Here is a 1153433-nt window from a genome sequence, read left to right as displayed (position 1 = left end):
TGCTCCGCAATTGTCTTCTATCGTTTGAAACCTCCTCAGTCACTGCTGGACTTAGTTGAATAAAAGGGTCAGCCAAAATACCATTGGGCAGGTGCGTTAAGCAGCGTTAAGATGTGTACTTGAATTGCTGTACCATGAAACCGGCACTTTCCCAAACTATTGCGTCGAATAATCCTTAATTGTATCATCCTCTTGAACACACGTATAATGCTTCCCAGCTTTTGAAAGTTAGCATCTGAATACAAATAATATTAATGCTGCTGGCGGATGTGTTGCTCCGTCGCAGCGCCCAACGCCGGTGCTTTACACCGAGTCGGGTATATTTTTCCTTCGTCGACCGGAGAGTGCCTCCGACTATTAAGAAACGAGCGATTCTGAGGTTTGTGTTCGAATGCGCTTACTTTATTTAGGTTTTCATCTCTTATATGCTATTTAGTTGCTGACCGCATATAGGTCAGCTAACTGTGACTATGACTATTTTGATAACAAGATGTATTTATATTTAATGCGACATGTGACATGTTTATGGTTTATGAATTGCGTAAGTTACTTCCTCGTTTGAACCGTGAGAACGGTTGACTACCTGTTTATGTTTGTTACGTTTCTGAAGCGCGCGCTATTGCTTGAGGCGTGTTTTGCTTGAACTTTGTTTTAACTTGAGGTGTTTTATCTTGAAGTGTTTTACTTCGCTACATCCGCATAAATGCTTTTACTTCCTAATGAGGTCGTACGCAACATCCCGGCCCCCGTAACTTCTCGTGAGAGGTTACGCTTCTGTTGGTGCCTTAAACGGCGGAGGACGTTGACGTCTTCTATTACATCTTTTAATCGCAAAAATCGCAAATATAGTTAATGGTATGAACGCGAGCGTTGTTATTCGGTCTAGGATTGTTTTATCTATTGTTGAGGAGTACTTTTGCTTTACTACTTTTTCTGATTTCTCTATGAGCTTTAAGCCTAGTGCGATTGCTCTTTTTGTAGCGTGTCCAACTAGAGCACCAGTCGATTGAGCGCGTTTTCCTATCCTTAATTTGCACCGTTTTCTTTCTAATCATGTGTACCGGTCGGATTTCTATGTTTGTAGCAAATTGTTCTGATTTGGGGGTTGCTAATGTTTTTTGTTTCAAGAAATCTGGACCCTCTAGCCATATCGAGTGCCCCTGTTTAGGTTTCGTAACTTCATCTGCTGGATTGTCTTTTGAAGCTACCCAGTGCCACTGAATTCTTGATGTTCGATGGATAATTTCCCCTATTCGACATGCCACAAATTGTTTGTAATTGCGAGCTTCTGAATTGATCCATCCTAGTGCTGTCTTTGAATCTGTCCAATAGAATTCTTCATCTATATTCAGTCTCAATTCCTTTTTAATGGTATCGGCAAGTCTTACACCAAGTATTGCCCCTTGAAGTTCTAACTTTGGTATTGTAAGTGGTTTTGTGGGAGCTACTCTTGACTTAGCTGCCAAAATATTGACATTTACTGTGTCACCCTGTATTGTTTTTAGATATACCACGGCTGCGAAAGCCCTTTCTGAGGCATCTACAAATGTATGCAGCTCTCTGCGACAGTTTCCCTTAATGTTTGAATAGGATCTGACGATCTTAATATCTTCAACAGTTTTTATAGCGTCGAGCCATTCCTGCCATTTTCTTTGGAGGTTAATTGGCAATACATCATCCCAATCAACTTTCTCCTTCCATAGTTCTTGCATGAGGACCTTTGATTCCGTAGTGAGATTGATGACCAGGCCCAATGGGTCGTAGATCCTCATTATATTTGAAAGTATATTCCTTTTGGTCAATTTCTTATCCTCTAGTGGTGGAATTTTTAGTTTATATCTGAAAGTATCGTTTCTCGTGTCCCAGTGCATGCCAAGAATTTTCTCGTAGGTATCATCTTTGTTTTCGATAAAATGCATCTCTTTATTCGCTCTCCTGTTCTCAGGAAGAGAACTTATCAATTCATGAGAATTTGACACAAAGTTTTGTATAAAATTATTAGCCTTATCATGAATTGTCATGATTTCGTTTACTGTTTTGGCAGCATCTTCAATACTGGCGAAACTATCCAGATAATCATCTACGTAATGATTATCGGTAATTGCCTTCACCGCCTTTGGGTTTTGTTTTTCGAATTTTAGAGCGTTTTGATTCTTTACAAATTGTGCGCATGCTGGAGAGCATGTCGCTCCAAATGTCATTACCTGCATAACATAGACCTGAGGGTCTTTGTTAGGAGATTCTCTGTACAAAAAACGTTGGGCACACTGATCTTCTTGCATAACCTTTACCTGGTGGAACATTTCCTTTATATCACCAGAGCAAGCAATTTCGTGTTCGCGGAATCTGATGAGTACACCAAATAAAGAGGTGGTAGCATCAGGACCGGATAGGAGAAATGAGTTCAGTGACCTTCCTTCATTTTTTGCGGCTGCATCAAATACTAGACGAGGCTTAGGTGGAAACTTGTTCTTGTTTACTATAGCAAAGTGAGGAATGTAGTTTATCTTCCGGTTATGTTCGAGCAGCTCCCCAGGGGTAGCCTTTCGAGCATATCCTTTGCTTAGGTATTCCGCAATAGTTCGGTGATACCATTCTTTTAATTCAACCTCCTTTTCGAATTTTCTTTCTTGTGATTTTAATCTTGTCAGGGCTTGGGGATAGCTATTTGGTAACTGTGGTTTGTCTTCCTTCCAAAGTAATCCTATCTCGTATCGGTTTTCCTTATATGCCAAGGTATCCTTCATAATTTCCAACGCCTGCTGTTCTAATTTTGGCATTGGCGCTTCGTTTGATTTAACTCCAAATTCTTCAGTTGAGAAAAATTTCTGCATAAGTGATGACATTAATTTTTCATCTTCTTCTTTTTGATCTTTGATTGTAAATAGTGGACTACACTTGTTTATATCATTTTGCCAATAATGTTTTCCTCCTCCGAATATTGTCCATCCTAGACGAGTCTCTTGAGCTACCGGCTGGTTAGGTTTTCCGGAGCGATATCCAATGCTTTGAGTATAATAAGCATGTGGGAGACCTAATAAAACTGTGGGAATGGCATCATAGTAACTTTCTAAATCGATATTTTCGAAGTGTTTGTACATTTTGCTTAATTTCTTAGCATCTACCGTTTGTCTGGGGAGGTCGAGTTCCTTCACCGAGCGTAGATTCTTGATGTTGAGCATTTTATTATTTGGCCCACGAACCCTCAAAGAAACAATTTGACTATGTGGTTCGTCTTGTATGTTTCCATTCGTCCACGATAATTTAAGAGGCATATTGGGCCCTGTTAGTTGCAACTGTTTTCTTACATCATCAACAATAAGACTTGTTGCTGACGCTGGATCCAACAAGGCAAATGTTTTTATTTCCGCACATTCGTGATATAATGTGATCGGTATGATTTGATAGTAAAGCTTTCTGTCCTCTTTGTGGAAGTTTAATCTTTGTGGAGGAATGTATGAGGGGGATTGTTCCTCTTTCCTATGGAGCAACGTATGGTGTTTTTGTGAGCAACGTTCCACTCTGCATTGAGCAGGAAGGCGGCAGGTAACTGCCTTATGGTTTTTGTATTTGCAGCAATTAGTACAAATGCCCTTTTGGGTTAACAGTTTCCATCTCTGCCATACTGGCTTATCTATGAGCTCTTGGCATTGAGTTGTTTCATGAGCCCTTCCACATACCAGACAATGATTGTCTTTAGAATACATCTTTGGCTGTAAGTGGGCATTTAATCGGTGCCCTCGAAATTTCTGACCATTTTCATTTGCTACCAAAACTGCCGCTAGGTCCTCGGTTGGTTTTATCCATAGTGCCAGATCACTTAATGTGTGAATCTCTTGGTCATTTAATGTTTTTGCAATCCATTTATTTCTAAGATCTGTTGATAGCCGTGCTATGAGGTCGCTCAGGAGCCTCTGATCATTTAAATATTGTGTTCTCCCCAGTAAATTCATATTATCTACCATATTATTCAACGCGTTGGAAAACTCTATTATTGATGTTGGATTTTCTATTGAAATGTGCCTGCAAGCTGTGAGATCGTTAAGCAAAGACTTGTAGACGCTTTCGGGGTTACCATAAAGTTTTTCTAATCGGTCGATAATTTTATCAAGATTATCAGGACTTAACATGAGACCACTGACTGATTTTAATGCATTCCCTTTTAAGTATCGCTGTAGTCTATTCAGATTCTCCAGCTTTGAAAAATTTCCTTTCTTAGTTGTTTCATCAAAGGCCGTTTTAAATCGAGGCCATAGTTTATAACTTCCATCAAATTCAGGAAGTTCCATAAGCGTACTTTTGCCAGCAGAAGAACTAGCAGTTAGTGCGCTTACAAGTCTGTTAATATTTTCGGTAAGCGAAATATTTTCCTCGCTTTTTTCGGAATTCAGAGCCTTATCGCTTAGCAATTGTTTTGTTTCCTGCTTTTTTGGTTCTATTATGATTTGATCTTCAAGAGTCTTCTGCAATCTTTCTATTTCTTCTTCTTGCTGCTTTTGTGATTCTTTGTTTCGTTTTTCATTATCTATCTTTTCCTGCAATAATTTCTCTGTTTGAATTAATGCTTCTCGCATTTCTTTCCCGTCGTTTGCGGCTTCGTTTAATTCCTCTTGTAACCGCTCCAAATCCTTTTTATTGTTATTACTTTGTTCTAATTCTTTCTCTCTTTTTTCCTTTAATAATTCACAAAGTCTTTGTGATTCTTCTAGAGCCTTCTTTATCTCCTTCCTTTCTTCTTCAGATTTCTTACATTTTGAACATACGAAATTCTTTGGGGTACTCTTTACCCCCAAACAACTCAGGTGAAACCACCTGTCGCATTCCGTGCAACTAACCTGTTTCCCCCACTCATCTTTGTTAGTACAAAGCTTACAATGACCGTTTGGATTAGTAATAAATTCCATTGTTACTCACTCAGCGTTTGAGATGCTTTTGTATGCCGTATCACGGATGTCCGCTTGCTGATGATGCTAGTCGATCTGGTGGGTTCTTCTCTGGTCCGGCTACTGCTGTATAGTCGTCTCTAGTAGGTTGGATGCTTTCTTCAGTCACGTTATTTCCGGCCCCACTCTGCTGCTTGGAACGTCTGCGATCGCTGTCTGCTGCCTGAAGTCGCTGGTGCACTGACCGTTATCCGCTCGCTGTTTGTTTTGTTTGCCGGCCCTGACGATGAGTCGCTGCTTGCTGCTTGGTGCTTGGAGACGCCGGTGGACTTGCCGCTTGTCGCTCGCTGTTCGTTTTGTTTGTCAGACCTGACGATGAGTCACTGCTTGCTGTCCGTTCCAAACCGAGTAAGCCTACTCGTTGTTGTTTAATTCGATGTTTTTAATCAGCTATTTCCATTGAAACTTAAGCTGTTTGTTGTTACTCGTTGTTTTTATTTCGTTGTCGCCGACCTTGCTGTGTAACCACCGAATGGTCACTACGTTGGCGTAGCCTTTTGCTGATTTGGCTTTTTGACGCTTTGCCGCTGGTTTGTTTATATCGTTGTCGGTACCCTCCGTGCTCTTGTGTTCGCTAACGGTTCTCGGGTTTTGTTTATGATGTCACCTTATTCTTATGGTGTTTCGGCGGTCGTGCTTAGTTACGCACTTATTTTGCCGTTTTATTCCACTCCTGGTGTTGATTTTAATGCTTTGTGCACTTTCATTCGCGGTGTTTCGGCGGTCGTGCTGGTTTACGCACCTTGTAGCCGATCTATTTCACTCACGGTTGTGATCCTTACTATTTCACTCACTTTAACTCGCGGTGTTTTGGCGGTGTGCTGGTTTACGCACCTTGTAGCCGATCTATTTCACTCACGGTTGTGATCCTTACTATTTCATTCACTTTAACTCGCGGTGTTTTGGCGGTCGTGCTGGTTTACGCACCTTGTAGCCGATCTATTTCACTCACGGTTGTGATCCTTACTATTTCACTCACTTTAACTCGCGGTGTTTTGGCGGTCGTGCTGGTTTACGCACCTTGTTGCCTATCTATTTCACTCACGGTTGTGATCTTCACTATGTTACGCACTTTAACTCGCGGTTTTTTGGCGGACGTGCTGTTTTACGCACTTAGTTGCCGTTCTATTTCACTCACGGTGCTTCGGCGCTTATGCTGGTCTGAATCACGTGCTATTCACTACGAGGAGGTCGTTAGTTCCTCTCTGGAGCCACCATTAATGCTGCTGGTGGATGTGTTGCTCCGTCGCAGCGCCCAACGCCGGTGCTTTACACCGAGTCGGGTATATTTTTCCTTCGTCGACCGGAGAGTGCCTCCGACTATTAAGAAACTAGCGATTCTGAGGTTTGTGTTCGAATGCGCTTACTTTATTTAGGTTTTCATCTCTTATATGCTATTTAGTTGCTGACCGCATATAGGTCAGCTAACTGTGACTATGACTATTTTGATAACAAGATGTATTTATACTTAATGCGACATGTGACATGTTTATGGTTTATGAATTGCGTAAAGTTACTTCCTCGTTTGAACCGTGAGAACGGTTGACTACCTGTTTATGTTTGTTGCTTTCTGAAGCGCGCGCTATCGCTTGAGGCGTGTTTTGCTTGAACTTTGTTTTAACTTAAGGTGTTTTATCTTGAAGTGTTTTACTTCGCTACATCCGCATCTATGCTTTTACTTCATAATGAGGTCGTACGCAACAAATATAAATTAACTGGCTAGCTAAAACGTAAAAGTTTTAAAGTGCATGAACATTTATTTATAATTCAAAGGAAAAGCAGTAGTAAATTTGGTGCATTGGAAAGATTCCATAATCGGTTTTATTCTCCATTAAGGCCGGGGGACACTGTCCGTACTCGCTAGTGTAATTCTGATTTTCGCTAGCGCGTCTGGCGGCGGCTGGTGGAAGCTTTTTTTGGTCATCGAGGGAATGGTCATGCCGGATATCAAAATTAAGTAGTTTTTCCATCGTTTGTTGTTATGAAAATGGATGCAATGCGTGCAGGACATGTGCATCTACCCAGTGGCGGATTTAACGGTGCGCGGACTGAGCGGCCGCGGGGGGCCCCGTCAATGTAGGGGGTATGGTAATGGGAATTCCAGCATATAGAACAATGTGTACAGTAGTCTCAGCAAGAGCTTCTGTGCTAGTTAGGGGCCCCATGCATGTATGAAGGGACTCATAAACTACAGGAGCCCATTACAGGGCAAAACCTAATGCAACAATTTGCAACACCCCCCCCCCCCCCTTTCGACACCAACCTGGAGACCTCCACTCCTTTTAACGCTTAGGGCCCCCAACACCGTAAATCCACCACTGCATCTACCTTTTACAACACTTTTTTCGTCCAAATTAAGCAAAAAATATGAAAAATAACATGTTTTCTGAACCGGCTCCAGAATGTTTGGATAATTGTTTCGGTCAACCACCGCCAGATGCGCTAGTGAAAATTGGAATTACACTAACGAGTACGGGCAATGTTCTCCGGCCTTTATTCTATAATCCCTTTTAGATTATTTAGGCCGGGGGACATTGTCCGTACTCGCTAATGTAATTTTTGTGAGCTCGAACGTCATCTAGTGGCAGCGGGTGGAAGTTAGAGGCTGGTATAATTTATCTGTCAAAAAGTGTTTTGGGACGAGGAGGCTATAATTTTACCCAATAAGGGATAGGAAGATGGGGAGAAATGTTGCCCAGCGCATTGTATGAATGACGATTTGTCCAAAAACAACACTCGATGGCCTGATTTGTAGCAATTTATGGACGTTGATAAACATTTCAAACGACATACAGATAGCCTGGTCAAAAATTGATGAGACGCCAAGTAGGAATAATTTTAACACATAAATTATACCGACCTGTAGCTTGCGCTGGTCGCTATCCTTTGCGCTAGTGAAAATAACAATTACACTAGCGAGTACGGAAAATGTCCTCTGGCTTTTACACTAGCGAGTACGGACAATGTACCCCGGCCTTAAGATGATCTAGCTAAAACCGAAAGATTAAAGCATCAGTGAGATTGTTCCATGTAAAAAAGGAACAGTCTAGCTTTTGCATTGCCGTTTACTTCGAAATCATAGAACTCTGCTGTATAGTTTTTAAATTCAATCATTTAACCTTCCTCGCACGATCGCTAGCATTGTTAAACCGATTAGTGGAAGCGATTACTGCGCGACTTAAAACTTACCAAACGCAATCCGGCGCCCTCCTACGACAACCTGCAAACAATTTACCTCAGTACCGCCGCCATTTGGAAAAGCACTCGAAGAGACATTAATTTTATTTCACATCACACGTGTGATACTTGAAGCCATCGACGTAGCGCCAGACGACTGCCAAGCACGAGTCGGTCTGCAGCACTGGGATAACTTTTTCTATCAAAAATTTCCTTCGTGAGCGTGTGAGAGTAACAACACCAAGGGGGGGGGGGAAAGGAATCGTGCCCGGTGAATGGCACGATAATTTGCATCGTTAGCCACCGCCTTGCACGCAATCATCGTAAAAATGTTACTGTGCCAAATTTTTAATGACCCCTCGCGAAAAATGTTGCCTTAGTACGATTTCATATTTTCTGTACGAGTGAGTAAAATGAGGGAGGGAGAGAGAGAGAGAGTGAGAGGGATGGAAGGAGTGCCCGTTATGGCATTTTTTTCCCCCTTGCCCAAAGCCTCCAACTTCAGCCAGTTGGTACGCTGCTGTTTGATTTCCGTTTCACGTTTTTCTTTCTTGTCGTGTGGGGGGGGGGGGGGGGGGGGGGTTGCTCGGGGATGAATGAGGGGGCTACTTCTCGGGAAGCAGCAGCCCACGGAATTGGGTTTGTTGCACGGTTACCGGTTTCTCCCGGTGGTCGGGGTGGGATTGAGAAGGGCAAAACTTTTCAACCCGGAACTCATCGCCGGGTAAAAGACGGAAGAGATTCGCCAGGAAAAAGAATCCATTAAGCTTCCAGACAATCTCATTTCGTACAGTTTCTTCTGTATGTTTCTGTGTGTGTGTGTGTTTTTTTAAAGAGAGTAAGAGAGAGAGAGAATAAGGGGGAGCAAGCAAAAGTGCAACCAAATTACGGGTAATTTTGCGTTGGCAGCTAGTGCCGGGTGAACTTGGTCGTCCGCTACCTTAACCTCGTGGAAAAGAAATGGTATCCCAGAGCGCGCAAAGGAAAGAAGGCCTCCCTCAGGTGGTTAGAAAATCCTTAAAAATTCTTGGAAAACTCCTCTGTTACGCTCACCGCCCTCCACCCAACTGCCGCTCACCAAAAAATGCATTCCAAAGCAATACTTTCAGCAAATCACCACACGCCGTCGCTGTAAGTGTGGTTACTTAAGGGTAAAGAAATAATTAATTAAACCATCACAAGCAAAGGAACGGAATGGTGGGAGGATACCCCCGAAGGTGTACAGGCTAGGGACCACGGGGTGGTATTTTTCTCTTTCACTGCACCATTCCTTGCGGGAAACAAAAGTGCATTTGGCTACGGAAGACAAAACTTTTGCTCGTCCCTCCTACCGTGCACTTCCGTGGTGCGAAAATGAGTGCATATCGTGTAAATGAGTTAAGCAAACATAAATTACCGCAATAAATCGCACTCCCGGTCCTCGCCAGCTGTGTGAAGCTTCAGGGAGCAGGTCACGGTGCAGTAGTAGGTCAAACAAATCGTGTGCAATTTACACCAGGCAGACTTGCTTACCTTAGCCGACAAGCATTTCCAGTATGCAGTTTAGTTGAGCGGTATGTTAATGGGTTTATTAGACGAATGAATAGAAATTTAAAAATTATATGTGATGCTTAAAAGTGTACGGTTTGGTTCACCATTTCAAGTAATTCGATACAGAAACAGCTTCTACCCTCGAAGAAACGTGCATTGGCTGTATCTCGCTGATCGCGTTAGGCTATTTTGGCTTCTTTTACTAAACCACGTACTGACCCCTCGATTGTGGCGTGTAATTTGGGTTAAATTTGGAGGTTTTCCTGCCCTTCTCGGTTTTATACAGACACGCTACGCAAACACATTGCTTCCATTTGAGCTTTCGCAGCACACACGAATCTCGAGTACTGTAATCTGTAGCCCTTTTCTGGAGCTCTCGCCTTTAATGCGTCCGTTTCATGTTGTTAAGGATACGTTGCAAAGAGGTTTTCGCTTGCTTTCAAAAAGAGTTTCGACTTCATTGCCGGAAGGTTTTCGCAAACACGAATGAGGTGGCGTTGTAGGGATAATAATTTCGTTCATTTTATGCACCACTAGCTTATGGTTGGGTTGAGATAGTAAAGTTTTTAGCATCGTTGCTGGCTGAATGTTTGGCGGGGCGTGCGGCCCCACAGAGAAGACGTGATTTTAGCAAACGGTTTTATTTTTACCATCTTTTTTGTTATTGTACCAATAGGAAAAAAAGATTAAGGAAAGCTTCCATGAGGGAACAGGTTACAACCATTCGTCCTTCCGGTAGGATGGGTATGGTTAAAGTCATTACCTTGTTGGTTCCGGAACGTTTTGTGAACCGTGCGGAGGAGCAGGTGTCTATTTCTAAACCTGTTGGAATGGAGTCAATCTCACGCCTAGCAAAAGCGGGAGCTGGTTGGGAGTCTAGGCCGAACCATCTCTAGTCGAAAGTCGATTTGGCCAACCCTCAAACAACCACGAAAGCTCGTAAAGACGGCTTATTTATGGAACTAATTCGCCCGCCCCGAAGGGGTAAGACTTCAAAGCGATGTTTAGGTAAACAGAGCACTAGCAGAGTTCTTTACCCTTGCTCTCTCTCTCTATCCTTCCCTTTCTCATGCGGCGTTTGTACTACCAAACATACTGTTGTGACTAGCGAAATATCGTTTCTCTCGATTGCGCGAACCGAACATGGAAGATGGAAATGAAATTAGAAAACCAATTAACTACTGGTTCTAATTGATTCCGAGCTGTACCCGTTCGCTTGTGGTTGGTTGGTACTTTGATGGTACAACATAGTGGCCAGCATCGTAAGTTGTTTACGGTTAATATCCACTTGTTTGCGTGCTTGCTTGTAATGCTACCGTACAAATAAAGCTCGTAAACATATCGTTTTATAGATTGTCTCTCATCAGCTTTGAGACGGAAGCGTGTTTTGAGAATGAGAAATAGGTGGAAGTTACATACAGTGTTTTAATATACAGAATATTTAAACTTTAGTTATTTTTGAAAGCGAGTAATATCTGATAGTATGAGCAAACTCTTTGATAATTTTTAAATAGATCTGATTAAATCTATTTGCAGTAGAATGGGAAATGTTTATAGGGGTTTTCAAGTCATTTTCGAATGTGCACATCATTACAGGGTTTCTCAAGTCAGTTTTGAATGTGCACATCATTATTCACCGCATCCAAGATATTTTTCAACAGCTGTCAAATAGTGTATTTGCTTCAGAATAAAATAAAAAGTTTTTACACATTATTTCCAACGTAACAAAGAACAGTAAAACTCAATCCAGATTGAGACGTGTTGAAAATCATGCTGGAGAAATTAAACATTATTGTGATGGGAATGAAATGTCAGATCGATGTGGATTAATATCTTGCACGCGGTGAATAACAATGTTTACATTCGAAAGTGACTTGGAAAACCCTGTATAAAAACATTGACCTAGATTTTTTATGTCGTGAAACCCAATAATTGTAAACTAACACCGGTTGGCTGCATGCTCAATTAGGATAGCTCATATAAAAGTGAACTAAATGTTTCAAGCCTGATGAAGCCAATCTGACGAAGAACAATTGTCAATCATTAATAAGGCATTTGGCATAATTCTTCATCATTTGTTTTATTTTCTCCATACACAAATTTCTGATTCGTTCTGCCTTATTAGATATTGACAACTGTACTTCACCAGATTGGCTTATTCCCATATTTCCGCTTTGTTATGTAAAACGTTTATCGTATCTACATACGTCTCAGTGATCGCCAAATACCGTCGCAGTACAGAAGTGTTTCACCGACCTGAGTCGAAATGGAATAACATTTGGTCAAATCACACTTTTTGACACTTGTTCGTCCAGGCGATCATAGAAACCCTGAAGGGAGATCTTACCTTGGGTAGGAGCATATATGCATATTCTAGAAATGAGAAGCCGTGTAGGGTAGAAATAGCATGGTCCTATCTTGATAGTCCGATCGAATCTGATCTCCCAACATTGGTGATGGTTTTATTTATGCACATCGGTAGTTGTGGGTTTCTTACATTTGGTTCCAGGTTGTGTGTTTGAATGTTATTGTTTTTTTTTTACCAAGTTAGCTCCGTTTAAGTTTTTTGTTTACAAAAACGATGATTCCTGCTTTGGGTAATAATGCATAACCTGTTATTGCTTATGGTTACGACTTATACACTGTTCTAATTGTTATGTGATTGTCTATCTTTACCTACGCTGTGCTTATGGTGTTCTCGGCCACTTAGGCTTATGCGTTCTCAGTTCACTTTCTTTTCGAGAAGTGTGTCTAAATTGTTTTTGTGTGTACGGTGTGATTTGAACTCTTCCGAGTGTATTAGTATAGTGTAATCTGCTGAGTGCGTTACACTGGAGTGATATGATTTTCCTGAATATGCTACAAAGTATTTTTTTTTCGATATTTTGTGTTTTAATATGTTATCAATCACCAACCGATATGAACTGCACTCTCCCTTCACCCACTCTTCCGTCCACGTCACGTTCAAAAACACTTCAAACTACACTGGTTCAATTTTTTCCGAAGTAACCGCACTACAGCAGCGCACCCATATTTTGCGCATACGGCTCGAGCAAATCCTTCGACAACAAACACAATACACTCACCTTCTACGATAAGTTCGCTCAATTGCAACACCACAGCGCCTACTAACACTACGCAACAAGCACCCACTGATCGAGCGGCTTGTATCACAGTATACTATCAGAATGTGCGTGGCCTGCGTTCTAAAGCCGATGAGTTCCGTTTGTCGGTTCTTGAGACGGAATACGATGTATTGGTACTCACTGAAACTTGGCTTGATCCCTGTATTCCCACCGCTCTCCTTCTAGGAGATGAGTATCGTGTTTACCGATGCGACCGGGATGCCAATAACAGCTCTCACTCTCGTGGGGGTGGTGTTTTAATTGCATGCAACGTTTCTCTTCTCTCTTATGTGCTTCCTACGTTGCCGCCACTGTTAGAACTCACTTGCGTATGTATTCAGTTATGCGACCACCGTTTGTTTATTGCCGCTGCCTACCTGCCTCCTAACCATAGCATGAATGAGGAGAAAATAAGTGCATTGATCGACTTCGTTACTAATATCTGCACTACTCTTGGTCCGAGAGACAGGTTCATGCTTATTGGTGATTTCAACCAGTCTACGCTATCCTGGACATCGGCGTCAGAGGAAAATGGAGCTGCTTTTGATTTCTATGAGCCTCATGCACGCTCCGCGCGCAGTGTCCAGTTCGTTGATGGTTTGCATCAGAGTGGACTATACCAGCTTAACTTCAATACTAACTCATCGGGGCGAATACTTGACCTAATTTACGCAAATTGGCCAGCTGCATCTACATGTTCTTCAATACGTGTCTGTGAATATCCCCTTACTACTATCGACGAACACCACCCTCCGCTTGACTTTGATTTGGACAACGTAGCCCCAGTTACGATCGCTACAGCCATTGATGCTGATAAAAAACTGAATTATGCTCGTGTTGACCTTCCAAAATTGGAGCGATTGATTTTATCTTTTGACAATTCTTTTAACTGTTCGGACTATTCAACCATTGACGATGCCACAGAGGCTTTTTGTGAGTTCATGAGATCTGCTATATGTGAATGCACTCCTGTTAAAATTCCTCGTCGTGGACCACCATGGGCTGATCGCACATTACATGCATTAAAAAAAGAAAAAAGAAAAGCCTATTCTGATCAACGAGCAGAACGAAACAGCACGTCACGTCTTTATTACAACAGAGTTCATTCTCTCTATCGCCGATATAATAGATCCTGTCACCGAAGTTATTTGAAACAAACTGCACGTTCCCTCTGCAAGTACCCTAGGCGCTTTTGGAGTTATATGGACAAAAAACGAAAATCTGCTGGGCTACCAAGCATTATACGTTATGACGGTGACAGTGCCTGTTCCCTGCCAGAAATGTGTAAATTGTTTGCCTTGCGCTTCAAGGACAACTTCGCTTCTCAAACTACTGGTCCAGAAGATGTGGCCGATGCTCTCTCTAACACACCTGTTGGTGCACTGCTCCCTATGCTACCAGTCATCACTGTCGATACGATCATCTCTGCCATCAAACGTGTCAAATCCTCATATACCCCTGGTCCAGATGGTATACCGGCCGTTATTCTAAAGTGGTGTGCTTCTGCGCTTGCTCCCTCGCTGATGAAGATTTTTAAGGAGTCCCTGAGGTGTGGAACCTTTCCTGCCACTTGGAAATCTTCCTGGATGACACCCATCTACAAGAAGGGCTGTAAGAATGATGCTGTAAACTATCGTGGCATAACCTCACTCAGCGTGTGTGCAAAGGTGTTCGAAATGCTAATCTACGAGCCATTGTTGGCCTCGGCCTGCAACTATATTAGTGTGAATCAACATGGTTTTGTACCCAGGCGATCTACAACGACTAATCTACTAGAATTTGTTAGCAAATGCCATAAATCTATCGATAACGGTTTACAACTAGATGCTATTTATACGGATATCAAGGCAGCATTCGACAGTGTATCGCACTCCATCTTGCTAGCGAAACTCGACTTACTTGGTCTCCCAAACCCTATGATAATGTGGCTTAGATCGTACCTTACAGATCGTCAATATTCTGTGAAGTTAGGCCCGTACATGTCAAGTCCAGTGCATGCATCTTCTGGAGTCCCGCAGGGCAGCAACCTGGGTCCTTTGCTGTTCCTTCTTTTCATCAACGACGCGACATTGATCCTTCCGGCTGATAATCATCTACTGTACGCAGATGACGCGAAAATTTTTCGTGTTATTCGTGAACCAGAAGACCACGCCCGACTGCAAACTTCCTTGCATGAGTTCCAGTGTTGGTGCAACCGTAATGCTTTATCCCTATGCACACATAAATGTGAAGTCATCACTTTCAGTCGTTCTCGCTGCCCATCATTGTATGAATATGCGCTTGAGGGACAGTCCTTGGTGCGAAAACTATGTGTTAAGGATCTAGGTGTTTTGCTTGATACAAAACTATCATTTAAGGATCAGCTGGATCATGTAGTAGCCACCAGCAATAGAATGCTAGGACTAGTTATCAATATGACTCGCGAGCTTAATGATATACCTTGCACCAAGGCTCTCTATTGTTCACTTATCCGGTCGTTAATGGAATATGCAAATATCGTATGGTGGCCAACTGCAGCGCGTCCGTTAGCTCGATTGGAATCAATCCAGCGAAAAATTTCACGATTTGCACTTCGCTCATGGAACCAAAGGCTCGATTACCGGACTAGGTGTTTACTACTCGGGCTACCCACCCTAAGTGAGCGTATACGAAAAGCCAGGTTGTCGTTCATCACGGGACTTCTCGACGGCCGTATTGACTCTCCGTCACTACTGGCTGCCATCAACCTGTACGTTCCGGCCAGGCCGCTCCGGACTCGGGCAATGTTGGCCCTCGACGACCGTAGAACGCAATTTGGCTCCTCTGACCCGTTCCTACTCATGTGCCGTGCTTTCAACGCAGTCAGCGACGCTTTTGAGCCGAGGATTTCGCCAACTGAGTTTAATGATCGTGTTTCTGTGTTAAACTTGGTTCCATAGTGCACATTTTTATGTTCTATGTTATTGTAATCCATTGTAAAGAACTCATTGTAAAACATTGCAAAAATGGTTCGAGAGGGCATTATTGTCCATCGATAGACAAATAAACATAATATGTTAAACAGATACACTAATTTAAACCATAGTATGGATAAAACAACAGACACATAAATACAAACAAAAAAACAATAGTATGAACAAAACATTATAGACTTATCAGAATACAAATAAGCAAATCTAAAAATAATCAACTGACCAAGCAAATAATACTTAAAATATTCAAATATAAATACAATAATGATATTCAAATTCACAATAATTCAAATCACAATATTCAAATACAATAATTCTTCACAAATATTCAATAATGATTATAAAATACTTAACAGCCCGGGGACATTGAACTCGCTAGTGTAATTTTGGTTTTCACTAGCGCATCTAGCGGTGGCTGGTGGAAACTTTTTGCTAAACAATTTGGAGCCGCGAAAATATATTATTTTTACATGTTTTTTACTTAAATTGGACAAGAAAAGTTTTGTAAAAGGTAGATATTCATGTTCTGAACGCATTACATCTAATTTAAACTTATGAAGTCTAATGTTTGACACATTTAAAAAATTCTAAACAGTTTCAAGCTAAACATTCTGCAGTCAGCCTCATCTAAAGTGATACAAAAAAATAATATTATTTCTTGGGGGCATGGAAACTTCTAAACGAATAAGCTTCAAACCCTTTTACCAGGAAGGAAAATAATTTTCTTTAACATACTTCTGCTTCATTTCAAACCACTACGAGATGAGATTGTAGATGTGCAGTCGTCATCTTCGTTTGCTGCTGTCATCGCTCATCACTGCTCAGGAAAGAATAAAAGCAAAAGCATTTAAACTTCTGCTCCGTCTCGGGATGGAACTTTCCAACCCAACACTGTCCACCATTCAATCCTTTCGCTCGAATTGATCGTTCACTGGTTGGAGTACGGAAAAGAGTTGCTAGTGTAGCTCGTCTTCAAGAGCTATATGAAAGTTTGTGCAATTGCTTTCCTTTCCAGCCGCTACTGCAATCAAATCATCTTCACCAGTCTCTACAGGAACGTAGAGCGACAGTGACGAACGTGGACAACAATTTGCCCACGGCAATGTCAGCAAAATTGTGTCATCTTACCGGATGCTACCGGATGATATTGATCTTTACCGCCAGGCTTGTTGGGAAGAAATTGTATGTGTGTGTACAGCACAGGCACGCTGTGTGCAAAGCTTTGTTTATTGTTGATACTCCTTGAAGAATGTTGACAAACTGAAAAGGGTTGGGTTCAAGGGTAAAAAAGGCTTCAAGTAAATGTGGCACAAATCGAAGTTGAAAAGTTTCCACCAACAAACGTTCAATGAAACTTTTGGTCTGATTTAAGGCCGAGTTTTGTTATCAACAAGTTTGGAACGCTTTTGGTAGCGCTCGTCGATTGTGCATTTATAATAAATGTGCCGTTTTTGGAAATGGATTCAAAAGCATTGTTCATTTTGTATTGCTACTGAGAAATCTTTTCGTTTTGGAGTGAAGTTATTTATATTGATTAATTTCTAAATAAAAACATTTGTTTTTGCTATTTTATTTTTACAGCAAGTGTATTAAATCTACAATTTCAAGGATTGAAGCTTTGCGTGAGACGTGTTTAAAGGATTACTTGAACCGAATCGGCCAACAGTAATTTGTCCGATAGAAACGCTAAACGCACCCGGACGACTTTCCGGCTTGATTGACGGTGCTACGTCCATCTTCGCGTGATTCAGCGCCGGTCGAGGATGAATAATTTCCCGGAAACAACCAGCTAATCTTCGGTTTCGGTAAATTAAACCAAAGAGCTATCTTTATAGGGCTAGCTGCAAAAAGGAGAAAAAGACAGAGTAAAGGGAAAGCTTTAACCACCCCAATCCTATGTCTCCTCCCTGTCTGTCGTCTATGGTTTGAAGCTTTGTATAGAGTTTTGGGAAATTTCAGCTCCATTTTCTAATTAAAATATTTTTCCTACGAGAATTGTGTGTTGGATTTTTGCCACCCAGGCGGCCTGGGTCTTACGCGTTGCTGGCAAAATCCTGAAAGCCCAGCGAATTCAACCGTCCGAACGAAATACGCCGGAACGTTGCTGCTGCTGGTATGAGGGGCGGAAGTACGGCTTCACGCGCTTAGCGGACAAGACAATGCAAGACACTCTGACGCTGTTTCCGGTTCCATTGTGGTAAGTTTTGGGCAGGGCATGAAACCACAACCGCCACAGCCAAGACCGGGTTTAAACCACGCAACGATTTACTTTGTAAGTGTGTGAAAAGACAAACAACACACAAAAAGCGGGCAAACGGTTCCATCGGGGTGGAAAATTTTAAACTAAAAACTTTTGTATGTTTTCCAGCGTGCGATGGGAAAGTGGGCAAAAATGTGCTCCATGGGTAAAATTATGGACAGTTTTACGGCGGTTAAATGGTGCCGGTTCCTCTGCAACATGGCGTTGTGCAATGGCTTGGTTTGTGTGGGAGGGCGAAAGTGGGTGTGTTGCGTATAGTTTGTGCAAACCAAGTGGAAACTAACTGCAACAGAGTGGTAGTGGCGGTGGAACCACTGAAGGAATTATTTAGGCCATTAATTAGCAAATTTCAGCTAAGGTTTAATGTAAAATTTATGCCATTGGCTTTCTTCTTTTTAAAAGAATCGACTTTCTATTTTGTTTTGGGGGGTGTAGAATGTTGCGTTGTTTTTTTCATTTTTGAAATAGTAGTAAAATGTCTTAAACAGTGAGCAAATACTGGACTCACAAAAGATTTATAATTAAATTTTTTATGTTGTGGTTGGTGATTGTTGTAAACTTATGTTTTGTTAAATAAAAAATAAAATATTTTTTTCTAAAAACCTTACATTTGCCACATTAAATTATACACGTTTTTACATGACACAGTTTCCCCCTACAAGACATGGGCAATGGCTCAGTTTTCTTTTGAGGATGATTTTTTGTTTGCTTTGTTTTTTGGTACTGAATCAAAATTATCTGCCCCTGACATAATCCCGGACAGCAGCTGAACTAACACTACACATCTTCAGGGTGCAAGACTTCACCCGTCCCGGCCCATCCTACCAGAATGTTTAAAAAAAGCGATTGTTTCGTCAGGTCTTTCGGCACCGCAGATAAGAACGATCGCCCAGGGGATATTTTTTTCTTATTGCAGAAGATTTCTTTTGCTTGCCCTCCTTTCTGTTTCGTATGGCTCGGTAGGTGGTTTTAGGAAGAAAAATTTTCCGTGATCGCTCTTCATAATAAATCATTGCAACAAATTGAACGACGATGGGCAGCGTTGAGCTTAAAAACTCTGCGGGAAACGAAAGACAAAATGTGGAGCTGACACACACACACACACTGGCACACTATGAACACAGGGCTTCGCTTGGATAGGACGAATAGTTTGTCCGAAGAAAATGTGTTTATCTTTGTTTTTCCGCCATGGAAAAAGTTTGCACTTTCTCTGCGGGTGAATCTGTGCAACCGTACTGGTCGCAGTGCAAGTTTGATCTGAGTTCGGGAACAGGCTCAAGCAATGGCGCAAGATGTAATAGTGTGTGGCTGAGGGCGGGAAAGTAAGGAGTATTTTCCTCTTCTCAAAGAGCAAGTTGCCTCACCTTCTCCACAGGAGACAATCGCGACCGAACACCGATGCTGAATGCAAAGTGTTCGACGACTTGCAAGCTTGTAGCTGCAGAAATATATATTTATAAAGCAGTTTCACAAAATTGATTGACTTTAGTTGGGAACTTTTTTAACGACTTTTTAACATAGATCCGCTGACGGAGCGTTGGTTTTCGCATGCTGGTGGAAAGTTTTGCTGAATGTGTTTTGTTCCTGGGAGTTTTTCTGCTGCCCTGCTGTTAGTGACTTTAATAGCAATAAGGGGTAATAGTTTTTTCCTGCAGTTGCAATATTTCAATGAACATATTTTAAGCCAATTGTTGACAATCGATTCATTTTATTGCTGCTTGGATTCTGCTAAAGGTATAAGATCAATTATTTTTGGTGTCAAGTTAGATTGACAATTATAGCATGTTTAAGATGTTGATGGTTGAGATGTTTAAGATGTTGAGAGTTTTATAAAATACACTTCCCGTCACATAACATTCACTTCGGTGAACGGTTTATTACTAGCACGTCAAGTGTATTACTTTCCATGCGAAAGAGTCATGAAATGGTGAGAAAATTTTAAGAACCCCTGGAAACCCAATAATTTTGGTTTTTTTTTAAATATGATATAAAGTATAAATTCAATATAAATGAAATAAGAAAATCTCTACGTATCCTTCTAAAACCAGTGTAATCTTTAATTTGATAAATCAATTAAGTTTTTGAATAATTTTACATAATATTTTAAATTATAAAATAGCATGATTATCCTAATCAAATATGTGTATTTTTTAAAGTCATGAATCAAATTACGCACTTTTCAATTCGATTTATGATCAGAAACGAAAAAACCTCCGAACACGAATCACATATTTTCCCACACAAAGTGAGATTATTTTTTTGTATGATCTATTCTATTCTATTCTATTCTATGTTATAAAAAAATGTTATAAAAATGCTTTGAATTTCTAACGAAATTTTATATTATTTTATGGAAAACTCATAACACAGGACAAAGTTGAGGATCAAATAATGTAGTTTTTCAATGATAATTTGCGCATCGCAGGATTTCGATGCACTCCGATGTATACCTTTTTTTACTATGCACAAAATGCATACACAATTCATTTACACAAACAAAATTACAAATAACTATATATGAATAATGTCTGGAATTTGAAGCTGTTTGTCATGTGATATACAAGGGCAAGTTGAAAAAACGTATTAACTGTGGGGCCAATTGCATTCCTTTGTTGAACTTTAGTTGCCGCATGTAATTATGGCTACGATATAGTTGGAGCTAAACCTAAATCTGTGTTATTCAATATTGGAATGCAGCATGCCATTATGACTGTAATATAAATGTAGCTAAATCTAAACCTGTGATATTAAATAATGGAATGCTTTACATGCACATCGTATATAAAAGTTTTTTTTTAAAGTTAAAAGGGTTCTTTTGCAATCATAAAATATCGTAATGCTACGTCAATGCAATTAAATTGTATTGATATAATCTTTTTTGAATCAATGAAACGGGTGTGCTGATAATTCTTTGGCCTAACAAATAGATATCACTGGTGGATTTAAATCCAGTTTTTGTACCAACCTTGCTTGCACCTTGCACGATTTGAATCAAAAGTTAACAGTAATCGAACGATTATTTCTTGAGTTATAATATTTTGGGTGAAGCAACTTTTGTGTTTAAAAAAAATAATGGAAAAATTAGCGTGTTGAATATTACTTTTAGAAGAATAAAAAATACAGTCCAAGAAAAACAATGAGTTGGTGAAGAGTTTTCGGACTCTGCCTCGCCAAAATCAACCCTAAAGTATTAATATACTTAGTTAAACCGTGGTGAAATGAGCACTGACTACGGTGAAAATATAACAAAAATCTACAAAATAATGAAAAACAACTGTACAGTGAAGTTGATCAAGAAAGCTGAACCCCAAAAGGTATCAAAGGAATATTTATCACTCATATTGTACACGCATTGAGCTACGAATAGATTTATGTGATGTTTTATTTTGCCTTAATTGTTTGAATTTCACACAAACATTAAATTGAAGTGTTTTCATTAATTAAGGCACATTACGTCTTTTTAGCTGACTATATAAATTATACACTGCTGTCAGCAAATCCGAGTGATATTATCCTTGTAAAAAAGGATGAATCCTTAACATTCATTAAATCTTAAACAATCCGTTCTGTAGTCTTTGCACGAATAGTTTGGATGTCAATACTTCTGTTTTATCTTATCTTGTTTTAGTGGCAAAACTTAATGTCAATTTATCACGCTGAGCTAACAGCAACGGATGAAGAAAAAATATCCCTAACAAGACGTGTCACGTTCTGCGTTCTGTGCTGAAAATGAGAAGCAATGCAGATCAAGCAAGAACTTACTTCAGAGCAGATTGAAAGGAAAGCAAAAAAAAAAAAACAAGTACCAGATTATCCTCCATGAAGCACATCCACATTCTACTTTCCACTCACTCACCACCATAATCCTTTTGCTTTCGCTTTGCTATCAATTTTACAACTGGCTATAAAACTTTCATCAACGACACTGGCTGGCATATTGATGGATTCAATACTGCGAACCTGGAAGCGGCAGCGCCAACGAAAGCCGCGGCTAGCCGTAACCAAGCATGCCGGATGAGGCGCCACACTCAATTCGCTATTTTCCTTTTCCACGTTGGCGAAGTCAACTGTTTCGCTCTGACGGAGGCATCTATTAGTTTTTTCCGCACTCGGACAGAATGACTCTATCAATCGGAAGGGCAGCTAAATCTTGTTTTGGGTTACGGCGGGGTAGAAGTTAACCAGCGTCGTGCCGGTACTGCCCCACATCACCATGCCCGGTGGGATGGAGAATGTGGCCGCGTGCACGTACAGCAATACAGCGTTGTCGGTTGCACATTCGAGAAAGGGGGAAAAGTTTTGCGTGATAATTTATCTTACCATCGTGGCGATTGTGGATGGGTGCAAGAAGCGCTATAGATAAAAGGGTAAACTGGCTGCAAGGGAAAGCTTTTGATCGGGAACGGCAAGGACGGTAGGGTGAATTGATGCCACTTCAGCATAAACTTACACACTCACAAGCGCACCCATGTGGCCGTGTACGGTGGTAATGCTGTGCGGTCGAGGAAAGAATGGGGGGACGTGTGAGAAAAACAAAACCAAAGATGCGACTTACCCTTTTGCCGCCGCCTCGGGGGAGCAAAACTGTACGAGAAGGTTATTGTTTCCGTACACTGTTTAGCGGGTAAATTGTTCCGTGTTGGTACGCTTCCGCCTCGTGTACGGGCACCGAAAAAGTGCACTAATTGATAGTTTAATCAAGCGGCTGTCGGGCGTGATTTACGGGGTGTTTTTATGTGTGCTCATTGTTTGCATCGAGGCAGTGCAGCGAGGGCGCATGGGTGTGGGAACCGGGCTCCGCGGGATGGATATATCCGGAGTTAACACATCGACGTTGAGCTGAGTGAAACGCGAAACAGATTGTTTTAGGAATTTGCTGTGAGCAGGGATGTGAACTGAATGCGAGTAGAAGGGGGGATATGTTGTTTTTGCTCCTCCCACCCGCTGAAGATAAATGGATGTTGGGTGGAATGTGCAGTGCTTTTGATAATCGACAAGGTTAGGAAAATACGTTTTAATCTATCGATTTACTGGAGCTTTAAAATAGCACTTTTTTTTAAATTTGTGTTAGTTTGCATAGAATATGTTAGCATGGTAAATTGGTTTTGTTTTGTGTATTTCAGCATTGAAGGAAAATTGTTTAAATATAGGGGAAGTTAGGTAAATGTTTAACATGGATACAGACACGTTAAGGTAAATGTTTAAAATCTAGGGATACATAAATACAGCTACCATGAAAACGTTCATACATTATCTTACACTCATGCTTTATCTTTCGGTTGATAGTTTTTGCAGTATTATTCTTATGGCAGCAGAACTAAGCATCCCACGAACGTCAGGCAAAATTCCCAAAAAGTCGGTACCATGGTGGAATGACTCGGTTGAAAAAGCAATAAAAGCACGAAGAAAAGCTCTACGGAAATTGAGGAAAGCCAGCACTATCAGTAACAACCCGAATACTTCATACCTAGCTTTGAAGTACCAAGAAGCAAACCAGATAGCCAAAAATGAAATAGAAAAAGCAAAAAAAGTAAGTTGGGAAAAAATCGTCACAAGCATTGACCCATCTCTTTCATGCAAAGAAGTTTGGAGTATGGTGAAAAATTTGACAGGAAATAGTCAGTTCTCATTTCCAACACTGTTGAACAACAACGAACCAATCACTTCTCCATCCTGCATTGCAGAACATTTTGCACAACATTTCTATGAGGCATCTGCAACTTCTAAATACTCAGCTACCTTCATTCAACGCCACAAATCTAAAACTATATCATCCATATCATTTGTTGATACAAATAATCAATCGTATAACAAACCATTTTCCACAGAAGAACTAAGCTGGGCTTTGAGAAAATGTAGAGGAAACTCTGCGGGTATAGACGATATCGGCTATCCACTCCTCAAGCAGCTTCCTGAGCGTGCATTACACTGCCTTCTAGAAATATATAACAACATATGGAGGACAGGTGAAATTCCAAATAATTGGAAAACTAGTCTGATCGTCCCAATTCCAAAGGCAGAAAAAGACAGCTTAAGTGTAGACAGTTATCGACCAATCTCTTTGCTGTGTTGTATGAGTAAAGTCCTGGAACGTTTAGTCAATCGACGACTAATTCAGGAGCTAGAGAGCAGAAATCTGTTAAGTGACAAACAGCACGCTTACAGAATCGGTCGTGGTACAGAGACTTATTTTGCTTGTTTAGAAAACGTTCTCACGGAGGCTAAAAATAAAAATTATCACACTGATTGTGCAGTTGTTGACCTATCAAAGGCCTTCGATCGTACCTGGCGTCCGGCGATCCTTGAGCCATTGAAGAAATGGGGATTTGGAGGAAGTTTACCGCGCTTTATAAAAAATTTCCTAACAGACCGGACCTGTAAAGTACTGATTGGATCATATACCTCTAACATCAAGGTTTTGGAGAACGGTGTCCCTCAAGGTGCTATATTATCACCTACGCTTTTTCTAATAAGCATGGGGTCTTTATTACAAACGATACCTACTAATATAGACACATTCATTTATGCTGATGACATTATACTAATTACTTCGGACAAATCAGAAACAAAAAATAGAACCAAACTACAAAAAGCACTCAATAAACTTCATCATTGGTGCTGCTTGACAGGTCATGATCTATCAACAACAAAAAGTAAAATTCTACATATATGCAATAAATCACACAAACGAACACTTAAACCTATAAAAATTAAATCAGACATAATTCCAAACGCAAGAGCAGTCAAAATTTTAGGAGTTATCATTGACTCAAGGTTAAAATTTCGACAACACCTTCTCTACGTTAAAAAAATGATCAAAAGCAGATTAAATATTCTGCATATGTTAGGTTGTGGAAATAAGAGATCGGCAAGACGCACACTTCTCACTATTTTTAACAGTTGGTTTGTTCCAAAATTATTGTACGGCATTGAATTCATTACCATGGGCGATGCCAACTTTGGCTGCAAGCTAGCCCCAATGTACCACTCTGCTCTGAAAAAAATTACAGGTGCTTTTATCACTAGCCCAAACACCGCAGTACTTTGTGAAAGTGGACAATTACCTCTCGACCATGTTGTAGTCCTTAAAATAGTAAACCTAGCTGGCAGACTCATTGAAAAAGGAATCGAAGCAAATTCTTTTGTAGATAGAGCCAACAAGGTGTTAAAACAACTAACAGGTCACAGCATGCCCAACATAGCTAGACTCACAAGCTGTTCGACTAGACCTTGGTACGACAAAATCCCCACAATCGACTGGACATTGCAAAAACTAAGCAATCACGAACAACAAATAGTACAAAACTATCAAATGCTCATCGCCAACAAATATAAAATATATAACAAAATTTATACTGATGGCTCGGTCTACAACAGTTCTGCGGGCTGTGGCATAACATCGCCAAATGCTCGCTGTAGCATTAAGCTTCCGGAGAACACATCAATATTCTCAGCAGAGGCTATTGCTATTATGATAGCAACTGAAGAAGCGACCGTAAATGACAGACCTAACGTTATTTTCACAGATAGCGCTAGTGTTCTGAAGGCATTAGAGAAAGGATCCTTACGAAACCCCTACATACAAACTATCGAATCACTATCAAAAGACAGGTCAATCGAATTCTGTTGGATACCAGGGCATAAAGGAATCGCAGGAAACGAAGTAGCTGACCGTCTTGCGAATGAAGGTAGGATGATCAAAGATCATGTAGATGGAACTATCTCTAGAAGCGATGCATCCTTGTGGTGGAAAGGGGTAATAAATCAGAGCTGGCAAAACATTTGGAACAAATCTCCCATTACCAACCTTAAAAAAAAAAAAAACAAACCACGGCACCTTGGAACGATCCACTAGATCACAGTGATCAAAGAGTGGTAACAAGGTTGAGAATTGGACACACCCGACTTACACATACATACAAACTAAAAAAGGAATCACCGTTAATCTGCCCATTTTGTGGATGTGATACAACGGTGGAACACATTTTAATTAATTGTTTTGGATATTCCGCAGAAAGGCAGAAACACAGACTTGGAGATCATTTGGATATTGTACTTTCCAACAATTACAAGGAAATTGAAAAACTTTTGAATTTTTTAAAGGAAACCAATCTCTACAAACAAGTGTAGCAAATATGGATAAAAATATTTATAAAAACATAATTGAAATGAAAAAAGCACTAGAATTAACAAACATTTTCAACTTTCACCAATACCATAATAACTCTTGTAATTTTTTCTTCTTTTTCTTGAACTTTTAATTTATTCTTTTTTTGTATCTCAAATAGTATTAGCGATTTCTGAATTTTAAATTACGAGAGGCGAATGCTAAAAAGCCTCGTAAAAAAATAAAACAACAACAACAACTCATGCTTTATCAGAAAATTTGTTGACACATTTAATTTTTTTATCGATTTCTATGTGTTTTAATGAAATACTGGTATATGAATATACTGGTATGTGAATTAAAAAAAGTTTATCAACTGCTGCGACGATTGATTCTGCCGTGAGTTTAAGAATTTTAAGCGCCTCTTCGAACAATCGTAGAATGCAGAATCTAAAGCATTATTGAAATATCGGGCACTAAAAGCTGACGTTGCTTCAGCTTACAGAACAACAGTCCAGACTTCCCTATAGGAAATTACTCGGTGCTCCATAGAATCTCTCTATTCCTGAACGATGTTATATCAATGCCTCTTCAGTTTGATGATAAAAGTTGTTCAAGTCGTAGCAAGATAGTGGGTTTCGTGAAGCACCTCATCAGCATCGAGCGAGTAACAGCATAACGAATGGCTACTATTTTGACCGGAGCTTAATTTTTCGTTTATTTCAATACTTTTTCTGGTTGCTGGATGGTTTATATATTCGGAATACCCTTATTTAAGGTATTTGATGAGATTTGATTATCACCAATTGATATAAAAAGCAAAATAAATCATCAAATTTGGTGTCCATCTTTCCCTGTGATAACGTGTTCGCCTTTCCCGATTTGGTGTCAGGATGCTTAAACCACTTGGAAACAAGATTTTCTATTACTTTCATTCTCGTTCATTTACCAGTTTTTTGCTTAATAATCACGTCAACTCATTCATGTAATAATAATTTCAAAAATATAAACATTAAAAGTTACAGAGCTTAAGATCCGCAGCAGTCAAATTATATCTCAACAAGGGTGCGCACGATCGAAAATTTGTTTTGTTCGCGAATTTAACCAATTTTACGCAAATTATGCTAAAAGTGTTCTCATATGTGTTTGGATGGTGCACTGTTTAATAGTTCTATAGTTACTTGTATCATGCATTTTTGAGAAGCATCAATCTTACCCACAGAGCCCGTTTTACCTACATTCATTTACGTAGTTACAGTTGCTAACCGTTATTTGTGTAACGTTGCTAACCGTTATAAAATTATTAATTTGAGCTAAATGAACTGTCTTGCTGGTAAAATTATGATTTCCAGGCTTGTTTTGACATTCATGTTAAATGTGTGTTTTTAAAGGTTTATTTTGTAGTTTATTTAAGTGACGTTAGAGCATCCGAATGTAAAACAAAACGCTAATGCTTGTTTAATTTAAATTAAATCAAAGAAAAAAAGAAAAAAAGACGTTTTTTTGGGCTTGTTTAGAGCAAACAGCCACATCGAATAATGCAAAGAGTAAACACAACAATCGTTAAAGGGTCATCAATATTTCGTTTTATACTTCAGTAGATACGATTTGACGCATATCATAGTGCTACTTTCTATAGAAACACACCGTTACGAACTATGCCAATTCCGCTCCCGCCTTCGTGATTCCTCATCCCATATGTTTCTCTAGATTATAAGAACACATTTGTAAAACCCTAGAGGTCAACAAATTATTAAACAAATAAATAAATATATAAAGAGTTTAATTCTTCATTCTAAAAAATATACAAAGCAGTAGTGAGTTATACCTGGAAAATGAAATATTTTATAGTGGTATGATGGTGGATAAATAAAAAATTCTCTTATGCTATTTTTTTGCATTTGGTGTGTTAGAATCAAAGTAACTACATTTTGGAGACCATTTTGCTAAATTTGAAAAAAAAAATCCTTCTAAAAGATGCTTTCAATAAAAAACATGAACATTAACATCATAAAAACAATTTTCAAATCTTTGTTATTTCGACTAATTTTTGTAATATCCCTTCAATAACAAATGAAATGATTATTTTTACTTATACAACCTAGATTAAACCCCAAAATATTCTACAGAATCGTAACAACATCAGGTGTTCGCATAGCTGCATCATTATCGTTTAAATTTCACCGTCCATTGAGTTCGAACATTCGCCAACAACTCCTGGCCAACAACAGTCTGAAGGTGTGTAGCGCCCCATTAAATCGCGTGCACGGGGTGTGTGTTTCACCGTAATGATGGTTTCTGTTCGCGTTCAGCACAGCAGTAGGGCACAAATCACGAACCCGCCATCACCTACCGTACCTTTCGCTACCCATTTCCACACATAAAGCTCGATGCTCGGTGTTATTGTGTATGCCACCGCCATCGTACGGCGCACATTTTTGTCGCGGGCAAAAGTCAGCTACATTTATTTATGCTTTCATGCGCTCACTGTCTTTGGCTGGCGTGACCGTGAGTGAGACGAAGCGGTAAGATAAAAAGGTGTTAATGATAATTGCCACGATTAAAAGATATTCTACTTTATAAACACTTGAAAGTGGAATCGGAAAGGGGTCGAGGTGGGGATATAAAGCTTGCGGTTTTTGAGAGCGGGGTTTTGTGTTAAGGGGAACAGAAGAGCAAACGGAGAAGACTGATTGTGAATGGAAGCGGCTGGTCATTTTGGTTTCGGGGGCAAGTTTGTTATTTAGTGTCCGGAGCGGTAAAAGGACCAACGGCAAACAGAAACGCAAAGAAAGATGGAAGAATGTACTCGGAATGATCGCGTCCCGCTCCAGCACCAGGCCTGACCTTGTGGGGGAATGGAGAGTTATCTTTGTCGCTGGCTGACCTCACTCTTGACCGCCATCGTGTTTATCGTTTGGCGCGGGCACAAGTTGTGGTTTTGGGTTCCCTGTCGTCTCGGTCGGTCAGGGGAACCTTTTGAATCAACGCTAACCGGCGGCGCTTGAACTCATTCGCCACTGGCCATTAGCAGCGTTAGCGTCTTTATCGGATCGTCACAATCGTGTCTACCGACTGCTTTGAAGCCGTGCTTTTTTCTTCATCCTTATCCTCCTGCTATTCAGTGCTGCGGCTACGGCGTTTTGTGAGCATGGGATGAAGTAGGGAACGAGATATTAAAAAAAGCGTTCCTAAACAACTTTGTTATCGGGCCGACATAAATCTTATCTTGCGGTTGCGGTGTAACAACGATGGCAGCGAGGCTGTGGGAATGCTGTGTCGGTCACCGCGGGTAGGTTTGCCAAAGCGTGGGGACGAAGCTGGCGTGTTGGTAAAGTACGGCAAACATTACGGCGCTAACAAGTGACGATAGTGACGAAAATTGGCCATCGCCGGTTTAGCAGCCGGTTATGCAAGATTACCATTCGCTTTAGTGTTTGCTTTTGCTACGATGAGGATGTTGAGATGGTTGGTATGGTACATAATTAGGTTGGAGTTTTTTTACAGTGCTATCCGTGTTGATTTTGTCAATTTTTATATAAGTTATTTTTTATTGTAAAATAGTTTAATTAATTTTATTTTAATTATTAAAAGTACTCAAATAAATTATGAAAAAGGCTCTACATGGTTCATATACATGCTAAGCCATACAGGAAATTAACCAATTTTTATTTTATTTTAACACCAATCTTTCAGTTTATTTATACTTATGACAATGCTATCTTATATACTAGCTTATTTCTAATTCTTCTGCTTGCTCAGTATATTATGGTTTTCAAAAGGTTTTTTCTATACCATTGCTTAAGTCCTCATTAGAGGCTGGTTTTTTATAGTTTATGAACATTGACATAATCTTGATTCTATTTTCTTTGTTTATTTTAATCATTTCTGGTTTGATGAATTCATGAAACGTTGGTGTAAAATTAAATTTGTCTTCAACTTTTTGTATAATTTATGTCCATGCCGTTTTAATCGTCTATAGATCATCTATATTTCCACATTTTTCACAGTTTGGGCTTGTTTTATTACCATTGATCATGTATTTAAAAAAAAATCAGATTAAAAATCTCATCAGATATGAGGCCATGTTTGGCGTGTTGGTTAAAAGTGCAGGTTTACTTAATTTCAGCCACTAAATGTCAAAATGTGTGTACAAAAAAATTAAAAAAAGGCCAAAGGGCCAAATAAATCGAATGGAATAGGCTTGGTACTAATTTTCCTAGATAAAATAAATAATGTGTAATAGTTTTTTTTTCTTAAATCGGGTCCCACCGCCGTTAAGAGTACTCTACGACTAACTCATATCACTTGGAATTAGAACGGAGTTATGCGGGTTTTGATTGAATCGTTTCGAATTGGTTTCGAATTGTCAAAAAGTGAGCTCCAATATTTAAGTGGTCTATGAGAACTTTAGCCAAAATAATTAATTCATAGTAATTGTTTATAATATCAAAACATTGACAAAACCTCATCATATACTGATTTCGTTTTTTAACTAAATTAATAATGTGAGTACAAGAGAAAATAAAAATACATAAAATAGGCAACCTATGCTTGCATTTATTTATTTTATTTTATAATAATCAGCTTATTCACAGAACGTAATTTTTGCCTTTAATCTCAATCTTGTCACCATATCGACAGAAAAATGTACTTAATTGATTTTTAGTTTGCGTGCTAATTAATCTTATTTATGATAATTGTTTGACCTATCTGGAGCAACAGTTAACAAGTTAAATAAAATAATAACTCTGAATTTACTCTGCGCAACTACCATTGTCGATATACTTTAATCGAAGAATTGCTATTGTAATCGTTTTAAAACTGCTGCCTTTGAGATTATTTATTGTATGTAGTGATTTTTTCAAAACTCTTTCTTTAAACGATAAACAGTCGCACATATCTCTGCCTTGCTGGGGCTGTTGTGCGAAGCTTTGCGAACAGGATTCAAGTGTGCTCGTATGTAAGCCCAAGTGGGAAGAGGAAAACTCAATGTGGGTTGCTAAACCACCGGAAAATCAATAGCAGTCCACCGCAGCGTTACCACAAACGGCGGAGCCTGTGCGCTACTGGCAGAATGTTTAGCGTTGAGCATTGTTTATGTTTTCATTCACACCTCCGCCCGGCCAACAAACCCGTCAGCAGCAGCGAGATCGACCGTAAAGGGTGTCGAGCTTTCGCCTTTATTCCCAGCAACAGTTATGCTCCATTTTATGGGCAGAAAACGGAGCATGTTTCGCCAAACTATATTTACGGTATTTATTCGCCATGGTGCAAACGAACAATGCGGACCTACACAAATGGGGTAAAATCTGATGGGAATGCAAGCGGGGCCGATGTGGCAAATGCAAAAATAAACAGTTCTCTATCGGCCGAAGCGTGGCGGTACCACAAATCTGCCCTTCCGGTCGTCAGTGTGTGTGTGTATGGGATTGGATTTAACTGCATAGTGAGCTGCTGTTGTTGTGCGGCGCCTCGCTCATGCAGTTGAAGGTGGCATCGAAATCCCACCGCACTGACAAACATGCACACATCGAGAAGGGAAAAGAGGGCAGAAAAGCCAGTAGGTAAGCACTCCCAGATTCAAGTTCACTCGGTCAAACGAGTGTGGCAACTGTTTTTCCCCTAGGACAAGCGGAAAATTGTTGACTGGTTTTGTTTCGAATGAATTGCAGATGAATGTTGCGGACGCATGCGCTCACTTTGGGCAGAACTTTCACCGCGCCGTATGGTTCACTAGATACGACAATCGGGGGAAACCACAGCGAATGGAAACATCATCGTTATCATCAGCCTGGTGTGCTAACACTTGCCGTACGGGCGGCATGCAGCATGAGATTGTATGATGGAATGTTAATATAATGTCATTACATCACTTTCACCACGAACGGGATAGAAGCGTTTTGACCCGTGTTAAACTGTGCTACCCACCGGGGCGCACTAAAATGCGTGTGTAGCTGCATGGTTTCCCAACCGTCATACCGATGGAGACGCCTGGTCGCCCACCGGTATGTGGCTGGCTGCGTACGTGTGTGGTTTTCTTCCGACTTACGGCAGGGTTTGGCCGACTCACGCTGGTAAATGGGATAAGAGCAGAAGCAGAAATTGTGCACTACCTGTGCAAGGTTGCTAGCGCATCGAAGGTTTCCTGTCCATGAAATAGTCAGAATTTCTTCAGTGTAACTTGTGCATAATTAAATTCCCCCAAAAGTTAGAGCCCGCGCACATTCGGCTTTTCCCTTTTGTGTGCTGCTGCACGGTTAAAACAACAAGCGCAGGATATTTTCGAACCGGAACCTGCGAGTGCGATTGTTACCGCTGCGGTTTCGTTCCACAACGGACACGCTGGTATGTGCATGATGCGGTAAGCTGGTGCGCGTCACGTACAGTTATTCACGAGTGGTCCCGAGCCCAGGGGTTCCTTGAGCGTCGGTTCAACGGTCCCTACTCCGTTTGGTTTGGTGTGTGTGTGTGCGTTTTCTGTAAATGCATGCTTTGCATGCTTCTTTGCATCCAGCGCACAAAATGCGCAGAGCGAGTAAAAAGCCGCATGGAAGGCGCGGATTACACGCGGTTGCTGATGCTCACCGGTCGGGACACGTTGGTCGTTGGTGGAATAAATTTATCAACCCTAACCTATCGCGGCGGTAAAGGGCGTAAAGGTGTCGTTTTGGGTTGGGAATGGAAGGTGTGTTTGAGGTTATGTTCGGACGACCCCATACACCGGCAACGGTCCGACGACGGTGTGTTTACGTTCATTCGTAACAGGTACGAACCGACCAGAACATACATACACACCGGTTGAATCCTTTAAGGAGTGCGGACTGTTTCCAGGTAGTCCGGTACCCTAAGGCGTGGAACCACAGTGTATCGAGGACAATTCCTGTTCGTTCATGTTGCACCTTACCCGTGGGCGCTTGGTAACCATTTCGTTTGCCAGCAGGGGCAACGTTTTTTGGGGTAGTGAAAGTTTACTGTCCGTGTGGTTGGAAGCGTGAGTTAGGAAGCCACCAGCTTGTAAAGACATGCATTCTGGTGAGTTTGGAAGTGAGTAAAGGTAAAAATTTTCTCGCTGGATGTTTTGTATGAACTCGTTTTGCTCTCCTTGGGTTTGTGTGTGTGTGTGTGTGAATCTTGCTGCATTCGTTTGTTGTTCCTTGTTTTCTATCACTGGTCTGAAAAAAGAAATGCTAATAAGGCAAAATGTTTAATGATTACATTGTCTTTGTTTTGCTAACAGACATAAATAGCTAATAAGGATCGTAAGCATAATGTGTTAATTGGTATAATATTGATTAATGTATGATGATAAACACAACAAAAGTTCGGTATACTACGTATAATACATCTAAATTATTTTGAGATGAGAATGAAATAAAACAACATAATATATAGCAATGCATCAGAAAGAAAAATCACAAGAAAGAAAGTATAATTGATGGTTTTTAGAGCAGTAAGCACGGAAAAGCTTGTAGCTGTTGTTTTTCCGAAAATGTGTTAACATGAAATTAAACAAATATAATAAACAATTTGCAAAAAATGGCTTAACATATTTCGTGTTTGGTTTATCCTCATATTGGAACTGATTTGTCGATACAGTACAATTTGCTCTGTAGATGGCGCTGAAATTCCAGCATATAACAATGTATAACAATGCATACATTGCAGTGTTGGTTTACGACATTTCCAACGATGGTTCCAACGAACAAGGAGTATCCTTGTACGTTGTGAGCAAGCGCCTAAAGGTATACAAATTGTTGATTCGCTATGATACTTCAACTCACAACCTTCTCGAGCGGAGCCTATATTCATGCAATCAATACAGTACTGATTTCGGTGAGTACCGTTATTTAATATGCGAAGTCGTAGAGCTTTACAGTTATGGTTGATTGTAAATTTAATTTAATTTCGTTTAACTTAAATATATTTTGTTCAGTTTTATATGTTGTATTGGTTACTTCATGATGATCAACATCATACAATGAATTTGCCAAAAAAGTTTATAAGTAATTCAAATGCCATAACAAAAAAAAGTTAAAGCTAGGATCAATCAAATCACCAAATCATTATGCAATTATTTAAATGGATATTCCAAATGTAATAGGCGAAAAAGGCAAAGGAATACATTTTAATCGAAATTTAAATGCAACATTTAAATTTAAAAGAATAGAATTAAAAAAATATGCATTTGGCACCAATACGACACTGTAATGAAATGTTCTTCATTTTCCAGTTTAAAATGTTTTTTTTAAATAATAAATTTGGGTTTCTTGAATATAAGTAACGGCTTACTCTTCGTAAATGAATGATAACCCACCCGTTGCTTGATTTTAATCGTTGATTTACGGCACTCCCGTTCCATCCAATTAACCCAGATTTTCACCTTGGGGTAAAAAGTGCTACCGCTGCACTTTGTTGCATGATAAATGTGTTGAAGGGTGCGCCTTTGCTTGAAACTGTTGGTTGGATTAGTTCCCTAAATCATTGCAGAATTGAGTGATCTAAGCTGTGTGCCTGTGTGTGTGTTTGTTGCTTGTCCAGCAGCAGTGTAATGTAGAATCGTAAAATGTACTGCTTTGCTCCATAAAATTTGGCAACCCGGACTTTGCTTTCGGTATCTCCCACCTCCCCCAATGCTGGTGCGCTATGCACAGCTTCATCTCGAGCTAATATCAACCGGAACGACGTCCCGGCTGCAAGGTATAAATAAAGTTTCATAAATCAAAACACCATCCGCATGAAGTTAATGAAATAGTAGTCAACAGTTTGGATGAGTGGTGGGGGTCTGCTTTGGATCCAACAACAGGGGTGCCTTTTTGAATGTGTGCATGATTAAAGCTGCGCCATCACCCAGAGCTGTCTGCCAGGGTGGGGGGTTTTAAGGATGAAGCAAGTGATTTGTTTCGCCCTTGCCTCGGTAGCTAACCAGCGTTTGACGCAAGGGAATATGGGGTTTGGTGAGTAGAGCTGTTGAAAAGTGATAGTAAATTTTATTAGCACCTTTCTTGGTGCTCGGTGGCCAACCTGCCATCCCTCTGTGCTTGATCGGGTATGAAAAGCGTTGGATGCAGATGGGAAAAGTTTGGTCTTTGTTAGGTTGGCCCCCGTTCGTTCGAGTGTTTAGCCATGGCAAGGAAATTGTGTGTGTGTGTGTGTGTGTGTGTTGGTTTGTGTTCGTATGCCCTTATCGGCTTGACCTACCCTAACCGGATCAAATAGTTATAGGTTTAGCAGCTTGCTCGTGTTCACCGACCGGGATTATGATACTTACAATCAAAAACAACTGACTTTTCCTTCCATGAGAAAGCGGCAAAGAATCTGAAGAATTTCCCTATGGTATTTATGAAGCAGTAAGAAGGGGCTTACTTATTGAAGGCAAAGATTTAGATAGGATCAAGTTTTTTTACGAGGTAAGACATTTGGTTGGATTTTAGCTTTGATTGAAAACGCAAATCGAGCCGGAGTAACTCATGGTGATGAGAAAATGTTATCCTGCACATCGTTCAAGGCGGACTTTCAACAAAGTTTAATCGACTTAGCCAACGCTACAAGATTTAAGAGTGCAAACATCTTTTTTGGATTGGTGTAAAGCTAGTTTTTGCTTTGCCTTTACCGAAGAGTCCTATTGCGTGGTATGGATGCAGTTTGCATGGGATGAGTAGCTTTGTTGGTAAGTGCTGTTAAAGCGTTATAAATCGCTTCCAATAAAAACATGCTTAGAGGTTGTAAAGGAAAGCTTTCGGGTTTGTGGCTGCAGCTTCTCTGTTTCGATAGCCACCGATACCGTTAGCTGAATGTGGTGCATAGCATATTGGCGATTTTCGCTCCTCTCCCCATTCGGGCCTAGCCATTTGAACTTGTGAGCGTTGTACGATTTTGTAAATTGAAATTGATGCTGGAACTGACCAACCGTTTTGGGAGTGTAGCACATGCTTTGCCCCATTTTGCCACACGATTGCTAGTGACAGTTGTAGCAAAGTGGTTATTTCGATACCGGAAAGTGGTCATTTCATGGCCAGATGCAGCTAGAATTGCATTCGATTGTTTGAAGATTTTGAGTTGTAGAGAACATAATGCTGTAGGTGTTTTAGCATGGCAGCTTTTATGAGTTTGTAGTCTAACCTTTATTGTACTGATAATCATAATTCATGTTGAAATATCTCGTAAAATGAATAGTTTTCTTAAGACTGATTTAAATTGCATGCATAAACGCCATTCATTAAGTCATTTTCCGATTTGTATAGCAAATTGCACACGAAATGGATTTTGACAGCTACGACGAAGTTTTACTGGCCGAATACAAAATTTTACCCATTCAAGTTTGTTTTGGACACGTCACGATACCATCGTACGAAGCGTGAACCGTCAAATGCAAGCAAAATGATGTAAAAAAACTGTTTTGGATTAATAAATGAATTTAAGAATTTAATGAATGAAACGAGTCATGGTTGAAACGACTCATTGTAGTAAAGCTACAGTCATTCTCTTCCGGTTTTGTACACATTTTTTATATAAATGGGTAAAATAGTGTAAAAAACATAGATCAATCTGCATCTAAACAGGGTTGTCTAAAATAAATTTGAACCGGTGAATATTTTTATTTGGGCCGTACAAATATGTGTCAGAATAAACTTCAAGAGCGACAATATATGCAGCACAAAACGACTTGGTAAACTCTATAAGTCAAACATATTTTCAATAGAGAAATCAGAAAAAATGACAGAAATGTAACATTTTTAGAAAACAATTGGAATGAACTCTTGTTTTTTTAACAAAGACATTTTGGAACATAATCTCCTTAATAAATTGTATATCCTATATATAAAATTTATATAAAAAGCATTTATGTCCTTTTTTAATTCGAGACATGTCCTTTTTAAATGTATATTTTGTATTGTTGTCCATTATAAAAACTTTTTGACTTTACATAGTAAAAACGACAAGATCTATACACATAAAACAAAAACAAAACATTCAAATTAACCAAGCATTTAACAAACGTATTAAATGTACAAAACGGATGTACTTTACGTGATTAATCCATATATCCTAAAAACAGAAATAATATTTAACTATAAACTATTACTTATGAAATAAAGCTCATTTTCTACTTACATAACACTATTGTTCCAATAAAATTATCTGAAATGCCTTTTATGTGCCGTAAATTACACCATTTGCTTTACTTTATCTCGATGGAGATAGGCTCACGTGTTACCGTAAACCACGTGTTTAAAAATACTGAAAAATGAGAAAAAATTAAATTAAAATATCACAACACACGTGTGTTTCCTTGGTCGACCGATATGCCAGCACAAATGTGAACGAAGTTGTAACCTTTATGAAAAGAATGCGATAATGTCACCACTTAACGGCCGCCGTACATGCGATCAAGCCTCCGCAAGACCGTTGCAAGGCTTTAAAGTAAAAGATACAAAAGAAAGAAAAAGAAAACCTTCTCCTTAACTTTCGTGATTCCGTTAGTACATATTTCCTGGAACGTTTAAGCCTCGAGGTTAAGTGAATAAATATGCAAACGCAAACATCTGCATGCGATGTAATAAAAAAGAGTATTCCCTTTCATGCAAGTAAAGAATGTAATGACGAGGCTTACTGCTGCACGTGTTAGGTAACGTTAAAATAAAAGGATTACATACGTTACGTTTTCGTGCACGACTTGGCAAAGCAAAATGCCTTAAGACGGCGCTAATCCAACCAAAACGATTTTTTGCAATGAATTTAAATCGCTTCTAATTGCGTGTTGCTGCCAGCAACATAACAGGATGGGAGGTATAATTAAAAGCGTTCGAGTTGATTTGCATTGAAGCTTGAAGGCGGGCGTGTACATGACATGATAGATTAATCGCCGTTTTTATACCCTGTAAATGACACGAAACCGTGGCAAGCGGAAAGGTTGAAAAAAAGAAAAAAAAAGTCTACAGCTGTAATGTATGGCGTGGGGATTATGTTGAAAGATGTTTTAATTGCCACGAAAAATTTCCGTTGGCATGACCTTGCTAGAAAAGCCGTTAAAAACCGTTAAAAATCAGTTGCTTGCAAAATTTTCCATAACCAATGATTTTTTCCATCATAATATGGTCGCTTATGGAGGTAGAAGTGTACGAAGGTAGCTGTTACTGCTAGAAACGTGCTAAAACATGTTACGATTATTTTTCGAAACTTCAACTTGCTTGTTGGCCAAACTGTTTGAAAAGAATTTTAATAGGGGCGTCTACGTGTGGAAATGTTCGACTGCCTAGCCACGAACGTCTAGCAACATATCGTTACGGCTGTACCTAATGAGAGAAATGGTCGTTAAACTGATCGCTACCTGATCTGCATACTGTGTGGAGGACACATTCTAGGTAGTTCTCAGGGTAACATCTGAAAGAGCAAGCATGATAGAAAGAAAGCTCGGGAGAACTGCTCAGGTACGATCGAATGAAGATGGTATTTAACACCCTGTCAGCCAACGATAGGACATCAGTTGTGCTTCAACCATCGTACAGTGTAGTGCAGTTCGCTCTAGTGGGCTGTGCAGTGAGTGAAGATCGCGATCGTATCAAACACCAAAATCACACAGAACGGTCATAATTTGGGGCGATTGTCGGACTAGTCGCTGTCGCAGTCATTCGGTTTCACCTTAGTGACTAGACCGAACACTCGCGTCCTAAACGAACGACCCAGTCGTCCTGTATTTGTGTGTGTTGTTATGATAAAGTGAAAGAATATTGTGTACATGTGTAAAACTGTGAGTTTGTTTATTTGAGCGGCTTATTGTCCGCTGCAGCTAACTACTTTGGTGTTCTACCTTACTGATTACTGTGCTGGAACATCATAAAGCTAGACCATCACTGCAGATAGGTGTGGCAACCACAGCCTCAATGTGATAATCTTTTTGTTTGAGTTTGTACTCGGAAGTACTCAAAATCACAGGAAGTGGCGATCGAAGGAACTCCCGGTGTGATATGTTGGAAAATCCGTACCATATCACAGCGGTAGTTACCTGATATTGCTGCTGTTCCTCATTCAACGCGTGCTCAAGATGTTTGTACAGTGACTGTGTATGGTGATCAGCGTTGGGTTTAACAGTAAACAAACACGTACAATATCATATTTACAAGCCCTGGGCGTCTACATTGAAGGAACTTCTGCTGTGATCTGAGTTAGGATCATATCACAGTAGTTGTACTTTAATGTCGGCACTTCCCACAATCATCGACGATGAGTAGCAGCTGTCTGTGGTGCACGATAATGAACTTGAATACTAATGCAACTTCTAATCCACTTGAAGATGCGACAAACTCCGTCCAGAGGGTGTCCGATTTCAATGAACTCATCACTGGGCAAAGTTTGTCGCATAAACAAGCCGAAGTACGACTGGAAAAACATGTGTGATCGTGTATTTATTACATCGTTTTCTAATGGATCCTATTTTGAAGTGAATGATGATCTTTCGTAAGGAAAACTATGTTTTATGTGTAGAAATAAAGTGTGATGTGTTTCAAAAATAATAATGTTTACAGCACTCTATTCAGGCAATAATTTTTAAATCGATGTCGATGGCTGTTTCAGGATAACTTACGGCTACAAAAGGTACAACTTACGAGTAACAAATTACGAGGCAAAAGGCTCCTTCATTTTGTACCCGTAAGTTATTCTGGTAAAACAATTCCTGCCAATACTTTGCATGTGGAAAGGAAAGACAGGCAAGACAGCAACAGCTAAGCTCTTACTTCAAGGTTTGAGATGCGAATTGTGTATCACAGGTAAATGACATCCCATTGTTATATTGTCTAACATTCACCCAGAGAAAAATAATATAAGCCCAGACTGTCTCGGCCTATTAACTGTTCAACTTTTATTGCAGGATTAGCTGACAAATCTGTATGCTCTCCTGCTGGAATTTCCAGCTTATCTATATTCTCAGGCAATAACGAACCAACCGTCAATTATGACAACTGGTTGTTATGAGTACCAGTATATGAACGGAAGAAAACTTGTAGGCAACACATGTCCCTTTGCCAAGGTAACGTTGAGCATTTTGCGCTTTGGCCAATTTTATTACCCTTCCAAACAGGGGTTTACTGTCTTAGATTTTCATTTCGTAAAGGTGATGGGAAATCCGTTGTTTTTGAAGGCCTTTCGCTGTTTGCTGGCGGTTTGAACGCCCCGCAACCAGCCTTTCCTCATAAACTACAACAACACAAACGCTTCCCTAGGTATGTCATCATATAGCACAGACATTAAGGATGATGCTTGTGTTCGTGCATTCATGCCTTGACGAGGCTTCCCTTTTTTGTCGCCAGTGAAGCCGGCCTGGAAAAAGAATCACCGGCCGACGGTTATTGATTCTCGTGTGACAGATGTGGCGACGTGCCGGTGATGACTTTGAGAGTTATTATCCTTTCATTCTACCCTTTATCTTCCCCCACTGCTCCCGTAAATGTCATCGGCAGCAGGTCGGATTGTGGCCAGCCCGTTGACAGCCAACTAGCTAGGATTGAAAAGGTTTAAAGGAAGCTTGTTTTTTTTCGGTTTTGTTTCATTTCAGGGGGCTTGCGAGGTCATGTTGGCACGAGTAACCGTTGTTCCGTCCGGTCAGAACATTTATGCTGACTTGCAGCACGGTGCGTGTGCTTGGTTGGTACAGCAACTGTTTCTGCAACACCGTACGTGCCTGGTAGATGGTGGAAGCTTTTTGCGCAAAATGTCATCTCTACCGGAAGCCTATTCATCATCCGCCTGTCACAGAGCGCATCCTACAATTCTTCGTTAGAAAAAAAGAACAAACCACATCATGACTGAGCGTAGTAGGCCGGTTCGTTGCCAATCACAAGTGACGATTGGATGTTGTGTGTGTGTTGTGATGCGCGCGATTCTGCATTTGAGGTGAGTCATCGAAGCGCAAAGCTATAGTTTGTTGCCACAGCAAACAAGCATGCACGTCAGGTTGGGATAGGCCTTTTGGATTGATTTTACATTTTCAAATTTCATGAAACATCGTCAGTCTCAAGCTCAATAAACCAAACAAAAGGATCCTCTAACTTTCTAACTTTCTGACGGAATGTACTTCAAGTCAGAGGGTGTTTTTATTCGACCGCGTTTATTTATTTCGTGAAAGTTTAACCCACTCCTTTCGTCGCATTACCCGAAGCAAATGGCGAACGTCTCTGCTGTGTACTAATCGCCCATAACGAGCAGTTAATAATCTCGTTTGCTTCAGAAATTGCTTCTTAATGTTGCGAAAAGTTTTCTCTGAAGACCAGCTTGTTAAGGATCCGATAATTATAGCATAATAAAAGACCAACTGGAAAGGGTTATTGTTTTTCACCGCACCAGAACGGTGATGGCGATCGGCTTGATAATAATCTTCCTATTATTGCGAGATATTTTGAATAATTGGCTTCCTGCTTTATGGAATTAAAACTGGTTGAAGGTATCAGAGAGAAATAGTGAGAGAGAAAGAGAGAAAGAGATAGAGCATCTCATTCAGTGAATCCTGACCGCTATTATAACAGACGATGGACGAAGAATTCAAATCGCCTCTTCGAAGAATTGTCTACACGGCAAAGAGTTTGCGATGGCTTTCCTTTGGCCTTGTAATCGACTTGCTCCTTGGGTTTGCTTTTTTATACCCCTGTGAGGATGCCACCATTTGCTAGAAAAGTTGTTTTCAAGCTAGCCGGCGGTCATATTTCGGCGATCACGATTTTAGCCATTTGGGACGTGCTTGTTCGAGCTGCAGCTGGGACAATCGCGATGGTAACAGCGTCGCTTCGATTCCGGCGAGCAGCTGGACAAAATTGATTTCCATCGGATTATCATCGTGATTGTCTGGTTAATTTCGTTGTCGGTTAGTTATCACAAACTGATAGCAGTGGTGTGTATGTGTGTGTATGTTCGGTTCCATTTTTTTGGTCGTTGCAACGACTAAAGGGAGCTTGTGGAACATAATGTATCGAAGGAACGTGTTAATTATGAACGATGAAGATGAGCAGCTGCCCGAGCGATTCAACCATGGATCGAACAGTGTTGGCTGTTGGTGGTGGCATAGATATGTTTCACCGATGGAGCAGATGCACCATCGGTGCTTGAATCGTTGTCACCCGCATACAGATTCTTGTGCGTTTCGTGAAGTTGTCACAATTGACACACTGTTGGAAAAGGTACTGCTGTTCAAGTGGGCGACTATAAGAGTGAGAGCGGAATGGTTCAATACACATACACAATAATACAAGAGGTTCAATTTCTGTACGTGCAAAACAGAATCAAATGATGATGTGCGGTTAGAAATGCGCTCTAGTGGAGCCTTCTACGAGGATAGAGCGACAAAAAAAATCATAGCATGTATGCATAAGACAAGCTTATTTTTTGTTTGGTACTCTTAGGGAATGTTTTAACGAGACAATAATGGTGTAACGTTGCTGGTGCTGTCGTTAAGCTGAAGAAGTCTTTTGTGTTGCTTGACGCGTCTCTCTCAAGTGCCGAACCCATCGATGTTGATGTGAACGACATGCACGTCAATTTAATGTTTGTATTTGCGGTGATGCTTATAGGATGACAGTTGAAGGTGGGTTTGGTGTGGTAATTGGGAATTGCAATGCATGATGCAGGTTGTTTGAAGAGTTGTAGATGATGTCACAAATAGTTAATAAAAACATTTGTTAATTAAGTCAATAAAGTTAATGTTAGGAAGGAAAAACAATTACCAAAGTAACGGCAATGCATATTTGAACACCCTTTATATTCTTTATATTTTTAGAACTTTGTTTTTTTTTGTTTATTTATTTATTCATTTATTTATTTACTCATATAATTTTCCTGCATATTTGTCCTACGACAACTTATCTCACTAAATTATGGTTAAAATTCAAACTAATACAAGGATTCAATAGTAATAGAAGGATCGACCTATACGAATCAGACCAGAGATTAAAAACAAAAAGGTCAGTCCAGTCGTCCAGTCCAGTGCCTTGCCATTGATAATAAAGGATCGTTAGTTCCATAAAGTGTGCGTCTAGGTATGGTATTGAGTAAATTGCGCGATCGTAGTGTTTTTGCAGGTGCATACATGTTAAGCTTTCCTAATAGAGAAGGTGCTCCAATTCATGATTTAACAATTTGCTGTCAAACACACTTTGATTTACTTTGTGACGATGTTCAAGCGTTTGAAGACTTAATAACAAACAACGATCCCTATTGCTTGCCATAAAAGTAACTAATCTCAAAGGTGGAAAATTCATAGTTAGTCTAGTAAACCTGCGTTGAACAGTTTTTAACTTTTTACCCAACTAGCACTATGCGGAAACTAAATAATAGAACAATACTCAATACTTGAACGAACCAAACAAGCATATAGTGATTTTAGGCAAAATAGATCATAGCTTTTGTTCAATAAACCCTAATACTTTTTAAGCTTTACTAACAATATTGTCAATGTGCAAGAGGAACGTTCAGCTTTAGTCCAAAATCAATTCTAAATCACACACATGTTGCTGACGAAGTAACGTCGTACCTGCCAGAAAATAAACTAAAGTTATATATAGTTTTAGAACTTTATATTTTTTAGAAATTTTTATTTCAGAAATATTGATACTCAAGTTTTGTTTAAATATGCTTAAATATGGTCGAGTTGCGGTCCAGAGTTCTCAATTTTTCTCGAGTTGTGAAATGCTTAAAGCCTTAAAGAATTTAGCCAAATAAATGTCCAAACATAAATTAGAGCGTAAGTAAACTTCATTACCAAATTTGGAGGATACATTTTTTATACAGTATGAACTGTTACAGTACGAACTAGAAAAATGTTTATAATTATAATTCTAAAAATGAAACTTTATATGTTCTTTGAATATATAAATGACCACCGTTTTAGTTACATCCAACATCGAGGTGAGTGAGGTCAAAAGGTTTATAAAAAGCATTTATAAATTTTCTACAACAACAGAAATAAAATCCTCTTATAACAAACCATGGCGAAGAGAGAATCAATTGCCATTGTACCTTTACCATCTTGTCAGTGGCAACTGTCAACTGTTAGGCAAAGTCCATGGATCCCACTAACATGAAGACATAGTAAATTTTATTACTCATAAACATCTTGCGTTCTCGCTGAAAGGTTGAGATGGATGAGGGTACGTTCCCACGCCAGTGTGGATGCTACGCTACAGATTACTTACTCCTTTGATCAAATCAATATGTGGAGGTGAGTGAAACGTTTTAATAAAGTTACATTCGTTTGATGTTGAATGAGTTAAAAGCATTCAGTTTTTTTTTGCTAAATTAATGCTGATGCACTTTAATTGCTGACAAAATTACAAAATTACTAATGTACATCATGAGAAACGCCCACAAGTGGCACGTATCATACAGTTGGTGTTTAAAAAACTGTAAAAATGACCGACAACGGTTGTTGAGTCGAACGAAGAAGAATAAAAAAAGATTATTTGCAAAAAAATATGATGATTTCAAAGAACTAGGTTCATCTAAGTTGATAATGATACTGAGAAAAAAATAATTGAAAGGGCTTTTGGCATTGAAGTCGCAAAGTAAAACGAAGAGCAATTATGAAAGTACGCATATGGACCCAAAAGCTCCAAAAGCTTATCTGTTTTGTCACGCATGATTTTTAAAAATATGATTGATTTAGCAGACTGCTATTTTACATATTATTGTTTTTGTGACGAGCATTTGAACTATCTTTTGTTTCAATTTATTTTCCAATTTGTGTTATATTGTGTAATCGAAGGTCCCATCATTACGAGTAATTTGTGATATATTCAATTGAAAAACATAAAATAAGTCATTCTATTGATTGACGGGAATATTCAAATAGCAGATAAAAACTGCTTTTCTAAAAAAAATGCAGGGTGTTTTTTATTAAAATACATAAAATATATTCTTGACAATACAAAGATTAAAATCCCACCTAGTTTTAGGCATACATTTTTCGCTACAGGCGACAATACTTACCATTGAACATCGGTCTTCAAAACGAGACCGCTAGTTAGTTTCGAATATCATTAATAATTAAACCAACAACATTTCTTATACAAATACCATCATATAGTGGTAATGGTGGTACCGGGCGTGAGTGTTTTTATTATTGTAATAATGTTTCCTCCATCATGCTCGATCCTGTCGCCTATGTCAAAACATGCCTTCCCATTCTTATTTTGATTTCTGCTAGAATACAAATCTCAATTCTTGTGTTCGAAAATTGCTTGCAAACTAAATAATTATAGTGAAAAAAAAAATACCCAGAAAAACAAACATTAGATATAAAAGTTTGCCGGTTTGCCATTGCATACTGTAGCATTTGCTAGATATTTCCTGTATTTAATGTATGTTGTTGGTCAACAATAGCACATCATTTTATTATACCGTGCTTACACATTTTGAGTTTTACGGCAACCTTATGTTATTACTCACGGAGACATGATAACTTAATTTTAAAATATTAAACACTTTGATACACAAATTACACAATCGTTCAAGTAGAAACACACTGGACCATGTACTGTTGATTAAAATAAAACCTTATCCGCGTTAATCGCCGCGTAAGTCATTCGTATTACGGTTTAAAGAAACCCAAGAGCAAGCTCTTAATCACGTCGCTTGTTTGTTCTGCTTCTCGTCGCGCTCACGACTTTTAATTGTGTCTGTTTGATTCCTCCGCTTAACGCGCTCCATACAATAATTCCATTTTGCTACGTCATCTAGTACATGAGGAAGGTATGGAATAAGGGAAAGGATTCCGGGGAGCAAAGGTGACTCGCTTTGCCGGAGTAGGGATTAAGGTTCTTGTTCTAACACGCATTATACACATCTGAATGGGTTATTCACTCACAACACACACGCAACTCGTAATAAATCTCATCTCACCTTGGCTTATCTACTTAGCTTAACGCTACTTATGTTAAGGGTGTGGTTTTGTGTCATTACATAATAAATTGTTTGTTCCAGGAAGGAAACTTTTCCTATTCGCTTTCCGAGTGTTTTAAAATTATCTTAACAAACTGCAACTCTTTGTTTGTCCATTTCTTCTTAAATATGTAGTTCCCTAATGTTTTTTTTATCTGTTTTGTTTTATGGTTTGTAGCACTCGTTTTCCTCATCTCTTGAGATACGGATTAATCTTTCACTTCCCATTTTATTGCCTCGACTCATGCGTTGAGTGTTAGGTGAGTGTTGCGCCTATTTGTTTGTTTTTCATTGGAAAATGTTCATACTAAATGTTTGTTGTTGTTGTTGTGATCCAAACACAACTGCATGTCTCAACTGCCAAAGTACCAGTCTAATCCCTTAAGCCAGAGGAGCCGGGATGCGGTATGCTTGGGAAAGTCATTTTCCATTGGATTGGGTTTAATTTTGTGTTTCAGGATTGCAATTATGGAGTGCTCATACTAACATCAGCACACAACAACAAAAAGACAAGTTATGCTGGAATGTTTGCCGACTGTGCCGCGGGTGATAAAAGTTTGTTGGCTGGGAAAAACATAAGCTCTAAAAAACATAATTGCAAAGCGGGAAAAACGTTTTCAATCGGACTTGAATTTCAATATGCCACATTTATGCTCGCTTTATTCAACCATGTTCAAGCACTGCAAATACAAAATACTGAAATTCAAAGCGAATAAATTGTATGACATGAAACCAACTTAGTAATATTCTTCTCTAATGTTTGCGCAGCTCAACGTCGAAGCCACACATTCCCGTTTAAAATGCCAAACAAAAGTTGTTTTTCAAAGGTCGTCAATAAAGCGTGCTGATGCAGTCCCCACTGTTTTGACGCCTAAATTAGGCAAGCCGCACAACACCGAGCTACCGTATTAGCTGGCTGCGTTTCGTTTAATCAACCGCGCTCTGAAAGGAAATTTGTCTTCATAACCATGCCACGCCGTCTACCGTTGCGGGCGATAGTGGCTTCATAATGCTATGTTTTGGGCTCTTAAAAACCTCTCTCTCTCTCTTTGATATTGAGGTAATTTTGGATCTCACGCGGTAAGGAAGCGTGCGGCGCGTCGGCTATGTTTATCATTAATTTACTCTCACTTTCCGCTTTACGCTTGATGCGCAACGCACAATCCTTTTTTCTTTTCAACGCTACTGTTTTCACCCTCATGATGTGTGATGGGTTGATTTCACGTGAGAAGCAAAGTGAGGAGAAGTGGAGAAATGAGATAGAGAAACTGGCAGCGAAACGGGACCATAACGGTAGAGGTGAATATTTATCATGGTAATTAATTATACCTCAACTTTCGGCGCGTCAGTACTTCTTAGCAAAAGCGGAAAGGGAGCTTTTTTTGGTTTAAAAAAAGGAGCAGGGTGGCAATTTCGAAATTAAGCAACCCGCTCAATATTTGGGCAAGGAAAACCCCGGGGAACGCAGATCAACGTCGAAAGCGAGTGAATTAATATTTTGATAAATTTAATTCCCCATACCGGTAGTGAAGCAGGGCGACGAAGTACGCTGGGATCACATTTGGAATTCATTAGCAAATCCAAGAGCTTTCCCTTTGCATCCGGAAGTCAATGGGAAAACAACGGCAACGAGCTTCTGGGTGGGGTGGAGGTTGGAACCAGTTGAGTTTGATAAATTTGCGTATGGATCGCGGAACTTTGCTGGAAGCGGGAAGGAATTCGTGCGAAGCAAATTCCACGCATTCATCCCGTCATGCCGGCCTGCATTACCTGTGATGGAAGTTTAGAGCAACAATTTTTGATATTCTAAGCTCCGAATGTAGCTCTTTGTTGCTGGTGCGTAGACGATTACGCTTTTATATTTAAAAGCTGGCCGTGGGAGATGGTTTACAGCGCAATGATAATGATGGTGGAAGTTATGAGCGGTTTATTTTAAGCTGATCTGACACTGGATACAAATTGTTAATGCAGAAGTGTGGAATGCATGGGGCTGTCAAAGAATGATTTGACCCGCGGGAGTGAAATTATTCGCCTTTCGTCGAGATCGGGTGGATGATAAGACATTTTAATACTTTTTTTTACTAAAAGCGTACTACTGTCTATCACATTGTATACTTTTCCGGGTGGTTGATAAGTAGATAAAAAATCATTTTTTAATCAAGTTGAGCCGAAAAGTGGAAAAAGGAGTGTCGTTTTAAAACGAAATCATTTTGTTCTCGAAATCATCAATGATAAATCAGAAGGAATGGTAAAAAAATTGCAATATTTTTATCTTCTTCATGCTGCCATAATATAAATTTGATGCAAAATATTAACCTTGATTGTACGCCATCAAAACCATGCTATTACCAAGCTTCATCCGTAGTTGACACACTTTCTTGACCGAAAATGGCAGCCTTATCTGTTCCCGCCCAAACAAACCGTGCGAAATGCGGCCAGCTTTAAGCACGATTAATGATTTTGCGTGGAAACGATTTGTTCCTCTCAATTTGCTTCTAAATGTGCGTTTGCCCGTAGCATCGGTAAGGGCGTGTCGGTTAAAGGGGACTGGCAGAATGTGTGAACCACACCCTCCAGACGATTCTCATTTACAGCAACGATGACACTAATGTTGCTTTATGAGTGTGTTTTGGGTGAATGGATATGGCTGCGCAGAGGAAGGGCGAATATCTTTCGGTTTGGGGACATTGTATTTTGCTGTTGTTGTTATTGTTGCTATCGGTTTGATGTCAAGTCAAGTCAATTGAATCAAACGGCTAGACTGCAATGAAGAACATCCTGAAAAAGTGTTGTCAACATGGTTATAAATATGAACGGTTGTAATGTAAGCGGTGACAAATGCACGATAACATAAAGCAAAGAGAGCTCGTGTTTGGATGGTTGTTGGCTGCCCTACGAGTACCTTTGGTTATGGAACCACATTTCCATGTTACGATCATGGAGCAAGTGAGCATGAAATCCAGCGACGTGCAAATATTGTCCAAATACTTCACAGCACCTGTATCGGCCTGTGTACAGGACCATAAGAATCCTTCCCTGTTAGATCAATGGATTCAAAAGGGTGAATCGATAGTTCGCCAACGCTTCGGTAAGCTAGATTCACGCCAGAGCTCACCGTTTTGTCTCTGATTTATGTAACACGTTTGTACATGCCACTAGTAATAAATGTGCTCCACTCGCACCATCGAGCAAATAAATAGAAAAGTGCTTTTAATCCCAAAATAAAACGCAATGATAGAAGGATTGCAATACTCCCGTTTACACATTCCCTCGGCGGTATGCACAATACCTGAATACGACCATGGCACACAACAACAAAAGGGGGAAAAAAAGGGCAAATTTCCCCGTGTTTTGAAACCGGGTACGCAGTTCGGCTATGCGGTTAGAAAATAAAAACAAACAGCACCCATGCCCCACTGGCCAGCTTTGCGGGATTGTATATGGAAAAATAAAAAATTGGCTGAGCAAAAAAGCTACTGTTCTTGTTGCCTTGTAGCTCTCATTCACTCTTTCTACTCCATCATCATCATCACCATCGTCGTCGTCCTCACCGATGTCGACAGGAAAGCTTAAGCTCGATTCGCCCTGGCAACCCACCGTTTGTGGTTACTCTGTCGGAGTTTTATGTTGACAAGGTGGCACAAAATTCCAATAGAATCGGCAGCATGCGATTTTTTCGTTCTGTAAGTTACTAAGCTGCAGAGTTTTGGAAGCCCGGGAAAACAAACCAAAAGGGCAATTTTTACTACATGCTCTGTGTCATTTATATTTTACGACAGTATCGCCAACATCCCGAACGCGGTTGCCCTTTTATTTTCTCTCTCTCTCTCTCTCTCTCTCTCTCTCCCTCTCTCTCTCTCTCTCTCTCTCTCTTTCTCTCTCTCTGTTCATAGATCAACGCGTGAATTGGCTTTGAGCAGGATTTTATTTCCATACCGCGGCCTAAATGGGTTCGCTGTGGTTTGATTGTATCTTTTTGGGTGTTTTTAGTTATTGCAACGCCGTTGCGCTTTACTGTCCAATAGCGTATTGCGTAAATTGATTGCGTTTTCAAAAGAATGTGCATGTCATTGTGATTATTTTTGCGCTAGTTTTGCTGCTGACAGATTCTATTACACGCTTAGCAAACTGGCGATTACAAATTTTGTGGTTGAATAGAGAAATCAGGCACATTGAATTTACAGAAAAAAAGGCTCTTGACGGACTGGAATTGGCTTTTGTTACTGCTAAAATCCGATCACGATGGCATGGAAAGGTTATTACGGTTTCTGTTCTCATCGTGCAACGGTACAGCTTCCTGCCAGGTGAACGAGGCTGTAATCCCGACACAAACCCACAAACCTCAGTACGTAGGGGATGCGATGGTAGTAAAATTATAAACCCATCATGATGTGTCATCGTGACACGGTGTCATCGAGCCGTGGAGGAGCCGGCTAGAGAGTAGAACGGCTTAAACAAACGGCGCTTGCCGGAGCACGAAACCCTCCCCTGGGGCATCTGTTGAGCCACAACTGGCACTGGAGCAGTGGGAAATCTAACCAGGTTTTCCCCAAAACCTAACATCATTAATCTCGAGTGCGGATCGCACGCTCAGCGGCACAAGCTTTCCAGTTAGATGGAACTGACGATGTAGGTTTTTGCCAGTTAACAAAAGAATTATTCGACACAAAACTCCCCTGATACCCGTACCCGCAAGACCGTCAAATCTCTTTCCTGAGGAAATACGGAGTGCGTATGTATGTGTGTGTCTGTGTTTGTTTGTATGTGTGTTTATGCTGTGGTGATTGTGAAGTATGTACAAATCGGATTCACCGTCAATAAAACGTGCACACGTCACGCCACACCTGTTTGCAGGGCGACACCACATCACCCTGTCGTCGGTTCGTTGAATCTTTCTAATCTGTCAACCTCATCGGTTAAAACCCGCACGATTATTAATTAATAACTAATCACGTGCCCTCATCCACTCGCGGACGCGTTTTCTCGGATCATCGTACGGAGAGATAAAAGGGCGTAAGGGCTTACTTCCTTAATGAATAAAATTCACCTGTCGCACGAAACCGCATCCGGGTGGACCGGCAGGAACCGTTCCGGATGGGAGTTATTTACAGTGGGAGAGGAAAAAGGGAAATTACTTCATCCGTCCGTTCACCATCCTAGAGTACCGGTTCAGTACGCTTTCTTAGGATGCTTTTCGGTGTAAAGGGTTTCGCGGTGGAGCCGCTGCTCGTCGGTACGCTCGCAGGCTGTACGTCGGCACATTGCGATATGCTGCTGATGGTGACGGTTCGCGTTACTGGCCCATCGGTGACGGATAGTGAGTCCCGCGAACCGCCAGCATTGCTGGCCGGGAGCTCGATCAGCGCGACGGTTTCTGCGACCGTATCGGGCGTGCTGGACGGCAGCAGTCCGTCCGCACCGATGCGGATCGCTGGCTCCGTTCGTTAATCGAATCGTTCGATGCTGGCAGGGGCCAGCTTGCCGGGTGGTGGTGGCGGGGGTGGGATGCACATTTCGTCGATCGTGCAGACACGCTCGTTGTACGGGAACTTGAAGTTGATCTCGCTACCCGTCGTTATGACCGGCGTTTCGCCGTTCTTCTCGAGGATTGTGTCTAGAGAGGCGGGGGAGATGATTAAGATTGTTAATCAACTTTATCCTGTTGTTTGTGATAGCAAATCTTATGACCGGAGTGCGTCGAATGACAAGATCATGAAAAGAAAATATCTCTGAATAAGAATCTATAATTTGTTAAAATAAATCAAGAATCAAGAAAGAAAAAATGTAATAAAATAGAAGCGTATCTCACTATAGCACGACACATTAGTGATGTGCTCTCTGCAGCGCATCCACGACTCTGATCTGACTCCGGATATGGTTTTTAGTACAATTCCAGCTCCGGGAATCTCGGAATCACTAAGTCTGCCCGGACTCGGATTTATCCGGAGTCGGAATCGACGGAAGTCGGAGTCCTTCTGAAGTTGGCAGGAGTAGTCCGGAGTCGGGCGGAGTCAGAGTCGCTCGGAGTTGAAGTCAGTCAAAACCATTACATTTCGTGGTGTTTCTTTCTTCCTTCGCTTTACACATGCACTTCTTAAACGGGTCTTTCTTTCTAAGAATAGCCACCAGATAAAAAAGGAGTAGAAGATGAAATGCTTGACCACAGTGTCTCCCGTCGACTCTGGACGGCCCCAACTCGAGTCGATTTCGACTTCGGGCGACTCCGTTCGACTCCGGGCAATTCTGTACGTCTCCAGACGACTCTGAGTGCTTCCGGACGGACAATTTCATACGATTCTGGATAATGCAGGCCCCGGATAATTTTCCGGAGCCGGTTCCAAAATTTTCGGAGTCAGGTCGAAGTTGATTCCGCATTTTACCCATCACTAGTACACATAACCCACGCTTTGATCAAATTGACATGTTTTGCGGTATATCATTTTGATCCTACCATTTTAGCTGAATCTTTCTACAGCAATGAACAATTTACCATAAAATTACTTCCTGGAAATGGAAAATTGAAGCGTACGAAACGGAAACCCTCCCCACGGAGCTAGTATAATTTTCTGCCCGACTACTTAACTATCGTATCACTCACTGCCTGCTGGTAAGTCCCCCTAAGTTCATACCCATTTCTGCGTCATGCCCCCACTTACCTCGTTTATCCTCGTGCGTGTAATAGCGCGCCCGGTGCCTCGAGAGACAGAGCGCCGTGGACACGACGATGATGGCGAGTATGATGAATATTATCAGTCCACAGGCAGCCAGTATGCTAACACTGCCCGCTAGAAGATGGAAAAGGGGTGGCGGGGGGGGGGGGGGAGAAGGGGGAGAAAAAAGGAACATTAAAGCATATGTAAAAGCTATCGCAAGAGATTGGGAAACCATCCCTGCCACAGTGCACGGTGGATGCACCCTTACCTTGCTCGAGAAAGTTGTGCGACGTGCTGGCGGCATCATGATCCTCGTCCACAATTACCTCCATGCAATCCTCCACCCCGTCCTGGTGGAGGCCATCGATGCGCACCTCGCGTAATCGTTCAGGTAGGAAGCATCGGGGAAGTTCCTGCCAGCGAAGGCCTTCTTTGAGCTGGAAAAAGTGGGACGGAAAGGGAAGCCAGGTATTATAGATGGTTAGTGCACTTCAGTGCACAGGAGGCGAGAGTGAGACCGGATTTAAGTGCTAGCTGTCAGTCAATGTATGTGTATGCTCCAGTATGGCGAGAAGAGTATGATGCGCTAATCCGAGTCTCGTTTTGTTGGAGAAGATAATCCACCCGCCCTGAGATAGTTCATCCATAAATGTTACCTACCTTTTTTGTTTGCGTTATGAGCGGTCCCATGTGACACCAGTCGCATATCAGTGGGTTATTTTCCAGCTTGACGTCGCCGATCCGGGCTAGCTGGGTTGCGTACCGTTCCGGGATGCCGTTTAGCTGATTCCGGGAGAGGTCCAAAAACTGAGCAAAAGATAGATGGATGGGAAGAAATAGAAAGAATTGGTTCAGAATGTGAGGCGCTACCTATTACATGCGCTCGAAGCAGTTGACAGTGAAGATGTACAGCATCGAGTGGCTTCTCGTGTCAGATTTTCATGGCAACTCGCTGTTGGTTGAAATGAGCTTGACAGGTTGCACTGGATGCGATGCAATCGTCGAATCGGTTTGCGCGATCATAGCCGAGCTGACAGGTTTAGAAATTGGCCCGTACGTTGAGTTGAATGGATTTCTTTGAACTGAACCTTGCTCACTGCAAAAGGGATTTCAGTTTTCCATTCCATTGATTGTAAACACATACACAAGGTTAGATCGTTTGAAATGCATTTTTACGGCCGGATTAGTCTTATTTTTCGGTGAAACAGATTTTACACCAAATTTTTTTCACCCGCTCTCACTTGATCCTTGACACGGGGAAGGAATTCAAATGCAGTACCTTCGTTTCGTGCTTTCGGTGAAGTTCGTTTTTTGAAACGTGTTTATTTCTCCAAGGTACAGGCTTTGACTCAAAAAAAAAAAAACGCTTCTAGAGCAAAGTGCTTGGCATCTCGAAAAGCTCAAAAAGCAATTTCTTTACCACCGCGTGTGACTACTGCTCTCCCTGCAATGCACAGTGAATGCCGTGAATCGCATTACCACCTGAAAGTGGCACTTTCGAGTGAAACACGACTTGCCGTCGTGCATGCCGAAATGCAGTACCGATGTTTATCTTGTGGTGTATGTGGTATGCGCCCGCTACACTGCAAGGTATAAATCAAACATTTCATTTTGCAGGCGAGATATTTATTTAGCCTTTTTCGCTTTCTCTCCAGCGCTCTTGTTTCGATAAAGCTCGTTTTTCACAGTGTATGTATGCCTATTTACCCTGCAAAATTGGTTTGCCCGGCGGTAGCAGACGCTGGTTGGCTTCCTAATTCCTGTACCACAAACCGCAGCATATGAAGCTGAGCTGTTTTTCCTCCCTGTTTTCACAGTGCATGGGACAATGGGAAGGGGGAAAAATAATACACAAAATAAATGCAATAACACAATTCCTTTCGGTAAATCATAACATCTACCGACACAATAGGTCGGCTGATTGAGAAGCTGGTAGCTGGTTTTGGGCAAACCACGTGTCTTGGAAGAGCATGCACCGGTGTAATCAAGCGATGGGAGGCGCAGAAAGAGAAAACGAATCAAATACTAGTTTAGATTTCGGTTTCTTTCATTCGCTAGCTTTCCTGACGCTCATGTGCTTTTTTCGTGAGATTTCGGTACGATTTAGTACGATAAGGCAGTGATGCACTTCGAAAGCAAACCAGAGGGTGGTTCGGCCAATAAAGGGTGAAGCCATAAACATGCTCAAATTGTGTATTTTCTTAATAAACTGTTTCAATTTATATTTTTGGTTTTGGAATTAGTAAAAAAACTCCTTAACGATTTTAGATAGCTTTACGTGAAATAAGCTAGGTAAAGCATTAAATGTATAAATGAAATTGTGAATGTAGTTACAGTCAATTTTCTCTTATTTTAGTGCCAACGGAACTCTCAAATAAGAGGGAAATTCAAATTACAGTGTTAGGAAGTGAATAGACGCGTTTCAACGAAACGATTTCTGATTGTAAACTCCTGTCATTCGGCGTCAAGGGTTTGGCGAATCTTATTCGTGCAATTTTTGCCATCCACCCCAGGCTGGATGGCACGAATCTATGCCTGTAAGCTTTAGGCAGATGCAAAGAAAACTGTTTCTTTTGTTATTGAAACCTAGTTTTGTGATCCCTGCGCATGGGAGAACAATCGTTTAAAGGTTATTAATTATTTTCATACGGTAACAAAACAAATGTTAATGTTCGAACGTTAATAAAATCGCCATTTTCGGATCCACAGAAGAATCGTGTCATGAAAATGCAAAACTATTTACGAATCTGTTTTGAGAGTGAAAGGGGAAAGATTGGCCATCAAACAATCATTCCGTGGCATTTCATACAAACTAGACAGAGATAGAACATTTAGTATGCAGCCTTGACTGTTGCTTTAAAAAAAACTACAAGCACGATTGCAAATTGGAGCATACATCATTCCATAAACATGGCAACACTCAATACAAAAAAGAGGGACACAAATTTCAAAGGTTTTCCAAGCAAGAGGAACAAAAATGTACTGGAAATGAATGGACTGTCAAAATGTTTAAACTAGAGGGTAAAATACCACTGTTTTCATTAGAAAAATAACATTATTCGGGACTTTCAAGTCATCTTAGATTGATTGTGCCAATTTTAAGGGGTACGAATTTTGAATGAAGCACCCTGTGAAAGCCCAGAACCGCGAATATTGGTTGATAGCTCATACTCAAGCACCACAAGCTGCTATACTTCCGTTTCGTTCAATCGGATGGTACACACAAAAGCATGTGCCGTGTGGGAAGTTGTCTGTAAATGGGCGCTATGAAGGGTGGTGTAAATTTGCTGTTCGAGATACGATCCATTCATTTTTTGTATCATACATCTGTACATCGTGGAGTCGTGTTTTGCATGCAATGGCACTGTTCACAGCACAGATTGCACTGTTACCGTTCGAAACAGTCGGAAAAGAAAATTGATCTGTGGGTAGAAAACATCGCCAGTAGATGGAGGAACTGAATCACTCATCGTCCGTGGAAGCGCTCCTTTTGCGTAGTGCAGGTATTTTATCATTGTGAATGATATGTAGTAGTTGCGAAGGATATACAATTACCCTTGTTAATGTTGAAGCACAATCTTGAAATGCACTTGCAAAAAGGAAATGGAAAGAAATGAGCCTTTTCTATAAATCTCATGCAAGGGCTAGCCATCATTATTGAAAAATGAATATTCATGAACAGTATCGGAACATTTGTATGGAAGCAGAAGCATGTTTTCTACCCTGTCCATAGAGTAACACTTACCTCCAGCTGGTTCAGCGGTTCGATGATTTGCAACGTGAAGTTATCGATATGATTTCCGGACAGATTGAGTGCGCTAAGGTGCCGAAATGGACTGAACAGGTTCAGTGGTAGTGTGCCCATATCGGCCACCATCAGGCCGGTGATGTTTTTTATAACCTGCGAATACAAAGGATAGCAAAAAAAAAAGATTAGGTTCATATGTGGAATGCCTACTGGTGCATATATTTGCACATTTCGTATCGTAAGCATCCTGCTCAAAGGTAAGGTCTGTTTATAGATCCTCGATCCTCGAGAGCATCTCCGAGCTTGAATGATTGATTGCGGATAATGTTTCTTATAGTGTACCACACCATTCCCAACGTACATTTATCGTATCTTCCATTTCGCCCAGATCCAGCTGTATATTGCCGCTAATGTTGAGCGTCTGCAGGTTGCGAAGTGGCCGAAAGCAGACCGGCTCAATGTGGGACAGCTTGTTGTACGATGCATCCAGAAAGGTAAGGTTGGCAAGATTCTCGAACGCTCGGTCAGCAATCTTGGCCAACCGGTTGCGGGAAATGTCTGTGGTTGAAAAGAAAAAGGGTAAATATTGGTAAATTTATTAGACACATCAAAAAGGGCCCGTTCCGCATAAGCCCACACTGCCATTAGGGTAATTTTTGAGCGTTTTTGATCGTTGAGCTCTTTTCACTTACCCAACAGTGTTAGTCCTTTCTGGTGTATGAATAATTCATCGATGATCACCGACAGCTGGTTGCCGTCGAGGCGCAGTGTTTGCAGATGCCGCAGGTCTTTAAATTCTTCTTTGTCAAGAAATTTGATCTGCAAATTGTTGCGTAATGGAATGAATGAGTTTGGAAAGTTCAGCCAAGTGGTAAATGTATTTTGCACATACCTGGTTCTGTCCCAGATCCAGCTCCGTCAGATGGGATAGGATATTGTATATTTGGGGATTGATGTTGGACAGGCGACATCCTCGCACTCGTAGTATTTTTAAATCCTGAAAAATAAGGATTACAAATATATGTTTATTTTTCCCAGATTATGTTAAGATTTTAGCTATACGGTTTAATCATACCTGTACATCTTTGAACACTTCCGGTGGCAGATCGTCGATGGAATTGTAGCTAAGGTCCAGATGTTTTAGCTTGGCGAGATGCAGAAACAACCGTTGATTGAACTCGGTAATGGAATTGTCTATCAAGTGTAGAGTTTTAAGCTCCTATGACAACAAAAGAAAGGTTTTTAGCTTCCATAGCAAACATAAACTATACGCAGAAATCCAACTTACCTTCAAATGAGCAAACGTTCCACTAGCGATATTGTCCAGCCGGTTGCGCGATAGATCCAGCTCGATCAAATTATCCTGCCCGCGGAAGTTCTCCATCGCCAGCTGGGTAATGTTGTTGCGCGACAGATCAATCGTCTTCAGCCGCACCAAGCCCCAGAACGACCGATCGCCAACCGACGGTACGTTTGCATCGATGATGCGTAATATTTCCAGCTTTTTGAAGTACTGGAACTGTGGTCCCACGTTGATTGGATGGCGCGTGTTCGAGATGACAAGCACCTCGATGTCCGGTTCGAAGGAGGGCAATGGAGGATTTATCCACTCCACTGAAGAAGAATGGTAAGGGTGAAAAGAAAAGCGAGGATTTCGGTGTTGATTGTTTGTGAGTGATAATGTTCACTGGCTAAGTAATTAAATTAAACTCGTTTGTTTTCATGTACGGATGCGATATGATTAATTTGAAATATAACTATTCCTGATGGAGAAACATGTCCGACAAAGAGCCCCAAACATTCAATGCTTTCTATACAGTTCCACCGTGTGCTGACTGAGAGAAAACTTCAAAGCCACAGCGTTCCCTTACAGGCATTTCTGGGTGGTAAATGATAATGCAATCGGCAGTATTATTGCACACATACGAACAATGCCGAACAAATCCAACTATCTGTGCGTTGATTTCGAACGTTCTCAGATATGTATCTAGAAGAAAACTTCCTGCCTGAGGGTAGATTCATTTATTGAGTGTGCCTGCGCCATTATTGTCAGCAGCATTAGATCATTATCATCGCACAAAGGCAAGTGTGTCTGCTTTTCACTGTTGCATTTTCTAGTTCCCTTTAGGCAATGTGTGCCTGACCGTGCGCTAACGAAGTGTTTATTCGATTAACATACCTTTGTTGCAGACGGTCCGGAACCGTCCCTTCAGGTCAAGATCACAGTGGCAATCGTCGGGACACTTTCTGGCGTAGGCTGGTATCGTTCCAAAGAGCAGGACGGTCAGCACGAGGAGTAGTGCTGACCCATGGGTGGATATGTTGAAATTCATTATGGTTCTGTGGAAAATCAAGATCAAGAAGAATCCGATGAGATTTTGAAAAGAAGAGCAAGGTAGAAAGCAAAAGAAACACATATTGACAATGGAAGCTTAGTGTGAATGGAAGACAAATCTATTCATCAGCAGATATGATCATAGAAGGGGTTGTTTTGTTTGATTGAATTGTTTAGAATTTAATAACAATTTTCTTGGAATTTCTTTACGAATGATTTGCAGTTGTATGGATAACATGCCGCATTGTATGTACAACTTATTAACTGTTGGTTTTATTTCAATTTCCTCTTGATTGACTTGATCGTTACAATATTTAATTGTAGAGTAATTGAGTATTTGTTTCATGACAACTATCAATGAACAGCATTTCGTTTTATGCTTTTGAAAAAAAAATAAACAAAAACAGAAAAATCAACTATTTATATTCATCTGATTCATCTGATTAAATTCGAACAAATATTACCAATTCACTATCGTTACAGAGGTTTTCAAGTCATTTTCATTCGAATCAGCACATAGTTATTCACCTTATTCAAGATATTTTTCAACAGTTGTAAAATGGTTTATTTGTTTCAAAATGAGATTTTAGTTTCAATACATGATATTCAACACATAACAAAGAACTGTCAAACTCAATCCTGCTTGAGTCGTGTTGAAAATCATGCTGTAGAAATTAAACAAAATATTGTGATGCGAATAAAATGTCTGATCGATGTGAATAAAAATTTTGCATGTTGTGAACAACTATGTTTACATTCGAATGTGACTTGGAGAACCCTGTATTTTCTTTCCCGCGGAAAATAAAAAAATACAAACAGACAAAAATCAGCAAAAGCTCCTGGACACAATCCCTCAAGGGAAAACAAGGGAAGTCGTGAGCCATAAATTGGGTCAAAAAATTTATGAACCGCTCCACAGTAAATCACTCCAGCGTAAACTTCACCGTGTGTGAAGATTCATAACCGACAACACGCAGTGCAGTCGGTTGAACCCCGTACATCCTAAACAACATGCAATCAAATGTAAATAGAAACGCACGCACAGTGCGAACCATAAATCGATGACTATTAATGTCACGTTTTATTACGGAGTGAACCAAGCGGGGACAAAAAGCTGTAAACGGACATGGTGCTGTTGTAAGGGTGAGAGTGAGGGAGCGAAAAAAGAGAGAAAGAGAAAGAGAGAAAGAGAGAGAGAGCGAGAGAGAGAGAGAGAGAGAGAGAGAGAGAGAGAGAGAGAGAGAGAGAGAGAGAGAGAGAGAGAACATGAGTTTCCCTAAGCTCAAGCACAAATCGATGGGTGCGCCTGGTCGCTCACCGTTGCGCTTGGTAGGGTAGGAAACTATAACCTAAACTGCCAACCGACATTAACTTCCACAGGCAAGGTTGAGCATTCAATCGGGATCGGCTGTTGTGTCGCATTAAAGCAGTGTTGCAGAAATGGGGAAATAAATAAAATCGAACGAATTGGTTCTGTCTCGAGGGGCTTTCCTTTACTATTTCGAGGAAGGATTGTAGGGCGGTCATTTTAGTAGTGCAGGTATTATTTTTCAAACACATTTTTTAGGTTTTCTTCAGATCCTTCTATATGAATGAAATGTGTCGAAATGGTGCAAAAAAAAAACCTTCCTACATTCTAACCAAGCGCAACCGCTCTCATATTTCATTGTCCTTTTTGGTCAATAAGGTACCCCTAATACTTTCCCAGGACATAAGTTATACAATGGTTTGTTGATTCTGCCCGCAACAAAACTCCTTTTTCCCTCCTTTTCGCTGGTCCCCGTATTTAGACGTTCCAGTTTCCGGTGAACCTTGCCTTCTGGTTAGGATTTTACAAAGCAAAGAAACACTTGCCTGCGGTGAACAGAAGTTGTGCGGTGTTGTGTTGTTGCTTCTTCACTTTCAGCTTTGTGAAAATATTTACCATCGTCAAGGAAGCACCGCTCAACAAGTCAACCCAAAGGTTCAATGGAGCATTTAAAAAAAAATGGGAAAAGCAATAGTCACAATGTTAGAGGCTCTCTTTCTTTCACTTTCTCTCTTCGCTCACGGCATCTTATGAGTCGCTTATCGGATTTAATGTCCGCAACTTTTTCCAGCGTACGGTAGAAGTAACAAATCTGAGTTCGAAATAGAAAAGCGATCGAATTTACTTTGACAATACTGGTTTCTCCCTTTTTCAGGCCGATTCAAAACAACCCATCTTCTTTTGATTTTTTTTACCATAAACTCACGATGATGCGCTGTCGGAACATAAATTAGAGCTTGAGTTTGATTTATATCGGTTTATTTAGCAGAAAGCTTCACGCTTACTGGTTATTTTTGGTGGCCGACACACCTGTTTTAGGGATGTTTTTATTTATTCTTATTATTATTTGGAAGGAATAGTCTGGCCGAAGATCGCAGATAAGTCCTTTCTGCCAGCCGAAAAGGTGGAAGTTTTTCGACCGTTTACAGTTTGCTAAAAATTCGCTGTCACCCACCCCAGTGTCGTATTTTTACATCGAGATTCACCTTTTTAGGAACTTTTTGGACCGTCGGGGCAGGTTTGGAATTGGAATGGATTTAGATTTAGATTGATTTATTTACAGCTCAATGATTGGTATTGAATGTGTCAATATTTGCAATCGTTTCGGATGAATATGGCGCCAATTTTGCGCCAATGGTGGGCTGATAAAATGATGCGCTCGACTGGGAAGCATCAATGGAGAAAGCGATCGATGGGCAACTACTACGCTTGATTTCATCATTCATATCTCTTATGTTAGTTCAGCACTAGAATTGAAACCCAACATAGAGATAAGTAAACGAAAGATATAATGAAATTAAATCAATAGGGTGATACCCAAAATATAAAGGAACATATCCGTTAAATTATTAGTTTTCTGACCAAAAAAAAATAATAATAAAACAACAGATACAAAACAAACCATATGTGTGGTATACAAATGAAACTAAAAACAATTAATTTGCCGTTCTGGACATTTATAGAACAAATCGATAAAATGGATTAAAATTATGAGATAATGAGAAATAACATTAATGATCACTTTAATTGTCAAAATATTCATCTTTAAAGCTTATTTTATCATTATTTTGCATAATATTTTATGTAAATTATGTAATCAATCCGGCTAAAATAACAGTTGCAAATTGGAACCTAACAAAATGAGCAATCTATATTTATTCTTAAAGCTATCTCTGAAATCCGCAGTACATCGTCCGACTGTACACTAAATATACTTCATTTCATTTGGCTTCATTCGCCTATTTGAGCCATCGGTTCCATTCGAGCCACAAAGAAAACAAACCAGCAAAGCAGCTGTGTGTCTTGAAGCCAAATTTTGCCAGTGAAAGCACAGCAGTATGAAGTTCATTCGGATGATGTTCCGTAACAGAATTAAACGTGCTGCTGTTGCTGATGCTACTAGCCAGTCTTTGCCTGTGTCACGTTACCCAGACGCCCGGCATGTTGTTATCGTGATGTTGAGTGATAAAAGTGAGCAAGAGGGAAAGAAAATGAAAAACGCTTAGCAAGAAAATCGTAGTCACACTACATAGAGCGAGAAGTTTCTTTTTGCTAGCACATTGCAAAGGGAGGATCACGTCGGTACCCCTGTAAGTAGCCAGAGCAGTATTATGGGAAGGATTATGAAATCGCGGGACTCCGGTAGGAGGCTACCGGAGCGGTTCGGGGACTAGGAGTGCCATGTCGTGACAACCGAATGAGCTGCAAACTATGGGTGTTATCGAAGAAAAAAGATTTGATTATTTGCACAAGCTTAAGATTGTGTACAACTGACAGCTGTTGCTGTTGTATCGAGAATCCGTGCGCACTGTGAGAGGAGAGCAGTGTTAAGGGTAGGAAAAAGAACCATTATTGGTACATGTTGTAGTGATACAGAGTTTTTGCAGGCTCTATGAACAGGAAAAGGAAAATTGGTGCTGTTTTCTTTGCCTAACTAGGATCTCCTGTATGCATGATTAGCTGAAGAAGATTGACTCACGGCACGAAGCACAGTGTGGCAAACTAAAGCTAGCGTTTTTTGTTATAAAGTGGGAAATAAAAACATATTAAAGCTTTCTACGTTTATTTTTATGTAATGAGTACACAAAAAGCTTATAAAATAACATGTTTAATTTAACATTACATCTTGAAAACTAGTTAGAGTTACAAAATTGTGCGTGTACAATGCATGAAGCAAAAACCTAACGCTCTCGCTATCGTGTGGAATTCATTCTCGTGCTATTTCTATTTAGCCATTTTGATGCTTTTTACATATGGCAGCTATGGGGTTGAGATTGGTCAAATGGATGCCAATTATTTTATGAATGGTTGTTATTTTTATAGAATTATATGTTTGTTTTCTGCTAAAAACCTAGACTTGATATGTCATTTGCATACCTTTAGGCGTTCAGTAGTGCGTGAAGAAAGACAAAGAGCAAAGTATGTCGTGTTTGATGTGATGTGCCTTATTGATATTGATGTGCGTTCAAAAACTGTTTATGTTTTATAAAACATAAACAAATCAAGAATATCTATATTTTACATGTTTAAATGAGCTTATCCTTTTAATTAATACTTATATTTCCATTGAAAAAAAAATGGTATTGCGTTGATGTAGGCAAGCATGAGCATGATTTGAAAAAAAAGTTCATATTATTAATATCATACCTTTAGCGTTGTGATGAACGAGCTGTAACACTATAGTAACTACGTAATTTTCGGTAGAATCGTTGCAACCACTGTTTTGCACACTAACTGCACTGGTCACGCTTTAGCTACAATTACTTCCACTCCGGCTGTGGTGTTGATTCACGGCATAAAAATTAAAACAAAGCACCGCACAGTTGCATACTGGTTCAGAAAACACTCGCAGCACAGGTGTCAGTCACCGTGTTTCACTTTCGATCGGTGCTGTAACCACATAAAGCAGGCACAAGCGCACATATGAATGGAACCGATAATTATGCACCGGTTTGTGGTGAGCAGCACGTGCGAACGGTTTCATTTGCGGTTTGGCTGCTCAATGCTCGACAAACCCGAGGGTTTGATGCGTGGTTGCGAGCGAGATTGGTGGTCACCAGGAGAAGCTGTAAGTAAAACAAAATGAAGTTGTTAATGAATTCTACTATACATAATATGACAAGTTAGATTTTCAGGAATGTATACTATTTTTTAATTATTGCCTATACTAAGGTTTTCCTTTCCGATTGCTTCTAGCAATAAGTAAAGCCTCAGTTTAGATGCATTTTACAACTTAGGCAAACATCAAAAACATAAAAAGGGCCTACAAGATGGCAAGTTTGAGTAACGGCCGTATTTAAAATTCCTCACCATAAAGCTAAGCTGTTTCAGTTTTAACAGCTTCATAATCCCACGAAAAGATGTGGAGTATTATGATGCAAAGTTTTATTGTTGGTTGGGGCTACTGCCCAGCAGATGCAATTGTAGCCCTTGCAGATGATTTGGCTAATGAATGCCTTCGTTGGATTACTTCTCTTCTGCCGGAGTACTTGAAAGGCAGGGTCTAATAAAGACCGTGTACTAAAAGCCCCTAGTCCCTCTGTTGTGTGTTTTACGAGGAGAATCGTAAAGCAAATCGGTGCATGAATGGTAATTTGTTATATCAGGTTACAAAATACAGTTTAAAGCGCGTTGCTTGGCTCTTGGCTTTACTCTTGGAACTTAAAAAATGCCGTTAGCAATAATCTTGTAACATTTTGAGTCTTGTTACAAGATCTACAAGTCTTGTAGATTTATACTATCAATTCTAGTAACGAATAAACCTTTAAAAAGAAGAACGCATGATGAAATAGATGTTTGAACTGAAATTTCTCCAGCACCAATCCAATACCAATTAGCTAACCGTGTTCAAAAATGCTTTCCATTGTGGCGCTTCCTTTGTGGTATAGCATCAAAAATACAATTTATCTAATTGTTTGACCGCTCTTCGGCCTTTAGACTGCAGCGAGTACAAAAACATTGTGTTCCTGTTCCATGAACGACATTGGTGCCATAAAACCCAAAACGACCGCTCTTGTGAAAACAAATCCGAGAAGGTCTGCAAAAAATGGCCACTTATTTGGGCCACATTGCAAATACTTAGTGCCAGTAGCAGTAGCAGCCCCAGTTCAGCAATGGGACCGCAACAATTCTTCGAGTGGTGTTGAATCCCATCCCATACCCTCGTTCGAGTTGCAGTTTCCCAATCCACCACCAGCAGCAGCTCATTTCAACGCGATTGTCATTAAAGTAAGTAAAGGAGGAATCGAGAGGGTCAAGCAAAGTGTTACAAAATGGTGGGAAAAATCGGGCCATTTTCTGCGGGTTTTGGAGAGCTCAGTAAAATCCAACCCGTAACTATTCAGTGATGGAAAATTGCTAGCTACAAGTATGAAGGGGGAAACGACGAAATTTGATCGGTGTACCATTTTGTGCAGATTGAATGTAGCTTTATTTATGGACAATTTATGGTAATGCAAAGTGGTAGTAAAATGATATTTATGTTTGCTAGCCGAGGTGGATGCGTATCGAGGGAAGTAAAATCTGGACTCTGTTTTAAATGCGCATTTTCATTGGTCCAGTAAGCACAACTTTCGTGGATTTTAGGTTTGTTTTGGAAATATGGTATACATATAATAAATTTCTTTTCTGTTCAAAAGAATGAAGGTGAAGAATTAAAGCATTCTCCATAAAATTTTGAGAATTCTAGCCAACAAAAAAAAGTTTATACCTTTAACTTTAACACTCTCAAATCAGCTTATCGTAGACACATCGACACAAAAGACAGTTTATTCTATTAAATTCCTGTATAGTACATCTTTGTTTTAGTTAAAACTCTACAGATATCCTAAGGTCCTGCTCAATTACTTTTGCGTGCCTTTAATGTGGTTGGAAATCGAGCTAATTCATGCGAGTAATTTATCGAACACCTAATAAATCTTGACCTTCCTATCCCAGTCACGGATTTTCGAATAAATCATGCTTATAAACATTGGATTGATTTGGGCGGCACGCGGCAACGCTGCTCAGTACAGTTTTGCCGTCCGAACGAAGTACGCCACCCAAACGTGCCAATCGCTTGGCTAATCATTATTCCGCCATCGTTGCACAAATTAGTCCGTGTATGGTAGTGTTGTTTCTTTCCGCGTGCGAGGAATTTATGGAGTGTCGAAATCGAAGCTCACGATCACCACCACCATCACCACCACCAAGGTGGTTGAGGTGTTTTGGGAAATGCATTAGCCGTCGCCATTCGTCGGACGTGTTGGGAATGACGATTGATGCTTCCCGGTCGAGTAAGTTGGAATAGGGTCAGACTAGACGATGGTCCCCCGTTAAGCTCATAAATCAGCATAACAATCAATTACCGCATAGCATGGTGGGCGGTCAATTTGAGGGAAATGCTCCGAAAAGCATAATTTTCAAATGGTGGGTTCTCCATTATTTTTTGGTCGGCTGAGTGCCTGGGGTATAGATTATTGATGATTACGCGTGCAAATATGCAACTGATTGGAAAATGTGCGTCATTTGTTGGAGAGTTGAGCGTTTAGGAGAAGGTGAAGGTTAGAAGAGAGTAGTAGCAAATCATTGTCTTGTTGGTTTTTGGGGTGTGTGTGTGTGTATTTGGCTGTGTATATGAGTGCGGTAATTATGGCAGTATCATGAATAGCAAAGTGTTGATCTAATCTGTACATTTGATCCGTTTGCGGTATATGAAATCAGGTTTCACCAATTCACATAGTTGAAAAAACGTTGTAAACGAAATTGAAAATAAAATTATTTTAAAGCTTTAGATATAACTGCCTGAATGTATGCAATTTACAAAAACGGATTGGAGTCATTATTATTCTCATAAATAGCTTGTTTTTATCTCATTTATATCTCGTAATTAAATCCCGATGCTGTTGCTGCTGAAATGGGGAAACATTTCAGGCTTAAAGAGCCATTCTTCCACCTCTATCAGCTGCCAATTGTTATAAGGCTGCATACATTCAGGCTGAAGCGTGCAGCAACGGTACGCTCGCAAATGTCTTTATCAAATAGCTTTCACGTTGCTCTTTAAACCAACGCAAACATGGCGTAACTGCAATCCCATTCAGGTCAAGCTTTAAGTAGGCTTTTAGCATATGAAATGACTCAAATCCATTTCACTCGTTTGTTACCTACAGGATTTCCACAAGCTCACAGGGTAACAACATCGGTACACATTATCACACACCAGTTGCAGGCGATACACATCAACAACCGTATTATCTGGGACAGCTGCCACAAAAACCTTAACCAACGAAGAGACGTACGCTGAGGGGAAGCGTTTAATTATCCTACCACCAATCTCACCAAACGAAAGGTATCATCATGGTTTGTTTTTAATGCTTTCCTTTTACTGAGTAACCCAAAAACAACAACAATCCGTGGCACTATAAGAGCCATAGGTAATTAGGACGAGTTTTCACTCGGAAAAGGACTCCATCCGATGCGTCTAAAAATGTCGCGGGCGCGTGGGTTGCATTTGGGGTGAACCGCCCATGCTTTGGCGAGACAGACCGCGATGACGACGGGGATGACTTGTGTGTAGGAGTGGTGGACGGTAACAAGCACGAGTGACATGTTTTGACTAACAACAGTGCTATTATATTTTTGCCTCTGCTACTCTACCCGACCTACCCACACCTTGACATAACCCACACGACCACAACATAGCCAGGGTGTACGTATATGTATTTATGCAAAATCAGGGCTAGAGATTTTGTTAGCATCTAAAGAGCGTACATAATTCGTCAATTAGTTGCGGCCACACCCAGATTGGCGCTAAGAACCGCGATAGAAGGGCGTTTAATAATTTATGAGTTTGAAATGAAACGAAAAAACCCCGGGACAAATTGAAGCTTGCACAGCCAGGAACAGCGAGGGGAGCGTATTATCGTGAGCGAAAGCTCAACGCACTGCATATTGAATCAATTAGTGTCAATTATGCGCTATCCATTCAGGCCCGCTCGTGCCAACGGAACCATGAAGGAATTATCGGGATGAGGGAAGGTTTTAAATTTTAATATCGCTAACAGGGCGTAGAACGCGGAAAAACATGCGTTATTCGATACAGTTTTGTGGTGGTGGTGGTGTTGTTGCACTGGCGGGTGATTAAACTGGCATTGAATGTTATGTTTTTTCGTCTGCCTGTTTGTCATATCGATAATGTGGTTTCAAACTAGCCACATGTGGCTAACACCGAGCACAAACTGAGCAATGCTCTGATTGAGTTTATTATAATTAATTAAAAGCGTTGAATGGGGTGCATTTTTATTGGTTTGTGTTTGCATAAAATTCATTACATTTTATACTTTTTGGGCCATTCCTCATGCCATGTGATTACTTTTGATATGTGCGCATAGTGCACAATAAATGTACAAAAGTACATGGCACATGGTTAATTAATCACTTCTGAATTATTTTTTTTCTTTCCAAAGTTCCGATAAACCCTGCAGGCTGCTGTAAATCAGTTGTAATAAATTTTCATCACGCTGTTCAATCGCGCATTCCCGTACCCTTCTAGCTTACGTTTGATTGCAATCGATTGTAGCAAACACGGAAAGGTAAATTAGTTTCACGACAGTCAAACAGCACACAGCCGGAACGACGATCACGCACGGAATGGTTAGATCATCTGTCAGCATAATCACTAATTAAATGGTAACAGGATAACCGGCCGCATCCCGTGCTGCGATCGCCAGGAAGTAACCGGTCGCGTACGTGCTCGGAGTTGACTTAATGTTTTCCGTGCCACGGCACAGGAACGAACGCCACGTGTGCTGAAGGGCTTTGGGTTGGATGTGTAATTGTGTTATCGCTTTTTGGTTGCTCTTTTGGGCTTTCGCTTGTTGTGTGTATGTCCGGCTTGTTGGCACTGGAGAAAGACTTGTCGTTCATTTGCCACGTTTTCGGGTCCTCGTGAGGCTGGATCTTACGTGAGCTAAAGTTGCCTTTTCACAACGGGAGGAGCTTTTGGTTGGGGGTGTATGTCTTTATGTGTATGTGTGTACGGTTACGGAAGGTCAGCCAAGTATTGGGAAGAGTATTGATGGCCGTTTCAGATTCGACGAAGTGTGGTTCTTTTGTTGCTCTAGAAGCTAAGGCAGCAAATGGAGTCAACCGTTTTGTGGTTAAATGAATTTGTCAAAAATAAGTTGCAGAGCCAGCACGTGACTATGAAATTATTGGACAAATTGGAGCTGTATGCGCTTGTGTGCTGGATATAATTTATTTCATTATTAGGCTTAAAATGTTTACGTATGGGTCAATGCGTAAAACGAAAGATAAATTTACATGCTTGCATAATTCACAAAGTACGGATGGTAGCGTTTTGATTGAAGTCGTTTTGCTTTTCAACAAAATTCCTGAAAAAGCTAGAAAAAATCAACAATAGAACAAAAAAAGCATACTTTCAGGCGCAAAACAAAGACTGGTCAAGGACAGTCTATATTTGTACTTAAAAAAGGCATTAGTAATCTCTACATGGATCAGAACCAGATAATATTCAATATTATGGCAATATTTTGGTCAAATGTTTCATTTTGATTACATTCAAATTTAAATCAGAAAAAGTAATCAGATCAGCAATAAAAAAAAGACCGTTTATGAAACATAAATAAAGAAAAGAAAGTAAATTGTACCGGGACTAATAGCATGAAATTGCTGTTGACAACGAACGAAACGGCGGAATACTTGCCTGCTAGCTAATTTACCGAATAATGCATTTAGAAAAGGATTGCTTCAAAGAAGACTAACGCCCTTAAAGTCTCAATCGATGCGAACATTCAACGAAAAATGAATGAATTTTACTGCCACTGATAGCGAGCGCTGGAAAGGATGGAGTGTCTAATTTGCATACTCACCGAAATATTAATGATGATATAATGATATAATGCACGCGGTTGCGCCCCCGTTTGTGTTAAGATTTCCCCAGTTGCCACAATCGGTTACTTTCGGTCGTTCTATCTCACCATCGTCTTTCACCGATCCTTCCATCCATGGGTAGTTGATTATTATTTTGCCTCCCACGAGCCAAGCGATTTTCCATCCAGACTTTCCGCGCTCTACCCCTTACCACAGTCAATAGGAAGCTCTTTTTTGATCATTTTATTTATAGCAATCACTTAAACCGATTAATGTTCTTGAGTCTTTTAGTTACCGAGAGGATTCCTTCCTTTTTTTTAAGGCAACGGCTTCAATAGTCCCTTTATATCCCTCCCATCAAGCGATCCTTTCCCATAGCCAGTGTCGTAACCTTCACAATAAATGTAAATCACTCTTGTGGAATAATATCAATTATACGCGAAAGCACTTTTACCAATTGTAATCCTTTTCTGTAGAGAGAACAATCGAGGCGCTTGATGTAAGGGATACAAGCACCTTCGCTCGAGTAAAATCTTACCAAAGGAAAATGGCCCTCATCACACAAATGCACCATCAAACCACTCTCGTACATGCTGATGAAGTTCGGTTCCCTTTGCCAGTGTACCTTTGGGGTACCTTTTTGCGAGAAATTGAAGTCGAAATGAGTTTCCCCGAAGGAACACCGGCGGTTATGTGGTGTTCTTTTTTTTTTTTTGTTTCATTTGTGCATTTTTAATTAATCTTCTGTGTCTTTTCTGTTGTCAGTATGGTGGAATGAGCTGTTTCAAAGGTTTCTACTTGAGCGAAAGATCATAGAGATGCAGCATCCAGGTTCGGTGCAATCGTTTGGTAGAGGATAATAATCTAATGAGTGTAGCGGGATGTGGTGATGTTCTAGGGTATCTTTGAGGGAAGGATACCTTTACCATTGTTATTAAATGAGCTGTATAGCATTGCTTCTAATGAGGTGTTACACTGTCTAGGTGATATTTTTTTAGTGGAGTTTGAATGCTTTTAATTATCATTTAAAAGTTGATTACAGTTGCACTTACGGCACCCATTAGGAGATGTACCAAGCTGTTATGTGTACTTATTTAGCTTTCAATTGTTTTCTGAAGAGGTTTTCAAACTGTAATAATGGTTTAACTAAGTTAAAAAAATCATGATAATAATAATGAGTCCACAATACAAGCTCGTTGTTCCTTCGATGATTCACTATGCGTTAATTCTTACTTTTTTATTGTAAAATTAATATTTTGAAACTTCATGACGTGTGTTTAAGTTTTCTGATTAGCTATGAAATGGGTTCCGTAAAGAAAGTTTTTCCTATTATTTATTTTTAGTTTTCGTTTTGCATTTGTTATTTTTGTCAAAAGTTGCGTTGATTTTTCCTTGTACTCATTTATAAACTATTTTTTACTAAAATTTAACGACTGTTGATAGTTTTTCATAATTATATAATTTATACACAGTCTCCCGTCATGGGTTCAATCCCCAAATGGAGACCGCGCCGCCATACGTAGGACTGACTATCCTGCTATGGGGGGGAATCAATTAGTCACTGAAAGCCAAGCCCACAAGTGCGTACAGGCAGGCCTTGACCGACATCGGTTGTTGAGCCAAAGAAGAAGAAGATACACAGTCTCAACTCACTGCTTCAACTTTGATTGCCTGCCAACGATTGAGTTTGTGCTTTTTAATTGACACGTTTTCCATAAAAATGATTTTTTTTAAATGACCATGAATTTTTTGTGAATAAAAAAAAACTGGGATTTTCATACAAAGGCATGGTTTTTAATTTACCTGTCAGCTAATTATAGAGCGTATAACTTTTAAATAATGTATAGCAACTTGAACTTGATTTTGGTTAATTTAAACTAAAAATGTATTACTTCAAATGATGATACGGTTACAGTAAATCGGTACTAGATGTAATAATTTATTATTAAAGAAAATTACTCGCCAGCCATTGAATCTTAACGAGAGCAGTAAACATTAAGGTTACTTGTAACATTAAATTATAAACACAAACATACATATTCCAAGCAATACGGCAAAGCCGTCCCTCCTGAATAAAAAAAACATACATATTCCAAATATTCGAGAAATGTTTAACTGTTCTTGAAAGCCCTCGAACTAATGTTGTATGTTGTTGTTGGAATAGTTTAGAGAGGCTTTGGCTCCAACGGAGTTCTTTCGCATCTGACTAATGTTGTAGTTAAATTTGCTTGAAAATTCATTAAATTGACGCACGATCTAACACAGAATTAACTACACATATCTTCACAGAAAATAACATGTTATCATTTTCCATCGGTTTATTAGAGAGAAAGACATAAAGAAGAGAGAGAGAAAGAGAGAGAGAGAGAGAGAGAGAGAGAGAGAAAGGAAAAAGAGAGAGAGAGAAAGAGAGAGATTTTAAGAGATAGAAAGAGACCAAGAAAATAACACTGAACAAAAAAGAAGGAAGAGTATGAACATAATTATGTCAGCTTACCTCGACCAGGTAATTTATCACCGATACTAAAGAGAATCACGGTCCGAAACATCAACCGGTACCGCGTGCTGTCATCGCTGCGCTAGCCAGCGTTCGCTAGCACACTTACTTTAATTTTGCTAAAAGACTCAAAATGGCAGAGCTAAAATAAAGAAGGCCCGGAACCGGTAGCAGTGGAGCGTTCGTACTTTTTCTACATCGTCCGTAGAAAAAGGACAAAACGAAAATGATGGCTGCTGCTGCTACTTCTGCTGCCTGTACTATATTCTGCTACACCGTTTTTGACGAACCACACAACCGTGGTGAAAACTTGCAGGCACGTTTCAATAATTTATAGGAAAGTTTTTTAATTAAATAATATTTTCTCATTTTCTGGCTGAAAGTCGCACGGAAGAACTTTTGGTCGCACAATACAGATAGTTTCCCGGGTAGCTTTACCCATTGGTTGTACAGTGCGAGATTTAAAGGATTTTGGTTTCGCTGCATGAAATATCAGTTTCATTTCGTTCAAATGTATGTTCATCAGGTCCGTTCAACGAACCGCCAATCTTTGCTTGTTATCGGCAAAGCAATAAACCGATCATTCGGAACAGTAAGAGTTTGAAAATTAGACGATTTGTCACGTAGCAGAGACATGCACCGTGCAGGAACGTTTCCCAAACTAAATCGCTTTCCTTATTTATTTCCCCTTTTTCTCCCGGGGAAGGATTTCCCGTCGTACACTGATTGACTTTTATTGCGCAACGCCGACTCTACAGAGCGAACACTACTGGCGGGAATGATCTAAATGTTCCCGCGAAATCCATTATATGACAATTTTCCCCAACTTGCACATCATCTTTTGCACTGCACTGGAATCGAAGGAGTGGATATACTTTTGGGTATGATTTTTTTTTTGCCCTTTGTTTTCTACCCGTGGCGTGGGGGTTATGTTGTTCGACGTTGTACGATTTAGATGCATTGCTTTGCTCCATAATTTCATCATACCGCACCGTGCGGGAGGGTAGAGAATGGCGACAAAACAATCTGATTTAAATTTTCGATTCAACGCGCGAAAGACTGTGCGACAGTCTGGCTGCGAGTGTATGATGCTTTTTGTACTGTTTTCTTTTCTTCGTGGAGTACGGATGAAAAATAAGTCGATAACCGTCTCCGCCCGACCTTTCTCCGAGTTGGGCGGATATGAAAATCGATAAAATATAATAAAATATAAATTTAGATTGCTTAGCAAACTGTCGCACCGGAAGAACCGGGTAAGACAGAACGGAAACAGAGTGTAAGAAGAAAGAAAACGAAGGGCGTACACAGTGGCACGAAAGCGGGCAGCGATTTATTGGTGCTTTGCATGGAATTGCGATTGAATTGCGAGCCCGGTAGGCGGATGCAACGGAATGTTTTATGCGCCATATCTACGGCGAACTTTTCAAGCATCCTGTGCCGTTGGGTGCGTCCTGACCGAAGTGAGTAAAAAGCAAACAAAAAACAAAAAAAGAAGAAAAGTAGCAGAACGCGGTGTTGAACTGATCTGAGCGGTTCATTTCCGGCCGCCGCTTGGAATGGATGCTCCATAAGGGGAGGGGCAAAAAACACAATCAAAGCGAATTTAATGTATTTGTTAGCTTTGTTTCTCACGCTGCACGCTTGGTGCAAGTGGCGGCATCTTTGCAATGGGGGTCGGGTGGGTAAAAATATTTTTCCCCTCCATTGCTGCCATTTCCGTTTGGTATGTGCGCAATTTGTACGTACGTACAGTTTGTGCAGTTGAGGGTTTTTTTTTTTGCTTCGTTGTGAAGTTGAGGTATTTGAGAGCAAATTGTGGGAAGGCATCTCAGAGCAAGATTAAAGAAATAAAGGCTTTAAAAGAGCCGCAAATGTAGCTTATTAAAAAAAAACATCAAAGTTCATACTTTGAACTTTTGTATTGTGACATTGACGGTATCCTTTCACACAATTAATTCTTTATTATGATTTAAAGATTCAAAAAATCTGGATCTTGCTCCATATGTTATATTATCATTGAGTTTAGTTTTTAAGCTTTATGATTTTGATTTCAGCTTAAGTTTTTATATGAATGCTATGATGTATTTAATATGATAAACAACACAAATATCATGTTTCAGATAGGTCAGCATCAAACAGATATCTCTTCAACCTAGAAATCTTAAAGGTGCCTATCTTTACAGGAGAATTAATTTGTACTGCAAATGTGCTTTAAAGTTAAATTGATTAAAACGGTAACTATCTGAAAACTTGTGACTCTCCTGAGGTTTTTGTGTTAATCCGTTGGGTTAACTCTCTAACTACTCTCTTCGCTGTAGTTTCAATTCATTAAGACAGGGGTCTCCAAACTACGGCCCGCGGGCTGCAAGCGGTCCTCGGGAGCCTATTATGCGGCCTTTGGCGGCTTTGTTAAGGTTAAAAGAAATAGTTAATTATTGTGACTATTTTTAAATAAAATGTAATTGTTGCTATTCAGAGACGTAGACCAAGTTTAAATCATAGAAAGCTATAGAAGTTTTGTGTATCATTATAGTATTTTCCTATAAAGCCGAAATTGAAACGTTCGCATTTGTTACAGACAACGGAAAGATGGCCCTCAACACCATTATACGTTAAGCAATGCGGCCCGCTAACTGAAAAGTTTGAAAACCTCTGCATTAAGATAAAGATTATACTAACATTTTTTATGAAACACACCTCATAAACACAATCAAAAACAAACAATTAAAACTTTTAATATACATCTGCCTGCAATATCTCTTTCAACTAGTGATAAAATGGTTCATCCTCGATGAAAGTTAACCTTTTCGTACGATTTAGTCTCCTGTCAAGGCAAAATAGCAAAAGTAACATTGTAAGCTCTTCTACTAAGGACTGGATCCTCCAGGATCGGACCGGTACGTCCTTCAACGCTTGAGTGAAGTGGCATTTAATGGAGCTGTACGATTTCCTTTCCTGTAAAGTATTGCCACGAGTGCAGCACGAGTAGTTCTTGGGAATGAACCATTAGAGGAAGATTGCCATAATTTTGCTACATCCATCGTGTCCATCCGGTGAACAGCGATTTGCGCACCACTGTCAAGGACATACCACATTTACTATCTACTTCTGACCAAAAAAAAGAGTAAAAAGGATTGAAATCTTTGGAAGGAGATGGTTGAATGTTAAACGCCTGGTGGTTATAATAGTTTTACGCACATTAGATATCGTTCGGAAATAAATGGAAAATAGCTCGCCTTTCTACCGAGAAGTACAACTGTACAACACTTTAGAGCTTGTCGAAAAATGCTTTGCCAATTGTAATCAATAATTTAATCCGAAATAATTATCTCTCACTTTTCCCGTTCGTATTGCCGAACAAGGGTGTGAAGCAGACAGAGAGTGAGATAGAAACGGGTTTCCGCTTACCCATCATGGAATGCAAACAGACCGTTGAGTTTATGTTTCTTATCACCATTGCAATGGGCTGGGGCAGATGTTCCGAGCACAAAATAAATATTTACTATTCATTATCCAAAAATGTTTTTGCTCTCATTTCAGGGAGGGGGGCGGGGGGAATATTTTTTCCTTAAAAAAAATCTGCTTTTCAATGTTGATATTTTGTTATGTTTTTTTTTCCCACGTGCAAAGCGAGCTCACGTTAAACCCTCTCGAATGGAATTTTAGTTTTTTTTTTTTTATAATTTCGTTTGTATTTTGCCTATAAGAGGAAGTTGTAAAAAAGTACGTTGCGTAGCATGATCTTTTCGGACCCTGTTCACGATCCAGCACACGATAAGGCCACATCGGCTGGATATTTCCGCAAGTATGATAATAAAACTAACTCGCTGGTGAATTGGAAGCCAACAGCATACGAGAAAAATATTAGCATCCGTCCCGTGGAACAATTTTTTCCGCAAAAAGCACCTTGTGAACGGCGTGGAACCTGGCAGGGTGGATAAATGCAAAACACATCGTCCGCTCGCAGGTGTTCCGTTGCACAACTTTGTGCAAAAGCGTAGCATTAGAGCAAAACGTGAAACAAAGTTACATGTTAAGATAATAATGATTGTGCCCCGGTGCTGGCACCGTTTTGACCTTCCTGGGAAGAGAGCGATGGACCCCCCGGGGGGCGGAGGATCTGCAGAATCGCGAAACTTTGCACACGCACGGACAGGCCACGTATTCTCACTGGGGCCGGTTCGGAAAGGTTGGAACGTTTGATGTTTGCGGTTAATTTTGAATTTGAATTTTAATTGAAGTTTAACCATATTTTTGTTTTGTTTTTGGTTCTTACTTTGTTTAGGAACCGCAAATCCTATGATGGTGAGAGGATTTTCGTCCACCGGGTCCATGTGGTGTATACATTAGAGGGTTTTACGTTTGAGGTTCCGTTGTGTGGTGTTATTTTTCCCGAACAACAGTAATTTCCTTCCTGGGACTTGGTTAACATTGGTAAGCTTAGCGTAGTCACGCTTAAACCCATAGAAATGAGAACGTTTTCCATAGAGCTACTCGGATCTTACTTAAGCTCATTTAAGATAAAACTTTAGTCGTATTATATCTTTAAAATGCACACAAATTACAGGTGCATGTAGTACATTTTTATTGACTAAAGAAGTAAGAAATGCAGCAAAATACCTACATATTTATGGAATAAAAAATACTGCAATATCATGAACTCTGGAAAATGCTTCTTGCTTCTCATTTACTATGATTTTTTTCTCCTTCATTCAAATAAGTACCACGGGCACAGGAAATTCAATTAAAAATCCATTTAACTCACCAGCACCTCAAAAGAAACGACCAGTTCTTCAGCGCTGGTCAAAAAGGAAGTGTCAACAAAGCGGACCAAAGAAGGAAGACCAAAGAAGTAAGAAAAAAAAACCGTGCACCCAACAATTTCTCCTCTTGCAGTAATTATTGTTTGGCTCCGGTGGCTAAGAGTCTCATATTTTTTACTTCATTTTGATGCTGTGGTGTTGCGTTGCGCAATTTAAATCTTACAACCGGGAATATCGGTACAGGGTTGGGTGGGAGGTGTGAAAAAGCAACAGTAATCTCCGCACACGGTGTACTGGGAGAACAGTAGCAGAACAGAAAGATTACCCTGCACTAGGTGGAACAGCGCTGCCTGAGAAAGTGATTGCTTTGCCGTTTGGTATGCCGGCATGCCGTTGGCAAGAGAGTCAGTCCGTCAGTCCGAGTAAGCTGTGCGCCTTAAAGTATGCAAGTCCCGCTTTCACTCCGAGCGCTCGACGATGGGGATGAATATTTTTGTTTACATGTGCAAACTTTGGCGCTACATTTCTTCTGCCATGTTTTGTTCCAGGCAAAGAAAAATGGTCGAGCAAGACTTGCTGGCTTTAGCGAGGTTCATGGTGTCCCTTTTGCCCTAAGTACCTCTGAAGGGCCGTTTTTTTGTCCCTTCGTTCAAGCTGTGTGCTTGGTACGAGACAGAAGTACACGAGAGATGAACAAAAAAGATCCACCTCTTTCTCTTTTGTACATTCTTACGCTGTTGTAACGAGACGCAATGTATCTTCATCGCTTCTTGTCGACTCCTTTCAGCGCTCTCAAGTGGAAGTAATTTATGCACCCGCTCCTAATCTCGGGCTCTCGCCCAGCCTGTTAGCATGTAAACGGTGAGCGTAGGTGTACGTCTTTGACCTTAATCCTTGAGATTTTCCGCACAGATTTCCACCTTCTTTCCTCCCACCGTAAGATCTACGCACAAACTACGCACAGCTTCCCTTCAACATCTCCATCGTTCTATTATTCTGAATTACACTAGCGGGTCCCGGGCACGATAGAACGAAATAGCAAGGTGGGAAATCAATAATCCCTTCATAAGCAGCAGATAAAAACATACTCCTTTCATGTAGATCAAATGACGACTTACGTCTTATGGAACGCACTTCCTCACGTGAGGAAAGGATATGAAATGTTTTACTCCGGTCCGTAGGTTCAGGTGGAGGGGTGTCCATAATCGCTGGGCATCACATATCCTCTGGCCTATTCTTTATCTGTAGGTAGCTTACGGGATCTTTCTCGCTCAAAGCGGCAGTCTGCGTGACTAATGCTGGCAATACCTTTCTGGATACCTCTCAACAGTTCTGTTCAATGTGTGTAAGTGTGATGCGTGACAGAAGTGTGCAAGGATGAAATATGAATTCTCTCACTACGAGCAAATTCCATAAGATAGCACGCACACACGAGGTGTAGGTATGCAGAAAATGGGTCAAGATAGTTAAGTCAAAGTGCTCGAAGATCCATCGGTAGATTTGGGTACCTTTTCCGAGCAATGGTAATGAAATGGTTGATTTTTTAAATTTTCTCAATTCTGCACGTGTTGTTCAGTATTCTGTAAGACTCATCAGTATTTTTTTACAATACTTGTTAAATTTTAAACATAAACAGCACCTACCGATAGTCAAATAGTTATTATTTTAAGATGAAGACTCAAAAACAAAACAAACACAAAAACTTCATAAAGTGATGTTTTACAACCAGAAGGTATAAAAAAAGCTACAGCAACCTCGTCTCGTTATCAGATTGCGATTATCGTACGCCATCATTAAACACTGCTCTCGCAAAGGGTGCGCCTCATGTGCCTGACACCAATGTTCGATGAATATCCTAGTAGGCGTGTACTGAGCAAGCAAAAAAAGCGCAGCACAACGCACATGTAGGAAGCGCAATCGATTGATATCGTCCTCCCCGGAACAGGTTGGCGTGCAGAAACACGCGCGCATATCGATAGCAAACACCGTACACCGTCGGCAACAATTCCACGACTCATAAAAAAGTCAATGAGCCGCAAGCTTCGGCACAGGTTCGTTTTTTTCCTTCTTTTGTAAAACAGGTTTCGTCTTTCATGCGCGGCTGAAATTAAGCAAAAACACCACGCACCGGAATCACTGGGTTGGGGTGAATGGAGCGATGGCGAATAACGAGATGCCTTTAAGATCGGATCCGGATCGGAAGGGGTGCGTTGAAGCGCACAGAAAATAACCGATGACGGGAGTCGCGCGTGTTATGTGGCGCTTTCAGAAAAAACGGATACGATAAATCGCAACCGCCCGTTCGGGCAGGGCGAGATGAGAAGAAAGGCAGAAAGGCAGTTGCGCTGTTGCTGTGCTTTATTTTGGTTGTTGCTGGTTGGATGCGCTCGCTTTCTAAGAATGAATGAATTGTACAATTTTGCTCATTTTTTTGCTCCTCTAAAGATTGCTCTCATTCGTTACTCATTCTTCAATCTCGAACTTATTGATGCATGCAATATGTTCTGCGGATACAGTCTTTTCCTTTTATCTCAAAGGGTTTTCTTTTTCCGGGCGAAAGAGGGGCGAGTTTCGTTTCGTATAAAAAATCCCCACTGTAAAGAAAAGGGTAGAGCCTTCGTTTTTTTCTCGCTTGCGGTAGGATTATGTGATCGGGAGAAAATGATACGAGTGAGCTCAACTGGTATAGAGAGGGAATGAGCTTTTTCTTGGGGACAAGGCTGCACGACGTTTAGAGCCGATGTATTATGAGGGCTTTTTGAACTTTAATTTTGTTTAACAAAAACGTCTATAAGCCTTTTTTTTAAATGCTTTACGAGCAAATTGGCTATACTGTTTCTGAGATAGGGTTGATTGAAGCTTAACGACTTAAATCTGCTTAGTGTGAGTAAGTAAAAATTGCCAAGCTAGTAACATTAACTGCAATCCATTTAACACTGTATAAAGTAAATACATACCTTTTCTTGAAACTATTGAAAAATCTTTTGAGTTAAAAAATCATATTATCCTGTGACGACCAGGTATGGAGTATGAATGTTTTAAGATCAAATATGATGTATTATAAATGATAAATATAACATTTAAATATTTATAAACCGTAAAACCCTTGTTAACAAATAAATGTTAAGGAGTGAATGTATTATTTAATAATGTCAAAAAAATTTAGTTGATTTATAATTGTGCTAACAACTGTTACTACAACGTCATTTATTATATTAATAATATCTTTTTTAAAAAGAGTAACTATCATTCGTTAAATGGTATTAATCATTTAATGAGTGAAAAATGTAGCATGTTAGCTGTTCAAAAAAGGTTACGCAAATAAAATTACGCCTTAACACAGCAAAAAAATTGAATCCTCTGGTAGAAGCAAAAGATCTTTCTATTATTTTGTTTCCTTTGTTTCTCTTTTCGATCCACGCGGCTTGTCTCAGTTAACAACCATTATAAGAACCCCGGGACAACATCTTGATTTATTGCGCGTTCGAACAGGTTTCGCGGGCCTTGTTGTTAAAAAAAGGCTCCCGCTGCTCGTCGATCGATCTTGCGTTTGTTCTACCGCCCGCTCAATACTTCTGTTCAGTATCGACAGAAGCAGCGAAGCAACAAGAAAGTTCCAAACTGCCTGCAGGCTTGGCGCGCAAAGCGTGAACAAAAAGGTGGAGGCACATTTTCGTATTCACCCATACATCACTCGTGCGAGAGGCGAAACTGCACCAGCCACTCATCATCTGCAGCTCCATATGATGGTTGATGTTTCCTTGCGCGGGAGTGGTAGTAGAGTAGGGGAGGGTTTTGAAAATTTATACCCAATCGCTTCTATCCCCATCACTCATGCGGAAACATAATAGTAATAAAAAAATAAACAAACGCGTTCGTTTTTGAAAGCGCAACCAAAAAAAATTCAACAACCCAAAGGAAACAAAAAGGAACCAATTCGCCACAAATTGAAACGCACTCGGCTTCGCGTAGCCTCAACAACAAGAAGAATAAAAAACACACACACTCACACACACATGCTCGAGCAACCATTTGCACCAGAGATCAAGATTGATGAGCAGCTGGGATTTGTCTCGGGTGTAGCGAATTGGTTGCAAAACGATGCCGTCGGTGCCTGTTAGTTTCGAAAGCTTCTCAATCACTAAACTTTAACGATCGATACAATATTGCTCGCAAAAATGAAATCAAAGGAACAAAACAAAAATTGAGATTTTTATCCTTTTTTAGTTGCAAATAGTAGGTTGCAATTTTTAGCGTGCAAAACAAAATCCGAAATAAAAGATAACTTTACAGTGTGGTACGAATCAGAGGCGAATCGAACCGTGCGCCCGCTCGACAGAACAAGCGGCTGTTGACCGTCAATTCTAATCGTAATGGATGATCATGGGTTCGACCGATGAGGCAGATGAAGACCCACTCAAAAAAAAGGAAATCATGCCCTATGAGATAAGAGCTTCAACGAGAGGGACGTCGGTATGAAATTGTGCTTGAATGAAAATTAATGATTGCGGTGGTGCGCTGAGAGATAGGGCCTGGCAGCGCGCTCTACATCGATGTGAAGTTAGGGCATTGCGATGCTGTTAACTAAAATAGTTGCATACATGCATACGACCCTTTGGCATGTTCCATTAGCATCAATTTCGATTCGAGTGGATGAAGCCTATCGGTGTGATGTACGACAGGTGCCTCGTGCTACATCGCGATAGTGCAGAGGCTCGGCCATCGAAAGCTCGTCTTAATCAGCTTTAGCTGTGATGGAAAAGATGATTGAGATAATAAACGGAATAGTGTTGCAGGTGATGTCCAGAGCAAAGCTTGCAGTGTTTTTTGTTGTTCCATTACGGGATAAAGGATCATGGAGAAAGATTATTACAAATAATAACAAAAAACCACAATCCTGTCCCCTGAGCAAGAAGATGGATTGTCGCATAGTACTGCAATCTCAGTACAGCTGAGCTGAGCGGTAAGCTTTTAACGGGATGTGATCCGATCCGTTCCGAAGTGTATCGCAATGCTGGAGTGCATAAATTAAATACCCGCACGCAACCCAACAGCACAAGAGTGATGACAAAGGTAAACAAAAGGCCCGGTCCTGCCGGAGATGAACGGACGGCAAAATGATCCCGCACCACGCTCCCATTATGGTACCCCAGGGTTGGCCAGGGCAATTGCTGTTGCAAAAAGCATCTACAACAGCCCTTGACGGTAATCAGGTGAGACCTATGCCAGGAGTGCAGGAGAGTTATTGCATTCCGAAAATTAATTAACGTTCGGGTCGGTACGAGCAAACCGGATGTTGCATCGTCCTCGTACCATGTACGGCAGTTTCGGTGCCCCCGGCGGTCCAGCGCAAAACTGGTTCGGAAACATGGACAGAATTAATCACAACCCAAGAGACCCAAGCTCCGCGCGGTAAGCTCCGAAAACCGGATAAAACAAACCCGAGATTTCAAGTTTGCCTGCCCGTTTTCGCCGCAGAGAACGAACGAACGACAACACAAACAGCACGGAGGGATTGGTAGAACGGCTTTCGGGAGGATGTAATTATTTCTCGAGCCCCACGATCGTCCCAGGTGTAGCTACTGGCCCGGGAGCAACCGATTCTCGGGTTGCACCATTCCCACGGTTCCTGTGCCACGCGACTCGCACACACGATCTTCGGTAAAACGTTTGACCGTTAAATCAAACTGATCATCTTGAGAGATCCGTTCACCGTCTGTGCGTGCGGGAACGAAACAGAAGCGTAGAAAATCGATACCGGTCGCCCCGTTTAGAACAGTTCGGAGGAAGTACTCACCGCCGATTTGGCATTCTAAAGGTTATTGTGCATTGGGCAGCTCTTTTCGAGCACACGCTTGTCTTAAACGTGAAACCTCTTCATTGCGTTGCACGCGCTTACGGGTTGGGTTGAAGCGAGCCATCCATTCTGTCACTTGCACGGTACGCAGCCGAAGATAATCCGCTGATCCGTCGGTCAACGGGATGAGCACTTCAGCGGAAAGGGTGAAGAGAGTATTAATCGCTGCATTCGTACTGGTGCGTCGACCATTTGCTCGGGAGCTTCTTTGGAAAGGAATTTCAATACGCAAAGACACACACACACACACGCTCATGCACACGAATGACGTTTCATTGCCGTTGTCTACCGTGCAAGAAAGCTTTACTGCGCCGTTAAAGATCTGCCAGTCTGCCGGGACATCCAAGTCAGCGATGCACTTCTCCATGGATATCCGTGTCGAGTGTGCTGATGTGTCAAAACCGATGCATTGCTGTTTATTATGCCCCGTTGTGAAGGGAAGCAATAGCAGTCACCGTTCTCCGCGGTGATGATGGTAATGATGATGGTGCCGTATCTAAACGAACCTTCATGCTGCCACACTGCTCGCTTTTTGCATACGGCTGGAACTGTGTGGGTGTTCTGAGAGGGTCATGATGGATGCCGGCGTTGCGGCGTGGGTGGTCCATGTGGTTATGCATTTTGCAGGGGTCGGATCGGGTTAGACAACGGTAATTAATATTTAGCCGTCATTAAGCGTCAGGTTCATGGGTGGGAAAAGCCTTACGGTTGCGCTGAAATGACGCTGGTGACCGGTGGTGGTCTTTAGCGATGGATGAGATGGATATGTGGAGCGCTTGGCTGCTTCTAATGGAAGGGAAATAATCAGTAGGAACGTAAATAGTAAAAGGTTCTGAAGAGGGTAAACAAATTGCAATCAATCTCTATTTTCACGTTCTACTCATATAACTGATTTAATTTAATTTAATTAATAAACTCATTGGATTCTCTGTTTAATACCGATGAAAGCTCCGTTTTCACCGTAAATAAACACGTTCACCTTACGTTTTATTTGCACAACACAATGCGTCATCCGAGACACGTGCTACACTTTGTCCACTCGTCAAAACAATGCGTCACAGCCGAAGCCATTTCGCTTTGCAAACATTCAAACATTTGCCCAAGGTACGTTATTTCTTCAGTTTTCCTTCCCATCTTGGCAAACAAAAGGCTCCACTGGCATACATATTTGGCATCCGGTGTGTATGTGTTTGTGGACGTCTGGTGCCGTCTTGTCTTTTGCTGCCTTGCTCATGCCACGGATATCATGCCATCCTTCCACATTTTAGCAGCCTAACGAACCATCTATGTATGCGAGAGGTGAACAAAAAAACACTCCAGGACCCTTTTCTAACCATACGCACGCCCAGCACACACTTAGTGTAAGATGTAAAAATAAATACTATGACAAATAAAGTCAGTCCCTTTAAATAAATAGCGTGGTACCAGTTGGGCCATTTTCTCGGGCGAGCTGGGAAGGGTGGAAAATGCTTACTAACAACTGAATGGAAGCACGATTAGTATTGTGGGAATACACAAGCTTACCGTACTGTATTTGTACAATTTTCGTTCAATTTTCTCTGGAATGTCGAGTGTGTGCGTCTGTATGCCGTGAAGATGGGTCTGAAAAAGCTTCACTACTAACATAGCACAGCCTTATAGTAGCACGGTAGAGAAAGTTGCTTGCCATTGTTTGCGTTTGTTTTGCATACTCAAGCTGCAAGCAAGAATTAAGGGAGCGTGTTTGAGCGCGTTTGCAAAGACAATAGAGTTTCCCCTTGCGCCCTCTGTGCAGCGGAAAGGTGTTGTTAATGTGGTAATTTTGTGATGCAAATTGCATACTTGCTGGCAAAGTTTTACGACTAGAGCAACAAAAGCTACCGATCAGTAGCCGAAAGCGCCTAAAGTCATGCAATCTGTACGGCAGAACTAGTATGCCATGATTTTCTTAACAGCCTGATTGTCTGAAGCTATGCCGTTACCCATCTTTCCGAGCTTATCATTAAATCACATCTATTTGGAAGGGTTTTGGCGTATCATTCTTCGACGAAATTGTATTTACCTCACCAACCAAATAGCCTCATCCATCTCTAACCGTACAAAGTCTCAAAAAGCTCGAAAATTCCGATTGAAGATTGTGCGAAACCACAAATAAAACTGTTACCGGCTTACGAATTGGCTTCAATGTGGGTGCTTGAAATGGTTCAACCGTAAAAGACTCTATCCCAAACGCTTTGGTAACCCACAGAACGTATCAAAACTTCCCTAGAATGCCCATGCTCTCTATCTTCGGAAGTGAGTTTTAGGCTTAGCAGGAAACAGAAGCTAATAAGAATGAAGCTGTTCTTTGGTGAGAGTGTAGAAAAGGTTACCTCCAATGCTGACACTCCCGTTTGCCCATTGTTATGTTTTACTGTACACGCCTGTCAAACAAACGTCGACGACCCTTAAAAGCTTTTCGATCAGGGGACAACCCGGTTCGGCCTTCTAGCCTTTCGAGGATAATTCTATTTAGGTTCATTCTCCTTCTCTGTCTCTCTCTTACTATAGATCTGCTCTCCTCCTATTGTGGAGGTGTATTTAGTGCCATATATTTATCTTTTTTTCTCCCGGTTAGTGAATAAATAGGTTTTGCAAAAAAAAGCCAAACAAAACCATTCGGACGACAGTTAGCATGTCCTTGCGTGTGCGGGTGCTTCGGTTTACCCAATGACCAGTGGGACATGCAACAGCAAAGAGGGTGTTAAAGTGAGATGTTTACCCAAGCTGTACCAAAATATCAATCATGTGCTGTCCTTAGGGGGAAAGTGGCCAGGTTTTTGTTACCACCATGTGTTGTTGTTGTTGTTTTTGTCTTAGGTTTGTCCACCCAAATGGAAACCTCTCCAGCGAACAGCAAGCACACTCAAACACCGGTTGACTTATGAGCTACAGTTTAGCTTCCACATTTGCTTAAGCAGCCTTGGGTTGGGCAAACCTTTTCCCTCCAGTTTTCTTTGCCGATCAATGCATGCGTCAGATTCAATTTTTGCTATGAGTGTTTTAGTCCTAGCGAGAAGCACATTTTGGCAAATTGTTTACTTTGCTCAGTTGTGTTTTCTTCGCAAAAACCGGGTGACCCTTTGCCGTTTGGGAATCCGGTGTCAAAATGTAATTATCGGAATTGAATAGTGTTTGCGTTTTCGGAATAGAAAGCAAAAAAAAGGAGGGCGAAAACATCTTGATACTTCCATGTTGGGGGCAGTGGGGGGAAGGACTGGCAGTGAGATGTAGGAAAACTTTGTCAGTTCCATAAGTACGCCGTGTTAAGTAGTAGTACTGTGGGCTATTTGAGTTGGCAGAAATTGCTCACTATTCGTTCTTTGGTTGCTTGAGCTAGCCTTTAACGCGCAGCTAAATCACCACATTTGGCAGATGGTCAACTTTTTAGATCAGTGGTAAAAGGGGACAGCATTGTGCTGAGGAAAATGTTTCTTTAGAAGGAAGTATGGACACACACACACACACATACGACACAAACAAAAACCACACAATGTGTATTCAAAGAAGGAATCGGAATGGAAAGACAACTAGCTTGCTTACCTCGAGGGTGAAGTGTGCGGTTGGTTTTTGTTTGTACTGTTCCATTACAAAGTACTCTACTCGGTACAATAAATACTCTACTTACACGCCACTCACCCCACACGGCGGACTGTGATGGCCGCATCGGGACGCATCGAGAACAATTAGAATCATGACACTTGAGTCATGTTTTTCCTTGGCAACATTTACCAAACACGTATCCCTTTGATGGTTTTACAAGGCTTCGGGTACGATAAAACAAGCGGAAGGAAAGATGCATGAACAATTTACCACATCAATTCACCCATTATCTGTGTATGCTATAAATTATCAAACTTGTACTTATACGGCCAGCACGTACGGAGCACGGGGCGCCTAGCTGGTTGTGGAACTTGACAGGAAGGCGGCAGTGGTTCCGTGGTTTCCAGTTCTTCTTGTACGAAACCACAGCACACTGACAAACTGGCGTCCTTCGGTAAGCTTTTTCATATGAAGCGTTGGTCTTTAGCTCGTTGTACATACTCTGCAACATCGGTACGCACTTATGCTTCGTGCTAGGATCGGTGGAGTTGAGTGGAGGTTGAACTTTTCTTATAAATAATAACCTTCTCGGTACGAGCGACGGAAACGACCGATTGGGGAGTTCTAGCACTAGAGAATGTGAGGTAAAGCGAGACCGATTTTACAAATTCAGAACATTGTGTAACATATTCTGTTTTACTTCATACACAGTTGCTGTACTGGAAGGATATGATGGTCTTACATGTTTTCAAGAAGGAAATGAGTGAAAAAGATCAAGAGTTAGAATACTATAGAAACTTAAAAGTTACTTTTTATCTAATGTAATTGATATAGAAAAAAATTTTCAAGGCCAGTTAAAAAACTTGCTTTCTATTGTAAATTTTGCTAGATTTTTAAAGAATTTACAATAATTCAGATTTGATATTTGTTTGCTGATAAAAAAATGTAAATGATATCAATTTTACTATTTGCAGAAAAACATAAGATACATTTTTGAAAAAAATATCAGAAATTTGGGATTAAATATATCCTTTGACTCATTATCCGTGTTTTTTTGCATATCCAGGCGAGGTCGAGTCCCGATGAGCTCGGATAAACGGGCGCTCTACTGTAGTTCTTTAAGGGGTAATATAGTGATCTGTTCAGAAAATGTTGCCAGTTTTGATATAAAAGCCATTAATGTAACATTTAGTCGGTCTCGTGTTACAGTCGTCAGCTCGTACGACTTAACAACAGACCCGTCATGGGTTCAAGGCCGAAATAAAACGTGCTCGTATACGTAGAACTGACTATCCTGCTATGGTAACAATAAATCACTGAAAGAAGAATATACATCATTTTCAAGGCAAATCAATTTTTGAACGTTTTCTGTCTGGTACTGGCTGGGGTAAAATGCACTATAGTAACGAGATAAACAGGTAATGCTCTAAAATAATTGCTACAACTATAATAAAGCTCATTCTAGTTTGCTCTGCACTAACTCATGCATTTTGTGCCCCGATCTGCTGGAAGCGTTATGCAGCAGTTCATAGTTGAAAACATGTTTGTTTAAAACACGTATAATCTGCATACTAACCTACGAAGTTATTTGCAATTTCAAGCTTTGCTTCGAATTAACAAAACTATGTATGCCACGTATAAAAACAACGAGTTTTGGAGCTGTATCCCTTTTTCGGAGCGGAACGCAAAATTACATCGAAACGTGTCCGATCCGCATGAGGTTTTTGTTTTGTTAATATTTTGTGCTTCTGTCCATGTAGAGCTATTTAACTCTCCAAATAACCATACTTTAGCTCACTTTTCATTGCTTCTATTGCTTTTTTCACTACTAAAACACGATTTTAAGAGGAAATCAGGAGAGGTATGTTTTGCCCCAGAGATGTATTTTTCGTCAGCAACCCCTATTTGTAACGATAAGATATTTAACTATTTAAAAAATACCCACACAAATTTTGAAATACAATGAAGGGCATAATACAAAACTATACCTTTAGTGAGTAGCTAGCAGCAGAATGTGTAACATTTTTCAGTTTTATTTCACGTTTTACGTTTTATAGTGCATTTAGCTAAAATAACAGAAAAGTGCATTTATCGAAATTTATTCTCCTTCTCAAGTGCAATGAAAAATTGCAATTGATCCAAGGAGAGCAGCACAGCATTTTAAAGTTTTCCACACCAAACCATTCTTTACAGACACGTATAGATTTATTTTCCGGGTTAGTTAATAGTTTCCAATGCTAACATCATTAATTTAATGATGATGAAGATGTAATATCTGCTTTATATGTAGAATTACTCATGAAATGTAAATATGCACACATTCAATGGAACGCAACATTGTGCACGAAGATCGTTTGATCCATCGAGGATTTCACAGCAGCTTAAGCCGCATGGGGTAAAAGTCCTATACATGTAACATGAAAAAGAATTCCAAAAATAATTAAGCAATGCATGTTATAATGAATCCAAAAAGTATATGCTAGACAGATCATGCATGAAAACAAAAATACATCTCAAAGTTAAGTGTTGATATGTTGTGTTACCATCGTTGATACACAGGGATTTCACCCCATTCAATTAATTGGAAATCTATTCCAAAGCACTGACGTCGTTAAAAGGACTGTAAACCAACGAACAGTGAAAAATAGTACCTGAAGCTATACAAGCTAAAGCAAGCAATTCAATTCATTTCCGGATGAGTTTCCTATGTTAACAGTTTTACTTAACGCTTGATGGATGTTTTTCACAACCGATACATGTATATGCTGCTGTTGAAAATCATCGAGGAGAAAATCATCAAGCGAAAATCATCATTAAAATAATGATTTTAGCATTGGAAACTATTAACTGACCCGGAAAACAAATCTATACGTGTCTGTATAGAGTCGTTTTGTGTGGAAAACTATAAAATGCTGTGATGCTCTCCTTCGCGTGACGTCAGCAAGGCAAGATAACTTTCCCCATCGTTCGACGGTTTTGTACATCGTCGATCATAATCCTCCGCACATCCGTACGATAAACATGGCTTTCTGCAACACTTCAGCTGCTTCCGGTCCCAAAAAAACACAAACACACACATACACACTACAAAGGGCGTAACAAAATTGAGCTGCAAGCACAAACCTAAAAACACTAATGGACCACAAAGTTCATGGAAACCTCGCGCCCCACAAAAAAGCACAAGTATGTGTAGGCCAGAGAACGGAACTAGCCGGCCAAACCGAAACGGTCACCGTGACGCGATGTAGGCAAAAGGCTTTGGCTCAGAACAGGGCCGCCCGGAAACGTGCAAAGGAAGTGTTTTGTCTTTATCGCTGCACGCCCAAACACCGTCAGACCGCTTGGCCGAACCTTCGGGCAAAGAAAAACAAACAAACAACCGGGCCCGGTAACGATTAGTTTAGTGTGATTGACACATTTATTGCGTGACATGTCACACAGCTTCGGGCAGGCTCGGGCACGGTAGAGCATTCTTCCATGTGCCATTTGCACTCCTTTGGATTCTTCTTGGAAGAGTTTCGGTGTGCGATCAAATGCGGTGTGATAATCACAGGCTTGGCAGCCGAGCGCTCGGATTGTGTTGTCGCGTGAGTTCCGTAGATTTGGAGGCGCATCTTCATGTTAGTCGATCGTGTTTGGGGTGAAGTGTTTCAGCTTTTAAAAACAGGATGCTTTAATGACAAGAATGTTGAACAGGATGTTGAACCAATTTAGCCCGTGTGTTTGTGTGTGTGTGCGCGTCATTGTGTTTGTTACAAATTATGATGCCACGGTTCTGGGTGGAATGATGATTGACAGTGGGAAAGTTCTTGGTGTTCATATTCCACCAAAGTGAAGGGAAATATTCAAACGAAGCAACAACAACCCATAAACTTGGTTTGCGTGCGAGCAAAGGTTTTTTGAATCTTCAGGCGACTCATATGTTTGCTAACGAGTGACTTCATACGAGGAAGACCCTCTTGAGACGGGTAGTTTCACGAAGGCTCAACGAGGTTAACCTCCAGCAATGCTGACACACTCTTCGCACATAAAACACTTGTCCGCTGTACGAAGAAAGTATGGAATCGTTTGGCTGTTAGTATTGGCAATCGTTTTCTTACGATTACTTCCCTCGCAGAGAGGTGTCTGGTATTACGTGTCTTATGGGCTCTGGACATGCAAGTGACACACGATGCATGATGGATCATACTACTCGCCCATCCCCGTGGGCAATAATGGTTTCATTTTGCGGATAGACACTAACCAGACATATGGTTTTTTACATGGAAACCTATTTTATTGAACGTCTTCGAACAACGATGTTCTTACGCGCGTGTGTGTGTGTGTGTGCTGGTGCGAGGTGTGCACGTGCAGATATTACACGAGAGTAGCTGTCTTGTTAGGCAAGTCAAACAAATCGATCAACTCGAGCGTGGCTGATAGGCAGTCTAGCTGATGTTGAATTTCCTTGACGTGTTTCGGTACGATTTAAATTGAACATTACTTATTCTCCTGGAATTTTCTGTGTGTGCTCAATAAACTCACTCAGCAACGGTATTGATTTTTCTGTGAGAGAGCACCAATACCGTATAGGACATCAAAGTGCCTGGAAGCATTAGTATAATCGTCAGCATGATTCCAACCTACCGCCCTGCTCGTCGTGGGTCGTTTTACGTAATTAATGAGGCTAGATTTTATTCCCGTCGTTTTCCACAATCCATCTTAGAAACCAGCTCAATGCTCAGATCGAAATGAGCAGACAGCATACACCACGGCATCCAGCTTGGCCAGTGATGCATGATTGATTGACTCACGATAAACTGGCAGCTTCTTGAGATCTGTTTGTTTTACGTTTCAGCTTCTCAAGCAAACAGTTGCATCAGAACGAGCATCCCTTAAGCTGGGGAGGGATGAAAGGGATAAGCTCTGGGCAGGTTGTAAAAGTAATTCCAGTGTTCTTATCGTTTGAAAGTTTGATGATGATATCGTTCGGTTTTATCGTTCCAAGCGGCAGCACGAGCTCGTACCACTGCCGTCCTGTCTCTGGTCTTGCCCTTTTTAGAGGCAAAAAGCAATTTCAATCAATTCAATTCTTCCCCTTCCAGAATCCACACTCCCGATGGAAATGTCAATTTTATTATCGCCATAATTAAGTTCCTTCTGCGTATGGTGCATCAAACTACCGGTAGCTTTATCGGCTTGGTATTTTCATCTTCACTCCTTGTGCCACTGCCACTCTTGGGACCGTTTGTGTTGTGCTCGCCGAGAAGCGTGCTATCGAGTTGATCCACACAGAGCATGGAAAAAGGGGGATAAGATATGAGTTATCGTAAACAATGCAACGCGAATGCAAAGCCCGGCTGCGGTAGAGCTGCAAAATAATATTCACAATCGCTTACATCAACAAACACTAACCGAAGTCTCTTGCAGTGGTTCTGGAGCTGGGACCGACCATGCACCATATCTTACCGGATCAATATAAATAAATGTCACGCGGTCGCGATTCACCACAAGAACCGTTGATTAAGATATTTCCACACCATGATTGTGAGCGGGGTGAGCAGGTTCGAGAATTGGTGTAAAAGAAATCGAAGGTCCAGGGTTAGCAGAAGACGGTAGCATAAAAAAAAGAAATAGCGGGGCATCAAATTAGCTCCCGCCATCGAGCGGTCCAATTGATGGGGGGTCGATCACGTGCTGGGCGGTAAAGAGTGTGTATGAATAAAAAATGGAATAGTTTGCTGCATCAGCTTTATGGATTCATTATTTTGGTATTTAGTCGGTTTAATTTCTCCCCGGGGTCGGTCATTGAAGGAAAGCGAAATGAAAATATATCCACAACGAGCTTGCTGTGCTATTTACAAAAGGGACATTAAAACGATAAACAAAAGGAAAAGTGCCACACGCTACGCAGACACAGTTATAACAACCTTGGTGTTGCAACGGGGAGTTTTCTTATTCCCGAGCTGGCTTTGTTTATAGTGAAGTGGACAGCACAAAAGATGTTGAATCAGCGGGTGGGCCGACAGTGATTGAGTTATATTCGGAAGCGAAAGTAAACAGTTGGTTTCGAAACTATGCTGGGCGATTTGGGGATTTCTTTTTGTAGTTTTTCTGCAACAAAGCGCCACTTCAACCGGGGAGCGCAAAAAAGAGCGTTTAAAACCATCCTTCTATGTTTCCTTTCCGTTGCTATGGTAATTCGCAAAAGGAAAGCGTACCGTATGCGTGAGCGCCAAATTTGCGCAACGCTAGCACGCGGTTGACCAACGGATGGGATATTTGCTGTTGAATTTGTTTTTCGTATAATAATCATTCTTTATCTTAAACTCGTTTCACTTCTCCTCACCCCAGCACAAGTCGCTATGGAGTGACATCTAAATCGTGCAATGCAGTTTTTGTTTTCACACCGGATAAAAAAGCAGTAAGAATTTTCCGTTATTTGCTACACAGACGGGCGCACAAAATCGAAAAAACAACCAACGAAAACAATCATACATTTCATAACTCAATTAAGGGCGTGGGAATCGGCCAAAATGATACCGACTCCTTGCTCACGATTAGAGCGTTTTTTTCTCAATCTCTCTTTTTCCTCTTTTCACGTTGCTTTACCCACTTCCGTTTCAAAGCCGTGTTCGGGTGCATTCCCGCGAAGGTTGAACGGTGCTAGAAGGTAAGGTCAGCAGCATCAGCAGCAGCAGCAGCAGAGGCACAAATTATTTGCTTTTGCTTCTGTCACATGCTTTCCGAATTTGCTGCTCGAACCCTTTTTTCATTCTCTCGGTACACATTTTTCAAACGGTCTCTCCTTCTTATGTGGTCCTTCGTTGTTTCTGCTTTCGTTTGTCCTTTTTTTCCTCATCATTTTGTGTGTCTCTTTCTTTTCGTCTTTATTGCTGAACATTCTTGATGATTGTTCCGTTCTTACTCGTTTCCGTTTGAATGGAAATTTATGTCGATGTCTCTTTTTTGTACATTTTTGAAACTTTTTTTTATTGTTCTAAATGTTTTATGCAAGCTAGAATAAAAATAAATAAAAATATCACCGGCAGCCATAGCAGCAAAACAAAGCGTCAATTTTCACATCACATGCTTTTGTTCCCTTACAATCAGCAAGGGATAACAAATGCTGATGATGCCATATTGAACGTTTATTGGAAAATTGTGTTTTTCTGTTTTTCCAACCCAAGAAAAAAAGGGTTTGCTGTTCCACCTTCCTGCCAGCGATTGGAAATGTTTATTTATTATTGGAAAATGTCACACTTCACGTCGAGCCCGTTCGAACCATTGGAGGATGGCATGTTTTAGGCCGTAAAGGGAAATTCATCATTTTCCTTTTTTCTGTGTGTGTGTATTTCCGCAAACAAGCGCTGTGGGAAGGAAATTGGGAGAAAATTGGTAACATAAATAACGTTTACCCGGTGCCTGTTTTCCCCTCGCTGTGATGTATTTGTATAGTGCAGTGACACTTTCATGCAATGTAAACAGTTCTATTGAGCTAGTGCGGTTTGATTTGGTGTCTCGTTTGGTGTGTGTGTCTGGTTTTTGATTTGTAAAAGCGAATAGTAGGTATCCTTTTTTGTTCCCCGTTTTACTAACTTATGAATGGAATTGTTTGTTTAGGACTTTGATGATGCCACTCTGCTAGTGTGCATCGTAATGGGATTGAAATGAAAAATAAACGCACAATGGTGCTTATGCATTTGAATTTTCATTAGTTTACTTTCAATAAACGCGCCCGCCAAACAAATAGTGAGCTTATGTATAAAATGAAGCAATATTTATAAAATGTTAATTAGCATTGCCTTCAATAGCCTGTAAAACCAAACCCAAACCGCTAATGACACTTTTTGCGTCAATATATCAACATGCGGCGTGTATCGTTTGTTTGCGTGTCACTTCTGTACGCAATACCGTTGTCGCAGTACTTTACGCAGCCCCTGAAATGAGCCTGTCAATCAGCGGGCACAGCGTGCCGTGCGCTGCCGTGGGAGAAATGATCCTCGCACGTCACTCTCCTCAACCCTGTCATCGGAGGGTCGTGTAGCGACGAAACTCCTGCGAAGATTTCACATTCCTTTTGTTTTGTTTCGTTCCGCTTTGCCTTGACATTTTGAGAAAAAATGTAAAACCCACAGTCACAGTGGGTCACCATCGGGTTTAGTGCCTGGAGGCTTTAAATAATTTGCATGGAAGAGTGTAAGGTTCAACATGAAATATGTACTTGATGTCAGGGTAATATGTCTCATGATTTTTTGTGGAGTGTATTTGGCTCAATACGGCTTCTGAAAACATAAAACAATGGAAAACATTTGCTAAGCTATGAATAATGTTCAAAGAAAACCACATTCTTCACATTGATTGACACTTTTTGGAAGGGAGAAATCACGCAAGTAATTTCTTCAAATAATTTCCAAACAAATTACGTAACATTTTTACCTGCCATCCTATTTTATGCGGTTTTCGTGTGCTTACCTGTGACAGAGAAGAGAAAAGATGAAAGAAAAATTAAATTCAGCTCATAAAGAGGATGCTTTTGAAAGTAGCAAATAAACGGCGTGGTTCAATTACAGAAATGAACTTTCCCCCCAACCAGACACACCACAGAGCCACAGCCATTAACGATAAGATGCAATAAAATACAATATGGCCAATAGGGTTTGGCGTACAAAACTGGCTTCTGCCGGTAACTACCGCTCGCTTAATTGCAATCGGCTCGAGAGCAACAGCAAACGTACTGCGCGCATCTGTGTTTTGCAAGCTTCCCAGAAGATGGCATACAATTTAAGATAACGCGCGAAACTACCTTGCAGAACGGAATTGAATTGCGAATAAGTCGTCGTTGATGCTGGCAAAAGTTTAAAGCCCAAGAAATGCGAAAGGATATTATAAAAATTCACTCTCCCATCCCACTGCCGCTACAACACAGGAGATGCGAGGATGGGCGGAAATTGAACGACGCAAATGGAACAGCGGCACTTGTTTGAAACAAAACACAGCACTTCGTTAGTCAAATTTCCTTTCCCTGCGTTGCGATCAGCAGCTTCTCGCCACTTCACGCAAGGCGAGGTTGAATGGGAAGAAAGTAAAGCAACGACTGTGCACCATTAGTGTTAACGTAATTTTCACGCACGCGAACAAGTGCGAGTGTACGAGTGGTGATGATAAAATATTGAATTATATTTGAGAAGGCACAGAAAACAAAGTGTGTTGGAGGAGGGAGGTAAAAAAAAGTGCGCCTGAATTGTAAAAACCAAACACAGCGCTGCTTGTACTACGCCATCTGTAGCGCTGCAGCTTTACGGGAGCTTTTTTCCGGGGTAAAACTGTCTGTGAAGCTGGATACAGCATTAACATACGTCTGGGAACAAGAGTGTGTTTTTGGGTACTTTTGGTTGAAGGAGTTGATTTTCTTTTTCGATGCGTCTGAGAGTGGGCCTAGCATAGACGCTATCCATCATGCGGTGTCATCTGTCCACACGTAGCTGGAGCTACATTTCAAGCTTGAGTTTTGATAAGGATTTAGGTAAAGAGTATGATTTCCTAGAAACGATGGCAATGGTGAATTTGCGGCATTCGGTTTGAGCGATATTACTTCAGATGATTAATATTTGCACAGGTGTAATGGAAATGTGACAGCTTTGTTTTGGGAGGGGTCAAGACAAGTGAGTTGGAGCATGAAGATTTCTTAAATTGAGGAGAATGTGTTATGGTGTGTTGTGTTGTATTTAAGTTTGTTTTTTTTTTATTATTATGCAGAAATTCACAATCGTTGGATGAAGATGATATAAAAACAATTCCAGTGAACATCCTGGACTTTATGCTGTACTGTTAAGCCATACAACGATATTTGAATTATCTCAAATTCTAATAAAATCACAATGTCTTTAAACAATAAATGCTAAACTCAGAACATACAAATTGAATTATTTTCCATTGAAAGCAAATTTTGTTTGTAAAAAAACAAATTTTAAACCATTCCACAACCCTAAAACGTGGAACCAATCAACTCAATCATCACATCCCCTGTTATTCGTAGCTCGTGAACATCCTCCCGGAAGGGATGAGCCTTCAAACGAAGCGGAAATTATGTTGCTAACGCGCTCGACCGTTCTTGCATCTTGTTGTTGGCACCTGAGAGTTCTGATAACGAAACTCCTAACATCGCTTCCGGCGGCAGCGTTGCTTGATTACTGTTAACCAGTTTGTCACCGATCAACCTGTTCGATGTTGGAGGAATTGAACGGTGCTATCTTAACGCTTCCGGGGTGCCATCAACGTTTGACGGTCCACTACACGATCAATTTCCACATTGCCAGTGCGACGGTACGGTGCCCAGTGGACATCAACGCTCTCTCACTTCTCGTGGGAAGTGATGAAGCAATGGTGACGAGGCGCGTGTGAACATCATAGCGATGATAGAACCGTTTGCTGGGGGCTATGACACAGTACGTTTGTTACGACCTAACAGAGACAGGTTGTATGATAAGATAGAAAGCAACTGAAGGTATGGAAATGCTTCTTCATTTTCCTCATTTTGATCAAGCTCCCAAGATTCTTGAATGGTACGTAACAGCCCAGTTTGTAAGATTATCAATTCGAATAACTGGTTTTATTGGTTTAGAGTTCAGCATAACTGACATCAGGTAATTGGCTCATTTCTTAGAATAGATTGCAATCTCTCGACGGGCTTGAACTAGTTACCATCGATTGCCAATGAGAGCGTACCAATTTAATTGTCATTCGACATGTTACCTCAACAAAAAGCATTCCTACAAAGAAACTACAAGGCAATCTTCCTACCTCGAGCTTAACAAACACGGCTGGCAATCATTTCTGTGAGTAGATTTTAACAAGCCTCAACAAGGCTTTTAAAACCACCATTGCAACACAACCTGCTGCATGATTGATGGTGTGCTTTGAACGAGGCTGCCCTAGTACGGATAAACAGCGTTTGCAAGGGTCATCACACCGTCCACCCTCTCGGTAAGATCAATTCATCAGAGTAATTTGTTTGTAAAAATCTTTCATCATGCATCATTCTCCAGCGCGATGAACGATGTGAAGCACAGTGCAAATCATTCACCGCTTATTGCGCCCGGGCAATCATAAAGCGCTCATAACTACGCCATCGGCTTGGCATCCATTTTGCAACGGTCGGTAATACACGCTTGTAATTACTCGAAATGAAACATCATTCCAATCATCGGAATTTGCTGAACTGCAAACCAGAAGCTGACACAGGCTTTGGCTTTGGGGAGACCTTCGCGATTGAACACGCTACAGCCGGCTGTTCTGTAGGATGACGTCCTCACACGCTGCTAACCATGGGAACGTGTGAATGCTTGCTTTAGTGCAGTTGGTGGAAAGAATGGAACGAAAAGAACGATAAAAAACATTCCCAAAAATCACCACTTTCGATGTTGGAAGGAAGGTTTTGTACCGAAAAAAAAACAAAGAAAAGAAACCCATCACCATCCGAAGCTGTACTTAGAACGCTCAACAAAAGTGGCTATTACAATCATTGCCGGGAGCGATGTGGAAAATGCATCGAAATATCCGTCATCACCACACCAACCAAAAACCGGCTGGCGGTGGCTGTTTATTGTTTTAAGACATAAACATGCATCATACATGCATCCCGAGGGGAAGGCCTCTTTCTCCCACCTTCTATCCGGATCTGACAGTTATGCGTTCCACATGTGTGTATGTGCGTGCCATAATTGGAAAGACGAGACACCGAAATTAGCCCCCTGAAGGCACTTGCGCCTGTCGTACTAATTGTTTTCCAAAACCTATGGGATTACGAGTACCCGCCCCAGTGCCCTGGGATGACAGTGATGCTGCGGCACGGCCAAGTACACATCTGGTAAGAACATTCCCTTCGCTCTCTGTCGTCAATTAGCCTTTCACCTTAGAGTGTCGCTTACGTTGGCTGGATTCATACCGTGATGGAGATTTGTGCACCAATTGGAAGGTTCGTGTGATTAGTTCCCATTTCAATCAACCCGCAACCACCGTCGATTTATGAGTCCAACCGAAATAAAAAAGAAACACAAAACGATTCGTTGGTGTTTTTTTGTTGTTGTTGAATCGTCCGAACGAAATTGATCCATTTCCGGGCAGTATGTGTGTATGTGGTTTGGCTGGAAGGTTCAATCCGATCTACGGGATAACATTTGGTGGTTGATTTTAAGTGCCGTATGGAGCGGCTCATCAGGCCGACCGTTGGACATCAGCGCTTTTTCTTCCCATGTTTCTGGAAAGAAGGGAGAAAACGCCATTCAATAATAGAGAAAATATGGATCCACTTCGATGTCCATTACGTTCCATTACGATAGTTTGGTACTGTTTGCGATGGAGGGAAAATCATTTCCTGTGTGTTGGTTGTTTATTTAAGGCATATTTACAATGTATGTCTCGTTTTGAAAATGCTACATTCGGAACGTATAAATGATGAATTGTGTTTGTTTCTATCTGTTAACATAGACCATGGGACCTGTTGTTCAGACAAATGATTTCCTAGGAAGCGTGTTTGGAGAGTTTTAAACATTGTAATACTGATACGCTTTTGAAATAACAATGTGTACCATCTTAAAATGGGAATATGAACAACAGTCTAAGGATGGCTTTATTCTAAGTAGATTGATCCCGAGAAGCAGTCCGTTATTTGAATGTGGATGCTCACCGGATGCAAAATCTATTTCCGGTCCCTTTTTCTGACTTTCAATACTAAGCGGGCATGAAATTGTTACACATTAAACAGTAAACACTGCAAAAGGATGCGATACGTTGAACCGTACGTAATACACGAGCGGAAATAGGCTTCTGGTCGGAAATGAAATACCTTTGCTTGTTTGCCCGGTGCCATGCTTGAGTGGCAATACTTGTAATGGCCTTAGGAACAAATATACTGCTACTACTACTACTGGAGTACAGCATCTTCTGTATCTCCCGTGGTCAATTTGCAAACCTCAGCGAAACATTGCATCGCATCTCGAAGATTCAGCGGATGCTGCTCGTCAACGCGCTGTGGTTGATGGTAAAATGTGGTTAAGCAATCGATTAACCGCTACATTAACGCGTCTCCCTACAAAGCCAAAGGCTTTAGCTAGGCTTAGGCACTGCTAAACGACACTTGTCTGCGTATCTTCCTTGAGTGCATCCGCGTGTATTAAAGGTTTTGGTGAGGAGATAAGTACACACCGAATAGGGCTCTCTATTATCGACCGCACTGCACTGATCGCTACGCTGAATGCTGTTGGAAATTCGAGCTAAGTGTGCGGTTACTGAGCAGTATAGGTTACTTCACTCCGGATCCGTGTCGCTGTGTCACCGGAGCACCGAATTAGTGCCAATGAGCTGGAAAACGGTCGCATCCAGAGACGCTCCAAAAACCTCAAAACTCGCCCGCTTCTAACACACGGGCTTTTGAAAAGGAGTTGACGAGTGCACACTGCTTCGTTTGGACAGGTACAATCTAAACATCAGTTACGAACGTGTGTCAAGCTGTGTCGGGCTGCCTGGATGAACAGATCCCATGGCTATGGTTGGAAGGCCGATCGGTGGTGTTTTGTACGAAGGGGGACTTTATTTTGGTTGAATTATAATTCTGATACCCGCTTCACCGTCTACGAGCTTTACTTTCTCGTCTCGTCAGGCGCCTGTCAACCGCACGTTGACGGGCTGCAGATTACTATCATTCGAACTTGAAGAAGGATTAATGAATTTTAAACGCTCGAATAAAATCAGCACCGCCGGTTCGTTTGCTTTGGCGCATTTTGGTTCAGTTCTGTTGTTGTAGCAAAACGGCTGCCCCCGAACGATAACAACAGTGGCGGTGTTTTGCCTCCCTTTGAAATCCGATCACCTCTAATCAGCCAATTATCTATCGAACCATGCCCGCGCCAAGCTGAGGTTGTCTGAGCAGTGGTATGATGGCTTTGTTGTTTCTCCCAGGCAGCTTTTTGAGTCAGTGATTCGTTGTTTTGCTGGTAAAATTTTCGGGCTTGTTTTTTCGTGCCTCTAAATACATCTTGTGCGTTGGAAATTGTGCCTTTTGGTAGCTGCCATTGTACCGCAGCAGCAGCAGTAGCTGTTACTGATGCTTTCCACCCGAGCTGGGGCATGTTTTTCATTCGATAAGATTAATTATTATCAAGCTTTCAAGCTTTTGGGGTTGCAGGCTTCCTGGAAGTCTTGTTTCGGCGTACTTTCTCTCCTCGTGCTCGTGTGTTCGCGACCGGAAGGCGCAAATGTTTGCCCACCGAGTGAAAGTACCCGCAAACAATGCTGAAACTGTTGGTGGGCAATGTTCTTAAAAGAAAATCAGTGCTTTGTTGGTGGCTGGGTCGTTTTTTCTGCTATGAGCTTTGGCTGCTACGAGGATGTAAGTATTTTGGGGAATGCTAAAAAAACAAGGAATAAACATGAGAATAGAAAACGGAAACTTCCCAACGTTGAATAAAAGTTCGGGCTGGCAAAACTTTTCCTGCAGCGTTGTGGTGCGATACATGAGCTTATTTTTCTTCTCTTTCTCATCTGTCTTTCTCTCTTTCGTTTTTTGACCAGCATGTTGCAAGAATATGCTCACACCGTACGTGTACATAGGCATATTTTCGGGCGAGCTGTGTTGATTGATGGCAAACAAAACGATGCGTTTTGGGTGCGAAATGATGAAACTTTTGCGTTCCTTGATCGAGAAGTACATGCTGGCCAGGGTGCTAACAGAAGAAAGCGTTTCAACACACTACTAGACGATCAGCTAACAGGCATTGCTTCACAGCTGTAATGGGAGGAGAGTGACAGTGAGTGAGCGAAAAAAATCATTCCCCTTTTTAGTTGTCTAGAAAAATCAAACTTTTCCACAGCCAAACGCTGTACACTTACGTTGCATACACTTCAATGTTCTAGTGAGAGGCAAATGGTGCTCTGTTTTTCGATCCTGCATGGTCAGAAAAGGAAAACGAGCAATCATGTTGGGACGGTTGCGGTGCGAAAAACAACAGACTGTCTGGGACGGCGTATCGCCATACTGACCATACTTTGGGCGATTCATCTTTGTTCTCGTCTACTGATGTGTAAAAAATCTGTTCAAGTAGATCGGGTCCGACTTGGATTTTTTATAAGATTTGTTATTTTCTGCTGCTGTTGCGTAGCGTTCTACTGTGGTCTACTTTTCGGACAGAAATCACGAGTTTTATGGTTGAAAATCGGGCATTATGAAATGGGTTTCAAGCACGGATGATTGATGTTGGGCTAGATATTATTGGTTGCCGCTTTCAAGGGCTAGACAGGATGATTTTTGAAGATCGAATATTTGTGCACCGTGTGTATGATGGAAAGGGATTTAGAAATCCATTTAATGTAAAGGGTATTAAAGTCTAATATGAAGTGGTTATAGTTTGTTTATGTATTTAAACGTTTTATTTAATGTATAATTCAATGTTCAATGTATAAACAAGTTCAAAGAAAATGGGGTAAATGCGTGTATTTTTGTGAACATATTTTACGACGTTAAACGTTAAATTTGGGCTGGTCTCGTGGTACAGTCGTCAATTAATACGACTTAAAAACATGCCTGCCATGTTGTTGTGCCAAAGGAAAAACCATAATTCCTCACTATTCTTAATGGATAACAAAAACAGCCAATGTCCTTATCTTTTAACGTATTTTTAAAGCCTTTCTTTTGCAGCCAAATCTATCGATTATCATAGAGAAAATGCACTTTCAACTCGATGTTTTTTTTACAGAGATTTTGATGGTTGATGATTCTATGAGACAAATTTATTTAATGAAAATATTGTCCAGTAAAATGAACAAAACCTAAAAACCTGATTTTGCTCATCTTTGATTTTTGAAGTTGAGAATTGAGCGACTATAATATGATAATATTTCATTTAATAAAAATCCTGTTTTAAATCTATTGTTCTTCTTCTTCGTTTTTGGCACAGCAACTGTTGTCGGTCAAGATCTGGCCTGCCTGCACACCACTAGTGGGCTTTGACTTTCAGTGACTTATTGTTTTCCATAGCAGGATAGCCAGTCCTACGTACGGGGAAATGGTCCAATCGGGGCTTGAACGCAAGACGGACATAGATTTGAAGACTGTACCACCAGACGGGCCAAAAACCTATTGTCAGTCAGGCATAATCATTGGTTAATAATTATAACGTATGATGAACCAATTGCTCGAATAAATTTCACATTACGATGAATCAAAGTTGGTCAAAGGGTTTCATCAAAGATACAAAAATGATATAACAAAATATGATATATTATCATCCTTCTAGTGCAACGTGGGAAATGTGGAACGTCTAAAAGAGTTCAATCATGAAATTTCATGAAACCTCCTCAGAGAAACGAAAGGAGCAAACTAGATCGCATCTAATTTGACAACGAAATAATCGTAAGAAAAGGCAGTTAATTAATTTGTACACATGACAGCAACTCAAACCGAACGAGATCAGCCAGACTGGGTGGCACAACTACATTGGAGGTTGTTTTCTTTTTATCCTGCTCAAAAGAAAAGAAATATATTCCTTACGCAACATTAAGGACCACACAAAGCTGCCTCGGCTTTCTGTAATTGTGCCTCACCGACAAAGCGATTTCGTCCCGTTAAACATGCTAAACAACTGGCGGCAACCGATGCCTTTGAAGCGTTGAACGAATTTGTTGTCGCGAGGCGGACCCGACATGATTTGATTTGTAACTATCATATTGCCGAAAGATCCTTTTCCTAGCTTCCATCACCCCTGCCGTGGCGCCCGTGGGCATCGAACCCGAAATCAATAATCGATGCCATCAAATTTAATCGCCATTTAAACGGCGTCGTCGATTTTACCGCCATCGTTACAACGGTCGTGGACACAGCGTGTATGCGCTCGTTTCGGGAACCCAAACAGTGGATGTCTTGGCATCGTTGGGATTAATCATTCGGAAGGTTTTAATCGGAGACCGGGAGAGGGGATTGGAAAGCAAACGCCGAATGCCGAAACGCGGCCAATGATTATTTAATGAAGTCCGCTCAATGTTGTGCCGCACGGTCCGGACTGACAGGGTGCGGCGTAAGAGAATGTAAGAGCGATCACGCGTAGACGATGTATTAATTATTAATGATGTAGCATTTGTTTTTAATCAACTCTTCCGGGGAGAAAGGGTGGCAGTGTACGTCCGATTTCCGCTGGTCGCGTGGTCGTTGATGGTAATCGCGGGTCGATAATTTTCTGGAAGTACTCGGAAGTCGGTAGCGTACGGAGTGAAGGGAAAGTACAAAGTCGGAAATGGATTTTAAACTTTGTGTTAAAGCGAAAGGGTAAACCGATGGAAATGACATTTTTTTATCGTTGTATGAATAATTTTATTACAGCATTACTTTGTTTTTGGGGTGCTAGGTGCAATATTCATCATACAAATAGCGGGAAACATGATGCTCAAATAACAATATGTTGCACAATGATTGAAAAATGATTGAAACAAAATACGATAGATGAATGAGTAATATAATAATTAATGTCGAGAATCACGTTTCTGAATTGGTGTCATCGTGTTGTTGCTCATATTATTCCTACCCAATTTGTTCCTCAAATACATCATTAGAATATGGCAGAGATCACCCCAATCAGACCTTAACTCTACTGGTTGCCTTGTTTTTTTGGTTTTTTCCCTCCACAAAACTGGTCATCTTGCAATCAATAAATGCTTTCATCGGTCTTCTGCCTTCGGTAGGCAATTTTTCGCCTTCACGTGTCGCGCGTCAGCCTAACGAGATCAATCAATCGAAGACATTTGGATCGAGCGAATCTTGCGTTCTCCCTTGCCAAAAGCAAAACGTGACTCCGACACCAATTTAACGCAACTGGCGAAAGGGCTTACGCTCGACGGGACAAAGAAGAATTGGAGAGCGCAACAACCAAACCAAAAAAAAAAAAGAAAGAGTCCAACCACCCACACACACCCTGAAAGACGAACAGCGAAAGAAGCAACCGAAATCTGCGTGTCAAAATATCGCTGATATAAAAAAACGGGTGATCGAGGTGGGTTTTTTGCACTACACCCATCCCAAATAGATAAACACTCACACACACAAAGCTTTGGCGGATTGGAATTGGAAACGAATTGATTCGTAGGCTCTTCCGTTTCAGGGCAATCGATTCCAAAACACACGCCAACACCGGCTACCGTTTCCAGGCTTCTATCCTTACGCCGTGCAGGATCCATCGGTTCGGTGGGTTATTGAATAAATTTTTCCGAAATACGCAAATCGAAACCGGATGTTTCGACGTTCGGGATGGAAAGGGATGAACATTGGGCTAGCCTGAAACGGGGAATCTTTTTCTGGGTGTATGTTTATTTTTTTACCCCCGTTCCCGATCTCTTGGACAGTACGTGGCCAGGGGCTCAGATGTGTTGATGCGTGACGAGATTTAGAGACGGCTTCACTGTTTGGTGTATTTTTTATGTTTTTGCAAGTACGAAAGAAAATAAAAGGAAATCTGGGCTAAACAAAATACAACGGATACATACAGCTTCGCATGAAAAAGCGTGCCGGAAATCGCGCTTTTTTCATTTTTCTCAAGAAATTTATTCAATGAAGTTTGCAGAATTACGTTAACTTACACAGGTAGCAGCGATAGTATCAGCGATCAGTATACTCAGGTGTGTGTGTTTTGTTTTTCTTTGAGAAATAATTCATTGCTTTAAAATGCTCTTCATCATAAAGCCTGAACATTGCCAGAATTTGTGTAAATCCAAATGAATAAGATTTACGATATGCGTGATGACTTGCCGACTACGAGTGGAACCAGCGCGGCATGTAAGTGGCCGCCGGATGTCGCTCCGTACCCATAGCCCACAATGCAACTCGCAAGCTAAGACGATTATTTTGAACGCTTCGTTGACTCTTCACACTTGAACGCCAGAACGCTTGGGGGGAAAGGGAGCTGATGCGAGAGCTTCGAAAGTCTCAATGGCAAGGTGGAGGTCAATCTTCAAAGCGACGCTTCTGACGGTCGCTGGCAGAAGGAAGCAGGATGTAATTAGAAAATCATCTTCTTGGGTAACATTTCATATTAACTCGTCATTAGCAAATTAAAACCGAGCGGGCTGGCGAAGAGAGCTGACGTTCTAGTAGAGTGGGTTAAATAATGATGATGAGCTGTCGTAAAATTAAGCAAACATTAGCAAGATTCTGTTGAAGCTTTATGATTGCTGGAACATGCGGAAAGGGTTGTCCCGATCTGTAATTGAATTTATTAATTATTATACCATAAAACTACGAGTGAAATTATTTTCCGTTGATTGAAGTTTGCATTATTTGAAATTCTCTCCACCAAAGCAAACGCCAGTTACTTCTCTATTGAACCATTCAACACGGTGTCACCCGCGTCATAATGTTGACCAACAAGCGGATTCAACCCGTTTCGGCATACAATTTTGTTGACAAATGTATGGATCATTGACAAAAACACCAGCACATATCGAGCGCCGCTCATAAAAGGGACTCCAAAGCCCAGCCTAATGCTACTGCGGTTGCTGTGTGTGCCCATTTTATCATCACCCCCACCGGTCAATGGTTTTACAAATATTCGTAACGATGCTGCCTCGCACTACTCTCACACAGCACATTACCATACCGAAGGGTGGGTGAGTTTCGGTTACAGTAAATCATCGATATGGGCTGACCATCCCCCCGGCGAGCACGAGAAACGCTGGACAACTTTCGACGCCATTACGTATTCCGTACCATAAATCATACCCCAAGCCGTACTAAACCGCACAGTCCAAGTGCTCAATATGACACTCGAAAGTGCTCCTCATCACACCCTAAAACGCAGAAATTTCCACACGCTCAAACTCTTACACAGACACATCCACCCAATCGTTCATTGCATCCGAGGGGGTGATATTGTGCAACGGGTTCGAACTCGGTGCGATTTTTTCAACCCGGGTCCGGGACCTTAAATCATCACCCAGTGGCATTGGAGGTGGATACAGGGGAAGTACGAACGAGATCCAACGGGTATGCAAGCTTGCAAATATCTCGGGATGTAATTCGTCAGCAGGAAAAAAGTGCATCGCAACGGGTTGGTAGGTAATGCATAACGCATCCAGCACCCTATTGTGGTGTGTAGATGGGCGAGAAATTGGAGTTATAGCCTGGAGTGCAATTTAGGGGGTTTACAAAAAAGAAAGAAAGATGAAAATAAGCTCCAAATGGGAATGATTTAAATTTTTCATTGTTATTCGCTCGTTCGTCCGCACACTGTGGCAGTATGGCTTTCCATCAAATTGAACCGATGGAACCCATTGCAGAATACAACACGACACTAACTGGAACTTTGGGAGCCCCTGCCAAACTCCCGAGTTAACCCACCGATACAAGTGACTGATGAACGTGTTTTAAACCATAGACTCCCCCCGGGGCAGTTTCAAACGGCTGCACCAATGTGCATGAGAGGGGCACACACCATTACGGTGCACACAATGTGCTACAAATCCCAATGCGAGCTGTCCATTGGAAAGTGGCAGGTTTTGTGCGAAAAGATGATGAATTATAACCGAACGAGCTATGTTCGTCGATCGCTTGTGTAGCTTCATTTTCTCGGTACATACTGTTGCGAGTGTGCGTTTTGGGAGGGTCCTGCCCTGTGCCAATCGTTGCATGTGGAATGTGTCATTCCTTTGGTCCTGCCAGAGGGCTAAAGGGTACACCTCAAACTTCCTGAGCATGGGTAGTTCTCTTCGCACATGTACCGATCATTTGATGGTTTCATGTTCTTCCGGTGATCCGATATCGCACGGGCACGGTGCTCGACTTATCAATTTGGAAGTTTTTCGTAAAATTTTCCCATACTACGCCCTTTGTGTGGTTTTCTTTTTCCTTCCTATTTGCTACGTGTACGTGTTGATGAACTATGGAGAAAGCGGAGCATTCCAGCTCAATCGATCATGAAATATTGCAACAGGATATTGGATACATCTCGTGGCAAACTTTTATCATTCTCCGGAGGATTCGAGAAAGTGCACGGGAAACATTTGTTCCAAATGGTAGCCATGTTGATAGACGACTGAAAATAGTTTTTATGCATTCTCGTTTTTTTACTATTCACACATACAATGAATAGAAGCGTAGAAACGTGCATACAAACTAGCATGTAACGTTTCGCTGTGAGGGCAGCAGAAGTAAGCAAAAGGTACGGCGTCGATACAGGAGGAACGCTGTATTTAATTTCATGTTGCAGGTTGAGTGATCTTTTCCCCCACTGTACGGATCAAATGTACCTTTTGCTACAAAGTATATTTTTCACAAATGGTACGCTTTTCACTTGGTGACTAGAATGGCACCGGGAATGGGTGGAAAGTATTTGTGGCAAGTGATTCGTTCGTTCGTTCGTTCTCGTTATTTTTGACTAAAAGGTATACACTTTTACCATAATTATATTAACAAGACGTGAAATGTAGCTTTCTTGTTTAGGGGTTACATCGTGAGGGTTGATATTGTCAAATGAATCTTAATATGCCGACGTCAGAATAAAAATAGAAAAAAGGCCCACTGAGATTTTTTGGAGATAGTACATGAGCTTTTACCAATTGAATATGCTACATGCAAGCGTGAGAGTATCATGTTAAAGCATTGGACGTGCAATGATCTTTTAGTAGGTTATTTAAAATGTAGATTGAGTCCCTAAAGTGGTTTTTAAAAAATATGTTTTCTCAGCAAAGCGATCGTTTTCCCAGAAATTTTAATAATAAATTAATTATGACTCTTGTATCGATATATCAACATAGCAGTAGCACTAAACAATCTAGCCAACAAGTCAGGTCACCACAACAAAATAAAGTACTTTGCCCTCGCTCTATCTAAATCTGCCCTATTACTTTAATTTCATATCCATCACGTTAATGGAACCGTCCCGCCACACAAGCGGCTTTTTGTGACCCATTTAATAATTTAAATTTCTATCTCCTGAGTTTACATTCCCATTGCCATCCCATACCAAGGTCCGATGCTAGCAGAAACATAATTTAATCACGTTTGCATCGCATCCATTCCCGCTCCCTTTCTGGGTGCTTTCTTTTTGCCACAGTTGCAACCGTTTTTAGTGCGACAAAAAATGAGAGCTTAAAAAGAGAGTGCATATAATAATTCTATCCAGCGTGCTTACTAGACCATAAACTGTGTCATAAAGCATGTGTCCCGACGTGCAAAGGGAACGCATGTTGTGCTGTGTGAGAATGGTGGGGACAATAGTGTGTTAGCTCAATTCACGGTCTCCGAACGGAAGCGCGGTAGCGCTGTGCCGCTTGTCTTTTGTGGTACACACAGGTGCATTAGATCATATCGGTTGTATGACTGTGATCAACTGTTTTGGGTTACATGCGATGGCACAAGGGATGCACTTAAAGGCAATCAACGTGGCCGACAACGTCATAACCGGTTATAATTAAATCCTTCCTTTGTAACAAATCGCAACTGTTGTACGCTAAAGCAGCTTCTCGGTTCGGTACTGAATCGATCTATCTGGTGCGGTTGCTTTCCAGTCGCTTATCAAGACTTGCTGCACGTACCCAGCGATCCAGTGGTGAAGTAGCTAGGTTGACATGGTTGTGCTTCATGGCCTTACCTTTGTAGAGCATATGCTGGATTAGCCGAGTGAGTGAGTGAGGTTCCACTAAGGTTCATTAGTGAGCATCGTCAGTATGCGTGTGAGCTTTCTCGGTGTGCTTCCTTCGTTTAAAGTTTGGCTTTCGGTTGTTCATCGAACCGTACCGGTGCCGGTGCAGAACTTACGTAGTTGAAATTCTGGGGTTCGTAAAAAGAAGCACCGCGAACGCGAAGTACCCCATACCGGCACGTACCGAACGGGTCAAGCACGGAAGTAAACCTTTTTCGACTTTCCATTAGCAACTAACCCCTCCGGTCGTTCGCATCGTGGTGAAGAAAAGATCAGCTGCTATGCTTCGTTAATTTTTGGTAGGAAGGGTGAAAGTACATTTGATGTCCGCGCTGTATTTCTTTCCAAACCCTCCAAAAGGTATCTAATTTAACGGTTCAATCTTCCGCAACTTGGAGCGGCAAGCGAGTCTGTTCTGCCGTACCTAATTCCATACCTTTCTATGCTGACTGAGCGAGTAATGACTATTTATGCAGCAATGTATCGCACGTTATAGTTGAAGAGAGAGAAGAACAGCGCTCGACCGACGCGGCAGGTCGTTTTGGTAAACTTGTCAGAATGACTAAACTTCTTCTTGAGCGGCGGTGGACTCTTCTTCCTGATGTTAGACCGCAAGGCGGAGGTTTGTGAAATGGTAATGAGACAGTAATAATGCGACCAAGTAGTGTGTTTGCTGGAATGTCTTTCGAAGGTGCGGTAAAATCAGAGACGTAAATAAAAGACACGGGTATGGTGGAGGTCGCGGTACCTGGATATAGAAATAGAAAAAGCCGCTAATGAAACAATGTGTCGAAGAATGGCTGATGAACTGCTTAATAATTTATAGAAGCTAAATGACACGCGGGTGTTGCTGGGGTAGTGAGCCGTGTATTAGTGATGGTTGAGATGGTTGTTGTCCAATTATGGCTCAATAGTTGTAATTCTTCTCGATTGTATCTTGTTTTATAACGCAGCGCAGGTGACGTAAGTTTTACTAATTGGAAATAACAGATGATAAATAACGTAGTTTAACCCTACCTTTGCTGTTTGATGGTGCTGGAACGGGAGTCACTGAAATGGAAAAAAGAGAACAAGAGGTTAGTATGTTTGTTGTTGGTGGTTGTCAAAAGGCGACGTTATAGCTCTGCATGCACCTCGTAAACTTTCAATCAATTCCGGAAAGATGAAAGCGTCAGTGAGATATTTGTTAAAAATACACGCGTACTTCATTCGAGGCCTTACAGTAGAAAAATAATTTAAACATTGACAGGTTCCCAATGACATAGGGAATTTTATTCACATCTTATTACAGCAAGAAGAGCTACAAACAATTTATGTCATTGGTCATTATTACAGCTATGGGCATCATGGTCAGCTCAGAGCTACAATTGTTGTGTCTACCCTTAAATTATGATATAACGTGTTTTTCATAACATCATATTCAAACATGTAAGTTAACACTTCCATCCAAACCACAATGATTCTTTCCAGATAGTCAGTTCACTCCCTCTCAAGACCAATAAGGTAAACACACTAATTGCTTTCATCTATGTCGAGGGTCCATCCAGGATCTTCGTTATTTCGATATTCACATTTGTATCCGTTAAAAAAGAAAATAACGACTTAAACCCAAACCAATCTAACCACGCATTTGTATACCCATAGCTCTCCAACCAGACAGCTACGTGATGAGGGTCAAAAGCTACCTGGTAGTGGTCGTAACTCAACAGGAAACAATTCTTGGAAGTTTCAATTGCAAAAAAAGCAATTCTCAAAACAACCGGAAAATGGTGTTTTATGGATGAACGGGCAATACAAACTTTTTGAACGCTCGATCAAATAGCTAATTACCAATCCCTTGCTTTCGCTCCAAGGCTGTCTTATCTTCAATTGGATTGCTCCCGTAGTAAACGTGCCTGGGACGGCTTATCCATGTTGCTCCGGTCCGGTACAAGCCTTTCCCTTCGTGCTGTTCCGATTGCAATCGAAGCCGGCTTTCGTTTAATTTATTCACGCTTCACCTGTCAATCTTTAATCGCATCAAGCCGATACTTGTGTACCAGGGGGCATTACCGGGCAAGCCGGGTACCATTTGCTGGGCAAGCACTTTACCACGCCGTGCCCGCACACTTCGATCGGAATGGCAATTAATTAGTCGCATTAAGTTTATTGTCGCGTGTCGTCAAGTGCAATCACGCATTCGGAAAGCATGGGCTCAAATCCACGAGATGCTGCTGCTGCTGCTGCTGCTGCTGCTGCGACAATAAACCGCACAGGACACATTGGTGCTGAGCGAACGTGTCGCGAAACGTGTGCCGCTGTGCAATGCTTCGGCCGGTGTGCCGTTCTAATGGTGCTTTCGGTTCACGTCATGTCGACGAATCAATCATCATGACAAACGACCCGATTCGTTTTCGGGTCACGCCGGTGTTCGGTAGGCATTGACGGGTTCTTTCGTGCTCCCGCAGCCGGTAGCCCGGAACATGGGCGACAGAAACCGTCCAAGAAAGCCCAAGATGCTCTCAATTTCCGTTCGGGTTTCGGTTTACCAGAGCATGATGACGCCTGGAGGCCGAAAATTGGTTCATTAATTTTGGTCTCTACGGTGTTCGTCTCGGCGCGCTGCCACCACACCGTAGTCTTCTATCTGGGCTTGTGTGTGTGTGTGTTTTTTTTTCGTTTGCAGCAAGAACAGAATACTATCAGCGCTATTCTTATTAAGGACATTCTCGAAGACATCCCCACGCTCCGGGGTGGATGTCAATGCTTCGGGCGTGGAAACTGCCGACAGTTCGGAGAGCGCTGAACCACCGTTAAAGGTCAACCTCGCGGGAATTGTGCTGGCACGGAAGGTAGAGTTATACGACCCAGCACGCCCCGGGAGCAACATGACAAAGTTAATAAAACATGTGCTCGAATAATAATCACACCGTGCCAACTGGGCGTGAGTACACCCTGGCTCATATCGAATATTTGTTCCCATGTAGCTTTTTTTTGTTTGTCGCGTTGAGTAAAGAATTATTTTTGAAGATTTTTTCCCCCTCCAGCTTCATAGCGCACACACAGAAAAGCATTCTAACAGCTCGAGAGCCATTTGTTCGAGCAATGTTAGTGTTTGCTTCGCGCTTGCTGGCTGACGGTTCACCACCATTCGCTGGGTTGGTTGAAATACTTCTTTTGGTAAATCTGTTCAGCGGTTCGAACGGTGGCCAGTCGGGTGAACTGTCGCTGTTGGGAGGATTAGCTTTAATTTCTGCTGACAGTTTGTTGGTGCATGAACTGTCAAAAAACTTTCCCGAGCAGTGAAGCCACGTTGGACGACGACCTAGCGACCGAGCATGCTACGGGTTACCGAGTTAGTGGCCGCCCGGTTTGCTGCTTCCAGCTTTCGGACATCCTGTTGGCCTTGTGCAGCGTCTAGTGAGAAGAAAAGCAATTTGAACTATGAAAACAAAACAAAAAATGGCGGGCAAAAAATGACTAAAGCACGAGCGTGGAAGTGGGTTTTGTATGATAAGCTCTCTTAGCGGTGGCAGACAGACAGGATGCGAACAGGCAGCGAACGTACTCGCGTATGCTTGAACACGTGTTTTCCTGTCACGCTAACTGGTTTGGTGACAAGTTGCTGGATCGGATCGGATCGAGGACGCAACAAGAGCTTTGTTGGAAGTAGAAAATTATAGTAAGTATCAAACTGTGTTATTTATGTTACAGAGTTTGTCTTTGGCTCTGAACAAGAGTGTTGTGAATTAAAGTATAAGCAGTTGTAAAATATGGTGATTCTCGGTGATTTTCACTAAGGGTTTTACTATCCACGTGCATATCACATATACGATTGCTAAACAGTTGTGTGTGCATGGATTCAAACTTTATCTTTCGCAAACGATGCCGTAAAGCGTTTTGTCGTGGTCTAAGGTGGCCTACTTGTTGGGACCTTGCAAGCTATCGGGAAACAAATTTCTGCAATCGTTTAAAGAACGAAATAAAAACAGAAAAAACTGGCAAAATCTAAAATGAATCGAGTTATAAGTATTCGGTGACATTATAAAACTTTCCACAGTCCGCTCTCTCCCTTTCTGACGCCGTACCGAGATAAACCCGTAAAAACGCGCGGGAAAAAGGCATAAAGTTTTGTTGTGCTCTCCTTCGCTAAGCCCAACTTTATAATCGGACGTGTTCTATTCCGTGCCGTAGAGCTTTTGATCACGGCACTCAGTAGGCACACACAGGTTTGTTTGTGCTATTATTTACTATACAGCCCAATGTGCGTGTGTATGTATGGCTTTAGTTTGTGAAGGCAGGCAACACTCAAGCACTCAAGGAGACGATAAACTTCTGGCCGCGCAACTTGAAGGAGAGCAGCACAAACGATCAACTTTAAGCAAGGTGATTTATGAAGACTCCCACCGAACGAGTGATTTCCTGCTTTCTTTTCTGCCTCTTCTGCATTCTTTCGCACATTTAGCGAACCATTTTTCCCTGGGCAGGTTTAATGTCCCGGGAAAAGTGTTCTGCAAAAAAAAAGACGATAAAGAGCTTTCTTTCAATTCAATTAAAGTGCTACCGAGAAAAACGCGGGTAAAAGTTTTGTCTACTAGAAACAAAATGTTTAACGAGGAGAGCCCGCGCCTAGCATAGGATAAAGCTAACGGAAGGAAGCCGGGCAAACCCATGCTGAGATTTTGCAAAATGGTTTGTCTTTCGTCACATTCGATTGAATATGGTACGCACACAAAAGGATGAACGGAAATGAGACGTTTAGTTGAAATCGAAAAGTTTTTGTTGTTGTATTTTGATCATCTCAGTTTGATCGGCTAGGTTTCTTGTGTTTAAAATTTCACATTTTTTCCTAACATAAAACTGAATGTGTTTAACTGTTTTCTTCCAATATTTTCCGAATCCTCTATTAAAAATGATCCAAACATTTGAATAAGATTCTCCTGCCTACGTGCCGCCAGATGCGTGCGGCTTCTTACGAGGATTTCAAAGTGCTCAGGACGGGACGGAAGCAGGTCCGAAATACCTTGCATGGCTTCCATCCTGCTTACAGAGGTTTTCGGTGAGATTCCTCAAAAACGAATCTCAATGACACGAGCTGTGGCTATTGAGAACTGGTGGAGATGCCTTACCGGCGAGAGGAAGATCCCTTTCCGGATTCCCACATTTCCGGGCTTGTGCTTTTTGAAAGAGCAGGAAATAATGTCAGAGAAACACACACACTTCGAAGCGACCGGAATTTGTCGTACATGCGTTAGCATAATGAAGGAAGGGCTAGGTGGCCAGTTCACTGTAAGCACTGGTCGATTACGCTAGGCGCTAGGCTCATACTGTTGTCGAAAAAATTTCGCCGCTCTCGGTACGTTTAAATTCGTAACTCGATTAGAGTCCAGTTTAAGCGGTATCATGGGTTTGGCTCGTGCAGGAAGATACCGGAGATAGTTTGCTGTGGGTGTTGCGAGATTGTTTGGTCTGTTGCCATAGCACAACAGTTGGGTTGGTTGGGAAGAATTAGGAAGGGTATGATGCAGGAGAGCAGCATCTCTATTTCACTTTCAACACGTGCCAAAAATGTAGACCAATCTGGTGTCTAGACCGGTTATAGATATAGTGGAGCAAGCAGATGATTGAAATAGAAACCATCTAACTGAAGGCTACTGTGCTTTTGATGGGAAGATTATGTTTTGTTCCCTCCGGGTCGTAAGTCTCGTGAAAAACACGGAAGCTATAAGTTATATTGTTGTGTTCTACGAAACGGATTAAAATTTCATGATGTTAAATTAACTTTAAAAGCTTTCACTGAGAGCCTGGTTTCAAGAGCTCCCTCATTACTCTCTGTGTTTTTATTTATTTCACTACTCATAATATACCCACTCCCACTACTGGTACGCAAAGTTCTTTTGAACGTTATATTTTTTGCCTACAATTAGCCTGATAGCTAAAAGGCACACTACAGCACTCCATACTTTGCTTCTGCCATACAGCGCACAGCTATTAATGTGTTCGTATGATTCTTTTTTTTTAACCTTCAAAGTTCACATGTTGGCCGACATCGAGCTAGCCGACAACAGGTAATTCAATGCTGGTCAGGAAGCCAGAGACCGACGGGAAAGAAAGGAGTCCCTCAACCGAAACCGCATATTAATTTCAGAGCCATTGTTTTGACCCAGCCGGTGTACCCCAGTCGGACACACAACCACGCATAAGCGTGCACTCGGAGCAGTTCGGTACGGTACATGAGTCAAGCGTGTGTGGCCACTGAGAATGAAACAAAAAAAAACAGCCGAGGAAGTACAACTGATCCACAGAAATAGCAGTGACTTGAAAGTATTTTTTATTTTACTTTTGCTACAAAAATGCGAAGGAAATTACATGTTCTGCTGTACGCTGCTCCAAACGACATGGATACCAGATGAAAAATTACAGTGAGTTTTGCAAATTTTAGTCTTGTTTTACTGTTGCTGCAACCAATCAAAGGAAAATTCAGAGCAAAGACAATTTCTAAACATAATTTATGAGCTCATGCGCACCAGCGCATGGATTAAACTGTCCACCGGATAGATTAGAATCGATCGATCTATTAAAATCTAATCCAAACCAGCACTTGAGCAACCAATGTCAATTACTCCCTACACCATCCATCCTCTTAGGTCCATGTTCCAATAAATGAAAGGCAGTACCAAAAGTCATCCGGAATGATTGGTTCACTAAATTCCTTTCATCTTCTCCAATTTTTGCTTATTCATCCCTAAAAGACTGCCACAGCACGCTTTACATCCAGTGACGATAGACAACGGCATGCATGTACACTATGTGCCTCCCTGGAAAACGGTAGGAATACAAAGTCAAATGATAGTTGAGCTTGACCATCCAGCACCGTGGGTCAGAAGTGTTGGCCGGTGAGATTACCCGAACATACCCTTGCACCAACGAACTGGCAGATGACATTACATTCTACAGACATTTTTACTTCTCTTACCAAACCTTCTTCCCCACTTTCTTGAATCACGCAGTGAACCATTTTGTCCCAAAGTCTCGATTTCGCTATAAAATGCAAGAGTGTGTGTCGTCTGCATCGTAGCTCGAAAAGGGTTCACGTTACAATTTTCCACCCCACAGTTACCGTTAACTGAATTACCGTTGAGAGATTGTTGAAAGAACCTTCCTCAGATGGTTGCATGAATATTTAGCAAATAGTTGCAATGTGAATGAGTATTTAGTTTACCACTGCGCAACAAATTCAGTACTCTTTTGCTTTTTTGGAAGCTGGATGCTCTGGGACAGACGAGGGATAAGTGTGACAAATACTGTCTAGAGATATCCTAAGCATTTTGCTTGAAAGAAGAAGGATTATGTCCTCTTAAATACATGGAAATGATTGATGGCAATGGAATGATGAACATAAGTTACTTGTCTTACAAACTTTTTTATAAAAACTGCTAACAGAAAATGCGTGCTCCCACTAACGTTCGCTTTTTAATTTGCTTCAAGAGTGATTAGGGGTGTTAGTACGAGAATTAAAAAAATATATTTGAGATATTAATACGGTAAAATTAAAGAATTTACCATACACAAGTAAAAAAGGTAAAACATAGAAAAAAAATTGATTGATGATCATGAAAGCAAGTAAAAAAACCAATCCAAGATTTGAACAAGTATAGTCGTATTTTTTCACTTTATCGCCTATTGTGAGTTCATTGAGTTGTTGCTCGCGCTTCTTTTTGCTGTCGCTAATATGATATTTACTTATTTACTCAGTGTTTATTTTGATTAATATTTGAACTGCTTCGATCGTATTTAATTTTTGTTCAATATTTAGAACATATGTGGTAAAAATACAGAGATCATAGAGAAACCCATTTTTAGTTGTATTTTTTCAATCCTGGTTACTAGCTTGAAGTATGTTGTGTACTCGTCAACAAGTTTCAGCATGTAAAAAATTAAAGTAATTCATAAACTAACGTAAATATGTTTTATCACACAAGTTAATTATGATCATCAAGATGTAAATTTTTCTACAATCAACAAACATTTAAATCAATTCGAATGAGGAAATACGTGTAAAATTAACAGATTACTTAAGAAACAATCAGTCTCCAAGCGCATGCTAACAAACTTAAAACTTCACATACACGAAAGATAAAACATTTCATTTTCTTGGGATTATCCACTATCCTTAACGAGTAACACCACCCAATGCTCATCAGGAAGCTCACACTTAATGTTTGTGCCGGTAAAATATCCTAATTAGATGCTGATTTTAACAAAATCCTTATTTATACCGGCGGAGCAGCTGTGATTATACACTGCACCAATGTAATCCGAGCAGATCATTTATTTCATTACCAAACAAATACCACACAAAACACGGACACGCCCGTGCCAGCCATTCCCGCCAACTGTTATCCGTGAGGGTCAGCGTATGGTACTTCTGCTGCTGCCGCTGCTGCTGTTGCTGCCAGCACTGCCAACGCTCATTTCCATAACCGCCCATTTCAATTAGGCGCCTCTCGCTCATCGATTGTTATCGATGAGTGCACCCGGGGTTCGGGTGCCGTGTGCCGAAATAGTTTCACACTTCACTGGCGACAGATCAGTAGAACAGCCGGAGAGCAGCGGTACGCAAAACAATCATCTGCAGTTGTACAGCATTTGCATCCGCAAAACAGCTGTTTCCGTTCCGTCGACGGAAAGGGCTGCCGCGTTATGCTTGGCCGATGTTGGCAATGACGTTGTTTGTTAATTTGCTCGCATGTTCCGGTACCACCATCGGTTGCACCCGAAAAGGTGCGTTTTTCGCACACCGAGAAACATACCCCGCCAATCAAGGTCACCGGCGTGTTGTGTGGGAGAGTATCTTTGAACTTGCCCAGGGGTGGGTTTTTTTCCCTTGTGCAGCCGTATTCCAAACCCAGCCGAGTAGTTTCGGTTTGGCACACCTCGCTACGGTAGAAAGTCAGCAGCTTTGATTTTACGAAGCGATAGGTACCGCGAGCTAATGATGTTGACGGGAGAGAAAGGATGTTCTGGCACTGGGCATGAGACTTCCCGGCACACAAAATGTGGTTTAGCTTCACCACGTGTGACATTGTTTGGTGCTGGCCAGCCGTGCCTATGGAGAATTAAATTAAATATATTCACCTACGACGGTGCTCTGCGGTACTGGCACAGAATTTCGCATCCAGTCGAAGCCATTCCCAATGTTGCGAGATACGGGCACACACCTGCACGAAGGTAACGATAATCTACACCGGTGTGCCTGCCAATAGAGCGTAATTCGGAAGCTGGGAATTGTGTTTGCCTACCGCTATGATTAGGTATATTAACAGCATTTTCCAATGAAGTTGGCGCCTCTTGCTCCCGGTTATATTCAGCTGCGGTTTAAGTGTGTTAATCAAACACAAATTAGATTCGTTGATAATGATGCAAGCGGCACGGTTCATGCTCCGCGACTGATCCTAGAAGGGTTCTTCTGATAGCTGTCAATCATTCGGGGCGGGAGTTGAGCACGTTTTTACGAGAGCTGATAGCCGTGTGTCAACGTTTCGAACGTTTGCTGCTAAAATGCAATCACGTTTAACATATGATGATGTCGATCGTTCCGCGTTGAAAAGGAGTGTTGTGAGTGAATTCTTTCACACGGACCCCTACGTCAGGTCGTATGTATGCATGTCCGTTATTTTATTTCGTATCAATTTTGCAAAAAAAACAGCACTGTGTAAGTTTTCCACCATTGTGCACCGTGGTTATTCGAACGGTTTTAAGCCAGGTGTCAAACCGTGACAGTAACAAGGGTTGTCAACGATGGCAACGAGTGTCGTTCGAATGTAACACTCGGCGAGGCAATTGACTGGAAAAGAAACGGGCATCGACCCGTCGGGGAAGTGTTACTTTTTTGTGACAGAAATAGGGGAAAGAAACGAAAGCAAAATTGGAATGGAATAATCAAAAGTGTGTCAGGCAGGAAGACAATTTAATGTAGTATAAGGCTCCCGAAAGGCTTCCGTACCCTTTCGGACAGGTTTATCAATCACTGGTGCGAGACAAGCAACGGAAAAGTGTTATGAGTTTTATTGCTTATTTTTTCGAAAAGAAGGCTCTTGGACAAAGATAAAGAAAGATCTGTTATATTGAGTTTAATATACATTTAAAATAAAAAAAAATCAATCTTTAACACACTCACGTTCATAAATTACCTCAATAATACATCTCCTACCGAACTCGCTCTATCTTTCTATCTTCCCTTAATTAAACAAAAGAACCGTACACTTCATCAACCGTCATCTACTTCTGCTAATTACAAGACACCGAAGATGTACCGGATTAGTTTTCCCGTATGTTTGCCAGTCTTTCGCATGGTTTGCTGAAGTGCTTACCAGCCGCGCATACAACCGATTCCTGCGCTCATTTACATCAGTTGCAGAATTATCTAACTGTCTCGTACCACACTCCCATACACAAACACACATACACACCCACCCAGACATCGTGCAGTACCATCGTTTTCACCTGTTTCTGTTCGGTAAATATTTTGCGGTTCTCCTTACCACACCGCAAGAAAGAGGAGGAGGAGGAATTTTATTATTTAATTAAAGTTACCCGAACAAACGGTACCGTGCACGGAGGATGCCAGACGCGCCAGGATCCATTTGCAAAACCAACGGCTTTGGGATAAAATTAGATTCAACTTCACCTCACATACCTTCATGATCAACCCACCATCTTTAGCGGGAGCGGGGAGCAAACTTAACTTTGACTTCCCTCAGAGCCCCGCACGGCACGGGATTAACGAAGCCCGGGAGCTTTGACTTTGGAGACAATCGGCAAAGATACGCCTCGATGTTGATTCGAAGAATTGCTTCGTCGGTATTCACCAGCATCAGCGGCAAGCGTCTTGCTAGCGATGTGGGACGTCCGTTAAAGTGTGAAGATCGTGTACGGGAAGCGGAAAGCTCACACGTAGTACACGTACCGGCAAACAATTAAGACGTCCTTGCCGCCGTTCATTGTGTGCTCTGACACAAGCTTCTTCACCCTCGCGCACACGCTTCTGTTTCGATTCGAGCACTGGAAGTACCAGGTTGCAGGATGCTAATGGGGATGATGAGGATGGTAATGGGCGTTGATGGCGTAATGGGAATCAGTTGTGTCAGCGCAAACACACGCGAACTTGCCTGGCTGTGCCGTAGAATGACACATTGCTGAGATATATCCGTTATCCTTTCGGTACTGGTCATCTGGGCCAGCTAGTCATCCGCCCGGGCCCGCTCTAGTGCGAAATGCAGAACAACTTCTTCGCAACAGTACGATAGACGAGTTGTTGTTATTAGCGGGGTTGACCATCCCTGCTTCGAGAGGATCCTTGGCTTCAAGAGAGTGTCGCTAAGCAGATTAGCTCCACTGCAAAGCTTTCCGGCCAAAAGGGCGAGAACTGCCGGAAGCTCGACTTCCTATTCTTTCTGGTGAGCTGTCCGGCTTTTCAACCCGTAGTGTCCTCGTGCAATGTCAGAGTGTGGCTGTCCAAAACCAGGAAGTGTAAACGAACACTAAGCCCACTTGGTTCTGGCCACTCTTCCGTGAAGTAGTTGATTGGTTCGGTCGGCAGTGTGGACTCCAGGCATAACCCACATTGCAGTCCATCAGTGGGTTCCCCAGGTTCCCCTTTGCGTGCCAGACGGCTGAAAACAAACATGTGCTGGCCGCCCTGGGCACGGATAAAATGTCAATAAATTCGTCAAGTCAAATCCTCGGGAAGCCTTTCAACACGGGCATGTTTGTCGAATCCGCTTCACGGCTACACGGCTACGGGACAAGTGAAACGGAACAAGCCTACGGGCTCAGGTCACGCACTAGACACTTTAATTGATGCGAGATTTGGTCTTTGATTTTTTTGTTTAAACAATGAAACAAGATACGAGTGTTGGCAGTGGTGCCGTTTCGGGGTTCGAGTCCGAACGCATCAAGATTAGCAGCTACCCGGCCGCTAGAAAAGCACACCGTTTTCGGGCGCAAGTTCATGGCTTGTAATTGGGCCAATTTCTGGGATGCCGAACTGTCTGTCAAATGACAGGCACGATGGAACTGCAGCGGTTCAGCAGTGTGTATCTTCTTTTATTCTCACCATTGATCTTGGGTACGTTTAGATCTTTTGTGTTGATCTAAAACCAATTAAATGAATTGTACGAAAATATTGCCCACTCATGCAAACTACGGATCGATGCCTCGCGGGCAGATTCCATTTCCTTTGGTGTCGTTCAAATGATCGCATGGTAGCAGCGGCTAGTCGCATGAAAGGTTAGAATTAAATTTGATGCGGATTAGCTTCGGCTTTATTTGGGGAGGCGTTTCGATCCCGTTAAAAGGTTTTATTGGGAATGATCGATCGCGCAAGGGATTGCGTGTCGTGTTTAGGTGGCGCTACACTGACTAAGCTTTTAAAAGTAATCGATTTATTTGCTTGGTTTAACGTTTGTAACGAGGTAAAATTGCTCTTTTAGCATGTTGTTTGTTTTTAATTTGATGAGTAAGTTTCAGTTTGTGTTAGTGAAAATGAAATAAAGAAAAGAGTGAATATTTTTGTCTGGTAAATTGAAATGTTTTTGTCAAAATTTTGCTTATTTTGTCCGAATAAAAAATATCGGACAAAGAGTGATGCAATTTGTCTCAAACGCATTCATACATTCCATTTAATTTATCCATTCACGCATTTGCAGCCATGGCTAGTTGCATATTGCTCGCATCGAGGCTTTTTTGTTGAATTAAATATTCAGCCCACTGCAAACATTGACCATCAACGAACATAAACTCCCGGCTTTGAACCAATTTACTTTTTGTTACACGTAAAAAAGTAAATACCATTTCCGTGTAAACGATGCGCCAGCTTTTTTTAGTGAAGTACAATCCAGAGTGTTACAATGCAGAAAATGGAGTGCACCCGTTATTTGCTGAATAGACGCGCATAGTAAGTGTTGCGAGTAGAGTATTTTCTAGCATGCTGGTAGGGAAAAAAGGAGCATTTTCAGTTTGATTGCACAGGTGTAAAGAAAGGGGTATTTTTCCCATTACATTTTTTAAACCATCGATGGCTGTTCGTGACTGTTTGTAATGTTTGGAGGTTTAAGCGATGTTTCACATGCGTCTCAATTAAGTACGAGCATTCTAACGTTTAATTAATTTTGAAATAATTAAACTTGTTATGGTTTTGAAGGATTTAATATAGGGAACTCTTTTTCATTTTTGTTTAAACAATATACTGCGCAATTTAAATCACCTAATTTTCAATATTTTTGCTAACGCATACTTTATTTCTTTTTTGATTGACAACTTAATTTGCCTAGTTTGTGTGTAACTTTTTTTGAAGATTTATTTCTTATTTTTTGTATTGATGAAACATTTTGTTGTCCATTTTCAACCGTATTCAACGAAATGCACATGCAAAAGTAGTGAACAAAATTTCATTTCCCATGAGTTGGAAAGCTTTTATTGTCTTTCTGTTCTCACTCTAATCCCGCATTGATTGTGTTTTGTCGTCCTGTACGTGATTTTCAATCGTGCTCTGAATGTTATTTGATCCTTGCTTACCTTAGAAAATGTTCATGTTACACATCGATCCCCTAGTAAGGTGCATCAATGCTTCTGCAACGCTTCACAAGAACTTGTATTGCTGCTGCCGGTGGTGCTGTAACGTTGCACCGTTCACCAAAAAAGGAAGGTGAAAAAATATTGTTTGATACAATGCGTTCACGAGCACTTTAAACAAAAAACTTTACATAATTCTTCTTCTCCTTTATAGAGAAGAATTTTTACTTTAATATTTATCATCCAATTTGCATACACTTTTCTTTCATAAAACAATTTATAGAACACTTTTCACTATCACTCATAATTGACACTTTCACTAGTTTTTGTTTTTTTTTACAAAAAGAAACACTTCATTTCACTTCACTTGTAAACCATACCAATAATGCTTCACTGCCTTGCGTCAAAATGAAAAGAAAACAGAACAATCAACTAAACACATTTTAAACGTAAAAAAATGCCTCACCACTCAGCGCGGGGCCGCGCGACACACATTTTCCCCGATAATCCGATCTGCAATTATTGAATTACACTCAACACCGGCGGCATCCGGTTGGTTCCGAGTTGTTGAATTACACCACCAAGAAGGTGTCCGGCACACGGCGTTACACAAGGCAATCGAGCAGTGGCGGCGAACGGGCCTAACAAGGCTACATACCCCTGGGAGAAGGAACGCGTGCAGGCCGGGGGTCGGAAAGCTCTAGTGAAAACAAATCGACGATAATCCGATAATTTTACACCGGTGTTGTTTTCCCGCTTTTGTGCCCGCGATGATTTCCTTTCCGCGAAAACACCTGGCCATGTTCCTTGCGGCCGGTCAGGAAAGGAGCAAGATATTCAACCTCGTACAGAAAGCCACACAAATACGCACACAAATGCACGCGTACATAGAGAATACGACACATTCACAAACAACTGCACAAAGGTTTTTTACTCACAATTGACCACAGCAGGGTGCCACCAGGGACACGGTAGGCCGCAGGCCGACCGGCGCTAGCACTGGGAGGGAAGGGACTAGAACCGCTTATCGAAATTTATGATCACCGCCTAGCGCTTATAGCTTAATTGCCGATTCCCGAAACCTCACAGACATACGTAGGATAAAAGTCGGGATTTATGTATTCACTCTGTGCTTTGATGGGTTGTTTGATTTGAGCCTAAAACTGTCGCTTTTATTGTGAGTTATTAAAATGTTTGATCGCGAGCGATAGGGAGGGGTACGGTAAAATCACGATTTCCCGTGGGATTTTCGTTTCTTGGAGGGTTTTCTTAAAATGAGATTATGAAGATGTTTTGTGCAACTGATTGTAAATAGAATTATCTAGATCATCTATCCACACATTCACCCTTAATGGACCACACAAAGGATAAAACGAGACGCCGTCAGTCCAATCCCGACCGTGCGCCTGTGCGTAATCCGAGTGATGCGCAAATCCCTTATCTATCAAATCCGCATGGCTGGTTCACAATTAAACACCTAACACTTCGGAAGCTTTGGTACGCGTTTGTGACAGACGCTAGTCGTGTGTGGCAAACCGAAGCGAGGAATTTCAATAAATTATAACCGAACGCACGTTGATCGTCCCCTAACAAACAATACGCATCATCACAATACTGACACTCACTATGCCGCAAAGAACAATACGCTACACTGTGGTCACACTCTCTAACACACACTCATAAACGAATAATATAATCCAAACTAAATCACAAATAAAAGTGCATTTGCCACGAGGGTGCTGAACGGCGACCAAACAACCAAAACGAAACTTACGCGAAACATTACGCTAACGGCTTTTTTGGTTGTGCGCGTTCTAACTGGCGTACGGCGCCGTTGTGGCCACGCGCGGCTATGTTGGGCAAAATACTGACGAGACGGTTCTGAAATCATCGCACCAGAACCGGTGCGTGCTGTGCATTGGCGGTGTAAACATGAACAGTGAGCTCTCACTGCCGGCGCTCTCTCTCTCTCTCTCTCTCTTGGGCAGTGTCAAACGTGAGAGTCAAAGAGAAGGCAAAGATGTTTAAGGGTTTTGTTGGGAACATAAAATTCGGTTCTAAAAGTAACGATGTTTTTTTTGTTTTTTTTTTATTAAAATTAATAAATTTTGTGCGTAATTAAAACTTTGTGACAAATTTATATTTACAAAAAAAAAGTTTTTATCATTCAAGCAGCAACCCTGTACGCTCTCTCGCTTCTTCGTCTACCCAATTTTATGCTGCGAGAGTAAATGCAATGTTTTGCTGCGGACTGTTCATTCGTCCGATGAACTTTTACACCGTCGCATGAACGCATAATGAATTGTGCATAATTTTAAACAATCAACATAAAAATATTCTTCACCATTAGGGGTGCATTCGATGTTGGGTTTAGAAGCACACGCACACGCTCACACTCTCTCCATTTTTTATGTTCACGTGAAACAGAGTGAGGGTTGCTGACATGAGTGTTAGGTGTACACACACAGCAATCTCTGCGACACTGCCAATGCACTCTGCCGTAGGGTAACGGTTTTGGTCCTTGTTCGCGTGTTTGCATTATTTTCATTGCGTTTGCTCAAGCTGCCGAAAATTGATAAAACAACTTCCCCGTCTCGATGATCAAATATTCTGAATCAGATATTCCTAGTCGTGTACTGTAGGGAAATGCGTTCTTTTGTGTATGTGTACCTATTTAGATAAATATTTTCGATGATATTGTTTCTGTCGTTCGATTATTATTACTATCAGCTGTTGGATGCTGCTGTGCTGAACGCCCGTTCATGAGCATGTTTGCATATCTTTTGCACCATTTACGCTACGCTGAACGCTTGATTACTGGTTTCAATCGTAAGGGATTAAGCAGGAAATGGTAGATCATTAACGCAAAGAAAATATTGCAATTGTTTTCGATTTATTGCTTAAATCGTATACATTAAATCGATTCCCAGCAGGTGCATTTGAAAAATCACAATTGTAACAATCAACAATACTATTTATTTACATAAATTTCATCTTCTAATGTATTACGATGTGTTAAATTTAAAGCATTTCAGGAAAAGGTAATTACAAATATGTTTTGAACTGTTATTATCACTCCCATTTTGCTCTGTAATGGGATGGGATCCGAAGCCCCATTGAGGGATAATACAGGCTCTCCCATCCAACTCCTATTCCGACACGTCCTCGTCGTGCAGAGTGGTAACATGTGTCACCACATATCCAAGCTTGGGTACACGGGCTTGACCCAACCCCTTGGGCGGATGGTGGCACATGGCGAACCAGGAGGGGGGTGGGTATCCCGGGAAACTGGGTGCCTGAACGTCGGGGGGGCAACCCGACGCTAAACAAAACGGTCACGTGGGCGCAGGGCCAGTCACCCAGTCCCATGAATCAACGACTACGGAAAGCCACAGAAATTTTCGAAACGGACATCCCGATACCGACCATACGCAATGCCCCCGGACACTATTCAACTTGGCGCTAGAGAGGGCCATCCGCGACTCGAGGGTGGAGACTACGGGAACCATCTTCTATAAGTCAACCCAGATCCTGGCATACGCTGATGATATAGACATCATTGGTCTGCGGCTCTCCTATGTAGCAGAAGCCTACCAAGGGATCGAGCAGGCGGCAGAGAACCTCGGATTGCAGATAAACGAGGCAAAGACCAAACTGATGGTGGCAACATCAGCGGGCCCGCCAACAAATAATCAGAATCTACGTAGGCGTGACGTGCAGATAGGTGAACGCACTTTTGAAGTCGTCCCACAATTCACCTATCTGGGATCAAAGGTCAGCAACGACAATAGCATGGAAGCTGAGTTGCGCGCAAGGATGCTGGCTGCCAACCGGTCATTCTACAGCCTGAAAAAGCAGTTCACCTCAAAGAACCTGTCGCGACGGACGAAGCTGGGACTATATAGTACCTATATAGTACCAGTACTCACATACGCCTCTGAGACATGGACACTGTCCAAATCTGACGAAACCCTCTTAGCCGCGTTCGAGAGGAAGATGCTCAGAAGGATACTTGGCCCCGTATGTGTGGAAGGACAATGGAGGAGCCGCTATAATGACGAGCTATACGAGATGTACGGCGACCTCACTGTCGTACAGCGTATAAAGCTCGCCAGGCTCCGGTGGGCTGGCCATGTTATACGCATGGAAACGGACGACCCAGCCCGTAAAGTCTTTTTAGGCCGTCCACAAGGACAGAGGAGGCGTGGTAGGCCCAAATTGAGGTGGCAAGATGGCGTGGAGGCGTCCGCCATTAAGGCCGGGATAACGGACTGGCAGACGAAGGCGCGAGACCGTGAGCGGTTTCGGACACTCCTGAGGCAGGCCAAGACCGCAAAGCGGTTGTAGCGCCAGATAAGTAAGTAAGTAAGTTATTATCACTCGTCACTATAAGAACTTGTCACACTTGCAGCTTGGAGACATCTACCATATCCAGCAGAGAACCTTATTTACTGAGATGCAATAACATGATGAAATGTCAACAGAAACCAGCATGAAAGTAAAATTGTATTTTGTCAAACGACAATTATTGGCATTATTATTTGCACAATGGGAGGCACATGGTTTGGAAGGAATCAGAATATCAATTCTATCTTTGCTATTTGTAATGGACACACAGTGAGTAATATGCATCAAAGGCAAATGTAGCCCACGCTGTTTAAATCATACAGTTTTCAAGGAAGTTGATAAGCAAATATGCTGTACCATTCAAAGTCCTAGATATGATGAATTCGGAGAAAATGAAATATGTTTCAAGAAAATTGCACGGAAATCCTTCCTATCCGCTTGACACTTGTAAATAAATTGTAAATAATCTCTTATCATTATTGTTCTGCGACATTTGTTATGAGTTTTTTTTTATTCTCCAAATAAAATGCGACACAGTAAGCAATAATACGCAGAGCAAACGTATTTAGATTACAATGCTTTTGATACGCTTTTGATCTTCTCGATCCACTGCAAGCAGGGCTAACGACCGAGCGGCCCTATCGTAAGCAAAAAGTGATAACGAAATTTGATAAACGTACCCTACCTACCTTACTTTATTCGTGCACCGCAACGACCTTTCTCTGCGCGTTGCTCAAATGAATTTAACTGGAAAGTCAATGTTCCCAGAAGCTCCAAGAAATGCTGTGTTGCATTTCATATCCGAGGCAAACGGCACCAAAAACCAACCGAACCAAGCGTCGTGTCTTGGGCAGTGGTTTGTAAAATAAAAGGCAACAGTAAGCCCGGTGAAAATAAAAGGAATGCAACAACGAATCATTCTCCAACGGGTAGTTTTGGGCCCCCGGGGCTGGGTAAGGTGCACACGCGCACGTCCCAAGATCCTCGGCAAACCATTCCAAGCGTGATAATTGAATGGAATTGCTTAGGCCATTTGGCAAACCATTTCATTGCCCACCCAACATCAAACGATTCACGATGATGGCGATGATGAAGGAAGGGTTTCGAGTGGTAGAAAGAGCGAGAAAAGAAGGGGAAAAAGAGAAGTGTAGAGAACAAGAAACGTGAAAACTATTTCCGATTAGTCGCAGCGTTAAGGGATTCTGGGCGTTCTGCATGAGTTTCGCAGCGGAATGACGTATGTGTAAAAACAATGCCACGTGCATCGACTGCGCAAAAGGAGAGGTACAACGGTCCGGAGGAAGTATTTTCACTTTCACAGGGCCCGTACTAGGGGAGAGCCGGGATCTCGTCTACCCTTTTCCACTCGCTTTACTTCCTCCACTGTCAATCATTCTATTCGCTCAAGACGCATTTGCTTTTACGTGTTTGTGTAGGATTTATGTTTCAAAAGGATACAGAACGGGGGGTTTTGTTCCTGTTTGGGTGCCTTCTCCGTTGATCCGATTATGGTTGAGCGAAATAACTACGCAGTCAAAGTCATGCATTCCTGCTTATCCCATTTGATTGCTTAATGCCCTTTCCATCTCGGCAAAAACTGGAACGGGAGCATTGTTGATGAGATAATCGATCGTTTCCTCCACCTTCGATAGAAGTGTTCAACAGCAGAAAGAGGGGGAAAGTTCTGTAAACAACCGTTTTTGCACAAACACAAGCACTGTTACCACACTTCTATCCTACCGGCGCTACTTGCTGTGCAGAAATGGAGTAAATCTACTGCAGAAATAAGGGAGAAACGTCGCAATAAACATTCCATCAATATAAATTGGTAATATTGATAGCCGTTGGTATGTATTTTTTCCCCGTTTCAATATGCAAGCTAGAGAAAGAAAAACAAAACAAACATACATGCACACCGTACCTAATCAAACGATTACAATGCTCGTCGCATAATCTATGCTACTGCGCGTCACCACTTTTCGGCACAGCTGTGTGCACATAGATGTGTGTGTGCGCGTGTGCGCGCACTAAAGACACCTTTGAGCGTACGTCTATTGTATTGAAAGTGCAGCCGGGTTGCAGTTGGCAATAGAAAATCTCCGAACTGCTTGCACATCCCCCTTTTCGAGGGTGCTTGATTCGTAACGCTTCCTGCTTGGTGCGTTATGTTCTGTTTGCTTTTGCGCTATCTGTTCACCGAGCGGCACCCTATGCTGAAAGTGTAGCAAAACCAGTTTGTGATTCATCCAGCCAGCCGGTCAGACCCTTCCCAGGAGAGATAGGTCGCATTGTTTTTCGCCACCAAAAAAAACGAAGGGATTGCTTCTGATTTTTGAACGGTTAAGCGACAAGCCGTCGCCCCTGTGGTGAAATGGGTGAATGAAGCGGATTTTCAGTTTTAGGCGGTAGGTGGCTTTTCAAAATCTCCGGATTGATGCGTTTGAACTGGAGCGGGTGGAGTGAAGCCAGAGGCCACCGGACGCGAATCATACGCGTGTAAGTCCTACGGTTCACGCTATACACAGCGGAGTAAGAACTCGAGGGTATTATGTTGGGTGGGCTGAGGCATTGGGATTTTTTGTTCTCTTTTGCGTTTGTGTGTGTGTTTTCTCTTTCCCCAGATTCATCACTTCTATTCTCTCCCTCCTTGTGAGCCGTATGCCGCCATAATTGTAATCATGTTTGGACGTCTCCTATTACCATACGGTGCCAGGCTCGAGCAGAAGCGTGTGTGCCGAATGGTACCAGGATTACAGCACAGCACCACCGGATGCGAGATTGGTAAGAAGGTCCTGCCGCAAGGCCACACGTGTAGCAGCATCACTTTCAGCCCAGTGCCGGTCACTGGCAGCATATGGGTACTGGGAACGGGTATGAAACGATCCTCCGCCCATGCCTCGAACAGTGCTGAACGTGTTGAATGATGTCAAAAATGTGCAGAAAATGGTTGATTTTTGCTTTGCGTAAAAGTCACGTTACGACGCACCATTGACATGCTTTTCCTAGTAGAGACAGTATCCACAAATTCCTAAACTTTCACCAATCGATTCGACGAAGCACAAACCGTAGCCAATGTTCGTGTTTGCTAATGCGATTATTCCCTGTCACGCTTCCAATTCGCAACGCACTGTACCTGCACTGGACCTGCGTGTGTTGGGTTTTCGTTACAAATCATTCCACACGCCGTCCATCACGTTTGGAAAAAGGATATGCAGGGAGGGGAACGAAAAACCCAAAGGGGACACAGCAACGAAACATGAAATTTGAGCACGTGGTGTAAAATGGAAGCGAATAAATGTTTCATGATAAAAAAACGCCAACGAGGAAGATGAATCCAGCGGCTAACAATATTGGATTGAAGTTTGCCCACCGGAGCTCGAAGCGTCCTGCTTCGAAGTGACCCAGGAGGGAGCCTCTCTTCGGGAGCAATTTCTTGAGTTTGAAAAGTAGAGCTGGAAAATAAAACTAGCAACCTTTCCTTGGCTAGCTGAATGCTGATGAATGGTGATAGTATGCATGCCTTAGCCTCGGCCTAGACGATGCCGGGAATGTACGTGTTGAACGAGGATGATGGAAAGTATTTGTTATATTAAATATCCATCCCTAATCCCTGGCTGGTGTAGGCGAAGCGTACGCGATGGGTCGCTGATAGGCACCGGTATACGTCTGAAATCAGTGCTTTCGGATTATATTGAGCATGATGGTGCGTCGATTGATCAAAAACCGTGCTTTGTTGTGCTAACGGGGCTTGGTTGGTGTCAGGTTTTTAACCTTTTTTTTTTTTTGTTACTTCTCCCGTTGGGTCTAAACGGCTCTAGTGACAATGATTGTGAGATTCATCCGTCAACCCATGGAACGAGAATTTGCAAACGGTACGGGGTAGGATATGCTGAAGCATTGTACACTTAACAATGCGTAGGATTTGAACTGCCCGGTTTCACGGTGCGTGAAATGTGACCCTCGAAAAAGGTCAGACATGTTACTTCTCGGCGTGATACAATGTTTCGTACAGTGGCAAATCGTGTTGGGGAAAGATTACGCATCGTCCTTGCGGAGAAACGTAGTTAGGTTTTATTTGTTGTGAATACTTAAGGATGCCCGTAGCTTCTCCCATTCCCTCAAGCGGGCCTTTTTTCTTGAGAAAGTTTCCAGACCTCCTCTACCGTCATTCAAGAACTTGAACGGTTCGTCAGAGAAGCTTCATCGTGATGAATAGTTACTTGCGTTACATTTTCATGAAGAACTTTCTAAGAAAATTTTAAAGGTAGAAATTTCGTTGAATTCGAATGAAAAGCTTTGAAAAATTGAATTTACGTTCCTTTGAGGCTGAACCGAAGATTCGAAGAATTCTTGCAAATTCATGCTAACGATTTTGTGCTCACCTATGATACTGCGTAATAATTGAAATGTCGTTTTGATGGAAATAAAAACAGCCGTATGATGTATTTAGTACAAAGTATGGCATAAAATGAATTTCATTCACATAATAACATAGAACGCTCTTGCATTGACAACTTGTCACTCACATAGGAATGTGTTTGTAAGTGATACGATCTGGCCTTTAATATGTGAACTGTTGATAAATAGAAATATATTTGAGCTGTTCAAATCTGTTGATGCCCTCAATTTGATTAACAATAGAATCTCATGCTGACAGTAAGACTCTTTGCTCCTTCCAAACGTGAGTGTATGCTGAACTAGCTAATATTTGCATTGGAATTGTGTCTGCAGTATAAAAACGGAACATCAATCCATCCTCTTTCCCAGGGATTGCTTATCTGATGCAGATTCCATGCGTGGTCATCTCTATTATTACCAAAAATTGTGAGAAACCAGTGCAGGTTTGTTTGCCGATTCACCGTATTCACCACCCCCGGATGACATGTGCGTGCGCCTGTCTGTCTGCGGGTGGCAGCAAAGGTGACAACGAATGACCTGCCGAATATGCCCGCGTCTGTAAAGATACGCCCAAGGTGTTTGATAGCCAACGCTCACTGCACAAGCCCTACGCAAACACGACCACGCAAGAGGTTCGTGTTTGCCGGGTAAAACGCTGAGTTTGGCACGTGTCAAACCTTGAAAGCAGATCCAAGAATGGTGCTCCAGATGCGTTAGAATTATACGTTGATCAGCTGAGATTTATGCAAAGGATCGGTGGATGGCGTGCGTTTAATGTTTATCTAATGAACCCATGCGCGAAATTCAGTAACGTGTGAAAAGGCAGCACAAAAAGTGGATGGAGGAAAACCCTTTCTTCGGCTCCGAGACCATGCAGGCACACACATGTGTAATGTAAAAAAACATCCTCTTGTTGTATGTCTTTCGGTTTACTTTCGGGAATCAACACAACAACAAGATGCACCGTGGGCGCCGAGCAAGCAGTGGGAAGAGTTAATCATGTTTAGTAACGCGTCGGGACCGGCAAAAATGTGTGTGGCGCTGATGCCAATCACGATGGGCTGTCGCGATGCGGCACGTACTATATCCTTGCATGCGTAGCTCGTTGTTTAAATTTTTCTTTCTCTCTTTTCCCCCTTCTTTTCACATATCCCGATGTCGCTGATGAACTAATAAAGAACGGAAATTCGGCTACCGGGGTGGGCGAAATTCACATTAGAATTTTAATTTCCATGCTAATCCAACGATAAGAGATAGCGACTGAGCTAACGGAGAGAAAGAGAGCGAGAGATACAGCGAAAAAAGCAGAAGCCTGAAGATGATGCTGATGACGATGATAATGAGGATGGCGTGATGGGAAAATTTTTATGTTGCTTCGGTACTGTTCCCATCTACTCTAGGCAACTGAGCGCTACTGTACCGGGCTACTTGCAAACGAAAGATCAAACGTAGCATGGTGAGGCAGAAGTGTTTTAACTCGCTTTTGCTTTCCCTCCTGTGTTTTTCGACCATTTTCCCATGGTGTTGATTTTATTCCCCAAACATCCTGCCACCGTCATCCGCTGTCGGCGTCGTTATCACATCGGTTCCATGCCACATTTTAGCCGTTTTTTGGTGGGTGTGTTGTATGTGAATAGATTTATCGGTTAGAGCCGCCTTCTTTCATTTCCTTCCGTGGTAAGGGTACTTGTGTGTATCATTTTTTGTTACGGTACAATATTTGCTCTAAAGGATTAATCGAAAACAAGTGTAAAGGTTGCTTAAAAGTGAAAAGCGTGAGGGAATAATATCAATAGATTTGATAAATAAACTGACGAATGTTTAATTATATGCTTATGGTACAAGTTACAAAAAAACGTTTTCCTGCTCCATGTTTTTTATTTCATTTTTGCGCTGAGCGATTTCACCATATATTTCGTGTTGTCAATAGAGGATTTACTAGCATTTTTTGATATTCCCATGCTTATCACACATCTTCAGGGTAAAGACGTTGTATTAGATAGTTGATACACTTACCCAAACCTTAGTAGGGGAAGAACATAGTGGTTTTTAACCTTTGCTATAACATTAGGTATTAATGATTGGCATGATTGGCAAACAAACATTTAAGCATTATATTTTGTATTTGTTTTGATATTTTAGTTCTATATTCCGATTCAAATAGAAATTGAAACTTTCTGAGATATACAATTTTACTAATTATTATACACTGTGGTGATCTTCGATTTGACATCCCTGACTTGCGCGACGAAACGCTCTATCGAGTTCGACACCCCATCGTGAATACTATTAATATAAGCAAATTTTAGTTTGTAAGGAGCACTCTGGAAAATACACTCAAGTCATACATACACCAATTTCTATTAGGTACTTCGAAAATTACCAACTAATTCACCATTATTTGTTTTTCAAGACCACTTTTTGTTACTCTTCGATCGCTTTGATAAGGCAAACTCGAAAACAATTCGCCATTGTCCCGGTGTGCATTTTAAATATTTTTCTTTCACTCTCCAGTACTACCACTGATGTGCCTTTGCTGAAAAAAAGCTAATTGAACGCTTAATCACTCGCCAAACGTGCAAACTATGTCCAGGCACATTGTTGTGCCACGCTTCAATTGCTCCCGCTTCCGGAAGGCCGGGAGCATTTTTCGCGCTCCCCAGGGAAGCAGATTGCATCGCCGGTAGAGCAATACACCATTAATTTGGACAATCATGCGAGTGTGAAATTAAAAAATCTGCTTCATGTCTTGCTGGTGAGATTTTTTCTTCCTTTTTTACTCTCGAAACACACACACACATTGCTTGCCTGGAAAAATGATGCCCTACAGTAAGCTCGGACAGCATTTTGCAATGCAACGTGCACATAAAACTGGGCGAGGAGATAAGGGTAGGGTATGAACTGAAGTTCACTCCACCACTCGACCGTGAGCATCCTTTCAAGGTCCTTCAGAAGCGGCAGCAAAAACTGTAGCGAAAATCATTACAATGCCGCCCGGAAGTGGTACAGCCGAGAAGATGTTTCCGGTAGCCGGGAGTGGTTTTGCGTTTGTGTGTATGTGTGTATGTGTGTGTACGAAATTACTGCAAAACCATCCCGGCTCTCGTAAAGAGTATGAAATTGATGCTCAATTTTAGCGAAATCAATTTTTTACGGTTCAGCTATTAGTTACAATATTTTCCGGTGTGGGGTTGAATGGAGTATCGTCCTCGATAAGGGTGCGTAAGGATTCTCTGCCGTGGTGAAAAAAGGGCAGTGGGAGAAGTGATAAATGACACACAGCGGATATGCGTAGGAAGAGAAGAATATTAAAGTGGATGGTTTATACGCAAAAGTTCAGAGTGTCACATGTTCTTCCCTCGCCAATGAATTCAGTGACTTTGTTTAGAGGGAGTTTTTGTTTTGTCGTTAGCTCTTCGAATTGAAAGTAGATTTTCTGCTTCCTAGAGTACAGAGTTAAGCCTACTTGCTGAAGGAGTTCAGCAAGTATTAGCATAAATCTCTTGCCAATCGAAACAACTGTGTATGCTGGACTGATGTTGCTTGCCTGAGGCCTGATTGCACCTAAGATGTTCGAAGTCTGACGCACTCACTGAGCGTATTTAACGCTTGCTTAATCTATCAATCGATTAAAGAAGATGGCGGTTTGTGAAAATGTTTTTCTTTCCTTGCACTTAATCCTGCCCCGGATGCCCGGCTGGCTGGTGGTCGGGCGGACTGAAGGTGGGTGCAATTATTCGATATAATCGACAATTAATTGGATTTCTGGACGCCAGCACTGGCGTTTGGCCGAGTGGAACCGATACGTTAATCCATCATTTGTCAGGGTCGGGTTGATTGGTGGGCGATCGAAAGTGACAACTTGGCGCAATGTGGCCGGTGGCCGTGCTGGTGAACTGATTGCAAACTTTGCCCAAGGTTCTGTAGGTAGGAGTTACGTTGAAAGATCAGGCAGTGGAAAAGATAATATTGATTACTTGTGAAGCGTACGGTGCGGAGGTTTTTTTTTTATTGAGATACGAAATCCTGTTTCGAGTTAGTGTTTTTATGAATGATAATATGCCTTTGCTAGCAGGCCAACGAAGGAAAGCGAGAGAATGAATTTGCATGACACTATAGTTTCATCACATAATGAACGAAACTAGCGAATGGTATATGCAAAAAATAGGTATAAAAACGTCAATCATATGTTCATTTTTATGTTTTATTCGATACTTTTTTATTATCAAACAAATTAAGGAAATAATTGTTATTTGTTTTACTGAAACAACAATGAGGCTCTCCGTAAAAGCATAATTATAATATTTTAAAATAAATGGTCTAATGCGGAGGCCTCTAAACTGATCAGTTCGCGGGCCGCATTACTTCACAAATAACGTTATTGAGGGCCATTGTGACGTTACCTTTAGAATGAGTGATAGTTAGAATCTTGTGTTGATTATATCATACTTACTGAATATATCAAATATCTATAGCCTTCTTTTATTAAATCTTAATTTTCTTCTATCAAAAGTAAAACACAAAATATTTTTTGATTACTTAGTCAACAAAATAAACTATTTATTTTAACCTCCACCAAGTCATCGAGGGCTGCATTAGAGGCTATTCAGGTCCGCGGGCCGTAGTTTTAGAGACCCCTGGTCTAATGCAAAAAGTTGAAGGATTGTCAACTTTTCAAAATCAACCATTCAAACATTAAATCTTATCGCTGGTATCCCTAACATCACAAAAAAGCCTAAGGCTGCAAACAAGTCAATTTGAAACTCAGGAAAAACTACGAATCATGTTAATTATTCGAACATTCAGGTCTAAATTCTGGACATCCTTATATGTGACGTTTAAAACTTTAAGTTTTAATTATTTCAATTCAATTCAATTTTGAAAACTCAATCATTTGAACCTTTCAAAAGTGTCTGGGATGAACTGACTGGATGAAATGACACATGTTACGACAAAAACTAAATATTGCATGGTTTATCTAATTTTTCTTTAGTAAAATGTAATTATCATAGCATTTGTGGCTATTTTCTAATATCATTTGCTTAAAATTGACAAAATATTTTTAATGCTTGTTTACTTAATACTAGATTTTAGAGGTTTTTTTAAATTTGATTTGACATATTTGCATACATTTGATGCATTTGAGACATTTGCAACATTCTTCAGTGTGTCTTTCTTTACTACAAGGGCACTTGTTTATTTTTATATTTTGAATAGTTGAATAGCTAATACACAATTTTGCTTCAAGTGTTATAGCACTTTCGAACAATTTGACATACACAAAGTATGCATAGAAGAATCCATTAAAATATTTATCAATGACCCCATAGCAAACCAACGACCTCATATGAAAGAAAACCTTGCTTACTCGCCGGACAGCACATGAGTTTGCATTAATCAGAAGTTTCTAGAATACGAGCAATTCCTCGCAAAAAAGCAATCTTCAAAAATCCCACACGTGAGCATTGCTACCGAATATCCTGTGGTGATTGATTCACTGCAGCGGTCGAATTAAACGTGTCCTTAACAAACAGTGCTGCAGTTTGGCTACCCTGGAGAGCATTCATCAATGTTGAGCTACCGGACGGATTCCGAAAATTTGTCGTTTCACAAATTCCATTCCATTCAATGGTGAGAAGGTTCACAGCTCCATACTCACAGCCAAGGGTCACATCTTCCCGATAACGCACGGTTCGATTGTTCAGCAAAAATTGATTGAAATGAATCGAACAAGAGACACGGTATGACAAATTCAAACACTGGATAAGACCGGAGCTTTCGGAGCAAATTATTCCTCAATCGTGTGTGTGTGTGTGTGCGCGCGCGCAAATCGTGTTAACGTGTGTTCGGTTTTCAAAACTCACTAACCATGATTGATCCCTGAGCAGGTTGAAGCCGTGTGAAATTTCTAAACAGTGCTGTTGAATAATTTCTCGCACACCCACCGGAGAGGATGTGGCAAAAGTGTTCAATAAAGATGTCCGTTCGTACGGTAGCTTATCGTTTCACACGTCCAAAGAGGGACTGTGATAAAATCCCAGGCAAAAACACCCTGCCAGATCGACTAGCCCAGGACCTACGGCACCAGGATCGGAGAGTGGCGATGAAGAAAATCTCGGCGCAATAGAATGTCCAACCCAGTCGTCCCCTTATTCCGCTCCGCTACATATGATTGCCCCGGTGCGAGACACTAGTGTCACGCCATTATCGAGACAACATCAACATCTGCCAGCTGGAGCTACTTTTTCTCAAGGTTTTGTCCCCTCACCAGCGCTCCTTCGCATTCGGGTTGTATGCTAGAAGCGAGCGCGGGGATAAACCTTCAAACCCGTAACGTAGGACGCTTGCTGGGACGGTAGATCCTTTGCGAAATCCTTCGGCCCCTCCCCAGAAGCTCCCGTGGGTGTTGGCGCTGAGAAAGTTCGTTCTGATTAGCAAAGAGCAGAAGTTGGTGGTGAAGCAGGCAACCGAACAGCAGGTCGGACCCGAGAGACGGCTGTCTTGCTGGATACGCTTTGCGCATTTCAATCAGTTCTAGGGGATCGATGGCTTGAGTTGAGTGTTGCGTTCCCGGGGTTTTGGCACTGGTCGAAGGTTGAGCTAGCTTGGGGAAAATGCCTTCTTCAAAGCAAGAGCAACTCCTTGCAAAACCCAAAACCCGAACACTAGACTTACTAATAGAAAACTGGGTAGTGTTGAGAGTTTTCTTGAGCGTACGGTTCCAACAAACCGGCAGCTCCGCAGAAGAGACCTTAGATGTGAAAGTTCGTCAAACCATTTCGATGAAAGATTCACATTTACTGGAACGAGCAAACGAATATGTAAACTATTCTTTTGGTGTGAAGATATTACTCTACAGCACTTGGAATGCCTTCAGGAATTTGTACGAAAGGAGGAAGCAAACGAAAAGGGTTTTTTTCTCTGAGCGGGATACTCTTGTGTATCCCCCCCCCCTTTTGTCCCACAGGGTATTCACACAGTCGTTCCCATACAGAAAAAGAAACCCGTATTGATGCAAAATTTTCATTTCAAATGACCCCTGGTGCCGATGTCCTTTACTTCGAACCACGGGTAGGATTGTTTGTTTCACCCGGGCGCGTGTTTTTCTAGGTTTTTTGCTTCAGTTTTTCGTGATCCTTTATTCCAACGCCGATTCAGCCGTTCAGACGATGCGAAAATTGGCCTTTGTTGTCCGACTGATCTTTGAACCGAGAAAACCCGAGCAAAGCATCGTTTGACCGGGGCGATTTTTTCCGACAAACTTTTCCTTCTCTTCCGATCATGCAGGGAGTGAATCCATTTGCAGCATCAATGAGTTCCGGGATATTTTTTTCCCCCGTTCTTGCCGGCGAGGGTAAAGTTTTCCCCGTGCTTGTTTTTTGTCCTCAGTTCGAATTTCGGTTCCTGCTTCCGCATTATCTTCATTTATCGCAAGTCAACCGGAAACGGTAGCTTTACGGTGAAGAGTGAGCCGTGTCCGGGAAGGAAGTGGCCAGTTAGTGTGTGGGTAGGGCTGTGTTTTTTGTTAATTTGTTTTCCTTTTAGCATGTGATGTGATCCGAAGGGAAACGGACGATAAACATGGATCCGGAGCGCTTTCGGTACTCCAGTTTTAACACAATTATCTCGTTTTCCAATATGAATATTGGATGGATTTTTATTGTTTGCATTTTCATTACCTCTTCTGTTGGCTAGGTGCACTGTTTTTGTTTGTGCGCCTGAATTGAACCGTTCAGTATATGAGCTGGTTTTTTTCGTTCTGTTTTTGAATGATGGTTCGATGAAGTATGCTTTAGGGTTTTGGCTTCACTTCGACGTTCCCTTCCGTTAAGGATGGGGAGCTTTCTAGTCCACATGAGAACAAGATGCTTCATTGGCTGTGTACAGGGTTTTATCACAAAATCTCCAACAAATAAGTAGACCGGCTAAAGATAAAAACAAAAAATGCCCAACCTCCCGCTGTAGATTTAGGCTTTGATACTTGACATGCTTTCTTATTTTTCTTCTCTTTATTATTACACACAGCATATTTTGTTGAGTGAGCTAGAATACACGCTCCAGACAAAAGTAGGCAACAAATTGGCCTAAAATTGAACGAGCCCAGCAAGCATGCTTGGAGTCAATTTCAATTTAAGCTCGAAACTTATACGCACACGCCAATACGCAAAGAAGCAAAAAACAGGGAATCAATTTCGTGGTACCAACCATTCGCAAAAAAGATGCATAGTGAAACAAAACAAAAACACAAATACATACCGTGCGAGTGTGCGGACAATGCAGGAAGAGTGACGTGAGTAATTTAATCAATGGATACAGGTTTGTTTAATTAACAGTGTTGTATCGGAATTTAATATATTTTCATCCATTCCGCTTTTCAATATCACAGAGAGAGAGTGTCTGTTTGGGTAACGCAGAAAGGCATGGTCGTCCCGTTTTTTAGATCTGCAGTGCACTTGTATATCGTTGGAGATTAATATGAGGGAAGTGCTGAATTTTGAATAGGATTTGTGAATAGGAATTGAAGGGAGACAGTATTGATTTTTTTTTTACGAAATTCAAATTGAGTGATTCTTATGAAAGCTAAAGTCAACATTTGTTTTGCATTCATTATATCACGTTCCAATAGTTTTGGTGAGTTACCGTCGCGTCCAGACAAGAAAAAAATGTGTTTTTCGCGACTACCTTTACTTGTTCTATTTATCCAATCAAAAATTAAAATAATATGAATACATGAAAATCAAATAAAAATAATTTAACAGCATCATTCCAAATTACCCAAAACCAACATAATCATGCTACGAAACCCTGATACGACTAGACCACTCTCATTTGTTGTAAAAAAAATCACTTAAGATCATTAACTATCTCTATTTGCTGGACAAAGAGCGCATCCTTCTTCGCGAAGCTACCTTACAAGAAAAAAATGCTTGCTTTTGAATTGTTACTGCAGTCGTTGTGGGGAGTCGTTTTGAATCGTTAAAAAGTAAAATACCATTGCTGGGAAATGTTGGAGAAATTGCTTCTCTACTTTAAATCTTCGTCCTTCACCGTCATAAAGAACGCTTCTTAGCCAACGTAGTTTATTTGCCAGTCATTGTGATCCCTTTCTGTCATCGTCGTGATTTGAAATGCGCTTTTCTGTTGTTAGTTTTTCCACTGCACCGAACGGGCAGCTTGCTTGATGGTTTGGCCAGCAAAAACGACATTCATCCGAAATGGATTACATCTTTCCCGGTGGATTTCCTTTCCGGGAGATTACATGATCATAAGTCATCGCAAATGGATTTTGGAGAGTTTTTTTTGCATACTTGTACATTTGACTTAATAGCTCACAGTGAATTGGAATTTCGGGCTTGCAACTACTTTAGTATTGAAAATGAACAAAAAATAAGATAATGTTTTTTATGTTTCTGTAGTAATATCATTTTAATAGGATTGCCGTCGATGTTTATAGAATTTATCAATTCGTTGTGAAAAGTGAGCTTGACTGTATTTCCAGTTTAACAAAAAGCTAGACTACAACACTGAATCTTAAGAATCGTTTCGGAGCTATCTTCGTGATTTACATTCTTATTTTATTTCACATGCAACCTCATTACTAAAGCTTGCTTTATCCAACCATCTATCCAGAGAAAAATGATCCAAACGACGATGCTGGATGTGAATTTCTTCCGGCAAGCGTCGTCGATGGTATCATTATGCCTAAGCATGTCCACACCATCAATTGTCACTCGACGAAGCACCAGTCCCACCAGTCCCCCAGCTCGCTTCATTTCAATGCCGATGGGTATCATAAACGGTCGACCCATCGGCCGGAAACGGTAATTTGTAGGCTGGCAATAGGCGAGTGTGCCGAATGATCTAAACCGGCCCTGCTGCCCTCCGCAAACGGTACGGACGATGCTTGCCGAGACATCTTACGCACGCACGACAGAAGAGGTCTTTGACTTGTGGGACCCATACATTATGGGTTCAGTTTTATTCGTGCGATGATTTGTATCTTGCTCCATTCTACCACTGATAATCAATCTCGAAAGGAAACGGAAATGATTTCATCACGTTTGTATTGGTTAACGTTTTGCTGCGACAGGTTTTTCGTTAAGCATCTTTCTTGGGAGAGTTTTCAGCATTCGGTTTGTGGTGACAGCTGATAGACACCTTGCTGTAGTGTCCATATCTTTATCATCTTTGGCAGCATGGGATGATGGACTGATTGGGATTGGTAGCAGGTAAAAGTGTAACATTAATTAGGAGATAACTTTGAAGAGTTATGAAATCATTTAAAGAGCTATTAAACAGAAAATACCGTAACAACTGTTACATGTTTTACACTAAGTTTAATTAATGTACGTACTATGTGTAGAAACACGTCTGTTGTTAAATTTATTACAAAAAAAACAAAAATTACACAATTATTACTATATTTTGCTCAATTTGAAAAAAAATATGTATAGAAATAGCAATATTTTAGGAAAATAGTTTGAAGAGTACTTATGTAAACTAATCGTTATGTAAAACGATTTGGTGAACACGAATACGTATACGACACACATATTTGTGAAAATTTAAAAAAAATTGAGCAAGACCATTCAAGTAGTAACAGTAAGTCAGAAAAAATATAAGCATAAATTATGAATGTACTTTAAAACATCATAAGTTTTTTGTCAATCAATTTTTTTAGAAAGATTAAATACTTAATTCATTCTTTTCTCAGTTTCGTGAATCAATCTACATAAACTGATTAAAATTTATTTTTAAAATCTTTATACCTTAAGATAAGAAATTTGATGAAGTAAAGCTTTCGTCACAAGCTATTCTGCTTTCCACGAAGCACACACAAAATACTTCATTCCGGAGTGTAACTACCCTAAATCAGCTCCAAAAGCATCTATCTTAAAGATAGTGTTGAACTGAATGAAGGAAAGTGGCAGTGTTTCGAGTGGCTGAATGAAAGAAAATCAGTGCCAAAAATGTGCCATCGCTCACCAATCACCCCTCCGTCCCCACCACCCTCACGCTCACTGGCTGGATTTGGCAGCATTGTTCAGCTGGACAAAGTTTTGCTGATTACGGACGGCGACAGCTTCCGGCAACGCACGGCAAGTGAAGCTCACGGGGGAACCCAAAACCGTACTAACAAGATAAGTAACGTAACGAAATCATTTATGTTTCGTTCTACGCAAGCATTCGCAACGGGATCGATGCTACAGCAGCTTGTTCGGAAAAGCTCGATACACGGAAATGGGGTACCAAAAACTCCAATAATTAGCCTTCTTATTGTTATGGGAAAGAGGGAACGAACAGCATACGACAAAGGAGAACAGGGAGTTGAAAAAGAGAACAGTGGTATTTTAGAGCTTTACAGTAACTGTGTTAATGCCTGCGGTGTTATGGTGGTATACGGTTAGGAAAGCGAGTTGAGAGCAATTCGCACAATATTCTGCTCCATTATTCTGATCGACAATGTCTAGTATTCTTGCAATATTGTACAATACACAGTGAGCGTAGTGTGGTAGACACTACATTCATTGTTATTTGGACGGTAACAACGTAACTAAATATTCCTTGAAAAGACCGTTTCATACTGGACGATACATGAAAGGTGCAGAACGAACAATCTATAATGAAATGAAACAGCTAGAAGTAGCACCTTCTTCACCCTTTTGCCGGAGACAGCTCGAACGCGGTCATGTTGAAGTTTTTAATTAATCCTTTTCTTGGACTTGATTGTGTCCTTTTCCTAGAGTTTTATCTTATTCTCTAAAGGTTTGTGTTCTTTTGTGCAGCAAAACGTACCCGTTGCATTTGGGCAACAGTTAGAAGCTAGAACATTTCTTGATGAGGTCTCAGAAACACCCGAACAATGTACCATTTCCGGTCATATCGTTTTCGTAAGTTCGGAGCTCCATTCCTTACCGAGGGTGAGGATTGCATTGGAGCAAAAGTTTCGTAGCTTTTGCCCACTGACTTTGCATAAAAGATGCAGCTCAAACCATCCCAAAAACTTTCCCCGCGTCAGCTGCACTCAGGCGGGCAGGCAACACGGAAGGGGAGGATAAATTAAAAGACTTTCTACACGAGATTTTCCGGATCGGAGCGAGGGAAACTTCCGGCGCTTGCTGATGTAATCCGGAAGATACACAAGACAATGGTGCATCGAATGGCGTTGGGTTTGAGTTGAAGTATTAGCCTTCCGGTACTGCCTTTCCTCCTATGGGGGTGTCAATTGAAGTGTGGAGACGAAGTAGCATCACCTCCACCTCACCCATGGCTTCAATGGTTCTTATTTGGGAAGTGTTAATTGAAATGAACACCTGGTATAAGCAAACTTCCTCATTTTCGGCAAAATGTATCTTGCAATTATGCCTGCATGGGTGGAAGTTCGTTTACAGCAACTTAAAAATGCATTCTAGACGGCCTAAATCGTAGCCCAAAATCAAGTCATTTCCATATGAAAAGGAAAGTTGTTTGCTCAATTTACCTCCTCCCTCCCCAAGCAAAGCTATTTGAATGTTTTACACACCAGCATTTAAATTCTGATAGGCGAACGCGCACACACAAAAATACGCACCTAAATTCAATCAAATGTCGACTTCGAATGGAATCCACTCAAGGATAACGGTCCGCCGACTTGCTAAATGCGATTCACTAGACCGTTTTATATCGCGTTCGATTTCGATTTCCAGATCCGATTGCAACCCTATGTCCGGCAAAACGTCAATCAAGCGATTCAGACGATCGATTTAAAGACGAGAACGAGTCAACTGACTGAATGTCATAAAACGGGAAGAACCATTTTAGTCGTGCCGTTTTGCGGCTCGTTCCAAATCGCCCGCCGTGATGAAAAGTGACCATGGAGGGAGCGAGTGGGATAGGAAAGTGAGTGAGGTACATCAGACTACCGGGGACAAGTTGATTATGACCACTTTACACATGTCCTGCAATGGGAGGATGAGGTGGGAGCGAAAGCGCATGGAAGCTCACCAGTCGTAAACGGTTTTTCACTGTTGCCACGTGGAAAAAGTTGTTTGGATGGACGCAAGCCATCGGTACAAAACCAGCAAAGGTCGAGGTCTGCAGTATAAATTGAAATTTTATGATCAACCGGCGACAAGACGCCTGTACATGTTTTGTGGCCGAGGCGGGTTAGGGAGCAAACAGAACATTTTAAGACGCTGTTTGTCGCATTCCGGGGGTCGGCGTACTGGGTGGGTCGTCTGTCGGAGTCGAAGGCCTTGGTGTCGATTGACTTGGTCGATTTGAGATCTTGGAGAGATATCGACCTCGAAAGTACGGTCGGTCATCGGTAAGATCGATATTGATTTCAATGGCGCGTAACGGGACACTATTAAGCGGAACATTGAAATATCTGCACATCTGGATTGTTACCAATTCATATGCGTGGGAAGTCGTTTGAAGGTGTATTCTTTGGTTGCACCACACGCGCGTTTGACTAGGCGTCGAACAAAGGCTGTTTCCAAACGAGCTTCGGTTAATGGAATCGTATTCAAACCTCCGGTGAGTTTATCGGTGTAACGAAGGTCCATTTCCACTGGATAACTCACCCAGCACACCCGAGCTATCGTAAAAGATAATGGCCCAGAGTGTAAGGATGAGGGAATGTGTGTGTGTGGGCATCATTTCACGCCTTACGAGTACTTACGAGCACTTCCACGATGGCTCACCCTGGGTTACGTTTGTTCAAAAGTTGGCTATAGCAGATCTTCCGTTGGCCACTTGGCAAAGAAAACTCCCCATTGAGTAACATCCACGATGTCCATCAATGCTAGCAGCCTCTCAAGGAACAAAAGAGGCAAAGAACCGCTTGCGGTGTAACCGGTTCGACAGGCGTGTGTATCATTTGGGGTGTGTGTACCTGTCAAAAAATACGACACGAGCAGGGAATCAGAAATGAAGCAATAACACGTAATGCGTCATAATAAAATTCGCATAATATTTTCATGGTAGTAACTCTTTGCTGTTTGTTTGTTTCCCGGTCGTTTCCGGCCGTCGTCGTTGTCGTCGTGCTGCTGGTGGGTGAAAAGTCCATACCAGCTCTTATGAGGGGACCGTGATCTCCGCATTCCAAAGAGCGGCCGGGGAACCGTTTCGACGAATAAGTCTATAGCTTATTTATGGAAGCTTGATTACCTTCGGAGCATGGCGGCGCACACCTTGTGTAAACGAAACCGAGTGCCCCGTTCCTTGGTACAGCATACAGTGCGGCCCTTGATTGCTGCTGTTTTGTGATGATTCGGCTGGCGTTGGCTGCCAAACGCGGGAGGCTTAAAGTGGCCCCCACCCGATGTGGATATATGAAGCTGCGTAACGACTTTTTACCACCCAGCGGTACATCATAAGCCATAAATTGTGCACGGTATTTCTCCAGACGCTCGTTTTGCAATGTGCGCCAACGAACTGGCACTTTCTTGTGGGAGAGCTTTTCTTGCGGGATCTCTCAAGGAAACCCCACCTCAAGGGAGCCGCCCCTACACGCGGCTTATCTTCCCTAGTACCATTGTGTGCCCCATTGTTAAGTGACAATTATGCATGTAACAGCTTTTATTCGTGATCAGTCATCATACAACATTCATAATCATATCCTCAACACGTTGCCCAGCCGTAAGCGCCTGCTGTTTGGTGGGGTTATGAGGCGTTTCCTTGACTTTTTCACCCATCCTGCTGGTAGTCGGTCGGTGCTTCCTGTTCGTTTGTGCGAACAGCAACTTTGACTTACTTTGCTGTTCCACTTTTCTTCGATACCACGATGCCCACGTGGATTGCACTCCGGAAGGATGTTTCTTGGGACAACAGTTTGGCAGTGCCTGTGCGGGACAGGAAAACTTGTGTATCCTCCTTTGTGCGGTACGGTTGCTATTGTGTGGCTCGTGTACTCTGATCTGATGCAGCTGCGCTGGGGTTGTTTTGCTTCTAGCACTTCAGGTCGGTTGAAGGTTTCACAGCAAGCGCGCACACAGCAGGCAAATGTTTCTGTGTTTTGAAATAAACTCTTCATCGAATGCTGACTGCTAGCAGGAAGCAGCTTGTCAAACAAAAGTTTCTTCCGGTTTCCTAGCTTCTGAATGCATGTTGCACCAAGTTGAATGTTTATTGGTTGCATGAATTGCAGCCGGTATCATTGTTTCAGTTGCTATTTGTTGCCATCTGGTGGACCGTTTCTTCGAGTGAGCTTTTTCTAAGAGTACTGAGAAGTTGGGTAAGCTACCAGCTTATGGAAATAGTTTATGAGTGGTCGAGCTTTTACGCTAAAGCATGCTCGATGGGAAGGTTAAAATATTAATTAAAACAAATGGTTGATTGTAATAAAAATCGGTCAAATAATGGTAGGGTCAAGATGAAAGGAAATGTTTTGACTCTGAGCAATGCTGTGAAAGTGCACGCCGTCAGCTCTGTTTGTTCTTCATTCCTTTCCTGCATGGATACATTCATAGCAACAGCTACATACCGCACGTCAGCAGAAGAATAAATTTATAAACTGTATGGCCAGCAGAACATTTGTGCTTGCCGATGCACTTTCACTCTACGCACATCTACGTTAGGGTGGCTCTGGCACTGGTGGTACTGTTCAAGTGCATACGACAAGCCAGTGATGATAGTGCCATGGCCAGAGTCAACAACGGCCCCCAAACGATCGTGTGTGCATCGATGCAAAACCTGACCGGTCAAGAGGACAAAAATGCAAATAACTCACCACAGTCTGTCGAATAATCGTATCGCACCTATCTCACTCCGTTTGCACTTCCTTCTTATATGCAAAAGAGAAAGGAGACGCAGCAGAATGGAGAAAATATTACCGGAATGAACCTCCATCTCCAACTACACCGTAGTGTGTGCACGTGTTCGATGACTGTGCTGTGAATACAGTGTGCACCATCCAGTGCATTGCCGTGGCAGCATCTTGCTTCCTGCCCCATTTCTTTACCTTTTCTTTCTTGTGACTTTTTAGACTGGAAATTGCATGTTGTTTTTTGTCGGCCTCTTTCTCTCCGGCACTGGAAGTGTATTGCTTTTTCCAAAACATTCCAGGCACTCTTGCGATGCGTACGTGGGGCAGCATTAATGCACGCAAATCGCATTTATTAGGCGTCCCTGTTCATTATCAGCACGTTTCGAACTGGTTGCCCTTTCTGTATATTATTGTTTTCTTTTTCGAATATATTAATAGCATTAAAACCATTGTACAGGGAACCTTTAACTTTGTATCTAAATTTTAATATATAGGTTATGCTTGTTTGTTACATGCATTAAATTATAATTTAGGTTAATACAATTTTATTTTGTTTTCGCTATCAGTTTCATTAATCTCGTTTGAGATTTTATTTCTTGTTTTTCGTTTTTCGTTAACAGATTTTAATTTTAAAGATGTTCAGTCTTATCAAAATACTATAGTTTAAAATTTGTTTTCCTATTAAAAATACCGTTCATAGCATCTTTGGTATGAACTGGAATAAATAGTTTTAAGCAAATCTCAACATCTTCCTACCAACTACCTGCCCACTTTCAAAAATGTCTTCTTTAGGATGAAGTTATTCTATGACAACAAATAAACAAATAAATAAAATAATTAATAAATTAATTCATATATAAACAAAATAAATAAATAAACAAAATAAATGCATGATTAAATAGAGATAAGTAAATAAATAAATAAAATAAATACATAAATAAGAAAACAATATTAAGCAATTGCTATAAATAACAAAACAATATTAAGCAATTGCTTTTTGTTATTCAGGAGGAACGGTCCAAAACGGCCGTATTGCTTAAGGCAATTGCTTTTCTTCAAGTTCAATTTGTTGTCCAAATAAGAAGATGAAATGAAAAGTAGTGTCCAAAGCACATATCAACAGGAAAAAAACAATAATTAAAAACCATAATGTACACTTGCATATTCATACATTACTTTGCATTAGGTATGCAACATTTTGAATTAAATTAATAAATGTAGTGATTTTTCAAATAAAAAAACCAGTGAAGAGAAGCCAATGATATTTATTATTAATTAAACTATGACTTCAACACCATCTCTATAAACAATTTCCAAAACACACACATAGGATGATTGTTACACGAATGCTTCATTCTTTTCATTGCACTGCGGCACTATGTATCTTAAAAGTCAATGGGACCTCTCTCCTCTGCTCTGAATGCTCCAATTTGTAGGCAGGCTTAGCAGTTTTAGCTCCGGAAGTAATCATACAATCTCATCCCAATTGCAGCAGCCCAATCCTTGTACACAAAAAGGAGGTACACAAGTGCACTAACGTTAAACTGCCTGCACGAGTGTAAGCCTTACAGCGTGTGCCTAGTGCGCTGTGTCGAAAACTAAGCATGGGAAAACTATTGTGTGTGGGAAACGTTTCGGGCAACGAAACTACTGCCAAAAAGCTAGCAGCGGGTGTTAATCAAGCCGTTATAAAACAAGCACACAGCATCCAGTTTGTCTATATTCTGGGTAGCGGTGGAAGGGAGTGGATTGTTCATGTAAAGTGGCAGCATGCTTAACAGCAAAGTGTTTCTTACCGGCAGCCTTTGTAAAGTGTGAACGTTTTTGTTGCTGTTGTTGTTGTTATTGTTTTCACGTACCGAGGAAAACCCAGAGCCTACGATCCTTGATGCACTTTTCTGACACACATTGCTCGTAGGCAGTAAGATCTGCTTAATGTTACGGAACGATGACTACGAGGGACTCGATCGATGGAAATGAATGTACAGAGGAAGTTTGTTTAAAAGATTTTTACAGGTCTAGCCAAACACAGCTGCCTGATACACACTTGATGCATGCTTGTTCAATGCAAATGTGTTTGGCAGCTTTGTTGAAATGGACATATCGATACAAAAATGCTGAATGTAGACCGAAATACTGTTTAATTCATTAGGCAAAGTGTTTAATTTTCATATCAATAAATGCATTCCTTGCAAGCAGTTGGAAATATGTTGCCATTCGAAGTTTGATTTTCAAATGGTCCAAATCGGAACTTGTCAAACAAACACAAATACCCAGTAGGGAAACTAACCGACACTTGGTTTACTCGGAAACGACTCATCTGAAGGTACATGTTTTGCTAAACTAGAACTGGATATAAGTTATGCGCAACTTCATTCTGCTCATCAAACTGTACTCGCTTCGAAAACAAACAAACGGTAGAACTTTTTCGTTCGAAAATCAATTCGATTGTATGGACACCAAAACAAAGGATTTCAGTGTGGATGATCTCAATGAGGATAGGCGCATCATTGGCCCATGCCTAGACGAATCAAAGCTTTGTGTACAATCTAGCTTGTCATCAAAGACAAACGTTTTGTGAGGAGATAATAGGGAAGTATTTGCAGTCTCTCGAGATGCTTGCGGTTGGAATGTCATTCAATTTCCATCGACCACCGTTGTGATTGAGTTTAGGTTTGAGTTTCATTCCGAGTATATCAGTAGAGTCGCTAGAAAGGTTTATGCTTTCATCAGCGTTGAGATGTTACACAACGTGTTCTTTGGAAGACAAAAAAATACTGATCATTGAACTGTCCTTGCTTAAAGCAGTTGATGAACATTGGCTCCGTTCCTAAAATTTTAATGACTGCAAAAATTGATGTTTTGGCATTACACACTAGAAACTTAATTTATCTCATTACTGAGTTGTTTCCTAAAAACTGAGTTGTTTCAAAGTTTAATGAATCAATTTAACTTTGCTTATATGGTAGCGGCGTTTAAAATTCATTTTCAGCTGGTGCTGCTGAAATCAGGCGTTTGCTAAGCAAACTTTGTGTGTTTGTGTATAATAGTGTGTGCATCATACTGTTGCTTTAAACTAATCATTTGATGGCCCAGCTACAGAGCTACGAAATGGAATTTCGGAAAGGTACGCATAGTTCATGGTGGATGCAAAGTGTACCATATTTGTTGTCCTTACTTTTCGCGATGTCTGTTCGCCTAGCATATATGCTCGCATGTTGAGTATTAGTCTAAGATTTTTGATCAATCCCGGAATAAACCACTTCAGCGGATAGGAAAAGATGTTTAGGTAAATTTGGGAGAATTCACATCAAAATACAAAATAGATTAAGCTTCACCGATTGGTTTGAAAAATACACATAGTTCGCAAACAATTACAATATTTGCAATATTTATTTCTTCATGGCATTTACAATACTTCCTTTCACTAAAAATTGTGTTAAAAGGTTGGATTCATGTAATATTTAAATCATTTTTGATTGTAAAATATAGCCGCAATTTTTACAGTTCACTAAGTCTAATAATACTTTACTATGAGCCAATAACCATAAGAGCAGTGACAATCCGTTAATTTGGGGAAAAAGTCAATGGTTCAGTTATTAACCAAGAAATTTTTGTCTCGAAATTAAAAATGTTACTTATGTGAGTCACTTTTCTGATTTCAGGGATATAAAAATCACATTACGATTGCAGTATGTTATGTCTTCTGTTGTTATAATGTATCACAAAACATGTAACATTGAGATAACGCTTTTAAAATGCCGCTTAGAACTACCAAATGCTAAGCAGTTTTAAATTTCTATCCCATTTATATATATTCTGCTACGGTATGAATAATATTTTACACGTACTCACCGGAATGTTTTTGATTGAATGCTGTAAAGAAATAAAAATAAAAATATTTAGATAGTGTTTACAATCGAGATGGCCACGAATAAAAAAAACGAATACTCCCAAGGGTATGGATAATCGATATCGTGCTGTGATTATGATGAACACGACGAAAAGATGAAACCCCCGACGACACTCGTCAGTCAACGTGCGCCATCGATAAAGATTACTGGTTTCTTCGCGCTCATGTTATCGCCTGGTAACGATAATGTTTTCTTGCTCTATACGGGGACAGACAAAATTGTCTTTACCATTCCCACCGACATCCGTCGGTCGAGCCTCTTCCCTCAACTAATGGTTTAAATTTATGTTCTCTCTTTGCACAGCTTCAGCCCTCTCCCATCGTTAAACCATTTTCGACCGAACGCTGAAGTGCAACAGTGCCGCCTAAATTCATTGCTTTCATCTGCTAACACCTCGGAGCGCCGTGGCTGCAATGGGGGAGAGCTGGGTGTGACAAAAGTACGCCGGACGTAAGCGTAAATCCCGTGTTGTGAGTGTTGTCGTCGCTTGGACGGATCGGCGAACGGCGAACGGCCGCTGATTGCAGTTCACATCCAGCGGAGCACTGCCTCGGGCCTGGGGCACGTTGGCCGCAGCGCTACGCTACAAAACCACTTGAATAATTTCCGTATACATAATTCATATCGCTTCGCGGGGAAAACACGATCGACCGTTTCCATGCCGTGCCATTGATGGATGCAGTTGTGGGAGGACATAATATTTGGGAAACAAGAACGGAGTATTCACATCGAGTGTTTCGTCACTTTACACTGTTGTCTGGAAAGATCTCTTATTTAATGATGCACTTGAGGAAAAGATTTTTTCTTTGGTGCAAAGAACTGGAATTGTTCTACCAAAATGCACAGATGCAGTAAATTGTATTGCAGAAAACCAATTCTTCAAAAAAACTTAAATATTAATAATATAGTGATTAATAAAGAAATCGGATTTACTCAACACCATACCAACTGAGCGATCTCTTATAGAATAAAATTGAATCGTTTATGTTTCATTGTTCCCTCAATGCATCGGTTTTGCGTTCACTTTGTAAACAGGCTGGCTGGGTGAGTTTAATGCACTTTGCTATCGTCATAAGCATAACAGTTTATGAGCATAATTGTGACTGCTCGTTACCCTGCTCCACGCCTTTCAGTCTTGCACTTGTATCTTTTCGTTCGTTCGTTCAACTCTTAATGGAAACAGCTGACAGCAAACTATATTAGCTATCCCAATTGGGCATGCATACAGGGTTTCCCACGATTTATTGGTCAGTTCCCATGATTTTTTGGTGCGTTCCCACGATTTTTTGGTCGTATCCCATAGATTTTTGGTTTGTTCCCATAATTTATTGGTATTTTCCGATTGGATATCAATACAATTGCACCAAAAAATTCTGGGAAACGACCAAAAAATCGTGGGAACGCACCAAACAAACATGGGAACCCACCAAAAATTGATGGGAACCAACCAATAAATCGTGGGAAACCCTGTAATAGATATCAATAAATTGTACCATCATTATTACTTAAAAAAGAACAAACTGTGGTAAATGCTGCAATCATATAGTGCATTTCACAGATGGCATTCACTTTCTCTTGGCGTAGCTGGAAGAACGAAAATGTGAGATATGCTATAGGCGAAGCATCTTTGACGTTAAACCTTCTATGGCGTGAAGCCCACAATATGAGCATTAATTTTTGTTGTGAAGAGTTACAATATGTAGCAAACTATTTGATTGTTTTGTATTAGAACACTTTCTCATTAATTTGAAACATTGCTCTGTAATAACAGTAAAATACAAAATGTTTTGATAGTCGATAAAGGATTAAATACGAAAGTTAGCACACTGTAAATAACATAATTGCAATTGTATAGCTTATTAGAAAAAGTGTTAGGTAGTTTTGCATTTATAGTGCGTTAGGTTTTGTTATAAGTATGCGTGAATTATACATGTAATTAATATTCATAGAATAAAGTCAGTCTGTAAACAACCTGGAAAGAGATGCAACTCGCTTTGATTACATGAGTGAAAATTATTTACTTTTTAATGAAATCTTGATGGTTCTTTTAAAAGTGATATTGCTTTACCTTTGCCAGTGACTCTTTCACGAAACAAAAGTAAGGACTCTGCTAAAACTGGCTTTTCCTGCGCTGCAACCAACTGCAACCGATCAGTGCCAATCAAATTCACCTCAAAATCGCCAACGACTTTTGAGCAGGGAAAATGTTTCGGGACGATGGTATGTAACGCAACGTTGCCATTACACTAATTGGCATGCCAAACCACTACCACCATCATCGTTGACGAAACATTGAAGTCAAACTGCGATCGAAGCTTCGGTGAACTTTCAGAAATATGGCCCACTGCAACAGAAAATGAACCGCCTGCTGTTCGGGCCAGCTGCATGGACAGCACCATCCTCAGAACCATCGGAATAACCAACATACTTCAGGCAGTTGATTGAATTGCCAGTGCCACAATTAATTCACCCCGTTTGCCGCCTAGTGCACGGTTCCACGTGGTAGTGCACCGCGATCGATGGATGCCGCTCGACTGCCATCGATTAGGCTTCCGTTCATAATTTGTGCAATTTATTAAATGGCTTCCTGGCCGTGTTCCGAGCGCAAAGTGGTAAAGTAGGGCAAGTCAAGTTTACAGAATGTTCTACAGTGGGACTTCCATGTGTTGGGGGTCGGATTCCGGAACCGGGGCCAGGCAAATGTCTGGGAAAGATGGCGAGAACGTATGCAGAATGCTTCGACACATACCTTTCCGCCGCTGTAACACAGAATTCACCCACTCTTCTGTACCGGTGTTGTGGTGGCAGCACTAGCATAATTCCGTTGGCAGTTTGACAAGTTCGTGCCCGTTGGGGCAATAGGCGATGGGAAGAACAGTTTTATAATAAACTTCACTCCCGACGGTGCTACTATCTCTGGCGTACCATATGGAGTGGATTAAGCGAACGGCGATAGCAATGGACAAACGGTAGGAATGCATCATCATTGAATTATGCAACGAAATGTATAATAAGTACGATTGTGTGGCCACTGGTTGGTATTTCATAGGTCCTTAAGGTATTTTATGGTGCAAAATAATGATGATTGGGAAAGGTGGACAATTATTGTTTAATTTTTGCGTGACATTGGAGTACAGTTATTATTGATGAAGGAGGGACGGTTGGTGAAAACATAAAAAATGAATTTAATCAGCTTATAAATGGAAAGTATTAAATTGTTGGAAAAATCATTTGAATACAAAAACACCATGCGAAAAACTTAAATTCTTACTGTCTGTTATTGTTTTTGTATTAAAAAAAAGTGTTATTTTTGTGAGTGTAAAACAAACACAGGCAAACCAAACAAGAGAGACACATTTGAAATGTATGTTCCTAAGCTGCTTGTTAACTTCCAGACGTCAACGTAGCAAAGCATGAAAAACATTTTTGTTTTCATGTTTGCAATTTTCTCCTCCAAAACCAGCAACTTCTCCTCCAGGGCTCTCACATGTGGGGAAAAGTTTGTCCTTGCCAAATACATATGCAAATAAATGTTTGCGTTTCAGGTTTACGGCATTTGTGGGTTTCCGTTTGGTTGCAAAAAAGGCAACATAATAACCAAACTCAAGTTTGGGATGTTATCGTCGATGGATTTTTCATGAAACATGTTACTACATTAGGAAACTTACACAATTACTTAAAAATCAAGATAAATACGTCTTAATGTTGGTGTAAGTGGGTTTAAAATTTTTGTTATAAGTCCATCCCTTATTACTTATAAGACCGTAGCAGGTCTGCAACTATCATATCTTTTTAATATAATATTTAATATTCCGATAATTCCGATCCTCAAGAATCATTGAATCATCATCTTCATGGATGTTGATTTCAGAATCAATTGACTATGGAATTCGTTAAATAATGTATTAAATTAATTAGTTTTAACTTAATACATTAAACACTGCCTGATCGGGAAATTCAACATGTCTATTACGATGCAGATTACGGCTGTTTATATGGAAGTTGTAATTCCACTGTAAAAACCTATGTTGTAGAACCTCTTTACGGACAATTTATCAAATTCGATGTCCAATGATGTATATAAAGTGGCGGTCACCTAAAGTCGGACATATTATATTTTTATCTCTTATCTCACTTTGCAGCACCCAGGACAGTTTCCTAGAGCACTTGTCGGAAAACTTTTTTCACCCATCGTTGAGGACACTTTTCAGCTATGTCTCTGCAAAATATCGATCGATTGATGTCTTTTGAAATCGCGGAACACTATGCATAAATGTGATAAAAGATATGAAATCTATGTCACTGTCTACTGAAAGTCGGACAGTCCGCATTTCATAGCAAAATGACCACGTAGTATACCAATATTGGCAAAACTGGTTCTTAAATCATTTGATATCAGTTATTTAAGGTCCAACGACTATTTTGGGTGGTTATCTGCGTATTACATGACCTAGGCCTAGCGCTCTACGGTCAGAATCAGCCAAATACCGTTGGTGGAAGGATTCAACGAAAGTAGCATAGTAATAAAAATAATACTTGTGTTGGAGTGCATTTTCAAATGCTAACTACTTTGTGAATAAAGCGAGTTGTGTATGAAACGACTCATCATTTTAAAGTTTAAGTTTTCGTTGATAATTGAAATGTGTCAACATGTGTAAAATAATGTAGAAAACATGGCAAAACCTGCACCTCGATACAGCCGGTAAAATTAAACTTGGACGGGCTAAAATTAAAATTAGACCAGTCCAAGGACGTACTAAGAGTCAACGTAAATTTCGTGAGCAACAAAATATGTAGCTTACATTGCAAAATGACTTGTTAAACCTTGTAAGACCTATCGGTTTATGAATTAGAAGAAGTTGAATATACTTTCTGCGTCGTATCTGATCTGATAAAATATGTGGTGCACTTAAGTAAAAAAAAACCTTATTGCTAGTAAATGATACTGGAGTAGCACTAAGCAAATAAACGTAGTAATAATTATTTTGACGAAACCCTGTAGTTGAGGGAAATTTGACGTGGATACAGTCATTTGATGTGGATACAGTCATGAAATATGAATATGTGAGCTGAAAGTTGGTCCACTGGTTTCCAGCTCTATGATATGAATACGATCTGCATTTAAAATTGTTATGGGAAAAAGTTGTATCTGTTCATTGCACAGTGCGCCATATAGTATTCCTGCTGACGGTGGTTAGAGTTTTAAATTCAGGTATCAACTTTGTTGTACAAAATAATGACGTCCATACAGGTTTTAATGGAAAAAGCTCTCTAGAATCGACACGACATTTTGAAAGTTATCTTATTGTGTATCATGAATGTGCATTTGTAATTCATATTATTTGTAACAGTAAGGAATATTTCATAATTTTCAGTAAAAGGCAGATCGCACTACAAGCATCTAAGAATGCAATAGTGCACCTATGGAGGCTTGAAATTAATCACTCAAAACGTAATTTCAGAAAATAATAAACAGTATTTACTGGAGCCTCATACGTCGGGCTCTATTTTCAACATTTTTTGCTAGCAGTATACCATTACCGACAGTTTGAATATAATTAAAAGTTACATGTTTATCAAAATGAAATGGTTGGTAGCGGTAATCGCAGGAAGATGGGTTTTTCCTCATTTTTTAATGGCTTGAGTGTCCACGCCACGAACAACACTCGCGTCGAGTAACATTGTTTGAAATATTAACATTTTTTATTGTTCACGTGAACGATCGATACTTGAATATTATCACATTCACAGCAAGTCGTTGAGTGATTTAAGAGCAGCAAACTGATTTGCTAGGTACCAATGAAGTATGTGACCGTTATGGTGTGGGTTTGCCTTTGAGAGTTTTTTTTTTGGTTTTTATCAATTATTTGTAATTGTCACTTCACACGTGTTTTTTACAGCATCAATTGATTGAACACATTTGGTGGTTAATGACAATTAGTTTAAATTGATTATAACGCAATCAAAGTGACACTTTGAGCATCTACCGTATTTTAGCGTGCATAACGACCCTTCGTGTAAAAGGACCTTCCAGATGAATTATACAAAAAAAAAATCGAAAAAAAGGTATTTTACTTAAAGTTTTACAAAATTCAAAAACAACTTTGTCCAGATTACCAATATTACTAAACCTTGTTTCAAATGGAAGACCATTCATAATCTTTTGGTGTTTTCTGGACTTTAGTTTTGCCGTCATGCTTGAGTGTAATCAAGTGTTTCCTCAGTTTCCAACTGAGTTTTTTCTTTTGCCTTAGCAACTCTTCCTTCTTATTTTAGTATTCAACCACTTTCCCAAACTCGATCGAAATAGGGAACGATCGTAGCGATTGTCAAAATGACATAAAATGGTAGTTTCCTTGCATGTTTTTTGTCCATTTTGCCATATTGTATGCACAACTGACCAGGATACTCATGAAATATATTAAAGCAAGCGTTGTATCTAAGCAAATGCAATTATCGTTCCTCTTCGATCGAGTTTGGGAAAGTGGCTGATTATCTTTTACTGATACCATTTATACCTAAGCACCAAATTATCTTTGTACGTAATCGAATGATATGTCCTAGGTGTAGTCGAAATTTTACTACACATGTATAACGACTCATATATAACGAATCGAATTTCGGTCATTTTCGACCAAATTAATGAATTCAAGTTTGTTTTTTTTTTAATTCAATTATCATTTTGCAATCATTCATTTCTATAGTAAACACAACAATGCTATGCGTAGTTGAAATTGCACTTCAATGCTACTACGCTGTTGTAGCGGGCATACATATCCAAAAAGTTGTAGCTTATATTGTTATAGTACAGCTTGTCAATATCTCCGAGTTTAGTTTTTGTATACATTAAATTCCACCGAAGGTGATGAAGTTTTCGGCGATGTCTTATAACGTGAAATACGTCCATCTATTGCCCAAAGTTTACCCAAAGCATTGCACGATGGTACTGATTAAATTTCATGATTCTGGATGAATAATTCCGCCACACGCCGTTTGAACAGAAGCAAGAGCATGACTGTGTTCACAATACATCATAATTATGCAAGACTAAATTGATGCCCTGCGCTATCAACAGTGATGGGGTCGGGCTATACAGTCCAGTACGACGGAAGGTGGCTAGATGATTTGTTGATGAAGCATTCTGCTGACGTTAAGCATGAGCGTTAAAGTGTCAGTGGATCGGGTTTGGTAGAGTGACCATATCGATACTACTTCTATATGCTGATATGATTCATGGTTATTATGAATATGTGGGGTGAGTCTAATTAAATACGAACGACCTACAGTTGCTAAGATTAATTAACATTATTCTAGAGCACTTGAGAAAAGATAATTTATGCAAATAACTTAACAAAAATAAAGGATTTTATATAACTATAATATTTTAATATTAACTAAATACTTCCTATTAAACAAACTTAGTCGAACGTTTTGATAAATAACATTAAACGTTTTTCTCTCTGTTTCATTTTCACGAATCGAATAAGGTGCCATTCCCGTGTGCAAATAACACTAAATTATCCTGGTCTCTCGAGTAAACGTTCCAAATGTCACTGATTCAAAAACAATCGCTTGTGTTTGTCTACATTTTGCCACCCGTTTCCGTGAGTTGAACGTGGTAAAGAATGCCCAAAGGGGCACTTATGTGTGCGAAGGAACCGTTTACCAGACAGCATTTGGATTTGGATTTGGTGCAATTTCGTACTTACTCTTACATTTGAATATTCACGCTCGGGCTAAATAAACTTTGAATATGCACGAGGGACATTTTCGTCTGCTGGTTTAAAGCGAGGTTACAATTTGGGGTCGATTATTTTTCTTGCTTCTATAAACCTTTCTACTGTACGTGTTTGTAGACAGATTTTCAATGTTTTAAATCATTTTACAAACGATTTCATTGCCGTCTATAATATTATAGTTAACGTAGTTACACTACATCCATGTTTGCAAAGACACACGTTAAATTATATTCTAGAAATTTCATGAACAATTCCATTTGTTTGACGCATAAATCGCAAACACAACACTATCTTAACGATCAGTTATTAGCAGTTACATTTGATGAAATCTCATCCATCGATCTGACGACGGTACACGTAGCTGCTTGATCCAAAGGAACGGTGGAATTTTGTGTACCTTTGCTCCATACAAAGTTACAAGCTTCGCAGTCTTTCTCTTTCAATCTTTCCATCTGATGGTCTGCATCCTTTGCAGTGAATGAACGAAGCATCAGGCACCGAATGACAGCAAAGCCATGATACCGAAAATCGAATTCGCTCAACTGCCGAGCATTGGGTCATGAATAGGGAAAAACACATTCTTCTCCGAATGCGCTGGTTGGCATGGGAGTTTGATTTGGTTTCGGTCAACCCGTTCATGGCCAACGATCCAAATGATCAAAATCAGTGCAAATGGAGCTGTGGTGATGCATTGTGGTGGTTTGTTACGTTGGTTAGTTGATACAGTGGTTGATAAACGTGTAAAGGCTTTATTTACCTTTTTTAATAAAGTCAAACCATTTTGTTGGTAGTGATGATTCTAAGCTAATAATACACTAAAATGGAGTTCTTCAACAGAATACACCTTAAAATTGCACAACACTTTTCATCTAGAAAGTGAAAACATTTGCTCTTAAAAAGTAGCTACTCTGTACGAATATTGGAACGATGTTGTGCTGGCCATTACTAAAACCACCAATTCGATTTCGTGTTCGAAATTCCTGCAGGACGACTACCGGAAGTTCATTTCATTCAGCAATGTATCCATTTTATGCCCACTTCAGAGACCCTACACTACATGTCCGAGCAGCAGCAACAGAGCTGTCCAGTTTGTTGGTCCAGCTGTCGATCGGTTTTTACTTTTTGCGATTGCTCCTGGCCATCGAACCAAACGGACCGATACCGTGGGCATCGGTTCGGTTCGGTGCCCTTTTGCAAATTCAACACCTCCGGTGAAAAGTGACCAACGTTTGCCCCAGTGCTTGGACCCTCACTGTGCGCAGTTCACAGCAATCCCTCCTCGGGCCGAGCACCGATGACTTTTGCACTCGAGTCGACCGATCCGACGAGTTGCTCATACATTATTCGACGATTCGATGGGAAACGGTGTACTTGTTTTCCCCGTTTACCCCAAGATCCCGGGCAAGGTGATGTTTTTTTTTTTTTTTTTTTTTTTTGCGGAACTACGATAGTGGATATTCCAGGGACGTTTGGTCACACACCATTTGGTAGCGCCGAGGGAAAGACTGATCAGCCGGAACCAAACGGCGTAACTCAATCGAGAAACACTGAGCACATCGGTATCATGTGTCCGCAAACGACAGGTGAAGTGTTTAAACATTTACCATGCAAAGTGGAAAAAGGGGGTAGGAGTTAAAATTTCGGGCGGGGGAAAGTACACAAACGACAAGTTTTCTCGGATTCTTGGTAAAAGCAAAACATCCGTTCTGGTGGGATTGAGAGAAGCAAAAAAAAAACTTTTCTGTGGTTGTGTTTACCCGTTGGTATTAAAGACATTATTTATAGTTTCTTGCATACGCTTGATCCGTAATATTCGGAATCATATTTAGATATAGCCGTAGTGCTCTAATTTTTATTGCAAAGCCTAAATACTGCTTTATGTATTACATATGTAAACTTTTGATCTTTTTTTAGAACTTTAGAAACTGTAGATTGCATAATTGATTTCATATATAGATTATTGTTCCATTCTTTGACATTCTTTTTTCAGACTGTAGTAGCGAGATTGTGATATATTCTACAAAATCTGTGTGTCTTCATAATTAAATTCGCACATGCATATAAGAACATATGTAGAATGACATCATGCATACATGAGAATAAACCAACAATTATAATTTAGTTTTTATCTCAGCCGATATGTTTTGGAAACTGCTGTTCATTGTTTAACAGACAGTTCATTGTTTATGATGTTGTCAATTCAACATGTGTCAGCAAACGTTAAGGCATTAAAAGCCAAAATCCATTTTAGAAACCTGATACGTATTCATGGGGCCTTCCCGTGGTGAAATTGCCCGTGGTGAGTTGCCAACATGCCCGTGGTGAGTTGAAGCAAAGAATTATTCGTCCTTCCGTAGCATCGACTGACTATCCGGTTGCGTGGTATTGAATAAGTCTCAGAAGCCTGTACTGGCTGGTATGTCTGCATAGGACGTTACGACAAATAAAAGAAGAACAAGACTTAAAGATGTAATGAGTTAAATTGACGTCCAGTCATTAAATGGTTTGTTTTATTTTATAATGTAAAAGAGTCGTCATCTAGGTTGAAATCAGGGACATGCGGATCACGAGCCATACTTTTTCAATCTCTGCATTATACCAACCAACGAGTTTGGCGTTCAGTGAGCACAGTTGAATCCAATGATTTGATATGTATCATGGAACAATTCTTAGAATCTTTGTATCAGATCTTTGTCAATTTACTAATAAGGCCCAAGCCCGCCTCGGTGAAATTGAACGTGTAATTTTAAGTTTTTCTGCTATGTTTCAAAAATTGTTTATTAGAATATGGACTACACGTACACCAAAAGAAAGTATATTAAATTCCCCAACTATCTGGTTTGTAAACCATTTTGAATTGTTAATCCCAGTTTTGTTCACGTTGAAATAACATTGCTCAGCAGAAAATCACTAAAACTAAAATTTCACGTTCACTTTCACGCAAGTTCTAAAGCGACCTTTATAGCTCGAGTGAAACGTGAAATATATGTATTTTTTATGTATTACATTAAATTTTTATCAGAACATGGCCTATCGTACACCAAAAGAAAGGAAATTCAATTTCCCAACTATTTGGACTATAAAACATGTTAAATTAATGATTTTAATGTATTTCTTTGTGATTCCACGATGAGAATTATTTTTTCACCGTCAACAAAATGAGGATTCACAATAAAGTACATATTAATTATTATTGTATCATGTTTCATCGTGTAAATAGTTGAGAAATTGAAATTATTTTCTATTGATGTAACGACGATAAGCCTTAATTGATGTAACGACGATAGCCCAAAAATGTACTTCTTCTATTTGGCGTAACGTCCTATGCGGACATGCCATCCTATGCAGGCTTTCGGGACTTAATTCATTACCACACAGTCGAATAGTCAATCCTTGCTACGGGGAGACGATCCATTCTAAGCTTGAACCCATTATGGACATGTTAATGTGTCGTTCGAGTTGACGACTGTACCATTGGATCGCTCCAATACGCTCTGATGTGTACAGCTGCGACAGTTTAATTTTGATATGCTACTACAATAGCTTAGACCTTTTACTTTTATACAGCCGTTGGTACGTTTCTTTTTCCTCTTGTATGTGCTTATTCCAATATTATACGGAAATCGTTATCCAAAAACCATTTGATTACCATACCTACTCTACAGCAAGTAGTTTGGATGCTTATCGTGTTGATTGAATATCTCATGCTCTACAAATGCGATAACCAACGGGCAGTTGCAAAAAAACAGTTAGCCCATGTTACAATTCCCCCAATCCCCGTTTATCGCTTTCCAACAGCAGTACGATAAAGTTTCTGTTCCATTCCGACAAGTGTGTCGTCGTCTGGCCATCCTCATCGATTAAACCCTAACCGTGCACTTCACAGCATTCGTTTGTTGCGCTGAGTTGAAAGCAAGTGTTGGGGAATGGAACGAATTTCTGTTTTTTTTTTATGTTGCTACCATTCTTTCAACATGCATGCCTGATAGATTACTCTTTTAATTGTGCAAAGAGCGTTTAATGAAAAGTTTTGCGCTAACAAATTTCAACAACTGATGGTCAGAATTGGCTCGAGACTGGTGGTAAAGGGACAGTGAAAGACGTGTTGATACGGGGAAAAACATGATCAGACCGATTATTTTACAGCGAAGGGAAAGTTTCGGCTCGTTTTCGTGGGTCAGTTTGTGTTGGAAGGCGGATAAATGGAAAACCAATCAGCTTGTACTGTATACTGTTCCTGAGCCTCGACAAAACACGAACAGTAGACGCGAACTTCAGGACCACAAACCCATCTCTATTCGATGGGTTCGTCTCGTTGAAGGCACTATGCCGTTTTTTGCAAGGATGATGGTGGAAAAACTTTCCCTATTTTCGTAGTTGCACACCCCAACGGAGAAGATAAGCTTAACCAAACCACCCACAAAAGCGTGAAACGTGAGCAATGTAAGGAAAACTGTGTGCACAGAGAAAAGCATTATCGGACAAATTTTTCCACAGTTCGATCAATTCAGTTGTGGCTGCAGTTTATTTTGTACAAAAAATCTCATTCAAAAGAATCCTTGGATTTTTTTAGTGTGCAATACTTTTGCACGGTAAACAAAAACCAAAGCCAACCAAACGAGCCAACCGAAGTAAGGAAGAGTGTGTGAAAGTTTAATCAAACGGAGCAGAATGCTGCAAATTAGAGTTTTCATGTTGTTGGGCTTTGGGTGTGGTTATGTGCTGCTTCTTCGTGTGAGTGTTTTTGCTTCCCTCCCAATGCAGTGTGTGTTGTCACTCGTGTTACATTAGTTTCGCACGACCCAGACTCGCCCAAACACATGCCATCGTGTACCCATCTTGGCAAAAAGCTCGTTGGTCAGTGCTGCTGAAGAGGAAACGTATTTTTTTCCCAAAGTCAGCAGAAACGAATGGAATGAATTAGCCATCGGGTTAACCGCACGATCCTCCAGTCTTACCGGCGTGAAGTTCGTTATCTGCTCAGCTTGGTGTAAAAGAGTTTGCGTGGTGACGGTGAAAAATGCAACCAAGCGGACCATACCGGCACGAGTAATTACAGCGCACCCAGGCCAATGTTCCTTGCGAAGAGGTATGCGGACGTCCTTTTCCTTGTGGTTGTGCGTGTCGTGGATGCAGACGCATTTTTTTGCTTGTAGTTGCTTTTCGCTTACACTACCTGCACATGACACACACCGTTGTGTTTTCAGCTTGCGGTGTGATAATTAAAAAAACGGCAACGTCTAACGCCGAAAGCCTTTTGACTTGATTTGTTGAAGTGTCAGAAGAATCCAAGTTTAACGTAAAAAATTGTCATTTATGTGGAATATGTTTTCAATGAAATATATGCAATAATTGTTTAAACATAGTACTAATATCAACGCACAATTTGGCTCAAAACTTACAGTCGACCAAGATGGTTACATTGGACAAACATGGTTCATACGAGGTTTGAATTGATTTTATATATTTTGATGTGTTTTCATATAAACTCACCATAACAAAAAAATTAACCGAAAATAAATTCCAATGCAACTGTGCTATCCATTAACGAAAACACTTGAATATCGTTAATAAACAATCTTGTTTTTGAGAAGGCAAAGTTTTTTCATGATACATTTTACCGACATGCAAGTCTTAATTTGATGACTGTTCAGAATCACGCGTTAAAATTGAGTTCGTATTAAACGTCATGATTATCGTTTCAATCATTTTTCAACCAGAGAACGTATAATTTATTTTCCATATTCTTCGAGCATTATTTGTAAGTTCCACGATATCAAACTGACCTTCCGTCAATATATAACATTTTAGAAAAAAATGGAACCAAGTTTTAAAATTTTTTTTTCTGCGAGAAGAAAACAATATTTTTCCGATGTAGTTTATAGCATCACGTTTATCTTGCAATATTCTATCAATGCTTTTTTTTTCTTTTTTAATACGAACAAAGTCACTGTTTGGCTAGAATATAAGGCGACCAACAAATTGGCATTCGTTCAAACAATTAGACATCAAAATGGAAATTGGTTCTCTAATGCATGAACAAAAACTTGAATGCCTTGCTTTAGGTGCATGGAATACAGCATTTGGATTCCTTTCTACAACCTTTCACTGGGATGTGACGACATTTTCAAAAAAAAATACATTGTTTATGCATTACTAACTCAGTAATTTCTTTGCAAAAAAAAATGTTTAAAAGTTGTGGCACTTTATCCACGCACAATGATTGTGACACGTTAGCGTAGTCCAATTCCAAGTAAACACTCACGGCAGACCTTCTTAGTTCGCAAAAATGAAGCTACAAAAAAGTCAAACTATCCTACAGCATCCAAAACAACGGACAGCAAAGCCAGTTCGCATCGCGACACAAATTAGCTTGCCAGTGCGATAGAATGGTGATGACAAAAAGAAGACAAAAACACGTTGGGACAGTTTCACCGAGCCAGCAATGTACGGATGCTGCAGTTGTTTTGCAGTACCCGTTGCAGTGCTGTTGTTTTCCGATAGTTGCTCTGTTGCTTTTTTCGCTGTGCCGTTGTGTTGCAGATATGCTACGTTTCAAAGAAAATTGTGTTGATGTTCAGGATGTGTGTGGAGCGAAAGGGATTTGGTTTGAGCGTTTCATCCACCTTTCATTTACAATTGAAGCTTTTCACCGACTATTTCATCTCCGTTCCAATTACGTCCGACCGGGACATTGACTTCGTGAACAGGGGGGGGTGTTTTTTTTACAGCTTAACGTCCTAATTTGGTGGCGGTTGTCTCGTAAATTGAAAGTAGCTTTGGTGACCTAAATTCCAAGCTATCATATTTGAATAACAACACCAGTAGGAAATTCTCCCAAATTTTCAAAACTTTGACCCAATTTTCGATTAAGCCTCAGCACCGTGTCGCAATTCGGATCGATAGAGGATTCATTTTTAGCTCTTACGACTTAACCAAAAAGTGCATGGAAAATGTAGCAGGCTCTTTGTTGGTTTTTTGGCCTCGATCGATCATTTACTTAATTAATGTAACTGTCCTGCATGTTATGTTAAAATTGGAATTAATCCCTAAATCAATTGAAAACTAATATCATCAAAATTGAATAGTAATAAAAGGCTCCTAGTAATAACAGTGAGCGTTTTGGTGAGGTATTAAGTAAGCTGTGCGATTGAAGGGTTCTAGCAGGTGCACAAATGTTAAGCTTTTCTAGTAAATAAGGTGCATCCAATTGAATATTTAACATTTTGCTGACAAAAACTTTTTGATTAACTTTGTGGCGATGTTGAAGCGTATGGAGACCTAATAACAAGCAACGGTTCCAATAATACTAACTCCTCGCAAAAAATGAAAATTCACAGCTAGTCAAACCTGCGTTGAACAGATTCTAACTTTTTTTACCCAAATAGCACTTTGTGGAAACAACAGAACAATACTCAACACACGAACGAACCAAACATACAAACAAACAAATATTTTGGCCAAAATAGATCATTCCATTCGCAAAATTGACGGTAAATGAACCATAATAATTTAAAAGCCTTTCTGACAATGTTGTCATTGTGCAAGTGAATCGTTAAGCTTTAATCCAAAGTCACACCTAAATCATAAACATATTGCCGACGCAATAACGCCCTACCTGCCGGATATGAATTGAATCTAGGAGGGTGATATAATCTGTGAAACGTTATAATGAAGCATTTGTCAATTACAAGTTCTTGAAACATTATCAACGCACTAATAGTTAAAAGAGTATATGAACCGATATAATGAACAACAATCATCCTGGGTTGTTAACAGACATAAACAGTTTAATATCGTCAGCATACATCATACAAGTGTTTGCAACGCACGTGGTCAAATTGTTGATAAACAGTAAGAGCAATAACGGCCCTAAATTACTACCTTGGGTTACTCCAGATAAACCAAAAACCTCATCAGACACAACATTATTAATTTTAACTATGTATGGACGATTTGATGAGTATGACTTATTCCATGCAACTGTGTCATATGAAAAACCAATTATAACAAGTTTCTTTTAAAGGATTTTATGATTCACACTATCAAAAATAGCTTTCAAAACGGTGTATAGTGCATCTACTGCATATCCTCGGCCAGGAACGTGTTGGCAGGTTGCTATGTAGGAACTGCACTTATGCAAGATAGTTCTATGTACAGGAATAGTTCGAAGATTTTAATTCCAACAAACATATAGTGGCGGCCACCCAAAGTTGGACACCTGATATGTTTAGCTATTATCTGACTTTGCGGCACCCTAAATGACCACTCAAACTAGTTAATGGACCTTTAATAACTGATTTCACATGATTTTAGAACCATATTGGTCAATATTGGCAAACTACGTGGTCATTTTGCTATGAAATAAAGACTGTCCGATTTACAATTGACCGCATACATTTTATACCTTATATCACATTTATGCATGGTGTTGTGAGATTTTAAACAATATCGATCTGATTTTTCACAGACATAATTGGTGAGTGTCCTCAACGATGGGTGGAAAAAGTTCTCCGATAAGAGGTCTAGGGAACTGTCCAGGGTGCCGCAAAGTCAGATTAAAGGTGAAAATATGAGGTGTCCGACTAAAGGTGGCCGTCAATGTAGATGTAATGCCACGGTAGTTTCCTTTCTTTGCCTTTTTTGTGCACTGGAAACATTAACGAACATTTCCAATTGTCACGAAAAGTGCCACAATCCTGCGATGCCTTGAAACTATCAGAAGCAGGGAAATGAGAAGGTTTTGTTAGCAGGTTGTGCTGATTTTTGTTCACCCCATCCACTTCCATTCAGTGGCATCTCTTTATTCCCAAACTTCCCAGAGTAGATTGGATTCCAAGAACCGTGCAGTTGAAAGGAAATGAGCCGATAAACGTTCGCATTGAACCATCCTACCGGACCTTAGATGGTGGGTTTATATTGCGCTTTTGTGAAGCCCAGTGCAAATGATAAAATAGATTGATGGAATGACTAGTTGATCGAAACATGTTGAAAATCATGGAAAACTGGTGAAAATAAAAGGAATTTATTTTTCCAGCAACGTCCATACATCATCAACAGTGTTTCCACCATGATGAGCCAGCGAAACTTCAGTTTAATCAGAATCAGAGGCAATATGATTTCAATTAGGCAGATAATAGGTACCACTACATGGTGGAAACAAATTGATTTCCTTTCCAGCTAAGTAGCCCAATTTGCATAGCTCCATACTGCATTTTATAGAAATAAAAGAGTTAATCGAGTTTTTTTATATGCGGCCAGCGAAACATTTCACAATTGTCCACTGAATATTTTCATGCAATAAAATTCCCATTCCTCTACCATGAATTAAGCAGCAACGATAATGTTGGTGAAATTTTATATTTAATATTTATTGCTGTGTTCAAAAAAAGTAGAACTTTAAACATATATCGTTACTTTAAAATTGCTACTACTTTTACTACCACCTCAATATGATAAATGTTCACTTTAGCTTAAAGAAGCTGGTTTATTGAAAACGTTATATCCAGTTTTATTGACAGGGATTTCGGATACGATTTGCTTAGTAAAATAAATGTTTTTGTTTGATTTTGTTATTTCAAACAATTTCCACTATACATTAACCTAAAACTAAACAACATCCAAACCCCTCTCACCGGTGTTGTTAAAGACGTCTAGATCAGAGCTTTTACAAAACTGTATGTTTACCCCGTACACTGACAATAAAATCGATTATCAAACCAGCCAGCAACCATCTTTGGCCATTGGGAGGGTCATCCTCAGTACGTTTATCACCAGACAAAACGCCATCGCCATCATCGGCACCATTCTACCGCTGTGATGTGATAGTTGCGCTTTTATGAGTCCATCGCCCGTTGCGGTAATAGGAAAAATATTTACACATTAGTGCTGCGTCCGTCCAGCCAAAAACAGGATGTTTTTATGTGTTTCGGCATAAAGAAAAGCGAACCGACTGTAGCGTTCAAGCGACTGGGTGCTTGCTCAATTCGATTCTCGATTCCTTTGACCTCCGCCTGTATGTATATGCGGGAAGATAGCTTTCTGCCCCATTTGAGTTTCCTACTCTCTCGCCATCGCTTAAACACGGAGTGAGTCAGCAGTAGTCAGAGTGAGCTGCACCGGGAACACAAACTGCCCTGCTCTGCGCTCTGCACAACGGAAAGGATGCCATTTAGAATGGGGTCATAAAATTGACCACCATATCTTCGGCAGGCGGGGTACTGCTTTCCCGAGACACTCCGTCCTTCTAGCTTAAACTACCGACTCCATCCTTCCGGTACGTGATTATTGGTTTCAGCACTATTGTGCCTGCGACGGGGCTGCCAATATATGGGATAGCGCAAATGTACCATGGCAAACGGCTTCCAAATCTGATTTGGTACAAGAACTAAAACTCTTCGCTCGTGCTACGGTGTGCTCAGCAAATAAAATAAGCTTTTTCCTACCTATCAGTTGATGGAAAACGGAGAATGAATATCCCATATTATTATTATGTTTGTCTGAGTACGTTTTTTTTTCTATGGTCTGGGTAGTAAAATATGTGTTGAAAGTTCGTATGAGCTGTAAAAACAGTGGCACATTTCTCGGAAATTAAATTAAATTTAATTTTCCCTATTTTTTCAAACATTCACCTTTACCATTTTCTCGCCCAAACGTATCGCTTTCTCCAGTATGCTCGCTGCTCATCAATATGCAACCAGAGGCACTCACACGTTCTTCAAACAATCAAACAAACAGCACAAACATTAAAAACCGTTCCATCAGACGGTTGCTGAAGGATCGTTCAATCTCACCATCCCCAGAGAACACCGACTACCGAACGCACGCGACGATTCCAATCGACATCGACGCAATCCAAAGTACAGATTAAAAAAACGCACCCCGCACTCAACCACGTAGTCTTACCACGTCCCCGACAGGGTGTTAAAGAATTGCTCGCATAATCAGAAAAAAGCCCAGCAGCTTAAGAAAACATTTTTGCCCACTGCGGTGGCCACCAAAGCGGCGTACGAATGTTTACACGTCCGCGAGCGCACAAAATCTCGCACGCATCGCGCCACGTCTGCTGCCGTGGGGCCTTTGTATGCAACGGGTTGCATCGATAAGGTGAACGGGGCGAATCGGGGCGACACAGACCGAACGTGCCTGTAGCTGGTGGCGGTTAGCTTTGGAGTTTGCATGAATGTTAACGTTTGCACTTTCCGCGCGGCTAACAAAGCAATCGCACAGGAGACAGTGTTTATGGATGGGAAAAGGCATTTGTGTTAAGCAAATAGAGGCAAGCGAAGAGTATTTTGGTACCGGGATTTTGTGTGTTGTTCTACAAATGTGTTCGTTGTGTGACAGACAACGACGCATGATATTTATTTTTCCTCATTCACGCAACGATTGGGCTATACAAGCTTACTAGCTTTATAAGTACCGAATACAAGTCCTTCAAGGATGGGTTTGTATGAGAATCAATCTCATTCGATCATTTAAGAGGCAGCAAGATGAAAATATACTGCATCGGGCCAAAAAATGTATTTTACTGTTTAGCCATCTTCAAACCACAAATACCAAGAAATGATTTTCTTGGTCAAAGTCAAACCATGATCGGAAATTTCCTACATACACCTATTTAGAACTCATTTTCAAATCGAATTTAATCTGTTTCTAATCGAATTCCTGTCCTCCCAGCAAAACTCACAACTATTGGGTAATTGGGCAACATCATTCCACAAGCCTAGCCAACAGCGTCGATAGCCGGAACTGTGCAAACAAAAATTCTTTTAATTACAATTCTGCTTGGCAACACGGAACATAAAGTCAGTTAATTTGTTGTCCCGAAAGCAACCATCCGTCAACCATTACCTGCGTTGGTGTGGTAATTAATGTTCGCGTAATTAAATTGCTATTTTTTTCGAACTGCTCTTTCAGCAATTTGAATGCCGGGCTCCATTTTGTCTACTACTATAGGCCAAATAACAATTTGCTCCGTATCGACGCGTTCTGCTTCCATTTTCCAGCGGGAAATAAAGGCGTTGCTGTATTCGCCAAGAGTATGCTTAACTCTGCCGGCCACTGTTGAGTGATAATTTATTAACGAGTGAGGCTTTTCCTGGGAAAAGGGATGGAATGACTGCTTTACGTGCCAGGTTTGACTTGGACTAGAAACTTTGAAGCGAACATTGGAGCACTCGGAGCAGTGTGGCTGATAGATCGGGTCACCGTGGGGACACTGTGCGCTTCAAGACTCGCTTCATGTTTACTTTTCTCCCAAGACTAAGCCAACGACATCCGGTGGAGGGAAAAGAGTTTTGTAGGATATCCGCTTAATTATTCCGTTCTACGGTGCTTCGCTTTTTGTTTCTCTCTCTCTCTCACACACACACACACACACTCACTATGTTTCTCTTTCTCTCTTTTTCTCTCATGGGAAATGTTTTGAGGGAAAACACGGCACACAGATGAGTTTGAGAGTAGAATGAAGGAAAGTTTTGTTGCGAAAATTTACGATCCTGTTTACACTCCCGCCTGACGTTGACTGGGTCGGTTTTCGACTGTCCGAAACTATCACAAGAAGCTTGAGTGACCTTCGGCACGCGGCTGGTTCCGGCTGTTCAGCACTTTGGCGTCCAGGGGCACCCAAGTGAAGTAATAATTTGTAGCTGATCCAATTAATTTTCTCCCTAAAGTTTTCGTTCACTTTCCAATGGTTCGCTTCGGGTGGAGTACAGCGGAACAAGGTATAGCATAGCAAATTAGCGTGTTAGCGAATGACCTGCGCGACGAGTGGACAACGTTTTGGTCGCGATGCTCAAAGTGAACCGGCGCCCGTTTGTCACTAATGACCCGGCCGGCACTGGTAGTAAGTTGCTAAGTGGAATTGAGCAGGAAAAATGTTCAGATGGTGAAATAAACCTGCTGTGTAAAAGCGCCTGAAAGTTTGTCCCAGAAACAATAACTTTTCTGTGACTGGTGACATTTACTTCATTTCAAAACATTGCTAACAAACTAAAAAAAGATATATTGTATGAAAAATACGTTAAGTTTAGTTTTACTTTCATTCTTATTCTATTTATTTGAGTACATCCACTTCAAGCCGTCGTAAGCTTGTTTTAAAACTGATAAAATTTTAATTGATATCCGTTAAGAACTGTCACGCCACAACTCTAAGACTGATAAAATTGGTTTAGAAGAAAAGATTAACCAAAACTCTGAGATTTGTAGTACAAAAGGGCAAAACCAATCACTAACTGTGGAATCTGATTTATTGTTGATAAGAAGCTGCTTTAGTTGCTGATACAAATAATGGGGGCCTTCACGATTCTAGTTAGTTTTTTGTATGGAGTTTGACAGTTGGAGGCTGAAATCATGTAAACAATCCATACAAAACCACACAAAAAACTAGCCTGCGATTTTCAGTCTAGAAAATTTTAGCCTAAAAGCTAGAATTAGGTTCGAGTACCTGCTCGAAAACACGGGTTTGTTTACATTTATCCCAAGGTGCATTAAAGAAATCAGGTGATCGAATCTGGAATCAAAGTGTATGTAGTCCAGGTGGTCTCATAGCATTTTTTATAACCAAATTTGAATATCACTTTTTGACAGAACGAGTGAAATCTTTTGCTCCAACGAGCTTTCTGGAGACTTGACGAATACTCAAAACACTATTACAATCTTCATTCAGAAGCAGAAGCGATAAAAATCAGCCTTCTAAATTCATACACCTTGGGATAAGCCCACCTGTATATTATACTCAATTAGATAGCTGCTCGAAAACTGCTATACAATGCAAACAGCCGACAGGCTGAAATTTCAGCCTACGAGCTTCAAACGGAAAGGGCCCCAATGTTAGGTTTTTATCATTTGCAATAACATGTACGTCTCACAATGTATTGAATAACTGGTTTAAGGGGCTATTGTAAATTCTACTTGTCTCATACCATGATATCAATAGAATTGATTAAATGATGCTTAAAAAATTAAACAACATAATTTTTAATGTACTTTTAAAAAAGACCCAAGCAAATTATATGCCGTACTGTCATTATTACCATAAATAAAAAAAGAAGAAAAAAAGTAGATCGTAATAATTACTAAACAATCCAGATCTATGAAGAATCAGGAAACAAATTATGATTATATTCGTAAAAACAACACATGGCGTGGTCATGGTGGTTTGAGGAAGATGGACTAATACAGGATAATAAAAACATACATCTTACTAAACCTGTCCTCTACAATATCTAACGCGTTTGACATTAGACGAATACAAATAAGTTACCTTTTTAATAAATCACACATTAGTGCTTATTCATATTATTAAGTTTATAAACTGGATATTACAAAACACTCATTGGATAGGTTCGGCGTTATAGGGGTTATATTTATAACCGCTCTTGATAATCCCATCATCATCATGCTCGTAAGTTTCCAAACAATAAGCTCTTGACAATTGTTCGATCTCACGCCAGTAACGTATAAATAAAAGGCTTTAACGACTTCAATTTACTTCGCGCACAATGCATTCCGTAATAAATTCCAATTGTTACTTCACAATTCGACCAAAAAATACATCACTTTAACTGGACAGGACGTGTCAACTTCAGCCACAGATCCGGTCCAAAATGCGATAATTCATTCAGCGCAGTATTTTAAGCATAAAAAAGCAGTAACAAACCCAAAAATAAATGCTTTCTGCACCGAGTTTGGTAGGTCTCCCCGCACCACTGTGTGTGTTGAGGTGGTGCGTCGGCAGTAAAATTTAATTTACGCTTGTCACTATCAGCCCTCGTCAAAAGTTGGTCCAGCCAAACTAAAGCCGTTCCGTGTACCGTTTTGGTGCAGCTGGTAAGAGATTCGAACAGCTTTTGTGGTTTTTAAATCTGTACCCGGGAAAAGTTGCTAGTGCCAACGAAATTTGCATTTCCTTCCATCGATGCTGCAAACAAGCCATCGGCTGCCACGTGCGCCACAGGACACAGGGCATGATTGTGCGCATTCTACCTCGAATTGTAACAATCAGTTGTGCTTGAATGGAAAGTTGAATGGAAACGGTGTTGGAACGAACGTTGAATGCATCCAAATAATTATTGTATTCTTGCTGGTGCCAAAATGAATCAATCCACTGGCACCGTCATCGAGATGAGAGGACAATTTTATTATTATCACTTCTCCCGCTTCTTGATTACGATCCCGAGTGTGCAATTAATTAGGATGCTGCTGGACAACGACCCAACCAATGGCCCTGAAATTAATTCCCAATGTCAACATCCATCATTCCACTCCTGGAAATTCCGATTCGCACAGTTTAGTTGCAAATTGAATGCTTTCCCCAGTTCCCTACTCACTCGGAAGTAAAATCACTCTGTAGAGTAATTGTTTGTGGAGCAGTAAAGCATCCTGCCACCCACGTTGCCATGCTTTTGTCCCACGGAACCTTATTTCTTCCATCGTAAGTGATAGGATCGGCTGCTTCAGGCTCACGCAATATAAATCATAAATTCGATTTCTCCTCCATTCTTTCCCTCTGGTCTGTTCTAATTTTGTTCTCAACGTTGCGTTCCCAAATTCCCGAAAGCAGTTCCCACCGTGGATTGGTACATTTCCTTGTCGTTCACTTCCTTTGTGATGGCGATGGAGAAAGTTTTTTTCCCAGGCCGTCGAGGAACGTTCTCCTTCGCTGTATAATCAACGATCGGTCTGCAATTGCGAGGATTGCTCCTATTTCCGTTGTACTGTCCCATGGGACGAGGGCTTGTTGTCAAACGGAGGAAAATAAAACAACCTCGAACAATCCGACAGACCGATTCCGGGGAAGCATGCCCAACCAAAAACGGGCCAGCATTTTATTAACATAAACAAATTGAACCCAATAATCGAACGGACAGACGGTTGAAGCGTTACTGCTGGCAGCAAATTTGCACCAAAATGCTGATGGATGGACGATATTTTTCCCATCCACTGGTGTTTCCTCCCTTCTACTGCTGCTGGTGCTGATTTTTCCCAACTCGAGAAAACCATTGCGTCACGACACGGGCGATGTGCTTGGCTCTGGCCATTGAACTGAAGCATGCAAATATGAAGCACGAAGGGACGAACGGACAACGGTAAGATGGGTATGTTGACTGTAATCAAATTTGCGTCTCCCCACACCGACAGAGGCTTCCTGCGGCACCGGGTGCTCCCGTGGGTCGATTTTTCTCAGGATGGACACACGCAGCAAGTAAAACTGGTGTGTGTATGTGTGTGTGTGTGTATTGGTTTTGATAGGAAAATTATAACCAAATACAATTTGCTCAGGAAGGACCGATTGAGATGTTAAGGGAGCGGTTAGGAAAACAAGGAGCGAATGAAAAGCGTTACGATAAGACGTGTGTTTTTTAGCTTTATGCAGTGAGAATGATGGATGAAAAAGTGTGTCAGAAACGATTCGGTGTGTATATTTTTAATAAAATTTACCCTTTTTTTCAGAGTTTATCTTTAAGAACACTGGTGGCGAAAAAAATACACAGATCTAGGAATGCAAGAGATTGCTAGCTTTAAAAATACTTTGATTTACTTTAAAAACCTTATGTTAACCTAGTGTATACTTATTGTATCTTGAATTTAGTGTAAAAACATACTCGCAAGTCAAAACATTAACTTGGTTTTTCATTTGACCTTCATTAGTAACCGATTTCCTTTAAATAACATGATTCGAATATGAATTATGGTATAAGAATAAATTAAATTGGAAAATGTGTACAGATTAGCTACTTGAAATGTGTGTTGGTATAATTCTAACCATGTATATTCTTTAATATATTTTTTTTAGTATCAAAGACAAACACTAGTGCATGCACTTAGTACACTAGAAATATCTTATTCCTCTGTAAACACTATTTGTTGTATGATTTTTTTGCCAAAGATGAGTTCATTTCTTGTATTCATTTTCTCAAATCTTAAATTCCAAAAACATCATTGCAACATGCTCTAAATTGAAAGATACTTATTTGTATATATGTATAATACAACTTATGTATAGTTTTTGCAAGCAATTTGATGCAGCCAGTCTTACTGAATGCTCCCCCGTAAGATATTCGAGCGTGATCCAAATGAACTAATATCGATCTATGTGAAAACTGATCATAGTAACGATTCGATAGATTTCGCTTTTCGTTAAAAGTTGGCTCGGTTTACTCCGAAAAAATCGCAATCAGCCATATGTTGCTCAGACAAATTTTTGTTTAAAAACATGAGGTATGAGGTTGCTAGTAGTAGTAATGAGCTATTATATTATGAATATTATTATGAATATGAATATTAATATGAATATTATATGTCCAGAAAAAAATGCGAAGTAGGCTTTTCAACAAATTAACTCAATAGACAGAACGATGCCTAACAAAAACTTTTAAATTATGAAACTCATTGTGAGTCTAGTTAAGGTCCAATTGCAATTCAAAATTCAATAATTTTTATTTCTTACTCCAATTTTGAAACAATAGGTTCCTTTCCCGGGTTTCAATATGTTTCATAATCATTTATGTAAGGATTGATAAAATACGAGGCAGAAAAATTAAGTTTTACAGTTCTTTATTTGACGTATTCATTACAAGAAACTCCGATCGCGGCTGATTGATTTGCCATCTTCTCTCTCTCTCTCTCACTCTCTCTCTCTCTCTCTCTCTCTCTCTCTCTCTGTCGCTCACTCTACTCTTTCATTATATTTTCCCAGGTGTTCTTAATCCTTGCTCGTTTCGTTCCTTGTTCATTAGCCTTATATCGTTCTAGAATCTCACATTTATAGTTCAGTAAAACTAAATCATACATAAGCTAACCTAATCGAGTCTTCGGGGAATTAAACTTCATTACATTTTTTCAGGTTAAAATAATCTAGGTTGATGTGTAGTTTTCTATGGTGTTATTACGCCTGGCATAAATATTAAATACACACAAAGCCAGCTCTAAGAAAGTCTATCCAGCTATTCAACAAATTGTTACCAGGTGTAACAACATATGGAGTGTTGTCATAATTTCAGCATGCCAAGAATCAAACTTCATACAAAAATCTGACTTGTATCGTGAAAGCCCCCACTAATGCAAATTATTAATAACAATTAAATTCATTAAAAAATAATTACTTTAACATATTGTACGTATATCATATGCATGCCTTCCAGCTTGATCATAATAGAATAACTTGATGGTAGTTTATTTCAAGCAAAAATCAACACGCTTCGAGAGTGGACATTTTTCAAAAAGGTGCATTTACACACATACACTGAGCAAAACATGTACCGGAAACTGAAACCAATGCGAACTTTCACTTGTGTTCTCGCAACTAAAACTAGTAACAAACTGAAGCCACCACTAACCGATTTGTGTTCGGACGGGTTTCCAAAGGGATTGAGGTTGATGAAGCTGCGAGAGTATTGCCAACTATTCACCTGCTCACCTCAACACTGCCACCGATTGTACTGCGCCCTGCTCTTGCGGGGTATGCAAAATGTAGAACTAGAACCCTGAACGATGAAGGATGCATCCGTTTCCGTCCCTTCCCGCACCGTGTCTACCCAGAGCGGTCACCATCCTGCACGAACGGAAGCAATAGAGGGTGGTTAGTTGGAGCTGTTTATGCATTATTAACGTTTGGGAAGTCGTAAACAAAAGCGGCAAGGATGGCCGGCCGACAATATACGCGCTGAGCTGCATCCCCCGTTCTCGGAGTCATTCCGTGCTGAACGGGTTTCGTACGATCAATAGTGAGCATTAGAAGATGGTATTTTTGTTTGCATCTTGCCGGCTGCATTCGTACTCATTTTCTTAACAATCGCACCAAAGACATCCTTTGTCGAGAGCCAACAGGCACAATAAATCCTTGCCCTAAATCATGGAAAACAACAACCGAACCGACTGTGCTGTGCGGAGTTAAATTACCCAGCTCGTCATACACGTTGTGCCTCGCGACCTCATTCTCACTCGTTCCCGTGCCAGTCGGTGTTCTGTGCCTTTGTACCGACGGCACACTGCATTTGCAACAAATTGTTCTCTCCGCAACCCATCTAAATGATAAGTAGGTATTTGTACTGGAAATATGCAACGAGCGTTCGCGCCCGTACACAGTGAACAGAGAGCCCCAACACTGAAGTGGTAGCTCCACATGAAAGCTAAAGCAAGCTTAAGGCAACATAGCTGGGATGGTGGAGTAAAGGTTAGTCCTCGATAGCCCTGCGGGTTTTGTGCGGAAGTCAGCGGACTGCGGCCAGACTTTGGTTGTGCTGTGTTCCAGTCAGTGTGGAATTTGCCGTGGCAAGGTTGTGTGAAAGCTTTAAGGCATGTTATTTGTTTTAGCGTAGTGGTAATGGTGGCAGTAGATCTGTTTAGTCCTGAACGGCACAACTAAAGCGAAAAGTTTACGCTGGGAAGAAGTAAAATATTAATTACGAAAGGAGGTCATAAAGCTCGACACAAAGCAGTTAATTTATCGTTCTCACGGTAGCTGTTTAATAGTTTTCCGTTGCAAGTTCAACAGCCATGGTTTAATGTTTGTTTTTTTTTTGTTGTGTTTCTAATAATCATTTATTTTTTGTTAACTATTGTGCCAACATTTTACATTTTCATGACATATTAAAATTGAAAGCATTACATGAATAATGCTAAATTAAAGGCTCATGCTTATTTTTCCCATATTCCTCACGAATAAATGAAGATCTTTCCAATAGAAACTTCTTTCACGACCCAACGTTTAGTGGCTGAGGCATACCGACTTGTCGAGAGTGGTATGTAAGGTGTAATGTGTCGGAAAATTTCTCATGATAATATGAATAAATTACATTAGACGACTTTTTTATCTCATGCATTGCATTTTCTCTCTCCTTTTCCTTCTCTTTGACTACTCATCTCTCTCTCTCACACACACACACTAGTTCTCTCTCTCTCTCTCTTTCTCGCTCTCTGTAACTTTCTCTTCTACTGCATGGATCAAACAATGAACACTCTTATGGAACGCATGAAACATCAGGTAAAGGACTCTCCTTTTGGCATGAGCTTTTCCCTTGCTGTCTTGAGCCACTCTGGATGGCGGATTTTTATGCTTGACTCAAGAGTCCTTTAAATGAGATGAAGCGAAGGAAAAAAAGCTCCTCACAAAGCAGAGCATCGTCTACAATCTGCGAAAAGTGAATTAAATGAAGGTCAGGTAAATGAGAGCGAATGATAGAATAATTCAATTCAACTTTTGTCCTTGTGCCGCACAGACCGTAGCGAGCTAAGAGCGGTTGAGCTACGGTGGCTCGGTAAAGGGTAGGGTTTGGGGTTTGCAGAAAATAACTAATCATAAAAAAGTACGAAATGAAATGGAGAGAAAAAATGTCATTCGAAAAGGATAAAAAGGATATCCTTTTCGGGAGGGGTTTGCAATTTTTCTTCCCATCCATCGCAATCGCACCGGACAGTTTGTGTTGCGGAACGAGTTAACCTTTTGCTGTATCCGTTATCAGCCCCATCCCCCTTTGCAACGCGCTTTCACGTTACTACACGGGTGGACTAACCGTGCAGGGGCTAGCTTGAGGCCCGGAACCTCTCAAGTGTGTTGCTACTGGAGATGGGATTGTTTTGTTGTAATTGGGTAGAAATCACCAAAGGAACTGGAACTGGTTAGGAATAAGTACCTAGTTACAAAGCTACTCTTGTCATACTTTTTACCTTTTCAGTTTACATGTAACAATCTACTTTTAGCTACTTACTTTTATTTAGCTATTTTGCATCGTACCGTTTTTTTTTATATTTGAATTGCCAACTTTTACTAGCTTCTTTTCAGTTACTATTATCAAGTTATTTTTACTAACTATCAGACAATCAGCAAACTACTTGCAGCTATTCATGGGCAAGTAAACAGTTACCTTTTGTTCCATTTTTTAAATCAATTTTCCCATCTCTAGCTACGAATAGCCTTCCTTTTTTATCAGCTCCCACAAGTAGAAACATCTTGTAGCAAAAAACATTGTAAATGTATCTCCTGTCCTGAAGAGATCGTCTCGCGCGGTGAAAAAAGAGAAAGAGTAAAACGGGGCACTTTGCTACCATTCCATTCTTGGGGTCCCGTAGGTCATGGATCAACTTTTACGCTGCTGGCAAGTAAGCGCTCGGTATGTTTCGATCTTTCTAAATCGAATGGAAACATAAGCTAGGTCACTTTAATCATGTTTCAATCTTTTGGAAACAATATTCTGCTTTTATTGGATTGGTTGGGTGCGGAATTGAAATGAAGGTTTGACAGTTATGCTTTGTGTAGCTTGCAGTAGTTGAGTTGAATAAGAAAGTGGTTTAAAAATCCATCTTGCAACAAGGATAGTGAATGCTGACAGAACAGTTCTTACAAGTATTTGCATTAAAGCTACATTATATTTTTGTAGTTTTATTCGCGATGTTATTTGAATAACAAATTAGATTTTGTTTGATTTTGTAAGAGGATGTCTCTAAAGCAGAATGCAAATTAATTATAATTTTAATAATTTTCAAGCCTCAATTTTCAACCATCTAGTGCTTAGCTCTAAACTCAAAATGAAACTCTCTTCGCTTATTAGGATGCTTACAAAAACATTCGCTTCGAAACATTAACAAGCAAATGGCTCAAAATTGGACGAGATGCCGGCCGACATTTACGGATGTGGTGCCATTTGAATCGAAGCATCCACACCGAAGCGACCTTCCGGGTAAACTAATTTCAGCCGTCAAGCTATGAACGTGGAGAGGACGGAAATTATCATCACCTTTTTCCGTCACCTAATGGTCCTTGCTGTGGGAAAGGACTTCCAAAGTGGTTGACGTTTGAAGCTACCGAATCCGAATACTACCTTTAAGGTTGTGTAGGGAAATATAAACAAAGTAAAGCCGGAAAACCAGAAACCGGCACAAAAAAGTCGTTTAAAAATCGGCTCCATCTTTGGGTGGGTAATCTGTTGTGGCTGAACGATGGTAGTAAATTAATTTTCCACCTTTTCCTCTTTTGCTCTTGCTTTTATTGTGGATTCTTTAATTTGTATGCTGCGACAATGGTGAACAGTAACTCTGCGTCTTGACCACTTGTGTGTGTGGAATGATTTTAAAGCGATTAAACAGCTGAAAAGAAAGTGCGCACTCGTGGAAACACTCGAAAAACAAATTATACAAATCATCAGCAGCTTTGAAGGCTCTTGAACGAGAAAGGTACAAAAGGTAGAACATCTGATTCGTTTGTAGCAGTCGTTATAATTTAAAACGATGCAGTCGTGGGAGCATTTTGTAGTTCAAGTATTAGCATGATTCTTTTTTAGCTTAATTGTCAACTTAAATCTTAATGATATGTTTTTCTAAACCTTATTATATTTTAATCAATTATTATGGTTCAAGCTTATTACATTTTTATTTGATTGTTACATTATATCCTAGACTTATTTTTACTTCAAAAATGTTAACTTGCTGTTAATATTAATATCCTAGGGTTATATTTTCATTTGGAAAATTTTATGGATTTTACTCATCATGTTTACATTTCTGAGGAGATCGTTTTGACTTTGTTTTACTTTCTTTCTTAATGTTTGCGTTGATAATACTGCTTATTTATTATTTATTAAGTTCTTCTATATCTCTATAACGTCCTACGCGGACATGCCGGCCTGTATAGGCTTTCAAAACTTAATTCATTACCAAGCAGCCAGATAGACAATCCTTGCTACGGGGGGAAGGGGGGGGGGGAAGACGGTCCATTCTAAGATTGAACCCATGACGGGCATGTTATTAAGTTATTCGAGTTGACGACTGTACCACGGGACCGCTCAAATTTATTATTTATTATGTTATTTAATTATTTAATTGTGTTGAAAAATTAAAAATTGTTTGTAGATTACTGGACTTTAATAAGTTTTATATTCATCGAAATCATAACAAAATGTTCTACCTCTAACCTAAAATCATATTACAAAAACAGAATTTGCAAAACTTTTTTTTCATTTATTTATTAAAGTAGATTAATGGAGACATACGCATGGATTTCAGATTAGTTCGCCTGGATGGTCAGGATTTTGAATTTTGAATTATTTTTTAGTAATTCATCAGGAAACTAAATCAAAAATAAACTTCTTTTTCTTCACTCCATTTCTTTTCATTTAAATTTCATAATTGTCGACATGAAAATTTTTCGACTTTATTTGATTTCCTTCGCTTTTTATGAGGAATTGGACACTCTTTCATCGCATTGAAGCTATCAATCACTTTAATAGGGTAGAAAATTGCTTTGGCTTTTCCACCCTGAACTACCACAACTATCTAACTTCTTTATCACTCATTAACTGCTCTGTACAGTGCAGCCAGCACAATTGCAATGGTGTCGCTAGGGAGCAACATGATTTTAATTAATGGAAATGCAAACAAAGTGTTATGTATAAGACCGCCGTAGCACGTCCAGAGCTTCATTACGGATGCTAGTTGAAAGTAATTCAAAGTCCACCCAACATTTGCATCGAGGAAAGGTCGCACAACGACAGTCGTGTCTAATGAAGAGCAAGAACTTTCATGACCACTTGAGGGAGTTCGTTAATAAAATCTACCGCGTTGATGAAGTGTCAGAAGTGCATTTTCTAGCTTGGGACTAGACGTGTGTAGTACTTTCTGCATCATGGAGTTGATGATTTTTTCAACATTAATCAAAACAAAAAAAAAACAACACCCAACTGACCGAACTGAAAAAGACGTTGAAAAAGCATATGGGAAGTTCTAAGTCCGAAGACTGTCCATAAAGCTAGTGTGCCTAGCTGGAGGCTTTGTTGTTGTATGCTCGACTCAACCGTCTGTCGTTCTTACGTACGAAACCGTTGCTATTTGCTTATGTAAATCAACCATAAATCATTCAACGAGCTGTCCACAGTAAAAGAACCGTTTTCACTTCGGGGTGTATGTGCAACTTTTTACTTTACTCTTTCTTGCCCAGTTCGCTCGCCCGAGGCCGGTGGTTAAATAACTGTCACAGCAAGGAAGCAGTAGCAGCAACCGGAGCAGCACGTTGTTGTTCGCTGCAACTAAATTTCAAAATTCAAAGGACTCTCTCTACTGTCTTGTTTAGAGTGAGTGTGTTTTTTTTTTTTTGTTCTATTTCAACACTTCTGACAGCAGCTCGCATTTCCTTGCAAAGCGCTTCAGAGACTTTTTGGTGCGCCTGTGAAAAGAGTCCATGATTTGAAGGTTATGTTTTTAATTTTAATTTTTATGCACAATCTCGTTCTGCTACTGCTGATGTCACAAGTGCACTACCGCTGGGAGGAACAGTGAGACGAAACAATGAATTTTAAAATGTGCCTCGCAAACCATTAATGCAAGTGCTAGCAGGAATGGTTGTGGTGCATAATGGTTATAAAACAACAGTTTTGGTCCAAAACCGAATGCGAGAATGAAACTGAGTTTGTGTGAATTAAATTCTTTGCATTGAAAAATGAGTTGTTAACTTTAAGCAACAGAAGACTACACAAAAGGGCCGTGGATCTACCGAAACTATTTTTCTTATCAGCCTATATTAGCCAACTTTTCACTTGCAGTGTTTACGTGTGCCATAATTTCATTTATCATAATGATTGTTCTAAAAATACTAAGCAAGACAACATCTCAGAAAAAGTGTAATTTTTATCACGCATAAAACAAACAGTAGCGCAGAGGCAAAAACAGGCAGAAGGAAATGTCGCAAGCGAAATGTAATTATACCAACTCGCCCACAGCCTCGAGGCGAATGTTCGGGTTTCGGCTAAGTAAATGGGATTAATTCCGGTGAAATGTCCCGGCTGCTTCTTTTTCGGGCACTTTAACTTGTTTTTTTTTCTTTTTTTCGTATACTAAGTAGACTGCGGGTAGACCCAAACATTACTAATAATAGAGCATCGGGAATTGAATAAAGGCAAAAGGTACTATTGTGCTAAAAATATGTCCCATGCTGGAAGAACAACGTGCCAAAGATCGTATGTGAGTTGGTATGTGTGTTCTTACGTGGGCTTTCGTTTCTAAATGAGTCTCACTAGCCATAAACCCATTGTGATCACGAACTTCTTTCACTTCCTTTACGTGAGTTTGTAAACGTAGCACAATCATGGTGTTTCAGTAATTGAATCTTATTTGTTAAATTAAATGAAATAAGATATGTTAAGGTGTTATGCATAGACTTGACAGTTATACAAATACATTTCATTTGATTAAATAACCACTAACAAGTTAGTGATGTAGCTTCAAACAATCCAATGATCTACGCATCTACCAAATCACCCGAAGCCCACACAAAGATAGGCAGAAGAACATTACTTCAAGGAAAAGGTTGCTGTGGTTAGTTGGCCACAACTTCCACCATTGTGACTTTCTGGCATCTACATGTGGCATGCGTCATCGGTTAGGATCAACCGAAATGCCAAGGCTTTCAATTCCAACTATTACGGTGCGACCATTTGTTCTAATCCGTGCACACCTTAACCCGAGCCAGACGCCCAACAGCCAGCTCGTGAAGAAATCGTACACCTCACGAGCAACGCCCGCTGGCATCCTGTAGCATTGCCGGCTGGAAATGCCAATTGTACGATTCACTCGGCTGCGCCTTCTATATCACACATCGTGTCGGACAGGTTGGTGGTTTTAGAATGCCGGCACGTACCGCTACCGACAGGACCCATCGCAAAAACGGCTCACCCGTCCAACAACGGAAACCCCGTACAGAAACGGGTCAAACCACCGGTTGTTCTGTCTGCCAGCGTGTTACACTTGTGAGACTTTGCTGAGTGCGGGAGCTTCTATTAATTTGCCTGGCCAGGATGTCTTGTTGCTGTTGCTCACTAATTGAACATATTTGTGCTAGCCTGAAAGGTGTGTTCTTTTGCGTAGTGCTGCCGCATAGTGTAGTGCACACCACATTTCATTGCCGGACGGGTAAAAGAACGAAGGCAACACATTCAAATGAGTTTTTGCCACCTACTCCGGTGCCGGTGGCTTTCGATGTTTGTTGAACAAATATGGACTTGGGCTGATGGGTGCGGTGAGGATGCTTTTTAGCATGAAATGATGTTTCCTTGCATTGTGGTCGCATCGTGCGATAGTTTGCATGATGTTACCTAATATTATGCCCTTTTAAATTAAAACGCCTGTATGGTGAATGTGTATTATATGAGATAGCTACAAGCAAGAGTATTGTGTAAGAAAATAGAGGAAAACATCTAACACCGATTTAGGTAAGCTGAATCCAACTTACCTACATTCCGTTGGGGCCTATTTTTGGGCGAATTTGGTATTTACGCTTCATGCACTTAAAATATATGACACTTTCAACAAGTACTAAATTGAGTTCAACTTTGTTTGAATAATCCAAATGAATCTTTTTTCAATGATATTATACTTTCTTCATTCAAATATGAATATGATAAGCTGTATATGATTTAAGTAACATCATTTGAATAACCCATTCTGATTGTTTTAATTTAACTTTCAATTTAGTGCACAACCACAACTTTTCGGGCACATTAATATTTTATTTTGTAGTAAATTATGTAATAATCACTATTGATAAAAATAATTTCCTGCAAGAAATATGCCGTTTTATCGAGAAATAATTAAAACCATAGCTTAGCATTTCTATTTCAATTGTTATTGTTGTTGGAATAGTTTAGAGAGGCTTTGGCTCCAACGGAGTTCTTTCGTCTAGTTCTATTTAAAGCCAAATATATCTTAATATTTTTAACCTTATATCAAATTGATATTTTTATATTCTTGTTTCTGAACCTTATACTTGGTAAAATTTAATTCCTAACCCACATTGATTTCTAATCCTTTCATTACCGACACCAAACAGAAGGATCATGCAGCAGGATTAACAAAGCGAAAAAAACCACCATAGCAGCCCCTGTTAAGCTCGGTGAACCAACGAAACCCCCACGTTGAACACGTCGGATCCCGCTGATGACGTTTATTGTAAACCTGGTCCTGTCGCAAACGGTCCTGCAATTACCGCTTCTTAAAACACGTCGCTCAAACCCTAGAATCCCATTTAATTGCAAACCTTGCATTGTGGGACGTGTTACCTTGCACTAGTACCTTCGTCTGCCTGTACGTTTTCTTCGATGGGAAATTGAATTTTACGACACCGTTAGTTCTTCGTAGAACTCGGTACCTCATTAGAGCACTGCCACTTGGTAAGGGCAAGCAGCTTCATTCCAGTTACGAGTTCATCTCGCATGTAGCAACGGCGCTGGGTGGGTGAGTTTTCTTAAGCCACTGCACCAACTGTCAGCTGTCATTCGTAGTGTGCTGCGCTCGTAGCGGCACTTGCTCATTCGAGCAAATCACTAAAACAATGGCCAATGGATGAACGTTGCATGGCGGGAAAGTGCAGTAAATGCAACTCCCACCACCAGCCGGATGGATGGCTCTCGAACGTCGATCGTAAGTGCCGGACAGAGAGTGCATCTGCTTTTACTTCCGCTTCTGAAGTGTATATGTGTGGCTGTGTGTGTATGTTATTCCTGGTGGACTCATGAAGCCTCCGGCGTGCGCTCGGGTGAGAAGGGACGCTTAAGCTGTAAAGCGTTAAGCCAATCATTTCCACTCGACACTTGGAGTCCCGATTGGAGCTGACGCTCTACAGGAAACTCCCCCAAGCGTACTGTTGTGTCAGTGGCATTTTGTTGTGCCACCAGTTTGTGTGCCCAGTAGAGATTTTACTAAAGTTTTCGCGGAAAAAATAACATTTATCCAACACCGGCACCGTCCCAAAATGTTGTTGGTTTCTCGCTCGGACCTCGCCGTTCGCAGAGCTGGACAGTGAAATGTTACCCTTGAGATAGGGTTAACGGCCGGAAGGGAAATCTGGCAACCTCTCGCTCGAGTGTCCACCGGAACGTCAAGTAGAAAATTCTCGACCACGAAACCCCAGGAAAAATTCAACGCCGGCTCAATTTTTATTTCCGGACAGTATTCGGGTTGGTTCCGTTTGTTCTTTTTTTTTTGTGTCCGTCAACGGGCAGGGAAAGGAGACGAGTACAAAATAGGTCAACCAGCTCTGAAGTCTGAAGTGGTGCCGTTGCGGTTTTTGGTCGTAGAGTTCCAAATACGTGAGGCGCGCACGTGTGGAAGGACATCCAGCAGGCACTCTGGCGCGTTGAGATAAAACCTCAGAAACTATAGACACATTTTTAAAGCAGCTATATCCACTTGAATTTCAATGAGTGGCTACCGGAGGGGAAAGACTACGGTGGAGACTGATGAAAGAGCTCGAGAGCTCCAAGATGCTAGTGCAACATAAAACTAGTGATTCATTGAATAGGGGTTATATGTATACTACTAAGGTATACATATTCCTTGATGTTTGCACACGAATTTAAAGAAGGTTTTGGATGTTGTTAAAGCAGAATGTTACTTCTTTATATTTTTAAACTTTTATCGGAATTAAAAAAATATGCCAAAATCATTCCAAAATGTAATACCAAAATTTTGTTTTTAATTACACACCCTGTATTTCGCACTGTGCATTTCATATTTAATCCCTAGCTGATATTCCAAGAATATGACATGATAATAAGTAAAAATAGTACAAAGTAAAAAAGAGCAACAACCATCAGAAAAACTACAACGAATACAACTACAGCAATCCAAAATGTGCAAAGGCACGAGCAACAAAACATACGACGTGAAACAGATTATGAAAAAATATCATCTCTTCACCAACACTAACAGTATTAAGCATTGCCGATAGGACTGTTGTTTCTCATATTTTCCACATGATGAAGGTTCGCTCTGTGGTGATCCTAAGGTGGCATATAAACCCACCGACCCAGTGGGCTGAAAAGATATTCTTCCGGGTTCAGGAAAAACAGAACCACCAGAATAGCATGCGGTTGGTGCAAATGGTTGAAAAATGAAGCCAGATCCAAATTTCAACTGTCCTATGTGCCGTGGGGATGGTACGGTCTATGGGAAATAAAACGATTATGTCTACTGTTTTTCGCCATGATAAGTTGTACCATGCGGGTTGGAAAAGAAAATTACAGTATTTGAGAAATTGCCTGTTGAAGATTATTCGTACATCCAAATACCGTGAGATGGTGTGTGCTTTTGTATTCTTTTTAGTCTCACTTCCAAACACTACTCGTTTGATGGTCATTTCGTATGGTAGTAGATCCCTTGAAATAATGATAATATATAGATTGTTTAAGTTTTACCGGAAGTTGTTTGTTTACTTCATTCATATCTTAGGGATGCGTTTTACAATAAATAATGATGATCTGTTTCTAGAGAAGCACTGACTTGCAGAGTAGTAAGATACATTCGTTTCGAAGGGCGACTCGCTAGCTTACTAACATGATAAAATTAGAAAGATCACCATTTCCACCATCACAATTTGAACAAATGGCAGAGCCAAAGATATTGTTATGCTAATGTTTTTTATGTTTATTGTTTTTATGTTATTCTGCACTTATGGCTTTTTCAAAACTTGTATTATGCACACATACTCACCAGTCAGATTATATGAAACGAGTAAAAATTTCGTTCAATATGCGAGGTTTTTGAGAAGGCGTGTTTAAAGGTTTGAATGTACATGGTTAACATTATCTGTAAACGCGTACCTGCAAGGAATATTGTTTGGGTTCTAATACGAAAAAATCAGTAAAAATAGACCCAGATCTATGCTAAAGGACTGGCACTAGCTATTTCTCATTAACACCATTTGTTGGAACCATTTTCGCAAGGTACCCAACGACCTGTCGTAAACACGCGTTTTGAAATATGTAAGATATCGGTTCGGGTTTCAACCGATCGCGTTCGGCTCGGCAAGGAAAGGATTAAAAGGACGACAGGACACGGAGATGCTCTCTAAACCAAAAGCGGGAATCGAAGACTAATTTTTTGGCAAACGTAGAACAATAAATCGTTTCGGCAAAGAATTTACACCGCATTGGTTTTCATTTCGAATCATAAAACAGATTGCTAATAACTAATAATTGGCAATATACAAACGATGGACTTTAAAAAAAGTCATGAAAACTTGTTTTAAAGATTATTTTAACACAAAGGTAAGTTTGTTACTTTTGTGTACATACAATCAAAAATTGATGCTAACATAGGCAAAAAAGCTTTGAAGCATAGATCGTGCAGTGCCCATACTGGTTTTCCAATAAAATAACATGAAAATCTTTAAAGGACTAATTATGTTTATGTTGTTCATAAATTGACGAAATAAGAACAATCTGAAACACAAATTGCAACCTTATTGACTAAATTGCTCAAATGATAAAATATAACTTTAAATGAAATTTAAATTTAAAGAATTACAAAAAAAATAATTATAGTTCAAAACGTACAAATCATATCTTAAAGAGCGGTAAGTGCCCCATAAACTAGCATCACTCAGAAATTGTGGCAAAAAACATTTAAAATAATATTCGATGGTCTTAAATAGATTATTGATTTTTTACAAATTTTATCTTCTTTCTTCTATTCGCAGAACGTCCTACGCGGACATGCCGGCCTATACAGGCTTTCGAGACTTATTCATTACCACGCAGCCGGATAGTGAATCCTTGCTACGGGGGAACGGTCCATTCTAGGCTTGAACCCATGACGGGCGTGTTATTGAGTCGTTCGAGTTGATGACTGTACCACGAGACCACCCCTTTAAATTGTATTACGTTCTTCTTTTTCCTTCTATAGCGACAGTAACTGTAGATGTTCCAGAGCTATATCAACAATCTACGAAATAATATTGTGACCTTGAATCTTTAACCTATAAGTGATGAATTAATTCAATTAATTACTCATGTCACAGAACACTACATTAACACTCTAATCAGTTCCATTTCTATGAAAAGGCTTATAAAATATTTACGACCAAACTTATTACCATTCTCGCAACATGTGCTTCAATGATTGGCATTGTAAGGCAATTGTGCGCATTAAAAAGATTTCCCACATCTGCCGCACGTTAACGCACCTAAATTCCATTCCATGCATGCAGAAGAAAAAACTAAACGCCGAAAAACATCTCACGAATCTGATCTGCAAAGCAAACAAACTCGCTAAAAGCATACACACAACATTGCTCTGATCCTTCATACGGTTGGAATTGCGCGATAAAAGAAAAAAAAACTGCAATACGAAATAGCACAAACACAAAACAAAACTCTCATCACTCTTTCGCTGCTGGTACAAATTGAAATTACTTCCACTAAATTTGTGTGTGTCATCTGTATTCCGATCGAGTCCGTGTGCGCTATGCAGCCGGATGGAATTCGGAGCAAATGATAGGAAAGACACAAGAGCGGATGAAGTAAAACAAAAAAGGATAGCACACTGCCACACACACATACACGCCCAGCAGGCAAAGTATAAAGTGGCGAAGAAAACAATCAAACAAACAAAAGTCTTGTCGTCGTCTTCCTGCGAAATGGATGCTACGAAAAAATTGCATAACTTTGCCAGGGAAAAAAGGGGTGAAAAACCGGCAGGAATGAAGGACAAAACTCTCATACCATTATGACACACGCACATACACTACCAGCCATACACAAGCGCAGAGGCGCACACACACTAAAAGACGGTTTTAACGTAGTTCCGGCGGAAAAGCGACAACGTAAGTGCGAGCTTTTCCGTGAAAAGTGAACAGCAGGGGTAAAATTAAGAAGAAACGCAAAGGGGCAGGGGCAAAGAAATGTCCGGGATTCCCAGGAATGTGGCAGAAAAAGAAAAGTTTTCACGGCACTTTTTGTGATACACGGGTTGCTCTATAGGGGAGGGGAGTGAGCGGACCTAAATGGAGCAAGCGGGAGCATTTTCCCGGGAAAAATAACAACAACCGGAAGGGAATGTGTAAATAAGAAACAAATGTTCCACAAAACGGTGGCCTCGTTCAGTTGGCGATTAAACGACTCAACGCCGGTCGGAGCGTGATTTTGTATGTGTGTGCGGGTATGTGTGTGAGTACGGGATGTTTTGCTACCATTTTCTATTCACACCAGATTGACGTAATTTGGCGAATTTTTGCTGTTAAGCGCCAAAGGCAAGCAAATTTCACATTAAAGCGTAAAGCATAAGATTCAGTCGTTCGCACGAACTGTTTGGAAACGAAAATACAACATCCCAGCTACAGACCAAACCAAACCCCTTCTGAAGCCTGTTAAGGGAAAATCACAGCTTCTATAAATATGTCATGAAAACGTTATAATTCGTTACAATGAATTGGAATGGAACGGGGGCAAGGTGGACAGCTTTCCGGGAGAATTTCCGTCTGCGAAGTATTGATTTGCTTGATGCTCTTATTCTTCCTTACCTAATTTTCGAAAATCACCGAACAAAACGTGAACTCAGCACATGTACGCGTTCGCTTCATTGATGAAGTTGTTGCGATAGCGTAAATCAGTCTAATTGATTCCAACTCATTAGTTGACCATGGAATACCTTGGAACCATGGGTGGGTGGGTAGAATTCCGCACGATCGATATGGTCCACACGATGGTGGTCTGGACGTTTATCAATTAATCATCATCTGACCATTCATTTCCCACTGCACAAGTCAAACGTCAACAACGAGCACCATCCATTGATCGATCGATCGATCGTTGGGTTGAGCGGTTCCCATCAGCCTACGGTTCGTGTAACGGCGTGTGTAAAAGGGGTTGTAGATAGTTCGACGAGGTTTAGTATTTGTAATGAACCACCTACCTCCGATAGTTATCAGCATTTCAAATCCGTTGCTAGGCTTTAAGTTTTATTCGCTTCTGTAAACCAATTTGTCGTTAATGTGATAAACATTGATCGATATTTTGAGACGATGCTTGTAAAAAAGGAGAAGACCTCATCTACGATACCGCTGAATATGTATTAGGCGACCCGGTTGCAACCCTTTACTGCTGCGTTCCGAGCAAATTTCTACGACTGGTCTTTTGCTTTGGCTTTCAAAATATCTTTCTTTCACACACGCACCAGTCAGTCAGCAGGTTAGATACGCCTCGAGCGGTGTAGCGATAGGATCAAACACACAAGGCTCCTTAACGCCGTCCCAATGAGGCTGTTGGGCCATGGGGTCGTAAATCTTTCACACATTATCATCACCGTCCAATGCGTAAGGCGAAATGCAGATACGAAGTAAAGAGAAAACGGGAGAAAATAAACAAAGATCATCGTTAAGCCCAAGCTGCTGTTGCAGCGTTCGGTTTCGAACGAGCAATCGATATTCGGTCCGAACGGGGTTTACGATCGATAATTGGTGATAAAAAAATGCTTCATCTTGTGCTCAAACCCGAGACAGACGGATTGGCATGCTTTGGTAGGAACCGCACGGTTGCTTTGCTTGTATTGCTCAAACGAACAAATCATTGGATATTGCAAAAAAAAAGTTAGCATTTAGGATGTTCCACGAACTTGAATCGTTTACTGACATGGGATGGTACTATGTCTGACTGATTTGCTGCTGATAGTCTGGTACTATGAGGTGAACAAATATGTTTTAGTTATATTGTAGTATCGCTTTAACACTAGAACCGCCGATGGGACTTTTTTGTCCCATCGCACTCGAAAAATGTGTGTTATTCCGCTTGCCGTCGTGACAAACCATTGAAATTTTCTGACTTTTATTTATTTTGAACGAACTTTCGAATGCGCTAAAAAAAATTATTGTATTCCATATGGTTCTTTAAAAAAATCATTTTTATCCTAGAACAGCCATATGGGACATTTTTGTCCCATAAGCAAATTTAATTGTGATGGCTGGCATCCCTGCTGTCAACGAGTGAGGGGTGTGCTTCTGCAAGTCTGGCAGCACTGGCGTGTACGCATTTTGTGACAAGGCATGTCAATACGAATAGAACAATAAAAGTGCGCGAAAGTATTTAACTACATACGTGCTTTTACTCTTGCTTACTACGTGCTTATGTTTTCGCTATATTCAATCGGCTAGTCCATAAAAGCATTCTACCGTACACTCTAGCGCAATTTTATTAGTAGCACTGGTTCGTCGTCTTATAAAGATTTATTTTACCTAATTATGGAGTTTATTAATTATTTTATCACATGAAACCCTTAGAAAATAATAAACATGTCTAAATATGTACACATAATGAATGGGACAAAATTGTCCCATATGGCGGTTTTAGTAAGGTTGAAAAGTCCGGCGGTTCTAGTGTTAAAACAATCACATTTCTAAGCAGTTGGGTTTACGAGTATATGACATATAATCATTATTTTCAAACAGCATAACTACTATAATGACCAACCTTTAAAGTAAAAGAGTTTTACTGAATGGAAAGTTTATCCAAACAAAAAATAGACGTACAAATATGCAAAACTATCAAATAGAAATAGTATTGTGCGTAGTTTATTTATCCGAATAACAAAATCGCACTAAATGAATATTAATCATTACTTCAGGAATATAATATTATAACCATTATGTGATTTTCAATCACCTTGTTTTTTTTCAATCATTTAATACTTGCGTGTCAGAACATTTTTGTTTATGTTTCCCTGGGTGACAAGCACTTTTTGTTTATATTTTTGATGGCTATCAAATATGATAGCCATGGCCCCAGGGAAGTCTAATTGAATATAAACAAACTAAATGATGATAAAAATGATGATTTTTAATACAATTTAGGATGATATCTTGTTGTGTTTTCATTAGTTTGCTTTGTTTTGATCAATATATTTGCGAAAACACCAGTGTAATGTTATGTACAGATTTGTTTTCAATGAGATGCTTAATTGAAAAGCTAGTATAAACAACGTATGTTGACATTAATATAATGTTTTAACTAATATCTGATGTATATTAGAGGGTTAGGAAACTCACATTATAACTAAAATATATATGGGTGCACTATACTCATCGATGGAGTTGTTAGTTTTTTTTAAATATTCTTGGTATTTGACCATTTATGGGTATCAATGAATTATTCTAGGAAAAGAAAAAATATAGAATGGCAAAAACCGTACACATTAAAAGTTATTTACCACTTGTTGTTCTTTTTGCGAAATTTCATGATAATACACCTCTTCATCTGTTACGAGTTATTAAGATTTAAAGTCAATTATCTCTGGCTATCATATATGATAGTCATGACACTCAAAATGTTAAATGATGATATGATGATGAAAATTGTACCAAATTTCTTTGTATTGAAAACCAATTGTATCGAGGAGAACGTCGAGGTTACTATACTATACTACATTATCACTATACTGATTCAACAACTTGTACAAATTATTATTTTATTGTTATTGTTCATGTTATTAGCTTGTATTCTAACATTCTGACGTTCAACATCATTTATTAAACAATCTAACAACATTGATGCTCACGCTGTTCATTATGATTTATCCTCTCTAAGCCAGACGATAAGATTAGAATTTCGCGTTAATTTGTCATACTGAATACAATTGTAATAGACCATAATTCGAAGCAGCACCTTTAGTAGATTTCAGATATTTTTATTTTCTGTACGATGCACATAATGAAACTTGCTAATCTACCAAATACGTTTTATGCTTTTTTAATGAGGATGTTTAATGTAATCTACAAATTCACTCAATTTCTTTTTTTGCTTTCATGTGTAGGAAGTATGCTTTACATTTGCAATGGAAAGCTCGTGATCATTTCTCAACGTTCTAAATTATTTCGCTTAGTTTTTTTTATTGCTGCTATGGTTACAGTTTTATTGTTTAACGAACATTTCGGCATTTGTAAAAATTCTCTACCAATATTATATATAGTTCTACATAAAACTCTCTTCATTATATGCATGACTTACAACATCTAGACAATTTTCAACGCATTACTCAAACGATGCAATGGGGAAATCAATCCACGTACACTGTTCCCATCAAGTGCTCTAGTTCTTTATTGCTCCCTTTCCGAACCAATGCACATTCATGATGAGACCCGTTTTCATGATATTCTGCTGCTTCCCTACTCTTTGCAGCAATCTATTTTACCAATTCGGTGGAACACGAACTACACTACACGGTGTATGCACATCCCAAAACTGGCGCATTCAAGTGGATAGCTTCTAGCTCAATGCATCATCCTTTTAAGTGGTGTGGTGTATCGTATGGCAAAAGCATGCCCTCGAGCACCAAACACCAAACATACGAAACGCCCGGATGGTTCACATCTATTGCTTCTACCACGAACTGACAATATATACACTCACCGAAATTCCAATCTCCGAATCCCGTTCGCTGTAGTTTGCTCAATTTCACCGAAAATCACTACTGCTTGACACACATCCGATCGACTCTCATCAACATATTGCTTAATTCCATCATCACTCCGGTGAAGAGATAAGCGATTTGGTCGCTTTGATGTGTGAGCATTTTTTTGTTGTCGAGCAGGTTGCAGCGGTTGCATTTTGGTTGTTTAGATATTCAACGCAGTGAGGGATTTTACATTGCAAAAGCTACCGTTTTTCCAGGCCATTGCTGACAGGGTTCTGCCCGAGGGCTTGTTTATTTGAATATGGATGAATGTTCTACGAAATGCCAGTGAATTTCAGCTTCAAATCGAAGAAAAGCAAATCGAATAGATTGCAGCATCGATTCGAATTACCATTACTTGATCCCAGTGGTTGCCAGGTGGACCAGTCGCATTTTCTTTTCACTCGATTACCGCCAAAATCGTGCAGCGGTGGTTTCGATGATTGTTTTCGGGGTATGAGACGATAGTTACGAGTGAAAACCAGGATTCGAGTGCAAAACAACAAATCCAACCGGAACGACTCACTTGCTGCGAGCATCGTCCTCACAGAGTTTGGAGGTGAAATAAGCGCTTTCACGCTGGATCACGTTTCCATGAAAATGACAGTTTCCATCATTTGGCAGACTATTAAACTGATGAGACGAGGTGTGTATGTGTGGCTGTGTGTCTGTGCCTGGGATGCTGGATGTGGCGATCCAATGCTGTGGATGATTGGTGGCGAAAATGGTTGTAAAATTTGCATAATTCTGTTGGGATACCCAATTTGGATTATTTCCAGCACTGGAGCTCGCTTCCCACGGCGTTTAACCTTCCGTTGTGAAGCGAATGAGATTGCGTTTTTTACCTTATTTCTAGAATTGTAGTAACATCACGAATGAAGGAAGGACCTGATAGGAAAGAGGAAGGAGAGAGTGGGAAATATAACATGCAAATGAATTGAAGTGTTGTATGAAAATGCTTAGAGAAAGATCATTCGCCTAAAAAAGAGAAAATTCAATTTATTGTTTAAGAGTATGAATTATTCCGAAGATTTTTTCTTCTTTTAGAGCTTATCTGAATAGCCCTAGATAGCTTACTTTGCATTAAATTACTGAAGAAAAGTAAGGTCAGTCAAAGCTTTATCCAATCAATTTATGTTTAAACGATTTTGGAAGCATTTGAGTCCCCTAATTATGTTCTTGTCATATTTTCAAATTTGCATTATTTAGTTCGTGCATAAATTATGATATTTTTTGTACATAAAAATAAATCATTCAAGATAAAAAAATGTTTCAAGTTGCGTTTTTTTTCTGTAATTGTTAAGATCACAACTTCTCATGGAAATATTTTCATGGTTTCTGTTGTATCGATTTATTATAATATACAGATGGCCCTTTCTTTGGCATACTATCTTTGGCAGGAGCCCACAGCATTGATCTGTCAAAAATCAACATTTACCATGTACCTATTTTCGGCAGCATTTAAAGTCAATAATTGCTTGTTTTTAGTTATTTTAAAATTCCCAGCGGACTAGTATAAAATCTGCAACCATAGAATCTCTCATAAAAACCACACTTTCATTGTTTAAGTGCTCTGGTTCTCTCAATAATGAAACCTGCCGAACTATTGGCTGACAGAAAATCTGCCGAAACATGTTGAACTCTGCACATTTTGTTTGATATTTTGTAAAATATGCAAGGAAAAGATGTGAAACTTCGTATATGAATCACAAATCAGCATATCTTTATTTAAACAATATGTGTTGACAAAATTGTCGACGTGTTTTTGCGTAATTACACGTTTTTAGTTACCCTGCCGAAAACAAATACACTGCCGAATACTGGTACAGATACCCTATTTGTAAATTCACAATTACAGTGGAGCGCCGTTTATCCGGGCTTCACCCGGATAAGCGAATAACACGGATAATGAGTAAAATGATATAGTTTATCACCAATTCCTGGTTATGTTTTGGAATTTTTCTTATTTTTTGATAAAAATAACACAGTTTTTACTAACTTTATGTTTTTTCCAAAGAGAATATTTAAAATTTGCCATGCATTATAGTGTTTTTGTAATGACAATTTGCTCTTATAACCGCTTTTTCAAATATCCTCCTCATAACGCAATGTCACTTTTGTATTGAACTGTCATTTCTCAACAGCGCGGATAAACGGAAAGCCGGATAAAAGGTACTCGGATAAACGGCGCTCCACTGTATTTGTTGTAGGATATTTTCTGATAAATTAAAGTTTTAAACAAATATTCTGGTGTATTTTCAAATCATTATTTTTATTTTTAATTTTCTTTTATTTTTTTTTAAATTTTAATTTTCTTGTAACAATAATTATTATTGTTGCTTAATGGTTAATCTTCACTGGGCCATACGGCCTGATTGAGATGACAGTACAAAGTTACATAAAACAATCTTTGTCCCAATTCACTGTGGCCACGGCAGAAATCTGAGTCGTTCTTGGTCCCAAAACCAATCATACCAAATCATATTGAGATCAATCAATCTTCAATCAAAGGCAACATTCAAACATAACATTTGCTGTACCAGTTACAAAACGCACTTCGCAATATCAGAGCTTTTGTTTAGTCGAGCTTTAAATTTCAAATGTTTGACCTACATTTACCGTACCTTACACAGCCCCGTATTTTCCTAGCTCCTGTTTATACGTTGCACATCATTCACACACCACACCACAAATGTCATCATTATCCATACCGATCGTAATTTCCTCCTCACTCCTCAACGCTACCTCAATCAACTTCCAATGCAAGTGAGAGCGTTTCACCTTCCGAAACCGAAATTGATTGACACTCATCCAAAATTGCAAAACGATTAAATAATCGTTTCAGCGTATACGTTCCATTAACCTCCTACGCGGTCGCTTTATCACCATCCCCGTTACCATCGTACGACAACATTCAGCATCCCGTCTCGGGCAATTGCAAACGGAGAACATTTGGCCAAAAAAAAAGGAACCACAAACCGACGACGACGGTGGAAAAGTGGAGGCGCACGGTGGGCGATGGATAAAATTGGCAAATTCCACTTTTCCGGCCACTTGAGCTTCGATTTTGGGGCGTAATGACGATACTGAACTTTCACTTACAACCAGGCAAGCAGGCAGCAATGGCCACAACTGATCCGACGGAGCACATGGGCCGTAAAGCTGAGAGCTTTACTCGCAACGTTCGTACGCTTGCTGCTACCACTCATCCGGACTCCACTTCAACGTATCCTTTTCCCCCCCTTCCAGCCATTTATTCGAACTGAAGTAGCGACTAAAATCTTATCTTTATCTTTCGTCTTTTCCCGATTTTTCGTAATGTTTGATTTTTGCCCAAAACCGATCGGATTGCTGCTCTGCTTCTCGCACAACCGTTATGGTTATAGATGCGTACAACCAGTTGATAACTGGCGTAAAGGGAAGCCTTACACAACACGAGTAAAAGCTAAGCTCGAAATAACATCCCAATCGGTCCAACGGTGCTGGAAGCAGTGAAGGGAAAGCAAAAAAATAAACACACCGATCGAAACCATCTCAAAGCGGAGCTCAAGCCGTCGAGTGTCTCTGACATAACGGTGGAGGGGCTAACACACTCACGATAAGGACGCTGGGGATGAAGTGTGCGCTGCATGATCGGGAATTCATTACGTAGATTCTTCGGTGTGCTTCGTCCATGTCGTGCACGGAAAGCAAGCCCCGAGCCGTACAAGTTTCAGCCCCCATTAACCGATAATGGGCCATTGTCCGGCTTCGGTCAACGTGCTTTCAGTGCGTTGCCTCGGACGCCTTAAGCTAAGTCTACGCCCTCGTGGTCGGTGAGGAAGGAATATCCTCACGCAATAACGAACCCATTAACTTATCTCACTTTATGTTGGAAAAGGATTTCCCGTATAAGTGGAAAAAAAAACCTATAGCCAACCGTGCTCCTGGGTGCATCAACGTTTTGATAACGATTTCGTTCTGCTCGATGAGCGTAGAGAAAAAATGTAAGCCGTTACTTCTTAAATTCAATTTAAAGATTTTCTTATATTAAGATGTAAATGGCCTATCTACCTTTTGCATTCAATGATCGGATTAATCTTACATAATAAAATGAGCAAAAGAATCTCATCATCTTTTGGGAATCATTTAACGGTACGGAAAAACCATTTCATTTGTCGGTGAGCTTTCTTGTTTGCCCCTCCCAACCGTGCTTCATGTGTGTTTGTGTGTGATATGCTCGCTCCCTCACCAAATAATTGATTCCAATTTCAATTTCCCGCACAAAAAAAGTAATTCTATTATGTGCAGCCGAATGAGCGAATCCTTTTTCGAAGTGAAGAAAAAGAGAGCAACGATGAGAAAATAAAAAAAAATCATTATCCACACGCTTCTTACGTGGCGAGGGGTGATAAATGGAGGTAAACTGCAAAACGACATTGAGCACGGGAAAGAGCGATCTTTAAGCGACAGTCGCCCGAAAAATCTGTTGCTCGTCGTAAGGGATTTTAATCGGCTTTGAAACTCGCTCCCGCATTAGCGATTACCAGGGCATTAAGATTTTCCTCCTTTATCGCTATCATTTTATGTTGGAAGATTTGAATTTCCAGCAACGTTCAAAACCTGATGGATCCTTATTAGCAAAAGGAAGGGACCGTATCTTCTGTTACCTTTCTTCCGTAGGGCATTTCACAGAATGCTTTTAGACTGGCGGCACTGGCACAACGTGGAGTGCGATGATGGATCATTCATGATTAATGTCAGAAAGGGTGGTTTTTGGGGAAGTTTTTTTTTTTTTTGACAAGTGGACAATGCCCACTCTCACACCTCACACAACAACTAAATGGCCAATTTGCCAACCTGCCGGTGACAAAGTGGGACAAAATAGTCATTTGCCGTACAAATCTCGACTCCGGAATGGTGTAGAACGAGCTTTCACCGTCATAGACCGGCTGACTGGGCTTTTATCCCTGCTTTTCATTCTACATTTCCTGAAAAGGGATCCTAGGAAAAAGGAGAGAAACCGAGGAATTGAGGAAGAAAAATACTCCATGTAAAATTTAATTAGCTTTTCCTCGTTAGACTGCATTTTTACCGGCATTTTCGTTGAAGCATGCGGAGAATGCAAAGTGTGGAATGGTGATGGAAGGATTTATGGCATGGTTTTAATTTTTAATTTTCTTTCATTCCATCACCGCCCGGAAATGATTTTTAATACCATAGAGGAAAAAGCACACTCACAGACTGACAACGGAACAACATTATTCTCCTAGCGGTTGAATGTTAATGTCATGGGAGAAAGGATTAAAATACACACACATGCTCAATAATTTGTACGGTGTGGAGCTGTGATATGGAAAATGAATTATGCCTACGTCTGATCCGTCATGGTCATTATTGTGATTATTGTAATAATGATGGACGGGTGAATATGTTATTTGCATTCCAGGGACGCATGCAGTCGCATTTTTACTGATATTGGTTTAATTTTGATTTATTGCATAACAAATGGCTTCTCAAAATGGTGATAGATTGTTAGTAGATAACGAACATAGCAGAGGGTTTAACGCATAGTCGCAAATTATGTATAAGCCTAGCAACAAGTGTTCAATTTTAAAATTGATTTTTTTGTGAATTAAAAAATGATACTGATTTTTCAAAGAAGTCATCCACCTATAGAACGGTATGAAACATAGCTTATACATTGAATTGATTTTCGGAATTTATTGATATTTCGCCATTTGTTTCAAGTTGTAAGTGGAATGTGATTCGATTGTTAAAGAATGGCTGGCCGATTGGCGAAATCTATTTTTTTATGATATCCATAAAAAGAATAAAACGCTTGTATCAATAACGGAACTTTTAGTGTTTAGTACTACGAATAGATTATAAAGAAATAAAATAATAAAATAATAAATAATGCATTTTGTCATCAACGTACATAGTTTTCGTATGTTTAGGATTAATATTAGAAAAAAATGGATAGTAATAGTCGATGTTTTGGTGGGTGTATCTTTACTCGCACTAACGAAGTGATAATTGCATTTTCAATAATAATATTCCATAAGTCAGCAGATAAAATTTGACATCTCTATGAGTCCAACTCTAACCGCGATGGCCAAAAAAGTAAAGCAACTTCGTTGAGAAGTGTGAGCGATCAAGGAAATGCAACACTTCATAACGAAAACTTTATGAAGTGACACTTCGTGCCGCAGTTTGTAGACGTCGGATAAGTACATTCTGGCATCTATCACATCTTGGCACTATTAGACAACAATCCCGGTTCCGCATGGCCGACGACTCTCAACGACAAGAAGGTCGAAAGGAAGCTGAGGAACCTAGGGAAAACCTAGCTCGATGCAACAAAATATTGAAGTATCGGGGAAATTTTGAACATATATGTCAGCAACAAGAAATCGCTTCCACTGGTATCCCAGCGGCAGGCAATGACGCCACAACTCAAAGCGATCCTTTAAGGAGATGGAGCAGCTGAAGTCAGCTTCACTGATACACCAGTCAGTGAATCGGTCCAAAATCCCCCAATTGTGTCCCATGAAGTATTTCAGGACTAACGTGATGCAAAATTGTTGGAGTAGACAAAAACAAATGTACCATAAATTGAAGAGAAATTAATACAAATCAAAGTTTAGAAAAAAAATCAAATGGAAGAATTTAAAAATATGCCTAAATGCATGTCTCCATCCGCCTCGGCGAAAATTTCGGATTTCGCCTGACGGAAGGAAACTCGCAAGATCGTAGACTTATTTCTACAAGTCTGCTTATAATGGAACTTTTTGTTTAGTTATATGAACTTTTAAGGTATGTTTATAGAAAACAAACAACTGTTTTTGTTTTTTTTGTATCTTCTTCTTTTTCTTTGGCACAACAACCGTTGTGGGTCGAGGCCTGCCTTTTACCCACTAGTGAAGTGAGCTTGGCTTTCAGAGACTTATTGTTACCATAGCAGGATAGTCAGTCCTACACGTATGAGGGCACGGTCTATTCGGGGCTTGAGCCCATGACTTGCATGTTGTTAAGTCGTATGAGTTGTCGACTGTACCACCAGACCAGCCCAGCTATAGCTATGCAAAAATAGTCTAATTTTTATTGCAAACGTTAAGACGAATGATATGCCTCGCCTGCAAACGTTTAATGAATGGCAAACCCCGCTCTAGGATTTTATAATTCGGAGAAGAAAGGGCAGTGGTAGACTAAGAGGGGTTTTTTAAAGATAATGTCAACATTTTACACCGTTAGCAGAACATCAAACAACTCTATTTATAGAGTTCAAGATTACTATTGAGATTCAAAAAGTTCATAATTGAACAGTCTCATTTAATGTATGTTCTATTTACATTTGCTTTTTATTTTTCTAGTAAATTACGCTTGTTTGGTGCTTGTCCGATAGCCTTCCAAAAAGTTATACATATCGATTAGGTGACCTTCTTCGAAATGATTTGTTATTAGTTATTTTTCATGTTCCCAATACTTTAAGTCTTTAAGCGGGATGTTTGCAGACACCTTAGCCAATTCGAATAGCTGATTCGATTAGCCGAATCAAGCTAGGTGACTGTTCCATTCCTCTTTATCCCTCGAATCGGCACCCATTTGGGTCAGTAATAATCGATATAATCAATCAATATTCTATAATCTCCCTTGATAATCCCACTCGCACAGAATCGCCCTGCAGGAGAGTTCTATCCCATCTGTCCAGCGATGGGTGTTAGTGGCGATGGAATGCGATAAGCATACTGGGAAGGCGAATTACTGCGCGTTTATCATCGTACGCCACCCAAACTCATCGTTTTTTTTATCGATTAACTTGTTTCCTTGTTTTATCTTCCTTCTATTTTCGTTTCATGCCAAAGGCGTATTGAATTCCGGGAGGGAGAAAAAATTATTAGACCAACTTTGACACGTTGCTGGTGGCTATTGGCGGCCCTTCGAAATAGCTTACGCTGAAGAGCTAGAAACATTGTTGTGTTGCTGTAACACAACTTTACTGCGTAAATTATAAGGATCTAGTTTAATTGCGGCCATTCACACCAACGACAGGCATGGAAACCCGGCTGTTCGCTGCAAACCTGTTGGTGTTTTGTTGGAGTGTTTATAGTTTTCCCGCCTGGGCGTATCGTATCGTTATCCCTGGAAGCTTGTTGAGGGAAGGGGCTAGTCCTTTTCCCTAAAAGTTGGGCTTCCAACAAGCGCGTCAGATATGTGCAAACTTTGCCCAGACGAAAATGATTTATACCGCCGTAATCACCTGCGCTTTAGGCTCGGGTAAGCTTCTACTATTCCAAACAACCAAATCCTTACACAGCCTGCATTGGACATTGACTTGGGGCGAATAGGCCGCCGAAACATTGCAGCACTTACTGGCACTACTCCTGCGTTGCCGGTACAACAACACAAGAACCCTGGAGGAATATATCATTTGGCAAATAAATAAATTAGAAAACTTTTCCACTTAGAGCTACCGTGCCTCGAACCGGGACGACGGGATTTACCTTTGTGTCGAGCGTGGTAGAGGACGGTTGATTGCACACCTTAACAACCGAACCCGACAAGCCTTCTGGGAGGTATCGCGCGCTTTCTTTCCTGTTCCGGAGTGTGTGGGGCGGCTAGCAGCCGTGGTGCAAATTGTGTTCATGCTTCGCTAGTTTATTTCTTCAACAAATTTACTCGAATCGCAGCACAACTACTCCCACACTGACCTCCCGAGGGTGTTGTATGTATGTTGCGGTCTCCGTTGAAGTGATCTTTCGAAAGCGAGCTTTTCGTGTGCCAGGAGAAGTTTTGGGCCTCGTTTCACCTTCGGGGCAAGTTTCACCTACACGGTGCGCTGCCTATCTTTACAACAGTCCGTATCGAAGCTCGACGATGGATGGTGTTTGCTTATTTCTCAAAACTAAATGATAACAATATTCACTGTGAACACGTGGAGCTGTGCAAAACAGTCTTGAAATATTTTGCTCCACTTCACTTCCTCCTGTACCGAGGGCAGAAATAGAATCTATGTAGGTGCATGGAATAACAGCGCATAAAAGAAGTATTCTCCTCGTTGACGGCGAAACTCAAACCATGATTTAAAAATAAACAATTTCGGCCTCTTCTTCGCGTCTTGCAGCAAATGTGGCCTTGAATTTCTCCGTGCCGAAGTAAATAGAAGCCCCTTGCCATGTAAATTTTGTTGCAATAAGTAAAAAAAGGAAAAAATTGAGAATTTATCCAAAGCTCGCGACCATTTGATGTTTTTAAGCTGTGCTTTTAAGCCGCATAACTTCCTCCCGTCTACCGTGCCGTAACGATTGAGTAATAATTGAGCAGAAAAATATACGACACGGGAAAAGTTTCGCTGCGTAAAGTGGAGGGTTTTTTTACGAAACGAACAACAAAGTCAAAACATAACCAAACAAACAAACTTCGAGGCTTTCACTTTGCCAACCATGTCAACCAGTGATAATTAATGGTCTATTTTTATTGCAATTAGAAAACAAATAAGCTTGGTCTACTCGCTTTGCTTGGTGAGCTTGGTGAGTGGGAAAAATGGACCCGGTCAGCACTTCACCCTCGTCAAAACAGGCAAACCAAAACACTACGCACGGTGTAGTGTTGGGAGTACAGTTTGTTTCAGGGCTCGTGGTGAAAAGGATCGTAAACTGCTGTAACAAGGGTAAGGACAGCTTTAAAGACTGGATCCTGTTAAACGTTACAAATTGAGACATGGTTAACAAACAATCGATGGGAACCGATTAGTGTTTTTTAGTAATATTGGCAAGGGTCGTAAAATTTAAAAAAATATGTGGAAGAGACAAAACTTTTAATTTTTTTTTATCAAATTGTTCAAGAAAAGAATTTTATTATCAATTTAATGCATAAGTTATGTTTGAAATCCCTAATTAGGAAAACATGGGAATATTTCCATACGTGACAATTTGTACCAATTTCGTTTATTGCTGAGGAACATAAAAAATCAAGAGGAATATCATAAACCGCCAGTTTATGTTGTTGTTTATTCAATCTCCCAACTATTTAAATTAGCAAAGTGATTAAAATAATGAATTAAATGCATTTTCTTGTTATTTCAATCAAATTTACTACAAATAAGTTTAGTAGATTTTAAGAAAAATAAAACATCTCCGATTCAATTATCGATGCAGAAAAAGGTACCCCACGGTATATTGGTTCCAAAACATTGAACATTTAATATGTACTAAAACATATACTTGTTTCTAAAATGTGAAACACTAATTAATTTTTATCTCAATTGAATTTTTTGTAGCTTAGAAACAAATATTGGAAAAATTAATTAAAATAGAACAAGAACACTAAACCTTCAACCACTCTCCTGTAGCTTAAGCAAACAGAAAGATAATATCTTTTCCTTCTTTACACTCCACACAACTTCAAAGCTTCAGATTTTAACCACAAAACAGACGAAAAAAACTTTTGCCATTCATTCATTTTAGCGACTACCATTGTTTATCTTTCGTTCTTTTCAGGCCTTCTATAAAAAACCATTGCGTTTGCTCTTCGTCGTACAAACTCCACTTCCACCGAGGGTCCCATTGAGAAGGATACCGGATACAAACCCTTTACAGCAGTTTAATGTACCTCACACCCGTTCATCCATTTATTGAAAAGTCTTTCTTGCTTCAAAACACACACACACATATATATACACTGGTGCAAAAAGCACACCCAACCCCATCTTGGCGGTACGGGATTGCGCACTGGTACGACGCCAGTGCGTTAATGAGTGCACCGGCAAGTGTCAAGCACAGGGCTGGTTACAAAAAAGCGACAACTTTTTCCTGCAGTTTGCCATGTTAAAAGGAGCAAACGGCCCCCTATCACTCCTATTCCATTCACCATACGCCAAGTGGTACTTGAGACTTTGCACGAATGGACGGCTTTTTCGGTGCTTGAGAGTGCAGAGACTGTCCCCGAGACAGCACCAGCCCCAAGGACGGGCGGTTGAGCATCGATTCGAGTGCGTCAGAGCGCCATAATGCAATCAAGAGGCTAAATCTATTATTCAATTATTTATTAGCAGTTAAAAGAGAAAGGAGTTGCGCTTCTTGAAGCACGGGAGCTCTTTCGATTTTTTTCTGCATACCCAAACTCACCCTGTTTTACTTGCTCGCGCGTGGTTTTCGTGCTAAATTGCACAGAAAAAGTGATACCAAAAAAAGCAACCGACTCTCATAACTCATACTGTCGTTAAAGTGCGCTAACGTGCTGTGGTATGATGTGAATTTTAGCCTCACTTTTTACCTCCACATCCTTACATCGGAGCGAAAACATATCTCCCCAGTGCTGTTTCCTTTTTCGCCCCAGCCCATACACACCCCAACCTTGGACACGACCCAGCTGAGTGCATTATTAACAGAACAAGAACAAAGGCAACCCATCCGGCCGTCGAGTTGATGATACAGGGTGCGAAAAAGCTCTTTCCTTCCTGCTATATATGGCACAAGGATGAGGTGCTAATGACAGTAGTTGCCCACGCATGTCGTCCGCTTGTTTCATCACCGATCGGCGAATGTGCGGCGACACGGTACACCATTTGGCTTGTTCCGCGTCAGACGCCGTTCCACGCCGCGCAGTTTACGAGGCTAAGCTGCTTGTGATGATACAAAACTACACGACAACACTTTCTCGCTGATTTTCTGTACCGCTTGTTGTCATGGTCGGGTTATGCAGTTGGCGTGATAAAAGTGTGCCACAATCATCTTACAGTCGGCCTACCGCACCGACGCGAGTCTCTACGGAGGCTGAGCATCATAATACAGCGAACATCCCTCGGTAGTCATTCCCGGGTCCTGTTTCCCTCTCCTTAGACGGCAATCAACTCCCGGTGTAAAAAGACGCAGTGAACCGGGAATCGTGTAAGGAATGGCGTTAGTTTTTGTTTCTTTCTTCTTCTTCAACAACTCGTTAAGGTGAAGTACTGTACTGCAACACAAGAAATCGCGCGAACACGCGGCACAGAGTGTATTCGGGTATGCATATTCTGTGCACGGTATGATGCTCTTCCAGGATGATGTGATGCTCAGCACTCAGTAGGGCGTGATGGTTATTAAAGAGTTACACAGCTCACTGATGTTTCCTGCGAGGGAAAATAGGCTAGGCGCATACTGCAGTAGCTTTCCCTGGTTAAGTGCATCCTGAGTGTAATTACTGACAGTGTGCAGGAAGTGCACGATTCTTGCGCGGTGGTAGCACAACAATGTTGGATCTCCGGGCAACTGTAGAGCAAGATATATTGTCAAAGCTTAATGTCTATATAGATCTATTGATCGGAAAGAAGCCAATCAGTGCTTGGAGTTACTTTTATATTTGATGTAAATATCATTTTGACATGCATGAACAAGTATAGAATCACAGGAGGCATTTGATTGGTTTCATCGTTCGTGTTTTATTTACGAACATAAGCAATGTTTCAAATATGTATAATAAACAAATTACAAAATCACAAAGGACATAAGGTCCTGGATATTTAACGAATCAATGCAGTATAAGATACACCTAACCAATAAATGTTGGTTATCTGAATTACCATAAATTATCTGAATTACATGTATTATGAAACAAAAATAAGTTTTAAAAATGTCCTTTGACTATGAGCAAGACATTGTTAGAAAATAAACAAAAAACTGTTTTTAATCGTGGATTAAATGCCGTTAAATCACGTTACACTCAAAGACCATAAGTTTATTAAAAATGTTAATAATTTTTTTTTAAGAAATGCTGCTACAAAGGCGAATTATTAAAGGCAAAACGCTCAAATATTAAAAATACTTTTCTTTGTTATCAACGAAGAACGAAGTATGTAATCAACGAAGAATTCAATGAAGTGATATTAGATACAGCAGAACTACAACTCCATATAACATAGGCATGTGATGAGAATAATAACTGAACGTGCAATATACGATACTAGTAAATACGTAAGTAATCGAAACATGGAATCTCGCTGTCAGAACAAGGATAATCTCTCAGTCTGTTAAAATTGCTGGTTGATTCCAAACGAACTCTTTTACAGAGGTAGGAACGAATGCAACTTTTTAGTTTTGGAATGAAATTTGAACAACAATAATAACTATCAAACATAAATCTCATCAAGTATTTAACTGATGTTGCTAAACTTTTCGAGACGCCTTGTCATTCAAACATCGTTCATCATAGTGTTAAACTATTTCAATTGTACCAATGTAAACTGAAAAATATTAATTAACTACTTCATTCATTTACAGCCATATGAAATTCATTTTACCTCGCCCACCTTACCACAAACAGCGCGAAGTGTTTGTTTCCCACCCAGTTAGTGTTCATGATAATATATCCGTAATGGGAAAATGCGATTCTAAATGCTTCTTACATTCTGTAAAGTACAGCAACAATGCTTCCCCTCCACTTCTCTTTTCAGAGCAAAGATACCAAATTTACCTTCTACCCATCTACGGGTATTTCTGCGCGAGGCTCCTTTCTTGTTGCTGTTGTAGGTGAATCCTCACCCATAAAATTGAAACGTAAATCTTGTCGCGTACCATAAATTCACGACCGGCAAATGTATTCGCCTCACACGGCGAAGTCGTATTTCTGCTGCTAATCTTTTCCCCGAATTGTGCTGCAAACGATGCCATTCTTACCGGCGCATTCCCTACCACGCATTCGTTGTGGCTGTTTGTTTTTGCTGGCCTTCCTGCTCTGTTTATCGTTCGCTCCGTTTAACTATGTCAAAGGTCACTATAAAAGTGGGCCCTTGTGAACATGAAACGGTATATGTGTATGTGTGTGTGTTTGTGTGTGCTTTTCTCTAGCCCTGAAATTACCCACCAACAAGCCAAAGCCAACCGTAACAACTCCTGGACGGTAATAATTCTAGCAATCCCTCAGCCGTCAAATGAAGCCATCTGAAGGCACCAGCCATGCTTTTCCTGCCATGCCTTGCGAGATTGCAGAAAAATCCGAATTAAATCCACAAAACAAAAGACGCTTCTTCTAGCCGGTTTGGCAAAGACGATCTTGAACAAAAAGCAACTCAACTAGCAGTCTCCGGTTTACCCCCGGTGTACGACAAGCACCTCGCTTGACAATACCTGTTCATCCACCAAGGACACCCTCATCAAACTGCCCTACATTTCACACCGAGCGCACACTGAGACCCCAGTATCCAGCTCGTAAAACGCGATAAGATTTAAGACGTCAGCGAAACCGGTGCAGCTCAAAAACCCTTGGCAGGCTTCCTTATCTGGATAGACATACCCGGCTCCGTTGCACTATGATGCCGGCGTCTTCCGCATAGCCCTTGTGCCGCGTTGTTGCTTGCTTGTTGGAACGTTTGCAATCTCCCACCCATTCCGTGAGCTGGATTTTTCCAAGAGATAGCAAAACATAAATTTACTTCCAACAGCCAAACAAACATCTAATGAGACGGGACAGCTCCGGGACAGGTGAGAGGATTCTCAGCGCAAACTCGGCGCAAAGTTTGGATGCACTTTAGCTCGGGCTTTTTTGTGCGACTTTTTCTGTGTTTCATGTGGAAGTATATATCGGTGCAAAAAAAAAGGAAAACACAAGCAAAAAGGCGTGAAAAAAATATAAGTCCAACTCTCCGTGGTTTCTTACGTGGGAGCTTTCAACCGATCAGAAAACTTTGCAATATGACAGATGTGTCTCGTTTTTATTTCTGCAGTGGCTCCGCATACATGTACGAGTTTCCATGGAAACGCGCCTTGCCGAACGTCCTTTTTCCGCTCGACTCGTTCGACAGTGAGCTAGATCCTATCTGACAAATTTCCTTGTCATCGGGTTGGGGCAGCTTGCGTACTACGAACGAACCTCAATGTAAATCAGAAATCATTGCTGCCAAGGCTTCGGTCTTGATATTTTCCTGCAATCAGACCCGTTTTTTTCCCTCTATTTTTTCCCCCTTAGTATCACGCTGACAAAGGTCCTTGGGTCATAAATATACGAGCTGCTAGCAACCATCCATAACGTACATGAACGGCGTACGGCGAACATGCAGAGAAGTGAATTTGATGTGAAACACGACCCGGGTGCGTGCGTCGACGTGAAGCGATATGATGGAGTGCAAGCGTTGGAGCAATACCATTGGACGAAGGAAAAAAACGAAAGCGGTATAGCCAAAACTTTCAGATACACCGAGCAGTCTTGCTCCGGTTGACTAGTTGACTTTCCATTGGGTATCCATTGGGTTTGAAGAAAGAATGGGAAAGGGACTGAAAATTCTTGCAAAGCAGATTTAAACGGGTCCCTCCCTGTACCCATCCGTACCGGGCGCGGAAGTTACGTTCCAGTCGGTTGAGCTTTTTGGTCTTTTCTGCTTGCTTTCGGGGTGCTGTTGCTGTAAGCCATACCCGATGTTTATTATAGCACACGCGCCTCCAACAAGCTTTATGACTTTTCCTTGCGCGGAGGTTTTCTTTCCCAACGTCTGCTGCATAGAGGGATGTATCTCGTGTCTTCACGTGTTATGATGCACGTGGAGGCAACGCCAAAGATAAGACCAAAGCCGCAGCCTTGCTGCTCTTGTTTAAGGCGCTTTTCTTCTTCACGATTTTCTTCCCTACTTTCTACCTTTTATCAGCACGTTTAGCGGTTCGGTACGGAACTGTTTTTTTTTTTTTCGACGATCTCCCAGCGGCCGTGTGTTGCTCAGTTTGTTACTGCTCTCGTTAAAGCTTACATCGGTAAGCCCGGCTATGCAGTGCAGTTTTGTTGGGGTGGAGCATTCCATTCCGGCGCGGTCCAAAAAAAAAAAGAAGCAAACGCCGTCCCTGAATGCGCACAGGTGGGACAGGTTGAGTGACTTGTCCCTTTATGAGCATTTAGATGTGTACAAAAGTAAGCAAACAGGTATAACAAAAATGGCGCTTCATAATTCCGCAACGCTCGACCGCTGAAGGTGGAAGTTTGCGCGAGAGTAAAAACTTTCTCCAAAAGCTTTTGGAGAATTTTTGTGCGCACCACCCTGGTAGAAGAACTTTATCAAAAACGGATCACACAAAAAAACTGGCGCGACCGGTGAAAAATGAAAAAAAAATATGGCTCAAACATTTTTAGCCAGGTAATGAAATGAAACGTTCATTATGGAGCGTTTTCTTTCCCTAGTCTACGCCACACACCTGGAAGGTGTATTTTAAAGGCAAACGTTCGCGAAGAGAGCTTTTTTGGGAGGTGATTTGGAGTTGTAGAAAAGTCTTCAAATTTTGTTCTACGACTATAATGAGGATCATTAGGCGAGGTTACGCCTTACTTGTGCAGAGCGATTCATTTACGAGCCGAGATTATGAAGCATATAGTATCAAGATGCCGGTTTTAGTTGTTTTTTTTTTATTAAACTTTATTAAACCCTAACACAAAAATCGTTAGATTATTCAATTACTGTTTCATAGTGGGAAGATTTACCAAATTTATAACTATTGGCTCAATTGCTCGGTAAACATCGACATGGCGGCATGTTGGACTATGCACGGCTGCATTATTCTACGCCCTAATTGGTTGTAATTCAATAACCTATCGTTTTCCATTTCGCAATGCAAATTTAATTTCCACGGTATAATCGCTTGCGGTAATTGAAAGCCGATCCACGCACTACTCGGCCCACGTAAGGGCTGTTCGCTTTAAAGTCTAAGATCTGGGCGAATGTTCCCCACGGGTTGGAAACAATCGCACTACCCCGGTCTCCCCAGTCGCTTGTTTGGAGGATTGGTTAATTAATTAAGCACAAGCTGGTGATGGTTTCATTTCGTGGAAAATCGCAGGATAGCTCTCTTCAAAAGGACGCACTCGAAGGCAGTGCAGCAACTTGCTGGAGAGCTGGTCATCTGTCACCGTGTTTTTACCGTGAAAGCGGAAGGTTTTCGTCGCTTACCAAAGGTGCTCATCTTTCGTCGGGCAAGATTGGCAAACAATAAAAGGTTTTACCGGCATTATCATCCGTCTCCCACCGCCACCAGACGCATCGCAAAAGCTTCCCTAATGATTAATTATGTTTCATTAAATTCCCCCTTTCGTGGGGGAGGAGAGCAGGTTGGTGCCTTTATCGACCGGTGGCTGGAATGCTAACCGTTTCGGGCTAAATTACACACCGACCGTTGATGAGGTAGGGCCGCGACCGAAGGGGGAAGAAATTTATTAGAAGATGCTCAATAGTTCCGGTTACCGGCAGGACGCTTCCCAACGCTTCCCGAAAAGAGCCCAATTCACGCTCGCGACAGTAAGCGAGTGAAGATTTGTGGGTTCACCTGCTGACGGGTCTTGATGCTCACTTCAAAGCGGGTTTTGAGGTTAGCAAAGAAGCTTTTCTTCCACTCACATCAACTTAGATAGCTTTCAAATTTTTGACTGATCCCTTTCGCCACCTCCAAACTTTCAGTGCCAATAATGGGGCAAACATAAATAATCAGCAAAAGCTTAACTTCCTGCCGCACACCGTGGCGCTAGTTAATTAAATTCGACTCCACACCACACTCAGCGCTGTCGATCGGGGAAGGTTCGGTTCTAGCAATGATTCCTAAAAGGGGCTTTGTGTGTCTTCGTACAAAAATAAGCTTCAGCTGCTTGTCGGTAGACAGTTTGCTACTTAGAATCCGTTTGGTCATTAGCCGCTGGAGCCCTCCAGCGAGAACCTTCATGCGCTAATAATTCTTCCAAACTTTGGCTGCAAAACTCCCGAAACGTCAAACGCTCCCCGAACCATTTTTTGCAAACCAAAAACGGGAAAGCTTTTAAAAAGTTATCTCGTCCTGTTCACGGCAACTGGCTTTACCGTTTTGATAATCTATTAGTGTAGTGCGGCCGTGCCAGTCAGCCAGCCAGCTAGTCAGCCAGCCATTCAGCAGTGACCCATTCGGTACGGACCGGATGGGTTTCGCCGTTTAGAAGCTTTGGGTTTCAAAGATAATGTTCACCAAACCAGACCAAAAAAAAATGCACGCAGGAACAGGAAAAAAGCCAAAGGTATACGCGCTCTACTTACCGTCGATGGAAGAAAGTCCGAGAAAGGCTCGCTGCCAAGAACTCTGCCGACAGTAATGAAGTCCTTCCGGTTTGGCAATTAGAGCAGCTCTGCTCGCACTACACTCTCCTGACTTGACTGTCTGCGGATGATGTCCTTTTCACACCGAGCTGGTGGAAAATCTTTCCCTTCTGGAAACAGATTTTATTCGGTACGTGAAAATTTTCTACCCATTTTCTTTTTTAGCGCTGGTCTTGTTGGTCGTTTCCGCTGTTGCCGCTCTCCCGTGACTGGCTTTATCAAATCACTTTCCGCTCGATTTAATCGAATAACATCTTCTTCGCTGCCGTTCACTGCTCAAGGTATATCACCGTCCTTCGGGTGTGGGGAGCCGTTTACCGTCCACCAGCCCCCTCTCTAAACAGCTATTCGGTATCCTCTGGAGAAAACATTATTCTCGTTCTTCTGCTGCGCACCCAACAAAGCGCCTCCCTTTTTGGCCTTATAATCTTAATGTGTTTTTTTTATCTTCACTTCACTTTCCCACTCACTTCATTGAATGATTTAAGCTGGGGCCTGGGCACACTTGCTCACACACCTTAACGCACTTCCTTGCTTTATTTGGGACAGATAGGGCCACAAAAAACACATGCACACTATACACAAACATTCACAAAAAAAGGATGAAAAAAACGCACACACATAGCTCGTAAAAGCAGCAGATGGTGGACAGTGGTGAGCGTGGAAAAAAACCTCCCGTAAACGGAAATCAAACAAATCACGACCGTAACGAAGCTGGCCAGTTGGGTTTGCCCCAAACGATTGCCCCAATATGCACGACCTTTCTCACACAAGCACCACACACACACACGCACACTCACAGATCACAGACACGTTCCTACACAAATACATGAAATCCGAGCTAATCCCAATCTCAATAACTTCATCGGTTGATTTGTACGTTTCGTCTTCCGCCGGCGCGACAGTGAGGAAAGGAAACGGGAAAATCGAAAGAAAGATTGGCCAACCTTGTGCGAGGCTGCCGCAACTTTAACTAAGCCCACAGAAGAGCTGTTTTTCCGGGAAAAACGGTGTGCTCTCTAAACTGCGTACTCAGATGGGCCACCACCAAGCTGTTCCTGTGATTGAGTCAAGAAGCGAATATGAAAATGGTGTCCATTCCAGATACAGCGTAGCAGCAAATGAGAGCTTAATTGTCGTCCGTGAAAAATTGCCCACGGTTTTCGAAAATGTTTTCGCTGGAATGCTCCAACAATGGCTTCCACGAACGAAATGAAACCCAACACCTCAGCTTTAAAGCCTCTTTTCGCCAATTGCCAATTCGGCTGATTGCCAGGGTGAAGGTTTTATTTTTATCCACTTTTAAGGGGTGCTTTCCCACGCACTGCAGGTTGAATTATTTAATTCGTGAACCCTTTGGAAATACCCTTTCCACAAAATCACTCCGTGAGCTGGCGTATTGAGCCACTTGGGTGAAATTTAAAAACAAATAAAAACGCTTGCATACCCCCAAGCACAACAGCAGCTGGGCGAGCGACCACAACGTGCATGAAGCCCAGCTATAGCTGAAATATATACGGCGTATATAAATCCTACCACGCTGCGGCACACAATTGAATTCGCACAAAACGCACACGTGGTAAGATACCCATGTGCCCGTTCCAGGCAAAAAGGGCGCGTATAAGCACCACGTTAGTACCTTGAGGCTTTCGATCCATAAGCAGAAAGCTGCTGCTTTTGCTGCCTGCCCATGCCCATAACGAACGGTTTGTGGTGTGTGCGTTCTTAAATTTTTAAATTTACCATTGCCATCGCCCACCAACCGGTGCGCCACCCCTCTCAAAACCGCCACGGACACGGTTCCTTTTTGCCTTCGCCGGAAATGAGTCTTTATCCGTGGGCGGAAAGCTCCAGCCGAAGGGTGGGGTAAGCATGCAATGGTGATGCGGAGAGAAGGGGTTAAGTAGGGATGGTTGGGTTGGTTACGTTTCGTTTCGGTTTCAATTTTACCTCGTTTGGTTTTTTTCTTTGCGACTCGTACCACATACATTAGCGATCGTTCACACGAGCTTTAAGCTTCGAGTCATTGCTTTAATCAGTTGGATATGGAATTCGGTAGAGTTATTCCTCTGCATTGCATTCTCGTTTTCATTGGGGGACAGTAACACATTGTTACGTGGAATGTAATATGAGTGAAGATTGGTGTGCTCTTTTAACTGTGATGTACTTTGTCGTTGTTATTGTGTAACATCTTTATCTCCGTCACTTTTACAAATCAACTTTCAAACAAAATAATGTAGACTGTTTCAGCTTTCTTCTAATAGCGCTTTCTGCTTTAGTTGGTTCTGCTTCAGGTTTGTTTTTAAATTACATTCCACCATTATATTTACACCACTTACACAAGTATCACTCAAGGAATGCTTATAAGAAAATAGCCACTCAGTAGAACTTATTCTACATATTCATTTTTCAAGTATATCTTCAATCTTCCCATAACATCCACAAAATATTACCGAATACCGGAAATTAATTGTTGAAATTATTGAACTATTTCTTTTCCTTCACACACTATCTCAATTGATACTTTGGGGCACATATCGCGAACTAATGTCACCCAATGGTACACCCCTAAGTTTTACGCCCGAGCTTTACGATTTCACCGATTTCGCCGGGTCGATGATTGCGTCCGATTCGACCGAACCTACGACAAGCACTGTCGGCTGCCAGGATGCTGGCCAATAATTCTGACCGCTGCATTTGCCGAAGATACCACCGACAACACGCCCGAGATGTCCCTGTCGGTGTGCTTACCATACCTTCGTCTGGGTTTCACTGCCAAGGAGTAGGGGTGGTGTGGGCACCAGGGTTTGAAGGTGCTGCTAGTATTCAAGACAAGCGGTAAAAGATGTACGTACGGGTTTAAGATGAACGCACCTTCGGATGAACTAACCCGGTTCGGGCTTTACCGTTCATGATGTTAGCGCACGCGCGTATGGCCAAACCTCCCCACCTCAGCGGTCGGAGGATGCAGCGAATGGTGGAATCAAAACAAACAGGACATCAAAATATGCCGGTCGAGACAACCGGAAGAAAAACATCGCCAGTGGGCCAGCGCCCACGATGGGTTTTGCCCGCGAGAGACCGGATGGCGTGTGTGTGCTTTTCGTTTTCCATTGCTGTTGAGTCATGTGTCCTACTGGAGAAAGTAGGTGAGCGAGGGAGTGAAAGAGAGAGCCACAGTTTCGCGGATGTGAGATGATCATGAACTTGGGAATAGTGATATGATGTGTGCTGTATTATTCATTCGTTGCTAAATTCATTCCAAACTAATATGGAACGATGGAGCAGCTATGATATGGGTATATTTTATGTGGGATGGCTCTTAACCTCTTAACTGTTAGTTTAGATTAGTTAAGTTGAAGTGTTTATTTTTTTAAATAATAGTATTATTACAGTTATTTTCATTGTTTTTCCCTTCATTCTATTTCATTTTGTGTTACAACTATGACTAAATTCATTAGGCTTATCAGTTCGCTCGGTTAAAATGGAAAGCATTGATAATATAATTTTCAAATAGAATATGGTTATTAACAATTTTTAGAACATACAGCGTACATTTATTTTATCTTACATACATCTTACATCTTACGGCTTAAATCTTAATAAATTCACACAATTAATAAAATAAAACAAATAGGTATAAATCATAAAATTTAAAATATAGTTTTAAACATCGATTTTTTTTTTGCAATATCGCCGAGCTGTCCCTTCTGATAAAATATCATAAAATTTGCGTTAAATGCAAGTTACTTTTTATTTATTTATATATTTATATACTTTTTCATGTATTTATTTGTTTCCATACTTGCAATCCCATGCATGTTTCAATTTGTCTGAGGCAACTTGAATTACATTACATCTTCCCTATTTGTTCCCCTTTATTATAATGTCATCCCCAAAGTTTAAAATCAAAAAGAGGTGTCATTTAAATGCGTCAGAAGTGAAATGAACATTGAAGTGAACTGATCATAGCATAAATTGCCATCCCATAACACGAGTGGACGCCCAAAGCGGTCACACGAATCTAAGCCTTTCTGAAGTGTCGAGTGAGAAGAAGTGAGGAATTCTGAATTATATGAGGAGTTCTGAACCAGAGAAGGAATACGAAGCAAATATTCTTGTCAGCGAGGGGTGGACATCTTTTTTCGGAGTCCCATGTGGCGGCTATCAAAAGAGAAGGCTTTGATTGGTACATCTTACTTTAGCCAATAATAACTTAACTGGTTCTAACTAACTGAAATTGCAGAGGGTCCAAAAGTATGTATGTTAATCAAGTTACTAAGCTTTATGTTGATATATTTAAAACAACGATCAATTTTTTACAAGTATTGAAGGAGTATTTTCATGATTTTAACATGTCGTGTTCTAAAACATATAAGTATAAGTAAGTAAGTTCTAAAACATCTACAGAGAAATATATTTGACACGAACATTTAAGGACAAATGTTAAAATTGAAAAGCAAAATACGATGAAAAAATAATCCACCAAAACATTCGAATTCATTTAAAACAGCAACTCATGCATATACAAGCATTTGGTTCAAAATCAATACTTCTCATCCACTTTCTTATAAGGGCTTATAAGGCAAACAATGTGTAAAGGCCGGGCTACATTGATCGTACTCGCAAGCGTAATTTTGATTTTCACTAGCGCATCTGGCGGCGACTGGTGGAAGCTTTTTTTGGTCATCGAGGGAATGGACCTGCCGGATCTCAAAATTAAGTAGTTTTTCCATCGTTTTCCATTGCAAAAATGGATGCAATGCGTGCAAGACATGTGTATCTACGTTTTACAAAACTTTTCTCCTGCGATTTAAGTAAAAAACATGGAAAATTAACGTATTTTCTGGAGCGGCTCCAAATTGTTTGGCAAAATGCTTCGGTCAGCCGCCGCCAGATGCGCTAGTGAAAATCAAAATTACGCGTGCGAGTACGATCAATGTAGCCCAGCCTTAATGTTTTTTCTATAGGATTTTTTTGCAAACGATCATGCAAAACGAACCACTGTCTGGTATCGGCCCACTCCGCCCAACCTCGATGCTATCGTGCTCTTTTGTTTCATACCCATTCTTTGCATCCCATCAAGAATGTTAATTACAGCTACTTATGCACAATCTCGCACCCGGCACAACGCACGCCGACCACACGACACACCAACTCTGAAGTGCACACGTTCCGTCTTATCGAACGTGTAGAAATCTTTCCGAAGCTGGGCATTCACACACACACACAGCTGTAACATCGCCGTCAAGTGACTTATGTTTATGCAACGTTTGACGAAGGGCTTAAAGAGCAAACCTTCTATTCAGCATAACGTATGCCTACCCCGCTGAGACGCCAGCCTCGTGAGAAGAATATTCAACTACCGAGAGGCGCTTGTGTATGACATTATAAATGCACACAAAAAAAAATAACAAAACACTCACTTTTTCCATACAGATTTAAGCGTATTTTATTTTGTCAAATTCAGTGTCCTAATAGCGATAAAGTAGCAAGAGGCGTAGTGAAAGAAGGATGACAAATATCGGTTTGCTTTATATTTGACGATGGTTAACAAACTTATAATGAGCTAACCGCAATGACCGAAAGCACAACCAAGCCCAACGGGTCCATCCCAACACACCCAGTGGGGTGAAAGTTTTCGGCTGCCATGAGGAAGTTTCTTGTTTTTAATGGCAATTTATTCACACCTCAAGCAAACCACACATACATAGTCTTGTCCTACCTAGAGGGGAGTAGCAAAAAAGCAACCCTCCAACAGACGGACGTCGGTTTGTCCAGAGCATGTCGGTAGAGTAGGGTGTAGAAAATCTCCCTAACCGAAACAAGAAACGCACGAAGCAGAACCCATCTGTGAGAAGCTTTATTCTTTTCTAGGTCCTCTTCGTATGGTCACGGTTCGGTGAGGACAGTGCAGTGAATATGCTCCAAAATTATCCCCCAGAAACCAAACGGGTAAGGTACGAGTGCTTCCCTGTCCGCAGCACACTCGGTCCGGTCACACATGCTTCCGCAAATATGGTCTCGAGTGGGGCAATCTCACCGAGAAGGTAGAACAGTCAAGCAAACAAAAAAAAGAACCGTTTCCATCTCAAAGACCAATCCGGATCACCTGGATTGTCTATTTTGTATTTCTTCGCCCGGAACGAACGATACGAATTTTTGGACCACATCGTAGAGCCATTACGAGAAAGGTAGGAGGAATGCTACTAAAAGCTTTAGATGGGCTTCGTTTAGTGGACTGTACAGCTACTTTTATTTTATTTTTGTAGTGACCCTTGACAAAAGTGGTTCAATGCCACTGTACCTAAGCGATAAATCCTCTTTTTGAAACGTTTACATGACTACGCAGCGCACATGAGTCCGGTGAGCTAATCTTTGATGAGGTTACGTCAACCATTATGCAGAAAAATATTAAACAAATTCTTAAAACCTTCAAGTGATGAAATAATCGAAGCGTTAGTTTTACAAAATTCTTCTAACAGACGAACGAATGCAAAAGCTTTCTTCACAAGAACACCTACCCCATTCAGCGTAACATCTGTCCTCTTTTCCTTCGTCTGTTCGCAAGGTTATCGTCTCGTGTAGTGTAATTAATTATTTAAATTCATTTCTTTACATCTGATTGCCGGCTGCTACTGTGACACATACCAAGGGGATATCTAACGGACAATCTTGTCGGCCCTGTTGCCCTGTCAGCCATTGACTAGACAGGTGAGCAGGAGATTAATTCGCAATGCTTATGTTTTACCTTTTGTTTTCGCCGCTGAAGGGTTGCGTTAGTGTGATTGGAATGATTTTATCTGCTTCCCTGAACTACAGTAGCTTTAATGTGATGGAATGTGACTTGAATGTAGTCGCGATGGGAGTTTTTCTATCTGAATAGTGCTACACGATTTTTATGTAAGGTCATTTTTATTTCAAATTCTAAGCAGCTGTATTTATTTAATTTTATTTTGCTATGCCCTTATAAGCATTTTAAATTTTAATAATTTAATGCATTTTAAGAATTCAATTGAATAAATAATGTTAAAGCTCATTTACTATTGAAGTGTTTCATAAGCCATCTTCTTCTTTGGTCTAACAGTTATTTTATGTATAGACCTGCCTTACCCACTAATGTGTTCAGTGCCTTATTGATTACTAATAGCAGGATAGTCAGATGGTTGGAGTTGGTTAGTTAGAGTTTTCTATAATGGTTAGTAATACGAAGGAATTTTAAAAGTCTATGCTGGCAATCGCTGCCTGGTGAGATGATGGTGTCGATGCTGTGATCCACCAACTGTGTTTATAGATCCACCAACGATCCTAGATTACAAAGTACGCTTTCGGGTTTTCAGTTATTTCTTTACTCGCTCGAGGACATCGTTATGTGTTGATCACATCATTTCTGACATTTCACTCAATCCTGCCATCGAGCTCGCTGTGTTGCTCTGCGCATAGAGCCGAAGTTTTCACGAGATCTTACAGGGTTGCTCCAGCCAGCTCAACATCGGAAATGAACAATTCAATCCCGTTAAATACATTTCAATAATAACAATGGAAACTCGAATGATCTATCATTGGTTGCTCGATATACGCTCGACATTGATTTGACAATGTTGAATAGGGATTTTACGGATTGAAACTGAAGCTGGCTAAAGAAACACTGTACTGTAAATTGTACATGTAATAAGAACTAGCTAAATGTTTAACCCTCTCAGTTTGACATCACGTCACGATTGCCTTGTTCGTCTGTAATTGAAAAATATTCGATTGCCTTTTTTACAAAACTTATAACAATATAGAGACTACACAAAAGAGAGAGAGAGAGAGAGAGAGAGAGAGAGAGAGAGAGAGAGAGAGAGAGATGATACAAAAACACGCGTGTAGTTATGAAGCAGCTTCCCCGAGAAAGGGTTTAATGATAGGTTTTACACGGTATACTTTTTTCAGGATCACACGTATCTCGTTGTTGTAAAACTGACACACTTTAAACCCGAAGAATGATTGAAAAAAATATTTTTATTTTTAAATTTTGAGTTGTACAAATAAAAGTCACTTTCTTGCAAATTTGTTTTTTTTTTTGCAAATTTAATTTTACATCTCAAATAGTCCTTTTAGGTGATCCATTCTTATTGGAGTCCAACACGATTAACTTGCATTCAATAGTAATAGATTTATCCTAAAGTGTCCCTATCATTGTTTTATGTTCTAAGAAAGTCTATTAACTTAAAGACCATGAGCCGATAAATTGTAAGGCTTTGGTTTAAAAAAATGATTTTGCAAATTATTAGTATGAGCCCCAATGTGGTATGTACTTAATCCCAATGGCCACCACGTTCGATAGCACATTCACCTGTTTTACACATGGACCCCCTTCATAACACCATCATCGGATCAGGTATCATTATTTCCGCCTTTATTGGGCAACGAACCTCACACGACATTACGTAGAAAGCATCCCCAGCATCCGTACCGACCGCACAGTGCGGATGCTAATGTTTTATTGGTGCTTTTAATGGTGCTGCTTTCAGATTTTTAATGGCCTCTGCTGTTTGCACTGTGGATTACTCGCCGTGTGCACCGCGAACATTTCGCACCGTGTAGTGTAAAGCTTTGCGCTCCTCGTGCGCTTCCTACATGCACGGTGTAAACGCAAATCGCAATGAGCATGCAGGCAGCTGAAGGAAGATGGCTATTGATGATGGCCTTCTACTGGCTGTGTGTAATGATACATGGTCACGGTGCAGTATGTGTGTTTACATTTATGTTTATTTTTTTTCCAGCTCGTCGCGTTTGTTAACAGATGATCTTAATTGTGAACGTCCTGCGCGGATCGTGGCTTACCCGTGTGCCTAATTCCAATTACTGTTGCACTTTGCACTTTAACTAATGAGCGGCTGGAGTGAGCATTATGGAGCTGTTTTTATTTCATCTTTCATGTCACATGCACACATGCACCAATGCTTAAAGCAACCATTTCTCATCCGTAAAAATGGGTCACGCTAGGATGTTTCAATCCTTACCTAACGATAATAATTTGTTCAAACCCTATCGAAGCGTTACATTTAATTGAAGGTAGTATTCTCTACCCACTGTTCCAATTTCCTGATTAATTAGAATCTTTTACAACCTTCCGGAATATGCGCAACATATGTGAAAGCAAGAATCGATTGAAATGTAAGTTTTTCTCACATTCGTTCCTATTAATGCATTTTTTTAAGTCAATATTTCACCAGGTCACACGTACGCTCGGTTACTAAAAAGTGTTTTAAATTATTTCGAACTGCTAGGCAATTGTTTCAGCTTTTTGTTGCATTAGTTGTCCCGTTTTCTCTGCAAAATCGGGTCCTGTATTTCAGTTTTGCATCGACATTTTTCCTCTACCCTGTCCGTTTCCCATACCGGTGTAAAACCTGTCGCTTCCGCCGTTGAGTGATAAAACTTAAAAACTTAATTATAAACTGCTTTCCGACCGGGTGTCCACCTTCTTTTTTTTGCACATCATATAAAATTGATTGCACAGAATTTTAAATAACCGACGAGGCAGCAGCTTGATTCCCACTGCTGTACGTATGGTCCGATTTTTAATCATCCTTGAAACGCTCCGAACACGGAACAATGACGTGTGGGTACGTGTGGCAGACATTTATGGGGTATAAATTTACGCGCACAACAGAAAAGCATAATAATGTGTATGGCATGTGAAGACAATGAAGAAGAAAAATAAAACAAAAAAGCAAAAACAGTATCCATCAATCAATGTGACTTTATTGTTTTCCAGGTTGCAAATGAACGGGTTTCAATACGAGAATGGAATCAATTTTAATGAATTCAATAATTTTCAATCGCGCACTTACCATTGCTCACACATTTTAAATTGTTTTTATGTCCTGTCTCAAAAAGCCGTAAAAAGCTTCAACAATTTTACGTTGACGTAAACCAACATTTTTATCACGTATGGATGAATACCTTTTTTTTGTCGTAAGTTTGTTGATACAAAATGATGTCAATTTTTCTGCCAAATCTGATCCATTAAATTCCAATCGAATCGATCTTACATGATTTAACCCTTTCGCTCGATTTCAGCTCACATTCCATCTGAATATCTCTTTATCGGGTGGGAAAAGCTCTCAATTACAGCTTAATCCCGGCTACTACCACCACTGATCGCGACTGAAAGCCTCTCCTTGGAAATTGTGCTCCACCGGACCCGCTTCGTGCTATACAATAATGCCAATTAATGCTATCCAATCAACCGGTGCCTAATTGGTATGCTGTAAAATTGTCGAACCAAAGCCCGTTCTTCCCGTGCAAATTGTCCACTTTACCTTGTACTTGGTCGCGGAGGCAGGATGGCATTTTGTTCCCCTTTCCCACTTGAATGTACCATCCTCTGGGCAATACATGTGGCAGTGGACAGCTGATGAGATGAAATACAAGCACATCTGGTCGTGCACATTGTGTATGCGCTCGCAATTACATGTTGCACTGGGCTGTTGTAATCTGGAGTTTCATTAAAAATAAAACGGAAAATAAAAGTTGTTCAGAAAGTTTCCTATTTGTTTTATATTTTACGTTGTTTCTTTCTGGTAAATGGCAATCCATGATGCTCCTCGAGTTAATCACTCAATGTAACTGTGAATAGCGGTTTTGTATCGTTTTTGATTCAGCTAATCAATAATAAAAATGACCCGCTAATAAATTCAAGGTTTCCTGTTAGGAAATGTGTTAGGTTTCCAAATGTGTTAGTTATAGGTAAGCGTACTTTCCCTAAAATGTGTATTCAACAGAACCGTTTTATTTGGCATAATCGTCCTATGCGGACATGCCGGCCTATACAGGCTTTCAAGACTTTATTCAATACCACGTAGCCGGATAGTCAGTCTATGGAAGCTTCACACAGTCAACCGTACTTCTCGGTGGTTTGTCGATCAAAGAGACAATTTATTCTTTCTTACTTCCTAACGTAACTCTAATTACATATATCTTAGCTCTAGATAAGCTGAAATTTAGATCGATTTCGATTAGCTTGATTCCGATCCGATCTGAATCCGTACAAGTCCTTACTACGGGGGGGCGGTCCATTCCGGGCTTGAGCCCATCATTCAATTTTATTTTTGGTATAACATTAAACAAAACCCACAATTATTGTATTAATAACAAAATGGTTGCTCGCATGCGTTCATGACCTTGCTGTTTCTATAAATTAGATGTTCACGACTCTTGAGCGCTTAGCTAATGGGACATCCAAGGCATATCAAAGGCCTAATGATAATGTTTCATAAGCCATTGTGAAATCAATATAAGCGTACAGCTCCACAGTTCAGGAGATTATAAAGGATTGGTTCCCTGCCAGAAACGTGCTCTTACACTTTCGATCTTGAAGATCTCCTCGATCATCAGTCGCAGGCTCCAAAATGTTTGCTGAGGGGGGGGGGGGGGTGCAAATGATTCGCCTGCCTTGGGGCCCCAACGGCCATCCTTCCGAGGGCGCTTGTCGCTAGTACTCTGTCCATACGGCATAATATATAATGGTAATCTACGGGGCCCCTATATCGGCGGGGCCCCAGGCGACCGCATAGTCCGCCTACCGTTAGATCCGCCATTGCTCCATAGCAGTTATTAACACCTAATGGGTAGTTATCTTCCATCTTATGTATGAAGACTCATCGCGAAATTAAAAGAGAATCTTGAGTTTTGTTAATTTTCTTTAAGAAATGGGATTATTTTACAGCCAAATTTGTATCATTTCTCTGATGAGTCTATTTTAATACAGTTTTCATCTCAATAGTTGGGTTACCTCCAACCAACGAGGTACCTTTGACCGATAGCAACACCGGCATGGCAGTGTTATTAAGCAAGCTTTTCCGTTTGGATCACTAAGATTTCACAATACAATTTTTCTGTGCCTTTTTTATTCATCACATTCATCACATCTGTCTAATAACCCTAACTATCGAGCGCGAACTCATTAGCTGGCACACAATAATATCCTAATAAGTCAGGTCATACTGCATTGGGTTTACTTCCGTTTTTCATAACCTTTCGTTTCATTTTTTTTTCAAACAATTGCTACAAAACCTTAAATATATCGTTTTCCAGAGGCGGATTTATCCTTCTCGGGGCCCTAAGCGGGGGATAGAAATGGGGCCCCTGGTTTCCTTAAAAGTCCAGAAAATTATATCGCATTTTTATGAATATCTCGTTACGAATACCAAATACGTCATCCTGATTTCGTTAGGGATTAATTTTCTTCTGTCGTTTTTTTATGGCAGTAAGTTAATTATTTTAATAGCATCTATAGTCTTCGTGTAATCAAGCTAACATATTTTGCATATTTTTAGGATGTGCATCATCGTTGTTTCCGGTATTGCAAACATCAAAACTACATTAAATACTAGCTATACTAGTGTTACTAGTGTTTAGAGTAAAGAAGCATTTCATTCTCTGAAGTAGTTTTTCAACACAAGTACGCATTAGATCGTTTTTCCAACCTAAAGGCCGGGCTACATTGATCGTACTCTCTGGTGTAATTTTGATTTTCACTAGCGCTCCTGGCGGCGGCTGACCGAAGCATTTTTCCAAACAATTTGGAGCCGTTCCAGAAAATACGTTATTTTTCCATGTTTTTTACTTTAACTGGACTGAAAAAGCTTTGTAATTGCTAGATAAATATGTTGTGCAAGTATTTCAGCAGTTTTCGCATCAAAAAACGGTGAAAAAACTAGTTAACTTTGAGATCCAACACGACCATTCCCCCGACGACCAAAAAAAGCTTCCACCAGCCGCCGCCAGATGCGCTAGTGAAAATCGAAATTACACTTGCGAGTACGATCAATGTAGCCCGGCCTTAAGAGTCTTTTATATTGAAATGAATCAAATCTGAATTTTACTTATTTATACTTTTGTATTTTTAGAGCAGAGTTTGCAATACATTTGTTTGCTCATTCATGTACATGAGCAGTGAAAGTCATTATACAAAGCTTGTGTGATTTCCTGTTTCACAGATAACATGTGCCTGAAATCCAAGCGTCCGACAATGGTTATCCTGCTCTTGCGTATTTGTAGTCTTTTCGTCCTTGCAATCGAGACCGTTTAGGAAGTTCTTAAAAAATCTAAATTAATCGTCCCAGGAGCTTCTTTATGTCTTATTGTCAGGAGAGGATTTATTGTTTTTAATATGCAAGACTGCGAAAGTATGTAATATTTGTTTTGGCCTTCAAAAATTATCTCCAAAGTTCGTAACAACTTTAACTTAATTTTTTTATCAACACATTCCACACACTTACTTGTAAGAATGTACTACTTTGAGAATGATTTAGTTTTCCGTTCGTTTGTGTTTTATTAACAAAAAATCAATCGTTTATAAAAGTGATCTAACATATGAAAGTTTAGCTCGGGGCCCCCTTCAGGCCGGGGCCCCCCGCGGCCGCTCAGTCCGCTTATAGGAAAATCCGCCAATGTCGTTTTCTAAACAAATGAACCCTGTGCTGGGATAAAATCCTCTACAGTATAGTATCCGAGATACGTTTTATAAATTTGACAGTTTATGTGCCAAATCATTTCAATTTGCTTTTAATACAAAATAAATTGCATTGTGATAAAAAAAATTAAACCACTCAAAAAAATTACACGAATCTTATGAATCAAATGATTATACAAAAATACTAAATTTTATTAAAAATACTCATTTTTCCGAAATATTTTGGCTAAACAACGTGATATTTGAGTTATGCGGATGTCTCGGAATCGTATAAACAGCGTATATCGGGAACAGACTATTTAGTAATGGGATAAAAAGGTAACTTAACAACACACCACAACACCGGAGATAAGTGCTGCCTAATAAATACCAACTATAATAAAACTCATTATAGTTTGAACTGCACTAACTGTAGCATTTTACCCTGATCTGTTGGATAAATTATGCCGTAGTTCATAGTTGCAAACATTTTAGATTAAAACACGATAAAACTAATTACTAACCCACAAAGCTATGTGCAATTTAAAGCTCTGATTCTAATTAATAGAACTATGTATGCCACATATATGAAAAACAACGAGTTTTTGAGGTTTATCCCGTAGCCGAGCGGAAAGCAAAATTACATCAAAACGTGCCCGAACCGTTGGCTTTTTTGTTTTGTTAAATTTGGGATTTCTGTGCATGTAGAGCTGTATAATTCTTAGAAAAACCATATTTTAGCTCGCTCTTGGTGCGCTTTTTCCAAAACGCGTTTTTAAGAGGAAATCTGGAAAGGTGCGTTTTACCCCAGAGATGCATATTTCCGTAACAATCCCTTAGTTAGAAACCCACCCAAATGCTTTTAATTGCTTCCACTGCCCTATTTCCACTGCCACTGCCCTTTTTAATGTTTTCGTGTCTAGGTGTTTGGTACACGTGTCTGGGTGTTTGGTTTAGCATTCGAAATAAATCTATTACAATACATTCAGATCAATCACAAAGTTTACAATTTTGACATTGTTCTATTCAAATAAACAAAGAATGTATAGCGTTTTTTTTGCGGATAACCAACTATCGGCCTGTTTTATGAAGTTCTCAATTTAAAAATGTAGCAAAGCAGACAATCTAAAGTTGCATCAAATGTATGAAATCCTTCCAGCTCATCTAACGTGAGATAAATACGCAAACAAAATCATTCACTCAACAAACACTCCACATCCACTGCACTGTACAGTACTGCATTGCACTGCACTACTGTACTGCAACTTAATCATGCTCATCAGATTATCTGGCGGATAATGTGTTGCAGGCAAAGAGCATCATTTTTCCACACTTCCCTCCCATACCACGTGCCTTTTTCCGTCACACTTTTGGCCACACCATATAATTGACCTACTGTGCGGCACGGCGCGTCGTTATTATTGTCTATCGATAATCACACGAGACAACGCACCGGAAGCTACACCGGAGGCGATCGGTGAGCACGGGGGCCATGTGTGTTCGCCGTTGAACTGGCGACAATTATTAATGCATTTTCAATAGGCCCTAACCCAACCGGAACCACCAAGCGGTGGGCCGCTGTACTGTGTATGTTCAGTGCAGGCAGGTGACCACCGTTGAATGCTCACCTCCCCAAAATTGGATAGAAAGGTGTTAGATAACAATTCATAACAATGTTGTTTCATCGGTTTGGTGGAAGTGAAGTTCTCGTGAAGTCGGGCTACCAACTTTGTTCCGGAGATGCGTACGCCAAACACACCGGAAGAACCGATGGGGCCTGAAGAGGATGGTGATCAATGATTAGGAAAAATGCATAAGTTTGCATACGCAAAGAGACACACTCACCCACACAAATGACGGTATTCGGATCGATAGAATCGATAGTAATCAAACAACGACATAACGGACTGTGAAATGCAGGTCAATGCAACGATCACACGAATGGCGCTGATGCCAATTGTACCTAGCCGTTTCCGGGTGGGCTTGGGCTTTTCGATTCGTTCGACTGATTGGTGGTTTAGCAGAAGCGTACTTTGAGAGGAATGTTGTGACATTAAACTGTTAGGATTGCATTGAGAGCTCTTCTGGTGGATTATTTACAATGCTTATTGCATTCTGAGCATAAAGTGCGTCTCACTGTGATTGTATGCCAACGGTATAGAAGTAAATGAATTCGAAAGAATGAAATGTGGAATGAAGTAAAAAAAGAGCCGCATGCGTTTTAGATGTCAAGGTTATGCTAACCTGACAATTAATGTGGTATAAATAATAAACTGATTATGGATTTAAAAAGCATCTCGAGCTAATGTTTTGTTCAGTATTGAATGCTTCGAGGAACCAAACGATCCGTTGAATTTTTAATAAACAAATAACAAATAGTATTTATCTTGATGTGATAGAGCGTGTAATTATATTTTATTTTCATGTTTGACAGCTATTTTTAGCTATTAAGTCGGTCAGTATAGTAATGCACTGAATAAATAAGGCAATCACTGTGGGAGTAAGAGCAAATGGAATGAATCCATCGCAATAGTTGAAATACAGATAATCATTTAATCGTTCTAAAGGTTTTACAAAGGAATTATTACTTTCTTATTCGAAATGAAGAAAAACAGCCATAAGATAGGGATATACGAACGACCAAAAGAAAAAAGGAAGTTTTAACATGTTTTATTCGATTTTTATTGTGTAACGGATTTTTTGAATTGAAAAATTTCACTGCTTTTTCAAAAGCGCAATCCGTTTCACAACTCACATTACACATCTCACAGATAGAGGTCGCTGTAAACACCCAAAACCCGATTTTCGTGAGTTCGCCAACGCTCCAAATCGGTGCGATTTTCCTTTGCTGGTGATTGTTTTTGTAAGTCGTTGTGAGGGTTTTTGAGGGTTAAAGATGGCCGCCAAAATAGCTCGCGCTGGTGTGCGATTATGTTGGTGGGCAAAATTAAATGAACCAAAAAATAAACGTACACCACTTTGCTTGGTTCTTTTCTTGCAATGTGTTTCGGCAAGTTTCATCTTATCATGACCTATATCCCAAGCGCCACAGATTAAGCTTAAACGACTGGAAAATTGAATATCCATAGAAAAAAAATGAAAGCTCCACAGCTTCATTGGTTTGATCAATAGATGGCGTATTAACACTGATAATTATATTGCTATCCTTTTCTTGCAATGTGTTTCGACATGCTTCATCTTATCATGACCTATATAGCCTTCTAACTTTGCGAGCAAAAATCTATAAGATTGGTCGTGTGGTCAGATACGTGGGTATTAACACCAACGACCATTACTCAAATCTCACTTGCTTCAGTGCTGGTGGTTTCCATTGGAGTTTAGTATTTAAACAATCGTCCCAAGTGCCACAAATCCACTAAACGACCACTAAACGGCTTCTAAACGACTCAAGCACTCTGCCTAAACGGAATATAGAAAGACTTCGTTTAGCAGACGGCAAACGACTCATGCATTCTAAAAATAGCAAAAAAGCTGGTGGCGCCATCTGTTTGTGGGATTCCCAACCAGCGGAGCTTCCTCGCTTGGAGGAGAGCTTTCTCATTTCCTCTGTACTGTTGTATGGTTTCGCATTGAAGTTATGCATCGCTAGAACTAGAACGGCGATACGATTGTTTAAATACTAAACTCCAATGGAAACCACCAGCATTGAAGCAAGTGAGATTTGAGTAATGGTAGTTGGTGTTGATACCCACGTATCTGACCACAAGACCATTCATATAGATTTTTGCTCGGAAAGTTAGAAGGCTATATAGCTCATGATAAGATGAAACTTGTCGAAACACATTGCAAGAAAAGGATAGCAATATAATGATGAGTTGTAATACGCCATCTATTGATCAAACCAATGAAGCTGTGGAGCTTTCATTTTTTTCTATGGATATTCAATTTTCCAGTCGTTTAAGCTTAATATGTGGCGCTTGGGGTATCGCCGTTCTAGTTCTAGCGATGCATAACTTCAATGCGAAACCATAAAACAGTACAGAGGAAATGAGAAAGCTCTCCTCCAAGCGATGAAGCTCAACTGGTTGGGGTATCCCAGCAACAGATAGCGCCACCAGCTTTTTTGCTATTTTTAGAATGCATGAGTCGTTTGCCGTATGCTAAACGAAGTCTTTCTATATTCCGTTTAGGTAGAGTGCTTGATTCGTTTAGAAGCCGTTTAGTGGTCGTTTAGTGGATTTGTGGCACTTGGGATAGCCTTCTAACTTTCCAAGCAAAAATCTATATGAATGGTCGTGTGGTCCGATGCGTGGGTATCGAAACTAAAGACCACTACTCAATTCTCACTTGCTTCAGTGCTGGTGGTTTCCATTGGAGTTTAGTATTTAAACAATCGTATCACCGTTCTAGTTCTAGCGATGCATAACTTCAATGCAACACCATACAACAGTACAGAGGGAATTAAAAAGCTCTCCAAGAGTGGAAGCTCCATTGGTTGGGTATGTCCATTTGTACCTCTTATACGCGGATTCGGAGGTCCGCGGTTTTCTAAATTTGACAATTCTTTGAACAAATTTTACTGATTTGACACATCAATTTTAAATTGCCAAATAATTTCCGTTTTGATCGAATGTTAGAAACTACCCAAGTGACATTTTCGAGTAGATTTTTTCGTTTTTCGAGCTGCTGGAAGCTTAAAGAGCAGGCTTTAAGTTAGCTTAAAGAACTGGCGATATCAACGACTTTAAGCTTATTATAACAGTTGAAACGTCAGAGTGAAGCGTTTTTGCTGGTGCCATTTTGAGAATTGTCATCACGTTGTGCAAAAGCTACCGGCCCAAGACAAAACATGTGTACTTTTCAATCCGTATCAAACAAAAAGTTTATTGTAAAACACTCTTTCACTTTTTTTTGTTGATTCATGCGCTTCCGTGCTATTCTGATACTCCTGGATAGATCGTTTATTTCTTCTTACTCAGTGTTTTGATTGTTGTACACCGAAGACGAAACTGCAAGCTTCCTGTTTGCCTGGCTTTTACCGAAGTTCTGACATAAACTTCAACGCTTCAACACATCGTTGTTCACCCACACACCCATGTTTTCAAGCGTTTATATGAGGCAATGGGTTAAATCGAGCTGTTCTTGAGGAGTTTAAGCTAAAAATGTAGAACAGTTGTCACCTGGGTATTTCAAAAGGTTTAACCCAAGTGCCACAAATACACTAAACGACCACTAAACGGCTTCTAAACGACTCAAGTTCTCTACCTAAACGGAATATAGAAAGACTTCGTTTAGCAGACGGCAAACGACTCATGCATTCTAAAAATAGCAAAAAAGCTGGTGGCGCTATCTGTTGGTGGGATACCCCAATCAGTTGAGCTTCATCGCTTGGAGGAGAGCTTTCTCATTTCCTCTGTACTGTTTTATGGTTTCGCATTGAAGTTATGCATCGCTAGAACTAGAACGGCGATACGATTGTTTAAATACTAAACTCCAATGGAAACCACCAGCACTGAAGCAAGTGAGATTTGAGTAATGGTCGTTGGTGTTAATACCCACGTATCTGACCACACGACCAATCTTATAGATTTTTGCTCGCAAAGTTAGAAGGCTATATAGGTCATGATAAGATGAAGCATGTCGAAACACATTGCAAAAAAAGGATAGCAATATAATTATCAGTGTTAATACGCCATCTATTGATCAAACCAATGAAGCTGTGTAGCTTTCATTTTTTTCTATGGATATTCAATTTCAAGTCGTTTAAGCTTAATCTGTGGCGCTTGGGAAAACTGTTATATTCAGTCAGAATCATATCAAATAGTTTATAAAGTGACTACAACCGCCCCCTACTCGAAAAATTACACGAAAATTAGTGATATTTTAGCTGGAAATCAAGAGATTCCACTTACGTGGAAATTCGAGATACGCGGTATTTTGCGGACGTTTTCGGTCCTCATTAAACGTGTATCTCGGGGACCGCCTGTAATTTAAAACCTTTCAGTTATGAATAAAATAATACGTGTACTTATTTCTTGTTGATTTTTATTCAAAATAATTAACAAAATTGAGCACTACAATTTCGCATCAGGTAACCAATCGAGCGAGAACATACCTAAGTGACATTTGCTCGAAATGTTTTTCCATATCTGCTCGACTAGTACTCGATACGCCTAAAACTGTGGATTTGTGTGTGATCAATTGTGTTGAAAGCGCCAAGATGTGGTGTATTCGTAAATTATACTTTCTTCTATCGTCGTCGAGCTCATTTTACATTCATAGCTTTGGTTTTTGATGAAAAACAAACGCTAATTTTTTGTGACGTTATTTTATTTTTAAAAAAATCGTAATTATTTAAGTATAAATTGGCTACATGTTCAACTTTAACGATAGGAAACATCATTGTCGAGCTAATCTAGAAGAAAGCAACTAAAATGCCGCATAACAGTTGAATTAAAGGACTTTTTCAAAAATTAAAAGCTTAAGGTTAATGGACTTTGCTCGAATTTCCGATCATTTGTGCTCGAAAATGTCAACTGGGCTTTAAGCGAGTAAAGGACGGCGAGAGCAAATGAGCGAGATGCAGCAATTTTTGAACGTCAAAAACCCTCGCCTTGCGCAACGGGGCGTCACCATGCCTACCCGATTATTCGGCCATCGTTCGCATTCGGTCACGGATAACACGCACTCGCCCCGTTGTATTTGCAAGCGAATAAACAATTGAACAGCACACATCGATGTGTCCGCACCCGTTGTGAAAAGATTGTGTGTGTTCCCTGTACCCCCGTTGTTGCTGCGGTGTCGTTGTGACTGTGTGTGAGGGGCAGCTAGTGGTGCTTCGTTTGCAGTTTCAATGCTGTTGTGAAAGGAAAAAAAGCAGCTTTTCTAGTGCAATATGTCCGTGAAACAATAGAAATTTGCTGTCTGGCACGTGTGTAGGCTGTGTATGTGTGTGCGTCTGTGTGTGTGAATCTGTTGTGTGCTGCACTACAGTCCCATACAGTGAAGGGGGAGGGTGGAGGTGTTGCAGATGTGGAGATGTAGTAGATGCTGAGGGGAAGAAAAATTGCAATCACTCACTTGCCGAGTCAAAAGTGTCAGAAAAAGAAATCGACAAGCTCTGGGGCAGCAGTGTCTCAGCCGTAGGTGTGTGTGTATGCGTGTGTCTTCCCGAGATTTTGTTGCCCAGCAGCAATCTGGTGTTGTGTAGGTGTGTGTGTTGTGTGAATAGTGCAAATTGGTGGTAGCGCCCTTGGTAGCACAGAAAAAAGTGCTGCTTCCAATCGATCCCGTGAGGCTGTGTGTGGGCGCGTCACAGAGAAGCTGTAATCAGCCCGTAGTGATTATTTCACGCTCAATCGCTCCCGTGTGTGTGTGTGTGCAGGGTTTCGGGAGTGCTAGTACTACTACTACAACCGCCCCCTTCTCCCCGGAGCAGTACGACGAAGCAGTGTCCCCACCACTCCCTCCACCCGCAGGGAGTCCCTTCGGAGTGACATGAACTCCCGAATCAAGTAAGTATGCGCCCGTAGTACGGGAAGCAGGCATACAACAGACCCGACCACAATTTTCCGCCCATTGACCTGTCCGTGTCCAGAAGTGTCCGGGGCGTAGTAAACGCACAAGTGGAATTGGAGTGGACCCAGATTTTTTGTTCCTTGCTCTGTTGGCTCTTCTGGGAGGGTGTGTGTGTGTTTGTTGGTATGGGTCATTCATTCATCACGCGGTCCAACGGTTTACAAGGACAGCGAGGCAAGGTTGGATAGAATAGAAGAAAATCTAGGGCGAGCAGCGTAATTTGAGAACGGCGAGAGATGACAGCAGCATCCCTTTTGCACCCAGCAGGCTGTGTTTTTGTGAGCGAGAGAGAGAGAGAGAGAGTATTCGCGTAGTCCCCGAAGGACGAAATGCGAGCTGGTGTAGAGATGCGCTACTCACACACGTGCGCTGAAGAGGTGTATGTGTGTGCGTTACTACTACAGCTGCTATGATTTATTTCGCACCCTGTTTTTCACTCAACTCATTTTTCCGACCTAAACAACAGCTTCCCCCCCCCCCCCCTCCCCAAAACCCACCACGACTTTTAACAACACAAGAGAGATCGAGAGAGATTGAACCACTTTTCTTTCGTCGGAAGCTGCTTTTCTTCTCCTTCATTCGTCACCACATCACAGCAACAAAAAGGCCCGTTTTTCTCGCTGCCTCTAGATTTTCGGGATGTCGGGAGGGCGTCTTTTCGCTCCCTTTTCTTGCTGGCCTGCTCGATGCTGCTCTAGATTTTCTCCACTCGGGTGAAGGAAAAATAAGGTGTGCCCTGGTTGTATTTTTTTCTCCTTCTCCGCTGTTGCTGTCACAGCTCGATTCCGAGAGCCTGCCTCAACACAAGGCCTAATGCTCCGCGCTTTCAACGGTTGCTTGGCGAGAGGGGGAGGGGGAGTGATTTTTTTCATCCAAGGAAAATCGAAATAGATTGCTCGTTATCCTGTCATGCTTTCCGGAATCGAAGCAGGCGTATCTAAAACTGCTTCAAACGTCAATTTGTTGCGTTTCCTCGAATACGAACCAATTTTTGTATTTGTGGCGTTTGGCGCGAGAGTGCGTGTCTGTTAAACGTTTTCCGAGCCTAAAATATCGCTTTTCTTATCGAATTCTTTTTCTTTGTTTCTTCCTACTTGCTTGCAGGGAGGATGTCAGCCGACTGTTTGAGTTCTGGTGCGAGATTGCTCCGGGTACGGGGGAGGACAACAGTGCGCCCGGCCAGATCGTGGAAAGCTTCCCGGAGTCGTTCAAGGATGCGAAGGTTACGGCCGACATTCCGGCGTTCGCGTATCCGTGCGCCTTCGAAAGGTAAGTAGTCTCACCTGTCAGAGGGGACGAATGGAAAAGTTAAACAACAAGTGTGTGTGTTCACTCTCTCATCAGAAATAGTCACGCGTCACTCGAGAATGTCTGATGAAAATACCTTTTTGGCTCACTTTGGTCGTTGGTTTCTAATTTTTCTCGCCTTCCATTTTCCAGAACCAATAAAACGGAATTGTTTTGTGTGTGTGTGTGTGTGTGTTTCACCCCTTGGCAAAGGCGAAACTCGAATCGGAAGCCCTTCCAAGGCAAATTCAACAGTTGCCCACTGTCATTCATTCTGTGCGGACTACGATTTCGTGACGTACACAATTAGAATTCACTTATCAGCGTAGAGAGAGTGGAGAGGGATGACAGAGAAAGAGAGTGATAGAAAAAAAAACAGCCCTCCACCCAACAACGAATTCCACCATGGTGCTGACGACGATGATTTGACTTTTATCGCTTCGCTTTTCGACCGTGAATTGTTATTTATGCTTGCCGCAGCGCCAGCCACGGTGTGCCACCGGCCCTCATCGAGTGTGTGTGTTGCTTGTTAGTAGGTGCCGGACCGGACGGAAGGAAATCGGACGAAAAATGCCTCCTAATGAGCGAATTTTAAACAGTACCACCAAGAGTAATCATGTTGCTCTGCACACGGTGACTACGATTGGTGAGCCCGCGTGCTGTTTCTGTCGCGCTTTGGTGTTTGCTTTTGATCGTTAGATGGAGCTGTTGGGGGTTATATACTGTTTATTACAGTCACTTTGAAGTGTTCGCGAGCGATTGTAGGAAAAGGTCGTTTGGGGGAGGATTTGTTAGTTATGAAAATTTATTTGCAATTTGAATCTCTAATATTGTGCCCTGTGTGATGGAATGGAATGGTTTTTCCCGCATTTTTTGATTGTGACTTTGCTTGTTTACACCTTTATGATGGCTAGACGGCTTACATGCTTGCCAAACAGAGCGTTGACCTTGACAAACAGGGTTGGGTTAATCAGTGCAAATATTGTGGAAAAATCCACTTGGTTTTTGTCCGCCACTAAAATTGATTGATTGCTCATAGCGTCTAGCCAAAACTTGCGTAATGTTTAGAGCTATATATCGTTGTGTTATAATGTAAATCGAAAACACTGGGTTTGCTTTCTTATGGTGCGTAGGTATTTTTGTAATGTCTACGTCTTGTTTATTTGACGTTAATTTTTGTTTAAACAAATAGGTATCACAATAATATGTTCTGTTTTGCTTGTCGCTTGAGGTCCTCAAACAAAACACAATTCAGTTAATGTTTGTAGATTCCTGTTGTTAGTACTATTTCACTTTGTTTATTGGTTGGCAGTGTGTTATTTATATGTTGATGTAACCAACCTACTCGTACACACGTAGTCAAACAGCAACTCATCATATCATATGAAGTACACTAATGCCGTAGAAATGTTATTTAATTGAATGTAATTATAATATGAATACGAATAATCATGATTAATACAAGGTTGGACAGACTTTCAAGCTTACCGATGTGAGCGGCTTTAGTAATAACAAATCATGAACCTTGAATTTACCGACTCTTCACAAAGTTCAGTGTTCTTACAATACGCTGTCTCGTTTAATCTGTTAGTTTTATTTACTAACGCTCCTCACTTGCTTATCAGCCACTGTCGTACGCGAACACTTTCCGTTCTTTGCTTTTGCGGTTTGAGTACTACCCGAACATGGTTTAGCGCCATCGTTTGCTAATCGTTAATTCCGGTTCCAAGACCGTCCACTTTCACGCAATTAGTGTGGTCTATTCACAATTTCTTTATGCTGGCGTAGACAGCGTAAGTAGATTTGATGCGAGCTGGTAGCCTTTGTTATTGTCAAAGCATGGGTAATCCCTCGCTTTTGTCCTTCTTTTGTATGCATCCTTTGTGCTGAATTTTATTGTTTTTCTAATCTTTTAACCAATTATAATCAATTTGTGTGTTAGAAAAGCTTGCCTATTGAAGTAAGAATAATTTATCTATGGTTTATATCTTTCTTTTTTGATATTTAGGGCTTTATGTGTCCATAAAATGTTAGTTATCAAACGTTGAAGTTGAAGAGTTTTATGATGGAAAAAATCGTTTCGTTAGCGCTTAACTGGGAGACATTTCAAGTCGTTAGTATTCATATTACAACAAGTTGCCAAGATGAATGCTAACCATCGTACCAAAGCCACTTGACACAGTACACTGTTCTTGATTGGTCAGTGCAGCATCACATTGTTATGGCTCTTTCAATCTAATCCTCCCGGTATATAGAACGCAAGTCCGCTTTAAATGGCGAGATAAAGCAGGAAAATAGAAGAAAGTGGCACTGTTCGTAACGCAGTGAACTCGCTCTAATCGGTCGTAGAGTACACAACAGCGTTCCTGGTTCATGGTCGTATTTTTCTGAGGCGTCAAAACCGATTAGTTTTGTCTAACACCGTTCATCATTATGGTGAAGTGTTGGTGGCAAAATCATCCATTTCTAATTCAGTAATGCTCTAACGGTATTGCATGCATTGCGTGCGTTTGTGTATTTTGCTTAAGAAGTGATAATGTGTGCCAAATCTTTGTTAACCTTCATTTCTATAACCATCTATCCGGGTATGTTTGGCTCATTAATTTTATATTAATTTTCGAATTGGAAAATTGAATCGATCCGAATCGTTTTTCAAAATACCTAGAAAAACATGTTTTTAAACAGTGAACGTCAATTTCGAATTTTATAAATTCATTTGATCTATTTTTTAAATGTATATTTATACCGGTTACTTCCATAACCATCTACACGGGTAGGTAATGCATATAATAAAAAGTTTTGGTTTCGGTTTAGTCGTTAATTTTCTAATGATATCCATGGAAATGCGTATACTTATATTCATAGATTCTATTTCAAATGTTGTCTAGCTCCAAATAATCTTCTACAGTCATATAGATTGATATGCTTGACCCGATAATCAGGAGGTCATGGCGGTTTATTAGTGTTAGTTGAATCATTTGTGCATTAAATTTATGTTGCTCAAAGCCATACATCATAAAGTTAATAAAAAGAAGTATTTTTTCATACAATTATAAAATAAATTAAATCCATACATTTTTACGCCAATAAAATTGCTAATTCACCAGCCCGGTTAGGTGGTTCTAGAAGTAAAGCAGTTTTGGTGTAAGTGTAGTTTTGATTATGGAAACGAAGGTTAAGATAGCGTTTGCTTGGCGAATAAATTAAACCCTCCTCCCTTCACATAATAATACTTCGTTACGTCTTAATAATATCACTTTGCAAACGTAATAAAACCGTGTGGTCATTAAATAATGGGAAATAAGGGAATTCTACCTTTTCGCTGTCACACGACAATGACATCGGAATGCAAACAATGTCAAATTGCTCTACACACAATCCCCACTTCCGTTGATGTGATGTGATGGTGAATTAAACGACCCAGCAGCGGCGAAATCATGCACACTAAACACACATACCAAATCACCCGATATCACGCGACATGTGTGCGCATTTGCAATGCACTTGCCCGCTGGCAAGTATTGAGGCAGTTTTCGATTTGTTTGACCATATCGACTTTACCTTAGCCGTCGTGTGTCGTGTCTGGATGACCACATCGGCAAGCATTCATTATCAGTTCACGTTGACCAATTCGTGCGGGAGTGTCCAGGCGCGCGTTCCATCATTAGGAACGCGCAACGGCACGCAGCTCTACCCGACGGTACTCGGCGGGTGCGCAAATGTCGTCGTACGTGCTCGGTGTGACACTGGCCAGTGGAGTTTTGCCTCCAAGTACACTCGAAAACCGTCCCTCTCGATTTGGCACGTACGTTATGCAAACTGGCCGAGCATTTACGGGTGCGTTCCCCGTTACGTTACGCCACCACACACATGCTAACGTTATGCGTAACGCTACTGTGGGTGGACTTCCCTTGTTAATGACGAAAGGTGCATCCGGATGTGGTGTGCTCGGTGTCGTTTTGATGTGGTGTTTCGAAACGCCACCGGCGATGATACCTTCTAATGCTTAAGGGATTGGCATCGTCATTTAGGGAGAGAGACAAAGAGAAAGAGAGAGCTGTGTGGTCGTGTTGGTTATTTGTTTATGTTCGGTGTTTCCTTTCCCTTGGCTCATTGTGATGATCCGCTAGCTGTGATCGAATTCCGAGAGAAATAGGGGGAGAGTTTGCGCTTGAACTGTCCCATGCGCAACAGTTGGCTAGGCTATGCCCTACGTTAGGCCCAATTCTCGATGATGTCCCGAGGGGTTGATGACGTTAACACTAGCACTGGCACACGAGGCTTTGTACATATTATCGAATTACATATCCAAACGAGCGCTGAGAGGCAGGGGAGTTAACAGTAACAAGATTAGCGAGCTAAGCATTTATCGACCAGCTGAAGGTCGCCATGGCCGAGTCGGCGTGTGTTGATGATGATTAGGAAAAACGATATATGGATAGCCTTTTCGGATGTCGGCCACCAGGGAGCGAGATTCTAACGAAAGGCAAATAAGCATTAAGGCTTTTTGGGGAGTTCAGCCAATCCAGTAATTGGCTTCTGGGAGCGGGTGTGCGTCTGGCGGTCTGGGTTTGCTTGTTCCATACAAATTATCATGTAATGGTCGTAAATGTCTTCACTAGCCACTAGCTGTCGACGAGCTCCTCTTGCGTTCCGGTTCATCGATTACGAAACACGGAGCGGGCGAGAAGTTTCCGGTCCATGCGCCGTTGCCCTTCTGCAACTCGATACCCTTCATAATACATCGGCCGCCGCATCGGTTGAATCGATCTCTGTGAAGGTTTGACGACACCCCGTGACGAACCGTTTTTCTTCCGCCATTCGGGATGACGACCCGAGAGGAAAGGAATGTCACATTCCGATGGCGCTGCCCTGTTGGTTGTGTGTTTACCATCATCACAAGACATGCGATGCAAGCTGTGGTAGACCCGAAGACCCGCTTGATGAGGTACACTCCGGCAATTTTGTTGCGACAGAGGGCGCGAGATCTTGTTGCTGGTGCTGCTGCTGCTGCTGCTTGTGGCTTCATATGAATTGGAGCACCGTTTCCGGTGTGCTGGACATCACCGAGTATGTGTGTATGTGTGGTTCTGTATTAATGTCAGTACCAGCATCAATTACGGTGCACTTCCGATGGTGAAGAAGCAGCAGCACCACCATGAAAGAGACGAGCAGTGCGAGCTTATTATTATTTGTTGTCGCCTTGGAAGATGGAATTCATCGGCCATCATCATAATCGGACCGCTCGGAAGTAGCATTCGTGTCCATCCGTTCCGATCATATTGTTGCCACTGTTCCCGACGATCGTTACGTTATGCATTTTACGTCCACGGTCCCTTCCTCCCGAGTCAGCTCCAACGACCCGCTTGTGTTTGGGATTGGAATTTTTCTATCCACTATCGCTTCTCTCGTATTCTCATCATCTCTTACTCTCGTGGACGTGGATAAAAGAATTATCTTGCTAGCCGCCTTATTGAGTCACGAACGGGACGAGACGGAAGACAAAGACGCGCGCGCGCAACCATCGGCACTGAATTGGTGCGGACCGTGGCGGAAATATGGTGCTTTCGACCTTAGCTTACTGCTACTTCCATTCACCTTCAAGGGGGGAGGTTCACACTATCCGTTGGCCGTTTGCGATAGCGAGAACTCGCCGTTCGAGTTGGACACGCTGATTCTGACGTGCTCTCGATACCGGGAACTAACGCGGTGCTGCTGTGCCTGCTGTAGGCTGACGACCGGCCACTTATTTAACACAGTGGTGACTCATCGCCAAACGCCGTGCCGTGGAATAACCGGCCCAAAGCTCCGAGGGGGGCGTTTTTTACGACTACGGTAGAAGATTGGTCATGCTACACAGGTTCACGCCATCATGCGCCAGTGGAATTGTGTTTTTGGGGTTGTTTTTTTTTTTACTTTGGTTGGACGTCTCTCTTCGTTATCCACTACGATTGAAATTATTTATTTAATATATTTAACTAAAGCACAGAGGGTTAAAAACCCAACTTCTTGCCAGGTAATTAAAATAAATATTAATTGGGAAAGAAGCGTAAACCTTGATAAAATTAAAAGCCTTTATGTTTTTACCATAAACTTTCAGAAACACAGCAATACGGCCTTTTTGGACCGTTACTCCTGAATAAAAAAAAAAAAAACTTTCAGAAACATATTAGATTTAGGACAGTTAGGGACTGTTTTGTTGTGACTAATTCAAACTTTTATAACAAAGCTAATTTTCTGATTTTTGTAATGTTTATACCTTTGGATCGGTTTATTTACGTAGGGGAAAGCGAGGCAAAATGGCCATCTTCTATTACAGCATTAAAGCTAATAAGAATTATTTCCCTACAATTTTAAAACTGTTTAAAAATAATAATTGTATGCGTTAAATCATCCAAAACCAAATTTTGTGTGTTATTTTTTATTTTTTTATTCAGGAGTAACGGTCCAAAAAGGCCGTATTGCTTATATGTTAATTTTGAATAGGGATAATTTTTATGATTTACTAGATTTTACTCGTGATTCGTATTTATCATAAAAAAATGTCAACATTCTTCCGGCGTGCTGTCGTTTAAATTCGCTGCGAAAATAAGCGACACACAAGATTTTTTTACCTTTTTTGTAGAAAAGAATGGGAACGATTTTATATGTAATAATAACATTTTATTTCACACTTTTATATGTTGGGACACTTTTTAGATGCTTAATTTGTCAATGCATTGACTGCTGTACAAAATATAGCCAATACCTGGGACTGCAGAACTTAAGTCCATAAATGCTGTCCATTTTCTAGGGCAAAATTGGCTTGCAAGATCCTATCGGTAAGGCCGTTTGCCACTGTGCAATCATCGAAGGAAAATTTTTAGATTTGTTTGAAAATTATTGAAAAGCTTTCTATTCGAATTCGTGATATGTCCAACCAACTAAGACCACAACTGCTTGGCTGATGATTTGTTTCGCTTGGAGCAGGTTGGAAGTATAGTGTCGGTAATATTTATTCAATTAATTACTCATCAAGAACACACTAGCGGATCGCACCTCTCTCTTTCTCTGTCCAACCCCCAGTTGGATAGCATCGTTTAACACACCGTTCGAAGCGAAGCGGAAGGTCCACGGTCACCGCAACAAGTGGTTTGTAATTTACGTAACCAAACCCCACTTGGTGGCTGGCTAACCTACCACCATCCACAAAACCACTCACGATCGACCACACGAACGGGCCACGACGGCCAGCGCGCATCCAACTGCTCGAACAAATTAATGAATTTTGTTCACAGGATACAGCTCTGCCCACCCAGCTCCCTTTGTATAGGTACAGTCAAACTGTTGCTCGCTGTCTTCGGGCACGGGGTTTTCCCCAACTTTTTTTTGCGTCCGACAGAGCAGGAAATGACGCGCCTCCGGAGGCATGTTCCGGTGATGATTTATTTTTATTACACATACACACACGCACAAACAAAAAAAAAAAAACACGCAAAACTATGCTCCAAATGAAATGTTTAAAATAGTGTAGCGTCATGCGTTAAATAATTAGCTGTTTCAGGTGTGGGCACAGGGTCGAGAAAGAAATTAAGTTCGCGAAAAAAGCTACCCCTGACGGTGGATCGCGTGAGTCATTGCACTATTATTCTCCTACAGGGAGTTGGGGAGGAATTGTTTAACTTGTACAGGTACCGACACAATGTACGTAAGCTGCAACGACGACACACGCTGCTGTTGGCCGGGCGGGCAGGTTGAACGCACACGTCGAGTTATCGTGTGACACATGGGTTTGGCCTTCTTATCTTATTTGAAGTTTCATTCCGCTGAAAGGTCGTTCAGCCAGCGGCAACAGCAACAGTCTCAATCAATTATGGGCAGCAAGTGGCAGCAGAGAAAGAGTTAAATTCTATTGAAGAAGAAGGTTTCCTCGTTACGATAATTTGTCATTTAGATTACCTTCGCGCATGTGCATGCGAGAAAGGGGATAAGGAATTCTGCGATAACATGAGCACAAAATGACTATTTGTTGTGTTGTGATAATGCAAGAGACCCTTTCGTAATCTCCTTCTTTAAAAAAAATGTCAACTTAATTTAACCTATTGCAAAGAAACATAAGTTGATAAACAGATTGTTCTTGTTTAGAAAATCATACAGCGTTTACCTAGAGTTTAACCAGAAAACAAGATAATCCAGTGTAGGCCGCTTTTACTTTTTACAATGCCTGATTCATACTTCACAAGGCCCGAATAGGACTGACAATGCAGAATTGAGGGTTTACTTCGCTTGAATAAGTATTTACGGCGACCGATAACACTTTTACGAGGTCGGATTGGCTGGGTAATAATTTGCCGTTCTGAAGGTCAATATACTAGTGTTGGGTAAATCTGATTCAGATTCATAAATTTGAATGAACCTTTGAAATGATTCAATGAATCTGAATCTCGATTGAAAAGATGAAGACCTTCATGAATCTTAATGATTTATGAGTTTCGAAACATTGGGGCCCTTTCCGTTTTAAGTTCGCAGGCTGAAATTTCAGCCTGTCAGCTGTTTGCATTGTATAGCAGTTTTCAAGCAGCAGTCTAAGTGGGTATAATATACAGGTGAGCTTATCCCAAGGTGTATGAATTTAGAAGGTTCATTTTTATCGTTTTTGTTTCTGAAGGAAGATTTTAAGAGTGTTTTGAGCATTCTTCAAGCCTCCAGAAAGCTTGTTTGAACCAAAATTTGTCACCCATCGTGTCAAAAAGTGATATTCAAATTCGGTAATAAAAAACATGCTATGAGACCACCTGGGCTACATACACTTTGATTCTGGATTCCATCACCAGATCTCTTTAATGCACCTTGGGATAAATGTAAACAACACCGTGTTTTCGAGCAGGTACTCGAATCTAATTCTAGCTTTGTGGCTAGAATAATCTAGACTGAAAATTGCAAGCTAGTTTTTTGTGTGGTTTTGTATGGAGTGTTTACATGATTTCAGCCTCCAACTGTCAAACTCCATACAAAAAACTGACTAGAATCGTGAAGAGCCCAATTGATAGATCTTGAAAGATTCACGAATCTCTTGGGATTCATGAATGTCTAGAGATTCATGGATCTCCAAAGATTCAGCTTCAGAGCTTGAGTTTCTAACTGCTTTTCAACATTGTTCAACTATAAATAAACATTTGACGTCTAACTGAAATACTGATGCTATTCTGAACTTCGTTCAATCGTAACTAAACAAGTGATACCCCTATCTGTTTTCTATATGGAGTTTAGACTTTCAATGATTTATCCCTATACCATCAAAACTAATAATTGACTATTAAAATAGTACAAAATCAAATAAAATAAAACTAAAAAAAAATGTTACAAAATTATCATAGCAGATGCGATGTAAAATGCCCCAGGCAATGTAAAGAAATGTTAATATTGGGGAAAGCAAATGTTTAGTTGGGATTCAACAATGTTCAAAAAGGCATCAGTATTTCAGTTAGACGTGAAATGTTTACATATAGTTGAACAATGTTCAAAAACAGCTTTATATTGTTTATTTGGGCTCGAAAACGGTTTATTATTCTTCTTATTGGTATAAAAACCTACGTAGTCATGTCTGCATATACAGGCTTTCAAGACTGCTTGTCAAGTACCACTCAGCCGGATAGTTTTTTTGCTACGGGAAGACGCTCCATACGAGGCTTGAACCCACGACGTACATGTTAATGGATAATGAGATCGTGTCAATTCAATACTTTTAAATTCATACACCTCTAAAAGTTCATGAATCCCTGGAAATTTATGTATCTTAATTATATTTATAGATTAATGAATCTTTCGAAATTCATGAATCCTTGGAAATTCATGAATCTACAGATTTTTATGGAGATTTATGAATCTTTAGAGATTGGATTTCAGATTCGAATAACTCATTGCTGAAGATTCATATAAATGAATCTCAACGAAATATTTATCAAACCCATCACCACAATATACTATCGAATTTGTTTCTGATTGAATTAAGGACGATCTATATCATTGAAGGATACAATCAGACATTGACACACGTCTAAAAACAGATAAAATATCAACATTATAAGAGAGAAGAAAAACCATAAGAAAACGTACCATTCAAACTAGAAGAAAACCGGAACTGTTATAATACTTTGCTTCATATTAACCCCGATTTAATTATTGGCTGATCTTTTTTCCTCTCTACTTAACAGTCGAACCATTCAAGTGCACTCGTTCGTGCTGACCAACATCGACTCGAAATGGCGGTTTGGGTTCTGCCGGCACGATCCAAAATCACCCACGGCGATGGTGATCATCACGTACCTGCCGTGGCACGATACGTTCATGCGCTTCCTGAACGTGCTGGCCGACATCCGGAAGAACCGCCCGAACGAGTTTGCCTCGTTTCTCGCCGAATCGTACAACAAGGGCGTACCCGAGCCGGGCGCCTGCCTGAAGCTGCACTACGATCGCGCCTCCCAAACGTTCCTGTTCCAAAGACCTCAGCAGTTTCAGCTTCCCAGTATTCCGGAGAACGTAAGTAGCTGGGTGATGGCTCGAGCTGGCACCTCTAGTAGGCACAACTAACTAGGTTGTTTTCTCTTTCTCTCCATCCTTACAGCACAATCTCAACCAATACTACAACTTTGTGGAACCAAAATTTATGATAGGAATATTTGCCGCCATGCTGGCAGAGCGGCGCATCATCTTCGTTTCGCGCCGGCTCGACATCCTGTCGTCGTGCGTGCAGGCGGCGAACGCTTTCCTCTATCCGATGGTCTGGCAGCACATATTTATACCGGTGCTGCCGATGCAGATGAAGGACATACTGGCCGCGCCGATGCCGTTCCTGATCGGCGTACCGGAGGCGGTGTACGACACGCTGCGAAGGGAGGAAATCGGTGACGTCGTCATACTGAACTGTGATAAACGAACGCTGGAAACACCGTTCGACGATGTGAAAAGTATGCCCCAGGAATTGGTCAGCTCGCTGAAGAAGCAGCTGTCCAATCAGGCCGATCATCGGGGCGATCGGGTTTCAAAGATATTTCTAGGTAAGTTATTTTGTGTTTTTGTTTGTGATTTGTTTTGTTAAAAATTTTGAACTTTTGATATTAATGCTTGTTTGTTTTGTTCGCAGGTATTCTAGTGCAATTAATTGGAGGGTATCGGGACGCTGTAAAATTTAATGATAAAATTACCTTCGATCCGGAGACTTTCATCGAGTCGCGACCGTCGCATCTACGGCCATTTTTGGATAAGATGTTGGATTTGCAGATTTTTCAACAGGTTCGTACACGATCGATCTCAACACCCTTGCTTGCTAACATTTGTAGTAATTCTTCGGCATTTTTCGCCGCCCTTCCTTCTGCACAGTTTATCGAAGAACGCTTGGATATGCTGAACACTGGGCAGGGATTTTCGGACGAGTTCGAGGTAGAGTACTTCCGGTACGCGGAAAAGTCAGGCCGCAAGACGAAACAGTACAAGGATCTGCTGAAAAACTTCAAGGACAAGGTAGTGTCGTTGGTTGTTCGGTAGTGACCACAATTTCCATTACTGTTTGCCACCCACCACCACCACCATTCCCTTCCTATTTTATTAAGCGCACTGTCCTTGTTTGTGGTTTTCGTTCGGTTTGGCACGTTGCCTGTCCTTTCGTATTCTGTTTCACCTCTTTAATCTTTATCGCATTTTGTTTATTATATTGAACGGCAATAGTGCTTCACGATAGCTTAAGTATAGTGATCCTAAACATATCTCAAAGAACCATCCAAATGGGAAAGCGATAAAGTGTTGTGATTTCATTAGTAGTCGCGGTTAACATTCCGATGAGTGATTATAGCGTATGCATACGTGTGACGTAATTTTATTGTAGTTTAATAACGCACAAAACAAGTATACTAAATTGATCCGATTGTGTGATAGATCCAACCCTTACTTTGCTTTATCTTCTGTCGACATCCAACAGCTAGTAATATATGATAAAGTATTCTAAAGCTACCCAATCATCTTCAAAGATGTTACAATAAAGAATTGCTTGCGATCAATTCGTAAATGATGAGTTTGTTTCAATGCTATGCGACCGATTTGCTTGTCTCTGTATTCTTTTGTCTTTTATTCGTTCGAATTGTTTTCATTCTTGATCATCCTTCATTTGTTATTTCTTCCTCAATTACATTTTCTTTCCTTACGCCAATGCATCAATCAATCGCGAATCTCACCATTCTGCATCTTTTACATGTCTTTTCTCCGCATCACATCGCATCTCTTTAACGGATCTGGCTCATACACTACCTTCTACCTTCATAAAACCCGAAACCATCATTCTCGCGCTCTGGACCGGTGTTGTGCTTGGGTGTAACGCTCCACTCCATCGACATACACGAAACACACGAAACATCATGGTGCATGTGCTCTCCCATACCCGTTCGGTTGCGCCTATCAACACGTGGATACTGAAATGTTTGTTCCTTGTTCATGGTTCCGATTCCGGTCCCTCTCTCCCCTTCCGGGTGTGTGTTTCTCACTGCGTGTGTGTCCGGCCGCTTTGGGGGATGATTTTTGACCTGGCTGTATGTGTGCGGGTGATGTGTATTTCGTCGCTGCTCCCGCGGGGCTTTGTCGCTGCCATTTTGCTGTTACCTCTGCTGCCGCTCTATGCTGTTGCTTCACTAGACTAATCCAGCTGTACGTTCGGCGGTCAAATCGGTGAGTGGGTTTTTTTTAAACTCTCGTTCTACATGGCATGCTGTTTATGCTTTGTTTAAATATATGCATTATGGGCAATTGCCTCTACGATGTTAAACTATTGTGGTGTTGTATTGCATTGCTAATCGTTTGGTTTATCTTTTAGGTCAAGGAAGGTGGCAAAGGCGTCAAAACCGCATACAAAGGCTTGCGGTCGAAATTTCGCGAAACGACACCACCGAAGACGAAGCTCGACAGCAACAGCAGCTTGCACCTGCATCACCAGTACGATGTCGGTGGCCACCATCAGTCCGCACCGAACTCGCCCGTCTTTAACAAGCGGCCGCAGACGATCGCCCTGCCCGACGACGTGTACCACACGCACAACCCGCACCATATGCTGACACCGTCGTCCACCTCACTGCACAACTCGCCACATATCCTGCTGGGCAGCAATCATCACCATCACCATCTGCACCAGTCGCTTCCGCAGAGCAATGGCGGTGTCGGCAGCGCGGGCAACAGTAGCAGTGCTGGGTATCACAGTGCGTCGGCCGCGATGACCCGCAGTGGTAGCAGTGCTGCTGGCAGCACCAGCCACATGAACAACAATCACAGCTATGCGAATAGCAACAGCAACAACAACCACATGACCAGCAGCAGCGCGAGCGACATCCGCAGCCCGACACTAAGTCCGACCAGCTCGAACTCATCGTCCGAGATGAACCTGTGGCAGGAGATGCAGCACCATCTGACACTGTTCAAATCGCCAGCCGTCAATCGGAATGTAAGTAGGCATGCGATCCCTTTTCCTTTTGTTTTTAGTATACGAGCAGCAGCAGCAGCATGTCAGTAACTACTACCCCGCCGCATTCCAGTTTTGCGTTTTGCAGACATTTAGAATGTCTGCTGGAGGAGACAGAGCGCTGCAAGGAATGAATTGGACGGATTTATTATTTATTAGAATTTTTTCAACGGTCACTGTTAGAGCGGTTACCGTTATTATTTGCGCCCATTTTAGTTTTCATATTTTATGTTTATTTTTTAATTTCAACCTTGTCACACGAGTTTGGTTTTGTTGTTTCTTTTTATTTTATTGCATTTATTTTGCTGCACTACTTGCGAACTAAATCGGCCAATAACGAAGCTAAGCCAAACGATATATTTGCATGCTTGTGGACAATATCAGCACAATAATGAGTTTTTTTGCGCGTTGCAGCGTTTGTGTGAGAGCATTTTGGCGCGTTTGTAAACAGCGTGTAATACGATACGATGTGTGTGATATTGGTACACCATTTGAACACTAACAAACCGGAACCGATCATCGTTTTTTCCGCATCCGTGCACTGTCCGTGCGTGTGTGTGTGCAAGTAGTATTATAACGAGTGCAGTAGTTTGTTTGTCCGATTGATACAGTATTTAAATTTGGTCTAAATTAAATTTCCGTTAAATCTTTGTTTATGTCGGCGAGTCTCTGTTGCGGTGAATTGGTTATCTAAATTCAAAATGTTATTCGGCCGGTGAATATGTCCCTGTTATTCGTTTTTTTGGAGCAAATTTATTCTACCTTTTCTATTCTACTGCGGGTTTCAAATGGGAGTTCCGTTCTCATTTCGGTTTTGGGGAAACAGTTTAGTGGCTCATACAACAATGCTCTATTCTATGTTAACCAATGGGGCCCCATTTTATTGTGTAAGCAGCGTTCATCATTCCATTATCTACCATCTTAGCTGTGAATAGAGCAATTGCGCATCACTCAATCCAATCTATCTTGTTCTTCCTACGGGTCAACTCCTGCAAGCATCCATTCATCCGTGTTACTTACACTTGCGACATACACACATACATCCACGCACACACATACAACCATACACACAACCATACACACATATTATCTTTGTGTGGGTCTGTTTTCCCCCTTTTTCCCGTGTATGTGCGTTTGTGTTATGTTGTTATGTTTCTCTCTCTCTCTCCCTTTCTCTTTCTTCTTATTTTGGTCCTTTCTGCCCGCCACTGTCCATGTCCACGATATGCAATCCATTTGTGCCTCCCCCTTGCAGCTCAAGCCGACGAACAGTGCGGACGGCGGCAGCAACGGCAGCCGGCCATCGTCCCGGGCGGGTGCACCGGTCAGCCCGCCGGGCGGAAGCAGCAACGCGCTACCTCGCATACAGGAGTCGGTGGCAGTCGGTGCGCAGCCGCTGCTGCTGGGACTAGATCTGGAGGATCCCGGCGGATCACCGGCGCGGTCCGCCTGCTGCAACAACAATGGCAGCGGCGACTACCACGACGACGAGCAGGCCAACTTCGACCTGTCGCCGGACGCACCGTGTCCGCCAATACCGCCCAGGCGCTTCCAGTCGGCGGCCGATGCGCTGGCCGCCATTCAGATCTCTCCCCCGCCAATGTCACCTCCGTCGTCTTCCTCGTCGAACTCGTCGCCCTACCGTACCTACAACAACTTCATACCTCCCGCACCAAAGCCAAAGCCCCCGGCGGGCGCTCCCACCTCTTCCCCCTCGATCATCGACCAGTCACCTCCCTTACCTTCTCCTCCGCCTCCGCCGCCCCTGAAGGCGCCGGTGGATTCCTCCGCCCGGCGCAACGATATCCTCCAGCTCGACGACGGCGAGGAGGAGCAGCTGATTACACTGACCACAACTACGGCGACAGTCGGTGGGCATGGGGCGACGGGCGGTACTGCGACTACCACCACTACGACCACCAGCATGTCCATGACGTTCGGTCAGCCAGCGGTTCGCAAGCCGCAGCCCTCTCCCACGGCCAATAGCACGTTGCATAGCAATCACATCCTACCGCCACTGCTGCCCCAAGCGCAACAGCAGCAACAGCAACAGACCGTATCGCCATCATTGGCCGGCAAAACGCCACCCCTGCAGCATGCCTATACCTTGCCACATCCACCGAAAGCGCAAGCGCCGCAGCCACCGCAACGGCCACCGCTTGCTCCGAAGCCCACCTTCCGCAAAGAGGTAATGAAACTTGCCCTTTACCACACCTTCCACTGCTTTCTGCTGCTCTATTGCGTGATGCAACTCTTTATCTTACCCTCCCTTCCCTTGAGTTGAGCGTTCAAGATCTAGTCTAGTGATCTCTTTCCACCAACCCATAGCATTGTGTAGTACACTCTTGGACGCATTCCCGCTGTTACTTCAAGTCTCTTTTATTTCCAACAGTTGGTATTTATTCCAGGGACGCTTAATATTGGAAATTAATTCTTATCTTATCCATTGTCCTTCTTCTTTCCCTCTGTTTCTTCTGCGCTCTCTTATTATTATGATATGCTGTGCGCGTATTGATCGATATTGCTTCATTCGTGCTCTATACACCACCAACCCCGTACGCATCCTTTCCCCGTATATGCGCATACGCATAATGCTTGGATACGATCCTGCGCTGATCTTGTCTTCTTCCTCTAAACTCCAACCTCAACCACCAACATCCAAACTGTTTGACTCCGTCTGGATACTCCTGTAGATGCGGGTTAAGATCGAACGTAAGCTAAGCATGCAAGCGGTGGCAAAACAGGATGTTTAAGGTCCCGCGTCGTCCTCAAGCGGTGTGTGCAAGCGACAGAGCGATTCAAACCTTTCCTGCGAGCGAATGACGAACGATGATGATCGATCCTTCTTATTGTCACTCTGACGTCCTGTGACAAACACACACACACATACACACAGCGAATATCGAATCACGCGTCTCTCCAGCCCCCAACCAAGCAAAACACCTTTTCAACAAACGACAAACGGGGAGTTGCAGAGATTGTTGCTGCCGCCCAGCTAACCCACCACTTTTTCCACCAACTTCAATCATATGAATACTATCGTAAGACCTGTTTCTATCTTTCTAACCGTTTTTACTCTTCTTTGTGTCCCTTTCTTGTGATGAGTGTTAGTGTTACGTGGGCTTGATCTTTTTTTAACTTGTTAACTTCCTCTGCCTGCGACATTTTTGTGCAAGGAGTTATGTTTTTTGTTTTTTTTTTCAAGGGTAGGCGAGACTCTGATCTCGTACTGGTAATGCTGATGGGCAAATGGGGGTTTGTGTTATGTGTGTTATGTGTTTTCCATTATGTTCTCATACCATCGAGATTCTGTTGAGATCATCACGATCGCTGTTATGTGTGGCACAGTTTTGTGTTTTGCTTTCATGCTTAAATCAACTCACGTCTCATGATCATCGTTCTTGTCATTTCGTTCTCATGTCGTCATTCGCACACACTTATCCTGGGGAACCTTTTTGGGGAAGAAAATATGATTAGTATCATGCATACACGATTATCTATCCAAAATCATCTGTCGGTGGGGCATCATCTGAGCTCTTTTTTCTCTCTCTCTCTCGGTGTATTACTTTCTCTATTCTCTATGGCTTGGAAATTATATCTTCTCACTGCTTCGGTGTTTGGTCATACTGTCATCAAAAACGTATACAAACGCTTTTTCTGAGTCTTTCATTTAGTCTAGTCGGTGAATAGAAATAGTGTCTGGACTAAATAGGGTTACCGTTTATAGTTGGTTCGTTATCGTCTTTCTATTTTATTATATTTTTATAATCTTAAACGGTAGTCATACATTTAAGTTTTCTGTTTTGGATTTAATTTACTGTTTGACTCTTACTAAACGAATATGTTTTACTGCCTGGTAGACTTATATTGCTAGTAGTTAGTGTAATGGTTTTTATCTGATTTTCTCAAGCGAGCTTTGTGTTTTTTGCTTGTTTTTTTATTTATAATTTTTAACTGCCCCGATGCGCTTTAATTTGATTGCTTCGACTGTTATGGCACGAGTTTTACGTTTTAATGCTTTTTACTTGAGTATTGTGGATTTGGATTTGTGCGTCAGTTGCTAAGTATCTTGAGTCGTGTAACGTATATTTAACTTCTTCGATGACTCGTACTGTTTGTACTTTTCTTTGTAATCCTTGTATAAGCCAAGTTTGCTCCGTGGTGTCCGTGCTTTTGGTTTTAGTAGAACGTTTTATTGAGCAAAATCTGCCGAATCAATCGCTTCAGTGGTTTCGGTCGAATGGTCGATTTCCTCCCCCCATTAAATTATCCATCCATTAGGGAAACCGGTTGTTATCCTGCGCACCCCCAAAACACCCACATTCACACACCCGCGTACTGCTACACCGCTCCGTGTTCTCACGCTCCTACCGCCCTATATTTCGCAGTCTCAAAACGGTGACATCCCGGACTTTCCCGCGTCCACGTCCGGGACGGGCAGCAGCACAACTCCGCCGGCGGTGAACGATGAGTCCCTTGATCTAATCACGCTCGACACCACCAACTCGAGTTTCGAGCTGGAGGACTTCGATCCGCTCAATGAACGGGCCAGACCGATCGGTGGTGTCGCTGCCGCTACCGGCACCGCGCATGCTCAACCCTCCAGCTCAGCAGCACTAACACCACCCTCCAGCTATGCGTCCGGCTTGGCAAATGTCGTCGCAGCGTCCGGCGTAACGATGCCGACCGGCCTGAGCGTTAATAATCCCATCTATCCTTACTTTACACCGCTTTACCAACAAAACGTCGCCACTACACCGCACTCCGCCCACCATCCACCACCATCACAACAACAACACCAATTCCATCGGACACTACTAGGGACGATGGCGGCAGGAGCAGGCGATGGACAATCACAGCGGCCCACTAGCAACACAGCGTCATCCACTGGTGCTGGTGCTGGTGCCGGTGCCCGGGAAAGCAATGTTTCCGACGATTTCGAACTGCTGCGAAACTATGGTCTAGACAAGTTTTCACTGTTGGACGGGGGTAGCACAAAAAAGCAAGCGCCCGCACTGCTGCACGTGAACGGTAGCACTGGCAAGGGAGAGAACCAACCGAGTACGACCAATGCTTCCGTTAATGCGCAGGTTCTTCCCAACGGGCGACAGATGGGCTGCAATGGTGGTAGCAAGATCGTGAACAACGGACCGACCAAAGCTTCGTTCAACAACTGGACGACGTTCGATTGAGATCAGCATGGGCGAATCCGTTAGGAGAGAGCGTTGCATCATCTGGCAGTTCTAGATCGTAAGCTCAACGCCGGGGGTTTAGTTTTCGCAAAGCAACATAAAAAACAAAAACCCGCAATAAACATTTCAGGCAAAGAAACTATCATTAATATACGCTTTTAGCAGCAAAAAGGAAAGTCTTCATTCCATGAGGTAGACAACAAAAAGGACAAAAGCGAAGGATTAATGAATCCCGGAAGCGTCTTAAAAGCTTAGGCCATATTAAACGTTTAATCAGTTATCATACAGCAAACTCTAGAGTCAATATTGTTTTGTTTTTCAGCTTCTTCTTCGTTTTGCCTTGATAAGTGTGTATGCAATAACGAATCCCGCAACCAGTTGTTGTTTTCTGTTGTCCGTTTATGTTCCACTCGTTTTTGTATTATATATAGTGTCATGAAAGCAAACATTGCAATCAATTCACGTGCTACATGTTATCATGTAGTGCCTGGAGGTTTCAGTGAATAGAGCAAACGGTGTTTTTTTTGTTTGATATTTAAATGTGTAGTTTCTGTGTAATCCTTTGCCCCGAGTTGTATTGAATAATTTTATAGATTTACCGTGTGGTTATTAGCGGTAGAAGCGGTTTAGTAAAAAGGAAAACATAATCGTATAACGATTTCAAAGTGTAGCAAGAGTTCGATAAATCGATGGCACATTTGTTGTGTGAGAAGCATGCGAAACAGCGCATAGAGGGAGAAACATTGTAGAGGAACAAAAAGACACATGGCACAGAATGTAAATCTAATTTAATTCTTAAACCTATGCACAAAACGAATGCAACAAACTAGACAAACGAGAAGATTGAACGAAAAAAACAAGTCAGGTAGAAGGGAAGGAAACATTTAAACTGTATTGCTGGCTATGCTGTGTGTAAAGTGGGAATAAAGATGAGTATAGAAAAAGAAAGCGGAACGCGTTTGGGGGAGGGAAATAGTTTACGCCGCATCAATGCGTTAATTATAGAGTGAAGCATTTTAAAAAATGTATTCGTTGCCAGAACAGAGACCGTAGTGTAGATTAACAAACAAACAAACAATTGATAGCATACACCAAATGTGTGGCAGGAACTACTGCGGGGGAATGCGGGATGGAGTATCATCTTAACCATCCTGCCCTGGTTAGGATAAAGTCATAGACATATAAATAGTGACAGATAGAGAGATAGAGAGAAAGAGTGGAGAGAGAGAGAGAGTGAAAGGATGGAGAATGAGTCAGGATTGCAGTTTTAAATTTGTTTTAACCTAAAAGAGAAACATATACAATGTTCTGTAGCGAGTGAGGATTATATTACTGCTTAATGCGATATTTTAGCGCCACTTACGTACTCTCTACCGTACTAGAAGAAAAAAAACACACATTAGTAACAGCTCGATCGTGTACTGTTGATAGATAAACCAAATATTCAACAATAACAGCAACAAAACGCTCACCTGGCCATGAGGCACGCAGGTGATGATACGTGTTAAGATATTTAGTCAAAATGTTGTAAAAAAAAAGAACACAGATATGGAGCGGTTTCTCGCAAATTTTCCATCACAACGTTCGCAATTTACTACAATTGCATCACAACAACACACACACTGCTCAAAGATAGGTTTACTCGAGGGGAACAGTAATATAGGGTTTTGGTTAAGTGTTTTGGAACACCGTTTGGAACACACCGTTGGGTTGCGCTCTTCTTAAACACTCAGACACATGCATCACGCTGTATCAAGCTGTATCAAATACCAAACGACGAAAGCAATTGATGCGTTTTATCAACAACACCGCAGCGCACAACCGCCCACGTGTTAACGACCAACGACCCGGGGTAGAAATAAGAGAATGCGTCACAGGTTCTTATACAGGACTTTTACATTTACAAAGGCAATATCAGAGCAAACAGTGGAAATGATAGAACTCTTTTTTTAGTTAGGAAACCGTTATAAACACTATACTCTGGCTATAGAACAAGAAATGAGTAGCGAAAGTCGCATTTGAGACGACCGATGAAGCTAATAACATTTAATCCCCATGCTGTACGCCAATTAATTGCTGGGGGTACTTCGTACTCGTTTTGACCGTGGTTTAAACCTACCAACATCGATGGCTCACTTTGCAAACAAGTTTCTTCCTTGGAAATACAATCATACAACACTATATAAATATATCATTGAACACGACAGCATCTAACCGATCAATCGAATAGAATCAATCCAGGCGTTTGAAGAGGAGTATGGTACCGATCACGTGGCGTAACTATATATTAAAACCGATTACACAAAAAAATGAAAAGCAAAAAGCATTTAAATTATCGCAACGTTTGGCAACATAAAATGCAGAAAGAAATATATCCAAACCCCATTGCTAAAACGACCATTATCGAATGATAGATACGTTAGAAGCATATAGCAAAGCTCTCAGTAAGGCTAAAATTAACAAATATATTTAAACAATACCTTCCCCACCCTCCAAATTTTATGCTGTTGCCGGAAAAAAGCCGAAAAACTTAACACAAGAAAAGACAGAGGATTTGGAATAACTTTATAACTTTGTTGTGCGCGTTGTGCTGCTTCTTTCTTTGTTTTGCAAAAGCGCGTATCATTAGCGGCTCCCTGCGGGAGGTATCATTAATCTATAATCGAATACGAGTTGGAAGAAAAAGGGAATCAAGAATGCTTCTTAACGTTTTAGCAGTGGTCAGATGTGAGCATAGAAAAGGACAAAGATTAGTTCCGAGCAGCAGTACCGGAGAACGTTGTGTAAGTGTGTGCGTGTGAGTGTACTTCCTGCGCGCAAGGTGCAGAGTGTAGAGATGGTAGCAACAGACAGACTATATATTGGAAAACCCGAATGTTGAATGTCAAATAAAAGACGAAACATATTACAAACGAAAAAAAAGGGGCTCTTCTTATATCACGTGTGCTTCGTGTATTAGTTTCGGTAAGATTGTATTGTTTACGACTTAAAGCTAACGAAAGTTAAGATTTGTCATGCTTGCGCCCTTGCAGTTAAACGCTATAATCTTTGAACACTCACTGGTAGTAGATCGGTCTTACCCGGTACCGAGGCCGATTGAGCTTAAGGTACGCCAAGTAGAGACTCATCGCAATGATACCGACAATCAGGCAGGCCAGTATAATTTTCTGTGCCCTCACCATCTGCATCTGTCGATGATCTCGCATCAACTGTACCACCTGCTCCATGCCGGGCAGATCCATTTCGCGATACTTGCGGCACAGCAAATTGTCGTGCACGGTTAGATAAACCAACAGATAGTCTTTGTACATGGGCGGTTCAGCGCAGCGCAGCTTGGGGAACAGTTTGTGTAGCTCGCGATTGGAATGCATCGCCGGGATGACTTTGCTCACGAACCACTGCATCGAGCAGTTGCAGTTGAACGGATTACCCTGCAGATCGACACCTTGGGTGATCTGCTTCCAGTGGACCATATCTTCCGGCACCTGCTGTAGTGCGTTGTAACTGAGATCAAGCTACAAAGAGAGGCGCTTTAGGTGAGCAATCCACGATTGGTGTGGAGTGATGGTTCTCTTACCCTTTTCAATTGCTTAAGATCAGTGAACGCGTGTGGCTCAATGTAGGAAAGTCGAGGACAAAAGGAAATCTCAATCTCTTGCAGATTTGCTGGAAAGAGTAAACAAGATTCAGGGATTAAAGTATGTTTTAAAAGAGCCTTCAGGTGTCTTCACATACCCGCTCCTTCGAAAGCAGTCTTCTCCACGGACTGTAAGTGCGGCATTCGGTTGAAGGAAACCTTCCGGATGCTGTTGCCTGTTGCATTGCTCAGCTTAGGTATGGTGTCGAAATAGTTGCCCGACAAGTCTAACTCCTCGAGCGCTGGGTAACAGTGTCCACAAAAGCTCGCCAATCGATTGCTCGATAGATCCAGATGTCGTACATAGTGGCCCTCTTTTGTCGTTTCGAGCTCGTTAAAGCTTAGGGAAAGCTCAACCAACGTATCCGGTAGCGAATCGAACGGCCACGCGGTGAACTTGTTGTGATCGAGAAGTAACCTGCGCAGCGATCGGGACAGTATGATAGGTTTGCTGTCAACTTTCTTGATGGAGTTGTGAGACAAGTCCAGTGTGTCCAGGGCATCGAGCTTGGACAGCTCGGTGCGCAGCGACTCGATGCGATTGTGCGAGAGGTTGAGATGCCTTAGCTCACCCCAGGTGAATGATTTGAAGCCATTGATTTCGCTGATCCAGTTGTTCGATAAATCCAGCCGTTGGAGTTTGTTGGGCAGGTAAAATAACTCTAACAGGAGAGGAGAGCAGAATTGTTTATTTTTTTTTACACTGTCGGTGTGATAAGACTCCTCTACTTATCACGCTTTGCAAAACCCTGGCGCAATCACAATTAACGAGAAGGAAACGCACAGGGGGTTGATTTATCGCGTATCACATACCATTCACCGCTGTTATCATGTTTCTGCGTAATGACAGCACGGTCAACATTTTGAAATCGACAAACGCTTTTGCCTCCACCACGGTTATTTGATTTTCGTCCAGATTCAAGCTTACCACGCCGTCATGCCCCTGCAGACTAAACATAGATCGTTGCAAATGATTTTGATTGCCAATTACGCTGTGTCTTAGTTAAATCCAAGTGTGATGGATCACTCACATATCGACGTGCGGCACTTCTAAGCCATTGAAAGTGACCTCCAGCGTGGGGTTCGCTTCCGCCACACTATCAAGCTCGGACCAGCTCCAGCTGGTAAAGTCGAACTCTTGATTGAACGATCCGCTGTATTGTTTCCACATGGTGTGATTAAACCGTAGCCGCACTTGCGCGCCATCGTTCTCACTAACAGTGCACTGCATATACTGACACACTTTTGCCGTTTGCAGCGGCTCATCGGACGCGTACACAATTACCGGCATCATTAGACCGCTCATTAGCCACAACCGAACCAACCACCATCCCACCTGAAAGTGTTTGGGCGTTCTTCGAGCCATACTTTTAGGTGCTTAGAAACGCAATCAGTACTAAGCACAACGATGCAACAATGCACACATTAAGGCTGAGCTCTCCCGAACGTAGAAATCCAATCAATCAGCTACGCGCACTCACTACCAACTGCGCGCGGACAAGGCTCGACTCGGGGCCTCGGACAGCTGTGTTATCATATCAACGTGATAACGATAACGGGTAGTATGAGTTCTATACTCATAAAAAAATAATAATTCCTACGAGGCACTTTTCCCACCCCCTTTCTCCCTCTCACCAACTCCAATCTTTAAGCCGAAGGTCAGTCTAGCATTTATGCTGTTTCTTAACACGCGTGTGTCTCGAGCAACACTCTCGCGGGAGCGCGCGCGCGGGCACACACTCACTCACTGACTATAGCCCCGCGAGTCCCAAGCGTGAAACGATCGGTTGGCAGTGGCCGGAACACTGACCTTTTTTGTTGCGGTGTTGCGCTGGCGCTTGCCGGAGCGCTCCTCCGAGTGCAGCTGCTGGCACATTATTAGTTATTCATAAAGTTGAACTTAAGAAAGGTTTCAGGGCGAATCGGAAGTTTGTTATTTACACTTCCATTTGGAGGTTATTTTGGTGTAGAAGTAGAAAAAAGCTCAATTGATGTTTGAGTGTGAACGAGTTTTTTAATGCTATATAAGTGCGATCGTTTATCAGCCTCGAGATCCCATGCGATCATGCATTTTGTCGTTGAATTATAATGGAAACATATACAGTGGCAGTGACCCTAAATCGGACGCCTAATTTTTCTTCTAGTTTACATTAGTATTGTGCTAAATTTGAGCGGTTAAGGTCAGTTAAGTGGCTTTGCTGGTACAAAAAATCGGGCCAGTATCTAAATTTCTCATGGAAAACCGTAGCGTAGTGACGTGCCGACAGTGCATCATTCATTATCCAGCGCTACAACCGCTTTGCGGTCTTGGCCTGCCTCAGGAGTGTCCGAAACCGCTCACGGTCTCGCGCCTTCGTCTGCCAGTCCGTTATCCCGGCCTTAATGGAGGACGTCTCTACGCCATCTTGCCACATCAATTTGGGCCTACCACGCCTCCTCTGTCCTTGTGGACGGCCTAAAAAGACTTTACGGACTGGGTCGTCCGTTTCCATGCGTACAACATGGCCAGCCCACCGGAGCCTGGCGAGCTTGATACGCTGTACGACAGTGAGGTCGCCGTACATCTCGTATAGCTCGTCATTATATCGGCTCCTCCATTGTCCTTCCACACATACGGGGTCTTCCTTCTGTAGCAGTATCCTTCTGAGCATCTTCCTCTCGAACGCGGCTAAGAGGGTTTCGTCAGATTTGGACATAGTCCATGTCTCAGAGGCGTATGTGAGTACCGGCACTATATAGGTACTATATAGTCCCAGCTTCGTCCGTCGCGACAGGTTCTTTGAGGTGAACTGCTTTTTCAGGCTGTAGAATGACCGGTTGGCAGCCAGCATCCTTGCGCGCAACTCAGCTTCCATGCTATTGTCGTTGCTATTGTCTGACCTTTGATCCCAGATATGTGAATTGTGGGACGACTTCAAAAGTGCGTTCACCTATCTGCACGTCACGCCTACGTAGATTCTGATTATTTGTTGCCGGGCCCGCTGATGTTGCCACCATCAGTTTGGTCTTTGCCTCGTTTATCTGCAATCCGAGGTTCTCTGCCGCCTGCTCGATCCCTTGGTAGGCTTCTGCTACATAGGAGAGCCGCAGACCAATGATGTCTATATCATCAGCGTATGCCAGGATCTGGGTTGACTTATAGAAGATGGTTCCCGTAGTCTCCACCCTCGAGTCGCGGATGACTCTCTCTAGCGCCAGGTTGAATAGGAGACAGGCGAGCCCGTCTCCCTGGTGCAGACCTTTGGTGGTAGCAAAAGGTCCTGAGAGTTTTTCATCCACCCTCATCTGGCATGTGACGTTGGTCATAGTCATTCTAACTAGCCTTATCAGTTTGGCCGGGATTCCAAAAGAGCTCATAGTGTCATACAGTTTTACCCAGGCTATGCTATCATATGCGGCTTTGAAGTCAATGAAGAGATGGTATGTGTCGTGTCTGTATTCAGCCATCTTCTCCAAGATCTGCCCCTTGGTGAAGATCTGATCAGTGGTAGATTTTCCGTTTCGGAATCCCCTTTGATAGTTTCCGACTATCTCTTCGACGTGAGGGACAAGAAGATCCTGAAGGATCAGGGAGAATATTTTATAGGCGGTATTCAACACCGTAATACCCCTGTAGTTGTTGTAGTCCAACCTATCTCCCTTCTTGTATGTGGGGTAGATGATGCCGGGATTCCAATCACAAGGCATCGATTCGCTATCCCACTCCTCAGTAACAATTTGATGAACCAGTTCCAGTTCAGCTGTTCAGCAATTCCGTCAGTTCCGGGTGCCTTGTTATTTTTCAGCCGACGGATAACTTTTGGGTTTGGTCGATGCTTGGTGGCAATAGCATGACACTATATACTAGTGGAGCCTCTAGCTGTTCGTTAAACTGGTCGTTGAGTAACTCATCACAGTACTGAGCCGACCGCGAGAGCACACCGTACGCCTCTCTGGTTTTCTTGAGTTCCCGTATGCTTTGCTCATTCCATATGTGTTTCTTGGAGCGGTGAACTCGTTTCTCTTCGCGTCAAAGCCGTGCATGGCCGCGTTATATGTCGTTGCTGCATTGTTCGGTATGCATTGTTCTTACGTTCGGAACCAGCCAGATTTGGTGTTGCCACGACGTGGTAGACAGTCTTGGGGGAATTTGTAGCACAGTTTATTATTTTTGTTTTAGAGCGTTCGTATTTTCGTAGGGGGAAGTGAAGTATATTTTCTGCACTCTGCTGATCAAACAACTTAAATGTTTCTGTTCGGGGGGGTTCTCGGGAGCTCTCGATCACGAGGCCCCTACTCTCTATGAGTCTTATCGTCCACGGGTCCCTATCGAGCACGGACGACGTGAATGAGCCTACTGCACCCTCTGTTTTATATGCTGCATATATACTATCCGCACCCTCTCAGTCCTCTTACCGTTTTATTCGCTACTGCCAATAACTGTAATTATTTAATGTTACATCACTGCCTGAAGAAAGTTGTAGTTGGCCATAGTTTAAGGAACCGCCCCTGAAAGCCACAAAATCATAAGGATGGATGAAAATATGGTGTGTCCGGCACTAAGGTGCAGCCACTGTATGCTTATTTTCGATGAGACTGACTCTCCATTATCGTTTGTTTTCATAGAAGCTATCATATCTCTTATGAAGAAATTCACATGATCTGCCACTTTGTCCCAATATTTCCCTTATATTTAGGTCTTAGTTGGGATGTAGTGTTGTTTAAGATTTTCTTTATTGATCAAACTAAATCACTGTCTACCCACGAGTGATGTACTGTAGAGGTGACCAGGTGACAGCCGTGCCGACTCGTGATCGGCAAAGCGCGGCTCTTTGATACCGAGATGGCGGCTCTTAACAGTTCATATATTCCAAAGATAACTTACACATTTTTGCTCTTGGTTTGACCATTTGGCTCTTCGCGTCGTAAAGTTTGCCGACCGCTGGTATAGTGCATACAATACGTTAATTAACTAGCACGCATACAATACGTTAATTAAATAATACCATACATACCCGAGATGGCTATTATGCATAGAATATTTAAAAGAATCAGGAATCGGACCACTTGCCAATCTCAAGATTCGTTTTGGTTATTTTAAGGGGTGTATAAAGGCACTATGTTCTTCATGGATTATTTTTTTGGGTAAATCATACACCACAACCAACGAAATGGTGAAGGAGAGACATCGCATATAAATTGAACCAAATATACTACGGAGCTCCTTCAAATATGCTTCTTAAATTTGAATAATAATGTTTCTTGTATTAAAAGTGTCTTTGAACGTTTTGGAAGGAAGTATTTTATGTTATTTTATGCAATTCCTCGAATGAGATCGTGTGATATATCACAACTTGCTCTGCGTTCTAGAAATAATCTTATTTTGATATAATATTTTTATATGTTTAACCTAATACGATGTTTTATTCAATTCCTCGCCGTCTAAATGGTACATGCTTTCCCTACACGCTCGATGTTACGCAGCAGCGACTTCATTCACTTCCAGCTGCATTTTGCTTCGGTTTAACCGCTTCCGCACCGACCAGACTGCGAATCTTCGACACCTGTGTCTGGTCCAGCGTGAACGAGTTGAAAATATGCCGTCCAATGTCCACACTCTCCGGATACCCGTTCTCGCTGCAGTACTGCAAACACTGCAGGGCAACCGATGGCGTTCTGTTGGCCACGCACAAATTCACAAACTCGCGCAACCCATCAATCCTCGGCTCACCCACGATCGAGTTCTGTTCCTTGCTGAGCTTGGTAAAGACGGCCGTCGCCTTCTCGTAGTCCCCAGCCCGGGCGCACAGCAGCAACACGTCGCCCAGCATCGGTCCGGGCATGCCGGTCGTCGTGGTGGCGCGCGGTGCCGCAGCACGCTCCTCCATCCGGTTCCACATGTCCCAAGCAATGTTGGCGAAGCGCTGAACCAGCTCCGCGTGCTTCGGCTCGTCCGCCGACGGTTGATTCGTGACCATGATGTGCAGCAGCAGGCTGACCAGATTTTCCCGCCCCGTATGGTCGAACTGCACCATGTGGGACCACAGCAGCGGCACGTGCTCGATAGCGGTGTTCATCTCGACCGAGCGCAAAATGTCCTCCATCACCGACGGTTCCGGTATGTAAACGTTCGGCACCAGTAGGTGGTACGTTTCGAGGAAACTGTCGAGCGGTTCCGTGGTCGCCAGCAGGGCAAAGTAGTGCCGATAGTAGATCGATTCCTTGTATGAATCGCCAATCAGGTTGTAGTTTTCGCCTTGGTGCAGCAGCTGGTTGACGCGCTTCGCCAGCTCCTTATCGTGCAGATGGTTGCGGCACACGTCCATCGCCGTCACGAAGAAGAACGTATCCTTCGGATCCTGGATCGTAAACTCTTTGCCCTCGATTTCGTTCATAATGTCGTGCAGCACGTGGCTGACCGGGCCCCGTTCGCGACAGAAGATGACCAGCATGTAGTACCAGCTCGCCAGGGACGGTTCGATACCGAGCTGCTTAAACTCGGCCAACGTTTTGAGCGCGTACGTGCGCGGATGATTGTACCCACCGATCGTTGTCACCGTCTGCAGGATCCCGTTCAGCGTACCGAGGTTCGGCCGCAGTCCCTGCTGCTTCATCGTAGTCATAACCTCGCACACCAGATCCCACCGCTTGTCGTAGCTTTCCTTCAGGAACGAGGCGATGTGCAGCAAACTGTTGAACGTGTTCGTGTCGAGCTCGATGCCCTTCTCCACCGTCTCCTGGTACAGGGCCCAGGCTTTCTCGACCTGGAAGAAGCGTGCCATGCCGCGGATCATGGCACAATAGTGTTCGGACCGTTTCGATTCCAGCCCGTGGAACAGTTCCTCCGCCAGCTCGAAGTCTTTCCACGTTTTGCGCTGCCGTTCGCGGCCAACCGTTCCCTGGCGGAACCAACGCTCCTCGATGAACTGTTCCGGCAGCGTGTCCTCGTGGTTGTAGAAGCAGAGCAGCTCCAACAGCTGCTGCTTCAGCTCATCCCCCACCTCGATACCGTTCTTCTTCAGCAGATTGTACACCAGTATCGCGTCCTTCACCTCCACGCTGTCGATCAACTGCTGCAGATCGGTCGTCTCCACCTGGCTTTCCTCGTTGTACACCATCGTCGGTACGAACGCTGGTACCGGCGGGTCAGCTTCCATGTGCCGGAACAGCTTCGCGTTCTCCTGCCGTATCCAGTGGGCCGCCTTGCGTCCCGCCTCCTGCGCCAGGGCATACGTTTTCTTGTTCGCGTTCGACGTCGGTATCAGGTACGGATCGTCGTGGTATTTGTAGTGCGGAGCGGTCGGATCGAACCCGACCGTCGCGGACAGTGCCATCAGAATGTCGGTCGGGCCACGTTCGATTCGGGTCGGGATTACGATCTTCTCTTTCGCCGGTGGTGCTGTCGCACCGGTATCACCCGTCGACGATGCCGGCTGCGATGAGGTGCTTTGTGATGCGCTGAACACTTTGCCGTACGCCAGCGTGTGGTTGCGCGAGTGCACCCGTAATCGGTACATGGATTTCCACAAATTGTTCATCCTTTACGATGCTTTTTCACAGATAAATGCAATGAAATTGAGCAGAAAATGCGTGCACCGCACGTTGCGTTTTTGCACCGCGAAACACCTTTTCTACACAACAAAAACAACCATGTGTTATGTCATGGGGGTGAGAACCAGTGTGGCCAGATTATTTTGGCGGTTTTCGGTAGGCGCATCAAAATTTTATCGGTAGTTTTCGGTAGGTTAAAACTCGAAAATTAAAAGAAGTAAAAGCGAAAGAAGTGTTAAGCGGGAGGGGGGGGGGGTCTAATGCGCAAAATGAAAGTTCCATCTCATGAGAATATGCATCCTTTATCTAGGATATGGATTAGATTTGGTTCAGCGGTTACACAAATGAAGATTTTTCTGAAGTGTCGATCTGAAAATTGGAATTCTAAGCCAATTCTAAGATGCACATTTTTTCTCAGTGGTGGCAAGTTCTTTTTCTCGGGGCTCTACGCGACCGCTTAGGGCCGCTGCAGTGCTCCATCGGATACGATTTTATCGTACGTGCTGTCATTTGATTTTCGCTGGATTATTTAGATTGATTTGAGAGTTTGGCTGAGTTTTATAGTTCCATGATTAAAAAAATTGAGATTTTTTCCTTCAAACCCTAGATATATATACATCGGTATTTCTGGTCACTTTGCCCACAGGGCAAGGCGAGCTTTTTGGCGGCCACCGTCGCAAAACCGTCGCGTAACGTCAAAACCGACGTCACAAGTACTGCAAACCGACGTCGCCAGTGAGCGAAACTCGCAACGATTTCAAGGCGCTGGCGACGTCGGTTTGCAGTACTTGTGACGTCGGTTTTGACGTTACGCGACGGTTTTGCGACGGTGGCCGCCAAAAAGCTCGCCTGACCTGCGGACCAGTGTGGCCAGATTAAATTAGCAGATTTCGGCAGGAGAACTGTTGAGAACGCAACCATTTAAATTTAATCAATTATTTTAACGATCTATTTCTTTTTACCCTACTAGCAAAGAGAATGAAAAAGTGTGCGACTTTTATAAATAATGTGAGTGGTTTGAAGGAAGATTGTGTGAAGCTATGAATCAAAAGTTGCTTTTATTTGTAATACAAGTGATAAAATATGTATAAACCAAGTTTGATGTGTTAAAGTTTTTCTTTTGATTCGGGTGCACCAAGTCCGTGTAAAGGGAAGCGCACAGCGCGCTAAGAAAGAAACGAGCGGGAGGAATCAAGTGGGGTACCAATTCAGCGCAGCGCAAGCCGAAAGAAACGGAAAGGAAGGGGTATGATGAAAATACAATGAAACAGCGCGAGCGAGCGTTCTTTTCAGTGAGAGCGGTTCTCAAAGAGAACCCGTTAGAGAGCGGTACTTGTTCCGACGCAATGCGTTGCGATTTTGCCAAAATGTATGGGATTTGACAGACGCATGCGTTAACGACGCACGACGCAGCGTAAAAGTAGAAAAATTTATATTTCGACGCACGTCGTGACGCGTCTGTCAAAATGGTTTAACCATATCGCGTGAAAATCGATATTTTTTCACGTTAAATTGTTTCGAGCGCAGTTTTGCGTGTAGTTGGACAACTAAATAATTTTATTAACAAAACAAAATAAATGTATAGAAAGCAATTTCGTAATTGCTGCAAAACAGGTGTGTGCGGGTCAGTATGCAATATGCAATAAAAAAGCGAAAACATGCTTTGCACTGTTTTAGGCAGAACTGTAAATGATTTTCCAGTTGTAATTTAACATTATAATCACATCAGAACCTATAAATAAGAGGCATTATTGCTGTTTGTTGATGTTTTTCTTTGTTAAATGTGTTGTCATATCCATGCAGAACGTAGCGAACAGATACCAGCGTGCGTCACGCAATGCGTTGCGATACGCTGCGTCGAAACAAGTACCAAGCCCTTACAGCCGTGAAAGTTTCGGTTGAAATCTTTATTCGTCTTCTAAGGCGACTAAGGCCTTAAATGCCTTCTGAATGCCTTCAAAGCCGTTTAATGTTGGTAGGGTCATCTGTGAATCGGTAGGCATATAAAAAAATCGGTAGGAATACAGATACATCGGTTTTTCTGGTCACTCTGGTGAGAGCTGTCATGTGCGTTCGGTTGATGTGCAGCGCCATCTATGTGTGAGATATAAAGTGGTATAATGGTTCGATTTGAAATTCTGTTCAAACCGTTAATCTTGGCAACGTCCAAAAACGTAATAAAAAGATTCACACGTGGTTTGAAATTCTGCTCAGACCGTTAATCGTGGCAGGGTTCAAAAACGTAATAAAAAGATTTACACGTGGTGTAATAAAATCAAAATAACAAGTGCCAGTACGAAGGGCTACTAAACAAATATTTTGGAGATACCCTTGAAGGAACTTGTTGCGGGAAATGTTTGAACGTAGATCAAAATATTTACAGATGGCCTAGATTACGATGCAAACATTCTGGAATCTCTAGTCTTCCCTTCCCGCTTGGTTACAAACGTCCCAAACAATTGCATTAGCAAACAGCTTGCTGTGATGATCTATTTTCTATCACTCTAATCATCAAGTCATATGACGACGAATCGACCCGGTGTCCTTCATTAGTAACAACGTACGGCAAGCGTTCCCGCCCACCACGCGGTAACATCTCGGAACTGGACCAGCCTGCGCCAATAATATTGACCCTTTTGATCGATTTACCGACCTTTTGTGTTCGGCCAATTGAATCATTCAACTCGCTGGTACGTCACTGCGGAGAGGCTTCACAACAGAAATGCTAAAAATACACACTCCCACCCGCCATTATGTTCCGAATTGATAGTATATTAGCAGGTGGGTGCTAATTGTTCCCCCAGTTATCGGTAGCTTGATTTCCACACAGACACACACCCTACACTACGCTGGGTATGATATAGAGAGCACTGATATCTACCGGCCCGGCTCAGCAAAGTTTAGTTACAAAGCAGTGGTCTATCTGACAGTTCGAACGTGCGTCTAAAAGTGTTTTTAATAGTGAAAACTTGATTTCGTTAACGATCGATAAAACAACAATTCTCGTGCAAAACACAATATGTCTGAAACGCAAGTAAGTATCGAGTGCATTGAAGGATACGGAACACTTCCACCACCAGCCGTGTTTCGGAGTAGCACAAAGATTTTGATCAGTTTTTGGTGTGTTCCGTCCTCTATTTCCTCTCCCGTGCTCCATATAGTTTGTGTGTGATCTGTGCGGTCAGCGCTATTCCACGTTCGAGATCCTGATGACGCACAACCGCCTGAAGCACTATCATACGATCAAGTTTGGGTGTGGATACTGCAACGAAACGTTTCGCCACCAGGACGACCTGTACTGTCACTTCGTCCTGACGCATCGTGTCGATCCGTATGCGAACAAGTCACGGTGCAACAGTAGTGGATCGGGATCGGATGGAACCGAAGAGTACGGTAGCCCGGACTCGCTAATACGGCAGGCAGAGGAAACCTGCGGCCAGCTGCGCTTGATCAGTGAAAGTGATGATGGTTCGGAATCGATCGGCAGCTGTTCGGCGGAGGAGTCCGAGTCCGAGGAGGACGACCTGAGCGATATGGAGCTGAACTACAACGAACTGTACATGAGACGCAAGCGCAGTGCCATGACGCAGGAGGAAATATCGGAGCTGACGGATGTGTTTAAGAAGACGGTCCAGTCGACCTACTCCACCAAGCTACGGTTATAGCATTCAGGTGTGGAGGGTTGACAGGGAATCAATAGTCTGTATATATAAGGGCAACAGTTAGGTCAGTGGAAGTTGAATCATCATCACGGGGTTTTGAGGGTGTGATATCGCGAAGCGTCATCCATGCAGACATGTGATGCAATTAGCTTCTCGCTAATGTTTTTTTTTCGCTATAGCCAGAAAAAAACACCTTCAACTATCATAATTCGTCGATCGAGGATCGCGAAGATCGCGCTTTCTGGCATCTGGAGAGCGTCGACGATATATTATACTTAGCACTTAGGAATGGAACACGCACAGCCTCTCCCCCCGGAGACGTCACCTCCAAAGCTCCGTCTGTTGTCAGTCCCGAGATTCTTCCGTACTCCAAAATGCACTCGAGAACTGGTTGTACAAATAGAAGGGCAAAGGGGGAGGATCGCCACCCTTCTGCTGCGTTAATGGTGGTGTGAAATAATTTTTCGCAAATATTATGTTTGTCATTTGCGGGTTTTGATGTTGCTGTGACGCCTCTTGACTTTACCGCACACGGTTTTGCCGGGGCCACGGTCTTGTTTGGCATTGTTCGGTGCATTTATCGCATTTGCGACGATGTTACTGGGCGGGAACTTACACCCGGGAATGTGTCTCAGCCGGTGGAGAGGGGGTGAAAAGATGGAACTGCTCCGGAAACTGTCTCCATCTTTCCAGGGGCGGGGAAGAAAGTGATGCGGGGATCAGTGGTGAGGTGGTAATTGCAAAGGTGACGAAACGGAATGCCAAACGAGCACGGGACGGGAGAGAGACAAGTGGACGGGGCGAGGAGCTGGAGGGCATTAATGTTTCGCGTTAGTGGTGATGTTTTATTTGGAAAATATTGTAAAAAAAGCATTAAGTGTAGAGAGATAAGAAAGCGACAATACCAATAACAAAAGAAAAAGGAAAAAAACCTACACACATACAAACTGGACAAATAAATGAACTTTAAGTCAACGTGATTGCCCGCAGTTTGGTGCTTTCTTGACACGCATGCTGACAATGCCGGAATGACCTTCTGGCCCTATCTACCTTTCTTCCACTAATGATCGTGGCTTTGTGTGTGTGTGTAATTATGGTTCCCTCTGTTAATGTTAATGATAATGCATCGTCAGAAAACCATTGAAATTGAACCGGCCAAACCGACCAGCGACGAATAAATAAAACCCGAATCACGCTATCCCAAGCAGCCGAAGAGAATAGCCTCTGCGTGCATCTTGGCTCGCGGGTAGGCGTTAACAGCATCCGGCAGGCATTATCAGAACCTTCGGCTGAGCCTTCCCCGTTGCACGAACCATGCGGCCAGGAACAGGACTCAGTTTTCAATAAAAATAAGATATGAAAAGAATGAACCTAAATGGATGCAGCCACCAAGGCTTATATTTATGATGTACTTCTGGTGGTGGTGGCCTCCGCTTTCCCATCATCCATTCCCATAGGTTTCACTCCATCAGGCATATTTTTTTATCTCATTACATTTGGACTTCATGGTCGTTCGTTTTTCGTCACTTTTTTTTTCTGCTGCTACGCGCCAGCGAGAAGGTCGTTATTAGTCATAAACGTAAACGATGCACACCGGCACATGCAAGAAGATGAATGTTTGGTCTTGTCTGGACGGTGAATCATTAGGTGTATGTTTACTACGCAGCGCGATGAAGCGGAACAGAACGGGTTTAGTAATAAGAAATGGGGTCATATTTAAAGATGCGCTTTGCAAATGTTCCTTAACATTCTATTAGCTATGTTGTTTATTTATATTTGAAGTGGGAAAGAATGTGAAATAAGTGAGCTCTAATACTTTATACTCAAATTGTGATATCGCAGTGATTTGTTACAGCTACTGTTAACTGAGACCACAAACTGCAACAGTTGGCTTTCGAAAGCTAGTTCCGAAGGTCCGTTCCTTCGTACATGGAGTGCTTCTACCACTCCGTCCAAGAGAGTCCTCGTGATCGCTTTCGTTAGTTTACCCCTTTGCCGAGAAATGATGTGAGAATGGTCGGAGCGTGCCAAACGGCCATAACCATTACCCAAAAAATTACACTCGTCAACGGTTAAATGTCAGCTTGCTGTCGGTGGGTAATTTTCTCATTACGCACAATTAAGATTGCGCGGGGTATTGGATCGCTCGTGGCATGAAAAAGCAATGCCCGAAAGAAGATTTTTAATTGTTTTATATTACATCGTAACAGTCGATTTAATATGGTGCAGATGTTGTTGGAACGTTGGAGTTCGAGAAGGATCGAAACGGGTCGAAGGATTCATTTGATGCAGTGAACGACAGTCTGCCATTCTATCAATGTTTTCTATAGGCTGTAGCAGGAGTGACCAAATTCTGGCCCTATGGTCAATAATTTTAGAATTTAAAGAAAGAATTGTTCGAGTTTTAAATAATTTTATAATATCGCTACCGACCAATAATCAATCCTGTTCCGAGTTTAACGCTTGGACTTTTTTGCATGGGTTAACCTTATCTTGTTTTTACAAACTTTCTTTCACATTTTCAATCTAAAAAACCTATAAGATCACTCTAACCGTGATGGCCAAAAACGTGAAGCATGGGTCAGTTTGTGGATGTCGTATAAGCCACTATCTTTGCACTAGAACATCTTAGCACTATAATACGACAATCAAAACACTGAAAGAAGCGAAATCTGAAACCCGGTACCGAATGGTCGACAACCCTGAGCGACTTGAGGTTCCAGAAGCTGAAAATAAAGACCAAGCGACAAGTGGTTAGCTTGGCCAAACAGTGAAATAGTTCCTGGGAAACATAAGCAAACATATCAGGAAGCAGAAATCGAGTCCACAGGCTTCGCAGCGGATAGCAATGATGCCTAAACTTAACTCGACCATTTCAAGCGACTGAATTTCGATATGACTCCTTAGTACGCGATCCCCCAGCCCTGTTGAAATTTCCTAGACCAATACGATAAAAAAGCTCTATTCCAACGATTTTGTCGCGAAACCGAAGAGGAACTGTCAAAAATCGAGGTAGATCTTCAAAACATGCCTGCACGCAGGTCTTCGTCCGCCACGGCGAAAATTCCAGCTAACTGACCAAAGGCAGCTCCCATGGTTTTTGCAAGAAAGCTTAAATAATAGCCTTTCAAAGGATGTTCATGGAAAGAAATTATTTCTCTTAGTTTTTTTCTCCTACCAGCTGAAAAATTCGATTTCGATTGAGGCTTATTTTTAAATTTTATGTGTAATAAGGTGAACATTCTCTTCACAAACAATTTAACATCACATGCCATAGTTAATTGTGATTGACAGCGAATGCGAATTTAATATTACACAGTTTTTTCGTCTTACTATGAATAAATCACAAGCTGAGTACAATATAATAACATGTCATTATGTTCAAACTTTTTAAAAATTATTCTTCACTTTGATTGTTTTATAAAAAAAATTGCTGACATCTAGTAATTTTCTACGTATTGTAGCAAACTCATTAACTATTATTCATTGAAATGTCCTACTATTGTCCTAATTGATAAGGAAGGTATTTGAAATGGGTTAAACCAAACTGTATGTCATTGATGATGATGATGATACTTGAAACAACAATACTAGCGTAAGTCGTTTGTAAAACACGTTACATCAAAGAAATCAATAAGCGTAAGAATCCAGTAGTTCAGCAAATATGGGATACGAAATGACAGGTACGACATATGACAAATCCACCGTACGACATGTGGAAAAAGAGAACATCAATGGCGATAATGGTGGTATTTCCGTGGAAATAGTGTAGCTTATCTTGGCTCATAGATACAATCTATAAAACGATTATCAGAAGACGAGAGTGAACGACAGACCTATTACCTTTATAGTCACATACTGGAATTCATGGCTTACCGCTGTTGAAGCCCACGCGTGATATCCAAATCAATTGATATTGCCTTCCAGGAAACTAATGATGGTTTCAGTTTAAGTAAAGCATTACTGATCATTGGTTGAGACATTACATTTTCAAAGTTCTGAATTTTGCTTTTCTCTCTTTCATTAATTTAGCTGCTTTTATTAATTTGTAATACATTTCACTTTCCTCGATTTTTTTTGCAGAATGAATGATAAATTACTTCTCATTATTTATTTTGATTTTTACATTACATCATTTTTATTTGCCGTGTTGTGCACTACACATTCAATTGATTTTGAAGGTAAAATAACATTAATCATCCATCAACACACCCCTATGCGCGCCTCGTCGTAACTCCCATACATTAGGTTAAAGAAAAATGCAAGAAAGAAGTTTACAACTTCTTGATGCTCTTTGTACCATAAAGACCCGCCCAAACAAAAGTATAATCACAGTTTACGTGTAAATTCAACCAGAGGTTATTGATGATTTTTTCTTGTATATCACATCTCATCGATCAACACCGCGAGCGCAAAGGGAACTTCTTGTAATATGCGTCTCTCGTATGGCGACATTGTAGCATCAAGCTGGATACACACAGCCTTGCCGCGAATTCTCACACCGCGCCACCTTACTACGACCTACCCACAAAACAAAACAACCAACCCCGCTACGCGCGCTTCAAAGTTATGGACCCGTGCATGTACTCGACTCGGTGTGTACCAGTTGAGGAAGTGGATTGATCTTCCTTGATCGTTCTTTGTTGCTTCCGTTTCGCCTACATGCATACACAAAAAGTGAGATTTCGCGCGTGTGGTTTTCCTCACCGATTCGATATAAATCAATCACTTGCGATGGGAACCTTCTGTTTGTTCCCTCCCCCAAAAAGGGGAGGATCGGGACATACCAAAAAAAGAAAAAAATCTGGCTGGTGAGATTCAAAATTCTTCATGCTAAAATGATTTTATCGCACGGCACGAGTACGCAAAGGTACGCGGATTAGCGCTCAAGTGGCGCATTAGGGAAGCGTAAAAATATCTTTCACTCGTCCAAGTACAAAGGCTAAAAGAAAAAGGTGACAGAGGTATGAGAGACGGTCGCACGGTAAACCGGAGAATATCGATTTTATTACCCATTTCTCCTTGGAGCGTGGCAGAAAGTAATCAACTTCTCGCCTCAAAACGCACCAAACAAAGAGGATTCGGATTTCGGAAGAGTTTTGGGTATCTTTTTTCTGTTTGGTTTCGGACCCACGTTGAAAGCAATAAAAATACAACCACCCGAATTGCCATCCTACCAAACCAACACGCACTGTATATCATGCGCTGAAAGGTGTATGTAAAGCAGATCTGAGAAGGTTCTGTGTTTTGGTCGGAGGAGTTTGAACGAATGAAGATGTTACAAGTTTGTGCCTTTAAACTTTGCCGAGCTGAAGGTCACAAACATCTCCTCATCGAAGCAGCAAGCGCAATTGAAACGCAATTTTTACGACATTTTTCCGATCAAGTCGATAGCGAGAGTGGGAATGCATCATTCGGTGAGGGACGGACAGTACGCCTTTTCGAACGGTGTTCGGAGTTCGTGCGAAAATCAAATAAACCATTAAAGTTTAATTATCATGAAATTGTTTACGATCGAGAAACTCGAGGGATCCGGCCCCGGTCTGGGCATGGCGCTCGTTATCTACCGGGCAGGGCAGAGCCAGTAAGCCCATTTTCCGTCTTAAGTGACACGTGTTCCGCAGCACCATGCACTGCTGGAGATGCGATAATCACGGGCACGACTCTGGCAAGCTGCGGCAGTTTCAGTTCGTTCGGAGAATCGTGGGTTTTGTAATAAAATTTAATCGATTACATCGACGTCGGCGAAGAAGACGGTCCAGTGTGGCTTCACGATGACAAAGCGTAGCGAAGTGAACATACCCACGAAAAAAGGAATTCGTGTCTTGTTTAACGCCGTACTGCTTGGCACGGCACCGTCAAGTTCGGCAAGACAAAAAAGGGAATCCTTACGTTGCGCTTCTCTTTAATTTTCTCGTTTCTCCACGGCTTTGTGCCGTTTGTGCCGGGGCTCACCGAGTTGTGTTCAGCCGTCTGTTTCGATCTCGTGAGATTTCTCAATCATGTGGTCGTCTGTTGCTTTTTTTTGTTCATTCCTTACCCGTACTGGATAAATTTGGAAGTTGTTATGGAAAATAATTACTCCCCTTGGCCCGGGTCCGGTAGTTGGCGGTTGTCGCGCTGCTTGTCGTTTTAGTTTGTCTCTGGTTGCGCTTTTTTTTAATGCTTCTTTGTGTTGAAAGCGTCCGAGCTGTTCAGTTTCGGCGGATGAAAAAGATATCGAATGAAATTAAGACTTGTAACGATGAGGGATGACTGTCATTGGCGTCGGAAGAGTCGTGTCTGTCTGTTGTCTTTTGGAGTTGGGCGGGGTGAAAGTTCATTGAAAATTCGCCGTCCGTTAATTGAGTTGATAATGTTCTTTTTATGAGCGGTAATTTGCCAGCAGTCCTGCTACCCACTGATATTAGGAGCACTATTTTTGTATGAAAAAAAGTCCAATAATCTTTAAATACGCTTCAACAATACGCAACACAAATTCTAGCACCGTTTGCTAGTGCACCGAACAACTTTATCAATAATGGTTGCATCAACTTTTTTCCTCTGCCAATCCTAGATGGTTTGTTGATAAATTTGTTACGGGCGCTGCTGTGTGCGAGGTACCGGGAGCCACACAGCAGCAGCTGCCAGCGGTGCGAAGAATGTAAATATATAGTGTTTGAGTTATTTATGCAAATTTCGCTCCTCCGTTGTGCTGTTGCATCGGTCGACTAGACTCGATCGTTGCGTGCGGACGAACAGTCCTACATCCGAACAGACAGACGCCCTTGCGCCGGAGGATTGTTTGGGTTTTGGCTGGAGCTCAAAGCAAAGCACGATAATGGTGGCAAAAATGCAAACCAAAGTGTAAATGAAGTTCATTTTGGAGTTTGCATCGTTCTGTTTTTCGTTGCTTGTTTTAGTATCGCTTGTTTGTGCTCTAATGGGTAAACTTAGAACCACGTTAGACTTTATGCTTTGTTCTTATGGAATTGGATTAATGATTTAACATTACTTTTAGCTATCTGGTCTAGCTAATAGCTGTATAACAATAAGGAAGAATAGTTTTATAAATTCAAATTTACAAACATTTAAAATCCGCTATTTGATTTCTATGACGACTTCATTGGATTGGATGCTCAAGAAGAACTTATTGATAAGCTACGCTCATAAAATGCTTAATCCTCCAAACATTTACGTAAAATTTTTAAAATAATGTATGAAATTATTACTTTAGTGCCTTTCGATTTAGTTACTCGAAAATCATTATTAAAGTTTGGATCATTATTTGGCGTTTTATCTTAGATTTAGGAAAATAAATCTTATAGTTTTAAAAGTATGTAAAATGTATAAGTTTGATATGTCTATTGTGAGTTTCCTACAAAATTATGAGTGATTTTGTATGATAAAGCTAAACAGCATTATTTTGCCTATTTTCTTGTTCTTAATATTCATCACAATCCTGATTCTTACTTTCTCGACCTGGAATCGGTATTGGTGATTGTTAATGGTTCAGGTATCTGATAACAGTAACAATTCACTGCGTTTATCACTCCAGATCCAAGATTGTCGTATTTAACGCTCACTGACCTAGACATTGTTGCAACTGCAATCACAGTTGTTAATCCTGGACAAATCGCTGCTTTTACATATTTTAGCCGCAATCCTTTTCCTTGCCTCAATGCTGTATTATGGGTGCAATATTAGATGTACTTTTTGTTTCTATACTTATTCAGGTGTGCTGAATAACGTTTTCGAAAAATAAATGTCACGGTTAACATTAATTCTATTAGCATACCATCCCACCCAATTAAGCACTAAACACAACCTATACAAAACAGGCGTATTCAAGCATAATGTATGTATGCTCGCTATGTTTCAAATTTGCTCCCCTTGTTGTGCCCCTAAGAGCTGGTTCGTAATGAAATTTAAACTCCTGCTCACGTACACTGCCTTATAGCTTCTTGCGCCTTGAACATTGCCTAGCGGGATGTTAAAACTAAAACTCATGCCTTTCAAGCGTCACGACGAAAGTGTCCCAGCGTCAAGCGCCACTGATTTGCCGGTGGATAGTTCCACTAATTATCACACCACCATCACTAGCAAAAGCCAGTTCAGTGCGGAGCACGGTTTCACACGCGCTTGCCACGCGTCAAGCGGTGAACAATTGCGGCAGACATGGCGATAGACAAATCACGAACCTGGCTGACTGACTTTTGGCTGAGAAAGGTTTCGCTAAAAATTAGTCAAGGGTGTCCCGCGACGACGAGGGTTTAGTTGAATGTGTCAAAGGAAGCACGGTGTGTGGCTGTAAAATAACGAACCCAAATGCCATTAATAACGCACAATGTGATTATAGTTCATTTGTCTACGACCTTTCGAAGACGAATTCCTGAACCGTGCTGCAATTCTTGCGAGAGTTGAGAAAGTTTTCCCCTCTAGCGACAAGAGTTTCGAAAACGAAGCTACTTTTTATTAATCGAACAGTGAACTCAGCTTAAAAAAAACTCAAAGTTAAATGTGATTACACTAGGGGCAGAGCACCGTTTTGCGCATCTGTTTGTCACTGGCCTTTAAACTACAGATTAAGGCGAAGGCGAGAAGCATGCTAAACGGTGCTTATTGACTTGGACCAAAGTTAATGGTTGTGGCGAACAGCCCGTCGGGAACAGGTCCTGAGGCGACACAGAGTATAACTTGACCGCCTTTTTCCGTCTTTGACAAAACAGCCAAATTCAGCGATTGAGCATGAAATGTGAAGCGTACCGCGACGGACCGGTTAGAAGTTTGCCGCGCTGCCCTCTATCGGCGCTCTAGTTTAGGCTATGACTTTTCGACACGTTTCAATGGAGACGCACAGTGCTTTGATGCTTTTGTTTGGTTGTTTATTAGATCGTTATCAGCGGAGCTGGGTAGAGGGAGTGGGTAGGTCCTTGTGCTGGCTGCGATAAATCAACAACAACAAGTTAAGTTTTCACTGGCAGGCAACAAGAGAGAGAGAGAGAGATTGCGGACGAAGCTGGATAATGCGCTAAGGAGCTTTGATTTTTTCGTTCGAGCGATTACACCAGTAATGATATTTCGGGACGGATTACGATGTAATGTTTCCTGGAAATGTGGTGCGAACGTCGTAAATCTCACTCAAAAATACTACTCGCGTACTATGGATGGAACAGGCAGCCGAAAAGTGGATCTTGTCCGACAACGTGCTATAAGTAATAACGTTACCATTTTGCCAATGATATCGTTTCGAATATTTTGCTTGTTGTTGCGCTTCGTAGTCGCTCTCTCTCTCTCTTTCTCGCTTTCTTGCTCTATGGTGGATATGGCTTAAATTCATGGGATTCATAGGGATGATGAATATGAACCTTACAGCTTATATACTTCATAATAATTTAAGTGTCCCCTATTATCTTCATATAAAATGAAAATATGAAGATAATAGGGGACACTTAAATTATTATGAAGTATTCATGAAATCTCTTGAATTAATATGCAAGCTCAAGAACCATGAAGGTAATAATTGGCAGTGAATCATACTGATGTGCTGGTTGACTTGGTTTGATAAAATTTGAAGAGGTTTTTTTGTAATTTTTCTTCAATTAATATGACCTATTTATTTAAAAACAAGAATAGTGTCCACAACGCTTAATGCAAAAAAAACATCAACGACATATCGCGTTAAGGAATCTCCGAAACCGATTTAATATACTAACGTTAACATTTAAAAATGGGAAAAAATATCGATTTTTAATGGGAAGACCCGCACTAACGAAACGTTAATTGCACTATCAATAAAATTATTCATGAGTGTATGAGTCACTATGAGTTAGCAGACAAAATATGACACCTATACCAGTCAAACTCTAACCTTGATGGCCAAAAAAGTGAAGCAACTTCGTCTAGAAGCGTGCGTCATCAAACAACGGTACCCGTTAGCGTCTAAAACGGCCTCTGTGCGGCAGTTTGTAGACGTAGTATAAGCCTGTTCCGGTATCTACAACGTCTTGGCACTATTAAACAACAATCAGAGCATAAAAAAAACCCTGGTTCCGAATGGTAGCTAACAATGAAGACCGAGAGACAAGTGGCTACATCGCTGCGATAACTTGGCCGGGAGGTCGATGCAATCCGTCAAACAGTGCAATAGTACATGAGAAACATAAACAACCATGTAAAGGCGAAAGGCCAAGAGAGTGAAAAAATGCTGACAATTTTTTCAAAACATGAGCTTTTGCCACTTTTTTGAGCTTTTGTCAAAATTTTGTAACCTGGAGCAGCCAGGAAAATAAGTTGACAAAAGTTGACAAAAAGTGACAAAATTTGACGTCCGCGAAAAAGCGTAAACAAACCACATTGGCGCAGTTGTGACCCATTGCTACGATAATAGTGCTAAAATGCGTGATTCTAATTGATTTATGTACCTATTTCGTGCTTTTTAAACAAAATATCAATGATTTTCAGATGTTGGAGCTTTTTGTCGTTCTTGTGTATGTTTTTGGTGCGGCCACGAGAAAAGCTCTTTTTGCAGTTGACAAGCAATTATGAGAAAGTTGAAAATTTTTTCAACATTTTGTCAGCTCCGTGGCTACGCGCTATAAGGAAGCAGAAATCGCGTCCACAGGCTTCGCAGCGGCAAGCAATGACGTCAAAACTCAATGCAATCATTTTAGGTGAATTTCGGAGGAATTTCGATATTACATCCTGGTCCGCGAACTGGTTTAACATCTCCCACCTTTGTCCCATCAACATTTTCTGATTAAATATGATGCAAAAGCTCTACTTCAATTTTCAATAGAATAATTTTGTTGCGCAAACTGAGGAGGAATTGATAAAAATCGAAGGTAGATCGTAAAACATGCCTACAAGCATCTTAAAACACGTCGGACATAATGAAAATTCCGAATAACTGACGACAAGCAGCTTGCTAGGTCGTTGATTTAAATTGCAAGTAAGTTTAAATAACAACCTTTCAAAGGATATTCACGGAAAGAAATAACCTCTCTTCGTTCTGTTACACAGCCAGTCGACGAAAAATCATTTTTTAATGCAAACGTTATATTGCAATTAAAGATGTAATAAGCATTAAACACACATAAATTAACATAAAATTCTTTATTTTGAGAGTTTTAGATCTCATTTGCCTCCATAGACATATACTCTTTAATCCAAAACACAATAAACTGAATCCGTTATTAACCAATGAATTGTTACACAGGTATTCTTTGGAATTTTGGACATGGACAACAGTTGTTTGAATTATTATTAAATTATTTAATTTAATAAATAAATAAAATTATTCTTCTTTGGCGCAACAATCGTTGTCGGTCAAGGCCTGTTTGCACCTCTAGTGGGATGGGTCAGTGACTTATTGATCTACCCATAGTAGGAGAATCAGTCCTACGTATGGGGGGTATGCTTGAAAGCTACATTCGGGGCTTGAACCCATGACGGGCATATTGTTAAGTCGTACGAGACCGGCATACATTCCAGTGCTGCAAAATGTCATGATTATCACGAGATTTTAACCAACGAAAACAATGAACATATCCGTGGTAGCTTGATGCTCATTGCTGATAGTCAATAAAAGTGCGCCATGACATCCTGAACACGACATGTGAATTCTTGAGTCCAACGCGATACTCTGACTGACAGACTTAGCTTAATGCCGGCGCAAGCATTATCATGATTTTTTTCTGGCTGTGAACAGTGCTGCCAAATGCAACTGTTTCAATCATCAACACTCATGACTGAAACGAAACTCAAATCAGATCACGTACACAACTGAGATGATCAGTGACTATACTTAAACAGTTGGAAAATCAATCACATGCTTGGTGACATTTAGTTAAGCACCCAACTTTTGATCACTCACTTGGTCACTACATTGTTGTCGGCGATAATCGCGACATTCTTGAAATATACTTGGCGCGTAGGCTCTAGCAACAAAATGAGCATGCTTTCTCCCTCTATCTGCTTTGATGGTCTGTTGGGTCAAACAGAGCGAGAAAACATGCTCATTTTGTTTCTTGGAACCACTCGCACGCACCGCATATCTCCCGTGACCATCGCGATGATCACCGACTCCAAATGTCGCGACCACGTGATTGAATACGAGTTGGTTGCACACAATGTCACCAAGCATGCGATGGTCGCACCAACTGTTTGAGGCTCGCCTCTGATCTTCGCAGTAGAGCTCGTGATGCTGAGATGATTTTGTTTCAGCCAAAATTTGTCATGACTATGTCAGTGACATTTTGCAAAATTGATCACAGCAAAAAAAAGTCGTGATATAGTGACTGACCAAGCGATGGTCGCAAACATGTCATGAGCATGTATTAGTCACATCAATCGTTCTGAGTATCACCTCTGATTATCACAATTGAGTACGTGACGCTGATATGGATTTTGTTTCAGTCAGATTTTTTTATGACATTGATAGTGACATTTTGCAGCACTGATACATTCACTTCATTTAAAAAAAATGTTTTGAATATATTTAATATGAGCCAATGGAACTACTAACCATCATACCACTATTTGAAGAGTAAGCTTAACTTTGGGGATAACTAGATAGAACAATTTTAATTCATACATAATGTTTTCTTTTTCTTATTCTTCTTTTACTTAATCGTTACCACCTTGATCGGTGTAGGCCTGTCCCGCACCACTAATGAGCTTGGCTATCTGTGACTGATAGATTTCTGATAGCAGGATAGTCAGTCCTACCTATGGCAGGCACTGTCCATACGTCCATTATCCAAAAAACGTTGAGCTGCGTTACACATAACGGCAAGATAGGTCGCATTTCGATAAGCATAGAGCTTGAATTAAAGTTTCTTATTCAAAAGTGAAAACAATAGTTAAGTTTCTGTGAATCTTTACCGTTACTTAAAAGGGAGATCACGCAATGCTTAAAAAAATGCATTTACAGTTCTGATTTTTTAAAGCAGAAACACAATTTTCATCAATCAAAAGGTAATCGAATTTCAGAGCAAACACTGCTCCGTGCCAGTCGCTTTCCCGAAAATCTTATCCCACTACACCAAATTGACAGATTGTATTTCTCTCTCTTGGTTCAAAGCTTACAAGCCGTCTACACCGAAACGGCCGGCACCTTGGTTTGACGGTGATTACACTCAATTAGCCAGAATCGACGTCAAAAAAGCTCCATCCCGCAAAGAAAAGAATAAAAAAATGAGCCACTTCCCCTCCATTACGCTCAAGGTTCGGACCTTATCGCTGTGCCGCGGGAAAATCCCGCCAACAACCTTCCAGCCATGCTTATAGGCACCGCTGGGGACAAATGCGTACAGTGCTGCTTCGGGGTCGTCCGTTATCCTTCAAACCAACCTCTGTTTGCCGACGGGCAGCATCCAAACCCCGGCAAAAGACACGCTTCGTCTTGGGGCAGGTTCTTTTGAAAATTAAGAAATAAAAAAGAAAACCCACAACAAACAGCGAACAAAAAACTCCTGTCCTGTAGCACTCATTTTTTCACCTTTTCCTTTTTTTCCTCCCGCTTCCTGTTGAAGACACACGGCAGTTTCGGTGGTGTAAAGTGCAGCACAATAAATCTTGTCCCTCTTTATCATTCCCCTGCCAGCCCCGGCCGTTCGGTAGCGGCTCGTTCGTTTCGTATAATTTTAAAACTTCCACTCCCTGAAAAGGCCTTTGAGATATTACTTCATCCAGTTCCATGGAGACAGTGTGTGTGTGTGTGTTGAGTTTAAACTTTTTAGCAGCTTTAAAGTAAAACATAGGGTTTCTTTGTTTTATTTTTACACTTTGAGTTTGAGCTATCTGTACGCATGGCAGAGAGCTAAGGGTAGCAAAAGAGAAGGCGAGAGTTCGGGCCGAGTCCGAGTCGACGCCACCATTATCGTAAATAAATTAAAAAACATAAATGAATATTAATCGACGATTATTATTATGTTTCACGACATGAATTTATCATTCCGCCACACGATCGGGGCCAAATGCGTGTCCCCACTAGCCGCAGGCAACGAATGTCTGCCAAAACGGACCTCAACCAACTCCGTCAAGCTGTGTCCGGTGCCGCGGGATCGATTTGTTGCAAGTGCCGCGCCAGTGGCCTATTTGTTACCTGCGTTTTACAAACGTGTGAATTTATGCATGCTCCTTGTGTGATTTTTTTCTTTTCGCTCTCTCTCTCTCTCTCTCTCTCTCTCTCTCTCTCTCTCACACACACACACAGCTCTCTCACATAAGGTATTGCACCGCGCACCCCGGCCGTGTGTGTCACGGGGATGATATGAGTTTAAGGGTTTCTTCCTTCTTCCCATTTTTCTCCGGCAGGCCTGATAATGGAAGATAAATTGACAAAGCGTGCTGGAAGGGCCTGCAGGGTCTCGGCTTCGGCTTGGGGTGTGATTTATTTGGCCATTAAGTGTGTACCGGCATCGCTGTATCGGTGTAACTCCGGGTGACATTCCGCTGGTATCCCTGTCAGCTACTACTAGCCCACCGGATTGACGGTACGGGGTGGTAGGTTGGCCAGTGCATGGACACACTCTCTCACGATTTTCACCTCTACCTTATACGGAGGCAAATAATTACTCGACCAGTATTGTACACGGTCGTAAAAATCGTTGAAAAAATGGCCCCTTGCGACCACGAACCGGATTGAGTTTATCGGCATGATCTGCTGACCGGGTCGACGATTATGCTGGCAGGTAGGCAGGTTAGTTAGGGGGTTTGGGGGCATGTAAGCGCATCGCTCGTGCAGCGTCCATTGTTTGCAAAGGTTCATCCCAGGGCCACCCAGGGTGTGGTGTTTTGGGTGCCATTAAGCGCGAGATGCTTTTCATGCAGCTCGTTAGCCCGGATGCAGCTCCAGTCTTTTGCCTCGGTCCGGTGCGAGAGTTCATCAGATCGCAAAGGAGAGAAAGACAGGGAGCAGCAAAGCACGAACATAAGCAGCTGATTGAATCGATTTGCCCGATGTAAATTGTGTGTGTTTGTGTGTGTATGTGTGTTATCCTTCCTAAAACGGGTTACACTCGTTTGTGCATCTGCTACTGCTGCACAGGGCAAGAGGGCCATTTAGAAGGCGCCAATCGTAGATAAACTGCGACGAGTGCTTCAGAAATAACACAGCAAACGGGAAACGTATGTTACCCTCGTTAGTGGATGAAGGAAGATGATTGTTTTGGAGCTCGGACTCATCCTCACGGTTGTGATTCGCTCTGCTTTCCTCATAATTATTGATTCCGTACGATCGTTTCGGTGCAAGGTGCAAGGTGGAAGTGCAAGATTTGTTGCTCCCTTGCCTGCCTGCCTGTTTATGTGGTGGAGGACTCGTTCTCCGTTTTCAATTAGCCAATGAACCACCGGAGGCTGTCATTCCGAGACAGCGAAATGGTTGCAAATTGCCGGCTACTGGATTGAATGTGTGGTCATTACGGGTGTCGGACTGTTGATTGGACCGGCGTACATGCCTAATGACACTTGGCAGGGTGGCTAATTAATTAGCTGGTGGGGAAATTACTCTTCCTTGAATTGCTGCCCTTTTTCGCAGCGAAGCTGTACCGATGAGCTACGTGCAGATGGTTGATTGTTACTATTACAATTGCACCCCAAAACAAACAACCAAAAGCTCCATTGAGCTACTTACAATGTTGATTCATACCACGATTTGCTTGTGTGGTTGCATTTACAATTGTTTTAATTATGGCGCGCTTTTCCCTTTGACACAATTCCATCACCTTTGTACCACTTTGGGATTGGGCGCATCATCGCTGCTATCACGGTGTTCCATCGCTCGTCACGAGCAATTTGCAATCAGATCAGATCGATGCGGTGACACCAATTCTGAGGCTAGACCATTTCCCTCCCCCCCCCCCCCTCCTCATTCACTTCGCCACACTTCGACGCATTTGTCTTTTAGACTGTTAATTTGAGGGCAAGCGTTCTTTATTTTTGTTGTCATCGTTGCGTTGCTTTTTTGTGTGCACAATTTTTCCTTTATCTAGCTACGAGCTGGGTAGATGGGAAGATTTAATTAACAACACCACAGCGCCCGGACGGAGCGATGTGCGCTTCGTCTTATCGGACCGTCGGGCTAGAAGATCTCGCACGCGCTTCTTCGCCGACGCGCTTCGGGGTGACCGTTTTTCCGTTTTTGATAAGCGAATGAGGCGAAATATTGTGGGCACGTTTTGCGCCATGCGTGCGCGTACGTGTCGTGCAACAGAAATCAGACGTCTTCGGCGCCGGCCTCTTCACTGTGAGATTGGTCGAAGAAGCGAAATGGATAAAAATAGTGCTGCTCAAAAGTAGAGTGTTTTTGCTGTTATTAAAAATTTAATTATATTTTTGCTTCCTTTAGAGAATGAAGACACAATTTAAAAGAATGTACTTTCGATGCAGCACTACAACATTTCAAGTAATGGTCTAACGAACTTCAGTTTAATATAAACAATGTTTTACTTTACATCACTTGCGTGTCTACTTTAATTACTCAACTGTTCACCCAATATGTACAGTAATATATGTGTAGCAATAAACATGGAAAATAGCACAAGCTATCTTAAGTCAATAAAAACAACATATGGGGTGCCACATTATTTCAACTTTAGTTATGTTCTTTTAAATAATTTTGAATATTATCAGCAAACAGCAAACATTTACAAATACATAATATGGATAGATAATTAAATTTTTAAAACAATAAAAAGAATTATAATAAAAATCATTATTTTAATAAAACATATTTGATGCTATACTTAACATGGTAAACATTGGTTCTTGGAAGTCTTCGAGCCTTATAAAAGCCTTATTAAAGGCTGTAGTGTGTGAAACTAACTGAGATTTATTTAATATTTTTAAAGTTTTTAGGGTTATTTTTTTTTGCTAATAAACTTATTATATACGCTGTTGTTCCTTTTGGTATAAAAAATTCAGAATTTATTTTTACTCTTTATGATTCAATTGAATGAGATGTTAGACATTATAATTAAAAATAGAAAAAAATAAACAAAAGTTAGTGTTGTCTCTTTTGTGGATTTGAAACATAAAACATAACAATCCCGCATAAATAGTAAATTTCTGTTTCATCGTTCGTTTGTATTTCACACTCGACTATATTACATGTTGGCAAATAGCTAAAAGATTGCCTTGTTTTATGAATCATGTTCTGAAGGAATAATTAGGCAGCTTTTGCTACGTTTTATATGGTAATGAATACAATAAACTATCATGATAAGTTTTTGAAGTTGTTTCAGTTTGTACATCAAAAACAAATTAAATTACATTGAAATAAAACTAGTCCATTGGTTTAACTGTCCCGAGTGTGCTTCAGTATAGATTTTGTTATGTCCCCACCTTGCTGCACTGTGCGCGAATGTTGCGTCGCGTGCAACATGTGGTGCGACAGACGCTTGCGCTGTGCCCTGCAACAGTCCGCTCGCCCGGCAAACCAACCGCTTGGCCGTATCAGAGCGGGGCGGGTCGGGTACGGATACACCCTGAAGGGGCAAGCTCAGACCCAGACCGTAGCCAAACCCTGCCGACTTTGGAAAAGCATCAAGCATCGTGCTCGCGCTCAGTTTTCCCCCGTCATCTGGTGCGTACGCACACTGCACCGGACTGTTGGCGCGCGCTAACAACGTGTGTAACGGCATTGCTCGGTCAGAAGCTGAGCAAGATAAACGGCGTGATTTTTTGTTTTGTTCTTTAAAGCCAGCCCCTTGGAAGGGAGAAGTGCGTTGAGAGTGTAGTGAAAGATTTAAATTAGATGTAATTGTTCGTTAAACAATGTGAGTTCTTGGATGGTTGTTGTTCTTACTGCGTGTGTGTGTGCGTATTTATTTTAGATAGCAGAAGAAAGTTTCCTTTGCGCGTCTTGGAAGGGGGCAACACGCGTCAACAGTGAACGCGGGCAAACGCGCAAGACGTTGGACTGTTTTAAATTGAATTAACACCAAAACCCTTCTCTGGTGCCGTAGCTCGCGGGTCTGTACGGTATTATTTTCCCCTTGCCCCGGGGGAGTGTAGTCTCTGTCGCATTTGTTTCGTGTTCCGTTGTGATCTAAGTTTCCGCAGGCAAGCTCTCATCGCTATCACTGGAGTGTGAATTATGAAAGCGTAACTTGTGACCTTTATTGATTTCTTGTTTTTTTTTAAATACATTTTCCCCCTTTCGTGTGTGGACATGTTGTAAAATAATTCAATGTTTCGAGAAGAAGCATTTTAAACTCTTCGTCGTTTAAGAGGTGCATTAAGGGTGCATAAATATATCCCAGTCACTGTGAGGCACTGTATGTGTGACGTGATAATGGAGTGCGTTTGAATGCAAATTGATCGAAAGTGTAATTGTCACCCAGATTCCGAGGGGTGGCGGGGTGGGGCCGACAATCCCAACGTATAAGCGAGCAGAATACTTAAGCGTGTCTGGTGGATGTGTGTATGTGCTTTTTTGGTGAATGTGTGTACGAAGGAGAGAGTGAGAAAGAGAGTTTGTATGTGTGTACGGTTTACAGTAAGTGCGTGAGCGAATGCTTAATGCAGTTAGGGTGTGTTTCCTTAGATTGTCGGTGCACCACCAGGGAGGTCGAGACGCTCATAACGATCGCAACCAATCTTTGCAAGAGGCTGTGGGGCTGGCAGACAAACTCCAAAGCCATCTCCCATTGGTGATGCATTTTTATGAGACACAATTTATGCATCACTGATATTGAACGTCCTTCCCCATGCTCATTCTTCTCATCCCCTCTCAAAACGTCATACTAATTACGCTCATCAGCTGAAGATCACCCTAATCGTTCGATCCGTTCCGTGATTAAATAAAAGCTCTCCAAAGCTGCACTCTTTGCATTGACCGTTGGGTGGCGAGTTGGTGTGTGCGAGGGCAGATAATCAGCTGGAATAAACCCCCCAGTGAATGAATGCAGCAACGCACACACGCACACACACACTCACGGTGGAATGCCCCGTTTTGCTGGCGTGCTTGGGGCGTTGGATATAAAATTAATTCCTTGCCCCGCCACACTGTCGCATCATTAGGCATGCAGATTTGATGCATGCTGACAGGGACAGGCGGGCGGCATATAGTGTGTGTGTGTCCCGTACGACCGGAAAGTGTCGTCGGCAGCCGCATCGAACGGGATGGAGCATGGGGATAGGGGGGGCTTATTTGACAGGGGCGAGTCATCAAGCGCGTGTTCACTGTGAGGCGTGTAATATTTGCGTTCACAACCGCCCGACGACGGTGTGATGCAATGGTGATGCACTTTTCTTTCTCCTCGCCCATTGGCAGTGCAGCTGAGCACTGCTTCTTTGGCCTGCTTTCTTCATTATCTTCCTGTCTTCCTTTTTACAACAGCAAGGTTTTAGCGAAGCGACAAGGTGGGTGAGCTCCGTGTGTAAGCACTAACCGGGGCGCCTGAGGCATACGACGGTTCGGTGATTGAACGGGTTGCGAAGCGCCATAGACAACATAGGAAGTGTGTCTAACGCTCTCACCACCCCAGCTCGATGATAGTGGGGTTGGGGTTGCTACTGGACACGATCTCGGTGCGGTGCATACCGATGTAATTAATTGGCAAGGGCTGTCGTACACCTGCGGTTTGGGCTGATCCCCGTTTTGCTGGAACTTCCAGGTGGAGTCTGAAATAGAACCCGCAGGGAAAGGAGCATAAACAAACAGCCGCGGTCTAGGAAAGAGGTGGGTGAAAAGTTTACGCTACTTTCCGAGCAGCGTACACAAATTACCGTCCGAAGAAAAATGAATGCAATGCAAGTGTGCCCGTGTGATCGAGCGTTTGGCGGTGCAATTGAAACCCACCCGAAAAGGGAAGTGAAATAGAGCGATTTATCTGTACCGGGAGTGGGGTGGAGGGTGAATTGGATCACGCTGCTGAGCTACCGGTGAACAGTGAGGAATCGTGCATCTCAGGGCGACAAGTGCAATCAGTCGTTGTGCATGCTGAGGGGAGGTGGAAAAACACATCCCCTAGTTAATGAGGGAGTTGCAGCTGCAGGTAAAGGTACCGTCGTTCCAGCATCTCAGTGCAGTAGTGTGTGAAAAGAAGAAGAAGGTCCAAACAAAACAACAACAAAAAACGAGAAACAGAAAGCATCCAAAGCCATCAATTAACACGCCCTCGGGGGAGGGAAAAAACGGCTACGGCGAGTCGGCACTAGCTGTGTTTCTGTGGTGGCAAAAGGGGGCAATCGTCTGCGTACTTTAGACAGGCAGTCGAATTCAAGGTAGGTGCAGATCATCTCACCCACTCCTACTGGGGTGTGTAATATGGTGAAAATTATACGTTTAATTAAATTAGGCTCATTTGAATGCGATAAGCATGTGCGGGCATCAAAGAAAACGGAACGTTTGCATCAAGTGTTGGGTGGGAAAAAGGGGGAGACCTTCCCTGTGTATGGCAGTGAGCACATGATTGGCCATTCCACTGGGGATTGTGTCTTGATTTCCATGTGCTGATTTTTGTCTTGTGTTTGCTGGAATGGGAAATGGAACTGTCTATTGATGATAAGTGTAAACGGCTGAGTTTAAAGGAAGCGATTGCATTAGGCTGCGGGCGAACGAAGTGCGGCAACCATGTCTGGTACGAACAGTTAAAGTGCACTAGCAGGAAATTGTACAAGGTTTGAGTAAATATTGTGTTGTAAGCACTCATCGCTACTTCCTCCATTTCTAGTAATTGTGGAACAGTTTAACTCTACTGCCCTGAGTTGCTGCTGCTGCTGCTGTTTTTTCTCCTCTTATCATTCGCCATTGAGGGTGTATTTTAATTGCAGCCTGTTTTGATTGACTCCTGCACTCAAGTGTACTGTCGATTGTGAGAAACTGTTTAACCAGGGTGATTTGAAATGAATATTCATGCTTCTGGTAATTATTTGAAGTGTGCTATCAAGATTAGCGTAAATTGTTTGCAAAATAACAATTAAAATGATAGTTTTTGTGTGTGCGATTGAATATCTGAGATTGCAAGCAGATCGGAAAAGGTTGTATTTGAAAACAAAAATGCATTGCAAAAATCAATATCGTTCGTAAAATTACATACCACGGCAAATAAAGTGAGCTGCACATTGCCGTTGCTGGCGAAGCGCAATGAGAACGATTCTCAATTACGGTCAATTTATTTCCCAAATGCATCTCCGATCTGATATGCGCACTCGATATCGGTAGAGTTGCATCTACCATCGACACACCTGGTGGTGTTATTTTTGCACCACGGTTCTGCTCTTTGCATGTAATTGCTGCTGGTCTGTTTTTTGTCATCGTCATCTTTGTAACGAAATGAAATTTATTGCACATTCATGTAAATGGTACAACTCAAAGTGCATTTATATTGGGGAATGAAGTGTTTGGTAGAAGTTTTTTTTCAGTTCAAGGGCTGTTCATGGAAATGATGGATTTAAAAAATCATAAAAAATTGAGGATGTCCTTTGTATTAATGTGGTGTAAATTTTGTATTAATATTTCGAAACAAATTCTACATTTTTCTATTTATAATACAAGAGATGGTTGAAAAGAAATGGAATACAAAATGGAAGAATGACATTCTTTCAAAAGTCTTTATATGAATTGTGTTATAAATTAAATATTTTTATGCTGTAATTTGAAGCTTTTTAAAGAATTTTTGACGTATTCAATATTGAATAAAAGAGCTGGTTCTGAATCTGATTGAAAGTTCGTGTACCTTGGTTTTGTATTATTTTTCTAGCATTCTCTAGTTAAAAACCTATGGTAAATCATAACATATTAAGCTGTATTATGTCACACTATATTAATAAAATGATGTTCTAAATTAAAAGTTTTTTATGCGGAACAATCATATAGTATAATTTCTACTCAATTACTTTCAATAATACATTTGCATTGTAAGCACTGTGTTGTAGGTTTCTTGTATGACATACTCCAGCTGCTAAGCAAAGCACAAAATTAGCAAAGTTTGTGTTATTTAACTTTAAATAAATAAAAATATATAAATTACACACTTCTTTAAAACATTTCTTATGATTGATAACTAAGCTCAACTGCAATTAAAAAGGGTTGTTATACTTTTTAATTGTTCAAGTTATTTAATCCCTTCTCCTATAATGTTCTTCCGGTCCTATAATAATTTTGAATTAATATAAATCTCAAAGAACACACGTGTAAGCAACTTAATAAAAAATAAACCGCATTTAATTTTTTATGGCTTCATACTCATAACAATTTTAACGAAGACACCAAATTTAGCACCTGCTTTTGTTAGACACACCTTCCAAAAGACGTCACTCCTTATCACCTGATAAGAGTACACTCGCTGAATTGAATCTAATTTTTGTAGTTCCTTCATTGATCGCTCTTTGCAATGAATCAGCCAGGAAGTATATATCTGCACATGTTGTTATCGACGACGCACAAGACGCAGCGATCAGCTAAGATGCTGAGGTACGCCCGTCTACGAGCAATTTCCGGCATGCGAAGGTATTTTGCCAGAACGGTACCACCATTGCTTGGTTAATAATAATTGAGCTTCACTATCTTGTCAAGCGCATACATCGCTCGAGCTCGCTGTGGAGCAACTATCGGTGGCCGCTGGCGCATGAATTGGTCCCCGAATGGTAATTTCACATCCCGTACGTGGACGGGATCAGTAATCACATTTTTTCCTGAAAGTGTCAGTTCAAACAAGCTCTATCGTTGAGGCAGAACTTTCCCCTTCTATCAAATCGATTGCCCTTATTTTGTTATTTGCTGTTGCTTTGAAAAGCATCTAAGATTGAAGGTGTGAAGAAGTGGTGCAGAAGTTTCACTACCGCTGTAATTTGGTTACGTTGCCGAGCTGGTACAAATTACCACCAAACAAACCAAACAATTTTCATGGGTCAGCTCCAAGCAGTGGTGGAATTTGGAGATGAGAGAGAAGTTGAAAGTGGTTTTTGGGGGAAAATCGAATTAGTTTTTTTATGTTGGTGTTGCTTACTGTGAACCTCCGTTGCATAAACATCAATCCGGAAGGGGTTCTTTCCTCGGATGGAAGTGGTTCGAGATAAACAAGAAAAGAAGCGCTTGCTTGATAAGAAGCGCAGCAGCGAAGAAAAAAAAAGCATGACACAAACGAATGAAATCAATCACGCCCTTGGAAGGGTAATCGAGTTTATCTGAGAGCATGACGCTGGGTTCTGTTATAGAATTGAGAAAACTGTAAAAAATACATGCAAAATGAAATATTTAAATTTTGTATATTAAATAGATTTAAAGCTCAAAGGTCCATAAAACTGTGTTTTTGTAACTGGAAAGAACGATCTTGATATAAATTATATTTTTGTTTTCATATTATCTAGATTAAACTCTTTTATAAGTATTAAGAATAAAAATAAGATAAAAAGATGCAATGTGTTCAATCGTTGATTTGAATGTTTGCAAAATAACGTTCTGTAATGGAACTTAAATTTCAATTAAACAATAAAAGAGTTCCCTTTGAGGGTGTTAAATGTACTTAAATAAAAGTGAAATGGTGTAGAGCAATTTGAATAAGCACGAAATTTGCGATACATTTACCCCTATTTAAAGCCTGCATTAGCCATAAGCACTCAATTACGTACGCATCATTATTGATAACTCAATTCAATTCCCTCGGAAAAAGGCTGTCAGTGTAAAATTTCCCATCAATAAACACACAATTTGTACTCCCAGCAGAACCAAAACAGCCCACAGTGAAAGCTCTCCAACAAAGAGCATTAAAGAAAAATGTCTTCCAGCCCGTGCTACCAAGCCCAGCCCGTGCGGCACTTTGCGTGTCCAATCGACGGTGCAATTCAAAAGCCGTGACACAGCCTCGAGTGGCAACACTCAATTTTACGCCAACAATGGCTAGCCATCTTTGAATTTCCCATTTAGCAGGACAGCACCAGCAGCGGCCTACGCGTGTGCCTTTAGGCGTCGCTAGAAAGCCGGCCACAGCAGCCCATGTTCCGGCTCATTTCCAGCCGCAAAATTGTGCCTGATCGCGGTACGAGCTGTGTCTTTCGAAAACGGTTTAGGGTTGGTTAGGTTTTCTCCGATGCGGGAGAGTGCCCTCGGTTTGTTTCCTGTGGAGCACGCGCTCAGCCTCCGTTTGGCGTGTAAGTTCATTAATCCATCATCGCTTCGGTGGGTGGGCTTTCGGTACGTACGTCCCTCTGCTGCCGTGGTAATCGGATCTTGGCCGTAATCTCGTAATCTAAATTTCATCAACGACCTCAGTACAGGGGCCGTCGAATGCACGCCAGGCCTTTCCCGAGGTGTCCTGCCAGTACTTTGTCTAGTTGTTTTCGATTTCGTCAGTCGATCAGGAAAGGCGACGAGCGATTGGCACACGCTTCATGCTTCAATTTGCTGTCGAGCTTTATCGTCGGCGAAACACACTGCTGTACAGCGTACCCAGGCCGTATTCTGGTGGTTTGCTGCTTTTCCGATAGAGCGTGGATAAGCCCCCTCTGGGGGAATGGTGGTAGATAGGTAGGATTCGGATGTTTTGCTTTGGTAGGCGATGAAAGTATTTTCGGCCTCGGTTGCTTTTTTTCCGGGTAATGGAAGGATGCGGGAAGGAGTTAAGCGTTGCGCCTGGTTGGCAGGTTGGTGGATGGAATAAGTGTTGCATAATTCATTCATGCGAAAATCTCACCATTTCGTAACTCCCCAGGGGTGCGCTGTTGTGAGTGAAAGCGCTTTTGGGGCGGAAGTGTTGTGGGGAATATATGCCAGTTTTGTGTAGCAATTTTGTCGAAAGGTGCACATTTTATAGATTTCTTGTACTGTTTTTGTGGAATGAATGTTTCATGTGGCGAAAAATTTGCTTGCTACAAATTCAATATTTCACAAATTTGTGCTCTTAAAATTAATTCCTGATCATTGTAATTCAGACGTTAATTTAACAAAGATCATCAACAAATAATCCAGGTCGAGCACCAAAAACAGATCCACGGTCACTCGATGGTGGAGATCAACTTCACCAATCGTCTATTAAATCCTCATTCTGTATTTTAAATTCTTTAATATAAATAAGGAAAGATAATCTATACCCAGCATGGTACAAAATAAAACCATCCAAAAATGGTTCTAAAACTATCTTATTCCAAAAATTTTCGAGGCACGAAGACGAAAAAAAAAAAACAAGCTCGACACATTTCTACGTTTTCCGTCGGTTGCACAATTGACTCAATTTAAGTAAATGACGGCTGTCGGACCGAAACATTAGCCGAAATACCGCGGCACTCTCGTCCACTGCTGTCCGAGCTCACCCGCGTCGTTTTGTGCCACGTTGTGACGCGTTGTGTGCCAGGGGACTCAGTCAGAAGCGGATGCCCTGGGGAGGTCAAAACGTGAAAAAACTTCATTTCGCGAATTTTGTTTCTCTCCCTCTACCGCACGAGTCTTGCTCACATATCTACAGTCACTTGCACACGCATACATGCACGCTAAAAAAAAGTCTGGCGCGAAAGCATTTTGCTATTTTGCTAACATGACAGCAAATTGACGTTTCGTGCGGTGAAGAAGCTACACCGCGTGTTTGGTGCTGGTGTGGTTGGTGTTTCGTTTCTTGCTTTTGGTCGCTAGAACATTGCCCCACAGACATACATACTCACATACACACACACACACATTGTTTGGCGGCAATGGTTGACTGTTGAAATGTCCAATGCCAAATGTTGGCAACTTGCGTGGCAGCGTGCCGGTAGTGTCGGACACCTGTTTGAGCTCCCATTTCAGTGACAGCAGCATGCAACGTTTCTACCACAGCATGACATCTTCTTTGAAGCAACATAATAATCTTAATATTAAAGCACAAATGCGGGGATGAAACATAATAGCTTGACGGCTTGTTGGTGTGAGTAGTAATTTGGTAAATGCGTTTTTTGTGTCCTTTGCTCTGTAGATATTCAAATGGGGCCTCAGAAAAGGTTCAAGACTTTGTGGAATTTGTTGGAGTGGTAAATTGGTATCTAGTTGGGGGTTAAGTATTTCAACACATGTGGTTATTATGTTTTACTCTCATTTATTGCCACAAAACCTCTCTATTGTTAAATAAACAAAAGGACCCTTTCCTTTCATATAAACCAAAATTGGCCTATTTGGTGCTTAGAGTATAAAGCTCGTAAACCACGTTATTGTTTTCGTATGTTCCAACAGCAACAGATGCTCATGGAAGGCAGATAATACTAGACATTTTGTCTGGGTTCGATTATCCGAGATTAAATTTGGTTTACATGCTCAGTTAAGCCCATATTTACATAATTCAACCACCCGATTCAGATTCGATAAACATCTTAACGGCGCTCACAATAACACCAACAGTTTTGCCCACTTTTTTTCAACAACGCCTTTAAAATCAACCCATCATGAATTATTCAATCTCCCTTCTCACAGTGTCGTCCTATTGCGCATCGAAAGCCTTTAAGCCGCTTCCAGCTCTATTAACCGATCGATTTACTCGATCCGGCTGGATATTCTACTCCCTGCTTTTAGGGGCGAGGTTTTTTTCGCTTTTCGTTCGACCATCCAAACACTCAGCATATTTTCCGGCCACAACCACCCTGCCCTATTTTATTTCCTTCCCGTGATCTGTAAGCACTCTTAGCGTGTACATTCACCTTTCAACCTGTGAACAAGAAAAAAAGCCATCCCCGTTCCTAAGCACTGTCTGTTACCATCTCAACTATGCAGGGAAGCTCACATCCGCACGTAGGCTTTTCCGTGCAGGCCAACAATGGCCACCCATGGCAAAAGACCATTCGCAGATAATAAAGTTTTCGTGCACCGTTCGCATCACGGTGGCTTTGTTGGGGATGCTGCAAAGAAGCTGCAAAACGGACGGTGGAATGGTATGTGGAATGTGTTTGCCGCTGGCCCTAAAAGTGTCCTAGCTGGGATGATCTATCCGCCGGCAATAGTGTTGGCTCCGTTGGCATCTCTACCGGGTTGAAGCAGCACTAGAGAGCGCCGTGTGGGTTTGGGACGACTGTTTTGTTATGCTCTCATCGGTCTTGTTGCTCGCTGCTTTCCTTGAATGCCTTCGGACTTACGATGATACACTGATATAGCTTCTATATTGTCAACAGATTTTTCATTTGCGTAAATGTTGGGGTTGTGTCACTTTATGAATTGAGAGTTTTTAGATTGTGCTTGCAATTATTGAACAGAATCATTTGTAAATTTTGTATGAGTTTACAAGCAAGACAGGTAGCTTATTTATATTTGTATTGTTGTTGAATGATTATGCTTTCGGTTCATCATCATTAAACCGATAGCGAAATATTTAACATTTCTTTGATTATTCAGCCTCGTAACTGGCTGATTGATCACCATCGATGCATCTAGTATCACGCGATTTTATTTTTTTATAGTGCCTCTTCAATGGCCAATTGCATTATACCATTGTTTTTAATTAATCAATTATACTTTTTTCTAAGGTTAATTCTGAATTCTTGCTGAAAAGAGGTAGACTTGAAACTCTACCTTAGGATGTCATGCTCCGGATTTTGATAAGTATTTTATCAAGATTATCAAGTTCAAGTTTATTACAACTAGTTGCGACAGTAAAGCTTTTACAAAAAATCTCATTTAATGTTGTATGATGTATGTGATGTATGTATGAGAAATCTAGTATGATGGAATAATTTATACGGTAATTGAATGCTAATTACTTGGTTAAAGAACAAGCAACTTCAGTAGCAACTATGAAATGTTTTGTAATCGAAAATCCTTAATATTACCGAGAAACAAAACTTTAAATCTTCGGTAAAAATAAAACCTTCACAGTAGCCTTCACTACACTATTTTCCTTTCCACCCATGACACACATGCACTACGCAAATATAGTCCAACTAAAAAGGGAAAATGACTTTCACAGCGCACTGCGTAGCTTACCCCACTTAATAAGGATCATTCTTTACCCTTGGATGTCATGCCGTGCGCTCGTTCCATTTTCACTAGTTCTACCGTTCCTAGGTCATCGAAAGTATCTAGGCTATTGGTCTGCAGAAGCTTCCCTGTCCCGGGGTATTTTCGCCCATTTTTACGTTATGCATGATGCTGTGAGAGAGTGAAAAAATACTTCAACCACACATACACACACACAGCCATGAACGCACGATACCGCACACTAGGACTGAAAAGTGGTATACAAACGATCCCATTCGGATACTGCCAGGTATTCAGTACTGACGCCTGATGCCCCCGGGGACAGAGGCGAAGGCTAAAGTAAATGGCATGCCGACTGGGAAAGCCTTTCCATAAGCATTTAATCTCCCGGCCATGATACTTCCACTCGTTTTTTTTGCATTTTTTCTCTCCATATCAAACTTTGCTGGGAAGAGAGGCTTCTGTGGTAGTAAAACAAGAAGACGATCCCACATTCGGCGAATGAAAGTTGGCCCCGACGATTCGTCGGTGCGGTGTGCGTTCGTTTGTTGTTTCTGAAGTGATCCCCGGGAAATCGCCAGCTCTCGTGGGAGGCTGGTTTTCTCATTTGTTTGTGGTTTTTTTCTTTCCCTCCCACTACAGCCCCACATTCCACGCCATACATGTGGACAGTGCGTGTGAGCCACAAGTTATAAATCGCAAGCATCTGAAGCCGCATGCGACGGGATGGCAAAGCCGGCGCTTTTTTGTACGGATTTTTCATCTCTAGTTTCTTTCTTCAAAGGCGACTTTTTGTGTTGCAGTTGGTTGGGTTGCCTGCTCGACGTGCCTAGATTAGAGAAAATCCATCGCGTGTCAGCTTCTATTTTGCATTCATCGCTTACCTTTTTTGTTTAAGTTGCTTTCTATCTGCACTCGTTATTCTTTAAAAGATAAAAATCACGAATAAGTAGCACAAAAACGGCACAGGAAAAATAAAAACAATTAAAGCTATGACCGTTGCTTTTATCCAAGCTCTTCAAAGACGAAAAATCAAAGACCCGCCTGACCTGTAGAGTGTGAATAAAAACAAACATATGGCTTTGTTACGCCATTCGACACAGGGCCCTTCTAAAACTTGGCCCGACCATTTTCAACAGGTGGTTAAAGTCCTCTCTACAGCATTGTTCGCTGTGGCTCGCAATGCTTGAATATATTTCACCATTTTTGTCGATGCCGAAAACCTTTTTCGTTACGTTTGCGCAACAGACGCAACAGGAAGTGTGGAACAATCCAGCACAAATGTACCAACGCGTTCAGTGCATGTTGTTTGTTTCGTGGGAAAATATCGCACCCGTTCAGCTGTGATCGGTGATATTGGGCGTTTGTGAAGAGGAGCGTACGATTAAAGCGTCGGTTACAGGAATATGTAAACGCTCCGGTCCGGAATTTCTTTTGTGTGAGCAGGCTTATTTTTAGCTTTGTGGGTTTTTGCTTTCTTGGCCTCTTGGGAGTGGGACTACAGACTACAGTATAATGTCGCCTTTGGGAGCGATAAAGATAGTATACCGTGTCGTTCTACTCCGAGGCTTTTCACCTTTTCATTACTTGCGGCGTAGTGAGAAAGCCTGTTGGAACATATTTGTGAGGCAAAACCGGTGGCGTACCAAACGATGTCCTGAAGATCTCAATCACTCCGTAGATCGTGGATTGAATCCTTTCCGGGGGAATGGCTTCTTGAAGGCGTGTAGACGTCGGGTTATTGTTGAGTTAGAATAAAGAATCACGATAATCGGATAATCCGAGCTTTTTCCGGCTTTTCTTTCACCGTTCTAGGAAATGATTTGTGATGCTTAGATGGGCCTTTCGTAACCGTACCCGGAGAGTCTGTGTTTTTCAAGTGCAGCAGTAGAGACTGGGAGGCCTTTTATTTACCCAGTCTTTTCGAGACGATGCTTCACAAGCTCCATTAATCCCTCTAGGAGAGGGGAAACCGTCTCGCAAACATAGACACTCATTTTTCATTTGCCAAAGTAAACCTTCACTTCGCCATCACCGCCAATAAAGAAACGGTCTCGGGGGTCTCCCGCACCACCCCAATTGGTGACGATTGTTGATGAATGGATGAAACCTTTCGCCGGTTGTTGACTTCTTGTTTTTTTTTTTTTGCTCGTACAAAGAATCTGTGTGTTCTTCCCCATGTGTCAATTGGATGGATTTTGATTAAATGTCTGTGAACAACGGCAGCTGCTCGGAGCTGTTTTTGTTGCGGTTTTGTCGTATCGCAGACCTAGCTATGATGGGGCCGCCAAAATCAAGACACAACACATTTGTGGGGCGTTTGGTTCGAGCTGGATGACAAATGTTGGTGTGTTTAAAAAAGCGGTCGATTTAAATGAGACGTCGTTTGGAGCGTGCTAAAAATATGTTTGCTGTTTTTTGATAGAAGTGCAAAAGAAAAAGAAAAATCTGGAATGAAAACGGAATGAAGCACCCAAGGTTGGAAAGTTGACATCTTGTTTGGAGACGTTATTAATTTAATAATCATTATGAGCGATGAAAGATAATTTACAATCACGGTCATGTTTGCTCTTAATTTTCGTTCCTTTGTAGAAAAACGAGTATGGTGGTGATGGTTTTGAGCCATAGGGAATATTTTGGGACCTGGTTGATGGAAATTTAATCGGGTTAATTGTTTTTATTTATCAAATTGGATAGCAGTGGAGCATGTATCGCCTTAAATTGCGAAGTCTGCAACTAGAAAAAAATTTGTTTCAATATTGATCGGTAATTTATCATATAATACAAAAATTTCTCAAAATATTTGTGCAGAAAATTTCATGTTTCATGTCCTAAATACATACAAATACACTAAATACACAAATGGTACTAAAAATGGGCATTTAAATTGGTATTCATTCATTTTCCAATACTCCAGTTATTGTTAGATCTTCTGTATACAGTCTGAATTTAAAACGTGTCTAACAAGTTAATCTCCAACAATACAGATTAGGACGCAAAATGTAAAATGTATGACTGCTTTAATTGTATAATTGTAAACTTATCCCTTATTTTGGTACACATTTTCGGTTCACATACATTTATTTTGATTCACAGCTGCAATGGGCAGTGACGTTAATTAATTGAAAACAATTTTCCAACCTTATCACGTGGAGCTTCCCTCATGGAAACATTGTCCCGTTTAAACTGAAAAAAAACACAACCTACGAAAGTTTTCCGCAAACATAAAATGACACATTTTACTGTCACTCATGAGAACATGGCAAGCCAAAAGCTACAGCGAACAATATTTTGTCCGTATAACCAATATTAAAACAGCAGTATTATTATAAACTTTATGATGCAGGTATTTTTTCATGTATTATTTTACATTTCGCTTACTCATACCAGCTTCCGGAGTCGAGATACTTGGAGACTCTTGATTGAAAACGTATAACGTCATAACGTACGTGTTGGGGGCATAATATAAAGTGAAAAATAAACTTTGCCAGCACCGGCATGAGACAGCAACAGTGTTTCAAGGTAACGCGAAGTTTGGCTGGGAATAGAAAGACAAGAAGAGCAACCCAAACAAGCCAGAAAAGAATCATCATTCTTGTGAGTGGATTTGACAGGGAAATATCTCTCAACCAGGAGCATTTGCATGCTTGTGGGTCAAAAGTGAAGGATGCCACATAAGGTACGGCAAAGATGCATCGCTTACTTCCTGTGTGTGTGTTTCTAAGTGTCCTTGGGTAGCAAAAAGATATACAAATACTTGGCAAAGCAACCTTGAGTGAAAGTTTTCCCGACATTTTTTGTGTTGGGTTTGTTGGATGCTCGCGTAAGGATAATACAAACAATATGTGAAAGGACCTTTGGGGAAAGTTTTGCTTTGAAGCAATTTGAACAACTTTTGGGCACGTACAGGAAGGTTAGTGTTATTTACAGTTCTGATTACCTGCATTACCACTTTTACCTGTAATTCAGTGGTAATGTGTATGGCATAAGACAATATAGCGAATAGTTTACATATAAATCGCAGACTTTTATAATTTAGTGGCCAATAATATGAGTATTATAAGCACATCCCGGGTGTTTGTTCCAATGGTTACATTTTAAATATTATGCATATTCCATGTTCTTGTTATCCACATGATTCTTGCGTATAACAGTACACAAATCTAATGTAGATCGATTAATAGAAAATAGAACATTTGTCTATATGTACTTATTTACTAAAATTGAATGATTTATGAAACCCTTTCAGCTGTAACAGTTGTAATAATGCTACAATCAGCGACTAATTACACCATCATCATACCTACACATAAATTCATGAAAATGAGCAAACATTAAACGGAAGTCGACAATCTGTCCCAAAACAAATTGAATCACACACACATGCATACGCTCAAACTTAAACCATCCACACTGATTGTTCATCTCCCCGGGTTACTTCCAGCCCGTTCGCTAACGCAATTTTACACCTGAGCTAATTTAATTCTACAATTTGTTCCGCCGTGTGGCGTGTTTGCCGTTTGCGACAGATATTTAATCAGAAACACAAACACAAACCTTGCCGAAAAGGAGCTTTTCCGCAGGAGTTTCGGTGTGATTGACAGCGTTTTGTTTTTCCTAGGAATTGGTACCGTTTTTTCGGTTAGCACCAAATGATGAAAGTGAACGATTTCCTGCTAACCAATCAAAAAGAGCTCACGTCATGGATGTGAACGCTTTTCGAAAAAGAAAGTGGTAAAATAGGCATTGTAAAGATGGTTCTAGCGCTGCGATAGTGACGGTTGGAAGGTGTTTGGACCAGTTTGACCCGAAATCAGGACATCTTGTTTTTTGTGTTTGCTTTTATTCGCTTACCAGGAAAGACGACATAATTTGTTGTAAAAAAGGTGGTAGATCAGGCAATTTTCCACCCTGCAGAACGTCTCGTCAAGACGCTTCACCGTCGTGGGGTTGGACGGGCGTAGTGGATCACAATCATGAGTTTGCCTAGGGATGTGTTACTTACAAGCAAACAAAAACACCTTGGGACCCGCGCTGCCTGCTTCTTGGAAGAGCCAAAGGCAAACAGTTTTCCTGTTGTCTACTCAGAAATAATAAAGCACACCCTTACCGACCAAAGACAGGGAATCGAAATCGTGCCAAGTACGGGTTGGGGAGCAAAAAGTTCTGCCATAGCATCCTTGCCACAACGACGATGTAGCAGTAAAGGTTGGTCTTGGGGTTTGCTCAAGAAATGGTTGTGTGCACAATTGTTTGTGCTCTCAATGTCGTGTTCCTTTCCACTTTTGCTGCGAAAAAAAAAAAGAAGGATAGGTAACAAGGTTATGAACAACATTTTTGCAATCTTCCTACATCGATCAAATCGTTCACAGTTGAGCGCTGCTGTCGGGTGAAGTTTACAATCCGTTTGGTGTTCAGCTTGAATTGTATCGCGCGCGTGTGTGCGATGAATTCCGACTACAGTATGTGTGTACTAGCAACAGGACATCACACGAAAAGGGAGGCGGGTATGGTTTTCTCGTATCCGATACTCTACCGCGTCTGGGTCGATTGTTTCAATCGCAGTATTTTTGTGCGTTGGCGAAAGAAAGGATCATGATCGGTCGGTTGCCCACGGTTCATGGGTCGGTCACGCGGCTCCGGCACCGGAATGTCGATAGGGATGTCTTTTCGCTCCAATAAATTACGATTGATTTGGATCAAATGTACCGTTCCAGATCCTGCTTTGCACTGGCTGGCTGGCGGTGCTAGTATCAAACGCACACGATGTAACACGCGGTAGCTCGATTGTGTTGGGCAAGATTGTTCGATTCTCGCGAAAAGCTTCAGCAGGACAGGGAAGATTATCATTGTTGTAGACGGATGGTAGAATAAAATGAATGTAAGCGATTCAAGTGCGCAGAGCAGCATTCAGGAATGCATTTCACGGAAAGTTTCTGTTGGTAAAAATCGAACGAACAAAGCGTATTTAGATTAATTCCGTTCGTTTGACTGGAATGGACGTTTCTGATGTAAATATCAAAAGATGCTTATAGAGCTTTATATATCTTTGAGGTATCATGAATGTTGGAAATAGATAAACAATATATAAAACAAGTTGTTCAAAATGAAGCATTCTTATAGCCAAAAAACAAACAAATAATCCAAAAATTACAAAAATGTATCTCTCCCGACGCATCAACTCAAACGCAGGTGCAAAGAATCGAAGAAAATCCCCATTAATATAATCTTGCAATCTTTGTTCAACCTTGTTATAGTTCCACATCGTAACATTAAGAAACATGGAATATTTACCAATTGGATAATCTTCATTTTACACAGAACCATACACAATGAAAACATATTCATATAATTATCACGTAATGGCCATCCCCTAAATATGTTTTCGCATCACACATATGCTGGTATGTGATTGGGTGTAACTTAAAATGGAATGGAATGGAAAATGGTTTTATGACTGGGCTGATTGGCACATAAAGAAAGGGATAATTGCACCCTGAGCACGTCTCAAAAACCATCCATGTCCCAGCGATGGCGCCAGATGCACTCAAAACTGGGAGCATCTTTCGGATGGTTTTCACACCGAAACACAGCGGTGTGCTGTAATTTGGACATGATTATTAGTCTCCCATTCGCTCAACACACATTCTTTGCTTGGTCATACTGCCATTCTGGAATTTTCACGATGCGTATGCTGTGCTGTACTCTCGTTGGACCAATAAATGCCAAAATCACCCAAAACGCGAAACAAAACGCCAATGGACAGGGTGCCGACAAAATGCCTTTTACAAATCAAAACATAATCCCAACACCAAAACCGATCATATCACCAGCACCGGCGAGTGCTCAAGTCCGTCCGTCTGTTGTTGTTTCGAACCGGAGTCGTAAACCGTGGTTCCATTTCGTGGTACGGCAGTGACAACCGTAGGACAACGCATCACGTACCATTATCACGAACGCATGCTCGAGCGAGCCACGTGCTACTACGGTGTGTGCTGCCGATTTTCGACCTGCACGAAGTTGTGGTGCTGTTTGCTTGGAGTCAAATACGTGTACCCGCAGCAAACCCGTATTGTTCGGTGCGTCCAAATCCATGCTTATTTTGCAATTCTTTGAACGTCGTACATTCTCATGCCCGGACGACTTTGCGTGTGGGGGTTATTTTCCCTCGTTTTGCGTACGGTGATAATGTCCTCGTCGTCTTTCGCAGAACGTATCCGGAGATCTGGAATGAGGGACAATTTATCCCCTTGGATCCGTCGGTACGGCTCTCGGATACGGATGGGCAGTCCGGGCACATCCGAGGCACTTCTCCGTGCCGGGAGAATCAATAAATCCTGTCGCCTACGACCTCTCCCACTCACTTTGCCGTGCTGCAAAAAAGGAAAACAGGGAAGAAAAATGGCGTGAAAAGTCCGTAAATTTGAATCCCATGGTGGGTTGTTGCTTTCGCTCGGTCTCTTTCTCTCCGTCTCTCTCTCTCTATCCTTCACTCAGTGGTCGTTCGCTTACAAATCCACTTACCAGCGTTTCGACTTCGTGTTTTGCTGGCTATACTGTGGGGCAGTTTTAGTCAAAAATTATTCCCCACGGGGAACCGACACCGAACAGACACAGCAGTAGCAGCAACACGTTTGTAGTGTGGCTTTTCTTTGCGCTTCCCGAGCAATGTAATACCACGCGCGCTCCGGTCCGGTACTGGCTGACCTCCCAACGACCATGTCGGTCGATCGATAAAGAACCATCCGAAAAATGGTGCTTTATATTCTCATTTTTATCGGCTTAAAATATTCCATTACTCTGCCCTTGGGGGGAGATGGTGAAAATCCTTGCCCAAAACCGACATGCTGTGCTTGCGTTTGTGATGTTTGTTTTATGAGTGGTTAGAAATTGGGGAATGCTTGCGGCATTCCCACGTTACCAAGGCCACCAGCGATCGCACAGTCAGTGGTAATAGCGGCAGTAATGTTACGGCTCATCCCCCTTCCCCGCTTGCTCGGCTCTTCTTTGGAAGCTTTCGCATCGAACCGGGAAAGCGTCAGAAGCAATCTATGTTAGTTTTTCCGGGAAAACCACACTCGAGTTGTGGACATTTTGGTGTGAGGAAAAGAGAGAGAGAAAGAGTGAGAAGGGCGAGATTGAAGGTGAGGTTTACGAATTATTAAAAAACCGCGAAACCGTGTGGGCGTCGCGTGTAGTGAAAGCTGTCGAGAAAAGCCAGGGATTCTCCATATGTGGCCCGATGCCGGCACGTGTGGCCGTGGTGGAAAAGGTTTAATGAATTCCAATTTATGCTAAATGGAAATGGCGGAACAGGCCGGATTGTGCGCCGATAAAGTGTTGTGTTGTGCTATGGTTTTATGGTGGCTTAAGCTATCTGTTTCTATACGCGCGTGCCTCTTTGGTGTGCTTTTGAAGAGGTTTATAATGACACAAAAGATGGTATGGTTTCACTTGATAGTGCTGATTCTGCTGAGGTTTTGCAAAAGAGCAAATTATACATCACAAGTTGTGTGGGAACGAATGTATTAATAATTGGTGGTTTTCAGTTATTTGTTGAGCCAGCTGTGTTGTTCTTAGCAGGAAGAACTTCAAGTTTATACTGAATAACTTTAAAACATCAAAATATTTAAACAGAATAAATTGAGTCATTTAAAATGCTGTGGATCGTTCCTACTAAACAAAAAAATGCTAGCTTAAAGTTTCCTGCTGAAAATATCGGCGTTTCCTTCTAAGCTATTTTACTTTAGCAGTACAGCTTTTAGACACGAAAGGCGATTTGATAAAATATAAAAAAATATGCCAATTTTATTCATTGATGGAATTATCTGTTTAGCTTAGTTTGTCATTGAGATTTCATGGCATTTGTTAATTATTTTACAGTTTTTGTTAAAACTGGACTGGATACGATTTGCAAAACATGATTAAGTTATTACTACGAAGGTTGTAAGACTATGACTATGTACTTAAATATTATAAATAAGAATTATTTGGTGATTACAGTACGCTTCAATTTGATGGGATGAAAACGATCAAATATGTTTGTGAACCGAATCTGTTTACATTTTTCATCTTCTACCTAACCAACCTTCCAAACATCTTGTAAAACATCTTCAACCGACAAAACTTAGTTTCCATGGAGAAAAATCCGCGCATGTCTCGAGTTCACGATGCTGCCATCGAACAGCTGCCATTGGAGCACGTGCTTCGGATTAATTCGAGAGGTTCCTATAAAAAAAGACCCCGTCAGTGCTCCAATCAAACTACCCCAAAGGTATGAGCATCCTTTTGCTTTAGATTTCTTCTCCCATCGAGTGCGTATTTACATAGAGCACAATCCGGTAGCATCTAGTGGTCTCGCCAGCTTACTCAGAACCGTTTAGTAAAAGTGCCACGTAGCAGTACGTACTGCGATTGAGCGGCAGTCCCCTGGTAGCAGCAGCAGCAGTAGTAGTTGTAGGTTCTAGTGGCCATGCATATTTCCACACCCTTCACAGTCAACACACACACTTCACATTTGTGCTTTGTGTACGTGTGCGGATGTATGTGTATGTTTCTCCTATTGTTTGAAGAACACTAGAAAGCTCGTAGGTTGAAACATAGCTCAAGGAATTTACTCGCAGTAATGGTGTGCTATGTGAGTACTTTCGTGCTTGTCTCCGTTTTACTCCATTTTTTTTGTTTCTGTTCTGTGCTCCCCCAACCATCCCAACACTTCCAGAACGCCGTTGTAAAACGCTGTAAAAGAAAATGGCAAACACAGAAACCGAGGCCAAGGTTAAACAACCGGACCGTGTGTCTTGGGAGCCAGCCTTGTAAGTACATTTTCTTTCAAGCTTACTCCCTCCACCAGTTTCTGTCTGTGGGGTGGCTTGCGTGGTGTGGGGTATGAAATGAAGGTTGTACAGGAATGCGACGAAGGTTGAGACTGCTGTGTTTGATGATTCGCCGCAGCTCGCCCTTTTACCTTTCTCTCTCTCTCTCTCTCTCTCGTCTGTTCAATCCATTGCTTTCCATTACATTCCTTTCCCTTTAATCGGTCTTTGTGTCAGTATTGATGTTTTAAATCGAAATTAGGCTCGCCGGCCGGAGCACAAATAAACGGGACGTGGACAACTTCACACGGCGGTGGCTCACCATTACTGACACTCGGTGTGTGACCGTGCAGTAAGTTGGTCGAAGTCGATATATACCAAACTCCCTTGCCGACACTAATAGGGTTGAGGAAACGCCAGACCATTGGAATGGAAAAGCGAAAGCAATGGGATTACATCGAGTCTCCCTCATCAGGACAAAGGATGGGAAGCAGTGTTTAAGAATGGTCTCGACTTTTCTTCGTTGTCCCGGACTTTTTTTTGTTAGACTTGTTAGACTACCGTACGAAGACACTCTCGAGAGCAGTTTTTTCAGCTAGACTTTGTTGTCTAAGCTTGACTGCTTAGAGAAGGGTTAGAGCGTTGATGAGGCTATAAGATCCGCCGGATCATGGGCACTCTCCAGAGAGGTGAGGAATGGCTAAAAAAGGGACATCTTCGACGTTCAACGTTTCTTTCCACAGACCGTCTACGATCAAAAGGGTTTTGTTGCCTCACTCAACAAAAGAGCTTTAAATTTTGCAAACAAAACCCAGCCGAGAAGTAGATTAAATGCCGGGATGCCGGAGGCAAAACGTCCCTTGGAGCAGGAGTATAAATGAACTCCCTGCGACACCCAACACACACACTAGCGCAGCGTGCGCACAGTGCTTTAGAGGGAAATGGTAGAGCATTTGCGTTGAACAAATAAATCCCAGCATTAAGCAAAAAGGGGTTGCGGGTTTATCCAAGTCATACCCGGTAAGGGTGCTACCGGTCTGTGGATGTGTAAAAAAATGTTTGTTGAATTATGAAATTTGATTGTTTTTGCACAAAACTTCTCATTTCTCAGTAAATCTGTTAGAGTTTGTTTGTTTTGTTGTGCTGAAGGATAGGTACCCATGCTCACATGCGAATAATAAACACGGTTGTAGCGAGTTCATTTACCACTTGGGTATGTGTTTTTGCGAGTGAAATGTGAACATCGCTCGACGGAATTTATTGTAATGCGTTTTAAATCGCTGCTTAATGCTTAATTGGAAAATGGAAACTTTGTTGTACGCGCTTCGTGTGGTAGTTGTTTTGTTGTTGTACAGTCACATTAACTTTAAGTGTTGTGGAAGGTGTTCGATTGGATTGTAGCAGGGATCATTGTAATCTATTTCTGTAACAGAATGTATTGCTTAATTAGGACTGGTTAAGATTGTGATTGGAGGAATTTAACTTAGCTTTCAATTTAGTTCTATTAGTTATAAATCAAATATCAAATTTCCATTTTAGTTAGAAATAAATTTACTATAATGCAAAAATAATGTAAAAAGTATTCTCAGTCTACTCATATTTCGTGCATTTCGTACAACAATAATCTAAAAAGTGCAAAATGTATGTTTGGTCGAAGAAATATAAAATAATCACCAATATGCTGCTCAAATCAAATTGATCAGATCTCGATTCAGCTAAATAGAGTTTGATAGGGGTTAGGTCAATTGAATTTCTTATACGTAAATTCTATGAAATTCAAAATTCTAGTAAATTCTATTGGATTGCGAATTAAATTTACCTCAATTTTATATTATTCTATTTTCAATGAACTTTTTACCCGATTTTTGGTATAAAATGACCAAAATCACACTAGGACTGGTCGTTTTACACGAGTTGCAACTTTTCCGATTATACCTGAAACATTACACTCGATTGCATACAAACATAGTCATTGTGGTTGTGCATGGGTATGAACGAAGATAATATTGAAAAAAGGAAATACATAACAAAAATGAAAGAGGTTTGCGAGCTGAGGAAACAATTGATCTTGCTGGTAGCAATGAGAAAGCAATTACTACAAGAGAAGAAAGTAAATTAACGAAACTACCAAAGTAACTCTATCATTCACTTGTTGTACAAGCGCAAAAAACAACAAATTTGATCTTAGCCAAATTGGAATGTGCATGTTAAAGTTGTTTTTTTTTTTAATTTTAGTAAAATTAAAAGATGTTTTTCTTTCAAAAATATTAAATTAGTTATCACGGGGGACTGTATACAGGGGGAGACGTTATACACGTCAAAATACGGTACTTTAGGGTTTTATCGTGATTTTTTTTAATGAAGACATCTATCTTCGAAGGGGGAAGACATTTAACCAATCAGATTGTTACGAGGCTGCTCAAAAACATGCAACATATTTTCGAGATAAGCAGTAAAATGTTTGTGTTGTACCTAATTTGCATTGCAAGTTAGAAATAGAATTTTACTGGAATGATTCTCAAAGTGAAATAATTGTCATTCTGTTCCACTGTTTATTACTCTGAATTAATTTTAAGCTGCTGCTCTACCTATGCTTAGTCTTTTGAACAGTTAATCCCCATCAAAATGTGTACAACAGTAAATTACTAATTTGTTCAAATACTTCTTTCCGCGAGGCGAGCGATTCCTTCTTTCATGGCGTGGTTTTAAAATTAATTACTTTACTCGAGTACCTTTTTCACGCTAATCCTCCATCATAATTCTCTTCATTAAACGATTACTCACTCAGATCTGCAAATGACAGCCTATCGCTATCTTCCCTACCAGCTAGCTCCGCAAAAAACTTACCCGGAAACCATAGGCTTATTACACCAGTGCAAAAGATTATTACACTGAACAGACGCTCCCAGGAGTAGGTCAATGCTGTTTCCGAGCTTTCTGGGCCGTGCACTTTAGCGTCTTGAGAGCCAGTTTCGACTTTGGTGAAGTTATAGTTTGCTCAATCAAACTTCAATCGTAGTTTAGCGTGTTTTGTACTGTTTCATTTTTTTGTACCTTCAATTTCACCATTTCTTTCCAGTCTGATGTGCCTTACTTCCTTCAAGAAAGTAAAACGGCTAAGTTTACTTCCCCCGTTACTGTGCTGGGGCGATATTGCATCATAATTTATCACTGTCCGCAACGTGTGAAAAGTTGAGCGGAATTTAATTACGTTTTACTCTCGGATGGACAACTTTTGCTTATCTAACACGATCGTTTGCTTGTTCGGGAGTATGGTTTTGCGAAGCGAAAGTGGAGATCATTCCCGTCCAAAGTGGAAGGATGAGTATGATTTATTGTGTGTATATGGTGTGCATGTGTGTGTGTGTCTTCTACTTGTCGTGTGATGCATCTTGTATGCATGCTAGGAAGCTAACAAGGAAAATGGGTAGGAACAGTATGTTACAAGTCGAGTTACAAACAGTGACACTTGGATAGTGCTTGGTGTTCTTGGAGTTCAAAGCGAAGACTGAGAATAGCGCGAAGAATGTTTATTTACCTTTGGGAAGAATGTAATCTCAATCATGTTCTGGGAGTGTTCCTCAAAAGAAGAACCGTCGTGCATTGCATGATTTATGATTCGAAATAGTAACAGCTTCTTGCAGACTGTGCGTCATATTTTAAACACAGATTTTTTAAGTAACATAAGCCAGCATCTGACAGCTGGAAGTGAACATAAAAAATAGCGTGTTACAGCATCAGGAAATATGTTGTTGTTTGGCATATTTGAAACATTTATAACATTTTTTGTAGCTCTTCGCCGTCCATCAATTTGTGTTTACTGTAAGAAACATCGCTATCATTTCCAGTGATCGTCAACACGTTGATGCCAATCGATTACATTTTGCGCCATACTTTACCACACTTTCACACCCATAATCCTCGTTATCGACTATTTATGATCCGATGTAGGAGCAGTATGCTGGTTCTTGTTTTTTTTGTGTTGTGAGCCTGAAATATCCGAATGGTGGCGGGAGTGGGATGTGGGATTTATGATGATACATCGTAATGGAAGCGCAACAACATAAACCCACCAGGATGACCACTCAGCGTAGAATGAGTGAATCAAGCGTACCGGGGTGTCTGAATCCTTACTCATCTCGTTGGCAGCTTTTCAGTGCAGAGTAAGTACGGTTAAAAAACACGCACACATTTATTTTACGGCTCACGTATGTCGTCCAACATGGTGCTGGAAAGCGCCATTTGACGTAGTTCCGTTTGTATGAGGGCTGTTACGCGTATAACTCTTTTCCAACTTGGCTCCAACACATCCATCCATCCATCTGCCCAGGGCTGGGAGGAAGCTTTGGCATTACATGGTGCAAATAAAATCCAGCAACCCTTGAAACAACAAGCACACAGTAGTATACCGTTGTTAGGAAGGTTGTTACGGATAGATAAAGGCTTGGAGGGAACAAAACAAAAAAATAAAAACTATCATCACCCGACATTGTGCCGGACCAGAAGGCGTTTCCAGAAGCGCATCCTTTTCCTCTGTGTTGTCTGTATGTGTGTTTGTGTACTTTTTTTAGCCTTTATTGTACCGCCTCATTTCCGTTTATGTCGAGTGTCAGCTTTCCGCCTGTTGCGTTATTCGCAGATTGCATCCGCTTGATAAGGTTGCTAAGGGGGACGAAAATAAACTCCCAGTGGATCGAAAATGGGTGCTGCTGCTGGTCCGATCGTTCGTCGCATCAACCTTTGTTTTTCCCACACTGTGTTGCATTGCAAAATAGTTATTCCGTGTTTTTTTCTATTTGTTATTTCCATCTTACTTTTTGTTGCGCTTTGTTGTTGCGTCAGGATTTCGTATTTTCCAGTAGGTGTCATGGTAACGGACGCTTCGAACTGATTGCATCCCAAAACTGCCCCGGCATGGGGGGAAATGATATGGCGAGCTAGCTAGAGACACGATTGCAACACCCGGGAAAGTGATAAATGGATTGCACTCGAAGGCATCAAGGTCTGTAAAGCGGTGGATAATGGGATTGAGATGTTTATCCGGGGCCTTATGGATGATGGCAATGTGTTTTTCCTTCCCATGCCGGGTGCATTAGAGGCAACATATACACTAGCAAACTGCTTTGGTGCGTACACACTACAGCGTATTCGTACGGTGATGATATATTTGTTGGGAGAAATGTGTTCATTTTTTGGATAACATTGTAGCTAGCCTTTTTTCTTCGAAAGGGAATAAAGATGTTGCATTTAAACAACAAAAAAACTGTACGAAAATCTATGCTGAAGATCAGTTGTAGAGGTGTTTTTAGTTGGTTTTGGGAACATAATTCCTCATTTTGAAAAACCTTTGAAAAACATATAAAATATTTAGCATTTACTTTGCCTTTGTCATAAAAATCTTAAAATTTGCCTGTTTTAAATTATGCCATTTTGCCTAAGCTGCCAAGTTTTGGTGGTGTTTGAAGCTGGAAATTCTACCTTTAACTATTATTTTCATACTTATTTTGTGTAAAATATTGAATAAATGTAATGACGATTTCATCAAAAAATCACAATTTTACAATAATTCAAAATTTTTCTTCAATAATCCTGTTTACCAAATCATTTTCCATGCGTTTAGTTCGCGGTGAAAAGCATTACCTATTTTCTCTATCAAACAACCATGAAACGTTCCTGCAGACGTTCGGGTCCGGTTCACAGTACGCACGTCTTTAATTTCCACATCGTTTACCGCCGGCTGCTCTCCATTTCCCATTCCCGGAGTGAGCGTTTATTTGTTTTCTCGGGTGGCAATAATGTCGTGAAAAATATGTTTCATTGAATATAACTTGACGCTCGTAAAAATGCTCGAAGGGTGTGAGAGTGTGTGTGTCTAGCGCTGGGAAATGATAAAAACAAACAACTAAACCTCGATTCATTTCGACGCACTATCTTGATGGCGGGAGCTATCTTCTTCCCGTCTAGACGAAAACGGTCGTTTAATGTGTGCAAAATTATTTTCCGCTTTCCGATCACAGTGTCACACTGGGGCGTTAATAAAGCTCCAGGGCTAGCAAAAGAAAAGAGGAACTTTTCTCTGTCGATGGTACGATTGAGGCTGATTGAGGATGTCCTGTTGAGTGGTGTAGGATAATTATTGAGCTCAAATGAGAAAGAAACAAAGGCTGGTGTGTGTTTTTTTTCCTACGTTGTGGCCGTAGCTCGTTAAGGGAGTAAATCACGTTGCGAATTTCCTCAAGCAGTTCACAAAAGGACACTGACTTGACCACCGGTGGCAATAAGATACGCTTGCCAAGACGCCAGCATGCGGTCGGCATGTTGCTGTTTTTTGTTTTGCTTGTTTTTCTCCACTTACGATGAGCCTCAATCGAAATCGAAAGAGCGGTCTAATGAGCTTCGACCATATTGATACGCCAGCGGGACAGTGGATTGTAATGAACTAAAGACCATTTCATCAGCCTTAGCATGCTCGGTATAGATACCTCCCGAGGATAAACAAGCATTCGCCGAGTGTCATTGTGTGTTTGCTGAAAGGATAACAACCGGGAAATTAGAACCGTTTCCAGGAAGAAATGCTTAGCAATACTGAAGGCGAAATTGTGAGTATTACAGCAACGAAGCAGTGCGGTTGGGAGGAAAAAAAAGTGCCGTAAAGCGATAAAAAGAAATCTGCATAGATTCCTTTCTCTACTTTTGTGGGAATTCGTACTTGATTATAGTGCCACTTCTGGGATGAAAAGAAAAGCAGTAACACGATTAAAACTCCCCCCTATGCTATTCAGAACGACTACAACAGCTAAAGCCAAAGAAATTCCTTCCGCTAGACACAGTTACACCTTCACCGCCTTACAATGTTAGCGCTGTTGTGGATGGCTTTTGTGTCTTAAACCACCTTCATTGCATTCATTTCCCGGTACTTGATGGCTGTGTTTATGCAACGTAAATGCAATCATTAACACAATGCACACGCGTCCAATTCAACCCAGTCCCTTATCTAGTTCTGTATATCGTTCGTGTATCTTAGGTTGGTCGGAACAGGTTGAGTATCTCATTATCTGTTAAGTGTATGCAAAAAAAAGAAAACAGTGAGGATTACCAATTTTCCCAGGTGCAAAAGGATTTATCTACACAACGTGCTTTGAAATGTGTTTTGTTGCGGAGATACAAGAAACGATGCGTGTGCTTCTTGTTACGGCACACGCTTTCCAAGGTAAAGGTCAGAGTTTAAAGGTTTAACAAAGGTAGAGAAATTAAAGCTTAATATATGCAAAACAAAATCGTTGAGGTTTCATTTTGTCCACTCCTGGTATAAAGTAAAGTCTTTAAGATCTTTTTATGAAAATTGTCACAAAATAAACTTTCATTTTTAATGGCCAGTGAAGGTCCGGGATTAGCAAATATGAATAATTTAACAAAGCCGTTTTTTTTGTTTTACATTTTACACCCTTTCTTTTCCCTCTGTTTGTAACACGCAGTGCTATTTTTCCACTCTGATAGACAAAATCTCTTTTGCATAGCTGGCGGACAGTTTCATTCTTTTTTTGCTTTGCGTAAACCAACCGAGCATCATGTTTAATCGTTTTAGAAGTGAGGCAACAATTTCTCTTTTTGAGCGCTCCTTCACAATTTTTCATAATATTGCTGTCCAATCCTGAATAACAAAAAAAAAAAAAAAATCTCTCCATCCAATCCTTTTGCCACCAACGTGCGCAAGTTGGGTCTATTTTCCGCCTCGTTACCATTCTGTGCGGCACTTTGGGCAGCTCAGCGTTGTCCCACGATTGGGCAACTGCTACTGGGTGTGTGCGTGTGTTTGTGTGCCCACGAAGACCCAAAGCCTTTGGCCCCAAAACACATTGAAAAGGGAGTGCAAAAAAATCTGTATCGTGACCCTTTTTAATTAGAATGTACCACCAAACAGCCCGCCCGGAGGAAATCGCTTCTAATCGCTAACATCCTGCTCAAGGGAAAGGGAGCCTTTGTGATACTGAGAGGGGGAAAAATATGCACAACACTGTGCGGAAGTTCACCTGCGGGGCTTATCATGGGCGGGTGGTACGAAAATAAAAAAACCTGCCAGATTCAGCTGCAGCAAGGTCCGGGCAAGCAAAGGCTAGGTAAAAGGATTCAACACATGCTTGACTGCCCCTACCGGACAGCTTCCGCCCGGTGGAGGACGCCTGGTCGTTCATGCAATTGTAGCAGACGGCAGCGGAAAAGAGGAATAATAGCTTATTAGGGTAAAGCAGTGTTTGTTTTTACTATTTTTAGTGGTTGTATCGTTTTGTGCTTTCTTACTTTACCCCGGGCACACACACACACACACACACAAAACACCCAGGTGAGTTGGTTGCTGAGTTTATTTTCACAGCTTTCCGAAGCATTACAATGGACCCCTGTTGGGCGCTTTCATTGGGACAACCGTTTTGCCTGCGGCATTGAGGCAACACACTCACACAGGAACTCTAATATGCAATACACCTGAGAATGGAAATGGGAAATAATGAAGCCCAGATTATGTTAGCTTGCTCCCCCCAGTGGGTGTGCGGTGATTTCGTCAGGTAATTTCCGACCAATTACGACTCGCTACAATGAGCTCGGGTTGTGATTATTTGTTGCTAGTTGTTTGTCGCTATTTCCTCTTTTAAATCATAGCCTCAATGTACAAGTGAAATAATTGAGCTGTAAACGATACTGAGAAATTGATGTTTCCTCGACAAAAAATCCCTTTGAAGGATGTGACATCAAGGGCTGATAAACGTGCAGTGAATTGTTGAGGGATGTGATTAATTATACCATTACAGTATAATTTTACATTCTTTGCGCTCATTTGTCCCCAGAAACATACTTAAAGCAGGGGTGTGACAAAAGACCGAAAGAGTGTGGAAAAAGCTTGTTAAACGAACGCTGTGTAATGAACGAGCTTCTTTTAATGGGTGTAATTTATTTCCACATCCTTCGTCATTCAAGTTGGTTTGCCTTTGCATGGAATGTTCGCTTCATTTGAGCGTTCATCAAAAAGGAACACGTTGCTTGAGATTTGCATGAAAATGATGACAGATCAAGGTGTAGAATGTTACAATAAAAATTAGTTTACAAATATTTCTATCGACTTAATTTGTGATTTGTAAAACGAAAGAGCTCCATGAATAGGTATGTTGGATTTAGTTGAATATAAAAATCAAACTATCAACAGTTTTGTATTATGAACAACATTCTCTAAATTGTTAACTATATTTTTAAAATATCGATTTAATTGTGTAACTAAACAACCTTCATTCGAATTGTAAGTAAGTTCAATTACATTCTATTAAAAAAATCACAAAAGTGTTCTAGAACGTCTTGCTTTCCGCAAACGATTTGAAGCATTCGACCGGATGCATTATGAAAACTGCAACGAAACGCCCGCAAGTCATGACCTTTTTAACGTACCATTTTTCCGCTCAATCACTTCACTCAATTTATGACCGCTCAAGATAAACGTGAAATGTGTTCCCATTACCCGTTCCGAACAAATATTTTTCATTTCGAAATGGATTTCGTTAGATTTTCAGAGCGTCATAATACATTTTTGTACGCCATGTTTCCACTGCCCGATAGTGCATTGTTTGAGATTGAGTTGAGGATCTTTTTTTCTATCCTTCACATGGATGAAAACAAGATAGAAAATAAGTTCCTTAGGAACTAACATACAAATATTGCGTTGGGTTCCTCTGTCTATAGCAACGCTTTTGTGTAGTTTTTTCCCCGATGTTTAAAGAAGAAACTGTTGGCAGAGGAATTTATTGCAATTTAAGGGTTTAGGGGCGCCACAAAAGTGGTCCCTAATTTTTTATGTCGCGAACGCGTTGGGTTTCGTGAGTAGGTAATACGGAACTTTATTTTACACTATATTATGAACGGTTGCGCACGTTCGTGCGAGAGGGTTTCACGTTGAGGAAGTTTCGAGCGCGGAGCGAAGGAAGAGGTCTGTTCGCTTTCGAGGTTGGGTCGCAAGAGAGAGAATGTGCTCGCTGACAGCAGGAAGTGTAGCGCTGGACACGCGGCGCACGTCACTTTGACACATTCGTGTGCCTGGTGAGTGCGCTCCACGGAGATCCGTGTCTTTGTCCCTGGATGTCACGATCGCTCACGATTCTAACGCCAGATGGCGGTCTGGTCGCTACAGTACTCCCCTCCTAGAGCGGTGTCACCGGTAACGTAGAGGTATGATGACCTTCCGCTGAGACCTGGTGACGCCGGTCGATACCGTCTGGTCGTTGCGGCGTAGGATGGAGGGTGGTGGGGCGTCGACGGCGGCTCGGTCGGTTTGTCTCGATGTCGTCGGGTGCGATGGTGGTGCGGGTGTCGTCTGATTACGCACTGGTTGTTCGCGCGACGTCGGTTTGGAGGCTGCGGTGGCGTCTCTGCGGTCCGAATTTGCCTGGACGTCCGGTAACGGCAGAGTTTCCGAGTGGTCGGTTGTTGGCGGCAGCAGGTTTGTCGTTAGCCCTTCCCACGAGCACTGCGGGGCCGGGGTGGCTTCCTCTTCTGCGCCATACGCTGGTTTTAAGCGGTCGATCGAAACCAGCGTTGGCTGTCCACGTAGGAGTATCTGAAAAGACTTAGGATTGCGTGTAAGAACCTTATATGGACCGTGGTAAGGTGTAGTTAGTGCAGGTCGGACGGTGTCGTCGCGTATGAACACGTGAGTACACTTGTTCAGATCGGAATGCACGAATGGTGTGCGGTTGGTATGCCAAGCGGTGCTCTGTGGTCGAATGCTGCTCATCGTCTCCTCTAACGTTTTGGCGAAGTCGGATTGGTCGGCGAGAGCATTTTGCGGTTTCGCGATGAAGAATTCTGCCGGGATGGTCAACGTCGTTCCATACACAAGTTCGGCTGGCGAGGCGTTGATGTCATTTTTGAACGTGGTTCGTAGCCCAAGCAGTATTAGCGGTAGGTGTTCGCTCCATCTTGCGGTGTCTTTGCAGGTGATTGCTGCTTTAAGAGTGCGGTGCCACCTCTCGATTATTCCATTTGCCTGCGGGTGATAGGCTGTCGTACGGATGTGTTTCGTTCCTAGGGCTTTCGTCAACTCTTTGAACAAGGAGGATTCGAATTGTCTCCCTTGGTCCGTTGTTACGTGCGCCGGAACTCCGAATCGGGCGATCCAGTGGAATAGTAGTGCTGATACGACGGTAGATGCGGTGATATCCGAGATCGGTATTGCTTCTGGCCAGCGAGTAAATCGGTCGATTATCGTAAGGCAGTATCGGTTACCGTTACTGATGGGAAATGGTCCAATGATGTCTACGTTGATATGACTGAACCTCGCTGTTGTTGCAGGGTATGGTATCAAGGGGCTTTTGACGTGCCTTCCTACCTTAGCGCGCTGGCAGGCTAAGCAGTTCCGAGCGAAGTCCTGGGATTCCTTCCTTGCATTGAGCCACACGAAACGCTCTGTTATTAGTCTAGCTGTGGCGCGGGCTCCGGGATGACTGAGATCATGTACGGCGTGGAGAAGTTGTGTTCGAAACGATCGGGTGATGTACGGTCTGATGATACCTCCAGGGCAGTCGGCGTAGAGTGACTTGGGGCTCCCCGGTATTGGTGTCTTCTGCAGGAACAAGTCCGTCTGAATTTTCCCACTGAGAATGTCGGAAAGTTCAGGGTCGCGCTCTTGTTCTTCTGCTAATCGCTCATAATCGATGGTCGGTGTCGCGTGCACTGTCTCTATGCGGGAGAGCAGATCGGCTGTAACGTTGTCTTTTCCGGCGATGTGACGGATGTCGGTGGAAAACTGGCCAATGAAGTCTAACTGCCGGGCTCGTCGAGGTGAGGCATTGTCGTGCGTTTGTCGGAAGGCGAAGGTTAGAGGCTTGTGGTCTGTATAAATACAGAATTCCCGACCCTCTAGCTGGTATCGGAAGTGTCGTATGGCGAGATAGATGGCGGTAAGTTCTCGGTCATAGGTCGAGTACTTTTGCTGTGCCTTTTCGAGACGTTTCGAGAAGAAGCCTAGTGGTTGCAGGTCTTCGTTGGTGCGTTGGTGAAGTACGGCTCCGGCTGCGAAATCTGAAGCGTCGGTCCATAGAGAAAGTTCGGCGTTCTTCACGGGATGTGCCAATAACGTTGCACGTTTCAGTTGCTCTTTGCATTGGGCGAATGCTTCGGAAGCTTCTAGCGACCAGGTTAATGGCGTTCTGTCCTTCTTTTTGTTACCTGGAGTCATCTCGAGAAGTATACCTTGCGTTTCCAGGGCGTGCGGCAGAAAACGTCGGTAGTAGTTTATCATGGCGAGGAACTTCTTCAACTCCATAATCGTCGTTGGCTGTGGCAGCTCGCTGATGGCTTGGACTCGATCGGGGAGAGGACGAATACCAGAAGCGTTGACCAGATGGCCCAGAAAGGAAATCTCGTTCCGGTAGAACTCGCACTTGGCTGGATTGATGGCTAGTTGGTGCTTCTCCAATCGTTCGAAAAGTTGGCGTAAGTGTTCGTGGTGTTCTGCCTCGGACGTTGATGCTACGATCATATCGTCGATATACGGGAAAACAAACTCGAGTCCTCGTAGGACATCATGGATAAGGCGTTGGAATGTTTGCGCTGCGTTCCTCAATCCGAAAGGCATGGTAGTGAACTCGTAAAGTCCAAAGGGTGTCGTGATGGCTGTCTTCGCTATATCATCCGGATGAATTGGTATCTGGTGGTATGCTTTGTGCAAATCGACCTTGGAAAATATGATCTTGCCTTGCAAATGCATCGTGAAGTCCTGTAAAAACGGTAGTGGATAACGGTCGGGTACGGTTTTTGCATTTAGGGCGCGGTAATCACCACAAGGGCGCCAGGTGCCGTCGGCCTTTTTTGTCATATGTAGCGGGCTGGCCCAGCTGCTATTCGAGGGGCGGCACACTCCGAGCTGGACGAGTGATTCGAACTCTTTGCGGGCAGCTGCGTACTTTTCGGGTGGTAATCGGCGAGGTCTTGCGAATGTTGGTTGCCCCGTCGTTTCGATTCGGTGTGTCACTTCGGACTGCAGTAAGGTGCCAGGAGTGGATAGTGCAGTTAACCCGGGAAATTCCTTTAGGAGAGTGGCGATCGGTGAGGTGGAATCACATACTTTTACGGTTGGTTCCGACGGGTTTTGGCTCGGCACTCCGGTAGAACGTACGTTCGTTAAGGCGTCGACAAGACATTTTTTGCGCAAGTCCACGAGCAGATGGAAATGTTGGAGAAAATCGGCTCCAATAATCGCTGTCCCCACGTCTGCGATGATGAAGTTCCAAAGGAAAGATCGGCGAAGTCCCAAATCGAGAGTATAGAGCGACTCTCCGTAAACCTGGATTGGTGTAGAATTAGCGGCGAACAGCTTCATGGTGGAGGGTTTACTCGGGACGGAACTGTGTTGTCGAGGGATTACTGAAACGTCTGCACCGGTATCGATTAAGAATTTGATGTTAGTTTTTGGATCGGTTATTACGAGACGATAGCTATGGGTCGAAAGTACGTGTATCTGTTGAGGTTGGCCTCTGGTTAAGCGTCAATCGGAAGCAGTGGCCGAGTTACTACTCTGCCGCCGATTGTTGAAGGAGCAGGGGGGACGACAGTTCCGCGCTGCTTGCCCGTACTGCGTGTGGTAATAGCAGTGTCCGCTGGGTGTTACCGCATCCTGGTTCGGTTGAGGTTGCCGGGTACGTGAGCGTGGTCGCGCGCGTTCTCGTTCGTTGAGCTTGCTCAGTACGGCGTCCAAGCGCTGACCTAATTCCGTTACTTGCCGAGAAAGACGTTCGAAGTCCTCGTTGCGTACTTCGTGGATGGTTTGGTACGGGCCCGTTCGGTGGTATAACGCGAACGAATCCATAACAGAGTCTGCTACTTTAGCTCGATCGTTGGTATCCGTGTTAGTGGCAATAACGGCGGACTGGACGTATGGCGGGAGACGGCCGATCCACAAATCTACCAGCATAGAGTCCGTCATTGCTCCATTTGCGGCGCGGCGCATCTCCGCTAATAGCTGCGATGGTTTTCGGTCCCCGAGGTTCATTTCGGCAAGCAGACGATGCAAGCGGCTTCGTTGCGACTCTTCAAAGTGCTCAATTATTGCACGCTTTGCTACCTCGTAACGGTCCGTAGCGTACTGTCGAATGTTCTCCAACAGGGGGCGAAGCTCAGGAAGGACACGAAGCGGTATACGCGTTCTAAGAATGTTAAAACGGCGAATATGTTGGTTCGTGGTGATATTCCACGCATCGAACCAGTTTTCCAATGCGAAGAAAAAGGTTTGAATGTCAGTGGTGTCCATCTCCGGTGGTTTCAGCTGCATGGCATTCAAAGTGTCAATCTGCGATTCGGGCGGCATAAACATGGCGTCGCAGGCGGACGGCCCTGGTACGCGCGGGGTATTCGGAACGGGCGGTGTTGGTACGTGAGGCGATTTGGATCCACTCGCGGCTGGATCGGCACTCGGGGTTACGCCATCGGGAGTCGATACGTCGCGGATCGGCGGACTGTGCAACATCCTTACGACTAAGGTTAGTTAAAAAAGGGTGGATCTTACCTTAGTGGCGGGGGCGCAAGCAAGTCCAGCTGAGGTTGGCTAGGTCGATCCTTCGGCGACGAAAAATCCGCACACGCGGTCGATCGTGTTAGGATTAGTCGCTCGTTGGCTGCGTTCGTCGATGACGGTGGTGGTGTGAGAAACGAGGGGCGATGATCTTCGGTGGCGTTCGGTCGATGGTGTCGGCGAGAAGAGAACGATGGCTGCGTGCGCTGACGACGTCTTCGGTACACGGTCGAAAAAAATGACGAACGTAGCTCGAGCAAAATTCTGACGCAATTCGCTCGGTGTCGGCCTGCGCACATTCACCCACACACACACACACACACGGTGCACACACAAAAACCGCGTGGGTCTGGAGCGCGCTCGGCGGTACGTGTGAGGTTATGATCGGCGGGTGCGCAAACACGTACGGGTACCAAAATGCTCGGCGGGTGTGCGACACGGCGCGGGGTGTGTCAGCAAAATGTTCGGCGATCGCTCAGCACCGAGAGGAAACTTTTCCGCTAGAATCGGTCGCTCCGTCGGGTAAAAATGTTCCAGAACCGTGTTCTTCACTGTCGGCCACCTTCGGTGTCGATTTGCACTCACGTGGGTTCGGGGTTTGTGCACGGGGGTTTTTTCGCTGGCTGCGCTTGCGTGGTGCCTCCTTCGTGGTCGGCCGCTCCTCGATGATGGGGGGGAACGTTGTCGTCGGACCGGACCGTGGAACAATGGAAACACGTTTTTTCCGGCTGGACACGATGTTCGTCAGCTTACCACTCACTCACTCGCGCACGCGATCACGTCGGGGTCACCAGTTTTAGGGGCGCCACAAAAGTGGTCCCTAATTTTTTATGTCGCGAACGCGTTGGGTTTCGTGAGTAGGTAATACGGAACTTTATTTTACACTATATTATGAACGGTTGCGCACGTTCGTGCGAGAGGGTTTCACGTTGAGGAAGTTTCGAGCGCGGAGCGAAGGAAGAGGTCTGTTCGCTTTCGAGGTTGGGTCGCAAGAGAGAGAATGTGCTCGCTGACAGCAGGAAGTGTAGCGCTGGACACGCGGCGCACGTCACTTTGACACATTCGTGTGCCTGGTGAGTGCGCTCCACGGAGATCCGTGTCTTTGTCCCTGGATGTCACGATCGCTCACGATTCTCACGCCAGATGGCGGTCTGGTCGCTACAAGGGAAACAGCCAAAGTTGCAGCAATTCATTTAGCACAATAACGCAAAAGTCTTCAACATACACTGACTATATTGTTGTTTATGACGGAAACAAGTAGTGAGGGGAAGAGAAAACCATTGGATCAAGATTCTTGCCATTTATTACCCCATAAACGTGTCTGCCAGATCGATGGCAATGCCTGGCGTGTGTACAAATTTATCTTCGGCTCAATGCATGCAATTATATTGCGAAAGCATGGCCTAATGTTTACGTTGATGAAAACTGACAGCGGTGCTAATGCGTTGCTGGGAGTTCAACCAACTCATGCGGGGAGAAAGGGCAGTTGGACTGTACATTGTTTACCTCAATCAATACCATCGATAGTTTGGCTGACAGACGGTACGGCTAAGCTGGAAGGGCTTTCTTAACACACAGACACACGCAGACACATGTAGACCATCGAGGAATGGACCCAATTCAAAGTGCATTAAATGGCGAACGGTTCAGATTGACACACGATTTGACCGAACTGCTCGATCGTTTGCTGGGGCAGGCAATATCGATACTGTTCTGCCTGAGTGAGTGTACACCGAGCATCCAGGCTATATTGAACACATCGTTGGGCCATTTATCTATCGAACCCATTTTGCTATGATGAAATGGTACGCTTCGGAACGTTCGACAGCACATTGTGACATCTGCCAAAACTGGGAAGTCAATTTCCGCTGGCCAGTGATTCATCTCTCAAGCGGACCATCGTAATATTGAAATGATATCGCATAGAGCGTTTCGTTTGATTTTCGAACGGGATGGTGAAGGTGAGTGATGTAGGTGGACTGTTTTTTCTGCTATGTTCTGCTTCACTTGTCCATTTTTGATCGAGTGACTATTACTGAAATCCCAGAGAAAGGTTAGCAGAAACGGTCAAAGTCATATTTTTTCACTTTTTATTTTTGTGGGACCACAAATTCGAGACAGTGGATGAGATGATTGCATCTGGTGTTGATTGCCTACCACAGGACAGCTGTGTGGCATATCAACTTTTTTTTTGTTGTTGCATGATTTATACTACATCCCTCCCCTACTGATCAGCATTTTCAACAGCTTATTTTTTGCAAGCACTTTTTCAACTGTTCTCCTGCTCCTGCCGCAATCAACCTATCAAGAGCGGTCAAATCACATCCATGCTTGAGCTTTTTATCATGATGTTTAGGACAAGGCTCGTTGAAGGGATTCGCTATGCCTGTGGCAGAAATCTGGTTGAATTATGTTTAATGAAAGAGAACAAAAACCCCCACGACCAGAGAGCTTTACACAGTCATAATTAATTTTCAAGCCTTTTTCTCTTTTTCCTCCCCAAAAAAGCAAAGCTGCCATAGGCACTATTGTCACTGTGGCTATGAAGGTTACAGGCTGGAGGTGATGGTACGCGAAATGTAATTAAAAATTGGATGCACTTTTTTACCGCTACTGCTCTGCTCATCGTATGGTTGCGCTACTTTTTAAAGTGAAACAATGATCGATGGGGTGGCGTTAGTGTTTGTGCGGAGCTGAGATTAATTTCTTTGTGTTAATTTCGAAGTCTTAATTAAACTCATCTATGGAAGGTAGATCTACAATCGGTCACCAATAATGCGCTAGTAACAGCCTTACAGAGTTTCAAGAGGATGTTTTACTAATTTTAATAGAAAATGGGTAAGCGTTGGTGCTTAGTCAATTTATTACTGCATAGGGTACGCAAAAGAATAGATGGGAATGAGTGAGACATTTTTTGTATTTAATTTATTGACTATTTTATTCTGAACTAGGGGCCTTTTACAATATTAGTTAGCCTTTTTCTATGGAGTTTGACATTTTTCAGCTGAAATCATGTCAACACTCCAGACAAAACCACATACAAAACTAGCCTGCGATTTTCAGCCTAGGTTATATCAGCCTCAAAGCTAGAATTAGATAGAGAGAGGAATCTAGAATCAAAGTGTCTGTAGGCCAGGCGGTTTCATCCCATTTAGTTTGACTAATAATTTATGAATAAAAAATGCTCCACAATCCACAATCAATAATGTACATTTAATTCTTAAATTGAGTATTTCATTCAATATCAAACAAATTCTCAGTATTTTGATAGTGGGTTTATTACTTTTTATTATAATAATATTATTATAAAAATAATTCCAAGGCTGAATTATCTACCAAAAGTTAGTGAAAAATATCAGAAAATAAAATAATTGTTTTTATTGGTCTATGGTTATGTGTTGCATGGTTTGGTATTTGCATTTGTGTCTCAAAATATTATTGAGATGTTCATTTGGTTGCTTTCAACAGTACACACTTTTTTTCTATGTAATTTATTTTTGATTATTATTTGAGCAAAAAATTGCTACAACTTTTCACAGAATTGAATTCAATCAAGTCCATTGCAACCAACTGAAACGAATTTCTAATTACTCTCACTTCGACTGTGCCACATCATCAATTGAAACCACCCGAGCGCGTGCAGCTGCTGTGGTTAAAATGATTGCTCATGCTTAATCAAACACCAATCACAATCACAAAACCGTGAAACCCCAGGATTTCGGCGGTTGACATTTGTCCTCGCCAGGTGGGGTAAAACCAGAAAGTAATTGGTTGGCTTTAAAAAACCACCTGCGACTACCACAAAAATAAAACCACATTGTGCTGGGCGTACGTTGTGCTGATGAAATATCGCAGCGGGACGGAATCTGGTTCAACGATTTTACTCATAAATTTCCATTCACGTACGTCCACAGGAATTGGAACAATCCTCGTGCGCCAAAAGTTAAGCCATCTGCATACGTTCCATCATCGCGAAAAAGGGGTAATAAAAGTAGAATAACCCATCTTTTGCACATGTAAAAGTACCACCGCCTTTGTTCGGTACTATCATCGCAACAAGTTCTAAACATCGCAAAACGACCGCACGCACTAGCGGAGTAAAAACTTTTGTTATCATAGCGGCGGGGCAGATAGCAGCACACTACTCAACCACCACACAAATAGATACATTCCCGTACCACCGCTCTCGATAAACATTGCGCTGCAGCGTAAAGTCAATAAAACAACCCTTTCCTCCGAGGCGGTTGAAGATGGTTCTTAAATCATTTGTTAGTCGGGGCGGAATAAAGTCAAGGGATCCTAAAAATAACTGGCTCACTAGCACACACACGCACACCCACCAGCATCCGGTTTGAAGCTGTAAGGGTTGGCCTGTTTGTTCGTGCTCACTTATCATAAAACCTTTCGCCTCTACTTCTGTACTCTCAGGTGGTACAGGTAATCGGGTGCGTTTAGCACCTTCGAAAACATTGGCCGATCTGTTTAGTGTTTGAACAACTATACGAAGGCTGCAACATTAGCGCCGAGGCAAACACCGACGGATAAAGCAATAGCTTCCGGCGGTGGTTCGAAGCAGATCGCGTCTGCTGGTATGCAAATTAGGGGTCGTTTACCTTTTCGGCGATAAGATGTAACACACTCTCTGGTAGATTGTATCGATTAGAGACAAGCAAATTGTTCACTTTCTTACGTAAGGCAGACAAATAACAAAATGGAGATTATTTCTCAAACAAAAACACATCGGTGGGTGCAAAAAAAAAAATGTATGCTTGTGATTTGCCTCGATTATATGTGAGTGAAAAAGGAGAAAAAAAGGAAAGCGACAGACGGCACGATACCATTCTTACGAGCCGTACAGCTCAATCGACAAAACTAGGGTAAGATCGTTCGTTACGGCTCATTTGCAATCATAATCCACAAACGATTATATCCGTCGTATCGTGACGCAAACTCCGATGTGTGTCTCGACTACTCATCGACACACTTCCTGGCACATCGGCAAGCGGGGTCGCCAAAGGTTCAGGGTTATTTTATGGCACGTCGTAAAATGCGAGATCAATATTTGAAACGGTATGCCCGCGTGTTTCCCATTTATCGATGCTGATGCATCGTAAAAACGCTTGCGAGCACCGTGCGAGCGATAAAGCGGGATAAAGTCCACACACACATACACACTCGCCAACTTGTTGCTTAACGGCGTTACGGTAGATAGAGGTAGATTAATAACGGATAATTGACGGAGTTGGATGCGAGATGCAAGATCGAGCCGAGGGATCAGATCACGTTGCAGTAAATTTGCATCCCAATTGCCTGTCAGGGATGGTCGCCCTTACACGCCCTTACTTTGTAGCACGATGGTAACTAGCAGGTGAAAAGGGCAGCTCTGGATGTTCATAGTGTCACCGCGACAACGATCCTTTACATCCACTTGCTGTAATTTTCAATCCATCACACATTTTGCTGAACATTATTAATCATCACGAATATGATACTGTGCTGCACGTTTGGACACACGCTCAACATCATCCAGGCTTATGACGCTCACTTCCTGCTCACACCGCACGAAGTCTGTGCAACCACTTAGTGCAACCACAAGGCTATCGCAAATTAACTAATTGGCCGATGGTTGCGCTCTGGTTGCTGCCAGCAGTTGCTGAAGAGACAAAAACCACCAACCCAGAAGTGACAGCCGTATGATCGAGCATGAAAGGACGGGGAAAAGTGGCAAAACCAGGAATCAGAAGAAGTAAGTAGGAGTGACAGGGGCTCTCCCTGTTAGCTGCGGAACAGTAGGAAGCAGCCATACGAGTAAATCCGTCCGACCGAAGAACAAGATTAATGATCCGATAGCACCAGCACTGACTCACTTTCCCCGTTGACATTTCTCACTCATGAACGAGCGCATGAGTACAGATCGTATCATCTCACTCAGCTCATCCTACCGGGCAACAGTAATTCAATGCCACCGGACAGTGGCAGCCACAACGAAGGAAAGTGTCTGGCTGACCTCAAATGTGTGTCATCCAGTGTCAGCTTCATTCTGCTTTCACACCTATCCCTAAAAAGAGGACACCATTTTGTACAACCACCACCAGCAGTAGGGTTACTGCTAATTTAATGGGTAAGCTCATCCATCTTTGCATTCGCGTTTCGCGTTTACATGGTTAGGATGGTGTGGCTAATTTTTGCCCTTTCTTTGTACGGTGGAGTTTCGGTTACGCTTGCAGTAGTACAGCTGGTAATGGGGGGATTTTTTTCTTCTTCTTTCACACACTTTTACGGGACGTTGGTTGGACAGGAGTTGCTTGAGCAATGCTTTTAAGTGGATTCGGTAGATGTTAACCTATAGAGGTTTGTGGGACCAAAGGATGTCCATTAGCCGCAGGATTAGTCGACATCGTGTTTGCCTGGTTGGTAGAATAAGGATTGGTGCTGGGATGTAAAAAGGGATACAGCGATGCTGTGCTGTTCTAGGAAGAACCCTTTCTGCTGTGCGTTGTTTAACGGGTTAGGTTTGCAAAATAAATTGCCAAAGATCATGGGTGGCACGCAGCTTGAGGCAGTGTTACTACTTGTAGGACCTTTTACAAAGCTCTCCCGTTTATTGAGTAATCCAAAACTAATCTACCCTTTGCGTTTCGGTGTTGATGTTCCGCACGCAAGGTTTGGTTCATTATGTTAATGTCTTTTAAAAGCAAAAGCTTATTATTTAATTATTAAAACAATGTACACCCAAATTGGCACCAATGTTACCGCACTGTCACATGTAACCCATGCTCGGTTGCTTGACTTGCTCTTGCTCGGCTTGAAATGGTTTCCATATGCATGATGGGATTTAATTAAAATTTATAACAGTAGCGCTCAAGTGGCTCCTTTGTTCATGTGCCATGTACTGCGCAGAAGAAAGCATACCGACACATCAATCATTCCAATCTCGATGAGGTGAATTGAGAGCGTCTTTGGTAAAATGCATCATAACTTGCATCATTCGGGCCAAAATCAGGTCGACATGGTGCTCGAATATCAAAAGCATACAAGGTACAAATTTACGCCCGTCCTCTGTGTGTGTGTATGTGTGCAACGTTCCTCCATTGCTCCATTCTACCGGTGTACGGCCACTTGACATACAGCGGCAACAAAACATTGGCAGCTTGAAACGATCCTCTCAGCATGCTTAAAACTTTTACGTTCGCATTGTCGGTTGCAACAAATTTTACCCATCTTCATCACCTTGGCAATATTTGGCAACGGGCAAGGAGTGAAGCCGTGCGGTGGCGATGGTGCTGTTTAACTGGACGGTAACAAGTTTTCCTTCCGTGAAACTTTACCTTTTGCCATATCGCTGCAGTTGTTGTACACTTTGCGCTAAAGATGCACGGTGCGAGAAGCCATGCCAGGGTTTAGGGTTTCCTTGGAAGGCACGAAGGAATTTGAGGATGGTTCAATGGGTGTGTGTATGTGTGTGCGTGGGTTTGTGGTAAGTGTAACAACCGCAAACAGTGCTTGGTCGAGAATTCGAAGCAAGAGCAATAGAGTGTGGAAACAAGTTGCTAACAAAGAAGTTTCTATGGCACAGGTAATGGGGAAAAGCCACGAGAAGCCGACAAATAATTTTCCCACAGTGGGGCTAATGATTGGTAGTGAAAGCATAATTCAACGCAGAGATCAAATGCAACTCTATTATGTTTACAGTGATGTGTGATTTGCACTCAGGTGAGCGTATTACCTTGGACGTGTGAGTTGCTTTTAATTTTTAGAAGTATTTTTTCTTCTAACATTATAAATCATTGTGTTGACTAATGAAACACTTATATGAATGCGTGAATGCGTGACCACATATAAAGCTAACCAGCAAACGGACGAGTTTTACATTTTTTTGCAATCGGTATCAGTCTTAAAGGATTGCCATCTGATAAAAATTAACAAATTTTTATGTTTCTGTATTCTGTTAATTACTATTTTTTTATTAATATTATTATTATAAATTTTACTAATATAGGAAATAGATATTTTTATTAATATAGGAAAGGTAGTAACCAATTGTTCTTATAAATTGCAAAAGCATGACTAATTGAAGTGTTATCGTTTGTGTCTTAAAACAAATATAATCATAATCTTTAACAGAAAGCCTATAGGCATGTATACTAAATTTAGCTGTGTGCAATATCACAACTGTGCAATCCACTAAATATCACAACTGTGCAATCCACTAGAATTTCTCAATGAGAGCTCGGAGTAAAGACATTTTAATCCGTTCATTTGTGATTGTCCCTTTCAATCATTTATGTTGGGTCACAGTGGTGTTGAACCATATTATGCGCTAATCTGTTTCTGTTCTTACTGGATGATAATAAGCGCTTTACAAGTGATTGTTTAAATTTTCAAGACATTCGTAAGGGTTAGCTAAACTTTGCGAACAACGGACTCTAGAATGAAGTGTTGTTTAATAATATTTGCCCATATCTAGACGTTATTTAACCCTTGAATACGAAATGTTTCCGAGAAATAAAGGAAAACCATCTGTTAAACAACATATTACTGTTATCTTTTTAATTATACAAATCATCTTCAAGTCGCATCAAAACGACTGTACGGTGTTTTGCTTAAAAATCAGCAACAAAACGTATTATACACTATGTAATATAAAATCACAGTTTATAATTCTTGCAGCAACTCGATTTAAACTGCGTACTCGTATTACAGTGCATTTACAAAAAAGTCCACAAAATGATCTTAAATTTCATGTAAATTTCCAATCTGTAAAAGCAATCTGTTCCGTGGTCAACGATCTAAAACAGTTGCTCATCATGTTAACACTTTCGGTAGCGAAAAACCCGGACGAACCCAATAAAATCTCATCCATAAATCCCCATCCCAACCTTCTGCTACTATTGAACCGGCTACGTTCCAAAAATCTAATCTCAAGTCGATACAAAGTAATGTGCGGCAAATTGTGAAAATGGACAAGCAAAACAACACCGGAGCACACGGAGCTCTAACCCTGTTCCCATGACCTTATGCAAGGCCATGTATAGGGTGGGCAGGACTGCTAGCTGTCGAAACTCAATCAATTAGCCAGACAAAACTTTCCCAATCAAACCCGATCGAAACAAGAATCTGATTAATGGCAGAGATTAAAGTAAAACCTTTTGCCTCCCAAAAACTCCATCGATTCCCAGGGAAAGCTGGGCAAATGTTAGTACACGGGATGAAGCTGGATCAATCGTGTGGTTTTTGTTTGCCTTTATGAAGGTCACGCCCGGGTAATCGATCGTGTGGCGCTGGGAGCATTATATCGCCGTACGTAGGATGCAAGGAAGTTGATTAAATATTTACACGCGTTCAAGTGGCTTCAATTTAATTGCCTCGTGTACATTGTCTGTGTGGATTAAACGCAAATCGAAGAAATCAGACAGTTGCGGGTGTGATAACAATCCCACACAGCCCACAATTATCACCCCTCACCGTGTGATGTGTTAAGTTTGTAAACAGTTTACCGTGAATGTTTATATGTTTATCCTGTCCCTGCCAGAAGAAATAACAATCTGTTGTAAACTTTTCTGTGCGAACGTGATAGACCGTAGAAATAAAACTCAATGAGCAACCGTTTACTCTAACTGTACGGCGAACGGCGCATTCATAACCATTGCTTTGGCAATTTAGAATGCAAAACAAGGCACACGCACATTGATTTGCTTGTGAATTATAAATTTGGCGAACGTTCCACTCTCATCTTTATGCTGCGATTATTTCCGTTGCGCTGCTACGGTCAATAAAGTTGCAAATTGATCGTCATTTCCGACCGGCTCCTTCGAAGTGTGGCTCGATTCGCTGGCCATTAGAGGCATTCATCTGGCATTCCGGACAGACCAAATTACATTTCGGCTCTGTTTTACTGGCGAGTATTGCCATCCTCTTCCTTCGCCTACAAATATGAGCAATTTTCTCGCTCGTTTTCCGCCACTTACTTCCACCTTCGGCTTCGGTCAAGTTCATTTAAATAATTCCAAAAATAGATTCACCCATACAACATCCAAGTATAAATCTTTTTTTCTTTTTCCCATTTTTTTGCACAGAGTGTAAGAGGGAAATAGGTTTAGGATTTAAAAAATCTGCAAAAGGAAGCGGGCAGCTGACAAGACGTGATGTCAACAGATTTATTAAGTTGCCAACTTTGCCTTCGTTCAGCCGGTTAACGTTCGCTGAGCTCGGCTCGGCTATGATGGATGAATTATTAATGATTTTCCAGCACTAGCTTCCACGGTTCCTGGTGTGAGCTGTCCATTTGCACAAGCGACAGAAACAGCAGCACTCGAGGCCGTTTAACTTGGAAACAAAAATGATGGGAAATACATCTGAACAGTAACGGTCCGGTAGCCAAATTCGTGTGAGGAATTTTTGAGTAACTACAGAATTTTTTATGAGACTGGAGGGGTCTTGAGTATTCTGCCGGACGAGTTTATGTATTTCTATGCAATCGTTATGTGTAGCACATTGCTCTTTCCGTAGCCGAAAAGTTACACCAAGACAAAGTTACAATCTGTCATAGTCAGTTGACCAGACTTGGCAATGGACTTGGACGAAAACCTAGTTCATCTTGATTTAAAGTTTCAACATTAGGCAAACTTTTTAATTGAATTATTCATAAAGCAATGACCTTCTGGCAAAATTATCCAGCCCGGTGACGGTGACACAATGCAGTGAACATAATAAAACGGTCCCCTTGCCCCACAGATACAGAACAGCAAACGTCGTCCACGAGGGCAGTTTCTTGCACGGGACCACCAATTGTGCCGCCAATTGAACCGCGTGTCTAAGCGCTCGCTCGGAAGGAAAGTGGTTTACTCGCTCTCGAGAAGTTAACTCAATCGAGAAATGCGTGTTCGCTCGAGCACACTCATGGCTAACGTTTGTCGCTTGAATGGGAAGAATGCGAGCTGGTAAGCGTGGTGGCGAAGGAAAAATGCTACCCAAGCGTTAAAATTGAACCAATTGTGAGTTAAACGAATCATTGCTTAATTTAATTAGTAAAATGGTTTGGTATCAGAAAATAAAAACACTGGTGCTACTGTACGACAACTTGCAATTGTGTTCTGAATAAAAACAGATTTTATAGAAGAGAAAATAAGAGAAAAGAAAGGATTAGGGTTTGAACGCATTACTAAGATTTGTTGCAAATTTTGTTGAAGAAATTTAATTTTATTATTGATCAATATTCTGTCAATCAATCAACATCATTATCTGCAATATTCTCATCAATCATCAATTCTGCAACATCATTATCTTTAAATACGATGTAACATTTGAGTAAAATTAAGGCGTATTGATGCATAAATGATAAAATTAACATAAAAATAATTTGGATTCGATCATGATCCCTGCTCCGTTTAATAAACAACTGATTGACAAGATAAATAATAATGATAACTAGTATTCTTATGATATTATCTACACTCGTCCGCCACGCAGGCTTAACGAACTGCTCAACGAACGAACTTAGTACATTTCTAATAAAATATTGACACTAAGAATAGTGCAGGAAATGAGGACAAACATTATAAACACAATAATACAAATTATTTCAATTTTCCGTGATTAAATTCTGTGACACTTGGAAAACTTTGTTTGTATGAGTTTGTAATGTGATGAGCGTACAACTGTACATCGAGTACCGTCGCGGTAGATCAGTGTTTCGCTGACATGTATCGAGGTAGAATAACACTTTGTTCGAAGCGGACTTTTCGACACTAGATCGTCCAGGCGATCATAGAAACCTTTAGGAGGTTTCCCTTACTGGAAACGTTGAAGTTTAGAGGCCTTACCTTGGGCAGGGGGACATAACTAAACTCTTTAAATGAGAAGTTGATAGATGTTGGATGGGCATAGTCCTATCCTGACAGTCCGAACGAATCTGACTTGTCATGGTCGGAATTGGTTTTATTTATACTCAAGATATGTTATGGGTTTCATTGATTTGGAATGTGTTATTGTCCTAATTAAAGGTTATTGTTATTGGTAACAATTTATAAATTGAAATGGTGTGGGGTGTTTGTTGTTGTGTGAATATGCTTCGGTTTTACTGTATTGTGAAAGAAGGTTTCAATTATTGTTGCTAAAGAATGGATGTTTTCGTCGCTGAGCTTATAAGTTGCCATGCGTACTCGGTTCACCTAGTTTGTTGCAGTAACGTCTGATTTGCTTATTATGCGTCTTTCGGGTGTTTTCAAGAAGTGTGGCCCAATTGTTTTATATGAACGGTGAGGCCTTAATTCTTCCGGTTGCTTTGTTCTGGTATGATCTGATTTGCTGAGTGTGTTATAATGAATGTGTTGCAATAGTGTGGTTTGGCTTTCCGAAGTGTGTTACAATGAGTCTATAGCTGATAGTGTGTATTATAATAAATTATGTATAGCAGATATGCTACAAGTTGAACCTAGTGTTTTGAAATCAAAGTAGCTCGAAAACGCATTAAGTTGGCGTTTCATGGCCGGTAAAGGAACGTTGGCACCATATAGTGTATTGTGCCGGCGTTGGTATAAGATTTGCGACTGCTTTGATGATAAACGAGGTACGAGGAGTCTAAGATTTTCAAGCATTGATGGTGCATCCATCGTGTTTCATAATAAGTCTGCATTGAAACTAGACTTATAGTGTGATTATTAGCCTAGGAAGTTCGGAAGCATAAAATTTGTCAAAAATATCCATGAGACAAACGAACCATTTCTTATTTCTATTGATGCTCTAAATTATGTTTTGACTGAACAGTTTTTCTTAACATCTCAAATGGAATTAATAAAAATCACTATAAGCATTATTAAGCTTATCCGTTGGTCTCTATCGCGAGATTTTCTGCTGTTCATACTAGCATAGATATCTGCTATACTGAAAGAGAGAGATAGATGCTCTAGCCACATATAGGTAGGGACAAATCTACCAACTTAACACATAATTGAGTAGATTCTGCGTCACTTAACCGACATTTGACGAAGATTATTGCGGTTATAACGTAACTGATGGGAATAGCAGGAGATCCACGAGACTCTTGGAACTGGATGTAGCATAAGAAATCTTGATTTCCAAATCATCATCCATAATTTACGAACTGTGTATAATTAATGTTTCTACAAGCAATGTACGTAAAGCCTGCAATAAAACATTTACAACATTTGCTTTCCGTTTCATTTCAGAACAAATCCCATTTGTCTTCAGAGCTCATCGAGCTGATCGCTATCAAAATGGTATGTAATTATTCCATTTCCTGTCCCGATCAAGCCCACTCTAATTGTCAGCCCATATGCCCGGCTTCATTCGTCCAAAAGCAAAAAGGTGCTCGTTGCAGCTACCGGCAACTACTTTCCCGGTGATGACGGTGCACCGACCGCAGACTAGTAGTCTTAAGATGCCATGCCCTTTAGCGCTGCCCGCCCCATTGTACCACCTTGGGGTAGGCAAGCATAAGTTGCTCCCGATTTGTGCAAGCTCAGCAGGTGCACTTTACAGCAAAACCTTTCCGTTGTACCACGGCATAAATCAGATTATCTCCCACCGGACACGCCCGCCGTAAGAAGGGCCAGCGAGAGACCCACATGAGCGGGTTTGCGAATGGATGCCAACTGCAACCGGCACGGCATGCAACGACACACACACACGCCAGCAAAATGCTGCAACACCGCAAAACCGACGTGTGTGCATGATGAATGGAACCGCACACGAACACGGCCGATCGTAGGGCAAGTTTTAATTAACTTGTTGATGTGATCCCTTGCTGGGCGGCAGGGTTGACGGGTGTTGTAGGGAGTAGAGAGAACCAAACAGCTTTCTTACGCTCAAACGGAGCGGGACGGATATTACAAATTGATCCAATCATACGTTGCTTTGCGCCAATTAATAAATTATTGGTCGATTGATAGTGCACCCGGACGGCGGACTCTCGCCCAGAAACGCTAAACTCTTGTGCACACGCCGTCTAGTTCTGTGCACACGGCTGCAAGCATGGCTTGCAGAACCCCCGTTTGCACTACCGCTGCAGGAGGGGAAGAGCACGCTTCCGGAATAGATACAGCGCGAATGTAAAAGCGTGACCCACAGCGGGCGGTACAGACTGGGGCAACTTTGTCTAAATTGTTGTCAGATTTATGGGGTTTTCGGGTCCACTGGTAAAGACATTCGCTCGCAGTGCAGTACGCGGAAACGTGGTGTAAGAATCGTGCTGTGTGAGAGACTGTGCCGGGGGGCCAATTGATTGGAACGCTTTCGGTGGCACCACCTTTCGGGATCGTGTGAATAAAAGTGCAGCTGCAATTGGCAGTAAATCAAGTGGAAGAGGAAATCGGTGTTAATGGTGTGGCAATAAAGAAGGAATAGCAACATTCACGGCTCCGGTGAGCATGACTCTTGATTTGGTGCAGGTTCGAGCATGGGGTGCTTGCTACTCTGGCTGAAATTTATGGCTGTTTTGATGATTGCTAGAGCCTTTTGAATTGGATTTCTTGGGGAATTGTTTGCTTATCTGCATAATCGCTTTAAAGTGAAGTAAAAAATTAAAATAATTTAAAAAAATGTTCTAACAATTTAATATCGACCAGTTTTTCAGACAATGAAATTGACCAGTTTCTCAGATCGATGCAGAAATAGTCGTATCAATAGTCAAATATTGTATAATATTATCAAATATTGACATAATATTGTAGTGTCTTTTAATATTTAGGCCAGTTTGTAAAATAAATGCAATTTAAGCATAAACTAAACGGCTGCTGCCGCTACTCTTCGAACAAGTTTTGGGAATGGCCTGAATATCTACAGCATGATAATTGGACTGGTCTCGTGGTACAGTCGTCTACTCGCACGACTTAACAACATGCCCGTCATGGGTTCAAGACTCAAATGAGTGTGGCAAACTCACTGAAAGCCAATTCCACTACAGGCAGGCCAACCACCAACAACGGTTATTGTGCCAAAGAAGAAGTAAAGAAGATAAATTTAGTTAAAGTTAGATAAGCTGGAAAACATTTCCGCTTCGTTGGATTTTAAACCTACTACTATTTAATCCTGAGCTAGGCTCTAGAAACATAAAAACTGGTTCTGAAACTAGTCTAAAGGCCGGAGTACATTGTACGTTCTCGCTAATGTAATCAGGATTTTCACTAGCGTATCTGGCAACGAAGCACCGACTGAAGCATTTTGCCAACAATTTGGAGCCGGTTTAGAAAATGTGTTATTTTTATATATATTTTTTTTACTCAAAATGGACTGGAAGAGCTTTTTAATTGATAGATAGATATGTTCTGCTCGTATTGCATCCATTCTCTTATCGGAAAACGATGGAAATAATACTTTATTTTGATATCCAGCTCGACCATACCGATGACCAAAAAAGCTCCGCCGTAAGATGCGCTAGTGAAAATCAAAATTACACTAGCGAGTACAGACAATGTACCCCGGCCTTAACATGAATAGTATAGAAAACTAATTAAAGTAACTGTATAAATAATAAATTTGTGATATTTTGCCGTACTGCTTCGAATTACGGACACTTAATACGTTTTTGGTGTGTGATATTTTCTAGCTAATTCAATTTTAATCGTCCAAACACCTATATTACTCACTTAACTAAACCAAACCTTCTAGATTCGAGAAAAAAAAATTTCCAATTTTTTTCTCGAAACATTGCAAAATGTAATGAAACTGCAACGATATTGATACCTATTCCGGACAGTTTCTTGCTCATGTTTCATATTACGGACGTTTTGATTCATACTCCGGACAGCCTCAACATCTTCAAATTTGTCACATACATCTTCAAATATCGTTGTTTTCTTGTTATTATAACTGACTAAAAAATGTTTGTAAGCATTTAATCATAATTCACTTCGGCTGCCCGGAATTAAAAACAAGGTATAAAATCTTGCTTTGAATTCCGGACAGAATTAAATACGTGTTTTTATGAAATTCAAACCACCATATGATAAAACACTATTGTTTTTGCGTTGATAAGTAATTCCACTATATATTCCGATGCATTTCAATGCACGTTGACGTGTTTGAAAGGAATTATCGAAGAAATAACACCGGTGTCGGTTTGAAGCATAACTGCTAAGAATGCCTCTGGTGGTGAACTGACCGATAGGAAATATTTACAGGGCTTACTTGTGGTCAGACAAATTTTTAATTTATTCTAGTACATTATGATAATTATTAAAAATAAAAAGTGGTATGACCAGTGCCTAGCTATGGAGATTATCAATAAAAACATGCCAAATGTCCGTAATTTGAACCGTTACGGTACATTATGATTATTTGATCTCTTTTTTTATTTTTTTTTATAGATTTATACCCCATTATCAGGAATGCAATGTGCCAAACTTGCTTAATTGTGGGAATAAAAGTATGTACAAAAATTGTCTCAATTCTTGAATCTATTTTATTGAAAAATAAATAATAATAATGAGCCTGTGGCTTCAATTTTCATGCAATTAAAACAGTAATTATTTAAACGATACGCAATTGGATTCATAGCATAACCCAGCTATGACACACAGCACAATCAGTGTAAACGATGTACTGTAAAACAAACCGAAAAAGATAAATAGTGTCGGCGTTAGTTTCTGGTAAGCGAAAGCAACCAATCAGCCGTTGGCGGTTTCGCTCCCACCATCTATCATCCACGCACTCGCGGAACACAGCATAAAGCAGACACACAGCACAGCCCCCGGTCTCGAATGACCTTCTGGCAATGGCTACCGGTCTCAATGACTGGAGAAAGGGTCGTACCCAGCGGCACGGCAAGCATACATCACACCAACAAAAAAAGAAACCCGTCTAAATTGAATCAAAATGATATAAACAAGCTTGTCAAGCGCGGAACATCGCGCATTATTTATAAGCACACTTCTTATCGCTCTACTGTATGGTTGGCTGCACAAAACCGCGCGCCCGTGGCCGTACCGTTCGTGATACTTCACGGTGGTCAGCGTTTGTCCAAATATAGAGAAGCTGGACTGGTTGGTGGGCCGCTGGTAAACTGTGTGCCCTTTTGGCGTATGATCGTGTTTGGCTGCTGTTCGTTTGAATATTCAAATGAGTGACTGTTGAGAGGTAATATTTCATCGCAGGTTCTGAGATTTTGTATGCGAATTGACCATTGGGGAAGTGTTTGTACTTTATTAAATTCACTTCAGTCGGTAACCCACATAATCAGAAAGCATGCAAGCAATGGAAAAGCACCAGTAGCATTAGCATTGGAAAGCTGTGGTGAGTTCATTGTTCACAGTGCACATCTATTTCAAAGCGTACACCTTACGATTGATTGAAACGATTGATGCAAGGGGTTGAACAATCAGGAACATAAAAGCCACTGCTCTTCGTATAGCTTTACTTTCTTACCATTCCCAACCCAACCTCGATTTATTGCCGTGTGGTATTGTAGAAGGGTTCCCAGAGAATCTGGGCAAAGACCAAACATCAAACAAACCGCAAACACTTGCTGAAAGGTCATCTAGGTTGCAGACTTTTCAATTCACTTCTCGCAAGAGGTTTGCCATCACTTATACCGAAACTATCTCAAACATTGTGTTTTGAGCGTGTTTTTCTTAAACCTCCCATTTGGACCACACTTGGATTGCATACTTCCCAGAAAAATCTACGTGAATCTTCACCTGGCAGGAAATAAAGTCAGCTCGTCCAGAGTGCACGAAGCGAAACCTGAACAATTGCCACCCTGAGGCACTCTGTTGTCGTTTTACCGGGCGAGGGAGCTTAAAGTCCCACAGTATAATATTGACCGTCTAAAGAACAGCAGGGCGAGTCTAGCCACTCCGCCAGTGCAACCGCACCGAACCATTGGCTTTATCGGATAAAGCCACACCACGAGTGGCGACGGTACTACGGCTATTTGCAAGTTGTCCCATTCCTCCCAGCAGAATTTGTCTTTCCCAGGCCACCCCGGGCTAAAGACAGGCTAGAGTCAAACAACAGCAACAGGGATGTAAGAGCAACAAATATCCGCAAAGCATAAACAACTTGGATGCTTCACAGGAAAGCACGAAGCATTTGTCTGTGGTTGTGTAGCGTAAGGAAAGAGGAATCTTACACGTGCCTTGCCCCTCCAAGCAGCAGCTGGAAGATATGGCGAACCATCGTAAGGACTTTCTGCCGGTGCCGTGACATTCTTTTGTGCAGGAAGAATGCGGTCTTCTTCCCATTGAAAGGTGAAGAAAGAAGATGAAAACGTTCAGGTTTACCCGTTTACATTAGCCCCCATGGGCGTAGTAGTGAGGGAACACGGAAGCAAGAATGCACTTTTATGTTCACCCAGTTTAAATGAAATGTGCCCCGTTTTCATCAAATGTGGTCATGGGCTTTGCTTCTATTTCTGTTTGAGCATAAGCGAGAAGTAGAGAATAGGAGAGAAAAAAGAGAGACAGATAGAGCTTAGTAAATGATTGTTTGCCTTCCACTTACCGACATGGTTTTACTTAGTTTGTACGTTTCTTTGGAGTTGGTCCTCCAATCGAGAGGCAGAACGACATAAAACGATAAGGGTTTATTTTTAATTAAACTTATTTCGTGTGGTCATGTTTCCTGTCCGGATTGCAATGAATTCTACTAACAGTATCATTGTAATTCTAAATGGAGTTTTTGGGAGATTCTTGCCATGATGCTTCCTCTTATCTATAGTGGCATTTTCAATGACACTTCCGCTAATGTCATTTCCGTATTACACATGTACGATTGACGTTTAATTCAAATGACTTCAATTAATTAGCATCGGGCCATTAGTGTACTGTAACACCATACTGGGCCCAACTATTAATTCTATATTTGAAAGCATTCACACCTTCACAAACGATAAGAGCTTTCTTCCGCATGTTTTAAATGCCAAGATGTCCTGCTAAACCAGGTCACCGCACGCCTCTGGGGACATTCGGTTTTCATTATCATTCCACCACTCAGTGCATCAAATTGAGTTCAAATGCAAAATTGAAAAACCTTTCCTACACCAACGTGACGGAAGCGTGCATAAAAAAAAAAACAAAAAAAAAACCCTCCATCTCTCCCGTGAACGTGTGGGGCGTGTTGCTTGTCACGCGGTTTGACACACGCCTTCACGTCTTCCTTCCGAAGCGCCGTGTGTGTATGTCTCTGTGTGCGAAGCCTTTAGCCCGGTGAGACACACCGGGTATATTTGTAAGTCGTTAGCAGCGACTGCTGCCCGCGATGGCTTACATTGACAAACGAACCACTTTGCATACCGTGAGACACACGAGTAGCGCTGTCAGGCGCGCATCACACGGCACCGTACCCGTGCGGCCGTGTTGGTTCTTTCACTTATAGTCACCCGCTAGAATGTGTGGCCCAGAAAAGAAGTGCCCGGTGAAGTATCCAAGTGTTTGGGCGGTGTGTTGCATAAGGCAAGATTAGTTGGTAAATGGTAAAAGCGTGTGGAGTGCGAGAAATGGAAGTATGTGTATGTATGTTTACGGGAAAACGCATGCAACCAAGTGTGGCAGGAATCGATTTTGCTTCCATGTGCTGCAGTTTCTTTGGGATTTGAGGTAAGCAGCTCTCCACCTCGCTTTGAAGTACAAATGACGAAGAGCATCAACACGGAGCGAGCGCACCAAACCGTATCCATGTCGCCTTGCCTCTTGTAACTGTTTCGTACGTCAAGAAATATGGTTATTGGTGTCTTTTGATTCTGACGTGATTAGAATGGAAATGTACGGATCGAATCACGTCCTTGTACGAGTTCGCTAGTATAGCAGTGACACATGTTTGCGCATAGAAATTGCTTATTTTGCAAAAGGATTGCAGACAGTGTGATGGAAAAAGAAAGGTGCTTAAAAGATCTTGTACAGGTTTGTGATGTTCGATTGTTTCTTTATCAATTCTACTCTTTATAACGGTAGTGCAACATGTAATTTTTACTTAGAGTTTATTGATTATGGTCTTTGTTCAAGCAAATTTTTCCAATTTATTCACACCGGATAGGTTTTAATTATTGTACTCATCTAAAGTTTTCGTATTATTCACTAGATAATAAAAAAATCGAGGGGAGATGCAATGGTACAGTAACCAATTTGTACAATTCAAAAACATGACCCCATGTGTTCAACCCTCCACACGTTACGGGCTAGCGTACCGTACCGATCATTTTTGTATGGAGAGTTTGATAGTACAGTACGCTACACGAGCCCAGTATGTGTGAAGGTCTTGTCGTATGCCCCACACACTGAACTATATTTTTACTTAAATTTTTATCTTCTTCTTTTTGGCTCAACGAACGCTGTCGGTCAAGACCTGCCTGTGCCATTACTTGTGGGCTTGGCTTTCAGTGACTTATTGATCCCCCCATAGCAGGATAGTCAGTCCTACGTATGGCGGCACGGTCCATTTGGGGCTTGAAACCATGACGGGCATGTTATTAAGTCGTACGAGTTGACGACTGTACTACGAGACCGGCTACTTAAATTTGTATAGAAAACATTATTTACAAAGGAAATGAACTTTGTTTACACTTTTCGTATTAAAACAAAACAATTTTAGATGGTACGGTATGAGAGGACGCTAGAGTCTGCCAGTCAAATGAAAAGCCAAAATTGACTCAAATTGAAAATTGAAAATTGAATAGCTAGAACAGAGTATCCGGCTGCGCGGTGCTTAATCCGTCTAGTAAGATTGATGTTCATTTGCATTATGTACGGTACAAAATTTGAAAATTCAACATTCATAGGTAGATTTTGATAGTTATTCTATTACACACTCTTAGGAATGTTGTAGAAGCTATAACACTTTTTTGTCAACCAATTTCCGGTCATGTCTGAAGTGGTTGCACAAGATGCAATAATTTCATTCACCAAACAAACTGCATTCAGTCGATAATTGGAAAACTATTACCATTTCATTAACAAGAGCTAGAGGCCTAGGATGATATCAACGAGTTATTTTTCCTTTCCGAGCGGCTAGCATTAGCGACTGCACAAATAGGAATAAAAAAAAGACATAAAAAGCGAAACAATACATACTTAGCGACTACATTTAAAGGGCATGCAATGTAAAGCAACCACCAGTTACAATCAACAACAACAAAATTGCAATGACTTTATTGTCAACTTAATTTGCAAAATTGACCAAGCGAATTAAAAGTCGCAATAAGTACTAAATACTAAGTTACTACATATTACGTCTTCACAAAGTGCACTTAAACATTCTCCTTGATTAAAATCAAGTTAATAATTGTTCGGTATGTCGTGAGAAATTATGCCCGAAACGCGTGGCAGATCCCATTCATTCCTAAACGGGTCAAGGATAGTCATAAACACTTTGATTCTGTTCCACTACAATGCCATAATTAATTCCTCATGCAAGAGTAGAAACACAACGCGTTATTACCACGCCTTTGCACCAACACTAGTAATGCAAAGTGCAAACCGTGCCAGGTAGCAATTAAAACAGAGCTGCATACATTACCCCCAAAAGGGGTGCTATCCAGTAATCCGGTGCGTTACAATCGACCTAAACCCCGGAAAATGTGTTTGGCTTTGGTCAGCCACGAACGTTTTGCTGGCAATGATTGGTAAATAATTAAATTATTCCATTCTTGTAAAAGCTTTCGGTGGTGCTCTCGGTCCAGGAAATTTGGTGGGAAAGAGCTGTGTAAGTGATGCTTTGGCGATAAAGAAAACCACACAGTCGATGGGTATGGTACGGTGCAATTTTGGCTAATGTATGGTATTGGTATCATTGCTAATATTGCTTCATGGGCGGAAATTGGTATATTGTTAGCACGGTAATGGTTTACCCGTGAAGCACTGCGACACAAGACAAATATGTGCCGGAATGGAGGTTTTCTCGCTGACATTAGCATAATTTCTGTCCGGGACCGTGTTGGATGGCTGGATGAAGGTTTTATTCCCTCAGTTCGGTGACAAGATCGGATGTACACACGACAAATATGTTTACCGGAATGGGACAATTTGTGACGCGTGTACTGCAAGCTTCCCCTTTGCAACATTGAATCATACTGCCCACTTGGTTACCCCGTTTCCCTGTTTCGTAATAAACAAATTAAGCCACAATAAATCCATAGCACAAGCTGACACACTTTCACTCTACAGTGAATGAACATAAATAGCTCGCTTATGATGGGGATTGGATTGTCCTATGAAATAGTTCCATTTAGAAGAGCTGCACAAAACGCATGTGTGGTAAAAAAGAAGCTTCACAACTATTTTTCAACAATTTAAATCAACGCATTTCAACTGTTCACTTATATGTGTAAATTACACCAATTTTAATTCAATTTGTAGCGGTACAATACTGTTCTCTCGTGCTGCAGCTATCCGTTTGCTGTCTGTGTGTGCTGCGCATATTACGCGCAACAATTAAAAATGCATTGCTGTTACAAATTATGGTGCCGTTCTGATGGTTGGAGAACTGGAGCTAGCTAAAACGCTACAATCTAGCTCTTCTCGTTCTGTAGCGTATGTTGCAACGCTCCTTCATGCAATAATCGTTCTAATGGGAGAGAAGCAGGAGCAGGAATTTTAAATTGAAACAGCCTTTGGAGGGGTTGTTTCACACACACACATTCCGGAAAAGATGAAAACTTGATACTTTGTATGGAAATCAATTACACATGTGCGTCAGTCACATACAGAATGTGGAATGTGCACAGTGTTTCATGTTGCTATTGAATGTAAAATATAGTCATATTAGTGATTAAATTCACATCAACAGATGAGGATCTATTGTTTAGAGTAAAACGAACAAATGGGTAACAAAACAATAAACACAAAGTTGCCGTATAGCTTTGCTTTTTGTGTCATTTTGTTTTACAATCAAACCTTTACAATCAAACTTTAAATCTTAGATATTTGAAAAATCAACTACAAAAGTTAATTTTAAAAATTATCATATTGAAACAATCTATTCATATGGCCTTATTCAAAGGCATTGCAATAGGCTGTCGTTTTAGTTAAACAAACCCTTCTATAAAATGAACAACGGTGCACATTGCAGTCTGTCGCAAGATTGATTTTGTTTTACAAAATTTTCGAAATGTGTCCCTTATTTTCTTGAGTTTTTAATCCAAAATGGTTTTAATTATTTTTGTTGTTTCAAAATGGATAGAACTTAGCCAAAGAAATCATGAAACGAATAAAAAATAAAAAAGGCACATCTTATTTAACAAAAATCCGAGAATGTCTAAAAATCTTTTGAAAATAAAAAATAAATAAAATGTTAAGAATATGAAAATTATAGCATGAAAACATAATATTTGTTATCAGAGGCTAGTTTAATTGTGTTTTGTTTTTTTATTTGTGTAATTCAATTCAAAGTTATGCGTAATTGTTTCACTCTTTTAGATTGTGTTAGGACCCATTCTTCAATATTTATCCATGAATAATGACTTTAAAGCCTTTGAAGAGTTGAAAAAGCGTATGAAACAATCTTATTACACAAAGGAAACCTGCAAAAACTAATTTAAAAACTCCTCTTTATCATATCAACAATAATACAGTTATTTGACATCTGTCATGAAAACAAAGCTCGTAATATTAAGTGTGAATACATTCTTTATGTATAATGAAAACAATTTGTATGAAAAATTAAATTTATTTTATTATGTTTCTTCGTTCAAAAAAAAGTTTTTTTAAAATCTATTTTTAAAATGTCAGAAAATAGCAGAAATTATCACTCTAAAAGCTCTACGCTCAGTATGGTCAGCTTATTGAAATAATTTGAAAGTTTCACTATTATACAACTAACATGATTCGCCCATATTGGCTGATATTAATTCAATTAAATGAATAATCATATCTCCAATACGGATGATCTATCGATTTCGCACTCCCGAATAATGATACCCGTCTCGAAACAGGACATAATTGATACCAGATAGTCATCAAACGATCGGCTCCATCAATTGCCATCGATCGGCAATTAATCCCCGGACATTCCCGGCACGTGGCGCCGCAATAAAAATCTCATACATTTAATTCGACACTTACAATTCACTGCCCGTTGCATTACATTATTTATTTGCATTGGCTGGCACACTTTTACCCATGCCGGCAAACGACACATGGGAACGATGGTGACAAATACCATCCGCCCCTAGCGCTGCCGACGGCCTCACAGATCGATCTATCGAATCGTGATTTATGGTTCGGCCGGTTCTTTGATCGCCAGTTGACCGCCGTACGGTTGCACCGGTGACGCTCTGCCGCCAATAATTGACGCACTTTCGGCTCGAGTTAATTCGCATAATGCCTTCGCTCATCGATCGTGAGGATTGACTTTAATGGAGGCAGAATTGGGATGAGCATAGGCATAAAAATGGTGCCGCAAATAGACGTGCTAACGTGACACAGAGTATGGGAATGTTAATGTAGCACTAATTGAAATTGAATTTTCATAGGCAGACTATCGGCGTACACATTATTGAGGAAAACTCTTGGCTGCTGCTGCTGCACTGGCTACAACAAATTGGAACTGAACGAGGCTGATGGATAAAATAAAGTGGCAAATGGAAAAATTTAATAAAAACCCCCCCACGCGATTGTCGGTAATTGATGAGCTGTATTTGGGGAGACAAAGTTTGGAAACTCGGTCAAAATGAGCGCACATTTGTGAGTGGTTTTCTAGAAATTCCCTTTTATGGTAGGCAAGCATAATAGACCTATCATTTGTGGTCTGCTTCCCTTACGGCAATGCTTCTAATCTATTACGATTACGAGGGAAAGGTGGGCCAAATATCTGAGAAATGAGCAATCGATTTTTATTTATTTTCCCCCACTTGCTTTTGAACGATAGAAGAACAAGAAAACCTCTCGCACCTTAGCAGCATTTTCTTATTTCGCTTCGTTTTGGTGCGGAAGTTTTTTATCGCTCTCACTATCCCAGTAGAAGACGTTCATCCTTTTCGCATTTGTGTGCAAACGCTGAAATTTCCCGCACGCTAAGAATTCCAAATTCTTTACAATTTGCTTTTCGCTCGAATGATGCTTTTGAGTTTGTTTTTGTCTGTAGCGTTCCTTGCTCGGCTGTCCTTGCTTCAACACCCAGGCAGCGACACAAGTTTCGCCCTTTGAGCTTGGCTACATTCCTATCGCGTTTCGTTAAGAAAGGTTGTGCACAAAAAAATGGTAAAATTGTTGCCTGCTGAATGGCACGCCGAATTCGGACGGAATATTTCAACCCACTTGGTGATGTTTATTATTTTCTGATAGCAAAACATTTCCTTTAATGGGTGGGATGTTTGTATCTTCTTTTTTTCTGGTTTCTGTTATTGTGCTTTTCTTGTTTGGGCGAAGAGAGCAGCTTGTCCGAATGAATTTCTATTTTGCAGCAACTTGATGAGCATGCTCATATTAGGGTTCGTTGCCTTGGTGGAATGTAAATGAACGGTAAATTACATTAAACTATTTAAACACGTGGAAATTATCTCTTTTTATAACACAAGAAGGCTGAGAAATTACAATACAACTTGCACAAAAAGCATTAAATCGATTTTAAAACCATTCACATTATTGCTCATTTTCAAGTTCTTTTTAAAACTCTTTCGATTTAATGTTTCCGGAACCTTCGTGACAAACAAACGTCATGTAGCAGTAGTTGTAATTTTCTATCTATCCTAATCATTCACGCATGAAGTTTCCAGAAATGTTACGATAGCAGATTAATGCTTCTCTGAAACCATTGTTACCCACGTGTTGCTTTAAGCGCAATACAGTTACAAGGAATAACAATAAAAAAACACAGAACCAGTTTATAGATAACTTTCATCCGGCTCGAATAATAATGAGCTCAGAAACCAATGCAAATGTCCCGGCATGCAATCAAAGTGGAATAATTCCATAGAACTGTGGTGCGGACAACAGCAATGCTTCACCCGACGTTCAACAGACTGGACGGAGTCTGATTGCATAGTTAGGCACGTGAAGACGATGATGATAATGAATATCGTTTCAATGGTTGATTGCAGAATTGTTATGGGAGGCAGAATTTAAATTACGATGAATTTCTGCTGACGTTGAACGACCATGTTGATAAAGCGTTGCGGTGGACAGGGCAGCTTGGTTCAGGGGTGATCACGCACATGCGACAATAACAAGAAGAGATAATAGCGAGCACAAAGGAAGATGAGATATTTCGCTCCGTGGTATGATGCTTTTGGGGCAAGTATAAAGCACAACATCAGTTGAAGCAAAACGAAGGTTGCTCTTATGATTTTTCGGTAGCCGTCATTATGTGTTCGTCTCAAAAACACTGACCGAACGTATTTATGCGACCTTCCTACACGCACACAAATACACATTGCTGGAATTGTGTCAAAGGTTAAGGCAAAGGATAAGTGGCCGTGATTGGAAAACATCATCGCTGCTGTATAAATCATACACTTGCTTCTTTCGCATCAATCCACACACTCTCGGTTTGTTATATTCACACTCTCGGTTTGTTACGCTTCGTTACATCCCCCCCAACACGGGCAGCTGAAAGAGCCGCCGACCTTCTAAAGCAAGCGCTTGCATACACACCCTCACATAGGCTCCTGAGTTTTCCATTCCCAGTCAAGGAGGCAAGGTCGTGCGGCGAATGAATTATTGATGTTAATCACAGACCCAGCTGCCAACAGGCTGTTAGATTTATGAAATTTCAATTGCCCTTTCGGTTTCGGTTGTACGGTCGCTCAAGAAACCGTATCGGCTACAGCAAGCCCCTGTGAAGCGAAAAAGGGAAAGCAGAAGAAAGCAAACCGCCCACGGCTTGCACAGCAGCAGCAAAGCCAAAAGATTGCTTCCACTTCCTCGCTTCTATTTGTTCTTCCATTAGCGTAATTGAGTTAGTATTGACCTTCTAAATTGTCTGCTACGGCTGCCGGTTTAGCTTGCACGTGCTTAAGCGAAAGCAAGCGAACCCCTCGACGACCCCACCAAAGCCCAGATGATCAAATGACAGATCATACAACGGAATGGAGAGGCAGGAAAAAAAATGTAGGAAGTAAACGAAAAACTGTTGACTTGTGCCAGTTCCGGTCAGCTGACAGTGTCACCCACGGGCCTTCCCTATGCCGCCTGTACAGCGTTATCCGAACGCACACACCGAACGAAATCGAAACGTTGATAGATTAGATTCTATAAACGTTGCAGAACAGCCAAGCATAATGATGTACCGCAAACGAAAGACCAAAGCAGAAGGACAAAAATGTGCCTTAATTTAGCATTTTTGTAATTCTTTTCCTCCGTGCTGTCTTTCCATCGCCCGAGGCAGAAAAGCGTTATGTTCACCCGACTCTTTAAGCCGGACTTGGTGCTTAAACGGAATCTGATTGGCAAGGAAGCGAAAGTTTCGAGACAAACTTTTTAATTACAGTTTATAATCACCATTTTCTGTCTTAACCTGTCCGGTGTCCTTTTTTATCTGCAACGTGTAGGTCCTGACTCCGGTTATGGTTTTGATGGAGGTTAAAAACCGATAAATTGACACCGGAATCGGTGAGATGGAAATGATGAGAAGATTGTAATGGAGTGTTTTTTGCAGGTCTGTGGGTTCAAATTTTAAAGTTTAAAGTTCAAATTGCCACATTCACTGACGTTTTATTAAGTAATGGAAATCTAAAATTCTTTAAAATATTGTTCATAATAATTGCGATGGTTAAAAAACTTAAAACTTACTGAAGATTTTCTATTTAATTCATTTTCCGTTTTCGCTTCCGGAGCGATAACGCGAGCATGGATCGGTACCTTTGAACAATCAAATAACGATGTATTATCAACATGCCGGAAGCTCATAAAATGAGGATTCCGCCTTCGTGGTGTTTCATTTTCGAATCAATGCCACAGCATCTTGAAGACTGATGCTACACGCCCGGGATATCTTATTTCCGGCACACTAGCCCATTTGCTCACACTTTCAACCGGCGTGAAAAAGCAACCACAAACCAATCCTCGGAAACTCGAGACGTCATCCCCGCTGGCTCCAAACGATATAATCATAAAGCAACTGCCGGTGGTTGAGCTACTGAGTTGAGCTTCCGGCCCTAGCACAAATTGTGCGGTGTGGGTTTAGTGTTGCCATTTACTTCCGATTTCCAAGCCAACATCATCATCATTGCCATCGTCGTCGTAGACTCGTACATTCAAACTGGTGGGTGTTTCCACGCAAGGATTCGAAATGTGCATTTCCTTTCAATATGACACAGTTGTGCACAGTCGATTGAAATGAACATTCCTTTGTGGATGTGTGTGTGTCTGTGCGCGTTGGAACCCTCACCAACGGGTGTGCGTGGAAGTCTGCCACGACACGGAAATAGATCCACCGTCGTGCGAGTGAACAATTGGCAGGATTGCCTGCAGACCCCGGCAACTGGGAGCGTTTATCGAGTATGTTCACTGTTCTATCGACTGTCGGCTGAAGTATTTGCACACTTCAATCAGATCTACATTCTTGAAGTGAGCAGCCAGGGAATGTGACAATTTCCGCATCGAAAAGGGGACTTGTTGCTGAAACGGGAGGCGAACAGAGGGGAAAGCTGTCCTAGGAATTGGCAATTGGAAACAATTTTCCCAAGCCAGTGGTTGGAATGGTGCTGCAGCTGATCCTGCAGCTAGCTTGTGTGATGCGAATGTAGCAAGTAAAATGATAGCCACTCGTAAGACACAAAGCAAAGATAAAAGGGAATTGATTTCAATCACTATTGCAATCGTACGTTAACTGTAATGATCGTTTTAAGCAAAGAGTATTTGTGTACAGAGCACAGTCTTTTTCATTGTTGCGCATTCAATTAAATACCAATTTGGATACAATGTGTAGCAATATTAAACGAAGATGTTCCTGTTGATCTGAGGAACAAATATTTTGTTCCTTTCTGTATCTGTACCTGTTTACGCACCAAAGAATGTGATTTATCGAAAATGGGATGTCGTTTTTATCACATCTGTTGAAGCAATAGTGAATGAATGCCAATGATTGGATGACTTTCATCAAAACGTTTTCCGTTCGTCATGAAGCTAATCTTTGTATTTGCCGAAGTCCCCGAAGAAGTGTGCTATTCTTTCTTTGACTTCCTATCTAGTTTTGTACAATTTTTTGCTTCCTGGAAGTTAAATACTGACGAATTGTTTCCTTTGCGCCAAGTATAACATATCCGCAGTATAGATACGCAGCAACACTGCTAACAACCTTCTGTGGAACTTGCTAAAGGAACATGCTGAAATTCATCCTTCAAATGAAGGCATCCAATATTGGGGCCCTTCACGATTCTAGTCAGTTTTTTTATGGAGTTTGACAGTTGGCCACACATAAAACAATCCTGCAATTTTCAGTCTAGATTATTCTAGCCTCAAAGCTAGAATTAGATTCGAGTACCTGCTCGAAAAATGGCAAAACAAAGTGATATTTACATTAATCCCAAGGTACATTAAAGAGATCAGGTGATGGAATATAGAATCACAGAGTATGTTGTCCAGGTGGTTCCATTGCATATTTTTTTATAGCCAATTTTGAATATCACTTTTTGACAGGATGGGTGAAAACTTTTGTTCAAACAAGCTTTCTGGAGGCTTGCAGAATACACAAAACACTCTTAAAATCTTCATTCAGAAACAGAAGCGATAAAAATCAGCCTTCTAAATTCAAACACCTTGGGATAAGCCTACCTGTATATTATACCGACTTAGATAGCTGCTCAAAAACTGCTATACAATGCAAACAGCTGACAGGCTGAAATTTCAGCCTAGTTTGAGTTCGTAGAAAGGAAAGCACCCCATTGGCAGAATGTCATCATTGTAATATATATATTTATATATATTAATTTAATTTTTAATTTTATTATTATTTTAATCACTATCCCCACAAGTAAACAAAAACTCTAGCAAGATTTTTTGGTGGTTATTTTCTATCTAGGTCAGCAGTCTGCAAAATTTGCGACCGAAAGATTAAAATTCTACAACATTGGTTCGTTGAGTTTCACGTACCGAGCTAAATTATTAAACCAATTGTTCGTATATTTATGAACTGATTAGAATCATCATCTCAATGCGGAACGCGAGCCGTACTGTTCCGATCGCTGACCTAGGTAATTTAAGTTACTGACCTCCTATTGCAATTGTGTCAAGATCGTACTATCTCTCACAACTCTCATCGTATAAAGCTTTCCGATGTTTTAACGATAAGAACAGTACCCTCTATGCCTTATCATCCATTGCACTAAGCTATTTTAGTTTATCTGTGCTGCTATTTTGATGCATCACTTTTCATTATTTATTGTCTAGAAGGTGACTGTGAAGTCTAAAAATAGAATGCGTGTCTCTAATATGTCACTCGAGCCACTAATAGGATTTAATGTAATGCAAATATTTTGTCCGCTATCACACGGCTGCTAACGAATCTAAACTTACCATCTTTTTGCATACACCATCATAAAATAGTTGGCTACTGGTAATAGACAACAGTGGCGGATCCAAAACTGAGAAAGGTTGTAGCAACGTGGAAAATTCTCCCAAAAACAATCGTGTGTGATTTATGTATCTTGATTTACTCATTCGCATTTTTGTTATTTTAATATTTTCACCTAAGCTATAAACGATTTAATGTTTACAAAATTCCTTAGTGTTGTGCAAGTGATTGTTTAAATAGAAAAGTATTCATTCAAGTTCGAATGTCTATTTGATTGTAAGACAGGAATGCAGGACAAAATTTAAGCACTTTTTACCGAATCAAATATGCTTTAGTAAAAACGACTGTAGTGGTGGTGCTGGTGAAAGGACGATCGACCATCTGAAAAAATATCTGTTCAAATTTAAAAAGATGTTAAGACTTTATGCTGATTTGTGTGTGGATAATTTGATGCACAAATCGTTTCCAAGTTGGCGAACAACCTGTTACAGGTTTAATCCGCTGTTCTGCACCATGTTGGGATGCCATTTTACACGTCAATACGGGTCAAACGATAGCTTTCCGAAGGTAAGAAGATTGGTTTGTTAATTGTTGCTTAAAACCTTTGCATTTTAGATTGGGACTCAGGACTAAAATTCAATCACCAGCATACAAAACAAATCGCCAAAAGAAGAAAACACTCAAACCTGTCAAAGCGCAGAGAGAATCACTAATTTGAACAAACCAGTTAAAACAGAGTAGCTGTGTGGAGACAACTCAACAACTGGCTGATAAAGTTGTTTAGAATTTTTTCTTATTTATTTTATTTTTATATGCGAAGGGTGTTGGTGGCGATACATTCTATATTCTTCTTTTTGTTCTATGATACAACAACCGTTGTCAGTCAAGGCCTGTCAATATCACTAGTGGGCCTGGCTTTCAATGACCTACTGATTACATATAGCAGGATAGTAGGTCCTACGAATGGGGGCACGGTCCAATTGAGACTTGAACCCATGATGGGCATGTTCTAAAGTCGTACGAGTCGACGACTGTAGCACGATACCTGCCTATTCTATATTCTACTTCTATTATATTTCACTTTTAAGGCTACTTCTATATTCTGTTATGTTTGCTATCACTTTTCAAATCAATTATTCAATCGAATATATACTCTGTTTTACAACAAATTTTGCAATGTGTACTGCATATTTTGTCGAACACGAAAATTACTTTGACTCCTAGTACGTACTTGGACTGGTCCAATGTTAATTTTATCCTGTTCAAGTTTAATTTTGACAGCCCTATCGAGTGGCAGGTCTGCACTAAAACGGAATAAAGAAGACTTAAGCTTTAAAATGATGGGTCGTGTGATCCATAACTCGTTTTTTTCACTGAATAATTAGCAGTTTAAAATGCACTCCAAAATTATGTACACTCCAAGTACGTACGAGTTAAAGTAAATTTCGTACTCCACAAAATATGCAGCATACATTGTCAAATAACTTTTAATACCCTGTAAGACTTTGTTTTGAATTAATATTTTCTTAAAACCGAGTACACTATTACAAGGAGGAAATACTTAACAAAAAAGAATGTTTTTAATATTAGGATTTTTTAAACGTTTTAAAAATTAAGTAAACAAACATCAAAGAATGACTGAATGTATTAATGCTTTAATTTTGTTCCATTACCTGTCACAGTTTGATTGTCCTACTCGAAATTTAACCATGCATGTCGTTAACAAAGATCTAATTTTCTTTCAATCCTTTTTTCTGCTTCCAATTACAGGCAGACCGCCCCATACACACCTCTGCGGCATAATATGCGCTCACTTAAGCCAAACACCGGTACAAACCAACCCGCAGTACGCTGCAAGTGACAAACCCCCGGTCCATCCCACTCACCGCGCTAAACGTTGAGCCACACATACGCTTCCCAGCGAAGCTTTCAAGTTCTCGCGTCAAAACCACATCCTCCCCGCAACCACGCAACAGCATGGCCCTCAGTACGACGACCGATGCATCGGTGGATGAGATCGCACAAAAACGGCTCGAGTGTCTGGAAACGCTGAATGAAACCGTCGACACGACGATATCGGGTAAGTGCGTGTGGTTGAAGCCACCATCAGTATATGTGAGTGTGTGTGAGCGAGTGAGTAACTAGCTATAGTGTGCTATTCCACTTCCTGCGTGGTGAAGTAGCAGAAAGGAAACACTCACCACCGGGTGCAAAGCATCGCGCAAACAAAAACGCCAAAGAACTGTGGTGAAAATCCAATTAAAAGTTTATCTGATTAATGATGGAGCAGTTTGCCATTTTGCTCGAAGAGAAAGCGACGAAGAATAAGAAACGTAAACGCGCTGCGAAACGTGTAAGAAAATTCAGTCTATAAATGCCCCAAAAGGATGCAGGATGGGGATGGGTGGAAAAGGACGAAAGCGATGTAATGCAATGGAGAGTGCATAATGATTGGATTTACAGTTAATTAGAAGGTTGAATCATTATTTGTTGCGCAATCGATCGATGACACGAGATTGGTTTGGTCTGCCCGCCCGCAAGACAAGACGGCGGAAATTCACGTCTTACTGGATGGACGAGGGCAAATTGTTCTTCACCCTGACATCTCTATTTTCTTCTCTTTCCACTCGGTTTAAAAAACACAAGGACTCTTCTGCCCCGGGACATGGGATGGGTGGTTATGTTGGCCGGACACTGCTGCAGGTACCTCGGCATACGCCCTCTGTCCCGCCTTCATATCAGGTTTCGATCCAACGAGTAAGTGCAAACAACCAACTCCTTTTCGATCGATTTTCCACTTCCACGTTTTCCACCGTTTCCACACTAAACGTGTGTCCTTTTCGTTTCTTCTTCCGTTCCGTTCGTTTGCAGGGTTTGCGCACAAAGTGTGCAGTGAGAATGGGGAATGGTTCCGGCATCCGGAGACGAACAGGAGCTGGTCCAACTACACAACCTGCATCAACCTGGACGACTTCGAGGTAGGTGAATGGCATTAGTGATCACCGGTTGTTTTTTATCGTGTTGCACCTCTTCTCACACCTCTATTTTACGTTCTCTCACTCTCTTACTCTTTCTCTCTCCCTCTCTCTTGCCCTACCCACAGTGGCGGAAACAGGTGAACCTAATATACGAAACCGGATACGCCATCTCGCTGATAGCCATACTGCTATCGCTCGCTATTTTAAGCTACTTTAGGTAAGCACCCGTTTCAGCGCTCGACGGCGGGGTTAATGAATTTCGTTTATGCTCATTAGGGTTAAGTTACGATGCGACCGTCGCAAAAAGGGATGGGCTTAGGCAGTTGGTACACGATTGAGTTTCAGCGTGGTTTAAATAAAAATGGTAGCGGATGGACACGGGCATCTAGCGGTTTAATGAGCGTTAATTATCCTTTTTAATTGGACAAGGAAGATTCTGAACGCGAAGGATGGTGAGACCGTGGGCAGTAGCTTTCGAAGGGCTACATTCGCTGCATTGTGTTTAAGTAAATAAAAAAACTCTAATCAATTAAAGTATTCGATTGAATGAGACGTAAGACACGACAAAATTATTGTTTGTTATGTCTTTCAGTCTCAGTTTTAACGAACGTATTTATGGAACACAATATTGGAACGATATCCTATCTGCTATCTTGTCAATGGCGAATGGGAATTTGTGTAGCAAATTTCCATTCGTTTTTCTTTCATATGCTCTGCTTACAGGGTTTCGAGTCATATAATGGAATAGTTTAATCGGTTGAGAGAATGTTTCAAACCGGTAGTGGAATTGTGCAATCATTCTATGGAGGTTTGCAATCATTTAATGGAGTGTTGCAACCGAATTGTGGAATTTTGCAAGCATACTGTAGAGCTGTCATCAGACTGTGAGAGCCGGTGTAAAAAGCTTCGAATTGATATCGATGATGTTTTCTAAAAGCATCATTTTGAATGGTTTTCATAGGGCTGTCAGATGTACACATTATAAACTGAATGAATCCTGCCGTGGAGTCTTGATTAAACATGGTAAATAATAGTGACAGGCGGGTCGGCCCGAACCTACCGGGTCGGAGCCATCCGTCGACCCGAACTCGCTGCACCCGCGGGTCGGATTTGATTCCGACTCCGACCTAGCGCACCCGCTGCACCCACGGGTCGGAATCGATTCCGACTGGCTCGCACCCGACTCCGGGTCGGGTCGTGAAATGAGTCGTATGACCCAACACTAGTAAATAAGTAAAATTAATGAAAATGTTTTGGGGTATTTACAGAGGCACCCACAGTCTGACAACCGCTCCACAGTATGCTCGCTAAATTCCAAAAAATCTATTAATACTCGAAAAAACATCCCAAAATATCATATTTAAAATATTAATGAAACCTGTGCCAAAAAACTCTCAAGAGCTTCTTAGGTTTTATGTTCTATACATTGTAATCTGCACCATTGCCTATTAATTCGCAAAAAAAACTATGTGCAACCGAGCGCGACCACGAAAGTTATGGTATATTACTTGTTTCACAGTCAAAAATACTAAAAATACATGATTTTTGAAAATACAACCTCGATGATATTAAAACATTAAAAGCAGCAACACCATAAATCGCAAGAACAATAATAGCAATCAAAAAATCATTTAAACGTCTCTGCTAGCGTTAATCCAAATATTCCGCTTAATAATGTCAGCGAGCCTTATCCCGTGTTTATTACATTTTATATTAACCAGAGGGTCAGGTGCTGCCACAGGTGGTCACATTTAATCCATTCCCCTATCTTAGATAACGATTAATGTCTTTACGCAGCTTTTAGGTACGGTATTACAACACTACCACACTTCCGGAAGAAAATGCAACTCCCCACAGCCCATGCCCATGCCACCCGTCTTGCGAATGAAAAAGCGAAATTCAATAACAACTATCCCTCACCGTCGTGCTGCTATTTTATTATGTGTCCCTTTTACGAACATCTTTATCCTTTTCGCCCTTCACCACTTTCCAGATCGTTAAAATGCGCACGAATAACGCTACACATGAACCTGTTCGTATCCTTTGCCTGCAACAACTCCCTCTGGCTGCTGTGGTACCGGCTGGTGTTGACCGATCTCGATCTCCTGAAGGAAAGCGGTGTAAGGCTCTGGTCAAACGGCTGACCCACCCGTTGCGAGACACACCGACGGTCCCAGTTCACTCACATTAACAATCCACCCCACAATTCCGCTTTTCAACCATTGCAGGCTGGCTGCATCACGCTGCATCTGGTGTTGCACTACTTTCTCCTGACCAACTACTCCTGGATGCTGTGCGAAGGATTCTACCTTCACACCGTGCTGGTGTCGGCGTTCGTGTCGGAGAAGAAGCTGCTCAAATGGTTGCTGGCGCTCGGGTGGGGTTCGCCCGCCTTCTTCATCGTGCTGTACGGGTTTCTGCGTGGATATGCCAGCCCACCGAACGATACGATAGAGTAAGTGAGGGTTGAATAAATAAAAACTCATCGTGTATAATGGGATTGAATGAATGGTTGCCCTCATAAAACGTCAATCGGTTGATGCATTGGGCGTTGGCCATGGTGCGCTCAACGGTTGATGCGTTTGCTATTGATGGTCCAATTAAGTGCTGTACTTGCAGTTGCATTTGCATTTTACTTTCCTTTTCCTGCACCATGCAGATGTTGTGGAAAACCAATATAATTAATTATTTTGTAGTTTGAATTTAAATTCGTTTTATTTTTGCTTTTAAATTTTAAATAATCTACCAAGCATTCATTATTTAACTTTTCATTTTTCTCATGGTTCCTTCCCCTACTTACATTGTTTCCGGGTGCAAAGGCAAAACACAAACTGCCCGTAACAATGTAAAACCCCTGTGTGTTAGTTTTTGCGACTAAATACATACCCTTTTTCTTCCGGCCCTGCTTTACTCTGGTGCAATGAGAACTAGCGTGTGTTAGCTTTTTTAGTTTGTTTTTCTCTCCCTATAACATTCATTTATTCACTCGCACAAACAAAAACTCCTTTGAATGCCAAATCTCGGTACTGTTGGATCGTTTTACTTTACCTATGTTTTTACCACTCTTCGTTCCTCAGGTGCTGGATGAACGATAGTTCCTTCAACAAGGTGTTCGTCGGACCGGTGTGCATTTCGATGCTGCTGAATCTGGTGTTCCTGTTCAACATCATGCGGGTGTTGCTGCTGAAGCTGAAAGCTCCGGCCGGCCCTCAGGGTGCCGGTCCGTCTAGAACGATCTTGCAAGCATTCCGGTAAGTACGTGAGGGGAGCTAGGTGGTATTCGCACCAACGAGCTTTGGCTGTATTTTGGGGGTAGATTATTCATTCTCCTTTTTCGAGACTGTGGTATCGCAGTCAGGGCAAAGGTGTACGAGATATGGTCGTACGAGCGTTTTGGCTGTTACCGTTTCAGTATTGAATGAGCAGAGTTTAGTTTCATTAATTCGTATCCTCTAGGCATACTTACTGTCTGATTGGGTGTGTGTGTGTGTTTGTCTTGTTATGTAAATCCTGTGCACTGGGGACACAGATTGCAATTAAAACGAGCAAGAGCAATTGGGTTTGTTAGCTAAATTAAACAGAATACGCTGAGATTGCAACAGTATGTAAACCCTGTAAAAATTCTAGGGGTTTTTAATTGCTTCAAACACAACTGTTCGTATCCGTTTTGGGTTATGAATAAACTGTCTATTTTTTCAATACATTTTATGAATAAAATCTCTAAAACTTTTATTTATCCGTTACATTAAAATAGACCTCGTATATGTTTTGGACAAATTAAAATTGACTTAATCGATAATTATGTTTACGATAGCCCGGAGTAAGTTTTAAAAAAATATTACCGGGGATCTTTATTTGCGAACTGCTAAACTAAGACTAAAGCTAACTTCTGGATTCGGTACTATCTAGCTAGGCTGGTGTTTTCGGTGCTGCCAGGTTTGCCGGTCACGTTGTCGTCCACGTTTATGATGATCATGTTGCCTCGGTCCGTCTGAACATACGACACCACATCTGGTCGGGGGAACCTGCTTCCAGTGGAGTTCCCGTTGGAACCTGACTCCGCGCGTGGAGTAACATCGATGGCTCGCTTGCGACCGTTTTCTTACTCAGCACCTGTATCATAGCGCGTAGCGCATGTGTACATAACTCTATATTTTTCAATAGAGTTTTAATTATTTAAACTGCAGTCTTTAATCAAATGATCGATCATTATGTTATTGAATTGAACAGACATGTTGCTTCGTCAAATTATAATTGTAATTGTAATTGTGATTGCCAATTGTCGCATTGCTTTATCAAATTGTAATCGAAATTGTTTCTACAAAAATTTAGTAATTACAATAAATGTAGTCCAATGTAATATGCTTGCGCTATTTAAAACAAATCTAAATCTGGGGTGCTTTCCGTTTTAAGTTGGTAGGCTGAAATTTCAGCCTGTCAGCTGTTTGCATTGTATAGCAGTTTTCAAGCAGCTATGTAAGTCGGTACAATATACAGGTGGGCTTATCCCATGGTGTATGAATTTAGAAGGCTGTTTTTTATCGCTTCTGTTTCTGAATGAAGATTTTAAGAGTGTTTTGAGTATTCGTCAAGCCTCCAGAAAGCTTGTTTGAACAAAAGTTTTCACCCATTCTGTCAAAAAGTGATATTCAAATTTCGTTATGAAAAACATGCTATGGAACCACCTGAACTACATATTCTGTGATTCTATATTCCATCACCAGATCTCTTTAATGCACCTTGGTATAAATATAAACACCACCTTGTTTTGCCATTTTTCGAGTAGGTACTCGAATCTAATTCTAGCTTTGAGGCTAGAATAATCTAGACTGAAAATTGCAGGCTAGTTTTGTGTGTGAATTTGTATGTGTTTACATGATTTCAGCCTTCAACTGTCAAACTCCATAAAAAAAAACTGACTAGAATCGTGAAGGGCCCCTCTTATGGAATCTTCTTTACAAACACTGCCTTTGAAACATGAAACCTCAGGATTGCGTTCAGCTATTACGTTCCTTTAAAAAATAAGGAATATTCAATTTCGTACTCCAAAATATGATTGAGCTATGAATGATTTGGTTTGTATATTCACGCTTATTCAGCTCTGATTTCGACGCCAATAAATTCAAATCTGTTTGAGAAAATATACTCTGCAACACAAATTCATTGACTCTATAAAGAAGTATCTCGATTGAATATAAATAATACGCGTAGTTCTATCTAAACTCAAATCACCAAACTAATTATAGAGAGAGGAATAAATTGATAAAGAGCAATAGGGAGACTGTGACATAGGGCAGAATAACAATGTCTTTCCTATAAAAAACACGAATATTTCCTATCTTTTGCTTTCCCTACGATCCTTTTTTTGTATTAAAAATAATAATTGCCCCTCCTCCATTCTCCCTCTAAAAGCGCAACCCTTCTTCTGGTGCCCCTGCTCGGCCTCCAGTACATACTGACGCCGTTTCGTCCGGGTAATGGTCACCCGTACGAGCGAACGTACGAAACGATGCTGGCGTGCACCTCCTCGTTTCAGGTGAGTTTGGCCACGGACCAAAATTGTTCGATTGTATTACATAAACTCACGGACGTGTACGGTATATGTGGGTGTGTTTATGTTTGTATGTTTCTCGCAGGGGCTCTTTGTGGCGGTACTTTTCTGCTTCCTGAACGGGGAGGTCATCGCACAAGTGAAGCGCAAGTGGCGCACCGTGTTCCTGCGTACCCGCGCCAACTCGTACACCGCGACGCAAGTGTCCGTAAGTACGTTAACGGTCCTACGTGTTTGAATGATTTTTCTTTTTTTTTTTGGTTTTCTTCCGTTTTTAGCACCAAAGGTACACACAACACGACACCCCCTCACACGAATGCCGATAGCGTTTGACACTGTTGAAATGTCTCGTATTCAAAAAGCAGTATACAAATAGAACGCTTTTATTTTGCTCATTTAGGCTTTCAACTTAATAGTTTGCCTTGTAGAAGGGACACATTAAACCTGACCTCCATTTAATTAGTGCAGAACGTCTTCACATCGCACAGCACAAAGTACCACGGTCCACACCCTGACACCGATTCGTTGGTCCTACCCGGTCCCTATCCCTGCCTCTCACGTGCCCTCGATCTGGTCTTAACGTTCCACCCACCCCAAATGGGGGGTCGTTTAAATCAAAACTTAGCTTGGCGCCAGCATTGTTTATTCTCGTGGCCACCGTGTTAGTACGGTACGGTGCAGCTCATGCATTTGCGCTACGATGTACCGGGGAGTGATAGTGCCTGGGATTAGAGGGTGATAAATAAAACAACCCGCACCCTCTTCACTCTCTCACACTCTCCGCTTTTATCACCTTATCGGCGTTAAGATTGTGGATTGAGCTAGAACGTAGAAAATGAACGATGCAGGGCGAGCATGGACTAGCAGTAGACTTCACTTTACATCCTCACCCATTCACCCCATACATGAAGCAGAACAGAGAACTCCCTTTCCCGTTTGATGTATAGTTTTTCCCCTCACAAATGTATCACACTATCTCTCTCGCTCTCTCTCTATCTCACGCTCTCTCTTTCTATTTCTCCCACGTTTCTTCTCTTTTTTCTTGTTTCGTCCTATACTTTCAGTCCTACGCTATATCTGAGACGAGTTTTTAGAAAAAAAATCAATTGAATGCAAGTATCTTTGTTTTTCATTTTTTTACTCTACTTAAGAAAAACAATTGACGTCAGTCCTTTTTCTACCTTCTTTCTCTTCACATGTGAAAATTTACCTTCTTTTGTGTTCCTCTTGTTTGCATATTTTTTGCCTTTCATTTTCGGTGAACCAAAAATTTGTAAAATCACACCAAAAAACTATTCATCAAAAACAATAGCCGTTCCGTTCCAGCCGCAAAAAACAGCTGTTGACTTGTTTTTTGTGATTTTTTTTCTTCTCTTTTGTGTTTTTGTGTAAAATCGTTTCACCTGGGACAGTGTTTGTTTTTGATATTTTTTCAAGTCTTTTTGTTCGTTTCTTTCTTTCCACTTGTGTTTGTTTCATAAATTCGTGGTTTCATTAAATTTTTCTACATTTTAAGCTGTTTTACGTTTTCCGTGCTTTTTTACGATTCCATTTTCAATTAAAACGTTCTATTATGAACTTTTTTCAAAAGACTTCATTTTTATGTTATGCATTCATTTTGTTTCCATTTACACATTCCCGTGCGTCTCTCACGTAGGACACAGTAGCCGCACCAGCATTTTTGTATTTTCACATTTACTTTGTACAATTTTTAGTCACCTTGTTCCACCATTTTTCCACCTAGTTGCTCCTTTCTCACTGCTCGTTCTATTTTCCTCCTCGCTCACCCTCTCGCACCTTTTTTCTCTCTCACAAACACACTCAACCGGTTGCCGTTGTTCTTCATCACTCCACTCTGTCTGTACCTTGTACTCTACCACTCTTCACTACTTTTCTCTCCTCCTCCCTCCCTCTCTCTCTCTCTCTCTCTCTCTCTCTCTCTCTCTCTCTTTCTCTTTCTCTCACTCTCTGCGTGTATTTTATGTCTGTACTGTCCGAAGTATAAAATAAATCCCCACATTCTAATCACAGCCGGTCACCTTGCAGTTCGTCCGTTGCGGTCCACCGGTCCCAGGTGAGGAGAAGGTTTGACTAAAGGAGTACACCGACCGTGGCCCTGCAAAATCCGCCCGCAAACCGTTTTCCTGCCGCACCCGGAAGCGTTCCTTGCTTCTGCCGACTTCCTGCATGAAGGCGTCGGATGCACCACCTACCAGCACAATGTCACGGACGGACCACCACCGTACAACGGTCTTTGATCCAACCGTCACAACCGTCACCTCGGCTACAACGACCACGGCTGCCACCGATACCGCAACTGCGACCGCTCAACCAGCTCAAAGAGTACACTTCCGACCGGAACTGGTGGCCGATGCTGGACCGGATGGTAAAGCTTCGCTCGCGGAACCAGCGGCCACAACCAACGGTCACACCCACCGACAGCCGGTGAACGGGTTTCACGCAGCAGTGGACGACCTGCCGGACGACGTTGAGCCACCGGCGGATGAAATCCTTTAAACAGGTCCGCGTTACGCTCCTTCGGCTAGCTTTAAAACGAGGTTTAAGTTGCAACGGTGAAACTAGTTTTAATAATCGAGAAGAGGAAACAATACGGCCAAACCAAAACCAAACTATCGTACGTAACTATCGTGTTTTGCGTGAAAATGACGCGTTGTGGGGGGGAGGGAAATAGAGGGTTTTATAAAATACTTTTAAAATAAACAATCGTTCCTGTCCTCTTTGACGCTATTTTACGCGTAACGTAAGAAGTCTCTGCACGTGTTTGCAGCATGTAGATATGATAATTTGATTTTACTTTAAAGCACGGTATACCCGCTTTAACGATCGCTTCCCATACCAAATCCATGGTACTGTGTTGTCAGATACAAAAGGAATATGTACTTGTGTTTTGCACGGCAAAGAAAACAGACCGATAAATAAGAATAAATGTTATTACAATGTAGTGAATGGTTTATAAAAGGTGGGAGAAACGAAAATTGAAAGAGGAAAAGCCTCTGGATTGTTCGTATATTCATGACTGTGTCATTTGCCAATGTGAAATAAACGGTTCTGTAAACAGGTGGAAGAAAATTTGTACAAGGGAAGCATTAACCTTGCAATTTCCCGCTAAGATAAAACCAAAAACAAAACCAGAGTATAGCTACACTTAAAGAAAAATACAATCCATATAAAATCACTCGAAAAAAAGCCGTCGTAATGTTAAGCCGTTCGTGGATAGGATCAACGCAACCTACGAGCCAATGTAATGAAAGAAAATTGAATGAAACAGTTTCGCAAAGCGTTCGGCTATACTGTGTGAAAGTCAGTTGCGTTATTATTAAAACTATAGAATCAAAACACAATAGTACGCAACCACACACATAACACACACCAACTCATCTAGATAAATACAAAACGAGTAGATAAATTGTAGGTTTATACAGAATGGAACGGCAAACTGTAACTCAAGTGAATGTTTCGATTTTTTTTCTTATTTTATTGCTCTAAAAACATAAACGTAATACGCGGCAAATGTGAAACGGAAACAAAATTTGTGTAGAACAAAATAAAAAATGAAATGAAACAATCTATGAAATTTTACCATAAATTCATACGCACTCGTTGTTGGTGAAGCAACAACTTCATCGTAATGGAAGGGAAAAAACGCATGAAATAAAGAAATCCAATTTGCAAGTGAAATCAATACGGTTTGATTGTACATTTGTTTGATTTTGCATGATATTGATAATACAGTTGCTATACGTACACTTTTTTTTGCTTTGCAGTTTATTGAAAATATGTGATATTAGATTCTTTGAATCAATCTCGATGATGATCAGAAGCTGTAAACTTGATCAACTATCAGCTGGACTATTAAAGTTTTTGAAAGGATTCTAATGTTCAGTCCAGTTTTATTGTTTATTCTATGTTTTAAAATATATCATTATTTCACTTGTTTTTGTACAGTCTGAAAAACAAATATGAAAGAAATTTACTTTTTGATTGTGTATCGGTTTCATGAAAACATCAACGTTGCCTGTTCACTCCTATCTCTCTCTCTCTCTCTCTTCTTCTCTCTCTCTCTTTCTTTCTCTCTCTCTCTTTCTCTCTCTTTATTAATCTCTCTCTCTTTCTCTCTTAGTTGTTGGCCTGCTCACGATAGAGCACGTAGGTGTGACATGGCTCGGGCTGGTTTCTCGCAGAACTTATTAATATTCAGCATCTAATAAGATTTTGTACTAGCCTTTATTTCAAACGAATAAACCACTGAACCATTCACCAATAGGCTAGTTCTATTTGTTCGGGCGTAAAGAGCTTCTCAGACAGGACAATCTGGTTTTAGAAACTTATTAAGTACTACGTAGCCCAATAGTCACTGCTTGATACTGGATGACGGTCTATATGAGGCTTGAACTCACGTTTGGCATGTTGTTAATTTTTGCGAGTGATTTACTGTACCACGGGACCGTCAGTAACATTGGCTGGTCAAATAACCTATTTAATCAAGATCAACACAATTGCCAAATCATGAATGCCATATTACAGTTATTAGTCTTTAATTTAACACCCATTCCTTGCCTTCTGTTTCAATATTCCACTGCACAGTTTTTTTTTTGCTTGTTTAGAACACAAATTGGGCAATAATAAGAAAAAATGACGGTATAATTTTTGATCCACATTCTCCAAATGCCGCTTTACTCCAACTCTGTGCAGAAAGGTGAAAGAAAAAGGTGGCAAAGTACACAACCAAAGTTTAATATACCTTCTGCAAGTATCAGAATGTATCAAAAGTAACAGAACTGCTGACTTTGCCTTCCTATTTAAAAGAAAATTAGTGTTTCAGAGAATGTGAGTTAATGCATTCTATTCGCCTTTGGTGTAATGATTAGTAGGTTGTCGATAGTGTTTTATTAAACTAATAATGCTCACGTATTTTATTTTGCTTTGATTTATATTATTCACTCAACTTCAGGTAACATTGTTCCCTTTGACCAGCCAGCGAATACAGAGTCAATTTCGACCACAACATGCTTTGCTCAATGGAGACGCCCAGTAGTAAGCGAAGGGAAATCAAATGGAGACGCCCTGTCGTTGGTGGGGAAATGCTACTTTATGGGATTGTGAAATGTAATCTTACTGAATCCAGCAACCAAACAATTGTCATTTCATACATCACATATCGCAACAACTTAACCCCATCAAGAATGCCGATAGCATGCAAACTATTTCGATACTTATCCATACCGATCGCATCTGACCGCACATGGAATGTCCTTTGACAAATGAAGCGATTTTGTGGTACGATTTCACAGCAAAATGCCACACACACACACTCCTTGTATCTCACCCATCATCGGCAACTGGGTCCGATGTTGATTGCGCTGCCATTTGAAGTTATTAGTCATTTTGAAACATTCCAACATTCGATGTCACCACCACCGCCGCCGCCGCCAGAGTGCTCTTAATTGATGTTAAGCTTTTGAGCCATCTATTCAAGCGCCAGGCTGCTTGACTGGATGCCACAGCTGGTGGTGTGATTCTCGTTGATGCAAACCGCCCACTACAGCACATCCGAAACGCCGCACAAAATGACAGAGGTTCATTTCCTTGGCCGGTTAAACAACTGTCTTGCCATCATCGCTCTACGGCCCCGTGCGAATATGAAGGAAATCCATAAAGACGTATTTGTTTTCCATTGTGTCACCATTAAAAACAACTAACGCGAGGAAGCTGGTGCCGGGTGTGCACCACATTGCATGGGATCGGTGTGTTTGTGTTTCATTTTAGTAGGAATAACATTTCCTCAGCTTTCGCATTACCAGGTGACAGCTGTGCAATGAGCACAAGAAGCATGTGACATAATACAATTGCAATTATTGTCATATGAGCAATATGAAATATGAAAGCAATGCTAATGATTTAATACTTTCGCTAAAAAGTTTAAATTAAATTTGTTTTAATTTAGCTTCATATTATTTTCATATTTTATAAAACATTAAAATGTTTTTCTTTAAAACTCTTTATAATTCTTATTGTGTGTAACTACCAAACAAGTAACCCATAAGAGAAATCTCCACTCGTTTTACTCACCACTAAAGAAAACATGAAATCCGACGACGATATTAACCGCACCGAATCATTCGTATATCTGTTAACGTACTCGACCACTTAACTTCCGCCGATGTTCACTTCATACTTCCTGCTTTTTGGCGTTTCGATTTATACCCTCTACCAACCCTCTCTACCACCCCTCCTTCCCTTGCCCCATTGTCATCAATCAGCGTGGTTGGTTCGCATTATGTTCGCACTCTTTCGACTTGTTTGACGTACGCACCATCACCATGCCATCGTGGCGAACAGATCGAATTGAATTATAGTCATGGTAAATATTATTTGTGCTCTGGAAAATTGATTTCCAAAAATTCCATCGCACTTTTGCCATTAAACGTAGGGCAAGGCAAAGGAAACCGATAGGCAATTCGGTACACTGCTCATGATTGATGTTGTTTTTGTTAGGGACGAGAAATAATGCGCCAATCCCCCATCTTTTTGGATATTTTTTAGTTTTTTCAGCATCAGACACAACATACCAAACCGTTGCATCTCGATGCGCCATGACAACACATTGGCCCTTAATGCAATCAATAAAGCTTGTTATATTGCACCGATGGCATAATTGGTTGGACAAATTTTAATATACCATGGCATTTTCTATCGCACGATTTTCTGAAGCTGAGTTGAAAGCCATAACTATTCAATTGAAACCAAATCATTCTTTAATTTTTGCAGCGAGTGTTTTTGATTCATATCCGAATTTATCTGAATTTGAAAGAGATCAAAGATTTAAATTCGTTATGTAATAGGTAAAAAATGTATCATCACAACCAATAAAAGCAACAAGTAATTATATTTTATTTATTTTCCATATTATGTTTTTTTCTTTGATAAAGGTAAGGGAAGGCGAGGGTTCTTGGGCCGGTCTGGTGGTACAGTCGTCAATTCATGGGTTCATGGCCGTCATGGGTTCAAGCCCCGAATACGTGTAGGACTGACTGACTATACTTCTATGGTAACAATAAGTCACTGAAAGCCAAGCACACTTCACCAGTGGGTACAGGTAGGCCTTGACCGACAACGATTGTTGTGCCAAAGAAGAAGAAAGATGAGGGAAAAACTATTGCGATGAGATATACCTGGAGGTGTGTTAGACGAATTTGTCAACGGTTAGCGTTTGTTCATTGAATTCGAGCAATTCTTCTAATCAGGAAGACTATACCTATTGGCAACAAATTGCTAAAGGATTGCTTAATTTGGTGTAAATAACGAAACACTGAAGGATTTTCCACACAAACACGCTGAAAGTTTTGAGAAAGAGAAAGAATTATATTAAAAATTTTAGTGCGAGAATCCTCAAGGGTTAACAAGCATGTTCTTCAACTCGGTTGCATACAAGTTGGGTTCAAGTTGCATTAAATTTAACAGTTTAGTTAAGTTTTTTTTTTATATTCTAATCGCCTAGAATGTTTCCTAATAATATTCCCTTATCGTAAAACATAAGATTTCTAAAACTCCTTAGATATTCATAGAATGCCTAACGATTTTGATAGCAAACGATTGTTTCCATACATTAATATAACACTGGGACAAGAAAGGTTTAAGATGTGCAGCTATTTAAATATTTGAATTGGAGCAGATAGCAATCGAAACGATTGTGGAGGTATATATACTCAAATAAATAACATGTTGATTTGAATTTTCATCAAACAAGCGATAACTTTGTAGACCTTGGTCTTCTTTGACGCAACAATCGTAATCGGTCTAGGTATAATTTATCCATCGCTATGATAGGCTATTTGTGTCTTGAAAGAATTTCTAATTGCCGAATGGCCAGTCATATACTTAAGTACGGATCACATGGGGCTTAAACCAAGCATGTTGTTAGAATGCACGACTTCAACACTTTGAGTGCCATGGCTATCATATATGATACCCAGTTATGTTTCCTGAGGAGTCATGGATATCATATATACAACTCTGTCACGCAATATTTCATTATTGATTGTGTGCAAGTATGAAGATTGCATGCAAGAAACGTAAAACGATAAAGTCGGCATTTGAATTCATGAATGTCGACAAAAATCGACTTTTTGAACGTAATTTACGTTTTAATCGTTGGATTGAAATTACATTTCATCAATTAATATCATGGATGAACTGTGATTTGCTTCGGAAAACAATAAAATCCACAATCATGGTTAATTCCGACGTTATTCATTTTTTTTTTGGTAAAAATAAATTGATTTATAATAATTTTGACCTTGTTATGAAACATAAACATAACATTATATCATGTTTCAGATGGATATGTTTTCATTTTTGTGTTAGTAATTAATTTTCATTAGTTTATTTTTCTCCTGTACCTTCTTCTACTTCTTCTTTGCGCAAAAACAGGTGTCGGCTAAGGCCTGCCCTATACTACTAACGGGCTTAACTTATTGATTCAGGAGGATAGTCAGTCCTACGTATGGAGGACAAGGTACATGCGACGCTTAAAACCCACGGCGGATATATTATTAAGTCGTGTGAGTTGATAACTGGATCATGGAACTGTTTTTTTTTTAATTATTTTCAATGCTTTCTTAGCGTAATAAGCGTAGAATGTAATGAAAGAAAGAGAAATTGGCAATTCCTCTGAGCAATAGCAAAAGAGCCCGGATCAGTCTCTCTACTCCGTTGGTGAATTGGTTCAGGTCCTACATCTCTGAACGTAGCTTCTTCTTTGGCACAACAACCATTGTCGGTCAAGGCCTGCCCTTGTACCCACTTAACTATTAACCACTTAACTTAACGTATTAGAGAGCTCATCTGGCGTTCTTTAGGGCAGGACGTCACACTGGCCATTACGGAAGCAGATTGTATGCTCTATGCGGATGATGTTAGATTGTTTCGTGTCCCACGGAACAATTCCGATTCTCTTTCTCTGGAATGATCGGATGATATGTTTTTCTGACTGGTGCAACAATAACGACCAGCTAATTTCTGTTGATAAGTGTACGTCAATGTTGTTCTTTAGAATGGCTAGCCCGATAGCATAGCATATCAGGGACACAACTGCCGGGGTGCAATACGGTCAGGGATTTAGAGGTCAACCTGGATCGCAAACTAAATTTCCAACAACATTACTGTGATATTTTAGACAAAGCTAACAAAACACTAGGATTTATTCGAAGATGTAGTTTTAATTCAATGATAAGGCCGCTTGTTTGGCCAATCACTTAAACACAATAATCAAATTAACAATTAAACATTTAAATATTAAAGTGCTGTCAATAGAAAGACTAATGAAACTAGGAAATAGAATGAATTATGATGAAGGGAGAACATTGATGAAATTAGTCAGCAATTACGTGATAAGTATAATGAAAAGTGAAATTCACCCGCAGGCATGAACACAAAAAATGAAGCAGATGTTACATTTAGGTTTAAAGGATTAAGTAGGTTACGTTTAAGTTAATGTTACTATAAAATAAAATTTAGAACTTCTTAAACATACAAAAGCTAAAGATTCGATGTAGCCAACGTCGTACGTAAGATTGATTTGTGCTGGCCTCGTTACGATATAAAACAAAAATGTTTGCGTTTCGTCATTGTAACCGGAAACCTACGTCTGTGAATGATTGTTTACGTCCTGCCCATTTATCAATGTTCCTGTTGCCGTGTACGTCATACTTCATTTTATCAATGAAATTTTCGTATTTTTTTTTACTTCAGTAGCACATTCCACGGCGGGAGATGCATCCCCAATTTACAGTCCCAAAGCACTTTATCACACACCTCCCCGCGATCGAACGGGTGAGTAGCAAGCACGTAGATTCAAAGCATTCAAAGCGACACAAAACATATTTACACTAAATGCACGCAATAACACTCTAATAAATAGGTTTGTAGATTTAGCACAACCGTTGTTTAGAAATCATCTCCCGACCTAGAGCTAACTATTTAATAGTACATTTTTTCTCCTCGAAGAAACTTTCACAATCGTGCACGTACACTTATGGAAAAACCATGTCTTTCCAAGCGCTAGATAAGACCTACTGACCTCCACGACGGAAATTTCGGCTGCGGGCACGAAACAACTTTCATTTTATCATTTGCCGAGCGATAAAAGAGTGCCTCAGCAACCGACGCGATAATAGGGCAGAACCATTGAAAACTCTTCGCCGTATAAAAGGATACTTGCCCAGTTGACGATCCTCATTCGTGAAGAATTTTCGCGACTAGTAACACCGTTCCGTATTGATTTTTCGTACACTCGGAGTGATTGAAAGAGAGGAAACAAATAAAACAAAAAGGTTACGTTTGTGGTGCATTTTCTTGAGCTTGCGATCGCCGACAGTGACTTGTGACGATGAACTTCTCGATGTCGTTCGTGCTTATCTTGGTTGTCATCGGAATGATGCAGCTGTCACCAGCGAAGGGTCAATATACAGGTACTGCCGGGAAGGCCAACATCGTGTCAAATAGTAGCACCCCAGTGAACGTGTACGTCTTTGGTCTAACAAAGTGCAGTGATCAATTCTTGTTTCTATACACCACCCATACTGGCGCCAATTGTATCTAGCGTGCGTGGGGAACACAAGGCATGTGAAACGTGTTCGATTGATTAGCTTGTTCCGGTAGCGAGATACGTCTTAACATGTCACCCCGATAAGATCATCATTCTGATAAGGTGACGGAAAGGAGACAGAAGGCATGTGCTGGGTAGTGAACTGATAAAAAAGTTAGTGTGATGCTCTACACTACTATTGTGCATATCATAAGAAGGATGGTCCATGCGCACGGAAATAGACCTACTGATGGGTCTAAAAATAACGATAGGGTTTTCCCTATTTTAGTACCTTCGGTGTTTGTTTGATTGCTAAAATGATTACAGCAGATAAAATAAAAATGAAAGTAAGAAAAAATAATTGCACATACACGTTATGTCCAGACGTCTGGGAATTTCGTACCATGGCAGGAATTGCGATATGATCAACTTTATGACATGGGTGCACAGTATTAGGCAGACTTTGTTGCAAAGTGTTAGGTAAAACGTAATGATCGAATGATCTCCTGATGTTATTTCCATTCATCACTCATTTGCCAAAGCACAATGTCTAATCGGTCCTATGATCATCACACTTAAACGTTAAGCTCAAACTGCCCTATGATCCTATTGATTGTTGTTTCAATCTTACATTATTTTACATTATTTTTTTTTTATAAAAACATATCTTTACTTGAAAACGAATTGTATTTTATTCTTAGTTCATTCATGGACATGGGTGATTAGTTCATACAACTATTGTACCAAAGAAAGATAGGCTATTAAACTGTAGAATGGCATACATCTGCTAAAAATATATTGTCCAAAGCTTGTTTTCAACATGAATAGATGTTAAGAAACAAAAAAATGAGCAACAATACCGTAAACAAAATAAAATAGATTGTAGTAATATACAGATAGTAAGTGGTTATATACTTTGTTTAATTTGGCTCAGATGTGTTTGTATAATATTGAAGTATTTTGATATCATATCGGTCTAATTCTTCAACTATCAGTCACTATTTGATGTCCAATAGTACTCGACCTACGTCATTAGATTAAGTTTTCAATTAATTGGGAGAGCAAACTTTACAACCATTAGCTAATCCTCATTTTTAAAACAAGGGTAGCAATGGGAAGTTTTACTCGCAATGTCGATGTTAAGTAGAATTTAAATTAATGTCATTATTGTCAATGTTGTGTTTGCAAAAAGTATCTCCACATATCAATGAATAATAGTTCATTCAATACCCTAGCCGTATTCATTGCCCAAAACCAAAATTCGAAAAATCTTTTCTTCCTGACCTCTCAATAGACTGGTTATTCCACCGACGATTTAATGTTTTGTCCTTGCTGCAAATCCCACAAGCAAATCCAAGTAATATCCCAACGAAACCCGATTAAACAGATGAGATTTCCTAACGCTCTACACCAAGTCGCACCGCAGGCAAACGGCAAGAGCCATCTCTCAAATCTGGCAGGGAAATTTACACATCGCCTAAAGTGTGTAGTGGTGGAAATCATTTTTCGATCTCTTGAAACATTGGTAGCTGCACCATCAGCAACGGTACGGGGCTTTGGCCACCACTTATTTCATCCTTTACCACCGGGATTAGCTACCATTAGTGACGGGGTGACAACAGACCGCCGTCCAGCAGCAGAACGATCCAGCTAATCCCTACCTACACCTCCGTATTTCTACAGGACCTACACTTGCCTGCGGTGGTACATCCTTGGTAAAGACGACGACACTGCTCACCCCGAACAACATTGCTGCGAACGGGCTGACCTGTGTTTACACCATCCGCTCGCTCAACACGCGCATCTGTCAGGTAAGACAGACCATCAGGCCATTGCCAAACCGCACCGAAATGACCCACCATTGCAGCCAACTGACCGATTGCTCTTTCTTTCCGTCATAGCTTCGATTGGATTTCAACTCGTTTAGCCTTGCCCAGCCGACGCTCGATCCGTACCCGCGATGCATCAACGATGTGTTTTCGGTCGACAACTTAAACTTCGATTTATGCGGTGAAAATAGCGGTCAGCATGGTGAGTGTAGGGAAGGTTTTGGTGTGGGGAATTGAATTGAAATTGATTTTTGGAGGTGTTTTCAACCAGCCCGAAGCACTGATAGAAGATGGATGGTTTGACTCAAGTGAAATGAGGAAGTTCTTTTGAGAGTGAGCCGACTCATAATTTTTGGATATTAATATTTTTTATCACTCTATATGATCGTGTGTGTATCCGTAAACGTATGCTATAAATATGCCTATAGAAAGATGTGTTTTGTGCATTAACTTTTAGCAACAAATGTATAAGATTTTAACACACTTCATCTCTTTCTCCCCAGTATACGTACCCTTCAACCCCACCAGTGCCGATCGTACGATGACGATCACCTTCCGCATTGCCAGCCGCTCCCAGATCCCAACTCTGGCCAACCCTCACTGGAGCATCCGTGTGCAGCAGCTCGAGTGTCCGTCGGGTATGGCAGCCGCTGCCAAAGACGCTACCCGTCAGCTGGACACTCCCGACATGCTTCCACTGATGGCACGTACTCTCTCGCACGGTGATATCGGTCTGCTTGCACCCACCGGCTGTCTGCAGTACTTCCAGGACAACTCTGGTACGGTCGAATCGTTCAACTTTGGCAACGGAGTTGGTCCGTACCTTGGTGGAATGAACTATGCGATCTGCTTCCATCGACCCCGTAACAGCCAGACACTACGCATCCTACCGACCACCTTCGAGATTGCATCCTCTGGCAATCCGACCGCACAGAATCCGGGCGTCGATGAGCTGTGTTACTCCAGCGTTGCCATCGCGGCACGATCCGAAGACAACCTGCACATACCGAACGCGGTGGTCCGCTTGCCTACACTGCCCGCCCTGCGAGCCAACCGGTTCTGCAGTAATAGTTTGAGCAATGGTGAAGTTGATGGTAAGTCATTGGGAGACAGATTACAATTTCAATGCAGATTAAAAACCATCACCAAAAAAAACCTCTCTATGTCCTTTCAGTTACCGCGCCGGGACCATACATGATGTACTTCCAGAGCGATCAGCTATTTGATCCATTCCGTCGTGAAACCGGATTCAGTATGAGGTATCTGATTTTGTAAGCCAGTTCACGACCTCATCAAACCGGAATCGGAACAACGCCCCGGAACAGACCAAGGAATAACTTCCAATCGCTCGCTCAGCAATGCTGCAGGTTTGCCTGCGTACCATTAAAATAATAATGTAGCACGTTGCACACTACAAATGCACTCCTGATCATTGCTCAACGTTCTATTGCATGCGTTGCACTAATCAAATAAATCCTACTCTAAGACATTTCCATGACAACAAGAGAGAGGCGATGTTTGTGACAAGGTGTAATAAACTGTAACAAGAGATGACAACAATAATTGATTGGTAAAAGAAAGACGACAACGAGTTTGTTGAGAGGAATGTTTATATTTTAGTAGAAGGTAATACTAGCAATGTATTTGAACTAATTTGCTGTTTACACTATTTTCATTTTCAAGATCAGTGAGTCCAAGATCAGTGACCCAATTTTTTTTACAAATGTTCTTATACTGACTTTAATTGATTCGTATGTAAAAAACAAAATTAAAATATTCAACACATGACTCGTTAATGACAAACGTTTGCATCTGGAAGTAAGACTGGACGTGACGTACGATGATTAATACCTTAGCTCAGTTTTGGACTTAATCAAACACCAGAGCCATGCCTTGCTGTAGTTGTTACGGATGGACACTTAAACGATTAATTTTTTCGAACATTCTTTCGTCCTTTTACTATGATCAAATGTGATACGATGGTAATGTTCTCTCATAAAATTCATAATATTCCTATTTATAGCTGGAATCGTTCATTTAGTAATTTGTCTATGACCCTACTTCGCTGTGGACATTATCTTCTTCCTCTTTGGCACAAAAACCGTTATCGGTCAAGGCCTGCCTATACCACCAGTGGGCTTGGCTTTTAGTGACCTATTTATTACGTATGGAAGTACGATCCATTCAAAGCTTGAACCCATGACGGGCTTGTTGTTAAATCGTACGAGTTGACGACTGTACCACCAGACCGGCCAAACTGTATCTGGGGAGGGGTAATTTCAATTCAAACGCCTTGAAAATGGATGGCAAGTGGCTTGCTAGCTTCTTCTTCTCCTATTTAGCGTAACGTCCTACGCGGACATGCCGGCCTATGCAGGGTTTCAAGACTTAATTCATTACCACGCAACTGGATAGTCAATCCTTGCTACGGGGGGACGGTCAGACGGGGTTTCTGAGCAGACATATTGCTCTAAGGATCGGTAGAATTTAAATTGTCCTCTCTATAATACAATAGTATTTTATCCCTAAAGGCATTTTTGTACGTAAGTGCTGCAAGGTGTTATGTAGGTTGCATACAGTGGGGCTTATCTGAGACCGCCTACTTTTCTAAGCTTATGGATCTAACTCCGATAATCAACAGATATTGTTGATAAAATGTCAACTGCTTTTCTGTAGCTAATTGTTCGAACTAGTACTGAGCCTTTTCCCTCTTTTCAATTGAATTCAATATGGATTCAATTGAAAGTAAAGCTTTCAAGAATCTCTTAGAAATAAAAATTGGACAAATAAATATGCATTCAATTCAAGACAACCCACTTATAATTTTTAGTATTAAGTCATCTGTTTAACAGTCTTAAGTCATCTGTTCTCAGTCTGTTTCAACACTTAAAAGAATACAATCTTAATAATTCTAATCCCATACTCACCTTACCCAACACTTCGCAGAACGCTTAAAAGCTGCAGTATGGTAAGCTTAAAACACTGGAACAGCTCACTAGACCATGCTCGTCAGCTTGCCAGCTGAGACTTTTAACGAAAGGCATCAAAAATTAGTATAACATGCACCAAAGCCATCGTCCCACGCTCTCCACGCTTCCCACGAAATGCCCAAATCACCAGAGCAGGAACGGCACGTCCTAATGCCGTTACATTCTACACGCTCGTTGAACATGTTAAAGTGAAATAATACTCTGCAGCCGAAACATGGGGCGAAGTGGCAAGTGACCGAGGAAGCCGGCAGATCGTGCCGCATCGACAACCATGTTTTGCGGTCGTTTTCATCCTTCTTAAAGCACTGGCCGTGTAGCGAAACTGTGCAAAACGGGCTAGAAGTCGCCGAGAGAGACACATCCCCGAGAGTATGTGGCCCTCTAGGGGGGAGGGAAAAACAAGGAAACAACAACATAGTAGCGCGCCCTCGCACAGCCAGACAGGGACAGGGAACTGGGATGGTTTCGCCGGATGAACCGAAATGGGCCAGCAATTTCCATTGATATTAATAATTAAATTCAATAAAACTCCATAATAATAAAATAATCTACACCGAAGAAGCTCTCCGAGGTCCTTCCCGAAGGCGAAGCTGCTACGGTGATCCGGTGTGAAGTGTTGTAATAAACTTGAGCCATCGTATGTTCTCTCTGTCTCTCTCTCTGTCTGTCTCTCTCTCTCTCTCTCTTCATCTATCTTTCTCTCTCTCTCTCTCTCTCTCTGTCTCACTCCCTTTCCCTCTCTCTCTCTCTCCATCTCTCTCAGGGTTGCTCGCAGGTTACCACATTGGAGATGGTGTGAGGTTGTGGACACGTGGGAGTAATCGTCCTCGTGGACGAAAAGGGGTTAGTATACGAAGGTGTGTGTGTGTGTTTCCTCCAATACACTTACCTTGGAATTGCTTGGCAACATTAAGGTGCAAAAGGGGTTTTCCACAGCGATGGATGATGTTTTGTGTGATGATGATGTTGAGTCTTTTTCCGGGTCGCTGGACGATTGCCATTCTCGCTCGCCATCGGGGTGGTTTTCTCGAATGGACGAACCATACGCTATACGGAACATTTTCTACGTGCGGTCGTGTGGCTTTACCGATTTTGCGAAGCGGAGGCTAAGTGTATGTTGAAAGTGTACGACGACGAGACAACACAAATGACACAATGCACGGTAAGAAAGTGTTTTAGGAGCTTCATGTAACGGTTAGAAAAATGTTAGCCATTGACGTTTAAATATCACGAATTTACTTGAAAGAAGGTAAACAATAGCGTTTACTTTACAGATATCAGTACTCCCGGAACGCAATAAGGTAACAACATACTTTTTTTATTGTTTTTTTCATTAGACTCAAAACAGTAAATACCATTTACTTCTCACGATTGTTTTCCTGAAAAGGAGCCTCATTTTCCCTTATCAAAATCACGAGCTGAGTTTCTAGTGTCAAAAACACTGTATGACCTCGGCCTTTACTACCTGTGGATGCTAATACCTCTTATTCTGCTCTAATACGCTCAAAACCTTCTTCGCACTTCTGTTTCGTTTGATAATTCTACCTTCTCTTTGAAGGTGTTATATCATTGCTGTTATTAACTACAATGGAGAGAAAGTGTAAGCCATTTTTTCATTTGTATTTCCGAACAAAACGCTATATCGTATAACCAAATGTAATAACGTCCACAAATTACATATATAATGAATTCTTTTTGACAGGCGGCATTACTCTTCACGGCTTTTTTTATTCAGAAGAAAGTTACAATTAAATTATGCAGAATAGAGCGTAATATAATTTTGTCGTTGGTTTAAGGATTTCTAATTGAAATTACCAATACACTTTCTAAGACTACATATTATTACATTAAAGATAATTTAAATATTATGAAATTGAAATTACAATTGAATATATACGATGTAAAAAGAAGCCTGCTTCAAATTCCAAATTGATCCAATTTTAATTACTGTATGAAAATATGGTTCAATCAATCGCCTATTTATTATCACGCCACGAAAAACACTCTGTTGAACACTTGCAAAAGTTATATAAATTGAAACACAATATCAATTATGAAAATGAAAAAAAGTTTCACTCAATTGATCATCCTTACCATTAAGTCCATTGCTACCATTTACCATTTAAGGTGACGGCTTAAATGTCTGCAATATGTCAATTTCTTCTTCTTCTTCTTCTTTTTTTGGCTCAACAAACGTTGTAGATCAAGGCTTGAACCCAATACGGGCATGTTGTTAAGTCGTACGAGATGACGACTGTACCACGAGACCGGCTAATGTCAATTTACTTTATATTTTTTCCAGTTTGGGTAGAAAATTTATAAAATGCTTGATAAAAACATATTCACTTAAGTTCAATGTATTAAAGAGTCAAATTGTCATGACTTTTGTTTTAATTCAATATTCACTTTCTTTTTTATTAATAATTATTATTTTTTATTTTTTAACATTTTTACGATAGATAATCCGTTTTTGTTAACCATACATTTATGATTTGAGTATTTTTTAAGCGAAGGTGCTCTCGTTTAATCATTGTTGGTATTTTATTTCAGTATTATAAACTACTCACATAACTGGATAAAGTGACGCTTATTATCGTCTAACTAAGATTTAATTACATAGTATAACAAAAAAACAACAAAACACTTATTTTTAATTAATTATTTTCGAACTTATATCTAATTCAAATAAAAGTAACGCACTACCTTAGCAATAAATGTAAATAAACAATAAATTATCAATTATTGCTTTGCTATAAAAGGAACACCCATTCCCACATACAGTTTGTCTTACAGTTCATACTTTTATTTTATACATAATTATTTATTTCTGATAAACAATTTTCAGCATTATTCATCGATAATTTAAGTTAAAAAAAACACATCATCACAGAGCACATCTCGCCTACGGGTGATACTTGTTGGTAACCATAACCTGTTTTTGTGCTAAACATTTGTTAAGTAATTTTAAGCGCCACGTTCCGAGGCGCCGGAAAATCAATACACCAGCGGCGGTGGAATGTGAGCCTTGGCAACAATTTCTACTCACCCAGCGTGGAATGTTAATAATATTTCGCTCCTTGCTCGCACCGATTTCCCAACACCCCTTTACGCTGATGAGACTAGAGTGCAGAAGTACACGGGCTAGAGGGAAGCATTAAGAGAGCAGAAAGAGAGTGAGAAAGACAGACAAATAGAGAGAGAATGACAGAGAAGGACGCTAATTTTGGGTAATTGCATTTTGTCTGTCTGCTGGTTAGGTTGTTGGTTGATGATTTGTTATGAATGACACAAGCCACAAAAGGGAAGGCACGTACTCGGATGCGGATGATTGTTGCAGCATCATTTGCCATGGGGCCCGGGACTGGGCAACACGTTTTATTAGCAAACCAATATTAAATGCTCCCTAGTGAAACTAATCGATTCGGTGTGACTCGTGTGCGAGTTGAGGTGTCTGGTGTTCATAACATAATTTAGAGCAACATAGTACAATTATTTTCACTGCTAACAGCACTTCCGATAATTGCTATCAAAAAACGTTTTAGCGAAACCACTAGAAAAACGCTTCAACTGAAGCACTCAATCAGGAAAAACACGAAGGAGTTCAACATGAGCTATTCCCCGTAACGAATGCCGTACACAAAATCGATCGCTTAGGCGCAAAAGATCAATTTACATCGATTGATCTCTTTACAGCCGTTTCGGAAAATTCTTTTCCCTTTTGCTTCTGTTACAGGAGCGTGAAACCTGGCTCTGGTCAACCTGCAAAGTGGCACTTCCTTCCGGCGACAGGATGGGCAGTTCATCCCCTCCTCGCGCTCATCACTCCACCCGCCTACAGCCGAAATGGTAGAATTGGAAGGGAAGCGCTTCAATCCAACAAAATGGGAAGTTTATCACGGAAAGGAACACAACACAGACACAAAAACATACCCATTTTCGTGTTTGGCTACCGAAAGATACTTTTACATCATCAATCAATTCCTATGAAGTGTGGCCAACCCGCCCATCCGCCCGCAAGGATGGTTGGACGGATGGAAAATGAAGCGCCTTTTTCCTTTTTTCCCAGCTTGTTTTTTAGATAGATTTTCTAAGGCCCGATTGAAAATGGGGACGGTTGAAAGGTACTAACACGTCATCTCCGTCTGCTTTGGCATTTCGTGGTAAAAGTTTGAGAATGAACGTGGAAACACACACGCACACAAACACATACCATACGCTCGCAGAGCCACATACGGGCACACCTGAACGCGTATCCATCGTTCACGCGTGAGCTGGTTCTCTGTTCGCGGCATTTACAGCTTCACTTATCGGGTTCGGAGTTCGCCCGCCGTGGCAAGCGGTAATCGGATGGTGACGCTTATGGGCTTGGATTTGTCTGTTGTAGGGCTGCTGCTTGGTGCGAAATCGATTGGTTTGGTGGTGGTAGGTTGAATTTTGGGCATGGGCATAGGACGGGAGTATGACCCCCGATGCCACGCGTTTATTGATTTTGATTGAGGGAAGCATTTCGTTACACCTGAGAGTTGTAGGTACCTAGAAGGATGAATGGTGGTGGTGGATTGTGCTTTACACGTACGGAATGACATCGGCTGAGAAGGTTATCTAATGTTACAATTTAGCTCCTACCACGTGTGTATTGATTTGTTTGAGAGAAGGTGTTTGAGCGGATGGCTGCATAAGTAGTTTTAAATTATTAAAAGTGCGCTGGTTGTTTTGAATGTTTCTGAGACTCTTAAATGGTAGCTTTTCTTACGTTATGAGGAACAAAATTATATAAAAATGGTGCATTTGTTTGCAAAATATTAAATAAAAAATCAGATATTAAGCAGAAAAACGTCATTTTGTTATTCTAAAAATCCCAAGCAATCTTAGGAAAACGTTTAATTGCTTTTGTCAATAATATGACAAGAGGGATCATTTCTAATTTCATGAAAGTATTATTATACTATGTATTATTGATAGCCATGGGTTCAATACCTTTTAAGCCGCTATTCATTTTTTGGGGGGTTTTCCGGGTTTTTACCTGGGTAAATATTAGGTATTTTTGATTGAATGGGATTTTAAATGATTTTTCATCACTTATATTAGGAATATATCTGCAAAGTTTATATGAAATAGACTTTTACACATTCCTAAATGCAGTTTAGGTAAATACATGGTTTCTTTACTTAAATATTAAATAAATGTGATTCTATTGCTAACGAGCCAATGATATCCTAGTTTCCAAATAACATAACCGTAAACAGAGGATTAACAACTGCTGAAAGATCTTTTAGCAAGTTTGTGTGGATGCACAACAAAACGTGTAGCAGAATATCAGCTGGTTGAGCTGGAAAAATGACATATTTGTCGTACAATTACGGTTTAAGAAAACGCATATATTCCACAAATGTTTGTATCATACATCATGATGCAATAAAATTAACAAATTCTGAAGTTGAAACAAATTCTGCGAATTAAAGTGCGAGAAAACAAATGCAACTCCGATCAGTTGGTGCGAGTTCGGGTCGGGTATTGAACCTACTTTCACCCGACCCGACCCAAACTCGCCGCACCAACGGGTCCTAGTCGCTTATGCTTTCTCGCATCTGCTGATAATTCGGGTCGACTCGGACTCGCTGGACCCACAGGTTGGGCTAATCCTATCTTGTATTGACCTGATCTAAAATCGCTGTACCAATCGGTTGGAGTCGTTTATGGTATCTTGCACCTACCGAAATCGTTCCACCTACTGAACCTACTTGTACCTTTCTGCTCGTCCCGTACAAATCTGGGTCGATTACTGATGGCTCTAGCCCAGTAGGCTTAAGTTGACCCGCTCATCACTAATACAAGTGCTTAGGCGCTTTCTGTTAGGAGTTTTAGCTTTGATGTTTTCAATATTTAAACTACATTGTAATGGAATCACTCAAACATCGTGCATCCATGCTCGGCACTATCACTTCAAATTTCCTTTGGATACCGTTCCATCTTAGCCTCGTCATAGATGCCAATAACATCCAATATGCAAATCTGACATCAGCTGTAGCGCCATTGAATAAACCCAATGTACCCGGGAAAATACCGTTTTTTACCGGGTACTACCCGTGGGTACTACACGGGTACAATTTCAAATAATCTTATGGTTAAACTACACAAGCAGTTTTGGCTTCAACATATTTCATTACCATTATTTGATAACTATTACTATTACTATTAATACCTTCGTTCGGGATCGTTTATTAGTTATCTTTGTATATTTCATGTTGGATTATGTTTCAAACCTGTTTTGTTACTTTTACTGTCATCAATTTATTGATTGAATTTGTTTGTGACCTTTGTTTGTAACCATTAAAGGTACCTTTAGACTTGGCGTGAAAGTGAAGTTTTAGTCTTCGTTTTGCTATATTTAATTTAATATTTATTTTATGTTTTCTACTCTATTTACAATGTATTATTTTTACATTGTAATTGAGAATTAAAACTCAGGTGTGGTATTATTTATTAATTATAAAGCAGATATGATTTAAACAGGATCAAATTTGTCAAATAAATGGCAAGAGCCAAAATTTTTGCATTTTTACGAAAACGAGTTGTGCTGTGCTATATTTTCATAACAGATAATTCCAAACCCAATATGAAACCCCCCGAACACTATATGAAACAATGTAAGCTTTTTGCAAAGATAGAAGCTTTAAAGACGTGCAAATATTCTCAACGATTTTACACATCTCCTATTCTTTCCAACATGCTTTTGTTTCTTCGCATTGTGTCACACAACTTCAATCTATCTCATCGCTAAAATACGATGAACACAAAAGCAAAAACACACCATGACACTAGTTAAGCTCCATCTAGCCGCTATCGATTCCAAAAGACATACACATACACACCCAGAAAGAAACACCTTGGTCGATCCCCAAAACGCATCCAAAAATCCATGGTAATCATGATTTATGAAGGTTCTCATAAACCTTTCGCCCCGTGCCGTACCTTGCGCGTTTTCATCATCATCATCATCAGCATCATCTTCCTCCATCGTCATCGTGGTTCACCGGTAGTAGAAAACAAAAACCGATCGATTGAAGCAAAATGGTAGAGCAGTGAACAGCGCACCTACCTAAACACACATGCCGTGCCGGGAGGACCCCAAGTACATGCGTCGAGTTCTTTAATTTTGAGACCAAACTTACTTTCCTCGGTGCTTGTGGGTTGGCCAAATGACGAAAAAAAAAAACGATCTAACGCAAACAAACAGGAAAGAAAGGACACCTCCGTATCTATGTGCCAACGACAGTGAAGATAAATTTTAATAAAACCTGTGGGTTTCGTGGGATTTTAAGGCAAGGAAGAGACTGTCATAGGGGAAACTCAAAGTTCCGTAGAAGAAAGGACCACGGCTGGTGGTACCTGAAGTTTTACCGCAGTTGACATTACATTTTTTTTTTGAATTCTTATTTATTTCACAAGCTCCCGGTTTGATGTTATTTTTTTATTCTTGTTGATATTTTTGGTACCAACAAAAACCTAGTCCCTTCCACACAATTTGAAACTCACACAACAATCCGTTGTTTTTGAAGAAATATTACTTGAAATGGTTCACCTGAAAAGCCACAACCGGCAAGCATTACCTCAAATCTTTATTCCAGCACAACTTTCACGATGAGAAAACTGCCGCACCCAACAATCTACTTTATAAGAAGCTTCGCTTACACATCGACGCAAGAGTATTTAAAAGATAAGCAACACTCTTTGCCCTTCCAGCACCATTTCCTCTTGCGACTCATTGCTCAAAGTCGAACTCAGAAAGAAAAAAAAGAATAAAAAACAGAGAATTAAAGTTTTCATTTACACCTACTCATCCCCGGATTTTTTCATTCTTTTTCATTTCTCAAACCCCACACTTTACACTTGCTGACTGCGTGCTTCCCTATAAACTCGGTGAGTACCGTCCCTGTTCGTTGCATTTCTTTTCTCGCTATATATCGATTGAAAAGTTTCTTCTCGCCTCTCGTGGCAGGGAATTTCCGAAGGAAATCAATGCCGAGCAGAACGAAGCGAAGAAGTATGGCATGAGCTAAAGAAAACCCTCTGTCCCACCGTTTGGCAGCTGTATCCCGGACCATCCTCAACAACTACCGCCAGCTCCAGGATGATCCTATGTGTGTATGATTGTGAGTCAGTATATACGTGTGTATGTATGCTGGTGTGTGTTCCGGAAGATTAGTCTCGGAAGCAAGTAAAAAATGGGGCATAATAAAAAAGAACCACGGTTTAAGCACGGTTCCGTTCTTTGCCTTTCGGGCCAGCTACCAGGAAGATACGAGCAGATTCAATTCAAGTTTCGATCTTCTCTCCTTTGCATACTCATTTCTGTCCTGGTTTATGTCGATTTTGTTTATGTGTTTTGCTCTGGGCACTGCCGTGCAATTCGATAGTACGGATAAGCCGAACACAAACATTATCCGGTGACAAATGAAAAACTTTGGCAAAGTGTGCCGAATGCAATCGGGTGCCGGTAGGCGACAAAGAGCGAAGAAGGGCAACAGCAATTCTCACTCTTGTTCACATTTGACTTGCCTCTTTTTTGTGTGTGCTAAATTTCAATATGTGTTGTCTTCGGTTCAGTCGGGGGGAGGGTGTACTTTGGAGGAAAGTATGATATTAGCATACTACTACTTTTAGTACTTGAGTCTTTTTTCTGCTTTTTTTTCGGAAGTTTCTTTTCCATTTTGCAGCAAACCTTCTCTACATTCCATGTCAACAAGAACAGGGAAAGATGCTTTCTCAAGCACATGTATAACATGCGGCTATTTCCTCTGACGCTGTGTAAGAGAAATAAATAAAACCTCTAACGTTCGTCTTCGGCACGTCGTTGCCACACTCTCAATCAGAAATGAACGAAATTGAAATGAAATGTATTTTAAAATAGTACCAGTCGGACAGATGTTATGGAAGTGAGATGAAATTTGTTTTCTGAAGGAGACATATATTTTAGAGCGTCTAGCCTTTGGCAGATTTGTTGTTGCCAGTAGTGATGGGCGTTTCGGAGCGCACCAACGGCTCCGGAGCCGGCTCCGGACTAACGGCTCCGGAGCCGGCTCCGACTTTTTCCCGGAGCCGGCTCCGCTCCGACGGCTCCGGAGCTGGCTCCGCTCCGACGGCTCCGGAGCCGGCTCCACACCAACGGCTCCGTAGCCGGCTCCGGACTAACGGCTCTACACTCACGCCTCCGTTCCATAAATGAATATATATTCTCGCACGTGTGGAAGCTAACACACGATATGATTGCAGTATTGACATGCATGACGTTGTGTAGCATTCGTTAGTCTCGTCTTTCTTAACAATATTCAAAACTAATCGATGTATTTTTTTTTTTTTTTGATAAATTCTTTTAAACATGACCTACTCCGCTATTTACGGATTTCCTCGATTGAAACTTCATTGAAAAAGTTCTTTTGGTAATTTGTGTTAAAACCGGCTCCGGAGCCGGTGGAGCGGAGCCGCAGGTGCGGAGCCGGCTCCGGAGCCATTGGTGCAGAGCCGGCTCCGGAGTCGTCGGAGCCGGCTCCGACTTCGGAGCCGTTTTGCCTATCACTAGTTGCCAGTACCAAGGATTTTAAAACTATCACATTTGTATCAGTTGTCACTTTTTTATTGGAAATTAAATTTTATACACAAATATTAACAATCAGAAAGATACAAAACAGAGTTTTTAGATTTTACTCATAATAGCAATCATATATTGCCATGATTCATATAGAAAATAAAATGAAAGTAAATATGAATAAATAAATAAATTAATTAATTAATTAATTAATAAGCTTATATAAAATTAACAAATAAATCAATGAATCAATTAAAAATTGTAAAAAATTATAGATATTTAAATAAAAATAAATAAAAAAATAAGTATGATAATTTAAATTTTAATTTGGAGTTCCTCGTGAACTATTACTCCTACATACTTGATTTGGTTAACTACTTCAATTCAAAAAACAATTAAATTATCAAACAAACAAATAAAAAAACATAAATAAGTAAAGAAATAAAAAATAATTAAATCTAACAAACAAATTAACAAACATGAATACGAAAAGAAATAAAAAAAAAAGAAAAAAGCAAAAACAAAAATTATTTTATCGTTTTATAAATTTTATTATTATTATTTTTATTTATACAAACAAACAATAATACATTAATAAAAACAATAAGAACGATAAAAAATTAATAGATAAAAAAATAATTTAATTATTTAATGAATGAATAATACAGTAATGAACAGTTTTCATGAATAATGAAATAAATGAATAGATACAGTAAATAATTAAATTAAATATTAAATTAATGAATTCGTTAATATATTAACAAAAAAAGTGAATAGATTTATGAATTTCTGAATTTATAAATTAATAAATTTATTAATTAATACATTATAAATTAATAACTAAATACATTAACAAATAATTGAATTTAAATATGAATAAAACATGAACATCAACTTGAATAAAAAAAACCCAAGTGCAGTTTATTATATTTCTTACCATTCGTTCTATTTAGAGCATCACTTGTTGGTTACGTTAAATTCGAATGAAATAGTTTAATAATTAAGGTAACAGAAATTATATTCTTATTTTGACACCTTTTATGATTTAAATAAAAAATAAAAAATATTGTTTTCGAAATGGATTTAACTAAAAACAAAATAATACGACAAAGCCGTTAATCCTCAATAAAAAAATACAAGAAAAAGTAAAGTCTCTCTAATCTAAATCTTGTTGAAAACATATGTACAAAGGTACAACGAAATGTGAACCACAAAGAAACAATTCATTTTACATAGATTGCAGCTAGCAGCACATTTACTTCATAGCTTATCAACGTAGTTGACTTTGACGATAGGCATAATTACAAACATTTTTTTCCAATGTGAGAATTTATTGAGCCTTTGTGTCACATTATGAGGCAGATTTTGTAGAACTAAATGCTTTACTAGTTGACGAAATCCACAAAAATATCAATCGAACATGTTTTCGACAATTGACTCTTTTCGACATTTTGAATATCAAATTATTGATAACATTGTATTCCACACATTTCTCACAACACACAAACGATGGCGATTAATTCAATCCAATCTATTTCCCTTGCATTCATCACCGTCCACCACCAATCCACTGCAGAAGTGGTAGTTATTCTAAAGCTCTACCAAATCAAACCTCATTTCCGGCAATGGTCTTCATATAAAAAACAGTCTCCCATTTTCCAATATTCCAACCACGAATCATTTTGCTACTGCCACTTGCGGGACGCTTGCGGACGTGTATCGGCCGAACAAATCAAAACGCAATCACCACCCGATAATATCTCAATTTATTTTTCGGCCTTATTGTTTCAAAACCAACGGTACCGAAACAAAACAGCCCGGTACACTGGACCACCTGGTGTGTCACCTGAAACGGATTGACGCTGGGCAATGCACCCCGTAGGCATGTTGGCGTACAAGCCTGCCAGATTTGGAGCAAAACTTCCACTCCAGTAGCATCCGGAAGCTACCTATTGAGTGCCAAATTTTGCCAAACTCCACGCCGGATAAACTGTGCAATATTTTCCCATCTCTCTCAGCCCTCATCACACACCGGACGGTACGCCGGTTGGTTTGATGAATTACTTTACAAAACCTGTCCCCTTTACGGTGACGGGGATGTGCGTGTGCGAGAGGGTGTATATGCTCATCGAAAGGCTTCGGCAAAGAGTCACATTTCGAGTGCCATTGGCAGCTCCAGCCCGATGAGCAGCGCGGTTCCGATTTTTGGTTGCAAGCCAAATGCTAAATCGATCGATGAAAATCCATTGCCAGCTTCCCCCGCTGTGATGGATGGATGGATGGATAGATAGAAAGATAGATCGATGGATGGATGGATGGATGGATGGTTCGTGTGATTTGATGCCTTCACGTCTAGACTTAATTGCGGATTGATTGAAATTGAATGGTTTCAAATGATGCTGAACGATCAAACCGCCAATGCCAGTAGTGGGCTTTGCGGGAAGGAACCAGGAACACCAAAAAATGTGCCCCACCAATGGCGGCTTTTGCGGTTTTCGGCCGTGAGCAACGGGCTTTTGTGAGGAAATTTTGGGCCAATTTTTGCCCCCCTCCTGTTTGGTAGTTGTGCTTTTTCAGTGCTTTAAAGCCAGTGGCAGCTTCTTTTTGTTTTATGGCCACTTTGACACGTAGGGCGTGATCGGTAAGTGATCAACCGGAACGCCTTTCGGGGAAGCCACAGGAATGCGTCCTAGGAACTGTAGGTAGGTGGTTGAGCGATAGACAACAAAAGGGGGGGGAGGGGGGGGGGGGCTGATATTTTATCGTCGGTTCCGTATCTTATTCAAGGATAGTAAAATACTTTGGTGCAATCCATTAAAGCCTATCGAAGAGATAAGCTCTTGTTATCATTGTAAGTTATAATTTTGTTTAAGCGTTTTACCAGTTTTGTCAGCTCCCGTTTGTATAATAAAGGGTCATTTTATTTAATCGTAGTAAAAAGTAATTAAAACTGTTATGTTGCATATTTGTTCTTTTCAATTGGCGCTTCAATGTGTTTGAATGCCCTACACATAAAAATACTTTTGTGGAATACTATATTTTTAGTACTTTAAGGAATTTATTTATAATTGTATTGTTGTTTATAATTGTATTTATTCAATAATGAATTGTTTCCCATGTTTATAACATCTTATTTTAAATAAGCTCTTGATTTAACCTTAAATTTGACGGATCCTCACAGAAATATACCTAAAACATCGAAAAAATAACAGAGAAACGAGAAAATCCTGGCATCTGATGCGTACGCTCCGGAAACGAAAGTGGCCGAGTTGTTGTCCCTAGTTAATGTGATTCGTGCTTCACGTATTATTCTTTAGCGTCTTAGTAATTTTTGTGTGTAAGTGTAACAACATTCAAAAACATAAATATTTTAAAATGTAAAACTGTTTAACTTTTAAACATCGAGTTGGTTTATACAGTTCGACGAATAATTAATAAATATACAATAAGAAAAACAGCACACAATTCATTTAATTCATTCAATTCATTTAATTTATTTTTTTCATTCACTGTCTGCCTTTTAGGTTTAACTGAGTATCTTAGCTTTACTAAAATATAACTACAATATTTCAAAGATGTGAAGAAGCAGCAAATAAAACAAGTAAATAGAAAGAAAGAGAAAATCGTAAACTTAGAAAAACCAATATAATATGGAAGGAAGTATGAAGATAAATTACGAGGACGGTTGAAAGGAAAGGGCACGAGAGTAAAAAGTATTTAACGAATAGTTAAAGTTAAAGAGATCTTGATAGTAGTTAAGCCATCTGAGACAGGACAAAAAAGGATCATTATGACCATACGAGGAGGACGGCGACGTAGGGTACGGCATGGTAGAAATAGACAAATAGAAGCAAACAAATCAGGAGCATCAATAGAGTAAGCAAGTAACCTGCCAATGAAACAAGCTTGACTCACATAACGTCGCTGGGATACAGATTGCAAATTAAACAATTGTAATCGCGTTTCATAGGGAGGGAGTTGTGCAGAGCAAAAAATACGACGAAATGCAACCCTGGTGAAGCGTCTTTGAACATTTTCTAATCTAGTGCATCTCTCAATTCTAGAAGGACTCCATACAATACTAGCATGTTCCAAAATTAGACGAACTAGACTGCAGTAAAGAGTTCTTAAACAGGAAAGTTCTCTAAACTCAGATGTAACCCTGAGTATGAGTCCCAGGGTTTTATTTGATTTAGTTATTACTTCCTCCTCCTCCTCCTTAACAACATGCCCGTCATGGGTTCAATCCCCAAATAGACCGCGCCGCCATACGTAGGACTGACTATCCTGCTATGGGGGGGAATCAATTAGTCACTGAAAGCCAAGCCCACAAGTGGGTACAGGCAGGCCTTGACCGACATCGGTTGTTGAGCCAAAAGAAGAAGAAGAAGATTACTTCCTCCAACTGTTGCTTGAAATTTAACTGACAATCAAGTGTAACTCCAAGGTCACGAATAAACGTAACACGAGGCAGAGATACATTGAGAAGCTTATAATCAAAAGAATGTCATGATATGAAAGGAGAGCCATAGGGAACAAGAGCATTACCGTTGAACAAATATAAACTGATTTATTAGTATGAACAATATGTACTTTAGTTTTTCATTCTTGTGAAGCGTTTTTAAACATTTTACTTACTTCCTTCGTTTAAAGGATTTTTTTAATTACATTATTTTTTACGTGTTTAACTTCCTCAACATTTTCTATTTTAATCATATGTAGGCACTCTTTTTGTAAACCTATCGTACCTTACTTGATATTTCAATAGTTTAGTTTTTTTAATTCCGATCAGTTTATCCTTTTGTCATTAATCTACGAACTCTAATATCCGTCCAACATCCAGTGTGTGTGATCTTTTCTGTCGTTTAATACCTTTTATTACTCTTTTTACATTTCACACTTTTTTGGTAGTTTGTGATGTTCTAAATGTCTACTCACTTTTTTCTTGTACCAAAAAGTTCTAAATAGACAAAAAATCTTAAGTACACGCAAATAAAAAACATTCTTTCAAGAAACAATTTTGGCAAGGCTAGTCAATAACATGCACCTTGTTGTTCTGTCTTTTTCCCTTTCATCTGTAAGTGTACATGGCTTTTTGCTGGTATTAAAGAAACCAGCGGTTTAACTATTCCTCAGTTTCATGGCTGCTAACTGTCCTCGTTTATGGTCATTTTTATTTAGATCTCTCTGAATCGTCCTCTATTATGTGCTATAGTCTCAGCTATGCCATTGGTTGTTTTCTTGTTTTAAAACATATTTGATCATATTTTATTTCACTTAAATGCCATTGGGTTTAGGTTGCTGTAACTTTCCAATTAATATCACCACTACCTTCTACCTATTCATATACATTAACTTTAGTTCAATTCCATCCTACTACATGCTATTACATATCGATTCGATCCCAAACCAAAAACACTCTCTCACCCACATGCAGTGTTCCCTTCAAAACAACCGATAATCTGGGCCACCAAGTTTCCGCAATGTAACCTCACATGTTCCCCTGGAGCCAGAAATGACACCAAATAGAAAAGACAAAGCACATAACAAAATATAAACCTTTCCCTACCCATATCGGTGTCAGTTGCACTAACCTAAAGGACCCGCGGTGTTCAGTGCAGTCACCTTGGGCCGCTGGCACTGTTGGCACGGTGCGAGAGGCGCGGTTTTAGGTTCATTGAAGTGCATCTCAGTGCCACCCAGCACACTCGGGGTGTTGGTAGTGGCACGTATACTGCTAGTGGGTCGAGTAGCCCACTACATCACCTTCACCTCCGTAGTGTAGTGCGCTCCCTCCCTGTCGGTTGGTCGTATATCAAAACAGCGTATAGCTTTATGTTCGACCAGGAAAAATAAATGGAAATTTATGACATTTGCTAACCGACTCAACAACACCGATGACGACACCGCCATCGTCACCACTACAAGCAAGCACCGAATCCAACCAGGATCGGACGGCCACCAACCCATTCCGTAGCTGGCGTACCTACTATTTGCCGCCTCTCAAATCGATACACAGACCACGTGTGTGTGTGTGCGTATGTGTGATTGTGACCTATAGAGATCGTTTAAACCCCGCAGTGTTACTGAAGGAACAACAGGGACCGTGGGAAGGGAAACGAATCGATGGGTGGATTTTATGGAGTTGCCAGGCGTTTTCGCGGAACATCCTTTTTTTATAATGGCATCCATGTAGTTCCTCTCCCTCCGGCGGCATGGTGTGTGAGTGTGTATGTGTTTTTCCCGTAAATATGGCACCGTTTAGAAATGAACGGGTTGGGACGGGCAGGGGCAAATAGTTCCAAGTATATGTTCAGTTTTTTTTGTTCAATGACTCCCATCCTCGTGTTGGGTGTACGAGGAGCTTTCACAGTGAGTTATGTTGGCGGCTGACATTTAAAACAATTTCGCCCGGCTGCCAAACGGGCGATTAAGCTCCGCTGTCGAGTGGGACTGAAGTTTATGGATTTCACTGTGTGATCGCACCACACGGGGTCAGCCGTTTGTGAAAGAGCATTTTACCCGCAGTTCGTGCGTCTGATAAAAATGGATGTGAAATTGAGGTTGTATATTTCGTTTTGCACCAAAAACTATTTCCCATCCATCCAGATGAGGTGCTGCATATTAAATAAGGGATCAGTACGCTTTGTTGCGTGCAGTGAGGAAGGTAAAAGTATTTTTAAGCAACACGTCGAAACACATTTCGCTTCCAACGCTTCCCAGTGTACCTTTTTGCTACTTAAAAGCTTCTTTTTTTGTGTGCAAAAAGACATCGACGCGACAGGAAGACTCATTACGCGACACACCGAAAGCGAAACGTCTAACAAAGACATTACCATAAGTTGTCGGCACTAATTTCATCATAGTGCATTACATTTCTCGAACGCTTCGAACACATCGCCGCTCCGCGCTAATGACCGGGCGCAAGATGGCAAGCTGGCGACACATTTTTTGGCATAAACCGTGTCTGCTACTACTACTACTACTACTACTACTACTGCTCTCTGCTGTCCTGTCCTCATCAAACTCTCTCTCTCTCAGACACAAACAGGTTAAAAAAACATGATGCGAAGCTTGACGGCAAGTGAAGCAAAATGTCACGACATCAAAAGTGATCGAGACAGACGATAAGGACGATGTGCTAGCGCTGGTCCCCCTCCCTGGTGGTGACCATAGACGATGGATCGCGATGGTGGGAAAAATGACGATGATGATGATGATGATGATGATGTCATCTTCGTCCACAGTTTTGATGCCGGCTTTCCATTTCCCGTTGCTCGAGATGCCTTCCCTGACACAGGTCGCCTAGGCGGAAGGTTGTGTGCTCCAAACGCAAACTGAAGAAACAGTAACACTCTCCAACCTTTCTGCTTCCCGCTTTCAAGCTCACACAATTATTTTGGCAAACGGTGGCTGGCTGCTGGTGAAGTTATCGCTTCTCGTTAGCGTGCGTCCTGTGCTGGGGCTAAGGGATTGTGAAAAATTTAATTAGTGAAGCCACATATCTTCCCCAAAAAAGCGCTTTCCATTCGAAGGGCTGTTTGCCTCTGATGGCCTCCACTCAAATCTGTCCCTCAAAGCACATCGGCAACAACGGTTAATCGGTTACGGTAAACGTCGTTAGCAAATAAAAAACAGCTCGCACCACCTTCACAGGACATGAATAAAATGTGTGTGTGTGTGTGTGTGTGTGTGTGTGTGAGAGAGAGAGAGAGATAAGACCCGGAAAGAACCCGGTAGATGTAATACGCCCAGATCAAGAAGTTCGGACGGTCATAATTTACCTGCTTTATGATGCGATTCCACCAAGTGCGCGCGCGAGTTGAAAAATCGAACAAAAAAGGCTCAACGACGTATAAAAGGGCACGATAAAGGGAACCAGGGAAACGACAGTTAACCAGCGAGCATGGTGCAAAAAAGTAGGACAACTAAAGGGAAAATTCAACCGGGCAATGGGAAGGAAATTAGAAAGATATTACACCCGGCAGCATGCACAGCCCATGCGAAAGGGCAAGCGAATGAGGAAGCTCTAATTTATGGTTTTTAAATTTATGTGTGCTGATTCCTTCTCGTTTGTGCTGTTATTACAACATTATTAAATTTTTAAGACTCTTCTCTCTCGGTGCTCGTATGTGTGTGTGTGTGTGACAAACCACTTACACGACTTCCATTTCATTACATCGCTTCAAACACCGCAACGTCCAGATCGTCCGATTTGTCATCATTCCTAGGGACTTTCCGTTGAGTCCGAATGTTGCACCGTGTGTTGTCTGACGTTCCCGCAAACACTCCCAAGCTGTCAATGCGTATTCGTATGCTTATTTCTGATGCCCCTACACTGTCCAGTGGTCTTTATCGAATGTGCAAACCAAAGCCACAGGATAGCGAGCCATCGGAGCAGGAGATACCGTATCCTGAAGTCCTTCTCACCGTCTGTGTGTGTGGTGGAATGAATTTTAATTGAAATTTACGATTAACCCTATTGAAGCCGATTGCTGGACATTTACGTAACGGGAGTGTTTGTGGTGTGGTTTGCCTGCCTGCCTGTCCACTCGACTGCCCACATTTTCCCATCATTAGCTCGACGAGCAGCGACGACGTGCTGTGCTACGGATGCGTGCGGTATGGAACGCCAGATAAACCTTCGACCACCATAGAATGGAACGATGCAAATCGAGCTGACTGAGAAATACCCAATGACCTCAGCATGACCAAACGTACAGTGTGTGTGTGTGTGTGTGTGTGTCAAACAGTCGGCTTCTTATGCTAACATCTGTTTTGCTTTCCACCACCCTTGAGCTTGACCGTACCGTAATAAGGGAGCGGTAGTGCGAGCTGAAAAGCCACCAGAAGCTAAAACGAAATGCACAAGCAAAAGCGAGTCATCTTACACCCTTTGCTTGTGGTGCTTTCATCGATCCTGCCCTTTATCAGGGATCCAAACTGCCCCCCCCCCCCTTCTCCATCCAAACTAGAGGAAGGAAACACATCATCGTAAAGCAGGAGAGGACGCAAGGAAACTCTCCTCATCCGCAACCCATGGCGGACGACTTTATGCTAATACGCATACGCAACACTTGACAGCTAATAAGACAAATCGATAAACCTGGGAGCCACAGAACCGGAGCATGACGCTGGGTGGGAGGTCCTCTAGGGTTCGGTAGTGTTTGTTGTTTGTGGTCACAGTGTGTGTGTGTGTGTGTGTGCCTAGTAGCGGGGAGTTCACTTCGGAGGCAAATTATTTACTCTTGCCATTGCAATGATGAACGAATTCTTGGCCTGCAAGAATCATGCAAATCACCAGGGCCAGGGTTTTACACATACACGGTGTTAATAATACTGGAAGCACAGGAACGAGATACCACACCAAGCAGCTTATCGTTACGTTGTTGTGAGGGCAACATAGGTTTGCGCGCTTTCATGCAACTAACTTTAATATTTGCGGTTTTTCGGTTGCAAACGGGACAAGGTTTTGCACGTAAACTATGATCGTTTCGTCACTCCAGCGATATCCCATCATCAATCAACTGGGCAAGAGAGGGGCGCAAGTCTGAAGTTGCGTGGAGGAGTAATGCTACCGTACGATTTCACTCATAACGCATCGTAACGGTAGAGGGAAAGCACACGACAAACCCATCCACCTAAAGGACCACACGCATCGGACCACGCTGCTCCGCTATTGATTTGCTCGTGATCGATGGACGCTGCTATCCAACAGCATTCTCTACTAGTGGCATTCTCAAAAGCCTCACATTCAATCACTCATTCAAACGACGAGACCGTTCGGTGCCCCGTGCGCTCATTCAAACCCACCAACCGGGGTGGAGTAAGCTGGACAGCTGGCCGGACAAAAAGGCCAGCCCACGGTGGCCTTTTCTGTGCAACGGAAGATAAGCAACGGAAAAACAATGGCAAGCACATCCCCAACCATAACGTTCCCGTTTCGCACATCGTAAACGGAGATTAACGTTCTCGGATGGTGTGCGTTTTAAAAAAGGGAGAAATCCTCCTTCTCCGACATCGATTGATGTTGCGTGCACTTCATGACCTGTGTAAATGCAGCATCTCGGGCGACGGATATGTTTCATTTGATCTCGGCGAAGGCGAAGATGTGTCCATTAAAGGATGTGAGAATGCAATGCATTTGAAGCGATTGTATTTATGAAGATGAAATGAATGACAGAGCTCTGCTATTTTGCGGACGAAACGGAAAAGGGGTTCATATGAGGTCCATCGCTTGATTAGATGCTTCTTGGGATGATTTGCTGCCGAGGTGGACCATAACAAGCTGTATGATTAGTACTTAACAGATAAATTGAATTTCTGGATGTATTTAAGAAAGTTTCATAATTAATACACCATTTTTTAATATCATTATAAAATTGTATTCTTGGATAAGTACAGCAAACATCAGCAATTTTACACATATCACGATTTACAATCACGTCCAGTAAGATAACACGGTTGTGCTTTTAGACTTTAAGAGCGCCACCCTCTGTTCCAGATCGTGAACATTCTGAAAAGAAATCAATATCGCTCCCATTTTGAATTACATTACCCATCCCGCTCGATAACATCCAATTACCTTTCGCCGCGTCGTTGATTCAGCATGGAAGAACATCCGAACTGCAGGGAAAGCTCTATAATAACTCATTCACTCAATCCTCGTGCACACAAATACACTCACATCCCCCCAAGGCGTTACCACGAAAAAGCTAATCCCTTTTCACATTGCTACTTACGACACAGATGGCAGGAGTGGTGATGACCCAGCAGAACTTCCACCACGACAGCGGATAGTAGCCGATCATGTCCTTGATGCCGTCATAGAAACGGTCCACACCGTACGCCCACGAGATCGAGACGCACTCGAAGAACATCAGGAACAGCAGACAGAAGCCACTGACCGCGTACGAGTCGAGAATTTGGAACACATACATACCACCCTGGAGGAAGTGATGGGGAAAAAGCAAACCATACCGTAAGCTATCCTGCGAGAATGAGTGTTAGCGACCTCCCATTACGTACCTCCGTAATACACGTCAAACCGACCAGGTAGCTGATCATACACACGATCGCAATGAAGATCTCCTTACGCTTGCGCAGCAGATGCGGCCACTCGTCAATCACGGCCGTAATGAAGCCCTCCATCGTGCAGAACTGTGAGTCGAGACCGATCAGCAGCAGCATGAAGAAGAACAGACACGACCAGAGCGGTGCGCCCGGCAGCTGTAACACGGCCGACGGGTAGGCCAAGAAAGCGAGACCCGGCCCAGATGCTGCCACTTCAGCGACGGGGCGCTGCTGCTCGTGCGCCATAAAGCCGACGACGGAGAAGATCACAAACCCGGCAAACATGCTGGTGCTCGAGTTGACCGTACACACAATCAGTGCGTCTCTGTAGTGGAGCGATCGAATAGAAGATTAAATAGAAGAGAAGAAGACAACAAAAGCCATGCGGGACGTACTTGTACACATTGTTGTTGAATTTGTTGTAGCTACCGAGCGCGACCAGTGTTCCCAGGCCGAGACCGTACGAGAAGAAGATCTGCGTCACTGCATCGATCCATACCTGATCATGAACAACGTCAGAATAGGTTAAACAATTCAAAAACCTCTTGTTTCCATCTTCCATAAAGTGCATACCTCTGATTCGGCTAGCTTTGACAGATTCGGGCTCACGTAGAACTTGATACCTTCGAAGGCACCCGGCAGCGTAATGCCACGGATCAGCAGGATCGTGAGCAGGAAGTACGGGAACAGGGCGGTAAAGTACACGACCTTGCCAGTCCATTTCACACCCTTCCAGATACAGAAGTAGCACAGGATCCAGACGAGCAGCAGCGTTCCGGCCAGCTCCCAGCGGATCGAACCAACCTGATCAATACCGCTCGAGATCATCAACGTGCGGCGTCTTGAAGGTGACAAAACAAAAAGTGGTTTCAATGAAAGGTTCTCGGGGAAAATGGTAAAAACACTTACTCCCAGAACTCCTTAACCGGATCGGCCAAATCGCTCATGGACACGTTGTTCGAGTTTAGCGAGCAAATCTTGGTCAGCGTACCATTCACGCCGATCGTTTCCCAGCAGAGCAGATCCTTACGATCGTACGGATTGACGCAGTTGATCGAGTTCCACGCATTGTCACACGTGCGCCAAGGTACGTCTGATAAGAAAGAAGTAACACGTGTTGATGCTGAAGACTGTATGCTACGCCAATGCGTCAATCAATGGAGGACACATACCTGCACGTAACGACATGAAGAAGTAGAATATGGCCCACGCTAGGATGACGATGTAGTACACGTTCATCCAACACGACATTACGGCCGCTGCATAACCGATTCCTGGTTTTTTTAATGTTTAGAAAGGATAAAACAACGACGATCGATTAGAACGATGCTCCCTCGGATGAAGATCACTCGAACGCCGAACCGCGCTTACCTTTGAAGATGGGCGCAATCTTGAACACACCCAGCCCACCGATCGTCAGCATCTGGCCGAGCGCCAGCTCCATAAAGAACATCGGTATGCCGGCCAGGAACAGTGTGACAAAGTACGGTATCAAAAACGCGCCGCCACCATTCTTGTAGCACAGGTACGGGAATCGCCACACGTTGCCCAACCCGATCGCCAGCCCAACCACCGACAGGATGAAGTCGAGCTTCGATCCCCATGACCCGCGCTCGGGCAGGTTTTTGTCCGCTTTCGACACCTGCTTTGTGCTTTGCGACATGGCGACTGCTTGCTGTTGGCCGTCCCTGGACTGTTCCTGCTCCTTGCCGATCGCGACTAGCTCGACGGAAGAACCTGCCGCACTCGTGACCTCGATACGTACACCGACCGTTCCGAGCTCCTGTTCCGGCGTTTCCTGTTGTGGTTGCTGCTCCTCTTCCTGTTGCTGCTGCTGCTGCTCCTGCTGTTCGTTCAGTTCGTGCAGTGTGTTATCTAAACATTCAACTGTCGGCGCGGTGCCCTCTGTCATAATATTGATCGAATTGCTCGCTGCTGCGACGACTGCGGACGGTCGGCGTTGGCTGGAACCGGGTGTCACACAGGAAATGGGTGGAGGGAAAGGATCGGAATCCTTTGATTTGATTCGGGCGATACAAGTAAAACAGAATGGAAAGAAAAATCGGAATTAGCGAGGTTCAAAATAGGGGTCTTATAAGGAGGATCAAGAAAAGAGCATTAAGCTGAGCGATGCGTTGCGTGTTGTTCGTGTTGCTGGGAAGATCTCGACGGCACCGGGACGATATCTAATTGAAAGAAATGATAAAAAAGATCACACATAAGACAATTGAAATATGAATTGTTCTACAACATTCAACGAAACGCCATTCCGAGTACAGTCCGTTCTGATCAATCTCGCCACGCACGTTCTCGACACGATGAACCATGCAACTGTCATTTGGACGCTCAGCAGGAAAAAAAGCAGCTCATGTCACCCAGTTTGATGGACGTTTTGAGCGGGCAACAAACCCTCCCTACCCCTGGCTGTTGCTCCACAATACTCTCAACATTCCGAAAGTCCACCGAATCGTTCCGATCAATCTTTCCTGTTGGGTGCTCGGAGCTTTACGGCCTCACGGAACACCCGGCTGGGAAGTGTCTTTCGTCATCATTTCCTTAAAATCCTTCCCAACTCGTTTTCGTCGACAAGCATCACATACACACACACTAGTAGCAGCAGCATCGGCAGCAGCAGGATGCAACATAACTGAAATGAAGATGACAAAACCCGCTCGAAGCGATTGTGTGCCGTTCGTACACCGTCCGGTGTGTCACACATGTGTCCCTGCGTCCCTTGCGCTGCATCCATACGGCGGTGACATACGACGATGCCTCGATTGATGGAACCCGTTCACCGCCAGCTGTCGATGACAGTCAGTGCTGCACATAAATCATATTCATCCACCAAACAGGGAAGCGTAGAAGAGAGCAGCATCACCAGCATCGAACCTTCGTCTTTAATCATTTGCCGAAAGGATTCGTAGATAGTGGCGTGTGTGTGTTTGGCTATCCTTTCCTTCTCCAGCATCACCGATGGGGCCGCGAAAACGGTCGGACGTGAGAAGGGCAAGAGTAAACACAACACCCCGGCAGAGAACCCGGTTGATCGGTTGATGGTTCGAACTAAATCAGGGGTAAACGGGGGGAGGGAAACAGGAACGGATGGGAAGGGCAGGAAAAACAATCAGCGTAGATTTTCCCTTTAATTTCCTCGGGGAAATTTGCACCGCTTCTTGCTTCGGGGGATATGTACGCCGACACACACAGACACACGTAAGGCATGCAAGATTCATTTCATCAACCACTCGAGTTCGACGTGATGTGTTGGTGTGTGTGTGTTTTGATCGTGTTTTTTCCGGAGGCACTTTTCCTAGCGAACGTACACGCGAACACAGCTCCCGTTCATCTAGAGCCGGGGTCCCCCGCGTTAGATCATTATAATTTACGGCATGTTGCTCAACACGTCCTATCGATTGAGAGATGAGTATTCGACCCCCTTGGATCGTGAGCATACAAAGTAGAAACGGCTTCACTTTCTGGTGCGCTTTAAATGCGTATGCGCGAATTATTCCTCTGCCGAAGGTCTCCCACCAAACAAAAAACCCGAAAAGGACTTTCCAATTAAACGGGAAAGGTACGAAAAGCAATACTTTAACTCAGAGCAGTGAACCAGAAAACCAGGCATTGGTAAAACCCCTTTCAGTACATTCTACTTTCTGTGTTTTTTTTATTCTGTTCATTCGCGCGGGGGGCGGCAAAGTCATTATTTGATGCTTTGTGAAGTCGTGATCGCGCACAACGGGCAAAGAGACGAGTCACAATGAACTAGTGCGCCAAATAGCGGAAAAAGGCTCACAGCACAGTAGTAATCGCAGCATCCCGATACGCCAGCGAAATGTTCAACAACAAGCAGAAAAAAAGCAGATAAAATGAGGAAAAAGTAGGCAACAAACGTACAGAACAGTTTCGAAATGGAATAGCAAAATGGAAACCATTGAGGAGGAAAGAAAGAAAAAAAAAACAATGCACCATAAAACCACAATCACGGCCAACAAACAGACGAATGAATAAATAGAGTTCCGGAATGGGAGTACAAACCATGAAGCAGGAAGGGTGGAAAAAATGGTATAAAATCTGTGATAACAAGAGGGACAGAGAGAGAGAGAGAGAGAGAGAGAGAGAGCGAGAGCGAGAGAATGTGGAAAAAGGGCAACATCACCTTCTGCATAGTTTTTTCTCCCCTCTGCACTTTGGATGAAAGTTTCCCTGTCAGTTCTACCCACTCCGATCATCACCACCCACGTCCAACCGCCCCACAAAAACAGAATGCGCACTTCTCGCTGACTGAAAATGCGAATAATCATGATAATAATCAGAAAATTCGCAACACTACCGGATTTGCACAGATTTGTGCGGACGTGCCCCATCGCGCTGCGGTTCGTTCGCTCGTTCGTTCGTACGTTCGCTCACGGGCACCGTCAACGAATAAAGCAGAAGGTGAACCACCACGCTCGTGATTTATGAAATCTGGGTATGGGTGAGTACTGGAATGAGCCTGAGTTGGACTGGGCTGGCTTGCATCCTCCCCCCCCCCCCCCCCCCCTACATCAAATGGGAAGGATCCCGCGGGCATGTTGCTTTCGGTTTTCGGTTGCATTTCGGTCGGAAAAACGGGCACGCGATAAAAATATGAGTCGTCGGTCGGTCCGTCGGTCGGTCGGTCGGGATTGCAATTGAAAAATTCCTGTGGAAAATTGTAATGTTGAACGAGGAAGGAAATCTGCGCCTCGAACGTGATGGGAAATGCAAACTGCATAGCCAACAAAAAAAAGCAGGGAAATCTAAAGCAATAGCAAGAGTAGCGGCATTAGCTTGACTTGTAATCGCTGCACCTTTTGTAAGGTAACCCAAGATTATACTGTGAGCTGCACGTCAGTATTGCATTCCTTGTTGCACCGATAGTTGTCTGTAGAGTTGCTGAAAGTTGTACCTTTACTTAGTTCATTCAATGTTTTTTATGTTCCTTGATGAAGTATAATTGGAAGAAAAAGGAAAGTGAAAGAAATAAATAGAGAAGCTAAAATGATATTTTCTTTCATAACTTTTAATATACAAAGGTATTGAGAGGTTTTGATAATTTTGAATCAGTGAGGAATTTCCATTGTACCTTTCCAAACAGGGTGCCGTAGAGTCCACTTCCTTTAAAATAAATAAAACTCACTTCCCATTAAGAAAGAGTCAAGAAAGTATCCCAAAATGATGAGAGCCCCTGTAAACCTAAGTAAGACATGTTTAAAGAAACCCTGGAACATTCTACTTCTTATTGGTGTAACGACCTACACGGCCATGACGACTTATAAACAGGGTTTCTAGACATATTCAGTACCACGCAGCTGGATAGCAACTCCTTGCTACGGGGTGACAGTCCATATGTTTGTGTTAAGTCTTAGCACTAATGGGCAAACCGTGTTACATCATTTGGAATCATTGGATAATTTATTTCCCACAATTAGCCACATTTACTGCCAGATTAATATATTCATTTGTTTAAGCTTGTGTAAGATCATTGTACAGCTGTTTTGGTGAATAGTATTTTTCAAATAAATGAATAGGATGAACCGCACATGGCAATAACATTCCTTATTGCACTGAGATGGAGATTGGACCCTTTCATGGTTTAAGTAAGAAAGCTGAAATTTTAGCATACTACGATATATATATATTACAAAGGTACCGTTATGATTCAAATTACGGACAACTTTAAACTCCAGACACTCATCAAGTTTTTTTTTTTTAATTTCTTCACATATATAGATTCTGGCCATACCACTTTTAAATTTTATATAATTGCCATCATGTACTACAATAAATTAAAAATGCGTCTGATCCCTAATAGACACTGATCCCACAGAAAATAAATATTGTTCTGTCGATCTTTTCATTCCCAGATGCATTCTTAGCTGTTTTGCTTCAAACCGATACCGATTTATTCGAATTCGGTCGAGTTAATTGCGTCCAAGAGCATTAAAATACATTGGAATCTATTTTGAAAGTTATCCGCGTGACTTGGTTTAACAAATGTTTAACACTGTCCGGAATTCGGAGCAATTTTTGTTTCTTGATTTTAATTCTGGACAGCTAAAGTAAATTGTGACGAATTGCATAAATTATGTATTTTAGACAGTGATAATGACAAGAACATTGATTCAGTGATAATAATAAAACAAAGATATTTGAAGACGGGTTTGCCCAATGCCTTAAAGGCCGTATAGGAATGATCTTCAAATCGCGCAGCAGATCTTGGGTTTCCATTAATCTACAAGTGCAAGAAATAAACCGCACCGAAACCCCGTTGTCAGTAAGACGTCGATCCAGTAGGACACAGACCCTCAGAATTTAGTGTCCGAACGTTAAAATTAGCTAAAAACAAAAACAAAATTGGTCATATGTGTGTGTTAATGTGACGATTATAAACGAAATGTGGAAACTATCCGAAATATGAATCAAAATATCGTTACAGTTTCATGAGTTTTTACAATGTTTCGAGTAAAATTATTGGAAATCCTCATTTTATTTCAATTGTAGGAAGTCTGCTTAAGTATGAGCAATAAGTAATAAGTGTGTTATTTTGAGGTATGGTCGATTGAATTTGAATTAGTGAGAAATAATTACATGCCAAAAATGTCCAAAGTGTCCCTAATTCAAAGCAATACGGTACATCTCAAAATCGTTCTTTTCTGTTTGAAATGAGTTATAATACTTTTAATGGCTTTTCGTAAAACAATTAGAATACTTAGATATTTAAATGTTCATGACAATATATTTTAAATCATGACTTCAATGTTTGTTGACATTTGTTCAGGCTGAAATAAATTGTCTATAGCCCATAGTATAGTATATATGACTATAGTCGAGGCTGAAAACCTGAGGCTTAACATGTATGGTGTTGTGCCAACTGTCAAAATCCGTGTCGACTGCCGCCAACTGTCAAAAACGGTACAACAGAAAAAAAAAACACCACACAGGCTAGTATCGTGAAAGATCCCATTGTTTGTAGAACAAGATAAAGCAGCACATTTAATTTCTTCGTTTGATGTCATTCTATGAAGCTAAATTTGAATAACACAGAGAAATAATAAGACAGTGCAGGAGAGAGCGAATAAAAAGAAGAAAAAGAAATAAATACACACACTTTGAAGACAAACCTTTAACGCTAATGAGCGCCATTTGCACATTTCTTTCCCACAATCAGGCACATGCTATTGTCGGTCTAATATTTCCCTCCGGGTGAACTGCGCTGTGGGCTTTGTCACTGGTGGAAAACAAAAGAAAAATTACTTTCCCGCTCCACTCACCCACTCTCGTTCGCCCCTTTCGTTCAATAAAAATAACGGAAATTAAAAACGTTTCCACTGGGAAAATCAGTTCTTCAATAGGGCCACCTTCCTCCGTTTCCCCGTGTAATGCAGGATTTACTGATTTTATGTTTGCCTTTCTCATTGGGTTTCTCCACAAACGTGCGGATTTTGCACACGATGGATGCTACTAGGATGGTCCATTCTTCTCCAATGGAACAGATTTTTCGCAAACAATACATTACGAAAGCGAGGCGAAAGATAGCCGTACACCCTTGGGCAAATTTTTCTTTCCTGCTAGTAGCTGGGCGCATTATGTCCGATCGTGCGGACAACGATAGTGCTCGTCAGGCGCCTTCATCGTGCTTCATCATCATAAGGATACAAGGAAACCCCTAAGAGAGAGAGAGAGAAAGAGAGAGAGAGGGAGAAAGAGAGAGAGAGAGAGATAGAGAGAAGGAAAGAGAGAGAGAGAGAGAAGGAGAGAGAGAGAAGACATATCGACCAGGACACACCGTACAATTATCTACAAAATAAAGGAAAGGAATGAGCTATATCCCGCAGCGTGTCCCGGTCTCTACTCTTGCATCACTCTATCAGTGCTACTCTGGCCAGCAGATGCGTCAGGGCCACGATGTTGACGTATTACATTGCGCGTCCCGAAAACTATTGTGTGGCACAATAATTCCCACCGAGGAGGATAATTTTGTGGAGAGTTTGGTTACGTCCTTCCTGTCCCCGGCCACGGAGTACGACGAGGTTTTAATTTCTTCGCCCGTCAACCAATTTTACGCCCCTCCGGGGTAGGCCGGAATGCCTGTTGAATGTGAATACAGGGTTTTCCACCGGTTCTTTTTGTTGTCAGACACTTCCTTGACTCTTTTTTATTGGAAGTGAAGTTCATATGTTGAAAATTGGTCTCTATGGCGCCCTTTTTTAGACAGGCTCTTTGGAAATTCCTATTGGGTTTGTCATGCAAGGGTGCTATAGAGACTAATTCCCATTGCATTAAGTTCATTTCACGGAAGAAAGAGTCAATAAAGTGCCCTACAGCTAAGAGTACTCCTGGAAAACCCTTCAATGCTCCCTGTTTCTTGTTCAACGATAATTACAGTGCATAAAACCTCAGAGTTTGAAGCAATCAGTAAGTATGTAAGGTATTGGGCAGTGTAATTCACATTTTCAGTATTTTTAGAAACAAAGAATTGTTTCTGTTGTAAGGCAATAACTAGAAAATTATGACTCCATGGGTGCCTATTACAACACCATCCAACTCCAAACTCAGCGCAAATACTATGTCAAGAATCTTTCAATCTGAAAGCAAGCATAAATGTTTCCGTAGTTTGTCCAAAATAAGGCGATACTCATCCTTCTCCTTTTCTTGCATGCTCAAAATTCCTTACAACCAAACACCGAACACTGAGTTAGACCTTCCACCATCGTAACACCACTTCTGACTCGACCTCACATCTTTACTAGTCGCCCCGCAGTCTAAGGATGGGCTTCACAATAGACGTAGTACAAAACCGAGCCCGAGATTATTTGTGCAACCAATCGATAACTAACCCCGTACATTCCACCGTTGCGGTTTCCACAAAGGAACGGTGCGTGGCCACGGTTTGGTTCATTTCGCAATCGCAGCTACCCCCAGACGGAACTGCAAACGGAAACTTTGGCAGCCATTCCTTTCGCGGAATGGGTGGGCAGTGGTAGACGGAACCGGAATCTCCGGTCCTACACCCTACATTACTCAAATAAACTTCAAAAAACCGACACCGAAAAGGGTTAACCGCGACGACGACGACGACGACGACCACACGCCCGAGACGACGAGAAATACGAGCGAGGAAGTCGGATTTGGCCACGAGAAATTCGATCCCCCTCTCCGGTTTGGAGTGTCCGCCTTCCTTCCAAACTCGGCAACATTGCAACGGAGGCAATGCGCGAAGATTCCACCCAGGCGAGTGCATTCCGGACGCTGTTCGGCCAAGTAGAAGTAATAAGTTGCGAATGCTGCATATTTCGTAGATGATAAATTTTATCATCCTCCTACTGCTACTACTGCCTTTGCCCGGCGCTGTGCTGAATCGGATGAAGCTTTCCCGTGGAAAGCGTGGACGAGTTTCAGGGTTCCGGGTGCATTGTTGAACGGAAGAATCGGGACACTACTGCTGCTGCACCACGTGCACTGCACAATGACGAGATGCTGCTGCTTCAGCTTCGTGTTTTGAGGGGTGGAGGTGGGGGTGTGGTGCACCTTGAGAAGGGATGTAAACTTTTGCTCTGGGGATGTACAAAAAAAACACACACCAAACGAGAAAACCCGCCCCACAATTGTAAATACTGAACTATCAAATTTCGACACAAAAGAAAATGGTTCACTTCCTGGAGACACGAGCGGGCTTGGTGGAGGATTTCCCTATTCCCTCTCTACAAACATTTCCGACTCCGAGTCGTTCGTAGCGTTCAGGTTGGAAGCAGCGTGCGCCTGATGCCCTCCTTTGAGCGAAGAACTTTTCAACCTTGAGGGCGTCCCGGGATGGCGGGTAATCTCCCCTAAGCTTGCAGAGAGACGTATTCTGTTCGGCCGCATCGTTTATCTTGCCGGCGTGCAGCGACCAAGCTTAAACTTCGCGTGTTCGGCTGCTGCCGCTACTGCCGCCAGACAATACAACGCTGTGCGCGATGGGCACTCGTCGCACGCCTGCCGTAACGGGGTTTTGCAATACGCAATAGCACAGCAAATGTGCAGCAAGGGAAAAATAACGCTCGGCTTTGCCTACTATGTTGCGCACTATGTAGCAACCGTGGGCTAGGATTGGTTCGAGAAAACGGAATTGGAGGTTGTGATGGAAAATGCCCTCCCACAGAGCAAACGAATGCATCAAAATCATCCAGAGTTGTGAATCGGAACGGATTTACCAGACATTCTCACCCTTCATTTTCCCCACTCGCCGGAAAAGGGTAGACAACCCCTCACACCCTCCTCTGGGGTAAGCTATTATTGCACACACGCTAAGAGATGCTGCTGCGTGCCGGTTTCGGAACCACGTAGGAGTGAAAAACATATCATCATTCAGCCCCAAAACCACGCTGCTACTAAAAACGGAGCAGGTTTTTCTTACACACGCAAAGAAATGTAAACTTCAGGATGTGTGGTGTATGCGCATCCAATAAAGAGATCTTGCCATAACAGCAGCACCACCGGCAGCAGCATCCACATTCCAGCCAGGGATGAATTTGAGCGAAATAAATGTCTTTTTCTCCGTTTGCGTTAGCTTTTTGACTGTGTGCAAGCGATGTGGTGGCAGCAGATTCTTGCAAAGTTAAGCACAGAAAATAGGACCCGACCGGCTTGGCCGTGGCAATGCATGCATTGCGGGGAGGGAGGTGCGTGACCATAAATCATAAATTCTGTAAAGAGACATTGATAAAACGCTTCTCCTTATAGCGTTCCGTCACGAAAGACAGCCTCGGCTTACAATACTTCAGTGTTCCGCAGGGCTGGATAGTATCTTGCTGGATAATGTTCCTCCGCCGGTCGAAATGAATCACTCTACCGAGACATACCAGATGCTGCAACACTTCGCTTTTCCAATCGGAGTGCATCAACCTCCGCTTGACGCCCAGGTGAGGGAGCGCCCACGTCGGGAAAATTATGTCCGTCTGAGCAGGAGTTCGTCCCAAAAATAGCCACAAGGCAAGAACCACATAAAACCACAAGTCGATATCCGGAACCCTCTCTGTGCTGGATTGGGGTTGATGGAGTTTCCTTGATCGATTCTCGACGATTTTTATGCTTCTCCGTCACCAGACACCAGCTGCCCACACACACTCGCGCGCGTTGGCGCAATTGGACATGAAGGGCATTGTCCCTCTCCGGGTGTATGTGTTTTGCAGATGTCAATCGAGACACACCGTTACAATCTCCTCCAAACAGACAGCTGCCGCCCCGGCTGTCGTTGCATCATTCAATCTTCCGGCGTTTCCGTCTCAGGACCAACAAAAGGATACAACACCACCCACACACACAGAGGGTTGACAGCGGCCCATAGGACACACCTTTTGCTTTCCGGATCAGCTGTCAATATAAAGTTGTTGTAACATTATTTGCAGTTGCTGCAACCGGGGCACGTCGGCGGCGGCAGTGCGCAAAACCCAATCCAGTGTGTTAACGAGTGTACACGCGCGCGGTACGGGATTTATTCCGGTCCGGGCTTCAGCTGTCCTTTTGGTTGATGCAGACATAGGATTACACAGGCAGCCCGCAGGTAAATTCGAAACCAGCCCTTGGAAAGGTTATGTCGTCGGTGGTTTTTGAATGGTGATCCTTTATTGGCAGACACATCCGCAGTGCCAGGTAGACGCGCAGCGACAGGGATACTTCTCAGCATGTGCCACTGAAAGACAAATAAAGATGCTGGTTCTGGTTATGTTCATCTGGCGATCGGGATGGGATTGATGTGAAATAAATGGTGCAATTAGAATTTATTGTTTAATTTTGCAAAAAAAAAAAATCAAATATCTCACATTCAGATCGTTGGGCAAACACAACACAGAAAAAAACGAATATTTAAGCATGCTCCCTTCGCGGCAAGCTTCACTGCACAAAGCTGTACTCCTCACACACGCAGGGAGGGATAATTTGCGCAGGCAACGCTAAATTAATAAATTAGCCTGTTTGAATCGAAAATGATTTATTCAAATAACGATAATGTCTCGATCGACTCCAACGCGCCCCTCACCACAACGCCGAACGCGGCACGCTGAAAATGGCACGTCAACGAACGTACGCACACCACAGACTCACTACTGCCTTTCCCTCTCGATGTATATTTACCTAATTAACTGCCACTCAAATGGGCCAGCGGAGCGAGCAGAGTGGGACAGCCCGGTGGAATTTGTCAAATTAAATGAACCGTAACTGAAGCGGAAACTGACTGCACACACACACACAGAGGAAAAAAAGGACCGCTCAAATTTGAAAGTATGTTAAACAATTTGCTCGTGGCAGTAAAAATAATGTACTGCGCACGGTGGCCCAACGATCCAACGATACCAAGCATGATTGCGTGCTGTCCTTCAAAATTCCAGAGCCTCCCCGAACGGGAACCGGTTGAACGATGCGACCGATGCTGCTGCTGCTGCGGTGGCACCACAAAAATTATGATCAATTTCAATCAACACATAACACACAACTGACAAAAATACATATAAAGGGGAAGCAAAGTGCAAGGGGACGCATAATGCAAACAAGCGGGATTTAACAAAAAAACGGGAAGGGTGGGAGATATGAAATGATAATCTGCAGATAAAATCAATTAAGTGCATTGCGGAGAAGTGCTTCGGATTTTTAATTTCATCCCCTTCCCTACTCTCCCCAGCGGGAATTGCTACTCCTTCCCGTGCACAAAATGCCGCATTAAGTAGCAGCAACAGCGGCAGCATAATTGAGCCCAATCCCGCCCAATTCCACCCCCACCACTGGTACACTTTCGCATACATCATTGCTCCAATAGCCCTCCGTGGAGGCGATATGCTGGAAAGTATATTAACATTTTGTATCATAATAATTCGCTCAATCGCGAACACATTCCACCCTGCACCCGCCCGGGTACTGTCAATCGTAACAGTCAATCTTTGTCCGGCTGCTGTCATCATTACGCTTGCTTGGTCATCGTTTTTGGTATTGGTTTTGGGAGCATTTTTTTTCTCGGGTCTGGATTGGGAAACTCGTTAAAAATTGTGTCGCAATACAGCGGACACCACTTTTGTAGGCACAAGTGTGGTGTGCTCTGAGTGTCTCTGCTTCTGTGTCCCGCCATCCTTATTTGGGGCTGTTTGGGGGGAGAGCGTAAACTATAAACCAGAACATAATCCGCTGCGTAACAAAGTGCTACAATCTGTCGATTGGCACGGCACGGCCAGCAACAGTGCCTGCGCGCAAACCAGCGCAGTGAATAATGCTCGACGAAGTGGCGAGTCTGTTTAAGCGATTGTGTGTGTCGACGATACGGGTTGTTTCACAAGCGGAAGGGACAAAAACAAAAACTGGCCACCACAACGAAGAAACCAAAATCGGCTAGCCACTTAACAACAGTCTTCTTATCGTGTGTTAGGGCCGTGTGATTGTAGCCATTTTCGAGCACAGTGTGTTTGTAGGAAAAGGGAGATAACATTAGTCAAATAAACGGTTTTGTAGGCCATTCATACCCAGGCAGTAGCGGATTTGATTCATTCCCTTCCTACGGGAAGAGTTTTTGTTTTCTCCAGTACAACAAATATAAAAACGCCCAAAAGTATGCAAAGTGTATAGCACTAAGGGATGAATTAAATTTAAAGGGCAATTTGAACTATTTGAACAAGCAATATGATTGAAACGTATTAATGGTAGAAAACTTAGTTGTTTTAGTAAAAACTACATCTCTGCAGCTATAGCCAGGATGAGAATAAATTCGAATTAATTCGAAGTTCGAATTCCTTTCGGTTATGCTTATCGGTTTAATTTAAGTTGGCGAGCACCATTGCTAAAAGTCTATTTTACTCATCTGCTAAAGCATTCAATTAGTTTTTATTACATAAAATAGTTGAAAATATCGAACTTACAGCTTCCTTACATAAGATATAGATTTTTGGCTTGTATAAATTTGATTCATTATAAAATACAATAATTTTGTAATTAAAAACCCTAAATACTAAACCATCTATTTCTATATTGAAAGTTGTAAAGGGAATCATCATTGGCTCTTGATTGCTCAAAATTTGCATAGATTAGAGTAATCTGATTTTCAATAATTTTCGTTCGCATTTTTCTTGGCCTATCACATCAATTTACACTGCAAAAATATTGCATACTTTCAGGCGCTTCAAAAGACCTTCACAAGATAATTTGGAGTTTATCTTCAAACTGAAGATTAAAACAATTATTTTCAAATTTGCTAAACATCTTCTCAAATATTTAATTTGAGAGGAGTATGAATTTTTGCCAGTAGAATGAATATTACAAAACGAAATTTCTTTCTCTCATACTCGATCGATTTTTCTGTTAAATTTTGTTATACTCTTACAGCGTCCAATTGAAACGGGTTACAATCGCTTAACGAAAATAAAATCTAAATTCATTATGATTACAGTGACATAACTTACGACGTGCCTGACTGAATCGCACATACAAGCGCCCGAGAACCTCTAACAACCGGCTTATCTTATCAGCATGACGAATCGAGCCCGCCGTTTTGTCACGCTAAAGAAAATACATCTAAATTATCAACACACAAACAACACACAGGCACACTGAACTGCTCTGTATTTTTTTTCTTTTCACCTTGTCAGTATCTCAGTTCGGGATCGAATTGCAAACGGCGTTCTCTTTCTTCATCCACATTCCGATTCCATTCGACAAAGAGCACTCCTCTTCAAACTACACACACACAGTCTCTCTCTCTCTCTCTCTCTGGCACACACACACACACACATGATTATCCCACGGTGGGTAAAGGTGACCCGGGCCCTTATCAGTTCTCCGTCCAGTTGTTAGAAAGCACACGGGGCGAAAGAATGATAAGGGTTCGAGTGCACCGGTGCATTTCCGATAAATGAAATGAAATCGATCGACTGCAGGGTTCTGCAGCAGCGCAGCATTTGGGCAGGATGGTAAAGGTTGGCGTTGGGCAGGGCAGGGTGTAGGTTGGCGTTGGGTGGGTTGTGGTGGAGTGTTAGTGACGTATAAAGCAACCGAGCAACCAGCAACTGTGAAATCGCACACCGTCGATGGATGTTGTTGGATGGGGGTTGAGGTGATTGCAACTGGAAAAAAGGTGGTGGGGCTGATTGAGCCGATCGCTCGCTCGGGACACTACACAGATTTATACACACACACAGATACAACGACACTACATGGATACGCTACAACAGGATGTACACACTTACAGGATAGAGGCGGGTTTTTAGGATACATTTTACAAGGTATTAAATAGGCGATGGGATAACTACACACAAATACACAAACACGCAGGGATTATGGCTTTTAGCGGTTTCGCGCATGTCTTGCGACATCAGAATCGAACCACGCGTGACACCACAAACCGGATGAAGGGACAAAAACAGATTTGAATTGGATTGTTTTTTTTGTAAGAAAAATCCTACGACTACGAAAAACAAATGGAAAAAAGCGATGTTTCATCAACAACATAAAACACACTACACAAGGGCGGGCGGGAAAAGCATGAGGAGTTGGGATTGTGCTGTGGTACCATTCATTATCAGGAAACACACCGCCGCTTACGAGAATGTTAATCACACACGCTGTGCACACACACGCGCATCATGTTGCGAAGCATGATTCACTTCCGGTTGAAGTTCACCGATTAGTAGGTTGCACATACACACCACACGCACTTGGGGTACACTTTGCTTTGGAAAGTGCGAGATGCGGGAATGTTCACTGCCAGGGAATATTTCAACTATTTCCACAATCTCCATCGATGCCCGTGTGTTTCGGCTCCAATGCGAAGGTATTTATGAAAAGTGGATTTGAAATATTTGAACTTAAGATGATTCGAGCTTCATCGCGAATGCCTCTTAACTAGCACGCACTTTACAGTTGTTTAATGAAGGGTTTGATGGAACGAGCATTTTTGAAAGCCATTGAAGATCTTCCTGTAAAGATGATACGTGTACAACTACAGTTAAAAATGATGGTCAATAATTTAATATCACTAATGGATGTTTTACGCTACTCCTCCTGCTATGTCTGCCCCATTTCATCGATGCTCAACAACACACGGCGTTGCAGCCTCCACAAATCGTTCCAAACTCGAATCGAGTTATTATCGGCAAATGAATTGGCCTCAAAGAAGCAAAACAAAAAAACGATACGTCCATGTCGAAACAATTTCGATCCGTCATCCGATCCGTGTAATAAATCCCGCTTGCCCGCGCTATTGGAGCTATTGCCCGCGCGACATAGCAGTAGGGTAAATGAAGGTGGTACGCGGGAGGGTTGCTGATTGCTCCTGATCCTGGAAACGGTACAAGAAGAGAGAGAAAAACATACGAAAATTAAATTAAAATCATTGCTTTGTACACACACACGGAAACAATTTCGATTGAAACTGAGTGAAAAACAATGCCGTCGTTGTTGGATATGATGGCTTGGTGAGTGTCAGTGTGGCGAGGAAGGAAACCGCATGCGATTGATTGATAATACGTAACGCCGCCGCGTGTGCGCTGGGGGAATTGAGCAATCATTCCGATCGATCGGTCCTTCAAACACACACAACAGTGCACGATTTTTCTGTTGTTTTTTTTTTCTTCTAAAAGTCTTTCGGGAAAGGCACAGCGTGGAAATTGGTCAATCACATCAAATCCCGAGAAGACTGGCAACGGACCACCCGCGGGCCCGATTTGACAGATATGGTGTGGGACAGGCAAAAAAAAAGAAAGATCATAGCATTACAACGATCGTCAGAAGTATGCACTTCTCGTCCTCGAACGTATCCTTGGAAAAGGGACTTAACTAAGGGACAAAGAAAAACTCATGTAAAAGAAAGATATCGCGCAGCTCAGTGTTACTTATGGGGGACGGACATAAAGGAGAAAAAAAAGCAAATGGAAAGTTCATGTTCTTTCCACACCCTTCGCAGTGATATCCCTCTGCTCCAATCGAAAGAAGTCGAAATCGAGGGCAGCAACAGCAACAAAAAATCGGGCACACGGATGGCAACAGTTTTGCACTGTCACACACCACCGACAACCCCCGAAAGAGGGACCATTTTTTTGGGTGACATGGTCGGGGAGGGGTGCAAAGTGATAAGAAAAAGTTGTATTTTCCCTCGCCCGAGCCACTCGATGATAACGACGAGGCTCTATATCTTTCTTTCTTTCGATTTCTCTTACTCGGTCGAAAGGTGGGTGGTGTTGTAGGCGCTAATTGAGATGTATTCGTATCGTAACTGAACCGAAACAGTCCCCCCCTCTCCCCGCCTGACGGTCTTGTAAGATAGAAGATATAAGTTTTTTTGCCTATTACTAATACTTTGGATCTGCCCACGTCTCAACACAGAGTGGAATTAGGTGACATTAAGAGAGAAAGACTGAAGGAAAAAGCGTTCTATTTTTAATAATGCATAAAGGAACACAGCAGAGATACTGTGAGATTTTTTTGCTGATAAAATATTGCATTAAACACTCAAAATATGTTGCAAATGAAACTAAAGTTATCAATAAAAGTTGCACAGAAAATAGCGTATCTGGAACATCACTGTCCTCCGCTCCAAAGTCCAAAACGTACAGCACAAAGAGGCTGTGAAATACGAACGTGCTTTATCGAACCTTTTTACACTCTCTTTCCCTCAATCATCATTCCTCCCTTGCGGTCCTCCCTTACATTCATTCAGCACTGCAACGTAACCCCAATTCCCGCTGCTCATTTTGCATAGGGAATATCAAAAACCCTGTTATCTAACGCGTTAATTCGATGTAACGAAGTGGTGCGCGATTGAGTCTGCAGACGATGGCCACCGTTTAACCAACCAGAAACACTTGCTCAAGCTGCGCTCATCATGGTTTGTTCTCGCCAAGCGTCAAGGTCTTGGCAATGGCACCAAAAAAAAAAACATAGAAAGAAAAATGCTTTTAGAGTGGGTGTTTGTCTCTCCCCGCCCAACCAGCAAGTGGTGGTGATGCTTTTCGAATCATTCGGCTGCTGTACATTTCTTGCCCTAACGTCTCCAGACATCGCACCAGCCAGCCATCGCACACATGTTGTAAATGCATTACACAGTAAAGTCGCGCTTTGACTTTATGTTATGAAATAACAGAAATGGAAGAGAGAAAAAAAAGATGTCCAGTGCTATTTCAAGTGCTCTCTAGTCTAGTTGCTCTTTTCGTTGCGGACGCAGACCTCGCATTCTTCTTCGTAGCAATGCCCAGAACCCGCACATTGCACTGCCGATGGTTACGGAGGGCGGCGGAAATACCAGCTCTATCGGGATGCGGTACCAGCGATGAGCATAAATTGAGGGCAATTTGTAAACCGTTGTGTGTATGTGTGTGTGTGTGTGTGTGTGTGTGTGTGTGTGTAAGTGTGTGTGTGTAAGTGCGCGAGCGCGCGACCCCTCACTACAGTGACCCCCGACCATTGTTTACAAACGAACGAGTGTTTCCGGCCCCTGTCTAAACGGGAGCAGCGGCTGCCTCGCTGGCTGGCTGGCTGGTCACTTGCACCGGATTTGTAAACCGACATGCTGCTGCCAGGGAGCTATCCATCACCTAACCCTCCCTCCAACCCATATCAAAGCTCGAACACGGCACAGAGACACTAAATTTTACACACGTTGACAATCTCTGTGACGACCAACAGAGAGCACAAACACATCTTCCGCCCACAATGGGGAGGAACATCCCTCTAACAGAGGAACAATAATAAAAAAGACATCACCCTACCGGAAATGAAACACCGGAAAGGGTGACAAGTTTTGCGTGCCTGCCCGGTGCCCGCACATCAGCGTGCAAAAGCCGCGCGGTTCGGGTCACGCTTCATCGACATAACCCCACCAACCACGCTCAAAAGGCTCAAAAGGGGAGACAACGGGGAGCAGGGGAGGTGTGAAGGTGTCTACATGCCGCTTAACATTCCATTTATTTTCCTATTTCACCACATTATCGGGTGAAAATTGGTAAAAGCCATAAACTCATTCCCATATCCGGTCAGCAGTTAAGCGTCCGCGTCCGCGTGTGCGCGTGTGTGTTTGGCTGTTGAGTGAATCCGTGACTTCATTTTGGAAACCTCACGCAGTACGATAATGGTCCTGGGGCATGACCACGAGCAAGCTATTTGCTTCGTGTGTATGTCGCAATGTAATTTTACCTTCCAAAAGGTTATCAGAGTTTGGTCATGCCGGATCGCTACGTAAATCGAAACCTTCAGGAAATGGAGACGCCTGGTAGGAAGGGGCTGCCAATGCAAAATTGCAAAAGAGTTGCATCCGGAACAACCCATCGGGGGAGGCATGCATCGGAGACATGCCGCATGGTTGTTTAACTTACAGCACAAAACGGAACAACCCAGCCTGAACGAACGAACGTATTGAGAACCCCGCCATCTCGTGCCCCAATCAATGGTCAATTCAAATCGCAATGGATATCCTGCGACCGGCTGTGGCTTTATACAGTGCCCGCAACAGAAGCATCATCCCGCCCCGTGGGGAGCTTTTCATGTCAAACTCTCCCACCGGACCAGTTGTGTTCCAGTGGTGCGCGCGCGATTGTAGCTCGTTATCCATCGAGCCCTATGTGTGTGTGTGTGTGTGTGTGTACGGTCCATAACACGAGGCGAAACATCAGCAACAGAGAGCAACTACCATAAATTATGCTCCAAAAACATGTTGCTGGTGCTGCTGCTCGCTGCGTCAACGATCGCCAGTACAAACGACTCGATTTTAGATGACCCTAGGCATTACGTTGCCACCTCTCTCTCTCGCGTCAAATTGTGTGAGGGGACACGGGGGTTTGGGGAGCTTTGATCATTTGTGGGCCGGACAGGACAAAGACACCCGCGGACTGAAGCGACATTGCTCCAAAACGATCAGATTACGCTAGCCAGCAGGCAGGCAGGCAGCCAGGCAGCAAGTAATAATCTGCTCACACAGGGCATAAAGCAGGGTTGTGCTCGGGGATGGTGGATGAGGAGGGGCATACAAACATTGCCAACAGTTCGGTAGGGACAGGCGGGCAGACAGCATGTGTGCTCTGCTGTACATATACAAACAAGCCTGATAACACGAGATTTCGCCATAATCGCACGAAATTAGAAACAGACGCTGACGCCGAACCCGTTTCCAGGGTCTTCTGCTCCGTCCAACGGCTAGAGCCTGTGGGGACGAGCAGTAGTGCGGAGGGCTCATGGGATTTAGATGACAAATCCACATGCTTTCCTGCTCAAATCCGTTGTTGCCCTCCGTTACCCCACATCAGCCGGAAAAGAGTTCCGAAGCTCCAGTAGAACATTGGCTTGGTAGATGATGTTTTCGTTTTTGTTCTGTGTGTATATTTTTTTGTGTGTTGTCACCGAAATGAATGGAAATCACATTTGTAGCCTATCAAAATGTGAGCAACACGTCCCACACTTCTCTCCCTGCTCCCTCCAAAACGCCCCAAATCACTTCAAGATGCTTCCGCAAACCGCCTCCAACACAGCGTAAACAACGGCACATTCCAGAGCCGAGGGGCCGCGGAAAAGCAAAGCAAAAGAAACGGAGATCACACACACAACCCTCTTCCCTTTCGACCCCCAAACACGCTCCCCAAATATCACCACCACCATCAGCGAGAATGTTCCACCAACGTCTGGCTGCCGCGCGCATTTCGCGTAAACATTTACATAGGTGAAGCAACGCTCGAAATCGGTTGTCCGCCAGAGCGAGGAGGTGGTGGTGACGGCTTGCTACCAAACATCCCGAGTTGCACACTCGGTCGCCCCGCGTTATCTCACAGCTGAAATCACCCTCGGTGCTCCGTAAGCAGCAGTAATGGTAGCAGCAGCCGCCACACTCCGCCCCACCGAACCATCCTTTACGCCACAAACACAATCGCGTAGACACTGCTAACCCAAGGGCCCATCATCTTTTAACCTCGATTCTCAATGAACCGATTCTAGATGGGGAGGGGATGTGTTGGCCGAAAGGAGAGGAAAATTTAAAGCAGCTGCCATCTGCTGTACCCAAACGGTAAAGATGAAGCGCAAGAGGGCAATGATGTTTGCGCGTGCGGTTTCGGCGCAGGCAGCGAGCTCAGCGCTTAAAGATGTTTCTTCCCCGAAAAACCTCAAACCGCGAACAACACCACACACTGGGCCGCAGGAAGGGCCTGCAACACCCAACCCACACGCGTTTTGTGCCATTTAACGTTCTTCCACCATGGCACCGAAAAAAAAAGTATGCGATTTGGCGATGTGCCACTCGCAAAAAAAAAAAGAAATCTTTGTGGTGTTAAGGGATACCACCACCACCTTTCCATCACCTTCCCCGTTCACATACGCCTGCGTGCCATTACTTGTGGCACCATTCCCGGCTCCCATTTTCGGTCGTTATCATCCGGCCATTCTCGTGGGGTCGGGTGATTACGCGCGCTTTCCTCTTGTGCGCGAGCACGCACACGCACACACACACACTGGCACACATTTTCCAACATCATAACAATTTATTTATGTTTTATCTAATCAACTGATTAAATATTTGACGGCAGCAAACACATCCGCATATGCGTCGTTAGAGCCCCACTCTGTTGGGGAGCGGGAGGAGCTGGATGGTGGGATTTTGGAGGTTTGCTAGTGTCAACAGGAGCAGGGAGCGGTTGGTTGGAAAACCGACTGACACGCGGGCAGAAAGCGACGGTTTCCCGGTAACCTTAAACACCGTAGAGAGATCCCGGGACCTTTCAAGGGATACACGGGCTGCTCCAAAGTAAACTCCAAAGCACACACACACACCCTGACGTCCTCAGCAGGGCCCATAATCTCAGCGCCTTTTTTCTGCCGTTTATTGGTGAGTCTCGCTGGTGATACGATCCCGAGATTATTCTAGCTAATGCAAGAGCCTGTGGGACATGTGCTCGGGGATGGCCAATATTGTCGGGGATGTTTGCCATCACCGGTTATGCTTCGCATGTAATTATAAGGTGAATTTGCAATGTGCCTTTTTTTGCTAGACGACCTTTTTTGCCTAAATGGAAAATTATACTCACAGTAAAGCATAATTTATCTAAACTGTGCCTTGCGCAAAAAAACACAAAAGATGCCAACCATAATTAATCATCACAAAAGGTAGCGTTTTAATAGGAAAATGTTCCACGTTTTATGTGATCTTCTTAGTTCGCTAAAACAATTTCCCGAAAACAAAAGTGCCCTATTTTGGGGATCTTTCGCCGTCCACAGCAATATCGAATTTCCGGTTCCACCTCTTGCTTGGTAGATTTTTGTCAGTAAGTGTGTGTGTGTGTGCGAGTGCTTGTGTGTGTGTCTGTGTTTTCCTGATAAGAAAATTCCATCCCGCTTTTTTTGTGCTGCTGCCACGTGTTCGGTCAGCATGCTCCGGAGCAAAGAGCACTCTCACTCTCTCCATTCTGGAATGCCATTTCCGTTCATCCGTCCACCTTCCCGCAGCAACAGCAGCAGCAGCAAAGGGGCAGCAAAACTTCTCAACATTCGCCCATCTGTTACCAGACCACACCGGGCGGTCGATCGGTCGCCCGTTGGCTGCTGAGCATTCGCCACGGGATTCCCAAAATAAAAGTGACCAAATGTGGACGCACGGAAAGAGAAAGTAATATTTCTTTTCCTTTCCCTCCCCCAAGCACACACACACACACACACGCACACATGGGGTCGCTGGTTTAAGGATGGCAAATTTGGGCAAATATCTTACCACTCGAATGTGAATGTGTGTTTGTGTGGATCCCGCTTGCGCACCAGTGGGGGGGTTCGGGTGTGGATTTATTCGGCGCGGCTTTAAGTGAAGCGGAAACGCACGCAAAAAGGAACGAAGCGGGGTGCCTTGCTACGTGGACATGCGGACCATGCGCGGTCGATGGCACACTAATTTCCGCTTCCGGCAGCCGGATGTTGATAACCTCAATGCCATCGCGGTCGTTTGCGGTATCGAATTCGCTTTCGCATTGGAACGTGTGGCCACGATGCACAAGCACACACACACACACAGACGCACACATGTAACCGGCTGTAAGCTTAGTGGAGTCGGGTCGGGTTCTTTTATTACATTCTTTCCCCATTTCGTGTGCTGAAGATGGACCGTCAAGTCGCAGCGGGACAGAAAGCAACCCTAGTGGACGGCTGCTGCCCAACATAGCACGCGATACAGGGGTGATTGGTTGGTAGAGGTGCAAGAGTGCTAGAAATAATTGAAGGATGTTGTAAAAGTCATCGATATCGCAACCTTCGTTTAATGGAAGTGGCTGCTTGATTTGATCGGATGGGGGTATGATGAGTGGACTATGAGACGCATGGCACTTCTGGCATCTAGCTTTATCCCATAAATCGTCCACATAACCCCACTACCCAGCTCACCCTGTCGGCTCACTGCCCACGGTGAGGACGGATTGTGTGATTCAATTCCTTATGCTTCCCATAGCAAAAGCTGCTTCGTAAGGCGGGCCACGCCACGGACAGAGAGAGCAAGAGAGTGCTGTGCGCTCAAGTCCCAGTAGGATGCTGGCGGCAAACGGAAACATAACGCTGCATCCGCTCCTCCTACCCTGAAACTCCCTGGAGTAAATCATTTAAATCAATTACACAGTCCCTTTCGGTAGCAGACGCCACCACACAGCAGACAGGCGCGCGCGTTTTCTTGCTGCACGGCAGGGAATTCATCTCTCTTGCGAATTGCTTGCTTCCTTCCAGCGCGCGCGTGTATGCTTGGTGGTTATAATTGAATACTAGTAACTTGATGCATGAATTGCACAATCTTCTGTGACATACACACTGAAATTGAATAAGATTCGAATATTAGTTTTTGCTCTAGGAGAGAATTATATGCGTGATTTGGAAAAGATTTCAGTGAAACATCAGCGCGTACCACAGCTCTTTACTGTACTGAGACATCAAAGTAACCACAATTCCCGCAAAGCTGTAGTAGACAGTGGAACAGTTGAAGTGGAAATTGAGTGCAATTGAATTCTAGCGAAATGCCACATTCATCTGCCTGCTACGAGGAACTGTTTGTCCCAGCTTTGAACTCGTCAAGACTTGTCCAAGCTTCACGCACCAATAGCTCTGCTGTAACCGATTCCAGAAAATGTGCCCCACCGATACGAACAGTTGCTGCTTCTGCTGAAACAAGTAACTGCGTAATGAGCAGCCCTTTCACACCGCAGCATGCTGGCAAACGCGATCCAAAGTGCTAGAAAAGGGCCAAGGGGGATTGAAGTGTATCGTACCATATGGAAGCGCTAGACGAAGAAGTAAAAAAAACGCTTCATTTTCTTCCTTCACCGGAAACGATGGTTATAAACCATTTCTAGACCGGCAGCGAGGGCAAGCGAAAGAGAGCACCAGAAGCGACGAAAAATTATGATGATGACGTATGTGCACACACACACACACATCTCGTCGAGTGCCATCATCTTGAGGCGAGCGCAACAGCATCCTACTCGTCGACATCGTCATCATCATCATCGTCGTAGGCATCGCGACTTGTTCAAAATTCCATCCCAAAATTTGCAACCCAACGACGTACGCTACGTACCACCAAGTGCGCGCGGCTTCTGGACACTTCCTGGAGACGGCGGTGTACGGCTCGTTGCTATCCAGATCCTTTCTTACCACTTACACACACACACACACTCACACTCACAAACACACAGCCGCATACATGGTGCAGAAAATATCCTCACACCCTTTTCTTTTTGTCTACCGAAACGGTGGCGACCGTCACAGAGAGCCGACCGACCAGACAGCGCTTGGAAGGGGGAAGAAGAGGCACGCGAGCGCCCTCTTCCGGCCATCCTTTGCAAGTCACCAGGAGCCGGTAACGGCAGCCAACACTTCTTCCCTGTCGAATGTTGTCTTTTTCTTCGCCAAAAAGGGACGACGGGGTTTGGAAATGGACTTCGTCTGGTGCCCTTCTCCTGTCAACTTCCCAATCCCAGACGGATATTGCACACTGCTGCTGCACCCGGTGGTAGAGTTTTTCGAATATGTACACATACACACAAGCACACACAATCGTTTCGCGACGCACTTACACACACACACACACACACTGAAAGCGGGGTAAGAGGGAACGCAATATCGACGGCCAAACGCACGTGCGCTATGGCAAAGTGGTGCGATGTAGCTTGGCCTTCTTCGCAACCACATCTGGAAAGCAACAGGAAGCATGTGTTGTGGCTTATCTTCTTGGAACGTTTTTTTTTCTTACTCTACGTCGATCGTCTTGTGAACCCTACACCTTAGAAACGCACAGTAAATGAAAACCAAACGTTCCTATCGTGCACCACAAAATGGCACCGATAACGTGCTTGACCAAACGTGAACTTACACACTACAAAGGGCACAGTTCTTCCCGTACCGATCGAACGACACGCTTCGACAAAGTGGAGACCACTTTCAACGTCCGCGAAGACACGTCCGCACGGTTACGAGTTCACAGTTGAAATGAGAGAGTGAACTTCACACCGAACTGGAGCTGTCCAGTTGGCCGTTCTTCGGGCGCAAAAGAGAGCGACGATCATAGCGGGCCGATAACGGAACGAGTACGCATATACCATTTTCGACCCGAAACACCAGAGAGAGAGAGAGAGAGAGAGCGAGAGAGAGAGAGAGAGAGAGAGATAGAGAGAGAGAAAGAGAGAGAAGCAGCACTCGCGTGAGAATGCGGGAGCGCCATTTTGACAGCATCCTGTACGAGCGGTCTACGGCCATAGAGTGAAAAAGATGGACATATCAATCTCTCCGTCGGTTTGGAAGGACTCTTCGAGCTAAAAGGAAGCTGACTGACGGTGTGATTTTTTTTTGCAATCTTCTCCTGCCAACGGTCTGTATTGGTGAGTGTAAGCGTGTGTGTGAATGTGAACGATGGGAATCGGAATGACGGATAGTAAATGTGTGTGGGTTATTTTGTGTTGGTGTGTATTTCTATCTAATCTTTTGCACAGAACCGTTTGAGAGAGAAAGAGGGAGAGAGGGAGTGAGTGAGAGAGCGAGAGAGAGAGAGAGAGAGAGAGAGAGAGAGAGAGAGAGAGAGAGAGAGAGGGGGGGAGAGAGAGAGAGAGAGAGAGAGAGAGAGAGAGAGAGAGGGAGAGATTATCGGCATTTCTTTTGTGCATTCTCGTTCGCTCCAGATTAAAAGCTGCAGCCACCGCATAACCGTCTGCCCTTCCCGCCTGCACTCACACCTGGTACAAGGATCAAGGATCAACAGTACCGAACACGTTTGTTCGCGATATTTGCCCATCATCCGCACACCACGTGCACTCGATTGAACTTTGGTGTCTGGGTTTGGGATCGGGTGAAAATCCATCCATTTTACATGCCAGCTACGTGGCACAATACATCCGAGGACTAAGAGCACGCGCGCATTGTAACAACCCTGCATGTCCTGCGTCCCATGATGAAGAGACATAATTACGCGAAAACAATCCATTACACTGCCTCGGTGGGGTTTGGGCAATGTGGCTAGGAATTCTTCAGCTTTGATCCATTGTGCCGTGTTCTTACCTCGCTGTTTGCTATCCTTTATTGTTGTGGCTCTCCGGGTAAGCTAAACCAAAAAACAAGCAGGCTTTGGATTTCTTTTCTGTGTGCTTTACCGCTTAAAAGGACAATAGTGCGTACAGTGACGTGTAAAGCGTGTGCCGAAAACTGAACCATCTCGTTCGTGGTAATTTAAACAGATCCTAAAGAAGGACTCGTCAACGTGAGTATGCATCATCGTAGTAAGCTGAGCTTCAATTTTTCAAGAACCTACACACATCTATTCCCGGGGTCTCATCGCTGCTTCTAGGAAACACATCCGATGCTATCCTTACCACTTTAACCTTCCTTAATCACTGCCAGGCATAAATACATAATTATGGCCCGTTTCATTCGTCACATTGTCGGCCCGATAGCGGAGAGGTCGACGGACACAGAGACACATTCGTAAAAAAAAAATAGAAAACCCATCACATCAACCGTGCACTCATCCGTCGACCGTATGCATCACCCGGTTACAAATCATGCTCGCTTCAGATACGCGCTTCGGTCGACGCTTCCTGTCAACCCCGTGCGTCCGTTCCATTCCCTTTCCCGACCGATTGTGTGTAGGCGGGTTGGACGGAACTCCGGATGCTCTTAACCCCCGCCACGGCCGCCATGTCTATCTATCTCGCGATGTCGAAGCATAAAAAAGAAGTAGAAATACGCAGAGCAACGTACACGTCCACGCATGACGTACCGGGTTGAAGAATTGGATAAATGCGTACACAAACGGGGTAGAAATTCCGCTCAATTATGGATTGTTTCCATTAATTTAAATCCCTTTTCACCAGCCTCCTGTCTCTCTCTCTTTCTCTCGTGCTCCTTCACAGCCTCTGTCTGTCTCTCTCGTGCTACGTGTAACCCACATGGCGGTTGTATGCTTTATGCTACACGCCACCGAATCCTCCACACAGCAGCCGAGATGCCCCCACTTTACCTCTGCGCTGGCAGTTCGACCTCGGTACGATAATATTTTTCCTTTTGCATATTTATGCTGTGCCGCATTGACCCAGTCCATCTTCCTACTCCCAGTCGCCGTATGAATGAAGCTCCCTGGGCCGCACTTTTTGGATCATATCACAGAAAGGGAATGTGGTAGGAGTTCCAACAATTCTCACACCTCTCACTGTGCACGGCTTTTTCTCACGATCTGTATGGTTTTTTTTTGTTTCCGAACAAAAATTGTACCTTTTTCTTCTTTTTGATGTTGAACATTCGTGCCCAGACAGACACACAAAAGGATCACTTACTCGAGGTAAGATTTCAACACGATTTTTACCCATACACACACACACACATGTCAACCTTCCTGTACCCGTTCGTAACACGCGCGCGATACCCGCCGTGACATGCCAAGATCTTGAGGCATTAGATTCAGAGCAGAAGGGCATGATAATCTTGATAATTTCCCAATTCCATTGAAACATCATTACGGTGTGACGATATTCGACGCCTTTGCCTTGGGTACAGAACAGAGATTACCGACACCTACGTGTGCGTCCTGGAACCCGCCTCTCGCGGAGAGCACGGAGCACCACTTTAAACCGAGTTCGTTTCGTCCGTTGCGGCGCAAAGTGCGGAAAAGGGAAAAGTGAAAGATTAAGCTTCGATTCGGTGTATGAATATTGTATTAGAGCATAATAAAGTAATTACAGCGGATTTTCCAGCCGGAGCGAAACATTCCAAAAAACGGAGGTTTGCTCCACGTTCCCGGCAGAGCTTCAATGTCATTCGCTTGAAGCGAACCCCAAACATCCTTGTAATTTCGCTAACGATCTTAACGAGTGGCGGATGATGGTAAATCAAGAGATAAAATCTTTGCACGCACTTTTGCGATTCGGTAACGGAAAGACGAACGGTTTCCATCGGCAGCTTTAAGAGTATGTTTTATAGCGAAGCCTCTAATGGTTTAGCAGAAGGAAAGATTTACGGAACCGCAAGTGAGCAAACTCGAGCGTTCCAAATTATTTCTAATCAAAGACGGGAAGCCAGCATACTTCCGAGTCGTTCGCAGTATACACATGTAACGCTCCTGTGCCGGGTGGGTGGTGTCGAAATCTTGAAATTAACTAAACGACGTCCTACCGACAGCATCCTTATCAGCATCGTTGCAATGTGTGTCTTTGGGGTGAACGTATGTGTGTAAGACGTGGTGTCGGCGCTGGCTGGTGTCGCCATTGGGGAACAATAGAAAATAACTTTGCCAGCATAATTTCTTCCCTACTAATGAATTATTTCGTACTCGGTTCCATCTTAACCGCAGCCGCAGTGCCTCTCTCTCTGCTGTCTCTGCTGTAACTCAACGTTGACTAATGTTTGAACACACAAACACGCTCACATCTCAAGTCATTATCCTGATTCGGAGTTAACCTCACTCAGAGAAAACCATCGAAAACAACCGTCTGAACCATTGGGAACACTTAAACGAACCGAAAAGTTGAACACGGACGCATTAGCACGTTTCACATGCTTTCGGTTTCCTCTAGCAAGAACAGGGTAAAAACAAGTAACTGAGCGGTCTAGTTTGCTGTATTTTCCCATACATACCCTGACGTACATGTCTAGGTGTGAGCCTGTATCCATCGCGACCTGAAATGAAGTGTCCGCTTAGCTGGTTGTTCAAAATTTTCATATTTTTTTTTTCCAAAAATACTATGGAAAACAACCGTGAATCTGATTTCTTTTAGCTCATTGTTGGGAGTAATCCTTTTAAGGGATCCTTTTTTTTCTTCCTATTCCATTTTCAGCTCGATTGTCAACAGAAAGGTCACCGGTAGGATGGGAAGTAACATACATGTTTCAGGTGAAATCTGCCGGAAAAGTCTTACTCCCTGACAGGAACAACCCACAAATCTTTACCGGGGGAGGCAGGTGGATCCAGATGATGGGGACGACTTTTGTTGTGGACGCGTGAAGTATCTCTCTCACTCTCTCTTCCCTGGGCCTGGAGAACCCGTACGTGAATCGAGACCGTCAAAAAGTCACACAACCACCGGTTCAGGTGGGTTTGGTTGCAGGGCGTGTATGGTGAACTATTTCCAAACTGGTAGACGACACCGCATGAAATATTAAATCATGCTGCTGCTGCAAACGGAAGATAGGTGAAAATGTCTCACGGTATTGTGTGCCCGGTTCAGTAGGTTCCCACACACCCGGAGATGAATTATTTCAGCTTCGGAAAGTTTCTGATAGCTGTTTGTGTGTGAGTATGGTGTACACAGGCTCGCACAGGATATTGCCTCGAACGGGGTGAATGGTCGATAAATGCTTGTGCTTTGGCTAGGATTGTTTCTTTTCTTCTCGGGAGTAATGGGCGTACGTAATCATTATTAACTCTAGATTGACCGAAAGCTACGGTGGTTGGTGGAGCATATCATTTCACCATTATGAGCGAAACATTAACAAAATCAAAGGAATATAACGGTATAATGAATTTCTCGAATTCATTACACATTATTCCTGGAACACATTGAATGCTGTCAATTGGATGTTAAATGAAGTGATTTCGCAATTGGTTGTTAAATGAAGTGAACTGAATACTTTTCTTACCTTATATTATACCTTACCTAACCTAGGTTGGGCAAATATAAAGTGACTTCAGGTATCCCGCGATGAAGTGATGTGATTTATGATACCGAGCCCTCCCTTTTTGTGACAATGTTAGATTGTCCGCCCACTGCTCTAAAGCTTTTCCTTGTGATTTTGGCTACATTTCACCGCAACAAAACAAAAAAGTCCTTTCAAATTTTGTGGTTGTCTTGTTTCCCGGTTTTGTTTTGCTTTTTACTAAAAAACACTAAGGCCACAACCACCGAAGGTACTAGACGACAGATACATAAACAAAACATCATCATAATCATCATTGGAATTGTACATTCATTTCCTACAGCTGGCAAACCTTCTTCTCTTCCGGGTATGCCTGTACCATCTGGAAAAGCATTTGAAACATTTTCTTGGGTGGAAACATTTCCCCCTTACGAGCACAAAAGTTAGTCAAACATGTTTGGCCTTCCGGAAAACGCCTTTCAGAGAAAGCGGTGCATAAGGCCTTATAGAGCCTGTACTGCTCGGGAGCAATAGGAATCTTTCGGCAATAGGAATATGTCAACCATGTACCTTCTGGCAGCCGTACATCACCATGTGTCTAACACCATGCCACCAGCTCGATCCGGAGCTTCCCTTTTTCTGTTGCTGACCAACCCGTACACAGTATTTTGTTTATTGTTTATCTAATGTTATGACGGTTTGCCCTGTTTTGCGGCAGATTCAAATTTTCATTTTTCTCCGTCCATGTGTCCAACGAGAACAATTGGGGAGCAAAAGGATGGATGCTGGTTTTTTTTGCCCTAACTTTTTCCCAACCCATTTCATTCGTCTTTCTCCCCTCCGCTTCGATTTTGCGCCAATGGTCAGTCAGCATTTTGAGCGTTTTGGTTCGGAAAATCGAAACCGGAACAAAAACGAAACAAAAAAACGAGTAAACGGATTCCATTTTCTTTTCCATTTTTCCCTCCCTAAAGCACGGCTGCACGGTCATGGACAATTCATTCACACAAATGCGATTAATTTCTGCCGTTTGCCAGTGCCGGGAAATGGTCCCGAGCGAGGCTGAAATGGTAGGAAAAGGTAGGATTCTGATGGTGTTTTTTCCCCTTTTCTGGTCAGCATAAAAGCACAACGCTTTTCACAAATGCTTCTGCTCGCTTATCGCTTTCCAGCGTCCAGCGCTTCCCGTTGGGAGTCCGGTTTTGTTGGGGGTATTAGTCGAGCCCCCCCTCTCCCCCATCTCCAAAAAACAGGCATAAGAAGCAAGCATATCCAGCATAGGAGAGATGGGTGTAGAGGAGGCTAGAATTAACCACCGAGCGTAGCAGAAAGTAAAGGATCACACACTCATACACATTCAAAGAAACAAAATAGAGCATAAAGAGCAGCAAGAAATGGAACCCGATTTACGAACCCGGCCAAAAATGGTTTAGGTAAGCTGCCAGGGAGGTGTACGGATGTGTCCCAAAAACTCTCTAGTTCTACGGTTTTTGTGGCTCCAATTGGCTTATGCGAAAAGTACACGTACACAACCACTCAGCCGCCCACCAGACCAGGCCCCGTTTCCTTGGTTCGTGGAAAGGCGCAGAGCAAGGGTGGAGTTTTCCGCTCGGATATGACACTTGGGAGAAAAGCTCGAACCAATTTGGCACCGAGCCAGGCGTTTGTTATTAAATCTTGATCCAGGAACTGGAACGAACGCCGTCCGTGTAGTCCTTCGTCCAGCCGGCAACGTACAATTAGCTCCGCCAGCGACGCTGCACGGGATGGAAATGCACTGCAACGAATGGTGCAGGGTTCGGGAAAGCTCGGTGGATGATTTTGGGACAACCCGGGTGCTGAGCATTAAATCGTTTTGCCTTGGAAAAGCAGACTCTCTCTCCGCTGCATTCGAAATAAATAAGTTCAATTTGTGTCCACCCGGAACGGGATTTTGGTTGTGTGGATGAATGGTGTGCCGGATTTGGTGCACCGTTTGCACTGTTGGAGTGTCTCTGTTAATGATAAGAACTTTATGGTAAAAGTGGTTTGGTGTATTTTTTGGCAGCTCCAGGTACGAATCGAGCGGATCGTCCTATCCTGAGGTGGTGTGGAATATATTAATGTGCGGTGCGGTGTGTGATTGCTAGCCTCCAAGCACATCATTCATCATTTCTGCACGACGCTCCACACATAGGATAGGCTTAACTAGCGCATTGAGTTGACCATTTATCATTGCATCTTGTCGCTTCGTGTCAGCGTGATCGTCTGCGATGGGGCGCTGGCCAAAAGATTTGCAGCGACAGTGGTCCATCAACGGGTCAGCAACATCTTTCGCGACATGAGTCGGCCGGACGGATATGCGGCCTGTTTGGAGCGAATGATTAACATCGCGTCAATGGTGTGATGTAATCGTACCGAAAAGCTGCTGCTTGTGATGGGATTCATTTATCATGGTAGAAAAGAGTCACTATGTATGGAATTTAGTAGCTCAAATAGAAGGATTTATATCCTTATATATGTTTTGAGATAATAATACTACTCAAAACATTTCCAACATGTTTTATAGGACCAACAAAACGCTCATTTAATGATCATTTAAGTGTACCACTGCCATAGGATTAATTCGGTTACGATTCAAAATAATCACATTTTCATCACTGTATGTGTCGTCTCGCTTTGTGCCTGTGGAGTGTTGAAAATCTAGACGTACTATTGCAGTATGTTTTATGTTGTACAACATTTCAACTGTTTCTTTTCCTTCTTCTCCCACTTAATGATCCATGCCGTAAGCAGGCAAATGCAACAGGACGGTCGGCATAAGGTTGGTTCCTTCCCCGACCAGCATCTCTTCACTTACCTGAAGACAGAGCGCGTTCGGTTCAACACATCCAAGCGCTAACCCAAAAGTGGTTACGGGCGTGATGCATGTTTAATTTTTTGCCTCTCCCGTCTTCTTAGCAGCCCCATCAGCCAAGTTCTTCTTCCAGGGTTCCAGGTTTCCTTCCAGGCGGCCACCAACACATCCACGCGTACGTTCGTGCCATTTTGAAGATTTCCTGCAAACAAACGGGAAAATGCAAATCAATTGCTATTTGTTTCGCATAACGAGCATTCTGCTTGCTTGCATAATTTATCGCCCATCATGCTCGCTCGTTCATTTAGAGGGGTGAGGAATCTTTATGCTAGAGTTTTCTTAAAGTCTCTCAATACGCTCCAGCGACCATCCATCCAGCAAGCGGGTTGGTGTGCAAAACAGAAACGACTTTACACAAAGTCCTGCTTCCTGTTTTGACCATTAGAGGATTAGGCTTTCGGTGGAAAATAAAGCTGCGAAACAGTAGTCAATACAAGCAGAGGCGGATATTGGTGGGCTTAGCTTAACGCTTTGGCCAAATGGCAAACGCTTTGCTGTCGTGATTATCGGTGGAATGATGGTTGAAAGCTAGTACGGCGTTATAGAACCGCTCAGATTCTTCTTGTAAAGTTGGAAGTGATAATCCAGTTGAAAATGGCTTTTCATGCCACCGACCAATGGTTAGAAAATGGTTAGAAAATTGTGTTTTTTTTAAATGGTCCAAGAAAATTCTTCGTCAGTTTGAGTTGAGTTTGAGCAGCATCGCAGGGACTCGTTAAAAGGACTCGTGAAGCGACGCCATGCATAATTTTGATTTTTACTTTACTAGGAATATTTCACAGTAATATGTTCCCCTTCTTTCCAATATTTCAATCAAACGTATAGCTCAAAATTTAATTAAAAAAATTGTATATGAAATGTTATTGGTTGTTTAATTTTAAAATTAGTACAAATTCCTTGGTATAAATAATCAATCAGGTATAAAGCATTGAAAATAATTGGCTATAATTACGTTAATTTTGCTATAATCTTTAAAATGTCTTATTTTTATTAAATGTTAAATATCTATCCGTGACTATTTCTGTACATTGTATATTTATTATTATTTCAAACGTCCAAGACTTCATAGAGCATACACATATATTTTTGGAAAAGTATGGTTTGCTTAACTTCTCCAAAATGACATTTAGCATTTTATTTATTTCATTTTCTTAATTTTTGTTTCGTTAATGAACATTCCAAGAACAAACTTTTGAAAACCGACTTTCTCCGACTTTAAATTATGCACACAACTTACTCAAATTAAAAATTTCATCAAAATACAATTCAACCAACTTGACATTTTCTTCATTTGTTTGATCTGTTTGCTCCAGCTTCCCTGTTTTAGATCATAATTCTCTTTCTAATGCCCATCTTAAAATGTACACCCACTCCACCACACTATTGACCGTTCCGCTTCCAGGAAAAGAGCAGCAAGAGAAAGTTTCGTTCCACAATCCACAAAATCAGGAAACTGCCACCTAATCTTCCCCTGTGCCCTTGCCCACAAGCGGCGGTACGGCGTGATAAATAAAATTGATAAACAGTTTACCGTCACCTTTCGGCCGCCCGCTCCCGCCAGTAGATTCTCCAAGGAAAACTTCCAAACACTGCCCCGTCCAACCAGCTTTCCCATCCTGTTTTGATGAGCATAGTATATGGGCTAAAAGTTTGCCAGTTGGTTCGGATGGAGCACTGCAAGAAGCGGGTCCACGAGACCAGACCAGGGACGTTGGAAGTGTGCTCAATTTTTGCGACACAGATAATTTTGGGCCCAGTTTGGTATCGCTTGTTTCTTGCCCTTGCGTGGTTTTGCGGGGAGTGAAACTTTCGCTCATTCCGCTGCGGAAAACGGGAATTAATTTGCATAAACAAAATAACCAACCGCCCGTCCAACCGACCAAACAAGCAAGCAACTACGACAGACACACACACATTCTGGGTCACCGAAAATTACTCCACAAACCCCAGAAGCAGAAGCTGTTTGTACTTACAGCGAGCAGTGCAAGCTTGCGACCCGCAAATGACACCACTGCAGCATGACCATGCTCATTCGGAAGTGTGCAAGCGTGCCGCCACTTCCCGGTGCCGCACATGCTGCTGCAGGAGCATCATTTGGTGATGTATCACTTAGTGTTTACGCTACTACTGCCTCTGTGCGACTGCTGCTGGTTTCGGAGGTCGAGTTACCCGTCCCATCATCAGCCCACCCACCGTTGTGGCAGTGGTTGGCCCAAAATGTTTGAAATCGTGAAGTGTGTTCCTCCTCCCAAAGCATGTACCTGCCAGTGGAAGACGTCGCAGTCCGGAGCAGGACACAATTAATTTGTTTACCAAGCCCAACGAACAAACTGAACCTGTCCTCTTTACCCACCCTGCCTGCAACATTGCAACAATCAAACGTTACTGTCGGTTGGTCCAGTGTCCATTTGCCAGGGGTCCAGGTTCAGGGCGTCCCCAACTCTTTGCTTGGCCGACGCAAACGTAATGCATGAGAAGGCGAACTTTGTAAGCCTATAGGCTGAAGGAGGGAAGACATTCCACCAATGCTGCTACTGGTTTGGTGCCCATATGTGTGTATGTGCTGGTTTGTGTCTTGCGTAGTGATTATTTAGAACTTACTCCAAAACTTCTGGTGAACGTTGCCGCTGGAAGCATCCATTACAGGCAGGCAAAGCAAATGCCGCCAGCCGCTCCCACCTCAAACCCAAGGTCCCAGGTCAGACAGCAGCGAATGCGCTGGGAAAATTAGAATTGGAAATTTACGTGCACGAACCGAAAAGCCAAAGGGTGTAGCATTGCAATCAGTTCCACAGCGAGAGAGTGATTGTGTATGTGTGTGTGTGTGTTTGGATGTTTGATTACCACTACCACCCTCCGATTCGGGACCCCGTTCGACCCGCAAGAACCTTCAGTCGCTGGACTGCCAAACAAAAACAAGCTCTCTTCACAAGTTTCCGAAGCACCAGGCGCCGGAGTGTGCCGGTGGACATTTCATTGAAACTTTGAACCCAAGCTGCAAGCAAAGTCAAGCCCCAAGTTGTCACAGAGGACGCGTGAATGTGCGCGGAATGTGGAGTGGAACAATCGGAATGTTCAAGTCGATGGCTTCGGTTTGAGCAGAAACTTTGCCTTTTGTTGCCAGCGGAAGTTGCGCTTCGGGAACGGCATGGGCAAAACTGGCCGGAGCAGATGTTTTGTCGGAAGATTTGCCGGTGCTGGAGCATGGATTAGATTTCTGGGACACCCGTTGCCTGCCCGGGCTGCCACGCGTCAGATGGAATGCTGCGCGTCTCTCGATTACCTCCGGGGTCGTTCAATTGCTGTTAAAAGATTTTGGAAAGCCGGACGGAAGGTGGCGTATCGGATTTGTCTTTCAGCATGGACTTACTCACACGTTGATAAAATCATTTACTTGCTGTTGTGTTTGCGGGAAGAAGCACTGGTTGGAAAATGGGTAAAACTATTGGATACAGATGGGCGAGCAAAAGGATAGAGACAGCTCTTAGGGAGAAGCATTTTGTATGCTCTAGATTTTGTATTCAAAAAGATGTACGAATTAAGCTCTTGCTCGAGGTCTCTTCCGTATCCCGGCGATGTGATGTGTAGCTGCCTTACCAAACCGAATTAATTAGCTCATTAGGAAGAACGTAATTAATGCTGTCATGACAAGAGAGAGAGAGAACGACGAAGAATTTATTCATAGCTCGTCAATCTAGAATGGCCGTTGGGGTGGTAAAAAAGAAATAGGAAATTAAATCAGTTTCAATGAAACTGCGAAACACATTATATATTTTCTTCAAAAAAATGCCGGAATTAAAGTAAAAAAGAGTTCTTAATATGTTTAAACAATTCAAAAATTGTTATCAAAACTTTTACGTGTTGAAATAGTACGCTAAACCTTATCGATTTTTGACGCCCTTGAACCCTCCCCAAAGCTTCCCACGACTACCTTCTCTCTACAGACAGTTTTCATTGCCCTGTTCGTGGATGTCCCTTGATTAGGGAAATCAACACCGATTTTTCCCAACACTGTTTGCTCTATCCCAAAAACTGGCCTCCTCCGGATAATCTTCGTCTCATAGGATCCGGAACCTGAGCGTCCTTTTTCCGCATCCAAACCGCAGCCGGGCTTCGTAACGAAAGCTGGAAAATGAGAAACTGTCCCGCTTTTCTTTCCATCCTCGCAATCGTCCCTATCGCTGTTCATTTTTCGCCTGGAGCTGCAAATGGAAGGGCAAATCCCCTCGGAGCCACGACTACAACGTGTCGAAATGTGGGCGCCCGTGTAGCGTGACCCAAAAGTGGTGGTGGTGGTGAGAAAAAAATGGTTGACACCGCCTGGTTGAGGTGAGCAAATTTGAAAATTAAACATTCCATTTCGTGCTGCCCGAACAAACGGAAGATCAGCAGTGAGCCGTGGAGATTTTCCGGAAACGAATCCTCCACGACTCGTTGAAGGCCTTTTCCACCGTGTGTATGTGTGTGTGTGTCTGGGTCCGTCTGTGTGTCTTGGGTGGACACATCCCTACAGACGGTCTGTTTGCATGTGGTCCGTACCCAGCAAATGGTACAGTGTAGTGTAACCATTTTTAGACCAGAAAGTGACCAGCGCGGTAACAGTTGTAGAAGCGGTGCAATTACAAACGTAAAATCCCAACGGGTAGAGCAAAGGTTCCTGTGAAGGGTGTATGTGTCTGTATGTTTGCAAGGGTGGACCGAGAGCCGCGCCTTGGGAGATGGAAAATTTGATAATTCCTTTCACACCGTACTCATCCTCAGCCACTCGGAACTGGTCGGGTACGACGACGGGCAACACGGTGACGATGAGATTGTGGGTCATTTGGCAAATAAAAGCAACCAGCACTTTGGCCGATGTTTGCAATCGTACCGTTGCGTGGCGAAGCTGGAGCTGAGCTTGAGGCTAATTTAGATTATCTTTTGATTGCAGTGCCGACCAGCTCACCTCGGAAAGCGCTTGGGAGTCGATAATTTTCAGCTTTGGAGTGTTTAATTTTTATCCGTTTGGGGAAGGGAGGGACCATTTCCCCTCCTAATACCGTTTCAATCGCGTCGGTACGGTTGGGGTTCGGTTTCATTAAATGAGTTGTAAGCTGGGCGGTCATTTAGATTGGTTTTGCAGAAGCAGCCCCCAAGGTATGCTGGGTAGTTATCAATTATGGTAACGAGATGTTTTGGAGGGTTTTGAGTTTTGAAGGCATGTTTATTATTTTCTTATTTTCGTTAGGTATAAATCAAAACTAATGTTTATTAGTAGAACGTTTTGCATACTGTATTACGTTTAAAGCCGGTCTCGTAGTACAGTCGTCAACTCGTACGACTTAACAACATGCCCGTCATGGGTTCAATCCCCATATAGACCGCGCCGCCATACGTAGGACTGACTATCCTGCTATGGGGGGAATCAATTAGTCACTGAAAGCCAAGACCACAAGTGGGTAGAGGCAGGCCTTGACCGACATCGGTTGTTGAGCCAAAAAGAAGAAGAGGAAGATTACGTTTAAAGCTTATGTATGTTATTTGTTCATACAATGTGAAGTTTTTATATTTCTCATTGCTTATAAGAACGATGGGACCGTATTTCTGGTGGAATGTAATGTAAAAGTAGCTCAAATATTTATTTAAAAAAAGTTACATGGGTAACGTGTTGAGTTACACGCTAAAGTACATGGAAAAAGCTTAATTTTGTCTTTCTAAGTTGTCATATTTTTAAGCATCATCACAATAACATGGCGCCCTCTTACAGATTTTATTATTACTATCACAGTTATACAAAAATAAATCAAATATATAAGAAACAAGACTGAAAGCAGATCTTAACGCTACAGAAAATGCGACATTCCTATGATGTAGCAGTTTAAAATTGCATGGAAACTAAAATAAGAAATAAGCTGCTGCATAACAATCGGTATAGTTCAGTAGAGACAAAAAACCCTCGTGGAGTGATATCGATTCAGTTACTATAACAAAAGATATGACATAATTTGTGCTGGGAATGAATCTATTTCTCCCACTTCTACCCACTGTATCGTAACAATTAAGTCTACTGTACTGGTTGCCCTCGGCTTGGTGACCGACCCAAACACAAAACAATAAATACCGACCCCGATTTCATGTGCACTTCAATCAGACGTCACTAATAGATATAACACCACCGTGACGCTCGCACTCTAGTGGAGATCAATTAGTTTGATGGATTTAATTAGACGCATTTCAACTGAACTGAAGCACCCAGAAGCAATGGGTTGAAAACCAACCCAGCAGTGGTGTTCTCATCCAGCAAACCAACGAACCCGGTGCTGTGTGCCAAACACCGAACGGGGTAATTGCGGAGCGGGAACGAACCTCTTAGCCCTAGTCCGCAAAGTGGCTCATGGCACTACTACGATGTAATGATACTATTCATTTAGCACCGTGCCGGCAAGCGCAGGCAAAGGTTAAATGGGCGTTTGATTACAGAGTTCTTTAAACACCCGGACTTAGTTCTTCTGCGGGGAGTGGTGTATTACGTATGTGCGACAGGTGAGAGTGGCTGATCAAATGCTATGCGTCACGTCCTTTTTCGATTGGACGAGGAACGACGTGGCTGCGGTTAAAAAATACCAGACACAAATTTTACGAACAAGATCCCTTTCCTAGCGTAACGCAAGACTTACATTTGCTTCAGTCCATCCATTCAACGCAGCCAAGAGATTGTAAGTTGGGTTCCATATGAATTTTCTCCACTTTTGGGTGTACAAAACACATGCTCCTTGCTACTCCCCCCACAGCACTTGTGCCGGCAACATTACACGACGCGAAGGGGACATCGTTCCAAACCATTTCATTTCCTGCGGCCATCGACGACGGTACGACGGTGCAGAGCAATTTCAGAAATCGTTTATCGCGCTGCAAGGAAGAAGTCATCGTACATGCACCGTTTCTGGTCGTTCTATTCAGATGATGTCGGGGCGGTGTATTGCCCACGTGATATGCAATCAGGTCTGTCTCATGCCCGCTGGTCCTGTTTTTTTGTTTACTCTCTCCCTCTCTCTCTCTCTCTCTCTCTCTCTCTCTTTCTCTCTATCTCTTTCTCTCTTTCTATTTTGCGAATGTTTTACTTTTAGTTCACCGCCACTACTGCTCGATTCCTGTCCCTTATTTTTCCTCACATATATTTGTCTAACTGTGATATTCAAAAAAAAACGGAAGCTGCGCTGCTTGGACGAACCGGGTTTAGAAGTATAGTAAATATACGTTATTGATTTTAGATTCCTCCGGTACACCGGCACCTCTTCTCCCTCATCTGCACATCTGTCCCTCTGCTAGTTGCGATGTTTAGGTGTGACTTTGGTTTTTATGCTGTCAGACGTTATTTGCATATTTGGAAATTGAAAACAGTTCAGCCATAGATTTCTCGGGACATGACGTTCGGAGACATCGGACACTAAGCTGTATGTGTGCGTGTGTGTTTGAGAAGGTGGTGTGTGCGGGAGCGAGGACAAGATTATGGCACGAAGGTGTGTGATGCGGCGAGTACATGAAGTTTCAGCTGCATACGGGATATGTTGATCAAGACCGCGATGAGATGAATCGGGGGCAATACTCGCTGGTAGCTGGGAAGGACTTGTTTTGTTTTTATTTTATTTTGGAAAATGTTGTTGTTGAAATGTTTTTTTTTTTTTTTGAAAATTTTGAAATTTATTGATCGATCTTCGATCTTCAATACATTTTTTACATGTTGTTTTACATTCAACAATTATATAATTATGTTTATTGATTTATGTCTTAAATTATCGATTGAATAATATTCGAATAATTTTATAATGGAATTATTCCATTGATTTTATTGTAAAATAATTGTTTGTAAACAAAAAAAAAACTTGTTTTGCTAATGTCGAACTTATTGATTGCATTATGGATTTGAACTATCATTTGCAAATAATAATTTACAGTCGCTGTCTCGACGCAACTTATTTTCTATGCGTCATAAGTTCTTAGAACTACCTGCAACTCATCCTCCAAATAGCAACAACCTCAAACTGCATAGCTTTAGATGAAACAGATTAAACAAAAATCCCGTTTTTATCATTCGTAAAATCTAATATTTGCTTCTCGAATGCCCCTGCAGCAATCGCCCGTCACTGCACATATGGACAGAAAACTTCCCAATATATGCATGCCAGCAAATCATCATACCGTTGGAAATGTTTTCCATCGAGAGGAGAAACACACACGGCACAACCACGGCCATATGCTGCCTAGCTGCCCATTGCAATACCAAAAACCATATTGCACTGGAATGCGTTTTATCATTCCGCTTCCAGCTGGGAGCCGCCGAAAAGAAAAACCGAAAGAAAGAAGAAACCGACCATATCTACCAACACTCTGCAAAATGTGCACACCAGATGAAGGGCATATACCCACACACATACACACCCTGCCAATGATGGGTTTTTTGGCTGGAGTGGTAGAACGAAATAAAATCCAACCAACGACACCACGCTGGTTGCGCGGGTGAGTAACCATGTTGTATTTTTTTTTGTTGCCGCTGTGCCAAGAACTATAGTCGTATAAACGCATACACACACGGAGGCACAGCACGTGAGTGAGCAGCGTAAAGCCCACTCGACATAAAAGTCCCGAGACGGGCTGGCCACTGGTAAAACGGCCTGTGGAATTATAAATGCTGCTGCATGCTGCACGGCAACGGGATTCCTGGGGCTTTCCCGAGAAAGGCAAGGGGCAATATGAGCAATGCACGTGTGTGTGTGTGTGTGCGTGGCTGTGTCGAATAGGTCCATGTCTCGGAGTACACCCACCACCCGGCCAGCATCGTTGCGCATGGCGTTCATCGACCGTGCCGGGTCCGAGTGGCCATTGTGAGGCCGTGTGCACGACGCTTGGCTCTCGCTCGACGTCCAAGCTTCTGGCGGTTTTTGCGCCGAAATGTGGGTAGCATATGTTAACAATCTTTGCCACACATTGTACCGTGCGCGGAAGGAAGCCGGGAAGGGCCAAAAAATGAATCCATGAAAACCATGGACGATGAATGCAATCGAAAAATGCGGGTCGCACAAGCGAGAATTTCGGAGAGACGGAGCGTGTGTGTTTGAGGAGGAAGTGAGGAAGAACGGGAGCATTAGAACGATTGCAATGTGTGTATGTGTGTGTGTGAGAGAGAGGGGGAGAGTGTGTTTTATGCTTGGGGTAGCATAAAACCGCACCACAATTCGTCCAGCCGTCCGTTGAGCTTCATTTTCTTCAAGCTCAGCTACTCGAAGGCGCGCAACAATTTATTTATGTCGCGCAAAATTATGCCTGGCGTGTGTTTTTTGTTGTTGTAGGCGTGCGCGCACAAACACGCGGTGGCTAGGGTTTTGTTTACAGTTTTGTGCGATGGAAGCGCCCTCCCGAAGATGGGCAACGGATCGGATGGCTGGCCATGGTGGTTGTGCCGGGTGACGGTGATATGTGATGCGTTGATTATGTTCTGGGCCGGACCACAGGCGTTTGAGGTTACGCTCGAGACACACACACACCGCACGAGGTATGCATTTTAGTTTCCAGACCTTGCTGCCACCCACAAACACTCCCACACTCACACACCGGCTGTGGTTGACCAGCGTGATTGTCAGTACGGATTCTGGCATGTATCCGTCACCGCTGCCGCCCGCCCCCCTGATTGTGCTTTATCGGAAAAGTTATGCACTTTTTGGTTACCGGTGAGCATGTTTCGGTTCCCGGTTTCGCTGGGCTGGGATGAACCCAGCACGGAAGGAAGAATTCAATTAGCTCGAAATTAGCCAACTAATTTGTTGTCAACTTTCCTCGCTCTCGTGGCCGCTCTCGTATGATGCGGATGGGGTTGGGGTTTTGGGGAGGGGATGGAAACGCTGGCACAGCAGGACAATTGCATAGACGATGGAATGTGCGAGGACATTTGAGTTGCTTTCAACCACGCATGTCAAACTTATACAATTTGATAGTTTCTTTGACGTTTTTAGTACTAATGAGCCAAAGATGACTGTTAGTTGATAAATTTTGGCAAGTTTATCAGAACAAAATAAAAATAGTTACTTGAAGAACAAAATTCACATTTATATATTTTGACACCTCTACAGCTGTCCAACGGTATGCAACGGTTCATTTCTCACCTATAAAATCCCTCTCCAGACATGACAGATGCTTTATTTGGCGAAATTAATCAATTCAAGTAATCTATAACGTTCCATTTTGGGTGCAAAACCTTTGCACCAGCTTCAAAAAGGCTGCAAAGCCTTTATTTCCCTGCGGCCAAGCTAGCGCGTGTGCACGGGCAAGAGTTTACCGGAGCCAGTGACCGATATGGGCAACATAAATCTATTGTATTGTTTCACCTCACATAAAAAGCCAACGGACGAAGAATATGAATTTTTTAATCCTACAGCAACAGCAGCAAGGATGCACACGGTGGCTGGCCCAATAAAGTTGCAACATACAGCAGCGCCGCTGCGTGCATTATTTACATTTTCAAAACTCATTCACATTGTCCTCACACACACACAGTGCGCCGGCTGCTTTATGAGCGCTCGAGAGTTCAAGTGGAGCCGAAAACGACCGACCGGGAGCGAATTTTATGAATGCGAAGCAACTTGCTTTGGGGGGAGTTGTTTTATATTTTATTTTGTAACTGCAGACAAAAAGTGAAAAAAGGCCAAATTGTGTATACCACACACAATCGCACAGACGGAGACTCGAAGGGTTTTCGGGACGGGTCGGCTGTTGTGCTGTAAGTGGTGCTCTTCCTCCCAACGGTCGGAACATATGGTTGGATGCAGATAATGCCGGCAGGATGGTGTCCAATGGTTTTAATGTTTTATTTGTTTTTATTTTATTGTTACCATCAGCTTCCTCGCCGCCGCTGGACCGCTTCCCGGTCCCGGTGCAGGTCGGTCGGTGGATCCCAATTTTCGTCGACTCTAGCCGCGGCTTTACTAGAGACAGAGAAGCAATGCTTTGTGTTGGTGAGAGGTTCGGTTTTTTCCCTCTCTCTTCAGTGCAACCATACACGCACACCCACGGCCCATATCCCACGGCCAGCCAGGGAACATGAGCTCACAACTTGTTGTCATCATAGCTAGCAGCACCAGCATATCCAGCATGAATGTGCCACGATCAGGAAGGGGAGGGAACATCGGGATGCAGCGAGGTGCGGTGCGAGCGGCCCTGGATTCAATCACTGAATGAATACTTCAGCGACAGAGTAAATTGATGTTGATTAAAACAATATAAATAAAATTCTCGTTTCGCTCGCAGCATGTCCGCGCGATACGGCACGCCATGCTGTGGCTGATGTGTCTTGTATATGTGTGTGCGTGTGTATGTTTAGAGTTTATTTGTTTTTATTGGCGTTTTTTCCCCTCCCGTGCTCACGCTGTTTCATCTTCCTACCGATTTTCCTATCGAATGCATTTTCGTCCGTGTGTTTTGGTGGTCCATGATTAAACCTCTAGCAACACCACCACCATCACCATCGCGTGGTCGGGGACGAACGGAAGAGGGGATGGAAAACCTCACGTCATCATTGGACATGCAGCGGCTGGCCACTGTGTTTTGTGTCACGCTGCGCTGATGCAGGGTGGGGGTATTAATTTTTGCTCTTTTTTATCTGTGTGTGTGTATGTGTGCGCGCGCGCTTGTTTCGCTCTTGATTCTTTATTTGTTTGCATGTGTACGGTTTCATCCCCTTTCAACCTTTGGGGCGTGTGATGGGGATGAAGATTTTTTTTGTTTCGCTGCGGAGCTGAACGGGAGGGCTGGCTGTCAATGTAATGAGATGCTTCCGCCTCTCCCGACGCAGCGGAACTACAGGCTTTTCGGAACCATCATTCCGGGCTACCGAGCACCTACTGTCACGCGAACGATCATCATCCGGGAACGGTAGGGAAAATGTGTGCGAATGTACTCGAAAAAGGATTTACAGCTGCCCTTCAGGAAGGATTTTTTTCTTTGTGTTTTAATTTTGGCAGTTTTTAACGCAATCGTGTGCAATCGAAACGAGATTTCGTGCATAATCGGTTACGTCGACCGAAGGCAACCGCTTCCTTCCGGGCGGAGGTCAACGTTTGGGTAGTGTAATTGTTCCGAGAGTAGATTTAAAGAGGCGAATGTAGCTAGTAGGTTCATAGCGTCAATGTTTGAAATAAATTGTTCCGAGGCAATTGTGAAGTGATTGCAGGCAAAGAATCGATGACAAACAGTTCATTTGTGGGAAATTTCCAAAATTTTCAAACAAAACGAGCTCTAAAGTGTATTGAACATTGAAAAAAAGCAACTTCATTTGAGTGTAGGCTCAATGCAGTTAATGTGCAAAATTAATAATTGCTGGAATTATATTATTTTAATGAATGCACATAAAAGAGACTCATTATTAATGATTGTTTGTTCTGCCAATTTTTGAAGAAAAAAAATCATTATTTTAATTAATTATAAAAATGAACCAAACAAAACTGTGTCAACTGATAAAAATAAAATTAATATTAAACTGTGCTATATTTATCAAACTCGTTGTACTAACTTTACTCCAATAAAAATGTAACTGCCGGAAGTAATTACAACCAAAGGGAGCAATTTTGTTTATTATATTTTAATTGTTTTCATGTAATGATGAATTCTTTGTTACACTTCAATGAGTAGTATCCTTAATGATTTAGAGTGATAATATTGATTTACAAGAGGATATCTTGGTTGTCCCAAGAACTGTCTTGTCCTTTCACTAGATGTGGTAGTTTTTTGCTGTTGTTTATTAATTTCTGTAGATACTTTTTGCGATTTTCAAATTGATCATATCTAGCCTATAGAAAAGAACTTATGGCGTACAAAGTCAGTAAGAGCCACGTTTACTTCTGCAATGGTTGGACATTTTTTTCCCCGAGAAAAGCAAATTGGCAAAAATGATAAAATTGATACTTTAAACGATGTGCTGCTGAATATAAGCAAGATCGTTCTTCTCTATTTTTGTAAAATGAAACTAGTCCGTATGGTAGTCGCTTATGTCAGAATTAAACATTATTCAACTGCAAAAAAGTAGCTTTTGAAAGCATAGTTACTTTGAGCGTAAAAGTAAGCTACTCAACTTACATAAACAAAAAAAAATCATAGCAACACAAAACTAAAGTAATGCAACGATAAAACTCTCCATCTTCCGTCAACCCTGAATATACTCCACACCGTACGCGCTAGAATCACTGCAGTAATACGGCCCAACAAACGAGCCCAAACTTTAACAGCTCCGCTCAACTTGCAGGGGGAATGCTGATTGTACAAACGCAATCACATTTTGCAGTTTGGTGGAATTTGCATCCTCTAAGAGAGAGAGAGAGAGAGACAGAGCGAGAGAGAGAGAAAGAAAAAGAGATAATTCATCTCCGAAGAAGCATTTTGTGGCATAATTTAACAAACAAAACCACAACTAAACCAAAAAGAACGCACAGCAGAGAGAGTGCAAAAGTGTGCAAATAAAAATAACCTCACACAAACACACTGTACCACGGCAGCAGCGGAAAAGCGAAGGAAAATATCCTACAGCCCAAAACGCACACACACACACTGGGGAAAAAAGTTATCATCTGCAATTTCGTTATTTGATGCACAGAGTTTCCACGGCCGTGGCCGAAAACTCCTGGCGGTGGCCTTTCACCGCGTCCGGAGAAAACAGTCGGTGGGCACAACCGGTTTGCGTTCCGTGCGGTTTCCATCTCGCTGATGGAAATGATGAAACCTCGTCCGCACACGTCCCAACCGTTACTTTACCGACCTGCGGCCAGTGTGTACGTGTGTGTGTTTGTATGAGTTTGCCCCCCTTAACCTTATGCCAGGCGCACATGCCACACACTTAACCGGCCATGTTTACATTGGCATTTATGCTTACCCGCTCCCTGCACCTTTAACCCCTTTTTGTCCGATTTGTCCAATGTGTAATGATAAATCCGTGCCTATGGCTGTGCGAGCGCAATTCCCGAGCTTTTCAAATTCCAGTGGATTGCGGCAAGATGGAGAGAATAAGAAGAAAGAAAAAAAACACCACTCCAGTGTAAAACAAGGGAAACCCATAAAACATCAACCGACGGACATCCGGAACGGGACCGGGATCCTTCGGAGCAGGGAGGAAAAAAAACGCTCGCCCCGGGAAGCAACGCAACCAGCTCGATCGGGCTCTCCGCGACCGGCACAGCGTTTGCGCTGTTTATTTTACATTAAAATAATAATTTATACTCTTACGATTCATGCTCCGAGGGAGGCGCGTATGATGCAATGCTGGAATTCATACGAATCGTTACCGATGGCGTAACTCCCAATTCGACAGACGAGGAGGGGTTTGGAATACGCTTTCACCGATGCGAATGGAAAAGCTTGGATAATAAGGTTCACTTGTTTATCTCATCCCTCAATAGCCGTTGCAGTGCGTATCTGCGTTGCTTCAAACCAATTCGCGCCTGACCATCAACCGCGCCTGGCTATGTCATGGTGTACACGGGAGCCATAATCAACCTGAAGGCTGATGTGCGAGTCGGTGGGTTTAAGGTGCAGATAAATCGGACAAAATATTCTCAAACAAATTATTGCGCTAAGCGTTTGTTGTGTGTGCTGTTAAACAGACCGCACAGCGAATGGACCTTGTGGTTGTTGGTGGCCTTGTGGCCGACGGTTGGTAAATAAAATATATTTAATCACATTTACCCAACTCGGACCAAAATGTTCCAAAGCAAGAAAGAGGGAAAGAGAAAGACAGCGAGAGTATAAAAGCAACACGCACAATTTTTAGGACTCGATCCAGCTCGAAATATTACACCAAATTGAGATGATTTAAAGTGGTCAGGCGGAGGGGTTGGGTCTTAAATTGCTTCCAAATCGTTTACGTGTCGATGTTGACCGGCAGCGTTGAGGTTGTCCAGCATCATTTTCTCCCTTGCCATCCTGTTAGCTCGTTGCCCTTTTTTTTGCCTACCCGTACCCATTTTCCACTATCCGTGCTCGGCTCGGGAAGTAATACAAAATGAAAGTTTCATCTTCTTTCGCAATGGAGACGCACATACACGATCTGTTGCTGTGCTCCGGTTTGCTTTTTTTTAGTGCGCCTCAATGGCGCACCATAAAAGTGTTTGTGTTGTCGTAAAATTTTAGTGTCCCGTTTCTCCTATCCAACGGCTCACTGCGACGCCTTCTGAAAGGCAGAACTACAGTGTCGCTGATGTGTTTTTGGAGTTCATCATCTGTTGCTGCCACTGGGGTAGGGATTGCATCAGGGAAGGCGCCAGGGAAGGCAACACGAAGCAGTACGAACAGACCGAATGCAGAGTCGGCACCTCAGGCAGCAGGGACCTTTGCATTCCGCACTGGACGTTGGAAAGGATAAGTGTCAGTCGGTGTTTTATTTCCGAGCGGTGTGTGTTATTGGCAATCACTGCTTTGTGGACGTTTTTTATGTGACAAGGTGACGGAAAATGCTGTAAAAATAATGTTTGACTCATTATACTAATTGATATCTAAAACAATGATTTGAAGTTGTACAGTGTAGTGTGAAAAACAATTTAATAAAAGGAGTAGTAGCAGAAGTAATTGGATGTTTAATTGTGCAAATGACGTGCCATCAGACATCCACACAAAAACCCGTTACTTTCTTTCAAAGAGCAGCGTAATGATATATCTCACTTACACTTGGTTACTCCTTATCTTCTTGGGGGGAAAAAAAGAAAACTGAACCCCACCAATAGTCCCAACTCCTGTACCCGCAATCTACTAACACACCTCTGTGCTAACACGTACGACCCCCACATGGCTTAATCCGTCGAAAAGTCAATTTACCTTCCATCATTGGGAGGCTTTTAAATGGCTCCCCTCACCAGCCGACAAGACTTTCGATCCCGTACCTTCTTATCCTTTCACCGCTCCTTCGGTATCCACCTCGTAACAGTATCCATTTTTGCACAATCGACTACGTGCAAATGGTTTTATTCACACCCTTTGCTTCCCGTATCAACCTCACTTGCCTAGTTTCACTTTCACTCAACGGGTCGGGGTTGCTTATCACAACCTGCCGGGTTCGGCCATTGTCCACCGGGGGTTTTCTTTACCCCTCGCCATGGTACCATTATCGTAAATGGGTTCGATGTCGTGTGTAAACCTTATCGATCCTGTTCTATTGCCAACTTTCCCACCACATTTCGATAAGACCGCCAAGAAAGCTACACTGGGAGGGAAAGTGACGTAGCGTGAGTTCTGGAAAAGCGATGGTCAATCGGAAGGAATCGAAGAAAGTTAGCCCCACACGTCGCTGAACATTTGCTGGCAAATGGTGAAGAAACCGTACCGCTTAACCGATAGCGAAGAGCAATGGCACTGACAGGTAATGTCGGCTGGACGACAGGTCAATTGTCTAGGATATGGTTGGGGCGGGACAATGCCGGCACAAGACGTCCTTCCCTCGGTGAGGCTATCACTTTTCCCCCTTCCCAATGGACATTTCACAAAACAATCGTCGACCGTAAATTTTCTACAACAAATAGAGAAAAAGGAGTGCTGTGCACTGCCTGGAGGTATCACACGCGAATCGGAGGTGAAAGTTCGCTTCAGATACCTGGCAAGGAGCTACTCCGACTGCAAGGTTGTTGTATGTTACTAATCAACCGATTCGAGCACAACTCCTACCCAAGACCCATGCCCGTCCGATAAAGTGATCGACGAATGATGGGCTCGTAAAGAAATGGGAAAGTATAGCTCGGGAGAAAAAAAGGAAAACTCCACCGAGAAACGATTGGCAAGTTATCGCGGATGTCGTTGGGAGGATGGGTCAATTTGGAAAAAAGGTCCCCTGTTGCACCATGAACTACCAACTAAACCGATGTGCTTGTGCTTTGGAAGATGTATTTCGAGTGTTGGAGCGGTGGGGGTAAAAACAGAAACATAAATCGTCCAACTCGTCCAAACTATCCCTTCTTCAAGCGAGGAGTGGGTCGCGAGATACGTTATCGGATGTGTTGTAAGATGTCAAACGTATGTATGTGAGTGTAAGTGAATGTGTCCTTAACATGCTTTTGTGTGCCCCCAATCTCCTCTCACTCTAGGGACGGCTTTATCTCCCGGGAAGACTTAGTCAGTGGCAGGCTGCCAAAACCCCATCTTGGCTACTCCTTAACTGTGTAGCCTAATCGAGCAGAAGAGCAACGGTGCGAGCAGATGGGGCAGAGTTTCGAAGTAAAATTCAATTAAGATATAAAATCATCCCGAAAACCTTTCCCCTTGCTACTACCGTCCGATGACATGCGGTTCCGATGAGAGGGAAGGAAGGTGCCAATAAACTGGGTCCAAAACCAGCATGAAGTGACTAACAACCGTTGCGGACTAAACATTGCACTACAGCTGGTTCAGGTGCGAGAGCGGGCGGTACAAGGCAAGTACAAATAGCCGTTTCGGTACGTTTCATTTGCTTCAACCTTTCCACTTCCCGTGCCTGACGGCGTAAGTCTCGTGCTCACAAAAACCGGGGCAGAAGAAAAATGAGCTCCACTTTAGCTGCGGGATTCGGGATTGGGAACGATCTGTAAAATGACTCCCTTGGCTCACAGTACCGACCCTCCCCAGTCCCTTACGTAAAACCTCTGTCCCGAATGTACTTACGCTGTTGTCCCGCAGCTCCTTTGGGCTCCGGTGGGTTTGCCATGCCCGAGATAATCGCCTGGCCGCCCAACGGGTGATGTCACACTTAAGGGGACAACGATTTTTCGTCTATCACACACACACACTCACACACCTGCTCACTGGTCAGCATGGCTGTAGCGTCTTATCGTGTATCTCCGTGCCTGTCCCCCATCGTCCTCGTTTTGCTCGTCTAATTTTATCACCCTTGCGTCAAACGGTGTGGCCACACGGTGTTGTAGCCCGTATTTCAAGCGAGATGGGATCGATACTGTAAATAATTGACAAGGCGTCAGTATTCAAACAATGTTCGGGTTAATTAAATTCCCGCACAACCTCCTTCACCGCCCTTCACGATTAGGGCTCCGGCCAACCCCGAGCAAAAGATGCTGCGACATCAAACCTACCAGGGCCGCATTACCCGTGAAACGGATGGTTAAAACAGTCGAGACACAAAGGCAAAGCAAATATTGTGCTTTGGTGTGCGCTTTTCTTTCCATTTTTTTTTCGTTCTGCTCAACCTCCATCCTTTTGTATGCCTGTTATTTTTTTGCTGTTGGTGTCATTGTGCACACAGCGCCGTGCGGATCTTTTCCTGTTTTGCGATCCGTGTGACTGATGATTTGTGGAATGATTATCGGAAATGGGTGTGGGTTTTCTCGCACGGGCACGTTTCCCTTGATGACGTGTCGTTTTATGTTATTTGCTGCAACAAATGCTTCCCGGTATAAGAGGAGGTGTGGCTTTTCCTTTTTTTTTTAAATATAGACTCAGTTAGGGATGTAGAGGGACTTTGGGGGAGGAACTCAACGGTTTGTCGAGTAACAAATTGGACACGAAAAGGATGGCTTTTTTGTCAATGTTTTAGGCGGTATTATATTTGTTTGATTTTTAATCTAGGTTAAGCATATATTATTTTCCAAGACTTAATCAAATTGTTTTGAAACTTTTTTTTTAGTCAGCAGATGAGCTTCGAGGAAGAATAGTAATTCTCTTGCTTATAACAAATTATTATGAGTCTAGAAGCTTAAACTAGTCATAGATTTGGAAATCATAGAAACAAGAAAAAAATACATCCTTGAATCATATTCCATCATTGATCCGTCCACCTTTACAAATACTTTAATCTTGATGAAGTGGATTAAATTAATAATATAATTTAGATTTAATCTCTACTTAATATACTAGTTCCGATTAAATTTGAAAAAGGTTTTGAAGCATTATAAGAAAAATATATATTTTTTTCCCTTAATATTTTTTCTTTAATATCCTTAATTGGAGTCAAATGTTAAGATATCATCTCTGTCAGTGAGTCATAACGAGTAACTAAGAGAGCGCTACCGGCAATCTCACAAATAAATAACTTGTATGATAAGATTCGCTGTATAACATGTTTGTAATATTTTAAAACAATCGTCTTATTTTATGACTTATCGAATAAGTTCCGTGGTGCTATTATGTCAGAAGCATGTAACAACATGTTCGCCGTGAGTTGAAATTTTAAATGAACCATCATAAATTAAACTCAACTGTTTGTCTAGAAGTGAATTTTAAAGTCACAGATAGCTAAATCTGTAAGATTTAGTCCCAGTGAAAATGCTAATTCTGTTACAATGTATTACATCCATCAGTATGCATCTTTAGCATCATTAGTAGGTTGCACATCTATTTAAGAATTGAAATTATTTACTCAGAGGTTTTTTTCAAAGTCTACGTCTTTATGTTCTGTAATTGAAGTAGCTTCAACTTGAAAAAAATCAACTGTGTAAATGGCGATGCATTAAAAAATGCACATTACAACCCACATGTGGTAAAAGTTAGCAGCTTCGATAGCTACGCCTTTCCCTTGCCATCTCCGCATGACCGCAGAATGCCCCACATCAGCATCCTCGAAAATTCCATCAAAATGCAACCGACCAAAAATAGGCAAACAGTTTCCCAATTAGTGGCAAACGGGTGGTACAAACAAAAAACGTCCAGTGAAATTTTAGTCCCCTTTCCACCTGAAAAGCGTTTTCAAGCCATTCAAATAGTGCAAGAATCCGACACAGAGAGAAGGAGAGAAAAAAATCACCCAACCTTTACCACGACAAGAACCACCGTAAAGCCGTTTGGGAATTTAACGCCATCAGGGAAAGATCAAACCTCGCGGTTCTCTCAGGCACCTTTTCGGTACAGTCTTCCTTGCTACCCAAAACGCTGTTGTTGTGTACGGGTGTGTCGGTCGGAAGCGCATCGATGGGAGCTCGATTTTATGAGCAAAGAATTTTCTTTACCCACTTTACCCACGGCCCTTTAACTCGTGGACGGGGACCGCCCCGAGACTTGGCCGCTTTTAATTCGGCCCGTAATTGCTGGGATTCAATTTTAATGAAGTTCAAAGTAGTGAGTGTAATTTTGAGCTCGCCCTAAGCTCCGGCAGTGGGATATGCGGCAGAATGCGGTGTTGAGTTTTTTGTTGCTGTTGGTGCCCATTGCCCTCCTCCTCCTCTCTATCTCTCTCCTTACTCTACTCCTTTCATTTTATGTACATCTCAGTGCTGTGTCGTTGCAGTGCCGCTACCGGGCAGAACGGCAGTTGCTTTTCCTGGTGGCAAAGTCTCCGCGCCTAGTAGGTGGGCATGGAAAAGTCGGAGTTGAGGTTCTTTTTTTACTTTATTTTGCCCATTTTAACCCAGGCCATGACAGCATTGTTGCTGTCGTCCTCGTTTCCATGTCGCCAAGCGTACTTACTGGCGGTGCTCGCTCTTGCTCTTCCATTGCTCTTCCATTGTCCTGCCATTTTCCACGTCCCGTTTGGGTGCATTCCACGATCGAAGCGCTTTTCATTATTACTCTTTCTGAAGGCGCCAACAGTGTACTGGGGGAGGGGAAAGAAGGTATGAGAAAAATCCCACCCACCGCACACACACACACACACACACACACACACACACACACACACACACACACACACACACACACACACACACACACACACACACACACACACACACACACACACACACACACAAACACACAGGAAAGCAAACAAACGCCTTCGGGCCCTCTTTTGCATTCGATGCTTGCTTTTTAATTAGGGCAAAACTCTGGTTCCGTCCGCACGGTACCGCATCCTAACGCGCGCGCGTTGGTGTTGCAGTGGAAACAGAAATGAACCAAAAACAAAAAGAAAGTAAATGAGAAGGATAACGGCATTCCACGGCCAGCTGGATGGATACGGACACATTTTCTATTCAAACTCAGCTAAGCCGGAAAACCGGGCCTCTGATCTTTGCGCGGTAATGCGGCGTTACAAAACGACACGGCATTACTTAGTTGTGCAGATGATTTATAGTTTAATTTTATCAATTTATATTTATTTTATCATATTTGTAATATTTTTAAATCACAAAAATTGCAATTTATTATAATTTAAATTATTTTTATATATCTTTTTGAAATTTTTAAATTTAGCCTCAATTTGTTTCTCTCTTTATTAATACAATAACTATTCAACTGCATAAAAGAGTATTGCTAAAAATTCTTTACATATTTTTGCATTAATAAATCCTTATCAGAGGTAATTGACTGCTTGTTGAATAATATACACGCCTGCTGCATATTGGACCACTGTATTGACCGTCACATTCATGCACCCTCTTGTCATATTTTCACAGGATTCATATATTAATCAACTGTCGCCAGTACCGAGATGCACTTCAGGCCAAACCAGTCAGTCCAGCCCGAGACTGAAGAGGAAATTAAACGTTCGTTATGAATCGAAATCAAAACGGAAGTGCGTCAATCACGGCGCCTGCAGCTACTCTGTCGAGGGGAAGGCAATTAAATTACAGTGTGCATAATGAGAAAATTAATGCATAAATGAAGTGAAAAAACCCCATCGCACAGAGGTGCATTGTGACAGCCGGTAGTGCCACAAGTGAAATAGAATTAACAGTTACATTGGATGCAATATTTGAAATTCTGCGTTTGAAGACACAGTGATCGATAATTTCGTGCTCAAAGTCGTCTAAACGGATAAAACCACCTAAAACAATTCAAAATTGAATTTAAATCCAAATTCACTTCATGACTTGCTGGCACCGCTGACTTAACTTTTCAACCCCGCCCGGTGTGCGAAAGCCCCGATGCTTCGGATTCCTGTGTTTACTCAACTGTATTTTGCTGCTTTCTGATACCAGCTCCTCCCCACCCCAGTACACGACCGGCAGCTCCACAAATGCGTGCTTCATACACGTTTAATATTCATTTGGTTGCCACCATCGCCGTCCCAAACACCGTCCGCACCACCAAACACCCTTCGTAGCATCCGATTGCACACATGTTTTTCCTGTGCGCATTAGCTAAACTTTTGAAATAGTCTCGTTATTCTTCGGGAAGCGGTTCCCTTCGACTTTCTGCCTTCCCGCGTGTGCTGTGTTTCGTTCAATGGTTCTAAAATTTGATAGCGACAACACTTTTTTTTCTTCCTTGCTGTTGCCCCTTTGCTGTTGCTCCCCGGCGGACGGACGGTGTGGCTCGCGGCACTGAAACTAGGTTCTGTTTGTTCAGAGCTCAAATGTGTAGAGAACTATGCTAGAGAGCGGCAGGAGCGAAATTCCACCGTCCAAGCGGTGCGCATCGGGTGAGCATCAACCGACCGGAGGAGGCCAAAGAGGGCAGTGTTGAAAAAATAAATAAAGTATAGCAGCAACAGAAGGTATGCAGCATGAAGGCACAGGCATACTGGAACGACTGGAACGCGTATGTGAAACCGGTGAAGAGGTCAAAAGGCAGCTTCTGCGGGACCGTCATGGGTTGTCTCTCTCTCTCTCTCTCTCTCTCGCTTTTTCTCGTTCCCACTCTACAGCTGTTTGTATAGCGATAAGCATGACTTTACATTCATTTGCATGTAAATGCCACTAACTTCCTTTCGCCGCTTTTTTTTGGAGCACCCGGGATCAGGAGGTCGTGTGGGATCGAGGGATACACGATTAAGAGGGACATGGGAAGAAGCATGGGTGACATAAGACACATATATACATACTCACACTGGTCCCATGTCATGATAGTCTATCGACGTATGTCTCACTGGCTTAGAGGTTAAATATAAGAAAAAAATGCATGAAGCCCGAAACAACACACACACAAACGCAACGACTAACGAGTTAGTTGTGTTGTCACCCGGTAAGGTTATCATCGATTAAGGAAGCAAATGGAGAAAAAAAAAGTCAAACGAGCAAACAGACACAAAATGGGAAGTGAACTCTATTCCAACTCCACCCAAACCCCAGGCTCGCTTCCATATGCTTCCAGCTGCCATTTGACAGTGTTTAGATCGAGCGTACACGATTGTGCGAACCCTTCGATGTCTCCGATAGTATTCCTGTTAGTCTTTCTATCTTTTGAGCACATCAAACACGATCTGCGTACGGAGGGGAAGCGCACGTTTTTAAATGAGACTAATTTCCATTTGCAGCTAGCAATGGAGCAGCTACCACTGGAGCTACGTGTTCTAGCTAATACCCTGTCAAAAGGGGGCGGATTTCATTCGTACCGCCGATCGTTTGTTTGTTTGTCCCCCGGGTTGTTATGGAGATTAGCGGTGGAAGCAAACCGGGGGGCTGAAAAAGTTTTATGCGCAACTCTTACAGGAAATGCTGTCACCTAGCAACAGGCTTTGGGCAAAGCAAAGCGGGGTCACACTATTGGAGGATTTGTTTGTAGTTGTTGTTGTAAGGGTATAAAGGGACCCTCGCAGACACTCTGTAGCTCTGTATGTATGTAAACGCAAGACACAAAACTCCGCCCAAACATAAATGTGGTGGCGGTGTTGATTTTTTATTCATGAACGGCGACTAGTGTGAATTACCGTTTTGCACGCAATCGCATCTTGATTATTGGTCACTGTCAGAACCAACCATGGAAGTTGGCCGAATGGAAACTCTCAAGAGACAAATGAGGGGAAGGGAAGGCTCCAAATACAGGTAATGGTAGGGCAACAAAATGAGAGCAAATGGCGAAAAAACGAGACAGTGGCGAGTTGACCACACGGCTAGCATATACCATTCTGGGCCACGCAGTCATTTTGTCGCTTTTAAACGATCGCCGAGAGGAAGCCAACTTCAGAACGAAGAAAGTCTTGGGGAAATTTATCACGTCTGCTGACCATCAACTGCAGACGTGCAGAGTACTCCTCCCTTAAAATTTAACTTCTTCCGGTAGTACTTGGAATGGGGGCAGAATTTCAATTAGTTAGTGACAGTGGGTGGGTTAAATTATCAAAACTGCAAGAAAATTCTTTCGGCAAAAAACAACAACCAGCACATACCTTTTTCAGCACGGAATGGACCTCCGCATCAGCTGGACTGCCGCTGGAGATGGTTCTGCAAGTGATAATTAAAAGAAAACGAATTAACACACAATTCTAAAGCCATGAAGCAAAAGAAAGGAACATAAACAAAAATTGCACCAATTCGCATAAAACACATAAACATAGCTTAAGCATCCCTCGACCTCGTGCCTCTATTTAGATGATAGAATGCGAAAAAACAGTTTACCGAACTGCTTAACAAACAGTCTCGCTTTATCATCATCAAATTACACTTCTCCGTTCGTCGGGCGGTTGTTTCACATTTCAGCAGCCCAGCGTGTGCAACATACAGACTTTCCCTACCCGACGCACCACCACGCGCTCGAAAGCATACAGCAACATCGCATTAAAATAAACCTTTTAAGTGTCGAAGGCGTGAAGTGGAGTATGTGTGTATGTGTGCACTAAAACATCACAAAAGCGAAGAAGAGCCTCAAAGAAGGCAGAAAAAACGACGGGATATGATATGGCAAAGGAATGCTTAAACAAAAGGCAACCCATTAGAAGTCGGATTATGATGATAAAGTAATTTGAGCGGGACGGAGTGGGGCGGTCGTAAAACCGCTCGTGAATCATTGAAACGAATCATCGAATCAACCATTCCGGGGAGGGTTTGACAAAGGTGTGAGGCAGTATCCTGCACACACTTCAGGCACTCGAGCAGGCGGTTTGTGTGAGGCCTGTTTTTTCACACTCTTGACGTTATATTTCGCCTATGTCTTCTGTTTCGAGTCTGATTTGTCCCCTGGTCCCGGAAGCCATACGCATTTGCTTGGCGTGTGTGGTGTCTACTGCAAAACGGATGAGATGTAGTTCTGTGTGAAGCTGGTGTCCAGGCACGGTTCGGGATGATATATTGATAATGGTTTCGTACGCCGATAAGAGATCGGGACACTTCTTGCCGCAGTTCGGCAATGTACGAGGGGGCAGAAAGCTCATAAAATAACATCCAGCTATTAAGCTGATGTTTATTTTATTTTGCTGTAGAAGTTTGCTGTCCGGAACTGTTTTCCAGAAGAATGCAGAGCGCTGCCTGAAAGACGGGGAAAATCTCGTAAGAAAAGACCGCAAGCAATAGCGCATAAAATCGGCTTTACCGATGATATTTCTATTTCCCACAAAAGCCTACCAAAGCACAAGGGTTTGTTTTCATTGGAACTGGTTGGCTGCATGCAGATTTTTGTGATTGTGGAAATGTTTATTCAAATATATCTAGATACCCCCAACAATGCGGCTCCGGTGTTTTGTTGTTCCTTCTTCGCGCCAGTAGGAGTATGCAAAATAGATTCGCCTTCTAGGAAGATTAGATGCGCGGCTGTGTTTCTTTTCGACTCTTTGCATTCGGCTGTCCGAATCGTATCGAAACGAAACGTCGCTTCAGCTGACCGGGTTTTCATGTGTTTGTAAGGCTTTGCAACTTACTGCTCTTTCTGACGCTGACGCCGAATGCGGCCATGCTTTCCGTGCACATGGCTAAGGCTAAGGTGGTCACATATGCAGTAAAAAAACACACACACACTCGTACACCCGCACATAACATTCCAGAATCGTTTGTTTCAGTACATACAAACAGACACACATACACACTTGCCGGAAGGCGACAGTCTGTCCGTACGCGTCTTGCTGGCGCGATTGCATCGTTGCACCACGAGAACCAAACCGTATGTGTCACACGCTTGTCCCCAAGTGTTCCCATTTTCCCCATCCGAGGTGCACGGACACGTACAGCGACAAACACTTCTGCTTGCCCCGGACAATAAGGCTCGTCATTTGATCCACTCGACCGCTTCAAACTGGCCCACTACACTTTGATGTTGTGGCTGCCCGTTCCGTTCGGTACCATATGGTGGTTCCCGTCGTTAGTAGTGGTTGAAGTTGTCTCACACCTCACTTGCAAAACGGCACCTTCACACATTGTGCCAGGCAAATTCTTGAACCTTTTGTGCATACACTCACACACACACACACACACACGTTCACGGTTACAGACTCACGCACGCTCACACTGGTCACCCAACACGCTTGGAGCGTCCTCGTCCCAGACCAACCACTTCAACGCCACTAGACACTATCGATCACGTGCAAAGGGCTCGACTGTCGAAACCGTCGACCGAACCAGTCCGGCCGGTGGCTTGAAACCTCGTGGCTTGCCGCACAAACGTCAACGGAACAACTGATAACGGTGGTGCCGACGAGCAGCGGAGTTTACTGCCATTGGACCAACCAACCGTTGGACGCGTGTGCTCCAGTTACAGCGGCGTAGACGCGTTGCTGGACTCGTGCGATGATGTACGACGACCACGACGACGAAGCCGATCCCCGAGGACACATACCGATACAAAGCAGCAAGCACACACAGGCACAGCCATCCGGCACGACGAATCGTGTGCGTAACTCCTCCATGCTGCTGCCAACGCGAGTGAGACGGTATTCGCAGTTATTCGCTAGTGCAAGCGAAATGCCACCAACAAAAACGCTCTAACGTGGCGAGAGCACGAGATTGATCACGACCACCGTGAAAGCCGTCGAGCCAAGCATCCGATGCACACACCGACGGGCGGTATACGGTGACGGCGTGACGGTGGTCCATTGCGGCAAGCAAGCCGCTAACTTGCCTGACTCTCGATTGGATTCTTCCGGTTTTCTCGTGCCGCGGCCGCTGTAGTAAAATGATGGCGATAATGATGATGCACACACATACGCACACAACGCTCGTCTCGTCGGGCCTGTTCTCCATTTTTTAGTGTGGCTGGTTTAAATTCCACGTGGTTTAAAACCGCGAATTCTCATTTCCTGTCAGTGCGTAGTGCAGTAGCACGCGTCAGTTACAACCGCGGTGCGAAACACGAAGCAGCATTTTGGACGAATATGGTGTCAGCCAACAGACACACTCATAGCCACACCACGTTGGCTAGTTAGTGTGGCCTTCCATACCAATATCCATCAACTGTCAAATGTCTGTCGTCAATAGACACGCTTTAGCTGTGCATGTGCTCTCCTTCCCGTCGCTACCTTTCATCCTTTTCGAGCGCGATTGGTACATAGGGCACAGTGCCCTACCAGCAACCCGAACGCACACGCTTGGACACTTCCCGAGCCCAACGTCGTCGTCATCGTCGAGGGGAACTGACGATTGCTCCCGGTGGCGCATGCCCGTTTGCACGCTAACCTTTCCACGCGGTGCTGGTGTTGGTGCGCCGGACGAACGGTGTACAACTGAGCCGGGACGGTTTGTGGTGGCCTGTAGCAAAAGGCAGGCTCTGGTCATCGATCCCTAGCGTCGGTGGTCCGAACGAGATGGTAGGGCTGGGTATTGGCTGGGCTGGATGGGCGAGGCGTTAATCGGTTTTTGAGTTTTGCAAAGTAAATGCACTAATTATCGACCTAGGGGTTGACGCCGGCTGCCACTAGCAACCGGATCTGCTACTGCTGCTGGTGCCGTATTTCTTAATTGTTTCTCTTTTGTTGCACATTTTATATTTTTGCAGAAACGCACACTCTTACAGCGATAGGAAGCTTCACGCTGTTTAAAAAGCTTCAACAAAAATCGTTTAGCTGTTGCTGTGTACCCACAATGCTATCAAGCGTGTGTTTGAAACACATTTGAATAATTCAGGCGTGTATATATAAGTGTCTCGCAATGCCTTAATACTTTGTGACAGATCTTAAACAGCTGATAAGCGGCAGATACGGCAGATACTTCCTTAACCTAGCAAGCAAGATACGGCTGAAATCAAATCAAACCGATACGGAAGCACACATGGATATGTGTTTCTCTCGCAGGCAAGATACATTCTTCCTTCCTTCCCACATAAACTTTCGTACTTTGCAAGAGAAAGTTTTACCTTCATTAAAAGCTTATCGGTACACTTTATCGCCTCTCGATCGGCAAGATACACCACGACAATTTTGTCACGAGTTGCGTTGGCGCCTTTGATCAGCGGTGTCAAACTCGTTATCGCATTGAAAACAAAATAAGAAAAATTCAAATTATCTATATATCTTATTGTACACTTCTTCCTCTAAGCATAACAAGCAATTGAAGCAACAAGGTGCATTGAAGTACATACTAATGGCATGTTTTGTAGATTGACTTTACCCCGTAGAATCAGATTCTTATGATGCTCCGTAGGGTTTTAAGGCCGGAGGACATTGTCCGTACTCGCTAGTGTGATTTCGAATTTCACTAGGGCATCTGGCGGCGACTGACCAAAGCTTTTTTTGTCATCGAGGGAATGGTCGAACTAAATTTCAAAATTACGTAGTTTTTTCACCTTATTTTGATGCAAAAATGGCTAAATTACTTGCACAATAAATTTTTATCTATCAATTGCAAAGCTTTTCCAGTCCGATTTAAGTAAAAAACATGGAAAAATAACATATTTTCTGAAGCAGCTCCTTGTTTGGAAAAATACTTCAGTCAGCCGCCGCCAGATGCGGTTTAATAAAATGTTATCGTCGGTCTCGTGGTACAGCCTTCAACTCATACGACTAAACAACATGCCCGTCATGGATTCAAGCCCCGGATTGGCCCTTGCCTCCCATACATATTACTGACTATCCTGCTATGAGTAATCACTGAGTCACTGAAACCCAAACCCACTTGTGGTACTGGCAGGCCTTGATAGGATATGCAATTTTGTGAAACATATATCAGTGACGGATTAAGGGCATCGTGGGCTCTAGGCGGTAAGATGAGTTGAGGCCCCCTGTAAATGGTAAATGGTGTTCGAGGGGTGGTAGCGGCACTAAACTGGCTGTTGGGAGATTGTACAGTAAACTTGAAATGTCGGGGGCCCGTCGGGGGCCCTACGATCATCAGTCACAGGCCCTAAATTTTTTACTAAAGGGGGGGGGGGGGGGGGTGCAATTGATTCGCTAGCCTCGGGGCCCCCAACGTCCATCCTTCCGGGGGCCTTGTCGCTAGTACTCTGTACGGCATACTATAAAATGGCGATCTACGAGGCCCCTAAATCGGCGGGGCCCCAGGCGACCGCCTAGTCCGCCTACCGTAAGATCCGCCACTGACATATATAGATAATAATTGGAGTCGCTTGATTATTGCGTGGTTTCTCAAGAAAATAACAATGATTTAGAAAACTATGGCTGAAATTTGTTTTAAATTTTATTTCTAAAATCATTCCGACCAGCTTAGTCAATAAATTAAGTCAATAAATAAAACACAAAACAACAAACGCCTTAACGATGTGTTATGTTTGACATCCCTGCCATTGCTTTGAAAACTTTTTGCCAAATCTCCAAATGCCCGTCTGGTAAGGCACCCGGCACTGGGTGTACTTGAAGGAAGGTAATAATTTCCCGCATTTCCTACGCGTGTCCCTCGGAAGTCGGTGTGTGCCCGGAACAGCTTGTAGGCGATTCGGTAGAAAAAACTTTTCCTCACAGCACGTAAGCAGCATATCGTGCGGAGGTGGGATGTTTTTCTTTTTTTTGGCTTCTCTCTTTTTCCACACAACACCGCCGGAACTTGGGAGATGAAAATCACGAGCAATGGTGACGGTGCGCGTTGGTAAAATTACGCGAATCTCCAACCCTCGCACAATATATATATATTTTTTTTATTTGCTTGGTTTGAGCGGAAAGGAGGTAAGAGAGCCGCGGGAAGCGAAGAGAACGCAACATTTCATTTCGTCGACGTTAATTTGGCATCGCGTTAATGAGTGAATGGGATATCCTTAAATGAATTACGAATTTATGGCACCGAAACACCGAACACGTCGTCAGTGCCGTTCGCGGGGGGGCCCACGAGCTACTGGCTGAGGGGAGCGGAGAACGATGGTTTTCCTGCTATGGACTTTTCCCACCTCGGAATCGCGTGGTTCCGGCAATATCGGAATCCGGTCCATAATTGCACAAAAGCACACACATACGCGGCGGCTACATCACTGCCAATGGTCGGTTGTCAAACTGAGATCGCGCGCGCTTGACAGCAGCAGCAAACGAAAATATATTACCATTTAACACAGCTGTTTCCTACCAGCCCTTTCCTGACACCCCACCACCACCTGCATGGTGTCGGGGAAGTCCCTCGTCCCACATTGATGATGGGCCAAGTGCCGATTGCGAAAAAAATAAATCGGCACGGTAATCGGCGGTCCCTTACAAAACCAGGCAGCAGCGTTTGTGTGTGTGTGTGTGTGTGTGTGTGTGTGTGTGTGTGTGTGTGTGTATGTTGTACGCGGGGTTTCCGCTTGTGTCTAGGTTCCGGCCGCTTATTTAACAAACATTTCGCAGTTGAGTTTGGTCGTGGTTGTTGCGCAATGAAAAAAAGTCAACGTACAAATGTGCTGCGCCACTTATGTTTAAGCATGTTGACAATGTACCCGAGTCATGTGCAAAATCTGGATCCTTATCAAAGCATGTCTTACGATCGAGATAGTAGAAAAAAGGCAACGGCCATTTGGGACAAATTTGTGTGTGTTTGGTCCAAAAATAACATTCCAGCTGGAATTAAAATGGAAATTTAAAAGCATTCATCTTTTCCAGTGCCAACTCGAACATGCTGCAGAGTACAGAGGCAGGAGCAGATTTTTGCTAATTTTGGGATTGGCCACAAAATGGCCAAGAGGAGGACGAACAAAAAATCTACACTATCTCAGTGACATGTTTGACAAAACTAACAACTAACAACATGCCGCAGAGCGGGTGGGCCAGCCGTCCCGCCGGTGAGCGATTGGCTGGGAATCAATTTTAATTATTACGCCATCATTTCCCTCTTCCGCATTCGGGTACCCGGGTAATGGGTGTCATCCTATCACGGGACATTCCGGTCTCCCAACCGGAGAGTGTGGGACCGAGGAGGCTTGTTAATCGAAACCAAGTTCCCGCCCTTTCCAAACCGTCGGGTGTGAAGTCGCAGCGGGACTTTCTGGAGCTTGCCGTGGTGCGACCGAACCACGGCTATCCATCGACAATCAGCCAAACCCAGCCATCCATCGTCCCAGCGGTAGGCCGCGCTTGTTCGCTTTTGGATTGCTTCCAGCAGTCAAGCGCGCTACTCATGCCAGCCGGCACGGAACGGTGTCCGTGTTTTAAGCGACCGTCAGCAAAATGTCCACAATCGATCGACTGCCATTTCGGGAGCGGGAAAAACTGAACGGGAAGCACCGAAATTAGATTCCCATCACGTTCGCTTATAAATTCTTAATTCCATCGATTGACAAACATGCGGTTCGGGGGGAGGGCCCGTGTACGCTTCGGTCTTCGGTGTGCGCTTCGGTGTGCGATGGTTTCCGCGAAACAGTGCCGCAATGCTCGCAAAACGGGCAAAAACTGGGAGCTGGAAAACAGGACGAATATAAACAAACAACAGGCCGGGCGGGCAGGAAAACTAGGCAGGCCGAGTTGCCTCGGTAGGCTACCCGGAGTAGCCGCCGTGTGACGTAGTAGAACGACCGGGTGGGCGCTCTGTTTCGTTCCGAGTAGTGTGACCGATAATCGAATCGTGCGTGCCGTATGATGTAGTTTGTCAGCGAAATGTCAGCAGAAGTTGAGTTGTTTGTTGGGAGTGGGAAAATGGAGCGAAAAGAAGAAAAAATCCCGGAGGTTTTCTTGCTAGGACATGTGGCCGTACGACTCGATTTGAAATACGTTCTGATGCACGGGACATGTGTTTCCGGCGCATCGAATGGTAAGAAGTTAAACTTGTTTTGTTGTTGTTTTTATCAGTTAGATCGGATGCAAACAAATCATAGTCGTTTCGGGAAATCCAATCGTTGAAGTGATTGAAGAAGTTAATCGAATTCCGATGCTTAAATTTTACATGCAGCTTTGAATGCACATGTGAATATAATTCCAAGAGTGCAGTTAATGTTAACAAAAACACTACAAAAAATATTTGAGTCACAATTATACACTCACCGTTATATTTCACGTTGAATTTTTACCATCCTCATTTAATTTCAATTGTTTAACTAACTCAAGAACTTGCTATGAGAAAAATGCTCGTCAAATGCTCAAAAGACAAAAATTCCAATTGATTTAAACATAAAAATAAGTATTAATGGAAGGATGCAATAGCTACTAACGAATAACTAGTTGAGGATGTATATTTGCAACAAACATTGACATCACCTGAAGACTAAATTATCTTTGGATTTGCAACATTTTGTGTTTAAATCTTTTCTTCGTTTGTTCACATTTTTTCAACTGGTTTTCAATATTTTAGAAAAAATAGGGTATAATTCAACAAAATTCAAAATAGAACTGTCCATGTTTCCAATTTGCTTCATACTAAATTTGTTTGGTTTTCCCTTTTACTTTGCGCTTTTCCTTTGCACCAAGCGTTTTCTAATTTTATTTTTGCCAGACTAATTGTATTAGTAATCGAGTGCAAGTGGTCTGGTGTTTCGAACAGTTAATACCTAAGTATAACGACCTCCTCAATCTTTTGCTCATTTTAGACCTAAAAGGGTACTAAACGCTAAAATACGGTACCTTCTAATATACAGTTACAGTATATAGAGTTCACACGCATCAATGCAAACTTTTTATGTTTTAATACATTAAACGAATTTCATTACTAAGCAATTCTCATATAAATTCCACACACAGCAGCTCGGTTGCTCTTTGACTGTTGTTGCTAGTACTACCACTGCATGATCTACCGCAACCGACCACGAATCGAAACCGGTTCGCCGCTTTAAAACGCCACACCAGAACCATTGCCACATAGTTGCTTGGCGCGCTGGAGTGTTGGAGAGGGTTGCGCTTCGTTAATATTAAATTACTTCACACCTCGTACATTGTGAAGCTGTTAAAATTCTAAATAATTACTAAATAACTCCATCCCTCGATGACTCCTCGTATAGACCCCAACCCATACACACACACCTCCAGGTAGCATAAAACCGCTCGCTGTCGCAAACATACGCCATACGACGATCGCGTCATCACCGCTACCAGCCCCACTCATCTTCCCCGCATTGCAAATTTGCCTCATTAAATATCATGAAGTGAAATGCTATTAAGTAGATTTCTCCGACCATTCGCACCTTCGACGAAGGGGAGATTGTGAGGAGGGAGTGCCACCATTTCCGCGCTGTATTCTACGCTACCTGCATGCACGGTTCGTGGAGCAACACAGAGGAAAAAAAGCTGGAACCCGTGGAAGGGGCCGGAAAATCCGTTCACTCTGATGCTGTTTCTACTGCTGGTCGCGACTCTGTGGGGCGAATGATGGCGTATTTACATTTCTTTTATGTGTGCACTCTTGCACCCATACACACCCACCGCTCACTGCAGCATAATCGTGCCCAACGAGTGTATGTGTGTGTGTATGGGAGGGGTTGGAGCCAGGGAACTGTGTTTGCACGTTGAATCGCGGGTCGTGCTTTTGTTCTAGTGCCCGCTCGGTACCTTTCAGCGTCGGGCGAGCACGGCACAACCTCAAAAGAGGCAGTGTGTGGCAGTGGCCCTGCGCAAGGACGTACGTGCGCCGGAGGGTTTCGTGCCCAAGGCATGGGTGTGTATGTGTGTTTGTACATAATCCTTCTGCGAATCGCATTCCCACTCATCATCACTTTAGCCCAGCTCGTTACAGGCAAAAACGTCGTTCACCGCTCGAATGGCTCGAATGTGCCATGCAGTGCATCGTTTGCTACCCATTTGCGTCACCGTTCCAGTTGCAGTTCCGTTTGCTCTGCGTTTGCTCCAGTTCCGGTCCTGCAGGGAGGGAGGTATGCATTTTTTTCCTTCTCTCCGTGCTCACCCTTCCACACGGTAGAAGGAAATTAAGCGACCTCCTCCAGCGGGTGCTGCTGGTACTGGCTTCAGGTGGTTTGCGAAAAGCGCTTTTGTGTTTGAAGGAAGACGAGAGAAAAGAAAAAAACAACTCAACGAGTGGTCTCTCGCCTCGATGCACCTTCCTGCACACCACCATGCTGACCCTTTTTACAGCCTGTACTTTGCCTGCACTTTGCTGCAGTCACATTAATGCTGTTCGTTTGCATGCACACCACCCGTCACTGCCTACCCTCCCTAGCATGAGCAGGGAGCTTAGGAGTGATTTTTTATCCACTCGTTATCATCTTTACATACTCGTCTGGCGCATCTAGAAACGTCAAGCAGCGCAACAAAAATATCCCACACACCGAAGATCTCGAGACCGAGCCAAACCGACGCCCGTCGAGTGGAGACGCCCGGTATTTGCCTTCTGGTAAGATAATTTTAATTAAGCGACAATTTTTATTTGCAACTTTCGCAATCGTTATCACCTACCCCGGTCCATCATCAACTGGGCAAACCGAGGGTTTTGTTGGATGTGTCAACATGCAAGCAAAACGGAATGACGGGATGTACGCGACGGCGGGAAAAACGCACCCGTTGGCGTTGGAAGTATAAAAAAACCCAGGCAGAAAATCTGAAATCTCAAACCGGTTTATGGAGCGTGAAGCTGTGAACTGCAAACTGCACAAACTTCACACTACTGGCTGGCTCGCCGGCTGGCTGGTTCGTAGGATGGTTGGTTGGTTTAGCGCATGCAAATGGGATATAATTTAGGTGAAGTCGCTCCTTTTTTTTTTATTTGGAAGAGAAAAATGTGTCTCCTTCCAGGGATTTTTGGAAGCGAGCGAAATGAATTCATTAAACAAGCATTCGAGTTGGTGAAAACAGGACAACGATATGAAGTAGAATTTTGATTAAGTTTTCCGAATTTGTGGACACTTTAGCAGCAGAATATTCCGTGTAATAAAAGCTTGCGTGTATGCACGAAGAAAATTAATTAAAATTTACTTTCCATCCGTGGTAATAATGCTTTCGTCTTTTCATCGGAAGTCAAAGACATCTTCTTCGCTCGTTCATTTAAATCAGCTCTCTCTCTCTCTCTCTCTCTTTTCCTCTTTCTCTCCCATAATACGCTTGTTCGCGCACATTAAATCCTTAGCCGTTTAAATCCTAAACTGTGTTCCGTTTCGTACAGTGCTGCTGTTCGGGAAGTCAAACCTCATCACCTCCCCTCGTGTCACGGTCAACTAATAAAGCTCGAATTAATTAACCCAAGAACCCTCTTTTCCGAGCGAGCGAACTTCTCAGATGGGAAGAACCGAAACCGATCGTTGTCATACTCATCATCAGCGAACCGGCGGGGAACCTCCGGCACAAGCAAAGCTTCATGGCACGGTTCGCAAACTAAAATTTGACCACTTTTCCATGAAATTGCTCCCGGTAGCGCTACCGTCCGTCAGCAAACTAACACCGGACACGGTTTCGGAATCGATTAAAGCTTTTTCCTCAACCGCAGCCTGGTAAGCGGAAGTCCCTTAGTGCACGAGGCAAACCTACACACACACAAAAAATGAAGCGATCTTCATACACACACACACAAACACAGATACCCTAACTGACCGACATTGGAGCGAAGGGTTGGCATATCTGCCAAAGCACCATTCGGGCCATCACCACCTCCAGCTAGCGGGTTTCAGATTAAACGAAATTTTGTTTATTCATCAAGCGACTGCAACCTTTTCCAAACCTGTGTGTGTGTGTGTGTGGGAGCTTTTTCGGTCGTGGTTCTGGTTCTGGTGGTCTCCATTCCAGCCATCGTTATCGCACACCCATGCGATCGTAGCAGCACTTCCCGGAGACTATTGGATGTTGGGTATGAGAGAGGGAGAGAGAGAGCGAGATAGTGAGATAACCAGTGAAAGAAGACACCGAATAGACAGGACCAGGCCAGCATCGGTTGGTGGGAATCTGTTTTCATTATTTAATAATTGCTCTTTGCCAAAGTGGGCCACTCAGGTCCACCAGTCCGACCTGTCCACCAGAACTTTGCACATTTTGCTGGACGTTTGCGAGTTCTTGGCAACCTGTGGGGGGGGGGGGAGATCGTTAGCAGTTAAGAGCTGGGGCACGAAAGGATGGGGGGGAGGAGGGGTCACCGACACCAAAAGCAGGCGCAATCTCGGTCGACTCATCTCGGTGGCATGTTTGCACCGCAATACAGCAGATTCTTTCCAGTGACGCTCGGGTGGACATTTGAACTCGGCAGAACACACGGAACTGGGAGGCAAACACGTGGAGGCTCGTTGGCACAGCGTGGGGAAGGGTGAATTGCAGGAAGCGCTGGGGTACGATTTATTAATACAGGCCAGAAAGGGCGTATCTAGTGGTGTTCATACGCGCTAGACGTTGGTTTTTTGGAGTGAGAGACTGGGTGAAAGATAGAGCCGCCCTCCCCTTGGAACACTGGTTTGTAGAGTTGTACCGGACGTTCATTGTCACATTAGCAGCAGTTACGAGAAGGCAACAAGGGGGGAAAAGTGAAGAGGGTATTGCAAGTGAGACGTGAAAATTGTCACCATACGACACCAGTCTGACATCCATCACGGGCGACCAAAACGGTTCCCTTCAAAGCTTTCGTCCGATTGGAGAGCTGTTCCCTCGTCCGCGCGTGTTTCGGCATGTTGTATTAAACTGTCACAAATATCTCCAGCCCATAAATTTGCTCATCTGTGGCGTGTGTGTGGTTGGATAGAAGGAGGTCAATTTTTTGGTCTGTGTGTGTGTGTGTATGCATACTCCCTGAGTTTCAATTCCAGCGTGACCGGAACCCGCGATGGGACCCGATGATCTCGCCGACCCGACCATTGAATTGTGAGCGCTGTAAAATTTTAATTCTATTTATAGCATTTACTCTCTCTCTCTCTCTCTCTCTCTCTCTTTCTCTCACTCTCTGCTTTGCGCTGACACATACGCCAGTTGACCTCTGGCATGCGAGCAGCGGTGACGTGGAAAGGTGCGAAGGTGAAACCCCTTAAGGAGATACGCGCACGTGGTAGTCGATTTGCGGGCGAAGCGTGCTAATCGTTGTCAGGTAGTGGAGCTACACCGGCACAAGCAGCATGCCAGCATAAAGTTGCTGCTGCAGCGCTGGAGGAAGTTAGGGAGAATATTCATACATAAATTGTATACATCTTTGATGGCTTCTTCCCTCGCCTTCCGTCTCCCGGTGCAAACGAAGACTTCTCGCACAGCTTGCGAAACTCGAGCCTCGGGGCGCACGGACGCACGGAAGAAGTTTGCCCGCTGCACAAGACACGAAGCAGACCGAGTTGGGCCGCAAGTATATCGTAAGGGAGTTTATAAAATATTCACACTACTTTTGCGCTGCTCGGAACAACAGTACACGCTCGGACGGAATAACTCCGACCAGAGCACCGGTTTGGGTGGGAAAGGGTTCGGGCCAGCGTGCCATTGGGAGGCGGCGGGACATGGTGGCATGGTGAGTAAGCGCACCATAAACACGAACGACCACACGTTTGCCACCCACACATAGACGCAGACACACACACCCACACGTGCCAGAGTTATTGGTTCTGGTTGGACATGAAACGTCGCCCCGGGTTTTTGGGGGACGGAGTTTCTCGGGCCGCACGAAAATGCTCTTCAGCGATGCTGCTGCTGCTTGCCGGTGCCGGATCCACTCGTCATAAAGTGTAATTTATTTTGGAGGAAAATTTATTAGGTCGTCCCGAGATCGGCGTCCAAACTCCATCGAGGGTCGAGACACTGCTAACGCTCACGGATCGTGTGCATCGTTCGATCGATTCCATTAGGAAAATAGTTTATTAGCGATAATGGAAGGATACAACACCCAGAACATCCTTGGGACGTTTCGGTGTGGTGCCGTGACCGGGAGTGTATTAAGATGAGTGTCATAGTTGCGTTTACCAGTTGGTGTTAGGTTCGCAGAAGGGGTTAATAGGATGCGATAGTTGACAAGGTATCTAATTTGTAAAACCAAGTTAGTCGAATGTGCCAAAGAGTGCTCAAATGGATCAATTCATGATATGCTTCAATTTTGCTATGAGCTAGTACATGTTAGAAAGTCTACCGGGGTATTTATATTTTTTCTTCTGATTTTGCTCAATAACTACATCAAGCACTGTTTGAGTCACTTATGGGCTTGGTTCTCGCTATAAAATAGAATTGTATAAAAAAAGTAATTCAGCCGCAAACTGCTCATGAATTAACACCCGCTAAAGTCCAAGTTAAGCCCGCGTTACAGCCCCAGCGAAATTGAACGTGAAATGTACGGTGTTTCTGCTATTTTTTCAGAATATTGTTAATCCTACACCTAAAGATAGGATATTTAATTCCCCAACTATTTAGGCTATAAAACATATTAAATCAATAAATTAAATGCAATTCGTTGTTATTCTCCGTTTTGTTCACGGTGGATAATAATGGTCAGCGGAGAACCACAAGGAAATGTATTCAATTCATTATTACAATACATTTTACAAAGTACATAGTTATGGAATTGAATATCATTTCTTTTGAAGTACGATAAACCATATTCCGATAAATAATCATTGAAATGTAGCAAAAAAGAAATTTACTTGTACGTAAGGTCTAAAGCGACCTTAAGAATTGAAAGGAGCAAATACCTTCGAAATTTCTTTTCCATAAATTATTTTAAGTCTTTTAGTTTTTTTATAGACCTGCGTTGCTCTGATACTGTGATGCTCGCTTGATACTTTGTAAATGCTATAAACTATATTTTACAAAAACTTCAAAATTAATAAAGCTAAAGTATTTCGTAATGCCATGTCATGCATGCCATATTATTTTGCAAAGATAATTTTCTTATGTATCCTAATTTATCATAATGGTGTTTGAAATGACATAATGAAAATACTTTTTTATTTTAAAGAAGTTACCTTACCATAAAATCCTTTTTTATTTTAGAACGTTATTTCAAACTATCTTGACAGTTAACATGATTTTAGCTGCTAAATGCCTAATGTTAGCGAATAATAATACATTAATGTAATTTGTGGCCAATATTGTCTAATATTTTTATTTTAATACTACTATCATACATTTTTTCTTCGATTTAAGCCTTCTTAGCGCTCAGAAGATAACTTATATTTTTAATTACTATTCTTTGGGCTAATGATTGTCAACAAAAACCGTTCAACGCAACAGTAAAATCCTTTATGGCTTCATATTAATCATTTTGATTGGCTTTCAACGTGTATTAAGATATGTTTTAAATGAACAATTGTCGTGTTTAAATGTTTGTTATATATTTTTTTACAACGAAGAGAAATCAATACTTTGACGCTAAAATGTTCACCCAGCACTTCCGTTGCTTTGGAAAATTTCGCCTTCAATGGTTCGTACGATAACATTTTCATTTGCATTGCGTCCACTTTGCAACCCGGAGCACAAACCATAAGTCATTCCTTTAATCTTGCGTCGTGCGTCACAAATCGAAAAGAACGACATAAACCCCTCACCCTTCCCCTCCGTCCCATACAACAAGTGCCCTCTTGTCGGTTAAAGCAAACACCCTTACGCAATGTGCTTCAGGAGGCGGTGGTTTCCAATTCGAAAGAGCCATCCTTGAATCAATATTATGGTCCCGCGAGAGTTCAAAACGCGAAAAAAAGGAATCGTTGGAATCAAAACCAAACGTGCGCCTGTCGAAGCAACCGATCGGGCAAATAATAATAATATCGTACCATCGTACTTCGAATTGTGTGCGGGACGATGCGTCACCGTGACGTGAGCACAATTCCGCCAAAGAAAAGCGGGGCGCCGTGTCGCGAATGGCGATGATGATGGTACTTGGCGTTAATTTGCGCTCGAGAGCAGCCACACAAACGTGTCGCCGAGGGTGTCGTCGTGTGTTTTTGCCACGTGCTGTCGCGAAGGACGAGGTTGAGAAAAAAGGCTTTTCCCCCAAGCCGAGCTCTGATTAAAGACGGGAAGGCAAATTTGGGACCATTTGTTTGAAAGTGTAGAAAGAGAGAGAGAGATAGAGAGAGAGATAGAGAGAGAGAGAGAGAGAGAGAGAGAGAGAAAACAGTGCGGAAAAAAAGCCCTTGTAAGGAAAAATATGCCATGAATCATAACTCCGTGGTTGCAAAACCCCTTCATGTATTCGCTTTCGTCTTGCCAGCTTCGGCCGTTTGCCTCTGGGTGACTGGGAAAAGAAAAAAAGCGTTCCTCTACAGACTGGCATGGATTTATGTTGGATGGTGTTTGAGTGTTTCCTCTTTCAAACGGTTTGGCCACGTTTAGAGCATCTTTTAAAGCACTCACTCACACGCACTCAGACACAAACACTTCAATGCACATCGTGAGAGATAAATCAAAAAGGGGAGAAAATTTAAAAATTTGCTGTCAACAAACAAAAGGTGTATGAGTGTGACAATAGGAAGACGAAAAAAAGAAACTCACTCTCCATCGACCTACTGGCACATAGAAGATGCAATAAGGTTCACCATAAATCTTCATTTGATAAGTAGTTTGGCGGTGTTTTTTTTTTTTCTCCGGTCGATGGAAAATCAGAATTACACCAGCAAGCGCTTGGCTCCCACGGCAAAGGAAGAAGTTGATGCAATTTATCTTGCCCAACCGTTGCTGTGGCTTATTACGTTTCGTTATGATTGCGTACGGTGGACGGGCGGGCTGAATTTGGACAACATTGTTAACGAAATTACTGTATCGATGTGCCGGTGGATTTGTTTCACATACGCGTCGTACACACGCAAACGCACACCGGGCGCGACGTGATTGCTTCGTCTTGGACGGCATGGAGAATGATGAAAAATTTATGCCCCGAACATTCAGCTCGACTCTTGGCCGGGTTGGCATTGGCTTCTCAGAACACCAAAGAATTTGCAACGTCCATTCAGGTAAAGCGTGCCGGTAAAACTTTTGGTCCCGATTCCGAATCTGAAACCCATCCCAGCATTCCCAGCATCGAAGGGAAAACTTATCGTCCGCAAGCCTTCTGTCGATTCGAAGCGTGGCTTATATTTCGGAAAAAACGAATTGCTGGAATGCTCTCACAGCTAATGCGGGGTGGGTCTGGTGGGTTGGCAAACGCAATCGTGCCGTGATCCAAAATAGAAACACCCATCAAGTGGTTTAGTGGGTACTCTTCTTTTGTAGGTCTCTCGTGAAGCGGGGCAGTTAGGAGAGTGAGAGAGTGATGTGATAGGAATATATCACAAATTGCGAGAAAAATCAATTCCGTAAATATTTTCCCGAACCCTTTCATCCCGTTCCCGGTGGAGAAAGTTTTCGGAAAGAAAGTTTACCGTTTTTCATATCTTGTTTTTTTTTTTGTATCGGGGTTATTGGAGCAGAGAAAGCAAGTACGCATACAATATTTGAAAATATTTGTTTACACAGGATCAGACAGCGGCAACAAAGTGGTCAAGTGGCCAGGGTTCGGAAATACTGTGATCAGAAACTAGAAAGAATGAGGGTAAAGCAGGTAGCAGGTTCCTAGTTTAACAGCTTCAGTATCCCGTATTTTGGTCCTTTTTCAAATATTTGTGGCATAACGATCTGCACGAGTTTGTTTTTTTTGCTTTACCTACATTTTACTTCCTTCCTGCTACCATCATTGTTCAACGCGCTTCATTTTAATAGGCAAATATCGCCTGTTTGATGTATTAGAAAAGTTTTGTCGAACTTAAATATAGGGTACTGGATCGATCTGGGTTTGAAAATTTGATGAGCTGCAAGCCTCCTTTTTTCTTTTTTTCCGTTGTAATCGATCAAATTGTTCACTGACAAAGAAGACAAGGCTTTTTCGGGTTAGTGCAGTGTTAAAATTAAACACTTACGGCATAGAGTTTTTTCCGCTGCCAGCGTGATTTTTCACAAATAAAGTACAAACATATTTTACCCTCTCCTAACAAACAGATGCCGCTGCAATCAATCTGTTCCCAAACCCATCTCAAACTGTGTTGACAACGGTGAATTTGTGTCATTGTGTCCGTTACAAAAGTATGAAAAGGGAAAATTCAAACAAAACCAGAGTAAGAGAATGTGTTGTAAAACGGTATTGCATTGTAGCATTAATTAATTATTATTGGACTTTTTTTCGTCTCCTTTTTGGGCGTTTTTTTTTTGCTGAAACGTACTACAAAGGTTTAACGGTGCGCTTTTCAAAGACTTCTGCTTTATTTTTCATGGTACCATTTCGGAGGGACTAAGCGATAGCTTGGCATAAGTGGTAAACAGTTTTTTTGGTTATTTTACTCCTTTGCTTTCTACCCTTAAATTAGCTCATTTATTTACTCCCACTTAACCAATTGGAGAAAAAGAGTACAATGTGAACTGTTTTTGTTTAAAGCAGCGTGTAATTTCATGCTAAAAACCTTCCTAATACATTTTTTACTTGCTTTATGGTGCAAAAACGAATGAATTATTTCAAAAACATTAAAAACAAAAACACAATTTAATTTATTAGTAGTTTGATCTGAATTTGCACACATTGAAGTGCGTCTATGTTTGGCTATAACGTAATGGATGCGATAATGGATGTGCCGATCATCACGGGCGCTGTTTTTCGTTCTAGTTGAATAATAAATCTAGGAAAATTTTACACAAATGTCATTTAAAGTTTATGATTACTTCAAAATCGTTCGTTCCCGATGGCCTGCGCCGTAGCTGTAGGCGACCTACTTCCCCCCCCCCCTCCCCTCACCCCATCCGCTTCTGTTTACCACCTATACTGACCCTCCAACAGCCACTGCCGAAATGTCACCGAACGTGAAAAAGGCATTCATTTTGCCAGCCATTTTGTAACGACGTTTTTCGATTCAGTAGGTTCAGTGGTGAGGGATTTTTTTGTTTGAGTCCTTTTTAACTTCTGTAAAACGGAGACGCGAGAGATGGGAGGCGGTGGTTTGCGATCGTCCATAATTTTACGTTCTTCGCCGTCGGCACCGTCGTACGTTTTGGCGCACAGAGTGGCCACTTTTGTACGGTCGAAGTCTTTCATTATCAGCATCAACGTTCGTTGCCGTGAAAAAAGAGAAGAACACGAAAAAGCGCGAAAAACCCCTAGGAACTCATATTTTCATTCGATATTTTCCTGTTTTTTCCTACTCTACGCTCTCTGGGCTACTGCTGTTCCTTACCGGTCCTTTGGTCAGCCTTTTTCCTCCGGGTGAAATGAAAATGTCGTGATATTTTCATAATTTATGATTTGGAAAATGCCGCCTTCGGTCTATTACATGGACAGCCCCCCGCGAGTTCAGGGTGGGATAGAGTGGGCCTTGAGGTAACGGAGGAAGGCATTTGGTGTGGCAAGTGGCAATTCATACTTTTTCACACCAGACCGGCGCAGGGAGCTAGAGCAGGGGACGTAGTGTCTGAAGATTGTTTGAGTTGGGTTCGCTGTGTTTTCGCAGTGTAGATCAGCTCGAAGAAAATGGCCTTCTTCTTGGCTTGGAGCTACTGCTCGTTGCTACTGGAATAACCAGTCAAAGCAAATCGTTAGCTTTCGGGTCGAAGCAACTCCCTCAGATGGTGCTGAAGAGCAACGGCATCCCAATCAGCGCCGAGAGGATGCTGATTATAGTTGACGACGATGAAGTGCCGCCTAATGGAGCGCCCGTGAAAGGGGCAGGGATGGGAGCAACTCGATTGAATTACGGTTGAACTAGTTTTTCAACCGAACAGCGACACTTTCGATAGCGATAAAGCGATAGCCGCTTGAGCCTGGAGGCTGCGATTAGCTGTCTGCTCTTTGATGACCCCTACAGTTCGCTTGTCTCTATAGAAATTTAACCGACTGACATTTCATAATTGTGTGACAATTTCCCGCAGCTTTTATGTTGCGACCTTTTTTGCTATTCATGCTGATTTTGTTGCCGAGCGTTGTGCTTCTTGCACGCGTTGAGAAATGCTTTAGTTGCGTTACTAATTGGTTGTTCCACTTCCATTACCGTTGGGAAATGCGGGCATTAGGGGTGGTTGAGAGGGACAGATCGATATCACTCAATCAGTTTGACGGAATGATTTGCTCAAAATTCTGTGATTACTTGTGAAAATTGTACTCCCCGGTATTGTGTAAGCTTAAAATGATTAATCGTTGAGTGAGAAGGGGAACAGAGATTGGTGTGAGGTATTGGTTCATAATTGACTTTTGATGGGAACATGGTTTGAGTTTGTGCGGGTTTACCTTTTAAAGCGCTAGCATGTAAATATTACGCTCTCATAATTAAATGATGTCCAAATTTTATATCAGCTTGGAGAAAATACTTGCGAAATGTTCAATATTAATATTTGAAAGGGGATTTATTTAAAGAAATGAATTAAAATTTTCAATTTTTACTTTACACATGTTCAAAGATTGAAGTAATTAGCAGTCGATTATCTTTAATACTGAATTATTTAAAATTTGATTTCCGTTTGTTTAACGGTGTAGTCAAAATGATTGATTTTGAGTATTCATTGAAAAGCATATTACTATTTACCATGATAAATTTTACCATGATGGGCAATTTACTACATTATGTTTAAAACGTTGTTGTAACGATACCAACAAAAGGATAAACATCCTGTTGTAAAGTTTGATAAAGCTATAAATCTACAAAAACTGAAATCTTTGACCTGTAACCTCAAATACTAAACTTTTTTTTTCTTAGATCTTCCATTTCAAGAGCTAATAATACCACACTTACTAGACTCGGTTGGCAATCCATATGCTGCTAGGAAAGTAAAGATTTCTTCCAGACGATTGGTCCATAAACACTTAACCACCAACTCGACCGATTGCTTTACACTACATCGAACAGCATGTATAAAAAAACATACAAATCGTCCCACCATGGGCAAAGATCAGGACGAGTGCATTCAACTCGTGACCGACAAATGGTCAGCAATCAGCAAAACAGCACCGGCGATCAACCAAACCAACAATACAAAAAACAACAACAAAATAAAACCACGCTGAATTGCAGACTAACCAAATGCATATTTTATTTGGCACAAAAGGTTCCCACCAGCTCGGCACAGAGAGCGAACGCAGACACTTACTGCCAATACCGCTAAGGAGCGCACACTTCGCGACCGGATTATGGTGGGCATTTGGTGCACCGCACGTCCCAGCAGGCACATCCAGGTCGGTCACCCTTCGTGGTAGGATAATCTCGTGGTGAATGTATCGTATCCAGCAAGATCAGGAGGTCCCTTCCGCTGCGGTATTGGAGGCTGGCACGCTGCTATCGCCATTGGAACAAACCCGTAAAATGGGAAATCCATTTATCTGCCACCGGCACACACGGCCAAAGGAAAAAGGCACCCACACATGGGAGTGTACGGGTTGTTGGTGGCGTCTCGCGTGTAGGTTTCAGCTCTGAGCCTCCTTATGCACACACACACATACAGAGCGATCAGGGCGATAAGCTCCGTATCGGAATCCTTTAAATCTATACGGTCGAAATGGTTTACATTCTCCGCAGTGAATGGGATGGGAGAGGGAAAAATCCGCCCCAACGAAAGGCACAACAAATGTGACACACCATTTACAGCACGGATAGTAGTGAACTCGCTTTCTCCGGCGACCGGGGTCCGGGGTGTAATGGTTGGTGTTGCTTGAAAACGCTACACAAAATACAATTTGCATAAATTTACTTAATTTTATTACATTACGACACCATCGGAAACGACCAAAGCGTTTTTTTCTCTCTCTCTCTTTCTTCTGGGCAATCGCTTTGGAATCTTCACAGCTTTCACATCTCGAAAACGGATGAACGGCTTTCGGCACACTCGAGCTAAAGCCTTTGCCACCGTAAGATCAGAGAGTGTGTTTTCTCGCTGTCCGCTTCCCTTGCTCGGCAAATGGAGACGCACGGTACTTCAGAATTTAAGCGAAGCATTAGTCCGAGGAGGTACGAGCGCGTAATAGCTCTGTACTGGCTGGTCGTTGTCGCTGTCGTTCGCTGTCGCTGCTGCCGTCGTCTTGGGCCAGTTACCGAGCGTTCGAGGAATCACTGCTCCGTACCGTGAATGTGGTACGCTACCCCGCTTTCTTGAGCCGCTCGTTTGGGTTGACAAATTTACAGCGACGTGCCGGACTGGCTACGATGTGTATGGGTGTGTGTGTGTGTGTGTGCGTTTGTGCATGCCGTACGGCACTATGAAGACATTCGGTTCGCATGGCCACGGCACGAAAAGACGCTCTGCAATGCAAACCGATAATTTTGCCATCTGTCGGGGTTGGCCGGTGATGAAGTGGATGGCAAAGCGGCGACGATTGCGGATAGCGGAAAGATGGAAGGTTTTTTTTTGTTCGTCCTGCTCGGCTCAGTGCATCTTCAAACTAACAATGACGACGTTTCCATCACTTACACTTTGTTCCGTGCACAGAAAGTTTGCCTTTAATGGACCACCACTTTTGCCCCCCTCTTCCCATGTTATCCCCCTTTTTTTTCATTGGACACGTTTTGCCGTCTCGTTTGTCGGGGGTTTTATCTCGCCGTATAAGTATGTGTGCTGGAAAGAGGATTTAAAAGCTGAGATTTTCACGGATCGTTTTCGTTCGCTTCGTCGCCGTGCGCCGTGCTGTACCGCTTTCTTCGGGGACCATTTAAGGCGCAACGAGTAATGACGGGGAAAATATGCTGGAAAAATGAAAACCAAGCAGGAAAACATGGAGACAAGTGTTTGGAGCTGAACTGAAACAACAAAATACAACAGCTTTTTGAACACCACTCTAGAGCACTAGCAGAGCGTTTGGTTTTCGTTTTCCTTGTTTCCCTTCAAAAAAGAGTCTGCGAGATGTTTTATGAGAAGTGCTTTGAAAGTAATGAAAATCTTTACTGACAGTGCTTCCTCAGCGGCACGTGTCTTGGCGCTACATTGTTCGGCTTTAGCTTTTATCATAAGACGCACTTTCCCCTGCCTGCATAGGGCATTGGACAGTACGCATAGTGGATGGAACGGCACAAGAACAGGGGAAAAGTTTTTCCCCAAGAGCTGGCGTAATTTATCAGCACGCGCGGTTACAGAAAATTATTACCACACGAGGCTGCACGAAATGCAACAGGCCGCAAAGTTTTGGACCGCGGGATGAGCGGGACGAAAACGGGTGTTAAACGGTGTGGTAGTAAATTCATGCCACTAGCTGGCAATAAATGATGTGACGAAATTGAAAGAAAATAAGGAATTGAGAATAGCGACCGAGTGGTGGTAAGACAATGGTTGTTCTAAATGTAGGTGGCAAACGGGGCCAACGATGTGTAGCAATCGCAAACGTACCAAGGGCCGGTACAAATGGCTCCCATTTGCACATGGAGCGTGTGATAGATGGTCAAAGTTTTATCAATCATATTCGTGTTTCATAGTGCTCTCCGTTTTCCCGTACCCATCAAGAAACGCATTCGTAGAAAGTTGTGCAATCGTTCATGTTTTAATGGTTCCATTAAATGGTTCACTAGGATGGTTTATGCATGCAGATGAATTATACATTGAGCGACAAACTATATTTGGAATTTTATTTGTCATACGATGCTTTATGTTTGAGTTTTATTAAAGGTTCTTTAAATATCTTTTTACGGTGTAGTATGCTTTTCTACTTTCAACGCTTTTTCTTTTACTTTAAGTGAACTATTATTTCTATGCTCAGAAAAAAGGCGAATAATGTCTAAAATACAAACAATTTAAAAGTTACTATCGTTGTCATAAAGTCATCTTAACAGGTAGGACATTTTTTTGCATAACTTATATTTGGAATAAACAAATACAGTGACTGAATTCTGTAAATTCGCTTTTCTTTGGCTACAAGTTTTGATGACATTAAGATGAACAATTATCAAGACAATACATCAAAACATTGAAACTGTAAAAATAAAAGATACCTTTCGTACAAGAAATATGAATTATCAGTAACGAAATTAATAAATTTTTTATAATGATAAACAAACTAAAATAAATGGGTTTGGGTTGGAAACCGACGTAGATGAAAATATTAAAGAAAGCACATAAAACATCTAACCAACAAGTTTAAAACGAATTAAAAGATAAAGGGGAAACAGTGAAAATACCAAGGTGCTCTAGAAGAGTTTTGATGAAATGTAAGGATTAAACAAAACAAAAACAAAATTAAGATAAACAAACAAAATATGTGTACATACTAACCAACATCGAATAAATTATGTTCATTTCTTATTGCAAACATTTCGTACGAAAAAATTGGTTCAACGTTCGAAATGCTCGTGTAGTTAATGTTATTTCCAATCTGCATTACAGGGTGTTCAATAAGTTCGAATGCAACTTTTCATCGTTGTGTAGCTTTGTACCATATACACTCAGTGTAACGGTATAGATGTCAGTTTTAGCTCCATATATACACAAACTTTGGCACAAAGTGTCAGCTTGCTGTCACTTGTTGTTTGTTGACAAAGCACGATGAAAGATGTTGTTTTATTATTTAACGAGGCTTTTTAGCTTTTTTTAGCATTGTAATTTTCATTTTTTAGCATCGTAATTTACAATTCAGAAACTACTAATACTATTTGAGATTAAAAAAAATGAATTAAAATTTCATGAAGAAAAAAAAATACAAGAGTTCTTATGGTAATGGTGAAAGGTGAAAATGTTTGTTCATTCTAATGCTTTACTCATTAAAATTATGTTTTTATAAATATTTTTATCTTTATCTTTATCTTTATGTTTATTCCTACACTTGTTTGTAGAGATTAGTGTCCTTTAAAAAATTCAAAAGTTTTTCAATTTCATTGTAATTGTTGGAAAGTACAATATCCGAGTGCTCTCCAAGCCTGTGTCTCTTCCTTTCTGCGGAATATCCAAAACAATTCATTAAAATGTGTTCCACCGTTGTATCACATCCACCAAATGGGCAGATTACGGTGATTCCTTTTTAAGTTTGTACGTATGTGTAAGTCGGGTGTGTCCAATTCTCAACCTTGTTAACACTCTTCACGATGTAAGAGTACCGCGACATCGTAGCAAAGCTGTGTGCGAAAAGTGATCAGCCCAGTGACATATTCCTGCGGTTGAAACAACATGGGATGAAGCGGAATTTCATTTATACCACCATCCGTCGGTACCGGGAGATGAGCTCGACCAATGACCTTGTGATCCAAACGTGGAAAGGTCCCACTGGTATTCATAGTGAAAAACGTGAAAATAATGTACTAATAATACTAATAATAATGTTAATACTACAAGAGCGAGGTTCTGGAGAAGGTTGTGGCCCCAGCAAGATCCAAGATCCAACAGCTGGAACGAGATGCCGATGGACCAGGTGCGTGCCGCGTGTGATTCTTTTGAGGAGCGTCTTAAGCTCGTAATTAAAAACAAAGTTGATGTGCTCCCCGCTTATATGCCCTAAACGTTCTCAATAACTATTGCTTCCATAGGAATTGACTTGAAAAAGTCTATCTTGTTTGTGTCTATCTTTATTTTTTAAACACATTTTGAAAGTGTATTCGATCTCGTTGAACTCCCTGTAAACTGGTCTGCTCTAAACAAACATATGAATGTAATCATTATAATTATAGTTTTCTTTTTAATTTGTAAACAAAGCCATTGAAAGACAAACCTCTATAACCTCATACGAAATACATTGAATCACTTTAAAAATTACCCTAACAAAAGGTTTTGTCGAGCCAAATTTCATTGCTTTAATTCGCTGTTCATTTTCCCGTTAGCCTTAAAACAAAGTGCCCCGCTACGATTGAAAATGCGATCCAATAACTTCAACACCACTTGGATTCATTTCTCTGTTTCCCGATAAACGAAGCGGTATAATTAGCCTACCATACTTCAAAGCCATTGTACCGTCGGAAAAGTGCGCGTTAGCTGAAAGGCTGTACAAATAATTACACTGCACGTTAGTCTCAATAATCTTCCGCGTTAAAAAGATCGCATCACAGACCCAAGAACACAATCCCTTTCATTAGAAGAATATGACCGAGCAGAAAGCTTTCCGATAAGCTCGCACAGCTAGCACGGATTATCTTCATCTCCAATGACCGGCGGCCAAAAGCCATCTGAAATGGGACAGTCAAGTCTCGGTGTAATCAGCGAACAAACCTCAAGCAACGGTAAACCGTAATGCCGCGAAGGACGATTCCATGTTGAGCCCGCAAGCTAGTTGTCTTTGTAGCTGGCTCATCTTTGCTGGTTCCTTTCTTTGATCCAGTACCAAGTGAAAAAGCTGACTTATACACAGTGAAATTTAATAACCCCATTGTGTTCGGCTGTAAAAAGCATCATGGAGGCTCGTTTCTTTTGAGTTGGGCAGTGGTTTTTTTGTTTACCCCTTTTCAAAATTAAAAGCTGTCTCAAGACTAATAGGACGATTTAACGCAACGCAGGAAACGCCGAGTTGGGAAAATTCATGCAAATGTTTTGGTCGCCAAAACCTGAATTCTTTAAAGTGCGGATAAAAGATACGCAGATAGCTTTGGGGGTGTAAAAGTCGCTTAAGTGAAAACGAAAAGATGAACTCACACACGCTTCGCTCATCGTGCGGATAGACCTTTTAAGAAGCAAGTGGCACACAACAACCCATCCAACCCAAAAAAAAGGAAAATATAGCTCCCACTCGAGGAAAATTTGCGACCACGGCAAAGTTTTCAGCGCACAATTAATTTCGGTCATCACATGCCATCGTTCCAGGGCTTACGGGCGGGATTCGGTCTGCGTGTCCTCGAAAAGGCTGGTTGTGTTTCGCAAGAAGAAATGAGCACCCAAGCATAGTACACAAGAAAAATAGTGAGTGGAAGGACCCAGAAAAGACCATTCTCGTAGGAACAGAACGAAAGAAGGAAGATCATGGGAGAAAATGGCAGGAATCAAAACGGGCTGCACATCCAACTAACCCACCATCCAACGTTCGTTCGTTCGTTTGGCGTCAATTTGTCCTTTTGCCCAGCGTCGAAGCACTGTGAGTGAGGTGGAAATGGGAAAAACTTTTTACCTCGCAGGGACACGCAGTAAAAGTGGACGTTGCTCACTAACCCGGAACCATTTGTCTTGCTCGTAGCGCACGTCATTTGCTATCGTGTGCAAAGCGGTCGTTCTCGGGTCGCTGGGAAAAACGTGGCCTGATAACATTCTGTTAACATGCAAATAATTTACTCTTACGGTAAAAGTTTGCCCAGAAGCTGTACTTTTTTTTGCTGTTGTTGCATTGGACACTTTCCCTTTTTGCAATGGCTTTGGGGAAAGAGGATGAGATGGAACGGTTCAGAGTTTTTTGTGTGCCATCAGCTTTTTTGTCGCTTGTGACACATCGTTTAAATGGTTCGCTGTTGCTTAGTGGAGTCGTTAAGAAAAGGATGGTGGGATTTTGCTTATCTTCTCTCGAACCAGCTTCTTAAAACTGTATAACTGCATGATTGTTTTTAAATATTTTTCAACATAAGAAATGTAATGCATCTTTATTGATATTTTGAGAGCAAAAATTCAAGGGAAAAAATTACAATACAGCTAAACTCTCTCTTCTCTGGCACAACAACCGCTGTCGGTCAAGGTCTGCCCTCTACTATTAACGTGCTTAGATTTAAATGACTTATTGATATCCCATAGTAGGGTAGTCAGTCCTACGTATGGGGAAACATTCTAATCGAGGCTTTAACCCATGAAGACATGTTGTTACGTCTTCCGAGTTGACGACTGTACCACGAGTCCAGCCAAACTTGCAGATAATTTATCATGCAAAAATATCTCTATTGTACTACTTAATTCAATTTAATACTGAAGGCAGCATCAATCGCATGATATCTATGTTTTAATCAAGAAAAACAGATCAACAGATGATTGGTATGATTGCTTGTAGAAAACTCAACTCCATAATATTCTACATGAAAAAACATGAAATCCACGTCGAAACATCGAAATTATACTTTATTATTGTAGTAATTCAATTAGCAAACATAAAATCAAATCATTGAAACAAAGAATAGCAGATTACAAAAGTTTAAAAATTTCTGATCAATTGTATCAGTTTTCTCAGGCTTAAAGTGCAAGAAATTGCAATAGCTACTGTCATTCCTTTAACTTTGATCTACAATTTATAAAGTAAAGGAAAATATTTGAATTATACCTTGTTCACTGTTTGTTAAAGCTATTTTTAAAAAGAGTATCTTTTTAACGATATTCTTGCACAATAAAAATCAATAAGGATTTGAATATATCCTCCTCTTACAACATTGTGTATGCTCATAATTAACCCTACTGTAAATGATCTTTGAGACCAATAACCGCATACCGGCCAGCATGATAAATAGGATGGCTATATATTACAGTGTCTCTCAATAACACAGCAACACATACACAAAAACACGCTGCCTCGCTCAGACATTGGCAACGATCTTGTGAACAATGTAAGAAATGAACACTTCACTAGAAAGCATCGCTGCCACACACACATACATAAACAGACGCAATCGATTTCGCTTTGAAAAATAACCAATGCTCAAATGGAGGACATGTTTCCTTGGTTGACCAAAGAATAACGAACCATTCTGAACCGTGGCGAACGTCCGCCCTTCCCTTCGCTTTAACTGGACCACTTCTTGTTACGTTTGTTCAGAAGGGGTTCTAACAATAAAATGTATCGTCCCAGCTCCGCACTTGCAACTCCACCACTCAAGCATAACTACCAAGCAAGCAAAAGAATCCTTCGACCATGCCGAGGACCTTTCCCTGGTCGGTAATTTATCGTAGCACACCATCAGACGCTCCGCGCAACCGTTGCGATCCACCCTTTGCCGAGTATCACCTCGATGATCGATATCGACGGTACGTCTTTGTCTCGCTTCGTGTTCGCAAACGAGTGCCGCCCATACGCGGTCGACAAACTGTGAAGAGTCGGCTCCTATCCATTGAATGGTGGTGTTTTCTTTTCCATCTCGGTGGAAAGCCTTCTTGAGTAAGCTTTTTCGCTGGAAGCAAGACCACAAGCAAACAGGAAGTAATTCGCTAAAACAAGACGAGCATGTACACGGTGTGCATGCGACAGTTGGAGCGGGAAGACATTTTACAAAAGATTCACCCTTAAATCCAGGACACATACCCTGCTGGGGAGGGTGCATCAATGGTGCATTGGATGCACTTGTTATCCGCTGTGTTATAACTTGCCTGTAGTTTGTGTATGATGGTGTGTCTTATGGGGAAAAACTGCAGCAATCGATGGAGACACACCTGCGTTTAGCGTCTACGTATACATAGTGCAAGTGTACGCCAAAGAGAGAAATTGAAAGGTCTCTTCTTCCATCGCGAAAGATGCATAACATAACATAGTTCCTTGGGTTTGGTACATGGTTATCGCACTCGACAGTGGTAAATGCTCTTTTATGTTTACTTTTCTTAAAAGACGAATCGATTCTGAGAAATTACACACACATTTACTCGTCACAACGCGATGCTTTACGCAGTTTGTGCTAGTTTCTGTTGCTTGCACAAGGAAAGCACTGCACATTTTACTCTGCTTTCATTTCATTTGTTTCCTGGAGAAACTCCTCCATTCCAACAACAACAACAACAACAACACAAAAAAGTAAAACACCCCATTGCAATCTCCCAGTACTACTTACCAAACATTCAGTGTAGTTTCAAAGTTAGCGAAAGAAAGTTGAAATAGGGTACGGGGTAAGATGAATTGACTGAGCCAACCACCGCCCAAGATGCAGCTTGCACACAGCAAACGTTGGCCAGCTGCCTTTTTTTCTCCCTTTCCCCTTTGCTCCAGTCCAGGGACGAAAAGTTCCAGCAAAGGCAAGGACAAACTTTAAATAACTTGATTGCACACAGGTAATTAGATTGTGAGACTGAGAGCGCACCACCAAGTTGGGCTCCAGACGACTTGGCTCGTCGAAGCTACTGTAACGATCGCCACCAGTCTAGCCAGGGGCCAGTCCCCGTCACTATCTTCCTTACATCTTCGACCATGCCACGTTGTAATATGTGTGACTGGAAGGGAAGGATTCCCCCCCCCCCCCTTCCTCCACCGGCAATCACTCGGCAATAGTTGGACTTTTCCTGCCGTACAGAGCACCCCGACAGTGTCTAGTGGAGTTAGCAATCGGTTTTGCTTTAAAGCTAAGATTATCGCCCTCAGCTGCGTCACCCGACCATGAGGCCTTGAGTGAGCAAAACATCCCAAGCTTACGGAGAGGGGGAAAGGAATTAAAAAACTTTACTCCACTCAGGTTGAATGTTTGATTAAAAATTATTATGCTCAGAGTAAGCGTAATTTAACTTGATGCTTCGCTCAGTGGGTCCGGCCTTAGCAAGTAGGTTAGCTCGGGAAAATAAGCCATGTCGACTATGCGACTCATCCACACTACAGCTACTTGGGAAGGCTAAGCAGCGTACTAACATTGACCGCCGGAGCTGGCAGGTGAATTATCCATTTTAAATTAATCGTTCCTTGGGGTGGGTTTGGAACATGTAGATGACTGAAGCTAGTCGCTTTGCTTTTAGCGCGATGGGTTACATTTGCTATTCCGTTATAACAATATTGACAGTAGTAATAGTTAAATGTTGTGAAATAAAACAATTAATATAATGTTTATGTGATTGGTGTTTTTTAACATATTTCACTTACGTCTTTTTTTTAGGGTAGCAACTCTTGGCATCTCGATGACATCTCGATGGCACCTCATTGACCTAAAACGATAACGGAATAAACTATTGATGTGTTATCACATTCATCAGCAAGCATGTATGTATTGTAATATATTGTTATCATTGGAGCTTTAACATGAACAATTTTCTCATCTCATTTTAAATCATTATTAATGTAATTTCAAAATCATTCAAAGCAACTCATATTAACGATGCTTGAATGTTTCTTGGTCTGATTAATAAAAACAAGAATTTATTTCCAATAGTAAGCATACTTGAAATCATATGATAATGAATTGATATGACAATTCTAGCTGAATTATAAGTTCAAACAAACTCAATTTACCTTTTTTCTTTATACTACAATCACACGTGTCCGTCATACCAAATTGTAGTCCTCATATCTAATTATCCTATAATTATTAATTATCCTAATTAATAATTATTATAGTCCTATGATTTTTGGTCGGTCTCGTAGTACAGTCGTCAACTCGTACGACTTAACAACATGCCCGTCATGGGTTCGATCCCCAAATAGACCGTGCCGCCATACGTAGGATTGACTATCCTGCTATGGGGGGAAATCAATTAGTCACTGAAAGCCAAAGCCCACTAGTGCCACAGGCAGGCCTTGACCGACAACGGTTGTTGAGCCAAAGAAGAAGAAGAAGTCCTATGATTTGCGTCTATGATTTGCTGCTGACACACGTTTTAGTTCCTTTGCTATGTCCCTTAATCTATCTTTTTTTGTATCATTTATCTTATCTTGCTTCCCTGTACAGTTTTATGTGTAATTTATTTTTGTTTTCAATAACTTTTTCTTTTTGATAATTTTTTTATAGTTTTGCTTTAACAACATGATCAAAATAAGTTACCATCTATGTTAAACCTATGTATAACATTCGTTGTAGCATACCAGTATGAGCACAAAGTAAAAAACTCTTCGCACGATTGAAATACTCCCTCCCTTACACTCCAGTCTACTGAAAAGCACCAAGACACAAGCGAAAAAGTGATGTTCCGCCACTTTAAACCATTCTTGGAAAATTTCGTTACCCTACCATCCTATCTGTCGGTGACATTTGCCCAACTTTCCTCTTTCATTTCGAAGAGGCGGTGCTGTGCTCATTCGCTTGCCCGAAGCAAGGCACAAAAAGCGCTCCGTACCGCGAATGGATAGACGGAAAATTAGGAACAGGACCAAGCGAGTTTCCCTTGGTTTGTGTAGGCATGCGATGCTTCTTTTTTTTCCTCACTCCGGATGCGACCGGCGCTATTGTTCCGCTGCGAGACGAAGGCATTCTCTTCTTCAGGGTGTCCTATCTCTTCTCTCGAAAGCTACGCTTTAAAAGCTTCCTGCTCAAGACAGCACTGCACAAGTGTGTGGGGTAGAATAAAAAAATCGGTGCGGAAAACAGGCCGCGTTTTTGGTGAAAATGAATACCATTTAGGCTACGACAAAATTTGTGGTTACACTGCGTTCACCGCAGCACAGCTTCCTTTTTGTGTTTTTGGTGTTGGCTCGTTTCTGTTTTCTTCTTTGCCTTCCCGCTTCGTGCCCGCATGCTTCCTTCCTGAACTGAATTTTCTTGATGCACGGTAGGGGGTGGAAAATTGGGTCCCTCGGTCGTTAACACCGATTTTGGTGGTCTACCACAGTGGAGCTCAACTCAAAAAGGTAGGCTGCGGTTGCCGAGATCGGAGCTGATCGGTGGCTGTGTGGAGATTTGAGAGTTGCAAAGTTTTGCGGCTGTGCTTCGCGACAAATGGCACCCGACACGCTGGATGGATGCATCCCGAGGGCGCATCCGGTTCGGAAGGCGGAAAGGAAGCAACGGAACGGAACTGTTGCGGAGTTCGGAGCGTCCTGATTAGTTGCGACGCGCGTGAATAGATTCAATTTGTAGGAAGCGTTGGTACGGATGGCGGTGGTGCCATCGTGGATGGAAGACATTTTACTGGTGTGGCGTCTTTTAATGAAGCAAGACGATGTTTTCTACGGTGGCAATCGATTGGATGATATTAAAGAAGCAGCGAAAGAACGTGCGATGTTGTTTACGATCTTGCTGAGCAGTGAATATTAGTATGATATTAGGTTAAATATTAGCATGTCGTAATTGAGTGGCTCAACTCATTTCAACAAAATGAAGACCCTTGAATTTTTCTCAAAATTACAGAGTTATTTATATGTTTTACGTAGCGTATAATTTATATTTGTTTGACATTATTGATGTTTGATGTTTTGAATTAATTTTGATGTTGATGTTTGAAATTTATGATGTTTCATCATTTTCTACATTACTCAATATTTAAATATTAATCCGTACAAAACATTCCAAAAAGTTCAACCATTTTCTAAACCATCAATTATTTACAGTTTGTTTCACTTGGCTTTTAGAACTCAATATTTATCTCCAAGACATCCATATTTGCCTGTATTACGATTTGTTAAATAATTTACACCTTTCATCAAGATTCATAATGAAGCATTTAATTATTAGTTGTTGTGATGCAACGTTTCACGACACATTTTAAAGACTCTAATAACGTCCAAGTTTACAAACACTTTCGACGATCCTTTGCCTTTCGCATACTTACTTACTTATCCGGCGCTACAACCGCTTTGCGGTCTTGGCCTGCCTCAGGAGTGTCCGAAACCGCTCACGGTCTCGCGCCTTCGTCTGCCAGTCCGTTATCCCGGCCTTAATGGCGGACGCCTCCACGCCATCTTGCCACCTCAATTTGGGCCTACCACGCCTCCTCTGTCCTTGTGGACGGCCTAAAAAGACTTTACGGGCTGGGTCGTCCGTTTCCATGCGTACAACATGGCCAGCCCACCGGAGCCTGGCGAGCTTAATACGCTGTACGACAGTGAGGTCGCCGTACATCTCGTATAGCTCGTCATTATAGCGGCTCCTCCATTGTCCTTCCACACATACGGGGCCAAGTATCCTTCTGAGCATCTTCCTCTCGAACGCGGCTAAGAGGGCTTCGTCAGATTTGGACAGTGTCCATGTCTCAGAGGCGTATGTGAGTACTGGTACTATATAGGTACTATATAGTCCCAGCTTCGTCCGTCGCGACAGGTTCTTTGAGGTGAACTGCTTTTTCAGGCTGTAGAATGACCGGTTGGCAGCCAGCATCCTTGCGCGCAACTCAACTTCCATACTGTTGTCGTTGCTGACCTTTGACCCAAGATAGGTGAATTCTGGGACGACTTCAAAAGTGCGTTCACCTATCTGTACATCACGCCTACGTAGATTTGGATTATTTATTGGTAGGTCCGCTGATGTTGCCACCATCAGTTTGGTCTTTGCCTCGTTTATCTGCAATCCGAGGTTCTCTGCCGCCTGCTCAATCCCTTGGTAGGCTTCTGCTACATAGGAGAGCCGCAGACCAATGATGTCTATATCATCAGCGTATGCCAGGATCTGGGTTGACTTATAGAAGATGGTTCCCGTAGTCTCCACCCTCGAGTCGCGGATGGCCCTCTCTAGCGCCAAGTTGAATAGGAGACAGGCAAGCCCGTCCCCCTGGCGCAGACCCTTGGTGGTAGCAAAAGGTCCTGAGAGTTTTCCATCCACCCTCACCTGGCATGTGACGTTGGTCATAGTCATTCTAACTAGCCTTATCAGTTTGGCCGGGATTCCAAATGAGCTCATAGCGTCGTACAGTTTTACCCTGGCTATGCTATCGTATGCGGCTTTGAAATCTATGAAGAGATGGTATGTGTCGTTTCTGTATTCAGCCATCTTCTCCAAGATCTGCCGCATGGTGAAGATCTGATCAGTGGTTGATTTTCCGTTTCGGAATCCTCTTTGATAGTTTCCTACTATCTCTTCGACGTGCGGGACAAGGCGATCCTGAAGGATCAGGGAGAATATTTTATAGGCAGTATTCAACACCGTAATACCCCTGTAGTTGTTGCAGTCCAACCTGTCTCCCTTCTTGTATATGGGGTAGATGATGCCGAGATTCCAATCACAAGGCATCGATTCGCTATCCCACACCTCAGTAACAATTTGATGAATCTCGTTTTCTAGTCGTGCACCTCCATTCTTGACCAGTTCGGCTGCAATTCCGTCGGTTCCGGGTGCCTTGTTATTTTTCAGCCGACGGATAGCCTTTCGTGTTTCTTCTATGCTAGGTGGCAGTAGCATGACATTATCTGCTAGTGGCGCTTCTAGCTGTTCGCTAAACTGGTCATTGAGTAATTCATCAAAGTACTGAGCCCACCGCGAGAGGACCTCTGGCTGGTTACTGACCAGATCTCCATCCTTGTTGCGACAGCAGGTTACCTTAGGTACAACGTTGTTTCGGTGACCTGCTATCGCTTGGTAAAACTTTCGTGTCGGTCCGTACGCCTCTCTGGTTTGCTCGAGTTCCCGCATGTTTTGCTCTTCCAAAGCATGCTTCTTGGAGCGGTGAACTCGTTTCTCTTCGCGTCTGAGCCGTGAATATTCCTCTGCGCATGCCCGCGTTCTATGCCGTTGCTGCATTGCTCGGTATGCAGTATTCTTACGTTCGGTCACTAGTCTGCATTCATCGTCGAACCAGCCAGATTTGGTGTTGCCACGACGTGGTGGGAGTATATTTCTTGCACAGTTTATTATTTTTGTTTTTAGAGCGTTCCACCTCTCGCTCGTAGTTTCATATCTGTTTTCTGGTAGTAGAGACTCGTCTAAAGCGGCTTTGAATTCCTGTTGGACAGTAATGTCCCTTAGAGAGTCCGTGTTGAGCCGAGGCTGCGTGTTTTCTCCGCCCCCATTGGCGCGGGGGCGGGCGATTCTACAACGTATCACTAAGCCAACCAAGTAGTGATCGGAATCGATATTGGCTCCTCGATAAGTTCTGACGTTTAACAGGCTCGACTGTCGTCGGCGGCTTATTAACACGTGGTCGATCTGGTTGAAGGATTCGCCATCCGGGTGCGCCCACGTCATTTTGTGGATGTCCCTCCGCGCAAATTTGGTACTTCCTACAACCAGATTGTTCGCTGCGGCGAACTGGACCAATCTACTACCATTATCGTTACTGTGCTCATGCAGACTGTGACAGCCAGTGTATTGGCGGTACATTGGCTCCCTACCGACTTTTGCGTTGAAGTCCCCCAGGATGATTTTGAGGTCATGCCTGGGGCACGCATCTATAGTTCTAGCGAGGCGGCCGTAAAAAAGGTCCTTCTCCTCTTCCTCTTTATCTTCGGTAGGGGCGTGAACGTTTATGAGGCTTATATTAAAAAATTTGCCTCGCATGCGCAGGGTGCATAGCCTATCGCTTATAGCCTTGAAATCTATGATTACGGATTTCAGCCGGGGACCTACGGCGAAACCCGTTCCGAGCACGTGGTGGCGGTCGTGGCCTTTCGCATAAGGTTATTTTAATTCATTAAATTCTAAGAGGATTTGTGTGTAGAACTGCAACATCAAATTAGTTTTAATAACCCATGTTATTCTATATTTAAATTATATAAAATCGTTTTAGTTACATTTATAACTAATATCTGTACCAGAGGAAACAATTATCAACTGTTGAAAGAAAATATAAGTATTACATGTAAACATGAGTATATATTGTCAAAAATATAATGATAAACTAGGTAATATAAAATATTTGCAATTATGTTTAATCTTTTTTTACCAATTAAACTTTATTAATTCATGTCGTATTATATTATCCGATTGAACAGTTTCCTTTTTATGAATTTGAGATAAAGCAAGAATTAAAATGAGATTGTTTTCAAAACTTCTAATACAATACGTGTTGCAATCAAATATGTTCATTTTGCTAAGTTAATTTCCTTTCAAAAGTTTTGAATAGAATTTTATTTTAAAAGTAATAATTTCAATCCATATTTGCAACATCATGAAAATCCTGTACGAAGCTTTTTAAATGTAACACATAAATGCGTTGTTTTAAAAAAAACCCTGCATTATCGCTTTCAGATTCTTTGCTCTTTATTGTTTCATTTATGAATATTTTCAAGAAATTCACAAGTTTAAATTGATACAAATTCACCGGAATCCTAATTATGGCATGATAAAAATCTGTTTTTTTGCGAATTATTAAGCTTTTCGCTTTCCGTCTGGCAGCCAGATTTCTGGAAGTTCCTGCACTCTTTACTGCTTGCTCCACTTCACCAGCACACCTATCTGCCCATAAAATATGAGAATTCCATATTTCTCAAACCAGCGCCCAGGACTCCCGCTCCAAAACCAACACAATTTCGCCACGGGTATTTGTTTCGATGCCATCACTCCTTGGGGTAAAACACTCAGCGTAACAGCTCGTTTTATGATGATTATCGATTTACGGAAGATTTTCTAATTAAATCCCCTGCCCGAGCGGCACAACAACAGCAACGGTCAATAAAATTTTTATTTCTAATTAAGAAAACCCCACCCATCTACCCACGCACCCAGCATCCATCGACACATACACGCAAACAGTTGCAACACGCGGAAGACCTTTAGGAAAAAGGGAGCGCACACGCCGGAAAATGTCTGCCCAGAGTTTGTCTCGCTTAGGAAGGATGAAGTTTTCTGAGCACCGAAACAAATGACAGTTTGCTAATAAAATTATAAATGAGTCCAAATTAGCTGGACCATAAAATTGGTCCTTCCGCTTTACCTTCCCTCTTGTGACGCGAACGTTTTGGTCTCCACTCGCCCCTACATGGAAAGCTGTTGCCTCGCAAAAGTAGATCTCCCAAAGCGTAGTTTTTTTGCTGTAGCTTGCAACATCGCACCACCACTAATCAAAGCAAAACAGTTATACAAAACTGGGCTGCTTATTGCTCGCGGTGGAAACCAACTTTGTTGCCTTCAAATATTTTAACACCAAATGTACGCCATCGTTTGGATGATCCGCGTGCTGCTGAACACCGCAAGGGTAGGCTTTTTGGTTTAAGGAAACATAAATGGAAATCACCTATGCCATCAGATGCAAAAATACGAAACGCTTAAAAATATTCCTGGAATTCCACAGCAAAATCCCATTTCTACATGAAAGCTTTCCACTCGAGGAGGACGGTTGCAAGCAGAACAGCGTATGGATTACTTCCAAGAAATGGTTATCGTTTACGGTGCCACAGCACGTGTGTCCTAGCTTGTGGAACCCGAATGGATCTCTAAATGCTCGGTGGTTGAACCCAAAGAAGAAGAGAAAAAAACTGGTAAAAAAATAGGTGGGAGTATTTTCGTCCTTCACCATCATCACAGCTTCCGGGATCTGGCGAGAGGAGGAAGAGTTCCCTCCTCACAACATGGGCGCTCTTTACCCACTCCGCCATTTTTCACACGTCGTTGCATCCGAGAAACAGCAAAAATCGCTTAAAAATTTAACAGCTTGACTTCGTGCGAGACCGTCCGAACCAACCTGACCTGACCCGGGCATTTTTCTTCCGTTAGCGTACCCTTTTTCACTTTGCTGGAGAACCCGGTGTGCGTCATATCAGCAAAGCGAAAAGGTGAAATGGGTAGGTTTGGTTTCCTGGTTTGGATTTTTTATGTTGCTTTCCCCCTACCGAAGGATTGATGTGTGGTTTTTCCCTGAGACTGGCAATATTAGACCCTATATCCCTTTCCAATACTGGAAAAGCTTCTTTGCTTGTACGTTCGTTCTAATTTTTGCAAAGTAAAAGAGCTTATTATCGATACCGGGGGTCAAACGGGGCGCAAACGTTACGGACTCGGTCTTCTAAAACAACCATGCTGCAGCCTGATTCATTTTCAGAATATCCCCCTTGCCTACGGAAGTGGAAATTAATTAAAATAAATAATAGATCCCGTGCTTAGGATATTGAGGAGTGATCGTGAGTTCGGTTTTTTGCCAGCCAGCTCGTCACTTCAATCGTTTCCTTTAACCAAACGCTACACGTAGTTCCAGCGCTCCATCCACATGGTCCAGACGGTCCAACATAAAACGGCATGAAATTACCCCAGCCTAGCGCTCCCAACACGAAAATGGAACGCTAGCGAAACCGATTGGAAAATTCGCGGCAGCTTCTTTATTGCCGCTGCCAAGACTTTACTCATCTCCTCATCTCTCCCACATCCTTCGTGAGTTTGGGCATTTTAAACTGTTGCTAGATGATTGATGCTGTTGCTTGATGCGGACATTTCTCTCTCTCTTTCTACTTAGCCTCACACTTCCGGCTTTTCTTGGACTTAAATAACGACTCTAGGGGCTTTCACTTATGAAGCACGAACCGACATGCCTTGTTGAGTGTCGGTTGTTTTTATCTCCATCGAGCGAAAATAAAAAATGAAATCGATCGCTTGAAAGGGATAAAAAATAATAATAAAAATACAAAACCTAAACCAACCCAAGCGACAATCACTCCAATATCTAGGCCAGACCATACCGACCAGCTTGAATGCTTCACTTCACAGCTTCTCCTACCGCCCACAGCTAACGTGGGCGGTGTTGGGCTTTGAGCAAAACCTTCGGTAATCAATCTTCGTGTAATTGGACCCACACTCGATGTCGCGCGCTGGCTGGTGGGACTGGTGGGGAAATCGCTTGGGCTGCATCCTTCTGCTCCCGGGATTTATGTGCTCCCTATTCGTGTTCGGAGGGTGGCCTACATAACGCCTTCAATATGGAAGTCCTGTTCCTCTTCGAGCGATGGTTCACTGAGTGTGGATATTCGACTAATTGGAAAGATAATTAATTAACAGCGAAGAAGCGTAAACACGGGGATCGAGTTCCGGTAGCCGCGCGATTTCACGCAGGTGGCGGGCTAGGGGGCAACATTTTCGTGCGGAACAGCCAGAACCTGACTGAACCTGACTGGCTGAGCCGGGAGCTATTTACCATCCAGTGGTGTTAATTGTTGTTGTGCTGACTGCAATTATTGCTCCAAGACGGTTCGGAGTGATCGGTGGTGCGCGTTTGGCATGCTTTTGCACTTTGTAAATGGAAGCGCTTTTTTTCTTTTGCTCTCTCTCTCTCCCTCTCTCACTCTGTATTGGTACTCTGTATAGGGAGTAACCTACTTTTTTCTTTCACGAGAGGGTGTTTGAGTATTTTTTTTTTTGTGCAGTTTTTGCTGCCAAGTGGATTAGCTATGGTTCTGCCATCGATGTGGGTGTCACTTGTGTATTCAAACTAATTGAAGCTTATTTGCACCGTTGACATGGTCGAGAGAATCGGTGGTGATCGAGAAAACAGCACTAATCAGGCTCGATAATAAATCAGGTCAATTGATCACGAGCGTGAGCGTTGGAATGGTTAAGACTTGCATGAAGGCAATGGATTAGACAGAGCTTAGGAACATGGTTATAATTCATCGAAAATATATGGACTTAATATAATGTTCTTACTTAATCTGAATTCGAAGACATTAAGTAAATGACATTATGAAACTGTGTTACCAGTAGTTTTATTATGATCAAAGCAGATTAGATGCGCTGCCTAATCTATAAAACGATTGCAATCCTAACAATTGCAATACTTCTTGCTTGCGTGAAAAGAAGAAATAATGAAGAGTATTTTCTCTAGATTTCAGTAAATGTAAATGTAAATGTTCATTTTGATGGACAAATTTACACTGAGTTATTAAAGTGTTAAATACAAATCTTATTTTATAAAAAAAATCCCATTATCTTCACAATTTTTTGAATCAGTTTACTGCATATAAACTGCATTATTCACCGCTTTTGGGTAGTTTTTAATCAAAACCTCTGTCTTTGGTAATGTATGATGTATGACAGCTGTTGACAAACATTTCACAAGTGGTAAATTATGCAGTTCTTACTAGAAAAAGATTGCAAGAAGTAAGTAATTGTTCTGGTTTCAATACACTTTACTTATTTTTCCACTAAAAACAGTCCAAAAACCATATTGCCCTACGCATTAGTGGCAAAATTATCCTGAAGAACTCTTGGGATGGTTTGGTGAGAGGTTAGATTGTTTTTCATCCGGAATAACATATGCTAACATACAAGTTCTATTGATTGTGGTTACAACATAGATTTCAGGGTTTTTTTTTATTTTCCAAATAAGTAGAGAATGTTTTATTCTTATACATGAATCAAATAGATAAGTCATGTTAGAACCGTTAAAAACACTGAGAAGGAAAAATTTAAATCTGAAATAATCTTGGTACTTAAGACAAATGCATTTTTTTAGTCAAATAAGTCATTGTGAGATTGCAAATTGGCTTTTTTAAACATCTTGATCGCTATACTGTCCGTTGGTCTGGTGAAAACAACACTCTCTAGGAGGCTGCGTCGTGCGATTAGTTTTTTGCGTGATATCAATTTCATACAAAAGAGTTCACTTTACGCATGTATAAAATATAGAACAGTACCACGATAAAACAAATAGAAGGAAATGTTTTTCCTACTGAACTTGAGTAAGCGGTTCTCAATGTAAGTATTAACTGTTATAAGAATTTCTGTAGAAACAGTTTGCAGTCAATTCGTTAAAAGATCAACCGTTATTTTAAAAGGTTGAACTTATCAGCCATAGAAATCCTCAAGCTATGACTCCGAAATGTTGTTATTATAGAAAATACAATAGTTGAACAAAATTTCAAACCCGTTGCAGCATTTCATGCCATTTTTAAAAGGAAGGATGATTAATGTCAATTATTCTATTGAGCTCCAGATTTTGTTATTGTTACATAAAATTAAGGAATCGCTCAACACAAGCACGTTTGGGTAAGCGGCACGCACTGTAGAGCGATAGCATTTACAGTTTATTTGTTAAATATTTTACAGATTTTGTTTGGAAATAGCAGTTCAAGCTATTTCCAGCTATAAAAAAAGAATATTTTTAAATTTATCCTATAACAAATTTTACAAAAAGGTTCTCATTTTCAATCTCTCACTATAGAGCGTTACTTTTTCACTCTATAGTGAGACGATGTTGGTTAGTGAGTTGATGGTAGGTGCGGATAGCTTGGATGATTTTTGGACCGTGTTGGTTTTCTTGCACACTTCGGTGCACATAGCGATTCATCGATGTAGGCGTTGGACGAAAGACGACAAGGATGTTTTCGTCAAAGAATATCGTCCATTTGTATGCGAAGTGGTGTAATATGTATGAAGTGATCTAAATAGCAGAAAGATTAAATAAGTACAGGTAAGTTTAAAATTAATTGCAGCAGCTTCCCTGGTATATTGGTACGGGTAACCAGTAGATCGTGCGCCACCGCCAGACTAATTGGCTGCATGGTGTACTGTTGATGTTCGGATTGCTGCAGTACGACACCAAAATATCCAGGACCCTACAGGTTGCAGTCTGATTTAAAATGCTCAATTATCTGCATCACCTATTTGGCCTTATATTGTCTGAGGAAGTGTCCCATAATCCTCTCTTATTGTAGGATGCAAACGTGAAACACGTTTGTGAAGACTTCCACCGGCAAAATATGGACCGGTACTCCGTTGAAGACTCCGAGCAGAATCGGAAGCTGCGAGCTGTCAAGCTCCTCAAAGCTCTGCGAATCATTGATCAGCACCTGCGCAAAATGACGCCGCAGAAGACGCTGACGATCTTTCCGAGGCGCAGTTAACCGACTTTGTGCTAATACGACCAGACCTGCTAAAATCTGCCTTATGCTATCGATATGCGGAGCCTTATGGGAGCACTCTTATGCTATCGATGTGATGAATAACATATTAACAAACGTGACCCGAATGAACAACGAACGGTGTAAGATATAGTTACTGCAGCAGTGGATGGATAGCTACGGTTTGACAGAACAATCTATTCTTGATGAACCTGGTGGCACCGGGTAGCCGTTTCTGCTCAAAACTAATCTTGCGTACACGCGGCGCCAATTGAACATTGCAATAGCAGTGGCTTCGAGTTGAATTGCTGCTCTGCTGCTGACCTGGTGACGTACGCTACTCTCTAAATTCAAGCTATTGCTCAACCTGGACGCGAACAGTTCCTGTAACATCCGTGTACAGTCAGCTCAGGCGGAATTGATGCAACAGGCTTCACTGATCGTTTGGTTGTGTCATTTGAAAGTAGAGCAGGTTAGCACTCCCCCTTGACAAGGATGGAACACATACCCTGAGATCAGTGGGCACCACTACTGATCGTATGGAACGAGACATCCATGAGTAGCCGCTATGCTCTTGAAACTCGCGCCCTCGATCACGCCTTGCAGGACGTTATGGGAAATCGCCAAACGTTCGGTGATAAGGTGGTGCTGCTACGTGGTGACTTCCGACAGATACCAACGTCTAGGTTTTGCAGCAGTGTATCCGGCAGAGCATGCTGTGGGGCAAATTTAGGGTATTGCGTTTGCGGGCAAAAATGCGTGTGCAGACAGCCCAGACTGTTCAAGATGCTGAAGAGCGGAAAGAGTTCGCAGAATTGCTGCTCCTCATCGGCGTGAGTTACATATGGCAGCAATGTGAATTTCGCTGAATAAATTATTTATTCCAAGAGATACACCATCCTCAATTTAACTTATAGAATATTAAATAATAGAAAATTAAGAAATCATAGTTGTGTGTATACTGCAATGTATGATGTAAATACTATACACTGTACCCGGGCCATTTTAACTAGTAAAAAACAAATTTAAAAATATATTAAAGTTCAAAACAAATTCTCAAATTTAAGTATTAAACGGAATGGCAAAACGAATTCCGGATATGATGTATAAAATCCTGAGTACACTAACATGTCTCAAACAATATTATATAGCTATAAATATATTCTAATTTATGTATTAAAGTATATTTAAAATACTTGTTATACTCCAAAACGTTTAAATATTTCATTTAAAATAAATTGCTCATGAAGACTCAATCGAACTTCATGAGTCAAGGTTTATAGCTATTTGAACGATTTTTGTTTTATGATATCTACTAAACATCCTCTAGCTCATGCTTTGTTGAAATGAAAATCTCCCGCTCTATCCTAGGCACCCTCACCTGCCGAACGATTATATAATACAACTTTCCGCGGTGTACGCATAATCTTCTAGCCACGGTATTTCAATCAATTTCTCCCAGCCACCCAGGCCTGAGCTTATAATCACCTTGCTGTTATTCGGTCACGTTTGCTGCAGGCGGCCGGATGTGGTCATCGCATGGAGACGCCCGGTTGCTGAAGGTAACAGGATACGGAGAAGTTTTGTTTGCATTTTCACTCTCTGGTTGTGCAATGTGTATATCAAAAAAAGGTTTGTCTCTTCTCGAAGCACACAAACACCGTCTGCGTTCACGTGTGACGAACAACTACTAACACACTGTACGCATATACTATGTAGCGCCATAGTACTTGGCAGTTTGGAAAAAAGTCTTCAGTGTGTATGCGTTTGCAGCATGATATAGTATGCACAAGCTCTCTTTCTCTTTCGTAGGGGAAAGCCGTTCATTTTTGAATTGTTGAATTGTCACCATAGAAAAAAAAGCCAGTGATTGTGTGCGTCAGAGCATAAGGCAAAGATGAGAGCGTTGAAATGAGGCTAGCACGAGGTTTTGTATCTGAGTTAACCTTTGCCTGCAATACTGAAAGATGGAGATGCTCAACCTTCTCATTGTTGTATAAACTCTCCAAGTGAGAGAATTCTCTATAATTTTGTTGCTGTCTATTAATTTCCAGGATGAAGCACGTTTTCTGTTTTGAATAAAAATGTCAATGTGTTCTAGTACTAGACGAAGGCATTTGATGTAGGGAGATGTCTATAATAGCTACTAGGTGCTATAATTCCAAACGTTATAGCCTTAAACTTGTCAATTACTACTAATTATTAAAGCATCATTAAATTGGTTAAGTTAATTGTTCAGTATTATTCATAAAATCACTTCCACCAGAAAATACTTAATTGAAAATAAAACTCACTCATATATTGAAAACCATAGCAAGTCTTTCCTTAACTGCACCGCGTATGCACTGACTGCATAATCACTTTCAAAAAAAGTCAATTGCTTCCACTCACTACTACATAACACACGCACTCCTGGCTGCACTGGTCACACGCTTGCACCGTTCACTATTTGTCTTGTGCACTGGATATATTCGTTGCACGTTAGCGCTTGGCTTCAGGTACAGATGCATCGGTTGTCCTTTCGAATGCACCGAGTTGCAGATGCAATTGCACTAAGAGTCTCCAAACTTTCGCCTTGCACCCGCGCACTTGTATGCACAATCTGGTGAGCCCGTTAACGGTATAGGCTGCCCTGAACGAAACGCAACAAACGGCCTGGAATACATACGCCAGCTCGTTTCTGGAATGCTTTCGAACGGACGTCACACGGACGACTTTCGCAGGAAAGATTTTTTCCGGCGCTTTTATACTCCGGGACCCCCTCCTTCGTCGTCGATGCTAAAATCTGTCCGGTCGGTCCTTTCACTCGTCCGTACGCGCCAGCATCCCTCGGTGTTCGGGTCGTTTAGTTTAGCTTTTCTAACCCCCCCGACGGAGGGAACGTTTCGGGCCGAAACCAGATGGAAGAGCAAATGAATCTCCTGACTTTCCACTCCAACAGACGGTTTCCTTTACTTTGGGCTTCGTGTTAGTGTGCTGTATGTGTGTATGTTTGAGAGTAGGGAGAGAGATGAATTCTTCCTCATTTCATAGTGTTGGTATGTTTTTTGAAGCGCTGCACTTTGAGAGTACGGACAAAAGAGAAAATTGAAGCTCCATCACTTAGAGGGTGTATGTGTGTAGCATTTTCTCAGTGAGATGCTGCAAATACTGTTTCCAAAAAGGGAGCAGAGAGTTTCCCCTTACGTGGGGAAATTGGGTACAATGCATGCCAAGACATTGTGTAGTGTAAGGCTCACAAAATACAGTAGGTGTTCAAGTTTGACGTTACTTTTTATTTAACTGAAGGTCTGTTATTTTTTTTTTTTTTGAATTTAACTCATTTTGTGATAACTGCCATATTATGTGTATGAATTGAATTAAAAAAATATATTTTAAAATACAATCATCGGTAATCATGTGTATTAATTTTTAAAAATAAACAAATAAAAATGTTTTAAAGTTAATTAAGCTTATTCAAGCTATACTATGTTTGTTATATCAAAATATATAATAGTAATATTGAAACACTCTTAAAACTATTTTGCATTCAAAATGTGCAGAGCTTGTAACTGAGTACTAGAACGGAATCAAAATGCATTCATTAACAAAATTACATCTAAATCGGGATAAAATAGATTCAAATTATTCTTAGACATTTTTCAGCAGCTATCAACATAGCCAAAACTGCAAATCTGTCATTTTTATTTGTACTCAATTAAATTGTTATTTACCTAATTTTATTTTCATGAAATTAATTTTAATTATATATTTGTAAAAAAAATAATACATTCAACAAGACGCACAAAATCCGTAAATTTGGTTTGACACCCTGTACAAATTATTGCACCTACCTTTTGGTCCCTATTTTTTGCGACGCCTTATTCACACTCACGCTTCCACCGCTTTCATATGTGTCTCATTCCATATGTGCTCCAATGGTATTGCATCGTGTCCTGCGCAGCAGCATAAGCTTGTCTTATTTCCCCTCCAAACAAGGCTCGGCTACACGATTCTGCACAGCACGCGATGTTCATGAACCGAACGGATTTTCTCTTCGGATTTTCTTCGGTCACCACCCGACCTACGTACGTAAAACTTCACGAAGTAGCCACACTCAAATTCGACTTCTAACGACAATGCGCAACAACTTGGCGCAAACGGTAACGCATGCACGAGCCCATTTTACACCAAGCTCATATAAAAGTAACATCTCGTTGCAGGAACTTAGTACACGGGTAGATCTCTGCCGCGAAGTTAGCAAGTTGTTGAGCAGTCAATTTCTATGCCAAGCAGCGCGCTCGATTCACCGTCGGGCCTCGGCTGTGTTGGCATGAAAAGATGGGAGCCCTCATCTTCCTCTCATCAACGGCAATTACGGAGTTTTTGCTTTCTTTACGTTCAAAATGACCAGTGGATGAAAATGACTTTTTGGTAGGAAGGTAGTACTCAAACTACACCTGCCTGTCGGAGAAGGTCGACCGTAGCAAATAGGCCGTAGATTGTTGCACTTTATGAGCTGCGGCAATTTCCACACACACTTTCTGGGAGTGTTTACCGGATTAGTTCCTCCGGAAGATCTTAACAAGAAAAAATCAGTAAGCGTTGGGGATACTTTTTCTCTTGAACGTGATCAGTGGGATGACTTCACACTTTTGTGCAAACTGCTACATCCATTGGGAAGCGAAAAGGCTTTGGGTAGAAGGTAGCATCAAGAAGGCACACAAAAAAAACTGCATCCTTACACCACAACCACAATGAGAAGATATGGATATGGTAGCTAAACAACCACTAAAGGATATTCGCCAAAAGGGACACGCTGCTGGTGTTAGAATCTCCGTACTGCCCATTTCCGGACGTCCATTTTTACGCGCCATTCTTTTGCACACACCCGGGAGCGTCCTTCTGAAGTGGCCAAAGTTCATTTTTCAGGTAGATTATGATTATTGCCTTATTTTCAATCCCTAATCTACCTTTAACAAGAGTTAACTACAATGTGGAGACGGGGTAGAACAAACTCTCCATTTACCTGTCTTAGGAAAGCTGAATGGTTAGAGCAGTGAAGATGTGGACATTCGAGGCCTTTTAGAATCGTTTCACGGAACGTGCGAATTAATGTAGCTGGAAGCGAACCATTGCAGGTAGGTAGAAGTTGGGGTTGTAAATTTATAGTCTTTAAAGTAACTTCAATTTCATGATGCGTCGATGAGGTGAAGTGCTTTTTGATTGAGATGGGACTAGGGGCTTTGAAAGTTTTGTTATGTCTTGGAATTTGTACAAACATTACAGTCTTTCGTGCAAGCTTTTCCTCGAAGATAGCGTAGTAGCATCGTTAAGCCTATAAATGTAGTTTTCTAATGAAAAACATTAACGACCATGATGTTATGAGTTTGTTTCAATTAGCAATTACACCGACAGGCAAGTGATCATCATTATTAACGATTTATGGACCAGAGCGGTGACGTAGGTTTATTGATTACCATTCAATTATGTTTCCTAAAATGGCTCAAACAGTGTAATACCACATACAAACTAATCTACCTTTCAAATCCCCCTTCCCCCTTGCCAAACGAATGTCTCAGATAGCTTCTTAGTTTTACTGTTTTACATCTTTTGGGATGCCCTTATGGATATCCAGAAACGACTACGTGTTCTTCTTCACTTTATCGAGTGGGGAAAGTTTTATGTTGCCCATGCCTGTTAAGTAGATTGTAAAGTCTACAAAATTACAAAATACACATCATCCCGCATGAAAGGGAGCCGTTGCGAAAGCGGCACTGTTAGCATGACTTTGAACCGATTGTGATGCCTCTGTTTTTCTTTTATTCACTCAAGACAACGGTCCTGCTCTACTTCTCTCTCTCTTTCCGCTCACTTGCTCTGCTGTATTTGCATCATCAGCAGGGTATGAAGAAACATCAACAGGCGACTGTAAAGCAGAAACCCTTAAGGATCTTTTCCTCCTACCGGGAAGCCCAAAACTTTTGCCCAGTAATAAATCCAACAAGCATCGAAATGAAACGAACAGACGGCAAGGGCTCGTCGATGTCGATGGAATGTTTGAAATCAGCACAGCCGAGATGCGGATTTTCAACCGTTTCCTTTGCGCCGCATGCATTTCAGATGGAAGATGGGGCGACTTGTACTGTCGTTTGGAAATCTTTTCCCTTCCATTTATGGTAAGACATAAACGGTGACACCACTGTTACCGATATGTGTGTTTGGATATGTGTATTGAAGGAGATTTGTAAGCTTAGATAGAAACAAAGGCAGGAACGTTGGCCTGGACAGTACATGGTGTAATACGTCTGTTAGTGAATTGCGAATAATTGTTTTATTTGGAAACCTACAAAGTGATTCAAACAAGAAAAGTAAAAACTAAAAAATACAAAAAATAGGCTTATATTCTTCTTCTCGTAACAACTTACGCGGTCGTGTCGGCTTATATGGGGTTCGGGACTCATTCAGATACCACACGCAGTCGGATAGTAAAAGTATTTGCTATGGGGGGGGGGGGGGGGGGGCTGGGCGGTCAGATTCATATGAGGCTTGAACCCATGACGAAAATGTGGCTTATTGAAACGTTGAAAAGTAATAAATGTGATTTCATTTTGTTTGATTGTTTAGGTGATGGCATATGCCGAAATCGTTAAAATTTTTCTTAAACTTAACTCTTATTTATAATGCACTATTACCAGAAGTGCAGAAATAGTAGTTTGCTTCCGAAACATTTGTTGTATGTTTGTCCATATTATGGACGAAATAAACTTGGAATCTTTGAGTTTTCACATAGTCGATTAGGCGTTGTCGTGTGATTACTTACAGCCGGTTCCATTGGTTGGCTAGAACAGTGGCCTCTAAGCTGTGGTCCGTTTACTACTTCTAGACCTTGGACTAATTGTGCTTCGTGGATCACGTGCGTAAACATACGTGGTCTAACGACGATTGTTCACTGTTAGACTTAAGTCTCTTCTGTCCTATGCATGAATGCTACCCGGGAAAACACCGCCAGATTTCCAACCGGCGACTATTTGGGATCTCCCGCGTCCCGAATTTGCATATGCTGACTTCAAACTATCATCTGTGACCGTTTTGATGCAATGTTAGCTCAACATGTGTCTAGTTTCATCTAAAAAATACATTTTTAAATATTATGATGAATCAATATATTTTCTTTTTTTTTAATATAATTTTGTTTGTATTCAAATTGATATTTATTTGTTGTGTGAATTGAATACCACTAATTGAAATATTTTGCTCGATTCATTGAAACATCTTTTGGCAAAATTGGGAAAAGATACTTTTCTACGAGATCGCCATGATGTACAACTACTTTTAATATGCTTCGAAATTCACATCATAGTAAATACTCACACCCAAAAAAAACACTCTCCTAGCGTTATAGAAATCTATTGTGCATTGTGTCGAGTACCTTTTCGTCCGGGTTTAGCTTCATGTACATATTTTGTTTTATTATCATTTCTTATCCTTCCTCACATTGGCTCAAAACCAATGCTGCCGTACCAACACACACCGTTCCCTCTGTTATCCAACATCCAAAAATATACACATTTGGAACCATTTTGCACTGGAGGTAAGTGAAGGTACCGTCACCACGCTGGTCTAACTCTTAGCCCAAAGTTGCCATGAAGGACTCGGCATAGGGATGGGTGACAAAACCGCGCTATAATTCACGCGCTCGGGGTGCGCAACAAGAGGATAAACATAAAACCTTAAGCCCTGACCACAATCTCTGGCCACACTGCCGGGGTGTATTCGCGAGCAACCGGCGTCACCGCGTCGTGAAACCGAAGAACCCAACACCCGAAGGCCCCACGAGAAGGATAAATAAGAGTTAGTAGGCATCTCCCGCACCGTTTACGTGTTTGTACCTTTGTATGCAGAGTGAGCGGTGTGCGTTTCATGCCGGAAGATAGTCAAGTTGGTTGCTTTTTATTTCTCCTATCCTCCTTTTCTTTCCCCCACTCCTAGAGCGTTCTTGGAAGGTTCTACCCATGGTACGATCGTGTTTTGGAGCGTGAGGATAAGTTTTGTAATCTCCGAATTAGAAGAGCATTTTACCCTGGAACAAGCTTCGCGGCAGATTTAATACCAGAGATTCCCAGCGTACAAAAGACGGATAAAGATGTGCCGTTTGTCATGCTCCTCTACAAGCGGGAGATTTTCCGTAGCTGCGTGTTTGTGTTTTACCTCTGCTTTTATCAGCAAAATTCAGCCCAACTGGTGCGAATCAGTCAAATGTGATTATAAACTTTTAAATCTATTATTTTCACCTTGTTTCCATTTTTCTTGGTATCTTTTCCATCGCTAGGTGGATAGAAAAGCTCATAGAAACTGTCGTGAAAGAACAGAGATAGAGGATTGAAAAGAAGTCCTTCATTTTTCTTACCTGTATCCTTGCCCGGGAGTGTGCGAGTAGAATTCCACAAAACCTCAATAGAGTCACATTATTTTATTGCGCGGTGTACTTTATGTCTTATTGATATGTTCCGAATCGAGCCGAGGAAAAAAGCCACCCTAACGGACCAGAAGACACGGTGTGGAAGTGAAATCGAATAGCACATTTGATGGGGACTGGTGATGGGCTCATCATGCATGTGACGCATGATCCACCCGCCAACAGCTAGAGTTGGATAAAAAAGAAAGTCATCCATCCATGGTTCCATCAGCGCGAAAATCATACGGCTCCACTTCTTTCGAATAGAAAAAGAAAGTAAAGAAGCAACCGAAATTCAATCAATACAGTGAAACAAAAACAATGATTGAACATGATGCTTGAACAAATGATCAATTATGGTTCAAAATTTTATTTCGTCCCTATGATGGAAAGAAAAAAACTTTACTGTATCGGAGTTGGCGATAAATTGGTAGTGAATCGATCCTCTTGTTGTTCCTTCAATGATCGTGTTGTCAAAAGCAAGCATTTTTAGTTCAAGCAATTTAACAGACCTAACAAGTTTGCGTTCCGTTCGATTAGCTTCCTTATTTCGCGAAACGATACTGAAAAACTTATTTTGGACGCCACAAACCTGGCAAAAGTATGACTGAACATGTGTAGAATGGGAAAACAGGGCAAAGGGGTTACCCGGGATATAAAAAGCATGGTGTTTTATGTTCTATTGGTAGCTTTGTATTAAAAGCAATGGACAAAAAATTGTTGATTTTTCATAGGTTCACTTTAACTTGTTTTTACAAAATTTCTTTAAAAATTCTTGGACAAAATTTGACACCTCTATCAGTAGAACACTAACCGTGATGGCCAACAGTACGTACGTAGCTTTGTTTAGAAGCGAATGCGTCCAAAACCTCATCACGTATCGTCTTAAACTGACATCTTGGGTCATTGTAGACGTCTTATAAGCCTGTTTCGGCGCCTACAACATCTTGCCACTAGTAGACAACGACCAGAGAACCAAAAGAAGGCCCGGTACCGAGCGACTTAAGGTTTCAAACGAAGCTAAAAATGAAGACCGAGAGACAAAAGACCACATCGCTGCATTAGCTTGGCCGAGAGGTCGATGCAACCCGCCAAACTGTGAAACATAAACAAACATTTCAGGAAGCAGAAATCGGATCGAAAATGCCGGATAACTGGCCGAAGAAAGTTGGCATGGTTGTAGTGTTTGCAAATCGTAACCTTGCAAATCGTTACCGTTTTAAGATTTTCATTACAAACCTATCGTAAAGTGAGAAACCTTTACGAAACGTTCTTTAATAAATTTATAGCATTTATTGCTTTAATAAAAATTATTTTCAATTCTAAATAAGGCATTAATGCCTCTAGTTATAGACAAAAATTATGTGATGTTATGAACTACAATGTTAAAACAAATACCTTAGCATGGTCTTACAGCCCCAAACTCCTTGAAAGCTTAGCATTACTTCAATAACTTGATTTGTCGATACCGGCTGGAACAGGTATGTTGCTGACTGGGAGATAAACTATTTCAAAGTTTAATTTTACTTCCCTCGTAGTTTCTACCACCGTTTTAGCCAAGCTTCCAGCTACGATGAGAAGGCAAACCAGTATGTTTCAATGCAGGTGAAAATATTCGTGCAATCTCATGTTTCAATTAGAATTTCCGAACAGAATGTTCCAACAACGGGTATGTGTGTTTGCGACTTCCATTTTTACACATAAGCCAAGCCAGGCAGTTACACATTCAATTGCAACGAAGAATGCTAACCTCCGATGAAGCACCGATTGATCGGAACGCGAATGAACAAAGCTTGTTCGCGCCTTGCGAGCTGGAGCATGTACAATTTGCTGCTCGACACGTGGTTAACGGCACCCCCCACCTGGTCTCACCGAACATCTTCATCATCATCATCACGACTACATCATGATGTAGTAACGCACTGAGATCGGACCCGAAGGCACGCAGAAGTTAGAGTGTTGTGCTGTACAATCAGCTCTAAACCACCAACGGCATCGGACGCTATGATCCTCACTATGGTCGACGAGCGCTTACGTACATTCATTAAAAACAATTCGCTGTTTCGTGCACATTCTGCGACACGCTCCTATCCGTCCCGGAGGAAGGTGGAATGTAGCTGTAGCTGGTTTCGCCACACAGCACGGACGGATTCAGGCAGTTGGTTGACGATCACCATAGCATGTAGCTTCCCTCGTGCTACTGCCGTTTGTTGCGAAACAGTCGCATCGCTCTGACAACATAACCTACCCCCTAGTTTGCTCACTTGCCAGCCGGCCACTACCCTCTAGTTTGCTACTGGATGGCATCATCATCGCCACCCTTTGTCCCGCACACCCATGGCGGGGAGGGAGAGGGATTTTGAATGAAATCATATCAGTACTACTGATTGTTCGGCAAACAGCAACCGCTTTCGGTCCCTCCTAACCATCCTGCATGGTTGTGATGTGCACTTATGCACTATTTACATACACTTCCGCTTCTCGTCAACCGATCCTCGTGCTGCTAACCCCTCTTTGCCGGCAGCAGCATCATCATCGTCATCATCGCTGTTGCTTATTCATCATCCGGCGGCTTGAAACTGTCACCCCTTTCATTCACCACAGTACCCACACACACACACCCACACACCCTCATCTTCCGGTTAATATCCCGAGCGCATTAATTGAACGCAAAGCTTGATGTGTAATTAATATTTTCAGTGCCATGTGCCATGGGTTATGTGTTGGTTTGTGTGCATTTCTTTTTTTTCTCTTTTTGTGTGCAATTTTGCCTACTCCTCCAAATCCTCTTCTTTTCTTAGTTTGAAATATTTTTAATTTTTGTGTCTCGTAATCCTAGCCCAGGCTGGTTGGATGTTTGCCTACGGGAGCAGAAAACTAATTCCACCTCAGCATTAGAAGCAAGTGGTGCATATACGAAAGCAGTTAGTGGAGTAGTGGAGTAGTTAGTCGAGCTTGGGATAAAACAGGAAAAGTTAATTTTAACTAGTAACAAAAACTAGTTTTAGAACATTTCCTTTCGATGTCTACGTAATAGGTGTTTTGTAATATTTCTTTCAATAAAAACAACTTTTTTTGTTTTTTTTTATTTTTTTATTGATTTATTTGGTACTTCCTTATAAAACCCTTAAATTATCAAGACTTACTTTTGCTGTAAATTGTTATTATTTTTATCATTATCGTACACTAATCTCTTGTTTTGTTAGGTATATATTTGATGCATTATATATCCATTATATATTTGATTATTATCGTCAGAATATAATTATGACATGGCAACTTTGAAACTTTATTCACAGGATCAAAGAAGCAAACTTGCACTTTATCGTTCGGGTTTTTGTACACCTTTTTTCTTTCTTTTTTTTTAACAGTCTTAATTGTTATCTAGTTATTAAATTCATTTTTCTTTTGAAATGAGTTCATATAGAATTGGCATTCAAATGAGAAAGGAATGCGGTGGCTTATACAGTAATGATTGTAATACTTATGTTTTCCTAATATTTTTGATTGTTTTTGTTTATTTCGGTTTTAATACTCGTATCATATATAATACGCTACATATCCCTTGAATATTACACTAGCAACACCACCAGAAACTCCCCTCTGCAGTGTACAAGGAACAGGGCTTTCCTTTCCGCTTACCACCACTCTGTTTACCTCTCGCCTATGAATATTACCTGCAACCCATTCTTAAATACCACTCGAGTACTGTGCCGTAGGCTGGCATTTCATTTTCCGTCCCGGCGTCGTTACGGCAGGAGCGTTGTATCGTCTAACCACCACATACACACACATACGTATCGGTTTGGTGAACGATGATATAGAGCTGTTCCACCCCCGGTTCGGTGGATTTGCAGCGTTGCAGCTGACGAAGGTATGCAAAGAACCACGGGTGAAGGTAACCGAGGACAAAGCTGCAGTACAATACAGTAGCACGACTGACGGCTCGTGTGAAAAGCGCCCGGGTGCTGATAATATAAATGCCAAAATGTTTCCTGGACATGATATTTCCGATCTCTAGTGCCCGCACCGTACGAGTAAAAGGGCTCCCCCGGAGACCATCGTGTTTGTGGGCGTGGATCACGGTGGTCCTGTCGGCGCGAGCAGGCTGAAATGTCTCGCACAATGCCTGAAAAGGCGTTCAGATTGCTTCGGTGATGTGTAGAAGGAGGCGTGATTTTTATTCCCATTTTTGGTTTGTTTTTATGTGGCAGAATGTACTGTACAAATTCACCCTTCGCAATGATATTAACATCATAAAATAATAGACAATAATTATGTTTATTTCGATTTACTTCACGATCCAAATCTCGGCACTTGTTTGATTTCAGTGATTAAGATACAAAGGTCATTGAAATTGGACAAAACTACTCCGATTTCTTTAAAATCATTAACTTTATGAGTTTGAATTATTACACAAAAGAACCATCCTGCAGACAATCGAAACGTGACGACTCAGCCACAATAATGACATCTCGAGCATCACAAACGCAGACAAAAAAAGGACCAACGTAAACCGTAAAAAAGTAATAATCTTTTCCCGCCCCGGTCGTAACGAGAACTATTTAAAGGCTGACGGCTGCAAAATCCAACCCCGGGTTGCAGTTTGTTTGTACGATTGTTGTTTGTATGCCGACAATCCACTGTTTGCCTCTGCACTGCTGTACACTGACTGCCAACGATAGCCTCGTGCATACGCATCATCAGGCCCGGGAATGGCGGGTTTATTGAATTTTTCCTGCTACCATCAGCAAAAGACAATCCCAATCAAGCCTCGGAGACAGACCGCACAACAACGAATAATCGCCGTCTTTAGCGTAAGCAAGTACAACCGATTAAGGATCACACTGAGGGACGATGTGACAGGCGGGGAAAGGCAACTGCAATGCCCAGCCGGTGTACCAACTGGTGGGCCAACAGGAATGCAAACCAAGGGAACAAAAATTGCCGACAAAATCGTCTCGCACGTTGTGGTTGAGTTGGGCGCGTTTGCTGAGCGCCTGTAATCCATCGTTAATTATTTGTGTTTTTCATGCAAACCTCCCCGGCACGATAATCACGATCCGGCGGTGCTTGGACGATCGCGATGTAACCGCTTGCGATAAAATTTAAAACGCCCATTACACTTTCTCGACACGGAAGAGCCTTTCTGTAGGTGTTTTTTAGTTTCTCCATTTCCAATAGGCAAATTTCCGCTTTTTTCATATCGTAATCTATCACATTTAATCGGCACAACCATGAGTAAACTGTCATGTTTACATTTTTCCATGTGTTGTTTAAAAAAAGGTGGAAAATCGCTCTCGCGGGCACGAACTGCAGTCCTTTTTTTGGGCATGCTGGAGGCAGAACTGAACCCATGCATTACCGAGAGCAAGCGTGAGCGTCACGGAACGTGATGAGAATTTGTGAGAAAAATCGCCCTACTCCAGTTCACAACAGCCACGGTTTTGTGGATTGCGATGAAAGCAACATTCTTTATTGGTTGGTGTTTTCTGCCCACCTCCCCTGATAGCACATGAATATTTCTTTCTCCTTCCGCTACATTCCTCTCTCTCCCACCGGCCAATAAGATAGAACTTCTTCAATAACGCCAAGCAAAATGCGGAATTGAACTCGTTGCCACCGTCGCACGGGCAAGCCACACTAGATTTACGATGAATATTAATGAAATAATCACACGGTGTGTTACATTACCGAAGTGGAAAATAGGCACTATATGGCACGCTTCCAATCACATTACCGTACATCAAGCCGTGTACTGGCAGCGAGCGTGGTTGCCAGCGGTAACGCAGCTTCTGGCACTCACGACAACCGTACTGAGCGTGTGAGTGTATGTGAGTGTGTATATGAAATATATTTTATTCTATGGTATTTTCGACTTCTTTCTACACCACGTTTCCCCAACCGGCTCCCGGTAATACACATACGACGAGTGCGACCGGGTACGCGCGGAAACGGAAATGGATGTAACGGAAATCGTATCACACCGGTACTGATCGCAAGGAAAACGGTTGCGCTGTCGACAGTCTCCAAAAAGCCCCGGAAGCGAAATTGGCAGGCAGCTAGGACCGGGGGGATACGGCGTAAAAGCGGCGTCCGGGATCATCGGACTGCATAGGAGAAGAGCGCTTGAAGGGCGGGAGATTGTCCACGGTCCGGAACCGGAAACCTTGCGCGAGATGTCCGTGTGTGTTGCGATGAGTGTTGCTGCGGTTATCACATCATCGACCGGGGGCCTACCAGCACTGTTTGGTACAAAAACCCTCAACTGGAACACCCATATCCACATCGTACATTCGCGTGAATTTTCATTCATTCGGCCATGGAAACTCCATGGACCGCTCTCCCGCACCCGCGTCGTGATGTAGATTAGGCGAAATTGATTTTTCATGTAAACGGGAGGCGGCTGATTTGCATTTTTACATGCCCGCTTGGTGCTGGCAGTAGACGGGGATGGCATTTAAGCGATACTATTTTAGATGGCTCGATGCTACGATTAGATCATAATAAACGGGCTCACGGGAATGGGTGGAAAGTGGAGAGATCCTTATGTACTTTTGTAAAAAAATGTTGTTTTTAGTTTGTCTTAAGTTATTGGATGGTCTGAGATTGTTGATCTGATTTATTCAAGTGTGTGAACTTTTCTTTATTGATGAAGATAAAAGGCCCCAAGCATGCTGCGTTTTCAGTTACTTATCCTGTAATCCTTATAACAGCATCAAAAATCGGTTAAAGTCGAGTGTTTTAAACGTAGAGGGTTTGTAAACACTCTTTTCTTAGTTTAGCATGATCAGTGTTAACATTTCTTTAAATGTCGAGGAACGTTTATTCTACTCTTTTTTATCACAGAATACCACCCCGGCGTTTGATTTATCAACAGAGCTTTGAGTTTAAAAGACCCATTAAAAAAACTGTTACTAACTATTAACGTTCGATTCGATACCACGGTCCCGTCTCCCAAACTTCTCTACAGGTAGTAAAGCAATTGTAGAGCGTCAGTGGCAGTAGGTTCAGTGGATCCTACAAGGCAGTAGGGAATCGATTCTGTTTCGGCCGTCTCTCCGTAGCAAAGATTGACTGTTCGATTACGTGGTACTAGTAAGTCTCCATGCCTGCTTAAGGCCACTGATCAACCTGAGAATACGCTCGTGATCATCATCATTATTATTATTATGGTTATTATTATTACAGAGTTTCGAATCATATAATGGACAACTTGATCTATTCGGTGGAATGTTTGAAATAAGGGGATGTTTGCAACGTTGCTATGGAGGTTTGCAGGCATATAGGGGAATCTGTCAAACACTTAAGAGAAGTGTGCTAAACAGCTATGGAGTTATGCATCCAACTATGGAGCATTCGGTTGTAGTGCTGTAGAAATTGAACCTAGATTTTTTTCAAAAAGGAACGCGTGATGATCTAAGAGTATGGAGTGAGGAAAAATCACGAAGACGTGAACGGAAACGGGACACTGGGAAATCATTCGCTGAACATTACAATAATAGTAAATTACCTTAATTTAACACTTAATAATTTAAAATTAATTAAATAATTTACATACATTTCATCACAATCTGTATTATAGACGAAGTTTTAATGACTTGAGTGTTTCATTAAAATAAATGTATAAATAAATAAAATATGACAAGATTGGTAAAATACAAATGCACAAGCAAGTAAGTAGGGTCAGGTGAGCAAATGCTTGTTCTGCTGCGTACTTTATTAAGCAGTGGACATGGGCGTAGTTGAGGCGTACAATTCTAGTCGTTGGAGTATAGATGAGCTGTTGATATTCCCTGTTAATATACCTCTGACTAACATTTGCTGCGCTTCACAGGGCCTATTGATGAGTTTTTGCAGCCCAAGCAACATAAACCGTGCTGACTACCTAACATAGATGGGTGCTGGCTACCTGATGGTCACGGAAGTAGACGCACAGCATAGCGGGGGAGTCTGTGTTGTATGGACTCAATGACGGCGATGAATGAAAGGAGATGAAATGACAGCTTCCAGACCAGATTAAACAAACTAAGACTGCTAAAGAAACATTTGATATTATTTATCTCTACATGCAAAAGTAAAACATTTCTATAGGAGCTTTACATGGATTGTAGTAGAGTAGAGTTAATTAAGTATAACTTCATTATAGCTTTCAACTCACTTTTTCATACTCCAAAGATTATCCCAAAGAACCGTAAAGAAGAAAACAAATTATTGGCTTGTGAATTTTTCAGATATAATATAAGATATTATTCCTAAGTTCTTAAGTTTTATGGATATAGAATAGTATTTGTATTGAAAATTTAAACCTTTTTATTTTTAATTATGCATGTTACCAATGAAAAATTGAGTATTTTAAAGATTTTTTTTATTGTCATTAAGGTTCAGGTTTTATTTTGTTCGATTTTAATAGATGAACTTGTAGGTGCGATTGTAAAATATAGTTACAACTATACAAAGATAGATAGTTTAAATAACAACTTGTTCGATTGTTATGGACTCAAGCTTCTTTTAGACACAGTCCTCAATAAGGAGGATTCTTCTTATGACGAAAGCGTAAGAAGATAACGATGTTACTGATAAAGATTGGTAGGCAGAACAGCTCCAAATTAGCTCAAATAGAAAGTTAAAACTCAAAAAGTGAATTTCATGTTAATGTTATAACATTTTTGTTCATTTTCAAACCAGAACAACTGTATCGAAGGCAAAATCTGAGGTATGATGTTAAAAATTTGTGACTTTTGATGCCAAATTTAAAAGTAACCGGATTCTATACCTTATCAACTTTTCGGCGTAATCAACTCCTTCTGTGTTAACTTATTGTATTCCATGGCAACCACTATAATAACAGTTTAACGGACAAAAATGTACACTGAATGTTATAAAATGATGATGAGTGCTGCAATAACAGCAATACAGATTCAAGGCAAACTTAGTCTATGTCAATTAATTAATGTATAATTTCAGTCTATTGTTGTAAAATTGATGAGCTACAATTAAAAGGTAAAATCAAAGTATTTGCTCCAGCTTCTATTTGAGAACTCGATAAATAATAAACAAATTCTTAAAGAAAACATGTAATTAATTCCACTTCCGAACATAACGCGCCCAAAATAATAAGCTGCTTTTTATCGCGCGTCATGGAATTTTTGAAACTTCGTACTAAAACCCCATAAAACAAGTTATTTATCACTACTTTTCACGGCAAATTTTCCAACATTGCCAAGGGAAACCTTCCGGCTACTGCTAAACGGCTCGTACATGTTCACCATACTTTCTTCATTTAAACTGCCACCATGTGGATGTCGCCTACGGTTGCTCCGTTCGCTTCCCGCTTTGACTTATGGTCGGTGAGCGAACCAGCCCAAAGTAAGATCGATACATTCATTACTAAAAGGGAAAAATGAGAAGCCTTCTAAGCAGCAACACCTTTTGCTACGTTGTAACCTTTCACAGTGCTTTTTACGCCTTTCTCCTTCCCTTAGCAGATCCACCGCTCCGACCATAAGCACCATTTCCTCACTGAATCGTGAATCGAAGTGATGACGGGCCGCTCCACACAAGACAAGGGGTACGTATAAATAATAATCCGAAATAAAATATTTTATAAAATTTTATTTCCTCTCCGCAGAATTTATGGTGTATAAACATTTTTACACCCAACCACGCGCACACACACTCCCAGCACACTCGATCGCTTGGGCATCATCGCACCGAAACGTGTGTGTGTGTTCTTCATCCGGTGTGGTACGGGGACCGAGGGAGGGAACCGCATACATCCGGAACGGAAGCACATTTTTTAACACCGCAATCGTTTTCACTGCACCCCCCCCCCCCACCCCCCGGCCGGGTATCGTCCCTGTGCGGATGGTTTGGTTCCTAGGTGCTCCTTCCCGCTCTCTTCCGCTGATATGGCACTGCAGTCATCAATGGGGAAATGAGCGGAAAGGGGTGCCACATATCATTCACTTATTGAAGTGCCGTCCACGAGCCGTCTCGAGCAACAGCGGGGTGGGTTGTTGGGACGGGATCGGCTTATACTACCACTACTGCTGCTCGGCTGTTCGTGATGCTGGTTGATGTTGTTCGGTGTTGTACATCAACATTATTACCACTTCGGTTTCTGTTGCCACACCTTTTTGACGCTTGTTCTCTCGTTCTTTCCTTATGCTGCTGCGCGCTTATCGTGCCGATCGTTTAGGGATGTATCCGTCACTATCTGTGGGTTGGTCGTTAGGAGTTTTAGGGGGAGGTTGGAACGATCGGGGTCAGCTCGATGAAGGTTCATCTCGTTTGACGCATTCCAATGTAAGCTCGGTACGCTTGGGTGTTCAGGCTGAAGCGTGTTGATTAGATGAACCAACCCCGAAGCTCTGTAGTGTAGAGTCGACTGACCTACAGAGAGAGATAGAGAGAAAGAGGAAGACATTGAGGTAAAAATAAAGCGAACACAAAGTGAGAGAAAGCATGGACGGTAGCGGTGTGTAGGAATTGAAACACATTTTGATTGGAACTTGCTTTGCATTCGTGACGCTCACGTGCTGCGCAGGCATTCTATTTTTTGTTAGTAAAACAAATTGTTTGATTTTTTTTAACAAAGAACATTATTTAATAACAACTATTATTTGCACAAAGATCCTCCTCATCAGTGACGGGTTTAGTGGTAAAGGAACTGAGCAGCCGCCAACCCCATGGATGCTGGACTTAACATCATGTATAATAGTGAGCAGAATAGTTTCGTGAAAGGTCCTGTGAACGATTAGGGTCCCTTGGACGATTAGGACACCCTAGACTATTGGAGCTTCGAACACGATTAGAGCGCAGTGTCCTATAGGATCTCCTTAGCCCCTAAACTTATATAGAGCCTCTTGATATCCTAAATCCGCTTCTGCTCCTCATACATGCATCACTTGGCTGTCAACTCGCGTTCAAATGTGTATATTTGTATGCGTGTAATACGCAAAAAGTGATAAAAATACTCACATCCCTTGTGCAACACGCCGCGCGAGATGGATTTTTATTTTTCAGCATGACAAGTGGTTTGATCCACTGATCGATGGACGAAAAAAGTGCCCCATTCACCACCAGCTCCCATGCTTACCATTCTAACGGCACCAATATGCACACAACATGATTCTTTTACTCTTTCATTTATGTTTCGTGGTTTAAGCTGGTTTAAGCACGATGTCAAACGGCATGTACTACACAGTGAAACCACGATGTGTATGGGTTACGTGCCGTTGTGCAATCATTTGAAGTGTCGCAATAAAAAGGCAATTTAATTTTTATCCCTCCCCTGCTGTGTCGCGTCTACTTGGCGCGTTCTGATGGTTATGCTCATGGGCTGATGGGTTGGGATGATGATTCTTTTTTTGTGAAATGGTTTGTGTGTAAATGCATGTAGTTGTTTGCTTGTTTCTAAGAGTAAATGATTTTCAGGCAGCTTAAGAAGAACATGGAGTAAGAGGTGAACCATTGATACTTATTGTCAGAGACATTGGTCATCGTGTTCTTACTGGCATTTTTATATTAAATAAATTACTAGAGTTTTACTTTTTTTACTTGGATTTTTTATCCTAGACACTAACAGAGAAGGTGTATTTTGTGAGTAGTGTTACATTTCGAATCTTTAGACTTAGTTAAAAATAATTGTAATTTTACCCTGTGTGAATGATTTCTTATATAATCATTGAAAAACTGTGATCATAATGCATTTCATTCCTTTTCGTGAAGAAAAGTTAAACCATTGTGTATTCTGCGTAATATTTTGTCTTCTTCTAAAAAAATACAATTTACGACACAAATCCTGGCAGTTATAGACGCCTGATTTGTCATCAAAGGATGAATACATACATTTATTCCCATGTTATCATTGAATAGATATAATCGATCGATTATCTTTAAAAAGATATTTGTATTCTGATTTTTTTCCTTTTTTAATATCTTTTTTTATTTTTCGATTACACGTCTAAACGTCTAAATTTAAGCATTAATTAAATTTAATTAATAATTTTAACTTTTTAACGTTTTAAGTATCGCATAACTTGATTGTTTCAGTTTTTGTTTTGATATTGAGAAATTGAGAAATATAAAATTACGTCATACAAATAAAAACACGACACAAATAGGTTGAAAAAACTAATGCATCTAAAATAGTGTATAATATTAATCAAAAAGTTTTAAAAATAAAACGATTATTATGAGTTCACTGATCGCGAATCGGTTCAGACGCTTCAAAAACAACTAAAACTCAACACTGTAAACAGTTAACTAACAGTGAACTTCCATTTGTCTCGGCTACATCCTCGCTTCCAATCCCAAAAGCAAATGTAGGCGTGTGTGTGATTGTAAGATTTTCCATACAGTTTATGAACCACCAAACTACCGCCCGATTGACATTCACGTCAAACGCAGGTACAATCACAAAACACGAACAAAAAAGCCACAAAGTTCCAAACGAAATCGTACTTCGATCGGCAGCGGCAGCACCACCAGTCAGAACGAATGCAAGGGCGAATCAATTGAACCTGACCGTACGGTTGCCAATGACCGTACGGAATCGTTTACGACCACCGTCGTCCGGTGCAGAGTCAGTAATTCATCAATTTTGTGCCTCATTGCGTTGGTTTTTGATTATAAAAAGGTAGACCGAGGGGTTGGAAGGTTGTATGGGGAATGGGAGAATGCGTGTGAAAGAGAAGGGTAGTGGAAAATCGAATCACAAATAACGGAGCAAATAGAAGGAGGATCGGTCCAACAACCGGATGGTCGGTGTTAGCCAAGTATTGCTTTAGAATGTCTGCTTTAGTATGTGAGATAAGAACATAAAGTAGCATAATACTTGCCCCGAAGAATAATTTTCATTAGCATTCTTATTCGAACCGTTTGAAGTGTAAAATGTAAATGCAAAGCTAAGAAGTCTTAGCAGTATCAGACGAAGTGCTATGGAGGAATTCGAGTATCCGAGGAATTATTCGTTTAAGACACCATCGACCACCGTAAGATGGTATACAACCACCTTCGGCATGAGCAAGAAATACAATCTCAACTCCAGCCTTTACCACCACCTCTCACAGCAGAACCTCCCATCCACCATCAAATCATGGAATTGATCCGTACGTACGCATTCACGTAAGGAAAATGGATCGTCCACTATTGCCAGCATATGATTTATCACTCGCACTGTTCCTGACATCCGCAAACAATCATACACGAATCGGAGCCGGGAAGGCCCTTCCCTTTCGGGGGTGGAATTTTTCAACCACCGGAAGCGTTGTGTGGAACTAAGGGAGCGGTAGAGAAGGGAAGAGTTTATCGGTTCACATCAGGGTTTTGCTGTTTGCAGGCCTTTTCATGTTTTTTCATCTACTTTCTTACAAGGAGCAGTTGTTTTTATTTTTCCTCCCGATGCGTTACGATTCCGATCAAACAGACGGTTTGATTTCCCTTCTTGCGGGATTTGTTTAACTTTTTTTTCAGGTTTTGTTTTCGTAGCAATGAAATTCAATTACAGCAAGCAGAACTCTACGGTGGTCGGTAACTTTACCCGAGATGATGAAGGATCATATTTTATGGGTAAGTGAATCTCGATTTTTACATTATGGGATTTTATTTTTCAACAGTCTGTCTAGAGTGGAGATGATTACTGCGTACTGCAGCTGGCTTGGAAGATTGTAATAATCAAACTCTAAATGCCAAAACTATTTAGCAATAACCAAAGCCAAAAATAGAACGAAACATAAAAACAAAAATAAAATTGAGATGTGAATAATAAGCATTGCCCAGCATGTATTCAAATCATTTATGAATATAGACCCATGCGAAGGACTTCTTCTTCTATTTGGCGTAACGTCCTAGGAGGACATACCGGCCTATACGGGCTTTCGAGACTTTATTCATTTCTACGCAGCCGGATAGTTCATCCTTGCTACGTAGGGAACGATCCTTTTCTGGCTTAAACCCATGACGGGCATGTTATTGAGTCGTTTGAGTTAACGACTGTACCACGCGACCGCGAAGGACTAACTATTCTGACAATCAAATAATATATGAACGACTAAGGATTTAATGTCAAATAAGATACAGAAGAAGATTTTCATGATTATTATCGAATAGTTTGACAAGTGCAGAGCCACTCTCGTATGGTTCCTCTTCTGGGCCCGCGAAACTCTGTTCAATTGGCTTATTGTACGAAATACTATTGGACCCATAGTACCAATAGTTGAGGATAAGTGTATGCGAACAAAGTCCCAGTGCTGAAGATTGTGTGTACATTTCGAGTCTTCTACCCGCGCCATTAACTCTGGTGATTTGACCGTGCGTTGCCCTTTGTCAGCTTGGAATTTAAAAAAAGTTTTGTAACTTTGTATGAGAATGTAGAAGATAAGTAACTATGACATTAATTATTTAAACATAATGCTCTTTATTTGGTTATTATAACAGTCGATTCGGCAACTCAGCGAAAGTTTTTAATATATCCCTACATAGAGCGCACTAAAAATGGGTAACTGCTAATTATCATCGGGCCGACAAATCGTCAAATCATTTACAGAAGTTTCAGGTCATGACGATTATAAGCCAGTGTTTTTTCTCAACTTCAAGATATTAAAAAAACATCTCATATGTAAATTAACATGTACATCTCATACGTATATTTTAGGTGATAAAGTTGACTTGTGTGTGGAAAAGCTAGCATTAGAGTGATATTTGTTTCATCGCTGGTTATTTTAAGGTCTTAGTATGTGTCTAATGCTTAGGTGTTCCTGTATGTTCATTAAATCGTAAATAAGTTAACGGAAACATTTGTGCAATGTTGCTAATTTTGTAATCATTAAAATACAATGTTTTGATTTCAACATACTTCCAACGAACTCTGTATAACGGGCATTACCGATTGATCAAAAACATTGTGAATGTAATAAACTTATGTATTGTACTTTAAAATAGCATACTATAAAATAGGATAACAATATCCATAAATATCAAATAATATTTTAATCATACAAAATAGAAAATATATTAAGCTAACACTATGATAAACAATCGTTTTACCACAATCACTTCATTGTTAATGCCCACAATCGCTTAAGTAGTTCAACTCTTAAATTGCTTAAATTCTTCACTGCGTGCAGGATAACCGTCAGATCAATCGAATGTACAGCATTCCCCACGGCACTCCGGCACTCACAAATAGACGGTGACCGAGTCCGAGAATAAATCAATACAGGCAATACAAAATCACTTCGCCTGGACACCACAGCCACTGCTTACCCTGAAGTATCCGAGGCTCACACCCACTTATCGGGATGGGGCGGTAATTCCGGCGAAGGTGAAGCGTATGAACGAATCCATGTCATACCCTCAGGATTTAACCTTAATTCGATTGCCCGCTAACGGTTGCGCTGGTCGTTTAGTCGCTCCTTTGCCTTCCCCAGGAGACACGCAGCTCCGGGACCAGCAGCAAGCTCCCGGCGGGCCACAAAGATCATTAATCTTTCGGGCTAAGCTGCGTCAGGGCCGGGCATCTTGTGCCATCGTGCTTCCGGGGAGAAAATGGACGTACGTGGGCCTGAGTGTTTGGCTCGATTTGCACACGGGACTATTCATCCTCCCGCACCCGTAGATAGTCATTTTCATCAACTAATTGATGGATGGTGTCGAACGGATGGTTCCAATTGGTTCTTCCGATGGGTAGGCAAAAAGGTTAGTACCCGTGATACTGACCATAACCAGCAGAAACTCAAACCGTCGATGATCTATTTTGTTGGTGCTTTATGGATTTTGCTTTTTTATCTGATTTCCAGCACCCAAGAAAACCAACCTATATCGCAGATCATTTCTTAAAAAGCACTTTCTAATGCTCGGGCCTTCGAAGCGCACCTTTGGATTTCCAGTTCCAGCCAAATCAAGGAACCAAGAAAGGCAACTGAAAAAGATTACGTAAACCATGGCTGGTAAACGGTTGACTTATTAAATTTGTCACCGATTCCGGTCAACGCCGTTGCACACCGGGCGCTAATTGAAGCCGAGGGGCCGATTCCGCCAATCGCTCACAGTGTGTCCGACATCGGTCAGAGTTCGTTAGGGCAGGATTGAGATCGGGATCGATTAATTTTATTTGATGCCTCTGGCCCCCGGAAAGCCGTATGACACCTGCAGCTTTTGCCGACGTCGGTCGATTCTTGGGTCGTAAAGTGAATTTTGGGTGCCGGGTGTGATAAGTGAATTTGATGAATGGTTTCGGCTGGAATTGGGTGGCCCCTTTTCCATCGTTACTTTTATTTTACTTGTATTATATGAGTCAATGGAGATAGGTTTGAGTTAGTAAGATGAACTTATTAGCTTTTTTTATAAATAATATAACCTTTATGTATATATTTTTAAATCCATATATACGTTTATGGACAATAAAGTTCTACCCCACTCATTATGCCGGTAACAAAGTATTTGAAAACATTTGCTTATCATCAATAAGAGCTACTTTAAGACGTCGCATACCACTTTCTGTTACCTTCTCTAACAGAATCAAATTAGATGCTCATCTGTTACTCCTAACAAACGCACACACTCACAGCACTATGACTAAATGGACTTCCGCCGGTCTACACCTGCAGTCTCATTATCAGATCATTGCCGTTCGGACTAGTCTGTAATTTTCTTATCAGCCTCGCTGTCATCGTTTTGTTCATTGTTGGACTTTCGTGTAACTCTCGGTCTCTGCATGGAAGAAGAACTCTTTTCAGCAGACAATGCCTTTCGTTTGTCTGCTATTTGCCTTTGACAAGGTGTGCAGTAATGTTTGCACCATAAGATAGCCAGCACGGTCGAGGCCACTGTTATGGCATTCCAGGGACCGAGAGAGACGTCCGATTTTGTTGCCATTTTTGTTGGGTTCGGAGCAGCGCATCATACACAGACACAACCAAAAATCCTCGTCCAAGGCTCGTCGAGAACAAGATATTCTACCGGAGTTCAGTAAAGCATTGAAGTCAAACAAGTCGCATCACTTTCAATGTCTCGCAGGAGGATGAGTTGCCCGGTGGAACTTAATTTTCGGGCTCATTTTGTTATTGTCATTTTGAGCATCGTTTGCTGAGGCAATTAACTATGGTAAGTAATTGTTGTTTTGTATGCAGATGAATTCAACATTTAAAAAAAGAACTTTAAACGCAAATAAAAAAGTAATATATTATTAATATCTGGGCACAATAAATACTACTTCATGAATTTCTGAATTCTCTTTCGCTTCTTAACATTACTTTAAAAATCAATTTAAAAAAATAATGTTCATGATAGTTATTGATTTTTTTAAAATGATATTGCTTAAACCTCTCTAGAAAATATAATAGAAAATAAACCATTAGATACACAATGAAACGATATTCTTTTCATTGACCAATATTCTTTCTGGTTATATTTTTCATTATTTGTTTCTTCTATTCCTTGAATAATTCAATTTTGATTGTGTATCATACGACAAATTTTGATGAAAACGAAATTTAAATACGTTTTATAATAATCATTTAAGTATTATTAACCTTTTCTTTCTAATAAACAATGCTTTGATTAGCACCTTAACAAAGGATTTTGTAAACTTCACAATGTTCCCACGTTGTTAAATTTTTTTTCTGAAACGCAACTGTTGAGTAGATGTAAAATTATAATCAATCAAACGATATTAACTATTCTGCAACTAAAGTACATCATTAAATAAGGATGTTTTATTTCTACATAGTTATGGTTTATCCCTTCTGTTAGCGCTCATTAACATCACAAACAGAGAGCTCCTTTTGGTATGTTTTAATTTCACAACCTAATGCGGCTATAATTTCTCAACCACACGGCAAACATTACGTCTGCACACTTCCTCTTAAAGAAGGTAAGCGAGTTGTCGCACAAAAAATCATCAAATATTCACCGTTTTTAATGCAGCGCAAACGTAATTTATGCCCACTTTCTCACAAACCGAACCGTTTAACCGTCCACCGCGCTTCGACACCGACTGCAAAGTGGAAACTTCCTCCCACAAACTCTGAGTCCAGCAAAGCTGAAAAGCATCGGAAGCGTCGTTGCTGATAGGTGTAAAAAGGAACTAGCCTGAGTGAGCGAGTATTTGTGTGTGTGTGTGTGTGTGTGTGTGTGTGTGTGTGTGTGTGTGTGTGTGTGTGTGTGTGTGTGTGTGTGTGTGTGTGTGTGTGTGTGTGTGTGACACTTCCGAAAATGACACTTCCTATTAAAACCCGGTAGGATGCAGAAAAGCATCTGCACGAAACTTTCGATGGGTAAAATCCACTTTTGCGAAAGCGCCTCAGCTCGGCGGCTTGAAAGATGCCTTTCTTTTTAAGAGATGCTGTCCACCGGGGACGGAGAACATTGCACGAGCTGCTTGACGGAAACGAAATCCATACGTGTGAAGGAAAATCCGGTGCATTATGGGAAGTAACAACACACACTGGCACTGACAGTAATGCACGGACACGGTATGATAAAATATGTAGGTGAAGGCAGGCATGAAATGAGTAGTAATTATAAGTTTGCTGAAGATGTACCTTAAAGTTACCTTAAGCCTGTCCCGTCGTTGCTAAGATCTGTTTTCAATTTTATTGTATAATAATGTGGACTAAAGAATCAATTACATCTTAACTCACTTACAAGATAATGTAAAATGCTAATAATGTTAATAATTGGATGGTCTTTATGTCTACTGAATAAACCTAAATATTCATTTGCATTGTTACATTATCATCGAGCGCCGTTCAAGCTATTGTGGAACACTGCAGAACCGCGCTACAATAATTACCTTCTCAATTTCCAACCAAAATCTTCTTCCATTTTAAGTGGCGCTTCCTCCCATTTGGTACAACTGCACATATAACCACATAAGTCATCGCAAATGGGTCTCTCCCCCTGCGATGGGATATGAGGTGCATCCCGATGCAATGAAATATGATAAATATGCTCATTTTAGCGTGTGTCTCATGGGGCACCCGACGGCAAATTGTAAAAGCAACACCTCTTCTGCACCTGCCAAAGCTGTAGTCTCTCAGCGATACACCTTTAGAGAACAACATATCTACCCACCAATCCACCTATGAGAATGTTTTAAAAACATTTTAAACTCGTTCTGAGAAGTAGTTCTACATAAAAGAGAAACGTTCTAAAATCATTCTTAGTATATTTAGTTGTTGAACAATTGGCCAACTGATTTTACTAAGACCAACACCAGATTTTCATTCGCTTTCGGAAAATTTCGGACAGAAAACTAGAAAAGTTTTCCATGCTCACTGCGAATCCGCACCTAATGCCTGCTTCGAGTAAATGAAGTCTTGCGCTTTTCTTTGGCAGCGCACACGCGAGAGCATCAGGTGGCCAAAACAGAAACATTTATACACTTTCCCAAAGCTGGATATCAATTTATCCTTTTTCTTTGCTGCTGGATTGTGGAAACTTCACCGACCAAGCGGCGGAGGAAATGGGAACCGTCCCATTTTGGCACATTGGCCTGCCGAGCTTGGTGGTGATGGCAAAACGATAGTCTAGGAAGGCGAAAAGGAAGTGGTGTGTATGTGCGTGACGAAGGGGATGCAATTTCGCGGCCATCCTTACACCCTCCGCAACAGGCTGGGGCGCAGTTCGGCTCCTGAGGAAAAAGATGGAAAAATGAGAATAGGTGTATATGAAACTGCAAGTGTGTGTGTGTGTGTCTGGGAGAAGAGGGAATCATACCGATGCCGACGATCGTCCCGCTGGGAATTGACATTTTCCCATCGCCTTAAAGCGAACCAGGGACCGTGCAGAAAAGAAATTCTGTACAGCTGAAGGCTGGCGGCCGGAAGCTCTTGCCCTGCCGCTAAAAACGTATTTGGGGAAAATAATAAAAATAATGTAATATGTTGTCGTTATTAATTTTACATTCTTTGGGGAGCCGTATCGACCGACCACTTTTGAGCGCGGTCGGACACAGCGCAATAGATGTACGCCTGTGAGGCTGCGCTCTGCGTGAGCCAAAAGAGATATCATTTTTTATTATAATTCTTTAGCGATTAAGTTTTTTTTGCCCCGCGTGAACATGCTTGCTTCTTCCTTCCAGCGTGCGGGCCTCTTTTTGCGGAAACAGCACGTTCTGGTGGCCTTTCCGGTCATACCAGCGAGGTGTATTTGTATCTTCCGGTCTCCGCTGCTCGGCTGTGTAACGCTCATTGACAGTCATTTACAAACTGGCGAGATGGAGAAGCAGACGTTTTTCTAAATCGCAGCTGTAAAAGTTGAAAGCCCACAGCCCCTGACCGGTCCTAATGCGGAACCGCGGAAGGGAGGGAGTAAATTAAATTAGATTTACTTCCACTTTCACTGCGCAATGATTGGCTAAAATGGACGATCGTTTGAATAACCTTCCGCTTAAAAATGGCCCAAGAGAGTTCATTACTGTTTGTGTGCTTCGTGTTTTCTTCTGGTGAAACGAATCACAGTTGTTATCGTTGTCCTGGCTGCCTGCTTTTTCAGGATGACGCCGGCGGCAGACGGCGAGGGCGAGAAAAGTAAAAACAACATTTAATTATAAGATTAGCGTAATACGCCAATAGCGCGACGCGGTTACGTGCCTTCGCTTGTTGCTGCGCTGAGCGGGGGGGCAAATATTTTCCAACCTAGCTTTTTTGTTACTTACATTTTGGAAGTTTTGTATGAATCTGGGCGTTCTTATGTCTAAAGAAGACCCTCATTCTACAGATTTGCAATATTGCACTGCGACACAGGTGAACGACACCGCTGCACGTCCCGGACGTCCAATGCATACTCATGCTAGCGTCGGTGTGATGGGTGGAAATTGATAAAAATTGCCACATTTTCTGCTGGGGAGCAGGATTTAGGAAGATCGTTGAAATATTGCACATTCGGGACACATTGGGTCTGATGTTGAACGTACACACTCCAAGTGCACTCTGTTTATACGGTTGCAAATGCATCTGGAAAAGGGGTTGTTTTGGAAACAAGTTGTATTCCAAATGATAATAATACAATAAATTGAACTAGAATAATGAAGATATATAGAATTATAGAATTATAATTCATGTGAAAGGGTATTATAGTAATGAATTTATAGTCATATCAACCCTTTAGTTATTACATATTTTGGTAGCTGTTTGTAATGAAGGCATGCTAGAATAACGACAAATAATTATTTTTATACGCTAAATATTTGTATAAGTCATTTTTACATTATTTTTCAATATTTATTCTAACTTGTATAGTAAAGGTAAAGTTATTTATAAGGTCTTAGGATAAATTTACCAAGGAAATGATGCATTATATTTCATGTGCCGTATTTCCAAACAAATGAATTTATAATTTCCTCACTTTTAGAACTATGGATGTATTTAACAACTTATGGGGCCCTTTCCGTTTTAAGGTCGTAGGCTGAAATTTCAGCCTGTCAGCTGTTTGCATTGTATAGCAGTTTTCGAGCAGCTATCTATGTGAGTATAATATACAGGTGGGCTTATCCCAAGGTGTAGGAATTTAGAAGGTTGATTTTTATCGCTTCTGCTTCTGAATGAAGATTTTAAGAGTGTTTTGAGTATTCGTCAATCCTCCAGAAAGCTCGTTGGAGCAAAAGTTTTCACTTGTTCTGCCAAAAAGTGATGTTCAAAATTGGTTATAAAAAATACTATGAGATTATTATATTATAAATATTATATTATAAATATTATATTATATTATATTATATTATATTATAAATATTATAAAATATTATAAAATATAAAAATGCTATGAGATTATATTATGAGACCACCTGGACTACATTCACTTTGATTCCAGATTCCACCACCTGAACTCTTAAATGCTCCTTGGGATAAATGTAAACAACACCGTTTTTTAGAGCAGGTACTCGATCTAATTCTAGCTTTGTGGCTAGAATAATCTAGACTGAAAATTGCAGGCTAGTTGTTTGTGTGGTTTTGTATGGAGTGTTTACATGATTTCAGCCTCCAACTGTCAAACTTCATACAAAAAACTAACTAGAAACGTGAAGGCCCCCTATAACAGATTTCAAATTATGTTGATTTGTCGTCCACTTTGATTTGCACAAATGTGGTTATTGTGTAAAACATTTTCTGTTCGACTTAATCTATTGTAAATGCTTGATTTGTTGACTAATATTTATTAATTCATTAATTTATTAATTTATTTATTTGATTCTGTTCAACGGACTTATGTCAAATTGAACAATACTTTAAACTAATTTACCCCATTAATCCAACCTAACAGTATCTTTTATATATTGAATTCTGCTCATGGCCGTAATGGGAACATTGCTTGCGTACGCAGAATTTGTTATGGGAAGCCAAAGATTGTACTTCTTAGAGAGCATTTACGAGCGTATAGGTTTAATCTATTTAGTAAGTCTGGTGCATCTATCTCATTCTTTAAAAAAAATGCAATAAATCTTGCTTCAGCAACTAGGCAACGGTGGTAAAACGGTTTTAACGGTACGGATTTGATCCTGATACTTTAGCATTGTATTTATCCCAAATAGCCAGCTCGTACTTTATAGCTAATTTGGGGCTGTTTACCGAAAATTCGTTCCGATGTCATACTTTGTGGGTGATTAAGAGATAGACGATACTTTGCGGAACTAAGAAGCTTTTTAAAAAGCACTTGGTACGCTCTGGAACCTTGCAGCTGGTTAGCCTGACTGGTATTCTTTATTCTTTATTTATTTAAATCAAAGTTATCGGGCAGTATGCCTAAATAACTTAATGCTTACAGAGTACAAGTTTAAATTATGGCCCTAGAACTAACTTGAATATGCTGACGCAGCTGACTAACGGATTGATTGAAATCTGCTGATAACCCTAACCTATTATACACATCAATCATTTTGAGCAGTGGATCATTGGCACCAAAACCAGTCGATCTAAAAGGGCTTCTTAGTAGCTCTCTACTTCTAAGACCTCTAGAGGGAGTAGAAAAGCAAATAAAATTTAAAATGTCAGGTGCATCAAAATCTCCAATTAATAATTTATGCATAAAAGTTATCTGAGCCGTAGTTCTCCTATGCTGTAAAGTCTCTAAGCCGAATAGTAAACACCGAACATTATACGAAGGACGTGGAATTTGGTTTGACCAGGGAAGACGATGAAACATAACACGTGTGATTTTTTTCTGAATTTTTTCAATTTTATCTATGTATGTGATTTGATGGGGACACCAAACTACACTGGCAAATTCCAGGATGGGACGGACTAGAGAACAGTATAATGTTTTTAAACTGAAAGGATCTTTAAAGTCGGCCGAGACACGTAAGACAAATCCTAACAGTTTAAGAGCTTTAGTGACGATAGTTTGATAATGGCTAGATAAACTAAGCTTACTGTCTAAAATAACTCCTAAGTCCCGAACCTGAGAAAAACGTGGAACGCTGTCTTCATTGATTTTGTAGTTATAAATAATAGGATTTTTTTTTCTTTGAGAATGTTATACAACTACATTTGCTAACATTAAGTAACATTTCATTATTAAAACACCATGCAGAAAAATAGTTTAACGAGTCTTGTAACATTTCACAGTCGTCAGAATATTTAACAGGTAGGAACATTTTTAGATCGTCAGCATATAATAACAATTTAACATGAGGAATAGCAAACACGACATCGTTAATAAATATAATAAATAGTAAAGGTCCTAATATACTCCCTTGAGGAACACCAGATAAATTATGGAATGTGGCAGATAAACTAGTTCCTATCTTAACGTTAATGCAACGATCAGTTAAATAACTTCTTAGCCACTCAACAACATTTGTGTGAACACCATACTTTGATAATTTAGATAGCAATAGAAAGTGGTTGACCTTGTCAAAAGCAGCGCAGAAGTCAGTATAAATGACGTCAACCTGTAAGCCCTTGTCAATATAGGAGTGGCAAAAGTTAAGTAAGTATATTAGATTGGTCTCAATCGATCGTTTCGGCATAAAGCCATGTTGAACATTAGAAATTAATGGTGAAAAGGCTTGGAGCATATGACGAGACATTATCTTTTCAAACAGTTTACTGCACGCACATAACATAGAAATTCCTCTATAATTGCACACATTACTTTTGTCAGATTTTTTATAAACAGGAAACATCCACGATGATTTCCAAAGACGCGGGAAGCATTTCGATTGCAAGGATTTGTTGAATAGTTTGGTCAGTATGGGAATGAGAGCAGCCTTGCAATTAATGAGAATTGCGCTGGGAATATTGTCAGGCCCAGGTGCGTAGGAAAGCTTCAACAACGAAATAGCAGATTCCACCTCATCATCGTTGATTAGTGGTGTGCATAAATTAACCTCATCATTTATGAAGGATAAAGCCGATGTTGAGTTAGACGGAACCGAGGAATTGTTGGTGTACACAGAAGAGAAATATGAGGCAAATGCATTGCAAAACTCTTCATCTCCGGTAATGGTGTTTCCCTCAAACTGCATCGAGGAAGGAAGTCGTCCACAGGATTCCTTATCTTTAGCAAATTTCCAGAATGATGTGGGATGTCTTTTGATATTGATTTCAATTTTCCTGACGTAGTTGGCGTAGGCGGTTCGGTTCAGCTGCTTATATATTTTTGAGGCGCGAGCAAAATTTATTTGATTAGTGCTGTTTTTTAGTCGATGCAGTTTTTTAAGGGCCCGTGATCTTCGACGTTTAGCCAAACGTAGTGCAGAATTGGTCCATGGTGGATGAGCACGAACATTAAACCGTGGGATGAATTGTTCATACAGTTCATTCATTTGAGAAGAAAATTCAGCCACACTGTCGTTGATGTCGTCATGGTCAGCGATAGAGTCCCAGTTGATTTGGTTAAGTGCAGAAACGAGATCAGTGAAATTAGTTCGTCTAAAATTGAAATCTGCTTGACGTGGGGGTTTAGATGACGGCACACTGTATTGCGGGAGCGTGAAGTATGTAAGTAAAGCTGGATGATGTCCATCAGGTTCAACAATACTTTCGATGCATAATTCGATTGGCCTCATGTAATCAGTAACTTTGTCGTTCGCAAACACTAGATCTAACATGTTGTTATTGTGGTTTAGAACAGTGTTAAGTTGGCGAAGACCTTCAAAGCTTAGTTCATCGAGTAGAGCTTGACTGGTAGGGGATAGTCGGGTAAGCATAAGATTCAGTGTCGGAAATTTGCCGTTGATATCCCACTTAAGATTAGGTTGATTGAAGTCCCCGAACAGAATAAAAAAGTCATTCTTATATTTCTCTCTCGTTAAGTGCAATGAATTACAGAATGCATTTATGGTGTCCATGTTGGCTGATTGATCAGGAGGCAAATAAAATGATCCGATGATTAGCGAAACATTAAGAACTTTTACTCGAACCCAAAGGCATTCAATTGTAGATGTGTTTGTCGAGCACAGAGAGGAAGCATAATTTGCATTGATCGCAACGAGGACACCACCACCTCTACATTTGTTACTGTTTGCTGCAGAACGATCCGTACGGAATGTATTAAAGCGGTTGTTATCAAACAAAAGCTCAGATGGAAAGCTGTCATCTAGCCACGTTTCCGTAAGAACGATAACATCCCAGTCGGCGATTGCAGTATTAGCAAAACATTCAGAGGTTTTAGTACGTAAGCCTCTCACGTTTTGATAAAATATATTGAATGTGTTTAGTACTGGCTCCATAGGTACAGTTGAATGACTTAATGTTGGCTTAAAAAAGTCGAACCGGAGGAATTGTTTTGAGTCAGGTGAGTTTCAGGAGAGTTTGCATTTTTAAGATGATGGCTCGGTGATGGACTATGTTGTGTTGTGTGTGTTGGTGGGATCACATTTATGCAGTTGACATCATTATGCATAAAATTAGTAGTTGAGAAACTTCTGGCAGTTGAATTTTTTGAAGCAGGAAAGCAAGATACCGGGAGTGTTGGTGTGAATTGTTTCTGTGTACGTTGGTGAAATTCAAACTGGCGGTAAACAAATCCGCATGGCCAAGTTGAAGGAGAGAAAGCGAGCTCGCCAAACTCCGATGGAATGCCGATCTTAAAGGACACATACTTTAGTGAGCTTGTAACGCGACCTCTTGGTATGACACACTTCACCGAACAGTCAGTGCATTTTAACCTTCCTAGAATGAACATTTTCATATTCTCCTCAGTTACAGTGGGTGCAATCCTAGTTACAAACATCCAAACTTTTGGCTCAGGTGCAGGAATGAATTGTATGGTGTCTGTGTTGATGTGATCATTGGCAGTGCCGGTGTGAAGAATTGCTTGTGTTGGATTTATGTGTTCATTATCAGAGAGCATACGCGATTGAGAGTGTGGTAGTGAGTTCTGTTTGACGGGAGTTGGTGTTGGTGACATGGGAGTATCGGTGGATGTGTGGGATGTTTTATCGGTGAGAGAGATGGTACTCACAGTCGGAGCGATTTTCTCACGCTCTTGCGGCATCACTCTATTTGGATCCAGCTGAGATATCCTTTGATCAAGCTCACTCCGTATTGCATTTTTCAACTCATCTTTCAGTGTATTCATCAAGCACGAAATTGATGAGAATAAATCTGATCTCGAGTCACGGCATTTCTCGCACATCCAGCAGAGACCACGATTGCGTGCCACCTCCTTAACACAAGTGGCGGCAAGTTTAATGCATTCCGGATGAAAGGCAGAATTGCACTCCGAAAAAGGAAGATTGCCAATACAAACAACCGGATCTTTGTTGATAGTAGTAGAGCAGATTGCACAGTCCATTATGAGAGAGAGTATCGATCACTTAGGTGAGCAGTGAGAGTGAACGGAGAGGACACTTATTGATGAGCTGGTGCGAATTACTCTCTGAGTGTATTAAGCAGGGTCAATAACACTGAACCGCTGTCGCCGATGAAACACAAATCACGCAGAAAATACAAATTCAGGCACGCGTTCTCGTAGAAATTCTCGTACGATGCAGGAACAAAATGCTTCAACACAGCAACACAGCAAAACTTGCGATAGGAACAGCTTCACAAACTCAAAAACGAACGATTTCAAACCAAAATCACACCAAAAACAGACAGTACACAGGAGCAACGCAGAAACACGTCCAAACGCTTCAGTGGCCAACTCTCTTGGTTCTGACGTGTATGGTTCACGATGGAACTTGAAGGCTTGTTAAGAATGCGTTCCAAACTTGGTGGAACTTCATAGCTTTTTAATGCATGACATCGGTACAAGGTGGCTCCTGTTAAAATGTCAAAGACAGACGCAGTCTAACATCTCATTGCTACTGCACAAGTTAGATAAGCTAAATGAAGAAGAAATATTAAGTGAAGTGATTGTGATTTTTTAGTACACTATGTAAAATTATATGAGAATCAAGAACTTTTAGGGTTTTAAAATAAACCTGCATTTAAAAAATACAAATCGTGATGTTTATTTCAATTATGGCGCCTTGCTCGAAAATAAAACGCAAAGAAAAATAATCCCTGGCACTGTGGCATAAGAAAGCTGCATAAGCGCTATTTCAAAGACTCGCCTGGAACTTTGATCCTGTTTATCTTCTGCAAAAGACGAATTCAAGCAGCGATCTTTAGCATGTAAAAATTAGCTGCTTAAGCAAATTTGGTTATGCAGGATGTTATGGAGGAGCCAAGGTAATTTTTTTATGGCCAGCGTTGTAATCCTTCCTTGATTCGACTCGATTCTATAAGACCAGGGGTCTCCAAACTACGGCCAGATTATTTGATGAAAGTTTAAATTTAAAATGTGTTAACTTTTCGTGAGCATTTTTGATTTATAACGCGTCGTGGCTACAAATATCAATATATTATCGAATTCAAAATGACGGAGTTTCGGCAAGTCAAACCACACAAACCATTTTAAATGATGGGAGCAGTTCTTTAACAGCAGGTTCCGTATTATAAAAACTTTTTTTTATTCATATTTACACATCGGTATCGATAAAATAAAAAAAGATTAGCAAATAGCTCAATGTAACGAATAAAAGAAAAAAACATTCTTATTTGAACTACATACTAGCACATAAAGCTACTTTGTAATTGTAAAGAGCTTAACTCAGCATTACTTTAAAAATCGCTGCAGCAAAACGAATCATCCCATTACTTTAAGGACTTTAAGGATTCTTTTGTGAAGCCTATCATTTCACTACACCGGGCTTATTTTCACCTTCAAAAACAATACCCATTTGACCGCTCTATAGCACGAAATCTTCCCCAAAATGGCCAAACAAAAAGCCATGAATGAAATTACGATTGGCACACGCAACGAAACAAAAGCAAAGCACTGCTCCGGTTGGCAACTCCCTCGGCGAGTGGTTTCGTAATTGAAATTAAGCATAACGGCGTGTTAAACTTGCCTTTTGAAATCCTAAAATAACACCTTCTTTTAAATTGCTTCTTAACGCGAGCTTAAGCTGAGGGAACACGCAACTGATAACCCTTTCCCCGGTGAAAGGGGTTGAAAAAAGGTTGCGCCTTTCCCTTTTTCACACCTCTCACCTGGTCTGCGGAGAATTGGGAAAAATGAACCAGAAGGCTTTCGTTTAATTTCGTACCATTTTTTAGCCCACCCCTGTTGTTTTTGCACTCAAATTATCAGTGCTCTTTTTTGTGTGTCTTATCTTGAAGGGTGTGTCGCTGTTCGGTTTTTTTTTTATGAAGCAACACTAAGAAACTCTTTTCGTTATTTGCTGGATAGGCTGTATCGTTTCTACTTGAAGCCAGCATCTGCCCTACAGCGCGCAGCAATGTTGCCTTCGGGGAAATGTGTAAGTCTATTGGAACTCCCCCAACGGATGAACTTTGTGGCCGCACAGCGAAACGAGCGAATGCCGGGAACCGAATCGAAACGGCCAAAGATACGATTACGATCTGATTTTTATTCAATTTGCTTCGGGTGTTGCTTTGGGAACAAGGGGCAGTCGGTAGCAGATATTACCGCCGGCTCATATAAGGACTGCCACCACGCTCTCAACAAGATCTGAACGTGGCAGCATCATAATGTTCATAGTTCTTCCATTCACCCCGCTTCCACTGGACTACTAACACGACACATGGCTAAAGTTTTTTGTTTCCTTTCTCTCTGTTTCCTACTTCCGGTTGCAGCCAACCATGGAAAGGTGTATCAAAAATTTGTGACCAGGATTACAATTGGCCGAGATTTGCTTTCCTCATTTGCCGTTTGCCGTTGTAATTTTGGCACTACTTGAGCCAGGGCCCGTACGTCCTCGTCGGTTTCTTGCGCTTGTGGTCTCGTAGGTAGTGGGCGGTAGGTTCGCCTGCGAGAGGCTTCGATTTGCCATTATCATATCATAGTTATCCTTGTTATTATACCACATTATCATCTTGTTACTCGGCTTCACTCGACGGCTGGCCGAACTGGCGCTGCTAGACCGGAAAAAGCAGGGGGAAATTACCTGGATTTGACTGTTTTTCCATTTGCTGCAGCCGGCAACGAATTCGCCTTTGGACAATGAGCACGGTGGTGCAGACGGTAGGAATGTCATGGTTGGAAAGGATTCGTTATCGGTTTTCAATTTATGTTAATAATAGATCTTTTTATGACCACCAGCTTGGTGGGTGTGAGAGTTTTCCCGGCAGAGGCTTGCTGATCACAATCTTGCAGATACTTATTTATATGGTTGATTTGTTCAGGATATGGTATTTCAACTATTCTTTTCAATGGTTGTGGTAGGATTTGAAAGCAAATCCTCTTTTGTAATGGTCATTAAAACAGTGTATAAAGCTGAAAAATCTCTTTGACTAACAGCAGTTTATTTTCCATCATACATTCCGAAGCTTTTAATAATTCCTCAAGATTTTGTTTACTATTAGCTTACGTTGGATGATTTCACAACCTGTGATAACTCAGTATTATTGCAATGGCTCACAACGGCTTAACAAATAATGTATTGAAATAAAGTGTCAAGTTTATTACGCTCCACTTCTCGTGTCATTTCACTATTTTGTTTTCTTTTTAATACACAACACAACCTCAGATGTGTATATTGACTGCAGGGAACTTTTGAATGTTTTATACAAATATGTAGATAAGCAATCATGTTCTCTTTAAAAGTCCTTTTACAATTACCCTATATGACCGTGTTACTACCTTGGTACAGGTTTGTATCCAATTATTATCCAAGTTCATAGCTATTCCATCTTTTTATCTAACATTTAAATTTTGATAAATGTTACTGTTTCCATAACATTCACAATCGTGGTCCAGTTTTATTCTAAGTATGTTAGACTATTGCGCTAACATTGACCATTTTTATGAACACTACAATTTAAGTTAGTGGTTCTGGAGATTCTTTTCTGAAGCTACTATAAAACGTCATAACATGTTAATGAAATATATGGATCTGAGCCTCCCATTCACAGGACTCACTGTCACGGCTTATTACTGAACTCGAACTTCACCTTCTGCAAAACTATTTGTGCACCATGCAGCTATGGATGTCCATTAGTGACACAGGCAGAATCATATCGGTTCAGGTTGTAATGTCAAATGCTAATCAAAATCAAAAAAAAACTAGCTTCATTCAACTCCGTTGGTTCATCATGTGTTCATAAAATAAAAAAATCATGAGTATTTCAAAAAAGTACCTCAACATTTCACTATCCTGTAATTCTCGTGTCACTTCCCATGTCATTTCACTATTTTGTTTTCTTTTTAATATACTTACCTTTTTTGCTAGAAACTAGAAGTTTTTGTCATAGTTCTTGCTATTTCTGTCTGCAAAAAATGCCCTAATCCAGTGTATGTCATTGTTCCATTACTTGTTAAGATTGTGTATAATACGTGAGCGTTACTTCTTACTTCATTTTGTATAGGGAGATACTAACAGTCGCTCTATTATATTTTATAAAAAAACGGTTTTGCTTGCTTTCAATTTCGGTTCATTTTCAATATTTGATTCTCATCGAAACCATTTACCATATAAACAAGTCTGTTAGGTGTTATCTATATTATCTTTTGTCGATTTCCATATCTGTAGTCAAAATCGTCTTAATACTTCTCCCCTCCTTTCCGTTTTAGTGCATGAAATGTGTAAAAATGAGAAAAATAATGTAGAATTCATAATAATGCAGAAATTTGCACCTTAATATGGCTGTCCAAATTAATATTGGACAGGTGATTATCAACATTAGGCCAATGCAGATACGTCTTAACTGTTAAAATAAGTTTCGAGACCGACGAAATATGCGGCACTCATCGCAAAAAGACTTGAAATCCCCTGTACAGAATATGCCTATTTAAAATGCTATTTAGTTACAATTTAAATGTAAACGATTGTGTATTTATTAAAATATGGTTACTCAACGTGAGTACAATCACACTCTACATGCAGGTGCAATAAGTTGTTGATTTTTTTTTTCCAAACTATGTATTTTTGCATAATCGAATGGGAATTGCCATTCTTCACCTCATTAAAAATAAATCTACCTATTTCCTCAATTAGGATAATAAACCAATTACCTGGACCTTGACTATTTTTTCTCTCTTCTGCCTATGAGTACCACATACAGCATTCGTGCAGCTATGCCGCTTAATTTTCCGGCCCTTTATTGTGCACCAGCTACTGCAGAAGCAACGCAACGACTGGGGATTGATTTTTGTCAATAATCTCGAGGCGACAGCCAATATACCAAATGCTAATGGTTGGGTGCGATTTAGTTTTATTGCTGCTGCCAACACCAACACCTATATAGCCCATAGCGCATTCTTTCTCTTGCTGCCACTTGAAATCATTACTCGTTGCAATTTACGTTGCAAAAATTTCATATTTCCTGCCTAACAAATGAGCCCTCTGCACTCGATGAAGTTTCCGGCACCAGTGCACCAACAATTGGTTTCAGTCGCGTTTGGAGAATTTTGCATTCGACAGTCTCCCAATGAGTAGTGCCGCGAGGGCATAAAAAAACCACACCCAGACTCATTGCTGTTTTCAATTGCTTGGCAGCTTTTCCGTTTTGTTGTGCTGTTTATTTTTAAGACGAACGTAACGCTACCGAAAAGTATCGGCAAGTGATTATTTGCCATTTCGCGAGCGTCCGTTTGTGTGCGCCACCCTTATTAACAGGGAGTACGATTTTTCAATAATCCCACTAATGGAACAATGATTGATGGCGATTGTGTCTTGTGGGTTCTGCTGGTGTACATCGGTGGAAAAACAGGGCAGCCTGCCCTCGGGCGAGCAGGAATTTGACGCGCGACTAAATCGCTATTAGCACACAAGCACGGTTTGGGAAAGGGAACGGGAAACTCACAAAAAGCAACCACAACCAGCAATCCTCTTGAGCTGGTATCGAGCTAGGTCGTCGACGAACGAAACGCAAGCGGTGCAAAATGGAAAGATAAATATTCACCGTTAGTCAATTATCAATCTTAGCTACGTCGCCGTCTGTCCGATACTGTGGAGGGTAAAAGCTGCTGGTTTTGCTTTTCCGCTCTTTTGCGAGGGAAGTTTTGCTCTCGTTTATCTTAAGATGTAAGACGAAGCTAAGCGCTTTTTAAATAATATTCAAGGAAGCGTACAATTGCTTCTTACTGCCTTGACCGTTCTGCGACCGTTCTGTAACAGAAATCGATCTGCTTCGGAACCACATTTACCGGTGACATCGTTGATCGTTGCTCTTCAGTAAACATAAAAATATGACTCCCGGTCATGTAAACAAGTCGATTGATGTAAGGAAACCAACAACCGAGGCACAAACGTTTACCATATTGTGTTTAACAAACGTACAACGATGCAAACAACAACAACAAAGCCATCAGGGGACGAAATTTTCAGGTTGAATTGATTTGTTTTCCAGCACTCCCCTGGTAGAGAAGAACAAACAAGCAAACAATGCTGCAGATGTACCGAATGGTGCAAGAATGTAATCGAATTGTGTTCAGCTTGAACAAAGATTTTTCCGTGGTTTCCGTGTTGTTAGAGCAGCATCCGGTTTAAATTTGGCTCTACGTTGATCGATTTAAGGGCTTATGACGGATATGACGATTTTGAATCATGTTTTGAGAATGAAACTATTTGTGTTTTTAAAGAAAGGGAAAGAAAGGATTTACTTACTAACTTATCCGACGCTACAACCGTCTTGGCCTGTCTCAGGAGTGTCCGCTCACGGTCTCACACCATCGTCTGCCAGTCCGTTATCCCGGCCTAAATGGCGTACGCCTTCACGCCATCCTGCCACCTCAATTTGGGCCTACCACGCCTCCTCTATCCTTGTGAACGGCCTAAAGTCCGTTTGCATGCGTACTACATGGCCAGCCTACTGGAGCCTGGCGAGCTTGATACGCTGTACGACAGTGAGGTCGCCGTACACCTCGTATAGCTCGTCATTATAGCGGCTCCTCCATTGTTCTTCCACACATACGGGGCCCAGTATCCTTCTGAGCATCTTCCTCTCGAACGCGGCTAAGAGGGTTTCGTCAGATTTGGATGGTGTCCATGTCTCAGAGGCGTGTGTAAGAACCTGTACTATATAGGTGCTGTATAGTCCCAGCTATATAGCTTCGGACCCAGGACGAAGGTCCGTCGCGACAGGTTCTTTGAGGTGAACTGATTTTTCAGGCTGTAGAATGACCAATTGGCAGCCAGCATCCTTGCGCGCTACTCAGCTGTCATGTTATTGTCGTTGCTGACCATTGACCCGAGATAGGTGAACTCTGGGATGACGTCAAAAGTACGTTCTCCTATCTGTACGTCACGCCTACGTAGGTTATGGTTATTTACAGGGTTTCTCAAGCCAGCTCAACATCGTAACACTATTTTTCGAACAGGTTAAACGATTGTCAACATCGTACATACAATTCGAATCCGTAAACTCTTTTCAATTTGGTAACACTAGGTTTTGGACCCGTAAAATCCCAACTCGAATCTGAAAAATGTATGTTGGCTGTCTTGTCACCCATTATACATTTCACACACAGTCCCAGGACATGCAGTCTAGGAAATTGTTTACGCGTTTTTGAGTTTAAATTTTAGTTTTTGTTTTGAGAGGTGTAAGAGGCTGATAGGCTCAAAGTATCTAAAAAAATTAATCATTTCAATCATCATCATCAAATTATTTGAATTAAAATCACTCTTCTGTCTATTGTTTTTAATTTTGAGCACGCTACCCTATCAATCTTTGAATCTTAAAATTTTCAAGTACATAATTAATTACGCTACTAATTCATTCCAACCGTGTAAGCATGTTGCTTTCCATAAATCTCTTCACAACTAATAACTTTACCACCGAAATTGAACCGTTTATAACACGCAATTTTCCCCGATCCTTGACGAGACGAAGTGCAAGTTATAACCACCCGTCTAATGTAAAACTTCAGGATAATATGGGTAGGTGGAAGTGAGGTGTATAAAACAAAACAAAATAACGGTCACAAAGAATTCCACCAGCTATGCTAGCTCATCCCAAGCCTCGTGTCACCGCTCTAACAAGGACACGATGCTGACGGACAGCAAAGCACCGTAACAAACAAAAAGCGGCAAAGCAGATATCGTTAATGAAAGAGTTGTTTTTAGAAGTGGACGATGCTGTTGTTGTCTCCTGTTGCTTCAACACAACACACCGGAACCATCCTTTCTTTATCACCCCTCCTGCTTCCTTCAACCTTCCATTTTCATCCCGAAGCAAGTCATTTTATTTCGTCCTCTAGCGGGAAGTTGATTGTCATCCATCCGAACTGTTAGCGCACATCCCAACAGGATCCACGTTCCGTGCCGGCTTCCTTCAAGTAAACTGGCAAACGAAAGAGGGGAATAACTGCGTATAGCAAAATATGAATTCCAACCGTTCGTACAGTTTTTATTTTTTGCCCCATATTCGGACACCCTCTCCCATTGGCCAATGCGAAAGGAAATGCGTTTGGTTTGGTGTGTTTCTGACTGTAAAAGTTGCTCGACCACACCACTCAAGGCGCTTTGTTCGTTTGTTTTGCTACGGTTGTTTTTTCGCTCTGTTTGGGTATCTTTTTTTTCTTCTTTCATTCCACTGTTGGCCGTTGTTTAACATTACTGTACCGCTTAATAGCGCCTCGGTGACAGTTTTTTGAGTGATTAAATGCTCCCTAGTGAAGGGAGAGCGTCTGGGTCCTGGGTTTCGTGTTGGCTCACCCTTCAACCACTACCCTGGGGAGTGCAGTTGATGAGTCGCTGATGGCCGGAAGGATAGTTATCGTACAATAACGGACCGAGAAGATCAGAGCAGATAAAAGAAGCAAATCGGAGTGGTACAAACTACAAGCAGAAGAAAGGGGTAGTGTTTTTTTATATTTTCCTGAAGTAAAAAACAGGAACTTCTAAGGCTTTGTGAGAATTTTTAAGTACCTTCACGAGGTGGACACAAACTTTACGCAGAGTCTCATGGTCAGGTAGGCCTGTCCTCTCACTACGGCCTTGTTTTATCCACAGCCTGGCGCAAATGATTGAAACTTTCAGCGTGGAAACCGTCAGGTTTTGCATTGTACAGATCCTCGTTTGGTGAGTGATTATGCAAGAAGGCGTATTTTACCGTCAGTTATGCTTTTAAGATGATTGATATAAAAGTCTGTCCATTGTTGATGCTGGATTTGGGAGGGGTGGTCGGCTTATCCCCTGCCTTGGCACGACATTACGCTTCGTTTGTTGGGTTTGCAAATGATATCTTGTTCAGAACGAAATCAAAAGCTCGTCACATTTTAACGGTTCCACACAGCAGCGCTCTTCTATTGTTGTGCTGTGTTTTCATCTATTATTTTCGGCACTGAACCTGTTGTTTCGTTTCGTTTGTAAAACTGAAAGCAGCAAAGCAGATTTACCTCACTGGACTGGAAAGGAGAGTTTACGTTGTTTTTGGTTGGATAGTTTAGGATACCTTGTAATAACAAACCCAATACTGTTGCGTAGCGAAGCAACACTCTAACAGCGAAATCAGAATTCATCTTTTCGATTTTTATTCGAGTAATGTTTGCGGTATTGTTTGCTTTAAGATATGAGACTGGCGTGGATTCATCCATCCAGTTTTGCATAACCCGACGGATCGTTATTGATCGGCTTCCAGCAAGAAGAAAGGCCAAGCTATTGGAAAAGCTAACGATTCTGCTACCCAAACGCAATCAGTGGTTTCATCCCCCCTTTGCATTGCAGTGCAATTTTGCCTTTAGATTCGGTTTTGATTTACCACGACAAACAACAAACCAGCCGATGTTTTTCAATTGTTCCAGGTGTATCTCTCTCTCTCTCTCTCTCTCTCTCTCTCTCTCTCTCTATCTCTCTCTATCTCTCTCTCTCTCTCTATTTCTATCTCTCTCTCTCTCTCTCTCTCTCTTTCCCTCTCTCTGTCTCTCTCTCCGTATCTTTTTACACAATTTTCTTGCTTGTGGTCTCTTCATACCGTTTTGCGACTTGTTTTTTTCTTGCATGAGTTTTGGAGTAAAATCAAGGGTAAAATGAACTCGAACTGAAAGGCATGAAGACGGTAGCAGTGAATGGGGAAGACGGGGTAGCATCAGACGGATCATTATTATTGCTATTATTGTTAATACAATGATCTGCTCCTTGCTTACCGAAAGTGAGTCCTCGGCCCCTGCAACCATGCATTCGTTACGACAATACTGCTGCACCTGTATAGGAATGTCGTCCCGAGATGTCCTTCCCGAGGACGGCATCATCATAAACGAACAAGCAAGAAAGCAAATGAAATGAATAAGCGGTACCGACAGAGGAAAATGAACCATCACGGGAGTAAACAGAGCGAAAGAAAATAATGCACACGAGTGCATCGCGGTGCAGGATTATGATGCTCAGGCTGTCACGGGCTCAAATGGAAACTTTTAGATGGGATACTGGGTCGAAGTAGAAAGCAGTACGAAGGGAAAGTTTTTCCTTTCTAATACATGCAAGTCTAGGAAATGTTGCTCTATTTGATGAGATCTACTTCAAGTATATACAACGCAAACAATCAACTGTATAAAAACAGTGCTGTGCATTGTAAGTCGATGCAAATGAATGAAGCGTTTCGTTACACTTGCGAATAAACCGTTTCACATAATCATGCATATCAAGTAATCTTAACTATTTAAAGTTATGTTGATGATGTTTCCCACCTCATACCTCTTAATTGGATTGAGATACACAAATAATCTAGCGATAATGTGTAAATTAATTGTTAGAAACGAAGTATAAATACAAAACGAATGGGGCTATAAGCAAGCATAAACAGGTCAGCGATGAGAAGCAGACATTCGCCCACCTAGGCGACTTCCCAACACGACCAACCTCGCATCGCGTCTAGGTAGGCCAACCCAAGAAACATCCCGAGACGATCCCTTTAGCCGGGAATCCTGGATCTCCTATACCACCCTCTCACATGCAACTTAGAACCACATAAACAGTTTCAGCTTAAACAGCGACTCTGCAAAACTAATTGACCTTGGCTTATTATTATAAAATTGAAATCCCGTAAAACATATGTAATTCATGGCCACAGATGAGTAATTCTTGCATGAGATAATAAAGAATTCTAGGATTACGAGCTCTTCGAGTAAAATGACGATAGATATCAGATCCTCTGAACACTCTCATTTCCAGATAGTGTAGCAAGTTACCGTTGAGCAGTTTATTAAAAAAATCATAGTCTCGTAAACCTCTGCTTTATTGACATCCATTGCAAAATATCACTCATGACAATTGAGGACGTTTACCATCCTATGTAGCTATTAAACATAGCAAATTTGAAAAAATCCCCATTTTTCTTACGGCACCGTTGTATTCTTAATGGTGGTATGGTTCCTACAGTCATCGTATTGTGGTTCTATAGTGGCGTTAGTCAATGATACCTGAGAGACTGTGTGAAATATAAATAAACTTAGTTTTTAAGATGTTTTATATGAGGAGATAAAACCATTTCCATAACAACAATTTGTGTAATTTAGTCGAAATAAATATATGATTGATGAAAATATTAACTGTATTACCGTATCAACGACTATAGACAAATCAGACCGAGTCGATTTTCTCTCAGCTAGATATGCATGTTTTATTCTTTTTTGTATATTACTTATCGGATATTTGTTTCCGTTGCTTAGTTCAGGGAAAACAATACGACTAGTGGAAAACATTTTGAGAACTTGTATAGAATGTTCTGTTTGTAATGATTTTATGACCATAACCACTATAGGAACACGATATTTTGTGTACGTATAATGGCACTGGCCGATTGAAGTTAATGGCACTATGATAAAAAAAACTCCTTAAAATGAGAATATATAGCCAAAAGACACAGAATTTTAGTAAATCAGTAACGTTTAAAGTTATGTTAAAACATAATAACCCCTTAGTTACGTAGTTATTTACAGAGCTCATACAAATACGAGTGCTGTTAGGAAATTTGTTGACACATTTCAAAAAATAGTATAATTTGTGGCTGCTTTGTAATAAGAAAGGCACTCATTGTTGAACCAGAGAAAATTTCACGCTAACCAATGATTGCAGCAAAATGAATCACTTTTCACTTTTAAATCAATTTAAAGCTGTTATTAATATTTTATTTAAAACAAAAACAAAAACGTTACTTTGAATTTTGAACTTTAATATGAACATTTTTGATGTTTGATGTTTGATGTTATCATAGCATTACCGTAATATGAATCAATACAATATGAAACTTAAAACACATAAATCAAAGAATAAAACAAATAGTTGAACTCTCTCTCTTATAACTAATTGTGATCATTCAGTAAATCGATACTTTGCATAGCAATCACAGTTAGCGCTTTAAAATCATAATCCATCACAAGTAACCTTAACACACTCCCAATACAAAACAAAAACACAACAACAACGGTGATAATGCGCGCTGCTGAGATGATTAGTCCGTTGTCCATTTGTTGTTGGTTTTGTTTGGTATTCTTTTCATTTGTGTGTTTTGTGATTCGTTTTTATTGTACTGATGATGTGCTAAAACTCAACCAAAAACAACAACAGCAACAGATTGCTACTGCACATTCAGGCTGTAATCAAATGTTTTTGGATTTAAAGAAGGGAGCAAAAAACAAATGCACATGTTACCGCTCGAAATGTCCGTGTCCATTGCTCGAAACGAGTCCTGGGAGGGAGGTGGTGGCGCTAAAGAGGATGTGGTTTTAATAATACACCACACCAAGCACTGAACAATGTAATGGTTGGATGGATGGAAAGGGAGAAGTGGTTTTATTTTTACTCTATGCCCGAACAGAAAGCGGAAATGAAAGCAATGAGATCTAAAATAAAAATATTAACTATGGTCAGCTTGTGTACCGGTTACATGGCATTGCATCGGGGTGTGGGATATTCAGGAGTCCTCCATATGCAACAAGTCTGATTGGGAGAAAGGGTAAACAACGGGTGCAGGTTGCTTTTCATTGTAAAATCTAAGAATCAAACGAAACAACAGCACCGGAAGGCTTCCGTACATCAGAGGGGCGTAGTAAAATTACGCCTCAGGTGAGCCCGGTACTGGGTTGTCAACGGGCCGGTTGGGCTTCATCTATCAAATGCTGCTTGTACGGCAGATCGCAGGTAAGCGAAACGAACAATGAAAGAAACTCCTTTCGCTGGGCCTGATTATCCAACCACATGTATTTCTTTTGCGCTGTTTTACGACTGTTCAGACAATCATGCAGGTTTAGTTGGTTTAACATAAAGCAATAGAGGCAAAAATGTCAAACTACATCCACCTCAAGCATACTGTGTTTCGTTTCCATGATTGCACTATTTGGACAGTTTGATGAAAAGCATGACAAAGGATTGATTACATCTTTCATTTACTTCTGTTCCTGCAACCCAATCTATCTTTTATTTACTTTCAGCATTTGTATCTCATAAAAATGTAACCTCAAATTTAATCATGCAGTAGATATTCAGTCCTCCATGTACAACAAAACGAAGATAACAGTCAAAAGCCATTGGAGATTTACCGCCGAAAGGCAATCCGAAAACAATGGAACTCGTAGAACGCGAAACGTTACACGCTGGCTCCAAGAAACACATTCCAAAAGGTGTCTGTAACATTTTGAGAATCCCATCAGATTGTGTATTATCGCGTTGAAGTATCACCGTCTTCAAAATAATAAAATTTTACGATAGTTTAAAGCAAGATAATGGAACATGGGTTAATCAAATACTCTAAAAAGAAGTTAAGAAATGAAGTTTAAATCTCTCGGCACTAAGGCAAATGATAAATTATTAGATAAAAAATATGCGATCAAATTATGTTGCTCTTCTCCAAATTCTCTAGAAAATACACTAATCAATCATTCACTTAACACAAGTCTCGCAGTTTACAACGACTGCATTCCTATACCAATACCGACAATAATAAAAAAGCGCACAGTTTGCCGTGTTAAAGAGGAAACCAACCATTCCGCTCACTGCCGTATCGCTGAAAAAATAATGAACAAGGAATCTTCTATACAACCAGCGAAGACTTTGAGCGTACCGGGCCACCGGGAAGACGAAAATAAAAACAATCCTTCTGTCTACCCCACAAAGCATGACCACATAAAAAAGGAGGCAAAAAAAACTATTGGCAAATAAGTAAGCAGCGGCGAAACAAAATTGGAAGCGAAGCATAAAGCGCCGTAACGAAACGAGCTGCATTTTATAGAGAGTGAGCACACACACCAAACCATCGGAACGTCCAACAATAACCGAAATTCAAGGACGATCTGGGGGTTGAAGGGATGGACACAAACGGATATCTGCCTTTTCGTCCTTAGATTGAACCAAGGTTTGGTGCTCAATGGCAAATGTGCGCTGCTAACAAGCCACCCACCAAACACCAACGGAATCCTGTCCCAGCACAAGCTGGATATCGGGCGCAAAGGTGCAGGATTTGCAACCGAGACTTTATACAACCAGCAAGGGGAAGGTGACTCGACTGTGTGTGTGTGTGTCTGCATCTTCACCCCAAACCACTACAAAATGGACATTTACTAGCTTCATCTATAAACAGCACACCACCATCCCTTGCTGGGTTGAGTATAGGTGAACAAGAAAAAAAAACAACCCAAAAAACAATCTCCCAACACAAGGTAATAGCAATGGTTTCGGTTTTCGATTTCCTTGTCCTGTGCGACTTGATCCGCCGCTAAGACAAACACATTCCGAGTACGAGAAAACCAACCGAAGTCGTCGCGTGTTGAGGAATAAAATAGGTTTTTTCTGTTCTGTTTTGCTGCCCCGCACCTCATCTCGTCTGAGCAGCAGGAACGCGAGCTCCAAGATGCATCGAAAGTGCACTGCCGGAGTCTCCCCGCCAAGTCCAAGTCAAAGGGCGAGCATCCGCAAAATAAACATAAAACAACCACAACACTCCACAACATTGAACCGGGCAGGATTGTACACTACTAAATTTGCTTCCTTCCGGTTGCTGGTCCGAAACACCCGGGACAACCGATGGGCACGGTTGTGCAGTCCTCCAGTACAGGTGCATATCCATAAAATGGAATAAAAAATAACCGTTGAATATTTAAAAATATTTTTAAATTCAACACGATCCCGGGACACCTTCGCGGCGATGCAGTGATCACATTGAGAACGAGCCCTTTCTTAAAACGAACATGGAAGCTGCTACCGGTGAACAGGCAAGACGCGGCAAACGCGAATGGGATGAGGGAGAGTTTAATGGACTCACGTTGCTCACGAGTACACATTTCCTGTGCGGTCACTATCAACCATTGGGTGCAGCACAGTAATCGGCCAATCTTTACGATGGTCTCTCGTTCGTGAGTGTTTACATCCCCGGTTGTGGGTGGAATTATTTTATCGCCATCGAATGACCTTCTGATGGCTGGGTGCCGTAAAACACATGTTAATTCATCTTGCCCGTTGCCGTTTCGAGCGATTAGATTAATTGTAGGGCGGGGATCGTGTTGTGAGGCAGATGCTTTTGTTGAAATTATATGAAACTATTTCATTCTAAAATATTACAGTAATTTTTCTTATGTTTTCTACAATTACTACTACTAATACTACTTTAATACTCTGAATTTCTTCTCTTGTTCCGTGGTAGTTTTTATCTTTCGAAATTTCCACACTTGTTTTTGTGTATTTTTCAATCAGCAATCTTAATCTAATTTTAATATTCTTTCTCTATTCTATTCATCTACTCTTCTTTTTATTACTTTTCTTCTTCTCTTATCTCTTATGTCTTTGCTCTTATCTCTGCTTCTAAGGGACTAGACCAGTTTTTCGACAAATTACGGTTCGTGAGTCACGTGCGGAACTATTCTGCTTACAATATGTTTTCCCGGTTCTTTTCCCACAATTATGTTTCTTAAAACCATCATATGCGTACGCGTCTGTTGTATGATGGCCTTCGGCAGCACGACCCCTAGCCCGATTGGAGTCAATTCAGCGCTTTGTTCTGCTGTCCTGGAGACTCCGAGGAGAATACGACAATCGCTATGCTTTACTGGGCTTAGAAACGCTCAACCAACGCAACTGCAACGCACAGCGTCTGTTTGTTGCTTAAATACTCGACCACCGGATTGACTCGCCAGCACTACTTTCTGGGCTCAACCTCTACGGCCCGCCAAGATCGCTCCGTATTAGACCGTTACTTAACGGGGAGGAGCGACGCACCTTTTTTGGCTCCTCCGATCCCTTTCTTGTCATGTGTCGTGAATGCAATGCTGTCTGTGATCGTTACGAGCCACACGATCACATCCTACTAGCATATTAGTATTACAGTTTGCTACTACCACCAAGATCTGTGCCAGTGGCGGCTCCATGCCGGTTTACGCCAAACACTTCGACGAGCCGAATGTCGCGAACTGCGTTTTTAAATTGTATTCGTTCTGTGTGTCCTTCATCGACTTGACAAGATTGTACTAATTTAAACATTAGAAATTAAGACTGCTTCAAGGGGGCCACATATGGTCTGTTGAATTTTAACAATAAATGAACAAATGAACAAATATATCTTCATTCACAGTTTATAAAATAAGATCTTTTGGAGGAACTCGACTAGTATTGTTGTAGCAATCTTTAGGTCGCAAAGTTTGCCCACAACTAGACTATGCTGTCAAAGGCTTCATTGTTTTACCTATAGCAGAAAACTGATTCTGTAAAACAAAGGTATTATATATTACATCCTACTAGCACATAAGTATTACAGTTTAATCTAATTCAATCGCAAAATAAACCGTGTCGGTACTTTCAATTTTTGCAGTGATAATGGAAGGTTTTACAGTGGTAATGCTAGGATAATGCAAAATGACAATACAAATCGTGGGAACGATTTGAAAATATGTAATAAACTATGGATTACTCATGGAACTTTGGAAAATATAATTAATAAAAAATAAAACACGAATCAGAAAACAATATAAAATATCTATAAGAAAGCTGACATTTTTCTGTTTTGCTTGATTACTTATTTTTGCTCTTCTCTCTTATTTATATATTTACTAATTTTATTAAAGAATTGTTTACTTGTAGTAGTTGTAGTTTCATTTCTATAACTAGTTTTGATCAATGTTTGGTATAAAATAGATTAACATAAATTTTTTGTACATATCTCTTTGGTTGTTTTTTTTTTGTAGGGAAAATCAATTTTTTTAGGAAAATCCTATCCTATTTTTCTCATTTCAAGTATTTAAAAAAAAAAACATTGTAATTATATTGTTGACATTTTTTATTTATATATTTGTAACTATTACACTACATCTTTTAATTAACATTATAACGTTCTTTCATAGTACTTGTTTCTTATCTAACCAAATAGAAGACTTTACTTGCTAAATGAAAACTCAATTCAGACTTTCATACAGGGGCTCTCGTCTAATCGCCCAACGATCAGGAAAGGAAATGTACTGGTAGATCAACAAAGTGCAAAACAGTTCGTAAATAAATAATGCTCGCCAAAGGTTTAACCCATAACATTCAACCGGTTAAGCATTTCTTCTCACGTAGCGAGACATCATTCTGCAGACGTCTGGACGAGTTTGAGGTTACCCACCCAAATAAGGAATGTATCAGAAGGCTTCGTAGCATAATAAATTTTCTTCTATCTTATTTGAAAACGGCAAACTGTAATCAATTTTATTCCAGATTCTTACAAATGTTCAAGGAATGAAATCTCCTAAAGTTTCAAATAAAATAAAAAAATATTCCTGCATCTTAAAATATATATAAAAAGACCACATTCTTTAACAAACATTCGTCTGACCTTCCAAACAGTCCAAAAACCAACAACTCAACGATGGAAATGAGAGAACACGTAAATTTCAAATAAAAATGTTTATGATCTCCGTCCACCGCACAAAGCGCTAGTGCCGGTCGGCGTGCGAGAAGTGCAGTTGTGCCGTGGCCCAACCATAACATAACATTCCTCCTAGGATGCGACCGCAAGTGATTATGCTCCACCCATTAGAAAGGACTTTTCTCACATGCCAACTGGACTAAATTGCACCGACGATGTCAGGCGGATGTCGGGTGGCTCTTGAAGTGACTCTATTAAATCTGCCAAGCGAAAAGAAGAAAGTCAGAAAAAATATGGAGTCACGAGCCGGTTTCGTGATTAAAAGTCGTCCTATGTGTTTTCTTACCAGCAGCCAAAGCAAACCCTTCGTGCTCTGCATTGGAACCGCGTGAAAACTTAAACGCCATAGCAATAGCACAGAAGGCTCTTTCCAAGTGAAAAGAGAGAGAGGCGATAAGGTACAAACAAAAAATAAGCGCCTGGCTAGTTTCTTTTAAAACAATTATTTCCCCCCACCAGCGGTGGGAACGTTTCATGCAGTGGCATATTACAGCCAACCATTTGCCAACGAACGAAGCAACAAATATTTGATAGACATGCACACACATACACACACACACAAATGAAGCAAGCACACTTGCACTCAAAACAGCTGCAGCTGGCAGTGACTGCTTACGTGACGACCTAGGGTCTAGCTAATAGACGACACACCGAAACACACACAGGCAAGAAACACTCGCCATTTTGCCACCCCGGGGGAGCAGGACACCGAAAGCGCAATTTGAATATTTTTCTTGTGAGATGGTTTTTGTTAGAATTTTTAGCCACTTTCAAAAGCACTCGGTACATTTCTTATCGCATGCATGAGTTTAATGGAAGTTTGCCCCAATGCCGTTGCGGGGTCGTATGCAGGACGAACGGTTGGAATTTAGTTGCTCACGTACCGCATAAACATGTGTAGCGCTTTGGTTGATTATTAATTTATATATTGCTAGCGAAAGGAACGAAGGAGGAATGAGATAGAGAGAGAGAAAAACACATATAAACAGTTTTTTTTAAACGATGATAGCGGCGTGATGTTTGTTTAAAAGTTTCAATACACTAATTGATACAGAATATTTGAGGTGTAGAGTAAAATTGGCTGAAAAAATGCGCAATAAATATATTTCTATTTGAATAGATCCGTTGCATCTTTCCGTATAGCGGTTAATTAGTCTAAGAACAAAAGAGAACATTCATAATTCAATACATAAGGGAAGATAGTTACAATAAATGTGGAGCCTTGAAAATTATGATGTTGTATAGTTCAATATTAAATTATTTAATTTCACAAGATTGACAATGCCTGTTAACTTTATTTATTTATTATTTTATTTTTTACATTTTGTATCCATATCATGGTTATAATATTTTTTTTATATGCTACAGAAACTAAACAAAAAACTTCGGCAGGAACATGTTGGCAGATAAATATTTCTTCAATTACATACATCCACTCTTGCTTCATTTAATAGAGCATAACCTTAGCACTACCCTGAGAACTATCCCTCTGAGAACTTTACTATAATGCACCACGGTCCGAATATGAAATTGAGCCCAAGACCAAACTGTCTGATGTCTCCCAGGATATGCGAGGTTCTTAAATTCCATGTTTATTGTCTACTTTACAGCATTGCCCAGCAAACTGTGGCATACAGGGGGAAGAAAACGGCTTTCTTCCGAATGACTGTCCTCCGGTCAGAACACATTAAACCTCGTGAGACCAAATGGTAGGAAACGGTACCTTACGAAGGAAATCGAACGCGCTTCAACCCATCTCTAAGTAGCGTTGGTGACGAAAATTATTTACACCTCCCCTACACGATCATCAACCGTGTCTGGATCATTGCTACCGGAAATATACGATCTCATACCTGTCGTTCACGACGACATCGATGAAACCGATGATGATGATGATGATGATGATGAGAGTATCTAGAATGATATTACTACACGTTGACCCCTGGAATCGTTTCGAGATAAACGTTGCAAAATGTGGGGACGACTGCTTACACGAGAAACAATGAAATTTTTCTTCTCCCAAAAACGACACTTCAGAATAAAAAAAAAATAAGAAAAGGAAGCAGTTCCCTTGTGTTTCGGTCCATCAGGGAAGAGTGCTAAATTTCCTCCAGCTAGACCGGTGGGCTCACAAATCGGGAAATTGCATCTTCCATCGTGTATGGTAGTCGGCCAGGGCACGGATCCATTGCTGTCCCGAGAGTTTTCACACGTCTCGCACGGACAACGGACGACAGATGCATTCGAAAATGGGCAACGAACAAACCCGCACGCGACCACCAACTGCCTGTAGCGGGCGAAAGTGACAGGCGGGGGAAAAGAGGGAAATATTTTTACGGTCAAGTTTTACTCGTCAGGTAGCCATAAAGTAACGAAATTTACGAGCATGAGCATCAGTTTCTTCTGTTTTCCAGTCATTTGCGGTGGCAGGCTTGCTTCCCTAGCAAGGGGTTGAGAAACCGACAAGGAGTTTGATCTTTCGGTCGGTTACATTTTGTGAGCTCGAAACAACTGGTCGCGCGAACGAGCCACCAGCGAACGGTTTGGTATTGATTTTGTTGTGTAATGGAACGAAGCGATGTAAGCAAAAACGGTTACCATCGGGGGCAATGATAACGTTCATTGTAAGAATAATTATGAGTGCTCAGCACACCAGGCGAATGAACTCAGTTTCGATTCGACGACAATTGTGTTATGTTTTCTCCTACCACCATTCATTCAACCATTAATAATCCATTGCTTACATACTTTATCATATTTAATGATGATTCAAATCACGGTAAGATAAAAAAAAATCAAATGGCTTGATAATATAAATATACTCAAACTCATTTCTTTGTGTGTTCATCGCGATATTTCAATTACTTTACAACGGATAGATATAGTATACTTTCAGGCGTTTAGTACTAAATGCACATCTCAACTGATAGCACACTATCTTAGCACTGTAGGAGAAAGTAAATTGGTGACATTTCTTTGGAATTTTTGATTTCAACGATCGATTCTGGTTCAAACACAATTTACATTTGTAATTACTATTTCCCTGTATTTTAGTTAATAACTATTCATTACAAAAACATGGTATAAAATTAATTTCGATTAAACACATGCTCATATGTTCAATATTCAAAGGTTTACGTTTACTAAGGGATTACTTGTTGATGTAACACTAAAAGATTATCTATCTTAGTGTTGTGTACAGAAACAGTGCAGTGTAACAGCGACTCGATGCTGTCGTGGAAATGACAGCATCCGACGGCCGAATGGTTAAGGGCTTCGGGAGCGATCGGGCTACCGAGGGTTCGCACTCGATCGTAGGCTGCGACCCGACACACACAACAGTCTTGTAGCATATATATTATTTATATTAGAATATAGTGATTGATACAGAAGAGCCGCGTGTGTCCTTTAATATCCTCAATTGTGCACCAGTCCGAAACACAAAACTTAGTACCTGATTAAAAGTAAACAAATGAAAATACCGAAATCCCAGATGCATACTTAGCAGTTTTGCTTCAAATTCACTCCAGTGTTATTTCCTTGATAATTTCTATTGATCGCGTCCACGTGTATTGAAATACATAGGAATCTATTGAGGAAGTAATTATCAACGCGAAAACAACAGTGTTTTCTTATTTTGAGCTCTGAATTTCATTAAAACACTGTTTAGTTCTGTCTGGAAAATGAAGCAATTTTTTTATCTTGTTTTTAAATCCGAACAGCCGAAGTAAATTGTGATAAATTGTAAAAAAAACTACAGTGATAATAACAAGACAAAAACGATATAAGTAAATATATGTGACAAATGCATTGATGGCCATTATTTGCAACATGAGCTCAAAACTGTCCGGAATATGAAACAAAATATCGTTGCAGTTTTATTGAATATCGATTAAAATGTAATTACGGTTTTCTACGATTTATTAATCAGTTTTCATGATTTTTGGTGCGTTTCCACGATTTTTTGAACGTATCCCATAGACTTTTGGTTCGTTTACATAATCTATTGGTATTTTCCGATTGGATATCAATACAAATGGATAAATAAACTCTGGGAAACGGTCAAAAAACTGTGGAAACGCACCAAAAAAATATGGTAACCCACCAAACATTGATGGGAACCAACCAATAAATCGTGAGAAACGCTGTATTAAGTAAATATGAAATGCCAAAAATGCCTTAACCGTCGGACTTTTCAATCTTACGATTATCTAAGGATTTCTTGTAAGTTAATTAAATAATAAACATCATAAGTAGATATAATAAAGCTTTATTAACAAAAAAAACAATCAATCAATGAAAAAAAAATGAATTGAGATCATAGCAAACGCATTAAGGCCAGTTTTCTTTGCATTAATATGACATTACAGGGTATTTAGTGATAAACGCTTATAATAATTCCTTACAGGGTCGAACGACTGTAAATCTAGCCTTATAGCTATAAATTATTTAAACAATCCAGTGATAAGTAGAGTTTTTTATGATAATCAAGCAAGTCTTTACTCTAGGTTGTTTGGGTCTACGCAAACGTCTGTGGCTCCAATTAGAAACATTACAAAACGTTGATGTCAATACAGCTCTAAATGCCCAAAAGAAGGGGACAAAGCCTTGATTCGAAAGCAAAAGCAACACCTAAATAAATTATTTCAAGCGTCTTCTTTAGTTATTTAACACATCTATAGGTTTCTTGGCATCAGGACAACATATTACATTGCCTCATCAGACCCTGGCTCACATGAAACGCATAAGTACAAAACTCTTAAAGTACATTTTTTACATACTAATCTATTGCATGTGAAGCATTCGTTTACCTGGCAGCGCTGACAAGAACCTTCAGCACCTGACACAGGCAAGTTATCACCACTAGATATCTTTTATTTTGTAAGTTCTTTGTAAAAGACCCAAGTATTGATTCTCGCCAAATCCAAAATATAAAAAAAAAAATGATTGAACAGTCCATCTTTAAACTTGCACTTTTCACGGAGTACTTTGTACCCAGTGCTGCCAGACTTTGCACATCCGTCACCCGTTGGCAACAGGGATAACAGCCATCACAACGCATTTTGTTCCCATATGGTGGGTCCCATAGTTCTAGGATGGAAATGTTTTTTTTTTAAAGAACCATATGGGATACACAATTTTTTAAGGGGAACACTCGAAAAATCGTTAGAAATAAATAAAAGTCAGAAAATTTCAATGGATTGTCACGAGCGCAAGCGGAATAACACACTTTTTTCGAGTGCGATGGGACAAAAAAGTCCCATCGGCGGTTCTAGTGTTAAGTGTCCGTAATTCGAAGCATTACGGTACATTAAAACCTTATTTGGCTAACTTTATTCAATACTCTAATTTTTTATTTAATGCAACTTTTGCAAGGCCTTTGGCCTTTGGACTTAGGCCTACGCAACATAAATGAACTATCTTAACACTATGCGGTAGTTAATGATAAAATATGGTTTGTGGTGAAGGGTGGTACATAAAGATAAATGGAGTTTTTTTAAACGTATTGATATTGTAGTCAAAGTATAAATAGAACGACATAAAACTACATTACATACACAATATAGGTTCAATATAGTTCTAAAGTCACCTCCCACAGTCAATACTCATGTATTCGTAGTGTCTTCGAATCCTAGTTGGTATTTATACTTAATCTTGCCAACAGATATTGAGAATCACATGTTATGTGTTAGAATTTTTGCCACCAAGACACTCTGAGCTACCATGCGGCTATGTATGAACATTTTTGAATGAATTATATTCAAACACTTTGATTTAAAAAAAACTAAATTGCAACACTTTCATACTCCCTATCGAAATTACCTAGCACTAATACACTCCACCAACCAACTCTCAAGCTAATCCAGCTCAACCATTTCACAGCTCGAATCAAACGTGCACTTAATTAAATTACCAGCATTGTTCCACCCATTACAGCAATGGAGTACACCCCCTGGGGCACCTAGTTCAACTCTAATTGCCAGCATCATTCAAATGCGATTTGTACTAATCCCATGACCTGCTTGCCATCCCTGCTCCCAATCCACCCCTTAGCCCTATCGATTCCGCATGGCATTACTGTGGCGGCACGAAACTTTGCACAACACTGCTGCTAGGAAAACGGCGTCGGTCTGCGGCGAACCTCTGCTTCACGCGGAATGAATGATGGATAAATTAATAATAACAATAAAAGCTAAACTACTCACGGCCGCGGTACAATACAGCGACACCATTTCACCCGCAATCGTCGTCGTCGTCGTCGTGGTGTAGCAGAAGGTCCTGTAGGAGTTACAGTAGGGCCTGCTGGTTTCTTACAGCCATAACCGCTCTACTCCTTCCCGCAGTGCCATGCCACTGCGAACGTTTGCCCGTGCTTGGGACACAGGTGAGAAAATTTATACCCTCCTGGCGCACTGATTTATTCCGATATAAAAATAAATCACTCCGGAAAGTGGAAAAGTGGGACCGCGACTTTCTTCAGAGCTGCGTGAATTGCCGCTGATGATGCTGCTGCTGCTGCTACTACTACACGTCGATCCAGATGGATGGAGAGATGGTAGAGAAAGTTTGTGGCATCCCGGCAGGGTAGGGATTTTGTGCGCTTTTCCCCAGGGACAGGGCGGGTGTGTGCGAATGAAATGAAGGTAGTGGTTTCCATATTTTCCTTCCGTGGTACGCGTTTGACAATGTGGCGCGTGCGGTTAATTTAGTGTAGAATTGAATGAAAATGGACGCTTTAATTAAAAAGCCATGACTTAAGGCTGATCAAAACTGTACACAAAATGTTACAGGTGTGTGGCTTGATGTATTTGTATATTTGTGGCAATATGTGTGTGTGTGGGCAGGCATTTACTTGCATTTCTTGGATGCGAGGATTTTAACGGGCTTGTGGGAGTTTTTCGTGGTAATTACGCAGCACAACCTGTTGAAGCACTTAATGAGGATAAAATCTAAATTATTTTCCGAGGAAAGGTTAATAACAAAATGATTCAATGTAGTGCAGGTTCTGGATGAAAGTAAATAATAATAATTATTTGAAAAGCATTAGTTTTTTTTCTAAATATAATACGTAGGTTTTCTTAAGCATTAAGATTGGCTTAGTTAAGAATTAGTAAGATTTAGGAAATTTGAAACCGCTAGGTTTACAACTTAAAATAATAACATAATTCATTCAAAATAATTTAAATGCATATATGACATAATGTAAATTCAAAATTATTTTTATACAAACGAGCAATTTGAAAAACATAATCTACAGGAGCGCCTTAATAATAGATAAAAGATTAATAGAAAACATTGAGTTTTGAGTTAAACAAAAGTGTTTAAAATCTGACTGTTACTCTGAAATGTAAAATTCATCTGGTAAAACATTATTCAACATAATGGAATTAAATTTTTGAGTATGTTTTTTCATGTGTTTCAAATCCTTTAATCAGTTTAAGCAGCAGTTTGTATGTTCTGTTACATGTTGTTATGCCAAACATTTATTATTTAAATTTATGAATTTCTGAGTGGAAAAAGATTATAAAATATATCTCTTTTTCATCCTTTAGTATTTTTTTTAGCCAAAGCAAAATCCAAATAAATGTATTGTTCAAATAAATAATAATTTTATTCACTGACGATTCAATGGTTGAATTCAATGACATTTTCGAAGAGGAATAGATTATCAGGAAAAAAATGTTTGACTAATATCAACAATAAATGACAAGAAAATTGACAAAACAGAGTCTTAATTGAAAAGGTTCAATAAAAAATAGAGTTTATAGTACAAAAAGTAAAAACTAACAGTAAAAACAAAACAAATGAAGATAAAATAGAACATACACAATTCTAACCACAAATTATTAAAAAAAAAAACTATCAATAGACGTGAAAAGCTAATCCATAAAATATGAATCAAATTCAAGCACTTTTTTAATCGGTTCTATCTCACTGAAACTCCCACGCATCGTAAACTCAGAAATATTTTATTAAGCAATCGGCTCTACCATCCACTTACAAGACAGGGCTGCAGCAAACAACTCCCAGGCAGCTGCTGCCGCTCGTTCACATAAAAAGGAGGCACCAGTCTTAATTTCCTGTGGCTTTTCAATTGTATCGGAAACTTAATTTCCATCAACTCAGCTTCAGATCACAGCCAATGAACTGCACGACCTGAGAGACGTCGCACCCAGCACCAGCACGTGTACAAGGGCCGCACAAGGCGAAGCACACTTTTCGGTGCTGGTGAAAGAGCGATAGGCTTATCTCACCTTGGTATAATAGTTTAGCTCACTGAAAGAAGTTTAGCATTAATTAAGGCGTGCCCGGACGGTGCAGGGGGAAAACGGGTTGAGTGGATTGGCATGATTCGTAGCCGTTTCACGAAAATTATGAATGCCTATTTGGAGAAGGGTAAGCACGAAAATCCCGCCTTTTGAGTTTAATTTCCCATAGTTTTCTCTTTTCTGCGACATTATGCACCTGCGGAAATTTGGTCTCTTCCCGCCGAAACTGCTACTATGGATGAATGAACATCATTCTCCACCCAAATAGTAAACCGCGTCTCAATCGTGTATGACATTGTGTCTTAATCATTGGCAAGAGAATGAGAACGCAAGCGTTTGAACAAATGCTGTCACTAATGCTGAATCCGAGCTAGAAAGTTTCACTAAAAACCGTTTCACCAATTCGCAACAAAACATGACACTCGAAGGAGCCAATAGGACCAAAAAAAGTCACTCGGAAGTCGTGTTGTTCGGCATAGAGTCGACCGGAGGTGGTGAGGAGGGCGCAAAAAAGGCGAAAAGTTGTTCGTTGCTTGTTCAAGATTTTAACACCGTTTTTATGCAAGGATAGACGACAGCTTAGTGCGAGCGGCAGACCGATTTGCCTGACGGTGGAGGACGTAACAACGCAGTATCATGTAGTGCTCTCGTGTACACGATAACAAGGCGAGGACACAACTTTGCCACGAAAGTTCGTCGAAAGTTATTCAAATGAAAAACAAATTGATTATTGTGTTCAGCGCTACCCGTCGTACTCTTTTCTTCCACTCCTGTAAGGCTGCCCGGCTGTCGGTATGTCCCTGTCGAGCCCGATCCCATTGTTTATCACAGTTTATGGTGCAGACTTGCACTGATGACGACTACAGCGCCCACGCCACCAACCAAGTTCCATCTGCTATTTTTGGCTTGCGAGAAGAGAAGTAGCCCTTTTTACTATTCTTTTCGACATCGCTGACGCAAGACAGAGGGAAAGATTTCTACTCAAATCTGAAAACAGTATACGATTAGCTATGGTTGCTGTTACACTCTTAATGGAACGATAGATTGCTGGTTTGCTTCAAGAAAAGGTTAGCAAAGCGATCTTTCTTTCTACTAAGTACCTTAATGTACTCCATTTGTTTGTCTTTGTGCTGAATATTGTAAATTGGTTGGTTGCTTGCGAATGAACTCACAACTTATAATCCATTTGTATGCACACTTTTTATGAGTAAAGTTTGAGCAATGTGACATAGAAAACGTCATTTGCTTAACACGATTTGCTAGTATACATCATTAGCAACAAATCTCTTACATTACGTATCCAGTGACTTGTTTATTTTTAACCGTTTTTTTAAACCGTTTATTTTTAATAGCCGTTAAAACCGTCTAAAAACCCGTTAATTTTGTTAAACTTAGCCTTCATATTAGCCAACAATATCGCCAAGGCTGTATACATAAACTTTTAACGTTTGAAAGCAATAAATCACCAAAACACAAAACACCCTATTACAGTGAACCCTGTCTTATTTGACACCTCTCCAATTTGAAAAACCTTCTTATTTGAACTTTTTCCACAGCCCCTTGATTTCCAGTACATTTTTGTCCCTCTAATTTGTAAAACCTCTGAAATCTGTGTCCCTTATATTTGTGTATGGTGTTGCCATGGTTATTGAATGATGTATGCTCAAATTGGCAATCGTGTGTGCAGCTTCCTATAGCAACAGTTAAGGCTGCATACTAAATGTTCTGTCTCTTTCTTGTTTGTATGGACCTTTCATTCATTTTCAACCTCTCTAATTTGAAAACCCCTCTTAATCAACAGTCCTATCGCCTGTCAAATAAGAGAGAGTTGACTGTACCAACAAAGTTGTTACTTTTAACATTGTCACATAACCACATTACAATATGTCTCATTTTGATTACATTTTTTACGCTTTTAACACGTTGCACGTCACTTCGTCACTATGTGGATGTGGATATCATTTTTCGGTTTTTTCTAACTTTTTTTTTATTTTTGACGGTCAATTGATGAGCTTTCTTCGATCTTTAATATGTTAACGTTCTGTTCTATTTGGAGGTAAAACATTTTTTGTTATATTTTAGTTTTCACATAATATGTATTATTCTGGTTTATGGCACAATAGATGGAGTTGTGGTATATCACTTCTACCATGTTGAAATTGTATCTAAACGCTAATTGTGCGTTGTAAATTAAAGTTACGAATCAGCATGAACCAAAAGTACAATGAATGGGTTCAAAGTTGCAAACTAATTTAACAAAAGCTGGTACAATAGATATCACACGAAAGAAGACGATATTAAAGCCATCTTGTATTGCAAAACTAGCACTTTAGATAGAAGATTCCGTTTTTCTTAGTTACTAAATAATTTAAATAATTTGTTCTTCCTTTATTTTATGATTTATACCAGAGATGTCACACTTATGGCCTGCGGGTGAAATGTGGCCCGCGAGGTCTTTTGGTTTGGCCCGCAATCGCTTGAGCCAAAATTTATTTGTAGAAGCATTTGTAGAAGCATGTAGAATTGCAAAAACTGTTTTAGTCATTGAAGAAAAATCAAATATGGTTATTTTGATGAAAATTAGCATTCAATTCCGCACAATTTTAGTAAAATTAAAAAAAAAATCAATGAAAATCATGTTATACCTTTTCCGATGATTAAATTTGTTGGCAACAATTATTTGATTAACAAGTCTTAAACGAAACAACTCACGTTTTAGCTTCAACCTCATACCATATCGTGAATGTCTTACTCATAGGTATATAGCTTTGGAATATTACTTTTTTTAATTGCTAAGCCATCAATCCGACCCGCCTGGTGGTACAGTCGTCAACTCGTACGACGTAACAACATGCCCGTCATGGGTTCAAGTCCCGAATAGACCGTGCTCCCATACGCAGGACTGACTAACCTGCTATGGTAACAAATATTTACTGAAAGCCAAGCTCACTTCACTAGTGGATACAGGCAGGCCTTGACCGGCAGCGGTTGTTGTGCCAAAGAAGAAGAAGAGAAGAAGCCATCAATCAAGCCACTTGGCAACCAATTAAGGAATTTCTATACGAAAAAAACTTGTACAAATGAACAAAATCACTCAACCGACAAGAATTAAAAACGCCAGCTCTTGGCATATTGTTTTGGAAAAGGTCGAACCCATCTTTAGGTATACTTAAAGATAGAACATTATATTTCTGAAAAACATTTCAGATGATGAAATGAAGATGAAATCAGATGTTAGCACATGCACGTGTTACTTTTGATAGGATGTTACAAACGATATCAAGCTTTCCATAAGGTATTCTAGGTAGACCAATATGATTAGATAAACAACAGATGGGCTTATGACTCTGATTTTAGTCACCGTAATGAATTAAGATTTCTATGGAGATTGACAGGAAGGGAATAACGGGTACTAAGGACTTGTATGACACCTTTCACTACTCTGTAAAATGAAGATCTGAAGTGGACTGAACGACCTGTTGTAATTCATGGATTTTAGACAGCATAAGTAGTAAGAATTCGCTAGATCAATTCCAGCTCAAAAATATTGATTATCACATAATTACATAAATATCAACTTAATTTTACAAATTTTACTACTCTGTATTGGAACCAACGCGTTATTCATGGTTATTTTTGCATCAAATTTTAACTTTTGTAACATAACTATCGTAACTATGAGTTTGACATGGCTGATTTATACCATAAAATCGATCTCAACTTCACCAAATAACATCAACACGATCATTGTACTGCTACTACTTTACGTTTCGTTCTGATCATATCAATAATAAAAAAAGTGAAGATTTTGCCTATGGTTCTAAATAATTAATTATATAAAAACTAAATAAAGTAATGTGGAACAACAAATTCCTATATTGCTGGAAAAAAATTTAACGGTCTTGTTATAGAATTTGTCAGTATATTATTATGAAAATTGCATCTTTATCAGTTTATCTTGAGTTTATTAGTTTGTACCATTTGTTTAACGTTTGCTGCAAAAGCTTTGTTTACATTACTCACTATTGTTCCTAAACTGGCTGCCACATTCCCACATTTGCAGTATCACCATCGTTCATTCGCCCAATTGCGACCAATAGTTTGTGTTTATGTGTGAATTTGTGTGTCAATTTAACATCCTTTAAACGCTATTGCCAATTGATTATCACAACAAAACTCCATCCCATACAATGCCAAACGGTTGTTGAAACTGCATTCAACACCACTCACCCTTTTCCCACTTTTCCCTTTAGTGTTTGCTTTCCCATAGTTCCCTAGTACCGTTCCACAACTTACTTCCGCCGGGAGGAATGTGCTGCTGAAAATCGAAATCCCATCCCCCAAATACAGAGTACACAAGCGAGGAAAGGAATGGCAAGCTTGCCAGCAAAGGCACTAAATCACAGCGGAAAATTGTACCGTGCAGTGCTCGAAATCCATTGAGAGATGAAACGAATCCCACACACACACACACACACACCCTTTTCCTCGCGCTGAACAGCAGAAGCGATAGTGGCAAACAATCGGACGCTCGAAAAGCTGACCAGCTGAGTTCGGGCCCGCGTACGAAGGACGAATGTGAAATTAAGCTGCTGGTGCTGCTGGAAAGTGCAACCGTTTGCGCGTGCTGCCCCATTGTTACTTTCCAGCTACACCGTTCCCTCCCCGGAAAACCCTTCCCTGTGGTGTTCCGTTGCGGGTGAAAATCATGCACGAAGAAACGGCGAGAAACGTAGCGTAAGTTTTGCCCTGCTACATCGCAAGACATAGCTTTGCAAGGCGATAGAGTGTGTTGGGTTCGGAACAGAGAGAGAGAGAGAGAGAGAGAGAGAGAGAGAGAGAGAGAGAGAGAGAGAGTTGTGTGAAGAAGAGAAAAAAAGCGTAACAGATTGTAAATTATTTCATTACTTCAACACCTGTTGCAGTTTGGGGAAATAATATATATTTTCGCCGCCCGAGTGTGGTGTAGCGTTTCCCGCCAGGGGATTTAATCATTTGGGAACAGTGAATACTTCATCTGCTTTCTATTTCAATTTGTTGGGTGTGCTATGCTGCATAGGGAAGAATTAGTTGGTTGTAGGTATTGTTTTTAAGTAACACAATTGTTAGCTACCAAATTGGATGACTTTAAGCTTTACTAAATTTTAACAAATCTATATGAAGTAGATATTTGGCAATTATTTTTTTGTAGATTAAATATTTTTTAAAACATTTAATTCCGTACAATATGTTAAATATCACTTTCATAAAAAATACATACAGCACATTTGACTAAATTTCATTGTAGTAAACATTTCAAACTCAAGCCTCCAATGATCTCATACCAGCGTTCCCGGTCTCTAACTACAAACATTCGCTCTCCCTACCACGGCTTACTTCGGTTGGCTTACACATTTTATTATGCACTTCGTACTTGAACTGCTCTGAAAGGTCAATAAACTCCCCGTCGTAGTTTTTTTCTCGCTAAAATGTCTTTAGTTAAAATAATCTGCTTTTAAGCTGGAACATCAAATCGAACCGTTCCACCTCCTCCAATGCCAGCCAGAAACGTCGGCGCCAAACGGTTACGAGAGCAGGCAGTGAGTGTAGTTGGCCGCAATGCAAATATTGCTCTTCACTGTCAAGCTTCACTGTCGAGAGCCAATATAATCGAACTCAAGTATGATGAATGACCAGTGTTCACGAAATGCACTCGAACGTGGTTATGCTACCGTGATTACGCGCGACAAACAGAGGAAGACTGAGCGGTGAGAGACGGCATTCATGTAAAAGTATGCTAAATTTGGCAGTCCATGAGACATTACTTTGGGTTGAATGTTATTTTAAAAATATTTATCAACTATTAAACAAAAAAACATTAAAACAAAGCTAGTACAAAACTACATTAAACACAAAGATGAAGAAATTTCGCATCAAATTCTAGAAAATTCCTCCATCGCGATCCTACACCCCGCGCATACGCGGCTCAGCGAATGACGATCGAGCGATCTTACGTAACCGCACATTTACTTAAACACTCTCACCCTCCATTGTGACACAAGCTCAAATCTGTTGTTGCCTTTTTTTATTTTTTAAATATTTAACTCAACCCACCGTACAGCTGCATACCAATATTACAGTAACAACAACACTGTGACACATTCGCGATGATGTCAACATTATTATTTCGGTTTGCGGTACAGAATGCCAAGAAAGTACCCGCCGACAAGGGTGGGAAATTTCGCGCCGCCAAGTATCCTTGAAGTTGTTTAACGTTCGATCAGTTGGTGTCTATGAGTGTACGAGAGTGTGAGGGCGTGTTGTTTGCATGAATGCATCGATTTGTTACGGGCCTAGGTGACGAAAGTGTTTTTAGCCGGCGTTAAGCTTTCACAGACAGTAAGCGTCGGTACGGTAAATTTCGGATTGTTTGGTCGAGTAATTGATGGCAATGATGAACGAAAGAGGCTCCTTGGTCTGGATAATGATTAATTTTAAAATAACGATCTTAACCATTAACTCCACGACCGGATACCCGGCTGTGATTTTCATTTTCAAATTTATATAACATTTTACTAAAAAATAATAGCTACCTAATTTTTCATGTATCTTTAGGAAATTTATTTTTTTATAAAAGAGAAATGGTGATCTTATTCTTCAACAAAATCTTAAGATTTTTTTATATATTTTTTTCATACCCCTTATCTCTACGACCGGCATACTCGAGTATCCCTTACATTTTGTAATAGCTAATAGCTAATAGCAAATCCAGTAATAGCTTTTAACTTTAAAACATTAATAACTTGTGATGTAATGAATATTAATATGGGAATTGTTATGTTTCATTTACTATGAAAGCGATGACAACCGATTTTTACATGAGTAGACTTCAATGCTGCACCATATTAAATGTATTAGTATGTATGTATGTATTAATGTAATAATTGTGTTTAATAATTCCGACGTCCCCAAGGGGGCGGTCTCGTGGTACAGTCGACAACTCGAACGACTCAATAACATGCCCGGGTTCAAGCCCAGAATGGACCGTCCCCCCGTAGCAAGGATTGACTATCCGGCTGCGTGGTAATGAATTAAGTCTCAAAAGCCTGTATAGGCCGGCATGTCCGTGTAGGACGTTACGCTAAATATAAGAAGAAGAATTCCAACGTATAAAATGCTTTGTTTATTATTCAAACATGAATTATGTTCTACATTTTCAACAAATGTGCTTTTTTTCTAATTATATTTAAATTATCCAACATATTATCATTGCATCACTGTAGAATTAGTATTCTTCATATAATTATATATTTATGATACTGTACTTAACAAGCATCTATACATATTTAAAATATTGACTATGAAACAATAAAAAACATTAAAAGTGAATTATCAATTAAAAATCACCTGAAAAATTAATGGAAAAGGGTACTTTTCATATATTTTACATAGGGGCCGTCCATAAATTGCGTAACGCTGAAATTGGGATTTTTCAACCCCCTCCCCCCCTATCGTAACAAAACGTAACGTTGGAGGAGACCCCCCAAAATTACGTAACGCATGATCGAACACCCCCCCCCCCCCCCTTAATTTGGTTTTGCATCAACAAATACAAAAAAATATGGGTTTATATTTTTTTACTTGATTGCTTTTATAAGGTATGCAGAGTTGTTTTAATTAATGTTTAATTAAAATTAATGTTTGATTAATGAAAGGCTCCCCCGGTGGACTCGCACTCCTACCGGCGTTCTGTCGCAGTGTCGAGTACGCCAACGGTTCCACACGCTGGTCATCCTGCAGGGGATCCTCTCTTCTACTCTTCGATGGCCCCGCTGCTGGGCTCAGGATCGTCGGCGTCTCACTTTTGTGGACTCCTCCACGTCTCGGTGTCGATCCTGCCAATAGGTCGCTATCGGCTCGATGCGCCTGCTGGTCACCACAGCTTTCCGGAGTATATTCACCCTCCATGGCACTTCTCACACTCTAACTTGCACCAAATTTTTAATTTGTTACGGATGTAACAAGAGTAGCGAAACTGCTAAACAAAAAACAGATCTTTGAACACATTTTTGAAGGGAGGGTTAAAAATTTGCTGCGCTTTATTTGCCTGTTTCTTCGCTACTACCGCTTAATCGTTCCCTGTCTCGTAACGTTACGAATTCCCTTTCTCGATCATCCGGGTGGTCTGGATGATCGAGGCAGCCGAATTATCCAACTAATCCTGATTGACAGCACCGCATGACTGTTGTTTACCAACAATAATATACAGGTCGATGCGTTTAGCGTAGAATGACATGTAACTGTTTGAATTTTGTTGACGGTAAGATTGAAAACTACAGTCTTTACCTGAGACACACGGCTCTTAAACCTGTATTACACGGTGGATTTTTTCATGGCAATTTTCTGTCAAACCTTTGTTTTGGTATTTTATAAATGTCAAGTTCGTATTCCCTATCAAAAGATATAAAGAAATAAAAGTGCAAAACTTACCCAGGTGGGCGATCATTTGTCAGTGAGGATTGTATTACGTTACGTAACAGAATGTGAACCCCCCCTCTCCCCTATGTAACAAACCGTAACGCTACAGGGAACCCCCTCCCCCCCCCTTTGATCGTTACGTTATTTATGGACGCCCCCATAGAACAGCAGAAAAAAACTTCAATTTAATAGTTGAGTTGTCAAACTTAAAAAACACGAAAAAATAGTAGATAAGATTTAAAAATGCAATTTTTCATTAATATAAATATTATAAGTAATTTGTAACAAATTTGAACAAGAGGAATTTAAGTTTTAGTTTGTTCTTTTCCAATCTAACTTCCCATACAAAATATAAGGGATACCCAAGCATGCCGGTCGTCTAGAAGAGGTTATAAAATTTGTCATTGAGACAACGGTTAAAACGAGAGAGTAATTCATTTAATTTGTTCTGAACAAATATAGCAAGCAGACAATTGACTTAAAAATCATTTTTTTAATGTTTGATGCCTTTTTATTAAAATGTAGAATGTATCTTCACAAAAGAAGAAAAATATTTAGATTCATATCATTCAAAATAACTGTTTTTAGCATTAAATGAATTTTGGATGATTTCATATGGTTAAATTTTAAACAACTGAAAAGCTTAAACATAAATTATAGTAAATGAGAGTGTTAAGAATAGAAATAGGAGAAAGAGAGAGGGAGAGAAAGAGCGAGATAGAGAAAGTCATTTATTTTGAGTATGATATTTGGAATATAAATTGCAAATTCCGAAACAAACACCATGTGTTATAATTTTTAGTACATGAGGACTACACACTTGTTTTTTGTTTTCATTCGAGCTATTGAATGTTTCATTGAAGCATTAGAACTATTCGATGTTTAATAAAACATACCATAAAATGTTAAAAATGCATCTATTTAAATGTTAAAAATGCATATGTAGTAAATAAGCTATTACTTAGCGATTAAATTAAAATTTGTCATTTTGATAAAACCACGCCAATCCATCCTGTACTGAACTCATGATCGGTATGATTTTCACACACCCTCAATTGGACCCAAACATCCACCCACCAGCCTTTTCCAATCGCAACAATGACGTCAGTGTGCAAAATACCCAATCCCTCCGGTGATTCCAACCGGACGCGCAATGGTTTATTCAACGGCAAATGGAATTCGCACCAACACGCGCCCGTACGCACGCACGCACTCACGCACCGCCAGCAAGGGGGACGACGTGACGTCGCTTTAAAGGGGCGAGCTCACTACGGCCCCGTTTGTGACCAGCATTAGGAAACAGTTACTCAATATGTTTACCCCGTGCCGGTAGGCTTGTTTGTTTGGTTTCGTTTCGGTGTCGGTGTGGCAGGGTGTTTTGTTCCATGGCCATCGGGCGACAAAACAAACTGTGCCAGCAGCTTGCGACGCCATTCAACCAGCTCATTCCGGGATGTGAATGCTGGGCTGGGATTTTCCCAACTAGTACCGAGTAAGCAGCGGCGTACAAACGAACCAGCTGAGCGATCGAGCGATCGATCGATAGAGAGAAAATTCCGGCGCTTTCTATTTTCCCACCCCGGCCGGCCGCTATTTCCGCAAGTTGCCGCTTGATTGCCCACTCGCACCGTTTGGTGACAGTCGGACAGTCGCCTGTCAACCACAAATCAATGTACACTAAATCCGGTGAAGCAATCGCTGAATGGCAACATCTAAAGGCCCCCGAAAACCGAAAGCGCATAATGTGATTCACCTCACAGTGTCCGGTCAACGGCCGGTGTGGTGACCGTGCAGCATACACCCATGTCCCAGCATATCCCACCCAAACAAACATGCCAAACGGTGTGCCACTACCCGCGTGTCGGTTCGTCGCTTGATGCAACGTTGCGATCGTTTGGTTTTGCGGTCGTACGAGCGTTGCAGTCACCGGGTGGAGGGAAAGGGTAGCAGCAGAGCACTTCTCATACCGGTTTGTGAGGCGCGCGCTCTCGTGCTGTCGTCATCACTTTTTTTTTCGTTTTGTTAAAAAGTGGGTGCTTTTGTTACAACCGTTACGCCGCAGCATCCGTGACGTGTGGTGTCGATCGCAAGCGCAAACAAATATAAGACCGCACGGCACGGACGGACACGAGCTCAGTAGCAAAAGTGAACCGTGCCCGAACGGAACGGAAAAGAAAACAAATCAGAAAAAAGTGCGATTAAAGTGATTGTCGTGTGGAATTTCTCTGATCGGAAGTTCGCAGCAGAAATCGTAGCGTGCAAAGAGGACGTGAACATTACTACAACCGCTCAGTACAAAATGATGATGTGCCGGAAAAGAAACACCACCCATCCACGGGTGTCACTCACAGTGGCCAGTGTCCTACTTTTCGCCAGTGTTGTGCTACTCTCCCTACTGCCCGAACCATCCGCCGCCCAACCGATCGATATGCTCGATCAAATCGGTTCAGAAAGTCGACGAATGTTCTACAAAATGCTCGAATATCTGGGCGACTACGACGAGCTGGAGGACGACGGTGGGCCCCAGGAGCGAGAGGAAAACGGTGGCTCGCTGCCGCTGCAAACGAGCAATCGGGTCGAGGTGGCCGGACGCGACGAGCAGTGCAAGCTACCGCCCCGCCGCGGCGTGTGCCGTGCGCTTCTGCCCCGCTTCAGGTAAGGATCGGTCTGGGAAAATCTTCCTATCGCTCGCCTTGTCACACTGAATGGGTGTCGCGTGCTGCGCTTTCTCTCGCACGGAAGCGCTCTGCGCAGTGCAGAAGTGCAAATGTTTATAGACGGATCTTATAAACGCAAAACGAAACACGGTGGCGCGTGTGGAAATGATTGTAGTGAAAGTTGTGGCCCGTGATTTGCGACGTTCCACTCTCAAGCGAATGGTGCAAATTACAGCGCCCAAATGGCGGTCCATCCCTCCCCCCCTGACCGGTCATCGGTTCCCGCGCGAAGTGGTGTTACGTGTCGGTTTAATTTGATTTGTTTGCCCGATCGATCATCACATCGATCCGGTTGGTCGATAATAAAATCAGCCAGCTTTTCCTACCCAGCCCCGGGGAATGCAGCTCGGACGGAGGAGGGGTATATTATTTAATCGTTGCCAGGAGCAGGACGATCGTAATCGTATGCTAATTGGGTATTGGGATACGTAAGAATTAAGGCCGTGTGAAATGAACAATGATTAGAAGAACAATGGTTCAAACGAAACAAAGAGTTGAGGCAATGTTTGTAATTAAATTATTGCATATGTCTTTCTCCTCTAATATAGATACGACCCAGCGCAGAAGGAATGCATCGAGTTCAAATTCGGAGGCTGCGACGGCAACGCAAACAACTTCATGTCCTACAAGCAGTGCATGGAGGCCTGTAAAGGAGTCTAGGCAGAGTGCAGTGTGAGAAAGATGCCATTGAACCGGTGTTTGTACTCGGTTCTGGAAACTCTTCAATCTTTCTAGAACTACCCGTTCCCTCCCCACCAAGTGATATGTAGTTTGTTAAGAACAAGGCTGGTCGGTCAGTCGCCGGCGTAAATAGAAAACCTAACCGTAAGCTTTCCACAATCCAGTGGAAAGATGCATAGTGGTACGATAAGCTTCTCGATCAGCTCAATCCTCCTATTGTTAGTATTTATTCAGTCAACTGTTCGAAGCGTTACATTGTGGTAATAAAGTTTTCGAACGTTTTGCTTTTATAATGAATCGTGTGTTCTTTCAATTTCATAGCATCCCTTAGGTCATCATGGTTGAAGTGAAAAGTAAAATAAGAAAAAAGACATCAATTCCTTTCTAGTATACCGGCAGATTAGTTGTCTTGCCTCGTTTGTGGTTAATAGTTTATCAATTTGTGTGTTTTGTAAATTTATAACGTTTAACTTTTCTCGCTTTGCCTTCTTGCCCGTCTCTTAAGCCTTCTATTTCGATTTTTCGGCACAGCAGTACCTTTGCAACGTCTTTCCGTGGTTTACCCGTGTTCAACCTCAAACACGCTTAAAATCCATCCAACACAGCAGTTGCGGTCAAGCTTTTCATCTAACTTCTCCCTCACTTACTACCGTGACTATTCTTTTCCAGCCCGATCGCATCGCAATCAATGCGAGGAAAATCAATCAACCTTACGAAACTAGCAATTTTGCCATTTTGTATAACTCCCTAATGGTATTCCCTTCGCTCCGGCCTTCGCTTCCGAAAACAATACGTTTCGACGGGCTTTCGATTCGTATCACACACGTATCAACGCACGCACACGCACAGTAAAGTCATGATTCAACACTCTGCGTGTTTAGGCTAAGTAATAGCGTTAAAGCCGGAGCGTTGCTTTGTGTGCTTTACATTCGCTTACTGTTATTATTGCCTGTTTTTCGTAATTCATCGCATTCTATCGTCTTCCCTCAATATCGTGTTTTGCACCTTCTCATAATTGAAAACGAAAGCTAACCGAATTGCTACACTCGTGGACTGAATGGCAACTAACTGTTTTAGGTTTTTGCTAAGCTAGTGCTATAAGGGTACAGTCCGAGTTGTTTACCAACAAAAAAATTACAACCAAAAAGTTGTAGTACAGTAAACAAAAATCGAGACACTAGAAGAAAAAAACATAACACAAAACTTGAATATTAATTAATAAATTATAGTGCTTTGTAAAAATAATATAGCATCTTCATAGGGGAATGCATCCTTCGGGAAGAAAAGCGAAAACAAGAAAGTTGATTAGTTTGGTAGCACAATAGTTACGAGCAAACGCGCTAAAGTACATTGGAAGAATGTATCATACACTTTTAACTGATCATGTACAGTAGAAGAAATATTGCAACATTTTACACCTCTCGTATTGTCTGATGTGTTAAACTGCTCGTCGCATATGCTGGTGCCACACACGCGGGCCTTTATGTATAATTAGGGAAAGAGAAGCGAATTTAGCAACTTTACCGGAAAACGTAAATCTGGCAGAGTGTTCGTGGGAACAACGGAACGGTAACGTTAACAAACGATCTCGGCGCTGACGCCCTTTATCGTTTCGGAACTGAAATGTACACAGCCAGCCTTACACACCAGCGTCCACACGTACGGGATGAAGAACTCTTCCGGTGCGTCCTCTTCGACGTACTTGAATTTTAGATCGGGGAATTTCTGTAAAATGAAAAGAAGCGCAAATGAATTCAAATACACATGCTACGGGTCTTTCAGCAGCTTCACTCAACGTACCCGCAATCGATCGCTCGACCATTGGCTGGCGCCTTTCGAAATCACCTCTAGCACTTCGCTAACGCCCAACTCGCCCCGCTGCTCCTGCACCCGTTGCAGGCGGGAGGAAAAGAATCCAACCACCTAAACAAGAAGGAAGAAGTTCGCTAGCATCTAATTTCCTCATAACAATTGAAGTTTGCCTTTCTTACCATATCTATATTTTGTATGATATCCTGAAATGCCGAATGACTTCGGAAGGCCTCGAAGACGTTGCGTTTGTACAGCAGTGTGTACACCAGATTGGGACAGTAAACTAGTTGATGGGATAGACAGGAATTTAGAATTTCCAGCACCATTCGCAGCACCTCCTCCAGCACGGACAAATCCTGCAACTGTACACGGCAGAGAACAGAAAGCGCTCTTTTAGTGGGGGGAAAACAAACAAGATATGATGCAATGGTGCTTACCATATCTTCCGACGTTAGTCCGCAACCGATTGGTATGGAAATGTCCGGTTCACCGTTCGGATCGTTCGGTTGCTTGAGCTGCTGATCCAAACGTGCATGTTTTTTCGCTAATGTTTCAAACAAACTAACCAACCGCTGGGCCACGTACGGATGGAGCGATTGAAACTGGCCAGACATGTTAGCTAACGCGGCGAGACAGTTGGTGTGCAGGTATTTGTCTCGCATCTTGAGCATGTTGTACTGAATCGTTCGAATGACGACCAATATCAGCAAACCACCGAGCGAGATCTCACTGATCGAGCGCTCCGTGTACCAGGTAATGTTTTTTAACATCTGTTCAAATTAAAAAAAAGGTCCCACAGCGAATATTAATCAATTTGTAATGCGAACGAAGTGCCATATACTCACGATCTGATGGACGCTTTTGTTAAAGTTATCATCCTCACTCAAAATCAGCAACACTATCAGCGACATATAAATGTGATGTGAAGTACTGTCGGGTGCGTTGTAAAGTGTTTGCAGAATTGGAATTACCTAAAACAAACAAAAAGAGTTTGTTTTTCTTTTCCATGGAATTTTGCCAAACTTTTATCAAGCTTACCAACTGCTGAAGGTTCTGTTGTGCCATCACGTACTTCTGGAATCTTTGGTTTCGGTAGAGCAGCAGATAGAGCAGTAGCGTGGCCTGATCGATCGTCACTATTCGGCACAGCGTGTTGTACAGGGAGGAAAAGTCGATCTTAAACGTTGCCGGATCCTCCTTAGGGGAGTCTGCAATCATTCACACAACTCTGTTAAACACAATTCGTCCCTGGTTTGCACAAACCCACCCCACTCACCTTGCGAGTCGGAGCATCCAAACAAACTAATCCGATACGGATTATCCTTGGTTGCGTGATGGTTGGTAAGGATCAGTATCAGCAGCAAGCTTTGGTTCGCCAGCGGATAGTGCTCCCGGAAGGCCGTCGGAAGATCGTGTGCCGTAAGTATATCCGGCTGCTTGCGGGCGAACGTCAGTATCGACCAAAGCGATTCGGCAATGCCGAACACAAACGAACCGCCGGTACCGAAGCCAAACATGGTTTGCGGCGCTTGGCTCATGCGGCTAAGGAAATGTAGCAGCGCACTCATCAGCGTGTTTGCGTGCTGGCAGCGATAGATCGTCCGGTAGATGGTGGACTTTTCCATCGTTTGCTGGGAAAATAGGCTCACCGAGAGCAGTATAATCATGCAGTTTACCGCCTCCAGGTGCAGGTGATATGTGAATTCTCTAAAATGGTAAACGGTACGGTTCTAGCTTAGCAAGGGGGGTGGAAACCCAAAAACACACACAAATCGTTGCCAATTGACATACTTCACCGGTATCACGACGATAATGTTAACCAGTGCCTCTAGAAACGTTTCAAACTTTGAGCCGTCGACCAGCTTTGCGACGGCCGCTTTCGTTTCCTCCACCGCTCGCATGTCGATCGGAATGGCCGTGCTGGTACCTGCTGCCGTTCCGTCGCTCGGTGTCTCATCGCTATCGGCCGCTTGAACCGGCAACGCTTCAAAGTGCTGCAGCAGTTGATACTCAGACCCAGTCTCGATCATGTACTTGACCAGGCAGCGAATAATGAACAGTGCATTGAACGCGTGCCATATGTGAACGTTGCTGAAAGCATTTTAAGAGGGACGAAATTAATCATTTTGGCCGCTTTTGCAAAGCGCTGTGGGGTTAACTCACCTTTCGGTGTCGGATAGCGTCAGCAGCTCAGACACCTTCAGCAGAAAGACGTTTATCAACGAGCCAAAGTTGCCGGTGTGTAGATTGTGGCTGATAAAGCTCTGGCAGAGCGTTTCCAGCCGCGAATCGAGGCTTAGCTGTTCTTCGCTGTTTTGGGAAATGCGTCAACATTGATGCGTTTAGAAAAAGGTACATATGCGCCTGGTACAACCGAACAACTAACCTGTTTGTGGGTAGATTTATGTGATACTGCAGGAAATTGTTCCAGAAATCGTCATCGTAAGCAGGGACGTGCGTTTTGCCGACGAATCGCTGCAGATACTCATTCTCCGTGAGGTCCACCTGGCGGCTCACGTTCATACCCATCCTGTGCGTAGAGATTTTCTGTACCGACCTATACTTAAACTTTTTCTCTACACACAGACACTCGGCCCAGTTCAATAAAAACGGTTTTACAACCGTATAAAGTGTATTTCTTTTCACAAACGCAGCCGAAAGTGCCACCGCAAGCAAGCTGCTGGTAAATAACTCGTCTATTTATTGCATCCACAAAAGTGACACGACGAAGATTTTCATCTGACAGCTGCAGACGTCAACAAAAAGCGGCGATGACAGTTGAGCACAAAGCTACTATTGGACGGGTTCGTTCATTCACGTACTTGGGGTCACGGAATTTACTGGTTTTAATAAAATTATTTTTGCATCGCACTTTTTTTCGGAAGATGATACGCAAACAGCAAAAGCAACGCGGGAATCAGCTTTCGATACGAAGTAAAAAAATGAACAATCGAAAAAGGCACGAAGTTCCACCGTACTTGAACCTTTGGCATTTTTTTCTTGCCAAGGAAAAGCATATTTTTCTTACGATTTGGAGACAACCGTATGAAAGGCCTTTGAGCACAAAATTAAGAGACCAAATGTTGCTGTTTACTTACACTTTACTTCAGCATGTTTCGTGGTGAAGTTTAAATTTCGTAAAATAGTCCGTTGAAAAATTTCAGCTGTGACATTACATTGGTTCATTTCAACAACAACAATAAACCCTTCGGTGCCATATGGCTTTGTTTATTTGTTTACCTTGCAACAGCTGTTCGTGTCGGGTTATTTTATCTTAACATTTCGAGAGTTTCGATGGTCGGAAAAAGCCGTGCAGTGTGTCGTTTATGTCTTAGTGGAACTTCGCTAGAGGATGTATTTGAGGCAACGGATATGAACGATTTAATATCCAACTTGCTTGCCATCACGGTATAACTCTGTACTTCTCTGTGTCGTTGTCGAATATTTTGTACTGAATCGATCTGTTTCTATTTCCAGATAACAAAATCGGACTCCCATCCATCGAAGATCTGCCAGGGATGCATTAAAACACTTTCCGACTTCAGAGACTATCGTGAAAGATGCCTAGAAGTATAGCATTTCTTCACCGGCCTGTCGGAAGCTGCAATCCCGGAAACGGTAACGCAGAAGAATGATTTTGTCTCTAAACAACTACCGAGCAATGACGAAGGCGATGCTGCCTCTTCTCAGCCAATAACTAAAGCGACCCCAAAATCGCCCTCAGTTGGTTCAACTAAAAACTTTCAGGCTATTGTAACATCCTCCTCCGGCAAGAAGCGGTACGTTTACGACTGCAAGCAAACGTACCGGAAGCAGCTCGTCGAATGTGCAATTTGTCACAAAAAGCTACCCAAAACACGCCTCGACGGTCACCGCAATGTGCATCTCGGACTACGACCATGGAACTGTGAGCGAGGATGTGAGCAGCGTTTTCACTGCAAGCAACTGCTCCTGCATCACTACAGGAATGTCCACAATGGGGAAGCACATTGTTGCGATGTTTGTGGAAAGGTGTTACGCTCAAAACGTAGCCTCGGATACCATATGAAGGATAGCCATGGGGAAAAGACACATCCGTGCAGCTTTTGTGGTCAGCTTTTTGTTTCTAAGTAAGTGGCACAATTTTGTTTTCTCTTGGTGTGTTCTTTAATGTTACGTTTCCTTGCAGTGCTCGTCTTAATCAACACCTGAAGTACCATCGCGGCGAACGAATGTATCCTTGCGAGCAATGCAAAAAATCATTCTTTTCCAACAACGATCTAAAGAAACATTTAGCTTCACATGACTCTCTACGACCAGCGGACATCTTGGCATAAGATCGTAAATAGTAAAATAGCTCATGCGCTAAATTATTGCTTTCAGAGATAATGTTTTTGATAGTAAAAAAAAAAGAAATGACACACGATCTCTTTAGTGCCTTGCTTCGCAAACATGATAGGAGTAGTTTCATTTAAAAATAAATCTCAAACGAAGCAGCTAGAACCTCAGAACCGCACAATCGTCGCAAATTCCTGCCCTTCCAGAATCGTCCAGACATTGTCGAGTAGTGGACGCACGCGGTAGTCAACAAATTGTGGAAAACATTATCAACTGAATCAACCGCAAACTCGACAACAACTAGGTGTAGTGGATTGGCTTGATTTCCCCTAGCAGGCACAAGAACGAATCCATCATCCTGTCGATTAGCGTCTCGTTAGTCATCTTGTTGACCTATATAACCATGTACAACGGCGGGGTCAAGTGATAAGGAACGACCTGTACCATGACCGAATGTAAAGCCAGAGTCGTACACTATCGGTGAATGCCATCGGACATTTTTGGAAAGGGATGGCATCATCGTACGGACCGTTACGATCGTGCCTAACAGCATCCTGGTGACAAAATTCGTTATTTATGCGTCGATTCTGCTCGCTATTATGACGCCAATGCTCGATCCGTATCACGATGGAGTTTTTATTATTTTATTTAAAAAAAAAACGGAAACTGATTAAGGTCTTATCGATAAGATTGGTTATTGTTCAAACAATGTTCCATAGGAGTTCTATTCAAAAATCACAAAAATATACAATTTTTGGTTGCATATTGGAGTTCTGCCCTAAGTAGAGCTACTACCAATACTGAAATAAAAGCTTAAAATTTGTTACAAATACAGTTTTTCACTCAAAAATCAATTCTTCGCCGATGGCCATGTACTCATCGGCATTCAGATCCATGTACAGATCGTAACCGATCCTCAACACTTGGAACGCGAACGAAGATTACTCAATCGAATCATCGGGCAGCATTCTCTAAAACGGCCTCGACAGTCACAAGAAAATTTGTTCGAAAGCAAATATGATTACCCAAAAAAAAAAACATAAACCCAAGGGGTTGAGGGCATGTGTCCCCCTTGACGTCGCACTCATTGACAATTTCGTAATCCACAGCGATAACCACCAATCTGCTGTGGGGCGGTTGACCAAACCACTGGACCAAGCGATCAACAAGTATGATCGCTAAGCTTGGGTTCTGTTCTCTTCCCTCTTTTGTTCTTCTCCTTCCCCTCATCTTGAAAACCGTCGATTTCTGATTAGCAGCGTTCTTTTGATTTGGATTGGATGGAAATCCCTGCCTGCTTGCCTAGAAGTTTCCCGTCCCGGCGGGCACATCGGGAAGCTGCGTTCGAACTAATTGATCCCGGCGACAGTTCAGTAACGAATTGCGGGTCGTAGCAAGATCACGCATTTTTCTCAGCTCGTCTCTGGTTGCTGGTGCCTGCGTTTGGTTCTGTCTGTGCTGGCAATGGGACGGCTTTTAACCGTCTCTCCCAGACAGATCCCCCGGTTCGGGGGTCTGTGCTCTTGGTGTCTGGTTTTGCTGGGAGTTCAGCTGCTAGTACCCTGCTCGGTGTCGGCCGTTGAAAAGTTATGCTACGAGGAGGAAAAGTATGTGCCGTTTGCATGAGCGTGGAGGTTTTTCACACGATCGGGTTTAACCTCTTGGTGGTTGTGTTTGCTTACTATGAATTACAGAGTGCCCAAGCTGGTGGAAAACAAAACCAAAATCATCAACTACGGTGAAGGAACGTACTACTGTATGTTCAGTGAGCATCAGATGCGAATTCCGATCATGGTGGATACGTTGAGTTGTTCGGTGAGTTAAACCCTGTGTCCGGTGTAATATTCCCTGCTTTGGGGATGATCGATTTTTATTGAGTGAGTGTTTGTGGTGTATGTCTCTTGCAGCTAGATTACGATGTACGCCGAAAGCGAACATGCTGCGATGGCTACCATACGGTGGGGGATGAGTGTTTGCCATCCTGTCGATTGAAGTGCATCTTTGGGGAGTGTGTCGCACCGGACACGTGTGAATGCTACAGTGGCTATCAGAAAGTGAATGATCATCGGTAATTAAAAAAAAAAAACATTTATTAAACGAGGGAATATAATAATTTTACAACTTTAATTTCCATTGGCTTACACAGCTGTGAACCTATCTGCGAGGTTGCGTGCGAAAATGGTCAATGTGTAGCGCCGAACGTGTGCCTATGCGACGAAGGCTACGAGCGAGATGGAACGAGTGGATCCTGTCGCCGGAAGTGTGATCGTGCGTGTCGTTTCGGTCGATGCGTAGACGATGTTTGCCAGTGTGATGAAGGCTATCGACCGGATGCGACCGATGGCAACGTTTGCGTTCCCCAGTGTACGGAGGAGTGCCAGAACGGAAAATGTGTACTGCCGAATGTGTGCCAGTGTGATCCAGGTTAGTGCAAAAAGATGGACTAATCCCATTCTGTAAAAGCGCTATGCATTAGCTTTTCTGGAAGATCGTACCACTCTACTAAACTCTATCATTCGCTCCCCCCCCCCCCCCCCCCCCCCCCCCCAGGATACACTCTCTCAACGCAATCAAATTTCACCTGCGAACCCGTCTGCTCCGAAGGATGCGCCAATGGGAACTGCATCGGACCGGACCAGTGTGCCTGTCAGGAAGGGTACGAGCTGGACGACAGCAATCAGTGCGTCCCGGTTTGTCTAAAGCCCTGCCAGGGCGGTCAGTGTATAGCGCCGGGTAGGTGTAGCTGCGGCGAAGGATACAGCCCCTCGGAGGACGACAACTCCCTCTGCCTACCAAGCTGCTCCGAGCCGTGCGTCAATGGAGACTGCGTGGCGCCGAACGTTTGTGTGTGCCATGCCAACTATCGCCCACGTGACGACCGTACGCCACACGTTTGCGTACCGGACTGTCCGAAGGGTTGTGCGCATGGGGAGTGCTCCGGTCCGGGTGTTTGTGTGTGTGGAGAAGGGTTCGTGTACAATGAGACGCTCGGTGGGTGTGAACCGTTCTGTACCGAGCCGTGCAGGAACGGTGTCTGCATCGGGGGTAACCAGTGCCAGTGTCACGAGGGCTATCAGCTCGACCCGAAGACAAGCAGCAAGTGTGTGCCGCACTGTTCGAAGCCCTGCGTGCATGGTATTTGCGTTGCGCCGGATGTTTGCGATTGTAAAAAAGGTATGTGACGTTGTATGTTGGAGGGAGGACTTGGTTGAATTTTCTGTTTTATTTTCTTCTCAGGATACGTTAAGAGTGAGAATAGCAAGAATGTGTGCGAGCCTAAATGCTCCAAAGGATGCTCCAATGGGCGATGCGTTGCTCCGGATCACTGCGAATGTCATAAAGGCTATATTGCAACTAGCAGTTGTAAGTAGCCGTAATCCTCTTCACAAGTCCCATTTGTGTCCTATAGCTTATCTTCTATCTCCTCAGCTGCAAACTCCAAGTCATCCATCTGCACCCCGTACTGCAAGAACAAGTGCGTGAATGCGTACTGTATCCGGCCGAACGTCTGCCAGTGTCTGGCCGGGCATCGGTTCGCCGACAACAGCACGAACGTGTGCGAACCGATCTGTGAGGACGCGCTGGTGGACTGCTCGAACGGGCGCTGCACCCAGCCGAACGTGTGCGAGTGTAACGAGGGCTACACGCTGGCCATCCGCAACGGGCGAATGCTGTGCGAACCGATCGCCTGCCGGGAGCATTGCGTCAACGGGTACTGCGTGGAGGAGGGCCGATGTGTGTGCCATCCGGGCTACCAGCCGTCCCAGCATTTCCACTCGATCTGTGAACCAATGTGTGAGGGTGGGTGCGAGAACGGTGTGTGCATTGCACCGAACACGTGCGTCTGCAATCCGGGGTACGCGCGTCTTCCCGGCGGTGATCGTTGCGAGGCAAGCTGTGACCCGAATGTGGTCGACTGTTACAACGGTGTGTGTCGTGGAGCGAATCAGTGCCAGTGTCTGGAGGGCTACTATTTGCGAGCCTCGCCGAACGGAGGTCCGTATGAGTGTGCCCCAGTGTGTGACGGTGGCTGTGCTAATGGGCGATGCCTTGCGCCGAACGAGTGTCTGTGTAACGATGGGTATGAGTACAATGGCGAGATGGACCGGTGTGATCCGGTCTGCGTGCCGAGCTGTGTCAATGGACAGTGTGTGGCGCCTAACGTGTGCCAGTGTCTGGAAGGGTACGTCCCGGTGGAAGATCCAGACTCGCTGGAAGAGTCACCGTTCGAGTGTGCGCCTTACTGTGACGCGAATGTAGTGAACTGTACGTTCGGTATCTGCGGTGGGCCGAATGTTTGCCGTTGCTTTGACGATTTCTACTCCACCACCGACCAGCTCGGAAGGCAGACGTGTGAACTCCTTCCCGAGCCGGTTGATTGCGTGAAGGAGCCGGTAATAATCTACGAGGTAGAAAACACCTCCCACGGTTGCGTGTGCAACGACGAGGTGGAGGAGCGGAGCGATTGTCCCAAGCTTAGCTGTCCGGAAGTGGTGCTGCCGCCACCGCCAGTGTGTAACGTCACGTGTCCACCGCCTCCTCCTCCACCGACACCCTGTCCGAAGGTGGTTTGCCCGACAGTAGCGCCAACGAAACCGACGACACGTGCACCCCCGATCGTACCGGTCACCTGTCCCCCGGTACAGATGTGTCCGGATGTGATCTGCCCAACCGTTCCACCACCGGAATGTCCCACCACGCCAACGCCCGAACCGCTCTGTGACGAGCTGTACGTGAACTGTGCGCATGGGGATTGTATCGAGCAGAATGTGTGCTCTTGCCATCCGGGCTACCAGCTCGCCGTTGGGCCCGAATCGATCGTGCACTGTCAGCCGGTGTGCAGTGGCGATTGTACGAACGGTATCTGCACCGAACCGGACGTGTGCGTTTGTCTGCCCGGGTATGTCGAAACGCTCGAGGGCCAGTGTGAACCGTACTGTGAGGAAGCGTGCGGCGAAGGAGCGTACTGTGCGCAGCCGAACGTTTGCGCATGTCCCAAAGGACTCAGCATCGATGCGAATGGGGACTGCAGGCATGAGGTGGGTGCGGATCTGTTCATCCGAAGCCGCTTCGCTGACGTGGAGGACGATGAGGATGATGATGATGAAGAAGAGGAGGAAGAAAAAGAGGACGAACCGTTAAACTGTCCGGACGGATTCCGAGCGGTCCCAGCCACTGGTGAGTGTATCTGCGATTCGGGTGCGATCGCCGAGGATGGAACCTGCATCGATTTGGCACCGGTCGAGCGGGTCAAACTGTTCGAACCACCGATGCAGCAGCTGGTAGTGGCGGATGGGAGTGAATCCCAGGGACAGTCGAACAACGAAAACACGACCGCACAGGCCGAACCGATTCAACTCGCAGGATCGAGCCTGTTGGCAGGGATCGATCGCGACGATTGGATCATCATTGCGGCGGTAGTCGCCGCAAGCGTTGTGATCGTCACAGCGTCCGTTGTGGCGTGCAAATACTTTAAGAAAAGAAACTCGATGGAAACGGACATACAGTAGGCGCTGTCCGACCGGTACGATCAAATAGATTGAGAAGAGAGTCATTAGAATAAGAATCATGATGCTGAGAAATGATCTTACTTGTTTCTTTCTCTTGCGCTATTCATCCCTTCATACGTCACGCATCTACCGAAATAAAACGCTCAACAAAAATGACCGATTGATCACCGCAGGGCGCTGGGGTGGTGAGTTACTAGGATTATTTATTAAACTTACGGTGAACGGAACAGAATAAAAACAAACAAAAAACTCATCCTAAATAATCTTACAATTGTTTTGTCTCGATTTAAACCATGCAGTGATAACGCTCACATTAAATTTTCTTTTTTTTGTTTGTGTGTGAGCCATTAGAAAAGGTTCGATTTATTTCCTCCCCAAGCATACGCATTCTTATCACTAATTTCGCTAACCGCTCCAGTTCGTTCTAAATGCTAAAAGAGATTGCAGCCACTTCCTAGGAAGCGACATGGGGTGGCACATATTTACAGAGGCAAACAAAACTGGAAAACCGATGCGTGTCTCGCCGTCCAAGGAAAGTGTCCCAGCTATGTGTGTGTGTGTTTGTGCGTGTGTGTTTGAGCAAAAAAAGGAGGTTTTACGAATATTTTAGGTGGGTTCAGATGGTTTCAATTTCGAGATTCAATTTGGTCAGCTCGTTCGTCTTGGAGTCCGGCTTCGGCATGAAGTAGACACAGTTTTCCTTGCTCTCTGTAGGGAAGAGAACGACCAGATTGTAATCGTTATAATCGGTGGTACGGTTTGACTGCCCCTTGCGTCTGTTCGCCCGCCCCGACTTGCGCCCCGCGCGCTCTGCATTACCGAGCTTGCCGACGTGATAGTCCTTCTGGCGGTTGCGCACGATCATCTTCACGATCAGCACTGCCACGATCAGTGCGACGGACGCGATCACCGGGATGAAGTAGTGGATGTAGGACATCTTGTAGTACTCGCCACCGGAACTGCTGTGACTGTAGAGGGACAGATTGGTTAATTTTAGAGAATGGTAGCTAAATCTGAATCTGAGGTGTGGTAGGCCCCAATTCAGGAGGCAAGATGGCGTGAAGGCGTCCGCCATTAGGCTGGGATAACGGCCGGGATGTTCACCAACGTATACAATGAACATATTAGTGGTGGGAGAATCAACCGTATTCAGAATCAATTCCGGAGCCGATTACGATTCTGGAACCGATTCAAATGCTGGAATCAAATCCGATTCTGCAGCCGATTCCGCAACCGATTCCGGATTTGATTCTGGAGCCGATTCCGGAATTGTTTTCGCAGCTGATTCCGGAGTTGATTCTGGAGCCGATTCCGGACTTGATTTCGGAGCCGATTCCAGAGTTGACTCCGGAGTCGATTATGGAGTTGACTCCGAAATCTAATCCGCGATCAGAATCGGCTCCGGAATCGGAATTGGCCTGGGAATCGCAATTTGCCTCAGTAACACAATCAGTCACAATCACAAGACTCCAGCAATGGAATTAGTTACGAAATGAGAATCAGTTCTTGAATTGCAATAAGAAGTTTCAGAAACGAAATCAATTCGGGAATCTCCATGAGGCTGGATCGTTTACAAGTAAATGTTGATTCTTTGCGGCTATCAATACGTAGCATCATTGGACTCAAACGCTTTTTCTTTTAGAAATTCCAAAACCGACTCCGTTTCGAAGCTGATTCTGATTTCGGAGCCAACTCCGATTTCGGAGTCGATTTCGATTCCGGAACCGATTCCGATTCCAGAACCAACTCTGGATCCGATCCCGATTCCGTAATCGATTCCAAAAACTGATTCTGGAATCGATTCCGACAAAAGCTTCAATTTTCCCATCACTAGAACATATCCGGGGTAGCTTGATGCTCATTATTGCTCCTAAATGGAAGTGAGTCATGACATGTGGAACGCGACTTGCGAACGCTTGAGCCCAACGCGATACTCTGACTGACAAGCTGAGCTTAATGTCGGCAGAAGCATAACTCATGACTGAAACGAAGCTCAAATAAGATCACGTAAACAACTGAGATGACCAGAGGTAAGCCTCAAACAGTTGGTGGACCAATCACATGCTTGATTAAATTTTGTTTAGCACCCAACTCTTGATCACTCACTTGGTCATGACATTTTGTGGCGGTGATAATCACGACATTCTTGCAATATACTTGCCGTGTGGTCCCAAGCAGCAAAATGAGCATGCTTGCTCGCTCTCCGGTTTGATGGTCTGTCGGGTCAAACAGAGCTAGAAACAATGCTCATTTTGTCCAATTTAATACATACTGCATACTACATACTAGCGATCTACGTGCCCCAGGCAACCGCCTAGTCCGCCTACCGTTACATCCACCACTGGTATCCCCCCTATTTATCACAATTGAGTACGTGATGCTGAAATAGATTTTGTTTCAGTCAGATTTTTTAATGACATTGACAGTGACATTTTGCAGCACTCTTCCTGAGGCAGACCAAGGCCGCAAAGCGGTTGTAAGGTAACTGAATCTGATTGATTCTTCAAGTTGAATCTTTGTTTTGAATGATCAAGGTTTCATGAATCTCTAAAAAAATACAAATTTCTGAAGATTCATGAGATTCATGATTCATTTCTAAAGATTTCTAAAGATTTGAATCGAGATTCAAATCACTTGTCATTGAAGATTCATATAAATAAATCCTTACGAATGATTCATGAAGCAAAACTCTAGCTAGGTTATGAGACTCATTCGAGCTCTTCTATAACTCACCTTGGTTCGTGCAGTTGTTGAATAACGCTGATCTCTCGATGACACAGTAACGGGTCGTCCTGATCCGGATAGTACCCATCAAGACAGATGCACTCATTTGGCCCCACGCAAACACCATTGATGCAGCCGTCCTCACCACAGACCGGTTCGCACGCATTACTGGACCCGTTCACCATTGCGTACCCATCGTGACAGCGACAAACATCCGGCGCTGCGCAGTACCCTCTTACGCACTCTTCACTACAGACTGGCCCACAGACGTACCGCTCGACGAGCTCGTGGCGTGCGAGACACTCACACGTATCATTTCCGATACAGCGGCCCATCTCACACGATTGCGCACAGTACGGCTCACAGCGCAACGTGTTACCGTTTTCGTGATAGAACCCTTCCACACAGCGACATTCGCCCTGTTCGCACCAACCGTTGGTGCATTCTCGTTCGCAGGCCACCTGTCGGAGCCGTGCTGATCGTTCCTCGGGAGTTTCCTCCTTCACACAGGTGCTGCTGCCCTCTCCCAAAGGAATGTACCCGGCGCGACATGCGCACTGGTCCGGAGCGACACAATCTGCATTGACACATTCGGACGTACAGATCGGTTCACAAGCATGATCGTCCTCTCCCGTCTTTCCGTAACCGTCCCAGCAATGGCACCGATCGTTTCCGGCGCACGTTCCATTGACACACGGTCGCTCACAAACCGGCTGACAGTCGTAAGGATCGAGATCGGACGGCGTATAACCCAGCATACAGAAGCATTGGTCACCGTGACAAACGCCATTTCGACAGCGCCCCGTACACCGCTCGTACGCTTCCCTCGCCAGGTCTTCCTCCGATCTACAGTGGCTTGAGCTTCCCTCGACAAACACAAATCCAGGCTTACATTCACATTGGTCCGGTCGCACGCAGGTCCCGTTCCGACACGGTTCCACACATACCGCCTTACAGCTGAGCGTGTTTCCTTCCGGCTGAGCATACCCTTCGTTGCACCGACACTCGCCCGCACGGCATTTACCATTCCGACAGCTGCGCCGGCATTCTGCCATCCGTTCCTGGGCCAACCGTTGGCGAGCGATCTCTTCCACCGATTCGCAGCGCGTCTGATTAGCATCGACAAACTCGTATCCTTCATCACACTGGCACACGTTCGGTCGAATGCACCGGCCATTGATGCAACCGGCACTGCTGTAATCGTAATCTTCACCACAGATCGGTTCACACACGGACACATTGTCCAGCGACAGACGGAAGCCTTCGTGACAGAAGCACTCGCCTCCGTTGCAATCGCCGTTCGTACAACCGTTCGGGCAGGTTTTCTCGCAATGCCCATCGGTGGGATGCTTTATGTAGCCGGCATCGCAGACACATTCGGCACCGTGGCACTGTCCGTTGGTGCACTTCATCCGGCACAGGTCGTCCGGGTGGATGCAGGCGTTCTCCTCGTCCCGTATGTATCCTGAAGCGGGAGGCAGATAAATAGGCTTGATGTTGACGTGTGTTTTATGGATAAATAGGAATCAACTTGAAATGTGTGTTTTATGGTAACTATGCTCTACGTTTAGCAAATGGTCGAAAGTGGATAGCAGGATTTAAAAAAGATACTTTTGATAACTAGGGGCGATGCTACACGAAAATCCCAAACAAAAACAAAAAGAATACACATTGTCATAATCCATGAGAATGATCCGATATGATCTGGCTCGATTGTAGATTGTGAACCTTTAGAATTCTGAAACTGATCGTTTGCTACTATACTCTGGACTTACTACTCTCTTCTTATTTTTTATCATAGCAATCTGCTTGGGCATATCATCTTATACAGATAGCCTAGTCTTATAAATACGAGGTAAATTGATTTCCATTCCTTGTTACGAGAGAACTGCAGAATGCAAATCGTCCCTGTACGTCTTTGGAAGAACGGATTTATGTATGCTAAAGAAATCACTTATCTATGCACTGATCATTTCTTCCCCAAGACTATTATGAAAATAATGAAAAGTATTCAATAAGGGTTTGACAACGTTATAAGTAAATTTAAGATTCCTTGGAAGAGTACAACAATGTAACTGCGATGAAAAAGGTATCAAAACTTGATCAAACAGTCATCTCTACCCTGGACCGACGTGACCAGGCACCAGGCAACGTCCTTGCACATCTTAAGAAAGGATAACATTTTTAATAAAGATTAGGTAGCGTCGCTCCTCCCTCTTTATTAATCATTTCACGGGCCAAGAAGATTAAGAAAACGGCGAAATGGTGAGTAAATAGGATGGTAACATGAATGTTGATATCCTGAAATTAATTGTGGACACACTTGCTCCAGTAAAAGTGATAAAGATTTTGTGTTTCGTTTTATCGTTCATTCGTTTTCATTCGTTTTCCCGTTCAGTATATAATAATTCTTTCCCTAATGCTTTGACCCTGTGCCTCATCAATCGAGTTTCTTTTGCTCGTGACATCGGCACTTTGAAGACTATGTCACCGTTCGTTTCTCAGACTCATCCTTCTCTCATTGCAATTCTCGGTTCTCCGTTGAATCTTTCCACATAAGCAACAATTAATATCTTAAGTTGTTCTGTCGCTGCTCAATTAACCCCATTCTGGGATTAGCTTATGAATATAGTCCCAGAATATGTAGACATTCCTATTCTGAACTGCATTACTATTTTTAATAAAATTTTGAACGTATATAATTTGAACTTGGACGTCTTAGTGTGATCATGCATTTTAATTTAGGTTATTTCGAAAATTAAATTGCTTAATAAAACAATTAGACGTACAATCTAGCCTCGCTGGCCCTTAATCGTCAGTGTTTCAGCGAAGTCCTAGCGTAGAGGAAGTTTTCCACTAATTGAATGAATAACTAGGTTCTTTAAAACAAACATAGCTTGTTAGCACGACTAATAAGTCTCAGAATCATTGATCATTTACAATTTTTCAGATTTTCGTTGAAAATGCACACACCATTTAATCCTAATTCACTGATTGATATGAAATCATCACTAATCAAAACACACACACGCACCAGCTTCTCACTCACCTTCATTGCACTCACATCGCTGCGGTGCCACACACCGCCCATTGATGCACTCCTCATCACACACCGGCAAACAGTCGAACAGTGCATTAATGTCCGTATAGTTGTACCCCGGCAGGCAGGTGCACGCATTCGGCCCAGTGCAGATCGCATTGATGCACTCCGTCTCGCAGATCGGTTCACAGTCACCATCGATCAACCGGTAGCCCCGATCACAAACGCACACATTCGGCTGCACACAATGCCCGAGAGAGCACCGGTCACACAGCGGTATACACTCGTCCCCAATCTTGCCGTACTGTGCGTGACAGATGCAGACCCCGGGCGCAATGCAATCACCATTCGCACAGCTTCCATTGCACACCGGTTGACACACGAACGGGGAGGTCGAATTTTCGGACGAATGTCCTGGAAAGCATTCACACTCATCCGGCCCAACGCACGTTCCATTCCGACACGGTTCGGAACAGATCGGACTACAGCCAATGCCATCGTCCACGTATCCTTCCGGACAGCGCGGAGGTGGTGTGGTTGGCCGAACACACTCTCCGAACGGTGATAAGGTGTATCCATCCCCACAGAGACACTCATCCGGAGCGACACATTGTCCATGTAGACAGCCTCCCTCACAGACCGGTTGACAGTAGCGTGAGGCGTCATCACGTTCCTGAAGCTGGTACCCTTCATAGCACTGGCACGCGTCTGGTAGGGAACAGAACCCGTTCACGCAGTTGTTACACTCCGGCACGCACGTGCCATTGTCGGAACGGGTGTAGCCCGTATGGCACTGGCAGTACCCAGGCTTCGTGCAGATTCCATTATCACAATCGTCGCAGTGTGGAATGCATCTGTGTGCATTTTTTTTGCAGAGGAAGAAAAAGGAAAGTGACGGAGTGATAAGAACGGACGCACGTTCGGAGCAAAAGGGGTGCGTAATGTCTCACCCACCATGTGTCGGGCGCATCACTTCCGCTTCCCCAAAGAGCAGGAAACGGGTCGGGTCGTTTGGGTTATCTTACTTACCGATGGTTCGACAGCCGCTCGTAGCCAGGATTGCAGGTGCAGACATCCGGTGCAGTGCATTTGGAGTTTTCACAGGGCAGTGAACAGATCGGTACGCAGCGCAGCTTCACCCGTTTGTAGCCCTTGCAGCATGGTTGATCGATCACCGTCACGCGCTTACCATTCTTGATCTCTACTCGCGTTTTTCTGCATTTAGAAAAGGTTGTTACATATCACACAGTTTTTGTTGCTGCTAAGGTCACAGAAAAACACTTACACATTCGTTTTCGAGCAGGCAGCATCAACGGTTGCGGTTGACAGGATGACCACCAACAGAGCAGCTCCGGTCACTATAATCTTTAGATAAAGCATCGTTTTTGCTAGATGTTTCGAGCGGTTTTAAATCCACTAGAGCAAACACTCTTGGCAATCTCTCCACACCGTTTGGAGAGAGGTAAGAATGAGTGAGTTCAAAAGCCACCGAAAAACGAATACGTCCTGTACCGGTCCCGCCCGTCAGCAGACTGACGGGATCACTCGCGATCGAGTATCGGCTTTCACAGATTGTACAGCCTACGGTCTGCTTCCTGTACACCGATTTCCGGACCTCCCCGTCTTGAACGCCCGCACTTCCAATCGATCGATGGATCGTCGAAATTTGTCGCCCCTGTAGTCCCGGAGGGGGCGAATGATTTATTCTGCTCTGGGCGGACACCGGACGGGCAATGCAACCGGACGTTTACCGTCGAACGAAAACGCGCGGACTCCGCGGTGCGGGCGCGAAGACGAACTTATCAGAATGCTGGTGCCGTTTGTGCCGCCTGCGTCGTTTGCCTACAGTTTGCGCGTGCTGCTTCTTCCGCACGGAGCAGAATAATGAGCACATACACTCACACGCAAAGCGGCAGAGAGTGACTAAAAATATAATCTTTGACGCATTCGTCTGCTGTTTGCCTTGTTCCCTTCGCTCGCTCGCCTTGTTCGTCCGAAGGGAAACAGAATCGCAGCAAGGGTGAAAGATCTTCCAAGACTGTGTGTTTGCAGCCGTGCCGTCCTGCGTTGAAGTGTGTGCTGGAGAGCAACGAAAACAAATATGTTTTCTTCTGCCGCTGTACGCTTCCCTCCCCATGCGTGGTTTTCTACCCTGGTGCTGGTGCGTAGGCAAGAACGCGATTGCAATTGTAAATGCAGCGCACGCACGACGCAGCCCATCCCGCAATCGCGTTCGAAAGGGTTGCGCGATCGCAACTTGCTCCGGGTATGGAGAGTGTCACTGGCAGCGCCATTACCATCAAAGGAACAATCGAACTGTACCACTGGCACCACAACTGCCAGTGGCCGCTGGTACGGTTCGAACTTAATGGGCTGTTCTAATGGGTTGTTTGGCCGAATTGGGCGAAAAAAGGCGGAAAGCAGGCGCAACATTAATAAAAAAGGTTCTCCCTGCTCCTCCTTTTCTATTGCTCCCAAAAGGGCCGCCGGAAGGGTAAGGTGCGGTCTTTTGTGTTTGCATATTTGATTTAGAGAGAGTGTGAGAGTGTGAACGTGTGCATGTGTGTGTGTGCGTTTTTTGGTAGGTTAATATGGTGAGACAGGATCGACATGTTTCGTGAGATTCGATGGTAAGATGTAGTGTTAATCCATGCTCTTTTGTGACTCTTTTAACCACACAAGCCACATGTTTGTGTGCGGCTTGCTTCCATTACGATAAGAAATTTCACACTGAACGAGTGGTGTGTCGAACACTTTGCGCTATGATTCATTATGCCGAGCGTGGTAAAAGATTGGCCTGAGAGTTATGTTTATAAATAATGGTTTTATGTTGATTCGAAGAGGATGAAAGTTCTTTCATCTTAATACACTCGAGTAGATGAGCCATCTGGAAAAACAAAACGATCTGGAGAGGGAGAGAATAGTTCTAAACTAGATCGGAATAAGAGTGTCGAAAGGCTTTAAACAGTAGTTTGATATTTTTTTCACAAATATTTACGATGCACAAGTATTTTTTTTTTCTTATGAAGCATTCTTCTTTTCGTAGAATACAGTACAATGTTATCATGTCGTAATATACTAAGAAACGGGTAGATCCAACCAGTGGTGATACTAGAAAGTTGAAGCGTCTGGACAATAAGATATCGTTTTTTTTTCTTTATTTTTATAGAGACTTTGAACCAATTGGCCTCATTCGCCTCTTATAAGATATTGCTGATGTCAACCAAACAATAATCTTTAAATAATTAAACATAACTCTCACTGGACGACAGTAAAACAAGTACAGCTGAATAAAGTAATTTAAAATTGAGGAAGAATCTATAAACAGTATTCTCTAATCTCCATCCTTGAAACGTTTGAGAGTTATAACATTCTTAAAATAGAAAAATCTTTAAAAAATGGTTATCAAAACATTCCCAAACAATCTGAACCAAGTATTCAATAAAGAAGAACTGCTTATGCCTAAGTATAATAAACGGATACTTCCAGGATAAAGTAGGACAGAATGTCTTTGTCGATGAAGAGCTAAACGCACAAACACAACCAAACATTAAACGCAACTAAACGCACTAAGATTAAAGCTAGGATTTATTGAGATAAATGTGGCGAATATGCTCACATGCTGTGTACAAAATAAGCAAATAGCAACAACATGTTAATCATTTTAAGAAAAAGGGCCGGATTTCTCTCTATATAAGAAATTAATAATCAATAATAAGATTCTAAACGAAATTGAAAAAAAAGAAATATTTCATCCCATAAATCACTCCAATTTCTCAATATTTTTTTTCAATTATCAAATTCCTTTCTTGCCTCTTGGCTGTCCCCTTTCCTGTTCCTTGTAGAGCACCCTCAATTAATTATGATTACAAAACCATAACAATTAGTTGAATTGCCTTTCATTTATTTTGCATCCTCATCCACTGCTCCCCGTTTCGCGTTACAATCGTGTTAATGTTCACCATCCATGTTAATGTGTTTTTTTTGCATCCTGAGTGCGATAAGCGCTATCAAAATCAGCAACACGCCGCCCCACTGCAATGCAAAGCGTGCGCACCCGCCAATGGAACGAATGCATAGACTCGTTATCGGCTCCCTGACTGCCGCTGGTTATGATTTAACTCCGTCGAAGCGCTTGATGCATGCTTGACTTCCTTTGAGCGAACGATCCTTGACGTATCCTGCATTGCAGAGGCACATGTTTGGGCCAGAGCAGACACCGTTCGGACATCCGTTGGGACAGTGCGCAATACAACTGTGGAGTTGAAAAGGGAAATATAGTACCGTGTAAGTAGAGAGTTGTCTATGAGCTATACTTACTGGAAGGGATTGGCCTCGTCAAGGATGTAGCCACGATTGCAGCTGCAAACATTCGGTCCAGTGCATTCCCCGTTTAGACAGGGACGATCACAAGTAGCAGTGCATTGATCACCGACCTTCTGATACCCAGGCTTACAGGAGCACGTTTCCGGCGCGGTACAAACACCGTGGAAGCAGCCACTGAAAAAAACGTGTAAGAAACAAAACAGTCATGTCTCACCTTTTCCCACGCTGGTAGGTGTTACTCACTTTGAGCAGATTGGCTCACATCCCATCTCCGACATCTCATAGCCCGCCTCACACCTGCAAACACCCGGTTCAACACAGTGTCCGTTGAAACATCCACCCTCACAGTGTGGTGCACACTTGAGCTTCGGATCGAACTTATATCCCTCGCCACACTCGCATCGCTCCACATCCACACAGCGACCCACGCCACATCCTCCAGTGCAGTGCGGCACACAGAATTTCTTGGTCGTCGGATCTAACTCATAGCCTTCCTTACAGCGACACTCACCCGTTCCAACCACACACTCGCCATGATCGCACCCGATCGGACAGGTCGGTACACATCGACCTTGGCCGTTCCGTACAAAGTCCGGATAGCATTCGCAGGTGTTCGGTCCCACACAAAGCCCGTTCAGACACGGATCCTCACACACGGGCTCACACTTGCGGAAGTTGTGCACGTTACGCTCATATCCAGGGCAACAAACTTGAATCCGACTGAGAGATGGATTGGACTGCGAATAGAAAAGAAGATATCGAGCAATGTTTTTTTTAGAAATCAGGTTCAACTTACCCCATTACCCGCTGGCACATCTCCGCGAGGGTTATACTTCAACAGGGAAACCGTAGGCACCTCCTCGAAGCATACTCCCGCAGGAATGTGTCCCTTCGTTTTGTTCATAAAGCGATCCAGGGCACTCATCGATTCGTTCGATCGTTGCAGACTCATCACGGTTGTGTTCGTCTGTCGACCTGGCTCGGCCATCTCCACAAAACTTTGATTCGCGATCGTAACATCGTGAGAAGCAACCTGAACGCCACCGCCTTTGCGCCACGCGGTCTTTACACCCTCCTGACCGGGAGCTAGCCCAAACTGGCACACGAAAGCCAGCCCAACCAAAATGCACCACTTGAGACGCTCCATGGTGTAATATCGTAAAGAAATGGGGTCACTACAGCTTCAACTTCAATCTTACCCCACGGAAGGTTCGCGATGGATTAAAGCAAACGGTCAGTAGAACCTAATGGCGAGAACTCGTCGCGGTACGGCTGGTGACGTTCTTTGGCATGATGTGATATCGCACCGAAACGTTGTGGTGTGTGGGCGAACGTCTCGTATGACGTGATGTGCTTATTCTTAAAAGTCCGATCTCGGGTGCGATTTGAAGTGGCGCAACACAGTAAGCCACCGGGCATCTGCGCCCCATCAGGCATACTCACGTTTGATGTATTGTGATGCGAGATGTTTAATGCAAAGGCATGGAAGGGGAATCCTGAATGGAATGTATTAAGTTGCGCGCTGTGAAGCGATTGATTGATGGATGATATAGAAATTAATATTTCATGTCACCTGTGGCGCAACAACCACAAGGAAGAGTGAGAAATACATGCCGTAGCGAATGCCAAGAGAAAAAAAATTGAGATAATTTAAACTCTAGACGAGGTAGCTATTATTGAAGATGGACGATACTCACGTTGTAACCAACAATTCCTATTTTATGGTAAGTTAAAAAAATACATTTATTTAGTTCAACATAAGAACCACATATAAGCAAACTTAGCCCTATCCTACGCCAGAATCATCGGTTTGGAATAACTGTCTTCCTTCTCACCCGGCTGCAACGTCGGCTTATCGGACTGCGTTGCTGTACTGCTCGTCAGTTCCGCCAACGGGGGATACTGAATTTCGTCGTAGATATGCTCAAGGCTATACTTTCTGGGAGCTTGCTTTTGGTTGACCGAGAAGTTGTAGTTGTAAGGGGATGCTGACTTTGCACGATGGATGAAACTATTATTCGGCGGAACGTCATAGTGTTCTGGGAAGATAATAGTTAGTTTTAACGATTCGCCTTGCTGTTAGATTGTAGGAGAACTTGCTTCTATATACACTTACCGATATCACCGTTTCGTTGCAGTTTTGGCTTTACCCGCGTGTACGTGACATGGGGTAGATCGGGAAGTGGATCAGACGAGCGGTTCGAATCATTCCCCGTTTGGACGCTCTCGTCAACAATCTTCACCGGCGGTGGCACACTAGCGGCAGGTTTGGCAAGCGTTTTGCGATTCAAACGCTTCATATAGATGACCACCGACATTAGCAGGGTGAGTGTGATCAGCAAGCAGGAGATCGTGACGAACGCCTGTCGATCATTTGCCTCACTCTGCACGCTCCCATCTTCGGTTATGTCCACCAGAACGGGATGGTTCTCCGATTCCAAGTACACCAGTTGGGTGTTGGTTTCGTTGGAGCTTTCGACAGACAGGGAAGCGGGCTCCTCCTCCGGCGTTGTATGGTTGATCGTGGAGGGATCCTCAATTTTCTTCACCGCCGTATCGATGAAGGTGATCTCGACGCGTGACGTAGTCGTCACCAGCTCGTACATGCTTTCGTTGCTGGCAGTTCGTGAGTGACCTTTTGTTAGCACCATGCTCATCTCGGTGTTGTTGGGAAGGTACTCGTGGTACGATTCGGCGTAGGTCGCGTTTGGTAGCATTTGTCCAGTAGCTTCGGTTGTTGAAGTGGTAGTGGAGGAGGTAGTGGAGGAGGGGGTAGTGGAAGTTACGGTGCTATTCTCAGAAGTGCTACTACTTCTGGTAGTGCTAGAGGTGGTGGTAGAAACATCAACCAACGCCGTGGAGCTGCTGAGCAACGCTGCAAGTGTTTCATTATCGACTTTGATCCACTGCTCCGCTGATATCCGTTCGGTGCTTTCCGAGGAGAAACTGTTCTCTATCGTTCGGTTGATGTTATCAAACATTACTATCTCGTCATCCGGCATACACGTTCCAGTTTGTGGGTGACAGGATCTGGTGGTGCAATTGCACTTGCTTACACACATCGTCCCGTAAAATCCAGAAGGACAAGGAGTTTCACAGCTGAGTAGAGATTAGAAACATAATTATATGTCATTCCAGGAGCTGGATGATTTAACTTCTTTTCAGCTTAATACTCAACTATTTACCCATCCAGCCTTCATTGCATCGACAGTGTCCTGTTTTTGTGTCGCAGAGTGAGTAATTCTGACAGTGGCATCGATTGCGACAGTTCACTCCCCACGTCCCATTACGGCATCCTGCAAAATATTTTACCAACAAAATAGAAGTGAAGAAAGATCCAACGGATCCACAGGACCATAATCGCTTACTCTGCAAGCAATGTTTGCCACTGAATCCTGCCTCACAGCTGCACACGTTCGGTGTCTGACACTCGCCATGGATGCAACCACCGCGGCATATTGGACGACACTCACCGGTGGTTCCATTTCCGGTGCGCCGTTCCTGGTACCCTTCGCAACAGAACTCCACGCGGCGTGTCTTGGTGATATTCTGAAATGGTAAGACCATAAAGAAGGTTGTAAAACACTCTTCGTCAGCGCCAGCAACTGCAATTGCCAATTTTTGCACCGTGTTTTCAGGTTTAATAACAGTTCAACAAACAGTGATCGTTAAGTGTGATCGTGATGTTTAGAATTCAGAACCAGCTTCTCAAGCAACCGGCCGGAAGCAGCGGTCCCGAACATGGTGTGACGCAATAAACACAATCATACACGTGCATACGATCAGACGTTTGTAGCGTTTTATGACGTCGAATCGCAAAAACAAGTACCTTAAGTAGAATGAAGTTTGATGACGCAATGATACATTAAGATTGATTGCTTATGCTTTCTGTTGAGAAAACAGGAAATCGTTATGCTGTTATGTTCAAGACTTTACAGGGTTTCCCACGATTTATTGGTCAGTTCCCATGATTTTTTGGTGCGTTCCCACGATTTTTTGGTTGTATCCCATAGATTTTTGGTTCGATCCTATAATTTATTGGTATTTTCCGATTGGATATCAATACAATTAGACCAAAAAATTCTGGGAAACGACCAAAAAATCGTGGGAACGCACCAAAAAAATATGGGAATCCACCAAAAATTGATGGGAACCAACCAATATATCGTGGGAAACCCTGTAAGACAATACATATTATTGAATATGTTTCGATTGTTAAGCAACTTAAATACATCAACTAATGGGGGGTGAACATTCCAATGTCTCTCGGAATCGTGTTTAACGCATTTAAATTGCTATATTTCAATGTAAACTTCCTCCTTTCGTTTCAGTACAACCCAACACGGTCTACCAAGACTTGTTATGATATTCCTTCCGATATTACCATTTTCATTTCCCAGGCTCTCGACTGCTCGCTCGATCGCTACTTCAACAAAACTCCACACATTAATCCACATCCTCAAACCCGGGCACGATCGTCTCATTGGTATGAAGTTGATTAAATTAAAGGCCCACTGCTCACTGCTCTGACGATCGAGAAACAAAAGGCGGACGTAGCCGAAACTTCCCGATGCTCAGAACCGAATACTAAGTAAGCGATGGGAAGAAGATACTCCCTGCACGCACCGTAGCAAAGATATCAAAACCTCCAGCAAAGATAGCCTGCGTCTTGACGAATGATGGGCTTTTGTTTCGTGTTTCAAAGCGAGCGGCCGGCTAGATAGTGAGAATGTGCCCGCTCATACTGTACGCTTCCTGTTCTCGAGGGCTGCTCTGTGCAGCGCTCCGTGTGTCGTCTTGTCTGGTGAGGTTGGTTTTATCGACCGGTCTTTCGCCTTTGTGCGCCTGTTGGAGCATCGTTTTGACAGTCGTTGAAAGATGTGGCGATGCATCAAAAGACAAAGAAGCGACCGCAGCCACGTTAGTGCCTCCCCCTTCGTTAGGGAACGGAAGTGACAATATGATATAATGGACGAGACATTTTATGTTCTTGTGCCTTCGGCAGGGAGGCATGGGAGGCAGCAGAGCTGAAATCTAATAGCGGTAATTGATGTTTACGATCTGTTATGGGCGCACACTCCTTATTTTCGAGGTTTGGAATAATTTTGGCGCGCAAAACAAGCATAATGTAATGGCAGAATGGTGGAGCGGGCGGCACATTTGCATGTTTTTTGGAAGCGGCTGCCTTTATGGAATCGTGATGGGTGGGAATTGCTATTACTGCTATGGAAGGAACAGTGTAGCCATGAGTCACACCGATGTGCCAATGGTAGAATGGAAATTTTATGCAAGCTTTATACGGCAAAAACAGGTTTTTTATGTGTTTATAATTGGCCTACCTGCTTAACAAACACTTCCTTAATTTCGGTCCGATAGGAGGTACACCTTGGGGGAATTTCCAGACACCACTGTCTCGTTAGGACCTGTACCGTTTGATTGCGTGGAATGGTTTCCGTTTCGGTGTAGCTGTAATTTCAATAACATTATATTAAGCTCTCATAAATGATATTAATTATTTTATTTTACGTGTTCTAATTTAATAAAATAATTTTGTTTTTCATTTCAATCCACTCTCCATTACCTTAGCACTTGCTGTGCGAACTTTGACCGAAATTTATTTCCCCCTTCCCACCCTTTCATCCATTACCGTTTGCAGTTTCAATTGCAAATGCCATAACGAGACCGACCTAAGTAAGTTTTGCGGGTCAGAACAAGCTCCCGATTTACTCCCGGTGCGGTACGATGCTGACGCGCACTACACGCCATCGTCGCGGTTCGATTGCATCACTCACGATGTTCACATTTAGGCTCTCCCCATCTTTCCCCATCCCATGGCTGTTCGCGGTGGCCCACATTCGATGGATTTGGCGGTTTTTCGTTTTCCCCTTTTTTAATTGCCCGTCAGCTTCGCGCGCCGTCCGTACCCACGGGCTACCAAGTGGGGAGATAAAAATGCGTTCGTGCCGTTAAGATTTGCTTTCTTGCTGCAGCTGGAGTTTGCATTGCATCGCAACATCAAACATATTAGATAGATGAGACGATGAGACGAAGACAGGGAGCTAGTTTGAAGTGTTGGGAAGCAAGTTTTTGTTACAGCTCATATGGAGTGCAGGGAGCGATCGTGTGTTGGTTGTTTACAGGGAAATCGTAGCGTGTATGTGAGGTGTTACGATAACACACACAAAAATGTTCAACGGTTCAAAGTATCTACAGCGAAAGTGATTTACCTAACATTGTGACTGGTAGATCTTTTCAATGTTTAAGATTGTGTTGCAATGATTTATTTATTTTCAATGTCATATGTAACAGATGAAAAAATATCATCACTACCTCAGATCATGAGGCCCTTCACGATTTTAGTCAGTTTTTTGTATGGAGTTTGTCAGTTGGAGGCTGAAATCATGTAAACAATCCATACAAAACCAAACATATAACTAGCCTACAATTTTCAGTCTAGATTATTCTAGCCTCAAAGCTAGAATTAGATTCGAGTACTGCTCGAAAAATGGCAAAACAAGGTGGTGTTTACATTTATCCCAAGGTGCATTAAACAGATCTGGTGATGGAATCCGGGATTGGGCCGGTCTGGTGGTACAGTCGTCAACTCGTACGACTTAACAACATGCCCGTCATAGGTTCAAGCCCCGAATAGACCGTGCCCCCATACGTAGGACTGGCTATCCTGCTATGGTAATCCATAAGTCACTGAAAGCCAAGCTCACTTCACCAGTGGGGCAGGCAGGCCTTGACCGACAACGGTTGTTATGCCAATGAAGAAGAAGAAGAAGAAGGTGATGGAATCCAGAATCAAAGTGCATGTAGTCCAGGTAGTCTCATAACATGATTTTATAATCAAATTTGAATATCACTTTTTGAAAGGATGGGTGAAAACTTTTGTTCAATCAAGCTTTCTGCTTGAAGAATACACAAAACACTCTTAAAATCTTCATTCAGAAGCAGAAGCGATAAAAATCAGCCTTCTAAATTCATACACCTTGGGATAAGCCCACCTGTATATTATACTCACTTAAATAGCTGCTCAAAAACTGCTATACAATGCAAACAGCTGACAGGCTGAAATTTCAGCCTACGAACTTAAAACGGAAAGGGCCCTTATATTAGAAATAAGATATCAACATTGATTAAATTTTGTTTTCCGGATCTGCGAATATATGAGAAGAATTTAAAATATAATTTTATTAGAGAAGCATTCACTGTTGCAAGCGAATCAAGAGTAGCAAACGGAGTAAAGTGTAATATCAATTTGAAAAAGTATGTTTAAATCATGTTCATATTTCCTTATTTATGCGTATTTTGCTTTGCATGGAAAATCTAAGTAAGTTAACCAGTTTATTAAGCCTTTCAATTTATTATATGAAGGTGTAAAAACACAATGCAGAAGTCTGGTAAACTTGTTCTTTTCGTTGATCGTTAGAATTGTTATACAACGAAATGCCTTAAGTAGTGAGAAATGTAAACAATTAAATTAATTGTTTAGAGAGCTAGGAATTTCGTGTCTTAGGTCATTCATTGAAACTATATCTTTCGATTGAAATCTAATGATATTTAGTTGGTACTCACAATGAAGTAACATATAGAGCATATTTTTAAGAATTATTTATTTAAGGTGACTTTTCAATTATTGTATTATTGAGTAAAATAAATTGAGGTTTATGTATATCATACACATACTAATAAAATGTTGAATTTATCGCTCTAAAACGTTCTATTTCCTCATGTATGCAATAGTTGACAAATTAGTGTCTGCATATTAATACACACTATTTTGATAAATGTAACCATGTGCTGTTGGATATTATACTCCACAAATAATATAATACTAATTGCATTTCCATACAGATAAAGAAAGCATGAGCCACAATGTAACGTTGTTGTCGTTCGCGCAAGCACACTGATTTGTGTTCCCGCAAGCACCATCGCACGCAAGACGCTAAATCGCACAGCCGCCAGTTACGCAAGTGTTTGCTCCTTTCCCGACTCAGCCTCATTTGCGCCCATTTCATCCCAAAACTGTAACACGCATCTACTCGCACGAGATTGTGTGTACACTCGCTACCAGCCGCCACCGTCCTGCTGCACCACTCCGGTGCGTACGCTCCCGTACGCTCCCTTGCATCCCGTACCAGCAATCAAATTTGACCGATTTTAGACACCATTTAACTGGTTCGTTAAACGGCTAAACCCACCATCACCGCTGGACATCCTTTCAGTCGACTCGTTAGTGTGGTCGCACGCGTAACGTGCGATGCGTTTGAAAGTTTTCTCATCAATCATTATAGGTGTGCAATGGATAGGAAAAATGACACTCACGGCCCCACGGAACCACGATGGCACGAAAAATGAGACAAGAAAAACTGCAACCACCGGCATTATGCAACCAGAAATACACGAACGACGGCCGTTATCGATGCGACAGGAAGACTGTCCAGCCTGTCCGTGCGGCATCCGTCCCAAAGAATGGTACAAAAATGCGGAAACATCTCACCGGGTGCACTCCCCGGGTTTTGCCCTCTTTTTGGCGCGACTTCGACGTGAAACGGTTTTACCATCGAATGGCATGCCACTATTAGGAGGCAAAACCACAACTCTATTCCATAACACCGCGAAGCTTTGGCGACGCTGATTACGGAGATGCAAAAACCGCCCTTGTCCCGAGGAGAAGGCCGTAACTGCACCACAATCCACGTTCCACAGCTGACGGTCAGCGGGCAGTTAGTTTGTAGCAAAACCTCAACAAAACACTACTGTCAGGTCGGCTCTCTGCCAATCGCTCTCAACCTCTTTTTTTTTCAACCCCGAATGGCACTAACCGGAGCAATTGTTCGGGTGAAATGGTGCCCAGCAGCAACGGTGTCAGCCAGAGCAAAGGTCCGCAGCCCACTCGGCAGCACCGTTCGAGTGCCCAAGGCAAGGGTGTTACTTTATTGCCCCTTCTGGGCAGGTGGAGCACTGTTTCCCGAAACAGGGAGAAGGTGGAAAGGTGTACAGTTCTCATAGCGAATTACGATCCATTACATTATCCAATTAATAAGGCAGCTATTGACACCTGCAGGGAAGTGAAGTGTACGGAGGCTGTACCGTTTGTAGCCGGGAGGGAATGATCGTTGCTTTGTTCGCAGGGTAAAGACATAATAGCTCGTTTAATGAATTAACCGTTCAGATTATAAGCTTTATACTAATAGTATTCCATTTTCGGAGGGAGGATCTGTTTTGTCTCACTTGCCTACCGATTTAACGACCTTGTAAGGGTGTCTTTGAATCAAATAGCATGGCCGTGAAGCGAACGATTTGAAACACTTGTTTACCTCTCGTAACGATAGCACACATTGTCACCTTGCAAAGAGCAGACGCGGGAGGTGATCAGAAGCACCAGTAGAATCGAAATTGCTCCACACTGCACTCGACTGTAGTTGAGGTAATGATGCTGCATGGTTTTTGGTTTCAACAACTCCACATTCTGAAGCACTAAACACTGTCACAAGCTTCCTTAGAATTGTCACTTTTTAAATACTGGTTTAGGTTTATTTTTTCCTTCTAACATTTGCTCTAAGCACAGATATTTTTACCTAAAAGATAACAAAACAAAAACACTGGTCGACAATCTCTCGCAACACTGCTTTCACGCACGTGCTTATCCCGTTTCGCATCGGTCAGAAGTCAACGGAACACTGATAGCGTACGGTGCGCGCTGCTTCCTTCTCCCGAGCTGAGCTGCCAATCTCGCGAAGGATCATCAGCATCATCTTGGGTCGGAAATTGTAACGAGATGAAGCACGATCAAATTCAATTGTGCGCTTCCAAGTTGGATCTAACGTGGCTCGGGGCATAGTTGGCGTTAGACGCATTTGGCTTGCATCTGTCACACACACACACACAGGGCTGCCCATATGCGTATGCACATGATCTTGGCCGCGCCGGGGCAGCCGGTGGTGTTCCGTGCCCTGTCCAGTCCGTGTCTGGTCTCGTCCGCTAAAGGGATGTTGTTTCCAACTGTCGCTGGGTCGATGTCACGCACGCAGGTCAGCACATGTGAACAGTGTTTTGTTGCTGCTGCCCAAAGTGGGCAACGGTAGTCCGTGAACTGGCCTTTGGATGGTTACACATTTGTCACCGTGATTCGGATGCGATGGATGTTAGGAGTAAGGTGGTAAGGCTTGAAGTGTTATGGTGTGATTTAGATATGAAGTGTGAAAAAAGTCTCGAGAAAAACGGAAAAGAAAAATTACAAATAATCTTTGTTGTATTTAGTCTATTAGTAGTTTAAGTATATAGCAACGACAATGCAATGTTTTCTTTCACAAATAGTCTTTATATGTCCACATAGATAAAAACATTACATATGTCGCCATAAAAAAACATACAACAAAGACTACTCTATTCCCATATTTTAAGTGGTCCGGGAATGAATCAACATCTCCAAGAAAACCCTACACTTCCATGCTTCCTTCTCAAGGCATGGATCCAATTGCCAAACTCTCCCTCTGTTTCATCTCTACAGCAGCACTTAAGGAAGCCGAAGCAAAACGACACACCCCATCAAAAGCGAAAACAAAACAACTGCACCATCGGCTCAACTCAATTGAGGCAAATTGTTGCGCTGCGTCAGTGGCCGCTGGCAAGGGAGAAGTTGACTGGCCCTGTAAGCTCCGATTTCCTGGATGCAGCGACCGGACGACAATGAACTTGACGAGTCATTTTGGATCGTATGTCACACTCCAAAGAGGCAATGTTTTTTCTCTTTTTATTATGATTTAACTTACGTCTAACGCTTCTACTGCTGCATTTTGTCTACCAAACTAAACCACTTTACTGAAACGAACCACGAACAATCCTGCTCACTTCAACGACCTCATCGGGCATGGGTTGGCCCATTTCTTCCCTGACCGATCTGTCTTAGCCGACGATGGCGAACGTTCGCATCACGACTAACCAGGAGCTCAGCATCAGCATCAGCCAGCTGGTAAGCTGCACCTCGACTGCAACATTGTAGAAGCCACCGAACACTTGCAGATTGGCCGTCTCGATGCTGTGCTTGCAGTAGTCACCATCGTAGATCCAGCCGACGTACTCGTTGTTGCGCAGGTTCTCATTCCGCAGCCATTCCTCGAGCGGTCGGAAAAACTCACGCAATGCCGACCCGTCCAGCCGGCCCTCGCCGATCACCTCCTGCAGGACCTGCTGCCACGGTTGTGACGTTCCGCGTTCCATCAGCTTTCTATGTATTTGCAGAAAGGGGGCCAGATGAAGAGAGAAAAAAAAGATCAGTGATCGGTTAAATTGAAGAAAATGGATTGTGCCAGAGCAGTGTGTGTGGGTTGTAAATTAAATTGGCCACTAGCGTGAAGCAGATCAGTTAGTGCACAAAAGGTGCGCTAAAAGGCATCGCTAATGCAAGGATAAGGAGCGCTCAATCGGTGTTCATTAAGATCTCCCCGTGTTTTGCCCGGTGGCGTTGTTCTTGAAGTGTTTTCTTATTTTCGCAAGTCAGCAGTACTTACGATCATTCTATACCGTGTGCGCAATATCTTATCCCATCTCCCTTTGCAGCACGCGCAACACCTGCAGCGATGCACTCATTGCACCCAAGTGACCGGGAGCAGCGTACTGCAATGACGACGCCGACGACTCGGTCTCGGTACGCATTACGCAACCGTGGTAGCATTCGCCGTGGCTGCTTAGCTTCCCTGCGTTCCCAAGCGGGTGCAAATCAAACGTCAAAAAACCACAATTACCCCGTCCAATGGATCAGCCGCACGGCGCGAAACTGCTTTCGCTTTTCTACGCCAGATGATCCACTTGACGGGAAGAATTATAGTCCAACGCGATGGATGAATGGCCTTCGCAGAAGGAGGCTATTCGTTTAAAACCTGTCACAGATTCTGGAGATACTAGTTGAATATTGTTTATTTTTTAATTTGAAATTCATTTGAAAATGGCTATATATGTGGCAGTATTATTTTAAAATAAAGCAAAAGTCATAATAATATGTAATTATCGATTCAAAATCAATTCCGTGTTCTTCATTGTTGAAGATATTATTACTTACTGGAAAAATTAATGATTAAATTTGAAATCTACTAAAGAGACATGAGAACATATTACAAAAATTGTGTATGTAAAGCCTCCTACAGCGAGACATTTTTGTAAGGATTTTTAAGTTTTTGAAATAAATTTAGAGGAATTGGTAGTGGATGATTAAAAATGATTGATTTGGTCTACAATAAACTCAAACATAGTAACAGTTGATCAGTTTAAAATAACAGCGAGAATTTACTTGCACTTTTGGAAGACTTATTTGGACAGTTTAAATGGATTAATGCGAGGTCTCAAATTTACTTTGATATATCTTTGATGAACCATTATCATTTTATATCTTTGATCAATAGGAATTCTAAAAATAAATATTAAATAAAAGTATCATCATTTAATACAGTTAACATGTAACAAACTCTGCAAAAAGTTTACATTTTAAGCCATTTTAGGGTTTCTAGGCTATCATTTTATACTTCGCTTTATTGTATCAGATTTTCTACTTCGCTACAAGAATTCAGATGTAACACTAAATTGTCAGCTACATTTTCAAAATCATATGGAAATATTTGAAAATGAAGGTATTGATGGCATAATTATTATATCACAAGGCACTTCATTACCAGTTGAGTTACACCTTGATTGAGCTATAATCGATTAGCTTAGTTGTCTAATCGTAGCCATATCTTCGAACAACTTGAGCAACGGGCTAAGACATCTTGTACCCAACAGGATTTGGTACACTTTCCGATGGCGTGACCTTATTATCGGGATCAAGCTCAAAAATGAATTATCTAAAACAAAACCACCCGACGCGCGATGCAGACGACGTTGAACGGGTGTATGGCTGGATAAACTGTCAAATGACGGTAACCAGTTTTTTGTGTGTAGTTTTTCGGTCAGTTGATGTAACGGAGTACGAAGATATAGTTCACTCTGAACTTCACTCCAGGATGAAAGATTGATGTAATAAGTGAAGCGAAGCATTAGCTGACTCGTAAACCCAGCCGCGTGTCTGTTTTCCCTCGCAGTATCACCCAAACATTACACCGCCCAATCATTAACTGGAGTGACATTTTCGGAGCCCTTTCTTTCTGACGCAATGATGTCTGTTGGTTGAACCAAAAACTGAACCGATCGAACATTTAATCTTAATTCCCTTTGGTACGATGACCATCAAGCGCTTTATGCGGGAAAAAAGTACGAAAGATTGCAACTCACTTGAGAATGTTACCGGCTGCCGGTTGGCGGTAGATGTCACACTTATGCAACGGTTTGCTGGGATCCTGCGGTACGTACTGACCCGAGGCGGTGCACAGGGCGCGATAGATCTGGAACTGTAGCACGTTGGAAAAAAAGTATCTGGAAAGAGGAAAAAAAGGGAATGAAAAGCCAATAATTAACCATGTTACAAGCAGCAAAAATCCAAAACATAATCCCCCTTCAAACAGCATATGAAACCGTAAACAAAACAGATTGCATTCGTTGTCATCGATCGTGACCGGTTGATAAGCGGCTCAACGAGAAACATTTTGAGCTTTGTCTATTTTTCGCCCCATTTTTGTTATGCCCCTTTGATCATTCACGATCGAGTGGTAGCTGAATAGGAGCCTAGCAAGATGAATATCATCCCAGTGGCCAAACCCACCGCGACACATAAGGCAAATAATGATCCGCCCAAAACCACAACCATTCACCTTACCCGTACCTCTAGAAGGAGGTTTCGGTAGTTGCACAATGTGGCATGCAACTCTGCCGGGGGCCAAGAGCTCAGGAGAGTGCATCGAAAGGCGCCATGTAGGGTGCCCCCACAACTCATTGTGCTCAGGTGGATTGTGTTCGAGGGGCCTTCTCTTAAGATCGCTGACATGTTTTCATGCTACGTTTGCTTGTTTTTGGTTTGGTATGGTGTGCTTAAAAACAACGCGTGTACGGTTTCCCGACATCATCGAGATCGAGAAAAATGGGGCTGCATACGTGCGTTTTTGGAACGGCCTACATTAAGGGCCTGGTTGAAACTGAAACGATCGCATTCGAATTGGGTATGGGTGTCAAAACCCAGAGCAGAGTAAATAGTTTAATTGCCATGAGAGTAAGTGATAATTTCGCTTGTTGGTAGGCTAAGTGTTTGGAGTTCACAGTAATGGAACCCTTTATTTGAGAGGTCTGAAAGGTTTGGTAATTAAATTTTGTCGCGAGTTCGTTGCGTTAGCCGTGGTTCAGCTCTTGCGATACGTCCAAATCACGCTGGCTCTATTCGCGGGTTGGCCAACACAACGTGCTTCAGTTGATCTGATCGATTAGTGATGATTGATTACATTTCACCACACATTCGTACGGTACCTTGAACTGTGACTTAATGAACCGTTTCCGTTCCGTGGGGTGCTAAGGTCCTTTCATCGCCCACGGTCGTGGGCTTTTGCTGATTGATAATTCTGATCAATCAATTTAGCAACTCACTACGGGAGCGGACACAGGGGTGAATAGGGTTGATTGATAGATGCCGGTAGAGTAGCTGCATAAGCCCGGTAGCAGCTACAATTCCCCCCGCCTGAGTGATCTCAATCTATCGTTGAAGTGGAACAATTTCTAACCCAACATCTTTTCCTCGAACCAAGGCTTTTCACCGGGCAAACGGTTTTATGTGGGATTATTTTCTCGTACGAGTTTAGCGCACCCGATCATGATGCTTATCCCAGGGCGAAAGGTAAGCGATAGAATGCAGTGAAATAATAACAGCCATTGCGGATAGTTCACTTTTACATAATAAATACCCGGCCAGTGCTTCGCTACCAACTGCCGCCTGGCCTGTCCTGTGCGATAGCAATCAAGGGATCGTTGATCATGAGCATAATTTTATGCACGCCAAAGAAACGGCAGGAAAGCGCGTCGGTGGAGGCTAGTCTGCGCCTAAATGCATGGCTCTATGAATACACGGACCTAAAGAGAATGATTAAATCGCACCCGTTTACGCGACGAGCTGTACTTATCTTGACGGACAATAAATGAGGTTCAATCTTTCGCTTTCCTTCACATAAGCGGGAGAAGCAGGAAAATGATCGTGATCTCATCGGCTGTTGCTGTTTGAGGTTTATTTTTTCTCGCGAAACGAATGGGACAACACCTTGCAAGTTGTTTCGCAAATCGCATCACCCGAAAATTTTCTCATTTTGCAGCATTTTAATTTGCTCCTAATCCGGGCCCGATCATGCTGGTGTGCGCATGGGTAGGAAAAAGTAAATAAAAAGGTCAACTAATGATCGTAAGCCGGCTCGGCACGACGGGAGACTTCAGCTGGCGGGCTCGCACTATTTCGATGAGGTGAGCATCGTGCATCGCCTCGTAACCTTGAGTGTTTCGATTCGCAAATGTGACGAAGAAAGAAATGTCATAAGCGGACACGATGCATCCCTTCGCTCGTGATGTTGCTGTTCATTGGATTGGTGCGAATTGGTGTCATCAGCATTGGTCGTTTATTATTGAGTGTTTGAAAATGACTGTTGGATTGAAGGATTGAAAGGCGAGGATCTTTTTTTTTGACGTGAATAATTTATCTGCGCATAATTACAAAATTACTCCGAGTAGAATGTAAACCTCTTTATGCAATTTCAGAAAATCATCTTAAATCGAAGGAAATTATAAAATAGATTAATACTCTGTACACTTTTAGCCTATTCTCGGAGGGGTTTGATTTTAAACGGCTTTTCGAACATTTAAATAGGCGCCAATCGCTTGGCTTAATAATGCTGTCACCTAGCATGAAGTACAGTAAACGGTTCAGTGCTCTAAATATCAAGGCCACAAATGACAGTTCAATTCATATGCACTCCTTTGATTGCTATGACATAGTGTTATCGAATCAGTTCATCTTGCAAGAAAGGAAGCATCCAAAATGTCGAACCCAACAATCCCACACCAAGCCTTATATTCAATCGCTATAACTGTTGTAAGCATTGGATGAAAAAGCAAGCACTGAAATTACCATTCAATTTGTGTTACGCTCCTATCAACAAAATACCATGCCCGCCGTGGTAAACGCAAAGATTGCAAAAAAAATAAATGTGTCTCAACCGGTGCCACATAGAAACTGATTGATTTGACAGTGACATTTGCCGTAATTGCTTCCACTATGCCGGCTATGTGTACTGTCCCCTTAGAACTGTCGTCCGGCTGACATGAAAGCGATTGCATGTTGTAAGACCAAGAGCTACGCCGTGCAGTTGCAGCTTAAACCCATTTCGCCGTGCTGACGGATTTGTCATGAAGATTTTCGTTTTCGGACGAGTGCGTGCGGTTTTGTGATGCAAAATATAAAAACAGACAGTGACAACACGGTATGCTGAACCGATCATCATCATCGCTTCAATGGTTAATTAACCGGTGCATCAAACTATGGTCCGAATTTACGTAACACGTTGCTTACCCTTTGCGCCGTCTCGTTTTGCGGTTGCGGTACAAAACCGAAATAAAGGATCCTCTACGGTAGCTGCTTTTTGTTGTGTTCGGTTTCGATTTGTCATCGCTTCTTCGGTTGACCCACATCACCATGCCGGCTTTGTGTCCGGCTCGCACGGTCCGAAAAAAACCGTCCCTCCGTTGCCCTTCATTTATGCACTGCACACCTGCCGAGGGCTTTTTGGCGAAACGCGCGCGCGCAATATGACGTGCTGTTTGTCGCGCATACTCGTCTGCTTGAGCGTGTTTTTGTTTTATTTCATTTTCGTAAGGAAAGGCCTTCCTTTTTGTGCGATCTCCATGCGTCAAGTGTCCGGTGGGAGCCAAAAAAACAGCATACCGATGAGGTAAGGGGAACACTGTGCCAGCCAGTTCAAGGTCGTTTCCCTATTGACTTGGTGGCCTGATTTTAGTCGCGCTTCCAACCGTCCCATATTTGCTGCATTATGCTGGTTGCCGCGTCCCGCTCCTCCGCTTTGCATGGGCTTTCACTTTGTAACGCGGTTGATCGTGCTTTTCCGCTCACCGATGGAATTACCGGTGTCCGGTGTGGGTACGATTGCTTCATCGTACCGGGCCAATCCGTAAGAGAGTCGATCCAATCGATCGATTGGCGTCTAGGCATGACCTCTAGCTGAGGAGGCCTCTTTTTCTGGTTCCTCAGAGCGTCATCGTCATGATTCCGTGACCGTTCCGCTTTTAGTCTACCGCCGTGCAATTGCGATGGTTGAAGCATTCACAAAAAGAGGTTTCAAAATTCACCAAGAGCAGCGTGATCAACGAGAACATCTTGCACAGGATCGCATGAATACCATTTGGATGATAGTAATTGTCTGATCATAAATTTTCAGAAAAGTTTAATTTTAATGTGAGTAGAACAGCCTTTGATGTTGATAGGTAACGAAGATTTTGCGCTGATACGATCAATCAATCGTTTGTGCAGTGATTATGAGCGAGCTCAGTCATGAAATGGCAAGGTAAATATGATTATAATGTGTGATGCATTTTATAATAGCGAATAAATTTTGATAAAAAATAGTATTGCTAAAATATACTATTAATTTTTCAATTCGTTATTGAATTGGTTTTTGAAGTATATTCAAAAAATGAGTACTCTTTGCAAATGTCAAAATCATTTTTTTTAATTAAAAAAAATTGATTCCAGACAACAATGCTCTAGAACGATACTTGGCCAAAAAAGTTTTTAAATGTATTAAATGCTTTATACAGTAAAACCCTAGTAAAATAATAATATTTGTTTAATTTTCTTGTCTGCTGGTTCTTTTTCGGGCTCAGAAATAACAATAAATTTAAAAAAATGACATCATTAAAAAATATTTCATTTATCTTTAAAGGATCTTGAAATTTCACCTTTCGTACCCAGAACAAATCATTATACGTAGATGTGTCATTAGGTATTTGAGTAACTGTACAAAACAAGTTGCTTTCATAAAGTAAAGATATAATTGTTGCTATGAAATCTCTTCTGAAAAAAAACACTTTTAAATGTCCTGTATACTTTCACACCACCTTCCCAAGCGTATCGTGAGGATACACTTAGACACGGGCACCTTGAATTAATGTAGTAATGCACTTGCGCTGCAATCCATTCCATTCCAGATTGACCAGTGGAGGTATCGCTGTTTACCTTTTTTTCTGGTCCATTCCCTTTTCTTGTAGTGATTAGCTTAGTCAGTGAGTGGTCATGCAAATGTTCATCCATAAACTTGAAACTATGTTAAGAAGTGCTCAGAGAACCTTGTGACGAAGCAGTTGGTTGCTGCAATCAATTGCATGGTCATCATTATGAAAAAAACCTTATGCTCGTTGTGCAAACGAACAATACTTCAATCTGTTGTGTACAAAGCACTGCGGGACAGGATCATCTAAAGCTAATAACATTGCAAAAGAAAATTCGCTACTTAATCTTCTCCCAACTCAACCACACGTTTACCGCTCTGTGTAAAATTAATTGGCCTCGTTTGTGGTGCCCTCAAAACTTTTGTTCCCGCCTGGGCTCGTTCACCATTCCCGAATGGCAGTTGATGAAATCGTTTGATGTATGCTACCATTCCGGGGTATGATTTATGCCCGTTAATAAACAAGCGATCCTTAATCATATCACACCTTCACTACCCGTTCGCAATAGCTCGCAAATGTTCATAAATGCTCTTGTGCCCGAATGCCGGCCTCAGAGTGAGATTGAATATTGACGATCAATTTATTACACCAGGCGCCACCAAGGGCACCGATTATCGCGAAGGGTCTCTCGTTGCCTCCAGAGTGGCTAAAGCAATCGCATAATTGTTGCTTCGTGCCACCGCTGTCGACCACAGAAGCAGCGGCGCTTTACAATGGGAGGTTCGTCGCTTATGGTTTACCTTCACGAAATCTTTTGATTTATTGTTTATTTGCTCGGCGCTTGGGGATTTCAGCAAGGTGCTTATATCGATAGGGTGATCAATGGGAATTGTAAACCATTCAACAAAAAAAAAACAAAGGTGATAAAATAGAGCAAAGGTAAATAGTAACCTGTCTGTGGCTCAGTAAACCAGGACACAAAGAGTTGCTTGCTGGCTGAATCGGCTGAAATTCGGCGAAGGTGGCACCGTTCTCCTCTTTCTTTACTCCTTCATCTTTCATTCAGTGTCGTTCTACCATTCTGCAAGCAGCTACAAATCGCTTGCTTGCGAAAATGTGCTTCCCCACACCATTACTGCTGCACTCTACGCGAACGATCTTTGTGCTGCGCAGCCTCCAAGCACGCACCGTTCGGAGACTGTTTTCGCGTACACTCGCGTGTCATTAGTGCGCTAAACTTGAGCGCATTTTAAATGGACGGTACGTTCGCTCAAGGAAATGACCCTAGCGAGATGCCGATAGAAAGAAATGTAAGGAAGCGTAAAAGCAAAACGCGTTCATAAACACACACACAGCTATACGAAAGAACGCGAGCAGCCTCGGTTGGTATGCTGTGGTGCCGAACGCTTGTGTCCTAAATGGGTTCTGTCAGCTAGTGGCGCAAAAACGGCTCCCTACATCTACACGTGCGCGTGCCTGCACAGGTCGGACAAGCGGCAAGCGTCGGTCGGTAATTAAATCTCTCATCGTGCGATCAACGTACGCTCTACAGGGGTAGTTTTGTGTTTCGTTCGTTTTTTTGCTATTTAACTTCGTCTCCAAATGGTACACTTTTTCCCTCGTCTGCAGGATGCAAGATGTGTTGGGGGCCTGCAATGTACCCCCGACAGCAATAAACGTCACATATTTGCACCCGAGATGCGAGAACGGCAGGGGGTTGACAATGTCGTTAAATTTCCTCTGGCGAGGGCCTCTTGAGACACGAGCTGCACGAGAAGAAGAATGTACGGTTCGGTGCGGTTCAAGTACGTTCGATGATCGACATATCTTTCGAACGGGCAAAGGTAGACTACAGTTGAAACATCCGCGTATTCCAACGGTGGACAAATATTGCCAGCAGCGCATGCGTAGGCATAAGAAATGAAGCAAGAAGGGCTGCCAATTTTCAACTGCAAAGAACACACAGTACCAGCCGTCGTTGGCGGATTCTTGCTAGCGACGGGTGACAGCGACCGATCGGCCATCGATCAGACGTGCTCGCGTTCCGGCGGGTGTCGCAGATGCTTGTACACGGCTACCGTGGTGCGACGCATTGGTATCAATCATATTTTATGTGCTCTCTTGAGCGGGTAATTATTAGGAATGCAAACACGCTCGTTGAATGGTTTGCGGTCTGCGGTCGACCGTAGGTGGTTGTGTAATTCAAATGAGTTCTTTCATCGGTCAGTGATGGTTCACTGTTCGGTGGGAAGAATCTTGCAAGATCGGCCCGTTCATGCTGCTCATGTCGATTGAGACACTAACCGTTCGATGCAATGTTTATGCCCACCGGTAAGAAGGCTTCCTTTCTCCTGCTTTGAATTTAAAAACAACTTCAACATAATTAGGTAATGTGTTACCATTTTTTTTGCGACATTACGCAATAAACATTAGCGTAACGTTTCAAACTGCACTAAATACTGTTTTGGAAGGTAATGTGGTTACAAAAAATATGTAAAAACATTTCAGGAGAGTGCCAATGGCAAAATGCTACTCTGCTTTTGATGTTGATCCAAAAACGCTTGTTTTCGAGAATAAAGAGCGAGCAGCAAAAAAAGTAACTTTAAATTCAGCTGGCTAACTAAAGAAAAACGACTAATCTTCACTGACCCTTGCATTCAGCGCTACCGTACATTGCTAAAATGTGTGCCCAAGGCTACCACGAAGATCATGACAACCTGAAAAAACGGGCTGCCCAATGCTACAATGGTTTTGCTGAACGCTGTACACAGCTTCCTACCTGCCGCTGGTCCACTGGCTGCAATCTGTTGATGTTTTTGTATCACAACATTTCGTAAAGCATGGAAGCAAGTTTTCGTCATACACATTTACCCTCAGTGGGCTGCAGACGGTGCAACTGACGGTGGTTCACGCTATTTGATGCAAGCTGCTAAGAATACAAGCAAACCAGTAGCATCATCTTGTGCCGCGAATTTTCTTTTCCATCACCATCGTCGATGGCCGTGATGCTGCGATGCAATATAGTGTTGGTGTCGTTTTTATGAGTAACATGAAGCTAAACTCGTGCTACAGCACGATCTTAACTAAAATTGTACTGCTGGAGCTGTACAAGTCTCTTCTGGGATAGAAGTTTTGCATGATTTTCCCACCTACCGGTTTGCCTGCAGCAGGTTCCCGTTGTGCTACTGTCCAATGTAGGAGCAAGATCTGCGCTGCAACGCGTAAGACATCATTTTATGCTTTCTATCGCCACCCGGGCAGCTGGCCCAGGCTCCAGAGGAACACCGGAGCCTTTGGCCAAAGGGGACTAGCTACAGCTCCATTATGCAACAGACTTTTGGGTTGGTTCGATGAGATGAGGAACGCTCCATATCTGGTTCGCTAAACGTTCATTATTAAACAAAACGCCCTGCCTTCCCGACGGCGCATATCTGGTCCATGTTGGTTTACGTTATTGCTGCCACATGCAAGAATGCAGAAAACCTCTATCACTTTGTATCAAGTTAGCTGCACATTTTCAGCTGTTTCTTTACCGTACCGAGTTTGGTGCAAAAACCGTACGAAACTACAACGCTCTTTTTATTGGAACAATCGATTGTTTGTCGTTTCGGGACGTTTTTCAACAGTAAAAAGCCTTTCCTGGTAGGTGAGCGAAATCTATTTAGCAATGGCCCACCCTATCATAAGCCATCGAATCTTATAGGCATGGTGTAATACTGCGCATTGTGACACCAGTAAGGCTCCCTTTGTACTTCAAGGAAACGGTAAAACTGTCCAGATGTATGATTTCCACTGATGTCTGGGCTTGCAGCAATACATTAGCCGTCCTTACCGGGTAGTGGACAATCGAGAGTTGTGATTTTATTCCACCCGCATCTGGACCTCAGGACAGGGCGAAAGAACAGTCCGCCCGCAGTCCGGGTTCCTTTCCCATACCTTCCCTCATCGATGATTCCGTGTTCGAAATTCGCTGGCGTTTTGTCAACGAATAAATAATCCTTGTGCAAATTCCCCACACTCGGTCCGCCGTGGACTCGTGAATGTTGAAGAAAACTGTGTCATTCCGGTTATGCAATTCGTAGACATGTGAGTGTGTGTGTGTGTTTGTGTGTGTGCGTGCGAGTGTATTTGAGTGTCCGCGCCAGCCTTGCCCACGTCGTAAATTGATATTGTGCGAGATTTATTGCACTTCCGTGGATGTTTTTATCGCATTACAGTACATGGTTGGCAAAATAAACGAAGCAGAAGGAGGTGGGATGGGTGATGAGAGATTTCAATGTTGAATGCTTTTTATCAAGACTCTTAATGTGTTGTAGTGAGCATATACTCAAATAGAATTTTGTAAAAAATAAACAAACAAATAAAATTCATTAAAATATACCAAAGAAATAAAATAAAATGTTGACTTCAACAACGTGCGTCAGATTTGTTGCCTTCAGTTCAACCGCTTCCCAAACGGAAAGCCGACGTCAATTCATCGACCGAGAGATGCATAAATAATCAATCATGTGCGTGACCTGGATGGAATACTAAACCTATGCACGCATATATGTACGCTTGTTTTGTGTTTTACCCGTTTTATACACACTCTCTCTCTCTCTCTCTCTTTCTTTCCCGTTCTCTTCACGTTTGACCTAGTGAAGTGAAGCACCATACCGGGCAGGTGAATTCGGCAACCGACTGCGGTTTGCTGAAAGGAAGTCGATATTCTCGGAAGGCGTTGGACACATTCCACCATCCCGCCAGTGGTAAATCCCACCGGGAAGGTGAGGAAGGAATCGCTCTTCACCTGAACCAGCAGCAGCAGAGGGTTCGTCGTCTGCGTGGTGGTGAAATCTTTCGCCTTTGAAACTTGATTATAATTTACTTTACCGCGAAACCGTACCGATTCCGCCAAGTCGCGGGTGCCCCCGTCGCCCGCGTTTGCAGATGATGCAATGTGCATCGCTACGATGACAGTACGGTAGTATAATATCGTACTCAATGTGGTACGCCGAGCATGTGTGTGTGTGTGTGTGTTTGGTGCACATCGCTGACTGCCTTATGTTGACATGAAAGAGCCGAGGAGCGACATGGAGGACCGTTTTTTTTGCTTTTCGGGACAAGCAATAGCAAACAGTTCGATTGAGTGCATCGGATAAATGCAGAGTCGGGTTCGGTGGAGGACTGCAATTTATTTCGTCAACCACAGCTCGAATCGCATCCATTGCGCTCCGACCCCCAGGGCTGGGGAGAACATAACGTTGCACCAGAGGGCAAAGAACTCAAACTATTTTTTTCCATTATTTTATTGCGTTTTGAAAACATTTAGAAACAATGTTTAAATTCATCTGTTTTTTTTTTTTTTTTTTTTGATAGAAACAGTTTTACAGCTTGTAAAATATTTCTCAAAACATTCCACCTCTTCTAAAACCGGGAAAGTTTATCTACCGAAACCACCGTTTTGCTTCTTCAGACCCGCGATGAACCCAACGGTGGTTCACTCAGATGACCTATCGTAAAGTAAATTAAGCAATAGATAATTAGCAACAAACTAGCAACAGCCAGACTCATCTGAACCCAAGATCTCACATTTGCATTTTACGTCTCGTTCGTTATTTGGGCTTCCCTGTCACAATCTCACCGAAAGCATATTATTATGTACAAAGCGTTTTCGATGAACCCAACGATAGGGCAGTGGAGGCGTAAAACGAACAAAAAATAACACCAGCAGCATAAGATCGATGGAACAAATAATTCGCTGTGCTGTAAAATACGAGCATATGTATAGCGAGATGTGTTCTTCGTGTGAGATTCTCGCCATTTCGTTTGTTCATTCCTGCATACATTGAAGATGGCTTCTACGAAGAAGGGGTATCGGATTGAATCATCTTCTGTGCCATCTTCTTCTGGCAGTAACTGTGTTGAATCTGGGTTTTCACGTTCCAAGTGAGTGTATCGCACTCCATGGGGTGAATCTCGCACTCAAACGTTCAACATCTTTAACAAGATGCTTGATGATGAATGAACTCATCATTGGTAGTAAATTGTTTGCTGTCTGTTTAAAGTAAAGTAGTTTGTTTGAAGTATATTTAAGAATGGAATAAAGGTATTTTTTTGTTTTTTTGTAAAAGCTTTTAATGCTTGGGTAACAAAATTACGTATCTTATTTTATCATTACACATCTCCAATCAGGAAATTGAAGAGTTCAAACTGCTTAGCATGTATTTTCCCATGTCTATTTGTGTTGTAGATGTTATTTCCATATTAATTACATGTTTGACGGGGTTTCTCCCCAAAAACCCACTACAATGTTCTCCCTTACCATTTTGCAACTTTATCTATTTCGTCTGGGAGTCGTAAAAGTAGCAACTTTAACTTTTGACACACGGCATAGCATATTACATTGAGCCTCACTGTTTCGCAAGCGTACAATTCCAGCCATACAGTACGCTCACCTACACCTTGTAGGCGGCATCGTTTGTTGATGCATCCAAAAAACCTTGCAGACATACTCGCACACACACACACACTCGCACACATTGCATGTCAAGCCCGCTCCGTACGTAGTGCGTGAGTAGAATGGATGAGAAAACCGGTGCACTACCCTCAAACGCCGCATAATACACTTACGCATATGTTTTATCTTCGCGCATCGGAAGATGCCGTGACATAAATGGCAACAAAAAGCGAACAAGAACGATACTGTATTGCGATCGGAAAACGAGTGCTGTCATTTTCGATTATGCTTTCGTTCAACCGGGCGGATGACGCTTGTTTGTTTAGCGAGTAGCTGTCCGGCTGACATCATCGCAACCGGCTTGAGCAATGCATCAATTGTGGAACCACTTGTGACATGTGCGAAACTGAGCTGATAATATGGCAAACGATGCGTGGTCGTGAAGTGGTGTCTTGTTGAGACAAGTTGCACTGTGCCGAGACGGTCAGTAATCAAATCGTAAATTTAAGAACATCCAACTACAGCAACGACGTTTGAATGATTTGTTAGTTTAGCGATTGCATGAGAGAAAAATTTCGCTTAAGATGATGGATAACCTAATTCAGTAATTTATTCATAGGATTTTAACTTTCAATTTATTGAATAATTTATTAATTGGTAATATATTCATGTGAAATTATTTCTACAACAATTTGCCATTGCGATCGATCATGCTCGATAGCACGTAACCTTTCGAAAATCATGTACTAATTTGTAGCGGACAAAACAACACACCAATCTCTTCCTTACCACGCCTTACGTGGTGTAATGTTGACACGAAAACACGACCATATGGTACAGATTTCTTACCGTTGTACAGAACCTGTTCTTTTTTTCCTTCACTTCAACCAACTTCACGATTTCGGGCTTCTGTGTTTACATGCGACACCACCGTCCACGGCTCATGAGTCATGAAGACAACAAAAGACAATTATCTCACCATTTAATTTATACCAACAACACCTTACGTTTCGCTTTCGTCCATGTGCATGGATTTAGCGTTGGCTAAAGCACGCTGAAGCCATGATCTGATTCCGGAGCAGAGATAACGATGCCGACCTCGGCGACACACGTTTGCTGAAACCATTTGCTAACCGAAGTAGCAACGCGGAGAACTTCTCACAGTACACTTTGGCTGGCGTCTCTCTTGGCACCACCGCTGGCAGTCGTGAAAAGCAGGGCAAAAGAACGAAACCCAGTTTCAAGCGGTTCTGTTGGGATCGCAGATCATGTGAAGCTTGCATACCGTCGCGATCATACCCTAGCATTATCAGCAGTAAGGCAGTATGGAAACGCACGAGAACCTTTTGCCTGGAAAAACAAACGGGTGCACGATCGTTCGATGGTTGAGTAACGATCGGTAGGGCGTTCTGAGTTTTTGCAGCCAAAAAATTCAACAACCTGACCCGTACCGACCCGCATGATTTTTCGATACCGTATTTCAATTCGCCGGCAAAGGTCGCTTTACCATACACGGTGACCGACTTCTCAGAGCATAGATCTCGTCGTTATGTTGCACAGAAATCATGCCATACGATGTCCTCCCACCCCATACGCGATTTGTTCAGCGTAAACAAACAACGCAAATATTGCCATTGCGCACGGCCACCAGCGACCGCTTTGATGCGGAATTGCGTGATCGCTCGGAACAATTCACTCGCTGGCGGCACGTGGTTAATTAATTTATGAATGGTCATTGGGGGGGGGGGGTAGTTTCAGATTATGATACACGGTACACGGAGGGGGAGGGGCGAATCTGGTGCCTCCTCCATCAAATCATATCGCAATCGTGCTCTTAATCTTGAGCTAATTATGTGCGCTCGAGTGCTCGGATGAGGTGCATCACATTGTCACGAGCGCCTCCCGCTGCCGTCAGTCGATCAAAGCCGGTTCAAGGCTGAGAAATTGGACTTCGGGCCGACCATCTCCGGGCACGATGCTTGATTTATGCTGGGCAGTGGGTGAACCATTTTCACGCCTGTCATGCAAGCGTGGGTTCAGACGGCGATTTTGGGGCCGGGAGGGCCTAAGATTGTTTGTCACGCCGTTTTGATGCACCAGAGCATGCGCGAGATGACAGCAAGGGCACGGTTTAGCTTAGCGATGACCTTGTAAGATCATTGCTCGTTGGATGGGAAAATAAGATCAGCAGAGAATAAAAAAAAACTATACCACTCAAAAGCTTATTGAATGTTGATTTAACAGCAAGATCAGGCGATCCAGAGGCAATAGCGAGGGAAATGTATCTGAAATTTGTTAGCACTCAGAAATTGTCATTGTAACTGGCACGATGATCTATTGTTTTCTTTGATCTTCTCAACACTAGCTAGGAGGCTCTTGTTCGAGTTTCTCCAACCACAGTTGACACTGACACTGATGAGATTTAAATACTTTCAACTCCTCACTAAGGCCAGACCAATTTGGAGTAAAACTCAATCTGCACAAATAGGTAAACTATGCAGTGCAATTCTTTCTGGGTCATTTACGTACACCGTGGCGGAGGACAAGACCTTCCGAAAAATATGCACCATCACCAAGTGTCATCTGTCAACGCAACTAATTGCATGTCACCCGGCAACATCCTTCGTGATGTACAGTTGATACAAATTGCTTGGCAAGCAGACCTCATGTAATTACCTCATGTTGATTTTTGGCAAAGCTCGAGACACCAGCGAATTACTACCGAGTATTACGCTTGCTACGCGATTAATTCATTGCTCTTGCTTGAATTATGGAATCTGACACATCGAAACACAATCATAATCATGATCACACGCCGGAAAGATGATCGGAAACACAGGCCCTTGCTAACTCGCGTAAACAAACCCGATTTTGTGCAACCTTTTGTGCGGAAATGAACTTCCTCACAAGACGGTAATGAAGAAACAAAAACCCCGCACTTGCAACACTGGTGGCTTGATCGCACACGAAAAGCGAGCGATCGAGACCCTTTCAGGACCAGTTCTGCACACAACGGCGTCCAATTAACTAAGTCAACGTTGCGCTGGCAGGCAGAATGTGTTTCGCACTATTGTGTGCACTATTGGTTCAAGGTTTACTCTCATGCAAAACAGCAACAATCGCCCCCCAAAACGGCTCGGCTGGGAGATGAGTGTGCAACAACAAAACAGCGTGGAAAAGTTGATCGGGGAGTGGAAAAGTAGACAAAGCTTGCATTGGCCATTTCCGGGAACTGGGGCTCAAGAAACGCCTAGAATGTAAAGAATTAAGTCATTAGAGCAAAGATAGTCCAGTTCCCTTCTACTGCCAGCGGTCTCCGGAACCAGACAATGTCACACCAGGGCGGAAATCGGGTGGGGTTAGTTCGCGAAAGGAACCGGGTCACGTTTTCCATCTCCCTTCGGAACGTCATCGCTACCACCATAGTCAAGAGCGTGCGTGTGTGGGGATCTTGAGCACTCATTTTCGACCGATCCAGAGCGACTGCCTGTCAGGTAACTCAACCGTCTACTCAGTGCGGGTTCATTCGTGTAGCTCACGTTTGCCGCCAGCTGCTCACCGTCTACATAGTTTTGGCGGGTTCGACCTACCCCAAGCCTACCGACGTCCGGGGTATATGAATGGGGAACTCGCGGCCCGCATTCACGCACCGCGAGTGAGTGGTTTCGATTTCAGCTCGTGGTGGCCGAACGCGCCCCGGCCACAAGCGGGCGCTTTCGGTTTCAATTTGGCGGGGGGCACGCGCACCACAATGGCGGGGGGTGCGCACAAACACAGAATCGGATGAAAGTGAATTTCGTCGTTTTAAGTAGTATAAAAGCGGCGACTTAGCACAAATCAGCATCCAGTTCAGTGTCTGGAACCGCACAGTTGCGCATCGTGGTTTCGCTAACCAGTTCGTCGTTGAGTCGCAATGAAGTTTTTTGTGAGTACAGAAACGGTGAACCAAGTGTCGTTGGTGGGTTGTGAGGGTTTCTCGGGGTGGTTTGGATGTTCTTGAAGTGCAAAGTTCTTGTTAAACTCATCAGTTTATTGTGGTGATAAGCAACAAAAAACGTAAAATTTTCAAGCTTCGTTGAGGTGAACTGGAATACGACAAAACGTTTAGTTTTTGTGGAACAAGTTCTTTAAAATTGGACTTAACAAAGGTTTAACAATTACCATGTGAAATTAAGAAGCGTCTACTTAGGCTCCAACTTTAACGTATTTGTAGTTTCTTTCTAAACTCTTTCGAAAGCGAATTGTTAATTTATTGCTGATTGCTTCAACCTTTTTGAGGGATTTTCGCAACATTTTGTCCAATTCTTTTAAACTTATTGAAAAAATGTTGGTTTTTGTGATAACAATCCCTTCCCTTCTCGTTCTAAACAGATCTGTCTGTCGGCGCTTTTGTTGGTTTCGGCAAATGCCGAATCAGAGCAGAAGAAGTCCGCAGCCGATAGTAAGGCCGCCGTCCCACTCGAGAAGAAGCTGGACAAACGTGGCCTGCTGAGCCTCGGCTATGGCTACGGTATTAACGGGCTGGATGTAGGCTATATCGGTGGTGGCCATCTTGGCGGTGCTTACCATGAGGCACATGACCATCACTACGGACATGGTGTGTATCTCGGTGGCCACACGGATGTGACCAAGACGGTAACGCTGGTGAAGGGTGTCCCGGTACCGTACACGGTTGAGAAGCACGTCCCGTACACCGTGGAGAAGCATGTCCCCTATCCAGTGAAGGTCCCGGTACCGCAGCCCTACGAAGTAGTCAAACACGTCCCAGTCCACGTGAAGGAGTACGTTAAGGTGCCCGTCCATGTGCCGCAGCCCTACCCGGTTGAGAAGAAGGTGCCCTACCCGGTCCATGTTCCGGTCGATCGTCCCTACCCCGTCAAGGTGTTCGTGCCCCAGCCCTACGAAGTGACCAAGCACGTCCCGTACCCAGTCAAGGTGCCAGTCCCGCAGCCCTACGAAGTTACCAAGCACGTGCCAGTGCCAGTGAAGGTGGAAGTGCCCGTCCCAGTGCCGTACACCGTCGAGAAGAAGGTCCCGTACCCGGTGAAGGTCCCGGTCGACCGTCCCTATCCCGTCCATGTGCCAGCTCCCTACCCCGTTGAGGTGGAGAAACCCGTACCGTACACCGTCGAGAAGCCAGTCCCGTATGAGGTGAAGGTTCCGGTCGATCGTCCCTACCCCGTGCCGGTGGAGAAGCCCGTCCCGTACCCGGTGAAGGTGCCCGTCCCGAAGCCGTACTACGTTGAGAAGCACATTCCGTACACGGTCGAGAAACCCGTCCCGGTCCCAGTGAAGGTTCCGATCGATCGCCCATACCCCGTCACGGTTGAGAAGCATATCCCGGTGGAGAAGCCCGTCCCGGTGCCGGTAAAGGTACCAGTCGCTGTCCCAGTCCCGGTACACCACGACCATCACCATCACCATCTGGAGCATCTGCATGAACCGCACCACCATCATCATCATGACGTGAGCTACACCAGCTTCAGCGGCTACGGACAGGACTACAGCTACCACCATTAAGAGAGGGTGTGGAAAGTAGATGTTGGTAGATCTTCTGTAACATACATCTGGTGGATCCTCAAGTACGGGGACCTCTGCACGTTTCTAGAAACACGACGCACCCGTCACAGACGTTATGGAGCACCTTCCCAATGCTCTGGGGTCACTCCGAATTTCGGGAGATGTTTCGTTCTTAAATAGCTATTATCACCATCGATCACCATCACACTCACACAAACACTCTATCTCTCCTTTCGCTATCCAATCGAATAACCTCAATCGTCATACTCAGTAGAGAAAAAACACTTTCTCACATACACACACAAAACACATTCGATCGATTGGGATCGACAGTTGTGCACCGATGTGATAATGTACATGCACTGCCCTTATGATTTTTTTGTTTCTACTTCGTTCCTTCTTTCCGCACTGGACGGAATCATAGGTACCGATGCGCACACCGTAACAAACTGGCCCAACAAACGTCAGCCTTGCCCAAATGCACGCCTTTGCTCGCTCATTTCCCACCAAACTTTGAGCGAGAAAGGTGCTGCTGTACAGAAACGATCGATTAGAACCAAAATTAGTGTAGTTTTGGATCGCTTTATTTTCACTCCCAACGGGGGAGCGAACAGGGGAGCCACAACGCTCAACAACAAAGCTTTTTTGACATTTTTGCGAAAAAATAGCCAAAAAACATGATTTTTTTAGAAGAAGAGAAACATATTGCGATCCTTCAGACGACCAGCACGGCCAGTGAAACGCTCCCAGTGCATCCATCGCACCAAAAGAGTGTCATAGGCGTGCATTTGCTCAAGGCTGACAGCGGGGCACGATGTACTTTTTTTATTATATTTTATTGTAAATAAGACGAAAAATAAACGAAACAAAGATTGTTGTACAAAAAACATCAATTTCTCATTCTTAATGCCGTCCGGATTCTGCTGGTTTTCTGTTCTAGGTCGAACACACACACCCACAAGCAAACACATTTTCGTTTGAATAGTTTTCCGCTCACACAGTTCAAGGAGATTCCCTGCGCCACCACACACCGACCGGGTAACCGCACCGAGATGGACACAACGACCAAGCTGACCACTCAAGGGCTCGGTGTGACAGGTTAAGCGGTCGTAAAACTTCGTAAATCATCCTCTCTCCATAGTATCGCTGTTGTTGTTGTAGTTGGAACGGACAGTACTGATGGGAAAAACACGCTGAAAATATGGGCTCGTCCGAGACATTCGTTATAAGCGTCTTCTCCATTTTCGGTGGCAAACGGGAAGGTTTGTCGCTTGATGCGGGGTTGCAGTCTCCCTCGCCCTGACAGGTAATGGCTTGTGTTCTTAAAACTTAGCAACCGAGCAACGAATATGTGTGTTTGTGTGGCGGCAGTTGTTTCTCTACCTCATTCCTCGTCGCACCAATTCGCGTGTCTTGCATAACACCAATTGCGCAGCTTGCACACATGCATAACAACCAGCACATCCAGGCTGGAAATTTACGTCTGCCCACCATTCGCAGCGTTAGTTTCAACTGAAACAATCCACCACCATGGAATGTGTACCTTACGCTCATCAGAACGGCGAGCGCATCGTTTTTCCCATGCGCACGATGCTGTAGCAGAACGCGTGAAGATGCCGCACGAATGGCATGCGTTTCGATCGTAAGACTTTGCAGACCGCACGAACAAGGTGGAATCGGGTTTGTTTCTTTTTGTATTTGCTGCTCTTACCGATCGAACACATCTGTTTCTGTTTGCAAAGGTGAAACAAGAGAGGAAAGAAAAAAGATCCCACCAACTCGTAACAGTATGCTAGCGTGGAAGGTGCGCTACGGGGTGAAAGAAGAGACCGCATGGTGGTGATGATGATGATGGGTGCCACGTGCGATGCGGTAATGAGGGGTTGGCGTCGCTCGATCTTCGCGAGATCGGGCGTTAATGTACAGAGCCGGTGCAAAATGCCGACAAAGGTCAAGTGATAGTTTTCGGCTGTACTACACGATGTACGGCAAAAGGATGGGAGAAGGAATGGTGTATGGTTTTATTTCGGTTTCGATTTTTCCGGCTCTCCGTGCCCGCGTGCGACTCGGAGTTCCCAGCGGAGTTAGCCATTTCATTGTTGTTTGGATGCCGATCCGAGCGAAATGAGCCGGTTTCTCAATCGTAAATTGCATGGCATAATCATTTATTGGGTGCCGGTGAGGGGTTTTTTGTAGTAGTTGTTGTTGTGCTGGGCTGGCACGCCGCAGCATAATGTAAAATGTTTGATCGCTTTACGTGTCAATGAGGCGAAAGATAGGTAACGCGGATAGAAATGGAGGGATAGAAAGAGAAAGAGAGAACCAGACGTCGTTGATCGCAAACAAAGGAGCGATAAGGAAATGATCTTTGGCAGCATCAAAATTGTGGGTATTATTTATAGCAAAATGGAGCTCATCGTTTTGCTTGATTGAACGTTTATCAATTACGTTGTATTTTCTGCAAACGGTTTCCACATTTATCGTTATTACATGAAATTGACGGATGAAACTGGCACAGTTTATTTTTTTTTATTAAATGATTATTGTATTCTCTTTTGTAAACAGATTGGCTAATTTATAAAATTTACTAAAACTTTGTAATATTACAAAAAGTTTAAAATAGTTTTATTTGAAAGCAAATAGTCATTGGTTTTATTATTATTAAAGGAGTTTAGGGAAATGCAGCAAAGCTCGATGAACGATGGGAATGGAATAATGTTTTACTAGGCTATTTCTAAATCAAGGCTTACTTCGATCAATGATCACTTTGATAACCTAACAATTATTATAATGATTGTTAATAAAATGAAAAAAAAGAATAATGTTACCGCGCGGCTACACGAGGTAAAATATACAGCAAAATGAACTTCTTAACAGGTGAAATATCTGACAGATACAACTAAAGGGTTCGGGGAGATACAACATTCGTTTTCAAAAATCACTTAAAAAGATTATTTTTTAAACAGAACAATCTCTAATTGAAAGAAATGATGTATTGTTGACCAAAATTGACTAATTACTTGATATTGAAATTATTTCATGGATTTAGTTGTGATTTTGTACACGTTTTTTGTTTACATAGTACATCAGCTAGTTGCTGTGATGCATTATCTGACTGATATTTCACCTGTCAAATAGTTCATTTCGCTGTATATTTCACATCGTGTAGCCGCGCGGTTATAATTTTTATTTTAATTTAGACCTTCAATATAAGGTATATTTATCACGAGCTTGAGATGTTGCAAATTATTTTGTTTCTGCTTGGAAACTACCTTATATACGTATCATATATTGTTTAAAATTAAAAATATTTAGAGACATGACTACATCCTTATGAAGCATTGAAAAAAATAAACCTTATAATTATTTCCTTTCATTTAGCTCTACAGAATATACTTAAAGCTTCCCAATGTTTGTGTAAGAATGTTAATTGCCAACGAGGCCATCAAAACTTCTGAGTGAAAATGTTGGAATGACCAGAATATTTTTAATTAATTCATTTTGCTCTGCATTCTTAAGATCAAGCGTATTTTAAAATAATGTAACACCATAAAACTCACCCAGCATGACATCCGCTAAGTTGGGCACTAATCTACTCATACATCTTCGCCCAGCGACAATGTTTCATAAGCAGTCGCATGTTAGACGTTTCGCACTTGTAGCATGAATCGAAACCCCGCACCGCCCGATCTGACCGATCGTTAAGCCGGTCGCCATTGTTTTTATTGTGTCTCATTAATATTAATGTCCGATACCAGTACCCACCCACGGCAATCCCATCTAGCACGGCCGCCCGCCCGCCCGTAGGGTCCTGTTATACAAGTGCAAGAAAAAAAGAGACAAAACAACCCAACACGCGAGCAAACAACATTGACCAGGAAAAACGTTAGAGCTGGTCAACTTTTACTTTCATCTATCCGGGTCTGAGAGCAACGTGAGGCTTGACGGTTACGTTGCTCACGACCGACCTCACCGTCGCATCGTAAAGCTCTGGGAGGAGGACCTTGCACGCCATATACTCATCTAAGAACCAGCGCAACGCCAGCGCACTACACCGTCCACTGCATTCTACTGCCAACCCGAACGAGCGGCCGAGAATCCTGTTTTAATTGCTACCGCCACCACCAGTACGGATCCGCATTGCGATCAATTATAACATATCTAAGGCATCTAGGGTCGGGTATGGATGCTTTGTTTTGCCTCAGCTCGATACCACTTACCTGGTTCGTGCCGAGTAGGTGGGTGCTGCGATTGCGATCGCATAAGCCAATATGCATTTGCCTTGGTCAAGGTCGCACATCCTGTCGCCTCGTTTAGCCGGGGCGCCATGCCACCGCCACGTCAAATGGAAGGATGCTGTAATACACTCCCCCCTGCGAAAGGGGTAACGAGCTCTTCGGTAAGGTCCGGCTGAGAAAAATTGTACACCCTATGGTATAATTGGCGAAGGCCAAACACTAATCTTCCGCTGCTTCCGACCAGCAAACGGTCGCCGGTTGTGAAAACGGAACCAATTTAACAACGAAGGGAAATTAGCTCCATTTAGGTACCATTTTTATGCAGCCAGCATGGCTTCGTTACGTTCGGCGTTCGGTCACACAATTTTCTTCCCCGCATTACGTGCCGTGACCTTCCGCGTTTATGATCGCACACTGAACGGACGGAGTGGTACTTGGCCATAAGCAGCTAGTTTTGACTTTGACCCATGCGTACCGGAATCGTAACCGGCGAGCCGGTGGTAGAGTCTAGTCCCCCCCGTTTTTTGTTTTGGCTCGAGTGCGAAAGTGGCCTTGAAGAGAGACGGAAACCGCCGAAAAGCACCTTTCCCTTTTCTTTTCAGTTTCTTTTCGCAGTGCAGCTTATTTTCATACTGCGTCTGGCTGGATGTGTTGCGTTACATCACAATGATCGATTTTACGATCACGCTCATTTACCAAAACGTAACCATACACAACGTTGACCTTGAAATTAAACAAAGTGAAAAAAATGCTTCTTATTTCTATGCAACGCAATTTGCCACACGCTAACGTCTTAATTAATCTCGCTGTTGTCAACGAAAATCTAAATTAGTGCGTTGTTGCGTAGCTCGGCGGCGCCCTAGCGACTAAAACAAAAAGGCTTCAAAAGATTGCTTTCTGTTCCGATTTGTACGCTGGCTTTTCGCAGATTGATGCTTCCTACTACTACTACTGCTGCTGCTGCTGCTGGGAGTTTCTGCACCATGTTTAGATTGCTTTATTAGTCGCCGATTATTAGCCTGCTCGTTTCCAATGCCCGCTAGGCACATGCTGTCAATGGTAGGTGCCGACGAATAATCAACTTGATTGCAGACCGAAGTAGTAATAATTTTACCCACATTTGCAAACTGGTTCAGGTCTTGGCTGGGATGATCGGAATCAGGTGGCACTGATTGCTGATTAGATATATTTATAGGTCGTTTTTGCTGGCGTCTTTGTTTCCTCTGCTTGTCATAAGCAATAAGGCGGAATGCGTTATGGCATGTGTGACGTGTTGCGTTAGCTGTCGTTGATAATTTGTAGTTCAATATTGCCATTTGAGTTTAGAAAGGTAGTAAAAAAGACCAAAGAAGGAATTTTGGGACAAAAACTCTAATCGAAAAGCAATCTCTGAACGTGTGATCGTCGTTTGATAATTAGCGAGGAATTAGTTTTGGTTGGAAAAAAACGGAATTTTTGCAAAAAAAAAAGATCCCTTCCATCATTTTGGATTTTATAAAATTACTCGTAGGAAAAAAAAGAATAAGAGATGATCGAACACGAAATTTAACACCAAACAACCACAAAGAAGTGATTGTCATAGTTTAACCAGTTTTCTTTGTGGTGTGAAAAGGTGAATGATTAGCCGGTTTCAATCTGCCAATCAAACAAAACCGATCAACCAATTCACGTCCCATTTACAAATCGTTAGTTTATCGAACTCAGCTTAGCTGACCAATATTTAGCCTGACCGATTGGGAACAATCATTGGAAAGGGAGTAGGCTACAGAGCAGTGCAGTGAGTTCCCGATCCCAAACTCGTCAGCCACTCTTAAAACGTCAACGTTGAGCGCAGTAACAAAACCCCCGGCGCAGTAACGAAACAGCAGACTTGCGCGAGCTATCAGCACACGAACCCGTTATTAGGTCGACCATGGTCCCGAGCGCGGCTTCTGCGCGCCGGACACTGCCCCGTTTTCATCGACCGGCGGTTACATAAATTCTACCAGGGATCGATGCAATTCACATCACGTACCCGTGGCGCTCTGCCCGCCACCAACCATCTCACACAGCCTTAAAGGGGGTGGGATGGGCAGTCAACCTGATTTGAATACAGTTGGAGAAGAGTGAGAGTAAGCTCGCACAAAAAAAAAAAAACGACAGAAATACCCGTCAATGCAATGCCGACGTAAATCGACATTTTTACACTTACCTGTACGCTTAATCCCACAAAGGAGGATATACTGGAGTGCGCAAATACCCTTCCCTTCTGTCTGTTGGTAGCAACAGTCTAGAAGACACACACGCGCGGAATTATCTAATATCCAACAGAACACGTTTAATTTCGTTTGCTTGCAAAATGGCACCGTTTGCTGGGCAGTACGCAGACAGTACAGATTGCATGATTATGTTTCACCGACTGGGCACCCCGGGACCGTTGTGCGAAATGCTCGTGGACCCATTTATTTCATAGTCGGGTGCTCGTTAATTTTCCTAAGCTGAAAGCATTTGAAAATGAACCGCTGTCCGGGACAGGGACGGGACGAAAGAAGCACATTTAGCTAACGAGTACCGCTGTACTACTTGCTTCCTTGTTTCGGGGCTCAACTTTGCAGACGGTGAGAGCACCCGCTGGCACTAGCAGAGGGTGCAGACTGTCTCCGAAGCACAGGAGCAGGATAAAGCCGTTGTGACTGAACAGTGCGGCCGGGTGTGTGTTTTTGTTTTTTTACGTGTTTTGTTGTTTAAATGTTCTCCTCGCTGCGATTACACAAGTCTGTCTTGTGTGCGTAGTAGTAGTGGTAGTGTCTTGACAATGTAAATTAGTCCAGTCCAGGAAGCAGTAAGTGATCGGTGCGTATGTGGTTTAAATCTGGATCAGCTGGCCGTACTCATTGCGCAACTCGTGGGAAAAGGACTGTAAACAATCGCTCCAGCAACGCAAAGGTTGTCGCTACCGCGTATGTTGTCGTATTGTATCATCGTAAAGGAATTATGTAGACATTTCTTTTGACAAAACATTCCTGCGGTGATAAATGCAGCCTGGGCAATTACTTTTAAATGCACATACCGCCGTCAGCTGCACAATGAAGTCATCTCCAAAGGAACACGTAGAACGAAACAAACAAACACACAAAAAATGCTTTGCTTTTAATCAATCTCCCGTTCACCTGTTCCCTTTACCTTTGTGGCCGGCAATTTGTATTTCTTTTGCATTATTTAACACCCTCTTGGCGGAGCGAACGCAAGTTGCAAGTGCGAATCACCGGTGGCGATAAAAATGCAAGTTATATAAAAAGTGCACAAAGTGCTGATCTGAAAGATCAAACCAATTATCGGCTTGATTGAGGAGGCTTCACGCGTTCACGCTAGAGCATATTGGAACGCGCGCGCGCGCGTGTTCCACTCCAAGAGGGGCGGTTACCGATTGGCAGGATGGTGGTGGAATTTGCAAGCCAGTGAACGGTATGATTGTGTATTGTGCTTTCCGCAGAGATGCAGGTCTTGGAGGGATGCAAGAAAAGATGGCATCGACCCGAATGAGATAAGGTACAAAGTGTGATCGTTCAAAGCGCCAATGCTACCAATGATGTATGATGCATTCGCACACCGGGGAAATGTGTTAATAAACAAAGCTTCAATTAACCAGCTCGGCGTTTTGATATATCACTGAAGATTGTGCTCGAATCAATTTATGTTAAAAAGTCTAAGGCTAAAGGTCAGCATCCTGCGTAATTTAGTAATTTATTACACAAAAGTAATTTATTACACTTTCAGTCCTATTTGTTCTTGAACGTTAAACTACACTATTACCATGCAGAACATATCGGTAGCATTGTAAAATACACTCTACATTTTATGTTAAAATATTCCGCATCCTCCAAAATGATGGCTTTGCCAGAAACCGGTTCAAAGTAAATCAACGCAAACGCACTTAATGACACCATCCACACCGCAAACGGCAACAAACTAGTGGTAGCGCAATCGTTTCCTCTCCGCATGCCTATGCTTGCTGAGCCGCTAATTAACATTTCAAATAAACTTCATCCGTCGCTTAAATCAAGCATCAGGGCTCCCATCGCAACCGAACGCGCAGAAAACATTAGTTTATACTACACGCGCACCTCTCGCACCTTCCGTCCATCCCGCATACGACTCGATGCGGAATTATGTACGTTCATGTTGGCAAACGCGTAATTACTGAGATTGATTTCGTTGGAAATGTTCTGCATCGGCCCTAGCGACACGGTCCTGCACCGGCCGTACGTTTGGTGAGCATATGCCGAAGCTGCCCCTGTGTGCCTTCATTTGGTAGCTGAAGGTCTCGGTGGCACAATACGAAAAACGGTGCGGTTTTGCGGCACATACATGTGTGTTGGTGTGTGGCTTTTGGTGATCTGGTTGGCCCCAAGTGCACGATGCAATCTTCACCCGAGCTGACCCGGGTCGATCTCCCCGGGAACGTGGGGAGGGAATCGTTAATCATAACTCGGTCGCCGGGTCGGTCGGCAATGGGCAAAAGGCATTATGTATAATAACAGTCACATTAAACGAAAGCAAATTAATTTATTGCAACACACGCGCACCGATCCGCCAGGTAGCTGGCGTGTGGTCGGTGACAGATTGTGGCAGTAGCGAGGTGGCTGCAGAATGAGCAATTTGCAGCAGTGTGGATGAGTGAGCGAATGACTGACTTAGTTGTTTGCCGACAAATGGAGTTGCTTACCATGGAAGGTAGAGGCAGAGGATCGTAAGAAATGATTTAACGACTTGTTCTGTTCCATTTTAGCACAAGAAAGTTGTCAAATATGGAAAACAGCTCATAGACTTACTTGCGATCAGAATGATACTAATAATCTTGCGACAAGTTGAACAAAGTCTCTCCTTTTTTAGTAAATTCATAAATGAACCCCGTAACAGTCAGTTCAAAATTAAACAACCAATAGAAACTCGTTTGAATGAAATGTTTCACCGCTGTGTTTCTTTGTTTGAAACATTTCAGCGCCCCAACGCACCGACTTGAGACCCCGTCAGTGCGGTTGCCTACCTGCAAGGGCAAACTTTCGATCGCATGTTGGCGAAAAACCACCCATCCATACCCAAGCCCCGATCCGCATCAGTTCGCACGATCAAAACAACGATCCACTCACGCGCTACCCGCGCTCAATGGCGCTTATCACCACTCACTCTCACAGCTCACCTTAAAGCTGCCGGCAACACTCACTCTCGTGCTTAGTTTTCCCCACCCGAAGGAAGACGCACCACGCTGTAGGAAATTTTCCACGAGTGGCCAACGCCTCCGTAACACACTGTACAATGGGTAGTAGCGGCTGTTCAGTGTTTTGCAGCGCCGTTCGTTCAGCTCGTCCGTACAGTACGGTGCTGGTCAGCTGGTCGTGCAGGAGGTCTGCTGCTGTTGGTGCCACCAGATCACATCCATCGATCATCGCGCTCGATCGAGAATTACATAAGCCGAGTACGGTCAGCGCACTACTAACACAGTAATTTTTCCTTTTTCTCCTTTTTGCGTCGGCTCTTTTCGTTCTCGTTTTCTGCACACACGCTTACCAACCGGCCAAGAAGGCGCTTACGTTCACTTTCCTCAGACGAATGTGCAGTGCACAGTGACGTGCAAACGAGTTTTGCGGTTTGTTCTTCCCTGTGCATCGTGTGCGAAGCATTTTTAAAAATCGCACGGCTCATCATCTTCGTAGGATGGACGGAGGGCATTCCGGGTGCAAGTGAATGTACTGCAACGACGTGTTGGTCGCCACCTTTAAAATAGTTCACCTTTTCCAGACATCGTGATTTGTGTGATTTTATTGGATCATTTCTACCCAGTGGCCTTACCTGTTTCTTCGTCTACGCATCGGGAGCCAGTTTCATGATACTGTGGTTGCAATTGATTTTTTATTGAATCCTCACACGTTACGAGCGTGGGTTGTTTTTTATTCTCTTTTGGTTGTTGGAGTTGGGGTGGCACTGCCATTTGTCGACCGCGGTGATAGGTACTGTATTGGTAAGTTTTTCCTGAACAAACTAGTTCGTCCAGCAGCACCCCAAGGCCATCACGAACGGGCAAAAAGCGACCGAACAGAGTGAAAGCAACAAAACTTCTTTGGCGAACTGTGAGTGAACTATGTGGGTTTGTGGTGCCTCTTTTAAGCGCAAGGTGTTTATTTTTATCTCGAATATGCTGACGGTTAGGGTACTAGCTGAGCCCTTTACGTGTTATATGCTCTACTGTAAACAGATTTCTACCATGAAAGCAGCATTACGTTCATCGTTAAGTCAGAGAAAGTAAATATTCATTATAGTCACTATCAACGTTCTGTGAATATTAAATGAATCCTAGCAAAAGTAAAGATATAGTACACAGCGACATCTTAATCTGAATCATTTAAACAAACGATTGTAAAATAATATCGAGTTGATAACAATAAGATACTTCTTCTTCTTCTTCTCCTTTGGCTCAACAACCGATGTCGGTCAAGGCCTGCCTGTACCCATTTGTGGGCTTGGCTTTCAGTGACTAATTGATTCCCCCCCCATAGCAGGATAGTCAGTCCTACGTATGGCGGCGCGGTCTATTTGAGGATTGAACCCATGACGGGCATGTTGTTAAGTCGTACGAGTTGACGACTGTACTACGAGACCGGCCACAAGTGTTGGAATTAGAATAATTATTTTCGAACATAAATTTGAATTGCATAAAACAAAGCGTTAGGAAACTAAGATTAGTTTATAAACGACTCGACGTTAGAAACTGCTCGATCGACATGAATTATGAACTGCATGAAATATTATACACAAAAAAGGACAAACGAATATACAGTTGCAAACCGACCAGCGATAAAGGTGTACACTTTCCCATTCAAATTTCCTCCAAATATCACAGCCAGCCCCTTTTCGTGAATGTATTTCACAGTAAGGGAAGGTAAAATTTCTACTTAACACAACTGGGAAAAAGCGAGCAAAAGTCATTTAATATATTTGATACTATATTATATTTATTCAACGAGATTATAATGATTCGACATTGAATCGTTTCGAATGATATTTCCCTTTCCTGGATGGTCCGAATGAATTAATAATTAATTTTTTCACATTCATACTCATTGAGAAAATCAGTAAGTAAGCAACTACCTAAAGTAGCTGTTTCCGCAACATTCTCCTCATGCGACCGTGCTTCACACACCCACGCCAATTGGGACAGCAACCAAAACAAAAACCAGCACGCACGAAACAGTTGTCATCGTCATTGCAACTTCAAGCACGTACTGCATTCGTCATGTGCTATTTACTTCCCACCGCCGCAATACCTTGGCCCACCTGTGCTTAAGAGACGCCTGAAAAGTTAAAGAAGGAAAGAAAACACACTCGTAAACCATCCCCTTTCGGTGATCGCTTTCGATCACTGCAAAAAAGGAAAAAAACACCTGACTTAAAAAAAACTGCCATCCTCACACAGACACACACACCCTGGCAGCTCGTTGTTGGTTCATTTTTGTTTGTATGAATGCATGAGAGCGGTAATAAAATGCCAATAAATTAATTTACCACCCCCGATGCCGATCAAAGCGGTTCCGTGGCACTGCCACTGTGACGGAAAGATGGACCTACCTCCCCCCCTCGGGTGCACCGAGCGATGCGTCGTGCCATGAAATGTTGTCTCATTAGCTAACACCAGCACCACGTCAAGGGTGTTGTGCGAATAGTGTTTTGTAGACCTCACCGACCGGTGCTGGTTGGTGGCTTTTTCATTTTCAATTTTCCTATTTACAATCCCTACCCGAAGACGCTTTTAAAACGAACGGACGAACCATTACGAAGCTTCCGTTTTCCGGCGTACACGTACACGTGCAGCCTTCATCGGTTGAGTGAAAGAGAAAAGCAACCTTTCGAGTGGCCTTCGCGGGTTGGGATAAATATTGTGGCCGAAAATAAATCATAAATAAATAGAAAATACTGCACAGGTTCGATCGATTGAGGATTGTTATATGTAGAAAGAAAAATAACACTTTTTAGTTCCAAGAGCGAAAAGTGTTGGGTAAAAATTCAAATAATGAAGACCCTTTAATTAGATTGAAAAGACATAATGTGTAACATGCGCACGAAATGGGCTCACGCAGGGCTTTGTTTAGCTATGGCACAACTTTGTATGAAAACGCACGAGTCACTGAATCACACAAAGCAAATGACTACCGAACTCAAACACCGCTCAAACTGAGGCAATCAGCCAGTGCGGCTTAAAAAAACGACCGAACCACAAAACTAGACCTCCCTTTTATGTGGTGCCGGTAGATGGTGGGCTCCACAAAACAGATGCTTTATGCTCTCATTTTAATGCTCTTCAAGGCACCCGTATGGAGATGTATGTGTCGGTGTACAAACAGTTGCTCGAGTAGAGGTAGGGTCAGGTCGGTGAATCGTACTTCGTTCCCTTCGCGCAGAAAGTGTTTTCACAGTGCGATTGTTTTTCACCTACGCATTCCAACGCGATGCAACCCGGTGCACTGTGGCTGCGGCAAACCGATGGAGCACGACTCTCACCCCTACCTTGCGAAAAGGGAGCAGCGGGCGAAAAATCGCATCTTGTAACACACGGGACACACTTGCGCGATGTTACGATCTGGTAGCATCTGATGCTGCCCACGATCACAGTTCTGTGCGGCACAGACACATGTCTGCAGGAATGGAATGTGCGGCAGCGCACAGCGAAACAAGAAACCAAACGGAGTCAAAAACAAAAACTCGAGCAAACTGACTTAAAAACAAAAGTGAAGTAATAGGAGCACCCGAGCGGCTCCCGCAGGGAAGACACACACGCACGGTAAAGGGTGGCTGCAAAACGAGAGCGAAAGTTATGTTGCGTCGTTACAAACGATGCAATGAATGTGGGAAGGGGGATGGATAGCGGGGTGTGTGTGTGTGTGTGTGTGTGTATGTGTGTGCAGCGTCAGGTGTACGTGCATCGACGGCACCCGACAGCAGCGAGCGTCATCGATTGAAGGTGGTGGTTGCCTAATTGAGCGGCCGAGAGACAGCCAAGGTTAGCGGACGGCTTTGGTCGGATGGACCCAATTGGGCGCAACTAATGTGTCGCGCCGTTGGATCGAATGTCAGGTGCTTTCGTTTTAGATGGTACTGTGTTTGACCGTTCGATGATGTGTTTGTAATTCTTTTCAGTTCATTTTTTAAAGTAATATTTTCCGTTCAAGCAATGCTTGTGGACATTAATTGAAAACAAAAACAGCATTTTTACGTGCAATGCACCCTTCTTGATTTATTTTAACTCATACATTTTTTTCCGTTCACAGAAGAATCGTTTGGCAGCCATCCGATAAAATACTCGAATTTTTGTTTTTATTCTTTGAACCGGCGTAGTTTTAGTGTGTCGTTTTGTGTTCTTTTCTGTGTTATCCGAAAGCGTAGAAAATGTATGCTTGCGTATTCTTCTTCTTCTATTTGGCGTAACGTCCTACGCGGACATGCCGGGCTATATAGGCTTTCGAGACTTAATTCATTATCACGCAGCCGGATACTCAAATCCATGCTACGGGGTCCATTCTAGGCTTGAACCCGGTCCATTCCACCTTAGCTTGAACCCGGTCCAGCCCAATGGTCCATTCTAGGCTTGAACCCATGACGGGTAAACGTTTTTTCTATTTTGTAAAATTGCAGTAATTTTGATATTTGTTGAATCGTCTAATAACTAAGGAATGAATTTCAAGTTCACGGATTATCCAAATGAAATATACTAGAGAAGTTCTGTCAATTAATGATGGATAAAAGAACCTTTTTTTTAATTAGTAACATTTAACAAAAAGGGTTAATATTTCAGATCTTATGCTAGAAGCGAATAGTAATCCTTAAGTGGTTCGCAATGGTAAATGACAAAATTTAAAGAATATAACCATGTATTGATTTGAAAAATCAGTCACAGCGGAAATAATTATGATCATGAGTTTCGAAAGATGCTTATTTGTTTTAAAAGAAAAAAAACATTTATTTCGGTATTCTAATTTTTACCACTACCTATACAAACCAATGTTAGGTTTGGCTTAAGCTTCGTGTTAGTCCTGCATTCTTTAAACCAGGGGCATCCAAACTTTTCAGCTCGCGGACCGCATTGCTTCAGCTTCGGGCCGCAAATAACTATGTTGAGGGCCATTAGACGCTACCTTTAAATGATGAGTGAACGTTTAAATCTTGTTTTTACAAAATACTAACGATACTTGTACAGTTTCGTGTTACTAAAGCTTGATTTTTGTCTACAAAAAGTAAAAAATACATTTTTATTTGAATAAGTCATAATAACGTAATATTTATATTAACTATGGCAAAGTCATAGTGGGCCGCATTATAAACTCTTGAGGGCCGCATGCGGCCCGCGGGCCGTAGTTTGGAGACCCCTGCTTTAAACTATTGAGTTTAGTTCCAGTGGATGGATTTCGAAGCATCGATCTGTTTTTTTTTTTTTTTTTCATAAAAACAGCGTGTTTGATCGTATCACTCCCAAACTGATTTAAGAAATGTCTCAATAACATGATTAATGATATGAGCACAAATAAGAAATTTAAGTCGAACAAGACTAACGCGTTGATGCTTGTTTATACAGGTTTCGGTGACTTGTTATTACTATAAATACAAATCCTACAACTACGGATAGTTGTGGCAGACGGTCCGATACTTCCTTGTAGTAGCCGACGCTACTGTTGAATAGCTCACATCAAATGCCCATGTATTTGTTTTCAGTTCAATGGATAAATTATTATAATAATTCAAACGAATTTGAGTATCGATCGATTTTTTAATGAATTATAGTTCAATTATCAATTGAAAACAGAAATAAAAATTAATAAAAAAATTAGACTTTTTTTCATAATCACAAGACTGAGGAAAGGTTTAGGCCCGTTTTATAGATGTCATTGACAGTTAAAGTGACGATTAAGTGGTGACAATTTAAAAGAAAAACGATTAAAACAACATCTCGAAGGTTTCCCTTACATGCATGGTATCTTTTTATAAATGGACAGTAGTTTACTTAATCGTGAGGTGTAAAAACACAACTTTTAACCAGTACGCATTTCCTCACTCAAAAACAAACACCATCTTTCGCGGCCAAGTCAAGTGCATTGCTGCAATTAAACTGAAATCGCTGCTTCATTTAAACGATGTCACGTCAACCTCATCGAAACCGACAACGCTCAACTCTCTCCACTTGCTTACCTTCCCCTCCTGCCAGACCCCTACGGTAACAGTGCCCTCCCGAGTTCCGTCTTGCCTATCCCAGTGGCTTTTACGTGCATGCGTTAGGTAATTGAAAATGCAGATTGTATGCACTTGTCCGGGTCCTTGAGCGCACGCTGCTCAAAAAGAGGTTGTGATCCAATGGGTTTGTGTGGCAAAATAGAGCACCATTGCTTTCATCTCGCAAAACGAACCGGATAGACAAATGGATAAACAAATTAAATGCCACCGTGAATCGATTGAATTCCGCACACAAAGCATTACGAAATCTGCTGCCAAGTGCTTGTTCTTGGGCTGATTATTAAAAAGAAAACTTCTCCCATTCAACGGCGTTGCTGCACGATTTGGTGCAGCGGGGCCAGAAGGTCAGCGATGCATTCTGTTTGCGTCGCTGCACCTCCATTCATCTGACTCCGCCGGGAAAGTGATGCTGCGTGTGTTGGGGATCGTATAATGAAAAGAGAATGCTTCGATTCGATTTATGTAATGAAAAGCGGAGTCCCTCTTGTCAGCCGGCCGCGTGATGTATAACACTGACCAGGCGCGAGCGATCGTCTGTCTACCTTGCTGCAGCCACTCTCCGCAAGGGACGGTTGAAAAGCGAAGAAACCTAATAAATATGTTTTACAGATCGGGAGGGCGATAGGTGGGAAACAAATGTTAAATAAGCTATAAAGAGAATCGTTTTGTGGCGGACGCGTACTATAATTTAATCGCGGTGATAGTAAGGGAAAAGCAAACGCCTGCTTGATGCTATCTGTAATGGGTTTGCCGCTCGAACATGCTGTTAGTTTGCCAGCTTTGGGTGAGAATACTACAGCAGCATAATATTCAATAAGTCGTTTAGGAATGTTTAAAGCATTGTTAAATGCACTTTCTGCAACAAACGGTGGCCCATGATGAGAAATCTGTTCCATCGATTAATGCAGACCTTCACAGGGGTTTCAAGCATTAAAGCGCCCTCTTCCTCACACAGACAGTTAGATCATCCAAAATGCAACAATTTCCGAATCTGAAATTCATATCGCTCGTTGGATAGAATAAGCCTATTTGTGTTATTTCATCGCCAACAACACCCTCTAAAAAACCTTCAAATAAAGTCAGTTCAAAAATTAAATCAACATGTAACAGACAACTACTTCCTTGTGTCGTTCCGTACAACGATATTTTGTGTCGTCTCGCGGCGGATGCGGTTGATGGATTAGGCACACTGAGATAAGCTTGAGAGTCTTTGGGGGTAGAGTTTACGATCCAGAAAGAGACAACGCCGGCCATGAATGGTGTTCTCAGCGAAGCATGAAGAGATTCCAACCGTTAATAATCTTCCGTTTTTGTGTGCTTTGTTTGCGTTAGAGTTCTGTGCGTCTGAAAGTGTAAGTAAATTCTTGCCCGAGAGTATTTCTTTCAAACAATTTTGTTCATTTTTTTAACAGGAAGTAAATGTCCGCATGTAAATTGACCAATGTAACGTGAAAATAGTGTAAAAAATGGTAAAGTAAACTCGTTGAGTAAACTCATCATTTTAATCGCTTCAATACCTCTTTCACAAATAATCGATCGTCGCCGCTCAACCACGTCGAACTGTAAGTGGGGGATGAACACAACATCTAAATTAGTAATCATGACACAATTTTCGCTTCCCACTCCGCTACTCACTCATCTTCTCGCTCACCCGTCACCGTTCGCAGAGGATCTAGGGCGCTGTGAAAGGAAAAGTAAACAACACAACCCTTGTGGCGTTTGGGTTTAAATTAATCCACGCGATGCGATGCAGGGCTTCCCTTAAGGATCGTACTGCACCTGCAACCGGAATGCATGAGCGCGCACACAGCCACACAATTTGCAAACGATGCAAATGCAGCGATACCTTCCCTCCGCCCAGCTCGATTGAGTCCGCATTGCATTGCATTGTGTTGATTATGTCATCCTGTAGGCCACCTTGCGCAGTCCTTCTCTGGCCGGGGTGTGTTTGAGTGGGACAAAACGTAACACCCTTCGTTAAGGTGGAGGGTAGGATCAAGATGAGGCGGGTTGCCGGTGAAATGGTTGGAAAAATAGTTGGAAAATCTATAAAATTAACACGATAAAAGAAATGCCCCAACCGGTATGAGGCAGTGCAGTCCGCCTGCCAATGGGGTGCCGATGGCGATGACGATAGGAAGGATGATTGATGGAGGGCGCTCAGGAGTTTATTTATTTCATTTCGTTTTGCTTTTGACCGTACCTCTCTTTTCCCGTTGAGGCATTTCTTTCACGGGCCTGCTGCTTTTTGCACGCGGCTTCTTTCAGTTCGTCGTTGGAACGTGCCATACTGCCCGTTGTGCATAAAAACACGTTTGCAACGAGTGTTGTTCAGAAGGCTTACAGTAGGAAATTAAACCAACGAATGGATCGAGAAAACAATTTAGCCGATGTTTGACTAATTTATGTAACCGCTGCATATGCTTCCAAATTTTGGTCTTGGCTTAGGTTTTATTTTTTCAGCATCATCGTAGCTCTCAACCCTTGAGACACATAGACGCAAGAAGAACTATATTTACATTCGACTCGAATACAAGAAAAAATCCTTCAGCTTCTACATCTATAATAAGCACCTAAAATATGGATAAAAAGTCCTTGCTGTTATTATTACCTGCACCGACACAGGCTCACCACCTTGACAGATGCCATTTTTTAACCCATACAACAATCTTAACTACACTGACCCACTTTGACCGCTCTGAGCTCTTGTTCGATCCAATTGAATCTTCCACCGGCACTATGTGAAAAGCATCCGATCGTCACGATCGCCACGAACTGGCAGCAAATGGGACTTGCGGTGTAGCGACACAACGCAGCTCGAGCCCGTTTCCGATTGCAATGTCACTGGCATGACAATTTCAACTCACTTCCATTAGGATGAAACACGAGCGTACGTACAGTCAGTGACAGTAAGCGAAAGTGTGAGTCGGCAAGCACTGATCGGTATTCCTGCAAATAAAAACGGCACGATAGCACTGTTCGCTGTGGCCTTGGTAGTCTGGTGCATCGTATGCAGGCCATTGCAGGTGGAATGGTTGTTGGGAAAGGGTGGGGAATTAGTTTTATTTAATTTAACGCACCGTTTTATCGATCGCGGTGATTCCAATAATTGAACTATGGTTTATTGAAATCCAATCGGGGGTTTCCCGTAGAAAGCGGTTTGGCTTTGTGAACTGAGCCGATTCCAATGGTAAAATAAAAAAAAATGTAAGCTCACCTTATACTTTCTTATCGCTATCGGTGTGCTTCTGCCGCACAATTACGAAGTCGGAAGAAAACTGACCAGCGAACGGTCGGGTTCGTCGCTTGCCGAACCGTTGAAGTCTTGCGATGCGCTCTCGATTGAGCGGGTGACGCTGTTTGGGGAAATTGTACGTACGCTCGCGTGGTCGCATCGTAACGCACTGACCAATGGAAGGAGGACGGAAGAAGGAGAGTGTGAAACGCACGGAAAATGTTTGTTGTTTTCCCACCTCGCAAACCGGGTGGTTGTTTTTCCACCGCGCTGACCACCGCTGGTTGCGGTTATGTGGTCTCTGTGTGGCACCATATGGCACTTCACACGCGATGTAAACTGCAGCGACCGGTAGAGTGTGTAGGTTGATTGGTAGAGACCTCGTGCTTTTCGTGTGCAGTTTTTCCTACATGCTGGGAGAATTTTCCCACAAAAAAGCGTAAAAAAAACACTGCTTGCAACCAATGACGATACTCCATTCCGGGGTGGTGGTCATTCGCAAGCGTAACCCGGTTATTACCATTGAACCGAACGACCATCGACAACGCGACGTAAATCAACCAATTATGTGAGGCTTGTTGAGGTGGTTTCTTTGAGTTTTGGCTCGTTTCATTTTCATGAGTCTTCCGGTTTTGACCTGTGCTGCGTTACGTTGTAACATGTATTCGAAACCCAAAAAATAGCCCAGATAAAATCAAGGCTTTACATAATTCAGAAAGAAGCTTGCGCCCAAGAACTGTTAAGATACAACGAAAAAGAACAGATTCATCCTCCAGTTCCATGCTTCAATGTTCTATATAACGCCCCTGAAATTCTCACCTTTACTTCCTCTTCCGCCTGACGAGACAATAGTGCAGAGATTAATTCCATTGAGAATGGGTGGGTGGAATTAATTAACCATTTAATCCCTATACACTGGTTCGTCTTCAACGAGTGCTATTGTCACTCAAAACTAACCGCTTAAAAGGTAAATAAATTGGCAGAGGGCTTATACACAGGACTGTCTTTATTTGGAAAAATGTTATGAATTAATGTATACATTTTTCACACACCAACCCTTTTCTAGATGTAATATGAACACTTTTTAACGGCGTATTGTGTTATACCTAAACACAAGCAACTGTTATGCAAACAATCTTTGTAGCGGCAAGATTGAAACTAAATATATAACGGCTGCATTGGGTTGAACTGGCAAACCAGTTGTTAGGTTTTATAAAATGCAAAAATCCCTAAACAGTCATTTTGATTGCTAGCTTCTTTGCGTCTCAAAATTGCTCAACAAATAAGTAATTTGATCGAGCTTACGTGCCCACACAATTACCATTCCGATTAAATCGCCCAAACGCGTGCAATTATTAACACCCTGCCAAAAAGCCAGCAATCAATATTACGCGCCACTGTCCAAATAAGCTAAACAGTTTTATTTTCTATTTTCCACTGATGATCGAACACAACGATTCGCCTTGTAGCTCACAGCCCAACAGCCCCAAACACCGAAGGTCAGCTGTCGTTTTCATCTCTTGCTTTAGTGCCGATTTGTGATGCATTCGCGGCTGCCGAAAACGAATTCCGAAACCAAAGCCTTAAAGTGCAAAGCTGCAGGGATGTGTCGCAAGCACACCGTGTCTTTGCGGCCATTCCCGGTCCGTGCGGCAATTTCTGTGCCAGCTACCATGCAGCGTCCTCCAACGCGATACGCTCCACGCAGGATTATGCTTGCCTTCCCTGCCCTCACTTGTCAAAGAGCCCTCCAAAATAAAAAGAGAGCTAACCGATGGCGTCTTGTGACCTTGCCGACCGGAGGTGATCTGATGTGATCAGCACGATCAACTGGCGGGTTTTCACTCCCACTCTCCCGTTGTGTGGCAGGATGGAAGTACGGCTGAAGTGACACGAGCGCATGGTGCGAGATGATTTCTAATTTTCCAACACTTCCATCGGTTTCGTATTGCACGCGAGGACTGTAATGCAATAAAAAATAGACAATCGCACACGCTCGCACACACACACACACGTTCCTCCGCACTACAATACCTTTGGTGGAAAAGTGAACGAAAGTCTGGCAATGTTCGTCGAAATCGAGCGAAATTGGCAAACGCACTATCTTAAACAACACGGCCAAAACACACATCTGCTAGTTAGCTAATGAGCAGCTAAAGATTATCGGCGCAGCCGTAACATGAAGGCGATGTTTCGCGGCACTTGTACGACACATGTCGGTGCGTGGTGCTGGAATCGTCACACGAGTGCGGTTACGCTCATGGCTACGTGATGGCATCGTTTATCATACGCTGCAACCGATTGCAGTGCGGCGATAGTGAGCGAGCGGAAAGCACATTACTTGCCAAGGATTTTTAATTAGCTAGTACGGGGGCGGGTGATGTGATAATTTGAATGACGAATTAGGGGAATAAACCTGGAAAGCATTACATGTGGCAGTGTCCTTTGGAAAGGTATTTTTTGGGTCGTTTACTTAGCTCGATGTTTCATTAACGGCGTGAAAAATAATTTAAAAAAAATGTCAAAGTGATGATATTTATCCTTGAATAGATTTTATATTTTCATGCACGAATCTAATCATAGCACTTTATGCATGAATAGTCGGAAATTGTTACTAACGATAATTAGATATAACATTTTATAACTATAAAAGCTTGCGTAGCAAGTCCTTGTGGCTTATGTTGAGTAAAAGTTTGATAGTAGTTACCAATTTCCTGCTGAATTTTGATCGAATAATATTGATATATTTAAATCCTTCCTTATGAATCCACTGTTTATTGATTGACCCCACAAATTATCCTTGGGCAATGAGTTTAATTCATTCGAGTTACTCATTCTTTGCACGAAAAACTCGTTCTGCGGGGAGTTGTTTTTGCATATAATTTGTATAAAAAGTAAACTATTAATTCCAAGGGTCAAAACAATTCAAGATCAAATTATTTTTTTACAATCTATCCATTACATTCCATACAATCTATCCATTAAACATTAAAAAAAGCAAAAAACATTTCTAAAAATATCTTGTTTATAAATGAGAATATACTATGATATTTTCTGTTTAAAAATCAATAATGCTCGCTTTTTGTCGTACGCGTGTTTTTCGATAAAATGTTTTAAATTTAAATTGAATTGTTTCCATTATTTCCATCAGCGAGAGGCACATACGAACTATTACCGATGGCACTCTTTTGCCATGTGCTTTTATTTCTACCGACACGAACTTGGAACGTTACGTTACCAAAGAAGCAGAAGAAAATATCAAACTGTGAAAGGATGTTATCATTTAAAAAAAGAAGAATAACTATATTACTAGAGTTGTGATGATTTTAAATACTTGTTTTGCTTTAACCAAAGAACACAAAAAAAAACATTATTAGAATTTCCTAAAAATAACCTCTTTGAACAGACTATGCTGTAACTCTATGCTGTTATCGAACTAAATATTTGAAAGTTTGCTAGCCTGGTAATGTTTCTGCATAAAACCTTTTGCTCCTTATTTGTTTTATTGTACCTCAAATTAATAATTTATTGGCAAAGTTGAAGTCTTTTGAAAACCACGATCAAATAATCCGTCTCTGCTCACTATGCAAACAGTATCGCGAAAGGTTCTGTACCTACGATATGTTTGATTGAAAACTTTCCAAACATTCTGACCATCGTTAGCGTGTAGGCCAGTTTGTTAACAGCTCATTCTATTCATGTTTCACATCGATTCATAACCCTTTACTCGCCGACTGCACAGAACCGTGAAGCATTCTTCCGCTATTAGCAAGCTTCCGCCCACGGTACAAAGCAATGAACAACCCGAAAACCAACAACCTCAGACAAATTTTGCAAGCTAAGAATAGACCCAAGAACGACAATGTCTTCCTCGCATAATTACCCAAACCTTCGGAATTGTTTCCGAAAAAGTGCTTCACCTCAGGCAAACAGTTCAACGTACGTACACAAGGGAAGTTCTACCCATTTCAGAGTGCTTGGGCAAGGGTTTCGATAGTAGGATCACTACGTACCACTCACCATTCACAAACAACCGCACAGAGCGCCGTGGATTGGGTATCCGCTGGAGTGCCACCGGTGTACTAGTGAACACACTCTCCCGCCGCGCTGCGAGTTACCCCACGTACCGACGGAAGAGTGGGGACACCCGGGTATGGGCCCGGTCGACCGAATCGCGATGCCACCGCGAAAAGCGCGCCCCCAGCAAGCCCTCAGCAAGCTGGAGGGGAGAGACACGCGAGTGAGTGAGAGTGTGGGCAACGCATAGTGTGTATCATAAAGTGGCTTTTGTATAAAAGACGTTTGCGACCCACCAACATCATCCAGTATCTTTTTGGACTCTGGTATTCCAGTATCCACCGTACAGTGAAGTACAGTTCGTAAGCGCATCACAATGAAGTCTCTGGTACGTGAGCATGAGTTTGGGTTTTGGGTAACATTCGCAGTGGCTTTAAGAGACAATCAAATCATACGAAACAATGGTGGCTAGTGTGCTCGTGTGTGGTTCGTGTCAGGACTCGAGGAAGTCATGTATAAAGTGAAATTCTCGTACTCGGATATGCATTCAAAATAATGCTAAAAACCGTTGTGTTTGATGGTCCAAAGAAAGGATATGTCCACTAAAACAGACGTGTGCAATAGTGCGAGCAACTTCGCCCCCTATATGTGTACACCCAGGCATCATATGCCAGAGTGATTTGCATGCAAACTGCAAATTGAAATCGCATTGGCACACTGTCGCAGTTCCGCGACTGGTTGGTGAAACGTGTTTGACTCCTTCGTGTGCATACATCGGGTCGAACTTCACTTTCGCAGGAATCTTTTTGTTTTTGCTGCCGTTGCTTCAAACCCGTGCCTTCAAACAAGTGAAAACTAGTCCACTCCCTGAATGTGGCAGGCTTGGGGTAGTGGGTTTAGTATGATCACTTCCGCGACGTCTAATCGATAGGAAATTAATGGAAATGATAAAAAGAGGTGGAAATTGATTCACGGTTCCGTAACGGCTCTCGGCATCTCGAAAAGTCGTTTAGCTTATCGTGACGGTCGCTTTCGATGGAAAAGTTCGCGCGGCTGCTGATGTGCTTGTTTGCAATTCATATCTAACGCATAATGTGTGCGCTTCTCATTCCCTTTCCCCCTCTACCAGGTGTTGTTGGGTTTGGCCACCCTACTGGTCTTGAGTTCGGCGGCCGAGGAGAAGCAGCAGTCTGCGGCCCCAGAAGCGAAACCAGCAGCGGAGGGCGAAAAGCGCCACGATAAGCGTGGTCTGTTCGAGCACGACTTCGGTGGACATGATTTCAGCGGCCATCATTTCGAATCGTACGCCCATGGCCACCATTATGATCTGCATCCGCACCACGAGAAGACGCTGACCGTCGTCAAGAAGGTCCCGGTCCCGTACCCAGTGGAGAAGCACATCCCAGTGCCAGTGGAGAAGCATGTGCCCGTCCCGGTGAAGGTTGGAGTGCCGAAGCCCTACCCAGTCTACAAGACTGTCCACTACCCGGTCAAGGAGATCGTCAAGGTGCCAGTGCACGTCCCAGCCCCGTACCCGGTTGAGAAGAAGGTCCCGTACCCAGTCCACGTTCCGTACGATCGTCCCGTCCCGGTCAAGGTGTACGTGCCCGCTCCCTACCCAGTGGAGAAGAAGGTCCCGGTCCCGGTGAAGGTCCATGTCCCAGCTCCGTACCCAGTTGAGAAGAAGGTCCCGTACCCGGTCAAGGTCCCAGTGCACGTTGAGAAGCCGTACCCGGTTGAGAAGATCGTCCACTACCCAGTCCATGTGCCAGTCGATCGCCCAGTCCCGGTCCATGTTGAGAAGCCAGTCCCGGTCCCGGTGGAGAAGCCAGTGCCGTATGAGGTCATCAAGAAGGTCCCGTACCCAGTGCATGTCCCGTACGATCGCCCCGTGCCAGTGCACGTTGAGAAGCCCGTCCCAGTCCCGGTGAAGGTGCCAGTTCCGCAGCCCTACCCAGTGTACAAGCACATCCCGGTCCCGGTCGAGAAGCACGTGCCCTACCCAGTGAAGGTTCCGGTTGAGCGTCCAGTGCCGTACACCATCGAGAAGCACATCCCTTATGAGGTCGAGAAGCCAGTGCCGTACCCGGTCAAGGTCCCAGTCCATGTCCCAGTGCACCACCATCACGAGCACGAACATGTCGAGTACGAACACCACCATCACTAGAGATAGCACGCATTAGCATTGTGATAACCATAGGAATACCCTTCTCCCTTCCTTCCCACGACAATTGAAACCTCCATCCCAACTTCCTTTAAGAAGAGGCAGCAGAAGAAGAACAAAAAACGACTCCCAAGTTACCTCCCGGTTAGTGTCCGGTTACGTAATAGCTAAGTGAATTCACCAACCCCATGACACAAAACATGCCACACCATTCACAACTAACAAAACACAACAACAAACCAGACACAAATTAACCGTCCAAAACCGTCCAATTTTTTCATACTCACTCGATGAGTGGTATCGATCGTCGATTTCAGCTCGATTGATAAGTATAATGTTAGTGTGTGGTAGCAACGCATGCATGCAAATACTGTATCAGCATGTGGTGACGCAGAGAGACAGTTAGAGCGAGAGAGAGAAAGAATGAGAAAGATGATGAAACATTTCATAATTTCTTCGTCAAAATCTCAACACATCAAACTTTAAATGCGAAACGCGCGCCCGCGCTCGCAAAACGCGGTCAGACAACGAACCCGATTCGAAACCACGAAATGCTGCGATTGATGCAGCTTTAAACATATATTTTTTGTGCCTGACAATTGTTAGGATTGTTGCCCGGTTCGAGAGCGAAGAGGAGTGTGTTATGCTATGGTCGAAAAGACTTAACCAATATGAAAGCTACGATGAAAGCGGAAGAAGTGATAAAACGAAAAGTCGAATAAAAAAAAATGAAAATAAAATCATTGTTGAAACCAAGTCGTCTCCAGCCTTTCTGGTGTGTGTGTGTGTTTATTGTTATTTTAATTGGTTTCCGAAAAGTTATGCCATTTTTAAATCTGGGTCAAGCAAGGAGGGATTAATTCATTCATTCATTCAAAAGAAATTTAAAAAGATGTTGCAGAAATGTTAAAGAAATGTTAAAGCTTATAATAGCGTAGCTGTTGCTTTGAAAATACTTCTTTAAAATACAACAAGATGCGAGTTTTATGCGGCTTGTATTCAATTAAAGCTGCTATTAATATTTACTCAAGACCAGTAGGTCACTATTGTTGGTTCCACACACCGAGGGCAAGGGTTTCCATTTACCAAAAGGCAAACCCTCAGGCCCGTTCTCTCGACACTTAGCGGAGGCTCAGAATCACCTTCGCTTTTGATCCTTGCAGTCGATTGTTTCATCATTTAGCTCCACTTAAACCTATGATCGACAGATTGCATGCATGATTCATTGCGGTTTGAAAGAAATGGTTGGGCAATGCTAAACCACAGAGACCTTGCACCATCCGCGAGCCCTAGCAAACAACGGAAGGCACCCGTTCCGAGCCCGCCTGCAGACTCACATGCACGTTCTCATACAGTGTTTCGATCCAGTTTCAGATCGATCTCCGCCAACGATCGCAATTAAGCGTCACCGCGGTGTTGCGCTAGCATTTCCTTTCCGTTCCACCGTATGCAAGCAAGCACCGCCGTGCTAGAACCACGATTTCGTAACGCATTCTCCGTGCGACCCCGCAAGTCGCCAGGTGCCTGCCCTGGTCCGGCTGGCTCGCCATAACATGTGTACCATTATGCTCACGATTTAGCATGTTGTGCTGAAGAAATATGGCTTCCTGGCCGCCGGTGCTCCGGCAGGCCCGCTGGGACGGCTACCACTCCATCACGATTCACACGACACACAGCGGCGTGACATCAGAACAACGAGGAGCGTTTCCCTTTCCACTTTCGTGGCTGATCGATTCCTTTCGATTTCATCGGAAAGGAAAAAACAATGTGCTATTCTTAGTGTGCTACTGCAGGCTACATGTGGTGATCTTTTGGAGGGTGAATTGGAGAATCTTAGTGTAGTCTAGTCGGAATGTAGCGTCTAGTCGTGTTTGTAAGAGTTTGAAAGGAAAACATTAGAACGTGACTCTGTCTATGCCGGACATTGTTGATGTTGGAGGTGAATTGATGGGAGGTGATGTAAAAAGCCAATGTGAAGCAGCTCTGTTACCTTGACTAGAAACTGGTTCATCTTGTTCTGGTCATTTCCACATGTCTGGTAATTTATGGTCCAAGATGTTGTGATCGTGGACACATTTCTATGCATTAGTTCAATTATTTCGTTGTATGTTGGATTGTTGGAATAAGAAACATTATAAATTTTTCAATCATTTATTTTTATTATTAAACACAAAGAAAATTATGTTGAAAATTAAACATTCTTGAGTAAACCCCGATTTTGGTTTGTATAAAAAACACCATTTATTTAACTGGGACTATGTTTCAAGGGGAAAAATGCAATGCTTAGGTAATACTAATTTATTAGATGATGAATGCACGTGGTAAAATACTGTATTTGCTTATATCTCAAAAGAAAATTTTATTTGATTAAAGAGAGTAAATAAAATAAATTATAAATCTGATTTAAACTAACCATCATATTCGTTTCTCGCTTAAAAAATTGCGTATTGCGTCGGGTTAGCAACGTCTTTCTAATTGAACTAATAAAACGTTTGGTTGCTCAAGTGCTCCAATTCAAATTTGAAAGCTGAGTGAAATATTTCATAGCAAAAATTTCATTGCATCTAACGCATTGCGGATTGCATACATCCAGGCTACTCTGTTCATATTTAGCACAATACTTGGAGAAAGTACAGTGATGACAAATTTAAAACTGAATTTATATTTTATAACTAAGCGGAAACCAAAAGATTCAAATTATTCCCATTAAAAGATAATAGTTTTCTAATGTATTTTCTTTTTTTCAACTAGTTTTCAACCGGCATTGGCATTGTTGGTAAAATTGATGTTAAAAAATGGAAAACACTCTAGTGTTGCATTTCACCAACCTAAAATGGTATCTTGCGAAAATGCCTTTCAAAAAACGTTTAGGATTAAAATCCAGAATTAAAAAGAGATGTGTCAAAATATACACGTTTGCATTTTTTTTCAATTCTGGAAAAAATGGTTGCAAGAATGGTAGTGTGATAGTTTGAATTTAAATTTATTAAATAATTAAACAAACTCTAACAATTATCGTACATTATGTGCAAGCCTAATTCATCTACTCAAACCCAATTACGTCCGCTGGACTGCAGCAATACTGGCCAGGAGAAGTGACTAGTAAGCTGGAAAAGGTACCAGCGTTGATGAAAACCATCTGAGTCATTTGCATCTGCGCCACGGTCTCTGCTTCTCCCTGTCTCCCTATCGTGTATGCTCCGTATCTCGCACGCTCTGCCATGCCATCGTCCAGTGCGGTATGCGATCATATTTACCTATGATCACTCGATGGTAATTGCATAATTTATGATCACTGCCGCAAGATTGTATTTAACGCCAGCACCATACGTGCGGCGGTGCGCGGATCGATCGGTACCGGGGCGATTGATTGATGGGCGTTATTTAGAGGACTCGTGTCATTATTACAGATAGCATTTTACCTTGAAGCGAATCGATCGTCAGCCCGGTTCGGTGGAAAATGTTTTTCTTAGTTGAAAGCAAAGCGTTCAACAGAACGAACCACTCGTTCGAGCCTGATCTGCATGTGCACGGCAGCTTGAGCGAGTGCAACGGGCATTTGGATTGCACGGGAGAGCGTTTTCCTGCTGGACGGCTGTTACACTCGCTCGGTAAACACATACAGTGGCCGGCAATATAAAGTGGCCACTACTTACAATTTTACATTTTTTACATTTTTTCCGTGAAAAATGAAGTTATTGTACTGCTTTATTTTTTGAAACATTGCTCGTGATATGCTTAAGAATGCGCAGTACCATAGCATGACAAAAATGAGAAGTTTGCTTCAAGAAAAAATATTTTTTCCAAAATTGATCAAAATCACTGTGCCAAAATAAAGTGCCCACTTTATTCATTCTACAGAAAATATTTTTCTGAACAAATATAACACCAAACTTATAATTTATATGCGTTCCTCTCGCATTCTTTACATGTTCGAGAACCTTTGAAATAATTTATTTTGTTTAATTTGCACGTATTTGGCATTTGTTCTTCCTAGGAGTATTTCAGAGCTTTAACATATTTTGTTTTTCCTAATCACGTCATTCTCACCACATTTGCATCAAAATTTGCACACGAAATCTCGATAGGATTAAAGTTAGGTCTAAGTGGGAGCAATGTGATAGCTAGGGGGTGTTTATCTTTAGGAGTAGCAGGAAAACTGGTGTGAATTGAAAGTGCAACTATGGCTTATACCTTTTTTAACATTCTTCATCAATACTTTGGGATATTTCTTTAAAAAAATGGGGTTTGAAAACTAAAAACATGTTCCTACAGGCTAACATCTCAACACACACAATCAATACAAAAAACATTTCTCAACTAGTATCGTATAAAACACCTTGCATGTCCTCCATGAAGTCTAAATCTTGGTTCCATCGAGAATTTGTGGCAGATTCTATGTGCGAAGGTGGATAAAACTGGTGTCACAAACAAATAAATTTAAATTTAATGCTCTTGATAACGCTTTAGAAGAACCAGATGCAAAAACTAGATGCAGAACTAGATAAACCTTTAAAAATTAGAAAAAAATACGCTAAAGATCTTCGAACGTGTAAAGAATGCGAGAGGAACGCATATAAATTATAAGTTTGGTGTTATATTTGTTCAGAAAAATATTTTCTGTAGAATGAATAAAGTGGGCACTTTATTTTGGCACAGTGATTTTGATCATTTTTGGAAAATATATTTTTTCTTGAAGCAAACTTCTCATTTTTGTCATGCTACGGTACTGCGCATTCTTAAGGATATCACGAGCAATGTTTCAAAAAATAAAGCAGTACAATAACTTCATTTTTCACGGAAAAAATGTAAAAAATGTAAAATTGTAAGTAGTGGCCACTTTATATTGCCGGCCACTGTATGCAACGTGAATCGATGCAAAAACCACAACCTTCGTACGGGATGAAAGTGAATGAACGAGTAGAAAGATCGCACACGCGGTAGCACAGCATTAAAAACATGGCAGCACTGTTGTGGTGGGGTTTGTTTGTTCGTATTTCTAATAATGACTGCATTCGCACACAACAGAGATCAGAAAAAAAACCGGGGCGCCATCAGCCATCACTCTCCTTCCAGACCACCCCAAACCGCCCTCCCATAATTCGCACGCGGGGCAGCTGGATGATATAATCGAACATTTAGAAGAGCACATAATTGTCTAGCTTGCCGTCAGGTCGTCAGATTGGGCGTCACTAATCGATACCGAGGCCGGGCAAGTGTTTGCAGCTCCAGAAAAGGATTACGAGCCCAAAAACGAAGCCCTCGCGCCGTACCAGTTCGCACTTTTGCATGGGTTTTGTTTTACACCGGAGGGGCCATTCTGTGGAATGGGGTCGATCCGCTGGTCGGCATGATCCCGGTGTGCGGTAGCTTCGGTTTGTTGCTGCACCTTACTCTCTCTCTCTCTCTCTCTCTCTCTCTCTCTCTCTCTCTCTCCTCTTTTGATGCATTGTGTGTAAGCGTGTGGGGAGATTTCGCAATGAGCGGTTGGATTTGTTGTGCAGCGTGGAAAAGGAAAAAAAATGGAACGAATCGAGAACGGTTACGGTTGTAAAATTTCCTTTTCACCATTAAGAATCTTGTTTGATGATTGCACCCTCCTGCCCGTCTATGGTTCGTCTTTCTCCTCTCTTTCATGCAATGCCCAGTTGCCGCTCGGCAGGACGGGTTCAAACCCGTACTCTATGGGGAGGCACACTGCTTAAGCGAGAGTGCAAGCCAAATGGCCACCCGGGACGGGACGGGTTCGCAGTTTCGCGAATCGTTAGATAATTTTGTGTATGATCTCTGGCGCAGGTGCCTTGGCTTATGTAACGGTGCTCCTGCACCGGTGAGCAAGTACGGACCGCGTGTGTATGCATACCCGGTCTCTTGATGCACACTCGAGCGTAAATGACGTTGCGAGCGTTTGGGGCGAAAGAAAAAAAAGGATACCGAATGGATGCGTGAGAATGGCATACAATGTCACTGGTGCGATGGAGCGTGTCGGATTGTGGGACGTTTCGCTGAGACAGTCACTAATTGGGACCAGGGCAAATGTAGATCATGGTGAGAAGAATTGGGCAAGAACTGTAAGGGCTTTTAGCAAGTGATGTCGTTTGAGCTAATTGCGTAAGATATCTCATCAAGTGCGTTAAGCAGCAAGTGTACTAAGAGATCAATTGTTAATGAATTGTTTTATGAATGCAGCACATTTTGTGATTCAGTTTGTACTATTTAATTTATCGTATTCCTATTCTATCGAATCATATTGATCAAATCGGGCTACGCTAGTAGCCAGCTGGAGCGTATAATTTTTGAATTCGTAATCCGAAATTGATTCCATAGCGTTTGATGAATTGTTGATGGAATTGATGAAATGTTGTAAACAAATGTAGTTTACAAAAAGTTTTGTTAACACTTTAATTTTTGAAAAAAAAAACATTTGACATTTGAAAAAACTCAAAAATTTATTTAAAAAAAATCACAACATCTGTACAAAAATGACATGGCCATCCTTTCAATGGTTTCCTTCAGCAAGACTCTTTACAATTAAATTACCGCACAATGATGTCACGGTAAAATTAGAAACACACACACAGCACGTCGAAAAATAATAGACAAAGATCTCGCTAATCAGGGGATAGCTTGGTTGTCTCGAAATATATTTGCTAGACCCTATCCTGAATATACATTTCGTGCATCCTTAAAACTGAGTCTCATGCAAGTCCTTTTGAGAGTTGACATCGAAGTCAAATATGTTTAAAATTATGGGGAAAATGAAGAGATATATGCTATTCCGCGTTGTTGTTTTGTTTTTTTTTTTAAGTATGCTAGGTTGAATAATCATATAATTAAATAATAACAAAAATCTCTCCAAAAATCAAACAAATGCTCAAAACATCAATGTTAATAGAATACTATAGTCTAAATTGCATTTCAGTTGCTCAACACTGTACATGCGTTATGTAACGGACGTTTCCTCTGAACGCCTACTTTTATCTGTTCGAGCAAGGCAGCTGTTTGATAAGCTGCACAGATTCACCGACAGCAGGAAATTCGACAATGTGCGAAAAACCGGCCCCACCCCTTTATCATTACGTACCCGTATTTCGCTACACTCCATTCGCTGTTTCATTCTCTCGAATGTATGTGTGGCCTCATTTTGCACACATACACAAACACATCTATTTTTCGCACTCACCGATGCCTACACGAAAGCCAATACAGTTTTCCTGCTCATTATGGTAAAACGAACGAAATGCCACCGGGCCTTTTCCCCTAACCGTTTTTCTATCGTGTTGGGTGGATAAGACCGATCGGATCGGACATTGTTTGGCGCGAGAATTAACTAACTTTCTTGCCACAGGACTTTCCCGCCTGTCGTTTACCCATAAAGCCGGCTAATGAATTCGATAGTTGAACGAATTTCACCAAACGCATTGATCGAATGAAAGACGCCGATTTCCTGTCTCAAGTTTGCACCACCGCGTCGCTACGCAAGCGGCAAATATTGCACCGTCGTTGTAATGTGCTCTGTGGGTGTGTTTGTGTGTGTGTGTGCGCGAATGTTTTTCGATTTTCCTTCGCTTTTCTTTTAATCGGCCGTGGTTTAATTTATAGCAGGTGCGGCGGTGCAGTCGTGCGATAACGAAAAAATGGGTGGTCGAAACTGACTAGACGGGGCCAATTTTCCACCATAAAATCAGCCACTAAATCCAAAATCACGGGCCTAACCAGCGAGTTGGCCGGAGCATCTTCGCTAGCTGCTCACCCGTTCGAGGTGTAAAGCGAACAACAGCGAAAACTATGTTACTCCGTTGACAGGGCAGCTAAGAGCTTGAGAAAGGCAGCAAAAGCGGGGTCGCCAGTAGTGGTGGAGGAGGAATAGGAGGAAAAATAATAAATTTAATTGACTTGCGATGCGTTGCGTGAGTTGCTTACATCGAATCGAAAAGTGTGCTTCGACAATTTGTGCAGATACAATCATGCAGTCACTTGAGCAAGTTGAAGGAAAAGAGATGGGACAAGATGCGCTGCGGAAAGGTGGTGGCAATGGAATAGAGTGGGAGGGAAAAGGTTTTTGCTTTTTTTTTGGTTTTGGTTCGTCGGCCTACAAGGGATGTCCATCGTCAAGGCAACAACCGTACGAAGAAGAGTTACTAATTCTTACGGACAATCGATGCTGACCGTGGTGTAGTGATGAGTGTTTAAGCATCATCTAGCTGCATCGATCAGTGAAATCTCTCAGCCGTAGCAAGTGAAATTTTAGGCTGACCTTTGTCAAGGAGAGCTATAATATACCGGATGATTTTCGAGGATACGTCTTAATTTTTCATTCTTTTATGTTTTTGCTCAAATAAGTTAAGGTTTTAAACGATGTTTGGGGAAAGCAAACCATTCTTTGACAGCTATTTAATGAAATCTATTTTTAAAATCACCTACAAAATTGCATTCCAATTTCCAGCAAAAATTCTCCAGTGAGTGAGCTAAAGGATTGTTGTAGCGGTCATTGTTTTATGTAATGATGCGGTGGGGGCATAAATTCGGTCACTCGATTTTTGAGCGAAAACAAACAAACAGACAAGAAAACCGAGCGGAAACCACATTACTCAACCGCATCAACCGCGTGTGTGCACGTGCGGTAGTGCTGTGGGATTTGATGTGTACCAAGTGCATCCGTACAGGGACAACGGTCGTATAGCGGAGGTGCTACATTTCACTCATTGATCGGATGACTCACACAAGGCTGTCCCGCACCGACATTTGAAGGACTTGTGGAGAGGAAATTCGTAACAAATCTTTTATTGAATCAAACAAAGAAAAACAAGGTGCTGCAGCGATCATTGGCACAAAGCATTGGGCCCGAAAATCTGGCGTAAAGAAATTAAAGCATTGTGGTAGCACTATTTTTTATATATCACTCTCCCTTTTTTACATTCTACGCTTGCATTAGTTGCAAAACCTCAAATCGCATCCAAAACGCTGTCAATCATCGACCACGCCACGATGCTACACAACAACCCACCATAATCCCTTTTTGTTTACGTAAGCCCAAATAATAGTAAACATTGGCCTACAGCCGCCGCGTCGAAACGAAAGACTTCAATGCCCGGGTCGCAACACATGCCACCCGAAAAGCGACGAACCCTACCCAATTCATCAAGTCGGTGGGTCGCCGGTGGTTCCATTTCATGCCATTGCTCCAAATACTGATCGACCTAGTTTTTTGGTGTGTGTTTATTTTCTATCTCATCTCAGCTAGCGTTCCCAACGGCGCTAAGCACGGCACTAGGCACTAAGCAAAGGGAGGGAGGACAGACTTTGCAAACACGGTGCCGCGCCGTTCGTCATGTCGGGTGGGCTTTATGCTACAGACCAAACCTCTCTAGTGTCGTGTGCTCACAGCTTCCAATCCACTATTTCCCCGAGGCAATTGAGGCTAGGGAAGGTTTGACGACAACTCTTCGCAGCAGCCGATGCCGTTGAAACGTGAAACGTAGCTTCAGTGCCGTTCGGGCTCTTACCATCTTATCGATTAGTAGCTTCACAGTCCCTTCCGGTGCGGCACGGGTGAGAGATGTATCACAGCGATGGGTGGATTGTGCAGCTCATGAGCAAATAAGAACACATAAAAAAATCGAGTTTAAAACAAAAAAGGAAAAAAAACACACAATTAAGAGCAGAACTAACAAATTTATCTACGTCCTTACATACTATGCCTTATGCTTTGCACGCACTCAACACTCTGGTTTATGGAATTGCATGGTAGGAATGCATTTTTTCCGCCACTTCTATTCGCCCACCGTGAAAAGTGAAAGCATAGCAGGTCAACGCCATTTGGCCAACTTACCTAGTGTCCGGCCCGGTCGTACGTCGCACGCGTGCCCTACCACTTGGGCGCACGTTCATTATGACTTCATGGCTTCATGATGCCCCCTCCCTTGCCATCTCGATAGTCTCCCCAACATGATAGCACGCCAGCGATTGACCTACGGCCGACGGTAGCATAATGTGTGCCAGCGTCTTATTTTTTGCGTCGATTTTCTCACTGTTGGGCCACAGTGCGGCCTCGAAAAAAAAAAAACAATACTGATCTTGCAGGCAAAAAGACGCTTCGTCGACAAGGGAGATGAGGTGGGCAGTACAACAAAATATGTATTGCAAGAAGTAACCACACTAGCGCCGTCCTGCAATAGCCCCCCGGGCCGGCGGATGGCCGCATGCTGTGCGTGCGCCCTCCAGGACGGATGGGAAAGGTATAAAGCCATTAGGCGTGCGGGGCAATGAAGAGTGTTTGGCTGGCCGAGCCTGGGGCAAAGTGGATGTACAAAAAAGAAGAAGGAGTTGAAGAAGTAACAAAAAGTGCAGAAGCAGAAACGCAACCACAACAACGACCACCGTTTGCAGCAGAAATGAAGAAAAGGAAAATACGCTTCGGCATTGTTGCATAATAAAAATCTATCATCAAGACCCATAACCGTATAACCTATATCTTGCTAATTAATCGTGCAAAGGGACACACAGACGGCAAGGCACTGGTGATGAAAAGACAGAATGTGCGAAAGCTCACTTAAAATGTACGGTAAATTGTGTGTGTGCAATCAGACAAATTATTAAATTCACGTAGCAGCACAAATACACAAAACGCGACCTGCAACCGTGTTGGAAATTGTTCAATTTTAGCTCCCTATTAGGTCGGCTTTGCGCGTGTTCAGGTGTTGGTTTTTCGCTGGAGATGATATGGGAAATGTTTCGTGGACAATGTTTCACTCCGCTGTACCTCTATTGTTCTGCAACGCCAGACCGGTGTGCATTAGGGTTTAATTCTTCACTTTAGCTGTCGTCAGATGCAACTAATTGCGTGATGGTTTCGTTGTTGTTTTTGACACTCATCGCGAGCATTAGTATTAGGCAGCCTAGACATGGGAGCTTTTGGTAACGCATATTATTTTTCTTCTTTTCATCTGACTGCCAGTAAGAAATCTCAATTATGGTTGAAGCGATACAATTGGGTCTGTTGAAAAGTTACTGCCGTTTTAAAGATACATACATTTGTGTCTGCAAAAATAGACACACCATTCGAACGTGTTTGCTTTGCCTTGGGAGGATGATCTGGGTGAGATTTGAAATTATGTTCAATATGATCAATCTAGACTCATATGATCCACTGTGTCTACCTTTGCGATGGTTACTCTAAATATTAAAAATCAATACACTATTGATAGTACAATAAATAGTAGAGTTATGAAGAGTTTAGCATTGGAAACTATTATATTTTAATAATAAAGGGCTATTATTAACAACATGCCCATCATGGGTTCAAGCCCCAAATAGACCGTGCCGCCATACGTAGGATTGACTATCCTGCTATGGGGGGAAATCAATTAGTCACTGAAAGCCAAACCCACAAGAGGTAAAGGCAGGCCTTGACCGACAACGGTTGTTGAGCCAAAGAAGAAGAAGAAGAATAAAGGGCTATTATTACCAAAGCGGCATTATGTGTTGTCTCTAATTTACGCTATCGCCTCTTATGAGTTGATGATGACCAAAGACTTTTTATCTATTTATTTATTTATTCAAATTTAGTAATAGTTTCGAATTTCCCTTAAAATTTCAATCTATTGCAAATGGTTGACTTACCGCCAGATATTTAAGATTATTCATATGATTTCTATTAATAAATACCAAAAAAGAAGATTACAAATAAAAACACGTCTCATTTATTTGGGAGTTTTAACCCATGGTAAAGTAAATCTTAAACCATAAAAAATCCTACACAACTCCATCACATTTGTGACATCCTGCGCATAAAATTCTCTTTACACTCAACACATAAAAAAATACTATCTCGCTGCAACAGATCTTGACACAAGTTGTCTTTGGAGCACACATCAAGCTCTCCACCTTTAAGTCAACCATCACATTTCCACCGACTGCTCCATGCAAAGGCCTTGCGGGGTAGCACGAAGTATTCCATCAACAGTGCCAGCAGCGAAACACAATAGTAATTATGATGATTTATGTGACACCTCTGATGGGCTGCACCGAGTAATGATGCTTCGCCATGCACCGATCGACATCTGTGCGCCCGTCCGATGCAATTCGGAGTATGGTGCAGCAAACACAGCGCAACATGACGCGAACCATACTCGACCAATGGAGCCGTGTGAGATAATCGAATCAATTAAACATACATTCTGCTCGGTGGAGGTATGTCACAGGGTGAACCATGTCGGTCGGTTGATGGCAGCGTAGCGTAACCAAAAAAAAGTATGAATTTTAACACCGCTGTGTATTATGAGATTTAAAGATTTTTATCAACACCCACCCACGGAATCCTGCTTCCTGCCCATGGATGCTATCACTGTTGTATCACCGATGATGGTCGAAAATCAAGCTACTTTATCAAGCAACCTCTTTGACTCCCATGAATTACATGACGATGTAAGCGTGTGTTAACCGAACAACACGCATAACCTCAACAGCGATTACCGTCCAACCATTCGGCCCGCATGCATGTTTGGTTTGCTCGCCCAAAATTGCACCTTAAATCAATTACGCTTTCTTAGTGTTGGTGTTGCGGCTGTTCAGGCCCATAACACATTAACCATAGTATGTTGGTTGCAAGCTAGATTATTACTAAACTTCCGTAGGATTTAGCCGTCCTGTGGTACTAGCCGAGGTCCGGTTCGTTGACACGCGTGTATTGGGCGGAAAAGGTAACTCACCACGAGCAACAATGCTAGCAACAAATACGCACACAAACGTGCACGCTCGCGCTCGTTGGCAGGCAGTCGCGGAAAACTGTAGGCAGTTTGCCAATTTTTTTGTAGTTGCATTTTATTTTTTTTTTTCGCCATCTTCGTTCCACCCCTAACACACACACAGACATACACATATTGACTTGGCTTCCTATTTACTCGCAAATCGTAGGTTTTTTTGCTCTTCTGCTACCGTTACTTATGTACCTTGCAAGGCTCGATCGGCAAATCGATTGCATACATCACCGGTGGATACATTGGTCGCATCAGCTAGCCGCGTGCGGTACGAGCTTTTACACATTTCTCTTTATTGTTGTACTTTTACTTAACTTTATCGAAGGGAAAAGAGAGAGAGATGGATGATTATTTTACTATACTTTACTCCCCAGCGTCGTAAAAAAAGTAACCATTTTAGATCGGTTGGCAGCACTACACTCTGTTTCAGCTCGTTGTTTGCTTGCCTTTCTTTTATTTTGCAAAACCCCAGCCATATTTTCGCCATTAATTTATCTATATATAATTTACTCCATACAGCATTAGTTTGGTTCTTTTTTCTGTGTTCTTTTTCTTCGCGCCAGACGTCTAATTGCCGGCAGGTTTGTGTAAGCCGCATCGTTTTTTGGCCTGCTAGGGCGATCCTCCCGAAAAGAGTGTTTCACCAACCGACCAAAGCCCACCGCGCTAGGGGACGCACGTTTCTTTGATCGAAAGCTAGTGATTGCATTAAACGCTGCGACTGGTGCTGGTGGTACGCGCTGCTCGCTCGTTGGAGACGGGGGTTTTCCAACCGTCCAACGTTTCGGAAGGCCGTTGGCTTTCCTGCAATCTCGCCGGTTGCGGAAAGCAATAGAATTCATAATTCAAGACGGATGCGCTCGGCCGAAGGCAAACGCGCAACCAGCAAAAACACACTACAAAGAGGCGAACAAAAAAAAAGCAATACCTTGACGCAATCGGTTCAGGAGGAAATGGATTCGGATGTGAGGCCGGAAAATAAGAGAACTTCTTTTTGTGGTGGTTTAATCTAGAAACCAATGTGGCGCAAACCGATTGAAATTGTTTAATTATTGTTTTCATTTTGGTATTTTACTGAGTTTTTTATCGGCCTTTACTGATTGATTGAATTTTTTCAATTAAAATTGAATTAATTCCACCGAGTCGAAATTTTTCACGCGAATACATTTCTTCTGCGTATTCTACGTTAACCGTTTATCTCTAAGCTTCCTCAAGGATCGTTGTACAGATATATATATAATAAATATTGATTTCTTTTAAAACAACCTAACACAGTGTACTGAATAATCAAATCAAGCCGAACCTAATGATCGATCGATTAATTATACCGGTAGATGATCCCCCAAATGCACGATTGAAGTGAATTTTCCTCCATCATCTCGATGAGCATGCACATGCAGGAAGCCGTGCGCATCACAGTGAGGTGTGAGGTGCAAAAATCACTACTCAACACTGCCCACTGCACTCCGCAACACCCGCAACAACCCGTTTCTACCGGGTACAGCTGTAAAAATGCAACCGTCACTGGCAACCGTCACAATGCCTTACGCGACCGCTCGGTCGGATCGGAAAACTTTATGCATACGGCCGGTTACGACGGCGTGCTGCAACGAGGGGGAGGCTTATGGGCTTGGTTCACTGCTCAGTTTTACGTATGTTTCCCTCCTCCCCTCGCTCTCCTACTCCCCCATCAGCCTAGCCAACAATCGCGGGATGCCCGTTCCGCGGTTCACCAACAGCGCGGTCAGCCATGGATCATATGTTTCGGCCGTCTTTCTCGAAGGCTCCAAGGCTTTTCTTTGCCCTCCCCTTGTGTGACGTACCGGAGCGGGCGAGGGTTGAAATCATCAAATTTTACACCAACATGAACGAGTGTAATAGGGAGGGGGAGGGAAGGGGTGGTGAGAAAATGCGGGGAGTAGTAATGAATCGTAGAATCAGCACACTGCCCCAAACCCAAACCACTGCCGAATAGCGCACTCGCCAGTAGGAAAAGCGAAACCAAAGTGAGCGAGATAGTTGCCGCAGCAACAACAACAACAAAAATATATCAAAAAATCATTCACACACACACACGACCGTCCGTCCACGGTGTAGGGGGTTGCCCGAGGAAAAGAAGTCGTCACCAAGGGGCCGGCCGTGCGCTTTCGGGTGTGCGCCTGGCGGACGAAGAAGGCAAAGGAAAATGGCCACACGGGTAATGGGCTGGAAATGGCGCTACCGAGGGGCAGCGGGGACGGAGGAGGAGGATGGAAAAAAGGGGGCCAACCGACCGGTGGCGTGTAAATGACGTTATTCACTCTCTTTCTATCGGTAGATCGAAAAAAAAACAAGCAGCGACGTTTGGGAGGGAGGTGTGTCGGAGCACTATAATCCACATTCACCATCCCTGCCACCAGACCCGCTCCTCCAACCGTCTCCGGTGGCTCGGGAAGCGTAACGCTTGAAGCCACCGAACGAACGCGAAGGCTCGTTCGGAACGATCCGAACTACCAGGGGGAGGTGGAGAAAGAAGAGTGTGGAAAAGATGCGATGGTGGAGGTGAACTAGTGGGGTGAACCTGGGCGATGAGCTGGTTGGCTTCGGAGTGGTGCCCGGTGGAGAAACCCGTCTGTATAAAAACCATCGGCAGCGCCAAACTCACCATCAGTTGTCTACTTGCTTGTTTTACAGAACACAGTTCGCTCGGATTAAATATGAAATTGTTGGTAAGCAAAACAAAAACACAGTGATTTCTTCAACCCTTCTAAAGGAGGTGCAGTTTTGTGAAGGCACTAGATTCGCTGCAGTGAAGTTGTAGTTGCAAGATCATTTTTGGGTAAACATTTGCCCGTCCCAGTGCAGCAGTGTGATTGCAAAGAACTTTGATGGGTTGCAAGAAAGTTGAAGATGTTTGATGTGAATTTGTGATTACAGTGTACAATGATTGTTTACAGTGAAGTAGTGCTCCAGGGAGTTGCCCAGTCGGGAACATAGATCATCGTACTAGCCTCGTATTACCTCTATAGAGTGCATTTATCGACAGTTCTTGAGCTGTTTTCCGAATACATCCCCAATACATCTTTGCGAATTTGAACACTCCAGGCTCCGTTTAAAGAACGAGATTAAATCTCCTGCCCAAAGTAGCTTGCCCGCTTAAGCGCAGCACAAAACCATTCCGATGAGTTTGCACACTCTTTTCTTTTGCCCAAAACTTTCGAAACGAAATGAACGCAGGCATCTCTAAATTGGCCTTCCCGTTTCCCTTTCACGCTTCCGTGCCTGCTCGGTGGTGCAAACACAACTTCAACTTTCGTTTCATTTGGAACGGAAACATTCCTTTCCATTTAATTAACAGGCATTGCTCTCTCACTCTCCGTCATCTTCGCATCATCGTTAACTCTGCTTTGCACCCATGTTCATCTTCTTGAGGAATACTGGTGTTGTTGTTTTTTTTCATGCCTGCTTGAAGATCAACATTGTTTGAGCAGTCTAATTGAAGCATGATCGTGCAAACATTACCGATTCAAGCAAGGTCGTTGGGCTTCCGGGGGCTCTTTTTGTGGGAAAAGTGTTCCATTCAACCTATTGTTGAAGAGGATGCATTGGGAAATTAGTTCGATAGTTCCTCCGAATTCTGCTCAGTACATCTAGCTAACGTTTCCATTCTTCAACGCTTCTTTCCTTCCCCTGTAGGGCGTTGTCTGCCTGCTAGCCCTGGTGCTTTTCGCATCGGCTGAAGATGAAAAGAAACCAGTGGCTGAGGCCAAAGTAGATGACAGCAAGGCGGCCGAAACTCAGGCGCTCGATGACAAGAAACAGGACAAGCGTGGACTGCACGGCTGGACCGGTAGCTTCGGTGGATACGAGGAACACCATGAGGTGCCTCACTTCGAAACCCACGAGGAAAAGACTCTGACCGTCGTCAAGAAGGTCCCGGTCCCGTACCCAGTGGAGAAGCACATCCCAGTGCCAGTGGAGAAGCATGTGCCCGTCCCGGTGAAGGTTGGAGTGCCGAAGCCCTACCCAGTCTACAAGACTGTCCACTACCCGGTCAAGGAGATCGTCAAGGTGCCAGTGCACGTCCCAGCCCCGTACCCGGTTGAGAAGAAGGTCCCGTACCCAGTCCACGTTCCGTACGATCGTCCCGTCCCGGTCAAGGTGTACGTGCCCGCTCCCTACCCAGTGGAGAAGAAGGTCCCGGTCCCGGTGAAGGTCCATGTCCCAGCTCCGTACCCAGTTGAGAAGAAGGTCCCGTACCCGGTCAAGGTCCCAGTGCACGTTGAGAAGCCGTACCCGGTTGAGAAGATCGTCCACTACCCAGTCCATGTGCCAGTCGATCGCCCAGTCCCGGTCCATGTTGAGAAGCCAGTCCCGGTCCCGGTGGAGAAGCCAGTGCCGTATGAGGTCATCAAGAAGGTCCCGTACCCAGTGCATGTCCCGTACGATCGCCCCGTGCCGGTGCACGTTGACAAGCCCGTGCCAGTCCCGGTGAAGGTCCCAGTCCCGCAGCCCTACCCGGTCGAGAAGCACATCCCGGTCCCGGTCGAGAAGCACGTGCCCTACCCCGTGAAGGTTCCGGTCGAGCGTCCGGTTCCGGTTGAGATCGAGAAGCACGTCCCCTATGAGGTCGAGAAGCCAGTGCCGTACCCGGTCAAGGTTCCGGTCCACGTGCCGGTTCACCACGAGGAGGAGCACCATCACCACCACGAGGAGGTCCACTCCGAGGGTCTGAGCGAACATCACGACTTCGGTTCTCATCACTAAGCGAAGAAGAGCTCCCATCATTTCATTATTTATATCGCAAAACTTGTGATCTTAGTTGCTAGCATACCTCCCCAACTCCAACATCTCCCCCCAAGCAGCATAATCCGTCATCTCGACTGCTCGACTGACAACTGACAACTAGCTCAAAGATTCATCTAGCACAACAGCAAGCCAACCAGCTCTGTAAAGTAATGTCGAAAAACTGATCAACCGAACGACCATCTACGAACATCTGCTGGATGAGCCGGAGAGTGCGTGATTGTGCGATCGCTGTTCGCGTGGGATGTACGACGCTGCTGGAGCAAGCCTCAACCTTTCGCTGCTTTGCTGGAGCGTTTCAGCACAGATCGGGGTCAACTTGACGCCTCGGTTTGGCGGGAAACGTCCCGGTCACACTGATTCATCCGGGTCAACCAGCGAAAGAAGAAGCGAGCTTCAGCTGTTGTGCCCTTTCACACAGCGCGCAAAATCACACAACTCTGGATCGTTCTACCCTATAACAATGGCGGGAAGGAAAGGAATTGGTGCTTTAGTCTGGTCCCAAGAGAGAGAGAGAGGAAAAAAACCACTGCCCATCACCGGAAAGCGACTGTTCAGCTCAAGTGTTTCACATTAACAGAAAAACACACAACGTTCCTACCTCTGCTACAGGGGCAGACACAGTCAACTTCCGGAGACGGGCAACGATTTTTTTTTTTGGTTTCATTTTTGGACAGAGAAAGCCCATCCGTCCCACTGGCATTAGCCCGCCAAATGCTCATAGACGAATGTGTTGTGCGGGAATGCGGAGCAAACCAAACCTAGCAATTCTCTGCAACTGCACCATCCATCCCACATTCAGCATTGTTTTCTTGTTATATAGATTTTTAAAAAAACCCGCGAACAACAGTAGCAAACTGAAATACCAAAATGCTTAGCTGCGCAACGAACAAACTAAAAAAAATGGAAAGGAAGGCAAGGGAAGTGCCCGAAAGGAAAAGGCTAGGAAAGTTGGGCGACCGGTGCGCTGATTAGTTCCTGGTTCCGATTCACCACTCCACCCCTTTGCCGGGGCACTTCTCCCTTTTGGGGAAGCAGAACAAGAAGAAGAAGAAGACGAAGATTGGTGTAAATATCAAAGTGCCGAACATTTCAAGATTTTTTGTTTTATTCTAGCCACCGCCCCAACTCCAACGCAAACTCGTTCGAAGTGAAAAAGAAGAAGAAGTAGAAAAAAAGAGAAGGAACGCCGCTTTAGCTACAGCAGCTGCGACGAAGCAACGAAGCAGTAAAAGTTATAGAAAAACGCATCCCAAAATCAAACCACAGGAAACAGGCCAGCTCAAATGTATACTGATCATGGTTTTTCTTAGCTTTGCGCTCGTGCTCATACGCATTGATTGTTGTTTATGTTTTTTTTTGTTTTTTAAAAATGTTTTTCTTTGCTCTGTTTACGACGTAAAAAAGAAAGGAAAAAATGAAATAAAAAAATGTGATTATAAAAAAACCCACCACACCGTGCAGCCTTTAATGATCTTTTCACGCTTTTCAATGCTGACTTTTACTCCGAACATAGGCGAGCTTAAGAGGGAAGCAGTGTTGGTGGTAGCATACAACCACAAAGGTGGAAAAAATTAAAAACAATCTTATTAGCTATTTTGTAGAAGAAAAAAAACACAAACAAAAAGCCACCGAAAATGCATGGCGCGCTTTTCCTACAAGAGCACCCGCACAACCGATTGCGCAAGACACAAGCATCCCGTGCCCGCGCTTTCGTCACCAAACCGGCACCAAATTATGCGCATTATGATTACACCACAAACAACTCGATGCGTTCGAGTGTGTGTGTTTTTTTTATCTATCTCTCTTTCTCGTCTCACTTATCGCCCCGTGGTTGCTTCAATTTTAATCCGGAACCTTCAAGCTCTACCAAATTGCACCCATTTCAAGCCAACTATGAAGCAATACCGTACCGTATAGCTATGATTCACTAAAACTTCCTATCAATTTGCCCCCATCGGGCGTAACAGACTGGTCACTGAGGCGAAATGTTGAAATTTTGGCCGCCAAGACACGCAGCACACCTCTCTGTGCCTCTCTTGCTCACACATTACCTATCGAGCGCAGGAGCAATTTTGCGCAAGATAATGAGCAAATGTTAGACATCGATGTGGCGATTGCGCGAATTCGAGAAGCCCGGTAGCGATCGGGTTTTGTAACGCGGCACCGCCATACTCCAACGTATGGACGAGAAAGTGTATGCACATGCAGCAGCGGACGGTTGATGCAACCCATCCAGACACGAGCGTACCGATGCGCATCGTATACGGTAATAACCCGTTTAGCCCGGGCCGAGTAAAAGGGAAATCCTACAGTGCGCGCTGCTGCTGCGCCACGAAACCATTCCCCTGGACGGGTGGAAAGCTTTCGCAAGGAATAACGGGGGGGGATTGGCCGTCGGTCGGTGCTCCGGCGATCGGTGAGAAAAATGATCATTTTTGACAGCTCGCTCGGTCGTGTATGCTCCGTCGTTTCGAAACGAGATCGAGTTTCTGAGCGGATTAAGCACGGCCGGTCGGAGTTACAAAACCTCCGTGTTTTATTTTCATTCATTACTGTACTAATACACGGTTTGGTGTACGGTTTGCTTTATTGAAAGGGATATAAATGCCTCTATAATTGGTGAGGGTATTTTCTTTTATTTGGTAAAATTTGGTATTGAAAACGAGCACAACAATTCAGAAACAGGATAAATGTGTCGCAATCGATCATGAATTTGTTCCATAGTGGTGATTAGTTTTTCTTTTACATACAGGTAGTCAGTAGGACAACATAAAATTAAAACTAATACATAAACATCATGAATAAAACATATATTTTACCTATATAATGTAACTTCGCTTCCAGATCGCTATTTAATGATAGCTGATGAATTTGTACATCACTATCACCATCAAGGGTAAGCTGGTGCGATGAGATAATACTTGACTGCAGTTCAATTTCCATTTGGACTGCCCCAAGTAAACAAAATGTACCTATACAAACAATATCAAAGAATTTGCTGTCAATCATGTAATAATTTTTGATCGTACCGTGTTTTAGAGTATTTAGTTAAAAAAAAATAAGTTAGAAAAACACTTTTTTACACTTAGTTTTACATCATTTTAACAGTTATACTGTTTAAATTCATTATTTCGATAGCAAAAATAGTCAATTATGTAATTATCATCATAACTTTTTCATAAATTGCAATTCAATTCCATGGTTTTTACCCGTCTATGTGATTTTGGTGTTTTTTAACCAAACAAGTGTCGTTATTCATTCTCAAATACAGGGAGAAAGGGAGAAAATCGCGGGAAATAAAAAAAAGCGATTAAACATCCAAGTGAAAAACAAACTACAATCGAATAAAGAAAAAGCTATTTTTGCGCCCCCTCAGTACCAGCCTGAAGAAAATATTTCTTAACTTTTACAGTTTGAACGGCAGTTTTGATTATACGGTATTTTTCTTTGTATTCGTATTTGTGTATCATTATAAAGAAGGATAACTTGTGCATCTTTAGGCAATACCACCGAAGCTGTTCCTTCTAAATGAAAATATCAAATTAGTACAAATGAAATGTTAGCAATACAGCAAAGCCGTCCCTCCTGAATAAAAAAAAGGAATGTTGTTCATGTTTACTACCCAGTAATTCACTGTCAGTGGAACGTCATCCGGATTGTAATCATTGGACATTCACGGTTCGCCATATTGGATTTTGAGCAATTGTGTACAAAATAGACAAAATACAAAATAGGTTTGAAAATTGTTTTGTTTTCTTTTTTTTTTGTTTGAAATGAGTAAAAGTACTTTTATTAAACTAAAAAATATCGATCAAGCGTCATGGGTTCAATCCCCAAATAGACCGCGCCGCCATACGTAGGACTGACTATCCTGCTATGGGGGGAATCAATTAGTCACTGAAAGCCAAGCCCACAAGTGGGTACAGGCAGGCCTTGACCGACATCGGTTGTTGAGCCAAAGAAGAAGAAGAAGAATCGATCAAAGCTATTTTTAATCTTTCTTGACGTAATATTTATCCTTCAACGCAATCAAAATCAATTCTTTATGAGCTATCCTGATCGCGCCCGCGACGATTTGGCGTTTTTTTACATATGTTTCAGGCTGAAATAATCTAGGCTGAAATACTAAAGCTAGTGTCGAGTGTGGTTTTGTATGGAGTGTTGACATGATTTCAGCCGCCGAGTGTCAAACTCCATACAAAACAGCTGACTAGTACTGTAAAAGCCTATATTACACAAAAATCATTTCAAAAATATGTTTTAATTTTTATGTATTTACCAATACATATTTACATACTATATTAACACTTTTTAATGTGCAATAAATGTATTCGGTGAAGGGTTCAAACGGAATTTGGAAGACTCGGTCGGCCTGCTCGGCCGAAGTGTACCGAGTGGGTATTGAGTGTCAGTAATGAATGGAATATTCATAAAATATTAAAATGTAAGAATCGCCCTAAAAAAGTATTTGGATCAGCTGCTGATTTTTTTTTTACAAGTTTACAATTATTAAAAACCTTCACGACGTGTATACAACAGGTACACCGTAGAGCCACCGTACATTTGTTCAATAAAATCAATTCCTCTGTACTGAATAATACGAATTATTAAACCACATAATTATGCTTTCAGCTACGATATGACTATATATAATGAGCCACTATCTTTAGAAATGACGTAAACACACAATCATAGCATTAAATTAAAATAATTAAAAAAAATGCACTTACTTGATGTACGGGATGTTTGCTGCCACGTGATACTTTGCACCAGGGTCAAAGTCAAGTTCGGACCGGAGCACCGGTGGTTTAACCCCGCCATACTCCTCCCTACCAGCGAGCACACGTTTGAAATGAAAATAGAGAGCAGTTAAGGCCAATTAGTCCACTACCGGGAGAGGAAAAAGCACACCAAGCTCCACTTCCACAACAATTTTCCTTTCATGGTTCCATCGCAAACAACTTACCTCAGCAGCCACCAGTGGCAGTTGTACTGCTCCTTGCGGACGCGCTTGCTGAAGACGTCATACCGCCACGCTTCAAGGGCGAGCGCAAACGGTAAAAACACTACCTTTTCCATCGCGAGCGAAAACAGGAAGTTTATGTCGTGCGCCGTATCATCGACGGACTTCTGGACGAGGCCCAGATTTTGCAAATGCTTCGGCGAGGCGACAGAGAGCGAGATTGCATCACCGATCGCTTCATGGAAACCTGCATCGAAAAGACAGCGCACATCATTAAACCGTCTGGCAATGGTCTGTTCTGGCGTGTCGCTTTCCCCCGCGTCCCCTTACCTGGATTAGCTCCATCGCGGAACACCTTCGGATTGTTACGATAGTTCAGAAAGTACTGTATGTGCGCCAGCTCGTGGTGCACGGTAATGAAATCTTTGTGCGTCACCTGCGTACACATCTTGACGCGGTAGTCCTTTCCGGTGCAAAAGTCCCACGAAGACGGTTGGCACAGGATCGGTCGGTCTGGCGGTTGCGTCAAGATGGATGACGCCCAAAAGTCCGGTGGCATTGCGGACATATTCATCGACACGAAGAACTCTTCCGCGATCTGGAACATAACCAGCGGATTGTAGCCCTGCTTTTGCATTTCTGGCGTTACCTCGAGAAAGCTACGGCCCGGGTACGGTATCACAATGTCCAGGATGTTCTGCCAGCTCTGCCCGTACATGTCACCCAGTATGTGGTCCGGAAGGGGTGCATTTTTGTTGATCTTATCCGGACCGTAGAATTCGCGCAGCTTGCGGCGCACGTACGCATGAATCATCTCGTACAGCGGGAGTATCTCGCGCCACACCTGTTCCATTTCCTCGCGAAAATTGCGTGACTCATACGGGAACGTCCAGTAGGCGGCGGCATCAGTAAAGTCTACGGTACGTCATTAAACGTAAAGTGTCCTCAATTACAGCCTGCTTCTATCGATAGTTTAAAACCGTGCTACTTACTATTAACACGCCCAGCATCGTTCGTAAGGTCGACCAACTGCTCGAAGAGATCTCGCATGTTGCGGCCCGATTTTCGACGCCACTCGAGCCAAGTGTACTGCAGCTCATTCCAATCGCGACTCTTTGCCATTATCTACGCAAAAAAGCAAAAACAAAAACACAGTAATTGACTATTCAACGATTCTCACGTGACCACCAACGCTTTGTTCACTCACATCTTTCAGATGGGGTTGAAGGCGTAGTCCACACTCGAACGGTTGCTCGTACGCGCAGATGGTGGCACCGTTAAAGATGGCCAGCATATCGTTCACGATTCTATTGTACTGCACGCGTGGGAAAAATGCGATTTTAGGATTGTAAATCACGCTTTTGCACACGACTGCTAAGATAGCTTACCCGATCGAGCTGATCCGGGGGCAGCGCACTTGGACCAATGATTGACATAAGACGCACCTGGCGGTACAGCTTGTCGTCGAAGATTTTCGTCTGGTCTATTCGGCGCATTTGATCCCACAGCAGGCGCTGGAAGTCGTTGTACCGTTGCTGAGCAGCAAGCTGCAAACAAGAGTGACACAAACATGTTTAAATTGTTAATTAGGTCAGGTTTGTGTTGCAAGCGAACGAGGTCATTGTGTACTGATAGCTTTTCATTTGGCCTTGAACTGTTTTCAAAAACGTTAAGACTTTTTTCTTTGAGAAATCTGATGCATTTTAAAAATGCCTTGACAATTCAAAACATTCCGTATTTTTAGAAGCAAAACGTACGACAGTTGAACTTTGCCATTCAAGCTCAACTTCATTGGTTGGTTTGTTTGGTATGATTCAAACGCCATGCACTTGTCAACAGCCAAACAATGCTTATTTTTGCATCTTAAATAATCTCAACCTTAAGGGGTACGGTCATAAACCAACCGCACACTATACCACCTTCTTGATTATTTGTGAACTACCTCCCCTCCCACCCAGATGTCACTAATCGTCGCCCTATGTCAATGTCAAATCTCGCGCACCACAACAGACCACAGTTTTCTCACATCTCATTTCCTCTCTTTTTCTGCGGTATTTCGCTGGGAAATTGTTCACCTACCAACCGACCGACAGTTATCTTTCCGCAAAACAAAAACACATTCAAGCGCTACCGTTTACTGGGTACCGTTGGATTTCTGTTTGACCTTAGAACGTACGCACACATACCCACACTCCTTCAGCCCCTGTGACTTACCGCTTCCACCTGCGTTGCATCGTTGATGTTTGTCTCAAAGTTCCACTGCGCCGCCACATTCAACGAACACTCCAGTGAGCTTTTCCGATCGATCTCCGTGAGAAACGCTCGTAGCTTTTCTGTTTCCGCCCGAAACCGCCGCTCGTTCTCGATGCGGAATCGTTCCTCTTCCGGGCTGCGGTACGGATAGTTAGGATCGTCCGGATACCGGGTACGATCATCGCCCGGAAACCGTTGACCAGGCTCTTGGAACCCTTGATCACGGTAGTTTGGATCACGCTGCCCTGGCCCGCGATAGTTTGGATCAGGTGGATTGCGTCCTCCAAAGCTAGGATCGTTTGGATTATACGGTCTTGCGTTGGGATTGTACCGGTTACGATCGTCATCGTCCCGGCTCGGATTGTACGGTGTCCGATCGCGGTAAAGCAGTGGATTGTCCACATCGGACACGTACCTGTTCCGATTGCGATCGCCTCCATCCCGATACAACAATGGATTGTCTACATCAGAAACGTACGGATTTGGACTACGATCGCCTGGATATCGTTCACGGTTTTGATTGCGATCGTAGCCACGATCCCCACCGTACCTGTTGCGATCGTTGTAGGAGTAAGGCTAGAGTGGTGTAATAAAATGAAATGATACACTAAAATCTTGATTCTCTAATCATTAATTAGTACATCACGTTAAAACAAAGTGATGTCTTACCGAATCCTGACGATCTCGCCTATCGTAATCATTCGCGCGCCCTTCCGGTTGCTGGGCGGGATAGTTCGGACGTTCGTCTTCTTCATCGTCATCCCCATCGTACGGTGGACCAAAGCGCTCACTTCTACTCCGATCGTGCACACTGCTACCATCCCCACTGACGACACCATCCACACCGAGCGGTACACGCGTCGGCGATGCTTCCCCGTTGGGAAATGTCACGGGCCGACGCCCTTCCAGACCCGGCGGTGCCAAAGGTGGAAGGTTAAGCTGTGGATCAGCCTCACAATGGATCGATTGTAGGGCAAATAACGCACCGATGGTGCACTTTATCAGCAGCTTCAACATTTTGTAATGTCGTGCTGTGTGCATATGTTAAGAAGGCAATTTAAGGGCGTTGTTTTCGGGCGGATTATGCTAATTGCATGTAGGTAAGGGTTTCTGCAATGGTTACGTTTTCACTTTCACTTGGTTTTAAAATATTCCTCTGCCCACATGAACTGTAACACTGTAGGCATACGTTAAAACAATTCATAACTTATACTTCAAGAAGAAGAAAGCTGAAAAAATGGAAGGCCTAAAATTTATATTTCCTTGCTTTTACTCCATTGAACTCTTTGGAAGTAACAACTTTAGTTTCAAATCCAACATTTCTATGTTATCAAGCAATGCACATTTCATTCATACACCTAACTTAATTATTCTTATAAGCATTCAAATACTTTTAACACTCTTCGGTGCCATATTTAAATAAAAATTCACTAGATATTTCACAGTTGAAGACACTTGTTCATTAATACAATAAAGCACTCACTTTCGATTAATAACACACAAAATCAATGCGCAAACTATAAAACAAAGTTCTACGGAACACACGCACCCTGTAATCTGATGACTATTAATCCTTCATCCTTTAATTCCCAATCAGCACCGTGTACTTCCACCACCGAAAAGGGATTCTTACGAAATTGTCCATCCGCGACGAGCTACCGAACGAAACTGAAAGCTCCCGAGTTTGCAATCCTATCGGTTCCGCGTCATACGTTGCAAGCCACCCGTGGTCCACACCTGCCCCAGTCGGAAGTCAGCAGGTCCCAACCAAGCAATCAAACCAATTGTGCTGTACTGTTTACAGCGGGAAATTTTGTTTTCCAACCCAACCCGCTAACCATTTCCCCTTCTGTGCACGTTCGCTATCCTCCCGCTGTGTAACGGAGTTCCCTCTAATGGTATTCAAATTAAGTGTCAAAGTGAAACGGCAGTACCTCGGTGGGGCATACTCGCTCGCTTCCTAGCCTCCCTCGTGCCAATCTCACATGGTCATTTGTCGCGTTCTCACTTGCACACGAAAGGGGGATGGAAAACAATTACACTGCCAACCGTGCATTCAGCACTGCTGATAGACACTGATACGACACGGGAGATGGTAACTTCTAGCCGCCGTTCTTACGAATCAGCATGTGTGTGTGTGTAGGTTTGAGTTGAGTCAGTACCGTACTCCAGGGAGGGTATACTTACGCACCACCAGCAAGACCACCGTCTCCATCTCCATCAGTCTCCACACACCATGGTCGCGAGGGTAGATGAGATAAGAATGGAAGCATTCAGCATATGGAGAGCGCATGTTAATGAAAATTAAACCTAACCGCTCACGGTGCGCATGACTCAAAGCACAAAAGAAGAAGGGAGGGGGAGGCCAGCAAAACGCCAGTACGAACTAACAATATACACCGGCTCCCCCAGCCCGACCTACCCGTATCAGGCCGTTGTAGATACAGGTCATACGCATACGGGGGCTTACACGCGTGGGAAACCGCTGGGAACCCGGCCGGTGTGCGATACGTGATAGCAAACCGACCTATCCCCACCGGAACGCCACGGAACAATGAGATTCTTTCTGCGGTTTTAAACAACCACAATATCGGAACTACCCCTTGTGTCTCGTGTGTGCTTCCACGTTCGTCGTGGTCACAACAACGAAAACTGTCAACCAATTTTTATGACCCTGCGGCATGTACACAGGCCCAGATCGGCCAGGCCACAGGAACATTCTTCCGAGTGACCGTGAAACGGTTACACTGTCCGGCGAGCGCGTGCCAAGGGCCATCCACGGGGAGTGCGAGAGATATGGTTGCAATTGTAATTTACACTCCGGACACTCTTCCAAATGTGCTTTTATGCAAAGTGGGACGAGATGCCGTCCGTTGCAAATGAAGCTGTCAATGATTCACGCTATTTATAGGCTTAGAAGTAACGACGTGGCGGGACTCGGTATGAAAGGATCGCATTTTTTTTTTTGTAAGCGCCTCGGTATGCTATTGTTGTCAAAGCGCACAAGTTGCATCTCAAATAATCGGCATAGTTCGGTATGAACAAACAAAAATCCTCCTTTCGCCTTGAAATAGAAGGTTTCTAAAGGCATATAAACCAATTTGGAGACAATTGTACGTACAGCAAAGTGTGACTGCCATGCACAAAGCATCACTGTATTCGCTGCTAGTGCTCTGTCTGACAGTACACTATGGACATCCCTCGGGCAGCCTACTTAACTCGTGCTGTTACGCAATCGTCAACAACAAAACGCATGAATTTCTGGTCCCAAGCGAGATCGTCGATCAGGGCGAAAACGACAACCGGTACGTGGTGGCATCGAAGAGCAGCGGCTTTGCCAGTACCTGGAGGCTGGCTCAGCGACAGGTGAACGGAGAAACGATCGTTACGTTTCAGAATCTTCAAAGCAAACAGTTCCTGTTCACCGGTGGATACAATCTCCTGTACACCGGCGACGTGCCCCATGAAGTTGATTCGTACTATTCACTTCCGAAGGGCGTCCAGAGTGGATTGATTGGTCAGCGCAATACGTTCGGAGGGTATTTTGAGTATGTGCGAGCGGAAAAGTATCCCGGGTACAGTCATGGATTTGTAAAGCTTGGAAAAATAATTGAAAGAAGCTACTGGACATTTATTCATCGACCGTGTATTTGCTAGCGTTGGTTGCTTATGATCGCAATAAAAACGTTTTGCTTGCCATGAAGCACATCTATCAGACACGATCCATTCTATGAGACGCACACTGAAAGAAATATACAATTCGTTCAATAAAATACAAACCCTGCTAAAATTTAATATGGTCTTACTTGTGGTATTTTCCCATCCGACATGTGCTCCAATGCGTTCGTTTTCTATCACCAACCAATCGTACAATGGCCGGAAGTATTCAATCAACGCATCGGCACTCATGCGACGCTCCCCAGTAAGGACCTCCATTGCATCTGGCCACGGCTTCGATGATCCCAGCTCCAGCATAGCCTTGATGGCATTACCCACCTCAACACTCTGGTAGATGTCACAGTTGTTCAACGTCTTCTCAGGGTCTCCTTTCACATACTCTCCCGCCTTTTCGCAAGCAGCTCGGTGGAACTGGAACTGAATGATGAATGACACGAAATATCGCAGATACTCAACATCAGCCGATACGTGGTACTTGGCCGGTGCATCTAAATCTGATTCCGAACGAACTACCGGAGGCTCAACACCCGAGAACTTCGAGCGCATCTCCCAGAACTTGCAGTTATACTGCTCGGGCTTGATATCACCACGGAAGATTCCCCACCGGTACTTATCCAGGGTGTAAGCAAACGGCAGGAACACCAGTTTGTTCAGTGCAGAACCATAAAACTGGTTCAGCTTCGATTCCTCATCTTCGACGTAGTCCTTCAACAGTCCAATCTTTTCCAAATGTTTCGGGGTGGAAACAGACAACGATAGAACATCACCGACGGCCTCATGGAAGCCAGGATTAGCTCCATCACGGTACATGCTTGGAAGGTGCTGGTACTGCAAGAAGTACTGCACATGTCCCAGCTCGTGGTGCACCGTGAAAAACTGTTCCATCGTTACACGTGTGCATTGCTTAATGCGCACGTCATCCGTTTTCGAGAACTCCCAGGCACTGGCATGACATACCAGATCTCTACCATCGTCCGGTTTTTCGAGAATACTTTTCTCCCAGAAGGTACTATGATTAAAAAGCAATTAATTTTGTATTCTGGATGTTTTATGTTTTGATACAAGATACTTACGCTGGCAGCTTGGTCATATTCATCGATTGGAAGAACTTATCGCCCATTTCGAACATCTGAATCGGGTTGTATCCTTGGCGTACCATCTCCTCCGTCACATCAAGCAGCTGACGGTCCGGGAATGGGCTGGTAATATCTGCAATGTTGCCCCACTTCTGTGCCCACATGTTGCCTAGCAAGTGCATCGGAATTGGTCCCTTCTCTGACACCACATTCTCACCATAATACTTTCGCAGCTGGTAACGAACGTTGGCATGAATTTGTTCGTACAGGGGACGCAGCTCCTCGATCACAGCATCGACTTGCTCTTCAAACGTATCATCTTCGTACGCGCTTAGCCAATATTCCGCACCCGATGCATAATCTGAACGAATCAGAGAGTTCATATAATTAGATTTTCAACATAATAATTAAATGGTCATCTACACTCAACTGTTCATTCTTGCCGCAACTCCATTGAGATCAACGTATTTCTGAAAGTCATCTCTCGTTGGTGCACCAGCCGCATCGTACCACTGCTGCCAATAGTACTTCAGCTCCTCCGGATCACGACTCGTAGCCATAATCTCGGTCAGCTCCGGCTCGAGTGCCAAATCACACTTGCTGTTATCGCGATAGTCACACACCTTTACCTTTGCGTAATTTTCCTGCATTCGATTGATCGCGTCCAACATTTCGGCAAACGTATCCTCCGGCAGCACGGAATAGCCCAGCTTGGTAAGCTTACGGATTTTCCGCTTCAAATCCTCATCACTGAAGCTTTCATACTCGTACTTGTTTAGCGTGTTGGCCACTTCCTACACGAAGACAAAACACACCCAAATTCTATCACTTATGCAACCAATCACTGATCTGCGTCACTTACTTTCAGGAACACAGCATTCGCTGCAGCCACCTCATTTTTCACCATCAAATTATCCTCATTGATATCTGACTCGTAGGCCCATTCGGCTTCCGTGCCGACATTTCGACGAGATAAAATTTCTTCATCGACTTGCTCAACGTAGCGACGTGCCTCGAGCTCATCATCGCTAACAGACACAAGCTTTCCACCGAGGACACAACACACTAAAGCGAACGCTAATATCACTGTTGAAAAGATTCTCATCTTTATGATGAGGCGTGATTCGTATGTAGATCGAAACTGATCGGAATAGCCGTTTTGCACCTGCTTTTATAGTGTGCTTTGTCCTATATCATATCTTTCCCATCGCCAAAATCGTTCTCAACGACAATGAACTTGTTGTCGATGGGCTCAACGCATTGGTGACCGGTTTCGAAATACAGTTTGGTGCTATCGTGGTATTGATTGGAGAAGTAGAGTGATTGACATCTAGGAGATTGTGTTTCATACATAAATTAATGAACAAAAGCTTATTATCTTTTCAGGAGCGAACGATTTAAATCAGCGAGAAGAGAAGAGATAGCTTCTATTTCCATTCATAGCTGCGATATTATCAGTATCATCTATTGGTGCGCTTTTTGGGGGCAAACTTGTTTGTTTGGCTTTTTTGCAATGATAGCAAGAAAGGCATGAGAAGCCAAAGAGGAAAATATGTATGTGGAACATAATAGAGTTCAGGGTCTCTATTATGTTCCACATACATATTTTCCTTTTTGGCTTCTCAACCGTTGTTTGTCAAGGGTTTGGCTATCAGTAATGGGTATGGCTATCAGTTACATAATAGTTTATCGATAGAACGGTAAACGCTACTATGTTTGAGAGGCAGGGTCCATACTGGATTTGTACCCATTTCGTGCATGCTGATAAGTTAAGTAAGTTGACGACTACACCTCGGGAACGGCACATATCCAATTTTTCCCGAATTCTAGCAACGCGTTTTTTTACTATTCCTATGTCAATTTGGCACATTTTTATATACATAATCGATAAATGAAAAATAATGCGTCTTTGTGCTAAAAAATGGAATCACTAAAGCTACTAAACTTCTACATAAAATTACTAATGGAATTATTTGAAATAAGTAATTGAAGGCACATAAGTACTATAAGTAAATTAACTGTTTATTAACTATATTTTGACTGGAAAAGGTGATATTTACGTGGAAACTCGAGTTCCGTAAAAGTCTTCGGAACGCATTATTCGTGTAACTTGAGGAAATACTGTACTTTAATCCTTGACAATTCTACATTAATGCGCGTTAAAAAGTAAAGTGTGTCTTAAAACTTAAAAATAATTCAGACAGTAAAATTGAAAAAGAATCTTAAGATAAAGAAAGAGAACATTATAAAAATATCAGCGTGTTGATTTGTGTATATACATTAAAAAATCAGCTATTGAAAAAGCCTAAATAGCCATTCCAAAATACGATGTTTTTTAACCTTGAATGTCTTTTGTTTAAGATACAGTAGCAATTAAAATATATGTAACTTTATTGCTGGCAACTGTATTTCAGCCCTAACCAGTTACCAACAGATACCAACAGAAGAAGCGGCAAAATTTAATCGTTTCAGTTTAAATAATAAAGGCATTGAAAATAATGAAAATAAACAATAAATAAATAAAACATGATTGATAACTTGAACCAGGAAAACTCGATAGTCCATTGGAAAGACAAATCGGTTCTGACTAGTGATGTAAGATCAGATCCTGATTCGTTCAAATAATCCGGATGAGTACATTAACCGAGTGAAACATGCATCAGTTTTTTAAAGATCCGGATCATCGTTTCCCAGAAAGAAACAGAGGCGAATGATCGAATACGCCAAATGAGCTAGTGAGCAAGTGTAACATCAGTTTCAGAAAGATCCGGATCATAGCTTCTCTGAAAGAAACAGGACGAATGATCGAATGCGCTAAATGAGCTAGTGAGCAGGTATCATTTTCGGATCAGCATTCTTCTCTCTCCAGATAGCAGAACAGATATATTTTACGAATCACATACGTTCTTTATACCAAAACGGGAAAGCATGACTGACCACACCGCTCCTATCCGACTAACGCTTTCAATTCAACCACCCATGTCTTTTAAGCCGTGTATACACAAAAAGCATATTTGTTCACAATCTATGGAGATATCTGCGAGCGAGGCGTCAATTCCGTACAAAATTTGACACATTGATTTGTTTACGCCAATCATATGGGTGCAGCTTTAGCAATATGTTTAGCGTATTGTCTTCTCGACAATGACGATGAAAATATAATTAGCTTTCTCATTTGTTCGCTCGTTAACACGTACTGCATCTTTTCGCCTCGTGCTTCGTCTCTGTCAGAATCACAATTTATTGATTGATTCTTGTAATGTTTGGAGTCCGTATCACGATTTATTCACGGTTTCCCATATATTTTTCTTTAGTTTCCTCATAATTTTGGTACCGTCCTATAGGAAATCAATACAATCCACCCAAAAAAAATATGGGTAACGCCCAATAAATAGTGAGAACGAACCAAAAACTATGGAAAGCATTCAAAAAAAGGGAAACAACCAGAAATCACGGTAGAGCCCTGTAAAAGACCCTGCCATTTAATGCCTTTTCTTTCTCTTTGGCATTAAATGGCAGGTTTATCAAATAACGCACGATTGAATGATTGGTCCGATTAAATGATCCGGATTACCTATATGAATGAACCGGAACTGAGCCGATCATCAAAAAGATCCGTTTTAAACACCACTTCTTCTAACAATAACCGCTTAACCAATGCAGACTGTCAATCTAAATGCAAAAATGACTATTCTAAATATTTTCATTCCATAAGAATAAGTAATCACTACTTGTCGGCCATATAGGATTCGGTTCATGATTAGGATGAAACTGCCACAAGCATCTTTTTAATGATTGAAAAAACTTTTTTATTGAAAGTATACCTTTTTACACCGATACACACTCTGAAAAGTAAAAATATTATTAAGAACAAATAGTCAAAAAAGAACCACAATTTCTTTCCACTTAATACTTACTCTCAGTTTCTTCCCATCCGACATGTGCTCCAATGCGTTCGTTTTCCACCACCAACCAATCGTACAATGGCCGGAAGTATTCAATCAACGCATCGGCACTCATGCGACGCTCCCCAGTAAGGACCTCCATTGCATCTGGCCACGGCTTCGATGATCCCAGCTCCAGCATAGCCTTGATGGCATTACCCGCCTCAACACTCTGGTAGATGTCACAGTTGTTCAACGTCTTCTCAGGGTCTCCTTTCACATACTCTCCCGCCTTTTCGCAAGCAGCTCGGTGGAACTGGAACTGAATGATGAATGACACGAAATATCGCAGATACTCAACATCAGCCGATACGTGGTACTTGGCCGGTGCATCTAAATCTGATTCCGAACGAACTACCGGAGGCTCAACACCCGAGAACTTCGAGCGCATCTCCCAGAACTTGCAGTTATACTGCTCGGGCTTGATATCACCACGGAAGATTCCCCACCGGTACTTATCCAGGGTGTAAGCAAACGGCAGGAACACCAGTTTGTTCAGTGCAGAACCATAAAACTGGTTCAGCTTCGATTCCTCATCTTCGACGTAGTCCTTCAACAGTCCAATCTTTTCCAAATGTTTCGGGGTGGAAACAGACAACGATAGAACATCACCGACGGCCTCATGGAAGCCAGGATTAGCTCCATCACGGTACATGCTTGGAAGGTGCTGGTACTGCAAGAAGTACTGCACATGTCCCAGCTCGTGGTGCACCGTGAAAAACTGTTCCATCGTTACACGTGTGCATTGCTTAATGCGCACGTCATCCGTTTTCGAGAACTCCCAGGCACTGGCATGACATACCAGATCTCTACCATCGTCCGGTTTTTCGAGAATACTTTTCTCCCAGAAGGTACTATGATTAAAAAGCAATTAATTTTGTATTCTGGATGTCTTATGATTTGATACAAGATACTTACGCTGGCAGCTTGGTCATATTCATCGATTGGAAGAACTCATCGCCCATTTCGAACATCTGGATCGGATTGTATCCTTGGCGCACCATCTCCTCCGTCACATCAAGCAGCTGACGGTCGGGGAATGGACTGGTAATATCGGCCACACCAGCCCAATCTTGTGCCCACATGTTGCCTAGCAAGTGCATCGGAATTGGTCCCTTCTCTGACACCACATTCTCACCATAATACTTTCGCAGCTGGTAACGAACGTTGGCATGAATTTGTTCGTACAGGGGACGCAGCTCCTCGATCACAGCATCGACTTGCTCTTCAAACGTATCATCTTCGTACGCGCTTAGCCAATATTCCGCACCCGATGCATAATCTGAACGAATCAGAGAGTTCATATAATTAGATTTTCAACATAATAATTAAATGGTCATCTACACTCAACTGTTCATTCTTGCCGCAACTCCATTGAGATCAACGTATTTCTGAAAGTCATCTCTCGTTGGTGCACCAGCCGCATCGTACCACTGCTGCCAATAGTACTTCAGCTCCTCCGGATCACGACTCGTAGCCATAATCTCGGTCAGCTCCGGCTCGAGTGCCAAATCACACTTGCTGTTATCGCGATAGTCACACACCTTTACCTTTGCGTAATTTTCCTGCATTCGATTGATCGCGTCCAACATTTCGGCAAACGTATCCTCCGGCAGCACGGAATAGCCCAGCTTGGTAAGCTTACGGATTTTTCGCTTCAAATCCTCATCACTGAAGCTTTCATACTCGTACTTGTTTAGCGTGTTGGCCACTTCCTACACGAAGACAAAACACACCCAAATTCTATCACTTATGCAACAATCACTGATCTGCGTCACTTACTTTCAGGAACACAGCATTCACTGCAGCCACCTCATTTTTCACCATCAAATTGTCCTCATTGATATTGGACTCGTAGGCCCATTCGGCTTCCGTGCCGACATTTCGACGAGTTAAAATTTCTTCATCTACTTGCTCAACGTAGCGACGTGCCTCGAGCTCATCATCGCTAACAGACACAAGCTTTCCACCGAGGACACAACACACTAAAGCGAACGCTAATATCACTGTTGAAAAGATTCTCATCTTTATGATGAGGCGTGATTCGTATGTAGATCGAAACTGATCGGAATAGCCGTTTTGCACCTGCTTTTATAGTGAGCTTCATGTTACCTCATCCATTATCAGAGACAATGAACTTGTTGTCGATGGCCTCACCCAGCGTTGACTGGTTTCGAAATACAGTTTTAAGTTATCTTTGTCGTGATTGGAGCAGCAGCTTGATTGACATCCAGAAGATTGTGTTTCATACATAAATTAATGAACGTAAGCTTATTATCATCGCAGAAGCGAACGCTTCTAATCATCGAGAAGAGAAGAGAGCTACTCAGAGCTGCGGCACGTGTTGCAGTTTTATCTTTTGATGTGCTTTATATGCGGGCAAACTTGTTTGGGTGGCTTGTTTTTTTCTGCAATATTGGCAAGAACGGACATTGTCTCTATTCTGTATAATCTTCACCATTCCTTGTCTATTCATCGTCAATGCTATGGTTTTGACGAATAAAGTCCATCTAAAAACCTAACAATAGTTCAGAACAACAGCTAAGACAAACGTGATTTTATTATTAAGGAGCTTGCGATCAGGTGGACCAGCTAAATCAACCATATACGCTCTTCTATTTCCATTCCATAACACCAGTGCTTTTCATCCTTTTTATGATCATGGATAACTGAGCTTTGCAGATAAATTTTCAACGGTATGTGCTACTGTACATATCGAAGACATATTTTTTGTAGACTTTGTTGATAGTTTCTCGATCAAACATATTTAGTTCTTATTGTACATGTGTTTGTTGAAAATTTAGTCTATTTGACGTATAAAAGCTTATTACAATATGTATTGTGATAAGCTTTTATTATCAGTTATCAACTTTGTTGGGTACCACACTGCAGACCACCGGTTAGAGACCCCTGCATTAAATGATACTTATCACAGTTTATGCCAGCTCCGTGATACAGTCGTTAACGACTTAACAGCATGTGATATGGGTACAAACTCAGAAAGATGCGGGCCCCATGAATAGGGCTACCTATCCTGCTATGAGTACAACAACAAGTCACTGATAGCCAGGTTCTTACGAGGATTAGGCAGGCCTAGATCGACTAAGCCTTTTTCATTAAATTAGAAGAAACGATATTCAATTTGTTTATCCTGCAATATGTGTCAATTCAGGAACAACAATCATAACAAGTATGCAAGCTAACATACAATCAATTTGTGACTTAATTGTAGGCAAAAATCGTATTCTTCCCTCCCAGATCGTATTCCCAAAGCTATATGTAACTATTCTACTACATGTTACAAATAACTAGACCTAAAATATAAAGATAAGACTCAGTGCCTCAGGGTGTATGATGTCAGCTGTAAGCTGATGTTGATTTATGATTTTATTTGAATTAAATTATTAAAAACGGCATTTTAATGATTGAAATGATTTATTCACCAGTACAATATTTTATTTTTACTCGGATACACACTCTGAAAAGAGAAAATATTACGATAAAGCACATCATTAGAACATAACTAAAACACATAACTTTAGACTTCACACTTACTATCAGTTTCTTCCCATCCAACATGTGCTCCAATGCGTTCGTTCTCTACCACCAACCAATCGTACAATGGCTGGAAGTATTCAATCAGTGCATCGGCACTCATTCGACGCTCCCCAGTAAGGACCTCCATTGCATCTGGCCAAGGCTTCGATGATCCCAGCTCCAGCATAGCCTTGATGGCATTACCCGCCTCAGTACTTTGATAGATGTCACAGTCGTTCAACGTCTTCTCGGGATCACCCTTCACATACTCTCCCGCCTTTTCGCAAGCAGCTCGGTGGAATTGGAATTGGATGATGTAAGAAACAAAGTAACGTAAATATTCCACATCAGCCGAGACGTGGTATTTGGCCGGTGCATCAAAGTCAGCTTCAGTACGAACTACTGGAGGCTCGATTCCTGAGTACTTTGAACGCATCTCCCAGAACTTGCAGTTATACTCCTCGGGCTTGATATCTCCACGGAAGATTCCCCACCGGTACTTATCGATTGTGTAAGCAAACGGTAAGAAAGCTAGTTTGGTCAAAGCAGAGCGATAAAACTGGTTCAACTTCGATTCTTCATCGAGTACAAAGTCCTTCAGCAGGCCAATCTTCTCCAAATGTTTCGGAGTAGAAACAGATAGAGAAAGAACATCACCGACAGCTTCGTGGAAGCCAGGATTCGCACCCGATCGGAACACACTGGGCAGATGCTGATACTGCAAGTAGTATTGAATGTGTCCCAGCTCATGATGAACTGTGAAGAACTGTTCCATTGTCACGCGTGTGCACTGCTTAATGCGAACGTCATCCTTTTTGGAAAAGTCCCATGCACTGGCGTGACATATAAGATCGCGACCGTCGTCGGGCTTTTCAAGGATGCTCTTTTCCCAGAAGGTTCTATAATAATAATAAAACAAATTATTACAAAGCTTTATGTTTTAGGATGGATGTTTAGGATTTACTCACTCTGGGAGCTTGGTCATGTTCAGCGACTGGAAGAACTCATCGCCCATTTCGAACATCTGGATCGGGTTGTATCCTTGGCGTACCATCTCCTCCGTTACATCAAGCAGCTGTCTGTCACCGAAAGGGCTGGTAATGTCAGCAATGTTTCCCCATCCTTGAGCCCACATGTTACCGAGCAAGTGCATCGGAATCGGTCCCTTCTCCGAAACCACTTCCTCACCGTAGAACTCGCGCAACTTATAGCGAACGTATGCATGGATCTGTTCATAAAACGGTCTCAACTCTTCGATCACAGCATCGACCTGTTCCTCGAACGTCTCATCTTCGTATGCACTAAGCCATGATTCAGCACCAGATTCGTAGTCTGCAAATACAAAATAAATTTCAATTATTTCTAGAATTATTTCAATTATTTCTAAGTCAAAATTCAACACTCAACTGTTCAACTGCGCAGCTTCTCCATTAAGGTCAACGTATTTCTGAAAATCTTCGCGAGTAGGCGTTCCAGCTGCATCGTACCACTGCTGCCAGTAGTACTTCAACTCCTCAGCATCTCGGCTGTTAGCCATAATCTCGGTCAACTCTGGTTCAAGTGCCAAATCACACTTGCTGCTATCATGATAATCACACACCTTAATCTTGGCGTAGTTTTCCTTCATATTATTAATGGCATCCAGCATTTCGGTAAACTTTTCCTCCGGCAGGGCAGAGTAACCCAGCCCAACCAGTTTCTTCACTCGACGTTTCAAATTCTCATTCTCGAAGCTTTCATACTCGAACTGGGAGAGGTATTCCGAAATTTGCTGTACAACAAGTTAAGAAAACGACAATATTGCTTAGCCACATACATCTATTCGAAGCAGTACACCGTCTCACCTTGAAGAATGCGGCATTTTCAGTAGCGACTTCATTCTTCACATCCAGATTATCGTCTGTAATGTTTGAATCGTAAGCCCAATTCGCTTCACTAGCTGCATTACGGCGTGCTAAGATTTCCGTCTCAATGTCCTCCAGGTATTGAAACACTTCCTCCTCTTGGGCCTGCAAAACACGGCGAGGGATCCTAGCCGTACTCACGTAACACACCAACCCAATGGCTAACGAAACCAACAGAACAACCCTCATCTTGGAGCACCTATCGCACTAGACAAGTGATACTGAGGCGTATCGTTCGAATTTGCATACGTATTTATTTACTTTCTTTATCACCAGCACTTGCTACGGACAGGCGATAAGAGGATTTGTTAATTTGTATTCAATTTTAGATTGTTATGCAAGGCACGTCCAATTGGACAATCCCATATTCATCGATAACATGGGACAATATACCTGCGAAGATAAGTATAGGTTTGTTTGAATGATAAGATGCTATTGACTTGTATTCGTCAGAAGCTTCGCGAGAATATTATTGTTTCTTTTCATTTTTACTGCTCGAGAAGGCACAGACAACGCTTCCATGTTTAATATTTTAGTGTGTCTTATTTTATTAACTAGTTCAACGATAATGTTCTACTCCAGAAGATCAGCAATATCATGTGCTCGATCGTGTCGATGCACTTTAAATAGTCTGGAGATCAAAAACGAAGGATGTGTTGTGTATTTAAGCTGATTTGCACTCTGCAAAAAAAAATTAAAATACGATCGTTAGTTTACTGAAAACCCAATAGCAACGATCGTTATTACTTACTGGGCTTTTCCTCCCATCCAACATGTGCTCCAAGAGCCTTATTTTCCTTCACCAACCAATCGTACAATGGCTGGAAGTATTCAATCAGCGCATCGGCGCTCATCTTGCGCTGTCCAGTCAGCACCTCCATCGCATCCGGCCACGGTTTGGACGAGCCCATAGCCAACATCGCCTTCAGTGCATTACCTGCCTCAGCGCTCTGATAGATGTCGCAATTATTTACCGTTTTCTGAGGATCACCCTTCACGTACTGGCCAGCCTTTTCGCAGGCCGCCCGATGGAACTGGAACTGTACGATGTACGACACAAAGTATCGCAGATATTCTACATCAGCCGACACATGGTACTTGGCTGCAGCGTCAAAATCGCTCTCGCTTCTCTCAACCGGTGGCTCAACGCCCGAATATTTCGTGCGCATCTCCCAGAACTTGCAGTTGTAATGTTCTGGCTTAACGTCACCACGGAATATTTCCCAGCGATACTTGTCCAGCGTGTAGGCGAACGGCAGGAATACCAGCTTCGCCAGACCAGCTTGGTAGAACTGATTAAGCTTTGATTCCTCGTCTTCAACGTAGTCCTTGAGCAGTCCAATCTTTTCCAAATGTTTCGGTGTTGAAACAGACAGGGAAAGAACGTCACCGACGGCCTCGTGGAAGCCAGGGTTGGCTCCCTCGCGGTAAACGCTTGGAAGGTGCTGATACTGCAGATAGTACTGGATGTGTCCCAGCTCGTGATGCACGGTGAAGAAGTCCTCCATGTTGACTCGTGTGCACTGCTTAATGCGCACATCATCCTTCTTGTAGAAGTCCCACGCACTGGCATGGCATACAAGCTCACGCCCATCGTTTGGCTTTTCCAGAATGCTCTTCTCCCAGAATGTGCTGAAAATCAATAAATTATTTTATTTATGCTTCCAGGCTTATTCTCTTTTTTGACTTACGATGGCAGTTTGGTCATGTTCAGCGACTGGAAGAACTCATCGCCCATTTGGAACATCTTCAGCGGGGTGTAGCCCTGTCGCACCATCTCCTCCGTAACGTCAAGCAGCTTCTTGTTCGGAAAGGGTGTCGTTATATCGGCAATATTGTCCCACGTCTGTCCCCACATGTTACCGAGCAGATGGATCGGAATCGGACCCTTCTCGGACACAATATCATTGCCGTAGTGCTTCCTCAGCTTGTACCGCACGTACGCATGGATCTGTTCGTACAGTGGTCGGATTTGCTCGATCGCAGCATCAACCTGTGCTTCGAACGTGTCATCCTCATACGCATCCAGCCAGTACTCAGCACCAGACGTAAAATCTGAAACGAATCGATAAATTCGATAAATTACACACTTCCGTTCTCATTCAAAAAAAAAAAAAGCACTACTCACTGTTCAGCTGAGCTGCCTCGCGATTCAGCGCCACGTACTCATCAAAGTCTTTCCTCACCGGCTTGCCGGACACCTCGTGCCACTGCACCCAGTAGTGTTTCAGCTCCTCCGGATCACGGCTCTTTGCAAGCGTCTCGGTCAGCTCCGGCTCCAGTCCGTAGTTGCAGTTCGACTCGTTCTTGTACTGGCACACCTTGGCGGTGGCGTAATTTTCCTGCATGCGCGAAATCGCATCGACAAGCTCTGAGAATTTCGTCTCATCCAGCGCAGCGTACCCCAAATCGGTAAGCTTCTTGATACGGCGCTTCAGGTCAGCATCTTTAAAGTTGTTGTAATCGTACAGCCGCAACTCACGGGCAACTTCCTGTTGGAGAAATCGTGGTAAAAAACAGGTAAGATGAAAAAGAATGACATTTTCAGCGCTGTTTGCTCTATTCTACACGATGAATATAGCAAATCATCTATCACTTAGCAGCACAGTTTAGCACCTTCCAAAATACCGCATTGTCCAGGGCCACCTTCATCGACAGTTCCCCCGTGTAGTCGGTGATGTTTGATTCGTAGTCCCACGAGGCGCTCGTTTCATCGTACGTGCGTTGCAAAATGGTCGATTCAATCGACGCCAGATACGCCCGCACTGATCGCTGATCGTTCGCCACGCTACGGCGTCGATGAACCACACTTCCGTCCACTAGGAACACTAGACAGCACCAAAAATACTGCCTCATCATTGTAAGCAAACAGAGCGCGGTTCACCAAATCACAACCAGTGGAGCACCCGAACGAACCTGCTGATGCTCCACACTCACCGTCGTACGGTCGGCGAATGAATTGTGTTCAGGCGATCGACCATAACTGCTCGATCAAAAAATTCGTTCTGAAACTGTCACGTGCGTTACGAAATGGGAAGAGCATGACTACGCATCGGATCGAGCGAACGGTAGCGCGGAATAAAAGAAACAGCATCCAAAATTGTTATCCCCTACCCCTTTTACGTGCGTAATTCCCAGCGACCTTGGGTGATCTGAGCCAGCCAAGTCGTGAGTGCTTTATCGCTTGAGAGCAAACTAGTGACAAGAAGTGATTGCTCTTTCGCATATCAGCGTACCCCGATCGTGTTTTCAGCGGTTTAATCCACCGAAACGTTGCGCGCTGATTGATGACAAATGGAAGCGGTGGGCTTTTTCAGGGCGCCAGCCGTTCATCTTATGCCCGCACGATAGGATATCAATGATCACCGGAGACAAGATCTTCCGCTCGGTAAACGATGATGCTCGTTATTGTTATCACAAGCGTGGCGAAGTGCGGGAAGCTATAAATAAACGATAGTTTCCCGCTGATTCAACCGGTTCGCAGTGGTTGATACCGGTTAGGTCGTGATTTACAGTAACTCCAAAAATAGCCAGTTTTCAGCTGATAGTGGCAGGCCCTCGCGAGATGGCGTACATACCGGCGACATACTTCGCCGTAGAAGGGGGTTTGCCGTGGAAGAGAGAGCAAATTTCTAGACAGAGATTCACGCTCCAAGCGCGCGCGCGCCGATAAATATCTCGTTGAGGGTCTCAGCGTAAGACCTTGCGGATCGCTATCAAACGCACTGTTGATGCGCGATGACCCACCATCCCCCCAATTACAAACGATGTTTACACACATAAACACACACACACACACACACTGAAGTCAGAACTCGCGAACTCGCTAATGACATGCATACAAACTAGCCGCATCAATTTGTGGGGCCATTTCCCCTACTACTACTTCCACCGCTGCTATCCGTACCTTGAAAAAGTTCGCATTTCGCGATGCGGCCTCGTTCCGCTGCTTTAGCGCCTCCTCCGTAATGTTCGACTCGTAGGCCCACGAAAGCTCGGTCGCGTTGTTGTTGCGCGCCAGTATCTCTGCCTCGAGATCGGTGACGTAGCGCTGGGCGGCCAACTCGTTGCGCTCGAGCTCCGGATCGGTGGCACCGATTGATGCCCCGAAGGTAAGCAACAGCAATAGCGGGAGAACCATACTGTACGCGGTACTTGCGGTATAAAGGGTCGGTTTCGAAACCCACTCTCCAACCCCGGTGCCGGTCGGGTGACAACTGAACTGTACGCACTACGGCGAAAGCTCTCTTATAGCTGCGCAACGGCCGCATACACCAGGCCTGTGTTCTACGGGCGCGTTGCATTAAACAATAGAAGAAGAATGAGCTCAGGGAAAGAAGGAAAACCGGCCTGTTGAACGCCAATAGGGGGACACCCGGACCTCTGGATGGGGAAACTGGATTGGTGGGCGATTTGTGCATGCAATTATGTTATTCAGTTAATAAGGGCATTGCCCCTGCGATCACACCCGTATCGTAATGTGAAGATATTTATTTTGTCAGGCACAAGCTGAAGAGCCCTATCAAGATTACAAAACAACAACAAAATTAAACATCAATTTTTTTACCCAAAAAAAAGCAATACCTTTTGAGTGAAAACGGATCTACTTTCCTTTGAGCATGGAGAAAACAGAACATAAACGAAAACAAATCCCCAGAGCTACCCAAATCCGGTTATGAATCCACTAACCTCCCCCTTTGTACGCCAGCTGATGAGGATCCTCACAGCACGCACGATCAGCAAACGAAGGAACTAAGACGGTCGGAGCACTTTATCCCACAAAAACTCGTTTCCACCCATCGAGAAGAAGCTCAAGATCAGGGAACACAACACTCAGCACGCCCTGGTAAACGGGTCTAACCAGTTCAACGAAAGTGATGCAAAATGTAGACCACTCCACTCCACACTTCTTCACCAGCCCTGACCAGCCACTAAGTTCCTTGTCACGGCTCGATTCCGAAATTAATTCTATCAACACGAGAGCACAACGTTGCGTTGAATCCAGTATTTGAGCTCGTCAAATTTTAATCCACACTCCCGTTAGTTCTATCCACGTTAGGTGATGTAATCGGGTGGATTTGATATTCCCCCGCCGAACATTACCTTCAGAAAGCGCCCCTGATCATCAACGGCATCGTTGCGCATGTCGAGCGTATCGTCGGTAATATTCGTTTCGTAGTTCCAGGACTGCAGGGTGGTGTTGTAGTTAATCTCCAGAATATCATCCTCCAGCTCGTTCAGAAAGTTTCGTGCAATCAGTTCACTCGCTTCCAGCTCACTCAGGTCGCTGGCGGCCAGCGCTAGGACCGTCGACCTTATGCCAATTAACACCAGCACCACAAACACTTCCTTCAAGCCTGCGTACGCCATGGCGCCTAGCAGCACTGGTTGATCGGTACCAGGTTGAGCGATCGGAATCGGTTTCTCCAAGATACGTTTGGCTCACACTTCAAAGCTCAGTATTGCTCTGAAATGGATCAGCACTGTTGATACCGTTTTTATAGGGAACGCATTTACACTGATCAATGCTGTTATAATGTTGGTGACGAACAGGGCGCAACAAGCAAAAAAACAGAGATGTCAATCGAGAATGATATTTATCACATCACGAGATGTTTATCTGCTTCCACGTACGGTTCGCATGAGGGCTGACGATTTGCGGTACAATCGTTCCGTTGCGGAATGCGTAATTGATAATTGTTTGCAAAGAGAGGCAAATGTCTACGGCAAAACGATGTTGTTACATTGTGTTGGTGTGGCCATTTGTTATACTAAAACACATAAGGGATTAATTTCGTCTCTACATTATATTACACTCGATTAGTAAAATCCTATACAAAGTGGGCACTTTTCGGGCCAAGGCTTTGCAATCGTACCCAAGCAATCGCGTGCTTAAACCATTTCACATAATGTCTCACTGGCCATACAATGGAATGACGCAAGTGAAGATGTGTCCGGTACGAGCAGGATAATTTAAGAACACACGCATGGAACCGGTTGCTGGAGCGTTAATCAATAAAAACCTGATTTATTTGTCTGGTGCGTCCTGTCCTGCTAGCTGTTGCAAAACAACACCTTCCAAGGTTGAGGGCTTACAGTATCGTCGCACATCCTTTGCAAAGTATCAAATGTAAACATTATTTATTTCTCTTAGCATGTCATTTGTAATGTTTTATTGAAGGTCAATGTCATGTATAACAGTTAAATCGTTAAAAACACACAATATAATCGCAAAACCATTTCTTTTAGGGAGTATTTGCTGTAGTTTGCTTAGGCCGCCATAAAATCAATTGGATGTGAGACGCATTCTAAACGGCGAAGAAAGACAAATGCAAATTAGATACGTTCTGTTTCTTCAGATACTCTTAAACACATACTTTGGGAGTCGGTCCAGCCAACGTGCGCTCCGAGCCGTTTGTTTTCCTCCAACAACCACTGGTAGAGAGGATAGAAATATTCCAGAATAGCATCGGCACTCATCTTGCGCTCTCCGGTAAGCACCTCCATCGCGTCCGGCCATGGTTTCGACGATCCAAGGGCAAGCATTTCCCTATATAAAAAAATGACACCGTTAAGTTGTGCCCTTTCTTACCTTCTTCGATGGGTTTAAACTATCTTACTTCAACTTGTTGCCCGCAGCCGTGCTCTGATAAATGTCACAATTGTTAAGCGTCTTCTCCGGGTCACCTTTCACGTACTCGCCCGCCAGCGCACAGGCCGCACGATGGAACTGGAACTGTATAACGTAAGACACGAAGTAACGCAGATACTCAACATCAGCCGAGACGTGATATTTGGCCGGTGGGTCAAAGTCCTGCTCGGTTCGAACGACCGGCGGCTCCACACCGGAGTAGCGCGAACGCATCTCCCAGAACTTGCAGTTGTACTCCCTCGGCTTAATATCGCCACGGAACACGCCCCAGCGATACTTGTCCAGGGTGTATGCAAACGGTAGAAAGACGAGCTTCGTCACACCGGCCCGGTAGAACTGGTTGATCTTAACCTGCTCATCCTCCTCGTAGTCCTTCAGCAGGCCCACTTTCTTCAGATGCTTCGGCGTCGATACCGACAGGGAAAGAACGTCACCGACGGCCTCATGGAAGCCGGGGTTTGCTCCACCTCGGAACTCTACCGGCTGATGCTGATACTGTAGATAGTACTGAATGTGTCCCAGCTCGTGATGAACGACAAAGAACTCGCGCATATTGACGCGCGTACACTGCTTGATGCGAACGTCATCGATCGCGAAAAAGTCCCACGCACTTGCGTGACAGACAAGATCGCGCCCATCGGTCGGCTTTTCTAGGATGCTTTTCTCCCAGAACGTTCTGCAAAGTTGGTAAATGGATATTAAAAAAAGTAATTTTTTTTTTAAACAAACAGCAATACACACTGAGGAAGTTTTGTCATGTTCAGTGAGGTGAAGAAATCATCTCCCATCTGGAACATTTTGATCGGGGTGTACCCTTGGCGTATCATTTCATCTGTAACATCGAGAAGTTTCTTCTCCGGGAACGGTGTAGTAAAGTCGGCAATCTTTGGCGTAAGAAATTTTGTGTTAATATCATGGCAATGTCATATAAACACAACCAAACACCTACGTTATCCCACGTCTGCGCCCATAGATTGCCGAGCAGATGCATCGGAATCGGTCCGGTCGGGGACACCAGCTTATCGCCGTACTTCTGGCGCAGCTTGTACCGCACGTACGCATGCAGCTGCTCGTACAGGGGCCGTATTTGTTCAATCACATCATCGACCTGCTGCTCGAACGTGCTATCATCGTACTCGTTCAACCAAACGGCCGCGCCGGAGCTGAAATCTAGGAAGGGCACGATCAACCCACGATAAATGCCAACGAGTGCCGCTTCCGCGCTACTTACTATTCCGCAGTGCCGCCTGTCGGTTCAGCTCAACGTACTTCTGGAAGGACTCGCGCACCGGTGCACCGGTCGCATTGTACCACTGGACCCAGTAGTACTTCAGTTCCTCCGGCTCACGGTGGTTGGCAAATATTTCCGTCAGCTCCGGATCGAGCGAAAGGTCACACTTGGTCGCATCGCCGTGAGCACAAAACTTTGCCTTTGCGTAGTTCGATTCCATGCTGGCGATCGCTCCGAGCAGCTCCTTAAACTGATTTGCCGGTAGTGCGGCATAGCCCAGCTTGGCAAGCTTCTTGATTCGCCGTTTCAGCGTAGCATTCGTTAGCTGATCTGTCTTAAACTGCTGCAATTCCTCCGCGACTGCCTAGTGATTGAACAGGAAAGGATTCCATTGGTAGCATTCCTTAGCCTTTAAACACAAAGATGGCTCTTGCGCCATTTTACCTTAGCCACTTCGGCGAAATCGGCAGCGGCTTTCGTTTTTTTCGATAGGTTGAACTCCGTAAGATTCGAACCATACTCCCAGGCAGCCAGTGTTTGGTGAGCTTTCGTTTGCTGATAACGCTGCTCGATCCATTCCACTATTTGGCTTATTTCGGTCTCGGACGGTGCCTTTTCACTCTCCGTTGAACGACGCTTCACCGGACCGGCTGCGATGGTGGACGCAAATAGCAGCATCAGCCATACGGAACGCCATTGGATATTACTTGCCATGATGTGCCTTTCACAATGCAATATTTCGTTATACACAAAAAGACATTTATTTGTTTTATGGGAAACTGGTAATCAAAATTAAAACAAATTACTTTAACTAAACCTACTTTTCAGAATCTCTTCGAACGTTCCAATCCCATTGAATCGTTTCAGCTTAACCGTTTATCAGCACTTGCACAGGGAACACTGGTCGTGAGCTGCTGTTTGCGCTATCACCGTCACTCACATACTGCTGGACGCTCGGGATGAACAAACCTTTGCAAGTGATTCCAAATCGATTTAACCTTTTGAACTCGTTAGAGCTGAGATTATGGGAGGTGGGGGCTAAATCAGGCATTTGATTGAGCTGTTTATAATTGTCGTTTTGATTAGAGTGGTCCAGAGTGGTAGCAAAATGGTGTTAGTTGTGTGACTTTAGTTTTGTTGATAATCATACCGATTTACACATTGAAAAGAAAGTGTAGCACAGGGTTTCTCGATGTGGTTTCAATAAATTGCGTGTAATGTTTTTGAATTCTTAAAAACTTGTTATAGAAAAACTGGCAATATGTGTGATTATTGCTTGATAAATGTCCGTCCAATACAGCCTTTAGAGACATTATTCAGTGCCACGCAGCCTTGATTCTTAACTTGAACCCATGGCAGGCTTATTATTGAGTCGTTCGAGTTGACGACTGTACCACGGGACCGCTCCTATTTAAAAATAATTCTTTAGACAGTTGGCAACACTGTTACTTCTGTTAAATGCATATAAAACAATCATAATATAAAGGAATTTCAAACAATGCAAATAATTTAAAAAAGGTTCAAAAATCAATTTAATGGTTTGACTATAATGGTTGGACATTAAAAAAAGAAATATATTTGCTTTGTTTAATATTTATTTTAAAAAAAAACACCCCAAAAAACACATTTAATCTTTTGAAAGTATTACATCATATCCAAAAACAATTACATTTTTTTCAAAATTATAAAAATGGGGCTATTTTAATAAAAATATAACTAAAACCATGTTTCATGTAAAAACTACACACAAAATATCATAATTAATTGGAATGTTAGGAATTGCGAAACAGCTAAGAAAAATGATAATTTATTCAATCATGTATTCAACATAGAGCTAAAATGAAATAAATGAAATGAAATAGATTAATTTATTATTTTTTAAATTACTTCAAACCAATTTTTGCAGATTAATGATAAAAAGAACTAAACAAAATATCGATAAAACAATGAATTTATAATATTTTATATATTCAAATCTTATTTATAGCCAACCATAACAATAATTAAACTTATAGATTCTCAACGGAAAATTAATATTACTTACCATAATTTCTTTCCTCCCAAAACGCACGAGTAACCCTTTCCACAGTTGAGTTTGATCTTTTGGTATTGTATTGGTGATTTTTTTTCTTTTTTTAAAGGACGGGAAATAAGTTTACTTGATCCGAATTCTTCGAGCTGGACATATCGTGATTTTGTTTGTTTGTATTTTGGTTTTGTTTTTTTTTCTTTTGCTTTATGCTTATCAGTGTACGTAATACTCAATACCTTAGTATCACCACTACTAAACCGACACCGGACGGCCGTGAGATCAAAATTGTTTTTGATTAAGATTAGAGATTAACGTGACCGTTGCCGGTTTGATCTGTATGGGTGTACTTTCCGTCGCAAGTTAAATCTGCTATCGCCAGCTGTTAAAAAATCTAAACAACAAAATTCATACTACCGATAAAAGTATTTGTAAAACTGCTAATAGTAATTATACCCTTAACTGCGATAACCCTCGCGAATGTGCGGGTTTTGCTGCGCCAAAGAACGTACGTTTTGGTACCGTTTTGCTTTTTGCTTAGTAAACAATCTGTTTTCTAACATTTCTGATTTTTTCCCCCCAAAAGGATGTATGCAGGGGTTGATTTCACTCGAGTTCGTTTGGTTCGTGTTCCATTAAGCTTAGCAACGAATTGTGGCTAGCGCACTGGCATTTCGAGAAGTCTTCTGCGTTACAGCTGTGTGGCCCTGTGTTTGTGTGAGTGTGTCAAATCGCTGAGGCTCCTTCGTTCGAAGCGAGTCCCTCCTGTAAAGAGGTGTGCGACAAAGAAGCAACTTCCATCCGATTGGCAATCAAACGATGTGTCATAAAATAGCTGCTAATCATCATGCAAATGCTTTAGCACATAAGTCTCTTCGTTTTTGTTTTGTTTTAAGTAGTATCTTTCTTAGCCTTCCTACATTCGCTAGAGATGTTTGCTAATGCTTCTATACCTTGTTAAAGATCGTCCGACGAAAAATACTACCACTGTTTTGCTTTTACCTTTACTTGTTGCTTAGTTAAGATGCTAACACCACTGATTGCATTACATTTCTACCTAAATCGTGCACCAGGAGAATTTGATTGAAAAACGTGGGAAAAAGTAGGGTATCCGGGGCCCGGCAGTACCGCAATCACTGAGTAGGAGCACGACGCCGGGTATTGCCAAGGCATCCGGCACGGCTGAGTAGATGCCGCTTCCAGCCACCGTCCAGCGGAAGGAGTACATCATCGTGGCACAGTGGACATCGGGCTGCCCCTGTCGTAAGCTCTGGAGCGGAGAAGAGTTTATCAATTTTTGTTTCGTTGAATGCAAGCCTTCCACAACAAACTCACCGCGGCAAAAGTCCTCCATCAGGTGGTACTCGTAGAGATCCTTGTGTACCGATTCCGTGCACCGTTCACAGGACAAGTAGCTCGCTTTGGCCTCGCATTCATCTGCAATGACAATAATTAGTTGAGGTGACATAGCTTACAGATTGATCACCGTAGACCTACGTATTAGATGTCCGGAGAGTGCCGCCACCTCAAGTATCTGGCTACACTGGGGACATTTCGTCAGCACCGGGCACGCCTTCCAGTAGTGTTTGTCTAACTGGGTGGGATCACCATGACAAATCCAATCACAAAACGGACACCGGCTAGAACGAACATGTTTAAAACAGGATCAAGCTTTGTGCAATCCAAATCAACCATCCTCCCAAAAACCATCTCTCACATTTCATTCTCGATGCCGTCGAACGAGTCCGAGTTGGAGCTTTTGCGCGAACCCGTTCCATTCTCTGCGCCAGCCGAACCACCGGGCAGAAACCCGATCGTACTGTCGTACATTGCCGTCTTGTGCTGGGACAGCTTCGGACGATCCTTCCCATTGCAGGTGTTACCGAGCGGTTCCAGCTTGTCGTAGTACGCGCCCCCATTGCTGTCCCGGGCGCTCTCCACCTCCACGGGGACGCTGGTGACCGGCGGGGAGTCTGCCATCGCCCACTGCCCATGGTGATGACCGATGGCGTGGCCGCTCTTGCTCTTGATGATGCCCGCCGTCGTCGCATCCAGCCGCCGGACCGGGCTCGAGTGGGTATCCTGCAATTTCATGGAACTGAAACTAGACTGCCAACTACCGGTCTGTGTGTCGGAGAAACTGACGATTGTGCGGCCATCGTAGCGCTGGCTCTTGTTGCGTATCTCCACCGGTGGGGAACTCTTCGAGCTGCTCGACATCGGCGGCGAACAGATGCCGGTAAACGAGGTCGGTCCACAGAACTGTTTGTTCTCCAGCATGTCCTTTTTGCGCTGGAGCAGAGGCCGAGAGATTGAACATTAGATACGCCATAACTGTTAGCAAACGGTGGATGATACTTACCTGCAGATCGATCTTGTCAAACTCGGCAAACAGCTGCCGGTAGAGCAGATTTCTGCGCGTGATATCATCGTCCGGTGGGAGCTGTTTGCGTACCAGCCGCGGGTTCACCTTGTACACCAGCAGCAGCACCCGCTCGGCGACCTTTCGCACCGACTCGGCCGGATGGTGAATGCCGGAGCAGCCGGCCTCCGAGAGCGTTCGGCAGGCGAGCCCGCTCTGCTTGTCGTTCGAGATGCCCTGGCTCAGGACGAGCTGCTCCAGCATCTGCATGCGGCTCAGCGCTAGCCGGGGATGCGTCCCGTTGCCGACCGGCCGCGACAGGGCCGGTGCGATGAGGTGCTGCTCGCGCACCTCCGGACAGGCCGCGATGCTCAGGATCGTGTGCTGCGCTAGTGTGTGAACGCGCGCGGACGGATCGCCACTCTTGGACAGCAGCTCCGGCAGCAGCCGATCGACCGATCGGGCAACCTCGCTCGGTGCCACGCTGCGCAGATAACAAGAAAAAGGGTTCGTCTTGTTAGGCAAAACAGCGAACGCTCTTTCTACTTACCGATTCGGAACAAACTCCATGAACAAACTTCGCACAGTTTCCGTCGCCTGACTGAAGCCCGAAAACACCGCATCGCGAACTCCCCGGTGCAGGAGCAGCGTCGCCCCACGGCATATCTTGTTCGGACCGGCCTGTGCTGCCTGTGCCTGCGGTTCTGGTTCGATCTCGTGCTTCAGGATGCCCCGCAGCCGGATCAGTCCCTCCTCACGATCGGTAAACTGTCGCGAGTAGATCAACTCCACCAGCTCCATGCCGAAGATCAGTATCGGCAGCGCTGCCTGCCGCCGTTCGCGATCGTTCAGTTTGCACCGGATCTTTCCACCGTCCTGCTCGATCATGGCCGTGCCTTGGCACTCCCGCAAGAAATCGTTCGCGTGCGTGCTGTGGAAATAAGAAAATGGGGTTTAATTCTTGGAACACACCGTCTCTCTCTCTCATCAATTCTTCCTAACCCCAGGGTAGGAATTGCTCGCTCGTCGTAATCTTCGTAGCTATTGCGCGGTGCACTCTTGTTGCGCCTCCGCAACGATCCCGTATTGGTCGGCGATCGCATCGGACTTCGCCCTTTGTGGCTCAGCAGCGGTGAACTCTGCGCCATCTCCTCCGGCCTCGTAAGACTCTGCTGGGACGTGCGTCCTTCCGCCTTTACCGTCCCGCTTCCGCCGCTCGAAGCGGACGCAGTCGTCGTTCCGGTCGTGGAATTGCTTGCGGTAGAATCCGTTGCATCGCCGGCCGGCAACTTGGTACCGTCCTGCCCCGCCTGCGTGTGCAGATGGTGCGCGTGTGGCAGCGTAGCATCACCGGACAGTGCGCTGGCCACATCCTGCAGGCTGGGCGGCGAAGGCAACGTTGGCTTGGAAGCGTACAGCTCCGAACAGGAGTCATTGCTCGTCACGTGCTTGTCGCTCTGGAGCAGCAGCTCCACCCGCAGCTGATCGAACACCGCCTTCCGGTACATCTCGATCTGCTCCTTGCGCAGCCGGGCAGTGGTAAAATCCTCCGCCTGTACCGCCTGCCGCTTGGCCAGTGCGTACCGCCCGAGACGCTCTCCGGCCGTCCGTAGCGCTCCCATGCAGAGCTTCAGCTTTCGCGCGTACTCGAACCGTTCGTCTGGGGATGAAAAACATGTTCGCCTTAATGAAAGCTTTTATGATTAGTGTGTAAAGAATATCATACCCTGAACTGCTTGCACTTTAAGCAGCTCCATCTTGCGCACAACCTCACAGATGCTCTCCTCCACGTACATCGAGTAGGAAAGATCGTCACAGGCCGATGCCAGCGAACTGTTCAGTGTGTCGATGTTGGCCGGAACCGCATTCAGCAGTGCGGACACGTTTCCCTGAGACGCTGCGAGCTCTTCCGCGGTCAGCTCTTCGCCCAGTATGTTGATTGCGAGCAGGGCCACCTGGTTGTCCTTGTTGAAGTGATTCGGATGGGCAGGACCGAGCCGTAGCTTCAGATGGGAGCCCACCTTCGGGGCAACGGTCACGCTCTGCAGCTCGCGTGAGGTATAGTTCGTGCTGGCATTGTCGGACAGCGCCACAAAGCCCATATACTCAAAGCTCTGGCTGGAGGGTGTGCTGGGTGCGGCTTTGCTGGAGTAATGTATCCATAGCTCGATGCGTTCCGCTACAAAAAATGGAAGAATGGGAATATACGAGGGATGAAATGTGATTGTCATTATTTTTTAGCGTTACAAAAAAAGCACTTTGTCATGCCAGTACACACACACAGTCATTTGTTAGTATAATCAATATATCGAACAACATTTTAATAATTCGTGCCAAAAACCTCTCTATCTCTGTCTTGCCCAACAAAAAAGTTTTCACCTCACATGTACCCCTTTTTCCCCCACATGTGTTTACCAAACGATCAAACCAGGCGAAAACCGGAAACGGCCCGGCAAACCACCACACACACATACTCATGCCGTAAGCCGGACATAAACACCAATAAAATTCGCCACGTGTTTCGTCAAAAGGGGGCAATGAATTCAGGCCCGCTTCACTCGGGAAAACAACAACATTCCGGCGGGTGTTCATCGCATCGATGAACCTTCGGATGAACGCGCTCTCTCAGTGTCAATGGTCCACCACCTGCCTTCGGAAGTAGCTCCTTTCCTCTTCCATAGCCCCCCCAAGATGGCACGAATACTTACGAATGTAATACTGATGGGCCAGCACCTGTATGCGGACGATGCGGGCTGGGTGGAAGAATCGCAGCACAATCTCCTTCGGGCTGACCGCGCTGTCCGCATTCGAGCGCCAGCCGTGCACGGTCGGGCTGTGACTGTTCAGCTCGCTGGCCGGATACTCCGAGTCCTCATCTGTGGGGAGTCGGAGTACAGAAAACTTGCTCACATTACACACTCAAGACCGTCTTGCAGGAGATCCTTGCCACCAAATGCCACCATACCTGAAGCAAACACCACCTTGAAGGGGACTTTGCGTGCCATGTTTGCGGCACTGGGCGCACGGTGGACCAACTTTAGCCGTATCGGTGCATATTTAACGTGGAGGTTGGGAAGAATTAGTTTTTGCAATATTAATTATCAACAACGTTATGTAAGCACGGGCTGCGGATACGGCGGAACTGCAGTCAATTCACTCGGCAGTAATAGGCGTAAGAACAGCAGCAGGAACCTCTCTGCAGCCAGTCCTTCCACCGTATCCCTTGACTAGGGGGATTCACACACACCAGGGTTTTCGTAGCACTGGCTTCACATACTTGTTGGTGAAGATGATTTAAAGCACCTATAATTACGTATGCACCACCTTGATATCGCTGCCCGATTATCGATTAAGAGTTGGTCGAAGAGGATTGTACAAATTTACAAAGAATAGTGCAAGATACAGCCATCACCGGACATCACCGTGCTCATAATTGACCGATTAGATTAGACACTTTGCTTTGGTACCCAGGACAAATGCTGTACTCCCGTTCGAGTGAAAAGAAGCCAGCGCCACAACAGAGCAAACACAATGAAAAGCAGAAAAGCACTAGCACGCACAGCAAAACGCAATAAAAAGGCAACTCTAGGAATGATACTGTTAGAAAACGTTCTTCTCTATTCTCGATACTCTAGCAGTACCACGGAATTGGCCACTTGAAAGGCGACGGCATGTCGCCTACAGCGAAGTGAGGGCAATTTTTCACTCCGAGCCTTCGCTGGACCGTGTCTGACAATGGTCTGGGATGCTTGTGCTGTGGAATGGAAAATGGTGGAAATGAACTGGGTATTGGGAAAACCAGTGTCTCCAGTGTCATGCGCACATGCGTAGGCTAGGAGAGGATGGGTTTGATAGTACGTGCTGTTGATGGCTGTCAGATTCGAAAGGACTCACTGGTTGCACGTTGATGAGCATATGCTGCAGAGCTGTTGTTGAAATATAAAAGACCGTTGCTATTGTAACGGTCCAGAATTGTGAAGAATTGAAGATTGCCCTCATGTGACACTCAACTCCATATGATGGTAGTACATGAATACAAATTCGATATACTAATCAAGAACCGAACTGCCGGATATCTATAAAATGAAATATCAGATTTATTCTTATTCTTATTTTATTTCAGGCTGTTCGGCAAGTTTCGATTATCTAGATAATTTTGATGATGTATAGTGGCTTGGCGGCTAAAAAAAGGAGCTGATGTTAAACTGATGTAGTTTGATACAACATTATCATTTCGCACTCTTTTTTCCGGTGCTGGAGCGAACCCTGAACCTAACTCGGGCCTAGTCCAAACTTATTCCAGCTCCGAAGCTGGTTACTTGCCGTCATTTGGCTCAGAGCTGAAAAAAACAAGGAATTCTGCAAGATCAACACTTATCTTCAAAATAAATTTCTTGCCCGACAAATATTCGACAAATATTTCTTGCAAATAGCCTTTTCGGTCTAGGCTAAATCCTGTCACTGACTTGCAACTTGCAACTGTAATCTGACACTGGTTAATTTTTCCACAGCAAGATAGTTGGTCTTGCGTATGAGAAACGATCCATTCGACTTGGTTGCCAAACACTTGGTGCATAATCCTTGGTCTCAAAATGTTGGGTCGCAACATCCTTTGTCGCAAAATACTTGGATGAAAAATGCTTGGTCGCAAAACGCTTTGACGAAAACTCACAAATGGAAAACTCGTGGATGTAAAATTCAATGGACGCAAACTGGGCTTCAAACCCAAAGTGTATGCCCCGCCATATATGTTACAATTTATATTGTGCCATTTTTTGTACGCCAGTCTAATGGACATTTATTATTTAAATTATTACTAAGGAGATTAAGGATTCAAATCCCGATCAAAGGATTTTCGATGCACTGAACAATTATAGTCGACAAAATCGTGTGCTCTACCGCTCCATCATTCGTCGTACTGAAAGGCAGCTGTTTTCTAAGCCGACACGGTTCTGGAGCTTCTGGAACAAACGGCGCAATGTAAGAAGTATCCCTCCGTCAATGAGCTACAATGGCGAAACTAGTATCGATACATCCGATATTTGCAACACTTTCGCCAATCGTTTCGCTGATGCATTCACCCTTCCTGTTCACAATCCTAACTCGTTAGCAGAGGCCACTCGCAATACTCTATCGGATACTATCGACTTTATTATACCCACAATTGACGAAGCACTAGTTGCGCGCACACTCAGCGATATAAAACCATCTACATCATCTTGATCTGACAATATTCCCGCATACATTTTGAAGCACTGCCGTCAATCACTCGCACCCATTCTTGCCAAAATATTTAATGATTCCCTTATGAGTGGCTCGTATCCTGTGTCCTGGAAACACGCGCGAATGGTTCCTATCCATAAGAAAGGCAGTCGACTTCATGCTAGCAATTATCGTGGCATTGTTTCTCTATGCGCTTGTGCAAAGGTGTTTGAGCTCATTCTATACAACCCGCTACTCACAGCAGTTCAAAACTATATGAGCCCTAGTCAGCATGGATTTCTTCCAAGGAGATCTTCCACCACAAATCTTGCTGAATTTGTTGGTTTCTGCTTCGACAACATGGATCGAGGTACTCAAGTTGATGCAGTATATATCGACTTCAGGGCTGCGTTCGATAGTATTTCTCATGATATTCTACTCTCGAAGCTAAAAAAACTCGGTTTCCGCGACTGGCACATCACCTGGCTGCGTTCATACTTAACTGGTCGTTCGTACTATATAAGCATAGGACCTCATCGTTCTCACTCCTTTACCAGCTCCTCTGGAGTGCCTCAAGGGAGTAACTTGGGACCGCTACTCTTCCTCATCTATATAAATGAGCTATCTTTTGTTTTACCACCAGGCCAACACCTAATGTATGCCGACGACGTAAAAATATTCGCTCCAGTTAGAAACGACAGTGACTGTGTACGCCTTCAAATGATCCTTGAGAATCTCGACAGCTGGTGCAGCAGAAACGCCCTCCAAGTGTGTGCTGATAAATGCCAGTGTATATCATTCAGCAGAGCCCGTAACCCTATCTCGTTTACATACACTATGCTCAACACGGCTTTGGTTCGCACGACATGTATCCGTGATCTGGGGATGCTACTCGACCAGAAGATGTCATGTCATTTTCACATTGACAGCGTTGTTGCGAAGGGAAATCAGCTACTCAGTCTAATTACGCGGACCTGTAGTGAATTTACCGATCCCATGTGCGTCAAGTCGATCTTCTGTGCCATCGTAAGGTCGTGCCTGGAGTACTGTTGCCCGATCTGGTGCCCGCTTGGCGTTGGTGACATCAATCGCCTCGAAGCCATTCAACGGAGAATCACCAGGTACGCGGTTCGACTCCTTCCATGGCAATCCCACCATGCTCGGCCCTCCTACCATCAGCGGTGTCTGCTTCTCGGACTTGAACCACTCGACGCAAAAACGCCCAATGCCTTTTTATATTCCGGCTCCTTAACGGAGAGATCGATTCCCCGGCATTACTAGCCAGCATCAATTTGTTCGCTCCCTGTCGGATTTTCAGATCTAATTTCCATCTCCGTGTACCGCGTACCTGCAACAACCATAGCCAGGGACACCCTATTATACGTATGTCCCTCGAGTTCAATGAAGTGTTAGATTTGTTCGATTTTAGTATGTCTACTTCCACGTTCAAGGAGAAATTGCGTCTACGTCACATTTAATGTTTACTTATAACTAGAGGTTTATTTATACGCTTTTTAATGTAATTATAAGGTTGCCGATTAGACATGATGGTCCGTCGGTTATATATGAAATAAATAAATGAACAAATAGTGTTTGAAGTTTTTTAAAGCACAGTCTTTCCCCGAGTTACGCGACGCTCGAGTTACGCGAATTCGAGTTCATAAGTCAAATTGGTAGAATTTCCTCCAACAATTGCGCAATTCATATAAAATTGCAGTTTTGCTAAAAGTTAGGAATCGCAAAATACACATAAATAACCGATTTTACACTGATTGGAATTATTTATTTTAATCATAAATAAGCTTTTATCACTAATATTTCGGCTGACTTACCCAAATAGCCCTGGAACGCATTATTCGCGTAACTCGGGGAAGGACTGTAGAGAAAAATCTAAGGTCAATGCTTATCTACTTAGAAAATCCAATAACCCATTTTTTTAACGAAGATTTCTGTTTTTTTATGAACTCTATCTGGTCAATTTATTATACATTAAAATTTCTCAAATACTGAATAATTCAAATCTAAAATTAAAAATAACGATGTTATTAAATTTTATCCCACTGTGCATAATAAAGAAAACTTGGTTATGTATATAATTTTCAAGCAAATTCAATGCTGTCAAATCAACTGACAGCATTTTCCCAAAGTACAAATTGAAAAGCTGGCAGTAGAATGGGACATTTGTAAATAAAGCTAACAATTGAAAATGTTCGACCGAAAATACACAGACCGGAATTTGGCGGCCGTAGAAATCCGGCTGCTAAAAAATCTATGGACATTACAGAGAGGAAAATTGTCATTGACAGTTTGTACATTGGTTTGACAGCAGGCGGAATTACGCCCTCGATAAATTCCTTTTCGGCTTTAGTAAACATGTTTCCAGGGGCGGTCCTGTGGTACAGGCGACAACTCGAACGACTTAATAACATGCCCGTCATGGGTTCAAGCCTAGAATGGACCGTCCCGCCGTAGCAAGCACTGACTATCCGGCTGCGCAGTAATGAATTAAGTCTCGAAAGCTTGTATTGGCCGGCATGTCCGCGTAGGACGTTATGCCAATTAGAAGAAGAAGAAGAAACATGCTTCCAACTCTATTTAAAAGTATTTTGATTTAGCTTGTTATGTTTCGTCCTTTACTGTATTAAATTCCTTAGTGCTAAATAAAATTCAAATTATCATTTTCTGGGTCTACATTGAACTTGGTGTTATACACTTCAACATATCAATGAAATGTTTATTTATCTCCCGCCATATTTAAAACATTTGAGTCAGTAACTGAACGCAAAAAGGTTCACTTTAATAACCATCTTTTATCCATATTTACCTAACCAGAACCCCATGACAGCATTTTCTCCAAAACCACCATTTGCTACCTGCACCAAGCTGTCAGGCTGCCTGCGGCCGAAACTGCTACTTGGGTAACAAAGCGTTTGTTTTGTTTTGAAATAGGCGATCAAAATCGATGAAGTGTTTTTTGCAGCTGTCAAAGAGTGGGTTCGATTTTTGTTCCTTCGCTCTCGCTCCTTCTTCTTCGCTGCCGTCGTCGTGCGTATTCGGGTCCCCGTGAGCAAATACAGTACAGTACGGTACGGTGGTGTGGTGAACTCCGCTTGAAAGGTGTGCGAGATTTTTCGTGCGTGATTTTGTGTATGAAAAGCGTGACATATCCGTGTGCCAGCAACAGCGTTCCGCACTAACCTCCCGCAAGCAGCTTATGTCGACAATCGCCCAAACGTACACCTCTTCCTGCTCATCGTCAGGTAAGTGGCAGGCAGTGGGAAAACGGGGTGGCATAAACCACCACCTTGCTGAAGCCGTCCGTGTATGCGGGCAGTAGCAGCAGCAGCAGCTAACCCCCTCACACACGTGTGTGTGTGTGGCTGTGTTGTGTGTAACTTGTACGGTGCGTGCACCATTCATACGGTACGGGCGGAAAGTTTTCGTTCTAAATCAGGCGGATGTGTTCGGTGTTCAATCGTAATTTACATTTAGTGAGTTTACAGTGAATGTGACGACAGTGTGTGTAAATGGTTTGTGCGTTGAAAAGAAACTTCAGTGGACAGTGATTTGTTGTGCCGCTAAAATCCTTGCGGGTGAAACGTTCGGGGGCCAGGCGAGATTCGGTGCATGCGTACTACCTACGAAACCCTTCGCCAAAAAAGTAATCGCGGTTAGGGTGGCTTTCTCCCTTCTTCCACGATCCTTGGCAGGTTGTGGTGTGGAGGAATAAAAATCTACCACAAAAGGATTTTTTTGCTGTAAGTTTACCAAATTTAAACCGCAATACGGGATAAAGAGAGTCGAAGGGATGCTTGTATGGGTGCGAGTGAGCGTGTGTGTGTGTCTGTGTGTGTGTGTGTGTGTGTGATTTCTTTTGTTATGTAAACAAGCACGAGCTGAAGAGATCGTGAAGCATAATTATGTTGCCTCTCTGAGCATCAAAGTATGTGTGGCCTCTCGTTTGAGCAGTGTATATGTGTGAATGTATGTGTGTGTGTGCATATGTGGTGTCTACAAGAGACAACAAAACGTACGCATTAAGTGCCTTTTCTCGTCCGCAAAGACAACAAATGCAAGTGTTTTAATGCATTCTTCGCCTCCCATCCGCCTCCCCCTACACATGCATTGTTTACGAATTTTCTGTCGCTTTTGTTTTGCTCGTAAAGTTCTTGGCTGGTAGCATCCATCGCGATGTCAAGTTCAACTTCTTCTCCCATAAAGGTGCCTTCGCTCTAATTGTCCAAACTCAACGAATTACATTGCACCGTAAATGTGTGGCGCCTCGATTGCAGCATCCAAGTAGGCTTGCTGTTGATGTGACAACCTCCCTTGCTTACTCCATTAGACCGAGCATTAAAAACGAGTTCCACTGACAAGAGATCATTAATGGTGGACGGTATGCCAATATATAGTAAGGGCCGTCTCCCCTGAACGCATCGAGCGTCTATGTTTAGACACACGCTGCGGGGAGGAGTGGGAGTTAAAGCATAAACGTTGACCCGGTTTGCTGAAGATTTTATGGTGGTGTGCACCGCGCGTACAATGTAGCACCTTTGTACCCGTGAAGTGATCGCGAAGAGAGGTCAGGCGCTCTTGCGACGGGATTATGGAAACTCTCGGCGTATGTTACAAAAGCGTTTTTATGAGAGGAAGGCCGCCTTTTGCAGCGAAACGAGCGGGGCCAGGGAAACTCTCGGACTCCGGGAATGTCGACTTTACCCCCGTTTACGTTCGGGTGTATGTATTTGTGTGTGTCTGTTTGTGTGATCCCAATGGTCCAGCCAGACGATGCCAATCCCTTACCGCCGCTTGGCGTTTTTAGCTTCCAGCCTGGAGGAAAAAGGATAGCCGCGAACAAAAAGTGGAAATGACAGAGAGAGGGAACAATCGGAATCAAGTCACGATTTTCCGTGCCGCCGCACCCTCCCCCTCTACCCTTGCATCCCTTGCCATCAGCGTTTGGCGCTAAGCGCAGCGACTCGAGCTATGCTTTCAAACGGCAAGGCAAAGGCGAGCGATCACACGAGATGTGATGATGATCCTCGGACCAGCGGATGGGGGAGACGTGGAGGAGGAAAAGCACATACACTGCTCCACGCTGGTCATGAAGCATAAAGAGGAAAGAAGAAGGGGGGAGCTAGGGTGTATGCGCCTGCCGCCCCAAAACCACCACCCCGGTTTGCTTTTCGGGTCCGTTTTGTAGACCTACGGAAGACGCAGACACGCAGTTTCATCACCTTTCGGGGCTGCAAGAAACGCTCCGCTTTATACCCACACCAGCACAGAACGCGTGCACACACACCCAGGTTGAGATCGGGATCGGTATGCCCTTCGGGACACACTGCAGACAGCACAAGCATAATTTCCCTGGCTCAACCATTCCTGGCGAGGCACCCATTCGGTTTCGATTTGGTGCCCATTTGGAGCTGGAATGAAATTTTCATTGGTGGCTTATGTTTGCTGTGTTTGAATGTGTTTGTGTGCGTATTCGTGGGTACAATTTGGCGCCACGCCACGTTATGTCAGTGACCCTGATAAGCCGCTGACGCTAATCTATAGCCTGCTCCAGATTTGGACGTCGTTTTGATGGGCCTTTTTTGCAGGAGAACGTCAATTTGTTCACACCACGTTCGTCATCGGCGTTTGGGGCGTTTGGGTTTGGTTGCTGTTCAAAGCGCTGCTTGTTGCCATCACCTCGGGCTCGGTTTCACTATCTGCTGCGAGATGATGGCAATGAAGATAAAAAAAATGTACCTATTGGGTTGTTTCGATGGACGAAACGGGTAATCGAAAGCAGCGTCGTCGCTGGGTTTTATCGTTGTGCGTGAAGCATTGATAGGGTGATAGTTTTTAAACGTCGCCAAGCGTATTTAAGTATAAAGCAACAGAAAGACTGTTGAATGCAGCCCTTCGCTAGAATTGCCTTGATGGGAAAATGTTGTCTAACATACATAATATTTCGCTAATCTGAAACGATTTATGTTGTTGATTAGTCTATTAGACATACTCATTCATTACGCACTTTTTGCATTTTTATTGGAATTTCAATGTATTTACGTTCCCTTTTAAAACATTATTTCTTACGAACTTAAGTACATCTTGAACAGGTCCCACATTCGCAATTAAGTTTCAATATAATACCGTATTGCTTCAAATTATGGACGCTTAAAGCATTTTTGGAATTTAATATTTTCTTACTTATTCAGAGGTTTAAGCAGTTAAATTTCTGCACAATTCATTTTACTGAAGCAAACCTGCTACATCTGACGAAAAAATACAATAAGTTTACTTGAAACATTGCAAAAAAAAAAACTTTAAATTATAACGATATTTTGATTCATATTTCGAGATATTTCGGACATTTTTTAACTTTCGGACGTGGTTCAAATTACGGACGTTTTTTATTCAAGTTCTGCACTACCTCAACATTTAGCTTGTTTTAAGGTCTAAACCTGGGAATTACAATTTGCTTCGGTAACGGAATCACGATTGCCTCCAGAAATGGAATTAGCTCTGGAACGAGAATCAGTTCTTGAATTGAAAAAAGAAGTTCAAAGGCGAAATTACTACGGTGAAATCATCTCCATGAGGATGGATCCTTTGAAAGGAAATTTTGATTCTTTGTGGCTATCAATACTTAGCATCATTGGACCCATACGCCAATTCTTATGGAAACGGCAAAAGATACTCCGTTACAGAGCCAATTCAGATTCCGGAACCAATTCCGTTGCCGGAGCCGATTTCGATTACGGAACCGACTCCGGAGCCGATTCGGATTGCGGAGCCGATTCCGATTTCAGAGTCGATTTCGATTCCGAGGACGATTCCGGAGCCAATTACGGACTCGATTACGGAAACTGATTCCGGATCTACTATTCGGAATTGATTCCAGAAAACTTCGGAGTTAGCCGGAATCGATTCCGACGAAATCTTCATTTTTCCATCACTAGTCTGGACACTTGATTCTGGATGTCTGTGTATTCCTAGAACGGCAAAAGATGGTCCTCATAAAACGGTTTTTCTCTTGTACTCGAAGATGAATAGAACCGAAGAACTGCTATGCGAATTCGCAGTCTTTCCCGTACGGCCATTAAGGCATTTCTCACATCCATCTTCAAATATCGATGTTTTCTTGCTATTATCACTGTCTAAAAAAATATGATTATGCTATTAATCACAGTTTACTTCGGCTGTCTGGAATTAAAAACAAGATAAAAAATCTTCTTTCGTGTTCCTGACAAAATTAACTATGTTCAGAATGAATGAAATTCAGAGCACAATATGATAAAACCATGTTATTATCATGTTGATGACTACTTTTACAATGACGTTCCACTTCTCGCTAGCTTCCACCCTAGCAAGTTTGACCAGGATAATGCTAAGTTATAAGTATTACAATCATATTCAATCAAAAATAATAATAGTATCAAAAATAATAATAGTAATACTTATAATAAAAATTAATATGCTTCTGTGCCTTCTTAGACACAATTCTCCTAACCACTCTCAGCATCATCAGCTGATAAAATCAGACTCATCATCATCACCACAATCATTGTGGCCAGAAACCCGCTACACGATAACAAAGTAGTGGCTGCAATATGCACACTTGCCTGTCTGTCTGCCCGGTCGGTACCACTGCCCCGGTGGCCGGTCACTGCATAATGCAAACAGCGCCGGACAGCCCTGGGCCTATTTTTAGCGACACTATTTAAAATCATCCCGCTAACTGCAGTCATTGCAAGCAGTTAGTGGTGGAAGAGGCGTCTTCATAATTTGTTGTCGCCGTATTTTTGCGTTTTTTGTGCGCTCTTCTGTCTCTCTCTCTTGTATGCATTTATTTTTCGATGGGATAATTTTAGTCCAGACACACCTGGGCTTGCATCTGCTTGTTGGGGAAGCATTTTTTTTATGATCGTTTGTCACAGTAAATACGGGCAATTGGCCTCAGGAGAAATCAGCAGAGGGGCTCAGAGGGCGGCAGGGTTGTTGTCAATAGCCATCAGCTTCTATCGGTGATTTACGCTTCATTACACTGGCGGGCGTTTTAACCTCACACACTGGACGGAAGAAATGTGTAAATCAAAAAGATGATTATAATTAATAATTACATAAAAAAACAATATGGGATAGGTCGAGCGTTTGTGCACGTATGGGCAAAAATTCAACAAAACCACAAACAGTGTGCCTTGGTCATGGGGGATATTTTAATGAAATTATTTTCCGTCCAGTATGCTGTACCATCATCCGGCAGTATCTATTAGATAAGGAATGGTGGATTAAAAAGAAATGTTTTGTCTGTTGGGCGTAGAATTTCGAAGGTACGGCACATAAATAAAACTTGTATTTTTTTACGTTCTCACTTCATTGAGATTGAGGCTTGGTGATGATGAACACGGCCAGCTTTGCTGCCCCGGTATTCGTTCGGCAGTATATGGTAATGAAGCATGATAAGCACCCGTCCGGGTAAGCATTAAATGTAACCGTGAACAAAAGCTTTCCGAGCACACACACACACACACACACCAAGGTGCCTTTGCTGTCCCTATCGCTCAGATCCATCTGTCGCCGAAGTGGACGTTGCGATAATTCAAGATTTACTATTGCCATAACTATTTCCAAAACGCAAACGGCCCAGGGACACTTTAGAAATTAAAAACCACCGCCGCCGTATCTGAGCTGTGCCGTGAATCCTCCAACTTTGCCAGCGGCAGGATCGTCTGAAAGGACCTTCTGGCCTCATTTTTTGATAACCAAATAAAAAAGACACTACTGCGCCCCCCCATTCACCTTCCTAACACCGTCTGCCTCATTACATACCGTATGGGGGAATGTGTGGTGGTGGGTTGTTCGTTTTTTGTTCGGCTGCGTCCGGTCTTCCGCTCATGGTGTGGGGACCGTATTTTGACAAACTAATTCATTTCTTACCTAATTTATTAGCATATATGCACCCCATATGGACGCGGTGTGACGCACAGACTGGACGAGCGCTCGCTGCCTGCCCCATTCGCGTTTGCTTCAGCTCGCGACTTCAATTTGTTAATTAATCCTAATTTTATGAACTTTTATTATTCCTACCTTTTCCTTCCCCTTTCACCTCTTCGATATGGTGGCCGATGGTAGCGGATCTCAATCTGGTTTGTTAGATGGTCGGTTGGTTTTTATATCGTTTGTTCTGTTGTTTGCGCATATGTCTCTTTGGTACGTTTTGGGTCTGTTTTTTTACGATCATCAGATGTGTGCTTTTTGTTCACGTGTGTTTTCCTCTGTTTTTGGGTAATGCTTGTAAAAAAATGTTTTGATACACAAAAACGCTCATTTAAACTCCTGATAAATATTGTATTAAATTTAATTAATTTTTTTGCATTATAATAACATAAACATTTATTTAACACTTCTTTTGAGTATACCAGTTCAATATTACATCATCAAGTATATTTTTATCAAACATTGGAAGCTTTATGAGTCTTCTTACATTTTTATGTTTCTTACATAATATTCATATTTCCATTGTATTGAGCGCTTTATCAAAAAAAAATCTCTTTTAATGCATATGTTGTTGTGAAAACTTTCTTTACAATGATTACTGAAATGGCCACGCCGTATTGTTGTTTACGATGATAACAATACTTTTATATTTTGTACAAACTAGAGTATTTTTTTGCTTTATTTATTTATTTTTTTAATTTTTGCTTTGGGTGGTTGCCCTATTGGGGGACATTCCCGCTCTCGCATTTCTTACCCGCTCTGACCGATAAACAAGGTCAGTAATAAATTAAAAAGTGTCAGTTTCGGACCCGCTATCGAAATAATTGATCTTTGAAACCATCGACTGCTCTCTCTCTCTCTTTCTCTCTCTTTCTCCTCTTACACACACGTACATCCACGACCATACACCTCCCTCTTTCTATCGCTCGATCACCCGAGACTTCCCCATCACTCTCTGGGGGAAAACTGTTACGTTCCTGTGCCTCACGAATCCTTTGCATCGATTTGGCGGTTTATACGCGCTACCAATCACCTGCCCCAGTTTGCTCCAGTTTATTGCTGGTCCCGAAGTGAAGTGTCGCATTTGGGGAGGCAAGGTCCCTGGCCGGCCGGCAGGCAGACAGCCAGGCCACGATCGGCAGCATTGCGACGGTACGGAAGAAAAGGTGTTTATGATAAGTCGAGCGCTTTTCTTGAGCTGTGAGTTTCAGTTCTGTGATCGTGCGGCATAAAGCCGTCAGTAGTTTTATTATTCGATTTTAATTTATAAAGTGGCAATTCTTTTTTTTTTGCTTATTATTTATGAGGTAAGCTGATCTCACAGCAAAAGCGCAAAGTGTGCGGCAGGGAGGAACGGGTTTGCAGCTTTTTGTTTCCCATTTTCATATTCAATTTATCTGTCGTTTTTTAATCGAACTAAACCCGCCTCGAAAAACAGCCCATTTGACAGCGCGTCCATGCGCGCCAGTGGACGATCGTGCCAGGCGTTACGTGAGGCATAATCGGTTGCGGATGGGAACAGAGACCGTTCGTGGCGACCACGTGTCTACCTGGGCGTAGTGGTCTCTGGTGGGTTGAGAAAAAAGTGGTATTAAAATTTGGAAGTGTCCGTTCGTGGACAGACTGGCCAACTTGGCAGAAGGGCCAGAAGATAAAGCTTCAATATGGTGTAACTCGTTTTTCTGTTCGTTCTAGTGTATCATTTTTATTATGGCATTTTAAACTTATTTATTAACTTGTTAAACACAGTGCATCATTAATTCTACCGACTTTATTTTTTGCTTCTTCGTACGAGAAGCACGTTTTTCGTAAGGTGATAATGTGTGTCGGTTAATGCAAAAGCATACCGGACAACATTTCCAGATGCTTTTTCATCTGCTTTTTTACGTCTTAACAATTGTACATTTTTTTTACGTTAGCATCGTTCCGTACTTTTAATTGAATATTCATTTGCTAACGAATGTGTTTAGCGCAATCCCTTTCAGTACCGGCACGCACACACATTCACACACGACCACAAACAAGTGTTATTTGGTAGGATATCTTCAGTCGCGATGGATAGGTGATCGGTTGCGATCTTTAATTAAGATATTAAATGTATTAACATTCGTAGTGGCGAGGTCGATTGAGATGGTTTTAAATTGAAGGAAGCAAATTAAAACAAAAAACAGCATAGCACTCGTTTTTATCATTTTGCCGTACAAACACTCTCACTAGGTTAAGAAGCATAAACAAGCCGATAGATAAAAATGGCGAAATCAAGTGGAAGGAGTTTGTAATCCAAGTTGGACGCAGAGGAAACTGATAAATAATGAAGTAGTTAGCAAGTCGAAAGCACCACGCCAATCGATTGCCTTAGCTTGCCAAGCGAAGAAGATGCCATCGCAGTTGTTTTTTTATGCCTTACGCATTGGCCCTCCGTCTCCTCTTCGAGCGAGGTGTCCGGCTGGCTTGGTCGAATGTATTAAATAATAATTATAAATTATGGAACAGCGAATAAAAAATGAGCCACATAAAAAGCAGACAACTCTCACTCCGTCCCAAGCGGACATAAAAAGGGTTCAGGGAATACGGCCAAACATCCGTGTGCTGCTGCTGCCGTCCAGGAACGTCCATGTGCCGGAGCCCTGTGTAAAGGGAAAGAAAGTGAATCGATGCGCAGCGAGAGGATGAAAAACTCGCTAAACGTTTCATTACGCACATTCTTTTCATATTTCATCGCTCGGTACCGCTGGGGGCGCCTTGTACGAGGGAAGGTAAAATGATAAGAGAAAAAAGGAAACCTGGAAAAAAGGTAGACATACAAACACACTGTAATTCTGCTGTGGGATCGACATTCTTGGCGGATGCGAATGCGGGCCGGAAGGCGGAATGCAAAATTGGTATGTTCGTGTTAATGTGCCAGCAACGGTCGCGGCGGAAGGTGACGATGATGAAATATGTTTCGATCAACTATTGACTTTCGGTCCGGTTGTTCGAGTGTGTGGTTGTAGTTTTGAAGGGCCAACCGGTAAGATAATTCGTTTCCATTCTGATCGTACCGATTATATCCGCGCGATACAGTGGAGTGTGTGCAGCTTGCTGCTTGGGTAGGTGCAATCGATTATCGCAGGGTGCACCGTGAACCTGTGGATTAGCCGGTGTTGGGGCGTATCGGTTTGGCAATTTATTTATGGTAAAGCTGCAGCTGTATGCTGCGCTGGTAGTAAATGTTGTAAAAATTAGGTGTTTAATTAAATTAAACTGTGTGTGCTGTATCTGTATGATGGAAATGGTCTGGCAGCGGGCCAGCTGGGTAAAGGTACAACATTTCATAATGTGTACAGTTAAGTCACACAAAGCTGCAAGCTGAAGTTAATGTTTTAGATACAGATAAACCTCAATAAGATATATTTATATCCTAGAAAAACTTTTATGTACCATCTCTACGAGCTTATGGAGTATTTATATCCAATTCTTTCTGAAATCAAAAATACCCTAATGTTTTTGAATGTTGAACAAATGATGATTAGAGCTATAATATCTTATTTTGTTAAAGTAATATGTCAATGAAGTAATAATCATAAAAATGGTAAAAATGACAGGTTCTTGGCCTTATGTGGTACAACAATTATTGAGAATGGTTAACCGACAATCCTTAGCATAGCAGGCTTATCAATCCTACTTATGGGCAGCTCGACCCAAACGAAGTTATAATCCATGACAGGTCGTGCGACATGACGACTAATATAGCACGAGATCGGTTGTGTTTATAAAACAAAAATGTCAAAACTTTCATACCAAATCATAACAAAAATGTAAAAAAAAACATTTTAAATGGTTTTTCCCGCATTCATGTTCAATTACTGATTTTTACAGCTTTTTTAAAACTACTGAAGCATATTATCAGCCGGTCTCGTAGGGCAGTCGTCAACACGTACGACTTAACTACATGCCCGTCATGGGTTCAAGCCCCAAATGGACCGTGCCGCCATACGTAGGACTGACTACTCTGCTATGGGGGGATCAATAAGTCACTGAAAGCCAAGCCCACGAGTAGTGGTACAGGCAGGCCTTGACCGACAACGGTTGTTGAGCCAAAAGAAGAAGAAGGAGAAGCATATTATCAATGATAATGAATGTTCATCAACAATTATGCTTTTTTAATTGAACGCATTACCTTGCCTGCAGTTCAGGAGTGTAGCCTGGGACAACATATCTTCCCTCATGCTTAAATTTTTTTTTGGCATTTTGCGATGCCTTAAAATGAATGAATTCCCTAAAATTGTTCATTTTAATATGCTGTTTTAAAATAATTTCTTCAAATTCATCAGACAGAACAATTGTATGGAAAATAATCCGTTATTTCAAACACATATTAACGATCGATTAATACGATCGGATCGAAGGCGCTAGGATTCATTCGGAATATTGTAGGACATTATTAAAAAAAAGGTTGAAGAGAAATAAAGTGTAGTGTTTGCAGTATTGATGCGTAAAGTTATGAAATATCCCAAGTCGACTCAGATGCAATTGCGATCCTTGAGTTTGTTTTTTTTTTTTCAAAAAGTTTCGTTTTTTACAGTTTTTTGTAGATTATTCTGGGAAAGTCTTTCCAAGTTACAAAATGCCCAGAAGTCACAACTTTTACTCCATTTTCTTCTTTTGTTAGTTTTTATGTAAGTTTTACTGCTAGTTATGGGCCGGTTTTACGTTCAACTTGATCATCTTGAATATTTGATGTTTTTAATATTTTTATATTGGACGACAATTTTCAAGGAACGAACATTTGATCAGGATGTCACGTATGGTCGCTCTTGCATTTCTTGGACGTCAGTCTCACGTTCTTGAAAATTGATTCAATCATTCTTGATTCTTTCAATCATCAATAGACTTTCGCGATTATGATATCATTTTTGGCAATCAAATCATCTCAAAATGTTGGCAATCGTCTAAAACTTATACTACGTGTCGTTTCATACCGTTTAGCGATGAAATTCCTGCGTGACGATTCAGTTCATTACGTCTCTGGAAAAGAGAATTGACTTTCCTGCCCTCTTCTTGTTAGTTAGATACCATCGAATCAATGCATGCACGAATACATGGGACACCCGCATGCACTTTCGCTTTCATGCTACACACACACACACGTCATCGATTTGTGTGTCCGCGCTTGTGGAGCGCGAGCTTTTGCCACGTTCTGCCACACGGATGCCACACAACCGCCAATACTGACAGCTCTCGTTTTCCCTGTTTTTTCTGGTTTGTTTTTTTTTTTCACCTTTTCCCTCAATGACCCACTGTGCCGATACGCTAAAACGGCTGGCAAATCTCATCGCTGCACTCACCATCTTCCCTCCTCCTTGCTCCTGCTGGGAAAAGAAGTACCACGCAACAACGTGTCCAATGGCACACGAATGAAAACCGTGCCGTCGTCCGCCTGCTAATGACGGGGCAAAAGTCGGTGTGACACGAATGTCACACTGCCGCCAAGTCTCAGGCTGATGTGTGTGTGCTGTGTCTGTCGACCTTTCCGGCTCGTGTCGAAGTGGTGCAGTGGCGGGTGTGTGGAATGGGTGTCTGTGTGTATGTGGCTGTGGCTGTGGCCACAAAAATTGTGAATGAACCGTCACGAACCGGGGTGGTTTCGTCCGTGTTTTCCGTACTTTAATCTGCCACGTCTGCCTCCCAGCCCTCCCCGTAGGCCACCCAGACTATGGATGAGTACGGCGGGTACTCGGTAGTACACGGAGTGATGAAAAGATTCGACCTTGAACCATATTTCGTTTCCTCGGCTGTGTTTGTCTCTGTGTGTGTAGCAAAGGGAGCGGTGTAGCTGGTGTAGTGGGCGAGGGTATGATTGGCCTTTTTCGTGCCGAACGTGCGCCATCGCGGTTTTGCTCGAGCAGAGGAGTGTCCTGACATCGACCCGCCAGCACCACAACACCTCAGCGAGACAAGTTTCATCCGGTTTATGTGCAAGGGGGCGGGCGGGATGTGTCCGGGATACGTTTTCAGCGGGGGAGCATGCTGAAGGCGGAAGTCGCCGGCAACGCGAACGTGCTGAAAAGCCGGACGGAAGAGAAAGCCCCGTACAGAGAGGCGGACGAAACGGCGAGACACCAACTAACCCGAGCCCCCGTTTTTCGTTCCTGTTCAGAAATTTAATGAAATCGATGACTGTCTCGCCCACCAGACTGAGGCTCTGAATCAGTGACCAGCAGCAGCAGGCAAAGGGGTTTTGCAGACAAACATCCTCCAACCGTTAGACGGAGAGCATCCATGTGTGCTTACCGTTGTTCTTCTTATTGTGGTTTTGATCCGTGTTCTGCATATAACATACATGTGGGTGAATGTTTGCGGGCGGCGGGTGGAGTTTTCGGACCGACCGGGGCCGGGAAGGAAGAAGTTCTGAGGGACTGCTGGGTGCGTGCACTGGTTCCGCAATGACGCGCGGGAGACAACAGACTTCAAGGACACGCAGCAGTTCGATTTGAAGAGCAAAGAAAAAAAAAAAGAAAGAAGTAAGGTTGACCCACCGTTACCTGACGAACGAACGCCGTCCCTAGCTCCTCCGTATCCTTGACCGAGCGAAAGCCGCTCCTGCCCCCTGATTGCGCCCATAAGGGAGCACGAAAAGCATAATGCATGCTGCCGCACATATTAACTAAGAAAAGCTAAGAAAGCGCTCGACCGGGACCGGGGAGTCGCGCGTGTTCCGTGATTCGGGGTTGCGTTACGTACCTTCTACCTCGGCTCTCTTCCCTAACTGCCGACTTCGCGGGGTTTGTTTTGCCTTCGCCAATTTCTTCTCGGGGTGTCTTCGATGATGTTGGCCCTGGTCGTGGCCAGTTTGTCAGTTGCTGCCCCCCGCGCGGGCACACACACGCACACACACTCGACACGGGACACGTTTTCCCCGGGCAAACGGTCGGTACGTGAAAGACATTCATTCGGCCCGCTGCCCTGTTGATGTCCTGTGTCTGGGTTTGCTCAATGGTTGGGTTCTGGGAAGGGGAAGGTACCGAAAAGGGAAGATGCCTGTCGATATGACGGCATGACGGTTGCATCCTAATTTTTGTTATAATTCCAATCATGCGCCATGTCGTCGCGTGAGGAGCACACGCTCCTCACGATCACGTTTTGGCTTGGGCGGAAGTGTATTTGGTGTGGGACCTGTTCTGGTTGCTTGCTGTGTGTGTTTTTTTTCTTCTTGAGGTTGGTTCGTTCAATAGTGGAACAGGTTCCATTTTCGAGGCGCATCAATGGAAGGTTTTCTTCAGTGCTTGAGAGCAAAGGCCTTGAAATGGTGGCGGTGTACGTGTAATTATTGGTTGATCGGGGTCTGGGAGTGCTGCACGTGCGACGGACATGTTTCGGCACTTTTTTTTTCTTTGAGGGAGGGTGTGATTCGTAGGGTTAAAGACATCACGAGGTGTCGGCAACTGATGGTGATGGAGGTCAAACGGAGAACATCATCAGCTGTGTGTAAACCTGAAGATGGACGTGTGTGGGGCTGGTGTTTAACTCTTGCTGTTGGGCTTTCGGTTTCTTTAGAATATATCCTGAAACATCTGCAACAAAACTTAATTAAATGCGCTTGGTTGTTTGTACAAAATAGGATGTAAATGAAAAATATCCCACTAAAGACCAAAAGGAGCTGTGCGGTACCTACTATCAACTGCACTCTGTAACTCTGTATCCTCAGTTGCAAACGATGTTCGTCGTTCAGAGTCGTCGTTCCACAGCCTCTAAACTCTGCCTCCAACCCAACTTCTCCGAGGGCATCCCTTTATCTTGGAGCCTTAAGGCTTGGAGGGTTTGGGACGATTTGGCTGCCGGAAGTTTTACGGTCTCCTTCTCTGACAGGGTAGCCCAACACGTGAGACACGGTGTATACTGTGCAGGGCCGTGGTTTGCATACTAATGGACCTAATCTAATCAAGCTGCGCTGTACGGGCTACCCTTTACCCCGCCAGATCGGTTACCTTCTACCTTTCGCAGATGGCGTTTGTCCGTAGACTACGGATTGGTGTGTCAGAAAGGCAGGTAAAGTTGATATCTCTCAATATTTCTCTCTCGTTCTCTCTTCTCTCTATCTCTCTCACACACTCTGTAGAAAGACATCATTACATCCTTCTTCACGGTGTCGTATACCGGTGGAAAACCACCTTACGATTCCGTTGAATGATTTCCGCGTAAGCAACCTGCTTCTTACCTACTCCTACTCCGCTACGCCGTTATCACAAGCGGTACAGGTCATGCGCATTTCCCGTGGACCGATAAATGGACAACAGTGTCTATACCTCTTCCCCGCGTGAATGGTTCAATGGTGGTGGCCACAACAGACGCACACGCTCACTCACATGCCGGCAACACTGTCGTGTTGTGGTGCACTCTTTTGGACTCTCGTCTATTTCTTCCTGGAGCATTTTGGAGGAGCCTAGCGTATGCTCACCCAGAATTCTTCGCGTGAGTTACTTTGCAAGGTGTCCGCAATAGGGGAAGCAGAAGTGAAGCTTTCTCAGAGCGAGCGAATATCTTCCGAATGGTACTGAGATGAGGTTTTTCTAATATAGCCTGCATCACATGTGTGTGTGTGTATTTGTATTTCTGTATTTTTGTGGCTGAGAAGGACATCGTCGTCCGTTTTTTCCATGTCCACATTCTTCTAAAACTCAAACCTTTGGCGTCCATCCCGGATCGAGTGTGCGTCTTGCGGCGGAAGCGCCTAACCAAAGTCTACGCGTCTGTAGTCTATGTGGCAGTGGCGTGTGGTGTTGATTGCCCGATATCGATGGTTCGATTTTAATTAGCTCAGAAGTGCTGTTGCGCGGCTAACCATAATCGGCTGGTACAATTGAATACCGGCACTTGATCTGGTAGCCAATCAGTGGGATTTGGTTTTTGTTCCAGCTCCTTGCGGCAACCCTTTTGGGTGGTAAGCTGTAACAAAAAATCTGTGGACATTGGTTGTGCGTTTGGGACTGCTGTCGTTCGCTCCGTACTGTGTGTGTGCTAGCAGTGAGTGGGTAAAAGTGACCACCGGCCGTCATCATTTCTTGGTTGAAGAGTGGTTGAATTTTCGCACTCCGTTGGGTTTTGCCGCCGCCGCAGCACCATTCAATTCCCGTGTCAATTTGGCGCTAGCACCGACCCATACGGCGGTCAGATAGGGTATTGGCGCATCGGACAGCACAGACAAAAACAAAAAAAAAAACGCGGCACGATGTGGGGCTACGGAATTTATGGCTTTGATATGGCGTACGCCGGCAACACCAACGGCACCGGTAAGTACACACACACACACACACAGGCTGACCGTCGTCGTGTGGCCATTGAAATCAAACCGTTGGTGTCTCCGGGAGGTGTCGGCTACCGGTTCCGGGTGCTTTTGATGTGACAGTTGCGGTTGGTGGCGTGTGAAAATGATTCCAGGATTTCTAGAGGTCGATTCGTTTCGGGGTAGTTACTGCTGCTGCTGCCTACATTTGCATGTACGAATGGGGATGAAATGAGAAATTGTGGTGCATTCCAGTGAGAAAGCGTTCAAAGCTGGCGATGGAAGGTGGATTTTAATTTTCCCTTTATTTATTTTGCTCTTTTCTTTCTCTATTTTCAGTGGCTGACCACACTCAAGTGGTCGCGCAGCAGAAGCGTCGTGTGGAAGGGACTAGCGCGGGGTAAGTGTGTTACGATTGTTTACCCTTTCCTTTGCAAAAACCAAATCATCATCAACCACAGAACGGCAAACTTACCGCTGTGACTTAGTGATACGAGGGGGGCCTTAATCCCATGGGACAATTTTAACCGATCAGTGTTTGCGTATTGTAAAACAACCATTAACAGAACTTTCAATTTGAGGGTAAATTTTTCTCCCTTCAATTTATCTAACCAGCCAGAAGGGAAAGAGGGTCAATTTGGGATCAATTTTCGATTGGAATATTCAAAGAAGTTTAAACGTCCTGTTGAATGTCGTCGCTCGTATTACCGCGCCCGTGAGGGTTCGATAATCGTTCCCTGGAACGATTGCACATAGCACACATAGCAAAGCCGCAATAGTTCTGTGTCCGCCGCACACAGCTGGGAAAGGAGACGTGTTGCTGTTTGGTGTAAATAAAATCAATAAAAATTTAAATAGAATTCAATAGATGCTGCTGCTACCGCACCGTTTCCGTTGTTGATTGCGGGAACGATGCATTCTCCTCAGGGATCGGAAACCGGTCGTTACAACGGACACGGGACACCTGCGGCGAAGATGCTGGTGTTGATTTCCATTTTCTTGCACATTTTTTCTCCGTTCAGCCGTTGTGGTCGCTCCTTGTACGGTAGTACGGAGGCGGTTTTGCGGATTGGAAATGATATTTTTGTTCCTTGGTTGAGGCTTTTCGCTTGTGTACAGTGAAGGTGGAAATATCCAGCCATGGTGAATGCGATTTTTTGCTTTCGTAGATGATTTATTCAACTGGATAGCATTTTCCTACAATGTCGATTATTGAAATTCTTTTGTATGGAGTTTGATAGATCTATTGAAAATTTTAAAATCTTCATACAAAACCACGCATTAAATAAGCATCGTTCAGCTAAACTCATTTATGATTACTTATCCATCGTTCTAACTTAAACCAATAAAATGGATCAATTAAAATGCGGAAATAAGAACGATGTAACTCAATTTTTTTACAATTACAATACAATTTTCCAATGTTAACAAATCATTTTGCTTAGAAAGCTGCATGACGAACGAACTTGTAAAATTAGGTATGTTAAAATGTCTTATTCAACCATGCGTCTCCATGAAAATCGGAATCTCTGCACGATTCCAACAACTTTTCATCACTACTGGCCAACACTCGAATTGCATTCCTATGCCAATTGCCAATTCTCGTGCTGGAAGGCATCGTATCCTGCACCAGTCCTCCCAGACCTGTAATCGATTCAATCCCGTTTTCATTTCGTCCTTTTTTACGGCTGTCTACCCTGCAGAAACCGATTTGAAGTATTTCATCGGTCCACAAAATTCCGATTGCCATCATTTCATATGTGCTTACTAGTGCAGTTCCCTGCTGGGTGGTTCGTCGTCGTGTAATGGCAAACCTACCAGCAAGGATGCTACCCGCTCTTTAGTGGTTGCATTCGCAAGAATTCGATTACTGGTGTAGCTGTGCTCTGTGCTCTTTGCTTTATCTACTATTTTTTTCGCTATGTGTGCCCTTTCTGCCTTCTACCTCCCGGCGTTGCTCTGCTGGCAGTGTACATAGTGGAGAAATTACAAAACTTTCAGCACCTGCCACGCCAAAACAGTGGCCGTTTGGATATACAACGGTGTCAAAAAAGAAAGAAATCAAAGCCGTTCACCTTTTGGGGCATATTGGGGTAAGACAGGAAACTACAAAATAGAGCTCCGGCTTGCAAGCGCAAACTGTGTCAGTAAATAAGGAAGGAACCCCGAAAAATCATAAACGAGGTGGCACAGGCACACATTGAGTTACTGCCAACTGGGGCAGAATCCACTACGACGTGGAATTAAATCGAATCGAACAGAAAGACGGACAGCGGAACAGTTTGCTATTGCTATTGTGGAATCGTTTTTTCACCGTTCGAGGTAAAAATACAGCCCGCGATGGTCTGGTGGTAGCGATGGCAGGAACAGACTGTTTGCTAGGGACGGCTCGTCTTCCCGCAAACAGACTGCAAAGTGTGGTTGTGTCTCGGGCGTGGTAGTAACGACTATTGCACACCAACCACATCTTGATCTGTGTTTTCCGTTCCTTGTCACATCCAATCGGCACTGGCGTGTGGAGAAGCATCTTCGTCCCGGCATTGGCACCGTGGGTGATAATACCATAGTTTACGCTTGGCCCTGTGCACCATCCTGACACCGACTCGCCCTCCTCCCGGCATCGGTGGTAACGGGTGTTCCGAACAGTACGTCCTTGGCACTTTGGCCAGGCTTTTGTGTGTTGAGCTATTACCTCGGCGTTCATCCTTCTGCCTTCCAAACCCTTCAAACGCTACTGCTGCTGCTGCTGTGTGGAGCCTCACCAACCATTATCGTTCTGTTTTGTCGTTGTTTTTATATCGGGCAATAACGATTCTTTGTCTTTATGTGCATTTTCCTCTTCGCTTCCGCCTGCTTTTCGTATCATCATTTCGATCTACTCGGACCAACAGTACTGGCGGGGTCGGTTGCAGAAGGGGGCAGCGCAGTGTTTGAATCATTTCAGGCGCAAGGAGCCAAATGGTTAAGTGTCTACCGCTACGCCACTATGCTGTCATATCGCGCACTTTTACCGGGCACGGTGGAGTGCAAGAAGATGTTCGTGGGGTAAAGGTACACTTTTTTCGCCACCTTCCGAGAGTGCCCTTACTCTGTACCATTTTCTTTTTGTTGGGTGACGGAACAGAGGGAGCTACTGCTGATGATGATGGTGGACGATAACTGGTTCTGCGTATTTACTCAGGTCCGGCATACTTTTCCCGTTGTGGCGACGGCTTTTTCAAGTATATTACCTTGCGTCTGGGGCGTTTGTTTTGTTTGCGCTAGTAAACGGCAGTGAGATGGGCGTAGAATGGTAGCGCAAGGAGGGAGTGCTGGGAGAGTGTTGACAATGTGTCCAGCGGAGAAGTAAGTAGCAGCAGTGTTAGTGGTTTGTGTCATCTCACTTAAGGTTTACTAAGAGGATGTTTGTCCGTGTCAATGTTGCCCGGGGTACGAGGATACGAGTTAATCATTGGAATAATTTTTGCTGTGCTTTGAACGTTTTTGAGGAGTTACAGCTTTGGTTTGAATTTTCCGTAATCTCTATGTGTGTTGCTACTTATTACTGTTAACGTGGGTTTTGAAATAAAGTTCAATATTGCACCGAAGTTATCTATTCGGTTTGTGGCATCTTTCTAGCTCTATCTCTTTCCTTATTATATATCTCTCTATTTTCCATTTGCAAGGCTGCTCACTTTGCACCATGTTCAGCTACCAACAAGTCCTCCCTTCAGTTGATCCAAACAAAAAAAACTCAACCGTACTCGGACGAGTAACACGCTGCCGATAGATAGTGCCGTGTCGTAGTTACAGAAAAGTAGAAAAATTCCCATAACACACCACCGTGCCACATGTTACGGACATCGTCCTTTGCTCGGGGCTCGAGAGCAGCCATCACTGCGCATGTCACGCGTGTGTGCGACCGAGAGCCGGCTGGAACACAGCACCGTATGCTCTCCGTCAGCGTCAGGACCGTGTGGCGATGTTCAATTCTCACCTATTTGGCTGGAGCTTTTCATCACCGTTGGTTGTTCTTTCACCTTTCTCCGGCGCGCTACCCAGACAAAGGAAAGAAGAAATTGAGCGAGTGTGAACCGCCGCGAGAGTGAAATGTGTAACTCACGGCATTTGCCCCGGAGGGGAAAACTTCTCACCAGGGCAGCGCGCGTGTATTATTATTATTGGAATTGCAAACAAAAAATACATATTTTCCAACTCGTGCCCCTCGGGCTGTACCGTCCCTTTCCGATCTGCTGCGATCCGTGTGGCGAGGTTCTATTTTCTCTATTGCCCACCCGGCGAACCCGGGAAAGGGATGAAAAAGGGCAAACGCGCGGTTGATGGTAGACAATCGCACACCCACAACCTTACCGAACGGTGTTTTACATCGGAACGGTAGAAATGCTGCTGCGCTTAAGGGCGAGTTTACTAACACCCATCCACATCAACGCCTGCCTGCCTTGCCTTCTACCACAAGTACTGTTTTGGTGTTGGTGCTGTGGGATGCAGTGGGAAACGAGCCATCGTTGGACGGGGTTTAGCTGCAGCCGGATAAAGGATAATGTACGGGAGGAATGGGCATGATAGTGTAAGCTTTAGCTTTTTCTTGTTTTTCGACGCAAGCAGATGCTTTACCCTCCGTTACCATGAGGATGCGTTTATCAGCATGTGTGTGGAAAGTGTATGAAACCAGGACACTCTAGCGGTCGTGGTTGTCGGTGGTATGCTAGATGTTGTTGTTGTGGACCGTTTTTTTGCAGCACGGTGCTAAATCCATACTGAGGAAGGCTGGTAACCTGTCATGCGTGTGAGGTTGTCTTTAAAATTTGTTGAAGACAATAGTTTAATTTCATATCAATCATAGTCCTTGTAGTATATTTATTATTACTATAATCGAGCATAAGAGCCGGTCTCGTAGTACAGTCGTCAACTCGTACGACTTAACAACATGCCCGTCATGGGTTCAATCCCCAAATAGACCGCGCCGCCATACGTAGGACTGACTATCCTGCTATGGGGAGGAATCAATAAGTCACTGAAAGCCAAGCCCACAAGTGGGTACAGGCAGGCCTTGACCGACATCGGTTGTTGTGCCAAAGAAGAAGAAGAAGAAGATAATCGAGCATTATTCGGATGTTATAAATTTTAACATAACATATGTCAACTGTTTCTATACATTATTTATGGGCTGTTTTTAATCCCTACGCCCAGTTCTATGAAAATATTGCAGGAAATTGTTAATTGAGAGCAAGAGAAACATTTCAGTTTGTTGCAGGAATATTTTCATACGGTTTTCCAAATCAAAACAGCTACGAAATAATAATACCAACTTAAATTTAAGTTAACTTTAAGGACAAACATGTACAGTGTTTGTACGTACACGTACGTACAAACAGTGTTTGAAATAAATATGAAAATCTGAACATGGTGCTATTCAGTGGCGGGTTCACAGTGCGTGAGCCCTAAGCAGTAAGAATTGAGGTCCTCTGTACTTGATTACCTGGGAGTACCCGGAATACGTCTTCGATAATGTAACATTTCAATTTAAATGTTGCTGCTGCCGGCGGGGGGGGGGGGGGGGTTTGTTCAGAGTTCGTCTAGGACGGAACCCCAACGTCCATCATCCACGCTATTGAACTAATCTTGCCGCTTATTACATTTATAAACCCAGGCCTTGGGATTGGTAACAAACTGGTGCATTGGAACGATTTCAATGTACAATATTTTCGTATCTTCAAACATTGGTACATAGAAAATGCTATACCATTTTGAATGAACCACTAATCTTATTTGTTTTCTTAATTTTAAGTCTCGCAATAAGTGACTAAAACTACAAAATGTTATGAAAAACATAATGCAATAGTTATTCAGAAATATCCTCAACATAACATAAACTGACGAATGATCCCAATAGTCAAACATAAGAGTAATGAAATAAGAAATCAAACAAAGCCAAGATGCTTGACACACCAGGTGATTGACATTAGCAGTTGTTAAACATTGTCTTTTAATATTTTGGGCTATAATACCTAAAATAGTTTTCAAAATAGTGGACCATGTCTTACAACTAATGTCTTGTGATTAATTATTGAAGAAATAGTCTGAGCTAAAACTTAAAATAACAAATATTTGTGTTGATCTGTCTTAAAATAGATGGATTACAACACTTCATCCCAAAATGCTTCAAGCTGAGAAAATTTATTATTTCCCGAAAAGATGTTTCAACTTTATCATGAATTATGCACTAAATCAATTAAAAAAAATGGAAGTAATTTAATTAGCTGCAACATTCGCAAGTAAAACCTAGAGGGCACAACAAAAGAAGCAGAACAAAGGTGTACAAGTAGCGTTTTTCCAGCGAAAAGGCTTCAAATAATTGACAGCGGTTCATACATACCACCCTAAGATATCTATCACGCGATAAGAAATCACCCTAACCGAAAGTGACAGCAACTGACGGTTCCAGTAAATAGGTCGCACGGGCTGACGGAAACTCAACGAAAATCAGCATCCTGCAGGATGTAGCTGGCGAGAAAAATCCCTCACATGTATGGAGACGGCTAACATTCTTACCAGCATCGTGATGCCAATTATGGACGTCTACCTCCGCGTGTCCGTGCCTCTACCCGTGTGTAGGATAGTGACAGAGGTTAGCTTACTGCATTACCTACCGGCGGTCCCCCAACCGTCAATCCCTCTCTGCAACGGTGGCAGTACGCTTGAAAGGTCGGGGCAAGCGCCGCCGCTATGTCAATGAGATATGCGCGGCCTTTCATCGCAACTACTCTCGGGACAATATAGACGAAGGATCGATAGGTATTTCACATTCAAACCATGCAAAGCATCGTAAACTCTGTCATTCGCTTACGAGATTGAGTTTTCTTCCCGGGCGCATTAAATCCATGCGTATGTATACACACACACATACACACAAACACACATATGAAACACACACACACATACAAAGGCCAATTCACTTGCAAAAAAAAAAATGCTGCATCAACTGGAATGTCTTAGATTTGCTTCAAGGATCCTTTCGCTCTCGGGGTACTTTCATCAGCGCGCGGTGTCTCCAATGTCTCGCTGTCTCTTTCTTTTGAATGCGAGGATCCTGCGGATTGTTCTGACGTTTGCTGATTAGTATAATTTTGCTCGCAAGGAATGAATGGCAAGCGAAAAAAGGGGCGAGAGTGCGGGCATTTCGTGTTAGAAATTTATTGTACCAAGTGTGTTGAATATGCAAAAGTTGTATGTACTACCGTACACCGCAGCCCCAGAGACAATGCCCGTAAGAGTCTCACTCAATACCAAGCCAAGTTTTTTTACATCTTTTTAATCCATGCTGTTTGCTTTTTACAGGGTTGATTTTACATTTACACGCAAGTTTGTATAATCTCTCGACTTTATTTTGATAAATTTTGGGCAGAAGTTACTTAGATGGAGGTTTATTTTATGTCGCATTTCCGTTCAATGAGCCAGACCCCCGTATGATTCTACGCAGACTTAAAGACGCCTGCAGAAACAAATTTGCGGACTGCGGTGATCGTAAAATAAAGAAATTGCATAATATTCTTTTTTACGACCCCCTCCCTGAGGAGATAATCCAGCACAACCGTTTTGGAAGGGATCCAGATTTCAGGCAGATGAAACGACGCATAATGAAGTGAGAGTGTATTAGAATTGAATTTTCCAATTAGAAGTATCATTGGAGCGACTGCCGTATCAATTACACATTTTATGGTGAATCAAGTGATGGTCTGCCGCGCCTGTACCTTAGAACCGTATGATTGGGTCCATTAATTATACTCTTGATTGAACGCCGAACGGTTCGGTCCGATGGATCGAATTTCCCCATGACCGCGTGCGTTACACGTGGTGTGCGCTCTAGAAACGACGCTCCACAACACAACGTTTTGGCCCGTCGTGCACTTTTACGTTTTGTTCCTGCCTCACGAACAAATCAATCATCACGGCTGTCAGTGGCGCTCGTTCGCTGTTCAGTCTCCTTCGAATCGGTTCCAAGCTCGGGGAACCGTTTCCGTTCGTTCATCCATCAATAAACGAATATAGGTTACACCTGGTGGCTTGTTTGTGTGCGCCATTGGTGCTCTACATACGGCGGTGGTCCGTTCATTCCCGGTCACGCGGTGTCACTGAGACGGGGTCAGCCGTATATCGCATCGCATTATAGTGTGCCGGTGGTAAGCATTTAGCTCCTAATCTTAACAAGCAATCAAGCACCATGTAACATGGGTTTAAGGGGGAGAGTGAGCGAGTGCACACAGACACTCATATGTTCCGAGACTAGCTGTCTATGATAGTGGGAAGCTAATTGCCGCGAAAGGAATAACCTCCAACGTAACTCGTGTATGTGTGTGATCCATAAGGTTGTGCATGTAATGAGAATACGGTATTGGATATTGGAGACTTTGATCGGAGGGAAGGATATTGGGTTGCTTGCTTGTCTCTCCTCTACTGCTAACGGTTGTAATGAAGACCTCGTGGCGCTTCTTGGTTGGGCGCTTCGACATACCGGAACGAAACGTACACAATAATGCTTTGTCTGATGCGTGCCTCAATGACAAACTGCCTCAAAGTGTTTCGTTAGGTTTTTTGGGATTTTGACCACTTTTTTCTTTGGCCCTTTGCCCGGAGAGGGTGCCAATCAATTAATCATTTTTGGTGCCTCCCACCCAAACGTGAAGTAAAATATCTTTCTCCCTGCTTGATGTAAATAAACACCCGTATTGGGATAGTTTGCCTCTCTGTGGAGCGCGTGTAGGCCCAATTCCATTTCCAACGGTACATTCAAGCCATGATACTAGCTCCTTCTCCTGTAAGCGTTTATTTCCGAGGTGCATCGTGTGATGAGCTGCCCCGTTAAAAAGGATCCACTTCGCTCATTTGAAAGCATTAAACGGTGTTGTAATCGATTGTTATTAATGAACCATAGCCCATAGCTGAGCATTTGCGGATACAGGAAGGAGGACAGAAATCGTTTTTTGGTAGGTTTGCGTAGAGCGCTTTGTTGGTGTTGACGTTGTTTTGTATTGTTTTTTTTTTTTCATAGTTTACGGCTAGGCGCGCTTGTTGGTCATGGTCTCTGCCCCGCCGTCTGTGGGCTGTGTCTGGTAGGAATTTCTCAATATTTCAAAGGACTGTGTTCACTTTTTTCACACAACCTATAGGGTGCGAAGAACCGAGCAGAGACGTGGACGCGAAAAAGCCAGTTGTTGTATTGCGGGTCTAATATTTTGCTGTTTTTATTTTTGCTCTCTGATACCAGTTCCCTAGTTTGATGCCTTGTGATGATTGATAGAGTTCTGGATGGGTTCGTTTTAGGGGGGGTGGAGAGTTTTTTTTTTATTAGGTATCGTTGCTAGGGTTAGCGGCTCCCTCCATTTTCGATTCCAACTAGGGAGTTTTCCACCCGGGGCTGGAGTTGTTGGGGTGGTGGAAATGGGTTTGCATTCGTCCTAGAAGAAAAGGAGCTAACCATTTCTTGAACAGTTCTTTCGGTTGGTTCGGTTTGCGCTAGGAACGAGCGGGAACCTTCCACTGGCAAAAGAGGGCAGACGATTTATGCGTACACAATGCCACCGGCCAACACCGTACAGAGCCTGCTTGCGGAAGTTCTCATCGTTCCGGTGTGGAAAGCAACAGCAAGTAGGTCTGCAATTCGCACAGACCCCGAGAAATTGCGTATGGTGTCAAAATGGCTGAAAATAGCTGCATAATTAAGTTGCGTATAAATTGCGTACACGTTGGGGTGTGTGAGCCAGGAGAGTGAGCTCAAACCCTGTCGAAACGACCCGGGTGCGTAAGTCCCGGTACCGGTACAAAATGCGGGTCAAACAAGGCTGTGTGTGTGTATTCGAAAATGTGTTCTGTATGTTTAGCAAATGATTGAACGTTTCCGATTGTGTGGCAATTGGAGGAAATACAGTGGCACGGTTTAGATGCTTTTCAAGATTTGCGCCATCGGGAATCCCTTATCCGTTTGGATTTTCTGCTCCACCGCACAGCACCGCCCGTGTTGGGTTATCTGTAGTCCTGTAGGCGCTCGAAAATCGAACCAAAATGTGCAGTTGATAGGTTTGAGTGATTGATAATTTCTTACCCCGGAGGTTCGGCTAGCTTGGTTATAATCCCGGGATCCGTCTTCCTTCTGCCTTCAGGTCTAATTGATTGGTGTCCGTATGTGTACCGCTCTCGGGAGTCAATCAATTCCTTAAGCGAAGGCTGCGTTTGACGACCATTGGCCAATAAATTATGGCCCTGCAGTACCATATGGTGCGTCGTGTGTGTGTGATTATGCTGTACCTATTAAATGTTCGATGCGTTGGGAATGAAGAAATTGTTGGCATTTTCATTTCCTCATTCGGAAGTTTGTTTGATCGTGCAGAGTGGTTTCAAATTACACGGAAATGATGAGTTTCTCTATTGTTTCTTTTTATGTTACAATGCTTCCCATTCAACTCTTTTCTTTTTATGTTCTTTTTGTCCTTGTTGGTGGAGTGAGGATGCTGTACGTAATTAGATGCATGGGAACCACATTTTCGTGGGATAATTTTCCAAGGATGAACAGATTCTGTTTGAGCAGTTATTGAAACGTATTTTACTATGGGAAACAGAGTATTCTTAGTCATCGCATCTTGTTTAGCGTTGTGTCATATCAAAACATATATATTTCTAAGATTCTAGCTGGTATGTTTAGATATTGTCCCAAGAATATCATCTTTCTGGATTGCGACTTCAAATGAGTTAACCACGACTCATTGTAGTATTAACAAGGCTGATATGAAAATACAACTCAATGATCGGCATAGACTAATCGTAGGAAAACGTGAAGCTTATAACCTATATAACCTTTTACATAATTGTAACATAATCCGGTAAACTGTTGATCCTCTCCACTTATTGGTATTATCATTACGCTGAATATATTCATCTCCTCTCAAGTGGCGAAAGAGGCCAATCTGCACAAAGTCTGTTTAAAAATAAACAACAACAAAATCATCTCCAAAAACTTAATGTGAGTTACGACCTCTTGGGCAATTACCGCTTAAAACATTACATGAAAAAGTCAATATATTTCAAACCCTATTAAGTCTAATTCGCTTATCTTCGTAAGTGTGAATAAAATGAATACAGGCATTATACGATCCTGTAATATGATCCTTCCATGTGAAGCAATTTCTCATGGATTCCAGATGCGGGCACAGGCTGAGACGGTTCATCAAATGCTGTACACAAACATTAAAAATCCGAACTCGAGGTTTTTTTGTCTCATTTTTTTATTTTCTTTTTTTCCCAATTTACATATCATCAATTTTTCCCGCTCGTTGCCAGTGAAAAAAAAAACACACACAATTCCACCCAATTTCGTGGAATGCCATCAGGCAACAAACAAGAATGTCCCTGCTTCCGACACGGTCCCGCGGTTGTATACATACCCCACACGGACCTAACACAGGATGTGGAAATGTAAACAATCGCCCAATAATCACTTCCCACCGGATCAGCGAATGATCGCAATAAAAAAAGGGAAACATCACCGGTATTTTGTTCTCACTCTCCACACCGTCCACACGCATGCTGCTGTGCGGCCAAATGAATATCCTGTTCAGGATATTCTCCCGTTTTCCGGTTGATGAGGCTGCGTTCCACGAAGCCGCCATCGGTGGTTTGAATTCGGATTTTGGGTTGCGATACGCAATTGATGTATGATTTTTTCTCCCTCCCGTACACCTTCCATGCGTTGAGATGAGTAGTAGTACACAACCAATAAGTGTCGCTGGCGCTTATTTCGAGTTGGCAGGGTGCCGCTGCTTCCGTAGCTATGTGCGCGTTAGGCTTTTCCGGTTCCGGTCGAGCATCGTGTGTGCGAATTGGATGGAAAGATGCTTCTCACACACGATCCTGTTTTTCTTTTGTTTGTTGTCCTTTGCTGCAAATCCTTTGAGCCATCGGTCCCGCCGCCCTTTTGCGGTAGATGCTGATTTAAGGGATGTGTTTGTGTGAAGTTACGAGTACAGGAAATTGAGTTTTCGCGAGAAACAATAGGGACACAAGTTTGGAAAACAGGAATCCTTTCCTGCCTGTGTGCTGTGTGCCGAAAATGTCTCTAGCCGAATTTACCAATGTCGCTGTGCCTTGTGAAAGAGTACGCGAAGCAGGAAAGGAAACGAAGGTGGTCTTCCGAAACCCGTAGCGGACGACAGTTTTTACGACGACACATGACTAAAAACTACATCCGATCAAAAAGGACCGTTAGTGGGTTGCGGTGTTGCTTTTTGTGGCTTCTAGTTTACTTCGAACGACGACGCATCGTCTTTTGTGAGTTTGGTGGGTAGTACTCTCCACACCTCGCCTCGTCCCAGCACCCAACGTCGATGCCGGTCGCTGGGGCAAAATGGGCCGAAAAATGGTTTACGATGTGCGTGTTACTGGTTTTATATTCTCGGCTTTTTATTTTACTTTATTTTATGACATTTTACTCGAATGAAGAAATTTTTCCCCGGTGTGCGCAATTTCTAGTTTTGTGAAAGTCACTTTTACCCGCACAGGAGGTAAACTGTCGTGTGCTAGTGATGGGTTTGTGTGTGCGACTGTGTACTTTGGAACGAACTACCTTTTTCATCTTCCAAGGGTGTGCAGAAATTGTGTCCCGTAGAAGAAGATGTGTGTAGTACGCCGTTTGTAGTAAAAAAGGCGTATTCGCGTACACTCACCCATCTAACCGTGTAAAAGAAATGCTTTAGACGAGAGGAGCCTGCCGGGGGCATTATTTTTACCAACCCGGTGCTGGAGAAAGTGCTCCTTCGCTGGGCCTACGGGGGCCTCAAGAACTAAACACGAACACCGAATGGTGAAAGTAAGTAATCCATCGTCCTTAACGTCGTCCTAGCGAGCGAGTCAGCACACAGGGGGCACTGATGCTACGTTGCGGCTGGCAAGGCGAAGGGCAAATATTTACTCAACGTAGCGCAAAGCTACGCGGCTGGTCCCACGTCGCATTGGATTGGTGAGTGTGGAGCGGGTTTTTTGTGTTTTGTTTGGAGCTAGCGACTTTTCCCTCGAGACATACGAGTACACTAAGCGGAGGAGATAGGGCCCTACTGCTGCTGTTACGTTTGGGGACAGAGGTTTGTCTGTCTGTTTGTGTGTGTGTTTTGTTTTAGGTTAGAGTAGCTAGCGCAAAAACTACTACCCACAGGTACGATTGCGATGGGTCTGAGTGGTAGCGCAACCGCATCCTTCCCATCGCCGTGTACGAGGTGAATTTGATCAAAATGTTTCGCTTAAATATTTACGCAATAAACATTTCAGATGGATGTCCTTAGATAAAGGTACCTTCAACTCGGGCTTATGTTGCTGTTGTTTCTTTATTCGAGCGGGATTGTGAAGCTTCCGTATTTTTGTGTGGGTCTGAAATACTAATTTCAGTCGACACAAACGTAAAACCTGTGTATTTTGGGTGTTAAATTTGCTTGCCAGTTGATTCGTTCGTTGGTTGAGGTATTTATGGTGAAATACTGTTGGTCACGATTGCAACAGAAAATAATGTATGTGTGGAGTTATTACGCAAGTCACTTCATCGATAGGCTTACGCATTGAGCTTCAAGTGCAATATTGGCTTAAATTTTATTCATATGTATCTATTCTCTTTGTGGACAATTTATGGTTGGTAAGACCCATACGTCATTAAACTAAAGTTGTTAAACAATTTAATGGAGCTGTAGCTATACCAAGTATGCAAACACTATACAATCGAACATAGCTAAATAACTTAAAATGTACAGAAATTATACTACTTTTATGTTTATAACATGAAAACACGATTAAACCTAATCCATCTGATGGACGATAATAATTTACGGGACTATGTTTTAATCATTATCATAATATTCAATATTTTCCGTATATTGTAATGAAATTATTGACAAAAATTCGATCGGTTTTACCAAATGCTCCAAATGCAATATTCCAATATCCAAATACCACAATTCAATTCGTAACCATGGTCAGAGGACATTACATTTTTATTTGATTGCTGTTCAACGTCATTTTGATGTACGTAGATAAGATTAAGGTACAAATTCACTTGTCAAATTCATCGCCTCCACCAGTACCATGTTCTTGCGTTTTGTCCTTCGTCCACAGCTCTCACTAGAAGCGCTACAGATATTCGCGAAGTAAAGTTTGTTGTAAAAGTCAATTATTTTTTCCCTGTCAGATTTGCACCCCTGTTCTGCTTTTTCTTGTCCTTTCCTATTCTGGTAAGTAAATTCACGACATGAAAAGTCGACAAATGATCCCCGTACCGCTTGGAGAATCCGTATCAAAGTCGCTCTGCCGAGAAAGTCGAAAGATGTAACACGATGTCCCAGTTGTCTGTTTCCGCGGGGTTAAACTTTGCCCAAACAAACTTGATCCTTGCCCCATACTCCCATGACGAAGAACATGGGAAGAACAGTTAGTACTGACTCGGAGTTCGTTTTTGTTTTTCCGTCCATCCCTCGGGAGGCTGATGTACTCCAGTTTGTGGCGGCGTTGTCTCCGATGTCTCCGATGGTAAGTAAGTAGATTGAAAGTTACCTAGGCCGCCACACAAACACGCACACATACACAACAGGTGTAGTGATAGAACGCAGCCGATTCCATTTTGCCACGAAATGGATGTGGGCCGCAAATGGAACCGGCATGAAATTTAAATTCAAAACAAATAATGCATTATGTTCACTGGATTCGCGTCGGGTCGCGCGATGTCGTTTCAACTCTGCTCCGCGCCTTTTCGAGATCTTGATGTGTGCGCTTCTTTGCTTCAATCTTTGTCTGTTTTTGCCGCGCTGGCTGGCGCAAGACACGCGCCGCTTTCTGATTGAATTTTTGCGCACTACAAATTTGTTCTGTCGATTCCATTTCCAACTTGTCAAAGGTGTGTGTAAGGTGTAATAGGACGGCATGCGGAGTGTGGACTGTTTTTGTTTTTCAATCAGATTGGCTGTCGACTTGCCAGAATCCATTGTTATCATGGAATGCAGTTTGTGCAACTGTTGGGACATGAGTAGTAGGAAAAAGGGTAGCATTATCGCGGTGTTACATCATTTTTTGGCGTTACGGCTTTCTCAAAAACTATCTAAAAAAAAAATGCACAAAAAGCATTTGATATGTCTTATTTGCACACAACGTACACTTTTAGTTGAAGTAAATAGTGACCACAATATAAAACATTATTCCTCAACAAATTTAATTCTTAATCATGATAATTCTTTTTCGTTTATGTCAAGTTTGCAAACAGTTGTAAACAGTTTGATTGGCTTAATTTTTACTGGGATAAAAAATAGGAAAATTGTTTTGTTGTAACATTTTCCTTCAAAATCCGTTTTTCATGATGACTGCTTACATACATATACACAAAAAACAATATCAAATTCTCCACTCGATTTCCAAAGCCTACAGCATAGTCGAACACATGTTTTCTCTTCGTCATGGCTGCTTTTGGCCGGTCACAACCCCGCCGGTCGGTATCGCATGTCCAAAGTTATAAAAGTGGTCAATAATAATTAACAGTAAAGTAAGTATGTTTATGGACCTTCCGATCGGGAACCAGCGTCCCCTCCGCACCAAAGATGTATTCCCGACACATTGACTAATCTCGTTATGGTGGGGTGATTTATGAAATGAGTTCCGGTCTTTAGTCGAAGCTGAAATTGAATTCCTCTTCATTGAACCCGTTCGTAATTCGGTGAACCTTCCACGGTGTGCGTGGAGCGGCAGGGGATAGAAAACCTTCGCACTGACCCAAAACCGTCCCGTGTATTAAAGAGGTGGCTGTTTTTTTCTCTCCTACAGCGCCACACTGTCAACAAAAGGGTTAATATGTGTTCGAGGAATCGGCATCGGTCCGCAAGCTTAGCATAGGGCAGGGATTTGGGCAGCAGTCAATATAAAATGTCACCCCTTTGTTGCTTATTAAGAACGTTTGGGTGTGCTGGTTTGAATTCATCAACCCGCCTGCCAAAGCAGAACTCTGGGTGTAACAATAAAAAGAACCATATTTTAAGCGAAAATTGAACGTAACGCTATAATTTCATTCGGCTCATTTATGATCATTCCTTGGTAGCCGTCGGGGAGCTACTAATCGTGAAAAATATTTGAATACTAAGTTGTATGTTCGGGTGTTTTTTCTACGCTATACGCGGCAGCTAGGGTGTCTGGAATGTGGTAGTAGATTAAAACATTATTTATCACTCGCGAGAAATCGCCATGTGAACTACGCCCTCCTTCGCATCGCCGAAACGGATTGTACAGTTTTCGATGAATATTTATCACATTTCCCAAGTCCAATTCTTCCGTGTCCTGTACTGCGTTTGCTGGTGTTTGGAAAATGGCATGAAATATGCGAACAGGGTTGGTGTAGAAAGCGCCCAACATAAGAAGCATTTGTTAGCGCTAGGTGTAGTACTAAAGGGATCTGTCCTGCGGCTTAAGCCCCTGTGGAGGCCTGTCCAAATTTCTCCATCCCAAACGATGCAACACACAATAAAATCGTGTACCAAATGTTTGATTTGTGTCTCTAATACAAACATTTGTAGCGTATCAAATGGTACGAGCTGCGCACAGTTTGTTAATGCCAATGGTGACCGTCATGCGAATACGCCACCATGACTGACTGACTGGGCACATTGTGTGTACATCGATTTATTTGTATGATTCCATTTTCTTACACATCATTCAACACACCGACGCTTGTAAACTGGACTTGGTGTACCTTGTTTTTCCCCCACCTGGTAGATTTCTTTTATCACGGAAAGGATTTCTGTGCCGGATTTAACTGCGTTCTGGTTTCCGTGTATTGGCGACGTTTCAAAGCAGCGTAGTGTGTAGTTGCACCTGTCCAAAAAGATAAATGTGCGACGAGCTTTTCCATTTTGCTTCCCAACCATCATTTGGTGAGGCGTCTGTAATGCTACGAATAAAATGCGTAGCGGAATTTGGGGCAAGTGTGCCATACGGGGCAAGAGTGCCACCAAGCATTTTTCCTTAAAAACTTTAGTTTAATGATCAATTGTGTATACAGTTGGTTCCTTTCAATACTGAGCCGAATTTCATATAGACCAATCGATATTTCCCATTGTTTTGAACTGATTTATATTGAGTTTAAAAAATTGAGCAGAATATTATAATTTTTTAATCCAACCAAATAAGCTCTCAAAAATCATGCGAACAATCAACCGAGAAAATTTTTAAACCACTGTATAGCTGAGGAAACGTGAATTTTTTTGTGGGGTTAGTTGAAAAAAACTTTCTTTTTGTCACTGAAAAATTCAATTTCAAAAAAGTTACAACTTTTGGGGCAAGTGTGCCATCTCTGTTTGGGGCAAGTGTGCCACCATCTTTCATAGGCGCGAGCTGTCAAAAATGTAAACATTGTTATAGCGTGCTGCGGAATGGTGCGCTATTGTGAGCGGATTCCACGCCAGAAAAACAGAACAGTAAAAAAACCATATTGTGGTACAGTTGGTGGTCAAAAAGGGTTCATTGTTGACTAAATACATGTAGGAATACATACACTAGTGGTACAAACGTAATAATTTCCAATTATCTAAGAAATACGGTTATTTTAACCAGGTGGCCGTCTTGCCCCATACGAGTGGCACTCTTGCCCCATAGCCCAAAAAGCAACGTCTTTTTGGACCCTTTTTAAAACGCTTCAAAAACTGTTTTGTTTGCACTTTTTTCAAGCTAAACTCATTTATAAGTGAGGAAATAGATGTAAAATGATTATGAGATTTAAATCGGCTTTTGAAAAACACGTTTTAGTGAGTTATAACTTGAAACGCTTAAGGTGGCACACTTGCCCCAAGTTCCGCTACCTGCGTTCTTTGGCGTTGGCTTATTTTCTATTCCTTTGTATGTGATGTTTTGTTTTTCGAGTGGAAATAAGAAAACAACAACGGGTTATATTATTTTCACTTTCTACACGCCTCCATCTCTCGACCGGAGGTGGGAAGTGAAAAGGACGCACGTCTTAAGGTGGCATTCCACGACCGAAACGTACCCATTTCGGATAGAACTGTTTCATATTTTAGTATCATTTGCTTCACGTCGTTTGGTGGGCCAGCGCAAACCAAACGCCAGAATAGACAATAGTTTAACACAGTGGTAGGAGAACGAGTCTGAAAACGACTTGCTTTTAGAAGTATCCTCCTAGGAAGAAGGATTGCCCGTGGAAAGTGAGGGGGTCATGGGCTGTTTTTCATCATACCGATTGCTCGATTTTAGTTTTATGTTGTTCAGACGGAACAACAACAAAACACTTCCAACCAAGAGCCGTGTCCTGGAGTAGTGCTCGTGGATCACTCACACTCCTCTTGCTGGTGTGTGTATTTTGCGTTTAGTTTTTATTTTCCTTCCTGCTGCCGATGCCAAGCGGTAAGCCCAAACGGGGCCTGTAACAAGCGATCGCACAAGGTAACACTGAGTAGAAAGTAGCTTTAAGGTGAAATGGAACACAAGAACACAACAGAGAGAAAGCACCGCGAGTCGTCGCAAGGAGCAACGGGGAATGAAAATAGTTCAACTAGGGAGAAAGGCATGGTCCCTCGGCGCGCCGTAGAACCGAAAGTCATAGAATAATAAATTAGCGAAACTGATGATGCACGACGATGGATTGATGGTACTTTTTTCGTTTGCTGCCCTTTGCTCCCCTACCTTATGTCCTATCCGTGTGTGTGTATGTGTGTGTTTTGGAGGGTGTGCAACCAACACAACGTCACCTGCGTACTCAGACGGACTCTCGTGGTCCCGCAGCAGTACGTAGAAGGTTAACTGAGTTGGAAAATTCACCGCCCAATATCTAGAGTCCGCGGATTTTTACGACCTCCCGGCTCTTCCTTTCTCTCTTCTCGCTTCCCTTCTCTGCATCTCGGCAGGGAGAAATGGTGTATTACGTTTCCGTTCCCGCAGACGCAAATAGAAAGGGGCACTAGAAATCGATTACGTGTTCGGCTTTATGTCTTGCTGGTGTTCTGTGTGTCGCCCTGAACTTGCGCTTGCTGCTTAATGTGCGCAAGCTTTTTTGAAATTGTAAGTGTGTGTGGGGTGTGAGATTGAAAGCAAAATTCCCTCCCAGGGTGCGTTGTTATTGCACGGATTGGCACGGGGTGAGACGATGGTACTTTTGGCTGGGTAATAAAACAATATTAATGATCCCGTAAAGTGTAGTCTGCTTGTGCGTTCGAGTGTCTCGCTGGATGCGGTGTGCCATGCTGATCTGTGTGTATGGGTGGTTTTGTTTATAATCGTCATTGGAACGGTTTTTAATGCATACTATTAAACCAATGGAATGCAGTGTCGTTATAGCTATTAAAATCATAAATGGTTTAAACTGTTTTGTTGATGAATTATTTGTCTCGTTGTAGCATTTGACAAGGGGTCATCCATAAATTATGCAACGCTAAAAATCAGAACTGTGTGCACCCTTTCGAAAACAAATGTAAAGGAAAATGTTACACTGAAATCAATTCTGTGTACTCTATTTATCGTTACGTAATGTATGGATGATGCCTTATAGTGAAGAGCTGCTCGACGCAATCTTGCAATAAGAATTTAAAAATGCTTAATGAACAAATCGTTTTGATTTCTTATTAGCGCAGTCTTTTAAACAAAAAAAGTTTATGTTTCATAGTATGGAAATTCATATAGACATTTATATGGCCAGCATCTTGAGCTTAGTTTTTGTGTCATGTTATAAAGATAGACTGTCACTAAGAATATGAGCCAACAAAACAAAAATATTTTAGAAAACCACGCTTTCACGCTTTCACCTTGAAGTAGTACAAAATTATAATGCATGAATGCAGACACTGAATAAGCAAAGACTAATCAAATTTTATTTTCTCTTTTCAGGTGAGTAACGTTGAACCTTATTATTCTTATGGTTTAAAGTTAAGGAGATCAGTACAATCAAAAGGGTAAGAAGTTTATATTGAACATTGTATTAAGCGCCGTAACTGCACATCTTCAATCAATCAATAGCTGTCAAATCATTGAACCTGTCAATTTCTTGCCGATAGAACTACGCTGTACAAAATAGTTCCTTTGTCAATTCACCTAATTTACGCAACAGAACTCAACAACTGTGCCATTTCGTACTCTCCAAACATCGCACACAAAAGCAACCTTCTATCCTCCACATCCACTTCCCAACATCATGTGGCAGTGGTAGTGGTAGTGGTGACGTGTTCGTGTTTCAATTTTGGGCAAACGGTGGGTCTGCAGAGTCCTTTGGGAATCATTAAAACATCAAACCGGCGCTCCCCATCCCGACTCAGCCACACAGCACAACGCACGCATTTCCTCCCTTTCGACCAAAAAGGCACGAAGCGGTGCTCCCCGGCGGCCCCCTTGCTGGCTGCTTCACATCTTCGCAACTTTCTTAATTCAATGCGTTTGCTCTTTCGGTTTCGGTTTCATTTTCGTCTTGCGTCCAGTGTGTGACCAGTGGATGGCTCCCACACCCGGACTCCCGAACCGAACGGTCTACAATTTTCATGGGCAACTGGAGCCACTTCCCGAGCATCCTTCGCCACACGCCACATTTTCTCGCAAGGCACACGTTGCTCCGGTCCGGTCGTTGCTTTTTCCGGAAACGCTTTCGACAGTTCACTTCATCCGACGGAAATGAATGCGGAAGAGACGGCGGGTGCGTTGGTTTGAGATGACGATGGTAATGTCCGTGGTGCGTCCTCTGGACGGTCCCCGGGTGGTGATGGGAGAGTGTGAGTAAAATGGGTACGGGTAAACTTAAACACTACCACTCGCTCGCATTCGATTGGAAGTGGTTGAAGTGGGCTCCATTTAGCGTCGCCTTCGCACGACGGGCTCTTGCAGGCTACTTGGAAAGACCTGCCCGTGGCAGTAGAATGGATTTCTACCCCTGCTGATGTACTATTATATTGTACCGTCGGTCCGAGAGTATTGCTAAGTAAATGCGAGTAATTTCATACGGCCGCTGCAGTAGTGCTTATAGTTTCAGTGGTGTAGACTGGACGCTATTGGAGACGGAGACGCTGGAAACATGGGAAGCAATGATCCATGTTGTTCCTTTATTGGGTTCAGAAAACCCATTGATGGAGCAGGACTTGTTAGAGCTGTAAAATGGAGTTTTTTGTCTCGGCGCTTTGGAAAACGAGATATTGAAAACAGTTTCTAGAATTAAAAAAATCGCAAATGTGAAATATTTTTGTGTGTTAAAATAGGCATTAAGCAGTTAATGTCATTGTTAATCTTCCCTAGACTTTAATTCGTACTAACGCATCTTAGCAGGAAAGGCACACCACACACATCATCAACCTAGACGGTGGCCGCGTTTCTTGCATATATAGACTGCGTGCGAAACAAAATTCTTGAACTTGTAAAGACACCTAGCGAAAGGACGACGCCAAACTAGGTTAAGCATGACGCATGGGATCAGAAGTAAAACTTCTCGACGGGTTCGGTGAAAGACATAGCTGTAGAAAGGGGACGCTCAGCTGCTTACCTTCTTGCTGCCATCTCCCCTCCCCCTCTAACTTAAACAGAAAGGACGTTGGACGCAAAGAATAAGGAAGTTTTCGGTCCTGTCTTGAACGGGGCCGTGGCTTAGTCGGTAGGTCCTAAAGAGAGACTGAAGAGAAATGAAATAAAGCCATCCCTCCATCACGACCACCCATCCGCTCATATGTTCAGTCCCGAAATGAACCTGTATGTGTGTGTGTAAGTATGGTGAAAGGCAAATGAAAAAACAATTTTCTTCCATTAGAGAAAATAGATGAAATTTGCACACATTAAATGAAACACACGAGCAGCAGTAGCAGCACCAGCAGCAGCATGACACAAAGAGCGCTAGAAAGGGAGAGCGCATGAAAGGTTTTTTTCCCTTTCGAAGGTGAAGGAAAGAATGCTCCAACTTTCGTCCCGTGTGCCGAACCTCGGAGCATTCCTCCTGTCGCATTTTCCCCGGTTTCCACCCCTCCCGGGGTCTAGTAGTTTCGCTCGGTGTGGTCCTCCCTGGTCGGTATTTTTTCGCTTCTTCACCAATGCCTGGTGGCAGTGTCTGGTGGAAAAACTTTGACTTATTAGTTTTGGTCCCTGCTTGGAATTGCTTCCGGCTGTACGACTCGACTGTGTTCGGAAGAATGGAACACGAATGTTCCTGAAGAGAGAGAGAGAGAGGGAGGGGGGGGGGGGGGGAAGCGGTGAGAGCGAGGTGTAGGAGCAGTGAAAGCGAGACCGATAAAAGTTTACGCTTTGTGCAGAACTATTATCGGAATCGGGTCCACTCTGTCCCCCCCTCAATTCTTCCTCCGTGCATTATCGAATGCCATCGCACCCTTTTCGTGGTCGGCTGTGTGGACATTTGGATGAAGTGTCCTAAGAATGCCGCAAGATGTTGAGCGAGGAATGTCGAGTACATTTCGATTTGGTCCTTTTTTTTAAAGGCTAACAGAATACGCTTTCCACTGCATGAGATCTGGAATGTCTCTCCTGAAAGTTTATTAGTCTCTCTGGTTGTCTACTCGACGAGTTCATTTGATGTACAAGCTTCAGGCTAAAATTGAGTGCAGGTGTTTCTTGAATTATATCTATAATAACTGTTTAGGCTTTCATAATTTCAAGCTACAGATATTGCTTCGAAGATTGACAATCGGAAAACAGTTGAATGATTCTTCTATTTGGACACCTCTTTTAATGATTAGTAAAACTGTGCTTCAATTGTCCATTTCTATGCACCAGAACATTTAAATTAATTTTAAATCCCAATGGCAATACCTTTACCTAGCTATTGGCCTTTTTTTATGTTCGACACCCTTGGATGCTATTCGCTCTGTTTCGAAGCATTCCATCCCTTCTATTGCCTTTTCGCATGATTTTTCTCTCTCACTCTCCTCGTGCATTGCCTTCTCTTTCTATCTTATCAACAACAAAAAACGAACACACGTTTTCCCCTTTTCAGTCCATGTGTGCATGGGGGTGTGAGTGTCGAACACAAAACAAAGCGCACCCCTTCAAAGGCGAGCAGCACACTCCGATACTCCGCGTGAGCGAATATACGGCGCTCTCGCTCTCGCGCTGCTGCACCCTGCTCTCTCGGCAAAACACGCGCTACCAAGAGAGCGAGGGCGAAATGGGCGAAATCGTCGTGCCCCTGCCGTAGCCGTTTACCGTTTCCGAAGGGAGTCACAGTTGCAGCAGATACTCCGGCCTGGCAGGGTCGAGCGGTGTGAATTTTCGAATTTTACGTGCGTAATCGGAAAGCTTTCGTCGAGTACGGACGTGTCGGAGCGGAGCCGTGTGCGTACGGGTTTTTCCTTTTTCCCATTCTCTCGCTGTGCCGTGTACGTGTGTTTCGTCGTGCGCGATTTTGCGTTTAGTCTCCAGTGCAGCTGGAAAGCGATTATTTGGCGTGCCGTGTGAAATACAGTTTCTGTTGCCGGGTGGTAGCTCAATCGCTAGCGAATTATACGGTAGTGTAAGATGTGTTCGATTTTTTAGTGCACCAAAGGGTGGCTAGTTTTGACAGTAATATTTTGTGGTTGAAAAATGCAGTGATTTTTTTATTCCTCTCTTCAACCGTATTTGACAACACATGGACAACGCCTGACTCATCTGAGGAATCCAACACGGAATTTCGCGATTTTCACACCTTCCTGTGACAGTGGCTCTGGTGGTTGACCTATCTGGGACAATTTTGTGCTATTTGCTACCAAGATTTGCAACCAAATGAATCGTGTCTGTTTTGAGCCCGAAACGTGTGGAAAGTTTAACTTTTATCAGCGGAAAAATAGTTTGGATCAAGCTTCACTGCAGCTAACCTGATCCGAAATGGTGGTATTAACTTAACATGTGAAACCATAGGTACCAGAGCTGTGTTTGTGCGATTCTACACCGATAAGCGTAACATAAAAGGCATTCGAAAGCCGTTTTCGACCATGTCTGCAGCCTAAAAGTGAATCTGCAGCGAGCAGAAAAGTGTGTGGAACGGTAGGAATTCAAACGGCACGATACTAAGTTCAAGAACTCGCTGTTGTGTTGCCCCTTGTGAAACTCAAATACTCTCCTTTGGACAAAATCGGCGGGGTGACCGGAAAAATTCCAGCTCATCATCACCATTCCGCGCCCTGTTTTGGGGGGTAGAAGAGTATAAGAAAAAAAAAAACACAAAAACCCTCCCCGAACGAACAACCTCAGTCAATAGAGAGTTTTTGGCAAAAGTAAAAAGAAAAACGGAAAAACACCCTCAAACCCCCCGTGCGACGACTGAATGTGTGCTAGCAGTGTAGTGTCGTCCTGCATACAGACACATACACACACACACACACATACAAAAATACCTTTTCCACGGTGAGCTGGAACACCACTGTGTACGCGAGTGACGTTAGTTGTGTGTGCGGTGTGGAAAAATTGGAAAATTCTTCCCTGTACAACCTGCAAGCTTGAACACACGGCGGTGTGGCGTTCAGAGGTGAAATGAAAGAAAACTACCCGTCCCCCACGTGTGTGCATGCGTTTGTATGTGTGTGTTGGTGTGGTTTTGTTTTTGGTTTTTTGGCTTTCCACGATCCTTGAAGGAAATCAAACGCGCCGTTTGTGTTTGTTCTCTGGTGCCTTCGGCTGTATGTGCGCGTTTGTGTATGTGGGCAACGATGAACGAACGGTGAATTTGGTGAAAAATTGGTGGAAAATCGGTGCTCGATCGGTGGTTCCGGTGTTGTTGCTTTGCAGTTTTCGGTGAACCAGTTTGTTTAGGGAATTTTGTCGTTCTTAAATGTTATTTACCTTAAAGAATATTGGTACGGTAGCGCTTGATTCCAGAATCAGAGGAGGATTTGAGAGTTCTGCATAACAAACTACACTATTCCGATGTAATTTTAAATTGTTGTGAAATATTTTATATCTTACAAAAAATGGCTCATCAGACGACCCTTTACACGCAGTATTCAGAAAGGATGAATCATATTTCACCAACCCAGAAAAGCGCGATAAAAAAAATGCTCAAGTGTGCAAGAAAATATGCTGCTCCTTTCGGCCCTGGAAAACTAACTCATTTTCTCAGCAATCATTTCCCGTCTGCGAATACTGCAGCAGCAGTAGCAGAATACAAAAAAAAGTCTCCCGACAGGACGGAAAAAGTCCAGCAACAACCAACAAACCAACGAACGAAAAAAACAAAAATCCTTCTATGCATGTACATTATCCTGTATCAACTTTGTTTTTGTTGTTGTTGTGTTTTGTTTTGAGCGAGAAAAGTTTTTTTTCCTTGCACCTTGCCCTGTGCCTACATTACCTCTCTCACTCTTATCTATCCCACCGTGTCTCGTCGGCCGGTGCGGATTGCAGCAAAACGACTCCGAAATGCACCATTTTTCGCTGGCTGCTAGTTTTCTTATTTACTCAGGAGTCTCTCTCTCTCCTCCTCCCCTACCCCCGCCAAGATTCAGTTGGATTTTTTTCTTCTTCTGCCTTTCTCTCTATTTTGTGTCGTCCACCCGGTGCTGTTTGGTATGGCCTTTTGCTACCGAACCTGCACACACACACACACTCTTTCCGGTGTTCTAGCGGCACCGCAGTCCAGCGTGTGCCTCCCCGGCAACACTACTGCTGACGATGGCGCTGTAGGTTAATTTTGTACATTTTTTTTGCTCATTCTTCTACTTACATTCCACTTCTTTTTTTTCCTCTGGCCAAGGTGCGGAATGGGAAAATTTAAATTAAAAAGGAAATAAATTTCATTTCCCGTGTCTCTCTCTCTCGCTGCCGCACTCAGCTCTTCTCCGTGTGCCGTTCGCGGTTCGTGGCATTCCTTGGGGCCCGCAACGGGAGCGCGGACGCTCTATGCAGTGATGATGATGGCCGCCGGCTATGATGCTCCCGGGGCCCGGTGTTTTATGGAAGAAAGAATTAAATTTGTGCGCTTTTTTATTATTATTTGCCCAAAAGAAAAGGGACACAACACAGCAGCAGTAGCGTGGCAAAGGGTGCGAGATATGGAGATATTTTTTTTTTTTGTGTGTGGATTTGCGTGTTTGTGTGACACGGTTCGGTTAATTCCTTGCAGTGAAAAGTTTTCCCGCTCGTCCCTATTTGTGGAATGCTGTGGAATGCCAAAATGCGCCAAGCTTCGGGTGAAGGAGGATAGCGCCAGAAGACAGAACTCACTCATAATGATATTTTTGGATGCGTTTCTTTAGAACAGTGCTCTTTTTTCACTCACCAAAGGACGGGGAGAAGAAACGGATCGAATTTTTCCAAAGGAAGGACCAAATGTATGGTCCCAAGTTAGCAATCTTGATGTGACTTTGTGTGGTTTGTTGTGTAAGTTACTGTTCTACTATCAAGTTGGCAATAAAATTTCAAGGCTTTCCATTATGGAACTGCAGTTTGAAAGTAAATAAGAACAAAAGTAGCTGGGGGCAGAGTAATGAACACCGTCTACCCGGCGTGGCTCGGATTGCACCCGTTGACAGTGTGTATCTTTGCAAACTTGAAAAAAAAACTCACAAGAAAATCTACTCTCCAGCCGCTCCAGATGCAGGCAGTAGTGGCGTAGGGAATGGCTCGTGCGCGCATTCAGTGCACTTCATAATTAACATTGTAGCATCTTGAGGTTTTAACGCTGTATGTTGTTTCTTTTTTTTTCGTCGATTTGTTTCCAGCGAAAAGTGCCCAACAGATAGAGGGAAAGAGAGCACACGGGCGCGTATGTACGTGAGGCGCGAACATGAGCAAGGGAGTTGAAATTCTAGAACTGAACCGGCCCTTTCTGCGTCGGTTAGTCGCAGCTGCTACCGCGAACCGTGCCAACGTGCAGTGTGCAAAAGTGCAGCAGTTTGTTGTGGTATTGTTGTGAGTGTGTGTGTGTGTGTCTGTGTGTTTTACTACGTAAAAGTTTACGTAGAAAACTGGGCCAATAATAAAAATGTGGTTGAAAAAAATGGCACACTGACAAAAACAAAAAGAGAGAATCTAAAGCGCACTTGCACCACTTCTTACTGTTGACGGATTGATATGATGGGTGTGGAAAGGCTGGAATTAGAGAAACATGTAAAGGGCTGATCGTTTAGACTTTTCCGTCGGCTCTTCTGTCCACGAAGGTTCACACACGTAAATGCCGACTGTTCTAACTAGTAACACACTGCTGGCGAACGAGTAAAACACAACCTGCCGCTGTTAGCTTCCTTCAAAGGGGGAAGAGGAATATAATCTGCTAGCGCTATTACAATTCGGAAATAAAAGAAAAAAGCTCAACAGCAGTACCTCCCCTGAGCACAAAGAATAATTTCGAACGACGCAAACAAAAAAACACGAACTTTACTACTATACTATATGCGCCACCTTTTGTGGTGAAATAGTAAAAAAGCGACTACAAATATGCCGCCAGAACGTCTCTTAAATTGCACAGAGACAGCGAACCGACGGATGATGCGGGGGAATGAAATTGGCCCGGCCGAGGGAAACGAAAAGCGAGCCACCTAAGCAGCAGAGTATAACCACCATCACAACAACGAAAAAAATGCACACTGAGGGAAAGAAAAACGAAGAAAAACAGTATTTCCAAGGGTGTGTGTTTGAGCGCACACACAAGTAACCCTTTTCCCAGTCGGGTTTGGTTGCTTCTCTCTCTCTCTCTCTAACTCTCTCCACCTCTCTCTTTCTGTCTATCAGGCACCGGTTGGGAACATCACCCAACCCCCAAGCACCACTCAGGGGATGGATGGGAGTTGTTGTGGTGTTGCTGCTGCTGCTGCTGCTGTTTACTGTTTGATGTTTTGCCTTTTGTGAAGGCTGCAAGTTACAACACAAAAATGCTCCTCCAACCCTATGCCTTACCGTGCGCCCCTCTCTGCCTGGGAGTCCTATAGAATAGACCAGGCCTGTCGCGTCAGGAAAACTTTTCAATTTTTGTGTCCATGTGGAAAAATCCCCAAATGGTGGAGCAATAGGGGAGAGAGAGACGCAAGAAGACAGACGCGGGGCAGGCGTTGTGCAGTGGTTTTATTTTTTTTTTCGAGTTGTTGTGTGTGTATGAGGTTTTTTTCTTCTTCTAACTGTTCTCTTTATTATTTTGAGTATGTTTTTAGTTACTTTGTTATCATTTTGGTTGAAACAAATGGAATCTTCGGTGTGGAAAGCTTACCCCCGAGGCCGCCGAAGCACGCCGGCTCTTCCACGCTGGCCACACACCGGCTTCGCAGTGGCCAATTCTTGTGCATTACCGGGGGCAGGTAGTGATGGACACGATGGTGAAGGAAAGTGATGATGTCGACTAAAAGAGTGCGGTTCGAAGAACCACTACTACTGCTACGCCTGGTGTACTTTGAGCTTTTGTGTCATCTAGTGACTTCTAGGACTGCCGGAGCGAAACAGAGAGCGCGCAACTACAGCAAATGTTGAGCGGTATGTTAGTCCTCCAGGGAACATAACCCTAACAATTGTTTCTTACCATCATCATGATTATCGTCGTCTGTTTCTTGTGCTCATCAAAGACATTACGGATGATAGAGTGCAGCAGTAGTGTCCCTAACAGTGTCCTATTCTTAAGGCACCATTGATATCTATTGTTTCATAGCCACAGTGCACCAACTCGAAAAGAGAAGAAAATTAGCTCAATGCACAAAGAAAGGGCACACAAAACTTGAAACAAAAAATAGACCACGTTCGCAACTTTGTTGTTGGTGTTAAAAGGCAAAAATAATCTCCAAGAAGTTGTTTTACTGGCGCGTAAAAGTAACGTACCAGTTACGCTCCTCCGTTAACACACAGACATACACACTCACTCACACTGTCGAAACGGGGTTTGTCGGTAAACGATGTGTGTATTTATCGTCCATAAACAATCCCGAATTTCATCCCCAACCACACGCACACATGGAGCCGCGCGGTGCGTTGTTGCTGTTATTGTTGTCGGCCGCATGTGGTGTCGTTTGGCAAGTTTACGAATGTTGGTGTGACAGCTGCCGGTATCATTTTCGAAAACAGACACACACTCACTCTGTTACAGGGGGAGGGGGGGAGCCGAATGTCCTTCTTGTGGTGAGAGGGCAGTGAGATGACTTTGACTGACTGACTGACGGACGGACAGACGGATAGACTTAAACCAACAGACCGACAAAATAAATGAATGAGCAGCAAAATAGCTGCTGCTGCTGATGGTTTACTCTCCCTGGTTTGTGTCGGTAGACGGAGGTGAAGAAGTAGAGGAAGATTGGCTGTGCTGGACTGCAACTGGAAGCGGCTAATTTTCCATTAGTGCAGTGGCTGCTAGTTAGCGAGAGCCGGCTTCGGGTAGCCTTTCGAAACAATTACTACACTTTTCCAACTTTTTGGATTTGTAAGCACTACTGCTGCCGGCGCTTCGAAATCGTAGCCTGGTTTTAATTTTCTTTACCAATGTCTTTACCACCCCTTCATGCCAACCCTCTCACTGCATTCCGCTGTGCAGTGTCCTAGCTCGTGCTATGAAATGGTACAAACTACCGTTCCATATGCCATTTCCTTTTGAACGACGCCTTCCCAACGCCACTCGCTGGTTGCCGGTAGTTGTCGGTACGTCTGGAACATTACCATTCTCGCTCGTTCGGTTTAAGCTTTAAGGTTCAGTGGGTTTTAGACCACCTCACAGACACACAGACACACATCATATCTGGCCGATGGAGAGACAGCGAGCAGAGAGCGAACCTTAATTAGCTCCGAAGCCAGTCGGGCGAGGATAAGTTTCCAATGGAGCTGCCCACCGCCGATACTGTGATGGACATTGGGCATGGAGGTTTTCCAGAACAGATACACGAGAAAAAAAGGACTCCAATAATTTCCATTCCAGTTTTGTTCATTATGGGGTGTTAATCATGGTGTCAGCTTTGGAAGACCACCTTAGTGACCAGCGTTTCCCTGGCCCTGAAAACATTTGTCTCACATCGCAGCGAGCAGGAAGAGTGTGTGGTCCAACCTGGGGTCGTGCTCTACTCTAGGACGTTTGATCTCGCACCAATTCCCTAGTCTGGTGGAACAGAGCGAGGTCAAACAAACACAACCCGCCCGGCATAGTGTGTACCTCCATCATCGGGCTTAATTAACTATCACTTACAGCAGGATATGTCTTCAAAAACGCGGCGGTGCGTGACCGTCGGCGCCGCCAGTTAGGAAGAGGGACGCCACGGGGCCAGCGCTACCTTGTATTATAGACAGCGAACGATGAAAAAAATGCCTAGGGGTGTCTCGCACTGCAGCTGATCCAACGTCATCGCCACCATCGTCAGGCACGGTTGGAGACGTCGTCCTGCTTTTTTACCATTCTCCAGCCCCCGAATCCTTCCAGAGACCTTTTGAAAAAGTCCTATCACTGCGCTTTACACAGCTCATGTTTTACTACACGCGTGTGCTACACAATGTTGCGCTATGCGCGATTGAAAGAGTATTCCAGACCCCAATATATACCACCCTCTGTTCCTGGTAAATATGGTTGTGGAAGTTTGCAGTACAGACTTTTTTTTACGTTCCACCTAGGATCCTTAAGGTTTTCCGGTTTTACGATGTATCAAAACTGGCAGCTACAGTAGCTTCGCAAAAAGAGCGTCGGAGAATCCATGAATCATAACCGAATGTTCGATCGAACTATAAAAGCCTTCCGGTTTTTGGTTTTTGTTCGTTCTGTCCCTCTTCCCCTCTGGCGAGTCCTAGACGCCGAGTGCCGTTGGTCAATAGAGTCCAAACAGTTATTATAACAAACCTAGCACAGAGCGAACGCGTGCCATGTTTTTTTTCGGAGGGCGAGCTGTAAGCGCAGGACGAAGGATAAAGGGGACACACCTACACAGACATACACACGTTAGTAAATACATACACACACACGCGTAGACTTTATGTGGGGGTGATATCAGTTTTTCGAAATCAATTCTTCGTTTCCGGTTTTTTGGCTGGCGAACTCACCGGGTGGGGGACGAAAGCGTTCGTCCTTTTTTTTTGGGGAAGGCTTTGCTGCTCTCTCCATTTACGTGTGTGTGTATGGTGAGGTTGGTGGCAGCTCGCTTACTGCGAGCGGATGTCCAGATGGAAGGATAAAGTTTAATTGGTTTCGAAGCAAGGCCAATACGGCACAAACGCGTCCAACAACACACATACACACACATTATGCTGTTGCTGTTGACCAGTTTTGCTTGTACTGTGTTGTCGGCAAGGGCCTTGTTGTTGGCGCATACCATTTCTGATAGTTTTTCTCATTTCATTATTTTCGCTTCTTTGTTGCTGGGTGTTTGCTGCGTTTGTTGTGCGTTGACTGACTGCACGACGGTGTACACTATGGATCAGTCTGTCACACAGGGGCTGCTCCCTCTCCAGTCTGCCCAGGGGGAAGAAGTGTGGAGGGTCGCTGCAGTGTATTTTTTGTTTTGTTTTCCCGCGAAGGTTTTTTGTCTTTATTGTTTTTGGCTGGTATTCGGGAGGCCAATTAAAACAATTTTAAGAGAGCTCCGCGCTATCCGGTCCTGTATAAGTGTTTGTAGTGTACCGCCGCGCCGACCGTGGCAGGGCAGGAAAATTGGAGCCAATTTGAATTGTGTTATTAGAAGCGTTTAACGTGTCGCTGCTGCGTTCTTGGGGCGATGTGTCTGTCACTGTCTCTGACTGGTTGATTGATATTTTGATATGTCCGATGAGATAACCTTCGCGGGGTGTGTGTGACCGAAAGATGAACAAAAAAAAAAAAAGCGATGAAACAAAGCGTCAGAACCCCGAAATGTTGTTGATGCCCGGCGAAGAGAGGAGGTCTTACACACCGCATACCATCGTAATGTAATGTGGCTCTTGAATCGATCGTAATGGAAACAGATTGGCGGTCGTTATGAAATAGATACAAAGCTTGTTCCACTTCTGCCTAGGAACTGGCGCCTATTTCATCCCCAACACCAGCCCTGCTGCTTGCTTGATGGGATACATATGTTCACATTACTTCATCGTGTTAGGCTTCAGTTATGATGCATCGAATATACAAGACTCCCTCTACCCTCCAACACCATAGTGTTGTGTGTTTTGTTTTGTTGCAATTTAATATTAATTCGGTTATTATTTTAGATGACCCGGTGGTAGTAGGCCCTCGGCTTGTCCTGTCTTCCGTTTGTTCAGCAATGCCTCCCGTTATTACGAACACTTTCCTGCCCGCGTGGCATTAATAGATGATCGATTACACACCGGGCGGGACGGTGGATTGATGTGTGTCAATGTTGTTGGAGAGGAGGGGGAGGCATGGAGAACGGCAAGTAATTTATAACGCACCGCAAATAGGTTCCCAGGGGTAGTAGCAAGCGAACGCGCGTACACTCGGCTGTTAAATGCTGCTCATTTATTTTTACTGTCTAGTAGCCATCAAAGAATCAATTCTCCTCCATGCCTTCCCGCGTGCGTATGCGTACGATGCAATTGAGACCAAGTGTAGTTGCTGTTGCTGCTGCTGCCCAGAGTTTTATGAGACCCATCTCAACGGGAGCAGCCAGCTCTCTCCCGCTAGCCTCCACATATCCATTGGCGAAATAAACTAAAATTAATGCTACTCATTCGTCTCATTAAAAGTGTGTACGCTCTCGTTTGCTGTTCCTTCCTACCTTGCCTCCCGCCACCTTTCCGTAGAGGAGGAGCAGTTCCAACGGTGGGAAGACACACAGTGCAGCCACTTTGCATTTAGCACACATTTATTGTATTATTAACGAGCATGCGAAAGGAGCAATGGGGTAGGCTAATGCTCTGTGGATTCGCGCTCTCGCACCCCATTATGCTGCTGTTGTTATACGCCAATGTTTTACGATCGGTGCGAAACGGGTGCTAATCGACAGTCAACTCCCGAGCGCTCGTTCCGCTTCCCCTCAGGGTCCGATTTGCGTTCCCGGCGATGGATTCGGTGTGGGTTTTAGGTATCACTTATCTACCGCTGCCTCGACTGTGCAATCCATTCGACTGTGACAAAGTTCATCCGGTCCAATATTGGCCGGCCGGTAGGAAACCATCGCGTATAAATCCCGCTCCAAAGACAAAGAAGAGGCACACACACGCTGCAGTAGATTGTAATTGCAGTGCAACTGCTGCTGCCGCTGCTGCATGTGCAACTCTCGATATATGACTGTTGCGCAAGGAATGTACATGCCGATTGTATGCTGGATGCGTTGTTTGTTCCCCTCATTGCTGTTTAATTCTTCTTCATTTTATTTTCTTGCCCACACCTCCTAGCCTAGACCTGTACGGCGTGCGTGTGTGTGTGGGTTTTAGTGTTTCTTTTTCTTTATTCTCCTTCTCCTATTTCCGGCCCCGTGAACACGACGCATAATTACTTACGCATGGACACCGAGACTGGGCAGTAAAATGTAAATGTGCTAACAATTCGTTATTTTTATGTTTAGCTTCTCGCCGTGCTGGCAGTTAAGCCATCAGACGGAGCTGATACGATGCTGTTGTCAAACTACAGCAGCCCCCGCTTGGTATGAATTATGCAGCGGGTTTATGATTTAGATATCATCATTTTCCTCTCCGAAGGCCTACGAATAGGATTAGGAACGAAAAATTCATTCATAAACATCGAAAGATGGTGTAACATGCATGTATAGATATGCTCTCCCAGGGTCGCACTACCACTCATCACTACTGGTGTTGTTCCGAGTAGTGTCCGTAGGTGTCCTTCCGAGAAGTGATCCGGTTTGTACCTGTTTCTCCGTCACCTACCGAACCTCCGTGCTTCAGTGGACGGCGCACAGGTCTAGAGGTGAAGAAACAGCCCAAGAAAAAGTGTCCCTGAGCGCGAGACAGAGAGCCATAGGTGTGAAAACAATTAAAAACATATCATCCCGAAAGTCAATAACCACAGGGGAGTACCGAGGTCTGAACCCGCTGAGAGAAGCGCAGGTAACTCACACTTGCGTTGTACCTGTTGGGATGTTTGTTTTTATCGCCTGATACGTATCGGTGTTATGTTGGACCCGTAGTACCGTGCTGTAATTCTATCCCTGTTGCTACCTGCAACGTCTTCTGATGGCATCCATCCCTTTTCCGAGGCACAGGAAGAACCAATAATTTATTCCATCATTCCTTGGCCCGCGTTCCTTTGGTAACACTCGCTCTGGTCCACTGGTCCACTGTCTTGGATAGATTGATTGGGTTTGTGGCAGGAAGAGCGAACAAAAAAAGGAATAGAATTAGTGATAAATCACCCCCCAGCCGGAAATGGAAATAACTCCGCGGGAGTGCATATGTGCCGGTGCATAAATGACACGGTAAATTATGTCCTTCCGATGTAAGCCACCGGCCACAAGGTTGAGCTTTGGGTTGAATTGTTTAGATTGGAATTTGGCAAAATCACAGCTGTGTGAGTAGACGAACGATCATCAAGCTGCAACAAAGGCGCTCGAAAACTCAAGGCAGAAGTCAAACACTGCCGCATTTTCGTCCGAATTGCAGCTGAGTACATAAATCTCGCCACAACTGAGGCGTGCAGCGGCGGATGCATCCGATTTCCCGACGTCCGACGACGACAACGACGACGACCGAGTGGCTGGTGTTTGCCCTTTTGTCTGCCGACTTCCGATAAACATAACAGCTTCTAGCATTTGGGTTCAAATTTCAAACCTCACTGTGCCTTGTGTGAGCCCTGTCAGCGCGGAGTGGGATGGAACTGTCGTTCCTCGGTAACATAAATAAAGATCTTTACAGCCTCACCCGACCTCTAAGACCTTGTTCGCCGTCAGCTGTGTCTGTAGTTGCCAGTTTCACTTTCCTATGCACGGGAATGGTTTTTGTGACCTGGGTTTTACACCCCGTTTGGGCATGCACTAATCGATTACAATATGATGGGTTTTTACTGAGCAGGGGGAAATTTTATTCCACCTCCGCACGGGCCCGACAGCGAAGGTAGCTGTCGTGGAGATTGTCGTTTTTACACCGGGAAAATCCTGCAATATTTCGAAGATCACATCTTTTACGATGCTTACCATCGGGCAGTTCGAGCAGAGGGTGCAGTTCTTGCTTGCAGCTACGGGCCGCTTCTTTCCACTTTTTCTAAAGCCACTGCGGGAAAATCAGCAGTAGTGTACAGTCACTTTATCCACCGCGCGCTCGGAACATTGTGTGGTATGGCGATGGTTGAGGAGAAACAAAACAATGCAAGCAAAAATGTGCCTGCAAATGTAAAAAAGCAAAAACATACACTCATGCATTTGGAGTGGCGGCCCCTTTCCGAACCCTCACGGAAAGCTGGTCTGTGGAATGGGGCGCAGCGTAGTGCTATGCACTACGAAAACTCCGCCAGAATCGCGTTTTGTAGCTTTTGCTGCTATGCTGCTGTATTCTGTTCTACTACCTTCCACTTTACAACCTCCGCGTTTGGCGAGGTCAAGTGTTGCAGAAATGTTTACCAATATTTACCAACCGAAAAACCCTCGCCCTTTGCCCCCCCATGCCTTGCTCACGGACCAGTGTTCAATGCTCGGTGGAATGCTTCCGTACCGGAGAGCAGTACAAGTGTTGTTGCTGTGCAATGGAAACGGTTTGTTGTTTGGAATTGGTTGGTAGCAGAAAATGGCAACGGAGTGAAGTAAAGAAATCTAACGTTTTTCAGCTGGTAACTTTTCTCAGAGTGACTTGGCGAGGTTCCCTGTATGGGCTAGTGGGGTTGTGTGAAGAGTAAGCCTCAACGTTATCAAGCAATTGTTGCAGTTTGCATTAGAATTGTTATACCATTACGTTGAAAATAGTGGGGCAGAATATAGATAGTAAAAATTTTATTCAACAATGCTTGGAATAATACATCAAATATAAATGACTTTTACGTGCATTATAGAGTAAATATCGTCGATTGCAGGGTTTCTTGGCTTATCTCATTTATCTGAGGTTGTGGTTTATGACTTTAAACAAAACATTGATATTGATATCTTCAAATCGTCGTTCAAATTCCATTATTGACCCATTTCGTATTTTAAACCATAAAGCTAAAATTTCAGTGCCTGTCGGTGGAATCCATTGCAATCAGGGTTGCATCCATTTGACAGTTACGTTCGGCTATATTTGTTGTAATCAATGGAGGAGACGCAAAGATGTATTTTAAAATCGGTTTACTTATCTTTTTTTCTGTGGAAATGGGTTTTTTGAATAGATTTGAACATATCGAATAAAACAGTATTTAACATTTCTTGACACAATATTTATACTTCAGCACAAAAAACACCAATCTTACATGAGCTAACCCAGCGATCTGATTTTGAGATGGCGGCTCTAAATCGTTTAAATATTTCATAGGAATTTCACGTATTTTTATTCATGGCTTATCTATTTGGCTCTTCACATGGAACTCTACGAAAATTTTTGTAGAATTTGGCTCTTTTGGTCGCAAAGTTTGCAAAGGAAAATAAATTATTATTGAGAAATTTAGAAAATTAACTGGTTTTAAATCGTTAAATAGAAATGTATACAATAATTAGAGGAATTCCATAGAACTAAAGTGTTAAAAATTAGTAGTCTTCCTCCCAATTATTAAGATCATGCTTCTTATATTTATTTCTTCGTAAAACCCATTGAGAGTTCTTTCTCAATCTTCTGTGTTGCTTTGAATAGACCAATGAGTAAACTGAAAATAAAAAATAGTTTTACAAGGATTTAAACTTAGTTATTCTCATACTACACCAATTTTTCGTTTATCGAACCTATGTTCTTCTGTTACACTTGCGGAATCAAAGAGGTACTATCATGCCCTGCTGTCCCTTTCTGGTCATACCAATAAAATACCTTTAAAGAGCGCACTAAATCCGATTTCCGCCGTATCTTCGAACGCCAACAACCAAACCAAACGGCACAAACGCGCCTCGGACATTCGGTAGTCAACCGTCTCCCTCACACACACGCTGCGCACCATTCGTTAGTTGTGTGTGTTCAAATTAGATCACTCGGAACCGCTTATTAGCCTCACCCGTTTACATACCGAGAATTCGAGAGCGTGCTCGTAAAGATCAACACATACACCTCGCACCCCGGCGAACAGTGCAATATGCAACCACTTCGCAATCATCATCCTCAAACGCCGCCAGCCTGCAACTCAACTGCCACCAACACACACTCCGAAAAATTACACTCCATACAGACGGCATGGAGGTTTTGCAGTGCGGGAAGTAAACGGGACAGGAACAGAGGATGCTAAAAGTAGGGAGGGCGTATACTATGTTGTGCACTTTGCAAAAAGGATGCAATGGAAATGGTGTGATTTTTCGATACGTTTCGATTGTCTCCTGTTATTACATTCGCTTATTTGTGCGTGTACTATCAAGTGTGAAAAGTGTATGGGTTTTTTTGTTTAATCATAATAAACTCGTTCCCAAAAAAGCGTTTGCGCTCATTTATTATTTTAATCCAATTCAGATTGACGCACGGCAGATTGATTTTGCAAAAAAAAAGAGTAGTATAAAGAAGTGAGAATCAAAAACCACCCACCGGGAAGAAGGATATGCAAAAATTGAGTGCGTGAAGAGTGTCCGCTGAAAAAGGCGAGAATTCAACCTACAGTGTGTGATATCGGTTTAATTATCAGCGGAAAGTATTTTTCCCGTCGGCGTCCAGTGCCACGTTTACTGTGGCCGAGTGTTTTTCGTTCCGCGTGTGTAGCGTTTTGTGTGTTCCCTGAGTGCTTATATGTTTATGTGTGCTTGTATGTGCAACTCGGGGCGAAAAAGGGGTGAAAGCGGAAGGAAGGGTTGCCCACCAAATTTGGGTGCGTGTGACAGTGTGTTCTGTTTGTTCGGTTTGTTTGTTGAGTAAATGAAGTGTACGCCACGGGCCAAAAAAAAGGAGCGAAAGTGTACATCGCGCATTCGTGAATGTGTGGTTGTGTGTGTGCTCATATGTGTTTCAAGAGTGACGAATGCAAAATGCACCCGCAACGAGTGCGTTAGGTGCAAGAGCGGGTTGTAGTTTTATTTTTTAATTTAATTTCTCCCCCCTCATTCCCTCGGTGCAATTGGATGCATGCCACAGCAAATTGGCTCGATCGCTATTGAAGGGAGAAGTGTGCAATACTACTGCTGCTGCTACAACTACTAGTGCTACTACTACTACTACTGCTACTACTGTAGTGTCCGGTTGCACATGTTAAGCAGTGCTAAATTGTAGCCCTTTTTTGCGGATGGATAGCAACATGTGGATGGAGAGATGAAAGATTAATAACGAGCGTGAAAAAAAGAGCTTTCCGCGTGTGCAACACTAACGAGTGTGGAAAAAAGGGCAGTTAAGCAGATCAATTATCGGCGGATGCAACGGATTGGAGCGCTCATGTGTAAGCGGAATTGTTCCGTCCGAGTGCGGTGATTGGAGGGAAAAGGTGCGAGATTATTGTGCATACATTGCATACGCCTACGGGGCTGGTGCGCGCTCGCCGGAAGCTCAGCGTATTTCCTCGATGTTTGTAGAACCTGTGTGATAAAACGGCGCGTGTGTGTGTGGCTCAGTGCTTCTGTGCTGGCTGGATCCATATCAGGAGCGGAAGCCATTTTTGCCGCCCTGTCGGTGTTTATCCCTCATCCACCTAACATTTACCATAATAGAGGCTAAGCAGTGCTGTACAGCTTTGGACGCAGTGTGAGCAGCAGCAGCACGGGGCGGACTTTGTGGACGCAACCTAGACCCCAAAACGTTTTGCAAACTGGAACCATATGACGTAAGCACGATGTACGCGTACGCGCAGGGTGGATCGCAAGGTCCGCCACACTACGCGACACCGGGCAACGCGTACCTGGCCGGACCGCACCATCACCATCCGTACCCGGCCTACCATCACGGTGGCTCGCCGACGCCGCCTTCCACCATCACCTCGTTCAACAACGTACCTGGACCGTCGACGCTGCTCGGCCACCACTATGCCTCGCCGCACCATATGCCACCGCCACCGCCCCCACCGTTGCCGAGCGCGGCGGCCAGTGCGGTGGCGGCCGCCGGTGTGGCCGCCGTCTCGCACAACCACCAGGCGGCGGCAGCGGCGGCTGCGGCGGCCGCAGCCGTAGCGGCCGGCGTTTCGCCGATGCAAACCGACCCGCAGCTAACGGAGCTGGCGCCCTCGCTGGGCGGAATCACCAAACGAAGAAGGTAAATTTACAGCACTGAGTGGCAGATGCAACTTGCGGTTGCTGAACTACTCAATTGAAGCAATGAAAAATAAAGCGCTAACCACACAATCATGAACTCTTCACTCTCGATTGAAATAGCTCTGCACTGAGTGGTCGGCTTTTGATAATATTCAGGTCATCTCTTGTCTAGCAACTCTAGCAAAGCTATAATTAAAAATAACATGTAATTATTGTTAAACAATGTTACTAACTGATGCTGATGATGCTGATGTGATGAGTTTCAATGATTGTTTTAACAACAGAATACGAATTTGTGTCATATAAATCACCTTTGGCCATGGCATTGCTTGAATTTGTAAAATGCTGTTCAAATAAGATAAAGTAACAAATTTAATAGATCATATGAGCACTTAGCCTGTTGGGGGTTTTCTTCGTAGATTTTAAAGGGCTAATCTCGGAAATTGTATGTTGACTTTTGGGTGGACGTAACAGAAATACTTGATATTTTTAGGTGCAATTAACGAACTATATTAACGTTACGAATTCGGTCAGTTGTTATCATGACCAGGATGTGTTAAAACAACAATAAGAATATGCGTTGACTGGTTTTGTTTGTATAGATAAGAATATTTTTTTAATATGATCAAACTATTTATCCTTCTTTGCATGGAATAATCACGTCTCATCTGTTCTTAAGGATTGAAGTTTAGTTATTATGAATTTATTTAGAATAAGCATTGATAAAAGTCGCTCGAATGATGTATTTTTGTTAAAGTATAATTTCTTGTTGGTTCAAGTCAATGGTAAAATATCCTGGAGCCTGTGAAATCATCTTTTTGATTTGATCCGTAATTGATTATAATTTTCATTGAATGTATCATTTCTTCCTGCTCACTAATACTTTCAGCAGGCATTAATCAAAACTGAGAACAGGCTTAGTTAGCGTTTCACTGCATAAGCTGTTCAGAAATATCATAAAAAAGTCACGAAAACATGTTACGTATGGTAATCTGTGTAAGATGTACGTTGTAAATTCACCTTTTAAATTCATACATATACACTCAAAGTCCTGTTTATGAACAGTATTTTTTTTAGAATCACTTTCAAAACAATTTCCTTTTATTTAGTGACCGGTCCTTTGCGTATTACGATACACCTTAAAAATTCATAATTCTTTACAACCTTCAACTGCTCCGAGCAGAGCACCATGGAAGGTAAAGGTGTCATATAAAACGATTCTATTATCTGCTCCCATCGATCCCCTGGTCATTGGTGTTGGCAGGGCCTCTGCACAACAAATCAAGCATAAAATACAACCATATTTCGCTGCACAGCAGAAAAAAGCAGGCCTGCCAGCAAATAAAACTAAACACATATAAAATCCAAAATCTCTGCATTCCGTAGCGTTGTTTGCGCGGTGGCACCGAATACTACTGGCTACCGGAATTTATTATCCGATATTAACATAAAAACGTTGCTCTCGCATTGCCACCAACCGAACCAACTCGCACCCAGCGTCTGTAGCTTCTGCTCCGGTGTCTGGGGCTCTAAAACAAAACAGAACGCTTCTTGAGCAGTTCTTTTTGCTTTTCGGGAAGAGGGCAGACCGCGAATTGCAGTTGCCGAGAGTGTCATGTTGCGGACTCTGCGGTGGCAGATAAAAATTGTACGATAAAATGGCAACGAGCTTCGTTGCGCCTGTTTTCGATTCTGTCTCTCCTGCTCCAGCTTTTCCCACTTAAACGTTACGCTTGATTGTAGTGTCGATCGAGAAATCGATGCAAAACATAACGATACACTTCATAAAAATATCCTCCCATACTTAAAGGCCCGCCAACATGGGTCAGGAAGAAATTCCCTAAGCGCGTTGAGTGCGCACGAGTATTAATTTACTTGCTGCTGCTGCTGCTGCTGCTGCTGGTGCTCTTCGGGTTGCTCCTCTTGCAGCATTTTTCTGTTCTGCAAACGCACCCGTACTAAACACTGGGCCACCTTTTTGTGGAGCTTGGGATTCGAAGTTGGTGTGTCTGGTTAGAAGGAATCGCACAAAGCCTTGGAAATAAAGCAGCAAAACAGCAGGAGCACAGCACAGGAGCGCACATACACAAACGAACACACAGCGGTGGTGTGCAAAGGTAAATGAACGGGGTTGGGTTGGTGGAAGACGGGAACAAAAAACACACACAACACAACCGAACAAATCTTTTCGCAATTTACACTTTCCGCAACGTCATAAATTTTCGCGCGCGCCCGGGACGGAAAGAATCTGCTCGCCGCCGATTGCTGCGCGGGGACGACGCGGCCACATTCAGCAAGCGCTGTGTCCTCCGGACAACTTCGTTCTGACCTCCTTTCCTTTTGGAGTGGACAGCAACGCTTGTGGAGGCAGTAAAGAATACCCCGGTCCCTTGAGCACTGCAGCCTTTCCCCTTTCTGTCCCGGCAAACAGTCATCATCACCTTCCGTGGGTCATATTTACAAAAATATTATGATAGCAATAAAATTTTATGTACTCCCCACATCATCATCATCTCGCCGAAGTTAGTGGCCATCGACCGTACCCTACCCTGCCACTTCCTTCCCTGAAGTGGCATAAAGAAAGGACGAGAGTTTTTAGTAAAGGCTCAGCTGCATCGTCGCCGGCAGTTAGGATGGACAGTGGTTCATTTTCCTATGCCGGCCAACTAACTGGCCGGACACGCGAAGGATAAAAATGAAAACAAGGTGGAAAAATAAAACAGCCAATACGTTAAACCTCATCAAAGTATCAATTACTCTCGCGATCGGCAGCAGCCAAGTGCTGGTGGTGGAGAGGTGAAGCTTGCTGACTACACCAGCGAGTTTTCTGTGAAGTTGTTGACTCCTTTTCTCAACAAACCCCGTGCTGGCGGGGTGAAAAAAGGATTGATTTACGAAGACATCAGCTGCTGCTGCTCGTTCCTCGCTAGGTCGTCTCGGTCGAGTGCCAGGGAAATGAGGCACATTCTTGTTATTATTTACAGCTCTTCCCGGTACGCGGGCAATAATTGTGCACCCCAAAGAAAATCTCTGCTGCATGAAAGGCGTCGGTTTTGAAGAGCGCTGCGCCTGCTGTTGCTTTTCATCAGCAATAGTGGAATGTATTTATTCTCTTAACTCCGGCCGATTTTCCTCCACCACCGTTGGGTCGTGTCCTTGTTGAAGTGCGATGAATAATTTATTTATTTTCGCCACGGTTGCATTCATCATGCAGCATTAAACGCACTAATAGATCATCGACACCAGCGATGTGATGATGCGTAAGAAACGTCTCTATATAGGCCTCTCGAAGAAGGAGGTAAACGCTTAATCGCGTCTAGCGTTATTTATGGAGAGCAAACCCTCCAGAGTGTGTTCCGCCAGCATCTACAGTTGCATCTTCATCGTGGCCGACAACAGAAGTGGTGGTGGAAGCAGGAGCGGTTTAAGGGGGGTGTTTTGCATTCGATACGCAGAGACTCACAAGCGTTTTAAAAGTGCTCGAGTTTTGCATTGTTATCCTGCTGTGTCTGTGTGTATGGTGCATCTCTTGCTCATCCCGCTGGTCGGTCTCTTAAATCTGTAATAAATTAAATTTAATGTTATGTTATCTTACCTTGCCACCCTACGCCTTGCCATCCCTATCTAGAGCCACATTACGCCTTTCCTTTTGGTTAATCTCACCGTCTGTCTCTCCGTGTGGTTCTGCGATCGCGCGTTTCAGCGTCCCCCGGTTGTATCTCCCAAATTAGGGAGCTCCACAAAACAGCGCTGGAAATGCAGTAGACGCGCGAGAAACGGATTACAAAGAATGGTCCCGGTGAAACATGCGCCAGTGATTTCACTATCAACTAACCCCCAACCGGGATATTTCGCTTCGCTTTTCTCCGGTGTCCTCCACTCTCTCTCTCTCTCTGTCTCCGTCCCTTTTTTTCTCTTTTTTCCCCGTGTTGTCGATCGTGATCCCTTTGAAGCCGGTGAGGAGCATCCGAGAAAAAGAAACCAAGAAACGTATGACGCGCGTATCACCATCACCACCACAGAGGGATACCGAATGCGCAATGTGCTGCTGCACGCGTGCAAATTCTCGTAGTATATATATATTTTTTTCTTGTGCATCATGCTACACCGACAACCGGTATCAAACTGTAGTGCTGAGGATTGAAAGAGAGAGCGAGAGTGAGACATGGAACATGTTTTATGCCCTCTCGTGTCCCTTCGCAACGACCATTCATCTCTTATTGGCATCGAAAAGCATCAATTGATTCATTTGGTTTCGATACTGCCGGGGCGTATAAAAACAAGCGTACTTTGGAGCCTGTGTAAGGATTACCAACGATTGAAGTGATTTCACGGGCAAACGAAGTGAATCTTTTGCTTTTGGGATAGTGAGCGGGTGGGAGGTGGAATGTTATCGTTAACGTGCTTCTCACGATTCTTGTCCACCCCGTCCACCGAGCCACCCGTAATGCTGTGGGAAGATATAAATGCGCTGACTTGAGCCCCGGACATGTAGGAAATCATCTTCGCCGTTTGCCAGTTTCGCCCGGTGCAGTTTTAATAATTTTTGCAATATATCAAAATTTAATTTACGAAATGACAATTCACGACATGGCGCACCTCTGTACAATAACCGTACAATTGTATTTTTTCCCATCTTGAAAATTCAGGGTCGGTCAGTCATGCTTTTAAATTTGACCCTTGCACCGGCCTGTTGCGGTGTCTCAGTTCACAGAAGACGCATCTTGTGTCTTGCACACGGCCAAAGTTCAGCCGTAGTTGGCAGCATTGAAAATTGTTTTATTGTGTTGAAAACAAACATTTTTCTTATGTACTGCTGTAGGACGCATATAATCAGAATTGGATTGAATTTGGCAGTGAAAAAGGTGTAGAGGTTTGATTTAATTTTTCCCTTATTGCGGCTCAATTTATTTTTTGTGTGTTTTATAGATACCCTATATTTATATGGAACTCTCATTTTAAATATTATAAACTGATAATTAACATGTTCCAAAGAATTATGCATGCTTAACATGTTATGTGTATTAGGATTGATCATAACTTACTATTATAAGCTATATCCTTTTTGCCCATTTTACTTAGTCGATTTTCAACCAATGCAGATGCAAAATCGTCTCTCTTTTGACATTTGCCAAATTTAGGTTTCGAGCAAATTTTTCTTATTTTCCACAGAAACTGTGAAATGAAATTACTTGTCTGTTTAACTTTGAACAGTCATTCAAAAACGTTAAAAAAGTTCTATTCAGTCAGAATCATATTAAATAGTTAATATAGTGACTAAAATCACATGTACACGTAATTAATACTTACTCATATAGAACTAGCGACACGTCTGAAAATAAAATCAAATGAAAATTTAACAAGAAACTACACTTGATAGTTTTTTGTAGTGTTTGTAGTTTATTTTCGTAAAAAATTAAAACAAACGTTTTGATAACTTCCAGAAAAAGATTATCTTTTACAACATATTTTAGTCTAATTTTCTAGCTCTTAAATTATCGTTTTTGATCAAGAATTTCAATATTGAATATACATTCGCGCGTTAAAATATAGAAAAAAGCATTAAATCATGCAATACACTACTGTGACTTTTTTTTGCTCAAATAAAAACAATAAATAATTTCAATTACAAAGACACTTCATCAAAAAGTAAAATGCCACTTTTTTATTCGATCGTTCGAACGGGGCGTGCCCATTGTGCGGCGAAATAAATATAAAAAAAACCCCGCTCACACAAATGGAGAGGGAGAGTGAGAAAAGTTGTACTACCATGTTGCATTAAGCCCCGCCCACCGGCTCACGCTCAACACAGGCGCAAAACAGTTTCTGCATTTTCCATGCGAAATTCGCGCCAAAACTTCACCGTGCATGTGTGTGTGAGTGTGTTGGGGGCGCCCGGTTTACCCGCGCTCCTCGTTCGACCCGTTTTCCGTTCTTTCGCTTTGCGCCCTTAATTCTCCCATTAGCTAGTGTGATTTTCTTCCGTTGAGTCCGTCGGAAGCATGGCACGTGTAATGCGAAGAGTAGTGAAAAAGTGTTTTATTATTTTTAGGTTATTTCAGACTTTGTTTTTGTTGTTGCTTAAGATAATGTACATAATTATCAGACCCGTATGTGAATTGAGTTTTGTAATACAATTTTTACATTCTCCCCGTTTGTGCCGCTTGCCTGCTCATCTGGCGTATCAGATCGCATTTTATGCTGGCATGCAACGATCGAACGCCGATAATAAATCAGCGATTCCATCTGCTCGGGTTGCGCACAACCCGTGTGTAGGCCTGCCTGCACTTTGAATAGATATTCCATCTTTTGCCGTTTAATGTACGCCCGAACCAAAGCCTCTCGGCCCAAGCCTATTGCTCATTAATGCGCAGTCACACACGGAATGACACGCTCACATGCAGGAGGACGGTGGTGCAGGAGAACCAAAAAAACACTCATGCACATATTTCTCTAAGAAGTTTTCAATAGACCAAAGGCTAGAAAAAAAGGTACCCTAAGGTAACACAGGGTGACGATTACAAACGAGCGTAGTTTTTAAATCCTTTTTACGGGTATTCGGGTTCCTCTCGATGGTCCTGTTGCGTGTTGAATGGTCCAGGGATGGCGAAACGCTGCACTGGTCGCCCCTACCGAACTGCTGTCGGCTGTGGCCCGGTCACTGGCTTACGAGTACATAAATTACGGAACTAAGCATTTGCATATCAATTGACGCTAGTCAGGCACATATACACACACACACACACACTGATGTGGTTCGTTTCTGGCTAGCGTCTCGGGATGTGAGTAGTTCGGTACACTGTGAACGCATTTAAGCTTCCATTACACGGACGCATGAATGGCTAGGAGAGAGCATTGGAGACGTCCGAAACATAGTTAAGCCCTAGGCTTTTCGCAAGTAAAACAGTTCCATGTCAAAAAGGCCTTCATACGCAATACGTCCCACCGTCTCCCACTATTGGGGAATGCTTGGCTGGGTTGTTTTCACTCGTAGCGTATGCATTGTATAGAGGCCTTAGTTCGCGAGCCGAGAGTCCCCAGCACACAACGGCGAAGGAAGAGGGACGCCCTAGGAGTTTGCTTTTACAACAAGTGGTCAATTATTACACGCGGAAGCGTAGTAGCAGCAGCACACTCCTTATGGAGTAAGACCTGCCAAGCCAGATTGCGTGTCCCGTAGGAGGAAAGTGTTTCCTCTTTCAAGGTAGTTGGTCGCGCTAGAAACAAACGCTTTGTACATTGGTAACAGTGTGGCGCGAGGTGGATGTTCCAAAGCCGATAATTGTTTTCCCACTGTTTACGATGAAAGATGTGGTTTAGTTTTCTTCCGAAATTGATTTACTGTATATACATATGTAAACGATTGGTTATAACTTGTTATAAATAATTATTTTCTATTTTTGATTTCAGGTACGTTTAGCCAAATTTATCCCAGGCTTGAGTAACACAAAAAAAGCAAAAACACGGAGCAACAATGTGGTATGTTTTGTTTTTTCATTATGATTTATTATCCTGGTTTGCCGTAGCACATCGTAGAATATATTTAGAATTGTTTTTACTCAAACTTACAGCTTAAGAACGGATGAGTTCCAAAATAGATTGGGTTCCTCTCAATAAACGGACAACAGAGCCTGTGGAAGCAATTCTTTGGTGGTTATTTTTAAGCCCTCTATTCTGAACTATCGCTCTATTAATAACAACTCACTAGAGAATTTACCTTCAACCAGGAATTGGCTGAATAATTAATGCAAAAAGTTGTGTCTTGTCCTTTTCCTCTTTCGGCTCGACGGGAGGCATAATTTTCGGACAATTTTCTTTTCCCAAGCAGTGTCCAAAAATAACTTTATTCAGGCAAGTTGCAGGTGAGGCCGTGTTGTGGCGTGTGTTTTGTGTACGTACTGGGTGGGATAAAATTATCTCACTTACAATGTTGCAAACACCAAAACATGTTTGCCCGTTGAACTTTATTAGACACACGTTTGGGGGCAGCGCTAACTGTTGACTGTGGGTCGATTAACTTGGCTTCTTGGCTTCTTTTTTTGTTTGTTTCTCACGTGTGCTTTCCAGCCCGTGTCCGTAACCGATACTCGCAAAGGGGGTAATATATCGTCTTATAATGGACATTGAATAAATAAGCTGCAGCTGCTGCTCGTCGCATTGCGCCGTAAGCTTATCACCCTTGGGGCACTGCCCCATACTGATGTGTGGCTAATTTTATAACCAGCGTTTAATGCGTACATTCTTTAATTCGGGAAGGTGCATATCATCATTTTTGTCACCAGCAGGCTCCCCTGAAGGTGCTCTTACTACGCCAGCCACCAATGATTGCTAGATTCCCGTGCAACAATACGCTTAAGGGTGTTATTTATTTTACTAACTGAATCAATAATTATCATTTACCAAGAGGAAGAGTGTGTGAGTTCTGGTGCATTCTTGGAAGTGTTGTTACTGTTCTTGTGAGAATTTATTCCATTTCTTGCTGAAGCTCAATCCACTCGCACAATGTTCTTATTCTGGTTCTGTGTGCTTTAGCAAAATGCTATCTTGTACCATTGAGTACAGACGAGCAGGAATGGTTGAAGAGGAAGTATTTAGTGGCAGCTGCGAGGAAATTTGTTGGTTCATTTGCGTAGCATAAAACGTCGGCAACGGTTGATGCAAAGGGATGATGTGCCAGTTCCGTCCTCCAACACAGAACACATCCCCTAGTACGCTTGTGCACTACTGCTAACCGACAGACAAAGACAGAAAGAAAGAGGGAGGCAATGAAGAGTAATTATGTATGCATATGAGGCAAATTTGGCGAGGCTCGCAAATGAAGCCATTTAATATTCAAAATGTTCACGGACCAGAAATAGTGCACCGGTACTCGATGGCGGGGTTTGTGTGCGTGTGCGCCCGAGTTTCACTACCAAGCACGTCAGATCGGTGTCTTCGGTGTGTTGCCTCGTCTTTACCGCGGCGACAATTAAGCAAAGAAGGAAGTGTGAGAATATTCCATGACGTATAGGCAATGATCCAGCACACGGAGGGGAAGGTACACGGCACGGGAAGCGCTTCTTACTATGGCTTGATTTTAAATTGAAAGGATAAACATTGCGAACGTCGTTCTGCAACTTGCAAGGAGGTGAAACTGTTTCATTATCCTGCGCTCGTAATGGTGCTGGCAAATAATTAATCCCACTCATCATGGCGGGAATCGTACGACATCTTAAGTGAAATGACTGTAGTACGGTGCGTCGAAAAGACGTGGTTAGCTGGGACAGGTAGGGGCAGTGACAATTTTGGGAACATCGTTGTTTGCTTTCAGGAAATAGGTACAAAGGTGTTGTGGTCCTCTTTTTCAATTCCCAAGATGACATCGATATGATAGGGTGTTGGGGAGAGCGTGTTGAACAAAACGTCCAAATTCACTACTTAGAGGACAAGACATTCAGGCAAGAATGATAAGAGATTCAGATCTCGCAAGGTAGGACATATTTGTAGTCATCATTAATTTTAAGTGCACTTTTGTCCTGAAGTTATATGAGAGGTGATTTAATGGAATGGAGAGATCTTGATGAAAATAATGAGTTCCATATATCAACTTTATAGCTAATGTAGAAGATGCCTCGTGCTTGTAACCTGCGATAAAAGAAATGGCTTGAGCAGTGAAAATGGCTTATTTTGTGAACAAATATCCTTAACACTTTGTCATTAAATAGCATTAAACATAAACCGTTGTGATGTACTAAAATATTACTTACGTTGCTCATTACTCGCTTGACTAATGTTATAATTTTAATTCGATATAATCTCTCGTATCCTTATAATCATCATATTTTAGACGGTTGTATCGGAATTGTTTTGCCTTACCTACCACCACAATGTTAGCCCACACCGCAAGCAGGAATGCAACATAATTTGAATAATTTCTCTCCAACGCCTCCCCAATGAGCACAGCACCAATGCCCAGAAGCCTGGCAAGTAGTCAGATTACTTCGACGAATCGATTAACAACCTATCACATTCCTATCGCGATGCAGCATCGATTGCAAACAGCGTCGATAAATGGCGCCAACAGACAGTGAAGTTTTGCATATTATTTTCCCTTCCACGCGTATTCCTTGTATACACAATTCTAAACTCCTTTCTTGTGCAACTTGCAAAAAACCAGAAATCAATGTTCCTTTTTCATGTTGTTGCTGCTGTTGCAAAATTTGTGGCGTTGTCGAATTGAGTCACCACCGCATCTGAAATATGTTGGTGTACGTGTTGTGTTGCTCCTTCTTTCCCTTTTTTGTTTCGCAAAACACGATCGAAATATTGGAATGCATGTCGATCGGTCAACAGATGATCCCGAAAAACCATGCTCAACACAGCACGAGACAGACACAACCATCATATCGTGTGCATTGTTTTTTGTGCGATATTTTCGTGTTTTGCTGTGCTGTGCATATCCACATTCTTCCCGCTGGGACCTGGCCCCGGTGGTTTGGGGGTGTGTTTCATCGGTTCTCTTCTGTGCCGTTCGATGCCGGGATAGTTTATTGCGCCCGGCACGAAGCTGGCTAATCGCCGGCGAGTTTTGCAAGGAGCTCCTGCTGGGTCTGGGTTCGGCTTACCTTTTGCGTATGTGTATGGATACAGCGAATGATGGGTGCATTCAGGTGCCATCCTTGGTCTTGTATCTTGCGACGACCTTGCTGAAAAGTGGGAGTAAAAGGTGGTTGTAGGCCTTGGATACACAAAGCTCGTGCGATGGTGTAATGTTTAACAAGTTTTGAAATTAGGTGAAAATTTACTTTTGAACCTAAACGATTGATTTTCGACAAACAGTGCTATTTTCAACTGTGTGTTCAACATTCGATTGAATTCCCCGAAAAATGTCATTCAACTCGGTGACAAACTCCAAACAAGCGATTTGACGATGCAATAGTACACGTTTGACAAACTTGAAGTTCGTTTTTCTGCGGAAATGAATGCACGCACGTTTGTGCATGTGCAGTTTGCATTCGATCTTCCCAAACCATCTCGTTCCCTCCTTATATTTCATCCTTACTTTATGTGCATGGGCCTTCCAATGGCACCCAACAATGCATCGTGGTGGCCAGCATCAATTGCACCCGGTGTCCGCCATCATCGCGCACAATACGGTGCGTCGATTGCTGCATGCTGCCCGGCGGCTGAAAATGCAAATATGTTCATGTATGTGGGTGTGTGCGTGTGTCTTATGGGAGTTCGATGCGTTCTGCGCGAGAGAAAATGGAAACAAACCCCCCGCGCTATAACACGCACTGATGAGGTGCATCAATACGCAAACAATGCAACGAAATTTATGGTCCAAAATTAAATCTTTTTTTGTTGTCGGGATCCCCTCAACTCCCCTTAGGACCATGTATGCGAAAGCCATAGCTCGGAAGGGGTGGCAGAGAATGCGCTGTAGAACGGGAGGCGGCTGAAAACGGAAAGGCCTGATGAAGATGCGAGAATTTAATTTACCCAATCACAAGTTATTGTAATTTTAATGCCACGGAAGCGAGATTGTGCACCGAAAAGGGCGTGTGCTCGTGGGTATTTTTTATGAAACGTTCCACGGGGAAATCCCTTCATTTTGAGGTTGTAATGGCACACAGACACATCGGGATTGCAAATTCGGCTCGTACCCTCTCTTTTCCGGGTGGAAATGATTTGAGGAGGTGTAGCATTAAATGTCCTTTTTCGAAAACCCGTTAGTATTCCATGCATGTGTCTATGTGTGTGGGTACTACTGCACTTGTGTACTGTGCTTGTCGTTGCATCGTTGCAAAAGGGATGCAATTTGCTACTCCAACCTTTTTCCTTTCGCTTTTTCCCCTTTACTACTGCCACACATTCTCTCGCTCACACGCCGCTCCGTATGTGACACGCGGGAATTGAAACATCATGTCATTATTTCGGATGTAAAATGTCCCGCGGGCAATGGAAGGATATTTTCCCCAGCCGTGCTGTAGTACACACACAGTACGTCATAACGTGCACTAAACTGACTGGTCAGAGGGAGGCGCTCGTGCGACGTACACAAACACAGTCCGCCGCAATTCAGGCGCCGGGGTTCACGGTAGCATTTATTCGGTAGCAGTTTCGATGGGAGGTCCGGACGGTGGCGGGATGGATTGTTGTGCAAGTGCCTAAAATAATAAGGGATGATTATGTTGATTACTATTGTATGTAAACCATTGGCTCCAATATATACAGCAGAGGTACAGCGGATTGTGTTGTGGACACAGTCTAGAACGGCAAACAGCCACGGCAACTGTTTGACCGGTGCGCAAGATTGATGTCACGTAACGGGAACGACACCCGTATTTGTGGTGCATGTAAACGCATGCTTGCGCACCACTTGTCCGCAATTAGTTTTGGCGGGTTGCCCTGTTGCCCGCCTCACCCAGGTCTGTTTACAGTGGGAACGAAGTACCAAATGATGTGTTGTGAAATTGGAAGATAAAACAAATTATATTGTTTTGTTTTTTTTTGTTGCTATTTAAAGATTTGCATGCTTTAAAAGTGAGTTTGGTTTTGAGTTTTCTGATTATTATTTGCTCAAAACTTTGTGCAACTCATCGCTGCCTGTGTTGACGAAAACTGCACCGCACTGTTGCACTCCTTTGAAAGTGATCAGTGGCACAGAAGCACCAATAAAGCTTTAATAACAATAATAAAGCACGCAAATCGGTCGACCCGAGGCAGCAGCGATCACTCTCACTTGATCGTCTCATCGACGCCACTTATGATTACCATTTTTCGTTTCCATCAAGGACCGCATCGACCGCGGGTGAACGCATGTACGTACGACATTCACCAGGCTCTCCCGGTTTTCACAGTCCCGTTAAAATGACACACCACCGCGAACGGAGGGCTTATACTTATAATAATCTTCGAAGCATTACGGACAGTAAAAGTAAATGAAATGGAAAATTTGGAATATTTCAATGGAGATCGTAGTGATAACACGGAACACTGTAAAGATGATACTGTGTTATTGTCTCTGAAAGGATACGAAATAAATGCTTATAAAAAACATACACAAGCACACATGCACATGGATATTGCTTAACATGGGTGGCAAGCATTATTTGGCGTAATGTTAACTTGTGAAGCATGCTAATGCTCTATCTATCTGAACTGCACCCGCTGCAACGATGCACTAGCATACATTGTGCGTTTTGTGTGTGTGTGCAGTCGCCCGTTCTGTGTTCTGCGAGTGAGTATGTATTGAATAACGCACATGCACATAGACACGTACACGTGCACATATAGCGCTATCCCGCCCAGCGCCCTGGTGAATATGTAAATGAGGCAGGATATTCAATTATTGGATTTCTATGTAAATATTTCAATTTGGAATAATTATTATATGCAAATTAGGTGTGGTAACGTTGCTACTGTCCCTTTGCTTCCCCTCCGTGCTACTGCTGGCGTGCGGCGGTGGATACGCGTATTTACTCCTGTGTATTTACGGCCCCATCACACCTCCGGTACTTTCGGCGCCAGAATGCCCGAGACGAGCCGGAGAGGATGAAAAGGAGAAAAAAGTGCTCTAATTCGCTCGCCGAACCAGCACTAACACTTTTGGAGCATTTTGTACCATTTTTTTTGTTTTGTTTAGTCTTCCAATTCAGTCCCACCTGGGGGACGCATGGGTAGTTCAACAGAAAGGACAGGTGACATATGGTTGACTCCGGCGATTAGTGCTAGCGAGCACAATCGCGATATCAAAATTGCATTGGCTGTTAGTTTGGCCCATTCCACGTGTGTGTTTGTGTGTTCATTTCACATTGAGCGCGTTGAAATGAGGAGGAACAGGTTGTTCGAAGAGGAACGGAGAGTCATAGCGCACACGGGTAAGGTGAGTTCTAAATTTGATGAGCCAAAATATAACATGCAAATCAAATTATCGACCGCAATCAACCCGACGTTTTACAGGAGACAGGGTTTAGCAATAAACCTCATTTATCTGCTGCAGCCATTGCTCGACAACTATTGCACAGTGTGTGTGTGTCCTGTCATGGCCGCGGCAAATAGGTACGAGTCGATTTGAAATTTTTATAGCCTTTCTCTCTGGACATAAAATTGAGCACAGTGGTAGCATCAGAGAATAGTTCGGTAGAAACGCCGGAAAAAATGACACCATCCATTCCTCCAGGAAACCCCATCCTTGTACGGTCTCCAGCGATGGATTTGACTGGATGAATATGGGACACAATGTCACGCGGTGTGTATTAGAAGTTCCGTCTGTTTGTTTTTATTGCTTACCAACTATTTTTAGATTAGGCCTCTTAAAATTGACTCCACAGCGTGTATCCGAAATGCTTGCCGCATCGGAAAGTACTGCTTTTTAATGACTGGGCTACCTACAATGTGCAGTATGGGACGGTACACCAAATCATCCATGTACTAGGCGATCCCACGCTTGCTTGGGGTGGGACGTATGCAATGGTAGGAGGATTCAGTTTCGGTTTCGGGCTTTGCTATGAAAATTAACAGTCGTGACTAATCATCGACGCATTTTTATTGGCGTGCTGCTGTTGTGGCTTCACTCCTTCACAGCTCGGTGGGAAGGTGCCGCTAGAGTCAGTCGAGGGTCGTGGGTAATGTGCGCCCTGGCTCACACTTAGCGGTACTCGCTCGGTGGAGCTCCAATGGCCGGGGTTTGTTCGGTACGATTTGAACTACACTTCAATATGTTGCCCGGGCGGTGGTTACTGATGGCTGATGGGAGAGCCCCTCCTGTGTACTCACCTGTTCCATGTTCTCTCTCTTTTTCTCTCTGTCTACAGCTGTGTGTCCTACTATGTGTTCACCCCCTTTCTTTGGTAGGGAAATTACGCGACGCTTTGTATGTGTGTATGTGTGTGTGTGTGTACCGTACCGAAAACCATCAATGCTCGGAAACTCATGAATAACCATGATTCATCCAAATGGGCACCCGAAAGCTCGTACCGAGTCGGAATACTAATTCCATCCGACGGAAAGGTAACGCAAGTAACGCTTCACGATCCTGATTTTGTGTGGCGCGACGCGCCGGATGGCTCTTCTCTTCTTTTCCACGTAAAGAGCAACAACAAAAAAAATCAGTTTTAGCTCCGGCACACATACCGCTGCTGGACGCATGTTACAGGGGCCCGGAGGTGTGGTAATGTAAGCGACTGGGGACTCCCTGGCATGTTTTTTCGGAGTGTCATCTTTGATGGACCTGCGGATAGGGCGGATGCGTTTTCTGTTCAATAATTTACAGACTATCCGTAGAAAATTAGCATATTTCATTTTAAGTTCAGTTACATGGCATATTGCTAGAACATTGTTTTGTTTAAATTATTTCTGCAAAAATCAAATCAACTGAGGTCTGCTTGTAGTGAGAATAAAATTTCTCGAATCCAAGCAGCGGTCCTTCGAACCGGACAGACAGAACCACACGGGTACATCAATTATGTCATCAAGCGGGTGTTCAAAATCGCGCAGACGTGTTTGTAAATAAATCGATCGATGCTCTTTCCGAACGCTCAACGGTTCAGTTGTTCGTAACGCTAGAAGGGTGTGCTCCAATAAAATTGGTCAGACATGTGCGTTCGCACAATAGACACCGTATTAGCCGAGGACTGACGTTCGGCCCGGACAAGTCCCTTGTTTGTCAGGGGGGACAGATTTTGGATGTAAATACGGCCCCTTGATTCACGGTGTTGATTCAAAATGGGACCAACACTCGGCCCCAGTACCTGCAACCATCTCCATCTAAGGACCAAATGTCACAAATCGAAGGATAGATACACACCTTTCTCTGCGCACCTTGTGTATGTGTGTATGTCTGTGTATACGTACAGTATTCATTGGCCACTGGAAATGGCAACGGATTTTCCTAGGCGTTTTATTTCTTGAATCATTTGAATTTCAAATACCAAATTGTAAAATGCCTTCACAACCAGCGCCGAGAATCGACCGAGAAATGCGTGATTTAGACATGGGGGCCACACTCGCGGGGAAACAGGGAGCTTGAACTCGCCACTGGCTGGATGTGCGGCGCGCACGGGAACACAGGGCATAGAGAGAAATCACCATCCTCTGAGCAACAAATGGAAATAAAAGTAAAGGAAGAGGGAAAAACAAAACTTTTTTTATTGCCAATATGTGACATGCATAAGCAAGTGCACTTTTTGTGCCGGCTTAAAAGTGGCTACATTTTCATTACGCTTTACTACAAAAAAAAAACCGCGACGGTGGTGTCCGTTTGCGCGGGTGGCAGTGGCAAACACCCCGTTGTACGCTGTGGTGTGGTGGTGCTGGCAGTGGCACAGACGCTATGTTTGATGTGAGCGATTGATGAAGGTAGGCCACAACGCGTCTCTTGGGCAGAGGCCGTGGTGAGTGATTTTTACGTATGTTTGATGTGCTCAAGTGGTTGAAATGTTTGTGTGCTCGTCCACGCCTGGTACGTCGATTTCAATGACCAGGAGGCGGGTGGGGAGGAATGAAAATGGGACATTATAAGCGAATGCGTAAATAAATGGTATGTGTTTTGATCGAAAATGCGATTTGATTGCTTTTCGGAGGGGTTACTTTACCGTTCGTTGGAGCTTCTTTATTTTTTAGGGAAATATTTTCTACTCATCATGATGACCTGTTTCACGCAGGAATAGAAGACCATATTAGAGATGTTGTCATTATGCTTGAATCGTGCTCTGTAAATCAATTTTGAGTCTACTGAAAGAAATAGCTTTGTTTTAAAAAATCTCGTAGCTTTAAAGAAGTAGTATAATCAACCACAACAACACAGCAAAACATGAAGCGACAAGATGTAACGATGTGAATACGTAAAGGTCTTTAATTGCACTTGACCAAACCGTAATAACAGTCTTGCACACACAAACACACTTGTCGTTCAGCTGTTGGGGGCCGCAGCAAAGTTTACGATGTTGATTTACGAGCTCTCTGAACTGTAAGCGAGTGAACGATATCTTAAATCCAACCCGACGACGACAAAATGCTACTAGTTATACTTAACGCTTATGAATTAGTGTCTGCGTTAACCCTGATTTTTTGTCGTTGTATTCCGCTCCGGCTGCAACATTCACCACCGCTGCTCATGATCAAGTAGCGCGCGCGGCACATAAAACCCATGACCCGAGCGTAGGCGGAGGACATTAAATGTTTGGTTTATTTTGAGTTTATTTCTTCCCTTTTTTTTGGCAGGGGTATTTTCAAACCCTTCAAACTGTGGTCGGCTCCAGACGTACTCCTGAAACCCCGAACCGGAATCTCTCTTTCGACGCCTGTATACGCCTTATCCCTGCGAGCAGTGATGTTTTATGGGGCCTTTGTTTTATTTTTCGGCAAGTAACCGCCGAATTCGTTGAGCGGGCAGCAATGCGAGAAGCAGCAAGATGTTGAGGATGGTGGAATGTTGGTCGTTTTGTTTTATTTTCGTTTCAATTGTTGGCTTGCCACTGGATTTTTGAATATTTTCGGGCTATGTGTAAGTACCGCAAGGGAGAAGGGAAGCGGGGAGGAAGTATGTAATCCTTTCCTCTTCTTAATCCGTCTGCTTGCCTGCCGGTTGCCGGTGACGATCATGATGAGAGTGTATCGATTTAAGTATTCTGTCAACGTTCGCCACTGTTTACGCGTCGGCGCGGCCATATCATTTGACGGTGATCTTTATGCTTCTGTGGTTCGACCCGAGAGGCTTCCGATGCTTTCTCTCCGTCGACGCAGTTTGTCGCCGTGCGGGGTTTGATCAAATCATTTAAGCAACGGGTATGTCACTCTCCACACAGCCATGCGTTCGTCATCTAGTGGTATATGCTTGATCTATTCTAATGCTTGACCACTGTCAAATAGTTAGTGGCAAGATGCGTAGCTCGTTCAGTATGAAGTTTGAATTTCAATGAAGCCTACTGTTCACGCTAATTGTCTCAAGGAACACATTGCGTGAGGAATTTGATTTAATCGAGGATATTTTTTGTTTGTTTTATTTGTTGAATTGCTTCAGTCTACAAGACACGTCCGTTAGAATATCGCCAAAGCCGTGGAGTTATTTACGAAATCTAACGAATTATTCGACGAACGATAATATTCTACGCTTGTCAATTAAATTAAATCGTGCATATCAAAACTCCCTCGGGCATAATGTCCTCACCGAACGCTTGCACAAAACGGACACCCTCTCTGCTCGATGCTTAATAAGGCCCAACATCTACTTCTAATGAAACAATCAACTAATTTCACATTCATTAGGCTGCCTTTCACCGCCACCACAGCCTACCCACCACCCCAAGAGCAAGCGCAACTATTTCGTCCCTAAACGGTAACGATGGTGACCCGTCACCCCAATCCGCCGGGATATGTATTTAGCATTTTCTGCTGCGTCGTCCTCTCTGACGCACACACCCCTGCGAGGCAGTACTCGTGAAAGTACCCGAGGATGGTTAAGGGTGGATGCCTTTTTTCCCACAATCGTTTCTTAATCTTGGTTCAAACGCCCTTGGCGCTGCGTCCCGGGACCCGGTAGTGGGCAAACCAGTAAACCGCCGCCGTATTGCCGAAATCAGCTGGTAAACGTAAAGTTTATCGTAATAGGAAATATATTCAATTACAAATTGAAGCTAATTTCATTTGCCCATTTCAAAGGACCTCTCTACCCTTCGGGGTTGGACCAGTTTTGCGCAGAGCGCACCACAATTCGCCACTTTGGATGGCATAAAATAATTAGATATGCTACTGTATTTGGGGTTTTGACGAGAATGTACCTCTCGGTCGGTTGGTGCTGGTGGGAGATTATGGTCGGTGGTCGGTCTGTGCGGGCCGTAATCGGATCGCAAATTTAAAACCTTATCCAAATTTGCTCGTAGCTGGTGCAAGTATGTATGTGCATGTGTTTTCTGCGTCAACGAAGGGAAAATTAGCTTTCCCAGTGTCAACAACACTGTGTGGTAAGGGGAGGGTGTATGTTCACCTTACACCATTGTGGGTGTCGTTTGCGATAAAATTCAAATCGACTGGTTTGCCTTTCTGCACCCTTTTTCCCAGTTTGTATGTTCCGAAGTTCATGTACCGATTTCAGGCGGGAGTGGTTTTGTGGTTTTTGGTGGCGTTGGGATAAATTCATTGGGGTGTAGGGGATTTTGGATAAGAAGCACTGATTTGCAAAGAATGAACCAAAGAAATTCGATGGCTTGGGTTGATATTTACCATATTTGAAGCATATCTAACAACTTGATAAGAACAGAACAAACCCTCCAAATCCTCCTCACTGTTGCTCTAATCGAAACACAGGAGTAGTTCCATGAATGACTACCAAGTAAATTCTTATCATCATATAAAGTGTCCCTATTCCCTAAATAGAGCTTTCGTGTCGTCCCCTTGCTCTTCCTTTTTATTTCAATCTACATAATAACGTCATTTGATGACGTCAGAAAGCCACCATCAGAAGCAGTAGTGTGTCCAGCGGTGGAGAATAAATATATTCCGGAGTGTCTGATTACGGTCTGGACAGCGATGGGATCTAATATTAGTCTCTAAGATGTCCTTAGCGTCACAGCTCGATTGGTTTGGGTGGGAAAATACACACACTGAAAATTGTGTTACGAGCTCCTCCTCAGGCAAGCAATTCAATTTTGGGTCTAGTATTTCATTGAACTTCCCTTACTTTCGACTGTATGACTGTAAATTCAACTCAACTGTTGTGCTGTTGATGGTTTACACTTTAGTCAAATAAAACTGAAGTTTAATGATTCATCACAAGCCGCATGACACTTGTCGCCTATGAATGTGTTGACTTTGTTAGGTATACGAATAGTATTCACACAAAACCAGAACCAATTAATTCAGGTGTAGAACATACAGTTTCGCTTATTATTATAGAGTGTACGGTTCAATCCACTTTTCTGGTGCCATTGTTTCGATCTGCTTTTACCAAAACCGTACCAATTGAATGCTTCATCTTTGTTAACAAGCTTCGGAAAGAAACTACTTTTATAAAACACAACGGGTAGCGATGACGGTGTCGCATATCAATTACCCAAATCTCGGCCCATTCTTGACCGGCCTCTTGTTTCTTGCTTAATACAATGAACAACCATGACAAGGAGAACGAGCAGTGAGTGGATTGTTTGTTCATAAAAATAAATTGGTGTACTTTATTGCTTTGCTGTTATCGGCACAGTTGTTTGAGCAACTTGGTGTAAGGCTTGTTGCTTCGGATATTTCTGACAAAAGGTGTTGAGGCTCATGAATATGGAATTATTGGGCTAGTTTTCTGGCAGCTTGAAGTGCGCTGGTCGTCAACATTCTATTGAATAGAATGTGTTGGCTTTCAGTAGTACGCAATGTTTGCAATAATTGATTAACTTAACAACAGTCTTTATTTTTCTAATCTTTGTTTCATACTTCATATCCTTCTTATATTGTTTTCGTATAGTTTGTCTGATTGAAAAACGTTAAGTATCATACGGAGTTTTTTTTTTATGTACGTTTGAGCGCTTGGTAGTGTGATAATTAAAATTAGCGCAACTGTTTCACCACAAAGGTCGCCACTTTCACTATGCCTTCACTCCATCATCATTATCGACGCGATATCATCGTCACCGTGATTATTCGCTTAAATCGAATCACCCTTTTCGCAAACAACATGATACAGTTGCGAAACACACCCGATAGCTGTCCCCTTGTATGGGACATTAAAGCACAAAAAAAGCACACGGCAGCACACGATTAAAAGGTGACCATTTTAATTGCTATGCAAAAAGGAAATCTACATTAAATTATGGTTCTTCCCCTATCTGGAGCAAGCTTTAACAAAAATTGCATAAAACAAAACAAAAAAAACAACACTAGACAGTGGAAGGAAGGTGAGTAATAACTTAGCAGACAGTATTTTTGTGTGACCTTTTCTTTCATGTCAAGAAAGTGTGTGCGTTTGCGGAAGACAGAGGCGTTGTCCGTAAGCCATCAAAGGCGGAGCGGCCAGGTCGGGCCTGATGCTCGCAAAGAATGGGGAACGAACTTAATCATTCTTTTTTGTTTGTGCGCCCAGCTAAGTTAAACGTTTGTTTAACCCCCTTTGCCCCTTTTTTTGCAAAACAGAGAACAGCACACTCAAGTGCTTGTGCTCGCCCGGCTTCGTCATAATGCAGATCCGTAATGGGTAGAAGTAACCCTTCTGTAGGTGGCGGTGTCGGTGTGTGCAGGTTGTTTTTATGCTATTATAATGCTGCCCTATCCAACCGGAAGGGCACCCTTTTGAATCATCACTGTGCGTATCTCACACCTCGTTCCGTTCGGTGACTTTTACTTTCGACTGCTTATGGGGGGCAAGAGACCCCCGGCAGGCAGCGGGGTGTACCGTAGAACGCGAAATCATTCGGAATGGGAAAAAAACAGAGCATGTTGTAGTGTTTTTTTTTCTTTTTTGCATATACATCATTACACACATTGCTGCCCGGTACCGGCGCTACCCCGTGTTGCCCTTCTGCCGGTCTCACCCGGTGGGATCTGCGCTTCTAGGACCTTGTCGGTCATTAATTGTGTGTGTCTGCCGCGAACACTGTGTTGAAGAACAGCGGGGTGGGAAGTAAATGAGAAACTGGAAGGGATGTGTGTAATTATAACCAATTAAATTCTTGTTTGCAATTTTGTGTATCAATGTATGAAGAAACAAAAATATGGTGCTTAATCAAACAAACACACTCATGCGCAGAGAGTAAAATAATAACTATACCGAATGGGCCAACACTTTGCAGCATCGTCTCTAGTACAACAATCACTGTAGCGGAGAATATACTTTTTTTGGGTTAAATTTATAAAAAAAAAAACAAATATTTAATTTGAACAGACCATAGTAGTAAAACATTACCAAAAAATCATCACACTGTGACATATGGTGCTGTCTGTTTGTAATGCCTTAGCACCCGTAGGCATTAAGGCGCTTCCAATAACCTCATTGTTCATAATAATGAATGCTTTGTGGTGTGCCTTTTCGAGTGTGTTTTTCTCTCTCTCTCTCTCTCTCTCTCTCTCTCTCTCTCTCTCTCTCTCTCTCTCTCTCTCTTTCTCTCTCTCTCTCCCTCTCTCTCTCTCTATCTCTCTCTCTTATCATCTGTCTTATATTTTATGTGCAAAATGTTGTGTCCCCGTTCGATCGTTATGCTGTCTTTTATTTTGATATTTGAATGTGCCAGAAGTACATTTGCTTTTGCTTCCCTCTTGTCGCTTCTGGCATTTTATTGTACACGACACACTCCGTTTTCTGTTTGTTTTATTGCGGAAAGAAAAAAGCCTGCAAGCAAGTGGAAAAGGAGATCGTTTTGACGAAGACTTGAATGAGAGACGCAGCGGGGAACGACATTTTTTGAAGATTATTTTCTATTCTCTTCTTGTCAGGCGCGCTTGCTAACGACGAGAACGCGAGCGAAATTCCATCGCTAACGAATGAAATATTTCTCCATTGTGGTTACATTGTTGGCGCAGGAATTGGCGCTGTAGGGCTCTGTTTCGCGTGCGCGTGTGATAAACGACAGTAATTAATTTTTTGCTTTCATTTTTTGCACCACGCTTGTAACGTAAACAGTGACAAGTGCAATGCGCTCAATGTGACAATTATATTACAGTTTAATTGAAATCCGCAGACGTATGGAGTCTGTTTGTTTGCAGTTATCCGTTATCTTTTTGAAGCCAATAAACGACAATTACAAATTGTCAAAAAATCCATCGGGTTTTTTTTTCAACTTTATCATTGGACCTCCTTTCCCTATAAATTTTGTTCCATTTTCTTCCTTCAAAGATATGCTTAATGAGTTTTCCCGACACACACACACACACAGACAGCGCACGAAGAAAACGGACGGTTTGCACCCTTGTAGTAGTAGGTCGCACCGCCAGAGTTTTGTCGCGCACCAGAGCCACCGCGGTGACGGGTGATGGATGAGGTTAGCATTTATACCCCCGGCACTTACCGACACATACACACACGAAAAACAAAAAAAAACCCACAAGCGGAACAGAAGGAAATAACATTCCCTCCCAAGCAGCCAGCCCGGAGTGCGCGCGCGCGCGCCTTCGCCGCTGCAGAGGCAAAACTGCAGTAACATAATGAGGATAATGATAATGAGTCGCGCGTAACGCCAACTACCAGCATGTAATGTGTGTGTGTGCAAATTTCTCGGTGGAAGCATTAAGAGGAATGCATAGGCGCGCAGCGTCAAGCCGTCAAGGTGTTGCAAGCTTATGATACATTGTAATGAGCCGGGTTGTATTTTTGTTGTTGTTGCTGCCCTTAACAAACAGTTTGCCTGCTGTGTTTCTTTCTCAGCGCGTCGATCTGCTGCCGGCGGCTAAATGAAACATAATTCTAGTGAAAGCACCCCACATGCCGAGCCAAACGGAATGCGAAAAAAAGAGGCAAACCTCCAATTGCGCCAGTGCCGCCGCCCAGGATTGCGCCGTTGCGCAATTAACGGCAAAGTAAACAGTTTCCTCCTTCCACAGTTTCCTTGCTTACATCGTACCTTGTGCTGCTGTCACCGCGGAGCTACCCGTTGATAAATGGTTCAATAATTAATTTTTATTTAAATATGACAACCATCACCCAATTCTCTTGCCCGTTTGCTGTTTTTTTCTTCGCTCCCTTTTCCCTCCCTCGCACATTCTCTTGCCGCCTGTTCATGTTTTTATCAGCTCATAATCGGCTGACATCGGCTGGTGGGGCTCCAATTGAGACGATGATTAATGAGGAATGGCGTAGCGGCGCCCTTTCTTTGTAAAAGATGCGCTCTGCTTTTCCTTCATATATGCGCGAGCGAAATTGCCCTCGCTTTCGGTACAATCGATCAAAACGCTGCTTCCTCTCGGAAAACAAACGAGTTGGTTGGTAGGGTGTGTGTGCGGTGGCGGGTATGCGGTAGAATGCAATTCATTCCGCCCTTCGTGGCTATTTTGACAGTTCATTACCCAGAGCCGGGCAGAAGTGAAGGAGTAGCAATTTGGCCGCACCAGGCTTTTGTTTTTCCGCGCTTAGCGAGCGCTGGTGCACGGGAAAATCTTGAAGAAAACGAAGCGATAATTAACCCAAAACGCGCCCATAGCCCGTTCGGTCTCGGTGCTGGTTTGTGTATGTGTGTGTGCGCTGGGTTCTATTTGTACGGTTTTGCACATGGTTGTAGTAGGGGTGATTGGGTGATTTCTGGGCCGGCACCATGGTGTTAGTGTAATTATAATATACTGCAATAAAATAGACAACCTCTCCGGTACACAAACACTCCTACTAGCAGCAGCAGCAGCAGCCGTAGTAGTTGTTGGTAGTAGTTGTTGTAGCACGGGAAACAGTGGCCACACACAGCCAGCGGCGTGGGGGCAAGCAAAGCCACCACCAAAGACCACAACAATGGTCCGGTGGCGGTGGCGGTGGCGGCGACGTGTGCGCAAGATAGAGCTGTTGATTGAAGTGATATAACCCCATAGACATTGCTGTGCCATTCGGGGTGGGCAGATAGAGCTGGTAGGCGGAATGTGAGTGGGAAGCAGGAAACTCCCTCAACTCTCGCCTGCCTTTCCCTGTCTTTTAAAGCCGTTCTAATGAGCTTCTCGTCCGTCTCTGCGAACGTTTCGGATCAGCTTATTAAGATTCATTAGCACTTGGTAAACAGTGTTCGGTCCCGCACTTGCTGCGGGGAAAGGACCGGGTGGGAGGAGATGCCTGATGTCGAGAAGAAAAGGAACAGCCAGCCCGCTGCTGTGGTGGGAAGAAGCTGTCGCGTTGCAGTTCGCTTCGTGTGCTGCCAGCTTGGATTTGCCTCGCGCCTTTTGCAAACGGCCAGTGCAAATGCAAATCAATGCAGTTGGTTGATAAACATATTGATTAGCGCAGCCATCGTCGTCGAACAATGTTACCCGAGCGCCTTTCTGTTTTGTTGACCATGGGAAAGACTCGGAGGGTAGAGAGCTGGTAGTAATTATTGCAAACGAGGTGCCCCCACGCAGGACTCGATGCAAAGCGTTTGTTAATTATAGATTATTTATTGAAAAGGAGATTTGGTTGATATTGATCATTTGAAACGGTTTTGTTATTACAGCTAAATTGATATTGGTTGTTATTTAAAAAGAAAAACTTACGCCATTATTTAAAATATACATGCTGACCTCACCATGAACTCCTTTCTAAGCGGGGGCTTGTAATGAGAACCTTTTACGCCGCACGACTTATATTAAACAGTGTATCTTTTTTTTACAACCTCGCATACAATAACCTCTCACCTTGGGGTTGAGCAATAGCACATAAAACAAACACCTTTTACACCCTTCTCCACCGGCTGGCGCGGTGATATGTTTTCAAGCACACCAATGTCATTTAAATTTACTACTGAATGTCCCGAGTTCCAAGCGTTTGTGTGTCCGTAAATAATCCATGAACGCTCTAATGCCGTACCAAATGCACTCGTCGTCCATCCGCCCAGTGGAGTGTGTGTGTGTGTGTTAAAATATTTAACGTGTCAATACACGTCATAATACTTACCTCGGTCGTAATCAGCGATGCCAAAACACAATGTCGTCGCTCCCCAGTTTGAACCGAGGGGCGGGAATCTATTTTCTCCAACTCCATCTGCCAAAAATGACCCCCGTGATACACCATGGTCATGAGGAATCCATTTAGTGTCACCGTAAATGTTGACGAGCCACGGGCAAGCGAAAATGGCGACCCCGGCAAGCGAGGAAGGCTAAAGAGCAAAACCATTTAACATCAATCCAAAAACGGACGCCAATGTTCACGCGCCGACGGGGCAGAATGTGATGTGGCCACGATTTATGTTATCGCTCATTCGGACAGCATAAACCACACACACACCCTCAGTGGAAGAGAATACATCTCACAGTTACAGTGTTTTGTGCGTTCTTTACACGTGGGGTGGGCAAGATTCGGTAAAAATAAAAGCGCACAACGAGGATGTAAAGTGTGCAACCGTCGTAAGAGGACTCGGTAATCGGTGGCCATGGCTTCGGAGGGAAGGCGTTGATGATAAAAAAAACTGTCCCTCCAAGTGTACTGCTACTCCCTGCCGAAGAGTGTCGAACCCCGATCCGCCGCAGCCATTAAGATGATGCTTTCTTTGCTTCACTGCGTTTGACACTGCGTTGAAACAATAAAAGATTTATATGACTTCATTGAGTGTCGGGTATCATAAAAAGAGGCTCTTGCGAAATAGAAAAAAGGGAAATGCGTTGAAGAAATCTTCCACAACAAAAAAACAAAGAAAGAAAAACCCTGCTTGAACGATAAAGTATTGTGGCCAGCAGACACCAGTAACGTTGCTACTGTTAAATCTACAAATAGGCATCCGGGAGAGTGATTTTGACGGGCGTTATTTTCGTTTGTTTTATGTTTTTATTTTACTCTTTCCAACAACAACAACAAAAAAGACAGCCGTGAATTCCTTCAAATGGTTTTTAGCAAAACAAGAATTATCGATGGAGTGGCGGTGGAAAACCTTTTTTGTTGATATAGCTCCTACACTCAAGGATAAGGGGCATCCTTGTGCGGCGGGTCTGATTCGTTGCCTCCACACTACCGCACATGACACAAATCCAATCTTTGGCGAGCGGAAAGGTACTCATCCCATTCTGGAGAATGGACTGCGAGGGAACCGTCATAAATTGTGGAAAAGATCGCGAGTCGGAAATGCTGCCCCTTCGTGCTCCTCCTTCAGCGAAATCTTCCACTTTTTCGGGATGGCGTTAGGCGTATTCTGTGCAGTGCTGCCGCCTCTATCACACTGATGAGAAAAAGTTTATTGAATTGTGTGATATATTGAGCAGCCAAAACCATACCCCTGACATTCCACACCCCTTCACCGGCCCATATGGTTTAAGATCGTTTCACTTTAATGTGGCCCGCAGAGTAGTTGGCGCCTTCGCCTCCTCCCGTCGGCGGCTGTTGCCATTCATCACGTGAGCGTCGTGAACACACTTTCCAAAGCACGGGAGGGAAAACGAGAGGGGGAAGGAGGCGAAAAAGGTTTCGATTGTTTTGTGCGTGCGGACGTGCTCTCACGTGCTCTCACGTGAGTGTGTGTGTTTGTGTATTGCTGCAGAAGCTCTACTTCTCCAACCATTTCCTCCTGATAGAGTGATCTAGTGAGGCCTCCCCGCGTCCCAGAAGCACGCGCGGGGAACGAGTCCTGGGACACAGCGATAGACTGATGGTTACACACGCCTTTTCTTACCACGCCACGATGGGCCGGCTGTCCGTTTCGGCAGCTACGTTACGGTGGTAACGAATGTTTTTGGCGCAAGCGGGACATAAACGCTTGGATTAAAATATTAAAACGGCTCGAGTGGGCTTTGCCATCCATCTTGTTTAAGGTCCTCCTGCTGCTGCTGCTCCATATCCTTTGGGGACAGAGATGTCTATTTTTGGGGGAGAGGAGAGTTACATTGGCTGTTCCCCCTGCTTCTGTAATGTTAGCAGTCTGTTTATCTTGTCAGTTGATAACTGATGGTTGAGCGGCGCGAGTTCTAGGATTCGGTTTAGGTTAATTGGGTACGAAAGCAAATTGGTTTGATTTATTTGCACGCATGGAGTGAGCGGTTTGGTTTGAGGTTTTCACGTCCCATCCTTTGGAGTGGGTCAACTACTTTAATGTTTAATTTTTAGTATAGTAGGAAGCGAAAAAGGTTACTTTAAATCCTTGCTCACTGATTCTTCTCCGTGAGCAATGGCAAGTTCTGGAAATGTTTACACCACCTTTTTCACTACTGCTACTAAACTCTATCCCCCCATTCACTTTGTTGACAAAACAAACAGTTGTGTGAACTGGGCAAGGTTGTTTTCCTTCGTTCTCAACTGCACCTCAACCGAGTGACCTGAGTGTCAAGACAACCGGCACTAGTTACCCCTGTCAAACAACGGTAACACGCTTTGATGTGGAGTCCTCACACAGACATATACACACACAGGGTGCGAGTAATAAACACACGGGGTTTCGGTGAATATTGATGGTTCATTTTTTCTGTTCGCCTTCAAAATTCACTACTCGCACAGAAACCACGCTAGTGGAAATGGTTGTAGATTTTTTTTTCGCCTCTGCTAGATACATCTTCCACACTTGGGAGCAGCTCGCTCTCGCCGGCCTTACCTATACGCTTTATGCAATCATCTCTCGTGAGACATCGCAGCCCGGAACGGCACTTCTAGGATCCACCGGCGCCCTTTGTGGGGATCCACCGCGAGACGAAGAGGCGCGCACAAATGATATACATTATGAGCGAAGCATATATATCTACAATAAAAAGGCATAAATCAATCCAGCGCTCGTTACCATCCGGACCCCGGTTGGTGTGAGAATCTTTTGGCCCTTGGAACGTTTTTCATACACTTTTCCCAGCAAAGCGTAAAAAGAATTTTGGGCAACCCGAGAGATTCTGCTGCCTGGCAATTGCGGGATCGCGGGTGTACGCGGGTGGTTGTCTCGGGAGAGTGAGAAATTGGGTTTGGTTTGAGGATTTCGTGCAAATGCTCCGACTGTGGTGTGGTGTGCAACTGTTCTTCGGTGCGCACAGCAGACTGTTTCGGTTTGAAGATTCGCAAAAATGAAGATCCTTGCGAATGGTTTGGCCGGTGGTGGGTCCGTTCGTCGACGATGGTGCACCGTCTGGAGCTGGCATGTTCCGGCGACTGTGCGGCACGTGTTGCTGTGGTGAAGGAGGATAGCGCACGGGTGGAATGTGTGCTACATGTGTTAAAATATATTGCAAAACGAACGAACTGAGCAGCAGCCGCAGCGCTATGGATCTCATCCTTATCGTACCGAGCGAGTGGTCGGTCGGGAGTAGCGTTCACACATGCAACAGTATAAATTATCTCATAATTTTCCAACGAACACATCCTGTGCTCCGTCCGCGCCCCATACACACGCGAACGCCGCGGACCACCGTCTCGCGAGGACGATGAAGAATGCTTTGCCTAGAAGTAAGGGGGCAGGTTGTAGTTATAAGATTCGCTAGAGAAACACTGTGATCTGTAGCTGGAACTGAAAGTAGAAGACAGTTTCGGTCCAGTTCGTTCACTTTTCAGTTCAAAGTCCTTGCTGTGGCTACAGGTTGCAACCCAATGTGTGGTAGGAAAAATGAACGAAGATACATGGTAGATATGTACAAGCTGCTGTTTTTGCTCAGATTTTATTCATCTTAATGGAAAAGAAATAGCGGACAGTGTAGTGTAGCTGAAGCACAGTCCTTTGAAGCATTGAGTTAGATGGTTTGAGTTCAAATTCGTTGGAATAGTGCCATCTCCAGCGTCGAGTAGAATTTTGTAAAGGAATTGAATTCTAGTGTAAAGAATCCACCAACTGCTGGAGTGGTTCCAACTCTGCGCCAATTTTGGATGTAAACGATTTTACACTTTTTTTCGATGGTAAGTCGGTTATGAACACACTCTTATCGAACCGGTGCCATACACACGCGTCAGGGGTTTCAACTTCAACTCCACAGCCTGCGCCAACAATTGTCTGTCCATCATGAAGCGTTTCGTTTTCCCCAGGTTTCAGAGCTTCATCTTCAGTGTCGTCCTGAAGCGTGGAACCGCACTCGTCCGTGTGCCTGCTGCTGCCGCTTACTTGTACCGTCCTGTATGAGCCCGACGCGTATTCCCTCTATTAAGACCGACCGGCTGTTCATCATCGATTTTGACAATCATTATTTGTTTTCGTCGCTCCCTCGTCGGTTCGCTTCTCCCTGCCCAGTGATAGTGGCATAAATTGGCCGGTTCGATACGTCGCTTCCGAAGACATGGCGTGGAGGATACAGGAGGGTGTTTGTGCAGTGCTGCGGTTCTGAGCTGTCTCTTGGCTGGTGTGTACGCGCGCGCCATTCGACGAAGCATCGAACGACGAGAGGAGTTTAAGGATTCTTTTCGTTTTTGTCTGTTACGAAGGGCCAAACACCCTGCAAGATCTAACGCGCGTGTGTGCAGAAGGGAAAGGGAAGAAACTACCAGTGTGTAGTGTAATGTGTGAGTGTGCGTGTGTGCGCATGGGAGGGTGTACAGCACATTCGCGAACTTGTATCGTGCTTTCTTTTCCGTGGGGCGCTAAAAGAATGGCAAACGAACAAGGCGAGAAGTGGTGGAAAAGCTTAACAAATATTATTTTTATGATAATGAAACATTTGTCATAAATATGTTTCGCCGCATGCTCACACGCCCCTCGTTCTACACACACTGCTCTCGCTGTAAACCGAGGTTTATAAAGGGTGATACCCCTTGGCAGGAACCGTTGCGAGCCAGAAGATCAGCACAATGGTGTGGTGTGTGGGAGCTGGAGGTTTGGAGGGCGCTTTGTTACATGTGACGCTATTGCGCCGGGAGAGCCGAAAAGATATGTTGCTTTGTCTGCTGCTTCATCTTCCAGTCCGGCTTTGGCCGGGGGAACATCATACTCACGCACACGCACGCCAACAACGCACGTGGTGCTTCTTCTCCTGGGTTGATATAGATGTGGAACCATTTCTTTCTTCCGATGTGCAAGATGAGCTCTTCCGGGCGCTGCTGTTTAGGCCTAGGCCACCGTTTGACAGCGAAACGTTGCCAAACTCACTCACCCAGCCTGCTGCTCGACCTTCTGGTCTCCCCGTCCGCTGGGAACGCGCGCGCGCGTTCGCGTTAAGCTCGGGGCGTACAGGAAAATGACAGCCTATGGATCATTTGTCGGAATTAAGGCTCACCCAAATAGCATTATGTGCGGGAGTACTTTTCCTCCCGTTGGGCAATTTGTCAGCGGTTTAATCTAAAAAAAGCATGAAGCACAATGTAAACGAATTTCTTGAGCAGCAGTAGCGAATGTGGGAAGAAAGTGAGAGGCTTCTGCAATGATAGACTTTTTTTTCGAGCAAGAAAATCTCAATTTGTCGAATCCCGCGGTGACATGAAAAATGGTAATGATATATTTGTTAGCTTGCTGGTTTATTTTCTGCTCACAATCGTTGTGTTTGAGCTTGTGCCGCTAATCCAAAGGGAAAAATTGACACATGCAACCAATTTTTCACCAGCAATTTTCAGCAAGTGCGGACAGGTTTCCGCCGTCCGATAGCCAGCTAATCGTTTGGAAACAAAATTCGCAATCGAATTTTCACCATCATCTACAGCGCACTAAATGCCGGGCCTCCGGTTTTTTTTTTTTTTTTTGTTACGGTATGCACTAAGTTCATTAAAAATGTATAAATTTATTCATCCGTACGAGGTGGGCTGTTGCCTGACCGGCTTTTGTTCGCCGATTGTATTATTTGCTCCTTTATTGGCACTCTTATCTGTCTTTCAGCTTTCTCTCGTGCTGCATGTGGTGCGCTAATGTCATTGCGCTCTTTGTGGCGATGGGAAAGCGGAGACACGTCCCTTTCCTCCCAACCTCGTGCATCTGTTCCTCAGGAGGCCAGCAGCGACCTTTTCAAACAGCAATTGTCAAAATCAATATTTAATCAAACGTTGAACGACGGGCGCGCGCGCGTTTGCCTTCTCCCCACTTTCCTGCTGTTTGCTCTACCACCTACCGACCCTCTACGATTTGACGGATATTTACGTGTGTACACAAATCTACGTCAGAATTGTGATATTTTTATTGCCCGCTCTTCTACCGTCCCACTACCTTCCCTAACGTGTACTCTGGCCGCGATCCTTTGTGTCGCTTTTGTGTGCTCGCCCGGTATGCTTTTGCGGGCATCTCATTTTTTTTCTGCTCGGAGTGTAGTACACGCACATACAGAAGAGGGATACAGAAGGGATGAAGTACACGCTCCCCCGATGAAGTTCTCAGGAATGATTTTATTTAGTTAAACGGTGGAGGTGTGATTGTCGTCTGAGAGAGAGTGGGCTGTCAAACGAGGTTCGAAACATCCGATTTAGCGCAAAACACGTAGATGAACGGAACGAGGGGAGAGTGTGGCAGCAGCGCAGCCCAGTGAGCAGCCAAAATAAACAATAATATTTACTCGGCATTAATCTTTTCGCGCGTATTTCCCCGTGGCGGAGTTTCCTTTCTTTCTCAGTGTTTGTGCGTATGTGTGTGAGAATAGTAATAATGCAAGAAAAATGTTCTGTTATGATTGGTCTATATCCGAAGGATGTTAATTCAATCTCCTCGCCAATCATTGAATGTCATCTGGGGACCTATTAGAAGATATTAGTTTTTTTGTATAATAATTTGGAACACTTCTATCATTATATTATTACAATATTATGCATCTTAAATAAGCGTACATAAATAACAATAATAGAAGATCAACAAATTCATGAGTTTTATTTCAATTTCTTCTCTTTACAGGTAAATATCGTGAAAATAATGGAGAAATAATTGATAAACTGTACATGAGTAAGATGAAGTAAACATATACATTTTTTCTTAAATTATCCTATTTTTCTATATATTAACCATTCTCTGTTAAATCAATGCCTGCAAAAAGTTTGACTGAATTTTACACTGTTGATAAAACATGTTTATGCAGACTTAAAGCCAGAACATCTCTTTAAAATGGTGTTATTCATCTTCTATTCACATGTGGCTGTTCAACGAAAAACTAAATCCAATAGAAAAGGCATCCATCAGAAAGGACATCTTTCTGTTCCTTTCACCGTTGTGGTGTTAATTTTCCTTTTTTGCACCCTGCTTCCCGTTCTCTGCCAGCCTCGTAATAAGATTATCCCAAATAATCCAAACACCTACGAAGGATGGTCAAAGTCCCTGCAGCAGCATGCCTCGCCGATTCTGTAGGATCTTTGCGCCTCCCAGGGTGAACTATTGCTTTTTATCGTCGGCCGCTACTTACCGCACACGGTGTGGTGGCCGGTTTGTTAAACCTGCCAGTCTTCTTCGTCCTTTATCTTCACAGTTTGTGCATGTGTGTGTGTGTGCATCCTTGGGCATGTTTTCTCCCGAGCCTCCTCCACATGACCTTCTCATGGTGTCTCGGTGACCGAACACACTGGGGACTCCTTTTCACTTACTTTTTACGATATGCGTTACGGGTGGTTTGCTTGTTTTAGCAGCCGCCAAACCATTTTCGCTCCACCCTCCTGCTCCTTCGATACGCCCGTTTCACCCGTGAGGATGCTCTTTTACTCCGACCGTGGAGTGTTGTGGCGCTGTTAGGCGAACTGTGTTGGGACGTGTGCATCACCAGGACGAAGATGGGTAGTCACCACCCCTGCCAGACCAACCAGATCATGGGAGGGGAGGAGGATTACGCTCTAGCCCGTCCCGTCGTCTCCGGACCGGACGGATGGACAGGGGATGATGATGGGCTACATACAAAATGTATGCGCAGCACTTCATATCATTCCCCGTACTGCTCTACTCGCTCGCTCTTGCTAGTCCTCTTTTCTTATTCATCAATTGCCGCGCTGTCGGGTTTGTTGGTGTTATTTCCTGTTCCGAGTTCCTACCGCGACTGACGCACACGACTAGTCAGAATAGCAAGGGGAGAGGGATTGAGGATTAGTAACGTAAGGAACGAAAGGTGGAAAGGGAACGGTACCGGTATGATGGAAAAAACAACAACTAGCAAGACGGGCGGGCTACGATGATGATGATGATGAGGCCAATCAAGACACACACACACACACACACACACACACACTCACACAAATAGGGGAAAAAAGTAGCAGCAGTTCCTCGCTTTCTACCAGCACTTCTGCTTGCTGATGTACCGAAGGGCAAAAGGACGCGTCGCGTACAACTCACCGCGTCTCGGCACTGGCTGGCTGGCTTCAGTTGCACTTCAAGCCAAGCTTCAAACAAACCCCTTGTATGTGCGGACGAGGGACAACTCAACCCCATCAAACACCCCCTCTGCAACAGCACTCGACCAAACCGACGAAAAACTCAGCCCGACCCAGTGTCCTGACATGCCTGGATGATGCGCCTTCGAAAAAACGCTTCGCTTTGACGTGTCTCGAACGCAGTGGCCAAACTCTCGTAACCACCAATCGACCAAACGGGACAGACGGGCGGTGGCGGGGGAGACAAAACATTCTGGCTGCCTTTAAAGGGCGGCCATCTTCCGAACGTTCCACCTCTTGCTATATGCTATGTGTGGGAGTGTGTGTATGTGTGTATTTTTGTGGTGATTCCTTGTTGTCTACACTTCTTCTATGTCGTATCCTTCCGAGCGCGGGGAAGTAATGTGTCTGTGCGGTTGTTTCTAGTGTATTATGTGGAGTGTAAAGGTGACGGATGTCGAAGGCATCGAATAATGCTGACCGTGGCAGGAAGGAAATGCTTCGACACAAGTGCTTTCCACTAGTGGTGTGCCAGGATACGTTCAATTCTACCCCAGTACGTACGTCATCTTGTAACAAGCATCAGCTCGGCTACACGTTTGATGAATAATGCTGCCAGCTTCCCGGGTGTCTTGGGTAATGCTAGAATTTTGCTGGAAAAAGAAGCCCAATACCACCTTTTTTGGGTTGTGCACAGTAGCCACTTCAAAGAAGTTGGAGGGGAATAAGGAGCAAACAGCAGAGCAGCAAGTGATTGCATATGAAGACGAGTTTCCGGTTTCGTCTGTGAGATGGAGATGTGTGTGTGTAGGATAGAATACGGTGGGATTGATGAGTTGTAAAAAATGCTAAGGAATTATTAAACATTCGACGACGGGTTAGGTTTTGTGGTATGGTACATTTATCCTTGAAAGAAAAAAAAAACATATTTTTCAACAAGCTACTCAGAAAGCAGCTCCCCGTCAGTACTGCATTTTTACTGTTGCCTAGAGTAATTATACTTTCGCACAACAAATTGCAGAAAGTTGCAACTAATTTGCATTTTTAATTTGCATCAAAATCTCTCGCTAAAGAATGGCGTTAGTACATGGAATTGAAGTGTGTTGTGTGAGGTAAATAATTGTAGTCAATAAATCATGTAAAGATTCTCGTCGAATGCAAGTGTGGTTGAGATTTTCCAGCACTTTTGCCAGTAAATGTGAAGATATGCATTTCAATGAATCCTGAAACTTCTCTTGATTTTAAGCATAGAAAATGATGGGTATTGATGATGATTTCGTAAACTAAGCGATATATGAACAATTTTTGAACACTTAACACATGAAAAATAATCCCTCCTGAATAAAAAAATGAAAAAAGAACCCTTGAAAAAACTTAAAACATAGATGATGTTTTGTTTACGGTTACCATCTCCACTCACTAGACAGATATTCGAACTGATCCCACTTGAAGATACAAACAAGATTTAGGGGAAATTTAATTGCGACTACCCTTTATTATAGAGTACTTTATGCCTTTTGTTTTTGAGTCTGGCTGTCTCACCGATTGCTGTTTTCGTTAATTTAGTGCAGTGCAATATCTCCCGCATCACATTTTCTTAGGCGTGGGAGCCAACTTCGCATCAGCCAGCCCCGTAAAACAAATCAAACCAAGAGTCGAAATAAAGCAATCTCAATAAGTTGCACCGCTGCATGCGACCGAACGCGGCGCAGCGTGTGCGAAACGAGACACGAAACACACCCCTGCCGTGGTTCCGCTTCTCCGCGTGCGATTTCATACGCAGGCAGGCGGGCGGTCCTCTCTGTTGCATTTGTTGAATCCCAAAACTAAATGAAACAAAACGCTTGCCCTCGCGCATGTGACCTGGACAATAGCTTTAAAGGGAATTAGGATAGCAAGGATAAAAATGAACAAATGTACATATTAAAACAACAGGAAGGAGAGTGAAAAAACCGTATCCAAAATAAAACACACCACACAAATGCCTTTCCAAAATGGCCACCAGTGACGGTGGCATGGTGCACATTCGGGGTCGTCGCATTGTCCACGAATCTCTTCCCCCGAGGAACACTTCATGTATGTGTGTGTATGTTTGTGTGTGTAGCTTACCCTGTGCCAACAGCTCTCCACATGCAGCAAAGGCGCGTATATGTTCGGGGAGTTCCTTTTTTCTTCTATACTGTTTGTTTCACATTTAACCAGTCTTCCCTTGACTCATTCGCACTTTGTTTCGGCGGCCCCCTTGCTTGCGTTTTCAGGATGGGATAATTAGTGCCAATGGTAGACAATAAAACATTTTTCTCCTCTACTGAGCGTTGAAGAGGCACACTGCGCGCGCGTGTCCGCTGCAGAGCCCGATGGTACGGCCCGCGGCATCAAGCGCTCTCCCCTGCAACGGTCGTCCAATTTTCGTTTCTTCTGCACTGCAGGACACAGAACCAGTGTGAGAGATGTGCAATGTGGAGATGAGTCTGCAACCCAAAAAACGGCGATACCCCACGGTCTAGACTGTGCTGTTGTCTCAGCTGCAAGAGGGATTGCGCCGGCGAAACTTCTTCCGTCTTACCAATGCATCAAGATTTATTAACTGCAGCAGATCATATAATATTCGAACTACATTCACCATCAATGCAAACAACTTGGAGGGGAGCTGTGTCTAGTGCACAAAAAGGAGGTAGGACGCAAAAATCTGCTCCACTAATATTTATGTGGAACGCTAGCGTAGAACCTGTCATGTCGAAGGCAGTTTGCTGTGCCGAAGAGCGCACAAATATTGCAATCGATTCCAGAGCGAGATGGTAGTGAGGAGGGAGGTACAACACAGCGGGTTTGTAGACTGATTCGCAAATTCCACATGCGTGTTATCCCCTATAGTCTCGCTAATGAAGAGTGGAGCATATATTTGCAGAGATTCTATACACTCTCAGTCAGCCAGCCAGCCAGTCAGGCATTCCTTTTGATCCAAGAATAGTCGCGTCTCACCGGCGCGCGATGACATGTCGCTCGTTGCAAACGACCCCACCGGCAAGAAGACGCGAACTGCTCCTGCGAACCCTCTCCGGTACGCGGATGCGTGCCAAGCAGCACAATAAGCCCCTAATGGAATAATAACTTCATGAAGTGTCTCAACGAGCCCCTGTATGCGTGTGTATCGCGATTCTGGAGGAAAGCGACGTGCGGTGGAAGAGGAGAGTTGGTGTGTATGCAAATTGCGACTGCATCCTCGCCATTATTGCAGCTGTTTCAGATTTGACACCGACGACCGCTCCACCGGCGCTCATCCTACATTAGGGAATCCATTTCAACTGGGAGCCCGGAAGAGCAACCGGGCAAACCCCAAGTGTTGACACATTGCGCACGGTTTGTGGTGGCACGCGAATCGACGACGATGACTACCCCACCAAACTGACACCCAGGCGGCACCACACCCCTCACGCGCTCCGTAATCTGTGTCGGCAAGGTTCACCCAAAAGTCTGGGCCAGAGCGCGCGCGTTCGTTCGCTCGTCCGTTCAAATCGAGGACACAGACGACTACGACTGAACGTTCCGCTACTTCTATATCGCGTTGCCCGTTTGTCCCTCTTCACCCCTAGCCTCATGGTAGATTGCGTGAAGTGACCACAGGCACGGCACGAATTCTATGTCAACACGTACGACATAATAGTACGTACTGGGTGTGCGGCGGGGCTCCCTTCAATTTGTACCGGTAGTGGCGGGTTGTATCCATCCTTCAGCTCTTCCCACGCACGCACAAAATGGTTCGGACGCAAACAGACTCTTCTACTTCCCACTGCCACTCTTTGCACAGGTTCGATTCCTCCCCACCAGTTTGGTTGATGATCTAGGATAGGAAAGTATGTTTACGATGGTCCAAAGTTGTCATCGGAGTTATTCCAACTGGCGAGCGCACGCGCGCTCCCTCCGGTCTGTCCAGCCAAACTGGCGTGAATGCGAAAGTCGCCGGCCGACAGCTCCACCACACAGCCACCCTTGGACAGGCCTAGCTGAAGTTTGCTGAATCGTTCACCGCGCCGGCATGGCGTGCTACAAGTACTGTTGCCGCGCCAGTGGTGAAGTACAGTTAATTTAGTATGTGCGCACGGTACTGCTGCTACTTTTCACAAGTATGGCATCCACCGATCACGCCGGAATATTAACGAGACAGAAACACACACACACACGGTCGGTGTGGAATCGAACTACGGCCAAAATCGGCTGCAACGGTGTGTGAACGTCGGAGTTTCTTTGGAGAAAGTGTGGACGATTTTGGGCAGTGATATGAGACTCGATTGGATTACAAGCGGGATAAGGTGAACATTCTGGCAGATGATTGACCGTATTGACCGTCACTCAATAAAATGGTAGAATCAAGCATACGTTAAGTGTTATTAAAGGTTTGGAGATTCAAATTTTGGTTTTCCATTGCATTTTTAAGCTGAAGTTCTGTTTTGAGCTATAGTTAATATTCGCATAACACAAGGCTTGCAAAGAAGAATGTTAAATTTTAAGTATAAAATTAACTCCCCGATTTAAAGAGGCGAATGAGGCCAATCGGTTCAAATTCTCTATAAAAGTAAACAAGAGAACAAAAAAATGAGCTGAATTTGGCTTTCGAATTGTCAATGTCCAATAGCTTCTCAAGTATTTGGAGGAGTTCTTAACGATTCTTAATTCTTGGCAAGATCGTCCTGGTCATCCAAAATTATTGTATCGTGGATATCTTCTTACTTACTTACTTACACTACATATTATTTAATTTCTTAACCTTCTTCCCTTTTACTCTTAATTTGTTTATCGAACTTCCATGTGCATCCTCAATTTATATAACCAAATGTCAGCGACAAGCATTCAATGTTGCATTTGTCCTTTATGTTTCATTTTTTACAATCGCTTCATCAGATCCCAGTTGCCGCCAGACAGTCTGCATCAAACACTGTGTTGATGACTGTTCCAAACTTCCAAGACACCACCTAACACTATGAGGCTGGAACAGACGACCAAATGATACGCTCGCAAAGGAACAGCAAAAGGTGGCCGGGAAAATAAAATCCAATAAAAATTAGCATAATTTTTCCAAATCCTTTTGTTTGCCAGACGATAAAAGGCGAAAAGAAAATAATGCCTTCCATGTGCCTGCTATGTGTGTGTGTGTGTGATTCTATGCGGGACTGCAAAAAGGAAAGGGCATAAAAAATTGATCCGTATCACCACTCGCGTCACCGCTTGAGACTCTCCTCCACAGTTTTATCCCAGTTCGGTGCTTTATGAGAGCACCGACGCCGGGTCTCATAAGCATAAAATCCCGTTTCGGCAAACCCTTCCAAAGGTGCATCCATCGACAGTAAGCGAGAGGGCAGGCCAAGAGTGAGCGAGAGACGCCAAAGCATAAAGCTCGAGAAAACCCTCGACCTTCAAACACCTGGTGGAACTGCGTCCCTCGGCGTTCCTTTTGTAGCCGCCCGCTGCCCGAATCCCTGAGCTTGGGTTCATTTAATTGTGGAGATTTCCAGCGGCAAATATGATTTACGATATAACCCCCTGACGGATGGATGGCAGTGTACTTGGGCTGTGTGGTGCAGTCGTTGGTGTTGGGTCCGCTACCTGTACCGGGCTGCACGATGTGGCGGCTGGAGTTTGTTACCGTCCCCGAGACACACCTTCTTTTCACACCTTCTCCTCCGCTGCTGCTTCTTTGGCTGTGTCACTGTGGATGAGGGTGTTTTCGATGTGGCTTTTGATTGCTATATGTCACCCTTGCCTGCCAAGATGGCTACACAAGCGAGTGTGGTGTAGAGAAAACTCGTATAAAACGAGTGTACTATAAGAAATTCGTTCATTCGGCTGGAGACGGTGAGACTTCGGGAAGGGACAAGCGGTGAGCAGTAAGAAGATGACATCGTCGCATAAATCGCCCCGCAGCTAACGATAGATGTATGGAGTCAGCTACGGGGCTAGTAAAAAGAGCTTGCTGTGTATGTCGTTTCCCCTGTAGCGATTGGGGGGAGCGGGAACAACGACACACACATACACACAAAAGGCGAGAGATAAAAAATGTACTAACACCCTTTCCTGCCCGAGGGAGAAGGTGTCGTTGTTCCAGGTGGAGATTTATTATATGGTGCTTTAAATTGTGCGATACACATAATTCTCGCTCGTGGTGCTAGTCCCACACGGCTGCTGTCTTTCGTTAGCGCTATTCTCGTGATTTTGTTACCGTTTTCTACAGTGTAACTGTGCCTGTGTGTGTATGGCTGTGTTTCGCGTGCTCAGCATCCTCGCTAGCAAATGGTGCCATGCAAGGTAGTGTACTAGATAAGTTGAGCACGCTATTTTTCGTAACTTCATGATATCCGCTGTATATTGGAGCCACATCTTGGAAAAAAGAGTACGCGTATGTTCATTACCTTATTTGTTTCACAGAAGGTCACTTTTAGCTGTCCGCTATTTTAAAACCACTCCATATGGTGCAGCAGTCTTAGCATAGGATAGTGTGGTTTTGCTACTGCCGGAATAAAAAGCTGTCAAAGCCATTGTACCATTATGCATGGGGGCTCTGGTAAGAAATGAAAACTCTAGTAAGGTTCGCGTGTTATGCTATCTTGGTGAGAAATGATATAAGCGTTCTTTTTTTCATTTTAACACCCAACCGGAAAGTTCGATTTTAAGCATCTTCCGGTGCATCTTAAACGGGCCTGGGATGTGCTCGATGTTTTTTTTTCTTTGTGTCTTTTTGTACTGAAACTCGTGTTTCATTGGAAGCTGTTATGGTCTCGCAGGGAACAGGGCCGTACCATACTGTATGGCTCGTAGGTATCGACACGATTTTAGCAGCAAAACCAAGGCAGCATGGTCTCAATAACATTATCCAAAAACAAAATTGTCTGCCCATGTATCTAGAACCTACAGTAGGTGTGTTCATGTGCACATGGGGGAAGAAAAATGCACAAAACGTACATGCAGCATTTTTCTCGTTTCGTTCTCGGTGTGAGCAAGTTTTTTTTTCTCCTCCTTCCACGGTAGCCAAACAACTCTTTTGATTTGTTGGGGCACTCGGTTCGGTACTGGATATGGAATGTGGCGATTTTTTTTGCTTACCAGCACTCTTGTGTTTTTGCTTCGTCGAACAAAAACATACAAAAACGAACCGAGTATACACGTAATATAAAGCAGCTACATCAGCATCGACACTGAAATGATCAGCGAAATCATCATCATCATCATCATCATCTGTGAACATGATGGTTATGTTGTTGCACTACATGATTATCTCATACCTTTGGGTGTTTCTGCAGAAATGGTTAAAGGTGAAGGATTATGGGAACCGGGGACGATGTAGCGTTCCTAGCAGGAAAAGGAGACTGTATGTTCATTGCTGCATCAACACACACGCGCACACTTGGCTGTCGTTGCTTCCAACTACGGAATCGTCAAGCTGGCTTTTCAGTAGCGAAACGAGGGAGAGCATATGTAAATTAGCATTATTATTTCTGGCTCTCTGCGGTGCTTCGACAACCATTTGTATTGTTTATTACCGTGTGATACTGATCGAAACGTTCGTAACTGTGCGGGATGTATGAGGCAACAAGTGAGATTTGAAAACATCTTCAAAGTTATGAAATGCATCTTCAAAGTTATATTTTGAAGGAGTCTCTTGAACGTTTTTTATTATAAAAATAGAAAACGAAATGTCTTTATTTGATATTTGAAAAGATAACCAATAACAAAACCGTGAAACACAGCCACGCTGTTAAGTCGTTACTCTTCGTATGTCGCAGTTCGTCACAATTTGTTCAATACTGATGGTGACCACCACCATTGCTTGCTATTCACACAAAATTTAATGTTTCGGCCAGTTTTGCCTGTTTTGGAACATTACAATGGACAAACCTCTTGTGAAATCAATATATCTCAATCTCGCAAAATTGCCATCAAAACTACCCACTCTTCGCATTTCAAATATTTGTCTAATACCCGCCCATTTTATAGACAATATTTGTACAAACGAGAAATTAGCTACATAAAACCACCTGCAGGCCCACGACCCTGAGCTTCACCTGACTGTTGTTGACATTGCCGGCCAGTAGCGTGAAAATCCGTACAATCCTTTCCACGGAGGCGCGAACGATACCGTCCTGTTTCGTATTATCCCCGCGCGAACTCCTGCTACTCCGGATGGGGGGTGTGTATTATTAATGAGTCCCCAATCGAAGCTATTATCACGTCCATCGGATTTAGCCGTGCGGTCATTCGATCCACTTCCGGCAGCAACCCTCGATGTGTCTCGATGGACTGATGACCCTTCGGCAGCGGATGTTCGAGCAATGTTTGTTCAACGACATCGGTCCGTCGAAATGAATCGTTTTTCCACTCGGGCTAGTTTGACACTCACATTCGCGTCATCGATGTGTCGGTCTAAACGCTTAAACCCTATGTCCAGACACAGTATGATCGCCTCATCCCGACCATCGGCTTTCTGCTACGGTGTGTACATTTCTTCGTATTGCTGCACAACGTGTGAGACACACCAGGGCCGCACCAGGTTCCAATCCCAACAGGATAGGCAGGGTAAAAGAAAGTAAATGTTGCCACCCAGCAACGGTAAAAGGCAGAACCGAACATCGAGTTGCTGTGTGTCATAACTAATAAATAAATCATTGCACATGCACCAGAATGACAACAGCACCGCCCCACCGGGTCTTTATTGCACCGTTTGTGTATGTGTGTGTGTATTGTGCAGCAGGTTAACTCGGTCACGAGCAGGCAGGAGGAACTGCAACACCCCACAGGGGGTTCCGCGTCGAAGCGTATCATATTCTGGTCGATGATACGGGGTGAAAAGGGGGAGCGTGTAGAGTTTGCAATGCTCTCTGTTCATTTGATCGACCGAGTCAGTCATCATGTGTCATCGGGTCTACCTGGTCTGACTGACCATGACATGATGTTATATGTGAGGGCAGTAGCAGTCGCTTTCGGCTTTCCAACGGTGTCGACAGTAGACCGTTGCGTTTGGAGGCGTTGAAAGTGCCCGAACTGATTCCCCGAGCCCCAGGAATGGGGTGATGTGTATTATTGCCCAGTGCTAACACTTCTCTCCCGGTGCCGGGTCGTACGCTGCTGGTGTGCCGCTGTAAGCTCAACTCATATAATAATCATAATAAACAAGATATGCAAACAATTACCGTGTTCGTTGCTTCGTTGCACACAGGGATTGCCGACACATGCTTTTTACCCCTTTTTTCCCGTACGATCCGGGGACGGTAGGTGTCTGTTGGAGTGCTGAACTATTTAGGACCGTATCAGTTTTCGGTTGGAGGGCAGGATATGAAGGTGTTCCATTTGTCTAGCTTTATTGAGAAGCGATAAAGTGTTTACTTTAGGCTTCATCGATGGGGAGACATGAAATCATGACTACATTCGAGGAATTATTTCAAGAGCGTAAAATGGGACATTATTTGTGCGGGGGATTTGTTTCGTTTCGTTGTCCGATCTAATGTCTCCATTATTATCGCATGATGGGGTCACGATTTTGAATTTCTTGTCAATTTTAAAATCTTGACCACTGAAAATGTATTCTATGAAGGCTGGAGAAAATCAAAGTCATTAGCGATGTGTGCAGCACAAGATTGGGAGTTTACATTCACACTGGTAAGACCACCATCATTTCAGAGTATTTTTTGAACGTACACAATTTAGACAACCACAGCAACAGCAGTAATAGCACAGTGGATGTGGATAATAATTGTATTCTTACGGGCATACCGATAGCAGCCTTCAGACAGTAACATCGTCTGTGGCTGCTTCGTTTCTCTTATTTCGATTTCCGTCGATTCGTTACACCCGGTAATGATTCCATAAGGTTCCCATTGGTCTGACCGATGCTGCATGTGCTTTGGTTCCCGTCGCTGCAAAGCATCGACAGTGGAATCGTTCCTTCCCCTTTTGCCCGTTAACGCCAACCTTTCCATATTATGTGCACTAACGACTCATCGTCGCTTCTTCGTTGTTGAATTTTGGTTGTTTTCTCATCGCTATTACGACCGTTGCTTTGGAACTTGGCGAACTTGAACTTGATGAAAAGTGAAATATTTTGCTTAACATGTCTAGTAATTAGTTAGTATTCAACACTATCAATAGTAAATTAACTTTAATCCTATAAATTGCTTCTAAGTTTAACGTACTTTTGCAAACCGGATAACTATTATCTGCCTACAGTATCGAAGGAAAACATTACAAAAAAAGGCACGCACACCGATGGTATTGATTACATGTATGCAATATTAATAATAATTATTACGATGAAATTATTCCGCACCATTATTTTGCCATCAGTTCTCGCTACTCGGGGTATACTCGAAATGGGAAAAGAGAATCCAGCCAATGGTGTCGATTGCGATTGTATTTTATCCCCTTGCCCCCTGTGTCTGTGCTTTTCCTGCTGCTCTTAGCACCAGCGCCGGGAAATGTTTTGATGTTTCGATTTCGAAATGAAATGACACACACACACACGGACAGCATCCGCAGAGCGAAGGTCATTCATATCATAAATGAACATTATGATCTCGGCCCTCGGAATCATGGTGAATCATAATCGACAGAGCCACGGTGAAGAAGATCGAGATATACCCACTGTACGCTTCGCCGTACGTAGATAAAGAAAATGCGAAACAAAAACTCACAAAACGAAAAGCAAAACTCTTGCCACGGTTCTGTTCCCGCGTAGTTTCGTTCGCATCGGAATTAGCCCCCCGTTCATGATGATGATGATGATTGTCATTCCAATTCCCATCGCCGCAACCTCCACCACCACTCACAGAGATGATCGTTTTCGCGCACAGCTCTGCAGCGAGCAATTGCATCGATTATGCATTTACAAAAATTGCACAAAATTACAAATTACAAACTGGTGGCGGTGGGGGTGGCTAGGTACGGGAGTCAGTCAGGGCGGCGGTTTGGCAGTGAATCCGTCCGTTGTTGCGGTTATGGTTGTACAAAAACCTTCAAGAACCAGACCTCGGCAATGACACACTCTCCACTGAACGCGCACACTTGTGGTCAGTGATAGCACCACTGGCTGGCGAGCTTTACATCAATCTGGGGTAAAGCGTGTGCCTTTATACTCATCATAAGCGCGTTCCCGTTGGCGGCCAAAGTAAGGCGACAGCGATACGAAACCGCAACCGAACCCAGCGGGGTAATGATAATAAATTTCCACCAAATGCGAATAATAAACCAATTTGTGATTTGTTAACGGTAATTTCATTACAAATAGCGCATTTACTGCACCTTCCATTGGTTTTTGTTTAAGGTGCTGGCTATCGGACTTGACGTACATCTTTAGACGCGGACATTCTTACACAATATAAAGAAATGGCATTATCAGTATCTGCACAACAGAAGAATAAAACAATAATTTCAATAAGCGGAGTAACAACAAGTGATTCTCAAGACAACAAGTGATTCTCACCACTTCCCAACCTTTTCGGCCAATGATAACCATCGAATCATGGTAAACATCGTTCTAGAACTAAAATTCATTTGCAACACGCAAGCTTTGTACAAAACTGTGCTTTTTTGTGTGGAAACACTCGGGCATAGGAACATCGTTGCGTCGGGCACATTAAAGATTTAAACGCCGGCCAGCAAAGGCTCGTCTGCGATTGGATAGATTTTACGAGTGAAAATGATTGCAAAAGCACATCCAAGCTCCCAAGCTAGACGCATGGAATCTTGAAAAATGAAGAAATATATCTTCAACGAAAACCAAAAAGAAGCGCGGAATACTTTTGGGTCTCGCCTCCGGTCCAGCCTTCACGAAGCGAAGTCACCCGGCCAGAACGTGTTTGACCTCATTGTTTCGGATGACAAATGAGAACGTGCCTGTCATCAGCAGTTGTCGTTTTGGAGCGAGATTTGTACGATGAGATTGTTGGAGGCATCTTGTCCAGCACTTTTAATGGTGGGATCATCTTCTTTTTCATTTTGTTTGGTGGGGCAACTTTTGCGAGACCTTGAAAATGGGGTATGTGTGTGATGATCCAAAAGCCGTATAAATAGCTACATTCAATCCCTGCTACTTCTAGTAAGAAAGGGCGTTGTAGGCAAAATGTTGTATTATAATGATCATCAAGGGAATAACCATGATCATCGGAGCTTCCATAGTTGCTATATGTATGTTGCTATATATGTTCTTACTTCTACTGTTCTACTGAAATCGAATAGTCACTCGAATATTTATCTTTTCAAAACTATTCAAGCGCGTCCTCAGTACATCTGACGTCAAAGTGTAAGTTCAAGTTCTGAAACAGTTGCTGGTCTATTGCGACGCCTTCAAGCAGGAAATATATTCTGTCAACTTCACTTCCACTTTCATAGATAAGCTGAGAATTTCCTGACCAGATGTTTACAAATAGAGACACATTGCCATTGACACATTGTACATTGCATGTACAACTCTAACCAAAATCACTTAGAAACTGGAACTTAACCAACGATAGAAGAAAACAGCTCCTACTAATATTCTCAACCACATCGAATGTATAACGATCGATCAGTGCCGATCTTCGTCGAGGTTACAGAAACCCTTACTCCGGTCCATTGCAGTGTTGCAGCTGCCAAAACTCATCAACACTGGTTTGGTTGTGTTTCTTTGTCATGGTTCTGACCCATTCTGACCAAAACCCTCATTCTTTCTCTCGCTTTACCTCCTTGCGCTCACCTGATGCAATTGCCGCCCTACAGAACACGGGAAAATGGTAAAAATATTTCGCGAAAGCGCGTAATTCACAAACCGCCGCCACTCACCGCCTCCATCGTGTGCGTGTGGAAATTGCTGCCGTCCATACAAGCGCGTCCAGCAAAGCGTTTCGGTGCATTGTGGTTTCGTGGTTGGCGAAGAAGACTCATTGCGAATTCAGGACTCGAACGCTGGTGCCGCCGCCACGATCTTGCCAGCTACCAACACCATAAGACGCCGGCATCGGCCCGGAGCGGCAAATCGTTCTTTGAATTACTGCCGGCTGCTACAAAATGTTTCCAAAGGAGCAGCAGCAGTAAAAAAATACATGAAGGAATGAATGATTTACAGAAAAACCTCAGAAATATAGGTGGCATTCGGTGATACGATAATAAAACAGCCACCAAGCAACACACATAGATATGCAATTGCGGGGAGAAGATCCCCGTTTCGGACACTCGTTTGCCCCGCGTTCATGCTGCACATGCTGCATCCGGCACATGCTGCGCAAAGACGGTGAAATATTAAACACGAAACATAATTACCACCGCCCGGCTTCGAAATCTCTCCTGCCGCCTCCGGCTGTCACTCCGCCCTCGGGATTTGTGAACCCTTTCGGCCTTCGGGACGCCCCGGGAACAGTTGTCATTTGGCCGGTGGAATGTGAAAGTATCATTCCCGACCCGTTAATGTGACCTCACCGTGTGTGCGTGATCGATTGTTGCTGCCCGAGCCAAGCAGGGGAAGCTCCCGTGACGCCCTTTCTGTGCGAACGAACGGTCGGTGCCTTATGCTGCCGTTTCTGCGGTGCCGCGGTGTGGCGTTCTGGTGGACTGGATCGTGTTCCGACTGTTGACGATCGGCTGGTAATTGCGTAATCGTCAGCCGAGCTGTGCGGACGCGGGTGTTTTTAATGCGGTGCGGTGAAAATTTGGAATGTTTCCTCGAGGACCCGAACACCCGTGGAACGGCGCAGAGGCGAAGAACAAAAGCAATGTCAATTAGGTAAAGTGGTGCGTTTAATTTTACAATGTTTGTGAAAGAATTCCCGGTGCCCGGTAGAATATCAAATTTGGCTGCTTGTGGCATGGGCTGCATGGAGGAAGGAACGCTGGACAGCAATTGATACAACACACAACGTCATATGTTGTGTGTTTTCCAATGCACTAAAAAATCCCTTCCGTCATCATCTTGCAATTAGAACGGTTTGACGTCACATGAACTGCGCTATCGTTAATTCCCGTGATGGCATCGTTGTCGTGATCGCGCAATGTATGACAGATTCATTTCGAGTGCAATTCGCAAAACCAGTGCCCGGTCAAACCTCCCCGCTCGACATATAAACGAATCATGAGCAGCGCGCACCAATTTAATTGATTGTAATTAATTCGTGCGTCACTCGTGATCGCTTTCGTCAGTCATCTACGCCATCAACCTGACGACACGGGCGGAGGTTTCGTCATTGAACTTCGTTTAGTGAGTGGGCGGATGGATGTGCTCGTGTTCGACTCTAGCGCGGACTCGCTTATCATGAAAAGCAACTAACACACACTTACCATACCCTGCGATCTTACCAACACCTCTACAACGTATCAAACAACCGTGAAAAGATGCACCTTTTCCAATTTGCCCAATGACCAACCCAATACGCTTAAATGCGAAGGGCGTTCATGTTACGGTAATTGAATAATTTAAATTAAATAATGAACGGTGTGTCTCGTTGCGGTTTTTGCCGCGTTTGCTGCTACCAGTCCACCGTGCCCTTCTTCTCTATCAAAAAAGGGTTTTGCTGCTTCCACCGGCCAAAACGCAACGGACAACAAGACGCCGAGACGACTACGCTCATTCAGTTCCATTTCGTCTAATTGCAAACTTCAAGTACCGCAAATACGCGATTGGCGGTAACGGTGGTGGTGGTGGTGGCAGTGGCAACGCTGTTGTGTTGCGTCACCCTATTCTTTTTCCCTCCCGAAACTGAAAACCCACCCAAGCCATCGCTTTAGGTGTTCGCTCGTTTACCAACACCTCGTGTGTACGGGCGCAAGACTCGCTTGTCTACCGTCAGCAATTAATTGGTTAATTGTAGCGTCGGAAAATGAGCAAACGGAAACCAAATTTAACCTTGAAGCTACTTTTCCGGCCACCACCAGCACCTCAACCTCCATGGTGGTAGCGTTTTTCGGGCGAAACGGTTTTGTTGTTGTTTTGTGATGGAGCGTACGCCCTTTCGGAGAGGAATAAAAAAATATACGCTCCAGCACAGCAAAACGGTTGACAGCGCGCGAAGGTTGCCATTTCAAGGGCCTCAACCCTCAATCACTCCTTCTCGCTAGTCCCTGGAGGGCGAATTTTTGTTGGACATTTTAATTAACGGTCTTATTGAAACAAACGAAAATATTGGTCCCTGCTGCAGCACCGCGCCAACGGCAGCTTGTTTGTGTCCCGTTCGTGCGGTTCAAGGTTGAAGAAACTTATCGATCACTGATAAGCGGATGGGGTTGGAACGAAATTTGAGAGCCATCGACCGAGTAAAACCTCCAAAGGGGGTTCACAACTGGGACCTTCAAGGGAGGGGGTGAAGGCAACATTAATTAGAAGGAAACCCTTTACTATCCTTTTTTCGTTTTTTCTTCTTCTCCGGTTGTTCATTCATCATCGATTCAATTACTTGCAAATTGCCCGCAAACCTCCATTACCCTGCCAGGACTTTCCAGCGAGCGGATGGATAGGTCTTATTACGCTCACCGCGTACATTAGTTCCATCGATTAGGTTTGTTGTGTTTGTTGTTCGTCCCGACGGGCGCGTTCACCTTGAGGCGCGGGAATCGTTGAATTGGAACGTGTGCCGCTTCATTTAACCTGTCAATAGAATTTTTAAAGCATTTCGGAAGTGTGGCATTTTTGTATGTGTGTAATTAATTGCAACCCAATTGACAGAGTTGGCAGATACTGGAATGTTGAGTAACATTTAATTCTGATCTGAACCTTAATAAGCAAAAAGAACACCAGGCTTTTTCCAGGTCACAGTGAAAATAAGGGTTTTGAATGGAACAAAATCAAACAGCTGGAATGTTTTCCGTCTGCTGTCCTAAATTGGGTATGGTGCTTCCCTTGTGCAGGGCGAAGACGAATCTAAACTCGACCCACTCGACGCGAGACCTGTCTGTGGGTCGCCCAACAGCACATCTTCAAGACCAGCCGTAATTAATTGAAATTGCGCGCGTCTCTACAACAGCGTGTCTGTGACGCACGTTATCCACACCACACCACACAGCGCTGTGTTGCGATCATCCCCTCAGGTATTTCCGGAACCAAGGGGTCACCAAGGGGATGTGACGAAGTTCGCCGGCAGGTCTAGCGATGGTCACATAATTGATGCAATTTGCTATGCTTTTTTGTGTGTGTGTCCGCAAGCCGAGTAGAATCGTTCATGTTTCAGCGGTGTGCCCATATGTTGTCGAGTGGCCAGAACCCACCCAGACACCGTATCCAAAGGGTAGAACGAATCGGTTATTAGTTGTGTGTTGAAATTGAAATGTAAGCATTTTGCTCCGTAGCGCGTCCCATATCTAGCTAACCTCATCTTGCGTGTATTTATATCTACTTACGCCGCGCGTATATTTCGCTTTTATCGAATCTATGGCACATCATAATTTACGTCCATTCCCTCTCGGTGCTGTCCCTGGTGCGGTTCTGGTCCGGGTGCGTAACGCACGCTTCGCAAACGTATCCCCGGGTCTGTCGTAAAAGTTAAACGCGGTCATCATGTCAGAATATCCTTAAAAGTCCATAAAAACGATTTCGGCTCCATCGTCCTTAACCAGCGAAAACTGTGACGGCACGGGGTACCCCCCTCCTCCCCCTCCCTCCTTCCCCACTCTGCACAGGCGGTCAAAAAATTGGCGACTCCTTAGGAGAAATGATTAATTGCTCTTGCGCTAGCGTACTGTCATCATTAATTCAGTTTGTTTTGTGTTTATGTTTGCGGCGCTTTTTTGTTTTGTTTTATTATACTTGCCTGCCTGCTCGGTTGTCGTTTTTCCCGCACTCTCCGCCGCTTCTTTTTCATCGTATTGGAAAAATGGTTCATTATGCGCGTCTCAGCGCGTTCCGCTCTGTGAGCAGAGGAACGGTTTTTTTTTCTTTCGTTTTCTTTCTTTTTTTTTTGGCGGTATGGTGTGGTTTCTCTTCCTTCTTTTCCTTTTCCCTGCATGTACCTCAGGATATATGATGCGTCTTTCCTTTCGCTGCTGCTGCTGGTACGGCCAGGAACTGGTTGTGTGAACCACTGGATGTCTTCCCCGTTTTCGTCCAGTGGCGCATTTTTGCTCATTAAATTAGCACATTTATTTCTTTCGTCTCGCCGCAAAGCGCATAACTGCTGACGCTAAAACCCGCTGGAAGGACTCGTGGCGAGGTCCCTTGGTCCGGCGGTGGTGAGCTGGTGTGACGCTTTGCGTAAGTTGCGGTTTCCCCATAGCTGCTGTACTGACCAGGGGGGGCATATCCGTTACATCTGAAGGATGCAACAGAACGGGATGATTGTGTGTGTGTCCGATGTCCGTCTTTGCCAGCCGAGTCGTTGCCACCTTTTTAAAACGGGTGGCGATGGCTGGCTCTACGTACGGGGGCACCCATCGGCGGATGGATTGCGAATTTTCATAATTAATACAATCGGTCCCGGCCCCGGGACGATGTGCCCTAATAAGCACTCTGTCGTCTGCGTGTGTATCCGGGGGTCTGACTCGTCGGGGCCGCCGAGTGCGCTGCGATAGTACAGCGACAGCAGCGACCACCATATCCGGAAGATGCCCTTTTTTGGGAACTGCAACAATCCAGCGACCGAGGGTGTTTGGCGCCGGCACTGATTTACCCCACTGCAACGGTGGCGGTGCTTCTTTGGTTATGTTTGGAGATTGCGCCCTTCCCCCGTTTTGCTTGACCGGTTGGAAATGCAACAAGCGAAGTGAAAAGTAGAATTTTTAATCAGCGCTGGAAATGCACCTTAGATTTGTTGACGCTTCTAACACATAACATAAACTCAATTACTGACAAGCATTCTCGGAAATAAATCGGCCAGCCTTCTCCTGATCGTCAGCCCACCAGCACCAGTCAATCATCATTTTGCGACCCGCACTTCGAAGCGAACTTCCACCGGCGGTATGACCGTGACCGCCAGAAAATCAGCATCGTTACAAGCATTACGCTTGTTGGCATGTCTAGACCAATCGACCACCATCGCCGTCTTCGACGGTGGGCAAAAATTGCTCTCTCGGATACACGTAGTGTGTGTGTTTTTTGTTTGCTTTTCTCGAAAGGGTACCTCTTGCTATTCGCTTCGTTGACGACTGCGTGTAGTAGACCTACAGCGCGCGCGGAACAAGACAAAAAAACACGACCGGAGGCATCATAATTTCTAGTGTCGCGTGCCGTCATCAGTTTGCCACCCGGTAACGTCCTTACCGAGCAGCGACACACGTGCGCGCGCGCGCTTCTGGTGTACCGGCTGCCCTCTAGGCATGTATTGTACGGTGGTGCGTAATGGACTGTTGAACGACGTAATGGTGCACAGTAGCACAGTTTGAATGGAGTTTTGGATTTTATTATGCTGATTTCATGTAATAATTGTGCTTAATATTAGGCAAGCAATAGGACGTGTTAAGGCCATGGTCACGTCAAACAAGCATCATCTTCTTTGCTTGTAATTTTTAGCTATTATTCTTTTATTTTCCTTGAATCAGAATACTCAAGTTTATATTGAAAACTTACAGATCCTCGCAACAAATACAAAAAACTTAAAAAATCGCAACATTCTTTTACAATTTTAGTTCAATTAAATTAACAACTGTTACCTTTTTTCTACAACATCACAGGTCTGATGAGGATACATCCAGTGGTAACAAATACAACAGAATGGACGAAGACAACGTGCAGGACAAGGAGCGCTTCGCCAGGTTAGCTAATCTGATTTTTTCCTTTCATTGTTGTCGCTGCAACGCATTCGCATTACAGCTCATCCGCAATGTAACAAAAAACCTACCGTCTTACCATACATTTTCCTTTCCCCATCTTCACCCCAAACCATCAGCAACAACTGGTAAAACAAAATCGGCCAAATATCCTGTGCACCTGTAAATTGCTACAGTGCCAAAACGCGCTCCGCAATTACTGTTTCTCGATCTGTATTGGAATATTTTTTAAACTGCTAAATAGTTTATCCCTCGCTCGGATTGATGGTGCTTCATGTTTCGTGCATCTTTTCGGCGAGTTTTGGTGTTGTCCTTCCCATCCCCTCACAGTCACATTGATTTTACACATCCTCGCGGTCGCGGACCTTCCGATCGATGCGCAATGCCCGAGGAACGTCGTAAAACCGGTCATTAAAATCACCTTTTTTGCGCAAGGATTTCGTGTGGTGCATGTATGCAGTTTTTTGCTCTCCCTCTCTTTCCCTCTTTGAGCTGTTTGTTTCATAGTATCAGTACACTGATTCGTGTGTTTTTTGTTTTGTTTCGTTTTGTCTTTTTTTTCGGCCGCGAAGATCATTAAATTTCCAATAAATCGCACATAATAATACCCAATCATTACGCTGCCATCATTGCGCTGCGTTCCGATGGAGTGTTCTTCCTCAACACACCGCGAATGCACTTTTTCGCGCACCGGTGTCCTTTAGGATGGGAGAGGGGAAGCACTGAAATCCGGGTGACGATGAAGCACTGTTTGTGGCACGGCATGTTTTTTTTTTTTGTGTCGTATATCTCCACCTTCTGCCGTTCGCGGTCGCTGCGTTCGACCGACACTAATGATTATAACGACCTTTGTGTGCGATCATTATGTGTGCTCTCTCACAAATAGGTGCACCCTGCCCGCCCTGCTCTTGTGTCCCGTTCCGATCGTCCGTCTGCTACCGGGCCTTCGCCACAGCGGCTGTGTGCCGTTGACATTACCGACGGAATGCACTTTATGGTTTTGCCGTTTGCCCGTTTGCTGCCAGAGCTCACGAGATCGAGCCTTAGCAGATGGAGGAAAGGGACAAAGAGAAAAGGGTTTAAAAAAATCTGTCAAAAAATAAACACGTTGACCCATAAGTAACATGACACGGAACCGCAAAATTACACCAACGAGAACAACGACGGAGGCAGCTGAATCGGATGGAGAAAGAGAAAATAACCTACACACGAAATCTTCCCCCCGAACGACGAGCACGGGTGCGCTTGCTTCTCTTGTACCTTGCCAGCGAAAAGTTATGCGATTGCAGAAAATTGCAGTCTCTTAGCGAGCCACAAAGACACAAAAACGGCCTCGTACAGCCTCACGAACACGGAGAGCCACTAGGGGACACTATCGGTGGAAAATTAAAACCGATCAAAAAGCATCCCATTTGACGGATACCGACGGACGGCGACATTATTGCCTCTGCTGCTGATGCAGGCGACCGCAGCCGCCGACCCTTTTCACAGTGACACATGGCAATCGTTCTGCCGTACGCTGTCGTCTGCACAGCTAAAGAAATGGAAAGAAAAACCGATTGGAACGGCGTTTGCAATAAGTGTTCGTGTCGTTTGATTTTATTTCTCAATAATGTTTACATTTGTTCTTGCGTTTTATGTTGTGTTGCCCTTCTTTTTTCGCTTTGCTTTTTTCAATACTTTTCTTGTCATTGTGTGTTTACCCGTTGTGCAAAGTTGCAGCGAACAGCTCCACTGGGAAAACACCGAAGTGAAGAGCGCAGCCTTACCGACATCATGTCAATCTTTGCTCCTTTCCGGTGGTGATGGTGGCTGTGGTCTTTACTCTCGCTTCGGGATGATGTCCATTGGACGAGTTGGAAACTGATAGAAGAAACAGAGAGAGAGTAACGCATCTGAAAATGACATTTAATTTAAAATCAATCAATAAACGATAAACGCGTGAGCATTATACCCCGCTGCCAACGAAGAGCGATGAGAAAACTGCGTGATCAAAAACCGTTCAGAGCAACAAAAAAAAGAAAAATGGGAGAAAAATCTCCGTTTCACTTTTGAATGACAATCAACAAATCAACGGTGTAGAAATGATTTGCTAGCTTTGTGTAGAAAAAGTGCCATGAAAAATGCAATACAAACAAGAACTGCATTTGATAAACACATACTCACATTTGTTCGTGTTGTAAATGCTAGTACTAGCATCGGAATGGTCACTCCGCACGGTCACGAATCATGGTACGGAGCCCATGCACATGTTTTTTTTCGATCACTTCTCATTAAACTGCTCCGTACGTATCCCGTTCAAACGCCGCGTGTCATCAGCACGTTCGGCTGCTACTACTACTCCGATCCTCGGTCACGAGTGTTTTTCATTCATTTGCAATTTTCATTCATCGAACTCTCCCCTCAAACTTTGTACCACAAAATAAGAAAAAAAGATAAAACAACTGTTTGGCAGGGTAAATATCGAACTCACTCAGTGTATTCACATCTTAATTCCTTTTCCTTCGTCACGTAAGAGTATAAAGGTAAAATTACCCACGTTTAGAGTCGATGCGCGGGGAAGAAAATAACAAACAACAACAAAAAAACGTATTCAACCCAAACACTCATCTACAAAACCATCACCTTCCCCAACTCGAAATGGTTGTGCCGGTTTCCTTCATCAGTTGACGAGGCCAATTCATTGATTCTCTCGGTGCAGAGAGAAAGAGAACAAGCCCGAACCATCACGTGGTCACGTGCGGATGGTCGATTTATTTGAATTCACGATCAGTTCCCCGGTTTTCGTTCACTCCAGGGCGAGAGGGGCAGGATCAGTAAGCATGTACTTTTTTTTTGCTTGATTTTTCGTGGCAAGTGGAGTGGAGTGGAAAACCCACGATTGCAGCGCGGAGTGTACGCGTGCCGCCGGTCAAGAATCAATTGCAATCACATCATCTCTTGTCCCGGTACTGTGGGACGTCGCCCCAGTTTGCCCCGGCAGTTGGAAGGATGTGGTAAGGTGGCGCTGTACGTTTTTCCCGAAAACGGTCTGTTCGTTCGAAGGACAAAAGTGGAAGCAGGAAGGCAATGCCCTCCCTCTGCCGCCCGCTCTTTCGTTCACTGCGCGTGAGCTGTGCGTGGCATCGTGCGTGCCATACCTTTCGCGTGACTCTAGCAGGTTACGCGCTTTAACTTTACAAAATCACGAACCATTCGCACGCGCTCACGCGGCTTCGGTGGTTGAGTTTTGTAACAGCAGCAGCCGACGGAGCTTGGTCCGTACGATCAAGTGTCCCAGTGGCCAATTGTGGTGTGAACATTTAACTGCCGCCTCCTAAAACTGTCATGCGAACGCGGAACCATTTTCACGCTCTTGAATCCCGGCTGCGGTGGCAAATCCTTTGCGGTGCGTCGCTCGTGTGGCACGCGCTACCGTTGTGGGATGCGTGTGAGCTTACACGTGGTGACAAAAATCATAACGTTTTGCTTCTTGCTTGTTTGGTAGAACGGGAGGAGAAAGGAAAAAGAAGAGACACTTTGCGTGTGATGTAGCGATTGGTGAGGTTCGTTTCAGACGAGCATTGAAATCACTTGATGCAAATCACAGCAAATTATAATGCAATTGGTTGTTATCGTTTGTTGTCAATATTCAACCTTTTAATTTTTAACCCATTTTTGTTATATTTTTAAATAATAAAAATCCTACATAAAAATCCACGTGCATATCAATAAATTAATTGGAATGCAAAATTAATACCTGGGAATACTACGAAAAAGAGCGAAAAACGGAAATATTCAAAGGCTATTTATGCAAATTATAACATTGCATCCTTTACCACGATGTTCATCCAAATGAGTTTACTCTTTACATGAGCATCGTTTGGTGTAAGTTGATTGAAATTTTGTTTATTTGTGCAGAGCGAACAGCATGACCAACGACGCATAATATGCATCAACCAACGGTACCACGTACACGTCAAAGCGTTCGATTGCTCCCGAAAAAAGAGGGAAAAGACGGATGAGAGGAGCGCAATGTGCTTTACAATCAACAAATTACTCCACCGACTGTTTTCTTTCCAAAATATACTACGCCCGTTTTAAGCAAATTAAAGTAAATTATGGCTCAAAGTTAAAACACTCACAAAGCAATCAGTTTGCGGTAGATGGATGGTGTGCGAAACAAAGTTTCTCGTATCGCAGAATAACGGCGTTCCCGGGCACGAGTACCTTTTCTGATCGCACACGATGGGCGTCGTATATCGACCGGAAAGATAGTATGTCGATACCTATAACATAAGAAATTACGCCAACCTACTAATTAGTTTGCAGACAACCAGCGAATGGTTAAGGTCGTCCCGGTCGGACCTGACGACCGTAAATACACGGTGCCCGCGTGGATAGCTCGATACATGGGGGGAAAACACAAACACAAACACACGGTCAAAGGAATGTATATGGTGTATGGCATAAATGTAACGGATCGCCTAAGGCCAAAGTCGAACGAGGAGACCATGCGCTAAGAAGGATCTCTTCTATCGATGGTATTTTTTTATTCACCCTTTCTATCGGTTGCTGAATTCTGTTTTCTTTTTTCTTCAGATTATTATGAGTCTCTTGTAAAAAAAGACCCCCCTCAAGTCGAGGCAACTGCAACGAAGGGAGCAAAAAGCCGACGGGGGTTTAAAAAAGGAGTGTGAACATATAAAACAAAGAGTGACCGATGGGTTCGCTGCACATTTCAACTAGATTGAACGATGTCGATCGATCGTCGCGTTTGGTTCATCGATCTTTTTTACTCATGTTTGGAAGTTCACAGTTTAACGACCGAAAGGCTTCTTGCATTCCTCTTCCTGTCCACCATGCGTCGAAATATATCAATTTTCGACACCTCCAGTGCGTTCGATGTTCTACTTTAGGTTTTTTAGTTTATTTTCACTATCTTCATCGTGCTTCCCTAGTACGTGAGCATATTTATTAGGGATCGATAAAAATGCAGCATAAAAGTGTTATCGATTAGCATAATTACTATCATTTCACGTGCGTCTCAGAGCTACCCGTGTTTATTGGTCATTGCGGGAAACTGTGGGCTGCCGAAAAAGTCTGTTTTAGTATTAAAAAAAAGATCTGATGAGATCTTCCTGTCGTCGTCACTGTGAGTAAGTTGATTTTTTTTTTTGCTTGAAAATGAAGCTGTTGACATGGCGATACATGCGTCCGTTTGGAGACGCGCGCTTTCGTGGTGGTGATTTAATAATAATAATAAAATTTATGTTGTTATTGATTGATTGCGGTATTCGTGCCTGATTAGTAGTTGCTGTCGGGCGTTTGTATCGGTAGCTACGATTTTTGTTTTGATGAAAAGAAAAACAGCTTAAGAAAAATATGCTTTCATGTGCGGTGCCATTTTGTCGGACACCAAACAACAGTCATTACAGCCAACATTATGGGTCACCTAATGTCTGTTGATTTATAACTTGAATGTATAATTTTTAGCACTTTGGTTCAACCGAACCGCGGTAACTGGTTTTTCAAGCTGGGCGTGACAAATAATTCAGTCATTAAAACACGCTGCACCGTGGTGTCGATTTTCATGGCTGGAATGCTTTGAATGATCTATAATTTCACAAAAAATGGAAACTGAGTAGATTTTTATTTTCAACTATAAATATTTCCTCCTTTGGAGTGTACCTTACCTTCAGATTGTGAATGTAAACCCCTTCAATGTTGTTGTGCAATTATTGCGCCTCCTCGGAACCATCCATCCCGAAATGTATGACATTGATAGGCGTCATTATATTTTGTGGAAATAATTGCTTTCCGGGATTAAGGGGATACGGAAGGCACGATTCACCCTCGATTCATTTAGCCGACACGAAGGACGGTTACCCTGCTGTCTAATTATGACAGCCGTTTGATTATAATCCAAAATCGGCCCCAGTTGATTTGGTTGTTATGGTAAATCGGCTGCAACAACTCGTTGCTCTTCCCCATGCATCCTCCAGCACCGTAACCTGTGATTGATCACTTCGATTCGAAAACAAATCAAACTCACTTGATTATAATTTGATGAAGTGTCTGCTGGCATGAAATGTAACTTGTTTCATTCTGTATGCAATTTAATTTATTTAGCTCGAAAGGTTTCGAAAAAGTGTACTGCAAATCATGGTTTAACTTTGGCAATGATTGGGTGCAAAGCATTCAGCATTAATCAACGTAATCATCGTCGCAGTGTGTATGCTTTTTTCATGTGCTCAAATTTACAACCTTGCAGCGATTGTATGTAAAGACAACTTTAGGGTACAGCAGCGCGTTTCGTTGTTTTATCACTCTGGTAAATTATACAAATTCAATTACCGAACCCCCTTAATTTGCACCCATACCGATTGAGTCACTGATTGCCAAGTGTGCGTGAGTCGGGCAGTTCCCCAAACCCACCAGTGAGCTGCAGTTCACTATAACGGAGATTGCTGGACAGTAAGGACACTGTCTGGACGCATATAATTGCCAGTGATAATGTAATTCCACGTGGTAACAGTAAGGGACAAGGAGAGAAACAATCCAACAAACCCCCAATCAACCAGAATCGAATCAAAGAAATCGCACGTTTCAAAAGCCTTGAACAAATACCAAGAACGGTTGGAGAATGAAAAACAAAACAAAAACCAAAAAAAAAAACACTCCGCGTGATAAAGCACCGATCACTTACTTCTTATGCAACGAACCGCTGCAATGCAGCCGCATGGTTATGTGCCGGAAACGCTCCGGCAGTCAAACCGCCGATAACAGTTCTCGTAATTAATTGATAATGGTATGATATGTTTATAAAAGCCTTTGATAATGGTAATGCTAATTAGCATGTAGTACTCACGCGTCGTTCAAGTGCTGTTAATATCCTTTTCTTCTTTGTCTCTTTGCGTTGCTGCTGTGTTTGAATTCGCCCGTCTTCACGCACAATCATTGCCTTCCTTTGATGTGCGATTGGCGCGTTTTGACTTTGGCGTGCGGGCAAATGAGATCCGAGGACATTTGCCAAACCGTTCACCAAAGACTGGTAGCCACGGGCATCGAGAGTTGCTTCACTGTGTGTTTCTCTCTTAATGCTCTGTGCAATCCATTTCATTGCCGTGTACTACACCCTGATGCCCTGACGGAAGGAAACTTGCCCCGCCATTCCCTTCGGGGCACTTCGCATTCGCTAATTGCTACCTTAAATCCCACTGGATGAAATGAAATGTCGAAATCAGTGTGTGTATGTGTGTGTGAGTGTATTTGTGCCATGCAAACTTCCCGTTTTACCCTTCGAAATGTACGATCGGGCAAACCCTTCGGAAGACTGGCCTGATGAACCTTCTTCTGGCGAGAGTGGCGCGCGCCCGTCCATGATATGTATACCTTTCTGTACTCGACCCGCGCTAATCGCAAGAAACAACCCGGAACGTGTTTTGGTACCGCAGAGGTTGGGTGTGTTTCGGTCACTGAAATCAACGGAATGTTTTCACTACCGAATTTAAAGAACCCATGTTTTTTTCTCTCTCTCTCAAAAAGAAACTTTTCTTAAACCCAAAAACCTTCCCAAAAAACACAAACATCGAAGAACGCCAATCCCCAAGAGCCATGGGATGGAAATCAAGCAGCTCGTTCGGGCTGAGTTGAGCCAAAAAAAAAACGAGAATTAAACAAGAACCAGCCCGGAAAGCGGGCGGACGAAGAGTGAACCTTTTTCGATCGTTTTCGAATACAAATTACCCCCGCAGCGAAACCGATTTCGTCCGGGGCCGTCGCCACACCACCGCTTGTAATGATAGCGGGTAATTACGGTATGATCCGGTCGGGACAGTGGAGATGCCAGGGTGTATGTGTACCTATAATTAGCATGAAATAAGAATTTCCTACGCTACGTCTCCCACAAACCTCGTGCGACTCGCTCGCGCTGCTCGAGCGGATGGGAGAAGACCACGCTACGGTGACGGCCGAACTGTGACAATCGAAATCCACCTGCCCCGTTCTGCAACCTTCCTGCTGCCTTTCGCCCCGCACAAGGCTGCTTGTATGAGCCTTAAACTCAATCTTCTGTCTGTTATTGAGCAACGTTCAGTTTTGCCGATTTGCCGGTCAAGAGCTGAGCAGCTCGGGAGTCTTCAACATACATCGACGGGTTTTTTGATTGAAAAGAAAATGTTTTCCATTCCCCCCCAGTTGGTTTGTTTCGAGCTCTCCAACGCGGGCAGCACCCTGAAGGGAACTTTTTTTTTGTTATATCGGTTTTATGTTCTTGCATCGATAACGCTGTGCTTGCCCCTCCAAACAAATCAATCAATCAACCACACCTGAGTATTAGCTGATGGAGCAGCGATCAGTAAATTAGCCAGCAAAACAGCAGCAATATAGGAATATAAAAAAATATGTTGCCCGGTAAACCCGAATTCATCCTGTTGGACAGTTTGATACCGGGAGGAGATTTTTTGTTGTCGGATGACCAAATTTAAATTTTTAAGCTTGAATGCCTAAGAAGTGAAGAGCCTGGAATTACAGATATTTAATACTCCTGCATGAGCTCGATCAAAATGAAACAATCTTATCGCCGTTCAACAGCTTGCTTGTTCAAGATAGAATAGAATATTTTAAAGAACGTCATCAAAGTGACGACTTGCGAGCATACGCGCTCACCAGACATCGCTGGAAGGTCGAACGCTTGTCGCAAGCTTCCTTTCGGTTCCCACCCAGCGACTCATCAAAACGTCATGTTTACATGTTTGCAACTGACTCGATTTCGCTTCCCGTAGTTCCTGAAGGAAACAGTGTCGATGCATTTTTTTTGTCGAACTCAATCCCAAAAGAATTAACAAGAAAACAGCATCAGCATCATCTTCAGCATCCAGCCAAAATCAGAGCGGCACTGGGAGGCGTTCTTTATCGCCAATATGTTCCTCAACAACAAATGCGGCAACAATGAAGGAATCCTGGAGGGAACGTAGCGAATATAATAAGATAATAATTGACTTCAAACAGAAAATTATTGACAGATTTTTGAAGAACACACCTATATTTACGGGAAGGGAAATTTCCATTCCTAAGTTTTTCCTGCAGCTATTCCGCCTATTACCGTGCTGCTGCAGCGATTCCTATATTCCGGTTGACTGATCCCGGTCGTAGGTAGCAAAAAGTGTGTATGTGTACGAAGAAGTGGAATTGGAGGGAGCAAGGAGCAGGAGGAACAGATACGGAAAGGGAAGAAGTCAATTCAATCGTCAAAATTTCGACAGCCAAAACACAGACTTTGCCAGATTTTTGTTTTGTTTTTGGCGTCGGTGCGGTGATTGTTGTTGTCGGGCATAAGAGGGGCCTACATCTACTTCAATAAAATGTTGTTAGACTCGCCATATGATTGTTTCTAGCAAAGTTAACGGTTGAGAGGTTGGGAGGCGGTGTAATAAGTTTTTATCATTTGTTGTTACTGCTAAGACATTGTGTTTCCTTTATTCTATTTTGTAGCCAAAGAAAAAAAGATTCAATCATTTCTGAGCTATCATTATCGCTCCACAACTGTTTTTTACCAATTATTAAAGCTTCCAGTTTTTTCCTTCGTTGTTTATGCATCTTTTTCCACTCCAAATCCCTGATCGAATCGTATAAATATCGACAAATTGACGAAATCCTGCTAAGAACTAGAACCTTTCTTAATCGTGAGCGAGCGACGAATGAGCCCTGCGCCTGAAGCAGGGAACTCCGCCGGCAAATTTCTGCTACAGTTTCACCGGGCCGAAACAAAGAGGAGCGTCGAGGTTTGACATGAATCCAATTTTTCAGACATCAATCCCAATTATGGTTGATTTTTTTTTGTTGCCGCTGTCTCGCTCGCCTAACCCTATCTTCGTCCCCATCCAACCGTGGCCAAGTTGGCTCCGAAAATGGTATCTGGATACGAGAGAGGCAGGTGAGAAAGGGAAACAAAGCAAATCGCGTGTGGACGCTGCTGCTGGTCCCTAGTTACGGGAAACCTCCGGTTTTACGGTTCGTACCGTCCTTCCATTAGAATCGTTCACCACCGGATGAGCAGTCGTCGAGATCGCTGGCACACACACACACACAAAGAGCGGACACTTTTTACCAACCCCAAAATATCGTCGAAGGCGGCGGTTGTGTGGCACAGGAGGGGCGTATGTGTGTACGGATCGATCGGCGGTGGAGCGAAAAACAACAACACAAAAATAAGCATAACAGCTCATAATAATAACGATAATCACAGCAAATTGTCGGGGATTAGAAACCTTTTAAAAGACCGGTGCGTGCGCCTGCTTCTCCCCGGATCCTTGCCTTCCCTAGATTCGGTCACCAACCACCAGTTTCGGCTACCGCTCGGAGGCCCAATCTGAACTGGCGGCAACATCCACTAACAAACCATTATTATATGATCTGGATCGGGAGGGCCTTCAGGGCCATGGATGGTCACAGCCCGCAAATCGATCCGTTTCCCAACCGATACAAAACGCCTTGAAAACTAGAAAGACAACACTATAAAGGGAGAGAGAAAGACAGATCGCGAAGGTTTGTATAAAAACCATTGACAACAGTGGTGTGCTGTGATCTTGTTTCCCGTTGTGCAGGAAACAGGGAGAAAACTTCGACCAGCAACTAGCGACGAACCTCTGCTTCGGTGAGATTTGAATGCTGTTTTTTGTGGGCAAAATCTAGCTACGGACTCGGGAAGCTTTTATTTTGTTATTGAAATAAATACTGGTCCACAGTAGTCATTTAATTGCTCGAGCGCTAGCTACCGAGCGATACGTTAAGCGCTATGTTGCGATTTTCCCTTCTCCTCGTTTCGGAGTTTTCACTATTTTGAGAGCACCATCTAAAACTTGGTGTTGCTTTTGTTAGATTGATTTTAGCTATGAAACCTTGTGCGTAACCGCTGCGCCGACAGAACGGAAAATCTAACCGCAACCGATAATCAAAACGGTGGGGAAGGTCATCGCAGACGGGACATTCAAAATTACTAAATTATAGATAATTGTCAGATTCAAATGAATTTAAATTTGGGTATGGTTGCTTTTGTGTGTCCGTTGTCTCCTGTACACCGGCGCAATTCCTTTGTTATAGGTTCAATGCCACTGTATATGAGTACGCTTTTTTGTGACGGTATTCAAATGCTGCTTCCAATCGTGAGTGTGTAACATAGTTTTAATGCTCAAATTTAGTTTAGAGTTTTACTTAAATAAATTGTTTTGAAGCGCACAGATCATTGCATTTTAAATCTACCATTTTAAAATTGAAGACAACTAGTATACCCAAAGCAGGACTGACGAAAGACTAATTATGATATCAAAAATGAAGCAAGCCATTATAATGGGAAATGGCACTGCATTTTGTTTCGTTTCCCGATATGCCTGTAGACGTGTGCGATAAGAAACGGAACAATAAGTTCGTTAATGATGCTAGCAAAAAAGTTCTAAGACAACACCGGAGACAGTTGCGCCGACGGATACATCCAAACAAATTTAGGCAATCAAAGAACAAAACTATTCCAACTATTCCGGTTGATGAAAATGAGTGTCAAACCAAAAAAAACTCACACACACACACACAAATAAAATGGTAAAGGGAAGACTGTTCGTAGGAACCAAGCTACCAAGCAAATCGTACTAAGTATATATGGAATAAAACCTAATCATCATAATACTGGGAAACGAAATGTGAAGTCAAAGTTTTGTTTTACTAGCTCTTTTTTTCTTCTTCGTTTGTTCTGGGTGCCAATTATAATAATTCATACAGAAAATAAAAAAAAAGGTAGCAACCTTCCCTTTTGGGGCTTTTGGGGCTTTTAAATAACGAAAACCCGCCCTCCTTCCTAACTATCGCTTTGAAGAGAATTTGTTAAGAATGAAGCTTTTTTCGTGGTCTTTCTCTCTTTCTCTCTCTTTCTGTCTCTTCCTCTTTATATCTGCTTGTAATTTAGAGAGTTATTTGTGAATGTTGCCTTTCGGGTTAGGTTTTCCTTCTAATCCTTCCACCATGGAATTGGTTTAACGAAAGAGGCGTTTGTTTTCTTCCTTGGTATGTTGAAGTGGTAATCTGAGTTTTGAGCCTTCTATTCTTTATCTGCCTGTAAAACGCGTTGGTAGTTTATTTGGCGCCTCGTTTGACGTCCGTTCGGGACCTCCTACCAGATTAAAATCCGGATTAATGAATCCAGAACGCCCAGAAAAGGCTACCGTATTGAAAGCGGATTAAACATACCTGACTAAAGCGTTGCGCTTTAGCTTTTGCTCTCTTTTTTATTTTCATTCATTTTCATGACATAGCTTTGTGTGTGAATTACGGTTGCATTGTTAACACCAGCACTCATTCTTAGTTATTTTGTATTCAGTATGACCTGAATTTCTGCGTAATCGTTTTTATGATTCCATCAATGTATGTTCGTTTTGCAGGTTCCACTACAACATTTGTTAACTAACCTATTTTATAAATTTTAACTATTCTACAATGAGCAAAACAATATGCACATGGCTATAATCAGCTGAGAAGAACAGAAGTAATATACTGCTTTAATAGACGTTTTTTTAGCAGAATCCTTAACATGAACTGGTTGAATACGTCAAATTGGAATAATCTGTTTCAGTGCAAAGGTAGACGAAACAGAACTCTACCTAACACCGTCCTTCGTTCGATATAGCACCATATATCCACGTGTCTAGCATCTGTTCCATTTCAGAAACTAGTCGAAATTTCTCTCCTCCCCATCCCGCATTGTGTCATCAACCGGCTGCTATTGCCACACTACACATACACGGGGTTTTCGCGGTCCGAATCCCCGAACGCTGTAATAATAATAACGGCAACTTCTCACAGGTGATTTATGATTACCTTTTCCAACGCTAGAAGAGCAACCGCTAAGGGAGAAAAGAAACCATGCTGTGGGACGAAACGACCAAGCAAAAAGATTTACCAAAGGTTTATACGAAATTGGTTCGCTGCTCAGTCCAAAAACCCGCCACCAACACCCGCGCTCAAGTAGAACTGCTGTGCTACGATTACAAAGAGCGGTAAATAAGAAAAGCGAAAAATTTTGAAATAGAATCCTTCTTCTCTTCCCTCTGCGTGTAACTGTGTGTGTAAGTATGTGTCTAGAAAAAGGGTGGCGCACCGGTGGCATCGAGGAAAAGTGCACAGCACACTCAACCCGCGCGCGCCCTCTCGACGTACAGTGTTGGAAGAGCAAAGGAAGGACCTTGCAGTGGCGTGCATCTTCGGCCCAACCAACCAACTCCCGCACACACACACACAATGTAAGCAAAAGGGAAGCGATTTTACGTGGCAACATTCGCCACAATTCCCAAGCACTCTCGCTCTCGGAACGCTTCTTACACCATTACACGACGAGGTTATGCGCTCTGTTCTTTCTTTCTTCTGCTCATCGTACCTCCTCCGGTGGCGTTCTTTCGCTTTCCCGGCCCGGTTTCTGCACGTTTGGAAATCTTTCCATTTTCATACAACTTTGTGGTGGCAGGCTCCAATGGCAGAAAGAAGCAACGTACCAAAAAAATGTATATATATGGGAAACTTTCCTAGTCGGTGAAAATTTATGTTACTCTAAAAGTAAATTGCACTCACTGGTTTTATATCGTTCTGTGTTGCCGCCTGTCGCGTACTCGCTCCCTGCGAGTTGGAAACGGTTGGAAATTTGGATTTCTCAAACCCCACGACCAGAATGCATTTGTTGTGAGGTTGGCGGATGGTGGCAGCAGTGTTCTTTATCTGCCCTTTTTTTTATACGCCGTTCAACCACCAACGCCGTACGTTACGATGCACAAATCGTTCACAATAGGAACGCGCTTGCAGTTTTGCCTCCACCAGCAGAAAGGTGCTGTGCCATGGGAAAAGCAGGAGCACAAGGCGAATAAAGCGGAGCAATCGCGGGCGCACTCGCTTCGAAAAGGTAATCGGAATACCATTCGGAACAATGCTGTTTTATAGCGACGACGACAAAAAAAATAACGATAATAAAACTGTAAGCACACAGACGGTTACCGAGTGCGACGATGGAGACGAACCCAAACACAGACACACTCACACACACAAAATCAATGTCCATGGGAAACTCCTTCAACATCGTGGGTTCATCGTTTTTCATTTCGCGAAAAGGTTTTATATTTTCAAACGAGCTCCCATGTATAAAAATAGGATTGTAAATCAAAGCGCACAACCGTTACAAGGGCGGAGAAAGATAAAAACGATTTTGAAATATTTGTTGATGCACATCCACATCGATAGATGGTTCGATAGATTTTGTTACGAATGGTCCTTTGATGTGCTCCGGATTCGCCCTTTCCATACAGTGAAACAAACCCAAGCAATCGAGCAATTAACAATTGAAAGTTGTATTTTTATAAAAATAAAATCAATGAGAAACACTCGGTATGGGTAACCGATCTCCGTCTACACTTTTATGACCGGCTGTGTGCTCGTCGATGAAACGCACGAAATACGTAGATTATTCCAAGCCACTTTTTCCCAGGGTATGAATCACCATCCATCTTTACACGGACGGTGCTTTTCTTTCTGTTTTGGTCTAGCGTTCGACAGGCTTATCTCCCTCTCGGCCGGGAAAAGGGTTCGACCGTCCACCGTGTCCATAGCGTTCCTAGCAGGCTGCCTACCCCCTTCCCATTCGGGGTCGTCGGAAACTGTGCGGGATTGCTAAAGTGGTCCACAGCACTGAACCAGTTTCGTTCGCATACTGCTGCTCCTTGCCGTCGCAGCGCTCCGGTCAGACCATTCCATTGTGCGATCACCGCGTTTGCTTTAGGATATCATCATTTGGGTGCAATTGTTATGGCTCATGAGCTCTGGAACGTTTTGGAGTGGAAAAGAGGGAAGGGGGAGGGAGAGAATAAAACACGGGAACCTTCGTCGGGCCTCGGAGTGGCTCAGAAATTGTGGTCAGTTACAGCTCAGTCGTGACTAAAGTTTAAGTAGAGAATAAGATAACTCCCTGGGCGTAAAGTCCCGGTCCCAGCGAATGGACAGCGCGTGGTTTCAAAGCTGGACAAGAGAGGAAAGCTAGGACAAGAGAGGTTTTGTTTTGCTTTCTCGCTACATTGCTTGTATCGGTTTCGATTTCCCACCGGGCGGTTCTTCTAGCAAAAAAAAATGAACGATCGGAAGGCGCGCGCGCGCGTCCAGCTCTCTACTCTATGGTGGTCAGCTAAGCAACCGGTGCAGAACCAAATATATAAAAAAGTGCACAGTACACAACAGCATATTTGACCACAAAAGGGATGCGGACACTCGCGCAGAGATCGAAGCACAAGATATGATTTGCCGCGAAACAAGAAACGAACGCAATGTTAGTGAACTATGAATTGGTTGATCGTCTTATGATGCACCGGCAAGTTGGACATAGGACAGCATATCTTGGTGGTGTAGACAACCAACAATACACAGGAAGCCTACGGCGTACAAAAAAAAAGTCTGATCGACATATTTTTCGACCTAAGGTGGGCTATGGACATTGTAAAAGCCTCCCATGGTTGCTGTGTGGAAACCATTGAACTGTACTTAGAAAGGGATTTTGCTACAATAGCCAATCAAATCTTTTCTCGTTGTTAAGTGAGTGCCTTAAATAATCAAAATAAGCCATATCTAATCGACTTTTATGCGTACTACAATCTTTTTTTAAATATAATTCAATTTCCATGACGTATGCAAAATGTTCTTTGTCCAAATTTTGGAATTAATGCAACGTTTATGAATGAATGTACCAAAGTTGGGCATTCTTTGATTGTAATTCATAGAATGGAGAAAAAATCTATTTGTTTGCAACTGCTCGCCATAAAGGCCAACCTACCTACAGCACATAAGATACTGTGGGAACGTTCTACCTTTGTGAAGAAATGTTTTTGTACCCAGTATGGCGATACCATTTATTCTGTGCGACAGTAATTATCCCTGTGTCGTCTCAAGAAACATTAGCGTTGTTCAATAATTGAACTGCCTCGAGAATCTCAAGAACACGGGTTACCGAGAAAATGGAACATGTATACGGATTGGGATATATGTGCAAAGTCCGGATTGTGTTTGGACTACTTTAAAACATCCACTCGTTTGTTTATGGTGGACTTTTGGGAAACGCATGTTAATATGGCGCAAAGGGAAGTTTCCTTATATGATTGACTCACACAAACGATCGCTGTGACAGTCGTGGGTGATCCAATTTTTAACGCAACATTGTACAGCGAACTAAAAACACAACTCTCTAATACGATCAATCCTTAACGATCGCACCGGCATAAGGGGATGGTCTCATTTGAAAAGTGCTCAATGCTCTTGCCGCCAAAACCCGAACCGTACGTAACACTTTTCATTTCACTCACAGTGTGTCGGGCCGTCGGCTTAACGTCTCCAGTCCAGTACTTCTTGTGAACACAACAGGAAGCTTAGCTTTCACGTTTGATCAGCTCACAGTGATCTAAATTTCTCCCACATTCGAGCTCCCACCATAAACGAACGAAACTGCTTGATCACGGTGAGACTTCGTTTGAGCTAGCTGGTTGAAAAATGATCCTTCGTTGTGCGATCGGTGGTCGCCGTTTTGGAGAGGTGTGCTTGAAGATTAATCGATTCGTTATTAATTAAATGATTAGTGCGACTGGAGAATCGTGAATGCGTTCACACGCGCCAGCAAAGAAATAGAAAGTGAAATTAGTTTCGTGTTTGCTTGAATGCCAATGCGCATAATTTGCTTTACAGAATAAATTTAATAAATTGTCTCGAAGGTTTGGGGGGTCAATGGGCGAATAAATATGACTGAACATACTAATTCAAGTCAACATGTTTTGTTTCATATTTTAAATCCTTTACTTAATTCTATAATTCGGTGTGCTTCAAGTACAGATTACGCATCTACAAAGGTTCAACACGTGTCCAGGACCAAAACAGAAAGGTAAACAAAAAAGTAAACGGAAATGTATTTTGCTTTTCTCGATTTGGAGACGAGTTCGCTCCTCCAGAGTTCGTTTGCATGACCGGCCGGTGGTACGTAATTAACCAGCGCATTGCTGTACATCTTGCAGCTACTGTACATGGGGACAGTTGCCATTTAGCTACTGCATCCCCGAACGGTAACTCGTTGATTCTCATTGGCACTTGCAAAAAACCCAGAAACGATTCGCAAAATTCTACCGTACAACGGCAGCACCGATCGTCCCAATTACAAAGATATTTCTGGATTGTCAATTAGAGTATCACTTTTCAATCTTGTACGGGCGATCGGGAGAGAGCAAGCAGCTTCCTGCAGTTGCTAAGCAGTTTGCGGAACTTTAAGCAAAGCCGTTGTACAAAATGTGCCTTGGGCGAGAACAGAAACCCTCGAAGCGTTCTCCGGTTCCCAAGAAATCGGTTCAATCTGTAGGGAAAAGCGAATTTTCTGTTTGTGTGAACCTCGTACGTAAAGGTCGGCGCGCGTCCGTGTACGCAAAACGACATCTCAGCAAATGGCAAACGGCCGAGGGTGGGCAGGAAATTCCTGAAAGACATAGGTGTGCGGACATTGTAAACATGCTGTCGAGTGATGTACGGACGAAAGTGCGGACCAGGCCAGCGACACCACCCGGAGGCAGCAGGGCTGTGGGAGCATATGTTTGCTTGTCCCAAAACGTTGGCCGATAGTATGCGAGCGAGTGGAGTTGTCTCCATACCGCAGTAACCTGCTGTTGGTGCTGCTGGGTAAGATTTGTGCGAGATTTTCTCGCGCGTAAAGGACACAAAATAAAGAAGGAAGACGAGTTACAGTCGCGCAACGCCGGCGGAGGTGTGTGAATGTGTTACAATTTATGCATACCACAGTAAGGCGGAATAAATTTGCCACAGCCTTTGGAAGCCGTGTCCAACGACTTGCCTTTGGCGGGGTATGCTAACATGAGCTTTTTTCTACAGGTCCCTCTATGAAGCTTGGGCTTCTTTCGCAACGAGACACGCGCACAAAATTTCTCACACAAATATACGCCCTCGCAGTTGTTCCTCACGTTGCCGCACGTTGGTTCCATTTTTTTACGTACGCCCCAAAGGGAAGACGCAGACAGGGCGCTGGTGGATCGCACATCGGAGGTTTTGGATCGTTAGGTCGGTGAAGTGGTTCATTCACCGGAACATTGTGCTCCGGGTGTGTTTGGATCGCGCTGAATCTCCTCTCCAGACGGGTAGGATCCAGTCTTATGAGTTGCCCAGCAACCTGAATCTGCGAGACGTACGAGCATACCAATGGGGCAAAGAGTGCTCTTTAACAGCAAGCAATGACGGCGAGAAAGAAGGTGGAAAAATTAACCGATAAAAATGCAACCACAGCCATGCGCAATTGTCAGGGTCAGCTGGTGCAGTATGTTGGGCTCATGGAGAGTGAACTACACAAGGTGATAACTTCTTAAGTCGACGGTACGAAGGGGTGTGGGAAAACATGACACAGGAAGGAGGGCTTCATTTGTTTAGGAGGTTCTTGCGGTATGTTTCGTTTAGTAAGGTATGGAGTTTTGTTTTAAGTGTTAAATAACACATTTCATTCCAAATTTGTACCAAACGACAGAACCTTGGACTTTTTTCGATGGAATGCACAAAGTGTGCTTAGCTGGTCTCGTAGTACACTCGTCAACTCGTACGACTTAGCAACATGCCCGTCATGGGTTCAAACCCCAAATAGACCGTGCGTCCATAGGTAGGACTGATTATCCTGCTATGGGGGGATAAAATCCTTAAGTCACTGAAAGCCAAGCCCATAAGTGGTACAGGCAAGCCTTGACCGACAACGCCAAATGAAGAAGAAGAAGCACAAAGTGTGCTTAGCACAAAGTTTGCATACTTTACGATCTTCCTTCTTGCAATTCTTTTAATCTCGAAATTCGACGTGTGTAATACACAAGCTTTTTGTCACCCGCTGGTTGGTACAGCAGTGCCTTGGGTAATATATTCCTCAGGTCTCCGTAGGCTTCCTTTAGTATCCCCATTTACAAGCTCTGGTCATAATCCCGCGTCTTGTCGCCCCGGTCTTATCAATGCATTAAAAGCTGAGCACGGGTGGGGGGGCACATTTAACCCACAGTCGGAGGGCCAGTGTGACCGGAAAAAGGGTGTTGCAACAATAAAACACTGGCTAATGTGCCCACTGCTAACGAGCACACTGGTTTTTAGCAAGCAACGTCACAGCACACAGCAACATTAGCGCAGCATAGCAGGTCCCTAACCTCTGGTGTGCCGGTCGGTCGGGCGGGCCTCAATCCCATGCTTTTCAACACCGTATGAGAACCAACGTGTTTTCCCGCCCCCCACCCATATATGCCATGCGAATCGAGGCGGATGGAGTGGCGTTTTATCATCATCATGATATGCTCCTGGTGGTGGTACGGTCGACGAGTCCCTCGACACCGCAACTCTTCCTTGAGCCACCGGGATCGGTGTGGATTACAAACGAGGACAGCCGGGGCAGTCATCAACAGCGTGGGCTTGGGGAGGAGGTGGTAGTAACGCCACCCCTTTTCGCACGCCCTCACCCATCCGTCATCGCGCAAAAACCATTCTAATTAAAGTTTATGCTACCTCTAGCCAGACTTTGCTTTTAATTACTCTTTGATTACTTCGGACTGGCTTTCTCTGGCCTACGATGGGTGCGTTCGAGTTTTGCACCCCCTGCGTCTGGGCTTTTCCTTCGAAAATCAGATCGAATCCGGTGTGGATGGAACGAGAAGTGTGATGGAAATGGAGGGAGGGAGTAGCATAAGGTACTCTACCTCTTTGCTTTCCGCTCCGATGCTATAGCCACAACATTTCCTTGTTGGGTGGGAAGAGTTTTCGATATGGCCGGTAAGCAAACTGAACTAAAAGCCATCCCGTTGGAACACGCATGGAAGAGGGGGTCCTCCTGATGCCCATACCAGTTTTGTTTCGATGTGTTTCTCCACGTCCCACTATCTTCCTGTCCAACGGCTTGTGCGTATTTTATTTAATATTAAAAACTCATTATTTTTTAAAAGCCCTAAACAGTGTATCGCGCAGTAATAGCAATAATCATCAGTTTCATTTGGGGGAAACATAACTGCCCAGCTTGTGTTTTTATTATGAGACCTCCGATGCCGTTCGGTCGGTTCGGTTTCAGCGCTTAAGGAGGCGCACGTTGTTGATGAAAGGAACAACCGAAATCCCAAGAAATGAATCTCCACTTTTCGCTTTCTGCAGAAAGCATTAAATCTACAACAGTTATGCTCAACGGTTTATAGGCAGCTCCAGTCGCTGTTCCAATCAACGGCCGGCTCTCCCTCCATCCCCAACTCTAACAATAATGCCGTAGTTCCCGAAGTCAACCCGCACTCATTTCAGTGTGGCGCTCACGCGGGTCCTTGCTGAGTTGCTGTGTGCGCTTGGTATGCCTGCCCGCACGTTCCGCCGGGCCAGTCAGTAATAAGCAACTAATTAATGTTGTAGTTCGAGAGTTTCGACCCCAAAGGTTCCCCCACCCTTTTATGCGTGTGTTCGAGTGTGTGTTTGTGTGTGTTCCAGTGAACATTTATCGTCATCCTTTCGTTCTCTCACGACTTTTTTAATGCTCGACGCTGAAAAGCAGACATTTGATAACAATCCCACGGTTGCCGTCGGAACGTAGACGAAAAGTCTTCAAAAAAACAAGAATCAACTGAACACTGATTCAGCTGCTTTTCGTTGCAAGTGTAAATTGTTTCATCAAAACATGGGGCCGCTCGTCATTGCTTTGGGAGGCATGGGATGCATTAAACATAATTCAGCTGTCCACGATGGCAGGATGGCAAATTGGGTTTGACCTGCCGGTTCAAACGTGCGGAGGCATATGTTTCACCATGTTTTTTTTTTTAACCATAGCGGACGTGTGCTAACGAGCCAAGGAGGCAGACCCCAGACGCGAGCTCGTGAATGCATTAGCATGCGCACACGTGGTGATAATCGTGCCAGGAAATGAGGTGTCAAAATAAAAATCCTCTTCCAGCCTAAAAACCATCGCACGCGTGTGCGCCTGGACGCTCCGAACGTGCGTTCAATTCCGACACACGGATGGAAATGAAGTAAATTGGCTTTTTCTGTCAAGTTGAACCATTTTCGGAAGGTTGATGGGTTGCCATACAAGCTAGTTCGAACGATAAGACCTAAGAATGTGTCAAATTATGATGTGCCCCAGGTGAGGGTATAACGAAGCGTTCAATTAGCATCCAATGATATGATCTAAGAACCGAGCTGCTGGAGGCTTTTTGAGAGGATTCATCTGCTAAAAGGACGCCCTCTAAGTGCTTTCAGCTCCTTTCTGACATCTTCAGGCCTGAGTGAGATTCTTTAAAACAACTGTCCAACCGCAAGACAGTGCCAAAACCGCATCCTTTCTATACGTTAATGATTCCCAATAGAACACCTAACATTCGTACGTGAACTCATCAGAGTTCACGCTAATAGAGGTTCTTCGAACGCGTCCTTTAACACAGAAGCATTTGCAGAGGTAGTAGCACAAAAAAGTTTAATTGCCGCTTTAATGAAAATGCGCCAGCTCTCTTCGTAAATGATGTGTGGTGTCAATCCTCCATCCAGCGACCTGCAATATCTTTGCAATTTACCTTTCGTCGGACGTGTTGGATATTTCACTGTCCTTGGGAACCAACCCTTGAAACACCAAGAATGCCACAGCCATCAACGTACAATTAATAATCTTCCCCCGCTGTTGATATCCCAGGATTCGTCGTGCCGATTCCATTAACCCCTCTGAAAGGATGGAAATGAGAGCTGCGTCTTGTGACGGTTCAAATAAAACTTACCCGTTAGCAACTGAAAAACGCATGTTTATTAAATGGAATCATTTAGCCGGCAGTTGTGTGTGCGCGTGTTTTTGGCGAGGGACGCGTAGGTTAGTGTTTTAAAATGTGACAAGACATGACATGCTACCGTGTTTCGCACGGGATGATGCTGGGACCGGTTTTTCGCTCTGTACATTGTTGCTAACTTAATGGCAGCTATAAAGAACCTATTATCACATCCGCACGACAGACTAGACTTACGTGTCGGTGTCGGCCACATATTTTTAATACAACATTTAAGTAAGGACCAGTTTGTAACATGAGACATTTTAATAGAGGATAGGCTGTGGTTTTATTTGTATAAAACTTGTCATACCATTGTTTTTGTTACTGAACGAAATTAAGTTTTCCTTGTCCTGTTCCTGTGCGCTCGATTTATCTCATCTCCATGCACACTTTCATTTTAATGTCCCGCAATGTATGGATCTGCTTCCTTATCTCACGCCTGCCATCACTCTTCGTTCGCGGCTCGCTAAAGTTTGTCGTGCGGATTAATTGTAAGCCGAGAGAAATGAAGAAATTAGTATGCATTACTGCACACTGCTCTGCCACTTTTTGCAGTCACCCAAAAGTGTGTGGGACTACGGACGGATGAAGCCTTTACCCATACTGTGCCAGGAACATCAGGTGAAATAACAAAATCTCGCTGGTGTAAAATGATCCAACTTCGTGGGGCCAACATATTACGGAGCTTGATGAAAATCTTTTACAGAGGGTGTATGCAACTTGGATTTTAAATTTTTATACATCGAATGTTTTCAAAGGGAACACAGTAGTGAGCGACAGCGATGCGTTCAGTGTCACTGGCAGACGCTGCCCGCTGACTGTATCATTAATTTATTGCTTGCAAACACCACCGGTACGGTTCTGAACTGCCCCACCACCGGTCGACATTACATGCTATCGTGGGGCAATCCTTTTTCCCGTTCCCATGTGTTGCCGCTTCCGCGGTGAACCGGTTGGGACAGCAACTGATTGGTTGATCCATTGCCGAGGTCCCGATTGGAAAGAAAACCCGACTGCCCGTGTGTGTGTCCCTGAATGTCCCGATGATGATATGGCTCCAATCGCGTAACGCTCAGCAACAAGGTATGTGGGACCGTTTTGCGGTTTGGTGGAAGACTTCATCGTGTTTTCCGTAGGCAAATCAATTACAACCCGCTCGTTCTTCTTCTCCTCCCCGCCCCTTTCCCTAGAGAGAGGGAGGTAGGTGTATTGTTCTGCCAGTGTTCTTGCTGCAATGTGTGTTGTGGTCAGTTTGCTGCTTTCCATGACCAGGACACTGCCGGCAGGAAAGTTATACCAGTGATTATGGTAATCACTTATGCATTGGTTGTTTTGTTGCCGTTGTTAAACTTCCCGCACCCGCAATAGAGCCAAGCAGGCACGCATAAGGGAGCTCCCGTTCTGGCCACTGCCACATTCTCTTTCTAGTGCCGCTGGTACAGGTTAACACGAAACACCAACAGTATATGTGTGTATGTGTGCAAAGTGCATCCAACGCAAAGGTGCAACAGTGGCGCACGCAAGCGGGCTGTGGTGACGGAAAAATCGCATGCAAAAGTGTTTATTTCTCGCACCTGTCACCTCCACCTCTACACCGGAGCTCCACTGCACCATTAGCTTTATCCTCCTTTCCCCTCTGGTTGGCGTCTCTCTCTCTCTCTCTCTCTCTCTCTCTCTCTCTCTCTCTCTCTCTCTCTTGGGTTTAGTACCTTGCGGAAGCTTCCGATTAAACACGGGCACATTGGTTGGCTGGCTGGCTGAAAGGGTCGTCACCTCACCCGCTAGTTAGGGTCATCAAATGTGAATGAAGTGAGCATTACTTTGGGGCGCACACACGCAGGCTGGAGGCCCGTTTGTGGGGAGGCAGTCTTGTGCCGGCTGCACGCATGCAACTGCCCTCATGCAATGGTGCCTTTGGACAAGCGTCAAAAACTGGAGCAACAGGAAAAAGGATGTAGTGTGTTTGCTCACTTTGTAAAGCCTCCCCCCTTTGCCGCACTACACCCACCGCACAGATGGATGTAACGGTGGATAAGGTACTACGGGAATGCAGATTTGGATGTGGCGTTGCGGTTATTGGTTCGACGCCATGAACTTCCCCATTCCACTTTTGGAAGCAATTGGCACTATACACAAACACACACACACAGAGATGAGGCTCACCCCTTTTTCACGTTCGCTGCTTGCGTGTGTCTCGAAATGCCTCATATAATCACCATCCCTTAAAATTTAGCAAATCATCAACACACACACAAACATACACATACTGGCCAGCTACAGGTGGCGCGGGAATAGGCCTCATTCCATCCACTTTCCTGGGCTTTCTTCTAACCCGTCTGTTCTCGCACTTTCCTCCATTTATGTATGCGTTTGTACGCGTCCATTGCCTCCCCCTTCTCGCCAACCACATCCCGAATGGGGTGTGTGTGTATGTATGTTTGGGGCATGATTGTATTTTTCGCCGCGTTTTTGAGTAATGGACATTTCATGTTGCCTTATGCAAATCATACATATTAGCCTCGAAAGATTATGCGGACATAAATCTAAATGGCAGGTCGGTTCGCGCGCGCATTTTCTCCCTGCCCCAAACGCCTCGTGAACCACCCTCGATTTCGGGGGTTTGTGGTGTGTGTTGTGGTCGTGGTTAGGACTGTGTTTTTGCTGGAACCATTCAACGCGGCCAAAGAGAAAGACGCGGGAGTATGTGGTGAAAGCGAAATTTTATGGAAACAATTCCAACCACCTACCAATGGTGATGGTGATGTTCTGGCAGGGCGTGTGTGTGCGTTGTCGGTTGTATGCGAAACGAAAAGGACACGATTGGCCACTACACAAAGAGCAATATATATTTTCGCTGTCCGTTACCAGCCGGATCTGGCACTTCTTACCCTTTTGCCCCTTGTTTGGATCAGGAGGAGGAGCTCGCTGAATATATCATTGCCGTTTCTATGCTACTGTGGTTGTGTGTTCGAATGCCAGCTGTGATAGTGTGTAATTGTTGCATATCCTTTTTTTAAGTCGGAACTTGAGCGAGCAAGAGCTATACAGCGGAAAGTTGGCATACAAATGGCAAGAACACAGAAGGGACTATCAGGGACACTAATCGGTTAGCTGCCGAGGGGTTGATTGAACACTTAGCGATGCTTTTTTAATGGATTTAATTGGTTCTGTAGTGCTCTGTAGAATGATGTAAAACTAAAACAACAAAATCCTACGAAAGATGTTTGTCCTATCCTTTGTATGTCCAATAACTTTGTTCTTTTTTATATTTATCAGCATGATTGATGCTGTTATACTCCTTAATGCAGTGTATTGATTTTATCGTCCAATTTTTCTCCCGTTTCATTACACACTCTTTAATAATATACGCTGATTGGCATTGTTATTTGATGGCACTTTATTGCAGTCATTTTAAATTAATGTACTTCCCCGAAACCCGAAGCACACCATTTTACGATGCGAAATCAACCAATCAATTCCACCACTCGGCTCGGCGTGTGTTTGTGTCTGTGTGTGTCTACTTCTAGTGGTAGACGGTACCGGCACTACTACACCATTCCACTGCACAATTACTATCGTAGTAATTTAATCACCTGCCTCCACTGGTGATGATGCCTCGTCCCGCGTCCAGCGAGGGAACCGATGCCGTTCTTTGGCGCATAATCGTACCGCAGAAAAGAAATTGTTATTATTTTACGACCTTTTTGTCTCCCATAAAAGCGCCAATCGGAAGGCGTGGGGTATATAGGAAGGTAGCAAGAAGAGAGAAGAAAAAAAAACCGACCCATCACTTAAGTAAACTTTGAACACCTCCGCCCGAAGCGGAGTCGATCAGCAGTCTATCTTCCGGAGAAGAGCATGCGGTTTATGTTCATTGTTGTTGGATAACCATCATCGCCACTACTAGGGAGCTTGTGGTCCTGCCATGCTTACCCTCTGTGCACTGTGCGTTCAATTATGCGCAGCCTACGGGCGTACGGGTAGCCAATATTCAATAGAGCTCGCTGGGCTGGAGCTTTAGAAGACGAGCGAGCGTGAGCCACGGAGCCCGACGCCCGCCTTGCCACAAAGTGCAAGATGTAACGGTGGATATGTACTGGTACTTTTTTTTTATTTGCATTGAATTCCTCCCTGTCGGACTGCCAGTGAGAAGGCGAGAACCCTGAAGTTAACAAAATGATAACTGCAAAAAGATAAGAACACCGCTGCGCGTAAGCTCCTTAATTTGATTCCGATCGGCGAGCACCAGAACTGAGAGGAACAAAATGGACGACACGAAACCGTGGCACCGATCCGAAGATTCGACGCGAATGCACTTCAATACGCTGTAACTGCTGATTCTGAGTTATGACCGTGTGAGGGGGGAGTGAGCAAGGAAAATGTTTTCTATGCCCATGGAGTGTGTACCAGACCCAGATGCGGCATCGGGAAGGAAAAGCAAATGAAGCAAGTTTACGATTTATCAGTGAAAAATACTTTTTTGCCGACGCTGGCGATCGATGGGAAATAAAATTGCATGAAGAAAAAAGATATTCGATAGGAAGATATTATTTTTTTCATAACACAACACAAGTTATTGGAAAGAAAGTATCTAATTTCCATTGTGTAAATATATTCACATTCTCGATAGGAGCAAACCACCGCAATTTATTATCTTATAACAATAATGTGACAGAATGGAGCGAGTTTCAATTTATTTGTATTTGTTCAGTGCACCCGGTATTTTCACTGAACGCGCTGAGTGTTCAGTATAAATTAAACCTTAAAAGCACGAACTCTTTAAAAAACATAAAACGCATCGAAAATGCAATGATTGGGTACCGTTACTTCGCATTGAATGCAATTTTAGACGGTGCTTCATTTGCATTTCTCTTTGCCGCGCTCTGTATAAATTGATTTATTGTGTCAAAGATTTGATGAATAATATTAACACACTTGATCAGGGTGGCAATGGTATGGATTGCAGCAATAAATAACGTTTTTAAAGTAGGCAGATCTTAACCAACATTAGCATTAAATCGTTACGTTTCACGGTGTAGTAGACGGTACCTTTATAACAATTTGAGTAATGCTTAAAGGATGACTTCACCATACCTAACACGTTTTAGTTTTTATTTACTCGTGAATGGTGTTAGAATTTTCAGAATTGGTTTTTCATGGTTTTTTTTTCAGAATGTTTTTATATTGAAGAAGTTCGCTTGCATTTCTCTTTGCCGCGCTCTGTATAAATTGATTTATTGTGTCAAAGATTTGACCGCATTATGTTTTTTTGTCTGTCTGGCACAATTTTGTTGAAACATGGTCGAAACATGAAAGTCAACTCCGTCAGCGAAAAAGCTTGCTCGAAACATACTCATCATATTCTTTTTGGTTTGGTTCCACATCCTGTTATATAAGTTGACTTCCTTCGTTTGCAGTAGAATAGGTGGCGTCAGGCACCATAATTGTTCAACTGCACTCCGCGTACACAATATTAACCCATGCATTGCGTCTCTACTATTTTCACTGCCTTTCGAAGCAGGGCTAAGAGAATGAGTCAATGCTAATGGTGTTCAGTGTGCCAAAATCGTTTATAGGAAAGCTAACAAGCGTATGCTAATGGATTAATCAAGCGCACCATACCATGTTGTGACATTGCTAGGTTTAGCACGTGGATTTCTATTTTACTGTTCCACAACAAATAAATAATCTCGATCTTTCTCCAACGATTTCCTAACTAATTCAATCGAAAATGATTTGCCTTGCTTGTCAACCATGCAATCGGGCTTAGTGCACCCTTCTAAACAAGGCTGCTCCAAGTGCCTTGCATGAGGTAAAATTACTACAATCCCAACCAATGCACCCGCTCAACAGGGAGCGCATGTCAATAATTCATCCAGCGCGTCCACCAACTTTCAAAATCAATTCATCATTACTCAAATAGACCGTAACGGCGCCTAATCTTTCTCTCTCTCTCTCTTCCATAACCCAACCAAATCGTGCTTTAACAATCGTGAGCAGGCCACAAAGAGGGGTTCCCTTTTTCTAATGAAAATCAATTAGCACACTTAAGTAAAAACAACCATCAAAAATTCTGTTGCATGTACTGGCTCAATCTTGCAAACCTGCCACCCCATTGGCCCTCAGGAGACTGGCAGGTGAGGTTATTTACTTCGAGGCCGGGGGGAAACTTTGAACGGTACGGCCGCCCCCTTCGATATGTATATTCCAGCGTACGGGAAGCAAAACCTTCCAAACCTGCACGATGATATGGCTCATTGAAAAATTGCAAACTCCGGATCGCGCGTGGCACACGAACCGTTTTCTTGTTTTTTTTTTTTTAATCGATGCGTTGCATATTAATTCTCACATAATCAATAACGAGGCAAATTTTGGTAGCTTTGCAATTTTATATATGAAAAGAGATGAGGCTACGCTTCACAATCGTGCAGTGGCAGCAAACAACGCATTAGGCAAATGGTTGCAAATAAAATGCCATTTTTACGTAATTCAACCGCGCGTGGCTCTACAACAGCTAATAGCTAAGTGTGCTCCTTGTCCTCGTTTCCGATGGTGTTGAAAAGGATGCTTCAAAAACGTTCTGTTTGCGATTTTGGTGGGTTTTCTCGTCTGTAAAACCATTAGGCACACATAACCATTACCATATGTGTGAGTCAATAAAATGATATGATTGTGGCAAAGCCTACAGTCTCGCCGCCCGCGTATCGTGTTTCTTTAAATCGGGAACATCTTTATGAAGTTTTTACTCTCACTATCAAATATGCAGTGTATGTGTGTGTGTGTGTTGTAATGATCTTCCCTCGCTCCGCTGCATATGTGAACCCTTACGATGAATGATTGTTATAAACCATTCGTAAGGCATTGATACATCCCACACCGCCATAAATGGCAAACAGAAATCCCACCCAAACGAATGCCCTCTCGTCTGTGTGTATCATTCCTCTTTCTTTCCTTTCTATTTTGTCGGTCCCATCATCTGTGCTTCTTTCTCGTTTTCAATAACTCCAGCGTATCGCGTAACCCATAAAGAAAGATAAAGTAAAATAACAATAATAATTATTGTTACGATTATTACGATACATTGCGGTCTTTTTTGATATCGATTTTTGGGGGCGCTTTTGCCACTTTTATCCTTCTCTGTACACGAGTTTTCCCCTGTGCGCTTTTTCTTTCGTTCGCTTCAACATACATATCTATATTCAAACCCAACCCAGTTCCCGGGGTTCGCTCGGTTCATCGTTTTCATCATCCAAGCCGTACACAACCAGCCTACGCGCGATTGCTCCCGCAACTCGTTTCATTCCAAAAGACAGCTGCAGGATTTTCGAATCCTTTTGGCCTCTGCTTGGAACAATCATTTCTGCAGCCCTGTCCTGTCGCTCCTCTGTTTGGCCTTTATTTACCAGCCAGCGCTCCAGCGGATCGGAAGTTTTTCGTTGGGGAAATTTTTGCTAAGAGCGTACAAATTTCAACCTTTTACCCCTCGACGGTTCTGGGAGCAGTGTTCGTCGATCGTCGGCCGGGCACACACTCATGTAGCCATTACTTCATAATAATTCAGCATTTTATGAGCGAGAATGATGATACTGCTGCCGCTGCGCCCATCATTCTGGATTTTTTTTTTGTGCTGGGGGGAAGCATTCGGAATATGAAAGTGTTTTCAGTTATGATTTCATGTGCGACGGGGTAAGGAGTTGTTGCGAGTATTTCCCTCTACGTTTAAAGGCAAACGCAACGAGCTCTCAGTTGCCAGTTGGTTTTTTTATGGAAATGTTTTATTTCTTTCCCTTCGAGAAGCAAACCCACATGCGGTGGAACAAACTGGAGAAAGGGGGGAAAAAGATCAAGAAACTTTCCGGGCAAATTGTTTACGCCCAACCGTAAAGGGATTGGTGGTTGGAATTGGCAATCTGATTAAGATTATCTTAAACGCTTCTGCACTTTGCTGTACACCTCGGGGGGAAAGAAGTTCTGCTCTGGATCGCTCGTTTCCATATGCATTTCTGACAAATTGAGTAGCGCTAGGGGTCTTCCAAAGAAGGTGCAGTGTACCATTAGCAAAAGGACTACTGGAATTAAGTGACGTGGGAGTTCCTCTGGGCAATGTTTCATTAGCATTTAATTTGGTTGCTCCTACAAGGGTTTGGGTGAACTGTATCTCCTAATTTGCGGGATATTTAATACAGCTAGATTTGTTTGTACTATTTTATTACCAGTATGTCCTACTGTTCCATACATTCCAAATCATCCTTCTTCCTTTCCAAACACTAATCTCGTCCCCCTTCCCTCGATAAGAAACAACATCGCACCGCATCGCCTTCAAGCTTGCCATCTTGTGTAACACAGCCATATATTTTATTATCACCTTTTGCAGTAGAGAAAACCATTGCGAGATCGAGCGGCGGAGGCGAAACAAAATGACTGCCTACATCACGGAGCTGTCGGACATGGTGCCGACCTGCAGTGCCCTCGCGCGGAAACCGGACAAGCTGACGATCCTGCGGATGGCCGTCGCGCACATGAAGGCATTAAGAGGTAAGTTTCCAGCTTTTTGATGAGCTCCCAGGCGCTTACTATTGTTTTTCGGCTGGCTAATTCAGAGGTTTGTGTAATGCAGACAGGACAAAGAAAGCAGCACTCACAGATTAGCATGAGCGCAAATGGCGTTCGGGGTGGGTGGTAGTCGCCGGGTTTCATCAAAAGTTTGAAAGTAATTTCCCCTTTGCAAAGGTCGTAAATATTTTTATTTCTCATACCGGAGAGTGCTGCCAACGATTCCCCGATGCATGAAATGAACTGCTTTTTTCACTTCTTTTCACCATTTCGTGGCCATAAAACCCGTGAGCGTACCTCGGTGTTTTGGATTTGTTATGGTGTCGTTTTGTGACGTTGGCAAAGAAAACGGCAAATTACACGCGCGGCAATAGGTTATGATTCCCGCCCTAGACAGACGAATCATACTGTCTAGCAGTTTAATTGACTTTGCTGTACTTTTTTTTAGCTAGAAAGCGATGTACAACTTTTATTTAGTTAGTTCATTGAAATTTTTGTGAATTTATTGCGCACAGGACATTTCTCAATCGAGTTGTACATGCTGTGCGAGACAAAAGTTTTCCCCCTTAGTGAGATAAATTACATTTTGAGTGTAGGAAACGCATTTGCTTGTTCTTGAGAAATGAATTCAACAGTGGAAATCAGCCTTCTCGGAACAGCCATTTTGTTGGCATAACTTTAAGCAGCAAAAAACTCGTGTAATTGATCGTCCTTCAAATTTAATTTCTTTTTATTTTGTGCATTTTACTGTATTCAGGAAGTCTTCTAACATATTGTTGCATTTACTGTCCAAGAAGAGTTACATTTTATATTAAATGGTTGCGAACTGTGTCAAACGACGAGTGGCATTCCTTCACGGAGCTCTACTTAGTTTTTTTTCGTGTAAGAAAATGAACACAAAAGAACGTCCTGCTAAAGACAACTATGCTGACCTCGCGAAAAGAATCCTAGATCCTGCAAGAAACGCTAGAGAATGGATAATTTATTCAAATAATTAGCCGAGAATTTATAAGTACGGCAGCGTAGAGTAGAGCTCGGCTCACAACTTTCAGAAATGGCGGCGGCGCAACGGTGTCTCTTGTTATAGAAGGAAGATGAACTTTTTCCTCTACTCTGCTCACACTCTTTCAACCCGTTTCGATCAGCTAAAAGCTAAAGACAAATGAAACTAAAGTCAGCTCGAAACAATGAAAAAAAAACAATGCAGATGGAAAAAAGAGCCAAGGTGAACGTTAGCGAACTCTTTTCTAATTACTATCGTTATCTCTACACCAGGTTAAAATAATGACTTTTGGATCATTTTCAAAGTCAACAAAAGAGGGGCTTGCCACAGGGATAGCTGGCACGGTTTGTTGGGGTCGAGGGAAAAGACATTAAAATGTCCAACGACCGGGCGGGCACAACTTTCATTTGGAACATAATAATTCAATCAATTGACAGGGTGCTGCGCGCGCCATTGTAAGTGGGCTTCCAGTTCGAACGGTAGAATAATTAAGGAACTCTTTCACTTCGGTCCGAAGCGTTCAACGTACCTAGATAACGAGCTATCCGCAAATACTTTTGCTATAAAGATGTTGCGATAATTTTTAATCGACCAGCTAGAAACGAACTGCCACTGACCGGACAAAACGACCGACCGACCGACGGAGGAGACATCTTACTCAGGGTGAGTGATAAAGCAAAAGGTTAAAGGTGTTGGGTTTGCCAAGCACCACCATCACCTCTACCCTTCAGTTTCTCTACCAACATATCAAAAAAGCGTAACAAGCCAGTTTTGCCCGTCGGCAAAAGAGATTAATTGCTCGATGTAAATCATTATGAAAAATGTCCGATTTTTATCGCATTTGCTGCAGCACAAAAAGAAATGTGAAGGCAAATAGAAAAAAAAGGTTTTCAGTTAGTGAAACAAACCACAGACCCTCCGGCGGGGTCGTAGGACTGGCCATAAAAACAAAAGTGATCGGGTTATTGGTTAGAGCTGAATTTATGACAAGTTTTTATTGCGATTCCGAGTCAAAAGTGGTTCACAAAATTTGTGGCTGCATGTTTTTGAAACTGAATGTATCCCAGATAGATTGTTGCTTATTAGAGCAAAGAGTAGTAAAAGGCTTACATATTTAAAATACTATCTACAAATATTACAACGAAGTACTTAAAAAGCAACTAAAAGATACCGTTTGGTCACGTTGTCCAGCGTGTAGCTTTACCAGAGTCCGGTACACATTAAACCGAAAACTCAACCCTTCGTTTCAATTTCACCCTGCTCTTGCTTCGTGAGAAAAAAATAGCTGCCTTGGCAATGGAGTCATTTGGCAAGCAATAAAATGTCCTCTTGCCTTCGAGGCCCAGCACACATCAGTGTTCATTTCCTTTCGTACAGAGCAAAAGTGATCCGTGTTCCGTGCACCCGCCACGTGCTCTGGTTTTTGTTGCAACCACTGCCACACGCACTTCCCTCTCACACACCTACCGTAGAATAAGGGCGATAAAGATGGGCTGATGGAGGTGATGGAGTGTGTGGTCAGCCGTGTGCCACCGTTTGCCGTGACCGGAACGGGTCAGAAATAATGTCACTCGGACGTCCATATATTTGAATCTAATTCGATTAGTTAATCCCCTGCGGAACAATATCCCAGTGCGGACCGCGCTAGGAACGGGCGTGCGGTGAATAAAGTCCCGGCAGAACGAAACGGGAAAGGTGGGACGCTTCGGAGGGAGGGATAGCCCATGGTGATGGGGTCATTGGATGTCCAAAATGGGAGAGGTTAAATCAACTTTCGCCCCAAAATGACCACGACACGATTCACGCGTGTTTGCAGCCGGGAAAACTGTGCGCTCGCGCCGACTGCGTCCCTGTGTGTCTCGTAGCCTGGGTACTTCTGTTTCTACTTTAATGATTAAACTCGCCCACCGTCCGACAGCAGACTCATCTTCCTCTATTTACAGTTCTAAGCTAACGTCTTGGTGTTCCTCACATTTTCCTCTCCATGCAGCTAAATGAGACGGTGGAAAAGAGACATACCAAACTTCCCCAACGCATCATTCGCTGCATGGGAAAACTCGTCCCTTTGTCCCTTGTTCTCGGTCCCTGTCAGATACGCGGAAAAATAAAACTTCTCCGCAGCTCGCATTGTCCCTTTTCTCGTGTGTCATAGTAGAAAGTGGCAGAGCGCTGGCCACAATGATACTATTTTATTTTTACTTAGCTTTTCCGGACCTTTGTGTGTTGCGTCTGTTCGTTGGAGCTTCATTACATTCTAGCGCTTTTCCACCGTACTGTCTCTTCTGTTCATCTATTATCTCTTGGCCACCACCACCTCATGTCCAAACCAATCCCTCTGCCTCGCGAGAAAGTCATTCTACGCGTACGAAACAAAACAGCTAGGAGAAATGTGGATGGTGGTCTCCTTGCACAGGGGAAAATCATTAAACCAGTTAATTGCTTTCGGAGCAACGTTTATTTATGGTGTTATCCCGAATTCAATTTCCTGCCGCAAACGCTCCTTCCCGGCTATAAATGATGGCTGTGGCTCGTGTTGCATTGAGTTTTAGTGAGTTTCCTTTCGCGTTTCGCCACTGGTAGTAGTGAGGGAAACTCGGCGCTCGTCGATTTCACATACGAAGGGCTAAATTATATGGTTGTGTATGTGTATGCGTGTTTGCACGAGGGTAGCCTGGTAGCCAACAATTGAGTGTCCAAATAAAGTATAACGAACAGAAATTCATCAATCTTAACCGAGATGACCGGAACCAGAGTTACTACGATTTGGATGGTGAAGAACAAACAACTCTGCAACATCGCACATGATTACTAAAATTGTTACGAAGCGTTGTCTTTCCGTTGACAAAGAAGGGGTAAGACTATCTCCTACTCAATGAATGTTACTAGGGAATGAAAAAAGCAGGAAACTTCACCACAGCCTTTCTCATTAATGTATTTTGAAAGATCCATTACATAGATTGCCTTTTCTGCGGCATTGTGTTCCACCGGACAGTAGGCCAGCAAAAGTGAAACTGTCATGCATGCAAAGTTTTCCCCGAAAAGTGTCAGTTGTACTTACCCGGCTGCTAAATCCACCCATCCTCGCCGGTAGAAAGGATCACGTTAGGAAATTCGTGGAAAATCATAAGAGCATTTTCTTTGCTAGAAAAGGAATGATAATATACTTATATTCGAGTTGCGAGTGTCCCTTTTCCACCTGGAAACACATAATATTAACGAGCTCAGCAAGGCGACCCCGCATAGTATCATTTCCCTTGCCTTTGGGGGATGAGTATCCAAAAGGAGGGAACGATTCCAAATGTTCTGCTGGACGATGAGCAAGAGCAGAACACGCCATTCCCCAAAAAAAACAAAAAATGGGCAAAAATAAACGGGTATCATTAGATGTGTACCATTAAAGGTACCGAGGTGGCTTCATTTATCATAATTTTATTTCTATCTTCTCCACCACTGTTAAACCATATCGTGTCCTGGCCTGGGGTTCCTTTCTCTACTACTGGACTGCTTTCTCTACTGATGGACCCTACTGCTAGCTGTCCCTTGCTGCTAGCTCGTTCTATTTCATTTATTTCATGAAAAATCGTGTAAGAAAAGCGTACTGAAGACAAAAAAAAACAATTCTATTCGAGGACCGTTTTGTTCTATGACCTCCAATCGTTCGAGCTTATTGATTTGATAGATTTGTTCAATTTCGGAGGACAACGGACGGGTTTCATTTCTTATTTTACCTTTAATAATACCACCTCCAGGAGGATATTATTATTAAAGCAGAAAAGAAATGTCCTTGCACACCAGCTGGTTGCCGCCTGCGCTTTGTCGCAAAACGTTAGCTGATTCCCCGCTGCTTCTCATTCACACAAACAAACGAACCATCGTACACGCATTGAGCAGCACACAATTCCAACCGTTCTTTGAGCAGTGAAAATGAATCGTTAGGACACCGCGATATCATCCTAACCCTGTTTTCTTCTACGAAACCTTTGCCAAATGGTACCATTTTTCGTCCGCTAGATGACAATCCTTAACTGGGCGAGAAAATACGGTGGCCCTGGTGAAAAATGTCCTTCCGAGGGGCGGGAGGTGGCGAAGAAAACTGGTGGAAAACAGGCACAGAGAGTAGTAAGAGAGAGAGCGAGAGAAAAAAAAAAACATAATAAAAATATCTTTCCCTCCCACGGAATGATTTATGACGGTTGCGAATGGTCGACGGTGGGCAACGGAATTAAAGTGCCACTCTCTCTCTCTCTCTCTCTCTCTCTCTCTCCCGCGCCTGTATCGTCTGACGCCCGGGGAGATAAAACCTGCATCACGAAGTCGGAAAACCCGATAGGACGACAGCCAGACAGCCAGCGTGTACGAAAGGTGTGAAATTGACTTTTTTTGCTTCAAAAGTACTGCGATTCCGGAAATATGCAGCTGGAAGGCTAAAATGCCAACGTGTCCTAGAATTTTTGGCTAATTCTGGTGTGGAGCGCAAAATGAACCTGAACATAATTTACATCTTATCTCTAGCACTTTTGTGTTCAAATATTCGTAGCAGCAAAGGGAATGGATTGTGTTAAAGTAAAAGAAAAATGCCAATACAGTACAGTAAAACTAATGTTTGCTAGAATGAAAATGTGTTGCTATTGCTTTCATTTAGTTGAAACGGCTCTTTTTGCCACCCCTAAAGACTTGCATATCGATTGTATCTTCCAAACGATTAACCGGACACAGGCCACCCAATCGTTTTGACCGAACGCATCGAAACGAATGAGATGTTATCGTATTTCGGTCATTGATCCCTTGACTAGAACCAAGGATCCACATATACAATGGAGATAACAAACCACACAGATACACACACTTTGCGGTTACCGATTACACTGACCATTTAAACCATCTGGAGCAGGTGGTTCAGGGATCTGGGTGGTCCATCCTTATTGGTTGATCCTTTTTTTTTTTTGCTCGAGCAGTTTATACAAACGATATCTTACGATTACTACAATCATACTGGAAATTATGATGCTATTTGGATGTACCAATCAGGTGGCACATATTAATTTTGGAACCACGAATGTTCGAAGAATGACATAGACTATTTCAGGGGTTATTGCTTGGAATGCCAGAAACAAATCAATCTGAAAGCCAAACCAAACAAACAGCTGTTCTCTGGAATACTGGAGTGTCTCTGTTCAACAAACATCTGTTGACAGTGTACTTCTTCATTTTTAGTTTGAAAATTGTTATTTTATTTATGATATATGTGATAGTTTTGTTCTCTATACTTTGTATTATACACCATCAAGAAGTTTTTCCAAACGAATAAAGAAATGGAATTCATTTTCTACATTTTCACCTTTTTTATAAATGTAAAAAGTCCTCACGATGAAATCCCTGTTTTGCAAAGCTCTGCTGAATTATTCGTGAAACAACTTCAGCACCGACAGGATCAAAGCGCACTCTCCACTCCACATTGCAGCACACATTTCTAGACAGTGAGCCAACCATGTAACAATGATCATAAGGTAAGGCTGTTTTTAACAAACGATTCACCGACTGAAATGCAATAACAGGGCAGGGCAATAACACTGTCAGGAATTCGTTGCCCACGCTTCAGTTCGGTTTGTTTTTTGTTCTCTTCTGTGTAGCAAAAGATAAAGAAACCAGCACATTCTCCGAACTTGCATGGACCGTTTCAAGAGAGTTGCTGCTACTGTACCTTTGCACTAGCATGGTTTCGCTAGGAGTAAAAAATTGCACTAAAAAGTAGAAAAGATGAACTTCCCAACAAAGAACACACCTCTCTTTACCCTTTTGTGTTGATAGCTACATAAATTTTTCTGTCTGGCTTTAGAATTTCACCCGACACCCGAAAACAACGCGCTTGTTGTAGCACGAGCTACTTCCAAATTTTCGTTCCTTTCACGATGGAACTTTTTGAAGTGGCTGTGCGGTGTATGGAAGGGTTGCTGAAATTTAAATTGCTTCTATGGTGACCTTAAGCTAGTTTTCGATGGGAATGCAAAGTGAATGAAATGCTGTGAAAAAGAAGCTTTTTTCATGAAAGTTTAGTTACCATATTTTTTATAATTGAGTAGCGTTGGTTAAATGATGTATTTTGTATCAAATATTGGGGCCCTTCACGATTCTAGTCAGTTTTTTTGTATGGAGTTTGACAGTTGGAGGCTGAAATCATGTAAACACTCCATACAAAACAACACACAAAACTAGCCTGCAGTTTTCAGTCTAGATTATTCTAGCCTCAAAGCTAGAATTAGATGGCAATGGCAGAATGGCAAAACAAGGTGGTGTTTACATTTATCCCAAAGTGCATTAAAGAGATCTGGTGATGGAATCCAGAATCAAAGGGTATGTAGTCCAGGTTGTCTCATAGCATGTTTTTATAACCAAATTTTCATATCACTTTTTGACAGAATGGGTGAAAACTTTTGTTCAAACAAGCTTTCTGGAGGCTTGACGAATACTCAAAATCTTAAATCTCTTAAAATTTTCATTCAGAAACAGAAGCGATAAAAATCAGCCTTCTAAATTTATACACCTTGGAATAAGCTCACCTGTATATTATACTCACTTAGATAGTTGCTCGAAAACTGCTATACAATGCAAACAGCTGACAGGCTGAAATTTCAGCCTACGAACTTAAAACGGAAAGGGCCCCATTATTTATTTGTACTATTCAACCAATTACCAATTACCAGTAACCAATTACCAATTTTGCTTCAATGTCAAGTTATGATTGTTTTATATTCTATGCTAAAATCAATCTAAAAATTTATAATTACAGTATCTACTTATGAAAATAAAACTAGAGAAACTGAAGATGAAGAATCCAAGATTTGCATTTTTCCTTAAATTCCTGTATTATTTTTTCAAATGCTTCAATACTTTTAAACGTTTGACATTTCTTACCAGATAAAGTATACCCACTCCAATAGATAAAATAGTTAAAAAAAACTCTTACAGAAGATGGTTACATTGGAAACAAAGAAAAAAAACTTTCAAAAGTCTCACCAAATATCGAAGAACCCAGTTGACTCGGTGTTCATGGACAGGATCCACACCTGTGCCGACCGTACGAACATACCTTGTGCAAAATGCATTCCGTATGCACCTTGTATGTGTGTGGATGCGAGCTAAAGTGCGGCCAGCACCGACACCAATGGGTGCACAATCGATTCCCCTTCCCGCGCATTGCTAATCTGCACTGGGCGGAGTCCCAAAACCCGGGAAACTAACCGACACCAACCCTCTGCGCCCCTACAGCGTTTAGATGCAACTCCACCATGATGTATGAAATTATTAGGAAATGCAGCTGCACTGAGGTAAATGAAAGGCAGTCAGTGGGGAGGTGTGTACCGCTGTCTAATTAAAAACAATGGGCATTATTTTTCTCTCTCTCCGTCTTACTCTCTCACTCTCTCTGTCCATACTCATACCTTCGGAATAGATGGCCGGTTTCGTTCTACCGAAACCGCTACGAAACCCGCTTTCATTTCCCACTTCGTGACAGATACGGTTTTATCAGAAATCAAATCGCCGGGCTGGGTGAAGCCAACGATCATATTCTCTCCCTTGCTCTCTCTCGCAAACACACCTCTTTCATGTCGGTCACTTTATAGACATTGGGCAATAAAAATGCAAGGTAGAAGTTTGGCAGGAGTATGGAAAAAGAGAAAGAAGATGAAAAAGCTCCCAGGTAATAATACAAATAATAATAATGATAAAACAGCGTATCGTGGACGTCGTTCCGTCTCTTCGATCCCGCCAGCTGCCTCGCGCTGAGCCGGCCAACAGAATCAGCATTCGATTAAAAGGGCCTTTCATATTTTAGTGGCGGTCAACTGCGCAGTGGATGTTTTTGCAAACATGCAGCTGTGGGAAAGGGGTGGGAGGGGAGGGAAGGAGAGCCGAGGGTAAGCAATGGGAAGGGTGGTCAAGAGAAAAATGATATCAAACGATATGCCCTTTCCCGTGTGCACACGCAAACTCGCGCTCCACCGTGTGTGCGCGCGCACATACACACACATACACACAGAGTCAGTGCACCAGAAAATGCATCAAAACGACGAGTGCTCCGGTTCGGGGCTAGTTAATTTATTCTTTAATCCATAATTTATTTACCACACTCGACTGGACGAAGACCGAGGCGGGCAAACTGGGCTGGGGTACGCGAGCAAACAACAACCACACCACATCGTAGCACTATCGTAGCTTGAGTTTGAGCAAAACGGATCACCCGAATTGCAAATATGCTGCACAGCCATTTTTCCGAAATGAAAAACATCATCGAAGAAAAACAGTTGCCATACGGTGGAAGTGTTTGAGCTTTTGTTTTTTAAATATGCGAATAACTTTTCGAACGCTCTCGTTTGAATGAACAGTTGAATTCATTTAATGACTGGCGTATGAAATATATATTCACTGTTTGGTGAAAAATAAAACGATCACTTGAACAACCTGCATACATAAACACGTGGACCACGCTCTCGGTGTAGATGAGCGGCGCCAATAAAAAAACAAACATGCGCAATTGTTAAAAGTCTATTTTCCGATAGCAACAAGAATACATAACAACTTAATCTTGGAGTGTAAACGAAATGTAAAAAAGTACGTGGCTGTCTGTAAAAAAATAGTTGATGATTTTTCCCGTCGACTTTTGAATACTCAAACGGAGTACCGTAAGTAAAGCAAATTATCATGCGACTCTGCAGTCATTTAGCGACCCATTTTGCCATGCCACGGCATTGGTTAAGAAAGCGAAGTCCCAAAGGTTCTAGGTTTACCGCTGGCTAATAAGCAAAGCCAAGCACACGGTATACTATGGTGGAAGGCTATTTAGTAATGTTATTAATTCTGCACCGATTAGAGACTTTCATACCCCGACCCTTACGGGAGCTGCCAGTTGCTCATAAACTGCTCCACCCGACGACGACTGCTTAAAAACGGAAATGAACGAACAGGCCAGAAATGGCGGGCGGGTGAAGTAGTGGGAGTGCTGTACGGGGTAAGGCAATAACACAGTACACATTCTGGCCGGTGCTTGGTGGTGCTTGGAGGTCCCTTCAAGGAATCATGGCATCTCTTGCTTTCAATCAGAAAATGGTCAATTCCACCAAGCAGCAGTGCATGCATGTGCGCTTATGCAAATTCTAAATCTCACCCATTCCTCTACACCCAAAGTATCAGAGGAAAGCGGGAAGGACGTTACGGGGCGCGGTGTCGCACGGGGTGGTAGAAATGTTTTATTACCAACCGCCGTGCCACTGCTACGGGCCGGGATTTCAAACACTCTTTGTATGCGGATAATGTGTTTGCCGTTGCAGTTCCAAACCAAGCGCTGATTTGCCATTGCGCTTCGTCCGACCTGTGCCCAGCACATACTGAAATGAGTAATGTAATGTAAAAAAGCGAATAAAAAGCACCAACCTACTTCCCTCTCAAAACTGCGCCCCCCAATGCATCAAGTAAGGAGGGGCGCACTTCAAAGCGTAACTAGTTCGAGGTGCATTTATGGCTTCTTCCGGCCGCCGGACACCGAATGACAAATGCTGGTTAGCAATTGGAAAGAACGAACGAATGAATGCAACATGAAAAGAGAAAAAAATCCACAAGAACTTCCGAGCGTTTCTAACGCTGTGTTAGAAGAGGTTGGCGGTATTGTGTTTAGTTCGGAAAAAAACCTCGAAGCAGGGAAAGCGAAATTAGAACGATGCAAACGACTTGACAAATGGGGACACTCAATGGTTAAATGCGGCCACAAGACACAAAGTAGTGCCAATTGTTGTTTTTGCAACAACAACAAACTGAGCGTAAACCCCCGTCCAAAGATTGAGCTTTTTGTGGGGCATATGGGACTTGGAGTTTGCATTAAATACACTTTGGAACAGTTTGTCAAGCCGTATGAGTTGTGCAGTGCGGTAATGGAATGAATTTGCGGAAACTTTAATAGTTTAGTGTTTTGCATTATTGCATCCTGCGGTTGCAAATGGTTTAATGTATGAAGTGGATATGGGAAGTAGTGCAGAAAAAAGTGTCGTACCCGTTTTTTGTGCTTAGTGTTTTAATGTTCTCACTAAAACAGACATCTCTTCCAGAGATTTCCAGTTCACAGGGTTTCCAGGAGTTCTCATAATTTTAGAACAGTAGAGTCCAACTCTCGTCACATAAAGTTTACTTTGCATACATAAGAAAGAGTCAAGAAAGTGCCCGAAAATATGAGAACCCCTGAAAACCACTGTAATTCAGCAGAATTTTTGTATATGTTTTTCACAATAAAATTCACAAAGAATTAAAAAAACAAGCAAAATAATACACATAGCAACTTTGAAGTTCTCACTTTATCTAGCCACAAAGAATATCCTGAATTGATATGCCTCAATGTCGCTTCATTTCACAATAAAGTGTAAAAGAATACATGATGGAAAGAGTTCTAAGGATTTTTGAAAACTAGGATCTTTGAATTTTGAAAGCTCTCGATCTAAACGAGGTATCAGAACCTAGGGAGATTCTAATATCCGCAGGATTAGCTCATTTGTATGTTGCACGAACCAATTTAAAATGTTTATTCAAAATAATAATGTGACATCAATCTTAATGAGTATATTCCCATTCTTCTCTCTTACTCGATACTTCTATACAACAACGTACGCACAACCTGTAATACCCATTGTACCACGGACAATTGAATTAAATACTGTAAATCTGCCCACAGCAATATTATTACAATGTTGGCCACACTTTTCGACAGCACCTTTCCAACTACATCCACTCCAAATGATGTTTGAAACGCGAGCCACGAAAATTCGCGTACGCTCCGGTACAAGGGTATAAAGCCTGGTAAGCATCAGCATCAGGCCACAGCTGCCACTGTTACTACTGTTGCCTGTGGTGCGCGATTTCGGACAGTAGTAAAATGGCAGTCGTCATCGTGGCCACCGCAGGCGCGAAGTGGCGAAGCTGTAAACAGCTTTATGACATTCCGGTTTGGAATCGATTCAAAATGTGCACAGTTTAAGCTTTACATATGAGGGGTGCTGTGTAGAGTCGCGGGAAGGAAATACGATGCCATTGAGTGAAGTTCCGTTGGGAGAGTTGTCGTGAGTCGTTTCAAGTTTTTTTTCTTCTACTTTGTTCTTCCGGGCAAGTCATTTCACGCATTGTTTTTAGGTATTTTCTTTCTTCTGTTGGTTTCATTTACTCCAGCACTCATTTCCATCCACCTCTTGTTCATCTCCGTATCACGAATTGCACATGGAGCGTTACAAAAAAAACAGAATATACCCTTAACGATCCCTCGCGCGGGTCCCGATACATTAGTCGGAAGCAGCGGAAACGGAGCCTAAGTGGAAGTGCGCAAATTTCGGTAGCGAAGAAAATTTGCATAATAGTTTTAATGGTCTCGGTAATTTATCAGACCCCCGTTTGCTGCTACTGCCGCTGCTGGTTCTCTGCCGTTGTGTGGAGGACGCAGTAGTGCATGGTGGTGTCGATGTCGCATTCTTCGCGACCGGAATACACATTCGCTCTGGCTTCGTATGCTCACTCTGGAAGAGAGATTAAGGTAACTCTCGTGTCTGCCTGCCTGCCTGCCTGCCTGGTGGGGAGCGTGTACTTTCTGCGTTCTGAAAACCGAACCGTCCACTTTCCCGCTGAGTTTTGAAATCAACGAATGACCAACCATCAATCAACGTCTGGTTTGAAGTTCTACGCGGGTTACGGACACAGGTTGTGGGCCTCATTTTGCTCATTTCTTTTCTCGCTATCGGCTGAACGCGGGGACACATGGAAGGGCACATGCCAGCCAGAATGATTAGCCTGCCCGCAGGAGCATTTCGTGTCGCCTGGTTTTTTTTTTTGTAAGCACCACAATGTTAGGAGTCGGTTTTGTTAATTAGGTGGATTTTAAGTAAGCAGTTTTTAATGGGATTTTCTGTGTAAGTGGAGCAGAAAGGATAGCAAATTAGTACAAGTTTGGCGCGTTGCTTAGTTTCTTTTATTTGTTTGTGATTTCAAGAATTTTCCTGGAATTATGCAAATTATACAATGCAAGTCAAAAGTTTCTTATTTTAATGCACATTCCATACATCATACTGATTATGTGTTCTTTCTCTTTCTAGGTACGTAATGAAAAGGGTTTACAAACAACTCATCTTATATATCGCGTTTGGTAAGCAAAATATTCATGCCATTTACCTCCATCAGGCAACTACCGTAAGCTTATAAATCCAGATTTGACCACAAGCATGTACAAAGTGTACAACTTGAATTTTTACGCATATTTTCTAATATCTAAAAAGCATCTCACCATAAAAACTTTCATGCGAAATCGTAAACACAAAGATTAAGAGCTAAGGATAAATTTGCTTTCTAGTATACACTCTTGAAATGGTACTGCCTTGCTGCCATTAGGTGGATTGTTTCTTTCACGAGACTTGGCCAAATGGCACATGTCCATCTAAGACATAAATTCGGACGGATGAATGACGTTCTGCCTTTTTTCCGCACTCACTCGTTCCTCGATACCACTGTGTAAACAGTCCCTCCACAAACACAGGCAAAGCCTGTCCTATGCCGGTCAAGCGTAAAAGCTCAAATTGATAAGAATTTGCCTACGACCTCATTTCGAGAGTGTTGTAAATCCTACTCACAGAAACACAACAAAAAACAATAATCTCTTAGAATTCTCTACATGCGATGGTGGAACAACTCTTACAACCAGTAAGTTATTCCCTAACTCAAAGGCCAAATCTCCCTTTGCCACCCTTCCATCACCCTGGGACAAAAGCGCATTACGTTCTGGGTGCTGCGGGCGCGTATGCGTCCCTTCGGTTCCGTACCATTCCGGGAACCAAAAAGACTTCGAATGTATCCCTCTTCACCCCCTTCTCGGGGACAATCTTCGCTGGAAGTGTTTCGCTGTCGTCACCGGTCGCGCACTGTTCGCCTGCTCACTCGCTCTGCTCTGCTGCATCATTTTCGCAGGGTGGATATAATTGAATTTGATTATTTGCATAAATCTGAATTTCTAATTTCCACACTGCCGCAGCAGCAGCAGCAGCATTCTCTCGGAGTTGGCGGCATTTGAAGTGGCATTCGTAGCCGCAGCAAACCGCCGTCATAATCAGTACGCTGCTCGGTGCTCGTTACGTAAATAATTCAAAGAAACTAAATCAGTTCTTTGGTCGCCTGTGTGTGTGTGTGTGTATGTGTGCAGGACTCGGCTGAAAAGTGGTTGCAGGGAAGAGTAAGTGAACAACACACAGAAAAAAGCCTTCAGGTTCCTCTTATCCAACCCCCAGAATGAAGTGGCACTTGAGATGGGAGACTCTAGGATTGTGTCTTTTTTCCTTGCTCTTGACTTCTTCAGAGTTCCCCCCAGCATCACTCAAAGTTTGTCGCCAATTTTGCAAATTAAATAGAACGCACACAATATTTGTGCATAAACATGAAACCCACCAGCAGAGTCATATTTCTGCAGCTGAAAGGCAGCAACAAGGAGGAGAAAAAAAACACCAATCCCATTCGCAAACGAACTAGAGTAGAATATTTGATCTGTGTCGTCTCGCACACGACGACGACGACGGTACAAACCTGCTCATTGCTTATGCTAAGAGACTGCAAAAGATACTCGCTGACAGCTTAAAAATTGGTCCCCGTCCCTGTCAATAAAATCTTGGCAAACAGACGTTCTGCCATATACTGTCGCTGTGTGTGCATTTGTTTTATTTGCTTTCCTCCGATCCGGACGCCGGCATCGGGCAGGAAGATTAGCCCCAGCCTCTCCCTTTCCCTGCCGCCCGGCCATTCGGCCCTTGTTCGTCCTGGCGAAATCACAGCAGGCACAGCATGATGATTGTTTATGATCTGATCATTTGTTTTGTGACGAGATAAAATTGGATTAAATTTGCATAACTCATTTGCTGCCGTTCGGGATTTTTCCCCGTGCGTCCCAGGACCACAGGACCTGCCAACCGTTTGTTGTCTGTCGGAGACTACCGGAGCGAGCGGGAACGACCGTTGATGAGGAGAAGGTTGTTGATGTTGATGAGATGAACCTCCTATCTCGCCACACCGACGGAAGGATCGGAAGCTGACGTTTAATAAAAGAACATGGGGTCGCTTTTTCGGGGCCAGGGTTTCATCGGCTAAAAACCAGCACACTGGTGAAGACCATGGACGCGTAGGGTACGGATTGGAAAATGACTCAATTGTTATCATTCCAACCGATTTTAAGTGATTCCTGGCTTCTAGCGTGTGTAGTGGTGATGCTTTCGCCTCGAAATACTGGGCTAGTTCGTTTGATTGTAGGGGACAGAGGAACTGGGGTTTGGTTTCTATCTATGGTTTATATTCTTTCTTTCGATCCTGATCGTCCACCAGTCGAGAACCCATGCGTGCATGCACAATTGATGAAATGAGATTGAATATTTAAACGCTCTTGTGATTCCCTTTTCTCGAGCATCTAAACCAAAATGTGTTCTGTTCTGTCTGGTATTTTCGCCAGCCAAATACCACTGTAATGGTTTAATACACCTAGTTTTTCACTGTTGTTGCACTTTTTTGATGAAGATTTTATTTTTCAACTAATTTTAGTTAAAAAAACGAATATATCTAAGGATAAATTTCAGCTCCCATGTAAGAAAATGTCCTGGAATGTGACGATCCTCACTTTTTCACACAAAGTGCTGCAGGTTCAAAGAATGTTATACTCACTTTTTTTGCGTCCATTCAATGGTACGTAGCTCAGAGCTGTCATCCAGTCATTTCCATTCCATTGCATTGCAACGATTTTGTCCCCTCCTCCTCATTACCGCCATCCTATTCCTGGGCTTTGACAAGGCAAGCTCCCGGACATTACCGTCCGATGCACCGAGACGTGCCCCAGAAGCCAGTGTTCCCTTTCAATGGCTCACGTTCTCGTAGACGGTACCTTTTCCTGCACTGCCCCGCACAAGCTATTTTCCCGCCGCTTTTTCCATTTTCCATTTTCCAATTCCTTGCCCTTCGTTTCGTTGATATCCCGACACCCGTAGAAACGATCCGTGTGATTTCTTCCCTTCGCTGTGCACCACGAGAGCATAAATTATATGGCAAAAGTCATCGAATCTTTCATGCCGTTCCGTCCGGTATGACACCGCCGCTCGTTCCTCGTACATCCTGCTCATCTGTGAATCTGACTCGCACTGCCCGAGCTCTTGAAATAGGAGAAAATCTTCCAAATGCTCCCTGGCTTCTCTTTTTTATTATTAAGAAAATACATTCACTGCGAACGGATGGCGAGTGCTCTTTCGGTCCATTTATCAAGAAGTGATAGGAATGTTTCACCATCACCTTCCGCCGTCAGCTTTTGGCACAGTATTGGAAACTGTTCCACCACGCGATTCTTTTCAATTTCCTTCCATTCGACGATTGGGAAAATGGAAAGCATCGGGCAAAATGGCCTTCGCTCGAAGTTCACTAGATCTTCTTTTTTTCCCTTCCCCTTTTCCGACCTTTTCATCCCAACCCCCTGATCCCTAACGGAGTGTGAAATTGTTTAAATATTTACCATACTCTGGCAGAGAAAGTCGAAATGATTTGCCTTTTTGTGGGTGTGGATGTATGTCTGTTTGCTGCTCCTCCAACGCTACCCAAGTGCCCAAGCGTACCTGAACGAATGAACAGGTCCGTGAAGAAGGAAAATACCTTCGATTCCTGGGGAGTGGGGGAGGAGGTCTTCTATCTGTAGGAAAAATAGAGGGACCCTACGATCTTTTCCTGAACATCCTAAAATTGAAGCTTAGATTTATAGACGTCATGCGGATTGAGCAATTGCTGTGTTTTGGGGTAATTTTTCGAATGATAGCAAAAAATAGCTTGCGGTGTAATAAATATCACAACAAATGTCTAAGCAAGATTGTTTATTTTTAATCCACAAAAAGTATTAAAAAAAATTCAACAAACAAGTATGTACAAAATTTTAGCGATTAAATCTATAAAATCGAACACTCAGAATGATCAGTGTGAGGTTTTATATTAATTTTAATTAATATAATTAATTAATTTAATATCCTTTGGGATGCATATATTTTTAACCAACATATACTCACTCATTTATTTAGTTCAACGGTCCCCATATATTAGATACCGACATATTTTTCATAATGTGCTTGCAATATCTCCAAAAGGCAGTAGCCTCAAGGTTTCAATAAAAATCAATAAATAAAAACATAAAAATCTCCACAAAACCTAATCCTTTAGGACTCTTTTAAAAGAAACTCCTTTAGCTTTAACAATTTGTCACATCGAACGAATTTGCCCAACCTTCTCTCAGGGGTAAGCAGCGTAAGTTAACCTTCCGGCGTCGATCAATCGCATGATGCGGTTGCTGGTGCTGATGATGATGATGATGAGAACGATAGAGCAATCGACTGCACATAAATCATACCGTGTTTTCCCATACACTTTAACCGCCAGCAAGTACTTCTTTGCCGAGCTGCCGATATTAAGCCCTTCCTCCCTGCATCCGCTAGTCCGTGTCGCTCCAATGCGTCACTGGCTGGCTTGAAGTTTTGTATGTGCGTGTGTGTGTGTTCCTTTAGTTCGCGCGTCGATGCCCATTCATTCCGCATCATTACGTCTTCATTATTTCATAATTTTCACGCGTTTTTCCACGCGGCGCAACCCATCGCGGCAGAAATTAACACATTAGCGACTAATTGAGCATCTTGCACGCGCGGTACGCTACCGTTTTTTCGGTTTTTGGCGGCGCCGGCGGCAGTGGATAGGGCGGTAGGCTCTCTCCTGGCCGGGGCCGTATTTCTTCCGCTATCGCTTATTGCGAGAGAAACAAATAAGCATATGACGAGCTCTGGAGTGTTGCCTGCCGAGTAGTGTAGTGCCGTTAGCGTTACGCCCTGTATGGCTGTACGGCTCACATTGGTGCATTAAAATCCTCTCAAACCGATGCCGCACCCGCCGCTCTCAGTCTAGTCAGGTGAAAATGGGGACACGGCAAAAAGGAGCTATAATCGCCGCTAGCAGGCAAACTGCTAATAAAATATGAAAACAAACCCCTTCTTTCACCCGCCGGCAGAGTGGTGTACCATTGGTGAGCCTCCCTACTCTCCCGGCTCCAATGGCTTGAAACCAAACCAAGCCAAGAAAAAAAAAGATTAATTTTAACGCTGATTGTGTCCGCTTGTCGAAGGTGTGCTTAATGTTCGTTGTTTGATTATTTTTTGGTTCCAGTTTTTTTGGCACCATTGAATCGACCCACGCCAATTGAGTGTTTTCAATATTTATTTTCGGTAAGTGAGCCGATAAATGACACACCATAAACCAAACAGCCGGAGACATCGAAATAGGTAGCCTTGGCGTGGTGTTTTTTTTTTTGGAAGTGAAATGAGAGGAAGGGAGCTGTATGTTTAACCGAAATGTCTTTGATTTGACGGAAATTATAATATCTTTCGGTTTGGAGAAATAGTGCACCTTCCCGGCACCCCGACGATTGTCGTTTTCATTTTTGGCCCCGAAATGTCAAACACCGCGGGGTAGAGGTCGTGTTCGGTGAGGAACTTGGAGAAGCGCTAAAAACGATTCAATGTGTCTCTTTCGATACCAAACAGTCAGCTCAGCTTGCGCCTGATAAAGTTTTCGTTATTTGATGTCAGGTCCCAACCGGCCTGTTAACCGTGGATAAAAGTCCTCAATTCGTTGGCGGTTTTTTTAATACAACCGTGTACTGGTTAGAACAATTTTTACGAATTTCGTAAACCGTCTCGGTTACCGAAACAGTGCTCCGACACGAATTTTGGTTCAATTAATTAAAGCCCTTCTAATTACGATCGTTCAATCACTGGGCAATTAAATGGGGAAAAGGCTGACTACGGCAGGAAAACGTACAACCTCTGCGTAGAGTCGCTTGTTTTCCCTTGTGTTTATGTGCTGGAGGTGTCGGAGTAGTACAAGCCTAGCGCCACCATAAGTATCGTCGGCTTTGCTAACGAATTAAATTAAATTACCAATTAATGACAAACACTTTGAACAGGTAGAACAGTTTCTTGGAGGGTGAGGAAATACAGGCTAATACAGCACGGGTAACAGTGAGCAGTTTCATTTCCACCGTTTCCAATAAAAATTTTGGTTTCGGAATGACAGTTTGGATTGAACAAAAACGGGCTGACATGAATTGGGCCATTTAGAACAAATTAAAAAAAGAGCTTTGAGGTAGCATTTTAGTGTGTCATTTTAATGCCAGGTGCCTTTATAACAATATTTAGTAGAAGTCTTTCATGCGCGTTTTAATCCCTGGACTTGATAGCAAACAGGTGAAACCATTATTTCTGATGACTTAATTTACCTCTAATGAATAATATTTTAATTGTCACTGCGTTCCTTCATTCGATGCTTTGCCATAAGTTGCTCTGAGCTGCTGGAGAAATGGTGAATTTGCTCATGGGAAATCAGTTCATTCATTTAAACAAATTGTCATCTTTGCGTCAATGCATTTGTTTTCTGTTATGTACATCAACCTCACAGGAAATGTTATTGGAGCTTTTTGTGTGTGTTTATGTGCATCCCACAAACATACCACTGGAAAAATGCACTTAAGCTTGACACACACACATACAGTCTGGGACGGTGGTATTATTTCAATAAATCATAAATTTACCATTTAATGACCGTACTGTGAAGTCTCTCCTCCCATGTTTTATGTTACTGTGTGGCTGTGTGTGTTGAAGCTCATGTACGTGTGTGTATGTTTTTGCATTGCCCAGCACAGGGGGAGGGGGAGGGATTATTTTTCTGCTCCACCAAGCACACCGACGGTTCCAAAATCCCAGGGGCACACACAGGCACACACACAGGGTAACGTCCGCTTAAATCATCCACACTCTCCTTGGGCGCCATTAACCAAAGGTAAGCGCACCGCCCGCCATCTTTTCTCGGACGATGAAGCCCAACGACGACGACGAGGCGAGGAAAATAGAGACGGTGAATGGTGAGGAGAAATGAAACAAAAAAAAGTACAACAGTGTGATGTGCATGCATTGGTCACTTCTTGCGCCGGAATGGCTTTTAAGTACCCCTCAGCGCGCCCGGCACGCAAGCGATTTATATCCACTTGCATTCTTCCGTACACCCAAGTGCAGTGTGTTTGTGCCTGCTGCATACATGCACGCCGGAACCAAAAACAAAAATCCGCTCGTTACAAGACAAGTTATATTTTGCCTCGGTCTCATTATTTTACATCTTTATTTTCCAACTTTTTACCTCTTTTTAAGTGGCATTTTTAATTTATTTGTCCAGCTTTAACTGCAGCCCCAATCGGCGTGTGTTCGTCCTTCAAACAACGGGTCTCTGTGTTTTGCAAACAGTTTTTGCGCAGGAAAACAAGGATTTTATTTTATTTCCTTTTTGTGTCTTGGTGTGTGTATGTTTTTGCGGCACTTTTATGGTGGCATCCTCCCGGGCGGGATTGTGTTCCTGTAACTAATTCCTTTTGACGAGTTGTGCGGATGCATTTGCTGGTTGCATCTTTTACGACCCCAAAAGCTTTTCATCAACGCCCCAACGTGCGTTCGCTGCATTCGTGGGGTTTTTGTTTTTATGGCTTTAAACGATCCACTATCAAGAATAAAAAGCATTCACACGAAATAGAGCGTTTTGGTTCGGGAGGTGAGGCACCGAGAAACGCAGCGAAGAGCGTCTCTTGCCGGAATGAATGTAAGATTTATTAATCCTGCGTAAAAGCACAGCAATTAATAGCATGCATCTCCGTTTACTATCTTTGCAATGGTTCAGTTCCGCTGTGGATTTTAAAGATAAAAAGGAGCAACTTTACTGCGGAACAGAATAATCACGGTCATAAATTATCTTTATCGACATAAGCCAGATCTTGGCTTGATAGCGTCTAGAGAAGCGCTGGCCGATGGCGTAGTGGATATTTTTACAGCAGATAATGTCTTAATTTATATGAACTTAGCTTTAAATTTTATTGTGGTGTCGAATAATTTTATTATTTTTAACTCTTCTCAACAAACACAACAACAACGATTTCCATCGGTGCATAAGGGAACAGGTGAACTGATCCTTTTTGCCAAGCTAAACATCTGCCCAGTATGGGTTACGTGTGTTGTTTTAGTAGGCGACTAAGCACCATACAGCTAGGTACACATTAGTGAGCAGAATGCAAACTGACGCCCGGGCCACTGGCATTGGGACAACGGTGCACACCGATACTGTTCAAACATATTTATACACCGATTACCGGGGCTTATTTTCCATACTATTACCATAATTATGCTGTCAGTGGTGGTAATAAATACACCCCATGGGGCGGTGTTCCCTTCACCACCACCCCCTAGTGCGGTGAAGATGATGGTGTTGCTTTTTTCGGACATTTTTCCTACCGATCGGTCCCCGTCGTCCCTATGGTGGTGGTGGTGGTGGTGGTGGTGGATGATGGTGTCACCCAAAGACGACGACGTCGGTGGTGGTCACTGTAATGTGTTTTGGTCACACCGGTCACCTCATCCGTACACTGTCATCATATCGTCCACATACTGCTGTCGCCTTTGCCCACTACCAGTATACTCGGCTCGGGGCTTAATGGTTCCCAATCCGAACCGGCACCCAAATCAGTGAGACCACTGGACGCGCGGGCGACCGAGCAAAAGGCGAACGGTTTCGGACGCTTCCTAACGATGCCGGCGCCCGGCGATGGGGAGCAAATAAAGGCTCACATGCATTACACACACCCAGACCTGGTGCCATCGTTGCCGTTTTCCGCACATGAAGAAGGATGTGGACTGGCAGCAATATGCTGCTTCCATCGGCTCCAAACGACCGAAGCTGACCATCATTTATATTATTCATTTTGCCACCGCCGGTCCCTAATAGCAAATGCACACCCGGGGACCGTTTTTGCTGCTGCTGCTGGTGCTGCTGCTGGCCGAGCTCTACCCATGTACCGGCGCTGGGTAGATTGAGCGCTTCGCTCGGTGTGGTTTTTCATTTTTCCACCTCGCCTTTCTCTCGCTTTCATCCAGCGGGTGCCGCCGCCTAGCTTGTGTGTAAAATGCAAGGATTTGAGCAGCAGGCAGCAGCGGAAAAAAAGGATTTTCCCACATTCCCCACCACCGCCCCTCACCCACCGGAAGCAAGTTGACAGACATATGTGTGTTTGTACACATGCAAGCCAACATGAACCACCCCATAGCGGGGAGCGGGAAGGATTTTGGTAAAGGGGCAAACTCCCTGTCTTCCGGAACCCGACCGACCGACCGACCCGGCCACTAGTTGCTGGCGTTACGCGGGCAGGACAAACATTGCAGCAGGTTTGCTTTCCGTGCGAAACCGACCACCAAAGATTGTGTTTAAAAGCGCGCTCTTGCAACTGGCGCATACACGGTTGCCGGTGTGTGTGTGTGTGTATGTGTCTGCCCTAAGAAGTGTGGAGGGAGAAATGAATCGTTTTTCTGGGAAAATGAATAGTGATGTGTGTACCAGCTTGCACCACTGTTTCCAGTTTAGTGGTGGCAGTTTGGTGGTTGCATTTTTCCACGGGGGTGGTAAAACGCATTTAATCAAGTGAACGATACAAGCAAACAAGCAAAAACTAAAAAAAAAATATAACACCACATCCACTAAGGAACTCACTCACTTGCATCCGAAAGAGTATAGAATGGGAGTTTTTTTTTTGTAGATTTTTTATGTATTTGATTTCTCACTTTTTACGTACTAGAATTTCTTATTTGCTGCATAATGCAAGCAAGGATTAATGTTTTATGATGGTACTGCTGCTGCTTCAAGAAATCGGTAACGTACCGAATCAAATTTCTATTGCAATACTAGTCAGCCAGCCGTGGAGAGGCAATAAAAAATGGCACTAACAAAATAAAACAATAAAAAAAAACCTGTGCATAATTCATTGTATTTTATTGTGGGACTTGCCTTTGAAGAAAAAGGTAAGCCTGTAAGCCTGTAATTAAAGTACACTTTGTTCTGGTCTTTTGATCATCCGATCGTGTGTGCTGAAGTGGGCTTTTTTTTTCATTTTAACTATTGTTTTTTATCTGAATTAAAGAGCTCTGCTTTCTAGTAACTCAGTTTTATTGGGCACGAATTTTTCGATACAATTTGCGGCCACTGGACGCTCCCTGAATGCCAGAATTTTTGCACCACTTTTGTGCTAGCTCTATCCTCCTTCCCATTTCTCGTTCGCCAGTTGTTTTTCACACATTTTCCATTGCGTGGTCGTGCGTAATTGTGTGCCGGAATAGGTTAAGATATCAACTGCATTAATATAGGTTATCTCTCCTGCACACCGCTGGTTCTGGTTACCTGGTTTGCGCAATTGTGCGACTCACTGTGCAGTTGGTTGGCGCTGCAACGGATAAAAACGGGGTGAAGTTAATCATAATTTAATTAGATTGAGGTTGCACTCTCTCTCTCTTCAAAGTATGTGCTTACTTTTTTTTAATGCGCTTTAAAGCTGCACACATTAAGTTAATGTTTGCCTGCCTGCTCAGAGCAACATTCTGGGCGTTTTCTTGATTAAGATGCATTGAATAAAAACGGCCAGTTGCAACATAATAAGCTGCAGTTGTTGGTCTTGTTTTTCCTTCCGATGGTATAAAAAGTATGTTTGCAAACATTTTGTTAAATAAAAAAGGCTTAACAGTTTTTTTGTGTGTGAAAATGCTTGATTAATTAGTAGTTGCAAGTTTATGATTAATCACACCGTTTTTAATCAAGTGCAAAACGATCGTTTAGCTGTGACAACCTTGTTTTTCTACTCTTTCATTCTGACCTGCCTATCACCGAGTGAATAATTTGAATTGTATTAAGCATAATATTTCTATTTTTTCTCCTTTTGCTCTCCTGCCGAAAACAATTATAGTGTTTTTCCCTGCTGCTAATTAAATCAAAACTGTCCAAAAACCACTTAGCATTGCGTATTGTTTCCGCAGTCTTTGCACTCTCACTTGAATTAATTAAAACCAAAGTGATCCGTTTTTGTTTTTGGCTGCTCCTCGCTAGCGTTTCGTTGGCATTTTGCATAATGCAAGCTCAATGATTTGTACGAATTTTTGACTGATTTAATTAAAATCCTTCGCTAACCGTATTTTACCTGTCGGCGCGTAGCACTGCGTAGCGGTGTACAAGAAACGCACCGACTACTTCGCACCCAAGGTTCGGAGACTTTGCATAAAACCCTCATCAATCAATGTTTAGCCCTGCCAACCTGTCGCAAGGAATTTTTTTTACCCCACGCCACGCATCGGCTCAATCCCAGTTGCACTGGGAACAACTAATTCGACCTAAATTCGGTTTAGCTTTCTGTGCAAAGAGTTTCAAGATTTGAAGCGATCGGGTCGATTACGAATTTGGTGTTGTGTTAGCTTACTGAAAGTGAATAACGAATGATTTGGTTTTTTTATCTTATGTTTTTTTTTATATTAAAGATTTCAGCATGCACTCAAGGATGCTTCCCTTTCTTCTTTGTTTAAATTTATTTAAATTCCACTGATTTCATTTCCCCTTGTAAAACGTATCCTTTTTTCGTCTAGGAACCACCACACCAGCTGATGAAAATAAATAGTTTATTTCCTCCCATTCCCTTCAACCATTATCTAAAACTGCTGATCTACAAGACAGACACGACGGAAGTGTGTATGGAGCTATGTGCCAAAAAAAAGCAATACCCCTGTTCCGCTTACGTTTGCGAATGTACACAACGACACGGGCACATGTTTATGTCCCGCTAAAACAATCATTCTTTGCAAACGGGGTCGATCCCGCCCATGGATGGCACTACACTAGTGGAGCGGCGCGGGTTTTCCTCGCCATGCCAATAAACGACGGCATTATCACCTTTACTTTGAGTGCCTAATAAACACACGGTTATGTGTTATCCTTATCGCTTGCCGCGATGTTTTACCGGTCCGCTTGGTCGACTCACATTTGCTGCTGCTTCCTGTTTGCTTTGGAGCATTTTGTTTTGCGCTCTCCCGCCCCAAAAACCCCGTGCTGTGAACGCGTGCTGTATCGGTTTCGGATGATGGTGACGGATGGATTCCTCCTTTCTGACGGCACGGCGTGGGTGGCAAAGAATAAGAAGAAGAGGCAACCATCGTTACTGGCAACTCCCCGCGGCAACGGTTGGGAGACGCAATGATAAATGCTTCCGATGATATCGAACATAAAACGGATTAAGATTAAACATATTGACTGTTTTCCTGTCCCAGCGGCGCTGGTGGCGGTTTGTGGTGTTTCCTTTTTTTGTCAGGAAGGATTTATGGAGCGGTTTGGCGACGGGTACGCGGGAATGTTTGGGGGCGAAGGTTAGGGCCAAAGGTAATCGTTTTTCTCCGCGATAAGCTCCAGCTCTAATGGGGAAGCGCTGGGTAATTCGTTTTTTTCTGCTTTTTTTATTTGTTTAGCTCGGTAGCAGTTTATTGATTCGGTTTATGGAGCCTTTTTCACCTTACTCCGGTTGGCAGTACATCGAAAGAGTCCTCTGGGTCTATATAAGTGGATACCTATTGCCTTTCAGGGCTGTACGGTAATGGGCGTGTGCGAGGATAACGAGACGGGGGAAGATGTTTTTACTTTTCATTTTTTACACACATACACCCCTGTCGAAGGTGTATGTACGTCGTATGTTCGATTTATGGACAGAAATCAATGATCTCAAGTACCGATCATAGCGAGAAGAGCTTTTGGGAGAACTGCCATTTTGTTTAAGTCATTCTCGGGTGGATTTATTATCCTATCGCGCGAATCGGAAGCAATACCTTTTTTACGAGCTGATTATTCTCCTCGGAAAGTATTTATGGGAGCAATATTGTTTAGTGAAATTTATCAAACAGACTCCGAAATAATGTTGTGTGGCTAATATATTTTTTTCAGTTCAGGGTTTTAAACCGTTTGATATACTAACTTATGCCATCAATCACGAATGGAATGTACTCAAATGTTGTTAGGAGACACATGGATGGGACACACATATTTCCCAAAGTGTTTCAAACATGCACTTATTTTGCGTCACTTGAAGATACAGTCGACCCAATCATTCTAAAATGAGATATTCATTTATAGATAAATCTTGATGGGAAGTTTCAATACTTTAGACATCGATTCTCTTTTTTCCTGATATTCATTATATTCATTTTAATATCATATATAGTTCCAAACTTTGTATTGCAATACATTCTCACAAACAAGTTCGTCCCCAAAGACACCAAACAGTCAAATTCTTCATCGTGCCGGCCTTGCCTTATCCTGCTCATTTTAATAACTATTCTTTATGTGACCACCAGTCAGATAAACAACCACGGAGCTTACAAAATGATGTGCATCACCCATAAAACGCGAATGCAAATGCTCCCTTGCGCCCTTAGAACCAAGTACCAAGTTTGTCCTTCTCTTTTAGCGGCTTTTAATGCACTTGCCCCAGCGTAACGCTCCCGGAGCGGATTACTTGCACTTACTAACGCACGCTGAAGGATTAGCGAAGGGCAAGTCCTTTGCCAAAGGGTTTTGTCGCTCGAGAGACACAAACACACACACACACACACACCAACCAAACTGTATTATGTAAGCACAAACATTCTTTGCAACGCGCGCCGTAAACTATCTCAGCCTGCCTCATTTGCTGGTGCTCTGTGGGTGCACAAGAGGAAGCGTAACCGGCGCGAGCTCACATTAGTGTGGAAATGCATTTCTGCGGTTCACGACCCTCCCAAGTCCTTCGCCAAGCGTTAAGTGTGTCCTCCCAGCATCATCGTCCGGCACCGTCCCCGGCCCGGCTGTAAAAAGGGATGAAAATCTTAACCTTCAGCCGCGGGAGCGTATTTAGCGAGAAAGCAAAATGCGACGACCATCCTGGGCCTGGGGAAGAAAGTGGCGAAAAGGGAGAACTATTATTTATCTGCCTTTCAGCGAATGTGCTCAGCATTTGTAATGCCTTTTTGGACGCTACGACGCTTTCCCTTAACACTACCGTTGGGGCAACTACTGGGAGTAAACAGCAAGCGCGACGTGCACAACGCGGACAGCAAATGGGGTAAAGATTTATGCTGTCTTAAGATTACAATATTTTAGTATAAATAATTTTGGGTTAAATTATTTCACTATAATTGGATTTTTATTCCGCTGCCACAGTTGTTGCATCGCCGTTTGTGGAGCTACCCGAGCGAGCGAGCGAGCAAGCGAATGAGCACCACACACTCCGACCCGAGAGCAACAATAATCTGGCCAGCAAGAGCAAACATTTCCCACACCCTTTGCTCTGCACTCCGGCAAATGGTGTGGGGATGGAAAAGCGCCAGCGAACGAAACTTCATTACTTCGCTCGTAAATGATGGCGGCCATAATGGTTGGAAAATTTAAATTAAACTATTCTATTATGAATAACAATAAATTAAGAGCGCCGACGCTAACAATGCTATGCACCCCTTCGCTCCCACTTCCCCCCAGCCATACCATACACTCACACACTCACGAGATCCCTTTGCCACCGCCCTGCTGCATCTGGTGTTTTCTAGTGCTGCCCCCTGCAGCAAGGTAATGCAATTCGTGTGTATGCCATTTTCTCGCACAACCCTATTGTGCCGTCGATTTCGCTGCGGTGTTGTGCGCTTTTCTCACTTTAGCAGTTGCCATGAGGCTTAAATTTTAGTCTCGTACTTTACCAGGGACTTTAGCAACTAAAATGCAACCCTTTCATTAGGTCGTCGTCGTCGTCGTCGCCATCATCGTCTTCCCTTGGGGGAAAACTGGGGAGCCCATGTGTGTGAGCTTGACAGAGAAAGAACACACGAGATTGAAAGGGGCTATGGAGCCCTTATTTGGCCAGGCAGAGGTTGTTTCAAAAATGCGTTCAAAAAGAGGGAGTAACTTGAGCCGATAAAAATTAGCACCGCCCATTAAGTGACCGATCGGGGGGGAGTACAGGCAGCTCCTTAAATTTTAGTGCAATTTTACAAAGCAAACTGCGTGATAATAAATATGAATCAAACTTCTTAACTGTCGTATAAGATCTGCTTATGAGTGTTTGAGCAGCTCAAAAATGTGTATTGAAATTGATTTTTTAGCAAAAAATAATTGTCGACTGGCTGGTAACAGGCATCAAACGTAAACCATCATCCACCAGCTGGCCATTTAGTAACCCGGGTGCAGTGAAATTGCAACCAAACATTGCACAACCAAGCACATACTGTAACCAAGCGAATGGCGCACTGTAAGCTTAAATAAATAACACAAGTGGCATAAGTGAATGATTAATATCCTAATTAGCATAATGAGAATATAATAAGTCATTTGAAGTCCACACCACCTGATTTCATTGCAAATTCCGGCTCCCAGCAGCCCACCACCGCCCAAACAGACGGGCTAAGTTTGTTGCTACCAATTTATATTCTTCACTCTACGACAAAGGGGGTTTTAAAATTTATGCACACTGGACAATTGCGTTGTAGTGTGGCACACTGTTGTTGCCATCGGTCGCCCTTCCCGAGCGGGGTTTGGCTTATGCAGGTGAAATTTTGTGAGAAATAACAGGCAATAAAAGGAAAGGCTTGAGCGTGAGGGCCACTGGCCCACCGGTGGCCGGTGTAAAGGAGTGAGGTGTTGATGAGTGTGCGTGCAATTTTTATTGCTAAATTTTCCAGGGTTTTATGTCCATTTAAAGATGTAAAAACTGATTACCCGGAGCGCTCGTGAGAGCAGTGGTGTGCGACTGTGCTGCAATAATTGGCCTGCTCGATGCTGGCGCACCCACATCCACAGCGTGGTGTGTCCCTGCGATGGGTCCCCAAGCTGAACCCCAACGCTCGTATACATCAGAAATTAATGATTATTTGATTATAATGTTTGCGAACTCGGTAGGCGAATGTTGTGGGGGCAACTGCCTTTTTGCTTTATGGTCGCTGTTAATGCGTTTTTGATATCAAAATCATACCCACGTAATGCGACGGGCAGCGGCAGCACCACCAGCAACGTCGTAGCGTTCCCATTTTTTGATAATAGCGCACGAAAACGTGGCGCGCTGGCAGAGACCAGCCGTCCAAACGAACGGATTACAGTTTGCATCTTGCTTCTGCCGCTTGAAGTTTCCCAAAATTATGGCTCCAAAATCTGGAACAGCAATGAACCGAACCGTCTGATACGGTTGCAGACTGAGCAAAGGCTGTGTGTGTGTGTTTCCGTGCTAAATGCATTGCAGAGAAAGAAGCTGGGGAGGTAGGATTCGTTTTGCTGTCGAATCTAATCCAGGCTGGTTTTTTTTTTTTGTTCTCCGAACGGCGAGCTAATTGTGCAGGTGTCTACCACCATTATCGACAGACACAGCTCAAAACACGAAGTGGCCTTCAATTTTGGGTCGGTGGGTTCTCACGATTTTGAAAACGGGTATAGTTCCTGGAAGTGTGAATATCAATCGTTTAATTGGAAAGCTTCGCTCATTATCGGTCCAAGTTGTATAAAACTATTCACCCGATTGTTAAGAACCGTTTAGCGGTGGTCCTCATAGGAGCGCGAAATGGAACTCTGGCACACATTTGAAGTCGCCCGACGAATTGCCGTTATAGGTGTCAAAATTCAGTCGGCATCATATATTTGCCCGTGTGTGCGCATCCCGCCAATTTGCTCATTGAATCATGCACCGACGCTCCGTTCGGCAAGCCGTTTTCGGGAGTCACTGTCCGATAGGGGCGGTAATTGGGTGAGCGCTAATGCGACCCAAACGGTCGATACTTAGACCATAAAAGGAACCTGTTACAGAACAAAAAGCACCGAACAAGCAAAGCGAACACGGATTCACTGCACCGCACGCCATGAATTTCAACTGACTAAGTGAAATAGAGAAAGACAGAGTGAGACAGCGAATTAAACGAATAACACAAAGCTAAATCGAGAAAGAACCGTTTAAAAACGTCAAAGACAAAAAAGTGTAAAGAATAAAAAAGGCCATGGAAAAGTAACCAAAGCATTGTACAATTTTAAGAAGATAAAAACCTGCCACCGAAGAATGAAAGAAAGCAAAAAAGAAAGAAAATGCAATAAAAAACAATATAACTAACATTGAATTGTTACTGGCGCTCGGCGGAAAGAAAAGAAAAGAGCTGACGCACAGTACAACAGAAAATCAAAGCAAACAAAACCAAAGAACATGAACATCACAAACACCGGAGCAAGAAAATAGAAAGAGAGTCAAACATACCTACCGACGGAAAAAGGGAGCTATTGAAATAATAAAAATAAATATAAATGTTATTTACCGGATGCCACCAAATGTGTGCACCTGAGCAGAATAGTTAATGTGGCTGTGTTTGTTCGTCACCGGGAGGTATGTACCGTGCCGGTGTGTCCCATGCTTCCTCGACCCGCCGCTCCCGCTCCCGGTGACCTATGGTACACGGGTGCGAACGATAGCCCTACTGGGTTGGCGCAGAATTTAAACCATCAAACCGATCGCGCGCAGCGCAAAGAGTCCGGCTTCTCTCTTTGAAACACAGGCGACACAGTTTAAGAACCTTTTGCAACCTGTGTCGAAGGAAATTCCTTTCTGGCAATGCTGCGTTGCTGGCGGCCGCTTGGGCAAGTTTTCAAGCGTGTAACGTTCGGCAAGCGTAAAGTGCAATGCAAGAATTTGGGGAACGTGTGAACAAGTGTCCTCCGAGCGATTCATGTTTGATCGTTGTTGGTTTGATGATAAAGTAAGCCCTCAATGCATTGGGAACTTGGGGAGCTGGATCCTCCAATCAAACAAAAAACGACAGGAAATGGAAAGTAATTGTAGCTGGAAAGATGTGGAAAGTTTGTAAAGAAAGTTGTGTTTAAACCCTTCAATAGTTTCACAACACTTCCTCTGATCTATCTCACTCTTCTGATTCATCAAAATTCCTACGGGTAATGATCATATAATTAGCATCAACGTATAAATCTTCCCCACCAACGCTGGTAATGCTCGCTGTTTGTGCACACACATACACAACTGTTTTTGTAACTGTTCCGTAATTTAATGTCTCTTTTGTCGAGCTTAAAATCGGCTTCCCATTCTCAAGCGATGGAGATTCTAATTTTATGGCATCCCGACGGCCAACGCCTGAAAATTCTTCACGCGGCGCCGCAGCACGACGACGGTGCACAGTATCCTCAAAAATAAAGGCCTTTGTTTCTCACGGGAACACTGTCATCTTTTTTCCGGTGACAAGGGATGAATAATTAAGTACTGCTCCGTTCCAACCGTTCTATGCGCTGCAGGAAGAAAAAGTTCTGAAGCACAAAACTCCAATCCACCACCAGTCTGTGAGGTGATACCAGGGAGTCCGCCGTAGTAAGATGATAGCAGCTCGTTGCTGTTGATGATAAGAAGGATGGTGGGCGAGAGTCAGCACGAGTCATAAACAAAAAAAACGCAAACAGGAATCCCTGTACTTCATGTTTGGGAAGCGTGTAGTAGCTGCTGTACTTGGACTACGGCATTAGCAAAACAAAATATTCGTCGCAAGCGAATAAGCCATAGAAAAGCGCAATGCAAACACCCTATGCCACTTGTTTAAACTTGTTTCCGTGCAATGGCATAACGGATAGATCATCATCATAGCTAGTGCTGATGCTACCTGCTGGATCTACTACCTGGCTGCACGGAGTTTATGCAAATTTTGTCTCCCGTCTTTCATCCTTTCGCATCATACTGCTATATCGATTACATGAGCTGAATCTTTCTGCAAGTCGAACTTAGTACAGAGAGATTTAATTTGAAGTGTTAGAATAATTATTATTACGGATGAACGAAGATGATTACATCTTTCAAACTGAATTACGCGATAGATAAGGCTTTCAAAGTTTATATTTTATATTGTTTTGTCTTTTTTATTTAAATCCGCTTGAAGTCTCTTCTGATCAAACAGTTGCAAACTCTATTCAAAACCTTTCCTCACACAAGGATATGTATAAATGTTTAGTGTGATTTACTGTAATATTATTTACATAGATGCTAGCTGTACAAATGACTCCTAATGTATCTCGAACACTTAACGCCCGTAAACACCACGTTTCCCGAAAGTCCTTTGTACCACACGTGTCCGCGCGGAACATTCCTTTCCTATGTGTTGCACTAGTCCTTTGCGAACACCTTTTCCAATTTCCCACCTTACAAACCCGGCTAACTTGCTGTGCAAAATTCGCAAAGTTGTCGCACCGTGCGTTAAAACTTTGCACGATTATTCTTCCTCTATTTATCTGCACCATGACACTGGGAGTCGCGAAGGGTAAGGGATTTGATAAAAATAAACGTTAAAGGTAGCAGTTGCGAAGGGATGTATTATGAAGAACCCAACCCAAGAGGCCCCACACTCCGACCAAACGCAAAGCCAGACTTCGTCTAACTTCTCGCCCTCGGGAAGGTATAAGATGCAAAATAGGAGCCATCGCCAACGAACGATTTACCAGAGTGGATGAATCGCGGAGACGACTGCCGGTAAAAGTTTATCGAAGATTTGCGTCATTATACAATGGGATGGAGAACCTGGCCCGCCTCCCTCCTGGTTTACAACGGATACCATCGTCATCCCCGTACGGTGCCCGAGGACGACGAATTGCCGTACCATTCTCGCCGAACGCTCGGCAGAACAGTACGAAAGCCATAGATGTCTCGCGAATACTCATAAGTAAATTTTCGCCTCGTACGTGTTCGATATCGCCCGGGAAGTACTTTTAAGCTTGTCCCAATATTTTCTCCCAGCACTCGCGCCGCTACTCGGTCGTTTGCTCCGGTGGAAACTGATCATGGCCGTACTGGGAAATGGTGTCTTGGTGGCTCCCTTACAAGAGATGCAATCGAGATATCCAACTCCCAAAACTGAAGATGCCTTTTTGGTAAATGGATGAGTGCGAGAGAGTAAGAAAGAAAAAGCGGTCGAGATGCCTAGTAGGAAGGGGCAATGTTTAGAGGGCTTGAAACAAAACGGATAACGACACCAAAAGGCGATGATGACGATGGTGTGTGGTAAACCCCTTTCTTGCAAAGCAAGGTGCCATTTGCTACCACCAGTGATCCTTTATATATATCGAGGTACATGACTTTCGAGGTATCGTCCCACGGAACGTAAGTCATGAGCATAAGATTTGTCTTCAGAATCACCTCAATTCCTCTCCCACACGGTCCTTGTGCTGCTGATGCATAATTCCGACGTCGTCGGGTAAGGTGACTATGCGTCCCAGGGCGCAGTTTAGAACGCAATTTGCACGTTGTTTTATCGAAACACCCCGAAGGTGATGCTACTATCAACGGTGGGAGGGGATGGGGAAGGAATGGTGGCGAATCTCGAGAGGAAGATACAGCGGCAGAAGTATATGCATCATATCTTGGAGAATTTTTGCCTGAGACATCCCCTCGGTCCCGCAGTTTTTGATGGAACTTTTCCCTCCTTAACCAAACTCCCGCCAGGGCTTCGGGAAGGATTATTATTGCTACTAGCTTCGCCGTTTCGTCGGGGCATTTAGAGGCATTAAGGTGTAAAGTACAGGTATTCCGGGCACCAGGCAAAGGTACAATCTCATCCTGTGTGTGCGCACGTTATCGTAAATGGGGATCGCACGTGGGCTGCACAAGGACCACCCAAGACCCGTCCCAGAAGGGAGCGGAAGGTGTGTTGTGAGATTTTAAACTTTTCACAAAATAGCAGACAAATATCTCCCATCATCATCATTATGATTATTATGAGAGTACTGGTGGGGTGCTTTCGGCGCGAAAAGCTCCAAAGGAAAGGAAAGGTTCTGCAGCTGCTTGGAGGATGATGGAAAGAAAACGAACAGAACGCACGGTGTTTGAGCTCTAGGGTGTGTGTTTTTGTGCATTACTTTGCTTCAGTTTTCAACTTATTTTTTTCCGCATCCAAATTTAGCGGATAAGCATAAGTAATGATGCTACTGCGCTGGTCTGGTTTGGTTTGTTGGATAGAGCCCCAGAATTATTACCACAGTCGGGTTCCCTATCCACGTTCAAATGCGGGAACTTTTGGCCAGCTAATTAAGATAGCTCTGTGGTCTGGGTTTAGGGGATGTGGACTGCCTTTCTTCTTTCTTATCCATATGCCGAAAACTCTCATTTCCGTGCAAGAATTTTTTCTGAGAAATGGGAGAGCAAAAATAATCTTCATTAAAATAGTTCCGCAAAAATGGCGATAATATGCTCCAGAAATGCGTTTAATCGTACCGTTTCTTACCCTTTGTCTGATGATATTGAATAGGATGGAAAAGTTCTACTGCGTTTGGTATGGTTGCTCAACTGTACGAGAAGTAACAAACGCAGGCTATATATTATTTTCTAATGTCTGCTCTTCGGCGAGATTCGTTGAACTTCGTCAATAGTTTTTTTTTTTTTGTTGAAAGATTTTATATCCGTATAAGCGAAACTTATACAACTTCATCGGAATGCTAAAATAACTATTGATTTTTGGATTTTTAGGACCTAAAACACATCGTGAAGAATAATATAATAAAGGAAACGGTTTCGACACTGGTTGACGTCTCATTTAAATAGGTTAACTGATTTTTTTTCCACCGTCATTGTGTCAACTGTCCTTTGTACCGCATGGAGAAACCACAAGCACACGCCCGAAGCTGGACTTCCAAGATTGAGTCGTTCTGCCGTGTTTATGATTCCGTGCAAGTCTCCGGCATCGGATTTACGGTTTTTAATGCTGTCCGTGTCTCCTCGCCAGAGATCTGATTATCAGCTCAACCACTCACAAGCACCCCTCAATAACGATAACCCCCAGCCGGCCCGACGAGAACGCATGTAGATAGTTGCACACGAGTGTTCTCCCTTGCACCGGAAACGAAGCGATCTCCTCGTCTCCACAAACCTTCGAAAGGACACAAACACACAAAAGAATCGTATTAAACTTTCCATTAACCGGCCGTTTCTATATCGTTACTTTCATCGCATCCCCCAGACATACATACACACACACGGAAGAAGGCGAGAGAGGGGGGTGTGAATGGCAGAAATGAATGACAAAAAAAGAAAAGAAAATTCAACGCACTTGACTTGAGAGAGGAAAGGATTGGGCAGGCTTTTGCGCGCTTGCCTGCTGTCTGTCGAGTTGTCTTGTGGTTGCCTGGTGCCGAACCAGAAATGCTTCAGGGTAGTAAGGAGTGACAGAGTTTTTTTTCATTTCTTTTGTATCTAAAGCCCCCCAAAGACTGACCATCAATGAGACAGGGAAGGTGGGGGAAAACCCCATAAAACACCAGACCGTAAACCGTATCGAAGAATTGCTGAGAAATAATTAAAATAAATCATGCCGTGAATAGCAAATGAGTTGAGTTGCAAGAGTCTGATTGTTTCTGCCTATGAAGAAGGTCTTTTTTTATTATCCTATTTTATCCCTGTCCAAGCGAAAATTCACAGAAGAGAGCCGAGTGTCACTTCTGTCCCGTTGTATGTTCCCCGAGACAAACGATTCCTGACGTCGACGTAGCCTCATGGCTTTCAATTTTCACATTGTGACATTGTTGTCATCCAGCAATAGAGGGAGGGAGAGACAGAGGGGTGCAAATACAATGCATAAATGTTTTCCTTTTTAGTGTCACACAAACAGGACAACATTTGCGGTTAAATGCGCTCATAATGTATGCATGCGCACAACGGCATGGTTTGGGCTGGGTGCTTTTGCTGCTGCAAATCGGGGTTCAAATTGCTCAATTTTTACAACACACGAACAGGTTTGATGAAACAATTTATATAAATGGCAAAATAATGTACAGTTTAATTAGCAGAAGAAGCTAACTTTTTGTTTGCAAAATTACCTTCACGCACTTTACGAATCCATTAGATTCAAGTGCATAAAATACACACGGCACGGCTTATCATTGCAAGAAATCCCCTGAACCGTGCCAACCATTTCTCCTCATCATCTACTCCATAAATTACAAACCTGCCCGGCCGACGGGCTAATGGTAGCTGGGGGGGAAACCGTTGTTCCAGCAAATCAATCCCCAACTTTGGATGGGGTAAATCTGGCCCCGAGTCTGAGTGCGGCGGGAATTTATGACTTTTTCGCCCATAATTGGTTGCGCACCTATGAGCCGGCTGTCGACACACGGCTGTCTGTGCGCTGTTAATCTTCCAGCCGTCCACTTCCAATGGAGCCGAAAATACTCCGAACTGTAGACGCTGGTGCTGCTGCTTCTGCTGCCGGTGCAGTTATAATTGTTTCCGCCCGTACACAATACATTTTGCGCTGTGCACATCTGTACGGGCGCGAGTGCATCCACACCAGGCACCAGGCTTGACGTTTATGGACTTTCGCAGACACTGTAATGGCCGCGAACGAATTCCAAAACGAAATGATGTGTGCAGAAACCCGCAAAGGGTGGTTCCCCGCGACAGGGGAGGATACGAGTTTCGCTGATTGTTGTTTATTTTAAAATTTCACGCTGAATTAGGCCAATAAAATAATAGACAATTACTTTATTTCCTTCTTGCCGTGCGTGGCCGTGGAATCTCCTCATCACGAGCCCCAGTCGGTGCCGAGGTTTTTTTTTATGAGCCCATATTTCAACACATTTTACGACTCTTCTTAACACATTTTCTCAATTCGTTTTTTTCTTCTTCTTCTCTCTATCTCCCTCCGCAGGTAAGATCCCACCACTATTGCGAAGACGTCGCTCGGCACCGTTGCGCAACAACACCGTTTGCATCTTCATTGCAGTGCCGGTGCAATTCATAGCTCTTTTACTTTGGGCTGCCACGGTACGGTAAGCGCGTGGAATGAATGCGAGTGGATCGGCGATGCACACGAGCGACACACCGAGACACCGGAAAGCTTCGTAGGGAAGAACCGGTGCGGTGCATCAGCCGGCCGGGAAAGGGAGGGGGGAATATTTAAAGAACCGCCACAATGCAATGCCTGAGAACTTATCAATATCAACATCCCAGTTTAACCAATAACGCTTGAAAAAATATGTTATCGGCCGTGTGTGTGCGCGCTTGTTCGTGACACAGCTGATGTGTGTGTGTGTGTGTGTGTGTGTGTGTAAGTGCAAAACGGGAAAAAGAAAGAAGCGTGAAGGAGGCTGGCCATTTTGCGGTGGGCATAATGTGCATAGTGGCGTGCATAATGAATTTTAAATTTTTCGGTACCTTCATATTAGATGCGAATTGATGTTTTATCAGCAGTACGAGCCTCTTCACGCCACTTCCCTTCCCGCACATCCATTTATGTGCAATTGCAATTGCGCTGGCGATGCAGGGGACGCCCGGTGCATAATGAAGTTTGGGCGCAGATACTTTGCAGCTCATTCGGCAGCTGCAATTTTTCGGTGAACAATTTTCGGTGCTTCGGTTTCGGTGTTGCTCTGCTCTATGGGTACGACGCAACCGTTCTTTTAACTCGTTTGCCCCTGTCCCCATAATTGGTAGGCTGATGATCATACTGTGTGGAGAGGCTATCAAAAACTGTTGACCTTCACCTCGCACACATTAGCAGGCACCTCGCCACTATGAGAGACACAAAAGTAGCAATAGTTTGGCTTTTATTGGGGGAACCGTTTGTTTGGGGAGGGAAATGCAGTTGCGCTGCTACATTGCAAACCAAACATAAGCCCCCCAAAAAGTTTGCCCGGTTTAATGTGAATAAACATTAAGCGTTTGGTGGTTGGTGGGCCCATCACCGTTATTAATGATGGGTTCGTGGTTGCGCTGCCGTGCAGCAAATGCACGAAAATAATAAATTGAATAATGTAATTAAAGTGTTATGAAGCCATAAAATTGAACACTCGATAAGTTTTGATTAGCATATAAATTATCCGGCTCGTTCACTTCACCAGGGTTGGGGTGTAGTGAAAGGGTTTGGTTGGATGTGGAAAGGATGGTTGGATGGTGAAACAGCTGAAGCAGTTAGATCAAAATTTTGAATTTTGAAAATTTGCGCATTTAAAAACATTGTTTTTAATTTTATTCTATCATTTTAGCTAATTTTGACGTTCAGGTTTTATCTTAGTAAAAAAACTAATTTTCGTTAAGCAATTCTTGAACATTTTTCAAAGCTTTTAATCGCAAGAATCTTCTCTTTATTAGCATCCTTTTCTGTTTTTAAGCGTTAGTAAGTTAGCGGTCTTTACAATCTTACAATGGGTCAAGACAAGTTACAAGTCAAAGATCATGTCGTCATCTTTACTCAGTTAAAGCGTTGTCTGAACTATATTTTGTTATGACACTAAACACGGTGAGACTTGTGCTTATCGTAGCTGATTATTATTGTCTGTAATTTATTTGTCTATTTTTAAATTCCAATTTGCATGACAATGACACTGCTAAAAATATCAAAAATAGTGTGACAAAATATAAGAAACCTTGTACACTCAATGCCTACACCTCTAAAGGACAGTTATTCTTCATAATTTACCCATGCAAAATGTATTTCAACTATTGTTCATCTCTTTCGGCATTCGTTCCTTGCCATGTCAGCCAATAAATCCCTCCCGAAGCTCAATAAATTGCATTTCGTTCAAAGAGTTCCCCCCCCCCCCCATCTGACATGCTTTCCAAGACCCAATACCAAAGTGCGTACTTTTCTGCCCCATTTGTCACATTCGGTTTGCGCTCTGCGCGACAGTTGATTTTTCACTCCTTACCGGCGGGTTGCGGGGTTTAAATAAATGCTTTTGCACCGATAAAAACGGACGCCTTTCGACGATTCAATTACTATGTGCGCTGCTTTCTACCAAGCCAGCATACGACCTCCGCCCGCCCCGTCTAGCAGCAAGCGCTGGGCGATGATGACAGCTCTCAAACAATGGTCAATTGAAGTGATGTCATCGTTTCCTTGTGTGCCTGCTGCCGCGTCGAAGAACATCACCGGCAACATTATATTTATGCACGCCCAGCGCGACGACACGGTCGCTACCATCACCGCCCACCACCGCCACCTCGCCGAAAACGGAGGCAAAAGTTTATTTATGCAAAATTTTGCGAAATTCGCATTTGCTGACAAAGAGGGCAAAGAGGGATGGTTTTAACGGAGGATTGGTTTATTCTTTTTCTCTGCTCCTTTTTCGTTGACAAGACGCCTCTGACACAGCGGTAGCATAATGTTGTTGCTGATGTTTAGTTGTGTGGCATACGAAATAGAAAGAAATCAGAAGGGAACAAATAATTCCACGTGTAGTAACTCCCTCTGCAGGGTGAAGAACTTGCCCGCTCGACCTGGTTACACGAGGAATATGTCCCCGTTTTGCAAGCAAAAGCAAGCAAAAAAAAATCGACCGACGATCATCGTCAGTGCCGCATTATGAAGTCGATGTCAAGTATTTTGATTTTATTCTCCCTCGTTATTTTCGTACCCGCGGCCCGCCGGGGGTTACCGGCGTGTTGCGTACACCAGTCAGAGGGAGCGCGCCCCCAGAGGGGCAGGAAGGCTAATCAAAATTTTGCTCTCGCTTTATTTATCTTCCCGCGCATCCCAATCATAACTCTATCAATCTTCTGTCAGGCGGAGGCAACTTTTTCGAGCGAAAGCCGGCCGCGAATTTATTCCACCACAGCAGCGCAAAGCCCTCGGAGAAAAGGAGACGGGCCGTCCCGTCGCACATTTGTTTGCGCGTGCTTTCCTTTTCGATGCCCAACCATTTATGCTCAATTTATGCTCTGTGTCTTTGCGAAGGGTGCACGCGGCAAAGACACGACACAACGGTTATTGTGGCTTGTCCTTTTTTGTGTGTGCCTTTTTGCGGTTTTTTTGTTCACGCTACCTTTGCCTTGCCTGCGCTGTGTGCTGATTTTCGGTGACGCCATTCTTCACGAAACGAAACGGCAGGGATTTGACAGAAGCGACGTCGCGTCAACCAGCAGGAGGGAGTTCATCAGTGTATTCCAATCGATTGACAAATCCTTCTCCGCTACTGCTGCTGCTCCATTCGTTCTTTGCCTACGGTTTACCTGGCTGTGTTCTCATCATTATCAACACCATCAGTGTCACTACCGGGGCTGAAGATGAAGATGTTCGTTCGGTGGCGCGCGCGAGCTCGCTCGCTTTTTGCATGCCCACCGTTCTTGGCAGCCGAGCTGCGGGAGCATCTAAGATCTGATTTGTGCGCTCTCACTCCACTCGTTCTCGTTCGTTTATCCACCATTTGTCAACCATTTGTGGCGGTACGCGGTAGATTGACACGATGTCATCACTTTTCGGTCGATTTTTGTCACCCATCTTCCGTGTGATTCGTGTGGTGCGCTGATGTGGGCCTTTGCGGGTCTGTGCGTTTTGCGGTTGCGTTTTTGTCATCAATCTTATCAGCGTGCTGTCGCTCTAATCCCGGCATCTTTGCAAAGTCTATAGAACTTTTGTCTTGTGATTTTTTTGTCATTTTTTATTCTACATTGTCTTGTTTACAAGTCGTTTTTTAATGAAGTTATGCTGGTTAAAAAATTCAACAAGAAGGGAAACACTTTTAAAATCCAGATGGTAACATGTTTATCCGTCAACTTCGTTCAGAATTGATAAGATCTTATATATTCTATATTTTAAGAGGCGTTTAGCTTTTTTGATTTTAGACATAATGAATATTTTAATAAATTTCTGATCATTCCTATCTGATATTTGCACATGTTACGATGCCGAATAGAAAGCTTTTTGTTGGTTTCTATCGCTATTATTACTAAACAATTTTTGTAACTTTTTTGTGGAACAATTTAAAGATCTTGTTGGGTATTATTACAATTTCCGTTTTTTTTAAATCATGAACATAATCAGCTTCAAAATAAACATCAAACATAGATAAACAACTTGCAAAAAGTCTTCCACAATGTTTGCGATGCTTGAAGCAAATAAATCATAACAAATAACAGACGCTATCACTATGTTAAGGCTTCTAACTTGCGATCCAACTTCACCGTCATTCTATTAGCTTTAAAAAAACATGTATCCACTCGTTGCATAACTACACCTCCAACGTCCATCTCCTCCTTCACTACGTACAATGTTCTTATCCGGCTAGCCGATTGACTCATTCAGACATTCCATTTAAATCAAGTCCGCGTCATCAAGCCCAGGACGGCGCTCCATTCCGAGCTCCCCGGCGCGATATGGGACACACACGCTCGCTGGATTTAGCAAACACCACCCTTTACCCCGTTCCACGTACGGTTCGCGATATCACATTTCCCGCGAAATCGACGGCAATCGACCACGGACAGTGGCACCACTACCGCTCGCTTCCTAACCCTTTTCCAGCGTAGCTTCCCTCCCTAGTATGTGGCGTATGTACCACCCTCTCTTGTTCTCTCTCCCATTCTCTCTATACTCGCGAATGGATGGCACGAAGATAGTGAGGTTAAGATTGTCCCGCGCACAATACAAGCATAAATAAAGATGTCAGCGTTCTGTAATTAACAATATAATAGAGATTTCGATACATGACATGAATTTCTGATCCTGAACACACAATAATAATCACCGCGCACATATAGCCGGTGGTTTCCCTCCTTCTCTCTCTCTCTCTCCATCCCATCAACATTTCCTTGGTGGGACGTTGGTGGAGACTCCGTAGCACCCACTTTCCTGGAACCGCATACAAACATAACCGTATGGTCGACTCCTGGTCACGGCACCAAACGCTAAATAGAAGAAGGAGGCGCACTGTTTCATGTATGAGTTTCTATGTTTGTGGGGTTTATATTTGTGTATGTGTGTGTGTGTGGGGCAAATAAATAATTTTAATCAACCGACAACGACCGTTCTGTCAACCAGTGGTGTGTTGCTGTTGTCTCCAAAGGGGTTGGATAACTAGTTTTACTCCCGAGCCCTACACACTCGAGTCCTCACACACATCGAGCAAATATGTGCGCACTGTCTACACAAATCGGCACACCGAGTCGTTGCAAGCGAATGGCGGCGGTACCATTCACAGTAACAGAAATAAACCATAAATAATCAATGTATCAATATGTATATTAGCAACGAATGGAGCATTGTTTCAATTCGTGTCCCCGCTCGCTACTTGCTGCTAGTGACACTGCACGACGGATAGGTCTATCGATTCGCTGAAATCTTTCGCGCGTACACACTCACACACACACACACACACACATATGCACGGTTGGCTGGGCATAGCCCCTTCCCGTAGGGCGCACTATTTCAACCCTAGCATGTGCGAAGTAGCGGTGCTACTAATTGCAGGCTGTTTTGGCCGAGGATAAGGAGAGGAAAGATATTTCAATAAACAGGTACCTAATATTCGTGTGGCGATACATAATCCCGTCGAGTTGGACGCACTATCCTGACCTAATCTCGTGAGCCAGACATGTTTTCTGCGAACCAAAAACAGCAATGAAAGACACCCAGTTCTTGTGGGTGTGCGGAACGTTATGGTGAATCATGTATTCTTCTCATGGAAACGCTTTCCTTTCAACCTCTCGGCACACGGCATTCTGCCCATCTGCCGAACTGTTTTATATTGTTGCAAAGACAAAGCATAAGCAATTCGACACAAAAAAGGGGTCGCGGGTACTTTCCAATGGTTCCCATCTCTCTATTCCGTTTCAATTATTTCACGTCTATTATTTTCATCAATTTATTACAGTGTCGTGGAATTCGTGGCGTTGGTGTGCACGATTTTGCGCAGAATTAATGCTTCTCCAATCGGTAATCAATTAATTTCGGCGAAGCAGCAATTTCTCATCACTTCTGTTCTACCTGCTCCCATCTCGCCATTAAGAGCTAGAAGAGAAATTGAACTGTAGACTCATATTAATCATACCGTGCAGTCTTGTTGAAAACGATACCTTTTGCCCTATTCTTCAACATTTTATTTCGCACACAAAACTATCCCACAGCAAACCAGATCTATCTGCGTCACTCCCAAGCAATGGCCAATTATGTGAGAACAATAGTGTAATGTAACAGGCCCAGCCAATGGGTTTCGCCTTCCGCAGGCGTTATTGTGTCTGTGCAAGCTCCTTTTTGGGTGGCACATCATTGCAGACAAGCTGACGAGAGTGTGCAAGAAAGAGAGAAGGGGAAGCACGCTTACAACAAGCCGACAAGGTGAATAAAACGAGCCTCCTCTCCCCAAGGCTCTCGGCAGCTTTTGATCACTGTCACTGCGGTAGTCAAGCTTGCAGATTATGACGCCGATTGCGTCGTGCGTAAAAGGATAACACTGGCAACGGGGTCCACAACGATCACTCAACCGACGCCCATTGGCCCCTTTCATAGCGGCAGCGAGACCTCAGCGTGTGTTGTGTCGTTAGCGGTGACTGGCGCTGCAGCCGACGTCTTAACGTCTTATCGGTCCGACAAGATCGCTCTTTTCACGCTCAGGGAACTGATGCCGCTCGCGCAAAACGGATCTCGGACACATAATTTTCATTAAAAAACAATATACCATTCAGGCTGAGGTTTGGTGCACACCGGTAGCCTTTTTGCGTCGTTCGTTTTTATATCGTTCTGATTCATTCAAAAAGATTACCCTTCTGCTCGCGCTGGATGCGTTGTTAGTCATACAGCTGTGTGTATCTGTTGGTGGAAGAGAAGACTCTACCAGCAAAACATTTAAAATGGAAACAACCTGATCTGAAACCTTTTTCCAAAAAGATAAACAGCAAACCGTGGACGACGCCCTGGATGACTCACTTTGTAGTGCTTATCGTGTAATCTACTGCCCTCGTGCGGGATTTTTTTTTTCTTAGATATCCATCTCCCAGCTTTTTTTGGAACCTCTTTATTTTTTTCACTTTTATAATGGTTTGGAGTATTCCCTAAAATAAAGAAAGTACAGCTTTATCGCGTTTAAACAGATTAGTTTGGACATTGGTCAGCATTTCAATTAAGTCGGAGGTGTTACCGAAACAAACTGTGCAGCTTCTTCAGTGTATGCCGTTGGGAAAGAGACGTGGAAAAATTAAATTGAAAAAACATCTAATCAGTCCAAAAATCCAGCAAACAGTAGCAAAAGGAAGCACATTAATTGATGAAAAATTTAAGCAATCCAGAAACAACAAAAACATCTTCATTTGCTCAGGCAGCAGCAGCAGCAACAGCACAACCGAGCACATGAATTGAATATATTTGCCACCGAAAACGAATTAAAATGTCGATGCCATGTAAAGTCGAAGACCTTTTCAACGAGCGTCGAGATAAGCGTGCAAAAAATAAGTCCTTGACAAATGTTTGACTCCAGTGTGTGTAGCTTTGCTCCATCGCTTTCCGCCACGGGGTTTGTTAATCGAGCCTCCATCTATCGGGCAGCCCGAATGCCCGAGCATCAAATTATTCAAATTTTGGCAAAACGGTGTCAATTAATTCGTTTGCCCCCAGTCAAACGGTTGTCCGAAGGTGGGTTTAATCAGGCGCTTTAAACGGCCTGCTACCGGGTTTCTTCCTTCTACGGGCACAACAAAAAATCACGTCTCTCTTCTACTTCAATTATAAATATACTTTTATTGGGGAGGAAAAGAAAACAAAAACAGAGTCGAAACTGCAACACTGCAACTGTGCGAATCTGTACACGGAAAATCAACAGTAGCTCGGGATAATCTGAACATCCTGAATCCAGAAATCCAGCAAACCTATGAGACGGGAAAAAGAGAAAGAGACAGACAGAATGAAGAGAAGGGATTGCATTTAATTATTTGCTCCGGTCCAGCACTGACAGAGCTGTTGAACATTTTAACAACCTGTAAACAACGTTATTTAACCCTCCGCAATCAATTTAATCTTCGCGCGGCATTCGTACTCCCGGCTCGATCTTTGACTTCTGGTCGTTTGGATACCGCGTTCTCAACCACCACCATACCTTCCACCGTTCAATCCGTACTCCGTGCTCCCTTTCCTAAGCGTTGAAGGGGCACATGCTGATGCAGACACCATTTATCAAGCGCGCCGGATCTTGCCGCCGACCGCCGCCGCCGGACGGTGAAACGGATTTGAATTATTGGACGCAGTTGCAGTGAATTTCAAAAGGATACACAGAAAGACCGGGGGTCCGGAAGACGCTCCAAGAGCAAGACAATAACGAGGAAGCCGAGCGAACCCACCAACCAACCCTACGCATTGCGCTTTTGACGCTGGGGTCGAAGCTACCGCCGCTGCCGGCGGCTGCTGGTATATGAAATCAGCTTAGCAAAGAGCCCCCTTTTGCCCCTTGTACGGAACTGGCCTACCGGTGTTAAAAGGCGTGGATACGGGAAGGCGTAAAACAAAGGTGAAAAGTTGTTAAACCTTTCCCCCTCTTGGTTTTATCCAGCTCCGTCGTGCACCGTGCATCTTCTTACGATGAAAAAAAAAAAAACAAACCATTTAGCGATTTGATCACGTCTCAAGCGACGAACCCCCTTCTCATCGTCCCATAATCTGGGAGTTAAAGGGTAAGCTATACGCGCACCCACACATCTTCTCATGCGGATGGAAATGTTATAATCCTTTGAAACAAAACATGAAATTTTGTCAAGTTTTATTATTTTTTTTTTATAATCTATGATAGAAGACATCCCTCAAAAATTCGAGAACTCCATTCCAGTTCATTTGTTTCACAAATTTTTCTACAACCTCTTATCATCAGAACTTTTAATTATACAAAAGCTACCAATTGCTAGCATATTGTGCCAGTACAGGTATTACATATAGTTCTAGACTCTTCAGTTCGATTGTAGTTCAAACAACTTCTTCTATGAATCATATCTGTTCGCCAAAGAAACCCCGATATTTTTCATTTGGTACTTCAAATCTAAATATTTTGGAACTTTTAAAGAACTTAGACCTTTAGACAATGACAATTTGCTCGGAGACAACTCAATCAATGGTCGTTTTAAAATCATAAAATATTAGTATTACTTTAAACTCATTTTGTTCACAAAACAAGAAGTTTTCCAGATTTTTCTTTAGTTTTTTTAATAACACTCAATTGTGCAGCCAAACACCTAACTTACACCGGTCATTTGTTTCTTTTCGCTGCTTCCACAAACGCGGCTGGTGATGACAGACAAATAAAATGCCTGCAATAAACTCCGCTTTATATCCACCGTCCTCAGTTATAGTGTAGGACGTTACTCATCCCGTTTTCAAGAGATTAACCACACTTCCTCCAACCGAGCACTGCCAGTGTCCCCGGAGGTAGCACTCAGTACCGTCGACAGTGGCCAAACCGTCCGCTTCGTTATTATTTATGATAATTTGAAAATTATTCAAAAAAGTATCACTCCCGCGAAAACAGAAGGTGTGTGTGTGCTCCGGTGTGGAAACAGGACAGTGAAAAGTAGAAGAACAAAAAACTCAGGTCCCTGCAGCACTGTAAAAAAAGGCCCCGGAATCTCAAAGAAGTCTGTCCTTTTTTGTTAAGCATAGAAGCAAACAGAGTTACAAAGTAACTTACCATAAAGCAAAGGAGCAAGTGATGATGATGATGATGATGATGATGATGATGATGATGATGATGGTGTTGGTAGTACCGGATCGCTTATCCCTTCCCTTTAAATTTGGGCAAGGTTTTTGTTTTTTGTTTTTAGTTTCAGTGCATATGCTGTACCTTCTTCTGTTTTTATTATCAGTATCAGTAGAGCTGCGCGTAAGAAAACCCTTCGGCAGTAGCGCGGGTCGGTCGCGATATCAGATTTGATTAATATTTAAATCACCCAGGCTTCCGCGTGCATCCTTCCCCCAGCGACGCTTTACAGCCACTTTATCTGACGCCCTTCCTCTTCCGTGTGCCCTTTTTCCCGTGTTTTTGTTTTAACGTCAAATCCTTTACTGTGCTGCGGCTGCTGTTGTTGACGCATTTGTCTTTAGCGGGTTCTTCCGCGGACACGCGGTGCTTTAAACCTGCAGCCGCTCCACCTTCTAGCTGCTTGGGTCATGGCATGTCTCGAAGCGCAATGACAAAACTGTCCCAAACGTCCCGTAAAGTCTTGGAGGGTGGCTCAAGATGGTAACAATGATTCATTGACCGACGAGCGGAAAGGTACTTCGTAGGCTACACGGATGTGAACCACCCGTAGGCACACAGCACGGCGACAGTTGGGCCCGTTTTTTTTTTTAGTTCTATGAATGAGTGTGGATGTGAATGAATGCATTATTCATTCAAATCCGTTTTGGGTGTGATTTTTTTTCTCTCCACCATAACCAAGTCGAAAGCATGGCAGGATGGGTTTTCACTCCGTCCCTATCATTACACAGGGAGGAGAGCTTAAAATTACTCATTTCCACTGCACGAATTACACACGAACCGCAGAGCCACCTCGTTTCCATTCTCGGTTGATTAAGGTCGTACAACAAATCACACAGCAACGGTCATGGAGGAATGATTAAATCAGTACCTGTAAAAATCACCCCGCCCCCCCCCCCCCCCTTCCCTTTCCATGGGTTGGGTATGTCCATCTTTTTTTTCCTCCTAGCGAGGTCATACTAATACACAACTCCGGTTTGCTGCTTGACGTCAAGAGAAAACATTGATGACGGGATAAATCAAGCGTTGACAGGGAGCAGGGACTTGCAGGATAGTAGCACCACCACAACAACAAACCACCGTCAAGTCCCGAAGGCCAGTTATAACTATAGCCGTCATCGCTCCATCAGCACCTCTCCGCTGGTGGCGGTAGGAGGTTGGATGGTGTTCCGCTTATCGGTGCGGTACGATCGATAATTTCTATTTCACGTATGAAATCACCATCGGTCAGCGAAATACAGCCAAGATGAAGTAAAGAGAAAAAAAACCATCGGGGAACTGGTCACCGGGAAACAAGCCGGGGGAGGAGGAAAAGAAAATAGCAAAAAAGAAACAATTTAGATTCGATAGGATTTCCCCAGGAATTTGTTGCAGGAAGCATTCGGTAGGAAGGCAACGGGCAAACACGGGAAGGAACCTCAAAAGAGATCAGTATAATGGATTTCCTTTCCGCCACCTACCACCTACCATTTACCGTGGTTTCCTGTTCCACGTGGTCCCTCCTCATCAGGCCAGGAATATCCAGTGTGCGCGCAAAAAAAAAACAAGCGTAGCAAAATCAAAGCGCCCAGTATCCGTATCCGGTACGGATGCGGAAACCATCCATTTCTCCGTTGAGGATGCTGCTGCTGCTGCGATGCTGTGAAGCTAAGCCGAAAAGAGGACGAAGATACCACCCAACACCTGCCCAACACGAAGCTCTTCAACCCGTCCCGCAATAGATAGATTCCCCCGTTTGCCGGTGAGGATGTCTTAAGCGGGGGAGAGAGGGAGCGCCTCCTGTAAGCCACTCCAGAGAGGCAGAGGCCGGCAGAGCAAGATTATTGATTGAGATGAGGGAGAAAAAGTTTTGAAATGTAATTACCACCGGGGTAGTTTCCGAAAGTCTCTCTCTCTCTCTCTATCTTTCTATCTCTTTCTCTCCCGCTTTGGGTTTGCATGGTTTGAGGAGTTTTCCACGCATTTTCCGATCTTTTTTCACCCAACGAGCACCACTAGCTCAATTTTCGTAAGGGTGGGATTTGTTCTGTGTTTCCTTCATCACTAGCTTCTTCAGGTTCAAAGCTGCCGTTTTTCTTTCTTTCTCGTCCTGCTAGATTTTGGTCTAAGAACTTGGAAACAGAGCACCACGAGAGAGAAAGGATATTTGATGATCGTATCAAAGTAAAAAAGACAGAGAGAGAGCCCATTGATGATCGTGATGATGATGATGCTGAATAAAGTTGGTCCAAATCCAATGATTATTCCTCGTACCACATTGATGAAGTTCTTCGCTGATTTTTTCTGCGTGTGTTTGTTGTTTTCCTATCTCTATGATGTTGCTTATTAGTTGCTTCGTTTGTTTTTGTACCATGAATTATTCGCAGTAGGAGGAAGCATTAACGGCTAGACTAGGTTCTCTGTGTTATATACCTTAATAGATAGACAACCTTTTTATCACGCAAAAAGAGGGACGCTTCCGTTGGGAGGAGGTTCGCTTTGATTATTGAACGAAATAGTTCCACCACTAATTGCAACGAGGCGGGCAATAGCAGGACGAAGAACCATCCAGTTATTACATTATTATAAGCGCTGACCATCATTTTCCGCTCTCGTGACATTCGTAAAAGCTTTTAAACCATCAATTTTAGGGCGGGAAAGAAGCGGGTAAACCACGCTTTAAACTGATTGTGCACCTAACTGCAATCGATCTGGATGCGATTAGAGCCGCAACACGCTAAATATGCACCATATGTGTGTGTGTGTGCAAGGGACAAGGGTCCGACTGTTGCACTGGGTTGATTCGTATCTCCTTGCCTGCTTTGCGTGGTGGTGCTAGCCGTAACAAGCCACCACCATTACGCCCAACAAACGGCTACTAGCGCTGACCACCATCAGGGCTCACAGGACCGCTTCTCGGACACCTTCGGGCGTTGGACAGGATGGATGAATAAAAGCGATTTTTATCAGCCGAACACTTCGTGTGGTGACAGCAAATGACTGTCATCATTGAAAAATGTGTTCCCTCGGTGCATCGGTGGAGGGTATCCCTTTTTGTTTTCGCTACTCCTGCCTGTCACCAAAGCACTATCAATTTTCCCAAACCTGCAACAGCACCGCCGTCAATATCGTTGTCTTCTTTCCCGCACAACGCTGGAAGCCATTTACCGTTCACGGTAAGACCACGTATGTCACACGAGAGATAAGTTTGTGCTGGGTTAGGGAATGGCATGATTTAACCCGGCCAACGACAGCGACTGAAACTGGCAGCAGAGCGCTCACAAGTGAACATAACATTTCATACTGATACGGCCAAATGGCCGAATAAGTAAAAACAAACAATCCGTACACACGCGCCGCACTGGTTGGGGGAGGGATGGAAATGCCTTTTAAAAGCATGGGAAAGGGCGTGCGGGTGCGGGTGGTACTACAGGGCGGCTCTTAGCGGTGACACACACATAACAACAACGGTGACAGAGCCAAATACATTTATTTTTCTGTTTTTACCACCTCCAACCTGCACAAGATAGAGAGACTATGGGGGAGCGCTGTGTATGGATTGTTGGTTTCCTTTTTTGTGAGTTTCTTTCCTCAAATACCTTGCTTTTTTGTACGTCCAGTAGTGTACAGCGGATGTGTAGACTATAATTATGCAGATAAACCCTCTCGCTCTCTTTTAGTACACAAAAAAAACCCCTTCATAGGAACTGACCTTCTACCCGGTCTAGGCCGACAGGAATAAAAAGAACTAATGTTTTGTTTGTCCTCTCCACCGTGGCAAACGGTAATGAAGCTAGGAGGGTAGTTGAGGAAACTAAGGGCTGTGTATTGCGCCATTCAAATGGGTCAACACGGTGATGGACGACAGACACGGGCATTGGAGTTGATCTAAAAACGCTGCCAGCGCCTCATAACGTTAAAATGATATTAAAACTATGTAAACACTTTCCTGTGGCCCGGTGATGGAGCAGCTTGAGGTAGTGCTTACAGGGGGAAGAAAAAGGAGCATAGAACCAGAGCTGAGGAAGGGAATTATTAACGATCCAATTTTCCCGTACGGAAAACGTACATTAAAATGTTGGTTTTGTTGTGTTTTTTCTTCTTCTATCATTTCCTCCTTTTTTCGCTAATTCCTCCATTATGATTACTTTCATAGCTTATGCAGATGTTAGTGTTTTTCGTTTAAATTGTTTGTGTTTCATTTTAATGTGGCATTTTAAAGCTTTTGCTCTTTTATTTGTCTTATGTCACAATCTTTTTTTGTGTAATTTTTTTCAGTGTATGTGGTTGATAGTTTTTATCATTTTTAATCTTTTTTGTTTATATTCTCTGTTTATCTTTAATTATTTTCAAAGCTATGTGTCAATACTTATCACCATAAACTATTTATTTTTTATTAACTATACAACAATAAGGTTCATTTTTGTTTTCTCCAACTTTATTTTCGTGTCATTTTTTGTCGCTATTAGACACGTCTCTTCCGTAAAATTTCTTATATATTGCATTAATTCAGTCGTGATTTTTGTAACATGTAACTTTATCATTTTTATCAGAATAGTTCTTTACTCCTTCGAATACTCGTTTGTTTAGCTTAGAATGTCTCTCAGTCCACACTTTACATAATTAACTATTCGTAATGCATCAAACAGAAAGTTATATACATTTTTCAAACGAAATGTATAATTTATTTATTTTTTTTTATTGAAAAATTCCTTTTAAACCATTAAACTTTGATTCGTTATCCACTGTTCGTTTGTTTGTTATTTCGCGCTCAACCAATGCACAAATGCACAGTTATTGCACCGAATGCTGCACCCAGCTCTAGCGCGCCACGGGATCAAAAGATCATTGTCAGCAACATTTGTTACGCTTGCGCTTGAATACCAGAACAGAACAGCGAGCAGCAGAAACATTTGAATTCAAGAACCAACGCGTTCTCTTGAAGAGCAGGGAAACAGATTCAAACAGCTTCATTGTAGATAATGATCTCTTTTTCATATAAAAAAGATAGATTTTTTTTGGCAAGTAGCAACAGTTTTCCTACTCGCAATTCAATCAATTTTATTATACTACTATACTCATATCACACCATACGGTCTAATCGTCATTCCAAGTCTCTCTAATCAACTCCCGATGTTTCTTTGCAAAAATACGTTTCAAAAACAGAACAACTTGCCTTCCGGCAAGACAGTAATGATCCTTAATTTTGTTTTTTGTATGCATACTAAAAACCATCCTATATGCATACTGACTCGCTTTCCCCTTCACATTAAAGCTATCATCCATACAGTGCTGTAAACGGTTTTATTGGAAAATCATTTTCTTGTTGCTGGCTTGAGCGTTTTCGAAATCAATTCTTCCTACACTCGGTTCAATCTTCTAGCGTGCCCCCTTTTTTGTATGTACCGAAGAAAATGGCAATCGAATCTCTTATCTTGTTGCCTCCGCCTTCGAACCGGAGGAGAGGGTATCGTCCATTCAAAGATTCCTATGACATGCTGCTCGCTTCGCTTGCCTTGCGGGGGGCGGCTAACATTGTCGCTTTAAAATTGTCGCCATAAGCAAGCGCACACAATACACAACATTACCGATCACCGAAGATGATGACATCGATCGATTTTCATACTCTCCCGCCCGCTTAGAAGCGCACAAGTGCGAATGATAGTGTGCAATTCCAAGCAAACGCGCTTCATTTATATCACCAGCACCACTGAGCAGGCAGGAGGAGCGAGTGATAACAGAGAAAATGACTTCTCAGCCTTCCCTCCCCCGGCTGTCTGTTGCATGGTGTGTGTGTATTGTGCCATTTTACATTTTCTACGACCCATGAAAGAGGACCGACAAGAAAATCATCTCCAATTATCACTCACACTTCTTACCCGACATCTTACGCGCCCACCATTATGTCGCTGTGGTAGATCCTTCGGTGGAAAACGGGGACAATACCACACCAGCAGCTTCTCTCGACGGTGTGTGTGTGCCCGCTCTGTCCCCTGCTCAGCTCTGTCCAAAAAGGCAAACGAATCGTTTGTTGGCTTCTAAACGATAAGACGAACGGGAAGAAGAATCTCGCGCTTGGTGTCTGGGTGAGGCATTTTTTTCTCTCTCTCGCTAACGTTTACTACGCCTCGAAACAGTCGTATTTATTTTTTATTGTTATTTTTATACTGTTATGCAAATTAAAATTGAAGAAAATGCTAAACGTCATTTACTTTTACAACTTGTTGTATCTTGCCCGCCAGGGCCATCATTTCGCCGCTGTACACAGGACGACGGACCCTCGGTTACTTCATCCCTCCGACATCCGAGAGACACTGTGGTCCTGCTCTCTTTGGTTTGGCACATTTTGGTCACATTCTTTTTTTAATTTTTAAACACATTCCGCAAGCACATTCCACGAAGAAAGGGGGAAGGTCCGTTTATTGTTCTGCTGTTATTGTTGTTGTACCACAGTTTTGGGGCTCAATCGGGGTGTTATCCCTTTTGTTCATTCATTACTTGTTACGCATTGTTTGCTTGTGTCATTTCACTTTCTTTCTTTTTGCCCAGATCTGTTGGTCTTATCTGCTCCGGGTCGGTGGAGTTCCATTCGTTGGGCTCTAACATCTTCTTTTCTAAAACAAAACGGATAGCAAACAGGCAGTTTGACCTGTTTTGATTATCTTTCAATTAAAATGATTATTACACTCCCCATACGAAGGACAGCTTCGTGTCCTTTTTTCCCTTAATGTTCCGCGGATCGTTGATACACACAATTAGACACATATTTGCATATCAAAAGGGTGGTCATTTCTCCCAAGGTGCTGCCCCCCATCAGCATTATGGGGTCGATGTTTAATGGGGAGGAAAAATAAAAATGCAATAAATAGAATGGCTCATCTTGATCCTTGTTTTTTGAATGGTTGTTTAATGTATGCTTTCTTCTCTCTCTCTTTTTTACTTGCAGGAACCGGCAATACCAACACGGATGGGTCGTACAAACCCTCCTTTCTAACCGATCAGGAGCTGAAACACCTGATACTGGAAGCCGCAGATGGATTTCTGTTTGTGGTAAGTCATCGAACTCACTGACAAAGCTTGCCCTTGTTTAGTCATTTCGTTTCACTCTCTTACCTGATATTATTTTATTCTGTGCTTGAATTAAACGTGAAGGTTTGCAACATAAGAAAGAGCGCCTTGTTCAACTGTATCCTTTTGGCCTTTTAACAGTGAAAGAATGGCAAATTATTGCATTAAGCTAATTACTGTTTTTACTTTTTCTCTCTGCCAAGAACAGTTCCATACTCGCACTGTAATGCTCTATCGTGCCTTTAAGTCTTAACTGCACCGAGTATCACCCCGAACTAAAGCGCGTTTTGTCTAGCAGGATGAGCAAAACTACTGTACAGATAATGCAACATTGAGCATGCAGCTTGCAGGACTGCACTGGAAAAAAGCGACTTAAACCGGGCAATAGACCCCGGTAAGATGAATTGTTTCTCGAGAGTAGTAGTTTTGCTCTTTTTTTTTTACTTCACTGCTGGTACAGTGATCGTGCGAATTGCATACTAATTACCACTTGCCGTACATTTTCCAACGCTTGTCCTTTTTATTTAGTTGGTTTAAAAGGAGGAAAGAAATAGCTGGCGAGACTGTCCCGTCGCATGGAGTGCCTCTAACCTTTCGAGGCTTCCCGAAGGGTTAACAAAAGGTATTTTAAAACTGTATTCAAATTGCTAGACACTGCCCACCCCAGGCAGAGGTGGACGTGTACACCACAAACGTTGCATAAAATTAGGCTAAAAGTGGCCGGTTTGAATTAAATTGATTTAAAGCACCAAGATTGTAGATTGTATGGGGAAATATACTGTCTTACAATTGTTCCCATTTCAAATAAAGCATTATCTGCAGCTTAATATATTATTCACACTTCCGTTTCCCTGATAGTATCATTTATTATTATCTGGTTCGGAAAAGCTTACCACCCTCCCGAACAACGGTGGTTTGGTGATAAAAATTATTTAAATATCTCATTAAAATTCTTCCTTCTATCCTTCCTTTCCCTCCCCTATCGAATGAATAAATATTGGAAATTAAAATTCATCCAAAACTTATCATTGACTTCCCGGAATGAAATAATCCAGTGCTGTACCTACCATCACCACCACCGGCTGTGCAGGCGAAAATGGGAGCGATGGTGAAAAGATGAGCTGGGGAAAAGTAAAGATGAATAAAATGCTAAGAATTTTCCAGCCAAAGAAGATGGCACAGAGTGTAGGACGGATGAGCAGAGCAGCAGAGGCGGAATGCTGAAGGTGTAAAGAGAAATGCAAATTTTAACGTTCAATACATATCAGTTGGATAATTTATTTATTTCGTCCCAGGCCCATCGCTTCTCTCCGCGGTAGCGGCTACATTCCACACCGGTGTATGTGTGTCTTGTTTTTCAAAGGTTCTGCACTCCCAGTTCTGCATGGGGGGACTGCATGCCCTCTCAGCCTTCTGCCGCTGGATAATACAACTTTGTTTCCTGCGAGCCGATGCGAGGATAATTCCATTCCGCATCGAGATGTGGGGATGGTGGAACTGGAAGCGTTTCATTTCGTCAGTTCCACTGCGGCCGCTTCCTCCGCTACACCACCACCACCACCGAAGGTGCGAAGGTTTTCGCATTATTTATCGTCAATTAGAATGCAGCTGGGCAACGCAGGGCAAAATTACTCATTAGGCATTTTGCAGCCCTCTCTCTCTCTCTCGTCCTCACCCGAAATGTTGGACCGAGGACGGTCCACCGATCCGAAAAATGCAAAACATCTTCAACAACGGACCCGCGGGTTGCTATACCACACCGCCAAACCAGGGGGCGTCCTAAGCGGCAAAAGGAAGGCGCGGAGGTTTGCCGGTTTGCCTTGGCTCGCGTTCCATCATCATTCATTTCGGACCGTGGGCGTAAAATCGGTGGCTGGAATTGATAATTTCGCCACGCACGCACTACATTGATTAATGTATTATTTATTCGCGAGTTATCCGGACCGAGAAGCATGGCAAGGGATGGAAGCGAACAGGGGGATGTGTTTTCCAGAGAAAGCCGGAGAGAGTATCAATGAGAAAATAAGAGACGAGCGGACGAGGTCTGAAGTCATAGAGACTTACGAAAAAAAAAACACACAGAAGGTCCGGAGGTCTTAATTAATGCACTTTTAGGGCGGTTCCGAGAGATCTTAAAGCCCGCTCGTTAGTACACGGGTGTAAGGAAATTTGTATTGCAGCTGATTATTTTATAACTTGCTACAAACGCAAGACGGTTTAGCTTTTAATTGCTTCAACATGATTCGCACACTTTCAATGAACAGTTTATTTAATGTTTTCTTTGTTTTTTGTTTTTGCTTTTTTTTTTTCAGGCGGGCTGTGATACAGGACGCATCATTTACGTGTCCGACTCGGTGACACCGGTGCTGAACTACTCCCAGAACGAATGGTACAGCGGGAGCCTTTTCGACCACATCCATCCGGACGACATTGAGAAGGTGCGGGAGCAGCTATCGACGCAGGAACCGGTCAACAGCGGACGGATACTGGACCTCAAGACCGGCACAGTCAAAAAGGAGGGTCATCAGTGTATGTATCAAACCGCGTTAACGGATCCTGCTGTAGTATAGAGTGTTGTGCAGATCTAAACAGGGTTTTTGTTTTCAACTTAACTTAGTCCAAATTAGAACTTAATACATATCGAAACAGCTTAATGTCCTTATGCCTGAACATTAAATGGGACATCAGATGGAGCTCTTAGGCCATATTTTGTAAGAATATGCACAAAATACAATGTTCATCATTCCACAAAAATCATCAAACTTCATAAGAGACACAATAAATCCATTCCTCAGTAAGCCCTCTATTCTCAGTTAGGTCTTATCTTTTTGTGAGTTCCGAGAATTAAGTATTTCGGAAGAGAGTATTGATGGGCAATTCAGATTCTTAATATGTACGAATTTTAAAAGTGATTTTAATAATCTAAATCTCAATTTTTGAGATTCATGAATCATCAAAATGACTCAATTAATCTAAATCTCTAATTATGATATTCTGGAAGCATAATGAATCTTCAAAGTGAATCTGAATCTGTAATTTTTAATCAAAGAATCTTCAAAGTTTCATTCTTGGTTTGCCCTGTATTTTTGTGCCTAGTAAAGTATGTTATAGTCATGGGTTTAAGTTCCGCGTTCCATGCGGTAGTAGTTCCGAGTGATACGTTATGGCTGACCCATGCTTGTGCTATGTATGCTCGTTTGAAACCCACATCTATTCTTCCAATACAGCAAATATTGACGCTTTAGAGATACATGAATATCTAGATATTCATTTTCTTCCAGAGATCTATAAATCTTGCATGTTCTTTTAAGATTCATGTGATCCTTCAAATATTTATGATGTTTTCATATATTTAAGTGAATTATATGAATCTTCAGAATTCATGTTAGCCATTAATGAACCATTAGAGATTCGATAAGAGATTCGTATCACTCATCACTGAAGATTCATATGAACACAACACTCAACACTAAAGATTCATCAATCACAACACTGCTAGACAGCCTACATTTTCATAATGATCGTGATTTTCTCAATTGATCCCGTCCGCTGCACAACACTGTATCATAACCTAAAACAAACAATTAATATATTAATTTTTGCCACCCTTTTCCCTCTTCCTGCCACCCAAAACAGCATCGATGAGATTATGCATGGGCTCGCGGCGGGGGTTTATCTGCCGGATGCGAATCGGACCACTGACACCGGAATCGATGGCACTGGGCCATCTCAACCGGCTGCGAAGGAAAAACTCGCTCGGACCGTCGACCGACGGTCACAGCTACGCGGTAATGCACTGCACCGGGTACATTAAAAACTGGCCACCGACTGGTAAGTATTGTTTGTGTTGCGCGGTACGCTTTCTGTGTACTGCTAGGGGAGAGCCAACTTTCAAAAGTTCGAAAACATTCCTTTGCGTGAGTGGGTGAGAGAGAGAGAGGAGGAACACTTTTGCACTTTGCACTTTGGAACGCTCCCGGTGACGCGTTAATTATGATCCGCCGCAAATTCAGATATGTTTCCAGGGGTGACGATCGACCGGGGGCAGGACGACGAGCTGCACAACACGCACTGCTGTCTGGTGGCGATCGCGCGGCTCCAGATCACCTCCTCCACCACGGCGAACGATCTGAGCGCGAACAATCCGAACGAGTTCATCTCGCGCCACGCCATGTGCGGCAAGTTTACGTTCGTCGACCAGCGGGTAATCGGTGTGCTCGGGTATCAGCCGGTCGATCTGCTCAACAAAAGCTGCTACGATTTCTTCCACCCGGACGACATTGCTCATATGAAGGAAAACTTTGACCAAGGTAGGTGTGCTGAAGGTGGAGCCTGTTTGCGGCCCTTCTCTTAACTAAGCCATTCTTCTTCACTCTCTCTCTCTCCCACAGTGCTGAAGCAAAAGGGCCAAATGTTCTCGGTCATGTACCGGTTCCGGGCGAAGAACAAGGAGTGGGTTTGGATGAGAACGCAGGCGTACGCCTTCCTCAACCCGTACACGGACGACATCGAGTACGTGGTGTGTACGAACAGTTCGGCAAAGTAAGTCAGCACCACGCAGCCACGCAGGAAAAGCCAGAACCTCATTGTACAACGTCATTGCTGTTTGTTCTTCCCACCAACAGGGCACTGCATTCATCGCACGACACGGTAACGGCACCGGAGCAAACGGACACACCGGTCGCGTCGTATCCGGCGCCCGGGCTGGACTACACACTGCCCGGCCGAAGGGACACGACACCGTCGAGCAATATCTACAATCCTCACAATCTGATTTCACACTTGCCATCGCAGCCGCAGACAGCAGCGCAGGCGGCCGCCGCTAGCAGTATTCAACGGCCGGAAAGTGCACACAACCCGGTGCAGTACAGCTACAATCCGACCCCATCGCCAATACAGTGAGTGAAGAGCGGAGTGATGTGTAACGAGTTTAGCTTTACCTACTTGCCGTTTTCCTTTTCGTCCCTCCCTTTTCCCCAGGTACGGTTCACCGGGAACGCCTAGCGGAGGTGCGGCGGGTTCGTTGGGGCATCTGCCCAAAACTAACAATACCTCGCCAACGCCGGCAGCCACTGCGTGGACCCTGCGACAGGTAAGCATTCTTGCCGGTGTTGTTAATTCCAACTCCCGTGCCGTCGTCTAAATCTCGCGTGTTTTTTCTCACCCCCTCCGAACACACACAGCCACAACCCGTCACCGAAGGTTACCAGTACAGTGAACTAAGTCCGAACCGGTCACCGACCGGACCAACCTACACCCAGCTTAACGCATCCCGTCAAACGTCCACCTTTACGCCGTCTTCGCAAGCCGGTCCGGGTAAGCATTCATTAAGAAATGTCCGCATTACGGCCTTCCAACTAACATTTCTTCCAATTCCCTCTCTCTCTCTCTCTCTCTCTCTCCCAGGTATCTGGAGCGGTTGGCAGTCACATCATCACGGCACCGGTCCGGAACCGATGCAAACGGGCGGTTCGGGCGGTACAACCAACGGGCCCGGCTCATCACACACCTCCGTGGGGTTGGGGCAAGAGATGGCCACAGATAACGCCCAACAGCAGCAACACATGCAGCAGCAGCAGCAGCAACATCCAGCCCTCCACGGGACCGCTGGCGGTGGCGGTACTGGAACCGGAACTGCCGGCGGCGGTGGTGGTGGCGGAGGCGGTGGTGCACCACATCACGTACCGCCCCATCCGCAGCATCCACACGCGCACCATCCGGTGCAGCATCCGCACCATCCGCACCATCACCACCATCACCATCCGGGGCAGATCCACCCGGGGCATCATCCGGTCGTCGGGCAGCACCCTGGCCAGGGGCACGAGCTAACCGATATGCTGCAGATGCTCGACCAGAGCGGGACCACCTCGTTCGAGGATCTAAACATACACATGTTTAACACACCGTTCGAATGAAACCTGCTCTACTACGGTGGCTACAATGGGTACGAGTCGGCGGCCAGTGTTGTCGGGCAGGGAAGCTGCTACGGGATCGGCACGAATGGTCCGGTCGCTGCCTCCTACCCGGCCTCGTCCGGCTCCGGTAGCAGCAATAGCAATCATCACCACCACCACCACCAACACAACAGCACCTCCGCTGCGTCCGTTATGGCGGTAGCTGCAGCAGCCGCCGCAGCCGCCGCAGCCATATCATCTTCAACCACCACTGCACCACCGTTACGGCCCGAACCGATGGCCACTGATGCTGGCGGCATTGGTGGCGGCTTCAATGCGCTCCACGGGTACGGCGGCATGATGGTGCATGAACATATGTAAATATAAGCAGCGAAGAGGAGAACGGTTTCCTCCCTCCAACCGACCCCGTTTTGATATGGTTCTTTATTCCAAATAACCAACCACCACCCCCAAGTCCAAGGTTTAGAGAAAAAAATCACCCTATACACACACATACACACAAAATGCGAAAAATCGTTTCATGCATTTTGTGTTGTAAAGCTTTCCCCGTTTTCCACCTCCCTCTTGTGTAGAATTATGAGGCCAATTTAAGTAAGGAAGAAAATTAGAAAAGCTAGCTTACTACTGGTAGGTGCTAATGGCAAATGCTAGTTTTGATTTACTTGTGGCAAAGCAGGTTATTCCCTCCCCTAGATGCTTGTTAGGTTTTAAATATTATTACTTTTGTTTTGCTTTTGAGAGCAAATTTAGCAAAATCCGTTGCGTTTTTCGCGATCCGATTTTAATGCAAAACCAACACCCCCCCTGGAAACAGCTATTTTTGCAGCAGCAGCAGCAGCAGCTACTCCTAAGCTATGCGAACTGGTGGTGTACTACCTAGCTGTACTTAGCTCGGCTCCAGGCAAATCTTAACTTATTTATCCAGCGAATGCGGTGGTACGGTTAATAAACGCCGACCACCGGCATTGGATCGTGCGCTACCAGCGTCACTCCGTAGTTAGTTACTTCAGTTGATAAGTATAGGACAGTTTTCATTTTTTTAAAAAGCAAACAACACTCGCTGAAAGCAATTTATCTTTGAAAACACTGAACCGTGTTTTTCCCCCCATTTGTTTTACTGCAACACACAAAAGTAGCCGCGAAAAACTCCTTGTCCGAAGAGTCGTGTTTTGAGTTTGGGGTTTCCTTTTCGCAAAAAAATCATCATTCACTTGTATAAAGGAGGAATTTATCATGAAACAGGATAATGGAAAGTGTGCGTGTAAAGCGTTTTAGTAGCAGTAGTAGTGCAGTAGAAACAAAAAGAGTCAGAAGTGATTGGAGGAATGGAAAGGAATACTCGGATACAGCAACACGCCGAACAAGCAGAAAACCATATTGTATAGTTACTCGATACTCACGCGTGGATGAGACAGATAGACACACCAGAGATGATGGGCAAAGAGGTTCGGTGGGTGTGCAGATAGCGAAAAAACGAAAACACAGCTCTAAACGTAATTTAAATAATCTTTTGAACACTAATTTAAAGTAGATAAGTAAGTAAAAATGTAGACACGTGCGTGCAGCAAGGGAGAAGGGTAAACGCAGACCCTTCCCGTTCTCGCGTTTATGGTGCGATAAGGATAAGAAAATGCGGGGAAAGTAATGAATGAAAAGAGGAGGCATCACATCAGGAGGCCAAACAGAATTATTTTAGTTTCATTTTCCACTGCACAACACAACCATCAACCAAACGAATCAATGAATCAGTTGGCAACAGTAATTAGTTTATCGAATGGGGGGGTACATCACGTCTCTTTCTTCCGCTACACTTACTTGCTTCCGTTTGTTTAACTCAATAATCGGAAAAGTGCTCTACCGTGTGGAGAACAAACGCATGTAAACACACGTATTACGTTCTATCACACGAAAGCTGAGTCATCATGTCGGACAAAGTTCGAACAACAAGCGCGGGTATAGTCTTCGTTTTCCCCCCCATTTATAACGACTCTACTTTTTAGTCGATTGTTTTCCACAATACCGATGATATACAACCAACTTCCAAAGTCGCTTGGATTCCAATTTTGTGTAAGCTTAGGAAAACCACTTTCCCGTTTTTTTCTGTTTATTTCCATCCATCTGTAACTCATTGTAAAGAGGAAAAGTAAGGAAAGAGAATAGTATTAAACGAAATGAAACGTAAAATCGGGACTGCACTATGGGAAATGAATAATATTTCTTTCTTCGGCAGCCCTAAAATATCAGTTACGATAGAGAAACAGAAAGAGCGGCAACAAACTAACAAAAAAACGAAAGTCAAAAATCTGGTAAAAAGAAACGCGTGTTGTTAAACTATCATGAACAGTTATAAAGCTTGTTTGGTTTATGTAAAAAAAATGAAGCGAAAACTACAAAATTGTTTAGCCGATAGGTTTAGTAAAGAAATGTCGTAACAAGAGGAAGAGCGGAAGCATAAAACAACACAGTAAAAAACACATCCATGCACGAATGAAAACGAAAACAACAAAGGATTACAAAATCAACAAAACTGTTGTGTGGTTTCTAAAAAGCAAAAAAACAACTAAATTAAACAAAGGAGAAAAGTACACGCTGCTAATACTATTCACAACAACTTCCCTCCCAGCCCACAGAGTCAGTAAAGGAGTGGTAGAAAGTGAAAGAAAGAAAGCGAACAGAGAATTAAATTAAATTACAGAAGCAAAACGCGACTAGAGGAGCTAGGAGTAGAAGTGTACTGGGGCATGGTGTAGCGAACGAAAGAATGAATGGAACGAATTATGCACATATTACGGCAGATGCTAATGCGTGGAAATATAAATATATATATACAAACAAAAAAAAACTGCATATAAATATAGATATAAATACAAGAGCGAATGTGTAACTCCTTTTTTTAAGTAAACTAATGTGAGTGTGTATGAACCATGGGCGGGTAAAACGTAAAGAGCAATTTGCAAGCAGAGAGAGAGAGAGAGAGTATCAAATCACACAGACCGCAGAATGTGTAGTAATAGGGGAAAAGCTACATAAAAAAACGAAAGGAACATACAATTAAGAGAAATCATTTGGGGAAATGAAAAAAAACATAAAAGAGGGCAAGATATGATGAAGGCGCAAAGAAGAAAGCAGAAACAGAACAGAAAGGACGAGCTAGACGATATAAATTACTAATTCAAGGAAGAAAATCAAGTTTAATATAATAAAAGAAAAATTAAAAATTAAAATTTTGTGTAGTTCAGTGTTTTCTTATTTCAGCTAAAGAACAAGAAGAGTGTAAGTATTGTGGCAGCCAAAATAAACAATAAGTAATTGTAATATTTTTTCTATATAAAACAACAACACTAAAACAAAGAAAACCTTTAAACATACCAGCAATTAACGGCAATTGTTTGCGTTCAAAATAAACGAAACAAATCCTCCCTCGACAAAACCCGGCACGCACTGTGCCCACGCGTCCCACCACAACAACAAACCAAACCGAGTTGCATACAAAGTTTCGTTTTCGGCCACCAGGAAAGCAGCCCGCGCAGAAGGTAGCGGCCCCCGAGCGCCACAAGGAAGAATTACTGTCCCACTCTAACCCACCGTTTGGCGAACTCTACCTGCGCTGCCTCCGTCGATTGCTTCGCGCCCGGTGTTCGTGTGCTGCCGAACGTGTGCAACCGAGTTCGACGCCGGCCTAACCGAGAAGCTTCTTCTCTGACCACCGGCACCAGGAGCGCAGCATTTGGAGCAGGCTGCTTGCACAACGGATGCCTTCGCGGACACGCACTAGTTACAATTTCATACATGAAATGTTTCACATCATGGTCGAAATGGTTTATCTTTTTCACCGGGTCACTGCAATCTTTCAATGCGGGTGACATTTGCGACCGAAAAAAAAGCCGAAGTGAGATCAGTGTGGCCAGATTATTTAGGCGGTTTTCGGTAGGCGCATCAAAATTTTATCGGTAGTTTTCGGTAGGTTAACCGTCTTGTGTACGACCAAAAAACATCACATAATCGTACAACCGCCTACCCAGGCAGGCCATACATTTTGTATGGAACAATGATGTTTTTCGTGGTTAAAAGAGTATATCTTTTGAATTTCTTGTAAGCTTTGAATGAAAACTGTCTTAAAGGTCCCTAATAATGTTTTATAACATATCGTAGTAAGATTAGAATTTTAAAAATCCTATGAATATTTTTTTCATTCGAAAATATGTTCTAACTTTTCTACCATAACTGGCCAGGCCACATGTTTTAAGTGGATGATTAGTCCTTTTCTATGTTTTAATTACATTCCTCTCAAAAGTTATATATATTTTTCAATTGTTTTGCTTGTTGTTTAAAAACATATGTTGACGATCTATGCTCATCATTTTTTATTAAAAACCGGCTACGAGCGGCTCCAGACAATTTCGGAACCTCCTCCACTCCAACCCAACGGATCCGGCTCCGAAGCTGACTCCGCACCAGCTGCTCCGGAGCCGGTTCCGTACCAACGACTCCACGCTCACGGCTGCTCCGGAGCTGGTTTTTACAGATTGCACCAAAAATCATTTTAAATAATGGAAGATCCATAATTAGCTGAGTAAATAATGTTGAAAGGAATCTATAACAAATCGATAAGTTTTGAACATTGTTCAACAATCACACCATCACATCGGGTGTTAGTTTCTACACTTGCGAGATGATAGATTCTTTTTTTTGGCTATCATACAATGCCGTCTCTATTGAAACGTTAGTCCAGAGCCGTTGGTCCGGAGCCATTAATTCGTCGCCGGCTCCGGGGCTGTTGGTACGGAGGTACGGCTCCGGAGCTGTTGGTGCGGATCCGGCTCCGGAGCTGTTGGTGCAGAGCCAGCTTTGGAGCCATTGGTGCGCTCCAAAACACCCATCCCTATTCGGCAGTAACACTATGACACTATGAGTAACACAAAAGTATGAATGTGTGTGTTAACTTTCAGCCAATTCTATTTCATTTGCTTGTAGTGGTTGGCATCATTTTAAAAGAGGTGATTTCAGTGTTAATTTCAATATATTGCTACACAACAAGCAATAAAATTTAACTGTACACAACTGTAACCGCGCGGCTACATGAGGTGAAATTTACAGCGAAATGAACTATTTGATAGGTGAAATATCTGATAGATACAGCTAAAGAGTTGGGGGAGATTAACCTAATGCTCAAAATGAAACTTCCATCTCACGAGAATATGCATCCTTTATCTAAGGCTGGAAATAGACGAACCGAGATCGTCGCGGTACCGCGAAAGTCGCGCCAGTTGTAGAACAGTTGAGCTGTCAAATCTTCCGCGCCTCCAATCGCGCCTGCTGTTTCGCAGAGATACCCAACTTCGGTATTGCTGAGATTTTCGCGGTAGCGCGAACCGATTATTTTTACTTTTTCTGGCGGATTTGTGTGAAAACTCGTGTCGAGAAATGAGTTTTGTATTTTATTTTGCATAAACTATGTGAAATAAATAATTTGATTCGCAAATTGATAGCAAAATATTTTTTCTAGGCACATTCAATCGTCACCAGACCTCGGATGGTTCCATACACGAACCGCGATTATCTCGCCTATCTGTCAGATTTTATAACTTAATTGGCAGCTCAAGTCATACGCGAATTTCGCGGTACCGATGATCTCGGTTCGTCTATTTCCAGCCTAAGATATAGATTAGATTTGGGTCAGCGGTTACACAAATGAAGGTCTTTCTGAAGTGTCGATGTGAAAATTGTACTGGGAATTCTAAGCCAAAGAAAAACTAAGATGCACATTTTTTTCTCAGTGGTGGCAAGTTCTTTTTCTAGGGGCTCCACCCGATCGCTTAGGGCCGCAGCAGTGCTCCATTGGATACAACTTTATCGTACGTGCTGTCATTTCATTTTTGCTGGATTATTTAGATTGATTTGATTGTTTGGCTGAGTTTTATAGTTCAATGATTAAAAAAAATTAAATTATTTCCTTTAAATCCTAGCTATATAAATACGTTACGCACACATTTGTAAGCGATAGTGTTAAGAACATGATTATACTAGGATAAGGATTAGATTGAAGAGAAATATAGAGCTTTCGGAGTTGAGCACTCGAAGCAGACGGACGCATACCGTTTATCTTCTTAACTTACATATACATCAGTATTTCTGGTCACTTTGCCCACAGGACAAGGCGAGCTTTTTGGCGGCCACCGTCGCAAAACCGTCGCAAAACGTCAAAACCGACGTCGCCAGCGAGCGAAACTCGCGACGATTTCGAGGCGCTGGCGACGGTCGTTTTTGACGTTTTGCGACGGTTATTGATCTTTCGAGCGAGCTTTTGCCCTGCGAGCCAGTGTGGCCAGATTATATTGGCAGATTTCGGCAGGAGCACTGTTAAGAACGCAACCATTTAACCTTCGTTTCTAAGACCAAAAATACACCCTCATCTTGTGAGTAAAAAATCAAAATGAGTTGATACAACAGGTGGGCTTATCCAGTGCAATTTGACGTCTAAAAACGAAAATAGGAAGAAACCCTGGTTTGACAGTTAGATTCATAACAAAGTGAATGCTTTGATGATTTTTCTATGGATTCACTACTAACTTTATAAACAATTTTCACAATTTTACTCGATATTTGAGATATTTCGATGGTCTGTTGAACAGGAGCAAAAGACATATGCACTGGCACTCTGATAAATTCCTCACTTTCAGTATAAATTCATATTTGGTTCGCTTGGTACACTTCTCCTTGCTCGCTGACTGAACGGATTCAATAATCGTTTCCTATATATCAGATTTTGCTAGGGAACTGTGTTGTTCCCAAGCGCCACAGATTAAGCTTAAACGGCTGGAAAATTTAATATCCATAGTGTAAACTATGTAAATGTTACCTTAGTTTTATATACGTCTCAGAATCATAAGTCAACCATTAAGAACCTTGATTCTGCTGTCACACTGACAATTGTCGAACGCAATGAAGAAGAACAATAAAGATGGAGACAGATCGAGTTGAACATTCGAGCAAGAAACAACTTCAGGCTTCCGTTATTATCTTCAGTAATTTTATCACCTTTTACAATAGAAAAAAAATGAAAGCTCCACAGCTTCATTGGTTTGATCAATAGATGGCGTATTACAACTTTTCATTATATTTCTATCCTTTTCTTGCAATGTGTATCGACAAGTTTTATCTTATCATGACCAATATAGCCTTCTAACTTTCTAAGCAAACATCTATATGAATGGTCGTGTGGTCAGATACGCGGGTATTAACACCAACAACCATTACTCAAATCTCACTTTCTTCAGTGCTGGCGGTTTCCGTTGGAGTTTAGTATTTAAGCAATCGTATCGCCGTTCTAGTTCTAGCGATGCATGACTTCAATGCGAAACCATACAACAGTACAGAGGAAATGAGAAAGCTCTCCTCCAAGCGATGAAGCTCAACTGGTTGGGGTATCCCCCCAAATAGCCAGAATTGCTTAAGCAGCTCATTTTGGCACGCTAAAGATCGCTGCTCTAATTCGCCTTTTGCAGTAGATAAACAGCATCAAAGTTCTATGAGGGTCTTTCAAACAGCGCCTAAGCAGCTTCCTTATGCCACGATGCCAGGGATTATTTTTCTTTGTGTTTTATTTTCAAGCAAGCGTCATCGATGAAATAAACAACAAGATTTGTTTCGTTTAATCACATCCCAAATAGCCAGCTTGTACTTTATAGCTGATTTAGGGCTGTTTAACGAAAAATCGTTCCAATGTCGTACTTTGTGGCTGATTAAGAGATAGACGGCACTTTGCGGAACTATGGAGCTTTTTAACAGGCACATGGTACTATTTGGAACTTTGCGGCTGATTAACACAATGTGTAGGGTTCATGATGGAACTTTAAGGCTTGTTAACAACGTGTACCGAACTTGGTGGAACTTCATAGCTTTTTAATGCATGACATCGGTACAAGGTGGGTCTTGTCAAAGTGTCAAAGACAGACGCCGCCAATCATCTCATTGCTGCTGTACAAGTTAGAATAGTTCTTTGAACAAGGGATTTTGAAGGAAGTGATTGTGATTGTACAGTAAATTGTGATACGTTTCGTGTAATTTATGAATATTAAGGGTTTAAAAATATACACATGTACACAAACAAAACAAATCCTGTTGTTTATTTCATCGATGACGCTTGCTTGAAAATAAAACACAAAGAAAAATAATCCCCAGCACCGTAGCTTAAGGAAGCTGCTTAGGCGCTATTTAGAAGGACCGCCTGGAACTTTGATGCTGTTTATCTACTGCAAAAGGCGAATTAGAGCAGCGATCTTTAGCGTGCCAAAATGAGCTGCTTAAGCAATTCGGGCTATTTGGGATATGTATATTTTCAAATCTTTTGTATTGATGAATTACACAAAATTTTACACAATTTACTGATAATTCACAATCACTTCACTCAATATTCATTCTTCAATTAACGAATCCAACTTGTGCAGCAGCAATGAGATTATTGCCGGCGTCCGTCTTTGACACTTTGACAAGAGCCACCTTGTACCGATGTCATGCATTAAAAAGCTATAAATTTCCACCAAGTTCAGTACCCTTTCTTAACAAGCCTTCAAGTTCCATCATGAACCCTACACATAGTGCTAATCAGCCGCAAAGTTCCCAAGAGTACCATGTGCCTGTTAAAAAGCTCCATAGTTCCGCAAAGTACCGTCTATCTCTTAATCAGCCACAAAGTACGACATCGGAACGATTTGTCGTTAAACAGCCCTAAATCAGCTATAAAGTACAAGCTGGCTATTTGGGCCTCCAACAGATAGCGCCACCAGCTTTTTTGCTATTTTTAGAATGCATGAGTCGTTTGCCGTCTGCCAAACTAAGTCTTTCTATATTCCGTTTAGGTAGAGAACTTGAGTCGTTTAGAAGCCGTTTAGTGGTCGTTTAGTGGATTTGTGGCACTTGGGTTGCTATCCAGTAATCTTCAGATCATCATTTTAATCCAAGAACTGGCCGTCGCGTAGGGTTTTTTGGCTTCTTTCTTCGTGCTACGCCTGAGCAAAACCACATACAATTTCTGCGAGATTTTGTTTAAACTTCAAGGCATACTAGATTTTGTTATGGAGCAAACCGTCAAATTGTGTGTCGATGTATTGGTGAGAAAGAACACCATAAGCCCACCTGATATATACACTCACTTTGGTTAAATGGTTGCGTTCTCAACAGTGCTCCCAAGGTGGATTAATTATATCAGGTGGTGGATTAGGGCCTTTGGGGGGTCGCCATAGTTGAGGGACTTTACGTCATTTTAAAACCGTTAACCATTGGTTTCCGCACACAAAGCTTAGCAAAAGAACAGATTTCTTTGTTACTACGTGCAATTTTGTGTTTCTATTGATTTTATCGAAAAAATGAGATATATTAACAAAAGATTTGATGATTTTTTTTATGCATGAAATGTAAAATCATGTGAGTGAGAGTTCTAATCTCACGTAAATTGTCCATGCGGCTCGTAAATAATGAGGAATTAATGAGAAAATTGAAAAAAAAAATAATGCTTTCTTAATTTTTATCATCAAAAATGTCGAAAACACAATGAATTATAGAATAAATTCACGGAATAACACAAAATAACACACTTTAATCCATGTTTTAATGTTAAATAAGAACTCGCGAAGTCCAAAATAATTATCCAAAATATTTTTATTAATATTTAATCGAAAAAATGGGGTAAATAAATTATATGAACAAATTTAATAAATTTAAAAAAAAAATTGAATCCTGGGGATCTTACGTCAAGTGACGAATTGTCAAAATGCACTAGAGTCCACCACCTGATATTTTTAAATCCACCTTGCAGTGCTCCTACCGAAATCTGCCAATATAATCTGGCCACACTGGCTCGCAGGGCAAAAGCTCGCTCGAAAGATCAATAACCGTCGCAAAACGTCAAAAACGACCGTCGCCAGCGCCTCGAAATCGTCGCGAGTTTCGCTCGCTGGCGACGTCGGTTTTGACGTTTTGCGACGGTGGCCGCCAAAAAGCTCGCCTGACCTGCGGACCAGTGTGGCCAGATTATATTGGCAGATTTCGGCAGGAGCACTGTTGAGAACGCAACCATTTAAATTTAATCACGGCGCTCTGCCTCGTGCATTTTAAAAGCATGCAATAGAGCGCATTCTCTCCGTGAAGGCGCTCCATCCGCCATTTTTAATTTTCAGCCCAAAACAACGGACTTCGGATCCGATCTTGGGCCGGACCCCCACCGTGTGTTTGTACCTACCCCGCGACTGAAAATTTAATTCTCTTTTTCTGTCAGGTGAGCTTAAACCGCGGACAGCGAGATTCAAATTCAAATTTAAATAATTTTCTTTGACGAGCAATTCTCGGAATCCCCACAACTGACATGTTCTACTTATTAGGAACATTAAATTTTAACGGATAAAACTAAAAAGTGCCAGGCAAACAAACGTGCATCAGCGCGATAAGGCCCGTGTCTGTGCTCCATCGGATGCGATTTTATCGGAAGGCCTGTCAAAATTTTATATGAGATTTGACAGATAACGTCGGACGTGCGATTTCGTCGTACGACGGAATCAAAATTTTTTTATTTCGTCGGACGCCGCATCCGATTTTATCTGTCAAACTAAATGTGTGGTGTTTTGTAGGAACAATCTCAACTTAATTTTTCATAATCGTTATATTATTAATATCATCCAAATAATCGCAATATCATACGAAAAGGCGTTTGACAGCACGTGCGATAAAATCGCATGCGATGGAGCACAGACACGGGCCTAAGTAACAATTGAAGATAGCGATCGTTGAAACAGCAACCCAAGCGCCACAGATTAAGCTTAAACGACTGAAAAATCAAATATCTGTGATTTTCGGTAGGATAAATGGAAAATCGGTAGTTTTAGGGCGGTCATCTGTGAATCGGTAGGCATATAAAAAATCGGTAGGAATGCAGATAAATCGGTATTTCTGGTCACTCTGAGTGAGATGGCATTTTTCCCACCACCCCTTCCCCCTCAGACGATGTTTGACCACACACATCGTCTCCTCCATTAGGAAATTTGATAAGATTGGTTTGATAAAAAGAAGCACCCTCAACACGATACGCTCGCTTTGTACAGGTTTGTGCTGTTTTAAACGGTCCATTCCTTCCTTTTGGTGGAAGGTGGCATTTTTTCTGTTTTTGATTTAGTTTACTTCCACAACGAAACAAGCACAACCGAAATTCATCGCGAATTTCATTTACAAAACAGACAACACAAAAGCGCCCCTTAGTGTGTTGTTTACCATCGGTGGCTCTGATAAAATAGTGAGGCCGTTTTTTTCATAGCTGCTAGTGCATCCCGCCTGTGGTGGTGTGTGACTTTCGTCACAGTCAATTTAATCTGAACCAAACATAATCAAAAGTGAACAAAAAAAAACCCGGAGCGGTTAAAACGGGTTGGATTTTCCCTCTGACTGGCGCCCACCACCGCTTTTGTACACATCATCATCAGCAGCGTCAGCAAAACGCCATCGCGTTCCAGGCGACGCCATTAATTTCGAAGATAGAGTGATTAGCCGGTTTGCTAGCGGGCGTAGCAGAAAAACCGCGTGTTTGCACCTGTGACGAGCGACAACTCTTCATATCAGCCGAAGCAAAAGCTTGCCCGCTAACCCGCTAGTCATCATGTTCCAGAAGCGGCAGCTGCGCATCATCTACCTGGTGATTTTGATCATCGTACTGGTGCTGGTCTACAAAAGCTTCACCCAGCACGGACCGCCCGCTGCTGAGGGCGATGTGGAGCAAACGTCGGGCGGCAATGAGGCGATGCTCAAACCAAGCGCACCGGTTTTAGTCGTGGTGTACTATGAGACACTCTGTCCGGATTCGAAAAACTTTGTCCTCCACCAGCTGCAGCCCGCGTTCGATAGGGCGCCGGAGCTGATGGATATAGAGTTTGTCCCGTTCGGAAAAGCGTCGGTAAGGGGGAACAGAAGAATACGCTCCGGAACGTTTGTGGATTTTTGTGGACATTTTTCTCACAATCTCACTCTCTTCCAACAGTGGACGACCAAATCGGACGGATCGCTCGAGTTCGACTGCCAGCACGGGCCGATCGAGTGCGAAGGGAACACGATACACGCCTGCGTCGTGGAAGCCGTCCGGGAGCCGCGCACTCGGCTCGCCATGGTGGCGTGCATGATCCAGAACAACATTATGCCGCGCGACATATTCTATCGCTGTGCCAAGGAGCACGGGGTGGAGATCGAATCGATCAAAAAGTGCTACGACAGCCCGCACGGTGCGGAGCTGCTAAAGGTGCACGGCGAGGCAACGCACGCCCTTCGACCGGCCGTTTCGTTCATACCGACCGTTACGCTGGATGGGGCACAGTACGTCCAGAAGTCGATCCTGAAGGATCTGTTCGGCAACGTGTGCCAGGTGGTGGCGGGTCGTGGCCCGAAGCCGGACGTGTGCAAATGATAGCAGCTAGTGCTGCACTTCCTGGCGCGCTACCTACAGTCGGAGGTGCTGGACGAGGTGCGCCAGCTTCCGGGGCAGTTGCGACGCGGATTGTTTTGGCTGTTGAACTAAGCTGCTGCTGCCAGCAGTGAAATATCCTTAAATCAAGTCCATCCAACCGTTGATAACTTACGGTCAGGTTTTTCCAAGAGTATCGCCTCAAAGTCGCGTAGGGATGAAAGTCATCCTTCGTTCCAGTAATCCGTTTTCCTGAACCATCTCTCTTTTGTAATTAATTTTCTCCTTCTGTACTTCGTACTCATACTACATTGGGTCAAAACACAGAGCACATACTACCGCTGGCTGCTGAAATTATAAATAGGTAATCAAAAACAGAACAAAAAAAAAAAACCAAACAGTATCTTGGCCGTACTATGCTGAAGGTCGGATTTAAGTCAAGTAGAACTAGAACAAATATTTTAGTGCAATTTGTAGTGAGGCTTGCGGTGCGGTTTTGGGCCATTGTCCTCTTCTGTAGTCTTTACTCGCGCAACCGAAGTAGGGGCCGAGGGTGGCAGTTGCAGTGCAACTGCCATATTCAATAATGCTCTGTATTCCGCACTCCACACAGGAACGAAAGCTAGCCACAGATGATAGTGAGAAAATTGGTTCTAGGAGTACACCGCATAGAACAATTAGCAATAGTAGTATACAGAGCTGTATGTGTGTGTTTATCGAAAGTAATTCCAGTGTTTTTCTGTGTTAAAACACAGATAGATTAAAAAAAAACAGGGTTAAGTTACAGCTACACAGTAAGAGTGCCGAGGGGTTTAGTCGAATTGGCCGACATTTGCTCAAACAGGGCACAAGTAAAGTAAGAAACGTGTTCTTCCGTTCGTTTACTTTTGTGCATCGGATCACTTATTGGAAAAAGGAAATCCCGATTTCTACGAGAGACTGAGCAATTGATACAACTTAAGCTTACGTTCTCTACGAATTTAGGTTCCCGAACCGCGTACTACACGAAAGATAAGGAGAACGTAATTAGGGATTATTATAAAATTCCTTTCCATATGGGTTGTATGTTTCGTTTTGTGAAGTTTTCCTTCTTTGGGTGATATTTTACGCTAGGTTTTGCTGTTCAGATTGTTAATAACGATCGGAGTGTGTATAGAGGATCAATTAAATTATTAATAAAAAGTAAAACCGTTTACCGCTCTATCCAACCATTTGTTTTGTTCGGTGAAAAGTAAGGCCCAACTCTCCTAATGACTGCTTACTTTTGGTTGTTTGTTCATTTGTACGTCTAGAATTTATTCTTCATATGCAGCTCAATCGATCTTCGCTACCTTAAATGACACACCCGATGGAATAAGTAAAGATGGAAATGTATCTCCTGCCTACCCTCCCTTTCAGTTACTCTCCACCTCCATCGCTTGCGCCTGCTGTCCTTCGGCCTTCGGCAAGCTGTCGTCATAGAACAAATACTCATCCTGATATTCCTTCAAAATCTTGCTCGACCGCTTCTCGTCCAGGAACAGCGAGTACACCTTCCGGATGTCTTCAACCATGATTTCCGCTGCCTTGCGTCGTTTGCTCACCAGACTGGCCGTCGTGATGGATTGAATTGCGTACCGCAGGCTTGTCTCCGTCGCAATGCGCCCAAGCACCATCAGCGCATCGTTGTTGATCTGGCAGTCTTCCTCCTCGCAGCGAATCTTCAGAATCTCCTTAATCTCCTTCTCCGTGTACGGAACGGTGCGAATGATAATCATACGATCGAGCAAATCGATCGGGATGCCGTGCGGACTGCGGTAGTGTGTGCCGCGGATTTTCGTAATGCCACGATTCGTTGCCATCACCACCACCGGTGCCATATCGCTCTCCAGCGCCCGGTTCAGGAAAGAGAAACACTCAATGTCCAGCATGTGGCACTCGTCAATAAACAGCACGCCCGGGTTAATCTCCGCTTTGCCCTCTTCGCGCCATTCGATCACCTTGCTGTTGATCTGGTCCCGTACCTCCTGCTTGATTTCACCCGTATCGCCCGAAAACAGTGCCAAGAATCCGTGCGTCCGGCTGTTAATGACGTCGATTTCGTGCAACGATACCGTGTGCACCACCTCCTTGCGCTTTTGCAACTCCCCCTCGGGACACTGCACGAAGCGTGTCTGCGAGCCGGTCGCATCGTAATCGCGTGCTCGCGTAAAGCTACGGCCCAACTTCGACACCTTGCCGGACGCTTTGTCGATGGTGATGATATCACCCGCCTGGATCTTCTCCTTGATGAAGCACTCGATGATCTTGTTGCCAAGATCGTAGTTCGTCTCCATGTCCGTCGTTTTCATCGTCACTTTGCCCACCTTCTGGCCCGTGCCCGTTGCTGGCCGATCGATCTGTATCTCGACCACCTCGCCCTCGATGATTTCCGTCTCCTCTTTAATCCTCAGCCCGATGCTTTTACGCAGCGCCTGCGACAGTGCCTCGGTTTTGTTCATCTCGAGCGAATAAATCTCCGATCCCGACATGCTAGTGAACGGTGTCTCGTTGCCCAGTGCCTGCGCCATGCCGACGGCGATGGCCGTCTTGCCCGTACTTGGTTCGCCCGCCAGCAGAATGCACCGACCGGCAATTTTTCCTTCCCGTACCATTTGCACCACAATTCCGGCGGCTCGGCGTGCTTCCTTCTGGCCGACCATACCCTGGGACACGGTTCGCGCTTCCAGCACATCGTCCAGCCCGAGACCGCGGATGTGCGAGTGGGCCCCGATACGCTCGATACGGGTCACATCCCGGATTTCAATTTTCTCCAGATCCGTCATACTTGGCGAGTGCTTTCGAGTGGAAAACTTCGCAGCAAACAATGCCGAAAGCGAGTTTCTCGTTACCGTAGCAACAAAACAACCGATGAAGGTTCTAGAATGAAAAGAATGAATGATGAAGCCCTCGGTTGAATTTTATTTAATCGAACTAAGAAATTTAATGATCAAGATTTTATGCAAAATAAGTTTTTGTTCAAATGTTTGTTTTGTTATTGTAAACCGCGTGTTTCAGGACGCACTGAGAAGATGCCGTCCGGCTAACATTTACACCTGTTTTTTACACTTTAAATGCACCTAAAACACTTGCACTATTTCACTTACCACCTAAAAATGAGATATTTATCAACGTATTCCACGAATATACGCGATTATGGCAAAAAATCTTCGTTTTCGGCAGAAAATACAACGCGGGCACAACTCTCGGACGCTCTTCGATTTTTTACTTGGACGAGATGTACGGTCCAAACGCGCGTGTTTGGAGGTTGCCGCAACTGAAAAATACAAGGTTGTACCATTTTAACGGTTGACGTATTAGGCAGTATTTTGACAGTTATGCACATATTAGTTTAAACAATTAAATACCGTTATTTAAAAGCAAGGAGATGGCAGGAGTACATTAAAATATAATTTTCCGGTCATAAATTATATGAAAATTTGTAATTATTTAATTACGATGTATATACAAAGATGAGGTATTGAGTAAAACTAGTACAAGTAAAAGTAGGACAAAAGAAAATCAGTTTATGGTAGAAAATCATAATGACAAAATCAGTTAAAGTAGTTGTAATATAAAATACGGTACGAAACTACATTTCCTCTCTAATCAGCTTATTTGTGTCAGTTTGGATGTGTGTATGGTGCCTCTGTCAAATTGATGGTTTTAAGAAGTTACTTTACCTGGTTACTTACAGGATTTGAATTTTTGATGGTGTATGTAATACCTAGGCACCAATATAGCATCAAGTCTGAATTCAATAATTGAATGCTTTTTAGTTGGCATGCTTTTTAATTGATCGGTCAATAGTTGGTTGCCAGTCCAAGAATACGAAAGTTTACATTTTAAAGAATTATTGAAGCCTAAAAAATATAGCTAATAATGTTTGAGCTTAAAGACTTGTACTGATCTCTTAAATTATGGCAGGTAGAAAAATTAGAACAAGTCCCAGCACAAAAAGTATATTTTCAATTTTAAGAACACGCCTCAGACATGATCAATGGTTGGACAACCCTGCTTCCTAAGCGATGACGCCACGCACCGAACCCCTACGTCAGCCGCCCGCACACACCCCCCACAACAGAAGACCTTTCTCGCTTACCCAGCTCCCACCGCACAACATTTCACCACGATGACCGCGTTGAAGACGATGACGACATGCCCTCTCAGCTCAAAAACCGGTCGCTCCGATATTCTACCGAGGTTGCACCGCTGCTGCCGTTCCCGGGCGGCGTACAGAGCAACAGTTTCTTCGAACACTTTCGCGGTGACGGTTGCGTTGTATCAGCTGCGGCTCTCGCGCTCGCTGAGTGCGTACGGAATTACGCGAACAGTTTGAATCGATTTGCAAGTGCCAGGGACAAACGCTCCCAAATCCTTTGTATCGTAGACGCCCGAATCGGTCGGCGGTTTTTGCGCTTGTGGTGCTCGAAGGGGAAACAGTGTCACCACACTACGTTTTACGTTGACCGTGACCCAGCTGTAAAGGTAGCAGCAGCAGCAGCAGCAGTGGCGTGGTCCACGGTAGCTTCGTCTGCCTAATAACGGTGCGTTGTGCACCAGCGGCGCAGCCAGCGTGCACCTAAGTGAACAGTGTTCGAATACAGTGAAGGAACAAAGTTGGGATAAATTAAACCATAAACAGAAGGGAGTGTTTGTTTTATTTAACATATAATGTTTCTAAGTCCAACTACAATCGATAGAACCGCGTAAAAGTTTGCGTGCCAACAACTGTTATCCTTCCGGTTGCTGCCCTGTTCGTGCGTTTCGGGGTCATTTGCGTTCGTTCGTGCGGAGGGAAAGTGGTCCTTCGAAGTGATAGTACTACAAGCAGACCGAGCCCTGTTAGTCGTTAGTCGTTTTGTGTAATTTCTTTCTCCAGCCGAGAAAAGATAACTCCAGCCAATTCCGGTGTTTCGAAGGAATTGAGTAAAACAAAAAACTACGGACCGGAATCATTGTTACCCTACTGGCAACTAATCGGTTATCGATTTAACACCGGCAAATACCCAACCAAACGGAGACGCTTATTTGAACACACCAGACGAGACCCAACCCCTAGAGTACTAGAGTATGGATCCATTAAGGTAAGGCGCTAATCACGTGGCGCGGGAGGGCTATCAGAGGAAATGGAGGTCATTTTTACTATTGCGCAAAGTGTGTTCTAGAAACAGGAATTAAAAACTGAAACAGTACTGACAGCGTTCTAAACCTTTGGTTGTATTTATCGCAGTTTCACATTGTTAGGCTTCGGTTTGCTCTATTTGATTAGCTATCGACTTGGTACCAAGGCAACAAGTGACCTAGTTCAGATATTGGTGTTTCTTATTTAAGCTTTTAAGGCTACTGTTCTAAATTTTCGTTGTCTTTTTAAATATTTTTCGTGATTTTAATAATATAGTATACCTTTATGTTCTATTTTTGTATGAATAGTATACGTATACTTCTATTTTAATCATTTTTATAATATAATTAATATGCCATTCTATAATTAAACACTCCAGCAACCTTATCGGTCATCGTATTTGTTGATAGTCAATACAATATCAATACTTTTACCATTACTTTTCCTCCGATGGCCACTTGTCATCTCATTGCTGTACTATCTCACGTGGTAACGTTGGAAGGTTTGAATTGTTTCGTCAAAAAACCACTTACCCATACGTGTTTACCTACCAAGGCAACATGCCTTTAAACATGCACCATCACGTTGAATACTTCTCGTGCTTAAACAGCAGTACAATATTGACAACATGCATCAGGGAATTCTTGGCAAGATGATGTCGATTCGTAACATGAATCATACAGTGCCGTTCACACCACACACACACACACACACTATCAGTTCCAAGCGAATGAACACGAGAAGATGTATCCCTTAGCTATAATTTGATGTTGTGTTACGCTTCAGTACCAGCGGTTGTTGCACTCTCGGGCCAGTTTATTCAAAGCACTCACAGTCAGCAAAAACTAAAACCAAGCGGACGGTAATTACTTCCGATCATCAGTGCTTCCGGCTGTGGTTACAAAACGGGTATGTTGAATGCATTTTTAACGATGATATGGACGGTACGTGATCGTTTGTTTAATGTGAAAATGCTACAAACCGGTTAATGGCGGCTTAGCGACACTGGAGAGTTGGCAATCAACACAATCCCAACCACATCTAATAAGCATACAAACTGTGGTCGTGGACGCCTGTTTTCTCAGAAGTATTTCCCACCCGGGATCACGAACATGATCCAATGCAGACCGCAGCACCGACCATGGCCAGCGGCGATCCAGCCGGTACAATTATGTGCACACAAAGAATGGGAAAGGTTCTGAAGCTGACCTCGCCTGAAGCCAGTGTCCGGTCCGGAGCTGATAGATTGATACCCGACGTTCGGATTAGTAATTAGGTGCGGTACCGCCATAATAAGATGCTAAAGGACGTGCGAGATGTTTGCTGAGCAAACCAAAATCTCGAGTGACATGCGATCAGGTTTCTGGAAGGAGCTGGAGAAGGTTTCCAAAGAGAAGTGCGGAACACATTGTGAATGCAACAAAAGATTAAAATAAATAAGATACATAATAAATGAGCAATCGCCACACAGTGACCTTGGATTGGCTGTGTTGGGATCTAGCATAAATATATCTTATTTCTTGCAAATGTTTGAAAGACGATTCTTCAACAGGCGACGCAGCAAATTTAAACCTTTGTAATGCTTGGAAGCAAAATTGCTAGACACAACACACAGCAGAAAGGATATACTTTCTAAGCAAATTAAACAAAAAGTAGCATTTTTAATTATTAACGTCTCTTGGCAACAACGTCGCACACGCCTGGGAAAGTCACGTACACCATCCTTGACAAAATCGAAAGCCATTTGCTGCCCATCTCGTTCGAGCGAGAACTTTGAGCGACAACTTTACCGAGAAAACAAACTTAAGATAATGTGTAAACAACTCGGGGCTGGGTGGAATTATAGGCGAGGTGGAAACTTTGTCCGTGCTAGACCAAGGCCCAAGGTCGAGCTCACAAGGCTACGACTCATCACTCAGCCTTCCTTCATCAGTTGGCTAGCGCCAAACAGAACGATGGTGGAAATGGGAATTCCATCATCATAAAAAGATATCCTTCTGCCATTAGTCTAGTTGCAAGGACATACACTACCACATACATACACACTTAGAGACAAGTTACTGTTTATTTCCAAATCCTTTCTTACTCGCCCTGTACTAATCGCATTGTTGTTCTCTTTGTTTACAGTATCGGATCCAGCGTCCTCAGCTTACACCAACGGTAAGTAACAACAGTACAAGACTCTTTATTTACTCACCCACCGAGCAAACTATCGGCCGTGAGCAATCCCACACTTCCGGTGACGGTTTTAGTGCGCTCTGTTTACCCAGATTACATTTGTTTTTCATTTTCCACCGCTTAACTGCCTGAACCTGAACCACAGCTCTGGGAGGTGACACGCTCACTACGAGTGCACTTTTCTTCCACCCGATGGCGGGCTAGAATGCAGTCCCGTGCTTGCCTCTGCATTTGTGCTTTGTTTCGATTTTCCGCAAGTGCCGCTGTTGTGGTGCACGGGTTGGTGGTAACCGATCACCAACCAACCCTACAAACGGCTCTAATCTTTTCCTGTGTTCTGGGTCAACATAGGGGAAATGGGAAAGGGAGCAGAGAAAAAAAAAAGGGGGGGGGGGGGGAGGGTGGCAAACAAGCAGCGAACCGATCAACTATAACAAACCGCTTCGTTGTACGAACAAATATTGCAAACGACACGCACTCGCACTGAAGTGTGGCGATGTGCAACATGCGAATGCACTTACACACTGCAGCCTGCCCGCAGATGATGATGTGAGGGACCACGGTACGATAAGCGATCGTTGCTTTGGGGTTAAAAGTGTTTCGTCTACATTTTTATAATACCAGAAGGCAGCCAAAGAAAGAGAAAATATTAATTTAAAACATATGTTACATTGCGCTTTTTAAAGTTTCAAACAAGTGCTCTCTTTTGAATGAATTTTTTTGTTGACTTCAACTCTTTTCCCCTTTTTCCATTTTTTTTTCAATTGTTTTTGGCAATTTCTATTAAAATTTAAAGAACTCCTTTTGACTATATTGTTATTAAAATCTTTATAAGCATAGGAGATGGAGTTTGAAACTATCCAAAGTAAATCCATTCTATATGGAATCTCTTTTCTCCCTTTAATTATGTTTTTTGTAAATAAAATTTTGATTCTTCAGATTGTTTTTATGCTTTATTACCAGACGCAAACCTAAGCTGCAATAATGCTGAGGGGTTGTTAACTATACATAAATTTTATTGTAAAATAGCGTTCATCAGCTATCAAGCTGTCGGATTGGCAAAAAAACTGTTAACGTATTAACGCATGCACAATAATTTATTTAATTATTCTCCCTTTAAACACCACTTTTACGAGCTTGTTTTTCTATTCTACACCTAAAATGGGGTAGAAGTCTTAACTAATATGAAAGCAAACGTCTAGTACGCTGCACACGTTCGCGGAATCGATGACGCCACGCTTCCGGCGGGAAGGCGGGTAGCACTTGAGAGAGATAAAAACAATACAACATCACACATTCAATGGCAACACTCAGTATCGAACGCATCGATTATCAGTATTGTGGTGCTTTTTTTTCTACTGTACGATTGCCTCGCTTCATTTACGACACATACTCACATTGGCGCTCAGCTTGGTATAAGATCGCTCGAGCAAAGTTGTAAGCCGTTGTGTTCTGTAATCAGACTAGCCTACCCGATACGAATAACCTTAAGAATGTGAGATCGTAGAAGTGCGAAATCGAGTCCCCCAGCTCTTCTCCCTTTCCCTAGTGAAGGCATCTAATGTTTCAGTAACAACCATTCAGCGTGAAAACAAACCCTAATGCTGACTGGGCGTGAAATATTGGCAGCGCACGCCACACAACGCCACGACGCGAAAGTGGTAGAAGATTCGCTGTTTTATCGTGACCCGAGCCGAGCTGATCGTGAGCGACAGTTTACGAAGCATGCTGTCAGCATGATGTTTACAGTTTGCCTACACACCTTCTTGCGCCCCTACATCCCTCGCCGTGCACTAAACTATGCTGCTATCGTTCTCCTCAGCCTCATATTACGCCTTGCATCACCAACGCCACCCACCCAGCCGCTGAGCTCGGAACACCGATAACAATTTCACCATTTGTAGCGAAAATGAGTCATGATCCAAGAAGCAGCACGGTGGAGAAAGTATGCAGCACAAGCCAGTTTTGCTCGGCCAAATGATGGTGATGCAAAAATCAATAAGAATTAGAGTGGATTATGAAGCGACACGATGCTTATCGGAACAGGTATCGCTGTAATGAAATAGATAAAGCGAATTAGTACAACATGATCGGTACCCTTATCTGGCGCTCTTTATTTGACTCACTCGGCGGCTTAACGAAGCGAGCCGAAGTACACACATAAATCAGCCGCACAGTGTTTCGGTGCGATGTAGTTCAACAGAAGCAAAACAAAGAGACATATAACTGAAGTTAAACCAGTAAGAAACTTCAATGAAAACAAGAGAAAGACATCATTCTTCTCACTGAACTCGGACGCGTGGTTTAAGAATGGCCTTTGATTCAATGCCGCGTGTCTTACCAGATGCAAATCATCAACCCCTTTCGCCGGCCAACAAGACTGTCAACAAAAAGAAAAGAAACCGAAATCATTTGATAGGTTTTAATTTTAACCCACGCTCTTTGACGAATTATCTCGGCGGGGTTGAGCATGGCAATTAAATAAACACAATGTGAAAGCGGTGCACCCGTACACAAGTGTACACGGGTTGGCCAAGCGTATAGGGGATTGTGTGTGCTTGTGCCGTCGCCGATAATTGGGATCGGGTGTGGCGCTGCCCCGTGAACCGGTAATACGAACCCCCGAAGGCCAGTGCGACAGGTGGGACGATGATTTTGCCATCCGATAATATGACTGACTTTGATGAAGATGGGTACCTTAACCTAGCTTGTTAGCGAGAATCATTCTAATTGATGCTGTACAGAATGAATTACTTTTTCAGGAAAAACAGTTTTGCCGTTTTTTTTTGTTTTACCTTTCCGTTATGCTAAGCGTTGCGAAATTCAGTGTGAATGAAGCTACCCGTAAAGACTGTTACCATGTACGGCATCACTATTCATGTTCGTCATCGTTCGCTTCGCACGCCTACAACGGCCTAAACAGACGCCTAATAGAATCGTTCTTCTTACGGAGAAGAGCACCACCGCCGTTGGGCAATGTAAACAGACTCCAAATGGCACGCAATGCGTAGTGGAATCTTCAGAGATACCCGGGGCGGTAGCGGAGGCCTAATGTCAGACCGCAACATAAACTTATCGATACAGCTTTCCGAATCCGGGGTGGGTAGTGGGCCCATAAATCAAACGCCCAGCGTCAAACAAACAGCACAAAACGGTCCACCGCTGCTTTTACTGACTACACCCTCTTGAGGGCATGAGATTTTTGCACATGCTATTTTCGTCCCGTTGTGGAAGAAAGGTTGATAAAATGATGACTTCCTGATACTGGAGAGCAGCTTCCCTCACACGTCGTCACACACTGATGAACCGTTCTTTGGAAGTGGGTGTTTGTTGATCGAAGTTAAAAAGAAAACAGATTTCCGTTCAAGTTCAAAGATCATGCATTTTTCTTCGCTTCCGCTCTCTCTCTCTAGCATTGCCTTCGCTATATTGCTCGTTAATAATGTCTGCTGGTCTGTAAGCAAACATTCGGCAAGATCAAAATTACCGGCTCAAAAAAGTCAATAAATCGATCGGGAACGATGATGGACGCTGCTGGTGGGTAGAAAGGGACGGGTGGAGAGGATTAAATACAAATATTTTTGCCTTCTGCACTCATTCACGATCGCACTGATCATAAACGGCAAATTGTGTATCTTGGAAAGCAAAGCGGATGATCTCGAAACAGTTGGAACACTTCCAGAAACGATACATCCACTCACTGCGGCTGTCTGCACGATGAAAACGATAAGCTGCTGCCCGGTGGTGGTTTGTGTCCTCGCTATGTACTATCGATCGTTTGCTTTTAGAGAACCTTCCTATGCAAACGAAGGTTCAACGGCTGGTTGAGTGGATTTGAGCGAACACATGTTACTTGCGGCCTCACACCACTCCCCAAACCTCCACTGCAAGAAGTATCCAAATTTGGCACCGAACTTTCACACGCCACCTGCACCCCCCCGGGTTCGGTACCAAACAAACCCCGGCCGAGAGAACGGTTGGCGATCGGAAATGGAAGGGAGGCGATTTATTTTTGCTTGCCAGAAAGAAAAACACCACCACAGACACACATCGGCACCGTTTCCACACGCGTCACGCTTTGCGTATGGGTGTGCAGGCGCTGTGGTTGTTTTCCACACATTAAGGCGGGGATTTTCCCGACGCGCGCCCCGTGCTCGGTTCTAGCCGTGAGCTGCAGTGTCGGTGCCACGTCCCAGCTGATTGCAGTCGTTCGGTCACGGTCGTCCTGGCCTAAAGCAAAACTTAAGGTCCTGTCGATTGCCCTCGGTTGTCGGCTGGCGTACAGCTCACGCTGTGCGTGGTGGTTACCGTTTTGCGTGCAGCGGCCAAACACAAAGGGGCCCAGTACTACTTAGAACTTGTGCCAAGCAGGACCTGGAAATGTTCTGGAAAAAGTGATTTCCATTACTGAGAAAAAAGTGTCCTTTTATGTGAGCATCGAAACGACCATTCAATTGGCCATCTATTGATTGAATGTTCTGAAAGTGTGTGAACAAAATCAGCTCGGGCACGGTGAGATCGGGACAATTGAGTCGTTCTCTGCATCCAGATTGTTCTGCAACGAAATCAGCACAAATTGAGCATGCCAGCAATTGTTGCAATTGACGCTACTTCAGACTAGTTCCTCACTTGCAGCGGTACTGTGTAATCGATAGTGAAAACGACAAGCAGGTTCCGTCCGCTTTAATAGGATTGTGTGCACTACACTAGTGGTTTCCGTGCATCCTTATGGTTGAGCATAAGCGACATCATCATCATTCAGAGACTTCCGGATACCAGAGGGCGATGTGGAAAAAGACACAATTTCCGCTACAATGTGCTGCATAGTCCGCAGACCTCCTGGAATGGTTACGCAAGACCGTTTGCTAATACAATTAAAAGTTTACCATCGCTCGGTGATGTAAAGCGATCCCGTTCGTGTAAATGGTACACAGCGAGTGGAATTATAGTGCATCTCGATACGGTGTTGATCGTGCAATTATCAGTGGTTGCAATATTATAACTTACGGTTGAAAGGAAAGTCCTTAACGTCCACCGACGGGCGACAGTGTTAACCAGCACGAGTTGTGCAACATTGTGTCCCGGTACCGTAGTGCGGGGTCAGCAGGGTTTGAGATAACGTCCCATTTTTACTCTCCACTTCTGCCCTGCCAGGATAAAGTGTGGTAGCAGTTGCAGCAGCAATAGGAGCACTATTGGAGCTGGAAAATTCCAAAACACTCATTGAATGGAAATAAGGTACAGAGTGTGTTTTTGTGTGCGTGTGTGGGTATGTAAGCGAGGGCAAATGCAATTGTAAAACGATCACATTGAACAAGCATTAAAACATGGTTCATGAACTCGGCCAGCGTGTCGTACCCGGGATGGAATAAATTAGTTTGTAACGGTCGTGTTTTTTTTCTTATTTTTTACTCCTCGACGTGCACTATGCGAAGGAAGTGCACATTGCAGCTCATGAGACAGTGTGCGATCAATCGTTCAAACACATTCCTTTTCAATGAGCAAAAAGCGCAACAGCCCTGTGACACGGTTTTGTGCGTAGGAATGCCAATATCAACCACCAGCAAAGGCAAGGTCAATGTCACTGCCCTATCGGAAGATATTTCCCTGTTTCCCTTTTATTCCAAAACGAGATTCCTTTACACGCAATCGGTAAAACGTCCAATCGGTGGCCAACAGGCTGCCAAGTTGAATATTAACCGTTGTCAGTTGCAGTGTGATTGTTTCGATCAAACAACAAAACGGTTCATTCTCCGCCCGGTTAGCTTGCTATCAAGGGGCACCTTGAAACGTTGCCAGGTTTGCACTGCTCAGCTGGCTGGTCCTTCCGAACCGTGCACGAGACATGCACACCTGTCCCAATGTCAGCGGTAAGGCATGTCATTCACTTACAGACGATCAGGCAGAGTTATTTGTGTGGGATTGGTTGATAGTAAATGAGTGGAAAAGAGTTTCTACCAGTTAATGAGTTGCATTCCGTTAGAGACGCTAAACTCTTGGCATCAAATAACGATTATGGTTGAGCTAGGAAGCTTATGTACTGCCCATAAGAGAACATTATCTTCTATGAACTCTATTCTATCAACGATGACATCGATTATGGCTAGTTTGATTTTGAATCAACGTTTGTAATACGTTGTTTACACAATCGATAATACTGCAATTTGTATGCTTTGGATGTGCAACTTCAAATGTACAATCGATTTGCTTGTACTTCAACCAATAGGCCTATGATTACATCTGCCATAGGAATTATTTCCTGGCATACTGTAGCGCAGTGGTTTTTAACCTATGGTCTGCGCCGTTTAATAAATTTATTTTTTGGATTCGTCTAATGATGTATCTCCTATAAGCTCCAAGAATAATTATAATAGTGTGATGAAAATTTAAGCAACTACTCTCTCGCCATCTATAAAGCAGCGGACTGCAGAAAGTGCAGAAGTGGTCCTAAAAGGTTGGAGAGCACTGCAGTAGCAGATTTATTTAATGCCTTCCTTTACCGAATATTCCCTAGCCATCGTTCTTCGTTGGCAATCACAGCACTGCCACTTTTATTTCCTTCGTACGATCGGCATCAAAGGCAACGTACGCGAGCGGCATGCTAAACCAGAATCACTAGCACCATCTATCTTACCGCAACCTGTACCGGCCATCTTGTCGAGGCGTTGGTGAGTTTGTTGGATTTGGTTCCGTTCCAGCATATCTTTGCCAGCTTCAAAGCTGGCGGTGTAAGTGTGGATTGCTTTGCGGTACCGGGCAACGAGTAGAAATATAAAAACGATCAATCGATCGCCACTGATCGTGTCTGATCTGACGGCGAATCTGCCTGCTAGTGAATTCAAGGTCCAAAAATAGCTTCCGTGGTGAGTGAAACGGCTTCTAATTTAATAGTACACTCCCTATTGATTCTGGTACTCGACTGAGTGTGCATTTGAAATGTAATTAATTATGAATATTTACTGCTATCTAGAGATTTAAAAAGATTTTTCAGTACGTTCGTATTTTAATTGCGGTATATGTGGTAGCAAATCACCAGCTCAGTACCGGAAAGTTTGTCCCAACTATACGACCTAAAGATGACCTGTCTCAGCGACGCTGCTACGGATCGGGCTCATCACTTTTGCTCGCTACAATTGCCAGTTCGCTGGTACAACCGGTACGATTGGCCATGGTTTGTGGCAACAGAAAACCATTGGGAAAGTTGGCGGTAATTACCGTTACCGATTCCAGAACCGGTTTGTTTGTTGAGACGAAGTAGCAAATACACGGGACCGTCTTGCAAGTTCCCGTAGGCAATCTATTTGCTTTGCTTTGTTGAAATTCGTTTTTTTGCCATCTTTCGCCTACCAGACAACAGCCAGCTGATGAAGGAACGTGGCCAGCTGACGCGCAAAGTACAGCTGATGTGAAACGTGATTCAGCATTAAATAAAGCCAAAGCCAATGGTAGGGACAGTGTTGGGGCATGTAAGCTGGTGTTTGACTTTGTTTTCCTGTGTTGAACTTTAAGGGCTGGGTGTCTGTTAATGTTTAGGTCGCATTTCTTTGTGCCGGAGGGACAAAATATTAGGTTTTACTAGAGATTGGCAATTCTGAAAAATGGTTTCATTTTGTATGTACTAATTAGTCACTTGGTAGCCATGTCTAAAGGACTAAAGTCTCAAGTGATAAAAATAAACAATTCAACAAAGCCTTTCTATTGCCACCGTTCCATCCGTATCAAACAGACAGCATTGATTTACGATCCAGCAAGAGAAGAAACCCTGAAATTCACGCGAGATTACACTCATCATAAATACTTTAAATTGATAACAAATTATCTGCAGATGTTTCGTGTGGATGTGTGCGAGTATGTGAGAATCAATAAGTAGATCGATCATATTCACATGCTTATCAACGAGGGTGGGTTTTCTATTTCGTCGCACCTTTAAGCCATTTCTTGTGGCAGCTCACGTGACGAACCGGCGTACGCGTCTTGGTTTACGTATCATTCACTCGTTTGACTTGCTCGATTGGTAGTAAATGATAATAAATTACGCTTCTTCGCAGCAACCGGGAGCATCGAGTCCATTCGGGCAGGGTTGAATTCAATGCAAGATATATTCCTCCAGACACATAAGAAGAGACGAGATGCTAACGTTGCATCGTGCGTGGTAGTGGTCATACTGTCAGGCTTTAATGATGGTTCGATTACCTGATAATAAGTCGTCAAGGTCAGCCGAAAGCAACACCCGGTTCGCGCATCCTTGGCTGCTTTATCTTCATTTCCGAATTGAAAATGGAAAAAACAACGGCGTCACGCTGGAGCTATTACCTTGGACTTTACGCGGCGAGCTGCGATACTCAAAGCAGCGCTGGAGACAAATCCGACTGCACGCCTTGTTTTTTTTCCATAATCTCCAAAACACGTGCTGCTAAATGGTGATAAATTCATAGAGCGATGGAGCTGTTGTGCTGTGTGGGTTTTTGTTTTCACTCGGGCATCAAATTGGTGCGAATTAATTTACACATTTTGTTGCCTTTTGCTCTCCATGACGCGTCTCGAACTTTTCACCTTTTTTTACCAACCAGTATATGTTTTTGGATGCTCATGCTGCATCAAACCGGTTCCCGAATACTGCGGTACGAGATGCGCCCGATAATATCGACCGGCAAACATTTAAACCATTTCTCAGACACCGCGACGCCATCGCGTTTGAAGGTCAACGTGGCGCTCCGCTTGTCAAGAACACCTTCCAAGGGTATTTCGTCCATATTGGTTGAGCGGACTCTAGTGCGGCGGGCGCGTACACGCAATTGCTGCCACTGTAAATGGCTCTCTTTTTTTTTGCTTGTGAGTCTTTTGGAAGCAAGAGCGACTGGAGTAGAGAAAGCATAAGTGGAATAATAAATGAGTATGATGGAGAATCTTTGCTGAAAGCATTTTTGCAGATCGTACGGTTGTAGGCCGCCCCGGGCGATGACATTGAACTTTGTGAAGTTTTAAGAGCAACAGCATCAATGCGAAGAAGAATGGCAATTCGGATAGGCTGTCTCCAATGCAAAATAAAGAAAGATGTCCATTATCACATTCAATAGTAACATGATTTTGCGATCCACAAGCTGAGGTACATGGTAATGAGAAATCATTGGCCAAAGCATCTCAAAGGTGGTAACAAAGGATTTATTTTAAATAGTTACTACCAAGTGAAAAGCGGCAAATCGTGATGTAACCAATTGAAATAACTTTTTTGGACGAGCTTCTTCACGGTAGTAGGTGACTGTTTGCAAACTCGACCCACAAAAGGCACTTTGGTTTATTTTTAAAAGACAATTTGAATGTTTGTAGGAATACCCTTAAAATAAATAAAAGTCAAACATTATGCACTGTAAATACCTTTCAAAATTAAATATGAATCAAGCAACTGGTAGGTTAATGCTATTGTATATCTTTAAAACACATTGTTGATGCTTTAATATTTCACTGTTACGCTGTTGTATATCATCCTAAAATCCTCTTAGATGTGACTCAGAAGTTTAATTTGTTCAGTTCCAAAATGATATACATAGATTTCTGTCTCTGTTATACTTTAAATGTACTATTATAAAATACTGAAACCAAAATTAGAAAAGAATCGTTCCCAATACCTGGGTATTTTAAATGAGACTTTTAGATTTATTACGCATTCATGCTCATTTTGAAAGAATTCATGGACACATTTCTACAAGGACTAGTCAATTTGCATACAGGTCTGCTGTTTTCGTTAGTTTAACTAGCTTAACAACAAAGCTTTTCAGGGACGAGTGACACATTTGTAAGATATGTTCTTATACAAAATTCAGAATTTCAAATGCATGTTATTTGGCTCAATAACCATAGATCTTTGCCTACCAGAGCCCTGTATTGCCTTGGATACATTTGAATGGCTGTTTGGTGTTTGGGGGTTTCGATATGGTACATGAGCCCATAATGAGCGCGTTCTTAAGTTTTACGAATTGAGAACTGTTCCACGGTACCGGCCTATTCTCCATGTATGCCTAACTTCATTTATGTTATTTTATTTGTTTGTTTAGTTAAATTTTGCTTGATGTTTCGATAACTACCTTCGAAGAGCCTCTGCCTTCGAAGTAAGGCACTGAAATCCAAGCCCACAAGTACAGGCAGGCCTTGACCGACAACGGTTGTTGAACAAAAAGAAGAAGACCTTCGAAGAGTTAGCCAGATAAATGTTCACGTGACGAGAAATAAATGAGCGATAATAGTTAAAGTATGTTAACATCCTGCATTATTGAAAATTACCTGCATATTTCCATCTTTTTCTTTTCAAATTGCATTTCAATCATTCCAGAAGAGAATAATCATTTAATTATTCTGTTTAACATTGATGTACAGTGTCACGTAAAGCATGAGTAACTCATTTTAGCTCATTTAAGTCCGCCATGGTTGCAGTTTAACATGTGTCACCAATTTAGCATCCGATTAAATAACCGTAAAACTCCATCCACGGGTACTTTATTACTGCTCATAAAAAACAACAAGTAAAGATGCGTGACAAATTAATACAGATGATTTACTTTGACACTACAGAACTGAATAGAACCAGAATTGTTATTACTGTTGACATGCGCCCTCCCATCTAATCGCGGAAGTTAACAGCGCAATCCTATTCCCTTTCCTAATGGCGCCCCACTGCTCTATTGACCAATATTCTGGTTTCCATGCCTCCTAGTCCGCCGATCCACCGCCGTGGTTAACGATCGTTTAACTACACAGCATCAAGCCTTGACCCCTTTTTACATCCAACGCAAGCAAACCAACCAACCAGCCGCAGATCAATTGAGCACAATTTTACTGCAGTTGCCTTTGCTTGGTCGCGTGCAAACTCTCGCCCATAGCCGACAGCAGTGTTTAACCGTTTTTCGTGTTGCGTTTTGTCTTTGCAGTGAAAACAGCGAGCAGCACAAAGACGATGCGTTCCGTGAGATCATTGCAAGCTGCCGATCGCTGAGCAAGTATGAAACAAACATCAAGTCCGCCCTGCCCCAGATCCTGTCGGCGATTGTGGCCGCCTCGTTTCACATCGTCATCGGCATATCGCTGGCGTACTCGGCCATCCTGATCCCGCAGCTCGAGCAGCCCGGTAGCGATGTGCCGATCACGAAAGCGCAATCCTCCTGGATTGCATCGATTATCGTGATCATGGTGCCGATCGGGTCGCTAGTTGCAGGCGTCATGATGGAGTTTCTCGGCCGGCTCAACACGATCAAGCTGGCGGCCGTACCGTGTGTGGCCGGCTGGGTTGCCATCGCGCTGGCGAACAACTTCACCTGGATCATGGTTGGGCGTGTGCTGACCGGTTTTGCCTGCGCGCTCGGTACCAGTCCCGCCATCGTCTACATCACGGAGGTGGCCCGGCCCGACATGCGCGGATCGTTGATCTCCTCCGGCCCAACGCTGGCTTCCCTCGGTAAGATGGGTTTTGCAGAACGAAAGGTTCAACATAAAACATGCTGACTGGCGTTTACTTCTTGCAGGAATGGTTATTGCGTACGCGAAGGGCGCTTTCATGGACTGGCGGCTGGTGTCGTGGATTTGCATCATCTACACAATTGTGCCGGTACTTCTAATACAACTGTTCGTGCCAGAATCACCCGTCTGGCTGGTGTCGAAAGGACGCATCGAAGATGCCGCTAGATCGCTTCGATTTCTCTACAAAAAATATCCACAACCAGAGCATACGGTAAGTGCCGGATGGTCCATATCCAATTAGCGTTTAATGTGTCTCTCTTTCCAATAAATACTGCTCTCGTTACGCGACGCTGTAAACTTTAGATTAATTCCTTCCCCTTTTTTCCATCATTAAACAAACGTATGGGAGCATGTTCGTTGGCAACAGAAGCACTTTCCCGTTCGATACTATTACTCGTATACAGAGGTGTCAAACTGAACTTTCTCTTCGCTTTTCTACTCATTGCAGGACCAAACGCTGTCGGAAATGCATCTAAACGCACTGCTGAAAGAACGTGAAACCAAAATGGCCGAAGCGCAGAAGAACGTCAACCGGCACGGCCAGCAGCAGTCAAAGCTGCGCGGCTTCCTCAAACCAACCGGCTACAAACCGATGATCATCCTGTTTTGGTTTTTCCTGATCCAGCAGTTCAGCGGCATCTACATCACGCTCTTCTTCGCGGTAACCTTCATCCAAGACGTCGGCACCGAGGTGAACGCGTTCACGGCCTCCATCTTTGTCGGGTTGACGCGCTTCTCGATGTCGCTGCTGAACGCTTGGCTGCTGAAACGATTCCCCCGCCGCCAGCTGGTCATGGTATCAACCACCGGCATGGCCATTTGCATGTTCGTCTCGGGGTTGTTTACGCTCTGGATAAAGGAGGGCACCACCACACTCACGTGGATCCCGGTCGTCGGTTTGCTGCTGTACGTGTGCGCCTCCATGATTGGGCTGCTCACCATACCGTGGACGATGACGGCAGAACTGTTCCCGACGGATATTCGCGGCATCGCGCACTCGATATCATACTCGATGGCTAATCTGTTGATGTTCTTTGCCGTTCAAAGCTACCGGTAGGCTCGGAAAAAGAGCATCCTCTTCTTGAAGCGCCATTTTATAACACAATTTTTTAATGCTTTTTTACAGAACCATAACCGATCTGCTCGGTGGAGCGTACGCGGTGCAGTGGATGTTTGCCGTAGTGTCTGTGATCGGATTTTTCTTCGCCCTATTCTTCCTACCCGAGACGCATGGTAAAAGTTTGGCCGAAATAGAGGCGTTCTTTGCAGGCAAATCGCAACCCCAGCGCGTACCGACGGAACCAGCAGCCAAACCGTCCGTGACGGAGCATCTGATACGCAGTCCCAGCCGGGAGGCAAAGCTGAGGGAGGTGGAGCTGATGCTGAAGAACAAAAATGGTGCTTAGAAGGGGGTATAAAACTGAGTTGCAGGAGACGAATAAGACCACACACTGACTGTACTGCGGTAGTATTGAAAATGCTACCTACGCAGTTGTACTTAACGTAGCAAATGGGATAAGAACAGGCACAATGAATCAATTCAGTAACTGGCGGCACCTTCTAGAATATATATCGTAGGTCGAGGAAAAACTGGTGATTGAATCAGTACAACAGGAATATACACACACACACACTCATACATAAAACATATTTATTTTTAGTATTTTCAAATTCCGTAAATCTTCTCGCGAAACGAAACGGCGGCAAAAGCTATAAACAACGACTTAACCCGCTATGCACGTTAGATTCCGGAAGGTATGCCGAAACGGTGACATGTTGTGTATTGATTGATTAATTTCGATGGAACGTTGCGGGCAAAGTTGCGAAATTGATTCGGCAGACTGAGTTTGATGAAGCCATACGCATGACGACAAAGACCAGCACCACACACCCCACGGTGAAGCCATTTAATGCAATCCAAGTTCAAAACACAGTGTATTAATCGTATTCGAAGTATTGCAAGTGCGTAGATTTAGTTCGAAATAAATTGTTGAAATGAACGTGCGATCAACGTGTGATTGAGCCGTGTTTTTCTGTCTTTCTAAAGAAAGGTACGTTTCGATTCCGACACGTTCTGTTCGATTACGGCAAACGATGACAGTATGCGAATAGGAATCCTCTTATCAATTTTGAAGTTAAATTGTCAAAACAATGAGTGTAACCTGTTAAAACATGTCTTCATACAAACATTTATAATAAATTCAAACATTAAAACGTAGCTAATCACTGAGGTGTTATGGGCAATGAATCAATAAACATATAAATTGTCCAGCAACTTTGAATATCATTATTGAATTTTATTGCTAAAAATCAACGATCAAAAAACTCAAGTAACCCAACATATCACAAAATTAAGCTTTTGCTCGAATAGCTCGAAACAAAGCTCTGAAAGAGCTTTCATCAAAACTGCTCGTCAAAACTAAGTTAGACGTCTAACGTACGTTAGAATCTCGCTGAACGTTAGTTGAGAGCTTTCTTCCCTCTCTCTGTATTCGAAAAATAAGGGTTAAATTGTAGTGTTTTTTAATGGCATGAACAAATATTAACAAAAATCTTCTTTGTTCGAACGAGTTATATGTGATTAAGATAAGTAAAAAAAACAGTGGGACAATTGGCAGCAAATGAAATTAAACTCATTTTTGATGTAGTAGGATTTTTGAACAATTTAGAATAAATTATAATGTACTTCTAATTTCTATTTCTAAATTTCTCTACTAATTTTTGAAATGTTTAATTTTGTTTTTGAAGTGATATAAGTAATTATATTGGACAAGTATCACTGTCAGCAAGTCTAGATTCTGTGGCTTTTAGGACTTTGTTCGATGATGATGATGTTTGCATTACAGCTTGTTGTTTTAAAAACTTTTATCACTGAAGCTTTTCTTTAAATAATAAATCGAAACATTGTAGCTTGTGAGTCATTCGCATTAGAAAAACAATCTACCATTTTTTTAGCATTGAGTCTTTATACTCTAAGCCTCTTTTATTGAAACTCACAACGTTGGGATGATGATATAGTTTTCAATAGAGTTGGTTGCTTTTTAAAAATTATTGAAAATGGAGCTTTTTTTATTAGTAATTAAATGAATCGATGTTAATCAAATGCTATTTTGTGAAAACGTTACTGGGTCATTGAACATTTATTTGACAGGTATTAGTGCACTGCGTGCTTTACCAACATTCAATCTGATGATCTAATAACATATTGGTTCAAAAACAAATCATTGCGTTAAACGGGATAATTGCTCGAATATTTGACTTCCTTTGCCTTTCCTTAACACAGGGAAGCTTTTGCTACTTAGAATTGAGCTTTCATTTCGAAACACTATCTTTCCTTCTCTCTCTCTCTTTTTTCCGAATTTGTTTTCCTCCATATCCTATCGTTAGCATCAAGATTGTTTTCCACCATGTACGCGAGCACACATACATGCGCACTATTGCTCGCGTCCCCCTGTTCCGCCACCCACTCCCCAAAATGCGGTACCGAGCGGTAGTTTTGTTTTGAAAAACTTTGCCGGAAAGCTCGCGTACGGTACAGAGAATTGTGCGCTTCATAAATTATGCTCAATTTTTCTCCGGTGAAACGAAACCAAGCGACTCTCTTCGAGCTGGAATCGGGGAGCTTATGCTTTAACGATTAATTTGTTGTTTATATCGAAATACCTTTTCCTCTCTCTTTATCTCTCCCTCTCTGGGTGAAAAAAGTATTCAAACGCGCTGCAGAAGCTCTCAGCAATACCGAACCGAAGGTCCTGTTTCCCTATCCACCGACATCGGCTTCCCGAGAGTTTGCTTTCGCAACTGGAAAAACTGCAACATATTTGCTCTCACCCATTCAGTCATCTTGCAACGGTGCTAGCAGGCAAACGGAAAATTCAATCGCTAGTGAATGTGTGGTTAGTCGGTTAGTGAGAAGAGGTTTTTTTGTGTGTGCATTCATCCATTCAATAGTTTTGCGGAAAAGAGCAACATAAGAGAAAGAAACTCCAATGAAAATCGTGTGCGTGTATGGAGAAACCCACAAAGGATTTACGATGAAAAGCGAGGCTCAAAGGCACCAGGCGTGAGTTGAGCGCTGCGTAGATAGCTGTATTATTCAAAAAAGTAAAAAAAAAACATAAAGAAAACGTTCCTCAAACGAATGTTTCGTTCGTGCTATTCAATGTGACATTCAGTGTGGGCCTGTGAAAGGCGTACGAAGTGTGTGTAAGTCTTGCACCAAGTGGAATCGTTTCGTTCAAGTTTTTCGTGCGGCGTATCGTTAGAAAAAGCACGTACGCAGTCCTACGATGGGCGACGGCATCGCTTGCTGCGCCGGTCTACTAAGTGCCCAGAGAGAAACCCCCAACGGTGACGAAAATTTTCGATAGGGAAAATTGGGGCCTCACGACAAAATAAAGGCATTCAAAGTAAGGCGCACCCCCCTCCATTATAGCGTGGCTTTTTCGTGCAGAGCTTTGAAGAAGAAAAAAAACAAGAAATATACAAAAAGATCTTTTTTTCTGAAAAAGAATCCTGAGTCACGAATAAAAACCATAACAACTCGCTGGCCATCTACAACTTAGTTTGTGCATCAGTGTAAAGTGTAGTGAGACTATGGTGAAACATTTCATCATCCGGTTTGGTATTCCAGTAGCAACAAAGTGATTGGAAATTTTATTTGCTGTGTAAGTGTGTAAACGATTGTAAGAAGAAGAAAAAGTTTCCCCACGCTAGTGTGATCCCGTGACAAAATCAAAAATAATCCCATATCACGCGCAAGCCAAACCCCGTGCGGTGCAGTGCGAAATTTCTTCTCTAGATTTTTGCACAAAGAAAAGAAAGGTGGTGTGTGAGAGTGTCTGTGTGCGTATGTGTTTGTGTGTGTATGATAGTGTGTTTTTGTGCCACAAGTTCTTTCTTTGCAACCACCACCAACTCCTGCATTGGAGTATTGTAAAAGCAGGCTGCATTCGACGGTACATCCGTTCACACTAGCTGTGTCGTAGCAAACCGATCCCTCTTGCATTCGAGTTTGTTTTTGGGAGACCGGTTTAGACAGGTAAGCTTAAGTGGGTTAACATTTCTGATAAATTGTCATCATCAGTTTGTTTAAGCAAAACAAATTGGTTTATCCACAGCGTGTCTTTGTGTCACAAGCTGGAGTTTTTCTTTATGGAAAGCTTTTCGTCCACCTTTCGACCTTTTGCGTACCGTACCGAAGGATGTATTCGTCTTTTCCCCCACTCAAAACGACGGTGATGGTGTGAAAATGTAGGTCAATAAACTTGCCGTTTAGCTCACCGTAAATACGTTTACTGTTACAAAAACTACGCCAAAAGCATCCTCACGCCGATGAAAAGACGGTGAGTGTGACAGAGCCTAACCCAGGACGGCAGTCAGACACGTAAGGTGAAAGCGAGAAAGAGCCTGCCGGCCGAGAAAACAGGAGAGCAAGGTTCGTTACCGAGAGCAGAAAGGACGATAGAGAGAGCGTATGTTGCTTGAAAGCAAATTAAAGAGAGAGAGAGAGCGCGCGCGCGAGTATCTTTTACGACCTCCTTTTCCCCGACAGAACCACGGTATCGGCACTGGTTTCCGGTTTCCACCCCGAGCTCGAAGACGAAAGCTTGAACTGGAAAATTGCTCTGAACCGAGTTTCCCACGGCACGTCTATGCTTACATTTGGAAATGACGCTTGACGGGCATACCGAACCTCCCGTGCGTTTGACACAAAGACGGAGGGGTTTTGTGTTCTTTTGCCACACGGCGTCAGAGCCTTTGTCGTGATGGGTTTGCTTCATTGTTGTCCAACTTTTGTCCTCGAGTATGCGATATTAATATGCGAACCACCCCCTTAACTATTACCAGCTGGGTCGTGTTTTCCGCCGAATGGCTTATTGAGATTTGTGGAGAGTGAACTCTGCTCCATATGGAAATTAATACAGGAACCTTACAAATGGAAAATATCTGTACAATGTTTGTTGAGTGCTTGGCCTGAAGTACGACAGTAGCAAATGGACAAACACTATTAAAAGGGGGGCAACACGGTTATACACACAGAAGGTGACAATAATCTGTGAAGCGACTCTCTTTTTATCGTCGCGTTTGTTTAAGGCTGGTTTGCTTTCCACTTTCTGTGCGATAATTATTTCCACCCCCCACCCCTTGCGGCACACAATGCGTCGGGATTAACGTTTGTTAAACATCATCAAAAGTCAGCACACGTCTCAACTAACAGCCAGCTGATGACGGCGGTGGTAAATATTGAGCACGTGTTGTTGCTAAAAGTTTCAGCCCGCAAAAGGCGTTTGGTCTCTTTTAGTTGCTGAGAGCCGAAAAAAAACAACAAAAACAAATGGCGCAATGGTTTTGCAATTATAGCGCAAATTGTGATTGTCAGGAGCACATTAACAGTGTCTTACAGCCGGGAGCTTATCTTGCTCAAATAGCAAGCATACCGCAAACAGCTCAACAATCCTAAAATAACACAGTACTTTCATTATTAAAAACTACCGCTCGCTCGCTTCTCCTCTGCCCTTTGAGCTGTTTTCTGTTTGCGAAAAATCGTAGCAGAAAGCACATAAAGAAAAAGCGTTGTTGAGCAGAAAGCATTGCGAATTTCAGATCCATAGTATCAAGCCCACCCATAATTGTGGGCTATCGTTTTTTTTATTAGCTTTTTTTCTCGAATTTTCTTTCGAGAAAACCCGGCTCGATCTGATTTCAGCTACCAGCCCAAAACACCGCTGTGCCATGTTTTTTCGACGAATCAAAAGTTGCTGGTACAGATTTCATCGGGATAAGCATTTGGAGAAATAAAATGGCTCGGGGATACGATTTTGGACGAAACTTGGAGCACAACTTGGAGCGCAAAGTTATGTGTTTTTGTTTTTGTTGCTGTTGTCGGTGTGCACATGTATGTGTGTCTGTTTTGCGTTGATATTGCCTTCGCCTACCCATGAAGGAATAGGAAGCTGGGAAAAGTAATACACCGTAACGTTGTACTTTGATGCTTTCTAATATTGCACACAGCTTTGATAAGAGATATACGTCTTGCTGTTTGTTTTTGATTTATGAGGGTTTAATGAATATCTTAGAGAACGGTTTAAAACTCTTATTGACTACTTAGATTTGTTTTAAATGATTTAGGGCAATAACACTTAATTCTTTTCATTGATTTTTGTGACTACTTACACCATCATAAGAATGTCATAAAAATGAATAACTTAATGATATTCTTTTAGTGAATATTAACGTTCAAGTGGATCATACAGCGGAGCCGATGATTATCGTGAGTGATTATCGATAAAATGCGCAACAGATGCGATCAACTTGCACCAATTATACCCTAACAAACCGATTTTTTTTTTGCGAATTAACTAATTATATAAAGCCAGTGGATATAAAAAAACAGCTTGAAAAACGCTTTTAATAATTAACTTAAGGTAGAATAAATAGTCTGTTGGGTTATCTCAACACATAACCCCCATTCAAATTGGAAAAAAATCTACGAACCTTTTCTAATAATTGAGCTGTAAATAAAAAAGGATGCATATAACCCTTCGAATTCATGAGATAATAGGGCCTAAACAATGAATCAAAGGAAAATACCGTGAACTGGTAATCGATACATACCCAGAAAAAGACACGAGATAAGCTGCAGAACATTGAATCCCTCTTGATCCTTCAAAATTGTATAATAATTTCAACAGTTTTCAGCATATACCAATTTTAACTGAAAAAAAAGTTGCTTAATGACGCAAGGGCTTAATTTGACTATGTTTTGGTCATAAAAAATCTAGCAATATAATTTTGTTCTAATTTATATACTGCAAGATATAATTTTTCAAACATGCAACCTCTTAAAAATGAACTCACTATTGTCTGTTGGGCGCAGTGTTCCCGACATTCGACCTTTAAAAGGCAAGCCGTCTGCATTGCTGACTTCACAAATAAATTGTAGCTCTCTACTGCAAAACAACTACCACCCGTAGGCACTATCCCGAGCCGGTGTGCGGTTGGTATCCAATTAAAATGATTAAAGCGAGCGATTCCACATCCCGAAACGTGTGCTCGTACTTCTAGCCAAAGCATTACGTGGATATGAATACTAATAACACCGCTCTTTTGACCGTGACGTTCCCGCTGGATAACTATGATAACTTCCGGCTATAGGGCCATTCTAAACGAGTTTATAAAGTTTAGTAAATGAAGATATACTGCTGATGTTAATGATGATGTTGGTTTGCCTAATTCAGGTACAGTGTTGGTCTATGTTTAGCTGCATGTGTTTTTAAAAAGACTGACGAAAAGAATTGAACCGAATGAAACAGAATCTATTGTTTGCTCATCAAATTAACTCAGAAGGTACATATTTGTTTGGATACATTATTTATTATCCTATTTATATTATGATAAATAGAAGAATTCAAATAATATACACAAATAAATGTAATTACATAATAAAGCAGAATTCGGTTGATTGCATTCATCAGGCTCATAGCGACCCGTGTAATTTAAACAGAGTTTGTAATCCTTCATCCTCGACCCAACTTTCCCTAGCAAATAGAAAGGAAGTTGATAGGAAGTTGATATAAAGTGATTCGACGTAATTTGACGTAATTCCATCAGTAATATCGTTTCTTCATAATTTCAAAGTTCGAAAAGCTCCTCAACAGTACTGCCAGCTGTTTGCATTCAAAATTTTCTCCACAAAACCTTTCCGCTTCCATTAGAGTATACCTTTGCTCCATTTCTGTGTGAATTCTAACGAAATGTCATGCACTAATGAACAGACACCAAGATGTGTTAATGCAGGATGGCCATGCCAGAGCACTCAAGCACGAGCTGCGGTGGTAGTCTAATGGTAAGGTAGGAAAACTCTACCGAATGTGCATCATGCAAATCATGGTAGCATACATTATCATGAGAATCGGTGGGAGCAGTAGTAATGCGATTGGAAACGGTGTTGTCATATAGTCGTTGAATGCATTTGTTTTTTTTTCTATTTGTAAACCTTTATAATTAGAATTACAAATTCATCCCATGTATGCACGTATCGGAATTGGAACGAGCAAGCGATGGTTGTTTGAAATGGTTCTTTTATTAGTAGTCAAATTGTCGAACAAAATATAACTTTCAATCCTTTTCAATATTTATAACAGTCATTTTCATAGCCAGTTCACTGCACTATAGTCCACAGCTAGCCAACCAAATAGCTCCACGATGTATCGTGTATCACTGAAAAGCATCCCGTCCCGTGTTTCTGTCACTGCAGATTCAATCGCTTCCGAGGCTCAACAGTTCCAGCAACAATGCCGTCTTGCTGTGCGGTTATATTAAACCCACAATCGAGCATCCAGCGGTCAGATAGCACACCGCAATAACTGGCGGAAATGAAAATGGCTAGTTTGATACAGCGTTACTCGTTGCTGCGTCCATTGTGAATGCTTTGCGAGGCTTCGCCGCTCCTGACTCAATGCATGGATCCCGTCCGGAGTACAGGACATTCAATATTGTACCATCACTAATTGGGGCACATTACACGTTGGTGTAATTACTCTTTCGCCGAACGCTCGGCAGCATAAAGCATTGTGCAATGAAATTGGTTCTCGCGCAGTCCGCACCCGCCCGCTTATCGATATCGGTTCGATTGGAGTTACCTTTTTTTCGAGGAAAATAATAAATTTTTCCCTCCGTGTGGCATAGATAGAACAGCTTATCTCGGGGTAATTGTTTTGTTCGTTATAGAGTACAGGGATTTATCGCTATCTAGTTTCGGGTTGTTGCTGTGTTACTAAGCAATGATTCATTGTCTCAGGTATTTCACCGTACCATGCCTACCTAGCTTTATGTGGAGCAAACTAAAACGATGCGTAAAATAGTATTACTTTAATAACGCTTAACATATAACACTTAATGTAGTATAGCTTTGCTAACACAGCTATTCTATAAATATGTCACTTTTATTTGTTTTTAAAACAATCATTTAAATATTTTTCTCCCACACTCAAGTACCGCTTTTGTTGTTGCGCTATAGCTTGATTAGGCTATTGGAATGAATACACCGCCTCCCCTCATTTTCTTGCACAGTGTCGATCGATTACGACCGTTTGCTCTTGGTGAGAGTTTTAATTATATCCCTTTTGTGCGAGCGCGAAAGAAAAACATGACCTGTTTACACTGAAATCCATACGTTCGCGTTTAGCGCGGCGCTGGTGCGGTAGTAATTCCATGGTGCCCTGCCCAAGCCCTGGAAAGGCAAACGGAAAACCCCCTAACCATGAAATGGTGAGCAAACGAAGGCAAGTCATTAACTTGCTCCCAAGTGTGTTGAAAAATAGAAGTGCGAGGGAAAAAATAAACAGAAAATAAACAAGTACATTCGTACACCCTGCAGAATACGGTAGTGCCATATCATTTCAAACTGACGACGGTGAAGCTTGCGCTCATGCGATTCCCCGGCACAAAGGATGCTCCGTGCCATTGTTGAAAAGTTGTGCTGCTGCAGCCAGCCAGTTCACTCAATCAAATTAACCTCATAAGCTGGTATCGCGCTTGCTTTAGAATTAAAAACCTCCATTCATCTACCCGCGATACGTAGACCGCAAACAATGTCTTGTGCTGGGGTTAACCTGTAGAGTGGTTCCCATTTTCCATACCATCTCGTTAACTTTTCACGCCCAAACAAAAAGCCCAGCCCCTAGGTTCCTCGTGGAACGGCGGGGGATTTTTTACCGTCAAATTGCATTTTTTCCGCTTGGAAGGTTTTACGCAAAAAGGAAGGCACATTGATGTAATGGTTTATTTTTAAATCAACAGGATTGCAATCAACAAATTCTGCTGACGCACATAATGGAGCCCAAAAATGTGGTACATATGGCGCAGTTGAAGGTCTGCGGCGTTTTTTTTTTGTATTTGGTTTGTCTGTGTGGTTGAATTATCCTGCCGAGTCGGATCACCTACCATGGAATAGTAATTAGACCGCGCCATTACCGTGCACGTCTGACCGTTCGGGAGACATACGCATGTAACAAGTTTTGGCTCCGTTCGCCGATGGGGTTGGCAAATAGCAGGCTATTTGTAACAGGTGTGCCAAGGCTAGACGCCGATACGAGCCCCTACGGACGACGGGCGTTCATTGTTTACTGGCAGTGTGATGCGCGAAATCGTATAGAAGAGGAGTTGAGGGTTATAATATCCCAGGATGAAACATCGTTTCAGTCATCATACTGCTAGACCTGTTAATGCTGTCATTCGGTACCATACTTTAACAAACAGTTATTATGAAAGAAGAGGAAATCATTCTTTAATATAGGAAAGCATCATCACAAATGCATGACAACTTTTTTTCTACCATTTCCCTTGTGTCCTACAAATTCGCTAACAATATCTAATATCTCCACTTACGAGGTACTAGACATTGCACTAAGCATCTTGTCCACCGACTGCTCCAGACATTGTACATATTGGGAGAAAATGTGAACTTGGGAGCAAAAAAACTCAACAAACCGGCACTTGTAGAAAAGAAATATTAGACGAGTCAAGTCAAGTACCGACGGACGAGAGTGCTACGTAATCTGTCAAGATCCTCGGTGCAATACGGAGGAAGGCAGGATCCTACCCTGACGGTACTGCTTTCTGTCAGTCATCGTCTATTGTTGTGCCTTACCTGGTTGGTAGTGGGACCCAGGGTCAACAACTGAAGCAAAAATCGCTCCACAACCGTGCCCGAAAGTGCAAACGCAGTTTGAGCAATGAGCGAAAGCGTAATCCAGGATTAAACGAGCTCTTTGTGTGCGCGGATGGAGGCGAATTGTGTCACCGAAAGAGCTCCCGCCATTGGGCAGTCTACATTGTGAGTATTTTTCGAAGGGAGGGAGCGAGAAGAGGGAGTGAACGAAACGACGACGATGATTTGTTTGTTCGGGTTTTTCTTTTTATGCTCTCCGACACCCAAGTTGGTCATCGTTCAAAGCCATGCGCAGCGTCATAACCATTTTGTGGGCCATCGCAAATGCGTGCCAATTTGGGATGGGTTCCAACGAATTGACACACTTTTGCATGGCACTTGGACGTGTTAGTATGTAAGCGTGTACACGCTCATAAGTGGAGGAAATTTCAGATTTCCCCTGAGAGTTGCCCGGTCTGCCGTTTCAGTAATGACAAGGTTAAAGCGTAGCCGCGCCAAACAACAACCTTATACTTTCGATTACAATCGTGCCATACCGAGATGGTATTCCTGCACATGCCATACAACTGTCCTATTGCTCCACAGGCAACCATTTTTGGGCCTCATACTTTCACGTCCAATTTTGGCTACTACCGTTGATTGCACGCACGCATGAGTGTATTTGTGTGGGATGTTAATTTATGATATTTTGTTGTTGTTGCTGGGAGGAGCCCAGCCAACATTCATTAGTTTGCATCACTCCCCGGGGGACGTATGCAAATTTATGCGACGGATTTTGTTTACCGGATTCTGCTACTAGGGCCCATTCGATCCCGTTCGATCGAGCGGTGGGATGTTTCTTCGAAACCTTCTTCACTGGCTTCGTATTTCCCCTGGCGTCCTTGATTGACGGGTTGATTGACAATGGGGGCCTTTCCGATGCAGTAAGCGAACCCATAAATTTTCACACTGCAAATGAAGAATAATGAAAATGCCTCCGATTTGACAGCATCCTTGCCCGTTTGGCAAATGACGCAACAGGCCTGTGGGCCAGCTGTTCTGGTAAAAACGTGACAGCACTTGCCTTTTTGGAACGAAGGCACGACCGACACGTGCCTCGGTAGGATGGATGAGGCATTTTTTTGCTTTTTTTCTCATATAAATTTGAGGAAAACCCCCGTATAAAGATGACGCTCATTTTTCTCTGCCCGTTCGATCGTTTCCGAAGTAGCTATTTTGAGCACACCAAGGGGGAAAACGTATTGAAATAAATCCACTAAACTGGTGCCACTGACAGCCGCTGTGAGAGCTGCTCTTCTTGTGGTGGGAAGCTTTTCTTTATTCCCCGTTTGTTGAAACCCATCCCCCAAATGCTATTGACATTTTAGCTTACGGTGCAGCGGAGCAAGTAAAGGCTACGGCTGTCTAAGCCATGTGCAGCCTGTGCCGTTGCGGCATTTGCCACAAGTGCATAGGGAAATACGCTTTCCGGGAGTGGTCCGTGCCGTGTTCTGCATGACAAACGAGGTAATGTGGAGAAAAGGCCGACACCCAACCGATCCTGGCGTTCCGTACACAATGGCGAGCAGTGGTAGGCAGTTGACTTTACGAATCATCTTTCCTGGCATATAGACGTGCTACGTACAATGGAAGTACTCGTTGTTTGTTTTGTCCCAAGCTGTTGGACGAGCCCAGTCTGCCGGCAAGACCGAGCGGAAGATGTTTATTACATCAATAACACTTTTCCAGCCCCTTATCAGGCTTCTTGATAATTGAAGATGTATACAGCGTGTAAGATCAGTGCTTGAAGATATCCCCAAGAGCTGGTGGAGAAAAGGGCACAAATGTGATGTAGGATTCGATACGCTTTGCGGTTTTAGAGTGTATATAGTGAAAAAGGTATCGTATGTGTCTGATGTTTGATTTATAATTGAAAGATAATCCTAAAAAGATTCATTGCCTCAGTTTGTATCATGCTTTACTTATGTTTGGCTCATTCATAATTCCTTTGTGTTGGATAGTTGTTGACAAATATTCATACTAATGTTTAAGTGCGCAATCATTATTTTGTTGATTCCGTGAGCTTTATTTAACATTTTCAACGATCATAAAACCAATCAAAAAATATATTTGCTTTGATGAAATAACTCAGAAGAGCACTGTTTTTATAACGGTACAATTGAAAAGGACTAGTTTTTTTTAAATGCAGAATATATCTTAAAGCACACCTTTAAAAATTTGCTCTCAATCCAAAGCACGTTACGAATCTTTCTCTATCACCGAGGCCTTTATGATTATGAGGGTAGTTTGGGTTTTGCTGCTTCCCTAACCGACAAATCCTACACTCAATAACAGTCCAATTAAACATTCATAACCATCAGACTGGTCGTCCAGCGGTTAGCACTTCAAGATCAACGTTCACTATACGATAACCTTGAGACGTTTGCGAACCAGCAAAAGGACAGTGTTACCGGTGCGAGCGGAATGAATGGTCCGTATCTTGATGGATGGAACAACACTTTCCAACCTTTTCAAGCACCTGTTGAAGAAGGGTTGGTTTAGGCTATCGAGATGGTGTGAAATAATTACAAGCTACCCTTTTTCAGCACAAGGAGGTGGATGTTTGTTATCTTTGGTTGACAGATGGACAAAGATCCAATACAGAATGTGACGATATAGAAATTTAAATATTTACTACTGCTTCAAAGAAATATAAATGAAACAAAGTTCCTCATACAAGACGACTACTCGTTGCCCAACGACTGATTTTTGCTCCAATCTGTTGTCAGGGGCTCCATTTACCCCATTACCAGTGTGCGTGTCTGAAAGCTTTTTCCCACTCTTCCGGCAACACCAAAAAAAGCAGACACGTAGTCGGAAAAAGGGATGGAAAACAATTGTCCCGAGCAGACACGGGATCGATCGAGGTGCTGATAAATGACCATTCACTCACATTAACAATCGAAACGGTACCGTGCACGTGTGCGAACCGGACGTGATTCCATGGCGTTGAATTGTAAATGCCGTGACTAGGAGATTTTCCTCTTCCGATGACACGAACGGATCGAACTGCGTCCCTGTTTACCTCTTCCAGCACTGTCCTTCGCTGACACATACCGTGATCATAAATTGTTGCTGTATGTACTGTGTACAGTGGTGTGGTACGTTTAGCTTCGTCGTGATGTTTTATTTTTTATTTTTTATTGATAATAGTGCACCAATTTCCACGCGCGTAAAAATCATTCTCTGTGGCGGTACACGGAAATACGCCATTAATGTGTAAATCTCGTTTTTCCTCCCTATACATGCATTTACCGGCATTTGCGTCCCAAGCGCCCGGGCATGATCGATTCGATTTCAAAGCAAACATTTTGTTATCCTTCCGATGCTTTACCGGGAAGGTGACAAAATGTAAGGAAACGAGCACAGCATACTTTTAGGCGCCATCGAAACCAAAGGCCGGCAGCGTTACAATGCTTCGTTATTGGAGGGGTTCTCGTTTTTTTCTGCGAAAAATTCAACCATCCCACTCGCTCACCGACGGCGCAAAGCCCATTTTTTCAGAACTTTCTCGGAAAGGATCTTTTCCTGGGGATCACAACGGTAGCGCTAACCGAGAGGCGGGAGTCGTGAAGCACACACAAACACACCACGGTCGTGCAAATCCTCGAATCCATACCAATTTGCTCTTATCAACAACCGACCGGTCCCGGCTGGGTTTCACAATGTCGCTAGAGAGGCTTCGGTATAGCAATAATCAGCATCAGAGTTGAAAATCGGCTTTTCCATGGAAAGGAACCTGCCAAAAATGTGCGAGCGAAACGGTAGAGAAACCTATCATCCGATGCCCGTGCCCCATCGCCCGAACCTAACGAAAAAGGGACTAATTTTCCAACACGCACATCTTGTTCCGTAGGAAAAGCATACAGAAAAAAACGTAATTCTTCCCGAGGCGCTAGCAACAAAACAGGGAAAACACAGCGAATGTATCGCACACGGGACACGGATACGCACGATATGTGGGGCGTTTGTCTTTAATCTTTCTGTTCACTGCAAGTAGACGCTTAAAGCCATCGCAACACAGTGGCTGTTTGATGCTTGTCAACCTTATTTAGCCACATTATCGTGAAACGGAAATCCAAACCTCTCCCCTTCGATGACCCCTTTTCGTTGCCGACGTGCTCGCGGGATCCCAATTCAAGGGAGCCTTTATCGAAAGTGCTAAATTGATTGTAAAATCAATAGAAACCTTCCGCACCGTGAGTTGTGCGTTTGTGTGAGTGTGTATCTCCACGAGACCTGATACTGGCTTCGGCTACAGAGTGGTAGAAAAAAAGACGCTTCCCCAGCAGTGGCACAGTGCCGCTGCAGGCAAATGGTAATGTAAATAAGGTACTCTTACTAATCCTACTGTTGCCATCCGGGGCCCTTGCCGGCGACTGACAAACGACAGTCGGTGGCAATTCATCCAAAACACAACCCTGCCCAAGTCCAGTTTTGGCCGAGACCACCCGTCGTTCTCGAAGCGGAAAATGCTTGCGGTGGTTGATGTTGTGGTTGTAGAGCTGTCAGGAATTATGACCTCAGTGGTTTTGGGTCGAGTTTAGTTCACGTTCACATTTCGAATGATTAAACAACTAGCAGTGACAGGAAGCGCAGTTGTTGGTGAACTTTAAATGTTTGCTAGGCTAGTTCTTGGTATTCAATAAAAAACAGTTTTTAACGTATTGAGTATATTAAATGAAGATTTAGATCAGGAGTATCCAAACTGCTAAGTTCGCGAACCGTTTGATTTAAATAGTGAAAATAATAAACACTTTGTATTATAGAACATGTTCTCATTAACTAGAGCGAACTATATCTAATTTAGATAATCAGATGTTTATTTTGTTCAAAGTCCGTCAGAGAACGGCATAACTAGGCTTAGTTTTTACAAGACAAATATCGATTCTAATGGTAAGTAACATCTTGGCCCACGCTCTAAGAATAATTATTCATTACTGCAGCCGACGTGAAGAGCTTTATGACCAGCGTAGATAAAAAAATCGAAATTAAACTTTCATAAATCTATTATGTACTCCAGAATTTATTATTCAGCTATAACTCTCATGCCGTACAGCAAACGAACATCACTAATCGATGATCAATTAATCATATGTAGATTCCTTTTTACATAGGTTTGGTTTCTGTAATTGAAAAAATAAAATAGAATGATAAAATAAATATTTATTTTATTAACAACTGACCCCATAGAAAAACGAAAACAAAAATATTATTTATTCTGGCTTCTTGAAGCAAAATATTTGATTTCTATGTTGTAACTAGTCAACATAAACTGGCAAATGGAAAGTATACATAGAAACTGGATGATTCAAAAACTTTGCTCACCGTGGAAAAAAGAGCACCAAACGAATATTATTAAAATTTATTTTAAATTTGCGAGTAGACTACTATCATGTATGTGTTCATCTTTTTATATTTATAATATTATTCTATAATAGAATATAATATTATTCTATATTCTATTATAATATATTTCTATGATTGGAACATCAAAATTAAAAATAATTCATTTAATTATAATTTAAACCCGGGCATATAAAATGTTGCGTGAAAAATTTGTTGATTAGCTCTTCGTCTACCGTTATGAATCAAATTACTGACAGCTTCAGCCGGACATTCGGCATGTTTTTATTGAATTTCTTCAAATCCAGTCCCTGGCCATACCACTTTTTAATTTTATATGATTGCCATAATGTACAACAATCAAATAAAAATGTAACTGGCTCCTAGTAAAATAAATATTTTTATTTACACAGTAAATAAATATTTTCTGTCGGTCAGTTCATCACCAGATGCGTTCTTAGCAGTATTAATAAAAACCGACGTCAGCGTCATTTCTTCGATAATTCCTATTAATCGCATGCAAGTGCATAGAAATACATCAGAATCTATTAAGGCAGTAGTTATCAAAGTGAAGTTATCTCTGAATTTCATTGAATCACGTAATACATTCTGTCCGGAATTTGAAGCAAGATTTTTATATTGTTTTTAATCCCGTGACAACCGCGTTTTTAATTGTATAAACATGTGTTTTAAGACAGTGATAATAACAAGAAAACAACAATATTTAAAGATTTATGTGTCAAATGGCTTGATGGCCGTACGGGAAAGCCCATCAATGCGCGTAGCAGTTCTTCGGTTATATGCATCTATTGGTCTAGGAGGAAACCGACATCCAGAATGAAGTGTCCAGTCATTAAGATAAGTTAAAACTAAACGGGTGTAGTGTGTGTGTGTGTGTGTGTGTGAATTTGAAGATTATAAAAGTAATTTTGAGGCTGCGTGGAATATGAATTAATCAGCAATACGGTGTATTTCTATTTTTATCAAAAACTATGTATGTATTTTCATTTAAAGTTCACTAAAAATTACATCGAGGTTATTTTATTATTATTATTATTATTATTATTATTATTATTATTATTATTATTATTATTATTATTATTATTATTATTATTATTATTATTATTGTTATTATTATTATTATTATTATTATTATTATTATTATTATTATTATTATTATTATTATTATTATTATTATTATTATTATTATTATTATTATTATTATTATTATTATTTATTTACGTTATCGGGCAATAGGCCTAAATAACAGATACAAATTCTTAATTAGTAAACAACTTAAACATAAATAACACTATCCCTTTACAACTGACGAAGGTGAGAAACAGGGATTTGAAAATCTGCAGATGATTCAAGTCTATTGTAGCTGACACACATTTTAATTAAAGGGTCGTTAGCGCCAAATGAAGAAGATCGAAATGGGATCTTGATTAAAGACCTGCTTCTAAGATCCCTAGTAGGTGCAAAAAAACTTATCAGATTTAAAATTTCAGATGCATCAATAAGCCCATTTAATAATTTATGCATGAAAATACATTGAGCATTTTTTCTCCTGTGTTCTAAAGTTTCGAGACCAAATAACTGACATCTGACATGGTACGGGGGGCGTGGCATTTGATTTGACCAAGGAAGACGATAAAACATAGCGCGTGTCGCCTTTTTCTGAACTTTTTCTATCATGTCTATATAGGCCACTTGGTTTGGACACCAAACAACGCAAGCAAATTTTAGTATAGGACGGACTAGGGCACAGTATAACGATTTAAGACAGAAAGGATCTTTAAAGTCGGAAGAAGCACGTAGAATAAAACCTAACATATTTAATGCTTTTGAGACGATTGTGTGGAAATGGCAGGATATTATAAGTTTACTGTCTAACATTATTCCTAAATCACGAACTACAGATGACCGCGGCACACTGTCTTGACCTATTTTGTTATTAAAAGTTATTGGAATCCTTTTCTTAGAGAAAGTAATGCAGTTACATTTTTGAACATTCACAAACATTTCGTTATCATGGCACCACGTCAAAAAACGGTTTATGGAATCTTGAAGTATTTCGCAGTGATTTGAATTTTCAACAGCAAGGAACATCTTAAGATCGTCTGCATATAGTAAAACATTGACGTTGGGAACAGCAAACACAATATCGTTAATAAATATAATAAATAATAATGGCCCTAATATGCTTCCTTGTGGAACACCAGAAAAGTTACAGAAAAATTTGAGTGTACACCATATTTTAATAATTTAGCAAGCAATAAGTAGTGGTTGACCTTGTCAAATGCAGCGCAGAAGTCGGTATAAATGACATCAACCTGGAGGCCCTTGTCAATATTGGAGTAGCAAAATTGAAGCAAATGAAGCAGGTTAGTTTCAATCGAACGTTTAGGCATGAAGCCGTGTTGCATAACAGATATAACAGGCAGGAAAGCGTAGGACATGTGGCGGAACATAACTTTTTCAAACAGCTTACTACAAGCACATAACATAGAGATTCCGCGATAATTACATATATCAGATTTGTCTCCTTTTTTAAAGACAGGAAACATGTAAGAAGATTTCCATATTTGCGGGAAGCATTTCGACTGTAAGGATTTGTTGAAAAGTTGAGTCAGAATAGGCAAAAGAGCAGCCTTACAGTGAATAAGAATTGCACTGGGAATGTTATCCGGCCCAGAGGCATACGAAAGCTTCAGTTGCGATATGGCAGCATCGACTTCATCTTCACTGATAGTAGATGTGGATAAGTCAACTGCGTCGTTGATTGCGGAAAGTGCTGAAGATAGGTAGAGAGGTTTCGAAGAATTGCAGGTGTACACGGAAGCAAAATGTTCTGCAAAACCTTTGCAGAGGTCATCTTCACCCGAAATGATGTTTCCCTTGAAGTTCATTACAGCTGGAAGACGGTCGCAGCATTTCTTATTTCGTATGAATTTCCAGAATGCTAGTGGATCCTTTTTGAATCTGAATTCGATCTTTCTAACGTAGTCAGCATACGCAAAACGGTTTAACTGTTTGTAAATCCGAGCAGCGCGAGCAAAGTTTGCTTGGTTGGTGCTGTTTCGAAGACTGCGCAGTTTTTGTTGGGCATTAGATCTCCGGCGTTTGGCGACGCGTAGTGCATTATTAGCCCACGGTGGTTTCGATGGAGGATTAAAGCAGGGAACAAACTGTTCGAATAATCCATTTAGATGATTTGTGAAGCTTAATGCGCTATCGTTGATATCGTGGTTAGACTTTAATAATTCCCAATTGGTTTGAGTTAGCGCTATTGTTAATTCATCAAATTTCGTACGTCTAAAGTTCAAATCTCTCCGTTCTGGGGACTCAGAAGACGACAAATTCTGTTGCGGAACCATGAAGCTGGTAAGTAGAGCAGGGTGATGTGGATCAGGTTCTACTATGGATTCTATACTCAGTTCTAATGGGCTCAATCGTTCAACGGTCTGGTCATCAAGTCAAAATCAAAAATTAAATCAAGTATAGTATTGTTACAGTTGGTGATTGAAATAACTTGCTGAAGGCCGGCCAAATTAATTTCATCGAGGAGAATTTGGCAGGTAGGATGTATCCGGGAGTTGCTGAAGTCAAGCGAAGGAAAATCGTTCCGAGTAATCCATTTAAGATAGGGTTGATTGAAATCTCCGAGAATAATCAAATGATCGTCTTCATATTTTTCCCTAGTTTCATGTAGCGTAGTACAGAAAGTATTTATAACATCGGGGTTGGCAGCTTGGTCAGGAGGGAGGTAGAATGAGCCGATGACTAGGGAAACATCCAAAACTTTTACACGCACCCAAAGACAATTGATGATGTATTAGTAGTGCACAGCGAAGCCGCATATTTGATATTCGTGGCAATGAGAACTCCTCCACCAATACATTTATCACTATTTTGTATTCGTTTTGTTCCAAATACGTTCAAAAATGTTTCTGAAAAAAGAAAATGATTTCTCATGCAACAAAACAGTTCTCACAACATAATTTTGATAGTTTGGACAAAGTGTTTCTTATACTGTTTGCTAAAGGAATGAAGGCTATTGTGAGTTCTAAAAGATAATTAATAAGCAAAACATTTCAGAGTAATTAAATATGGTTCAATTGACAGAAGTCATGATTATCTAAGAAAAAAAAAAAGACTACTTCACATCATTTCCAGAAGAGCTGTATCTGTAGTTTCCACCAAGTTTGCTTGGCTTTGCTTGTAATTGACAGTCAAAACAACCGCATCGTCAGATTCAGCAGACATGCGCGAATCAGTACACGTGCCGGTAGGAGGAAAAAAACGTAGCGTCCTTTGAGCGCTAGGAACCCCAGGGGCTGTTTCGTAAGGGTGTTTCAGATGCTACAGTAATAGCCTCCAAGGCGCAATAATATATCGGGTCCCACGCTGCTCCAATGTTTTTGCTGGTGCTGCTGTTGCGACCATCGCTGCTACTGTTACTGCTGCCGCTTTGAATACCGGCAAGCTTGTGAAGCTCTGTGTATGGGTGGAATCGATGTGTGCGTTCGTGAATGAGTTGAGTAGAGGGAGGAAGAACAGAAGGACAGCAGGAAAAAAGGCTTCAACTTCCATGACTCGCAAGCCACCATGACTCATTACAGCGCCCGATCTGCAATGGTGGTCGGAGGGGCAAGTATCCTTGAAACCGTACCGGCTGGTTGACCGATAAACTGGTCAGTAAACGGGCTTTTTGTTGTGGAATATTTACCGAAATGTCAGCACCGCAAATGCTCGCGGTTGTTGTGACATCATTTCGACGGCTAACCGGCTGGTGTGCGTTGGTTTGATTGCTTCATTTTTTGTCGTCGTGTTTGACTATCGTCAATGAGTAATAGCGGGGAAGGAGAAAAAACGTACGATAACGAAGGTGTGGGAAATGCCAGTCAAATTGAATTTCACACAAAGTTTCTCACGGACCTTTGGACGAGCGGGTGCGTTTCAACCCGTCATAGCAACATTCTTCAATCTGGCCACATTTTCTATAACGTTACATTCGGGCAGAGGCTTTGCCTTCGTCATCGCGTATGCACAATCTGGGGAGCGTAATTCAATTGCCGTCCGTTTGGCAAACGAACCATTTTGGGATGCCGGTGGTTATTTGTGTAGTGCGAGCGTCTCGTAGCGAATGAATCTGCAAGTCCCCAGTGTGCGGATGGTTTATTGATTTTTAGTTAAGAATACATTCATACCAGTCGGTAAAGTAAAACGAATCGCTCTGTTAAACTCCGAGCGACAGACTGAATTATGAGTTAGCAAAAAAAAAGTAATTACATAGCATAATGAAGTTAGACCAGGGTTTTTATTTTTTTAATAAAATCGATTACACCAGTTCCGCTGAGAATGTCCTCATGCGCACACACATTCAGAACGGGAATTGTAAATGGTGTTTAACGTCGAAAGCGTACAAACTGTATCCATCTTGGTCCATTTCATTGCGCAAAATCTTCCAACGCAGCTAATTGCTTCAGCTTAAGTAAATCGAATTAATTTGATGTTAAATGTATTGCTTGTGCCTTGCTAACAGGCAGGGCGGTAAAAATACCAATTCGGTTAGTCTTAATTGGATCGATGGTAGCGAATCGATAAGCTGATGGACGTCGGTATAATTGCTATTGCTTTGCTTTCGGATTGTCTTGTCGATTGATTAGTTAACAATCTAGCGTTGATCGTGTCAAGCTCTATCGATCTTGGTGCGTTGCATGCGATAGTTGTTTAGTCAACATTTGTAACTTTTGCTCTTCAACGGCATTGTTTGGGGTGATGGACAATGTTGATGATTTTCTGATGTGATAATCGGCAATCTATTCTCGCAACATCATTGCTGATGGTGTAGGAAACCGAATTCGAAAGTTAGGTACTTTTCTTTTTTCATTTTTGCAAATATACATAAAATCTAAATAAATAGTTCATGTTTTGATGTGACTTTAGCCCCTTGTCTTTCAGTTAAATCATTTATTGAATGTAACTGATGTAAGGTCGGATGGGAATTGGTAAATTACTAGCCAGGTAACCTTCTTTGGCATTTTATTCGATCTAGGCTTGTTGACATGATAAAGAATTGTCTTTTGAGGGGGCATCTTGATCCGTCCTATTAAATAAATAAATGAAATAAAATAAATCTTATTCTTATCATGTTACACCGCACCCAAATAAACGTGTATCCTTGTTTGGAAAAAAATCGTTACATTTGCGACCTTGTAGCAGTAAAAACAACAAAGAACAAACAGAAGATGAATGAATTATCATTAGCGAACAATATTGCATGATTCCTTATGCTCAATATTTTTATGTTTTTAAGCTACATAGTTAACTTTTTACTTCTTGTACAAATTAAGTCACCAATACCGTCGTTTTCCACAAATTCCGCTAGTCCGAGCAGATATTTTTATGACTCCAACATTGATTTCGAAGCCGTAAACAAGGTTCTCAAGCTCATAAAATGAGCCTCTTGCCTCCAGAATGTACAAAATTCAATGTCATGCTATAAACTATGCTATCTTCCGCATTCTCCCTCCAACATACCATACACCAAGATGAATTCCAAAATATCAAACATTTCTTACAACCCTCAACGCGTCGAGAATGCTTTATGACATCGGACCGACCATGAAGCGGTCTTCTCAAGGCGTTCTTTGCGTTCCTCGTCCCTATTTGAGGTCACATTACTGACTCCTCTGCTCACTGGTCGATAACATTCATTATCGTAAAAACCATTATCCGATTACTTTTACAGCTGGCACGTATCAGCGTTTCTAAGCGCCACATCCTTTGTCCCTATGCGAGCCTGCTTTTGCATGCATCGCAAACCACCATCGGGCTGTAGCAATGAGTTCGCATGTTACTAAGACTGATGCTGCGACGTATCAAGTGCGCATTGACATCGGTCTCGAAGGTTCACATTTGCACATTCTCATAAGCATCCTTATTTTCCTCCCGTTTCATAGAAATTATCCGTGGCCGCAGCTTAAGCGATTCTGGTGCAAGATGCATTCGGTCGGCATCCATTCGGCGCTTGCCATCAAGCGGCAGCGCAAGAGACGCGACAATCAGCGCAAGGCCCGGGAGCGCCGCTACAGCATACAGAGCTCGGAAAGCGGTGACACCCATTCGCCGCACGGTTCGACACGTCGAAAATTTCACCCCCAGAAAGTGCACATCACCGATAATAATAATTTAGATACGAAAGTAAGTATGTCTACATCTTTTCGAGGGGGGAGGTACGTGTTCGGGGCGGTGGTCGAGCTAAATCTTGCCATCAGACATCAGACCGGGTTGCGAAAGATTTCGGTGTGAACACTGACTGGAAGCTCCAAGATGGACATTTAGTTCAGGGACAGGAAATTAGATTGGACCACAGCACGCAATCGAGCGGGGATCCGGAAATTTATCCACTCGTCCTCACATGTTCGTCTCACACGGATCGCTTCCCTCTCCGCAGGTAGTCACCAGCATTGGTATGCTGCACATAGGAGTCGTGTTCGTAGTTTTCGGAATCTTTTTACTAGGCGCTGGATTTTTTCCAGATAATCTATCCAATCAACCGCAACAATCGTGGCACCTGCTAGGTAAGTGAAAGCACGTCAACCGGTGTCAGTGACACTACAACAAGTCGCCGCCTGCCCTTGACTCGGATCATCTTATGCTTATCTTTCTCGCAGGCAAAGGCTCCTGGTGGAATGAACTGATCTGCACGGGCCTGTTTGCCGTCGGTCTGGGCATATTTCTAATCATTCTCAACTGTGTGATAAGTAATCGGGAGGAGCAGGATCTCGAGAGCTACGTCCAGCGGCAGCTGACACGTTCCCGGTCCGGTGAGTACACGCAAACCAGCATACCAGATCTGTGGGGCGTGGGGTTTTATTCCCATGAGAGACTGTGATGCCACTTTGGGAAATCATGACGAGGAAATGCCACATCCGATTAGCTGACACGACTTGACCGGTGGGCCGTTATTGACGAAGATCGAACAATGTTCTCTTTTTTGTGTTTCGTTGTGCACCGCTCACAACCCGATTAATAAATGATTAGATGAGGAATTTCTTTCGCAAGTCACACATAAAGCGTCATGCGTTGGAACTGGCAATAATACATAGAGGACTGTCACACAACGCACGTCCGGCACTTCACTTTCGATTGACCTCCGTCAGTCAGCGACCAAATGAAAGAGTGTGTTAGTGTGTCTGGTATATAATTTAAGCGAAACAATTCTGTGGTGCACGTCCAGCCAATTGTTTGTCGTTTTGGCAAGGACAACGGTCTAGGTCGTGTGAACGTGTGGTATCACGCAAGACGAAGGCAGTTGGCGAATAGCTATAATATATTATTCATCGTATCAAAAGAGCTTCACGGTCAGCGTTTTCTTTGTGCAAAGGTTGTACGATAAAGCTCTTGCATACGTTAAGTTCCATGAGTCGTTTCTTCGTCTAGGAAGTTATTGTTACTGTAATAAATATAATTTTAAACGTGTGACAAATACGAAACTCATATTTCTATAGCAATACAGTATTCCTTTTCTTAAAATAATCTTTTAAAAAGCTCCACAAAAAAATGGCATCGATACCACCCCGTGTTGAAAAATATGACCTTTCATAAATGGCATTTTAGCTTCAATTTATTTTCCGAATGGACAAAACTTTTGTGCTGTTAGGAATGTACTTCTTGTCATCGATATTAACACGGCGTGAACAGTCCCAAACCGCTCAGCATGACGGAACGTGGCTGCCACTTTCTTCTTTTATCCGGCACTTTCCTTTCGTCTGCCAAATTGTACGGAGAAACCTAAACGCCCTTTTTCACATTTTTCAGCTGGATAAGGTTGGCTCGCATTACTTGTCCATACAAAACAAAACAAATGATCCTACCCCACCCACCCGGTGGTACCTGTCGCAACGGTGCCAAAGTGTCATATCATCCGGAAGGCACAGACGAACGGAAGCAGTAGGAGTAGAAAAAGACGTAAAATTTGAAATCAATATCTACGCCCATTGAGTGAAAGCTTTGATATTGCCGTAAAATACGCGAATATCGATTAATGATGCCGTCAGTAGCACACTGTGGAGGCTGTGGGAAAGCCACGCGGCCAGAAATAACCACACATTCCCCATCCAATCGGAATCCATTTTCTGGCATGCCATCCGCCAAAGCTAGTCGTTTGCAACCGGACGTGCTCTTGATATCGGTCAACCCACGGCTGAAGCACGTCATAACCGTTGAGGCTTCTTAATGCCCGGTGGTTTTTGGCTTTGGTCGGGATAGATCGATCTCATTATCGATTGTGGGCATTCTGTTCTCTCTCTCTCTTTCTCTCAGTCTTTCTCTACTTTATTATTCCTTTCTTCTGGTTTATTATCTTCTTCGTTTTCTTTCTCTTTCCCTCTCTTTCTATCTCTCTATCCTTGTATAGGTCATCGACTGGAGCGTGACGTCGAGACGGGCGGACTAACCACACGCCATCATCGCAAAGCCATGCAGATACAGAAGGGTGCCGCCGAACGGGGCCTGGACGATCTTTCCAACTCGAATGTGCTGCTGACACCGACCAGCAGCGAAGTGGTTACCCCGACAACACCGTCCGGAGGTAAGCCAGGCGCACTCATATCCACAGCAACGAAAGGGCATGAAAGACCTTCTGTCGTTGCTTAGCAAAAACCCACCACCAGCACCACCACCATCACCAGCACAACACCAATCCATCACCATTCACCCTCGGCTTTCGTTCAAGTTCATTAGTACATTTTATATATTCTGCAACTAGCGCTCACACCATTCATTATGATAGCTTTTCCATCACCATCTTAGCTGCAAAGTATCACCATATAGACGCGGTTACTGTTTCTACGCCGTAGCCTTTCTGGTAGCCCTTTCATAGCACCCATCATCAGCAAGCACCTCATAAATTTGCAACCGTATCCCCGGGAAGCACATTAATCTTGTTTTATTCCACCATGCTGGTCAGTTTTTCGTTCTCTTTTTTCCAATTTTCTCTTTTCGTCTCTTTTTTTCAATTCTCCTTCCCTCATCTGCGCCTCACACATCACTCGACATTTTGGCTTCTTATCGCTTTAAAGTTTTTCGTTTCTTTCTCTCTATTTTGTTTCGGTATTTTATGGTTTGTTAAACTCGATAACATCATCTGTTCCTCTTTCTACCTTGGACGCGTTTTAAACTGGGAACTTAGTATGTGTGTGTGTGTCTGCTCGACTGGAAAGTGTGCAGATGCTCACCCCAGCCGTTGAGTAACTGCCCGCTGTTCGGTATGGATGGTGCATTGCTCGATCGATAATGGCTTTGTTTGAGCGACTTGGAATTAGATGCTGCAGCAACACCCCCCGACAGTGTTATTCGGTTGCTATCAGGCTGCCTTCTACACTATCGTGGCCATACCGGTATGATTTTATTGTATCCCGCTGCTCTCCCCACAGCTGGCATTCTGGTGGAACGTTCAAGGTCGCCGGCATTGCCGTTGGCATATTTTACCCTCCATTGGGTGGATTAAAAAGAAATTATTTTTAATCGTGCCCAGTGCCCGTGTCCAACGTTTGATGAAAAATGCTAATTCATCTTGGGCGAGAAAAGACCCTCGATTCAGTGTTGCTAGGTACCAGTTTGTTGCGATGTTAGTATTGGTGTTGTCTGGTCGAGGATTGCTGGAAGAAGCTCATTTTGCTAGTTTATAATGCAAATGGGTTTGTTTTTTTAAAATAATAATCATACCGTAATTTTAATAATATGCACATTAACCAAATTGGTTGTTTAATAGCGTTGTTCATAATGAAATTTTATTACCTTATCGAATCAGCTCGCACGCTAAATTGTGTGTAAAAACCCACAACACAAATTTTAAACACGTGTTGTACAACTGATTGACGTATTAATTACTAAAATTAGCGTGTTAACAAGCCTGCAGCGTACATATGTCACAACAATATTTGCTTGCGTTCGCTTCCTCAAGCAGTTTGTTTTGCAACGAAAAAAAGCTAAGGCAAGAAAAGCAAAAAAAAACCTATCCAATTAACATTATAGCCACTCGCTACACCCAACCTTTCCCCCCTGCTCTTGTTTTCTTTTAAACAATTTCATTTTTATTTGTTCTTTTATACACAATCGATCCTGCCCTTGTTGTTTTTTTACTTCTATGCTCCTTACCCACACTCGTGTCGAATATTTCGTACAGCTAAATGATTTCATTACTCCTTCTCCCTTGCCGAATGGAGACGCCCAGCTCCGTTTAATAAGCGACCGGGCGCCTCCATATTCTGGGAGCGTAATTTGCATCGCTCGCTCGTAATAACGCGGCGCGACAGTTGATGCAGGCTGGCAACCGGGCTAATGAATATTCATAGCCCACCAACAGATGTATCATTCAAACCATTCGTTCAGCCGAACCGAATAAGCGTCCTGTATCAATGTTTGGGTAGTTTAATTTTGACTAATTTCAAGCTGCCAGTGCACAATGGGTAAACGTTTAGTGCGGTTTGTGTGAATGTTATGCATAAAAAATATTCTTTCTAATAAATTTCTTTCAACCCAGTTTAAAATATATTGAGGAAATAATATGTAAACAAAAATGATACCATATATTATTTACGAACATTTGAGTTTTTATAACAAAACACTTCAAAACTATATTTAAATTAATAATTTGACACTCAATGATTTAGTGGTGGGACAAAAATATAGATCTTTTCATTACTCAATTTAATGTGACTTGTCTGAACGTAATGCATTTTTTATCTACATATGCTCAATTTTCAATCCATCACATTGTGGTGAGCTTTTTTTTCACTGTGCAATAACGGTAGCACAAGCCACTACATAGTTACCACAACTCCAATTTCCAGACTGTTCAGCTGTTCAGCGAATGTATCATGGGTGCAACAATTGCAACCACCATGCCCCAATTTCGTGCGCTGCCAAATTAATGTCTAAACCCGTCTATTGAATCAATGTTGGAAGAGCGTGGTAGTTGTTTTATGCACAGTTAGCTCAAGGTGAAAGGTGGTTTTAGACCAAAAAAACCGGAAAAACAACAAACAGGTCGTAAGCAAACGATGTACCAACATGCCAGCTTCATATTTTGCGCAGACTTTTTGTGCTCCAAATAGACTTTGGGTTCCGATATTTCCCCCTTGCTTCGTACGTACGGAACATCAGACACTTGACAGACGGAAATTGCACATCAAAAAGCTCACATACGTTTTACGGAAATGTATCACACCTTCGGGTGAGGTTTTGCTGCTCCTTTAAAACTGGCATGCATTTTTAAGCTATTCTTTTGAAAAATGAGCACCGATATTCTTTGCAATTTTATTTCATCACTTCCCCTCACACTCACGATCGGCTATCCTCACCGCAAACGGCATAAGCGTTTCCACGTTTATCTATTTACCTATTCGTTTTGTCTTCTTTTTTTGTTATTCTTCTCTTCATTCCCATCCTTCCATACTGATCTCACCCGTTTTATCGCCTTCTCGCTATATACACAACATCGACGCAACGCTGTTGTGGATACGCAAACCTGATGCTTCCACTGCATTTATGTTCATTTTTCACGGCCACATTTCGGCTATCAAATAACCCTGCATACCGGCATACCGGCCCCGCCGCTGCTCGAATCAAAAATATGCTGCTATGCTATGCGTTCCCTTTCTTCCCTCGCCCTTCTACTTCTTCTTCTTCGCCAACTGTCAACATTGGGTATGGTGATGGGCGCAACACCAATTGCTGGAACGTTGAATCCAAACACACTTGACACTGAAACCGACATCAAAATTCCATAAGGCTATGCTTTGTAAAACTATCACCGAGCTACATCCCGATCCTGGCGCCATGCAACCTGCGGAGCAAAGGGACACTGGCGCAAGGCAAGTTGAGCAAATATAAATCCATTTCCCCTAGTGGAAGAAACACTTCCTTACGTTTGGCTTCTTTTTTCCTCTTTCTCTCGTTTTTCAAACGTTTGATGTTTCTTGTCGTTGTCGGTGTCGTTGTTGGTCGTTGTGTGTGTGTGTGTTTTTTCCCATCTATTTTCCTTTTTTTTAAACTCCCTTTCCGGCTTTTTGCTGTGCTGCCTGTGAGCCTGTACACACCCCGTTGTGGCGTATCTGTGTGATCGGCTTGCGAAACATACGATAGCCCTGATTTTGCTCGCTGTCCATTGTTGCTTCAACTGCCTTTTACTGTTTTTTGCTCTTCAGACCCATCCACTTGACCGTACGTGTACCATACCCATCCTGTTCGCCGTCTGTATGTGTGTCATTATTTGTCAATGTTGACGATCATAAATAAAAAAAATGTACATAAATCACCGGTGCATCAGTGCAATACTTGTGCATTATTATGCTGGTCTGTGTCAAATTGTCGTTTCTTCTGGGTCGACAAGCTTTCTGTGTCGTGCTTTTCTCGATTCAAATTGCAATTACTGTCATTGATGGCGATACACTTTCCCTATGGTTGCCCCAACGGTAGCAATCAAACCGTAGGAATTTGTGAAATCTATTCTGTTCACAAAGGCGAACCTATGTTGTCATGACCCTTGAAAGCCTTATTGAATACAAGGAAAGATCAATGAACAAGCTCAATTGATCATTCATCACATGAAATCAAATTGATAAATAAATAGGACATCTAAGTGAGTTTTCATGTTGTTTTCCACATTATAACTTAGCATTGTAACGGAAGCAAGCCACAAAATGGATCGATTCAGAGTAAACTCAGCAACACAATCAATTAATTGTTCTTCTCTCATACACTGGTTCCTTTTAAATATAATCGTTTCGCATGGCACTTTTTTGCTACCATCAATTTCTTGTCCTTTCCAACTATTATCAATTAAACTATTTGATTGGAAAACTCTTTACGTTGTTGTGTTTTGTTTAATTCCACTTCGTTTCGCTACCCTCAAACTCATTCTCACTTTGGTTTAAACGCTGTCCGATGCACGTAACCCTTGATACAAACGAACAAACCCAACCACCGTCAACACCAATTTGCCAGTTCGTAACTGAAGCTGCAGCGAAACATGTATGGCCACTAATTTGCCTAACTGCACGAAAAAGGGCATCCCGGTGCAAACGTTCGATTTAAAACGCAACTATCTTAAAAATTCCATCGACCCAGTCGATATCGATTTGGGCTAAATGCCAATGGACTATTTCAAATGGACACGATTTTGAAGGTATCACTGTGTTTTTTTTTTGTTCACGAGAAACTAAAATAAAAATAAACTCCCCTTTCGTTTGCCCGACCGCGCAGTTTTATTTACGAACGGCACAAAAACTGGTGATTCCACGGTGTTGCCTCTTTCGTTGTTTTATTGTTTTCTATATTAATATTTTTTGTTTTCTCTCCACATTTCATCTCTTAACGAATTTTCCTCACACTCTAATACTTCTCTTTCTCTCTTTTCCTTCTTTCCGTAACACCTTCTGGGACTTTCTTCTGTATTCTTTGTGTTGTGTTATTGCTTTGGTTTACCTTTTATTTTACCTTTTTTGTCTAAATTCTAAAAAAAAATATATCACCCTTCGAACTGCATGCACTACTACAGTTGCACTTATTATGCCAGCAAATTATAAACCACACGTTGAAATACTAATGTGATACTGCCATCCGTATATCCGTTGCATTGCAAGCCTCACGAGCCTGTTATTCTTAATTCAGCCACCGATTTGAATTGATAAAACCAAAAACTAGATAAACAATAAATATATAGAAAAAATTATTGAAACCATAAGATCTCAACGTATATATAAAAAAAAAACAAGAAAAACAACCACAAAAAAACTCTGATGCAATAATATTTAACGTAATGAGCGCAGAAACAAACCCAAAGCTATTATGAAGTGACGAGTTAAACTAAATAAAGCTAAACCAAACATGAAAGCAATCACCACCGTAAAGTACAAACTAAAATGTTCAGAAAAAAATCCTAAATGTTAAACTATTAAATAGTAAACTTTTATGCAATGTATCAATGTGTGTAATTGTATCATCAACTAAAGCAATACGTTGCACCGTAAAATAGGACGATAAAAGTATGTTTCTTTTAAATAATACAAATAAACGTAAATAAAACACACGCATTAAACGGTACACAATTCACAAAGTCAACGAACGTTATTAATACCAATATCTAATAAGCTTGTTGCAAAAGATGAAAGGTGAATGTAAATATGAAAATGATTATCTGTTATTTTTGTGCATTTCGGTTTTTTGTTCTTTTTTTTCCTTTTTCTTCTCTTTGATCTCTTTTTTACCATTCGCTTGTTTACTACCTATCTGTAAAAATTCACGCTACCCCTACGTCCCGTTCCTTCCCATTATTAGGTGTTTTATGCAAACCAGACTAAAGCTCTTCGGGCGACATTGTGTTTCTGAAGTGTAGGCACGTGTAAGAGTGTGTGTGTGTGTATGAGTGACACAAAATGAAAGGTAGACATGATTTTTCCACCTCCATCATAATACAGGGTAATCCAGGGGGACGCCGAATACGATTTCGAGGACAAACCGATGTGCCAATGATGTGTTTTTATGTGTTTAATGTTTAGTTCACACGTTGCATTCTTGTGTTGCATTCGCTTTGCCGGAACTGTTGTTGTTTACAAGAGAAAGGGAGTGAGAGAAGACACGTTTTGTGCGACATTTTTCATACCTTTCGAAACTTGTTTTTTTTCTGCCTGTCTTTTCCTGATCGCATTTTTTCGCCTTTAGCTTTTACCGTCTTCTTCCACTTTTTCTTGCTAAAACCGTTTTTGCTCTGTCAAATCTATATTTTCTTTGATCGTAATTGTAGTGTCTCAAGCACTGCGCTACTCCATTTTCTGCACATCATTCCATCTTCTCCTTAGAATCATTTCGACTTTTTAAAAGCGCATTTCGTAGACGTTAATTTCCTTTAGGGAAACAATTCCTGTTCAGTTTATCATGGCTTTCCATATGCTTCAATTGGATTATCGGTTGGTAGCGAATAGTCACAAACTTTGACTTTTTATATCTTGTTTATTTCCGGGTCCTTTTACGACATCAAACCATGAAAAGAGACCCAACATAAACGAGGCAGTCTCTGTTGACGCGTTTTGGTTCTTGTGATGGAACAGATTTCGTCTTTTAAAACCTAACAATTTTTATTATGTCACGCTTGTCTGTTCTCCTTGAATGGGTGTGTGTGTTTATGCTTTTTGTTAATTTTTGCAAAGATCTGTACGCGTGTTAATATGTGTTGTTTTGTTCTCCTCTGTTCTGCACTGATAAACACAACATAACTCAACGATGTCTTATTATTTTCCATCTCTCCATTTCTCATCCACGATCAATTAACTCGACCCCACCCTAAATGGCTGTCGCAACTGCAGTTCTGGGTGCTTCTGGTGAGATACTGTTGGAGAAAATTTTGGAAGAGGACAGCAGCTACGGCGACGCGGACTACTACTCCCGGAACGTGGGGCAATCGCCTCCCGGTGCAGATAACGATAAACGACTTCTGCTGGGCAACGGGCATACTGGCGCCATACACATGACCGACATCTAAAAGCGGAGTAAAAGAGCGAGAGCGAGCGAGCAGGTGGCACGTGTGCAGCGTTGCGTATCGGTAGGCTGACGCGAATTGTGATGACGATTTTTGTAGTTTTGGTAGAGCTTTTTGCTGGTGGGTTTGAGGGGATTGGGGAGGTGTAATGAGAGAGGGAAATTAAAATGGAATCCCTCAGCGAAATAAAAACACACTGTTTACATCTTTTTCTGTCATTACGTTCGGATTTTGTGGAATGATCTTCAAATGTTACAGAACTTGTAGGTGATAGTACAAGTAAAATGTAGTTTTTTTTATTTCAAATCTTCAAAAACATAACTGCTAAAAAAATAATCACTAAAGTTGATCCCAGGCTGCCCAGAAAATGACCATCCTATCCATTTTTATTTATGGAGAGAACCGAAATCAACTAAGCACTATTAAGGCAAGCCAGAATCTCGTTTAATACGTAGAAACGGGGGAAGATAAATCTTGTCCACTGCTTCCCGTTTTTATCCCTCCTGCCGGGCGCCATAAAATAATCGATGATGAAGTGTGGGTGCGCTCAGTAAAGTATAAGAAGGAACGTACGAACCAGCCAACATAAAAAAAACATAGTCAACCAGTTGATTGATTGACATCCGCTCGAATCAAATTAAATTCCCACTGAGATTAATCACCACGTGATCATCATCATGATCGGGAGAGCGGGATAAGGGAAAATCACAACCAGACAGTGTGGAGAAAGCAGGGAAAGCTCATGAACGCATTAACGCACCGTACGCGTAACACACAGTAAGCGCAATAAAAAACAAATCCCGATAAACAACCATCATCATATCGCGCATTTCGCCCAATATGCTTCAGACGCGCTCAGTAAGCTTTTTGGCCTTTATTTTCGTGCGGCTTGACGGATTCGGCCTCGTTTGGCAAGTTAACTAAATGTTTAGCAGGAACAAAAAGAGAAACTACTAAAGCTTCATACATATATATTCGGCTAATCACGACAGATGTTTCTATTTTACACAAACGAAAGTCTCATATTGTACGAAAAACACGGAAAAATATTTACGACACAGAGTGTGAGTGTGTGTATGTATAAGTGCTGATTTTTAACACTCATCGTAAGAACATTGATGTTGTAAGCAAGACTGGGTCAAGAGGTATTGAAAGGTTAAAATATGTCTCCATTAATCGTATACATGAATGTGAATGGCGTTTAGTACCTTTTTGATGTTGTGCATGTATTTTATTTACATTTCATCTACCATTTACCATCACAGCACGTGGAACAGTGACAGAGGTGTGCGATACTGCAGAACAGTAATGCGATCAAACATAAATCTACTTGTTAACACAACAACGGGAACGATTTAAGGATATGGCGTAAGCCAACGTGTAACGCTGAGAATAATGAGGGAGAAAGAATTGTAATTAAATATGATAACATGATAACGCCACTTCTATACTTGCTATATGCGATAGGATAGGAAAGCTACTGAAAAGTTACCAACACAGGATCATCGATAGAAGTAAAACAGTGCTGCGTGAACACGCTCTTGGCTCATCAGCGCTCATACCAACCTTTCTTTTTTCTACAATATTTAGTACGATCATCAATAGATGTAAACAGAACCTGGTGCGCTTAATAATCAGTCTTCTGTTTCATTTCTACGTGCAGCACAGCAACAGTAGTAGAAACAAGCATTTGCCTTACCGGCTCAACGTCTCTTTGCGTATCAGCAAACTTACAGTACCACATGCATTTAACAAATTCGCAGTTAAGTAGTAAATGGCTTCATGGGCTACATACTTGCGACAAAACAAAACAAAAAAAAACGATCGATAATTAGTTAAGAAAAGGAAAATAATAGACATTTTTCTCTGAACGCTGATGGAACACAACTGTACACCAAAGAAACGCGTTTCGGGCAGCATTTCCTATACCAATACCGCAAACAATCAGCAAGAAGAGGCGGATAGTTAGTGAAATGTGACAAAAAACAAACAAACAAATATACTCCACACACTGTAACTGTGTACAATGATTGCTCGGTGTAGTTCGGTTTCGATTTTTGGTTTTATTTTTTGCTTCGACAAGCTCGAGTAATCATTTTACTGCCAAGTAATAAAAGGGTAAACGCGCAACACACCTGTCTCCTGGGTGAGTTTGAAGGTACTATTCATCGTTTATGGGGCAAAACCCGGGAACGGATAAAAGTTTGGTTGGTAATGAACACATTCTCGGAAAACATATTTTCTCTTTCCCGGAACAATACGCTTACGTGAAACTTTTGTGGCAAAAGGGGGAAACAAATCAAAGAAATTGTGACAGAAAATTAAGGGAGAGATTCCGAAAATAGCTTAAGATTGATGTGTCTTTATAGAGTTTGTATGATTTCGCCTATTAATCTTCATTTTTAGTACTGAAGCGTGTGACTGATCGAAGCGTAAACATAACTGAAACTCAATTAGATCCCTACACAATAAACATCAACTTCACGTTTCATCAATTACCCCGGGGTGATGGGTAAAAATTAATTCTTACAAAATACATTTACGCTCCCTTGCCCTTCTTCACGCCATCTTGAATTAATTTCCATTTGCGCACTTCAAAATAATTCCCGAAACACGTGCTAATTGGTGCCCATAGTTCCATGACCTTATAGTTTGCGACTCAGCACTACTTGTACCCCGTTCGAGTTGTTTATCGTTTTAACAGGAGTGCACAACACAGAAACCCATTCAGGCGTGTTTGATCTCTGTCAGGAAAAATTGGATTGTGCTGGAAAATTTTACCGCCCCAGCTCGGCTCAGCATTTGTATAATCAACATCAGCTGACGCAGAAGGCAAATGTTTGCACGAGTCCCACGATAAGGGACTCATCCTTTCCACCACTATTAACAAACACACATACACACACCCACGTACACACTATCGAAGAAACCTCTTTGATACAGTCATGTGGTAAATAGTTGGCGGGTGATTACTTTGCAAGATTCAAGCCATACTTCACGACCTGGTTACGTCCCAGCTAGTGAAGATGTTGCGCATTATCTTCATCCAGCGCTCGTCTATCAGCTCTCGCCCTCGTCTTTGACGATAGACGGTAGCATATAAAATATATATATAAACGTTTCGAGACAAGCTTACCGGCAAGCTCGTGAATTTCGCGAATTTGTGGTTTTCTATTCACACACGCTTGCCTTTGTGTGTGAAACTGTGTGGATTGTCGACCATAGAGGAACAGGGTACAGGTTGTTAAAAACGTTGTCTAAGTTTTACCTCCCACCAAGGAATCATTTACAACTCATAACGCTTCATATGCGTGTCATATGGCGAAGCGGTAATAAATAACAAATGTGGTACCTACATTGACAGTGCTTCATTTTACACGGCAAACGTAAAATCGCAATCAAAGTGTTGAAAATATGTCTTCGGAACATTAAAGTTTAATGAAAAAGGGTGAAAAGCGTGAGCGTAGGGAATACAGTGGAAATACCAAGGAAATTAATGTTTAGTTATTGTGATTATTTTTCATTTAATTATAAACATTGCAAAAAAATGAAGAACAGAATTTCAACACAAGGGATAAAAAAAAACATTTAAAAAAAATCACCAAATAGTGAAAAGAATACAAAAGAAGAGATGAAATCGAATCGAATTTGTCACGAGAGAGCAAAGGATAACACATTCAAATGTAACACACTTTCATGAAATACAAGTGAACAAATGAATGTGTATTGTGTGATCACTAACGAGAATCTCCAGAAATTATTCCATATCCCGAGACACATCCTGTGCACCATTGATCATGACCTGAAAGATAGCGAAAACCGAAGAATCCGTTGTCACAAAAACTTGAACAGCAGTTAAAGAGAGTATCTGCTACCTTAAATTCGAAAGGATACTTTTCGTTTAACAAAGAAAGTACTAGAGATGTGTTTTGTTTCTATCACACTGTTAGGTATCGAAAATGTTGGATGTTTTTTAGCGTCGTTACTATGGAAGAGATATTTTTTAAAAGGAAAGGTAAACACAAAATCTGTCATGTCTCCTGAAAGAGATGAACAAATGCAGAAACCGGACGTGGATACGTATGGCAGCAAGGTAGAAGGCAAGAGGTAGATCGCCATGCGCAGGATGGAAGCAACATTTGCTCCACAAACGTGTTGCGCATCGGTATGAATCAATACACCTAAAACACATGATATATACTCCGACCAATTTATAGCTAAGATCTATTTTCAATCTTTTTCTATAAGCATGTTTAAAGTGAACGATCGTCGTCACTTTGTACGCGATCGTTCAATCGTATGCGGAAGCGTAGAAACGTAGCGCAAAACAGAACAAAAGGGAAAACATGTTCCACAGTCTCAATAATACACACAAACAGATAGAACTTCTAGCACACACACACACACCAGATCACTAGTCACGGCAAAAAAAGTCCCCCAACCCAAGTTAGTGGTTTTCTACGGTTAACTCGTAACGACAACGACGTGCTAGAATTACACACATAAAACTTACCGTGCGAATAATAAGTTCGTATGGTATATTTTGATGCACAAATAAATCGCTATTATGATCACTGTAAACGTTCAGTAGCTAAAAAAACAAGTACGACATTTCCCTAAAGATCGACAAGCAAAGTTTGATGGTGGTGAAGTGTTAATTAAAAGAAATTGAATAGGAATTGCACACACACACGCACGGATGGATAAAGAAAAGGCAAAACGAAAAGATACATAATGCATAACGCTAAGTATTAAGGCTAGGCTGAAACTATCTTCCGAATCAAACGTTCTTTTTTTACAATTGTGTCACGATAATCTATTGCAAACGGCTGTACACTGTATGATGTTAGCAGAAAAATTGCATGTAAATCAATTTTGCACAAGCGTTTGATGTGAAGTGATTCCTTCGAAATTATTGGTTCACTTTTTTGTGTATGTTAAGTTTTGCAACAGCAAAATACCATCTTCTGTGTTATTTAGTTCTATCTGTCGTCTAAAAGTTAATGAAATTATTTCGAGATCTAAAAAGACATTGCTAACATTAACAATAGCACCATAACAGTATATAATATAATGAGAAAAGTTGGTGGAATGTTTAAAAAAAAAAGCAAGAACATGGCATGTTCAGGCCCTAGTTCGTACATACATAAATCGGTATTGCCTTTCGATAGTCGGTTTTGTATAAACATTCATATTTAAGATATTGCAAATCTGTTACCCGATAGAATAGTAGGACGAACGAGAAGATAATTCACCATAGTCTGTCAATACACCGTATAATCCCCTCCGTTAATCAATAAATCAAACTGACGAATTTATGTTGCCAATACCTTATACGACATTTGTTTCTACAACACACGCAGTCATACACCATTTTCGAATTGAATCTTTCGCTTGTATAAGATGCCAAAATAAGTAAACAGATAAAAAAGAAGAGGAATAAAAATCATGTGTATCGCATTTTAGTGCCATGCACGGACAGGTTCACTTAAATAACATCTGCATCTGGGTAAGGGAAATTGCGCTACAATTTACTGTAAACTATAATTTATAATGCTATTGAGCGGGATTTTTAAACGATTAAAAATCTAATGCTAAAAACGGTTATATTTTAAAACCGAAACCGTATCTGATTTCGCTAACTAAACACGTGACTGCATTGTAAATGTGATCAAACGGTAGTAATCATACTTCGGAATGGAATGGACGATTCCCAGTCCGAATGGCAAGCCACTAGGTACGTGATGGTGTAACATGTAACTAACGCACGCATACAAATACATTCATTTTACACATTTATTACAATTACGGAAATGAGGTAAGGGAAGAGAGGAAAAATTACTATCTATCGACACCTCGTCGAACCTGACAGAGGCTGTGGGGAAGAATGACCGGAGTAACACAAACTAAGAGCGAATGTCGTTCGAATAAAACATACAATCTGAATCATAATACTTCACGTTTGATGAGCACGTTTAATCTTGGAAAGCGGGCGAGATTATTGGAGAGTATCTTCCAAACAAAAAACAACAAAATAAAACAAAAAATCGCACCAGTATCAAGAACAGCAAACGGTGGAACGGTATTAACGATAAGTGAACTAAAGAATATTACCGTACTTGGACGTGGGAGCACCTTAATTACAGTGGTAATGTGTAGGATAAACTTCTCAGTACAGTACAGCAACAGCAACCACACTAATAACATCAAATTTCCATTGCTATATGCTTTATTTAAGGGCAAACAAACAAAACACAAACCCAAAACAAAACAAACGTTAAACTATAAGAATGCAAGCATTAAGCATAAGAAAGCGTATTACATTTGACTTGAAAGCTTCAGTGACAGAGAGCAACAAAAAGATGCAACAAACGGTCAAAAATAGAGGGTGTTGAATAACAGAGAGAGAGAGAGAAAAAGCAAGCAAGCGATTGAGCATCAACGTTTAGTCAATACGAAGAAAAACACCTATACATTGAACTAAATGAAGTGAGAAATAAATCGAATATTCTGAAAATCTTACATCGTGTGTTTGTGAATGATGCATTTGCTTTCAATTTCATGTTTTATTTCACTGTTTTAAAAGATTGTTCCTTACCAATCCCTATTCTATATCATAGCAGAAGCTGACTCATCGCGTTGGCGAACATTCTTTGCTTCTGGTAGCCGTTTCGAGGCGTAACTTTTTGTTGCCCCGCTTTATCGCCTTCTGTTCCATTTCCTCAAAGTGACTGATAAACATGGCTTTTAGGGCGGGATAGAACTTACACAATGTTGGCAAATCGTCCAGCGTTACTTCCATGTTGTCGAAGGCAATGCCCAGATCGGTGCCCAGGCCCGTCTGCTGTTGATCTGGCCGGAGGCGGGGAATTTTGGCGTACCGCTGGCTAAAGTGTGTTAGCAGCGTGTATCGTGCATTCATTTTACGGCCCTGTTCGATCGCCTGCGACAGTGTACTGTGCATTTTGATGCGTGCCTCCGCTGCTAGTTCATCCTCCATCGTTGCCTCGTGTATGAGCACGGTCGAATCACGGCCCAGCTCGATCAGGCTTTCGCAAGGCATCGTGTCGCCACTGTACGTGATTTTTACATCTCCTTCGATGTTCGTTTCCGGGTGCGTTCCAAGCGATGCCACTTTCAACGCGACCCCGAACGAATGGGGACAGTGGCGAACGCGACAGGTGGCAATCTCCTTGATGCCCATTGCTAGCAGCTTTTCATCTTGTAGAGGATTTTCCAACTAAAAGCAAATGTCGTTAGGTTGATTTACATGTGCACACTACGAATTATTAGCTTACCAGATCAGCATTCTTTACAAGCACATAGTCTTTGTGGATGGTTTCGAACCGACAATCGTACAGCCTCAGCCAGTAGGAAATTTGCTCCGGTGCCACCAGGGTTAAGCGTTCACAGTTATCACCCAACAGCTTCTTGCGAGCTTGTAGCAGACCAATCAAACCTGAAAGTTAAATGAATTGATACAATTTTTAGTATTTCACAATAGCAATTTGTAAAAATTTAGAAATGTATGTTCATACCTAGATGATGATCTGCATGTAGGTGAGAAATGTAGACCGTTTTTATCGATCGCAAGATTTCTTCTGCTTGCTCTTTCCCAAAAACTCGCCATATCTGCCCCACGGTTCCTTCGCCACAGTCCAACAGTATCGATGATTGTTTGCTAAAACGCGTAAAAATGCATCAATTTTACCAAATGCGAACGATACATGCAACTGCTGATCAAAAGTGTATGCAAAAGTAAATCTTACCTAGTCAAGATCAAAATAGCACTAACGTTTCGCGTTTTGTTCGGAATCGATGATCCGGTGCCGAGAAAAATTAAGCGTGGAAACTGTTCTGCCCTAACCGCGGCAGACCTTCGGGCGGTGTGTTGTGCGAGTTGTTGCTTCAATTCAGCAAGTGCCTCTTTAAAGTCCGGTAACAGCTCCAGTTCATTAAGGTACTCCTGCGGATTCAAGGATGCCTCCAGCGTTCTAGAGTAATATTAAAACGGATGTTGGCATAAACAATGGTATAATTAATTTGGTCTCATTTCTTACCTATCGATGCCTTTCGGTGGTCGAATGTGCATGTAACTCAGCGAAGACGATCGCACCAAATCTGTGTCGTTTGCTGGAGGATCCGCATACTGATTGTTTTCCTCTCTGCGTTGAAATAGAAAGAATTGTAATAATGGCGACAGCTTTCGTTCACATTGTCATATACCTTAGAAGCGGGAAGATTTGTCCATCCAGTTGGTTCAAGTGATACTGTATCCGGTGTGCCGCAATGTACCCGGAAAAGCTATTCACCTCGTTCAGCGCAATATGCCTGGTGCTGGCGGAAAACCGGTCCATAAACTGTCGATACTCATCACAGCGCATCACATCGAGCGGACTGAAGTGCACCACGAATATGGCCTGATCGGATTCTTCCGCCGCTGTTTGCTGATACTTCTCAAACAGTTCCGCCTTTGCCACGAAATCGTCCATGTACTCCCGGCTGGGAATGTCGATGAACATGAACACCGGACCGGGATCATCGGGCGCCCGCACCTCACACGATCTCACAACGCGACCATCGGGAAGCGTAACATCGTTGCCATTTTTCAGCTGTCCCAACAGAGGCCCGGGCGGAACACCCAGCTCCACACACTTCTCTAACGATAGCTGCCCATGGCGTGGTTTCAGCTTGCAGATGTAAGCCATTACCGAACTTTCCTCCCGCTTTGTCCAGTTGGTCGATTGAACGGTTTTAGCAGCATCCGATTGGGGCTTTTGAAGTGTTTCCCGTTTTCTCTCGTACGCATAGTAATCCGTATCGTCAACGGTGGCTTCATCCTGGTTTTGGTCTTCGTCGGATCCGGCTTCCCTGGCACCGCTGGCCGGTTGCCGATTGATCACGACGTAGCGAAGCGTCATAACATGGTCCTCGTACACATCCCCCGTCGCATACTCGGACGCTTCCACTTTCATGTCCTTCAGTATGACGAACCGTCGCATCGCTTTGAACAGCTCGTCCAGCCCGGGCGGTCCGTGAAGCGACACGGCCGGTACACCGACGTCTTGCATCGTCAAGCAGATGCCTGGCAGGCCGCCGATCCGTTCCCAGTTGGTTCGTGTCATGAAAATGTTTTCCAAACAGGACAGCTTCGTTTTATGCTCGTACGCCAGCCTTTGCGTACCTTCGCCACAGTTGAACAGGTAGCGGGTTTGGTCCGTAAACAGATACACCGAGGCCGGTGTGCCCGGTGCACCGCATCCCAACACCTGCAGGTTCACGATGCCGGGTGAAACTTTCGACACCTTTTGCTTCAGCTTCAAACGTTGCTTCTGTGCCTCGGCAATGTGTTTCGGATCGAGCGGCATTTTGCTGAGCAGCTTGTTCAATTTCTTATGCGCAGAGTTCCAGCGTACAGACACTTTTGATCTAACTACATTAGAGTTTACCAATCTGCTGATTGTATACATATATTGTGGACTGGTGCTCACCGTGCTCACAACCGAAACGAAAACTTAACAACGTGCAACGTGCAGAAATCATATGGTTTGGTAGCAGCTTCCCTGACCAATCTTGACAGGTGTTTGTTTACATCAAAAGCCGGCACATCGATGAGCATGTTTTTTTAAACAAAAAGCAAATCTTTCAACTGTTTTCAATAGACATCCATATGAACTGAAAAAACGATATTTAAGAGGACTTTTTCGATTGAAAATCAAATTATTCCTACCTGGATCTATTTTTCATTACCGGCATTTTCAAAACCCTTGCTTGATATATTATGAAGTTAGTAAATTTTCTTGACACATTTGAAACATATTTTCCTATCTTAATTGTTTAAATGTTGTTTGAAGTTATATTAAATACCTCTGCTATTATTTATTTTAAAATAAATAAAATGAAGTTAATTAAATTGCCATATAACATATTTCAAATAATTCTGATGATTTATAAAGACATGGTTGTCAGTTGTGATGTTCTTAGGGGCGACCCGCTGTGTTGTAGCGCAAACTCTGGGTAGCCATTTTGTCCTCCGAGAAAGGTAGCCATTTTTCATCGGTCTAGCTCGCGTCGTGAAGTTCGGTCACGTAGCTCCGCATATTGTTTGATTGCAGGCGCTTTACATATTAGGCAGATTAATTAAAGTGTTTTAAAACGTTATTACTCGCTTGTGGATAAGTGGCAACTCGGGGAATCCATCAAAATGAGTGGATACGCACGTCCGCCTCCGAGAATAGATGGAATGATTTCACTGAAGGTAAGAGACCATTATCTTTTTTTTCCATGCATTGCTTTATCTCGTGTACGGCATAAATGACCTCGGTAGTTCCTATCTGCTGCATGAAGGCGATTAAAAGTTATCCGAGATTAAACTGTTGGTGGGTCGTGTTTCCCTCAACGGCTCTAAGCTAGAAAGCCACGTCCACGGGAACGCTGGCTAATGCGTAGTAGGGAGAAAGTTGGACATGCCATACCGAGAACTGGTATAACATCCCTCCATATTGTAGCATATGTTGCAGATGAACTGGAAACCATTGCAGGAATGAATCCTGTGTGTGTGTACTTATGCCTGCGTTTGTTTTTCAGGTCGACAACTTAACCTACCGCACAACACCGGATGATTTGAGACGGGTGTTTGAACGTTGCGGAGAAGTCGGAGATATTTACATTCCCCGCGATCGACACACGCGTGAAAGCCGTGGCTTTGCCTTCGTCCGGTAAGTTGGTGTGATTCGGCGTAATGGAATCGTTCAAGGTTATGTTCAACATGCATTCTTTCCCGCCCCTTTGCATTAGATTCTATGACAAGCGTGATGCCGAAGACGCACTAGACGCCATGGACGGACGCATGTTGGACGGTAGGGAGCTCCGCGTCCAAATGGCTCGTTACGGGCGGCCAACTTCTCCACAGCGTCGCGGAAACCGATACAACGGTCGTGAACGGGGACGCTCCCGTGAACGCCACCGTCGCCGCTCTCGGTCTCGCAGTCCCGAGCATCGGCGCCGTTCGTACTCTCGCTCTAAGTCCCGTACACCGCGCTCCCGATCGGGCAGTAAATCATCTCGCGGCAAGGATTCCCGCTCTCGCAGCCCTGCCGAACGTGGACACTACTAGTGAGACGATGTGTAAATTTTATTAAGGTATGTTACCGTTTAAAATTTTTACATTTGACAAGATTTGCAGATTAATATTAATTGCATTTCTCATGCTCGTTTCAGATCATCCATCTACAATCGTTGTGAGATGGGAATATTTTTTTGATTCTGACGACACACGTCCACTGGATAGGAACCAGGTAACACATTGAAGCCCATTATTTGTTTGTTTCCCTCTTACCTGTCCCTTCGCGAACTCAATTCGTTGGTCTACGTTTTTGTATTGGTATAAGTACCCTGCACAGTGGTTTGCTACACATGCGAACCACATCTGATATAGCCGTAGTGTAGCGTACGTATGGCTTCGTTGAAATTCATGACCAACTGAGAACCTCTCAAACCTTCCTGATGTATTCGTAACCCAATTTCCCTTCAGAATTTCGGCCATCATACCAAAGCCTCACTTTCTTTAAAAAAAAACAAAACGAACGCTCATTCTCAGTGCGGTGTTGAATGTAGGAACGCTACGGTTGAAGTTGGGAAACTTTTACATAAGTCGTTCTGAATCGGATTGCCACGGCCGTATGTGGTTCCGCCTCAAACGGGCATATGATGCATCGGAATACGTCCGATTGCTGGAAGATCTTCTTCTCGCGGTTTAAATCTTCACTAAAACAGTTTCGCTTTATGTTTTATGTTTTTATTTTTCGTTCGTATTAGTAACAACGACCCGAACATATTCGGTACGCTTTTTTCGCGCTGACACACTTGTGTGCAGCCTTTTTTGAGCCCTTGCTTTTTGTTCTGTTTGTTTGATTCAATTTATACTAATCGATGTCGAACGCGCACGGTTGCAATGGCCGCGCGAACAATACACCCAACACAGTATCAATCTGTTTAGCCCACCAGTACCGTTAGCTCGTACTAAATGAACTACCTGTTTCACCATATAGGGCAACTTGCGGGTTTGCAGCTGCTGCCTCCCAGCGCAGAATTGCCCCATCCGGTAACTGCTTTCCATTCCTGAGTGTCTTCTGCAAAACGCTGTCGCCTTTTTGCATCTAGTTTTCGCTGGGCAAGACAAGACACACACATTCTCTCTCTCTCTGTCTGATAGAGTGGAGCGGAAAGGCGAACGTGCGTGTGGATGAAGGAGGAGAGGCAGCGAACGCGGAGAACGTTGCTGCGAGATCAATCTGCCGCCAGTCAGTGTCCCGTTCGTCACCGCGTTCTGCTGTGAGCCAGTTTGAGCGAGGGGATATGTATGCAGGCAGGTGTTGCGGCGTAGATGTTGATCCTTGAGCTGCAACCCTTCACGAACCGAATGCTTGCCGTGCTGTGGTGGCGTTAAGGAGTATCGGGGTTATTCCGTACCCGGCGGCCGGTAAAATGGTGATGCAGCGCGCTGGTGATGCTGGAGAAGTGGCCCGGCGTCCAGACGATCGTCCGCTACTTGCCCGTGGGAACGTTAGGAAAAAAGAGACAAAAGTTCCGAATCATCCATCCGCTTCGACAGCAGGTAGATCTTGTTCGGATAGAAGAGCGAAGGCGGAGTGTGGTCCATTTGCAGGCAGGCGGTTTCCGGTTTATCCTGTCCCGGTGCTGCCTCAATGCTCTCGGATCGCTGCTTTTATCGGCCGCCGAATGGAGAAGCGATAGGCGGAAGAAGACGTGGCATGTGTGTCGTCGGCTTCTGTTCCGGCCGCGGGTTTCCGGTTTCGGTGCGATGCTGGAGGGGACCGCTGCTGCATCTGGGTGGCGTTGGCGGTGTTCTAGATGCTGCTGCTGCTGGTCCTGAACTGGCGTGAGAAGACTGTTGGTGTGCTTGTGCTCCGTCCGTCCAGAAAATCCGTCCTGTTTCGTCTGTGGCGAACGTGATTTCTTCGTGTTCTGCGTGTCTTTCTTCTCTTCTTCTTTTCTTCCAGCTGAAGTAGTGTGTGTGTGTGTGTGGATGTGTGGATGTGTGTGTATGACTATCCTTTTCCTCAATTTCCAAGAATCCCTTACTTCTACTCTCTAGTAGATGCTGTTATTGTGTTACTTTTAGTTTTGTTTTTTTTATTGTTTCGCCACTGCTTATCTCTTTCTGTACGTTTGTACATCTCTGTAACATAACACTACAATGTTGGATCCCGCTTTCGAGGTTCCAAACGACAAGCATGCACACACACGTTAACACTTACACATAACTATATTGTACCATAGAGCTTTTAACAGTGTTACCTTACATGTCTGTCCCGTCTTGCGGTGTTGGAGATGCCCCTCCAAATACGGAGAAGCTTCACCTAAACTGATTAGTAACGACGGATCTGGACCGAGACGTGTATATGTTTGCCGTTTGCTGATATCTTCTTTAAGAACTTGCACGGCAACGCGATCAAATACGGCTGGGTGAGGATGGAGATCATTGCATGGAAAACCGCATCGAGCCACGGCTGTGTGTGTGTGTGTGTTGGCGATTCTTTGGAGCTCACACTTCTGCTGGTTGCGCGAGCTGATAAAAGCAGCACAAGAGAGGAAAGCCTGCTAGTTTTGGGGGCCTTTAGAGTAAAGTATGGGCAGACGACAACGCCGCTGTAGCAGTGTAAAAGCAGCAGCAGTAGCAGCGACAGTAGCAGATCATAAGCACGATCGCATTTTGTAGCATCTCGAGCAGCTGTGCGAGCGACCGTGTAGGAAACGGCCTAACGTGTTAGGCACAACTAAACTCGACGTACAAGATCTTTGAAGATCGAAGCAGAGAGGGGTAATGCACGCACCAGCGGCGACGCGATTCCTACACAACACACTTCGGTGGAGAGCACACAACAAACAGCAATGTGTCTCTGAACAATAGTTGTACTGTTGTTGTGCTCTTGTTTTCATCGGTTCGTGCCGCCATCAGTAACTGCACGGGCAGCTCTATATTGCGTGACACATCGTGTATAAGCTGTTTATACTGCGGCACAGCTACTGATTTCCAGCGCAGAGCAGAAGAAGGTGGTTGGATAGCAGAGAAAGGAGATGGAATTGGATGGAGGGTGATGAACAGATCAAAACGCGTTTTCAACGAGCCACTCGTGAAAACAGTCACGTCCTGCTGGACAGGCTGGCCGGCGGTTAAGTTCTGGACATTATTTCGGATGTTACATTTTTCTCTTCGTTTAGCTGTACAATTACTTCTTATCTTCCCCCTGTTCGGCGTGTCGACGAGCAATGCTGAATGAACCAGTTAGAACAATTCCCAACAGTATGCAGTTTTATGTTTTTGCAGATTGAACACACAACTAATACAAATAATTGACAACCGCGCAACAATCAACATGAGAGACACAACGTTATCCGCGTACACGAGAGTGTGTGTGTACCATTCCCAACTCTTCGACCGACGGAAGCGCTCTTCATTTCTGCTTGGAACAACAGGATACGACCATTTAACAACACACACTCACTGGGGACAATGCGTGTAACTAACTTCGTAAGGTTGGGTGCGTATAATAGGGAATAGTACTGTAATAAGAGCGAATTTGGTTTGAATCTTGCGTGTTTGCGTAAAAACAGAAAAAAAGAATTAAATGAGTGAATTGCGGTACACCACTGCAGAGTGTGCAGAAGGAGCTAACGTTTCAATTTCAATCGTTTTGCATCGTTCTCTCAAGTATCAATTGTACGCATAGTTGAATTGCATACCAACTAAGATAGGAGAGCGAGTATCTTCGTCGTGACAAAAGTGAAGCGAAATCAACACAGTTCGGCGGTGTAATACTAGTTAAATTCCACGGCATTTTCGTACACCTGTATTCCCTTCCCTCGGTGGCCACTCATCAACGTCGGCTGGAGCTGTGTTTTACTTACTTTCTTTAGCAACATTATTACACATTATCAGAAAACTGTAGCAGCGCATGCAAGCAAGCAGAGAAAACGGTCACGGTAAGTGCAGAATATGTATTGTTTGGTGGCCGCCCTGGGAATGGAATGGTGTTTTAATATACTTACGTTTTTGTAAATTTCCATCAGCTTTATGTCTTTCAATATAGTTCTTGATAACAAGAAGCAACAGCAGAGAGAGAGGGAGAGATCATATTTAAGCAGTAAATTCGTACAGATTGTACCTTACAAAGCCAGCGGCAGACGGCTGCTTTTATATTTTCTAGGGGCTGCGGGAATGTGTGCTTATGGCTTTTATAAACACACACATACACTCGGTTCAAAGCAAGAATTGTGCACTGTTTTATAATTCAAAGCAACTAACGAAGGCAAAAACACTCGTGCCAATGGTTTTGAAGATATCGGCCGATAAAAAGGGGAACTTTACTGTACTTTTTCGCGTATATATTTCACAATCCATAAGTTCTGAGAATTGCTCTTAGAACAGAAACGGTTGTGTTTAGTCCGCAAAATGTACGATGATTCAAGGACACCCATGGCGGTTAGGGTTAGTTTTTCAGAAGTAAAGCTCTAATTATGATTTAAAAAGACGCGATTGGCGACGAGTAAAGATTTTCGAAAATAAAACGCTTTCATTTTCAATCCGCTCTGTTATCTGTAGTAGTGCTAATTGTAGCGGTTCACATTGAGTTGTGCCCTGAGCACGACACCCTATGTGGCCAGGTATATATAAAATGATCAAATAAAGATAAACGACAACTCTATTGCACACGTGTTAATTTTTTACTTTCAACATCAAAGCTGACATAATTGCAAGATAAATTTCGTACATCGAACTTCTGCTGCTGCGTCGTCGAGTTTTAATAATTGAAGAAATTTCCATCCCCGGACTGGCGCGAATAGCCAGGATTCGTCAACGGTGTGTGCGGTCCGGTATTCATCAATTTGACACTGTTCGGCGAAGCCTTCTCCTTCAGCCCACCGATAAGGAGTGGATGCTTGAGTGGGATGATTTTTTCCGGACTCAAATCACGTGTGTTGCGGAGCCGACGGAACGTGTTCCGGCCCAGCGTTTCTTCCTGCAGCACAACGTCATTCTTGCCGAGAAACAGATCGTCCGAGTGGTTGTACTGGGCGGCTAGCGTAATATCGAGAGAATCTACTGGTATTTGGCTGGAAATGTTAACAATTTCCTTTTTAAATTGGCTTTCTCAACTGGCAGAGTTACGACCACAAGGAGGCATAACATACCCATGGTTAGCGAAGTGAGCTGCACGCCTTGCCGAACTCAGCGTTTGGTGGTAGAACACACGTTCATTAGGTGGCAACGAATCGGACCATCGTTTTGAGGGCTGTGTTTCCGGTGGTACTGGTAGCGGCTTCCGGTAGACTCCTTCGCCTTCGATGCAGGGAATGTGTTCTTCGTTTCGTTCGCGCTTTATTGGTGTTTTCGGTTGTTTCTGCACCATTGCCTTTTAACGTAGAGGAAACCACTTCACTCAAAATCAACTTTCAGATTTAAATGCAAAACAACCAGACGGTTAACAAGTTCTCAAGATTTATTCGTTTCCTAATAAAAATTCACTTTCCCGCACTCGATACAGTACTTTCTGGCCCCCAAAGCCTGCTAGACGAGTTTGGATTGGCTCAGGCAACATTGAAACCTATCGCCTTCTACGATATAGCAACAGTGCGGCGATACTAGCGGTCGGTAAGGTTAGATGATGCATAGGCATGTTGAAAGGATGTGTTAAATCGATTTTGCTCCACCCTTCTCCTGTACGCAACGCACACAGGGCTGTGTGGTGGAACATTACCATACCGACGCATGCAACTTCCGGTCGCATTTCCATAGTAACTGACGCTCCCCCCTTTTAGCAGTCCGTAGTAATCGTTTTCGGTACCTTTCTCTCCGGCGATTCGCTATCGGCCTTGACATCATTCTGCGACTCCTCCTCAGCGGAGTTTCCTTTGGGAGTTCGTTTTTGCTTCCGCTTATTCTGATTTTGGGCACTCTTTAGCATTTTGTTGTCGCTTACCCTAGAAAAGAAGGAATCGAAAAGAATGGCATGATTTAATGTTCACTCCTTCACGTTCGAACACGGTCGATACAACGCAACGTACATTTGTGTCGCCCGCGTTCCAGGGCCCCAGTGGGCGGCAGGATTCTCCGGGAACCGGCTCAACGATTCCTTCCGGCTGGGCGGGTTCGCATCCGGGTGTATTTCATCGGTATTGTACACTTTGGCCGGTTCTTTTCGTAAAATGGCCGTCAGCGGTACGCCCTCCAGAAACCGGTCAGCCTTAACTGGGTGTAACCGATGCCAGCAGCGCAAAATGTCCCACAGCACACCGATCGGTGCATCGGTTTTGATTGAGGTACGGCAGGCGTGGGAGTAGGACACCCGAAAGCCGGCATGCAGCAGCGCGGACCGTAGCTTTAGCATTCCGATCGATTCCAGCTTCAGTATGCCACACATGCGGTCCAGCGTGTAGTACAGTGGCACATCGTGCAGCTCCTCTCGGATCACCGTCAGCGTGCCATAGATGCGCCGGATCGTCGTCAATCGCTTTGAATCCTCCTGCTCCACCGTCTGCAGCAGCTCGGCCAAGAACTGCTCATCGTGCAACGGAGCCGACCATATCGGACCGCCCATGTGGTGCTGATGGTTGCAATGCTCACACCGGCTGCCGACAAACGGACCGGTCGGTATGCCAAACTTGATCTGCTGCGGGTTCGCCTCGGTCGGGTTCGGCTTGAGAATGCCCAGCGGTTGCAGGGTGAGTGCCTCACAGCCCGTACACTGGAACACCATCGATTGCTTGCTGCTGCTCTTCTTGCACGCGTACTGGCCGGTGTAAATGCGTACAAACACGCGTATATAGAAATCGGCCGATATGCTGAGCAATGGTTTCATGTAGCGGCCGTACCGCGTGGCCGTCGTTTCGATGCAGCGAAGCAGAATGCGCAACGCCATCTCGTGGCAGGCTTTCGTTTTGAGCGGCACCGAACCATACTTGACGTAGCACGCTTCCGGTGTGTTGCCAGCCAAAACGGCCATATCGGTCGCGGTGATGAGCAGCAGTCCACCGTCCTCAATACTTTGAACTGCTCCGTCCAGGAAGCGCGTCGGATGGCCGTACGGATCGAGATCGATCGCGGTGAAGCGTTGTTCCGGTTTGGTCGACATGTACATAAGCGTCCTGTGGAAGTAGTGATGAAGATGTTAAACAAATAACTTGATATTTGTAGTAGCGGAACTTGGGGCAAGTGTGCCACCTTAAGCATTTCAAGTTATAACTCACTAAAACGTGTTTTTCAAAAGCCGATTTAAATCTCATAACCATTTTACATCTATTTCCTCACTTATAAATGAATTTCGCTTGAAAAAAGTGCAAACAACATAGTTTTTGAAGCGTTTTAAAAAGGGTCCAAAAAGACGTTGTTTTTTGGGCTAAGGGGCAAGAGTGCCACTCGTATGGGGCAAGACGGCCACCTGGTTAAAATAACCGTATTTCTTAGATAATTGGAAATTATTACGTTTGTACCACTAGTGTATGTATTCCTACATGTATTTAGTCACCAATGAACCCTTTTTGACCACCAATTGTACCACAATATGGTTTTTTTTACTGTTCTGTTTTTCTGGCGTGGAATCCGCTTACAATAGCGCACCATTCCGCAGCACGCTACAACAATGTTTACATTTTTGACAGCTCGCGCCTATGAAAGATGGTGGCACACTTGCCCCAAACAGAGATGGCACACTTGCCCCAAAAGTTGTAACTTTTTTGAAATTGAATTTTTCAGTGACAAAAAGAAAGTTTTTTTCAACTAACCCCACAAAAAAATTCACGTTTCCTCAGCTATACGGTGGTGTAAAAATTTTCTCGGTTGATTGTTCGCATGATTTTTGAGAGCTTATTTGGTTGGATTAAAAAATTATAATATTCTGCTCAATTTTTTAAACTCAATATAAATCAGTTCAAAACAATGGGAAATATCGATTGGTCTATATGAAATTCGGCTCAGTATACCTAGTCATTGGAAAGGAACCAACTGTATACACAATTGATCATCAAACTTAAGTTTTTAAGGAAAAATGCTTGGTGGCACTCTTGCCCCGTATGGCACACTTGCCCCAAATTCCGCTACAGGAACCGATCAAAGCTTACATCGCATCATTGTAGCTGGGTGTGATTAGATGCTCTATCTGATTGTGCTTCACATTCTGCTCGATCGATTCCACCGCTGACTTGGATAGGTCGTTTGCTATGATTTCCTTGACGCCCGGAATTTCTTTCGCATAACGTATGCTGCGCAGTCCCGTCGCCGACAGCGCCTCCAGGATGCGTAATCCATTCTGAAAAGGGAGGGAAAAAAGGGTTTTATTATGGAGATGTTTTAATGGGTTTTCATTACTGTTTACACGCTTACCTCATGCTTCACACCTGCCTCGAGCTTGGTATCGACTCCGTTCGTCGCATCGTCCGATGCATTCTTTCGTTGCCGTTCGGCGCTCTTTTCCCTTTGGTAAATCCGCGAGAAGGTGGTCAGCACGCAGATGCTCAAATCACGATTAAATTCCTGCACTGGGTTGTAGAACACATGCTCGGCGACAAGTATTTCCGCGCTGCCTTCGCGTATCGTTTTCAGCGAACCCGTTTTTGCATCACCCTCAGCCATGGTGGTTAGTGTACGGGAATGTATCTTCACTGGAAAGGGCACCAAATTCCTAGCGAGCCGGTGTTTTGCTGCAAATCGTACCGCACCACACGTAAACAAGATCGCACGTGCCATGAACGCGATGACGCATAGAAAGATGACCGAAACTCATCGGATCACCCTGTTTTGTTTGTGTGGCACTTTTTCTCTCTCTAAACCTTGGGCGTAGCAAGTGTCATGCGTTGGCAGTTGGAATGTATTCGGGAGGGGGAGGGCACAAATTATGGCACAGTTTTCTTCCCACAATCAACAAAAGATAAATTCCTAGCATATTTGTTTTATGTTATCAGCTGGTGGTGGTGTTGCTGCGGAGATTTAAAATCACAATGGCTGAGGCGGTCCTGATCGGCGAACAGATCGAGGACGATGAGGTGCAGGAGATTCTCAAAACGGGCACGGATCTGCGCCAGTATGCGGCCCAGATCGAGAAGGAGTTCAAGGAGGTGGAGAATCGGTCCATCGATGATTACATCAAGGAGAGCCAAAACATTGCCAACCTGCACAACCAGATCGGCAACACGTCGAACATACTGGAGCGGATGGAGTCGATGCTGATGGACATACAGGATGCGCTGAACAACATCAGCACCGAGATCACGTCGCTGCAGAAAAAGTCCGTCTCGATGTCGGTGCAGCTCACCAACCGGCAGTCGATACGGGCGCAAATCTCGCAGTTCATCGAGGATATGGCCGTGCCGGAGGAGATGGTTAGCTGCATCATGGACAGCCCGGTGACGGAGAAAGAGTTTGTGGCGCATCTGAACGAACTGAACCACAAGCTGAACCTGATGAAGGAGCTTAACTTTAAGGAGAGCAAATCGTCGCAGGACGTGAGCGACGTGCTGCAGAAGCTGAAGATTAAAGCGATGAGCAAGCTGCGCCTCTACCTGATGGAGCAGATCTACAAGTTCCGCAAACCGATGGCCAACTATCAGATTCCGCAGAACGCGATGCTGAAGTACAAGTTTTTCTTCGAGTTTATTCTGTCGAACGAGCGGACCGTGGCGCAGGAGATCTGCAACGAGTACGTCGACACGATGAGCAAGATTTACTACAGCTACTTTAAGAGCTACTCGACGCGGCTGGGCTCGCTCAAGTTCGAGGAAGCCGTATCGAAGGACGATCTGATGGGGCTGGATGATTCCGGGCCGAAGGGTATCTTTTCCAAGACGAGCTCGCTGAAGAACAAGAGCACGGTGTTTTCAATCGGCGACCGGGGCGAAGTACTTAATCAGCAGCTCGAGGCACCGATCATTGTGCCGCACGCGCAGCAAAAGTTCCGGTACGCGTACGAAGCCCTGTTCCGGTCAGAGCAGTACGCGCTGGTGGACAATGCCTGCCGGGAGTATCTGTTTGTGACGGACTTTTTCATCGTGCGGGGAGCGCAGGCACAGGAGCTGTTTAATCAGATCATGGGAAAAACGACCGCACTGTTAATTGTAAGGAAGATGAGCAGCAGCGTCTGTTGCGTTGTGATTTTAAACACTTGTTTGTCATTTTTGTCTAAATTTTATAGAAAAATCTGGAAACCTACGTGCAAGATTGTTACGATACGATAGCACTGTTCCTGTGCATCCAGCTATGCTTCCGGTATCAGCTGATGTGCCACAAAAGATGCGTTCCTGCGTTGGACAAGTATGAGCAGCATTCTCTCATCTCGGAGTACAATTAATAATCCATTGAATGATTCTCCTTTTGAAGATATTGGGACAACTTGCATGCTGTGATCTGGCCCCGATTTGAGCAGGTGTTTCGTATGAACATTCAAAGCATCCAGGACTGTGATCCGACCAAATTCCCCAAAGAAACTGGACCACACTATGTAAGCGGCCGATCGGATGGATCGGATTGGCATAGGCGGAGGATAGCCCCCCGTCTTACACGAATTATTTAAATTTACCGTTTCAGATAACGCGCCGGTACGCGGAATTTTCTGCCGCCATCGTGGGCATTACGGAAAACTTCCCGAACGAGCTGGTTAGCCACATGCTGCTCGAACTGCAGGAAGAGGTAAAGTGTTTCATGCTGCGTATGGCGGCCATTTTCACCACGCGCAAGGAACAGCTGATCTATTTAATTAACAACTACGATCTGGTGCTCGGCGTGCTGATGGAACGCACGCGAGACAACTCGAAGGAGGCGGAAGCGTTCCGCGAATTGCTGAGCACGCGGAGTGCCGAGTATGTGGAGGAAATTCTAGCGCCCCATCTGGGCGGCATCATACAGTTCGTGAAGGACTGTGAGCAGATGCGCGATAAGGAGCAGACGGAGGAGCTGAAGCGCCAGGAGCGCCGTTCGTTACAGCTGGTGGCAAACTTTAGTGCCAACTGGAAGAAGTCGCTCGAGGAGCTTAACCGTGAGGTGTTTCTATCATTCCCATCGCTGTTGACCGGGTCGCAGCTGCTGCAGCTTGCGCTGGCCCAGCTCGTGCAATACTATCACAAGTTCTACAAACTGCTGACACCGAATGCGCGGGCACAGCTGGTAAACATTCATGTGATAATGATCGAGGTGAAGAAGTATAAGAGCAACTTCTAGACGGGAGCAAGCAGGATTGTGTTTTCGGAAACATTACCATATAGTAGCATACACATTAGCTAGAGCGATGACTTACGTACTTCATTTTGTTTTATTTATTATTGGTTGTATGGTGGAATAAAAAAATACAAGGACACACAAAACCTATTGCACCGAAAAGGACGTGGCCGTAGGCGAGAGATTGGTCACGCTGCAGCAGCAACGAGTTTCAAAAATGATTTTCGTAATAAACTCCTTGTAACTTTACACATTCCCGAACATGGTCGTCTCGCTCTCTCTGTCTCTCTCTCTAGTCTTCATCCTGGAACAACATATCAACCAGATCAGCGTTGGCACACTGGGAACCGTCCAGCCGCTGGGGCGATCGCCATCGCAGCAGCGTAGGCAGAAACACCAGATGGGTCCGTGGATCCTTACGGTACGGGCAGTTCAGATCTTTCCAGCTAAAAGTAAAAACATAAAGCGGATAAGCAAATGTGCACCGTCATTCCCGTGGGTGACATCACATCCCGCACTGCCTACTTCCGCTTTGCGCGTTTACTCACAATGGACGCTCGATTTCTACCGTGATGAAGTGGCTCTTCTCCGGCGCAGATTCCAGCGCCTTCGTGACGACAGGTGCGGCTGTATGGAAAAAAGAGACACAGACAAATTGATAAGCGACTGCGGTGACCCATCAACGTCCGCTATGCACGGGCATATCGATTCCTCCGGGAGACATTCATTAATGATTAATCTTATCTGCGTGCTTCATGATGATGATGATGATGGTTGGTGGAGAGTGGTTGTAGCGGTCGGATAGCCAGCCCCGAAGCCCACATCCACTTACCCTTCACACAGTACGGACACCAGCTTTCCCCGTTCTCATCCTTGCTGCCGGTGAACAGAATGTGCACCGGTTCGCCGGTGCTTTCCAAACTTTCGGCCAGCTTCGTGAACTCCTCATACCCGGTCACCTTATGCTTTACTACCATCTTTGCAAACCGCACAAGACTAGCACGCATTCACTAGGGGAAACGGAATGGGATATTGATGCGAAGGCACTTTTGAACACTTTTTAACTTATATTTTAGCCTTTTATCCCTATCGCAGGATACACAGGGAACACTCCTTTTGTTGTGCAACCGCAACACACTGCTGGGAAGGGCAACCACTTTCTGTTGTTTTTATGGGGGAATGAAGGCTGTGCGTTCCATTGCAGGGTTACTGGAAGAGTTGTCAATGCTGTCAAGAAGTTTGAAGTTTGGTCTGATATTTTTATCTTTTTTTTTTGATGTTTTTCATGATTTTAGTTGTTGAAATGTATTTTAATGACTGAATAAGTTTTAAAGCATACAGGAAAATAGTACTGAGAAATTAAATGTGTGCAAAAATACAATTGGAATTGTCTCATCTTGAGCTATCTATACTCCTTGGCCAGGTACAGTGATGATTTTGTTATTTGGGCAACCCCTTGTGAATTTGACGTTTGTCGCATGCGGTTTGTTGTTTTGTCTTGTTCCTTGGTGCAAGGTGGTGCCGGTATTATCCCAAATTGCGTAAAGCGAGCGCAGTTTTCGATAAGTTTTCTTTGCCGATCGAATCCCAGACAGGATGACTATCAGCAATTTGATACGTTCGCGCTGCTCGCTAGCTGCCGCTAAATCGTTTCTGGAGGTAAGTTTGCTGTTTCATTTTTCACCATTGAAAGGGTGGGTTCACCATTTCCATTGCGAGATTATATAATTTCCATTCCGTCTCGTCCCCATTGTCCCCGGCGCGCAGAACGTGAAATCATTCTCCAGCCATGCAACGTTTGCGGAGCACAAGCAGCTGGAAAAGATTCGCAACATCGGCATCTCGGCACACATCGACAGCGGCAAGACGACGCTGACCGAGCGCATCCTGTTCTACACCGGGCGCATCAAGGAGATGCACGAGGTGAAGGGCAAGGACAACGTGGGTGCTACGATGGACTCGATGGAGCTGGAGCGGCAGCGTGGTATCACGATCCAGTCGGCCGCGACGTACACGATCTGGAAGGATCACAACATCAACATCATCGATACGCCCGGGCACGTCGACTTTACGGTCGAGGTGGAACGTGCCCTGCGCGTGCTGGACGGTGCGGTGCTGGTGCTGTGCAGTGTCGGCGGTGTCCAGAGCCAAACGCTCACCGTGAACCGGCAGATGAAGCGCTACAATGTGCCGTGCTTGGCGTTCATCAACAAGCTCGACCGGTCCGGGGCCAATCCGTACCGGGTGCTTGGCCAGATGCGCTCCAAGCTGAACCACAACGCAGCGTTCGTGCAGCTGCCGATTGGGGTGGAAAGTAACTGCAAGGGTGTGATCGACCTCGTCAAACAGCGTGCACTGTACTTCGAGGAACCGTATGGGCTGAAAATACGGGAGGATGAAATTCCGGCCGATATGCGCACGGAGAGCGCGGAACGAAGACAGGAACTGATCGAACATTTATCGAACGTGGACGAAAAGATTGGCGAACTGTTCCTGGAGGAGCGGGAGGCGACGGTGGACGACATTATGGGTGCGATTCGACGGTCGACGCTGAAGCGTGCCTTTACGCCAGTGCTCGTCGGTACGGCGCTCAAGAATAAGGGCGTTCAGCCGCTGCTGGACGCGGTGCTGGACTATCTGCCCCACCCGGGAGAGGTCGAGAATGTGGCGCTGGTTGAGAAGAAGGACGAAGAACCGCAGAAGGTGCCGCTGAATCCGGCTCGCGATGGAAAGGATCCGTTCGTTGGGTTAGCGTTCAAGCTGGAGGCTGGCCGGTTCGGTCAGCTGACCTATCTGCGCTGCTATCAGGGCGTGCTGCGCAAGGGCGACAACATTTTCAACACACGGTCGGGCAAAAAGATTCGCCTAGCACGGCTGGTCCGGCTACACTCCAACCAAATGGAGGACGTGAACGAGGTGTACGCTGGGGACATTTTCGCACTGTTCGGTGTCGACTGTGCATCGGGCGATACGTTCGTCACCAATCCAAAGCTGGAACTGTCGATGGAATCGATTTTCGTACCCGATCCGGTCGTGTCGATGGCAATCAAACCGACCAACTCGAAGGATCGTGACAACTTCGCCAAAGCGATCGCGCGCTTCACCAAGGAAGATCCAACGTTCCACTTCGAGTACGACGCGGACGTGAAGGAAACGCTCGTCTCGGGTATGGGTGAGCTGCATCTCGAAATCTACGCCCAGCGCATGGAGCGCGAGTACAACTGTCCGGTAACGCTCGGCAAGCCCAAGGTAGCGTTCCGCGAAACCCTCATCGGACCGTGCGAGTTTGACTATCTGCACAAGAAGCAGTCCGGCGGACAAGGACAGTATGCGCGCGTTTCGGGAATACTGGAACCGCTGCCACCGCACCAAAACACCACGATCGAGTTCGTGGACGAAACGATGGGCACGAATGTGCCGAAACAGTTCATCCCCGGTATCGAGAAAGGATTCCGCCAGATGGCGGAAAAGGGTCTCCTATCGGGCCACAAGCTGTCCGGCATTAAGTTCCGCCTGCAGGACGGTGCCCACCACATCGTAGACTCGAGCGAACTTGCGTTCATGCTGGCGGCCCAGGGCGCCATCAAGAGTGTGTTCGAAAACGGTAGCTGGCAGATACTGGAACCGATCATGATGGTGGAGGTGACGGCACCGGAAGAGTTCCAGGGCACGGTGATTGGGCAGCTGAACAAGCGGCACGGTATCATTACGGGTACGGAGGGTGCCGAGGGTTGGTTTACCGTGTACGCGGAGGTGCCGCTGAACGACATGTTCGGGTACGCCGGTGAGCTGCGCTCGAGCACGCAGGGCAAGGGTGAGTTTAGCATGGAGTATAGCCGCTACTCGCCCTGTATGCCCGAGGTGCAGGAAAAGCTGTGCCACGAGTACCAGGTGTCGCAGGGCCTGGTGGTCGACAAGAAGCAGAAGAAGAAGAACTAAAATGTGGTGTGGATGTGGGAGAGAGATCGTGGAAGTAATCAATCTGTAAATAATTCGAGTGTGTTAAGTTTAAACATTATTTAAGGCGACATTATTTGGTACACGACGGAATTCCCCCGCAACAGGGGAGAAATAAATCATTCAAAAAAAAAGAAAAAAAAAAAAAAGATCCTTATTAACCTTATTATAAATGTGTGATTTTTATTACCAGTGTGATATTGATTTATCCATTGGAATTTTAGTTTTACATGGTTTTGCAAATTGTCCTAGACAGAAAGTAGGGGTGGGTCGGAAAAGCCGGGTTTCTTTTTCTTGTATTATAGAATGTTCCTTACGTTCTAGAAAAAATGCTAAACCTCACACTCACAAATGCTGATGGGGTTGATTGACTCTTCCTGTTCGATTCGCACACCCACTTTTTCTCTCTGCCTCAACCTATCTTTTTTGCTTTCTTATTTTCGTCCTTTTGCTATAGTCTTTTGGGTTGTAAATTTGTGTATTTAAAAAGTGTATCCTGCAAAGAATACATGTTTAGGAGGGTAGATAAATTGTCTAGTCGGCTATTATTCGCCCGAAACTCTGGAACTCCTGCGGTATGTACCGAAGATCTCGCCTGCATGCCGCCTAAAGCACACTTCTCAACTTCCTTTCCTGTAATCTCGTACAAATTTGCCTAATCGATCTGTAAAAGGATCCATGGTGCTTTTTCTCTCTTTCTCTTACTTTCTCTCGCTCTCTCTCTCTCTCCATTTGATACTACAAAAAAACCCCAACAATATCCTACAACGTGGCATTTAAAACATCCCATTTTATACCTGCGTCTCGGAAGCACTCTTGCTACTTCCGCGGCTTAGCGCAGCAGACTCCTCGGCGCAAACGATCTTCCCTCCGGCGGCGGCGGTGGTACTGCTGGCGCTATTATTGCTATTGGCACGACCATTGCTGCTACCCGACCGGGAGTTCATCCAAAACTCGCGCTTCATTTTCTGTAATAATTATTGATTTGTTTTTGGGTAGGCCAATTTTAGAGTTACAAACAACGCGTGTGGTGTAACGGCTGGACACGTGGTAACGAGCGAACAATGGGTAACGCGCAAACGGGTTTACACGAGCCTAGCGCTAATACTAATAGTGTTAATAATAATAATACGTAAGGGTAGCAATCGGGTGGGTTACTATGGTGATTGAATGATTTGCGTTTTTTTCTTCTCTATTTTGTTTTAATGGACGTCACAGTGTACGAAAAAGGGACGAAATTGGTTTCCACGCTATGCTCTAAGTGTGTGCTAAACTATGAAGCACAATACTATTTTACGTTTAGGTAGGTTTTCAACAATGAAGTAATGGAAAAAAATGGATTTAAATTATGCCCTGCTATGAAACATTAAACACAATTTTGAATAAAATATCTATCAACAGAGGGTGCATGTCTTACACAGGTCTCTGCAGGTCAGTTTCCAATGTAAACATAATTATTCAACGTACGTGGGATATTTTTCAACATCAGTTGCACATTTGTGATATCTGTGCTGTTAAAAAAATATTTGTTTGTTGAATAATGTAGTTAAGATTGGAAAATGACTCAAAAAAACAGTGTAATGGTGATCGTCAGAGTTGGAATTACAGTGATGTGCATTAAACGTTTAAACAAATTGTACAACTGATTAACATCGTGTAATGCAATGCAAATGGAACGAAATGTTTAAATTGCCTATTTTTTTACAATGTAATGTAAATATGCAGTGAAACAATGTGAAATAAAGAGGTAGCCCCATTTATGCAAGCCTTCGCTATTTGCTTTTTTAAAATGCACTACTAGTAACTTAATCAGCACGCTCTAGTGTATTGCCTACTTGAAAGCCATCCATTTTCATCCAAAACTGCGCTGATCTATTGCAAGAATATTTCATTCGAATACAAACTGTTGCTAATTTTTGCTAACAGACACACTCACAAAAACCATCCACGGGATGCAGTTACGTACAATTTCCACAAAATCGGACTGATTTTAATACTTAGAGGGTGTAAGGAAGTGGTCGGATGTTAGTATTCGCCAGGTTTCAGCGGCCTGTGTTGGTGTGTGTGTGTGTGTGTGTGTTTATGTGTTTGGGTGTCTGTGAAGGTGCTCTAATCGATCTGTGTTTGTAGTGGCATTTTCTTTCTTTATCTCGCGCGCTCTCTCTCTCGCTCTCTCTCTCTTTCTAGCGTCTTCACTTCAAAGGAATTGAGTAGTTTGTTAGTATCTTGTATTAGTATACTTTGCTAAAGCCGGGACTTCTAACACAAGGATGCACTTGAATGCAATGGATAATGGCGCTGAGCTTAAAATGTAGGTACTAAACGCACACATACAGATAGACACACAGACAGACCAAGCACAGACACATGAGCCAGCGAAACGTGCGGAAAATCGTTAGACCTGTGTCCTCTTCTGGTGACTTAATTGACGACTCGGTTCATCCGCCACCTCATCTTCCTCCCGCATGGTGGACAGTCTTTTTTCAGTTTCACTCAATTTAGATCTGCAATGAGTGGGAGAAAGATGTAGAGTAGTTAAAACTAGTGTTCTGCTTTATGATTTTTTTCTGATTTAATTATGTTAATCTTTGGTGACGAGTGATTTGAATCTCTAATCGAATATCAAAAGAATCTTTTCAGATTCATATGAAGCTCTAAAAAATATTTATAAATCACTAGAAAGCTCACGAATCTTTCGATATTCATGAGGGTAAAGATTCAGATTCATGGATGCACTTTAACACTTTGAGCTTAGGCACCGATAACGGAATCAGGATTGACTCCAGAAATGGAATTTGCTCCAGAATGAGAATCAGTTCTTAAAATTGAAATAAGATGTTTCAGATACGAAATCAGTCCGGGAATCTCGAAGAGAATGGATCGTTTACAAGTAAATTTTGATTCTTAGCGGTTATCAATACGTAGTATCATTGGATCCAAACGCCTATTTTTATGGAGATGCCGAAACCGACTCCGTTTCGAAACCGATTCTGATTTCGGATCCGATTCCCGAACCAATTCCGGCCGATTCCGTAGCCGATATCGATTCTGGAATCGATTCCAGAAAACTTCATTTTTCCAATCACTAGAGGCGATTCCGCTTCTGCATTATGTTCTCTCTCTTTCGTCCCGCTGCGATACTGTCTGCTGAGAGTCGATCGAAATCGATCGCCGCAGCACCCAGAGTGTTAAAGATTCATTCAGATTCATGCATCTGGATTAGTGCTACCCATTTCTACAAGAGATTCAAGCATCTTTAGAGATTTATGTTCTATCGAGGCTACAGGTTAATTATGACAAACATAAAGCTTTATAAATGATTTTAGATTTATAAATCTACTGAAATTCAACAATATTCTTATATTATTGAATACCGTATGAATCAGGAACCTTTAAAGATTCTTGAATTTTTAGAGATTCATGAATTTTTAGATTATTTTTATATTCATGAATCCACAGAGATTCATGAATTAAAAAAAAATCATGAATATAAAACTTTGATATTTGTATAAATTTATTTATTTCATAGATCTATTCAGAACCATGAATCAAAATCAGAGTTATTTATCTCTAGTTAGAACAGTTAATAACCATCGTTTTCCCACTGACACCCTTTCACTTACAATTGCTGTTGCGAATGTTTCACGGGGGTTTGTTTCTTGGTGAAGAGCACATTGCAGTTGTTGACCTGCTTCCAGATGGTCGTCCGGTTGACCTCTTCCGATATGTTGATCTTGCCTTTCTCGTTCACGGTGCCATTTTCCAGCGGTAGCTGCAGATTGTCCGCCGAATGCTGTCCAGAGTCCTGTTTGGGAATGGGTGGGAGTGACGTAAAAAGGTGCAACGAGAAAACAGGTGGATGCTTCAAATATCCACTGGCCATGTCCCGCGCGGTTAGTTGGAGAAATGCTGTCAGTGGTCGATGTTTGGTGGCAAAGCGTGTGGAAAGGAGCGCGTCCAGTTTTTTGTTAGCGTCGTCTTTTGTGTCATGGTGATGGTGGAGAAAGGGGTTTGTGAAATTAAAAGGATTTTCCTGCGTTCGTAATGCGTGCTCGTGCATCGTTTGGTATCTTTTAGTATCAAGGCTTTGAAAGGCGCATGCAGAGAAGGTAAGTAATTTTCAAACAGATAGATAAAGGAGCAATCCACAAAATGGTTTAGTGGTTAGTAACGATGATTTGTGTTCGCTGTGCTGTTAGTAGATTTAGGTTTTCCTGTCGAGGAGAGAGTAAATTGAAATGTTTGAAAAGGTGAAAGAAGTGTAGATTAAATTATAATAAGTAAAGCATGAGTTGTGGTTTTGAGTGCTGACATACTGTGACAATTGAAACAAACAAAAACATAATTATAAAAACGCTACTGTAATTTACCCGAAGTTTTACAGTTTATACTGTAAGTTGATCTTCAAACTAAACATCGAATACATTGTAGTTTTTGTCATTTTTTTTTAAATGACAGTAATTTTTTTAACATGTGTTGTCTGAAAGAGGGTCTGATGTTTCGGATAAAGATGAAAAAGGGATAGTTATTTCGATATCAATTGTGAAATGATAATAACCATATACACAGCTACATGCAGTTACTATAAACCTCCGCTTGTAACGAATGTTCTTGTTCAATAGTTTTAGTAATTATGTTTTTATGACTCCAACAAATATCAAGTTTTCCAAAAAAACTTATTTTTTCCATTATTTTCTTATTTTTTACTCTAATCCATGATATCGGAAGTAGGAGATATCTATCATCTAAGGGTAGCATTTCGTTGTATCATCGGTTGTGTTTTAAGTAACTGCACGTATGTTTATGTAGCCAAATTACAAAAATGTAAATAATATGTTTTAATGAATTGTTTGAAAGTGTTGTTTCTGTGGTAGAGTTTCGTGTTGTTGTAAATTTATTTATCTCTGGTCAGTTATGCTATCTGCTTCTGCTATACAACTACTGCACAAAACGAACGCCAAAATTAGTTTAAAAACGATTACGCTCCGCACAGAACATATTAAATAAGTCTACGGTTGCAACATTGGCTAGTAATGAAACAGCAATTACGATTTTAACTAAAACTAAGCACGGTGCATTTAGCTAAAGGATTCTTTCCTTTTCAGACCTGTGTCGTATGTTTGTGTGATTGTTTTTGTGTACGGGTGTTGTTGTTTTATTTTTCGTTGTAAATATTATTGTTTTAAAATTAATTATTTTTGTTGCTACGTACCACTTACGAGTGGATGTAACTCTTCAAAATATAAATGAACCGATAGCAGATAGTAAACAAAGGCGTAACGAACTAAACTAAAGCAACCGGACAGTAACATTGTATCGTGGTGGTGTGAAAGTAATTTACGATTAAAAAGTAAGGTGCATAGGTGCATAGGTTTACTAACTTTAAACGATAATTTAGCAAAAAAATAATTAGCTAATGGAATGGAAGCATTGTAGAGCGATGGCTCCAGTTAATATAGCAAAGAAATAGCAAAGATTGCACTAAGAGGAGTAAAATACTAGCCGTAAGAGCCGGACTAAGAACCTATTATGCGATCCCGTGCAGGTGGGAACCGTTGGACGACAATAAACGGATACACTACACAATTCGAATGGAACTTTACAAGGAATCGAGCGAGCGGGGAAGTAGTGAGGGGGGAAAGTACAGAAAGAGGGAAGTCATTAGCTATTGGGGTTAGTGCTGTTGGATTTGTTCGTCTGTTCGGCCACTTTGGTAACGCTGATCGTGGTGACTGGCTGCTGTTTCGGCTTGGCGCCGATACAGCACCCAACCAGCCGTCTGTAAATTCCCACCTCGCCGTCCTCGAGCTGGTGCAGATCGTCCGCCCGGGCCCGCTTCGTCATCTCGGGCATGATGTCGTCCAGGATCTTGAGCTCGCGCTTGGTAAAGATGTAGTCGAGCGACTTGCGCACGCCAATCATCACCACCAGCATCAGCGGGAAGAGGATCGAGGTGATCGAGAACGATTTGATCAGCCACAGCACGGCAAAGCAGGCCAGCTGTATCATGGTGAACAGATGCACCCGCCGAATGGGGACCTACGCAGGAACGAGAAGTTTGAACAGAGAACAAAAGATGGTTAAATATCTTAGATATCTGTGTTTTGTGCAATTTAAATGGCACGGGAAAGGAGCATTTTTACCTGTCGCAAGAACATGTAGTCCGGCTGGTACTTGGCAGGCATCAGCATGATCAGCAGCCGATCGAAGAACTGTAGCCCCTTGAGGGCCGACACGCCCATGTACAGAAACACACCGTACAGCACCGGCATGGGAATGTGGGACAGCAACGGGGTCAGCAGCACCGAGCACCCGATCATGAGGAAGATCAGTATGTGGGTGACGCGCTGCTCCCGTACGCCGATAAACTGCGGCTTCTCGCCCGGTGCCGCCGTCTCGGACTCTTTCTTGAGGGAATTGACATGATTAATACTGAGCACGGTGGCAGCAACAAACCTTAGGAAGAGGAAGAACGTCGCGTTAGTTAGAGCCGGCGTGAGCTTGGAGCAATGCTACACTTACCAGGGCAGACCCATCATGGTGCAGATCTGTATCAGACAAGCCAGCACGAACAGATCGAGATGGTAGCCACAACCTTTGGTGAGTTTGTGCTCCTTCCTATTGATTATCACAGCCGTTATTTGTTGATCCATGAATATCAGTATCGTGCCGAGCAGGGCGGGCAGGATCGCGAGGGCCGACGACCAGGCCGGATTGCTCTCGTGGAATGGCATGATGATCCAGCCGCGGTCCGGGATCGTGCGCTTGAACTCGCTCGGCACGTCCAGCTTCGGTGTGGCGATGCGCGTAAAGACGTCCAGCAGCGTCATCGAGAAGATCGCGATCGTGACGGAAAAGTCGCTAATGAACTGGCGCACAACTGCCGGGAAGAACAGCGCATTCTTAAAGTCCTTCAGGATGACCGAGATGATGTACGTGCCGAGGAACAGCACGATCGACATAAGGAAGACGTCCGACACGTACTCGGGTTTGTCACAGTCGGCACCGGTTAGCGTTCCGTTGAGGGTCTGGAATGATTAGGATTTTTTTGTATTTAAAATTAAATATAATTATATAGCAACGTTAACCCTTTCCAGCACACTTACCTTACACGTTCGCAGATCGTACTGTGCCCACTGATGGACGGCTTCCGGCGTTAGCTCATGCGTTGCCGGTGGCAGGCACGCACAATCATACTTCCCGCCCGCCGTGTTCAGCGGATACTCCTGCCCGATGTGAAACACGTTCTCGATCGCCTTGTAGATGAAGATGACCGCGATCAAGCAGGCAAAGTTTTCCTCCGTGAAGCGCGTGATGTAGCAAACCAGCGCGCTCGCGTCGACCGCCACCAGCACGACGAGAATGATCGAGATCCAGGTACCGATCCAGAACCGGAACGTCAGATAGTCCCAGCCCACCTTCTGGCAAAACTCGTACACGATCGTCTCGAACACCAGCACCGGACCGGTCGAGCCGAGTATCGTGAGCGGCTGGCCGGAGAAGAACCCGTACCCGATGCCGCACACGAAGCCCGACACGAGCGATTCCATCGCGGCAATATTGTTGCCGGTGGCCGTCCCCAGCAACCCGCCGAACGTGATGATCGGCGACAGGCAGGCAAAGTACAGGAAGATCCACGACGCGACGCACTGCATCGACAGGCCGTCCTTGAAGTCGGACAGATAGAACGGCGTCTTCCGCTTCAGATCGTTGATCAGCCCACCGAAAAGGCGGCCCGTGCGGGACAGGCCCGCCTCCTCGCGCTGCCGCTGCTCCTCCAGCTCTTCGTCGATCTCTTCCTTGGGGTTTTTCTCGGGCGGCCGTTTGCGTACCTCCTGCGAGGGTATGGCGGCCGGCGGCTCTATTCGAATCGAAGGATCCCACTCGCCCGGCGGCAGCACCGTGACCGCGTCGAGAAACTCGTCAATGCCGGCGAGCAGATGCTCGCGCCTCTTCGCACGGTAGGCAACTTCGTGGAATATCTCGTCCGACATGAGGGTCGCCATGGCGCGGCCAATTTCGTGAAAGCTGCCATGGCTGCCGGGCGGTCCGAGCAGGATGAAGATAAATCTAGCGAAACGTAGCGAATTGTAGTTGGACGTGAACGCGGAAAATAGCACTCCTCCTCCACCACAAAACCCAAAAGTCGGCTTACCTGGTCGGTACTGGCACCTCGGTCAGGTCGCCCATCACCGAGGCGGTGTTGAGCCGCAGGAACGCCGACAGCGTCTTGTCGAGAAAGTCAACCTCGCCCACGAGAATGTTGCTCGCCTCGGCGCCGGGCGGAATTTTGCGCATGAAGTGTGTGTTCGTTTTATGCTCGCCGTTCTGCAGCTCGCCCGAGCTGGCGTTGCGCGGCATCGACACGTTGCTCGGACTTTGCGTCATATTTTCTCCTGTGCGGGTGTTTGTGTGTGAGATGCCGGGAAAGATTAGTTTCGGTTTGGGGGACAGTTTTGTTTTGTTTTGAAATGCAGGATGAGTTGTGTACACTGCGTGTTCTTGTTTTGGAAACAGGTGTCAGTTTCCTGTTGTTTCGGGTGTGTGAAGGAAGCAAATTTCTAATTCGTTCTACTTGTCGTGGAGTTTAGGAGACTGATTAACGGACAATAAATACGAAAGGGAGAGAAATATTACACAAATAACGTACAATACCTACATAAGAAAATTAGAGTAGGGTTTACTGTTAATTATTGTTACATTATTTTATATAAATTGTTGTTAAAAACATGCAGCATACTGTGGCGAGTTAGTACGATACGATTAAACACAAATAAAGGAGGACGACTACTCAAACACTTTACGAAATAAAACGCTACACGTCTGCTACAGAAGCTCCCCAGGAGGGCAGACAAACTCATTTGTTATCATTACTTTAGTGCTGATGCTCTGACTTTCAGCAGGACTGGTTCACGTTTCAGAACTGTACAAAACCAGCGAGAATTAAGTTTCGTAGAAAATTGCAAGAACGCTTGGGCGGTAGAAAATTAAGACTGCATGTAAGTTTCCCTGTACGTTCCCTTTCGAATTGCATGTTACCGCTACGGAAGCGCTATCCCAAACCCAGGGAAAACTCATTTCACATTACTGCGAAACTGTACCATGGCAGGCGCATAGGATAATTGTAGCCTATGGGCCATCCCGGATGGACTGAGGTTGACAGAGAGAGAGAGAGAGAGGGAGAGGTGGAGAGTGGGGAACAGTTTACTCCACACGAAAATGCAGGTCAGAACGATTCAGTGCTGGAACGATTGCAGGATGTTCGCGCTATCGCACTGAATGTGTTCGTAGCTTGAAGGCATTCGTATTGATTTGTGTTACAGGGCTACCACTGTTGCTGCTCACCACCATACGCTATACTGTGCCGTGCAAAGAACGTTATGTTGGCGGAAAAAGCAGGACAGGAACAAAATTGCGATGTCTGCAAGCGTTCCCGAACGTGGAAATAGTCACGTTGGACGGTCACAAATTACTTTATGCTACGAAACGAGCAGAGAGAAAATCTCCTCCAGAAATAAACGTCTGTGTTTGTATGTGTGTTGAAGTGGAGAATCGCTATGTGAAATATTGTAAAAATGGTATGAAAAATGACCAAACAATTTGGGTTACCAAACGATCTCCATCTCGTTGACTATATACAAGAGCATGAGCGTCTATACAGGAGCATATCTACGAATCTACGAATCTACGGTCTGTGCTGTGTGAAGCTGAGACTACTGATTGGAGTGTATGTATGGAGGTACTCTACAAAACGTGCAGCAAACTGTTACCCACGCTGCTACAATATGAGTTGTGTGATGGGGTGTATCTGCAGCGGGTTTGGGTGTTGGTGCTAGCTTAAAACAAACGGGGAAGTTCATTTACCGGCGGCCCGCCCAGGGACGGTTAAGTGTTTGCCGCTGCCACTGTTGCCGTTGGTCGGCGGTTTGCCGGATGCATTCGGGTTACTGCCATTGCTAGTAGCGCTACTACTGTTCGGTGGACTGTTAGTATTCGCTTGGTCTTCAACTGGAAGAGGGACGGGAGGAGGAAGATGTGGCACACATTTTTGGTTGCTTTTGTTACTTTTGCTTTTGCTGTGTCGCAATCGAGCGTAAGGAGAGAGTATTGTTAGACGAGCAAACGTTACTGATGAGCTTATACACGATATGCGTAACAATGCGGATGAAGTTGCGCTAATAAAAAATACTTAAACATTCAACAACCAGTTTATGAGGTGAGATGGCAAGGATAAGGTTAAAAATGTATTTTTTGTGATGAATGATTCTATCCCTCCTAAGTAAATATAATATCATTGGGTTACTCTAAGCGAAGTTATCCGTCAAATGCAAGTATGATTGATTTTCTCTAGCTTTTTCCTCGCTCCCTCAAGATCGACGTGCCTTTCGTGAGTTGTGATTGTTATTTATTTAGGCTATCACCCGTGCGCCCAACAGAAATTGTAGGTTCGTAGGAGTAACGAGTGTAGGTAGTGAGTTTTGTTTTTCTTATGCTTGGTTCGGTGCGTGTGTGTGTGTGGATTGAAAGGTTATGATCAATTGCAAAGTCGCTTGTTAAAAATTAACCAAACAGTTCAATTACCGTAACGATAAGGTGATTGGAATGAGTAGAGCGTGATTGAAAGCGATCTAAAAACATCATGAAACCAACAGATACACACGTACACACACAAACAGAGAGAGAGAGTACAGTAGAATGATAGACTTATGATGAGACGACTTAGCAAGAAACTGTGTAAGCTCCTTATGTCCACGTGAATGGTGAAAGTAATGGCAAAGTGGGAAAACTTTCAAAAACAAGTTGACAATGAGTATGAAAACGAAACGGCATTAAAGAAGAGCGAACGTCTATATGTATAAAAAACAGTGCACTGAAAACGATCGATGGTTTTTGAGGTAGCGCTAGAGCAGCATTTGCTTTAACCTATTTGCTTTAACACTCAATAATCTACGTCGTGAAAACACACCGATATAGGTATGGGTTTAAGAATAATGATAAAAGGCGTAGGATGAGCGACGAATGGTGAGAAAGAAACATCGATGTAGAGATAATTGGAGATTTGTGTTGGCAACGGGTAACGGAAGTATGGACAAAAAAGAAGGACAAAAAGAAAGTAGAACTCTTTCAAGAACAAGGGCACACGAGAGATACACGTAGAAATAGACACACATAGAGAGACAGAGTTAGAGGTAAAGAGAGTAAGAGAAAGAAGAAAAACACAGGAATAGAAAGCTATTTTTGTAATAAAAAACCTCTTCCAGCGGGCGCACTCGTCGAGCTGGCGGAACTTGAAGCACCGGCATGGAACCAGGTGGTAACTCCAACGGTGGATCCTGCGTTGCTGGCACCTGCGGCCGTACCACCTGCACCGCCACTGTGGGAAGCCGTTGGTGAAATGTCGTCTACCGCGTTTGGCAACGTGGAAAAGCGAAAGGGCGAAAAGCGGGATGGCAATATTTATTCACTATAACCTCCCACTTGGGCGATACACTATGCAAGGGGAGGGGGTATGGAACATTCACGGAAATAAGACACCATTGCCATTCTCACAGGGGTGTAAGTATATGTGTGAGTGTGTCTCTCTATCTTTATCTCTGTGTATATGTGTTTCACGCCACAAAGAATGGAACGAACGTACGAACGGTTGTAAGAAGCTTTTAGTCGATTCGGACAGGAAAGCGGTACACCGAGGAACGGAGACAGCGAACCGCTAACGATGACAGTCAAGGAGCGGGAACGCACTTGCCACAGGATCAGGTGACACGAGACGCGTTTTGCTCACTAATCATTATCAAGCCTGCTGGGCCACCGGTGCAGGACCGATGGAAGGAGTTAGGCGACGATTCAGGCAGTTGCGTTACACCCGCAAAGGAGTCGAGGCAACGGGGCTCATTAAAATGGTGTCAAAATTCATCACGTAAGAAGCGTTACGAGAAGCGGTAGGAAAGCCAAATACACTGGTCAATGGGATCCGTGAACCGTGGTGGATTGGTGGGAAGCTTTGTGGGTCTCGCTTGTCCCGATGGAGACGCACGGTGGTTTTCGCGGCGGGGAAGTGAATTTTTCCATTTTGTTCCAGAGGGTAATTATTGTTGCGCAGCTCATTTGCCTTAACCTGTTAATTATTTCGAGTTAGCTTGGCAACGGACCGCTGACCTAATTAATGTAAACCGATAGCTAAGCTACCTGCCGGTTGGTATGGTTAGTAGCCACACCATTTTAAAAGGACACTGTAATACACATTAGACAAGCCTATTATTTCACTCGTTTTACCGTCACCTTCAACAACACTCATTTTGAATCAATTTTCAACAACAGTGCAGTTTGTGGAGAGACGCAGACAAGCATTTACAATTACTGGGGGGGTGGGCAAGAATTTGTTGGAATATTACACAGGCAAGCACAATGTACAACGTCAGAGGTTTGCAAGAAACGAGCATGGGAGGAACTCATCTAGCCGCCACCATCACTACACCATCACCCTTTTAATAGCCACCCGACACAGGACGGGACACAGGGAGGACGACAATCATACAGGTTGTTTTTGCTGTTGTTGTTGTAGTCGGGTGTGGTTTTGTGTGAGCATTTTTGTAGTTGTTTGGCTTAAAAAATCGGTACCTGTGGGCAGTGCTAGATAGTGACCGCGCTGATCTTTGCTACCGTACAGCAGGGCGGTTTGGGGCGAGACCGGACCCAGGGCGGATTCGCCTTCCTCGTGCATGCCCGACGGTGCCGACGAAACGACGTGCATTGGGAATGAGTTGGCCGACGAGATGCTTTTGCTGGTGGATGAGCGTGGCATATCTAGAAAACAGGGATTTCGAGAGTCCCGTGTGGCTTGCGTGAGTGCGGTTGCATGTAGGTGTGTGTATGTGAATGCTGTGATTTTCGATCGATGACACGGTTTTTCGATTCTGGTGCGGTGCTGGCTACACACAAACTCTTACCCCTTCCGCTTGAATGGTGCAACTGCTTAATGCATCGCGCTTTTCTTGCTTCGAACACCTTTGAAATGCACCCGCGTTCCCAACAGATTGCAACCCGATAGTGGAAGAAAGCACACTCGAAATATCCCCCCTTCATGGTGGAAGCTTTTTCCCGCCCAAAAAAAGGCCCCTTGAGTTCTCCGTCACGCATACTTACTCTTTGAAGACGAATGATTCTTTCCAATGTCGGCCAGGGAGCGGATCAGCGGCAGCCGGCTCTTCTTGCTGCCGAACTCGTGCTGATGCTTGTGGCGCTTCAGCAGCGCATCGATCACCTTGTCCCGGGCCTCCACCGGCAGCGTGCCCGAGTTGACCATGTTTTCGCACACCAGCTCGGCGATCTGCTCCAGGCTGACCGCTTCCATGTCCAGCATGACGGTGCCGTTGAGCAACAGGCTGCGCAGCTCGAACAGCGAGTGAAGCGAGAGCGTGGCCACGTGCGGCTTGGACCACCGGTTGCCGCCCTCCTCGACGTCCTCCTCGAACTTTACCCAGCGTGCCGTTTCCTTCCAGGCCATCTCGTCACCCTCCTTGACCAGCTCCTCCATCTCGGAGAAGAGCGGATGGGACTCGTGCTGCGTGCCATCGCCTTCGCCGCCGACCTCACCGCCCAGGATGAACTGTACTCTTTGTGCGGGTGGTGTAACTGTTGGTGAGGCCGGGGGGGGGGGGGATGAAACAGGATTGAGAAATATCAATTAGAAAGCGTTTTTTTCGTTCTTCTTTTTGTGACGGAAAATGTTGATCAATACACCGGCTCTCCAGCTCCCCAAACTTCAGGCCACACAGGAAGTGCGCAACACTCTCGACCGGAAGGCCCTACCGTTTGACACTGTTTGCATGCACCGTTATCAGTAGTCGGCGCCGTTTCGCAGAAGCAATCGAAGCGGCGATAAATCGCTAGACAGCGTGCCGGCATAATAAGTGTCAGGAAGGCAAAATAAATTAGGCATTTGCTGGGAGAGTGAGTTGGCGTGAGAACCACCCACGCCGCGTCGTGTGGGGTCCAATTGAACCTGGCCATGGCTTGCGGGAAGGGGGAGCTAGCGATAGGCAAATTGATTGACAGTGTAATCGCTTTCCATTAGGTTTTGTGTAGCGATTGAGCTGGCGTAGTGATTGTAAACAAGGTAAATATGGACTTACGCGTTACGCAAGCAATGATTGGACAAATAAGTGAAAGCGTGTGCGTTGGGTAGAAGACGTATTTTGTGTGTATGTGTTGTAGAAAAAACAGAAGGGTTGGTGAAAGTCCAACAAAACAAAAATGCGTGCAATAATCAAAACCGAGGACTGGCACACAAAAAACGAACCATCCAAACTACATCTATCTTACAAGATTCGCCATCATCAACGATGCTGATTCTTCGTTGTGTGACGACGTGGGGTATCGTAACGACTAAACGGCCAGTTTCGAAGTAAACACAGGCAGTGATAGATAGAACAATAGACAAAGAATCACAAAAGGGAAAGAGCATAGATTATAGGTTTTTCCAACTGATTTTCAAGAAAATAATGTTAACCAAAGGTACAACTTTTTTCAGCCGTTTTTTTTTACAAAATTATAATGTTTTAGTGTTTTTCTTAGCAATCAACATTTCCAATTAGATCTAATACTGTCCAATGGGAACAAATAATTAAAAGTGATAATTTGATTTTCTCCCTCTTTCCCCTTACCAGGCCGTTCCGCTTCCGATCCCGTGCTACCCTTGTCGCCATTTTCCCGGCTCGCCTGGTGGTGCTTATGCCGACGCCGCTGGGAATGCCGCCGGGATGAGCCCGGAATGTGGACGCCAACGAAAACGGTGTGCGCTCGGTGACCTGAAAACGAGAAAGCAGAGCAAATAATAACGCAAATGCAGAGCCGACGAAGCGTTCATTTCTATCCCCGGGTACCATATCCCAAGACCCTGCCCGCGGCGGACGCTTAGCTGCTACCAAGTCGATCAATTAACAAAGCTTGAGGCATTATTTGCATACGTGGCTCGAGTGGCGGGCAGGCGCACGATTCGCTGAAAGAGGCCGATGCCTGTCCGTATGGTCAGGCAACGCTCTGTTGGTGTGTAGCTAGGGCTTGCATTAAATGTAAAACAGATTGAATTAGATGAGTGAGGCCCCCGGATCGGTTGAGGGGTTGTATCGAACGCACACGTGTACTATAGAAAAGCTGAGCTTGTTGACAAAACTCGTTTAGTGCTCGTTATCACAACGTTGTCACAACGCATCATCGCGGGTTTGTGATGAATTTAATATTAACAATCAACACACGCACACTCTCAAGTGCCGATAGCGATAACCACAGGACGAGAGAGGCGAGAGATAGAGGAACCGATCGTGGAAAATGCAACAGCTGTGCATCCAGGAGGGGTGGAATTGATTTGTTTTTTTTTTGTGCAAGAAAAACATACAAACTACACGCAATGATGCACAAACGCAAAGTGCAATGAATGTGCATCATATCGATCCTCAGAGGGCGTTTTAATTGAAGAGAACAAAATAATAAATTAATGGCAATAATGAGCACTTCACATGAGGCTTCTGATGTTTTGATTACAGTTTGTTGTTAATCTGATAGTAAAAACCGCCTCACGTCACCCATTTCGAAATGGAGTATTAGCGCGTGGTAATTTTGATTACGTTTCGATACCGATTTAAATGGATGAGTTTGCTGCACGTACCTTCAAAGTCCTGATCGGCGGTAAATGTCCGATTTTTGAGCCTCGGATCTATCGGAGCTTCCTCGTCCACTACGCCGTGATCCATCATCCAGGGTCTGCAAAAAAAGAGCCACAAAAAAAGGAAAACTCATTAAAAACACTTGTTGTTGCAGGGCAATAGTGTATCGCACCGGTGAACAAATCAGTCTGAAATCACACGTATTAATCACACACAGCGGAAACATTAAAACAGTATTTCAGTTCAATTACTGCACATCACTGGTGTGGCCACGGGAAGGTCAGCAGAACAAAACGAACTGGTGACGGTTCGTTAGGCAGCTCGCTGAAAAACTGTTGCTATCCACCAGTACAGCTACTAACCAGTGGCAAACGCTATTCGCCGCTAAAGGTATAGTTCCGGTCCGTCACCGAGCTGTAATGTCCGGGCACTGTTTGTCGACCATTTGCCAACCTTTCACACTAGCTCTAAATCACTCGGGATTGAATTTAGCGCGACAATTGTGGTGGGGAGTGTTGGTAGGAGGAAAACAAAAACCGCAGAAACTTTAAACGACTAGTGTCTCTCATCATCGGTGGTATCGGTTTGGTGAAGGCGATCTGATAAGAACTGTTACTTCCGCTCATTGTGCTGCAGGTATGATGCGGCATATCTTGGTAAAGTGACAACATCCTCCTCGAGATAATTAATGAGAGTGTAAAACACACGACAAAAATGCATCCAGCATCCAGCAGACGGCTGAAGGGTATAGTTGTCTTAAACGCTGAGCATCAGATTGCTGAGAGAGAAATTCCATTAACGGCATAATTACACACATATGTGTTTTCTTTGCTCTCCATCCCTCTATCATGCATCCTGTTATTAACACATTTATGCGACATAATAATAGTCTTCACCAATGGCAAGACTGTACCATTTCTAATTGTGGTCATTAGTCGGTTGCTTTTTTCAAACGCTAATGGTAGAGAAAATGTCTTTTAAGTGCAGGCATCAATTATCCATTAATTTTTACTTTTTTAGTATCCACTACTTTTTTTATATAATCTTTGGAGCAAGAACTGAGCAACGTCGAGATATATGGCCAACATTGAAACCAAAGGAAGATTCAACTGATTACTCTTGTGACACAACAGCATCGGCCGATAGTATCTCTTCGGCCGTGGGAAAGAAACACACCTCCACAATGAACTGCGACATAGGCTGGTACAATAATTTCCCCTGACCTTTGCGTTCAAGAAAACATCATCGTTCAAGCCAGCAAGGTGCCGTATGGGAATATGCAAAACGATCGAATCGGAAGTGTGTTGGACCTTGAAGCAATTCAACGAAGGTGTCGGTTTACAGCACTACAAACCGTAGACACCGCTATCGTAAATCAAATGCAAACGAGACTGATCTGAAGGGTTGCGATTGATAGGCGAAATGCAAAAATTCGTATCGAACCGGAATTTGTCACGGTATTAATGAGTAACATTCCATTACAGCGCCATATGCATAAACCGGTGGGAAAGGTATTTTAAATAATGCAAAATTATTTTCCACTCCCATCCGGTCGTAAAGTTACCGGCACACGTTTGCCGGTCCCTTATTTGTCCGCTGCTTTGTTGTTTCCTCTCGGCCCAACGTCAGCGCAAGCGTTTTATGAACTTGTTTATTAAAAATCGTCTAAAGCCCCCATCCGCCCGACTGTATTTGCGAACGTATAAATCATAGCCTCGGCCTGAGCTTCCGTGCTTATCACAACCGATGCAATTCGCCAGATAATGCGCAACCCACCACACATCATAACGATGGGCAATAATTTTCACAAACTCCACTAAAGCTTGAAAGGAGATTTGCTCCTTACAATTTGCCATGGTGTCAAACTACGGTTGCCATCTCTCTTGATCTGTCGCTAGCTGGGGTTCGTCGCCAGCTCGAGACACTTCTCTGTCTTGCAATGCATGCGAACGAATGCATTAGATAAAGGTGTTGTTGCTGCTGATGTTGAGGGATCTTGTCGTAAGCCGATGATCAGAAGTTGTCACTCGCGAGATACTAGGATGGGCGCAGGGACCGCGCAGCGAAGCAATAAAGTTGTTTTCTAGCAAATGTTTATCCAGAGCAATTCAGTGACAACGTGTGATACGAAGGCACTTTGCGGATAGTGAGGTGGGTGGAGGTGTGATTAGAGGGACGAGGAGGTTTACAGCTGCAATGAGCAAACGTGTAATGTTCGCGGTGCTGTAAATCGGGCAAATAAACAGACACACACACACACGGACCTGGGATTGGCGCCAGGTGTGCTACCAAGTGCTGTTCCCGTTTCACGCACCCTTCACTGTTCCCAGCACTGTTCTCAGCAATTAATCTCAATGGATACAACTCGCTGTCAATTTCAGGTGGCTTTTACCAGGGCGATTAAAAAACGGTTCCAAATAACTGGCTGTTAGCTCTCTCTGCCTGATAATATCAGGCCAAGATTCGAATTGTGCTTCGATTTTAACAACTGCCAATCAGATTGGAGCAAAGATCCAATTAAAGCGAGCCGGGTTCGATTTCCCCCCCTGCTGTTCTCGTGCACTAATAGCTGTTTCCGCACGGGATAGAGGAATGTGATTGATTAAGCCAGGCTGATAAGAGCATGATCTACGGCACTACGGCGAAACTCGGGCCTCTTTATGGCGGGTCATTGTAATCGCGCGCGTAATCCGGCTGGGTGATTCACGTCACGGCAGAGACGAAATAATGCTAGAGCGCTGTGGTTGTTTCTGTGCTGAATGTGAGTAAATGATCGGTACGTTTTTGCTACCTTTCCTGCAGCTCCATGGTGTCGATTTTCTTCATTGTGACTACTGCCAGGCAAGGATGTTCAAGGCACTAAATAAACACAAACACGTATACACGCACATACAAATCGGAATTGTTTCGGTAACTCTATAACACCACACTGGATCACTCAGAAGGTGCCTGGCCACTCCGCAGATGATGTGGTATACAGCTCACTAGATCACTCGGAACTGCACTTACGGTACGGCTGGCACAATCACGAGACGATCACTACAGTGGCCCTGTTCTCGTCAAGCTGATGCTCCCAAGTGCTGCAGGCTAGCAGAGCGGACTATTGTCGTCACCTCCGGGTACGGTCGAGGCTTTAAATATACTGCTCGTAGCCAGAGAGCCAGATGACCACCGAAAGATGGGGTACCAGAGGCTCGATGGTAGCCGAGGGGATATTATATATCGCTTAACCACCGCTTTACATCACCATTGTGACGTCGTTGCCGTCGTCTGCAGATCGCACCCGAATTTTGTTCTGCACAACACACAACAGACCGTCGGTTTACAGCTCTCAGTAGCTCTTATCACTTTACAGCACTCACGCGACACTGTCCCGTGGGGTGGTACAAAACTTCCTTCCTTGTTTTCTCCGTGTCCACAGATTCTGCGGAAGAAATGCTACCCGCACACACCAACAGCGCCGAGATAGCGCGCCCACCGTCTCGGTCGGGGTCTAGCGGCAAACTACAGAGATTTCCCCGGGCCAGAGAGGCTCGAGTAGGTCGAGTAGCACGCGTAGCCGTGAAGTACGGTCGACGTGTGTCATCGGGCCGGCATTGCGTGCGGCCAGTTATCAGCCGTCCGCGGCGAGATGAGGAATCGCATCGGGGCTGCTGTAGTAGGAAGCGAGCTACGATTAGCAGGGTTGGTGGGTGATTTGATTAGAAAAGATCAACCAAGAACGGTTCGGATGTTCTTCCGTGCGATCGTTCGTCGAACTGCATGGCGGGTAAACATTACACGCCGTTCTGCGCCCACCAGTCAGCGAGGTAGCATAAATCAAACACACAAGCACAAAGCACACGTACTTGAATGGTAGCGATCCATACAAAAACGATCCAGAGAGGCCTTTGTACAATTGTTCCGCGCTATGGGAACGGCCATCATTTGCTAACGTCGCTAATGATCGATCATTACCATACACATTGCCGAGCGGGGTGTGGTGGTGGTGCACACAGCTGGTTATTGGAGCTGATCGTTGGCGAATTAAGAATCGCCCCCCCCCCCCCCCCCGTTCCACAACAAGGTCTTTTTGTTGAGCGATCTTCGAAACTCCAGTTCAATCGAGATTCATCCAGCTTGCGAAGGGCTTTCCCCCACGTTGAATGTCTCCAACAAAAACAGGTTCCTTCCAAAAATCGTCGAAACGATTTTACATGAATTTTGCCGTTTCGGATGATATTGGGAACCAGACGATTTGCGTCATTCGGTATGCGATCGAAAATGTTGAAGTCGTCCGCGAACGGCCTGTTTTGGTCCACCATTTGAATGGCGCCAGAAAGGTGGCAGGTTGTAAAACCAGTTATGCGAACCAGTGCTCCACCCGCGTGACATATACATATGTAAGTCAATGCCAATTTTCTGGTAGTCAGCCCGTAACCTTCTGTGGTCTATGGGTGGTATCTTGTACCAGACGGTGTATGATTTCGTGCCGAAGTACGCTCAAGCAGTACCGGATACCTTCTGGTTTAAGATGACCACTATTCGCAGGACCTGCAGGTAGCCACAAAAGTAATACTGCGCACGCTTCCGGTAAACCTTGCCCCAGTTCCAAGTGTTCCAAGTCTGCCCGAAAGTGGGTCAACATTGGGTAGAGCAAACGAACGAAACGAAACGAAAAATAGACTCCCCATGAAAGAACTACTTTCATAGGCCGGTTTGTTTGCTTGTTGATGCAGTCACACACTGTCGTCGGGAATGGATCGGGTACGCAATCGATGCGCGGTGTAAAATGTGAATGGTTTCACTTGAACCTTGGCGCAGCAATGTCCCTTGGCGCTGGGTGAAAGAAACATGTCTCACTCGAACACGCCGGACGGGCGGACGATATGGGATGCGTGGTGGCATGGATTGTTTACACTTCCTTCGATTATCTCGCATTTCCTCGCACGAATCTGATCCCCAGGCACGATGGTTGCTGCAGCAAGCTGGCATAATTTGTTGCTGTCAACGCGCGTCACTGTATTTGCATCTTGGATGGTTTCGTTTTTTTTATATCAACTCAAACAACGGACGGAAGTGAAACGAAAGAATGGCGAAACAGCACAAACACATGCATACGGAGACTGGCGCCCTCTCCGTATGCATGTGTCTATTTGATTCTATTTGATGTTGGGAATGGCAACGATACCGTACCGCAACAAGGAAACCGAAAGGGCGTTGGTGTTTGATGACTGGCTGCTTTGCCTTCTAGACAATGCGTTTCTGAGGGAGACACAGAGAGAAAGAGACGGTTCTAGCGGATGTTTTATTGGTTCACTGACCCTTCGGTGAGGTCGGGCTGTCGACCCCAGTCTGTGCAAGAAATAAAGAGCCCGAACCGATGTGCATGTGTTCCAGATGTTAGCTTCACGCGCGTGTGTTAGATTCCATTTGCAACGGAAGCAAATTTCCCGACTGCATCGAAATGGCCCAAAAGAGCGCTTCTCAATCAGTTGTGCGCGTTGGAACAGGGCCAACGCGGGTGTGGAACGTTCGCCGAGATTCCCTCAACAGGTCAGTCAGCATAGTAAAGCCGACAGCCCGAATGCAGAGAACGATCGACAATTTCCGTCCACTACTAGCGCACGGCAAAAAGCGACTAATATCATTAGCTTATAAGCTCAACCGGCGACCGGCAGGGGTCTGACCGGAATGCTAATCACGGCACCGGCGGCCTATTGCCGTTCGAACTTGCCCGGCGTTCGGCGATTGGTTCGAGTGAACGGGAAAGCACACGGCCAACGGTCCACAGCGGTGCCTAGCCACAGTGCTGGTGCTCGAATATTCCCGAGCACGTTTCGGAAGACTTTGTAGCGATTGATTCAACAGTGCTTGCGGGCCGCACGGAAGCACGCTATCCGCTCGAACACTTAGAGATAAGCACGGATAGGTGCTGTGCATTTTTCCACGTTGTTAGAAAAGAGAATCCCCTGGACTTTCTTCGGCGACTGACACAAGTGCATCGATACCGCTGGTACGGGTTTCTTTATTTAATTGATAAAGAGAAGAGTTGCTCGTCTCAGCTGAAGCGGTCTTGCAACACTCTCAGCCGTTTATAACGCACCCAATTAATAGCTCCCGTGAGCTTTGTGCTGTGTCGGTCGGTAAACATTAGGCGCGACGGTACGTGAAGAATAATAAGTGTTCTTTTTTATTACCCCGCCGCTAATCGGGTCGTGTGTGAAGCAACTCGCGAATCGGGGAAGGGGAGAAGGCTCTCTTTGTACCGGCTTTCCGTGACACCGAACTGACTGACTGGGAAGGAAATTAAATTTTAACGATTTTTTGGCCAATACCACACACACACACGCAAACCCACATAAAAGCTGAACGTTGATGAGATGCATTTAGCATCGATTATGGGTACTAATATGGAAACCATCTTTTGCCATATTTTGCAGAAGCTCATTAGCAGATCTGGCCGCATGTAAATACTAGCCGCGCTGCAATTGCACCTACGTGCAATCAATCGTTTCGCACACGCAAAATGCAAATGCGTGTGTGCATCGTGCCGTCGCCCCAGTGCCAGCTTTCCCTCGCAACAGCCGCGGGTAAATGCACCCAACACGGACAGAGGCGAGATGGAAAGAAAACGGAGAGAAGCAATAAAAGAAACCATCGCCGAGCCAACGATGCGGGAGCGTACCACCAACGTTCATGGACACGGGATGTAATATCAGACCTATGCGACCGTCCTGACCAGGGCCAACACAAACACAAGCGATTGCTCATCCACAGTGCAAGCTATTTTTTCCCCCTCTTCGGTGTTTTGCTGCCGGAACGGTGCGAGACGGTATCTCCTTTCTCACGGGTGGCGGGAGATTGCGTGCGGTCGATCGTGTTTGCCGTACGCCGCCTGATCTTGATCTCATTACCGACCGTCACCTTAATTCGCTGCGATGATGCAGTTCTTCTTTGATGTGTGAGTCTGTGTGTGTGTTTCTTTTTAGTGACACGCAACTATGATCCCTTGCGCTTACTTCTCTGCAACGCTCACACAGCCGATCGCCATTCAAGTGCTCTTATCTTTGCGACCGGGTCGTATGAATTTTGCCCCAAACACCATGAACATGATCAGCGACTTGCGGGAAGTGCTGGCGTGATTTTTGTTGGCACGGAAGAAAATGTTTGCTTTCGTGGGGTTTGGGGTTGATCGATTCCGCTTTTTTGGGGTGAGGGTCAACCACTCATACATCTGCGTGGTTGATCGGAGTCGTTTTTGCTAGGACGCAGATCGTTAAAGCTGCAGTGGAATTGGCAAGGTGAACATGACCTTGGATGGAAGATGTGACGGTTGGATCAGATCAACGGTTGGGATTAATTTTGAGGACGGATGTTAAAAGTACAAGGTATTTTGCCTGATAAATTATTAATGATAGGCTACGAATACCGACCCAATCATAAGAAAGTATGATTCAATCTTACGACACTTCCAAAAAACTAGGGTTTCTGGTGGCAGCCCTTAACATTAACTGGACCTTTTTGGGGTGGGTAGAAAGGTGTCTTTGCTTATCCCGTTTCGCAAACCCTTCCAAGAAATCTCACCTCATATATACGTATAACAATAATATTAGCAGGAACTGCAGGGTTAGAAAAGGTTAATCGAGAGCCCTTGCGCTAGAACCGTAATGCGAGATAACGCGGGACAGAACAAATATGTGTGTGTTTGTTTTTTTCTTTCTTCATTTCTTCACCATAAATATTGATAACAGTTTTCCTCCCCTATGAGTCAGTAGGGACTGAATGGGACTTTTTTGTTAGCCCTCGGAAAGCTAATGCTTGTTGTTGCTTCCTTTCCACGTAGTCAACTTACCGTTGCGAACGATAGCGCCGGTTGGCGGTGTCCTTCATGTTTTGTTAAACTTGTATTACTTTGCGGTGGTTTAAAATCTGCAAAACTCCACTCGCTCCAGCAATTGGAGCCCGGCAATCAAATCGTTCAATCGTAACGGTGCTTGACCGGTACACTTCCAACCGCTACCTTTTCGGTAGGTTCAATCTGAAGTGGAATTTTTATGCAAGTTTATAAAGCTCGGTCCAGCTTTTACCAGCCGCTAACAGATGCCTTAACGGAACCGGCGAGGCGTAGCGGGCACTGCTTGGACCACAGTGAACAAACATTTATCCACACACGGACACACACATATATACGCTGTTGATGGGATTTGTACCAGTTGGGAGCCGCCGTGCAGCCGAGCAGCAGCACACAAAAATCGATGAACTGCGCCCAGAAGGCCCGGGAGCGGAAGACGGTGGGGCATGAGGTCAGTAATTCGTAGCACGAGCTAGCGAGCTGTTAGATGCTAGCGATTTGTATCCATTTGACTTGATTATAATTGAAGGATGCCTTGCAAGGACACTTGCGCTGATTTTGGCTTCTCAGCTGAGACTGCGTGTATGTGGGGGTGTGAACGAGTGTGTGTTTAGTTTTCTTTCTTCAAGCGCACTCGAACACTAGCACAATTAGCTTATCACTATCATTACTGGGAGCAACTTTGTCTTCCTGCTGTTGCTGACCTTCGGACGTTAACGCGCCCCGCCGTTGGGCATTGGTTGTAACGGGTGCATAAAAGCCTACTCCACTTGGAAGCCCCACTTGAAGTTGTTGGGCAAAATGCTGCTTTCCGGCTTGGACTTTGAAAAACTCACTTACGATGTAAATTGACTTTTTGCACTTTTATCACGCATTAAAAACCACTTTCACTAAAACACCGTCACGCGGGCGGGCACAAAAAGAAACGGTAGAACCATAAATTGCTGAGCCTTGCCCGATGTACGCATAAAATTGAAATGTATTTTCTTTCACCGAGAAGATGGTGAGAGGAAATTGTCTTCCAAAATGGAAGACATCAAAGCCGCGACGAAAGCAAATTGTGGAAGAACACGTTTGATGCACTAAACGGATGTGGGACAAAAAGAAAGCCAAACGGTGCGGCCCCTCGCCAGAACGTCGTGGAATTTTTTCAAACCTGCGTTTTTCCTGCAGAACATTTCGAGGTACTGTTTGCCTTATCCTGAGGGAATTTTCCTCAATATTAACGCACACATACATACACAGACAAACACACAAAGAAAATCCGGCACAGACAGAGACCGGGATTGGCGAAGGTAGACGAGTTTTAATGGACAAAGTTCCGCCGTCACCGCCACGACTGTATGATTCGCAGCGTACGTGCCCACATTGTGTGCTGGACTTTTGCAGACGATCCTAGAACAAATTTTCCACCACCAGGTAAAAGAAAATTCGTGCAATGGGTCACACACAAACTATCACTGCGCTTCACACGCGACACGGTCTGACACGGGGCGTATGGTTTAAGAACTAGCTCGCCCAGTTTCGTGCTGCACTGGGCTTTCACACGGCTAAGTTTTCCCAGCCCGGAATTGAAAATTGGACGAAATTTTCACGCGATTTTGTTTGTTTGCCTATCCCACTGCTGGTGAAAGATGTGTAGCTTCTGCCCTACGTTTCGCGAGTCAACGGGTCGCGCAGACGACCAACGCGCATTCCGAATGTCGCGCACGGTACTGCTGAACGAAAACCGCCTCGTACGTACGAAACGTTACTCTCGACTGCGGTCCCGATGCCATGTGCGTCGATGTGTATCCGAACTGCCGCTCGCTTTGCGTTTCTTTATGCTGCTGCTACTGCTGTCTGGCGTGGTTTCGCTGCGCCTGCCTACCCACCGCTTGCCGTACCAGCTCGATCCGGACAGCACAGCCGCGCGGGACGTTTGTTGTTGCCGGCAGTAGTAGTGCAATCGGGAGCGTCATACGAACCAGGGGGCAACCCGCTGACGAGACGGGCCGATATCGGCGTCTGCGCCGAAAGGGAAGTCGGAGGACATTGGGAGATTAGGGTGGCTGGTTTGTTGATGTGTACCAGAGCGACAGCGGTAGCTAGCTAGCACTGGAACAGTGCCGGCGCATGGTCAACACGGTGGCAACAACTGTGCGTTTGTGTTGGTACTACAGTAAGCGACGGTTTTTGTCATGCGTGAAGAATTGCACAGTGTTAATTTATGCAGATATGTTCATTTTTATTCATAAAATAGTTTTTGTGTTTAATATGCATGATAATATATTGTATTACAAAAGTTTTGTTTATTATGTTAATGAAAACAAACTAATTATAAACACATTTCTGGGCTAAGAAATGCAATAAGCTATTAAAATAAAGCAATACTTACTAAACTAGGTTTGGAGTAGTCTGGAATTTAGTGGTAGTCTCACAATGGTAGTCAGCATTTAAAATAATATCTCTAATATTTAAAATATTTACATAATACTCTGTGATAAGATTTTATAAATTTGCCACTAAGAAATCTAATAGCGATGATGATTGCCATGAAATACCCCTAAAATCACGATGAAACAATATTTTGAAGTTTTTTTTTAGATTCACTTACGTAGAGAATTATACATACAATATATATTAAAATAAGTATGGATGTTGTTTACACAAATAAGTTAGAAATAATTTCATACAACATCAACGATTCATGAACTCATCAAACCAGAAATATAATAAATAACGATGGCTTATAGGAGCAAACACCATGTGAAACGCATAATATACTTTGCAAACAGCAAAAATAAAGAAAAAGCTAATAAAACAAGATCAAAATCTCAACCACAGAATAACGATATATACACAAGTTTAACCTAAGCGTTTTAAACTCAGTAAATTTATCTAGTATTTTTTTCAATCCGTAACAAACGTCATTCACGTTGTTTACTTCAAACATCTTAATTTGATTTATCCAACTATATCGGCAAAAACGCGATTATTTATATAATTATGGTGGACAATGTAGCATCCATAAAAGTATAGCGATGGACGATGGCTGATTTACTGGCAGAGGCTGTTTTACGGCCTGTTCATCTTTTTGTTAGGAAATTAAATGATTTTAACTAACAAATACCTCAGCTGGCCTAAATGTTTGCAAAACTGCAGTTCGATTTACAATAAAATCCTTAGGACCGTAACTATAACTGTGTTGTGAATTGTTAATTTTTTTGTTTTTTTTTTGTTTTTTTTTGCTTCTAAAATATTTAATAGCTATCAAAATTATCAGCTGAGAGCTTTTAAGCTAAAATATATTTTTGCAAAAATGTTTTGAACATCAAACAAAAAAATTGTCGCGCAATGAAAGCTAAATTCATCTCTCACTGTTGCTACGTGCCCAATCCTTAGCATCGCAGCATTTATGCTACAATTTTCATTCCATCAGCAGTATTGAGAGCGCCCCTACAGCGAGTGTGGAAAAAGGGGGTGAAGCTACTAACACCACATACCTACAGCTCTACATACGCACCCTTCCACTGTTCCGTAGCGATTGTGGGTGCGATAGATAGTGGTGTGTATAGCTGTGTGAGTGTTACCGCGCAACGAATCATATGGCCGAAGCCGAAGAAAGTACAGGGTGACACGGATAGCAACGTTGGCTGGTTAACAACAAAAAATGCTACGACTATGGTATGTGTGTGTATACGAATAAAGGTGGAAATAGTTTTTCATCTTTTAGACTTCTGGGCTATGCCGCATCGCTCGCTTACTGCGGAATACGAAAATTAGACGGATGAATGAGCTGATAGTTACAGGGAAATTGTTGCCCATTTAGGATAATGTCGACGAGGTTTGGTAAAATCAATAAAAAAGTGGCATCCTATTAGTGGGGAAGCCACTTGGAAACGGTACACGTGTTTTACTGAAAGCAGGAGGCAATTAAAATGTCTATCAGATCTATTATTCATGCTTGCCGATATTACCATAATTAACAGCCGGATGAAAGGTATGGATACAATTATCGATCCCTTTTCTATCATTTAAAAGCGCTGTGCCAGTGAAAAATTTTACTCAATGGTTGAAGTTAGGTAATGTAAAAAAAGTTATTCATTAAATTATACCATTATCAACTTCGAGAAGCCTTATCAAAGTGTTTAACGCGATAGAAGCAGAAGCATCGTATGGAATCCGCATTATCCCACGCTGGAAAATGTACCCCTATGTAGCGCCCTTTTACCTTGCATTGTGATGCCAAACAACAATGACATTATTACGGGTTCCCCGGGAGGCTTTACTTATTTCACGCTTAGGGTTTAATCGAATAATTAAACATCCTCTTCCTCCGTTAAACTCGCGCCCGTAAGCGCCAGAGCTAATAAGCAAATCATACACCTTCAGATTGTGCTGTTGGGAACAAGTGTTCACCTCGGCTCTAGCGGGCTTTTCCACGTGAGCTGAATATGAAGGCATAACACAGTAGAGCTTTACTACCGAAAATTGATAGAATGTGGCTGACGCTGGTATCGAAACTCGTTGTGTTTGGTGTAATTAATTTCAGCTGCCTGCGAGGAGGCACGCGGGAGGGTGAATGTTCTTTAAAAAATTTCCCATTTTTCCCATTACTTACCCGATGAGCGAGATGGGAATGAAACAGTTGGAGGGAAGTTTATTATAAACAAAGCAAATAACACTCATCGAAGGAAATATTGGTGTGGGTGGTTTGGTGTATACTTTACCACTACCATCATCGTCATCAGCATCATCACATTTTGAGATTGATTAACGAAAAAAACCATACACACACATACTCATTTGGAGTTGATGAGCGATTTCAATCGGTAAACAGTATTCTTTGGCGGCAAATAGAAGATTTTTGTGTAAATAAAGCAGCGGGTGACGTACCGCATTATTTGGGAGAATGCTATAAATATAATTCTTATCAAAATTCCATCTTATTGGGATGGAGGTTTTTTCTTCATGGTAATCGGTTATTACTTGTTAGTTGTCACATGAAAAGAGAGCCACTGTGTGTGTAGACCAAAACGTCAGAAGCAATCGATTTAATGAGCGCACTCAAGCGTATGGCAGTATGAAACCCGTCAAATGCAAATAAAATCAATAAACCTGCCCATCATATGCAGCCACTGGTTAGCTAATACGTAGCGAATGCGCTAGGAAAAGTGTACTATTCGTGTAATTCATCATCTGTACTGTGTGTGAAAAACAATGATAAAAACCTTCTTTTGCAAATGAATTGTAAATCATAAATGCAAAACAATGAATAATTTATGCAATGAAACGATATAAAATTGTTACAGATAAATAAATGTTATACGTTTTACGTGCTACGTTTTACTAGCAATTTCTACATACCAAGATTACACACAGTAGACGGCATGTTCTTTTTATATTGCTAACATGGAACAAAAACATAATTATTGTTGCCACAGCATAATATCGCTTATAAAACCTGCACCTGCCAAGTACACGTAGTTGTTGTTCTTATGTTCCCTTTGCACTGTCAACACTTACGCATGCGATTTAGCATGATTTTTTTTTATTTTTAACGACTTTGATACAAGAAAAGGAAGCACAGTTATTGGGTTCGTTGATTTCTCATTTGATTTAATCTCATCGTTGATCTCATTTCATTTAAGTCTCGTTTATTTAATCTCGTTGATCTCGTTGCCTGTCTTAAGGTTAGATAATACTTTTAGTCCTAACTTAACTAAATTGTTAGTCATAACTTAACAATTACGTAAATTAGCTGTGCCATGTGCTAAGGATATGGGAGGTTACGAGAAAGATAGTTAAAGGATCTAAGAGAATTGAGAATTGTAAGATGACATATGTTTTGACCATTTGCTTGTAGTTTAGTAAAGGAAGCAGTAAAGATTACGAAAAGTGAGCGAAAAGTGAGTGAGTAGATACATTTTTTTTATAGGTGCAAAGATTAACAAGAATCTCTAAAACATCCAAGTTATTTTTCCTTTTCAATTGATGCATTCGTCACATTAGCTTCAACAGTTTTCACACTCGATTCAGGATTCTTTGTAACATAATTTAACGATTGGTCGTGGTTCAATTGCAAGACATCAGCACACTTTCTCGGGTATATAAAGTCAAGTGGACTAGTGGTTTGAGTGACAGAAAAAGTGTGCTGTAATAATGTAGTTGTTTTAAGAAAAGTGTCCCTCAGTTATGACATTAAAATATGAGTTACTAACATTGAGCGTCGTGTCATAAAGGATCGAAAATACAAAATTGTCACAGATTAAGTGTCAAGAGTAAAAAAGGACATTGAAGATAGCTATCACTAGAATTATTATTGTTTTAACAATGAGTAGAATGCAATAAATGTGAATATTTATTACATGATGTATGCACGAAGAGTTATATCGCTAATAATCCCAATAATACGACCACTTTGTTCATTTCAGCATACACTCACAAAAAAAGAAGCTTTATGGCACAAGTGACAAGCGATGCGCCGAGCTGGTTTACCCTTATCCCTCTTGAACACGAATGACTTGTGGCCTTTATCCTTGAAAAGCGCATCTATTCAATCGCTTCAAGGACTGTATTGCGCCATGTACGGTTAGGTGCATCACGCTCAATAGTACCACGGCACCGTGATGTGTGTCCCTGTTTCGTTGCAGTGTCATCACGGAAAAGAAGCTTACCGTGGCCGTGACTATACGGGGTAAGATGTAACTCTTCGAACAAAAGATATCGTTCTGAAGTACTACGGGCTTAACGGGGGACTTGCGGGTGCCAAACCGTGCATACAGTGAGATGAACCGATGTACCGCTCAAGACGAACCAAACGCGCCCATTCAAGAAGGCACACATGATTGCTCTTCATATTCAAATCCACAGTTCTATTTCTAGTACGGTAAGCGGAGTGTGTGCATGTGTCCCGCTGGTCACATATGATAGAGTCACCGCAATTTGCATAGCCCAACGTACGCAAATCTTGCGTATCCTCCTCGGTACCAGACGGATCAACACGTCTCGGGTTGTGCTCTAATCTAGGGCAATCTTTCCGTTCACTCCAGCAGCTTCTCATAGACGGGCCGAGTTAATTAAACTTTCATTCAGCAAAATTGGCCCCACGAGCCTGTATTCGCGAGTGCGCGAGTATGTGTACCGTTGTGCGTGGGTCACCAAATATATGCGAAAGGGCAAATCTTGCGGGCGTAGGTAGACATTCGCCGGCCGCGCATAGATTCTGTATGCCGCGAGGTTAGGCAAAACTTCGCCGCTGGTGAAGGTGACCGCTCCGTGAGCGCGTCTGGAGGTGTGATCTAATTGGAGTTCATTTTAATGCAAACCTTACGGGCAAGATATGATTAGACGAACTGGAAACGATCTGTGCCGCTAGACACTTTAATGGCTCGAGGCGTGTGCTATAATTGGAGCTATTTTTCAATAGAATTTCGCTCTGTACGGCTGGGCCGTCACTTTATCACGTTATCTGGTTGTGAATATCAAACCTTGGCCTTCCCAACTTTACGATGCTTTAGAGAAACAATGTCGCCGGTAGTTAATTGAGTAAACTTGGTAAAAAGAATAATTTAATTGATTGTAACAGATAAGCAAAGATAGATATCCTACTAGTCCAATCACTATCTATGTCAAATTGAACGTGTTGAGCTGTACTGACTTATGGCTCACAGCAGTGAGCATAAAGCATGCTTAAAATAGCCTATCGGACAGCTAAATTGACCACTCGATCGATCTGCTGAATGTTTTATCAGCACTGCGTTACCGTTCCGTTCGGCTACCATTTTTTTCCCACCAGTCGGTCACGTGAAATCTGCCCGCAAAGCCATCAAGGTAAGGCAAAGGAACGTGTCACACCGCTCAGCTATCGTTTTAAATCATACTGAAGCTTATGCTACGGTGTTGTTGTTGCCTTTGCTTGATGGTGGATTACACACGCTGTGGTTAAAGCCATGGTGGGAGAGTTATTTTTTAATAACCCTTCAATTAAACGCAATCCTGCGTAGCATGCAGTGACCCGTTGCTAAAGCGAAAGGTGTATAGCGAGATGAAAAATACGCGAAGTACCATAAAAAATAAGTAATCAGTGACACCATTTCCACCCCATCAACATTGCTGAGTGTTAAGTGTGTCTCATAATGCAGCCGATATTGAATGGTTTATAATGGAGAGACAACACACACACAAGCTGTACACTTGATGGTGCACGTACAGCTTAGCACAGCCTGATTTAAGGTCATCGTATCGTGTAATCTAGTTCAGTTTGATGAGACAATATGTGGCCGTGCATATTGCTGCATCGTTTGTTATCATGAGCAAATGCGCAAAGCAAATACAACTTAATCAACTGTTGAACCCCGGGCCAGCATTGCACCCAACATCAAGTGACCAAGTGTTTGCGGACCCAATGCAACCCGATTAATGTTAACCGAGAGCATGAATTTATTTATGATAGCACGGGCGCCTTCTTATCTGTCAACCAGTGTCGTGAACCAACAGAAACTCTCCGGTCCTCATGTGACAGGAAGGTCACAACGATGGTCACGCAATCACGCATACAGCACCTTGGGCATCCTATGCCGACACCATGGGCCCGAATGAATAACCATCATGATGCTTCACCAAACATCCAATGGTTGGAAAAAAGAACGAAGAAAAAGCAATAGTTTGGACGATAGCTCGAGGAAATGGAATGAAAAATCGTATTAAAGATTTCTCTCGAAAGGCAGCTGTACCGCTGGGTGAGAGATGCGTGGTGGGCGGAAGGAGATACAAGACGTATGTTTGTGCTAGAGCATGAGCAAAAGAATAACATAGACATGGGCCACGGGGACCGGGCTAGAGTTATGCGTTCGGGTTCCAGCATAACTCCGCAGCGCGTTGGGGTCGTGTGCCGATTGTTTGTCGCACGAAGGACGTCGTCTTTGCTGTTCGTCGGTGTGTGTCCATGGACGGAAGATGGTCAAACGGTTAGTCAAACAGTGCGGAGCTGCGAAAGTGGGAAGTTGATGATGTTGATGCTGATGAAGAGAACTATATTATACTATACGCCGGAGCTGCTATAGGTCCGCCGGTGACGGAAAGGTTAGGCAAAGGGAAAGCAAAACCGAAAATAGATTTGCTTGACCTCCCGCTGTCGTCGAGTGGTTGGAATCTGTTGTGGACTAGGGTCGAGAACCGGGGAGCATCTTTCATCTTTCGGGTGCGGTACGGCTGTGTGCAGCATCTTGCTTTTCTTTGTGTTGTGCTGTTTCTGTGTGCAAATATTAGCTCGTTAAGACACTCCAGGCGCTGTTGTCAAGATGGGACGGTGAGTGACGGACGATATCTCTAAGAAGGACGAGTGCATCGCAGCGAAAAGGTGCAGAAGTAGTTATCGGTTGTACGGGGTGAGATCTTTTTCTTTGTGTCCTATTCACGCTCTGCTTTGCTGTGGCTTTGCACTGAGATTTCTCGGTATGAATGACAGTATCATTGGAGGATATTAAAGCTCAATCAATATTAAAGCTAGTAAATCGGGAATATTACATTGGAATTTGTTTCAGGCGATTCAGACGCAATATTACTTTTGCAGCGCTTTTATTACAATGCCCGACATGGTTGGGTCTTTTATGTTTTATGGATTGACACAAGATATATAACACGTGGATGGTGATTCATGCGTTTATAAGATATATAGATAACGTATTTGTTCGACAAGCCATCACACTGATATCTGACTGTTACATCTTTCTCAAAGCTAGAAGAGGTAATTTACCGTCTAGAAACAATTCGCCACGAATGATGTCTATACAAATGAGGACCAAATCGATAATAATCTTAAAGATATATGCAAACACTGCGATTAGCCATTATTTGAGCAGCGTTTTCTTCCTTTCAAAAGCGCAGTAAGTTTTGTTGTTCTGTAAATAACCTGAATAATCTCCTAATCTGAAAGCTATTAGAATAAAGCAAAAACGTGAAATTGGAAATGGTAGGACAGAAACCCTAAACTAAAAATATCCGTCCTATTGTCTTTCGCGATTATCATAGATTGAAGCCTGTTAAATGGAAGAAAACGCGAGTTAGACACAGACAATTTACATCGGACAATGGAGGTGCATTGTAATACATTTTCATCTGCCTTGCAAAGCGGCACTTGCAGCAGCTGATTGCCATCATTTCCATGTCCGACTTTTTGTTGGCTGTTGCACAACATCAACTATTAGTAAAAGCTTCATCTTCTGCATAGCTGCATACGGCAATCTAACAAGCTGTTTGGTGTTGTGCTCGATTGAACGCACTTCAGGCTGCTATAGGAGAACTTTGGTGCTTCAGAATAGTTGATACATTTTATGATGCCATCGATTAGCATAACCCGAGAAGGTACGCTCACGGCAAGCGTGGAATGGTTCCCACTCTCTGTTCAACTTCTCTCATTACCCTAAGCCCTTATCAGCACACGACGTGCTGCTAAATGTATGGCGAGACATTTACGTTATGAGACGAGATGTCCTCGGTAGAGGAAGCTGCACCGACCTTCATCCGCTGTGTGCCGTTCGCTTTAGAATCAATCAGTAGAAGCAATGGGATCGGGCCACCACAGTTTCAATCATAAGCAGATAAAATCTCAACATCAATCACCAAAGTTGTATCCGCCGTTGGCACAGATTTGAGGCATCATCATACCGAATCAATCCAAACTTCCTCTACCTTCTTCAATCGCTGTATAATCATCGGCGGTACGTTGCGTGACGTTAGTTGACGTCGGGTTTGAAGGTCCCCTCTTCTTTCACTCCACTCGGTATGACATTTGCCAGATTAAGCGGGCACCCTATTACTGTCCATATTTGAGCTGTCGCTCCAATAGTGACTGCGGTTCGATGGTCGTAGTGTGACACTTTTCGTAATGCGTTATTTTTGAAATGGCGTTGTTGTTTATGTCTGTGGCCGAGAGAGGGCAAACAATAACTTTAGACAGATTGAAAATAGTAAATAGACACACATTCACTAGCTAAAAGCTACCTTCGGAGAGCTTTAGAAACAGTGACATGCATAAAAAGGGTATGCATAAAAAATACACGCGCAAATCAAATCACGTGGGAACGTTCTAAACATACGGGTGCATTCCAGTCCGGGATGGATTCTGCTCCACTTTACACGCGCCACAACAATTCAATCCAACCACACAACCACCTATTCACGGAACGGAGTTATTAAGCCATTCATTACATCGGGTTAGTGGTGCAGCAAACTCGTGAACCTGCACATGCACCTTGCATTATTACACCCGTACCTGCGGGGGGTCTAAATTCCGGTTTTATGCCCATGCAAATGATGCCGCGGTACCACTGCGTGAGGGAGTGGGTCTAACCGCGAGCGAAAGCTGTCCGGGTGGTGCAATTGTTTGCACATCATCGTACCTGCTGCCTTCGTGTGCCCTTCAGCGACAAGAAGAGGGTTTCCTGTTGCAGTTTGTACAATATAAAGCACAGCGTGCACACGTTGACCAGCGTAAACAACGGAGATAGCCTCACGGTAAATTAATTTTATTCTTTTACAAACACTTTAATAGAACCATTTTTCTCTATGGCGTGTGCCAGGGAAAAACCCGCCCTTTAAATTGAAGCCCGTAGTTGGGTACAGTACACAGTAGAACATGGGCGAGTTTTCAACTACTGTTGATGTTAAGGATTAAAACAAGCAACAAGAGCTATATGGCTCAGCAAACTCGGTGTGGGTCTTCGTATTAAAACCACTCATCGGTCATCAACCGGGACAGAAGCCAGCTCTCTCCACCTACGCTGAGCAGTGGAGAAGTGAATCGGGGTGGAGAGAAACTGGTGAATGCTCCATCGGAAAATACCCGCAGTGATAGCAAGATGGAAGCTTCTATTTCCACTGTTGATGGACGGCAAATATTTTTGCCTCCATTTTCCATTGTTCCTTTTTTTATTTAGGGACATTGCTTCAAGTGGTTAAATATCGAGTGACTTATTGTATTGGATTTTTTTTAATGTGTATTGCGCTGAAAGCATCCTTCCTGGCAGTGCGTCATAACGGAAAACGAATCCTCCTGCTTCGATCCCTTTTAGCGGATACTGTGAATTAGCAAAATATTTTATCGATGGACCTTTTCCCACTTTGGCCACCGAACCAAAGTCAGAACCGAGTGGCTATTTTTGGTCATTAAATAAAAGGGACAAAAAAGAAAAGCTGCAACAAATCGAAAAGCGAACTTTTTCGCCTGCTCCACATTTACCTTCACTCTGGCTGCGAAGCGTTGCACGAACGGGAAATGGTAGATCTGCAGCGGCCGGGTGGGATGTCTTCCGGGAAGCCTCTTCCTTAGCCGTTGGTCAACGGACTTCTCGCCTTCCTGTCTGCGTTATATCGTTCGCTCGGTGAAAAGATTTTCCACCTAAAACGGTAAAGCCTGGGGCGCCTACTCGCTTCCAGGTGTCAATTTGGCGTGCCACACACTTTGATGGTTTGGTGCTGGGTTCGCTGTCAACTTTTCGGCACACGGCAACTTGCTTTGCGTTAATTTAATTAAAGCCACCTCGGCTAAGCCACCACGGGAGCCTTTGCGGGCAGTAAATATGTATCTATATCTCCACTGGTCGATATGCGCGAAACCGCTTCGCCTTACAGCGGAGGGGAACACTAAAGCACTGTAGCAGATACACCCACCATCAGCATTGACACGTTTCAAGCTCGTCACACATTTGTATCATTAATCACGTTCACACCAAGTAAGGAAAAGGAAGCAAGCTGTGCTCTGAAGCAGAAACAACCACTGTATCTATGGGTACCTAGAGCATAAGGTTGCACCGAATGTTCAAGTGGGGGGGAAAGCACAAAGCAATACGGAGACACAGCGCGCAAAACCGAGTGGCTGCTAACAAGTTCACTGGAACTAGTGCGCACGAAGGCTCGTTCGCTCAAGTACTAAATCCTTTGGAGAAGAAGGCAGCAAAAACTCAAAAAGAACCAGCATAAGGTAAAGAAATCGCTTCGACAGGCATCCACTGATTCTCCACTTTCTTTCCACATGTGCAAGTGCCACTAACGTTACATCTTTTGCCCTCTATATTGCCGTTCCCATGTCAAATTGAGTTTGCGAAGCGTTGGTTGCTGCGATGCTTGTTTCCTTTGATCAATTCGCTGAAGGTTTGCTAGCAGTACACCACTTTGCTCTTCAATGATTGCACACTGCAGCAGGTTTCGGTGCAGATTCTCGATCGAAACTTGGTTCCACTTTGCAAGGAGCCGTTCCTGTTTTTTTCCCCACCCACACCCCTTGATGGCACACCGTACCTGGGTGGAACGGAATTCCAATGCTACACGAAACAATAACAGCAGCAAGCAAATCTCACTTATAAACACTAGCAAAAAGACACACACGCACACACATATTCCACACCTAGCACAATTTCTAAATCCTGGGGCAACACGGCGAGCGAACGGAAAAATCGCGCAAGAACGCGTTCGATGCCAACGAGCGAACGAAAACACAATAATCAGTCCTCGCGAAAAACGGCACCGTAGAACCTCAACCTTACTACTGGAAAGCGGACACCGAAGAGAAGAAAACTTCTCTCGCTCTCTCTCTCTCTTTTGGTGTGTTTCTCTTCGGAGATTACGATGTTAGTGAAGCGGTACGCGTGTTTCGAGGGAGTTACCTTCACTCTACGCGCGTTACAGGTTTGTTTGGCTGCCGCGCCGTCGCTTGTTACCCACTGTATTACCAATGGCTACTAAAACGGTTGTCCGAAACGTCCTACAGCCCATAACGACTGTGTCGTCTAGGGCTGAGTCGAGCGGTGGCTGTATCAACATAATCTCGTGTGCCTGGGAACAGCCCCATGTGATGTTTTAGCACCCGATAGGGAGGCTCCCCGCCAAGGGCTGCAGGTGTTTGTGAATTGTGGGGCAGCTGACATTAGATTTTTGTGCTGCTGATAATCAACTGGACGGGTGCGGGAGGGCAGGGGCAATGTTTACCGCTGCCGACATGGCCCTGATCGTAATCCTATATGGATCGCGATCGCGTCTTTGACGTTTCAATCATCACGCGGTCCAACAGCACGAGAGGCCAAGGTTTTCACTCGTATGTGGATTATACTTTTAGACCCCCTCTTTCCTCTGCAACTGGCATCCATCACATTTTGCCCATCTCGTATGGTCAAACAGCATCATCTCAAATTGTCTATTTACTTTTGACAGGTTGTGGTGAATGGCAATGGTAAACTTCTGTTTGCTATTGATTCGCGTGTGCTTCAATCTCTATCGTCATCTCTATCGTTTTACCTAGTGTTAACGATTTCCAGTTACTGAGTGCACCTTGCTACACGCACTGCCTGCTGTTGGCGCTGTGATTGTGTGCTACTGTTTAGCGTTGCGTTGGGGGGAGGTGTAGTTTGGGGACGACAGCGATTGCTTTCAAGCGGAGGTCACGATGCACGATAGGCACGATGTATTTATGCTGCGAGAATACTGAATCGAGAGAACGGTGCTCTGAATTTGCGCTCTCGCCATTCTATGCCCTTCTCTGCTCGAGCATAAAACTGAGCATAACATAGTAAAGCATCTCCAGGTGGGAGACTATGCTATGGTGAGCATGCAATTTGTGCCCAACATGAATTGTTTGGCGCTTTTGGAGAAGCACTGACGGTAGAATCGGATCAGCGAGAATTGGCCATGTGTTGGCGGAACTTTGGTACAGATTTCTATCGCCATGAATTACTGTCACTATGCTTGTGGCTCTTCTTCTATTGTGCTGAATGGGGAAGATATTGCAGAACAGCCGCGAGTAGGGTTTGCGATACAATGTAAAAATATTGAAGTGGTACAGTGGGTACCATACTGTTAAGCTTGGTTGTTACTATTGAAAAATGAACTAGAACGTTAACCAAATAAATATGTAAAATAAGTTTTTTTTTTGAAAAATAAATAGAACAATCATTTGTTAAAAAAATGTAAATTATGGTTAATAAAAAAAAGCTTTTAACAAAAATAAATTAGGAATTGCAACATATTTTTGAAATGAGCCGTATTAGTCTTTGGAAACATTCTAACAAAAAGCATAAATAAAAATGAAATTATGTGTGCCTGTTTTTGTTTTAAGTACTACAAAAATTCGAAACATTTTCTGAATGAGCACAAATAGCTTTAATGATAGTTTTAAGTTCTAACGAAATACTCAGTAATTAACGACCGAGTTCTCTAACCATCTTATGTTGAAATTTTACAGTTTAATATAACTTGAAATGCTATGAGCAATGTATCAGTAAAAAAATATTTGATTTTCAATTCTGAAATACACTTTAAAATAAAGTCAATTATCGTGCTAGATGATCAAGATGAATAAGTAATACAAAAAAAGAATAAATATCAACATACTTTATGTCTGTAAAATACATACACGGATATGTTCTACAACTAGTACATTATATTTATGTTTATTTTACTTGCTGTAGATTAGGAAAGAATGTTTTGTAAAACTAGCCTATATTAGGGTTTGGATGCTGTGACTTTGATGGACTTTATTTTATGCTCTTTTGTCACTCATTCTCTCTTACTCTCTTTCATGCTCTCTCTTTCTCTCTCTCTCTCTCTCTCTCTTTCTCTATCTCTCTCTCACTCCAATTCGTTTTCTTCCTCGTTTCGTTTTATCAAATTCTTCAAGCACGTGAGTAGAACATATATACCACGGGGGAAACAAAACTACAACTACTACAGACACGCTTGACACTGACTACGAGTAAATGCTTAAATGGGTAGTTTGTTTTGAAATTCGTTAAAGATATGCGAACTAGAGAGTTTATACTGAATGGCCACCAGAGATTGTGTAGTCTAAAATGTGCTGTGCTGGTTAGCTTTGTTTCCGTAAATGTTTGCAATCAAAATATACACAAAGAAACAGACTGACATTGTTATTCTTTGTTTCTTTCTCAGTTTCCTTTAAACAATGTTTCTGAGGGTTTTGTTTAGGATGTTATGGTGATCATGAACGTCTCGTGTGAACTTAAATTCATGTTAGGAAGCTACTCTTCCTGCTTGTTACAGATTGGTTTATGTTTATGCAGCTCTACTCTTACATGCTACTGTGAATGGGAATAAATAAATGTGCCAGTGTATGCACCATGAAGCTACTATTTACAGTAATATCGATCTTCGTACTTTTCGCAATAGTCACACACGACCTGACAGCAGCGTCCGTTGGTGAACCGGCAGCGACACTTTTCGAGCGTCTTGATGACCTTTGTGGTGTAGCCGCGTCCACAACAGAGTGTCGCACAGTTGTCCGGATGCAGACAGCGTCGGCCACGCGTCACCGAGCAGAACGTTGGCGAGGTTTCGAAGTAGTACAGCTGATCGTAGACCGTTTCCTGGTGATGGCAATATTCGTTGTGTATTGTTGTCTCTGATTTTCTTTGACTACTTAACCTACAAAGCTTACCCTTGGACGAAAGATCCCTGGTGCCGATCGACGCGTTGTTTTGTTGTTGATCGGAATCTTCCGTATGGCAAGATGATATTTTGTCCTCAGCAGTGCTGCAGTCGTATTGAAGTCACCGAGCCTTCTCCAGCACGTTTTCATCGAGCACGAGCCCGAAACGCCGTGGCATTTGCAGCGATCCGTCATTGCACTGGTAATTGCACTTATGCCAACCTGCCAAACCATACATTCAGAAGATCATGCATGTTGCTCTCATTTCCTATGCTAATCTAACTTCCTTACCTCACTATCATGTCGTAGCATTTCGGCGACTGGATCACCCGCTTTCGGCTGCAGCTCGAGAAAGTTTCGTGCGACTCGTTTGCCGTGCTTGAGATTGTCACTGCATCCACCCCAGCGCCAGGCAAGACTGGTCGCCTCCGGTTTGCGTTCCGATGCACACTGGCACTTGGTCATCTTGCCTTCCGCGCATGCACGGGCGACCGCGTGCGTAATGGCGGCAGCAGTGAGCGCGTGCACAAAAGCTGTTTCGCGGTAAACCTGTAGCAAAAAGCGTGTTTTAAAGGTTTTTTTTGTAACTGTTCTGTGTTTGAAAGTATGTTTTACAGTACCTTTTTGAAAATATTTCGTTTGCCCCTGGTTTCGATCGAACAGTTCCACCGGTCGTAACGGAACTGTTCCTGGCAGTGGGTGACCGCCAACCGACGCGCTTCCTTGATGGCCTCTGGCAACCCGATATCGCGCCGACACTGATGGTTCTGTTTACGTGTACCGGCCAAAAACTTGCACGGGCCGGGCGCTTTGACCATTGGACTGAAAACGGCCATTACCGTATTTTTCACCGATGATACTGCTGGCAGTTCTCTGTAAGTGGAGAATATGAAACAAGGAGTGTTAGAGAGAAATTATGAAAATTAACTGTTTGCTTATGCGCTCTCATATCAAAATCAATCCTTTTTTATTTATTTATATTTTTTTAGGAGAATCAATTACTAAAATTCAAATTCGACTCCGTTCAAATGAAACGTCACAAATTAGGTGTGTATTGCGTATTGCATACAATGCGGCGTGAAAGATATGCGAATTGCATACCATGTAAGACGTTTGGTTCAGAGCGCCGAGTGCTGTATGCAATATGCCTTACAGGCTATTTTGTTGGGTATGCAATGTGCAGCACAATAACAAACGCCGTAAGGTATGCAATATACGGAACATGAAGAATTATGTGGTTTGACTTATCTGAGGACAGTACTCCAACAAATCCATAATTATAATAATTTCTTCTTAATTTCTTCTTTTCTTCCCCGTCCTTCTCTTTTTTTCTTGTTTTAATTAATCTTCTTCGTTTGCATCTTCTTCTTTCTCTTGTGCTTCTTCTCCCTTTTATTTTTACTTTTCCGAATAAAGAGGAAATCTAACTCGTGCAAACTTGTAAGAATCGACTTATCCATCCAATAATATTGATTTCAAAAATAATAATTATCCTATTTAGCTTCTCAAGTGTCAAAATAGTTATCTTAATCATTTTCCATGTTTCTTTATGCTTATCATTCAAGTTATGCTCAATTGAGTAAAGTTTAGTTTATGTTGTACAAATAATACAACATTATGTCATCAGTTAGCAGCAGTTATAGATATCAATACCGATCTGAAAGACATGCTGAGTGTCTAACAGGCGCCCAAGGAGCGCAATCATTCGATGAAGTCATTCGTCACATTATTTAGCAACAAATTAATTAGCCGAGTAGGTTAAGCAAAGCACTCGAGCCCCAACCGAAACCGAATGCATGCTGAAAACCAATATATTCTCTTATTATGATCTTCTGTATTGAAACAACTGCCTGCAGAAAAGAAAACCAACAAAACAACGAGATATTTGTTTGCAGATCGTTACCGGCAATCCTAAGGACGTCGCAACCATTCCATTGCCCTCCACAAAAGCAACAATCCGTTAAACGTGCATGCCAGGTAATGCAGCCATTTAGCGAACATTATCCCACCAAGGGGAATCTTTACCCCATTGCACCTCATTCACTCCACATAAAACCCGATACTTCTCAAGCAGCGCAAGTGTGCAAGCAACTTCATCCATGCAGTATACACGACGGACGGGATTGAAGAATCCGGGTGGGTCTCCAATGTTTACCGAGTGTCATTTTCCGCTAAAAACCAACCCCACTCCAGTGATGGCGCAGTTCACATCGAAGATGCAATGGAGTAGCATAAAATTAATGAAAACTCACATGCGGGTAGGGAAACCGCTTGGTTTAATATCTACAGGCGGTTTTAATAGATATTTTCATAAGGAAATTGACTTCAACTGTCGTTTGGGGCCAGCTTTAGGCGAAACCAAATGAGCCAGACCGCGGGAAATAAGAAAACAAAGCCCACCTCGTTTCGCCATTCATTCGCGCAGCCGTTTTATGCGACAAATGCAACCGGGTCGCGGGAAAAGATGTTTTCATATCGCAAAAAACCACCATCTGCGAAAGGTAACAAAGCGCCCGTAAGCGAATGGGGATTGAGCGCACATGAGTATGCGTATGTTCTGATTCGTAACAGTTTGCTGAACGTAAGGGAGATTTGTATTTTTAACCACTTTTATTTAGATTTGTCTGTGCGGAACCATCGGGCGGAGGCAGCTGGTGTGGGGTCTCGCTGTAAGAAGATGTCAGAGAGAATAGAAGGCAATCTGAAGCTGTACTTATTAAAATATACAATTCTAAACCCCAACCTAACCATTGCCGAGCAGCAGCAGCAGCAGCAATGAAATGGAGTGCTGCGTCCTCGGCGAATGGGGCCACTTGTTGAGTATATTTTCCGCACTATTCAACGATTATTTTTCCGGATGGCGAAGGGACCATTCCTGCCGGAGTCGGGGCACCTAGTATAGCGCAGACAGAAGTCATAAAAACAAGTAGATTTCAGCGTACAGGAGGATGCAGTGAAAATTCGTTGATGTTTGCCATCTAGACGCAATTATAAGGGATAAGTACGGTTTAAAGGGTACGCTTTAAGAGCCGGTTGGTTTGTGCAGGGCAACACAAATTTAGATGTCTCATTGTTTCGGTGACTTGGTGCAAGGAATGTTGAGGAAAAATAAACACGAAATTTGATTTTGAATACTGGAAGCGGATAGGTAATGAACGTAGGTAATCGATTGGTAATGAAGATTTTGTTTATTAAATATGTTCAAACGTCCTATTTCATTATTTTTTTTGAAAAAATTCAAATGTTTAATGTTAATTAAAGAGATTTAATTTGTTACTACTACATAGTCGTTATTCACAAATTAAATTTCCCATAGACTTGCTTATAAAGAGGATTTCCTGGTTAGCATTTTCCGGATAATTCGTTCGTTTCAGTATGCCATCGAAAGTATGCATCAATTGCAAGAGTAAACCATTTCTGCGCAGAATGCAATCGCTTCGTTGACATTACTGTATAAAATATGCATAAATCAATTAAAATATTTGGCAATAGAGTTTGGCCCGCGACGAGAGTGTACCTGAGAGGCAAGCAAATGCCTGGTATTCAGTTCGAAAAATAGTTCCAAAGGTACGCTGTACATTTCCGCTTGTTTTGGAATTTGTCCCAACTGTCCCCTCCCTCCATGCCCGATGCAATGTTATTTGCCACTGTTTCCCTGATCAATATAAAAACAAAATATCACATCAATAATCTGATTGTATCGAATTGAGTGTACACCCATCATCACAAATCACTCACAAACGCGCCAATGTGCTCGATGAGACAAACAGAGTTGTTGCATTCCTTGCAACATAGTTGGTGGGGACCAAGCACCATTGCAACCACAAAACGATCACCGATATAAAGCTTTTTGTGTGCATGTGTTGTACATGTATCCTTCATCCCTGCTGATTGTTGTTTGAGATAAATTTTTGATGATCTACGTATGTGTGTGCGATGAGTGCGCATTCCGATCAGATTGGCTGATGCATCCCGTTAGGATGCACGCTGTACACACACTGCATCGAGGAAAAAATGTACTCCCAGCGCGTGGAAAGTCAACCACTGTCCAAACCCCAACCCGGGGGGGGGGGGGGTGGGAAGGGAATGTGCATGGAAATGTCTATAAATTTTAATTCGATTTCACGTTATCGCTCATTTCGAGATTTAAGTATCTTTGGAATGCTACCCAGCACCACCTGCTGTGGGTGGGTACGGCAAAGGGGGGGGGGCGGAGGATGGACTGCAAATGTAAATGGAGCCAAATGTTTTGAAAGTCGGTTTCGTTTTCCCTTACCGAAGCGCGCACAAACCGGTCGCCGTAAGCCACCGCATGCCTGCCCGCTCAATCAAAGCAAACGAGGGAGCCGAGGCGGCACGCAAGTGGCTGGGTAACGCAATGGGCAACGCAAATCATCGTTTGCTGTTGGTCAATTATAATAATTGATGTGAGGGAAAATTTGCAAACCGATATCGATGTAAATTAATTCTGCCCGTACGTTCCTCGCACCGTTCTGCTTCATCCTGGCGCGCGCGCGTGGTGCCGAAGTTTATTTAGCAGGATCGCGGATATCCGGTCGTCGTGTGTGGAGGTGGGTGCAGGAGAGCACCCAGGACGGATTGTGCACGCCGCACATCGTGGGAGAAAAGCCGTAAGTAGTAAATATTTGACAAGCCTGGCGAAATAGACCGACTCGTGTAGGCAGGAACTGAGCCGTTTTTCGGGTGCGTCAGCGCGTAAATACAGTTGTTAAGATTATTGACTTCCAGCGAAACTGCTCAAACAGGTGAATAATTGTTTGAGCAGAGAATGTAAATGAGGGGTTGGTTTTGCATCAGCCGAATGGGATGTGTTCATTACAGGGAAACAGCGAATAGACGTAGCTTTATGAGAATCGACAATTCGAGTAATTTACATTGAATTCAATAAAATTAGCTGTAAAAATTAATAAAAAAAACTTCTTATACCATATGCGTTAGTCCTTTAACTCGGCTAATGAGACAGCACTAAGGTTAAGGACAAAGTATCATCTTTTCGTGTGGAAATTTAAGCCATAAAGGTCTGTAAAGATCTGTTTTTATTGACTGTAGTACATACTATAGTATGTTTTTAATAACATCCCTTCAATTAAATACTTCAATGACTATTTTAGTTGGAATGGAAAGACACTACCCGTTTGCATTCAAAATTCAGTTTGAAATGTATCCAATAAGAATAAAAATATGTAAGCTGTTTTTATGATTTTTATCATTATTAAAGCTAATTTCGAATTCAGACAGTCTGAAAATTCCATTCTCCTCCAAATGTATGACGCTATAACGTGTATCCTTTGTCAAAAATGCTTAGATTACTAACTAGACATCTTACTTCCAACTTACCCTTTCGACGTGATGACATCGTTGCACTCAATGAAGCAGCAAACTGCACACAGTATGAGCAAACTCGCGAATACGTTCCGCTGCTGAAAGGACCATCCATCGGACCGGGCCCGATTACCGCCGCACAACCTCCCGTTGCTGCCTAGTGACACGGGCCCACCCACCGAGTCCGTCTCGCTCCCGGCCATCGGGCTCTAAGCACCACAAACGCAACTTAAAAAAAAAACAGTCCACAAATCACAAAATCCGTGCGTGCAGCTCTCAATCAGCAGCAGCGAAACACCGGCCCATCCAAGCCATCACCACCTTTCACCACGATCGAGGACGTTCACAATGGTGCGATTGTTTGGCCGAAAATCCTGCTTCTTGAGCGACTTTTTGATCGACCTGAGCTCCAAAGTCACCACGGCGAACGGTGAAACCAAATCATCCACACCGGACCGCACACTAACACCGACTAACGAGCGACTGTCAACGCGGGTACGAACGGTTTCGATTCGGTTCCAGCGGGCCACTGTCGTCGGTCGTCCATGCTGTCGTCGATGGCGATGATGGCAGCGAGCGAAAAGCGATAAACTCGAATGTTAAATGGCGAATATTGTAGACTAAAAACGGGCAGCACTGTTTTAAGTCTGTCACATTTCAGGAAATGAAAAACACTACGCAGCACACACACACACCCGTTTAGTACACCACGCGTTGCGAAGGATTCAAAAACACTCTTTCACGGCGTCGTCGCCCTTTCGCAACAAACAATTCACGCATCCGTTTTGCCTCCTTAGTCGGCGTCGTTCGATGATCGACTGTAGCACATTTCGCACATTTCGATGCACAGAGTGCACGGAAATTCCCCCAACGCTCGCCGTGTCTAACCCGACCGCGTTCCGCGCCGTGAGCGAGACGGAGAGCGGGTGGCTTTTAGCGCCGGCTCGCCGTTCGATTGCCGGTGGTTCGGTTTCCCATTCGCGTTCGGTTTTCGACACTGAATCGACGCACAATCGCACGGGGCGGCCGAAACCGAAACAGGCCGAAAACGCGCAAGCCAAAACCTCAAAAGGCAAACATGCAAAAAAAAAACCAAAGCGGCCAGAGCAACAACGCACAATATGCACCACGCGAGCTTTCCGATGTGCTCCTTGGTCCTTCGGTGTACGGGCGCTCAGTGTTCGGATTTCGGTGTTCGGATTGCTAGAATGGAAAACACATTCCCCGGCCGTTCTTTTCGCTCACACTATGCTGAATGGCAGTGCACATGCGAATGGGGAAATTAACTACTTTAAACGTTGGGCTTCCGGCGTGCGAACTCGAACAGATCTACGATATGATCATTCAACAGTACAACAGCACAAGTAAAAACTAATTTATATTTTAAATAAATATTTCACTCTTTTTCAGGCAGCTGGTGACACTTATAAAACCCGAACGGCATACACTCTACGCACCGGGGGCCACACGCGTTCAGCATTGAGCCGCTGTCGAGCGTCGTCTGAGCGCGGCTGGAGCGCGTCATTAGCGCGAACCCTTCCCACCGCGCGCGTGTGTGTCCAGTGCGTGACCAATACACCGTGACACCGTGTGTGTGCGTGTGTGTGCGCGGCTGTCTTACCCTTTCCACCGACTACACAACATCTTGCCTTCACATTGCATCACTGACCTGAAGATGTGCGCATCCCGTTTTCCCGCGGATGCACTTCCAGCCCAGCCAAACAGCGTGCGCAACCACCGGAAGGATTGGTTAAATCTCGCGCTGACTAAACATTTGAAAGACACGAAAAGAAAAGGAAGAAAAAAAAGCAGGGCAAATTACCTGTTTACCTTATCGTAAACTAGCGACAAAAAAGCAACAGCAACAGATCGCGCAAGTTTGACGCCGACATAATGGGTTTGTTTGTTTCCCTCCGCTTCGGTTTGAACTTTGCTTGGGAAACGCTTTTTTACGGGCTGTGTAGGGCTGTGGGGTCCCATAGAGCAGTTTTGGTTTGGTTTGGGGCTAGGAGCGAAAGAGATTGTCCTCGGTGCTCGGCGGTGTGTGGGATGTGTTGATGGAGTGCTTTTAACACATTTGCACCGGAGTGTAAGGCAGCATAAGTTGGAATATTACCTTTGATTTTTGGTCTTCCATCTCTTCGACGGAGGTCATTCATCGTTCGCTGGTAGTCGTGGGAAAACTAATTAAGCTCGATGTAGTGATGTTAATAAAACAAATTGGACACAATTTGAGCGCCTCAAACTCTTAAGTAATGTAGTTTTAGCACACAAACTCTTGCTACAAATTTGATGTGCTGTAAGAGCAAATCGTCACCCTTGATTGCGCCTTGTGCCATAAACGGTTGAGCCAATTTATGCTGACGATTGCAGCTATGGCGGAACGGCGTGGAAAACGCACCCCCTTTAACAGGCAGCGTTGAAGACGCCCATCACACAAACGCACATGTCCTGGCGTACACAACAACCGAATGAAAACCGTTAACTGACTGGTGTGACGGATGGGCGCGGGGCCGGTTGAGGGAATCATCATAAAAATGGTTCGTTGCTTCGAGCCGACGACCAGCGTCCACACGGCCATCGTTGGCTGCGGATCGTTCTATCAAAATCGTATTAACTTTAATTGAAAATAGGACCGATGATATGTGAGCCAATGTGGGGACGACACACACACACAAGGATACTGGATGCAAAAAAAGCATACATACACACCACACCTCGGAAGGAAACGCCGGGTATCCGATTACGGGTGAATCGGGTTTTACGTTTTACGATTTTTGTTGCGATTTCGAATCATGTGGGACATTAAATTTTAATTGCGTCGAACTCCCGGTTTTTACCCCGTCCCGGGTCGCCGAGACGGTGGTACGGTGAGATAACCGTTTATGGGTCTTTGTTTTTCCGGCTTGACTGTGGTTGGAGTTGCGACAGGATTAGGTGACCGTTTGAAGGCGATTTTTCCGCTCGGAGGTGGAGTGGTTGGCAAGTGTGTCGATGGAAGGAGGTGTATCGAGTGAAGATACAGACATTGACCGGGTTTTCTGGAAAAGTCTCGCTTTGTATTGAGCGCAATGGATGAAACAGTGTAACGTTGTGAAACAACTATGTAAAGCAAATAAGTTGTAAGAACATATAGAAAGTTGAAGTGAAATAACATTTATTGCGTAGGTAGCCCATAATACTTGTAATTTCTTCAAAAATAAATAAAAGTAAAAGAAAAAATATTTTTTTAAAGATTTTTTGTAGAGCTACATGTTTAACAAAGACATCTATCAGATGATTAAATAAGTTTATTAAAACTCCTCTTCCTGGGAAATTGTCACCCATGTCTGGGCAATGATAGATTGTAGTTTCTTCTTAATATGATACACGTATGCTGTGTATCAGCTCCATACCGACCACGCCAATATAGTACACTATATAGTACATAAGTTCACTACGATAAAAATGTCATTGCCACTGAGTGCATTGGTTAATTATCTTTTTGTTAGATTTTTCGTGCAATATCGCGCTCTTCCGACTATTACTGCATAGCTTTTTGATCCTCAAAGACCCTAACTAACCATACGCCAGCACTGGATATTGTAATATAAATATATACACTACGAGACTCGATATTTACGCCTAACGAATATGCAAAAAAGATGGCATTTTTATGTCGTTGTAGGACCGATGTACCGATGTGTTTTACCTCAAAATTGCAAACCATAATTTTGAGGCTTCTGCTTAAAGGGTTCATACAATGCATTTTTTTCTCGCGAACTATGGTTTTTTTTTTGTATTGCTAGAGGAGCAATTTAAAGACGTCACAGATTGACTACAGATTGAGACCTTAGGGCTAGGCATAGTCGTTCGTCGATTAGATGTGGATTACACATGAATTTGAATGGCAAAATTCGTATTTTTCAGATAAAGTAAGGCTCATTTTGATAATTGTTTTGAATGGGTATTCCTGTTTGTATATATTTATCAATATGAGGCTCATGCGATTACTGCTTTGGTGCGTTGGTGATAAAGCTGTCACATTTCTGATTCCTATACGACGGGATGTAGATTCGATGACATTCCTATTGGAATGATAAATTGGAAGTCAAACGTTCCCTTAAGGATTTTATACTTATTTATTTTTATAACGACTTTGAACCCATATAAACGCAATCGAATCCCGATCTTCTTCTTCTTCTTCTTTATAGGTTGATGGGGTTTATTCTCCTATACCTTCTGTCATACAGAATCCACATCACACACAAGATTCAGAAAAGTGCATCTTAGCAGGCCACACAGCAGACTACAAATGTGTGTGAAAGAGACCAGAAAGTGGCGAATACTATCAAAACCCATGTAAAATCGTGTAAAATACTTATCAGAAAAATCGCAATAATTAAGAACATTTACAACATATGCTGATAACTAACCATTATTTATCATAATTCACTACTAAAATTTATAGTGTTTCTATATTCTGCATTAAAAATTACAAATATGTATTTTTTTTCCAAAAATTAAATTTTTCTACATTGTTTCTTCATTATCCGCTATTATCATATTTATAAGCTATGATTTTGTAGCGTATTGATAATGACAAGGTGTCTTAATGCATTCCCAATGGTGTTTCTTCAACAAAAAAATAGTGTCATGGCATCAGACTCTCAATGTATACCACAATGGTGAAAGCTGCATGAAGATATTTTAATTTTCCGCCCATAAATCGCTTAACCCACTAGGCATAAGTTAGTTCGCATTAGCTTGACCAATAAACTTGAAGGGTCCTCGGTTTGCACTGTGTCCGCAAAGTATTTTAATTGATCTGCCATCAATGCCGTTATGCAAATAATGACATCGTCCGTCAAGGGTGTGTCTGGAATGCAATGATGACCACGACGGTGACGACGATGTGTGTTTGCAAAAGTGAAAAATAATGTGCTGGATGTGCAAGAGCTAGGGACAGACTGCAAGACTGGCGCGTGGACCGCCCAGCATCTGGGCCGTTGTAGTAATCCATGGAGAGAACGGCGAACTTTATTATTTATTATATGAAGAAAACAGTTAAATGTGTAGATAGATGTTACGGCATGACGAGATGTTTCAGTATGATTTTAGCGGAGGGCTTGGATAAAGATTTGCATGCACAATATTCGTATTGTGGGTGGTTGATTTATTGAATAAAGAAACGTAGGTTTAAATCGAAAATTGATGATGATATTTTTTATCAAAGAAAGACATTATTGTCCCTTTATCCTCCCCCAAAAGAAACACCCATCGTAGCTTATTAAGTTCCCTTCGGCCCAGCACTTGGGAGTTGAGTCATTAAATAATTGTCCGAGGATAAATACACAATCCCGCCAGCAGGCGACCAAACCCCTTCGCCGTCTGCCAGAAGAGCCAATACGGTGCTAGTTGGAGAAGTGCTGCTAATGTGTTATGACTCAATTTACTGTGAAAATTTAAATATTGATTGGAAGCAGCACCGCCAGTACTGCTGAGAGAGAAGAAAGGTGGAAATAAAATCATAAAAATACCACACACCGGCACTTGGGCCGCACTCATGAGCGCTAGAAAAGTGCATTCAAATGTGCAGTGAAGAGCATCCTTCGTCTCGGTGGAATGAAGAGAGGGGGTGATTGTAAAGAAAGCAAGGGGAGAGATTGTTTGAAGGGAAAACACTTTAGAAATTAAATATGAGCATTCTATCGGGCTGACTTTTATCTCCATAAATAACGATTTTATGAACTGACGCGCCTGCCCGGGGCCTGCCGCACCTTTTGGAGAAATGGAACGCACGAAGAGGCTCCGTGGGATTTCTTACCACTACGGGGCGAGTGGTTAGATAAACATGACGGCCCCTTTTGTTTTCGTTTCGATCGTGGAATTGGAAAAGCGCAGTGAACGAGGTTGGTGATGAAGCGTGTGTTTAGAACAGGCGACGGAACGAACTGGCGTGACGAGTGACATTCTCCGAGCGAAAAATGGTCGAAAGAAGTGCACGGGGCACACGATCGCGTTTGAGAGTCTTTGGAGTGACAGGTGCATATCTGTTACAAGATTTTTGTGATCTTCTCCATGTGCTCGATTTAACCGGTCTAGGATACTGATTTTTTTTTTTGAAGATTTCGATCGATCCGGTTTGATCGTAAAGTATCCGTAATAGTGTTTAAACTGCGGGACGCCCTATTACCGGTCGGCAAAACCGGATGCTGGTATAATTAGGTTAGCGCCACCGAGCGCCACCTGGCGCCACCCAAATAGAGTTGAAATGGCGTGAATTGGTATAATTTTTGTCTTCGGTGTTTCACTCCGGTAGCAGTTATTTGTCCTATAAGTTAACAATTTTATTGCCCAGGCCGGCGTCGTCATAGAGCTGTGAGCCGAGATATTATGAGTTAGATACAGACGGACGGCGAACATTTAGCTGGAATTCTGTCTGGAGCCAGTGTAGCAAAGTCTAAATGCTGTGTCTGATTTTTCTTGGTTTGATGAGATTTCAGAAGAAATGACTTGCCTCCCGCCAAAAAATTCTCCAGGAACAAAGCACCTGTTTAATGTTTTCCCTGAACTCAACGTTTAGTTTAAACGGAATGGATAGTGAGTTAAAAAAGATGCCAAATTAAAATCGTGAAGTATTACATAAACACACGAGCCGAGGCAGAATGGAGCCACCATTCTGAAAGGAATGTCTATGATGTTATAGCAAAGATAATAATAAAATGTATTATTTTATTCGATTGGATTGAAAGTATATTAAGAGCATATCGCTTTAATTATCAATAATTGATACGGATTTATAGTACTGCTGAGAGTGGAATGGACTTGATTAGTGTGTTTGTTTTGAGCACATGCTTTGTTGCCTCTTTTCAATCGATTAGTATTTCAGGAATTGATTTGAAAAAAAGAAAAGAAATTGAACTGCTTTTGAACTCCGATCTTTCAGAATTTTACTCATTGAACCATTCATAAGAATAATAAATACGTATCAAGTAGTTAACAAGAATTGTAGTTTTTTTTACAACAGTCCGCAAATGAACCGCTTTTATTAAACATCATAACACAGCAAGAGGTGTGATTCGAGGAATGGTAGACAAAACGACAATGTTTGATGCAATAGTAAGATACCAAATAGACTCTTTGCTCGGTCGGGGATTTACAAAAATGTGTGCGTTTGGGGCAGAGTGCATTTATGATCGGTAAACAATACAGCGGGTAGGGCGTGGAGACTTGCGCGAGCACCATGAGAAATATTTTTTCCACCCTATTGCGATCGTTCCGGTCGTTTGTCGTTTAGTGGTAGAATTGTGATTCTATTTGTAAGCTGTAAGTTATCTTTTAGGTTCTACGCGTGAGTGTGTATGCGTGTTAGAAGTGCCAATGGAAGTGACATAAGATACAAATGACAGGAAGTGAAAACCACACCTAGAGCTGGGTTATTGTATGGGTAAATGATACTCGGAACCGACCACAACTAGCTTAGCTTTGTTATCAGTGATTTCACAAATGCTCCGCAGCGATGTAGTCAAAACTAATAAGAGCAACGAATCGACAAATCGTTGCACGTTTCATTTTCATAATTACATGATATTTTTTTCGTCTCGTTAAAATCTATCCCAGGACCGTTACTCCTGAATAAAAAAAATCTATCCCTAAACTAAACCACCCGGTCATTTGGGAAACCTTTAAACCATTTCAAGCAAACCAAAAAGCCCTCCGTGTAACATTGTAATCGAGTGCAATCGAGCTTGAAAGTAATGGCCTGTTGGGATTGAATGGTCTGGACTGGTGGTCCATTACACAGTCTGGAGCATTACAGGTAATGGTTATTTCTTGGTATTTTTGTGTCGTTAGTATAGTTGCCAATGCCCTGTTGATTTGGTATGAAAGCAATGCACACGATTAAATCATAAATCATAGCCATGGTTGCCGAGTAGTAGCCTGCATACTTGGAGTGTACGGTAAACGGATATAGGTGGGAAAACGAAAGCTTTTTGCGATTACTTCCAAAGCTCACCCCTAGATGGCAGGCGTGACCAATAAGGGTTGTTACGAAAGGGGGTTGATATGCACTACGTGAGTGACAGCACTTTAAGGATTTATTTGGAAATTAGAAATTTATGAATAATAATTGTGCTATTGTTTAGATTGTTGAAGATTTTTTAGAGCAATTTAATATAAAGATGTGAACTGTTTATAATTCTCGCAATATTTCTACAATGGTCATTATGAATAATCAAAATAATTTGGTCATTTAAATTTTAGTTTTGTTATGAACATTTTACTTACGAATTTTAAATTTAATTAACAACATAGTTCCTAATAATACAATTTACATTCAACAAAACAAAAAAGCATTATTTTGTGTGTCTTCGACAAAACAGGAACATTCATGTATATGCATCGGATTGGAAAGAAAATGCATTCAAGATATGGTATGGATCACTTACACTCCTTGGTTTAAAGAGACAGGAACAAAGCAGGACCACTGACCATTGAACCTCGATCATAGCAGAAACGCATCCTTGACCAGATTTCAGCTCCTTTTCCCGTACATGAAGAAAGCTACTCTAGGCTCGCCGGGATGTGCTACATATGCTAGGATCTCATTTTGTAAACCATCTGTAATCCCACTGCCTCGCTTTTGACATCGAACAATGGACAGCTTCCCGGTTCGATCGAAGTGATCTTACTTGTGGGTACCGGATTAGCAGCATTAGCCTCTTTACGCTCTCTTCTGCTTAAGTTCCTTGCAGGCGGCACCTAACCCCCGTAGCTGCCACCCCACACAGTAAAGGAACGTGTTGATGTGCACGGTGCATGATACTGATGATACTCATTACACTCATTATTCGTTAAAATATTTGCGCTCCCGGCCGGGGAAAGCATAATTACAAAGGTAAACAATCCTCTTAGGTGCATCCCAGCATCCGCCCAGGATTTGCGACCGGTGGTTAGCCCGCAGTGCATTTGACCGTCGCTTTAGAACAAAAGCCCATGTCCCCATGAGCCAGGTACATGTTCCAGGCGGACGCGATATGCATGGAAGCGTGTGTGTGCCTGAGTACGAACCGAGGGCTACGGTGTGTTTGGTTTATCCGCGCTGATCCGTTGGGTTTTGGGAGCAAGCTGTCTGTCAAACCCATTCGAACTGGAAAGGCAATGGATGAAGGAAAAAAGGAGCACGACCGTGAGCCTACTCAGGAAGAAGTTGACCGAAATTAGCTTAAATTCTTCCGCCAATCAGCCGTACCTATATGGAGGTACATCGACGATTTGCTCACTTGATGGGTGATGGAGTGTACCCCGAAATGAGTTCTTAACTACCTGTATTGTCAAAAAAAAAACTTGTGGTGATGTTTGGACTTCATTGTATCGCACAATTTCCCAGTCAAGTTTCATTGATACCGAACACTTTGAACAGCCGCCCATCACACCAATCTAACACCGGTATGGGCACATTCCTTACGCTGCATTTCATCAATGCTCGGTAATCGCCCCGCCGTTGAAGGAACCAATAATTGCATCTACATCCATCGTTTCTATGGTAAAGTAAGCTCATTTGCCAACGGTAGCAATTGGCCTCGAAATTCATCACGTTAAAGGCGCACTCGATCAGGCATCGCTAAGATAGAAGGACAGGAAAGGGGTATCGTTGGTTTACGCTTAACCACGCTTGGCATTAATCATGCATAATGGCTACATTAGTAACGTTTTTACTGTGTGCTAATTGTATACCAATTTGTCTTTAATTAATGCATGTCGCCCGATCGCTGACAACGTTGGGTACAGCAACAGCTCCACTAACCGTACGATCGCAGCGTGCCTGGAGTGGTTGAGTGCTTGGTTGGCGGTGGTTGGCGGTGGTTGGCGGTGGTTTCTACAAGTTTGCCGTAACGATTGGCAAGCATGATTCCATAATCCCCACTTAATGATCGTGGTTTTTATTTGGAGAGCTTTTGTTTTACCCTCATACGCAGAGAGGCCATTTTGAATTCCAACCAAACTGGTTGCTTTCCTGGACGACTCTGTAGAACTATCAGTGCATATGAATTATTTTTTTTTCTCGGAGCGGAAGATTGGTTGACAACGTAAACAAGAGCGACGCTGCTTCTAAAAAAACAACAACAACAAACCTGCTTTTTAATCCTTTTCAATGGCACAGGTTTTGTCTTTCTCCATTTCATACGCTTCCAAGGGGCTTATCACCGATTCGCCCTCCCGGGTGCTATATTCGAACTGTCGATTGCTGTTCGGATCAAGTTTCAGTAAGGTTTAGTTTTTTTTAAACTTTCGGTCGGTCTGTTGTCATACGCCACCGAAAAAAAACCGAAAAGGAAAGAAAAAAAGCGACAGTTGCCCTCACAAGAAAACCCCACACGAACACGCTGGAGATAATTGATTTCTTTCCATGTTTCGCCAACACTTCACCGGATTGAGCAAAAGCTACATTGGCACCGTTCAATGGCGATCGTCATCGTCGACGACAGCGCCAACGTTCGCTGGACCTGTTTGGAACTCGAGACCCCACACACACCGATCACCAAAACTGGATGGATGCACACAACGCAAAATTGCAAAACCCCCATCCAGTACCGCCTGCCGAGGTGGACACAGCAAAATCTTCGTAAGCATTCCATTTCAATGAACAAAAAAGGCACCCCAGAAGACATCTCACAGTGGTCACGAATTCCTGCATGGGGAGCATGAAGTTGACTGGAATTGAAACATTTCTCCATCCCAGACGATGTGCCCCGGGGACTCTTATCACTTAATTCCCCTTCCATCGGTCCATATATTATCATTAATTTGTAATTTTTTAATAAATCCACAAGTTATTGCAGTTGCTGTAGGTCTGCGCTCCCCACGGCGTCTCGGGAGAAAAAGTGAACGAGGGGGTGCACCCTTGTTTCGGTCTGTCGTGGTCATTAGTCGTCTGATTGAACATGCGCGCGAACATCATCGATCGGGGGTCGGTGGGTGACGATGTAGGCCCGTTTTGCTTTTGTACAGCCGGCCTACGACTCAAGTCTATCTGAACCTATAATGTCTCATTAACGGATGACGTCCTACACATGGGAGGGGTGGAACGGCACGGTAACGGTTTCAGTTTCTACCGCACGATCCCGCAGGCGGTTGGGTGCGGGAGCCGGGAACGCGTGTAATCGAATCCAGCAGGTGCCACCGGAGAAGCAGCGGCGAGCAAACGCTAACCATTCCCAACAGGCTGCACACGAAAGCACGGCAAAGATACGGGTAGGGAAAGAAGCAGCAAAAACAAAAAAAAAAAAACGACACAACATCTGATCGTTACTTTTAATCCACGTTGAAATATCGTATAAAACTGTCATCCAGTGGTCAAACCTAATGGACTTCCAGTGATAAGCGGGAATGTTACTGCTCCGGTCTTTATTATTACCATTGCTTCTGCTGCTTATCGAGTGGATCCTGGACTGTTGGGATGAAAACAGGGTGATAGGGATAGCAAACGGCTTGAGCAGATACTTTTCAGCATTACTTGCCGAAGGTATGTGTGTGAAATTGAGCCAAGCTCAAGAGAAAAACCTTCCTCCCTTCTGCCCCATCGGGGACCTCCGGAGAGGCAGTCAGTTAGGTCGGGAGCTCACCTGTTTCGCTTCGGAAATCAGTTATCTGGAATATTCTAGATAGTCACGCGTGACAGGCACCGACCAACCAAACCGGGTGGGGAAGCATAAACACGGTTGGACCCCACATGCTTGACACGATGTGTGCTCGGTGCATCGTAATCGCTAGCGCTAGCTATAGAGACAGCTACGAGAAAGGTTCCGCGCACTGAAGTGTACTGTAAACTGCCGAGCATAGGCTTTAGATTAGATTCTCGTCTAGCAGCTTCAGCAACCTGGCACAAAGCTTCAAGATGTGCTCCACAGGTTCCCAGCAGAAACACAAACACACACGGGCATGGTTCAAAGAGCTGGGAAATGAATTCGTATCGTAGTAATTCCAGATAGAAGGCGCCCATGGGCTAGGAAGTGAAAGCCAATCGGGAACAAACTATTAGCTGCGTTTCTTTTCTCCCTGAAAAGAAGTGATTTAATGTTGACATGTGTGGTAGGTTATCGGCGATGTGTACTGCGTGGTTGTAAAACTGGCTAATGACGACTTCGCGAGCTATGGATGAAATCTTAAAATGTCCCCTTGGAGTGCTGTTGACTGCTCGGAACCGAAAGCAGCTTGTTGGCAGTTTAGCTGAAGCCATTTTGTTCCCCGGTAGAGCTGATAAGTGAGCAAGATTTATGCGCTCTGTATCATAGACATAGCAAACAAAGTAGAGCACGGCTTTAAGTAGGCACATATCTTTATATCGAAAGAGCCCCCATAAGAAGTAATGTGTTCTTCATAATATTGTGAATGATTTTAAAACTAGTCAGGTACTTTTAAGGACTCGCAAATCATATTGTCGTCTACACCAAATCTTCATACCTGTCGGAAGTTTTATGTTTATGGGTTGTTTTGTTTACTTTCGAGTCTATAGTATTGTTTTTTTTTGAAGGAATGTAATATCAGTACAGGCTCCTGTAGATGCTTCCGGTTTTGTTATTTTACTGTCTTAGGGGTTAGATGTTTATGATTAACGGACAAAACTTGCCTGTAAGCACATCACAGAGGTTTTAGGAAACAATTATTACTTTTCGGCCAGGTAGCCATAATAAAAAAATAGTTCAATTTAAAAACTTTTTTAAGATGTTTTTGTTACCCAAACACCAGAACAGTAATAATTTGGTTTTGTTTATCTCTTGTCTGTTCTTATTTTTGAAGCTAATATACATTTTAAGGCAACCTGGAGATGATCGTTAGAAAGCTAGCGTCAGTTGAAATTTTCGTAAGTAATGTAAGTATCTTTCACTAACCAGACAACATTCTCTTCGGCTCTTTGAAGTACAAGTTCCCCCAATTATTTGTAATCATTTTGAAATGTTGATGCATTGTTTTGGTTTCAACCATGTTTTCCTTTCTAGAATAGGCATATCGGCAAACATACCTTGCGAATGCTGTTTTGATCGTATATGATGCTCTCACTCAAAGCTCGTTCGCAGATAGGCCATGAAATGCACCCGAAAGCAGCGTATTGCAGCTGCTATAAAACGAATCCTGCTTACCAGAACCCCGTTAAAACACGCCGTCACAAAACGTCATTCCCAAAAGAGAAGCCCGACGTAGAGGTTTACCTGTATGAGTGTGTGTGCCCAGTGAATAAATTAGCACATCCGTATTAATTTTATTATGTTTGCTCATTAATAAATGCCGCTAGTGGTTATGATGCAGGAGAAACATGAAGAAAAATTGCCCCGACGCTGGACGAGACTTGGCTGAGTCTGAGGGTGATGTTTTCGGAAGGCTTTTGTTTATTCTTTCAGTAGTTACTGTGCTGTGATATCTTTACCGTGCGAAAGAAGCCGTTCCATGCAAGAACTGCATTTGGGAAATAAAAAGTAAGTTGGTAATATTGTTGTGCGTTTTGTTTGCTAGACGTCCTGTCGGACAACTTCCCCGCATTTCTCCATCTTTCTCGCTCTCTATCTTTGGTCTTTCCTGAAGTTTTATGGCACCAAAAGCAACAGCAAAAAAGTTCCGATCCTCGCCGTAGGTCCATGCATTACAGGGGTGCAATTAAACTTACCCGCCTCACAGGTCTCTGTTTCTGGTGTAAGGATCGCTACTGCCCCTGTTGGGCGATTTACCTGTAGCGCTTAGGCACGGTAAGCAACGATCACACATTCCCGGAATTTCCGCACCAATTCGACAGCCGTCATGAAACTCTTAAGACGCTTTCATTGAGCCGTTTCGTCGCGGCCCGGTAGGACCGTCCGGTGCTCGCATAGCGTCATAAATGTATGCCTTGCGTCGTGGGCAATTCGGTAATGATTGCTATTATCCCGAAGGCTAATAAATCCATCCAACCACAAAAGTGTGCAAGGTGAGCCAAGGTCGTATGCTGCGCTCGTAATGAAGTCATTACGATTACCCTTCGCGGTTTCGTTCCGGTTGCTGATGATGTTGGGTGCAATGTCTTGCATGACGAGCCAACTGCAAAGATGAGTCTATTGGGAAACGGGCCAACCAGGTGGTGATTTGGTTTGAATTGTTTTAGATGAACTCAGACCATCTTATCGTAGCAGTTGACAATTTGTTCTACCGTTTTTTTCTACTGGTCTCATTTTAAGGGTCTCTCCGGTTTAAACTATTTTTAGATTCAGTGCACTTCAGAGTGCAGCAGCTGTTGGAATGTGGGTCCGAAAACAAGCGGCTGCTAAGAACATCCTAATAGGATGAAAGCTAGCCCAGTCCATGGTGTAAATCAATGATTTTCCACACCCAAATGTTAAAGTGGCTGTTTCAGATGGTGCGCTTTGAAACAGATAGCCGTGTTTAGTAACGCTTCGATGTGGCAGGAAGGGTCAGTCTAGCGCCACTTGACCGAGCACGAGCACTCGAGATGTGACTGGGTCAGCTTGCAAGCAGAGGACACTATCGATTGAATGGAAAATGCAGCCAGCTGCTAGTTTGTAGCGCTAGCTCCGAATATCGAAGGAGCAACGGGCGCGCGTGACTAATCGAGATGCTCTAATTATGAATCGATTGTGTCCTGTTTTGCCGTTCAATTTATTTGCCATTTTGATCTCCATCCCACCAGAAACTCAGATTCATGCAAATGCTTTGTTTGGGAAAAGTTCTCTTCCTCTGCAAAGGTTTCGCAACCATTTCGGCTCTTTCCAAAACGCCATAAACTAGCTCCATTTAATTTAGTTGGCAGACGACTCCACGCGGCTTGGTTTTGAGTTTTTTTTTATTAAAAAAACAATAAACTCACCTGAGGGTAACCGACCGCTTACCATCGGCAGGTTATTATTTAATTTTCCCTCACCCGGGTCCGTTAGATGTTTGCCGACGATGCTACCATGTCGAAATGCCGGCTGCACAGGCGCTCCAGAATCGATGTTTGATCGGCGCTGACCGTGTTGTCTCCGTCTGTCGGCGTTTTTCCCCCTCCTTCATATTCTTCGATGCAAGGTGATAAAGTTGTTCGGAACCACCACGACGCTGCAACCGTTGTCGTAAAAACACAAGCGAGCGTAACGGGTCGAAACAATAGAACGAAGAATAGATCAATGGAGAGAGAGTGTGTGTGTGTGTGTGTGTGAGAGAGTGAAGAAAGAAAAAAACATTTCAATATCGTGCTTTTTATTATTATTGTCTTTTTAGTTTCGGGAGCAAATTCATGGTCTCGTATGTGTGTGGTGGCGTTCCTGTTTGTCTGCACTTCAGCGCAGGATTCAACGTAGGAACGATGAGAACTAGTCTTTGGACGGATCTTCCGGAACCTATCTCTTACTCGGAGCTCTTGAAGATCCTTTTTCTTTATTTTTAACGTCTTCTTTTTCCTTGATCATCTTTCTTCTTTCTTTTTGAACACATTTTCTAGGACTTGCGCAAAGGCCTGCTATGATACGGTATGTAGAAGATAGGGACATAAAAAAGGAAGCCACTCACATAAAGGTGTGGCACCATTCCGAAAGCCGCGATGGTACAAACCGGAAAATAACTTAATTTTTTTATTAATAGCCCGTTGAGTCGCTCGAGAGGCGATTAGCTTAATACATTCCGGCACCGAAACCGACACCGGAGCATGCACTGCGGAACGCACATGCCGCGACGATCACTCTCGGTCCGTCGAACTGGGGAATTAGCGTCGGAAAGGAATTGGAAAATTATCCCAAGTAGGAAGAAGGTGCTCTTCCATCAGTCCGCTGATCCTTTTGGTTAAGTGTGCTGCTGTTGTTGCTCCTGCTGCTGCTGCTGTTGCTGGCGATGAGCCAATGCATCGCGATCTGTAGAATCCGAGCCGAACGATCGAGATGGATGGATGTTAAGTAATTAGTGGAAAGCGAGAGATTTTATTGCTGTTTGTGTTGTTGGTTAGCCGTAATTATATACACAGTGCTATTCATTAACATTCTATCGGTATTTTGGGACCCATCGCAGGGTTCATCGGTGTTGAGCATTTTATGTCGAGGGCCGAGGAAAAGGTGAGAATACACGAATTGATCCGCTAGGGGAGGGCAGGAGTGTGCTGGTCTCGATCACACTTCCGTGAGAAGCTGTGGGAAGAGAGTTTAATTCAATTATTGGCAGCGTTGATCCTGAGGCATCAGTAGGATGAGAAGAAGGTGGAACAGGAAGCGATGGCGATCGACTGATAAAGATCGGACAGCGTGAAAAGTGTGAGAGAGCGAGCAAAACCTTAGCGGGCGGTACGTTTCCGATGATTATCAAAATGAAAGGGTATCGCAGAAGCGATAGCGTAAAGTGTGCGCCATGGAGTAGTCCAATCACTTTGCAAAGCATGTTTTGAGTTTAGAGTGTGTGGGAAATGATAAATGTGAAATTAAAAAAAAAAGAAAAATAATATTTTCAGTGCTTGGTTCATTATTTTGTTTAAGTAGTCGCAATAGATAAAACATATTTTGTTTTTCTTATTGATATTAGATTATTAATTTATTTTTTACATATTATTACAAAGGTACATTCTGTTAAAAAACCAACACCCCACATCGAATAACATTCCAACCTTGCTAGAGAACCACATATCCATAGGCCACGGCAACTATGCTGAGTAAATGCGCCTGCAAAAATAAAAGTTGGGCCAAGAAAACCCAACTTCCCGCCCGTCGCGGAACCTATAATTTAATCGGAATTGAATCTTAATCGCCATTAATAACTGCCATTAGATTCAATAAAAAGGAATTATCCGTAATCGATCCACTCGCGTACCACGCATTGCGCCTGCCGCGTAAGTGTGCTTATGTGCGTGGCGTCAGGAGTGAATAAGCAAAAAGGGCAAAGGAAAAAAACCCTTATCTTGTGTTTACTCTTGCCACGATTGGTGTTTCGATTGGTAGCTTAAGCAACTCGTTTAGCTATCGTTTCAGGCGGTAAGTGGACACGCAGCCGGTTTTGGAAGCACACCCGCGTCCGTCTGTGTGGTGTATGAGGTGTGCAATAGTTTTTCCCACACCAGAGTGCTGCCGGATGGGCAGGTTTTGGAAGGAAAAATATCAGGTTTTCCTTTGCCTGTGAGAGATTTTACATTAACTGATAAGCATCGCTAGTAAACGAAACCAGAAAGGAAAAAAAGAAAAGCAAAAAAAAACAATGTTCGGTGGTGCTTTCAGGCCGAGGCAGAGGTAGGGATTGGATGTGGTGATTGTTGGCCATTCGGGTCTTGATGGGAGGTCATCACCTAGAGGCGTAAAATCCTGTTGCGAATTGGGAAGCTGCCCAACGGGAACGAAGTGCTTCTAATGATTGTGCAGGTAGGTTAGCGATCGATCCTAGATTTCTAGGTGTTTCCTATAGCTCGTAATTAAGCAATGATAGGCATGAACTAAGAGTTTGAAATTCGTTCAAATAGTGTGACAAAATGTAACCTGTTATAAACATATTATTGTTAACATGAAAATTAGAAATAACATTAATGGGCTCTTGAATGCTGAATTCAACAAGTAATATTGTATGATATATATTTAAGCTAAGACGGTTGTATTTGCAAATCACCATAATTTAACACAATAAATCCGTTAAGTTATGAATCCATACAAATTACATTGAACAGAAAAACTTCACTCATCCCAAAACACATACCTCAACTATGTTGACTCATCACAATCCTTAAAAAACACACTCACGCACACACTCACAAAACAAATGGAATTCCATTCCATTCAATCCAATTCATTCTCGAATCATATTATAGAAGAAAAAACACACTACAAACCCACACAGATAGACACAAACACACAAAGCCTCAGTTCCACATTATTAGTCTGGTCGTCTTAATGACCGGTCGCGATTAATGGCAATAAAAAAGGCGTCCTTTAGACCCGGTCAGTGGTTTTCGGTGGAGAAACAGAATTAATACACAACAACACAAAAAAAGAAGACGAGAAAAACTAACAACATGAGCATGATCAAACAAGTTTGTTAAAGTGATGTTGATACGTGCGATGGCTCCATCACGAGCCTGCTCGCGCGTCCGCGTATGCTTCCTTCGTCGACTCACCATGCACCGGAGCCGGACGGAGCTGTTTCTTCGCTCATCAAACAACTTCTTTAATTTAATTTGAATTTGTCACGCTTCCGTGGCGATATTTCGGCGTTATTAAATATTTTACTGTTTCGTTACATTCCATTCCGACAGGTTGGGAAGGTAAATCTGCTGGGGTGGTCTGGGGATGGAAATGGGGTGCCAACGGCGAGGGAATGGAAACTTGCTCCATCACCCAAGCGGCTTGGAATGAGATTTTTGTTGCTGTAGCTGTTGTTGCCTTCAGGATCGGTTTTAATAACATGTTGCTGTTAGCGCGATGCTGCGAATGATCGTTTTGATTAGTAGGATTTGATGGGTGGCAGTTTGTTCTTTGTAGGGGAAGTTTCTAATTGTAGCTCAGTTTCCATCAGCTCTGCAAACAGGCCCACAAACGTTACACATCCAGTCATGATAATAATGATGCGTTCGATCCTAACATCCACCATACATTAGACACAGAGTTGAGCTTTTTAATATTTCCTTCCTAAAGTGTCGGTACTTAACAGCGTCGAAGGCTGTAGAGCAAACAACAAATAAAGGAATAGCAGAAGCGAGGAAAAGATTAATTACTTAATCAAGTTATTAGCAAAAGGCACCAATCGGAGCTTGACCACCAAGTTTCGAAAAGCATCCTTGCTGTAGCATTCGTGTGTGTGGTCCTCGGGTGTGTCGGAAAAATCAACCGACAGTACGTCTCCCGCCTTTGCACTCGGCTGTTCAAAACGACCCAAACGCTAGAACGCATCATTAGAACGATGGGACCCCAGAAAGTGACCGTTCGGCAAACTGGCAGAAGCCCATGTAAATATCTCGCACATTTCTCCCGCTGCTTTTCTCACCTTTTGGTAGGATGTTTTGGGGTTTCGGATATAGCGTTTTCTACACACTCACACGTAGGCAAACGAACAAATCGCACCCACGATATCTTTTTTGCCCGCCGATGGCTTCGGAACCTTTTAGTAGGTTCGTCGCCTGCGCTTAGGCGTACAGTAATTAAATCTTTCCGGTATGGTGATGGTTCGATCTTTTTGGTGAGCGAGGTGTGCGATCTTCATCACTTCTCCGCCCGTTTGGGATGTGTTTTTTTGTGTGGCTCATCCCACCTTGGAACGATCGCCACTCACTCGCTCACAGACACTTTGGGAGGCTTTATGTTTTTAATTCTTTGGAAAGGAATTTTGACGCCCCTTCACGAAACGTTTCGAAGTATAATTAGGATTGTTCGGTACCTGTTTTTTTTTCCTCAAAAATCTCTTTCGTTTGTAGGATGGGGCTTGCTTGATCCGTTTTCCCACCTTTTTCAACCGTGTCGTGTGATCCATCCATTCCATTCGACTATCATGTAGGTCGTCTGCCTATTACCCGCTATTAGACACGACGTGATCCTCTCACTCGCTCTCTCGCTATTTAGCTATCCCACACACACAAATCCCAAACACTCAAAACAGATTGAGTCATACAGGGTACAATGGGTGTATCTGAAGGATCTCGAACCGCGATCCCGGTTTTAATTCGAGTGTGAAATATCAATTAGCCATGCTTTTAACATTCTTTCTCGATTTTACGCCTCCACCGAGGGTAAAATAAGTTGGAATTGTTTTTTTTTTTTCAGCAAGTCAAGGGGGGATCCGAATCGAAACGGAGGACTAAGGAAGCGATTTTGAATGTTGCTAAATGTTGCCGATCCGGCGCTGCCCCCAGGCTGGCAAATCAGCGCTATTATAATCAGCAAGCGCTTTTCGAGTCTCATCTCATCAACCGTGAATCGGAAGAGTGGTAGGTGAATCATGCGCAAAGCTTGCTCGACTTTTAGAAGGTCGGACTTTCATTTCGTGCAACTAATTGATGAAGTTTCGTTTCGATGAGGATTGAAATCAGTGGGTGGGTTTGCTTTGACTAAAACCTTCTGAAGGTCGTCAACATGTTAATCAGCTGGTTGGTGAATTTGCGGGAAAGCATAGATTACGCTAAGCTACCCGAATTAGGATGGATGAAAGGGTATTTGAAAGATGGATAGCCAAAATCAGCATGCAGGAATGCGTATTACAGCGTTTAGCATCGATCATGCATTTGGATACTTAATAAATATTCATCTAACAATAACAACTATAGAATAAAACAAAGAAAAATAAAATAAAGGTAATATTCTTACAAATAAAAAATGTTAATGCTGTCATTCATGCGGCATATTGTGTTATTGCGAGGTTTTAAAAGAGGATTTCAGGAATATTATTTACTATTTAAAACTTCTTCAATTGCCCAGCCCTGGTTACGGCTACATTATCTGAGCGGTTCCTCTGAGTTTGATCTAATATCACATCTAAGCATCTTCCAAGAATACGCGCCATCCTTCCGACATACAATGCGGTTGACGATAAAAGATCGTACAAGATCACCCGCTGCGCAAGTGTGAGCTGACGGCATGTGTGTGGCATCTGTGCGGTCTTTCTCATCCATGCCTCCGTTCAAGACCGGCAGCACCTTCGGGCACCTTGAAAGCATCCCGCCAAATGATCCGCTAAACGATAAAGTTGAACGATCGGTGCACCGGCAGTAGCCTTTTGACCCCGAACGCAAGCCAACCAGCCTGCTCACACGATACAGATGCTGAAGATGATGATGATGATGTTGTCGATCGGTACAGGAACATAAATCACCACTCAGTACAATCATTACACTCGACAGCAGCTAGCAGCAAAGGAGAGAAAAAAGGACAAGGAAGAGCAAAAGGTGAGGAAAGCTCGGTCCAGACTCGGATCGATTGAGCAATAGACAAACTGTTGCGGTGTGTCTGTCTGTAAAACATGGAACAAGGCACAAAAGTGCAATAAAACCGTGCCACGGAGCATTCGCGCAAGCCAACCGTGTTTGCCGTATTGGAATGTTCTCCCTGTTAGGTCGGCCAAACGTAAATACAAAAATCCCGAAACCGCTCGGGAAAGGCAGGCAGGCTGTCAAAAGTTGTGTAAAATGTTTGAGGAAGATCAAAGATCAAAGGCTGACAGAGCGGGCAGGCGGTAGTAGAATGCATGTCGGGAAGAATGAAACGAACGTAACGGCAGCAGCAGCAACAGCAATAAAAAAAGACATGCCGAGAGGCTTGAGAACCCAGAAATGAAATAATATTAATTGTGTTCGGTTCTGATCGGTTTTGCGATCTTCGCATGGACAGGAGGACCACCGGAGGTGTGAATGGTTGACGGGTTGGTTCTCTCTTGGCTGGAGGTAATGCTCGTATGCAGCGGTTAATGATTGGTAGAATTTTTGCAGGATAAACTCATTACGATCGGCTTATGCCACTTGATTGACGACCACCTGATCTGGAAGGATGTTTCAATCAGCGTTAATACTGACATAATTGCAATTGATCCTTCCCATGAGGAGGTCAGACAGAACTCGCTTCCTTTGGACCACCCGCTTCCTTCTTCTCTCTCTTTTTATCTTTTTCTTTGCACTCACATTTCGTTTTTTTTTGTTTTTTGGTCAATTTGTACGATGAGAGGTGTGGTCCCGCTGTTGAAAGATTTCTGTAAGGATCTTTAACCTCTCCGGGTGATTGTTGGACCCGCTGCGTCGTTGTTGTTTAGCTTTCAGTAAGTCAGTAGCATGGTGTGGGCTAGAAGATCTCAGAAGTCACCCAAGGGCAAGATGTCCTAAGGAGAGCTCCATGTGAAGAAGTGAACCTTTGCTTGGCTTTCGGTAGAAGCTAATCGATCATGCTTGAAGATCCGTTTCTAGCAGTGCCTCAACTAGCTGCTGTCATCGTGGGGGTGTCATTTCCCACCGGCGGAACGTATTGCCTCAGCAAGGTGATGATACCTGATAGGTACGGTGCGGTGATGATAACCTTCATGAACAATCTGTAGCTACGGGTACTGCACCGTTCGTGTGTGGCCGTAAATTGCAACAAACCCTGAATGTGGACATCAGAAGCTCCTAGGCAAGCTACCGGAGTTGTCGTGTTCATACACAGAACACTTATTTAAGGCAGAGTCCGGAAGCGAAGATCTGGCTAATTTTAGATAGGATCTTTTAGTTTTATTTTGTTCATTGTTGCACTCTTAAGCCGGTGCTGTGGTTAACCTAGAAAGATAAATCAACCCCGACCTGACACAAATGCATTTCTAGTGCGCATCTGGTATGAGAGGGATGAACTTCGTGCCAAACCAGAGAGTGTTTGGCCGGTTGCCATGGAGGGTAGATTTATGGTTCCGAGATAGCTGGGAACGTGCGCGTGCATTCCGTCACTTAAGTGGAGCAATTTCTCATACTACACCATGCGGTAGAAGCCAAAAAAATCCAAATCCACAATGGAGCAATCAACGTGCATCCGTTTATCGTAATGACCTTGGTATCGAGTAGCAGGAAAACTGATCCATTAAGAAGAAAAAGGCCAAATTAAAGGCAAGATTTAAATGCCTTCGCCGATATCTACATTCAGATGCAGTGTTATAAATACTCTCGTTTTCTTTGTCTTGCTGCCAAACACATAATCCGACAAAATGCGTATAAATTTTGCAATCGGTTACGGCTGACCATCAAACCGACACTAATTCGATCAGCCCGCGAATCCGTTCTGTCACTTACACAAACTGATCTCTTCGCCACCTTGTCAATCACTGGCAGGACGCAAGGAAGCGAAGAGAGCAGAAACAGTTGATCATCGTCCTCATCAATCGACGGGATCGGTGTTGTGGGATGATTAATTCAATACAAACACCTGCTCGGTTACGGTTATGCTAATTTCAATTAAATGCTAATTTACTGCATTATTGATCGTCGATCAATAGAAGAGCTCGAAGATCGAAGTGTTTGCCGGTTCAAAGTGATTGGAAGAGAGTAAAAAAACCTGATTTGTAGAATGAATCAGTGCATCTAGCCTTGCGATCGACGGTAAGGAAAACTTGAACGTCAGAGCAGTTGGTTGCACTGTTCGGTGGCTGCCCGCAGGCACATGACACTGTACGGCATCACTCAATAATAATAGCCAACTACGGGCTGCAGTGTAATAGACAACAATGCAACCGAGTACACGGCTTCTTGCTGTGTTATGAAGCGAGCGCAAAGAACTGTTTGATTTTTCACGGGCTGCACTGTTGGGATGGTTACAGAGAATAATCAGTGGCTACGCTCGTGGCTGTCCGCTCAGCTACTGCACGAGTGCAGATGCATTCATTGCAGAAAGGGCGCAGCATCTCATACGTTTGCAATTGCTAGAGGCATATTTTTTATTGCAGCTAAGGAATTGTTACGGTTGCGGGAACAATTTTATTACAGTGCTAGAAGTGTCTAGAGTTCGATGACGGTAAGCAAGTCGTATAAAAATTGTAAAAAACCGGTTCAAGGGCTCTGCCAGTAGCAATGATTTGTTAGGTAAATAGATTAGAGATGGCTTGGGATTTTTCATGCACTCCATACGTTGGCGTGCATGTTTAAGGAAAGCTTGTATTGGTAGGAATTGAACTGAATGCTGCAATAGGTTTTATAGAAGGCAAGAAATGAAATTTATTGGTTGGACTGTATGTAGACATTGCAGTGATGCTCAGACGTAGCATAAACGGATAAAGGTAATAAAATACGGTTTCATACTATTTACGGACCAGTAATCGTAAGCAGTAATTAGAGTCAACCGTACGATATTAGAAGGATCAGGGATTGCATAATGTGTACGCAAAACAGAATTACCATAATTGGTTAACTAAAATATGCAAAACATGGATATCTCCGTCTACACCAACTCGAAACACATTGCCAGAAGCTTGAACTCTGAGCAGCTCATGGGTCAAATCTATGCCCAGTACGTTGGTTCGGTTTGCTGGAGAGCATAACATACCGGAATACCATTTTTTCCCTAACGGAAACATCTTGCTAGGGTACAGTTCAAGTGCTCTAACACCGCACAGATTCGGCTGTCATCCTCGAAACAGCTCGATGAAAGTGAAAGATTAAGCCCGGAAACGGTAGTCGGTAGAATAAACCGCTTTCCACTTACCGCGTGCTCTTGTTAAGTGACATTTTAGGGAGGAAAAGTGGAGGAAAAGGCGCACTTACAGCGCACTTACAGCCGCAGGAGCATGATCGTTCGATCGTGCTGCACGTTGGCAGTTGGCGGGAAATCGAAAGGAAGCACCCTAATGAGCGTACTTTGCTTTCACCAGCAATCACCAGCGTTGAGTTTAGGGCTGATTGTGCATCGAAAAAGGAATAATTTACAGTTGAAGCTTATTTTTTTCATCTCCGCTTGATGGTGGTGATGTGTGTGCGTGTGTTTCTTAAGTTTATTTATAATGCTAGCAGGATCACAGGGTATCGCAGCCACTCTTGCGGACTGTGGCATGACGCTCGGACCAGCATATTAACAAACCCCAAGATGTTGTCTGGCTTGTGCTTGTATGGTGTTAAACATGTCTCGACAGTTCTTCAGACAGCAGGCATCCATTTTGTTCCAAAGAGCGGTAGCGAAAAACAAGAAAAAAAAGTCGATGAGAGTCTCCTCCCTCCAATCCCTCCATGCAGGTTGATAATCAAGTAATAAACACAACCTTCAAACCACTTAACAATAAGTAATACGCGTAAGAACTACATGTTTATTAAATAATAAAAGTTTCCGCTCCGAGTGACATGATGCTCCTCTTACTCCCTGGCGTGTGGAACGTTGTTCTTTTCCCCCGTTCCGTTGCAACTCAACTTTTCTATACCCCGTTTTCACGCGTCCCCACACACACACACAGAGAGGGACAGACAGGGGCAGACTTTACCCATTTCATGGTCTGTTGATTACCACCGACTCGCGTCGTCACTCCGGCAGGCCTTCCTTTCGCTCCCCCTTAAAGCGCACGAGAGCGCTTGTCCAAGAAATCAGCCACACAGGGCAACAACACAAAAAACTGGTTTCATTTCACACCGCTTTATGGAGTTTTTGAAGGGAGAAGATTTTGTTTAATGAAAAAAAAAAATGACTCGCACAAGACAATTGCCGTCTGCAACGGCTCGGACGTTTAAGTCGGCCATTTTAAATTCAATTAAAGTCTGCCCCCAAAAATGAAGAGGCTCCCTCTTATGCTGAGCAAAATTTTCCCCCCTCTTATTTTCTCTGGCAAAGAAGAGTAAAACGTGAAAAGTTTTTCGGAAGGTTGCATTATTCAAATGCGATGTTCATTAAAATTAGTTTTGTGGGCCATTCGGGACAGTTTGCGCAGCACTCGGACTTAATTTTTGTATCGCTAGGTGTGCGCTTTTACCGATCACTATCTGGCGGAACTGCGGGATAATGAATGAGCTCTCGATAAGACGGTAACAGTTGGGCCAGTCTTCGGTCAGTTTTATCGGTCCAGTTCGGCTAAAGAATAAATGTTAATGTCTTCATTCAAACCCAATCGAGATCGACCTTCAAGAAAATGCACTTTTCCATCAGTCACACACAACGCAGCCTCGTGATCGTGACTGCTCGATCGCGAGAAGAAGGTGCACTCCGAAAGCGGTCCCTGTAACAGCTCGAACGTGCTTGCGCTAAGCGATCCTAATCGGCCACATTTTTCTTCCCGGCCAGCCCGAAACGTTTTGCGGGAAATTCTTGATCGTGGCCGGTTCTCACGGTTTGAGTGGATTGTTTAAATTCTCCATTTTTTCTTATCCACCCCGCGTTTAAAAGCTTTCCCGCGTTGCCGCGTTTTCCTCCCAGGCACACCCACCCAGGTGGAGCAAGCAACCTCAACGCTTTTTTTGTTTCTTGTTGTTATTGCGTCCATTCGTTTGCGCTTCCAGCTCCTTAGCCAACCGTTCAAAAGTGATCATTCGAAAGGCATCTCGAGCCTCTCCCCTTTACCAGCCGTGTAGTATGGCAATGATGGGGTGCGTTTTTATAGCGTTTTCTTTTTCCTCCCTTTCCCACATCTTTTACCTTCTGCCCGGACGGATTAATCATTCTTTTCCGCGACGCCATTTTGGAGGATCCATTCTTCATATCCTCGGACGCGAGCGAACGTCTATTCGAGCGTCTGTTTTGCGGTAGTAATTTGAAAATCACTCACGAAACCGTCGACCGGCAATCGGGGTGGCGGAGTGGAGCGCACCCTGGATGTTGGCAATTTCATCATTCAGTTTCCCGTTTTTAGCTGCTTAATTTTCTCGCGCTTCATCTTTCGGTACCGGCCGGAGAACGGAATGTGAAGGCTGACGAGGGGGGTTGAAGCTGCTTTTTTATTTATTTATTTATTTATTTGGCGCTTCGGCCACCAGTCGGTTGCCAGCATTTCGTGATGCGTTTGTTTTTCTTGCCCTTCTGATTTTGTTTTTGGGGATTTTGTGATTGTTTTTGGGGGCTTTGAAAGTGGCAATAAAATCACGACCATTTTTTTTACTGAACCAGCTATTCCTCTCCATCCCTTTTGTTGTGTTTTGTGTGTTCACAGCGGCCGTACAACGTTGTGAAAAACTGCTCCACACAATGGTTGTTGGCGGCAGTGTGCACCGTTTAAGCATTGCTGCTGGGAATGGTATTTAATATAATTTTGACATTCTTCTACCTTCGCGTCATTTCAGCGCTTGTGAACTTTCTTTCCCCCGCTCTGCTTAATTTCTTTTGAACGTTTATTTTTTGTTGCTTAATTTCTCTCTCCCCGCCAAAATGGTGGACCGGTAGGCCAGTTAATGTGTTGCAATTTGCAGCTTGTTTTTTGTTTGTTTTGCAGTGAAAAATACAAACCAAAATACGCTTCTGTTTTCTGTTTTTGGGCAAGCCAGGGAAACGCATTAAGCCGGCCCGGGCGCGTTAAGGCGGTCAAAAGAAACCACTTTATCAAAAAAACAAGCTCGTAAATGTCGCCACACACGACGTGCGGTCCGTTGTTCAAACCTGCTCCAGCCACCAAACCCGCTGCAGAAATGCGCAAAAACTCCGCGCCGTGGTGCATAATTAAGCGTGCAGGTGGCAGGGTCTGTTGCTGTTGTTTGCCATGTTTAACAAGCGGGTTATTGCGATTTGTTGCTCCGGTCGAAAAATGACGCTACAAGAAACACGTGTTTGATTGGAGGAGAGGGAGATGAATTGCGGAAGGGGAGAGGGGACATGTATGCACATAAAAAGAGACGAATGGAGACGTAATGTGAATATTATTGCACTTGGTGTGAAAAATAAGTCAATCTTGACAAGTTTAGTGCCATATAGTTCATTGCTAAAGAACTGAAGCCGAGTTTCGGACACTTGGATGTATATAAACAACATGTATTTATGAATAAAAATTATGATTTACCAATGAGTTAATGGTTGACTGCTTTTTCTCTTATGTTGCTCATTTTACCGAAAAGGAATCCATCTTGAATAGATTTCACACTCCTTTTTCTTCTTATTCTTTACACACACTTGGTTTCTCACCTCGAACATTGGACCTCAATTTGCCCAATCACCTTTAGCCCGATCTAGATAACGTGAACCCTCATCCCCCTGGGGGTGATCCAAAAAAAGCTATCCCGTGCCCATTCACTTATAATTAGTGACTGCCAAAACACACCAGCGTGTAAATGCGGAGCAAAACAATAAATAAAGCGCATTGTTTTCCGCCGGTCATCATAGCCCTGGGACGGGCATCTCTAGCGCCTAATGCCACTTGAAGTCAATCAAGTTCTGCAGTTCAGGCATCCTATCGAGCGCCTGTGCAAAGTGCTTTCCAGAGGTGCCTTTCGTGCTGCCTCTGTCCCGTTTTGTTGCACTTTCTTTGGTACGATCTTACCACTTCCCTTGCCAGGCTTGTCGCTCCATATTGTTTGAACACTTTTCTCCGATAATTGTATCGATTATCTTGAGCTGATCATCTTTTCCCCTTTTGCAAGCCCGTGCAGCGCGGCCCATACATCCGGATCGGATGGTTAAACGAAGCAGAGGATAACTATTATTACACACTCTCTCTCACTGGCTTATTGCCCAGGGTGGATCCTCGCTGAGTGCCAAAACATGGGAAGCCGATGCCGCACATCCCGAAGGAAAAAAAAGGTGCGCCCGGGGCTGCACCCCACACCTAGTGGCAGGTTGAAAAGTCAAAATTCGCACATTTTCCCGGTAATTATGACGAGGCATAATTACACCGATTCTCGCACCCCCGGACCCCGTTGCAGAAGTGTTATTCTTTCGCCCCGACAAACCGCTCCGATGCCGCTGCTTCCTCCGCCCTTGGGTGTGTGCGTACCTGGGTGCCTTGTATGGCCGAAAACCGTCACAAGAGCAGCAGCAGCAGCGAGCAAAAGCGACTGCAACGAGCCTATGGAATCACATAATCCGGCCAGACGCCACCGCAGCTTATCTGGGTGGACGAATCGGCCGCAGCCGAGATGCGCTTCCTAGAATACCGGCGAAAAAAAACTGGAACTCGTCCGTTCCAGGAGGAGGGGTGAATGGATGTGAATGGACGTACGTACGACGCTCGAGATCGCAATCGAGTCCGCGGTAGGTCGTTCACTTGATGCGTGATTGTCGACTGCGCGGACCGCGCGGAGAGTCTACTTGACGACTCGATTTGAAGCTTTGATTTAAATCGCTGTGTGTGTGAGTGAACGTTCAACGTGGAGCAACACACGTGCTGATGGAGACGAGAAGAGATGACATGGGTCGTCGCTGGCAGAGACTGTTTGTGCTGCCAGTCAAACGGAAGCAGAGGCGCACGGGGTTGAGGTTGAGTGAGAGTCAAGAGGGCTTGAGATATGCTGGTCAAACAACCGGGTAAGGGGGAGAATCATCGCACACTTTATCAGCAGCTAACATACGCAGCTTGTACGGGATGCTGTGTTGTGGATCAGCAGGGTAAGAGCAGGCCAGTGGATAAACGGCTTAAGCATCGTAATAAAACGTGCTACATGCGCTACTGCAGAGACACTGGATAGTGGGCTTGAGAAGGTTTAGGCGACAGAATGCTTTATCATAAATAGGATGTTTAAATGTTTTTGAAATTTGTTTAGATGACTTAACACTACAATAAATTAGTAATACGATTGCATTCATAAATTGTGAATAATTTCACTGAATATACTTTCCTCAAAAGCCTTATTTCAAACATAAAGGCATAATAATGGACTTTCTGTTCGACATTTGGTTCCACTGTTCCGGGTAAATCGTTACGCGTCACTTCTAACTAACGTCACACGTGAGCTGGCTTCTAAACGCAACAACGTCGCCTGTCTCTTCGTCATCGTACGCAGATTACGCCCAACATAAAAGCATTAAAGTGAGCAGTAGCGGATGGTGGTTGAAGAGACGTCGTCTACCAGTGAGCCGGTGGACGCTGTCACGAAGAGATGGATTTAATAAAACGGGTTAACATTGAGCAGTGAAGTAGATCATGAGAACTGCCAGTTTGCGTGCTCTGTTTTACGTGTGATTTGATAGTAGTTGCTAGCTTCAATAGAGAGCTAGCCATTTGTGAGTGAAATTGAGTTCGGACTTATGTTGAAGTGTTATTTCTATTGTAACGATATTGTACTATTTTCTTTAAGATTCTTAAAGATAAAAGTTGTGAAAAATTTAATGATTGAAAGTAGTGTATAAACTTTCAAACCTGCCGGCCGGTACAATATGGCGGGCTTAACGTTGATAAATCGAGCGGTAGAAATGAACACCCCGAAATGAACACTGTTCCCATGGAAACGGTGAGAGCACAGCGCTTCACTCTCGTCGGCACGCACACAAACAGTCGATTCCTCTCTCTGTCTCTCACCGTGTCTTGGGAATGAAACGAGAAGATGCTTAGCAAACCCCGCCCACTTTATTCACCAGGCACAGGCGGCTAGCATGCGAGCACTATGCAACCGAGTGGACAGATGAGTGAATTACAACCAAACCCGAGCGGTGTGCCCTCTCGTTAAGTTTTTCGCCATTTTCCAACCGTTAAAATTGCCAAAAAAGTTGGGAAAATTCAACTTATTACGGTTGCAAATGAGTGATTGCTGTAAATTAAAGACTGTAGCTGCAATATCAGCTCATTTGCAGCCCTGTGCAGCCTCATTAAAAGGCCAGTTTTTGTGAATGAAATCGATCGCTGTTCGAGGACCGTTCCCAGCTCAGGTAGGGCCACACATCTGCGCATAAGAGTTTCATTTTCGGCTGCCGGTACCTCAGTATGCAATTTTGCCTCGATCGGTGCGGTCCCTCGGCATTCGGTGAGTGCGCTCCGCCGTGTGCAGGTATTGGATGAATTTCGAGTGTCCCCGCGCGCACTGTGGTACCCGGTTTGTGGCACACACCGCTAGAACCCCTCGAGGGCACTACGGCCGTCCCGTTCGCACCAACGCGCGTAGCCATAGGAAGCAGTGGCAGCAGCATAGGCCAGCATCACCATCCCTGTGCGGGCACGATCGTGATTGATGTTTGCGCTCGCCCCGGACGGAGGAGGACGGACTTTCTTTTTTTTCTATCTATCAGCCCCGAGAGCATCGGGTTCGCCGGAGGTACTTCGGTGCGCGTTCGAGCAGCAAGTTTAGCTCGTGGCAGTTAGCATCCTTGCGTTTATGGTGCAGGACCGGCCTGAAGAGCCTTGCGTGACCATCGGATACATACATATGCGAAGCGTGTGTGCGTGTGCATTGTACGTATGGGCATTTCTAGTTTTACCGTACGAGCTTGCGTGCCAGCAGTAGTGTTTCGGTCTCGATTGTTTGCACGTTTACGTTGTTTTTGTGTTGTTGTTGTGTGCGGTGACTGTTAGTGAGCATTAATGGTGTAGCACAAGTGATAATGAGCAGATTTACTACCGCCGATCGTGACCATTGTTTGCACGTGCGGATGAGGATGATCATGTTGTTGATGATAGTGTCATGCTAGCTGCAGCAATCAAAGCAATAAACCGTGTGGAATTGTGGCATTATTTTTGGGTTTGCTTGCATGAAACGAAATTACGTTTTAAGAAGGAAGTTTAGATAAACGCCTCAATCAAAAGGTGGAATTTTGGAAGTGAATTTTAACAGCTCATTTCGTCTCCGTTGAGGCCCGTGTGTGAGTGCGTGTGAGCGAGTGTGTGTTTTGCTGTTTGTGAAGCAAGTGTACTCGGGAGCGTATCAGTAACACGTTCTAGCCTCTAAAAAAACTCCCAAAACCCGAAACAGAGTGCTTTTATTTTTTGGTGAATTGAATCATGAATCTAGTGACGGTGTTTATGGTGTGCCTGATGGCCATCAGTGCCTGGGCGGAGGTGGAAAGCAAATCAAAGCCCGGCCGTGGCCGAGGATCGATGTGGTGGTAAGTAATTGGCACCGAGCACTGCACTTAACCTTACCATTGCTTTAATGTTTCGGTCGTAGTTGGATGGGTTTAACTACGGCGATGATGATGATGCTGCCTGTCGATGACATCATTATGGTGCGCGGGTTGTGGGGCAGAGAAAACATTAAGCACCAGGAGTAGGGGGAGGGCCATAAAATAGTTACAGCAAGCCGTGGTCTGGTGCCTGGGTTAAAACCGCTCCGCGCGCTCACAGGCCGGGGGATGAAAATTAATATTTCCTAATCGGCCGCTACTTAAGTGTACCATTAGGTAAAGCAGGCAGGAGCGTTTTTATCTAAAACGAGTCCCCCACCACCAGCCCATCGCTGCTGCCCATCGTTTGGTTTCCGACTTGCTGTCCCGCTTGGAAGAAAAAAGCGCAGCATCCTAGCTAGCTATTATCGCGACGTAGGTTGATGGTTGTTTATTTATTTATTTATTTGCCCGTTTGATTTTCATAGTCTGCTAGGTTGTCTTTATTGGGTATAAGCTGCGCCACGCTCTTCTCACTCCCATTTTTTGTCGTGTTTCGAAACAAAGGTTTTAAAGCATCCAAAAATCGGTCGGATTTGTATTCCCCACAGGGTGTAGAAGCAAGGAAAGTGTGTGTGAGAGAGAGAGAGAGAGAGAGAGAGAGAGAGAGAGAGAGAGAGAGGGCGAGTACAGGAACTAATCTTGCACGGTTCGCGTGATAATGATTAATAGAAAATTTATGGTTTCAATATCAGTGTTTTATGGTTGCTTTCCGTCCCGCGATCGTTACCAGTGTGTGTCGTGTTTTGTGTGTACATTGGGAGGAGGTTTAAAAGTTGCAAGTTGGTGTTTTTTTAATTCTTCACTGTTTTGAGGGCACTCGGTGGTGTAGAAAACCGTTTTGGCATAAAATTTTAAGCTCCGCGTCCTGGGGCCGGGGGGCTGGGGTTTTAACATTATGTTTTATTTCTGTGGCGCAGTTTTATCTCCTCCCAAGTTCAGGGGGCTAGCCTGCCGTGTTTTGCTACCCATTTTGAAAGGTGTCACTAATAGCTTGGGAAAAGAAGAGCTGAAGCTAACAGAAAAGGAAAACGAAGCGGCCAAAATCTCATTCAACCCGCGCACATTTCAAGTCGCACGCAGTCTTGTGGTTGTGGGATGTTTTTTGTTGGATTTGTTAATTTTTGGGGGTCCTGTCTTTATTCCGTTCGCTTCTTTTTTTATTTTCTTGCTGGAATCGCAATGCGTTGCAACCTGTCGAGGTGTGCCCTTTTCCGTTCCGGTGGCCTCGAAATGGATATCCACTTTTCACACTCCCCGGGGCCCGGTGTGACAAGTGACAAACGGACGCAGCGGCCGTTCCACTCCATCCCGCGAATCGGTTTTGTCTGTCACTTTGCATTATGTTTTCTTGCATCCTGCCTGGATGGAACGATCGAGAAACGATCGGTTGGGTAGCGTGGAAAAATAAACGAGCAAAAAGCATCTACTCTCTTTTCATAAGCACACCTAACAGCATCGTAAATGTTGAGTATAATTACGTTTGCAATTGGTTTTATTGCTCCAACAATATTGGATGGCCTTTAATAGGGTGTAGGACCTTACTTTGCTACCGGCAAAAGGGCTGGCGAGCGAATGCAAATTGTCTCAACGTTTCTCTTTTGTGTGTGTGTGTCTTCTCCCCTTTCGATCACAGTTCAGGTTCGAGACGAGAGTGAAAGACAGAAATTAACACTGCAAATTGATTTGTATGCATCACCAGGGGATGTTGAGTGAAGGTAGTTAAGTTGCGATGGTGTGCATGTGACGGGGGAAAGACAAACAGCGAAACCCAAGCGGGGTGTTGTACCTTACGCTTGCGCTGTCCGTTTTAATTAAATTAAAACCGATTTCTACCAAACCAGCACCGAGAGCGTCTACGTGTGCACGCGCGTTCTCATACATTTTTGTTTTATTTCTTTCGTTTGGGCTGGTCGTTTCGCAATATGCACCGGTATGCTTCGTCACCGGGCGTGTAAACATTTTTGTTGTTTTAATTAAGATGGAGATTTCTTTTTAACCCAAATTGATCGTTATCGGTCGTAACGAAGCTGGAGAGGTTTTTTGTGGTTCATTCTCATTTTGACTGTTGTGTGATTTTTGTTGTTGTAATCCGACTTCGAGGAGGTTGCGTCCACATTCGCACATATCACTCCGACCGACCAAAGCAACCAGGGGCGGGAGGAGGTCGTGCCACGATGTGGAAAACAAATCACTCGTAATCCTCGAGGCTCGCAAGCGCTCACCCTGTCATAAAGCGTGTGAACGAAACCATTCCTTTACCTTTTTGGGGTATATATTTTGGGACCTCGAACACCGTTCCATGAGGAACATGAGGTGGGGCTCTGGTGCGGAGAGAGATTTATACATTTGCATCACATGCGCGCGCGCGCGAAAATGTCCAATTTGCGCATCCATGGTACTGGCCCGGGCAACGGTGAGACGTTGAGTGATTTTTTTACCTCTTTTCGTTGTTCTCTTTACGTGTGCCTTGTTTTTTCTGCTTTTAAAGGTAGCTCAAGAGTGTAATCCTTTGTCTAATGGCAGCTTCTATTGATGGAAAGCAGACACAAATCGGGCCGAAACATCGGATGCGAAACGGGGTGTTTGTATAGAGGTGTGAAATGGAAGCTTTCAGGTGTAGAGGATGATGACTTCACGCTTGATCCTGGGTAAAATGAAAAAAAAACACACACACACACAAAAAACAGATCCTCCACAAATTCCATCATCAACACAGCAACTTTGGGGAACGAAATTTCTCACGAGGATTACCCCTTGAGAGCGCATTTAACTCACCCGTTCTGTCCATTTACACGAGCGTGCGCGCGCGCTCAAGAGAGTGAGCTTTGGTTTTTAACCCAAACGAAAGACTTCAACGGCGGCAATTAAGCGACAAACCCACCCGCAACAGGCCCGCGGCTGTTCGAGTTTCTCGTGCTTATCGTTTGCACATAAATCTCCCCCCTACCCCACCCGTAACCATTAAGCCACTTGACGTGTGGTAAGCTTCAAGCGTGTTGCGTTGCTTGCTGTTGATGTTTTTTTTAAAGGATGCATTCCGATGCAGGTGCGCGCGGGCGTGGTGGCGTGCGCGGAAGCGACCGTTCTTGGGTTCCTCTTCTTGAGCTTCCCGGTCTGGAAAGACAGAACAAGAGCGCACTGGGAGATTTGTAGTTTGTTGTGGCCGTCTCCGGCCAACACCGCCGTCCGCAAATATGCCCTCGCCAACCCCTTAGGGTGGCCTGGCCTGGCTGGGTGCAATTTTTCCCAGGCTCCGCGAGTTTTGTTGCTACCTTGCGAAATGCATTGCGCGTTTGTTTGGTTGATGCAACCGTCTCGCATCTCTCATGCGAACATGCACGCTCACATACACACAGAGAAAACCCCTCGGGATGGTTCGAAGCGTTTGTTAATAGCGTAATAAATGACAAATTAACACCGTAGTGTCATTTTTCATTCGATCGTACGGGCAGTGTGTTAGGCCGGGATGGAATGGTACCTCCCGTGCACTGCGTCGTGGTGCATTCCTTGCACCGTCTCGCGCCGTTCATTCGTCAGCCTTTTGTGGCTTTTTAAAATCCATCCGTGTGTAAGTGTGTGTGTGTGTGTGTTTTGTATGAAAAATGATTACCGATGTGATTAATAGTGACGGATCGTGGCGGCGTGCGCCCTAACCTCGCGCCAGCTTGAACGCATCCAGCGCGCGCGCACACACACACGCTCCATCAATCCAGAGGCTGCGCAAGATTCTAGACGCACTGGGAGGGAGTTTATTCTTTTTGATAAATTAATTTAGCTTCCCATTCCATACGGCCGCCAATTGGTGGTGGCACCTGGTGGCCCCGGGTAGATGCTATCTCCCTTTCTGTTGCCAACTGTAGTAGTCCCGCAACACTATGGTGCAGTGTTGATGGGTTTGGGGGTGGATCGGTGGCACGTGGTGCAGCAACTCTATTCGTTCATCCGAGGCCACCCTCGGTGGGACACGTCGGGACGAACGATGATGACGACGCCGGGAATAATTATTCCAACAACCCTCTCGATCGATTGATGAACTGTGTCGTTTGCAGTGATATTTTTGTTTTTGTTTTTTCCACATTGCCAAGGACGTCCTTCCCCTCTCGTTTGGTACAGTTTTCTCCACTCCGTGTGCTCTCGTTGTCACTTGAATTATCATTAATTATTCGATGAAATATCGTTTGCATTACTCGATTAATGGGCAGCAACGAGGGGCTGGTACGGCTGGAGTGTTTGACAAATGAACGAGGGAGTTCCGTGCCGGTTTGGGGCGGTCCTGGGGGGTGAAGGCAATTTTCTTAATCTTGGCACTTGGGTGGTGATGCAGAGCTCGAGAAAACGGAGGGAGTGCATATTGGCTTTTATGCAATCTCCTCCGCAAACTGTTGGAAAGTTGCGAAGTTGCAATTTATGGACCTCACACGCAGCTGACGCAGACACAGGGCCGACCACCGCGGTCGTAGCGGTCCGTGTTTATGAGGTGCTTGTTTATTGCCTCCCGTGGTTTACAGTCCGTGCCAGGTACGGGGTGGGGGTGGTGTATGTTTGATAATTAGTTTTTCGATTACCCCTTTCCGGGCACGGGCTTTCCAATTAATCACATTCGAACGCGTTTTACAATCCTTCACTCAATCGGTTTTATTTAACCTCAATACGAACGGCGCCGTGCCAAACCGCAAACGCAAAGGTGTCGCAGAAGATCTGCAAACATACGGCCGTTTGCGGTCGAAGGCGAAGGCGCTGCAGTGGTAATTTGATAACGCACGATGAAGCAGTCGAGCAGAAGTAGAGTTTTCTGATTTTCCGGTCCACTTTTCCCGTTCCCGTTCAACGCAACGTTCCTGGGCCGGGGGGGATTAAATGTTTGCAAATGTGATCTACCGATCGATCGTCACGATCGCCACGTTTTGCTTCAAACCGAACAGAACAAACGGTTCCTTCGCCTGATGCAGTTTATTCAGTTGGAAAGGAATAAAACCACTAGATTCGTTCTGCAACACGACACGGAAAGTGGTTTTTCCATAATCAACGCACAGCCGCCGTCTTGCCGTGGAGACATTGAGCCGGATGCATTGGAGCCTGATTGTGTAGCGCGCGAAAGAAAAACGAACATACAAAAGAGGCACCTTTGGCGACGCTTTATCGATCGTTTATGTTTATGAAGTGTTTGACGTGTGGTTGAGTAGCGCATTCGACGAGCCAGATGAAAAGCTCCTGATGCAGCGTGTCTGTCAAGTTTGCAAAAACAAAAAGCAAAAAAGTCAATGCCGGCGCTTATCCAGTTACCGAAAAAGGACAGCTACCGATTGCGATACTACAGAAAAAGAGCAGCCTGATTGGAAAGTGAGGAAAGTCTGCGATGACAGATCCCCCTTCGGACAAACTCCCATGTCTGGGCCCATTTCCATTCGCTGAACGACGGCGACCACGATCAAGATCAAGACTCAATAAATAACGCATCACAAAACCGACAACCCTCTGGTATCACGGGCACGCATCATAAATTGTCGAGCCGGCGGCACACGGCGGCACGAGAACTTGGAACGCCACGTTCCACGGGGCAATTCTTTCGCTTTCGCGGCCCTGCGATGGATGGGCATTCTCACACCGGTCCGGTTTTGGGGATGGGACTCTTCGCGGGCCAGTCGCGTCGCATCGGTGTCGTCTCCTGGTGATGTATGATGCGGGACTGCCGCGCCAGTGCCAAGGCTGTTCAGTTTTGCAAGACAAAACAAACGGCGGTGAAACGGGTGGACGCAGTGGACATGGTTTTTATGCCTTCAATTTCCATCATTTCTCTCGGTGGCAGTTTGATTTCTTCGCCTCCATCTTTGGCTGGGAGCAAACGGAGAGAAGCTTCAGCTGCGTGCGATACTACCGCTGCCATGCGATCGCATCCTGAGAAGCTTGTGTTAGAAGGTGCAAAACCAAAAAAACAAAAACAGGATAAAAGTGGAAGAGTTTGCTTGTTGTGCGCGCACCGAGATAAAAACAAATCAATCGAGCACGAAGAATTCGTAACGCGTTCCATTCTCGTTCCGCGTTCTTTAGCTGCTCAACACGCGACACGACAAACAGGACAAACTAATTTATTTTACAATCGTTCGTTCCGCGACGCAACGGTGCATTATGTAAGAATGGGGTAACTGCTCCGTGAAGTCTCCGGACAAGCTGACAATGACGATGATGTGAGGATGCTGCCCGGAGTCTGCACACCGTGACGTGTTGGAATGTGTGTGCTCACATTGTGTGTGTGTGTGTGTGTGTGCGCGCACATGAGTGTTTGACGAGTTTTTCGAACACAGTTTTATGATCGACTGCGTTACTACCGACCTGCTGATACAAACGCGCAAAACAAACGTAAACCCTTGGTCACGTTTCGGCAATCGACGAGTACGATAAATGGGCGTGCAGACGGACGGATGGACAGACGGGCGGACATACTCCCGAAAATGTTTGTCTGACACTTTTGAGGTCTGGTGCTGCTGATCAACGGCAAACGGTGGAAACAACCATTCTGACAAACTGCGACAGTTCGTACGATCGATGGACTTCCCAGTGGCATTGAGAAGTTTTTTTTTGCGATAAGCCTCGTGTGGACATTAGAACGTCTACTTATTACGAATCCTTTGCATTGTGAGGTTTTGTTTCGCTTCGGTGAAGCAAATGCGATTGATAAATTACCCGTTAGTGAATTGTAATTAATTTTACTTAAAAAAAGGTTCGTCGTTTATATTGTGTTGTGCACAAAATATTTCATTTATTTTCAAACAAATTGAAATGAGTCTTTGAACGCTTCATCACTTTCCCCCTTTCACCGTTTGCGATCACTTTCCCTCGATTGACCATCGGTGACGCATCCGGTGTGTTTGATTTTCCTTCCCAAGCAGCGCTTCAGAACGATTCCATCTCGATTTCGGACACACGGTACCGTGGGAACGCAGCATTTGTGCGCACGCACCAGTCACGGTCACCACGGTGTGTCCGTCCAACTTCCACACCGGTAGGCATTATGCTTACGCAACGCCGTAGCACGTACCACCACGGCGACGCCATTGATCCGCGGTGTGCCCTCCTCCCCACAAAACCCAGAAGACCTTCGGTGGGTGATGATGATGACTGTTTGTCCAATTAATCATACGTCAGCTACTGCAGCACGGGACTGGGCAGTACACCGAACTGGAGCTGAAGCTAAAGCGGGAGGCAAAAGTCCATGTCCCGTGCCTTGCCTTTCGTGAGCTCATTTGCATTTCGTGACGCCCGTGGTATCGCTTCCCTGGGAGAGGACGTTTGTTTGATTTTTTTTTTACGGAGGGGCGCCTCCCAAAAAGTAAGATGGCAAAAAAGCGGAACGGAACCCACGGGTGGGTTGGGGATGGTCAAATATTGATTCAACTAATTTCTTGTGAAGTAAACAGGCTTTCTAGTGGCGACGAGTTCGGGTTTGTCCGGGCAAACTGTGAATGCAAACAGGTTGCAACAGGTTGTGAGAAAAACAAAAATAAAACGGAAACAGTTTTGATAAAGCTGGCTGTAGAAAAGGTGTAATTTGAGGTTCGCTAGGTAATGCTTCAGAAGGGAAAAATATGGGATTTCCTCAACAGATCCGGCAAGACACTCTGTCTCGCATTCGCTGACTCGTCACCTTGACAGCTTTCTGGCGTCCAGATTGTGTCCATTTCAGGGGGTTTTCCAGCGGCACCCATCATCTGCTGTGTTTGTGGAACGCATTAACGCCTCACCTGATTGAGCTGTTTGTCCAGGTCCCAGCATGTGGGTTTTTGTAGTTTTCGGAAATTTAAGGTCACACAAATGTAAGGAAAAAAATCAAACCCAAACTATCCTGCATTCTATGTTGTGCTTGCTGACCGTCTTCACCCGCAAGAGAGAAAGCTTACTTTCTATTAAAATCGAAAAGCGAATGAAAGCAAAAGTGTGATTACTGATTTGTCCCGTTTTCTTTTCCCACTCCAACAGGGGCATCGCAAAGGCGGGCGAACCGAACAACATCTCACCGCTCGCACCGGGCATGGCCTATCTCGATCCGGCCATCCATGCGACGCTGCGGCGCAAGCAGCGCCGGCTGGCGCGCGAAAACCCGGGCGTACTGGCCGCCATCGCCAAGGGCGCCAATCTGGCCATCAACGAGTGTCAGCATCAGTTCCGGACGCGGCGCTGGAACTGCTCGACGCGCAACTTCCTGCGCGGCAAGAACCTTTTCGGCAAGATCGTTGAACGAGGTAAGTCTTTATGTGTGTGTGTGCGTGTGTGATATTGCGTCGGTGTGGCGCGCGGCAGAATCTCGGTAATTGCTATTCCGGTGAGCGCTTCCGCAGCTCGCTCGTGGGCGGTGGACACATTTGCTTTATGGCGTGGCCACACAGCTGCCTACGCTCCAGCTTTTGAAAGCCATTGAAATGAAGCGCGAAAAGATCTGCCCGGCCAGATAGTGGCGGGCTCACGTAAAACGGTCGGTTGCGCTGTTTGGTAGGAGTTTGGCGGATGGATGTCACAAGATGGAAACGTGCCCGTTTTGTACCGCGCTGTCATGTAACACGATGAGCAGCTTGTGGCGGTGACAGTGAAGCGATGCGCAAATATTCACCGCCATACGTGCGGATTAATGAGATCGTTTCGGTTAATCCCGAACCACGTGTGTGTGCGTGTATTAACAGATCACGCCATGGCTGGTTTCCGAAAGAGCTTGGTGTTAAACCGAGAAAAAAAACACATATGCGCCATGTTTTGCCAAAGCGTTTGTCCCTGGGATTTTCCCGTGTCACTGTACACTCCCTTCCATGGCTAGCTACATCTGTCCTGTAGCGCTGGTAAATGTCTTCATGTTTCAACAACAACCCCAACAACCAAACAAAATAAAGCCACTTCAATTGCGTTGCCCTTTGTGCCGTGCTTAAACATCATGTAATCCCGGGCTGGCACGATGTCACATCGTGCTAATCCCGCTCACGAACCATCAATTGCGGTGTTGATTTACCCGGCAAAAGGGACCCCGTTGTACGTGTCCTGTAACAGACAGCACGCCCCCGGAGGCAACTTTGGCGGTAAAATCGAATCATCGGTGTCCTGTTGCAGGCTGCCGCCTCAGTGCGGTGTCCTTTGCAATGCGTTGGCAAAGGTGAGTTGGCCAAAAAGGGACACACGCCTGCAGGCAATTGAGCGATCGAGCGCATCCTTTTCAGAATTGTAGCAATACATGTCCCATCATCACTCTACAATTTGTTGGATAGAACGTAGGGAAAAAACGATACAAAAACGGTCCACAGACCACACAGAAGACGAACGGGAGAAATAACCCCCGAAAAAAATAAACGACACATTCGATCCGATTGCCTAACGCCGGGAGCATTGGCACAGCGCAACGGGTGCTCTACCTTCCAGGAGAAAAGCTCCCGAAAAAAGGCACAGACACCCATGACAAACGACATGTTGGGAACTAATCGACTCATTGACCTGTCGTCGGACGCAGCAGGACGCCACGGCAGCGAAGGGGCGACTACCTGGAGCGGGTTAACACACAAACACACACACACAAAAGCAATACCGTGTCCCAAACACTCGTCGCGTATCCTCTGCTGCTGGGCAAGCAACGCGTTTGCTGTGGCTGTTGTGCGCGATCGCGTAATGAAAATGTCTCGTTTTTACAACATAATTCCAATCCGTCCACTGTGTCTGTCTGTGTCCGCGCATCATCAACCGCAGCCGCAGCCGCCGCCGCCGGCGACTAACGTTTTTAATTCTATCACCATCTTCAGCGGTGTTTCCATCATTGCATCCCTAATTGAGTTGCGCGCGCGTTTGTGTCTGCGCACGCGTGTGTGTGTGTGTAGAGAAAGTGCACTCTTCACGCTAACCGTCACCAAAGGGGACCGTGTGTGTGTGTGTTTGAGTCTCAGTGGTAGTGGGAAGAAATTAAGTCATTATTCATCTCGGTTCGCCTGGGCCACCGCTCCCGGTGGCAATCCATTAGCATTTTTACTGCAGCTCCCGCTATCAATAATTAATGCACTCGCGATAGCGCAAAAGGGGCCTGTCGGTGTGAGTGTGTGTGTGTGTGTGTGCCGCATCTGCACCGTTTAAACGGCGCAGTCTCATGGTAACAGGAAAAGCGGAAGAAGTATGCTGCTGTATGCGCTCGTTGCTTTTCTGTTGTGCCCCTTTCTACGCTCACTAGATGGCGTTTCGCTTGGCGTTGCGCAAGGTGGGCGCAAGCGATAAATTATAATAATTGTAGGAAAATTAATGGCAATTTAGTATCTCGCTCACCGGCACCGGGATCAGGATCAAAGTGGTGGAGGATGTAGGGAAGGGGGTGTAGAGGAAGATAGGTTCTTTTTATTGATTAACCTCCCGTGTTATTAATTGAGCGAATGAGTTCACAATTAATAACGCGCTTCGTTTTTCTCCCCGCGTTTTTGAGGCGGAAAATCCAATAATTTCATCGGCAAGCGGTCTGCAAGCAGGCCGGCAACAGAGGCAAGTAGAGGAGAGGGGAAAGGATTTGCTGTAAATGCTTACCTTTCTCGCCGCAGAAGCTCGTTACAAGTACATAACAGCGGACAGTATTTAAGCGAAACAAAACTCTCCAAACCAAAGTGTGTAAAGCATCGAAGCTTTCCCACCGAGTGACTCTAACCGGCACCACTATTTGACAGGCTGTTTGTTTTCTCTATTAACAACAAACCCCCGGGCTTTTTGCCGCCCCAGGGTCCTGTGGATAGTAGCAGCCGAACAGCAAGTGGGTGGCCACCACACACACTCGAGTCATAAGGCAGGGAACAACGGACCGAACTGATCGAGTTTTCATGCTGATCGCGATGTTTGCTCGGCCGACTCGCTACTGCTGTTGCCCACTGCTCGAGTGTGACCGGTGGCAAGTACGAGTTGGTCAAACACAAATACCCGCGGCTGACTGACGGGCAGGGAAACAATACCGCCCCATTCATTCCGCGACACGGTTTGTGACGCGTTTGTTGATGCCTTTTTCCCGAACGGTTGATCGAAACGGGAACGGGAGACTGGACAACCTCTAGCACGGCAGCCTCGGAGAGATGGAGCGAAAAAGCACTTGAGCACAGAGTTGAAGTTGAATTGAAAGATTAAAACGAGTGCGCACGGTTAAAAGCCACTGACGGTGGTCCCTGGCCGGTGGCACTTATCGATCGAGATGCTCCGTTTCTCCGCACGATCGCCTCTCACCTTACTTTCTGATTTCGATCCGTCCGATTCCATCCGGCTTCTGGCTTCGGTAGGTCCAACAGCCGTACACCGTACCGTGAGAATCTGTAACCGTATATCTGTGTGTGTGTGTTTTTTTTTAGTATTTATCGCAACTTTATCTCTACACTTCGATTTGTTTATCGCAAAATTGTTTTTATGCTTTTTACTCAACCCATCGACCGTCGTGTGCGTCTGTCATGGCGGTGATGGGCTTCGGCTTCGGCTTTTCTTTAATTGACCGGCAAATTAGCGGCGGTGGCCCTTATAAGCATGGGATCGGCTTCTAGTTTTCTTCAACGTAATGTCGAACTGCTCGCCCGTGTGTTAAACGTTGGGTTGCCGGACGTCGAGTTGACGTCGATCGCGAGGCACAGAAAAGATTAAATCGGTAAAGCGCCCCCGTATACGACAACTTTATTACACCCTGGCCAGAATGGCCATCATCTTCTTCTACTGCCTCGGAAAGCAATTAAACGCTATAAATCTTGTCACACGTTTCCGAACATTGGAACTGGCAGCTTCACCCGCTGGAGGAGGAGGACTGCAGGGGAACGTTCAGGTGACTTTCGCGTGAGCCAGTACGGTCTGTCTAGGAGTAAAATCGGGATTGTACTTCATTTGGTCGACCGGCTGTAACAGCATGCCCGACTTTACGATCGAGCTTTGCCTTTGCGCGCCCCGTGTGATGATGGTGATGATGACAGTTTTATTTTTATAACACCGACCATAAACGTGGCGGAGAGGAATGAAATCCGGAGGCAATTTTGAAGGGATTTGGCATAAGATGATGGAGGGAATGAAGGAGAGAAGAAAGACAGGATCGAGATATGTCTCTAATGCTGTGTTTTTTTTATTGATGTTGATGTTGTTGTTGTTGTTGTTGTTGCTGATGTGTTTCTTGTGCGTTGGTACAATTTTCCTACTTTGGTCGGCTTTTAGCCGTAGATGAGTTCTCTAAATAGGCGAACAAATCGCTTCAGCAAGACGCACCCGGAGATTGTTACGTTCGATACGCGGGTCCGTAGTATATATGTGTGTGTGTGTGTTTAGGAAGAATCTTTCCCTCAGGATGCCGGTTCGTAACACGGAACACGGGACATCATTCTGGGACCGAAAAACGGTCAGGGTGCAAGAACGGGCAGAAACGGGCTCACCTTTGGTGTTCGCAAGCCTCCCAAAGATCTCGCAAAGAAAGGAACCGTGTTAAACCGTAGCGATATATATTAATAAAAGATTTTATACGCTCCATAAATCAGCCGAGCTAGAGATGGAAAGGCAAGAGAGAGAGAGAGAGAGAGAACGAGAGAGAGAGAAGGTTTGCAGGCATGCATCGAAGCTGTGCTGGAGCTGCTGGTGGTGGTCCAAAAGAGACCTTTCCTGGGCTGGTCACGGAGCATTGTCTAGAAGTAACGGGTAACTTGTGCTTAGACATCGATTCATTTCCTCGTCCCGTACGCTTTTGCTTTTGGTCCAAACCCCTAAGACCTTCCTATTTTAGGCATAAACGAAACCCACCCAGTTTAGCTCACTACAAGGAAGCGATAAAATATCCCGCGCAGACTAGTGTGTTTTGGCATATTTTCTGTAGGCAAAGTGAAGCCATTTGGCTACTGCAAACGTTGTCCAGGGGTAATTTGCACAAAAAAAGGTATCTCAGGCACACACACACACCTAGACCCCAAAAAATTGCTAGACAGATAATTTCGATATCGATCGTGAGGGTCCCCTCGACGGGGCGACAGACCTTTAATAACGTAACCAATAATTAGCATCGCTCCGAAATGGAGGAATTCCGAGGGTTCACTGTGTCTGGGAATGGGATGGTTCCATTTTGCCAAAATTAAACAATAACCGGTGATTAATGTTTTGCTGATCTAATCATTCTGTTGGTTCTTCCTTGCCGGGCAGTCTTGTTCGCAATCAACCAGTAAGCACGTTTTTGCGTGTTGAACTAACCGACAAGGTTGCTTTGGAGATGTCCTTGGTGCACTTCAATCAATGGCAATGGAAGGTTTTCTAACAAAATGCTTCCTATTTGGGAAGAAATGAGAAAACAACCAATCAACCTGTTCCAACTCATTCACGAGCTACTGCAAACGCCCCTTCTTATGCAAATAGAGGTGCAACGGTGGTGCACCCATGCTACCTGGTGGCTCTAATTTGATGAACTCTTTTTAACTACGGAAATGATCTCAGGATGTATGAATAAAATAATGGAAGAAGCCAAACACACTCTCAAAAAGAACAGCAAAAGAAGCAAGCTAAAAGAAGCCTAAAACGGAAAATCCGATTCATTCCGATAAATGTCTGCAAAATGCTTATCCTCGCATCGTGAAATAGAAAATCACATGAACCCAGACGACAAAAACGTGAATGAATGTTGGGCCCAAAAAAAAAGACCGGAACCTTGAAACCAGGCGGTGCAATACGCGCCTGCGAATACAAAACTCCTAACGCAACGCCCCAAATTGAACCATTAAACTAATTGTTATGCTCGGAGGCTCTTGTTTTGTTCTGCATTTTTGGAACCCCTGTATTATTACGGATTTAGTTTTGGGCTCCCAAACCACGCGGGCCTCAGCTCGCGGCAGGAGTCTGTGTAAGTGCGGGAGGGAGGGGAGCAGAAGGAGAAGGAAAGGTGTTTCCCACCCGGACAGCCATTGTTTGATTGCCAATACGCGGGGTTCGAGATGATGAAATGAAATCGAAAAACGGCAAGCAAGAAACACAAACACACACACACACATGGGATACAACATTTTTCGACCGGATTTCCTTCTCATTTTGTGTGTGTTTTTTTTTTTGCTTTATTTAGTTGGGAACTTGGATGGTACCCTTGCACCCATCATTCGGGCAGCATTTCGTGAATGGGGTTTGTTTTGTTTGTTTTGTCCGTTTTTATCTGGTCTTGTTACGTCTCGGCCGCGTGGACAGTTTTGTTAAAGCAGCGCGCAACGCAAAAGCTCAATGGGCGATGCAGCGACGAACCCGGCAATTAGAGCGTACGCGAAGTGAACGTGACAGGGGGAGGTTGTGCGAAAGCAACTAGATCGCATTGAAAACAATCTTCAGACAGAGGAAAGGATAGAAGAAGAAGAAGAAGGAAAAAAGAGCAATGCGAGCTGGATAAAGGAACGAAACTCAATCGGGTTTGTGTATGCGTGAGCGTGTGTTTTTGGAGGGATAAAAATATTTTGATTTCACATAGCCAGCATAAAGGCAATCCTTTCTTTGCATACGACGTCGGGTTCAATTCCATCGTTCCTCCCGAGGGGCAGTCAAAGATTAGCTCCGTTGTTCTGTCACTGGCTGGCTGCGTATCGGGCGTATGAATGGAACGAAAGCTTGTCTGCGGGAAAGATTTCCCATTCGGATACGCTGTTAAGATACGCACGCGGCTGTTCCGATTTTGCTTCCCTTATCTTCCCCGTTCCAGCGTTACTCGATACATATTAACCCCGGCGTTGTGGCGTTGTCCGGTCGAAATCGGGCCACCGGATCGATGGCAGCCGCTTGATATCATCGAGCGGGACCGGGATCGTGGCAATGAAACCTGATCGAGATGATGTCTGAGGTGATTATGCAGAGTTAATTTATTCATTAAGTAAGCGATTGGATCGCGATCGCAAGTTGATGACCCCCGAGTACGGCGATGATGGATTGCGGTTCCGAACCCTCTCGCCCTACCGTCTGGGAGGTACGGGTTGACGGACATGTTCGATCACGACCCGATCACGAAACGCGCCCGTTTCCTTCAATCTGTTCCCGGCGAACTGTCACGTGAAGAAAGGGTCTAAATGTCTTAATCCAATAAATATAAATTCATCGATCCCCGTCGCTAGCAGCCCGTCGAATATGTTGTGTTTGGTAGCGGTGGTACCGTTTAGGACGCACTGCTTGAAGAGATTTTGTTCGTCTGCCCTCTCGCTATCGCTGCTTTTGTAGCCACTCGTCAAACATCCCGTATCAAACCGATCCGATCCTAATAAATCAATTAATAACCGATCAATCACTGACGCACAGGCACGCATTCCTTCAATCGACCGAGACCACTCAGAGAGAGAGAGAGAGAGAGAAAGAGAAAAAGAGAGGGATAGAGAGAGAGGGATAGAGAGGAACAAAAACTCGTCCTGTCATCTCGCCCGGGTTTTTGGATCACTCGAGACCAATAGGATCGTCCAGTAGAGTGCCAGCCAGTGATCTAGTGACAAACGACATTCAGGGGTTTGGGAGAATAATCCGCCTGCCGAAGTTGGACGCTGTGTTGAGCGAGGGAAAGATCCCATCCTGGGGACCCGGGTGTACAATTACCTCGAAAGGGTTCTTATGATAGGTAGAAAGGTTCGGCGATGCGGGCGAACGAAGCAGGTTCGTGTGCGTGTCCGTTGATATGACAAATGAATTGTCACAAATTAGAGCCGGCTGACAGTGAGTGCGTCGTCGTTCGTGCTCTATTTTCTATTTTGTGTGTGACTAAAGGTGACAACATTCCTGCAATAATTGCCCTGCCTGACTTTCTGAAGGAACCGTACAATCGGTTTCACTTAGCGTTACACGTGCCTTATTGCTGTAACAAGGTCGATAACAAGGTAATTAATAGCCACAAAAACGTAACTACACGTTGTCTTGGATTTCGCAACCAAACTCATCAACACCCAGACTGTGTGGAGAGGTGCGTTATCTTGACCCTTTTGTCACTTCGTCTGTGCATCGCTATCACCCGCCGGTGGTGTGTATGAGGTGTGCAATAACAGGTCACCAAACGGGGCAAAGCCTTTTACCACCTTTGTTAGGTTGCAGCGTTTGCGTTGCGAACCGACCTGGTTAACGTCATGAGGAGTGGTTTTTTGGCCCGTCGATCATCGGCTGTTTATGGCAACCGTTGGCAACTTTGTGGCTCACTAATGATGGCTCGTAAAAATCACCGATCCATTCCGACGGGTTCGATGGAAGGTTCTTGCCACCTAACCTTGCCACCAATAGCACTCGCCCCCGGGTGCGTAGACAATCGCAATGATGTACCATTTTGTGGCAAACCTCACTGAACTCAATGGCAGGGCTTTTGTTGCACCCGAGCTCGTTATCGATTGCAAACTGTTGACGTGTCCTTGGTGGGTAGTGTGTTTTGTTGCGTTTTTGTCTCTTTCTATTCTAGCTGCATCAACAAATTTATTCGATTCCCGGCGGGAGATTTCAACCACTTTCAGGGTCAGCAGACAGAGAGATGATGGATTGTAAGATGAGGCGTAACATTTGACAAATCAACGGCTACCAGACCTTTTTTCCATAAAATTTTTTTGTGGACAACACTCCGTTGGTGTTCCTTACCTGTGTAGTTAGGCTCGTCCGGAGTTGCATTGCTTTATTTCTCGTTCGAGGTCACTCACTAGAATTGCTCTCTTTCTCTCTCTCTCTCTCTCTCTCTCTCTTCCTCATTTTGACACCCCAGATGTGTCCGTCCGTAGTGTTCATTGACACATGCTGCTACAGGCGATGCCATGCGGGATGCTTGCGCATTCTGTTTCGCAGATCTGTTTCGAGACACTGCACACTGCTTCCTGCCAGCCAGACGTAGAATAGCTCCCTGAAGGGGTCCACTCGACTGGAGCTTTATGATGATTGATGATTGCGAGCCTATCCTCGCGGGAGTTGTGAGTTTTATGACGCACTGGTACACATCGGTAAAGGCAGCTAAACCTCCGAACGCCCTGTTGTGACTGTGCGGGTTATCGCAATCGTTTAGCCGTGATGATGTGCACACCTACTGCCGTGCAGGGGCATCCCGCAGTAGGTGTAAAGGTGTGAAATTGGAACCCGGAAAATTAGCACTAAACGTACGATTATGGTCCTGCTGGACGCTGGCCGCAGATTGGGGACCCACGATGTGCAGTTCGCATCATTGGTGTCAGTCAAGGTATGCAGTTTTTCGTTGGACATTTCTTGCTCTTCCAAGCTTGTGCTCGACGAGGGGGTTGCCCTGAACCCGTCGGATACGATCATCCGCCCTAGACCACAGCAACTGAGACGAATTTGAGTAGAATGGTTCTTTCGGACGCTGCGGAGCTCGTTTGTTTACAACCTTTACCTGCATGGTATTGAGTATGTCCCGGAGGTATGTTCGTTCCAGCTCGACTCTAGAACGATCCTTTCGCTAAAGTGAGAAAAACGAAGTACGTGGGACGAAACAGCCCGGAGGAATGCTTGTAGAAACAAACGGTCTATGGCCAGCAAGCGATTGGATAAAATTAAAAGACTCAAACCGCGTAGAACTCAAACCTTACAAACAGCTAAGCTCTTCAAACTCTTGGCCTCTAGCCTCACGGATGAATGGCTTTTTTCGATGGTTCTGGCACGCTTTGGCCTGTTCACCTGCATCTCCTCTGCACACAGCAAGGGATTGAACGCAAACACACACTTGCGTTTTACGCTTTTACGGCGACCTTCGGCTTAGGGGTCATGATTAGACCGCTGAGGGGGACCGTAAAGGAAGGGATTACAAAACGATTTAATTTATTTTAATCGTCATACTGCCTCGCTCGACCCGGCAGTCAGGCTGAAGTGTCCCGGAACTCGCTGCAAAATGTGCTCCGGTAGGGATTATTCTTGATTAGTTCTTAAGTCTTTAGGAAAAGGGGCAACGAAAAGCCATCGGCTGGAAGTGATATTTGTATCACTTACCGAAAACCTCAACTGAACCTCCTAAGAACCTAAGAAACACGAAAAAATTGTCTCCTTTACTTATCATCTAGCTTATTATTTATCTTTCTTTCTCTCTCTTCCATCAACAGGTTGTCGTGAAACGGCATTTATCTACGCGATCACCAGCGCGGCGGTAACGCACAGTGTGGCGCGGGCGTGCAGCGAAGGTTCGATCGAGTCGTGCACTTGCGATTACTCGCACCACAACCGCGAACCGCAGATGAACAACATGGGCGTGGTGGCGGGCGTCGGCGACTGGGAGTGGGGCGGCTGCAGTGACAACATCGGCTTCGGCTTTAAGTTTTCCCGCGACTTTGTCGACACCGGCGAGCGGGGCCGCACGCTGCGCGAAAAGATGAACCTGCACAACAACGAGGCTGGCCGTGCGGTAAGTGACCGACGTTTAACTTCTATCGTTAAGGGAACGTTCAGGCTGGTCGTAAAATCGGGACGGAACGGATCGCTCGATCGATCGATCGATAGTTGCAAGAGCTTGAAAGCGTAACCCATTTTGCGTCAATTTCACCACTCAATTGAGCGCCGAATGAGCCGGTTACGGGGCGAGGGCAGCTGGTGAGCGCGGGTGAGCGATAAATGTTGCCACACAAGTGGAAATTTCCTCACCATCACAGCTCTGCACAGTTTTCCCCCGTTAGCGTTGGGGGCAATGGCAATGACGGCTGGCGTTTAATGTACCATGGTCCACACCCCCCAGGGCCACAATGGTTCCCGGGAGGTCCTGCGTGGCTGCCGGCTGTTCGTGTGGCTCTGCTAAAGCTCGGTTTCATAACGCTTTTAATGCTTTTATCTCGTTTTTTTTTTACATTAAACACTGGGGCGGGGTTATCTCTCCACCCCCGGCAGACTGGGTGGGTGGATTCGTAACGGACTGGGAGGGCAAAAAATCAAATAAATAAATTTTATTTATCTCTACCTGCCTGCCCGATACCGGACGCTGCCACCGTCGAAGTGCTTCGGTGGTCACGGGGCTTAATGTTGTTCACCATCTGTGTGTGTGTGTGTCTGTTTTATTTTCCATTTCTTAAGCAGAAAGATTGCACGCATACCATACATTTTGTTGTTGTTGTTGTTGCTGCTTTATGCTCGCCTTCAATCGCTTATAAAAACACAAAAAAGCCTCCAACCGTTCGGGCTTCCTACTCGATCGTTCGATCTCACGCGACATCCATGCAACCGCGATGAAATGGTTCGCGAAATAATCACGAACGGGACTGGCCGACTGGCTCGCGCGCCAGTTTCTCGCTGCCTCCCTTCGTCCATCTCGTAGCGATCAATTTCATTAATAAATGTTTTAATCCCTATTCCGTGGGATTCCTGTCCCAAATCCGTGGGGGAGAGGCGCAAGAAAAGATGGCAAGAGACAGAAAGGGAGCTCTGTCCCAAACCAACCCGGTATGTGTCTTGCAGCTTTATAGTATTTCTCTGATTGCGTGATCGTGCGCTTCGGATGCTTCTTCCAGCCACTCATAAAGGAAAACAAATTTCGTACAAAGCGTGTAAAAGGTCCAAAAAAAGAGCAAAATCCACTCCCGCTTTTAAAACGCATGCATTTAAACTGTTGACAGCTGATAAAACTGGAATGAATTCGTTTATGAATGTTATTAATTCGTGGCGATTGTAATTAAGTGACATATTATTTATGCTTTCTACTTGGGTTTCCTTTGCCTTCCCGGGACAGTGTACCTGCCTTCCTAAGCGCTTAGAAATTGGTTCGATTTGTGGTTTTTCTTGTGCTGCATCTTACTCGCAGAATGTGATTCACGCAAAAAAGATCGTCTCGAATTCCTGACAACCACTGCAGTTCGTGCTCTCTGCATCTTCTTGTGACCCAAACATTCCTTACACTCAATCCCATCAGACCGAGCCAGACGGTGCTGCCCGGAATTGATAATTAAATTTGATGACTCGACTCGTGGGGCTGCTTCGCGGGCTCGAATTGAGAGGTTTAACTCACTGGCGGTGGGATTAGCAAATCGATGCTCTCAACAAAAACTGGACACACTTTTGCCTTGCTTCATCAAGGCTCTCCCCCTCTCCCCAGTTCTGTGTTGAAATTGAAAAATCGCCACAGCTCGAAATGCAAGCTTACAGCGTTGGTTTAATTGATTTTTATTGCATTTTATACGAATTGCGAATGCAAAACGAATGGGGCTTTAATGTGACGATAAATCCTACCCGAAAGCGTCGATGCATTCAGCGTCGAATGGGATTTGGTTTGTGTCTGGCAGCGCTCAGTACCATTAGCTGGGATTAGCTCGTGCACGGCCATTCTGCGTGATGGAATTGATTTATTTTAATAATAAAAAGCTGCGTGTGACATTTTATTAACACTTGCAAACAAACGTTAATGTTGACTCTGTTTTTTTCTCTCATTCTCATACAACAGCATGTACAGGCGGAGATGCGACAGGAGTGTAAGTGCCACGGTATGTCCGGCTCGTGCACGATGAAAACGTGCTGGATGCGGCTGAACAGCTTCCGTACGATCGGAGACATCCTGAAGGATCGGTTCGACGGTGCGTCCCGCGTGATGGTCAGCAACAGCTTGCGGAGCACGAGCGTGAACGAGAACACGCTGACGAATCGCGCCGGCTCGGCTAACCTCAAGACGAACGCGAACAGTGTCGGTGGGTCGGCGAGCCCCAACAGTGTACTGAGCAACTCGATCCATGCTCGTGGCCATCAGCAAAAGCGTGTCAATCGGTAAGTGTACTGATCCAGTATTGTTGTGTTATGTCACTGTTTAAAGGCATCTGAGCGGAGTTTGATTTCCTCAAAGACGATACATCAATATCTAACCTGTTTTGTTTCCCAATTTTCTCCTTCTGTTCGCGCAGGTATAACTTCCAGCTGAAACCGTACAACCCGGAACACAAACCACCGGGCTCGAAGGATCTGGTCTATCTGGAACCGTCGCCCGGCTTCTGCGAGCGCAATCCCCGGCTCGGCATCCAGGGTACGCACGGTCGCCAGTGTAACGACACCTCGATCGGCGTGGACGGCTGCGACCTGATGTGCTGTGGACGGGGGTACCGGACGCAGGAAGTCACCGTGGTGGAGCGCTGCTCCTGCACCTTCCATTGGTGCTGCGAGGTAAAGTGTAAGCTCTGCCGAGCGAAAAAAATCATCCACACGTGTCTGTAAAAAAAAAACGAAAAAGGTGGACGAATTTCCCAAGCTCCCGAAATGTGTGTGTCCTTCAATGCTCCCGGTGGGTGAATCATCTGTCGCCTGTTGCTCGTACCATCGCGTCTCTGCTTTCGGGGCAACGTGTTTCCTTATCTTAAATATTCGACTTTTGTTTTAAAACGTATAATGGATCGGGACGGCGACGTACACGGTTTGGCCGTTCAGCGACGTGAGAGAATGGAATGCTGTGCCCAGGCCAGTGCCAGTGCGGTGGGATTAATAATCTCGTACATGGGGTGCGCGGGTCGAGGCGCGGTGGATTTATCGTGCTGGAAGCGCTGCACGGAAGGAGAGAACGAAAGATAGCAGGCAACGAACCCCGCGTTTCGCTTTCGATAAAATTCATCGAGTGTTGAGGCCAAGAAGGGGTTTGGGTTTTATCTCGCTCTTGTCCCTGCTCTGCTCCATGACACACATTAACGCTGGAACAGGAATAGAAATTTTGAGCTCTAAGAAAAGAAAACGGTGGAGCAAGGATTAGATGGAATAGAGCACACACTGAAGGAGCTATTTGTAAATAGTTTTGAAGTAATTTTTGTTTAATTTTTAAATAGCATATCTCTCTTACTTTCCTCTCCGACCTATACACTTTACTCGATTTGTTTTTTCGAACAACTTCTCTACACTCATAACTGGCTGGATGCTTTATGTTTGCTGCTGGTTGGTTAACTTTACTGATGTTCTGTGTTTAAAGAATTAGTTTACAAAATCATGCTAAATTGACTACCAAAAAATCCCATAAACAACGTACCAACTATTGACTAGCAAAACGCGGGAAGAAAAGGAAATGCTGGGAAGAACGGACCAAATGAGGCAAAGCTCTTGGTTGTTTTTGTTTAATACAAAACTGTAAAACTTTAGAGTAGAAGAGGAAATGGTCCCGTTTGGGGTACGTTGGACAAAACTAGACAAACCAAAATTTAATCACATGTGTAGAACGTGTTTTCTTTTCGGCAAATCGTTCCGCTTAGGTAGCTAACTTATTTGACGCTCGTACTTAATAGAGAGTGTAATATTTTTGTTGTAAAGAATAGGTTTCGGTGCGATGCGAAGAGGAACAAATTGTTTCAGTATTATAGAGTCACAGTAGAAACTTCATTAAAACATCATCCTTTTCCTCATTCCTCGTACATCCCACACATATTCTCCTCTTTCTCCTTCTTTCGAGTGGTGCCAGTTTCTTCTTCTTTGGCTCAACAACCGATGTCGGTCAAGGCCTGCTTGTTCCCACTTGTGGGCTTTGGCTTTCAGTGACTAATTGATTCCCCCCCATAGCAGGATAGTCAGTCCTACGTATGGCAGCACGGTCTATTTGGGGATTGAACCCATGACGGGCATGTTGTTAAGTCTTACGAGTTGACGACTGTACTACGAGACCGGTGCCAGTTTAAACAAAATAAAAAAAAACAATTTGTACAGCAAGTTTATGAAGTTGTTAGAGGATAAAGGAAATAGAATGCACAAACGAAATCCCAGTAAAAATTTTGTACGTATTATAAACATCAAGCGCCCTGTGAGAGAAAAATCAGCTACAAAGGATGCTTTTCTGTGGCTTCGGTGTGTAAGTGTATGTGTGTGTGTCTATATTTTTTTATGAACTATACGATCGATAACCCATTTTTAGATTTTAGCTACAGCTGTACATAGAGCGAGATATTAGATTGATAATTTAACTAGACTAAGATGCAGAACAGTGAACAGCCGGAGGTCAGGAAACGCACAGTAAAATAATACAGGGTTTCCCACGATTTATTGGTTGGTTCCCACGATTTATTGGTGCGTTCCCACGATTTTTTGGTCATTTCCCATAATTTTTTGGTAGCAACCCACGATTTATTGGTCGGTTCCCAAATATTATTGGTCGGTTCCCAAATATTATTGGTCGTTTCCCAAATATTATTGGTCGGTTCCCAAATATAATATAATATAATACCGACCAATAATATTTGGGAAACGACCAATAATATTTGGGAACCGACCAATAATATTTGGGAACCGACCAATAAATCGTGGGTTGCTACCAAAAAATTATGGGAAATGACCAAAAAATCGTGGGAACGCACCAATAAATCGTGGGAACCAACCAATAAATCGTGGGAAACCCTGTAAGCCAGCCACATATTTTGATGGAACCCATAATGAAGAAAATCGATAAAAAAATGCAGTAGAAAATGTGAACAAAATCCTGAAAGACTGAATAGAAATTAACGCACCAAAAAAGAAGGAAATGGTTTGTTTTATTTTTTCCGTGTTTGTTGTTTTTTTCTCTCTACAGAAAGTGCGTTTTAGTTGTAGTAAAGTTTAATTTACGATTAAACGAAACAAACACTTCGGGGGGAGCAAAGAAGTCTTTTTTTATTTCGTCATTTATTCCTTTGAAAAGTGAACCATTACTTGAAGCAGTTAGATGTGATGCTTGGCACATGGTGGCACTCCTTGCAATTCTAAAAAAGCAAGCCACCTAGTCCAAGGCTCTAATGACGGTTTTTTACTTCAGTCTCGATGGCGAACGTTTGCTTTACCCTTGTCCTGTAGCTAGATGGTTGAACATGTTAGTTCAAAGTTAAAACTGGTAATTAAACTGTTCAATCTACCCATCACACCACGAGGGTTTCAAGAAAGCAATTGGGTTGGCAACATTTACGTAGCGTATCGTATTGGGACCAACAAAAACGTGAAGAATGCACACAATTATTTCGGCCACCATCCATGACGGCGTAGTTTAGCACCACTGTATGCTCCTCCATTTTTCTTTCAAAATCGTACATGTGTGCGGCTTTTTGTGAGTATTTTCAGCGGAGCCAACGCAATTTTAAGTGCGTGACTTTGATGGGGAAAAGAGCTTTAGGTAGGGTTTGTTTTATATAGTCCGTAAGATACGCCGAGCAAAGATGGGCTAGAGTGTCCGTCTTGTATAGCATCGGTAAGCCAGAGTAGCTATTGAATTTGCTTTTATTAATGTTTGGTACTTACGTTTTCTCGGCTAGAAGAGAACCCGATATCTGTATTATTGTATATTGCATAAGTAATTTATTAACACCTGCTTCCGGGTTCGACGCACTTGTGACACGAGCTTAACAACAAAACAAACAAATCTTTCTTGCGCTTCTGTGTATGGGCTCTAGAAAACTCAAAATGAAAATCGCTGCCTGTGTGCTTCAATGTGTAAATAGTTGCTTTTTATGATAGTTTAGCTCACGCGTAGTAGGATGAGGAAAGCTAACGAGGACGCTTCATAGAATATTATCCAATAAGCAGGAAAATCAAAATTGCTAGTAGAAAGGAGAGGAATGAGGAGTAAAATTGTGTTGGAAAAAACAGGTTGTAATTGTTACTTTTAAAAGCAAGCAATGTGCGGCGAGAAAAGGGTGTTTCGAGGATGATGATTGTGAATGGTAATATTGTGTGTGAGCCTCGTTCGTTTTGTAATTTATACCTAAATACAAACTGTCTTGTGCAAACGTAAAACACAAAACCAACGGTGGTGAAGCGAACAAGTTGTGCGCGCAACATGCGAAATTAACTGATAATAAAAGAAAACAATCAAAACAAATTGAAACTGTTGCCTTACTAATTGATGTAGTTTGTATGATTGAAAGAAATGTAATCAATAAAAACTAATGCCCCTCACATCGATACGAGAAGGACGTTGACGTTGACGAGTAGTTGTACAATCCGGCGCTTTGTATGTTGACCAGCATCTTCGACCAAATTAGGTTGAGGTTTGAACGTACATAATTGTGTAGGATTGTTAGTTCAATGTTCACAATTCCCTGCACAAAAGTTCTATTCAATTGGCAAAATATCTAAAAACTTCTTCTTCTTTGACACAACAACCGTGGTCGGTAAAGGGCAGCCCGTGGCTATCAGTGAGTCATTGATTACTTGCATCAGTATAATCAGTCCTACATAAAATAGGCACGGCCCATACGGAATTTCAACCCATGACGGGTGTGTTGTTAAGTCGTAAGTTTATACGACTGTACCACGAAAGTGTCCACGGAATTATACCTCAAATAATAATATTGCAAGCTATAAATAGAGGTTTGTCATCACATAATGGAACTCGTCATCATCAATAAGCAAATGATGTAAGCTGAGTTGCAAATAGCCAAATATAGCTGATGTTACGGGCTTATTAAATATAATTGGAACTCAAAATGAAGAATTAATTGTTCTTTACTGTACCGACATTGATGCAATACAAGAAATACTCAAATTGGTAGATCGGTCGTACTGAGTAAGTATCCAGAGCTAGCTTCTACAATTTTCCTATTTGGCTGACTGATGTTATTATATGATTACAAATTTCCACATAATACTTTCAAAATGCAATAGGAATCAATCGACTACAACAAATATTTGTTTGCTTTTCAATCTGTAATGTTCTAAATTAGAGGTTTTCAACCATATGGAAATTCCTCTCAAGCGGGCAATTTTGACTTTGGGGTGGGGGAGGGGGAATTTTTCATCAAAATTTTGTTAAATACCATGAGATGCCACGCTTTCCCCCCGCTTATGAACTTGTGAGTGGCGAATGAAATCCTACATGCGCCCTATATGGGGGGTAAAGCTGCATGAAGGTTGAAAACCAGTGGTCCAAATGCATAAATATCAGTATGGATCGCCACTGAGATTAGCAATGACGAAGGAAACATAGTTATTAGGGAAAGGATCTTGATACTTACACAGGCTGGTTTCTGTCTATTTTCAATTAGGCTCACAAAACTAACAGGAATTTGTACTGAGCGTTAACATTAGTTCCAACAATCAAACGTATAAAAATCTGTAAAAAAAGCTTAAGTCTCGATTAGTCGAAGAGCTGCTTAACATCGTCCGGATGGATTACTCACTGACAGTTGTAGCTCATTGTTGACGCCTAAATTGCGTCATCCGTGTCAGAGCGGAAGGAAATTACTCATCGTCACCCTGTTCAATTTCCATCCTCCATCCCCCATTCCCGAGCCACAAATCGATCAACCGTCTCCAGCTGTTCCCCTCTCATACTTATATTCCATTTTTGGCCAAGCGTGTCGCATTATATGCAACAGTTGGTACAGGGTAGGCCCTGTGAAGCACAGTTGCTTTTTGCCGGCAGTTCCTTTTCCAGCGATGAACAATGGCTAAGGGACACTCCCTGGTGGATTAACACCCGCGGTTTATCATGCGCGGTTGGGTGCTTTGCTCATATGCTTGGTTTCGATGTCACCAGCTCGCCGTCTGTCAGCCCGCGACAATTTTCCCGCTCTCTCGGCGCGTGTTTCGCACCATAGCAAGGTACGGGGTGGCTAATTTAAATTAATCGTAACCAATGCATGCCACTTCAATGTCACGGTCGATCCGTCGATCCGCACTATTTGGTTCGCAGCCTCCGTTGCGGAATTCCATGCCAAATCTGTCGAAATGAGCCCTCCGAGCGCGGTCGGACGTAGACCAGCGGAATGCATTAATCCGCTGCGGTAGTTGGATGCACCTTTTCGGAATCTTCTCACCCTTTGCGCTCGTTCGATCGATACCTTCAATCTCGACAATCGATTGCGCACCCCATGAATATGCACCAACGTACACCGTACACACAGTTAGTAGTTTGCGGGTTGTAAACTTTTGTGCACTTGTCGGAAAGCATACTCGGGTGCATCGAGGTTCGTTTCACACCACCACAGCTCCAGCAACGCCATCCCTCCTCTTCAGGCCCTTTCACGGGCGCAATGACGATGGTATGAAATTGATTTAAATTGAATGGGCATACGACACTTTTCATGCGCCCTGTGGAGGCTGTAAAAGGATCGAGATGCCGCGACACCATGCACGGGATAATTTACTACATTTTGATTCGCTTTTTACTACTGGGCTGGCCCTGAATTTTCCCTCTCAAGGTAGACCCCAAGGTATGCTGCAGCTTTGTAACCGTTGAGGTAGGTCGGTAAACTAGGGGAAAATGCGACACTCAGAGAGAGAGAGAGCAAAAAAAACAAAAAACACTAACCAGAACAAGTGAGAGGTGGAGCAAAAAATAAACATTCGCAAAAAAGCGTTTACGGGCCGTGTCAACGTGCAAGCCCGGAACAAAGCGGTTAATCCGAATTAAGTAAGCATCAGAATGTTAACAAGCGATCGCTGATGTCGCGAGCGTTCAGTTTTAGTTCGTAGTCTTGTTTGCTAGCAGGCGACGGAGGGTGTTCCAAGTTTGCGAGTGTGAATAAATTTCAAGCTCATCTCGTATGGGCATCGAAATCAAAGTGCAGCATGACCGTCAATAGGACCTGCTCACCGGTGTCTACTACTTCCTCGATTTGCAAAGCTCTTATCTAACTCGCATAGATCGCAATAATTTCTCCCCTTTTTTCACCTCCACCAATTCCCTCCTTTCCAGTTGGTTCGGAATGAGGTATCAATTAGTGAAACATTTTATTTTAATTTTGTACCATCCGCATCGCTTAATCGAGCTGTGCGATCGCCGGTCAAGAGTAGAATTATTTCTCGACTTGCTGCCTGCAAACGACTGTAACCCCTGCATAGCATTAGTAAAGAGGAAGGTTGGGGGTGGGTGGATGAGTTGGTGAGTGCTGGATAATCTTCTCCAGATCGTTTCTCATACGTTCCAGCCGGGCAGAAATTCCTTTGCAATGAAAGATTCTACATTCCGATACCTCGATCGATATCTAGTGGAGCGTTTTCGTATTTGAAATTTTAGCTCGAATCGTCGTGCTTGTGGCACGACTTTTTCCCCCTCGCTTGCGCATGGCAGCGAATGCTTCGGCAGTGGGATGGGTGAAATATCGAAAGACTGAATTTGTCGAAGAAAGAAGGGCGAAGTAAGTAAGGGTAGGGAAGGTTATGATAATGGGAGGAAATAGTTTCAACATTTTCCACGAAGCAGAGCAAACATTTCGGAAATGTTTCATCACTGGTTTGCGGGAGTTGAGTTACATTTCGATGAAAATTGGAATGGGAGTTTCAATGTGCATTGATGACTTCTAAAACAATCTAGCGTTGGGGTTGTTGCTGAAACATACAATTCTAGAATTCGAAAAAGTTTTAACGATGAATGAATGAATTTGATGTTTAAATTATGAAATTCATATGTATTACGACAGAGATGCATTATTCTCGTAAATATTGAATAGTTCGCAAATCTCATTGATTGCATAATCTAATAATCTAATAAGATACTTCATCTCAGATTCTTCAAAAGCTTTCCAAAGCTCCCAACGTAGCCGGAGCCGCTTGAATTTCTTGAAAATTGTAGATTTACGTCATTATGTGATATTTAAAAAGATAATATTTGAATGTTTTAACGACTTTATACAAAACTAGAGAAATTTATGTTGGTGGACATACCAATAAACGCACTAAAGATCATGTACAAGAACCAAACAACAATTCACAATTATTTATATTTTCCCCTCGAAAAACTGTTTTATTATGTCCCAAACATTTCAATAGTTATAATGCAATTCAAGAAATTGTCAGGTATTATAGTATCTATTTTTGATGGTGATAGATCATTATAATCATAACTCTATAGACGTTCTATAACTTGATAAATTCTTCTTTGGCTCAACAACCGTTGTCGGCCAAGGACTGCCTGTACCACTTGTGGGGATGGCATTCAGTGACTAGTTGATTTCCTTTCAGAGCAGGATAGTCAGTTCTACGTATGGGGGTGCACAGTCCATTCGGGGCTTGAACCCATGACGAGCATGTTGTTAAGTCGTACGAGTTAATGGCTGTACCACGAGACCGGCTAACTTTAATTTCAATGATAACATCAATGCTAATTTGAAGCTCTGCTCTTTGTTTAACAGGCATTTCAAAGATTCAAATATGAATATGTGTTATGCAATTACTTATTCACGTCATTCACGTTATATCTTTGTGAAATAAATTGACACAAAATAAGTATTATTTTGTTATGTTTTATTTATCCAGCCAAATCCTTTCATTTCATATATCAGATATGTCAACAGCATAGTTGTTTTATACCAACATCACTCATCATTGATCCTTATAAGATTCCTCATTCTAAAATACTAACGGAGATGGAATTGTCTTAAAAGTTATTTATAGTAAAATTCTCATAAATGTACAATCATGAATCACAAATTAATAATTTGCTTTAGTTTGAAGTTTTTTTTTCCAAAAACACACAATTTAATCTTATGATTTTTTTTAAACCTTTAAACCCACTACTGTTTACTTAAACTAAAACGAATCAACCGTGTGGGTTGCGTGTGTGTAGTACATTGTGTATCGCAATCGTTTCGTGTATCGTATCCAGATGCCAAATGCGGTAGAAGCAACAAACCTACCGAAATATTCGTGTAGGTGATCGTTTGATCGGATTAACGCCAGTAATGATATATCAATTATTTCATTTGAATCTTACCGTGCACACACAGACACCACAAACAATCGCGCATACGTTTAAAGACTGATCGAACAAAAAAGTGTGTATCATTTCATTTTCTGTCTGTTTTGCCCGTGCCCCATTCAATCTGTGTGAAACGAAACCGATCAATTTCCTGGGCCTTGTGGCCACGGCGCAGCGCTGTGTGCCCGTGTATGTGTGTGTGTGTGTGTGTGTGGGAGCCGCTAAATGTCCAGCTAAATCGAAAAGTCATTCGTTTGGGATGATGATGATCTTTTCGTCGACGAGTGACAGTGCAGAAATCATGGACTACCATTACCCCGGCGAGCGTGGTTCGCGACACACAAAAGCGCGCTTTACGGGGATTAAAACGGGGCGCAATCCTTTCGTGTCAGCGCACGGGGAGCACAACGGCAGGCGCAACCCATGAGCACGGCACCATCCATGGGAAAAACCGCGGCGACGGAATGAATGAATTCGAATTATGCTCTTCGATACGGCTAGAAGAATGGAAAACTATTTCACGGATAAGCGCACGCGGCGTGCCTATTCATCGTTTTCCTCCCCATTCTCGGTGCTTTTCCGTACACTGCTTGTTTACTTAGGACCATCCTTCCCCTTGTATGTGTATGTCCCGATTGAATCGAAAGAATTAAAGCTCTTTTATTTGATCACAGTTCGACAGCAATGTCTTGATTTAAACACTGTTTTTTAACTTTGTTCTTCCCTTTGTTACTCTGTTCACCCGTGTAACATTCTTCATTATGCTTCCAGTAAATGGTTCCGTTTTTTACCATCGGAAATCGAACCGCAAAGGGGTGGTAGGATGAAATAAATTGAACGAAAACGAAGCGTAAGACAATGTAGCTTTAATCTCGCAAACCCGCGGACATGCCCGGAATGTCCACCCGCGAGTGCCTGTGTGCGCGCGCGCGTCCCGTTTGCCCACGATGAGTGCACTGTGTGACCGCAGTCATCTTCTTTTCGGCTGGCCACGGTAGAAACCGCAAACTGCGACCGTAAACGAATGGGGTGAAACGCGAGCGAGCATAAAAGAGCGAGCGAAGCGACGCTTTACTCATAAAATAAATATTTCCTCACTTCACGTCGCACGGGGCCAGCCGATTTGGCAGGGGCAGGGAGATAAAATATGATACCAACATGCCCCCGGTGTCGTTTTCGGGACCGTATCGTCGGCCGATGGAGCGCCGCGCGCACGCCGGGCCAGCACCGGGAAGCCAATGACTCAAGGCGATCGTGATGATCGAGGAAGTTTTGCATTTTGATCTTCTTCTTCTTCATCTTCTTCTTCCAGCCTCTACGCTTCGTCCTCTAGCGCACGGGGAAATGAGAGTTTTAGGGCGGGCTGGCATCCTTTCGCGGGTGTAAAAACATTCCACCAAACCGTGACGGAATGACGCGGAACGGGCCCTGCTGTCGCCAGGCTGTCGTGGTTTTTGCGGTCGTCGGTATGGAACGGTTAAAAGCAACGCACTTAATGTGATGATTTTCGGTGATGAGGCATTAACTATTCTTATCCTTTCTTGAAGCTTCCCTTCGAACGGCGGAAGCGTGATGTGACGCGTTGATGTGTGTTTGTGTGTAAATGAAAGGGAGAGAGAGAGAGAGAGAACCACAAAAATTGAAGAATAAATGCTTACCCTTTCAAAGTGTGGAACATGGTTTGTTTTGTAATTTTTATGCTCGTGTAATGGAAAGTGTGAAAGAATCGCGCGCCAGTCAACTGTTGTACAGGCCCCTCCATTAGAGGCTGGAAAGCATCTTAAGCAAACTATGCGCAACCGCCGATGACAACTGTAAAGCTTTGATGAAAACGAAACATCTGTAGCATTACCAAATGGGTTTTTCTTATGGTGCCCGTTTCGCTGCCTCTCCGCCAGTATGGGTGTGGAATGGAGCGAAGAGAAGCATCTGCGCGAGGGAGAAAAAAAGCTCCCAGAACATTATTAAAAGCATTAAATCATTCGCGGCCCAGCGTGAACCTCGGCGTAAATGCTAATAGTACTGTTTAAGGCTTACTCTCATGCTGTGTTTATCGGGTTATTAAACCACCATGATACCGCTGCCGCTGCTGCTGCTGCTGGGTTGTACCTCGGGCCGGGCTTATTCACGCCGATCGAACAGCCGCGAACGTGGATGGGTTTCCGTTTTTTACGACTGGCTCCGAACGGAATGGTCATCTCGTTCCGCTGACACACGATCGCACAAGATTGTACAAGGTACGCTACGGTGGCGGCAGCGGCGGTCGACAACCATAGAACTCGTTTCCTTCTAAAGTGTTGGTGAATTCCACTGCACCAACTAAGCCAAACTTTTGTATAAAAATAAATAAACCAGTTCCCCGTGTTGGTTCGAGTACGGTGCGGTGCGGGTGTGCCTTAAGGTGGTTACAACAACCATTTCCAAGACACCCTTCCTATCCCCCTACTCGTTTGTCAATCCAATGCGACGCGGCAGATCGAAAGTGAAGCTAAAAAGCTTACAGCTACACGAAAGACTTATACCCTGTAAATGTCAAGTGACGAACCCTTCAGGCCCGTTGTTACACAATCGTCTTTTTCGACTCGCTGCCGTATTAATCCTTTCGGGCCATAAATCTACCGTGCTACTGGCCACTCTGTGAAAGTGGGTGACACATTGTGATAGATACGATGGAAATTGACGCTGAAATTGATCTATCAGTCATATTTTAATCCCAATTTTTTCTCTCAAGATATTGGAAACGATGATGACTGATCTGTGCTTAGAACTGCTTGGCCTTGAAAAATGTTGCTTCAAAGTCCTCACAGCAGGTGGCTGGGAATTTGGTGTTGAAAAAGCAGACAGTGAAGCATTTTTCTATGAGGATTTGTTTCGTTTGACATTATGCTATACGTTTCAGTGTAGCAAGGAAAGCAAATTACGTTACTTATTTTCATGTTTTTTAAAACCCTAACGAAACGCATCAAGTGAATGATAACGTCGAAAACAAGAGAAATCAATTAGATAACGAACTGATAATGGTTTCCCGTGCAAAGCATTGACGTCGTCTTCTATGGGAAAAGTAAAGCTAAAATCGGTGAATAATAATGATTCATTCATAAAATATCTTTGCTAGACATGGAGCTTTCAACATGAGTAATCAGCTCATACTAATCAAAAAAATCAGTTTTATATTTCTATTTATAAAATACATCTCAAATGCCATATGAAGTAAGTGAAATTGATATTTTTTAGGTTTAAACAAAAAAACTGTAGCTTGCTGTACTGTATCTGCGAGGTTTTTTTTAATTTTTTTTTTTAACAAACGACAACCATCCATTCACCTGGCTAGCATCCCTTTGCCAGCCAGGCAGAATGCCGCCGATACCCTTAATTGGTGCACATCGTTTTTTCGGTTGTTTTACTGATAACGCCGTTTCGTTTGGGTTTGCTGCACGGTTACGGTACGGGCGGGAAAGCGTCTCGACCTTTGCGGTAGGCACCCATCGGAGTGAAATGATTAATAGGCACTTTAAAACGTTTAGCCCGTGTTAAATGGCGAAATCTGTCTTCGCACGAAGCGTGGCCGAAAATCGGGTCAATCCTGAAGGTGGTGAAGGTTAATGAAGGAAGATTGTGAGAACGCTGGTACATATGCATGAAAGCCAATATGCAAAATACATGAAAGGGGTTGAGAGAAAGGTTCAACACAAGATTCAATGGTCGGAAATTTCAATGAATATATTTTAGAAATAGTTTGATGATTTTGTTCAATAAATAATAATTGAAAACTTAATGAAAAAAAAATTCAAGCAATTTTTTTCAACCTATACTGATTTATTTAATTGGTGCAAAATGGTGACTTAAACTAAATAATTGGTGCAAAATTGTTTGTGGTTTTTATTAAAACCTCATTCGTATAGCGCTTCATGTAGCTACCAACCCACTTCCTCATTGGCGACAAACCACACGAATGCCATCAACAAAAAGAGGATACAACAACGCTTTCCGCTCTCACGACAAAATGTCATGCCGGAATCGGTTGGCCGTCATTTAAATTAGCATAAATTAATCGACTGCAGTTTCTCATTAGCCAAAAACAGCAGTGCGGCAGTAGCAATCGACAGCGATCATGCATCCCCGGCTGTTGCGACGCTCACGTCTTGATTACGTTACGACCAACGGTGGCGTTGAGCTGGGCCCGAAAATTTGCCGATGGCATCCCGCACCCGGTGACAGTTTCATATTTTTGTCTACCGAACAAACAGAAGAAAAAAACATTGGCATCAAATCTAAAAGCAAACTGTTCCTTTTTTCCTTCCAGCGCAATATTCCCTAGGGGTTGAAAATGGACCGGTTTGCGGTTTTGCCGCACAGACATCCTGCACGAAGGCTGCAGAGCGACCACTGACATGGGGGATTTTGAAAATTGAGACTTTAATGGAGACGCTCACTAATCAGAGTGACAAATTGAGATTCGGTAAATTGATTCCTGCCACCCGCAGGAAATGCTGCAGGAGAGCAAGCAAAGCAACAGATAATAATAACAAAAAAGGAGCAAACACTGTGTGTATGAATTTCTACCGAAAAGGAAACACGACCACGAAGCGCCGTGCTGAAAAGAAATGATCAACCATACTACACCGATATATATCCGCGCTCGATAGCATATTAATTGAAATGTTCCACATAAAGAACGCAAGATACAGTGCCTGTACGCGATGTTGCCGGTTAAGGGGCGAGGGGAACGGTTGAAAAGGGGCAAAATGGCCCACCACAAAACAGCTAGCTCGGGGAAGCAGGGGAAGCATTTGATTGGAATCTTCGTTTGCACAGGTGTCATCGTCCTTTTCGCCCGTCCCCAGTGTCTGCACGGGGCCAAAGGTGCATAATTTATGTTACCTTGCTGCAAAGTTAGCTCCATTGGCTGTTACAATCGCTTCGATTAACCTCATGAATCATACCGCCGGGCTGGGTCCGCGGGAATATACAACGTTTTGGTCCCGATAGTTCGTGTTCCGTGTTCGATGATGATGCACCAACGGCGGGTTTGGCATCCTCCACTGCGAGGAGGGTTGAAGCGGTCCAAGCTTATGCCGCGGAAACTGCTTGCTGTTGAACGGGTGGGTCTCCTTCACTGCCAGCTGGCAGTTGTGGATCGCTAAAACAAACACACAGCATCTCCCAGACGCCACGGGCGCTTGGGCCACTAGGGTGAGTCCAGGGTGCTGGTTAAGAAATACTATATCGAAAACATATTAACTTATCAATAATATTTATTAAGACATAAATTGTTGTTCGTGAATATTAAAATACACAATATTTTATTATTTACGGATGCAGCGCGCTGTGTGCATGCGGAAGGTTGGGAAGATATCGAAGAAATTATGGAGCAAATCGAGAACCGGCGCACGCCGCACTGTAGCGAAAGCGTGGGACATAATTACGGTTTCAAGATTTATTTTTTGCTTCATTTAAAAGCATTTCAAAATGAGAATATATTATATTCTCACATTAAAAAATGAAATTCGAGTTTCGTAGGTTTAACTGCAGATTTTATTGATTTTTTAATTGTATGACAGGACAATTAAAAGACATCTTTTAATGATCATTTATTAATCATTGATTTTAAGTAGTTTTATAAATTTTGTATTCCGCTTTCATACAAGACAATTTTTTTGTTTTCATATTCAACATGGATTCATTGTAAAAAAAACCCGCTATTGACAAATAACTTTGAAATAAAATCAAGGAGCCTAATGGAGCTTAAGGACATACATTGAACATTATTTGAATTTTTTTTATAAAGATGCTTAAAGAAAAAATTGTAAAAATTTTATTTGATTTTACTATGCTTGAACTCTCTGTGTGCTTCATTAAATGTAACAGTAATTAAGCTCAAAAACAGTTTGGCCATACAAAAACCTACAAATGCACACTTTCCGCTGACCGTGCAGGCGCTTATCGCCTGCACATATTGCGCTTGCTTCCTCGGTGGTACCGAACGGCATAAAATGTAATCGCGCACCAGAACCGTTTCAAATGACGATTCATCCGTTCCTCGATCGGTGGACAGAAGAGCCCCGTTCCGTTCCGTGGGGCCAATACTGGGCGTAGTTTTAACACGAACGCGCATCCCAAAAGGGAACTGCACGACCCCCGGGAACAAAAAAGACACACGCGAAGATGACCGCACCAACCGGCCCAGACCCTTCCGCGGACCCTCGTGAGCGATCGTGGCCAACATGCAAACAGTTTTCAATCTACAAAGTGATATTGCACCATCGTACGGATTCACAAATGGGAGGGAGGGTATTGAAATCTCTCCTCCTTAATCCTCCACCGTGCTCCGTGCTTTTTGCCATCCCAGGGGTGGTGTTTTTTTGCTGTTGTTGTTGTTGGTTTATATTTTTAGCTTCCTTCCAGAGCCCATGGGTGGGGGATTACGTTTGGGCGAGCTTGAGTGTGTGGAATATTACTGGAAGGCCCCCATGCCCGGTGGAGCCCCTTGTGCGATGGCGTGGTACAGACTTATGTTATTATTTTACCAACTCCTTCTTTGCTCTTCCCTTTCTAGCAACATCGAACAAAAAAAAAAAGACCCCAACCAGCGTAAAACGAACGAATCACGACGCGTTTTGGCCTCGAACCCGATCAACCGAACACCACCCCCGCCTAAAATTGGCCCGCATCGTGAGACGACGGTAAGTGAGGGGTAAGGGTTAGGGTTGTTTGTATTAGCTGAGAATCTTGCCACGATGAGCTCGATTCGTTTGTCCGTTTTTTTTCTTTCTTTCGTTGCAGTACTGGTAGTGTCTCTTTCTTTTCACCCTCGTGCGAATGAGTGTGTGTGCGTTTGTGTGCTGCCATCTTCAACCCACAAGTGGGCAGAGAACGTTAGGGAGGTTTGTTGTTGCTGCTGGGAAGCAGTTTATGTGCGCCATTGCTTTATTGGGCCGATCGATCTGACCGTTCCTTTCGTTTGGTTGGGTCGGGGAAGTGCGCTTTAATTGAGCTGCCGGGAAAGGATGCGGATGAGAAAGCGGGGTAAGTAAAGGCTGAAACTACACGGTCGTAAGTTTTTCGTACACGCGTACACGATCACGCGCGTTCGGCGCAGCCAAGCGGGGACGGTGTTAAGGCAAAGGGGAATGCAAATGAAAATATTATTATTTATTGAACATGATACTTACAACTTAATCCATATATCATATCGAGCTTGCAGCGGCCCCGTACAACGGTGCCGCACTTTGATTGGCTTCGGTGGTGCAGCCTTCCGGTTCTTCCCCTGTCCGCCTTCGCTTTTTGCGAGAGGCGACGAATGCGGTATGTGACCGCTTTTCCTTCTCAGGGTTCTCTGGGCGGTCGCACAAAAAAATGGGAAAGAAAAGATAACTCGGGTTAGTGCGATGCGCTTCCACGAAGTACCACCGGAACGGAACGAATTAATTTACATTCGACGCTGCAGGAACCGATTTCCCACCGGCGAAGATAGTAATGGACGAAAGTGCACCAATACACACAACCGCAACACACACAAAGCACCACATACCAAAATATTCTGCACCATTCTCGAAACCGAAAATTATCTAAATAACTTTATTTACACACCCCGATCATACGGAGCTCGAACGAAAAAAAAGCAAGCTTTATCTCACGAACCACACGGCAGACTCTCTTGTGCGGCGGTCAGCAGGCATTAATGTTGACTGAACCTCTGCAAGCCCCGCACGACCACTCTCCCCCCTCCCCCCCGACCCCCTTACGCGTGTATTCTCCTGAAACGCTTCGTTCGCTTTCGTGTCCCGGGTGGCCCACCGGGAAAACATGGACATGCGTGCCTCCGCGGTGGCGTTGATTACAGCCCCGAAGGGAAATTGCATCGCGCTTTAGACTTCTTCTCCCCAGCCCAGCAAGGACTTTTCGACTGGTTCTTTGTGTGCGTGTGTTTGAGTAAGGCTGCTAATATTTATTTCCATTCTCTTCTCTCTTTCTCTCTCTATTGGAAGATTGAACAGCTTGGCCCCACACATTACGGTCACGTTTGCTCCGGGATGTTCTTTTGTTTTCGGGGATAATGAAGGCTAATGGAGTAGGGCCAGTGAGTTTGGAAAACGTGTGAAGACTAGCTGGCATGGTGCGAAGGTATGCAAATCGCTTTGCTTGTAGTGCAGACGGTAATTGTCTGTCTGCCGAATTGTGTCCGGTTTCGTTGCATCAATTGTTGGAACATATTTGGTTAAATAAAAAAAACTGTAAGAGTAAGTCAAATTTAATTATGTTTTGAAATTTAAAAATTTTCCTATATAATTTTAATTTGAGATTCCTTATGATATAACAGGTGTATCAATTTGGTGAATTGTTTCAATAAAAACATCAAAATATTAATGGTGAGTAAAGAAGTAGGACATAAAATACACTCAAAATATGTTCCAAAAGCAGCGCCTCAGCGAAGCTCAAAACTCATCCCAGGCAGGAACAAAACGGCACAAAGCGGAGAGGCAAACCGACAACGATGACGCAGCGTCCAGGAGAGGATGCCCGCGGGCGAAAACGTTCTGTGTTGCCTGTTGTGTTGCCGCGCGAAGGTCCGGTGCAGCAACAAGGAGAGGAGTCGTCGCCGGCGTCGAACCGGCCACAGAGTGTGCCGGAGGTCCGCCTGTAGAACTACCGCCACGGCTCTAAATAAAGACGTTTCGTGACCATTAAACGTATCTAAATAAGGGTTATTAGTCTTGCTTTCGCACCGATTTTGGCGTATTATGTTATTATTGTTTTATATTTTACCCACTATATTTCATTTTTGCCGTGCCAAGGCAGCCCGTGGCGGCTGCTGCTGCTGCTCCTGCTTCAGCTCTGTTTTTGTTGTGTGAAGGTTAATGGTTCTTTCGGGCGCACTCACACGTCGCTTCCACTTCCCTTCGGTAGGCACGCGGGGAGGATGCGGTTCACGGAACGGAAGATTGAATTTTCGGACCCTTTCTCGGCCGACAGGCCGTGCCGTGCCCGGGCCAGACCGAAAACCTGGCACCGTGGATGATCGATACACACATTTTTCAGAACACTTCCCTTTTTGTTACCTTCCGCGTGAGGCAGCGGCCCCAAGCCCTTCGGCTTCCCCTTTCCCGCCCAACCCGCCCAGTGTTGGAAGGTGTTGCGTTGTGAAAAGCGCTGTGGCCAAAACCACATATGCGCTTGATTGACTTCATCCCCGAGAGCGCGCGCGCTCGTTTGAGTGTTAGTGTGTGTGTACACTGTGCGGTCAAAGTCAAACCGAGCTGCCACGGGTTTTGTCCCGTGCTGTCGATGTCTTCTTTTCATTCCCGCACCAGCACTCGGAGATGATCGGAAAGGTGCTCGCAATGGGAAAGGGGGGTTCGGTTTCGGTTCAGTCAATAATTTTGAGGCGTGAGGAACACCAACGTCGATAATTACAAAAATGATGCCCGGAGAAATGGACGCGTTTTTCCTTGCATCGCCCGTCGCCCGATTCGTGCGGCCCTGGTGTTGTACTACGTGCGCGTCCCACCGCCCACCGTCCCACGCGTCTCTCGCTTTGTCCCTCTTGTCCCTTTCCCTATGACTGTCCCGTAAAGCCCCGTTCCCGGCGAAGGCGATGAGTTTTGGGGTGGTATGAATTTATGATTGTGTGATTGCGAAGGTTGGCAGAAAAAAGGAGTGATAGAGGGATAGAGATATATAGAGAGAGGGAGAGAGAGAAAGAGAGAGAGATATATAGAGAGCGAAGGAGAGAGAGAAAGAGAGAGCGAGAGAGAGAGAGAGAGAGAGAGAGAGAGAGCAAAACGTGGACACCACACCAAAGGTCGATTTATATGTATTGTTCTTTTTTTTCTCCCTTTAGTTTTCTACTTAGGGCCTCCTGTGACGTGGCCCTGTACACTCATTTTCGCAAGTTTCAGCCACACTGGCTGGCGATGCTATGGGGTCAAACCGTTTCATTGCTTTCGTTCTTTCGGTGGCTGAAATATGTGACTATTAGCATTAAATTGAAAGCAATCGGGTACAGAGCGAGAATGGCAAAAACGGAAGGCCCGTGGCAGAGCGATAGGGAGTGAGCCAAGGGACGCACGGACGCCAGAGGGTAAGTCTTTTCGGAGTTCGATGGGCACACAATCATACGAGGTGGTCTGTAAGTGGAGTCAACTAATTAACTGCAATTCTGACCCCTCTTTGAAACGGTGCATCTTCCGCGTGTATGTCAGCGGACAGAGAGAGAGAGCGAGAGAGAGGCACGATTTGCATCGCCAAATTACGATTGCAAGCCAAATTTACCGGCAGCAGTCCGGCAGCAACGGCAATATTTGTTAATTGGTTGCATTATCGTATGCATAGAGCTGAATAAAGGCTAAATTTATGCTCGTGCAATTGGCCATGATCGCAGGCTCGATAATCGATAAAGCTTCTTAAAATAATGAGAATTTATAGTTAAAGTCAATTGAAGCTTTATGGGTGATTTTGAAGATAAGAAAATTTCAAGGTACAGACACGAATTACTTTAATGTTCTGTGGGCAAGCACTAGCCGCACACCAACTCATTCGTGACTGGAGTGATCGTAACCTTTATCAATGTTTGTTTAATGATCGAATGAGTGCGTTTTCTTTTCTTTTTCTTGTTTTGACGTATTAAACCGGGCCATAATATGTTGCTTTCGAGCTTAACTTGATTTTGCTTGCTTGTTTGTGCTTTAGATATTAACATTATTTAAACATCTTTTACCATTCGCCTAACAGAAAAATCCATACTGGAGGACAAATGTATCGTTGAATGAAAGGATTTATTTAAAGTATTGACATAAAGTATTGACATAAAGCTACTACAATTTAATGTATTTTATTTTACCCAAGCCAACCACCAGCAGAGAGCCTACAATTAAAAGGCACAAATGTTGTTTGCGCATTCATTTACACACGGGAATATTATGCCATAAAACATACCGAACAAAGCGATCACACGTAACACCATCTCCAAAACTGCCCACGGTTCCCACTGCACACGTCCAATTCGGCTATAAAATAGGATATTACCCTTCTCCTGCCTTGTTTTCTGTTTACAACCATCCTGCGAAAGCTTCCCATCGCATGCAACCGAGCACCTTCATTCCACGCGTAGTATAATTTAGTTGTAAACGTTTCGCTTTTTGGGACGCGCACGGTGGCTTTATCGCGCAGTCCGCCCTGCCCCGCCAGTACCAGGGGCCCAGATCCTGCGATCCTGCGACGCGGTCTGTACCACGGTCGGCTGCTCCCTGGTGGTCGTTCCGTGTGTTCCGTGCGTTTTCTCCCGCGGTGGCGATGGACCAGCGGTGCGGTAGTTTTTATTATTATTTGGGAACCCCAGAATTTATGGTCATAATATTTTGTTCGCAGGAATTGATTTTGATTCCACCCAAAACGAACGCCCCGCTCCGTTGTCGATCCTCCCTCGCCCGAAACCCGTTTGACTCGTTTGGTTGGGATGCGTTCCGGAGGCTTTCCCGAAGGTTAAAGCCGTTGCAGTTGCAGTGCACGCACCATCGGCCCCGTGGACCAGCGCGTGAAACCGGCGAGGGAAGCGATGGAAGGTGGTTTGTTTTGATTTTTACTTTTGCCTGCCACATCCCGCTTCCCGCAGCTGTTATCTGGAAACGATATTTTATGCCACCGTTAAAAGCTTTCAGCGGGAGTAGTAGTACACGATCGCTCCACTTCGGTTCGAAATGTGCGCGGAATGGAGACGAATCGAATGGAAGTGGCGGGAAGCGCGCGTCTCCACTTGCAGATTCGAAGGACGCAGCACACGACGATTGTTGATTATTAATTAAAATACCTGAATGGTATGTGTGGCAAGGGCAGGGCAGGCCCTGTGCTGTGGCCCTTGCCATTAGCATCAAAACCCAATTAATCAATGCCAAATAAACGTTTGTTTGCAGTGTTCAATATCAATCATTAATATTTTACGTACCATCTCGACACGAATGTCGCGAGGGTGACTTGTTGCTTCCCTTTTTTCCGTCTCAATCGATCGCACTGGGCACGGACGGACGCATGAGGGCACAGCAAACTGCAGCATAATGCAGCATTCCTAATTTACACTCACCTACAGCCAAGGAACGTGAACGATGACAAACGAACATAAAAGGGCGTCAGAGGAACACGGCAACATGATCTGGAACCTCACCAAAAACGAATTCAAAATTATGATGTTTCTCCCGACGGTGTAGCTGCTGCTGCTGCTACCGATGATGATGATGATGATGAGGTGAAGCGTGCACCGAGGACAGTATGGTTCCATGTAAGGTGCCATTCGGGAACCCGCCGGTCTGCCGGTGTCTGCCTGGAACAGGGGGGCCATCGGTACTATTTAGAGCCACCGGCGCGCCACTGGCGACACGGACCGGATCGTACCAGGCAGTCGGACAAGATCATGCGCATATTATTCACAGCCGCTGTTTTCCGCTTCCGCCCACCGCGCGCCCTGTTCGCGTTTGTCATCGACCCATTCATGTTGCGGTTTGTGCCGAGAGTGCCCCGCGCAATGCGCTTCGTATCGGGCTTCGAGGTTTTGCAGGCGACGCTTTGCGGTGGGTCGTCGATCTTGGCCGAGTACGCCACGGTGACCACAGCGGGACACTTTTTAATTTCATTACCATCACTTGATTTAATAACTTTTATGATTCCACCGCCACCATTGCCGCCACCACCACCTTGCCTGTCGGTGTGTCGAAGTGCGGACAGAAGGCGACCTCCGGGAGCTACTGTAGCATCTTATGACTTTAAGAGGGTAAAAAAAGGAGTAATACCACATAAATGTATAAAGCAGTCCACGGGAACGCATTGCAGCCTTCCTCTGGATGGGATCACTTGAAGGATGTGCTTAACTCCGCTCACGGTGGGGTGATGATCCCTTCATCGAAAAGGGCAGCCACTTGGGTTGCTACCTACAGCAACGATTCAATTTCTTTGTTCGCTAGAAAATGATCATTTTTTCATGGCGGTGAAGGAGGAAAACGTGAAAGTCGACAAGCTTCCACAGCGAGCAGTCTCGCGGGACAGTAAAACAGCGAAAAGAAGTATTTTGTTGCTGTTTAGCTTGATTAAATTAATCCTTTAGGGTAGGGAGACTTCGTTTTACTCGCGGAGGTTCGTCGCTTTCACTCGTTCAAGTCTTTCGTTGCCTGGTAACTGGTTGTAAGTTCTCCCAGGTGAATCAAATGGCGCCTCGTTCAAGTAAGAGTATCTTGACGCCATGTCACACACACACACATACACACTTACTCGTGCACCAATAGTGCACTGGGAAGAGGGAGCATCTCCAAACCTGGAACTGAACCGAGCTCCCAATATTCCCCCGAGGGTTGGCTGTCTGATTGCATTAACTCGACAGCTTGGAGCACTTGCAGCTCGGTACAAATTAAATCTACCCAGTTTTGATTGAAATAAAGCCTTGCTCGGGACTTGTGGCTTTGGTTAGGCTTTAATTTACCTTTTTTTTCTCTTTGCAATGTGCACCACGCTGCAAACCGTCATCGTGTGCGCGAACGCTAAAGGGAAAGCTCCTGGGAATGGGGTTGCCTGCAATCTCATTCTCTAAGGAAGGTCTGGTAATTGAAAATGAAGGTTTTAGTGCTGCGCCAATTAAAACATTTTTTACATTCGGCTTGCGTTTTCCCGAGAGTGTAGCGGTGGGACATTCTACTGCGGTGGATTAATGTAATGATGGGAGGATTTACTTTTCAATTAACAGTGTGCTGTCCGATCGATCGCCAATGCTCGCTTGCGATCATGAGAGTGTAGAAATTCAATAAAAGAGTAAATTATGTGTTCAAAAGGAGATAAAAAGTCATCCGTGAGTTTAATTTTCCGTTTTTAAAAGTGTTCCAAAATAATGAATCATAGAATAGGGAGGAAGAGGAAAAACACACTGCAGTTCGATGCAAGTTTGGCTTGCGCAGTCACCAATGTTTTAACTTGTAATTACGTCCGTTTACATCCATTACCCGGGGTTCGCAAACAATTAAGACCCATTCCGTTCTAAGCAAACGGTTTCAGCGGTACGATCCACTGATTGAGACCTTCCAAGCCGTTCAAGGAGCCGTAGCCCATTAGAATTAGTTAACATCACGCCAGCAATCTCACTGTCAGGCAGGCTGGGCATTCTTCGCCCAGGCTCAGGTCGAACAGCAATCGCAAGGATCGCGGCAAGACGAGAAAGAAACACCCAAAGAGTAAACCGAACTAAACCGGACCACCGGACGCCCGTAAGGCAAACACATCAAAATACACACAACAAAACAATGGCCCCCATCGAAGTGGCGAGACGGGCGGCAAGAAACATGAGCGAGAGAACAGAGCAGAGCAGTATCATCTACTAATGCATCCTAATAACATAGGTCTGGTATCAAAATCTTCACGTTCGGTGTTGCGTCCCGAAAACGTGGCAAAACGTGGACGACCTTCTGCCTCTCGGACTTCCTCTTCTGGTGCTGCTGCTGCTGGTGGTGATGTTGGCGATGGTGATGGTGAACTTAATGGACCATTGGGAAGAGTCTTCAGGAGTTCGGAATTTCAAACAAAGCAGCCCAGGACAGGAACGGAACACCGTTTTCGAGAATGGTTTTGAGGCGTGTAAATTGATGAGCTCAGCTGCGGAAGGGGAAGCGTTTCGGGATTTCGTGCAACAGACCCCTCTGTGTCTTTGTGTATCACCCGCCCTCTCCTGCCTTCCTATGCTCCTCTACCATCCAACTGAGGTGTGTTGGGTGCCGCGGAAAGGCATAAGAATAACAAATTTCCAAATTAATATAAATTATACCTTGCGGGAACACCTTTAATGTTGGCGTATCTTTATTTTTCTTATTTCCCCCGTGCCAGCATTCCATGGCGTTCGACCAGAGTGTTTGTGTGTGTGCGATGTGTTGACCTTCCTTTGAGTTTCCTTTGATTTTCTGTGGCGCACGAAAGGGATGGCTTCTCTATTTGAGCGTGTGGATTCCAAAGAAGGATGCGCCTTACACGTATCCCCGTGCCATGGAACGACCATGGCTGATGGTGGTGGTGCTGCCGCTGTTGCTGTTGATGATGATGATGGTGAAAATGGTGATGGCCCACGGAAGCGCAATATTTAGACCATCGCATCCACAGTTCGGCACAATCGAATGCCGGCAGCAGCAGTTTTCATGAATGGAGCAGCAGCAGCAGCAGCAGCAGCAGTGCGGCATAATGCTACGTCATGCGTGCACACACTTAGCCGCTCCATTAGGCTTTGGTCGGTGTGCCGATACCGATCAAACATTGTACGGCCGCGGCGCAGGGTGTTAAAAACCTGACGCGTACCGATCGCTTACACCGGATTGGCGCCGATTTTTTCCCACGATTCCCTCCGTCGGAACACTGAGCACGGTGAGGAGAACGGGGTAAAGAAATTGCTCTTACCGTTTCCCCGTAGATCGATTTGATTTCCAGGGCAGCGTTTTACAGGTATACTATTTAATGCTCGGTGCGTTGTGATACCGCGAAGGGAAGTGGAACTTTGCAAAAGATCGGTCATCACCCGAGAGAAGAACAGGGTTGTGTGGGTGAATTGGCTTAACCGTACGGCACACTCTCACATTTAACTTCAGCGGTCAGGCGAGAGCTTTAGTGAACATTATCAACACGCCATCGTTCTGTTCGTGCGGGTTGAATTTTTTAATGTTCGGGTATGCGTTTGCGCGCAACCTTCCTTTTGTGCATCCTTTTATCCCCCCCCCCCTTTTCCTTCACAGTAACATTTCAAGGCTTCTGAGAGGGTAAAATTGGGGTAGGGCAAAAAAAGCCATGGCCATTGAGTATCGCATCCCGCCAATACCGCAGTGTGTGGTCCGCCTTTAATGATTCCGAACAACGACCACCGCGACTCCGCGATATGAAAGCTGCTGACGGCGCAGACGATCGAAGGCAAAAGGCATTATTCACCCAAAATATCGAAACGAAACCTGGAAGCCCTCAAACACAGGACAAAACAAAAAGAAGAAGCACAAACCAACCAATCGCTTGCGGGCAGATCCCGTCAATGTGTCGGGAAATAAATTATTACATCGCACCACGCAATCTTTTTCGGGTTGGATGAGGCACCTTCACTGCGGCCCAGCAAGCCGGGTGCCGCGAAGATGGAACCCCAAAAATAGCTACTCAATCATCCGGAGGTGAAGAAGGAGTTCGTGTGCGTGTGTGTGTGTGCGAGTGCTTTTCGATCTAAATGGGTGGTTTCGATTAAACGACGCAGCGCCAAAGCTTTGCAAATCCTAGAACGAACAAACACTAAACACACTTTACTTCGTTTATTTTGTTTTGGGAACAAATATGCCACACCATTTTGGTTGACCAGGACGGTTTCCAACAGATCCTCTCCACAGATTTATGGTTGAAAGAACTTTAAGCTTTTCAGCAAACGGTAACACACTCTACCCGAAATCGTTCACATTCCTCGCCGCCCGAGAGTGGCCGCGTGTGGTTCGCAAAGGTAAGAGCGAGCTTGTGATAATTATGCAAATTGATGCTCATTAAATTAAAGCATCTTTTGTTCGGTTCTAGCATCCGTGGCGATCGGTGGATTGGTGGGTGGGCACGCGTGTGGCTGCATGAACAGCGGCAAACCGATCGCCGATCGACGATCGATACGTTTTGGGGGTGGGTGGCAATAGGGCGTTTAAGAAGGAACAAAAAAGAACATCCCAGCGACATTCAGAACAAAGTTTCAGCCTAAGTGGAACAAATTAGTAGTGGCATTGTTGAACGAATGGCATCAACTCCAAGTGGAAGAAGTGGATGCTCGTTGTCGTCGTTCTTGGGACTAAATGGAGCTAAGGATTGTTAAGCTGAAGGAGATTTCCGTCCCGTGGTGGGTTCTCCAACGAGTGAGTCGTTGTTTAATTAATAATTATGGATGCCTTCGTTTGTTGGAGGTCTGGAGAAGGCCACCCCTTTACCGAATTTCCTCCTTTTTGTCTCTCTTTTTCTCCATCATCGGCATTGGGTATGAAAAATATTGAATTTTATTACCATGTCACCCATATCGGGATGGTTTCGGGTGGGCTGCGGATCGTTTCGAGGGGTTAGGGTTTAGTGAACAGTTTCTAGCGCTCGCCGTGTCCATCCAAGGTGGCATCAACATTTGTTGGAAGCAACGATTCACACTACTACAAATAGCCATATTTATGGCATTCCAGAGGACCGCGACGGTACACCCTCGGTTCGAATCGAATCAGAAGTCGGAAGGCATTAATGTGCGCACGATAAAAGCTTGCGTCCCCCTTGTATGGTAAGGATCCAGGGCTGGTGTAAGATAGCTCTCGACCACTGACACAACGGAACCACCGCGTTATGGACCGGCAAGCTATCAATGGCATTAAATGCGTGTGACTCACTAATTGGTAATAGACGCGACCGGTGGCCCCCGTCTTCCGGCCAGATAGCGTGTGCTAGCAGGTTACTAGCAAAAAGGGAAGGAGGCGTGCGCCAACAGCTTCTTCCACGAAATCGCATTAGTGTCGGTGGTTTGGTTGCTGTCTTCATTTCGTCTTCACTCCCCCCCCCCCCCCTCTCCCTTTGAAACTGCCAACAATGCCATTCATGATTGCACGCATTTAAGCACGTCGATCTTGATGACTCGCGGGCGAAAAGCCGGCAGTGACTCATCGCGCACCAAGCGACGACGCAAGACGACACCTCAGCGCGTTTGGAATTTCGCAGCCGCGCAAGCATTGAGTATGTTTTTTTAACCTCATCTCCGCCCGAAAATAGTGGGCAATTTTATTGCCGCATCATGGGGCATTTGGAGTGATTCAATCAATGATTGCATTTTGTGTGTCACATAGAATTAAGGGAATATCACTCCATTGTACCCGGCATGCTTTCCGTCGTTCATCGATCCGGGTCCCAACTAGACGAGAGCTTATCAAGGATTGTTTGCTTAGCCCCTACCGGTCAGTAGGGGGCGGGTTTCGCTGTTTGAATGAGGCATTGCAGCAACACGACTCCTAAATAGCTTTAAGTAGTTGTGACAGCAAATCCCGTTCGCCATTGTCACCGGTAAGCCTTCGGGTCCTTCGGGGAGCCTGTCATACGGCTCGCGAAGTAGCTGTCGATCTCGATGATTGTCCGATTGAAAATGAAAACATTTTGACTTTATTGTATTGCTGCACCGTGCGTTCAGCTGTGGCCTTTTATGTGTGGGAATGCGCAGCAGAACCCCTTGGGCAGGACTGGCAACGCTCTCGCCGGCGCACGTCATGCACGTCGCGAGCGGCCAATGGAGCGGCAGGATGACTGGCGTGCTTTTCCTGTAGCGTGCCAACCGAGCGTTTCGAAAATGGATCGAATGTAATTTATCATCATCACCATCATAAGCGCTGATCATCAGCATTGATCTTCATCTGTTCACCGGTGCGCCCCCGGGTGCGCGATCGTAAAAAGGAAGCAGAGCTTAATATGTTCACGTGTATATGTGTGTATGTGTGTGTAGGGAGCGAAAAGTAAATGGAATAACACATACCCTTCAGTGCCGTTCCTCTTTGGGCGGGGTATCCTTTAGGAAATATTTGTGTTCATCAAATTGTAAAACTGTCATAAAGTAACAGTTTCATTAAATAGAGCTGTACTGACAAGTCCATTAGTCCATTTAAAGAACTCCCTTTCTCTCTCCTGCGCCGTGAACTCCCTAGCCAACCTTCGGCTGGTGGTTCTTTTGAAGAAAATCGGAGTTATTTGGGGCCCAGCTTTAACCGTTTGTCCTCTGCCCCATACCCCACGAGGTAAGCAACGGAGAGTGACCACGTTCGTATCATGCCTTAAGTCGTACGTTAACAATAATAATAAAAATGCCGTACTCCACACTACCACGCAGCACCCGAAGTCAAATAAAATGGAAATTAAGATATCGATGATGATTTGTTAATTTTCGCCGTTTTCTCCCATTCCCACCGAGATTTTCTTGGTGGCTGTGTAGCGGGAGGAAGGAGAGAAGGGCCATACACACCACATGAAAACAATCGAGAGCGAGAAAGAGAGAGAGAGAGAGAGAGAGAGAAAGGGAGAAAAACGATACACACACACAAAGCAGCTCAGACCGTGGGTTGGCTTCCAAAGGTGCATGATCGTCGTTAAGATGATCGTTCAAATTTTGTTCGTTGGGCACTCGCACATAATTTCGGACACGATCACGTGGAGCAGCCAATATAGTGTGGAGAGCGGGAGCAAGAAGCAAGAGACAGTGAAAATGAAGCCTCTGGACGGACACCGATTAATACGATCAATTTCAAGCAAAATTAGTCGTCGCCAGGGTCGGGATCGATGAGGCCGCAAGCGGTCCTGTCGCGGATTTGTGCCTTCTACCTCTTCCCCTTTTTTACCATTCTCAAGAAAGCACGACGAAGGGATACTTTTTGAAGGCTGGAATTCTTTATTTTCTGCTGCTTAATTGCAAAACGTTGGCTCTAGAGTGCGTCTGTGTGGTGGAACGGTTGGAAAGGAGTTTAAGTTTAATGTTTGCAATTTAGGTCACAACAGGTGACGGGTGTTTGCGTTTTTTTTTCTTCTCTCCCCTCATTTTCTTTCTCAACAAAGTGGTCTTACCTTTTCCTTCTAGCTCTTCTTCTCCTTCCTTATCCCCCTCCCTTTGGGTGGTAAATGTGGCGGGGAAAGAGAAAAGTCTGCTACCCCTTCCCCCACAGTATTGGGAAAAGCAGCCCTACCACGTGGTGGAGTGGTTTTGCATTAAACATTGTAATACAACGTCCGCTTTCGGTGTGCGGTTCTGTTGTTGCGTTGTTTGATTTTTGCATTTTATTATGATCATCATCTGCTGCCAAAACAAAAAAGAAATGACCACCCGCTCCCCGCTTCTTCCCTAAATTCGTTCGTTCGATTCGTTCGCGCATGCACAGTCATCGTTCGATCGTACACGATCGTGTAGCACTTAACAATAAATATCATAATCGGTTTACGGTAGTGTGTTCACCACAGATCACAAAAAGCATTAGAGTTTAGATTAATACATGATTTTTAAGGAAAGGGAAGGAAACTTGTAAAGGGGAGGGATGCTGGGTTTTTTAAATCCTCTTTTCGGTATGTACACTCAGTATTTGCTCTCTGATAACTGTTATTTTCGCACATTTTAGTGTCTTGCTTCACTACTTCCTCTCTGTACTCTCTCTTTCTTTCTTTCTTTCTTTTTTCTTCCAATCATTCTTACTGCACTGTTCTCACGCAATATTGAAAGGTGCTCAATTCGGTTTAAATTTCACAACTAATTTCAGTCAGTCTTTAACATTTCTAGTTTGACGCATACCTGCCGCCTTCCTTCTTATTTAGCTCATCTTTCCCATCTTTTGTATGTCCTTTCCAACTTTTCTTCCTGCATTCCTCCAGTTTTTGTTTGCCCTCTTTTCCCTTTATTCCCTGATAACTTACACAAACACTTTTCACCACTTGGGGACGCGAAATCGCACTCGCCGTGGTTGTACTAGAGCTCTCTAGCTTCTACTCTCAACCTCAAAACATCTAACCCAATACTAACGACCGAACCACTCATTTGCAGGTGTACACATCCTGTATGTCGATGCAGGTGCTGCACGTCACCTCGCAGCACCACTTGAAGCTGCAGTTGCAGTTGCGCTTCACCTCCATCTGGCTGTGCGTTTGGCCCCGCTTGCAGCACATCAGGCTGCAGCCGTCCACGCCGCTCGACGTGATGTTACACTCCCGGCCGTGCGTCCCGAGCGAGCCCGTCTTGGCGTTCGGCTCGCAGAAGTCGTCCGAGTCCTCCGTGTACACCAGGTCCCGCTTGGTCGGCAGCTTGATCGTCGCATCGTCCGGCATGAAGCTGTGCCCATCGTTCCGCGCAATTACCTTGGTTGCGCCGTCAAAGTGTTCCTTCAGCCGGGCGCCCACCTCCGAGAACGGGGGCAGTTTCATCCAGCAGGTTTTGGTCGTGCAGGACCCGGACAGCCCGTGACATTTGCACTCCATGCGCATGAACTGCTTGACGGCCTGGTGGAGCAAAAGTTTGGTACAAATAATCGAAGAAATTATTCATCAAAATAAAGGCTGTGTCTTGTGGAAACATTCGGAGTGCTCATAGTTTGAAAACGGAAGCTTACCAATCGGCCCGCGTCATTGTTGTGCAGCCGGACCAGCGTCTTGATGTCGCTCTTCTTGCGCAACCGCGCGTCGAGGAAGTCTTTCGATTTTCGTACGCCAAAGTTTACATTATCGTCGCAGCCGCCCCACTTCCACTTGTCCTCCTGGCCGGTCAGTATCGTGAGCGTGGGAAGCTCCTTCGGTAAACCGGCGGCATTCGGGCCCAACTGTCCAACAGCACTGCTACCACCACCACCGGTAGCACCACCATTCGCTCCCTTGGGCGTATGCCGCTGGGAGCGTCCGCTGTTGGGCCGACGGCCCACTGCCTGCGCCCGTCCATTTCTCGCAATCTCGGCCGCTGTCAGCGTGCTGTAGGCTGGATTCGCATTGACATTTTGCTGATAGGGCGCAATCAGGATGCTGTTCGGGTTGGATGCCCGGTTGCCACCGCCGACGCGGCGACGATTGCCACCGGCCGGCCGGTACCCAGCGCCGCCCCGTCCACCACGCCGTCCTCCCTCGTCCGAGGGTTTCGATTTCGAGTGCTTCTGGCAGGAACACTCCAGCAGGTCGCCCATCGTGCAAGCCTTCGTCACCGCGTACGTTATACCGGCGGCCGTGATCGCGTGCACGAATGCTGTCTCGCGCGTATCTGCAAGCGGAAACCCCGGGAAATGAAAAGGAAAAGAATATAAAACTATCTTATGTGGGCGCACTTGGGAAGGCATTGGTGGTGGAATGATTAAGATTGTGGCTGATTGTGGTGCAAATCAAATGGCTACTACAGCGAACGTTTAATTGAATTAGGCAATCGATCGGCACGATTGGTCACAATCGCACCAGGATTTGCATAACTCTCTACGCCCAATCGCGACTTCCTGGGCTGTGTAGGCAGCTGGTAAGCTCCCATGTTTATCACCCGTTTTTTATTCATCTTTTTCTTCTGCTCAAGGTTTGTTTTACTACCACGTTCATTCCGCATTAAAAAGCCATGGGTGCTAATTGTCACTCAAACACAGTGACGATGCCCTTACGCGCGGCTTAAAATGGTTTTGAGCCGCCTGGATGGCACACACCACACCCCAGGTACGGGAAATTATCAACACCAAATAGGTTCGATCAATATTTGCTCGCCGGTTTTGGGCAACTCTTCCACCGTGCCAAGGCGTAATTTCACGTTGTTACAAGCCGCCAGTTCAGGTTTGGGTGACGCGACTTGTGAAACGTCCGACAGACATCATAATTGGCGCCACCAAGCTGAGGAAGCGTAGAATTGAGCTATTTTTACGGCCCCGTCCGGAACCCAAGATTTTGCTTTGAGTTTCTCTCCCTTTTTCGATGAAGTCGTCAAATGGTGCGGATGTTACATTAACACCGCAAGGTGGATCCACTGGCGCCCACCTTCGCAATTTGGCCGGGAGCCTGCGTGCGGTGGTGAGATATGGTTCCCCCTTGGGTGTTTGGTTCTGGAGTTTTTTGTTTTGTTATTTTTGCAACCGCAACCTGGCGCTGATGTCTTGAGGTGCGAGCGCACACCAAGTTGCGCAAAAGTCGTTAAAGCGTTTATGGATGGCATTGATTCATCGCTTTTTGGGGTAGGGTAGTTTGTTTGATGTCTTAATCTTGGAACGGCGCGGCAATTTCCTGCCCGGCCAAACTGAGCACCGTGTTTGGCGGTGATAGGGTATGTTGGAAGGAAGATAGGTTTCGATATTTGTTTGCCAGCTATTTGCTACCCAAACAAATTATGCCTCATCACTATTTATGTTACCGACGAAGTTTTGAAGGGTTTATACATACCATTTGCGGGTGGGTTGGATTATGTGTATTGATTTTATGGTTTGTTAGGGAAAATATTGTGATTTTGACGGCATGAATGTTGAATATATTTGTTTTGATAGATAAAAATTAATTCAAAAAACTTGCAATCGATCGCTCAACGTACAGCAAAAAAAGCATCTCTCGATCTCTCGATCATTACCTGTTGCGATGTGTGGACGCCGTGCTTTTGCCTTACTCCTTGACAGTAACAATCGCTACTCCACATGTTTAGTCACGTACCCTGATTGAAGTGGACAGGTAATGAACAGCGGAAAAATGAAACTCGGCATCGGGGTTTAGGAACCGGCACCGTCGAAAGCGTTTGCGCGACAGTCGCAACAAAAAAAGATTTGTACAAAAATGGGGCAAAATAAATCTACACACACCAACACTATCTGGTGGTGGGGCGTGCGTTCCAACACCGGAGGGACCGTTTGGTACTGACTTGCCGCTGCAACGTAGCCGCAAATGGATAATGATGGTGTCGTGTTTGCTTACAAAACATGTATTACATCGATCGGTTTAACGATCTCGTGTATACCGGACAGAAAGCGTAACGGCAGCCACCGTCTGTTCTCGGATCAGTCCAAAAGGGGTAGAAAGTATGTTCCCTCCCGTGTACTTGCGAAACGGCATTGGTAGAGCGCACAAAGATGGTGTTTGGCGGGGAAATGGGAGGGAAATGACGGGTGATGTGGGTTTGGGTTATTATGCACCCGGTTGGAGGAGCACTTTGTCAGTGCCAGCAGCCTTGAGCTGCTTGGTAGTCAATTCAACCGTCAGTAATCCGTCTCGATCGATCGGGATCTGGATCGATGGTTCGGGATCCGGCTCGAAGGACCAAAAGACTTGCTGCGAGAGTGTACTGTGGGTGAGTGGTGTTTACCGCTCACCCGGTCCCTGTCGCTGGTGATTCCGTCGCAGGTTCGGGAAGTAAATAAATCCAAATCAGGGCTAGATCAGTCCCGCGGGCTCGTACGTAACACGAATCACGAAGCGGAAGAACAAACGCCCGTACAAAGTCGTTTACCATGCGAGCGGTACAATTTAACTGTCAATTTGTGAATAACTTAAATTAACTTTATGGCGAATCAAAATCAAAATTAATGTTTATTGAATTAAAGTGATGTAATCTTGACAATTGCAATGAGATTGTTTATCTTCAAACGGTCGACCGGGGGCAGTCAATGTTTGGTAGCCGAAATACTTGCCACTGCCTGTGCCGTTCGTCCCGTGTGTTGAACTTGGCCTGGAATTTCTTGCCTCGACCCTTGGTGTGTAGAGGCGGTAACCAGCGAAAGAAGCGGCTTCGTAAAGGATGCATCGAAGCGGGAGGGCAGTTTTCGCGGTGATGGCATCGGGACACCGGGCACCGGGCATTGGAATTGTCATGGTTGAATGTCAGACTGTGTCGTTGCACTGTCGCTTGCATTTCCCCGCACGCGGCGGGGAGCGATTGTCCCTTTGGGGTGCTCATTCCGCCAAACAGCATAGGAGGGCCGTCAATCCGTTGCAAGGTGTAGTTTGCTACCGCATCGAGTGTGGATGGAGGGCATAGTGGTGCAAGAGGCCACAGGCAGTCCATCTTCGCCAGCAACGAGTTAAATGGTACTGACGGCGAAACACACGTGACACGACACGGGGACAACGACGGCTACGACGTCGACCACGATAATCCGCAATGCTTGCTTGCGTGTATAATGATCAATCTGTCCTTTTCGCACGGTACGATCGCTCGCAGGCATCCGGTGGCTAACCTCGCGTTACCCTTTTTGGTGGCGATGAAGGTCGAAATGTATTAAAAATTGCGCTGCTGGATGATGTGTCTTGGCTTGTGATGCTGATGAAGTTACTTTCTGGCCTTTCCAATGTGAGGCAAACGTTTTTAGGCCGCTATCTGTAAAGTTTTTAACCTTATTTTAAAAAATATGGTTCAATAGTCTGTCATCTTGAGTTTAACAACAACAAAAAAGCACCGTCAAAGAAGAAAAGAAAAGATCAGTGCTCCGCTTGGACTCTTCGGCATCGAAAACAATCAACCGGACCGAATACAAACCCAACACGGCATTCCAGATTCCGATGCGACAGATCGCACAGATTCGGACATTCGAATGTCCACCCTGCCTGCCGGAGCGCTGAGGGAACAGATTCGTTTGTTTGTTTGTTTTATTGATCCGATCGGGCAGCAAATCAAGGCAAGGAACGGTTTCTACCCTCAAACACTATCCCAGCAATCCAGGTTCATTGGAGAAGCCCACAATTCAAAGGTTGCGACAGGATTGCGACAGAACAGCGACAGTACAGCGACAGATCGGCTGCACAACTTTCGACAGACAGACAAGTGCAGCATGTTTTCGCCCCTACTGCGTTTCCCTGCTCCTTTCGCTCCTGATGAAGGGGTTGTATTTAAGGTGGCCACAGTTCAGCCAAATAATAATCGTTGCTGCGGGGTGGCTAGTAGTGAAGAGCATGTGGATTGAATGTAATTTATAGCGATGACAATATCGTTACGTTCGATTTAAATTGTTCAATTGCACGACAAGCACGATCCCAGCGCTCTGAAATGGAGCATTACGTGGAGTTCCAGGTTTGGCAAGAAAATTCACAAAAATTGCACTGGGGTAGTATTGTGGGGTAATGGAGGAATCAGCCATTTCAGTGTCTTTTCAATTATTGGTAAAATTTACAGTAGTTAAGCTTTGGTTAGAAGAGCACAGTTCTCTTATTATTTTGTGTATGCTGTCGGGTAGTAGTGGTTTACCTTTGGCCAGAATTCGGCGCATACTACGTTTGATGGTCCAGGAGCAGTTCCACATGTTGTGTCGAAATTGGTTCTCACACTCCCGAAAGCCCAAACTGATGCCTCGGTGAATTTCACGCATTAGAGACGTGTCGTTTTTACAGATGTCGGCCAGCTTCCCCGAAAGGCGTCGCGACTTCCGGTGTTTGCTTTCGCAGACCCGGTCCGGATCGAGCAGCACATTGCTACCTTCGGCTCTGGAAGGAAGAGGGGAGCATAAGAGTATTGATTTTAATGGAGAGTGGATTGCAGGAAATATTATGGGAAAATATTTTTTTTAAATTAATAGTGTTTTTTTTCTATTTACAAAGTAACAAGGCAAATATTATTTTAATTTCATTCAAATTTCAAAATGAAAAAATAAATACCTAAAGAGCAAAGTCACAAGAGATAACGAAATGGTAACAAAAATGAGTTTTGTACTATGTACTTGTTGATAAAACTAAACTTAGGTTTTAAATAGGCTTTGTTAACATTTTTCTTATTTTTAGTTATATTTAGTTCGAATGCATAAACTACCAGCATTATGAAAAAAGTTAATTGTATTTACTATATTACAAAACAAAAAAAAATATAGTAATATTCAAAACACATTTGAAAGGTCAATTTAACAATCCTGTATTTTAGCTTGACTTATCCCCAATGTGGTGGGTTTTAACCACTTTTCCATAACCCACATAATTAATTATAGTGAACACATTGACGCATATGAAATCAATCACGCCTCACGGCTCTATAAACAAAAAATAAAGAAAAAAATGAGTACAAAAGTAAAAAACTGAGGAATAAACGAATAACTAAAAATGATTTTTTTAGCTATCTCGATGAAATGAAGAATTTTGTATAATATAAATAAAATTTATTAAATATATGTTATTCAAAACATAAATATGTAAAAATAAATCAAAAAACGATAAATAAATAATAAATAGAATTACTGGATCAAACACTTTGATGTGGTTCGAATCCAAAAGCAATGAAAAAATATCCATTAAAAACAAAATAATTCATTCATTCAAAACTCAAGAAGTATTATTTTTGAGCTGAAAAAGATGAACATGTTTTACTATATAAGGAATTCTTACACATAAAAACCTAAATGCAATCAAAATTATGATTTGCATTTCCCGGTTCCTCAAATCACCAATGGCAATACATGTTTTCTCAAACTATTATGACACTCAATTAACACATTGTGCAATGGCGAAGAAGCCCTTCTGTTGTAATTTTCAGCAGAAGAATCACTGACGCTTCTGTCTGCTTGCTTAACACAGCCAGGATCGGCCACTTAGATCAGAGTTCAAGTTCAACCTGACAGTTCAGGTACACTCGAAACACTTTTGTTGTTGGCCAACGTTACCGGCGCCGTACACGCACTGAGCAGACTACACTGAGTAACTTCCAGAACCACCCGGTAACAGACCGTTCTTTCGAGATCACATCACAACCGGCCGACCAATCAGCAGTACCACTCATCCAACGGGTCGATTGGGCACATCGTCATGCAGGTGCAGGTATCAGGAATTTCATCTGTTTCCTTCTGGTTTTTGCCTCCTGGTTTTTCCACCCTCATTTGGGAGAAGGGAGATGGTTTTCACATGACAGCTAAATATAGCTTGCGCCCTTGCCCGAAGGCAGGACCATAAAATTTAATAATGAAGATCGTTTTCCTATCCATTTGAGCTTCCATTTTCCCGACGTGGAACGGTAATGGCTCCCCATTTTGTGGGGAAGAGCCGTGGGGTAAGAGAGAAAACCATTCAAAACGATTATTAACCACTCGTGCAATTGGCTGTTGAACATTTTTTCAACCATTTCAGCTCATTCCCACTATTAACCCTCGTGCAACGCACCGAAACGGTATGACCTCAGACCTCACATTGGTTTCATCTCTCTCTGTGTGTGTTTGTGAAAGAATGGTTTAACATCGTACTCAATTGCAGCGATGCCCCTTAATAAACCAAGGGTGGTATAATGAAGCAAATCAAGGAAAGCGGCGGAAAAAGAGCAGCTATCCAATTTCCACCTCACAACACGCTCGCGTTACGTAGAAAAGTGTAAATAACTTCGAGCTAAAATAAATAATTTTTCTCTCACTTTTGCGACGCACTTGGTAACTGATTGGCACCAAGAGGGAAAGGAACCGAGGTGCAACATTTTCCAGACGCCGATTATGACGTTTTTAACTGTTACCCAGCGTGCCCCATCACGTAACGATCGAAGCTCTTCGGGATGGGCGCTGATTTTTACGATCAACACAACAGGCTGCCAAAGTGCGGCTATGAGTAACTCCGGTTGACTGACTAATGGTTGCGGTCGACTGACTCAAATGGAGGCGCTAATGACAAACGGACGAGAAATTGTGGTAAATGAGCGTAAACCCGTCACCCGGTACCGATGGAGGTGGAGTCATTAGTTATCTCATACACGCGATCATTTTGCTACCAAACAGAGCGACAGAGATTCTACTATCAGTTGGCTTCGCTATAGGCTCACGCAAAACTGATCTCAACCATCACTCACAAGCGGTGCTTTTTGCTATCTAAAAAATGAAAAAAATGAATATTTCTAAAAAAGTATGTAAAACAAAACAGATTGAATGGAAGGTGCTTTAACCGTCTGGACAACGCGATCATTTCACGATCAGTCAAACGATCCGAGCGGTGACGAAATGCGAGATAAAAATCTTTCGACTCGTGCCTCCACCCTTGATTCAAGAGTGTTCTCGGAGGAAACGGTCAAGAAATTATAAATTTAAATAGCACCACCGTCGTCCGATCGGTGTTGATCGTTTGACCATGGTTTGAATTGGTAGCAACATTTGTCTAATGCCCAATAAAGACATAAACTTGTAGAATCACCGACTCTACCGAGCGGCGTCTCATCTCGCCTCTCGGGTCACAGCCATTCGCCGAAACTAGAATCGTCCCAAAAACCGGTCAAATCTGCCCACCAAGGCATAAAACTGTTGATATTCAGTTTCAATTTGTCGTGTTCTGTCTGTTGCTTCGTCAGAAAGAAATGAAAACAGTCTCTGAAACAAGTCTCTGCAAGATTTTTGGACGGCAGTTTATGGAGGTGTGACTATTTACTAGAATGCTAAGCTTTAATTTGACTAATTAACGGCTCACATTGTGTTAAAAAGAAGGTTTTGAGATTTTCCTGTTGATGAGCGATTGTATGAAGGATAAGCAGGAAGTAAACATACAACAGGAGAAGACGGATGTCAGCAGAAGCTGCTGTATTTTAGACGGAAACCAGGCTGGTATGAACGATTCGAATGCGACTTATGGCGTGTTTGAAAGACAAATTACGATGAATAAGCTGGTTTGTTTGAGCACGTCCATGGATTGATGAATGGATTTGTTTGACACAGCCCTTGCAGATTAATAAATTTACACATGCGCGAGACATTTTGTCAAACCATAAATTTATTGATTCGTTTTGTCTATAGAAGTGTTACAGTTGAACAGGTTTGCTTAAAGCTGGTTGACAAATCATCCAGAATATTGCTATAAATTACGCCACATGATCAGTTGCGCTCAGTACTCAGTACTCAGTGTCACCAGGATTTCTATGACTCATTGAAACAAAATATGGCCTCATTGTAGCGGTACCGATCGCTGAATGGGACATTACTATGCCGCGTGTTGTATCGTGTGATCTATCCGCCAGAGATCAACCACTAGTGAACGAATGCAACGAATTCATTGAATACTAATCATCGGTAACGAATCGTTTCAACAGCTGTCGGACCGTTAGCTACTAGTAGCTGTCGGTGTAACGATCTTTCCACTAGAATGGTTCATTTTCTGCCGCATTCGTGAGATGCATCGTGAGTCTAGTAGTTGCTAACCTGTTCTTTTCCTCTATCTTCCATCAAATGCTCTATGGTGCTGCAGTACACACACCCATACTTTACCGGAAAAAATAACAACACCATGATGCACTAAGTCCAGACTTCGAGTCAAACCGGCAGCCAAGCCCCAGTCTCGTCACCGATCGCTCGACGTAATAGACGTTGATGGGAACCATGCCACGGCGAAGCGAGCGTCCAAGGAACGGACAGTTTCGTTGCCAACTGTCGCATCCCGACCGGAACTCACCCCGGAGACCGTGTAAGATAAGTCTGGGTAGAATTCGTGCGAAAATAATCGCTTGTCACTCAGCTGTCTGCGCGACTCCGGACTCCGTTTCGGGCGAAAGCTCGATACGTTAGCGTACCTTGGGAACACTTTTCCTGCCAGACCGATTTGCACCCATCCAGATCTAGAAGTTAGCGCATGGGCAACTGCAACTGCATTGGCCCAGGAGCAACTGCCAACGATGCGTTGCTATGTTTAACTTAATTTTCTCAATTATGCATTTAGATTGAGGCACAACCTCACTACCAGGCGTTCGTGTACTGGGACCGTGGTGAAGTGTAAATTTACCGACCTAACTGCAATCCACCACCGCGGGCTTTGTATTCTTCACCTCTACTAGCAAAGGTGCCCTGTGGTAAGTGCATCCAGACCCGACTATGGATGGCGAACTAATCCGTCCCATCGCCCCAGGCGGCTCAGATGTTCGCCGCTGATCGCCGCACGGTGGTGCGTGTTTGAACATGGCCGCGCAAACTATGCCCCAAGATGAGGGCACAATTTGAAACGCTATTAACACTCTTCAGCTAGTCGTTTATTTACTTTTATGAACTTGTGCATTTTAATTTCAATTTAAACAATCGCTAACCATTCATGACACACACACGGCCCGGTAATGGTGGAGGTGGGCTCTGTTTCCCCCTATTTTTTTTTTTGTTAAACTCAAGTGTCCGACGGGCTTTATGATGGACATCGCCCGACCCGCAATGCGAAAAGCGGTTCCTTTTGCGGCCCCACGCACGTGCGCAGCTTTTCTTGTGCGAATGGTGCGACGGGTTTCTGCTAGACGCAGTTCGTCACGCTAGTCCACATACCCATAGGATATTGGATGGAAAAAGGGAGGAGAGAAGTATAGAGAAAGAAAATGCTCGTTCGTTGCGCAAGATTGCACACGAAGGCTTTGCGATGACTGAAGATGCTTAAATCATTTTTGTTCAATTTACTTTTATTTGCGTAAGAATCCACTAAACCATCCTTCCTTTCCTCTCTTTTCGTGCCGAGATTTGCATTGGACAAACATTGTTTTCTCCCTGTGGGAGGGTTGTGGCGAAGTTTCAATCTTGGGAAGTAATAAACGTAATGAGCTCTTTGTAGGTTACACAAACAAAGAGAAGTTGTTTGCTTTCCCTTTGGCAGGATACACATACACTAGCTTCAGGTGCTTTCTGTTTGGTCTCCCACGTTTTATGATGTAGAGATGATTGAGTTTTATGTTAGATTTGTGATGTGGTTAAAGCAACAATCAGGTTTTATTTTTTTATATTTTTTTGATTTCAAAATGTTTGATGCTACTAAAATATGTCAATGATATAGTTTTATCCATGTCATGAATTGAACACTACACTTCAGATTTCAAATGATTGATAATTTAAATTTAATTCATTGAATACTTACAGCTCTTGTACCTAACTTATCATTTGGTTTTTCAAAACTTATTGTGAGACGGTAGTATTATCGTACATCTTATAATTCTAGTAGCTCATCTTTTGCCATTGCATCCTTGTTTGACTTAAAATTACATTTTAAATCATACAGGGTTTACCTAGCCAATCGGGCGTCGTCAAAACGTTATCGGTCGCCGTTAATACTTTTTCGGGCGACGTAAACCCTCAATTGGGCACTGTCATTTCTATTCGGGCCTTGTGAAGTATGAATCGGGCATAGTACAGAATGAATTGGGCCTACTTTATATTTTGTTGCTTTCTAGCTGCAAAACAATACTTTTTTGCTAGTAGTTTAACTGATATGTAATAAAATTCACTATTTTTAAGTTTATTTACATAGAAAATTATTCAAAATCTTTTTTTTTATTTTTAATTCAACGCCATACAATGCAATTTGGTTTTATATATTTTTTTAATATAATATTTTTGGTGATTTAATTAGGTAAACATTTTAAAATGACACATAATAAGTTAAACAACATGCAAAATACGTATTTTTAAACTGCTTCATGGATCAAACACACCGGAGCGACCGATTTGACACCTTCAAGAGTAGGACGCTTTCATTCTGTACTATGCCCGATTCATACTTCACAAGGCCCGAATAGAAATGACAGTGCCCAATTGAGGGTTTACGTCGCCCGAAAAAGTATTAACGACGACCGATAACGCTTTGACGATGCCGGATTGGCTAGGTAAACCCTGTAATTTTCAACACGGTTGAAAAAGTTGTATCAGTTATTATCGTATGCATTAGAAGCAGTAAAAAATTCTGAAAAAAATATTACATGTCTACCGTATTTAGTCGAGCTCTATTATCTGAAATTAAATGCATGGCTATGACAACACTAATCATTATAACGATACTATGAATTCAATAGTATGATTACTTATTCTCAATTTGTTTATAAATCAGTTTGGAGAGATATCATCCTTAATTGGGCCACTACAAATACGACGTCGATGTCAAAATACACTTCGCGAGTGACAAAATATGTAGTACACATCGCAAAATGTCTTGATAATCCTTGTAAGTCTATGTGTATTCTAAAGTCGATCTAAATTTTCAAAACATAGCAACGTATCGTATCGTATCTGTTAGTGTGAAACAAATATGTAATAGTCTAACAGATAACTATAAAAGCTCCAAACCAGTAATCGATGCTGCACGACCAATATCTAAATTTCGATAATATTTTACATCTATTTCTCATACTATTTCATAGACCTATAAACTTGACACCTTTAAAATGAGCTTAAACTAAAATCTCAAGTTAGTTGGCCAGCTAGCAGCAACGCTCAATCCACTTTCCTGATTTGCTCAGCCTCACGTGACACACATCCCATATTGCGGCAACGTCGAGAGTATTACGATGTCATGTTTCTAACTGTTCATTAACTGAATGGCAGCAGACGACTAGTGTCTATTCCCTTCGGTGCTTGTTAAATCATCGTAAATTAAAACGACATCAAGCAACGACCACCACGGATTGGCTTCACGCACCGTCTCACCCACGGGGCACCAGGTTGCCAAAGCACCCGCATTCCTTCACTCTGATCTCTGTGTGCGTGTGTGTGTGTGTGTGTGTGTTCAAGCTGTTTGTACGTGATGATCCGCTTAATCAACTCCGAAGCGTCGCCCGGGGAGATAAAAGATCAATATTTCACCCATTGCCCAGCCAGATCCCCGTCCACCGTCAAGTCAACGAGTCAACGAAACGGAAAGAAAGAACCCGCAAACAGACACGCTTTCAGGACCAACGAAGCGGAAAACCGTCACACTTTGCTTTGATGCGACGCGCTCGATCGCAAAGGCAGCTACGGGTCTGTTTCCATGCCCGGGCGGTGTAGATTTACGCGCAGAATCCAGTAAGCCCCGCAGCAGTATCCCACCTGAGCAGTGAGCAGGTCGCCGGAAGAGAACAAAACGACAAAAAAAAGAAGCAAAACATCGCCTAGCTGAAGAAAACAGAAATGCATTTAAGCCCACATTATCCTCCCTTTTTTCACTTGACCAGTTTGCTTTTGTAACGCAAGTCCACTGCCGGCTAGGCGACGACCCATTTGGAAGCAAACTGGCGAGAATGCATTCAGTTTGAGCAAATACAACATGACAGAGCCGCAGCATAAATAGCTCCGCACACCCCCGAAACGATTGACGCTGTTTCAACGCTGTTGTGCGCCTTGCGAGCAGGAACAGGGGTCAGGAGGGCCCGAGGGCCAAACAGCTCAAAGTGCATCTGAAGATGCTTGCCTATTTATTCGCCGTCATCTTGAAATTATTGAAGTAGTTTGTTTTTTCTCGTCCTCTCGACACCGGCACGAAACAAGCACGGCAGAGGCGGGACAGATGTGGCTATATGGTGCATCCTGGGTAGTTTAAACTGATCAGTAAGAGAGAGATAGAGAGACATAGCGTGCCTCGGTGATGTGAAAGGTAGTGTAACTAAATCATCAAACATTTGACTCCTTCAGTCAAGTGGGTGCCGGCACTCCAAACTGAAAACCTCCCCTTTCTCTCGGGGTCACTGTGTCCCCGAAAAAGGGTGAGATGGTCCTGTCACCCAGGGGTTGGAAACAGTTTTTTTCTTCCTCTTATTCTCCAGTATACTGTTGTTGTTTGCGTTTTAGAACGCACCAAAGGAATGCAAATGCTGCCCCTATGTCTTTTGAAAAAAAGATGCAGGGTGTAGCTTTACCAAAGCTAATCTTACCGACCGACCTGGCCATCGCTATGGGAAACCTCGCTCCGTACAGGTGCATCAGGTGAAGATTGACAGATCGCCCGTACAGCGGATGCACTCGAGACAGATTCCTGAGCAGAAAATAAACTAGTAAAAAATGTCCAAAACGCACGTCGAACAGTGACGCACTCCAGCCGGGAGATCAAGAGCTCAGCAGCAAGATCGAGAATTGCAAGATTTCACAATTAAAGGGTCCTCCATTCGGCGCCTCCTACCGCCACAGCAGCCAGTGCTGGGAAAGGAAACCCATCATCAACCGTAATGAAATAATCAATACAATCGCCGCTCCCGGCTAATGAGTTGATCCAACGCCGCTAATGAAGCTAATTATCGCCGCGGTACGCCGCCATCGACCGAGCGGAATCGTAATGCCGCTCGGATGACTCCCTGCGTGAGCTCACTTGGTGTCTATGTGTGTTGTGTGGTGATGTGAAGTGTATTAATTCAATGTAAACATTGTAACAGCACCGAAACGGCTCCAGTATAAACAGTGATCGATCTCCGCTTTACCATCCACCAGTTCTCGAGTGGCAGGCCGAAAGAATATACACACACTGTGGAACGATCGTGGACGTCACAGGCAGCAAATAGAGAGGCAGTAGAGAGGAGCGATACCAGTGCGGTATGGATTACGGATCACTGAGCCAATTCGATGATCCCAAAACCCGTCGATGCGCATCAATGTTTTTTATCCGACCGTAGGGAATCGTTCGACCCGAATCGATCGGATGGGTAATCAATATGACTTTTGGACATGATTGGCTGCCATCAAAGTGATTCCCGCCCGTTCTCAAGGATATCGGTTCGCCGTTCCGCTTTTACGCTGCCGGGGCGAGTCGGGTGACACATCGGATCCGAGGATCCCGGGCAGGTATCGCTACCCAAAAGCGCACTGAGGGCCATTAATGGGTAGGAATCGGTGTGCTGGAAGGTATCCGATTACGCTGACAGCCATTTTCTGCACCAACTCCGCAACAAAAAAAAAAAGAAACTACTAGCCGGTAATGTAACCGTAGACGCCGGCGTAATTTTACTGGATCGAAGTTTGTGGAGGGCGGACACTTTTGAAAACTTTTGGAGCGAGCGAATGTTGGCAAAACAGGGATATCGTTCGGGTGCAGCTGCATCCTTAATTGCACCAACAACAACAAAAAATGGCAACACGTCCGCCATTTTACATTGAATTCGGCAATGTTTCGGTGAAAATGCCGGAGTACCACCTGCGAACGGTCTAAAATATTGTAATAAATCAACTAGAGGCTGAAGACGGCGTCGTCACTAAACATCGGTATTGCTTTAGTGACAATATTCCAATTCACCGCATCGGGGACATTTTCCAGAAGCCTGTCGCAATCGCAGCATCGCCCGTTGAGTAAATGCAAATTCCTGTTACATTTATCTCAATTGTCAAATGGTAGCGCTCGATAAGACGTTTGAAGCGATTAACCTGCTTTACCTTTGCAGCAGTTTGGGGCTGGAATTAGCTCCGTTTTTTTGGGGGCGCTTTAAATACCAACCGCTCCACAGATAAGCCACTCAAATCGGCTGATGAAATGATACATTCAGCAAAATTAGCATAGCAGAGTGTAAGAGCCGTACCATTGGAGGCGCTCCAGACGATTCAGATGATTGCCCGACGAAGCACTTTCGCCACTTGAACCCGGCCCCGACCCGGGACCGAAACGTGGTGGAATGCTGTACGCCACGCCAGTGACATTAAGGATTTGTGTCGTCCCTCTGCTCAACACGACCCGGAATGAAGGAATGTGTTGCGTATGTGCATCCTGTGTACGACCGGGACCGGGTCTTCTAAAACTCATGTGTCGTGTCTTGCCACGTTTGAATCATGCAGCGGGCAGAGGTTTCGGGGTTCAAAATCGTAAAGATTTAGATAACCGGTGAACCCTTAGATCCGGCACACACGTCGTCGCCAAACGTACCCACCAAAAAGGGAACGGCACGTCAAGTATGACCTCGCCGGGGTCTGTCTGCACCGAGCGTGCCCATCGGTCATCGGTACGCGCGTCATCGGCCCTCGCAGTGGCGCTCATCCTCCGCAGTGGCGCTTCCACGCTACCAGACGTGTCCCCAAAATCTGCGCGGGCGGAACCCGAGTCGTTCGTAGCTTTCAATACATGCGCTCGTTATGCTGGGTACGGTGCGTGCAACGAATCGCTTATGAGGATAATCTAAAACTCACTCCCCGTAAGTCATGCTCATCATTATGAGAAATGATTCCACGATGCTGATTCTGTGAAACTGTGCGCAGCTTGATTAAGGTACACGGCGGGCAGGGAAGTAGAGATTGCTTGCCAGCGATTGTGACTGGTGTGCTGGTCTCCCCCCTCTCAAGATACTCTATCTCCAGCAACCGGTCGTACGAAGTGGATCTTCAGTTACGTACGGTTTGTTTTCACTCCAGCCTTATCTGACTTACGTACCGGTCCGTAATACTCATCAAATTGCGATATTGCTTATCAAGATACATCTTCCCACCAACCACCCCGGTGGGGGCGGAAGCAGTAGGCCCTACTTCGCCCTTCCACCTAACCTTGCACGCAAGCGTGAAATCGTTCCCCTTGCTGCCCGGCAGCGAACGTAAAACGGGCAGCGTGTCATCTGTCGCTCACGCATGGTAAGTGTAAACTTGTGATATGATGTGCTAGCAAGCGATTTCATGGTTGTCTGCGTAGTGGATGGTGTGCGGCCGGCGCGTTGCTTTGCATTTCCTTAGCTCCGTTCGGTTAGCTCCGGCAAGAACCGGTAGAATAGGTGAGGTCCATTAGGTCCGACGGTCGGGAATAGTGATCACCTTAAGCGAAAAGCGTTTAACACACACACACGCGCACACACACACGACAAAGAGGGAAAGACACACAACCTCATTTCGTGGTGTGATCGTCTCCTTGAGCCCCGCACCACTATCGCAGGCAACTGGGCCCATCCGCAGGCCCGTCAACTAGTAGGCGACCGCTTATCACAACATCATCGCTAATGATATAATGAGGGGCAGTTTATAATATTTATAATCGCCCCCTTTAAAAGCGTAAATGTAATTAAGGATGCATTTAATGGCTGCTCACAGCAGTTTGTCGTAATCATATCTCTTTGCTCTCGGAAGAAGGAGAAGAAGACGGAGGGGCAAGATCGTTACGAGCTTACCAGCGGTGATTGGCGGTTCTAGTGCCGCGTCCTTGCACACTTCGCAGCGCCTGTAACTGATCTTTCCGACCTTTTTTTCCTACCCTACCACCCCCTTATCTGTAGTGACCATCGACACTAGTTTGTTTTTGCAACAGTGTAGCGCGCATAAATAGTTGCCCGGCCAAACTGGCCACTTTGCCTATCCGGAGGTGCATTGCAAATTGCAGCAGGAAGGTATAAACAAAGCCGAAACAACCTTCCTTTTTTTGTTGTTGCTGATGCTGTTGGTGTTGTGCACCCCAGCATGGAGAAAAAATAAAACTCACACTTGCCACAAGAGCTTCCTTCGAGCGCGCCGTCATTCGCAGCTTCCACCGCTTCTGATGCTCCCAAGGGGCCGCGAGAGGTTAATTATGAAATTATTAAGATAAAGTGTTTGAATACATATCGATGCGTATGGTGGTGGTGCGGTGCAACGTATTTGCGGTGCATCTTGGCGTGATGCAAAAGCGTGGCCCTGCCCCGCAGATGGCCCCTTAAGGGTGGCTGCAAATAATTTATTGAATCGCTGAACTAGCGCTCCCGCACTGCTCACTGGGTCGTTTTTACTGCAGTACGGGGACGGTGTGTTGGAGGCATCTCCGTATTGCTTTATCTTTATTTCTGGCGGTGGTGGTGGCTGGCACTGAAAGCATTCCACCGTTAACGCCGGCCGGTGCCACGCGAAGGTTCATAATTTAAGCGCTTGAAATTTAGTGTCGCCGAACAGAGGAGTTTTTTGTTGTTGTTGTTGTTCTCTTTTTTGCTTCTCTTAATGGCCGCAGCTAATGGGGCGTCCATGATTACCTAGCGCATCGTAAATCGGGGGTTGAGGGGAGGGGAGGAGAGTGAGGCAAAAACGTGCACAGGGTCAAGCGGTGCACAAATGGATGCTAAATAGTTGCCTGGATTTTAAGCAGCGGCACCACTCGTCGACCGATCGAATGGCATTGAAAGGCGAGATAGTGCGAGAAGCAGATGCTACTGCACGGGTTGATAAAGCAAATCGGAAGTGGGGCGCAGAGCTGTGACTTCTATATTCAAATATTTGGTTTGACGATGTAGTGAACTTACCTCCACAGGCCGGTGATGGGCATTATCAGTATCAGGTAGATCACAATCAGTACCAGACGCATACTTATGATTTACTTTCCGCTGGCAAAACTTGGGTATCAGTTGTTGCAGTATTAAAAAACCCAGAAACCTTGGACGTCTTTTTCTTTTAGCTGATGCAATGTAGTTAAATCGATTCTTCGTTTCAATCTCTTTCGCTCTCTCTCTCTCTCTCTCTCTCTCTCTCTCTCTCTCTCTTTCTCTCGCTTCCCTTGACAAATTTTGAGTCGGAAATGGAATCGGAACCACAAACCGCACGATGACACAGGATGTACACTCCCAGTTGTTAGGTGAGCCAACAACCCCCAACGCCCGAGAACTCACTTGGTGGGGTCGCCGGTGGGGTGGTGCTCTCAAAATACACACACAACACGTTAGCGAGCTCCCCCACGACAGGGCCGGAAATGGATCACTCAAAATTAAACAACACGCACACTCACACACACGCACACACCGAATGGTGCATCCGCAGGTAGTTGCAAAACGACACACAACACCCACACACACGGACACTTGCACTACTCATACGCTCTGCTGGAGGTTCACATGGTCGATGGAAGGGTTGGCTGCTTCCGGCATTTGGTGACGATAAACTTAACCCCGGCACTGTTAAATGAGACAAACCAATGTACTAACACACACACACACACACACACACACTAACATTCAGTCTGCACTTCACCTTCCCCGTTATACGATCTTGACCCTTTCTGGTTTCTGGTGTCTGGTGTTCTGCCGTGGCCACTGACTGACTTCTCAACGGTTGGAGTTTTACAGGTCCTAGACGTCTACGGCTATGGCAACGGGTTGTGTGCTGGTCCACCCGCTGGACATGATGTAGTATCCTTTCAATATCTTCCCTCTCTTTCACTCTACGCCACTGACAAATCTTCTTTCCAGTTTGGCCGCCCGATCAGACTCGTGCGATTGCAGCTCGAGAACTGGCCCAAACTGTACCGCAGTACGCTGCCGAAACGCACGGAATCTAACCTGCCCGGGTCCTTCTTCCCAGATGGCGCAAGGTGCGACTGCGCAAACGGCGAACGGGCAAAAATCTAACTGCACCTAGCAGCGGCCTGGACTGGCTGCGATGCTAACACTCCCCCCCCCCCTCCTTCTCGACACACACACACACATACGCTCAACGTTTTCGGCTGGGTTTGGGTTTCGGATAGAAACGCGACCGAAAACGGTATATAAAATCGAGCCTGGCCCGATAGAGAGGGTCCTCCCCACCTCCCACCCAGTCACACGCACACGTGGCACAAACACACGTACACGCGGCACCGGCTCATACACACTCACACACACACACACGCGCGCGGATAGCAAAACTCACCACAGATAGCACCGTTCAGGAGTGGAGCAAAAAACAACAGAGTCCGACCGATCCGATCCAAATGCCCTGGGCAAACGCGCAAGACCAAGCGGCAGAACGGAGACTGGCAAAGATGGTTTGCGCGAGCCGTGGAACAAGCGTGTGTGTGCGCGCGCGCGGTCGAGCGCACACACATATTAGCCCCCGCCTCGCAATCGGTTTACTGCGGCCGCCGGTGCTGCTGCTGCTGCTGCTCTGCTTTTCGGGATCGTTCGGGCCCTCCAAACCAATTGGGATTCGCGACTTGATGGCGTGTGAGGATGGGGGAGGGGAGGAGTAGGAAATGGAGGGAGAGTGCGGGGTAGGGGTGGTTTTGCGAATTTGCACCAAAAGCACACTTACACGGCTCACCCCTACTACCCCATGAGCGGAAGGCTATCACGAACAGGGGTTGCGTTTTTGGGAGCCGAATGTGTTTGTGTGTGTGTGTGTGTGTGTGTGTGTGTGTGTGTGTGTGTGTGTGTGTGTGTGTGTGTGTGTGTGTGTGTGTGTGTGTGTGTGTGTGTGTGTGTGTGTGTGTGTGTGTGTGTGTGTGTGTGTGTGTGTGTGTGTGTGTGTGCGTGTGTGTATGTGTGTAAGTGTGTGTGTAAGTGTGTGTGTGTGTGTGTAGGAACAAAATCAACAGGAGTAGCAAAATAATCACCGAATAAAGAAATCCACCGACACACACACACACACACGTGGAAAACAAAATAAAAATAATAAAACGAACCGTCCAAGACATAGAAGAAGACACATGGCGGCGGCGGCAGCAGTGAATGAAATGAAATAAAAAGCAACAACAAAAAATAAAAACAAAAAAGAAGTCACACACACACACTCCATACAAATACAGCTACAATCCAAAACACACACATATGCATATTCACAAAACACACAAGGGTTCTCACGGGCAAATCAAGCAACCGCAAGGAAGCAACCGAACAGAGCGCACAACAGCAACAACACACACACACACACACACACATACACTCACGCACACATTGGGCAAGAACACTTCTTCCACCAACCGTTGCAAATGATATATATTTTAAAAGGTTATTGCGCGCGCGGATTCCCTTTCATCTTACCGCGCTGAGCAGTGTCGAAGGTAGTGGGGGGGGGGAGAGGACGGCAGTTGTACGAAGTGGAAGGTAGCGGTGCAGCTCGGAGGTTCTGAACCTTCGTTTGGCTCACTCACCCGCTCTGGCAAGCTCACCGCTCACGATACGGAGTGTGGCGGAGTGTGTTTTGGGGATGGTTTTTTGTTGTTGTGTTGGTTTCGATCGCAAGCGCTGGAAAATTGGGTTTTCCCGAGTAGTGGAAAAATTCGAACACACATGAAACGTTTTTCCACCAAAAACACACACACACACACACATGGACGCACGTACACTGGGCGTTTTGGGAGGGAAAAGCCGAAAGCAGGGCAACCGTCGAAGCAGGGAGCCGCCGAAAAACTGAACCAACCGTCCGGACGGTGACACTATGAATGGGGCAAAACGGGGCTTTTCTCACTGCGCTTTCGCTCGTTTCACGAGGGCACACCGGACACACACTGCTGCTGCCGCCGCCGCCGTGGTCGGCGGGAGATGAAAGAGAGTGAGCTGGAATTAAAATTCTGCACACCCCACCTTTCCACCGGCTCAGGTCCCAGACCATACCATCCTGCCCCCTGTTTGCCGCCAAAAGGTGTAGGGCATTAAGCGAAGCAGCAGCAGCAGCCCGAAAACCGAAACCCCGACGATGAGCCGCGGTTTGCGAATATTGGCGAGCGAATATAAATATGAAGCACGCAAAATAAAATAAAAAAAAACATAATGAAACACATATATAGAGATGTGAATGCGCCTTCCCTCTTCGCTTCTGGTCGGATAGTGTGGATACACACACACACAAAGCACACACACACACACGCAGTGACGTGAAACCTTACACACGAGCATGCCGAAGGGTAGTGTGCACGCGCTAATAATCAAATTGGGCTTGCGGCAAATGGGCGAAAAAGCGCTGACCACGAAATCGATGTTATAAGCGAACGATTAAGAAATGAACACTCCAGTGCTACAGTGCCGACCGAGTGACCACTTGTTCCGTCTTTTGGTGTGCTGTTTGTTTCGGATTTGAACTCGATTTCCTATGCTGGCGCAACACCACAACAGCACGACCATTTCTGGCAATCACTGTACGCCAATATGAGGAAAAAATAACACAAAAATAACTAAACGATCACCCGCGTCTCTTCGCTTTCCACTGCTTTTAGCATCCCACGAAATGGCACGGATATTGAGCCATAGAGCCGTCCGCCGGCCAGGGCAGAAGGTAACCACCAAATGACCAAACACTAACAACAGCAAAAAAGCGACACCGACAAAATCTTCCATTCGACGTGCCCCGTAGATAAGCAAAGATGTTTGGGCTCGATCGGAAAGGATGGACTTGATTCGGGGCTCACCACTTCGGGGCCATCCTCGAGAAGAAGGCTAAGGGAGAACGGTTTTTAATGGATCGCGACAATGGGAAAGCGGCAGTGGGAGGGAGGAAGGGAGGGATTTTACGTGATCGTGGCGAAAACTAATCGACGGTCGATGCAATCATTGACGCTAAATAAACGAAGCAAACGATGAGAAGCACCAAACCAACATAGCAACAAAAAAGCAACAGCAGTCCCCCCTTGTTTCTCAATAGATGCTGATGCTTTTTCCTTCTTCTTTTTTGTTCTCACTACGATTGCAGGCGCTGGAGCTCTGTACAACCGTGAGAATAAAATCATTTTTGCGAACCACTTCTTTTTTTGTTGAACCGCTGCTGCATGCTTATTTGGTGCCAATTTCCCCTTGCTATCACACACTGAAGTCACTTCCAATCCAAGTAGCTTTGCACTCACCCCTCACTTGGCCGGTTTGCCATTGCACACCGAAACGCACTCAAACACGCTGCACACCTGCTTCAGAACCCTCCCCCCCCGGTTCTCCGGACTGTATTGCAATCACTTTGGCCCGGGCCAAATCATTTAACACTTGCCACCGCGATCGGCGGCGGCCGGTACGCGAATCGATAACGCGCGTGTCGCCAAGACGTCCATCTCACGCGCTGCCACAACCTGTAAGACGCACCGCACCGGTACGACAAAGCCCCGGATACGAGCCAGGTTGCTTTAACCTGCGCTCGGACCGGTGCTCTGGCACACCGCGCTCGCTGGCAGCATCTTATCGGGCGCCGAACCGTTTTCTCAACGCACCGCAAACGCCAACGAGAAGGGGAAATAATTATAAGATCTTTATCTCTTTACGCTTTGCGTGGCCCTGCCCTGCCCCAGGCACCCGCGCTGCTGCGCACAGCCCTTCCGGTGGGCTAGAAGAAAAAACAAAAATTAATATAAAACAGTGATGTACGCCCCGGTTGGTGTACGCTTCTCGTTCCCCCTGCTGCTTCCCAGCTCTGTGCTCTGTGCCATGTGAGTTTTATGAGTTCTCGGGAAATGTTTACCACTCCAGTTGCGGTACCAGAGCGCGTGACGCTTAATTTATTTACTCAGTGCGGCAGCGGAGGTGCAATCGTAGCTTCCCGTTCGGCTCAAACGTCTGTCGAGAAGGGTAAGGGTGAACACACGTGGACACTAGTTGCACTGTTGCGCTTTTCCGGTGGACAGGAATCGGGTGGGTTCTGGGTGCTGGGAGTTCTATTTTTGGCAGAAATTAGCCATCGCTGCGCGCGAGCCGAGGTGGACAGCTTGAAAGTATCAGGCCGGTAGTGACGAGGTTCGATCGAAAACAGATCCATCAATGAGTGTAGAGGGGAGTGAGTGTGTTTACCGTACAATAGAGTTGAAGGGCAATGTTAATGGGAAACGGGGAAATATTTACTATCTCTAATTTACTGTTTCTAACAACTATCTACTTTTACGTTTCGAATGTTGTGTATGTTTTTTGTGTAGTTAGTAAGTATTTAACCGTTAGTTCATGGAATTAACAGCTTTTCAAGTCTCTTAACACAGTCTCAAAGACATTACTTTTTTGGAAAGTCCCTATCGTTATCATGTCACAAAGACTTAAACAAAACTGTAATGTTAAATTTTTTCAATGAATTACATAAACGTTATATTTTTTATTACTATTTAAGGTAAATGAAGGCATAATATCTATATTTTATTTTATTTACATTAACAAAAATCTGATGAATTTTTAATGTAATGTAATTATTTTTTCTCAAAAATAGTAAAATTCGATGTCTTTTATCGGTAGATTTCACGAAGCTTTTTATGTTTTTTATATCTTTATGTTATGGTTTATATTTATTTATAATGTAAACTAATGTCGATTTGTCGCAGAATCGATTAGGTAAAATCATGTATGAAACCATTTTTAATAAACATACATATTTTATCGATAAAGGTTAAAAACGGGTTTAAACGATGCTTTGAAAAGTGCTAAAAGAATTGTAACTCATTTCAAATAGTAACATAGAATGCAAAATGGTTTTGAAATGTATCGTTGCATTGTGTACAATTGTCAAAAGCCAATCTGACGGACTCAACCCGGATAATGCATACTATACAGGGTTTTACAAGTCAGAATCGAATGTCAGCAAAACATTCGTGATAGAAAATGCGATGATTGAAGTTGCAAAACGATGCGAAAGCCCTCTAAAAAACAACTTGAGTGATTTAAAAATCATACTGCGCTTGTTAAAAATAGCATCGGTGCGGTCAAACAACAACTTTTGACGGCTAAATTGAATCTTGAGCTTCTGAAATTGTTTTGCTGACATTCGATTCTAACTTGTAAAATCATGTATTGTTCCACTGCTTCTTCTTTTCTTCTTTTTTAGCACAACAACCATCTTCATCTGCCTGAACCCCCATTAGTGGATTTGGCTTTCAGTGACTAATTGATTTCCCTCCATAGCAGGATTGTCAGTCCTACGTATGGGGGGCAAACGGTCCATTCGGGGCTTGAACACCCATGACCGGCATGTTGTTTGTGTCGTACGAGTTGACGACTGCACTGCGAGACCGGCCTATAGAAGGGGCTATTATTATCAATTTTAAGAAATTGAACGATACAAATAGATCAAAACAATTGAAATGAATGGGACAGAGCTTTGAATTTATTTAAATATCCAACATCAATGACTGTAGCTACTTATTGCAATCCTGACCAAATAAATATTAAGTAATAACTAACAAACATAACAAAAACTAAATTCCAAATTAAAATCTTTATTTTTATTTTTTATATTTATATATGCTTTGCACAACCACATAATTTACCATAAATTGTCAATCACAGCACAAAAAATATGCTTTAATAAAGTATCTTTTTGTTTATGCGTAATATATAGCTACAGCTACCTTACAAGCATGTTCCCATCGATTTCACCAAAAAGCATAGTCGAGCCTTGCAAACAAAAACTTTGTTGCAAAAAAGCAGCATTTCACTTTTTCTTATAAACATTCCTTATGTTTTCTGTGCATCTTTTCAGTGATTATAGAAAAAAGCAACAAAGAACCAAAAAAGTAAGCCTTTCAAACATTCACATTCTGCTCCAGATTTATCCCACGAACGATCGCTCAGCAATGGGAAACAAAAGCTTCTGACATACCTTAAAATATATTTTACCCTGCCCCTTGTTCGTCTCCCATTGCCTCGAGCCTTCTGCAACGGTTCACTCCATCGCATCTGTGATCATCAAATGTGTGCTCTTGTTTTTTTTGCTCGTTTTTTAAATGTTATCTCCCGCCTCCTACCCACCCCCTCTCCCACCCAAACGGCTCACAAACATACCACAGAAATCACCGATTCTGACAAAAATTAATTCACAATCCGAAAAGAATTCTCATCATCCACTCCTGGGAGCGATCGCGACGTCGACCGGACGACAGTTTTTCGGTGGCAATTTTCTCATACCAGCCCACAGAAGAAAAACTGCTGCTGCTGGTGTAGCTGTGGCTGCTCATTTCGCTTCTTTGATTCATGGGGCGGTGTAGGAATCTTGGTTTTTGTGCCCAACGCCGCAAATCTCGTCCACAGTCCCAGCATCACTTTTTAAGGTGACTTTTACGCACGTTTTTGGTGCATGATAGCAGGAAAATAATGAGACGAAAAACCAATCCCAGCACGACCTGCCCGCGCTGGTGTAGAGTTAAGATTGTTTCGTTTGTTTTTCGGTGACGAGATCGGTCCAAATTCATCTTTTTCTGCCTGTTGTCATAGTGCAATCGTTTGATATGGTTGCTCGTCAATTTAGCTGCATGGAGGTCGGTTTTTTCTGGAAGTTTTTGCTCGTTTTGCTCATCTCTTGGTCGATTTTGTCGCCGGGCTTATTTAATTCAACAAAAAAAAATCCCGTTCATCAGCCGTGGAAATTTTATTTCAAAAAACCAAATCGGACATATTTTCACCCGTTTCTTTATCGGGTCCATTTGTTGCATGGATTTAATCCTCCCGTCGTCCTCGCAATCCTCGCTTGGTGATTATCCTGACGGGCGGAATATATGGAAGTGAGCGAAACCGATGGTTCAGCACCACAGCGCGGGACAGGATGTTTGCGATCGGTAAATATTCCGGTAGAGCCATCCGACACCGGCAGATCAACCGATTTTCACCGTTTTCGGTGCGTCCGGTGCCTGTGCCAACCTGTCCACGGGGAGGAAGCATTTTTTTTATCTCCGTCTTCTTTGACCACTGCTCACGTTTTTGTTTGCGCTGACCCTTCTCATGTGATCTTGTTTTTTATCTCTCTTTCTCTCTCTCTCTCTCTCTCTCTCTCTCTCTCTCTCTCTCACTTCCTCTGAAGAACCCTTTTTTACCTCATCATGTTTGGGAAGATGTTGGAAATGATTTTTGGAGGCACTGGAAGGTGCACAGACTCACCGGAATGGTCAACAAAAACGCGCTGAACTGTGTCTCCCGTACATTATAAAAACCCGTACTGAAGCGAGCTGCACTCGAAAGCGTTTGTTTGATTTGTCTTTTTTTTGGTTGGACTCAGTTTTTCCGTTCTTTTGCAGGCCTAAAATCAGTTTTTCAAAAGCACACACTCGTAAAAGGTTTTGTCGTCGTACGATCGGGTGAATGATCATTGACTGTTTTGTTTTTAAAGATGCATTTTTTTGTGTTGCTTTGCTGTTCCATATTGCCAGACAGCGAGGATGTGATTGCGTTTGACTTCTTTTGGATAGGGATTCGGTACGATATATTGGAAAAGTAACATACACAAAACAACACAAAAAGTTACTCTTTTTTCTGCCTGGTGCTGGCCCTGGTCGCAAAAGGGCATCGTTGTCCTTACGCTTCGCGGATTACAATTTTGCCATAAGGATGCGATTTGTTTGTTTTTCTTTTTTAATACATTCCTTTACACATATGTTGCTGATGCACGATCCAATGTAGATCTGGTCTGTCTGGTCGATGATGTGAAGTTCTGCTTTTGCGTCGTTGTCCTCAGCCAATCGGCTATCGTTTGTTTTGATCGTCTGTGCAGCGATATGCTGCGTCCTTAAAATATCGCGTTTTGAATAAACCATCCCTTTTTAGAGCTGTTTGTATTTTATTTTCCATTTTTTTGTTTTTAACCGTCACCCATCACCCAAACAGTGCACCCGCGCTGTACCAAAACGGAGCGAAACGACACGACGTGACTGCTGGGGAAACGAAAAACGTGTGTGTGTGAGGCAAGATTTATTGGTAGTTAAAATAAACGAAGCGATTCACACACAACTGCCTATGGCGTATTGAAGCACCGTTTAATGCCCGATTTCGGCTCGTTAAAAATTATGGATCTTTAATCGGTTGCCGGATGACATCGGGCATCGTGAGTGAGCATCATGAAGAGCGGGAGGAATGCATCCGTCTGTGCAGGTTACTGCTGCACGCTGGCTGCTACCATCAAATCCCATCAAATGTTCGATCGGTGCTGCTTGCTCCGGTGCTGCCAGTTACAATGAATGCATTCATTTGGAGGCTTGATGGCCTCGAGCAAGAACGCCAGAACGCGGGATTTGTCTATGCATTCGGACACCGTTTTTTCAAGAGCTCGCCTACCAAAATGTGTCTCAATGAAGTCTGTTAACACGCGAGACAGCCGGAGTTCTCATAACGGATCATAAATCCATCACACCCCTAACATTCCTTCCCACGTAAGTATGAACCGAGACCTTAAACTGGATCGCGTCTAAAAAGACGCTTCGTATGAGGTGATCACACCGGAACACGGTGTGATGGAATGCTAGAGCACGCACATGATAAACCAAACCGAGCACACACGCACTTATGATGGGATGATGATGATTTTTACTATCAGACAACAACGCACACACACATACACACATTAACAATCCAGTGAACAGTGTACAAGTTGTTACCGGCCCTGAAGGTGCATTATTTGACCCCTTTTCTTCCTCCAAGTTGCAGCTTTGCATCTGTGTGTGTGTGTATTTTTTTATCTCCTGTTTAATGCTTCTTCTGACGAGACGCGCGAAGCATAACGCTTGTCGCGAGGTGACGCGTCCACCGAGGGTGTTTTGGAGGTGTTTACAGCCGTTTTTTTTAATGGTGAGTAGCGGCCGAGTGAGTAGCTTTCGATGTATGTTTGAGTATAAAACATCCATTAAGCAGTGTTACGGGGTTATGGAAAAACAACAACAGCCCCTTCAGTGTACTACCCACAGGTAATCGATTAGATCGTGGACGGCAGACGAGCTGACGAGAATGAACATGAATAGCACGCGGTTAGGTGATCGCGGTATGATCGTTCGGGCGGATGACCTTTTTAGTATGCTTTATGTTGCTTTATGAGAATGGTCCGGCAAATGGTACCTTGGAGGAGGTTTGATAGCTGCAAGAAATTGCAACGGTAAAACAGACACTGAACCAGCCAGCCAGTGTGTTATTAAGGGTGATTTTTCACCAACACCTTCGGTAGGTCACTAAAGTTATGCAAAAGATATATTATTCCATTATTTATACGGCATGGGTGTCGCAAATCGATTCGATTGCCAGCTGTTGAGCTTTCGTACTAGCAAACCTTACCCTCCAGATGGCATGACAAACTGCTTAACACCTTTTTGGCGACTCAATTACCTTGGCAAGATGTCTATTTGTTAGAAAAACGCGGGGAAAATGTTCTATTCCATTCTTTTCCCGGCTCTCGGGTACTGTCAGTGATTCATTCATCTTTCCAATTCCGATTCCGTTACATACCATTCTTTACATCGAAACGGTGCTCTTCTCCTGCTGCCTTCTAGGTTCCCGCTCTTGGACCCACTCCTTGCAAGGACCCGATGGTTTGCGAGAGTATGGCAATGGCCGAAAAGACCCGAGACGTCTTTTTTCATTCTACCGATTAGTTCGAATCAGTTCCGCTTTCTTCGATTTCTTTCGACTCAAGATGGGAGGGTATAGAAAAAAAAATAAAGATATAAAATAAAAAGCCATCCATTGAAATGATATGTGAGAGAAGAGAGAGAGAGAGAGAGAGAGAGAGAGAGAGAGAGAGCAGAGAGAGAAAAAACCCCTACACTGCAACAAAACAAAACGATATGAATCCGTTCGATGCGCCGATTCTTCGATCGTTTCATTCCTTTTTTTCCTTCCTCTGTTACCACTCTTCTGGGTCTCCTTCTTCTCGGCTGCTACTTCTCCCGTACCGTCACGCCGCATTTACCACCAAAATGCCAACGTTATTTATATTCATCGAAATAGACATGTTACGCAGCGGGTGTTAATTATATTAACAACAGCACGAACAATAGGGGCAAGCCTGCAACGGCGGAGGTCTGCTGCCACACAGAACTCCCAAAGCAAACCGCCACTCAGCACCGTGGCATGCGGTCCCTTGGTCCAGGCCAGGAGGATCCCACACCCCACCGTAGCATAAAAGCGCATCATCTTCATCATCGGCGCGCTGAAGGCGCGCACCGCGGGGCTTAAAATGTCTCACACGTCGCCGCAAGTCGTTTGGGGCTTGTAGCTTTGTTGTGTACCGGGCTGTTTCTTTATTGTTGTTTCCTGCCACACGGAAGCTACTGGCCGGAAGGTGGTCGGCCTGGATGCACCACGGTTGTCTCATTGTCTACCAGGGTGAGGTTTTGTGTGCAAAATTGTGTAGAAACAAAGTTTGCTTTTCTTGCGCCATGAAGATGCCCCCTGGGGACGAATGTGACTGTTGCCTATTTTCTGTTGCCTGGAGTGGATCTCATTAGGAAGAAGCACACTCACCAGTTGCCACCGACACGGTTGCAGTTTTTGATGTTGCCCAGCAGAGTAGAGGTTAGAGTTGTGGTTTTAATGCGAGGAATAGGTCACGATCGTTATGACTTAGTTTTGAAACCGCTCCGTTCAATTCATTCAAGGCTGCTGTAGCCGACAAAGTTACACTCACACACAGCCCTAATGATACTGTGGAAATTGTCTGCGGAACATAACAACAACAGCACACACACAAAAAAACGCGAAGAAGTATTATAAATGATACGATCATGAAATGCACTTTTGCCCATGCACGTCCGACCGTATGGATTAAGCTCGTCTGAACCATCCCACCCGAAAGGAATGCTCTGCGAACCTGCGAGCTGGCTGCAAAGAAGCACACATCCTTCCGCGCTTGAGCGCGAGATAATAGCACCCCTCGCAGTGCTCGTGGTATGTCGGTTTTTGTGGTTAAGTTGTCTGCCTGGTCTGCGCACTCCTTGCCTCCCCCCCGAGGCAATGGGGTGGTTTTGTGTCACACTGACGAGCGAGGAAGCTCGTTATACTAGCCCCGTATGTCAACGGGAGAAATCAATCTTACTCCACCCGGCACGCCACACCACAATGATGCGATAATTTATTATGTCGCTTTTGATTGGCAGCCCCATACGCTGAGGACTCTCACTCACTGTGAGTGTTTTACCCTGAGCCCTGAGTTTGAGTTTTGATGTACTGATGCACTAATGCGCCGCAGCAGCAGCAGCAACAGATGGCGCTGGCTGGTTGGCTGGGAGTTCTATTTCGGGGAAGCGACCTGGACCTAATTTTCACTCCAGCGCGCGCAAACCGTTCGTCGGCGTAAGTTCAAACGCGGCAGTCTCTGCCCGAAAATATGTGTGGTGGTGAGATGATAGTGGTTCGGTAAATTGAAAGTACATAAAATCAGGGCCATACCTTCCCCATCATCCCGCGTTCCCTGCAAGCTCCCACTAATTGGCAGTTTAAAAAAGGTTAATTGACCATTAAAGCGGCAAGAAATGGCTCTGCGCTCACGCAAACGCCAGCACGCTAGCGCCGCAAACCGATGCCCCGATCGGGCGCAAGTGAATAGTTCAAATACAACGAGGAAGAGTGAATTGTGGGCGAGTGGAAAAAAAGACAGAGAAAGTATAGCTTCGCTTTTTTGGGAAACAATTTTTCCGAGCCGCCATTCGTTTTGCTGCTGGCAAACGATTTGGGATTTGGATTGGGAACTGTTTTGATACGCGTTTGCTTTGATGTTGGCTGAGATTTAGAATCGAAATGATTGCGGGTACTTTATGCCTTCGATCCAACGAATCGTACGTGGAACAGCGGTGTGAAGATCGTTTCATATGCGTTGTAGAAAAAACATCCCTTGGTTTGTTTAGACTGGTATTGGGATCTGTGAAATAATTGCTGCAAAATTTATTAAACCATATTTTTACTAATTTATAGCGATATTATTGTATTTTGCTCATAAATCCATTTCTTTATTTCTTGATTTGTGTAACTACGTGTTTAGAGATATCTTTTCGCACAAATTAGTTTTGAAAATCCCCAACACATTCTAGCGCGTAGTTTTTCTATTTAACTTGACTTGAACCTTTTGACAGGATTGTTCGTGTTTCAAGATTCTTATCCATTAACAAAAAAAATAGCTTATTCGCATTGTACCACATATATTAATACATGCACCAACAAGTACCAAATCATGAACGGTCGCCGAACGCAAAATGAAATTCTGGCCGTGCAACAGTTTTCCCCGATGAACGCTTTATCTCACCTGCAGCAGCTCACCGCAGTGAAGCTGAAAATGAACCTTTTCTCACGCGGCCGGTGTGATATCGTGCCGGTCGTCTCTTGCAACCGCAACCAAACGCCTCACAAAGTGAGATGGAGCCACGGGGTGGAGCTTAGCTGAATCTCGCTTCAACGAATCCACGAATACTCGCAATGTTCGCCAAACCTTCAAGCCACATTCGCGAGCCACATTCGCGAGCCTTCGCTGTTTTTCTTCTAACAAAAACGAACCCTCTTGGTGTTGCTCCTCTTGCTTAATATACCAAAAAAAAGCAGTTCACAGCGCATTCCAGCAGAGTGTTTTTGAAACAGAATGGTAGAATAAAAAAAATCCCGCTGCATTCGACTCTAACTTGTGTTGGCAACAGGTTTGCCGGTTGCGCATTGGATAGGGGGAACCAATACCCCGCTCGCTTAGTAGCAGACGCATCGTGTTAGTGTGCAAATTGACGATAATCATACGGCCGCACAGTGTGCGGAAAGGGGTCGCATAAATTGCAACGTGTGAGGTCGGACACAACATAACGCTTCAAGGCTGCAACCGATTGAACAAGGGTTTGGTTACTGTCGTCGAAAAGGAGAGTAAAGAGGGGTCGAAAGAAGCATATCTCAGGCGCAGTGGTGGCAAAACATCGTATTAAATTCTTACATTTTTATCTAAAACTTGATTTTTAAACAGCATTTGTTTTCGTTTCTGTAAAGCCAACTTGAAATATAAAATTAATTAGTTATATGATTATAATATGACAAGTTTCCGCTTGCAATTTAAACAGAACTCACACTCCCAAACCGGATAGGTGGATAGGATGCAATTGCAACCCTGCTAGACGCACTGGCCCCCGCCGTGTGTACGTGCGCTCTATGCTAATAAATCCTTATCATGTTAATCACTAGCCGCACTTGTCGTACATGGTGCACTTTGCATCGCATTTGCAGGCAGCGGTAGTCTTCGGCCCTGACCATGGTCGAGCAAATTGCCCATCGAGCACGTGGATGAATGAGGCAGAATAAAGGGGTGATGCAGAGACGAGACCTTATTAAGCGTAATTGTAACTCAACTAAAGCTGATGAATGAGGTATGAAAAGTGTGTGCTTACAATTAACCGTCAAAATGGTTCATTTAAATCTTTCCAAAAGGGTGGAAAAGTAATGGACGAGATCCGTGATTGACTGGAATGCACAACAAACCAGCTGCGGTATAGCCGGTGCCGTTGCAGCGCAATTTCTGCTTGAAAATGACCGAACAAATTAGAGTTCCGTACCGTATTGTTTAAAAGGAAGTGGCGAGTGGTTACAAGTACACAAATATGAAACCAGCGCTTGAATCGATATCTCTCGCCGGGAATGCCCCGGAATGAAACACACTCACGCGCAAACAACGCTAACTTAACAGCCGATCGGAGGAAGAGGAGGAGGAGGAGCAGGAGAAGGGACAACAAAACTGCCGTGCCCATCCGGATTCCGGAATCACACCGGAACTGTGACCGAAGACGAGCGAGAGATCCATATTCGGGATGGCGGGCGAGCCGGGTCGAATGGGTGGCATCGGCATCCGGCGATAATGAGAACATCAAACAGATCCCAAATTCCTTCGGCGGTGAGGGGAGATGTGGCGGGGGAACACACAAAGATACAAAAAAGCTTCTCACTGACTGGTTTCAACAACCGAAAAATTGAAATCGAATCGCATATCCCCGAAGTGGTGGCTCCGCCGGGGGTGGATTGTGTTTGTGCTCGCGCGTCAAGCAATTAAACGCGCTAACGTCTTACTCCGTTGTTTGGGCTGCAGGGTTATCTTTTGTTTAACCAGTTCAAATGGGTTCGAATTTGTTCGACAAACAGTCGCCGGTTGGAGTGATGGAAGGCACAACGGGAGGGATGAGCTCTATTCATTGAATGCTTGTGTTGATTAGTAATGTTACAGAGTTTTTTTACAGCTTTTTTTATTGGTTCTAAAGAAAACTGAGATGAAAAATTCCTTTATATCCATTTTGTGATTTCAATCCATTCCTATTGTCACATTTATTTCAACCTATTTATGGGAAGTGTAATTATACAAAATTGCAATAATTTTACGCAATTGTTCAACTAACGAATTACAACATGATGAACAGTTTCACTAATGTGTTTATACTTATAATATCATTTAACTTTGTTTTACAATTTCAAATTGTCATACTAGTCATTCAAATTGTCATTCAATTCTTTAAAATCTATCTATTTCTTTAATTATTCAAACATCATATTCACCTGCCCATCCAGCAGCCCAACCTGTACAAGCTTGTACACCTTTAAAGCAAACAAGCTTGGCATAGAAACTATTTAGTCATTTTTATCTAATCTTCCATTATTGATAAGCGAAACCGTAAACGACGTTCCACGAAATGGTTTAACCGCTCCGTATGATTCAGGTGCGCCAGCGCTCACCCAAGCCAAAATGGTGGGAGAATGATATTTAAAAGCGCTGAAAAAAAACGACGATTCCTCACTGTTTTGATGGATTTGACTCATCACGCGTGACAATCCTACCCCGGAAAGGGGTAAGGATCGTACCGCAGTTTTGTCTATCGAAGTCACAATGTAGAAAGCCTGTATCTTGGTTAAATAACCCACCTTCACCGCCCCTTCTCCGCCAGTCCAAACCGGCTCGGAGCATGGTTCTGCGTCATGGGAAAATGTTGCACTCCTAATTGGTTCCACCCCGAAAGGCCCGCCGGTGAGGCAGAAGCAAAACTGGGGAACCGCGTGCTCCGGCGCAAAGAGAGCAAACAACAATTAATTGACTTGCGTAAGCCGTAGCAGCCCGGCGCGTCGTCGCGGTAGGTTCTCCCGGGGTTGGGTTGGTACCTGTGCCCCACCGGTACACCCCTGCCTACGGTACTGCATGCATCACGAGCTTTACGGGCTCACAATTGTCACCCTGAAGTTTGACAGAAGCAGATTGACAAAAGATCCGCTCGAGCCTTTTAGCATTAGTGCACCACCGGCGGAGTTGTTTATTTGTCCCGGCAATGTCGTGCCGGTCAGGGTGGGAGAGGTGGTGGCGGGGGGATGCGGGTGATGGCTGCGAATTGCGCATCTCGTACCACCGAGCCTTGAAGCTTGCTTTCAAGCGCGAGCGCTAATGTTTGAACTGAAAGGTTTCCATTCATTCGGTGGGGGTTGGAAAGCACGCTAGACAAAGCAGCCCCAGGAGCAGCGGGAGATGCGTTGGAAACGGAGTTGAATTTCTATGCAAATGCCACCTACAACGCCGCACGAAGGGTTTGACCATCGCCGCTGAAGTGGTACGGGATTCACTTCATTTTGGCCGAATGCACCCACCTCAAAAGTGAAGCCACCCACCCGGCCTCCGGGAACACAACAAAGGTACCGACTGTGTACGTGCTGGCCCTTTACCGCACGTGGTCTTTGCTCTGTTCGGAATGGTTCGGGGTCAAGCTATGTTGTCTTGTCCCGTGAGAGTGTGTGTGTTAGAGAGAGAGAGAGAGAGAGAGAGAGAGAGAGAGAGAGAGAGACACACACATACTTTACAGTCGTTCGACTGCAAAAGTGTTGCTTTCGTAGGCAAATACGCGTGAAATGTATTTCTCGCAGAGGACGTACGATCGAACGGTGATCGGTTTTTGTGGCAGAGGAAAACATTTACCCCAACACAGAAGGGCAAAAAGGTGCGAACAAAATACATGACAACTACGACGAAAAAAACAACCGCCGTGCGAAGAATGGCTTTGATGGAGTACGAGTACGAAACCTTATTAGCCATAAACGCAAGCATAAAAGTAGATGGTAATCATCTAATAAACCAAAGTAAACCATACTGACGCGTTTTGAGCTGTAGAGGAGCGGTTCTCTACGTTGCCAACATTTTGCTAGCTCTATTTTCCGACACCCGAAAGATGCCCCAGGATGTTATTGGTGGTTCAAGACAAGCTTCGACACGCTGTCTGTACGGTTCTTTCGTTCGTTCGTTTGGCATCCATCGCCGTTCGCCGTCCATACCATCGCACAGCTCGTTTATCTGGAACGATTGGCCAGATTTTACAACGTCCCTATGAGAAAGAGGCAATCATAGCTGTGACTGTCGTGTAATGCTAGATGAGTGTATTTTCT

At 43.2% G+C, this 1153433-nt stretch overlaps 40 protein-coding genes, 5 long non-coding RNA genes and 1 pseudogene across 109 annotated transcripts; 22 read left to right on the top strand and 24 right to left on the bottom strand.

The window, feature by feature from the left end:
• Positions 1 to 49347: 49347 nt before the first annotated feature.
• LOC1279182 (leucine-rich repeat-containing protein 15) lies at positions 49348 to 213983 on the bottom strand. 4 transcript variants are annotated; one of them, XM_061662138.1, is made up of 15 exons: positions 212882 to 213983; positions 150888 to 150908; positions 110003 to 110035; positions 63428 to 63846; positions 58597 to 58757; positions 57706 to 58031; positions 57493 to 57636; positions 57310 to 57414; positions 57110 to 57236; positions 56779 to 56975; positions 56415 to 56570; positions 53330 to 53476; positions 52938 to 53106; positions 52673 to 52801; positions 49348 to 51630 (listed from the first exon to the last, which is right to left on the bottom strand). In XM_061662138.1, exons 5-15 carry the CDS (start codon positions 58748 to 58750, stop codon positions 51461 to 51463), a joined length of 1824 nt encoding a protein of 607 aa, XP_061518122.1. In that variant the 5' UTR covers positions 58751 to 58757; positions 63428 to 63846; positions 110003 to 110035; positions 150888 to 150908; positions 212882 to 213983; the 3' UTR covers positions 49348 to 51460. The 4 variants fall into 4 exon arrangements, with proteins under 4 accessions (XP_061518122.1, XP_061518123.1, XP_061518119.1 ...); XM_061662139.1 differs by lacking the exon at positions 212882 to 213983 and adding an exon at positions 195738 to 195753; XM_061662135.1 differs by lacking the exons at positions 150888 to 150908; positions 212882 to 213983 and adding exons at positions 122543 to 122932; positions 124314 to 124422.
• A 19019-nt stretch (positions 213984 to 233002) lies between these two features.
• Positions 233003 to 353236, top strand: LOC1279181 (DENN domain-containing protein 1A). 5 transcript variants are annotated; one of them, XM_061660778.1, is made up of 10 exons: positions 233003 to 233863; positions 235032 to 235196; positions 245408 to 245732; positions 245818 to 246250; positions 246337 to 246485; positions 246573 to 246713; positions 247875 to 247907; positions 248053 to 248673; positions 334116 to 334166; positions 353098 to 353236. In XM_061660778.1, exons 1-10 carry the CDS (start codon positions 233847 to 233849, stop codon positions 353128 to 353130), a joined length of 1968 nt encoding a protein of 655 aa, XP_061516762.1. In that variant the 5' UTR covers positions 233003 to 233846; the 3' UTR covers positions 353131 to 353236. The 5 variants fall into 5 exon arrangements, with proteins under 5 accessions (XP_061516762.1, XP_061516758.1, XP_061516760.1 ...); XM_061660774.1 differs by lacking the exons at positions 334116 to 334166; positions 353098 to 353236 and adding exons at positions 249947 to 250879; positions 253080 to 256805; XM_061660776.1 differs by lacking the exons at positions 334116 to 334166; positions 353098 to 353236 and adding exons at positions 249947 to 250879; positions 251385 to 256805.
• Positions 256811 to 259131, bottom strand: LOC1279179 (leucine-rich repeat neuronal protein 2). Its single transcript, XM_001689097.3, has 5 exons — positions 258552 to 259131; positions 258334 to 258470; positions 257619 to 258182; positions 257461 to 257549; positions 256811 to 257398 (listed from the first exon to the last, which is right to left on the bottom strand). Exons 1-5 carry the CDS (start codon positions 258884 to 258886, stop codon positions 256940 to 256942), a joined length of 1584 nt encoding a protein of 527 aa, XP_001689149.2. The 5' UTR covers positions 258887 to 259131; the 3' UTR covers positions 256811 to 256939.
• On the bottom strand, positions 262894 to 265180 carry LOC1279178 (small ribosomal subunit protein mS39). The gene has a single exon (XM_318858.5). The coding sequence runs from the start codon at positions 265035 to 265037 to the stop codon at positions 262992 to 262994; it is 2046 nt and encodes a 681-aa protein (XP_318858.5). The 5' UTR covers positions 265038 to 265180; the 3' UTR covers positions 262894 to 262991.
• On the top strand, positions 267925 to 269692 carry LOC1279177 (centrosome-associated zinc finger protein Cp190). Of its 2 annotated transcripts, none has more exons than XM_061659679.1 (2): positions 267925 to 268084; positions 268165 to 269692. In XM_061659679.1, exon 2 carries the CDS (start codon positions 268260 to 268262, stop codon positions 268713 to 268715), a length of 456 nt encoding a protein of 151 aa, XP_061515663.1. In that variant the 5' UTR covers positions 267925 to 268084; positions 268165 to 268259; the 3' UTR covers positions 268716 to 269692. The 2 variants fall into 2 exon arrangements, with proteins under 2 accessions (XP_061515663.1, XP_318857.5); XM_318857.5 differs by having other exon boundaries at positions 267926 to 268084; positions 268212 to 269692.
• Positions 353237 to 353272: 36 nt separating the features above from the next.
• Positions 353273 to 363446, top strand: LOC1279176 (calcitonin gene-related peptide type 1 receptor). The gene is given in 10 exon segments (XM_061660779.1): positions 353273 to 353407; positions 353974 to 354084; positions 354199 to 354305; positions 354431 to 354522; positions 356299 to 356425; positions 356534 to 356760; positions 357383 to 357556; positions 359718 to 359841; positions 359942 to 360064; positions 361903 to 363446. Coding segments are annotated over 10 exon segments (1659 nt in total). The 5' UTR covers positions 353273 to 353304; the 3' UTR covers positions 362374 to 363446.
• A 6599-nt stretch (positions 363447 to 370045) lies between these two features.
• LOC1279175 (uncharacterized) lies at positions 370046 to 373797 on the top strand. Its single transcript, XM_318855.5, has 5 exons — positions 370046 to 370346; positions 372146 to 372273; positions 372364 to 372493; positions 372795 to 373385; positions 373466 to 373797. The coding sequence occupies exons 1-5, from the start codon at positions 370265 to 370267 to the stop codon at positions 373564 to 373566; spliced, it is 1032 nt and encodes a 343-aa protein (XP_318855.5). The 5' UTR covers positions 370046 to 370264; the 3' UTR covers positions 373567 to 373797.
• Positions 373798 to 395227: 21430 nt separating this feature from the next.
• On the bottom strand, positions 395228 to 399005 carry LOC1279174 (sodium- and chloride-dependent GABA transporter 1). Its single transcript, XM_061654803.1, has 7 exons — positions 397312 to 399005; positions 397113 to 397214; positions 396850 to 397033; positions 396514 to 396781; positions 396336 to 396439; positions 395896 to 396265; positions 395228 to 395813 (listed from the first exon to the last, which is right to left on the bottom strand). Exons 1-7 carry the CDS (start codon positions 397850 to 397852, stop codon positions 395583 to 395585), a joined length of 1800 nt encoding a protein of 599 aa, XP_061510787.1. The 5' UTR covers positions 397853 to 399005; the 3' UTR covers positions 395228 to 395582.
• Positions 399006 to 403700: 4695 nt separating this feature from the next.
• On the bottom strand, positions 403701 to 456601 carry LOC133392839 (uncharacterized). Of its 3 annotated transcripts, none has more exons than XR_009765834.1 (4): positions 454362 to 456601; positions 452898 to 452952; positions 420494 to 429071; positions 403701 to 412255 (listed from the first exon to the last, which is right to left on the bottom strand). It is a non-coding gene; the product is annotated as an uncharacterized LOC133392839 (long non-coding RNA). The 3 variants fall into 3 exon arrangements; XR_009765833.1 differs by having other exon boundaries at positions 428873 to 429071; positions 454362 to 456586; XR_009765832.1 differs by having other exon boundaries at positions 412237 to 429071; positions 454362 to 456583.
• Positions 456602 to 495294: 38693 nt separating this feature from the next.
• On the top strand, positions 495295 to 495350 carry LOC133394131 (U6atac minor spliceosomal RNA; annotated as a pseudogene).
• Positions 495351 to 499026: 3676 nt separating this feature from the next.
• Positions 499027 to 511621, top strand: LOC133393789 (uncharacterized). Its single transcript, XR_009766394.1, has 3 exons — positions 499027 to 499755; positions 499835 to 499964; positions 511119 to 511621. It is a non-coding gene; the product is annotated as an uncharacterized LOC133393789 (long non-coding RNA).
• A 54507-nt stretch (positions 511622 to 566128) lies between these two features.
• Positions 566129 to 567981, top strand: LOC3292058 (amyloid-beta A4 protein). The gene is made up of 2 exons (XM_553610.4): positions 566129 to 566945; positions 567556 to 567981. Exons 1-2 carry the CDS (start codon positions 566590 to 566592, stop codon positions 567665 to 567667), a joined length of 468 nt encoding a protein of 155 aa, XP_553610.4. The 5' UTR covers positions 566129 to 566589; the 3' UTR covers positions 567668 to 567981.
• Positions 567982 to 568069: 88 nt separating this feature from the next.
• Positions 568070 to 572229, bottom strand: LOC1279173 (dymeclin). Its single transcript, XM_318853.5, has 10 exons — positions 571887 to 572229; positions 571664 to 571810; positions 571292 to 571591; positions 570777 to 571207; positions 570539 to 570708; positions 570346 to 570471; positions 569938 to 570270; positions 569680 to 569862; positions 569489 to 569611; positions 568070 to 569413 (listed from the first exon to the last, which is right to left on the bottom strand). Exons 1-10 carry the CDS (start codon positions 572027 to 572029, stop codon positions 569264 to 569266), a joined length of 2106 nt encoding a protein of 701 aa, XP_318853.3. The 5' UTR covers positions 572030 to 572229; the 3' UTR covers positions 568070 to 569263.
• Positions 572230 to 572872: 643 nt separating this feature from the next.
• Positions 572873 to 574647, top strand: LOC1279172 (zinc finger protein 776). The gene is made up of 3 exons (XM_061653580.1): positions 572873 to 572908; positions 573077 to 573609; positions 573669 to 574647. The coding sequence occupies exons 1-3, from the start codon at positions 572873 to 572875 to the stop codon at positions 573814 to 573816; spliced, it is 717 nt and encodes a 238-aa protein (XP_061509564.1). The 3' UTR covers positions 573817 to 574647.
• A 295-nt stretch (positions 574648 to 574942) lies between these two features.
• LOC1279171 (fibrillin-1) lies at positions 574943 to 579590 on the top strand. Its single transcript, XM_061662124.1, has 7 exons — positions 574943 to 575424; positions 575512 to 575632; positions 575725 to 575885; positions 575964 to 576241; positions 576368 to 576991; positions 577055 to 577180; positions 577247 to 579590. Exons 1-7 carry the CDS (start codon positions 575282 to 575284, stop codon positions 579325 to 579327), a joined length of 3534 nt encoding a protein of 1177 aa, XP_061518108.1. The 5' UTR covers positions 574943 to 575281; the 3' UTR covers positions 579328 to 579590.
• LOC133394003 (tenascin-like) lies at positions 579481 to 588857 on the bottom strand. Of its 2 annotated transcripts, XM_061662126.1 has the most exons (6): positions 586377 to 588857; positions 586121 to 586306; positions 585101 to 585945; positions 582061 to 583516; positions 580147 to 580295; positions 579481 to 580035 (listed from the first exon to the last, which is right to left on the bottom strand). In XM_061662126.1, the coding sequence occupies exons 1-6, from the start codon at positions 586469 to 586471 to the stop codon at positions 579944 to 579946; spliced, it is 2823 nt and encodes a 940-aa protein (XP_061518110.1). In that variant the 5' UTR covers positions 586472 to 588857; the 3' UTR covers positions 579481 to 579943. The 2 variants fall into 2 exon arrangements, with proteins under 2 accessions (XP_061518110.1, XP_061518109.1); XM_061662125.1 differs by having other exon boundaries at positions 579481 to 580295.
• A 117-nt stretch (positions 588858 to 588974) lies between these two features.
• Positions 588975 to 590997, bottom strand: LOC1279170 (epidermal growth factor-like protein). The gene is made up of 4 exons (XM_318850.5): positions 590214 to 590997; positions 589661 to 590154; positions 589412 to 589591; positions 588975 to 589346 (listed from the first exon to the last, which is right to left on the bottom strand). The coding sequence occupies exons 1-4, from the start codon at positions 590562 to 590564 to the stop codon at positions 589202 to 589204; spliced, it is 1170 nt and encodes a 389-aa protein (XP_318850.5). The 5' UTR covers positions 590565 to 590997; the 3' UTR covers positions 588975 to 589201.
• Positions 590998 to 591005: 8 nt separating this feature from the next.
• On the top strand, positions 591006 to 593239 carry LOC133394004 (uncharacterized). Its single transcript, XR_009766555.1, has 3 exons — positions 591006 to 591141; positions 591556 to 592974; positions 593056 to 593239. It is a non-coding gene; the product is annotated as an uncharacterized LOC133394004 (long non-coding RNA).
• On the bottom strand, positions 591135 to 599278 carry LOC5668117 (multiple epidermal growth factor-like domains protein 10). 2 transcript variants are annotated; one of them, XM_061662133.1, is made up of 6 exons: positions 598744 to 599278; positions 594757 to 594883; positions 592786 to 592966; positions 592596 to 592713; positions 591534 to 592516; positions 591135 to 591456 (listed from the first exon to the last, which is right to left on the bottom strand). In XM_061662133.1, the coding sequence occupies exons 1-6, from the start codon at positions 598866 to 598868 to the stop codon at positions 591209 to 591211; spliced, it is 1782 nt and encodes a 593-aa protein (XP_061518117.1). In that variant the 5' UTR covers positions 598869 to 599278; the 3' UTR covers positions 591135 to 591208. The 2 variants fall into 2 exon arrangements, with proteins under 2 accessions (XP_061518117.1, XP_001689147.2); XM_001689095.3 differs by having other exon boundaries at positions 592596 to 592966.
• A 23-nt stretch (positions 599279 to 599301) lies between these two features.
• On the top strand, positions 599302 to 601698 carry LOC133394005 (uncharacterized). Its single transcript, XR_009766556.1, has 2 exons — positions 599302 to 599585; positions 599937 to 601698. It is a non-coding gene; the product is annotated as an uncharacterized LOC133394005 (long non-coding RNA).
• On the bottom strand, positions 600133 to 670879 carry LOC1279163 (angiotensin-converting enzyme). Of its 6 annotated transcripts, none has more exons than XM_061662128.1 (11): positions 670616 to 670879; positions 669802 to 670378; positions 669094 to 669708; positions 668268 to 668426; positions 668087 to 668194; positions 667872 to 668004; positions 667210 to 667794; positions 666883 to 667126; positions 666647 to 666745; positions 602690 to 602830; positions 600133 to 600653 (listed from the first exon to the last, which is right to left on the bottom strand). In XM_061662128.1, exons 2-11 carry the CDS (start codon positions 670171 to 670173, stop codon positions 600332 to 600334), a joined length of 2778 nt encoding a protein of 925 aa, XP_061518112.1. In that variant the 5' UTR covers positions 670174 to 670378; positions 670616 to 670879; the 3' UTR covers positions 600133 to 600331. The 6 variants fall into 6 exon arrangements, with proteins under 6 accessions (XP_061518112.1, XP_061518111.1, XP_061518114.1 ...); XM_061662127.1 differs by having other exon boundaries at positions 669802 to 670361; XM_061662130.1 differs by having other exon boundaries at positions 669802 to 670309.
• Positions 617756 to 620350, top strand: LOC1279165 (MAGE-like protein 2). Of its 2 annotated transcripts, none has more exons than XM_318845.5 (2): positions 617756 to 617868; positions 618315 to 620350. In XM_318845.5, the coding sequence occupies exons 1-2, from the start codon at positions 617857 to 617859 to the stop codon at positions 619461 to 619463; spliced, it is 1161 nt and encodes a 386-aa protein (XP_318845.4). In that variant the 5' UTR covers positions 617756 to 617856; the 3' UTR covers positions 619464 to 620350. The 2 variants fall into 2 exon arrangements, with proteins under 2 accessions (XP_318845.4, XP_061518118.1); XM_061662134.1 differs by having other exon boundaries at positions 617842 to 617901.
• On the top strand, positions 642505 to 645126 carry LOC1279164 (skin secretory protein xP2). The gene is made up of 2 exons (XM_318844.5): positions 642505 to 642594; positions 643336 to 645126. Exons 1-2 carry the CDS (start codon positions 642583 to 642585, stop codon positions 644371 to 644373), a joined length of 1050 nt encoding a protein of 349 aa, XP_318844.5. The 5' UTR covers positions 642505 to 642582; the 3' UTR covers positions 644374 to 645126.
• On the top strand, positions 659725 to 663364 carry LOC133393474 (uncharacterized). Its single transcript, XM_061658622.1, has 2 exons — positions 659725 to 659836; positions 660804 to 663364. Exons 1-2 carry the CDS (start codon positions 659825 to 659827, stop codon positions 661872 to 661874), a joined length of 1083 nt encoding a protein of 360 aa, XP_061514606.1. The 5' UTR covers positions 659725 to 659824; the 3' UTR covers positions 661875 to 663364.
• A 1860-nt stretch (positions 670880 to 672739) lies between the features above and the next one.
• LOC1279162 (angiotensin-converting enzyme) lies at positions 672740 to 675040 on the bottom strand. The gene is made up of 5 exons (XM_318842.5): positions 674749 to 675040; positions 674317 to 674680; positions 673884 to 674247; positions 672939 to 673819; positions 672740 to 672874 (listed from the first exon to the last, which is right to left on the bottom strand). Exons 1-5 carry the CDS (start codon positions 674989 to 674991, stop codon positions 672861 to 672863), a joined length of 1866 nt encoding a protein of 621 aa, XP_318842.5. The 5' UTR covers positions 674992 to 675040; the 3' UTR covers positions 672740 to 672860.
• A 2631-nt stretch (positions 675041 to 677671) lies between these two features.
• On the bottom strand, positions 677672 to 679907 carry LOC4578342 (angiotensin-converting enzyme). The gene is made up of 5 exons (XM_001238056.2): positions 679613 to 679907; positions 679182 to 679545; positions 678749 to 679112; positions 677804 to 678684; positions 677672 to 677731 (listed from the first exon to the last, which is right to left on the bottom strand). The coding sequence occupies exons 1-5, from the start codon at positions 679853 to 679855 to the stop codon at positions 677715 to 677717; spliced, it is 1869 nt and encodes a 622-aa protein (XP_001238057.2). The 5' UTR covers positions 679856 to 679907; the 3' UTR covers positions 677672 to 677714.
• A 1273-nt stretch (positions 679908 to 681180) lies between these two features.
• Positions 681181 to 683703, bottom strand: LOC4578145 (angiotensin-converting enzyme). The gene is made up of 5 exons (XM_061661012.1): positions 683212 to 683703; positions 682775 to 683138; positions 682336 to 682699; positions 681386 to 682266; positions 681181 to 681308 (listed from the first exon to the last, which is right to left on the bottom strand). The coding sequence occupies exons 1-5, from the start codon at positions 683458 to 683460 to the stop codon at positions 681292 to 681294; spliced, it is 1875 nt and encodes a 624-aa protein (XP_061516996.1). The 5' UTR covers positions 683461 to 683703; the 3' UTR covers positions 681181 to 681291.
• A 91-nt stretch (positions 683704 to 683794) lies between these two features.
• Positions 683795 to 688735, bottom strand: LOC1279159 (angiotensin-converting enzyme). 3 transcript variants are annotated; one of them, XM_318838.5, is made up of 5 exons: positions 688375 to 688735; positions 685400 to 685763; positions 684963 to 685326; positions 684023 to 684903; positions 683795 to 683952 (listed from the first exon to the last, which is right to left on the bottom strand). In XM_318838.5, exons 1-5 carry the CDS (start codon positions 688639 to 688641, stop codon positions 683936 to 683938), a joined length of 1893 nt encoding a protein of 630 aa, XP_318838.5. In that variant the 5' UTR covers positions 688642 to 688735; the 3' UTR covers positions 683795 to 683935. The 3 variants fall into 3 exon arrangements, with proteins under 3 accessions (XP_318838.5, XP_061516995.1, XP_061516994.1); XM_061661011.1 differs by lacking the exon at positions 688375 to 688735 and adding an exon at positions 687179 to 688357; XM_061661010.1 differs by lacking the exon at positions 688375 to 688735 and adding an exon at positions 685888 to 686469.
• A 676-nt stretch (positions 688736 to 689411) lies between these two features.
• On the bottom strand, positions 689412 to 699314 carry LOC1279158 (angiotensin-converting enzyme). 5 transcript variants are annotated; one of them, XM_061661009.1, is made up of 12 exons: positions 698511 to 699294; positions 698254 to 698421; positions 697272 to 697724; positions 696548 to 697205; positions 696223 to 696476; positions 691599 to 691735; positions 691155 to 691518; positions 690873 to 691093; positions 690665 to 690807; positions 689892 to 690599; positions 689649 to 689821; positions 689412 to 689579 (listed from the first exon to the last, which is right to left on the bottom strand). In XM_061661009.1, exons 1-12 carry the CDS (start codon positions 698548 to 698550, stop codon positions 689542 to 689544), a joined length of 3357 nt encoding a protein of 1118 aa, XP_061516993.1. In that variant the 5' UTR covers positions 698551 to 699294; the 3' UTR covers positions 689412 to 689541. The 5 variants fall into 5 exon arrangements, with proteins under 5 accessions (XP_061516993.1, XP_001238053.3, XP_061516992.1 ...); XM_061661007.1 differs by lacking the exons at positions 689412 to 689579; positions 689649 to 689821; positions 689892 to 690599; ... (2 more) ...; positions 691155 to 691518; positions 691599 to 691735 and adding exons at positions 693244 to 694453; positions 694519 to 694620; positions 694681 to 694823; ... (1 more) ...; positions 695329 to 695475; positions 695546 to 696029 and having other exon boundaries at positions 696096 to 696476; positions 698511 to 699314; XM_061661005.1 differs by lacking the exons at positions 689412 to 689579; positions 689649 to 689821; positions 689892 to 690599; ... (2 more) ...; positions 691155 to 691518; positions 691599 to 691735 and adding exons at positions 693244 to 694453; positions 694519 to 694620; positions 694681 to 694823; positions 694901 to 695475; positions 695546 to 696029 and having other exon boundaries at positions 696096 to 696476; positions 698511 to 699314.
• Positions 699315 to 703723: 4409 nt separating this feature from the next.
• Positions 703724 to 903609, top strand: LOC1279156 (aryl hydrocarbon receptor nuclear translocator homolog). Of its 10 annotated transcripts, XM_061660570.1 has the most exons (14): positions 703724 to 704505; positions 719337 to 719397; positions 765530 to 765598; positions 810492 to 810572; positions 840804 to 840964; positions 894349 to 894452; positions 896783 to 896999; positions 898107 to 898301; positions 898484 to 898780; positions 898862 to 899012; positions 899096 to 899368; positions 899451 to 899562; positions 899654 to 899786; positions 899877 to 903609. In XM_061660570.1, exons 3-14 carry the CDS (start codon positions 765594 to 765596, stop codon positions 900383 to 900385), a joined length of 2238 nt encoding a protein of 745 aa, XP_061516554.1. In that variant the 5' UTR covers positions 703724 to 704505; positions 719337 to 719397; positions 765530 to 765593; the 3' UTR covers positions 900386 to 903609. The 10 variants fall into 10 exon arrangements, with proteins under 10 accessions (XP_061516554.1, XP_061516553.1, XP_061516555.1 ...); XM_061660569.1 differs by lacking the exon at positions 765530 to 765598 and having other exon boundaries at positions 703724 to 704007; XM_061660571.1 differs by lacking the exon at positions 765530 to 765598.
• Positions 903610 to 911351: 7742 nt separating this feature from the next.
• On the top strand, positions 911352 to 914029 carry LOC1279154 (GILT-like protein 1). Its single transcript, XM_318831.5, has 2 exons — positions 911352 to 912320; positions 912405 to 914029. The coding sequence occupies exons 1-2, from the start codon at positions 912027 to 912029 to the stop codon at positions 912822 to 912824; spliced, it is 714 nt and encodes a 237-aa protein (XP_318831.4). The 5' UTR covers positions 911352 to 912026; the 3' UTR covers positions 912825 to 914029.
• Positions 914030 to 914092: 63 nt separating this feature from the next.
• LOC1279153 (ruvB-like helicase 2) lies at positions 914093 to 916127 on the bottom strand. Its single transcript, XM_318830.3, has 2 exons — positions 915947 to 916127; positions 914093 to 915719 (listed from the first exon to the last, which is right to left on the bottom strand). Exon 2 carries the CDS (start codon positions 915623 to 915625, stop codon positions 914216 to 914218), a length of 1410 nt encoding a protein of 469 aa, XP_318830.2. The 5' UTR covers positions 915626 to 915719; positions 915947 to 916127; the 3' UTR covers positions 914093 to 914215.
• A 943-nt stretch (positions 916128 to 917070) lies between these two features.
• Positions 917071 to 933661, top strand: LOC1279152 (facilitated trehalose transporter Tret1). Of its 3 annotated transcripts, XR_009766419.1 has the most exons (7): positions 917071 to 917926; positions 920092 to 920124; positions 931065 to 931588; positions 931656 to 931861; positions 932099 to 932703; positions 932777 to 933224; positions 933312 to 933661. XR_009766419.1 is itself a non-coding variant. In XM_061660572.1 (6 exons), exons 1-6 carry the CDS (start codon positions 917913 to 917915, stop codon positions 933054 to 933056), a joined length of 1662 nt encoding a protein of 553 aa, XP_061516556.1. In that variant the 5' UTR covers positions 917071 to 917912; the 3' UTR covers positions 933057 to 933661. The 3 variants fall into 3 exon arrangements, 2 of the variants coding, with proteins under 2 accessions (XP_061516556.1, XP_061516557.1); XM_061660572.1 differs by having other exon boundaries at positions 932777 to 933661; XM_061660573.1 differs by lacking the exons at positions 917071 to 917926; positions 920092 to 920124 and adding an exon at positions 924352 to 925380 and having other exon boundaries at positions 932777 to 933661.
• A 1818-nt stretch (positions 933662 to 935479) lies between these two features.
• On the top strand, positions 935480 to 967288 carry LOC4578025 (uncharacterized). 3 transcript variants are annotated; one of them, XR_009766421.1, is made up of 7 exons: positions 935480 to 936691; positions 955678 to 955918; positions 956172 to 956298; positions 956392 to 956544; positions 958137 to 958310; positions 961514 to 961596; positions 965086 to 965226. XR_009766421.1 is itself a non-coding variant. In XM_061660574.1 (6 exons), the coding sequence occupies exons 2-6, from the start codon at positions 955718 to 955720 to the stop codon at positions 965259 to 965261; spliced, it is 831 nt and encodes a 276-aa protein (XP_061516558.1). In that variant the 5' UTR covers positions 935480 to 936691; positions 955678 to 955717; the 3' UTR covers positions 965262 to 967288. The 3 variants fall into 3 exon arrangements, 1 of the variants encoding a protein (XP_061516558.1); XR_009766420.1 differs by lacking the exon at positions 961514 to 961596 and adding an exon at positions 963282 to 963894 and having other exon boundaries at positions 965086 to 965216; XM_061660574.1 differs by lacking the exon at positions 961514 to 961596 and having other exon boundaries at positions 965086 to 967288.
• A 1563-nt stretch (positions 967289 to 968851) lies between these two features.
• Positions 968852 to 974848, bottom strand: LOC1279151 (ribonuclease Z, mitochondrial). Its single transcript, XM_318827.5, has 6 exons — positions 973485 to 974848; positions 973319 to 973423; positions 973028 to 973252; positions 972797 to 972939; positions 972557 to 972717; positions 968852 to 972498 (listed from the first exon to the last, which is right to left on the bottom strand). Exons 1-6 carry the CDS (start codon positions 974726 to 974728, stop codon positions 971890 to 971892), a joined length of 2487 nt encoding a protein of 828 aa, XP_318827.5. The 5' UTR covers positions 974729 to 974848; the 3' UTR covers positions 968852 to 971889.
• A 382-nt stretch (positions 974849 to 975230) lies between these two features.
• Positions 975231 to 980986, top strand: LOC1279150 (serine/arginine-rich splicing factor 2). Of its 4 annotated transcripts, none has more exons than XR_009766108.1 (5): positions 975231 to 975516; positions 975846 to 975976; positions 976056 to 976400; positions 976479 to 976555; positions 979609 to 980986. XR_009766108.1 is itself a non-coding variant. In XM_061657979.1 (4 exons), exons 1-3 carry the CDS (start codon positions 975463 to 975465, stop codon positions 976372 to 976374), a joined length of 504 nt encoding a protein of 167 aa, XP_061513963.1. In that variant the 5' UTR covers positions 975262 to 975462; the 3' UTR covers positions 976375 to 976400; positions 976479 to 980986. The 4 variants fall into 4 exon arrangements, 1 of the variants encoding a protein (XP_061513963.1); XR_009766109.1 differs by having other exon boundaries at positions 975237 to 975516; positions 977309 to 980986; XR_009766110.1 differs by having other exon boundaries at positions 975262 to 975516; positions 979593 to 980986.
• Positions 978403 to 981696, bottom strand: LOC3292056 (cilia- and flagella-associated protein 276). The gene is made up of 2 exons (XM_553588.2): positions 981474 to 981696; positions 978403 to 981395 (listed from the first exon to the last, which is right to left on the bottom strand). The coding sequence occupies exons 1-2, from the start codon at positions 981689 to 981691 to the stop codon at positions 981083 to 981085; spliced, it is 531 nt and encodes a 176-aa protein (XP_553588.2). The 5' UTR covers positions 981692 to 981696; the 3' UTR covers positions 978403 to 981082.
• Positions 981697 to 981763: 67 nt separating this feature from the next.
• On the bottom strand, positions 981764 to 985044 carry LOC1279149 (tRNA (guanine(26)-N(2))-dimethyltransferase). Its single transcript, XM_318825.5, has 4 exons — positions 984661 to 985044; positions 984399 to 984586; positions 982347 to 983426; positions 981764 to 982262 (listed from the first exon to the last, which is right to left on the bottom strand). Exons 1-4 carry the CDS (start codon positions 985021 to 985023, stop codon positions 982097 to 982099), a joined length of 1797 nt encoding a protein of 598 aa, XP_318825.5. The 5' UTR covers positions 985024 to 985044; the 3' UTR covers positions 981764 to 982096.
• Positions 985045 to 985112: 68 nt separating this feature from the next.
• LOC1279148 (vacuolar protein sorting-associated protein 52 homolog) lies at positions 985113 to 987744 on the top strand. Its single transcript, XM_318824.3, has 4 exons — positions 985113 to 986387; positions 986465 to 986583; positions 986650 to 986770; positions 986857 to 987744. The coding sequence occupies exons 1-4, from the start codon at positions 985275 to 985277 to the stop codon at positions 987484 to 987486; spliced, it is 1983 nt and encodes a 660-aa protein (XP_318824.3). The 5' UTR covers positions 985113 to 985274; the 3' UTR covers positions 987487 to 987744.
• Positions 987547 to 988677, bottom strand: LOC1279147 (thioredoxin domain-containing protein 17). The gene is made up of 3 exons (XM_318823.5): positions 988316 to 988677; positions 988032 to 988110; positions 987547 to 987929 (listed from the first exon to the last, which is right to left on the bottom strand). The coding sequence occupies exons 1-3, from the start codon at positions 988488 to 988490 to the stop codon at positions 987776 to 987778; spliced, it is 408 nt and encodes a 135-aa protein (XP_318823.3). The 5' UTR covers positions 988491 to 988677; the 3' UTR covers positions 987547 to 987775.
• Positions 988678 to 988942: 265 nt separating this feature from the next.
• On the top strand, positions 988943 to 991606 carry LOC1279146 (elongation factor G, mitochondrial). The gene is made up of 2 exons (XM_318822.5): positions 988943 to 989142; positions 989251 to 991606. Exons 1-2 carry the CDS (start codon positions 989080 to 989082, stop codon positions 991420 to 991422), a joined length of 2235 nt encoding a protein of 744 aa, XP_318822.5. The 5' UTR covers positions 988943 to 989079; the 3' UTR covers positions 991423 to 991606.
• Positions 991595 to 1028654, bottom strand: LOC1279145 (sodium bicarbonate cotransporter 3). Of its 18 annotated transcripts, none has more exons than XM_061657962.1 (16): positions 1028218 to 1028654; positions 1027160 to 1027678; positions 1007105 to 1007199; positions 1006104 to 1006247; positions 1005763 to 1005825; positions 1004584 to 1005072; positions 1004059 to 1004244; positions 1001305 to 1001448; positions 999596 to 999836; positions 998547 to 999510; positions 997963 to 998468; positions 997584 to 997896; positions 997234 to 997479; positions 995064 to 995245; positions 993842 to 993944; positions 991595 to 992408 (listed from the first exon to the last, which is right to left on the bottom strand). In XM_061657962.1, the coding sequence occupies exons 3-16, from the start codon at positions 1007190 to 1007192 to the stop codon at positions 992232 to 992234; spliced, it is 3846 nt and encodes a 1281-aa protein (XP_061513946.1). In that variant the 5' UTR covers positions 1007193 to 1007199; positions 1027160 to 1027678; positions 1028218 to 1028654; the 3' UTR covers positions 991595 to 992231. The 18 variants fall into 18 exon arrangements, with proteins under 18 accessions (XP_061513946.1, XP_061513947.1, XP_061513943.1 ...); XM_061657963.1 differs by having other exon boundaries at positions 1027160 to 1027712; positions 1028324 to 1028514; XM_061657959.1 differs by lacking the exons at positions 1027160 to 1027678; positions 1028218 to 1028654 and adding exons at positions 1014937 to 1015826; positions 1016591 to 1016716.
• A 1633-nt stretch (positions 1028655 to 1030287) lies between these two features.
• On the bottom strand, positions 1030288 to 1038204 carry LOC1279143 (protein Wnt-4). Its single transcript, XM_061657978.1, has 5 exons — positions 1036712 to 1038204; positions 1031974 to 1032226; positions 1031645 to 1031902; positions 1031363 to 1031575; positions 1030288 to 1031291 (listed from the first exon to the last, which is right to left on the bottom strand). Exons 1-5 carry the CDS (start codon positions 1036897 to 1036899, stop codon positions 1031055 to 1031057), a joined length of 1149 nt encoding a protein of 382 aa, XP_061513962.1. The 5' UTR covers positions 1036900 to 1038204; the 3' UTR covers positions 1030288 to 1031054.
• Positions 1038205 to 1066115: 27911 nt separating this feature from the next.
• On the top strand, positions 1066116 to 1090411 carry LOC4578033 (protein Wnt-1). Its single transcript, XM_061656386.1, has 5 exons — positions 1066116 to 1068027; positions 1076062 to 1076324; positions 1086111 to 1086409; positions 1088429 to 1088745; positions 1088880 to 1090411. The coding sequence occupies exons 1-5, from the start codon at positions 1067924 to 1067926 to the stop codon at positions 1089184 to 1089186; spliced, it is 1290 nt and encodes a 429-aa protein (XP_061512370.1). The 5' UTR covers positions 1066116 to 1067923; the 3' UTR covers positions 1089187 to 1090411.
• Positions 1090412 to 1104018: 13607 nt separating this feature from the next.
• Positions 1104019 to 1105271, bottom strand: LOC133393405 (uncharacterized). The gene is made up of 3 exons (XR_009766143.1): positions 1105039 to 1105271; positions 1104778 to 1104941; positions 1104019 to 1104599 (listed from the first exon to the last, which is right to left on the bottom strand). It is a non-coding gene; the product is annotated as an uncharacterized LOC133393405 (long non-coding RNA).
• Positions 1105272 to 1117361: 12090 nt separating this feature from the next.
• Positions 1117362 to 1140510, bottom strand: LOC1279141 (protein Wnt-6). Of its 8 annotated transcripts, none has more exons than XM_061657118.1 (5): positions 1140197 to 1140509; positions 1135914 to 1136558; positions 1123287 to 1123522; positions 1118722 to 1119356; positions 1117362 to 1118611 (listed from the first exon to the last, which is right to left on the bottom strand). In XM_061657118.1, exons 2-5 carry the CDS (start codon positions 1135973 to 1135975, stop codon positions 1118150 to 1118152), a joined length of 1395 nt encoding a protein of 464 aa, XP_061513102.1. In that variant the 5' UTR covers positions 1135976 to 1136558; positions 1140197 to 1140509; the 3' UTR covers positions 1117362 to 1118149. The 8 variants fall into 8 exon arrangements, with proteins under 8 accessions (XP_061513102.1, XP_061513103.1, XP_061513107.1 ...); XM_061657119.1 differs by having other exon boundaries at positions 1140204 to 1140509; XM_061657123.1 differs by having other exon boundaries at positions 1140254 to 1140509.
• Positions 1140511 to 1153433: the final 12923 nt, after the last annotated feature.

Source organism: Anopheles gambiae, chromosome 3 (genome assembly GCF_943734735.2).
Source record: "Anopheles gambiae chromosome 3, idAnoGambNW_F1_1, whole genome shotgun sequence".
Taxonomy (NCBI): domain Eukaryota; kingdom Metazoa; phylum Arthropoda; class Insecta; order Diptera; family Culicidae; genus Anopheles; species Anopheles gambiae.
This window is presented reverse-complemented; position numbering and strand designations above follow the sequence as displayed.

Coding starts and splice junctions, on each gene's coding strand:
- LOC133394003 (XM_061662125.1), bottom strand. CDS start 586,471: ATGCTTTATCTAAAGATTATAGTGACCGGAGCTGCTCTGTTGGTGGTC. Junction 583,517..585,100: donor GCGATGTGAGTGCAATGAAG/GTGAGTGAGAAG, acceptor CTCCCGCTTCAG/GATACATACGGGACGAGGAG. Junction 580,296..582,060: donor CAACAACTGCACGAACCAAG/GTGAGTTATAGA, acceptor GTCCCTCTACAG/TCACAGCAGTTCCGGTGGCG.
- LOC1279175 (XM_318855.5), top strand. CDS start 370,265: ATGAACTTCTCGATGTCGTTCGTGCTTATCTTGGTTGTCATCGGAATG. Junction 370,347..372,145: donor AGCGAAGGGTCAATATACAG/GTACTGCCGGGA, acceptor GTATTTCTACAG/GACCTACACTTGCCTGCGGT. Junction 373,386..373,465: donor GAGCAATGGTGAAGTTGATG/GTAAGTCATTGG, acceptor ATGTCCTTTCAG/TTACCGCGCCGGGACCATAC.
- LOC1279145 (XM_061657959.1), bottom strand. CDS start 1,014,974: ATGAAGGACACCGCCAACCGGCGCTATCGTTCGCAACG. Junction 1,007,200..1,014,936: donor CGGCGCTATCGTTCGCAACG/GTAAGTTGACTA, acceptor CTTTTTTTGCAG/ACCCTGGATGATGGATCACG. Junction 997,480..997,583: donor ACTACATGTTCTTGCGACAG/GTAAAAATGCTC, acceptor GTTCCTGCGTAG/GTCCCCATTCGGCGGGTGCA.
- LOC1279178 (XM_318858.5), bottom strand. CDS start 265,037: ATGAACAATTTGTGGAAATCCATGTACCGATTACGGGTGCACTCGCGC.
- LOC1279159 (XM_318838.5), bottom strand. CDS start 688,641: ATGGCGTACGCAGGCTTGAAGGAAGTGTTTGTGGTGCTGGTGTTAATT. Junction 685,764..688,374: donor ATCAGGGGCGCTTTCTGAAG/GTAATGTTCGGC, acceptor TTTCTCCAACAG/GAAGTTGCCCGTGAGTTGCG. Junction 684,904..684,962: donor AACATGACCAAACTGCCATC/GTAAGTCAAAAA, acceptor ATTGATTTTCAG/CACATTCTGGGAGAAGAGCA.
- LOC1279153 (XM_318830.3), bottom strand. CDS start 915,625: ATGACGGATCTGGAGAAAATTGAAATCCGGGATGTGACCCGTATCGAG.
- LOC1279151 (XM_318827.5), bottom strand. CDS start 974,728: ATGTATACAATCAGCAGATTGGTAAACTCTAATGTAGTTAGATCAAAA. Junction 973,253..973,318: donor CCACCGAAAGGCATCGATAG/GTAAGAAATGAG, acceptor ATATTACTCTAG/AACGCTGGAGGCATCCTTGA. Junction 972,940..973,027: donor GCTATTTTGATCTTGACTAG/GTAAGATTTACT, acceptor TACGCGTTTTAG/CAAACAATCATCGATACTGT.
- LOC1279182 (XM_061662138.1), bottom strand. CDS start 58,750: ATGAATTTCAACATATCCACCCATGGGTCAGCACTACTCCTCGTGCTG. Junction 57,415..57,492: donor AAGTGTTCAAAGATGTACAG/GTATGATTAAAC, acceptor CTTATTTTTCAG/GATTTAAAAATACTACGAGT. Junction 51,631..52,672: donor CACGCACGAGGATAAACGAG/GTAAGTGGGGGC, acceptor CCGCCTCTCTAG/ACACAATCCTCGAGAAGAAC.
- LOC1279174 (XM_061654803.1), bottom strand. CDS start 397,852: ATGACAGAGGGCACCGCGCCGACAGTTGAATGTTTAGATAACACACTG. Junction 397,034..397,112: donor CTTCATGTCGTTACGTGCAG/GTATGTGTCCTC, acceptor CTTTCTTATCAG/ACGTACCTTGGCGCACGTGT. Junction 396,440..396,513: donor CAAAGCTAGCCGAATCAGAG/GTATGCACTTTA, acceptor GTTCATGATCAG/GTATGGATCGATGCAGTGAC.
- LOC1279152 (XM_061660572.1), top strand. Junction 920,125..931,064: donor GTCCTCAGCTTACACCAACG/GTAAGTAACAAC, acceptor TTGTCTTTGCAG/TGAAAACAGCGAGCAGCACA. Junction 932,704..932,776: donor TTTGCCGTTCAAAGCTACCG/GTAGGCTCGGAA, acceptor GCTTTTTTACAG/AACCATAACCGATCTGCTCG.
- LOC4578025 (XM_061660574.1), top strand. CDS start 955,718: ATGCATTCGGTCGGCATCCATTCGGCGCTTGCCATCAAGCGGCAGCGC. Junction 955,919..956,171: donor ATAATAATTTAGATACGAAA/GTAAGTATGTCT, acceptor CCCTCTCCGCAG/GTAGTCACCAGCATTGGTAT. Junction 958,311..965,085: donor CCCGACAACACCGTCCGGAG/GTAAGCCAGGCG, acceptor TCGCAACTGCAG/TTCTGGGTGCTTCTGGTGAG.
- LOC1279179 (XM_001689097.3), bottom strand. CDS start 258,886: ATGGCTCGAAGAACGCCCAAACACTTTCAGGTGGGATGGTGGTTGGTT. Junction 258,471..258,551: donor GAAGTGCCGCACGTCGATAT/GTGAGTGATCCA, acceptor ATCTATGTTTAG/TCTGCAGGGGCATGACGGCG. Junction 257,550..257,618: donor GACTGCTTTCGAAGGAGCGG/GTATGTGAAGAC, acceptor TACTCTTTCCAG/CAAATCTGCAAGAGATTGAG.
- LOC1279143 (XM_061657978.1), bottom strand. CDS start 1,036,899: ATGGCCGGGAGCGAGACGGACTCGGTGGGTGGGCCCGTGTCACTAGGC. Junction 1,031,576..1,031,644: donor TGCTACGACATGATAGTGAG/GTAAGGAAGTTA, acceptor ATGGTTTGGCAG/GTTGGCATAAGTGCAATTAC. Junction 1,031,292..1,031,362: donor CAGGGATCTTTCGTCCAAGG/GTAAGCTTTGTA, acceptor TGCCATCACCAG/GAAACGGTCTACGATCAGCT.
- LOC1279163 (XM_061662128.1), bottom strand. CDS start 670,173: ATGCACACAGCACGACATTACAAAATGTTGAAGCTGCTGATAAAGTGC. Junction 666,746..666,882: donor TGCCACTGGTGGCTGCTGAG/GTAAGTTGTTTG, acceptor GCTCGCTGGTAG/GGAGGAGTATGGCGGGGTTA. Junction 602,831..666,646: donor GCAAACATCCCGTACATCAA/GTAAGTGCATTT, acceptor TCCTCTTTCCAG/ATACTTTTTTTCCAACGTGC.
- LOC1279181 (XM_061660774.1), top strand. Junction 235,197..245,407: donor TATCCGTGCGCCTTCGAAAG/GTAAGTAGTCTC, acceptor TCTACTTAACAG/TCGAACCATTCAAGTGCACT. Junction 250,880..253,079: donor AGCCCACCTTCCGCAAAGAG/GTAATGAAACTT, acceptor TATATTTCGCAG/TCTCAAAACGGTGACATCCC.
- LOC1279162 (XM_318842.5), bottom strand. CDS start 674,991: ATGAGAATCTTTTCAACAGTGATATTAGCGTTCGCTTTAGTGTGTTGT. Junction 674,681..674,748: donor CGAATGCTGTGTTCCTGAAA/GTAAGTGACGCA, acceptor GTCTTCGTGTAG/GAAGTGGCCAACACGCTAAA. Junction 674,248..674,316: donor AGTTGCGGCAAGAATGAACA/GTTGAGTGTAGA, acceptor TGATTCGTTCAG/ATTATGCATCGGGTGCGGAA.
- LOC1279154 (XM_318831.5), top strand. CDS start 912,027: ATGTTCCAGAAGCGGCAGCTGCGCATCATCTACCTGGTGATTTTGATC. Junction 912,321..912,404: donor TCCCGTTCGGAAAAGCGTCG/GTAAGGGGGAAC, acceptor CTCTTCCAACAG/TGGACGACCAAATCGGACGG.
- LOC1279171 (XM_061662124.1), top strand. CDS start 575,282: ATGGGACGGCTTTTAACCGTCTCTCCCAGACAGATCCCCCGGTTCGGG. Junction 575,425..575,511: donor TTATGCTACGAGGAGGAAAA/GTATGTGCCGTT, acceptor TATGAATTACAG/AGTGCCCAAGCTGGTGGAAA. Junction 576,242..576,367: donor TGTGTGCCAGTGTGATCCAG/GTTAGTGCAAAA, acceptor CCCCCCCCCCAG/GATACACTCTCTCAACGCAA.
- LOC1279150 (XM_061657979.1), top strand. CDS start 975,463: ATGAGTGGATACGCACGTCCGCCTCCGAGAATAGATGGAATGATTTCA. Junction 975,517..975,845: donor ATGGAATGATTTCACTGAAG/GTAAGAGACCAT, acceptor TTTGTTTTTCAG/GTCGACAACTTAACCTACCG. Junction 975,977..976,055: donor CGTGGCTTTGCCTTCGTCCG/GTAAGTTGGTGT, acceptor CCTTTGCATTAG/ATTCTATGACAAGCGTGATG.
- LOC1279156 (XM_061660564.1), top strand. CDS start 757,705: ATGTACGCGTACGCGCAGGGTGGATCGCAAGGTCCGCCACACTACGCG. Junction 898,302..898,483: donor TAAAAACTGGCCACCGACTG/GTAAGTATTGTT, acceptor CCGCAAATTCAG/ATATGTTTCCAGGGGTGACG. Junction 898,781..898,861: donor GAAGGAAAACTTTGACCAAG/GTAGGTGTGCTG, acceptor TCTCTCCCACAG/TGCTGAAGCAAAAGGGCCAA.
- LOC5668117 (XM_001689095.3), bottom strand. CDS start 598,868: ATGCAGCATCATTACCTCAACTACAGTCGAGTGCAGTGTGGAGCAATT. Junction 592,967..594,756: donor AGGAAGTGTTTGTTAAGCAG/GTAGGCCAATTA, acceptor TTACCATTTCAG/AATATCACCAAGACACGCCG. Junction 592,517..592,595: donor GAAGGCTGGATGGGTAAATA/GTTGAGTATTAA, acceptor ATCTCTACTCAG/CTGTGAAACTCCTTGTCCTT.
- LOC1279148 (XM_318824.3), top strand. CDS start 985,275: ATGGCTGAGGCGGTCCTGATCGGCGAACAGATCGAGGACGATGAGGTG. Junction 986,388..986,464: donor AAACGACCGCACTGTTAATT/GTAAGGAAGATG, acceptor TAAATTTTATAG/AAAAATCTGGAAACCTACGT. Junction 986,771..986,856: donor AAGAAACTGGACCACACTAT/GTAAGCGGCCGA, acceptor TTACCGTTTCAG/ATAACGCGCCGGTACGCGGA.
- LOC1279172 (XM_061653580.1), top strand. CDS start 572,873: ATGAACGATTTAATATCCAACTTGCTTGCCATCACG. Junction 572,909..573,076: donor CCAACTTGCTTGCCATCACG/GTATAACTCTGT, acceptor CTAGAAGTATAG/CATTTCTTCACCGGCCTGTC. Junction 573,610..573,668: donor GGTCAGCTTTTTGTTTCTAA/GTAAGTGGCACA, acceptor GTTTCCTTGCAG/TGCTCGTCTTAATCAACACC.
- LOC1279141 (XM_061657118.1), bottom strand. CDS start 1,135,975: ATGCGTCTGGTACTGATTGTGATCTACCTGATACTGATAATGCCCATC. Junction 1,123,523..1,135,913: donor CCCATCACCGGCCTGTGGAG/GTAAGTTCACTA, acceptor TCTTCCTTCCAG/AGCCGAAGGTAGCAATGTGC. Junction 1,119,357..1,123,286: donor GCGCCGAATTCTGGCCAAAG/GTAAACCACTAC, acceptor TTCCGCTTGCAG/ATACGCGCGAGACAGCATTC.
- LOC4578145 (XM_061661012.1), bottom strand. CDS start 683,460: ATGAGGGTTGTTCTGTTGGTTTCGTTAGCCATTGGGTTGGTGTGTTAC. Junction 683,139..683,211: donor AAAATGCCGCATTCTTCAAG/GTGAGACGGTGT, acceptor CTTGTTGTACAG/CAAATTTCGGAATACCTCTC. Junction 682,267..682,335: donor AACATGACCAAGCTCCCAGA/GTGAGTAAATCC, acceptor TTATTATTATAG/AACCTTCTGGGAAAAGAGCA.
- LOC1279146 (XM_318822.5), top strand. CDS start 989,080: ATGACTATCAGCAATTTGATACGTTCGCGCTGCTCGCTAGCTGCCGCT. Junction 989,143..989,250: donor CCGCTAAATCGTTTCTGGAG/GTAAGTTTGCTG, acceptor CCCGGCGCGCAG/AACGTGAAATCATTCTCCAG.
- LOC4578033 (XM_061656386.1), top strand. CDS start 1,067,924: ATGAATCTAGTGACGGTGTTTATGGTGTGCCTGATGGCCATCAGTGCC. Junction 1,068,028..1,076,061: donor GGCCGAGGATCGATGTGGTG/GTAAGTAATTGG, acceptor CCACTCCAACAG/GGGCATCGCAAAGGCGGGCG. Junction 1,088,746..1,088,879: donor CAGCAAAAGCGTGTCAATCG/GTAAGTGTACTG, acceptor CTGTTCGCGCAG/GTATAACTTCCAGCTGAAAC.
- LOC1279173 (XM_318853.5), bottom strand. CDS start 572,029: ATGGGTATGAACGTGAGCCGCCAGGTGGACCTCACGGAGAATGAGTAT. Junction 570,709..570,776: donor TGGATGCTCCGACTCGCAAG/GTGAGTGGGGTG, acceptor GAATGATTGCAG/ACTCCCCTAAGGAGGATCCG. Junction 569,863..569,937: donor GACTAACGTCGGAAGATATG/GTAAGCACCATT, acceptor TGCCGTGTACAG/TTGCAGGATTTGTCCGTGCT.
- LOC4578342 (XM_001238056.2), bottom strand. CDS start 679,855: ATGAGAATCTTTTCAACAGTGATATTAGCGTTCGCTTTAGTGTGTTGT. Junction 679,546..679,612: donor TGAATGCTGTGTTCCTGAAA/GTAAGTGACGCA, acceptor GTCTTCGTGTAG/GAAGTGGCCAACACGCTAAA. Junction 679,113..679,181: donor AGTTGCGGCAAGAATGAACA/GTTGAGTGTAGA, acceptor TGATTCGTTCAG/ATTATGCATCGGGTGCGGAA.
- LOC1279158 (XM_061661009.1), bottom strand. CDS start 698,550: ATGGCACGCAAAGTCCCCTTCAAGGTGGTGTTTGCTTCAG. Junction 697,725..698,253: donor GGCCCATCAGTATTACATTC/GTAAGTATTCGT, acceptor CATTTTTTGTAG/CGGAACGCATCGAGCTATGG. Junction 689,822..689,891: donor GCTGCGGGCAACAAGTTGAA/GTAAGATAGTTT, acceptor TTTTTTATATAG/GGAAATGCTTGCCCTTGGAT.
- LOC3292058 (XM_553610.4), top strand. CDS start 566,590: ATGATGATGTGCCGGAAAAGAAACACCACCCATCCACGGGTGTCACTC. Junction 566,946..567,555: donor GCGCTTCTGCCCCGCTTCAG/GTAAGGATCGGT, acceptor CCTCTAATATAG/ATACGACCCAGCGCAGAAGG.
- LOC1279165 (XM_061662134.1), top strand. CDS start 617,857: ATGAAGTTTTTTGTGAGTACAGAAACGGTGAACCAAGTGTCGTTG. Junction 617,902..618,314: donor CGGTGAACCAAGTGTCGTTG/GTGGGTTGTGAG, acceptor CGTTCTAAACAG/ATCTGTCTGTCGGCGCTTTT.
- LOC3292056 (XM_553588.2), bottom strand. CDS start 981,691: ATGGTGCAGAAACAACCGAAAACACCAATAAAGCGCGAACGAAACGAA. Junction 981,396..981,473: donor GCTCACTTCGCTAACCATGG/GTATGTTATGCC, acceptor TAACATTTCCAG/CCAAATACCAGTAGATTCTC.
- LOC1279147 (XM_318823.5), bottom strand. CDS start 988,490: ATGCGTGCTAGTCTTGTGCGGTTTGCAAAGATGGTAGTAAAGCATAAG. Junction 988,111..988,315: donor GTGTCCGTACTGTGTGAAGG/GTAAGTGGATGT, acceptor TTTTCCATACAG/CCGCACCTGTCGTCACGAAG. Junction 987,930..988,031: donor GTAGAAATCGAGCGTCCATT/GTGAGTAAACGC, acceptor TTTTACTTTTAG/CTGGAAAGATCTGAACTGCC.
- LOC1279149 (XM_318825.5), bottom strand. CDS start 985,023: ATGGCACGTGCGATCTTGTTTACGTGTGGTGCGGTACGATTTGCAGCA. Junction 983,427..984,398: donor CCCAGCTACAATGATGCGAT/GTAAGCTTTGAT, acceptor CTACTTCCACAG/GACGCTTATGTACATGTCGA. Junction 982,263..982,346: donor GGAACGCGGGCGACACAAAT/GTACGTTGCGTT, acceptor CTTCTTTTCTAG/GGTAAGCGACAACAAAATGC.
- LOC1279170 (XM_318850.5), bottom strand. CDS start 590,564: ATGGAGCGTCTCAAGTGGTGCATTTTGGTTGGGCTGGCTTTCGTGTGC. Junction 589,592..589,660: donor TGTGAGCCAATCTGCTCAAA/GTGAGTAACACC, acceptor CGTTTTTTTCAG/TGGCTGCTTCCACGGTGTTT. Junction 589,347..589,411: donor GACGAGGCCAATCCCTTCCA/GTAAGTATAGCT, acceptor TCAACTCCACAG/TTGTATTGCGCACTGTCCCA.